This window comes from Anomaloglossus baeobatrachus, chromosome 8, assembly GCF_048569485.1.
Source record: "Anomaloglossus baeobatrachus isolate aAnoBae1 chromosome 8, aAnoBae1.hap1, whole genome shotgun sequence".
Classification (NCBI taxonomy): domain Eukaryota; kingdom Metazoa; phylum Chordata; class Amphibia; order Anura; family Aromobatidae; genus Anomaloglossus; species Anomaloglossus baeobatrachus.
Window position 1 is genome coordinate 49,717,955 of NC_134360.1, and position 1,047,500 is coordinate 50,765,454.

The 1,047,500-nt window shown below is 46.0% G+C and overlaps 1 protein-coding gene across 1 annotated transcript; it reads right to left on the minus strand.

The window, feature by feature from the left end:
- Nucleotides 1-76,619: 76,619 nt before the first annotated feature.
- Nucleotides 76,620-596,588, minus strand: GRM7 (glutamate metabotropic receptor 7). Its single transcript, XM_075321597.1, has 10 exons — nt 595,964-596,588; nt 409,811-410,027; nt 339,174-339,312; nt 334,720-334,874; nt 296,005-296,145; nt 278,164-278,364; nt 269,714-269,853; nt 237,700-238,632; nt 117,462-117,708; nt 76,620-77,748 (listed from the first exon to the last, which is right to left on the minus strand). Exons 1-10 carry the CDS (start codon nt 596,453-596,455, stop codon nt 77,699-77,701), a joined length of 2,715 nt encoding a protein of 904 aa, XP_075177712.1. The 5' UTR covers nt 596,456-596,588; the 3' UTR covers nt 76,620-77,698.
- Between the last annotated feature and the right edge of the window lie 450,912 nt (nt 596,589-1,047,500).

Genomic DNA, 1,047,500 nt, shown 5'->3' on the forward strand with positions numbered 1-1,047,500 from the left:
ACCCGATCGCATACACTCACACACACCCGATCGCATACACTCACACACACCCGATCGCATACACTCACACACACCCGATCGCATACACTCACACACACCCGATCGCATACACTCACACACACCCGATCGCATACACGCACACACATTGACGATATTGCATATACGCGCTCACACTCACAACATCCGGAGATACCACATGCTTCTGGCCATGTGATCCTCCGGCAGGTCCTGGAAGGTCACTCCACAGTATCGCCGCCGAGAAGCAAGCGATATCCCAGGATGTTGTGAGTGTGTGGATGCGATGTGATGTGTGTGTGTGAGGTGTGTCGTGTGTGATCTGATGTGTGTGTGTCTGTTATGTGTGTGCGTGTGTGTATGTTCCGCCGCTGCAGGACCTTGATGCGCTGGTAACTATGCTACCATGGTTACCAGCGTATCCCGTCCCCCGCTCGCACGGGAGCCCACACCAGCATACGCCGGCAGCCCCAGCAATGCGAGGGTATGTGTCGGCTGGGTTGGCGGTGTATGCTGGTGTGGGCTCCCGGGGGTACAGTACTCACCTGGGAGTCGTGGCTTCATGTCGGTTCGGGGAATGCGTGCGGGGGGTGGGGCCAGAGCGAGCGTGCATTGTGTGAGGGGGGGCGGGGCGTGGCCGAGTTGCCAATGCCTGCAGGGTGCCAGGGCGAGAGGCCAATCCGTGGGGGGGCGGAGCCTGGGCGAGCGGCCGGCCAATCCGTGTGGGGGCGGAGCCTGGGCGAGCGGCCAATCTGTGCGGGGGGGCGGGGCCATGGCGAGCCGAGCGGCCAATCAGCTTTGTGTCACCGTAAGGACACAATTTTGGAGCAAGACAGACAGACAGACAGACAGAATAAAGCAATTATATATATAGATAATTATATATATATTTTTTTGTATTTATTTATTTACATATGTTTATTATTCTCAGGTGTCTGTAATTATACATATAGATTTGTATCCAATAAATTCCGTGAGAGTTGAATCTGAATTTTGGTGTATCCGCTCATCACAAGTCTTTACTCTCCAAGTACACGAATGCATCATGGAGGAGTTTGACAGGCGATATGGTGACATGTCTCTGAGGCTCCAGTCAAAGTCTACGGGGCTGGCGATGACAGCCAAGTACATTTTAGTGGCATATTGTCATGCGGTGTTCGGCTTTGCACTCACTGGGCGTCATGGCAGCTTTGGACTCTATTTACACCCCAGACTCCCCTGACTTGGGTATCGACTGTTTTATCACTGCTCTCCAGTCCAGTAGGAGTTAATTCCTGCTGCTTTGTGAACTGCTGTTAGGAGCTCAGGCTTTGACCACTCACAGCCGCCTTCACACTATATAAGGTGCTGGATCCGGTTGCTCTTTGCCGAATATAGCTTAGCGTTGCTCCTGTGATACCGGTCCCTATTATACTGATCCAGGGCCTGGTGATCTGGTGTCCTTTCTTGTGTGGTGTGGAAAGATCCCTGTTATTAATTTATTTCCTTCCTGTATTTTATTTCTTCATGGGTACGTATTGTCTCTCTCTTGTGTCTGATTGCAGTAGGAATGTGTTTTGGTTCTTCCCCTATCTGTGGTAGTTGTGGGGTTTGCTCCTCTGGTCCCGGTCCTCTCCTGGGGTGGTGGAGAAGGGGTGTTAGATCAGGGTTTGGACAAGAGTTAGGGTCACGCTGGCGGTCCAGACCTGGCCATCATCAAGCCTACCTCTGGGATAAGGGACAGCACAAAATGCCTAGTCTAGGGCCAGTTTAGGGATCCCTGCTCCAGTACCCCTACATTCCCATGACACATATATGACAGTGCATGAATTTGTGCGGCTATTTGGTTCAGCAGCCGACTTCAGAAAGTTTTCAACCTCCATCTGCTATTACTACTTCCACCACATTTTAAGGGAGAATGGAACAATAGTGGGTGCAGGGATCGCACTTGAGCCTAGGTGGCCCAAGGGTCTTCTTGGCCCTTATGAGCAGACCATTACTATTAATGACCTGTGATATTTGGGGGGCCCTGTTAGAGACTTTGCATTGGGTCTATGAGCTTCACATTGCACCGGCAGTCGGGGAATATGGCGCACACTACTCTGTGCACTTTGCATGGAGCGTTTCGCCAACTCTTCCTTGATCCCCCACGCAGCGTCTACACAATGGAACCTTCCGGGCTCTTAATAAGGATGAATTATTCAGATCGGTGCAGTGATACTCGCTGATGTGGACGGCAGATGATGAATGGCGGCTCCTCTTCATTCACCTGCGTCTCCCTCACTAAAACTTAATTAAAACTAAAAGCAGAAAAGGCCACGGACGCTCCGGAGTCTGCAGGAGCCTAATGAGCCTGTCGGCTTCCTGTAGTGATCTCACAGCGTGACAATCCCTCTGCTAATCTGACTAATTAATATTCACGCAAATTTTCCTGTTCCACCAAGAACACAGGAAGCGTGAACCCCCCCGAGACTCCGGGACGTATAATGCGGACCTGCCGCAGATCTACCTGAGACATGGGAATGGCCGACTACAGACCCAGGGCATGGGGAGCATGCAGATGTAGCAGAGCCGAGTGTGTAAAGCAATGCATTATCTGCAAGGGTGTAAGTCAAAGGTTGTGGGACACGATGCAAAATCTCCAGCAGCGCCCCCCGACTATCATGGGTCTTTAACAGTATTGGTAATCTGCTATAGGCCAAAAAAACTTTTTTGGGCCCCTGCTAGAATCCGGGACCTGGGTGCGATTTAACCCCTGCATCCACTATACTTACCCTGATTATCTGTAGGGCTGTGAGTTCATTAGATAAAACATCTTTGATACACTATAGACAAGAGAACTGAAACACAAAGTATAAGGCTATGTTCGCACACTGCATCTTTTACCACAGTTTTGAGGCCACAAAGATGCACCCAAATGCGTGCTTTTCTTTCCCCAGCAAAGTCTATGCACAGTGCATTTTTTTTTGGCTACGTTTTTGAAGACGCAGCCAAGATGCAGCATGTCAATTCTTTTTGCATTTTTTCCCTGCCTTTTGGAGGACTGGCAGATCAATCCCCCGCTGACTCGGGTTCGGCGGGGGATTTATCCTTGGTATCTTGCTAGATGCCAGTCCCCATATAAAGTCTATGGGGACCAGAATCCGGTGTAAAGGGGTCAGAGTAAGCGCTTCATACTCACCTATCACTTGGGCGGCTGTCACACTGCTCCCACGGCCACTCATTATTCTTCCCGGGCCGTTCATTAGGTTCATGCATATTCACTGCTTCCCCCGCCCACCAGCATCTGTGATTGGTTGCGGTCAGACGAGCCCCAACCCTGAGTCTGACTGCAGCCGATCACAGATGCAGGTGGGCGGGTCTATGTCATAGAGTAAAATAAATAAATAAAAAAAATTGGCGTAGGTTCCCTCCATATTATCATACCAGCACAGATAAAGCCCGACAACTGGAGGCTGGTATTCTCAGGCTGGGGATACCCATGGTAATTGGGCGCCCCCAGCCTAGAAATATCATCCAGCAGCCGCCTGGAATTGCCGCATCCATTAGATGCGACAGACCTGGCACTTTACCCGACTCTTCCGATTGCCCTGGTGCGGTGGCAATCGGGGTAATAAGGAGTTAATGGTAGCCGACAGCAGCCAATAAGTCCTAGATTAATGATGGCAGGTGTCTGAGACCCCCTATCACTAATCTGTAAGTGAAAGTAAATAAACACAAACACCCCAAAAATCCTTTATTTGAAATAATAGACAAAAATGCCACCCTCTTTCACCACTTTATTACCCACAAACACCCCTGTCTATTCTATATGTTCTATCCATCTATTTTATCTATCTATCTATCCTTCTATCTGTCTATCTATCCTTCTATTTTTCTATCTATTTTATCCATCTATTTTATCTATCCATCTATTTTATCCATCTATTTTATCTATCTATCTATCTATCTATCTACCTATCTATCCTTCTATCCATCTATCCATCTATCCATCTATCTATCTATCCTTCTATCTATCTATGCTTCTATCTATCCTTCTATTTTTCTATCTATTTTATCCATCTATTTTATCTATCTATCTATCCTTCTATCTATCTATCCTTCTATCTATCCCTCTATCTATCTATCTATCTATCTATCTATCTATCTATCTATCTATCTATCTATCAATCTATCTATCTATCCATCTATCTATCTATCCCTCTATCTATCTATCTATCTATCTATCTATCTATCTATCTATCTATCTATCTATCTCTATCCTTCTATCTATCTATCCTTCTATCTATTTATCCATCTATTTTATCTATCAATTATCCTATCTTATCATACATTGTTTCCTCTTTAGCAAACGCATTAACAAAAATGCAGCAAAATGTCATGCGTTTTTTGGGCCACAAGCTGCATTTTTGATGAGATGGACTCAAGATGCAGTCAGAAAACAATACAGTGTGTGAACATAGCCTAATACATAGTTGCTATTTGATTTATTATGTAAATAGTGGCAATGTAGCATTGAAAATATAGCTGGACTCAATTGGATTCATTGCACAACTTCTCCTGTGGATGTGCTGCTCTGGGGCACAAACTTCTGCCTTGGGCAGTGCTGGTTTATTGAGCTCTTACCTTCTTAATGCAATTGGTATTTCAGTATCAGTGACACCACATCACTTGATTAAACCAACCAGTACTCATATGTTCTAGTCGTAATTTCCACCTCCAGCGATGGCGGGCAGGAAAGGGTGTGGGATCCCGAGGTTTCGCCTCTTATCTGAAGCCTTTAATCTTTCCTTCCTTCTCTCACTGTTTCTGTAAATGGAGACTGACAGAATACCAGCCGTATAATTGAGTTCAGTCCCCTTTAGGCTGATGCATAATTCTCTCGTTGATCCAGAGGATGGAAAATAGAATGAGTTTGGAACAGAACAAACAGATCCAAATATTCCTCCCGCTGACGTCATCCAGGAACAGTGAGAAGATGACCACTGAGAGAGCGAACGGCCGGGGACCACAAATCAATGGGAACATAGAGAAATGTGACAAAAATACATGTTTAAAATATTTTCTGCACCTTGTCATTCAAGTATTCACAAGTATGTACACAGTGACTGCACCAGCAGAATAGTGAGTGCAGCTCTGGAGTATAATACAGGATGTAACTCAGGATCAGTACAGGATAAGTAATGTACTGTATGTACACAGGGACCGCAGCAGCAGCATAGTGAGTGCAGCTCTGGAGTATAACACAGGATGTAACTCAGGATCAGTACAGGATAAGTAATGTAATGTATGTACACAGTGACTGCACCAGCAGAATAGTGAGTGCAGCTCTGGAGTATAATACAGGAGGTAACTCAGGATCAGTACAGGATCAGGAATGTAATGTATGTACACAGTGACTGCACTAGCAGAATGGTGAGTGCAGCTCTGGAGTATAATACAGGGTCTAACTCAGAATCCGTACATGGTAAGTAATGTAACGTATATACTCACTAGTGCAGAATAGTGAGTGCAGCTCTGGAGAATAATACAGGAGGTAACTCAGGATCAGTGTAGGATAAGTAATGTAATGTATGTACACAGTGACTGCACCAGCAGAATAGTGAGCGCAGCTCTGGAGTATAATACAGGATATAACTCAGGATCAGTAATGTAATGTACGTGCACAGTGACTGCACCAGCATAATAGTGAGTGCAGCTCTGGAGTATAATACAGAATGTAATTCATGATCAGTACAGGATCAGTAATGTATGTACACAGTGACTGCACCAGCAGAATCGTGAGCGCAGCTCTGGAGTATAATACAGGAGGTAACTCAGGATCAGTAATGTATGTACACAATGACTGCACCAGCAGAATAGTGAGTGCAGCTCTTCCAGTCTGCGGGTCCCTATGTGGGGTATGGCGTGGTCATAGCCTGAGTGTTTCTCTCCCCTCACACATGGTGCATCTCTCATTAATCCTTCCTTCTGCGTCTTTTGCTTTGGATAATTCAGGGAAAACTTAATCTGTAAGAATTACTTTGTGCCGCTGACATTCTGAGTCTTAAAATGTCAGCCGTGATTAATTCGCTGTCACAGCGTCCCCCCCACCATGGGGCATAAGCATCTTGCTGAAACTGTTCAGACAGAAAGCTTTAAATGCCACATGACCCTTCAGAGCATGGCTGACTATAGATAGTGAGTTCTGCTGCCCAGCCTATAAGTTGTGAAGCCGCATATTTCAGATTTTAAAATCAAAGCCGACTTCATAGCAGATAATTAATCTGTTTGGCTGAGGGAACAAGACACCCCCTAATCTTCTGTTAATTGCCTTAATCACAGTAAATTCTGCAACTTTCTAATATACTTTTATGTTCAGTTCCTGAGCTTTTGACAATCCTCTGCTTGCTGTCACTGAATTAGAACATTCTTATTGAAATGCAAAAGTTAAAACAGTTCTGATCTATCACATCCCACAGCTCAGGATTTGGTGATTTGTGCATTAAATACAGGTATGAATTGGGAGCCACTGAAGAGGTCTACAGAGGGGAGATAGAGGAGTGGCGAGGATAGAGGTGGATTAGTCGGGCAGCAAAGTTAAGGGGGGGACTGGAGAGGTGCAAGAGTATGAACAGGGAGGCCACAGAGGAGGATGTTGCAGTAGTCAAGGCGGGAGATGCTGAGGGCATGCACTAGCATTTTTATAAATTGAGAGTTGAGGAAAGGACTGATTCTGGAAATATTCGAGGTGGCAAGAGATTGAATGTGTGGTTTGAAGAACAAGGCAGAGTCGAGGGTCGCTCCAAGGCAGTGGACTTTGGGTACTGGGGAGAGTGTGGTGTCATTTATTATAATAGTTAGATCAGGTAGGGAAGATAGGTGAGGTGGAGGAAAGATGATGGGTTCAGATTTGTCTACATTGAGCTTTAGGAAGCAAAAGGAGAAGAAGGAGGATATGGCCGATAGACACTCCGGGGTTATGGAGAACAGGTGGTGTCCAGGCAAGAGAGGTAGATCTGAGTGTCATCAGCGTATAGGTGGTACTGGAAGCCATGGGACTTTATGAGTTGTCCCAAGCCAAAAAGTATAGATGGAGAAGATTAAGGGTTCCAGGACTGAGCCTTGAGGGCCACCAACAGAGAGAGGGCGGGATGAAAAGGTTGTGTGGGAGTGGGAGACACTAAAAGTGTGGTTGGAAAGGTATGAAGAGATTCGAGAGAGGGCAAGGTCTCTGACACCAAGGGAAGGGAGGATCTGTAGTAGGAGGGAGAGGTCAACAGCGTCGAAAGCAGAGGACAAGTCTAGAAGGAGGAGTATGGAGAAGTGACTGTTAACTTTCACAGTAAGTTGTTAGTAATTCTGTTCAGCGCAGTTTTGGTGGAATGGTGGGACACAAGCTGTATTGTAGGGTGTTGAAAAGGGCATGAACCCGGGGTCAGTTGAGCGTATGACATCTGATGCAAGAGCGTCGGATGCAATCGGCTAATGACCCTCTGCCAGGAGCGTGATCTGAGTGTCATGCAACTGATGCAACTGCGATCCGATCCTGTGATCGAATCACAGGTGTGAAGAAGAAGGTGAGATTAATTTCTCCAACTTCTTCGCTGTCTAGCCATCTTGGATGTCATCTGAGTGCAGTCTGAGGATTCACTCGCACCCATAGACTTGTATGAGTGCGAGTGATCCGAGACTCACAGACAATCACAGCACACTGCGATTTCTTCTTTGAGGAAAACAAAATCGCAGATCGGAACTGCCCCATAGAATAACATTGGTCCGAGTGGAATGCGATTTTTTTTTATCGCATTCCACTAATCCGATTATATGCTCGTGTGCAAATTCCCTTAAATGAGGAGGTGGGAGGACAGTTCAGCATGGACATGGTGTTCAAAGAGTTTGGAGGTGAACGGCAGCAGTGATATGGGGTGATAGCTGGTAGTAGAGGTCGGGTCTAGGGATGGATTCTTTAGGATAGGTGTGATTGCGGCGTGTTGGAAAGCAAAAGGGAAGGTACCAGAGGTTAATAATAGGTTGAATAGATGAGTTAAGGCTGGAATAAGCATGGTGGTTAAGATGGGGATGAGGTGGGATGGGTTCGGGTCAAGAGAACAAGTGGTGAGGTGCGATTTGGAGAGAAGATGTGCAAGCTCTCCTTCAGTGACGGTGGGGAGGAAGGTTATGGGGGAAGGGCAGTGGTCTGTTTTATGGAGCGGTTGTGGTGATGAAGCAGAAAAACTAACCTTGTTTGGTCAATCTTATCTTTGAAATGTGCGTCAATGTGTTCTGTAGAGATGAGGGAGGTCGGAGGGGGCAGTGGTGTGCGCAGAAATAATGCAGAAATCACTGTCTGTGATCACAGGTCGACTTACAATTTACTTGTGCAAGTGAAAGCTCCATCACGTAAAAAAAGCCATAAATAGCCAAAAATAGAATCCAGAAATGCTGCCATCTTCTCTGCACCAAAGTTCATTCAGAGGCAAAATGGAAAACTGTTCTGTGGTCAGATGAATCAAAATTTGAAATTCCTTATGGAAACCTTGCACGGCATGTCCTGCAGACTCAGGAGGAGAAGCACCAGCCAGCTTGCTATCGAGGAGAGGGACCATCCAGCTTGCTATCGAGCAGAGGGTCCATCCAGCTTGCTATCGAGGAGAGGGTCCATCCAGCTTGCTATCGAGCAGAGGGTCCATCCAGCTTGCTATCGAGGAGAGGGTCCATCCAGCTTGTTATCAAGGAGAGGGACCATCCAGCTTGCTATCGAGGAGAGGGTCCATCCAGCTTGCTATCGAGCAGAGGGTCCATCCAGCTTGCTATCGAGGAGAGGGACCATCCAGCTTGCTATCGAGCAGAGGGTCCATCCAGCTTGCTATCGAGGAGAGGGTCCATCCAGCTTGTTATCAAGGAGAGGGACCATCCAGCTTGCTATCGAGGAGAGGGTCCATCCAGCTTGCTATCGAGCAGAGGGTCCATCCAGCTTGCTATCGAGCAGAGGGTCCATCCAGCTTGTTATAAAGGAGAGGGACCCTCCAGCTTGTTATCGAGGAGATGGGCTATCCAGCTTGTTATAAAGGAGAGGGACCATCCAGCTTGTTATAAAGGAGAGGGACCCTCCAGCTTGTTATCGGTGAGAAGGACCATCCAGCCCATCCTGCCTGTTGGCACCTGCTTGCAGTCCCATCCTGCCTGTACCTGTTTACCAGTCCGTCCTGCCCTGTTGGTACTAGTGACTATACCCATCCTGCCCATGCCATCCGCCTTTCTAGTGACTCTGCCTGTCTGTCCTACCTGTGCCGTCTGCCTCACACTACCCTGGTGGTCCCTGTCTGCACTTGAGACTTTGTTCTGTCTGCTCCTGTGCCTGCCCCTGCCCTAGGGGTCAGCTGCCACAGTCCTGGATTTTACCCCACATCAGGTTAGGTCTGGTATCTCCCTGTGGTCCAGTGGGTCCACTTCAGCTCACCGTAGCACCATTTCCGGCCCAAGCATTACATTGCAGGCTACACTGTGCAGCTCAGGGTATTCTTGGGGCATCGTCGCAGCAAAGGCAAGATACGAATAAATGAAAATTCACCTTTTGGCATCCCTTTTGCCCCAACCCACCCGTGGGTGACCCCATCTTTACCCTCCCAATAGTTACAGTCATTGCTACATGCCTTGTGTGCCGTCTGACAAGATCTGTTATTTTGTGACCCTCAGATTCTCAGCGGGAGCTCTGCTAACGTTTATGTGACCAGTATGGGATTCTGAATTGCCTCGCTCTATTATCAGACTGTATCGGGAAATTACTTTTTTATATGACTCTCTAAAATACCAGCGATGGCTCAGACACCCTGGGGTGAACTTCCAAGTTAACCATTTCCATGTGAAATGATAAGACTTTAAGGTATTATAAACCATAGTAATTATATAAGGAAAAGTTCTGAAACTTTCTAATTTACTTTGCAAGTAAACTAAGAACCCTTTTTCAAGATCTTGGCTTGTTGTCAGTGACAGGAAACATTTTTGTTAACACCCAGGTGAGGTTTGTTACCGTTGTAGCCTGTGTATATAATCCGCTATGAGACAACTCTCCATTCTGCCCTAATAGTTTGTTGAAATGTATCAGTGCAGTTCCAATGTATCAATGTGGAGTTCACACTGATCTGCTCACAGATTGTCCAGACTGAATACAAATATAACAATTACTTTGGAGTACTTTTATTACCCCCCTATTTCCCATTAAATTGTTCCACTGTTCCAATAACAGACCATGATTTCTAGATTATTTCTGAGCCCAAGCAGTAATTCATGCCTGTATTTAATGCACCGCCGTCTGAGAGCCTGGAGATCACAAGTGTCCAATATTATCGGCCTTATCCCCACCATACCATCAGAGATGCAACTTGATGCTCCCTTTCCTTGATAACAAGCTGGATGGTCCCTCTCCTTGATAACAAGCTGGATGGTCCCTCTCATCAATAACAAGCTGAATGGTGCCTCTCTTTGATAACAAGCTGGATCATCCATCCAGGTAGTCATTCTCCTTGCTGACAAGCTGGATGATCCCTCTGCCAATAAAAAGCTGGATGATCCCTCTCCTCGATAACAAGCTAGATGGTCCCTGTCTTCAGTAACAAGCTAGATGGTCCCTCTCCTCGATAGCAAGCTGGATGGTCCTTCTCCTTGATAACAAGCTGGATGGTCCCTCTAATCAATAACAAGCTGAATGGTGCCTCTCTTTGATAACAAGCTGGATGGTCCTTCTCATCAATAACAAGCTCAATGGTTCCTCTCCTCGATAACAAGCTGGATCATTCATCCAGGTAGTCATTCTCCTCGCTGACAAGCTGGATGATCCCTCTCCTCAATAACAAGCTGGTTGGTACCTCTCTTCAATAACAAGCTGGTTGGTCCCTCTCCTCAATAACAAGCTAGATGGTCCCTGTCTTCAATAACAAGCTAGATGGTCCCTCTCCTCGATAGCAAGCTGGATGGTCCTTCTCCTCGATAACAAGCTGGATGGTCTCTCTCTTCGACAAGCTGGATGATCCATCCAGGTACAGGCAAGACAAGTCTGCAACCAGGTGCCAACAGGTAGGACAAGCTGGGACCAGCTACAAACAGGGAAAGGACTGGAATCAGGTGCCAACAGGCAGGACGGGTTGGGAGCAGGTACAGGCAGGGACAGGACTTGAACAAGGTGCCGACAGGCTGGTACCAGGTACAGGCAGGGACAGGACGGAAACCAGGTGCACTGCCAACAGACAGGATGGGCTTAAGCCAGGTACAGACAGGAACAGGACTGGAAGGGACGGGACCAAATGGGACGGGACAGACAGGGTGACCTGACAACTAACTAGACAGAACTAAACTGGCTAAACTTAGGGTGTTGAACAGGCACCTCCCCTAGTGGGAGCATGCCTTAAGCACCCAGTGCCTCTCAGCGGTAGGCTAAGAGGCTCTTCCTAGGAGTGGAGCACTTGTGTGCACACTCCCTAGGTGCGCTCCTGGAGGTCCTGTGATGCGCGCATAGACTCCGGGAGGGCGAAGGAGGAGGCACCCATGTGGATGAGTGCAGGGATGCCGGACAGGATAGAGGGAGACAGCTTTGGCGGTGAGTGACAGCGCACTCCCTGGAAGAGGGGACAACAAGGAGTGCAGAGACTCAGTGCTCCATAAAAGAAGGAGGAACCAAGAAGAAACATCAGTGACTTTTCTGGAGTTGCTTTGGGGTAGGACAAATCAACTTGAGATGATTGGGAGATTAGATTGTGAGCTCCTGGAGAGCGATTGGTTCTATAAAATAAATAGAAATGAAGAACTAACCATCATTAATTGGATTTACTATGATACTTTACCAGCCAATAACCATAACGGCGCCGTCCTTAAACGCTCGTCTCCACTCTGCTTTTATATATAGGGCTGTGCTCAGAGTCGGATCACATTTGGCTGCTTTCCTCTTGCAGGTGCAGATCCTATAATTACCAACACAAATTTTTGAGTCTTCATGTCAGAACCGAGAAGTAAGAAGTGAATATTCAGAGATAAGCAGAAGAGATATCATTAATGCGGCTCTACAGTCACCGAGAAATTGATGGATAATACCTGCTTATATATGGTAGCTCTAGGAGTGCAGACGCCACTGGCTGAGCCCTGGAGCCTGAGGGCGTCCAGATAACGCCCTGCCGAGGGAACCTCCACCTGTGGCCACAGCTAACCAGAGTGATGTCACACTGATCGCGGGGCTCACTCACTCTCTGCCTGAACCTCACAGCCGGTGGTCATGTTCTATGGCAGCTCGATGTAAATTCAGATGTAGCAGAGCTGGAATCATCGTGGAACCTCATGTGGATTACGTTGGACATGTAGGGGTGTTTTGGGGTTAATAAAGTGGTGAAAGAGGGTGGCTTTTTTGTGTTTTATTTCAAATAAAGGATTTTTTTGGTGTTTGTGTTTATTTTCTCTCACTTACAGATTAATGATAGGGGGGGTCCCATAGATGCTTCCCATTACTAATCTAGGACTTAGTTGCAGCTGTGAGCTGCCAGTATTATTATTATTATTATTATTATTATTAATAATCCCTTATTACCCCGATTGCCACAGCACAAGGGCAATCAGGAAGAGCCGGGTAAAGTGCTGAGATTGTCACATCTAATTGATATGACAATTTCTGGTGGCTGGAGGCTGCTATTTTTTAGGCTGGAGGGGCCCAATAAGCATGGGTTTTGCCAGCCTGAGAATACCAGCCCCCAACTGTCTGGCTTTATCTTGGCTGGGTATCAAAACAACATGCGGACAGCAAAAATGAAATCTCATAGACTTTACTGGGGAATGAAATGCATGTAGTTTGGTGACCCAAACTGCACCCTAAAAATGCTGAAAAAACGTGGCAAAAAAACGCAGTGTGCTCATGAGGCCTTAGGCTCCATTCTCACAATGAGCTTTTAGTGAGTTTTTGATGTTACACAATTTCTCCACCATTTCCACATCTGATATGTAAATTAGGCACTTATTTATAGTATATGAGAAAGTTGCAAATCTCATCATTATTCCATGACTTAATTTTTACAGATCTCTGGCAGAAGGGTCGTAGATTAAAGGGGACATTTCTCTTTATAAAATCTGGAACACAAGTCCTCACACTGACTGCTCAGATCACCAAGAACTTGTCACACACTAAGGGGTACTTTGCACACTGCGACATCGCTAGCCGATTGTACGATAGTCCCCGACCCCGTCGCACATGCGATATCTTGTGATAGCTGCCGTAGCGAACATTATCGCTACGGCAACTTCACACGCACTTACCTGCCCTGCGATGTCGCTCTGGCCGGTGATCCACTTCCTTCCTAAGGGGGCGGGTCGTGCAGTGTCACAGCAACGTCACACGGCAGGCGGCCAATAGAAGCGGAGGGGCGGAGATGAGCGGGACGTAAACATCCCGCCCACATTCTTCCTTCCGCATTGCCGGTGGACGCAGGTAAGGAGATGTTCCTCGCTCCTGCGGCTTCATACACAGCGATGTGCGCTGCCGCAGGAACGACAAACAACATCGTACCTGTCGCTGCAGTGATATTATGGAAATGACCGACACTACACAGATCACCGATTTTCGACGCTTTTGCGATCGTTTATTGGTGCTTCTAGGCTTTACACGTTGCGACGTCGTTACCGGCGCCGGATGTGCGTCACTTTCGATTTGACCCCGACGAGATTGCAGTAGCGATATCGCACCGTGCAAAGAAACCCTAAGTGTCGCAGCACCAGGCTGACCTCATGTTCTCCCACCCTTCTTGTGTGTTCCGTGGTGGTCTCATCTTCTGGGTGAAGCTCAATGATAAAAAATTCACGCTATGCCCTTTATCTCATCAAATGTTTTATAAAGTACAGATATTCTTTTATAGTTTATTGGTTATTGCTATTGATCAAAATGACATAATAGTAGAGATAGATCAAGACTTTTCTCTATTAGCACACATGGCCTAATTTATTTATTTCACTCACTTAAGGTATATAGAACCATTAATTCCGCAGCGCTTTACAGATGTGATCATCACTGTCCCCATTGGGGCTCACAATCTAAATTCCCTATCTGTATGTCTTTGGAGTGTGGGGGGGAAATCGGAGAACTCGGAGGAACAGACATGGGGAGAACATACAAACTCCCTGCAGATATTATCCATGGTGGCAATTCAACTGAGGACCCCAGCACTGCAAGACTACAGTGCTAAGCTTTGACCCACCATGATACCCTATATATAGTACAGTGCTAACCACTGATCCACCATGCTGCCCTTGATTTAGTACAGTGCTAACCACTGATCCACCATGCTGCCCTTTATTTAGTAAAGTGCTAACCACTGAGCCACTGTACTTCACTATATATAGTACAGTGCTAACCATTGAGCCACCATTCTGCCTGGTGCTGTCCTATGTGATGTCCTGCATATAGTAATGAGCTAACCACTGAACCACCGTGCTGCCCTATATATAGTACAATGTAAACCACTGAGCCACCGAGCTCCCCTATATATAGTACAGTGCTGACCACTGAGCCACTGTGCTTCCCTATATATAGTACAGAGCTAACTACTGAACCCCCGTGCTGCCCTATATACAGTGCTTTGCCGAAGTATTCGGCCCCCTTGAATTTTTCAACCTTTTCCCACATTTCAGGCTTCAAACATAAAGATAAGAATTTTAATGTTATGATGAAGAATCAACAACAAGTGGGACACAATTGTGAAGTTGAACGAAATTTATTGCTTATTTTAAATTTTTGTAAAAAATAAAAAACTGAAAATTATGCGTGCAATATTATTCATCCCCTTAAGTTAATACTTTGTAGCGCCATCTTTTGCTGCGATTACAGCTGCAGTCTCTTGGGGTATGTGTCTATCAGTTTTGCACATCGAGAGACTGAAATTCTTGCCCATTTTTCCTTTGTAAACAGCTGGAGCTGAGTGAGGTTGGATGGAGGCGTTTGTGAACAGCAGTTTTCAGCTCTTTCCACACATTCTCGATTGGGTTCAGGTCTGGACTGTAACTTGGCCATTCTAACACCTGGATACGTTTATTTGTGAACCATTCCATTGTAGATTTTGCTTTATGTTTGGGATTATTGTCTTGTTGGAAGACAAATCTCCGTCCCAGTCTCAGGTCTTTTGTAGACTCCAACAGGTTTTCTTGAAGAATGGTCCTGTATTTGGCTCCTTCCATCTTCCCATCAATTTTAACCATCTTTCTTGTCCCTGCTGAAGCAAAGCAGGCCCAAACCATGATGCTCTCACCACCATGTTTGACAGTGGGGATGGTGTGTTCAGGGTGATGAGCTGTGTTGCTTTTATGCCAAACATATCGTTGGGCATTGTGCCCAAAAAGTTTGATTTTGGTTTCATCTGAGCAGAGCATCTTCTTCCACATGTTTGGTGTCTCCCAGGTGGCTTGTGGCAAACTTTAAATTACACTTTTTATGGATATCTTTGAGAAATGGCTTTCTTCTTGCCACTCTTCCATAAAGGCCAGATTTGTGCAGTGTACGACTGATTGTTGTCCTATGGACAGACTCTCCCACCTCAGCTGTAGATCTCTGCAGCTCATCCAGAGTGATCATGGGCCTCTTGGCTGCATCTCTGATCAGTCTCCTCCTTGTTTGAGATGAACGTTTGGATGGACGGCCGGGTCTTGGTAGATTTGCAGTGGTAGGATACTCCTTCCATTTCAATATGATCGCTTGCTCAGTGCTTCTTGAGATGTTTAAAGTTTTGGAAATCTTTTTGTAACCAAATCCGGCTTTAAACTTCTCCACAACAGTATCACAGACCTGCCTGTTGTGTTCCTTGGTCTTCATGATGCTCTCTGTACTTTAAACAGAACACTGATACTATCACAGAGCAGGTGCATTTATACGGAGACTGGATTACACACAGGTATATTATACTTATCATCATCAGTGATTTAGGACAACATTGGATCATTCAGAGATTCTCAATCAACTTCTGGAGGGAGTTTGCTGCACTGAAAGTAAAGGGGATGAATAATATTGCACGCCCCAATTTTCAGATTTTTATTTTTTACAAAAATGTAAAATAAGCAATAAATATCGTTCAACTTCACAATTGTGTCCCACTTGTTGATTCTTCACCATAACATTAACATTTTTATTTTTATGTTTGAAGCGTGAAATGTGGGAAAAGGTTGAAAAATTCAAGGGGCCGAATACTTTCACAAGGCACTGTATACTGTGTGCAGAATTATTAGGCAAATGAGTATTTTGATTACATGATAATTTGTATACATGTTGTCCTACTCCAGGCTGTATAGGGTTGAGAGCCAACTACCAATTCAGTAAATCCGGTGATGTGCATCTCTGTAATGAGGAGGGGTGCGGTGTAATGACATCAACACCCTATATAAGGGGTGCTTAATTATTAGTCAACTTCCTTTCTTTTGGCAAAATGGGTCAGAAGAGAGATTTGACGGGCTCTGAAAAGTCCAATATTGTGAGATGTCTTGCAGAGGGATGCAGCAGTCTTGAAATTGCCAAACTTTTGAAGCGTGATCACCGAACAATCAAGCGTTTCATGGCAAATAGCCAACAGGGTCGCAAGAAGCGTGATGGGCAAAAAAGGTGCAAAATAACTGCCCATGAATTGAGGAAAATCAAGCGTGAAGCTGCCAAGATGCCATTTGCCACCAGTTTGGCCATATTTCAGAGCTGCAACGTTACTGGAGTATCAAAAAGCACAAGGAGTGCCATACTCAGGGACATGGCCAAGATAAGGAAAGCTGAAAAACCACCACCTCTGACCAAGAAACATAAGATAAAACGTCAAGACTGGGCCAAGAAATATCTTAAGACTGATTATTCAATGGTTTTATGGACTGATGAAATGAGAGTGACTCTTGATGGGCCAGATGGATGGGCCAGAGGCTGGATCAGTAAAGGGCAGAGAGCTCCACTCCGACTCAGACGCCAGCAAGGTGGAGGTGGGGACTGGTATGGGCTGGTATCATCAAAGATGAACTTGTGGAACCTTTTCGGGTTGAGGATGGAGTGAAGCTCAACTCCCAGACCTACTGCCAGTTTCTGGAAGACAACTTCTTCAAGCAGTGGGACAGGAAGAAGTCGGTATCGTTGAAGAAAAACATGATTTTCATGCAGGACAATGCTCCATCACATGCATCCAACTACTCCACAGCGTGGCTGGCCAGTAAAGGTCTAAAAGATGAAAAAATAATGACATGGCCCCCTTGTTCACCTGATCTGAACCCCATAGAGAACCTGTGGTCCCTCATAAAATGTGAGATCTACAGGGAGGGAAAACAGTCCACCTCTGGGAGCAGGGTCTGGAGGCTGTGGTGGCTGCTGCATGCAATGTTGATCGTAAACAGATCAAGCAACTGACAGAATCTATGGATGGTCGGCTGCTGAGTGTCATCAGAAAGAAAGGGGGCTATACTGGTCACTCATTTTTTGGGGTTTTGTTTTTGCATGTCAGAAATGTTTGTTTCTAAATTTTGTGCAGTTATATTGGTTTACCTGGTGACAATAAACAAGTGAGATGGGAATATATTTGGTTTTTATTAAGTTGCCTAATAATTCTGCACAGTAATAGTTACCTGCACAAACAGATGTCCTCCTAAGATAGCCAAATCTAAAAAAAACCCACTCCAACTGCCAAAAATATTAAGCTTTGATATTTGAGTCTTTTGGGTTGATTGAGAACAGAGTTGTTGATCAATAATAAAAAAATCCTCTAAAATACAACTTGCCTAATAATTCTATAAAAGTAAATAAAATAAAAGTTTAATATGTAACATTGTGACCGCAGTAGTAGAAGGAAGGGTCTGAGGATACCTGCACTAATATCTGTACACCGCAGCTGTGCCCAGGCTGATGCCTTCCTCTGCCAGGTCCTAATCCCTATAATCCCTACCAGCCCAGCTCGTCATATGCCAGCCGGACTCCCACCCTGTCTGTGGCTGCCGACCCCGCAGGTTACACACAGGACGTTCCCTTCTTAACAAAACCTCATCCCCCAACACCTGCCGCCAGGATAATCCCAGATTTAACTTGTCGCACAAAGTCTTCTGACACTGAATCAATTTCTTGACGCTGTTACCCAGCATGCCCTGCAGCCGGACAATTATCCATTCCAGATCCCAGATATTGAAAAAGGGAAAGGAAGTAATCCAGAAAGGGAAATCGGCGCTGACAAACAGCACCAGAGCTCAGCAGCCAGCAACGTTATCCTATGGTTAGGGGCCAGACGACTGCATGTGATGCCATATTGCCAAATGACTGTGTTTAACAATTGTGCTGTCATTTACCCCGTGTGAGTGGGGGCAACTTTGGCCTCGTCAACACACCCCGCCGCACATCGCCAAGGCGTTCCCCCAAAAGGTCTCTCAACTTATTGCAAATTCATCTTAATTATTGTCTCTGGCTCTGTATCAGTCTCTGTGTCTCTGTATGTGTCTCTCTGTGTCTCTGTATCAGTCTCTGTGTCAGTCTGTGTCTCTGTATGTGTCTCTTTGTGCCTCTGTATCAGTCTATGTGTTTTTGTGTGTGTGTCTCTGTGTGTGTGTGTGTGTGTGTGTCTGTGTGTGTCTCTATATCTCTGTGTGTGTGTCTGTCTCTGTATCAATCTCTGTGTGCATCTCTGTTTCTGTGCGTCTGTGTGTATCTCTGTCTATGCATCTGTGTGTGTGTCTATCTGTGTGTGTCTTTATGTGTGTGTCCCTCTGTGTCTCTTTGTCTCTGTGTGTCTCTGTCTCTATGTGTCTCTGTATTAGTCTCTGTGTCTGTATGTGTCTCTGTGTATGTGTCTGGCTGTGTGTCTCTGTGTATGTCTCACTCTGTCTGTGTCTCTGTGTGTATCTCTCTGTGTCTCTCTGTCTCTGTATCAGTCTATGTCTTTCTGTGTGTGTCTCTGTATCAGTCTCTGTGTGTCTCTGTCTCTGTTTCTCTTTGTGTGTCTCTCTGTGTGTGTATTTATGTCTGTGTGTATGTCTCTGTGTGTGTCTGTGTGGGTGTCTGTCTCTGTATCAATCTCTATGTGTCTCTGTCTTTGTGTGTCTGTCTCTGTGTGTCTCTGTGTATGTGTCTGTATGTCTGTGTGTGTGTGTGTATCTGTGTGTGTGTCTCTGTATGTGTGTCTCTCCTGTCTCTGTGTGTCTCTGTATCAATCTCTATGTGTCTGTGTTCGTGTGTCTGTCTCTGTGTGTCTCTGTGTATGTGTCTGTATGTCTGTGTGTGTGTGTATCTATGTGTGTGTCTCTGTATGTGTGTCTCTCCTGTCTCTGTGTGTCTCTGTATCAATCTCTATGTGTCTGTGTTCGTGTGTCTGTCTCTGTGTGTCTCTGTGTATGTGTCTGTATGTCTGTGTGTGTGTGTATCTATGTGTGTGTCTCTGTATGTGTGTCTCTCCTGTCTCTGTGTGTCTCTGTATCAATCTCTATGTGTCTGTGTTCGTGTGTCTGTCTCTGTGTGTCTCTGTGTATGTGTCTTTATGTCTGTGTGTGTGTCTGTGTGTGTGTCTCTCCTGTCTCTGTGTCTCTGTATCAGTCTCTGTGTCTGTGTATGTCTCTGTGTGTCTCTTTGTGTCTGTGCGTGTCTCTATGTGTGTCTCACTCTGTGTGTGTCTCTCTGTGGTTCTCTGTCTCAGTCTCTGTGTCTTTGTCTCTGTGTTTCTCTGTCTCTGTGTGTCTCTGTCTCTGTGTGTCTTTGTGTGTTTCTGTGTATCTCTGTCTATCTCGGTCTCTGACTGTGCGTCTCTCTCTGTATCAGACATCTTAATTATTGTATAGTGATAAATTATATTAGAAAGTTACAAAACTTTTGCTTCCATCCTTTTGTTAGAAAATAGATTAAAAAAAGCCTTCTCACAGCTGAGGATTTGCTACAGTTGTATCAATGTATCAATGTAAATTAGAAAAGGCTGATAACAGCGAGCACACAAAGTAGAGGGTCTATGCCCGTGTCTGAAGCCTCTGCTTCTGTCTTTCCAGTTTCACTAATTGGTTTCAGTGATTTCTGTACTGGGGGTATTGGGGGGGGGGGTCTGTCTGCCGCAGTCTGCGGTCGTTTTCCACCTTCCCCACAACCTTTGATTTGTTCCAAGAAGAAGAAAAACATCTCTAATTAAAGACATTTATAATGAATTTCGGGGTAATGGCCGCGTCTTTATTACATTACTGTTGGGCAATTAATACGTGACAGAGATTAAGGACGTTGTGTGCGCCGGTATCAGGACTCGTAACTCCTGTCATCCCTGACTCCATACACACTGCAAATTACTGTCACCAGATGCCCATATCGTATCTCCCTGCCCGAAAAACGCCTCCGAACCGACCCACTCCTATGTGCCCACAGAAATGTATACAGTGAACACAGGTGAGCAGAATGTGTCTGCAGTGTATACAGGTGAGCAGAATGTGTCTGCAGGGTATACAGGTGTGCAGAATGTGTCTGCAGTGTAAATAGGTGTGCAGAATGTGTCTGCAGTGTGTACAGGTGTGCAGAATGTGTCTGCAGGGTATACAGGTGTGCAGAATGTGTCTGTAGGGTATACAGGTGTGCAGAATGTGTCTGCAATGTGTACAGATGTGCAGAATGTGTCTGCAGTGTGTACAGGTGTGCAGAATGTGTCTGCAGTATATACAGGTGTGCAGAATGTGTCTGCAGTGTGTACAGGTGAGCAGAATGTGTCTGCAGTATATACAGGTGAGCAGAATGTGTCTGCAGTGTGTACAGGTGAGCAGAATGTGTCTGCAGTGTGTACAGGTGAGCAGAATGTGTCTGCAGTATATACAGGTGTGCAGAATGTGTCTGCAGTGTGTACAGGTGAGCAGAATGTGTCTGCAGTGTGTACATGTGAGCAGAATGTGTCTGCAGGGTATACAGGTGTGCATAATGTGTCTGCAGGGTATACAGGTGTGCAGAATGTGTCTGCAGTGTGTACAGGTGTGCAGAATGTGTCTGCAGTGTGTACAGGTGTGCAGAATGTGTCTGCAGTGTAAACAGGTGTGCAGAATGTGTCTGCAGTGTGTACAGGTGTGCAGAATGTCTGCAGTGTGTACAGGTGTGCAGAATGTGTCTGCAGTGTGTACAGGTGAGCAGAATGTGTCTGCAGTGTGTACAGGTGAGCAGAATGTGTCTGCAGTGTGTACAGGTGAGCAGAATGTGTCTGCAGTGTGTACAGGTGTGCAGAATGTGTCTGCAGTGTGTACAGGTGTGCAGAATGTGTCTGCAGTGTGTACAGGTGTGCAGAACGTGTCTGCAGTGTGTACAGGTGAGCAGAATGTGTCTGCAGTGTGTACAGGTGAGCAGAATGTGTCTGCAGTGTGTACAGGTGAGCAGAATGTGTCTGCAGTGTAAACAGGTGTGCAGAATGTGTCTGCAGTGTGTACAGGTGTGCAGAATGTCTGCAGTGTGTACAGGTGTGCAGAATGTGTCTGCAGTGTGTACAGGTGAGCAGAATGTGTCTGCAGTGTGTACAGGTGAGCAGAATGTGTCTGCAGTGTGTACAGGTGAGCAGAATGTGTCTGCAGTGTGTACAGGTGTGCAGAATGTGTCTTCAGTGTGTACAGGTGTGCAGAATGTGTCTGCAGTGTGTACAGGTGTGCAGAATGTGTCTGCAGTGTAAACAGGTGTGCCGAATGTGTCTGCAGTGTATACAGGTGAGCAGAATGTGTCTGTAGTGTATACAGGTGTGCAGAATGTGTCTGCAGTGTATACAGGTGTGCAGAATGTGTCTGCAGTGTATACAGGTGTGAAGAATGTGTCTGAAGTGTAAACAGGTGAGCAGAATGTGCCTGCAGTGTATACAGGTGAGCAGAATGTGCCTGCAGTGTAAACAGGTGAGCAGAATGTGTCTACAGTGTATACAGGTGAGCAGAATGTGCCTGCAGTGTATACAGATGAGCAGAATGTGCCTGCAGTGTATAATAGTGAGTAGTATATACAGTATCTGCAGTGTGTACAGGTGAGCAGAATGTGTCTGCAGTGTGTACAGGTGTGCAGAATGTGTCTTCAGTGTGTACAGGTGTGCAGAATGTGTCTGCAGTGTGTACAGGTGTGCAGAATGTGTCTGCAGTGTAAACAGGTGTGCAGAATGTGTCTGCAGTGTATACAGGTGAGCAGAATGTGTCTGTAGTGTATACAGGTGTGCAGAATGTGTCTGCAGTGTATACAGGTGTGCAGAATGTGTCTGCAGTGTATACAGGTGTGAAGAATGTGTCTGAAGTGTAAACAGGTGAGCAGAATGTGCCTGCAGTGTATACAGGTGAGCAGAATGTGCCTGCAGTGTAAACAGGTGAGCAGAATGTGTCTACAGTGTATACAGGTGAGCAGAATGTGCCTGCAGTGTATACAGATGAGCAGAATGTGCCTGCAGTGTATAATAGTGAGTAGTATATACAGTATCTGCAGTGTGTACAGGTGTTAAGCCTCAGGTTCAGGACTCGATCCAGTGACTGTCAGTCCCTGTCCAAATGCTGATTGTCTTTTACCTTTTGTTTCTCGCTTTTTGGTTTGTGGTTATCAGGTGTTCCCACTTGCTCATTTTCTCTGTCTTATCACATCCCGGGTGGGGCTCTTCATACTCTCCTAATCCTAGCCCTTTCTGCTGGCTATACTCCTCTGTGCAATCTGCCAAGGAGTTCCAGCGCCACCGCTAGGGATTTATTGCCTGTAAGACATAGACCTTGAAGGTATTTTCTCTGTGCTTTCTTATTGATCTAACCTGCACTCCAGATATCAGTTAGGTTGTAGGAGACTATCGATGTTTGCATGCTGTAGCATTTCAGAGTGCTGCTGTATTCTTTACCTGCTAAAGTAGTGTTGGGTATGCCCTGGTTAGTTAAGCACAATCCTACTACCAATTAGGAGACCCATTATATTAGGGTGACTGGGGTAATTGTTTATCGGGATCTTTGGCTTCTGTGAGGTCTCAACCTCCAGAATTCATTCAGGACTTTGATAATGTGATTTTTCCAAGACTGAGTGTGATATTTTTCTGCCGCATAGGACATGATTCAGGAATGACTTCATACCTGGTGCTAAAATGCCTAAGTCTCGTTTGTTTAACCTCATACTTCCCGAGAGGTAGGCTTTGGAAGAGGATATTTACAAGAGTCTGGCCAAGGGTCATATACGGCCTTCCACCTCTCCAGTCACTCTTCGGTTCTTTTTTGTCAAAAAGAAGGATGGAGGGTTGCGTCCATGCTTGGATTTCAGAGAGATAAATAAGGTCACGATCCATAATCCTTCTCTTTTACCCCTTATACCTGACCTGTTTAATCAACTAGCTGGAGATAAATGCTTTTCTAAACTGGATTTGAAAGGGGGTATATAACCTCATATGTGGTTTGCAAAGTGATGAGTGGAAAACCACTTTCAATATGCCTACAGGTTGTTTTGAAAATTTGGTGATGCTGTTTGGGTTAAGCAACATTCCACTAGTAATGGCTTCTTCCTGGCTTTCAGCTCCTGTTGACACAGTATTCATTTCACTGTGGATAATGACACAATCTTACCAGCTTCCGCCAGCATCTTCACAAGGTCTTTTGCTTTTGTTCTTGGGTTGATATGCACATGTCTGACCAAAGCACGTTCATCTCTGGTACACAGAACCCGACTCCTTCCTGAACGGTATGATGGCTGGACATTCCCATATTGTTTGTGCTTGCATATAATTGTTTGTACAGATGAATGAGGCACCTTCAAGATCAGATCTTGGCTGATTTATTTTGACTTTCCCATGATGCTACACAAAGAAGCAGTGTGTTTCAGGTGTGCGTTCAAATATATCCACAGGTGTGTCTCTAATTAACTCAGATGTTGCCAATAAACCTATCAGAAGCTTCCAAAGACATGACATCATCATATGGGCTGTCCCATTGTTTAAAGGCATAGTACTCTCAGTGTATGGAAACCTTTAACTTTGCAGAAAATAATAAAAATGCCTTAAAACATTTTCTCTCTCTCATTCTGGCATTTGGAGAATATAAATCATTTTGGTTCCTAATTGACCTAAAACAGGAAAGGTTTATTCTGATTTCATGTAAAATAGTGAGAAAGACCTGCAGATGTGTCTTTATAGAGAAAGGCAGGAAAAACCTGCAGATGTGTCTTTATAGAGAGTGTAGGATAAAACCTGCAGATGTGTCTTTATAGAGAGGCGGGAAAAACCTGCAGATGTGTCTTTTTAGAGAGCTGAGGGAAAAACCTGCAGATGTGTCTTTTTAGAGAGCTGAGGGAAAAACCTGCAGATGTGTCTTTTTAGAGCACATAGGGAAAAACCTGCAGATGTGTCTTTTTAGATAGTGGATGGAAACTTCTGGTTTCAACTGTATATATAAAATAGATACACTGGAGAAAAAGAAAAGGGTGCAAAAGTATACAATCATTTTAAAGCTATCACTTGCAAATATAAAATGTAAGTAAAAATCTGATTCTTTATTGAAATTTATTAAAATACAAAAGATGCCCAATGTCAAAACTATCAATAGGGGGATACACAGACACTATTACAAGAAGCTACAAACACCATAGCACTGTTTACCATTCAGCAAAGTATTCTTATCAAGAGCAGGAGAGTGAGACACAGCCGTCCTCACCTGATATTTTCCATACTATTGATTCCTCACTGACCTGCTTTAGGTTCATTGTATTTATTGAAATTATGGCATGGACCATGTGGTTTCATAGATGCTATAATTTCAATAAATACAATGAAGATAAAGCAGGTCAGTGAGGAATCAACAGAATAGAAAGTATCAGAGGAGGTATAACTCTCCTACTCTTGATAAGAATATTATTCTGAATGGTGAACATTGCTCTGTAGATCTATTTATGACTCCTGTAAACTCACCAGAAGCAAAAGGTGCAAGGATGAAGAACCGCCATCAGTCTATAGCGTCATTTGACCTCCGCCCTTGTATAGTTACCGCAGTCATGCGTCTTCTGCACCTTCCAGTAACTCATTCCTGGGTCACACTTTGGGGCTTGTTACCTCTTCTCGGGCGCCTGTATGATTTCTGCTCCGGATGGTGAATTTTACGCTGCAATCTCAGATTAGTGACGATTCCCAATAAGATGAAGCCCCTTGTTATATTTATGGAGGTTCATGTCCTCACCCTCCGTATAGATACCGCGGTCATGAATCTTCTGCACCTTCCAATTACTCATTCTTGCTTTGGGGCCTTTTACATTTTCTCGGGCGCCTGTATGATTTCTGCTCCGGATGGTGAATTTTACGCTGCAATCTCAGATTAGTGACGATTCCCAATTAGATGAAGCCCCTCGTTATATTTATGGAGGTTCATGTCCTCCCCCTCTGTATAGATCATGAATCTTCTGCACCTTCCAATTACTCATTCCTGCTTTGGGGCCTGTTACTTTTTCTCGGGCGCCTGTATGATTTCTGCTCCGGATGGAGAATTTTACGCTGCATTCTCAGATTAGTGACAATTCCCAATTAGATGAAGCCCCTCGTTATATTTATGGAGGTTCATGTCCTCCCCATGTGTAACCTAAATCTTCGCACGAGTACAAAGAACAATGCAGATCTGAGGCGCTCGTCGTATTCAGGACTTCTGCATGCAGCTCATTAAAATGAATGGTGAGAACTCATTAGGGTTTATCCTTTGTTAAATGAAAGTCTAATTCCTGCCCAATTAAAGCATTATCCCCGGCAGCCGCGCTGTGCACGCATTGTGCTTCCTGAAAGACATCCACCGCTGAGAATGTAAGACCTGCACCACCTCCGACCTCACCTCCTCCACACTCCGGAGGCCTCCCCAGCCGGCGGATAGCACAGGTTGTGGATATGTCACCCACCTGGGCAGTAGGGGTGGCTGAATGGGGTATTTAAAGGGCATCTAGACCCGGCCTCGGCGCTGGTGTCATCTGCAGCCTCGGAGGGAAGGATGTGTAGTAGGAAGCATAATAGTGATGGAGGCATAAAAGTGAATTATTTGCATTAATTTGCAGGAAAGACTGCAGCACACAGGGGCACATGCACCAGCGCGAGCACTTGCCAGGTTGCTAGGATATGAGATAAGATACATTTCCTTAATTGTACACATTCTGGGGGAAACGTGCTGGGTGAGATGAGCGGGTCACATATACACAGCCTCAAACGCATCTACAACGGCCGCCATCACTGCTCACAACATGCAAAATATATACACAACATCATCATTCCCAAAATGTACAGCACCCAGCGTCTGCTACATGGTGTCTGCACTGATAGATTGTATCAATCTGAAATGCTAAATCACAATCAGCAGAATACTGAGTGCAGCTCTGGAGTATAATACAGCATGTAACTCAGGATCAGTACAGGATAAGTAATGTAATGTATGTACACAGTGACTGCACCAGCAGAATAGTGAGTGCAGCTCTGGAGTATAATACAGGATGTAACTCAGGATCAGTACAGGATAAGTAATGTAATATATGTACACAGTGACTGCACCAGCAGAATAGTGAGTGCAGCTCTGGAGTATAATACCGGATGTAACTTAGAATCAGTACAGGATAAGTAATGTAATGTATGTACACAGTGACTGCACCAGCAGAATAGTGAGTGCAGCTCTGGAGTATAATACAGGATGTAACTCAGGATCAGTACAGGATGAGTAATGTAATATATGTACACAGTGACTGTACCAGCAAAATAGTGAGTGCAGCTCTGGAGTATAATACTGGATGTAACTCAGGATCAGTACAGGATAAGTAATGTAATATATGTACACAGTGACTGCACCAGCAGAATAGTGAGTGCAGCTCTGGAGTATACTACAGGATGTAACTCAGCATTAGTATAGGATAAGTAATGTAATGTATGTATACAGTGACTGCACCAGCAGAATAGTGAGTGCAGCTCTGGAGTATAATACAGGATATAACTCAGCATTAGTATAGGATAAGTAATGTAATGTATGTACACAGTGACTGCACCAGCAGAATAGTGAGTGCAGCTCTAGAGTATAATATAGGGTGTAACTCAAGATCAATACAGGATCAGTAATGTATGTACACAGTGCCTGCACCAGCAGAATAGTGAGTGCAGCTCTGGAGTATAATACAGGGTGTAACTCAGTTATCAATACACAATAAGTAATGTATGTGCACAGTGACTGTACCAGCAAAATAGTGAGTGCAGCTCTGGAGTATAATATAATACATGATGTAACTCAGGATCAGTACAGGATAAGTAATGTAATGTATGTACACAGTGACTGTACCAGCAGAATAGTGAGTGCAGCTCTGGAGTATAATACAGGGTGTAACTCAAGATCAATACAGGATCCGTAATGTATGTACACAGTGACTGCACCAGCAGAATAGTGAGTGCAGCTCTGGAGTATAATACAGGGTGTAACTCAAGATCAATACAGGATCCGTAATGTATGTACACAGTGACTGCACCAGCAGAATAGTGAGTGCAGCTCTGGAGTATAATATAATACATGATGTAACTCAGGATCAGTAATGTAATGTATGTACACAGTGACTGCACCAGCAGAATAGTGAGTGCAGCTCTGGAGCACAGAATGTAATAGAGGATGTACCCTGTTTCCCCAAAAATAAGCCCTTTTTGGGTTTTGGATAATACTTGAAATATAAGACCTAGTTACAGTCAGGGTAACTTTTCCAAGTGGGATATAATGGTTACATACGACCAGCCTCCTCACAATCTGTGTCAGGATGTTATATTTTGGGGTTGCTTTGAATTTTGCGGTCAGGTTCCTCTTCTATACATTACACTCCATCTTGATACATTCACATTTTAGTTTTCTTCTTCAGATATATTGTTACTTTTTAACCCTGCAGTTTCCAGTTTGAGTTCCCGGTGGCCTCATCCATCCAACTATGTAAAATGCCGATGAATCTCGGGCCTCGTCTGTAAACGAGGTGCGAGCGATGTTAGACAGGTGATCACTGCTCGTTGTGGGGAGCGCGGCTCGCCCATCCATCATTTATTACAGGGCAGATGCTATTTTCATTTTCTTCCTCCTCTCTCCATATCCATCACTGTCATACGGCATCCTGGGAATGGTTAACGCGAGGCTCAGGCGTGTAGATGAGCGCAGCCCCGCACCCCGCTCACAGATCTGCGCCGCTCTCTTTGCATGCAGCGAGCGCTCTCTTCTCACCGCTGCCTAATTGCTCGGTGTAACATTAAGTTTCCCCAGATGCCCGACTTAAATCACTCTTGGAAGTTTGCACTGGTAATTAGTGCGGCGTGGCACGATCAGCGGGCACCTGCCACTGTGTGTTTCTTAAATGGCCTCATTCCTGCAGAAGGGGCCGCAGGGCAGGTGTCGACCATTGGCAGCAGAAATCATTCCTTAATAATCTGGCAAACAAACAAACGTCTGATGAAATGAAAATCCTAAAACTCTGTTATTTGAGCCAGGAAACACACGAAGAAACCTGGAAGTCTGTGCTTCTAGGTGCCCCCCCTCCTGTAATACTCTGTGCTGCTGGGCACACTGCATCTTCCACTATATAACTTCTAGTCTGGGACTTATATCAGCACTTTCCCCCCTCCTGTAATACTCTGTGCTGCTGGGCACACGGCTTCTTCCACTATTTAACTTCTAGTCTGGGACTTATATCAGCACTTTCCCCCCTCCTGTAATACTCTGTGCTGCTGGGCACACTGCATCTTCCCCTATATAACTTCTAGTCTGGGACTTATATCAGCACCTTCCCCCCTCCTGTAATACTCTGTGCTGCTGGGCACACTGCATCTTCCCCTATATAACTTCTAGTCTGGGACTTATATCAGCACCTTCCCCCCTCCTGTAATACTCTGTGCTGCTGGGCACACTGCATCTTCCACTATATAACTTCTAGTCTGGGACTTATATCATCACCTTCCCCCCTCCTGTAATACTCTGTGCTGCTGGGCACACTGCATCTTCCACTATATAACTTCTAGTCCAGGACTTATATCAGCACTTTCCCCCCTCCTGTAATACTCTGTGCTGCTGGGCACACTGCATCTTCCCCTATATAACTTCTAGTCTGGGACTTATATCAGCACCTTCCCCCCTCCTGTAATACTCTGTGCTGCTGGGCACACTGCATCTTCCACTATATAACTTCTAGTCCAGGACTTATATCAGCACCTTCCCCCCTCCTGTAATACTCTGTGCTGCTAGAGGATACCTGCTCCTTCTACCAAGTAACTCTAATTCATGACTTCTTGCACCAATAGATCATCATACTCACCCCTCAAATACTCTGTGCTCCTGGGTAACTTTCTTGTTTTACTATCTATCTCCCAGTCCTATAAAACAAGCACACACTGTTTCTTCCAATATGTCAAAAGAGATCAACATACTTCTCTCCTGAAATACTCTGTGCTCCTGGGAAACCCTGCTCCATACACTAACATGATAAGAGACCATTAATCTCCTGGAATACTCTGTGCCCCTGAGAGACCCTGCTCCATACACTAATATATCAGATTATTTATCTCCAGAAATACTCTGTGCTCCTGAGAGACCCTGCTCCATACACTAACATGATATCAGATTATTTCTCTCCTGAGATAATCTGTGCTCCTGAGAGACCCTGCTCGATACAGTAACATAATAACAGATTATGTATCTCCTGAAATACTCTGTGCTTTTGGGGGACCGTGCTCCATATACTAACATAATAACAGTTTATTTATTTGCTGAAATACTCTGTGCTCCTGGGAGACCCTGCTCCATACAGTAACATAACAGATTATTTTTCCTCTGAAATACTCTGTACTCCTGGGGGACCCTGCTCCATACACTAATATAACAGATTATTTCTCTCCTGAAATACTCTGTGCTCCCATGGGAACCTTCATTTTTCATTACCTAACATAAAATCATAATACTTATATCCTGAAATTCTCTAGGTATTCTGCTCCTTCCACGTACCAGCAAAAGACCAACAAATGTCTTTCCTGAAACATAACATAATAACAGATTATTTCTCCCCTGAAATACTCTGTGCTCCTGGGGGAGCCTTCTCCATGTACTAACATAATGCAGATTATTTCTCCCCTGAAATACTCTGTGCTCCTGGGGGGACCTTGCTCCATACAGTAACATAATAACAGATTATGTATCTCCTGAAATACTCTGTTCTCCTACGGACACTCCTCTATATACTAACATAATAACAGATTATTTCTCCCCTGAAATACTCTGTGCTCCTGGGGGACCCTGCTCCAAACACTAATATAACAGATTATTTATCTCCTGAAATACTCTGTGCTCCCGGGGAAATTTCATTTTTCACTACCTTATATAAAATCATAATACTAATGTCCTTAAATACTCTGGGGATTCTGCTTCTTTCACTTACCAGCATAAAACCAACAAACTTCTTCCCTGAAATACTCTGTACTGCTGGGGCCCCTACTCCTTCTACTATGTAACTTTCACTCTGTGACTGCCACAAGATCAGCATAATACTTACCTGCAACTATACGCTGGCACTCCTAGCCAGTCCCTAGACAGGTTCCTCATTTGTCGCCGAGCAAAAACCTGAAGGCCTGACACCACTCACTAGCCCTACAATAGTCCTGGCTAGTGAGTGGAGAGGTAAGGGACACTAGCCCCACCGCTGCACTAAAACAATACACAAGGGAAAGAAAGACAAACAGGGGAAATACGCCAACAGACTGATGCAGTCAGCACCAAGACTGCGCAGCTTGCAGAGAGGCTTACACCAGCTCCTTACACCTCCAGGGCAAGCATCCAAATGAGAGTGAATAACCGGCACCCTCTACTGGGAGCAGAGGGTATATAGGGACTGGGAGTGGTCCAAACCAGAAACACCTTGCTGGCAAAGGAATAGAGACATTAACCCACTCCTCCTCAAAGGAAAATAAACTACATTTAACTACTGGGGTTGAGCATAGCAATGGCTTTCTAGCCCTGAACCTGTTACAAGTCTCAAATGTAAAGAGACATCCATAACACCCTGACCCTCCCACTGTTATATATGAGAGCAGCATACTTCTCTGAAATACTCTGTGCTGCTGAGGGTCTTTGCTTCTTCTCCCATTATATATTATACAGACATTGACCCCATTTTCCCTATATTTATATACTATATACTCGTGGGGGACCCTGACCCTCCCACTGTTATACATGAGAGCAGCATACTTCTCTTCTCTGAAATACTCTGTGCAGCTGAGGGTCTTTGCTTCTTCTCCCATTATATATTATACAGACATTGACCCCATTTTCCCTATATTTATATACTATATACTCGTGGGGGACCCTGACCCTCCCACTGCTATACATGGGAGCAGCATACTTCTCTGAAATACTCTGTGCTGCTGAGGGTCTTTGCTTCTTCTTCCATTATATATTATTCAGACATTGACCCCCTTTCCCTATATTTATATACTATATACTCGTGGGGGACCCTGACCCTCCCACTGCTATACATGGGTGCAGCATACTTCTCTGAAATTCTCTGTGCTGCTGAGGGTCTTTGCTTCTTCTCCCATTATATATTATACAGACATTGACCCCATTTTCCCTATATTTATATACTATATACTCGTGGGGGACCCTGACCCTCCCACTGCTATACATGAGAGCAGCGTACTTCTCTGAAATACTCTGTGCTGCTGAGGGTCTTTGCTTCTCCTTCCATTATATATTATTCAGACATTTACCCCCTTTCCCTATATTTATATACTATATACTCGTGGGGGACGCTGACCCTCCCACTGCAATACATGAGTGCAGCATACGTCTCTGAAATACTCTGTGCTGCTGAGGGTCTTTGCTTCTTCTTCCATTACATATTATACAGACATTGACCCCTTTTCCCTATATTTATATACTATATACTCGTGGGGGACTCTGACCCTCCCACTGTTATATATGAGAGCAGCATACTTATCTGAAATACTCTGTGCTGCTGAGGGTCTTTGCTTCTTCTTCCATTACATATTATACAGACATTGAACCATTTTCCCTATATTTATATGCTATATACTCGGGGGGGACTCTGACCCTCCCACTGTTATATATGAGAGCAGCATACTTCTCTGAAATACTCTGTGCTGCTGAGGGTCTTTGCTTCTTCTCCCATGATATATTATTCAGACATTGACCCCCTTTCCCTATATTTATATACTATATACTCGTGGGGGACGCTGACCCTTTCACTGTCATACATAAGAGCAGCGTACTTCTCTGAAATACTCTGTGCTGCTGTCAGACCCTGTGACGTTTGCCTTTTCTTGATATAAAACACTCTGTGCTGCTGTGATCTGATTTCTGCCAGTAATGGTCACAAACGCGGTAATTCTAGTCCCAAAACTCCTTGCAATAAAAATGTCTCTGCTCCCAAATGTGATTGTCAGCGCCAATCCTGTCCCCCCTTTCCACAGCGGCTGTGTCACCTCCCTGCACCGCGCCGGAGTCCTCGGAGGGGTCGCACGCCGCCATCTCTTCCTGCGAGTAAAGATAATATTCTTTATTGTCTGCACGCTGCAATCTCTCTAATTACAGCATTAAAAAAATATTAGAAAGAGGCGAAAAAGACAATTCCTATTTCCATGTGACGAGAGGAACAAAGCGCTGAGCGGAATTACTGTGCAGCATATGCCGAGGTCCCGGAGCCGCCGCCGCTGCCGCTGTTTTGCTTTATGACATAATCCCCTCAAGAAATAAGATTTAAAAATCAATAAAGTGCAATTGGATTTATGGATTCATCTGACTTCCCCCGAGATGTGTAAGTCTGTGTAATGTGACTTCCATGTTAAAAAGACAGTTTGGCGCACAAAGCTCTGACTGCAGATGATGTGTTTATCATCATAAGGGGCTGAGATTTATTGCGCTCGGCCGCAAACACAACTGTCTGCTCGTACGTTACCGCGGGGCCCCGTTCTGGATGATCGGATGATGAGCGTTTGCAGTGTTCTGTTGCAAAACTACAACACCCATCATGGTCTGACAATCCCAAAACTGCCCTAAAGGGGTTGTAAAGACAAACAACGTTGCAATTTCCCTCTTAATTCTATTGTTTACTGCTGGTTGTCTAGGTTATCAGCCCCTGCTGCAGTCTTATCAGAGGTGGCCAGTTTCCTAGGCAATGAGCGCAGCGCTTGCAAGCTCTTTGATATGGATCTTGTAAGTGAGACTATTGGAACTAGCCAGCTTACATTTGCATTGCAGCATCATTTCATTCCTCTGGTGCCCTAGAGGAAAAGCAAAAATTGCTGGTCTCCAATGAATTACAACAGGTGACTGGACTGTTTTTTGTATTTGCCCTAGAGGAAAAGCTGCCTCTGCTTGCAGCATAGGAGAACTCAGGCGAACAGTGGAACATTGCTGCCGGCCTGAACTGTCAATCATCCAGGAACAGGAAGCTGGATGTCACAGGTGACAGACAGTCCTGTGGTGTCCGGCAATAGAAGGTCACAGCACACACTCCCTGATTTTCAATTTAGTGTACTGGTAGCTCCTCTGCTGGGTTTTCATCTTTCTTCCCTTTAAGACCCTGTGGAGCTCTTCTTCCCTTCAGCTGCGTATCTACTGTACTTCCTCTTGGGTTTAAATACTCCCATCTTCCCTGAACTGTTGCTGGTGATAAATATTCAGTTCATTCAAGCTCTGGATGCAAGCAGGTGGCTTGTACTCATCTGTGGTATCATTGCTGAAACTCTGCTGAACTTCTACCTGAGTCATCTGTGGATAAGTAGTTCATGCTTTTCCCTGTGTGTCCTCCTTGTGTCTTCTCTAGTGTTTAGTGGGGTTGATGAAGAGTTCATCCAACCCATTCCCTATTTAGGGCCCAGCACTAGGGATACCAAGGGTCTGGAATCTAGCTCGGCACATAGGTGCGGAACCTATCTATGATGGTGAGGGACCCCAGGGACCAGCAGTAGGTTTGGTCAGGGGTCACCATCTCCCCCTTCTCTAAACACAGGGTTTCTCTTCCTTTTCGTTGTTTGGTTGATACTTCCCCGTACCTGGCGTGACACTGGGAGGCTGGGGAGCAGTGCGCTCCTGAAGAAAGAACACAAGACTTACCCTCTAAGCACTAGCTTAGAACAAGGCACCTGATGGTTTGGAAAATTTGCTAATTCAATATATAATAGAAAAAGTTTTTAGAAGATGAGCAGAAAATGTAATAATCCATCACTGCACAAGTAACTGGAGGTGCCCTTGGGTGGCTCTGCAGGGGCTCATGTGGGCACCATTATGCACAATGCAAATATTTGTGTGTCATATCCTAGCAATATGTGTTTATATATGCTGGCACCAATGGGACCATGTCACGCTAGGTACAGAGAAGTACCAAGCGCACGGTGAAAGGGAAGGAAAACCCTGAGTCTAGAGAAAGGGAAGATGGTGACCACTGACCGAACCTACCGCTGGTCCCTCACCACCCTAGATAGGTTCCACATCTATGTGCCGAGCCGGATACCTGACTCTAGGTATTCCTAGTGCTGGGCCCTAAATAGGGAACGGATGGGATGAGCTCTTCATCAACCCCACTAAACAACTATCGAAGAGGCATACACAGGGTGAAAAGCGTCAATTAATTATTATTAGATGACTCAGGTAGAAGTTCAACAGAGGTTTCAGAAACAATACCACAGAGGAGTACAAGCCACCTGCTTGCAACCTCAGCTTGAAGAAACTGAAAATATCACCAGCACAATCCAAAGGAAGGAAGGGGTATATAAACACCAAGGGAATACTGATAATCAACAGCTGGGTGGAAGGCGAGCTCCTGCTGGGTCCAAAAGGGAGAGAGATGAATCCAGCAGGAAAGCTACCTATACCAATACTGACAGCAGGAACAATGGAAAGGCAGGGAGCATTGTGCACAGCCAAACACTGTGACCTTCTATGGCCAGAAACCACAAGACCTAAGAGGAGAAGCATTCTGGATTATCAGATAGTCAGTGCGAAGTATATAAGCTTCCAATTTGAAGTTGAACACCAGATCCAGAATTGGAAATCATAGTTTTTTTCTCCAATATGGAGTTTGTGCCTCTTATTATCGGATCATCAGACTTTCTGATGACAGATGTATCAATCTTTTCCAACTTCCAGCATAAAATATCAGTCATCCTTTAACATATGAGATTATTCTTGAGAACTCATTTCACACGAGGCGCCTGGTATATGGCGGTGTGCAGGATTGCCGCAGAGTGATCAGGCTGCAGTTGGGCGCACATCACCGTGGATTTACCATATTGCAAATCTATGGAGTCACATCCACTAAATACATTGTGTGGAACATCGGCTGCAGCGGTGCTAAGTAATGAGTCACGACATCGCACATTCATCTCTGTCTCGTTGTAACCTTCACATGCTGTAGAACCGCGGCTTTGTATTGTCAGGGGTTTATTCTCTATACATTATTTATATAGGACAAACATGTTCTGCTGAGCGCTGGAGAGAATGGAGTCACATCATTGTTTGCCACCATGAAGCAGCCTGAAACCCTGGCAAAGTAGATCAGTGGCTGGCGCTGCCATCAAACAGCCCTGGAGGGCTAGGGGGATAATACCCTGCTGGGCAGCATCTGTACACAGTGAAACTTGACTTTGTGGAAGTTTTCTCCCATTCTCCAAACAGAAGGAAAACTTACAAGTGATATCGGGAGCTCCACTGGGGACGGTTACACTAGAGACACCACTAGAATTTAGGGGGCACTATTGCATTGCAGCGAAAGCACCATCACAACCCAATATTTGGACCCAATACTTCTCATCCGCACCTTTATTGGAGCAGGAGGAATGTATTACCTTGTCTTCAATGGAAATATGACCCTATAGCAAAGACCCCATTGACCCCATTACAGCGCCTCCCGGAAGAGAGGCGCCTGATGATGGTTTCCCCTTTACTTTTTGGATGCTAATTCTGCATTTTTTCTTACAAAATAGCAAAATAAATGGGACCACCCAGAGCCCCTTCCTCTTTAAGGACCCCTCTGCCATCACATAGGGTGCCCCTATAATTTTATTTCCTTGTATTGTAGGGTCTGAAAAGAAATGGAGATTTATGCATGTGAGTTGCCGTTTTGGGTAGTGGGGAGAGTCTAATATAAGCTTCCAGCAGAGAGGAAGAAGGGTGATGCCCTATACAATATGGCATAGAAATAGACTACAGAGGAAAATAGCATAGAAGGGAAGGAGAGCAAGTCCCATCACTTAGATAATGACAACCCCCGGCAATGCTCTTCCTTTATCTGACCGGGAGTGATGTCCTCTGCAGGTCAACTCTGAAACTACAGATATCTGGTCACTATCCCTTTATGATAAATTTTCCAATGTGGTGCCACAGCTACCATTTTTCCCCCAAAATAAGCCCTAGAAGGCATTTTTGGAGTAAAGCTTAAATATAAGCCCTACCTCAAAAATAAGCCCTAGTTGCAGTTCAGTATGGAAGTGTCCATGCAGCTAAAAAAGATAAAGATACTACAGGACACTTCATTATAGAAAGCAGATACCCCCAAAAGAGAGAACAGGAGAGGAGACCCCGCAATCATACTCTCCAGACCCTGAATGGGAGGACCTGTGGTGGAACGAACATACACACAGATACCAAACTACTCCGGGGACCAGGGACGCAGTAGAATACGAGGGCCTTCTATGGAACGCATGGAGGACCTGCGGTGGAACGAACACACACACAGATACCAAACTGCTTTGGGGACTTGAGATGTAGCTGAATGCGAGGACCTGCGGTGCAGCGCTGCCACTAGGAATTTCAGGGCCCCATACTGGCAAAAGTTCAGGGCCCCCTTGAGGCTCCACCCCAGCTCCGCCTCCACCCCAGCTGCGCCTCCACCCCAGCTGCGCCTCCACCCCAGCTCCGCCTCCACCCCAGCTCCGCCTCTACCCCAGCTGCGCCTCCACCCCAGCTCCGACTCCACCCCACGAATCTTCCACAGTCCACACCGCCACTCTTGTTAAACGTCACTTCTGCACTACAGCCTCACCAATCACACATTAACCCTTCACACTGAACACAGTGTCACACACGCAGCCATCAGATTTTGTTTTGGCCAAAAGATTTTTGTAAGCCTGCCTCCACGACAAGGTAAACTCTTTCGGCCGGGCCCTACTTTACTCTAACTTTTTTTTTTTCTTTTTAAATCTAACTTCTTTGGTATATATTTATTTATTTTTGGTATATCTATTTTTTTTCTTTAAGGGAATGTGTCACATATAGTTTTTAAACTAATTGAAACCAAATTGTGATAATGCAGACTTGTGGATTTACACCTAACAACCCCTTTAAAGGGAATCTGTCACCAGGTTTTTAACACCTAATCTGAGCGCAGCATAATGTATGGGAAGAGATCCTGATTCCAGCGATTGTCACTTATTGGGCTGCTTAGTATAGTTTTGATAACATCACTGGTTAATCAGCAGAAGATTATCATTACAGGGCTACTTGTCATGCTGCAGGTAGTCCAGCATATTCATGAGCTCTGTATAACTGCTAAATCCTCAGCAGAGAAAACATGGATTTTATCACAATGAAAGCAAACAGCCCAGTAAGTGACACACCGCTGGAATCAGGGTATCTGTCTCTCCATTATGCTGCTCTCAGATGGGGGAGCAAAAACCTGCTGACAGATTCCCTTTAAGGCCCTTTCAGCAGATAGAGAGATAGAATCATAGATAAATGGCTAGATAGATATATAGATAGATGGATATGTGGCACCCCTGTGGCTTCAGTCACCACATGGTACTGCACCTCACTTAAGGTGCAGTACTCATCCTGGATCCAGAGGAGGTCGGTACCAGTTCCACAACACAAACTCATATACACAACCAGGTTGCCCTCCCCATTGGGGACCAGGCTAGGGTCGGGTCTTAAGCTAGTCACCAAACATGGGGGGCGGCCACCCACTAGTGACAGGGAACCGGGGGAGGAGCAGCCACCAGGGGGAGTTAGGAGCTTACACAACAGTTTGAGTGTTCTCCAGCAGGAGAGAACAGGAGCGGGACCGATGCGGTTCAGGGTGCAGAGCCTTAGGGTGGAACAGACTTCACGTTGTATCACCAGAATCTGCAGGACGGGGGGATTGCAAGTCCCTTTGACCACCACGAGATCCCGGAGCACAGTGCCACATAGGGTCCGGAGTCGTGATTACAGTCAAGTCCCACAGCGGCCCCGCGTCACCTACACACGGGACAGGAGCTAACACTACACAAACCGGGGTCCCCAAGCAGCATCAGGCCACGGGGATCCATCTGTAAAGGCGCAAGAAGGAAGGGCCCATCGACCACCGTACCGGTTCTAACCTCCAACAGATCCGGGATCAGCTGGGGCCCATCACGGCTGGAACCACAGCAGCTGATTCAGCCTTTTGATTGCCGTCGCCTCGCGCTTCAGCACCAACGGCCACTACTCTCCTCATCATCCTCCCCGGGGCCCCACTCCACCTGTGGGGAGCAGAACCATCCTTTCTGCAACACCATCCGCCCCGGAGGACAGCGACAGCAGCGGCGGCTAATCCCTGGCCACGTACCACAGGTGGCGTCACAAGACTATCATCCTCATCATTCCCCACCATCATCCAAATCCCCTTTTATTGTACACCTCGAGGCCACGAAGCCGGGCAGTGCCACCTGTGACATTCCCCTGACCCAACATCACAGGCCCGGCGACGATAAACATTTAACCCCTGTCCCGTGGGTGCTACAGATAGATGAGAGACGGATGGACAGAGGCACGGATGGACGGTGGTGGGGGGCGTCTCACAGCATCTGGGGGGGTCTCACAGCAGGTGGGGGGGTCTCACAGCAAGTGGGGGGGGTCTCACAGCAGGTGGGGGAGGTCACAGCAGGTGAGGGAGGTCACAGCAGGTGGGGGGGGTCACAGCAGGTGTGGGGGGGTCACAGCAGGTGGAGGAAGGTGAGAGGTGGGAGAGGGGCAGCAGATGAGGGAGGGGGGCAGCGGCTGATGGGGGAGGGGGGTGGCAGATGGAGGGGGACGCAGCAGATGGGTTCAGTGCTGCTGGATCAGGGGCAGTGACTGCTGCAGCCAGCAGCTAAAGGGTGGGGGCTGGGGCAATGGCGGCGGCTGAAAGGAGACAGTGTCTTTAAATTTACCGATCGCTCCCCTCACCTTCCACGGACGCTGGAGTGAAGCTGAGGGGAGTGGTCACCGGCCCCAGATCCACAGTGATTGGAGAGATCGGTCACAAGGCCAATCTGTCCAATCAGAGCTGGGGGGCGGGTGCAGCTGAGGTCACCCAGCTCCAGCCAATGATCGGTGCTACAGCTGCACTGATCATGGCTGGATTTTAATGTTACAGCCATTTTCAATGGTTGGAACATTACAGTGGCTGTGATTGGCTGAGTGGCGTTCGTCAGCCAATCACAGCCTCCTTAGGTCCAGGGAGGAGACACCACCCCTCCTGAGGTCAGGCAGAGGGCCCCTCCTCCCCGAATCTAAGATATCTGCAGCGATCGCAGCCACCGGGGCCACGATCTCACCGTGACGTACTGGGTGCGTCATGCGTCCTTAAGTACCAGGGAGCTATGACGTACCCAGTACATTTTCAGGCTCTGGGGACCCGCTCCTGCTTGGGGCCCCTGTGCGACTGCAGGTGCTGTCAGTGCAACGTCCCCACCCCCTGCCCATGGGGCCCGGGGAGCGGAGAAATGAAAGGGGAGGGGCACGGGCTGTCAGCGTGTCCAGGCCCCGCCTCCTGCTCATTGCACGGCCAGCCCGCCCTGCGAAGTGTACTGTGAACGCCCCCTGAGCTGGGGCCCGGGGAGAAGAGGAATGAAAGGGGAGGGTCCTGTCAGCGTGTCCGGGACCCGCCTCCTGCTCACTGCACGACCAGCCCGCCCTGCGAAATGTAGTCAACGCCCCCTGCCCTGGGGCCCCCTCCTGCCTCCTGCTCACCGGGCCCGCTACAGGAGTTCCACTAGTAATGCCCTGATGGCGGCCCTGGGTGGAACGCATGGAGGAGCTGCGGTGGAACACATAGAGAATCTGCGGTGGAACGCATGGAGGACGTGCAGTGGAACACATGGAGGACCTGAGGTGGAACACATGGAGAACCTGCGGTGGACACATGGTGGAATGAACACACAGATACCATACTGCTCCGGGAACTTGGGAAACAATGGAACGCAAGGACCTGTGGTGGAAGGAACACATGGACGACCTGCGGTGGAACGCATTGGAGGACCTGTGGTGCACATACGGTGGAATGCACACACAGATACCATACTGCTCCGGGGACCTGGGACGCAGTGGAACCAGAGGACCTGCGGTGGAACACATGGAGGACCTGTGGTGGAACGCATGGAGGACCTGTGGTGGAACGCATGGAGGACCTGCGGTGGACATACGTTGGAATGCACACACACACAGATACCATGCTGCTTCAAGGACCTGGATGCAGTAGAACGCGAGGACCTGCGGTGGAATACATGGAGGACCTTCGGTGGAACGCATTGATGTTATCCACTGCAGGTCCTTGTGCTTCACTGCGTCCCAAGTCCCCCTGCTGGCTGAAAGCAATATGGATGTGGTGTGTGCAATCTGATATGCGTGTGTCAGTGCCGGTTGGAAGCAGGGGAGGACTGCTGTGGAGCATACCTGCTGGGAGTGCCCGCCGAGGATCGCAGGAGGACCTGGGAGTGGCGCTGATGTACGGGGTCTGGTAAGTAAGATTCTCCTGGGGAGGGTGTTTGCCTTTTTTGGGGGTTAAAGTTTCCCCCAACCCATGCTTCACTGAAAATAAGCCCAAATCCCGAAAATAAGCCTTAGGGCATTTTTTGGGGCAAAAAATAATATAAGACAGTGTATTATTTTTGGGGGAAACAGTAACTTGTGCAGGTGTACACAGGTCACTGTATCCAGTCAGGTATTTTGGGGCGGGGGGGGTGAATATTTGGCATGGGCACTTCCACACATTTCTTTTTGCACCATTTCAGATATGGTGCAACGTAAACTAAAGAAAATACAATATCCCTGATACCTCCCTGTAGAACAACTCAACTCATAAATGATGCAGCTCCACTTACAAGACACATTTAGCTCTTCTCTGTCTATATGTCCTGCAATCTGTTATCGCACACATTACTGCTACATCAGTAGGCACCGTAGGCTCCTGCCCATAGGCAGCAGAGGTCGAGGGGCGGCGTATTCCATGCCCAGCATGCATGCCAAATGTGCTTTCTTTTTCTGGCAAAGAAAAATGAAGAGAGACTATTAGGTTTAACTGAAGTGTGGGAGTGAGGGAGTCTGCTCCTGTCCTGCTACTGATTGTGCATTTAGATTAATCTGCTGTCTGTGCTGAGTATGAGGAGGATGGAGGAGCTGTCCATGGTGCTGAATGTGAATTGGCTAACCCTCCTGTCCATGGTGCTGAATACGAAGTGGGAAGATCCTGCTTTGCCTGGTGCTGAGCGAGCATGGAGCCCACTGTGTGTAATGGGGCATATGGAGCTGTACTCCGCTCCGTCCGTGGTGTCGAATATGGAGTGGACAGTCCTGGACAAAAGTTTTGAGACTGACACATATTTTCTTAATCACATTCTGCAGCTTCAGTGTTTTTCCTCTTTCGTTTCTATGGTTACTGAAGTTCAAATATAAACATTCCATGAGCTGTTACATTCTATTGACAAATAATAATAATAATTAATAATAATAATAATACATGAAGATTCTGTAAACATTGAATATTCCCAGCGCTGACCCTGATTTCTCCAGACTTCTGCCCTTCGCCTCGGCGGCTGGATATCAACTTCTGGGCCAGATCCTGACTGATGATCCAGTTTTTGGAGTTTACCTATAATATATTGTTTTTTTATTGTCTTCCCACTTTCTGAAGAATGTCCACAGTTTATCAATCAGATTGCAAATTTTACAGGAAGAAGAGGGATTGATGCAGAGGATCGGGTGGAGGGGGGAAGATTTATCCTCTCTGATGAAGCCTCTTCTGGCTTTTTGGGACTTCTAGAAGTCTGCACTGCCCTGAGTCCTGTGTCTGCCTGCAGTAAAGCCTCCTGGGACCACTCTTGTGGGGGCTTGTCATCCAATGGAGGGGCTCACTCACAATTCTAAAATAATTCACAGATAAGGACAAAAATTCAAAAAACAATTAAAAAAGCATCACAGAAAAAGACAACCTTCCTTATCAACACCATATCACAATGCCAAAGCACTACAGGGTGCAGCAGACCCACTAAATAAAGCCGGTGGCAGCAGAGGTGCAAAATACTGATGAAGCAACCACTCAAAAACCTTCCATTCATGGAGGCGATGGTTGTTTCATTAGTATTTTGCACCTGTGCTGCCCCCACCTTCAACACGGGGGTCTGCTTCATCCTGTAGTGCTTTGCTTTTGTGATCTGATGTTGGTAAGGAAGGCTGCCTTTTTTCTGAGATGTTTTTTCTCACTCACAATTCTGCCTGAAAACACTGCCAGGAATACCGAATGGGATCTAAACCTGTGTGGAGTCTGCCGTGTGTGGTGCTGAATGTGGAGTGTGTGGAGTCTGCCGTCCGTGGTGCTGAATGTGGAGTGTGTGGAGTCTGCCGTCTCTGGTGCTGAATGTGGAGTCTGCCGTCTCTGGTGCTGAATGTGGAGTATGTGGAGTCTGTCGTCTCTGGGGCTGAATGTGGAGTATGTGGAGTCTGTCGTCTCTGGGGCTGAATGTGGAGTGTGTGGAGTCTACCGTCTCTGGTGCTGAATTTTGGAGTGTGTGGAGTCTGCCGTCCGTGGTGTTGAATGTGGAGTGCATAGAGTCTGCTGTCCATGGTGCTGAATGTGGAGTGTGTGCAGTCCACCGTTTGTAGTGCTGAATTTGGCGTGTGTGGAGTCTGCCGTCCGTGGTGCTGAATGTGGAGTCTGCTGTCCGTGGTGCTGAATGTGGAGTGTGTGGAGTCTGCTATCCATGGTGCTGAATGTGGAGTGTGTGGAGTCTGCTATCCATGGTGCTGAATGTGGAGTGTGTGGAGTATGCCGTCCGTGGTGCTGAATGTGGAGTGTGTGGAGTCTGCCGTCCGTGGTGCTGAATGTGGAGTGTGTGGAGTCTGCTGTCCATGGTGCTGAATGTGGAGTGTGTGGAGTCTGCTGTCTGCCGTCTCTGGTGCTGAATGTGGAGTGTGTGGAGTCTGCCGTCCATGGTGCTGAATGTGGAGTGTGTAGAGTCTGCTATCTGTGGTGCTGAATGTGGAGTCTGCTGTCTCTGGTGCTGAATGTGGAGTGTGTGGAGTCTGCCGTCTCTGGTGCTGAATGTGGAGTGTGTGGAGTATGCCGTCCGTGGTGCTGAATGTGGAGTGTGTGGAGTCTGCCGTCCGTGGTGCTGAATGTGGAGTGTGTGGAGTCTGCTGTCCATGGTGCTGAATGTGGAGTGTGTGGAGTCTGCTGTCTGCCGTCTCTGGTGCTGAATGTGGAGTGTGTGGAGTCTGCCGTCCATGGTGCTGAATGTGGAGTGTGTAGAGTCTGTAGAGTCTGCTATCTGTGGTGCTGAATGTGGAGTCTGCTGTCTCTGGTGCTGAATGTGGAGTGTGTGGAGTCTGCCGTCTCTGGTGCTGAATGTGGAGTGTGTGGAGTCTGCCGTCCATGGTGCTGAATGTGGAGTGTGTAGAGTCTGCTATCTGTGGTGCTGAATGTGGAGTCTGCTGTCTCTGGTGCTGAATGTGGAGTGTGTGGAGTCTGCTGTCCGTGGTGCTGAATGTGGAGTGTGTGGAGTCTGCCGTCCATGGTGCTGATTGAGGAGTGTGGAGTCTGCTGTCCGTGGTGCTGAATGTGGAGTGTGTGGAGTCTGCTGTCCGTGGTGCTGAATGTGGAGTGTGTGGAGTCTGCTGTCCATGGTGCTGAATGTGGAGTGTGTGGAGTCTGCTGTCCGTAGTGTTAAATGTGGAGCGTGTGGAGTCTGCTGTCCATGGTGCTGAATGTGGAGTCTGCCGTCCGTGGTGCTGAATGTGGAGTGTGTGGAGTCTGCCGTCCATGGTGCTGATTGAGGAGTGTGGAGTCTGCTGTCCGTGGTGCTGAATGTGGAGTGTGTGGAGTCTGCTGTCCGTGGTGCTGAATGTGGAGTGTGTGGAGTCTGCTGTCCATGGTGCTGAATGTGGAGTGTGTGGAGTCTGCTGTCCGTAGTGTTAAATGTGGAGCGTGTGGAGTCTGCTGTCCATGGTGCTGAATGTGGAGTCTGCTGTCTCTGGTGCTGAATGTGGAGTGTGTGGAGTCTGCTGTCCATGGTGCTGAATGTGGAGTGTGTGGAGTCTGCTGTCTGCCGTCTCTGGTGCTGAATGTGGAGTGTGTAGAGTCTGCTATCTGTGGTGCTGAATGTGGAGTCTGCTGTCTCTGGTGCTGAATGTGGAGTGTGTGGAGTCTGCCGTCTCTGGTGCTGAATGTGGAGTCTGCCGTCCATGGTGCTGAATGTGGAGTGTGTAGAGTCTGCTATCTGTGGTGCTGAATGTGGAGTCTGCTGTCTCTGGTGCTGAATGTGGAGTGTGTGGAGTCTGCTGTCCGTGGTGCTGAATGTGGAGTGTGTGGAGTCTGCCGTCCATGGTGCTGATTGAGGAGTGTGGAGTCTGCTGTCCGTGGTGCTGAATGTGGAGTGTGTGGAGTCTGCTGTCCGTGGTGCTGAATGTGGAGTGTGTGGAGTCTGCTGTCCATGGTGCTGAATGTGGAGTGTGTGGAGTCTGCTGTCCGTAGTGTTAAATGTGGAGCGTGTGGAGTCTGCTGTCCATGGTGCTGAATGTGGAGTCTGCCGTCCGTGGTGCTGAATGTGGAGTGTGTGGAGTCTGCCGTCCATGGTGCTGATTGAGGAGTGTGGAGTCTGCTGTCCGTGGTGCTGAATGTGGAGTGTGTGGAGTCTGCTGTCCGTGGTGCTGAATGTGGAGTGTGTGGAGTCTGCTGTCCATGGTGCTGAATGTGGAGTGTGTGGAGTCTGCTGTCCGTAGTGTTAAATGTGGAGCGTGTGGAGTCTGCTGTCCATGGTGCTGAATGTGGAGTCTGCCGTCCGTGGTGCTGAATGTGGAGTGTGTGGAGTCTGCTGTCCATGGTGCTGAATGTGGAGTGTGTGGAGTCTGCTGTCTGCCGTCTCTGGTGCTGAATGTGGAGTGTGTGGAGTCTGCCGTCCATGGTGCTGAATGTGGAGTGTGTAGAGTCTGCTATCTGTGGTGCTGAATGTGGAGTCTGCTGTCTCTGGTGCTGAATGTGGAGTGTGTGGAGTCTGCCGTCTCTGGTGCTGAATGTGGAGTGTGTGGAGTATGCCGTCCGTGGTGCTGAATGTGGAGTGTGTGGAGTCTGCCGTCCGTGGTGCTGAATGTGGAGTGTGTGGAGTCTGCTGTCCATGGTGCTGAATGTGGAGTGTGTGGAGTCTGCTGTCTGCCGTCTCTGGTGCTGAATGTGGAGTGTGTGGAGTCTGCTATCTGTGGTGCTGAATGTGGAGTCTGCTGTCTCTGGTGCTGAATGTGGAGTGTGTGGAGTCTGCCGTCTCTGGTGCTGAATGTGGAGTGTGTGGAGTCTGCCGTCCATGCTGCTGAATGTGGAGTGTGTAGAGTCTGCTATCTGTGGTGCTGAATGTGGAGTCTGCTGTCTCTGGTGCTGAATGTGGAGTGTGTGGAGTCTGCTGTCCGTGGTGCTGAATGTGGAGTGTGTGGAGTCTGCCGTCCATGGTGCTGATTGAGGAGTGTGGAGTCTGCTGTCCGTGGTGCTGAATGTGGAGTGTGTGGAGTCTGCTGTCCGTGGTGCTGAATGTGGAGTGTGTGGAGTCTGCTGTCCATGGTGCTGAATGTGGAGTGTGTGGAGTCTGCTGTCCGTAGTGTTAAATGTGGAGCGTGTGGAGTCTGCTGTCCATGGTGCTGAATGTGGAGTCTGCCGTCCGTGGTGCTGAATGTGGAGTGTGTGGAGTCTGCCGTCCATGGTGCTGATTGAGGAGTGTGGAGTCTGCTGTCCGTGGTGCTGAATGTGGAGTGTGTGGAGTCTGCTGTCCGTGGTGCTGAATGTGGAGTGTGTGGAGTCTGCTGTCCATGGTGCTGAATGTGGAGTGTGTGGAGTCTGCTGTCCGTAGTGTTAAATGTGGAGCGTGTGGAGTCTGCTGTCCATGGTGCTGAATGTGGAGTCTGCTGTCTCTGGTGCTGAATGTGGAGTGTGTGGAGTCTGCTGTCCGTGGTGCTGAATGTGGAGTGTGTGGAGTCTGCTGTCCATGGTGCTGAATGTGGAGTGTGTGGAGTCTGCTGTCTGCCGTCTCTGGTGCTGAATGTGCAGTGTGTGGAGTCTGCCGTCCATGGTGCTGAATGTGGAGTGTGTAGAGTCTGCTATCTGTGGTGCTGAATGTGGAGTGTGTGGAGTCTGCTGTCCATGGTGCTGAATGTGGAGTGTGTGGAGTCTGCTGTCCATGGTGCTGAATGTGGAGTGTGTAGAGTCTGCTATCTGTGGTGCTGAATGTGGAGTGTGTGGAGTCTGCCGTCTGTGGCGCTGAATGTGGAGTGTGTGGAGTCTGCCGTCCGTGGTGCTGATTGTAGAGTGTGTGGAGTCTGCTGTCCATGGTGCTGAATGTGGACTGTGTGGAGTCTGCCGTCCGTGGTGCTGAATGTGGAGTGTATAGAGTCTGCCGTCCGTGGTGCTGAATGTGGAGTGTGTGGAGTCTGCCGTCCGTGGTGCTGAATGTGGAGTGTGTGGAGTCTGCCGTCTGTGGTGCTGAATGTGGAGTGTGTGGAGTCTGCTGTCCGTGGTGCTGATTGTAGAGTGTGTGGAGTCTGCTGTCCATGGTGCTGAATGTGGACTGTGTGGAGTCTGCCGTCCGTGGTGCTGAATGTGGAGTGTATAGAGTCTGCCGTCCGTGGTGCTGAATGTGGAGTGTGTGGAGTCTGCCGTCTGTGGTGCTGAATGTGGAGTGTGTGGAGTCTGCCGTCCGTGGTGCTGATTGTAGAGTGTGTGGAGTCTGCTGTCCATGGCGCTGAATGTGGAGTGTGTGGAGTCTGCTGTCCATGGCGCTGAATGTGGAGTGTATAGAGTCTGCCGTCCGTGGTGCTGAATGTGGAGTGTATAGAGTCTGCCGTCCGTGGTGCTGAATGTGGAGTGTGTGGAGTCTGCTGTCCGTGGTGCTGATTGTAGAGTGTGTGGAGTCTGCTGTCCATGGCGCTGAATGTGGAGTGTGTGGAGTCTGCTGTCCATGGCGCTGAATGTGGAGTGTGTATGATCTGCAGTTCATGGTTTGGAATGTGAAGTGGAATCAATCTGTTGTCCATGGCGCTGAAGTTGAATTATTCAGAGCACAGCGCTGGCGGAGTGTAATGCACAGCCGTCCCGTCCTCCTCCCCTCTCTATGGGAGAACATTTTGCTTTCTCTGATAGCGCTCTGTGAAATGGAGACTCTGTGAGAAGGGAGTAAAGGAAGCATGCAATCAATTAGAAAAGCGCCACATAGCCATGACCTGCAAATCACACAACGGGCAAGAGATAAAACTCTCCAAACATCATGCTGCTATGTGACCAGAACACTAAGCCCGCAGCCACTGGAGCCGAGCACATCATGGAGCCGAGTGGATGACGGGTGTATTACTGTGACAAGAAACACCCGGCCAGAGAGCGGAGCGGCTGCACGAGGATGGAGGAGAAGGCGCATCGGAGGGAGAAGGCACAGCGGAGGGAAAGAAACGGCTGCTTCATATACCTGTGACAAGGCTGAAGGGTTCATTAATCCCGATCAGATTTCATACCAAGGAGATGACAGCCCAAGAAGCCCAACAAGACTGCTGCCATCCAACCGGCACGAGGTGCAAACAAGGAGATTCACCGCCTCCCCTATCACTCGCCACATTCATTTACTTCTCGCCTCCATTCCCTGATAACACGACCAATCTCAGCTCCAGACCCCTCTCTGCGCTTCATACCCCATTCAGTGTCAGTACACAGCAAACGTGGTGGAAGGGGTTAATCTGCAAACACATAAAATAAATTGGATTTTTCATCATAAATGTGGAGTGTGTGGAGTCTGCTGTCCCTGGTGCTGAATGTGGGGTGTGTGGAGTCTGCTGTCCCTGGTGCTGAATGTGGAGTGTGTGGAGTCTGCCGTTCGTGGCATTGGATGTGGAGTGTATGGAGTCTGCCGTCCGTGGTGCTGAATGTGGAATGTGTGGAGTCTGCAGTCTGTGGTGCTGAATGTGGAGTGTGTGGAGTCTGCCGTCTGTGGTGCTGAATGTGGAGTCTGCCGTCCGTGGTGCTGAATGTGGAGTGTGTGGAGTCTGCCGTCTGTGGTGCTGAATGTGGAGTGTGTGGCATCTGCCATCTGTGGCATTGGATGTGGAGTGTATGGAGTCTGCCGTCCGTGGTGATGAATGTGGAGTGTGTGGAGTCTCCTATCCGTGGCATTGGATGTGGAGTGTGTAGAATCTGCCGTCTTTGGTGCTGAATGTGGAGTGTGTGGAGTCAGCTGTCCATGATACTGAATGTGGAGTGTGTGGAGTCTGCCGTCCTTGGTGCTGAATGTGGAGTGTGTGGAGTCTGCTGTCTGTGATGCTGAATGTGGAGTGTGTGGAGTCTGCTGTCCGTGGTGCTGAATGTGGAGTGTGTGGAGTCTGCTATCTGTGATGCTGAATGTGGAGTGTATGGAGTCTGCTGTCCGTGGTGCTGAATGTGGAGTGTGTGGAGTCAGCTGTCCATGATACTGAATGTGGAGTGTGTGGAGTCTGCCGTCCTTGGTGCTGAATGTGGAGTGTGTGGAGTCTGCTGTCTGTGATGCTGAATGTGGAGTGTGTGGAGTCTGCTGTCCGTGGTGCTGAATGTGGAGTGTGTGGAGTCTGCCGTCTGTGATGCTGAATGGGGAGTGTGTGGAGTCTGCCGTCTGTGATGCTGAATGCGGAGTGCATGGAGATCTTGGCACAACCATACCCTCTCTTCCAGCTCTTCTGCTTTGGACATATTGGTGCAGACATTGATGATTTCGGTCACTCACACTCTTTAGAAGAGGGCAGCACTCATCGTTCCTCCACATTTTTTGTATCGTCCTTACACCAGCATGCTCCTTCTTAAATCTTCACCAAATGGTGGCTGATAACAGAAAGAAGAAGCTGCCGGTCATTTCACACTCGAGCGCTTTGCACAATCTCTCTTTTGCTCCTCTCTCCCGGATGGAGCTGGAGATGCGGCTGATTTCTCCTGCTGTTCCACAATTTAGATTTTCTTTGCGGAATGGTGCCGAATGTGTAGTGTATGGAGTCTGCTGTCCTTGGTGCGGAATGTGGAGTGTGTGGAGTCTGCCGTCCGTGGCATTGGATGTGGAGTGTGTGGAGTCTGCTGTCCCTGGTGCTGAATGTGGAGTGTGTGGAGTCTGCTGTCCGTGGCATTGGATGTGGAGTGTATGGAGTCTGCCGTCCGTGGTGCTGAATGTGGAGTGTGTGGAGTCTGACGTCCGTGGTGCTGAATGTGGAATGTGTGGAGTCTGCAGTCTGTGGTGCTGAATGTGGAGTGTGTGGAGTCTGCCCGCCGTGGTGCTGAATGTGGAGTGTGTGGAGTCTCCTATCCGTGGCATTGGATGTGGAGTGTGTAGAATCTGCCGTCTTTGGTGCTGAATGTGGAGTGTGTGGAGTCTGCCGTTCGTGGTGCTGAATGTGGAGTGTATGGAGATCTTGGCACAACCATACCCTCTCTTCTAGCTCTTCTGCTTTGGACATATTGGTTCAGACAGTGATGATTTCGGTAACTCACACTCTTTAGAAGAGGGCAGCACTCATCGTTCCTCCACACTTTTTGTATCGTCCTTACACCAGCATGCTCCTTCTTAATGGTGGCTGATAACAGAAAGAAGAAGCTGCCGGTCATTTCACGCTCGAACGCTTTGCACAATCTCTCTTTTGCTCCTCTCTCCCGGATGGAGCTGGAGATGCGGCTGATTTCTCCTGCTGTTCCACAATTTAGATTTTCTTTGCGGAATGATTTTCCATTCATATGTTCGCACGTCTCTGACCATATGGCCCTGTCTGTTACGATGCGTCTCAGGGTTGTGAGATAGAAAAACCTTGTGCATCCGAGTGTTTCCAGCCACATCTGTGTGTATCCTCCGTCCCTCCACAGGGGCCACAACAATCAACTCCAAATTAGTTTTACTGCCCAGACTCTTTCCAGACATAAAGCCTCAGATTGTAAAGCTGCATGTCCTCTCCGTCCCTCATGTATGGTTTCTGCCATCAGCAATGGAGAAAGTTCACATTCTTTCTATTTTTTTTTCTTTATGAACCATTTGGATCCTCAGAGACCTTTGTCCTTCTTTGCATATGATCGATACTTGTAATCAAGAACATTTATAAGCTGTAACTATGAAGAACGGATCAATTCAAGAGCAAAGAGGATCAATTGTAATGTTAGCATCAATAATGGAAATGTAGATGTTGTCACGGGTGGGTGTAGGAGGGGGCGGCAGGGCAATAGGGCACCGGCTTCAGGTTTAGCCTTTTGAATACTGAAGCATTGCATACACGATATTCGGAGAAGATATAGCAGAGCTGAGCGGATAATTAACTCTTCCAATCTGCATGATAAGTGTCAGCTGCAGGAGGTGGTCGAGCCCTGGAATATTAAGTGTATGGTTACGTAGAGTGCAATGTGTTATGCCTATTGCTAAATGTGTATGTTGATATGTTTTGCTGCTAACTGGGTGCAGTCACACAAAAATCTGTTATGTTTATACAGATATTAAGGAAGCTCAAAGAAGTCAGAAATAATAAAAATACTTTTTATTTATTATTTTAATGTCATTTCTATTAAAAAATTCATATATGAAAAAACTCCACTATATAGTACCCAAGGACTGGGTTAAACAGGTCAGAAGGTTTAATTAATAGTCCCACATTAACATATGGATTCAAGGATTCATGGTACCCTATAGTAGATTAAACATATATAAGGTTACAATGAAAATTCAAACCTCCTTTTTTCCAAATGCGGAAACTATTGCATAAAACATAGTCATAGTAGCATATTATGTGGTAACCGATAAATAGGTGCAAAGTACCATATATCAATTTTCTAAATCACTCAGGGATTCCCAGTTAACACTAGTACGTATCCTGCTATGTGGGCATGTAACCGGAGCACCATTCCATTAGGGTTACCCCATAATACACCACATAGCTAATCAGTAGTAATAGTAACCCCTAATCCCCCAGGGAGACCACTTGTATGCATTACCTATTAGAAGACCTGATATCCACGTCCTGCGACCCCAACACGTGTTTCGCCTTTTCTTCTTCAGGGGGCGTGTGTTGGGGTAGGAGTGTGTATAATGAATTGTCAAATCGATAAGTGGATATGTGGTGATATTTTTATTAATTATTTATAAATACGCACTTTTGTATATTGTAATATCTATTTATTATTATATGTACACAACTATTTTATGTATGCACTTATTTATATATACATATTGATGTTTTTCTGACACTATTTTCCTGACATTCTGTGATGCACTTTACTCCTTAAGAGTCTATACGCCTGTTAAATGGATATTTATGTACGTATTGTATATGAAGAGGGTTGTCCCCTCGTGTTAAAATCTTTGCTGTCTTGTAGCTTCATGTGCACTGCCCTCACAGTGTGATGCGCGGGTCAGGAGAGGCTCGGGCTGCGACTTCGGCCCGGCGGCTAGAATTGGCCATGCGCTGCTTCCGTTGTCAGGTGACAGATGGAACGCAGTATGCGGGTCAGAGCCGCCGGGCGGAAGTTCTTTGTACTTCCGGCAGTCCCGGCCTCCCGACGCCGCGCCGGACAGCACGGGTGAGTGGAGTTCACATGATTAGACAGCTTACTATATAAAGACCAAGTCCCCCTACCCCAACACACGCCCCCTGAAGAAGAAAAGGCGAAACACGTGTTGGGGTCGCAGGACGTGGATATCAGGTCTTCTAATAGGTAATGCATACAAGTGGTCTCCCTGGGGGATTAGGGGTTACTATTACTACTGATTAGCTATGTGGTGTATTATGGGGTAACCCTAATGGAATGGTGCTCCGGTTACATGCCCACATAGCAGGATACGTACTAGTGTTAACTGGGAATCCCTGAGTGATTTAGAAAATTGATATATGGTACTTTGCACCTATTTATCGGTTACCACATAATATGATACTATGACTATGTTTTATGCAATAGTTTCCGCATTTGGAAAAAAGGAGGTTTGAATTTTCATTGTAACCTTATATATGTTTAATCTACTATAGGGTACCATGAATCCTTGAATCCATATGTTAATGTGGGACTATTAATTAAACCTTCTGACCTGTTTAACCCAGTCCTTGGGTACTATATAGTGGAGTTTTTTCATATATGAATTTTTTAATAGAGATGACATTAAAATAATAAATAAAAAGTATTTTTATTATTTCTGACTTCTTTGAGCTTCCTTAATATCTGTATACCCATAACAGATTTTTGTGTGACTGAATTGAAATAGAAGCTTTACCACTGAGGTGGTGGAAGTATGTTATAGTAGGCAAAACTTGTGAAGTATTAACTGGGTGCAGGTTCCAGATATAGTAGACCGGGACTGTTACCAAAGGCGCCAACTAGTGGTTGGGCTGAGATACGGCAGAATGGAAAAGATAGGGTTAAAGAAGTAGTGAAAGATGCGGAAAGAGGTTGGTTGGAAGGTCTCGTGAGGAGCCAGTCTAAACTAGGGTTTAAGTGTCAGAAGACGTGGTCTCAGTGCTAGAGCCAGTCAGGGAACCCTGCGGTAACCCAAGAGGTGGAGCCTATGGCTCACCCCGGTGGGCTTAGAGAGCCATCCTGCTAGAAAGCTATCGGGATTCAGAATTGGATGAAGGTGAACAAAGTCAGAGGGAAGGAGACACAAACCCCGGAGCTTGAGAACAAGATCCAAGATAGCAGAGGAGGACAGGTCGAGAGGTAGCATGTGTTACACCTGTCTTTGACGAAGACTACCGGCCTGAAGAAATCAGTGTATTGTGCACCCCACTTGGCAGGATGTAAGAGATAGCATTAAGAGGTAGTGACAGATGTGGAAAGAGGTTGGTTGGGAAGTCTTGAGAGGAGCCAATCTAGAATTGGGTTCAAGTGTGAGAAGACATGGCCTCAGTGTTAGTGCCAGGCAGCAGGGAACCCTGAGGTAACCTCGAGAGGTCCGGAGCCTACGGCTCACCCCAGCGGGCTTGGCGAGCCATCCTGCTAGAAAGCAGCCAGGATCCAGAATCGGACGAAGGTGAACGGAGTCAACGGGATGAAGACACAAACCCCGGAGCTTGAGAACGAGATCCAAGATGGTGCAGGAGGACAGGTTGAGACATAGTACACCTCACTAACAGGAAGAAAGCAAAGGAAGGCCATGTCTGTCATAATGGTGTGAAGAATAAAGTGAACTTTCTGGTTGGCTAACAGAGCTCTTGCGTCATGTGTGTTACTACTGTATACGACGAGGACCGCCAGATGGGTGACGACACCAGACTAAAGAAACCAGTAAGTATTGGGCACCCCACCCGAAAGGATAGAAAAGAAAGGGTTAAGAGGTAGTGACAGATGCGTCAAAAGGTTGGTTGGGAGGTCTTACGAGGATCCAGTCTAGAATAGGGTTCAAGTGTGAGAAGATGTGACCTCGATGTTAGGTCCAGTCAGGTAACCCTGAGGTATCCTCGTAAGGTCCAGAGCCTATGGCTCACCCCGGCGGGCTTAGAGAGCCATTTGGCTAGAGAGCCTCTGGGGCCCAGAATCGGATGGAGGTGAACAGAATCAGGGGTAAGAAGACACAGACCCCAGAGCTTAAGGATGAGATCCAAGATAATGGAGAAGGACTGGTCAAGAGATAGTACCACACACTGAGAGGAAAGAAGTAAAGGAAGGCCATGTCTTTTGTAACGATGTGAAGAATAAAGTGAACTTTCTGGTTGGCTAAGTGAGCTCTCGTGTCGCGTGTGTTACTACTGTCTACGACGAGGACGAACAGAGGGGTGACAGACACCGGCCTGAAGAACTCAGTAAGTGTTGTGCACCCCACCCGGCAGGAGGGAAGAAATCGGGTGAAGAGGTAGCGACAGATGTGGAAAGAGGTTGGTTGGGAGGTCTTGAGAGGATCCAGTCTAGATTAGGGTTCAAGTGTGAGAAGATGTGGTCTCGGTGCTGAGGCCAGTCAGCAGCGAACCCTGAGGCACCTCGAGAGGTCCGAAGCCAATGGCTCACCCCGGCGGGCTTGGATAGCCATCTGGCTAGAAAGCCACCGGGTCCAGAATCGGACGAATGTGAACGGAGTCAGAGGGAAGGAGACACAGACTTCGAAGCGTGAGGATGAGATTTAAGATAACGGAGGAGGACAGGTCAAGAGGTAGTACCCCATACTTAGAGGAAGGAAGAAAAAGAAGGCCATAACTGTCATAACGGCATGAAATTTCTGGTTGGCCAAGTGAGCTCTGTCTACAACGAGGACTGCCAAAGGGGTGACGGACACCGGCTTGAGGAAACCAGTAAATGTCCTGCACCCACCTGAAGTCCCTTGAGCACTCATAGTCACCTTTAGCAAAAGAGCGCTGCACCCGAGCGGCCCAGGGCCGGCACCTTCCTTCACTATGGACAATATGGACCGTCTCGCGGTTTCTCCATGCCTGTTTCGACCTTGTGATACAGTCATGATTTTCTGAGGACGTAGTTGCTTTCTAGCATTTTGCAGCAGACACATTTCATTCATCCCCACTCCTGCCTGTCACTTCACTCATCTTTGAGGTTGTAATTCCTAGAGGAGGCTTGTGAGCGACTAAGCCCGGACCCAGTTGTCTTGGAAGCATGTCTCTCTTGTGGTTCCCACATTGAGCCGCGAACACCTCCTTCCCATCAGTCACTCAGACTTTGCAGATATCAGTACATGCAGAACAGACTTCAGGGTAAATTAGTGCGGGTTATACGCTTTCAGTAATTATGTTTCTGCTGTATATACTCTGTGGATATGAATATTTATAAAACCACATCAAAGCTAAGATAAAGGCCAAGTCTGAATATGCAGCGCTAACAATGGAGCCTCCGCTGATCCCTCCCCTGGCTTTTCTGGATGAGTCTTTTGTCTTTGAGTAAAGCCCTCTGAGACCCTGAGCTGGAGATGGGAAGACTTGCTGCAGGATCAGTAAGCCTGGATGTTAATGCACACACCGTCTCCAGCGCTGTCTATGGCTTCATCCAGCAGGGGCTCCGGATACGGCTCCAAGCCCAAAGGGAAGAGCCGACCCTGGAGGATCCCCCGAGGCCCATGGGATCACATGTAGCTATGGGAGACACAACAGCAAGGAAAGACGTATTACACAGAACACGTTCCAGATAATTCCATTACAGACATAGAAGAACATTCTGCAGATGCCGGATAACATAAGCGCTATTGTGCTGGATCCTGTACCTGCAGCCATGATGCAGCTGCCCAGGTTGCACATATGATACATTCATCCATGGCTGGGAGCAGCTATTAAGGTTGTAAGGCTTTGTAGTGGCACAGATGACATCGTGAGATAGTATAAAGCTGTTGCATAAATACAGTTAGGTCCAGAAATATTTGGACAGTGACACAATTTTCGCGAGTTGGGCTCTGCATGCCACCACATTGGATTTGAAATGAAACCTCTACAACAGAATTCAAGTGCAGATTGTAACGTTTAATTTGAAGGTTTGAACAAAAATATCTGATAGAAATTGTAGGAATTGTACACATTTCTTTACAAACACTCCACATTTTAGGAGGTCAAAAGTAATTGGACAAATAAACCAAACCCAAACAAAATATTTTTATTTTCAATATTTAGTTGCGAATCCTTTGGAGGCAATCACTGCCTTAAGTCTGGAACCCATGGACATCACCAAACGCTGGGTTTCCTCCTTCTTAATGCTTTGCCAGGCCTTTACAGCCGCAGCCTTCAGGTCTTGCTTGTTTGTGGGTCTTTCCGTCTTAAGTCTGGATTTGAGCAAGTGAAATGCATGCTCAATTGGGTTAAGATCTGGTGATTGACTTGGCCATTGCAGAATGTTCCACTTTTTTGCACTCATGAACTCCTGGGTAGCTTTGGCTGTATGCTTGGGGTCAATGTCCATCTGTACTATGAAGCGCCGTCCGATCAACTTTGCAGCATTTGGCTGAATCTGGGCTGAAAGTATATCCCGGTACACTTCAGAATTCATCCGGCTACTCTTGTCTGCTGTTATGTCATCAATAAACACAAGTGACCCAGTGCCATTGAAAGCCATGCATGCCCATGCCATCACGTTGCCTCCACCATGTTTTACAGAGGATGTGGTGTGCCTTGGATCATGTGCTGTTCCCTTTCTTCTCCAAACTTTTTTCTTCCCATCATTCTGGTCCAGGTTGATCTTTGTCTCATCTGTCCATAGAATACTTTTCCAGAACTGAGCTGGCTTCATGAGGTGTTTTTCAGCAAATTTAACTCTGGCCTGTCTATTTTTGGAATTGATGAATGGTTTGCATCTAGATATGAACCCTTTGTATTTACTTTCATGGAGTCTTCTCTTTACTGTTGACTTAGAGACAGATACACCTACTTCACTGAGAGTGTTCTGGACTTCAGTTGATGTTGTGAACGGGTTCTTCTTCACCAAAGAAAGTATGGGGTGATCATCCACCACTGTTGTCATCCGTGGACGCCCAGGCCTTTTTGAGTTCCCAAGCTCACCAGTCAATTCCTTTTTTCTCAGAATGTACCCGACTGTTGATTTTGCTACTCCAAGCATGTCTGCTATCTCTCTGATGGATTTTTTCTTTTTTTTCAGCCTCAGGATGTTCTGCTTCACCTCAATTGAGAGTTCCTTAGACCGCATGTTGTCTGGTCACAGCAACAGTTTCCAAATGCAAAACCACACACCTGTAATCAACCCCAGACCTTTTAACTACTTCATTGATTACAGGTTAACGAGGGGGACGCCTTCAGAGTTAATTGCAGCCCTTAGAGTCCCTTGTCCAATTACTTTTGGTCCCTTGAAAAAGAGGAGGCTATGCATTACAGAGCTATGATTCCTAAACCCTTTCTCCGATTTGGATGTGAAAACTCTCATCTTGCAGCTGGGAGTGTGCACTTTCAGCCCATATTATATATATAATTGTATTTCTGAACATGTTTTTGTAAACAGCTAAAATAACAAAACTTGTGTCACTGTCCAAATATTTCTGGACCTAACTGTATATATGTGCTGTAGACAAATCCCAGCTCCCAAATAGCAACGAGAAGAATGCACGAGAAAACATGATACAAATCAGTACATGGTAATTAATAACTGTTAGTTCATGTGTACAAGTCCGATAACTCTATTCCTTTTCCTTATATGACTTGTATCCTGCATTTTTCACCAGTATTCCCATCTGCAGACACCGAGTCTAAATTTTCAATCCACTCTGAGCTAGTGATTGGAGACTAGCTGCTGTTATATCCCCATAGACCAACATGAGGGATTGCGTCTCACCTGCCTCTATGTAGCACATGCTCATAGGAAGCAGCAGCAGCATGGAGGACATTATACAGCAATAATGAGTAGTGTAGCGCAGCATAAAGACATTACACAGCAGTACTGATCAGTGTAACTGTAAATCTAGCACTAAAGGTAAGATAAAACACAGCAATGAGGACATTATACATAGCACTGAGCAGGGTAGCTGTGAATGAAGCACGGGGGTCAGATAAAACAGTTATTAGAAAGCAGCAGCATGGAAGACATTATGCAGCAGAACTGAGCAGTGTAGCTGTGAGAAAAAAACCCCACTTATTAGAAATCAACTGCATGGAAGACATTGCACAGCAGTACTGAGCAGTGTAGCTGTGAATGAAGCACTGGGGATTAGAAAAACATTTATTAAAAAGCTGCAGCATAGAAGATATTACACAGCAGAACTGAGAAGGGTAGCTGTGAATCAGAATCCAGCAATGGATGTGAGAAAAAAAGCACTTACTAGAGAGCAACATCATGGAGGACATTACACAGCAGTACTGAGCAGTGTAGCTGTGAATCCAGCATTGTGGTAAGATAAAACACAGCATTGAGGACATTACACATATGGTACAGACATACATTACACATATGGGCAGAGTAGCTGTGAATCCAGTGCTGGGGGTCAGAAAAACACTTATTAGAATTCACAGCATAGAAGACATAACACACCAGATTTGAACAGTGAATACAGTTCGGGTGGGTGGGGGGAGATCAGTTATTAGGAGGAAAGATCATTGAGGACATTACACAGCAGAACTGGGCAGTGTAGCTACGAATCCAGAGTTGAGGGTCTGAAAAACACTTACTAGAAATATTACACAGCAGAACTGAGCAGTGTAGCTGTGAATCCAGCAGTGGGGTGAGATAAAACTGTAATTAGAAAGCAACAGCATGCAGGATATTACACAGAAGGATTTATAAGTATAGTTGTGAATCCAGCAGGGCGGTGAGATAAAGCTGTTAGAAAACAGCAGCATAGAGGACATTACACAGCAGAACTGTGCAGTGTAGCTGTGAATCCAGCCGTGGGGTGAGATAAAACTCTAATTAGAAAGCATCAACATGGAGGACATTACACAGAAGTGTACAGTGTAGCTGTGAATCCAGCAGTGGGGTGAGATAAAATTCAAATTAGAAAGCAGCAGCATGGAGGACATTACACAGCAAATTTGAGAAATGTAGCTGTGAATCCAACAGTGTGGTAAGATAAAATGCTTACTAAAAAGCAACAAGATGTAAGACATTACACAGCAGAACTGAGCAGTATAGGTGTGAATCCAGCAGTTGGGTGAGATAAAAGTCTAACTAGAAAGCAGCAGCTTTGAGGACATTACACAGCAGAACTGAGCAGTGTAGCTCTGAGTCCAGTAGGGCGGTGAGATAAAACGTTAATTAGAAAGCACAGCATGCAGGATATTACATAGCAGGATTGAGAAGTATAGCTGTGAATCCAGCAGTAGGGTGAGATAAAACTCTTACTAAAAAGCAACAAGATATAGGACATTACACAGCAGAACTGAGCAGTGTAGCTGTGCATCCAGAACTTAGATGAGAAAAAGAATCACTTACCAGAAGCAGCACACGATCATTGTCTCTGCCTCTCTCTTTGCTCCTGCCTCCTCCTTAGACTTCAGTAGGAGTGAATGATGAGTTCCAGAAGCGGGTATTTGGGGGAGGGGCAGATTTATCTCTCAATATGTATTATGTTTCTAATATTCACTTTTTCTATTGATTTATGCAAAGTCTATTGAAATGACGACAATTGAGGTTCAACTATTTGCAATGTTTTCTATAGAATATATAGAACTTTTTTTTACTTTTTTCTCAGATTTGAGGAAGCTTTGTCAATGAACACATCTGTTATCCTCATTGCTCAGAACCAAACTCACAAGCGTTCATCCACATTGCTGCATATAATCCCTCCTTACTTTTCCCTTGCAACTGCATAACATCTTCTGCTTACATTTAAGTAGATTAGACATTAAACAAGTCTGTGCAGGGTGGAGAGGCAGTCTCCTGTGCAGCAGGTATAACTTCCTGAGGAGGAGCAGCAGACGCCCGTGTGATACATATGTCACCGCTGCTGTGGAGTAACTCCTTTTTGCAGGTAGATGAAGGAGACCTGACCTCAGGATTATTCCAGGCTGCTCTGTGGAGCTTTTATTTGTCTCCCAACAGGAAACCTTTTAAAGAACATTACAGCCGGGGAGAGCAAAGGAAATTATGGCATAAACAGAAAAAAGCAGCAGCATGGAGCGCTGGCCTCTTAAATTGGCTTTACGGAAGGTATTACCATTCTTCTGTGACCACCGGAGTCTTATTACTAATAATCCCTTAATGAAAATGACTTTCTCCACCCCTCGCCCCGGTGTCCCCGGTAAGTTATGGGGATCCGCTCTACTCTGGAATTTCAGTGCTTTTTTCACTTTGCTGCTTTCAGTCACTGGACGAGAAGAGAGTAAAGAGGATAATGCCAAAGGAGAAAACATTCAGCGAGATCCACAAGACCGGGCCCATTCAAGGCCCCCCGTATCCAGATATTACACAGAATCAATGGAGTAGGGAAGTATACAGGGAGCAAAATATGATAAAGTTGAAGAGCTGCGCTGTGTGCAAAGAGGTTCTGCAGCAGCTTCATTAATATACAATCTGATGCTAGGGAATCACTTTAAGAAGAGGCAGCCTGTCATGATGTGACTGTAGGATTGTGAGGGACAGGGGACTCCTATACTGTCCCTCACACTATCCCTAACCTCCAGATTACCCCTGATGGTGGAGATGCCAGAGTCCCGTGCCTTATCTATTTCCCTGTCTTCCCCAGGGAAGGAAGAGGCAAGAGTGTGATGGTAACACAGATAAAGGCAGACAGGGGAAAACCAAAACTCAGACACACTGCAAACTCACAGGAACAAACAGTAAGAGACTAAGGAGAAAAGCAAGAGCAGGAAGGCAGCAACAAAATAGACAAGAAAGGTTAACCCCACAACTGCTTACAGCACAATATATTACAACCACCAGTAAGTCTCGATCACAACACCTCACCAGACCAGTATAGAGAAGCTTTAGCTGGCCTTAATGGAATTGTCCAGCCAGGGGGTAACCAAGCTCAGACACAGTAGAGACTAACAGAAACAAATAGTAAGAAACTAAAGAGAGAAGCAAGAAAAGTAAAGCAGCAACAAAAGGACAAGAAGATTTAACACCTCAGCTGCTCACAGCAGCAAAGCAATACAACCACCAGAAAGTCTGAATCACCACACCTCACCAGACCAGTATAGAGAAGCCATAGCTGGCATTAAAGGAAGGGTCCAGTTTTTTATTTTTTTTAAAAAGTTTAAAATAAGCAATAAATTTCGTTCAACTTCACAATTGTGTCCCACTTGTTGTTGATTCTTCACCAGAACATTAACATTTTTATCTTTATGTTTGAAGCCTGAAATGTGGGGAAAGGTTGAAAAATTCAAGGGGGGCTGAATACTTTCGCAAGGCACTGTAGCACTTGAAAAATGTTTCCAAATGTAGCCTCGCCCACTTTCGTAGGACATGCCTACTCTACGGCCATTACCATCCAATTTTCCACTCCGCTTCGTAACGATCTCCCTCCATGAGACATTGAGACAAAAGAAACCTAATGGAATTGGATCTCAGGGGGCGCCAAGATTTTCAGACTGTTCCAGGAGGTTGGGAGGTCTTCCCTTTCTCTGAGATCCAAGAGTCTGATTCATTATTGACTTTGCACCTTGCAAATGATGAATCAGGGTCTTCATGACATCACTGTGTAATATCAGAAGGGGACATGATGTCATCACTCGTCTTGGTGTGGCTCCTGCAACATCCGGCGATCAGAGCTCAGACGGAGGAGGAGGATTTGGATGTTCTCCATCTCATCTTCACCACATTTAACACTCTTTCGCGCCTCGTTATTGCACTGTTCTTACACTTTGGATCAGACTTTGACTCCGAAAATGTAAAGTTGTGTGTCACAGATCAATATCACATTTTGATTAATTGTTCCTTGTCTCAGGCGTTCCTTGAATTAACTGGAACGATGGAACAGAAAAGTTGAAACATGAGAGCGGAAAACAGGAGCTGCATGTAATGCTGCAGACTCCACTCACTGTCACAAGGAGGTTTTTACAAACATCGCCACCTGTCATGGCAGCATCAGGATCTGTGGAGACTACAGATTCTGGCACTCTGCCTGCCAACTTCTCGAATGTCTGTGACCAGCACAGGGAGACTCGGGCGTTGACCCACAGACTTGTAGTTCATAGGCAGGCTAGCAAGAGATAGTCTCTGCTATGCTGCTTGTTAGTCTCCTTTGATCACATGTGGGGGAGCCAGTCAAAGTCGCTCCCCTCCTATATATGCTGGCTGGACACTTCCTTTACTGCCAGCTATGGCTTCTCTATACTAGTCTGGTGATGTGTTGTGATCCAGACATTCTGGTTGTTGTATTACTTTGTTGCTGTGAGCAGTTGTGGTATTAAATCTTCTTTTCCTTTTGTTGCTGCCTTACTGCTCTTGCTTTTCTCCTTAGTTTCTTATTATTTGTTCCTGTGAGTTTTCACGGTGTCTGAGTTTTGGTTTCTCACTGTCTGTCTTTTTCTGTGTTACCATCACACTCCTTCCATGTCCTTCCCTGGAGGGGGGAACAGTTTAGTTCTAGTCAGGAGAATAGTAAGGCATGGGACTCCGGTATCTCCAACATTAGGAGTAATATGGAGGTTAGGATAGCCTAGGAACCCCTAGCATGAGGGATAGTATTGGAGCTCCCTGTCCTTCTCTATCCTACAGTCACACCATGGCATCACCTTCTCAAAAGCCTCTGCATAGGCCGTGCTTACTAATAGATAGGGCCCCTGTACAGAAATACTATGTAGGCCTCTTGCTGTTCCCTACTAGCCAGTCGGGCAGACTCCATAAATAATTCTCAGCCAAGGGAACCTTTTTAGTGGTGGTGTTGACTCCTTGCCCTGTGCACCTTTGGTATGTCTGCCGCATGGGCCATATGATACACACTTGCTCTCCTATGATCCAAATAGCTTGCCAGTCTTGCCGTGGGAGACAAGGTCTATAAGACGGTCGTCCTATAAAGTGCGTGGAGCCGTTTTCTCAGTTTGTCCCCTGCCTTCTTTAAAGCACAGACTGACAACTTGTGTCCTGTGCCATCTCATGCTCGTTAGGATCAACCCATGGAGAATAAAGAGCCACCAAGGTGACCACAATCATGGCCCTTCGATCAAGGAGACGCAGTAGAAAATGCACATTTTTGGAGACGTACCCTAGCCTAACAAGAATAGAATCAGCCCTAACCCCAGCCTCCCCCAGGCACGCCCTGCACCCAGAACAGAAGTCATAGGGCTCCTCACCCATTTCCTATACCCAGACCAGACCTGCTGGCAGACAAAGGGTTACACGAGAAGAAGCAGTCGACCTCCGCAGCGTAGGAAATGTACCGTTTTCTTCTTACTTTAAAAGGATGTAAATTGTTTCTATAGAAATTGCCTTGAACAATTCACCGGTTGTGGTTGGAATGATTTGCAAATTACGCTGCACAAAAAAGGGCGCCATGACTTTCGCTTAGAAGAATGACCAAATGGTTTCTAATTTGTCGTTCAATGAAAGTTTTGACATTTACTAAGGTGCTGAGCGCGGCGGGAAGAGTTCAAGGGAGAAAAGAAAGTTGTCTCATTCTTTACAGGTTTAAGGAGGCCAGAACCGATGTAGGCACGGAGGTTTTTAGGAGATGTTTGGATCCAGGAGTCCAGCACCCGTGTGTCCATCACACGACCAGGACTGATCTATGCAAAAAGCAAAGTTCCTAATGATTGACAGCAAGCAGAGATCTTGTAAACCACAAGGAACTGGGACAGAAAGTGTACACTACTCACAAAAGGTCAGGGATATTTGGCTTTCGGGTGAAATTTCCGGATGACCCTAAAATGCCCTCTGACCTTTTCAGGTGACCTTAATGTGACCTTCTCTAGTCTTTTAGATGTTCATGTCCAACTGTTCAATGTTTCAGGACTTTTTACACAATTTACTGTTCTCTAACAAGGAGCTTAATGGTAAAATCACAACAGGTGTTTGATCCATGAATTGCCCAATATATTTCAGGGTTTAATTAGAATTGGTATTAATCAGTCCTCCTCATCACACTGTTCAAATTTTGGCATCATGAAACCAAAACGACCGCTAACAATTGATCAGCAGTACTGTGCCATTACGAGGCTGTTCTCAGATGGAAGTGGCCACTGAGCTTAGAGTGTCACCAACAGGTTGTTCAGAGATACAGAGAGACTGGAAGAATCAAAGAAAGCAGAGAAGTGGTCACTAAGCTTAGAGTGTCACCAACAGGTTGTTCAGAGATACAGAGAGACTGGAAGAATCAAAGAAAGCAGAGAAGTAGTCACTAAGCTTAGAGGGTCACAGAGTGTCAGCAACAGGTTGTATAGAGATACAGAGAGACTGGAAGAATTAAAGAAAGCAGAGAAGTGGCCACTAAGCTTAGAGTGTCACAGAGTGTCACCAACAGGTTGTATAGAGATACAGAGAGGCTGGAAGAATTAAAGAAAGCAGAGAAGTGGCCACTAAGCTTAGAGTGTCACCAACAGGTTGTATAGAGATACAGAGAGACTAGAAGAATCAAAGAAAGCAGAGACGTGGACACTAAGTTTAGAGTGTCACAGAGTGTCACCAGCAGGTTTTAATAGAGATACAAAGAGACTGGAAGAGTCACAGAAAGGCAGAGAAGTGGACGTCCTTTGGCCACATCCCACATTGATGACCGCTTCATTGTGAACAATGCCCTTTGGAACTAGATGATGAATGTCACACAACTCCAAGCATGTTTAAAAGAGGTGAGAGGCTCCTAAGTGTCAAGTCAGACCATTCAAAATCATATACATCAGTGTGATCTGCGTGCTGGATGACCTGCAAGGTACCTTTCCGCACCATCAGGCTCAGGCATCATCTATGCTGGATGAGGGACCAGTGGCCTCAGTGCTGTTCAGTGAAGAAAGGCTATTCACATGGAGCAGAAATGATGGCAGCCAATGATGTTGGAGACGTCAAGGAGAACATTAGACATCAGCCACTATTGTCACCAGATGAGCCTTTGGTGGTGGTGTTACAGTGTGGGTCGGTGTTTCTAGTGAGTACAGAACGACCCTACACTGTGTGACTGGTACAGTGACAACCCCCATTACTGGAATAACATCATTAATCCAGTCATTGTGCCTCTGCATGAACAACACCGGCCTAATTTCATCTTCATGGATGACAATGCTTCAGCTCATCGAGGTCCCATCATTAAACAACGGCTGCTGGAGACTGGGGGACCTCAAATGGAGCGGCTGCACTTCCTCCAGACCTGAATCCCATAGAAAACGCTGAGTCGCCGTGTAGAGTACCCCAGAACCTCAATGACCTGAGGGCCACTCTTCCAGAAGAGTGGGATGCCATGCCTTTGCAGACAATACCTCCACTTGTGACCAGCAGGAGGCGTCATTATCAGCTGTAATTGATGCTCAAGGCCTCAAGTTATTGAGACCGGGACATTTTGGGGGGTGTACCCACCACTGCTGTTGCGTTTTGTGTCAATAAATTGTTTGAGGTGAGGAAATCCCCATTGCTGATTCTGCTTTCTTGATAAAATATAACTGTGGCATGAACTTTTATATTTTATATACATTTAACCCTAAATCCACTTTTTGTGAGTAGTGTATTGTGGAACTGTTCAATGTTTCAGGACTTTTTGCACAACTTCCTGTTCTCTAACAAGGAGCTTAATGGTAAAATTTACACCAGGTGTTTGAGCCATGAATCACCCAATAAATTTCTGGTTTCAATTACAATTGGTATTAAACAGTATCCTCCTCATCACGCTGTTCACATTTTGACATCATAAGACCAAGACGACCCCTAACAATTGATCAGCAGCACTGTGCCATTACGAGGCTGTTCTTAGACAGAAGTGGCCACTAAGCTTAGAGTGTCACCAACAGGTTGTATAGAGATACAGAGAGACTGGAAAAATCAACGAAAGCCGAGAAGTGGCCCCTGAGCTTAGATTGTCACACAGTGTCACCAGCAGGTTGTCTAGAGACACAGAGAGACTGGAAAAATCAACGAAAGCAGAGAAGTGGCCCCTGAGCTTAGATTGTCACACAGTGTCACCAGCAGGTTGTCTAGAGACACAGAGAGACTGGAAAAATCAACAAAAGCAGAGAAGTGGCCCCTGAGCTTATATTGTCACACAGTGTCACCAGCAGGTTGTCTAGAGACACAGAGAGACTGGAAAAATCAACGAAAGCAGAGAAGTGGCCCCTGAGCTTAGATTGTCACACAGTGTCACCAGCAGGTTGTCTAGAGACACAGAGAGACTGAAAAAAAAAAAATCAAAGATAGCAGAGAAGTGGCCACTAAGCTAAGAGTGTCACCAACAGGTTGTATAGAGATACAGAGACACTGGAAGAATCAAAGAAAGTAGATAAGTAGCCACGGAGCTTAGCATGTCACAGAGTGTCACCAGCAGGTTGTATAGACATACAGAGAGACTGGAAGAATAAAAAATAGCAGAGAAGTGGCCACTGAGCTTAGAGTGTCACAGAGTGTCACCAACCAAATTGTTTGAGGTGAGGAAATCCCCATTGCTGCTTCTACTTTCTTGATAAAATATCACTGTAACCCGAACTTTTATATTTTATATAAATTTCACCCTAAATCCACTTTTTGTGAGTAGTGTATTATGGAACTTTTCGAAAACTTTCTCTTTACCATGAAATTGGATGCTTTTTACTATTTTGAAACTTTACTAATTTTCTTTCTTCTTCGTGAAGTTTCCTCTCCGTTTTTTTTCTTTATAAAGGGCCGACCGTGAAACTTTGTATCCGTTGACTTATCTGTCGTTAGATAACTTCCTAATCGCTGTCACTCTGCCGATCCCCCCCTGATCTCGAGTGTCAGATCTTCTGTTCTGGAGACTGATCCCATTTCTGATAATTCGGTGTCATCTTTGGGGATGTCAGCGGAGAATGAAATGTTGGGTGATCTATAAGCGGCTGCCAGGCAGTAGAGTTGGGGGGGGGGGGGATTAGCGCTGATCTGACGGCATCATCACCGCAGACTCTTTATCTGCCTCTCGTTTCATGTTGGAGATAAGTTGAGCCGCTCGCTAAGTCTCCAGGTGGCGGTGGCTCTTATCAGCGCTCCCCAGATGCGCTCCGCTCCTCCTCGGCACAGGTGTGGGGTCCTTGTCCCTTCCTCACAATCCCTGTTCTTTTCTCCTGTGCATCTTTTCTTCTTCGCGTCTTCCCTTTGATCACCTTGTTAGGACAAATCTGAAGCAGCGGTTCCCTCCCCTAAATCCGTCTTCAGCCTGAAAACCGAGGCCAGAGGAAGAAAGTATTTACAATCCACAACACGCGTTCCTTTAATCTTCTGGGCTTTAGATGAGAGCAAAATCAGCAAATACTTCCAGCTTTGGGATTTCGGGGAAGTTTATCCTCCTGCTTTGTGCGGACGACGTCGAATGCCTATAGATTTCATTCACTGCTTAATTACGCGCGGCAAAAAATAAAATGGCGCCGAGGAGAAAGAGTTAACCTCCACTATTCTGGAGCAAGGAATACATAAGATGTCACAGTAACGTCAGGATTGGACACCTTTTTGCAATTGGGATTCCATATTCAAATTTTGCAGTGTTTGCCTTCTCTGGCCTCAATGCTGCACTGTGTATTGTTGGCTGCAGGAAGAGTTAACTTAGAATCCATCAGTGAGCACGGTGTGACAGGAGAGTTTATAAGTCGTATATTTCTTCTAATAATACAATAATCTAAAAATAAAAATAAGAGTTAGAAACTTTTCCCGTCACACCGCGCTCACTGATGGACTCTAAGTTAATACCTCCTGCAGCCAACAATACACAGAGCAGCATAGAAGCTACAGAAGGCAATGCTTGTTTGCTTTATACTGAAATACCTGTATTTTAACTTGAAAATAATTTTTGCAATTGGGTTTATTAAAAAAATAGGAGCTCAGGAGAACAAACATAAGAGTTAGAAACTTTTCCATCACACAAAGCTCACTGATGGACACTCAGTTGACTCATTCTGTTGTAATAGTGAAACAAAGAAGCTACACAAGGAAAAATGATACAACATTTTTAATGACTCCCAATTGCAAAAAATAATTTTTAGGTCAAAATACACATATTTCAGTATAAAACAAACAAGAATTGCCTTCTCTAGCCTCTATGCTGTACTGTGTATTGTTGGCTGCAGGAGGAGTTAACTTAGAATCCATCAGTGAGTGCGGTGTGACGGGAGAGTTTAGAACTCGTATATTCCTGATCCTGAGATCCTATTTGCTCTTTACTTTTCCTCTAACCATTTAGCTATCCTACTCTCACCTCTAATTTCTCCCCTCCTCTCTTCTACTCTCCTCGTCTTTGTTTTTTCCTCTTTTCTTCTTTCCTCCTCTCTCCCCTCCTTTCTTCTCTTTTCTTCTTTCCTCCTCTCTCCCCTACTCTTCTCCTCTTTTATTCTTTCCTCTCCTACTCTCCCCTCCTCGTCTCTTTTCTTTTTTCCTCCTCTCTCCCCTCCTCTTCTATTTTCTTTTTTCCTCCTCTCTCCCCTCTTCTCTTTTCTTCTTTCCTTCTCTCTCCCCTCCTCTTCTCTTTTATTCTTTCCTCCTGTCTCCTCTCCGTTCTTCTCCGCTTTTCTTCTTTCCTCTACTCTCCCCTCCTCTTTCCTCTACTCTGTCATCCTCTTCTTTTCTCCTCTATCCCCTCTTGTCTTTTCCTCTTTTCTTCTTTCCTCTACGCTTTCCTTTCCTTTCTTCCCCTCTTTTCTTCTTTCCTCTTCTCTTCCCTCTTTTCTTCATCCCTTCCCGCCTCTCCTCTTCTCCACTTTTCTCTCTCCCCTCCTCTCCTACTCTTTTCTTCTTTTTCTACCCTCCTCTCTTCTACTTTCCCCTCCTCTTCTCCTCTTTTCTTCTTTGCTCCTCTCACCCCTCCTCTTTTCTTCTTTCCTCCTCTCTCCCTTCCTTTCTCCTCCTCTTTTTGTCTTTCCTCCTTTCCTTCCTTCTCCTCTTTTCTTTTATCCTCCTCTCTCCCAACTTTTCTTCTCTTCTTTCCTCCTCTCTCCCCTCCGCTTCTCTTCTTCTATTTCTATCTCCCCTTCTTTCTTTTTCTCTCCCCTCCTCTTTTCCTCTTTTCTTCTTTCCTCTTCTCTCCCCTCCCCTTCTTTCCTTCTCTCTCCCCTCCTTTCCTCTTCTCTCCCCTCCTCTTCATTCTTCTCTTCTTTCCTCTTCTCTCCCCTCCTCTTTTCTTCTTTCCTCTACTCTCCCCTTCTCTCCTTTCCTCTTCTCTCCCCTCCTCTTTTCTTCTTTCCTCTTCTCTCCCCTCCTTTCTTCTCTTCTTTCCTCTTCTCTCCCTTCCTCTTCTTTCTTCTCTTCTTTCCTCTTCTCTCCCCTCCTTTCTTCTCTTCTCTCCTCTTCTCTCCCCTCCTCTTCTCTACCCTCCTCTTTTCTTCTTTCCTCTTCTCTCCCCTTCTTTCTTCTCTTCTTTCCTCTTCTCTTCTCTCCCCTCCTCTTCTCCCTTTTATCTCCTGATCTCACCTCTCCTCTCTTCACCTTTTGCTTTCTTCCTGTCCTGAATCTTTTTTCCCCCTAATGTGATATTAAGCAGGGTCACGGCTGGTGTTCTGCTTGCCGGGCACTAATTATACTGTAGTAATGTGAACAGTTATGTGTGGATATTTAATGGTGCACATGGGCCTCCGAGGCACCGAGCTGGGAGCACAATATGACGGCATTCAGCGATGTCCGACCGCAGGAAATGCTCAAAGGTGGTGACAGAGTGCGGCCATCAAGAGAAGGGACAACTTGTGCTGCAGTGGAGCTTAATCCAGCAGAATATTGGTTGCTTTGTGGCTGCCCAGAAGAACAACAGAGGAACTACATTTTTGTAATGCTTCTTTTTAAAAGCACAAGTTTGAGCTATGTACAAACATGGAACCAGCCGGGGGCATTATTCAGGCCGCGCACCATTACTTACTCCAGAGCACTATTCACTTTTGATGAATGGAGGCCTCTGTGTCTATATTACAATCACATTTACTGCTGTACTTACATTTCTGCTGATGCAACCTGCCTTTAGTTAAATCCAGAGCTGAATTCAAAATTCTGCTGTCACGCTATGTCTTTATACTGCAGTCCAATCAAATGCTGCATTCACAATCCTTCGGTTATATGAGGCTTTTCTGTTTTAGTCACCTCCATTAATATTCATGCTGTAAAATCCTTTCCAAATATCAAACTCAGAGCTGCATTTACAATTCTGCTGATATACAAAGTATTTATAGGTCCGACACATGCTGTATTCACAAATACTGTTGCATATTGCCTTTTTAATCCAGTCATATTCAAAGTTGTATTCACAATTCTTCTTTTTCATCCTGCTTTTTTACTACAGTCACATTATTCAGAGCTGCATTCACAATTCTTCTACTTCAACCTGCCTTTTTTTTAGTCACATCATTCAGAGCTGCATTCACAATTCTTCTGTTTCATCCTGCTTTTTTTTTTTTTTACTACAGTCACATAATTCAGAGCTGCATTCACAATTCTGCTTTACCCTACTTGTTTGCTACAGTCACATTCAGAGCTGCATTCATAAGTATTTTGATTTCATACATAACATTCAGAGCTGCATTCACATTTCTTCTGCTTCATCACACTTTCATTTCAGTCACATCATTCAGAGCTGCATTCACAATTCTTTTGCTACAACTTGCCATTTTATTTCAGTCACATCATTCAGAGCTGCATTCACAATTCTTTTGCTACAACTTGCCATTTTATTTCAGTCACAGCATTCAGAGCTGCATTCACAATTCTGCTTAATCCTGCTTTTTTACTACAGTCACATTCAGAGCTGCATTCATAAATATTTTTATTTCAGTCACATCATTCAGAGCTGCATTCACAATTCTTCTGCTTCATCCTGCTTTTTTACTAGTTACATTCAGAGCTGCATTCACAAATGTTTTTATTTCAGTCACATCATTCAGAGCTGCATTCACAATTCTTCTGTTTCATCCGGCTTTTTTACTACAGTCACATTCAGAGCTGCATTCATAAATATTTTTATTTCAGTTACATCATTCAGAGCTGCATTCACAATCAATTCTTCTGCTTCATCCTGCTTTTTTACTAGTTACATTCAGAGCTGCATTCATAAATATTTTTATTTCAGTCACATCATTCAGAGCTGCTTTCATAGTTCTTCTATTTCATACTACTTTTTTACTACAGTCATATCAGTCAGAGCTGGATTCACAATTCTTTTGCTACATCTTGCCATTTTATTTCAGTCACAGCATTCAGAGCTGCATTCACAATTCTTTTGTTTCATCCTGCTTTTTTACTACAGTCACATTCAGAGCTGCATTAATAATATTTTTATTTCAGTCACAACATTTTTGAGCTGCATTCACAATTCTTCTGTTTCATCCTGCTTTTTTTACAACAGTTACATTCAGAGCTGCATTCATATTTTTTTTTATTTCAATCACATCATTCAGAGCTGCATTCACAATTCTTCTGTTTCATCCTGCTTTTTTTTTACTACAGTCACATCATTCAGAGCTGCATTCACAATTATTTTGCTACATCTTGCCATTTTATTTCAGTCACATCATTCAGAGCTGCATTCATAGTTCTTCTACGTCATACTACTTTTTTTTACTACAGTCACATCATTCAGAGCTGCATTCACAATTATTCTGCGTCATCCTACTTTTTTACTACAGTCACATTCAGAACTGCATTCATAAGTATTTTGATTTCAGTCACATCATTCAGAGCTGCATTCATAGTTCTTCTACTTCATACTACTTTTTTAGTAGTCACATCATTCAGAGCTGCATTCACAATTCTTTTGCTACATCCTTCCATTTCATTTCAGTCACATCATTCAGAGCTGCATTCACAGTTCTACTTCATACTACTTTTTTACTACAGTCACTTTCAGAGCTGCATTCATAAGTATTTTTATTTCAGTCACATCATTCAGAGCTGCATTCATAATTCTTCTGCTTCATCCTGCTTTTTTACTACAGTCACATACAGAGCTGCATTCACAATTCTGCTGCGCTCCTCTTGTCTCTCAGGCTGCAGACATCATATCTCTGTGTGGGCCCCTGCTGGTTCAGTCTTTTCATGTTTGTTTTAGTAGTTTTGTATCATTTTTGCAATTTCATCTTTTTCCTAGCTTGAACCCAGCAGTTTTTCCTTGAGCTGCGATGTCACCTTGAAGACGCCTTATCTGTGATGTTTCGGATCCCTCCTCCTCGGGAGTCGCCTAGGACTATGCTCTCCCCTCTGCACCGCACTGACGCAGAAGTTTCCATCCTGTGACTTTCTATGGGCTACACTTCTTCTCGGCTCTTCGCACAATGTTCTTCGCACCTTTTATGTTTGTGGATCTTTCTGAGCGACGGCTTTGAATTATCGCAAATATTTCAAGTTCCCAATGAAGTCTCGGGAGATTATTAATCCTCAAACTGAGGAAGCGGCGTCCTGATTTGAGCTGGATGTGATTCTTTGGTGGAGTTTGGTGGAGGCAGGTAGGGTACAGCGAAGGACAAAGAACAAAGCGCTTTATGTCTGTAAACAGTCGTCGGGCTGCACAGAGTCGTCTTTGTTCTGCGGCGCTCCGGTAATGAAAGAACTCGGCTAGATTCTCATCTATTAATGTCAGAACGCGTCAGTCACATTCTGCAGAAACCAGCAAGTAGCAAATATGAAAGGAAGAAATGGAAAAAAAAACCAGTAAAAATGGCGCGAGGTGCTAAAATCTGCACCACATTTAGTCTGTGCATGCGCCAATTATTGGTGTCCATGTTCTCCAGCCTTGAGGAAGAAAGGTGTCATGTTATGGAGTTTGCACCATTTAAAAAAACTGATCACAATTTGCTCCATTTCTGGTTGATCAGAGTTTGCGACCGTTCACACAGAGCTGATTGTCCTGGAAATGATATTAAAAATTAGCTCTCGAGAAGAATGTAGAGATCGGGCTCACTGGAGAGTTCGGAGGGGCGAGCTGACGCTCATACTTTTCCCATTAAGATTTTTTTCTCTAAGACTCAATATACAAAAGATGAATCCAACTTGAAGCTCATGGTCCCCAATGCAAAAGGTCTAACGGGGCCCTTAAAGGGGTTGTCCACTACTTTACCATTGATGGGACAACACAAAGAAAGAAGTAGTTCAGCTCACCGCTCCAAAGCAAGTCTCTCCAACTTCTGGTCCGATGCACGGAACAAGTGGTTTGGCTTCCACAGCTGTATCATCAGTCACATCGAAGGGAGAAGGAGATAATCCAGCACCGACGTAAAAAAATATGTCCTTTATTCAAAAAATCATTAAAAGTTGATTCCAACCATAGTGCAGATTAAATAATACGCTTTCCGCGTTTCGGAGAAGATGGACTCCTTATTCATAAGCAACATAACACTTGCTATGTTGCTTATGAATAAGGAGTCCATCTTCTCCGAAACGCGTAAAGTGTATTATTTACTCTGCACTATGGTTGGAATCAACTTTTAATGATTTTTTGAATAAAGGACATATTTTATTACGTCGGTGCTGGATTATCTCCTTCTCCCCCCTCCTCCCTTCGATGTGTTTAACATTGATGGCCTATCCTTAGAATAGGTCATCAATATCTGATCGGCTGGGGTCCGACACCACGCACCCCCGCCAATCAGCTGCTCTTAGTGCTGGTGGCGGCAGCCCGAAATGCTCAGTTCCGGTGCTGCTCTGTCTTCTGATAGTGGCCGCAGCCGGGTACTGCACATTCACCTCCCATTCTAATCAATAGGAAGATGTGCAATATTCGGCTGCGGCCGGTATCAAAAGGCGGAGCACTTCCGGCTGCCTGCTGTCGCCGCCGGGACCGAGAATAGCTAATCAGCAAGGGTGCGGGGTGTCAGACCCCAACTGATCAGACATTGATGATCTAAGCTAAGGATAGGCCGATAGGCCATCAGTGTAAAAGTAGTGGACAACCCCTTTAATTATTGCAAGTCTTTAATACCATTGGTCTTTCCATATAGGTCAAAGGGGCATTTGGGCTCCCAACGGCTCCAGGGCACAGGTGCAATTGGAACCCCTGCACCTATTGTGCTTGCCCCTGGCTGAATCCCTCCAATCTACAACCCAGTCATTGTAAAGTGAAAAGTGCTGCACCTTAGTAATCACTTGCCATTTGCAACATCTCTCCTTCCTATTTGTAAACAGAAACAATCTTGTTTACATTCCGAGTTTTCAAATCTTCCCTCGCTTTGTTACAATGTATCCCTGTAGGTTGTAATCTATGACTTTAGCACAGATCTCTCTGCTGTTAATGATCCATGAAATATCATAGACTGATACATTGTAACAAATTAACACACCCACTAGAGATAAGCAAATAAATAGGAGTGAAATTGAATTATTAAATTTTTCAAGAATCCGCAAGGGCTAAAATGCAGATATTTTGTACCTCACTTTTGCGTGGCGGGTGCTGGGAAAATCCGTGCGATCAGATTGGAATTTTGCCTCATCTCTAATACCAACAGAATAAGCAGAAGACTACAGATCATTATGGAATTTCAGTCTCTGAATTTCAATCATTTCTATATACAGCAAGCAGTGATCCTACACATGGCAAGAAATTAAAAAAAAAATAACATTAAAATATTCCATGATTATTCACTTTCAATGATTAAAAATAGGTTATTAGGGCAAAAAAACCCTTTTTTTAAGGGTGTGAACACTTTTGCTACCAATGCAATATATCTAAAAAAAATAAAAGTATCACTGAGAGAATGGAGGGTGCACAGTATGGCTGAGTTCACACATCCATTACTCATCCATTAGAATGGACCATGCAGAGATCCGTTGGCAAAATTATTTCTGACGGATGTTTTTTTAACATTGGAATCTATGTAAAATGGATCCGTTAACGGATTGCTATTAATCTTCGATTTGAAATGGATCCTGTAAGAAAAAAAACAAACAAAAAACGGATGACTAAATAGCAATCAGTTCACGGATCCGTTCTCCATAGACTCCAATGTTAAAAAAATGTATCAGATTCTGTAAAATTGGGCAACACAAAATACTTATACCCATTCTTTGTTATATACATTTTTGAAACAATAAAGAAATATTAAACGAAAAAAATGTATCCGGCAGAAATCAGTTATTTAACAACAGACAAAAAAATTATGTTTCCAGAACTTTTTTGCCAACAGATCTCCGAAGGATCTGTTCTAGTTGATGATTACATCTATGATTGTTTGTAGTCTGTAGTCATTGAAACCCATTGATCTGCATGGGGCCTGTAAACATCAAAGGAGAGGAGATTTTTTTCAATCAAGATTACAGTTATTTTTTTATGCATTGCAGAAATTAATAATTTGTAGCAGAATATAAAATCTAACAACCTCTAAGAAGCCGTAGTCATGAACAAATTTGGAAATCTACCTCTGTCAATACCGCTCTTTCAAACCTCCTTAATCTTCATATAAGTTAAACACAATCTCAACAGAAAAATCTGAAAGTCTTTCTCATTAAAAGAAGTGAAAATTCTACTTTCTAATATTGATTTTTTTTTTCTTGCTTCTGGTAAAGCATTACATAGAAGAAGGCATCCCAAGACTTGTATGAGGTCAGGAGGAGGCTGTAAAGCTACAAGGTCAATGAAATCCTCTCATCAATAACTGCTGATTGGAACAGGAAAATCTTTAGTGTAACCCATCAATCTCTGGAAGGAACTTAAGTAATGTCAATCAAATAAGATAAAAGATATAAAGCTGGTTGGAGGTTTTGGGGTTTGTTTTGGCCATACGTTCCCCCATTACCGTGCCCATTTCTCATTCATTTAAATCCTTCACTTTTTTTATTTTTTGGACAAAAAGATATGAAGTTGGTTGGAGGTTTGGGGGTTTGTTTTGGCCATACCTTCCCCCATTACCATGGCCATTTCTCATTCAATTAAATCCTCCACTATACACTTTTTTGGGCCACAAGATATGAAGTTGGTTGGAGGTTTTGGGGTTTGTTTTGGCCATACTTTCCCCCATTACCGTGCTCATTTCTCATTCATTTAAATCCTCCACTTTTCCATTTTATGAGCCAAAAGATATAAGGTTGGTTGGAGGTTTTGGGGTTTGTCTTGTCCACACCTTCCCCCATTACCATGTCCATTTCTTGCTCATTTAAATCCTCCACTTTTCCATTTTTGGGGGTAAAAGATATGAAGCTGGTTGGACGCTTTGAGGTTTGTCTTGGCCATACCGTCCCCCATTATCGTGTCTATTTTTCAGTTTCATTTAAATCCTTGACTTTCCATCATTGTATGGGCCTAAAGATTTGAAGCTGATTGGAGGCTTTGGGGTTTGTCTTGGCCATACCTTTCCCCCATTACTGTGCCCTCTCATTCATTTAAATCCTCCACTTTTCCATTTTATGGGCCAAAAAAATATGGGGATGGTTGAAGGCTTTGAGGTTTGTTTCGGCCATACCTTCCCACTTACCATGCCCATTTCTCATTCATTTAAATCCTCCAATTTTCCATTTTATCGGCGAAAAGATATGTGGCTGGTTGAAGGCTTTGGGGTTTGTCTTGGCCATACGTTCCCCCATTACCATGCCCATTTCTCATTCATTTAAATCTTTCACTTTTCCATTTTATGGCCTAAAAGATATGAAGCTGGTTAGAGACTTTGGGGTTTGTCTTGGCCATACCTTCCCCCATTACTGTACTCATTTCTCATTCATTTAAATCCTCCACTTTCCATTGTATGGGCTAAAAGATATAAAGCTGGTTGAAGGTTTTGGGGTTTGTCTTGGCCATATCTTTCCCCATTACTGTACCCAATTTCAGTTTCATTTAACCCCTCCACTTTTCTATTGCACCTCATAAGTCTTTTCTTTTATATTCCTCTACGAAATGGGGTTCACCACGGAACATATCATTAAAACACTTTCCTAATCCAGAAGAGCCAAAAAAGTTAAGGAAAAAGAGTATGCCCCCCCAACCCCAAATGGGAGACCACCCTCCGCAACCTCTCACTAGGGAAAGGTTGGCTCATAACCTCCCTCCTCAACAAGATTCTATTGTTTGTAAATAAATCCAAAACTTTTCGCAACATAATATAGAAAAGATAATCAAAATCTTTAATACATTCTCTGACAATATCACAGGGCAGTTTGGGGAGGGTGTCTCACGAGGTTGGCACGTAAGCAGAAAATACTCATTACAAACAGTAAAAAACATACATGCTTTTTGTCACATCTGAGTCCACGGAGTGGCCCTCACCGATCCGGCTCGGACAGATCCTCAGAGGCGAGTTAAAATGTTGCCCATCTCAACCCATTTCCTGTCGACGGAACCTCTGTCCGCGGGCAAATGAAAAAGAAAAATCAAACACAAACAGCAGAATTCCCCGACAGAAAAATAAAAATAAAAAATGCAGAGAGAGAGAGAGAGAGATAACATGCATTCGGAGACAGAAGACCCTCGGGTTTCAGCCAATCACATTACCAGATCCTGCCAGCCAATCACGCTCAGGAACGGTCTGCGTATCACACACAGTTTTTGGTCTTTAAAACCTTGTTTTTCGGAAATGAAGAAATTTAAAGAAATGGCAAAAAAACACAACTTGGGCGAGAAAACAGATGTAAAAAAAAATGTGAAAAACCCAAAAAAAGAAAGAAAAAGAGGTTTTGAAAGCTTCAATAAAATGAGTGACCCATAAGAAATGAGTGACAATATGGAAGCCAGGTTACCGAAGTGCTTGCTGCTGGGGAAAAGAAGGGAGGGGGTTTCGAGAAAATTGGACTCCCCAAATGTTGAAAGCAAAGTTGGATATGAAAAGGTAGGAATTTGTATGCAAAAAGTTCTGTACAGAAAGATCTGAGTCTGATGGTCCCCGAAATAGGCGGAAGAGCCCTGGTAAGGCCCGCTTACAAACTTGCTTCACGCGGGGCTGGGCGCTCATCGCTTGGTCCTGGCCCCTGAGATATAAGCCAGGAGTAGTTCAGATGGCTTGGATAAAGCAGCTTCCCCCAGTCCTCAAAGGCTGCGCTCCATCATTTTCCAGCAGCTCCTCTCCTCCCATGATTGGCCGCTGTGAGTGAGGCACGAGGTGGAGAGGAAGCGAGCCGCACCACACAACGCAGGAATGAAAATGTAGCTGCTGCCTCTTCCATCTTAGATGAGTAGGCCGCCTATATAACCAGGTTGTTATAACTGACATATTTTTTCTTTGTGGCTGGGCCTGAGAAAAAGATAACAAAACAAACAATGAAAATAGAATAAAGCAATAAAATGACAAATTTTGCGAATTGACAATTATTTTTTATTGTTCTTTCTTCCTAAGCAACTTTGAAAATAATGTTTATTTAAAAAAAAAAAAAATACATTTATGTGCAAGAATAGACTGGGGAGGCCCATGGTTATTGGGCCCTCCCCAGCCTAACAATAGCAGCCAGCAGCCGCCCCAGAATTAGCACATCCATTAGATATGCCAAACCTGGGGAAAAAAATGTAGCTGCTGCCTATTCTATCTTAGATGAGTAGGCCGCCTATATGACCAGGTTGTTATAACTGACATAATTTTCTTTGTGGCTGGGCCTGAGAAAAAGAAAAAAAAACAATGAAAATATAATAAAGCAATACAATGAAAAATTTAGGAATTTACATGGTTTTTTATATTGTTTGTGCTTCATAAGGAACTTTGAAAATAATGTTTATTAAAAAAAAAAGTTTCAATTTATTTATTGAATTTATGTACAAGAATAGGCTGGGGAGGCCCATAATTATTGGGCCCTCCCCAGCCTAACAATAGCAGCCCGCAGCTACCCCAGAATGAGCACATGAATTTGATGTGCTAATCCTGGAATGAAAATGTAGCTGCTGCCTCTTCCATCTTAGATGAGTAGGCCGCCTATATAACCAGGTTGCTAGTAAAGACATTTTTTCTTTGTGGCTGGGCCTGATAAAAAGAAAAAAAAAATGAAAATATAATAAAGCAATAAAATGAAAAAATGTCATCAATTTACAGTTATGTTTATTGTTCTGTCTTTCTAAGCAACTTTGTAAATAGTGTTTATTAAAAAAAATGTTTCCATTTACTGGAGAATTATGTCTGAGTCCAAAATGTAGTCACATGCTTTTCCAAAAACAATAAAAATGCAACAAAGGTCTTTCTGCTCTTTCCTCCCTTCGCTCAGTGTTAGACACAGCAGCATGGAGAAGAGGGGATATATACAAATATCCACATTAAATGGGCTGGGTGGTAACACATCCAATCAATTCAACCTGTTCTTGTTGTGCACAGACTTTAAATACTGTCTTAGAGATTTCCTCTGCGCATTCCATGATTAAGACCTATTCAGGTTGAAACGCGTAGGAAACAGCTCCTCTGTCTTGCCTCTCTATTTTTTGTCTTGCTTGGATGGAATATTAATATTTTTATGATCAATAAAGAATCTGTTTTTTAAGAAAATTCTACTTTCTCCTGAAGTTGCTGGAATTTCTCCTTTTCTTCATATATACAAATATCTCCATCCTGGAGAGGAAGGAAAGCATCTACAGTCTCAGAAAGTGCAGAAAAAAAACAAGCTGCAAACAAAGAGGAAAACACATAAAGAGGAAATAAATGCAGGGTAAAAACTTTGCTTATTCATGTGCATTATGAATGAAAACCTCAAAACCCTCATTACACACAGACCTCACAATCAGCCTTTCATAGCTGTGACTCCAAAAAAAGGAAAGTCTAAAAATTGGATCAGGATGTAAATTGCACATAAGGGATTTAAAAATAAATGAAGAGGAGGAGATTGCAGACTGAAATTTTGTGTAATTTTATTAACTACATGTAACTACTAACATACGAACAAATAATTTACAAGAATATAACTAGTATAGTACTGCCCCCTATGTACAAGAATATAACTACTATAATACTGCCCCCTATGTACAAGAATATAACTACTATAATACTGCCTCTATGTACAAGAATATAACTACTATAATACTTCCCCCTATGTACAAGATTATAACTACTATAATACTGCCCCTATGTACAAGATTATAACTACTATAATACTGCCCCCTATGTACAAGAATATAACTACTATAATACTTCCCCCTATGTACAAGAATATAACTACTATAATGCTGCCCCTATGTACAAGATTATAACTACTATAATACTGCCCCCTATGTACAAGAATATAACTACTATAATACTGGCCCTATGTACAAGAATATAACTACTATAATACTGCCCCCTATGTACAAGAATATAACTACTACAATACTGCTCCCATGTACAAGAATATAACTTCTATAATACTGCCCCTATGTGCAAGAATATAACTACTATAATACTGCCCCTATGTACAAGAATATAACTACTATAATACTGCCCCTGTGTACAAGAATATAACTACTATAATACTGCCCCGATGTACAAGAATATAACTACTATAATACTGCCTCTATGTACAAGACTATAAATAGTATAATACTGCCCCATGTACAAGACTATAACTACTATAATACTGCTCCTATGTACAAGAATATAATTACTATAATACTGCCCCCTATGTACAAGAATATAACTACTATAATACTGCCCCATGTACAAGAATATAACTACTATAATACTGCCCCTATGGAGAAAAATATAACTACTATAATACTGCCCCTATGTACAAGAATATAAGTACTATAATACTGCCCCTATGTACAAGAATATAACTACTATAACACTGCCCGTATGTATAAGAATATAACTACTATAATACTGCCCCTATGTGCAAGAATATAACTACTATAATACTGCCCCTATGTACAAGAATATAACTACTATAATACTGCCCCTGTGTACAAGAATATAACTACTATAATACTGCTCCTATGTACAAGAATATTATTACTATAATACTGCCCCCTATGTACAAGAATATAACTACTATAATACTGCCCCATGTACAAGACTATAACTACTATAATACTGCTCCTATGTACAAGAATATAACTACTATAATACTGCCCCATGTACAAGAATATAACTACTATAATACTGCCCCTATGGAGAAGAATATAACTACTATAATACTGCCCCTATGTACAAGAATATAAGTACTATAATACTGCCCCCTATGTACAAGAATATAACTACTATAACACTGCCCCTATGTACAAGAATATAACTACTATAATACTGCCTCTATGCACAAGAATATAACTACTATAACACTGCCCCCTATGCACAAGAATATAACTACTATAATACTGCTCCTATGTACAGGAATATAACTACTATAATATTGCTCCTATGCACAAGATGTCGGTTTTCATTGTCTGCCCTGACAGCGGTTTGTTTTCTGGCACCAGGTTACCCATGTATTGTACAGGCCATGTAATGATGTAATGAGGTTTGTGAAAATGAATCCGCTTCTTAGGATGGCAGTGCTTTTTCCGGCTGAGTGGATGATGTCATTTATCCACGCTCTTATTAAGTTACATCACCACAAATTGGGAATCTGCGTTATTATTATAGTGAGGCATCGGGGCAGCGATTCGCCATCTGAGTGCCAGGAAGTAAATAGAAACCGCGGCAGTTAAGAAGCAAATAAAACATTATCAGACATCAATAAACATTAGAGGACGTCCGATCCTGAGTGAAATAATGAACTTTTAAAAGCTAAAGCGTTCACTTCGATAAATTAAATGTATCCAGGGCGGAATTCTACGATAAGTGCAAAGTAATGACCTTGACAGCCAATCAGAGAAGGGCTCAGGTTTAAAAGGTTCCATTCCGTTACTATCCTTGTCCTGGAAACAGCTGCTTTGGTTACAATGTATCAATACAGACAAATCTTCCGTCCAGATCCTGTTAGGCTGGTTTCACATCAGCGTTTGTTTGCCGCTCAGTAAAAAAACGCAAAACGCATCTTGCCGGATCCGTTGTATTCATAGTGCACCGCAAGTCACCGGGCCATTATTTTACCGGATCCGTCTACCGGATTCGGCAGAAAAATGGCCCGTTCACTTGCGGTTGCATGCGTTTGACTGCTGTTTTTTGGCCAAATTTTGACGGATCCGTTTTTTTTCTTTAAATATATGTGTGTGTGTACATATTGTATGTATATGTCTAAACATATAGACATTTCATTACTATATATATATATATATATATATATATATATATGTATATATATTTATATATATATATATATATATATATATATATATATACGGTATAGTTATTAAAAAAATATATTTATATTCATTTAATTTATTTATTTTTTTATAGTTCTTTCAATTCTGAGACAATGTGGATGATCCTGGGTATATATATATATACATATATATATATATATATATATATATATACACTTCAAGATAAGGTTGTTTTCCTACTTTCTGGGCATGCTCAATACTGGAAACCAGATCTTGACAATCAGATGCGCTGACTTGCGGTAAAAAACGGATCTGGCGCTCATGGAAAAGCATTGCAGATCGCGCTGCAATGTACCGGATCTGGTGAGATGCGGTATTTTAACTTGATACAAAAACGCAACATGCTGCGTTTTTGTATCAAGGTAAAATACTGCAAATTACTAGATCCGGACAGTACCGCATGCAACCGCACGCGACTGCATGTTACCGCAAGTCCATTGAAAATGCATTGAGCACACAACGGATCCGGTAGGATGCGTTTTGCGTTTTTTGTCGAGCAGCAATAAAACGCTGATGTGAAACCAGCCTTATGTATCTAGATAGGTAAAAAGCAGTGAAAGTAGGAGAGATGTGTGGACACTTTCTGTGTTTATTCTGCCTACAATGATACAGTGTGACAAACTGCAGCTGTGTCAGCAGGACTGGGCGAGGATGGTCTCAGGATGACTGCAGCCAAGTTTCTATTAACTGATAAGTAAAATGTTAAGAAATGAAACCATGAAGAACGTTAAGAAGGTAGAGAGAGAAATTCATTGGAACCACATCCAATGCCAGGATCATTTTTAAGAATATTTGTGTTTTTAATTGTTGCCTTTTCTTTAGTGGAGCAAAGTATACCGTCCAGTTTACACTATATCTGCTTGTTATCTCTTTAAACATTAAAACAGGTCAGAGTTGCCCCTTAAACCCCAATAAAATATTTATCACCATGGACATTAGTAAAAAAGTGATCCTGAGAATTAATGCGCTGAGAAGAGACCAGTCTGCACTAAATATTAATGGAATCTGGAAGTGTTTGTAATGGTGAGAAAGGTCAATGCACTGCGGATCACTACTGGTTTCTTGCATGAGGTGAGGAGCAGAGAACCACTAATCATCCTGACAACCCTCCCAGGTCCTATGTACTAAATGACAAACAGACACAATAAATATACAAGCCATGCATCAACCCACAACCAAAGAATGTAAATCGTCACCGAGAGATGAGAGAATCTATACATAACATACATACCACCACTACAAGTCATCAGGAAAAGGAGAAGTAAAATTATTACTGCTATCATCATATTATTGTAATACAGCTCAGAGTACACAATAATATAACTACTATAATACTGCCCCCTATGTACAAGAATATAACTACTATAATACTGTCCCTATATACAAGAATATAACTACTATAATACTGCCCCTATGTACAAGAATATAACTACTATAATACTGCCCCCTATGTACAAGAATATAACTACTATAATACTGCCCCTATGTACAAGAATATAACTACTATAATACTGCCCCCTATGTACAAGAATATAACTACTATAATACTGTCCCTATATACAAGAATATAACCAGGGCTGTGGAGTCGGAGTCGGAGTCGTGGAGTCGGAGTCGGAGCTCATTTTGGTGGAGTCGGAGTCGGAGTCGGTATAAAATGCACCGACTCCGACTCCTAAAATATATAATAAATTGGGGACAGGAGTGCAATGCAGAATGTGCTGAATATTTTACTAAATAATAACATTTAGTATAATGCTTATATTTAAGTGAAAAATTTATTGTAGTACAATGTGAACATCAGACATTTAATTGTTTTTATGATACAATAATCAAGATATTTGGATAGAACATAAAATATTTATTGGAATACAACTTTAGAACACAAAAAACTAATAAATTGTAAATATGTAATATATATATATATATATATATACACACAGTGTATATACACACACAAGATATATATGTAATCTACTGTATATTACATAGTGTATTACATATTTACAATTTATTACAGTTTTTTGTGTTCTAAAGTTGTATTCCAATAAATATATTTTATGTTCTATCCAAATATCTTGATTATCGTATCATAAAAATTATTAAATGTCTGATGTTCACATACACATATTCATGTACTACAATAAATTTTTCACCTAACTAAGCAATATATGTAGGAGTCGGAGTCGGAGCCGGAGTCGGAGTCGGAGCCGGAGTCGGAGTCGGTGCAAGAGAATTTGAGGAGTCGGGAGTCGGAGTCGGAGTCGAAGGTTTGGCTTACCGACTCCACAGCCCTGAATATAACTTCTATAATACTGCTCCCTATGGACAAGAATATAACTACTATAATACTGCCCCCTATGTACAAGAATATAACTACTATAATACTGCCTCTATGTACAAGAATATAACTACTATAATACTGCCTCTATGTACAAGAATATAGCTACTATGATACTGCCCCCTATGTACAAGAATATAACTATTATAATACTACCCCCTATGTACAGGAATATAACTACTATAATACTGCCCCTATGTACAAGAAAATAACTACTATAATACTGCCCCTATGTACAGGAATATAACTACTATAATACTGCCCCTATGTACAAGAAAATAACTACTATAATACTGCCCCTATGTACAAGAATATAACTACTATAATACTGCTCCTATGTGCACGAATATAACTACTATAATACTGCCCCCATTATACAGGAATATAACTACTATAATATTGTCCCCAATGTACAAGAATATAACTACTATAATACAGCACCTATGTACAAGAATATAACTACTATAATACTGCCCCTATGTACAAGAATATAACTACTATAATACTGCCCACTATGTACAAGAATATAACTACTATAATACTGCCCCTATGTACAAGAATATAACTACTATAATACTGCCCCCTATGTACAAGAATATAACTACTATAATGCTGCCCTCTATGTACAAGAATATAACTACTATAATACTGCTTCTATGTACAAGAATATAACTACTATAATACTGCCCTCTATGTACAGGAATATAGCTACTATAATACTGCACCTATGTACAAGAATATAACTACTATAATACTGCCCCTATGTACAAGAATATAACTATTATAATACTGCCCCCAATGTACAAGACTACAGCTACTATAATACTGCCCCTATGTACAAGATGTATACTGATGGGCGAACCCGAATTCTAAAGTTCGGGGTCCGTGCAAGGACTTTTCAGGGAAGTCCATGTTACTGTTCAGGTTCAGCCGCCTTAATAAAAATAAAATTTAAAAAAAGGAAAAAGAAAGCAAAATGGGGAATAAAGCAGGACAATTATATTTACCGAATTTCCGCATGGCTGTCGCAGTTTCCAGCTCTGCTCATTAAAGCTTATGAATATTCAATGCTTCCCTCGCCCACCCTCTGTGCTGGCGTGTGTCTTTAGTTGCCCTGACACTAGCTGTCTGAGTCCCTAAATCCCATACAAGTCTATGGAGACCCACCTTAAGAGCTATAAAATGGTGGTAGTAAGAGCTAGGAGCTAAAAAAGGAAATAAAACAGGGATTAACACAAGACAATTATACTTAACGAATTTCTGTGTTGTTGTCACACTGTTTCCAGATCCGCTCATTAAAGCTTATGAATATTCAATGCTTCCCCCTTCTATCCTCTGTGGCAGCATTTGTGATTGGTTGCTGTCAGACTGTGCCCCATCCTCTGTGACGGCGTCTGTCATTGGTTGCCCTCACACTAGCTGTCTGGGTCCTCAAAGTGGAGTGTAAAAATAAATAATTGGAAAAAATTACGTGTGGTCCTCCATATTTTTATAGCCAGCGCAGATATAGCAGACAGCTGGAGTCTGCAGCCCCCAGCTGTGTGCTTCATCTTGACTCTGTATTTTTAACATTATTTAAATAAATAATTTTAAAAATAGGTGAGGTGTTCCCCCCAATTTTGATTCCTAGTCCAGATAAAGCAGACAGCTGGGGGCTGGTATTTCCAGGCTGGGGAGGCCCATGGTAATTGGGACCTCCCAAGCCTAAAAATAGCAGCCCGCAGCCTCCCCAGAGTTGGTGCGTCCATTAGATGTGCCAATCCTGGCGCTTAGGCTGCTTTCACACCTCCGGTTTCTGCAATGCGGCACAATCCGGCACTTTGCAGGAAAATCGCAACCGTTTTTTTTTGCTGCCGGTTGCGTTTTTTCTGCATAGACTTTAATTAGTGCCGCATTGTGCCGCATGGCCTTGCGTTCCATCTGGTTTTTGCCGCATGCGGCAGATTTAGCCGATGCGGCGGCTGGATGGTACGTTGCCTGGCACGTTTTTCGTGCGGCAAAAAAAAACGCATCGCGCCGCATTCAGCAGATGCGGCGCATTTTTCAATGCATGCCTATGGCGGCCGGATGCCGCGCGATGCGGCAAAAACCGCATCCGGCCGTCGCATGCGGTTTTTGCCACTGCGCATGCTCAGTAGCATGCCGCAAGCGGCAAAAACCGGACGGGCCGCATGGGAAAACCTTATGCAAAGGATGCGGTGTTTTCACCGCATCCGTTGCATAGCTTGCACAGCCGGATTGAGCCGCACAGCTCAAGCCGGATGTGTGAAAGCAGCCTTAGCTGGCTCATCTCGATTGGCAATCATGGTAATATAAGTGGTTAATGTGAGCTGTGATTTGTCAAAAAATCACAGCTTCCACAAAGTCCTTGATTAGTAATTGGTAGGGGTCTATGATACTTCCCCCATTACTAATCGTGTAAGTAAAAAGACATAAAACACAAAAAAATCCTTTGTTAAAAAAAAAACAAAAAAAGCAAAAACAAGCCGAAGCAAAACTCTGTATTACAATGGGGCAATTCTGTGTCTCTATTTTGATAAACCAAGAAATTCTTCTGTTGGCTTCCCTGGCATCTCTGGCACAGCGGAGGATAAAGCGGCAGCAGGGGGTGCGGAGTAAGTAACGAGCAGACAGTAATAACTGCACATGCAGCAGAGGACATAAATCCAGCCTGTAACTTTCCAGGCAGTGACAAATTTGCAGACAGACTTCTTGATTAGTGATAAAAAAATCTCGCTGAAGAATTAAAACAGAGCGGAAAGGGCCGCGGTGGCAATAACCTGGACATCAGTCACCTGCGGTGGAGCGGCTCCCACCGACACATCAATCAGATCCCACACCAAAGGGATACATGTGCGGAGGGTCATTCACCAGCCATGGCACCGCTGTTTGGCCGCCGCTCCCTCCAGCTGGAGATGCCCATTACTTAGTGGGCACAGGATATGAAGGATGGGCAAGGAGATGTCAGCGGCTATACGAGCGCCGCGGTGTCCTGTGTACCCCCTCAGCAGAGTGTACTCCGAGCGAACAGATGGGAGGATGTTACGGAGCTTTTCCCTCCTAGACATGATGGGTTTATTGCCTTATTGAGCCAGAACTGAAATGTATTCATGGAGATTGCAGCTCCGGAGCTTTCATTCTGGCCAACAGCTGGAAGAAGACAGGAATTGATAGGACAATTGTGCGGAGTGTGAGCGCTGAGCTGTGGATCCGCAACGGCTGCACGACTCGCACTTTAAGCTTTAGAAACCTTGTCTGACAAATATATCGAAAAGCAACAGGGGACGCAGTAATGACAGTGCCGCCATGTCAATCACGGCCTGCAAGGCATGCTGGGAAGCTGCGTATTTAACTATTTGAGCCTGGAGTGTTTATTCCTTATGCAATTAAAGGGGAAGTCCAAGATCTCTGCTTGCAGTAACTCAATGAAACCTTCAGAACTATCTATCCTGGTCGTGTGTTGGATGCGCAGGTGCGCTGCTCGTTTCAGTTGCAAAAAATTGCAGAGCTGTGTTTTTGTAAACAGCCATGCAGACACTGAATTAGTAGGGGGTGCACAAAGAAGTCCGGCAACATGAGAGGGAACACGAATGAATCTTTGGATGTAACGTAAATTGTATACTTCAAAGGATAAAAATCTGTCGTGGTTGTGTGTCAGACACACAGGTGCAGGGCTTGTTTCAGTTACAGAAAATTGCAGAGCTGTGTTTTCGTAAACTGCCATGCAGACACTGAATTAATAGGGGGTGCACAAAGAAGTCCAGCAGCATGAGAGGAAACAGGAATGAAGCTTTGGATGAAACGTGAATTGTATACTACAAACAATAAAAATCTTCCCTGGTCGCTTCCTGGACACACAGGTGCACGGCTCGTTTCAGTTACAGGAGGTAGCAGAGCTGTGTTTTTGTAAACAGCCATGCAGCTGTGCAGACACTGAATTAGTAGGGGGTGCATAAAGAAGTCCAGCAGCATGACAAAGAACAGGAATGAATGTTTTGATATAATGTCAATTGTATACTACAAAGGATAAAAATCTGTAGTTGCTGTGTCGTTGACACAGTTGCAGGGCTCGTTTCAGTTACAGAAAATTGCAGAGCTGTGTTTTTGTAAACAGCCATGCAACTGTGCAGACACTGATTTAGTAGGGGGTGCACAAAGAAGTCCGGAAGCATGATAAAAAAGAACAAAAATGAAAATTTGGATGTAACGTAAATTGTATACTACAAAGGATAAAGATAAAAATGTTTCCTGGTCACATCCTGGACGCACAGGTGCACGACTCGTTTCGGTTACAGGAACTTGCAGAGCTGTGTTTTTGTAAACAGCCATGCAGACACTGAATTAGTAGGGGGTGCACAAAGAAGTCCAGCAGCATGAGAAAGAACAGGAATGTAGCTTTGGATGTAACGTACATTATATACTACAAAAGATAAAGACCTGTCCTGGACGCACTGGTGCACGTCTTGTTTCGGTTACACAAGGTAGCAGAGCTGTGCTTTTGTAAGCAGCCATGCAGCTGTGCAGACACTGAATTAGTAGGGGGTGCACAAAGACGTCCGGCAGCATGAGAGGGAACAGGAATGAATGTTTGGATAGAATGTAAATTGTATACTACAAAGGATAAAAATCTGTCCTGGACGCACAGGTGCACGGCTCGTTTCAGTTACAGGAGGTTGCAGAGCTGTGTTTTTATAAACAGCCATGCAGCTGTGCAGAAAGGGGTGCACAAAAAAGTAAAGTCCTACAGAATGAGAAGTGTCAGGAATACAGCTCTGGATGCGACTAGAGCAGCAAAGATCCCCACTTGATAGGGGCGATGCTCCTAATGACTGACAGTTTGGACCAGCAGCAAAGTTGAGACATTGGCCTGAACTCTGCACTTACAGCTTGGTCTCTGCAGCTTCAGCGGAGCACAGAGGGACAGAAAGTGCCGGATCCAGCCAGCTTCAGAGCTGTTTTTGCAGGATATATAGCAAACAGCATGGAAAAGCTGCCCTCCTTGCCAAGGACATGATCCACCACTGAGAAACTGCAGAGGCGGTCGGTAACCTTGGCAACATAACCTATATAATTAAAAATCCTTCCATTGTTGACAACAAAGAGGAGTTTTAATACAAATTATATTGAATGTTGCAATTTCAATCTTGTTAAAAATATCCCTTTAAGGCTTTGTTCACACGTTGCGTTTTTTGCATGATTTTTTCATTGGTGTTATGCAAATAAAAAGCCGCTTTTTACAGTACAAGCAAAACCTATGAGATTACAGCAATCTCATGCACACACAGACGCACACTTGCTTTTTTTTTTCTTGAGTGCTGCGTTTTGCTATTTTCGAAGAAGCAGCATGTCAATTATTTCAGCGTTTTTGCTGCTTTTTCACTATTGAAAGCAAAGATAGAGTAAAAAAACCCAAAACCACTCTTGTGTTATTTGCTGATTTTTGTGGTGAATGAAACTAACTATTTAAACATGTACTGTAGATAAGTGACACAACTAAGGCAGCAAAAAAAACATAAAAAAGTAGTAAAAAAGAAGCAAAAAAAAACAAAAAAGCAGCAACAATGAATAAAAAAACAAGTAAAAATGCAACAATGCAGTAAAAAGTAAAAATGAAGCAAAAAAATGTAAAAACGCAATAAAAAAGCAGCAAAAAAACCCAGCAACAATGTAGCAAAAAACAAGTAAAAATGCAGCAAAAAAACACGTAAAAAAGCAACAAAAAAAGCAGCATAAAAAATAAAAAAGCAGTAAAAATGCAGCAAAAAGACTTAAAAAGCAGTAAAAACGGCGTAAAAAACACAAACCAGTAAAAAAAACAGCAACAATGCGGCAAAAAAACATAAAAAAGCAGTAAAAATGCAGCAAAAAGCAAAAAAAGTACAAAAAATACAGCAAAAAAAACAGTAAGGCTATGTGCCCACGTTGCGTCGAGGTAGTTGCAGTTCTAAACGCATCCTCTGGCATAAATGGTATTTGCCAAAGTTGCTTTTGACCACAAAAAAGCTATAAATACGCTTTTTACTGTGTTTTAACCGCGATTTACATGCTTTTTCATTGCTTAAATTCAGATGCGTTTTGATGACAAATACACTGCTAAATAAAGTTTTAACATTCAAACACTATGAAAAAATGGAAAAAAAATGATAACAAATATCAAGATTAAAATCATAAACAAAAAAGCTGATTTTATTAAAATTATAACTGTGTGTTAATATTTATGTATAAAATAACATTAAATTAATGTTTTTCTTAATTTTAATTGTCGGACTATGTGTGTGTGTAAAGGGACATATCATTCCTTTAATATAATGTCAAAAACGCAAGTAATTAAATTATCAAAAAACGCATGTTTTCTGCATCCAAAAAGCATGTAAAACGCTGGAATTTTGATGTTTCTTGCGTTTTGCAACTTCTCGTTGACTCCAATGTTCGCAAAACGCAGCTCAAATGGCAAAAACAATTGACATGCTGTTTCTTTAAGCGCTTAGTTTTTGCCCAAAAATATGCAAATTAAAAGCAGTGTTTAGAACAGCAAAGTGCGCACAAGAAATCCCTATTTCCCATAGGCTTTGCTTGGAAATCAAAACGCATGCATTTTGGCATTAAAACGCTGCAGTTAGGCCCAGTGCCCACGCTGTGTAGTTTTGACGCGTATTTTCAGAAATCTGCCGCAAAATCTGCATGTCCATTGTGAAGCCAGCAAAGTCTATGAGAATTCAGAAGTGATGTACCCACCTTGCTTATTTTTTCCTTGCGTATTTGGTGCAGATTTGGTGCAGAAAAAAAGAAATCTGCACCAAATACGCAAGGGAAAAATACTCAACGTGGGCACAGCACTTCTGAATTCTCATAGACTTTGTTGGCTTCACAATGGACATGCAGATTTTGCTGCAGATTTCTGAAAATCTGCATCAAAATCAGCGTCAAAATATGCAGCGTGGGCACAGGCCCTTACAAACGCTGCGGAAAAGCATGTAAAAACGCAACGTGGGCACATAGCCTAAGGCTGTGTATGCACGTATGCATTTTGCATGCTTTTACGCTGCGTATTGCACTGAAGCGTAAGCGTTCTAACACAGCGATTTGCATGCTGAAATTTGTGGCCGAATCGCTGCGTTCTAAAAAGCAACATGTCACTTGTTTTGTGCGTTTTGGATGCTTTTCCCACTCTGTCTATGGGAGAGGCTGCATCCAGAACGCATCCATTCTGCATGAATTCTGCATTCACAATGCATCCAAAACGCAGCTTTTTGGCTGCATTTTGAAACGCACATGCAGTGACAAAACGCTGCAGAATATTTGTCACGGCAGAACGCAGACGTCCGCACATAGCCTAAAAACACAGCAAAAAAGTACTAACAATGCAGCAAAAAGCAGTAAAATTGCAGCGAAAAAACACATAAAGCAGTAAAAACTCAGCAACAATGCAGAAAAAACACAAAGCAGTAAAAACAAAGCAAAAAAACAAACAAAAAAAGCAGCAATGCAGCAAAAACACGTAACAATGCCACAAAAAGTAAAAATGCAGCAAGAAACACGTAAAAACGCAGAAAAAAATCAGTAAAAACGCAACAACAAAAAAGCAGCAAAAAGGCAAAAAAGCAGTAAAAACACAGCAAAGAAACCCCCAAATCATTAAAAACACAGCAACAATGTGACAAAAAAACATAAAAAAGCAGAAAAAATGCAGCAAAAAAACATAAAAAGTAGTAATGACACAGCAAAAAAGCATTAAAATGCAGCAAAAAAAGCAGAAAAATGCAGCAAAAAACACATAAAAAGTAGTAATGACAGCAAAAAAAGCAGTAAAAATGCAGCAAAAAAGCAGCAAAAAACACAAAGCAATAAAAATGCAACAAAAAAAGCAGTAAAAAAAGCAGTAAATATGCAGCAAAAAACACAAAAAGCAGTAAAAAGGTAGAAACAATGCAGCAAAAAACACATACATAGATAGCAGTAAAAATGCAGCAAAAAATGCAGCTTTTTACTGCCACAAGATCAGGTTTTGCTGCAGAAAAAAATTCAGCAAAAACACAACATGTGAACATAGCCTTGTGGTGGTAGCACGTTTTTCCAGGGTCAGGATGTATAACGCTCGGATGCTCGGATTTGTCCTCCTCTCTGTAGCTTTCCTTTCTTATACAGACACCTCCCGCCTGCAGCTCTTCGCACATGATTTTCTCTTCCCACACTTCACAATTATTTTAATACTATCTTTTTACAGTTTAATTTTAGCAATTTTGTTTCAAGGTGATAACTATGAGATAAAAGTAGGCGGCGGCGGGGTGAGACTGCGCACCGGAGCGCTATGCTTTGTGTTTACCAGGTACATGGCGAGCTTGGCTTGCTTTGCTGCAGTAAAGCCAAATCATGAGCTTGGGTTTAGGAACTGGAGGGGGCCTGAGCTGCAGATGGGGGCTCACGCCAGAGATGCGCCATATACAGGAATAATTTATTGCACTGGTTTCTTGGTGGTGCATTTTTCAGTTATACAGTGTGTCCACCCATATCCTGTCCATTGCCATTAACTTGAGAACAGTGGCAGCTATAGGCATAGAAGTGGTGTCTAGGTATAGTAAAGTAGCCATGCGTTACGTAATGAAACCACCTATAGCGCCACCTGGTGGAAAACAACGGAGTTAGCATTTTTATCTTGAAAACGGAACGAGATAGAGAAAAAAAGTGAATTATAAAATTGTAGGGCATCATCAATTCAATACGAATCAACATCTTGCATATACAAATCTTATGATATGAAACCCATGACCCCCCCCAAAACATTGAATACTGGTCACGCATATGGCACTCATGTAACTTTGATGCTCAAAGTGTCCCCCGTCAGCTGCAATGCACATCTGGCCTCTGCACAGCATACTGTATCTTGCTGCACGCTGTGCAATATGGTAGGTGACACGTTTGCACAAGCATCTGTGATATGTTGTCGTAGGTCCTGCAATGTTGGTGGAGGGGTCGCATACACCTGCTGTTTGATGTGACCTCACAGAAAGAAGTCCAACGGGGTCAGGTCAGGTGAGCGTGGAGGCCACTCCACACAGCCACCGTACCCAATGACTTGTAGGAAGGTCTCCATGAGGTATCGCTTCACGTCCACAGCCTTGTGAGTTATACACATTCTAATCATAGCATTTCTGTATACAAGGTATCGATTCGTATTGAATTGATGATGCCCTACAACTTTGTAATTCACTTTTTTTCTCTCTCGTTCCGTTTCGAGATAAAAATGCTAACTCCATTGTTTTCCACCAGGTGGCGCTATAGGTGGTTTCATTGCGTAGCACATGGCTACTTTACTATACCTAGACACCACTTCTATGCCTATAGCTACCGCCGTTCTCAAGTTAACGACGCTGGACAGGATATGGGTGGACACACTGTATAAGGTATGTTATACTCCAATTCCCTCCAGAGCAGCAATCACAATTCTGCTAATTCTTGTGGAAGAATCACTGTAAAATGTTATCGATGCAGTGCACTTCAGCTGGATGTAAATCTGCAGCCGAGCTGCCGTAAACCCCGAGGGTGAGGAGGATATAGACGTATTACGTGTATTAATGTATTAGTGTACACAGATAGTTTGCAGAAATTTTCTCTTAGTTGCTTATATGGCCAATTTGAAAAGATTGAATGGGTTTCCAGCCTTTTACTATAGACAAGATACAGTCATATGAAAAAGTTTGGGCACCCCTATTAATGTTAACCTTTTTTCTTTATAACAATTTGGGTTTTTGCAACAGCTATTTCAGTTTCATATATCTAATAACTGATGGACTGAGTAATATTTCTGGATTGAAATGAGGTTTATTGTACTAACAGAAAATGTGCAATCCGCATTTAAACAAAATTTGACCGGTGCAAAAGTATGGGCACCCTTATCAATTTCTTGATTTGTACACTCCTAACTACTTTTTACTGACTTACTAAAGCACTAAATTGGTTTTGTAACCTCATTGAGCTTTGAACTTCATAGGCAGGTGTATCCAATCATGAGAAAAGGTATTTAAGGTGGCCACTTGCAAGCTGTTCTCCTATTTGAATCTCCTATGAAGAGTGGCATCATGGGCTCCTCAAAACAACTCTCAAATGATCTGAAAACAAAGATTATTCAACATAGTTGTTCAGGGGAAGGTACAAAAAGTTGTCTCAGAGATTTAAACTGTCAGTTTCCACTGTGAGGAACATAGTAAGGAAATGGAAGAACACAGGTACAGTTCTTGTTAAGCCCAGAAGTGGCAGGCCAAGAAAAATATCAGAAGGGCAGAGAAGAAGAATGGTGAGAACAGTCAAGGACAATCCACAGACCACCTCCAAAGACCTGCAGAATCATCTTGCTGCAGATGGTGTCAATGTGCATCAGTCAACAATACAGCGCATGTTGCACAAGGATAAACTGTATGGGAGAGTGATGCAAAAGAAGCCGTTTCTGCAAGCACGCCACAAACAGAGTCGCCTGAGGTATGCAAAAGCACATTTCGACAAGCCAGTTACATTTTGGAAGAAGGTCCTGTGGACTGAAGAAACAAAGATTGAGTTGTTTGGTCATACAAAAAGGCGTTATGCATTGAGGCAAAAAAACACGTCATTCCAAGAAAAGCACTTGCTACCCACAGTAAAATTTGGTGGAGGTTCCATCATGCTTTGGGGCTGTGTGGCCAATGCCGGCACCAGGAATCTTGTTAAAGTTGAGGATCGCATGGATTCAATTCAGTATCAGCAGATTCTTGACAATAATGTGCAAGAATCAGTGACGAAGTTGAAGTTACACAGGGGATGGATATTTCAGCAAGACAATGATCCAAAACACCGCTCCAAATCTACTCAGGCATTCATGCAGAGGAACAATTACAATGCTCTGGAATGGCCATCCCAGTCCCCAGACCTGAATATCATTGAACATCTGTGGGATGATTTGAAGCGGCTGTCCATGCTCGGCGACCATCAAACTTAACTGGACTGGAATTGTTTTGTAAACAGGAAGGGTCAAATCTACCTTCATCCAGGATCCAGGAACTCATTAAAAGCTACAGGAAGCGACTAGAGGCCGTGATTATTGCAAAAGGAGGATCTACAAAATATTAATGTCACTTTTATGTTGAGGTGCCCATACTTTTGCACCGGTCAAATTTTGTCTAAATGCGGATTGCATATTTTCTGTTAGTACAATAAACCTCATTTCAATCCAGAAATATTACTCAGTCCATCAGTTATTAGATATATGAAACTGAAATAGCTGCTGCAAAAACCCAAATTGTTATAAAGAAAAAAGGTTAACATTAATAGGGGTGCCCAAACTTTTTCATATGACTGTATTTCAATTCATTGAAAGCAAGCAGAGATATTACAATAGATAAATGCTTAAGTGTGTAAGAGACGGAATCCAGAGTACACTCCATGTGCCATTGATGTGGCGGAGGGTCTGCATTAGACACCGGGTGTGATGGATCCTCACCGTGCGCTGTCACTTGTATGCCCGCTGCATGTGTCTGGTGACCTGATCTATGGGAGCAGATATCACCCGAGGGGGTCATTGGGGCATCACTGTTATATATAACCTTGTACGCAGCTGGATACGGCCGATGCTCGCACTCTCTGATGATATACATCCCCATCAATACTCTCCGCTCCTCCCCATATATTCACCCCACACATCTCCGAAGAGCCAAAAACAAGAAACCCCAAGAGGGCGATAAATCCAAAATGCAGAGATTACGGCCAAGGGAAGCGGGCGTCATCTAATGTATGCAAGACAGCGAGGCCGAATATATCACCTCCGGGACAGGACACCCCCAGCGGTGCCGAACGCACAAGAGCCCCATTCACCGTCACCGACTGTAACATATTGGGCAGCAAGTGCTCCAGAATGCAGGGCGAGCACTTAATGAATGGCGCCATAACTCTAAGGTGTCCAAGTGCTAATTAATCTTCTATTCCAGCAGGATTATTGCAGAAATGTGGAAAAGGTGAAAGAAATAATTAAGGGACTCCACATATTAACGTACACATATGCCGATGTCCGTAAAGGCAAGGGGCTGCATGCAATGGGAAGAATGGGGACCCTTTTTCTGTCACTATAACTATGTGCAGGGGGTCTCAGGGATTCTTCACACCCCTAATTTCCATCTCTTGTAAGGAAATAAGTACTTGACCCTCAGGTTAATCTAATAACTAGTGATAAGTGAGCACTAAAATGCCCGGGTGCTCGGTACTCAAATCGAGCAGGTTGGCCTAAGGGGCGGACATCATTGGTGCGGCAGCATGGGCCAAAGAGGTTTGGGGGCCACTACCTCCAAAGCAGGTGGAATTATGCATTTTGAGGAGCTTTTGGGCTGCAAGGGCCCATATATTGTTCCTGCACAGGGGCCCTTTTCTGTCTGTGTCCGCCAATGCTCAGACTAGTTCGATTCAAGTATAATAGAAGTCAATGGGAAACTTGAGCATTTTTTCCTACAGACCCTCAAAGCAGGTCTGGGGGGGGGGCAGTAAAATCACTGAAATGCATGAAAACAGCACGGGGAAGACGCTTGTACACATCTCTGAATCCCAGAGCTGCTGGGAACACTGTTGTCAGACTATTACGACACTTTTACAGAATGACAATAAAACATGCAAAATCGAAGATAAAATGGACTGATCAATCAGTTTTATCAATCTGTTTTTAATTTCTATAAAACTCATGAAAAAATGCTGCAAAATAATAATTTTTACAAAAATATTCAGAAATTGTAGCTCTCATTCTGCTTCATTCTAAAGAGCTGGGGAAGGGTTAAAAAAAATAAATCTATCCTCCCATTGCTGTGGAAGAAGGAATATCCTCATTCACTGACATCAAGCAGAGATCTTCAAAATGGAGAGAAGCAGGACAGATATTAGAAAGTTAAAGAACTTTTCATTTTGTAGAAAAAAAATGTTTTCTTAAGAGAAACTCAGTTTAGGCCTTGTGTGCACGATGCAGTTTTTGATGCAGTTTTGGTGCAGTTTGTGGTGCAAATCTGCATGTCTATCCTTATGCCAGCAAAGTCAATAAGGCTGCTTTCACACTACCTTTTTTTAACATGTGTCATGAATGTTTTTTTTTGCTGTAAAAGTGGATCCTGCTTTTACAAAGAAAAACGCGTGCAAACGCATGTGTTATTTTGCAGGATCCTGCCACTTGAAGTTTATGGGAGGGCATTGAAGTCATGTGATCGGGAGTGAGGGGAACTGAACGTGATAGACTGGGAGTTGGCATCTGACAGCTGCAGACGCTGGTAACCAAGGTAAACATCGGGTAACTAAGCGAAGTGCTTTGCTTGGATACCCGATATTTACCTTGCTTACGAGCGTCTGCAGCTGCTAGGAGGCGGGCTGCCTGCTCCCTGCACACGTAACCAAGGTAAACATCGGGTAACTAAGCGAAGCGCTTTGCTTGGTTACCCGATATTTACCTTGGTTACAAGTGTCCGCCGCTCTCAGGCAGGGGAGAGAGGGAGGGGAAGAGAGGGAGGGGGAGAGAGAGACTGCTCACGCCAGGCTGGTTTCTGGGCATGCTCAATAGAGCAAGCAGGATCCTGTCTATCAGCATGCCAGCATTCACATGCATTTGCGCGCAGTATAGTCAGGATCCAGTGAAAAACAGTATTTGGACGCAGCTCAAAAACGCTACAAGTAGCGTTTTTGAAAAAAGTAAAAAAACCTGCAAGTCGCTGGATCCTCACTATAACGCACGCAAACGCATGTTGACCGAGTCCATTGCAAATGCATTGAAATGAAAACCCATTTGCACTGGATCCGTTTTTGCGTTAAAAAAACCTTCATGACGCATGTTAAAAAAACCTAGTGTGAAAGATGACTAAGAATTATAAATTGCTGTGCACACGCTGCTTCTTTTTTCCTCGCAGTTTTGGGTTGAGAATTTCTTGCGTTTTTTAGCTCTTCCAGCCATTGATTTCACAAGAAAAACTGTATGTCACAAAAATACACCAAAATGCACCAAAAAATGCATACTTTTTTGTGCATTTTTGGGTGCATTTCTGCACTTAATCTGTAGCGTGCGCACATAGCCTTAGAAGACCAGTCTCAAGTTCTCCATAGCAAATGACAGATGAAGGAACGTCTTCGATATTCCCAGAGCTCAGTGTGCGCTAAATATATAAAGTGTGGGCTCTGAGCTCTGGGAATATAAAGGACATTCCCGCATTTATCATTTTCTACAGCGATCTCAAGCCCGAGCCTCTAAACGGTTAATGAAAAAAAAGTTTTATGTAAGAGAACCTTAGTTATGAAATGAGAAGTTCTGCAACTTTCTAATATCTATCCTGCTCCAGCTCCTCAACATTTGAAGATCTCTGCTTGATGTCAATGAATGAGAACATTATTTCTCACATCCAGAAGCGCATACACAAATTATATATACAGTCATAGCCGAAAGTGTTGGCACCCTTGAAATTCTTCCAGAAAATGAAGTTTTTCTCCGAGACAATTATTGCTATTAGACATGTTTTGTCATACACTTGTTTATTGCCTTTGTGTGTATTGAAAGAACGCAAAAACAATATAAAAAAAAAAATGTTGTGCACTATAGACAAAGGAACATCAAGATCTCTGGAGTTGGACTTGTAACCTTGGGGAGCATCAACATTTTTGGAGATGGACTTGTAATCTTGACGAACATCAAGATCTCTGGAGTTGGACTTGTAACCCTGAGGGGCATCAAGATCTCTGGAGATGGACTTGTAACCCTGAGGAGCATCAAGATCTCTGGAGATGGACTTGTAACCCTGAGGAGCATCAAGATCTCTGGAGATGGACTTGTAACCCTGAGGAGCATCAAGATCTCTGGAGATGGACTTGTAACCCTGAGGAGCATCAAGATCTCTGGAGATGGACTTGTAACCCTGAGGAGCATCAAGATCTCTGGAGATGGACTTGTAACCTTGGGGAGCATCAACATTTTTGGAGATGGACTTGTAATCTTGACAAACATCAAGATCTCTGGAGATGGACTTGTAACCCTGAGGGGCATCAAGATCTCTGGAGATGGACTTGTAACCCTGAAGAGCATCAAGATCTCTGGAGATGGACTTGTAACCCTGAGGAGCATCAAGATCTCTGGAGATGGACTTGTAACCCTGAGGAGCATCAAGATCTCTGGAGATGGACTTGTAACCCTGAGGGGCATCAGGATCTCTGGAGATGGACTTGTAACCTTGAGGAGCAATAAGATCTTTGGAGATGGACTTGTAACCTTGAGAAACATCAAAATCTCTGGAGATGGACTTGTAACTTTGAGGAACATCAAGATCTCTGCAGATGGACTTGTAACCCTGAGGAGCATCAATATTTCTGGAGATGGACTTGTAACCTTAAGGGGTACTTTGCACACTACGACATCGCAGGTGCGATGTCGGTGGGGTCAAATCGAAAGTGACGCACATCCGGCGTCGCTGTCGACATCGGAGTATGTGAATCATTTTTACTACGATTAACGAGCGCAAAAGCGTTGAAATCGTATGATCAGTGTAGCGTCGGTCATTTCCATAATTTCTGAAGGACCGATGTTACGAGGTTGTTCCTCGTTCCTGCGGCAGCACACGCTGTGTGTGAAGCCGCAGGAGCGAGGAACATTACCTTACCTGCGTCCCAGCTGCAATGCGGAAGGAAGTAGGTGGGCGGGATGTTTACATCCCGCTCATCTCCGCCCCTCTGCTTCTATTGGCCGCCTGCCGTGTGACATTGCTGTGACGCCGCACGACCCGCCCCCTTAGCAAGGAGGCGGTTCGCCCGGCCAGAGCAACGTCGTAGGGCAGGTAAGTGCATGTGAAGCTGCCGTAGCGATAATGTTCGCTACGGCAGCAATCACAAAATATCGCTGCTGCAACGGGGGCGAGGACTATCGCGCTCGGCATCGCTACCATCGGCTTGCGATGTCATAGTGTGCAAAGTACCCCTAAGGAGCATCAAGATTTCTGGAGACGGACTTGTAACCTTAAGATTGTTGATATTTTTCAACAATTTTGATTCTCAAGTCCTTAGACAGTTCTCTTCTCTTCTTTCTGTTCTCCACGCCGGGCACCACAGGCAGGTAGGTAAATTCCCGGGTATATCCTGTAAGTAGTTTTCTTAATATTGGGCTCATGAGGCAAACTAATCACAGGTGATTCACATTGATTTCAGTGATCCAAAGAGCCCTGAGACACAAGTCCATGAGTTCATTAGAAAAAATAAATAAATTACAACTTTATGACCTTTAAATCCAATTTGCATAATAATTTGGAAAGTGGTATACACACACACGTTTTGATTTTACAATGGAGGCAGCAACATTTTTGAGCCTAATTTATTATTCCATTTGCCCCTTTTTTCTAGTTTTTGGTGTGTGGTTTGGTGTGGTCTCCCAAGGTTTGCGTGACATTGTTGTGCCGCGGGAGCTCAGCAGCTCAAAAGCGGCCTTAGGGGTACTTTGCACACTATGACATCGCAAGCCGATGCTGCGATGTCGAGCGCGATAGTCCCCGCCCCAGTCGCAGCAGCGATATCTTGTGATTGCTGCCGTAGTGAACATTATCGCTACGGCAGCTTCACATGCACTTACCTGCCCTGCGACGTTGCTTCCTAGGGGGGGGTCGTGCGGCGTCACAGCGACATCACACGGCAGGCGGCCAATAGAAGCGGAGATGAACGGGACGTAAACATCCCGCCCACCTCCTTCCTTCCATATTGCCGGTGGAGGCAGGTAAGGAGATGTTCCTCGCTCCTGCGGCTTCATACACAGCGATGTGTGCTGCTGCTGGAGCGAGGAACAACATCGTACCTGTCGCTGCTGCAAAATTATGGAAATGACCGACGCTACACCGATCATACGATAACAACGCTTTTGCGCTCGTTAATCGTATGTAAAAGGATTCACATACTGCGATGTCGACAGCGACGCCGGATGTGCGTCACTTTCGATTTGCACCTGCGATGTCGTAGTGTGCAAAGTACCCCTTAGACTTGTTCGCAGGGCTCCCATGGCACAACAATGTCACACAAGCCTTGGGAGACCCGTGCCAACATTGCTGTACTGTGAGAGGTGGGTGTTATTTTTATTTTACATTAGTATTCAAGAGGGGATTGTCGTAGTGTTGGGAAACCGCTTTACAACAAGAATTTGATGCAAACCAAAACACGCTACATGCCAAAAACAAGAAAAAAAGGGCAAATGCAATAATGAATTAGGCCCAAATATTGTTGCTTACTGTATAAAATAAAAATGTGTGTATACACCGTAGACCAAATTATTATGCACATTGGATATAAGGGTCATAAAATTGTCATTTTTTTCCCCCCAGTGCTGTTTAGATCACTGTGATCATTCTCAATTCTCAAACACATGTCATTCATTTGCCTTATGAGTCCAATATTAAAAAAAAACTACTTAAAGGGAATCTACCTACCTGCCTGTTGAGCCCAGCACCGTTCTTTGCCAGCACAGAGCAGTCACAGACCGATCCCTGCCGGCAATTCAGCCGATTCCGCTGATGTCAACAGAGCGATGGCTTCCCTGTGGCATATAACAGGTGTGGGCAATAATAAAATCACACTAGAAACTAGATGAAAAGGGGAGAGGTTGACTCAATCTTTGTATTGTGTGTCTGCCGCACTAAGCATGGAGAATGGAAAGAGAAGACGAGAACTGTCTGAAGATTTGAGAACGAAAATTGTTGAAAGATATCAACAATCTGAAGGTTACAAGTCCATCTCCAGCGATCTTGATGTTCCTTTGTCCATAGTGCACTTTTTTTTTCTCGTTTTTTTGTATTCTTTCAATATACACAAAGGAAATAAACATGTGCGGGAGCCCTGCAGCCAGTCTGAGGCTGCTATTGAGCTGCCGAGCTCTCACCTCCTCCGGATGAACCTAACAGCGTAGCAGCCTATTAGCATCCACTGATTGGAAATTCCATTGAATCAATTGCCAAAGTAGCAATTTAATAATGGGATTTCTGGAGATTAGGGCAATGGCTGTCGTGTGTTAGTAGCGAGTCGTGGTAACATTGCAGCAGCCTCACTGAGAAAAAAGTTGCAATTCACATTGTTGCAAACACTATAAAACATTTACTACGACTCCCAGCCGATATCACGACGCCATGAAGCCTGATGTCAGGAAAGAAGTAATGAAGCGCCTGGAACGTTTCCCTCTCATCGGTGCCAAACTACATGCAATTAAAGAAAAAAAATAAAAATGTAAGGAAGTCAAATGTAAAGTTAAGTGGAATATAAAGAGCGAATATTCATAAAATATTAACGCTCCGCCACTTTAAGAGGCTGCAAGGTATTTCTTAATGACACGTCGTGAATTTTCGGTGTTTAAATCGATTCTACAAGAGGTTTGATTACGATCTCGGAGAAAACTCCATAAAGCTTCATACTGGAGGGCATCTAATAAAAACCCGATGGAAGAGACCGTAAACCTATGTAATGCCATAGTAAAGTATAAAAAAAATACAACTTCTCAGTTTTGTCTGATCATGGAAAAGCTGGGTGACGGCCAACACAGCCCAACATGCAGAGGGGTCAGCACCGGCTAAGAGGTAGGACTGGTGGCTAAATCACCCGGCTTTTGGGTCCTAGATTCATTCCCTGGACTTAAAATCCGGGTGGAATTTTCTCCTGCTCCGAAATAATGAGCATGCATAATATTTCCACGGATTCTGTTCAGAATAGTCGATATTTGGCTCCATTCAGTGACATCTTTGTGGTCACCTGCAGACCGACCATGGCAGAAATCTGACAGCCACGGAATGACCAGACGTGTTGGGTTCAATGCCGATGATAGAGCCGCATTCACACATCCGTTTTACACGGGTAGAACACGCACCAGCTATGATCTAGGGAGCTGCTCACATTTCTGTTTTTGGGACTAAGTGGTCTGCAAAAAAATAAAATGAGAAATGTGCGTTTTTGGTCTGAGTGACAGATAAAAATCACCCATACAAAACTGTGGGATGGCAAATTTTGTAAGTTTAAAGGGAATCTGTCAACAGAATTTCAACCCTCCACACACACCATTTATATAGGTATGCAGCTCTGTCAAGGACAAGTTCTGGGATACCTCCTCTACTCCTGAGAAATCAGCGTTTGAATTGACAGGCTGAAGGACTACGGTAGATCTGAAGCCTCCATGTCATGCAAGGTAAGGAGAAGTACCAAGCGAAGGGCGAAAGGGAAGGGAAGAAAGACCCTGTGTTGAGGGAACGGGAAGATGGTGACCCCTGATCGAATCTACCGCTGGTCACTGGGGTCCCTCACCACCCAAGATAGGTTCCGCACCTATGCGCCAAGCCGGATACCTGACCCTAGGTATCTCTAGTGCTGAGCCCTAAATAGGGAACGAATAGGATGAGCTCTTCATCAACCTCACTAAACACTATGGAAGACAAAAGGAGGACACACAGGGGGAATATGCATGAACTACTTATCCAGAGATGACTCAGATAGACGTTCAGCAAAGTTCTCATCAATGATACCACAGATGAGTACAAGCCACCTGCTCGCAACCAGAGCTTGAATGAATTGAAAATATCACCAGCACAAGTCCAGGGAAGATGGGAGTATAAATGCAAAGCCAGCAGGAAAGCTACCTAATACAGCAGGAACAATAGAAAGTCAGGGAGCATTTTGCAAAGCCAAACACTGTGACCTTCTATTTCCAGAAACCACATAACTGTCTATCACCTATGACACTCCGTCACTCCAGCTCTATTCCCTTCCAGAGCTGCCTTCTCCCGGAGAGAAGCCGACAGTCAAGCAGGGGGAGTCGGCGGATTTACTCTGTGAATTCAACAATCTAAAGCAGTCTATGTGAATGAGATTATGAGCACGTGGCAGCTTTTTCACATCAATGCCGTTCTCATAACGTTGTGAAAAAGTTGCAGATTTTTAACACAGGTTACACTAAAACCTGTATGTACGGCTGAGTTCACACGTCCGGTAATCCTCTGTTAGAACGGATCCTTTGTCAAAAAAAAATTGTGCAAACAGAACTTTTTGTCCCTTTTGAATTTTTTTTTTTTTTTTTTTAAGCATAGGAGTCTATGGAAACTAGAACCTATGAGCACTACGTGTGATCGGCCATGCTGTTACACTTCAGAGGTGGCCGGTAACCTAGACAACGAGCATTAACCAATAAGATTTAAGCCCTTCCGTTCTTTTTATAAGATTCAACTTGCCAAGTTGTTTATTTTTACAAGCACATTGCAATATATCCATTATTGATGTGGCGACGACCCCTTTAAGAGTTCCCCTTTAATAATCCAATTTGAAAAAAGTAAGGTAGGAAATGTCGCCGCAGATGCAGCTTGGCGGAGCTCGGAGCCAGCAGCGAGCGGTGTCTGTTATGTCACTTTCCTCGGGTTTCCATCAGTGTCCTCGAACAATATAAACACTAATGGGCCCATTATATAACAATCCGGCAGCTTCTGTGTGTCCCGGGGGAGCGCCGAGCTGCCAAACGCGGCCACTCCCCGGCCATGAGTAACAATTACTACAGCCCATTAGCGGGGATTTATACTGATGGACTGGTAACAAACTCCCACAAGGAGACGGAGCCGGTGCTGCGAAATCTGGGATATATGGAGAAATTATAGGGTCGGCCTGAGTTAAAGGGGTATTAACATCTTATTCACTGACAGCATGCAGAGGTCTTGTAGTAAAGTGTTACCAGCACAGACGTTTGTTACAGTTGCAGCCAGTGTTGTATTATGGCCGGGGCCACACGGGGACTACTGCGGTCCCCTCGCATGACACTCGGCTCACGCTGGCAGCACAGCAGGAACTGAGTGTCATGCGAGTGTCCCTGCGAGGCTTTGTGCGCACGCTGCGGATTTACCGATGATTTGCTGCGGATTTGCTGCAGAAAATGTCTAACAATTCTGCAGTCATTCCCCAGCAAAACCTATGGGTTTTAAAAAATGCTGGGCGCACACTGCGTCTTTTTATACCCGTGGATTTTCTGCTGCAGAATTAATGAGCATGTCGCTTCTTTTCCGCAGGTACCTGCGTTTTTTGCCCTAGATAATGGTAAAAATCTGCAGGGACCAACCTGCGGAAAATTTGCGGTAAATCCGCGGCAAATCCACACCAAAAACACACCAGACTGTGGTAAAACCGCATGCAGATTTCGTTGCATGCATTCGTTGGTGCATTTTTTTACCGCGGGGCGGTCCGGCACTGAGGAGGGGCGGTCCGGCACTGAGGAGGGGCGGTCCGGCACTGAGGAGGGGAGGGCCGGCACTGAGGAGGAGAGGGCTGGCACTGAGGAGGGGCAGGCCGGCACTGAGGAGGGGAGGGCCGGCACTGAGGAGGGGAGGGCTGGCACTGAGGAGGGGCGGTCCGGCACTGAGGAGGGGCGGTTCGGTACTGAGGAGGGGCGGTCCGGCACTGAGGAGGGGCGGTCCGGCACTGAGGAGGGGAGGGCCGGCACTGAGGAGGGGAGGGCCGGCACTGAGGAGGGGAGGGCCGGCACTGAGGAGGGGAGGGCCGGCACTGAGGAGGGGAGGGCCGACACTGAGGAGGGGAGGGCCGACACTGAGGAGGGGAGGGCCGACACTGAGGAGGGGAGGGCCGGCACTGAGGAGGGGAGGGCCGGCACTGAGGAGGGGCAGGCCGGCACTGAGGAGGGGAGGGCCGGCACTGAGGAGGGGCAGGCCGGCACTGAGGAGGGGCAGCGGCACTGAGGAGGGGAGGGCCGGCACTGAGGAGGTGCAGCCGCACTGAGGAGGGGAGGGCCGACACTGAGGAGGGGCAGCGGCACTGAGGAGGGGCGGGTCGGCACTGAGGAGGGGAGGGCCCGCACTGAGGAGGGGCGGTCCGGCACTGAGGAGGGGCAGGCCAGCACTGAGGAGGGCAGGCCGGCACTGAGGAGGGGCAGTGGCACTGAGGAGGGGCAGGCCGGCACTGAGGAGGGGCAGGCCGGCACTGAGGAGGGGCAGGCCGGCACTGAGGAGGGGAGGGCCGGCACTGAGGAGGGGAGGGCCGGCACTGAGGAGGGGAGGGCCAGCACTGAGGAGGGGCAGGCCGGCACTGAGGAGGGGCAGGCCGGCACTGAGGAGGGGCAGGCCGGCACTGAGGAGGGGCAGGCCGGCACTGAGGAGGGGCAGGCCGGCACTGAGGAGGGGCAGGCCGGCACTGAGGAGGGGCAGTGGCACTGAGGAGGGGCAGCGGCACTGAGGAGGGGCAGGCCAGCACTCAGGAGGGAAGGGCTGGCGCTGCGGAGGGGAGGGAGGGATTTATCACCCTCTCTCCTTTGTTGCCGGCTATTGCCATTCTCGCCCTGCACTCGCGGTACCGGTGTACGGCGAGCGCAGTGCGATTTTTCTCTCGCCCCATAGACTTGAATGGATGCGAGAGAAACCAGGATCGCATTACAGTTGCAGTATGCTGCGATTGCTTTCTCGGTTCGATTGGGGCTTAGAAAATAATCGCTCATGTGTGCAGACACAGGCTAGAATTGGTCCGCGTGGAATGTGATGTTTTATCGTACTCCACTCGCACCGATTTTCATGCCGTGGGGCTTAGGCCTAATGGTTTGAATTTCAAATTGATACATTTCTCCTGCACTGATACTTTGTATCAAACCATCAGGCACAGAGGTAGAAGTGTGCGGAGGGATCAGGCCTGAATGATGGAGTCAAATTAAAGGCAGGTGGTGCAAATCAGATCACGCGCACCCATTCATGTCTATGGGAGTGTGGGAAACATCGGACTGAACTCAGATGACATCCCAATGCAGTGCAGAGATAGGCAATAGAGAACATGGAGAGATCAATCTCTCTGTCTCCGCACCTGTGATCCGATACTCACATGTGAGAGAATAGGACCACAGTGAGTGACACTCGGAGCACACTCGCAGCAGAGTCTGAGCCGATGCTCTTCGCTACCAAGACCCCGGCCTTATTCCTCATCTCGCGCTGTGATAAATGAAGCGTTCACAGTTTTCGGATCACGCGTCTTTACGCACCTCGTGGTGTCGATCCACTTGTGAACATCTGTTTACAGGCTAAATTTACTTTTTTTGACTCTTAAATAAACTTTGCAATTCTGTTGCTTTTAGTACTCTGATCTCATTGCTCCAGTCACATCCAAAGCAGCATTCAAAAACTCACCTGCTATCAGTGCACCACTGCACTGCACTCCGGTAAACTGCAATGAATGAGATGTGGTGCACTAACAGAGGCGTAATCATCCCAGTTGCAACGATTGCAACTGCCAACAGGGCTGGCGGTACAGGGGCCCGCCGGCCCCACGCCTGTCTCAGCTGAATGAGCATCCAACAATGTGAATCCAGCTGAAATACATCGCAGCACAGAGACCCTGCACTGCGATGTACTGGCCACCAATTAAGGCTATGAATATTCCTGCTCCCCACACCCATAATCCAGGACATGCGGAGCAGGAATATGCCGGCACCCGGGAGCTGACTGTGCTGTAAGTGGGCATGCTGTGCATGACAGTGACATTGTGGTGTGCCATCACCGGAGGAGGACACCGGGGGAGTAGGGAGAAGGTAAGTATAATCGTTTATTTTCTTTACTATGTGCGGAGCCTGGGGGTATAATATGTTCCAGTATACGGACATAAAACCGGTTGGGGCCATTATGGGGAAATGTATACCAGGATGGGGCCATTATGGGGACATCTATACCAGGATGGGGCCATGATGGGGACATATATACTAGGATGAGGACATATATACCAGGATAGGGCCATTATGGGGACATCTTTACTGGAATGGTGGGGACATATATACCAGGATGGGGCCAGGATCTGGACATATACTAGGATGGGCCATGATGAGGACATATATACTAGGATGAGGACATATATACCAGGATAGGGCCATTATGGGGACATCTTTACTGGAATGGTGGGGACATATATACCAGGATGGGGCCAGGATCTGGACATATTACGGTACTAGGATGGGCCATGATGAGGACATATATACCAGGATATAGCCATGATGGGGTCATGCACTAGGATGTGGTCATAATAGGGACATATACCAGGGTGGGGCCATAATGGAGACAAATATGCAAGGATGAGGCCATATATAAAAGCATGTACCATAATGAGGACATATATACCAGGATGGGGCCATGATGATGACACATATACAAGGATGGGGCCATGTATACCAGGATTGTGCCATGGTGGGGACATATATAGCAGGATGTGGCCATATATTTAAGGATATAGCCATGATGAGGTCATACACTAGGATGAGGGGCATTTTCACCAGGAAGTGGCCCAGGATGGGGGGGGACATTGGTACAGGATGGGGATCGGTACTGCAAAACGAAGGGGGAGGAGGGGGGGGCAATTTGTATGTTTTTATAGGATTTAGAATGCTACAACAGCCCATACATCTGACCAAAATGTGTGTGTGTGTGTGTGTGTGTGTGTGTGTGTAGGTGTGTCTCCAACTCTGCCGGATCAGAGCCGTGTCAACCTCCTCACATCTGCCAGTAGAGGTGTAACTTGAAGCTCATGGGCCCCAATGCAAAAGTTCCAACATGGCCGCCAATCATTTGCTGGTCTTTAATAACACTAATCTTTTGATATAGTACTTTGGGGCACCCTAAGCTCCAGAAGCTGGGTGCGATTGTCCCCCCTGCACGTATTGTAGTTACACCATTGCTTGCATCTCCAGTGCCTTTTCTGATTAGTGGACTTGGCATGACATCATCACTGTGGAAGAACCAGATCTGCAGTGGCCCCAGTTACAAATCTGCAGTGGCCCCAGTTACAGATCTGCAGTGGCCCCAGTTACAGATCTGCGGAGGCCCCAGTTACAGATCTGCAGCGGCCCCAGTTACAGATCTGCGGAGGCCCCAGTTACAGATCTGCGGTGGACCCTGTTACAGATCTGCGGAGGCCCCAGTTACAGATCTGCGGCGGCCCCAGTTACAGATCTGCGGCGGCCCCAGTTACAGATCTGCGGTGGCCCCTGTTACGGATCTGCGGCGGCCCCAGTTACGGATCTGCAGCGGCCCCAGTTACGGATCTGCGGTGGCCCCAGTTACAGATCTGCGGTGGACCCTGTTACAGATCTCCAGTGGCCCCAGTTACAGATCTGCGGCGGCCCCAGTTACAGATCTGCGGAGGCCCCAGTTACAGATCTGCGGCGGCCCCAGTTACAGATCTGCGGAGGCCCCAGTTACAGATCTGCGGCGGCCCCAGTTACAGATCTGCGGCGGCCCCAGTTACAGATCTGCGGCGACCCCAGTTACAGATCTGCGGCGGCCCCAGTTACAGATCTGCGGCGGCCCCAGTTACAGATCTGCGGCGGCCCCAGTTACAGATCTGCGGCGGCCCCAGTTACAGATCTGCGGCGGCCCCAGTTACAGATCTGCGGAGGCCCCAGTTACAGATCTGCGGCGGCCCCAGTTACAGATCTGCGGCGGCCCCAGTTACAGATCTGCGGCGGCCCCAGTTACAGATCTGCGGCGGACCCAGTAACAGATCGGCGGCGGCCCCAGTTACAGATCTGCGGCGGCCCCAGTTACAGATCTGCGGCGGCCCCAGTTACAGATCTGCGGCGGCCCCAGTTACAGATCTGCGGCGGCCCCAGTTACGGATCTGCGGCGGCCCCAGTTACAGATCTGCGGCGGGCCCAGTTACAGATCTGCGGCGACCCCAGTTACAGATCTGCGGCGGCCCCAGTTACAGATCTGCGGCGGCCCCAGTTACAGATCTGCGGCGGCCCCAGTTACAGATCTGTGGGGGCTCCAGTTACAGATCTGCGGAGGCCCTAGTTACTGATCTGCGGCGGCCCCAGTTACAGATCTGCGGCGGCCCCAGTTACAGATCTGCGGCGGCCCCAGTTACAGATCTGCGGCGGCCCCAGTTACAGATCTGCGGCGGCCCCAGTTACAGATCTGCGGCGACCCCAGTTACAGATCTGCGGCGACCCCAGTTACAGATCTGCGGCGGGCTCAGTTACAGATCTGCGGCGGGCCCAGTTACAGATCTGTGGGGGCTCCAGTTACAGATCTGCGGCGACCCCAGTTACAGATCTGCGGCGGGCTCAGTTACAGATCTGCGGCGGGCCTAGTTACAGATCTGTGGGGGCTCCAGTTACAGATCTGCGGCGGCCCCAGTTACAGATCTGCGGCGGGCCCAGTTATAGATCTGCGGCGGACCCAGTTACAGATCTGTGGGGGCTCCAGTTACAGATCTGCGGCGGCCCCAGTTACGGATCTGCGGCGGGCCCAGTTACAGATCTGTGGGGGCTCCAGTTACAGATCTGCGGCGACCCCAGTTACAGATCTGCGGCGACCCCAGTTACAGATCTGCGGCGACCCCAGTTACAGATCTGTGGCGACCCCAGTTACAGATCTGTGGCGGCCCCAGTTACAGATCTGCGGCGACCCCAGTTACAGATCTGTGGCGGGCCCAGTTACAGATCTGCGGCGGCCCCAGTTACAGATCTGCGGCGGCCCCAGTTACAGATCTGCGGCGGCCCCAGTTACAGATCTGCGGCGGCCCCAGTTACAGATCTGCGGCGGCCCCAGTTACAGATCTGCGGCGGCCCCAGTTACAGATCTGCGGCGGCCCCAGTTACAGATCTGCGGCGGCCCCAGTTACAGATTTGTACTTCTTCATTTTTCTTTGGCTGGAGGCAACTGGAGATGAGCAGCTTTAAAAAAAGAGTTTGCTTTATTTTTGATCGGGCGCCGCTTATCTCAATCCAAGAGGAAAGGACGCATCTGTGTAATGCCCTGTGCCTTCAATGCAGGTTTCCTTTTGCAAATGTGGGTCACAGTTGAAGCCGTGTAGGCGGCCATATTGGACACCCCCTTGTATCGGTCAGCGGGTCACCACGGGGTCGGCGGTAATCTCCTGCACTCCCCCGTTCCCAGGCTGTGCATCCTATATTGGCTGTAGTCATGGCAATCCCTCATCTATTATTTAGGTCTGGGAGGCGCAGTGGTGGTCACAGAGAATCCACATCACTTATTTATAGCCCGAGTCGCTCAAGTTTTACTTATTTAGGTCGTCTTTGCGTTTGATCCGGAGCCACGCCATGATCAGTCTGTACGAGGCAACGCGCGGTCCAAAGACGCAGGCGGAGCGCGGAGGAACACGACCACTGCTTGCTGTCAGCAAATGGAAACATTCAGAAGCTTGAAAACGTGTTTAGATTTGAGCACGCCGCTGAGGGTTTGTTACAGTGTATCAGTGCAGGCAATTGTCAGCATTTAAAAGGGGGTCTAGCAATTATAAAAAGCAAATAAAACATATATAAATGGTCCCTAAAATCCCCCCCCACCACCCCAAGATCCAAAATGTGCACAATTTTGCTGCAAACAGTGTATTGCAAAAATTGACACAAATATTCTTGTAAATTCCCCCTTAAATAGTCTATCAGCACTGATACATTGTAACAAACCCTCAGCTGTGTGAACAGGGCAGACTTCCGGTATAATCATTTAATGTTTCAGTTCATTGACAGGAAGCAGAGCTCTTATAAATGATGAGATATTGAAGCATAAAGTATATTAGAGAACTAAAGAACTTTATACATAGGCCCAGTCTGGTGCCCGTGGGTCCTGCAAAGCTTTAAAGGGTGGCCCTTTATTAAAGAGGTGAAATGGGAATAAAAGGGCAGGACACTGTGGAGATTAAAGGTGCTTCATAGGTTAAAAATGGCCGCTATCTTCTAAAAACAGCGCCACCCCTGTCTACAGGTTGTTTTTGGTACTGCAGCTGAGCCCCATTCACTTGTATAAAGCTTAGCTGCAGTACCAGACTCAGCCTGTGGACAGGGGTGGCGCCAAATTTGATAAAAGGCAGATGTTTGTTTGTTTTCATCCCCTACAACCCTTGTTAATCAGAGACAAAGGGTGATCAGCGGCGTTGGATGCAGATCTTCCATATTGCGCTGGCAGAATATTCGCCTTGTGGCGTCTGTGTCTCATCCTGTCGGCCCCTTCATCAATCCAGGCTGGAAATGGCGCTTTATAAACTGATCCATAATCCAACCAACGCCAAGCGGAAAACCCAAATCAGCAGTTCGCCTCTAACGAGTCTCCTCTGTGCCAACCGCGCCACGGGGGGAAGCTGCTGACCTCACAAGATGCCGCTTCACTCGCTGCCATCCTGTGGGGACGGCCGGCTCACACTGTCATATGTCACAGGACATTGGGGAGTGTGACAGGTTCACAGAGAAGGCTTGTGCCCCTGCGGGCGGACGGGTCACATTGTATCACATCTTCATTAGAAGAACGAGCGGAGTCTGTGACTACAGCTGGGATCATCAAATATGGCCTTAACCCTGACTGCGTGCGGACATAGGAATGGGGTCTGGAGGGGGCTGTGGGCCTGGAGTGCATTGGGCCACCAGATCAGTGGTGTAGGGGAGGCTGTGGGCCTGTTGCACTGGGCCACCTGAACAGGAGTCTGGATGGGGGCTTTGGGTCTAGAACATTGGGCCACCAGATCGGTCATCTAGTGAAGGCCGTGGACCTGGAGCACTGGGGCACCTGAATATTGGTCTGGAGGATGCTGTGGGCCTGGAGTACTGTGCCAACTGAAGGGCGGGTCTGGACGGGGTTGTGGGGCTGGCGCACTGTGCCACCTGAAAAGGGTTTTGGAGGGGGCTGTGGGCCTGGACCACCTGAATGGGGATCTGGGGGGGCTTCAGGCCTGTTGCACTGGGCCACCAGAAGGGGGGTCTGTAGGTGGCTGTGGGTTTGGAGCACTGGACCGCCTGAAGAGGGGGCTTTGGGCTTGGAGCACTGGGCCACCTGAAGGGGGGTCTGTAGGTGGCTGCGGGTTTGGAGCACTGGACCGCCTGAAGAGGGCGCTTTGGGCTTGGAGCACTGGGCCACCTTAAAATCTGCAACATTTGGAGCAGAATTCACAGATGCACATTTCTTGCTGCAGAAAACGTATGCAGCCAAGTCCTTTCTGCAGATTTCTTAAATCTTCCAGTTTCCTTCTCAGCGGTGTCTTCGCTTTCTCGTTGTCTGGGCAGGTTGTGTGACTTCCACCTGTTCTCAGGACCCAGAATTGATATTTCTGCTGCAGCAAAAACTTATATATATATAAAGTTGCAGAACTGTTCAAGACCCCAAACTTTGCCCCCCTTCTGATGCTGGATTTTGCTTCCCGAGGGTCTTTGGTTTTTCTTCCACTCCATATACTTGGAGCAATTCCCCAGTCTCTTGGAGGGTCTTGACCAAGCTTTTCTTACCTAACAGCAGAAGTGATGAGGCGGCTTCTCTCCTAGGCCCCTGTTGCATTAGTATTCACACCCCTGCATTACTCATAGAGCCTGCAGTAGTCCCTCTTGCCCATTGTCTCCCATCACTCTGCCCCGATGGCTGTACCCGTCCATGACTTTAGATGTCACTGTGCCCCACGAGCTGCAGGACCCGCAGACATGAAGGAAGCAGCGTGCAGGTTTTATCCCCGGTAAGGAGGAGCCCCGACCCCCGAGAGAGCGGTATTACCACCACCAGCTGCCGGGTTTGATGAGAATTTTACTCCCAAAGGAAGGAAGAAGCTTCAGCGAAAAGAGCAGAAAATGGGAACAAAACGGCCTATTTTTAGAAACTAGGACAGAAAGCGAAGGAACCGGGACTGACGCGACCTCGCACCTTCTATTTATAGCGCCAGCATTAACGCTTTCCTGCCTGGAACATCGCTTGTGTTTAGCGCGCGGCTATCGATTGGCCTGGATACGGTGCTGCTCCTGCGAGTCCCTCTTGTGCGGCTTTCAGATCTAATTATGTAATGTGCTCATGTTGTCTCAGCCGCTCATATCATATCACAGGTCTGCGGAGCGCTGAGCGCGCACTGAGAAAGGTGCTGCTACCACCGGAATTACCCGCTACAGCGACACTGCCGATACCAGCTACAGAAACACCGCCGATACCGGCTACAGTGACACCGCCGATACCAGCTACAGCGACTCTGCCGATACCAGCTACAGAGACACCGCCAATACCAGCTACAGCAACTCCACCGATACCGGCTACAGCGACTCCGCCGATACCGGCTACAGAGACACCACCGATACCAGCTACAGAAACACCGCCGATACCAGCTACAGCAACTCTGCCGATTCCAGCTACAGTGACACCGCCGATACGGCTACAGAAACACCGCCGATACCGGCTACAGTGACACCGCCAATACCAGCTACAGAAACACCACCGATACCGGCTACAGTGACACCGCCAATACCAGCTACAGAGACACCACGGATACTAGCTACAGAGACACGCCGATTCCTTATACAGCAACTCCGCCGATACCAGCTACAGAGACACTGCCAATACCAGCTACAGCAACTCCGCCGATACCAGCTACAGCAACTCCGCCGATACCAGCTACAGCAACTCCACCGATACCGGCTACAGAGACACCACCGATACCGGCTACAGAGACACCACCGATACGGCTACAGAGACACCACCGATACGGCTACAGAGACACCGCCGATACTGGCTTCAGTGACACAGCCAATACCTGCTACACAGACACCACCGATACTGGCTATAGAGACACCGCCGATACCTGATACAGCGACTCCGCCGATACCAGCTACAGCAACTCCGCCGATACCGGCCACAGAGACACCACCGATACCGGCTACAGTGACACCGCTGATACCGGCTACAGAGACACCGCCAATACCAGCTACAGTGACACCGCTGATACCGGCTACAGCGACACTGCCGATATCGGCTACAGAAACACCGCCTATACTGGCTACAGAAACACCGCCGATACTGGCTATAGAGATACCGCCAATACCGGCTACAGAAACCCCCCCAATACCGGCCACAGAGACACCCCCAATTCCTGCTACAGAGACACCGCCACCACTATCTATTGCGCCATCACCGCCTACATTGTCACTATTAGCACCACCATTCCTTACATCTCCAGCACTACTACCACCACCATTCATTGCACCGCGCGGTTTCTCTCCTGTACACTCGGCAGGCTTTGGCCGCTGGTCACGCTTCAGTTCGCTGCCCTGCTGTGTTATTCATGTCCACTGAATGCACTGTGTGTATGGCGAGTGCGTTCTGCTGTGTGCGTCCACATCTGAGCAGACGTCTGATCAATGGGACCCTGGGCCAACACTGAAACCTGACACAGATCAGCGCTCGCTTATACTGGGGTAAAAATAGCTCAATGTAACCGGCAACTGTGGGAAAAACAGCGCTAAATCCAGGGTGAACGGGAGCGATGACTGAGCTGCAAGACAATGCTAGGGACGACGGCTCACTCCGGACCGGGTCCTAGTGTTTGGTAAATGACAGATACAGCGGGTGAAAGCAGGGGCAGTGACATGAATCTTTGTCCTAGGTCAAAGGAATTCGCAATTCAAATGGAAAATTCTACGGTGAAATAGATATTGAACACATCACCAATTTCCTAAGTACATATATTTTTAAAGCTGCTATTGACATGAGTTTCTCCCCAGATGTCAGTAACAACCAATCCAATCCACAAAGGCAAAGAAATCAACCCATAGATATCCATAAATTTAGTGAGATGTAATAATGAAGAATGACACAGGGAAAAAGTATTGAACACGTGAAGAAGGAAGGTGTAATAAGCCATTAAAAGTCAAGACACTAGCTGAAGTCTATCAGTAATTAATAGTAAATCCTGCCACTGAATTGGTGGAGGAAGGTTGAACTAGATGGACTTAGATCTTTTTTCAACCTATGTAACTATGTAGTGAAAAATAATATTAGTAGGTTAAACTGATGGCCTATAAAAATGTATCTCATTACCATTATCACACAAGAAACATCTAATGATGAGTAAAACCAGTGAGCTGTCTCTAGACCTTCACATCTTTATTGTTGCAAAACATAGTGATGGCATTGGTTACAGAGTAATTTTTAAACTACTGAAAGTTTCAGTGAGCACTTTGGGGGCTGTAATCTGGAAATGGGAAGAACATGGAGCTCCCCGCAAGATTGCAGACAGAGGAGTGAAACAAATCAGAAGAGTTGTCCAAGAGCCAAGAATCACCTTGTGAAGATGTACACAAAGACCTGGAATCAGCAGGTCGACTGTTTCAAAGAAAACAATAACGAATGCACTCCCCCTCTATGGCCTGTATGCACGCTCCTGTATGCACGCTCACTACGTAAGACTCCATTGCTGAACAAAAAGCATCTTCAAGAGCGTTTAAAGTTTGCTCAACAAGATTTAGACAAGACTGAATTACTGGGAGAATATAGTCTGGTCAGATGAGATCAAAATTTAATTTTTGGATGCCATAATACACACCATGTTTGGAGGCCAAAAGGTAAATCACCGTTAATAGTGAAGTGTGGAGGTGGGAACATCATGGTGTGGGGCTGTTTTTCAGAATACTGTACTTGCCAACTTCATATGATTAAAGGAAGGATGAAAGGAGAAATGTACAGAGACATTCTAGGTGATGAAGATGAAACGTGGTGGAAATTTCAGCAAGACAATGATCCCAAACACACGGCCAAGGAAACTCTCAACTAGTTTCAGAGAAAGAAAATAAAGCTGCAGAATGGCCGAACCGATCACCGGAGCTGAATCCAATAGAAAATGTATGGAAGGAACTAAAGGGAGCTTTACACGCTGCGGCGATGTCGTTGGGATCACGGATTTGTGACGCACATCCGGTCGCTTTATCGATGCCGTTGCGTGTGACAACTTTGAGCGATTTTGCATCGTTGCAAAAACGTGCAAAATCGCTCAACGGTGACCTGAGGGTCCATTCTCGAATATCGTTGCTGCAGCAGTAACGATGTTGTTCCTCGTTCTTGTGGCAGCACACATCAGTACGTGTGACACCGCAGGAACGAGGAAGCTCTCCTTACCTGCCGCCGCCCGCAATGCGGAAGGAAGGAGGTGGGCGGGATGTTCGTCCCGCTCATCTCCGCCCCTCCGCTTCTATTGGGCGGCGGTTCAGTGACGCTGCTGTGACGTCGCTGTGACGCTGAACGAACCGCCCCCTTAGAAAGGAGGCGGTTCGCCGGTCACAGCGACGTCGCAGGGCAGGTAAGTAGTGTGACGGGTCTGGGCAATGTTGTGCGCCACGGGCAGCGATTTGCCCATGTCGCACAACCGATGGGGGCGGGTACCCACGCTAGCGATATCGCTGGTGAGAAATTTATGTCAATAGCAGCTTTAGAAACATATTTACTTAGAAAATTGGTGATGTGTTCAATATTTAATTCAATGTTTCCATGTAAAGCAAAAATTTCCTTTACTTACTACAAAGATTCAGCTCACTGCCCCGTATCCAACCCCTTATATTATGGCTGCCAAACACCCACAGCTCTGGGGGACGGGCACATTAATAGGGTGAGGGAATTGCTACGTAAGCCGTTTCTCATACTCACTGTTTGGATTGACATTCTCGCAGAGCTCTGTCTTGGCTTCCCCGTTGGGCCGGTCACTTGGCTTGTGAGAAAGACGTGACGACATTGTGGCCGCTGTCACCACCGCCTTGAAGCTGCGTTTGCGTTTCTGCACATTCAGTTCCGGATGGAAGATGATTATATAAACCTTCGGCATGTAAAGCATCCCCAGAGCCACCGAGGCACTGAGATTCATGGAGATGGTGAGGGTGGTGGTCTGGATGTAGAGCTGCAAGACACCAGCAGAACGGACAGGGTTAAACATTGGATCCAACCAAGGCGGTGGTAGACATAAAAGCGACACGTGTCCTATACAGAAGCACATTATACCGTACGGCGGCTGATTACAGATTATTACATGCATACATTACATTATGCGTATCCAACTTTATTAGGAATTTCCCCCATATTTCAGATATCCGGTAAATGCAAATTGTGGGTAGTCAGTTATTCCGGAAATGGAGCAAGGCCGATCATGGGTCTTATGTCTTCCAACGCAAAGGTCAATGATTGGCCTAATGTATGGGTTTGGGCGATGGATATCACCCCAACGTGACTGCAAGAAGACAATCACTGACCTCAGCACTGGAGGAACTGGAGACTTATGCAGAGGATGGGGGGCTGGGGCAGAGGACCAGAGAGTAGCACGGAGAACTGGAGGCTGGTGCAGAGAATGGGATACTGGTACAGAGGACCGGAGACTGTTGTGGAGAACTGGAGACTGATGCAGAAGATGGGACACTGGTATAGAGGACCTGAGACTGGTGCAGAAAAGTGGAGAATGGCGTAGAGGATGGGTGGCTGTCGCGAAGAACTGCAGACTGGTGCAGAGGATGGGTGGCTGAGGCAGAGGACCAGAGACTGTCGCGAAGAACTGCAGACTGGTGCAGAGGATGGGTGGCTGGGGCAGAGGACCAGAGACTGTCGCGAAGAACTGCAGACTGGTGCAGAGGATGGGTGGCTGGGGCAGAGGACCAGAGACTGTCGCGGAGAACTGCAGACTGGTGCAGAGGATGGGTGGCTGGGGCAGAGGACCAGAGACTGTCGCGGAGAACTGCAGACTGGTGCAGAGGATGGGTGGCTGGGGCAGAGGACCAGAGACTGTCGTGAAGAACTGCAGACTGGTGCAGAGGATGGGTGGCTGGGGTAGAGGGGCAGAGGACCAGAGACTGTACAGAAGAGTGGAGAATGGCGCAGAGGATGGGTGGCTGGGGCAGGGGACCAGAGACTGTTGAGGAGAATTGGAGAAACTGAGAGTGAAGCAGAGGACTGGGGACTAGCGCAGAGAACTAGAGACTGGGGCAGAAAATCAAAGTATGGCACAGAGGATTGAAGGATGACAAAGAGGATTAGAGGCTGGCACAGACCACCAGAGCCTGGTGCAGAAAACCAGAGAGTTGCTAAGAGTTCTGGAGATTGGGGTCAAGTATTAGTGGCTAATGCAGGTGACGTAGACGTTTGCAGAGGACTGGAGACTGGAGCAAAGAACTAGAGACTGGGGCAGAGGATTGAAGAATGGCGCAGAGGACTGAAGGCTGGCACAGAAGACCAGAGACTGGTGTGGAGAACTGTAGACTGGTTTTGAGTATTGGTAGCTAATGCAGGCTATGTAGACTGGCGCAGAGGACTGGGGAGTCGTGGCAGTGGTGAAGTAAGAACTGTTGAAGGCCTAGGACTGATGAGTATATTGTATTTTTGTTTAACCCCTTCCCAACCTTTGTTCTTTATACTGGAAAGACCTGAGAGCATACTACAACTGTTCATGGTAACTGGGACAGTTTTGAGCCTGGGAATTTGCTGATCTCCAGTTACAATGCATAGACACATACATTGCATAACATATAGACATATATTGGATACATGTAACATACCCTCATTATATTATGTGAGGCTATAGCGGTCACATGGGACATACCGTCATCACAGGGGCAATGGACGCATTGAGTCCAGCATGGAAACCCTGCAAGACCGGAGGGATCACCCACAGAAGTGTCTTGTTCTCAGGACCACTACACCTGATGAACTCACCTCTTATATTGGACACTTCAGCACGGCTGCATCAGTCATGTTTAACCCTTACACTTCATCTTTGCATTTAGATATGCAATAACTGACAACCCCTCACCCATGCTACATTACAGATTCTCAGATTTATCTCTGCTACATCAGACACACACAGCTCTGCCGCACTTACATCTCCATCCGGCCGCATTCATCAGAGAATCTGGGTTTTATGTTCATTGGGCGCTGATGCTGATAATGATGTGTTTCAAATTTTCCCACAATTTATTTAATGAGACACCAAATCACACAAAGTGAAAAACATCAAACAATGAGTGACACCTGAATCCGCTGTAAAGTGAAGAGAATGGCATTTATGGCTTGTTACATTCTGCGGCAAAAACTGATACATAACGGGACGGGTCTACTGATCAATCATAATACATGGAGTCACTGAGAGTAACATGAGACTGAGAACAATAGCGAGACTGAGACTAAAGGCCGCTTTACACGCAGCGACATTGCTATCGATATCACTAGCGAGTGTACCCGCCCCCGTCGGTTGTGCGTCATGGGCAAATCGCTGCCCGTGGCGCACAACATCGCCAACACCCGTCACACGGACTTACCTTCCTTGCGAAGTCGCTGTGACTGGCGATCTGCCTCCTTTCTAAGGGGGAGGGACGTTCGGCGTCACAGCAACATCACATGGCAGCTGTCCAATAGAAGCGGAGGGGCGGAGATGAGCGGGACGTAACATCCCGCCCACCTCCTTCCTTCCGCATTGCTGGCGGGACGCAGGTAAAAGATTTTCGGAGGTCTTGCGGTGTCACACGTAGCGATGTGTGCTGCCGCAGGAATGACGAACAACCAGCGGCATGCACCACCAACAATATTATGAAAAGGAGCGACGTGTCAACGATCAACGATTTTTGACGGTTTTGCGATCGGTGATCGTCGCTCCTAGGTGTCACACGCTGCGATGTCGCTAACGACGCCGGATGTGCGTCACTAATGACGTGACCACGACGATATATCGTTAGCGACGTTGCAGCGTGTAAAGCACTCTTAAGTCTAAAGGGTACTTTACACGCTGCGATATCGCTAGCGATTGCTAGCGATATCGAGTGTGATAGCACCCGCCCCCGTCGTTCGTGCGACATTTGGTGATCGCGGCCGTAGCGAACATTATCGCTACGGCAGCGTCACATACACATACCTTGTCAGCAACATCGCTGTGACCAGCGAACAATCCCTCCCTCAAAGGGGAGGTGCGTTCGGCGTCATAGCGACGTCACTGCGGCATCACTAAGCGGCCGTCCAATAGAGGAGGGGCGGAGATGAGCGGGACATAACATCCCGCCCACCACCGTCCTTCTTCATTGCCGGTGGAGGCAGGTAAGGAGATGTTCGTCGTTCCTGCGGTGTCACACACAGTGATGTGTGCTGCTGCAGGAACGACAAACAACATCGTACTCACCTGTCAACAATTTTTGGTGTAGGAGCGACCTCTCCAATACCAACGATTTTTACCTCTTTTGCGATCGTTTTAGGTCGCTCTGAGGTGTCACACGCTGCGATGTCGCTACTGGTGCCGGATGTGCGTCACTAACGACGTGACCCCGACGATATATCGGTAGCGATGTCGCAGCGTGGAAAGCACCCTATAGACCACACAGTCTGGAAACCCCTACACTGTATAACCAGTGCATTACATCCACAGCCATCCCTCAGCTTACTGTATCCTCTTTGATCTGTTAGTTCTGGTTGCTTAGCAATCTTTCTTAAAGTATCAGCATTAGTGATGAGCGAGTATGCTTGTTACTACTCGGTACTCGCACGAGTATCACTGTACTCGGGCTACTCGGCGGGTACCGAGTAATTTTGCAATACTCGTGCTTTACTCGTGGTCTTCATTTCTGCATGTTGGCGCTCTTTTGAGAGCCAGCCCTCATGCAGGGATTGGCTGGCAGACCACTGCAATGCCACAGCCCTGTTAGTTGTGGAATTGCAGTGATTGGCCGGCCTGCACAGCGTCACCGAGCCTTTATACCGGCCGGCGCGCTGTGCTCTGTACACAGCCATCTCATATTCCCTGCTTTCCACGCCCACAGGCGCCTATGATTGGTTGCAGTGAGACACGCCCCCACGCTGAGTGACAGGTGTCACACTGCACCCAATCACAGCAGCCGGTGGGCGGGTCTATACTGTGCAGTAAAATAAATAAATAAATAATTAAAAAAAACGGCGTGCGGTTCCCCCAATTTTAATACCAGCCAGATAAAGCCATACAGCTGAAGGCTGGTATTCTCAGGATGGGGAGCTCCACGTTATGGGGAGCCCCCCACCCTAACAATATCAGTCAGCAGCTGCCCAGAATTGCCGCATACATTATATGCGACAGTTCTGGGGCTGTACCCGGCTCTTCCCGATTTACCCTAGTGCGTTGGCAAATCGGGGTAATAAGGAGTTAATGGCAGCCCATAGCTGCCACTAAATCCTAGATTAATCATGTCAGGCGTCTCCCCGAGATTCCTTCCATGATTAATCTGTAAATTACAGTTAAAAAACACACACCCGAAAAATCCTTTATTAGAAATAAAAAACACTAACAAAGTCCCTCATTACCAATTTATTAACCCCGACAAACCCTCCATGTCCGGCGTACTCCACGGACTCCGGCGTCGCGTCCAGCTCTGCTGCATGGAAGTGACAGGAGCTGCAGAAGACACCGCCGCTCCGGTCACCTCCACGCAGCTAATGAAGACAGCCGTGCGATCAGCTGAGCTGTCACTGAGGTTACCCGCTGTCACTGGATCCAGTGACGGCGGGTAACCTCAGTGACAGCTCAGCTGATCGCGCTACTCACCTCATTTGCTGCGTGGAAGTGACCGGAGCGGCGGTGTCTTCTGCAGCTCCGGTCACCTCCATGCAGCAGCGCTGGAAGCGACGCTGGAGCATCCTGGATTCCGGCGGACATGGAGGGCTTTTTGGGGCTGATTAAAGTGGTGAACCAGGGTATATGTGTGTGTTTTTTATTTCTAATAAAGGATTTTTCGGGTGTGTGTGTTTATTTACTGTAATTTACAGATTAATCATGGAGGGTGTCTCATAGACGCCTGACATGATTAATCTAGGATTTAGTGGCAGCTATGGGCTGCCATTAACTCCTTATTACCCCAATTTGCCAAAGCACCAGGGCAAATCGGGAAGAGCCGGGTACAGCCCCAGAACTGTCGCATATAATGTATGCGGCAATTCTGGGCGGCTGCTGACTGATATTGTTAGGCTGGGGGGCTCCCCATAACGTGGAGCTCCCCATCCTGAGAATACCAGCCTTCAGCCGTATGGCTTTATCTGGCTGGCATTAAAATGGGGGGGGACCGCACGCCGTTTTTTTTTAATTATTTATTAATTTATTTTACTGCACAGTATACACACACACACCGGCTGCTGTGATTGGGTGCAGTGTGACACCTGTCACTCAGCGTGGGGGCGTGTCTCACTGCAACCAATCATAGGCACCGGTGGGCGGGGAAAGCAGGGAATAGGAGATTGTTTAATGAGCGGCCGGCTTTTTCAAAATAGTAAAAGCCGCCGGTCACCTCCACGCAGCTAATGAAGGGAATAGCGCGATCAGCTGCTGTCAGTCAGGTAACTCCCGGCCACCGCTGGATCCAGCGGTGGCCGCGATTAACCTCAGTGACAGCAGCTGATCGCTATACTCACCTCAGTTGGTGCATGGAGCTGACTGGAGCGGCGGTGAGTAGCGCGATCAGCTGAGCTGTCACTGAGGTTACCCGCGGCCACCGCTGCATCCACCGCTGGATCCAGGTAACCTCAGTGACAGCTCAGCTGATCGCTATACTCATCTCATTAGCTGCGTGGAGGTGACCGGAGCGGCGGTGTATTCTGCAGCTCCTGTCACTTCCATGCAGCAGAGCTGGACGCGACGCTGGAGGACTGTGGAGTACGCCGGACATGGAGGGTTTGTCGGGGTTAATAAATTGGTAATGAGGGACTTTGTTAGTGTTTTTTATTTCTAACAAAGGATTTTTCGGGTGTGTGTGTTTTTTAACTGTAATTTACAGATTAATCATGGAAGGTATCTCGGGGAGACACCTGACATGATTAATCTAGGATTTAGTGGCAGCTATGGGCTGCCATTAACTCCTTATTACCCCGATTTGCCAACGCACCAGGGTAAATCGGGAAGAGCCGGGTACAGCCCCAGAACTGTCGCATCTAATGTATGCGGCAATTCTGGGCGGCTGCTGACTGATATTGTTAGGGTGGGGGGCTCCCCATAACGTGGAGCTCCCCATCCTGAGAATACCAGCCTTCAGCCGTATGGCTTTATCTGGCTGGTATTAAAATTGGGGGAACCGCACGCCGTTTTTTTTAATTATTTAATTATTTATTTCACTGCACAGTATACACACACCGGCTGCTGTGATTGGGTGCAGTGAGACAGCTGTCACTCAGTGTGGGAGCGTGTCTCACTGCAACCAATCATAGGCGCCGAAAAGCAGGAAAGCAGGGAATAGGAGATTGTTTAATGAGCGGCCGGCTTTTTCAAAAGAGGAAAAGCCACCGGAGTTTGAACAGCCGTGCAGCGCCGCGCCGGAGATCGGGGAACGGTAAGTAAGAGAGAGGGGGGGGAACTGACCGACAGACTGTGAGAGGGGGACAGACAAGACAGAGAGAGACAGACCGACGGGAGATAGAATGAAAAAAAAAATGACCGACATCGTTAGTAAAAAGCACAAAACGTGCGTTTTGGACATCGGAGTGCCACACAAGGTTTTCACGTAAAATCTTTCATGTATTAATCTCAAAAAGTAACATACACCAGCTCTATCTCACTATTGGGTATGTGCCCTTAACATTTCCGCCATGAAAATTCATTTTGGTGTCATTTTGGAAGGTTTTCTGGTGAGTCCGTAAAAATGGCGTAAAACTTGGACAAAATTGTTCACAGCTGTGACTTTTGAGTGATAAATGCTTCAAGGGGTCTTCCCCATGCTGTTGCCATGTCATTTGAGCACTCTTCTGAGACTTTTGTGACATTTTTAGGGTTTCTACATGCTGCCGGGGGGTCATTTCACAAAAATACTCGGGTCTCCCATAGGATAACATTGGGCTCGGTGCTCGGGCCGAGTACACGAGTATCTTGGGAGGCTCGGCCCGAGCTTCGAGCACCCGAGCTTTTTAGTACTCGCTCATCACTAATCAGCATGAATTACAGAATGTTCTGATATATTTGTCATCGTTCAATGGTTAAAATATATAAAATGGATAAACTTGTCACATGGAAACAAATTCCAAAAGCGTCTGATGCTTTTGCTGACGGATTTGTCCTGTAGCGCACTGAGGACCGGTCGCACATGCTCAGTAGCTCCCGGCCTTCCTTCTACAGTAGATGTCATCTCACTTTGAGGATGGTACAATCACACATGCGCTGTCTCTGCAAAGTACAGGGTGGGCATCGGCACTGTGCGCTTGTCACACTAGGTACGGGGAAGTACTAAGCGGAGGGCGAAAGGAAAGGGAAACCCTGTGTCTAGGGAGAGGGAAGATGGTGACCCCTGACCAATCCTACTGCTGGTCCCTGGGGTCCCTCACCACCCTAGATTGGTTCCACACCTATGCACCGAGCAGGATACCTGACCCTAGGTATCCCTAGTGCTGGAGTCTAAATAGTGAATGGATGAGATGACTTCTTCATCATCGCCACCCTAGATAGGTTTTGCACCTATGCGCCGAGTCGGATACCTGACCCTAGGTGTCCCTAATGCTGGGCCCTAAATAGTGAACGGATGAGATGAGCTCTTCATCAACCCCACTAAACAATATAGAAGACACAAGGAGGACACACGGGGAAAAAGCATGAACTACTTATCATTAGATGAATCAGGTAGAAGTTCAGCAGAGTTTTCAGCAACAATACCACAGAGGAGTACAAGCCACCTGCTTGCAACCAAGACTTGAAGGAATTAAAAATATCACCAGCACCAGTCTAAACGAAGGAAGGGGTATTTAAACACCAAGGGAATACTAATGCTCAGCAGCTGGGTGGAAGGCGAGCTCCTGCTGGGTCTAAAAGGAAGAGAGATGAATCCAGCAGGAAAGCCACAGCAGGAACAATGGAAAGTCAGGGCGCAATCTGCACAGCCAGACACTGTGACCTTCTAAGGCCTGAAACCACATAACTGTCTGTCACCTGTGACACACCCGTGACATTATTTCCCATATCACCAGCACCAGTCCAAAGGAAGGAAGGGGTATTTAAACACCAAGGGAATGCTGATGATTAACAATAGAAAGTCAGGGAGCATTCTGCGCAGCCAGATGCAGTGACATTCGATGGCCAGAAACCACATGACAGTAAATAAAAAACATAAAATGTAACTACAAATTTATAAAGTTTTAACTATTTTATTACCCTTGCTGGCCCAAAAACGTGCAGATGATTCAGCCTCTGTGATCTGGACGGTTGCGCTCTACATAGCCAAAATGATAACGAGCCGGTGCTTCCTCATGTAGGTCCCGGACCCTCACCCTGCACAAAGCCGAACAGGTTGGAGGCAAAGGATATTTTTGCACCCCTCAATGCAAATTGGCACCGAGGGTCCTGTCCACACTACACTGCTACTGGGACCCGAAGTGGGATCATCCCTTTTTACCATTGCGTCCAGTGTGGTGCTGTCAGCAGAATGGCCCCAACCCCAAATAACAAGCTCAAGAGTCCGTACGTGATGTGATTCTGGGATTTTGGCCACAATCCTAAGTGTTCTTTCTCCATGTTGTTTCCACCTCTCTGATCTATACAAGGTGCAGCTTACCGAGATTTAATTTCACCCTCGTGCAACTCTCTGGTCGCGTATTAGGACTCGCACCGTCGTCTCGCACCATACCGCAGTTCAATTAAATGGAATCTTTAAGCTCCTCTCAGTCTCTCGCTCCACAAAGAAGAACTGATGATTGATTTTATTTTCTGCAGTTCTGACCGAGCCCGCGCCTTTACAATTGACCAGATATTATGATAAAAGGAGATAAAGTAAGAAACCACATTGGCTTTTCTTTCCTTGTTAGACTTTTCCAAACTCTGCGGTGAAGAAGAAGAAGAATGCAAAAACAATCTGCTAACCCTAAATAGCAAACAACTAACCCCATCTCCAGTAAAGATATAAGAGAAAGAAGAAGGAGGAGGAGGAGGAGGGTCTCTGAGGGATGATATCAGTAAAAGTGAATAGAACCGCTATAAGGCAGGTGGTATCTAGAGAGCCCGACCTACCAAATACAACTGTATCCCTGTACTTGGAGAAGAAAGTCTCCTGAGCTCTGAGGTGAGCAAAGGGTCTAATAGAGGTATACTACTACCCCTATGTACAAGAATATAACCACTAAAATACTACCCCAATATACAAGAATATAACTACTATAATACTGCCCCTATGTACAAGAATATAACTACTATGATACTGCCCCTATGTACAAGAATATAACTACTATAATACTGCCCCCTATGTACGAGAATATAACTACTATAATACTGCTCCTATGTACAAGAATATAACTACTATAATACTGCCCCTATGTACAAGAATATAACTACTATAATACTGCTCCTATGTACAAGAGTATAACTACTATAATACTGCCCTCTATGTACAAGAATATAACTACTATAATACTGCCCCATGTACAAGAATATAACTACTATAATACTGCCCCTATGTACAAGAATATAACTACTATAATACTGCCCCCTATGTACAAGAATATAACTACTATAATACTGCCCCTATTTACAAGAATATAACTACTATAATACTGCTCCCTATGTACAAGAATATAACTACTATAATACTGCCCCTATGTACAAGAATATAACCACTAAAATACTACCCCAATGTACAAGAATATAACTACTATAATACTGCCTCCTATGTACAAGAATATAACTACTATAATACTGCCCCTATGTACAAGAATATAACTACTATAATACTGCCCCAATGTACAAGAATATAACTACTATAATACTGCCTCCTATGTACAAGAATATAGCTACTATAATACTGCCCCCTATGTACAAGAATATAACTACTATAATACTGCCCCAATGTACAAGAATATAACTACTATAATACTGCTCCCCATGTACAAGAATATAACTACTATAATACTGCCCCTATGTACAAGAATGTAACTACTATAATACTGCTCCTATGTACAAGAATATAACTACTATAATACTGCCCCTATGTACAAGAATATAACTACTATAATACTGCCCCTATGTACAAGAATATAACTACTATAATACTGCCCCTATGTACAAGAATATAACTACTAAAATACTGCCCCCTATGTACAAGAATATAACCACTAAAATACTGCCCCTATGTACAAGAATATAACTACTATAATACTGCCCCTATGTACAAGAATATAGCTACTATAATACTGTCCCTATGTACAAGAACATACCTACTATAATACTGCCCCTATGTACAAGAATATAGCTACTATAATACTGTCCCTATGTACAAGAACATACCTACTATAATACTGCACCTATGTACAAGAATATAACTACTATAATACTGCCCCTATGTACAAGAATATAACTACTAAAATACTGCCCCTATGTACAAGAATAAAACTACTATAATACTGCTCCTATGTACAAGGATATAACGACTATAATACTGCCCCCTATGTACAAGAATATAACCACTATAATACTGTTCCTATGTACAAGAATATAACTACTATAATACTGCTCCTATGTACAAGGATATAACGACTATAATACTGCCCCCTATGTACAAGAATATAACCACTATAATACTGCCCCCTATGTACAAGAATATAACTACTATAATACTGCCCCCTATGTACAAGAATATAACTACTATAATACTGTTCCTATGTACAAGAATATAACTACTATAATACTGCTCCTATATACAAGAATATAACTACTATAATACTGCCCCCTATGTACAAGAATATTACTACTATAATACTGCCCCCTATGTACAAGAATATAACTACTATAATACTGCCCCCTATGTATAAGAATATAACTACTATAATACTGCCCCCTATGTACAAGAATATAACTGCTATAATACTGCCTCCTATGTACAAGAATATAACTAGTATAGCACTGCCCCTATGAAACACTGAATGGGGGACACTGGAGGTTATGTACTCGGGGTGCATAGATTTGTGGATTCTTGTGGGTTGCACTGACTTTTCTCTTCCTTTGCTAGGCGTCATATATAATGCAATCGGGGAAGGTTTCATATTGTGGAGAGGCGTTTATTGCACACAGTAGCACCGAGGAGCGCGGAGAGCTGATTTATTGGGACAGGAGGGGGGGGGGGCTCAGGTGACCCTTCGATATTACAGTAAGTTGGATTCTGTGTCCCCAATGACTTCTGTATCGTAATAAAAAAAAAACCTAAAAATACCAAGCAGAAAATAGAAGACAACTCCCAGCGGAGAAACTATCCGCCCATATATCTCACAGTACTGACTGCAGATGCGGAAATACAGATCTCACACACCGCGGTCAGATAGCATGAGCCGCAGATACAGAAATCCATCGCTGGGTGACTGACAACTAATATGGCCACCATTATAACTGCTAAAGAGGTTGTCACCCAGCTGCGCAGAATGCAAACAGTGTAACTCCCATGAATGGGCATCTCTAGAGGTCACTATTTCCCCCATTATACTCGAGATAGCCTATTTCACCTGTTACATAATAAAACTGTATTCAAGGCACGTTTTACTTTTATGTTACTAAAGTTCTGATTCATCAAGGCACTGTCACTTTTCTTTTCTACCTTCTATGTAGGAGGCTGCATGGGGACTCATACTGTATATAGGAGGCTGCATGGGGACTCATACTGTATATAGAGGCTGCATGGGGACTCATACTGTATATAGGAGGCTGCATGGGGACTCATACTGTATATAGAGGCTGCATGGGGACTCATACTGTATATAGAGGCTGCATGGGGACTCATACTGTATATAGGAGGCTGCATGGGGACTCATACTGTATATGGGAGGCTGCATGGGGACTCATACTGTATATAGGAGGCTGCATGGGGACTCATACTGTATATAGGAGGCTGCATGGGGACTCATACTGTATATAGAAGGCTGCATGGGGACTCATACTGTATATAGGAGGCTGCATGGGGACTCATACTGTATATAGGAGGCTGCATGGGGACTCATACTGTATATAGAGGCTGCATGGGGACTCATACTGTATATAGAGGCTGCATGGGGACTCATACTGTATATAGGAGGCTGCATGGGGACTCATACTGTATATAGGAGGCTGCATGGGGACTCATACTGTATATAGGAGGCTGCATGGGGACTCATACTGTATATAGAGGCTGCATGGGGACTCATACTGTATATAGAGGCTGCATGGGGACTCATACTGTATATAGAGGCTGCATGGGGACTCATACTGTATATAGGAGGCTGCATGGGGACTCATACTGTATATAGGAGGCTGCATGGGGACTCATACTGTATATAGGAGGCTGCATGGGGACTCATAATGTATATAGGAGGCTGCATGGGGACTCATACTGTTTATAGGAGGCTGCATGGGGACTCATACTGTTTATAGGAGGCTGCATGGGGACTCATACTGTATATAGGAGGCTGCATGGGGACTCATACTGTATATAGGAGGCTGCATGGGGACTCATACTGTATACAGTCATATGAGTCAAAAACCCAAAGTGTTATAAAGAAAAAAAGGTTAACATTAATAGGGGTGCCCAAACGTTTTCATATGACTGTAAGAGGCTATATGGGATCATACTGTTTATAGGGGCTATGTGGGGCTCACACTGTACATAGGGGCTATGTGGGTGTTCATACCATATATAGGGGACTATGCGGGGCTGATAATGTATATAGGGGGCTATGTGTGGCTCATGCTGTATATAGAAGGCTATGTGGGATCATAATGTATATAGGGGCTATGTGGGGATCAAACTGTGTATAGGGGCTATGTGGGGTTCATACTGTATACAGGGGGCTCTGTGGGTGTTCATACCATATATAGGGGACTATATGGGTCTGATACTGTATATAGGAGGCTATGTGGGGACTCATACTGTATTTAGGGGGCTATAAGAGGCACATACTGTATATAGGAGGCTATGTGGGCTCATAATGTATATAGGGGCTATGTGGGGATCATACTGTCAAGGTACATACTGTATATAGGGGGCTATGTGGGGCTGAAAGTATATAGCAGGCTTTGTGGGGGTTCATACTGTATATAAAGATCCTATGTGGGGTTCATACTGTATATAGAGTGGCTATGTGGCGTTTATACTGTCTATAGAGAGGCTATGTGGCGTTTATACTGTCTATAGAGAGGCTATGTGCGGGTCATATTGTATTGGGGGGCTATGTGCAGCTCATAATGTATATAAGGGCCTATGTGCAGCTCACTCTGTATATAGGAGTCAATGTGGGGAGCTTATATTGTATATATAGGAGGCTATTTAGGGGTTCATACTGTATATAGGAGACTGTGGGGGATTCTACTGTATATAGGGGGCTGTATGTGGGCTTATACTGTACATAGGAGCACTGGTGGCCACAGACAGAAAAGGCCCCTGTTCAAGAACAAAATATCGTCCCTTTGCGGACCAAAAGCTCTTTGGAGGTGTTAATGGGCCCCCTTACCTCTGGGGCCCCTGTACAGCTGCACAGGCTGCAGCAATGATATATCCACCCCTGCTTAATATTAATATTGAGTGGAATTTCAGCCTATTGGTTTGGCCTCCACACCAGTCACGGTCTCTTACGTGGCCCCTCGGGAAACTTAATTGCCCACCTCTGGCTGAGGGACAAGGTTCCTATTTTAAAAATAGAGATTTTGGAAACAAAACAGAGACAAATTAAAATATAAAGTATATTTGAAAATTTGCTGGGCTTTTTGAATACAATAATGAGCCAGTTTTAGGCTTTACCATAGAGCGGGGTCTAGCGCTGTCAAGCAAAAACCCAGCTGTTATTATGACCGGAGCTGCAATGGATGGCGGTCACCTTACCTCAACTTTGCATTAATTGAAAAACTCCTATAAACACTATAAACACCCCCCGTTCTTTGTAATCTTGGCTGTCTCCTTCATCAGCATCCAAGTAGTACTTAAGAAGACAGATGGAGCCGCGTGCGCTACAGGTGACCGCCACCTCTGCGCGTCTCCATGAACGAGAACGTAGCGGCGAAGACACAGACGGGAGATGACACATTGTTCTACACTCACCAGATGACAAAGGTGCGAGCAGACGAGAAGTCTGCGACACAGAAGATGCCAGAAGCAGCTCATTAAAGCCTCTTAGGCTACGTCTACACTGAGAGTTTTCAGGTTTTTTGGAGCAAAATTGCTCCAAAAATCACTTGAAAATGCTTGAAAGACTCTTCCTATTTAGTGTTTTCAGCATTTTTTTTCTCCACTTCAGGTCTTGAAAAATGTCTGATGGAAAACAAAGCGTTTGTTACTTCTCTGAAGGGGCTCCTGATGGAATCTGCTCCAATCAAGGCACTGTCCAATCAGAAGATGAGAACAAAACAAAAACTTCAGGGAAAAAAAAACTTTCAAAGTTTCCAAAAACTCTCCAAAAAGGAAAGTTTCCTGCAATGGCTTCCACTAGAAAACTAAAAAAATCAATAAGTTTCAGAGTTGAAAAAACTTTTGATCATGTGACAACTTCCTATATATAAGGCCTCTTTCACATGTCCGTGTCTCCGGTACGTGTTTGGTCCGTTTCCTCACATACCAGAGACACTGGCACATGTAGACCCATTAAAATCAATGGGTCTGCGCTCACGTGCGTATTCTGCCAAGGACCGTGTGCCCGTGTGCTCCACATGTAGACATGTCCGTATTTCTCCGGCATCACGGGTGTCACACGGAACGCAAACAGACCACACGGAGGTGTTCCGTGTGACACGCGCCGGAGAAAACACACGTGTTTGAGAAAAAAAAAAACAAACCTTTACTCACCTTCTCCTGCCCTGCTGTCTCTGCCGCTGCTGTCACTTGCTTCCGACCGCCGCTCATTATGCTCATTGAATATCCACTTCACTGCGGCCGGAAGCAGCAGGAGCGGGGAGTCGGCAGGACCGGAGACTGAAAATCAGCACCACGGACAGCGACGCCAGGGACAGGTGAGCAGAAAGTTCCCGCTCTCCGTGTGTTATCACGGATAACACACGGAGAACATACGTGTGCCATAAACACGGCACACGGAGGGCAAAACGCACCTCTGACACGTCCATGAAAAACGTGCGTGGTTTTTCACGGACGTGTGAAAGAGGCCTTATATAGAGTCATTACACACAGAGGGATCTATTCCTATATATTAAATAGAGTCATTACACACAGAGGGATCTATTCCTATATATTATAGAGAGTCATTACACACAGAGGGATCTGTTCCTATATATTATTTAGAGTCAGTACACACAGAGGGATCTATTTCTATATATATTATATAGTCATTACACACAAAGGGATCTATTCCTATATATTATATAGTCATTACACACAGAGGGATCTATTCCTATATATCATATAGAGTCATTACACACAAAGGGATCTATTCCTATATATTATATAGAGTCATTACACACAGAGTGATCTATTCCTACATATTATATAGAGTCATTACACACAGAGGGATCTATTTCCAGTGTTTCTTTCTGTTAATGTTGATGATTACGGCTTACAGCCAATGAAAACCCAAAAGTCATTATCTCAGAAAATTAGAATATTATATTAGACCAATTGAAAAAATTATTTTACACTCAGAAATGTTGGCGCCTACTGAAAAGTCTGTACAGTAAATGCCTCAATACTTGGTCGTGGCTCCTTTTGCATGAATTACTGCATCAATGCGGCAATGTGGCATGGAGGCGATCAGCCTGTGGCACTGCTGAGGTGTTATGGAAGCCCAGGTTGCTTTGATAGCCGGCTTCAGCTCATCTGCATTGTTGGCTCTGGTGTCTCTCATAGATTCTCTATGGGGTTTAGGTCAGGGGAGTTTGCTGGCCAATCAAGCACAGTGATACTATGGTTAGTAAACCAGGTATTGGTACTTTTGGCAGTGTGGACAGGGGCCAAGTCCTGCTGGAAAATGACATTTCCATCTCCAAAAAGCTTGTCTGTAGAGGGAAGCATGAAGTGCTCTAAAATCTCCTGGTAGACGGCTGCGCTGACTTTGGTGTTGATAAAACCCAGTGGAGCTACACCAGCAGATGACATGGCTCCCCAAACCATCACTGATTGTGGAGGCTTCACACTAGACCTCAGCAGCTTGGATTGTGTCCTCCACTCTTCCTCCAGACTCTGGGACCGCGATTTCCAAATTAAATGCAAAATTTACTTTCATCTGAAAACAACACCTTGGACACTGAGAACAGTCCAGTTCTCTTTCTCCTTGGCCCAGGTAAGACACTTCTGGTGTTGTCTATTGGTCATGAGTGGCCTGACACAAGGGATGTGACACTTGTAGCCCATGTCCTGGATATGTCTGTGTTGGGGACTCTTGAAGCACTGACTCCAGCAGCGTCCATTCCTTGTGAATCTGTCCCAGATTATTGAATGGCCTTTTCTTAACAATCCTATCAAGGCTGTGTTTATCCCGGTGACTTGTGCACCTTTTTCTACCACACTTTATCTTTCCACTCAGCTTTCCATTAATATGCTTGGATACAGCACTCTGTGAACAGCCAGCTTCTTTAGCAATGACCTTTAGTGGCTTACTCTCCTTGTGGAGTGTGTCAATGACTGCCTTCTGGACATCTGTCATGTCAGCAGTATTCCCTATGATTGTGTGTAGCCTACAGAACCAGACTAAGGGACCATTTTAAATGCTTAGGAAGCCTTTGTAGGTGTTTTGTGGTAATTATTCTAATTTTCTGAGATAATGACTTTTGGGTTTTTATTGGAATAAACACTTGAAATAGATCCCTCTGTGTGTAATGACTATATAATATATAGGAAAAGATCCCTCTGTGTGTAATGACTCTATATAATATATAGGAATAGATCCTTCTGTGTGTAATAACTCTATATAATATATAGGAATAGATCCTTCTGTGTGTAATGACGCTATATAATATATAGGAATACATCCCTCTGTGTGTAATGACTCTATATAATATATAGGAAGCGATCACTCTGTGTGTAATGCCTCTATATAATATATAGGAAGCGATCACTCTGTGTGTAATGACTCTATATAATATATAGGAATAGACCCCTCTGTGTGTAATAACTCTATATAATATATAGGACTAGATCCCTGTGTTTAATGACTCCATATAATATATAGGAATAGATCCCTCTGTGTGTAATGACTCTATATAATATATAGGAATAGACCCCTCTGTGTGTAATAACTCTATATAATATATAGGACTAGATCCCTGTGTTTAATGACTCCATATAATATATAGGAATAGATCCCTCTGTGTGGAATGACTCTATATAATATATAGGAATAGATCCCTCTGTGTGTAATGACTCTATATAATATATAGGAATAGATCCCTCTATGTGTAATGACTCTATATAATATATAGGAATAGATCACTGTGTGTGTAATGACTCTATATAATATAAGTGTTTCCCTTTTTGTTCTGAATTACTGAAATAAATTAACTTTTTGAGGATATTCTAATTTATTGAGATGCACTTGTAGAAGGCCGGTAAGCCTGCACCTTCCAGGCAACAACAAACAGAATCTTGTCTGCAGCTTTGGATGTGACTAGAGTATAAAACATGATAAACAGCAGCTGAAAAGAATAGTTTGCAAATTTACCAAAATTTTTATGTAGATTTCTGCCTGAGCTCAACAATCCTCCCTCTTTCTCTGTTCTTTTCCGCACCTTTAAAAAATTTATCTTTAACCAAAACCATTTGCAAAAACAACATTTGGAGTTTTATTTCCCCTGAAGGCGACATAATAAAATTCAGCGTTTACGGAGGAAAAAATAAAAATGTATAAAGTCCCAAACTGCATTGTAGGTAAATCAGTAAATACAAAGGCTAGAGATGTGAATATGTGGAGAACACAATGGTGCAGCTCCCTGTATCCCCTCATTAGGACGCGTCGTGCAGTGTAAATAATAGGGGTCTCTGGTAGCAGCGTGGGTTAATTAACTAACGTATGGAGAGGTGAGCAGAACCATTCTGCATGTTCAGAAGTCATCAGATTCGTCTCGACATGGGGTCCGGAATCAACAGGAAGAAAATGCAGAAAGTTCCTGGAATTAGTGAATGAGAAAATGCGCAAAAAAAGTCACAAACAAGAACATAAAGCAAGAAAAACCCAACCGGAAGGAACTGTCAGAAACTTTGTAAATACTTTATATTTATCTGCAACTAGTCTGTCTCTTTCCCTGTCTGTCTCTCTCCCTGTCTGTCTCTGTCTCTCTCCCTGTCTGTCTCTCTCCCTGTCTGTCTCTCTCCCTGTCTGTCTCTCTCCCTGTCTGTCTCTCTCCCTGTCTGTCTCTGTCTCTTTCCCTGTCTGTCTCTGTCTCTTTCCCTGTCTGTCTCTTTCCCTGTCTGTCTCTCTCCCTGTCTGTCTCTCTCCCTGTCTGTCTCTCTCCCTGTCTGTCTCTCTCCCTGTCTGTCTCTCTCCCTGTCTGTCTCTGTCTCTTTCCCTGTCTGTCTCTGTCTCTTTCCCTGTCTGTCTCTTTCCCTGTCTGTCTCTCTCCCTGTCTGTCTCTCTCCCTGTCTGTCTCTCTCCCTGTCTGTCTCTCTCCCTGTCTGTCTCTCTCCCTGTCTGTCTCTCTCCCTGTCTGTCTCTCTCCCTGTCTGTCTCTCTCCCTGTCTGTCTCTCTCCCTGTCTGTCTCTGTCTCTTTCCCTGTCTGTCTCTTTCCCTGTCTGTCTCTCTCCCTGTCTGTCTCTTTCCCTGTCTGTCTCTTTCCCTGTCTGTCTCTCTCCCTGTCTGTCTCTCTCCCTGTCTGTCTCTCTCCCTGTCTGTCTCTCTCCCTGTCTGTCTCTGTCTCTTTCCCTGTCTGTCTCTTTCCCTGTCTGTCTCTCTCCCTGTCTGTCTCTCTCCCTGTCTGTCTCTCTCCCTGTCTGTCTCTCTCCCTGTCTGTCTCTCTCCCTGTCTGTCTCTCTCCCTGTCTGTCTCTCTCCCTGTCTGTCTCTCTCCCTGTCTGTCTCTCTCCCTGTCTGTCTCTGTCTCTTTCCCTGTCTGTCTCTTTCCCTGTCTGTCTCTCTCCCTGTCTGTCTCTTTCCCTGTCTGTCTCTTTCCCTGTCTGTCTCTTTCCCTGTCTGTCTCTTTCCCTGTCTGTCTCTTTCCCTGTCTGTCTCTCTCCCTGTCTGTCTCTCTCCCTGTCTGTCTCTCTCCCTGTCTGTCTCTCTCCCTGTCTGTCTCTGTCTCTCTCCCTGTCTGTCTCTCTCCCTGTCTGTCTCTCTCCCTGTCTGTCTCTCTCCCTGTCTGTCTCTCTCCCTGTCTGTCTCTGTCTCTTTCCCTGTCTGTCTCTTTCCCTGTCTGTCTCTTTCCCTGTCTGTCTCTCTCCCTGTCTGTCTCTCTCCCTGTCTGTCTCTCTCCCTGTCTGTCTCTGTCTCTCTCCCTGTCTGTCTCTCTCCCTGTCTGTCTCTCTCCCTGTCTGTCTCTATCCCTGTCTGTCTCTATCCCTGTCTGTCTCTATCCCTGTCTGTCTCTATCCCTGTCTGTCTCTATCCCTGTCTGTCTCTATCCCTGTCTGTCTCTTTCCTTGTCTCTGTCTCTCTCTGTCTGTCTCTTTCCCTGTCTGTCTCTCTCTGTCTGTCTTTCTCTGTCTGTCTCTTTCCCTGTCTGTCTTTCTTTGTCTGTCTCTTTCCCTGTCTGTCTCTCTCTATCCGTCTCTCCACCGACATCTTATTAGCTCACACATAAGCTTCTTATACTAACAATGTCTTTTGTTCCTACAGCAACCAATTACAGTTCTTATTAATAACCTAACAGCTTGCAGCTCCATTGACTTTAATGGAGGCAGACTTTTTGGAGAGTAACTGTAAAGCGCGGGATTAAATTTTCCCATCAAAACATAGTCTATGACATTCCCTGAGTCACATGGGGTGTCTGTGTAAAATTTTGTTATTGTAAATGCGACGGTGCGGATTCCTTTAGCGGACACACACACACACACACACACACACACACACACACTCTCTGCTTTATATATTAGATTACATGCTCCCCTAGTTACACCCAGAGCTGCATTTTCGGTGTTTTTCTGATGTCACATTGAGGCAGTTACATAGAGCGAGGTCCTGAGGTCACGAGTCTGACAGCAGGGGGCACTTCCCAAGGGTAGAGGTGAGATTCAGAATGCAGCTCTGGCTGGGAGACAAAATTGTACTGATATTTGTAAATACAAATATTTGAACTTGATAAACAAGATACACTGTGAAATAAGAAGCAAAATGAAAAATAGTCAGAAAATCCATCAGATTTCTTAGAATCGTTTCTACAAGAATAGAACTGGTTTAGATCAATCGCTATTTTCAAAGTCTATGGAAATGGAAACATTTTTCTTAAAAAAAAGAAGCATTAAATATATTATGATCTGATATTTCAGACAAAGCTGAGGGTTTGCTACAATTGTACCCAGAAAATCCTCAGTGAAAATAAATACATCAGCACAAACCTGTCTCCTGGCTAAAAGTTTGTTACAATGTATCAGTGCAGGTAAATGTTTCATAATGTTTATGTGAGACAGGATTGTTTAGATCGGATACAATTGTCACAAATGCCTCAGCTGTGAGGAGGAGTAGACAGACAGCAAGCAGAGAAAAGATAAAGGGATCACACAATTATAAAGGCTGTCAGTAAATATTACAGTAAATAACTGGTACAGATGTCAGTAAATGCCCTGTGCAGAGGTCATTAAAGGGGTTGTCTGAAACTCATCAGTGAAGCTAATATTAATGAATATTTAATAAAAGAAAACCAAACCGATGTACTTAATTTACTATATCAACTGGTGCAGATGTCAGTAAACTCCCAGTGCAGAGGTAGGTAAATAACTGGTGCAGATGTCAGTAAACACCTAGTGCAGAGGTAGGTAAATAACTGGTGCAGATGTCAGTAAACACCTAGTGCAGAGGTAGGTAAATAACTGGTGCAGATGTCAGTAAACACCTAGTGCAGAGGTAGGTAAATAACTGGTGCAGATGTCAGTAAACACCTACTGCAGAGGTAGGTAACTGGTGCAGATGTCAGTAAACTCCCAGTGCAGAAGTGAGAAAATAACTGGTGTAAATGTCAATAAACACCCAGTGCATAAGTATGTAAATAACCTGTACAGATGTCAGTAAACACTCAGAGCAGATGTAAGTAAATAACTGGTGCAGGTGTCAGTAAACTCCTAGTGCAGAGGTAGGTAAATAACTGGTGCAGATGTCAGTAAATTCCCAATGCAAAGATAGGTAAATAACTGGTGCAGATGTCAGGAAACTCCCAGTGCAGAGGTAAGTAAATAACTGGTGCGGATGTCAGTAAACTCCCAGTGCAGAGGTAAGTAAATAACTGGTGCAGATGTCAGTAAACTCCCAGTGCAGAGGTAAGTAAATAACTGGTGCAGATGTCAGGAAACTCCCAGTGCAGAGGTAAGTAAATAACTGGTGCAGATGTCAGTAAACACCTAGTGAAGGCGTAAATAAATAATTGATACAGATGTCAGTAAACTCCCAGTGCATAGCTAAGTAAATATCTGTTTCCAATTTCAGTAAACAACCAATGCAGAGGTCATTAAAGGGGTTGTCTGAAACCAATCAGTGAATTTAATATTAATGAATTTTTAATTAAAAAAAATAACTAATGTACTGATATTACTATTTCCATACGGACCCGCTGACAGACACCAGACAGACAGTAAGCAGAGGAGAGATAAAGGAATTATAGCACGAAGTACAAGGACTGTCAGTGAATACTACGGGCCGAGGACATCAAATAATTAGTGCAGATGTCAGTAAACACTCAGAGCAGAGGCATATAACTGGTGCAGATGTCAGTAAACACTCAGAGCAGAGGCATATAACTGGTGCAGATGTCAGTAAACACCGAGAGCAGAGGTAAATAACTGGTGCAAGTGTCAGTAAACACCCAGAGCAGAGGTAAATAACTGGTGCAGATGTCAGTAAACACCGAGAGCAGAGGTAAATAACTGGTACAGAAGTCAGTAAACACCCAGAGCAGAGGTAAGTAAATAACTGGTACAGATGTCAGTAAACACCCAGAGCAGAGGTAAGTAAATAACTGGTACAGATGTCAGTAAACACCCAGAGCAGAGGTAAATAACTGGTACAGATGTCAGTAAATACCAAGAGCAGAGGTAAGTAAATAACTGGTACAGATGTCAGTAAACACCGAGAGCAGAGGTAAATAACTGGTACAGATGTCAGTAAATACCAAGAGCAGAGGTAAGTAAATAACTGGTGCAGATGTCAGTAAACACCAAGAGCAGAGGTAAGTAAATAACTGGTGCAGATGTCAGTAAACACCCAGAGCAGAGCTAAATAACTTGTACAGATGTTAGTAAATACCCAGAGCAGAGGTAAACTGGTACAGATGTCAGTAAACACGGAGAGCAGAGGTAAATAACTGGTGCAGATGTCAGTAAATACCCAGGGCAGAGGTAAATATAAAAATGGTATAGATGTCAGTAAATACCCAGGGCAGAGGTAAATATAAAAATGGTATAGATGTAAATACCCAATGTAGATGTAAGTAAATACTGTGCAGATGTCAGTAAGCACCCAGTGCAAAGGTCTTTAAAGGGGTTGTCTGAAAACCAACAATGAATTTAATATTAATTAATATTTAATAAAAACATATATTCTAATTTACAATTTCCCCTTTGTTCCTCTGTTTTTTTTTTCTGACTTCCAATGCTGTTTCCTTTACGTCTCCCAGCATGCAATGGGGACTCTTAAACAGGACGTCATCAAGGGGCTGGTGCTGCGGTCACCCCCTGAAGGGGCTGTCATCAGGGACGTCCTCCTTGGGGCTCGGTTCGTCTCTGTTACACTGAGCATGTGCGGTTATCACTTCCTGCACATGCTCAGTGTACACTCCCTGCTTAACGGCTTATTACTTTAAATGCGCACTGACAATGCGCTCCTCTGCGTAAGGACACATCTGATACATTATTATGAGGAGTCAGAGTTGATTGATGAGAAGTTTTAATGTCGATCTGTAAACAGATGTAGCAGAGCTGATTCTGTCGTCTGCAGTCCTGCATGATGCCACCATGCCTTACATCTGCTTTTACATGGGGCTGGCAGTGAATCCACCACATTATTCTCACAGCACATAAAAGAGTTAACTGACACGGTCAGCTCTGCTACATCTGTATGTATTCTCAGTCTCGCCGCCACTAACAGTTGGTAGAGATCTGCTGCGTCCATCCCATCTGTTGGATGGAGCAATGTTGTCACATAAAGCAAAACATAAACGGAAAAAAATCATAACAGCCATCATCTCGTAACATCCAATCATGTCTCATCAATCACAGGCGGGCGAGGGTCTCAGGAGAGGGGGCAGCCTAAATTACTGCAGAACTGACCAATGGGAGGCCTCCAAATATTTGTCAATGACCATCCTCAGCTGTATGAGCAGGAATAAGTGATGTCACAGTACAGGGATAATACACACAGTGATGTCACAGTACAGGGGTAATACACACAGTGATGTCACAGTACAGGGATAATACACACAGTGATGTCACAGTACAGGGATAATGCACACAGTGATGTCACAGTACAGGGATAATGCACACAGTGATGTCACAGTACAGGGGTAATGCACACAGTGATGTCACAGTACAGGGATAATGCACACAGTGATGTCACAGTACAGTGATAATGCACACAGTGATGTCACAGTACAGGGATAATGCACACAGTGATGTCACAGTACAGGGATAATGCACACAGTGATGTCACAGTACAGGGATAATACACACAGTGATGTCACAGTACAGGGATAATACACACAGTGATGTCACAGTACAGGGGTAATACACACAGTGATGTCACAGTACAGGGGTAATACACACAGTGATGTCACAGTACAGGGATAATACACACAGTGATGTCACAGTACAGGGATAATGCACACAGTGATGTCACAGTACAGTGATAATGCACACAGTGATGTCACAGTACAGGGATAATGCACACAGTGATGTCACAGTACAGGGATAATACACACAGTGATGTCACAGTACAGGGATAATACACACAGTGATGTCACAGTACAGGGATAATACACACAGTGATGTCACAGTACAGGGGTAATACACACAGTGATGTCACAGTACAGGGATAATGCACACAGTGATGTCACAGTACAGGGATAATACACACAGTGATGTCACAGTACAGGGATAATGCACACAGTGATGTCACAGTACAGGGATAATACACACAGTGGTGTCACAGTACAGGGATAATGCACACAGTGATGTCACAGTACAGGGATAATACACACAGTGATGTCACAGTACAGGGGTAATACACACAGTGATGTCACAGTACAGGGATAATGCACACAGTGATGTCACAGTACAGGGGTAATGCACACAGTGATGTCACAGTACAGGGATAATGCACACAGTGATGTCACAGTACAGGGATAATGCACACAGTGATGTCACAGTACAGGGATAATACACACAGTGATGTCACAGTACAGGGGTAATGCACACAGTGATGTCACAGTACAGGGATAATGCACACAATGATGTCACAGTACAGGGATAATGCACACAGTGATGTCACAGTACAGGGATAATACACACAGTGGTGTCACAGTACAGGGATAATGCACACAGTGATGTCACAGTACAGGGATAATACACACAGTGATGTCACAGTACAGGGATAATACACACAGTGATGTCACAGTACAGGGATAATACACACAGTGATGTCACAGTACAGGGATAATACACACAGTGATGTCACAGTAAAGGGATAATATACACAGTGATGTCACAGTACAGGGGTAATACACACAGTGATGTCACAGTACAGGGATAATACACACAGTGATGTCACAGTACAGGGGTAATACACACAGTGATGTCACAGTACAGGGATAATACACACAGTGATGTCACAGTACAGGGATAATGCACACAGTGATGTCACAGTACAGGGATAATACACACAGTGATGTCACAGTACAGGGATAATACACACAGTGATGTCACAGTACAGGGATAATACACACAGTGATGTCACAGTACAGGGATAATACACACAGTGATGTCACAGTACAGGGATAATACACACAGTGATGTCACAGTAAAGGGATAATATACACAGTGATGTCACAGTACAGGGATAATACACACAATGATGTCACAGTACAGGGATAATACATACAGTGATGTCACAGTACAGGAATAATACACACAGTGATGTCACAGTACAGGGATAATACACATAGTGATGTCACAGTACAGGGATAATACACACAGGGATGTCACAGTACAGGGATAATACACACAGGGATGTCACAGTACAGGGATAATAAACACAGTGATGTCACAGTACAGGGATAATGCACACAGGGATGTCACAGTACAGGGATAATAAACACAGCGATGTCACAGTACAGGGGTAATAAACACAGTGATGTCACAGTACAGGGATAATACACATAGTGATGTCACAGTACAGGGATAATACACACAGCGATGTCACAGTACAGGAATAATACACACAGCGATGTCACAGTACAGGAATAATACACATAGTGATGTCACAGTACAGGGATAATACACATAGTGATGTCACAGTACAGGGATAATACACACAGTGATGTCACAGTACAGGGATAATAAACACAGTGATGTCACAGTACAGGGATAATAAACACAGTGATGTCACAGTACAGGGATAATGCACACAGGGATGTCACAGTACAGGGATAATAAACACAGTGATGTCACAGTACAGGGGTAATACACACAGCGATGTCACAGTACAGGGGTAATACACACAGTGATGTCACAGTACAGGGATAACACACACAGTGATGTCACAGTACAGGAATAATACACACAGCGATGTCACAGTACAGGGATAATACACACAGCGATGTCACAGTACAGGTATAATACACAAAGTGATGTCACAGTACAGGGATAATACACACAGTGATGTCACAGTACAGGGATAATACACAGTGATGTCACAGTACAGAGATAATACACACAGTGATGTCACAGTACAGGGATAATACACACAGTGATGTCACAGTACAGGGATAATACACAGTGATGTCACAGTACAGGGATAATACACACAGTGATGTCACAGTACAGGGATAATAAACAGTGATCTCACAGTACAGGGATAATACACACAGTGATGTCACAGTACAGGGGTAATACACACAGTGATGTCACAGTACAGGGATAACACACACAGTGATGTCACAGTACAGGGATAATAAACACAGTGATGTCACAGTACAGGGATAATAAACACAGTGATGTCACAGTACAGGGATAATGCACACAGGGATGTCACAGTACAGGGATAATACACACAGTGATGTCACAGTACAGGGGTAATACACACAGCGATGTCACAGTACAGGGATAATACACACAGTGATGTCACAGTACAGGGATAATACACACAGTGATGTCACAGTACAGGGATAATACACACAGTGATGTCACAGTACAGGGATAACACACACAGTGATGTCACAGTACAGGGATAATAAACACAGTGATGTCACAGTACAGGGATAATACACATAGTGATGTCACAGTACAGGGATAATACACACAGTGATGTCACAGTACAGGTATAATACACAAAGTGATGTCACAGTACAGGGATAATAAACACAGTGATGTCACAGTACAGGGATAATACACAGTGATGTCACAGTACAGGGATAATACACACAGTGATGTCACAGTACAGGGATAATGCACACAGTGATGTCACAGTACAGGGATAATACACAGTGATGTCACAGTACAGAGATAATACACACAGTGATGTCACAGTACAGGGATAATACACACAGTGATGTCACAGTACAGGGATAATACACAGTGATGTCACAGTACAGGGATAATACACACAGTGATGTCACAGTACAGGGATAATAAACAGTGATCTCACAGTACAGGGATAATACACACAGTGATGTCACAGTACAGGGGTAATACACACAGTGATGTCACAGTACAGGGATAACACACACAGTGATGTCACAGTACAGGGATAATAAACACAGTGATGTCACAGTACAGGGATAATAAACACAGTGATGTCACAGTACAGGGATAATGCACACAGGGATGTCACAGTACAGGGATAATACACACAGTGATGTCACAGTACAGGGGTAATACACACAGCGATGTCACAGTACAGGGGTAATACACACAGTGATGTCACAGTACAGGGATAACACACACAGTGATGTCACAGTACAGGAATAATACACACAGCGATGTCACAGTACAGGGATAATACACACAGCGATGTCACAGTACAGGTATAATACACAAAGTGATGTCACAGTACAGGGATAATACACACAGTGATGTCACAGTACAGGGATAATACACAGTGATGTCACAGTACAGGGATAATACACACAGTGATGTCACAGTACAGGGATAACACACACAGTGATGTCACAGTACAGGGATAATAAACACAGTGATGTCACAGTACAGGGATAATAAACACAGTGATGTCACAGTACAGGGATAATGCACACAGGGATGTCACAGTACAGGGATAATACACACAGTGATGTCACAGTACAGGGGTAATACACACAGCGATGTCACAGTACAGGGATAATACACACAGTGATGTCACAGTACAGGGATAATACACACAGTGATGTCACAGTACAGGGATAATACACACAGTGATGTCACAGTACAGGGATAACACACACAGTGATGTCACAGTACAGGGATAATAAACACAGTGATGTCACAGTACAGGGATAACACACACAGTGATGGCACAGTACAGGGATAACACACAGTGATGTCACAGTACAGGGATAACTCACACAGTGATGTCACAGTACAGGGATAATGCACACAGTGATGTCACAGTACAGGGATAACACACACAGTGATGTCACAGTACAGGGATAATACACACAGTGATGTCACAGTACAGGGATAACACACACAGGGATGTCACAGTACAGGGATAATACACACAGTGGTGTCACAGTACAGGGATAATGCACACAGTGATGTCACAGTACAGGGATAATACACACAGTGATGTCACAGTACAGGGATAATACACACAGTGATGTCACAGTACAGGGATAATACACACAGTGATGTCACAGTACAGGGATAATACACACAGTGATGTCACAGTAAAGGGATAATATACACAGTGATGTCACAGTACAGGGGTAATACACACAGTGATGTCACAGTACAGGGATAATACACACAGTGATGTCACAGTACAGGGGTAATACACACAGTGATGTCACAGTACAGGGATAATACACACAGTGATGTCACAGTACAGGGATAATGCACACAGTGATGTCACAGTACAGGGATAATACACACAGTGATGTCACAGTACAGGGATAATACACACAGTGATGTCACAGTACAGGGATAATACACACAGTGATGTCACAGTACAGGGATAATACACACAGTGATGTCACAGTACAGGGATAATACACACAGTGATGTCACAGTAAAGGGATAATATACACAGTGATGTCACAGTACAGGGATAATACACACAATGATGTCACAGTACAGGGATAATACATACAGTGATGTCACAGTACAGGAATAATACACACAGTGATGTCACAGTACAGGGATAATACACATAGTGATGTCACAGTACAGGGATAATACACACAGGGATGTCACAGTACAGGGATAATACACACAGGGATGTCACAGTACAGGGATAATAAACACAGTGATGTCACAGTACAGGGATAATGCACACAGGGATGTCACAGTACAGGGATAATAAACACAGCGATGTCACAGTACAGGGGTAATAAACACAGTGATGTCACAGTACAGGGATAATACACATAGTGATGTCACAGTACAGGGATAATACACACAGCGATGTCACAGTACAGGAATAATACACACAGCGATGTCACAGTACAGGAATAATACACATAGTGATGTCACAGTACAGGGATAATACACATAGTGATGTCACAGTACAGGGATAATACACACAGTGATGTCACAGTACAGGGATAATAAACACAGTGATGTCACAGTACAGGGATAATAAACACAGTGATGTCACAGTACAGGGATAATGCACACAGGGATGTCACAGTACAGGGATAATAAACACAGTGATGTCACAGTACAGGGGTAATACACACAGCGATGTCACAGTACAGGGGTAATACACACAGTGATGTCACAGTACAGGGATAACACACACAGTGATGTCACAGTACAGGAATAATACACACAGCGATGTCACAGTACAGGGATAATACACACAGCGATGTCACAGTACAGGTATAATACACAAAGTGATGTCACAGTACAGGGATAATACACACAGTGATGTCACAGTACAGGGATAATACACAGTGATGTCACAGTACAGAGATAATACACACAGTGATGTCACAGTACAGGGATAATACACACAGTGATGTCACAGTACAGGGATAATACACAGTGATGTCACAGTACAGGGATAATACACACAGTGATGTCACAGTACAGGGATAATAAACAGTGATCTCACAGTACAGGGATAATACACACAGTGATGTCACAGTACAGGGGTAATACACACAGTGATGTCACAGTACAGGGATAACACACACAGTGATGTCACAGTACAGGGATAATAAACACAGTGATGTCACAGTACAGGGATAATAAACACAGTGATGTCACAGTACAGGGATAATGCACACAGGGATGTCACAGTACAGGGATAATACACACAGTGATGTCACAGTACAGGGGTAATACACACAGCGATGTCACAGTACAGGGATAATACACACAGTGATGTCACAGTACAGGGATAATACACACAGTGATGTCACAGTACAGGGATAATACACACAGTGATGTCACAGTACAGGGATAACACACACAGTGATGTCACAGTACAGGGATAATAAACACAGTGATGTCACAGTACAGGGATAATACACATAGTGATGTCACAGTACAGGGATAATACACACAGTGATGTCACAGTACAGGTATAATACACAAAGTGATGTCACAGTACAGGGATAATAAACACAGTGATGTCACAGTACAGGGATAATACACAGTGATGTCACAGTACAGGGATAATACACACAGTGATGTCACAGTACAGGGATAATGCACACAGTGATGTCACAGTACAGGGATAATACACAGTGATGTCACAGTACAGAGATAATACACACAGTGATGTCACAGTACAGGGATAATACACACAGTGATGTCACAGTACAGGGATAATACACAGTGATGTCACAGTACAGGGATAATACACACAGTGATGTCACAGTACAGGGATAATAAACAGTGATCTCACAGTACAGGGATAATACACACAGTGATGTCACAGTACAGGGGTAATACACACAGTGATGTCACAGTACAGGGATAACACACACAGTGATGTCACAGTACAGGGATAATAAACACAGTGATGTCACAGTACAGGGATAATAAACACAGTGATGTCACAGTACAGGGATAATGCACACAGGGATGTCACAGTACAGGGATAATACACACAGTGATGTCACAGTACAGGGGTAATACACACAGCGATGTCACAGTACAGGGGTAATACACACAGTGATGTCACAGTACAGGGATAACACACACAGTGATGTCACAGTACAGGAATAATACACACAGCGATGTCACAGTACAGGGATAATACACACAGCGATGTCACAGTACAGGTATAATACACAAAGTGATGTCACAGTACAGGGATAATACACACAGTGATGTCACAGTACAGGGATAATACACAGTGATGTCACAGTACAGAGATAATACACACAGTGATGTCACAGTACAGGGATAATACACACAGTGATGTCACAGTACAGGGATAATACACAGTGATGTCACAGTACAGGGATAATACACACAGTGATGTCACAGTACAGGGATAATAAACAGTGATCTCACAGTACAGGGATAATACACACAGTGATGTCACAGTACAGGGGTAATACACACAGTGATGTCACAGTACAGGGATAACACACACAGTGATGTCACAGTACAGGGATAATAAACACAGTGATGTCACAGTACAGGGATAATAAACACAGTGATGTCACAGTACAGGGATAATGCACACAGGGATGTCACAGTACAGGGATAATACACACAGTGATGTCACAGTACAGGGGTAATACACACAGCGATGTCACAGTACAGGGATAATACACACAGTGATGTCACAGTACAGGGATAATACACACAGTGATGTCACAGTACAGGGATAATACACACAGTGATGTCACAGTACAGGGATAACACACACAGTGATGTCACAGTACAGGGATAATAAACACAGTGATGTCACAGTACAGGGATAATACACATAGTGATGTCACAGTACAGGGATAATACACACAGTGATGTCACAGTACAGGTATAATACACAAAGTGATGTCACAGTACAGGGATAATAAACACAGTGATGTCACAGTACAGGGATAATACACAGTGATGTCACAGTACAGGGATAATACACACAGTGATGTCACAGTACAGGGATAATGCACACAGTGATGTCACAGTACAGGGATAATACACAGTGATGTCACAGTACAGAGATAATACACACAGTGATGTCACAGTACAGGGATAATACACACAGTGATGTCACAGTACAGGGATAATACACAGTGATGTCACAGTACAGGGATAATACACACAGTGATGTCACAGTACAGGGATAATAAACAGTGATCTCACAGTACAGGGATAATACACACAGTGATGTCACAGTACAGGGGTAATACACACAGTGATGTCACAGTACAGGGATAACACACACAGTGATGTCACAGTACAGGGATAATAAACACAGTGATGTCACAGTACAGGGATAATAAACACAGTGATGTCACAGTACAGGGATAATGCACACAGGGATGTCACAGTACAGGGATAATACACACAGTGATGTCACAGTACAGGGGTAATACACACAGCGATGTCACAGTACAGGGATAATACACACAGTGATGTCACAGTACAGGGATAATACACACAGTGATGTCACAGTACAGGGATAATACACACAGTGATGTCACAGTACAGGGATAACACACACAGTGATGTCACAGTACAGGGATAATACACACAGTGATGTCACAGTACAGGGATAACACACACAGGGATGTTACAGTACAGGGATAATACACACAGTGATGTCACAGTACAGGATAATGCACACAGTGATGTCACAGTGCAGGGATAATACACACAGTGATGTCACAGTACAGGGATAATGCACACAGTGATGTCACAGTACAGGGATAATACACACAGTGATGTCACAGTACAGGGGTAATACACACAGTGATGTCACAGTACAGGATAATGCACACAGTGATGTCACAGTACAGGGATAACACACAGTGATGTCACAGTACAGGGATAACACACAGTTATGTCACAGTACAGGGATAATACACACAGTGATGTCACAGTACAGGGATAACACACAGTGATGTCACAGTACAGGGGTAATACACACAGTGATGTCACATGCAAAATCTTTTACAATGTTGTAAATATTTTATTACATGATGATGAAGCAGGGTTGATCTTTTCTTAACCCCCCCCTATAGTATAAACATACTTGGGTGTGTGGATACAATAAATGGGGTTTACGCCTTTATAAGTCAGTAAGGAGCAGCAGATCTTGCTGTGGTGGGCACATTCCAACTGTTTCAGTATAGACATTTACCTAAAGGGTTATTCCCATCTTCATAGATGAGATAAATCACATAAGAAAGGGTGAAATGCTGTGCTGCCAAAGGAAGAAACAATCCAAAGCAGTGCAGCGCGGCATTGGACCCTTTTTTATGTGATTCATCTGGTTCCACAAGGGGCTGCAGCAACTGATTTGACATGTGCATTTACTGGTTATGACTCTCACAACCCCCCAATGTGAGCCCCCACAGTGCTGCTCTTCCATGCCACCCCTCACATAAGACCCTATTTGCCTTCCTTTTGTCTTCCAGTTTATTTCTACATCTATAGATGGACACCGTCAGATAATGGTTGTAAAAACAAGAACTTTTGCATTTTTTTTTGGCTTATTAAAATATGCAGCCATTCTTAAGATGTTAATACTTTTCTTTGTTTACACCTCGTTGCCTAGGAAACTGACCACCACTACTGTTTAAATTTGCAAATTCCAAAGTTTACCAGTTAATTAAAAAGAGCTTGTAAGTGGACGGAGCTTGTACACTCTTCTCATGTTCAGTGGATGGAGCTTGTAAGTGCTCTTCATATTCAGTGGATGGAACTTGTAAGCACTGTTCATGTTCAGTGGACGTAGCTTGTATGCGCTGATCATGTTCAGTAGACGGAGCTTGTAAGCGGTGCTCATGTTCAGTGGACGGAGCTTGTAAGTGCTGCTTGTGTTCAGTGGACGGAGCTTATAAGCACTGCTTGTGTTCAGTGGACGGAGCTTGTAAGCACTGCTTGTGTTCAGTGGACGGAGCTTGTAAGCACTGCTCGTGTTCAGTGGACGGAGCTTGTAAGCACTGCTTGTGTTCAGTGGACGGAGCTTGTAAGCACTGCTCGTGTTCAGTGGACGGAGCTTGTAAGTGCTTCTCATGTTCAGTGGAAATTTGAAAACTCCAAGCAGTGTTTACAAGTTAATAAAAAAGAGCTCGTAAGTGCTGCTTCAGTAGAGTAAGCTGGTAAGCGCTTCTTATAATCAGTGGACGCAGCTTGTAATTGCGTCTCATGTTCAGTGGATGGAGCTTGTAAGCACTTCTTTTCAGGGCATGTAGCTTGTAAGCGCTTCTCATGTTCAGTGGAAATTTGCAAACTCCAAGCAGTGTTTACAAGTTAATAAGAAAGAGCTGCTTCAGTGGACGGAGCTTGTAAGCGTTGCTCATGTTCAGCTGGCGGAGCTGGTAAGTGCCGCTCGTGTTCAGTGGATGGAGCTTGTAAGCGCCGCTCATGTTCAGTGGACGGTCTCCAAAACAATGAGCTGTAAATGAAAAAGGTAAATGCAAATGTCTGAAGAAGCTGGAATCAGGGGCGTGGGGGGGGGACATCGTTGACCCTGCAGTGATCATATTAGAAGGGAGTGTTTTGCAATAACCCTTGAGGAGCCCTTTAAATATTGTGACTTTTTAGAAGCTGCAGCCTTGTGTTATTATGTGGCTAATTACAAACATCTCATTTTGCCTGGAGGAGCGAAGCTCGTCCACTAATGAGGCTGGCGACAGCATCTTCACCCGCCGCCCCCATACCAATATGTTACGGGGCTCGAGGCCTGATGACTCCAGTAATGGCCTTAATGAAAGCAGATAAAGGATATAGGTTTGCATAAAACATCGTCGGCAGCATCAGTTTTATGTGCGCAATCAAAGCGATCGATAATTATGACGGATGGATGGATGGAAGCTTTCAGCTAATCGAACGCGACACTTCCATTGATTAATGAGCCAATTATTAGATCGTTTAACCAATAAAGAGATCAATGCTCCCCGGTTAATGCAAAATGGAGTGGACCCAGGACTTGGCCCTAATTCATAACATGTGTTATCATGTATCATTCATTAGGTCTTACGTGACTTGCAATTAGGAAGCAGTTACAAGTCAGCGCAAGTTTTATCATTGCTCTGGGGTCTGTGCAAAGCAGGGGTCCCCAATGAGGTGAGCTCCAGGCCTTTCTGAAAATTCGGTCTGTCCACACTTCTACAATAATGGGGCGGCACGGTGGCTCAGTGGTTAGCACTGCAGTCTTGCAGCGCTGGGGTCCTGGGTTCGAATCCCACCAAGGACACCATCTGCAAGGAGCCTATATGTTCTCCCCATGTTTGCGTGGGTTTCCTCTGGGTTCTCCGGTTTCCTCCCAGACTCCAAAGACATACAGATAGGGACTCTAGATTGTGAGCCCCAATGGGGACAGTGTTCCTGATGTATGTAAAGAATATGTTTTGAATATGTTAGCGCTATATAAAAATAAAGATTTAATAGTAGCAAAACAATGGCGGACACCAGGTTTGATGGAAGGAGTCATGGAACTATTGAAATCTACAAGGAATGGGAAGAACTGACAAGTTGTGGCGTGGGGGTAGCGGTATTTTTAAAGCTGTAGAGTCTCCTATATTCTATGTCTGCAACCACAATTCACTTTACAGTATCAGAATTATTTTGTAACACTTTTCTTATATTGTGGATCAAATTCCATTTTTAGGAAAATTTGGCCACAAGGGGGCGACATTAGCATAGAACCAATGACAGCGTCATCGTGGATGCAGCATATTCCACGCTCTGCACTTCTTATTCAGGAGGTACCGTATACACCGTGTTTTCCTATTTTCTCCAGTGGGGGAGGGGATGGCCGCGGGAAAGACTTAAAGCTCTTTTTATGTAATTGCCATATTTAGCAAGATGTCATGATGGATGAATGATCAGCAATCAGGAGGGGGGATCTATTTAATGAAGCTTGGATGATGGTCGTACATCACTGTACAATGGAAGGACCGCAGGCGGCGAGAGACGCTGAACGGTGAATTCAACCAAAAGGAATTAGCAGCTTCGGGAACTCGCGGAGTCGTCCGCTGTCCCCATTACATGCTGCGTGCCACACGTCTCAGGGGTTAACGGCAGCTCAGCAATTCTACACAAATGACCTGAAATAGAGGGCGATGACTTCATTGACAACCCACCACCCGCTACCCAAGCCCTAAATGAGGGAGGCTTTCTCCAAAAACGGTTGGAAAAACTGTACCAAAACTGCACTGACAAAAAATGTAACAAAGTGCATTAAAACATTAGATTTCTTAGGTTTCCTATAAACTGGGTTTTTTTGGCTGAAAAAAATATATGCCATAAATAAAGAATGGTGACCCAAAATAGGCGCCAAAAGACCACAATAACACCAAAAACAGCAGTGTATGAACAGCAGTGTTTTCAGTATTGACAAATAAGTGACGTTTGAAAGTGACCGATCCCTAAACATGTCTTTTTGTGGCACTTTAATGACTCATTTGTGTCCTCCTCGCTCATTGTTGCAGTTATCATAACAATATATTGTTGAAATTCCAAATAATCCCCTGACTCATTTTTAACCCTAAGGGGCACTTTGCACACTGCGACATCGCAGGTGCGATGTCGGTGGGGTCAAATTGAAAGTGACGCACATCCGGCATCGCATGCGACATCGCAGTGTGTAAAGCCTGGATGATACGATTAACGAGCGCAAAAGCGTCGTAATCGTATCATCGGTGCAGCGTCGGCGTAATCCATAATTACGCTGACGCGACGGTCCGATGTTGTTCCTCGTTCCTGCAGCAGCACACATCGCTGTGTGTGAAGCCGCAGGAGCGAGGAACATCTCCTACCGGCCTCACTGCGGCTTCCGTAGGATATGCGGAAGGAAGGAGGTGGGATGTTTACATCCTGCTCATCTCCGCCCCTCCGCTCTGATTGGCCGCCTACCGTGTGACGTCGCAGTGACGCCGCACGACCCACCCCCTTAACAAGGAGGCGGGTCGCCGGCCACAGGGACGTCGCACGGCAGGTGAGTGTGTGTGTGAAGCTGGCGTAGCGATAACTTTCGCTACGCCAGCTATCACCACATATCGCTGCTGCGACGGGGGCGGGGACTATCGCACTCGACATCGCAGCATCGGCCTGCGATGTCGTAGTGTGCAAAGCCCGCCTAACCCATCTTCTCAAGGCTAAGATCAACTCCAAAATCCCCAGCACAGCCATTGAGTTACATAACATTTCGTTTGCACATAGCCACCAATAAAGGAAGCTCCATAAAAACAGATTTATGATTGAGTTAAATAAAACCTAAATTTTTATAAAGCAATCGTCCACTAGTGGGGACTGTATGAATTTACATGCTGCGTGTTCGCCCTAGTGGTGGCTTTATAAGTCTATAAACAGTGAGCTCCTCCTAGTGGTGATTGTATAAATCTGTATGTAGAGAGCTCCCTCTAGTGGTGGCTGTATAAATCTGTATGTAGAGAGCTCCCTCTAGTGGTGGCTGTATAAATCTGTATGCAGTGAGCTCCCTCTAGTGGTGATTGTATAAATCTGTATGTAGTGATCTCCCTCTAGTGGTGGCTGTATAAATCTGTATACAGTGAGCTCCCTCTAGTGGTGGCTGTATAAATCTGTATACAGTGAGCTCCCTCTAGTGGGGGCTGTATAAATCTGTATATAGTGAGCTCCTACTACAGACGTAGTGGCTGTATTAATGTATATGCAGTGAGCTCCCTTTAGTGATGGCTGTATAAATCTGTATGTAGTTAGCTCCCCTTAGTTGTGTATGTAGTGAGCGCCCTCTCGGCTGTATAAATCTGCATGCAATGAGCTCCTTCTAGTGATAGCTGTATAAATGTGTATGTTGTAAGCACTTAGAGATGGCTGTTTAACTCTGTATGCAGTGAGCTCTCTCTACTAACGGCTGTATAAATCTGTATGTAGTGAGCTCCCTCTAGTGGTGGCTGTATAAATCTGTTTGTAGTGAGCTCCCTATAGTGGTGGCTGTATAAATCTGTATGTAGTGAGCTCCCTCTAGTGGTGGCTGTATAAATCTGTATATTGTGAGTTCCCTCTAGTGGTGGCTGTATAAATCTGTATATTGTGAGCTCCCTCTAGTGGTGGCTGTATAAATCTGTATATTGTGAGCTCTCTCTAGTGGTGGCTGTATAAATCTGTATATTTTGAGCTCCCTCTAGTGGTGGCTATATAAATCTGTATGTAGTGAGCTCCCTCTAGTGATGGCTGTATAAATCTGTATTTAGTGAGCTCCCTCTAGTGGTGGCTGTATAAATCTGCATTTAGTGAGCTCCTTCTAGTAGTGGTTGTGTAAATCAGTAGCTAGTGAGCTCCCTCTTGTGGTGACTGTATAAATCTGTATGTAGTGAGCTCCTTCTAGTGGAGACTATATAAATCTGTATGTAGTGAGCTCCCTCTAGTGGTGACTATATAAATCTGTATGTAGTGAGCTCCTTCTAGTGATAGCTGTATAAATCTGCATTTAGTGAGCTCTCTCTAGTGGTGGCTGTATAAATCTGTATGCAGTGAGCTCCCTCTAGTGGTGGCTGTATAAATCTGTATGTAGTGCACTCCCTCTAGTGGTGGCTATATAAATCTGTTTGTAGTGAGCTCCCTCTAGTGGTGGCTGTATAAATCTGTTTGTAGTGAGCTGCCTCTAGTGGTGGACATAAACACAATGTATATGTATTGTGTCAGTATTTCTTGAGGTTTGGAGCTTTGTACCAGAAAAAATAAACTCCTATAAGGATGAAATTAAACAGCACAGCATTGGCAATGAAATTCATGTCTTCACTTGATATAGTTCTAACATTCCTTTCAGTGAAATCTCCTATATTATGACTTGGTCTAATCTTGTATTTCTGTGACCCGTGACTAAACGATGGCCAGTTAGCTGACACCTTACGCTCCTTTCTGAAATCCCCTTATAATGCTCAGTAGCTGTTGTGCGCGGCAGTAGGACACTGTGAGAGCGGGACTGTGTGCACCGTCAGTGCCGGCCGCGCGGGCTAATTCCAGATACAATCCGCAGGCTCTCATCATTTCTGCTTAGGCTCAGCCGAACCGACAGACATTTTAGTCCTTTGTTTTGGAAGGAAGAAAAACTCACAATGAGCTGAAAAAACTCTGGCTTTTGTCTTCTCTAATCAAGCCAAAAAAAAGTATGTCTGTGCGACGTTCCCCGCCGCGACCTCGCTGTGGCGAAACTATTGGATTTGGGATTTTCAGAAGGATTTACGTCGTCATCTTTGGCTCTGTCGTGTAATCATTGCAGGGCCTTGTCTTTACACAAGGGGCGACCCCTCGACCCCGGCGGCACCTTGGACGCAGTCCACACTTGTTCTGAATTAAGTAAATTACTAAAGGCTCCTATTCTTCTGTTTCTTTATGTTTTACAATTAGAACCCGACAGTAACCATGGAAACTGCTCGATTCCTCCACAAGGGAGAAGCCGCGCCGTTGTTAGACGTAGAATCAAGTACAAGCGGAGATAGTACTTTATATGCTCAGTATCCCGCACTACAGGGGCACCCTGCAATGGGCGCTGCCCAGACCCTCTCCAATAGGACTGGGGGGCTCCAGCGCTCCCCAAGACTCCGGTTACTCATCGTTCGGTAACATCTTCTTGGGATATTTCCTAAAGGTGGGGCAATTACTGAAGAAGGACATTGGAATATGGCACCAGATAAGGAACATTCCTCCCAACCACCCCACGACAGTCCAACAAAAAGGACCTCAAAAGATGGAGGGGTTATGCATGTTCTTCAGGGTCCGTGGTTTGGGATATTTTTTGCAAGTTTCCAGGTCGATTGTGGGCAGATCAGTCAAAGGTAGACCCTCCCCATGGGATAATTGGGCTCGCAGTGGCCATCACTATGTCTAGGAGCACTTTGGTTGTCACAATACCAGTTGATATGTTGCTGCTTCTCTACTTGGGGTCACTGTGGTTTTCAGTTTATCAAGTATATTGTTGCTGCTGCTGCTATAAATGGGGCACTGTGACTGTCACTATACCAGGGGGCACTGTGGCTGTCACTATACCAGGGGGCACTGTGACTGTCACTATACCAGGGGGCACTGTGGCTGTCACTATACCAGGGGGCACTGTGGCTGTCACTATACCAGTAGGTCACTGTGGCTGTCACTATACCAGGGGGCACTGTGGCTGTCACTATACCAGTGGGTCACTGTGGCTGTCACTATACCAGGAAGCACTGTGACTGTCACTATACCAGGGGGCACTGTGGCTGTCATTATACCAGTGGGGCACTGTGGCTGTCACTATAACAGGGGGCACTGTGGCTGTCACTATACAAGGGGGCACTGTGACTGTCACTATACCAGGGGGGTACTGTGGCTGTCACTATACCAGGGGGGCACTGTGGCTGTCACTATACCAGGGGGGCACTGTGGCTGTCACTATACCAGGGGGCACTGTGGCTGTCACTAGAACAGGGGGCACTGTGGCTGTCACTATACCAAGGGGCACTGTGCCTGTCACTAGAACAGGGGGCACTGTGGCTGTCACTATACCAGTGGGGCACTGTGGCTGTCACTATACCAGGGGGCACTATGACTGTCACTATACCAAGGGGCACGGTGGCTGTCACTATACGATTGAGGCACTGTGGCTGTCACTATAACAGGGGGCACTGTGGCTGTCACTATACGATTGAGGCACTGTGGCTGTCACTATAGCAGGGGGGCACTGTGGCTGTCACTATACCAGGGGGGCACTGTGGCTGTCACTATACCAGGGGGGCACTGTGGCTGTCACTATACCAGGGGGGCAACTGTGGCTGTCACTATACCAGGGGGCACTGTGGCTGTCACTATACCAGGCGGGCACTGTGCCTGTCACTATACCAGGGGGGCACTGTGGCTGTCACTATACCAGGGGGCACTGTGGCTGTCACTATACCAGGGGGCACTGTGGCTGTCACTATACCAGGGGGCACTGTGGCTGTCACTATACCAAGGGGCACGGTGGCTGTCACTATAGCAGGGGGGCACTGTGGCTGTCACTATACGATTGAGGCACTGTGGCTGTCACTATAACAGGGGGCACTGTGGCTGTCACTATACCAAGGGGCACTGTGGCTGTCACTATAACAGGGGACACAGTGGCTGTCACTATACCAAGGGGCACGGTGGCTGTCTCTATAGCAGGGGGGCGCTGTGGCTGTAATTATACGATTGAGGCACTGTGACTGTCACTATAGCAGGGGGGCACTGTGGTTGTCACTATACCAGGGGGGCACTGTGGCTGTCACTATACCAGGGGGCACTGTGGCTGTCACTATACCAGGGGGCACTGTGGCTGTCATTATACCAGGGGGCACTATGACTGTCACTATACCAGGGGGCACTGTGGCTGTCACTATAGCAGGGGGGCACTGTGGCTGTCACTATACCAGGGGGCACTGTGGCTGTCACTATACCAGGGGGCACTGTGGCTGCCACTATACGATTGAGGCACTGTGGCTGTCACTATAGCAGGGGGCACTGTGGCTGTCACTATACGATTGAGGCACTGTGGCTGTCACTATAGCAGGGGGCACTGTGGCTGTCACTATACCAGGGGGGCACTGTGGCTGTCACTATACCAGGGGGCACTGTGGCTGTCACTATACCAGGGGGCACTGTGGCTGTCACTATAACAGGGGGCACTGTGGCTATCACTATACCAAGGGGCACTGTGACTGTCACTATACCAGGGGGGCACTGTGGCTGTCACTATACCAGTGGGGCACTGTGACTGTCACTATACCAGGGGGGCACTGTGGCTGTCACTATACCAGGGGGGCACTGTGGCTGTCACTATACCAGGGGGCACTGTGGCTGTCACTAGAACAGAAGGCACTGTGGCTGTCACTACCAGGGGGGCACTGTGACTGTCACTATACAAGGGGGCACTGTGGCTGTCACTATACCAGGGGGCACTGTGGCTGTCACTATACCAGGGGGCACTGTGACTGTAACTATAGCAGGGGGCACTGTGGCTGTCACTATAACAGGGGGCACTGTGGCTGTCACTATACCAAGAGGCACTGTGGCGGTCACTATACCAAGGGGCGCGCTGTGGCTGTCACTATACCAGGGAGTATTGTGGCTGTCACTATACCAGGGGGCACTGTGGCTGTCACTATACCAGAAGGGACTGTGGCTGTCACTATACCAGGGGGCACTGTGGCTGTCACTATACCAGGGAGTATTGTGGCTGTCACTATACCAGGGGGCACTGTGGCTGTCACTATACCAGAAGGGACTGTGGCTGTCACTATACCAGGGGGCACTGTGGCTGTCGCTATACTAGGTGGGCACTGTGGCGGTCACTATACCAGGGGGGCACTGTGGCTGTCACTATACCAGGGGGCACTGTGGCTGTCACTATACCAAGGGGCACTGTGGCTGTCACTATACCAGGGGGCACTGTGGCTGTCACTATACCAAGGGGCACTGTGGCTGTCACTATACCAGGGGGCACTGTGGCTGTCACTATACCAGGGGCACTGTGGCTGTCACTATACCAGGGGGCACTGTGGCTGTCACTATACCAAGGGGCACTGTGGCTGTCACTATACCAGGGGGCACTGTGGCTGTCACTATACCAAGGGGCACTGTGGCTGTCACTATACCAGGGGGCACTGTGGCTGTCACTATACCAAGGGGCACTGTGGCTGTCACTATACCAGGGGGCACTGTGGCTGTCACTATACCAAGGGGCACTGTGGCTGTCACTATACCAGGGGGCACTGTGGCTGTCACTATACCAGGGGTGCGCTGTGGCTGTCACTATACCAGGGGGCACTGTGGCTGTCACTATACCAGGGGGCACTGTGGCTGTCACTATACCAGTGGGTCACTGTGGCTGTCACTATACCAGGGGGCACTGTGGCTGTCACTATACCAGTGGGTCACTGTGGCTGTCACTATACCAGTGGGTCACTGTGGCTGTCATTATACTAGGGGGTACTGTGGCTGTCACTATACCAGGGGGCACTGTGGCTGTCACTATACCAGGGGGCACTGTGGCTGTCACTATACCAGGGGGCACTGTGGCTGTCACTATACCAGGAGGCACTGTGGCAGTCACTATACCAGGGGGGCACTGTGGCTGTCACTATACCAGGGGGGCACTGTGGCTGTCACTATACCAGGGGGCACTGTGGCTGTCACTATACCAAGGGGCACTGTGGCTGTCACTATAACAGGGGACACAGTGGCTGTCACTATACCAAGGGGCACGGTGGCTGTCTCTATAGCAGGGGGGCGCTGTGGCTGTAATTATACGATTGAGGCACTGTGACTGTCACTATAGCAGGGGGGCACTGTGGTTGTCACTATACCAGGGGGGCACTGTGGCTGTCACTATACCAGGGGGCACTGTGGCTGTCACTATACCAGGGGGCACTGTGGCTGTCATTATACCAGGGGGCACTATGACTGTCACTATACCAGGGGGCACTGTGGCTGTCACTATAGCAGGGGGGCACTGTGGCTGTCACTATACCAGGGGGCACTGTGGCTGTCACTATACCAGGGGGCACTGTGGCTGCCACTATACGATTGAGGCACTGTGGCTGTCACTATAGCAGGGGGCACTGTGGCTGTCACTATACGATTGAGGCACTGTGGCTGTCACTATAGCAGGGGGCACTGTGGCTGTCACTATACCAGGGGGGCACTGTGGCTGTCACTATACCAGGGGGCACTGTGGCTGTCACTATACCAGGGGGCACTGTGGCTGTCACTATAACAGGGGGCACTGTGGCTATCACTATACCAAGGGGCACTGTGACTGTCACTATACCAGGGGGGCACTGTGGCTGTCACTATACCAGTGGGGCACTGTGACTGTCACTATACCAGGGGGGCACTGTGGCTGTCACTATACCAGGGGGGCACTGTGGCTGTCACTATACCAGGGGGCACTGTGGCTGTCACTAGAACAGAAGGCACTGTGGCTGTCACTACCAGGGGGGCACTGTGACTGTCACTATACAAGGGGGCACTGTGGCTGTCACTATACCAGGGGGCACTGTGGCTGTCACTATACCAGGGGGCACTGTGACTGTAACTATAGCAGGGGGCACTGTGGCTGTCACTATAACAGGGGGCACTGTGGCTGTCACTATACCAAGAGGCACTGTGGCGGTCACTATACCAAGGGGCGCGCTGTGGCTGTCACTATACCAGGGAGTATTGTGGCTGTCACTATACCAGGGGGCACTGTGGCTGTCACTATACCAGAAGGGACTGTGGCTGTCACTATACCAGGGGGCACTGTGGCTGTCACTATACCAGGGAGTATTGTGGCTGTCACTATACCAGGGGGCACTGTGGCTGTCACTATACCAGAAGGGACTGTGGCTGTCACTATACCAGGGGGCACTGTGGCTGTCGCTATACTAGGTGGGCACTGTGGCGGTCACTATACCAGGGGGGCACTGTGGCTGTCACTATACCAGGGGGCACTGTGGCTGTCACTATACCAGGGGGCACTGTGGCTGTCACTATACCAAGGGGCACTGTGGCTGTCACTATACCAGGGGGCACTGTGGCTGTCACTATACCAAGGGGCACTGTGGCTGTCACTATACCAGGGGGCACTGTGGCTGTCACTATACCAGGGGCACTGTGGCTGTCACTATACCAGGGGGCACTGTGGCTGTCACTATACCAAGGGGCACTGTGGCTGTCACTATACCAGGGGGCACTGTGGCTGTCACTATACCAAGGGGCACTGTGGCTGTCACTATACCAGGGGGCACTGTGGCTGTCACTATACCAAGGGGCACTGTGGCTGTCACTATACCAGGGGGCACTGTGGCTGTCACTATACCAAGGGGCACTGTGGCTGTCACTATACCAGGGGGCACTGTGGCTGTCACTATACCAGGGGTGCGCTGTGGCTGTCACTATACCAGGGGGCACTGTGGCTGTCACTATACCAGGGGGCACTGTGGCTGTCACTATACCAGTGGGTCACTGTGGCTGTCACTATACCAGGGGGCACTGTGGCTGTCACTATACCAGTGGGTCACTGTGGCTGTCACTATACCAGTGGGTCACTGTGGCTGTCATTATACTAGGGGGTACTGTGGCTGTCACTATACCAGGGGGCACTGTGGCTGTCACTATACCAGGGGGCACTGTGGCTGTCACTATACCAGGGGGCACTGTGGCTGTCACTATACCAGGAGGCACTGTGGCAGTCACTATACCAGGGGGGCACTGTGGCTGTCACTATACCAGGGGGGCACTGTGGCTGTCACTATACCAGGGGGCACTGTGGCTGTCACTATACCAGGGGGCACTGTGGCTGTCACTATACCAGGGGGCACTGTGGCTGTCACTATCCCAGGGGGCACTGTGGCTGTCGCTATACTAGGTGGGCACTGTGGCTGTCACTATACCAGGGGGGCACTGTGGCTGTCACTATACCAGGGGGCACTGTGGCTGTCACTATACCAGTGGGTCACTGTGGCTGTCACTATACCAGTGGGTCACTGTGGCTGTCACTATACCCAGGGGGCACTGTGGCTGTCACTATACCAGTGGGTCACTGTGGCTGTCACTATACCAGTGGGTCACTGTGGCTGTCACTATACCAGGGGGCACTGTGGCTGTCACTATACCAGTGGGTCACTGTGGCTGTCATTATTCTAGGGGGCACTGTGGCTGTCACTATACCAGGGGGCACTGTGACTGTCACTATACCAGGGGGCACTGTGGCTGTCACTATACCAGGGGGCACTGTGGCTGTCACTATACCAGGGGGCACTGTGGCTGTCACTATACCAGGAGGCACTGAGGCTGTCACTATACCAGGAGACACTGTGGCTGTCACTATACCAGGGGGCACTGTGCCTGTCACTATACCAGGGGGCACTGTGCCTGTCACTATACCAGGGGGCACTGTGCCTGTCACTATACCAGGGGGCACTGTGGCTGTCACTATACCAGGGGGCACTGTGGCTGTCACTATACCAGGGGGCACTGTGGCTGTCACTATACCAAGGGGCACTGTGGCTGTCACTATACCAGGGAGTATTGTGGCTGTCACTATACCAGGGGGCACTGTAGCTGTCACTATACCAGGGGGGCACTGTGGCTGTCACTATACCAGGGGGGCACTGTGGCTGTCACTATACCAGGGGGCACTGTGGCTGTCACTATACCAGGGGGCACTGTGGCTGTCACTATACCAAGGGGCACTGTGGCTGTCACTATACCAGGGAGTATTGTGGCTGTCACTATACCAGGGGGCACTGTGGCTGTCACTATACCAGGGGGGCACTGTGGCTGTCACTATACCAGGGGGGCACTGTGGCTGTCACTATACCAGGGGGCACTGTGGCTGTCACTATACCAGGGGGCACTGTGGCTGTCACTATACCAGGGGGCACTGTGGCTGTCACTATACCAGGAGGCACTGAGGCTGTCACTATACCAGGAGACACTGTGGCTGTCACTATACCAGGGGGCACTGTGCCTGTCACTATACCAGGGGGGCACTGTGGCTGTCACTATACCAGGGGGCACTGTGGCTGTCACTATACCAGGGGGCACTGTGGCTGTCACTATACCAAGGGGCACTGTGGCTGTCACTATACCAGGGAGTATTGTGGCTGTCACTATACCAGGGGGCACTGTGGCTGTCACTATACCAGGGGGGCACTGTGGCTGTCACTATACCAGGGGGGCACTGTGGCTGTCGCTATACCAGGGGGGCACTGTGGCTGTCGCTATACCAGGGGGCACTGTGGCTGTCGCTATACCAGGGGGCACTGTGGCTGTCACTATACCAGGGAGTATTGTGGCTGTCACTATACCAGGGGGCACTGTGGCTGTCACTATACCAGGGGGCACTGTGCCTGTCACTATACCAGGGGGCACTGTGCCTGTCACTATACCAGGGGGCACTGTGCCTGTCACTATACCAAGGGGCACTGTGCCTGTCACTATACCAGGGGGCACTGTGGCTGTCACTATACCAGGGAGTATTGTGGCTGTCACTATACCAGGGGGCACTGTGGCTGTCACTATACCAGGGGGGCACTGTGGCTGTCACTATACCAGGGGGGCACTGTGGCTGTCACTATACCAGGGGGGCACTGTGGCTGTCACTATACCAGGGGGCACTGTGGCTGTCACTATACCAGGGGGCACTGTGCCTGTCACTATACCAGGGGGCACTGTGGCTGTCACTATACCAGGGGGCACTGTGCCTGTCACTATACCAGGGGGCACTGTGCCTGTCACTATACCAGGGGGCACTGTGCCTGTCACTATACCAAGGGGCACTGTGCCTGTCCCTATACCAGGGGGCACTGTGGCTGTCACTATACCAGGGGCACTGTGGCTGTCACTATACCAGGGGGCACTGTGGCTGTCACTATACCAGGGGGCACTGTGGCTGTCACTATACCAAGGGGCACTGTGGCTGTCACTATACCAGGGAGTATTGTGGCTGTCACTATACCAGGGGGCACTGTGGCTGTCACTATACCAGGGGGGCACTGTGGCTGTCACTATACCAGGGGGGCACTGTGGCTGTCACTATACCAGGGGGGCACTGTGGCTGTCACTATACCAGGGGGGCACTGTGGCTGTCACTATACCAGGGGGCACTGTGGCTGTCACTATACCAGGGGGCACTGTGGCTGTCACTATACCAGGGGGCACTGTGGCTGTCACTATACCAGGAGGCACTGAGGCTGTCACTATACCAGGAGACACTGTGGCTGTCACTATACCAGGGGGCACTGTGCCTGTCACTATACCAGGGGGGCACTGTGGCTGTCACTATACCAGGGGGCACTGTGGCTGTCACTATACCAGGGGGCACTGTGGCTGTCACTATACCAAGGGGCACTGTGGCTGTCACTATACCAGGGAGTATTGTGGCTGTCACTATACCAGGGGGCACTGTGGCTGTCACTATACCAGGGGGGCACTGTGGCTGTCACTATACCAGGGGGGCACTGTGGCTGTCGCTATACTAGGGGGGCACTGTGGCTGTCGCTATACCAGGGGGCACTGTGGCTGTCGCTATACCAGGGGGCACTGTGGCTGTCACTATACCAGGGAGTATTGTGGCTGTCACTATACCAGGGGGCACTGTGGCTGTCACTATACCAGGGGGCACTGTGCCTGTCACTATACCAGGGGGCACTGTGCCTGTCACTATACCAGGGGGCACTGTGCCTGTCACTATACCAAGGGGCACTGTGCCTGTCACTATACCAGGGGGCACTGTGGCTGTCACTATACCAGGGGCACTGTGGCTGTCACTATACCAGGGGGCACTGTGGCTGTCACTATACCAGGGGGCACTGTGGCTGTCACTATACCAAGGGGCACTGTGGCTGTCACTATACCAGGGAGTATTGTGGCTGTCACTATACCAGGGGGCACTGTGGCTGTCACTATACCAGGGGGGCACTGTGGCTGTCACTATACCAGGGGGGCACTGTGGCTGTCACTATACCAGGGGGGCACTGTGGCTGTCACTATACCAGGGGGGCACTGTGGCTGTCACTATACCAGGGGGGCACTGTGGCTGTCACTATACCAGGGGGCACTGTGGCTGTCGCTATACCAGGGGGCACTGTGGCTGTCACTATACCAGGGAGTATTGTGGCTGTCACTATACCAGGGGGCACTGTGGCTGTCACTATACCAGGGGGCACTGTGGCTGTCACTATACCAGGGGGCACTGTGGCTGTCACTATACCAGGGGGCACTGTGGCTGTCACTATACCAGGGGGCACTGTGGCTGTCACTATACCAGGGGGCACTGTGGCTGTCACTATACCAAGGGGCACTGTGGCTGTCACTATACCAGGGAGTATTGTGGCTGTCACTACCAGGGGGGACTGTAGCTGTCACTATACCAGGGGGGCACTGTGGCTGTCACTATACCAGGGGGCACTGTGGCTGTCACTATACCAGGGGGCACTGTGCCTGTCACTATACCAGGGGGCACTGTGCCTGTCACTATACCAAGGGGCACTGTGGCTGTCACTATACCAGGGGGCACTGTGGCTGTCACTATACCAGGGGGCACTGTGCCTGTCACTATACCAAGGGGCACTGTGCCTGTCACTATACCAGGGGCACTGTGGCTGTCACTATACCAGGGGGCACTGTGGCTGTCACTATACCGGGGGCACTGTGGCTGTCACTATACCAGGGGGCACTGTGGCTGTCACTATACCAGGGGGCACTGTGGCTGTCACTATACCAGGGGCACTGTGGCTGTCACTATACCAGGGGGCACTGTGGCTGTCACTATACCAGGGGGGCACTGTGGCTGTCACTATACCAGGGGGCACTGTGGCTGTCACTATACCAAGGGGCACTGTGGCTGTCACTATACCAGGGAGTATTGTGGCTGTCACTACCAGGGGGGACTGTGGCTGTCACTATACCAGGGGGGCACTGTGGCTGTCACTATACCAGGGGGCACTGTGCCTGTCACTATACCAGGGGGCACTGTGCCTGTCACTATACCAGGGGCACTGTGGCTGTCACTATACCAGGGGGCACTGTGGCTGTCACTATACCAGGGGGCACTGTGGCTGTCACTATACCAGGGGGCACTGTGGCTGTCACTATACCAGGGGGCACTGTGGCTGTCACTATACCAAGGGGCACTGTGGCTGTCACTATACCAGGGAGTATTGTGGCTGTCACTACCAGGGGGGACTGTAGCTGTCACTATACCAGGGGGGCACTGTGGCTGTCACTATACCAGGGGGCACTGTGGCTGTCACTATACCAGGGGGCACTGTGGCTGTCACTACCAGTGGGGTAATGTGGCTGTTATTATACCAGGGGGCACTGTGGCTGTCACTATACCAGTGGGTCACTGTGGCTGTCACTATACCAGGGGGCACTGTGGCTGTCACTATACCAGTGGGGCACTGTGGCTGTCATTATACCAGGGGGTACTGTGACTGTCACTATACCAGGGGGCACTGTGACTGTCACTATACCAGGAGGCACTGTGGCTGTCACTATACCAGGAGGCACTGTGGCTGTCACTATACCAGGGGGCACTGTGCCTGTCACTATACCAGGGGGCACTGTGACTGTCACTATACCAGGGGGCACTGTGGCTGTCACTATACCAGTGGGTCACTGTGGCTGTCACTATACCAGGGGGCACTGTGGCTGTCACTATACCAGTGGGGCACTGTGGCTGTCATTATACCAGGGGGTACTGTGACTGTCACTATACCAGGGGGCACTATGCCTGTCACTATACCAGGGGGCACTGTGACTGTCACTATACCAGGAGGCACTGTGGCTGTCACTATACCAGGAGGCACTGTGGCTGTCACTATACCAGGGGGCACTGTGCCTGTCACTATACCAGGGGGCACTGTGACTGTCACTATACCAGGGGGCACTGTGCCTGTCACTATACCAGGCGGGCACTGTGACTGTCACTATACCAGGGGGCACTGTGCCTGTCACTATACCAGGAGGCACTGTGGCTGTCACTATACCAGGAGGCACTGTGGCTGTCACTATACCAGGAGGCACTGTGGCTGTCACTATACCAGGGGGCACTGTGCCTGTCACTATACCAGGGGGCACTGTGCCTGTCACTATACCAGGAGGCACTGTGGCTGTCACTATTCCAGGGGGCACTGTGCCTGTCACTATACCAGGGGGCACTGTGCCTGTCACTATACCAGGAGGCACTGTGACTGTCACTATACCAGGGGGCACTGTGCCTGTCACTATACCAGGCGGGCACTGTGGCTGTCACTATACCAGGAGGCACTGTGCCTGTCACTATACCAGGCGGGCACTGTGGCTGTCACTATACCAGGGGGCACTGTGGCTGTCACTATACCAGGGGGCACTGTGGCTGTCACTAGCAGTGGGGTAATGTGGCTGTTATTATACCAGGGGGCACTGTGGCTATCACTATACCAGGGGGACACTGTAGCTGTCACTATACCAGTGGGTCACTGTGGCTGTCACTATACCAGGGGGCACTGTGGCTGTCACTATACCAGTGGGTCACTGTGGCTGTCACTATACCAGGGGGCACTGTGGCTGTCATTATACCAGGGGGTACTGTGACTGTCACTATACCAGGGGGCACTGTGGCTGTCACTATACCAGTGGGTCACTGTGGCTGTCACTATACCAGGGGGCACTGTGGCTGTCACTATACCAGTGGGGCACTGTGGCTGTCATTATACCAGGGGGTACTGTGACTGTCACTATACCAGGGGGCACTGTGGCTGTCACTATACCAGTGGGTCACTGTGGCTGTCACTATACCAGGGGGCACTGTGGCTGTCACTATACCAGTGGGTCACTGTGGCTGTCACTATACCAGGGGGCACTGTGGCTGTCACTATACCAGGGGGGCACTGTGACTGTCACTATACCAGGGGGCACTGTGGCTGTCACTATACCAGGGGGGCACTGTGACTGTCACTATACCAGGGGGGCACTGTGACTGTCACTATACCAGGAGGCACTGTGGCTGTCACTATACCAGGGGGCACTGTGCCTGTCACTATACCAGGGGGCACTATGCCTGTCACTATACCAGGGGGCACTGTGCCTGTCACTATACCAGGGGGCACTGTGCCTGTCACTATACCAGGCGGGCACTGTGACTGTCACTATACGATTGAGGCACTGTGGCTGTCACTATACGATTGAGGCACTGTGGCTGTCACTATACCAGGGGGCACTGTGCCTGTCACTATACCAGGGGGCACTGTGCCTGTCACTATACCAGGGGGCACTGTGCCTGTCACTATACCAGGCGGGCACTGTGCCTGTCACTATACTAGGTGGGCACTGTGGCTGTCACTATACTAGGTGGGCACTGTGGCTGTCACTATACCAGGGGGCACTGTGCCTGTCACTATACCAGGCGGGCACTGTGCCTGTCACTATACTAGGTGGGCACTGTGGCTGTCACTATACCAGGGGGGCACTGTGGCTGTCACTATACCAGGGGGCACTGTGCCTGTCACTATACCAGGCGGGCACTGTGCCTGTTACTATACTAGGTGGGCACTGTGGCTGTCACTATACCAGGCGGGCACTGTGCCTGTCACTATACCAGGGGGCACTGTGCCTGTCACTATACCAGAGACCAGAAAGCGGCTTCCAGTCTCAGTGCCATGTTGCCACCTTCCTCTTTTGTGCTTGCTCTGAAGGGGCTTATGTCATTTTGTGATTTCCCTGCCAGCCTCATGAAATGCTGCAGCTACGTCCCGCTGAAGCAAACAGTGAGCTGGAAGTAATCAGTTTCTCGGTGATACAGACACATATCTCATCTTCTGATCACGTCCGGCCTGTCTGTCCGCTTCCAGTGCATGGGGCGCGCTGGCATTTGTCAAGGAAGAAGAGAAAATTCAGAGTGAGAAAATCTATGCTCGATATGTCAAGATCTCGTCTTCCTATTTTGTCTGATGAAAATTTTGCATGTCACAGCAAGCGCTAATGTTTAATGAAGGCAATTAAATCCCAGAGGCAGGGAGGCGGCTTCCTCCATCAGCAGCGCCGAGGATCTGTTACACAATCCAAGACGTAGCAGCCTGAGCCGAGGAGAAGATGCAGGAGGAAGGTGGACACCATATCCTAATGTCAGCACAGGATGGCACCAGGACCAAAGGGCTGACTACAGGGGACGTCTGCATCAGGGTCATAGACACATGAATATAGGGTGGGGAGGGGACACATGAGACTAATGGTAGGGTGAAGCTAAGCTTTCTCGGAAAGCTAGGGTTACCAATGGGTAGAGGATCTATCACCCAATGATGTAATAGTGGCTGCAAAGTAGAATAAAATTACTTGTTTTTTTTTATTTTGCTCCTCCTTTGCAGAAATATTAGCAATTAATGAATTTGGCACTTAACGAGTTAAGTCTAAGTGAGTTTTATTGACTAGTTTTCACTGAGGGCGTGTTCTTCTTCTCCCTGTATGATGCTGACCAATCACGAGCAGGCAGAAACACATCAGAGAAAGAACACGCCCCCACCGTAGCTTACTGCAGGTTTCTCAGTGAGTGAGATGTAAGGATACAGCTCTGATCTCCTGGTTTAACCCCCTGCATGATTAGAAAGTGCTGGGAGATTAGAGCACAGGTGACTTGAGCCCAAAAAACTTGTGTGACTCATCAGTGGACAGACAACATACAGCACTGCTGACAGTGCTAGGGAAGGAGGAGAGCTGATAGAAGGGTTTTTAAGGTGTACTTTACACGTTGCGACATCGGTAACGAAATATTGTCGGGGTCACGTCGTTGGTGACGCACATCCGGCACAGTTACCAACATCGCAGCGTGTAAAACCTAGGAGCAACGATCACAGATTGCAAAAACGTGAAAGATCGTTGATCGGTGACACGTCGCTCCATTCCATAATGTCGTTACACCTGCAGATACGATGTTGTTTGTCGTTCCCGCAGCACCACATATCGCTGTGTGTGAAGCCGCAGGAAAGACAAACATCTCCTACCTGCGTCCACCAGCAATGCGAAGGAAGGAGGTGGGCGGGATGTTACGTCCCGCTCATCTCCGCCCCTCCGCTTCTATTGGCCAGCCGCTTAGTGACGTCGAACGCACCTTCCCCTTGAGGGAGGGATTGTTCGGCAGTCACCGCGACGTCGCCGACCAGGTATGTGCGTGTGAAGCTGCGGTAGTGATAATATTCGCTACGGCAGCCAGCACCGCATATCACCTGTGCGACAGGGCGGGTACTATCGCGCTTGACATCGCTAGCAATCGCTAGCGATGTCGCAGCGTGTAAAGTACCCATAAGTTGACACAGTTAAACTCCGCTGTGCTGCCCCTCACCCCACAAGAACAACATCTGAAATGTGTGAGTCATCTGTGCTCCAATCTCCCAGCCCTTTCTAATCATGTAGGAGGTTAGACCAGGAGATCCTAGTTGTATTATTACATCTAAGCTATGGTGGGTGCTTGTTCTTCTCTGCTGTGTTGCTGTCTGCGTATGATTGGCAGTGAAAAGTCTCTGATTACACCCATTTGGACTTAACAAAAGTTAACTCATTAGGTGCCAAATACTTTGATTGCTAATATCTCTGCAACGGAGAGGTAAAATTAAAGAAAATAGCATTTTATTTCACTCTTCAGTTAGTATTACATTGTGCGTCCAGTTCAACATGAATAATTTGGTGAAAGGTCCTGATTGTACGGGCGGCCTAATAAAAAGGGATCCTCTTAAATTTATAATTAGGGTTAAAATAATGTGTAATGTTAGAGTAAAGGGGGCTTTACACACAACAACATCACTAACGAGATGTCGTTGGGGTCACGGAATTCGTGACGCACATCCGGCCTCGTTAGCGACGTCGTTGCGTGTGACAGCTACGAATGACCGTTAACGATCACAAATACTCACCTTATCGTTGATCGTTGACGCGTCGTTCTAATCCCAAATATCGTTGATGTTGCTGGATGCAGATTGTTTGTCATTCCTGAGGCAGCACACATCGCTACGTGTGACACCGCAGGAACGACGAACAACACCTTACCTGCGTCCTCCGGCAACGAGGTAGGCGTCACTTTCTTTTGGCTGCTCACCGCTTCTATTGGACGGCTGCCGTGTGACGTTGCAGTGATGCCGCACAAACCACCCCCTTAAAAAGGAGGCGGTTCGCTTCGCCGGCCACGGCGACGTCGCTAAGCAGGTAAGTCCATGTGACGGGGACTAACGATATTCAGCGCCACAGGCAGCGATTTGCCCGTGACGCACAAACGACAAGGAAGGGTACACTCGCTAGCGATATCGTTGCGTGTAGAGCCCCCTTTAGGCTTAAAACAATATTTACACCTAGGATTAGGAGTATAACATGGTAAACAATAGGCTGAATTAAAGCTTTCAATCTGGCAACTCGCAGTTTTGTGCTTAGAAAGAGGTAATCATAGATTAAGGAAGTGTGCACACAGAGGTAGGCCCCTTTCACACGTCAGTGAAAAACACAGACGTTCTTCACTGACGTGTAAAACCCGCACATATCTCTCCGTGATCCGTGATTGCAAATGGACATTACTCACCTGCCTTCACTACTGCTGTCCCTGGTGCTGAACTCTTCGGCTCTACAGCGTCCGCCCACCGCTCTCAGCTGCTACTTCCGGGTCAGCTATTCCTGCTTTCATGAATATTCATGAGCCGGGCAGGAGCTGCAGAGAGCGGAGGCTGCATAGCGAATCGCTGGAAAAGGGAGTTGAAAATGATTAAAATTTAATATGTCAGTGTTCTTTTGGTACGTGTTTCACGGATCACACACGGATCACACCATAGTGTGGTCCGTGGGTCATCAGTGATGCCAGAAAAAAAACGAACTGGTCTCCGTGCAGAATCACGGACAGGCGTGTACGCTGCACGGAGACACATTCAGTGAAAAATCACTGATGTGTGAGCAGACCCTTGAGTATAATGGGTCTGCGTATGGCAGTGATTCTAGTACGTACAAAAAAAAGCACATACGTACCAGAAACACTGACGTGTGAAGGGGGCCTAAAGTAGTGAAAAAAGACGGATCATGTGCACAGTGAGCCATTTTGACATTGCAGTGCATCGGTTCAGAATTTTGATAATCAGTCTCGGGACGAAATCCCATCAGATTAAGAACTGGATTTAAATATCAGATTACATTTAAAGCTAGGGTTTTAGTTTGTGTGTGAAACTTAGATTCAAGCATTAAAACAATAGTTAATCTTAGAACTAGAGTTAAACCTAATTGTAACCTTAGATTTAGGAAGGTGGTGAACCTAGAGGAGCCTATAGTGGCCCTAAAGCTGGGGGCAATGTGCTCACCCTAACCCTGGAGGTACCCTCGATGGTAGGGAGGTCCAGGTCACCACCCTAGGCTCTCTCCTGTCCTCGTCCCTGATATTATGACCCCCCTCCACAACCCACTACCAAGGGAATGGGCAATAACAGCAGACTACACCCCACCAATGAATATGGATAGACAATAAAACCTACTTGTACACGCGGCTACCACACACAAAGGAGCCACAAGAGGTGCACGAGGGGAAACAACATAAACAGACTGCTGGGGAACTTCCAAACTTGAACTAACACACCTGAGAATGCTGCAGCAAACTCCAATGCTGCAGCCAACAGAACAACTGAGAAAGTCAATAACAGCTCCTTCCACCTCCTGACCAAACTACCAAATAATGAAAATAACCGGCACCCTCTGGTGGACGTAGAGGGTTTTTATAGAACCTGGGCATGGTCCCCACCGGAAACACTTGACCAGGAGTCAGGAGCTACTGGCATTAATCCTCTCCTCCCCAAAGGAAAGGGAATTAATTTAATATGTAGAGTCCCACAAGACAAAGTGCGACTCTCACCCAGAACCTGTCACCAAACTTCGCAACAGGGGAAAGTCTGTGACAAAAGGTGATTCTTCACTAAATTCAAACTAAAGTTAGGCTTGAACAAATTAGATTGCAATTAAAAAAGGGTTTAGACAAAAAGCAAGGTTTAAAGGTAGGGTGATTCTAAAATCCGGGGTTAAGTTTGAACTTAGGTTTAAATCTAGAATTAAGCTTTATGTGAGAGATTCACTTATAATTAGGTCTTACCTAGAGTTAAGGCCGCTTTACACGCAACGACATCGCTAACGAGATTTCGTTGGGGGTGTCACAGAATTCGTGATGCACATCCGGCCTCGTTAGCAACGTCATTGCGTCTGAAACGCACGAACGACCCCTAATGATCAAAATTACTCACCTAATCGTTGATCATTGACGCGTCGTTCTAATCCCGATTATCGTTGCTGTTGCAGGACGCAGGTTGTTCGTCGTTCCTGAGGCAGCCCACATCACTACGCGTGACACCGCAGGAACGAGGAACAACATCATACCTGCGGCTGCCGGCAATGAGGAAGGACGGAGGTGGGCGGGATGTTCTGGCCGCTCATCTCCGCCCCTCCGCTTCTATTGGGCGGCCGCTTAGTGACGCCGAACAAACCTCCCCCTTAAAGGAGAGATTGCTCGGCGGCCACAGCGACGTCGGTGAAGAAGTAATTGCGTGTGACGCTGCCATAGCAAGATTGTTCGCTACAGCAGCAATCACCCCGTGACGCGCCGCCGACGTGGGCGGGTGCTATCGCTCGCGACATCGCAGCATGTAAAGCCCGGTTTACGGTTAGTAATACATAGAGTTGAGCAGATCGGTCATAATCCAGATCGGGTTGTCGCCGAAGTCCGGATCCGATCTGGAATCCGCGGCCAACTCAATGGGGAAAGAAAGAGAGAGAAAGAGAAAGAGAAAGGGAAAGGGAAAGGGAAAGGGAAAGGGAAAGGGAAAGGGAAAGGGAAAGGGAAAGGGAAAGGGAAAGGGAAAGGGAAAGGGAAAGGGAAAGGGAAAGGGAAAAGGAAAGGGAAAGGGAAAGGGAAAGGGAAAGGGAAAGGGAAAGAGAAAGGGAAAGAGAAAGAGAAAGAGAGAAAGAGAGAAAAAAAAAACGGATCCGGATCGTGCACCCCGAATCCTGGGTACTGGTCGGACTCGGATCGGGCTCTCAAACCGTGCGGATCCGGATTTTGCGGATCCGGGTCCGCTCAACACTAGTAATATATACAATTTATTCTGCAGATCTCATGGGTAAAGTCCAGCTGCACAAATACATCAGGAATCTCATAGTTAGGAATTGGAATTTTTGGGTGCAGAAGCCAGTTACGCCCCAAAATACATATACAATGTGAAATGTTTTCTGTACAAAGTCTGGACGGTAAATGGAGACTTGTTTCCTCCATCCTGGCGGTGGTTCGGAGCCGCGCTGGTGGAGGTGGAGGTGCAACTTCAGCTTAGATTTGAAGATGGATGAGAACAGAATGTGACGTGGGTCAAAAGGGATGGAGCTGCAGATATAACGAGCTGTCAGAACGAGAGGTCGGAGGTGTGAGAGCAGCGAGACAGGGAAGATGAAGACTAGAAAGCTGCATTGTATCCAGTGTGGGGTGTGCGAGTTAAAGGAATTATTTCTATGTAATTAGTCACTATAAGAATCATTGTTGAAGGGGTTATCACTGCCTGTCACTTCCACATCGGGAGGAAAGAGAAGATCCTGACGTGGCATCTGTCGGTCACTTGCCAGCACTGCTATTGTGCATAACCAGGTATTTTTGGCATAACCCTAAGGTCATTCACACGATCATAGGTTATTCTCATTATCACCTAAGAATGTTTCCATTTACTCACAGCAAGCAGCGACCTTGGAACTTAAGAGGAATTCAAACACAAAGAATATTACAAAGTTGTAGAAATTTACTTGTGTAGTCAATAAGTAATATTGGACTGGTCCTTTCAAGAGAATCTACCATGTTTTCCCAAAAATAAGCCCTAGCAGGAATTTTTGGCCTTTTTGGATTAAGGCATAAATATAAGCCCTACCCCGAAAATAAGCCCTAGTTGCAGTTCAGTAATGAAGTGGCCATGCAGCTAAATAAAGTTAAAGAATACAGCAGGACACTTCATTAAAGAAAGCAGACACCCCCAAAATAGAGAAGAAAGGAGAGAGAAGACCCCGCGATCAGACTCACCAGATGCCGAATGGGACGCTGTGGAACGCGAGGACCTGCGATGGAACGCATTGAAGACCTGCAGTGGAATGCACAGACACCTAATGATACTGTAGTGCTAAGGGGACCTAGGACGAGGTGAAACGCAAGGACCTGGGGTGAAACGTATCTATGCGTTCAAGGTGTTCCACCGCAAGTCCTTGCATTCCACAGCGCTGCCAGCCAGAAATAGTACGGTATCACCGGATGTTTCTGTGTGTAAGTGTGTGATGTTCCTGCGATCTGGTGAGTGTGAGTGAGTGCCGGCTGGAAGAAGGGAAGGACCGCGGTGGAGGACACAAGGATCTACTGGGAGCCCCCGCTGTGGATCGCAGGAGGACCTGGGAACAATGCAGATGTCTGAGGTCTGGTAAAGTATGAGTCTCCGGGGCGGTGTCTGCCTTTTTTGGGGGGTAAACTTTTCCCCACACCCATGTTTCCCTAGAAATAAGCCCTACCCTGAAAATAAGCCCTAGCGCATTTATTGGGGTAAAAAATAATACGAGTCTCTTATTTTCAGGAAACACGGTATCAGCAGGATTTCACCTTACAAACTATACTCACATGTAGCGCTTTCAAAGATAAGTCCAGCATATCTTTACATGGCCAGTCTGTTGACCTGTTACTGAGAAATCAGCTTTCAAATTGATATTTTAATAAGGCTGAAGGACTATGGTAGATCTGAAGCCCCTGCCACTCCAGCTCTATACCCTACCTCCTCCAGCTTGAGTGACAGCCTCTGTGCTGTGTGACTTCAGGCAAAAGGAACTGTCAGTCAAGCAGAAAAAGGCAGCTATATATTGTGGACGAATCTCAACAAATAAAAGGCAAAAACACTGGTTCAGAATCTGCAGGTCGGTTTTTTGAGGATAAATATGAACTTGTTCAGAAGCACAAAATCCAACGCTTTAAAGGTCGCAATAAGCAAATCTTTGTCTAACAGAGGTTCGTTTTTGCAACTGTAATGATCAACCACTAGGTATCACTAGATACAATAGTGGAGGGGTAGTCAAACAAGCCAGAGGTCAGAGCCAGGAAGTCACGCATGGTTCACAGGGAAAAAGTGGAGCCAAGGTCAGGGTGCGAGCCAGGGGTCAGAAGCCAGGAAGTAACATAAGATATACAAGGAGAAAGCAGAGCCGAAGTCAGGGTACGGGCCAGATGTCAGAGGCCAAGAAGTCACGTAAGGTACACAGGGAAAAAGTGAAGCCAAGGTCAGGGTGTGAGCCAGGGGTCAGAAGCCAGGAAGTAACGTAAGATATACAGGGAGAAAGCAGAGCCAAAGTCAGGGTACGAGCCAGATGTCAGAGGCCAAGAAGTCATGTAAGATATACAGGGAGAAAGCAGAGCCGAGGTTAGGGTACAAGCCGGGGGTCAGAAGCCAGGGGAAAATGTCGGAGTCAAGGGCATGGGCGGGGAAGGGTCAGAAAGTTACGGGTTAGCAGGACAGGATCAGAACAAAGCACTTACGAGAGCCAGAGCACTCACTGCAGAGCAGGAACTATGACTGGCGGTGTTCCGGGTGAGATTGCTTCCTAATGAAGCAGAGCAATCATGCGGGAAGAGGTGCCTGGAGAGAGCACCAGCAGGACCCGAGGCCAGGAACAAACAGTCCACAGGAGCACAATACAAAACAGAGCATGAGCTCTGCAGGAGAGCAGAGCACTCCGGATCAGAACCATGACAGCAACAAAGTTCAACTTCCCAGCTCTTATAGAGATCTGTAGAAAGAGTGAAGACTAGTCTTGTGCCACCCATGGCCAACTCTTCTTACCGCCGCCTGAGGTGCTTGACCACTATTGCCTTATGTACACTAGAGGAAGATACCTGTCAATCATCTGCAGTGGTACTGGGAAGCATCATCCAGGGGCAGTGTCAGACTAGTTTCTTCAAAGTGCTTCATGCAGCCAGGATGCCATTCATGCTATGTATGGTTCTGTCAGGTTCCTTTCCACTGCTGGGGTTGGGTGGGTCGTGACCCACTGCTGCTGATACATGGTAGCTATTTTCAGTAGTAAAGTAAAATAACAGCTAAGAAAAAGAAAAGAAAAGGAAATCCTCCTATTATTGAGCGGGTGAATGGAGGTCCCCTTCAAGCACGAGGAAGCGGAGCAGTGGGAGGGGAAGGAGGGGGTAAAGTTTCTGATGCCTCAGTGATATTCATAGTTGAATGGTTACATTGGACCCAAACCAAGTAAATGACAGCAGTAATGTTCAGGTTGGGCGAGTTTCTGCTTCTAAATATAAACTGGAGATTTTTTTTATCTTCTTATGCAAACAAAAAAAAATGCAAACATTGGTATTAATTGATGGAGCGAGCCGAAGCCTAAAAATGGAATCCATTAAAAGGAACGCTGCTCTCAGATCTGTACATGGTGTACAGGCGCTGCTCCATACTATCTGACTATAAGGGACATACAGTGGGTGGAATAAGTATTGAACATGTCACCAATTTTCTAATAAATATATTTTTAAAGGAGCTATTGACAAGAATTTGTCACCAGATGTCAGTGACAATCCATCCAATCCACACAGGCAAAGAAATCAAACCATAGATGTCCATAAATTAAGTTATGTGTAATAATGAGAAATGACACAGGGTATTGAATACATAAAAAATGGTGCAAAAAGCCATGACACTAGCTGAAATCTATCACTAATTAGAAAGCGATCCTGACACTTTGTGAAAAATATGGTTCATCCGATGACGCATAAAAAGGTGTAATTTCCAAGGTGCCACACAAGAAACCTCTTATGATGAGTAAAACTAGTGAGCTGCCTCAAGACCTTGACCACTTTACTGTTGCAAAATATAGTGAGGACATTGGTTATAGAAGAATTTCTAAATTACTGAAGGCTCCAGTGAGACTTCATGACACTTAGTGAAAAATAATTTCAACTGGTTCAACTGATGGCCTATAAAAAGGTGTCTCATTATCAAGGTGCCACACAAGAAACATCTCATGATGGGTAAAACCAGTGAGCTGTTTCAAGTCTTTCTCATCATTATTATTGGTAACAGAACAATTCTTAAACTAATGAAGGTTCCAGTGAACACTGCTGTGGCCATAAGTTGAAAGTGGAAAGAAGATCATTTCACCATAAGCTGGCCAAGACCAGGTGCTCCCTGCAAGATTTCAGACAAAAAAAATGAATTTTCAGAAGAGTTGTCCAAGAGCCAAGAACCACCTGTGGAGAGCTATAGAAAGACCTGGAACCAGCAGGTACAATTGTTTCAAAGAAAACAATAAGTAATGCACTCCTTCAGTTAAAAATATGGTTTATCTGATGGTAGATAAAAAGGTGTCTCATTACCAAGGTGCCACACAGGAAACATCTCATGATGAGTAAAACCAGTGAGCTGTCTCAAGACCTTCAGAACCTTATTGTTGGTTACAGAAGAATTTTTAAACTACTGAAGGTTCAAGTGAACACGGTTGTGGCCATAATTCGGAAGTGGAAAGAGCATCATTTCGCCAAAAGCTGGCCAAGGCCAGGTGCTCCCTGCAAGATTTCAGGCAAAAGGAGTGAATTTTCAGAAGGGTTGTGCAAGAGCCAAGAACCTCCTGTGGAGAGCTACAGAAAGACCTGGAATCAGCAGGTACAATTGTTTAAAAGAAAACAAAGTAATGCAATCCTGCCACTTAGTGAAAAATATGGTTTATCTGATGGCGTATAAAAAGGTATCTCATTACCATGGTGCCACACAAGAAACATCTCATGATGGGTAAAACCAGTGAGCTGTAAAGACTTTTGCCACCTTATTGTTGCAAAATATAGTGAGGACATTGGTTACAGACGAATTTCTAAAAGTACTGAAGGCTCCAGTGAGCGCTGTTGGGGACATAATCCAGAAGTGGATAGACTATAATTTACTTACAAAATTGGTGACGTGTTCAATGCTTATTTCACCCACTAATGATATTGCGGCACCACCTCTTAGAGCCGTTGGTTAATGGAAGGATTGCACAATTCATCTCAATGCCTACAGGAGCTAGTAATTGGAGACATCTGTAACCAGTGTGGATGAGAGTGATGCAAGCAAAGGGGTGTATATATAGTTACCCCATTGAGGGGAATGTGACACTTAAAAGCTCTCGGCACCTTCAGTAGAGTATGTTCTCATTTGACCCTCTAGAAGGAGGCCGGTTGGCATCTGATGAGCTCATTAAGGGCTCGTATGGAGTGCAATGCTCCTCTGCACAATGTTCGTGCGAGCAAAGGCTTTGGGCAGCTCTCCAATACGCTCTGCCAGGAAAACAGGTGCCAGTCTCAGCCCCCTGGCTGCCTGTGTCTTTGATTTTTTTACCAGAGTATTGAGGCGCTGCCAGCGATGTCAGATAAGGCTGAAATTAAACCGTATTCGGAAAAGTGGGCTCGGAGTGGAGCCGCTTACAGTAATGCAATGCTGCGTCACTCCAGATGACAGCTCGTTACACCATACAGATCACTGGGTTTACAGAAACATTATTTCAGAGTGAAAAGTTTTGCTTCTTTCTAACTATTGTGTTCTGTCAGTGAATAGAAACATTCTTATTTATATTTAGGAGCCCAATATTTTTCACATATGAGTGTTTTGCTATAATTGTGCCCGGTCTGGACAGTCCTCTGTGAGCTACACCATCCGGACTGTGGATTGATACATTCTCCTTTGCAGTGATACAATGTGATTATGATCAGGAGGAAGATCTGTGTTGTAATTGTATCTATCTCATGAGATTGCGTACAATTGTAGCAAACCCTCAGCTGTGATCAGCGCTGCCACTTGGAATTTCAGGGCCCCTTACTGGCAAAAGTTCGGGGCCCCCTTGATGCTCCACCCCAGCTCCGCCTCCACCCCAGCTCCGCCCCCGCCCCACGAATCTTCCACAGTCTCACCACCACTCTTGGAAAACTTCACTTCTACACTACAGCCTCACCAATCACACATTAACCCTTCACACTGAACACCGTATCCAGGGCCGGCTCCAGGTTTTTGTGGGCCCCATAAACACGCAGACACACACATACACACATATACATATTTAAAGACAAACTCACAAAAATACATATAAACAGACAAATCTATACAGTCATATACACTGACATACATAGATACACATCATACATGCATACAAACATACACACTGCTCTGCTGCATATATACAGTTAGGTCCAGAAATATTTGGACAGTGACACAAGTTTTGTTATTTTAGCTGTTTACAAAAACATGTTCAGAAATACAATTATATATAATATGGGCTGACAGTGCACACTCCCAGCTGCAATATGAGAGTTTTCACATCCAAATCAAAGAAAGGGTTTAGGAATCATAGCTCTGTAATGCATAGCCTCCTCTTTTTCAAGGGACCAAAAGTAATTGGACAAGGGACTCTACAGGTTAACGAGGGAGACGCTTTCAGAGTTAATTGCAGCCCTTAATCAATGAAGTAGTTAAAAGGTCTGGGGTTGATTACAGGTGTGTGGTTTTGCATTTGGAAGCTGTTGCTGTGACCAGACAACATGCGGTCTAAGGAACTCTCAAGTGAGGTGAAGCAGAACATCCTGAGGCTGAAAAAAAGAAAAAATCCATCAGAGAGATAGCAGACATGCTTGGAGTAGCAAAATCAACAGTCGGGTACATTCTGAGAAAAAAGGAATTGACTGGTGAGCTTGGGAACTCAAAAAGGCCTGGGCGTTCACGGATGACAACAGTGGTGGATGATCGCCGCATACTTTCTTTGGTGAAGAAGAACCGTTCACAACATCAACTGAAGTCCAGAACACTCTCAGTGAAGTAGGTGTATCTGTCTCTAAGTCAACAGTAAAGAGAAGACTCCATGAAAGTAAATACAAAGGGTTCACATCTAGATGCAAACCATTCATCAATTCCAAAAATAGACAGGCCAGAGTTAAATTTGCTGAAAAACACCTCATGAAGCCAGCTCAGTTCTGGAAAAGTATTCTATGGACAGATGAGACAAAGATCAACCTGTACCAGAATGATGGGAAGAAAAAAGTTTGGAGAAGAAAGGGAACGGCACATGATCCAAGGCACACCACATCCTCTGTAAAACATGGTGGAGGCAACGTGATGGCATGGGCATGCATGGCTTTCAATGGCACTGGGTCACTTGTGTTTATTGATGACATAACAGCAGACAAGAGTAGCCGGATGAATTCTGAAGTGTACCGGGATATACTTTCTGCCCAGATTCAGCCAAATGCCGCAAAGTTGATTGGACGGCGCTTCATAGTACAGATGGACAATGACCCCAAGCATACAGCCAAAGCTACCCAGGAGTTCATGAGTGCAAAAAAGTGGAACATTCTGCAATGGCCAAGTCAATCACCAGATCTTAACCCAATTGAGCATGCATTTCACTTGCTCAAATCCAGACTTAAGACGGAAAGACCCACAAACAAGCAAGACCTGAAGGCTGCGGCTGTAAAGGCCTGGCAAAGCATTAAGAAGGAGGAAACCCAGCGTTTGGTGATGTCCATGGGTTCCAGACTTAAGGCAGTGATTGCCTCCAAAGGATTCGCAACAAAATATTGAAAATAAAAATATTTTGTTTGGGTTTGGTTTATTTGTCCAATTACTTTTGACCTCCTAAAATGTGGAGTGTTTGTAAAGAAATGTGTACAATTCCTACAATTTCTATCAGATATTTTTGTTCAAACCTTCAAATTAAACGTTACAATCTGCACTTGAATTCTGTTGTAGAGGTTTCATTTCAAATCCAATGTGGTGGCATGCAGAGCCCAACTCGCGAAAATTGTGTCACTGTCCAAATATTTCTGGACCTAACTGTACATACATACAGACACGCATACTGCTCTGCTGCATATATACATACATACATACACGCATACTGCTCTGCTGCATATATACATACATACAGACACGCATACTGCTCTGCTGCATATATACATACATACAGACACGCATACTGCTCTGCTGCATATATACATACATACAGACACGCATACTTCTCTGCTGCATATATACATACATACAGACACGCATATTGCTCTGCTACATATATACATACATACAGACACGCATACTGCTCTGCTGCATATATACATACATACATATAGACACGCATACTGCTCTGCTGCATATATACATACATACATACAGACACGCATACTGCTCTGCTGCATATATACATACATACATACAGACACGCATACTGCTCTGCTGCATATATACATACATACAGACATGCATACTGCTCTGCTGCATATATACATACATACATACAGACACGCATACTGCTCTGCTGCATATATACATACATACAGACACGCATACTGCTCTGCTGCATATATACATACATATAGACATGCATACTGCTCTGCTGCATATATACATACATACATACAGACATGCATACTGCTCTGCTGCATATATACATACATACATACAGACACACATACTGCTCTGCTGCATATATACATACATACATACAGACACGCATACTTCTCTGCTGCATAGATACATACATACAGACACGCATATTGCTCTGCTGCATATATACATACATACAGACACGCATACTGCTCTGCTGCATATATACATACATACATATAGACACGCATACTGCTCTGCTGCATATATACATACATACAGACACGCATACTGCTCTGCTGCATATATACATACATACAGACATGCATATTGCTCTGCTGCATATATACATACATACATACAGACACGCATACTGCTCTGCTGCATACATACAAACACACACCTTGCTTTGCGGGGCCCACACACACGCGGCTCTGCGGGGCCCATACACACGCGGCTCTGCGGGGCCCACACACACGCGGCTCTGCGGGGCCCACACGCACGGGGGGACAGGGAGGGGCGGGGAGGGAGTGATGTCCCACATACTGATCAGGCCACGGTGCAGATGGGGCCCACACAGCGCTGAAGGGAAGCGATGTGCTGGGGGTCGCTGGCTGGCACTGTGACTCCTTCATCTGTGCGGCCGAGCAGGACGCCGGGCGGTAGCTCCGCCCACAGATGATGTTCAATGCAAGAGAACACAGTGAACGCTGTGGTCTGCGGGCCTTAAAGGGCCGGCAGCCACAGTTTCCAGTGCCAAGGACTGCGGTCCCCGGAACTCGGCCCGGGGGCAGGAGAACTGACGAGGCTGAGTGGGCCCCCCCAGCTCTCCAGGGCCCCGGCATTTGCCCGGGTATGCCGCGTGCTGACGCCGGCCCTGACCGTATCACACACGCAGCCATCAGATTTTGTTTTGGCCAAAAGATTTTTTTAAGCCTCCACCACGACAAGGTGGACTCTTTTGGCCGGGCCCTACTTTATTCTAACTTTTTTTTTTTTTCTTTTTAAATCTAACTTCTTTGGTATATATTTATTTTTGGTCTATTTTTTTTTCTTTAAGGGAATGTGTCACTTACAGTTTTTAAAGTAATTGAAACCAAATTGTGATAATGCAGACTTGTGGATTTAGACCTGACAACCCCTTCAAAGGGAATCTGTCACCAGGTTTTTAACACCTAATCTGAGCGCAGCATAGCATAGGGGAAGAGATCCTGATTCCAGCGATTGTCACTTATAGGGCTGCTGTAGCGCCTGGTCCCGCCAGATCCCGAGGAGGGCGCTCTCCCTCACATCTGCCCAGCCACAGCATGGCCCCCACGTGCACTCCCGGTCCCAGCCCCCGGCAGCGACGTGCTTCCTCTTACCAATCCCATGGCTCTGCTCACTCCCGGGTCAGGCGTCCTCTTCCTGGAGCTGCTGCAGTCTCTTCCTTTCTCCCGTCCACACACAATTCTGCAGTGAGCAACTCTAGGCTGCACGTGAGGCCACACCCCCTTTCTTAAAGCAGCAGTGCCTCATTTTCTGGAAGTGACCTCAGAGGCCACCTGTTACCTAAAGACTATTTAGGTTCACCTCCCCAGGCAGCAGGCGCCCGTGCAACGCTTCTACTAGAGCCCTGCTAGTGTTCAGGCCCCTTTGTACTACTGTTATCCGTGTGTTCCTGCAAGTTATTAATACTCTATCTCACCGTAGTGCCATCTGTACCTTCCGGCTGTGGACGTCACCGGCCATACCCGCAGTGGATGTCACCGGCCATACCCGCAGTGGATGTGTTACGGTTGCTGCGAGCACTGGAGACTATGTCCAGATTTCTTGCTACTGCACATGTGCGAGCGCTGGAGACTAAGTCCAGATTTCTTGCTACTGCACATGTGCGAGCGCTGGAGACTAAGTCCAGATTTCTTGCTACTGCACATGTGCGAGCGCTGGAGACTAAGTCCAGATTTCTTGCTACTGCACATGTGCGAGCGCTGGAGACTAAGTCCAGATTTCTTGCTACTGCACATGTGCGAGCGCCGGAGACTAAGTCCAACCTTGGAGCCATTGCACATGTGCGGGTGACATCATCGCTGACACGAGGTCACATGTCTCTGACACCTTCTATGCCGATTGGTCGCTGGTCATGTGCTTGTGACGTCTTGCTCGGTGATAGGCCAGCATGACGTCACTCCTGTCATTCTGGCAGCGGATTGGCTCTGGTGTCCTCCATCTTGGATGAGGCACAGAGTCTATATAAGACCCTGATACACGCCGCATGGTGCTCAGTCCTCTTGGTTCATGCATATGAGTAGACGCTCTGTGCGCGTTCCTCTAGGCATTCCTCTGTCTATGCTAGGTGAGCGCTACCGGCAGGGTAGCGTTCTTATACCTTACAGCTTCGGCTGCTGTCCGTATCCTTACCTCTTAGGGGAGCGGACATAGGCAGGTGCCTGAGGCACATGGTCTGGCTGGGCCTTGTGATTCTACTCGTAGGTGGACGTTGCCGCTAGGGTAACGTTCCTTATACTGCGTCTGGCAGTTGTTCGTATCCTCGCACACTAGGGGAGCGAACAGAGGTAGGAGCTTTGTGCGGCTTACGCTGCTGTTCGTCTCTTTTGCACCACTAGAAGAGCGGACCTAGGCAGGTGCCATATCTAGTAGTTCGTGTCCTCGCACACTAGTGGAGCGAACGCAGGTAGGAGCTTTGTGCGGCTTACGCTGCTGTTCGTCTCTTTTGCACCACTAGAAGAGCGGACCTAGGTAGGTGCCATTTCGCACACATTGCCTTTGTCTCTGTGATTATTAACACAGATCATTCCACACACCCTCCAAGTAAGGGAGGAATTGCTTTACTTACTTATTAGATTCTTCTGTGAGTTAACAGAGGTATTGCACTCTGCCATAGTCTGCAGCAAAGTCTTTGCACGGTGGACCCTGACTGTCTGATACTCCTTTCAGTTATTATCAGACAGCCCCCCGTAACAGGATGTCACCGGCCATACCCGCAGTGGACGTCACCGGTCAAACCCGTAGTGGACGTCACCGGCCTTACCCGCAGTGAACGTCTCCGTGCCACCTGCTGTAATCATCTCCGGTTCCGGTGCCACACCCGCGTTCTGCCTGCTGTGGACGTCGTACCCGAGCTACGCCTGGCCGTACAGAGACTCCTACCACCGGTTCCTGGCTGCCGTGCTTCTAGGCCTTCTGGGGAGGCACCGCACAGTCCCTGTATAGGGGTTCGCTGCTGGTCGCCTTCTCAGGGGAGTCCGGGGCACGGTCCAGTGAGTCCACCTCCGGACGTTCGCCGCTCCTCGGTGAGCGTAACAGCTGCTTAGTGTAGTTTTGATATCACTGGTTAATCAGCAGGAGATTATCATTACAGGGCTACTTGTCATGCTGCAGGTAGTCCAGCAGATTCATGAGCTCTGTATAACAACTAGATCTGCAGTAGAGAAAACATTGATTTTATCACAATGAAAGCAAACAGCCCAGTAAGGGTGGAAACACATCTATGCGAGTAAAATCGGTCCGACTGGGCTGAAAAAAACTCGGCTGATTTTAGTTCATGTTAGGTCCGAGTGCAACACAAGTGCGATGCTTTTTCTGAATAAATTAATGATTTTACTAGCGTGTGTAATGCGTGTGTAATGCGTATTTTTTTACTATGTCATCTGCCATTCAGCGCTGCTACATGGCCGCTGACAGCAGACACAGACAGCCATGTAGCAGAGCTGAATGGCAGATGACAGCAGACAGACAGAGCCGCACTGTCAGAATGAACTCGGGTGAACTTCACCCGACTTCATTGTCATGCTGCGGCTCTGTCTGTGCCGCGTCCTGATTAGCGGTCACCTGTGAAGGGCTCACCGGTGACCGCTAAACTCCTGAATGACTGAAGTGAGCAGCCCTCTCTCATATACTCACCGATCCCCGATCCCCGGCGCGGCGCTGCACGGCGTTCACACTGCTGCGGCGGCTTTTACTATTTTGAAAAAGCCGGCCGCTCATTAAACAATCTCGTATTCCCTGCTTTCCCCGCCCACCGGCGCCTATGATTGGTTGCAGTGAGACACGGCCCCACGCTGAGTGACAGGTGTCACACTGCAACTAATCACAGCAGCCGGTGGGCGGGTCTATACTGTGCAGTGAAATAAATAAATAAATAATTTTAAAAAATGGCGTGCGGTCCCCCCCAATTTTAATACCAGCCAGATAAAGCCATACGGCTGAAGGCTGGTATTCTCAGGATGGGGAGCTCCATGTTATGGGGAGTCCCCCAGCCTAACAATATCAGTCAGCAGCCGCCCAGAATTGCCGCATACATTAAATGCGACAGTTCTGGGACTGTACCCGGCTCTTCCCGATTTACCCTGGTGCGTTGGCAAATCGGGGTAATAAGGAGTTAATGGCAGCCCATAGCTGCCACTAAATCCTAGATTAATCATGTCAGGTGTCTATGAGACACCTTCCATGATTAATCTGTAAGTTACAGTAAATAAACACACACACACACACATGAAAAAATCATTTATTAGAAATAAAAAACACAAACAAATTCCCTCATTACCAATTTAATAAGCCTCAAAAAGCCCTCCATGTCCGGTGTAATCCACGGACCTCCAGCGTCGTTTCCAGCTTTGCTGCATGGAGGTGACCGGAGCTGAAGCAGACAACGCCGCTCCTGTCACCTCCACGCAGCAACTGAGGTGAGTAGCGCGATCAGCTGAGCTGCCACTGAGGTTACCCGGTGGCCGCCACTGGATCCAGCGGTGGCCGCGATTAACCTCAGTGACACCTCAGCAGATCGTGCTACTCACCTCAGTTGCTATGTGGAGGTGACAGGAGCGGCGGTGTCTGCTGCAGCTCCGGTCACCTCCATGCAGCAAAGCTGGAAACGACGCTGGAGGTCCGTGGATTACACCGGACATGGAGGGCTTTTTGGGGCTTATTAAATTGGTAATGAGGAAATTTGTTTGTGTTTTTTATTTCTAATAAATGATTTTTTCATGTGTGTGTTTATTTACTGTAACTTACAGATTAATCATGGAGGGTGTCTCATAGACGCCTGACATGATTAATCTAGGATTTAGTGGCAGCTATGGGCTGCCATTAACTCCTTATTACCCCGATTTGCCAACGCACCAGGGTAAATCGGGAAGAGCCGGGTACTGTCCCAGAACAGCCGCATCTAATGTATGCGGCAATTCTGGGCGGCTGCTGACTGATATTGTTAGGCTGGGGGGGCTCCCCATAACGTGGAGCTCCCCATCCTGAGAATACCAGCCTTCAGCCGTATGGCTTTATCTGGCTGGTATTAAAATTTTTTTAAAATTATTTATTTCACTGCACAGTATAGACACGCCCACCGGCCGGCTGCTGTGATTGGGTGCAGTGAGACACGTGTCACTCAGCGTGGGGGCGTGTCTAACTGCAACCAATCATAGGCACCTGTGCGCGGGGAAAGCAGGGAATACGAGATTGTTTAATGAGCAGCCGGCTTTTTCACAATAGTGAAAGCCGCCGCAGCAGTGAGAAAGCCGTGCAGCGCCGCGACGGGGATCGGGGAACGGTGAGTATGAGAGAGGGGGGGAAACTGACCGACAGACTGTAAGAGAGGGACAGAGATAGTGACGGACCGACAGAGAGAGAATAGAGACCGAGAGGGAGAGACCGACTGACAGAGAATAGTGATTGACAGACATTGGGAGACATCGCTCGTTTCCAGTGTTTTAGGAAACATGCGAGAAATGTATTTAGAAAATCGGATGTCACTAGGATGGTGTGAGTGCCGTCCTGTGACATCCGATTACTTACACGCTCCCATAGACTTGCATTGGAGAGACTCGCAGTAGAAACTCGCAAAAAAGCAGCATGCTGCGATTTTTTTCTCAGTCCGATCTGGACTGAGAAAAAAATCGCAGATGAGAGCTGAATCATTCACTAACATGTGTCCGATTCCAATGCGAGAATTTCTCGCATTGCTCTACTGCGAGAAACTCGCAAATGAGAAGCAGCCCTAAGTGACACATCGCTGGAATCAGGATATCTGTTTCTACTTTATGCTATTCTATGATGGGGGAGCAAAAACCTGCTGACAGATTCACTTTAAGGCTCTTTCAGCAGATAGATAGAATCATAGATAGATAGATGGATATGTGCCACCCCTGAGGCTTCAGTCACCACAGGGTACTGCACCTCACTTAAGGTGCAGTACTCATCCTGGATCTAGAGGAGGTCGGTACCAGTTCCACAACACAAACTCATATACGCAATCAGGTTGCCCTCCCCATTGGGGACCAGGCTAGGGTCGGGTCTTAAGGTAGTCACCAAACATAGGGGGTAGTCACCAAACATGAGGGGCAGCCACCCACTAGTGACAGGGAACCGGGGGAGGAGCAGCCACCAGGGGGAGTTAGGAGATTACACAACAGTTAGTGTGTTCTGCAGCAGGAGAGAACAGGAGCGGGACCGATGCGGTTCAGGGTGCAGAGCCTTAGGGTGGAACAGACTTCACGTTGTATCACCAGAATCTGCAGGACAGGGGGATTGTGTCTGGTCCATGTCTGGCCACTACGAGATCCCGGAGCACAGTGCCACATAGGGTCCGGAGTCGTGATTACAGTCAAGCCCCACAGCACCCCCGCGTCACCTACACACGGGACAGAAGCTAACACTACATGAACCGGGGTCCCCAAGCAGCATCAGGACACAGGGATCCATCTTTAAAGGCGCAAGAAGGAAGGGCCCAACGACCACCGTACCGGTTCTTACCTCCAACGGATCCGGGATCAGATGGGGCCCATCACGGCTGGAACCACAGCAGCTGATTCAGCCTTTTGATTGCCGTCGCCCCGCGCTTCGGCACCAACGGCCACTACTCTCCTCATCATCCTCCCCGGGGCCCCGCTCCACCTGTGGGGAGCAGAACCATCCTTGCTGCAACATCATCCGCCCCGGAGTACAGCGACAGCAGCGCGGCTAATCCCTGGCCATGTACCACAGGTGGCGTCACAAGACTATCATCCTCATCATTCCCCACCATCATCCAAATCCCCTTTTATTGTACACCTCGGGGCCACGAAGCCGGGCAGGGCCACCTGTGACATCCCCCTGACCCGACATCACCGGCCCGGCAACGAGTAACATTTAACCCCTGCTCCGTGGGTGCTACAGATAGATGAGAGACGGACAGCCAGAGAGACAGAGGGACACATGGACAAATAGATAAATAGAGGGATAGATAGATAGATAGATAGAGGGATAGAGAGATAGTGGGGTATCACAGCAGGTGGGGGGGATCACAGCAGGTGGGGGGGGGTCACAGCAGGTGGGGGATTACAGCAGGTGTGGGGATTACAGCAAGTGGGGGGATTACAGCAGGTGGTGGGGGGAATCACAGCAGGTGGGGGGTCACAGCAGGTGGGGGTGTCACAGCAGGTGGGGGGGTCACAGCAGGTGGTGGGAACACAGCAGATGGAGGGATCACAGCAGGTGGAGGAAGGTGAGAGGGGGCAGCAGATGAGGGAGGGGGGCAGCGGCTGATGGGGGAGAGCGGTGGCAGATGGAGGAAGGTGAGAGGGGGCAGCATATGAGGGAGGGGGGTGGCAGATGGAGGGGAGGCAGCAGATGGGTTCAGTGACAGTGGATCGGGGGCAGTGACTGCTGCAGCCGGCGGCTGAAGGGTGGGGGCTGAAAGGAGACAGTGTCTATAACTTACCGATTGCTCTCCTCAGCTTCCACAGACACCGGAGTGAAGCGGAGGGGGGCAGTCTCCGGCCCCAGATTCACAGTGATTGGAGAGATCGGTCACAAGGCCAGTCTCTCCAATCAGAGCTGGGGGCTGGTGAAACTGAGGTCAGCCAGCTACAGCCAATGATCGGTGCTACAGCTGCACTGATCATGGCTGGATTTCAATGTTTCAGCTATTTTCAATGGCTGAAACATTACAGTGGCTGTGATTGGCTGAGCGGCGTTCGTCAGCCAATCAAAGCCTCTGTAGGTCCGGGGGAGAGACACCACCCCTCCTGAGGTCAGGCAGAGGGCACCTCCTCCCCGAATCTAGGGTATTTGCAGCGATCGCAGTCTCCGGGGCCACGATCTCGCCATGACGTAGTGGATACGTCATGGATCCTTAAGTACCAGGGAGCTCAGTACGTCATAGGTCGCTAAGAAGTTAACACGTTTTCAGGCTCTAGGGGCCCGCTCTCGCTTGGAGCCCCTGTGCGACTGCAGGTGCTGCACCGCGACATGTCTGCCAGTGCAACGTCCCCGCCCCCTGCCCATGGGGCCCGGTGAGCAGAGGAATGAAAGGGGAGGGGCCCGGGCTGTCAGCCGGGCCCCCCCTCCTGGTCACCGGGTCTGATACAGGAGTCCCAGTAGTAATGCCCTGATGGCGGCCCTGGCTGTGATACGGGTAAATAGAGAAATCCTCACTTTTTACTACACTTTTTTCATGATCCAGCTGAGATACTAGGTATTTTACATTTGTCAGTCACTAGCAGTAACTAAAAAAATTGTTATTCACTTAGGATAGGTCATCAATGTCTGGCCAGGGTCAAAAACCCGACACCGACGCCGATCAGCTGTTCTCATCCCCGGCGGCAGCAGGCAGCTGGAAATACTCTTTTCTGCTGTAAGTATATTACATTTTTGAGGGAGTTTTATCTCCTCTTTTTGTTGCTATTTTTTACCTGGAAATGCTCACTTCTGGAGCTGTCCAGTCTTCTGCTAGCAGACACAACTGGGTACTGCACATCCGCCTCCTACTCATTTGAATGGCAGGCGGATGTGCAGTACACGGCCGCGGCCACTATCAGAAGACAGGGCAGCTCCGGAACTGAGCATTTTTCCAGCTGCCAGCTGCCGCCGGCCCTGAGACCAGCTGATCAGCGAGGGTGCCGAATGTCGGACCCCGGCCGATCAGACATTGATGATCCATTGTCACGCTAGGTACAGGAAATTACAAAGTGAACGGCGAAAGGGAAGGGAAACCCTGTATCTAGGGAAAGGGAAGATGGGGACCACTGACTAAACCTACCGCTGGTCCCTGGGGTCCCTCACCACCCTAGATAGGTTCCGCACCTATGCGCAGAGTCGGATACCTGACCCTAGGTATCCCTAGTGCTGGACCCTAAATAGGAAACGGATGGAATGAGCTCTTTGCCAACTCCACTAACCACTATAGAAGACACAAGGAGGACACACAAGGGAAAAAGTATGAATTACTTATCTACAGATGACACAGAAAGAGGTTCAGCAATGATACCACAGCCACCTGCTTGCAACCAAGGCTTGAATGAACTGAAAATATCACCAGCACCAGTCCAAGGAAGGAGGGGGTATTTAAACACCAAGGGAATACTGATGATGAGCAGCTGGGTGGAAGACGAGCTCCTGCTGGGTCCAAAAAAAGAGAAAGATGAATCCAGCAGGAAAGCTATCAATACCAATGAATACTGACAGCAGGAACAATGGAAAGTCAGGGAGCATTCTGCGCAGCCAGACACTGTGACCTACTATTGCCCGCAACCCATAACACCCATCGTAAGGATAGGCCATCAATGTAAAAGTAGTGGCTGACCTCTTCAACTCTACAAAATAGCTGTATATTTATTTCAATGGGCAAACATGAAATTATAAAAGTGGTCTCAGGGGGTTCTTGTCTTCCTATCAAAAGACCTGGTCACTCTATGGACGACCCCTTTAAGTAACATTGCCAAAGCAGGTGATATGAGATCACTATTAACAGCTCTGGGACAGAGACCTCCCAAAACACACCGTAGGAGAATGATCAGTCTACATGAGAGTTAATGAGCCGGGGCAAACCAAGTGATTGACTCGATCACCTCCTCCAGGAATTCTGCGGAAGGAATCCCGTTCTACCAGTCACTTTTATTAATTTTGTATCAGAAAAGGAGATGAATCAAAAATTAGGTCCCAAAACGGAAACGTCTTCCTCCTTCCTGATCCTCTCCGCGCAGATTAGAAATTACTCAGTGTAGTGTTCAACAAATAAAAACAATCATTTGCATATTAAATAGGGCCCCGCTATATGATGTATCGTATACTTAGTCCTTTCATCGAATCTCCAGAGTCGACTTAATCTGATGGGAACGAAACTCCTACTGTGCCTCTCTGCAATTAAGAGTCTAGATGACAGCAAGGCACTTTATAAATCATATGGCTAATTATAGATCGGGCGCTCGTTCACACACATCTGGCTCCGCAGGAGGGAATATGCAAATCCCCTCTGCAGGCGGATGCCAAATTCAGCTGCGGCGTCTACTACCGGGCAGCACGATCGCCTCGGAAAACCCACATTCATGAGTGTGAGGTCATTAGAAAGATTGGTATTTATTTATGTTACATTGTATCATTTATTATAAACACAACTGTTACATTATTATTACTAAGCTGCAGTTCCACACTTCCATTTGGCGCCTTCTCTAGACTGTAAGAAGGCCGCAGCATGGGGCGCTAGTCTTTCCATTGGAATTATAGAAAACTTGACGGAACTGCAATAAATGCCTAATTGAAAGGGATCCATGAGACATTGTTCTGATCCATTGTAATTGGAAGCTACAGCACATGCGAACAAAACTTAAAGGGGTCGTCCAGTTTTATAGTGCCACCGCCCAACATGAAATAAAAAGTCATACCACCTGGACTGGCAGAATTCCTCCTATGTTGGTGCCATGTATCGAGAAAAAGGAGAGGAAGAGAAAGAAAGAGGGACACGAGAGAGCAGGGAGAGGAGAGGGAGAGGAGAGAGCGGGGAGAGGAGAGGAGAGAGAAGAGAGGGAGAGGAGAGAAGAGAGGAGAAAGAGGAGAAAGAGAGAGGACAGAGAGGAGAAAGCGAGAGAGGAGAGACAGTGGAGAGGGAGAGAGAGAATGAGAGAGCGGGGAGAGAAGAGGGAGAGGAGAGAGCGTGGAGAGGAGAGGAGAGAGAAGAGGGAGAGGAGAGAAGAGAGGGAGAGGAGAGAGGAGAAAGAGAGGACCGAGAGGAGAAAGAGAGAGAGGAGAGAGTGGAGAGGGAGAGGAGAAAGGTGAAAGAGGAGAGAGAGGAGAAAAAGAGAGGAGGGAGAGGAGAGAGAGAGAGAGAGAGAGAGAGAGAGAGAGGAGAGAGTGGAGAGGGAGAGGAGAAAGGTGAAAGAGGAGAGAGAGGAGAAAAAGAGAGGAGGGAGAGGAGAGAGAGAGAGAGGAGAGAGTGGAGAGGGAGAGGAGAAAGGTGAAAGAGGAGAGAGAGGAGAAAAAAAGAGAGGAGAGAGAGAGGGAGGAGAAAAAGAGGAGAGAGAGAAGAGAGAGAGAGGAGAAAAAGAGGAGAGAGAGAAGAGAGAGAGAGGAGAAAAAGAGGAGAGAGAGAGAGGAGTTAGAGATAAGAGAAAGGAGAGGAGAGAAAGGAAGAGAGAAAGTGATTGGAGAGAGAGAGAGAGAGAGAGACCTTGCTATATGCTTGATTGAAAATCTACCGTTTTGTGTATACAGCTCTTATGCAGACTCATGTGTCTTCAAAGTTACAGACTACAAAGAAGCTCAGTGTTTTGCGGTCAAAAGTTATTCTAGGCATACACATTGGACAACCAGGGTATTGTCACAGGTGTGTCTCACTTGACAGACAGTCCTGTGGTGTCCGGCTCTAGAAGGTCACAGCATTTGGCTACAAAAACTACTCCCTGACATTCCCTTCTTCTCTGCTTGGGGTTTTATCCCATTCCCTTTAGGACCATGTGAATTTCCTCACCTATCAGCTGTTAGTTATCAGCATTTCCCTTTGTGTAGTTAAATACTCTCATTCCCCCTTGGTTTTTGCTCGTTAATAACCTCTATAGGCCTTGGATACAATATTATGAGAAAAATTCCCAATATTTGAGCCATAAGGGTGGACACGGTATCAGTATGGTTCAACTGAATCCATGTCTGCACTACTCAAGGATAACCATAAGGAGAAAAACGAGTAAATGTGCAAAATACAATAGCTTTTTATTTAATGAAGATCACACACAACAAAACACAATATCACAGAATAAAATCTACCAAAAGATAAGGGGGGGACAAGATGTATGGTACAAGATGTATGGTACAAGATGTATGGTACAAGATGTATGGTAGGCAGATCAATAAGAGCTGGTATCAAGTTTCCATTCACCTCTAAATCAATACAAAACCACTAATAAATGGACCATGAAGTGAACCTCAAAGTTGAGGTTTGGAAGGGAGGATATGCAGGGAAGAGGAAAACAGACAATGATTACAAAGATCTGCCAGGATGTCTGGTAAAGTGCATGTGCACATGGCTGGACAGGGTCCCCAGATTAGCCATACTTAGACAGAAAAATCAGGATAATTACCTAAAGTGCAAGTGCAGTCGTAGGGGAACCCAGGCTCAGTCACAACATCAGTACAAAGTACCCATAAAGAGGTGCAGGATCACCACCAACGCGCGTTTCGCGGAGGTACTGTTGCTTTCTCAAGGAGGAAGACCCTAATGGCAAAATAGACTCAGTAGGTATAAATAGCCACTCCATTAGTAAAAATTACCATCAGGTGTGAAATCCACCACCAGGACAGACATCTGTGTCCTTAAATACTCTCATTCCCTATTGGTTTTTGCTCGTTAAAAACCTCTACAGGCCTTGGATACAAGCAGTCGGCTTGTATCCATCTGATGAAACATTGTTGTTTGTTGTTGCACTTAACCCTGAGTCATCCTGGAGATAAGTTGTTCATGTGCTTTCCCCTGTGTCTTATCCCTGTGTCTTCCTTAAAGCTTAGTGGAGTTGACTAAACACTAATCCCATACATTCCTTAACTAGGGCCCAGTTCTAGGGTCAGTCAGGGTCAGGTATCTGGCTCGGCGCATAGATGCGGAACCTATCTAGGGAGGTGACGGACCTCAGGGACCAGCAGTAAGTTCGGTCAGGGGTCACCATCTCCCCCTTCTGTAGACACAGGGTTTCCCTTCACGGTCACTGTACATGTGGTACTTCCTAGCATGACACTATTACCAGTCGTACAAAAAAACGGACACGCGTTTGTTTTTTTCTTAAAAAAAAAGGGGGATTTTTTTTCCTCATAGATCCTGTTACTGCATTGGCTCTGCTGCTGCAGTGTCTGTCCCTGGAGGTGGCAAACCTTAGTTCAGTTGTGCAGTAGCACCAGCAGTTGCAGACTACTAATGTCGGGGAGTCTGCAGGTGGGCAGGTGCAGCCAGAGCTGAAAATTGCTCTCCCAGACAGGTTTGCACGGGGTAGAGACATACTTTTTGTTTTTTAAGGAGGCTTGTAAACTGTACTTTAGGCTTCAGTGTTACTCCTCTGGAGGTGGGGATTGTGATCTTACTGTTGCGAGGGGATCTGCAATCCTGGGCTCTTTGTGACATTACTCCGGTTGTCTCTGGTCAGTGGATGAAATTTTTTGAGCTTTGAGCCCTTGGGTCTCATCTATGATAATCCCGGCCAAGTCTCCTTGGTTGAGTCCAGGCTGCGTCGTCTCCAGCAGGGGGATCAGTCAGCGAAGACATAAGCGGGCTTTACACGCTACGATATCGTTAATGAATTATCGCCGGGGTCACGTTGTTTGTGACGCACATCCCGGATCGCCGGCCAGGGCGATGTCACAGGGCAGGTAAGTCCGTGTGACGGGGGTAAGCGAGGTTGTGCGGCATGGGCAGCGATTTGCCCGTGTCGCACAACCAACGGGGGCGGGTACGATTGCTTGCGATCTCGCTAGCAAGATCGCAGCGCGTAAAGTCCGCTTTATTCAAAATATCGCAGATGGGCAACCAATACTTTATTGAATGACCCGGCTCTCAGAAGCCAATTCTGTCAAGGCCTTTGAGAAAAATTGATGAAAAATTAATGATTTACAAAACTCCTGAGTCCTTGGAGGCTGCCATGTCCTTGGCTATACGTGTGGACAGATGCCACCGAGATAGACTGGTTAGACCATTCTCCTTGGGTGAGCGATTTGGGGGTGAACCATCACTCAAGGGCTTTGAGGAGCCCATGCAGCTAGGGGGAGCGACTACTTCGCATATTCCCACTAAAATCCGCAAAAAGAAGGGGGTTGTTTTTTTGTGGTAAAAAGGGTCATTTTTATTGGAGCCTGTCCTTCAATTCCTAAGCAAAAAGGATTATCTGGAACTCGGCTTAACCTTGGTGGTGAGGGGATAGACAATCAGGGTGTGTGTTTGTCTTCCACATGTAATTCTCACTTTGTCCTGACAACAGAGGCGGTGCTAGAGAGCATGACTGATAAAATGTCTGTCACGCTGTACTCTAAGATGTACAATAGCAGTACAGCGCAGTAATGTGGGACTGAGAGGATTCCTGAAACTATCTGAGAAGGTAGTTAGCTGGTAAACCACTAGGGGGCGTAAAAGTGGAGGAAACGTATGAGCAGGGAATTCCCTAGCAGAGGTAATACTAGTCAAGCCCACCAGATGGCAGTAGAATCGTCAAAAAACCGTGTCACAACATGAGGTCTTGTAAGTACACAAGGGCAAAGTCTAAACATAGTCAGAGGGAAGCAATTAGTCAGTAGCCGGGAAATCAGAGCCTAGAAGCGAAGGGGAGTGGGAAGACAAGACAGAATAAAGGTAAACAGATAAAGAACAAGCAGGGAGACAGCGGGAGAGACACTGATGGAAACAGACAACAGAGGAGGTTAACAGGTCAGGTGAACACGGAGGTCAGGAGGGGGCAGGGCAGACAACAGGTCACTCAAGAGCAGAACACAGCAGAGCCAGAAGTAACACTGGCGAAGTCCAAGAGAAACAGTGCCCTAAGGCTGCTTTCACACATCCGGCTTGAGCTCTGCAGCTCAATCCGGCTGTGCAAGCTATGCAACGGATGCGGTGAACACACCGCATCCTTTGCATAAGTTTTTTCTTTGCTGCCAGTCCGGTTTTTGCCGCTGCGGCATGCTACTGAGCATGCGCAGTGGCAAAAACCGCATGCGGCGGCCGGATGCGGTTATTGCCGCATCGCGCCGCATCCGGCTGACATAGGCATGCATTGAAAAATGCGCCGCAAAGGCCGAATGCGGCGCGATGCGGTTTTTTTTGCCGCACGAAAAAACGTGCCAGGCAACGTTCCATCCGGCCGCCGCATCGGCTAAATCTGCCGCATGCGGCAAAAACCGGACGGAATGCAAGGCCATGCGGCACAATGCGGCACTAATTAAAGTCTATGCAGAAAAAACGCAACCGGCAGCAAAAAAAAAACGGTTGCGATTTTCCTGCAAAGTGCCGGAGTGTCCCGCATTGCAGAAACCGGAGGTGTGAAAGCAGCCTAATAAAGCAGCCTGACCTCCAGAACGAGGCAGAAAGGATTAACCCCTAACGTGACTTGCATCAGAAGTGAAACTAAAAAAAAGGCTCAGCTCCAGCTGAGCCAGGAGTCAATCATGACAATGTCTGTGTTTATGGACAGTGGAGGAGGAGTCAGCATGGCGGATGCTCGATTTGTAAGAACTCATGGGCTTACCTGCAGTACATTGGCTAACCTCATCTCCATCTATGCCATTGACTCGGCACCACTTGCTCAGGGATGCCCTGACACAGGTGATACATAGTATAAAACTCAGGGTAGGATCCCTGCATTATGAAGTAATTTCTTGCTATGTCCTGGAGGGCCTTCCCACTCCCATTGTACTGGGTCTACCCTGGCTGGTGAAGCATAATCCTATAGTGGATTGGCAATCTAGGGGAATTGTGGAGTGGGGAAACTACTGTATGGATGATTGTTTGAACACTTCTCTGTCTCTGTGGTCTCTACGGAGTCCTTATCTGCATTTTTGACTGGGTTTGAGGATATATTTTCGGAAAAGGGGTGTCAGGATTTGCCACCCCATCATGTATATATGACTGTCCCATTAATCTGCTTCCTGGAGCAAAACTTCCCAAGTCCAGACTGTAAAATCTTTCTGGCCCAGAGAAACTGGCCATGAAAGATTACATTGATGAGAGTCTGGAGAAGGGACATATCAGACCCTCCTCTTCACCTGTGGCGAAAGGGTTCTTCTTCGTTACGAAGAAAGACGGAGTCTCTGCCCTTGTTTTGAATTTCGGAAATTGAATCAGATTTCAGTCCGAGACCCTTATCCTCTCCCTCCGATTCCGGATTTATCCAACCAGTTTGTAGGAGCTAATTGGCTCCTCAAGTTGGACTTAAGAGGTGCTTACAATCTGGTTATAATCAGAGAAGGGGATGAATGGAAAATGGCTTTCAATACACCTGAGGGACACTTTGAAAGTCTGGTCATGCCGTTTGGTCTCAATAAAGCCCCGGTCGTTTTCCAACATTTTGTGAATGATATTTTTCACCATTTTGGATGATATCTTGATCTACTCACCCGATATGGAGACACATCAGATACATGTTTAACAGATATTACAGATTTTAAGAGTTAACCTGTCTGCCAAACTAAACAAGTGCGTTTTCGGTGTCCAAGATGTACAATTTTGGGATACTTGTCTGCTTCAGGTTTTCGGATTGATCCAGAGAGGGTCCGTGCTGTACTTGACTGGCATCATCCGGAAAACGGGAAAGTGTTACATTGCTTTCTAGGATTTACCAATTTTTATCGGAAATGTATTCAGAACTATTCAGTAATTGTGAAGCCTCATCCTGTCATGACAAAAAGGGGACAGATTTCTCTTAATGGTCAGACTCCACCCTGCAGCTTTTTTCCTCTTTAAAAAGATGTATTTCCTCAGCACCTATACTCGGTCAGCCTGATGTTTCACAGCCTTTTATTGTGGAGGTTGATGCATCTGAGGTGGGGGTCGGGGCTGTGTTACCACAAGGTCCGTCCCCTGGTAAATGGCATCCTTGTGCTTTCTTTTCCAAGAAATTGTCCTTGGCAAAGAGAAACTATTATGTTGGCAATAGAGAACTCTTGGCAATTAAGTTGGCTTTCGAGGAATGGTGCCATTGGCTGGAGGGGGCAGTGCATCTCATTACGGTAATCACAGACCATAACAACCTGTGATATCCTGAGTCTGCTAAATGTCTGAATCCCAGGCAGGCTACATGGTCTTTGTTTTTACCAGAATTAATTTTACTGTCACTTACCGTCCAGGGATTAAAAGCATCAAAGCAGATCCATTATCCCTGAGATTCCCTGGTGGTAGTGATCATGTGAACCTGGTACCCATTTTACAGGAGGAGGTGGTCGTCTCGGCCTTGTGCCTAGACCTGGAGGGAGAGGTGTTGGAGGTTTAGGGGGACACCCCGGCCTCTTGCCCTTCAAAGAGGTTGTTCGTGAAACCCAATTTACACTGTAAACTAATTGGTGAACATCACAATTCTGTACTTCCAGGTCATCCAAGTAGTAAAGCAACCTTGTTGTACCTTTCTCGTTGTTTTTGGTGGCCGAGGTTGCATCAGGATGTGGTTAACCATGTGTCTGCTTGCAGTATCTGTGCACTCTCCAAGGTAATGCATACTCATCCATCAGGATCTCTCCTGCCATTGGCTAGCCTGAATAGACCATGGATGCATTTATCCATAGATTTCATTACTGACCTGACTTTGTCTTCAGGAAAGATTGTGATTTTGGTGGTTGTGGATAGGTTCAGTAAGATGACGCATTTCATTGCGTTGCCGGCACATTCGAATGCCAAGACTCTGGCTCAGGTGTTCATCAATGAGATCATGAAGCTTAACGGGGTTCCTTCCGATGTGGTCTCAGGCTGCTTTGTTTCCAAATTTTGGAGAGCCTTCTGTGCTCGACTGGGGGTGCAAATGTCCTTCTCTTCTTCCTACCATCCTCAGTCGAATGGGCAGACAGAGTGCATAAATCCAAATTTGGAAACTTACCTTAGGTGCTTTGTCGAGAACCAGGAGGATTGGACATGTTATTCACCATTGGCTGAATTAGGTTTAAATAATCATCACCAGGAGTCTATGCGGAATTTGGTACCTTTAGTGGTAGGGGTGCTTCAGGAGTTCACAAGGAGGAGCGTTTTGCCTCACGCTCTCTTCTGTATGGCAAGGGGTTCAGAATAATTTGGAGCTCATGGGAGACAGATGCAAACATATGACTGACAAAAAAAAACGTTTGCCTGGTCCGGACCTAAGTGTGAATGACTATGTGTGGTTGTCTACCAGGAACATAAAGTTGAAGATTCCTTACTGGAAGCTGGGACTTAAAAGGGCTTTACATGCTTCGATATCAGTGCCGATATCGCTAGCGTGCGTACCCGCCCCCATCGTTTGTGCGACACGGGCATATCGCTGCTCGTCGCGCACAAAATCGTGCACCCCAGTCACACTGACTTACCTGCCCTGCGACATCGCTCTGGCCGGCGATCAGCCTCCTTCCTAAGGGGGCGGGTCGTGCTGCGTCACAGCGACATCACACGACAGGCGTCCAATAGAAGCGGAGGGGCGGAAATCAGCGGGACGTAACATCCCGCCCACTTACTTCCTTCCGCATAGCCGGTGGACGCAGGTAAGGAGATGTCCCTCGCTCCTGCGGTGTCACACACAGCGATGTGTGCTGCCGCAGGAACGAGGAACAACATCGCTAATGAGCGTTAAACGTTTTTTGGTTTTTGGACGACCTCTCCGCGGCAAACGATTTTGGCCGCTTTTGCGATCGTTTTAGGTTGCACAAAGGTGTCACACGCTGCGATATCGTTAATGACGCCGGATGTGCGTCACAAACGGCGTGACCCCGACGATAAAACATTAACGATATCGTAGCTTGTAAAGCCCCCTTTAGGTTTATTGGTCCCCATAAAATAACCACCATCATTAACCCAGTAGAATGTTGTCTGGTGTTACCTCAGGCTTTTAGGATCCACAATGTGATCCAAAGGGCACTACTCAAAAGGTATGTGGAGCCTTTGGAGCCATCCTCCTTGCCACCGCACCCAGTCATGGTTGATAATAATTTGAAGTTTCAAATAGCAAAATGGTTGAATCTCCTTTTCTACATTGTTCCCTTCAATACTTGGTGCATTCGAGGAATTACGGACCAGGGGAGAGGATGTAGGGCCCAGCATCAGATGCGAATGCCACAAGATTGGTTCATTAATTTCATGCTGACCATCCAGATAGGCCTGGTCCTTAGTGTCTGGAGACCACTCGTAAAAGGGAGGGTACTGTCACGGGTGTGTCACGGATGACAGACAGTCATGTGGTTTCTGGTAATAGAAGGTCACAGTGTATATTTACACAGATACTGAGAATTACACCAGATATACAGGACTAGAGAAGTATACACAGCATACACTGCTTCACAAGTTGTGTATATACTATAGAATGCTGAGATATGCCCGTGTATATAGTGTGAATTCCACACTATATACACAGCACTATACTATACACTACCCCTACAGTATATTGTGCTATATATACATACTGTAGGAGACACTGCAACTGCTCGACTGTTATATATACATTAAATAGAAGACACTATGACTACTCTATATGCATCCCATAGGAGACCCTGTGATTGATGTACATACATCACATATGGGACACACAGCCTGCTGTATATACATTATATATGGTACATTGAGGGTGCTTTATATACATCACATAGGGGACACTGAGACCTATATATATACTTCACATATGAGACACTGAGGCTGCTGTATATACATTACATAGGAGAATGCAAATGCTATATATACTCGTACATATCCCATATGAGACACTGGGACTGCTGTATATGCATTATGTAGGAGACTGTCTGATATATATATATATATATACACACACACACACACACACACAGTATATACACACATCACATAGGAGACATTGCAAGTGCTGTATGTACTATGAGACATACTGTAGACTGTTGTATATCCATCTTATAGGAAGCACTAGGACTGACTGCTGCACATACATTACATAGGACACTGGGACTGCTCTATATACATCACGTTGGAGACACTGGGGCTGCTGTATATACATTACATAGATGACACTGGGGCTGCTGTATGTATATATATAATATAGCTGATACTGGGGCTGCTATATACAGTATATATACTTTATATAGGTGACACCAGATCTGCTGTATATACTTTATATAGGTGACACTGGAGCTGCTGCATATATATTATATAGGCGATACTGGTGCTGTACAGTAGCCTCCTATATAATATACATACAGTCATGGCCAAACGTTTTGAGAATGCTACAAATATTAATTTTTACAAAGTCTACTGCTTAAGTTTTTCTAATGGCAATTTGCATATACTCCAGAATGTCATAGAGAGTGATCAGCTTAACAGCAATTACTTGAAAAGTCAATATTGGCTAAGAAAATGAACTTTAACCCCCAAAACACATTTCAGCATCATTGCATTCCTGCCTTAAAAGGAGCAGCTAACATTGTTTTAGTGATTGTTCCATTAACACAGGTGTGGGTGTTGATGAGGACAGGGCTGGCGATCAATCAGTCATGATTAAGTAAGAATGACACCACTGGACACTTTAAAAGGAGGCTGGTGCTTGGTATCATTGTTTCTCTTCAGTTAACCATGGTTATCTCTGAAGAAACACGTGCAGCCATCATTGCTCTGCACAAAAATGGCCTAACAGGGAAGAGTATCGCAGCTACAAAGATTGCACCTCAGTCAACAATCTATCGCATCATCAAGAACTTCAAGGAGAGAGCTTCCATTGTTGCCAAAAAGGCTCCAGGGCGCCCAAGAAGGACCAGCAAACGCCAGGACCGTATCTTAAAACTGTTTCAGCTGCGGGATGGGACTACCAGCAGTGGCGAGCTAGCTCAGCAATGGCAGCAGGCTGGTGTGAGTGCTTCTGCACGCACTGTGAGGCGGAGACTCTTTGAGCAAGGCCTGGTTTCAAGGAGGGCAGCAAAGAAGCCACTTCTCTCCAGAAAAAACATCAGGGACCGACTGATATTCTGCAAAAGGTACAGGGAGTGGACTGCTGAGGACTGGGGTAAAGTCATTTTCTCAGATGAATCCCCTTTTCGATTGTTTGGGACATCTGGAAAACAGCTTATTAGGAGAAGAAGAGGTGAGCGCTACCACCAGTCTTGTCTCATGCCAACTGTTAAGCATCCTGAAACCATTCATGTGTGGGGTTGCTTCTCAGCCAAGGGAATCGGCTCACTCACAGTCTTGCCTAAAAACACAGCCATGAATAAAGAATGGTACCAGAATGTCCTCCAAGAGCAACTTCTCCCAACTGTCCAAGAGCAGTTTGGCGCCCAACAATGCCTTTTCCAGCATGATGGAGCACCTTGCCACAAAGCAAAGGTGATCACTAAATGGCTCATGGAACAAAACAGAGATTTTGGGTCCATGGCCAGGAAACTCCCCAGATCTTAATCCCATTGAGAACTTGTGGGCAATCATCAAGAGACGGGTGGACAAACAAAAACCAACAAATTCTGGCAAAATGCAAGCATTGCTTATGCAAGAATGGACAGCTATCAGTCAGGATTTGCTCCAGAAGTTGATTGAGAGCGTGCCAGGGAGAATTGCAGAGGTCCTGAAGAAGAAGGGTCAACACTGCAAATATTGACTTGCTGCATTAACTCATTCTAACTGTCAATAGAACCTTTTGGTCCTCATAATATGATTGCCATTATATTTCTGTATGTGATGTAAACATCAGACACAAATAAAAACCAGAGGGCAACAGATCATGTGAAAATATAATTTTGGTGTCATTCTCAAAACTTTTGGCCATGACTGTACAGTGTTACCTATATAATGTATATACAGCAGGTACAGTATTACCTAAATAAAGTATATACATAAGGGCAGGAAGCAAGTGCACAAGCGAGCACAGCACCAATATGAATAAATTTAAAGCATCGACGCCATAAAAACGGAGCCTACGTCACACTTTATGGCTTACTGCCGCAGCCCACCGAGCATTTGTCAGATGGAACTTTATAGACTTATGTCTTTTTCAATTAACTATTTGATATTTTTTTACATAAAATCCAAAAAAATTTGATTCGTGTCTCTTTGTGTTCACACTGCGCAGTGAGCGGTTACAAAGACCTCGGCCGCTGCTGTCACTACTATTTACAGACGGAAAAACCTTTGTGAATGTCAGGTGTATGCCGAGGATTGCAGAAAACGCTGCCTACTGGGACGAGAGGTTAAATCCCTGCGCCCCGTAGAGGTATTGATATATTCCTCCAGTAATCTCTGCATCTATCAGACCGCGATCATTCCAGAACAAATCAGTGTCATTTAAGTTTAAACTAATCGTTACATAATCCGGCCCTTTAAATCTCGACAGCGAGGTCTCTGCACGAACAAAGGGGGCGGAAATGTGTCTTCATCCACAAACCAAATGTCACTCCAAAAGGGAGCAGCTCGGAGTCATTTTTTTGTCAATTCTTCTTAATGCCAGGGGTGGCTGGAACACAAAGAGCGGCTGGAGGTGGCACAGACTTATTATCAGTCACGGTACAGGAATGGCGCGTGGCACGTACGCCAACTCTATTATATAGAAATAAATTGATTCTACAGCAATAGCTGCAACAATTTAGCAACTGGGAACATTCGTGTTTACAGCTACAAGCTGAAAACCCGTACAGACCCAATACATCGCACAGCTGAGGGTTTGTGACAATAATATCCAGTCTAGACAACTGTCTGTGATGAGCGCAAATACCATGTTTCCCTTAAAATAAGACACTGTCATGTTTTGGTTACTTTGCCCCAAAAAATGCGCTAGGGCTTATTTTGGGGGAAACACGGGTTGGGATAAGATTACCCCCCAAAAATGGCAGACTTCCCCTAAGAGATCCATACGTACCAGAACCCGAAATCTACGTTGCTCCCAGGTCCTCAACACGCTCTCCCTGCAAGTTGTCTTCTCCACAGAGGCCCTCCCCTGCTTCCGGCTGGCCAGCACTCACACACATACACATCCGGTGATACTGCATTGCTTCTGGCAGACAGGGGGACCTGGGATGCTGTGAATGTAAGGAACTGCGGTAAGTGCATCGAGGACCACTAGTGGAACACATTCATGCATTTCACCACAGGTCCTCAATGCGTTCCACCGCATATCCTCAATGCGTTCCACCACTGGTCTTCAATGCATTCCACCGCAGGTTCTCGATGCGTTCCACCGCAGGTCCTCAATGCATTCCACTGCAGGTCCTCAATGCGTTCCACCGCAGGTCCTCAATGCGTTCCACTGCAGGTCCTCAATGCGTTTCACCGCAGGTCCTCAATGCATTCTACCGCAGGTCCTCAATGCATTCCACCGCAGGTCCTCAATGCATTCCACCGCAGGTCCTCGATGCATTCCACCGCAGGTCCTCGATGCATTCCACCGCAGGTCCTCGATGCATTCCACCGCAGGTCCTCGATGCATTCCACCGCAGGTCCTCGATGCGTTCCACCGCAGGTCCTCAATGCATTCCACTGCAGGTCCTCAATGCATTCCACTGCAGGTCCTCAATGCATTCCACTGCAGGTCCTCAATGCATTCCACCGCAGGTCCTCAATGCATTCCACTGCAGGTCCTCAATGCGTTCCACCGCAGGTCCTCAATGCGTTTCACCGCAGGTTCTCAATGCGTTTCACCGCAGGTTTTCAATGCATTCCACCGCAGGTCCTCAATGCGTTCCACCGCAGGTCCTCAATGCGTTCCACCGCAGGTCCTCAATGCGTTCCACCGCAGGTCCTCAATGCATTCCACCGCAGGTCCTCAATGCATTCCACCGCAGGTCCTCAATGCGTTCCACCGCAGGTCCTCAATGCATTCCACCGCAGGTCCTCAATGTGTTCCACCGCAGGTCCTCAATGCGTTCCACCGCAGGTCCTCAATGCGTTCCACCGCATGCCCTCAATGCGTTCCACCACAGGTTCTCAATGTGTTGCACCGCAGGTGCTCACTGCGTTCTACCGCAGGTCCTTGATGCATTCCACCACTGGTCTTCAATGCATTCCACCGCAGGTCCTCAATGCATTCCACCGCAGTTCTTAATGCATTCCACCTCAGGTTCTCAACGCATTCCATTCCACCGCAGGTCCTTGATGCGTTCTACCGCATATCCTCGATGCGTTCCACCGCAGGTTCTCAATGCATTCCACCGCAGGTCCTCAATACGTTCCACCGCAGGTTCTCAATCCATTCTACTGCAGGTCCTCAATGCGTTCCACCGCAGGTCCTCAATGCGTTCCACCGCAGGTCCTCAATGCGTTCCACCGCAGGCCCTTGATGCGTTCCACCGCAGGTTCTCAATGCGTTGCACCGCAGGTGCTCACTGTGTTCTACCGCAGGTCCTCAATGCGTTCTACCGCATATCCTTGATGCATTCCACTGCAGGTCCTTGCATTCCACAGCGTCCCGGTCCGGGGAGTATGATTGTGGAGTCTGTTCTTTCTTCTGGGGGTGGCTGCTTTCTGTAATGAAGTGTCCTGCAGAATTCTTTAACTTTTTTAGCTGTATGGACACTTCATTATTGAACCGCAACTAGAGCTTATTTTCGGGGTAGGGCTTAGAATTGAGCCCTACTCCGAAAAGGCTGACAATTCCTGTTAGGGCTTATTTTCGGGGAAACATGTTATCTTCTAATCGGTTGTTACAATGTTTTCAGCCTGAGCTGCAGTCTGTTTAACTCAAGGATGACTGTCTAGACTTGATACGAGACTGGATACTGAAAACGGTAAGGAGTTCATACACAAAATATATTACAAGGTCAGGGGAGAAGTAACCCGCAGGTACATTTTCAGTATCTTTCAATTCCGTTAGTCCTTATAGACGTGATTAGTGATGAGCGAATACTACCATGCTAGGGTACTCTGTATTCATAACGAACAGTTGGATCCTCGGATAGGCGTGACTCAAGCGCCCTGGTATAATGGAAGTCAATAGGAAACAAACATTTTTCCAGAAGAGTTTCCAGAAAAATGCTTGAGCTTCCCATTGACTTCTGTTATACTCGGGTACTCGAATCGTGCCTGTCACGCCGGGGTGAGGGAACACCTCTATTGTGCGGCACAACACAGAGGGAAAACCAGGGAAGATGTAGAGGAAGGCCCTGGCGATAGGGAGAAGGGAATAGGCGTCACCACCTCGCACTCAACGGGATCTTCCCCCATGTGCCATCACATGCCTAGGCCCTCGCTGAACCTGAACTTACCCTCATTAGTGAGGTCAGCGAGATAATAAAACAAACACAAAAGGTAAGACAAATGAGTGGGGAAAGACAAAACAAAAAAAACTCCTTTGGTTCTTTAGCAGGACACTTCACAACAGCAACTGACACGACACCTCAGCTTCTCCAAAAACAGGCTCCTTCAAAGTGGTCAGTATAGACGATCCATCACCGGCATGGAGTAAAGCCAGGAGTGGGTATATATAGCTGAAGGGCATGATGATAAGATGCTGCAGCTGTGATTAAGGCTATGAAAGGAAAGCGTCTTTAACCATTTCAGCATCAAATGAAAGTAAATCCATTCCAACCTGTGGACGCAACACACTTATGACAGTACCCATCCGAGTATCCAACTGCTCATTACAAGTACCAAGCACCTGAGCATGGTACTGCTCACTCATCACTAGACCTGATCTTTTCTAAAACTCATGGATTGTTGCAATTGTATCTAGTCTATACAATCATCTGTGAGCTAAAAGCCTGAGGTCCAGGATGATACATCTCATTGCACTGCAGGGGCAATTAGTATCACAAGGCAACCATTAGATTCCACCTAAAGAGAGGTCCCAAGGAGGGTTCCCTTCTATGACAGCCATATAAATAGTAGTCTCCTTTATTGTGAATATTACATTGTACGATCTTGGCCTCCAGTAGTGCAGTATTAACACTGTCTCCACTGATATTGGTGTAGGCTAATATTAGCCATAGTAACATGTAATATTAAACGTCACTCTATAGGGAGTGCCAGTTACCTAAAAGATATGGTTTATGACTTTGGATCTCGGTACCTTGGAAAAGTTGAGGACTACAGACCTGACTGGGTTTATAGTAGTACACAGCGGTTGTATCTAGGCTGGACATCCTCCGCAATCACGGCTGCCAAGTGCTTAATATTCATAGCGCAGCCTGTGGCCATCGCTACATGTTTGCACATTTGCTGTAATAATCGTTTAATGTGAATATGTAGTTTGGTTAATTAACAGCTTTGAGAAAGAAGCGCCCAGAGCAGGCTCCTGTCCCTTGTCCTCTAATTACCTGGTGTGAAGGTGGCATCTCCCTCCAGCTCCTTGTTCAGGGGAGGAAGGTTCTGTCAGTGTTCACATTTTCTGGATCCCATCTTCCTGTCAATTCATTGTGTACAGGGTGATTGGTCTTAAAGGGGCACTACAGCTTTTTCTTTTATATGTAGTACATTCTTCATCTAATGTGCCGATTGTGAAGCTGCAAGTCTAAAGGTCTGTGGGTGTTTCCTGCTTTTGTAGATGTGGATTAAGAGCTCAGTGGGTGTTTCCTGCTTCTGTAGCTGCAAGTTTAGAGCTAAGTGGGTGTTTTCTGCTTGTGCAGCTGTGGGTTTAGAGCTCAGTGGGTGTTTTCTGCTTGTGCAGCTGTGGGTTTAGAGCTCAGTGGGTGTTTTCTGCTTTTGTATCTGCAGATTAATAGCTCAGTGGGTGTTTCCTGCTTTTGCCACTGTGGGTTTAGCGCTCAGTGGGTGTTTCCTGCTTTTGTATCTGCAGATTAATAGCTCAGTGGGTGTTTCCTGCTTTTGCCACTGTGGGTTTAGAGCTCAGTGGGTGTTTCCTGCTTTTGTATCTGCAGATTAATAACTCAGTGGGTGTTTCCTGCTTTTGTATCTGCAGATTAATAGCTCAGTGGGTGTTTCCTGCTTTTGCCCCTGTGGGTTTAGAGCTCAGTGGGTGTTTCCTGCTTTTGCAGCTGCAGGTTTAGAGCTCAGTGGGTGTTTCCTGCTTTTGCAGCTGCAGGTTTAGAGCTCAGTGGGTGTTTCCTGCTTTTGTATCTGCAGATTAATAGCTCAGTGGGTGTTTCCTGCTTTTGCCCTGTGGGTTTAGAGGTCAGTGGGTGTTTCCTGCTTTTGCGGCTGTGGGCTAAGAGCTCAGTGAATGTTTCCTGCTTGTGCAGCTGCAGGTTCAGAGCTCAGTGGGTGTTTCCTGCTTTTGCAGCTGCAGGTTCAGAGCTCAGTGGGTGTTTCCTGCTTTTGCAGCTGCAGGTTTAGAGCTCAGTGGGTGTTTCCTGCTTTTGCCGCTGTGGGTTTAGAGGTCAGTGGGTGTTTCCTGCTTTTGCAGCTGTGGGTTTAGAGCTCAGTGGGTGTTTCCTGGTTTTGCAACTGCGGATTAAGAGCTCAGTGGGTGTTTCCTGCTTTTGCAGCTGCAGGTTCAGAGCTCGGTGGGCAGTTCCTTCCTACTACTTGTTTAGTGGAGGAATGTTCTGACACTGCTCTAATTTTATGGATCCCAACATTACATAAATTATCTATAGAACACTCAGTTTTAAAAGGACATCACTTCCAAAGTTACCGCGGAAGTATTCTTTGGTGTCTATTAGTGAATTCTAGCTACTGGACTGGGACAACTATGCTAAAGGCTGGTTTCTTTTTCGCCTGTTTTATATACAAGACAGGTTTTCTTTCACATGCAGCTTTGGGAACTGCCTTGTCAAAGCTGAATGAGTGGCTCCTTGTCCAGAAGTGTAATATTTTGAATTTTTGGATCAAATCACGCTATACATTTATTAACTACAGGATGTAACATGTTTTATATGGGGCTGCAGGTTCAGAGTTAAGTGGGTGTTACCTGCTTGTGTTGTTATAGGTTCATTGCTTATTGGGAGTTTCCTGTTTGTAAGGCTGCAGGTTTAGAGCTCAGTGGCTGTTTCTTGCTTGTGCAGTTGCAGGTTTAGAACTCAGTGGGTGCTTCCTTCTTGTGGAGCTGCAGGTTTAGAGCTCAGTGGGTGTTTCTTGCTAGTGGAGCTGCAGGTTTGGAGATCAGTGGCTGTTTCCTGCTAGTGGAGCTGTAGGTTTAGAGCTCAGTGGGTGTTTCCTGCTAGTGGAGCTGCAGGTTTAGAGCTCAGTGGGTGTTTCTTGCTAGTGGAGCTGCAGGTTTAGAGCTCAGTCGGCGTTTCCTGCTACTGGAGCTGCAGGTTTAGAGCTCAGTCAGTGTTTCCTGCTACTGGAGCTGCAGGTTTAGAGCTCAGTGGGTGTTTTCTGCTTCTGCAGCTTTAGAGCTCAGTGGGTGTTTCCTGCTTTTGTATCTGCAGATTAATAGCTCAGTGGGTGTTTCCTGCTTTTGCCCCTGTGGGTTTAGAGCTCAGTGGGTGTTTCCTGCTTTTGTATCTACAGATTAATAAGTCAGTGGGTGTTTCCTGCTTTTGTATCTGCAGATTAATAGCTCAGTGGGTGTTTCCTGCTTTTGCCACTGTGGGTTTAGAGGTCAGTGGGTGTTTCCTGGTTTTGCAACTGCGGGTTTAGAGCTCAGTGGGTGTTTCCTGCTTGTGCAGCTGCGGATTAAGAGCTCAGTGGGTTTATTAACTACAGGATGTAACATGCTTTATATGGGGCTGCAGGTTCAGAGTTAAGTGGGTGTTACCTGCTTGTGTTGTTATAGGTTCATTGCTTATTGGGAGTTTCCTGTTTGTGAGGCTGCAGGTTTAGAGCTCAGTGGCTGTTTCTTGCTTGTGCAGTTGCAGGTTTAGAACTCAGTGGGTGCTTCCTTCTTGTGGAGCTGCAGGTTTAGAGCTCAGTGGGTGTTTCTTGCTAGTGGAGCTGCAGGTTTGGAGATCAGTGGCTGTTTCCTGCTAGTGGAGCTGTAGGTTTAGAGCTCAGTGGGTGTTTCCTGCTAGTGGAGCTGCAGGTTTAGAGCTCAGTGGGTGTTTCTTGCTAGTGGAGCTGCAGGTTTGGAGATCAGTGGGTATTTCCTGCTAGTGGAGCTGCAGGTTTGGAGATCAGTGGGTGTTTCCTGCTAGTGGAGCTGCAGGTTTAGAGCTCAGTGGGTCTCCCTTGTTAGTGGAGCTGCAGGTTTGGAGATCAGTGGGTATTTCCTGCTAGTGGAGCTGCAGGTTTGGAGATCAGTGGGTGTTTCTTGCTAGTGGAGCTGCAGGTTTAGAGCTCAGTCGGCGTTTCCTGCTACTGGAGCTGCAGGTTTAGAGCTCAGTCGGTGTTTCCTGCTACTGGAGCTGCAGGTTTAGAGCTCAGTGGGTGTTTCCTGCTACTGGAGCTGCAGGTTTAGAGCTCAGTGGGTGTTTCCTGCTACTGGAGCTGCAGGTGTTGAGCTCAGTGAACCTTCTCTGTGATGTTCTTCACTATTCTCGTTTGACTACAAGAAATTTTACTTTGTAAATAGGAACAACAGGATAAAAGTCTGCAGAGGAGCTGTATACAGAAAATGGTACAAAACTTTTAATGAACGCTAATTGCAAAGTTGCTTCATTTTACTGTTGACCAAATAAAGGAAAATTTGGATACACTCCATGACTATAGAAACAGTCTGACACTCAGTTGCATGTCGTCTAATGGGGATGCTCCTACAAAAGACAGATGGATGGCAGGGAACGTAACGGACGGGATGTTACCGTGTTGTTAGCAAATGCTGTAAAACAAGGAGAAAGCAAACTGCAGCAATTTGTCACCTGCGGTTCTATATCCCGGGAAGAACATAACGACTGCACTGATGCAATGCTCCATTTTAGTAGATGTTATCATAGAGCACGAGAACATAGTATAAAATCCTGAATGGCCTGGTCGCAGCTCAGGAAGGCAGAGCCAGAAGATTGGGTCAGTGTTACATTCCCCATCATTCACTGCACTGAGATTTATGGAAGGATTTATTTCCACCCTAGATTTTCTGCTGCAGTAAAAAACGCAGAAGCAGATGTTACATGTGGAACTGGATGATAAAGCATCTCATGCATGTTATGGAAACCGCGTGGCTGCCGGGGCTGAGCCTGTGCTCTGGGGTATTCCATTCATGTTATGTCAGTATAACTAAGCTAGGAGGAGCGGATGGAGGACGTGTGCCGGAGGTGCAGTGCCACAGGATACCATCGACATGGCACTAGATTGCACAGACCTTCTTGATGGTTCTGCTCATTTGACCAGCAACATGATACATATATTTGGTGCAATGGCGGCTATGATTATCCCTACATTGATAGATGGCAATTTTAGGAAGCACTAGCTGTAGCTGGAAATATTATGGGGGCACTGACTGCATCAAGCCTTGTATTAGGGTACTTTCACACTTGCGTTGTGTTTTTTTTTGGCGCAATACGCTGTCTTGGGAAACGGATTCCGCTGTTTCCCATAGACTTGCATTGATGACGGATTGTGCCAAAAGTGTCTGGGTTGCTTCTGTTGGCCGACGCTCCGTTGCTTCCGCCGAGCGGAAGCAACGCAGCATGTAACGTTAAATGCTTGCGTCAAAATGACGCCGATCAGCGGATTCCGTTGCTTCCGTTAAAATTTTCAATGTTTTCCTATGGTAGCGGATTCCGTTGCTAAGTGCTTAACAACGGAATCCGCTGCTGGATTCCGCTAATTTCTACGGAGCATGCCCAGAATGAAAAAAAATGAAAAAAGAAAAAACAGAGCTGACGGATTACGTTAGACGGACGCCTAACGGATGCAACGGGTCTGTTATTTCACAGTAATCAGCTAACGGATTCCTATGAAATAACGGATCCGTTGCATCCGTTGACACCACAAAAATAACGGATGCGTCAAACGACGCAGCAACGGACCCAGCGGATTTCGCCCAACGCAAGTGTGAAACTAGCCTTAGAGAAACTGATTGCGGCTAGTCTTATTATCGAAGTACTGACTGTGACCAGCCTTTTTCTGGAGGCACTGATTATGCCTATACGTGCTATGAAGCCACTGCCAGTGTCTAGCTTTATGAGGCATTGACAATGGCTAGCCTTATTATGGAGGCATTGACTGTGGTCGTCCTTGTTAAGGAGGCACTGACTATAGCTGGATTTGTAAGGTGGCACAGTCTGTGGCTATCCTTGTTATAGAGATATTGTCTGTGGCCATCCTTGTTATGGAGGCACTGACTCTGGCCATCCTTGTTATGGAGATACTGGATGTAGCTATCCTTGTTATGGAGGTACTGTCTGTGGCCATCCTTGTTATACAGGTACTGACTGTGGCCATCCTTGTTATGGAGGCACTGACTCTGGCCATCCTTGTTATGGAGGCACTGACTCTGGCCATCCTTGTTATGGAGGCACTGTCTGTGGCCATCCTTGTTATGGAGGCACTGACTCTGGTCATCCTTGTTATGGAGGCACTGACTCTGGCCATCCTTGTTAAGGAGGCACTGTCTGTGGCCATCCTTGTTAAGGAGGCACTGACTCTGGCCATCCTTGTTAAGGAGGCACTGACTCTGGCCATCCTTGTTAAGGAGGCACTGACTCTGGCCATCCTTGTTAAGGAGGCACTGACTCTGGCCATCCTTGTTAAGGAGGCACTGACTCTGGCCATCCTTGTTAAGGAGGCACTGACTCTGGCCATCCTTGTTAAGGAGGCACTGACTCTGGCCATCCTTGTTAAGGAGGCACTGACTCTGGCCATCCTTGTTATGGTGTTCTGGTGGCACAGTCTGGGGCTATCCTTGTTATAGACATAAGGACTGTGGTTATCCTTGCTATGGAGATACTGGATGTGGCTATCCTTGTTATGGAGGTACTGGCTGTTGCTATCCTTGCTTTAGAGGTACTGACTGTGGCCATCCTTGTTATGGTGTTATGGTAGCACAATCTGTGGCTATCCTTGTTATAGAGATACTCGCTGTTGCTATCCTTGTTATGGAGATACTGGCTGTTGCTATCCTTGTTATGGAGGTACTGACAGTGGCCATCCTTGTTATGGAGGCACTGACTCTAGCCTTCCTTGTTATAGAGATAGTGACTGTGGCTATCCTTGTTATAGAGGTACTGACTGTGGCCATCCTTGTTATAGAGGTACTGACTGTGGCCATCCTTGTTATAGAGACACGGGCTGTGGCCATCCTTGTTATAGAGACACGGGCTGTGGCCATCCTTATTAAGGAGGTACTGACTTTAGGAGCCTCCATAACAAGGATGGTCAGTTTCTTCTCTGACACTTTTCTTTCTTGCTCCTTGGCCACCAGCTAACAATGTAGCATGGTGGAAGGTGCTACAGAGCACAGGGCAGGAGTAACACGTTGAGAGCCTAGAACCCAGGACATCTGCTGGTTCCAGCTCTCCAGCTCTTTCTAGAAGTCTGAAATCTCAGGGCCTAATGATTAAATACAGCGAACAGATCAGAAGCCAGTGACCCATTTAATCATGTCATTACAGCAAGAGTCTCTCCAGAAAGTCACTAAGACCAGACAATTAGAATAAGAGCACTAAAAAGGAAGCATAAGACGGCAGCGGCCGCCGGTCTCCGGAGCCCAGGACTCCGCTTTGTGCTTTACAGAACTTGTCCTGGAGTTTATCCCAGCGGCGGGGATTGTAAGAACGGTGCACGGCTCATAAAACCGGTGAGAAGGTGAGAAAACGCCAACCTCAGCAGCCGCTACACGGAGGTAGATCGTGTAGGGACACAATGTAGCGGAGGCAATCAATACCCAATGCCGGCTGCATGGAAGATTACAAGGGGCGCTCATTGCTGTGATGTCATCAGACGAATATTGGATGCTCGCTGTCGATTCAACAAACTTTGCCAAAATCAATAGTACAAGCAAAAATAAGAAACCTTGTAATATAGACGCTTGTTTCTCCACCTATGAATCACTTCTTCTCCCCCACCTCCTCAACTCATTGTTCACTTTGAAAATCTGGAGGAGCGAGAGGAGGAAAAATTGCAGAGTGAGAGCGATAATAAGGAGATAATACCACTGCTTCCTAGTAAGTGTTTTATCTCACCATAAAGCTGGATTCACAGCTGCACTGTTCAGTTTTTAGATGGCATTGTGTGATTTGGTACTGATGGACAAACCCCAGACCTCAGTAGAAACATATTCCCACAGTGAACTGCAAGCAACCTAGTCTAAGGGGACCCCCCCAACTGCATTGGTTTGTCAAACTGCACTTGTCAGAGCTCCTCCATAGAGGGCAAGGTCTTAATAGGGGTCTACAATACAGTACAATGGTGAGCCCTGATGCTAGGGAGAGGGGAGTGGTGTAACCTCCTGCACTCACCTGATGCTGTAACCTGCACTGTCTAAGGTCCCTATACGGGTTCTTTCACCCAGTCGCCGATCATGTGCCTAGATCCTTGCTCGCCCTGAACTCACCCTGGCTAATGAGAAGGCAAGCGAGAGCGCTAGTCTCACCACTGCAGTAATAAAACACAAGGGTAGGTAGACAAACAAGGGAAAATAAACAAAATGTATAACCAAACTAAAAGACTGCAGCTAGACACCAAGACTGCAGGCCACACAGATCAAAAAATAGCAAAGTTCCAGAATCTCCTAAAGGGTTCCTCCCTCCAAACGTGGTCAGAACAGAATAAATTTTCTATTTCCGGCAACAGGTGATGGTTCATATGACTATTTAAAGGAGAATGGGAGTGGTCACAAACCGGCTGCATGTGAGGTGAATTAAACAGGAGCTATTAGCAGCAAAAATGACATTAACCCTTGTTGCACCAAAAGAAAGCAAATACACTTAATATACAGAGCCTCACAAGTTAATGTGGAACTCAGATCTCAAAATCGCCACAAATATCATGGAAATATCACAAGGACGGAAGACACTAGCTCAGTGATAATTGAAAATTAGAGGATGAAGATGGGAAGTCTGGGGAGAATATTGGAACATCATATAATAGCCAAAAATAGTGTTACTCCTCATATATACACACACAACAGAATACAATAGCTATATTCTTCTCCATAGGGGGCAGTATTAAAGTAGTTATATTCTTGTACATAGGGGCAGTATTATAGTAGTTATATTCTTCTCCACAGGGGGCAGTATTATAGTAGTTATATTCTTGTACATAGGGGCAGTATTATAGTAGTTATATTCTTCTCCATAGGGGGCAGTATTATAGTGGTTATATTTTTGTACATAGGGGCAGTATTATAGTAGATATATTCTTGTACATAGGGGCAGTATTATAGTAGTTATATTCTTGCACATAGCGGGCAGTATTATAGTAGTTATATTCTTGTACATAGGGGGCAGTATTAAAGTAGTTATATTCTTGTACATAGGGACAGTATTATAGTAGTTATATTCTTGTACATAGGAGCAGTATTATAGTAGTTATATTCTTGTATATAGGGGCAGTATTATAGTAGTTATATTCTTGTACATACGGGGAAGTATTATAATAGTTATATTCTTGTACATAGGAACAGTATTATAGTAGTTATATTCTTGTATATAGGGGCAGTATTATAGTAGTTATATTCTTGTACATAGGAGCAGTATTATAGTAGTTATATTCTTGTACATAGGGGCAGTATTATAGTAGTTATATTCTTGTACATAGGAGCAGTATTATAGTAGTTATATTCTTGTACATAGGGGCAGTATTATAGTAGTTATATTCTTGTACATAGGAGCAGTATTATAGTAGTTATATTCTTGTACATAGGGGCAGTATTATAGTAGTTATATTCTTGTACATACGGGGAAGTATTATAATAGTTATATTCTTGTACATAGGAGCAGTATTATAGTAGTTATATTCTTGTACATAGGGGCAGTATTATAGTAGTTATATTCTTGTACATACGGGGAAGTATTATAATAGTTATATTCTTGTACATAGGAACAGTATTATAGTAGTTATATTCTTGTATATAGGGGGCAGTATTATAGTAGTTATATTCTTGTACATAGGAGCAGTATTATAGTAGTTATATTCTTGTACATAGGGGCAGTATTATAGTAGTTATATTCTTGTACATAGGAGCAGTATTATAGTAGTTATATTCTTGTACATAGGGGCAGTATTATAGTAGTTATATTCTTGTACATAGGAGCAGTATTATAGTAGTTATATTCTTGTACATAGGGGCAGTATTATAGTAGTTATATTCTTGTACATAGGAGCAGTATTATAGTAGTTATATTCTTGTACATTGGAGCAGTATTATAGTAGTTCTATTCTTGTACATAGGAGCAGAATTATAGTAGTTATATTCTTGTATATAGGGGCAGTATTATAGTAGTTATATTCTTGTACATATGAGAAAAAGGAGGACCAGAGCAAAATGCTGAATCAATATCAAAAGAGTTTTTATTTTTACATTCAAAGTGCACAGTGCAGTACAATAAAACATTAATATTGATACATGTAAGAGAGAGGGGGGGGGGGGGAACAGATGGTATAGTCAAAATAAACCTTAGCCGGGTATGGACTAGCAGGCAAAAATGTTCTGTATTATTGAACCCCTAATCACCTGACACAAATAGAAGAAAACCTGTGTGCTAAAAAGCAATGGGGTCAGTTACATGAGTAATCCCTGGTTGGTTAGAACATAGGGGGTGAAGCCCTATCAAAAAAATGATAAGTTGAGGAAGAGAAAAGGAAAAGTCCTTATGGAAGGTCAAAATCACTGGCCAGAAATATGGTTGACAATCAGAGAGCGTCCAGGGGTAAAGAGTAAGTACAGAAAAATTCTCAAGTGAGGATAAAAAAAGAGACCCCTCTATACGCTTCATCAAGGGGGAGAGTGATGATGAAGCAGCAAGCGATGCGCTAACAGCCGCGAAACGTGCGTCGGGCCCCCTGCCATTGAACTTAGGTAACATGTTCTTTTAAAACGGGCAACTTGCCATACCCCTACCAGATTGCAGTCTTGGGATAAATTGTATTTTAACCCTACACCTTTTTCCAACGTACTTCCTGTGTTTTGCTAAACGGAATACCCATTTACTATCACATATTGCTTACTGGGTGTCCCAGCCCTGATTGTGGTTCCCCTGTGGGCTATTATATCATTACCCTTTACTTTCACACATTGACTGTAGTTTTAGCTTCACTATTAACTACTGAATTATTCCCTCTGATTTGGGTCAAAAGTACAATCTATCTGGGTGGTCTGTTATACCAATACCCTATTACACCACATATTATATTTGGGACAATCCCTGTTTTTCTATTGTGGTTTATTATATCAGCATTTTTGTATTAATATATACTGCCCTATTTGACTCTCACCACGACTTTGCCCTGCAAAACCGGGGTTTGCTATACTATTACTCATTTACATCACATATTGTATTTGGGGCAATCCCGGTTTTATGCTCTTTTGCGTGGTTTACCATGTCATCACTACTTTACTACTACATACTACCAATTGGAGGTGGCATGTCCTGGTCCAGTTTTTGATTATTCAATCAGGAATATCCTTGTATAGAGGGGTCTCTTTTTTATCCTCACTTGAGAATTTTTCTGTACTTACTCTTTACCCCTGGACGCTCTCTGATTGTCAACCATATTTCTGGCCAGTGATTTTGACCTTCCATAAGGACTTTTCCTTTTCTCTTCCTCAACTTATCATTTTTTTGATAGGGCTTCACCCCCTATGTTCTAACCAACCAGGGATTACTCATGTAACTGACCCCATTGCTTTTTAGCACACAGGTTTTCTTCTATTTGTGTCAAGTGATTAGGGGTTCAATAATACAGAACATTTTTGCCTGCTAGTCCATACCCGGCTAAGGTTTATTTTGACTATACCATCTGTTCCCCACCCTCTCTTTTACATGTATCAATATTAATGTTTTATTCTACTGCACTGTGCACTTTGAATGTAAAAATAAAAACTCTTTTGATATTGATTCAGCATTTTGCTCTGGTCCTCCTTTTTCTCATGTATTTTGAGCTGCTGTAAACCTGACGTGGCTTGTCCACCAGGTTCATCTTGTTTTTTTATTTCCAATGGAATGTAAATTTCTCTTGTACATAGGAGCAGTATTATAGTAGTTATATTCTTGTACATAGGAGCAGTATTATAGTAATTATATTCTTGTACATAGGAGCAGTATTATAGTAATTATATTCTTGTACATAGAAGCACTATTATAGTAATTATATTCTTGTACATAGGAGCAGTATTATAGTAGTTATATTCTTGTACATAGGCGGCAGTATTATAGTAGTTATATTCTTGTACATAGGAGCAGTATTATAGTAATTATATTCTTGTACATATGAGCAGTATTATAGTAATTATATTCTTGTACATAGGAGCAGTATTATAGTAGTTATATTCTTGTACATAGGAGCAGTATTATAGTAATTATATTCTTGTACATAGGAGCAGTATTATAGTAATTATATTCTTGTACATAGGAGCAGTATTATAGTAGTTATATTCTTGTATATAGGGAGCAGTATTATAGTAGTTATATACTTGTATATAGGGAGCAGTATTATAGTTATATTCTTGTACATAGGGGCAGTATTATAGTAGCTATATTCTTGTACATATGAGCAGTATTATAGTAATTATATTCTTGTACATAGGAGCAGTATTATAGTAGTTATATTCTTGTACATAGGAGCAGTATTATAGTAATTATATTCTTGTACATAGGAGCAGTATTATAGTAATTATATTCTTGTACATAGGAGCAGTATTATAGTAGTTATATTCTTGTATATAGGGAGCAGTATTATAGTAGTTATATACTTGTATATAGGGAGCAGTATTATAGTTATATTCTTGTACATAGGGGCAGTATTATAGTAGCTATATTCTTGTACATAGGGGCAGTATTATAGTAATTATATTCTTGTACATATGAGCAGTATTATAGTAATTATATTCTTGTACATAGGAGCAGTATTATAGTAGTTATATTCTTGTATATAGGGAGCAGTATTATAGTTATATTCTTGTACATAGGAGCAGTATTATAGTAGTTATATTCTTGTACATAGGGGCAGTATTATCGTAGTTATATTCTTGTATATAGGGAGCAGTATTATAGTTATATTCTTGTATATAGAGGCAGTATTATAGTAATTATATTCTTGTACATATGAGCAGTATTATAGTAATTATATTCTTGTACATAGGAGCAGTATTATAGTAGTTATATTCTTGTACATAGGGGCAGTATTATCGTAGTTATATTCTTGTATATAGGGGGCAGTATTATAGTAGTTATATTCTTGTACATAGGGGGCAGTATTATAGTTATATTCTTGTACATAGGGGGCAGTATTATAGTAGTTATATTCTTGTACATAGGGAGCAGTATTATAGTTATATTCTTGTACATAAGGGGCAGTATTATAGTAATTATATTCTTGTACATAGGGGGCAGTATTATAGTAATTATATTCTTGTATATAGGGAGTAGTATTATAGTTATATTCTTGTACATAGGGGGCAGTATTATAGTAATTATATTCTTGTACATAGGGGCAGTATTATAGTAGTTATATTCTTGTACATTGGGGGCAGTATTATAGTAATTATATTTTTGTACATATGAGCAGTATTATAGTAATTATATTCTTGTATATAGGGAGCAGTATTATAGTTATATTCTTGTACATAGGGGGCAGTATTATAGTAATTATATTCTTGTACATAGAGGGCAGTATTATAGTAATTATATTCTTGTATATAGGGAGCAGTATTATAGCAATATTCTTGTACATAGGGGGCAGTATTATAGTAGTTATATTCTTGTACATAGGAGCAGTATTATAGTAATTATATTCTTGTACATAGGAGCAGTATTATAGTAATTATATTCTTGTACATAGGAGCAGTATTATAGTAGTTATATTCTTGTATATAGGGAGCAGTATTATAGTAGTTATATTCTTGTATATAGGGAGCAGTATTATAGTAGTTATATTCTTGTATATAGGGAGCAGTATTATAGTTATATTCTTGTACATAGGGGGCAGTATTATAGTAATTATATTCTTGTACATAGAGGCAGTATTATAGTAGTACATTTTGTCATGCAATATAATAATACTCATCCCCTAGTCGCTGACTTGTTACTTTTTGGCACACAGTCACCATCTTTTGTGATCACTTACAAGGATATATATCCTCTGGGCCCCGAGGACAGGTCATTAGCCGCACAATGACTGCGTTCGCACACCTCCTTCTTCAGCCCTGAAAACATATTACTTGGGTTTGTAGAATTGCAAGAGACAAAATGCAACAGAAAATTGCTGTGATAAATGATGGATATTTAGTCGCTTTGCTTTAATAGCCGTCATTTCAATGCGGCCGCTGAACACACACTTCACGACCGCGGCCTTTTAAAGTGAGCGGTCAAGAGTTGAATGACGAAAGGTAAAAGAATCATTTATTTTTCTGATTACGGTTTTGTGCGCTCGGCCTGGAGGACCCGGCTATAATGTTACAGATAAGAGGAAATGTCAAGCTATATGGATATATGAATATACATGTCACGTCAAGTAGAAAGCCTGTGAGTGACACTGGAAGGAAACCGCTAATTACAGCGGGAAATTGCAGCGACATCTGATACTGAAAAGATGTGACCTGAAGCAGAAATGTTATTAACTCTTGGAATTCGGCTCTTGGGCTCAGATACACAGTCGACTATCAATTTAAAGAGACAGTACATAATAAAGGGGAATGACTTCGCCCCACGTTGGGCGCCAACTGATTTAGCCATGCACATTAATCATGCACATACCATCCTAATTGCCCATATTCCAACTTATGAGTCTGATATATGCATGCATACAAAGTATCCGCAAAGCTAAAGAGGAACAAAACTAAGTTTATTGAGGAACTTGAAATACTTATAGCGGGTTTCTTGGATGCAATCCAAGGCTGCTTTCACTAATGGTTAAACTGCAGAGAACAAACCTATACATATATATTCACTAATTAGCTGAATCATCTTTAAATCACTAGAAAGTCCCAGAATGTCTTATAATGTCTGAGTGCAGATATGGGTGCTATACACAGTGCAAGCGTCATTTTGAGTAACGTTATTTTGGGTATCTTCACATAATCATGTCCATAACAAATGCAACACTTCTCTCCAGGACAACTGGAGGCTTTGGAGAACTTTTCATTTGCCATGAATCAATTTTCTAGGGACAAATTGACAGATTTTAGGAATTTCTAAAGGATGCCCTCATATCCACTCTCTATCTCAGGACGTCTGAATGCAGACTGTGAGCACAGGGCTCTATGGAAGCAAGCCGCTGGGTTACAGACATCTCTTCAATTAATATTTTACAGTATATGCATTTACATTAAAGGGATTGTCTGGATTGGTGGTAACTTGATGATCATTGCGGTCCGACAACCATGACCCCCAGTAATGAACCGAACAGGATGCTTTTCATGCCCCCCCCCCCCCCCCCACACTGCTCCAATCTGTGCCATTCATTCCCTATGGGGCTGCTGAGCGCGGTGCTTGGCTTTTTTCATCAGCCCCATAGTAAATGAACAGAGTGACAGTCGGTTATCCAACCTGTTGTGTCAGGTTGTTATGGGATAAAAGTTTCCCAATCTCTCAATTGGTTCAGCTTCCACTGGTCAGCAAAACTACCCCAATCCTGTGGAGACGTGACTTCTGGTCTTCATTGGACAACCCCTTTCAATCCCCCTTTTTAAAAATTGTATAACTAATAACACCTCTCTATAGACGAGATAACACAGGCTCCACCATTCAAACAGGTGATGTCACAGCTCACCCCCTCCTCCTGTAGAATGACTGATAACACCTCTATATACAGTAAATAACACAGGATCCACCATTCAGAGTAGGTGATGTCACAACTCACCTCCTTCCCCTCCAGTTCAATGACGGATAATACCTCTATATACAGTAAATAACACAGGTTCCACCATTCATAACAGGTGATGTCTCAGCTCACCTCCTCCCCCTGTACACTGACTGATAACACCTCTATATACAATATATATCACAGGATCTAACATTCACAATACGTGATGTCACAGCTCACCTCCTCCTCCTGCACAACTGTACAGTGACTGATAAAAACCTTTATGTCACGGGGTCCTTCTCCCATATCACACAATCAACAGAGCGAGAGATGGCGGTACAATCCAAAGAGCATTTATTCCAAACAAAGAAAATTGTCCATAACATAATCCACAAAACAGAGGGTAAAATTAGTCCAGTAACACAAATATAGTCTGGTAACAGATAAATGTCCAGGTCTGAGAAGTCTCAGCTTCACCCAGAGGATCAATCCTTCTCCCTTCAAGTTCCCAATAGACTGAAAAATCTCCCAGGTAAGCAAAGGGTTTACAGTTAGCTGGACTCTAGGCCCACTTCCCCCCTACACTCAGGGACGGAAGCGCCTCAAGAGGCTATAACCTTGCACTTAAGGGGGTGATTACTTAAACAATACAATGTACACAGAAGCAGTACAAATAATGGACAATGAACCAAGCTTAAAATAGGAATCTGTACAGCAAGATATACCTCCCCCATATCGCACCATCACAACCTCTCCCTCCTTCTGAATAAGTGAGAATGCCATGAGGTCTACACAGACCTCTGGTCATCTCACTCAAGTCCATTTTGCTCAGCTGTTGATAGTCTATGGTTCTTCTTTCCGGGACAATCCATCAGCATTCTGGTGTTGGCTTCCACGCTTGTATCGGATGGAGAAGCTGAAGGTAGTCCCTTGTACAGCGGTAGGGTTGGAAGAACAAGCTTCCCTTTGTGTCCTCGTGCACTCGAACTGTGTTTTCTGCACCCACAAATCGGCATTGTAGATCTCCCGCATCATTTCCTAGAAGAATATCTGCGGGCAGACCGCTCATCACACCAACCACACATTGCTTGACTCCAAAGCCAAAGTCCAGATCTACAGTCGCCTTTGGGATATTCTTCCTTTGTCCTCCAGCCAGTTCAATAACAATCCCTGGTCCATGATGTATTGCCTCTGCCCAAACCACTCGGTGATCAGCTATTGTGAGAACTGCCCCAGAATCACAAAATCCAATGACTCTCTCTCCATCCAGCATAATCTCCTGTAAGTGCTTACTTTGATGGTGAGAGGAACTCAATCGACTAGCAGGGCAAGTGTTTTGCAAATGCCCAGGCTGCCCACATCGATAACATCTCCTCTGCGTCATACTCCTTCTAATGTGCATTCTGGAGAAGGCAGTAGGAGAACCTGGTGCCAAAGGCCGGAGTCCATACACTCCAACAGGGGCATCTATGGTGCAGGGGTCAGCGGTACACTCCGGTGGAGGTGGTGGTAACTCTTCCTCAGGAGGGATGGAATGCACAAAATGTACTGGACGAGATGGAGGTGCGTGGGGCTCCCCCCGAGTTCTTGTGGGACAACTGGATTGCAGGTACCCAGGTTGTCCGCACCCATAGCATCTCCTCTCTGTGATCCCCCCAGGGCGTGGTCGGAACTGTTGGGGCCCAGAATTGGGAGCCGTGGTTGTCATCGGCCTGCAGCTGGGTTGAGGGGCAAATATAACCGAAGAGGGCCGGGGAGCAGGAGCATCAGAATGTGGCTTACTGTCCATAAGCCTCTTCCATTGTGGTTGGATAGTAAGGGCCTCATCAGCCAGGGCTGCAGCTCCATCCAAGGTGCACGGCGTGCGCTCTCTGACCCACTTCAGTATTTCTGAGGGACACTTGTAAAGAAATTGTTCTATGAGAAATACCTGCATAATGTCTTCCACAGTGAAGGTGTCTTCTGCTTCCAGCCATCTCCGACATGCCTGGTACATCTTATGGGCATACATCCTAAATGGTCCCCCTGTGGTGCATCTCAGGATTGTGCCATATGTGAGTCTGGGGTGATGGCATGGTAATCCAGGATAGTCCGCTTTGCAATGTTGTAATCTCGGTTCTGCTGTGAGTCCATGGTGCGATAAGCCTCTGCCAGGCTTCCGTTCAGGAGTCCCACTAACAAACGCATCCAGCCAGAGTGGGGAACCTCCATCATGACACACTGCTGCTCAAAGTCCTTGAAGAACCCTTCCACATCTCCGGAATCCTCATCAAATGGCTTGAAGTCCACCCGGGTGATCCGTACAGGCTCTTGGATCGCTGGGTTTACACTCCAACTCACATTACTCCCTCTGTCGGACTCCATTGCTCCTTGTCTCCGCTGTGCTCGGCGAGCAGCCTGCTCCTTATACTGCTGAGATACACCGGGGCCAAGAGCTGCCATCTCTTCTTCCAACCACACCACCCACTGGCTTTTTGGGACAGGGATCCCCGTCCACAGTGCTTGTCCGTCAGACATCTGGGAGGTGGACTGGCTCTCACCCACAAGTAGATCAATCAAGGCTTCTTTACTCAGTCCCTGGTAGCTCAGGCCCAGATCTCTGGCTCTCTCCTTTAGACTGGATGCAGTCCAGTTTCTGTACTCACTCTGTGGGTGGATCTCCATTAAGCTGTGCTCTATTGATCCCACTGCTGCCACCAGTTGTCACGGGGTCCTTCTCCCATATCACACGATCAACAGAGTGAGCAATGGCTGTTCAATCCAATAAGCATTTATTCCAAGCAAAGCAAATGGTCCATAACACAATCCACAAAACAGAGGGTAAAATTAGTCCAGTAACACAAATATAGTCCGGTAACCGATAAATGTCCAGGTCTGAGAAGTCTCAGCTTCTCCCAGAGGATCAATCCTTCTCCCTTCAAGTTCCCAACAGACTGAAAAATCTCCCAGGTAAGCAAAGGGTTTACAGTTGGCTGGACTCTAGGCCCACCTCCCCCTACACTCAGGGACGGAAGCGCCTCAAGAGGCTATAACCTTGCACTATAGGGGGTGATTACTTAAACAATACAATGTACACAGAAGCAGTACAAATAATGGACAATGAACAAGGCTTAAAATAGGAATCTGTTCAGTAGATACACCTCCCCCATATCCCACCATCACACTCTATATACAGGAGATAACGCAGAATCCACTATTTCCAATAGGTGATGTCACAGCTCACCTACTCCTCCTCCTTGCACACACTCATTAGATAGTTATGTTTTGTACTTAAGGACATATACACTATATCTAGAATTGCCCCAGTGACTGGTGTGAAAACTTCAAGATTTTTCATTTTTTTTTAATACACATCGTAATTAGGGATGTGAAACCTGCAGATGTTCAAGTTTGGAGGGTCCAGCCGAATATAAAAAAAAAAAAGTACGGTTCGGCCAGGACTTGAACCCGAACTTGACTCCAGACACGGAACCCCATATAAGTCTAAGAGACCAGAACTTAAATGCTATAAAAGTGTAAGTCAGGGCTAGGGAGCTGCAAAAGTAAGCAAAATGGGGATTAAAGCAGGATAATTATACTTACCAAGTCTCCGCGAGGCTGTCACACTGCTTTCAGGTCCGCTCATTAAATCGCATGAATATTCACTACTTCCCCCGCCTAGCCTCTGTGATAGTGTCTGTGATTGGTTACTGTCAGATTGCCAACGCCTGTGATTGGATGCCCGTATACTAGCTGTCCAGGTCCCCAGAGTGGAGTGTAAAAATCAAAAAATAATTGGAAAAATTGTCCCCCGTATTTTGATACCCAGTGCAGATGAAGCAGACAGCTGGAGGCTGCAGCGTGCCATATCTTGGTTGTCTACAAAAATACACCCCATGCAGCTTTTTTAAATTGCTGTGGTACCCTGGGAACAGCCATCTGTGACCTCAGGTGAACTCACTGACGTCAGCGCTCTCACTGCTGCAGCTCTGTCAGTGTGTCCCACAGGCCAAAGTGCTTGATCACGTTTTCTAATGTGATCGGGCATCGCAACCTCAGGATGTAGCAGATACGGGATCATCATGGAACATCGTGTCAGAGGATTACGTCGGACATGTAGGGTTGTTTTTGGGGTTAATACATTGGAAAAAGGGTTAGGGTCTCATAAACCCCTTCCCATTACTAACCTTGGGCTTAATTACCGCTGTGATTTTTTGACAAATCACAGTTGTCATTAATCCCTTATTTTACCCCAATTGCCACCACTCCAGGGCAATCGGGATGAGCTGGGTAAGCACCAAAATTGGCGTATTTAATTGATGTGCCAATTCTGGGGCGGCTGCGGCTACTATTTTTAGGCTGGGGAGGTAACAATAACCATGGGCCTCCCCAGCCTGAGAATATCAGTCTCCAGCTGTCTGCTTTATCTTGGCTGGATTTCAAAATTGGGGGGATCACATGCTGTTTTTCAAAATTTTTTTATTTAAATAATTTAAAAAAGCCACATGGGGTCCCTTGTATTTGAAAAACAGCCAAGATAAAGCACACGACATGGCGGCTGTGGGCTGATATTTGTAGGCTGGGGTGGGCCCAATAACCATGTGCCTCTCCACCCTGAGAATACCAGCCTCCAGCTGTCTGCTTTATCTATGCTGGGTATCAAAATACGGGGGACCCCACGCCATTTTTTCCAATTATTTACTTATTTTATCCAATTATTTATTTATACGATCCAGCCTCTGAGGGAAGCCTTGGGTAACCTTTTCTTTGCTGTATACACCCCTATATACCGCCCTGCAGATAAGCTGGACTGCAAAAAACAGCCACAGTCAGGAGGTTTGTATCCAATTTAGCAGGTACAAATCATTCAGGACCTGAGTGCTGAACTAAATAACTAACCATGAAGTTGTATGTGTGTTTGTAGAGTGGAGAAAGAAAAAAAAATCAATAGCCATACTATAAGAAAAATTGTTCAGTTTCTACCCGCAGAGCTTAGATGGCAACATCCGATTCCTCGCCACAACATGGCGACTGCGGGCTACAATGTTTAGGCTGGGGAGGGTCCAATAAACATGGGCCTCCCCAGCCTGAGAATACCAGCTGCCAGCTGTCTTTATCTTGGCTGGGTTTCAAAATTGGGGGGGACTGCATGCCATTGTTTCCAATTATTTATTTATTTATATGATCCAGCCCCTGAGGGGAGCCCTGGTTAACCTTTTCTTTGTTGTATATACCCCCATATACTGCCCTACAGATAAGTCACTTTCCCCTTTGGCTGGACTGCAAATAACCAGCCACAGTCAGGAGGTTTGTATCCCATTTAGCAGGTACAAATCATTCAGGACCCGAGTGCTGAACTAAATAACTAACCGTGAAGTTGTGCGTGTGTTTGTAGAGTCGAGAAAGAAAAAAAAAAAAATCAATAGCCGTAATATAAGAAAGATTGTTCAGTTTCTACCCGCAGAGCTTAGATGGCAACATCCGACTCCTCGCCACGACATGGCAAAGATCAATTTACCAGCCCGCTCCACCGTCTGCAGAAATGCTAATTGCCTGCATCCCCTCCGTCTCCGGCGCCCCGGCCGAGCGCAGCACCTCTTCTTCTGATAATCCCTGCAATGTTCATTTCGCCCTGAACAGATGCCAGGCTGCTTTCTCTTAATGAAAATGATTTTGCAGCAAAAGAAAAAAAAACAAAAAAAAACCATTCCCTTCCACTGACAATGTGGCCCCATTTATCACACTGACAAGCTAGAATTGAAACAGATGCAACAATGGGTCTAATGGTCGAGCTGATTGTTATTGATCCGGTGCCACTATGGCTAATTAATAGTCTGCGTACAGTGGGCGCGGGGCGCTCTATAGGCAGATACATGCGGGGAGATGTTTCCTTTATCTATCAAAGCTTCGGTGGCATGTTCATAAGACAGCGGCGGTGCATAATTTATAGCTACAAAGGAGCCTGATTAATTAATGGAGGAGTAGGTGGGTGATAGTGAGCGACGCCGCGCCGAGGAAACCTGCGAGACAAACCGCGGCGCCTGCTCCGTTCAATAGGGGGGATTTATGTCATGCTTACGTCATTATACCGGCACAATTTGCAACATGGTCTAACCGATAGCTCATGGGCTCCAATGCAAATCTCCAACACGGTCCCCATTACAGGCCTTTTGGTATCAGTAGTGTCAATTGGGCAAAACAGACCTTTTAAGAGTCCACTAGACTCCAGGACCCAGGTGACATCTATTACTGAAGCCGTGGCCAATGATGGAAAACACTGGGAGAGGAGTTTGGTACCTCGCTACTTTGTGGCCCCCGAAGACTCCGTTCTGGGGCCCCTGTCCCTAAGATTTAGCATATGACAGATTGTTATCCACGTATGATGTCATCATATTTATCAATATGTAAGAATGATGTCATCATAAGGATCGATATCCAAGAATGTCATAATCATATAGAGTGTTATCCAGGAATGATGTCATCCTATAGAGTGTTATGCAAGAATGATGTTATCATATACATTGTTATCCAATAATACTGCCATAATATAGATGTTTATCTAAGAATGATGTCATCATAGAGTGTTATCCAAGAATTATGTCATCCTATAGATTGTTATCCAGGAATGGTGTCATCATAGAGTGTTATCCAAGAATGATGTCACCATATAAATTGTTACCCAGGTATGATGTCATCATATAGAGTGTTATGCAAGAGTGATGTCATCATATAGATTGTTATCCAATAATTATGTTATCATATAAATTGTTATCCAGGAATTATGTCATTATATAGATTGTTATCCAGGAATGATGTCATCATATAGATTGTTATCCAGGAATGATGTCTTCATATAAATTATTCATATAAATTATTATCTAAGAATGATGCCAACATATGTATAAATATCCAAAATGATGTCATAATATAAATTGTTTTCCAGAAATGATTTCATCAAGTAAATATGAGATCATTATATGCAGCAATGTACATGTATGATGTCATGTACATAAATAATGACTCACTTCCAACCTCCCAGAGGGAATTTATTTTGCAATCTATTGAGTTTATTTTAAATCATAATGTTTTCACCTTTGAGGATAAGATCTACCGTCAATTGAGGGGCTGTGCAATGGGGACGAGATTTGCCCCCAGTTTTGCAAATCTATATATGGAGTGCTTCGAGTCCCTTTATATTGCACAGTCCCCCCTAGCCCTGGAGAACATGATATTTTATCGTAGATTCATAGATGACCTGTTTTTTATCTGGTCAGGTTCCGAGGAAAGTGCTCAAAACTTCATAAAATCACTTAATCTGAATGAATGGGGACTAAGCTTTACGGCTACAATATCCCGGAAATCCATGCAATTCCTGGACCTTAATATTAAATTTAATGAAGAGGCTACTATTGAAACATCCACTTTTTTTAAAAAGGTGGATGTCAATAGTTATCTTGAATTTTCCAGCAGCCATCTTCCTACATGGATAAGAAATATACCGTATGGGCAATATTGGCGCATCAGGAAGAATTGCACCAACAATGCTTCTTTTAGAGCTGAAGCTAGAATATTGCAAAGTAGGTTCAGTAGCAAAGGCTATCCGAAAAAAATAATAACTGATGCTTATAAAAAAAAGCCTCTTACTGGATCAAGACAGGTGTTTGGATATAATTGAAGAGAAAAAGACGGACATAGGAGTGGAGGGAAAGAAGACCACCTTTGAGAGTTGTCTAGTGACTACCTATAGTGATTCATATGGGAAAGTAAAGGAGCTAGTGGGTAGACACTGGCACATTCTAAAAGGTGACAGAATCCTCTCAGGTATTCTACCCGATAAACCTCAGATCATCTTTAGGAGGAGTAGAAATCTCAAAAATATGATTGCACCTAGTAAAACAACACTGGTAAAAAAACCCAGTTGACCCAAAATGGATTGGATACCAGTAAACCAGTCGGGAATTTCCATTGTGGACAAACCCGATGTTTATGTTGTAGAACATTAGAACATGGTGTACAATCTTTCAAATCAAATATAACAGGGGAAGAATTTTTAATAAAGCAACATCTTTGCTGCACTAGTTCCTATGTTATTTATCTACTGGAATGTCCTTGCGGCCTACAATATGTAGGCCGCACGACGCAAATGGTGCATAATAGATTAAACGGCCATAGATATAATATCCGCCATGGTATAGTAACGTATAGTCTCTCCAGGCATTTTTTATTGGAACATGACAAAGACAGGGACAATGTTAAAATGGTGATTATTGAGCAAATTATGGCTGATGTTACAGATAGGTATTGTAGGTTGGTGGAACGTGAATCCTTCTGGATATTTAAATTAGCCACCCTGAATCCAGAAGGCCTCAATATAATGACTGAGCAGATCAAATAGAGCAATAATTTTCACTATTACCACTAAATAAATTTGAGGTCAAAATATGGTATAATTATTATATAGACAGTTATTATCTATTAAATGTATTATTTCTCATAAGTTATACACTATAAATTATGGATTATATGACCTGTTGAAGTTACCGTTTTTTCATATGAATTTTTAGAGTTATCACTTTTACAATTTTTTATAAAAATAATAATACTTGAGTCCCTCGGTATGTTTATATTAATTCTAACCTACTTTCCCTCCCCTGGTTTTAAAATATAAAAAAAAATTTGAAAACATTTTTTATAAAAAGGGAAAAAAAAAAAAAAATTTAAACAATTTTTTTTAAAAATTTTTTTTTTTTATAATTCACCCTTTTTTTCCTAAACAATTTCTTTTAAGATATTTTCAGTTGTAAAATAATTTTAAAATAACTTCAAAAGATTTGTTTTATCCAATTTTATAGTGATGAGTGTGTCACAACCAACTTCAGATAAAAACATACATGTGTTTCATTGAACTTTGTTGTCAAATATGAATATGTATAATTGATTTCTGTGAGGCGAGGTCCCTGGAGAAAAAAAAAAAAAAAAAACCCTGTTGATTGATCGTCATGATCCATATGCTAATTTGGTTAAGGGGTGTGGGGACCTCTAAATTTATGTATATAAGGTATATCACTTCATATGATTGCTGCTACCTGAGGAAGGGGGAGCTTTTATCCCCGAAACGCGTTGTGGCTTTTATTTTTGCAAATAAAAATTTCTGGAATAATATTATCATCTCTACGAACTTTCCTAGCAGCGCAGCCGATACCGTGATTTTTCTTCATTATCCCTAAAACATAAATAATGACATCACATGCAGCATATATATGTATAACGTCAAGTGTATAAACACCATTATAAGTAAAGTTTCCATGGCTGACTCAAATTGATGGAAATCTTGATGTCATTGCGTAGGTCATAGAGCATTATTGTGTTGCGTCAGCCCACAATAATGGCCTGACTGTTATGGGGGGAAGATTTGGGCTTGGAGGCGCCCCCTCCCTGACTTCGGTGGGGAAAGATTCGGGCTTGGAAGCACCCCCTCCCCGGCACTGGTGAGGGAAGATTCAGGCTTGTATGTACCCCCTCCCTTGCTCCAGTGGGGGCAGATTCGGGTTTGGATGCACCCCCTCCCTGGCTCTGGTGGGGGAAGATATCGGGTTTGGAGATGCCCCCTCCCCGGATTCGGTGGGGGAAGATTCGAGCTTTGAGGCACCCCCTCCCCAGCTCCGGTGGGGGAAGATTCGAGCTTGGAGGCGCTTCCTCCCCGGCTCTGATGGGGGAAGATTCGGGCTTGGAGACACCCCCTTACCAGTTCCGGTGGGAGAAGATTCGCGCTTGGAGGCGCCCCGTCCCCAGCTCTGATGGGGGAAGATTATGGCTTGGAGACACCCCCTTCCAAGATTCGGTGGGGGAAGATTCGAGCTTGGATGCGCCCCTCCCCCGACACCAGTGGGGGAAGATTCGAGCTTGGATGCGCCTCCTCCCCAATACCGGTGGGGGAATATTCGAGCTTGGATGCACCCCCTCCCCGGCTTCAGTGGGGGAAGATTCAGGCTTGGAGGCACCCCCTCCCCAGCTCCGGTGGGGGAAGATTTGTGCTTGGATGCACCTCCTTCCCGCCTCCGGTTGAGGAAGATTTGGGCTTTGAGGCGCCCCCTCCCTGGCTCCGGTAGGGGAAGATTTGGGCTTTGAGGCGTCCCCTCCCCGGCGCTCAGTGCAGACGGTTCTTGCTATCTTTTCCTAGTATATTTAGCGGCATGGAAGCACCTATGAGACTAATGCTCAGGCTCCCGATCACTGACATTGACTGTGACTCCTTCCCTGCTGCCAATATGTCTCCCCTGCGTGCAACAAGGCAGAAGACGCGGCTCCTCGTGCTGCATAGAAGGTGCTAATGGACGGCAACTTAAATGGTCGCAGCAATAATATAAATCCCATTGGTAAACTGTTTGACGTTTGCTGCTGAGATCCTTTTATCACTTAATAAAAGGGTTCTCCCAGCGTTTTAGTAAATTATACACTGATGTTCTCGCACTTCGCAATGCTCCGGCTATTTTACCAGAAAAGATCATTACATAATAATTTATTACAAGGCGAAAAAACACATTCGCTCTCGTCATTTCAAGGGAACGGCGCTGAAAGCTACTGAGGCAAATCTGCGAAAATATTTCCAAAACATTTTAACAAAAGTGTGAGTCATGTAAGGGAGAAAAATAGTCCAAAAAATAAAACGCCAGCATCCTTAAAGGATCCAGCGACCTGCATTATTACCGGCGCGTTTCGCTCATGGGGTCTATGAGTCCAGATACGTGGTGCACACCAATATGAAGGGCCACGTAAAACCACCTACTTGCAATTTTGAAGTTTTCTAAAATTCATACTTCCTATCCTTTTACAAAGAGTGTTCAGCAATTTCCTTATCATCGCAGACAGGTTAACAACTAATCACAGCTGGTACTAAAAGGTCCACCAGTCGCAATGTCACAGCTCACCTTCTCCTTTAACTATAACATTTGCACACGATCATTAGATGCATCAATTACACGCTCATCAGATGCGCCAATCACTCGCTCAACAGATGCGTCAATCACACGCTCAATAGATGCGTCAATCACATGCTCAACAGATGCGTCAATCACACGCTCAATAGATGCGTCAATCACACGCTCATTAGATGCGTCAATCACACGCTCATTAGATGCGTCATTCACACGCTCATTAGATGCGTCATTCACACGCTCATTAGATGCGTCAATCACACGCTCATTAGATGCGTCAATCACACGCTCATTAGATGCGTCAATCACACGCTCATTAGATGCGTCAATCACACGCTCATTAGATGCGTCATTCACACGCTCATTAGATGCGTCAATCACACGCTCATTAGATGCGTCAATCACACGCTCATTAGATGTGCCAATACAAAAGATAAGGTTGGGAAATATAAAGGTTAGCTAAACACTCAAATTATAAAGAGCTACAAAACGCCAGGTCAGATTGTCAGGATATTGCATCTGGACAGTGAAAGCCTAGAGTGCGAAAATAAAGTGCTAGTAAAGTGCCAGGAAAGGATGGCAGGCCAGAGTGCTCAAAATAAAGCATTCAGCAGAGTGTCAGGATGGAGTGTCAGGGTACAGTGCAGGAATAGACTCCTACTTTAGAGCGCCTCCAAAGAGTGGCGGGACAAATTGCCAGAATTGATTGCCATTGACTAAAAGGTAGCTGAACTTTCAAAATAGAGCATACAATAGAGCACTTTATACAGTGCCAAGGCAGGGTGTGAGAAGAACTGCAAGCAATAATATAGTGTTAGAATAGAGTGCAAGATAGTGTAGAAGTAGAGAGAGTAAAGGACAGAGGACAGAGCAGAGGACAGAGTACTGGGATATAGTGTCAGCAGGAGAGCGTGCCAGAATACAATGCTATGCCAGGGCAGAGTATACACTGTCAGGACAGAGTGCCATGGTAGAGTGCCAGCTAGAGTATACACTTTCAGGACAGAGTGGCATGAAGAGTATAGACTGTTAGGACAGAGAGCCAGGAAGAGTAAAGACTGTCAGGACAGAGTGCCACAGGAGAGTGCCAGTAATAGAAGAAGTTGTGGAAAAATAAAGCGCAATAGGGTCTTACCCTTGTATGTAGGGGTATAGGATGGGAATACTACTCACCAAATGTGGTTGTGAGAGTCACAACCACTGTAATCGCACGTAAAATTTGACCACGGCAGCAGCAACCCAAAGCGGCAGATAACAGAGAGAGGTAGAAACCGGGTTCTTCAAAGCCGCGCCAATGATCACCAGCCAAAGGATCAGATCAATGAAGCTTTATTGTTGCCCGATGCAACAATAAAGCTTCATTGATCTGATCCTTTGGCTGGTGATCATTGGCGCGGCTTTGAAGAACCCGGTTTCTACCTCTCTCTGTTAACAGGAGAGTGCCAGGAAGACTAAACACTGTCAGGACAGAGTGCCATGGTAGAGTGCCGGGAACAGTATACACTGTCAGGACAGAGTGCCATGGTAGAGTGCCAGGAAGACTAAACACTGTCAGGACAGAGTGCCATGGGAGAGTGCCGGGAACAGTATACACTGTCAGGACAGAGTGCCATGGGAGAGTGCCGGGAACAGTATACACTGTCAGGACAGAGTGCCATGGGAGAGTGCTAGGACAGAGGCGTATACACTGTCTCAACAGAGTATCATGGGAAAGTGCCAGGAAGAGAATAGTCTTTCAGGACATAGTGACATGATATAGTGCCAGGGCCGAGTATAAACTGTCAGGACAGAGTACCGTGGTAGAGTGCCAGGAAGAGTATAGATTATCAGGATATAGTGAAATGGTAGAGTGTCAGGAGAGAGTATACACTGTCAGGACAGAGTGCCATGGGAGAGTGTCAGGAGAGAGTATACACTGTCAGGACAGAGTGCCATGGGAGAGTGTCAGGAGAGAGTATACACTGTCAGGACAGAGTGCCATGGGAGAGTGTCAGGAGAGAGTATACACTGTCAGGACAGAGTGCCATGGGAGAGTGTCAGGAGAGAGTATACACTGTCAGGACAGAGTGCCATGGGAGAGTGTCAGGAGAGAGTATACACTGTCAGGACAGAGTGCCATGGGAGAGTGTCAGGAGAGAGTATACACTGTCAGGACAGAGTGCCATGGGAGAGTGCCGGGAAGATAAAACAATGTCAGGACAGAGTGCCATGGGAGAGTGCCGGGAAGAGTATAGACTGTCAGGACAGAGTGCCATGGTAGAGAGACAGGAAGATAAAACAATGTCAGGACAGAGTGCCTGGAAGAGTATAGACAGTCAGGACAGAGACTGATAGAATAGAGTGCCAGGTTAGAGTACCATTGATTTCAATTTTAAATGCTACAATGTAGACCCCCAGTCATTAAAGTCTCTGATTCATACCCAAGAGTGCTGTGGTCTCTTTATTTTGGTAATTGATGGGATCTTGTTGCTCGATTGCACTGCTCTCCTGAGTCTATGACTGTTCCGCCCACTGCTTTGTATTTGAATCTCCCATATTTACAAAAAATAGAGCAACAATTATAAATACGTAAAAAATTATATCTGTCAAAATTGTTACGGGGTTTGAATACTTTTGCAGCAGTATTTATTATCCAAGAACATCGGACATGAAAAAGAAGGCAATTTTTCAAATACTAAAAATATCCCCTTATATATTTAGATATATATGGTAACAGACTACAAACTGTAGTCTGATCCTGCAGTCACATGTCGCTCGCTCCATGCCTGTAGAAAGGGAAAGGCGGTGGGACTCGTAGGTTGGTATAGGAAATGTATACTCAAAACAGTATGAGATTTTTTTTTTAGTAAGAAGCTATTATAAAAGTTGACTTTTGAAATACACTAGAACAATAAAAAAAGGGTTGCAACTACTAAAAATGTAGTAAAAGTAAGGAGAAAGTGCACTTACTTTTTCTGCTGATTGTGACGTTCCAAAAAATATTGGAATGAAAGCCAACCATACTATGCAGGTTGTGTACATTGTAAAACCTATGGGCTTTGCCTCGTTGAAATTCTCCGGCACGCCCCTGGTTTTGATGGCGTAGACGGTACAAGTCACCATGAGAAGAATGCTGTATCCCAAGGAACAAATGATTTGTAGATCCGTAATGTCACATTTCAGAACGCCGCGTCTCTGCTCCGGGTCCACCATCTCCGGACCATAGTCAATGATAATGTTCGGAGGGTTGACGCCAAACCAGATAAAAACTCCTAGAAGTTGGACGGATATCAAACTGGAGGTGATGGCCAACTGCGAGGTGGGGCTGATGAGCCGAGGAGCCGTCACCGACTTCTTACCTTGCTCAAAGATGCGGTAAATCCGGTTGGTTTTCGTTAACAGCGCGGCGTAACTGATGCACATGCCCAATCCTAAGAAAATGCGCCGGAAGGAGCAGACGGCCAGGTCGGGTTTGGCGATCATAAGAAAGGTGATGATGTAACAGAGGAAGATCCCCGTCAATAGGACGTAGCTGAGTTCCCTCCCGGAAGCTCGGACGATGGGGGTGTCATTATATCGTATGAAGGTCGCCATGACAAAGATGGTGGCGATGATACCAAGCATTGCGAGAAAGACGGGGATCACGGCCCAAGGAGAGTGCCACTCCAGCTTTATGATGGGGATGGGGTCACAGCCGGTGCGGTTACGATTAGGGCGCATGTTAAAATCGCAGCGGTAGCAGGTGTTCTCATCCAACAGGTACTTGTAGCCATCACAGAGGTCACATTGCCAGCAGCATGGCATGCCTTTGGCGGTCTTCTTCCTCTCCCCCATTTTGCATGGCAGACTGCAGACAGAAGGTGGGATTTCGTGCATTGCTTTGGACCATTGCATGTCCTCAATCTGCAAAAAAAGGGAGAGAGACAATTAAAGGATGAAACAGCGTATCATTCAGGTTAAAGGGCATAGTCTTTTACATATTACTGACCCCTGGCTGCAATTAGCCTCCATTTATAGGTACAGAAATGGGGCTATTATTTAAGAAAATTACCTTTTGGTGCCATTTTCATGGCATCTATCATCATCATCGTGTTTTTCAGCCCGTGCCAAATTCTACCTTCTCCTAATGGGCAAAGCGTGCCCCTAAAGGCTTGGTGCAGTGCTCCCCAATGGTTTTCCATGTCCCTCCACCCTCAGTGGTGAGTGACAGTCTTTCCCTGAAGTGAGCACTGTCAATCAACAATGAGGTAGGCCAGGATATGGAAACCCAGTGGACAGAATAATGCACGGAGCCTCTTAGCTACACCGAGAGTGTGGAGGCGACGGAGACGGGGGGGGGGGAGAAGTAAGCGCTCCATGAAGGAAAAAGATTTATTGTGGTATCATTTTGGATGGGGGGGAGGGGGTTAAGATTACTGTGAGGGCACATAAGACGGACAATTGTGAAATGGGATAAAGTATAGTGAGGGGGGGACACTATGCAGAGGGGCAGTGTGTGGGAGAAGGAGATATTATGGAGAGGGAGAGTGTGGGGGGAAATTTTGGAGAAGGGCAGTGTGCAGGGCCATTTTAGAGAGAGGCAGTGTGCAGGGACATTTTAGAGAGAGGCAGTGTGCAGGGACATTTTAGAGAGAGGCAGTGTGCGGGGACAGTTTTGAGAGAGGCAATTTGTGGGGGAGATATTTTGTGCAGGAAGCACATAAATTATTTATTCAGGGCTTTATGGTTTAGCATGGGAGATAATATCATTAAACTACCCCATAAAGAAAAAAAATTATGTTTAAGGGCATCATGTCAGAAAGTGCTGCTGAAAACTGAGAAGAGGTAAATCTGCAGACAGAAGCTCTGGATGTTCAATCTCATGAGTTACGAGTGACGAATGTACTACATGGAGACAAAAGGGATGGGAACGACTTCAATCAGAGAAGATGTCATCTATAAAAGGTACCTGGACGTAAATGTTTATTTGTGATGCTGCCTGTGTCTTATTAGTATTGTGGTTCCTGTATGGTCCGCAGTCTGATGATGACTGGTAGTAACAACTCCCAGTTTCTCCTTACCATTGTTAAAGACATACAGGGATTTGTAGGTTAATACAATAGAATTGTATATGGGTCTGACCTGACATTATATTTGATGGCTGTACTAAACTTGGTGCTGCATTCATCTACTGAGGGTGGTTCTGGCGTTGTCTTAATGTACTGAGGGTGGTTCTGGCGCTGTATTTATGAATGTCTGCTGATTATGGCACTCTATTCATGTAGTGTCACTGTTTCTGATACTGTATATGTGTGCTGACGGTGGTTCTGGCACTGCATTCATGCATTGATGGTGATTCTGATGTTGTAGTCATGTATTGACGGTGGTTCCAGTGCTGCATTCATGTACTGACGGTGGTTCTCTCACTGCATTCATGTACTGACGGTTGTACTAGTGCTGAATTCATCTATTGAAAGTGGTTTTGGAGCTGCATTCATGTACTGAAGTTGATTCTGCCACGACATTAATGTGCTGATGGTGGTACTGGCGCTGCATTCATGTATGGTCGATTATTCTGGCACTACATTCATGTGCTGAAGGTGGTTCTGAAAATGTATTCATGTACTGATGGTGGTATTAGCACTGCATTCATGGATGGTGGTTCTAGCATTTCTTTCATGTACTGACAGTGGTTCTGGCACTGCTATCATGAACTGAAGGTGGTTCTGACACTGTATTCATGTACCGGCGGTGGTTCTGATGCTGTATTCCATTCATATACTGACAGTGATTTTGGCACTGCATTTATGTGCTGATGGCAGTTCTCATCTTGTACACATGTAGCAATCTAAAATGTGCTTCATGTTTATGTTAAAACTTAAATTTCTCAAAATATTTGAGATTATGAGTGATTGTTGCGTTTCTTGTTCAGTTTGGGTTTCAAAAACTCAGTGTAATTTAGTTTGTGTTCACATTTAAAGCACACTACAGTGTTTTGCTTGGTTTTGTTTTTTTATTCCACTGCTGTAGCGTTTCATGGAGCGTCCTGGAGATCACTCTTCGATGCTCCTCTATGGGACCTTGTTCTGGGTAATAAAGATGCACTGAGCGCCTGTGACATAGCTTCCGACTTCTGGGCAGTCAGAAGTTACAGGCACAAGATGGTGCCGTGGGACCTAAGCAGCAGCAGTGAAGTATGAAAATGCTAGAAGGCGGGTGTAAGCCACTACAGTGGTGAACCCCCCCTCCCCCACCCCTCCCCACACACACTTTTTTTGAAGCAGAAACTAAGCAGAATCTCTCAAAATCGTCCTCAAATACTAAAAACTTTCTTCTGGTGATTTGTTAATGTACTGATGGTGGTTCTGGTGATGTATATATGTAAGTACCCCTTTAAAAATGTTTATGGCCTTTGGGATTTGTTTAGTATGCCACTGAGACTCTTGGACCAAAAATGTTGTGCACCCCTGGATTAGAGCCATAATGGTGCAATTTTTATACAAGTTCTGTGCTTAGTTTATACAGTCGCTTTGGGCTGAAAGACACCCTTTACATTTTTTAACATAAGTCAGAATTGTGAGGATAAAACACTAGGTGTCACTAGATGCAACTAGTGGAGGAGTAGTCAAACAAGCCGAAGGTCACAGCCAGGAAGTCATGTAAGGTACACAGGGAGGAAGCGGAGCCGAGGTCAGGGTACGAGCCGGAGGTCAGAGGCCAGGAAGTCACGTAAGGTACACAGAGAGGAAGCGGAGCTGAGGTCAGGGTACAAGCCGGAGGTTAGAGGCCAGGAAGTCACGTAAGGTACACAGGGATGAAGCGGAGCAGAGGTCAGGGTACGAGCCGGGGGTCAGAAGCCAGGAAATCACGTAAGGTGCACAGGAAGAAAGCGGAGCCAAGGTCAGGGTACGAGCCGGGGGTCAGAAGCCAGGAAAAAACGTACGAGTCAGGGGCACGGGGGCAGAAGGGTTACAAGGGTTCGGGATAGCAAGGCAAGATCAGAACGAAGCACTTACGGGAACCAGAGCACTCACTGCAGAGCAGAAACTAAAAACAGGTTCCTCCCAACAGCAGTGCAGGACTGAGGCTAGGAACAACCCGTCCACTGGAGCACAATACAAAACAGAGCATTGGCTCTGCAGGAGAGCAGAGCACCGTGAATCAGAACCGTGACAAGAATGTTCCCTTTCATTGTCAGCAAGAAGAGGTTTAAAAAAGGATAAACAATGAAGGTACAATTGCATAAACGCAAGTATATTTTATCATACAACTGATTGCCTTCTTTTCCAACTTTGTCAAACTTGCCCAAACTTTCCCCCCCAGCATTTTCCTGCTTTTGTACACCAGGTGAGTCGCACTTTTTTTCTGTTTTGCTCTCTCACTTTCTACATCATTCCTCCTATCTGTGCCCCCTGATGCCATCCTTCCTCTTAATCTGCGGTCCCCTGCCCGTCCCCTCCACCATTCTGTGTGGCTTAGCCCATCTGTATCGTTGGATTTCAGAGCTTGACTAGTCGTGTGAACTTCAAGAGAAGTGACAGCCTACCGATAACTCATTTACCCGAACATTCTGCGTTCAGAGATAGCGGCTACACAGGGCTGTAATTATAGAGACTTCTTTCACTCGCCTCGTTACAATATACCCAGATAGCTTTATTCCGGCAGCGGCACAAAGATTTGCAACTCTTCTTTCACCTCTGGCTGCAAAATAGCTAATGAAATGCAAGCCGCCCGATAAGCCGCGTGGAAAGAAGAGATTAGGAAACGGATTCACACTCGGAAGCATCATACAAAAATCCGTGTTGTCAGGGATATAATTGGCGCCCAACTCCAACCTTCTGCCAGGAATGAAATACTTCCGATAAAGAAGTTTTATGTGCACCGGATGGACCTGGAGACCCTTAAATCTGCCCGTGCCATAATTTGAAAGGGTGTCAGGCGGAGCGGAGGATGCACAATGGAGCCCATGGAAATGGCGCTGAGTGACATGGCGACACTGCAGAAGGGAACGATTGCCGTTTTGGAAATGGGATAGAAACAGGTGCATATTGTTTAGTCCATAAAAACCTCAGCTTTTTAATTTATTTCGCCTGCCAAAAAATACAGCTACGGCCAAGAAAGGTGCAGTGAATGAAGAGGAGGGAACAAAGAGATAGAGAGGCCTGGGATGAAGAAGAACTAGACATGAAAAAAGTGAGACGAAGCGGTGGGATTCACATGGAGAGCTGGTAGTATCAATTATCCCTTACTGATATGGTGCCAAGACCGGAGACTTAAAGCGCACCAATCTGCAGGATTTTCGTATATAACCTATAGCCAGTGCTATACTGGCTGATTCTATACATACCTTTAGCTCAGATGTATAGGTTTTGAAATACAAGCAAGTAAAGATTATAAAAATGAGCAGCTTTTTGATTGGCAGCAGCTGTGGAGCAGCTAATAGCTAGAGTGGGTATTCATAGTGATTCCCGCCCCCCTGCCTGTCCATCCTCCCCCTGATATTTATGCTAATTCTATTATATAATCATTTCACTAAGTGACTAGAAGGACCTGTGCTAATGTCATACCCATGTGACCAGAAGGGGCGGGGCCTCAGCCAACAGAAAAATAATGTTACTTCCTGGTATCAGCTATGTTGGCCCCTTCTTGTAACATGGGTATGACATCAGCACAGGTCCTTCTAGTCACTTAGTCAAATGCTTCTATAATAGAATTAGCATAAATAAAAGATAGGGGAGGACAGACAGGCAGGGGGGCGGGAATCACTAGCAAAAGCCACCCCAGCTATTAGCTGCTCTCAATCAAAAAGCTGCTCATTTTACAAACTTTGCATGCTTGAATTTCAAAACCTATACATTTTAGCTGACAACTAAAAGTATGTATAGAATCAGCCTGATAGCACCAGTATAGCACTGGCTTTAAGTTATATAGGAAAATCCTGGTAATTGGTGGGCTTTAATATTAGTGCCAACCTGATGGACTTCATGGCTGTAACATTTTACAGACCCAACACCCTCTAATGAACCATCCCTTTGGGGTTCTGTATTTTGAAAACAGACCATATATCAGACAGAAACACTTCTCGTTCCAAAGTTATGTTTTGTCCTGCTTCATGCTCCAATCACATCCAAAGCTGCAGTCAGAATTCTACTAGTCGCTGATGGATTATGCTGCTACCAGTCTAGACCCCTCCCTGCTCACGATCTTAGAAAAGGGGGAGAGCAGAGAAGTTTCCAAAAAAGATACAGTGTTTATGCAAATGATGTGACTTTTTCGCAGCAGAGCGATGGCACACAGGCTCCAATTCATCACTTGCAATTTTTAGTCACTTATTAGTCATTTTTGCCATTTTTCTGTGCCAAATTCTTCAAAACGGTGGATTGAATTTTGTGCAAAGACAAAAAAGTTATTTTTTTCTTTAGCTGCTTTTGACACTTTGTAACACAAAAAGTAGCACATTTACAAAAACAAATGTTGTAAAAATTGAGCCAAAAAACTGTCACACTCAAATACGCTTTATGGAAGGGAGGAGGAGGAGACCGGGGAACATTAATGCCACATATTGTCACTTTTTTTGAAAGTTGCAATTTGATGAATCAAGTGACAACATCTGGAAAACCCAAACTCCTCCCAGAGTGGCCAACAGAGGAAAAAACAGGCGGACGTACGAGTAATAGACTCTAAAAAAGGTGCAAACTACAAATGAAAAACAAGTGATAAATGGCAAAAAAGGCACAAATGGAATAATGATCTGAGGCCATAGATTTTTCAAAAGGTCTCCGTCTGTACCATTATAGTCAATGGCTCAATCGGTGCATGCATCGGTGGTTTGTGGGGGGTTTGGACAGAAGTCCTGATGGGACCACTGAATGGGGAGAGGAACGCAGTGTGAAAGCGGCCTTAAACAAAAAATAAAATAATAATATTTTTTATATATAATATAAACTACAGTTCAAAAGTTTAGGGTCACTTACCGTAGATATTTCCTTATTTTTGTAAGAAAAGCACATTTTTTTTTCAATGAAGCTAACATTAAATTACACAGAAATCCCCTCTATACATTGTTAATGTGGTAAAGGACTATTCTAGCTGCAAACGTCTGGTTTTGAATGCAATATCTACATACAGTTAGGTCCAGAAATATTTGGACAGTGACACAATTTTCGCGAGTTGGGCTCTGCATGCCACCACATTGGATTTGAAATGAAACCTCTACAAGAGAATTCAAGTGCAGATTGTAACGTTTAATTTGAAGGTTTGAACAAAAATGTCTGATAGAAATTGTAGGAATTGTCACATTTCTTTACAAACACTCCACATTTTAGGAGGTCAAAAGTAATTGGACAAATAAACCAAACCCAAACAAAATATTTTTATTTTCAATATTTTGTTGCGAATCCTTTGGAGGCAATCACTGCCTTAAGTCTGGAACCCATGGACATCACCAAACGCTGGGTTTCCTCCTTCTTAATGCTTTGCCAGGCCTTTACAGCCGCAGCCTTCAGGTCTTGCTTGTTTGTGGGTCTTTCCGTCTTAAGTCTGGATTTGAGCAAGTGAAATGCATGCTCAATTGGGTTAAGATCTGGTGATTGACTTGGCCATTGCAGAATGTTCCACTTTTTTGCACTCATGAACTCCTGGGTAGCTTTGGCTGTATGCTTGGGGTCATTGTCTATCTGTACTATGAAGCGCCGTCCGATCAACTTTGCGGCATTTGGCTGAATCTGGGCTGAAAGTATATCCCGGTACACTTCAGAATTCATCCGGCTACTCTTGTCTGCTGTTATGTCATCAATAAACACAAGTGACCCAGTGCCATTGAAAGCCATGCATGCCCATGCCATCACGTTGCCTCCACCATGTTTTACAGAGGATGTGGTGTGCCTTGGATCATGTGCCGTTCCCTTTCTTCTCCAAACTTTTTTCTTCCCATCATTCTGGTACAGGTTGATCTTTGTCTCATCTGTCCATAGAATACTTTTCCAGAACTGAGCTGGCTTCATGAGGTGTTTTTCAGCAAATATAACTCTGGCCTGTCTATTTTTGGAATTGATGAATGGTTTGCATCTAGATGTGAACCCTTTGTATTTACTTTCATGGAGTCTTCTCTTTACTGTTGACTTAGAGACAGATACACCTACTTCACTGAGAGTGTTCTGGACTTCAGTTGATGTTGTGAACGGGTTCTTCTTCACCAAAGAAAGTATGCGGCGATCATCCACCACTGTTGTCATCCGTGGACGCCCAGGCCTTTTTGAGTTCCCAAGCTCACCAGTCAATTCCTTTTTTCTCAGAATGTACCTGACTGTTGATTTTGCTACTCCAAGCATGTCTGCTATCTCTCTGATGGATTTTTTCTTTTTTTTCAGCCTCAGGATGTTCTGCTTCACCTCAATTGAGAGTTCCTTAGACCGCATGTTGTCTGGTCACAGCAACAGCTTCCAAATGCAAAACCACACACCTGTAATCAACCCCAGACCTTTTAACTACTTCATTGATTACAGGTTAACGAGGGAGACACCTTCAGAGTTAATTGCAGCCCTTAGAGTCCCTTGTCCAATTACTTTTGGTCCCTTGAAAAAGAGGAGGCTATGCATTACAGAGCTATGATTCCTAAACCCTTTCTCCGATTTGGATGTGAAAACTCTCATATTGCAGCTGGGAGTGTGCACTTTCAGCCCATATTATATATATAATTGTATTTCTGAACATGTTTTTGTAAACAGCTAAAATAACAAAACTTGTGTCACTGTCCAAATATTTCTGGCCCTGACTGTAGGTGTATAGAGGATCATTTACAACAACCACCACTCCAGTGTTCTAATGGTACATTGTGTTTGTTAACTGTGTTAGAAAGAGGGGAGCCAGCACGATCTGAAAATGGCATACATCATATAAAAAGTGCAAATTCACAGATTTGTTCCAACTGTACTGTAATATAAATGGCTCCTTTTTCTCTGTTATGACTGTAGTTATGCTACATTTTTCTGGTGGCTGACCACCACCATGCTATGCACGCCTGATTTTGGTTTGCAATGTATTCCTCCTGTTGGTAGCTGTTCACACTCAGTTGCCTCACCCCTTTCCACAGGCATTGCTAAATAAGCACCATTCTTGGATCTGGTCCGCCTTTATCAATGGTTGCTGTCTGGCACTGGGAGGGTCAGTTCTGATATAGTCCTGGTATGTGTAGAGCTTGCTCCACATGCTGGGACCTGGGCTGGCCTCTATCCACAATTGCCTCTTTTGCAACATGGAAGCGGCTATATACAGGTTACAGGTATGTGTGCTCCATTATGGGTCTGCTTTTAACTTTATCTAGGAGGCTGCATGGCACATGAAATACATAATATAGTATAGGCCCCCCCTATTGAGATTTACCGTGACGTTGGCAGGGGTGGCTAAAAGAATTGATCAATTATTTGCTAAAAATCTCATTTTTTATTGTAGTACAGTTGGAATAAATCTGTGAATTTGCACTTTTTATATGATGCATGCCAATTTCAGATCGTGCTGGCTCCTTTTTAACTGTGTTAGAAGGCTAATGGATGTTTAGAAACCCCTTGAAAACCCTTGTGAAAGTATGTTAGCACAGCTGAAAACAGTTTTGCTGATTAGAGAAGCTATAAAACTGACCTTCCTTTTGAGCTGGTTGAGAATCTGGAGCATTACATTTGTTGGTTCCGTGAAACTTTCAAAATGGCCAGAAAAAGAGAGAACTTTCATGTGAAATGCGACAGTCTATTCTAATTTGTGTTTGGATCACACAGAAGAACATTTGCGAGGCTTAGAACTACTGACAAGATGCTGGAAGAGTGCGTGATGCCATCTGTCAAGCATGGTGGAGGTAATGTGATAGTCTGGGGTTGCTTTGGTGCTGGTAAAGTGGGAGAGTTGTACAAGGTAAAAGGGATTTTGAACAAGGAAGGCTATCACTCCATTTTGCAACGCCATGCCATATCCTGTGGACAGCGCTTGAGTGGAGCCAATTTCATCCTACAACAGGACAATGACCCAAAGCACACCTCCAAATTATGCATGAACTATTTAGGGAAGAAGCTGGTATTCTATCTGTAATGGAGGGGCCAGCCCAGTCACCAGACCTCAACCCTATAGAGCTGTTGTGGCAGCAGCTTGACCGTATGGTACGCAAAAAGTGCCCATCAAGCCAATCCAACTTGTATGGGGGGGGGGGAAGCATGGGGGGAAATATCTCCAGATTACCTCCGCAAATTAACATCTAGAATGCCAAAGGTCTGCAAAGCTGGAATTACTGCAAAGGAGCATTCTGTGCCGAAAGCAAAGTGTGAAGAGAAAATTATTATTTGAAGTAAAAATCATTATTTCTAACCTCGTCACTGTCTGGATGATATTCTCTATTCATTATGCAGCTCATTTGATAAATAAAAGTATGATTTTTCATGGAAAAGACAAAATTGTCTGGGTGACTCGAAACTTTTGATCTGAAGTGTACATTTTTTTTTTATTTTTTAAATATTAGATACATAATTTTTTTCTGTTTCAAGATCTCTGCTTGCTGCTAGTAAATTGCATCTGGCTTCTACCACCATTTTTAATTTCCAGATTCTGGTCCCCATAGACTTATATGGGGACCAGATTCCGGACTAGAACTGGATCTTAAAAAAAATATTGAACAGAGTCCTGCCGGTCCCTATTATCTGCGAGTCCGCTCGGCTCTAGTCTGCAGACAATCTTCTTGCATTTGTGAGCTGCAGTAAACTCAGTCCCGGATAATAGAGTCAATATTTGTTGCAACATATTTTGTAAATATTTGTCGATTATATAAACATCCTGAACCCCAGATTGATACATTGTAGCAAACAATCTGCACAGGAGACAGATTTGTGCTGCTTCTTCTGTGTTTACCGTAAGGCCAGGGCATTTTTGCAGCGTTTTTATCCTGACCAAAACCTAATCTTCTGGCAGGAAATCTCCTTGGAGTTATCTGCGGCTTTAATGCGTTTTTGTCGCAGTTTTTAATGGCGCTTTTGCGGCGAATTTGCAGCGTTTGTTTCTACAAAGCGGGTTGGTTCAATGCAAAACCGCTGCAAAAACACTGAAAAGAATTGACATGCTCATTCTTTTAAAACCGCTGCAAAAACGCCATGTGTGAACACAGGGTATGTTATCACGATGCAGATTTCGGTGCAGATTCTCTGCACCTAAAACTGCATCTCTTGGCAGGAAAAACGCTGCAGTAAAAATGCACATTTTTAATGTGTTTTTGTTTTATGCATTGAGATAGAGAAAACACTGAGAAAAAAAAATTCAGAAACAATTACTATGCCAATTTTTTGGTGCAGTTTTTTTCTGCACCAAAATCTGAAATGTGGGCACCGCACTTCAGGAGTCTCATAGACTTTCCTGGGATGCGTTTTCTCTTGCAGATTGATTAAAATCTGCAAGAAAAAAATGCATCAAAAAGCGAGAAAAAAATGCAGCGTGGGCACATAGCCTTATGCGGGCGTCACACGAGACGATCTATCGTGCGATGCATCGTCGGGGTCACGGTTTTCGTGACGCACATCCGGCATCGTTCACGACGTCGTCTCGTGTGACACCTCCGAGCGACGCTGAATCAGTGACAAATCGTGAGTCGTGTACTCGTCGCTTATTTTTAAAAAATTGTTTATTTTTCATGGCGCCGGTTGTTCATCGTACCCGGGGTAGCACACATCGCTCTGTGTGACACCCCGGGAACGATGAACACATCTTACCTGCGTCCCGCGGCACCCGCCGGCTATGCGGAAGGAAGGAGGTGGGCGGGATGTTTACGTCCCGCTCATCTCCACCCCTCCGCTTCTATTGGCCAGCCACTGTGTGTCATCGCTGTGACGCCGAACGTCCCTCCCCCTTCAGGAAGTGGATGTTCACCGCCCACAGAGAGGTCGCTCAGCAGGTAAGTACATGTGGTGGCGGTTTAACGACTTTGTGCGCCACGGGCAGCGATTTGCCCATGACGCACAAACGACGGGGGCGGGTGCGATCGCTCGTGCGATCGCACGATCGATCGTACCGTGTGACGCCCGCATTAGACTCCACACAATTTAAAGGATTCATTTTGATGTGTCAACCTTGGCCTTTAAAGGACCCATGAGCGTCTATATACAAGCAAATCGGTGGTCGTTTACCAAACTGTTCACACCAGAATTCTATCCGCACGATCGTTCTGTTATATGATCGTCCTGTGCACATCATGTTTTCAGCAGCATGTCACCTGTTTACACAGGACAATGTGCTGCTGAGAATGATGACGGCACAAATGATTCAATCATCTGACGTACACTCGTTAAAGGGAACCAATCACCAGGATTTTCCTATATAACCTAAAGCCAGTGCTATACTGGCACTATCAGGTTGATTCTATACATACATTTAGTTGTCAGCTCGGATGTATAGGTTTTGAAACACAAGCAAGCAAAGTTTGTAAAATGAGCAGCTTTTTCAATGACAGCAGCTGAGGATCAGCTGATAGCTGGGGTGGGTATTCATAGCTATCCCCTCCCCCTGTTATTTATGATAATTCTATTATAGAATTGATTTACTTTGTGACTAAAAGGACCTGTGCTGATGTCATACCCATGTGACCAGAATGGGCGGGGCCTCAGCCAACATAGCTGATAGCAGGAAGCAACATTTTTTCTGTTGGCTGAGGCCCCGCCACTTCTGGTCACATGGGTATGACACCAGCACAGGTCCTTTTAGTCACAAAGTAAATCAATTCTATAATAGAATTATCATAAATAACAGGGGGAGGGGATAACTCTGCATACCCCCCTAATATTATCTGATCGGCAGCTGCTGTCATTGAAAAAGCTGCTCATTTTACAAACTTTGCTTTCTTGGATTTCAAAACCTATACATCCGCGCTGATCACTACAGGTATGTATAGACTCAGCCTGATAGTGGCAGTATAGCACTGGCTTTAGGTTATATAGGAAAATCCTGGTGATTGGTGAGCTTTAATAGTTTGTATTGAAGGGGCCTTAAACTCTCTTGGCTGTTAGGGGTACTTTGCACGCTGCGACATCGCTAGCCGATGCTAGCGATGCAGAGCGCGATAGTCCCCGCCCCCGTCGCACATGCGATATCTTGTGATAGCTGCCGTAGCGAACATTATCGCTACGGCAGCTTCACACGCACTCACCTGCCCTGCGACATCGCTCTGGCCGGTGACCCACCTCCTTCCTAAGGGGGCGTGTCGTGTGGCGTTACAGCAACGTCACACGGCAGGCGGCCAATAGAAGCGGAGGGGCGGTGATGAGCGGGACGTAAACATCCCACCCACCTCCTTCCTTCCGCATAGCCGGTGGAGGCAGGTAAGGAGATGTTCCTCGCTCCTGCGGCTTCACATACAGCGATGTGTGCTGCCGCAGGAACGAGGAACAACATCGTATCTCCTATTGGTGCGACATTATGAAAATAACCGACGCTACACCGATCACCGATTTACGACGCTTTTGCGATCGTTTATCGGTGCATCTAGGCTTTACACGTTGCGATGTCGTTACTGGCGCCGGATGTGCGCCACTTTCGATTTGACCCCGACGATATCGCAGTAGCAATGTCGCAGCGTGCAAAGTACCCCTTTGATTCTGATTCCAGATACTATTCACATCTGAGATTTTCCCTGTTCACTTGATGCAAGCAGAGATCTGGAGACCCAAACAAGTATCAGAAAGTTGGATACTAGAGGTTAATCTTTCCTGTATTACACGGCTCCTCCAGTTTTGTGATTTTGTCTCCCCGGAGGACGCAGATAAAATGCTCACGTTCTAATCAGAAATGTACGATTCATAGTGTAATTACGAGTCGATCCTTTGATCGCGGCGCTGCACTTTCAGTACAATTAACGAGGATATAGCCATGAGCCATAACAGCCTTATCACTGGCATCCACATGGCTGGCTATGGTCCGAGCTGACGGGCTTCTTCTCTGCACTGCTGACTGTCGCCCCTCCGGACAGGCACAGGACGAGCCGCTGCGCCATTTCCATCTGACCTTCCTGCAATAATGACAGGAGCCTTTCTGGTAATCACATTCCCATATGTCATGTTCAGGATTTAGTCCTTGGACTCTCCTGATGAATAAGGATGGGATAAACTCTCCCACTACTCCATTATCCCCTCCATAACCTTTAATGAGCTGCAGTAACGACTTTCACGCTGCAGATCAATAGGAGTCTAGATTAGGGTCTGTAAGATGCTGACCGTGCTCATTGACCTGAGACCATTGATGTGAAAGGGGCGCGTACCCAATGGCGAATACATACAGAAAAGGGGTCCTGTGCAAGAAGAGTATATGGGCCCTTTTCAATCCAATAACTCAGAAAAATGCACAATTTCAACTGCTCTGGAGGGTAGAAATGGGTGCGGAGAAGTACCAAGCAAACAGCGAAAGGGAAGGGGTAACCTGTGTCTAGGGAAAAGGAAGATGGTGACCCCTGACCAAACATCCAGCTGGTTCCTGGGGTCCCTCCCCACCCTATGCGCCGAGCCGGATACCTGACCCTAGTTATCCCTAGTGCTGGACCCTAAATAGGGAACGGATGGGATGAGCTCTTGATCAACCTCACTAAACACTAGAGAAGACACAAGGAGGACATACGGGGAAAATGCATGAACTACTTATCCACAGATGACTCAGGTAGGAGTTCAGCAAAGTTTCAGCACCGATATCCCAGAGGAGTACAAGCCACCTGCTTGCAACCAGAGCTTGAAGTAACTGAATAATATCAGTAGCACCAGTCTAAGTAAGGAAGGGGTAGTTAATAACCAAGATAATGCTGATGATCAACAGCTGGGTGGAAGGTGATCTCCGCTGGGTCCTAAAGGGGGAGAGATGAATCCAGCAGGAAAGCTACTTATACCAATGAATACTGACAGCAGGAACAATGGAAAGTCAGGGAACAATCTGCGCAGCCAAATTCTTTGACCTTCTATGGCCAGAAACCACATAACTGCAGCCCCCTCATCTCTAGTGCAGCTGCACTAATGAGATGTCAACCCATAAAGTCCATCAAGCAGCGTCCAATGTGTACTGTGCCCATCACTGCAATGTTGGGGTGCAGCTACAGCTTCATGGTGCTTTGGGGAATGGCATGGATTCCCCTTTGCTCTAGGTACACCTCTGCTGGAGAACGGAAAACCATAAGGCGGATATTTAGTAAATCAGTGGCAAAATCTGCATATTTTATATTCAGGTTTGAATGCAGATTTGCCGCTGATTTCACTCGATGCAAAATGTAAAATCAGAGTTGAAAATCCGCAGCAGAAATGAAGAGGCAAAACCTGAAAGCCAATGTTCCCTGGGATTTTTGGGAAAATCTAATTTGTTTTGTTGCTACTGAAATCTGCTGCAGATGTGTGAGCATTGTCTCTGAAAAAGCATCACATTCACATCATTGCAGATTTTGCAGGTGGATTTGTGCACAGAAAATCCTCAGTGGATTATAGCATGGGGCAGAGCATTAATAAACCTCGTCTGCGGCTGCAGAATTCCTCCAAACAGAGCTTGATCCGCGGAACTGATTTTAGAATCTACAACGTGTCAATATTTACAGATGTGGCTGCCGGGTGTCGCAGTGGACGTCATCGCTTCTGGGCACAGGAGTCAAATCCTCGGTGGATTCTCCCACAAATGTTACAAATGAGGATTTTGCATCAGTTTTTTTTTTTAGTTTTTTTTTATTTTTGACTTGGCAGGAGACTCCATTGTGTTTCCAAGTCGATAATGTCGCGCCCGGGGCAGCCGGGCTGCTCGGGTCCGGACGGTCCGTGGCTCGAGGGGTTCCGGATCCGGGGGCACCATCGACCAGTTTTAAATAAAAGGAAAAATAAAAAAATAAAAATAGTCTGATTACACCACTCACTGTGTGTGGCCAGGGATGGTAGGGCTGCGGCTGCCGGTCCTCTCTGGGGATGGGGGCAGCGTGGATGGTGAGGCCCTCCACGAGTAGGGCTATTCCCCAGGGGTAGGGAGGGGTTAACGTGGAGGTGCAGGGAAATATCTCAGTCCTAAAGGGGGAGAGATGAATCCAGCAGGAAAGCTACCTATACCAATGAATACTGACAGCAGGAACAATGGAAAGTCAGGGAACAATCTGCGCAGCCAAATTCTTTGACCTTCTATGGCCAGAAACCACATAACTGCAGCCCCCTCATCTCTAGTGCAGCTGCACTAATGAGATGTCAACCCATAAAGTCCATCAAGCAGCGTCCAATGTGTACTGTGCCCATCACTGCAATGTTGGGGTGCAGCTACAGCTTCATGGTGCTTTGAGGAATGGCATGGATTCCCCATTGCTCTAGGTAGACCTCTGCTGGAGAATGGAAAACAATAAGGTGGATATGTAGTAAATCAGCGGCAAAATCTGCATATTTTATATTCAGGTTTGAATGCAGATTTGCCGCTGATTTCACACGATGCAAAATGTAAAATCAGAATTGAAAATCCGCAGCAGAAATTTACATGAAGAGGCAAAACCAGAGGGCAGTTTGGTTGCTTTACTTACAGCTGGGTTCACACCATGGAGACGTGCTGGATCCAAGGTGCGCCTGAGTTCTGGGTCCCTGTGTCAGCCAACCTGGTGCCACTCTCCCACCGATGCACTCGTGTGTGTATGTGGGTCCTCCCTGGCGTGGAGCACTTGGAGGTCCTCCTGGTGTCTGGGTCCTGCGTAGACAGCTTGGACTGTTTAAGGGAATGTGTCCCGGTCCTCCCTTTGCTGGACATTAGAAGTGGCAGATGAGTCCTCCCGCCTGGCAGAGTTAACAGATGGCTTGAAGTCCCGGTCTGTTCTGGGATCTGCACCCCGTGCATGCAAAGTACTGTGAGCCCTGGATGTCCACTCCACAGGATTCCACTGTCCCTGGAGCTTGCTCTCTCACTCTCCAGCTACTTTCCTCCTCTGAGTGGCTGATCTTTCTCCTCAGGTCCTGGCGGTGTCTTTACTACTCCTCCGCCGGCTTTCTTACTCCTCACTTGTCTTTACAGTTTCCTTCCTCTTTCTCTGTGTCTCAAGATTCCTTTGTCTGTCTTGACACCTTTGCTGTCAACTCTCTCCTTCTTACTACTGCTCACTTCAACAACCACCACACTACTCATGCCTTCACCAACTTCCCTCCAGGCTACTCGTTCCTCCCCCAGGTCTGGTTCCTTTTTCCCCAGTTGGCTGCCTGTTAGCTCACAGTGCCCAGCCCTGTCACCTGGTTCTAAGGGGGGTCTCCCGCGGGGGGTCTCCCACCCTTGTTTTGAAGTGTAAGTGTCCTGGTGTGCCGGTGTATGTACTGACTGGCACAGTTATGTAGGACCCGAGCATTTACAGTGATGTTACCTTGTTTTGTGACACCTGGTTACCGCAGGGGCGTCACAATAAATTTGGGGGTTCATGGTTTTTGGGTCAGTCAAGGTTAGTAGATGGTACCCTAAAGGGTCTAAACCCTTCCTTTATATATCGGGGATGCTGCACCACCGTGGCCGCCATTGCTATTTCTGCTTGGGTTGTCATCCACATGATACATCTTTTTACAGGTCTTCTGACAACTCTTTTGAAAACACTGATGGACATAAAGGTTGTCAGCCAGCTTCACCCCCAGAATCCGATTTCTCCCTTTATTATTAGATCTATAAAGTTGGTCCGGAGAGCGCGGAGATGGCGGCTCTCGCCATAATACCAGCTCAGCACTTTCCGCGGCTTCTCTTATGGAAGGCCTCTGATTAGACCTGACAAACAGTCCCCAGTGCTGTGATAATGAAGTTTCCGCCACTTTCCTGACTGTGCAGCTTCTCACAAACAAAGCCGGAGACGTCCCCTCCAGATCCACGGGGAGAGCGTGCCCTGCGCGGCGGGGGAGGCAGACGATCCGCTCCCGGAGTCTGATGAGCCTTGTAATGGCCGCAGAGACTTGTACGATTTGCTTTCATTATTCTACGCCCCACAACATCCATTACTCGGCGGGTGTCTGCCGCAGCCTAGGAGAACGCGAAGGTGGAGGAAAAACCGCCACGGAAACAGATCAGAAGGAAAAACATGATATATGAAGTGGGGACTGCTGACGCCTTGGGCTGTGTGCACACGCTGCGTTTTTTTAGTGTAGAATTGCCAAACCTAAAGGATTTCCTGACGCAGCAAAGTGAAATGAGAATCCTGAAGTCTCCTGCACGCGCTGCGTATTCTCTCTGCACGCGCTGAGTATTCTCTCTGCATGCGCTGAGTATTCTCTCTGCATGCAGTGAGTATTTTCTCTGCACGCGCTGAGTATTCTCTCTGCACGCGCTGCGTATTCTCTCTGCACGCGCTGCGTATTCTCTCTGCACGCGCTGCGTATTCTCTCTGCATGCGCTGAGTATTCTCTCTGCATGCAGTGAGTATTTTCTCTGCACGCAGTGAGCATGTTCTCTGCACACGCCGAGTGTTTTCTCTGCACGCGCTGAGTGTTTTCTCTGCACTCGCTGAGTAATTTCTCTCTGCACGTAGAGTGTTTTCTCTGGAAACGCTATGCATTTTCTCTGGTTTTTCTCTGCACACGCTGAATATTTTCTCTGCACGCGCTGAGTATTCTCTCTGCACGCGCTGAGTATTCTCTCTGCACGCGCTGAGTATTCTCTCTGCACGCGCTGAGTATTCTCTCTGCACGCGCTGAGTATTCTCTCTGCACGCGCTGAGTATTCTCTCTGCACGCGCTGAGTATTCTCTTTGCACGCGCTGAGTATTCTCTCTGCACGCGCTGAGTATTCTCTCTGCACGCGCTGAGTATTCTCTCTGCACGCGCTGAGTATTCTCTCTGCACGCGCTGAGTATTCTCTCTGCACGCGCTGAGTATTCTCTCTGCACGCGCTGAGTATTCTCTCTGCACGCGCTGAGTATTCTCTCTGCACGCGCTGAGTATTCTCTCTGCACGCGCTGAGTATTCTCTCTGCACGCGCTGAGTATTCTCTCTGCACGCACTGAGTATTCTCTCTGCACGCACTGAGTATTCTCTTTGCACGCACTGAGTATTCTCTCTGCACGCACTGAGTATTCTCTCTGCACGCACTGAGTATTCTCTTTGCACGCACTAAGTATTCTCTCTGCACGCACTGAGTATTCTCTCTGCACGCACTGAGTATTCTCTCTGCACGCGCTGAGTATTCTCTTTGCACGCACTAAGTATTCTCTCTGCACGCACTAAGTATTCTCTCTGCACGCACTGAGTATTCTCTCTGCACGCACTAAGTATTCTCTCTGCACGCACTGAGTATTCTCTCTGCACGCACTAAGTATTCTCTCTGCACGCACTGAGTATTCTCTCTGCACGCACTGAGTATTCTCTCTGCACGCACTAAGTATTCTCTCTGCACGCACTGAGTATTCTCTCTGCACGCACTGAGTATTCTCTCTGCACGCACTGAGTATTCTCTCTGCACGCACTAAGTATTCTCTCTGCACGCACGGAGTATTCTCTTTGTACATGCTGAGTATTTTCTCTACACACACTGTTCATTTTTTCTGTTTTTCTCTGCACACGCTGATAGTCTCTCTGCACGCGCTGAGTGTTTTCTCTGCAAACGCTATGCATTTTCTCTGTTTTTCTCTGCACATGCCGAGTATTCTCTCTGCACCCGCTGCATATTCTCTCTGCACACGCTGAGTGTTTTCTCCTGCACAGGGTACGGTTCCACTTGCAATTTTCACGGATAAATGCTATCCGATAAAACATAGTATTGCACTCGCACCAGTGTTAATCAATCAGGCAGTGTCCATCTGCTATTTTTTCCTCATCTCAAATCGTGCTGAGGATCAAATAGCAGCATGCTGCGTATGGCTGCGTGAAGTGCACCAGACTCGCTAATGCAAGTCTATGGGTGTGAGAAAAATATCGCGCGGCATTACATATTCTTGTCATACAGATGCTAGGTGAGGAAAAAAAGGCACACTCGCATGACATATGCACGACTATATGCATGACATTCGTCCCACTTTTTGGGATGAGCATCGGAGTGAATATTTGTATGCAAGTGGAACCGTACCCACATGCTAAGTATTTTCTCTGCACGCGCTTCGTCGATTCGTATTGAATTGATGATGCTCTGCAACTTTGTAATTCACTTTTTTTCTCTATCTCGTTCCGTTTTTGAGATAAAAATGCTAACTCCGTTGTTTTCCACCAGGTGGCGCTATAGGTGGTTTCATTGCATAGCGCATGGCTACTTTACTATACCTAGACACCACTTCTATGCCTATAGCTGCTGCCGTTCTCACGGTAGTGGCGGTGACAGGATATGGGTGGACACACTGCATAGCAAACACAGCTCTGTTATATATAAAACATCTCTGGTATATATGGTAAACCCATCTCTGATACAGATGGCAAACTCAGCCCTGCTACATATAGCAAACACCTCTACTATATATAGGAAACTCGCCTCTGTTATATACGACAAACCCAGCTCTGCTAAATATGGCAAACTCACCTCCGCTATATGAGGCAAACCCAGCCCTGCTGTATATGGCGAACTTAAGTTTGTTACATATGGCAAACTTCACCCTCTTACATATGGCAAACCCATCTCCGCTATATGTGGCAAACCCATCTCTACTATATATGGCAAACTCACCTCTGCTACATATAGAAAACTTGCCTCTGTTACATATGGCAAACCCAGTCTGCTAAGCATGGCAAACTCACCTCTGCTATATATGGCAAACCCACCTCTGCTATTTATAGCAAACCCAACACTGCTATATATGGCAAACCCACCTCTGCTTTATATAGCAAACCCACCTCTGCTCTATATAATGCAAACCCAGCTCTGCTACATATAGAAAAATCAAAGATGCTATATATGGCAAACACAACTCTGACACAGATGGCAAACCCAGCCCTTCTATATATAGCAAACACCTCTACTACATATGGCAACCACACCTCTGCTACATATAGCAAAATTGCCTCTGTTACATATGGCAAACCCAGCTCTAATAAATATAGCAAGTCTATCTCTTCTATATATATTGCAAACCCAGCTCTGTTACATATATCCAATCCATTCTGCTGTACATGACAAAACCTGCTTTGCTACATATAGCAAACTCACCACTGCTATATAGAGCAAACCCAGCTCTGCTACTGCAACTGCAGAGGGGCCCATTTCCACCTTATAAGCAGGTGTAATTGTGTATATCCATGAGCTATTGTTCTCAGGGGTCCTCTTCTTTCTGTATCCACCAGTTCTCTGCTATGTATAGCAAACTCAGCTCTGCTACACATGGCAAACACAGCTCTGCTGCATCAGACAAGTTCTGCTCCATCGTGCCCATCATTGCAGCCGTCTCCCCTCTGCTATGTCGGATCCTCTCCTCTCTCCGCAGCGCTGGCTCTGCTCACTCTCTCATGTAACGATTTCCCATTAATTGCCCGGGTCATAAATTTGCCCCTGTCCCTGCGCCTCTTGATAAGGAATTTAATATTGAATGAGGTTTTCTCAGCCACAAGTGCGATGTTTCATCTTCTCCTCCGCAAATCAGAGCGGCCGGAGATTTATCGCCCAGCAGGAGTTTTCAGGAAATCGATGGAGGGCGTCTCCGGCGATAAATCTGGTGCAGTTTTTTGTGTACGGTGAATGTAGGCGGTGAATGCGGAACACATGCGGGCGCGGTGCAGAGGCGCCTAAGGTTACCAGTGTGTGGTGCATTCATGCATATTTAGGTTCGGACTATATGGCGACATTTCCTACGGGAGTCACAAATGTCTCTGAATGAGTTGGGTTCTCTCCCGCACCCAGCACAAGGCTTCAAACGGGATTATACTACCATAAATGACTTATATCACAACTTCACAGGAGAGGTGCGGAGTGTATGATCCCTGCAGAGACCCCAGAGAATGTGGAGCAGCCGTGAGCATGTGCAAACCTCTGAACCCGAGTGTTTGCACATGCTCACTACTGCTCCATCCCCACAGTGGATATCGGGGTCTTGTTTAAGCACTTTTTTTTTCCGGCTCTTCACTACTTTACTGTTTTGATGCTGTTTTAATTCACCTTGTTACATTTTAAACCACCCCCCATTCACAAAAGTCAAATAAATTGCCAAAAGTATTCACAGAAATGTGGAATTAATAGCGATATATAAATGAATAAAATGTGGTTCAAGGCGGGTATGCTGCCTGCAAACTGCGCCAGAGTTCTCCAAAACCGATGATAAAATGTATGATCACCGGGGGTCCTGATCCTGAGACCCCACAAATCATAAGAATGAGGCATTCAAATCCACAGTATCAATAGAACAGTAGTGAGCATGTGCAACCACTGCAATATTCAATGTGAGGGCTGCACATGCTCACTACAGCTCCATTCACACAGGGGATTTAAGATCCCAGTTCTTATCATTTGGGAGGATGGATCTCATTGAAAGCATGGGGGCTGCGCATGCTCACTTCAGCTCCATTCACAAAGGGGATTTAGGAGCTCAGTCCTTATGATTTGGGAGGAGGGGTCTCATTAAAGGCATAAGGTCTGCACATGCTCACTTCAGCTCCATTGGCACATGGGATTTAGGAGCACAGTCCTTATGATTTGGGAGGAGGGGTCTCATTAAAGGCATAAGGTCTGTACATGCTCATTTAAGCTCCATTCACACAGGCGATTTAGGAGCCCTTAAGATTTGGGGGGAAAGAGTCTCATTAAAGTCATAGCGGCTGCACATGCTCACTTCAGCTCCATTCAAATAGGGGATTTATGAGCTCAGTCCTGATTTGGGGGAGGGGGTCTCATTAAAGGCATAGGGCCTGCACATGCACAATTTAGCTCTATTCACAGGGGATTTGGGAGCCCTTATGATTTGGGGAGAGGGGGTCTCATTAAAGGCCTGGGGGCTGCACATGCTCACTTCAGCTCCATTCACATAGAGGATTTAGGAGCTCAGTCCTTATGATTTGGTAGGAAGAGGGTCTCATGAAAAGTATAGCGGCTACACATGCTCACTTCAACTCCATTCACACGGGGGATTTAGGAGCCCAGTTCTTCTGATTTGGGAGGAGGGATCTCATTAAAGACATGGGGGCTGCACATGCTCACTTCAACTCCATTTACACAGGGGATTTAGGAGCCCAGTTCTTCTGATTTGGGAGGAGGGGTCTCAATAAAGGCATGGGGGCTGCACATGCTCACTTCAACTCCATTTACACCAGGGATTTAGGAACCAAGTCCTTATGATTTGGGAGGAGGGGCCTCATTGAAGGCATGGGGCCTGCACATGCTCAATTCAGCTCCATTCACAGGGGATTTGTGGAGAGGGGGTCTCATTAAAGACATGGGGGCTGCACATTCTCACTTCAGCTCCATTCACACATGGGATTTAGGAGCCCAGTCCTTATGATTTGCGGGGACGGGGTCTTATGGGGGCTGCACATGCTCACTTCTGGTCCACTCACACAGAGGATTTAGGAGTCCTTATGATTTGGGAGCAGGGGGTCTCATTATCTAGATTCTCAGTGATCATACATTTATCATTTATACTGTGAAATTCTGGTGGGATCGGAAGTGTCCATGTAGTGCCTTGTCAGGACCTTCTTCCCTAATCACAATATTGTCGTATTATTGTGCTTGTGTCTTCATATGGCTAAATAGTGACAGAATGCAGAGCCAACTTACCCCTAGAGTTGGCTCAAACAATGACAAATGGCCACTATACTGAAGAGCTAACACTCTAGCGGAAAAGTGAATGAGGCCTCGCTGAATGACTGTACAGCAGCAGGCAATAAAAGCGCCATAATCGCATCACACCCGTCTGTGTACAGGGCTGCGGTGCCTGCGCTCGGTGATTTCTATGCCTGAGGAAGCACAAGGAAAGCTGTGCCCGGCCCCTGGCACCGAGTGTGATGGCAGAGAACATTTGCCTTGTTTATGTGGGGATTACACAGCAGGATTTATGGGGTGTTACACTGGCTTAATGCACATGTTTGTAAAGCCATATTGATAATTATACATGCCATAAATCTTGCGGGCAGCTCTGCAGAAGGCGCAGGGTGATATATGGCTGTCTGCGAGAACAGAGGCAGAGGCTGCAGACAGATTAACCCTCTCCCTGATCACTGCCGTGTGACTGACAGCCCCAGACCAGCAGCTCCCAGCCAATTACCGGCTGAATGTATGGACACCTGCAGTCCTATGTAACACCACAGATTACAGTGATACCTCTCTGAGTGCTGATAATGTAGTAGATGTCACCTGCAGTCCTATGTAACACCACAGATAACAGTGATACTTCTCTGAGTGCTGATAATGTAGTAGATGTCACCTGCAGTCCTATGTAACACCACAGATAACAGTGATACCTCTCTGAGTGCTGATAATGTAGTAGATGTCACCTGCAGTCCTACGTAACACCACAGATAACAGTGATACCTCTCTGAGTATAGATAATGTAGTAAATGTCACCTGCAGTCCTATGTAATGCCACAATAACACAGTGATAACGCTAACTACAGAGTAGATGTCACCTGCAGTCCTATGTAACACCATATATAGCACAGTGATAACTCTCTGAATACAGATAATGTAGTAGATATCACCTGCAGCCCTATGTAACACCACATATAACACAAGGATAACGCTGTAATTACAGATAATGCTGTAAATGTCACCTGTAGTCCTATGTAAAACCACAGGAAACAGTGATAATGCTCTGAGCAAAGATAATGTAGTAAATGTCACCTGCAGTCCTATGTAACCACAGATAACACGGTGATATCTCTCTGAGTACAGATAATGTAGTAAATGTCACCTGCAGTCCTATGTAACACCACAAATAACACAGTGATAACTCCCTGAGTATAAATAATGTAGTAGATGTTACCTGCAGTCCTATGTAAAACACAGTGATTCCTCTCTGAGTATAGATAATGTAGTAGAGGTCACCTGCAGTCCTATGTAACACCACAGATAATACAGTGATACCTCTCTGAGTACAGATAATGTAGTAGATGTCACCTGCAGTCCTATGTAAAACACAGTGATTCCTCTCTGAGTATAGATAATGTAGTAGAGGTCACCTGCAGTCCTATGTAACACCACAGATAATACAGTGATACCTCTCTGAGTACAGATAATGTAGTAGATGTCACCTGCAGTCCTATGTAACACTACAGATAACACAGTGATAACTCTCTGAATACAGATAATGTAGTAGATATCACCTGCAGTCCTATGCAATGCCCCAATAACACAGTGATAATGCTAACTACAGAGTAGATGTCACCTGCAGTCCTATGTAACACCAGATTTAACACAGTGATAACTCTCTGAATACAGATAATGTAGTAGATATCACCTGCAGTCCTATGTAACACCACATATAACAGTGATAACGCTAACTACAGAGTAGATGTCACCTGCAGTCCTATATAACACCACAGACAACACATGGATAATGCTGTGATTACAGATAATGCTGTAAATGTCACCTGCAGTCCTATGTAAAAACACAGGAAACAGTGATAATGCTCTGAGTAAAGATAATGTAGTAAATGTCACATGCAGTCCTATGTAACACCAGAGATAACACAGTGATAACCCTCTTGAGTACAGATAATGTAGTAGATGTCAGCTGCAGTCCTATGTAACACCACAGATAACACAGTGATACCTCTCTGAGTACAGATAATGTAGCAGATGTTACCTGCAGTCCTATGTAACACCACAGACAACACATGGATACCTCTCTGAGTACAGATAATGTAGCAGATGTTACCTGCAGTCCTATGTAACACCACAGACAACACATGGATAACTCACTGAGTATAGATAATGTAGTAGATGTCAGCTGCAGTCCTATGTAACACCACAAATAACATAGTGATAACTCCCTGAGTATAAATAATGTAGCAGATGTCACCTGCAGTCCTATGTAACACCACAGATAACATAGTGATAACTCCCTGAGTATAAATAATGTAGCAGATGTCACCTGCAGTCCTATGTAACACCACAGATAACACATGGATAACTCTCTGAGTACAGATAATATAGTAGATGTCACCTGCAGTCCTATGTAAGTCGCATACATGATGCTGATTGGCTGCTGTCACTGGATGAGGGAGGAGTCTGGGGATGAAGGCGACATTTTGGGCAGTAGTATAATGCTGGCAGTCTATAAGGACAGGACTATGGAGATACTAGTGATATAGGATTATATTCAGGGCACTTCTTCCGTCCTCACCAGCAGAACAGCTCTAATCTCCTGTGTAAATTAACAAGAAGTTACTTGATAAATGAAGAAAGCGGGTGTCAGCTGGATGCCCCCCTCCTCCGCCTCTGGCTTTGAGGAATAAATCTGGTATTTCATGCCTTCATCTATCTATCACGTAACAGGAAACTTGCGAGAAACAAATAATGTACAAGGTTCTTTGCTTTGATCAGCAGAAGCCGAAAGATACAATATCTCTCTGACAGATGCAGAAAAAGTGTCTTCTGACACCAGAGAGAAATCTCATTATCGCCATGTGCCCTGCATGAGAACGAGGCCAAGCCGCGCCATCATAATTATGGTAAAACCTTGAATTAATACAGAGCAAACTGCAGACAGCTGACGGGCCGGCGGCTCCTGAGCGAGGGCGCGCACCTGCCCCATCCCCCCATGGAGCGCTAAATGGTTTGGGCCAACTTGATACAATGTGGACACATTTAAAGGCAAATTGTATCTGAATATATATTACAGGGGCCATATGTCACCCCCAAATTCTCCCCCCTCTGCTCTAATACTAATTCTCTAATAGCTCCAGGGTTCATCTGCACCAGCAACATCCAAATAAGTGACAATAAGTGTTGGCGACTGCAATATCGATGATTTAGTAGATGTTCCTGTTTTTGTTGGTAGTCTACATAGCCTCAGTGGTGGTAATAATTGTCTGATGATACTGGTAGTCGTTTATGCTATTGATCATTGAGGTGTTGGGTGTATTATTGGTAGTAGTGGTGCTGTTTATGATCATATTGGGGGCATTTTTAGCAGTGAGGTGTTGGGTATGATTTTGGTAGTAGTGGTGCAGTTTATGATCATATTGGGGGGATGTTTAGTACTGAGGTGTTGGGTGTGATATTGGTGGTAGTGGTGATGTTTATGATCATATTGGGGGATTTTTTGTACTGAGGTGTTGGGTGTGATATTGGTGGTAGTGGTGCTGTTTATGATCATATTGGGGGATTTTATGTACTGAGGTGTTGGGTGTGATATTGGTAGAAGTGGTGCCGTTCATGATCATATCAGGGGCATTTTTAGTACTGAGGTGTTGGGTGTGATATTGGTAGTAGTTATGCTGTTTATGATCATAGGGGGAGGATATTTAGTACTAAGTTGTTGAGTGTGATATTGGTAGTAGTGGTACTGTTTATGATTATATTGGGGGGATTTTTCATACTGAGGTATTGGGTGTGATATTGGTAGTAGTGGTGCTGTTCATAATCATATTAGGGGATTTTTAGTACTTAAGTGTTGGGTGTGATATTGGTAGTAGTGGTGCTATTTATGATAATATTGGGGGACTTTTAGTACTGAAGTGTTGGGTGTGATATTGGTAGTAGTAGTGCTGTTTATGATCATAGGGGGCGGATTTTTAGTCCTGAGGTGTTGGGTGTGATATTGGTAGTAGTAGTGCTGTTTATGATCATAGGGGGCGGATTTTTAGTCCTGAGGTGTTGGGTGTGATATTGGTAGTAGTAGTGCTGTTTATGATCATAGGGGGAGGATTTTTAGTACTGAGGGGTGTTGGGTGTGATATTGGTAGTAGTGGTGCTATTTATGATCATATTGGGGGATTTTTAGTACTGAGGTCTTTGTATTGATGGTTGAAATGTTGGAAATGTTGGTATTGATTATGGTGTTGGTGGTCTGGATCATGTCGATTTGGGTAATTTTAGTGGTGGAATTAAGGTGGTAGTATTGATGTTGGTTCTGTCATTTATGGTTTGATCATGGTTATTGATGACAGTATTGATCATGGTTATGCGGATGTTGGTATTAATTGTGGTTATGTTAGGGATGATTTTGGTATTGTCTGTGGTTATGTTGGCAGTGGTGTTGATAGTTGTGTTTTTGTTGGTATCGATCAAGGTTATGTTGGTGGTGCTGTTAATAGTGCAGTTATTGATGTTGGAACTTAGAATGTGTTTAGTGTGGTTAATAATGATGATTTTTGTCTCAGATTTATTGTTGTAGTGATGTTGATGACGCTAGTTGTTAGAATGAATTCTGATGGACTTGGTTGCTTTCATCATGATGTCGCTGGTGTTGATTGGATGTATGTCGGTAGTCTGGAGCATGATGTTGTTGGTATTCATTAGGCGTATGTTGGTGGCATTGATCATGATTTCAATGGTACTAATTGGAAGTTTGTTTGTGGTCTTGATCATAATATTGATTGTATTGATTGGTCTATTTTGGTGGTCTTGAGCATCATGTTGGTGTTGATTGGACGTATGTTGATGATTGTGATCATGATGTTGATGGTATTAATTGGACTTATGTTGGTGGTCTTGATCATGATGTTACTTGTAATGATTGGATTTACGTTGGTAGTTTTGATCAGGATGTTGATGGTATTAATTTGACGTACAGTGCTGGCCAAAAGTATTGGCACCCCTGCAATTCTGTCAGATAATACTCAGTTTCTTCTTGAAAATGATTGCAATCACAAATTCTTTGGTATTATCTTCATTTATTTTGCTTGCAATGAAAAAACACAAAAGAGAAATAAAAATCAAATCATTGATCATTTCACACAAAACTCCAAAAATGGGCCAGACAAAAGTATTGGCACCCTTAGCCTAATACTTAGTTGCACAACCTTTAGCCAAAATAACTGCGAACAACCGCTTCCGGTAACCATCAATGAGTTTCTTACAATGCTCTGCTGGAATTTTAGACCATTCTTCTTTGGCAAACTGCTCCAGGTCCCTGAGATTTGAAGGGGCCTTCTCCAAACTGCCATTGTGAGATCTCTCCACAGGTGTTCTATGGGGTTCAGGTCTGGACTCATTGCTGGCCACTTTAGTAGTCTCCAGTGCTTTCTATCAAACCATTTTCTAGTGCTTTTTGAAGTGTGTTTTGGGTCATTGTCCTGCTGGATGACCCATGACCTCTGAGGGAGACCCAGCTTTCTCACACTGGGCCCTACATTATGCTGCAAAATTTGTTGGTAGTCTTCAGACTTCATAATGCCATGCACACGGTCAAGCAGTCCAGTGCAAGAGGCAGCAAAGCAACCCCAAAACATCAGGGAACCTCCGCCATGTTTGACTGTAGGGACCGTGTTCTTTTCTTTGAATGCCTCTTTTTTTTTCCTGTAAACTCTATGTTGATGGCTTTTCCCAAAAAGCTCTACTTTTCTCTCATCTGACCAGAGAACATTCTTCCAAAACGTTTTAAGCTTTCTCAGGTAAGTTTTGGCAAACTCCAGCCTGGCTTTTTTATGTCTCGGGGTAAGAAGTGGGGTCTTCCTGGGTATCCTACCATACAGTCCCTTTTCATTCAGACGCTGATGGATAGTACGGGATGACACTGCTGTACCCTCGGACTGCAGGGCAGCTTGAACTTGTTTGGATGTTAGTCGAGGTTCTTTATCCACCATCCGCACAATCTTCCGTTGAAATCTCTCGTCAATTTTTCTTTTCCTTCCACATCTAGGGAGGTTAGCCACAGTGCCATGGGCTTTACACTTCTTGATGACACTGCGCACCGTAGACACAGGAACTTTCAGGTCTTTGGAGATGGACTTGTAGCCTTGAGATTGCTCATGCTTCCTCACAATTTGGATTCTCAAGTCCTCAGACAGTTCTTTGTTCTTCTTTCTTTTCTCCATGCTCAATGTGGTACACACAAGGACACAGGACAGAGGTTGAGTCAACTTTAATCCATGTCATCTGGCTGCAAGTGTGATTTAGTTATTGCCAACACCTGTTAGGTGCCACAGGTAAGTTACAGGTGCTGCTAATTACACAAATTAGAGAAGCATCACATGATTTTTCAAACAGTGCCAATACTTTTGTCCACCCCCGTTTTTATGTTTGGTGTGGAATTATATCCAATTTGGCTTTATGACAAATTTTGTTGTTTTTTTTTCATTGAAGACAAATTAAATAAAAATAATAATACCCAAGAATTTGTGATTACAATCATTTTTAGGAAGAAATTGAGTATTTTCTGACAGAATTGCAGGGGTGCCAATACTTTTGGCCAGCACTGTATGTTGGAAGTCTTGATCATAATGTTGTTGGTGTTGATTGGACTTATGTTGATCATCTGAATCATGATGTTGGTGGTGTTAATTGAACATATATTGGTGACCTTGATCATAAATTCAATAATATCAATTCAACGTATGATGGTGGTCTTGATCATGATGTTGATGGTATCGATTGGATGTATGTTAGTGGTCTTGATCATGATGATGTTGGGGTTGATTGGACATATGTTGGTAGTCTTGATCATAATTATGATGCTAATGTTTGGATATATTTTGATGGTCTTAATCATGATGTTGATGGTATTAATTGGACTGCTTTTTATCATTTTAATCATAATGTTTGTGATATAGATTGGACATATGTTGGTGGCCTTGATCATGATGATGTTGGTATTGATTGGATGTATGTTGGTCATCTTGCTCATAATGTTGATTGGACATACTGTATGTTGGTAGTCTTGATCACGATGTTGGTGCTGATTGGACATATGTTGGTGGCCTTGATCATGATGATGTTGGTATTGATTGGATGTATGTTGGTCATCTTGCTCATAATGTTGATTGGACATACTGTATGTTGGTAGTCTTGATCATGATGTTGGTGCTGATTGGACATATGTTGGTGGTCTTGATCATGATGTTGTTGGTATTGATTGGATGTATGTTGGTCATCTTGATCATGATATTGATTGGGCATATGATGATGGTGGTGTTGACCATGATATTGTTGGCATTGATTGTATGCATGTGGTTGGTCTTGATCATGGTGTTGGTGTGGTTGGTGGGGAGGGCTGTTCAGCTGATACGTTGTTGAACTGAGAGGTGCTAAGTTTTTTTCTCTTTTTTTCCTGGGGACTCGCTAGACCCATACAGATAGGATACAAATGTTCTCTTCAGTGACCCCCTTTATCAAAACCTGAGGCAGTTGTACAAGTTGCTTCAGCAGTCCCATCTGTTATGGGGTATAACCACCAATTTCCTATTATTACAAATGACACAAATGTTTCAATAAACTTCACAACATCCTGAGTTGATTATAATGGGCGATGGTAGCCAGGGGGCGATATTTATGTCAGAGCCGCATTGTGTCCCGTAAATTACAAGGTATTATCTGGCTGAGGTTCTAGGCTGTGACTGCGGGTCATGGATAATACGTTTCTGGTGAATGTCGCTGTCAGTCTTGCGCGATCAAGGGAAATATAAACCGCAAACTCGCAGCTTTAAGAGCTGGAAAATTCAATTTTGCTCCCCCAGCACTGAGGTGGCTGCTCAGACTTGTGAAATTGTGTTTAATAAAAGCTTTGATGACTAAGGGAACAGCGTCAGCTCCCACATAGCACCTAGGGGCTCTTCACCATGTTCTGCCTGACTCATAACCATGCAGATACACGTGTTACAAGAATACAATCCCTGACCTTCTCTTCTCTATACAGGCATGCACAATTATTAAACACCGTAAGAAATTACTGACTGATAACTAAAGGCGATGCCGGATACCAATCATGGCCGATACAGTTGTCACCCAGCTTGCCACATATTCGAAATAGCATAGAAACCTCAAATTCTGGCCCAGCTTGTTACCGTATGTCAGTCACATTGTAGGTCTGGGATTGTATTCATGAACAAGAAGGATCAGAATGAACCGAAATGCTAAAAACAATAGATGTGCAAATAAAATCCTATGGATGTGGCCTATAAAATTAATAAGCCGCATCTGAACATAGCCCAATAAGAGGGTACGTTGCAGTACATAATGGGCAACTCACATTCAGCTGCAACTCGTCCGTCCACTGACCGATCAGCCGATATCCGGGTGCGGTGTGATTTCCCATCTGGAACTGGAAGATGTCATATCGGCCCAAAGCATCACCATTCTTGTTGAACATAACTGGGGTCCCAGCACTTCCTGCAAGGGAAGGAGGTAAAGGTCAAACACAGAAAATTATACCCTGGGGAGAAATTGTTTATGGATTTCGGAGCAGATTTTATTCCAAACTCTACAAGAGAAACTGCTCCAAATTTAACCACTGATTAAATTAAAATAACCACTCCTATCAAAGTTTTTATCTTCTTAATATATTGCAATTATCATATTATATAGCACTGTGTACTTACACTTGATCATTTTGGATTTCTACCCAGTTAATTCTTCTCTTGTCTCTGCTCTATGTAGAAACACTAAGGCCGGCTTTGCCCACTACAACATCGCAGGTGCGATGTCGGTGGGGTCAAATCGAAAGTGACCCACATCCGGCGTCACTTGTGATGTCGTAGTGTGTAAAACCTTTTTGATATGATTAACGAGCGCAAAAGCATCGTTATCGTATCATCGGTGTAGTCTCCGACATTTCCATAATGCCGGTGCCGCGACAGGTGCGATGTTGTTCCTCGCTCCTGCGGCAGCACACATCGCTGTGTGTAAAGCCGCAGGAGCGAGGAACATCACCTTACCTGCGTCCCGGCTGCTATGAGAAGGAAGGAGGTGGGCGGGATGTTTACATCCTGCTCATCTCCGCCCCTCCGTTGCTATTGGCCGCCTGCCGTGTTACGTCGCTGTGACGCCGCACGACCCGCTCCCTTAGGAAGGAGGCGGTTCGCCGGCCAGAGCGACGTCGCAGGACAGGTGAGAGCATGTGAAGCTGCCATAGCGATAATGTTCGCTACGGCAGCTATCACAAGATATCGCACGGGGGCGGGGACTATCTCACTCGACATCGCAGCATCGGCTTGTGATGTCGCAGCGTGCAAAGTACCCCTAAGTCTCTTTTCCCTTTATGATTCATCCCACTCTTCAACTCCTGACTCAGCTGCTCCCTCATCTCCCCCCGTCATTTAGTTTTGCAGTGAAGATTTATTCAGGGAAGAGACTTCTTCTTTCTATATAGAGCTTCAAAGTATTCAGCTAGTCAGTAGAGATAAGCGGACCTGTGGAAGTTCGGGTTCTGCTGGTCCAGCTGAACTTTTTTTAAAGTCCGGTATGGACCCAGACTTGACCTGAACATCATTTCAAGTCATTAATTGAAGTGTGGGCTGGGTTTTTTTTCCAGTTTTTGGGGGTGCATACTACATCTGAACATGCTGTTACCCCCACTGCGAGCCGTTCAAACACTGCAAGTGTCTCGCACTGGGCAGAGCATTGTGCATACTTCTGCACAGTGAAGCTCGTGCAAGTGGTTTGCATTTGTAAAGCATCCAAACTCAGAACCCGAACTTTGTTTTTTTGGAAAAGTTTGAGTTTGAAATGAACACCGAACTTTAGGCTCGCGCATCTCTACTAGTCTGTTTTTAATTACGTGATGTCATGGACTTAATGGAAAAGAGAAGAATTAACTGGGTAGAAAAGCAAAATGAGCAACTGTAAGTGCTATATAAGATGACTGCTTTATATTAAGAGGATACAAATTTTGAACGTCACATTTACAGAGGCCATGTAAAAGAACTTAACCCCCCATTTTATTTTTTTAAGCACTTGTTGCTTTTTTAACCTTCAGAAATTTCCATGTCAACCCTTAAATGTTTAGCAAAATGTACCAAATCTATGACACAAAGTGCGAGCCACTGTCACAAACTTGGGGTGGCTTGTGACTGCCTGGCAATGCCTCGCACTTCAGCATCAGGAGGTAAGAGGCGCTTTGACGACTGCCTTCCAGATATTGGCAGATCTCCTACATGTCTGGCAGGTCTTGTATGAGAATATCCTGCCCATTGACGCTGTACCACATTGTAGTCTGTCTTTAAAGAACCCTTTAAGATATTAGACAGTAACAGTTTAGCTTACATCAGCTTGTTTTTCTGTAATTTTCCCAAACACCTGGAGTCCTAGCTCTTTTATCAATGTTTAGTGAGAAAGTACATGTTTATAGTATTACCCAGTAGCACATAGCTCTTTTATCAATGTTTAGTGAGAAAGTGTATGTTTATTGTATGGTAAAACATCTAGTACCAGGAGCCTTTGGCATGTCTCATTCGGTGACGTATTTGTCCGATATAGATTGACATCTAAACAGTTGGCCACTCAGAAGAGGGATACTATATTGGACAAATAGAACCTGACAGAGTTTGTGTAACACTTGGTTACACAAGCATTTGTTTTCAAAAGAGATATAAACTGGTAAAGATGTCAGCAAAGTCAAAAGCCTGTTAACCTGTGGACTAAAAGGGAAGTGAAGCCAGTGTGGATCCCAGGAATTTCTATGTCTTCACTGTTTTGCCTCTCACAGCTAATGTTTCCGAGTAATAGTGCTAGAAAACATAAGCGCTGATAGGGTTTTACCAGATAAGTAACAGGTTAGTATATAGATTAATACACTCACCAAATGTGGTTGTGAAGGGTCACAACCACCATAGATAGCATAGGATAATGGCGGCTGCCGCGGCCCCACGTGCAGAAGTCTTCAGTGTAGGAGGAGAAAAAGGGGTTAAACCCGCGCAATCCGCCAAAAAAGATGTAGAGATGTTGATAGATTAATCACTCTTTTATTCCATAGGTCTACGCGTTTCGAGGTGTAGAGACCTCTTCCTCAGGACCAGAAAATCAACATCCTGAATGTTGTTTTTCTGGTCCTGAGGAAGAGGTCTCTACACCTCGAAACGCTTAGAACTATGGAATAAAAGAGTGATTAATCTATCAACATCTCTACATCTTATTTGGCGGATTGCGAGGGTTTAACCCCTTTTTCTCCTCCTACACTGAAGACCGCTGGTGTTTCCGGACAGATGATGTGTGGCTCCTGGTGAAGTATTTGCTATGTAGTGTGCAATATAAGTACTTTACCTTTGTGATTTATATTATGCAAAAGTATACGCAATATCACGCTATTTCCTAATATCTGTAATCATTGAATCATTATAATAAAATTAATAGCCTTCTTTAAAGCCATATCCGACCCCTTTAAATACTTAGCAAAACATACCTTTTCGATCCCAACGAGCAGGTGAAAAGCACAGGAAATGTGCCTTTAAGATTATAACTGACCCATGGGGTGACTAGATGCCAAAAATTTGCACATGGGTCCCAAAAATAAAATTGAGGCCCCTTCTGGTGGAAGACTTTCTGTTTAGCTACACTTATGTCATTCCATGGTCTGCGGCTAATTCGCAGGAGAGGGTTTCGCTGCATGTCGGATGCACCCATAGAAATACATTGATTTGTACAATTTGTATCAATGTTACTAGGGTCTTGTGAGACTATCCATAATGCACAATATCCCTTAGTAAAATGGTGAGAAAAGTGGCACTAGCAGTGGCCACATCATCATGCAGCAGGAAACACTGTGATTGTTACAATGTATCATTGTTTATAAACAATGGGCAGCGAGCTCTAATGGAAATTCTATTTGGGCTCCAAAAAAACCTAACATTATCTCTGTAGGGATACAAAAGACCTCAAATCAGGTCACCATTTCCGTGTATGGGTCCTATGAGCCGCACATTAATGCCCCATATATTAGAGCCCCCCCATTGATGCCACTTGGCTCCTGCTCGATTAGTCCCCAGTATGAGCCGGGCACCCTGCAGTGCCGGAGTCTCTGAAGCTCACGAGTCTTATTATTTCTTTTTCTTTTTTTTTTTCAGCCACCCAATGATTTCTTTAATAATTTTCTCCATTTCCTGAAAACTCTAATTGAGCTCATTTTGGTAATTTGGCTGTTATTGTGCGCTGGAGGCAGACAGGCCTATTCTGGCTAAAACACGGACAAGGTTTCATGTTCCGCTGCTAATGCCCTGTGTCATAGAAAAATGCCGCGCTAATTATTCAGCAATTTACTTGCAGATTTAGACATTTTTCTTACTCTTCATCGCTCATATGAAAAGATCCAGCAGAGGAGTAAAATTAATTTATGCTTAGGAGAAGAAAAAAAAAAAAAATCAGAAGCGGGATTTAGTTTTGTCTCTTGCATAGAAGAGAAGAATCTGTTTCATGTTCGCTTTGATAACATGTTGTAGGCTGTAATCATTAGGCACAGTAGAAAATCTCACATTAGTCATAATGGTGGAGGAAGGAACAGGGAGCGAGCGCTGGAACGTCACAGCTACAATGTATTCCTCGCCCGAAAGTAACTTCACGTATGTGCGATACCGAGCACACATATCAGGCTACTTTCACACTTGCGTTGAACGGCATCCGTTGCATTGCGTTGTGTGACGGATGCAACGGATGCATTGCATATAGTGGCACAACGGATGCTACGGATCGTACAAACTAACGCAATCCGTTATAGTTTTTTTTTTCTTCACTTTACACATCTGGGCATGCGCAGTTGTGTAAAGACTGTTGCGTTAACGGAATCGGTCAACTGACAAATTCTTACGGAATCTGCCACAATAGGCGTCCATTATAAAAACAACGGACGCCAAACGGATTCCTGCAGGTTGCGTTTTTTTGACACTCCGCCAAGTGCAGAAAAACGCTACATGCAGCGTTCCATCCGCCCGGCGGATGCAACGCAGCGTCGCTTGATGGATGCAACGCAAGGCCATCCGTTGCTAATAGAAGTCTATGAGGAATAAAACGGTTTCCTGCAACGGTTACCGTAATTCCTCAAGGCGGCGGATAGCAACGGAAGCCGTCCAACGCAAGTGTGAAAGTAGCCTCACATGGAAGAGGGTCCATTTAAAAAAAAAAAAAAAAAAAAAGTATATGAGCCCCTCATTCTCCAGGAGCTGCACATTAGCACCCTATATTATATCACTATCCTGCAGAAAGTCACCTACGGTAATCTTTTATACATTAGCCCTAGCAGGAATTTTCGGCCTTTTCGGAGTAAAGGGGGCTTTACACGCTACGACATCGCTAATGTGAAGTCGTTGGGGTCACGGAATTGGTGACGCACATCCAGCCGCTGTAGCGATGTTGTTGCGTGTGACACCTATGAGCGATTTTGCATCGTCGCAAAAACGTGCAAAATCGCTCATCGGTGACATGGGGGTCCCTTCTCAAATATCGTTGCTGTAGCAGTAACGATGTAGTTTGTCGTTCCTGCGGCAGCAGCACACATCGCTCCGTGTGACACCGCAGGAACGAGGAAGCTCCCCTTACCTGCCTCCCGGTCGCTATGCGGAAGAAAGGAGGTGGGCGGGATGTTACGTCCCGCTCAACTCCGCCCCTCCGCTTCTATTGGGCGGCGGTTCAGTGACGCAGCTGTGACGTCACTGTGACGCTGAACGAACCGCCCCCTTAGAAAGGAGGCGGATCGCCGGTCACAGCGACGTCGCCGGGCGGCTAAGTAGTGTGACGGGTCTGGGCGATGTTGTGCGGCTCGGGCAGCGATTTGCCTGTGTCGCACAACAGATGGGGGCGGGTACCCACGCTAGCGATATCGGTACCGATATCGCAGCGTGTGAAGCGGCCTTTAGGCTTAAATATAAGACCTCCCCCGAAAATAAGCCCTAGTCGTGGTTCAATAATGAAGTGTCCATACAGCTAAAAAAAAGTTAAAGAATTCTGTAGGACACTTCATTATAGAAAGCAGACACCCCCAAAATAGAGAAGAGGAGAGAAGACCCCGCAATCATACTTATCAGATCCCGAACGGGAGGACCTGCACTGGAAGGATCGAGGACCTGTGGTGGAACGTACACACACACACACACACACACAGATACCGTACTGCTCCGGAGACCTGGGATGTGGTGGAACGTGAGGATCTGTGGTGGAATGCATTGATGTATTGCAGGTCCTCACACTGCACTGTGTCCTAGATCCCACTGCCTTCCGGAAGCAATACGGTATTACCAGATGTGTGTGTGTGTGTATGAGCTATCTGATGTGGGTGAGTGCTGGCCGGAAGCAGGGGAGGACCGCAGTGGAGCACACCTGCTGGGAGCACTCGCCGAGGATCGCAGGAGGACCTGGGAGCGACGCTGATGTCTGGGGTCTGGTAAGTATGACTCTCCTGGGTGAAGGGGGGAGTTCTGCCTTTTTGGGGGGGAAAACTTAGTTCCCCCGAAAATAAGCCCTAGCGCATTTTTCAAAGCAAAAAATAATATAACAGATTGTCTTTTTTTAGGGAAACAGTAAAAGTAATTCATTTTTTTTTATTATTCTTTTTTTTTTCTTATCACATGGAGTATTAAAAAGACTGAGAAATGTTGCAATTTTGTCACTGACCACTGGGGCTGTCCTAGATTTTAGCTTCCTGTCTTTTCAGGAAATCCACACATATATTGGGTAAACTCAAACCTTATCCTTTGCACTGAAGCATCTAGCGAGCGAGTGCAAAGATCATTGTGAAGGGAGGGGGAGGAGGTGAGCTGTGACATCACCTCTTATGATCGAAGGATCCTTTGTAGTGATGAGCGAACTGCTCGGGCGCTCAGTAAGTGTAAAGAGGATTTTGATGCTTGGTACTCGTTTACAGAGTATAATGAAAATCAATGGGGAACTTGAGCATTTTTCTGGAAAAATGCTCAAGTTCCCCATTGACTTCCATTATATTTTGTAAATAAATATCGAGCATCCGGGTATCAACATCATCGTTACAATTTCTGAGCACCGAGAAGTTTGCTCATCACTAATCCTGTGTTATCAGCTTTATAAAGAGATGTTACATGTTGTTATCCTGCCTCTGATAATAATGAGACTCCTGAAAGGTCAGGATGTGTAAATCTGAAACAGCCCCTGAGAAAAATTGCAAAAATTCTTTTTTTTTGTCATATAGAATGTGATACAAAAAAAGATACAAAAATAAAAACTTGGAAACATTTTAAAAAATACATATAACATAAAACCTGATAAAACTTTAGCTCAGTGTCTTAAACAGGTTTTCCCCTCTAAGTAGCACAAGACATCATATTATGATTGGTGGGAGACTAATTTTTGGGTTACCCCTAGATTCTATTCTAAGACATTCACTGCATAACCAGGGGCAGGGTAAAAAGCAGTCCAGGGGGTGCAACACTATACTGCACCCCCCTCATTCTCAGGATCAGTGGAGGTCCCACAGGTCATATCCCACTGATCATAACGTGATAGCTATAGGGGACCATGACGGATCTCCATGTTATTGGTAGACCAGTGTTCCCAGATCCCTTGCACCAGAAGGGCTGTTTGGTCCTATAACTTAGAGTGCCAGCACTTTCCCATAACAGGTGACAGACAGTCCTGCGATGTGCGGCAATAGAAGGTCATAGTATTTGGCTGCGCAAAATGATCCCTGACTTTCTATTGTTCCTGTTCAGTGTACTGGTAGCTCATCTGCTGGGTTTTCATCCTTTTCCCTTTAAGACCATGGGGAGCTCATCTTACCTTCAGCTGCTAATCATCTGTATTTCCGTTTGAGTTTAAATACTCCCATCTTCCCTGGACTGGTGCTGGTGATATTATTCAGTTCCTTCACAAGCTCTGGTTGCAAGCAGGTGGCTTGTACTCCTCTGTAGTGATGTTGCTGATACTTTGGTGAACTTCTACCTGAGTCATCTTATGAGAAGTAGTTCAAGCTTTCCCCCTGTGTGTCCTCCTTGTGTCTTCTCTAGTGGTTAGTGGGGTTGATGAAGAGCTCATCCCACCTGTTCCCTATTTAGGGTTCAGCACTAGGGATACCTAGAAACATGGATGTTTGTTACTGTACCTCTCCCAGAGTCATCCTGGAGATAAGTTGTTCATGTGCTTTCCCCTGTGTGTGTTCCCTGTGTCTTCTTCAGAACTTAGGGGGGGTTGACTAAGTGCTCATCCCATCCGTTCCCTACCTAGGGCCCAATTCTAGGGTCAGCCAGGGCCAGGTATCCTGCTCGGTACATAGGTGAGGAACCTATCTAGGGTGGTGAGAGACCCCAAGGACCAACAGTAGGTTCAGTCAGGGGTCACCATGTTCCCCTTCTCTAGACACAAGGTTTCCCTTCCCTTTCGGGTCGTACTTCCCCGTACCTAGCGGACACTTCCCCCAATGTTCTAACAGAATGATCTACTTTGTACTCCTCTTGTACTGATCTTGAGTTCAGTTGTGTCTTCTCTGTTCACATCCAAAGCTGAAAGCATCATAGAGAGTGCGAGCAGGGCTGAACCATCCTGAGCCTGAGTGACTGTGACCAAATGACAGCTCTATAGCTAATAAATATGGCTGCTGTCACTAAGGAAAAAGGAGAACCTGGACTGGTCGGAGTAGTGGACAGTGATGGACCAAGAAGGTCTCAATCATGGATTTTGGAGGGGATATAGACAATTTCCATTTTTTTTATCATCACAAAGATACTAGAAATGGAAATGAAAAGCGCTCACCATTAAAGCTGACATTGCGGATGTATTTCAGAAGTTTCTTCCCCACCGGAGGGTCCACCGCCGGACAAAGACCAGAGGAACCAGGACACAGATCTTTAATCATGTTGTGCAGGGCGTGAGCCATGGCGTACACCGCATCCACCACGAATTGGACTCTACCATCCTGCTCGTAGACGGTGTCCTGCCCGATCCGTTCCTGACCTGTGGGAAATGTGCACAATCGTGATGACCCAAAGTGGACAAATCATGGAAAGCAAAACCTTCAATTCTAAGACAAAGAAGAGTCATACACTGGAGATACAGAAATTCCTGGGGTAGAGAAAGGACAAATCAGTATGAGGGGCCCTCAGTGTCATCTATATGGGGTCCGTCGTCTGGAAACCTGCAAATGTTACAAGGACTGACAGCACAAAATGACTGTTTAAGCCTCGCACTGGCTCAGAGGGTGGGAAGGTGCACTGGTGTTCAGAGGGTGGGAGTGTGCACTGTGCTCCGAGGGTGGGTAGATTTACTGTGCTCAGAGAGTGGGACGGTGCACTGGCGTTCAGAGGGTGGGACGGTGCACTGTGCTCAGAGGGTGGGACAGTGCACTGGCGTTCAGAGGGTGGGAGTGTACACTGTGCTCAGACGGTGGGAGAGTGCACTGGTGTTCAGAGGGTGGGAGTGTGCACTGTGCTCCGAGGGTGGGAAGATTTACTGTGCTCAGAGAGTGGGACGGTGCACTGGCGTTCAGAGGGTGGGACGGTGCACTGTGCTCAGAGGGTGGGAAAGTGCACTGGCGTTCAGAGGGTGGGAGTGTGCACTGTGCTCAGACGGTGGGAGTGTGCACTGTGCTCAGACGGTGGGAGTGTGCACTGTGCTCAGACGGTGGGAGTGTGCACTGTGCTCAGAGGGTGGGGAGGTGCACTGGCGCTCCGAGGGTGGGGAGGTGCACTGGCGCTGAGAGGGTGAGGAGGTGCACTGGCGCTCCGAGGGTGGGGAGGTGCACTGGCGCTCCGAGGGTGGGGAGGTGCACTGGCGCTCCGAGGGTGGGGAGGTGCACTGGCGCTCATAGGGTGGGAAGGTGCACTGGCGCTCAGCGGGTGGGAAGGTGCACTGGCGCTCAGCGGGTGGGAAGGTGCACTGCGCTCAGAACCCCTTTGGTGCAGCCGATCAATTAAGTGCACCTTCCCACTCTCTCAGCGCCAGTGCACCTTCCAACCCTCTGGTTTCCCATCTTTCTCCACCCTCTTTCAATTGATTGACAGCTATTGCTTTACAGGAGCCAGATGAGGGCAGAGAATGATGGAAAGCAAGTAGCTGGGAAGGGGCAGTAAACTGATCGTCCGCCCCAAGGGTGCACTGAGCCTCAGTGCTTTGTTGAACAGAATATTTTGTGCTGACACTTAATTTCATGTTACTTGATCACTGTGTGCCAGCCACAAGCCCTCTAAATTGCCGACCAGAGGTAATTCAGTCCCACATATGCCTCCTAGAGTGCCAGTCAGAAATAAGATCCAGAGGGCCAGGAACAGGGATCTTTAATAGATTCCCACCAAGTGCCAGTCACATAAACCCTCCTGTAGTGCAAAGCTGGAACCAAGCTGCCCCATAATGTAAAAGTGTCACAAGGAGTTTTGCATAAACTTCGCCGACTGTCATGGCGTGATAGGGCTCTGTGCAGATTGCAGATTCTGACACTCCGCCCGATGGTTTCTCTGGTGTCTGGGATCAACACAGGCAGACTCGGGCATCGACAAGTGTTAATCTGTGCTAGTCTGCTTGCTCCTTTTATCACATCTTCTCCCCTCCTATTTATACTGGTGGAAACCTTCCATCTATGCCAGCTATAGTTTATTCTGTGTTGTTCTGTGAGGTTTAGTGTCCCAGACTTACTGGTGAAAGTTGTGCTCATTGCTTGGAGAGGTTTTAACCCCTGTTTTATAGTTTCCTTCCTGCTTTTGTTTTCCTCCTGAATCTCTTATTGTCTTTACCTTTGTGTGTGCTTTGATAAGAGTTTTGCTTTTCCCTCCTCTGTCTTTGTGGGTTTCATCGCACTCCTATCCTGTTCTTCCCTGAGGAGAGGGGGAATCAGATTAGAACTCGTCAGGAAGAGGGGCAAGAAGGAGACGCAGGCCTCTCCACCATCAGAAGTATCCCAGAGATTAGTTATAGCATAGGGCCCCCTAGCTTGAGGGACAGCTTAGGAGACCCGGTATCCCGCTATCCCCTAGTGATCGTGACAGAAAGTCGCACGTATGCTTCAGTATGCCAAGTATAGGAACTCTTTTATATCGAGGTACCCGACTGCCATTCATATAAATGCTCCAGTAGTGCCAGCGCTCTCAGTCCATCTCTGCTTTTTCTATTTCCTGTCTCATTTTTGGAGTCTCATCTGGCGCTGATCCAAGGAGAAACCTGCAACAATGTCCTTCACGGAGCGTCGGACCATGAAAATCCCAATAAATGCTCCATGATTCTCACAAATGTTATTTTTTTTTACTCCATAGAGAAAGTTCAGATAAATGATTGTAAGTTTGTTTATGTGAAATGTAGAAACATTTATCCAGGACGGAGAGACAGAGGATAGAGGTGATCGTAGATAGATAGATAGATAGATAGATAGAGGGATAGATAGATAGATAGATAGATAGATAGATAGAGGGATAGATAGATAGATAGATAGATAGATAGATAGATAGATAGATAGATAGATAGATAGATAGATAGAGGGATAGATAGATAGATAGATAGATAGATAGATAGATAGATAGATAGATAGATAGAGGGATAGATAGATAGATAGATAGATAGATAGATAGAGGGATAGATAGATAGATAGATAGAGGGATAGATAGATAGATAGAGGGATAGATAGATAGCAGGATAGATAGATATAGGGATAGATAGATAGATAGATAGATAGATAGATAGATAGATAGATAGATAGATAGATAGATAGATAGATAGATAGATGGAGGGATAGATAGATAGATAGATAGATAGATAGATAGATAGATAGAGGGATAGATAGATAGCAGGATAGATAGATAGATAGATAGATAGATAGATATAGGGATAGATAGATAGATAGATAGATAGCAGGATAGATAGATAGATAGATAGATAGATAGATAGAGGGATAGATAGATAGCAGGATAGATAGATAGATAGATATAGGGATAGATAGATAGATAGATAGAGGGATAGATAGATAGAGGGATAGATAGATAGATAGCAGGATAGATAGATAGATAGATAGATAGATAGATAGATAGATAGATAGATAGAGGGATAGATAGATAGATAGATAGAGGGATAGATAGATAGCAGGATAGATAGATAAATAGAGGGATAGATAGATAGATAGATAGATAGATAGAGGGATAGATAGATAGAGGGATAGATAGATAGATAGATAGATAGAGGGTTAGATAGATAGATAGATAGCAGGATAGATAGATAGATAGATAGATATAGGGATAGATAGATAGATAGATAGATAGATAGATAGATAGATAGATAGATAGAGGTATAGATAGATAGATAGATAGCAGGATAGATAGAGGGATAGATAGATAGCAGGATAGATAGATAGATAGATAGATAGATAGATAGATAGATATAGGGATAGATAGATAGATAGAGGGATAGATAGATAGAGGGATAGATAGATAGATAGATAGATAGATAGAGGGATAGATAGATAGATAGATAGAGGGTTAGATAGATAGATAGATAGCAGGATAGATAGATAGATAGAGGGATAGATAGATAGCAGGATAGATAGATAGATAGATATAGGGATAGATAGATAGATAGATAGAGGGATAGATAGATAGATAGCAGGATAGATAGATAGATAGAGGGATAGATAGATAGCAGGATAGATAGATAGATAGATAGATATAGGGATAGATAGATAGATAGAGGGATAGATAGATAGAGGGATAGATAGATAGATAGCAGGATAGATAGATAGATAGATAGAGGGATAGATAGATAGATAGATAGATAGATAGATAGATAGATAGATAGATAGATAGATAGATAGATAGATAGAGGGATAGATAGATAGAGGGATAGATAGATAGAGGGATAGATAGATAGATAGATAGATAGAGGGATAGATAGAGGGATAGATAGATAGCAGGATAGATAGATAAATAGAGGGATAGATAGATAGATAGATATAGGGATAGATAGATAGATAGAGGGATAGATAGATAGCAGGATAGATAGATAGATAGATAGATATAGGGATAGATAGATAGATAGATAGATAGATAGATAGATAGATAGATAGATAGCAGGATAGATAGATAGATAGATAGATAGAGGGATAGATAGATAGCAGGATAGATAGATAGATAGATATAGGGATAGATAGATAGATAGAGGGATAGATAGATAGAGGGATAGATAGATAGATAGCAGGATAGATAGATAGATAGATAGATAGATAGAGGGATAGATAGATAGATAGATAGATAGATAGATAGAGGGATAGATAGATAGCAGGATAGATAGATAAATAGAGGGATAGATAGATAGATAGATAGATAGAGGGATAGATAGATAGAGGGATAGATAGATAGATAGATAGATAGATAGATAGATAGATGGTTAGATAGATAGATAGCAGGATAGATAGATAGATAGAGGGATAGATAGATAGCAGGATAGATAGATAGATAGATATAGGGATAGATAGATAGATAGAGGGATAGATAGATAGCAGGATAGATAGATAAATAGAGGGATAGATAGATAGATAGAGGGATAGATAGATAGAGGGATAGATAGATAGATAGATAGATAGATAGATAGATAGATAGATGGTTAGATAGATAGATAGCAGGATAGATAGATAGATAGAGGGATAGATAGATAGCAGGATAGATAGATAGATAGATAGATAGATAGATAGATAGATATAGGGATAGATAGATAGATAGATAGAGGGATAGATAGATAGATAGATAGATAGATAGCAGGATAGATAGAGGGATAGATAGATAGCAGGATAGATAGATAGATAGATAGATATAGGGATAGATAGATAGATAGAGGGATAGATAGATAGAGGGATAGATAGATAGATAGCAGGATAGATAGATAGATAGATAGATAGAGGGATAGATAGATAGATAGATAGATAGATAGATAGAGGGATAGATAGATAGAGGGATAGATAGATAGATAGAGGGATAGATAGAGGGATAGATAGATAGCAGGATAGATAGATAAATAGAGGGATAGATAGATAGATAGATAGATAGATAGATAGAGGGATAGATAGATAGCAGGATAGATAGATAGATAGATAGATAGAGGGATAGATAGAAAGCAGGATAGATAGATAAATAGATAGATAGAGGGATAGATAGATAGAGGGATAGATAGATAGCAGGATAGATAGATAGATAGATAGATAGATAGATAGATAGAGGGATAGATAGAGGGATAGATAGATAGCAGGATAGATAGATAGATAGAGGGATAGATAGATAGCAGGATAGATAGATAAATAGATAGATAGAGGGATAGATAGATAGATAGCAGGATAGATAGATAGATAGATAGAGGGATAGATAGATAGATAGATAGATAGATAGATAGATAGCAGGATAGATAGATAGATAGATAGAGGGATAGATAGATAGAGGGATAGATAGATAGATAGCAGGATAGATAGATAGATAGATAGAGGGATAGATAGATAGCAGGATAGATAGATAGATAGATAGATAGAGGGATAGATAGAGGGATAGATAGATAGCAGGATAGATAGATAAATAGATAGATAGAGGGATAGATAGATAAATAGATAGATAGATAGATAGATAGATAGATAGCAGGATAGATAGATAGATAGCAGGATAGATAGATAGATAGATAGATAGATAGATAGATAGAGGGATAGATAGATAGCAGGATAGATAGATAGAGGGATAGATAGATAGAGGGATAGATAGATAGATAGATAGATAGAGGGATAGATAGATAGATAGATAGAGGGATAGATAGATAGCAGGATAGATAGATAGAGGGATAGATAGAGGTATAGATAGATAGATAGAGGGATAGATAGATAGATAGATAGATAGATAGATAGATAGATAGATAGATAGATAGATAGATAGATAGATAGAGGGATAGATAGATAGATAGATAGAGGGATAGATAGATAGATAGATACATAGTTAGATAGATAGATAGAGGGATAGATAGATAGATAGATAGATAGATAGAGGGATAGATAGATAGATAGATAGATAGATAGAGGGATAGATAGAGGGATAGATAGATAGATAGATAGATAGATAGAGGGATAGATAGATAGATAGAGGGATAGATAGATAGCAGGATAGATAGATAGATAGATAGATAGCAGGATAGATAGATAGATAGATAGAGGGATAGAGGGATAGATAGATAGATAGATAGCAGGATAGATAGATAGATAGATAGCAGGATAGATAGATAGCAGGATAGATAGATAGCAGGATAGATAGCAGGATAGATAGATAGATAAATAGATAGATAGCAGGATAGATAGATAGATAGATAGATAGATAGAGGGATAGATATATAGATAGATAGAGGGATAGATAGATAGATAGATAGAGGGATAGATAGATAGATAGATAGATAGATATATAGATAGATAGATAGAGGGATAGATAGATAGATAGATAGAGGGATAGATAGATAGATAGAGGGATAGATATATAGATAGATAGAGGGATAGATAGATAGATAGATAGATAGATAGATAGATAGATAGATAGATAGATAGACAGATAGATAGATCCCGCCCACCATTCCTAGGAGTAAGCAGCATCGAAGATGAGCTCCTGAGTTTTTCATCATTTATACCTTGTAATGAGCAAACAGTAAGACAAAACCTGGAAAAATTGGACTCCGTGGAAGAGGAAAGTGAGCTGGACTGAGCTGGACTAAAGATTTTTATGAAAAAAGAGGAAATAGAGGATTTAAAGGACATAAGAAAAAACCTGTTGAAGGACAGATCACATACAACAGGAGGACTCCAGACTGACATCTGACACCCAGAGATCTGCACATCCAAAAGGTAGGACCATCCTCCATCCATACCACAACCTACAGACAGTGCTGTAATTACATCTCTGATAAATAAGGATTACTATAAAAATGGAAAATATAAATGTAATACAAGTAACTGGGCAGAGAGCAGAGCTGGAGACACGGGACACCAGGGGGTCACAAACTCTGGAAATCACATACTCTGAAGGGCAGAAAAGCATTCATGCGCAAAAAGCCATAAAACATGCAAAGATTAGAGAAGATCCAGAGACCCTCTTTACTGATTTTACCTCTAAAGAGAAAGATAAAAGAAAAACCAATTTATTATTTTTCACAGACCAGCCCTTAGCCTGGCACACCGCTCTGTGTAAACAATATAAGCATACATACAAGAACGGCATTAATAAGGGCCGGCAGATCAGAATTAGAAACCAAAAAGAAGACGAGACCAACTCACTGACCATAAACGTGTACAATAATGGCACAATCATGGTACAAGGGGCTGAGGAAAACTTACAGAAATTTAAAGACCGCTTTTCTCAAATTAAACTCCAGGCACAAAATTGCAAAGAACAACAAACCCCAGCAGCCACCATCACCTCTACAGAGACCTCCAGAGACAGAACTGCAGCCCCCAACACTTCACACCCCTCACCCGAGACCCTCAGAGACTGTTTATCTCAACTAGAAAGAGACTTTATACAATTTAAAGAAGAACTTCAAAGAAACCTTGGTGACAGAAATGCAAATGACCAAGTAATGAAAGAGATAAACAAACTGAGATGTGAATACACGTTGGCTCTGCAGGAAATAAGAAGCAAAATGTGTGAACTGCAGCAAGAAAATGCCCGACTGAGACTGGAGATAACAGAGCTGAAGACTCCTGGACGCCTGAAACAGGAGGACGCCATAGAAACACAGAGGAGTGAAGACAACATGGCCTCCACTGGCCAGGAGGGAGCTATGGTAACTAACACCAGTACAGACACCATGGCCTCCACTGACCAGGACACTGAGATACCAAATAGCTCCAACAGTATGAATGCTCCTGAAAATAACATAAGTGAACCACAAACCAGAAAAACAGAAAAGAGAAGAGAACCAGCCACCAGCAAAATCTCCAGCACAGACCCCCAGCTTCACCCACGTACCCCACCCGTGACCTCACAAAGTTTTGATACCATCCTAATAATGGACTCAAATGGGAAATACCTGAATACACTGCGACTATTCCCAGGCAAAAGGGTCAAACAAATCCGCTGTGCAACTATTGAGCAGGTGACAGCCGTCATCAATAACCCACGGTTCACAAGCCCAAATCATATTTTTATACACACAGGAACAAACAATCTGCCAGACCAACACCAGCAGATCGCAGGACAACTGACCCAACTAGCAAAGACGGCAAAACTAAAATTCCCGGACAGCAAAATAATTCTATCATCTCTGCTCCCAAGAAATGATGTATCAAGCCAAACTATCCAGAACATCAACACGGACCTGACCACCAGAATCAAGGCTGTGCCCGACGTGATCCTGGCACAACACCCCTCTATAAATCACCAACACCTCTATGACTACAAGCACCTAAACAAACAAGGGGTCAGCCTACTGGCCAAAGAGCTGAAGGACATTATACTAAACAGAGACCCCATGCCTGGACTCAACCACAACCAAAATCCCATGGAAAGACCCCCAACAATAAAAAGACAGGAAACCCCAATTTCATCACAGGAGGCCAGAAACAAAGCCCTTCACCCAACATCGGGCCATCAGAGGAGGAGACCACCATGGAGGGGACCATCAGCCCCACACAGAGACATGCAGGGCAGAGATATGGAAGAGATTAGAACCCTGCTCAGCACATTGTGCAGGAAACTAATGTGACTGGATCTAACACACCTATAAACCAGTCGTAAATCCAGAGTGTCTTACACAGCCGCACTCATTACAAGGTATATACACATGAGGTATATATAGAAAAAAAAAAAAAATGACCTCATTCACAATCAGCAGCTGGAACATCCAAGGCCTGAGCACCTCGGCCTTTGGATGTAAAACAAATGACCCCGACTTTATTCAAAGACTGAAAAATATAGACATTCAGATCCTCCTGGAAACATGGACCAGAGCTGAAAACGAATCTCCGGTGCCAATCGGATACAGGGAAATCTCTGTCCCTGCCCTTAAAAATAAAAACATCAAACAGGGCCGCTGCTCAGGAGGAATACTGATCTGGTATAAAGAAGAGCTCCACCAGTACATCAAACCAGTGAAGAGAGGAGGCAGCCACATATGGATCAGAATCAGCAGCTCCATCCTCACCTCTCAGTCCGATGTCTACCTCTGCACCACCTATATACCACCGCCAGAGTCCCCCTACTTCAATCCAGACAGCTTTGAGATCTTACAAGAAGAAGCCACCCATTATCAGGTCCTGGGCAAAGTTCTCATCTTTGGAGACCTCAATGCAAGAACAGGGAGAGAAAAAGACTTTCTGACCACAGATGGAAACATCTACATATTTGGGGCAGAGAATGACAGTCACGACTCAGAACACTCAGAGAGAAACAGCTATGACAGTACAGTCAACAAAAGTGGCAAAAAGCTCCTGAACTTATGTAAAAGTTTAGGTCTTCATATTCTTAATGGACGTACAAAGGGAGACTCACTGGGAAGATATACACTAAACTCCCATGTAGGAAGGAGTGTAGTAGACTACGCCATTACAGATATGGACCCGGCAAATATTAGCGCCTTCATAGTCACCCCACAAACGCACCTGTCAGACCACAGCCAACTTCTCCTGTACATGAAATCTACAGAGAAACCATCCACACAAAAGCCACAGCAGAGCAGCCTCTACAAGCGACCTCCATCCTATAAATGGTCCAAGACGTCAGAAATAAAATATAAAGAGGCTCCCAACAGACCGGAATTACAGGAGATGCTCCACAACTTCTACAGCTACAAGTATAAGTCAAACCCAGAAGGAGTGAATCAAGCTGCAAAAGACCTCAACAAAATATTCCACACCATGGCCAAATTGTCCGACCTCAAACAAGTCAACTACAAGAGGCCAAAAGAAAAGCAGATCAATGGTTGGTTTGACAAAGAGTGTAAAGCCGTTCGAAAGACCCTGAGAACAGCCTCAAACAATAAACACAGAGACCCCAACAACCCAGACCTGAGGGAAGCCTATGACACCATACAAAAGCAGTACAAAACCATCCTCAGGAGGAAGAAGCAGAGCTACATCTCTACCAAACTTAGCCAACTCCAAGACGCCCTCCAAGACAACTCCTTCTGGGAAATATGGAACCACATGGACACAAAGAGCAAGAAAAAGAATGACACCCATATCCAAAATGGCAACATCTGGCTCCAGTACTTCAGAGACCTCTACAAAGACATCCCAAAAGAAGGACTTAGCCAAGAGCAGGAAAACATAACATCAAAACTAAAGGCAATGGAAGAGAAAATCAAAAACTTCCAAAACCCACTGGACACACCAATTACATTACAGGAAGTTGCAGAGAAAATCACTTCCATAAAGTGTAAAAAATCTAGTGGTCTGGATGGAATCCCCCCAGAGATGTTGAAGTACAGCCCACCAGAAATTCAAGCTGCAATGGTTAAACTGTTCAACATTGTGCTGAGTGCTGGTTACTTCCCTCGTACCTGGAACCAAGGACTCATTACACCGATCCACAAGAGTGGGGACAGGTATGACCCTGCCAACTACAGAGGCATATGTGTCAGCAGTAACTTGGGAAAACTGTTCAACAGCATCCTAAACAAAAGGATCATCAGTTTCCTTACCGAGCACAATGTCTTGAGCAAAAGCCAAGCAGGGTTCGTGCCAAACCACCGCACCACGGACCACATCTACACCCTGCACAGTCTCATTCAGAGCCACGTCCACAATACAAAGCATGGGAAGATATACGCCTGCTTTGTAGACTTTAAAAAGGCCTTTGACTCAGTGTGGCACCCGGGCTTGTTCTTAAAAATGCTGGAAAGCGGAATAGGAGGAAAGACCTATGATGTCATCAAAAGCTCCTACACCGAGAACCTCTGCAGCGTGAGTGTGAACGGTAGAAGAACGGCTTATTTCCAGCAGAGCCGAGGAGTCAGACAGGGCTGCAGCCTAAGTCCAACGCTCTTCAATATTTACATCAATGAGCTGGCTGCTGCTCTGGAATCTTCACCTGCTCCAGGTCTCACACTCCATGACGCCCAGGTGAAATTCTTGCTCTATGCAGATGACCTACTGCTGGTGTCACCAACCGAGAAAGGTCTCCAAGACAACCTACAAATTTTGGAGAAATTCAGCTCCACATGGGCACTACCGATCAATCTAAAGAAAACCAAAATCATGGTGTTCCAGAAGAGAAAAAGAAGATTTGACCAGCATCCTTCATTTGTCCTAAACGGCTGCACTCTAACAGGAACAGACAAATACACCTACTTGGGCCTGGAAATTCACCAGTCAGGGAGCTTCAAACAAGCCATAGAGACCCTGAAAAACAAGGCCTGCAAAACCTTTTATGCCATCCGAAGGAAATTGTATCATCTGAAGCCACCAGTGAGGGTCTGGCTAAAAATCTTCGATTCCATCATTGCCCCAATCCTCCTGTACGGCAGCGAAGTCTGGGGCCCTCACACTTACCCAGATTGGTCAAGGTGGGATTCCAGCCCAACAGAAATATTCCACCTGGAATTCTGTAAGCACCTTCTCCAGGTCCATCGAAGCACCTCCAACAGCGCCTGTCGAGCTGAGCTGGGCAGATTCCCTCTACACCTAGCAGCTCTGAAGAGGTCACTATCATTTCAGGCTCACCTACAGAGTAGCAATCCAAGCTCCCATCACCACAAAGCTCTGATATATATACGTGGGCCAGATGAACCAGGACCCCTGGCACAGCTCTTCCAAACCCAACTGGACAAAATAACCAATCACAGCAGCCTGACAAGAACCAGAATCAGGAAGATGGTAGACGAGGGCCAGGAGAGGTATGTCAGTGACTGGAGGACCGACATCAACACCTCACAGAAACTAACCACGTACCAGAGTCTACAGAGAGACTACAGACTGGCCCCATATCTGGAGAAACTCCCGGACCCCAGAGACCGCAGGACCCTGAGCCGATATAGACTCAGTGCCCACAGTCTAGCCATCGAATCCGGCCGACACAAGCAGAGCTACAAGCCCAGGGAGGACAGACTGTGCCAACACTGTGACCTGGAGGCCCTGGAGGATGAAACCCACTTCCTGCTACACTGCACCAAGTACTCAGCAGTGAGGGACACTCACTTCAGGAGACTCTCCCATCTCTTCCCGGATTTCAGCTCCATGAAGGAGGAAGAGAAAATATATATCCTGCTGGGGGAAGAAGAGAGCGCAGTGGAGATAGCAGCGCGGTATGTGAGCGAATGTCATAGACTTCGAGAAAGAGAACTATGATAAGCCATGGACTTCCATAGCCCCCCATCCCAGATGTGGCCCCCCAATCCCCACCCTGGATATGTCCCATCCACCGTTACCACAGTCCCCACCGTGGATATGCCCCATCATAAGCCATGGACTTCCATAGCCCCCATCCTAGAAGTGCCCCCACAGTCCCCACCCTGGATGTGCCCCATCCATCCTTCCTACAGTCCCCACCCACCATCCCCACAGCCCCAGTCCCTAATGTACACTTGCTTTGGCAAAACTAATTTGTATTTGGTCCTGCCAATAAAGCTTATTTGATTTGATTTGATTTGATTTGATAGATAGATAGATAGATAGCAGGATAGATAGATAGAGGGATAGATAGATAGATAGCAGGATAGATAGCAGGATAGATAGATAGATAGATAGATAGATAGAGGGATAGATAGATAGAGGGATAGATAGATAGAGGGATAGATAGATAGATAGTTAGATAGATAGAGGGATAGATAGATAGATAGATAGAGGGATAGATAGATAGCAGGATAGATAGCTAGATAGCAGGATAGATAGCTAGATAGATAGATAGAGGGATAGATAGATAGATAGATAGATAGAGGGATAGATAGATAGATGATAGATAGATAGATAGAGGGATAGATAGATAGATAGATAGATAGCAGGATAGATAGCTAGAAAGATAGATAGATAGAGGGATAGATAGATAGAGGGATAGATAGATAGATAGATAGATAGAGGGATAGATAGATAGAGGGATAGATAGGTAGAGGGATAGATAGATAGATAGATAGATAGATAGATAGATAGATAGATAGATAGATAGCAGGATAGATAGATAGAGGGATGGATAGATAGATAGATAGAGGGATAGATAGATAGATAGATAGATAGAGGGATAGATAGATAGATAGATAGATAGATAGATAGATAGATAGATAGAGGGATAGATAGATAGATAGATAGAGGGATAGATAGATAGATAGATAGATAGATAGATAGATAGATAGAGGGATAGATAGATAGATAGATAGATAGAGGGATAGATAGATAGATAGATAGATAGAGGGATAGATAGATAGATAGATAGATAGATAGATAGATAGATAGAGGGATAGATAGATAGATAGATAGAGGGATAGATAGATAGATAGATAGATAGAGGGATAGATAGATAGAGGGATAGATAGATAGATAGATAGATAGAGGGATAGATAGATAGATAGATAGATAGATAGATAGATAGATAGATAGATAGATAGATAGAGGGATAGATAGATAGATAGATAGATAGATAGATAGATAGATAGATAGATAGATAGAGGGATAGATAGAATGAACAAAAATATAATCCCTACTTTTGTTTTTGCTCCCATTTCATCAACAGAACTTAAAGATGTAATACTTTTTCTATTTACACAAAAGGCCTTTTTCTCTCAAATACTGTTCACAGATTTGTCTAAATCTGTGTAAGGCTACTTTCACACCTCCGGTTTCTGCAATGCGGCACAATACGGCACTCTGCAGAAAAACCGCAACCGTTTTTTTTGCCGCCAGTTGCGGTTTTTTTTGCATAGACTTACATTAGTGCCGTATTGTGCCGCATGGGCCTGCGTTCGGTCCGGTTTTTGCCGCATGCGGCAGATTTAGCCGATGCCGCGGCCGGATGGAACGTTGCCTGCAACGTTTTTTGCTCCAGCAAAAAAACCACATGGCGCCGCATCCGGCCGCTGCGGCGCATTTTTCAATGCATGCCTATGGACGCCGGATGCGGCACGATGCGGAAAAAACGCATCCGGCCGCCGCATGTGGTTTCTTCCACTGCGCATGCTCAGTAGCGTGCCACAACCGGAAAAAAACGGACCGGCCGCATGTAAAAACTTATGCAAAGGATGCGGTGTTTTCACCGCATCCGTTGCATAGGTTTCACAGCCGGATTGAGCCGCACGGCTCAAACCGGATGTGTGAAAGTAGCCTTAGTGATCACTTCTTCTGTGGCAGTGGGAGCCATGCTGGCTGTGTGAAGCAGGGTGGTGTGGCGGTTGTCCTAGATGCTCTGTCGGTGGTTTGGGCTTCAAAGAAATGTCACCCGGAGTCGGCGCGTGCTCAGATTGAGCTCTCAGATCAATGACAAGCCGAGATCTCATCTGCTCACGCGTCACCTTCGGGTGACATTTTCCTTAAGTCTGCTACAGGGAGTTTAATGGGACAGAGGCGGCGCATGCGCAGATGAGATCTTGAGCCAAGAGCTCAATCTGCACACGTGCCAACTGTGGTCGCCATAATTTGAAGCCCGCACCGCCGACAGAGCATCTGGGATGTCCCACCGCACTATCCTGCTTCACACAGCCCCCATGCAGCCAGCACAGCCCCCACCGCAGCCAGCACAGCCCCCACCGCAGCCAGCACAGCCCCCACCGCAGCCAGCACAGCACCCACCACAGCCAGCACAGCACCCACCGCAGCCAGCACAGCCCCCACCGCAGCCAGCACAGCCCCCACCACAGCCAGCACAGCCCCCACCGCAGCCAGCACAGCCCCCACCTCAGCCAGCCCAGCCCCCCACCGCAGCCAGCACAGCCCCCACCGCAGCCAGCACAGCCCCCACCACAGCCAGCACAGCACCCACCGCAGCCAGCACAGCACCCACCGCAGCCAGCACAGCCCCCACCAGAGCCAGCACAGCCCCCACCAGAGCCAGCACAGGCCCCACTACAGCAAGCACAGCCCCCACCACAGCCAGCACAGCCCCCACCACAGCCAGCACAGCCCCCACCACAGCCAGCACAGCCCCCACCACAGCCAGAACAGCCCCCACCACAGCCAGCACAGCCCCCACCAGAGCCAGCACAGTCCCCACCACAGCCAGCACAGTCCCCACTACAGCAAGCATAGTGCCACCACAGCCAGCACAGCCCCCACCACAGCCAGCACAGCCCCCACCACGGCCAGCACAGCCCCCACCACAGCCAGCACAGCCCCCACCACAGCCAGCACAGTCCCCACCACAGCCAGCACAGCACCCACCGCAGCCAGCACAGCACCCACCGCAGCCAGCACAGCCCCCACCGCAGCCAGCACAGCCCCCACCACAGCCAGCACAGCCCCCACCGCAGCCAGCACAGCCCCCACCTCAGCCAGCCCAGCCCCCCACCGCAGCCAGCACAGCCCCCACCGCAGCCAGCACAGCCCCCACCACAGCCAGCACAGCACCCACCGCAGCCAGCACAGCACCCACTGCAGCCAGCACAGCCCCCACCAGAGCCAGCACAGCCCCCACCAGAGCCAGCACAGCCCCCACCAGAGCCAGCACAGGCCCCACTACAGCAAGCACAGCCCCCACCACAGCCAGCACAGCCCCCACCACAGCCAGCACAGCCCCCACCACAGCCAGCACAACCCCCACCACAGCCAGAACAGCCCCCACCACAGCCAGCACAGCCCCCACCAGAGCCAGCACAGTCCCCACCACAGCCGGCACAGTCCCCACTACAGCAAGCATAGTGCCACCACAGCCAGCACAGCCCCCACCACAGCCAGCACAGCCCCCACCACGGCCAGCACAGCCCCCACCACAGCCAGCACAGCCCCCACCACAGCCAGCACAGTCCCCACCACAGCCAGCACAGCACCCACCACAGCCAGCACAGCACCCACCGCAGCCAGCACAGCCCCCACCGCAGCCAGCACAGCCCCCACCACAGCCAGCACAGCCCCCACCGCAGCCAGCACAGCCCCCACCGCAGCCAGCACAGCCCCCACCGCAGCCAGCCCAGCCCCCCACCGCAGCCAGCACAGCCCCCACCGCAGCCAGCACAGCCCCCACCGCAGCCAGCACAGCACCCACCGCAGCCAGCACAGCACCCACCGCAGCCAGCACAGCCCCCACCAGAGCCAGCACAGCCCCCACCAGAGCCAGCACAGCCCCCACCAGAGCCAGCACAGCCCCCACCAGAGCCAGCACAGTCCCCACAACAGCCAGCACAGGCCCCACTACAGCAAGCACAGCCCCCACCACAGCCAGCACAGCCCCCACCACAGCCAGCACAGCCCCCACCACAGCCAGCACAGTCCCCACTACAGCAAGCATAGTGCCACCACAGCCAGCACAGCCCCCACCACAGCCAGCACAGCCCCACCACGGCCAGCACAGCCCCCACCACAGCCAGCACAGCCCCCACCACAGCCAGCACAGTCCCCACCACAGCCAGCACAGTCCCCACCACAGCCAGCACAGTCCCCACTACAGCAAGCACAGTGCCACCACAGCCAGCACAGCCCCCACCACAGCCAGCACAGCCCCCCACCACAGCCAGCACAGCCCCCACCACAGCCAGCACAGTGCCCACCACAGCCACCACAGTGCCCATTGTCCATATATCAGTAAGCTGCATTTGCATTATAAGACGCCCCACTCATTTTCCTTCCAAAATTTTTGGGAGGAAAATTGCGCGTTATAATCTGAAAAACACAGTACCCCAAAAACACCAACAGCAGTGAAGTGTGGAGGTGGGAACATCATGGTGTGGGGCTGTTTTTCAGTAGACGGCACTGGCAAACTCAATATATTTGAATGAAGGAAGAATGGACAAATGTACAGAGACATTCTTGATAAAAATCTGCTGCTATCCATGATAAAGATGAAAGGAGGGTGGACATTTCAGCAAGAATATGATCCCAAACACCAAGCGAAGGAAGCTCTCAACTGGTTTTAGAGAAAGAAAATAAAGCTGCTGGAATGGCCGAGCCAATCACCAGAGCTGAATCCAATAGAAAATGTATGGAAGAAAATAAAGTTCAGAGCTCATAGGAGGAGAACACGGGACCTGCAGGATGTGAAGAGTGTTTGTGTGGCAGAATGGGCCACAGTGACACTTGAGCAATGCAGGACACTACTTTCTCTATACAGGAGGCGTCTTGAAGCTTCATCACCAACAAAGGCTTGTGTATGAAGTATTAAATACATTTGAATAAACATATTCAATACTTTTTCCCTGTGTCATTTCTCATTATTACGTATAACTTAATTTATGGACATCTATGGTTTGATTTCTTTGCCTGTGTGGATTGGATGGGTTGTTACCGTCATCTGGTGAGAAATTCATGCCAATAGCAGCTTTAGAAATATATTTACTAGAAAATTGGTGACGTGTTCAATAATTATTTAACCCTTTATATGTAGAATGCAAAATGGCAAAATGGTTCTCATATCTCAGCTTCTCTGTTACGTGCACAATGTCTATTTCTGCATTACAGGATTATACATCACTAATGGAACCAGAGATGCGCTCCAGGGTCCGCTCCTCCCTCCATACCCCCTTCGTCCCTCCTCTGTTTACCTGTGCACTTGCGGTCGGTGTCCTCCTTCTTGGAGCCCGTGATGGTCAGTTTACAGTTGAAGTTCTCCTCCCAGTATTCTGCAAACCAGACGTTCCTCCTGTTATTCTCCAGCGTCCGAGAGGTAAAATAGGCGTCAAAACCTGGTAAAAGTAAGCACATCAGCAGTTAGTGCAAGCAGCCGTGTTCATCCTGAGCTCTCTGGTTCATGAACATAATGCATGAAAGGCAGTGGAAAGTGACACATGCAGCACCATAGAGCTTTATCATCCTGATGGAGCATGAGACAGTTCCTACATTTGTTCCTTGCTCGCTCTGTGAGGTTGGCGCTGCCTCCCCCCCAATATTATAAGTTGTTGATGAGTTGTGACTATCTGCTCCGTTCAGCTGCGAGGAAGCAAGACGTAAAGAGCGGCCATGTCATTCTCAACCTTCATTCTACTCAGATGAATGCTTAATTACACCAGTGCATCATTAACAGTTGCCAATCAGGATTAATTAGTAGATTTTCACTTTCCTCCGACTATTTTAAATATTTGCATATTGTCGCGTGCCGCCATCATGTGAGGATTATTTTATCGTCATTCTGCTCTGGAATTATTCATGGCGACTCCTTGATTAAACTTTACATCAGGTATAAGTGGCCTAAGCAAACTGAGGACTACAACTTCCATCATCCTCAGGCTGCCGCAGGTGACCGTCATTGGCCTCTTACTGGGAGGGACCATGATAAGTCCCTGCTAGATCCTAGGGTTGACCAGTAAATAACAGTCCTGGAGTTGTCACATTGTTACCAATGATCTCCAGCCAGTTGTATTTGTTCCTAGGAAAGTAATCCAACAACCAATATGACCGCTATACAGTGGTAATCTGCACTGGAGATCAAAATCAGAGAACAACACACAATCTCCTAAATGTTGCGGTCATTGTGTTGTCCTATGTGATTATATCCTAACATGAGTAAACTCGCAGGATTTTAATCCTATTTCATAAACTGAATTTACAGTATTGTAAAGCACATAATAAAAATGTAAATGAGATAAATGTAAATCAAAATTAGAGAACACTATCAGATCTCTGCAAGTTATTGGTGTTAATCTGGCACCTGGTGCTAATTTCCTTATCTGACAAACCCTATGTAACTGGCAGCCTAAATTTCCAGTTTTCACTGACTTTGAAAAAATGGTGTGCTGTTCCAAAGTGACTGAAACCCTCCAGCAGCCGGTTGTCCAGATGAAGGCCAAAGGGATGACCCTATCAGCCATAGCAAGAGAAGTTGGCTGTTCCAAGTCTGTGATTTTGAGAATATTGCATCTTTACAATATCACAAACTCTTTCAAGTCCCCCAAGAAGGCTGGTCACCCTCAAAAGACAAATGCAATAAAGGAAAGGATAATGCGGAGAATCTCCATGGATAATCATTTCATCACTGAAGCTAGAATTGCTCGCCAGTCCAGCACTGAACAGGGTAAGGATCTGTCTTGTCATGCAGTGTCACGACGTTTAAGAGCATTTGGACTGAAAGCCCACTCTGCAATGACTAAACCTCTCATTAGCAGAAAGAATCACAAGGCTAGGCTCACCTTTGGTGAGGATCATGTTGTGTGGACAGAGGAGAAGTGTCTACAGTTCATTTTAGTGAGGAAAGCAAGTTTAATTTATTTGGGTCTGATGGGAAACATTATGATCATCAACAAACTGGGGAAAGACTGAACCCAAAGTGTGTTAAGAAGTCAGTGAAAGGTGGTGGAGGAAGGGTCATCGTTTGGGGAATGTTTTGTGCAGCAGGAGAAGGACCTCTCATACAGCTACATGGCAGAGTGAATACAAGTGTGGATCAGAACCTTCTTCACAACACGTGGCTCCTTACTTGTGTTAATCACTCAATCAGCAGCAATTTTCATGCAGGACAATGCACCCTGTCTCACAGCAAAACGTGGAAAGCAGATCCTGGAAACAATGAACTTGCCAGCTCAGAGTCCTGATCTAAACCCAATGGAAAACCTCTGGAAAATCCTTGGTGACAAAGTTATGGCCAAGAAACCCACAACTGTCAAAACTGTGGAAGAGACTGGAAGAAGAGTGGACCAAAATCCCACCAGAGCAGTGTGAGAGACTAGTGCTGTCCTGTGGCTGTAGATGTGCTGAAGTCATTCACAGCGACGGCCGGTGCACGTCCTACTGATTGTGACTGTTGTTACCTGCAGAACATTTACTGATCATCTCTCTCTATGGCCCGTTTCACACGTCAGTGAAAAACACTGACGTTTTTCACTGGCGTGTAAAACACGCACATGTCCCTGCGTGTGCCGTGAATCACGGCACACGTGGGTTGTCTAAGTGCAATCAGGGCTCCGTTCTCCGTGGCCCGTGATTGCACTTAGAAATCAACTCACCTGTGCCCACTCCCGCTCTCCGTGGTGCTGAATCCTCCCGCGATGCAGCATCCGGCCGGCGGTGACCCCCGCAGCAGCTGCTTCCGGGTCGGCTGTGTCGTGCATCATTAAGATGCGCGACAGTAATCAGCCGGCTTAGAAGCAGCAGGGAGGACGGGCTGCAGAGAGCGCGGCTGAAGCCGGGTGAGTTAAAATGTTTATTATTTTAAATGCACGTTTTTTTCTGGCACGTGTTTCACGGACCACACCGTGGAACATCAGTGATGCCGGAAAAAAATGGACATGTCTCCGTGCAGCAATCACGCACACGCGGGTACGCCGCACGGAGACACGTGCAGTGAAAAATCACTGATTTGTGAGCAGACCCATTCATTATAATGGGTCTGCGTATGTCAGTGATTCTGGTACGTTTAAATAAAAGCACAAACGTACCAGAATCACTGACGTGTGAAAGGGGCCTATATGCTACACTCATTGCTGTTCTCTAATTATCATCATCACGTTTTGGGCAAAATAAAGCTTTCATGTTGATAAACTCTGGATCTTTTGTAAAACCCTGTTCTAGGGGCATGGTGCACCCCTTACCCTGTTCTAGGGGCATGGTGCACCCCTTACCCTGTTCTAGGGGCATGGTGCACCCCTTACCCTGTTCTAGGGGCATGGTGCACCCCTTACCCTGTTCTAGGGGCATGGTGCACCCCTTACCCTGTTCTAGGGGCATGGTGCACCCCTTACACAAAACCTTCAAATGTTCATCAATGTTCATTACTGTATTTCTGGAAAAAGCAAATGATCATACATTGTGCTCTAATTTTGAATGAAAAATGACTTGTGGACTTTGGAATGTTTTAACCACTTCAAGTTTCCAAAAAATTGGTTAAAAGAAGCGAGCGACCATTCTTCAGGTGTTTCCCGCCATGAAGACGCTTTGTACTTTACAATATAAGTCAAAGAAAATTATCAGGAGATGTTTAAGCATTTTGTCTATGTTTTTGGTAGAAAAATTACAAGCGGCGTCATCTTCATTGTTGAATGGAGTTTAAAAAAAAAAAAAAAAAAGTCCAGGAAATGCAAGTAAATAAAAGAAAAAAATAATTTCCTAAAAACGCTGGGAAAACTCTAAAATATAATGCCACCATCTACGAACATTAAACAAACATCCGGGCTACAATCTAAAGAATGTAAAAAAAAAAACACGAAAAAAAAAAAACTGTTCGGTAGAAAAGATACCGATGGTTACTGCTTGAAAACCTCTGCGGATTCACCTGCATGGAGAATACATTGTGTGCAAACCACAAGTTGCAATGTAGATAATCCCCTACAGGCTGCATAGATCTCTCCCTGTCCTAATTGTTTGTTACATTGTATCAGGCTTGTTCCGGATGTTTACGGATTGTCTAGACTGGATACAATTGTAACAATTTCTCAGCCTTTGGCAGAATTAGGTCTGTAAAGTTTTTAGCCTCAGAATGTGACCAAGGATGTTATCAATCACTATCAAGCTGCCGAAATATGGAAAATTTTGATCTGTAAGGTATATTAGAAAGTTCCTAAACTGTTCATCACCCACTTAGGCTACTTTCACACTACGTTTTTTTTAACATGCGCCCTGAACGTTTTTGCAGCGAAAGCGGATCCACTGCAAATAAGTTTTAATTTCAATGCATTTGCAATGGACGCGCGGCAACATGCGTTCACATGTGTTTGCATGCGGTATAGTGAGGATCCAGCGAGTTTCAGTATTTTAACATTTTTCAAAAACGCTACTGGTAGCGTTTTTGAGCTGCGTCCAAATACTGTTTGTTACTGGATCCCGACTATACTGCATGCAAACGCATGTGAACGCTGGCATGCTGATAGACAGGATCCTGTTAGGCACAAACCAGCCTGGCGTGATCAGAGTTTCTCTCTCTCTCTCTACCTCTCACCCCTTCTCTCATACTCACCGATCACGGGCTGTCACACTGCTCTGGCGGCTTCTCCTCTTTTGAAAATGCCGACCGCTCATTATTCCATCTCGTATTCCCTGCTTCCCCCGCCCACCGGTGCCTATGATTGGTTGCAGTGAGACAGCTGTTACTCAGCGTGGGGGCGTGTCTGACTGGCGTGTCTGACTGCAACCAATCACAGCCGCCGGTGGGGGGTCTATATCGTGCAGTACAATAAATAAATAAATAAATAATTAAAAATATTAAAAAAAAAAAAAACAGCGTGCGGTCCCCCCCAATTTTGATACTAGCCAAAGTAAAGCCACACAGCTGTAGGCTGGTATTGTCAGGATGGGGAGCCTAACGTTATGGGGAGCCCCCCAGCCTAAAAATATCAGCCAGCAGCCGCCTAAAATTTCCGCATATATTAGCTGCGACAGTCCTGGGACTCTACCCGTCTCATCCCGATTGCCGTGAAGCGGTGGCAATCGGGGTAATAAGGAGTTAATAGCAGCCCATAGCTGCCACTAAGTCCTAGATTAATAATGGCAGGCGTCTATAAGACACCCCCCATGATTAATCTGCAAGTGAAAGTAATTAAACATATACTCGAAAAAATCCTTTATTTGAAATAAGAGAAAAAAAACACCCTCTTTCACCACTTTATTAAAATCCCCAAATACCCCTCCAGGTGCAGTGTAATCCACACGAGGTCCCACGACGCATCCAGCACTGCTACATGAAGCTGACAGGAGCGGCCACAGACCATGACCGCTCTCTGTCAGCTCCACGCAGCAAATGAAGTGAGTCGTGCTGTCAGTGGAGACATCACTCAGGTAGTGCCTGCGAGTATGCGGTGATGATGGATGTGGTAGTGCCGATGTGTGTGTGGTGATGATGGGTGCGGTAGTGCCGATGTGTGTGCGGTGATGATGGGTGCGGTAGTGCCGATGTGTGTGCGGTGATGATGGGTGCGGTAGTCTCTCTCTGTCTGTCTGTCTCTGTCTGGTTCACTTCCCTTCACTCCTGATCACATGACTCCAATACCCGCCCGCAATTTCAAGTGACAGGATCCTGTAATAACACATGCTTTTCTCTTTGGAAAAACAGGATCCGCTTTTGCAGCAAAAAAACTTTCAGGACGCATGTTAAAAAAACGTAGTGTAAAAGTAGCCTAATCCGATAATTAAAATTTATTTTCAGCAAACTGGGAAAACCTTTTTGGGCCTGTGCCCACGATCAGGGTTTGCGGCGCTTTGGACGCAGTGTGCTCTTTTGGCTTCCAAAACGCACAGTGGATGGGATTTATAGAAATCCCGTGCCCACTGTGCGTCTTTTAGATGCAACATACAAGGACTTGCGGAGCAGCTTTCCGAACCATATATTCTTGCGGAGACACAAGTGTTCTGCGCATGAGAACACAGCAAAAATCCGCTGTGCCCAGAATCCTGATCGTGGGCACGTACGCTGCGTTCTCAGGCACAGATCACTATTGTGTCCTGAAGAGGAATGATACTGCCTCTAGAACGCAGTGTCTTCCAGATCATGGGCAAGTACCCTTAAAGGGGTTGTCCACTATTTGGACAACCCCTTCTCATTCACCTTGTTCACCCCCATAAGAATATATAAGCCTATACTCACCTCCGATGCAGCCGCGGCTCCAGCGATGTTTAAAGCCTCGATCCCAGGGCCCATGTGACATTATTATGACATGCGAGCCCAATGATATTTAAGTGCACGGCATTTGTCTCTCCGCATTCGAACATTTCAGCAGGATGTGAGACTTCCTTCTGAAACGGGCAAAGGCGGGCAGAAGGAATCCGATACTGATTGGTCAAAAGGCTCGTGTGTCATAACAATGACATTGCTGGAACCGCGGCAGCACCGGAGGTGAGTATAGGCTTCTATATTTTTACATGGGCAATCAAGGGGAATGAGAAGGGGTTGTCCAAGTAGTGAACAACCCCTTTAAGGTTGATGATTATAATCTTCTAAGAATACATTCATGCGACCATATTTTCAGTCCTAGTGCTGCATGCGGTGGAAAAAATCTTACAACATACGGACAGCACTCAAACTGCCCCATTGCACATTATCCACTCTAAAGGCCGCGTTACACGCTACGATTTATCTGACGATATGTCGTTGGGGGTCACGGTTTTCGTGACGCACTTCCGTCATCGTTAGCGACGTCATTACGTGTAACACCTACGTGCGACTCCGAACAATCGCAAATAGGGTGAAAATCGTTGACACGTCGTTCAGTTTCAAAATATTGTTCGTCGTTTGGAACGCAGCAGACATATTGCTACGTTTGATACCCTGCAAACGACGAACAACATCCACACGACCGCCTTGGTCAAACAATATATCGCTGAACGATGTAGCGTTGTTTGTGAGATGTGTAGGTGTGACCGCTACAAAACGACGATCTCGGCAAAACGTAACAACGATCTGGGCGTGTCACATCGCTAACGAGATCGTTGTGTGTAAATCAGCCTTTAAGCTCTGTGCACACAGTGTATTTATCGCTTTTTATGTCTTTTTGAGTTCAGATTTGTCACAAAACTGAAAGCAAATCCTTATGCCAGCAAAGTCAATGAGAATTCTGAAATTTTGTGCATGTTGCTTTTTCTTCCCCGCAGATCTGGTGCAGAAAATAATCTGCATCACATCAATTCTTTCAGCAATTTCACCACTCATTGAAAGCAATGAAAAACATTGCGTTTTTGTTCTGCATTTTTCCTGCCAAGAGTTGCAGAAATGTTTGCAACCAAACACTCAGCATGTCCATAGACCCTAATTGGCTCACAGAGGATTGTCTAGGCTTGTAAGGCCGGCTTCTCACTTGCGAGTTTCTCGCAGTAGTGCAATGCGAGAAATTCTCGCATTGCACTCAGACACATGTTATTCAATGATTCAGCTCTCATCTGTGTTTTTTTTCTCAGTCCAAATCGGACTGAGAAAAAAATCGCAGCAGGCTGCTTTTTGGAGAGTTTCTCGCACGAGTCTCTCCAATGAACTCTATGGGAGCGTGAAAAAAATGCATGTCACACGGGTCTCTCCCTCTCGGTCTCTATTCTCTCTCTGTCGGTCGGTCTCTCTCTCTCTATGTCTCTCTCTCTCTCGGTCCATGTCGGTCTATCCCTCTCCCTCCCACTCTCATACTCACTGATCCTCGGTCACCGGCGCGGCTCTGCACGGCGGTCACACTGCTCCAGCGGCTTCTCCTCTTTTGAAAAAGCCGGCCGCTCATTATTCAATCTTGTATTCCCTGCTTTCCCCACCCACCGGCGCCTATGATTGGTTGCAGTGAGACAGCTGTCACTCATTGTGGGGGCGTGTATGACTGCAACCAATCAGAGCTGCCGGTGGGCGGGTCTATATCATGCAGTTAAATAAATTAAAAAAAAAAACGGCGTGTGGTCCCCCCCCATTTTAATACCAGCCAGGGTAAAGCCACACGGCTGCAGGCTGGTATTCTCAGGATGGGGAGCCCCACGTTATGGGGAGCCCCCCACCCTAACAATATCAGCAAGCAGCCGCCCGGAATAGCCACATCCATGAGATGCGACAGTCCGGGGACTGTACCCGGCCATCCCGAATTGCCCTGGGGCGTTGGCAATCGAGGTAATAAGGAGTTAATGGCAGCAGCCCATAGCTGCCACTAAGTCCTAGATTAATCATGGCAGGCGTCTCCCCGAGATACCTTCCATGATTAACCTGTAAGATTAAGTAAATGAAGACATACACAAAAAATCCTTTATTAGAAATAAATAACAAAAAAACAACCTCTTTCACCACTTTATTCAAGTCCCCAAATACCCTTCCATGTCCGACGTAATCCACAGAGGTCCCTCGACACTGTCAGCTCTGCTACATCGGAAGCTGGCAGAGAGCGGTCACAGACCACGACCGTTCTCTGTGAGCTCCCCGCAGTGACTGAAGTGAGTTGCGCTATCAGCGATGACGTCACTCAGGTTACCCGCGGCCACAGATCTCAGCGGGAGGACTTCTGCTGTGGCCGCGGGTAACCTCAGTGACGGCACCGCTGATAGCGCCGATCACTGTGGTCAATCAGGGGATTTGCGGTCACCGGTGAGACCTTCACCCGGGACCGAAAATCAGGCCATGCCACACAGGCAGAGCCGCGGGATGACAATGAAGTCGGGTGAAGTTCATCCGACTTCATTCTGATTGCGCTGCTCTGTCTGTGTCTGCTGTCAGCGGCCATGTAGCAGAGCTCAATGGCAGATGATATAGCTGCTGAGAAAACACACGCTTTACACACGCATTACACACGCTATGCAAGTCATTAAATAATTAAAACAAAGCATCGCACTTGCGTTGCACACTGACCTAACGTGAACTAAAATCGGCCGAGTTTTTTTTCAGGCTACTCGGACCGATTTTACATGCATAGGTGTGTTTCCAGCCTTAGAAACCCTGAGCTGGGAGAAGCTGGAATCAGCAGAAAACCCATCCTGACCTCTTTTCATTGACATCAGACAGAGATGATAGACAGTGACAGTGATGGAACTATATGTTGGTAGACTCAATGCAAAATCTATAACAGGGCCCCCCAATATCACAGTCTTTAATAACCCCTGGACTTCTCATATGAAGCAAAGGACCTTGAAGCCCCCTTTTACACCAGGGCCCAGTTGCGTCTGCAGCCCCTGCACCTAGTGTCGTTACACCCTGTACAGTGACACTTGCCTTGTCCTTCTGTTTTGTCAATGCTGTTTTTTTTCCATCCATATATCTGATAACAGAATACATTATAGCCATAATTGAGGAATATCAGAGGGGATTTTTATAGCAGCTCAAGCCTTCGACTAAACTAGCATCTTGGAATCTGGATTAATGCACATGAGCCGTTCATCACACCCCTCTAAAAAAATTTGATTCCGATCTCAAACTATCACAATTATCTGGCAAATCCTAGAATCCTGCTCTTACTCCAGCATGATCCATATGGAAACAGTGCCCCCCTACTGTCAGGCAGAACCCTTGTGTGATACCTATACAATCACCAGCAGGACTGGGATAAAACAGCATATGGACCGGTGTAGCTAAAGCTATAGTCGGCACAGGAAGACAGGCTCCTCCATCTTAAAAAGGCGGATAGGTCTCCCACAACATCTGATCCAAGAGGTAACTAGCAGGATAGCATAAATTAACTCCTGAAAGCCCGATCACTAACAATAACAAAGCTGGTTGATGCCCGAGCCTGTCTGTGTAGCTCAGAAGCAACAAAGGAGGCATAGTGTGGAGTCAGATTCTGCAGTGTGGACAACGTCAGATGCCACCATAACACTCAGCAGGTTTAGAGCTAAACACTGCGTGACAGGCCCACTGAAGGATTCTCCTGTTCACCTGTGGGACAGTTCAAGCCTTGCTGGGGGCTATTTTCTCATAAGAATGGCTCGCAGATATATAGGCAGTGTCACAAGTGTATCATGGCTTGATGCAATCCCAGGGGAATCTCGGATTATAAGTTCACAGCATGCAGTTGATTGCAGTTCCTTTAGTGCCTGCTCGTTGTTTCCCCTGAGTTTGTGCTTACGGTATTTAATTCCATCCGGTGTTGAAGGGGTTAGGGTTTCTTTTTAGCCTGCTGTGATTTAACAGGTAGTTGTAACCTATGCTTCAGCCACTCCCTTGTGCTATAAAAATCTGCTCCTCACTACTATAGTTCCTACTATACTGTCCACGCTGAAGGAGCCTATCTCTGGAAGAGCTTAGGTGTTCGTATCTGTTGTAGCTGAGAAGTTTCCGTCTGGAGAAGCTGTGGAATTCTTCTTGTGTCTTTCCCCACCCATTTGTCTTACTTTCCTCATGCTGTCTTATTGCAGTGGCGAGACAAGCGTCTTGCTGGCATTCATTAGGCAGGGTGAGTTCAGGGCCAGCGAGGGCCTAGGCACGTGACGGCGCACAGGGAAAGGACCTGTCTATGGTCATTAGGGAGTGCCGGCAACAGCCTCCCTAGAGCCAGGGTCTTCCATTGTATTACTTCCCTTGTTTTCCCTATGTGTTGCGCTGCTCGCCGACAGTCCTCTTGGGCCTGGCGTGACATCTGCAGTCACATCGTGACAGGCAAACCTCACTTTTCTAGGGACCTTAAAGAGGGAGCTTATTATGCATTTAAATATATAGAGACCTCAACTTATAGAGCTGTGTCTTGTGGAATAAAATGAAAAAGGTTGCCCAGAACTAGAAAAACATGGCCTTTTCTCCCCCAAAACAGCACCATTCCAGTCTACAGGTTGTGTGCAATATTGCGGGTCTACCAAATTCACTTCAATGGAATTGAGCTGTAATACCCAACACAACCTGTAGACACGGGTGGCGCTGCAGCATGTTTCTCTTTTACTGGGCTTTCCCTTAAATAGAAGTGTATCAGTGATATAGCATATGACTGGGCACGGGTGCCAGCTCTGCTACATCTTGGGTCAGGGTGATTGTTGTGCTGCGCTTTGCATGAGAGCTGCAGTGATTTGTAGGGATCACAGTGATGTGTTTGGATAGCGGCGCTCTCTCCATGGGAGACGTTCTCTCCTGTCCCCGGGAAAGATGATTCTGGGCTGATAAATATTTCAGACAGGTAAATTTATCTGCAGTGTGAAGTTCAGCAGGAGGGAGCCAAGCACCCAGAACGTCTCCGCAACAATGCCAAGTGCCGTGTATAGAGCGAGCCATCTGTGCAAGTCTCATCATACAGATACAGAATGTGTCACTCCACAGCCGCATGATCAAAGCGTGAAAGTCAGGGAGCAAAAAAAAACAGGGGGGGGGGGGTACAACATACAGGGGGTCAAGGGGCATTGCCGGAAACTCAAGGGTTAATTTTAAACTAAGGGTCACTGTACAACATTGGACAGATCAGGACTTATTCAAAAGTCAGGTTTCACAGATAGTACTTGTACCTATTATTCTTCAGGGCTGTTGATGGTTCACATGACCATGGATTTCTCCAAGGCTGTTGATGGTTCACATAACCATGGATGTCTTCAGGGCTGTTGATGGTTCACATGACCATGAATTTCTTCAGAGCTGTTGATGGTTCACATGACCATGGATGTCTTCAGGACTGTTGATGGTTCACATGACCATGAATTTCTTTAGGGCTGTTGATGGTTCACATGACCATGGATTTCTTCAGGGCTGTTGATGTTTCACATAACAATGGATTTCTTCAGGGCTGTTGATGGTTCACATGACCATGGATTTCTTCAGGGCTATTGATGGATCACACAACAATGGATTTCTTCAGGGCTGTTGATGGTTCACATAACCATGGATTTCTTCAGGGCTATTAATGGTTCACATGACCATAGATTTCTTCGGAGCTGTTGATGATCCACATGACCATGAATTTCTTCAGAGCTATTGATGGTTCACATGACCATGGATTTCTTCTAGGCTGTTGATGGTTCACATGACCATGGATTTCTTCAGGGCTGTAGATGGTTCACATGACCATGGATTTCTTCAGAACTGTTGATGGTTCACATGACCATGGATTTCTTCAAGGCTGTTGATGGTTCACATGACCATGGATTTCTTCAGGGCTGTTGATGGTTCACATAACCATGGATTTCTTCAGGGCTGTTGATGGTTCACATTACTATGGATTTCTTCAGAGCTGTTGATGGTTCACATGACCATGGATTTCTTCCAGGGCTGTCGATGGTCCACATGACCATGGATTTCTTCAGGGCTGTCGATGGTCCACATGACCATGAATTTCTTCAGGGCTGTTGATGGTCCACATGACCATGAATTTCTTCAGGACTATTACTGGTTCACGTGACCGTGAATTTCTTCAGGGCTGTTGATGGTTCACATGACCATGGATTTTTCCAGGGTTGTTGATGGTTCACATGACCATGGATTTTTCCAGGGCTGTTGATGGTTCACATGACCATGGATTTCTTCAGAGCTGTTGATGGTTCACATGACCATGAATTTCTTCAGGTCTATTAATGGTTCACATGACCATGGATTTCTTCAGGGCTGTTGATGGTTCACATGACCATGGATTTCTTCAGGGCTGTTGATGGTTCACATAACCATGGATTTCTTCAGGGCTGTTGATGGTTCACATTACTATGGATTTCTTCAGAGCTGTTGATGGTCCACATGACCATGAATTTCTTCAGGGCTGTTGATGGTCCACATGACCATGAATTTCTTCAGGGCTGTTGATGGACCACATGACCATGAATTTCTTCAGGGCTGTTGATGGTCCACATGACCATGAATTTCTTCAGGGCTGTTGATGGTTCACATGACCATGGATTTCTTCAGGGCTGTAGATGGTTCACATGACCATGGATTTCTTCAGAGATATTGATGGTTCACATGACCATGGATTTCTTCAAGGCTGTTGATGGTTCACATGACCATGGATTTCTTCAAGGCTGTTGATGGTTCACATGACCATGGATTTCTTCAGGGCTGTAGATGGTTCACATGACCATGGATGTCTTCAGAGCTGTTGATGGTTCACATGACCATGGATTTCTTCAGAGCTGTTGATGGTTCACATGACCATGGATTTCTTCAAGGCTGTTGATGGTTCACATGACCATGGATTTCTTCAGGGCTGTAGAGCTGGTTCACATGACCATGGATTTCTTCAGAGCTGTTGATGGTTCACATGACCATGGATTTCTTCAGAGCTGTTGATGGTTCACACAACAATGGATTTCTTCAGGGCTGTTGATGGTTCACACAACAATGGATTTCTTCAGGGCTGTTGATGGTTCACACAACAATGGATTTCTTCAGGGCTGTTGATGGTTCACATAACCATGGATTTCTTCAGAGATATTGATGGTTCACATGACCATGGATTTCTTCAAGGCTGTTGATGGTTCACATGACCATGGATTTCTTCAAGGCTGTTGATGGTTCACATGACCATGGATTTCTTCAGGGCTGTTGATGGTTCACATGACCATGGATTTCTTCAGAGCTGCTGATAGTTCCCATGACCATGGATTTCTTCAGAGCTGTTGATGGTTCACATGACCATGGATTTCTTCAAGGCTGTTGATGGTTCACATGACCATGGATTTCTTCAGGGCTGTAGATGGTTCACATGACCATGGATTTCTTCAGAGCTGTTGATGGTTCACATGACCATGGATTTCTTTAGAGCTGTTGATGGTTCACATGACCATGGATTTCTTCAAGGCTGTTGATGGTTCACATGACCATGGATTTCTTCAGGGCTGTAGAGCTGGTTCACATGACCATGGATTTCTTCAGAGCTGTTGATGGTTCACATGACCATGGATTTCTTCAGGGCTGTAGAGATGGTTCACATGACCATGGATTTCTTCAGAGCTGTTGATGGTTCACATGACCATGGATTTCTTCAGAGCTGTTGATGGTTCACACAACAATGGATTTCTTCAGGGCTGTTGATGGTTCACACAAAAATGGATTTCTTCAGGGCTGTTGATGGTTCACATAACCATGGATTTCTTCAGGGCTGTTGATGGTTCACATGACCATGGATTTCTTCAGAGCTGTTGATGGTTCACATGACCATGGATTTCTCCAGGGCTGTTGATGGTTCACATGACCATGAATTTCTTCAGGACTATTAATGGTTCACATGACCATGGATTTCTTCAGAGCTGTTGATGGTTCACACAACAATGGATTTCTTCAGGGCTGTTGATGGTTCACACAACAATGGATTTCTTCAGGGCTGTTGATGGTTCACACAACAATGGATTTCTTCAGGGCTGTTGATGGTTCACATAACCATGGATTTCTTCAGGGCTGTTGATGGTTCACATGACCATGGATTTCTTCAGAGCTATTGATGGTTCACATGACCATGGATTTCTTCAAGGCTGTTGATGGTTCAAATGACCATGGATTTCTTCAGGGCTGTAGATGGTTCACATGACCATGGATTTCTTCAGGGCTGTAGATGGTTCACATGACCATGAATTTCTTCAGAGCTGTTGATGGTTCACATGACCATGGTTTTCTTCAAGGCTGTTGATGGTTCACATGACCATGGATTTCTTCAGGGCTGTTGATGGTTCACATGACCATGGATTTCTTCAGGGCTGTTGATGGTTCACATGACCATGGATTTCTTCAGAGCTGTTGATGGTTCACATGACCATGGATTTCTTCAAGGCTGTTGATGGTTCACATGACCATGGATTTCTTCAGGGCTGTAGAGATGGTTCACATGACCATGGATTTCTTCAGAGCTGTTGATGGTTCACATGACCATGGTTTTCTTCAAGGCTGTTGATGGTTCACACAACAATGGATTTCTTCAGGGCTGTTGATGGTTCACACAACAATGGATTTCTTCAGGGCTGTTGATGGTTCACATGACCATGGATTTCTTCAGGGCTGTTGATGGTTCACATAACCATGGATTTCTTCAGAGCTGTTGATGGTTCACATGACCATGAATTTCTTCAGGACTATTACTGGTTCACGTGACCGTGGATTTCTTCAGGGCTGTTGATGGTTCACATGACCATGGATTTTTCCAGGGTTGTTGATGGTTCACATGACCATGGATTTTTCCAGGGCTGTTGATGGTTCACATGACCATGGATTTCTTCAGAGCTGTTGATGGTTCACATGACCATGAATTTCTTCAGGTCTATTAATGGTTCACATGACCATGGATTTCTTCAGGGCTGTTGATGGTTCACATGACCATGGATTTCTTCAGGGCTGTTGATGGTTCACATAACCATGGATTTCTTTAGAGCTGTTGATGGTTCACATGACCATGAATTTCTTCAGGACTATTACTGGTTCACGTGACCGTGGATTTCTTCAGGGCTGTTGATGGTTCACATGATGATGGATTTCTCCAGGGCTGTTGATGGTTCACATGACCATGGATTTCTTCGGAGCTGTTGATGGTTCACATGACCATGAATTTCTTCAGGACTATTAATGGTTCACATGACCATGGATTTCTTCAGGGCTGTTGATGGTTCACATGACCATGGATTTCTCCAGGGCTGTTGATGGTTCACATGATGATGGATTTCTCCAGGGCTGTTGATGGTTCACATGATGATGGATTTCTCCAGGGCTGTTGATGGTTCACTTGACCATGAATTTTATGGAATGAGTGGTCGGCACCAAAACACGGAGACTTGAGTCAAACAAAGCAACTCAATGGGTCCATGAAAAAATTGGACAGAACACAAGTGCCATCCCTCTGCTGTCTACATTTCAAACTATTTGATTGGGATTTTTTTTTTAAGCTGCTCCTATAATTTTTTTTATTTTGCATATAAGAAAAACTGAAGAAACTGATGGGAAAAACTGACAATTACAAATTTATATCAGTCTTTGGTCCGTTTTTGGCACAAGGGAAAACTCACTGATGCTTGAATGATCCCTTAATGTCTGTATTACACACCTGACCTCCAGTCATAATATTTCAGCTTCAGAGCTTAAATCTTCTACCCTAAAGCTTGTTTATTATCTTCAGAAACCTTGCTGTAATTATCTGCATTATTTATAGTGCAGCTCTGGAGTATAATATAGGATGTAACTCAGGATCAGTACAGGATAAGTAATGTAATGTATGTACACAGTGACTGCACCAGCAGAATAGTGAGTACAGCTCTGGAGTATAATATAGGATGTAACTCAGGATCAGTATAGGATAAGTAATGTAATGTATGTACACAGTGACTGCACCAGCAGAATAGTGAGTGCAGCTCTGGAGGATAATACAGGATGTAACTCAGGATCAGTACAGAATAAGTAATGTAATGTATGTACACAGTGACTGCACCAGCAGAATAGTGAGTGCAGCTCTGGAGTATAATATAGGATGTAACTTAGGATCAGTACAGGATAAGTAACGTAATGTATGTACACAGTGACTGCACCAGCAGAATAGTGAATGCAGCTCTGGTGTATAATACAGGAGGTAACTCAGGATAAGTTATGTAATGTATGTACACAGTGACTGCACCAGCAGAATAGGGAGTGCAGCCCTGGAGAATAATATAGGATGTAACTCAGGATCAGTATAGGATAAGTAATGTAATGTATGTACACAGTGACTGCACCAGCAGAATAGGGAGTGCAGCTCTGGAGTATAATACAGGATGTAACTCAGAATCAGTACATGATAAGTAATGTAATGTCTGTACACAGTGACTGCACTAGCAGAATAGTGAGTGCAGCTCTGGAGTATAATACAGGATGTAACTCAGGATCAATGCAGTAACATCAGAGATCATTGCTCACCTCTCTGGTTATCTTTACAGTAGTGTTTGGCACTTGTACATTTTAGGTCAATTATTAGGTGCTTATTGTTTTTACTACTAGGGTGGAAGATGTGGCAGCACTGAGTATTAGCACATATGAACAAAGCTGAGAATATTAATCATTTATGATATGTAGATTGTACCTGTGGCCCCATTAGTCACCATGCTGGGCACTGGATGATGGCCGGGGCCCTTGCGGTCTTTATATTTTCTATTTATTTGGAGCCTCATGGAGTATATACAGTGTATATGACGCCAGCAGCGGGATCACAGCAGTCACACTCGGGCGGCTCCTGTAGACATCATAGATGTGGCGCTCGGAGGAAGCTTCACTTGGCTTCTTCTTAAACACATGTGCACACTTGTGTCCCCCCGGGGGGATCGCAGCTCCTCTCTGCTTTGGCAGTCAGTATTTAATTGTGGGCTCGTATGCATGGAGTAACTGAGAAATGGCAAAATATGAAAGCTTCGGAGGGAAACATTGTTTTTCTTATTATCTTTGTCGTTCTCCGGGGAGTTGGGGGAATTCTATTGTAATGTGAGCGCCGCATTCATCTGTGACAGACGCCGGGCTTGTCCTGCGCCACCGCAGATAAGATGCTAACTGGATCCAAGCGATAAACAGCCGAGATCTCCCGGGGCCCCAGAGATGGCCATGGGCTAATGCGAAGGTTCATGGAGAAACGGGCTGCTCTGCAACGACATGCTGGAATAGGAGGCAGCGAAAAGGAAGAGATGACGGAGGCGAAAGGGATGAGGGGCGGAGGCCAAAGATACACCCAGGTTCTAAATTCCGAGCAATGCAAAGCTGTGCATAGGCGTCCCTTCACCTTGGCCAAATGATCAGTGCACTGCCTGAGCCCTGTAACTAAATATGCCTGGTCAAGATGGAGCGACTTGATAGTGCCCCCTTTGTACAAAAGACCCAGGGAACATACTGCAGCCCACCAGGGCTGGCACCCAGCACGTTCACACTTCCACTATACATGATGAGACGTCTGCATGCTAAATATGAATAAATAATGAATAGTGATGAGGGGGCACTACCATGCTCAGGTTCTCGGTCACAACTAGTGAGGAGCGGGCACTACCATGCTCGGGGGCTCGGTCATAACTAGTGATGAGCGGGCACTACCATGCTCGGGGGCTTGAGTTGAGCCCATCCGAGCATCCAACTGCTCGTTACGAGTACCGAGCCCCCGAGCATGGTAGTGCCCACTCATTACTAGTTACGAGTACAGAACACCCGAGCATGGTAGTGCCCGCTCATCACTAGTTACGAGTACCGAGCCCCCGAGCATGATAGTGCCCGCTCATTACTAGTTACGAGTACAGAACACCCGAGCATGGTAGTGCCCACTCATCACTAGTTACGAGCACTGGGAACCCGAACATGGTAGTGCCCGCTCATCACTAGTTACAAGTACATAGCACCCGAGCATGATAGTGCCCGCTCATCTCTAGTTACAAGTACTGAGCACCCGAGCATGATAATGCCCACTCATCACTAGTTACGAGTACAGAACACCCGAGCATGGTAGTGCCCGCTCATCACTAGTTACGAGCACTGGGAACCCGAACATGGTAGTGCCCGCTCATCACTAGTTACGAGTACAGAACACCCGAGCATGGTAGTGCCCGCTCATCACTAGTTGCGAGTACTGAGCACCCGAGCATGGTAGTGCCCGCTCATCACTAGTTACGAGTACAGAACACCCGAGCATGGTAGTGCCCGCTCATCACTAGTTACGAGTACAGAGCAAATGAGCATGGTAGTGCCCGCTCATCACTAGTTACGAGTACTGAGCATCTGAGCATGGTAGTGCCCACTCATCACTAGTTACGAGTACTGAGCACCCGAGCATGGCAGTGCCCACTCATCACTAGTTACGAGTACCGAGCACCCGAGCATTGTAGTGCACACTCATCACTAGTTACGAGTACCGAGCACCCGAGCATGGTAGTGCCCGTTCATCACTAGTTATGAGTACTGATCACCTGAACATGGTAGTGCCCGCTCATCACTAGTTACGAGTACCGAGCACCCGAGCATTGTAGTGCCCACTCATCACTAGTTACGAGTACAGAGCACCCGAGGATGGTAGTGCCCGCTCATCACTAGTTACGAGTACCGAGCACCCGAGCATGGTAGTGCCCACTCATCACTAGTTACGAGTACCGAGCACCCGAGCATGGTAGTGCCCACTCATCACTAGTTACGAGTACCGAGCACCCGAGCATGGTAGTGCCCGCTCATCACTAGTTACGAGTACCGAGCACCCGAGCATGGTAGTGCCCACTCATCACTAGTTACGAGTACCGAGCACCCGAGCATGGTAGTGCCCGCTCATCACTAGTTACGAGTACTGAGCACCCGAGCATGGTAGTGCCCGCTCATCACTAGTTACGAGTACCGAGCACCCGAGCATGGTAGTGCCCACTCATCACTAGTTACGAGTACCGAGCACCCGAGCATGGTAGTGCCCACTCATCACTAGTTACGAGTACCGAGCACCCGAGCATGGTAGTGCCCACTCATCACTAGTTACGAGTACCGAGCACCCGAGCATGGTAGTGCCCACTCATCACTAGTGATACACCTTAGATATGTATGGGGGCTGCTTTCCTTAGTGCCCACAGTTTCACAGAAGAACAAAGTGTGCCTCACTTAATTTCTGTTGTAATTAACAAGCCTAAAATAAGCTGAGCCTTTCTGGAGGAGTCTGGCTAAGTCTCAATTAATTGTGATAAAAGTCTGGCCCGCTGCGGAGCATGTCGTCAGCTACGCCGACTGTCACACAATGCAGCCGACCGATGCTTTGTATTAAAGGGCAGAGCCATTAAAATCTTGTTTGCATTTCAACACAGACTATTAAGTCTCGAATAAATGTAAAATTCACAAGAGAAGCGTCTCCGGAGCCCAGAATGGGATTCATTCATGAATCAGGGTCTCGTGTTATCACAGACAATGTTAATATTTGTACCTTCCTGAAAATACATAAACATCTAAAACACATCAATGTATCTGGGTCATCCTGAAACAAGCAGCGACGTGAGAAGCCCCTCACAAATCAGAGAAATGGCAGTACATATAATCTGTTATAGAGCAAGTCCACTGCAGAACATTGTTTTTATTTAGTTAAAAAAAGAAAACACAATCTACCATTACTGCTTTTATGGCTCTCTTTTTTTTCCTCATAAAGCAGTAATTCTACTGTATACTACAGATACAAAATAAACGTCTACCACCACTAGGGGGAGCTCCCTGTATACAGGGGTACATGATAAGATTCTGTCTGCAGCCACCACTAGGGGGAGCTCCCTGTATACAGAGGTACATGATAAGATTCTGTCTGCAGCCACCACTAGAGGGAGCTCCCTGTACACAGAGATACATGATAAGATTCTGTCTGCAGCCACCACTAGAGGGAGCTCCCTGTACACAGAGATACATGATAAGATTCTGTCTGCAGCCACCACTAGGGGGAGCTCCCTGTATACAGAGATACATGATAAGATTCTGTCTGCAGCCACCACTAGGGGGAGCTCCCTGTATACAGAGATACATGATAAGATTCTGTCTGCAGCCACCACTAGGGGGAGCTCCCTGTATACAGAGATACATGATAAGATTCTGTCTGCAGCCACCACTAGGGGGAGCTCCCTGTATACAGAGATACATGATAAGGTTCTGTCTGCAGCCACCACTAGGGGGAGCTCCCTGTATACAGAGATACATGATAAGATTCTGTCTGCAGTCACCACTAGAGGGAGCTCCCTGTATACAGAGATACATGATAAGATTCTGTCTGCAGCCACCACTAGGGGGAGCTCCCTGTATACAGAGATACATGATAAGATTCTGTCTGCAGCCACCACTAGGGGGAGCTCCCTGTATACAGAGATAAATTATAAGATTCTGTCTGCAGCCACCACTAGAGGGAGCTCCCTGTACACAGAGATACATGATAAGATTCTGTCTGCAGCCACCACTAGGGGGAGCTCCCTGTATACAGAGATACATGATAAGATTCTGTCTGCAGCCACCACTAGGGGGAGCTCCCTGTATACAGAGATACATGATAAGATTCTGTCTGCAGCCACCACTAGGGGGAGCTCCCTGTATACAGAGATACATGATAAGATTCTGTCTGCAGCCACCACTAGGGGGAGCTCCCTGTATACAGAGATACATGATAAGGTTCTGTCTGCAGCCACCACTAGGGGGAGCTCCCTGTATACAGAGATACATGATAAGATTCTGTCTGCAGTCACCACTAGAGGGAGCTCCCTGTATACAGAGATACATGATAAGATTCTGTCTGCAGCCACCACTAGGGGGAGCTCCCTGTACACAGAGATACATGATAAGATTCTGTCTGCAGCCACCACTAGGGGGAGCTCCCTGTATACAGAGATACATGATAAGATTCTGTCTGCAGCCACCACTAGGGGGAGCTCCCTGTATACAGAGATACATGATAAGGTTCTGTCTGCAGCCACCACTAGGGGGAGCTCCCTGTATACAGAGATACATAAGATTCTGTCTGCAGCCACCACTAGGGGGAGCTCCCTGTATACAGAGATACATAAGATTCTGTCTGCAGCCACCACTAGGAGGAGCTCCCTGTATACAGAGATATATGATGAGATTCTGTCTGCAGCCACCACTAGGGGGAGCTTCCTGTATACAGAGATACATGATGAGATTCTGTCTGCAGCCACCACTAGGGGGAGCTCCCTGTATACAGAGATACATGATGAGATTCTGTCTGCAGCCACCACTAGGGGGAGCTCCCTGTATACAGGGGTACATGATAAGATTCTGTCTGCAGCCTCCATTAGGGGGAGCTCCCTGTATACAGAAATACATGATAATATTCTGCCTGCAGCCACCACTAGGGGGCGCTCAATGTATACAGAGATACATGGTAAGATTCTGTCTGCAGCCACCACTAAGGGGAGCTCCCTGTATACAGAGATACATGATGAGATTCTGTCTGCAGTCACCACTAGGGGGTGCTCCCTGTATACAGAGATACATGATAATATTCTGCCTGCAGCCACCACTAGGGGGCGCTCCCTGTATACAGAGATACATGGTAAGATTCTGTCTGCAGCCACCACTAGGGGGAGCTCCCTGTATACAGAGATACATGATGAGATTCTGTCTGCAGTCACCACTAGGGGGAGCTCCTGTATACAGAGATACAGAAGATTCTGTCTGCAGCCACCACTAGGGGGAGCTCCCTGTATACAGAGATACACAAGATTCTGTCTGCAGCCACCACTAGGGGGTGCTCCCTGTATACAGAGATACTTGATAAGCTTTTGTCTGCAGCGACCAGAAGGGGGAACTCCCTGTATACAGAGATACATGATAAGATTGTGTCTGCAGTCATCACTTGTGGGAACTCCCTGTATACAGAGATGCATATAAAATTCTGTCTGCAGTCACCACTAGGGGCAGCTCCCTGCATACAGAGATACATGATAAGATTCTGTCTGCAGATACCACTAGGGGGAGCTCCCTGTATACAGAAATACATGATAAGATTCTGTCTGCAGCCACCACTAGGGGGAGCTCCCTGTATACAGAGATACATGATAAGATTCTGTCTGCAGCCACCACTAGGAGGAACTCCCTATATATAGAGATACATGATAAGATTCTTCCTGCAGCCACCACTAGAGGGAGCTCCCTGTATACAGAGATACATGATAAGATTCTGTCTGCAGCCACCACTAGGGGGAGCTCCCTGTATACAGAGATATATGATAAGATTCTGTCTGCAGCCACCACTAGGAGGAGCTCCCTGTATACAGAGATACATGATAAGATTCTGTCTGCAGTCACCACTAGGGGGAGCTCCCTGTATACAGAGATACGTGATAAGATTCTGTCTGCAGTCACCACTAGGGGGAGCTCCCTGTATACAGAGATACATGATAAGGTTCTGTCTGCAGTCACCACTAGGGGGAGCTCCCTGTATACAGAGATACATAAGATTCTGTCTACAGCCACCACTAGGGGGAGCTCCCTGTATACAGAGATACAAGATAATATTCTGTTGCAGCCACCACTAGGGGGAGCTCCCTGTATACAGAGATACATGATAAGATTCTGTCTGCAGTCACCACTAGGGGGAGCTCCCTGTATACAGAGATACATGATAAGAATCTGTCTTCAGTCACCACTAGGAGGCGCTCCCTGTATACAGAGATACATGATAAGATTCTGTCTGCAGCCACCACAAGGGGAAGCTCATTGCATACAGACATACATGATAATATTCAGTCTGCAGACACCACTAGAGGGAGCTCCCTATATACAGAGATACTAAGATTCTGTCTGCAGCCACCACTAGGGGGAGCTCCCTGTATACAGAGATACAAAGATTCTGTCTCCAGTCACCACTAGAGGGAGCTCCCTGTATACAGAGATACTAAGATTCTGTCTGCAGCCACCACTAGGGGGAACTCCCTGTATACAGAGATACTAAGATTCTGTCTCCAGTCACCACTAGGGGGAGCTCCCTGTATACAGAGATACTAAGATTCTGTCTGCAGCCACCACTAGGGGGAGCTCCCTGTATACAGGGATACATGATAAGATTCTGTCTGCGACCACCACTAGGGGGAGCTCCCTGTATACAGAGATACATAAGATTCTGTCTGCAGCCACCACTAGGGGGAGCTCCCTGTATACAGAGATACATGATAAGATTCTGTCTGCAGCCACCACTAGGGGGAGCTCCCTGTATACAGAGATACATGATAAGATTCTGTCTGCAGCCACCACTAGGGGGAGCTCCCTGTATATAGAGATACATGATAAGATGCTATCTGCAGCCACCACTAGGGGGAGCTCCCTGTATACAGAGATACATGTTAAGATTCTGCCTGGAGGTGGCAGGAGCTTTAGCAATTATCCTTAGGATGCACGGCTAGATATGGAATGATTGTTTTTGTTTCTGTGTGCTATCTGGTATTCCTCTATTTTACAGACGTATTGTACTGGTACACAGAGATACCTCTATATCTGCCAATGGATTTATGTATATCTATACATCAGAGGTAAAGTAAAACTCAAAATATTTTTTTCTTAAAACTTAAAAAAAAGTGAAAAACAGGTCTTCACTCACACACTATCTGTACAGTATATTCAGAGGTTTGGGTTTTTTCCCCCCTTCCTTAATGTTTTCCTTATTGTTGTTGCGCTGCATTCCCTGCCTCAGCTTTTTTACAGTCTATGTGATGTGATAGCTGTAAGGTATTGTTGTCGGGAAGCCTGAGGTCATGTGAACCTTCCCTGATTGATGCAATCTTCTGTATTGTGCCAAAAAAGAGGAACGTATAGTATTTCTGTCAGTTTGCACAAATCAAATCATCAATAATATAGTTATTATAAAATTATAATAATAATAAAATAGTTCGAATTAACCCAATTTCCTAACATTTGACTAGCAATAAAGAGATGACCGCATCCCTAGCTTGTATTATGTTGCACCTTGTGCACATTTTATTATACTGTCCCCAATGTATATGTGGAGCCTAATGGGACCCAGACACCATGCAGTAGTGCCCCTTCCCTGTCAGTGTCCTCCCCTGCTCTGTATATAGGGACGGCTTCAGCTGACGTCTCTGCTTCTTATTTCTTGAATTCATTCTGTAATGATCAGTGCCGGCCCCGCTGCTGCTCTGACATAGTACCTCCATGTTTGTATCAATGTCCTGTTCCTGTGTCCCCTCCATGGGGCGACTCCGGGTTCAGGGGCGCTCCCGCAGGGACGGAGGATGCAGAAGACTTTGCTTCCCTCAGTTAGCTACTTAAGCAGAACACTTTACAAATCAAGTGATTAACATGCAATTACTGCGTTACTGCTCCTCGCCTTGGTCCTTTCTTGCATTATGGAAATGAGTTGTGACCTTATCCATTTAGCATAATTAATCAACATAAATGATCCCATCAAAGAGGCCTCATTATAAAACTCGCCTGGCGTCACTCACTGTCCTCTGTGCTAATGATGTGGATATTATGTAAACACTTTCTGTATGTATCCACTTACCAGTATACAATGTAACAATACTGAACAATGCAGATCATACAAGCTACAATCCCCCGAATAGCCAGTGTACTGCCCTCCCGTCCAGTGTACTGCCCTCCCGTCCAGTGTACTGCCCTCCCGTCCAGTGTACGGCCCTCCCGTCCAGTGTACGGCCCTCCCGTCCAGTGTACGGCCCTCCCGTCCAGTGTACGGCCCTCCCGTCCAGTGTACGGCCCTCCCGTCCAGTGTACTGCCCTCCCGTCCAGTGTACTGCCCTCCCGTCCAGTGTACGGCCCTCCCGTCCAGTGTACGGCCCTCCCGTCCAGTGTACGGCCCTCCCGTCCAGGGTACGGCCCTCCCGTCCAGCGTACGGCCCTCCCGTCCAGCGTACGGCCCTCCCGTCCAGCGTACCGCCCTCCCGTCCAGCGTACGGCCCTCCCGTCCAGCGTGCGGCCCTCCCGTCCAGTGTGCGGCCCTCTCATCCAGTGTACGGCCCTGCCGTCCAGTCTACTGCCCTCCCATCCAGTGTACTACATTCCAATCCAGCGTACGGCCCTCTCATCCAGCGTACGGCCCTCTCATCCAGCGTACGGCCCTCTCATCCAGCGTACGGCCCTCCCGTCCAGCGTACGGCCCTCCCGTCCAGCGTACGGCCCTCCCGTCCAGCGTACGGCCCTCCCGTCCAGCGTACGGCCCTCCCGTCCAGCGTACTGCCCTCCCGTCCAGCGTACGGCCCTCCCGTCCAGCGTACTGCCCTCCCGTCCAGCGTACTGCCCTCCCGTCCAGCGTACGGCCCTCCCGTCCAGCGTACGGCCCTCCCGTCCAGCGTACGGCCCTCCCGTCCAGCGTACGGCCCTCCCGTCCAGCGTACGGCCCTCCCGTCCAGCGTACGGCCCTCCCGTCCAGCGTACGGCCCTCCCGTCCAGCGTACGGCCCTCCCGTCCAGCGTACGGCCCTCCCGTCCAGTGTACGGCCCTCCCGTCCAGTGTACTGCCCTCCCGTCCAGTGTACTGCCCTCCCGTCCAGTCTACTGCCCTCCCGTCCAGTCTACTGCCCTCCCATCCAATGTACTGCATTCCAATCCAGCGTACGGCCCTCTCATCCAGTGTACTGCCCTCCCATCCAGTGTACTGCCCTCCCGTCCAGTGTACGGCCCTCCCGTCCAGTGTACGGCCCTCCCGTCCAGTGTACGGCCCTCCCGTCCAGTGTACGGCCCTCCCGTCCAGTGTACTGCCCTGCCGTCCAGTGTACTGCCCTGCCGTCCAGTGTACTGCATTCCAATCCAGCGTACGGCCCTCTCATCCAGTGTACGGCCCTCTCATCCAGCGTACGGCCCTCCCATACAGCGTACGGCCCTCCCATCCAGCGTACGGCCCTCCCATCCAGCGTACGGCCCTCCCATCCAGCGTACGGCCCTCCCATCCAGCGTACGGCCCTCCCATCCAGCGTACGGCCCTCCCATCCAGCGTACAGCCCTCCCATCCAGCGTACAGCCCTCCCATCCAGCGTACTGCCCTCCCATCCAGCGTACTGCCCTCCCATCCAGCGTACTGCCATCCCATCCAGTGGACAGACCCTCCATCCAGTGTACTGCCCTCCCATCCAGTGTACTGCCCTCCCATCCAGTGCACAGCCCTCCCATCCAGTGGACAGAACCTCCATCCAGTGTACTGCCCTCCCGTCCAGTGTACTGCCCTCCCATCCAGTGTACTGCCCTCCCATCCAGTGTACTGCCCTCCCATCCAGTGTACTGCCCTCCCATCCAGTGTACTGCCCTCCCATCCAGTGTACTGCACTCCCATCCAGTGTACTGAACTCCCATCCAGTGTACTATACCATTTTTCAGTGTACAGAACGTCCTTCCAGTGTACCACACCTCCACAGAGCAATTTATATATAGAAAATAGGTGATGTCACAGCTCACCTCCTCTTCCTTCTGTATAATGACTGATATATACAGTAGATACCACAGGATCCACCATTCTAAATAGGTGATTTCTCAGCTCACCTCCTCCTCCTCCTCTTCCTGTACACTGACTGATTAAACTTCTATATATAGAGTAGATAACACAGGATCTATCATTCACAATAGGTGATGTCTCTGTTCACCTCCTCCCCCCCGAACATTGAGTGATTAAACCTCTATAAACAGAAGATACCACAGGATCCACCATTCTTGATAGGTGATATCTCAGCTCACCTCCTCCTCATTCTGTATATTGACTGATTGCATCTCTATATACAGTAGATACCACAGGATCCATCATTCACAATAGGTGATGTCACAGCTCACCTCCTCCCCCTCCTGAACAATGACTGCTAACACCACTATACACAGTAGATAACACAGGATTCACCATTCACAATAGCTGATGTCACAACTCACCTCCTTCTCCTCCTGAACGATGACTGATAACACCACTATATACAGCAGATGACACACATGATTCATCATTCACAACAAGTGATATCACAGCTCACCTCTTTCCCTCCCTGTACAATGACTTATAATTCCTTAATATACAGTAGATAACACAGAATGCACCATTCATAATGAGTGATGTTGCAGCTCACCCCCTTCATCTTCTGCCTCTCATATTGCTAAAAACCTCCCTAAGGCCTCTTTCACACGTCTGTGAAAAACTATGTACGTTTTGCACGGACATGTAACAGGTGCGTACGGCCCTCCGTGTGCCGTGATTTTGGAACATGAATGTTCTCCGTGTGCTATCCGTGATAATACGCGGAGAACAGGAACTTTATGCTCACCTGTCCTGGTCGCTGCAGTCCATGGTGCTGATGTCTCATGCGCTGCTGCTGCTGCTTCCGGTCCTCGGTGCAGTGAATATGCAATGAGCATAATGAGCGGGGGTCGGAAGCAAGTGACAGCAGCGGCAGAGACAGGAGGGCAGGAGAAGTTGAGCGTAGAAATTAATTTTATTTCACAGAAACGTGTTTTTCTCTGGTGCGTGTCACACTGATGTCACATGGAGCACACCCGTGCTGCCGGAGAAAAACTGACATGTCTAAGTGTGGCGCACCCAGACACCCGTATGCTCCACACAAACACACAGTCCATTTGAAAGCATGCACGTGTGCGCAAACCCATTGATTTTAATGGGTCTACGTATGTCAGGGTCTACGTATGTCAGGGTCTACGTATGTCAGGGTCTACGCATGTCAGAGTCTCCAGTGCGTGTGAAAACAGACCTCACACGTAACGGACACATGGATGTGTGAAAGAGGCCTAAGGCTGTGTGCACACAGTGCGTTTTTGATGCAGACTTGGTGCAGATTTTGGCACAAATCTGTATGTCTATCCTTATCCCAGCAAAGTGAATGAGAATTCTGAATTGCTGTGCACATGTTGCTTATTTTTTCCTTGCGGATTTAATGTAGAAAATAATCTGCGGCGTGTCAGTTATTGGTGCCTTTTTTCCTGTGTTTTTTAGCCTTTCCACCCATTGGCTTCATTAAGTATAACGCATGGCACAATAAATGCATGCTTTTTTTGTGCGTTTTTTTCTGCCAAAAGGGGCAGATTTGATGCATCAAATTTCTGCACCAAATCTGTAACGTGTGCACACATAGCCTAAGAGGGTTTGGATAGTTCTGCTGAATATGAATCTGCATTATGGCAGGTGAATGTGAGATGCCGCTGTTTTCTTTTTATGCCTTTGCACCGTTTTTTCTTCTAAGGCCTTGTGCACATGTTGTGGGGATTTTTTATGCATCTTTTGGTGCACCCAAATCTTTATCTCTATTCTTGGCACGGTGGCTCAGTGGTTAGCACGGCAGTCTTGTGGTGGCTCAGTGGTTAGCACTGCGGTCTAGTGGTGGCTCAGTGGTTAGCACTGCAGTCTTGTGGTGGCTCAGTGGTTAGCACTGAAGTCTTGCAGCGCTGGGGTCCTGGGTTCAAATCCTACTAAGGACACCATCTGCAAGGAGTTTGTATGTTCTCCCTGTGTTTGCGTGGGTTTCCTCCGGGTTCCTCCCACACTTTAAAACATACAGTTAGGGATTCTAGATTGTGAGCCCCAATGGGGACAGTGTTGCCAATGTATGTAAAGCGCTGCAGAATTAATAGCGCTATATAAATGAATAAATATATAATTATTCTTATGCCTGCAAAGTCAATGAGAATGCTGAATTTCTGTGCTAAAGTTGCTTCTTTTTTCCTTGCAGTTTTGAGTGCAGAAAATAATCTGCAGCATGTCTATTCTTGGTGTATTTTTTCCTGAATTTTTTTGCACTTCCAGCCATTAAATTTCCCACATCTAATATATAAAGCTGAACGTGTGTGTGTGTGTGCGTGCGTGCGTGCGTGCGTGTGTGTGTGTGTGTCCGGGATTGGCATCTGCACCGTCGCAGCTACAGCCACAAAATTTTGCACACTCACACGTCTGGACCCGTTTTGCCCCTATCTACATAATGGGGAAAAAGTGAAACGAAAAGTGTGTCCACACCGTCGCATTTACAATCACAAAATTTTGCACAGACACCTCATGTGACCCAGGGAATGTCGTAGACTATGTTTTGACAGGAAAATTTAACCCCGCGCTTTACAGTTACTCTCCAAAAAACATGCCTTCAGTAAAGTAAATGGAGCCTGATACTACAGGTTATTAGTAGGAGCTGTGATTGGTTGCTATAAGAACAAAAGACATTCATAGTATAAGAAGCTTATGTGTGAGGTAATAAGATGTTGGTGGGGAGACGGATAGAGAGAGACAGAGAGATAGAGACAGACAGAAAAAGAGACAGACAGAGACAGACGGTGAAAAAGACAGACAGAGACAGACGGGGAAAGAGACAGACAGAGACAGACCTGGAAAGAGACAGACCTGGAAAGAGACAGATGGGGAAAGAGACAGACAGACATGCAGACAGGGAATGAGGAGACAGCCAGAGAGACAGACAAAGATAGATGGGGAAAGACACAGACCTTGATAGAGACAGACGGGGAAAGAGACAGAGAAATAGAGACAGACAAAGACACACAGACAGAGAAAGAGACAGACAGGAAAAGACACAGACAAAGAGACGGGGAGACAGACAGGGAAAGAGACAGACCTGGGAAAGAGACAGACCTGGGAAAGAGACAGACCTGGAAAGAGACAGATGGGGAAAGAAATAGAGAGATAGAGACAGACAAAGAAAGAGACAGAGACAGGCAAACCTGGAAGAGACAGACCTGGAAAGAGACAGACCTGGAAAGAGACAGACCTGGAAAGAGACAGACCTGGAAAGAGACAGACCTGGAAAGAGACAGACCTGGAAGGAGACAGACCTGGAAGGAGACAGACGGGGAAGGAGACAGACGGGGAAAGAGACAGACGGGGAAAGAGACAGACGGGGAAAGAGACAGACGGGGAAAGAGACAGACGGGGAAAGAGACAAACCTGGAAAGAGACAGATGGGGCACATTACTTGGCCAATTTAGTTAAATCTCTGTGGAATATCTGTGGTGTTGAAATATATGTTGGGAAATGCTTCTATTAGCTTAGTTTTTGCCTTTTAATAATTACATTTCTATCTATTTGTTTTGTGGTGTTTGTGTGCAGAATACATTTTTGTTAATACATTCTATTTTGTTAACAGCAGTTATTAACCCGGGCGAAGCTGGGTAGTACAGCTAGTATGACAAAAAAACGCACCAAAAATGAATGGTGTTTTTGGTGCGCTTTTCTGCCACAAGGTGAAGTTTTTGGTGCAGAAAATTTCTGCAACAAAAAACTCAGCATGTGCACTGTGTTTTTCCATGCACTTTTTTTTCTTGCAGATTTTAATCAATATTGCATGGAAAAACACATCCTAGCAAAGCCTGAGAATCCTAAAGTGCTGTGCCCATGTTGCAGATTTTTTTCTTGTAGATTTTGGTGCAGAAAAAACTGCACAAAACAATTGACGTGTCAATTCTTTCTCCATTTTTTCCAGCATTTTCCCAATCTCAATGCATAACAAAAACGCCAGAAAAATGCACAAAAACACTTTTTTTAAGCAGCGGTTTTCCTGCCAAGAGATGCTGTTTAAGGAGCAAAAAAAAAATTTGCAACATGGGAACATACCCTAATATGGGTATATGCACACGCTGCGATTTTCACTGAATTTTTTGGTGCAGTTTTGTTGTCTGCAAGTTCTCGCTTTTGACTTCCCAGCAAAGTCTATGAGAAGTCAGATTTGCTGTGCACACATTTATTTGTCAAAACCTTGTGACAAAAAAGAAGCAGCATGTTCATTCTTTGTGCGTTTTTGTCACGTTTTGCACCCATTGAAATTAATGAGGGTATGAAAAATACATGGTACCAAAATGGTGCGTTGTACTGGCGTTTTTGTCACTAAAAACGCAGGTCTGTCTCTCCTGCAGGGGTGTTTTTGAGGTTAATAAAGTGGTGAAAGAGGGTGGCTTTTTTGTATTTTATTTCAAATAAAGGATTTTTGGGTGTTTGTGGTTATTTTCACTTACAGATTAGCGATGTGGGGTGTCTCGTAGACGCCTGCCATCACTAATCTAGGACTTAGTGACTGCTGTGGGCTGTTATTAACTCCTTATTACCCCGATTGCCACCGCACCAGGGCAACGGAAATAGCTGGGTCCTTCTATCTATGCATCCATCTATCTATGTATCCTTCTGTATATGTATCCGTCTATCTATCTATGTATCCTTCTGTCTATCTATGCATCCTTCTATCTATCTATGCATCCTTCTAGCTATCTCTGTATCCTTCTGTCTATCTATGCATCCTTCTATCTCTCTATGCATCCTTCTGTCTATCTATGCATCATTCTATCTATGCATCCTTCAATCTATGCATCCCTCTATCTATCTATGTATCCTTCTATCTATGTATCCGTCTATCTATCTATGTATCCGTCTATCTATGATCCGTCTATCTATCTATGCATCCTTCTATCTATCTCTGTATCCTTCTGTCTATCTAGGTATCCTTCTGTCTATCTATGTATCCTTCTGTCTATCTATGCATCCTTCTATCTCTCTATGCATCCTTCTATCTATCTATGCATCATTATATCTATGCATCCTTCAATCTATGCATCCTTCTATCTATCTATGTATCCTTCTATCTATGTATCCGTCTATCTATGCATCCTTCTATCTATCTATGCATCCTTCTATCTATCTATGCATCCTTCTATCTATCTATGTATCCTTCTATCTATCTATGCATCCTTCTATCTATCTATGCATCCTTCTATCTATCTATGTATCCTTCTATCTATGTATCCGTCTATCTATCTATGTATCCGTCTATCTATCTATGTATCCCTCTATCTATGCATCCTTCTATCTATCTATGCATCCTTCTATCTATCTATGCATCCTTCTATCTATCTATGTATCCTTCTATCTATGTATCCGTCTATCTATCTATGTATCCGTCTATCTATCTATGTATCCTTCTATCTATCTATGTATCCTACTATCTATCTATGTATCCTTCTATCTATCTATGTATCCTTCTATCTATGTATCCTTCTGTCTATCTATCTATGTATCCTTCTATCTATCTATCTATGTATCCTATCTATGTATCCTTCTATCTATCTATGTATCCTTCTATCTATCTATCTATCTATCTATGTATCCTACTATCTATCTATGCATCCTTCTATCTATCTATGTATCCTTCTGTCTATCTATGTATCCTTCTGTCTATCTATCTATGTATCCTTCTATCTATCTATCTATGTATCCTTCTATCTATCTATCTATCTATCTATGTATCCTTCTATCTATCTATGTATCCTTCTATCTATCTATGTATCCTTCTATCTATCTATGTATCCTTCTATCTATCTATGTATCCTTCTATCTATGTATCCTATCTATCTATGTATCCTTCTATCTATGTAACCTTCTATCTATCTATGTATCCTTCTATCTATGTATCCTATCTATCTATGTATCCTTCTATCTATGTAACCTTCTATCTATCTATGTATCCATCTATCTATCTATGTATCCTTCTGTCTATCTATGTATCCTTCTGTCTATCTATCTATGTATCCTTCTATCTATCTATCTATCTATCTATGTATCCTTCTATCTATCTATGTATCCTTCTATCTATCTATGTATCCTTCTATCTATCTATGTATCCTTCTATCTATCTATGTATCCTTCTATCTATGTATCCTATCTATCTATGTATCCTTCTATCTATGTAACCTTCTATCTATCTATGTATCCTTCTATCTATGTATCCTTCTATCTATGTAACCTTCTATCTATCTATGTATCCATCTATCTATCTATGTATCCTTCTATCTATCTATGTATCCTTCTGTCTATCTATCCATCCATCTATCTATCTATGTATCCTTCTGTCTATCTATCCATCCATCTATCTATCAATTATCCTATCATTGCCTTTAGGGGCACTTTGCACACTACGACATCACAGCTGCGATGTCGGTGGGGTCAAATCGAAAGTGACGCACATCCGGCGTCACAGTCGACATCGTAGTGTGTAAATCCTTTTTGATACGATTAAGGAGCGCAAAAATGTCCAAATCGTATGATCGGTGTAGCGTCGATCATTTCCATAATTTCGGAAGGACCGATGTTATGATGTTGTTCCTCGTTTCTGCGGCAGCGCACATCGCTGTGTGAGAAGCTGCAGGAGCGAGGAACATCTCCTTACCTGCGTCCTGCGGCTCACGCCGGCTATGCGGAAGGACGGAGGTGGGCGGGATGTTTACGTCCCGCTCATCTCCGCCCCTCCGCTCCTATTGGCCGCCTGCTGTGTGACGTCACTGTGACGCCACACGACCCGCCCCCTTAATAAGGAGGCGGGTCGCCGGCCAGAGCGACGTCGCAGGACAGGTGAGTGCATGTGAAGCTGCCGTAGCGATAATGTTCGCTACGGCAGCTATCACAAGATATCGCTGCTGCAACGGGGGCGGGGATTATCGCGCTCGGCATCGCAGCATCGGCTTGCGATGTCGTAGTGTGCAAAGTGCGCCTTAGACTGGTCACATCTGTTACAATTGTATCCAGTTTACACGACCCATCAGCCAAACACAACACCCCTCCTTCCTACTCTGATCGTTTACTACAATGCATCAAATCGTTGGCTAAATCCTGTGTGTCGGGGAATAGATGACATTTTAACAAACTTTTAGAACACTTTATTTTCAGTATTCAGTTTGTATAGGATTCTTGCCTCCAGATGTAAAGAAAGAGGTTCCTGTTCACTGACAGCAAGCAGAGACCTTGAAAATGGTGAGGACTTTTCTTAGTGGGATATTTACTTATTATGCCTGATGTTCCCTTAGGAATCTTTACTCAAAGAAATAAGTCAGTTCGGAGTTCCCCTTTAGTTGTGGCTTCGGGTCAGGAAACATCAAGGCTGCAATGTTTTCCGCTGCTAATTTACAAAGCCGGTGGCCACTTGTCATTCACCCGCTCTCATTACGGCAGCGTCAGAACCGGGCGACCCAGTGTTTTCCAGTGACATTTTAAGCCCTTGAGATAAATTGGATTCATTAATATTCCTATTAGCCCCGTGGCCTGCGCAGAGCAGCGCTCCTCAAAACGCTTCCTCTTTCAAGTCACCGGAGCCAAGGTTTCCCCGTGAACGCCGCTCCCCCTCCCCCCACCTTCTTAGGCTTTGTAAATGACAGGCGTATTTTCAAGCCTTAAAACAAATCGTCTGTTGCGTTCTCCGGAGCAGATGCTTCATATTAGATGATGAAACGGTGACATTAAACGCGTCTCTTCTAATTTCGCTCTGATTCATTAGCATGTAACAACAACAGAGACGACACTGCGGGATAATTAACGGGGGCGAGACGCCTCCCCCATCAGACAGGTAACAGCTTTACCTGTCCGGACCACCGCAGGGCAACCACATGGTGGGTCATGGCCACCATCCACCGGTAACACCAGGTGCCATATTGTCAGGTGGCCACATAAACATCTCCTATGTTGGCTTTCAACCAAGTGGAAAAGATTTTTTAAAAAAAAGTGCAATTGCATGATGGTTTTTGGGATATTTTATTCACCTTGTTCACTATATGGTAAAACTGATGTGTGGGTTTGATGTCTCAGGTCGGTGCGAGTTCGTAGACACCAAATATGTATAGTTTTACTTTTATCCAAGGGGTTAAAAAAAAATTCAGAAGGTTCTCCAAAAAAGTGGCGTACTTTTTTGCGCTATTTTCCGCAACCAATAGCGTTCTCATTTTACGGGATCTCTGGCTCAGTGATGGTTTATTTTTTGTGTCTCAAGCTGATGTTTCTAATGGTACCACTTTTGTGCCGATGCTACGTTTTGATCGCCTGTTATTGCATTTTGCACAAAATGTGCGGTGACCAAAAAAATCTAATTTTAGCTTCTGGAATTTTTTTGCCGCTACGTCGTTTACAGATCAGATTGATTGATTTTATATTTTGATAGATCGGGCATTTCTGAATGCGGAGATACCAAATGTGTGTAAATCTGTTATCTTTTTAACTCTTTAATTTTCAATAAGGGTAATTTGAACTTTTAGGTTTTTTTTTAATTTTTTTAAAACTTTTTTTTATTTTACTAGTTCCCTTAGAGGACTATAAGGATCAGCAGTCTGATCACTCATTCATTTCTGTAGATCAGAGCTGCACAGCTGTGATCACCAGAAATACTCACCTCTTGTTACAAGCAGCACTTGGCCGGGTGAAACAGGAAGTGAGTTATGTGAGCTACAGGAGTCATCACATGACCCTGTGCTACCATGACAACCATAGGCTCACAGTGATCACGTCACAGCGCCACTGATAGAGCTGGGTGAGTGAATATTTACCACGGTGGGGATTTAAATCACGCTGTCACATTTTGACAGCGCGATTTAAGGGGTTAACAGGCACGGGTGGATGGCAGATTCACCTGTGCCTGCGAGGCACACGTCAGCTGTTTAAATCAGCTGACATGTGCGCGGATTGCCGCCGGCTGCCGGCAGCAGCCACCGGTGATTACATCTATATGGCTTAGGAGTAGGACATAATGTTACGGCCAGCGGTCGTTAAGGGGTTAAAGAGAATCTGTCACCAGGTTTTTGCTACCTAATCTGAGAGCAGCATAACGTAGAGACAGAGATCCTATTTCCAGCAATCACTTACTGAGCTGCTTAGTGTAGTTTTGATAACATCACTGTTTAATTAGCAGTAGATTATCATTACAGGACTACTTGGTGTGCTGCAGGTAGTCCAGCATATTCATGATCTCTGTATAACTGCTAGATCTGCATCAGAGAAAACATTGATTTTATCAAAATGGCAGCAAACAGCTCAGTAAGTGACACATCGCTGGAATCAGGGTCTCTGTCTCTATATTATGCCGCTCTCAGATGAGGGAGCAAAAATCTGGTGACAGATTCCTTTTAAATTAGTAGCATTGCACTTAGATACAATTTGGGGTGCTCTTACGTAATGTGGTTTGCTTAGGTAATAATGGGGTGCTCCTAGGTAAAAACGGGGTGCTCTTAAGTAAGAAAGGGGTGATCCTAGGTAAGAAAGGGGTCTTAGATAAGATCTTAGATAAGAATGGGGTGCTCCCAGGTAATAATATGGTGCTCCTACGTAAGAATGTGGTGATGCTAGATAACAATTGGGTGCTCTTAACCAAGAATGGGGCGCACCTAGATAATAATGTAGTGCTCCTAAGTAATAATGGGGTGCTCCTAGGTAATAATGGGGTGCTCCTAGGTAATAATGGGGTGCTCCTAGGTAAGAATGGGATGCTCTTGGGTAAGAATGGGGTGATCCTAGGTAAGAATACAGTGCTCTTAGGTAAGAATGGGGTGCTCTAACGAAAGAATGGGGTGATCCAAAGAATTAGGTGCTCCTAGGTAAAAAGGGGGTGCTCTTAGGTAAGAATGAGGTACTCTTACATAAGAATGGGGTGCTCCTAAGTAAGAATGGGGTGCTCCTAAGTAAGAATGGGGTGCTCCTAAGTAAGAATGGGGTGCTGTTAGGTAAGAATGAGGTGCTGTTAGGTAAGAATGAGGTGCTGTTAGGTAAGAATGAGGTGCTATTTAGTAATAATGGGGTGCTCTTGGGTAATAATTGGGTGCTCCTATGTAAAAACGGAGTGCTCCTATGTAAGAATGGAGTGCTACTAGGTAAGAATGGGGGGATCCTTGGTAAGAATGGGGTGATGGGCAGCACGGTGGCTCAGTGGTTAGCAACATCTGCAATGAGTATGTAAATAAATATTATTATTATTATTATCATCATCTTAGGTAAAAATTGGGTGCTTTTAGGTAAGAATGAGGTGCTCCTAGGTAATAATGGAGTGCTCTTAGGTAAGAACAGGGTGCTCTGAGTAAGAATAGGGTGCTCATAGATAAGAATAGGGTGATCCTAAGTTAGAATGGAATGGGTGCTCTTAGTTAAGAATGGGGTGCTCTTAGGTAATAATGGGGTGCTACTAGGTAAAACTGGAGTGGTTCTAGGTAAGAATGGGGTGTTACTAGGTAAGAATGGGGCGCTCCTAGGTATGAATAGGGCGCTACCAGGTAATAATGGGGCACTACTAGGTAATAATGGGGCGCTGCTAGGTAAGAAGAGCATGATGCTAGGTAAGAATTGGTGCCTCATGAGGTGCCAATACAGCTTTCATAATGTAACACTGACGGCCCATGTAGGGGTAGCGAGCGTGGTTAGTAAACACACTGGACCACAGGGGGGACCAGGGCTTACCCTTTAGTGGGAGGGGCTTAACTAAGTGCCTACCACAAGGTGGATGTCAGGTACCACTCCCATGGCAGTGATTGGGACTTTGGCAGTTGACCCCCAGGACAGGTGATGGACTCAGGTGCAGGCAGGATGACTGAGGCAAACAGGCAGGTGGGTACAGACAGATATGGTGGGCATGGGAGGGAGTTAGGTATTGGAAGGCAGGTACAAGTGACAGACATGGGGATAATGGGACAGGAGCTTAGGACCTGACGACTAACTAGGTAGCAGGATGGATACTGACTGACAAACTAAAGGCATTGCGAGGGCACCTCCTCTAATGGGAGGGTGCCTTAAATACACAGTGGCTCTCAGCCACCATCTTTAAGAGGAGGGCCAGTGCATGCATGCGCATACTAGGCTGGTTCACAGGGAGCCTGTGCCATGTAAACAGGTCTCGAGTGGAGAGGGAGGCAGACCAGCACATGGGCTTGCCGTGGAGCTGCGGGAGAGGATGCAACCCGGCGGCGGCGGTAGTAAGTCGGCATCCCTGCAGGGACACTGACGCTACACATATAATACCATATGGACCCTATGTATATGGATCCTGCCAGAGTGGTTCACCAAATGTGTCTAATTAATAATCCTCTCGATTTCTCTAGTTCGCCCTACTGAAGGTCACCATCAGTTTATGGTATTTTCCTCTATCACCCCAGTGCACTTAGCACATTTTCATGGAAATCTGATATTTGAGATTCGAGACTGAATGAAGCCGAGATGTTCAACAAAAACTGCCTGATGAAGCTTTTTCCCCCCTCTGAGAACTGTGAATATATTACAGAACGTCCTTGAGAGACGGCGCTCGCCATCGTCTTCGCCCGGTGACACAATGTTGCCGTGACCTCACTCTCTTCCCTCTTGGACTTTTGATATTTCCATCAGACAGTTGGCACCGAGGAACACCCACCAATTAGACAGCGAGAATTAATTATTAAAATGAGAGGCGCAAGGGTCATGGCCCCCAATTCGAGCTATGGAAAATTCATCCGGGCCGCCGTCCTCGTTGCACTTGGTCGTTACTCATGGTCCGCTCTCATATTTGTGTTTTACGGCACCCGAAGCTTTCAGATACGTTGCCCTCTCCATGCTGCACGACTAATGAAATGAACTTTGAATTTTGTACCAAAGTAGAACAAGTCTCCATAGAAACCGCTACGCAGAAGCTCATTGTAGTTTTTTCCATTTGTCGATGCAGCGCGATGTGCTCGCCCCCCCATCATAGCTCAGCGGCCTTCATTATGTGCGAAACTGCCTGTCCCCGGCAAACCTCGTTCTGCAGACATGAAGGGACAGACAAAACGTCCTGACTTACCTTCGATGGTGGCACGCTTGGGCAGGATGGTGATGGCACCTTCTGCCACGTCTTCAAGGTGACTGATTGGACCAAATTTGGAGCCCCAGCTGTCCGACCCTACCCAGATGAAGTGTCCCACTTTATCGGCTCTCTCTACTGCAGCCAAAACCTGTCTGGGAAAGATGAACAAGCCATGTAACAGCCGTAATAACCCCGCACAGAGCAAATGTCAAGCATGCATACATCAGTAGGATAAGCCATAAGTAAGTGGTCAGTGTCCGACTTGACTACCAAGAGCTCTACAACACCAAACCAAAGGCGACACTATTGGCTTCACTTAAGAAACACCAGGTCAGCCCCTTGACTAATAGGCTGTCACGATTCCTCTATGCAGAGCATCTTGCACACAGGTGATGCTCTGCCGCGCCTTCCTGAACTACAGAGCCGGCAGTGACATGTTTCCTTTGTGCATCTTGCATTAGGAGATGCTCTGCTGTGTTTCTTTGAGCACTAGCTGACAGATTGTTTTGCAGCACAGGTTTCCATGCAGGTTCTGGGAGGTGCTGATTACTCAGGTGTTTCATCTTTCTGGTAATTGCTCTGCTTCATTCAGCATACTCTCCCAGAACCTTGCCAGTAGTACTCTCTGGTTCTGGAGTTGTGCTGTTGGCTTGTGTTTGTGCTTGTGTTCTGATCTAAGTTTTCTTACCCCAGACTGTTTATTGACTCCTCTCTGCCAGCTCCCTGTTCTTGTCGTTACCTCCTGGCTTCTGACCATTTACCTGACCACGTCTCTGTCTGCTCCCTGAATCTAATTCGTACTCTCCTGGAATTCTGACCCTCGGCCTGTGACTTAACTGCGTTTCTGCTTGCTCTCTGTGTCCTGACGTGTGCTCCAGTTTCCTGAGACCAGCATGGCTGACTACCCATCCATCTATAGTATTTGTAAGTAGCGACTAGCATCACATAGGCCAACTTGATTTCTCCCAACGAAAGCTAAAGCAAGATGATAGCACCAAAGGGGTATATTGCTCTAGATGGGGCACTGCAACCCGCTCACTTATATTACCAACAATAATATGCTTCAATGTTATGTTCTCCTCACAAACCTTCTGTCACGCATGTGTCACGGTTGACAGACAGTCCTGTGGTGTCCGGCTGTAGAAGGTCGTAGCATTTGGTAACACAAACTGCTCCCTGACATTCTAGTCTTTCTGCTGTGGTGTAAATAGTATCCTATATATCTTCTCTGCTCGGGGTTAATCCCTTTACTTTTAGGACCCTGCGGATTTCCTCACCTTTCAGCTGTTTATCATCATCACTTCCCCTTGTGTCCTTAATCCCCCCAGTTCCCCCTGGTGTTTGCTGGTGATTGAGTTAAATTACTATACAGTTTGAGTGCAAGCAGTCACCTTGTATTCATCTGGAGAAACATTGTTTTTTGCTGTTCCACTTCCTGAGTCTTCTTGGAGATATGTTGCTTGTTCACTTCCCCTTTTTTGGGCTTCCTGTGTTTTCTTTAGAGCTTAGATGGGTTGACTAAGCGCTCATCCCATCTGTTGCTTACCTACGGTCCAGTTCAGGGTCAGCCAGGATCAGGTATCTTGCTTGGCGAATAGGTGCAGAACCTATCTAGGGTGGTCAAGGTCAGCCAGGGCCAGGTATCCTGCTCAGCGCATAGGTGGGGAACCTATCTAGGGTGATAAGGGTTAGCCAGGGCCAGGTATACTGCTCAGCGTATAGGTGCGGAACCTAACTAAAGGGGGCTTTACACGCTGCGACATCGCTAATGCGGAGTCGTTGGGGTCACGGAAATTGTGACGCACATCCGGCCGCATTAGCGATGTTGCTGCGTATGACACCGATGAGCGATTTTGCATCGTTGCAAAAACGTGCAAAATCGCTCATCGGTGACATGGGGGTCCATTCTCGATTATCGTTACTGCAGCAGTAACGATGTAGTTCGTCGCTCCTGCGGCAGCACACATCGCTCCGTGTGACACCGCAGGAACGAGGAACCTCTCCTTACCTGCGTCCCGGCCGCTATGAGGAAGGAAGGAGGTGGGTGGGATGTTCCGGCCACTCATCTCCGCCCCTCCGCTTCTATTGGGCGGCCGCTCAGTGACGTCGCTGTGACGCCACACGGACCGCCCCCTTAGAAAGGAGGCGGTTCGCCGGTCACAGCGACGTCGCCGGGCAGGTAAGTATGTGTGACGGGTATGCGCGATGTTGTGCGGCACGGGCAGCGATTTGCCCATGTCGCACAACAGATGGGGGCGGGTACCCACGCTAGCGATATCGGGACCGATATCGCAGCGTGTAAAGTAGCCTTAAGGCGATCATGGTCAACCACGGCCAGGTATCTTGCACAGCACATAGGTGCGGAACCTATCTAGGGTTGTAAGAGGAGCCAGCGGAAGGTTGGATCATGGGTCACCATCTCCCCCTTCCCTAGACACAGGGTTTCCCTCTTGCCTTCCCTCCCTTTTTGCCATTTACTTGGTATTTCCCCATATGTAGAGTGATGGCTTCATCTTTGGTGATATTTCATCATCAGTGATGTTCTTTCACAGTTGACTGAGACATTACAACCCATAAGATAAGAATTAGTAACCTAGTGTTAGGTATCATAGGTATGTCCTTAGGGGGTGAGACAGGACACCATTGCTTGACTGGTTACTTTACATCTTTGGGTATTAATTGTATACATAGATTTTTGGTGGAAAGAGTCATTGAAGACCATGTAGTGAGTGTGGGTGGTCATAGCTTTAGCCCACCCCACCGATGAGATCACTAGTCCAAGCTTCCGCATATATCCAGTCTAAAGCATGGCTTGGCAAAACTTGGATTGGTCCTCCAACATGGTCATCCCTTATTTAGGTCTGCACTCGATACTCTATTGCGGGTGTCACATGGGACGCTCTATCGTACGATTGCACGAGCGATCGTACCCGCCCCCGTCGTTTGTGCGTCACGAGCAATTTGTTGCCCATGGCGCACAAAGTCATTAAGCCCGTCACACGTACTTACCTCCCAGACGACCTCGCTGTGGGCTGCGAACATCCTCTTCCTGAAGGGGGAGGGACGTTTGGCGTCACAGTGACGTCACACAGCCGCCGTCCAATACAAGCGGAGGGGTGGAGATGAGCGAGACGTAAACATCCCGCCCACCGGCGGGACGCAGGTAAGCTGCAGTTCATCGTTCTCGGGGTGTCACACGGAGCAATATGTGCTGCCTCGGGAACGATGAACAACCGGAGCACAGAAGGAGGAACGACTTTTTGATAATGAGCGACGTGTCAACGAGCAACGATAAGGTGAGTATTTTTGCTCGTTCACCGTCGCTCGTAGCTGTCACACGCTACGATATGTCTAACGATGTCGGATGTGCGTCACTAACGACGTGACCCCGCCGACATATCGCCCGATATATCGTAGCGTGTGAGGCCCGCATAAGTCTTCTTCTCCTTTCCTTGGTCTTCTACATTCAGGTATCCACTAAATCTTCTAGCCTCCCCTTCAATCAGCAGAGTATGCTTTAAGGGTGTCACAATGAAGAGTGGAGATGGATGCCCTTAGCTGTTGATCGATGACAGCTGCAACGTCGGCCACCAAGGAAGCCACCCTCATTTCTTCCTCAGTCTCCAAGCAGCACGGTGACATCATCCACCATCTTTGATCCTGCAAGGAAACGGACCGGTTGCGAATGATCTACATCTTGGCAGGGTAGAAGGCAAGAAAGTTGGGTGGATAATGCTATTATTGACTTCCAAACCTCCATCGACAAGTGCTGCATAGACCGGTGCACAGTGCTGCATAGACCGGTGCACAGTGCTGCATAGACCGGTGCACAGTGCTGCATAGACCGGTGCACAGTGCTGCATAGACCGGTGCACAGTGCTGCATAGACCGGTGCACAGTGCTGCATAGACCGGTGCACAGTGCTGCATAGACCGGTGCACAGTGCTGCATAGACCGGTGCACAGTGCTGCATAGACCGCTGCACAGTGCTGCATAGACCGCTGCACAGTGCTGCATAGACCGGTGCACAGTGCTGCATAGACCGCTGCACAGTGCTGCATAGACCGGTGCACAGTGCTGCATAGACCGGTGCACAGTGCTGCATAGACCGGTGCACAATGATCTTGCCGCTTATCAACCATTTTGCAAGCCGGTTGTGACACGTAGAAGATATAAAGCGAATGTGCAATGTGAGAGCTCAGAAGATGAAAGATACAATGCAGCAAGGAGACGGGGAATAGACTGCAAGCAAAATAGCTGCTAATTGCACCTGTCTGTAGATTACTAATGATCCTCGTATTTTCAGCAGATGGAATTGATTTAATGATTCAGAAGGTTTCACGAGCCTTCACTTTGTCTGAAATGTCAGATATTAATTTTCCTTAGAACATGACAAGATCCTGCGAAACATACACCGTATCCGCATCAATTCCACCCAATCTGTCCATTACCTGATATCATTGTCGTCAACGGCGAAGACAACCACGGCCCGCGCCTGAGGCGTCTCCAGCAGCTGCTTCACCAGCTTGTCGTAATCACTGGATTTCCGATCGTTCGGTATTTTCAAAGACTGAGCGATACAAAGTCCTCCTGAAAAAGAGAAAAGACGCAAAACAGTTAGAAAGGCCAAATAATTAAGAGAATGAACTATATTATAGAAGATAGTTACATTCCATTCTTGTATATAGGGGGCAGTATTATAGCAGTTATATTCTTGTACATAGGAGCAGTATTATAGTAATTCCATTCTTGTACATAGGGGGCAGTATTATAGTAGTTATATTCTTGTACATAGGAGCAGTATTATAGTAGTAATATTCTTGTACATATGGGGCAGTATTATAGCAGTTATATTCTTGTACATAGGAGCAGTATTATAGTAATTACATTCTTGTACATAGGGGGCAGTATTTTAGTAGTTATATTCTTGTACATAGGGGCAGTATTATAGTAGTTATATTCTTATACATAGGGGCAGTATTATAGTAGTTATACTCTTGTACATAAGGGGCAGTATTATAGCAGTTATATTCTTGTACATAGGAGCAGTATTATAGTAATTACATTCTTGTACATAGGGGGCAGTATTATAGCAGTTACATTCTTGTACATAGGGGCAGTATTATAGTAGTTATATTCTCGTGCATAGAGGGCAGTATTATAGTAGTTATATTCTTGTACATAGGGGGCAGTATTATAGTAGTTATACTCTTGTACATAGGGAGCAGTATTATAGTAGTTATATTTTTATACATAGGGGCAGTATTATAGTAGTTATATTCTTGTACATAGGGGCAGTATTATAGTAGTTATATTCTTGTACATAGGGGGCAGTATTATAGTAGTAGTCAACTCCCAAACCTCCTGCCTTGGTACTGAAGAGAAGTTTGGCTATTACCATATTGATCACTGAAGGTTTGTATGGAAATGTCAGAAATGTATTTTGTACATTGAGCTGTTTGGTTTTGATTCTCACTGTAACAAATTAAAAGATTGAGATGGAAAATTTCCATTTTTCACTTAGGAGCCAAAAACTCTACACACATTTATACTGTATTCTCCTACAGAAGACAAACGTGCACTGTTACTTCCTTAACTATTCAGGTCTCAGGGTTATTAACCTTTTGGAGTGATGACAGCCCTGGAGAGGTTCAATAATAAAATTATCATCGCAAACACAGACTGCATAATACGGTAGATCTGCACTCACTGTATGTATAGTGGGTAAAATAAGAATTTGATCCTCTGCCGCTTTTGCAACTTTTCCCCGCTACATAGAATAGAGAGGTCTGTAATTTTTATCGTAGGTAACTTTAACTGTGACAGAGAATAAAAAAAATCCAGAAAATCCCATTGTATGATTTTTGAATAATTACCGCAATTTGCATTTTATTGCATGAAATAAGTATTTGATACACTAGAAAAACAGAACTTAATATTTGGTAGAAACCTTTGTTTGCAGTTACACAGGTTGGACGTTTCCGGTCGTTGTTGACCAGGTTTGCACACACTGCAGCAGGGATTGTGCCGACTCCTCCATACAGATCTCCTCCAGATCTTTCAGGTTTCGGGGTTGTCACTGGGCAACATTGAATTTTAGCTCCTACAAAGATTTTCTATTGGGTTCAGGTCTGGAGACTGGCTAGGCCACTCCAGGACCTTGAAATGCTTCTTACGGAGCCGCTCCTTAGTTGCCCTGGTTGTTTGTTTCGGATCCTTGTCATGCTGGAAGACCCAGCCATGACCCATCTTCAATGGTCTTACTGAGGGAAGGAGGTTGTTGGCCAAAATCTAGCCATACATGACTCCATCCATCTTCCCTTCAGTACGGTGCAGTCGTTCTGTCCCTTTTGCAGAAAAGTACCCCCAAAGTATGATGTTTCCACCGCCATGCTTCACGGTTGGGAGGGTGTTCTTGGATCTGTACCCAGCCTTCTTCCGCCAAAGACAGTAAGTGGAGTTGATACCAAAAAGTTCTATTTTGGTCTCATCTGACCCCATACCATCTCTGGATCATCCAGCTGGTCACTGGCGAACTTCAAATGGGCCTGGACATGTGTTCTGGCGTGAGCAGGGGGACCTTTCGTGTCCTGCAGGATATTAATCCATGACGGCATAGTGTAAATAATGGTAATCTTTGAGACTGTGGTCCCAGCTCTCTTCAGGTCATTGACTAGGTCCTCCTGTGTAGTTCTGAGCTGATTCCTGACCTTTCTCAGAATCATCCATACAATATGAGGTGAGATTTTGCATGGAGACCCTGATGGAGCAAGATTGCCAGTCATCTTGTGTTTTTTTCAATTTTATAATAATTGTGCCAACAGTTGTTGCCTTCTCACCAAGCTGCTTGCCCATTGTCCTGTAGCTCATCCCAGCCTTGTGCAGGTCTACAATTTTGTCCATGGTGTCGTTAGACAGCTATTTGGTCTTGGCCATGGTGGAGAGGGTGGAGTATGATTTATTGTGTGGACAGGTGTCTTTTATAAAGGTAATGAGTCCAAACAGGTGCAATTAATACAGGTGAGTGCAGAGTAGGAGCTTCTTAATGTTTTGAACAAAGTATCTTCTCCTCTTCTCTACTTTTATTATGACCATCAAAAAGAGTAAATAAACGTATTCCTCTATATTCATGCCCTGACATCCGGTATTTTCATAACTCAGACTTTTGATTTTATATACGACCTGTAAACTTTTGCCCTCTGTCCTCATCACTGTCAGGCGCCACCTCTTTTCTAAAGCACAAATATAATACATTCGCATCCATAGTGGAAGTAAAATACGTTTTCATGGTGCTCTGCATTCACTTCACATATAAACTTTTATTAACTCATCATAAAATCTCTCTGGGTCCGATGGTGAGTTTAATGCAACTTAATTAAAGTTTATGTTTTCGCGGTTATGACTTGTAGTTTGCTGTCTTGCTTTGGTTTAGGAACCCTCATCTTTAAAGGACTTTTTACCGTCGTTTTCCTGAATGTTTGATGGGAACTTATAAATAGATGTCTGTAAATAGCTGCAGACAAAAAACAACCCCAACAATATAAGGACTATGGCGCATTGGGTCCAGGATCTTCAGCTTTAACCTCTGGTTGTCCTTAATGGAGATGTCCCCATCTTTCTCCTTCCCATGGACTCAGATGATGGCAGCAGTCTCACACGTCCCTGCTGTCGAATACCCCGTGTATAGTGAGGTCAATGCATGTTCATCGCCTCTATTAATTCGTAGTGAAGACCCCATTGGATGCAGTTTCACCCAATCTAATGGGGGACTGACCCAATACCCATGATGTATCTGTGGAGCCTTGTGGACTAACCCTCTAATATTAAACGTGGCACAACCTCTCAAAGTCCAGCAATGATCATCCGAGTTTGGAAAGGGTCACTTACTTTTTATTTGCCCTGTGAGGTCACATATCACTGATAGAAGGGGCCACTGGTGGACACAGGAAGAAAAGGGCCCTGGAAGGGGCCCTTTTGTGGACTTCTGCTATTAACGAAAGAAAAGGACCTCCTCAAGCACTGCACCCTGGAGGACCACTGGTGATTTCAGTGGGTGCCATGGCATGCCTCATAGGCAACAATCATTACCCGTAAGATGGAGACTTTTACCAGGAAACAAGTTACAAGCCAAAAATTGCAGGACAATGGGTGCTATACAATGAAGGCACAAAGACTCTGACTTTTTGCAGCTTGCTGGTCACGGTGACCTGTTACGCAATTGTCACACGGTGCGTTGCTCTGGACTCACTGAGCTCTCTCACCCGTCTGGCCGTCCTGCGGTGAACACCCCGTCCCTGGTCCATGCTGCTGTCTCCAGGAGGCTGTACACATCTAACAGGCATCCTTTTTCTGCCCAAAGGCTGCAAGAGCTGCCATACCCCTTTTCTTAAAGGGCCAACGTACCCTAACCCGGAGGTTCCTCTTGGGTCAGCTGAGAGGCCGCAGGTACTTAAGGCACCTTTCCCTTATTGGAGGTGCCTGGGCAACGAGTTGGTTGTGTTGGAAGTTCTCAGGTCCCTTGTGCTGAGTGCTGCTGTTGACATTATCTATATTTCAGTGCTGTGCCAGTTTGCTGCCGCTTCCATCTACGCTGATACCCGCCACTGCAAGTATCCACGCCGGTCACTGCTGCCGTATCCATCTATCCATCCGGGATGGATCCACTTCTCTGGCAGCCATTTCCACCAGAGACTGTACTGTGTCCGTGGCGCAGCTGCCGGGGTACTGCAGATCCCATGCGGCTGCCTTCTGCCAGCTGCTTACCAGCGCATGTACCTGCTGCCACCTTCAGTGTCAGTAGTGAAGACTTGGCAGCTGGTCCAGTTCGCTCCCCCAGGCAAGTGAACAGTACCTTTGGTCGAATAGACCCACTAATACAGCACTCACACGGTGAACACAACAGTGTCATGGTGACCTTGGATGCTGTTTAGACCACAGATTATGACACTCCTCACTATACTTTCTTCGGTGCTTCTGAGTTGCACAGGCAGGCTTGGGCGTCGACCAGCTGTGTGCTCATTGGTCATCAGATTAGCAGGAGTTAATTTCTGCTAGCCTTCCGGTTACCTTTTAGATCACATGTTGTGGAAGACCTATCACAGTTACTCCCTGCCTTTTTATGATGGAGGAATTTGTCTTCCTATGCCGACTATAGCTTTCTGCTACACCGGTCCGTGTGCTGTTGCTTTCCAGTCTGGTGATTTATTGCATGTTGCTTGGTGTGCAGTGGAATTCCTCCTGTGATCTGGTTATTTCTTCCCTGCTTTAGTTTTCATGTTTATCATTTGTTGTCTGATTTTTCTGTGCCACAATACTGTTTGATAGAGTTTTGGTTTTCCCGTTTGTCTATCACTGTTGGTGTTTACACGCTCCTGTCCCGAATCCCCCCTGGTTTAGGTAGGGGCTACTAGATGAGGGCTGGTCACGAGCAGGGGTAGGAAGGTGGCCCAGACGTCCTCACCATCAAGAGTATCTCTGGGATCAGGGACAGCTAGGCCCCCCCTAGCCTGCAGGCCAGTGTAAGAGCTCCAGTACCCTGTTATTCTCTGCCACCCTATGACAGCAGCATACAGTGATATTTGGCTGCACACCCCATGTGTAGCTCCACCCTACGGCAAAATCAACACAACCCTCAGCTCCCCACTGGTCAGTAATAATCTGCATTGCTTCAAGGTGATGTTTAAACTGGACTATCCCTTTAAATGTTGGAGCGACGTTTGCGGATACTTCCTATACCCCGCCATTGTCGTGTTCCATCGCAGTCTCGATGTCGTTCATTACTTTCCCGTCTCATCATTCACAGCTACATTAATTCATCAGCTGGATTTGCTTAGTTGCGTCTCTCGTCCGACCTAATTGGATTATTAATTAAGTGAAATAGAGACGAATTATTTTTTTTTGCCACTTATTTGGCTGAATGGATCCTCTTGACGGAGCTTTTTTGTAGTTGAGTTGGATTGCATCAAGGGGAAGTTATGAAAGCCTATCTACGTTTAATTAGAAGAGCTCGAGTCTACAGAATTGATGAGGGAAATGGGCGCCGTTCACATCACATCAGTTTTATTATCAATTCTCCATAAAGAACGAGAGCGGCAACGTGACACCTCTGCGGCCGGAACTGCGCGGCGTTCAATGGAGATTTCATTAGAAATGAACTTTAGAAATAGATCAGTTCCAATCCCAATTGTAAGATTTACCAATAAATGAAGATTATTACAACGGATGTGTTTGTAAAGAGCAATGCACCCAGAGGGGCAACGTTCAATTCATTGTCCCTACTAGACCCCTGTCTAACATGGACCATCTGTAACCTTGGAAGCAGAGGGGTCTTTTAGGCATCGGTAACCTCTCACTGAAACACAGCTCGCTTCTGGGAACAATGTTGTCAGAGTATTACACCACTCTCACGTATGGGCCCCGCCTATTTGTGATAACTATGAAAAATAAAGCAGACAGCTGGAGACGGATAGTCTCAGGCTAGGAAGGTCCAGGGTTATTGGGCCCCCACAGCCTAGAAATAGTAGCCTGCAGCCATCCCACAATTGGCACATCCATACATGTTCTAAATCTCCTCTCCATAATTTTTCTATATTCCCAATCGGACTCTGACACACATGACGGATAGTCTCAGGCTAGGAAGGTCCAGAGTTATTGGGCCGCCACAGCCTAAAAATAGCAGCCTGCAGCCGTACCACAATTGGCACATCCATACATTCTCTAAATCTCCTCTCCATAATTTCTCTATATTCCGAGTCCAACCCTGACACACTGACAAATAATGAATCCACCTGCATCCTCTTATGTCCACCATACCACACCCCGAGGTGGGGATATGTGAGTAGCCAGCCCCACTCATCTCTCTGACTTCTCTAAACCTGGCCCTCGCCAACTCTAGTAACAATCTTAGTGCTATATGTGCTGGAGCTTAATTCCAGTCTTAACTCACAGAGGATAAACACATCTGTGATACATATCTCCCCTCCATGATGTGCTTAGCCACCTTCTTACAATACATTCTCTTTAAATCCTGTCTGCACATTCTCTATATCTCCTTCCCATACTTTCTCTATATCTCCTCTCTATACATTCTCTAAATCTCCTCTCCATACATTCTTTATATATGTCCTCTCCATACATGCTCTATATATCTCCTCTCCGTACATTCTCTATACATCTCCTCTCCATACATTCTATATATCTCCTCTCTATACATTCTTTCTATATCTTCTCCCAGTACATTCTTTATATCTCTTCCCAGTACATTCTATATATCGCCTCTCCATTTATTCTGTATATCTCCTCTCCGTACATTCTCTATATCTCCTGTCCGTACATTCTTTATATCTCCTGTCCGTACATTCTCTATATCTCCTCTCCGTACATTCTTTATATCTCCTCTCCGTACATTCTCTATATCTCCTCTCCGTACATTCTCTATATCTCCTCTCCGTACATTCTCTATATCTCCTCTCCATCCATTCTGTATATCTCCTCTCCGTACATTCTCTATATCCCCTCTCCATACATTCTCTATATCTCCTCTCCATCCATTCTGTATATCTCCTCTCCGTACATTCTCTATATCTCCTGTCCGTACATTCTCTATATCTCCTCTCCGTACATTCTCTATATCTCTTCTCCATCCATTCTGTATATCTCCTCTCCGTACATTCTTTATATCTCCTCTCCGTACATTCTCTATATCTCCTCTCTGTACATTCTTTATATCTCCTCTCCATCCATTCTGTATATCTCCTCTCCGTACATTCTATATACAGTGCCTACAAGTAGTATTCAACCCCCTGCAGATTTAGCAGGTTTACACATTCAGAATTAACTTGGCATTGTGACATTTGGACTGTAGATCAGCCTGGAAGTGTGAAATGCACTGCAGCAAAAAAGAATGTTATTTCTTTTTTTATTTTTTTTTTTTTTTAAATTGTGAAAAGTTTATTCAGAGGGTCATTTATAATTCAACCCCTCAAACCACCAGAATTCTGTTTGGTTCCTCTAAAGTATTAAGAAGTATTTCAGGCACAAAGAACAATGAGCTTCACATGTTTGGATTAATTATCTCTTTTTCCAGCCTTTTCTGACTAATTAAGACCCTCCCCAAACTTGTGAACAGCACTCATACATGGTCAACATGGGAAAGACAAAGGAGCATTCCAAGGCCATCAGAGACAAGATCGTGGAGGGTCACAAGGCTGGCAAGGGGTACAAAACCCTTTCCAAGGAGTTGGGCCTACCTGTCTCCACTGTTGGGAGCATCATCCGGAAGTGGCAGGCTTATGGAACTACTGTTAGCCTTCCACGGCCTGGACAGCCTTTGAAAGTTTCCACCCGTGCCGAGGCCAGGCTTGTCCGAAGAGTCAAGGCTAACCCAAGGACAACAAGGAAGGAGCTCCGGGAAGATCTCATGGCAGTGGGGACATTGGTTTCAGTCAATACCATAAGTAACGTACTCCACCGCAATGGTCTCCGTTCCAGACGAGCCCGTAAGGTACCTTTACTTTCAAAGCGTCATGTCAAGGCTCGTCTACAGTTTGCTCATGATCACTTGGAGGACTCTGAGACAGACTGGTTCAAGGTTCTCTGGTCTGATTAGACCAAGATCGAGATCTTTGGTGCCAACCACACACGTGACGTTTGGAGACTGGATGGCACTGCATACGACCCGAAGAATACCATCCCTACAGTCAAGCATGGTGGTGGCAGCATCATGCTGTGGGGCTGTTTCTCAGCCAAGGGGCCTGGCCATCTGGTCCGCATCCATGGGAAGATGGATAGCACGGCCTACCTGGAGATTTTGGCCAAGAACCTCCGCTCCTCCATCAAGGATCTTAAGATGGGTCGTCATTTCATCTTCCAACAAGACAACGACCCAAAGCACACAGCCAAGAAAACCAAGGCCTGGTTCAAGAGGGAAAAAATCAAGGTGTTGCAGTGGCCTAGTCAGTCTCCTGACCTTAACCCAATTGAAAACTTGTGGAAGGAGCTCAAGATTAAAGTCCACATGAGACACCCAAAGAACCTAGATAACTTGGAGAAGATCTGCATGGAGGAGTGGGCCAAGATAACTGCAGAGACCTGTGCTGGCCTGATCAGGTCTTATAAAAGACGATTATTAGCTGTAATTGCAAACAAGGGTTATTCCACAAAATATTAAACCTAGGGGTTGAATAATTGACCCACACTTTTATGTTGAAAATTTATTAAAATTTAACTGAGCAACATAACTTGTTGGTTTGTAAGATTTATGCATCTGTTAATAAATCCTGCTCTTGTTTGAAGTTTGCAGGCTCTAACTTATTTGCATCTTATCAAACCTGCTAAATCTGCAGGGGGTTGAATACTACTTGTAGGCACTGTATCTCCTCTCCATCCATTCTGTATATCCCCTCTCCATCCATTCTGTATATCCCCTCTCCATACAATCTCCTCTCCATACATTCTGTATATCGCCTCTCCATACATTCTCTATATCCCCTCTCCATCCATTCTGTATATCTCCTCTCCATCCATTCTGTATATCCCCTCTCCATACAGTCTCTATATCTCCTCTCCATCCATTCTGTATATCCCCTCTCCATACATTCTCTATATCTCCTGTCCGTACATTCTTTATATCTCCTCTGCATTCATTCTGTATTTCTCCTCTCCGTATATTCTCTATATTTCCTCTCCATCCATTCTGTATATCTCCTCTCCATCCATTCTTTATATCCCCTCTCCATACATTCTCTATATCTCCTCTCCATCCATTCTGTATATCTCCTCTCCATCCATTCTGTATATCTCCTCTCTGTACATTCTCTATATCTCCTCTCCATCCATTCTGTATTTCTCCTCTCCGTACATTCTCTATATGTCCTCTCCGTACATTCTCTATATCTCTCCTCTCCGTACATTCTCTATATCTCCTCTCCATCCATTCTGTATTTCTCCTCGCCGTACATTCTCTATATCTCTCCTCTCCATACATTCTCTATATTTATTTTCCATACATTCTCTCTATATCTCCTCTGTATACCTACTCTCCATATATTCTCTATATATCTCTTCTCCATACATTCTCTATATCTCCTCTCCGTACATTCTCTAAATCTCCTCTCCATCCATTCTGTATTTCTCCTCTCCATACATTCTCTATATCTCCTCTCCGTACATTCTCTATATATGTCCTCTCCGTACATTCTCTATATCTCTCCTCTCCGTACATTCTCTATATCTCCTCTCCATCCATTCTGTATTTCTCCTCTCCGTACATTCTCTATATCTCTCCTCTCCGTACATTCTCTATATTTATTTTCCATACATTCTCTCTATATCTCCTCTCCATCTATTCTCTGTATACCTACTCTCCATACATTCTCTATATATCTCCTCTCCATACATTCTCTATATCTCCTCTCCATCCATTCTGTATATATCTCCTCTCCATCCATTCTGTATATATCTCCTCTTTATACATTCTCTCTATATCTCTTCTCCATACTTTCTCTATATACCTACTCTCCATACATTCTCTATATCTCGTCTGCATACAATCCTCTCCATACATTCCCTTTACGTCCTCTCCGTACATCGTCCTTGTCCTCTGCAGCGTGCACGGTTCCCAGCTATAGTCCTGTATAGCTTTCCCATAGCGTCTCCGGCTTCTACACTTCCACCATCTATTTTTAGTCTGCGGTTCTGACGTAGATGGATCCATGAGCCCCATCACACTGCGGTAGGGGATATATTTGATGGCAGTGGGGGAGACCCCCATGGCTCCGCACTGTCTGAGCATCTTTTGATCTGGGTAAAGCTTTGATCATACTTCGTGCTGTGTAACCAACTGGGGTCCCAACTACCAAATATTTCACTTCCTCTCTTCTCCCCTCCTCCATATCCTAAAAATACGAAGTAATACGTGAATGTCCTAAAAATCAAATATTGTGCAATTCATGATCTTTCCTTTAAAGCGATGGTACAGTAAATAGAGAGCTTGTCTCATGGAGATATGTCCTTAATAATCAGAACCTGGTCGACCCTGATGATCAAGTGTCGTCACAGGGGTCAGACGTGGGGTGACCACTGCAGTAGAAACGTGGTATTACACAAATAGAGGACTGATCAGCTGGATGAGTGACATAGCTAACAACACGTATCTCACAAGGAGAGCCATAAATATAAGCACTAAGCCTACCAAGGTGAGGTAGGGAGAGTGCCAGCACTACTCATATTAAGAATAAAATGCAGGAGAACGAGAGTAAAGTGCAAATATAATTACTTTTTATTGAATACACAACAAGGAATAGGACTTAAAAAGTATACACTACAAGGGTATTTTACTCAGGGATAGGTTGTATACTCTACCCAGAAAATTCATAATAGCCGTCCAATTAACCATAAGTTAGACATATAAACATCTATATAAAGTATGGGCTACGAATTTAGAGGGTAAGAGGATTAGATGTTCCAAAGCAGGAGGGGCTGCCTTAAATTGAAGGTACAAGTTTACATCAAACCGTGGTTCCCCACCATATAATGGTAGGAAGTCATGGTGATCAAGCATGGAGCACCGCAAAGGGTTAAATAATGTTGAAAGCCCACTACAAAAGCACTAATAAAACAAACAACCGCAATGTGCAGGGCAAGGAAGTTCTCTTACCTAAAGTGCTGAGTGCAATGTAGTGCAACAAGAAGTTGCGGTGCGACCGGCATGAAAGGAGGCAGTCCCAGTGGTGGTAAAGAAGTATCCCTAAGAGTAGCCAAAGGTCTCCATCCGACGCGCGTTTCGCGGCAATTTGGTAGCTTTATCAAGGTGGAAAACCAGAGTCAAAAAAAAACCACTCTGGTTTTCCACCTTGATAAAGCTACCAAATTGCCGCGAAACGCGCGTCGGATGGAGACCTTTGGCTACTCTTAGGGATACTTCTTTACCACCACTGGGACTGCCTCCTTTCATGCCGGTCGCACCGCAACTTCTTGTTGCACTACATTGCACTCAGCACTTTAGGTAAGAGAACTTCCTTGCCCTGCACATTGCGGTTGTTTGTTTTATTAGTGCTTTTGTAGTGGGCTTTCAACATTATTTAACCCTTTGCGGTGCTCCATGCTTGATCACCATGACTTCCTACCATTATATGGTGGGGAACCACGGTTTGATGTAAACTTGTACCTTCAATTTAAGGCAGCCCCTCCTGCTTTGGAACATCTAATCCTCTTACCCTCTAAATTCGTAGCCCATACTTTATATAGATGTTTATATGTCTAACTTATGGTTAATTGGACGGCTATTATGAATTTTCTGGGTAGAGTATACAACCTATCCCTGAGTAAAATACCCTTGTAGTGTATACTTTTTAAGTCCTATTCCTTGTTGTGTATTCAATAAAAAGTAATTATATTTGCACTTTACTCTCGTTCTCCTGCATTTTATTATTTATGAGTGACATAGCATAGCAATTACCCAGCTTATAAACTGGAGTTCAGAGTTGCCAACCATGTACAAACTCCTGGACTGTCCGTAAAAAATGTGATGCATCTGTGATTTATTTATTTTTTTAAGCCTGAGAAACTGATACAGTGTCTCAATGTGACTGTAGGATAGTGAGGGACAGGGGTAGGGGCACGCTAGGGGTCCCTAGGCCATCTCTAACTTCAGGGTTACTCCTGATGGTGGAGATGCCTGAGTCCCATTCCTTTCTATGCTCTTGAGCAGAACTAATCTGATCCCACCCTCTCACCGAGGTAGGAAGAGGCAAGAGAGATGGAAACTTAGATAAAGGCAGATAAGAGAAAACCAAGACTCTGACACTCTGTAAACTCACAGGAACAAACAATCAGAGACACAGGAGAAAAGCAAGAGCAGGAAGGTAGCAAAAGGAAGGCAACAAGGGTTAACTCCCCCGCTGCACTCAGCAACAAGTACTACAACAACCTGTTAGTCTGGATCACAACACCTCACCAGACCATCTTAGATAAATTGTAGCGGTCATAGAAGGAAGGATCTAGCCAGCATACATAGGAGGGGGAACAGATGTGATTGGCTTCCCCACAACATATGATAAAAGGAGACTAACAAGCAGACCAGCAGACATTGACTCTTGCTAGCCTGTCTATCAATCACCACTCAGCAGGTCGACAGCTGGGTCTTGCTGTGCTGATCACAGACATCACTGAAGGTATCAAGCGGAGTGTCAGAATCTGTAGCCTGAAATGATCCCGATGCCGCCATGACCATCTGCGATGTTTGTAAAAACCCCATTGTGACATACAGATTATTCTGACTGTAATTCTCACAAATTTGGGCTCTTGTGCAATAATAGTATATAGGCCCTTTCCAGTCCAATAGCTCACCATAATGCATATTTCCACCTGTATTGGAGGTGATATTGGTCCCCTGTGCACCAATGGTATGTCTGCCCTGGGTTAGAAGTCACCCAATTTTAGAAGCTACAGATGATTGAATTTGTAATACCTTTACAGAAGTACTACAACCTACAGTTAGTCTGGATTACAACACCTCATCAGACCAGCTTAGATAAATTATAGCTGGCATAGGAGAAAGGATTTAGCCAGGATATATAGGAGGAGAACAGATGTGATTGGCTTCCCCACAACATGTGATCCAAGCAGACTAACAAGCTGACCAGCAGACATTAACTCTTGCTTGCCTTCCTATGAATTACCAATCGGCAGTTCGACGCCCGAGCCTGCCTTCTTATGATCACAGGCACCAGAGGAGTTATCAGGCGGACTGTTAGAATCTGTAGTGTAAACGGATCACGATGCCGCCATGACCGTTGGTGATGTTTGTAAAAACCCCAGTGTGACATACAGATTATTCTGACTAATTCTCACCAATTTAGGCCACTGTGCAATAATAGTATATAGGCCCTTTCTTGCCAATAGCTCCCCATAATGCATATTTCCACCTGTATTGGAGATGATATTGGGCCCCTCACCTCTTGGGCCCCTGTGCACCATTGGTATGACTGCCCCTGGGTTGGAAGTCACTCAGCTTTCCCAGCTACAGATGATCGGATTTGTAATACCTTTACAGAAGTGGATGACTCATGGATTTATATTTATTAGCATTTTTTTTCTTAAAGCGGCGCTAATCAGTAATTTACACCTTCCCCTCCCCCCTCCGTCCTGCCTTCCAGGAACAGTGAGAAAAAGCGTCTGACCCTGTGAAATAATTGTATTGCAGGCTGTAACGTGGGCTGTTAGCGCAGCTGCTTAATATGAAGACGGCGGTGGCGAGAAGCGGTGTCTGTGCGCAGTTGTCAGCACGGTGACAGATCAGGAGCAGGTAAAAATAGGCTGGCGTGATTTCCCACCTTCACATCTCCAGGAGGAGGGGGGGGGGCGAAGAGACAAATTTCATTTTGGCTTTTATTCCAGCTAAGGAGGTTTAAATTAGATCAGGTGTAATAATCTCATCCCACGTTCAGCAGATGCTTCCTGATGCCGGATCCACTCTTTGCCGCACTCTTCTGCCGTGTACTCTGGTCTAATATCCCCAGGGAGAGGTAACCTAAGTGGCGTATGAATCTCAGGAGAAATGCTGGGTCACCTAAGGGGCGTACGGATCTCAGGAGAAATGCTGGGTCACCTAAGGGGTATACGGATCTCAGGAGAAATGCTGGCTCACCCAAGGGGCATACGGATCTCAGGAGAAATGCGGGTCACCTAAGGGGGAGTACGGATCTCAGGAGAAATCCGGGGTCACCTAAGGGGTGTACAGATCTCAGGAGAAATGCTGGGTCACTAAGGGGCGTACGGATCTCAGGAGATATGCTGGGTTAACTAAGGGGGAGTATGGATCTCAGGAGAAATGCTGGGTCACTAAGGGGCGTACGGATCTCAGGAGATATGCTGGGTTAACTAAGGGGGAGTATGGATCTCAGGAGAAATGCTGGGTCACCTAAGGGGCGTACGGATCTCAGAAGAAATGCTGGGTCACCTAAGGGGCATACGGATCTCAGGAGAAATATTGGGTTACCTACGTGTACGGATCTCAGGAGAAATGCGGGGTCACCTAAGGGGCGTACAGCTCTCAGGAGAAATGCTGAGTTACCTAAGGGGTGTACAGATCTCAGGAGAAATGCTGGGTCACCTAAGGGGTGTACGGATCTCAGGAGAAATGTGGGGTCACCTAAGGGGGAGTACGGATCTCAGGAGAAATGTGGGGTCACTTAAGGGGCATACAGATCTCAGGAGAAATGCTGGGTCACTGAAGGGGCGTACAGATCTCAGGAGAAATGCTGGGTCACTTAAGGGGTGTACAGATCTCGGGAGAAATGCTGGGTCATCTAATGGGCATACAGCTCTCAGGAGAAATGCTGGGTTATTTTAGGGGTGTACGGATCTCAGGTAAAATTCTGGGTCACCTAAGGGACATACGGATCTCAGGAGAAATGTTGGGTTATTTTAGGGGTGTACGGATCTCAGGTGAAATTCTGGGTCACCTAAGGGACATACGGATCTCAGGAGAAATGTTGGGTTACCTAAGGGATGTACGGATCTCAGGAGAAATGCGGGGTCACCTAAGGGGTAGTATGAATCTCAGGAGAAATGCGGGGTCACCTAAGGGGCGTACAGCTCTCAGGAGAAATGCTGAGTTACCTAAGGGGTGTACAGATCTCAGGAGAAATGCTGGGTCACCTAAGGGGTGTACGGATCTCAGGAGAAATGTGGGGTCACCTAAGGGGGAGTACGGATCTCAGGAGAAATGTGGGGTCACTTAAGGGGCATACAGATCTCAGGAGAAATGCTGGGTCACTGAAGGGGCGTACAGATCTCAGGAGAAATGCTGGGTCACTTAAGGGGTGTACAGATCTCGGGAGAAATGCTGGGTCATCTAATGGGCATACAGCTCTCAGGAGAAATGCTGGGTTATTTTAGGGGTGTACGGATCTCAGGTAAAATTCTGGGTCACCTAAGGGACATACGGATCTCAGGAGAAATGTTGGATTATTTTAGGGGTGTACGGATCTCAGGTGAAATTCTGGGTCACCTAAGGGACATACGGATCTCAGGAGAAATGTTGGGTTACCTAAGGGATGTACGGATCTCAGGAGAATTGCGGGGTCACCTAAGGGGTAGTATGAATCTCAGGAGAAATGCTGGGTCACCTAAGGAACGTACAGATCTGAGGAAAAATACTGGGTCACCTAAGGGGCGTATGGATCTCAGGAGAAATGCTGGGTCATCTAAGGGGCGTACGGATCTCAGGATAAATGCTGGGTCACCTAAGGGGCGTACGGATCTCAGGATAAATGCTGGGTCACCTAAGGGGTGTACGAATCTCAGGAGAAATGCTGGGTCACCTAAGGGGCGTATGGATCTCAGGGGAAATGCTGGGTCACCTAAGGGGCGTACACTGGAATTTTAGGTCTCACTCAGACTTAATAATGTTTCTCGTATGTAAAAACATGGAACAACGCTCATCAGTGTTTTTAGTCTGATTTTCATCAGTGTTTGGTTGGTGATTTTCGCGGAATATTCGTCATGGAAACCTCACTGATGCCAGATCTGTCCATGACTTTCATGAACCTATATAGACTTGTATGTGTAATTCTGATCCATCATTCAGATGCAAAACTGACATGTTGTTGTGATTTTTTGCAGACCACTCAGTCCACAAAATAAAAACCCCGGACACGTGAACAGCCCCATAGACCATAATGGGTACGTGTGTTTGTTACCTATGAAAAATGGAGATCTGAGTAAATATTAATGGAGAGAGCTTTCAAAACGCCTGCTCTCTGTCAGTGAATAGAGGCGTTCACATCCAGAGACGGAAAAAGCAATCTGAGCTAACAGTTCTCACAAGTGAAGGATCGCAACAATAATATCCAAAGGTGTAAGAAAGAGCGCGTTTATACATGGTATCCAAGGAGCAATCATAGAGGGAAAAGTGTATTAAGATCCATGGATAACGTTCCCTAGAAACACATTCTCTAAATGTCTGTTTATAAATGTATCTCATATCCATTTACAAGTATTTATTTATCTTGTTATCTATTAAACTATCTCTCCATCCCTCCACTATCCATTCATTCAATTATCCATCCATCCATCCATCCATCCATCCATCCATCCAAACAGATAAACAGTCCGACAGACACAGACAGATAGATGGAAAAAAATAAAATAAAGGAAGTTGGAACTCCAAAATTTTCAAAAGAAGAAGTGGACTCTGAAAAAGCAATCTGAGCTAACAGTTCTCACAGGTGAGTCATTGCTAATATCCAAAGGTGAAAGAGAAAGAGCGAGCTTATACATGGTATCCAAGGACTAGGAGTAGTTATAGAAACTGTACTAGGATCCATGGATTACATTCCATAGAAACACTTTGGATAACTATCTGTTTAGAAATCTATCTTATATCCATCTACATGTATTTATTTCTATTGTTATCTATTTATCTATCTCTCAACCACCCATCTATCATCTATCTATCCATCCATCCATGCATCAATCCATCTATCCATCCATCTATTCATCCAATTATCCATCCATTTATCCATCCATCTATCCATCCATCCATGCATCAATCTATCTATCTTTCCATCCATCCATCCATCCATGCATCAATCCATCTATCCAAGCCATTCATCTATTAATCCAATTATCCATCCATCTATCCACCCGGCTATCCATGTATTCATTCATCTATCCATTTATCTATCCATCCATCCATCTATCCATCCATCCATGCATACATCCATCCATCCATCCATTTATCCATTGAATTATCCATCCAATAATCTATCCATCTATCCATCTATGTGTTCATCCATCTATCCATCCATCCATTCATGCATCAATCAATCCATCCATCCATTTATCCATCCATCCATCCATGCATCCATCTATTCTTCCATCTATCCATCCATTCATGCATCTATGCATCCGTCTATCCATGTATTCATTCATCTATCCAGCCATGTATACAACCATCCATCTATCCATCCATTTATCCATCCGTCTATCCACGTATTCATTCATCTATCCATCCATCCATCTATCCATTCATATATCCATCTATCCATTAATCCATCCATCTAGCTATCCATCCATCTATGTATTCATTCATCTATCCATCCATTTATCCATCCATCCATGCATCCATCTATTCTTCCATCTATCCATCCATCCATTCATGCATCTATACATCCGTCTATCCATGTATTCATTCATCTATCCAGCCATGTATACAACCATCCATCTATCCATCCATTTATCCATCCGTCTATCCACGTATTCATTCATCTATCCATCCATTCATATATCCATCTATCCATTAATCCATCCATCTAGCTATCCATCCATCTATGTATTCATTCATCTATCCATCCATTTATCCATCCATCCATGCATCCATCTATCCATCCATTTATCCATCCATCTATCCACCCATCCATCCATTTATCCATCTATCCCTCTATTTATCCATGCATCTATCCATCCATTTATCCATCTACTCTTCCATGTATCTATCCATCTATCCATCCATCCATTCATGCATCAAATCATCCTTCCATTTATCCATCCATGTATCTATCCATCTATCTGTCCATCAATCCATCCAGACAAACAGTCAGACAGACATTAGCAAAAGAAAACGTGGCCTCTGATTAGAGCATGTAGTGTGGGGACATTTACACACATCGCTTGATAAAGGTTCTGTCTGTGTAACTGAAACGTGGCCACCCTACATGGTCTAATCAGAGTCCACGTTTTCTTTTGATAATTTTCGCATTTCCCCTTCCTTTCTTTTTATTTTCCCATCCCTCTACCTGTCTGTCTGTGTGTCTGTCTGACTGTCTGTCTGTCTATTTATCTATCTCTTACATTTTATTAGTAAACATTGTCACATATTTATTATTTAATAACAGACTTATTGTAACATTTTGTAGCACTCCTCTCCTTTGATGACTGAGCCCTTCACAGTGAGGCGTGAGGTTTTGATGGTCCCCTGGCACCGTCTTTGTACCCCCGTCCCCAGGATTTATATATACGATAAAGCCCGGCGCGGCTGATCTTCCATGTTAATTCCCGCCGCTGTCAATACGAGTTACAATGAGAAAACAGACAAATTGCTTTGACTTCTGGGGCAGAATTGGGCCCAGTATGAGGTATTTGCCTATTAAGTGTAAATGACTGGATCATAATTGGTTGCGCTCTCATCTGGCGGCGGTAACACTATACACTAATGTCACTTGGACAGGTTTTATTAAGTCATTTTGTTTTGGAGTATATAGAAAGAGCTGTAAATGTGTTCGGCGTGGAGTGATGAGAGCGGCGGGGATTAGCCGCGGCCCGCCGAGAGGCCCCGTATTTTACCTTTATTTGGTAAAAGTGTGTTGTGCGTTTTATTGCTTGTATGTATCACTCTTGGTACTCGCGTCACTTTTACTGTCGCTGCCTTAAAAATGACACATGTCTCATAAAACATTACTGATGTCAGCCATGTGTCGTTATCAGAAACTGCCCTCAGGGAGACGTCCCGGGTGAGTGTCCCGGCAAATCTCTCCGAAACGCGGAAGTGGTGATGACCCAGATTTCTCAGATGTGATTCTACAGCAGGTGCATCTGCACTTGGGCCTTGAAGACCCAGGAGGGACCAAATGGCAAATCATATCCATCCTTTGTGTCATAAGTGTGACCCGCTCTGAGGAGACCTCTGGCAAGTCTGGGACCAGAAAGTCAAAACGTCTTATTGTTCACAGGTCTATAACTTGTACTTGACTTAATCTGCTTTCCTTTGGTAATTTTGGGGTTAAGGACTCTTTCCTATCTGGCTGTCCTTTGTAGCCTTCATCTCAGGTGCAGCTCTTTTGTGACCACTCACCTTCGCTATAAAAAGTCACGTGTCTTACCATCTGATGCCAGTTATAGATTCTTATTCTATTGCTGATCACTTTGGAAGGAGCCTGTCCCTGGAAGAAGCTGAGGAGTCATGACTATTGCAGCTGTGGTGTTTAGTGGCATTGGATGAGCTTGGAGTGCTTTTCCTTGTTGTGTCTATTTCCCCTCTGTCCGTTTCTCTTAACTTGTGATGTTCGGTGGTGAGACTAGTATTCTCACTGACCATCTCACTAGCCAGGATGAGTTCCGGGTGAGCAAAGGCCTAGGCATGTGGCCACTTCTCTTTGTCACCAGGGCCTTCCTTCTATACCATTCCCATAGTTATTCCTGTGTTACACTGCACGCTGAGCATCTGTTCACTCTAACGTGACACTGTGACATCATTATTTGTATGCCTGACATCACTTCCCAATATTCAACTGTAATGACATCACTTTACTATTACGACATCACAGTGCAAATTTTCTAATAATGTGACATTGCTGTGCACAGTCTTTACTGTGACCACACTGTGCACTATTGTGATATCACTGTGCACATTATCCTTCTATTATGACATCACTGTGCACATTATCCTTCTATTATGACATCACTGAGGACATTATCCCTCTATTATGACATCACTGTGCACATTATCTTTCTATTATGACATCACTGTGCACATTATTTCTCTATTATGACATCACTGTGCACATTATCTCTCTATTATGATATCACTGTGCACATTATCCCTCTCTTATGACATCACTGTGCACATTATCTTTCTATTATGACATCACTGTGCACATTATCCCTCTATTATGACATCACTGTGCACATTATCCCTCTATTATGACATCACTGTGCACATTATCCCTCTATTATGACATCACTGTGCACATTATCTCTCTATTATGATATCACTGTGCACATTATCCCTCTCTTATGACATCACTGTGCACATTATCTTTCTATTATGACATCACTGTGCACATTATCTCTCTATTATGACACCACTGTGCACATTATCTCTCTATTATGACATCACTGTGCACATTATCTCTCTATTATGACATCACTGTGCACATTATCTTTCTATTATGACATCACTGTGCACATTATCCCTCTATTATGACATCACTGGGCACATTATCTCTCTATTATGACATCACTGTGCACATTATCTTTCTATTATGACATCACTGTGCACATTATCTTTCTATTATGACATCACTGTGCACATTATCTCTCTATTATGACATCACTGTGCACATTATCTTTCTATTATGACATCACTGTGCACATTATCTTTCTATTATGACATCACTGTGCACATTATCTCTCTATTATGACATCACTGTGCACATTATCTCTCTATTATGACATCACTGTGCACATTATCCCTCTATTATGACATCACTGTGCACATTATCTCGCTATTATGACATCACTGTGCACATTATCTCTCTATTATGACATCACTGTGCACATTATCTCTCTATTATGACATCACTGTGCACATTATCTCTCTATTATGACATCACTGGGCACATTATCCCTCTATTATGACATCACTGGGCACATTATCTTTCTATTATGACATCACTGTGCACATTATCTCTCTATTATGACATCACTGTGCACATTATCTCTCTATTATGACATCACTGTGCACATTATCCCTCTATTATGACATCACTGTGCACATTATCTCTCTATTATGACATCACTGTGCACATTATCTCTCTATTATGACATCACTGCGCACATTATCCCTCTCTTATGACATCACTGTGCACATTATCTTTCTATTATGGCATCACTGTGCACATTATCTCTCTATTATGATATCACTGTGCACATTATATCTCTATTATGACATCACTGTGCACATTATCTCTCTATTATGACATCACTGTGCACATTATCTCTCTATTATGACATCACTGTGCACATTATCCCTCTCTTATGACATCACTGTGCACATTATCTTTCTATTATGGCATCACTGTGCACATTATCTCTCTATTATGATATCACTGTGCACATTATCTCTCTATTATGACATCACTGAGCACATTATCTCTCTATTATGACATCACTGTGCACATTATCCTTCTATTATGACATCACTGGGCACAGCATCCCTCTATTATGACATCACTGTGCACATTATCTCTCTATTATGACATCACTGTGCACATTATCTCTCTATTATGACATCACTGTGCACATTATCTCTCTATTATGACATCACTGTGCACATTATCCCTCTCTTATGACATCACTGTGCACATTATCCCTCTCTTATGACATCACTGTGCACATTATCCCTCTCTTATGACATCACTGTGCACATTATCCCTCTCTTATGACATCACTGTGCACATTATCCCTCTATTATGACATCACTGTGCACAGCATCCCTCTATTATGACATCACTGTGCACATTATCTCTCTATTATGACATCACTGAGCACATTATCTCTCTATTATGACATCACTGTGCACATTATCCTTCTATTATGACATCACTGGGCACAGCATCCCTCTATTATGACATCACTGTGCACATTATCTCTCTATTATGACATCACTGTGCACATTATCTCTCTATTATGACATCACTGTGCACATTATCCCTCTATTATGACATCACTGTGCACATTATCCCTCTATTATGACACCACTGTGCACATTATCTCTCTATTACGACATCACTGTGCACATTATCTCTCTATTATGACACCACTGTGCACATTATCTCTCTATTATGACACCACTGTGCACATTATCTCTCTATTATGACATCACTGTGCACATCCCTCTATTATGACACCACTGTGCACATTATCCCTCTATTATGACACCACTGTGCACATTATCTCTCTATTATGACATCACTGTGCACATTATCTCTCTATTATGACATCACTGTGCACATTATCCCTCTATTATGACATCACTGTGCACATTATCCCTCTATTATGACACCACTGTGCACATTATCCCTCTATTATGACACCACTGTGCACATTATCCCTCTATTATGACATCACTGTGCACATTATCCCTCTATTATGACATCACTGTGCACATCCCTCTATTATGACATCACTGTGCACATTATCTCTCTATTATGACATCACTGTGCACATTATCCCTCTATTATGACATCACTGTGCACATTATCCCTCTATTATGACATCACTGTGCACATTATCCCTCTATTATGACATCACTGTGCACATTATCCCTCTATTATGACATCACTGTGCACATTATCTCTCTATTATGACATCACTGTGCACATTATCTCTCTATTATGACACCACTGTGCACATTATCCCTCTATTATGACATCACTGTGCACATTATCCCTCTATTATGACATCACTGTGCACATTATCCCTCTATTATGACATCACTGTGCACATTATCCTTCTATTATGACATCACTGTGCACATTATCCTTCTATTATGACATCACTGTGCACATTATCCTTCTATTATGACATCACTGTGCACATTATCTCTCTATTATGACATCACTGTGCACATTATCCCTCTATTATGACATCACTGTGCACATTATCCCTCTCTTATGACATCACTGTGCACATTATCTCTCTATTATGACATCACTGTGCACATTATCTCTCTATTATGACATCACTGTGCACATTATCCCTCTATTATGACATCACTGTGCACATTATCTCTCTATTATGACATCACTGTGCACATTATCTCTCTATTATGACACCACTGTGCACATTATCCCTCTATTATGACATCACTGTGCACATTATCCCTCTATTATGACATCACTGTGCACATTATCCCTCTATTATGACATCACTGTGCACATTATCCCTCTATTATGACATCACTGTGCACATTATCTCTCTATTATGACATCACTGTGCACATTATCTCTCTATTATGACATCACTGTGCACATTATCCCTCTCTTATGACATCACTGTGCACATTATCTCTCTATTATGACATCACTGTGCACATTATCCCTCTATTATGACATCACTGTGCACATTATCCCTCTATTATGACATCACTGTGCACATTATCTCTCTATTATGACATCACTGTGCACATTATCTCTCTATTATGACATCACTGTGCACATTATCCCTCTATTATGACATCACTGTGCACATTATCTCTCTATTATGACATCACTGTGCACATTATCCCTCTATTATGACATCACTGGGCACATTATCTCTCTATTATGACATCACTGTGCACATTATCCCTCTATTATGACATCACTGTGCACATTATCCCTCTATTATGACATCACTGTGCACATTATCTCTGTATTATGACATTATTGTGCACATTATCTCTCTATTATGACATCACTGTGCACATTATCTCTCTATTATGACATCACTGTGCACGTTATCTCTCTATTATGACATCACTGGGCACATTGTCCCTCTATTATGACATCACTGTGCACATTATCCCTCTATTATGACATCACTGTGCACATTATCTCTCTATTATGACATCACTGGGCACATTATCTCTCTATTATGACATAACTGTGCACATTATCCCTCTATTATGACATCACTGTGCACATTATCCCTCTATTATGACATCACTGTGCACATTATCTCTCTATTATGACATTACTGTGCACATTATCTCTCTATTATGACATCACTGTGCACATTATCTCTCTATTATGACATCACTGTGCACGTTATCTCTCTATTATGACATCACTGGGCACATTATCCCTCTATTATGACATCACTGTGCACATTATCTCTCTATTATGACATCACTGTGCACATTATCTCTCTATTATGACATCACTGTGCACATTATCTCTCTATTATGACATCACTGTGCACATTATCTCTCTATTATGACATCACTGGGCACATTATCTCTCTATTATGACATCACTGTGCACATTATCTCTCTATTATGACATCACTGGGCACATTATCTCTCTATTATGACATCACTGTGCACATTATCCCTCTCTTATGACATCACTGTGCACATTATCTCTCTATTATGACATCACTGTGCACATTATCTCTCTATTATGACATCACTGTGCACATTATCCCTCTATTATGACATCACTGTGCACATTATCTCTCTATTATGACATCACTGTGCACATTATCTCTCTATTATGACATCACTGGGCACATTATCTCTCTATTATGACATCACTGTGCACATTATCTCTCTATTATGACATCACTGGGCACATTATCTCTCTATTATGACATCACTGTGCACATTATCCCTCTCTTATGACATCACTGTGCACATTATCTCTCTATTATGACATCACTGTGCACATTATCTCTCTATTATGATATCACTGTGCACATTATCCCTCTCTTATGACATCACTGTGCACATTATCTCTCTATTATGACATCACTGGGCACATTATCTCTCTATTATGACATCACTGTGCACATTATCCCACAAGGACAGATGTACAGCGGTATAGATGGTATAGTAGCAGAGGTGAAGGAGCCATAGAGTCTCCTTATAAGACTGATCTATAAGGCATGGTACTAGGGGGAGAATCCATATGGGCACTATAATGAGCCGTGGAGATACTAAATCAGCAACAAAAGGGTTAACAGAATCTGCGTAATACAGATATAAAGCGGCAGCGGCGTCCGATATCTGTGTCACTCCACAATTAACCTATTAAGATGTAAGATATCTCTAAAGGATTCTAATTAGTAAATACGAGACCTAATGGGCAGCGGGCGCCGAAATCCCATTAACGTCCCTGTGAATGAGCGTCAGATCCCGGGATCCCGCTGGAATTGGACCTGATGCCTTGTCACATTGCATTGTGGGTGCGCGTGCCGTGTGCACGCTCATTATATATATTTTATAGGAATTCACAAAAATCAAAAGGGAACGCCGCTGCTCACACCGCTTATCTGCTGCGCTGGGGCGGGGGAGGGGAGATATATGGAGGATGGCGCACAATATTCTCCAGGGATTGAGAAAGAGGGCAGAGAACAAGGAAAAAGGCTTGTTCTCAGGTGGCCTGACTAATGCTCAATATGTGAACATAATCCCCGAAATGTGACTACAACCGGCCGCTTAAAGGGACATACCAGCAACAGAGACAACAGCCCTGGATGTGACCTCCGCCCGTCACTCTGTAGCTCTAAACTACATCAGTGAGTGCAGCTCTGGAGTATAATACAGGATGTAACTCAGGATCAGTACAGGATAAGTAATGTAATGTATATACACAGTGACTGCACCAGCAGAATAGTGAGTGCAGCTCTGGAGTATAATATAGGATAAGTAATGTAATGTATGTACACAGTGATTGCACCAGCAGAATAGTGAGTGCAGCTCTGCAGTATAATATAGGATAAGTAATGTAATGTATGTACACAGTGATTGCACCAGCAGAATAGTGAGTGCAGCTCTGCAGTATAATATAGGATAAGTAATGTAATGTATGTACACAGTGATTGCACCAGCAGAATAGTGAGTGCAGCTCTGGAGTATAATACAGGATAAGTAATGTAATGTATGTACACAGTGACTGCACCAGCAGAATAGTGAGTGCAGCTCTGGCATATAATACAGGATAAGTAATGTAATGTATGTACACAGTGACTGCACCAGCAGAATAGTGAGTGCAGCTCTGGCGTATAATACAGGATAAGTAATGTAATGTATGTACACAGTGATTGCACCAGCAGAATAGTGAGTGCAGCTCTGGAGTATAATACAGGATAAGTAATGTAATGTGTGTACACAGTGACTGCTCATTTCGTAGATTACGATGGTAAATTGTAAAATGATGATTAGTTGGAAATCCTGTTTTTTGAGTTATTAATAATTTGGGACTTGACTTTTCTTACAATTAATTATTCTGTTATTACGAGTAGATGCTAGACACAGGCCAGACACCAGACCCGCTGTCATCCTCGTGCCCGCCGGCAGCCGTCCAGGGTTATTTCATTATATCTGAGCTTCCTCTGACAGAACATATTCCCTACAGAACAGTGAATCCTTAACCTTTTCCTGCCTGGAGCATCTACCTCCTCCGAGACGAGTGATGGTTGGGGGCCTGTTCCTTCTCGATTCATTGTATAAACTGTCTTAGATATAAATATAAAGCTGCAGAACCCGAGAGAAGGGTGAGCCTGTTAACCCTTTCATCTGCCCCGCAGCACACAAGAGGATGCAGCAGCAAAGTGAAAGGTCTGTTTGATTATCCGCGCCTTAGTCTTTTCCTAAATGTCAGCGCTCACAAAGCCTGGTTATGATGTGCCCTGTCTGGTGTGAATTATATCTCTCATTCCCTGTCTTTTCTCAGCATTACTGGACTGTAACAGATTCTACCACCAAATCCCTTCTATCCAACAATAGTATCTGTCCTAAATGTCACTGTGCATGTTCCCCTCTGAGCACCAATTTGCTTTTTTATTTGAACATGCTAAAAAATTTCACTAATACAATTTATAATATATCTTTATACTATTTGCACATCTGCTTTCTCCAAAGACCTCTAAATCTGCTGCATAAGAAGTGATGATTTACATGACACAGTGAGCTCCCCCTAGTGGTGGCTGCAGACAGAATCTTATCATATATCTCTGTATACAGGGAGCTCCCCCTAGTGGTGGCTGCAGACAGAATCTTATCATATATCTCTGTATACAGGGAGCTCCCTCTAGTGGTGGCAGCAGACAGAATCTTATCATGTATCTCTGTACACAGGGAGCTCCTCCTAGTGGTGGCAGCAGACAGAATCTTTTTATACATCTCTGTATACAGGGAGCTCCCCCTAGTGGTGGCTGCAGACAGAATCTTATCATGTATCTCTGTATACAGGGAGCTCCCTCTAGTGGTGACTGCAGACAGAATCTTATCATGTATCTCTGTATACAGGGCGCTCCCCCTAGTGGTGGCTGCAGACAGAATCTTATCATGTATCTCTGTATACAGGACACTCCCCCTAGTGGTGGCTGCAGACAGAATCTTATCATGTATCTCTGTATACAGGGAGCTCCCCCTAGTGGTGGCTGCAGACAGAATCTTATCATGTATCTCTGTATACAGGGAGCTCCCTCTAGTGGTGGCTGCAGACAGAACCTTATCATCTATCTCTGTATACAGGGAGCTCCCCCTAGTGGTGGCTGCAGACAGAATCTTATCATATATCTCTGTATACAGGGAGCTCCCTCTAGTGGTGGCTGCAGACAGAATCTTATGTATCTCTGTATACAGGGAGCTCCCTCTAGTGGTGGCTGCAGGCAGAATCTTATCATGTATCTCTGTATACAGGGAGCTCCCCCGAGTGGTGGCTGCAGGCAGAATCTTATCATGTATCTCTGTATACATGGAACCCCCTCTAGTGGTGGCTGCAGACAGAATCTTATCATATATCTCTGTATACAGGGAGCTCCCTCTAGTGGTGACTGCAGACAGAATCTTATCATGTATCTCTGTATACAGGGAGCTCCCTCTAGTGGTGGCTGCAGACAGAATCTTATCATATATCTCTGTATACAGGAAGCTCCCCCTAGTGGTGGCTGCAGACAGAATCTTATCATGTATCTCTGTATACAGGGAGCTCCCTCTAGTGGTGACTGCAGACAGAATCTTATCATATATCTCTGTATACAGGGAGCTCCCTCTAGTGGTGACTGCAGACAGAATCTTATCATGTATCTGTGTATACAGGGAGCTCCCCCTAGTGGTGATTGCAGACAGAATCTTATCATGCATCTCTGTATACAGGGAGCTTCCCCTAGTGGTGGCTGCAGACAGAATCTTATTATACATCTCTGTATACAGGGCGCTCCCCCTAGTGGTGGCTGCAGACATAATCTTATCATATATCTCTGTATACAGGGAGCTCGCCCTAGTGGTGGCTGCAGACAGTATCTTATCATATATCTCTGTATACATGGAGCTCCCCCTAGTGGTGGCTGCAGACAGCATTTTATGCATCTCTGTATACAGGGAGCTCCCGCTAATAGCGGCTACAGACAGAACCTGATCATGTATCTCTGTATACAGGGAGCGCCCCCTAGTGGTGGCTGCAGACAGAATCTTATCACGTATCTCTGTATACAGGCAGCTCCCCCCAGTGGTGGCTGCAGACAGAATATTATCATGTATCTCTGTATACAGGGAGCTCCCCCTAGTGGTGGCTGCAGACAGCATTTTATGCATCTCTGTATACAGGGAGCTCCCGCTAATAGCGGCTACAGACAGAACCTGATCATGTATCTCTGTATACAGGGAGCGCCCCCTAGTGGTGGCTGCAGACAGAATCTTATCACGTATCTCTGTATACAGGCAGCTCCCCCCAGTGGTGGCTGCAGACAGAATATTATCATGTATCTCTGTATACAGGGAGCTCCCCCTAGTGGTGGCTGCAGACAGCATTTTATGCATCTCTGTATACAGGGAGCTCCCGCTAATAGCGGCTACAGACAGAACCTGATCATGTATCTCTGTATACAGGGAGCGCCCCCTAGTGGTGGCTGCAGACAGAATCTTGTCACGTATCTCTGTATACAGGGAGCTCCCCCCAGTGGTGGCTGCAGACAGAATCTTATCATGTATCTCTGTATACAGGGAGCTCCCCCTAGTGGTGGCTGCAGACAGAATCTTATCATGTATCTCTGTATACAGGGAGCTCCCCCTAGTGGTGGCTGCAGACAGAATCTTATCATGTATCTCTGTATACAGGGATCCCCCCTAGTGGTGGCTGCAGACAGAATCTTATCATGAATCTCTGTATACAGGGAGCTTCCCCTAGTGGTGGCTACAGACAGAATCTTATCATGTATCTCTGTATACAGGGAGCTTCCTCTAGTGGTGGCTGCAGACAGAATCTCATCATGTATCTCTGTATACAGGGAGCTCCCCCTAGTGGTGGCTACACAGAGAATATTATTTTGTTCATTATATTTTTATCACTTTGATGGTCAGGACATTAGAAATGTTGTGTGATAACCACAGAAGATTGGAGATCTAGTTTCTCATCTATAGTTCAAGGGCCTGAGCCTTAAAAAGTTTAGATTAGAGTAGAACAGATTGTCAGAGTCTGTGATAAGCGCTGACGTATTATTACGATGAAGGGGATGTGAGGCGACTCGAGAGTCTGCACAATAACGCATCTTGGATATAATTCATCGTTGCATTCACCGGCTTATGCCGAGCTCTATACTTATGTAGAATCCCATGAAGATATAAGTCTATAAAGACTATGTCGGCCGTGAGCGGAGATGCGCGGGATTAATTCTGAATGCTGAGTGTGTGGAGGAGAAAGATTGGATTAGTATATTATATGCTATGCTAGAAGCAAATCCGTGATAATGATACTGGCAGGTGGCGGCTGTGGAAACCTCACATGGTAACTACATCTTAAAGTGCGGCGTCTTTCGGACAAGATGCCATTAGATAAGGGAATCTGGACAGTGCCGTTAAAAGATGAACATGGGGGAATTATTATTATAGCGCCATTTATTCCATGGCGCTTTACATGTGAAAAGTGGAATACATAATAAAACAAGTGCATTTATCATAAACAATACAGGGCACAGACTAGTACAGGAGGCAATAGGACCCTGGCCACGAGGGCTCAGTCTACAGGAGGAGAGAGGACCCTGCCCGCGAGGGCTCAGTCTACAGGAGGAGAGAGGACCCTGCCCGCGAGGGCTCAGTCTACAGGAGGAGAGAGGACCCTGCCCGCGAGGGCTCAGTCTACAGGAGGAGAGAGGACCCTGCCCGTGAGGGCTTACTGTCCACAGAAGGAGAGAGGACCCTGCCCGCGAGGGCTCAGTCTACAGGAGGAGAGAGGTCCCTGCCCACGAGGGATCACAGTTTACAGGAGAAGAGAGGACCTTGCCCGCGAGGGCTCACAGTCTACAGGAGGAGAGAAAGGAGAAGACAGGACCCTGTCCGTGAGGGCTCAATCTACAGGAGGAGAAAGAACCCTGCCCGGGAGGGCTCACAGTCTAAAGGAGGAGAGAGAACCATGCCCACGAGGGCTCACAGTCTACAGGAGGAGAGAGGACCTTGCCCACGAGGGATCACAGTCCACAGGAGGAAAGAGGAACCTGCCCGCAAGGGCTCACAGTCTACAGGAGATGAGTGAGGATACAGTGGGTGAGGGTAGAGGTGGTCGTGCGCTGTTAGTCAGTGTACAGGAGGAGAGAGAAACCTGCCCGCGAGGGCTCACAGTCTACAGGAGGAGAGATGATCCTGCCCACGAGGGCTCACAATCTACAGGAGAGAGGACCCTGCCCACAAGGAATCACAGTCTACAGGAGAAGAGAAGACGCTGTCCGTGAGAGGGCTCTGTCTACAGGAGGAGAAAGAACCCTGCCCGCGAGTACTCACAGTCTACAGGAGGAAAGGGGACCCTGCCTGCGAGGGCTCACAGTCTACAGGAGGAGAGAGGACCTGGCCCACGAGGGATCACAGTCCACAGAAAGAGAGAGTAACCTGCCCGCAAGGGCTCACAGTCTACAGGGGATGGGTGAGGATACAGTGGGTGAGGGTAGAGGTGGTCATGTGCTGTTATAGTAGACTGAGGGTTACTACAGGTTGTAGGCTTGTTGGAAGATGTGGGTCTTCAGGTTCCTTTTGAAGGTTTCCACAGTAGGCAAGAGTCTAATGTGTTGGGGTAGAGCGTGTCATAGTATGGGGGAGGCACGGGAGAAATCTTGGATGCAATTGTGAGAAGAGGAGAGGAGAGAAGGAGATCTTGTGAGGATCAAAGGTTACGTGTAGGTAAGTATTGGGAGACTAGGTCACAGATGTATGGAGGAGACAGGTTGTGGATTGTTTTGTAGGTCATAGTTAGTGTTTTGAACTGGAGTCGTTGGGAAATGGGAAGCCAGTGAAGGGATTGACAGAGAGGAGAGGCTGGGGAGGTGGATTAGTTGGGCAGCAGAGTTTAGGATAGATTGTAGGGGTGCGAGACTGTTTGAAGGGGGGCCACATAGCAGGAGGTTGCAGTAGTCCAGGCGGGAGATAATAAGGGTATGCACTAGGGTTTTTGCAGCTTCATGGGAAAGGAATGTACGAATTTGGGAAATATTTTTGAGTTGGAGGCGGCACTAAGTGAAGAGGGTTTGGATGTGTGGCTTGAAGGAGACAGCAGGGAATCATGTTTTTGTTTTACATGGCTCCCTACCCCGGCACGAATTTGGGGACCATAGCGTAAGCTCTGTCTGCAAAGAAACTGGTTTTGAAGTTTGGCATGTAAGTATCATGGGACCTCAGAGCACATAATATAATATACAGAACGCAGCTCTTGGTGAGGACTCGGAGACCTGTGCTCCTCACTCTGGTCACATCCAAAGCTGCATTTATAATTCTAGCAACTGATTGCAACTTGTCTGCAGACGATGTCACCCAAGCCTTGTGTCATCCGTGCTCCAACAAGACCTACAGAATTGTAGATGCAGCTCTGGATGTGGCTGGAGTCAGTATATCAGCCAAGGTCGGTGCCGAGCTCTCCATAGTGCACTCTCCCATTATGACTGGTTGCATGCCCATTTATCCAGCCCACCCACTATTACGTCCCACCTCGCTGTGCCGACCTGCCGGATAACCCCCATCATTTAACTCTAGGCTTAGCCAGGGACAACCGTGTCTTACGCATTACTCAGATTCTCATGCTTTCTAGCAATGTTCCTGGCTCCCAAGGTACCTGACCCCATTCTGGAGCCGCCATAAAGCAATCATTTCCAGCTGATCCCTTCAGTAAAGTGAATCTTTTATAGAGCCTCCATAATATGCAATGCATGTAGGATCTCCTTCACCATGACCTTGTCGTTCTGCTCATCGGAGACGAGAACTGCGGCGGCCAACGAGACCTGGAGGCATTATAAAGAAAGGATAACGTCCTACAAGAAATCCCCCCCCAAATACTGTGCGGTGCCACGGGCGCGGAGGCAAAGCTTGGGCACCATTACTAAGTGTCATGTGGCTCAATAACATCTTGGGCCAAAGTATTTAGACATTGGGCTAGGACAGCCAATAAAGGGCTACTTGGCCACATGGCATAACGATTGCAATGCAGTCAATATCGGCACTTTTTGGCGATGCTCCATTAATCAACAATCACTTTGCACGCAACGTTTTCTCATCATAAACCACAATGTACAGACGTGGCAGCCGCCGGCACAATGGCTGACGTCCTCTACATTAATAGCACATGATGCCTTAGGCTATGTTCACACATGGTAGGTTTTCTGCATTTTTTTTCTTTCCATAAAAGCAATGAGATTTCAGAAAGCTCCTGCACACGCTTTTTTTTTTCCCCCGTCTGAATTTGAGACTTGCAGTATTATTGAAAATCTGCAGCGTGTGAATCCCGTCAGTTTTTGTGCAACGTTTTTTACTCAAATAATGCCACAAAAAAATGTAAAAAATCCAGCATAAGGCTCTGTGCCCACGTTGCGTTTTTATGTGCAGAAAATCCGCCCATAAAAACGCATGTTTTTGGCAGGAAAAAAGCAGATGGAAAAAATGCGCATTTTTTATTGCATTTGTGCGTTTTTTCACATGCTTTTTTCCATGCTTCTTTTTGTGAGTTTTGTAGTCATGGAAAACATTGGGGTTCAGGCGCTGTAGCCCCACGATCGCCGCCGAGTCACTGGCTAATCTTACAGCTGGGACCCGGTTCTCACTGCCCGGAGCAGTGCCCAGGCAGTTTAACCCCCTAAATGCTGCAATCAATGCAATCACAGCATTCAGGAGGCAGGAAGAGCAATTGCTTACCTTTCCCTGGTGATCGTGCCCCTGTAATACGATCACAGGGACCCAATCGCTGCCATGGTACCCTGGGTCGTCACAATGACAACCCCGGGTTACTGAGATACGGATCGCCTCACAGACCAGGGCCCCTACATCACTGGAGTTCCCTGCAGCCATTTCCTCATCTCGCGGGACCTTGCTGCAGGGAACCCAAGTAACATCACAAGGTGAGCTGAGTTTATGCTGGCAGATCTGCAGGGAACACCGGTGACATCACAAGGTGAGCCGAGTTCATGCTGGCAGATCTGCAGGAAACCCCGGTGACATCACAAGGTGAGCCGAGTTCATGCTGGCAGATCTGCAGGAAACCCGGGTGACATCACAAGGTGAGCCGAGTTCATGCTGGCAGATCTGCAGGAAACCCCGGTGACATCACAAGGTGAGCCGAGTTCATGCTGGCAGATCTGCAGGGAACACCGGTGACATCATAAGGTGAGCCAAGTTCATGCTGGCAGATCTGCAGGAAACCCCAGTGACATCACAACGTGAGCCGAGTTCATGCTGGCAGATCTGCAGGAAACCCCGGTGACATCACAAGGTGAGCCGAGTTCATGCTGGCAGATCTGCAGGGAACCTTGGTGAACCGCCAGCATGAACTCTATTCACCTTATAAAGTAACCGGAATTCCCTGTAGACCGCAATATAAGGAAATGGCTGTAGGAAACTCCAGTGATGTCAAAAAAGCAAATAAAAATGCACAAAATAAAGCAACGTGTGCATTACACAAGCATTTTTCCTGCATTTTTCACTGACTCCATTGAAGTCAATTGGTGAAAAACGCAGAAACAAGTGACATGCTGCTGCTTTTTTCAGTAACAAAAACAATAAGGAAAAAAGATGCAGCATGTGCACAGCAAGTCAGGATTCTCATAGACTTTGCTGGGATGCTCTTAGATCCTTGCTTTTATTGATTAAAAAAAGGAAGGAAAAACGCTAGAGAAATGTAAAAAAAAACCGCACTGTGGGCACAAGGCGTAACACTTGTGCCGCCTTTATAAGGCTGATAACATGTCCAATAATCATCCATTACCATGGAGCCATTTGCAAAAATAGTTCTGCAAACACAACTTTTTTGTCTGCTGTTAAATGACAGATGTCGTTTGGATCTGTTTTTAACATTGGAGCTTATGGAGAACGGATCCTTTAACGGATTGCTATTCATCTTCCATTTGTAACAGATCTTTTAAGAAAAATACGGATCTGTTACAAATGCAAGAAAAACGGATGACTAAATAGCAATCAGATCCGTCCTCCATAGACTCCAATGTTAAAAAAAAAAAACGGATCCGGCAGAAACGGATGACTACATGACATGTGAACTCAGCTTAAAGGGAACCTGTGACCAGATTTGGTGACTATAAGCTGCGGCCACCACCAGTGGGCTCTTATATACAGCATTCTAATATGCCATATATAAGAGCCCAGGCCGCTGTGCAGAACATAAAAATCACTTTACAATACTCACTTAAACGGTGCAGACTGGTCGGATTGGTGTCTCCGTTCTCCAGGTCCGGCGCCTCCTCTTTCGGCCATCTTTGTCCTTTTTCTTCTGAAGCCGGGGTGCATGACACGTCCTAGGTCATCCACACTAGCCGGCATTGAGGTCCTGCGCAGGCGCACTGCTATACCCTGAGCAGGGCAGATCAAAGTATTGTATTGCGCCTGCGCAGGACCTCAATGCCGGCTAGTGTGGATGACGTAGGACACGTCATGCACCCAGGCTTCAGAAGAAGGAGGACAAAGATGGCCGAAAGAGGAGGCGCCGGTACTAGAGAACGGAGACACACACCTGACTAGTCTGCAAGATGGCCGAAAGAGGAGGCGCCGCTTCCGGAGAACGCAAACGCCCATCCGACCAGTCTGTACCGCACCGTAAGTGAGTATTATAAAGTGGCCTGGGCTCTTATATACAGCATGTTAGAATGCTGTATATAAGAGCCCAGTGGTGGTGGCCGCAGCTTATAGGGGACAAATCTGGTGACAGGTTCCCTTTAAACATGTACTGTAGGGCCACCGCCGGACAGCACTGAGCTCCGCGAGGCATAATATAGTAAAAAAAAGGACGTTTTATGCAAATCCGAATGGTTTATATGCTTCATATTTCGGGCTCCAGCTTACAAGACCGATTCTGGCTCCGGGAAAGAGACAATCTGCTTTTATGGCGGAGATGAACTATAAAGCAGGTCGCTGTTACAAGCTCCAGAGAAGAAATAATAGTGCAAATTCTGGCTTCCATCCTCCCCTGCAAATTGGTCCCAATTTGAAAGACCTATTCAGCAAGAAAAGACATGTAATCTATGCAAATGAGGTGGAGGAATAAAATGGATGTCAGCAGCGAACCCATTATAATCTGACCAGTTAAACGAGAAAGGGTCTCTCGAATGGAGCGCGCTTTTTTCCTCGGTGATAGGCAATTACCGGAACATAAAGGGGTTAAATTGCACAGTAGGTTCCATTGGGTCGAACGTGTGCCAAAGAACTTTTGCCAATCAGTTTGATGGCTGTAAATCAGTCACAAAGTGTTCTTTAGCATATCCCAGTGTGACGCTTCCATTGTAGCGGTAGCGGCCTCTTTCCGCTGGCGGGTGGGTGGGGGGTTGGGGGTTAAGGAGCTGATAGCGGTGTCGTTTGCATGTTATTCCTGTATCAATTCGGCACCTGTGAAATCCCTCTTTCTCCCGTGTTCCGCCTCACGCGCTCCTTTTTTTAGTGATTCAGAAAAAAAAAATGGCAAAAATCTAATCAAGCAGGTGAAAGGAGAGCTGTCAGGGGGGCAGCGAGGCGTGAAACAGAGTCACAGACCTCAGGGGATTCACTCACAGCAATTAAATGGAGAGAATTCTCTGCCTGAATCTTCTTCTTGCCGTCGTCTCCCTTCTATTGAGATCCAGACATTTAGCAAAGGAGGGAAGAAGCAGAGAAACAAGGTGCAATTAATATTCACATCTTCTCCTGTAAAAACATGAGGCCAATACAAGGCAGACGCTCCTAATAAGCAGTTGTATCTGTCCTTAGGATCCGAGCCGACTGACAGCTCCTCCTGACAAGGAGATAAAAGTTTAATGCCTCTTCTTCCAGGTCAGGGTATAATATCAGGAAAGCAGAGATAATTGCTTCTAGTGCTGGCTATTGGCTATTCGGCTGCCTTGTACGCCATGCCGAGGATGCCAAGTCACCAACAAGTCCCAACTGATGTGGAAACAACCTCAGATCTCTAGCGTCCTCATCGTCTCCTCCTATCCAATTCAATGTAGTCCTGGGATGGCCACAGAAGCCATGAGAATTGCTTCTACTTAGGTGTAATCAACAGATCTTCTCTCCAAGGACAGCATGTTCATCCTGCCCTGGATGCCAAGTCACCAACAAGTCCCTACTAATGTGGAAACAACCTCAGATCTCTAGCGTCCTCATCGTCTCCTCCCATCCAGTTCAATGTAATCCTGGGATGGCCACAGAAGCCATGAGAATTGCTTCTACTTAGGTGTAATCAACAGATCTTCTCTCCAAGGACAGCATGTTCATCCTGCCCTGGATGCCAAGTCACCAACAAGTCCCTACTAATGTGGGAACAACCTCAGATCTCTAGCGTCCTCATCGTCTCCTCCCATCCAATTCAATGTAGTCCTGGGATGTCCACAGATGCTATTTAGGTGTAATCAACAGAGCCTCTGACCCAGGAGAACATGTTCATCCTGCCCTGGATGCCAAGTCACCAACAAGTCCCTACTGAAGTTGAAACAACCTCAGATCTCTAGCCTTCTCATCGTCACCTCCCATCCAATTCAATGTAGTACTGGGATGGCCACACAAGTCATGAGAATTGCTTCCAATAGTTTCTATTTAGGTAAAATCAACAGATCTTCTGTCCGAGGAGAACATGTTTATTCTGCCCTGGATGCCAAGACACCAACAAGTCCTAACTGATGTGGAAACAACCTCACAGACGTCTAGCCTTCTCATCCTCACTGTCCATTAAAGTTAATGTTGTCCTGGGAAGATCACAGATGCTATTTAGGTGTAATCAACAGATCCTCTGACCCAGGAGAACATGTTCATCCTGCCCTGGATGCCAAGTCACCAAGTCCCAACTGATGTGGAAACAACCTCACAGATCTGTAGCCTCCTCATCATCACCTCCCATCCAATTCAATGTAGTACCGGGATGTCCACAGAAGCCATGAGAATTTAGATGTAATCAACAGATCTTGTCTCCGAGGAGAACATGTTCATCAAGCCCTGTAAGCTAAGTCACCAACAAGTCCCAACTGATGTGGAAACGACCCCACAGATCTCTAGCTTTCTCATTGTCACCTTCCATCCAATTCAGGGTAGTCCTGGGATGGCCACAGAATCCATGAGAATTGCTTTCAATAGCTTTTAATTTGGTGTAATCAACAGATCCTCTGACCGAGGAGAACATGTTCATCATCCCCTGGATGCCAAGCCACCAACAAGTCCCAACTGATATAGAAACAACTTCACAAATCTCTAGCTTCTAGTGCTGGCTGTTGGCTATTCAGTTGCCTTGTATGCCATGCGAAGGATGCCAAGTCACCAAGTCCCAACTGATGTGGAAATAACCTCACAGATCTCTAACCTTCTCAATGCCACCTCCCTTCCAATTTAATGTAGCCCTGGGATGACCACAGAAGCCATGAGAATTGCTTCTAATAGTTCTATTTAGTTGAAATCAACAGATCCTCTGACCAAGGAGAACATGTTCATCCTTCCCTGGATGCTAAGTCACCAACAAGTCCAACTAATGTGGAAATCACCTCACAGATCACTAGCCTTCTTATCGTCGCCTCCCATCCAATTCAATGTAGTCCTGAGATGGCCACAGAAGCCATGAGAATTGCTTCCAATAGCTTCTATTTAGGTGTAATCAACAGATCTCTGTGAGGAGAATATGTTCATCCTGAACTGGATACCAAGTCATTAACAAGTCCCAACTGACATGGAAATAACCTCACAGATCTCTAGTCTTCTCAATGCCACCTCTCTTCCAATTCAATGTAGTCCTGGAATGTCCACAGAAGCCATGAGAATTTAGGTGTAATCAACAGATCTAGTCTCCGAGGAGAACATGTTCATCAAGTCCTGTATGCCAAGTCACCAAGTCCCAACTGATGTGGAAAAAAACTCACAGATCAGCCTTCTCATCATCACCTCCCATCCAATTCAATGTAGTCCTAAGACGGCCACAGAAGCCATTAGGATTGCGTCCAATAGCTTCTATTTAGGTGTAATCAACAGATCATCTGACAGAGAACATCTTCATCCTACCCTGGATTCAAAGTCACCAAAAAGTCCCAACTGATGTGGAAATGACCTAACAGATCGGTAGTCTCCTCATCGTCACCTCTCATCCAATTCCATGTAGTCCTGAGAAGGCCACAGAAGCTATTAGGATTGCTTCCAATAGCTTCTATTTAGGTCTCATCAACAGATTCTCTTTCCAAGAAGAACATGTTCATGGCCTGGATGCCAAGTCACCAACAACTCCAAACTGATGTGGAAACAACCTCACAGATCTCTAGCTTCTACTGCTAGCTGTTTCAGCTGCCTCGTACACCATGCGAAGTATGCCAAGTCACCAACAAGTCCCATCTAATGTGGAACCAACCTCACAAATCTCTGGCGTTCTCATCATCACCTCTCATCCAATTCAATATAGGCCTGGATGACACGGAAGCCATGAGAATTGCTTCCAATAGCTTATATTTAGGTCTAATCAATGGATCCTCTTTCCAAGGAGAACATGTTCACCTTGCCCTGGATGCCAAGCCACCAACAAGTCCCAACTGATGTGGAACTGCTTCCAATAGCTTTTATTTAGGTGTAATTAACAGATCTTCTGACCGAGGAAAACATGTTCATCGTGCCCTGAATGCCAAGCCACCAACAAGTCCCAACTGATATAGAAACAACCTCACAGATCTCTAGCTTCTAGTGCTGGCTGTTGGCTATTCAGTTGCCTTGTATGCCAATGGAGGAATGGAGGATGCCAAGTCACCAAGTCCCAACTGACGTGGAAACAACCTCACAGATCTCTAACCTTCTCAATGCCACCTCCCTTCCAATTCAATGTAGTCCCAGTATGACCACAGAAGGTATGAGAATTGCTTCCAATAGTTACATTTAGGTGAAATCAACAGATCCTCTGACCAAGGAGAACATGTTCATCCTGTCCTGGATGCTAAGTCACCAACAAGTCCAACTAATGTGGAAATCACCTCACAGATCACTAGCCTTCTTATCGTCACCTCCTATCCAATTCAATGTAGTCCTGGGATGGCCACAAAACGCATGAGAATTGCTTCCAATAGCTTCTATTTAGGTGTAATCAAAGAGATCCTCTCTCAGAGGAGAACATGTTGTTCATCATGCCCTAGATGCCAAGTCACCAACAAGTCCCAATTCAACATGGAAATACGGTAACCAAAAAGGTCCACCATCTGCTCTACTGGATTGGGCATTTCTCATCCAGATGACCATGAACAGATGTGGCCACCAACAAACGATCCTTCCATGACCATCCATTCATCATTCACTCCAATGTATACTCTTAAATTAATTATATTTTTCACAAAAGGGCAAAGAAAATGGGCAATCTCATATTTGTTTCTAGAAAACCATCTCTAACTTATGGTCAAAGGTTCAAGAAGCAAATGTTCTGCTTGGGTTCCTATTGAGGTTATTGGTCATGTACTGAAACCACTGACTTCCAATTGCTTCAATGGCCAGACTACTACTGGGAAGGTTTTCCACAAGGATGCCAAGTGACATTCATTTCACTGGTTCACTGGATGCAATTGGCTGTAAGATGCAATACAAGACGTCATACTTGGACTTTGTGTATAAAAGGACAATGGCCACCACCATTGATCCTGCAATAAGTCTTTAAGCCTGGAGGAAGGGTTTCATTTTCTATGATTTGGAATATGAAAAAATAAGGCATATTGTCTGACACTACTAACACTCTCCAGAGATGCATTCAAGCAGACATACGGTACAGACCTAAAGTTTGGACACAACTTCTCATTCAATGAGTTTTCTTTATTTTCATGACTGAAAATTGTAGATTCACATTGAAGGCATCAAAACTATGAATTAATACATGTGGAATGAAATACTTAAAGTGTGAAACAAACTGAAAATTTGTCTTATATTCTAGGTTCTACAAAGTAGCCACCTTTTGCTTTGATTACTGCTTTGCACACTCTTGGCATTCTCTTGATGAGCTTCAAGAGGTAGTCACCGGAAATGGTTTTCCAACAGTCTTGAAGGAGTTCCCAGAGATGCTTAGCACTTGTTGGCCCTTTTGCCTTCACTCTGCGGTCCAGCTCACCCCAAAGCATCTCGATTGGGTTCAGGTCTGGTGACTGTGGAGGCCAGGTCATCTGGCGTAGCACCCCATCACTCTCTTTCTTAGTCAAATTGCCCTTACACAGCCTGGAGGTGTGTTTGTGGTCATTGTCCTGTTGAAAAATAAATTATGGTCCAACTAAACGCAAACCAGATTGAATAGCACGCCGCTGCAAGATGCTGTGGTAGCCATGCTGGTTCAGTATGCCTTCAATTTTGAATAAATCCCCAACAGTGTCACCAGCAAAGCACCCCCACACCATCACACCTCCTCCTCCATGCTTCACGGTGGGAACCAGCCATGTAGAGTCCATCCGTTCACCTTTTCTACAAAGACACGGTGGTTGGATCCAAAGATCTCAAATTTGGACTCATCAGACCAAAGCACAGATTTCCACTGGTCTAATGTCCATTCCTTGTGTTCTTTAGCCCAAACAAGTCTTTTCTGCTTGTTGCCTGTCCTTAGCAGAGGTTTCCTAGCAGATATTTTACCATGAAGGCCTGCTGCACAAAGTCTCCTCTTAACAGTTGTTCTAGAGATGAGAAGGTGTGTCCAAATTTTTGGTCTGTACTGTACCTAGCGGATTAGCAAATATAGTGGCGCTCAGCCTAATATAAAGCAATGCAATTTTTGAGTGAAAAAAACTGATGAAAGTGACACTCACCACTGGTACGTGAAAAAGACAAGAAGAAGTAAGCGACAGCTGTTTCTCGTACACTACGTTACTTCTGGGTAAAGGGAATTAGCGTAGTATATATTTTTGTCTCCTCTCCTCATGATACAACCACAATGAAGGCTGTCTTCTTCACGTACCGGTGGTCAGTTTCGCCTCCATCAGATTATTTCATGCTGTTTTTGCTCAATTGATTTGGAATATGTATAGGCTCCACCCCTGAGCATCAAGATTGGAAACGCCCCTGCAGAACTTCTTGCTTAAAAAACCCTTCTGTTTGCATTAGAACTAGATAGGGACATCCCAGGAATTGGGACTTTGGTAGGAAATGCAAAACTAAAAGTTTTTTTCTTTTTAGTAAACAGAAATCAAGGCATATGGTAAGCCTACCATCTTATGAGGAATAAACAAGATACGGAACAATAAAAAATTCCTCTAAATCCTATATGTAATGTATTGGCAAAGGTATAGACAAGGCATAGGTAGCGGTCACACCTTTTTCCTTAAGACTGAGGGGGTCCAAAATGTAATTCTACCACTTGTCATAGGTGACAAACAGTCAGTTGGTTTCTAGCAATAGAAGGTCACAGTATTTAGCTGCACAAAATACTCCCTGAATTTCTATTGTTTTTGCTGTTAGTTTTCATTGTAATAGGTAGCTTTTCTATTGGATTCATATCTCCCTCTTTTGGACCCAGCAGAGGCTCACCTTCCACCCAGCTGCTGATCATTAGTATTTTCTTGGTGCTTAAGTACTCCCTTCTTTCCTGGACTGGTGCTGGTGATATTATTCAGTTCATTCTACCTCTGGCTGCAAGCAGGTGGCTTGCTCTCATCTGTGATAACATTGCTGAAGATTGATGAACTCCTGCCTGAGTCATCTGTGGATAAGTTGTTCATGCTTTTTCCACCGTGTGTCCTCCTTGTGTCTTCCATTAGTGCTTAGTGGGGTTGATGAAGATCTCATCCCACCCATTCCCTATTTAGGGCCTAGCACTAGGGATATCTAGGGTTACGTATCCGCCTCAGTGCATTGGTGCGGAACCTATCTAGGGTGGTGAGGAATCCCAGGGACCAGCAACAGGTTTGGTCAGGGGTCATTGTTAGCCCGTAGGGATATTGCCACTCGTCACTCACTACTGGCTATAGCTGTAGCACTGGATTGGACCTGAGGGCATTGGTCTTTGCAAGGGATAAAAACAAAAAGGACCCCCCCAATAATCGTCCCCCTGTAGGTTCTTTTCCCTTCTCCGTACCCCATAACTTTTGGGCCAGTTTCCTACCTGGGTGCTTGCTATTAATGTGATTCCTCCTGAGATGAGTCCATCAAAGGTTCTCACCATCCAAAAGGTATTAAGACCATCTAGGTCTGGACCCCTCTCTACAAGGTGCTCATAGACGCCTCCTTTCTTGTATCTGTGAAACATACACCATTCAACGTTGTAAAAATTTGTCAACTGATACCTTTAGCCCAAGGTCCCCCAGAATCTTGCTTCTTCTTGCATTTTTCATAAGGGTTCTGTGAAAGCCAAGAAATAAGAAGAATAGAAAACTGTTCTCACCAGAGGTCAGACGAGCGCTGAACAGACCATGGCCAGAACATACCTGACCCTCTGCGTTCCCTGAGGGCGTCTTATGCTAGCCATCACTTCTGGTCTTGCAAAACACAACATGATTTCCTTATCATTACGAAGACATCATTTTTTGCTTTTCGGAGGTATCACGCTTCTCCTTCCCCCACACAGATCCAGGAGTGGAGTGTTCTTGTTAGACTCCCCATTGAGTCCATTACAAGGAGATGATCTGCCGGCTGCACCGTTCTATTACCTTCCACATCTCAGCATCACTGTCCTAAAATCACTCCATATATTCAACAGCCTACAAAGTGTGGGTAATATATTCCTGATAGGAGAAGAGAGTATGCAGGAGAGAAGAGCGCAGGAGAGGTGAGCGCAGGAGAGGAGAGCGCAGGAGAGGAGAGCGCAGGAGAGGAGAGCGCAGGAGAGGAGAGCGCAGGAGAGGAGAGCGCAGGAGAGGAGAGCGCAGGAGAGGTGAGCGCAGGAGAGGAGAGCGCAGGAGAGGAGAGCGCAGGAGAGGAGAGCGCAGGAGAGGAGAGCGCAGGAGAGGAGAGCGCAGGAGAGGAGAGCGCAGGAGAGGAGAGCGCAGGAGAGGAGAGCGCAGGGGATGAGAGCACAGGGGATGAGAGCGCAGGGGATGAGAGCGCAGGGGATGAGAGCGCAGGGGATGAGAGCGCAGGAGAGGGGAGCGCAGGAGAGGACAGAGCAAGAGAGGATAGCGCAGGAGAAGAGAGTGCAGGAGAAGAGAGTGCAGGAGAGGAGAGCGCAGGAAAAGAGAGCGCAGGAGAGGAGAGCGCAGGAGAGGAGAGTGCAGGAGAGAAGAGCGCAAGAGAGGAGAGCGCAAGAGAGGAGAGCGCAAGAGAGGAGAGCGCAAGAGAGGAGAGCACAGGAGAGGAGAGCGCAGGAGAGGAGAGCGCAGGAGAGGAGAGCGCAGGAGAAGAGAGCGCAAGAGAGGAGAGCGCAAGAGAGGAGAGCGCAAGAGAGGAGAGCGCAAGAGAGGAGAGCACAGGAGAGGAGAGCGCAAGAGAGGAGAGCGCAGGAGAGGAGAGCGCAGGAGAGGAGAGCGCAGGAGATGAGAGCGCAAGAGAAGAGAGCGCAAGAGAAGAGAGCGCAGGAGAAGAGAGCGCAGGAGAAGAGAGCGCAAGAGAGGAGAGTGCAAGAGAGTAGAGCGCAGGAGATGAGAGCGCAGGAGACATGTAAAGCGCAGAAGAGCAGAGTACATGAAACAAGAGCGAGGGAGATGAGAGCGCAGGAGACGAGAGCGCAGGAGATAAGAACGCAGACAACGCATCGACTTAGTAGCGATGTTGTTCATCGTTCCTGCGGCAGCACACATCACTGTGTGACACCGCAGGAGCGACGAACATCTCCTTACCTCCATCCACTGGCAGTGTGGAAGGAAGGAGGTGGGTGGCATTTTCCAGCCGCTCATCTCCACCTCTCCTCTGCTATTGGACGGCTGCCGTGTGACATCGCTATGACGCCGCACGAAACGCCCTCTTAGAAAGGAGGCGGATCACCGGCCAGAGCGACGTCGCTGACCAGGTAAGTGTGTGTGACGCTGCCGTAGCGATAATGTTCGCTACAGCAGCGATCACACAATATTGCACACACGACGGGGGCGGGTGCTATCGCGAGCAACATCGCTAGCAATTGCTAGCGATGTCGCAGCGTGTAAAGCCCCCTTATGTCTGCAAATAAAGATTCTGGTTTGGTTTTATCCTTAGGCGGGCTTTGCACACTATGACATCGCAGGTGCGATGTCGGTGGGGTCAAATTGAAAGTGACGCACTTCCGGCATCGCATGCGTCATCGCAGTGTGTAAAGCCTAGATGATACGATTAACGAGCGCAAAAGCGTCGTAATCGTATCATCGGTACAGCGTCGGCGTAATTCATAATTACGCTGACGCTATGGTCCGATGTTGTTCCTCGCTCCTGCGGCAGCACACATCGCTGTGTGTGAAGCCGCAGGAGCGAGGAACATCTCCTACCGGCGTCACTGCGGCTTCCGTAGGATATGCGGAAGGAAGGAGGTGAGCAGGATCTTTACATCCTGCTCATCTCCGCCTCTCCGCTCCGATTGGTCGCCTGCCGTGTGACGTCGCAGTGATGCCGCACGACCCGCCCCCTTAACAAGGAGGCGGGTCGCCGGCCACAGGGACGTCGCACGGCAGGTGAGTGTGTGTGTGAAGCTGCCGTAGCGATAATTTTCGCTACGCCAGCTATCACCACATATCGCTGCTGCGACGGGGGCGGGCACTATCGCACTCGGCATCGCAGCATCGGCCTGCGATGTCGCAGTGTGCAAAGTGCCCCTAAGTCTTAGGGCAAGGCTCGTTAGAGTCGATATTGACTTTTAGTTTTGTTACTTCCAATAGGTGGCGCTAGAGTTCATGTCCTTTTTCTTTGAAGAGGCAATTTGCATATATAATTTTCCAGAAGAGCATTGTGTGGCCTATAAGTCTCCTTACACTGTCATGCTGAGCTGCAGCAACAAAACCAAACCTAAAGCTCCTAGGCCTCAACCTCCAGTAAATCTCCCACGTGCACTTTATGTTAGGGTCTTGGCAGACTCTTCTTTGGGTCCTTTGGCCCCGGGGGCCCAGCTGTGACTGCTCCCTCCGCACCCCTGTTCTCCCTCTTGCTGTGATGTTGCTTGTAGGATCCATGAATTCTAATTGTAATTTTTCTAACACCGTTTCATAAAAGCAGCTCATGTGTGATCAACGCCGGACAGGTAAACCGCAGGAGCAGCGTCTGCAGGACCAGGAGGGGGGCTGCATCAGGGTCTCCTATTCACTGTACAGCATTCAGACAACCAAAGGCAATGCAGCAGGAGGAGCCGCTGTCCCCTCTGCGGTGCTGAACCTGCCCATCCACCCCGAGCACCTCTACATACAGCAACATCTGCACATGCACCACAGCCAATACCTGCCCCAGATGTAGCAGAGCTGAGCAAGTCACAGGTAACACAGTGATATCTCCGGTTATAACGTACTAGACATCACCTGCAGTCCTATGTAACACCACAGATAACACAGTGATAACTTTCTAAGTACAGCTAATGTAATAGATGTCACCTGCAGTCCTATGTAACACCAAAGATAACACAGTGATAACTTTCTAAGTACAGCTAATATAGCAGATGTCACCTGCAGTCCTATGTAACACCACAGACAACACAGTGATAACTGAGTACAGATAATGTAGCAGATATCATCTGCAGTGCCATGTAACATGGACAATAACACAGTGTTAACTTTATGATAATGTCTTGGATATCACCTGCAGTCCTATGTAACACCACAGATAGCACAGTGATGACTCTGTGTATAGATAATATAGTAGATGTCACCTGCAGTCCTATGTAAAGATAATGTCATGCAAGTAACCTGCAGTCCCATTAAACACCACAGATAACAGTGATAACTCTGAGTACAGATAATGTAGTTTATGTCACCTGCAGTCCTATGTAACACCACATATAACACAGTGATAACTCTTTGAGTACAGATAATATAGCAGATGTCACCTGCAGTCCCACGTAACACCACAGATAACACAGTGATAACTCTCTGAGTACAGATAATGTAGTAGATGTCACCTGCAGTCCTATGTAACACCACAGATAACAGTGATAACTCTGAGTACAGATAATGTAGTAGATGTCACCTGCAGTCCTATGTAACACCACAGATAACAGTGATAACGCTGAGTACAGATAATGTAGTAGATGTCACCTGCAGTCCTATGTAACACCACAGATCACGTAGTGATAACTCTCTGAGTACAGATAATGTAGTGGATGTCACCTGCAGTCCCATGTAACACCACAGATATGTGGTACTGCATCTCGTGCTCATCTCTGCCCTGACTTTTATGATTGGGGATGTGACCGCCGCTCTATGAAGAACTGATAATTTTGCTCCTGTAGAATGGAAAGTAATTGGAATATGCTAATGTCTGTGTTTCGTGCTCGTCCCCTCAGGTGCGTGAGAGGTTAATAGCTACTTAACCAAAGGCCAAGATGATGATTCTAATAATTTTCTTGCACTCGTCTTCATATTAATAATGTCGGTGGCTCTTCAGGTGTCTCACCTTGGCTACTGCACAATCTGCAGAGACGGGACGTAGGGATCACTGCCAAGAACCCGGCAAGGGAAGGGAAGGAACACAACCCAAATCTGTGCGTCTGTCAGGGGAAGCGGACGTCTCCAGAGGAGATAAGCGCAATCGTAATTACCATGATGGCCATCAGTCTAGACCGGAATCCAGAAGCCACCACTGCAGACAGCAGCGTCCAGAAGCTCAGAGATAAGACGGGGGACTCCAAGCAGCCAAGACACCGGTGACCTGAATGTGGGGGGGGTCACAGGACAACAACCATACCACTGAAACAAATAATCTATGAACCCGTCCCAGTCCTCTGAACCCTCTCCACAAAGCTGCTGGTAGGACAACAGAAGGCGCCCATATTCAATGCTCCAAGGTATTTGTAGATGAACATCACCATTTGCTGGTGAACCTCCAGGAACTGAGCTGTAAGGAGTGTGTTTCCTTGAGGGAAGAGTTAAGGCTGCTTTACACCAGACAATCTATCGTGCGATAGATCGTCGGGGTCACGGTTTTTGTGACGCACATCAGGCATCGCTGGCGATGCCGGCCTGTGTGACACCTCCTAGCGACGCAGTATCGCTCACAAATCGTGAGTCGGGTACTGCTCGTTAGGTTCCATAATATCGTTTAATTTAGTTGTTCATCGTTTCCGGAGTAGCACACGCCGCTCCGTGTGACACCCCGGGAACGATGAACAGCAGCTCACCTGCGTCACACGGCCGCCGCCGGCTATGTGAAGGAAGGAGGTGGGCGGGATGTTTACGTCCCGCTCATCTCCGCCCCTCCGCTTCCATTGGCCGGCGCTGGTGTGACGTCGCTGTGACGCCGAACGTCCCTCCCACTCCAGGAAGTGGACGTTCGCCGCCCACAGCGAGGTCGCACGAGAGGTAAGTATGTGTGACGGGGGTTACTGACTTTGTGCGACACGGGCAGCGATTTGCCCGTGACGCAAAAAGCACGGGGGCGGGTACGATCGATTGTGAAATCGCACAATCAGTCGTACCGTGTAAAGCAGCCTTTAGAAGGAGACTCCGGTTCCGGTGACAACTGTGGCTCAGTTACAAACTATAAAAGGCTGGACTGGCAGCAAAAAGGAGCAGACATAGAGCAGGCGTGTGTCATCTGTAGTGGAAGCATCTAGAAGTGTACTGAGTCCAAATAAAACCTGAGCCCTGTCGTCTTCAGAGGAACCCGAACACCGAATATCATCTTCAGAGGAACCAAAAACTAAATACCAAATACCATCGCCAGAGGAACCTGAAGACTAAATACTATTACTAGAGGAACATGAAGACCGAATACCATTACCAGAGGAACCCAAAGACCAACTACCATCACTAGAGGAACCCAAAGACCAAATACCATCGCCAGAGGAACCCAAAGACCACATACCATCGCCAGAGGAACCCAAAGACCAAATACCATCGCCAGAGGAACCCAAAGACCAAAGACCATCGCCAGAGGAACCCAAAGACCACATACCATCGCCAGAGGAACCCAAAGACCAAATACCATCATAAGAGGAGCCTGAAGACCAAATCCCATCACCACCAAAAGAACCCGAAGACCAAATACCATCGCCAGAGGAACCCAAAGACTAAATACCATCACCAGAGGAAACCAAAGACAAAATACCATCAGCAGAGGAGCCCAAAGACCAAATACCATCACCAGAGGAAACCAAAGACAAAATACCATCAGCAGAGGAGCCCAAAGACCAAATACCATCGCCAGAGGAACCCAAAGACCAAAGACCATCGCCAGAGGAACCCAAAGACCACATACCATCGCCAGAGGAACCCAAAGACCAAATACCATCATAAGAGGAGCCTGAAGACCAAATCCCATCACCACCAAAAGAACCCGAAGACCAAATACCATCGCCAGAGGAACCCAAAGACTAAATACCATCACCAGAGGAAACCAAAGACAAAATACCATCAGCAGAGGAGCCCAAAGACCAAATACCATCACCAGAGGAACCTGAACACCAAATACCATCGCCAAAGGAACCTGAAGACCAATTACAGTCACCACATGAACCCAAAGACAAAGACCAAATGCTGTTGTCAGAGGAACCAGAAAACCGAATGTTAAATACCATTGCCAGAGGAACCTGGAGACCGAAAACGGTCACCAGAGGAACCCGAAGATTGATGTCACATGGAGATTTTCACAAACTTCGCTGACTGTCATGACAGCGTCGGTTCTGTTCAGACTACAGATTCTGACACTCTGCCTGATAACTCCTCTGGTGTCTGTGATTTACGCAGGCAGACACGGGCGTCGACTTGCTGAGTGCTAATTGTCAGGAAGGCTAGCAGGAGTTAATCACTGCTTGTTAGTCTCCTTTGATCACCTGCTGTGGAGGAGCCAATCACATCTGCTCCCATCCTATATACACTGGCTGGATCCTTCCATCTATGCCAGCCATAGTTTATCTTAGTTAGCCTGGGAACGTGTGGTGATCCAGACTATTTGGTGTGATACCTGTTACTGTATGTGGTTGTGGAGTTAACCCTTGTTGCCTTTTTGTTGCTACCCTCCTGCTCTTGTTTTTCTCCTGAGTCTCTCTTTGTCTAGTCCTGTTTATATGCAGTGTGTCAGAGTTTTGGTTTTCTTTTGTCTGTCTTTATCTATTTACCATCTCACTCCTGCCTCTTCTCTGCCTAAGAAAGGGGGGTATTAAAGTAGTATTTCTCAGGAGTATAGTAAGGCACAGGACTCCTGCGTCACCACCATTAGGAGTAATTCAGAGGTGAGGGACATATAGTGTCAGCATAGGGTCAGCATAGGAGCCCTCTGTCCCTTGCTATCCCAAAGTAACATCGTGACAATTGAACACCAAATACCATCACCAAAGGAGGACTAAACTATGCAGTGAATCACCGAAGCCAGAACACCGGGCACCATTTCCAGAGAAGGACCAGACTATGAAGTCAAGTACCAAAGATCGAACAGTGAGATCCGGAGACCGGGAAACGAACATTTGCTCCGGAGCGACGTCCAAGTGATCCGGGCCGTTACTTCCCTCCGTGATGTATAGTAACATAGTTACATACGTTGAAAAAAGCCCCTGGTCCATCTCATTCAACGTTTCTCCACCAATTCTACATTTTGTCACTAAATCATTTATAACCGACAATGATGTGTACTGAGGAAATCATCCAGCCCTGATATAAAAGCTGTTATAGTGTCTGCCATTACTACCTCTTGTGGTCGGCATTCCACAGTCTGACTGCTCTAACTGTAAAGAACCCTTTCCTATTTAGCTGCCGGAATATCTTTTCTTCCACTCGCAGTGAGTGCCCCCTGGTCCTTAGTATTGTCTTTGGAAGGATATTGAGATAGAAAAGCTAACAGAGTTAAACTGTTGACGTAGTGAATTGCAATGCGCCTGCACCAGGTTTAGTGTATCAATAACATAGATAGACTTACAGTATATACAGTTTAAGTTTTCTTGCATAATTGTATAGTGTGATTGCAAGTAGGGTGAAATGGATGCTCCCCTTGACGGAAGGAGTGGGATTGGGTTATTACTGAGGGACTCTGTTTACCATAATCTCCTCTGATTGTATGTAACTGATATGTCGATTATATCTTACAATATTGCAAACTGTGATTTGATTTGTTTGCTCTGAATTCCTCACACATTCCTTTCTCATCTCCCTGTTTTCTTACAATAAAAACCTGTTGGAGTCACCACTGAGTCGCCTTTATTGCATATTGCATTCCTGGCACCTGCTTATAGTAGAGCTGCGCAGCACAGGTCCTACCCAGCAACCACCAAGCCGCACTGTGTGCATGGTGCTCCTGGCTCAAGGATCTTACTTTGTGCCAAGGATGAATAGTGCATCTCACATTTCAGGAACTGTACTCACCAAGTCTCTGTTGTCTGCAATGTTCATAGTGCATCTGACAAAGGTTAATAAAACTCCTGGCTTAGCTAGAACTCTACCCATGAGGTTCAAATTCTATATGTGGTGCAGATGGCAAGAGTCCTGCAAACAAAATTATGGTATAGCTGGCACCGGAAAGGACCCATTGTCATAAAGCTCTTAGCCCAGGTGGAACATGTGCAAAGCTAAAGCCCGTAAATAGAGTTGAGCGGATTGCCAATAATCCGGGTCCAGCGGATCAGTGGCGGGTTGACAAGGAAGTCCGAGATCCGATCCGGAATCCGGGCCAATATATGTCAATGAGGAGCGGAAAAAAAAATAATTGCCGTATCCGGATCGTGTCCCCGGAATCCCGCGTCCGGGTCGGACCCGGATCTACCACTGAAACCGTGCGGATACGGATTTTTCAAGTCCGGGTCCGCTCAACACTACCCGTAAGCAAGGCTGATGATATTACCAAGCAGACAACATGTAATGGTGCAGTTGGTACAATACGGGGATCTGATACCTCATCTTACAAAGCAACGATGCTACTTATGAGATCTGTATTTTTTTTCTCAGTGCAGCTCGCCAGGATCCACTAGCCAAAGCCAAATGTACAATGAGTGAGTACCCATAAGACATGGAAATAGGCAAGAACCTGCCAAAAATGCCTGCGAGGTCCATGGTTTGGCCAGAAGGGTCCTAAACCTCCTCAAGGATCGTAGAAACTGGCACAGCAAGACTCATGCCAGGCAACCTCCTATCTCCTGCAGGGTTTATGGTGCACGTGGCATCGCAAGGGCTCTACCCACTCCCAAGGCTTAATTCTAATGGACCTTGCAAAGCCAAAGTCCGCCAAAGTCCTACTGGTGACACAAGTGACCATGTAATAACCAAGCAACCCGCTCATCCATGGAAGACTCATGGTGCAGGGAGCAAAGAAGGGTTCGCTTTTTTGAGAGCAGAAAAAAATGACCTCACTCTTCCAGAGACAGCGCCATTCTTGTCCATGGGCCGTTTCAGGTATTGCCGCTGTCACAAACTATTTTATATTTTTTAATATTGACGTTCTCCAATATCGTGAACATCAAATAATATAAGCTGAGAAATATCTAAAGTATAAAAGGTTAACCACATCCGCTGTCCTCAGTGGCTATTTGCAGTAAATACTGTGTGGTCAGATTGAAAGCTGTCAATCATCCATAATATGAGCATATGATTGACAGCTCTTTGCTCTTGTAATGGATCTTAGAGAAGGTCCTGTGCACCGCGGGTGCGGATCACGTTGATCATATACAGAAGTAGCATGAGGCTACACTAGCGCACATTTAGTGTCTCCAGAATTTAAAGGGAATGACTCATCAGAAAATGACCAAGTGTTCACATCAGCTTTTTGTGTTATTTGTATTTTTTCAATTTTTGCAATGTTTTTTTCATATCATAAAATGTATTAAACTTAAAAAAATAAAAACCTTGCAGCAGTTCTCAGATTGGGGCTTTTAGACTCTTTTGTTTCAGGAAATTCACATGTACATTAGCAGCAATGAACAGACTCTGACCTTATACCTTGAAGCAGCTAATGAACGTGTGCAAAAGCCATTGTTAAAGGATTATTCCTATGATCACATAGAGTAAATGCATAATTACTGTTAATATGCAGACTAAGCCCAAAATAAAGTTTCTGTCTTGTACCTTTTGTGTCTTTTTTCATTTCTTTTTGTTCCCTTGTGCATCCACCTTCACATAGTCCTCCTCTTATCTGCTAAAACTACATTTCCCAGAAGCACATGCTTCTCTCCAGTGCTCCATACCCTCCCCTCTCTCCTATGTGCTCCTCCTGACCAGCTCCAGCTTTGTGAGTTATCATCAAGGTAATAATCTAATTTACATAGTCCTCTTCTAATCTAATAAAACTACATTTCCCAGCAGCACCTGCTTCTCTCCAGTGCTGCATACCCCTTACCTTTCTCCTATGTGCTCCTCCTGACCAGCTCCAGCTTTGTGAGTTATCATCAAGGTAATAATCTTATTCCCATAGTCCGCTTCTAATCTGATGAAACTAAATTTCCCAGAAGCACTTGCTTCTCTCCAGTGCTGCATACCCCTTCCCTATCTCCTATGTACTCCTCCTGACCAGATCAGCTTTGTGAGTTATCATAAAGGTAATAATCTAATTCACATAGTTCTCTTTTTATCTGCTAACACCACATTTCCCAGCAGCACCTGCTTCTCTCCAGTGCTGCATACCCCTTACCTCTCTCCTATGTGCCCCTCCTGACCAGCTCCAGCTTTGTGAGTTATCATCAAGGTAATAATCTAATTCACATAGTTGTCTTTTTATCTGCTAACACCACATTTTCCAGCAGCACCTGCTTCTCTCCAGTGCTGCATACCCCTTCGCTCTCTCCTATGTGCACCTCCTGACCAGCTCCAGCTTTGTGAGTTATCATCAAAGTAATAATTTAATTCACATATCACCTTATCTACTAAAACTACATTTCCAAGCAGCACTTGCTTCTCCCCAGTGCTGCAGACCCCTCCCCTCTCCTCTGTGCTCCTGACCAGCTGCAACTATGTGAGTTATCATCAAGGTAATAATCTAACTGTACAATTTCCCTTCTGCTTTTGAGCACTCTCTGCTCCTGTACAGTTCCCTGCCTGGTCAATGTCATCTTCTGCCTTCTACATCAGTATAGCTCCCTGTGTGGTTTTTTTTTATCATTATTAGCTGGTTCTAGCAAAGCTCAACTCTCCTGCAATCTTGTATTAACTAGGTAGTGCAAAGCTGTCACGCACGGAGTACCAGATGTCTGTATGTAACGCGTGACACACGCGTTCAGACTGATGGGTGTCTAAGGCACTACAAAAACACCACCAACAAAAAGGGGGGAACACCGGGGTCACGATACAACGGAGGTCCCTGCTACTAGGGAGAGGGGTGAGGAAGCACCTCCTGAACTCACCTGAAGATGACTCCTGAGCTCCATAGCGTCCCTATACAGGTTCTTTCAACCTGTTGTCAAGCAGGATACCTTGGACTCTCAGCTGGCCCTAAACTCACTGTCTAGTGAGTAGGTCAACAAGTTCGCTAGACTCGCCACTACTCTAATAAAAACACGGTTCGGAAAGGAAAGACAGACGTGGGAATAAATAGAAGGATAGAAACACCAAACGTTAAAGCAGCAGACGGACTCTAAAGTAGCAGGTGGATGGGCACAGGACAATTCCTCAGCAGTTCCTTCCACCAGGTTGGCCAGAGTAGAAATTAATTCTAACAGCAGCAAAGACTGCTGGGAAAGCTTGAGTATTTAACTTAAATGGGCGTGGGCTCAAAGCAGCTACTACTGGCAACAAAAACTGAAATGAACTCATAAGACACCAAAGGAAAGGAAACTTTGTTTAAATGACGAGTCACAATGGAGATGGGAGGCGCTAGTCCTAAGGCTGTCACTAGTCTCAAAACAGCAGGGAGACAACGGTAAAAATCAGCTGAGCTGTGTTTGTTGAATGCTGCTGACAGATCCGTGATGTACTATTGATGCATATGGCAAAGGATTATCTTCTGCTATATGGAAGAGGCAAGGAAGTCAGCTATGATATCACCTATTCTGATAGGCAGTTCCTGCGTTATCCATCTTGAATTGAGCAAGTAATCTTGCCTGTGATGATAAGGAACCTGCTGAAAACTCTTCCTCAAAGGATAGGAAATACTGTGTGTCCACCCATATCCTGTCCACCGCCATTAACTTGAGAACGTCAGCAGCTATAGGCATATAAGTGGTGTCTAGGTATAGTAAAGTATCCATGCTCTACGCAATGAAACCACCTATAGTGCCACCTGGTGGAAAACAACGGAGTTAGCATTTTTATCTCGAAAACGGAACGAGATAGAGAAAAAAAGTGAATTAAAAAATTGTAGGGCATCATCAATTCAATACGAATCGACACCTTGCATACAGAAATGCTATAATTAGAACGTGTAAAACTCACAAGGCTGTGGACGTGAAGCGATACCTTATGGAGACCTTCCTACAAGTCATTGGGTATGGTGGCTGTGTGGAGTGGCCTCCGCTCACCTCACCTGACCCCATTGGACTTCTTCCTGTGAGGTCACATCAAACAGCAGGTTTATGCGACCCCTCCACCAGCATTGCAGGACCTACGACGACGGATCACAGATGCTTGTGCAAACGTGTCACCTACCATATTGCATAACGTGCAGCAAGATACAGTATGCTGTGCAGAGCCCAGATGTGCATTGCAGCGGACGGTGGCCACTTTGAGCATCAAAGTTAAATGAGTGCCATATGCGTGACCAGCATTCAATGTTTTGGGGGGGGGGTCATGGGTTTCATATCAGAGCATTTCTGTATGCAAGGTGTCGATTCGTATTGAATTGATGATGCCCTGCAACTTTGTAATTCACTTTTTTTCCTCTATCTCGTTCCGTTTTCAAGATAAAAATGCTAACTCCGTTGTTTTCCACCAGGTGGCGCTATAGGAGGTTTCATTGCGTAGCGCATGGCTATTTTACTATACCTAGACACACCTTCTATGCCTATAGCTGCCGCCGTTCTCAAGTTAATGGCGGTGGACAGGATATGGGTGGACACACTGTATAAGTCTAAAAAAGCCACAGTGACCAATATAAAAATTGCAAGATCACGAATTTTGTTTTTAAATAAAAAGAAAAATATTATCATAAGAAAAAAATATTCCAAAAATTAGAAAAAAAAATATGAAACAAAAAATGATTTTAATCAACACATTCCCTTTAAGGGGTCCTCAGTCCTCCATTCTGTTATGTTCATCTATCAAAGCTGCAAATCCATATGAATTACTGCTTGGCTTGATATTTTGGCAGCGGGGTCAATAGACACCATATGGCTCCTGATCTCTGAGCTGTAAGTACTAATACACCAGAGCATGAGAGCAGCGTGGCACCAGAGTGACGGGTGACACCACGTGGCTCCTCGCTGGTGGCCGCTGCACAAACAAGCAGGGGCGAAACTACCATAGGTGCAGGGGTTGCAATTGCACCCGGGCCCTGGAGAAAAAAGGAGTCAGGACATGCAGAGCATCGCAGCTATGATAGAAAGGAGTCAGGACACGCAGAGCAACACAGCTATGATAGAAAGGAGTCAGGACACGCAGAGCATCGCAACTATGATAGAAAGGAGTCAGGACACGCAGAGCAACACAGCTATGATAGAAAGGAGTCAGGACACGCAGAGCATCACAGCTATGATAGAAAGGAGTCAGGACATGCAGAGCATCGCAGCTATGATAGAAAGGAGTCAGGACACGCAGAGCAACACAGCTATGATAGAAAGGAGTCAGGACACGCAGAGCATCGCAGCTATGATAGAAAGGAGTCAGGACATGCAGAGCATCACAGCTATGATAGAAAGGAGTCAGGACACGCAGAGCATCACAGCTATGATAGAAAGGAGTCAGGACATGCAGAGCATCGCAGCTATGATAGAAAGGAGTCAGGACATGCAGAGCAACACAGCTATGATAGAAAGGAGTCAGGACACGCAGAGAATCACAGCTATGATAGAAAGGAGTCAGGACACGCAGAGCATCGCAGCTATGATAGAAAGGAGTCAGGACACGCAGAGCATCACAGCTATGATAGAAAGGAGTCAGGACACGCAGAGCATCGCAGCTATGATAGAAAGGAGTCAGGACATGCAGAGCATCGCAGCTATGATAGAAAGGAGTCAGGACACGCAGAGAATCACAGCTATGATAGAAAGGAGTCAGGACACGCAGAGCATCACAGCTATGATAGAAAGGAGTCAGGACACGCAGAGCATCGCAGCTATGATAGAAAGGAGTCAGGACACGCAGAGCATCACAGCTATGATAGAAAGAAGTCAGGACACGCAGAGCATCGCAGCTATGATAGAAAGAAGTCAGGACATGCAGAGCATCGCAGCTATGATAGAAAGGAGTCAGGACACGCAGAGCATCGCAGCTATGATAGAAAGGAGTCAGGACACGCAGAGCATCGCAGCTATGATAGAAAGGAGTCAGGACACGCAGAGCATCACAGCTATGATAGAAAGAAGTCAGGACACGCAGAGCATCGCAGCTATGATAGAAAGGAGTCAGGACATGCAGAGCATCACAGCTATGATAGAAAGAAGTCAGGACACGCAGAGCATCGCAGCTATGATAGAAAGGGGTCAGGACATGCAGAGAATCACAGCTATGATAGAAAGGAGTCAGGACACGCAGAGCATCGCAGCTATGATAGAAAGGAGTCAGGACACGCAGAGAATCACAGCTATGATAGAAAGGAGTCAGGACACGCAGAGCATCGCAGCTATGATAGAAAGGAGTCAGGACACGCAGAGCATCGCAGCTATGATAGAAAGGAGTCAGGACACGCAGAGCATCACAGCTATGATAGAAAGGAGTCAGGACATGCAGAGCATCACAGCTATGATAGAAAGGAGTCAGGACATGCAGAGAATCACAGCTATGATAGAAAGGAGTCAGGACATGCAGAGAATCACAGCTATGATAGAAAGGAGTCAGGACACGCAGAGCATCGCAGCTATGATAGAAAGGAGTCAGGACACGCAGAGCATCGCAGCTATGATAGAAAGGAGTCAGGACACGCAGAGCATCACAGCTATGATAGAAAGGAGTCAGGACACGCAGAGCATCGCAGCTATGATAGAAAGGAGTCAGGACACGCAGAGCATCACAGCTATGATAGAAAGGAGTCAGGACACGCAGAGCATCGCAGCTATGATAGAAAGGAGTCAGGACACGCAGAGCATCGCAGCTATGATAGAAAGGAGTCAGGACACGCAGAGAATCGCAGCTATGATAGAAAGGAGTCAGGACACGCAGAGCATCGCAGCTATGATAGAAAGGAGTCAGGACACGCAGAGCATCACAGCTATGATAGAAAGGAGTCAGGACACGCAGAGCATCGCAGCTATGATAGAAAGGAGTCAGGACACGCAGAGCATCGCAGCTATGATAGAAAGGAGTCAGGACACGCAGAGCATCGCAGCTATGATAGAAAGGAGTCAGGACACGCAGAGCATCGCAGCTATGATAGAAAGGAGTAAGGACACGCAGAGCATCACAGCTATGATAGAAAGGAGTCAGGACACGCAGAGCATCGCAGCTATGATAGAAAGGAGTCAGGACACGCAGCGCATCACAGCTATGATAGAAAGGAGTCAGGACACGCAGAGCATCGCAGCTATGATAGAAAGGTGTCAGGACATGCAGAGCATCGCAGCTATGATAGAAAGGAGTAAGGACACGCAGAGCATCACAGCTATGATAGAAAGGAGTCAGGACACGCAGAGCATCGCAGCTATGATAGAAAGGAGTCAGGACACGCAGAGCATCGCAGCTATGATAGAAAGGAGTCAGGACACGCAGAGCATCGCAGCTATGATAGAAAGGAGTAAGGACACGCAGAGCATCACAGCTATGATAGAAAGGAGTCAGGACACGCAGAGCATCGCAGCTATGATAGAAAGGTGTCAGGACATGCAGAGCATCACAGCTATGATAGAAAGGAGTAAGGACACGCAGAGCATCACAGCTATGATAGAAAGGAGTCAGGACACGCAGAGCATCGCAGCTATGATAGAAAGGAGTCAGGACACGCAGAGCATCGCAGCTATGATAGAAAGGAGTCAGGACACGCAGAGCATCGCAGCTATGATAGAAAGGAGTAAGGACACGCAGAGCATCACAGCTATGATAGAAAGGAGTCAGGACACGCAGAGCATCGCAGCTATGATAGAAAGGAGTCAGGACACGCAGCGCATCACAGCTATGATAGAAAGGAGTCAGGACACGCAGAGCATCGCAGCTATGATAGAAAGGAGTCAGGACACGCAGAGCATCGCAGCTATGATAGAAAGGAGTCAGGACACGCAGAGCATCGCAGCTATGATAGAAAGGAGTCAGGACACGCAGAGCATCGCAGCTATGATAGAAAGGAGTCAGGACACGCAGAGCATCGCAGCTATGATAGAAAGGAGTCAGGACATGCAGAGCATCACAGCTATGATAGAAAGGAGTCAGGACACGCAGAGCATCGCAGCTATGATAGAAAGGAGTCAGGACACGCAGAGCATCGCAGCTATGTGCCAGAAGAGGATGTAGCCATGTAGGCACTATCAGGCGGGTGGTTTATGGAGGGTGTTGAGGGCTTGGATAATGGGGTCTTCTGCATTACTGATTTCTCATTTCTCTGAGTGGTTGTGCGTGGCTTTGTGGTCCGCACAGTGGACGGTGATGGAGGCCTCGGCTGCAGCCGCTGACACTGGAAGAACAGCAAAACCATCAAACTGTCCAGTGTCATTTCCCGAATTTTACCACTCACAAGGTCAGCGGCCTCCGCTCTGAACGGCCATAAACTAATTCTCCCATCGCCTGCGCGCAATTGATGAATAATAACCGCTAACAAGCTCCTATATGACAGGCTGGGAATGGGACTTTCTATTACTGCTCCTCTGGGACCTGCCAGGACGGACAGAATCCAAGTGACAAATGACACAGCCGGAGGGGGGCGGACGGCCATTACTCTCCAGCCGCCGCTCAGTATATGCCAGTATATAGGATCCAGAAGCAAAACATCCGCAGGCATCATTCTATGGGAAATTGCTTCTCTGTGCTGCTGTTATTATAGATATGGACTCGGTGGAGGGTCCGGCCGGGCTGCAGCCATTTAAAGGAGAACTGCAAATGCCGGGATCTCACCGGGAACCACAGAGTATAACACCATATATGATATCACACTGATGACTGGAGTATAATGCCCCGTCCTCTGTATCCAGTCATATAATGCCCCGTCCTCTGTATCCAGTCATATAATGCCCCGTCCTCTGTATCCAGTCATATAATGCCCCGTCCTCTGTATCCAGTCATATAATGCCCCGTCCTCTGTATCCAGTCATATAATGCCCCGTCCTCTGTATCCAGTCATATAATGCCCCGTCCTCTGTATCCAGTCATATAATGCCCCGTCCTCTGTATCCAGTCATATAATGCCCCCATCCTCTGTATCCAGTCATATAATGCCCCCATCCTCTGTATCCAGTCATATAATGCCCCCGTCCTCTGTATCCAGTCATATAATGCCCCCGTCCTCTGTATCCAGTCATATAATGCCCCGTCCTCTGTATCCAGTCATATAATGCCCCCGTCCTCTGTATCCAGTCATATAATGCCCCGTCCTCTGTATCCAGTCATATAATGCCCCGTCCTCTGTATCCAGTCATATAATGCCCCGTCCTCTGTATCCAGTCATATAATGCCCCCATCCTCTGTATCCAGTCATATAATGCCCCCGTCCTCTGTATCCAGTCATATAATGCCCCCGTCCTCTGTATCCAGTCATATAATGCCCCCGTCCTCTGTATCCAGTCATATAATGCCCCGTCCTCTGTATCCAGTCATATAATGCCCCCGTCCTCTGTATACAGTCATATAATGCCCCGTCCTCTGTATCCAGTCATATAATGCCCCCGTCCTCTGTATACAGTCATATAATGCCCCGTCCTCTGTATACAGTCATATAATGCCCCCGTCCTCTGTATCCAGTCATATAATGCCCCCGTCCTCTGTATCCAGTCATATAATGCCCCGTCCTCTGTATCCAGTCATATAATGCCCCCGTCCTCTATATCCAGTCATATAATGCCCCCGTCCTCTATATCCAGTCATATAATGCCCCCGTCCTCTGTATCCAGTCATATAATGCCCCCGTCCTCTGTATACAGTCATATAATGCCCCGTCCTCTGTATACAGTCATATAATGCCCCCGTCCTCTGTATCCAGTCATATAATGCCCCGTCCTCTGTATCCAGTCATATAATGCCCTGTCCTCTGTATCCAGTCATATAATGCCCCATCCTCTGTATCCAGTCATATAATGCCCCGTCCTCTATATCCAGTCATATAATGCCCCGTCCTCTGTATCCAGTCATATAATGCCCCGTCCTCTGTATCCAGTCATATAATGCCCCGTCCTCTGTATCCAGTCATATAATGCCCTGTCCTCTGTATCCAGTGATATAATGCCCCCGTCCTCTGTATCCAGTGATATAATGCCCCCGTCCTCTGTATCCAGTGATATAATGCCCCCGTCCTCTGTATCCAGTGATATAATGCCCCCGTCCTCTGTATCCAGTCATATAATGCCCCGTCCTCTGTATCCAGTGATATAATGCCCCCGTCCTCTGTATCCAGTCATATAATGCCCCGTCCTCTGTATCCAGTCATATAATGCCCCCATCCTCTGTATCCAGTCATATAATGCCCCCGTCCTCTGTATCCAGTCATATAATGCCCCCGTCCTCTGTATCCAGTCATATAATGCCCCCGTCCTCTGTATCCAGCCATATAATGCCCCCGTCCTCTGTATCCAGTCATATAATGCCCCGTCCTCTGTATCCAGTCATATAATGCCCCCGTCCTCTGTATCCAGTCATATAATGCCCCTGTCCTCTGTATCCAGCCATATAATGCCCCCGTCCTCTGTATCCAGCCATATAATGCCCCCGTCCTCTGTATCCAGTCATATAATGCCCCGTCCTCTGTATCCAGTCATATAATGCCCCCATCCTCTGTATCCAGTCATATAATGCCCCCGTCCTCTGTATCCAGTCATATAATGCCCCGTCCTCTGTATCCAGTCATATAATGCCCCCGTCCTCTGTATCCAGTCATATAATGCCCCGTCCTCTGTATCCAGTCATATAATGCCCCCGTCCTCTGTATCCAGTCATATAATGCCCCCGTCCTCTGTATCCAGCCATATAATGCCCCCGTCCTCTGTATCCAGTCATATAATGCCCCCGTCCTCTGTATCCAGTCATATAATGCCCCGTCCTCTGTATCCAGTCATATAATACCCCCATCCTCTGTATCCAGTCATATAATACCCCCATCCTCTGTATCCAGTCAAATAATGCCCCCTTCCTCTTTATCCAGTCATATAATGCCCCCATCCTCTGTATCCAGTCATATAATGCCCCTGTCCTCTGTATCCAGTCATATAACGCCCCTGTCCTCTGTATCCAGTCATATAACGCCCCTGTCCTCTGTATCCAGTGATATAATGCCCCGTCCTCTATATCCAGTGATATAATGCCCCCGTCCTCTATATCCAGTGATATAATGCCCCCGTCCTCTATATCCAGTGATATAATGCCCCCGTCCTCTATATCCAGTGATATAATGCCCCCGTCCTCTATATCCAGTGATATAATGCCCCCGTCCTCTATATCCAGTGATATAATGCCCCTGTCCTCTATATCCAGTGATATAATGCCCCTGTCCTCTGTATCCAGTGATATAATGCCCCCGTCCTCTATATCCAGTGATATAATGCCCTCGTCCTCTGTATCCAGTGATATAATGCCCCCGTCCTCTATATCCAGTGATATAATGCCCCTGTCCTCTATATCCAGTGATATAATGCCCCTGTCCTCTGTATCCAGTGATATAATGCCCCCGTCCTCTATATCCAGTGATATAATGCCCTCGTCCTCTGTATCCAGTGAAATAATGCCCTCGTCCTCTGTATCCAGTGATATAATGCCCCCGTCCTCTGTATCCAGTGATATAATGCCCCCGTCCTCTATATCCAGTCATATAACGCCCCGTCTTCTGTATCCAATAATGCCCCCATCCTTAGTGTCCAGTTATATGGCCAAATATATAAGGGGATAGTACAGAGACCTTTCTAATGATCTTTTTACACCTGATGGTGAGAAGGGGGCATCCACTACGTCTAGAGGAAATAAGGCTTAAGCTTCATCACAGTCAAAAATTCTTTACTGTGCGAGCAGTGAAACTGGATTCTTCATTGTACGAGCAGTGAAACTATGAATTAATTACTGTACAAGCAATGAAAGTATGGTTTATTTATTGTGTGAGCAGTGTGACTATGGATTATTTACTGTGCAAGCAATGAGACTTGTGGATTCTTAACTGTGAGAGCAGCAAAACTATGGACTCTTTATTGTGCAAGCAATGAGACTGTGGATTCTTTACAGTTCAAGCAATGAGACTATGGATTCTTTACTCTGAGAGCAGAAAAACTATGGATTCTTTACTGTGAGACAACAAGATTATGGATTCTTTACTGTGCAAGCAGCAAAACTATTGATTCTTTATAGTGAGATCTGAGAGGTAACGTTTCTCCTTGTGCAGAGTGACATGCCTGTGTAAGGAGGCTTATACGCCATGCAATGCTCTTTTGGGAAATTAAATATGGAAATTCCTTACTCAGAAAAAAGAGAACTTGAACTCTACTGCCACCTACTGGAAGTAGCAATCCACTAGACTAGGCCATTTGACAAGGCTCCTTACAGGGTCGATATTGACTCTTATGATTGCTACTTCCAATAGGTGGCGCTAGAGATCAAGTCCTTCGTCTCTGAGGAGGCAATTTCATATAAAATAATTCTTGGCGCCTTTCTTGATATTATAATATTACAGGTTATGATCAGTAAATTCTGTGATGGGACGGGGATCCAGGGATCTCGGCTGATTGCTATATGTGGAGTCAGGAAATAATTTTTCCCCTAATATGGGGCAATTATCATCTGCCCCATGTGGTTTTGCCTTTCTTTGGTTCCATATGTAAAGTGATAAGCTGAACTCGATGGACCTTTGTCTTCTTTCACGACTAGGAAATTATGTCCTAGTCCTCATAGCCAATGTTCTAATTCCTGGTCCTTGGGACCCAGTAATATTTGAGTGTTATTAACTGGTTATTTATTGGGGGGGGAGTTCACCCTGAACTGTTCACATGGCAAAAGGGAAGGGAAACCCTGCGTCTAGGGAAGGGGGAGATTATGACCCCTGACCAAACCAACTGCTGGTCCCTGAGCTCCCTCACCACCCTAGATAGGTTCCACACCTATGCCCCGAGCTGGATACCTGACCCTTGGTATCCCTAGTGCTGAGCCCTAAATAGGGAACGTATGGGATGAGCTCTTCATCAACTCCACTAAACACTACAGAAGACACAAGGGGGACACACAGGGGGAAAAGCATGAACTACTTATCATTAGATGACTCATGTAGAAATTCAGCAAAGATCAACAACAATCCTACTGGTGAGTGCAAGCCGCCTGCTTGCATCCAGAGCTTGTGAAGGAACTGAATATCACCAACACAAGACCAGGGAAAATGAGAGTATTTAAACCCAAGCTTATCCATATAGTCGCATCCGTGGACGTGGGTATTTAAACTCAAGGGGAAATACAGATGATTAGGAGCTGAAGGGCAGAGCAGCTCTGCAGGGTCCTAAAGGGAAAAGGATGAAAACCCAGCAGAGAAGATACCCATTATATTGAATACTGACAGCAGGAATAATAGAAAGTCAGGGAGCATTTTGTGAAGCCAAACGCTGTGACCTTCTATTGGCAGACACCACAGGACTGTCTGTCACCCAGGCCGTGACAACTACGAGCACTGTCTAATAGAGGATATTGCCCCTATCAGTATTGCTCTAGTCGCTGCCTCTGTCCTGTTCAAAATAAAGTTTAATCAAATATGCTAATTAGATGCTCGCTGCAGCGTGGGAGTGGCCAAGAGGCTGATTGCATGATTCTGCTCACTGGTTTTCCATGTGGCCACCTCCTTCGCTGGTAACTGACAGCACTGACTGCCCTGGAGCCAGCACTGTCAGCAGTGATTACAGCACTAATAGTGCGATGTCCTCCACCGGGCTGTGCGTTCAGAGTATATGGTCAGTTTGAGCTGATGTAGGAGGTGGTGGAGCCTGCAATGTAACGTGTATGGTTATGTAGAGTGCAATGTGCCATGCCTATTGCTATATGTGCATGTTGATATGTCATGCTGCTTGCTAGGTGAAGGTTCCAGATACAGTATACCGGGACTGTTACCTAATGCGCCAACCAGTGGTTCGGCTGAGACCTAAGGGCCGCTTTACACGCTATGACATCGCTAGCAATTGCTAGCGATGCCGAGCGTGATAGCACCCGCCCCCGTCGCACATGCGATATGTGGTGATTGCAGCCGTAGTGAACATTATTGCTACGGCAGCGTCACACGCACATACCTGGTCGGCGACGTCGCTGTGACCGCCGAACAATCCCTCCTTCAAGGGGGAGGTGCTTTCGGCGTCACAGCGACGTCACTAATCGGCCGGCCAATAGAAGCGGAGGGGCGGAGATGAGCGGGACATAACATCCCGCCTACCTTCTCCCTTCCGCATTGCCGTCGGTATGCAGGTAAGGAGATGTTTGGCCCTCCTGCGGGTTTACACACAGCGATGTGTGGAGCTGCAGGAGCGACAAGCAACATCCAACCTGCGGTCGACCCGACATTATGAAAATGACCGACGCTACACAGATCACCGATTTTCGACGCTTTTGCGATCGTTTATTGGTGCATCTAGGATTTACACGTTGCAATGACGTTACCGGCGCCGGATGTGCGTCACTAACAACGTGACCCCGACGATATTCCGGATGCAATGTCGCAGTGTGTAAAGTACCCTTAAGTGTCGCGCACCCCACTTGACGTCCATACATAGAGTCTCCTTGGTGAAGGAGTGCGGCGCCCATCCGGCCGGCGTCCATACCTCCCTTCACTGGCAGTGCCTTTAACAGTACTCCCTATGTCTTCTTCCGCTGGGGGTAACATCTCACCAGCCCCCCACCTTGGTCACTTGTCTCACTTTTTGGTGGACTGACTTCATGCTTTCGGGTGGTTTTAGGTCCTTATTTTGCATTTCCACCTCACTTTCTAAGTGGTGATATCCGTGGCACAGCGGCGCCCCTCCAGCGCAGCACAGTGGATTTTCAGGCCCAGAATTCAGCCATGCTTGACACTGCCGGTTATCCGCCCTCCCCCCATCGGTCCTCCCCGGAGCTGTGGTCCAGCTCTCTCGCCATGGCAGCCATGATTTCCCTGTCTGGGTTGCAGGCACAGGGCTTGCTTTTGAAGTCAGTGCGACCAGAGGCTCACTCACAGACTGGCTCCAGGCAGAGAGCGCAGGCTTCGTACATTATTTACTAGGTGGAGGAGAGCGATGGCTGCTGCAGACACAATCATTCCGCATGCTGTGTTTTCTCCAGCAGAGCAATGGATCCAAAGGATGAAAAGCAACGTGCACCATGTCTGCGGGTCCTGTGCCAGCGCAGGGAGGGGATTAGGGGGCTTCATTCTGTTTGCTGAACATGCCGCTCAGCATCTAGTCCGAGTCTCTCTTTACTATGGGGAGGGAGGTTGCCGGAGACCTGGCCCTGGTCTGCACAGCTGTGTGCGCTGCCTGCACACCGGGACCCCCGGGCTAGCTCCCCCTTCACATCAACTGCGCTTCCTTCACTGAAAATATCTTCCACAAATAGGATTGCCTGCTTTATGGCCCCGGAGTAAAGGACGTAGAAGCAATGGAGCCTGGATTGTGCTAACGGCAACTCAATATGGGCCTGCAGAGGCTCTACACGGGGACAGATTTAGGGGGTGGTGAACGTCCAGGACCCTTATATCCAAAGGCCATACCACCAGGGAATGTAACATAAACCCCGAAACCCCCCTAGGCCACCAGGAAGTATACAATTAACCCTTTAACTATCAGAATTCACCATAAAAATGATGAGCGAGCACTGCCAAGCTCGGGTGCTCAGTACTCGTAACTAGTGATGAGCGGGCACTACCATGCTCGAGTGCTCAGTACTCGTAACTAGTGATGAGCGGGCACTACCATGCTCAGGTGCTCTGTACTCATAACTAGTGATGAGCGGGCACTACCATGCTCGAGTGCTCAGTACTCGTATCTAGTGATGAGTGGGCACTACCATGCTCAGGTGCTCTGTACTCATAACTAGTGATGAGTGGGCACTACCATGCTCGAGTGCTCAGTACTCGTATCTAGTGATGAGCGGGCACTACCATGCTCGAGTGCTCAGTACTCGTAACTAGTGATGAGCGGGCACTACCATGCTCGGGTTCTCAGTACTCGTAACTAGTGATGAGTGGGCACTACCATGCTCGGGTTCTCAGTACTGGTAACTAGTGATGAGCGGGCACTACCATGCTCGGGTGCTCTGTACTCATAACTAGTAATGAGCGGGCACTATCATGCTCGGGTGCTCCGTACTCGTAACTAGTGATGAGCGGGCACTACCATGCTCGAGTGCTCAGTACTCGTAACTAGTGATGAGTGGGCACTACCATGCTCGGGTTCTCAGTACTGGTAACTAGTGATGAGCGGGCACTACCATGCTCGGGTTCTCAGTACTGGTAACTAGTGATGAGCGAGCACTACCATGCTCAGGTGCTCTGTACTCATAACTAGTGATGAGCGGGCACTACCATGCTCGAGTACTCAGTACTCGTAACTAGTGATGAGCGGGCACTACCATGCTCGGGTGCTCAGTACTCGTAACTAGTGATGAGCGGGCACTACCATGCTCGGGTGCTCAGTACTAGTAACTAGTGATGAGCGGGCACTACCATACTCAGGTGCTCTGTACTCGTAACTAGTGATGAGCGGGCACTACCATGCTCGGGTGCTCAGTACTCGCAACTAGTGATGAGCGGGCACTACCATGCTCGGGTGCTCTGTACTCGTAACTAGTAATGAGTGGGCACTACCATGCTCGGGTGCACAGTACTCGTAACTAGTGATGAGCGGGCACTACCATGCTCGGGTGCTCTGTACTCATAACTAGTGATGAGCGAGCACTACCATGCTCAGGTGCTCTGTACTCATAACTAGTGATGAGCGGGCACTACCATGCTCGAGTACTCAGTACTCGTAACTAGTGATGAGCGGGCACTACCATGCTCGGGTGCTCAGTACTCGTAACTAGTGATGAGCGGGCACTACCATGCTCGGGTGCTCAGTACTAGTAACTAGTGATGAGCGGGCACTACCATACTCAGGTGCTCTGTACTCGTAACTAGTGATGAGCGGGCACTACCATGCTCGGGTGCTCAGTACTCGCAACTAGTGATGAGCGGGCACTACCATGCTCGGGTGCTCTGTACTCGTAACTAGTAATGAGCGGGCACTACCATGCTCGAGTGCTCAGTACTCGTAACTAGTGATGAGTGGGCACTACCATGCTCGGGTTCTCAGTACTGGTAACTAGTGATGAGCGGGCACTACCATGCTCGGGTTCTCAGTACTGGTAACTAGTGATGAGCGGGCACTACCATGCTCGGGTGCTCTGTACTCATAACTAGTGATGAGCGAGCACTACCATGCTCAGGTGCTCTGTACTCATAACTAGTGATGAGCGGGCACTACCATGCTCGAGTACTCAGTACTCGTAACTAGTGATGAGCGGGCACTACCATGCTCGGGTGCTCAGTACTCGTAACTAGTGATGAGCGGGCACTACCATGCTCAGGTGCTCAGTACTAGTAACTAGTGATGAGCGGGCACTACCATGCTCGGGTGCTCAGTACTAGTAACTAGTGATGAGCGGGCACTACCATGCTCGGGTGCTCAGTACTAGTAACTAGTGATGAGCGGGCACTACCATACTCAGGTGCTCTGTACTCGTAACTAGTGATGAGCGGGCACTACCATGCTCGGGTGCTCAGTACTCGCAACTAGTGATGAGCGGGCACTACCATGCTCGGGTGCTCTGTACTCGTAACTAGTAATGAGTGGGCACTACCATGCTCGGGTGCACAGTACTCGTAACTAGTGATGAGCGGGCACTACCGATCTCTCCAGTGGATTGCAGGGAAATACATAACTAATCTATTTTCAATGTCAGACCGTCAGGAAATGCACAATAAAGCCTTTACTTACCCTAGACCAGCAGGGATTGTATAATTATCCTGTTTTGCATACTTAAACCACCAAGGAACGTAGATTTAACCCTAAAGCTAGCCTAAACAACCAGGTCCTATAGAACATAACCCTTTCACTGCCTTAGACCGCCAGAGAATGTAAAATTCACCCCTTTTCTATCACAAATTACAGGGGTTTTAATAATTAACCTATTTCAAGAACTTTATAATTAACCCTTCAGTTACCCTAGACCACCCAGGAATGTAATATTTACCATTTCTCCCCTTTAGGGGTACTTCACACATAGCGAGATCGCTACCGAAATCGCTGCTACGGCACGGTTTTGGTGACGCAGCAGTGACCTCATTAGCGATCTCGCTGTGTGTGACAATGAGCAGCGATCTGGCCCCTGCTGCGAGATCGCTGCTCGTTACACACTGCTCTGGTTCGTTTTCTTCAAAGGCGCTCTCCCACTGTGACACACAGATCGCTGTGTGTGACAGCAAGAGAGCGACGAAATGAAGCGAGCAGGGAGCAGGAGCCGGCATCTGGCAGCTGCGGTAAGCTGTAACCAGGGTAAACATCGGGTAACCAAGGTGGTTACCCGATATTTACCTTAGTTACCAGCCTCCGCAGCTCTCACGCTGCCTGTGCTGCCGGCTCCGGCTCTCTGCACATGTAGCTGCTGTACACATCGGGTTAATTAACCCGATGTGTACTGTAGCTAGGAGAGCAAGGAGCCAGCGCTAAGCAGTGTGCGCGGCTCCCTGCTCTCTGCACATGTAGCTGCAGTACACATCGGGTTAATTAACCCGATGTGTACTGTAGCTAGGAGAGCAGGGAGCCAGCGCTAAGCAGTGTGCGCGGCTCCCTGCTCTCTGCACATGTAGCAATGTTATGATCGCTGCTGCGTCGCTGTGTTTGACAGCTAAGCAGCGATCATAACAGCGACTTACCAGGTCACTGTCACGTCACAGAAAATGGTGACGTAACAGCGACGACGTTGTCGCTGTCGCTATGTGTGAAGCACCCCTTAGACCAGCAGGAAATATATAATTAGCCTTTTTTATTACCCTAGACCACCAGGGATACTATAACTAACCGCTTCTACTGCAGTGAACCACCCAGGATTGTAGAGTTACTGCTACACAGCCCTAGACCTGTGCAAATATGTTTTAACCCTTTTATCTAATAGAGACCACCATTTACAGGCTTAGATTAGTAACAAATGTACATTTAACTCTATACTTACCCTAGACCACCAAGGAAAGTACTTCACTACTCGAGACCACTAAGGGTCCCTTAGACCATTAGATATAACTCTAATCCTACCCTAGACCATGAAGGAATGCATAATTAACCTTTTCACTACTCTAGACCACCAGATAAATCCTACCCTAGACCATCTACAAATGTATAATTAACCACTTCACTACCTGAGTCTACCTTAGACCACCAGATATAACCCTATTCCTACCCTAGACCACGAAGGAATGCTTAATTAACCTTTTCACTACTCTAGACCACCAGGGATCCCTAAACCACCAGATAAATCCTATCCTAGACCATCTACGAATGTATAATTAGCCACTTCATTACTCAAGACCACCAGATATAACCCTATTCCTACCCTAGATCACCAAGGAATATATAATTAACCACTTCACTACTCAAGACCACCAGATATAACCCTATTCCTACCCTAGATCACCAAGGAATATATAATTAACCACTTCACTACTCAAGACCACCAGATATAGCCCTATTCCTACCCTAGACCCCAAAGGAATGTATAATTAACCACTTCACTACCTAATACCACCTTAGACCACCAGATATAACCCTATTTCTACCCTAAACAACCAAAGAATGAATAATTAACCTTTTCACTACTCTAGGACACCAGAAATGTTTCAATGACAAGAGAAAGCGGCTAAATATTGGGAATCATACTCCGTGGCCCCGACCCCCAATATTGTTATATGTTAATTGTGTCTTACCTTCCTCTCTGGAAATTTGCATAAATGACTCCACCCCTTTCTCGCCATAACTTCCTTCAGACGCCAGCGTAGACACGTAATTCCACCCCATTGCCTTGACAATGTCCACCATGGCCTGAGCCTGGAAAGAATCTGGAGGGACCACTCGAGAGAAGAAGTCGTAGCGGCGGTCATCGCTCAGCTCGGGTGCGGTGGAGCCGTAACTGATCTGCGGGATCTGGTGGGAGAAAAGGGAGAATAGGTCAACATCAACAGCAAAATGTCCCAGCAGTCCTGGGGAAAAGCAGAGCGACCGCGGCCGTAATAGTGGGCAACTAGGACCAAGAAATCGCGGAACAGGATGAATGTTTGCCCTTATTTATAACCCCCTTTAATTTTCCAGGATCTGTGAGTGACTACGGTTTCCCCCCATAGAGGATATAAGGGGAGCCCATAGGGATGAGACTCCACCGCAGGCAGGCAGACCCGGCCTTATTTCAGACCTCCAGCTCCCTGTGATTGATCTGCAGTCGGCCGGCGCTGCTATCTACTCCACATCTCCAAAGCGTTTTATGTTTCCCTATTTCATGATAATTTACCATTCATGAGAGACGCCATAAGGGAGAATTGGAATTTTATTTTGTAATTTTGTATAGATGCCAAGTGAAATGTATCAACAATGCTCACAAACAGAACGCGGCGCACAAAGGAGGCTCAGCGGCAGCCGCGCTATATTAGACTCATCATTCTAAGTCACAGGCTTAAAGACACAGCTACACAGCAACTGTATATACCAGAGTTACATCCTGTATTATACTCCAGAGCTGCACTCACTATTCTGCTGACACTTGCCCTGCACGGATCTTTATATATACACTAGCTGTAGTACCCGGGTGTTGCTCAGGATAGTAACTGTCTCTCTGTCTCTCTCCCAGTCTCTGTCTGTATGTGTCTGTCTGTCTCTCTGTCTGTCTCTTTCCGTGTCTGTCTGTTTCTATCTCTCTGTCTGTCTTTGTATTAGTCTATCTGTCTCTATCTCTCTCTGTGTCTGTCTGTGTCTCCCTATCTCTGTGTCTGTCTGTCTGTCTCTTTCCCCCATCTGTCTCTTTCCCCGTCTGTCTCTTTTAAGGTCTGTCTCTTTCCCCGTTTGCCTGTTTCTGTCTGTCTGTTTCTTTCTTTGTCTGTCTCTATCTCTATTTTTCTTTTCCCATCTGTCTCTGTCCAGGTTTGTCTCCCCGTCTCTTCCTGTCTCTTTCACTGTCTGTCTTTGTCCATCTCTTTGTCTGTGTCTTTTTCCTGTCTGTCTCTTTCCCTGTCTGCCTGTCTCTATTTCTCTGTCTCTTCCCCCATCTGTCTCTATCAAGGTCTGTCTCTTTCCACATCTGTCTTTGTCTCTCTGTCTGTCTCTTTCCCTGTCTGCCTCTTCCCCATCTGTCTCTTTCCCCATCTGTCTCGCTCTGTCACTCTGTCTGTTTCTAGCTCTCTGTCACTTTCCCTGTCTGTCTCAGTCTGTCTCTTTCCCCATCTGTCTCTGTCTGTCTCTCTATCTCTGTCACTTTCCCTGTCTGTCTCTGTCTCTTTCTCTGTCTGTCTCTTTCTGTCTCTCTCTATCCGTCTCACCACCGACATTATATTACCTCACACATAAGCTTCTTATACTAACAATGTCCTTTGTTCCTGTAGAAACCAATCATAGCTCCTATTAATGACCTGTAGTTCAAGGCTCCATTCATTTTAATGGAGGCAGCTTTTTGGAGAGTAACTGTAAAGCACGGGGTTAAATTTTCCTGTCAAAACATAGTCTATGACGTTTCCTGAGTCACATGGGGTGTCTGTGCAAAATTTTGTAATTGTAAATGCGACGGTGCGAATTTCTTTAGCGGACTTACACACACACATATACACATACACTGAGCTTTATATATTAGATTTGCTGTACACACACAGTATATATGATGGGGATCAGTTTCAGTATATGGGTCGTTATTACTGACATTTCAGATCTTTCAATCCTGTAGTCAAATGTAATAACGCTGTTGTATTGCGTCTATAAATGTGTCAGTAAATATCAGCTCTTTACGACCCTCCCGCACCGCACAGGTCCCAGCCGTCATTACATGTCATTAAAATGTCACAATCCTGCGCTCTTTATGAAGGTGTCTGTCTGTGATCCTGCTGTCTGCCGGTGATTGATCCGCGCTGTCAGTCTGGTGCCGGTACCGGCAGCACAGGGCAGCTCATAATAGACTATGGCTTCATTTAAAGTGATATACCCTGACACAAGTTATCAGCTTCTTCCTTTACAGGATTACAGGAGATGGTCACGTAACCGCTATCCACTGCCCAATAATATCACTTATGATCAGCACTCCAGCTTGTCTAAGTCTGCGGTTGGCTGGATCCAAACTCCTGTCTTATCTAAGATCTCTACTCTTTTCATTCCTCATGCTTTATACTGCAGCACTGCTCTATTATTGTATTATTTTGTTTACTAACAACTCCAATTTAGCTGCAATGTCTATTGGAGCCTAATGCTCAGTCGCTCTAACTTTGCTATATTGTGCATTCAAGTCCAATAATAATAATCTGATTTTTTTTTAGGGGTGTGAGGGGCTCTTTCTGGGGTCCACCTATATACAGTGACCTCAACGCCCCCAAAAGATAAAGATGGTTTGGCTTCAATTACATTATGCATGCAAAATCTCCGGAGAAATTCTTCTATGTAAAGGAATCCCCTGCACCAATATTTACAGTCAGGTGGAATAACAATGAGCGCAGAATCGGTCCCTTGTGTTCGGCATTTATGGCCGGTGAATAAGAAGGTATCATTCTCATGGGGAATCTGCGATTGTATTCTATAATCTTCAGTGAAGCACAAGAACCGCACTTGTATCCAGTCTGTAATCACCAGTTATATTTTACCTGACCCACGATACAATTCAGAACATTTACCCCAACAGTGCTGTAGAATTTACTAATAAGCTCAGTTTTCCTAACACAAAACAGATCAGGTGCATAGACATAAAATGACATGATAAAAATTCCTGTATACAGAGATACAAGATAAGATCCTGACTGCAGCCACCACTAGGGGGAGCTCCCTGTATACAGAGATACATGATAAGATCCTGTCTGCAGCCACCACTAGGGGGAGCTCCCTGTATACAGAGATACATGATAAGGTTCTGTCTGCAGCCACCACTAGGGGGAGCTGCCTGTATACAGAGATACATGATAAGATTATGTCTGCAGCCACCACTAGGAGAAGCTTCCTGTATACAGAGATACATGATAAGATTCTGTCTGCAGCCACCACTAGGGGGAGCTGCCTGTATACAGAGATACATAATAAGATTCTGTCTGCAACCACTGTGACGACATGGGACTCTCATGGGTTAAAGTTTCTTAAAATCCAGCCAGACAGCATGATAGATTGTCTATAGATGGGGGAGAAGTCCCTCATTGTTTTTACAAGACTCTTGTTGACTCAATGTAATTGTGCTGGCCACTGAAAGCCAGATGTATTGTCTCCAGACTTTTCCAGTAACTATTGTATTGTAGTTGTGTATTGATAATGTAATTACCTTAGTAGCCATTGTCTAGTCGGTGACTCCCAGTTTACATGTACACCCTCAGTCTTTCTATGCCCATCATTTAAATGAACATTGTCCATGCAGCTTGAAATTCCTCCAATGGGAGAAGCAATCTTGTCCAACCAATCGATTAGGACGCAGTGTATCCAAGTGGAAGGTTGTGGCTATAAAAAGGACTTCTTTAAGCCACCAGGGGTTGTTGATGGATGCTGATGGATCCAGTCTAAGCTCTTTGGAGCTGACTAGAGGATCAGGATATCTTATGGCTTCAATCTAGGGACTCCGGACCCGGTTGGAGACCATATCCACAGCCTAGGGATTTCGACTCGGGCTGCCAGGATTTTAACATCAAACCAGGTCTACCTAAGGAGGACACTCAGGTTGGGACAGTTCAGTCACCTGTTACAGACTTTGCAGACCTCAGACAGCTTGGAACCTGTGAGGCATGGACATTCTAAATCCCTGGTGAGCCAGCGGAAGGGTGAGACTCTGTTGCCTGTTACATTTGTGTGTTTTGCTGTTTATGTGTTATGTGCTGTTAATTGTTTGGGGATCCAATAAAGTCTAATTATTGTGGTTCCCTCACCCTGTGTTGTCTGAGTAGTGTTACGCCCACGGTTAAGGAGGCCGGCGTTCAGTTGGGATGAGCCCTGAGCCACGCTGTCTTTCTAAAGGCGGTGGGTTTTAGTGGACGAGAGCACCCACTGAGCCCCGTGTCTCCACAACCACCACTAGGGGGAGCTCCCTGTATACAGAGAAACATGATAAGGTTCTGTCTGCAGCCACCACTAGGGGAAGCTCCCTGTATACAGAGATACATGATAAGAGTCTGTCTGCAACCACCACTAGGGGGAGCTGCCTGTATACAGAGATACATGATAAGATTCTGTCTGCAGTCACCACTAGGGGAGCTCCCTGTATACCGAGATACATAATAAGATTCTGTCTGCAGCCACCACTAGGGGGAGCTCTCTGTATACAGAGATACATAATAAGATTCTGTCTGCAGCCACCACTAGGGGAAGTTTCCTGTATATAAAGATACATAATAAGATTGTGTCTGATGTCACCACTAGGGGGAGCTCCCTGTGGACAGGGATACATGTCTATGATTTTCAGCATCTTATAGAGGATTATGTGTGGTTGGACATTATGGAGGTTGGTTTTCCCCCAGGACCTCAGTGCTTCTCCCAGGGCTCTTGTGACATGGCTTATATACCCCAGTGACGGAGCAGTGCCGGATGATGTCTCTGTTCTCACATGCAGCACAATGTCAGGCGGCTGCTTTCACTGGCGCTGGAGAATATTCCCTCTCTTTGGTCGTCTGCTGCTATTTCTGCCCAGTGTCACCGGTGGATTTGTGAGATTTCCTCCAGCTCCTGCTTCACATTTACAGAAAGTGTTATCATTATAGCTGGATGTCTCGGATTTATCCGGCCTCTGACACCCGGTGTACTTAGCTGCTGCTAATTTATGCTAATGCCAGGATGCAGTGCACTTCATAAATGCGCACATTTCTCCTCCCGCTCCTGATTAACCCTTTCACAATAGATATTTTGCTCCCTGCAGACTCTGGTCCTTCTTCCCCCCATTAGTTTCCACTCCCTCCTGACATCACGGTTCCTGCCGCATGCAGTCCTGTCCTCACTAATGTCCTCAAAAGAGGTCACTGCCCCCTCAAGGTCATTACAAGCCTCTCCTGAAATACTCTGTGCTCCTCATTACCTTTCTACATCCGCTGTAAAAATATTACTTTGGCACCACAAACTAGATTGACCTAAATCTTCTCTGAAATACTCTGTGCTGCTGGAGACCCTTGTATAGGATAATCTATGTGCAGGTGTTAACACTGAGAGGAATGGGCCCCTGTGCAAGAATTGTGTATGCCCTCACCCCCACCCCTCCCCCCCCCCCCACACACACACACACACACTCTCGAGCCTAAACGTGACCTCTGGGACACGCAGGGCAGTGTTTCCAGGAGAGTTTGCAGTGCAGCGACATTACTGCAGAAAGGAGAACAGCGCTGGACACTGGAGAGAGCAGCAGTGGATGAGTATATTATCACACCCATGCTACATCACATGCACATACACATAATTAATGAATACAAAATTCAATGGGAGGCTTCTTTAACAATGGTAAGGCTGTTACCAGAAAACATCAGATTTACCTCTCCATACTGTCCCCCATGGTCTCACTTCAACATACGGTTCCCCTACTTCTCCACACTATCCCCCCATGCTCACACTTCTCCATACAATCCCCCCTATGCTCCACATTATCCATACTGCCCCCCTATGCTCCAACTTCTCCATACAATCCCCCATATGCTCCCACTTATCCATCCTGTCCCCCATGGTCCCACTTATTCATAATGTCCCCCTATGCTCCCACTTAACCATACTGCTCCCTATGCTCCCACTTATCCATACTGTCCCCCCTATGCTTTCACTTATCCCTACTGTCCCCCCTATGCTTTCACTTACCCATAATGTCCCCCTTTGCTCCCACTTATCCATATTGTCCCCCATGGTCCCACTTATTCATACTCTCCCCCTATGCTCCCATTTATCCATTCTTTCCCTCCTATGCTCCCACTTATCCATACTACCCCCTATGTTCCCACTTATCCATACTGCCCCCCATACTCCAACTTATCCATACTGCCCCCCATACTCCAACTTATCCATACTGCCCCCCAACGTTACTACTTATCCATACTGTACACCTATGCTCCCACTTATCCATACTGTCCTCCATGGTCCCACTTATCTATACTGTCTCTCCTATGCTCCCACTTCTCCATACTGTCCCTCCTATGCTCCCTCCTATCCATACTGTCCCTCCTATCCATACTGTCCCTCCTATGCTCCCACTTATCCATACTGTCCCCATGGTCCCACTTTATCCATACTATCCTCTTGGTCCCACTTTATCCATACTGTCCTCATGGTCCCACTTATCCATACTGTCCTCATGGTCCCACTTATCCATACTGTCCTCATGGTCCCACTTATCCATACTGTCCTCATGGTCCCACTTATCCATACTGTCCTCATGGTCCCACTTATCCATACTGTCCTCATGGTCCCACTTATCCATACTGTCCTCATGGTCCCACTTATCCATACTGTCCTCATGGTCCCACTTATCCATACTGTCCTCATGGTCCCACTTATCCATACTGTCCTCATGGTTCCACTTATCCATACTGCACCCCCCATGCTCCCACTTATCCATAATATTCCCTCTATTCTCCCACTTATCCAGACTGTCCCTCCAAGTTCTAACCGCTCCATACTATTCCCCCTTCTTTATACTGTGGCCCACAGTAGAAGGGGGGAATAGTGGCCCCTTTTTCCATATGGTCCCCTCACCCCGCGCTGCTCTCTGTCACACTCCATGCTGTGCACTCAGTCGCTGCCTCCAGTCTGTCATTGCCACCTCCGCGGCACGGCGTGATATGGTAAGTGAAGTGTCACTGCTCTGCACCGCGCGCTGACAGCAGCTCCAGGAACATAGCAGTGACGTTCAACTGTCGCCGACCTATCAGAGGCCGCTCTCTGACGCGCGCGACCTTTGATAGGCCAGTGATCGGCTCTGATATGCGCTGCATGGTGACGTCACCGCGTGGCGCAGAACAGTGACGTTTGAGGACGCATAGGCCGGTTCTAATGACAGTGCACAGAACATCTCTTTGGTGCGTGCGGCCATAACCTCTGGGCCCTTGTACAACATACGCAGTCTTTAATCTCCTGAAATACTCTGTGCTGCTACTACTTTAAGTATGTAAATGCTTAGTCTGCTCTGCGAGACTGATGCACATTGGTGAAATGCTCTGTGCTGCTTGAGGCTCTTATTGTTCTGTGCTGATCTCCATTGTATCTCTGTTCTTATTATCACTCACAGTACACACTCTTGAAATACTCTGTGCTGCTGGGGGCCCTCATTCTTCCGCACTGACCTCCAATATGCCTCCTTCTTCTACTGTTCTCCCCCCTCAATTCTGACCCCTGCTCTAACAATCAGTGACATTCTCCTGAAATACTCTGCTGCTCGGGGCCTTCCACAGTGTCCTCCAATGTGCCTCCTCCTAAAATCATGAGCTCTGCTCTATCAGTCACACTCTCCTGAAATACTCTGTGCTGCCAGGGGCCCCCATTCTTATATGGTGATCCCCATTGTGCCCCCCCCCCCCCCCATCATGACCTCTGTTCTTATCAGTCACACTCTCCTGTAATACTCTGTACTCCTGGGGGTCCCCATACTTCCACAGTGACCTCCATTGTGTCTCCCCCTCCCCCATATTGACCTCTGTCCCACTCTCCTGTAATACTCTGTGCTGCTGGGGACCCCACTCTTCCTCAGTGGCCTTCATTGTGCCTCCCCCTATCATGACCTCCATTTTTATTAATATTCACACTCTCCTGACATACTCTGTGCTGCAGGTGCCCCCATTCTTCCACAGTGACCTCCATTGTGCCTACCCCCATCATGACCTCTGCTCTTACTATCACTCCCAATCTGCTGTAATACTCTGTGCTGCTGGAGGCCCCCATTCTTCCACAGTGACCTCCATTGGGGTCCCCCTCCCCATATTGATCTCTGTTCTGGCAATCACTCCCACTCTCCTGTAATACTCTGTGCAGCTGGAGGCCCCCATTCTTCCTCGGTGGCCTCCATTGTGCCTTTCCTCATCATGACCTCCATTCTTATTATTATTCGCACTTTCCTGTAATACTCTTTGTTGCTGGAGGTCCCCATTCTTCCACAGTGACCTCCATTGTGCCCCACCCCCATATTGACCTCTGTTTGCGCTATCACTCCCACTCTCCTGTAATTCTCTGTGCTGCTGGGGGCCCCCATTCTTCCACAGTGACCTCCATTGTGGACCCCTTATATTGACCTCAGTTGTCGCTATCACTCCCACTCTCCTGTAATTCTCTGTGCTGCTGGGGGCCCCCATTCTTCCACAGTGACCTCCATTGTGGACCCCTTATATTGACCTCAGTTGTCGCTATCACTCCCACTCTCCTGTAATTTTCTGTGCTGCTGGGCGCCTCCATTCTTCCCCAGTGACCTCTAACGTTCCTCCATCTTCTGCCCCCTCCCTCTCGGTTCTCTTTAGCAATCATGCACCAATATTAGATCTTCGCATTTTCTCATTTTCTATTTGTTGCTTTTAATTTGCATTGTTCTATTTTGAAATTAAAAGGAGCCGGATAATTACCGATAATGAGACTGAGCACAATGTAGAATGGAGGGAGAGAAGGGAGGAGATGATTGATCCTAATGATGGACACGGCCTGAAGAATGGGGAAGATTTTAGATTCAGCCACAACTCCGGCACGTGTGACCTGCTATACTCAGGGGCCAACACAATAATTTAACGGGGTCCTTGTTATAGTCTCCATTTAAAGGGATTGGGGATTCTTACCCAAATGAAGGTCCCAGATTGTAGATTGCATTTCCCAGAGCTGCAGAACTCCCCCATTGCTTATGATTAAAAGTGGTCTTAGCCAAAGTGGAGTGTCCCTTTAAGGACAATATGGATGGCTCACAAGGCAACAATGGGAGAAAGCATCTCATATTCATGCTGCCCATCCACAGCAATGTGTTACCCAGTGTTCATTCTTCATGGCATGTAGTACTGAATCCTACTGTCATAGCCGGAGAGCATTATTCATGAAATCCGCATAGAAGTGGCTGATATCGACTTTGCTCAAACAAAAAGCCAGGTGTATGGAAAACATGAAAGTCACTCCGGAGCCCCCCTCACACACAGCTGTGCCCGGGCCCCGAGTGCCCCAGATATATAGGACGCACATCTGTTCTGCTCATTGTGTCCCTGTGGGAATCCGACTTTAACAGGCTTGTTGTCTTCCTCTGATGAATGAAATCAGAGGATCTCTGAGTCTGAGGAGGATTCTGTGGATGGTAATGCTGGTCTGAGATTTGTGACACTAATCCGCGTCTCATGAGATGCACAAAGGTCTGAGTGATTCTCCCAGAATTCAGCGGTGCGGACCCCCAATATCCTACAGGACACAAAGATTTGGAGCCAGAAAGAATAAAATATCTATTGATGTTATTCGTGTATTATTATTATTATTATTGTTGTTGTTAGTAGTAGTAGGATTAATATATTGTTATTAGTAATATTATTGATACATTGTTATTATTAGTCATAGTATTATTGATACATTGTTCTTATTAGTCGTAGTATTATTATTGATACATTGTTATTAGTCATTGTACTATTGATACATTGTTTTATTAGTTGTGATATTATTGACAAATTGTTGGTAGTTGTAGTAGTACATTGTTGTTATTAGTCATAGTATTAATACATTGTTGTTATTAGTCGAAGTATTATTGATACGTTTCTATTTTTCATAGTATTATTGATACATTGTTATTATTAGTCATAGTACTATTGATACATTGTTATTATTAGTAATAGTATTATCGATTAATTATTATTAGCCATAGTGTTATTTATACATTGTTGTTATTAGTCATAGTATTATTAATACATTGTTATTATTAGTCATAGTTTCATTGATACATGGTTGTTATTAGTTGTAGTATTATTGATAGATTATTGTTATTATTAGTCATAGTATTATTCTCATGAGTGACTATGAGACACAGAGGGACCTATGCTGGCCCTAATGCCGGCGTCACACGGCACGATCTATCGTGCGATCGCACGAGCAATCGTACCCGCCCCTGTCGTTTGTGCTTCACAGGCAATTAGTTGCCCGTGGCGCACAAAGTCGTTTACCCCCGTCACAAGCACTTACCTGCTGAGCGACGTCGCTGTGGGCCGCAAACATCCACTTCCTGAAGGGGGAGGGACATTCGGCGTCACAGCGACATCACACAGCGGCCGGCCAATAGAAGCGGAGGGGCGGAGACGAGCGGGACGTAAATATCCCACCCACCTTCTTTTTACCGCATTGCCGACGGGACGCAGGTAAGCTGTGTTCAGCGTTCCCAGGGTGTCACATGGAGCAACATGTGCTGCCCCGGGAACGATGAACAACCGGCGCACAGAAGAAGAAACGACTTTTTGAAACTGAACGACGTGTCAACCAGCAACGATAAGGTGAATATTTTTGCTCATTCACCATCGCTCGTAGCTGTCACACGCTACAATATATCAAACGATGCCGGATGTGCGTCACTTACGACGTGACCCCGCCGACATATCGCCCGATATATCATACCGTGTGACGCCAACATAAGACTGGGACCCCTGCGCTCACCCTCACCTCGGAGGTACCCTTAGTGGTAGGGAGGTCTAAGTCCCCAACCTGGCCCTGTCTCCTGTTGGGCCCTGACATAATACCTCCGCACCCCCAACCCAGGGTTGGGCAGGACACAAAGTAATACACCTCCCACAAGACAAAAACAAGGGGGTAAAACAGAAACTCACACTGTAAAAATCCACAGAGGGAGAGACAAAAAAGACACAGGAGGGGATAAACCAAAGGAGAAAGTCACACCAGGGAGCTATCAGCCAACAAATCACTGGTCACCAAATAGACGATCACTACAGACCTCGGGATATCGCAACTGCAAGCAGAAACTATCTTCAGCGGTCACCTACTACACTCCCCAGCCTTAAATAGGAGGAGACCAGCTGTGGAAGGAGATCAGCAACCTGGGTCTCAGCACGGTGCTCCAACAAGGATTAACCCCTGCATGGCTGGGAGCAGTGAAACAACTCAGCCGACGCCCAGCCGAGCTGAGCACTTAAGAGAGACTGGGTTGCCTGTTGGAATCTGCTATGTGAACAGAGTCCGATGCCGAAGAAGTAATCTGCGTGTGCGGATACAGACAGCACATGACAATTATTGATACATTGTTATTATTAGTCATAGTATTATTGATACGTTGTTATGATTAGTTGTAGTATTATTGATACATTATTGTTGTTAGTCGCAGTATTATTGATATATTGTTGTTATTATGAGTCGTACTATTATTTATACACTGCATTTATTACATTGTCACTATATTTCTTTTATCATTGCCATATATTTGCTTTCCGTTGTACGAAAACTCTAGAAGCCATTTGCTCCATCACATTGAATTTCTGACGCCCCAGGGATTGTTTAATATGGCAACAGGTAATGTCAGTTTTTATATATATCGTGACGCCACTCACGGCTTGCGGTCAGGGATGTGGATGACCGCTGCTGCAGGTTTTACGAGCGTCTGGGGCTGATGGGGTCTGCAGCCAGGTGATGTAGCCTCCCGTGAGTGAAGCAGGCCCCAGGGGCTCGGGTGGGCAGGGTAGCGGGTCCCAGAATAACACAGGCTGAGTCCAAAAGTCTTTCAACTGTTTTTTACTCACTTTAGGATGTTGCAGTGATCTGACCCGGGCAATGTTGCGATGAACCAGGTAGGACCAGGTCTCCTTGGGCCAGTCTAAGGGTAACCTGTTAGCTTGCCTTCCTAGCACTCTGTGTTCGGATAACCCCCTGACGTGGAATACCATGGGGGTCTATCCAGGGAGTCGCTTCTGCCTTTTCTCCCCTGTGTTTGGCCCGTTTGCCGGCAGCGTGGACCAAGTAAGATGGCTCCAGGCTCTGTCCCCTTATGGGTCCCCGCGTTGCTGCTGAGGCTCGGACTCTGTAAGGTTGGTGAGGCACTTGTAGTTCCCCTCACCGGCAGGTTTAGCAGGTCGTTAAACTGAAGTCTGCTCTAGGGACCTGTACCCCGTACGTGCCTAGTAACCAGGTACACCTCATCTGTTTCACCAAGTGACCATTCTCCCCCGCTAACCGTTACTACCTTGTGCAGGGTCTGACTCATGGTAGCGTTCGTATCCGCCTCGCGACCGCCGCTCCCACCACCAGACTGGCTCTCCCCCTTCCTGACAACCAGTGCACTCTAGCTCCTAGGCCCCCAGCTCCATCCCTAGACAAGATTTGAAAGCTAGCCCCCTCTGGAGACTACCCAAGGGTCCCATCTACTGATGTGGGAGACCTGGTTGCTATGTGTCTGTGCGTACACACCTCGTTCTGGCCCTCAGGATTACCTGGAAGCACTGTCCCAGCATGGGTGCAGTACTCAGTGGTGCCTGACTGGGTCAGGGGCGCCACAAATTGTGGTTATTTCTTTACTTTTTTACATAACGGATCACTATTCGGTAAATGCTCTGAGTGAATATTTGTCCGGTGAGTAAAGTCACTTTTGGTGAATGTTGTCTGTGAAAGAATTTGTCCATTGTAATCCATGAGATAATGAATGTGCGAAATGATGGACACAAGCTGAAGTATTTTCTCATTTCTGGATAACAGTACAGAAGGTTAGGTCTAGGTGGGAAAGTTTAGAAGGGCTGGAGAACGCATGGGTACGTTTTCATAAAAAGGTCAACAAAGTCAGGAATTTTTGTGGGAGTTTTTGCAGCAGTTGAGCTTTTTGGCATAAGGAAATGAGGTTGTAGCAAAGATTTGGTAGAGCAGTGACCCCCCCAAATAATGCATAAGTGAATTGTCATGGGGGGACCTCTGGCGAGTCTGAAGGTCACAACAGAGTTATTGTGTGCAGGTCTGCAGCTTGTGTTTAAATGTAATTGCTTTTCTTGGGCGTGTATGAGTTAAGGACTCTTTCCTATCTGGCTGTCCTTTGGAGCCTTAATCTCAGGTGCAGCTCTTTGTGATCACTCCCCTTCACTATAAATAATCATGTGTCTTCCATCTGATGTCGGTTATAGATTCTAAGATCTAAGCTGTCCACTGTTTAAGGAGCCTGTCTCTGTAAGAAGCTGAAGTTTCGTGACAATTGCAGCTGTTGTGTTAGCTGCATGTAGGAGCTTGGAGTGTTTTCCTTTTGTGTCTATTTCTCCCTATTTTTCTTTCCTTGTGTGGCAATATTGCTGTGGTGAGACTAGTGTTCTCGCCGGCCTGCTCACTAGCTAAGGTGAGTTCAGGGCAAGTGAGGGCCTAGAGACGTGATCAGCGACAAGGGAAATGACCCGTATAGGGACTTCGGGAGTACAAGGTCCAGCCTCAGGTGAGTGAAGGAGGTGACCCTGCTCCCTTCTCCCTAGCACCAGGGGCCACCTTTGTATTGTGTTCCCGGTGTACCCTGCATGTTGCGTCGATCGCTGGGTAGTTCCCTTATTGGTTCTGGAACCCCGGTAGCCACTGTGTAACATGAATATCACCAAGAAGCCATAGTCATAGCCTTATAGGTGTACGACACATTCCCACAGGAGTCAGGACTGTGACAACTTGCAAAACTGTCTATGAAAAGTACAGATCTCACATCTGATAGATATCAGGGGTTGACTACTTTAGGGTCTCATGGCTCTTTTGCCAGATCTGACGTATCTTCTCCATACCATTGTGAGAGAATACAAGCCATTATGTATTGTATAGAAACCATCTTGTCTTATAACTGAATGATGCTATAGGGCTCAGCTAATACTAATGGGCGGGGAAGTTTCACATTTCTATACACACCCCTGCGGCTCTTATTGGTGCATAGTTACTTCTTTGTTTGGGATACTATATAGGCTGGTCACATGATGTAATAAAACAGAAACTCTCAGTACACCACAAGTGTGTGTGCTATATTGATTTCTCCAAGCGCTTGTAAAAAAAACCTCTTATTAATTTGGAGTTCCAAGGGCATAGACAGTGGATTTCGCTGACACCATGGTTGGACTAATCAGTAGTCCCCAAATGATCCTCCATAAAGATGATAAGAGGTTCCATGTACAAGGGGCTGCTGATAAGTCTTTGGCTTTGTGATCTCTTTTTTTGCTTCTATGGTAACAAATGTTACATCACATGAAAGCCTTATGTGTCTAATATATGTTTTCAAAATTTTGTGTTTGTTGCTTATGGCAACAGTAGTCTACGTGCGCGGGAAAACAAAATGGTGGAGTCTAATGTGATATTCACCGCAACTGAGGGCAGAGGAGTGATAAAATTCTTGTTTCTGCAAGGAAAGTCCAGAAACGATATTCATGGTGATATGTCGCAGACATTGGGGGATCAATGCCCTTCATATTCCACAGTTAAGAACTGGGTTGCCAAATTTAAAACGGGCCACTTCAGCCCCAATGATGAGGAACGTCCCGGACGACCGAGAGTGGTTGTTGTTCCGGAGATCATCGATGCTGCGCACAACCTCATACTGGAGAATCCACAAATTTCAGCTAAACCAATAGCAGACATCATGGGGATTTCCCGGGAACGTGTTTGTGTCATTTATCCATGAACATTTGGACATGAGGAAGCTTCTGCAAAGTGGGTCCCCAAATGTTTGACAACAGATCAGAGAAGCATGGAGGGTAAAACTTCCTGGTTCATTTGTCAGCGTTTCCGGACCGATAAGAATTTCCTGAATCGATTGGTCACTATGGATGAGACCTGGATTTATTTGTATGACCCTGAAAACAAGGAGCAGTCAAAAGAATAGAGGCACAGTGGTTTTTCTCATGCAAAGAAGTTCAGGAGCAAAAATCTGCCACTAAGGTGATGGCGTCTGTGTTCTGGGATAAGGAGGGCGTGCTGCTAGTGGACTACCTTCAAAAGGGTTCCACCATCAATGCAAGGTATTACATTGAACGTTTGGACAAATTGAAGGCAGCTCTGAATACCAAAAGGCGCGGCAAGCTGTCCAAAGGAATCTTATTCCTGCAAGACAACGCCTCCTCTCACACTGCACAAGCGACCACGGCAAAACTGGCAGAGCTGGGTTTCCAGCTGATTGACCAGCCACCTTATTCACCAGGTCTAGCTCCCTCCAACTATCATCTGTTTCCGAACCTGAAGAAACACCTCAAGGGTACCAAATTTCACACCATTTCTGTTGCCATGGCTGCTACGGATGTTTGGTTTGAGGCACAACCAAAATCCTTCTTTTTCCTAGGCTTACAGAACTTGGAATACTGATGTAAGAAGTGTGGTGTCAGTGGAGAGTGGAATAAATGTAGAGAATCATCATCCTATCTCGTTTCTTTCTGGGTAAAGCCAAAGACTTATCAGCAGCCCCTCGTATAATCGTCCCATTAGAGCCATCTATTGTTTCCAGTGATGCCGATCTGTTGATGCTGAGGTCGTACCCTTTTTGGGGTTAGTCATTTTGGATGACACAACCTGATCAATGCTGACAGTAGGGACCATGATGTAAGGACTCCCAGCTCATGCCTTTCAGTGGTGGGACCCGAGGCTCTCAGTCACTCCCTTTAAGAAACCAGCTCACAATGTAACTATTGCAATACATTTCAGCAGGAATTACTTTGTATCTATATATATATTTATTTTTTTTGCATCCTACAATGTGTGAGGTTCATACATAAAAATAAACCCCTATGAAGAAGGCTGGCGCCATGACGGGATGCATCACATCTGCTCTGCGATACAGCGGAGCGCCGGGCACCTGGTGACCCATCCATTCCCGCTATCCGCTCCGGAGTTCTGTTTCTTTGACTACCCACTCTAAAGAAATATGGCTCCCCAGATAGAGCCATGGAAAGGACAACGTCCCCCAAGGATCACTTCAAAATCCGTCCAAAAGGCAAAAAGGCAATTTGTGCGAGGGCGCAGGAATCATTAGCAGTTACTGAGAAGCCAGAGGACACCTGTTGAGTAATAATCAGCTCTTGCTAGGATTTTATTGGCCTTGAACTTCCAATATGACTTTTTCTCCTTCATCATCATCGCTTTTAACCTCCACAATGCCAGAATGGTTTTATTCAGATTAGATAGAAATAAAATCTACTACTCAAATATTAAATGTATAGGTGCCATAAGGAATATCCAGTCTCTGGTGTTGCAGCATCCGAGCTCTCTCCGATTTTTTTTTCACGGACCCTTACACTTGCACTGGCGAGTTTGATCCACGACTTAGATCATAATTGCGACACCTGCCTGTCAATCCCATAGTAAAAGAACTAAATAGTTATGGATAGCCCCTTTAAATTGAAACATTTGGAATCCAGACTTTGTGCACTGATACATTGTAGCAATCTATTAGGGCAGCCCAGAGATTAGTGCTGTTGGTGTATTAGGCTCACAGAGGACTGAGATGGCTCCAAGCTCCTGATGCCCAATGCAATCTCTGTATGTGCCACTAAGGTCTTAGGTTACTTTCACACATCATTTTTTTTTCCATCAGGCACAATCCGGAAAAAAATGGATCCGGCGCCAGATCCCTTTTATCCCCATTGATTTGTATTAGCGCCGGATTGTGCCTGATGGCCTTGCGTTGCATGCTTTTGCCGGATTCGTCGTAATTGGCTAATGCGGCGGCCGGATGGAACGTCTCTTGTAACGTTTTTTGTCTCTGACAAAAAAAAACGCATTGCGCCGGATCTGGCGCGATACGGCGTGATTTACAATGGAAGCCTATGGACGCCGGATTCGGCGTAATGCGGCAAAAAACGGATGTGGCCGCCAGATCCGTTTTTGTAAACTGAGCATGCTCCAATGTATTGAAAAAAACGGATCCAGCAAAAAAAACGGACGAAACGGATGCAAAAAAATGGATGCGCCAGATCCATTTTTTGATGGATCAGGTATACCGGATCCATAAAAAAAAAAAAGGATCAGACGCATCCGTTTTTGCATATTCTGTGCCGGATCCGTTGCATCAGGCACACGCCGGATTGTGCCTTATGTGGCAGAGAAGATGGCCATACACATTATATGTCTATTATATGTCTGTCGGTCAGATGATGTTTCGGTTGGCAGCCATCTTCCTCGGCTCTTCCATGCACAGAAGCGCTCGTTTGGCTGAGATCTCCTGTTTTCTCTACCAGAGAACCGTCACTAAACATGTCCAGCAACACTTATCTCCGGAAGAACAAAGCAATCAAGTTGTCCAGGACCCCCATACATATTAGACTATTGACTGAACCCGAAGATATCCGTGGACATTAGTTTAATGTGTATTGGGGCCTTATCTGTGCACACCTGATATATCTGGCCTTAAAGGGAACCAGTTACCAGGTTTTTTTCCCGTATGAGCTGCGGCCACCACCAGTGAGCTCTTATATGCAATATTCTAGAATACTGTATATACTGTATGTCACGCTGTACAAAGGGCAAGTAAGACGTAGTACAGCGTACTCCCCACTAGGTGGCAGCAGAGCAGTGAAGGAGTGTCAGAGTAACACTGTAACAGAAAGGAGGTGGAAGTACAGCAGAGCAGAGTAACTTCAGCAGGCAGTTCACAGGTGAACCAACCAGGGGGCAATAGAATAGTCAAGTTGGCAGGGTCTAGCCAGGAAAGTCAAGTCACTGCAAAGGGAGGATCAAAATCAAGTCAGAAAACAGAACCACGCCGGGAGATCAAGTATGCAGAGGGAAACACAAACAACAGACAGGAGCGGGAAGTCAGGTACTGGGACAGACAGATGAACGGGGGAGGGTACAGATCAGGGCACGGTAACAAGGATTCAGATCAAATAGGAATTCTCACCAGAGCCAGTCACAGGCTGCAGAGCAAAACTATAACCAGCACAGGAATACAGGTTCAGAAACCAGATATAGTGTCTCCTGAAACCAGACCGAGGCTGATGGGAGTTAACCCCTGACATGACCAGGTCGGGTCTGGGAAACTCTGGAGCGGGGAGTACCGGTCCTGGATCATTACAATATAAGAGCCCAGGCCTCTCTGTATAATGTAAAAAAAAGACCTTTATAATATTCACCTATGAGGCAGTCCGGTCCGATGGGTGTTTCTGCTCTTGGTCCAGCGCCTCCTCCATCTTGTACAATTTCTTTCCTCCTGCCCAGCCCTATGTGGATGACTCGTCCTACATCATTCACAGAGAAGCTTCCATTGTGCTCCTGGGCATGCGCACTTTGATCTGATAAAAGTATTGTAGTGCGCATGCGCTGGCGGTCTATGACCTTTTTTAGCGCCTGCGCATTACAGTATTTTACTGTGCCCTTGGCAAGAGAGATCAGAGTGCACATGATGTAGGACAGGTCATCCACACGGGGCTGGGCAGGAGGACGGCAATTACAAGAAGAGAGGAGGCGCCGGACTGAGAGCAGCAACACCCATCAGACCGGACCGCCCCCTAAGGGAGTATAATAACGTTGTATTTTCTGTTATATGGATCGGCCTGGGCTCTTATACACAGTATTCTGGAATGTTGTAAATAAGGGCTCACTGGTGGTCGCTACAGCTTGTCAGGGAGAATCCTGGTGACCGGTTCCCCACAGGATTGGGTAGACCAGGCTTTCACAACCTATGGCTCTTCTGCTGGTGTAAAACCCAGGAGCGGACATATCATTGATGCAACCAGGGCCTAATAGGTTGGGGGGCCACTACCACCTCCAAAACAGGGGAAATTGTGCTTTTTGATGCGCTCTTAGGCCGCAAAGGGCCCATATATTGTTCCTGCACAGGGGCCTTTTTCTGTCCGTTTCCACCAGTGGTAAAACTACAACCTCCAACTTATTTATAAACTGCTAGAAAGCTACAGATTAAGGAATAATGATAATCTAATAATTCACTGATACACTGTATCGAATTTTCAGCTTTGAGAAGTTTTAGATTAGGACAAGTTTCCAGCTTCGGTAGATGAAGATGGAAGTCTCCATCCTTTCTCAGCGAATGAAAGGCAAAAGTATTTCAGAAAGTTGCAGAACTTTTAGTGACACGGTGATTAATCTTTATTTATATAATATTTCCCTATATTGAACCTACTTCTGATAAATCCCGCAGGTAACAGAACACATGGATCCATTATCAGTCATTACTCTTACAGTTTGTTTGCTCTGTGTGAGTTATAATGAGTTAAGAAATGTCAATCAAATCCTCCTACAGAACCGCTCCGATAAGAAATCCGAGGAAGCGGCTGCAGGAGATGGCGGGTGTGAAGGAGACTCATGGGAATGTTTAGTCTAAATAAGGATCATAAGCGGCAAACAATTCCAGCGACGGCCACCCCCATCCTCCACCTGGTGCCAGCAGGAGGCCATTCTGCTGAGCTGCCACCTGATGCCAGCCTCTGAAGCCGCTCCTGACAACTCCTCGCTTCATTAGAGAACTTAAGGCGGATTCTCTTGTGGTTCTGGTTTTGGGTCCGATTGGCACTGGGTCACTTCTCCTCCGCCTCCGCCAATGTCTGCCGCATGCACAAACCTGTGATTCCCTCCTGTACTAAGTCTCTGAAGTCTTTCATTTCTGTATTGGAAACATGTGCACGGAATTGGCAATGAAATAACTAATTTGTATGAAATTTCCCAATTAGAGAGCGTTTGCGGGATGCCTCAATGGATTCCTGCTGAGATTCTTCTCCGCTTGCTGGGGAATATCACATTATACCGCAGTAATGTAGTGCATTGCAGAACTCTTTTATTTGGTTGGTGCCTATAGCTCTAATAGAGCTGCCGTAAGAATAAAATGCTAAAGTTACAGTAAAAACTGACACAAGCAGAACCATGGGTAAGAGGACATGGAGATTAGACATGTGTCTAAACCAGGGGTGGGGAAGCTTTATCCTGCTGAGGGTCATTTGGAAATTTCTACCATCATTCGGGGGCCACATAAAATTATCAACTTGAAAATTACCCTAATATATTTAGTCAATCAATTAAGTCACTGTGGCGGCTGGAGCTTCTCGTTTTTGGTGCAGCCGTGATATTAGGTGATATTGATCTTGTTATTTCTCACAACTGCTTTTCCAGGTTTGTTTCTGCTGGGACTGCTGTATATACATCAAAAAGGAGACAATGAGTGCAAATACATCACAGGAGATGCTGGGGCATATACATCACAAGATACACTTGGGGCATATACATCACAGGAGATACTGGAGGCATATACATCACAGGAGGGACTGGGAGCATACACATCACTGGAGGGGCTGAAGCATATACATCACAGGAGATGCTGGGGGCATATACATGACAGGAGACGCTGGGGGCATATATGTCACTGCAGAGGCTTGGGGCGCATATATCACAGGGGGGCTTGGGGCATATACCTCACAGGAGGGTATGGTGGCATATACATCACAGGAGGGTATGGGGGCATATACATCACAAGAGGGTATGGTGCATATACATTAGGAGAGGCTGGGGAATAAACAGAAGCAGATGGGACATATACATCACAGGAGAGGCTGGGGGCATATATATCACAGGAGGGGCTGAGGCATAAACATTATAGGAGAGGAGGGGGCATATACATCACAGGAGATGCTGGGGGTAAATATATCACGGGAAGGGCTGAGGGCATATACATCACAGGAAGGGCTTGGGGCATCTACATCCCAAGAGACCCTGGGGGTATATACATTACAGGAGACGCTGGGGGCATATACACCACAGGAGAGGGCTAGTAGGAATATACATTATTGAGGAGCATTGACATGACTGGAGAGCATAGACATTACTGGGGAGGCTGGGGCCCTAAATGGTCATCCTTGTTCTCTGGGGATACAAAAAAGGACAATCTTTCCATGAAAGCCCAAGTGTTTTGTTGTTTTTTTTTTACAGCCCTGGGGTGGAATATAATTCAGGAATGCATATTTATATTCCAGGATCTGTGAAAAGCTGAGTGATATCTATATAGGCAGCCATTAGTGAATGTCACTCAGTATCTGTTACATAATGTCCAAATGTCAGGCAGATTGTGTCAGGACGGTTACTTGGTGACACTCTGTGGATCCACTGGGTGACAACTGCAAACCTCCTTAGTCCTATGCATCCCCTTCAGGCTGCTTTCTGTAGGCTCCTGCCAATGAATTCTCTCTGCTTCTCGGTAGTGCATGTGACATGCGGCGCAGGGCACAGACCGCACCTCTCTTGTGCCTTGGACCTGAATTTCTGGTTGTCCTTCATCCTGCTCACAATATCTAAAGCTTCCACACATCCACATGTGATGCCAGGACATAGGATATGGCGAGCAGAGGAGAGAAAACTGTTATATTGTGCTTGAAAATACCTGTAATAAATGCTGAAATATAATATAACTGTCATGGTTGTGTCCCGCTCTGGGGAGAAATCTGGCCAGTCTGGGACCAGAAGGTCACAATGCCTTATTATACACAGGTCTGTAGGTTGTGTTTGAGTGAATCTACTTTCTTTTGGTGCTGTAGGGGTTAAGGACTTTTTCCTATCTGGTTATCCTTTGTAGCCTTAATCTCAGGTGCAGGTCTTTGTGACCACTCACCTTCTCAATAAAATTTCCAGTGTCTTACCATCTGATGCTGGTTATAGAATCTCATTCTTTTGCTGACCACTGTGGAAGGAGCCTGTCTCTGGAAGTAGCTGGGGTGTCGTGACTAGAGATGAGCAGACCCTTGGGAGTTTCATTCGCTGGGTTCAGTCGGACTTTAGATAAAGTTTGGTTTGGGACCCGGACTTGACCTGAACCCCAATGGAAGTCATTAATTAGGCAATTCGGGTCTCTGCCCATATCCAGCCATATCCAGGTATAAACAGATCATGCTGTTGTTACCTCCAGTGCGAGCCGTTCAAACACTGCAAGAGGCTCACACTGGGCTGAGCACCAAGTTTACCTAAGCACAGCGATGCTCGCACAAGGGGTTTGCATACGTACAACCGCAGAACTCCAAACCCAAACTTTTTTTTTTTCCCTCTGTCTGTCTCCTTTGCCTTGTATTCTTGTAGTGGTGAGACTAGTGCTCTTGCTGGCCTTCTCACTAGCCAGGATGAGTTCAGGGCAAGTGAAGGCCTAGGCACGCGACGGGGGGGGGGGGGGAAGGACCGTTAGAGAGCTTATGGTACAAACAGGTTAGTTGAAGGAGGTGTCCGCTATCACTAGCTTTTATACCATCCCCATTGTCACCTCTGTATTGTGCTGCACACTGAGCCTCTGTACGCTCTGGCGTGACAATAATGGGTGGAATCTGTGCACAGATACTTTTTTTTTTTTTTGAGTTTGGATAAATTAGGTGGCGTGTTCAATTCCACATCTCTACTGGAGTTTCCTTTTAGGATTAATTCCATCTCTGCAGATTTTTTTTTTTTTTTGCAAAGTTTCTATGTTGTAAAATTGTTTTCTGTTCATCTGATTGGAGTAGTCTCAGATGAATGGGACAGATATAAACGCAATATGTGAACATACCCGGATTAGCTGCCGGCACCCACCAAAAGATCCTCCGCACAGAATGAAGCATATTAGCAGCGTCCTCTTAGCAGAAATGTTGTTCTGTTGCTGCATAATTAAGAATTAATTGGGCTGTTTGGACTCCAAGCAATTAAAGTCCAGTTTACCGTCAAGACACTGAAAGTCATCCTCGGTTGATGGAAGGAAGTCATTAGACTGGGAAGGAGGTCAGGTGCTCCCCTCGAGTTCTGGGTAATGCTCCCCCAGACGACAATGTCCTCTTGTCTGGGTCAGTAAACCTGCTCCAGATTGCTCCATGTCCTATTTCTTCTCTTGGTTGTGGTCCTGGCGAGGTGTGAGGCTTTCTTCTTCGTGTGCTCGGCCTCGCTGGGTTCCCACGATGCTTCGCCATCATTACAAATGCTCTGTGGACTTTTATTTGATTAGCTCATGTTAAGTTTAAAGGGATTCGTATCCTTGCAAATAAAGCCTGATTGCAGCCTCTTATTCAGCCAAGGCTCCTGCCCAGATGCGGCCATTAAACTAAATCAAACATGTCAAGCGGTTATATTGAACATAGCTAAATGGATCAGGGGGAGGGTGAAGGGGAGACCGTGTATACGGTGCAAAATAAACCTACGGTACAGATTGTCAAATATGGCTTTCCTAATCTGTAACCGTCACTTAATACCTGCAGGCGCCTGGAGCCCGATCCTCCCATCGCTGGGGTAATAAATGGCCGAGATGCCGTAGCTGTGGGCACCGAGCACTTAGATAACTTCCGCATGTGGGAGAAAATGGCCACTTCTTGTATTATTTCCATCCTTATATTCAGGTTCAGCCTATTATCCAAGTACTTTGCAGCCATTATGGTTTTATTAAAGGTCTCGTAACCAGAAATCCATTTCTTTGCATTAATGAGTAACACACAGGATGGGGGATGGGGTGGGAGGTTTGATTCACATGGTTGTATAGTATTAACATCATTCTTTCATTCTCTGGGTGTTTTTTCTGCTACTTCCTTGCATGGTTCAATTTTCAAACTTAGTATGTAAAGTATAGGAAGCCACACCTCTTTGTGTCATGCTCCTCCCCCGAGGGACACCTATGCTCTTCTCAGTAAATAATGTCCCTTCCCCGAGGAGACAGGTATGCTCTACTCAATAAATAATGTCCCTCCCCCAAGGAGACACCTGTGATTTTCTCAGTAAATAATGTCCCTCCCCCAAGGAGACACCTGTTATTTTCTCAGTAAATAATGTCCCTCCCCCAAGGAGACACCTGTGATCTCTGTAAATAATGTCCCTCCCCGAGGATACACCTGTGATCTCTGTAAATAATGTCCCTCCCCCAAGGAGACACCTGTGATCTCTGTAAATAATGTCCCTTCCCCGAGGAGACAGCTATGCTCTGCTCAATAAATAATGTCCCTCCCCCAAGAAGACACCTGTTATTTTCTCAGTAAATAATGTCCCTCCCCCGAGGAGACACCTATGCTCTGCTCAGTAAATAATGTTCCTCCCCTGAGGAGACACCTATGCTTTATTCAGTAAATAAAGTCCTTCATCTGAGGAGACACCTATACGCTTCTCAGTAAATAATAGCCTCCAGTACTCATGCCAACAGTCTGGCAATGTCATGGGTGTGTCCTAAGTGACAGACATTGCTGTAGTGTCCAGAAATAGAAGGTCACAGCGTTTGGCTGCAGCAACTGCTTCCTGACCTTCTGTCATTTTGCTTGGTGTATTCGGTATCCCATGTATGTCTTCTGTTTTATTTTCATCCCTTTCCCTTTAGGACCCTGCGGAGTTCTTCACCCTTTCAGCTACTTTTCATCAGCATATCCTTGATGTCTATATATACCCTTATTTCCTCATACTAAGTGCTGGTAGTAAGTCCTTTACCCTTTACAAGTCTTCAGTGCAAGCAGTTGACTTGCTTTCTTCTGGTGTAACCTAGTTGTTATTTGCAGTTCCTCTTCCTGAGGTATCTAGAGAGAAGCTGTTGTTTCCTTCCCTTGTTTGTTATCCCTGTGTATCCTTTAGTGCTCAGTGGGGTTGATGAAGAGTTCATCCTATCCTCTCCTTATCTAGGGTCTAGATACAGGGTCAGCCTAGCGTCAAGTATCCAGCTCGGCGCATAGGTGCGGAACCTATCTAGGGCGGTGAGGGAAGCCAGAGCCCAGCGGTAGGTTTGGTCAGGGGTTACCATCTCCACCTTCCCGAGACACAGGGTTTCCCTTCCCTTTCGTCGTATGACTGCCGATTCCATTTTCTAGATATAATCCTATTTGGAGAAAAGGAACCATGCACCTTTCCCCTGAGGAGACCACTTCTGCTCTTCTCAGAAGATAATCGCCTCTAGAACACGTGGATTGATCTGGCAATAGAACATGATCCACTAAATATCAGTCTTGCAGGGTGATTTGATCATTTCATTTTCTAGATGCCATAGGAAGGATAGAAAGTTACATCCTTCGATTTCATTAAGTTCCTCCTCCAAGGAGACAAGTTACTCTAGGGAACTACAAGTGAATTGATGGTTGATCTCTGCCAATAGATCATGATTCTCCAATTATCAGTCATGGCGCTGATTGAATATTCTATTTTCTACATCCAATCCTGGAGGGAACAGAGGAATCACCACCTCCTTTATTTAGTTGGATCCATCCCCTGAGGAGTCATCCTGCATTTCCAACTAGATGATAACCTCCATGTTTATTGATGGTTGTCATCTGGTAATAGGTAACAACCCTTTAAATATCAGTCTTGCATGTTGACCGACCATTTCATTTCCTAGATGCTATAGGAACGACAAAGTTACATCCTTTGATTTCATTAAGTTCCTCCTCCAAGGAGACAACGTAACCTCTATCTGGTAGTGAACGAAAAGTGAATTAATAGTTGAGCTCTGCCAATAGATCATGACTCTCTAAATATCAGTCTTGATACTGATGGATTATTCTATTTTCTAGATCCAATCCTGGAGGGAACAGAGGAATCACCACCTCCTTTATCCAGTCAGATCCCTCCCCTGAGGAGTCATCCTGCATTTCCCACATGTTTATTGATTGTTGTGGTCTGTTAATTGGTAACGACACTTTAAATATCAGTATCAAATGATGACTGACCATTCTATCCCTTTTTTTTGCTAGGATCATTGGGGGCCAAACTCCTGGGACTCTAATCAGTCCTAAGAATGAAGGAGCCTCGTTTGTGGTTCCTGGAGGAAAGGTGGCTTCAAATGTTTGGTCACTAGATGATAGCGAGACTTAGAAAACCCAGAAACTCCTATTTAACAGAGGAGCCCGGGTGCTACATCTCCATCCTTTATATCTTTTACTCCTATGTTTTTTTTTCTTTCTTTAAGGTGATAATATTTTTTGATTTCTCTTTTGGGTTTCGCGAAGAATAAATGCCAGATGACAGCTGCGAGGTAGCGAAGAAGAAAAATCGACTCCATCACCCATAAATAAATGTTCGGATAAATGCACTTAAGCTGAGGGAGTAGCAGTATTGATTAAGGAGGAATATTTGCCGGTGACAATTTACCGCTCTGGATCTGAGTGACAAGACTGAACGGCTCGGGCATTGAGATGGTTAACGGCGTAGCCGGGGTCTCCCGGGGGTCTCGGCGCACTCATAATTCACACTCAGGTGGATTCTCCTTATTGTGTCTGACTGTTAGCGGCTTTGACATGACAGAGGATTATCTGCCGGAGACTGCAGAGACGGAGTGTGGGCTTCTCCGCTCAGGACAGATGTAATTGATGACGATATGTAAAATACTGCGTCTAAATAGCTGATGATCGAGGAAAGAAATGGACACAATGTTCCATAGCCGACAGCGAGGAGCAGAAAGGGGGGCGATAAGGAGCGTGCAGTGATCCTCGCCCCTGTCTTATGAGCGCACACATCCATATCTGATGGCTGCACTGTAATACAACAATGGACAGATGTATTTAAAGGGACATGACATGAAAGGTCCAGACGCAGAGGCAGCAGATACAGTACATGCAGAAAGAGGCAACCAAAGAGTATAGAGACATACCGGAAAGTAAGGGACGTCAGCACCATGGAGAGCGGTCTGGTGATAATGTCACCTAGGACATAGGATAGAGACCTTCACCTGCAGCCGGAGAGGTCACAAGTGATAACTCTGAGTACAGATAATGTAATATACTGTATGTCACCTGCAGTCCTATGTAACACCACAGATAACACAGTGATAACTCTCTGAGTACAAATAATGTAGTAGATGTCACCTGCAGTCCTATGTAACACCACAGATAACAGTGATATCCCTGAGTACAGATAATGTAGGAAATGTCACATGAAGTCCCATGTAACACCACAGATAACACAGTGAGAACTCTCTGAAGGTAGATAATGTAGGAGGTGTCACCTGCAGTCCTATGTAACACCACATATAACACAGTGATATCTCCGATTATAGATAATGTAGTAGATGTCACCTGCAGTCCTATGTAACACCACAGATAACACAGTAATACCTCTCTAAGTACAGATAATGTAGTAGATGTCACCTGCAGTCCTATGTAACACCACAGATAAAACAGTGATAATTCTCTGAAGATAGATAATGTAGTAGATGTCACCTGCAGTCCTATGTAACACCACAGATAACACAATGATAACTCTCTGAGTACAGATAAGGTAGTAAATGTCACCTGAAGTCCTATGTAACACCACAGATACAGTGATAACTAAAGTAGAGATAATGTAGGAAATCTCATCTGCAGTCCTATGTAACACCACAGAAAACAGTAATAGCCCTGAGTACAGATAATGTAATAGATGTAATCTGCAGTCCTATGTAACACCACAGATAACACAATGATAACTCTCTGAGTACAGATAATGTAGTAGATGTCACCTGAAGTCCTATGTAATACCACAGATACAGTGATAACTAAAGTAGAGATAATGTAGGAAATGTCATCTGCAGTCCTATGTAACACCACAGAAAACAGTGATAACCCCGAGTACAGGTAATGTAGTAGATGTCACCTGCAGTCCTATGTAACACCACAGATAACACAGTGATAACCCTGAGTACAGATAATGTAAGAGATGTCACCTGAAGTCCTATGTAACACCACAGATACAGTGATAACTAAGTAGAGATAATGTACGAAATGTCACCTGCAGTCCTATGTAACACCACAGAAAACAGTGATAATCCCAAGTACAGATAATGTATTAGATGTCACCTGCAGTCCTATGTAACACCACAGATAACAGTGATAACTGAGTACAGATAATGTATTAGCTGTCACCTGCAGTCCTATGTAATACCTATACACTGATATCTGTGTGCAGGTATATATACCATTCAGTATACTGGGAAAGCTGGGTACCACTCCCTGTAATCGCTGCCATTAGTGGTCTCGCCGCACGTTGCCTATTTTCTCAGTGGCTCATTTTCTGTAAATCCTTCAGGTGCCACTGGTCCAATTACTGGCCGCTCTGGAATAGTGGAGTGATTTCTGGGTTCTGCCCTTCCGTTCTCCGCAGGCCCCTATACTCGGCTCACTTTATCTATACATTGGCTGCTGTCGGCCTCGATGAGCTCTGCTATGTCACCGATCCCAGCGGCAGTGACGGCTGCTAACAAACTAGCCAATTTCTGGACCCAGGATGCCGCTCTCATGACAAACTGTATCTTTACAGCCTCCTATAAGGATGACAGGCGCTTCCAGGGAATGGATAACCCGTTAGTGTTAGTGCCCGTTGTCATTACACAGAGCCCGGCTCTCCCTGTGCCGCACAACAACCGGCGCAGCGCGAGACGAGTAATCCACAGCCCATAATACGTGATGTATATTTCATTTACCGCCAATAAAGACTTGTGACAATCATCCTCTCCCCATAAACTGGATTTTATTGCGGAAAGATTCAAAGGCAGCAGCAGAGGAATTATGGATTTCCTTATCTAACCAAAGCAGGAAACAAATTTAATAAACAAAAAGCAGCTTTGAAGACGGGTCCGGGAGGCCAAATCCATCTGCGAGATTTCATCTCGGGTCTACATTTCCTTTTTGTTAGTGGCTGCTTAGCTGAGTGAGTGTCTCGGGGAGACGCTGTGTGGTCGCAAGAGTAGGGGGGGTGCGACGCCGTCTCCAAATACTTCAAAGACGAACGTTTAATACCTGAGCAAACAAATATATTATCAAATCTGCATTGTCAGGTGCAAACTGTGAACACAAAACCCTGGAGGGAAACTGAGGATAGAAATGCACCCCCCGAAGGTGTGAGGAATGGAGAATTCAGATCCCTGGAATTCTGCTACAAATGTATCCAGTTTTAAAGGGAACCTGTCACCACTTTTTCGGCCTATAAGCTGCGGCCACCACCACCGGGCTCTTAAGGCCCCGTCACACACAGAGATAAATCTTTGGCAGATCTGTGGTTGCAGTGAAATCATGGACATATTGTTCCATTTGTACACAGCCACAAACCTGGCACTGATTGTCCACAATTTCACTGCTGCCACAGATCTGCCACAGATCTGCCACAGATCTGCCACAGATCTGCCACAGATCTGCCACAGATCTGCCACAGATCTGCCACAGATCTGCCACAGATCTGCCACAGATTTATCTCTGTGTGTGACAGGGCCTTTATATACAGCATTCTAACATGCTGTATATAAGAGCCCAGGCCGGGGGTATAACATAAAAAACACTTTATAATACCTAACGGTCGTATGGTTGGCCATATGGGCGTCTCTGTTCCCCGGTGCTGGCGCCTCCTCTTTCGGCCATCCTCGTCCTCTTTCTGAAGCCTGGGTGCATGACGCGTCTACGTCATACACACTCGCCGATCCTGCGCAGGCGCAGTACAATACTTTGATCTGCCCCGCTCAGGACCTGAATGCCGGCGAGTGTGGATGACGTCGGACCCGTCATGCTCCGCGGCAAGAGATAAAGGAGCACAAAGATGGCCAAAAGAGGCGGCGCCGGCACCGGAGAACGGAGACACCCATAAAGCCCACCGCACGACCGTTAGGTAAGTATTATAAAGTGTTTTTTATGTTATACCCTCGGCCTGGGCTCTTATATACAGCATGTTAGACTGCTGTATATAAGAGCCCGGTGGTGGTGGTGGCCGCAGCTTATAGCCAAAAAAAAGTGGTGACTGGTTCCCTTTAATAAAAATCCTCTGTGAGCTGAATACAATGTATCAATGTGAGAGGTTAGACTGTTGTATAGAGTGAGACTGACAGATGTAGAGGGGCACAATCATACACCCCAAATAACTACCAACCGAGGAGGTAAATCGTGCACCCTCACTGCAGCTCAACCTTGTAAATATCAGACTTTCTTCAAGGTTTCTTCTGTGGAAGAGATAAGGAGAAGTGCAAGATGGCTCAGTGGTTAGCACTACAGCCTTGCAGCGCTGGAGTCCTGGGTTCAAATCCCACCAAGGACACCATCTGCACAGAGTTTGTATGTTCTCCCCGTGTTTGCGTGGGTTTCCTCCCACACTCCAAAGACATACAGCGAGGGAATTTAAGTTGTGAGTCCCAATGGGGGCAGAGCTGCCAATGTATGTAAAGTGCTGTGGAAGTCGCTCTGAGTCTTTGGAGAGGGGTGGCATACAAGTTTGACAAATAAATAAGATGTGTGCGTGGGGCATGGCTACTGTATAATTTAGGCAGTGTCTCTTTAGCAGGGTGAGTTACCAGGTATCATAGAATTTAAATATTTATTTAGCATTGCTTATATAGCACCATTATATTACACCGCGCTTTACAGAGATTATCATTATTGTCCCCATCGGGCTCACAATCTAAATTCTGTATCAGTATGTATTTGGATTGTGAGAGGAAAACACAGCGAGAGCAGCAAAACTCCTTACAGATGTTGTCTTTGGTGGGATTTGCAGCAGGGCCCCAGGGCTGCAATGCAATAGTGCTAACCACTGAGCCACCATTAAACCCTATATGTAGTACCATGCTAACCACTGAGCTACCATGCTGTCCTATATATAGTACAGCGCTAACCACTGAGCCACCCTGCTTCCCTATTTATAGTACAGCTAACCATACAGTAGAGTCATTATGCTGTTCTACATACAGTACATTGCTGACCGCTGTTCTGCCCTGTATACAGTACAGTGCTAACCACTGAGCTATGTTGCACTATATATAGTACAGAGCTAAACAATGAGTTACTATGCTGCACTATATATAACACAGAATTAACCACTGAGCCACCGTGTTGCCCTTTATATAATACAGTGCTAACCACTAAGCCACCCTCCTCTATATATAGCACAATGCTAACCTTGAGCTACTTTACTGCCCTATATATAGTACAGTATTAACCACTCAGCCACCGTGCTGCCCTATATATAGTACAGTGCTGACCACTGAGCCCCTGTACTGCGCTATATATAGTACAGTGCTAACCACTAAGTAACCATGCTGCCCTATATACAGTGTGTCCACCCATATCCTGTTCACCGCCATTAACTTGAGAACGGCGGCAGCTATAGGCATAGAAGTGGTGTCTAGGTATAGTAAAGTAGCCATGTGCTATGCAATGAAACCACCTATAACGCCACCTGGTGGAAAACAACGGAGTTAGCATTTTTATCTCGAAAACGGAACGAGATAGAGAAAAAAAGTGAATTACAAAGTTGTCGGGATCATCAATTCAATACGAATCGCCACCTTACATACAGAAATGCTATGATATGAAACCCATGACCCCCCCAAACATTGAATGCTGGTCACGCATATGGCGCTCATTTAACTTTGATGCTGAAAGTGGCCACCATCAGCTGCAATGCACATCTGGGCTCTGCACAGCATACTGTATCTTGCTGCACGTTGTGCAATATGGTAGGGGACATGTTTGCACAAGCATCTGTGATACGTCGTCGTAGGTCCTGCAATGTTGGTGGAGGGGTCGCATACACCTGCTGTTTGATGTGACCTCACAGAAAGAAGTCCAATGGGGTCAGGTCAGGTGAGCGGAGGCCACTCCATGCAGCCACCATACCCAATGACTTGTAGGACGGTCTCCATGAGGTATCGCTTCACGTCCGCAGCCAGTCCACCAACATTGCAGGACCTACGACGCCGTATCACAGATGCTTGTGCAAACGTGTCCCCTACCATATTGCACTACGTGCAGCAAGATACAGTATGCTGTGCAGAGCCCAGATGTGCATTGCAGCTGACGGGGGACACTTTGAGCATCAAAGGTAAATGAGTGCCATATGCGTGACCAGCATTCAATGTTTTGGGGGGGGGTCATGGGTTTCATATCATAGCATTTCTGTATGCAAGGTGTTGATTCGTATTGAATTGATGATGCCCTACAACTTTGTAATTCACTTTTTTTTCTCTATCTCGTTCCGTTTTCAAGATAAAAATGCTAACTCCGTTGTTTTCCACCAGGTGGCGCTATAGGTGGTTTCATTGCGTAGCGCAGGGCTACTTTACTATACCTAGACACTACTTCTATGCCTATAGCTGCCGCCGTTCTCAAGTTAATGGCGGTGGACAGGATAAGGGTGGACACACTGTATATCACAGTGCTAACCACTAAGCCACCATATTGCCCTATATATAGTACAGTGCTAACCACTGAGCCACCATGCTGCCATATATATAGTGCAGTGCTAACCACTGAGCCACCCTTCTGCCCATGATAAATACACTCAACTGCGGCAGATGTTTTTGTTGCTGTCCCAGGTTATTATTAAATGCCCTGATTAAGGCAAAGTGCTAGATGACTGACCCCCCCCCCCTTATGGCACCAGGCACCCGGGACATATTCCTAGTCACACCCCTCCTCCCAGCGCATCTTCAGGAGAGGGTTGATAGACGTCAGCCATACTTTCCCTCGTGTAAAGCCGGCCTCTGGTCTTCTGACATAATTCGCTCCGGAATAGACATTTAATTGCAAATTATCAGTAATGATGATCTGAAGAGTCCGGGGGACATGAGGACTGGTGGAGAATATACTGTGTAGCAGGGGCTTTCCCAGCTCTGGTCTTGGTGTCTGGACTGTTTAGTTCACAGAGGATCGTTTAGATTGGAAACATTGTAACAAACCCTGAACTGTGAGAAGTATAAGGCCATGTGTCCACGCTGCGGAAAATGCGCGGATTTTGCCGCGGATTTCTCGCGGAAAAGCCGCGGATTTTCCGAAAATCTGCAGCAGCGGCACTTCCCAGCCATTTCGATGGCATTTTGGAAATGCTGTGTCCATGCTGCGGATTTTTCCGCGGCGGATTTGCCGCGGATTTTGATCCGGAAAAATCTGCAGCATGTCAATTATTGTTGCGGATTTTGATCCGGATTTTGGCTATAGAGTGGGGAAAAAAAAAAATCTGCATCAAAATCCGCGGCAATTCTGCGGTAAATCCGCGGCAAATCCGCGGCAAAAAAAAGGTGCGGATTTGCCGCGAAAGTCGCGGATTTTCATGCAGAAAAATCCGCAGCAACATTCTACCGTGGACACATAGCCTAAGATATAAACCAGTATTACTCCATTGATGGCCAGAAAGCAGAGACAATGAAACCAGTAAACAGGAGTCGCTGGTGGCTGGTGAGATCTACCTGATTGACAGCTCACCTGCGACCATGTAGCGACGCACCAGCGATCCCTGCCAGCTCAGATCGTGGTCGTAATCGCTGGTACGTCGTTTAGTGAGACGGTACCCTAAAGGGCCATTTACACGCTGCGACATCGCAAACGATATATCGTCGGGGTCACGGTGTTTGCCCTTAAAGGGCACTTTACACGCTGCGATATCGCTAGCGAGCGTACCCGCCCCCGTCAGTTGTGCGTCACGAGCAAATCGCTGCCCGTGGAGCACAACATCGCTAACACCCATCACACGGACTTACCTGCCTAACGACGTCGCTGTGGCCAGTGAACCGCCTCTTTTCTAAGGGGGAGGTGCGTTCGGCGTCACAGCGGCATCACTCAGCAGCTGCCCAATAGCAGAGGAGGTGCGTAGATGAGCGGCCGGAACATGCCGCCCACATCCTTCCTTCCTCATTGCCGGCGGCCGCAGGTACAATGTAGTTCCTCGTTCCTGCGGTGTAGGCACAGCGATGTGTGCTGCCTCGGGAACGACGAACAACATCGTACCTGCAACAGCAACGATATTTTGGAAAGGAACGACGTGTCAACGATCAACGATTTGGTGAGTATTTTTGATCGTTAACGGCCGGTCGTGCGTTTCACACGCAACGATGTCGCTAACGAGGCCGGATGTGCGTCACGATTTCCGTGACAACGACGACATCTTGTTAGCGATATCGTTGCGTGTAAAGCGGCCTTTAGGAGCTGAAACATGAAATATATTAGAAGGTTGAAGGACTTTTTATGAAATGACTGATTAATCTGTATTTACATAACTCTGGGAGAAGACTCTTATTATTCCCCCTGTCTGCCGCCATTGTGCCGACACCACGGATCGGAACCCCGGGGTCAGAATCCGCCATTCTTCCATCTAATTATTTACCAAACAGAATGTTGCAGTATTGTGGGAGCTCTTAACCCCTTACTGGCCTGTGACGGGCGATCATTATCGTCCTCCGCCTATGCGACGTGTCACGTATCTTTTTTGAAAAGGCAATATTGACAAAATTAACAATATTGCTAATGAGAGTAACAAAGCCGATCGCAATCTGCGCGATAATCATCTGCAGGGAGCCGCGGAGACTGCAACAATGGGGTCAGCGCAGAGGGAAGCGGCCGCACTGGAAACGACGCATTGTTTTATCATCTTATTTTAATAACATCCTCGCTGCTACAAAGTAACCAGGGTGGGGGATATTTTGGATGGTACGTGGCCAGCAACGAGAAAAAATCAAATGAAAATATATAATTGGGAACATGACAACTCTGACGGTTTTTAAAGGGATTGATTCAGTCATTAATGAGTCCCCACTTTCTGCAGTACCTCTTGCTCTTGGGAACATTTGCATATAAACACTTCAGCATATGGGATGGATTGTAGACATGAAGATTCAGGCATTGATTCAGTCATTCAATGAAAATATATGATTGAGAACATGACAACTCTGACGGTTTTTAAAGGGATTGATTCAGTCACTCAATGAAAGTATATGATTGAGAACATGACAATTCTGACGGTCTTTAAAGGGATTGATTGAGTCACTCAATGAAAATATATGATTGAGAACATGACAACTCTGACGGTTTTTAAAGGGATTGATTCAGTCACTCAATGAAAATATATGATTGAGAACATGACAACTCTGATGGTTTTTAAAGGGATTGATTCAGTCACTCAATGAAAGTATATGATTGAGAACATGACAACTCTGACGGTTTTTAAAGGCATTGATTCAGTCACTCAATGAAAATATATGACTGAGAACCTGACAACTCTGATGGTTTTTAAGGGGATTGATTCAGTCATTAATGAGTCCCCACTTTCTGCAGTACCTCATCCTCTTGGGAACCTTTGCATATAAACACTGCAGCATATGGGATGGATTGTAGACATGAAGATTAAGACATTGATTCAGTCATTCAATGAAAATATATAATTGGGAACATGACAACTCTGACAGTTTTTAATGGCATTGATTCAGTCATTCATTCAATGAAAGTATATGATTGGGAACATGACAACTCTGATGGTTGTTAAAGGAAATGTCAATGAAAATATATGATTGGGAACATGACAATGTTGACGGTTTTTAAAGGGATTGATTCAGTCATTCAATGAAAATATTTGATTGGGAACATGACAACTCTGACGGTTTTTAAAGGCATTGCTTCAGTCATTCATTGAAAATACATGATTAGGAACATGACAACTCTGACAGTTTTTAAAGGCATTGATTGTCATTCAATGAAAATATTGATTCAGTCATTATTGAGTGCCCACTTTCTGCAGTACCTCTTCCTCTTGGGAACCTTTGCGTCTAATAACTTCAGCATATGAGAGGGAGTGGAGACATGAAGATTCTGTCATTCAATGAAAATATATGATTGGGAACATGACAACTCTGACACTTTTTAATGGCATTGATTCAGTCATTCAATAATAGTATATGATTTGGAACATGACAGCTCTGACGGTTTTTAAAGGCATTGCTTCAGTCATTCAATGAAAATATATGATTGGGAACATGACAACTCTGACGGTTTTTAAAGGCGTTGATTGTCTTTTAATGAAAATATATAATTGGGAACATGACAACTCTGACAGTTTTTAAAGGGATTGATTTGGTCATTAATCAGTCACCACTTTCTGCAGTACCTCTTTCTCTTGAGAACCTTTGCATCTAAACACTTGGGCATATGGAGACATGAAGACATCCCTTTACATGGCATATAAAATGGAGAGGGGTAATGTGCTAATAATGAAATAAATCTAAAAATAAGGGTTGTAGATTTTTGGCTGATTCCTGATTTTGGGGAAGCCATTTTTGTCCAGGCACAGCATGAGCACAGGGGTCCGAAATACCCAATCTGACAGCATGGAATAGTCCCATTAAATCTGGGTGATGCTCTTCTGAAACAGAACTATCATGCCCAAAATACTGTGTGTCCCCTCAATTTTTCTGAAGTTGGCTCCACCCCCATGACTACTAAAAAGTCAGGACTTCCTGGAAATATAAGTAATGGGACCATTCATGGCCCTGCTGGAAGGACTGAAAGAGGGAACGTGTAACTATTAACGGGGTATTATTTGGGCATCTGGAAATTTGAATTTCTAATTTATGATGAACAGGTAGAGGGGGGAGGGGAATATTAATGGGGAACATCCTTCAAAATGAAAACATATTGATGTAATTTCCGATTAGTATTTACCTTGCGCTCCGCAGGTAGAAATCCCATCATCTGTCTCATTACCCTTAATTGTCAGAGAATTGACGGAAATGCTTTGATAAACTCTGCTCCATTTATACAAATTGTTCTAATAGACTCATTATTTGCTGATGGGGGCGCCGTGCTTTATATGCAGCATTTATTGGAGGCGCCGATCTGCATAAAGCATCGGCAGCCAATCAAATGGCAGCATTTCTGCACTAGACGGGTAAATGCTAATTAGTGTTTATTTCCTACAGTTTTATGCAAATTGTCCTGTAAATGCAAAAGTGGTAATTGATGTTCTTTCTGGAAATCCTACTACGAGGCGGCCATTAATACATCATCATTTATACAACAGCACTGGGGAGAGCGGCGCGGCCTCACATGGGAGGATGATACTGCAGCTCAGCAAGTGGTATCACACATAAGATTAGATACACAGCTCGTGTCACACAGGATAGGATTAGATACACAGCTCTGCAGATGGTATCACACATTAGATTAGATACAGCAATTCAGCAGATGGTATCACACATAGGATTAGATACAGCAACTCAGCAGATGGTATCACACATAAGATTAGATACAGAAATTCAGCAGATGGTATCACACATAAGATTAGATACAGAAATTCAGCAGATGGTATCACACATAGGATTAGATACAGCAACTCAGCAGATGGTATCACACATAAGATTAGATACAGAAATTCAGCAGATGGTATCACACATAAGATTAGATACAGAAATTCAGCAGATGGTATCACACATAGGATTAGATACAGAAATTCAACAGATGGTATCACACATAAGATTAGATACACAGCTCGTGTCACACATGATACGATTAGATACACAGCTCAGCAGATGGTATCACACATAAGATTAGATACAGCAACTGAGCATATGGTATCACACATAAGATTAGATACAGCAACTGAGCATATGGTATCACATATAAGATTAGATACAGAAATTCAGCAGATGGTATCATACAAAAGATTAGATACAAAGCTCGTGTCACACATGACAGATAGGATTAGATACACAGCTCAGCAGATGGTATCACAGATAAGATTAGATACAGTAACTGAGCAGATTGTATCACACATAAGATTAGATACAGTAACTGAGCAGATTGTATCACACATAAGATTAGATTCACAGATCAGCAGATGGTATCACACATAAGATTAGCTATAGCAACTCAGCTGACATACAGTGCCGGCCAAAAGTATCAGCACCCCTGCAATTCTGTCAGATAATACTCAGTTTCTTCTTGAAAATGATTGCAATCACAAATTCTTTATTATCTTCATTTATTTTGCTTGCAATGAAAAAACACAAAAGAGAATGAAACAAAAATCAAATCATTGATCATTTCACACAAAACTCCAAAAATGGGCCAGACAAAAGTATTGGCACCCTTAGCCTAATACTTGGTTGCACAACTTTTAGCCAATATAACTGCGAACAACCGCTTCCGGTAACCATCAATGACTTTCTTACAATGCTCTGCTGGAATTTTAGACCATTCTTCTTTGGCAAACTGCTCCAGGTCCCTGAGATGTGAAGGGTGCCTTCTCCAAACTGCCATTTTGAGATCTCTCCACAGGTGTTCTATGGGGTTCAGGTCTGGACTCATTGCTGGCCACTTTAGTAGTCTCCAGTGCTTTCTATCAAACCATTTTCTAGTGCTTTTTGAAGTGTGTTTTGGGTCATTGTCCTGCTGGAAGACCCATGACCTCTGAGGAAGACCCAGCTTTCTCACACTGGGCCCTACATTATGCTGCAAAATTTGTTGGTAGTCTTCAGACTTCATAATGCCATGCACACAGTCAAGCAGTCCTGTGCCAGAGGCAGCAAAGCAACCCCAAAACATCAGGGAACCTCCGCCATGTTTGACTGTAGGGACCGTGTTCTTTTCTTTGAATGCCTTTTTTTTTCCTGTAAACTCTATGTTGATGGCTTTTCCCAAAAAGCTCTACTTTTGTCTCATCTGACCAGAGAACATTCTTAAAAAACATTTTAGGCTTTCTCAGGTAAGTTTTGGCAAACTCCAGCCTGGCTTTTTTATGTCTCGGGGTAAGAAGTGGGGTCTTCCTGGGTATCCTACCATACAGTTCGTTTTCATTCAGACGCCGACGGATAGTACGGGTTGACACTGTTGTACCCTCGGACTGCAGGGCAGCTTGAACTTGTTTGGATGTTAGTCGAGGTTCTTTATCCACCATCCGCACAATCTTGCGTTGAAATCTCTCGTCAATTTTTCTTTTCCTTCCACATCTAGGGAGGTTAGCCACAGTGCCATGGGCTTTACACTTCTTGATGACACTGCGCACCGTAGCCACAGGAACTTTCAGGTCTTTGGAGATGGACTTGTAGCTTTGAGATTGCTCATGCTTCCTCACAATTTGGATTTTCCAGTCCTCAGACAGTTCTTTGGTCTTCTTTCTTTTCTCCATGCTCAATGTGGTGCACACAAGGACACAGGACAGAGGATGAGTCAACTTTAATCCATGTCACCTGGCTGCAAGTGTGATTTATTATTGCCAACACCTGTTAGGTGCCACAGGTAAGTTACAGGGGCTGGTAATTACACAAATTAGAGAAGCATCACATGATTTTTCAAACAGTGTCAATACTTTTGTCCACCCCCTTTTTATGTTTGGTGTGGAATTATATCCAATTTGGCTTTATGACAATTTTTTTTTTTTCATTGAAGACAAATTAAATGAAAATAATAATACCAAAGAATTTGTGATTGCAATCATTTTCAGGAAGAAACTGAGTATTCTCTGACAGAATTGCAGGGGTGCCAATACTTTTGGCCAGCACTGTATCACACAATATAATTAGATACACAGCTCAGCAGGCAGAATCACATTGGATGGATTAGATACACAACTCAGTAGACAGTATCACACATGACAGGATTAGATACACAGTTCAGTGGTCAGTATCACACAGGATAGGATTAGATACACAGCTCAGCAGACAGTATCACAAATGACAGGATTAGATACACAGCTCAGCAGACAGGTAATTCAAGAGATAATTACTGCAGCTCAGCAGCTCATATTACGAATGAGTATAACCTGCAGACAGAATGACAAAACCTAAGCTTAGATACAGCAGCTAAAAAGACAGTATCACACATCAGAGACTTAGACACAGGCTGAGAGGACCACTGAAATCAATAGTGTCCATGAGTTACACTAGTCCGCCTCTGCCATGTCTGGTATAGGCACCATCAGCTCTTTGTGCCTAGACTCCGGACTCCTGTTAGTAATTTTGACTCCTGTTAGCAATTTTGACTCCTGTTAGGACTCCTGTTGGGTCTCTGTCCTCATGGCCTTTGAGCAAGTATTTGTCCCCTCAGGGTGCGGGTAAAGGAAGGTGAAGAACAAGGATTCGGTTGAGTCAATAAAAGTGAGAGAATTATTGGCGGAGTAACAAGGACTTGACCTCCCCTGGCACACTGGCCTGGCAGCGCGGCCGAGTGGCATCTGCTGACTACGCAATCCTGTATGACTCAGTAGATCTAAAATTGCAGCGTCTCCCCCCTACTGCAAGGTCTGACACCTACATAAGACTCCCGGTCCTAGAAGAGGTAGGAGAGGCACCAAGGCTGGGCGGAGGAGGCTGCTTACATTACATAGTCAGGGTGATAAGTGTTGGCCCCCTTGAAATTGTTCCAGAAAATGATTGCAGTTACATGGTTTGTTATACACATGTTTATTTAGTTCCTTTGTATTGGAACAACACAAAAAAAACAGAGAAATAAAATAAAAATTGGACATAATTTCAAAAAGCCCCTAAATGGGTCATACAAAATTGTTGTACCCCTCAACGTAATATTTGGTTGGACAGCCTTTACCCTTTGGAATAAATACCTCCAATCAATCGCTTCCTAAAACCACCACAAGCTTCTTACTCCTCTCACCTGGAATTTTGGGTTCTTCTCTATAAACTGCTTCAGGTCTCTCATATTTGGAGGCGTCTTCTCTTCTCCCAACATCAATTTTAAGTTCTCTCCACAGGTATCAATGGGATATAGATCCATACTCATTACTGCCACTTCAGAACCCTCCAGCACTTTTTTCCCATCCATTTCTGGGGGATTATTGAAGTGTTTGGGGTCATTGTCCTGCTGGAAGACCAATGACCTAGGACGCAAACCCAGATTTCTGACACTGAGCTCAACATTGCCAACCAAATCTTTTGGTTATCTTCAGATTTTATGATGCCTTGCACACAGTGCAGTAAAAGAACCCCAAAACATCTCTGACCTCCACCATGTGTGACTGTAGGTGCTGTGTTCTTTTCTTTGTAGGACTCCTTCTGTTTTCGGTAAACAGTAGAATGATGTGCTTTACCAAAAAGCTCTATGTTGGTCTCATCTGTCCACAAGACGCTTTCCCAGAAGGATTTTAGTTACTCACGTACATTTTGGGAACCTGCAGTCTAGCTTTTTATGTCTCTGTGTCAGCATTGGGGTCCTACTAGGTCTCCTCCATAGTGTTTCATTTCATTTAAATGTAGTTGGATAGTTCTCGCTGACACTGATACCCCCTGAGCCTGCAGTATAGCTTGAATGTCTCTGGCACTTGATTGGGGCTTATCCACCATGCGGACTATCCTGTGTTGCGACCTTTCAACAATCTTTTTCTGTTCTCCACTTCCAGGGACATTAGCTACAGTGCCATGGGATGTAAACATCTTGATTATGTTGCTCACTGAGGACAAAGAAACATCAAGATCTAGGGAGATGAACTTGTAACCTTGAGATTGTTGTTGTTTTTCAACAATATTGATTCTCAGGTCCTCAGACAGTTCTCTTCTCCTCTTTCTGTTCTGCATGGTTAGTGTGGCACACATAGACACACAATGCAAAGATCGAGTAACTTCTCCCCTTTTTGTTTGGTTTCAGGTATTATTTTTATTTTGCCCACACCTATTAATTACCACAGGTGAATTTCAAGCATCACATGCTTGAAATAAAGGGGTTTATCCACAAATTTGGAAAGGGGGTAACAATTTTGTCCGCCCCTTGTTTGGGGTTTTGTGTGAAATTATGTCCAATTTGCCCTTTTTTCTCTGATTTCTTGTATTGTTTCAATACACAGGAAAAATAAACATGTGTATAACAAAGCACATGTATGGTAATTTCAAGGGTGCCAAAACTTTCGGCCATAATTGTATATCACGAAGAATAGTGAGTGCAGCTCTGGAGTATAATACGGGATCTAACTCAGGATCAGTACAGGATCAGTAATGTAATGTATACACACAGTGACTGCACCAGCAGAATAGTGAGTGCAGCTCTGGAGTAAATAATAGGATATAATTCAGAATCAGTACAGGATAAGTAATGTAATGTATATACACAGTGACTGCACCAGTAGAATAATGAGTGCAGCTCTGGAGTATAATACAGAATGTAACTCAGGATCAGTACAGGATCAGTAATGCAATGTATGTACACAGTGACTGCACCAGCAGAATAGTGAGTGCAGCTCTGGAGTATAATACAGAATGTTACTCAGGATCAGTGTAGGATAAGTAATGTAATACATATACACATTGACTGCACCAGCAGAATAGTGAGTGCAGCTCTGGAGTATAATACAGGATGTAACTAAGGGTCAGTAGAGGATCAGTAATGTAATGTATGTACACAGTGACTGCACCAGCAGAATAGTGAGTGCAGCTCTGGAGTATAATACAGGATGTAACTCAGGATCAGTACAGGATAAGTAATGTAATGTATGTACACAGTGACTGCAGCAGCAGAATAGTGAGTGCAGCTCTGGAGTATAATACAGGATGTAACTCAGGATCAGTACAGGATCAGTAATGTAATGTATGTACACAGTGACTGCACCAGCAGAATAGTGAGTGCAGCTCTGGAGTATAATACAGGTGGTAACTCAGGATCAATAAAGGATAAGTAATGTACTGTGTGTACACAGTGACTGCACCAGCAGAATAGTGAGTGCAGCTCTGGAGTATAATACAGGATGTAATTCAGGATCAGTACAGGATCAGTAATGCAATGTATGTACACAGTGACTGCACCAGCAGAATAGTGAGTGCAGCTCTGGAGTATAATACAGAATGTTACTCAGGATCAGTGTAGGATAAGTAATGTAATACATATACACATTGACTGCACCAGCAGAATAGTGAGTGCAGCTCTGGAGTATAATACAGGATGTAACTAAGGGTCAGTAGAGGATCAGTAATGTAATGTATGTACACAGTGACTGCACCAGCAGAATAGTGAGTGCAGCTCTGGAGTATAATACAGGATGTAACTCAGGATCAGTACAGGATAAGTAATGTAATGTATGTACACAGTGACTGCAGCAGCAGAATAGTGAGTGCAGCTCTGGAGTATAATACAGGATGTAACTCAGGATCAGTACAGGATCAGTAATGTAATGTATGTACACAGTGACTGCACCAGCAGAATAGTGAGTGCAGCTCTGGAGTATAATACAGGTGGTAACTCAGGATCAATAAAGGATAAGTAATGTACTGTGTGTACACAGTGACTGCACCAGCAGAATAGTGAGTGCAGCTCTGGAGTATAATACAGGATGTAATTCAGGATCAGTACAGGATAAGTAATGTAATGTATGTACACAGTGACTGCACCAGCAGAATAGTGAGTGCAGCTCTGGAGTATAATACAGGATGTAACTCAGGATCAGTACAGGATCAGTAATGTAATGTATGTACACAGTGACTGCACCAGCAGAATAGTGAGTGCAGCTCTTCTATTGATCATAGTGTAATGTATCCGGACAACCTTCTTTCCAGGTACAGTGTGAAAATTTCTAATAAAAAAAGGAAAATATTTTAAAATGAGAATCATCTCTATAAGAGCTTTAATAACTGATTACAAATATGTATAAATGTAAAACATTGGGGGGAAAAATAAATAGAATTCATCGGTGTGATGTGGAAACTCCCAGAGACGCCCGACATTGTTCTTATCGGGCCCTTTAAATTCTGATCTTAGTTTGTCCTCAATAAATTCCTAAATCCAGCGCCATCTGGTCGGGAAATTCTGTGTATTTTTATCGTGCACTCCTGCTTCACAATATGTCAAATTATAGGAGAACAACAATCGCCACCCCGGCGTCTATTCTTATTCTAATGTATGAATCACTTCCACAACTCAAGTAAACATTGTTAATGGCAGAACACGGCCAACTCTCCCGATATTGTCACTAAATACTAAATATTTACATCTCTACTTCCTCATTTTTATTTTCTAATTTCACTGCAGTCATATTAATAAAACAGATGATGAAAATGATAAAATGTGCAATAAACAGGTGACTGTTTACAGGGCAATGTACACAGGATAGTAATGTGTGTAACAAAGGGCTGTACAGACACTGAACAAGATGACTGCACAGAGATTTCAGCTCAGAAGCTGCAAATTTGTTACTGCTGCTCTATGGGATAATACAAGATGTAACTCAGGATCAGTACAGGATAAGTAATGTAATGTATGTACACAGTGACTGCACCAGCAGAATAATGAGTGCAGCTCTGGAGTATAATACAGAATGTAACTCAGGATCAGTACAGGATAAGTAATGTAATGTATGTACACAGTGACTGCACCAGCAGAATAATGAGTGCAGCTCTGGAGTATAATACAGAATGTAACTCAGGATCAGTACAGGATAAGTAATGTAATGTATGTACACAGTGACTGCACCAGCAGAATAATGAGTGCAGCTCTGGAGTATAATACAGAATGTAACTCAGGATCAGTACAGAATAAGTAATATAATGTATGTACACAGTGACTGCACCAGCAGAATAGTGAGTGCAGCTCTGGAGTATAAGGCTATGTGCGCACTTACCGGATTTTGCCGCGGATTTTTTGCGGATTTGCTGCATGTTTCGCTGCAGAAAATGTTCATAACATCTCTGCAGTGAATCACCAGCAAAACCTATGGGCAAAAAAAATCCTGTGCGCACTGGGCGGAATTTGACAGCTGCATGTTTTGAAAACAATTGCATGTCAATTATTTTCCGCACGTCGCTGCGGGATTTCACTCCATTGACTCCAATGTTAATCGTGAAATCCCGCAGGGAATAAAGGAAGCAAATTCTGTGCGGTTCACTGCGTTTTCCTGCGTTATTCCCTGCGGTATTTCGCGGTTTACCTCCGGTAATGTACATCACTTGTCTGCGGTTTTGCAGGGAAGTGATGTCATTACAGGAAGAGGAAGCGGAGCAGAGGAAACACACACACACATCACACTCACACAGACATAGACATATAGAATACACATAGAAAGAAAACGGAAATATAGAAAACAAAGAACGTGGGCTCCGCTGTATATTTACCTTCCAGCCGAGGTAAGCACACAGCGGCGACCCGGTATTCTCAGGCTGGGGAGGGCGAGGGGCAGGGTTAAAGTCCCCCGCCTCACTCCCCCTCCCGCAGCCGAGAATATCAGCCGCAGCTGCCCCGGCACTGTCGCATCCATTATGCGGCAGCACCGGCGTGTCCCCGGCTCTTCCTGCCGCCGTGTAGCAGTGGCAGGCAGGGTAATACAAGGGGTTAATGGTGGTGGATCACCGCCATTAACCCCAGGCTTGATCATGGCAGCGTCTATGTGACAGCTGACAAGATCAACCTGTAAGTAAAGTGAATACAACACAGACACCAAAAATCCTTTATTTTAAATAAAACAAACAAGCCTCGTTCACCATTTTATTAACCCCTCCCGCACCAAAGCTCCGGCGTAATCCACAGCTCCGACGTAATCCACAGGTCCTGCGCTGCTTACATCCAGCCGCGACTGTCACAGACACAGCGCTGAATGAATGCAGCAGACAGCAGAGGTAATTACCGGTCATTTCCCACGGCCGGTAATGTGGACTCACTGCCGACCGTGGGAAATGTAGCGATCTGTCATCTATCTATCTATCCCTCTGTCTGTCTATCTATCTATCCCTCTATCTATTCTTCTGTCTATCTACTATCTCAGAATTAAATGACTTTTTTTTTTTTTTTCAATGTGCTTTATTGCATTGAATGCAATAAAGCACATCCCAACCCGCACGCGGCAAAACCGCGAATAATACCGCGGTAAAACCGCAGCAAACCGCGGCAAACCGCATGCGGTTTTCGGGTGCGGTTTGCCGCGTTTTTTTACCGCGGGTGCGGTAATCTTTGAGAGCATGCGGAATTTTCTCAAGAAAATTCCATTACCCAGTGCGCACATAGCCTAATACAGGATGTAACTCAGGATCAGAACAAGATAAGTAATGTAATGTATGTACACAGTGACTACACCAGCAGAATAGTGAGTGCAGCTCTGGAGTATAATACAGGATGTAACTCAGGATCAGTACAGGATAAGTAATGTAATGTATGTACACAGTGACTGCACCAGCAGAATAGTGAGTGCAGCTCTGGAGTATAATACAGGTGGTAACTCAGGATCAGTACAGGATAAGTAATGCAATGTATGTACACAGTGACTGCGCCAGCAGAATAGTGAGTGCAGCTCTGGAGTATAATACAGGATGTAACTCAGGATCAGTACAGGATAAGTAATGTAATGTATGTACACAGTGACTGCACCAGCAGAATAGTGAGTGCAGCTCTGGAGTATAATACAGGTGGTAACTCAGGATCAGTACAGGATAAGTAATCCAATGTATGTACACAGTGACTGCGCCAGCAGAATAGTGAGTGCAGCTCTGGAGTATAATACAGGATGTAACTCAGGATCAGTACAGGATAAGTAATGTAATGTATGTGCACAGTGACTGCACCAGCAGAATAGTGAGTGCAGCTCTTCAGTATAATACAGAATATAACTTAGGATCACTATGGGATAAGTAATGTAATGTAATGTATGTACACAGTAACTGCACCAGTAGAAAAGTGAGTGCAGCTCTGGAGTATAATACAGGATGTAACTCAGGATCAGTACAGGATAAGTAATGCAATGTATGTACACAGTGACTGCACCAGCAGAATAGTGAGTGCAGCTCTGGAGTATAATACAGGTGGTAACTCAGGATCAGTACAGGATAAGTAATGCAATGTATGTACACAGTGACTGCACCAGCAGAATAGTGAGTGCAGCTCTTCAGTATAATACAGAATATAACTTAGGATCACTATGGGATAAGTAATGTAATGTAATGTATGTACACAGTAACTGCACCAGTAGAAAAGTGAGTGCAGCTCTGGAGTATAATACAGGATGTAACACAGGATCAGTACAGGATAAGTAATGTATTTACACAGTGACTACACCAGCAGAATAGCGAGTGCTGCTCTGTGGTATAATACAGGAGGTAACTCAGGATCATCAGGATTGGGTGGAGTGTCAGAATCTGTAGTCTGAACAGAACCCGATGCCGCCATGACAGTCGGCGAAGTTTGTGAAATCTCTGTGTGACACTATGACTGCCAATCTGTTGAACTGGGGTACATAGGGAGGAAAACGATGGATGAGCAGGAAAATTATCATTAGCACAATATTCACTCTACCCTAAAATAATTGATAACTGATATAAGTGGGTGACAGTGAAGCTCTACCTCTTGTTACCAGATATTATAGTACAGAGATCTTCGCCATTGCTGCCCCCATTGCTGCCCCCATTGCTGCCCCCGTTCTGCCCCCGTGCTGCCCGGGGATCAGTTGGCAATTACAGTTCTTTATGTTTTCTCTCCATGTGTCAATATACAATAACATGATGCGATGGTTCCAGATCTGGGACATTCACCCTCAGATCCGGGATGAACATTTAGTTTTGTTCTTTGTGTTCTGAATCGATGAGCAATGAACACAAATTCAGACTTTCCCAGGACCTGGTTAAATACTGCACAAAACTAATTGAAAAGTGAACGCACGAGGGTTTATTTTTTATTTTTTCAAAATACAGAGAAGTATTGATCATCGCGGAGGCGTAAAAGATGGGGAACTGAGGCTGCCACAGACACGGGAAATGCCACAAGAAGTCAATATGTTAATTGTGACAAAATGACAAGAGCGGCTCCCCTGGACGAAAGCCAAAGCCGCCAATTGCTAATCACAAACATCCTAATTATAATCATTGGAGGGTAACAGAGAATGCCTCCCCCATTCACCACCAGACCTCCCATTAGCCTCCCGGCTCCTGGAAAATCAATGGCTCGATTTTAATCAAGAGGCTGTATCTTGGTTTTTGGCAAGTGATACATTGTAACAATTATGATTATTATTCTCAAAGTTCATTTTGTTACTAGACAGAGAATCCAAAGATGTGAACTTTTTTCACTTTTAGGAACTTTTCACCAAGCCTGTCACAGCTCCGCTGTGCGGAGCATTTTGCATTTGAAAATGCTCTGCTATGTGTCTTGTGCACTTGCTGACAGATTGCCTTTCAGCACTAGGGTCCACGCTGGTTTTGGGAGGTGCCTTCACAGATGCGCCTTGTTCCTGGTGATTGCTCTGTTTCTTTACTGGGCTTGCTCTGCCTGTACTTCTCCAGTCATACTTCCTGTTTGCTCAGTGTACTCTTGGCTCTTGTTTGATGTAAGTGTTCTGATCTTGGCTTCTAAACTTGGACCTCTTCCTGATCACATCTCTGTCTGCTCCCTGAACCTTATACGTTACCTCCCGGCTTCTAACCGTGGACCTCTTCTTGACCCCATTTCTGTCTGCCCTCTGAACCTTATACGTTACCTCCCGGCTTCTGACCTTGGACCACATCCTAACCATGTCTCTGTCTGCCCTCTGAACCTTATACATTACCTCCCAGCTTCTGACCTTGGACCACGTCCTAACCACGTCTCTGTCTGCTCCCTGAACCTTATACGTTACCTCCGGGCTTCTGACCTCGGATTGCTTTCTGACCACGTCTCTGTCTGCTCCCTGAATCTTATATGTTACCTCATGATTTCTGACCTTGGATCTCTTCCTGACTACGTCTCTGTCTGATCTCTGAACCGTATACGTTACCTCCTGGCTTCTGACCTTAGACCGCTTCCTGACCACGTCTCTGTCGCTCCCTGAACCTTATACGTTACCTCCCGGCTTCTAACCTTGGACCTCTTCTTGACCCCATTTCTGTCTGCCCTCTGAACCTTATACGTTACCTCCCGGCTTCTGACCTTGGACCACATCCTAACCACGTCTCTGTCTGCCCTCTGAACTTTATACATTACCTCCCAGCTTCTGACCTTGGACCACGTCCTAACCACGTCTCTGTCTGCTCCCTGAACCTTATACGTTACCTCCGGGCTTCTGACTTCGGATTGCTTTCTGACCACGTCTCTGTCTGCTCCCTGAATCTTATATGTTACCTCATGATTTCTGACCTTGGATCTCTTCCTGACTACGTCTCTGTCTGATCTCTGAACCGTATACGTTACCTCCTGGCTTCTGACCTTAGACCGCTTCCTGACCACGTCTCTGTCGCTCCCTGAACCTTATACATTACCTCCCAGCTTCTGACCTCAGATCTCTTCTTGACAACGTCTGTCTGCTCCCTGAATCTTATACGTTACCTCTTGGCTTCTGACTTCAGATCTCTTCCTGACTAAATCTCTGTCTGTTCTCTAAACCTTATACGTTACCTCCTGGCTTCTGACATCGGATCGCTTCCTGACCACATCTCTGTCTGTTCATTGAACCTTATACGTTACCTCCAGACTTCTGACCTCGGACTGCTTCCTGATCAAATCTCTGTCTGCTCCCTGAATCTTATTTGTTACCTCATGACTTCTGACCTTCGATCTCTTCCTGACTACGTCTCTGTCTGCTCCCCTAATCTTATACGTTACCTCCCAGCTTCTGACCTCGACCCACTTCCTGACCACATCTCTGTCTGCTCTCTGAACCTTATACGTTACCTCCTGGCTTCTGATCTCGGACTGCTTCCTGACCACGTCTCTGTCTGCTCCCTGAATCTTATACATTACCTCCTGGCTTGTGATCCCGGCGTGCTGAGAGTTGTAGTTAATAATTAGTAGTGAGCCACAGGAAGGAGGAAATTGTATTGAAAGATAAGTATTTATGGTACAAAATAATGGTTATTACATCACTGTGACCTCGTTACTGACAGTACATTTTCGGAAAATGATTATATGATATTAATAAGTGCCTGTGTTCTTTTTTTTCCCAATTTATGCCTACTGCAGTAAAAAAACAATGAAAGTGACACTTATCTTGTCTCGTTCATTTTTTTCAAGGAGTGAGTAAGATTTTTTTTTAAAGTTAATTAAAAGAATCAGGAGATTGCAGTTGGTAATCAAATCATTAACGTGTTTGGGGAGAACATGGAAAGTGAATGAGAGCGTGCTGATTACGGTGGAGAGCTCTGCTTTTAAGTGTTTACATAAATTCATCATTCTAAATGTTCATTTATCTCTGCGGGAGCAATGCCAGGGCCGAAAAGTCACCTCGCTGCATGCATGGGGTTAAAGGGAATCTGTCAGCAGGTTTTTGCTCTGTAATCTGAAGACAGTATAGTGCAGGGGTTAACATACAGAATTCAGGGATGGCTGTGTTGTTAAGGTCCGATGTGTTGTTTATTTGCAATGTTTGTTTAAAGGGAACCTGTCATCAGAAATTTTGCTTTAAACCTAAGAGTTTCCCCCTCTGCAGCTGGTGGGCTGCATTCTAGCAGGTTCCTGTACTTTTTGTGGCCCCTTTTAAACCAAGTTAAATACTTTATAAACTTGTACCTTTTGCTATGTAAATTTTGTAAATCATCCATGGGGGCGGACTCTCTGCTGACCGTTGCTGTTCCTCCAGCAGATTTACGCCGTCCCCCAACGCTGAATTTCTTATCTCAGGACGCCGCCCCTGGGCGCCCGTGGTCCCGCGCATGCGCTGTGCGACTGTACTGGTACTGTGCACGTGTGACTGCTGGTGATGTTTTGCGCAGGCACGAGGTTATGGGCGGCGCTGTGAGTGTCATCAGCAAGTGCCGCCCATAACCTCCTGACCGCACTTTCCTCTCTTCCTCCAGCGTTCTGCGCAAGCGCTTGCTGGACAGATGACCCAACGTCACCTCTTTCCCATCTTGCCCTGCTGCAGGGTAAGATGGGAAGGAGGTGATGTCGGGTCAATTGGCCGGCGAGCGCTTGCGCAGAACGCTGGAGGCAGTGGGGGAAAGCGCGTCCACAAGATTATGGGCGGGCACTTGCGATGCAATCACAGCGCCGCCCATACTCTCGTGCTTGTGACACACATCACCAGCGACCCTGGAGTGGGCGGCACCTCGGGCGCAGTAGGCGGCGTCCTGATCGATGAAATGGCGCGTGGGGGGACGGCGTAAATGTGCTCGAGGAACAGGAACGGTCAGCAGAGAGCCCACCCCCATGGACGATTTACAAAATTTACATAGCAAAAGGTACAAGTTTATAAAGTATTTAATTTGGTTTAAAAGGGGCCACAAAAAGTACAGGAACCTGCTAGAATGCAGCCCAGGAGCTGCAGAGGGGGAAACATTTAGGTTTCAAGCTAAATTTCTGATGACAGGTTCCCTTTAAGCAGCAGGTCTTCATTGCTTGGACTACAATGTAACAGAGAATGGCAGTCAGGCCTGACCCCTCCTCTGATTGACATCTCACTCTCTATAGAGAGCCTGGTGTGGGCGGGGGCAGCCCTCTCAGCTCTGCTACATGGCTAAATCTAAACATTCTGATTGTGTCACAACGGCTGCACCCAGGAGACTAAGTGATACATCATTGGATTCAGGGTCTCTTTGCCTACATCATGTTGCTCTCAGATTAGGTAACATAAATCTGCTGACAGATTCCGTTTAATAAGATTGCTGCACTAAAAGTCTTTACTCTGTGCCCTCTATTCTATAGATGGATATATTATAGATAATGTTCTATAGACATTTTCACTGCTCCCCCACCCTTGAATATTTCACTTTTCCCCACCCCTGAGTATTTCACTGCTCCCCCACCCCTGAGTGTTTCTCTGCTTCCACACCCCTGAGTATTTCACTTCTTCCCTACCCCTGAGTATTTCACTTCTTCCCTACCCCTGAGTATTTCACTGCTCCCCCACCCCTGAGTACTCCACTGCTCCCCCACCCCTGAGTATTTCACTGCTCCCCCACCCCTGAGTATTTCGCTGCTCCCCCACCCCTGAGTATTTCACTTCTTCCCTACTCCTGAGTATTTCACTGCTCCCCCACTCCTGAGTATTTCACTGCTCCCCTACCCCTGAGTGTTTCTCTGCTTCCACACCCCTGAGTGTTTCTCTGCTTCCACACCCCTGAGTGTTTCTCTGCTTCCACACCCCTGAGTGTTTCTCTGCTTCCACACCCCTGAGTGTTTCTCTGCTTCCACACCCCTGAGTGTTTCTCTGCTTCCACACCCCTGAGTGTTTCTCTGCTTCCACATCCCTGAGTGTTTCTCTGCTTCCACACCCCTGAGTATTTCACAGCTCCCCACCCCTGAGTATTTCACTTATTCCTTACCCCTGAGTATTTCTCTGCTCCCCCACCCCTGAGTATTTCTCTGCTCCCCCCCCCTGAGTATTTCACTGCTCCCCCACCCCTGAGTATTTCACTGCTCCCCCACCCCTGAGTATTCCACTGCTCCCCCACCCCTGAGTATTTCACTGCTCCCCCACCCCTGAGTATTTCACTGCTCCCCCACCCCTGAGTATTTCACTGCTCCCCCACCCCTGAGTATTTCACTGCTCCCCCACGACCGAGTATTTCACTGCTCCCCCACCCCTGAGTATTTCACTGCTCCCCCACCCCTGAGTGTTTCTCTGCTCCCCCACCCCTGAGTATTTCTCTGCTCCCCCACCCCTGAGTATTTCACTGCTCCCCCACCCCTGAGTATTTCACTGCTCCCCCACCCCTGAGTGTTTCACTGCTCCCCCACCCCTGAGTGTCTCACTGCTCCCCCACCCCTGAGTGTTTCACTGCTCCCCCACCCCTGAGTGTTTCACTGCTCCCCCACCCCTGAGTGTTTCACTGCTCCCCCACCCCTGAGTGTTTCACTGCTCCCCCACCCCTGAGTGTTTCACTGCTCCCCCACCCCTGAGTGTTTCTCTGCTCCCCCACCCCTGAGTGTTTCTCTGCTCCCCCACCCCTGAGTGTTTCTCTGCTCCCCCACCCCTGAGTGTTTCTCTGCTCCCCCACCCCTGAGTGTTTCTCTGCTTCCACACCCCTGAGTGTTTCTCTGCTTCCACATCCCTGAGTGTTTCTCTGCTTCCACACCCCTGAGTATTTCACAGCTCCCCACCCCTGAGTATTTCACTTATTCCTTACCCCTGAGTATTTCTCTGCTCCCCCACCCCTGAGTATTTCTCTGCTCCCCCCCCCCTGAGTATTTCACTGCTCCCCCACCCCTGAGTATTTCACTGCTCCCCCACCCCTGAGTATTCCACTGCTCCCCCACCCCTGAGTATTTCACTGCTCCCCCACCCCTGAGTATTTCACTGCTCCCCCACCCCTGAGTATTTCACTGCTCCCCCACCCCTGAGTATTTCACTGCTCCCCCACGACCGAGTATTTCACTGCTCCCCCACCCCTGAGTATTTCACTGCTCCCCCACCCCTGAGTGTTTCTCTGCTCCCCCACCCCTGAGTATTTCTCTGCTCCCCCACCCCTGAGTATTTCACTGCTCCCCCACCCCTGAGTATTTCACTGCTCCCCCACCCCTGAGTGTTTCACTGCTCCCCCACCCCTGAGTGTCTCACTGCTCCCCCACCCCTGAGTGTTTCACTGCTCCCCCACCCCTGAGTGTTTCACTGCTCCCCCACCCCTGAGTGTTTCACTGCTCCCCCACCCCTGAGTGTTTCACTGCTCCCCCACCCCTGAGTGTTTCACTGCTCCCCCACCCCTGAGTGTTTCACTGCTCCCCCACCCCTGAGTGTTTCTCTGCTCCCCCACCCCTGAGTGTTTCTCTGCTCCCCCACCCCTGAGTGTTTCTCTGCTCCCCCACCCCTGAGTGTTTCTCTGCTCCCCCACCCCTGAGTGTTTCTCTGCTCCCCCACCCCTGAGTGTTCCTCTGCTCCCCCACCCCTGAGTATTTCACTGCTCCCCCACCCCTGAGTATTTAGCTGCTCCCCTGCACATTTTATAATAGGTAGCTCTGAAGCAGAAATCACTGGTCTGGAAGTTCTGCCCTCGTTCAGGATGCAGCGATGAAGAAAATTAGCATTGTAAACCGGTAACCTCATTCCGGTGCGTTGTGTTAGAAGCGTCTCCCTTGTACACAGAGTCATTAGACAGTCTCGGCCCAGCAGACGCCGACGAGCTTATATTACCAATAATACCATATGGGAATATTAACGGGATCAACTCTCATTTTCCCACAGGTGGGAAATAGGCAGAAGGATTAGCCGACAGAGGAAAGCGCTTAATCCCCGGGGAGCAGGCACAGAATGCACCATGTATGAATGTACGGTGTCAGGAAATCAGGTGGATGGAGGTTATTGTGGTGATTTATAGACATTCAACATTTTATATCACCCATTTACATCCTGACCCATTGAAAGGCACACAGATGCCAAATGACTGCGATGAGTGACAAGAAGTGGAGAAATCTCGCTGCCCTTTATATCAGTGTCATAGCTTTCATTTGTAATAATCAGTACATAGCGGAAGCAGACGACGAAAAAGTTTCAAAAGTTCAGGAAAATATATCAGATACTGAAAACACATGACAATTATTTGGTGAAACCTGTAGAATGAGGACATCGGCCGGCAGCAGAGATGTCACCGGTGACCCCAATGCGAGCAGCTAATAATGAGGCTCCATGTAAAATAAAGAGGTCATGGATGAATGGTACAGACACCCTGGGACTGTTTGCACCCATATGTACAGGGGTTCAGGAGGCCGGGGTAGTCCATGAAGCCTAAAAGACTATGCCACCCCACATTACTATCCTCCATAATGTCTGTCCCCCATTACTGCACACACAATGTCAGTACCCCATTACTGTCCCCCATAATGTGAGTCTCTCATTACTGCACCCATAATGTCAGTCCCCCATTATTGAACCCATAATGTCAGTCCCCCATTATTGAACCCATAATGTCAGTTCCCCATAATGTCAATCCTCCATTACTGCACCCATAATGTAAATCCTCCATTACTGCACCCATAATGTCAATCCTCCATTACTGCACCCATAATATCAATCCTCCATTACTGCACCCATAATGTCAATCCTCCATTACTGCACCCATAATGTCAGTCCTCCATTACTGCACCCATAATGTCAATCCTCCATTACTGCACCCATAATGTCAATCCTCCATTACTGCACCCATAATGTCAATCCTCCATTACTGCACCCATAATGTCAGTGCCCCATTACTGCACCCATAATGTCAATCCTCCATTACTGCACCCATAATGTCAGTCCCCCATTACTGCACCCATAATGTCAGTCCCCCATTACTGCATCCATAATATCAATCCTCCATTACTGCACCCATAATGTCAATCCTCCATTACTGCACCCATAATATCAATCCTCCATTACTGCACCCATAATGTCAGTGCCCCATTACTGCACCCATAATGTCAGTGCCCCATTACTGCACCCATAATGTCAGTCCCCCATTACTGCATCCATAATATCAATCCTCCATTACTGCACCCATAATGTCAATCCTCCATTACTGCACCCATAATGTCAGTGCCCCATTACTGCACCCATAATGTCAATCCTCCATTACTGCACCCATAATGTCAGTCCCCCATTACTGCACCCATAATGTCAGTCCCCCATTACTGCACCCATAATGTCAATCCTCCATTACTGCACCCATAATGTCAGTCCCCCATAATGTCAGTCCCCCATTACTGCATCCATAATGTCAGTCCCCCATTACTGCACCCATAATGTCAGTCCCTCATTACTGCACCCATAATGTCAGTCCCTCATTACTGCACCCATAATGTCAGTTTCTCATTACTGCACCCATAATGTCAGTTCCTCATTACTGCACCCATAATGTCAATCCTCCATTACTGCACCCATAATGTCAGTCCACCATAATGTCAGTCCCCCATTACTGTCCCCCATAATGTCAGTCCCCCATTACTAGATATAGCTCCGGCACTCCTTAGAAGAAATTGCAAAAAGTCTCGGGTGGTGCTGAATGCGTTTTTATTAAACCAAGAGTGAAGTCTGTCCCATAGACGTTTCGGTCAACATCAGACCTTTATCAAGGGATCCATCAGACTAGAGTATTGTAGACATAAATATGCACCAACGGACAAGTGTAATCATCAATCGCGTCTAACAGTAGGGTTGGGTACTGGCATCCGGTCTACACACACCCACCCTGACACAGGCACAGTCCAGTGCCGGCTATATGTCCCCTATCTTACTCCTGACGATTCTCCACGGTTTTTACCCTGTTAAGCCTGCAGCTGCTCTCTTTGCCTAGCACCCAGATCGTGAGATCCTTTACCTGATCCTATTGAAGACTTGCCATTGTGGTTTTCCACAGCATGCATGTTTATGCACTCAATATGGCAGCCATATGAGATTCCTTAATGCTTGACTGGATATACATGGTCCTTACCTCCGACCGAGAACAACTGTGTTTGTGACTTCTACCCTGATCATTCAGGCTACCTCCTTGGGCATAATACCCTACATATTGAATTGGGTTTCCCCCTTCTCTTCTTTTTTTGCCCGTCAGCACATGCACAGAAATACAAACAGTATCTCGCTCCCCACAGTGTTGCAAACGAGACTTCCCCCTACTTCTCGTACGTTTAGCGCGACACACTACCTGGGTTACACGTTCACAGTACCCAACCCTACTGTTAGACGCGATTGATGATTACACTTGTCCGTTGGTGCATATTTATGTCTACAATACTCTAGTCTGATGGATCCCTTGATAAAGGTCTGATGTTGACCGAAACGTCTATGGGACAGACTTCACTCTTGGTTTAATAAAAACGCATTCAGCACCACCCGAGACTTTTTGCAATTTCTTCTAAGGAGTGCCGGAGCTATATGTATTTTTCTGAGGTTGTTTTTTCTCCAGAGCACCCAACTAGATAGTGAGCCAGGCTTATCTTTTCTATTTAGTCCCCCATTACTGTCCCCCATAATGTCAGTCGCCCATTACTGTTCCCCATAATGTCAGTCCTCCATTACTGTACCCATAATGTCAGTCCCCCATTACCGCACCCATAATGTCTGTCCCCCATTAGTGTCCCCCATAATGTCACTCCCTCATTACTGTCATCCATAATGTCATTCCCCCATAATGTCAGTCCCTCATTACTGTTCCCCATAATTTCAGTCCCCATTTACTGTCCCCATAATGTCAGTACCCCATTACTGCACCCATAATGTCAGTCCCCCATTACTGTCCCCCATAATGTCAGTCCTCCATTACTGTACCTATAATGTCAGTCCCCCATTACTGTCCCCCATAATGTGAGTCCTCCATTACTGCACCCATAATGTCAGTCGCCCATTACTGTTCCCCATAATGTCAGTCCTCCATTACTGTACCCATAATGTCAGTCCCCCATTACCGCACCCATAATGTCTGTCCCCCATTAGCGTCCCCCATAATGTCAGTCCCTCATTACTGCACCCATAATGTCACTCCCTCATTACTGTCATCCATAATGTCATTCCCCCATAATGTCAGTCCCTCATTACTGTTCCCCACAATTTCAGTCCCCATTTACTGTCCTCCATAATGTCAGTCTCCCATTACTGTCCCCATAATGTCAGTCCCCCATTACTGCACCCATAATGTCAGTCCCCCATTACTGTCCCCCATAATGTCAGTCCTCCATTACTGCACCCATAATGTCAGTCCTCCATTACTGTACCCATAATGTCAGTCCTCCATTACTGCACCCATAATGTCAGTCCTCCATTACTGCACCCATAATGTCAGTCCTCCATTACTGCACCCATAATGTCAGTCCTCCATTACTGCACCCATAATGTCAGTCACCCATTACTGTCCCCCATAATGTCAGTCCTCCATTACTGCACCCATAATGTCAGTCCTCCATTACTGCACCCATAATGTCAGTCACCCATTACTGTCCCCCATAATGTCAGTCCTCCATTACTGCACCCATAATGTCAGTCCCCCATTACTGCACCCATAATGTCAGTCCTCCATTACTGTACCCATAATGTCAGTCTCCCATTAGTGTCCCTCATAATGTTAGTTCCCCTCTATTGTGCATGAGTTTGGGATCTTCTATGGGTGCAATTTGGGTGGCTGCTCAGGGGACGGCAGGAGACGAGCACAGAGGGCACTTTGTGGGCAGAGCATGAGTAGCATTGTGTCCTCTCAGGCTCTGTACTTGGCAGGATACAATGTATCATATTTGCTGAGTGTTTAGAATCAATGCCTCATATGATAACCACACTGCGTGGGTGCTATACATAGTGTGTGGATGTCACGTATGTAGTGTATGAGTACTGTATATATATAATAATATGTTTTATTTCTATAGCGCCAACATATTCCGCAGCGCTTTACAATTCAGTAGTTGCTATATATACTATATGGATGCCATGTATATAGTGTGTTTGTGCTATATATGTACCATAGGTGTTATATATATATATATATATATATATATATGAACAACGACAAGGCAGAGTCCAGCAATAACGTGAGCAATCCAGGATGCTGTTAAAAAAAAAATTTCCTTCTTTTTATTCATAAATTCATTAAAATATAATGGTCCAAGCAATTCAGAACAGCATTATCGCAGGAAAATAGCGCAGATAGGACTACGCCTTTCAGCGGTAAAATCCGCCTTCTTCACGGTCCAGAATCTGATCTGCTTTCCAAACATAGAACCTTATATACATCTCACTCCCATCAGGGTAATTACAAACATGTGTGAGAGATTTAAAAACATGAGCTAGAAAAGCAAATCAAACATGTAAGCTATCCGCATATTGATCAACATACAGCATGCATAAGAGTTATAAGGAAAGGATTCAGCATTTTGGAGAAAAATACAATCAGAAAATCCAATAACCTGACCATAAAATTATTTTTTAAGTGATACAAAAGCATAACACAGTAGTAATAGCCAGCAACATATAATGCAACAATGTATCAATAGTGCATAATGATATCCATACGATTGTTAAAGCCCTGTGGCATGCGGGTCCCCAGCTCAAATATCCACCTACTCTCTCTTGCAAGCACTTTTTTATGAAAATCTCCCCCTCTCAATGGTTTTTTTTTACATGCTCTATGCCCATAAAAGATTGTCCCAATATACCACTCACTCCCCAAAGTTCATAAAGAGGTATTTCCTCCCCCTCTCACACCTATTGTATCTGGGATTGGGTCATTTAGTGAAAAACTAGGGGAGTGGGTGGATTTTTATCTTCAACCCCTAGTGCCATTAACACCAAGTCACCTTAAAGATTCCAAAAGTATGATACAGATTATGGAAAAATTTCACTGGCAATCTGACTATATGTGGCTATCTTGCGATGTGGTGGGGTTATATCCCTCTATCCCCCATCACGTCGCGATACGATGTATCACATATTATTTGTCCAGATACAGCAATTACGAGGATTCCATCCAGAAGTTTATTGTCTCTTCAATTCAGTTTCTTTTAAGTCACAATTATTTTTCGTTTGATGAGAGATACTTCCTCCAGACACAAGGCGTGAGCATGGGCGCTAAGTTTTCACCTTCCCTAGCTAACCTGGTTATGTCCGTGTGGGAGGAAAATTATATTTTTAACATTGATAACCCATACAAGGATAATATTGTTTGGCTGGGTAGATTTATTGATGATCTGATATTTGTCTGGAGGGGTAGTCTCTCGTCTGCGAAAGGTATTTTTTCTTATTTGGATTTGAGTGATTTCAATCTAGAATTTACGAGTAGTAGTCATGAGGTATCAACAAACTTCTTGGACTTAAGGCTACTTTACACACTGCGATATCGGTCCCGATATCGCTAGTGTGGGTACCCGCCCCCATCTGTTGCGCGACACGGTCAAATCACTGCCCGTGCCGCACAACATCGCCCAGACCCGTCACACATACATACCTGTCCAGCGACGTCGCTGTGACGGGCGAACCGCCTCCTTTCTAAGGGGGCGGTCCGTGCGGCGTCACAGCGACGTCACTGAACCGCCGCCCAATAGCAGCGGAGGGGCAGAGCTGAGTGGGACGTAACATCCCGCCCACCTCCTTCCTTCCTCATAGCGGCCGGGAGGCAGGTAAGGGGAGCTTCCTCGTTCCTGCGGCGTCACACGCAGCGATGTGTGCTGCCGCAGGAACGAGGAACAACCTCGTTACTGCTGCAGTAACGAGATTTGAGAATGGACCCCCATGTCGCCGATTAGCGATTTTGCACGTTTTTGCAACGATGCAAAATCGCTTATCGGTGTCACACGCAACGGCATCGCTAATGCGGCCGGATGTGCGTCACCAATTCCGTGACCCCAACGACTCCGCATTAGCGATGTCGCAGCGTGTAAAGCCCGCTTTAAAATTGACCGCAGATTTGGATAGCAATAAGGTCTTGATATCTCCCTATAAAAAAATCTACTGCATGCAATAGTATTTTAATGGCTTCCTCTAATCATCCCAAACATGTCATTCAGAATATTCATGTGGGGGAGCTTATTAGACTAAAAAGGAATACCACATATAGTGATAGATTGGAGGAAGAAATTGAAATAACTTGTAACAATTTAAAAAAAAAAAGGGGGTATCCCAATTGGTCTTTGGAGAGAGCCAAGAAAAAAATAGCAGGCATTGATAGGGTTAAGCTGTTGGATTCTACTAAGAAAAAAAGACAGTTTGACTCCAAAAAATCTGGGGTAGTTTTCAGCACCAACTATAGTCCTCAGTTTAATTCTATTGTCAAAATTATCAGAAAATATCTTCCGTTATTATCTCAGAATGATATTTTTGAAAAACATTGTGGAAAATAATGATATTGCCTTTGTGGCAAAAAGAGCCCCAACCTTAGCTACATTATTATCACCTAGCATGTTCAAAGATCCAGACAAAATCTCCCCTAGCAACTGGTTGAAAACAATAGGATTTTTTAAATGCGGTGCTAATATTTGTAAGTGCTGCGGTTTTGCTAATAAGTCTAAAATATTTACATCTATTTCCAATGAAAAACAGTTTAATGTTCGTTCTTTTATAAACTGTAATACGGAGAATGTAGTTTATTTAATTAATTACAATATATGCCGCATGCAATATGTAGGCTGCACGATGAACCCCCTTAAAACCAGAATCCGCAAACATCTTTCAGATGCTAGCAATTTGCCAATGGTTGGTGCATCAGTAGTATCCCGACATTTTTCAAAAAAACACAATGGGGATTTACGCGGTTTTTCTTTTATGGGCATAGAGCATGTAAAAAAACCATTGAGAGGGGGAGATTTTCATAAAAAAGTGCTTGCAAGAGAGAGTAGGTGGATATTTGAGCTGGGGACCCGCATGCCACAGGGCTTTAACAATCGTATGGATATCATCATGCACTATTGATACATTGTTGCATTATATGTTGCTGGCTATTACTACTGTGTTATGCTTTTGTATCACTTAAAAAATAATTTTATGGTCAGGTTATTGGATTTTCTGATTGTATTTTTCTCCAAAATGCTGAATCCTTTCCTTATAACTCTTATGCATGCTGTATATTGATCAATATGCGGATAGCTTACATGTTTGATTTGCTTTTCTAGCTCATGTTTTTAAATCTCTCACACATGTTTGTAATTACCCTGATGGGAGTGAGATGTATATAAGGTTCTATGTTTGGAAAGCAGATCAGATTCTGGACCGTGAAGAAGGCGGATTTTACCGCTGAAACGCGTAGTCCTATCTGCGCTATTTTCCTGCGATAATGCTGTTCTGAATTGCTTGGACCATTATATTTTAATGAATTTATGAATAAAAAGAAGGAAAAAATTTTTTAACAGCATCCTGGATTGCTCACGTTATTGCTGGACTCTGCCTTGTCGTTGTTCACATTTGTATGGATGGACTCCTACGTCCTGATCCGGGCACAACGGAGTTAACCAGGTCAGCTGAGGTTCCAGGTGATTCACAGGAGTGAGCTGGTCTACATTGTTGGACTCATATATATATATATATATATATATATATATATATATATATATATATATATATATATTGTGAGGTATCAACCGGCTGTATTACAAAAGGCCGGTATGTTTTGCAGAAGCGTGGGTGCTCTGCAATGTGAAACTGGCTGGGACCTGTGGTTCCACAGGATTGCATTCATGCAGAGCCATGGAAGGGTGTGTGATGCTGATTACACACTCCTTACCACCTGTGGGTGTGGCTCCAGGGGTTAAAGCAATCCTGTCTCTGAACCTGGGTGGAGAGTGTCGAGGGCAGTCTAGGGAGAGACTGGCTCTAGACTTCCAGTGTGTGTGCTGGAGATAGAGAGAGCAGAAGCAGGGTGTTTTGCACTCCTCCGGAGACCTTCTTTTGAAGGAAGGGGCTTTTAGGTCCATGTGTAAAGCCATGTGGCTGGAGCCAGGGGGAACCTGGAAAGGACACTAGCCACCTTAAGAGGAAGGTAACTGGGATTGGACCTGGGGTCTGGATACTGACAAGGGTCAGTGACACATGGGTGGCAGTCCAAAAGTGTGTGGACTTTATATTATGTGTTGGTCTTTGAGGAGAAAGCCAACGAACGGCATCTTTATGTTATGTGACCTGATATGGTTTATGGACCTGTTAATAAACCAGATGGTCTGTTAAAGAGACCAATTACTCTGGCGTGCTTTAATCCCGCTACCTGATGTGTGGCCCACATACACTTGGGGCCCACATTGTCACATTATGGTGGAGAATGCGGGCATATGGCCTGGTTGCTAGGGGCAACGCAGCCTGGTTGCTAAGGGCAATGCAGCCTGGTTGCTAAGGGCAACGGCCTAGGACATATTCCTGTGGATACGAACTGCTTGCGGTGGATCGGCGGGTCCACGAAAATTTTTTTGAAGCGGTTTGCGGTGGATCGGCGGATCCACGAAAATTGTCTGCGCACTCAAGCAGCTGGCGGTGGATCGGCGGGTCCACGAACAGGGACAGCGCTCTCAAGCACCTGGCGGTGAATCAGCAGGTCGTTGGGGACCTGTGCTGCAGTGGCGAGAGTCAAGCGACTGGAGGTTCCAGGCCAGCCGGAATTGCGAGGCCCTGCTTGGTGAGCAGTGATACACCACAGGCTGGAGATCCTGGTTGTACGGGCGGTACAACCCGGAAAGGTTAGTGGTTCTCTAACCCCCCCCCCTGTCTTTGACCACCGGGTATTACCCATTGGAGCGCCCCTCCTGTGCCTCTTTTTCGTTACAGCATGGAGGAGCTCCTGAACCAGCTGCTGCAGAGTCAGCAGCACCAACAGCATGTGCCTGGAGGTCCAGTGACAGCAGTGGGGGCTAAAAGCCAAAAAGAGGGAATGGTCCCTGCGGACATTGTGGAGGAGCTGTACCAGTTCCTGGTCCGGGGACAGCAGGAGCTGTCGGTGTGTAGCGATGTCACAGCCATGGACCAGTTTGAGCGTTCCCTTCAGGGGCCAGTATGGACACTGGGTGCCCAGGGAGACAAGGGCAAACGGTGTGAACTGGGGGCTAAGGACATTGCATGGAAACCGCAAAAGGGGGCGGAGTCCCAGAAGGGAATAGTTGCCCATAAGGGGGTGGAGTCCCATAAAGGGGTGGTTGCCCATAAGGGGGTGGAGTCCCATAAAGGGGTGGTTGCCCATAAGGGGGTGGAGTCCCATAAAGGGGTGGTTGCCCATAAGGGGGTGGAGTCCCAGAAAGCGGTGGTCCCCCAAAAGAGAGCGGAGCATCCCAAATCCAAGGGTGAAGTGGTGCAGATGGACTGTAGCCAGGGACAACAGTGTTCATGCCTTAAGTGTCCTGTTTGCAATATAGACCACCCATCCGACGAGAAGCCACGTCTGTGTTCCGTGGAAGTGGATGGGGAATCTGTAACAGGAGTCGTAGACTCAAGGAGCTTGGTGACCCTGGTGAGGGCCACCTCTGATGTCCACTTGATTCCTGGAAGGAAGATCCACGTCGGCTGCACCCACAGTAATGAGACAGAATACCCGGTCTCCAGCGTGGTCATTAAGACAGCCTGGGACAGTGGTTCTCATGATGTTGGTGTAGTCTCAGATTTACTGCACCCAATTATTATAGGTTGGGACTCTAAATTATTTGTGCACTTGTGGAAGCAGGGGGACGTATACGGTTGCTTGTGTAAGAGCCGGAACAGCCCAAAGGAAACCCCACCACATTGGGAGGTGAAAAGGGGTCCTTGTTGTGCAGTTATGTGTGGTAAGGAGGAGATAGCACCTCCTAAAATTGACTGTCCTAAGTAAGGGGTGACCAAAGAAAATGATGGACGGACCCAACTTAGTGACATAAGGACTAAGGGAATAACCGATACTGTGACCGTTAAAAACGGGGTAGCTCCAGAAAGGGAGGCAGATATCTGGTTAAGTGGGGACATGATAGTCCAGGATACCAGGGGGAGCGATGATGACTCCAGTAAAGACACTGACTCTAGTAAGGTGACAAACGAGTACAGTGTGGTACAGATGGGCGAGAAGGGCAAAACTTCCTCCCGACGCCGAAGACGTAATAAGCGCCGAGAGGGGGCACAGTGTAGGCCGTCTGAGGGTGCAGAGAAAGTGACATGCCTGATTAATAAAGACATGGTGCTAATAACACCTGCTACGGTGGAGTCAGACGGTGATATCCTACAAAAGACTGAGGAATCAGAGATTGAACTGACACATTGTGACGACAGAAATCAGCGCGCTGCAAGTGCAGAGAAGGAGCCAACCAAGGACGTAATGGTGGTGGTCCCTATGATTTCAAAGTGTGAAGTTGATAGTCTGTCAGGCGAGAATGGTATAGGAAATGGAATCCTAGAGAGTGTGGGGGAAGGAATAATCCCCAACAGTCGTGGTGAGCAGACTGGTGAACTACCAAGTGCTGGGGTGGATGACAGCGAATTTAGCCCCAAATCTCTAAAAGGAACAGAGTGCCATGTTGAAGGGTGTGACACCCAGGCTGAGGGTGACACTGCAGAGACCCCAGAGGAAGTGGAAGATAATGCAGTGAAGAACCAAGAAACAGCTGGCGCTGAAGTGAAGAGAGCCTCTGAGGAGGTGAAGCCTGGACCAGAGGTCTCATCCAGGACTGGGAGCCTGCCTGACCTGCTTGGTAAAACCATGATGGAGGATATAGAGAAGGTCGTGGGTAAGAAGAGTAAGAAACCCAAATGTTCTGAAGCTGAGATGGAAGAAGCCTCAGAAATAGTGTGTCGTAGACCAGAGAGGTCCGCAAGTGAAGACTCATTCAAGAGGATGAGCAAAGACCATCTGCAACAAGAGATACTTCTTAGGCAGGCTACTGAGAGTCGAGTAAGGGAGCTGGAGAAAGAAGTGGCTGAGCTCCGAAGTCGCTTGGCAGAGTACCAGTCCAAGTCCCAGGGAGACTTGGAGCAGATGGAGCAGCGAGTGTCACTCCTGACCAAACTTGTTGAAGCAGGGGAGGCCCAAAGAGAGCTAACTCTGGAAGCTAAACTTGACAAGCATGTGGCAGGGATGAATGAGACTTCTGTAGTCAAGTGCATGGTGGATATACCTGAGGACTTAAGAGAAGCGTGTGCCACCGGGTGCATGCATGACGAATTTAAGAGAGCTGTGGAAGCGTGTGAGGTCTACTGTACCCCAGGGGCTGAACAGTTAGTGATATTGTCTACCAGTAAAATTACTGGGCAGCGGGTGGCTATTCTAAAGGACATGCACTTCAGATGTGTTCGTATGAAGTGGCAGGCCCAACTGCAAAAGGAAGAAGCCACTAGACAGCTAGAGTATAAAAGGAAAGCGCAGAGTCTGGCGGAAGATATTGTCCAAGTACCCCGGGCTCTGGTGGGGAGAGTCATTGGAAAAACCGGACGAGTCATGCAAGACATGGTGAATAAGTCGGGATTGGTGAGATTAAGAATCCCTGCTGCTAATGAGAGCAAGATACCCAGGGAAGCTGGTATGGTTCCGTTTGTCTGTGTCGGGACTGTAGAGAGTCTTGGAACCATTCGAAGCCTTATTGAATATCGGGTACACCATGTACGTGACATGGAGCGGTTGTGGCAAGAAAACCTGAAAATTAAGGAGCAGCTTCGCCAACTGTGTGGGGGACAGCAGCCGTCTTCCACCCGTTGTTCAGGGGAAAGAAGTGGAAGATGGCGTGTCGGTCCAGTAGTTCAGACGCGCGATAAAAGGAATCGCCGACAGAGTGGTAACCTACGATGTACGGTAGATAGTGGCCGCTATGAGCTTAGAGTTCCCGACAGTAGCCTTGGGGGTACTCGAGAAAGCCTAGGTTCGGACAAGACTGTAGGTTTGACTGGGGACATGTCTCTCTACTACGGTGACCCTGGGAGGGGGTCGGGGAGAGAACGGTCTGGAAATGGGACGTCCTTTAACCCTAGGTTGACCAGACAGGGTTTGGTGACAGTGTCGGGCGATGCCTCAGGGACTACTGCTCTTGGACGGCCCTCTCGACTGGTGGGGCATGGCAGCGGGGATGCCCTGTCTCGCGGCCCCAGGTCATTGGCAAGTGTTCTCCCCTACGGGTTTGAACAGAGGGGGAGGGTATGTGAGGTATCAACCGGCTGTATTACAAAAGGCCGGTATGTTTTGCAGAAGCGTGGGTGCTCTGCAATGTGAAACTGGCTGGGACCTGTGGTTCCACAGGATTGCATTCATGCAGAGCCATGGAAGGGTGTGTGATGCTGATTACACACTCCTTACCACCTGTGGGTGTGGCTCCAGGGGTTAAAGCAATCCTGTCTCTGAACCTGGGTGGAGAGTGTCGAGGGCAGTCTAGGGAGAGACTGGCTCTAGACTTCCAGTGTGTGTGCTGGAGATGGAGAGAGCAGAAGCAGGGTGTTTTGCACTCCTCCGGAGACCTTCTTTTGAAGGAAGGGGCTTTTAGGTCCATGTGTAAAGCCATGTGGCTGGAGCCAGGGGGAACCTGGAAAGGACACTAGCCACCTTAAGAGGAAGGTAACTGGGATTGGACCTGGGGTCTGGATACTGACAAGGGTCAGTGACACATGGGTGGCAGTCCAAAAGTGTGTGGACTTTATATTATGTGTTGGTCTTTGAGGAGAAAGCCAACGAACGGCATCTTTATGTTATGTGACCTGATATGGTTTATGGACCTGTTAATAAACCAGATGGTCTGTTAAAGAGACCAATTACTCTGGCGTGCTTTAATCCCGCTACCTGATGTGTGGCCCACATACACTTGGGGCCCACATTGTCACAATATATATATATATATATATATATATATATATATATATATATATATATATATATATATATATATATATATATATATATATATATATATATATATATACACTATACAGCTGCTGTATATGTATTGGGTAGATGTTATATACTTGTATTGTATAGATATTATATGTAGGTAATATATTGTTGCTATATATATAATGTATTGGTGACATTAGGGCAGGACTTTTTTAGCATTGCTCATCCTGAGCCTCTTGGTCCATGTTCTACTTGCCAACATAAAAGCATGATTCTGGGGTCCTGATGTGTCTCTGAATCACCCTACACATGGACATGTCATATGGGAGGGCGTCCCCCATTGGTTGCAATGAGATGGGGGGACGGACACCCCCAGAGCCTAACCCGCGGCTGATTTCTGGGGTTTTGTGGCTTGGCCTCTGTACTTGCAATTGTAGAAATGAAACATTTCAATTAAGGAGCAGCGCCCCCCCATATAACGCGTGTAAAGTGGCAATGAATATAGAATAAAGATGGAATTATAAAATGAGCTGTTCCCAGAGCCGGGAACACGAGCTGACATTTGTAAAAGTGAAGGCAAGCAGAAGAAGATTACAAAGTGATTAACACAAGATGATGAGAGAGCACCGGCACCACCGGATCACCTGCACCGACAGGCGCGTGGGAAGGTGCATTACAGGCCAGGTCTATGGGGCTTGGTATATGCCGGATTATGAGATTCTGGAGGAATGGAAGCTGATGAGATGAGTTTCCTCATTGCTTCTCTCTTCTCAATCTTCATGTCTCGGCAAACTGTATATGAGACAAGTGCCAGATTATCAGATGTGCTGGATAATCAGATGTCAGATCATTGTAATTCACTGGTATAGGGGCACTATCAAGTTCTGGTCCAAATGGAAATATATAATCTAATGATTTTAGTCCAGACTGCTGTTGTATGTTCCATATTCATCCCATGACCATTGGACACCACTAGGGATGATCGAATATTTTGATTATTCGGCTTTGCGAATATTTTCCGAATACCTCGCTGCTATTCGACTATTCGCGAATATTCGATGTGCAATGTAAGTCTATGGGAAACCCGAATAACAACTATTCGGTACTATTCGGGCTTCCCATAGACTTACATTGCGCATCGAATTGTCGAATAGCAGCGAGGTATTCGGAAAATATCCGCGAAAATGAATATTTGAGGTATTGGATCATCCCTAGTCACTACTCCTTGCCTTGGGTAGAGCGCTCGGCCTCTTTAAAGTACAGATGTAGAAGTAAAGGACTGAGAAAAAAGTTAAATTATTCAACAGACAAGTTTCTTGTTAGGAAAACTAATGGTGAGATATGGTGAGTAGGAGGAACGGCGGCGGAGCTGCAAGAAATGCTGCTATCCCTCCTCCAGGACACCCCAGGGCGTCTGCGCATCATCAGGGAGGGAACGTAGTGATGGTCAGGGGGATCTTCTCCTCCAGAAGGTAAATCCAGGAAGACAATAAAGGGATTTGTATCTATCCAAGCGGTGACTGCTCTGGAACATACAGATGTACATAAGTAGGAACACATGTTACTTCTGCCGCCTTCCCCGCATCATAATGAAATATTAATTCACGGTGCCTGTTGGCTTCTGTGTGCGGCAGCGCAGGACGCGAACGCTCAGTGACTGCTCAGCTCTTCATCTTAGGAGAATTATCACAATGTAGATGTGACTGGGGAGCAGCAGAAGGGACAAGAGGCTCTACCCCGGCTCCAAACCCTCCGCCAGGCTGAGGTGGGGATGCTACAGCCACCCGAGCATGTGAAAGTGGGAAAAACAGAGTGCGGGGATGATGATGAGGAGGAGGAGCAGGAATACGATGATGACAATGCTGGTCGTGATTTGGGAGATGTAAATAATGATCATAAAAACCATTGTCATGATGATGATGACCATGGTGGTGATGAAAGATGATCTTGATGGCGATCATGGTGATGATCATGGTGATCATGGTGATGATGAAGATGACCATAGTGATGATGAAAGATGATCATGATTGTGATCTTGGTGATGATGAAAGAAGATCATGATGATGACCACGGTTAAAATAAAGATGACCATGGTAATGATGGTGGTGATGATGATGATGATGATGGTGGTGGTGGTGATGATGATGAAAGATGATGATGATGATGATGATGAAAGATGATCATGATGGTGATCATGGTGATGATGATGAAGATGACCATGGTGATGATGGTGATGGTGAAAGATGATCATGATGATGATGATGATGATGAAAGATGATCATGATGACAACCATGGTGATGATGAAGATGACCATGGTGATGATGAAGATGACCATGGTGATGGTGATGATGAAAGATGATTATGATGGTGCTCATGGTGATGAAGAAAGATGATCATGATTATGACCATGTTGATGATGAAGTGACCATGGTGGTGATGACAGATTATCAATTTTGGTGATCATGGTGATAATGAAGATTCTGAAGATTGTGATGATAAAAAAAATGATCATGGTGATGGTGATCATAGTGATGGTGACCATGGTGATGATGATAATGATTATGAAGATGACTATGTTAATGATGGTGATGATAGTTATGATGATGATGATAGCCACAAGCATGATGATAATGGTGATAATAACTATGATATGGATGTCAGTGATGATCATGAGGATTATTATGATGATGATGATAATGATGAGGATGATGATGTTAACGATGAACATGATGATAATGAAGGTGATCCTGATGATGGTGGTGAAGATGATAATGATGGTGATGATCGAGGTGGTGATGCTGATGGTGATAATTTTCATGATATTGATGACAGTGATGATCAAGAAGACCATTATTGTAATGACATTGAACATGATGATGATTATAATGATGAAAGTGATGATGATGAAGATGACCATGATGGTAATAGTGGCAATGATGTTGATCGTGATGATGGTGATGATGGTTATAAGGACCACAATGTTGATGTCAGTGATGATCATGAAGACCATTAAGATGATGGCAATGACGAGAATGATGATGACAGTGAACATAACGGTCATGTTACTGATGACCATGAAGATTTACATGATAGTGAGCAAGAGACCATGATGATGATGATGTTGGTAAAGCTCATGAAAGCTTTATTGACCTGAATGAATGAAGTTGAAAAAGACTCAAATGATCCAACTACTGAGGCTTCTATGGGGCTCAGAGATGGGTGGAAGAATTGGGAGATTAGTAATTTGGCCCTTCAGAACAAACCTGAGCTCAAATAAGGGTGGAGGAACCTGGAGAATAGTAATTTTGCCATTCAGAGCAAACCTGAGCTCAGAGACGGGTGGAGGAACCTGGAGATTAGTAATTTCACTCTTTAGAGCAAACCTGAGCTCAAAGATGGGTGGAGGAACCTGGAGATTAGTCATTTTGCTCTTTAGAGCAAACCTGAGCTCAAAGATGGGTGGAGGAAGCTGAAGATTAGTAATTTTGCCCTTTAGAGCAAACCTGAGCTCAAAGATGGGTGGAGGAACCTGGAGATTAGTAATTTTGCCCTTTAGAGCAAATCTGAGCTCAAAGATGGGTGGAGGAACCTGGAGATTAGTAATTTGGCCCTTCAGAGTAAACCTGAGCTCAAAGATGGGTGGAGGAACCTGGTGATTAGTAATTTGGCCCTTCAGAGTAAACCTGAGCTCAAAGATGGGTGGAGGAACTTGGAGATTAGTAATTTGGCCCTTCAGAGTAAACCTGAGCTCAAAGATGGGTGGAGGAACCTGGTGATTAGTAATTTTGGCCTTCAGAGCAAACTTGTGCTTGTTATCTTCTCTCCATATCCTTATTACGGTAGGAACATGCAAAGTCCTCAAACAGAGTACGGAGCCCATCTATGCAGCATTATGAGAACTCTCCTACAAAACATGGCCAGGCATGAACACATCATGCCTTCCAGTCCTGGGATCAGAGGTATTGTATCAGTCGGCACAGGAGGACACCCTGTTATCATTTTACTTCTATGAGAACCTCTGACCCTAATTTAAAACCTGTCATCAGTGAGAATGGATGACATTACACAGAGTACAGTGGCTTCTCTACCCAATACCTTATGGGTTAATATTACTGCTTGTTCTTGGCTCCCCCTAAAACACGTCCTTCTATCTCATTATTCAGATTTCTGGAACACATGGTAACCAATTAACTTAATTTTAATTAACAGTGAGGAGAGTTGATTGCTACAGTTTTATTACCCAGAAAACCTGGTCTTTTGCCTACCCTTGAGGCCAACATTAAGACGACCGCGCTTCATGTCACTGATGTAAATAAGGAGATACAACGCGAACATTAAACCTACGAAGTGCAATTAGAAAAGCACAAGAGCAAAAAATAGACTACAGAACAGGAAAATAATTATTGTTTTCTTATCCTCCCCGGGATTGTCCAAAGGGCTGGATAAATTACTTCAGTTTTTTTTTTGTTTCTAAGCCTTGAGCGTTCATTGAATATTTCCTAAATGTCTCCTCTCTGCTCCTTAGTCCGTAACAGAAGCTTCCATCTGAAGATAAGGGATCGATCCTTGGCAGGAAGCTTAAGAAGAGACTTTTGCCATAAAGGAAAAGTTACAAACAAATGTAACAAGTCAGGAAACTATGAGTATTCCAAAAAGGCAAATTGTAGCTGTATCACCTGGAAGCACCATGTGAAGGCATCTCCAGTGGTGTGAGAATTGGAAAACTGCTTGGATGACCAAGTGCTGTTTGTCCTTCTACAATCAAAGGCCTCCGTGCCACTAATGGACTTTTCAGAAGGTTCGGACAGTCCATCAGTTCTGTCTACATCACAGATGTACAAGGAGGTGGATCAGGGGTGGACATATCATTGGTGCAACCTATGAGACCTCACAAGGGCCCAAGAGGTAAAGGAGCCCATGTCCATAGCCAAAGCAAGTGGAATTATGCATTATGGTGAGATATTGGGCTGCAAAGGGCCCATTTATTGTTCTTGCACAGGGGCCATTTTTCTGTCTGGGTCCACAAGTCAGGTGTTATAAGAGATCAGTGGAGAGTTCTGGATGACCCTAAAAGCTCCCAATGCATATTACACTACAGCTGGATAAACCCACTGATATCAGTGGGACCAACCCACACAGTATTGTGCATGGGGGCCCCAAACTCTCCCCTGACAAATTATATTGTGGGAGGGAAGGTGTCAGCCTGTTGGATTTGCAACGGCTGATCCATTTGTTCCTCTAGAAATTGATATTGTGGGATATAGTGTGGAGAGCAGAGAGGAATCTATAGAGGACCAAGGAGATTAGAAAGGATACAGGAATCTGAAGGGTATAGAGGAGTCTGGAGAGCACATAGGAGGCTAGAGGACAGAGAGGAGTGTGGTGAACACAGATGAGTCTGGAGGACAGAGAGGAGTCTGGAGGACAGAGAGGAATTTGAAGGACAGAGAGGAGTCTGAAGTACAGAGAAGAGACCGGAGAGCACACATGAGTCTGGAGGACAGACAGAAGTCTGGAGGACAGAGAGGAATCTGAGGGACAGATGAGACTGGAGAACACATGAGTCTGGAGGACACAGGAGTCTGGAGGGCACAGACGAATATGGAGGGCCAAGAGGAGTCTGAAGGACAGAGGAGACAGGAGAACATATAATAATCTAGAGGACACAGAAGAGTCTGGTGGAAACAGAGGAGTTTGCAGGACATAGAGAAGTCTGGTGGAGGACAAAGAGTTTTTCAGGACACAGTGGAGTCTGGAGGGCACAGAGGAGACTGAATGGTATATAGGACTCTGGAGACCACAGAAGAGCCTGAAGGATAGAGAGGAGTCTGGAGGACAAAGAGGATTGTGGAGGACAGAGAGGAGCGTGGAGGATACAAAGGAGTCTGGAGTACAGAGAGGAGTCTGAAGGACAGAGGGGAATCTGGAGGGCACAGAGTAGTCTGAATGGTATAGAGGACTCTGGAGAACACAGAAGAGCCTGAAGGACAGAAGAATCTGGAGGACAGAGAAGAGTGTGGAGGATACAAAGGAGTCTGGAATACAGAGAGGAGTCTGGAGGACAGAGAGGAGTCTGGATGATATAGAGGACTCTGGAAAGTGCAGAGGAACACAAAGAGGAGTCTGGAGGACACAGAGGAGTCTGGAAAGCACAATAGAGTCTGGAGGATGGAGAGGAGTTTGGATGGTATAGAGTAGTGATGGGGGGACATGCTCGCCAGTGCTTGGCCACTCTTGATACTTGATTAAGTATCCCTGGTGCTCGAGCGCCATGCTTGAGTATCTGTCCCGCATGTTTTGCAGCTGTTTTTCATCCAATAAACATGCGGGGATCGAATGCCAAACACAGTAATGCTCAAGCCATGTTGGCTACTGACATTACTGTGATTCGCCTGCCGCAATGCGTCATTGGGTCCATATAAGATTCGGCTCCCTCTACCCCGGGAACAGTGTAGGGATAGCTGCTGCAGGAGTGATAGGTTAGGATTATGGGCATATAGGCAGGGATTATAGCCTTACAGACCTTGCTGCTGCAACCTTAAACCAAAAGTCCCTTATCAGGACTACATCTATTCTATTCCTTCTTAATACTGCTGTTTGCTACATTCTGAGTAGGGAGAATTGCTGGAGGAGGGATAAATTATAATTACAGGCATAGAGGCAGGGGCTATAGCCTAACTGTCCTTGCTGCTGCACCCTAAAAACACAATCCCTTTTCAGGGCTACATCTATTCTATTCCCAATTCCTATTATTACAGTAAAGTTTGCAGGCATATATCATCTGCCTAATTTAAAATGCGCAAAGGCATACGGTAAGGGACGAGATGTAGACATGCTGCTAATGGTGCACGCAGAGGCTGAGGCTGTTGGCCTGGTGAAACTGCATTTTCTGCAGGAGCACATGAAACATGCTCATCCATGAGACTGCCCCACTGTCTCACTTTACAGGGACACAACTCTTGAAGCCAGAACTGTGCAAACAGGTGGTGGGCTGGATGGCAGATAATGCTTCCAGTCTGTTTTCTAGCACCACCCTGTCTTCCACACAGTCCAGTCTCAGTATCCAAGAGTCTGGACCACACAATCCTCACCCTGATTCTCCTTCCTCCCACCATGACGAGTCCCAGGAGACAAGTGATCGGACACTCAGAGGAGCTCTTTACATTTCCATTTATTGATTCTGGCCTCTCGCCCTGCACGTTTCAAGAGGGACATGAGGAGATTGTGTGCAGTGATGCCCAAATATTTGAGCAGCCACAGTCACAAGAAGACGACGGTGGGGAATGGCAATTAATGTCTAAAGAGGTAGATGATGAGGAGACACAGTTGCCAAAAAAGCGATGTTGTTAAGTCAACAAGTCAGAAAGACCAGAGTGCAGAAGTGGAAGACGAGGTGGTGGACGATGAAGTCACTGACCCAACCTGAGAAGGTGCGATGAAGAGCATGGACAGCAGCGCAGAGGGGAGAGATTTGCTGCATCACAACAGGCAGGAGAAGAGGCAGGGGGATGGCCAGAGGGATGGCCAGAGGGAGATGGCGAGCAACTTTTTACCATAGCACCTACATGCGGCAAGTTCCTAGGCCAAGGGTTAGATGTTCCCCAGTCTGGTACTTTTTTCAAAAAAGTGCGGACAATAAAAATCGGCTATTTGCAACCTCTGTCATACCAAGATCATGAGGGGCATGACCACTACCTGCTTGACCACCAGCATGCTCAGGTACATATCTTCAAAACACCTGACTAAGTGGACTGAACAACTGGGTCAACATTCAGTATCTGTGGGTGGTGACAATACCTGAATCTTCCCCTGTGCTATGTCCTTGCTAACCCCATCCAGAACGCAGGTTCAGATGCTCTGCACTTGTCATTGAACATTCGTAAACACTATCAGCATCCACTTCCACTTCTTTTTCCCAGAGCAGCAATCAGCTGTCCCTATCCCAGGATTTAGAATGAAAAAGGAAATACACAGCCACCCACCCACAGACTCAAACACTAAACCGGCACTTTTCCAGACAGGAGTCTGGTGGAGGACACAGAGGAGTTTGAATACACAAAGGAGTCTGGAGGACACAGTGGAGTCTGGAGGACACAGTGGAGTCTGGAGGACACAGTGGAGTCTGGAGGACACAGTGGAGTGTGGAGGACACAGATGAGTGTGGAGGACACTGTGGAGTGTGGAGGACACAGTGGAGTCTGGAGGACACAGTGGAGCCTGGAGGACACAGTGGAGTGTGGAGGACACAGATGAGTGTGGAGGACACTGTGGAGTGTGGAGGACACTGTGGAGTTTGGAGGACACTGTGGAGTTTGGATGACACAGATGAGTGTGGATGACACAGATGAGTGTGGAAGACACTGTGGAGTTTGGAGGACACAGAAGAGTTTGGAGGACAAAGAGGAGTCTGGTGGATACAAAGGAGTCTGGTGGATACAAAGGAGTCTGGAGGACACTGTGGAGTCTGGAGGACACTGTGGAGTCTGGAGGACACTGTGGAGTCTGGAGGACACTGTGGAGTCTGGAGGACACTGTGGAGTCTGGAGGACACTGTGGAGTCTGGAGGACACAGTGGAGTGTGGTGGACACAGTGGAGTCTGGTGGACACAGTGGAGTCTGGTGGACACAGTGGAGTCTGGAGGCAACAGAGGAGTCTGGTGGACACAGTGGAGTCTGGTGGACACAGTGGAGTCTGGAGGCAACAGAGGAGTGTGGAGGACACAGTGGAGTCTTGTAGACACAGGTAGAGTCTGGAGGGCACTGTGGAGTCTGGAGGGCACTGTGGAGTCTGGAGGACACAAAGTAGTTTGGAGGACAAAGAGGAGTCTGGTGGACACAGAGGAGTCTGATGGAGGGCATAGATATCTTGAAGCTGCTCTCATAGAGAACACAGGAATGATCAGCTGAGCCGAGGATTCCTGTCTATTGGGGAGTTGGGAGAGATAACTGTCTACCAAATTATCATTTGTTTGCCTGCAGACAGTATATTTTTTGGCCTCAAGGTTTTTGATTATAGGGCTACTATAAAGTTCTGTGGGTCATTATCCTCATTCACTTTCCCTGAGGGTTTTGAAATGTTCCACCTGATAATGAAAAAGCAGATTATTCCTCCAGAGCATGAGGGACACAGGGTAAGGTCAGAAGGTCCCTCCATCCCCATTACTAGTACAATAATAGATGGGGAGCACCATAAAATCAGTTATGTCAAAGTTTTACTAAGTTAAGAGACCCATGATGACCTTTATGGGTCAAGTACTGATTACTTGTAAGTATGATCGAACATGCAGCCAACAAGAGACCCTCGTAGCGCAGACTTTTACGCTGCTCCTTATTTTTCACACGTTGTCCCAGCAGATATAATGATTCTGTCCAAAATATTATTAAACCGTTCCTCCCGAGAGATGGCAGAGGAAATTCTGCCAAGTAATTGTCTTTACAAAGCGCTATGATTACATTTTAATGCGCATTACCCCGATCTTTCCAGGACAGTTAATGCGCAGCTGTTATTAAAATGATCATATTTTGTCAGCCTGACAGAGACACCAGTAATAAAAGCATTGTGATATGAATCCAGGGAGGAATGACGACCTCCATATAACACCGAGCAGCGAGTGACCGGCTGTGATGGACGGAGGGTGAGGAGGTGCTTAGGACCTCCAGCCCGGGTCATTGACTGCAGCTTTGCTGAGGGTCTGTTTTTTCCTTTTTCTGGATCCATATCTGTGTTTTACAACCTCCTTCTGCCTCTAGACTAATGCACATGTTCAAGGTGACGGTCTATAGTAACAAAACCTCTTTATTGCCTCTCAGTTATTACTTGGATGATGAAATTAATTAAACTTTTATGTATACTTTTTGGTCATAATTTTGCTCAGCATGAAAAGTTATGAGACTTTGCAAATCACTTTATTAGGGGATTTGTCTTTATTCCTTTTAAAAAAAAATTGCATGCAAGTGGCTTGCAAACCCCAGCTTTATACCAGTCTATGTGCTGCCTTTATCTGCATTGATAGCAGAATGTACTCACTTGGAGTACAGATGATGGCAGTGATAAGTCAGCTCCTAACTCTGCGATAATCTGCTGTAAGAGATTGTTCTGATAAGCTAAACACTCCAACCCACCACTGCCATCAGCTGTACTCCCAATGAGTACATTCTGGTATCAGTGCAGCTGAATGCAAGCAAATAGCGTGTCAGTGTCTGGCCACTTGTGTGGGGGGTGAACTGTTCTTAATTAGGCCAGACATATGGGTTCTTTGTTTTCTTAAATCAAGAGACGTTAGTCATTTTCTCTTGTCAGACTGATCGGAGCCCAAATATGTATTCCCTCACACCCTTTTGACTACATAATTCAGAAGAAAATTATACAGCCATATTGAACTTGTGACCAATGAGGGAGCAACAATCTCCACCAATCCTGTATAAAACTGAGTGGTATAAAAGGGCCTTGGTTTTGTCACCAGCGATAGATTCTACATGACCCTAGTGATGGAGCTATGGTTCCAGCTGGGGGAATCAAAGAACTGATTCACTTTGGATATTCTTAATAACCTCAGCCGAGGAACTACGGTTCCAGGTGTGGAGACGACTCAGCGTCTGGCCACTTGTGTGCGGATGAACTCTTCTTAATTAGGCCAAACATATGGGTCCTTTGCTTTTAAGAGAAGTTAGTCATTGTCTCTTGCCAGACTGATCGGAGCCCTATTATCTGTAAATGTATATTTCCTCACCCCTTCTAACTACATAATTCAGATAAAAATCATGCAGTCAGATTGAGCTTTTAACTAACAAGAGAGCAGCCACCTCCACCAACCCTGTAAGAGAACTGAGTGGTATAAAAGGACCTTGCTTCTGTCACCAGGGATAGAATGTACATGACCCCAGTAGAGGAGCTCTGGCTCCAGCTGGGGGAATCACAGAAATCCTTCACTTGGGAGGCTCTACACAACCTCAGCCGAGGAGCTATGGTTCCAGCTGGGGGAATCACAGAAATCCTTCACTTGGGATACTCTACACAACCTCAGCCGAGGAGCTATGGTTCCAGCTGGGGGAATCACAGAAATCCTTCACTTGGGATACTCTATACAACCTCAGCCGAGGAGCTATGGTTCCAGCTGGGGAAATCACAGAACTGCTTCACTTGGGATATTCTACATAACCTCAGCAGAGGAGCTACGGTTCCAGCTGTGGAGGATCACAGAACTGCTTCAAGATTCATTCTACAGGATTTCAGCCTAGGATGCAAGGTTCCAGCTGAAGGTTCACAGAACTGCTTCACTGTTAAACACTGAGCCCACAAATTTGCTTGGAGAACTCAAGTTGGGATTGCTTGCATGGCTAAAAATCTTGCTGTGCTTGGTCAGCTTCCTAAACTTGCTGCTGTCTCTTCTCAGTGAGTGCCCACCAAAAGCGGGGTTCTGCTTGACTGGTATAGTTGGAATTCCTAAAGTCCCAAAGATTCTAATCCCTGGCGGGCCAGCGGAAGGGTGAGACTCTATCACTTGTACCAACTTGTGTTTTTTTGCTGAGAATGTATGGTATGTTTTTGCCTGTTGGTGAACCAATAAAGTCTTAGCAATGTGAATTTCTCTCACCCTGTGTTGTCTAAGTAGTGTTTTGCCCATGAGGAAGGAGTGCGAACGTTCAGTGGGATGAGCCCTGGTCCATGGGGTCTTTCTGAAGACAGCCAGGCCAGCGGATAACAACACCCACTGACCCTCGTGTCTCCACATCCTCCACAAATGGCGTTTACCCTCTTTTTTATAGACTCTTCTATCTTCATGTCTGCTGAAGAGGTGGTTGGGTTCCCTCCATGTTGTAACGCGTGTCACTACCTTACGTGGTCGCATGAATGATAGGGTAGTCAGGAGAGCCGGGGTCTGGAAATAGGAGGTCACGTATAATCATAAGGGGTAAACAGAGACGTAGTCAGGGCACAATCCGAGGGATACAATACCAGAAGAGCACGAAGTAGTAAAAGGGAGCAAGCAACGACATAGTCAGATAATGGTACGAGGTCCAAGACAGGAAAAGGGAGCGGGCAGAGGGAAGTCCAACAGCAGTCCGGGGTCAGAATACCAAGACACTCAAACTATGGCAGCACAGCAGAGCCAGAGAATACAACTGGCAGAGATCTGGGGGAGCATGCTCAGTAATGAAGCCTGAGCAATTACCCGGAAGATGGAACAGCGGAGTAACCAGCACCTCCCAGAACCAGCCTGCACTCCACTATGGTGAGTGGTGACCAAGCTGCTAGGCCATTAACAAGAACAGTGTTGCAGAGCATCTCCTAGGGCAAGATGCTCTGCACAAAAGAATAGACACACTGCCAGATCTGTAAAAGCCACAGAGCATCTGCAAACATAAGATGCTCAGCACAAGGAATGAACACACTGTCAGATCTGTAAGCACCGCAGAGCATCTCTAGGTCTGTGAGATGCTCTGCACAGAGAATCGTGACACATGTGCTGTGCACCCTCAGTCATTTCTCCCACTGCGGCGCCTTCCCCCCTCTCACAGCCTGAAGTCTCAGACACAGAGAAAGAATCTGCAGCTGCATCTCCCTCCTCCTCACCCTTTTCTCCTTTACACTTGATGATTTTTTTTTAGTGACGGCGGAGGGTTCAAACTATTACACACAGTGTACAGTCAAGGTAAAGGGATCCAGATTCTGAGGAAAGATTAGTAGAATGTCATGGTCCTGTAATAAGATATATTATAGGGTCTTGTGTATTGAAGATTTATGCAAAAAATGGTTATAATACGTGATGTAGATTGTGAGCTCCAATGGGGACAGGGATATGTTTGTAAAGCGCTGATTAGAATAAATAATTACACAGGTATATAGGATTAGTGTACGTTATATCTGCAGTATGTCCCGGTATGGGGGCGGCGCAGAGAATGTACCGGACTATCTCCTTCCATGCTGCAGATTTCGGATCAGAGATTTGCCTTGAGTATGGGATAAAATGGTCGAACTTCAAGTCCTTAAGGAGAAACCTCTTTCTATTAAGGATTAATGTTTAATTGAGATATGGAAATGATTAGCGGCCACAATTGGTATTGACATTTTTAATGAAAGTCGGTATCAGTGGTGGAAGATAAGACCATGGCGAGAGACTAAATAGCAATGTAAATGAGATATTAGCGCGCAGAGAGGGGCAGGAGGAATCAGGCCGGGGTTCGGAAATGTAATTTCAGCAAATTGTGAGATAATGAAAATGAACGAGGTTAGCAGCAATGATTAGGAGCCGGTGCGTCAGGCATTAGTGGCTGCGGGTATGGGATCGATATGGGAAGAGCTAACCCTTCCCGTGCACCTGAGCTGATATGTCCGGCTCATCAGCTGCTGTATATACCGAATATACCTGGAAGAGTGCATAGCTTTATATTAATGAAGCAATGGCATCAGCACCACAGACCCTTGTACTGGGATCGATGACATCATCATGTCGGCATCATGATGTCATACAATGCGAGATGCTCGTTGGTGCCAAAGTAATCCACGTGCCAGAAGATGTAACGTGCCCCATTTCAGCTCCTGGTAGCGTAACTGCTTTAAATCCCCAAATAATGAAGTATATATGTGACGCCCTGGACTAGCCAGGTGGTCACAGACAGGCCCTTGCAAAAACACCCATCCCCTAACAAGGTAACAGCAGCCAACCAAAAAAACCCTGAGTCACCCCTCTCAGGTCTTGACGTTCACACCCGGGGGCGGAGCCAGGCGGTTGGCCACGACCAACGAGGAGTTCGGATAGCCTGAGGTGGGAAAACACAACAGATGAAGTTAGGGAGGAGAGGAGAGTAGTGGAAAAGAGAAAACGTCTGTCGGGGATCTGGGTCGTAGCCTGGATACCCTGTGGCCAGGAGGCTGACGGTGGTTGCTGCCTGCAGGAGTCGGGAAGACGGTTGGTGGAACTGTAAGGGATCGGGACAGGGTAGTGGCCCGCCGGTACCGAACCAGAGAACCAACTGGAAACCGGAGCACCAGGAGGGGTACTCAGACCCAGAACGAGGTCCAGAAACCACTGGACCGAGTCGAATTCACTGATTGGGGTCTGGACCTTAGGTTCTTTCCCACCCAAGTCCCGACTGAAGGCAACAGCCCAACGAGATGGATAGAAAGCCACCGCTCAGGCAGAGAGATCCCACGGGCCAGCGTCTGCGGGCACACGGGCTCTCCCAGCACACACAAAGCCGGGGAGCGGACTACCGTCGCTGAAGCATAGGCAGTCAAAATCTACAAAACGAGGTGCAGGAGAAAGGCGGGAACCACCGAACCGGGTGGGGAATCAGACGCAGCCGGCTGTGGGCACCGACCACCATCTTTTTGGTTTGCCAGAGACTCCAGTGTATCTGTCATAGTGAGTACAACAGTGCCCTCGGGCCGCGCACTGCACCGCAATAACACGCCCGAACCTCGCAACCACCGGGCCCCGGGACCATCACCACCTGCCCACGGAGGGGTCAACACCAGGCTGCACAACACTGTCCCCTGGAGCCTAGTTAACGGCAGCGGTGGTGTCCACACTCACCACAACCCGTGGGTGGCGTCACGAACTTACATCCCTAAACACCACGGCCCCCCGTTAACCTCCCCACCGAAGACCACCCCCCTCACGTAGCGCCAGCTTCCCATCAGAGCGACGTGACCCCCGAGTCCAGAGGCGCTCGAGCCACCCAGCGACGAGCCCGGATCCGAGCGGCTCGGCTGCCAGGTGAACCCCGGGGCGGTACATATATCCCTCTGGTCTATGGACATTTTTATTGTAATGGATCCCAACTTTGCATATAGTCTCAATTAAAAATGATCTATGCAGCCCAATGTGTGCTCCCTGTGTTCAGATCCTGAAATTCCCTCCCATCTCCCTCCTCTGAATAAGAGCCCTCAGGACTGCAGCCTCATACTACACAGCATGGGTAACCAGGGCCGGATTAAGGTTGGTGGGGGCCCCTGGGCAGAAAATCTGGTGGGGGCCCCATAAACGTTAACATTTTTAGCCATAACAGTAGAGCACGAACTGTAGCATTTAGATATAAATCCAATAAACATGTATCTTAAGGCCCCGTCACACTAAGCAACATCGCTGCTAACGAACAACTTTTGTGACGTTACTAGCGATGTTGCTGTGTGTGACATCCAGCAACAACCTGGCCCCTGCTGTGAGGTCGCTGGTTGTTGCTGAATGTCCTGGGCCATTTTTTAGTTGTTGCTGTCCTGCTGTGAAGCACAGATCGCTGTGTGTGACAGCGAGACAGCAACAACTAAATGTGCAGGCAGCAGGAGCCGGCTTCTGCGGAGGCTGGTAACCAATGTAAACATCGGGTAACCAAGAAGCCCTGTCCTTGGTTACCCGATATTTACCTTCGATACCAGCCTCCGCAGCTCTCACTATCAGTGCCGGCTCCTGCTCTGTGCACATGTAGCTGCAGCACACATCGGGTTAATTAACCCCATGTGTGCTGTAACTAGGAGAGCAAGGAGCCAGCGCTAAGCATTGTGCGCTGCTCCCTGCTCTCTGCACATGTAGCTACAGCACACATCGGGAAATTAACCCGATGTGTGCTGTAACTAGGAGAGCAGGGAGCCAGCGCTCAGTGTGCGCTGCTCCCTGCTCTCTGCACGTGTAGCTGCGTGCGCTGGTAACCAAGGTAAATATCGGGTTGGTTACCCGATATTTACCTTAGTTACCAAGCGCAGCATCTTCCACGCGGCGCTGGGGGCTGGTCACTGGTTGCTGGTGAGCTCACCAGCAACTTGTGTAGCGACGCTCCAGCGATCCCTGCCAGGTCAGGTTGCTGGTGGGATCACTGGAGCGTCGCAGTGTGACATCTCACCAGCAACCTCCTAGCAACTTACCAGCGATCCCTATCGTTGTTGGGATCGCTGGTAAGTTGCTTAGTGTGACTGGACCTTTACCCTGATCTGCCACATTCAGATTTACAGGACTACAATACAGATACAGTCCAGGATAACTCACAGCCGTCACTTATGCAAAGAAAGTAGAGTAAAGGGGGCTTTACACGCTGCGACATCGCTAATGCGGAGTCGTTGGGGTCACGGAATTCGTGACGCACATTCGGCCGCATTAGCGATGCCGTTTCGTGTGACACCGATAAGCGATTTTGCATCGTTGCAAAAACGTGCAAAATCGCTAATCGGCGACATGGGGGTCCATTCTCTAATATCGTTGCTGCAGTAGTAACGAAGTTGTTCCTCGTTCCTGTGGCAGCACACATCGCTCCATGTGACACCGCAGGAACGAGGAAGCTCCCCTTACCTGCCTCCCGGCCGCTATGCAGAAGGAAGGAGGTGGGCGGGATGTTACATCCCACTCATCTCCACCCCTCCGCTGCTATTGGGCGGCGGTTAAGTGACGCTTCAGTGACGTCGCTGTGACGCCGCATGGACCGCCCCCTTAGAAAGGAGGCGGTTCGCCGGTCACAGCGACGTCGCCGGACAGGTAAGTATGTGTGACGGCTCTGGGCGATGTTGTGCGGCACGGGCAGCGATTTGCCCGTGTCGCGCAACAGATGGGGGCGGGTACGCACGCTAGCGATATCGGGACCGATATCGCAGCGTGTAAAGCGGCCTTTACTCACATATTTTTAATTGATCCCAATGTTAAGGCAGCCAGGGACGGCTCCAGGTTTTTGTGGTCCCCGGTTGAGTCTCAGTGGGCCCCATCCACACACAGACACACACATACAGGCATATACGTACATATACATATTTGAAGACAAATTCACAAATATACATTTAAACAGACAAATATATGCACAGTCATATACACTGACATACATGCAGACACAGACGCATTACAGGTGTTAATATGGAGAAGTCACAAGCAGCCTCACTCACCTCTCCCGCTTGTTTTCAGCTCCTCCAGGACATATGGCTGTGTTGCATGATGGCCATCAATAACAGACATGACTGCACACCATGCACACTGACACAGCACTGATGTATATACATCACAGGAGGGGCTGGGGCCTACAATAAATACATTACAGGAGGGGCAGGGGGCATAGACATTACTGGGGGGGGCATAGACGTTACTGGAGTGGCAAACCGCTCTGGTGGCGTACACATTACTGGGATGGGTGGCTTAGCGCTCTGGGGGACCCATATAGTTCTGGGGTGCCGCATAGACTGCTCTGATTCATATATACACACACACAGCTCTGCTTCACACACACAGCTCTGCTTCACACACACAGCTCTGCTTCACACCACACATCTTTCTTCAGCTCTGCTTCACACACACACACAGCTCTGCTTCACACACACACACACAGCTCTGCTTCACACCACAAATCTTTCTTCAGCTCTGCTTCACACACAGCTCTGCTTCACACCACACATCTTTCTTCAGCTCTGCTTCACACACAGCTCTGCTTCACACCACACATCTTTCTTCAGCTCTGCTTCACACACACACACAGCTCTGCTTCACACCACACATCTTTCTTCAGCTCTGCTTCTCTCACACACACACAGCTCTGCTTCACACCCCACATCTTTCTTCAGCTCTGCTTCACACACACACACACAGCTCTGCTTCACACCACACATCTTTCTTCAGCTCTGCTTCTCTCACACACACACAGCTCTGCTTCACATCCCACATCTTTCTTCAGCTCTGCTTCACACACACACACAGCTCTGCTTCACACCACACATCTTTCTTCAGCTCTGCTTCACACACACAGCTCTGCTTCACACCACACATCTTTCTTCAGCTCTGCTTCTCTCTCTCACACACACACACAGCTCTGCTTCACACCCCACATCTTTCTTCAGCTCTGCTTCTCTCACACACACACACACACAGCTCTGCTTCACACACAGACACACACACAGCTCTGCTTCACACACAGACACACACACACAGCTCTGCTTCACACCACACATTTCTTCAGCTCTGCTTCACACACACACACAGCTCTGCTTCACACACACACAGCTCTCTTTCACACACACACACAGCTCTGCTTCACACACAGACACACACACACACAGCTCTGCTTCACACCACACATATTTCTTCAGCTCTGCTTCACACACAGCTCTGCTTCACACACACAGCTCTCTTTCACACACACACACAGCTCTGCTTCACACACAGACACACACACAGCTCTGCTTCACACCACACATATTTCTTCAGCTCTGCTTCACACACACACATAGCTCTGCTTCACACACACACAGCTCTCTTTCACACACACTCTCACACAGCTCTGCTTCACACACAGACACACACACAGCTCTGCTTCACACCACACATTTCTTCAGCTCTGCTTCACACACAGCTCTGCTTCACACACACACACAGCTCTGCTTCACACACAGACACACACACACACAGCTCTGCTTCACACCACACATATTTCTTCAGCTCTGCTTCACACACAGCTCTGCTTCACACACACACACAGCTCTCTTTCACACACACACTCACACACACAGCTCTGCTTCACACACACAGCTCTGCATCACACACACAGCTCTGCATCACACCACACAGCTCTGCATCACACCACACAGCTCTGCATCACACCACACAGCTCTGCATCACACCACACAGCTCTGCATCACACCACACATCTTTCTTCAGCTCTGTCCCTACCTGCTCTGATGCCATCCTCCTGCTGCTCCGGTATAGGCCGCCATCCTCCTGCTGCTGTTCCGGTGCCGCGGCCATTCTCCTGCTCCGGTTAGTCTCCTCTCCTGGCCGCGGCGTGGGTCTTCTCCGCGGCCGGCCGCGCGCGTGGGTCCTCTCCTCCGCGGCCGGCCGGCCGCGCGCGTGGGTCCTCTCCTACGCAGCCGGCCGCGCGCGTGGGTCCTCTCCTCCGCGGCCGGCCAGCCGGCCGCGCGCGTGGGTCTTGTCCGCGGCGGCGTCCTGCTGTGACGTCCGCGGCGTCCTGCTGTGACGTCCGCAGCATTGGACGCCGCAGCAGAGCAGGGAGCAGGCACACCTCTGACCCCGGAAGTACAGGCGATGGTACTTCCGAGGTCAATCAGCGTCCTGTGCCCGCAGCTTGTTTTTGCGTCTTAGAGACGCAGATACAAATAAATGTAGGTGCCCCCCCCGAAAACACAGCTGATTTAGACTGTCTTAACGGAGGGGGAGCGGGTGTGAAGAAAAGGAAAAAAAAATTGCTGACGGGTGGCAAGTATGGCCCTGGTGGTGGGGGCCCCCTTGGAAGCTCTTTTGGTGGGGGCCCCGGGGCTGAAGCCCCGCCTGCCCCGCCTATAATCCGGCCCTGTGGGTAACCATGGAGACACACAGGTCTGCACAGCAGCTGCATACACAACATTTATAGCCAGGAATATTGGAAAAGCTGTCTTCTAGAAGCAACTGGGGTGATACATGCAAACCTTATTTACTTATTATGTATTGCTTATATAGCACCATCATATTATGCAGCGCTTTACAGAAGTTATCATCACTGTCCCTATTGGGGCTCCCAATCTACATTACGTATCTGTAGGTGTTTGGAAGGAAACCAGAGAACAAGGAGGAAATCCACACAAAGATGGGAAGTACGTACAAACTCCTTGCAGATCTTGGCCTTGGTTGCATTCAAACCCAGGACCCCAGCGCTGCAAAATTGTATATAGTGTAGTACATTGCTAACCACTGAGCCATCTAGCTTCCCCTTATATAACACATTGCTAACCACTGAGCCATCATGCTGCCCTATATAATACAGTGCTAACCACTGAGCTGCATGCTGCCATATATAGTACAATGCTAACCACTGAGCCACCGTGCTGCCCTATATATAGTGCAGTGCTAACCACTGAGTCAATGTGGTGCCCTATATATAGTACAGTGCTAACCACTGAGTCACCATGTTATCCTATGTATAGTACAGTGCTAACCACTGAGCCACGAGCTGCCCCATATATAGAACAGTGCTAACCACTGAGCTACAATGCTGTCCTATATATATAGTACAGAGCTAACCATTAAGCCATGTGCTGTCCTATATATAGTACAGAGCTAACCACTAAGCAATCATGCTGCCCTATATATAGTACAGTGCCAACCACTAGAGCCACGTGCTACCTTATATATAGTACAGAGCTAACCACTGAGCTACTGTGTTGCCCTATAAATAACACAGAGCTAACCACTAAGCCACCATGCCGTCCTATATATAGTACAGAGCTAACTACTAAGCCTCCATGCTGCCCTATATATAGTACAGTGCCAACCACTGAGCCATGTGCTACCTTATATATAGTACAGAGCTAACCACTGAGCTACTGTGTTGCCCTATAAATAGTACTGAGCTAACCACTGAGCCACCATGCCGTCCTATATATAGTAAAGAGCTCCCCAATGAGTCACCATGCTGCACTATATATAGTAGGGTGCCAACCACTGAGCCACTGTGCTGTCCTATACATAGTACAGTGCTAATCACTGAGCTACTGTGTTGCCCTATAAATAGTACAGAGCTAACCATTAAGCCACCATGCCATCCTATATATAGTACAGAGCTCTTTACTGAGCCACCATGCTGCCCTATGTATAGTACAGTTCCAACCACTGAGCAACTGTGCTGCCATATATACACTGTGTGCAGAATTATTAGGCAAATGAGTATTTTGATCACATGATACTTGTTATACATGTTGTCCTACTCCAAGCTGTATAGGCTGAGAGCCAACTACCAATTAAGTAAATCCGGTGATATGCGTCTCTGTAATGAGGAGGGGTGCGGTGTAATGACATCACAACCTATATAAGGGGTGCTTAATTATTAGGCAACTGCCTTTCCTTTGGCAAAATGGGTCAGAAAAGAGATGTGACGGGCTCTGAAAAGTCCATATTGTGAGATGTCTTGCAGAGGGATGCAGCAGTCTTGAAATTGCCAAACTTTTGAAGCGTGATCACTGAACAATCAAGCGTTTCATGGCAAATAGTCAACAGGGTCGCAAGAAGCATGTTGGGCAAAAAAGGAGCAAAATAACTGCCCATGAATTGAGGAAAATCAAGCGTGAAGCTGCCAAGATGCCATTTGCCACCAGTTTGGCCATATTTCAGAGCTGCAACGTTACTGGAGTATCAAAAAGCACAAGGTGTGCCATACTCAGGGACATGGCCAAGGTAAGGAAGGCTGAAAAACCACCACCTCTGACCAAGAAACATAAGATAAAACGTCAAGACTGGGCCAAGAAATATCTTAAGACTGATTTTTCACAGGTTTTATGGACTGATGAAATGAGAGTGACTCTGGATGGGACAGAGGCTGGATCAGTAAAGGACAGAGAGCTCCACTCCGACTCAGACGCCAGCAAGGTGGAGGAGGGGACTGGTATGGGCTGGGATCATCAAAGGGTTGGGGATGGAGTGAAGCTCAACTTCCAGACCTACTGCCAGTGTCTGGAGGACAACTTCTTCAAGCAGTGGTACAGGAAGAAGTCGGTATCGTTTAAGAAAAACATGATTTTCATGCAGGACAATGCTCCATCACATGCATCCAACTACTCCACAGCGTGGCTGGCCAGTAAAGGTCTAAAAGATGAAAAAAATAATGACATGGCCCCCTTGTTCACATGATCTGAACCCCATAGAAAACCTGTGGTCCCTCATAAAATGTGAGATCTACAGGGAGGGAAAACAGTCCACCTCTCGGAGTAGTGTCTGGAGGCTGTGGTGGCTGCTGCACGCAATGTTGATCGTAAACAGATCAAGCAATGACAGGATCTATGGATGGTCGGCTGCTGAGTGTCATCAGAAAGAAAGGTGGCTATATTGGTCACTAATTTATTTGGGTTTTGTTTTTGCATGTCAGAAATGTTTATTTCTAAATTTTGTGCAGTTATATTGGTTTACCTGGTGACAATAAACAAGTGCGATGGGAATAGATTTGTTTTTTACTAAGTTGCCTAATAATTCTGCACAGTAATAGTTACCTGCACAAACAGATCCTCCTAAGATAGCCAAATCTAAAGAAAACCCACTCCAACTTCCAAAAATATTAAGCTTTGATATTTATGAGTCTTTTGTGTTGAACATAGTTGTTGATCAATAATAAAAAACAAATCCCCTAAAATACAAATTGCCTAATAATTCTGCACACGGTGTAGTATATTGCTCAGCACTGAGCCACGTGCTGCCGTATATATAGTACAATGCTAACCACTGAGCCACGTGCTGCTTTATATATATAGTACAGAGCTAACCACTGAGCCTGCTTGCTGCCTTATATATAGTACCGAGCTAACCACTCAGGCACTGAGCTATCGTGCTGTCCTATAGTACAATGCTAACCACTGAGCCACTTGGATGTACATAGCTGGAGAAACAAAAACATGGACCACACATCCAAAACTCATCAGTTAATCTAATGCCGCTATGCAAAAATATATATACCGGAACATGAGGTTCTTGGTTTATCATTCTGATCAGACTGTATGAAGCCACTGCCACGTCACGGCAAACCTCTGAGTGGGTGCCTAACTTATCTGAAGCTTTAAAGGTGCGGCGTTGCGTGCCAACCACCGCCAGGGAGACTGCACCAGCAAAAGGGTTCTGCCTTTTTTTTTGCTCTCAGTTCACATACTGGGAGCTGGTGGGAGGTGAGTCTGTTAGCTCCTTTCACATGGGGGGTGCTGCTGTGTGGTGGTTTTGTGTCGTGGGGTGGGGTGGCCTGGAGTGGTGGCGGTTCAGCCTTGCAGCATGGGTGATATGAGGCCCCCAGGTCACCTGCCCTGCTGGTGCATTGTTGCTGCAGCTGTCGTTGGTGCACTGCGCCTTTAAGGGTTCAGATAAGTTAGGGACCCCCTCAGAGGTTCGCTTTGACGTGGCAGTGGCTGCATACAGTCTGATCAGAATGTTAAACCAAGAACCTCATGTTCAGGTGCATACATTTTTGCCTAGTGGCATGATTTTCGGAAGTGCGGCTCATGTCTAATTCTCCAGCTATGTTACCATATACAGATTTCTGTCCCCGCAGTCCTTGACCTTGCACACTTTACAAATCTCATAGTTAAATAAGCATTGGTTGCGAAAGTTTTCATACCCTTGCAAAGTCCTACAGCTGATTAATTGTCCTCTGCAGGTAAGGGTCACCGCACTCGATATCACTAAGCGAAGACGTATCTGTGTTTTTGCCTTGGAGTGTTACATCCCTGCTCCATTTATGATAATACCAATGGTAATAAATGCAAAGTGTTAGTGACTAGCGGAGCGCTCCTGCAATTAGTCATGTATGGGAATGATCACTGCAAGCCGCTGCCTCTGTAACAAAGGGATTGTAAGGTAAGGGGGTAATTAATGATAAATCAGCCGTACAGTCCCCGGGATTATTAGCGCTACGAGGAAGCAGATAAATCCGCAGCGCAGCACGGAGAGGTGGAGTGCGGCGGGAATCAGGAGCCTTCCGCAAGCACAATATTAATTCCTGGGGCTAAGGTGCTGGGAGTAACCCCTGCTGCGCCGGAGGAGTCTGTGGGCATCGCTTTATCTGAGGATGAAGGGCCCGATTCATCATATGTTCTTTTTTGTCTTCTGGTATTTGCAGCTTTTTTTGTGCCACATTCTTGAAAATGGCTTTATGAATTTTTGTGCTCTTGATTTTCATCTTTTTGTGCTTTTTTGAAAGCGATCTGTCAGCAGGATTTCACACCCCAAACTATTTATATGATAATGTAGCTCTTTCAAAGACACGTCCAGCAATACTTGTACATGTCTGTTCCTCCAGTACTGAAGAATCTGTGTTTTATTGATATGCAAATGTGGCTAAAGAGCTTTGGTAGATCACACCAGCTCTATTCCAACCTAATGCTGCCTCTAGTGATGGGAGATCTGATGCCTCCGTCACTCCAGCTCTATTCCAACATAATGATGCCTCTAGTGATGGGAGATCTGATGCCTCTGTCACTCCAGCTCTATTCCAACCTAATGTTGCCTCTAGTGATGGGAGATCTGATGCCTCTGTCACTCCAGCTCTATTCCAACCTAATGATGCCTCTAGTGATGGGAGATCTGATGCCTCCGTCACTCCAGCTCTAGTCCAACCCAATGATGCCTCTAGTGATGGGAGATCTGATGCCTCCATCACTCCAGCTCTAGTCCAACCCAATGATGCATCTAGTGATGGGAGATCTGATGCCTGCGTCACTCCAGCTCTATTCCCTGCCTAGTGCCGCTTTCTCCTGCTTGACAGTCTCTATGCTGTGTGACTTCAGACAAAGGAACGACATGACAGTCAGTGAGGAAGAGGCAGTGAATAGAGATGGAGTGACAGAGGCTTCAGATCTACCATAGCTCTTTAGCCTCCTTTACATATCAAATAGAGAAAACACAGGCCCTAATGCTTCTTTAATGTCAAATGGTTATTTCCAAACATTAGTGCCGCTTTCTCCTGCTTGACAGCCTCTATGCTATGTGACTTCAGACAAAGGAGCAACAGTTAGGCAAGAAGAGATGGGGAATGGAGCGGAAGTGATGGAGGCTTCAGATCTACCAAAGCTCTTTAGCGTCTGTTACATATGAAATGGAGAAAATACAGTCCCTAATGCTTCCTTAATGTGGTGTAAGACACCAAATGGTTATTTCCAAACATCACTACCACTTTCTCCTGCTTGACAGCCTCTATGCTGTGTGACTTCAGACAAAGGAGCAACAGTCAGACAAGGAAGAGACGGAGAATAGAGCTGGAGTGACGGAGGCTTTACATCTACCATAGCTCTTTATTCTCGTTTACATGTCAAATGGAGAAAACACAGTCCCTATGTGACTAACTACCACTAAGCGTCACCACATGCAACTAGTTATGGGGAAGTCAAATAAACCGGAGGTCAGGAGCCAGGAGGTTACGTATGGAACACAGGGATGAAACAAAGCCAAGGTCAGAGCTCAAGCTGGAGGTCAGAAGCCTAGAAGTCAGGTAAGGTACACTGGGGGGGAAGCAAAGCAGAGCCGAGGTCAAGTTACAAGCCGGAGGTCAGGAGCCAGGAAGTCACATAAGGTACACTGGGGAAAAGCAGAGCCGAGGTCAGGGTACAAGCTGTAGGTCAGAAGCCGAAGACCAACGTCTGAGTCAGGGACATGAGAAGAGAGAGGTAATAACAGGTCCGGGGCAGGAGGACAACATCCAAGCACAATCAGGAGCCAGAGCACTTACTGCAGACAGGAACTACGACTGGCGGCGCTCTGGGTGAGGTTGCTCCCTAATGAAGCAGAGCAATCACCCAGAACAAGGCGCCCAGAGAGAGGCCCCTCCCAACACCAGTGCAGTAACAAAGGATAGAAAACCACCTGTACACCGGCGCAAAATACAAAACAGAACACCGGCTCTGCTGGAGGGCGGAGCACCACGGATCAGAACCATGACAACCTAATGCATCTGTTAGACACCAAATGGTTATTTCCAAATGGCAGTGCCACTTTTTCCTGCTTGACAGCCTCTATGTTGTGTGACTTCAAACAAAGAAGAGACAGTCAGACAGGAAAAGGCGGGGACTAGAGCTGGAGTGACAGAGTCTTCAGGTCTAACATAGCTCTTTAACCTTATTTACATTTTAAATGGAGAAAACACAGTTCCTTATGCTTCTTTAATGTGGTGTAAGACACCAATGGTTATTTCGAAACATTAACTGGAGTGACGGGGGCTTCAGATCTACCATAGCTCTTTAGCCTCATTTACATATTAAATGGAGAAAGCACAGTCCCTAATGCTTCTTTAATGTGGTTTAAGAGACCAAATGGTTATTTCCAAATATCAGTGCTGCTTTCTCCTGCTTGACAGCCTCGATGCTGTGTGTCTTCAGACAGAGGAGCGACAGTCAGACAGGAAGAGGTGGGGAATAGAGCTGGAGTGACAGAGGCTTCAGATCTACTATAGCTCTTTAGCCTCATTTACATATCAAGTAGAGACAACACAGTCCCTAATGCTTCTTTAATGTGGTGTAAGAAACCAATGGTTATTTCGAAACATCAACTGGAGTGACGGGGGCTTCAGATCTACCATAGCTCTTTAGCCACATTTACATATTAAACGGAGAAAGCACAGTCCCTAATGCTTCTTTAATGTGGTGTAAGAGACCAAATGGTTATTTCCAAATATCAGTGCTTCTTTCTCCTGCTTGACAGCCGCGATGCTGTGTGACTTCAGACAGAGGAGCGACAGTCAGACAGGAAGAGGCGGGGAATAGAACTGGAGTGACACAGATTTCAGATCTACCATAGCTCTTTAGCCTCATTTACATATCAGTTCCAATGCTGATCTTTCAGTAAAGGAGGAACGGATTGGCCATGTAAAGGTATCGCTGGTCTTGCCTTTGAATGAGCTACATAAGCATATAAATAATTTGGGAGATCAAATCCTGCTGACAGATTCCCTTTAAGAGCAAAAAGTCACAGGATGTGTTAAAATGTCGCACGCATCTCTCCAGGGTTGGGGGAATCGGAGTACAATTGGACAAAACATAAGCAACTTTTTAAAAAGTCACAACTCATAAAGGCAAAAGAAGAGAAAAAACAGGCGAAAAAGTAGAAAATAGGCCAAACTTAAAAAAAGAGTTTGTTTCAAAAGAAAAAAAAACAGCCAGAAAATAGGCTGAAATGCAATAATGAATGTGGACGTATTTGCAGCGACTGGATATTATAAGGCAATGCCACAATCAGGTTAATTGTGCAGAACCGGCAGGTCAAGCGAGAGAATGATGTTTGGAAATAACCATTTGGTGTCTTACACCCCATTAAAGAAGCATTAGGGACTGTGTTTTCTCCATTTGTTCTGAAGTTCAGGTATAACTGCGCTCAGCCGGCGGCTACTGTCTACCGGCCGCCGAGGGTCATCCGTCTATGGGGCTAATGAGTCCAGTGATGGCCGGCGGGTGCTAATAGGGAGGGAAATCGATTGATTCTTTGTATATTATCTGCTGGGGTGAATGGCTATAATTAAAAGGTGCATTTACTTTAAGTTAAGTCTATGGAGCAAAGTTCAAAAACAAAACTTATGGACCTGAATGAGGGGTAATAGGACTGTGTGTGTTGTTTTTTGAATTCCTGAATCATGCGCTGACCCCTCCATATACCATCATTCAGTTTTTGTTTTTTTTAGTATCCCTTTAAGAATTCTAAAATGTGAGCAATTCAATGCATCACATATAGGGGGATCTCTACTAACACTGTCTATTTAAATATCAATGGTCTCGCTAATTATCCTGTCGATTTCCAATACACTTGAGCAAAACCATTTGCAAGACTTGGTCCTACACCCTACGTCGGTAGTAGGGGTTCCGATTCTGGTCGGACCGCCAATATGTCCTGCAAATCATCCATGCATATAAATATAATTAGCATAACATCATATTTTTTAAAGAAAGTACAAATAATCTCCATTAAGGCAACATTTTGAGGCTGATAATGAGCTTGTGACGGACATATCGCTTGCTTATTATCCTTAGAACATAATCTCCTATATCAGACTAGATATCCAACTATATGAAACTATATTACACATGTGATATTCTTATATTTATTAGTTTTACGTTGTTTTTTTATTAACATAAACATCTGCAATACATATAGCAGTAGAGTCACTTGCTAATTATCTTTGAAAAATAGTATGGTCATATAGCATCACAAGCTAAACAACATGGAACCATAAATTCTATTTGGTTTTATTTGGAAAATAAAGAAGTTGTTACATCATTACAAAATATTTTGTAACTCCAATTATCTTACAAGACAGTTGCAGTATTGGTAATGGTGGTGTCTCTTGATAAATATCTTTTGATCACAAACAGGTAATGTAGCATTTTATATTTCTGTTGTGTTAAATTCTCTTGCCATGCAGTACTTATTGATTCCACTCATCACTATAAGAACTTTTTAATTGCAACTGTTAGAAACATTAGTGTCACTTGCTAATTATCCTTGGAACATATATTGGTAATGAAATATGTCAAGCTAAATCAATCTTCCCCTAGCACTAGATGAAAAATAAAAAAACAGTGAAACCATCACATTGGACTTCTAGTTTTAATCTATCTTAAAACTTTACAGGCTGCATTTTCAGTTATATCACTGTCACTTGCTAATTATCTTTCGAACATTTACTGTTAGATAGGACAACTATAGTGAATCATTATAGCACTATATGAAAGATGAAAGATGAAGAGTTGCGATACTGTGATACCATGATATTGTCACGCAGTGACTACCGTGGCTTCCACCAGGTATACGGGGACCCCCAGCGAGCATCGCAACACACAGGATACACGTTACTACAGTGGGCCCTTGCGCTAGGGAAAGGGGAGCAGGGCCACCTCCTAAATTCACTGAGGCTAATCCCTGCACTCCCTAACATCCCTATACGGGTTATTTCACCCCGTCGCTGGTCACGTGCCTATCTATGTCTTTCCCTGGACCCAGCCCTGTATAGTGAGCAGGGTAGCAGGAATGCTAGTCCTGCTTTAGGTTAAAGACACCGAGGGGATTAGACAGACAGGGCTAAAATAAACAGTAATCACACAAAGGACTCCAAACAACAAGAGGTTATAATGAGGAACGGACCAGAGGGGAAAAACCAAAGCAGACTAAGGAAGGGCAAACAACACAATTTTCACACAGCTTCCTGGTCCACAGCTAACAGGTTCCCTTTAGAGGCAAGTAAAGCAGAAACTATCACCAGCAATTACCTGGACTAGGAGAGAAGTCTTTACAGCAGAGCTGATTTGCAATAGAGAACAGCTGACTATTGCTTTCATTCAGAGTTCAGGAGACCAGAGGATCTACTTAACCGTAGCAGCGCTGGAAAAAGGAGAATCTGCACAGCCAGCAGTATTAGGCTGGTTTCAGACGTCCGTGTTTCAGGTACATGTGACATCCGTTTTTAACACAATTGCCACACGCACCCATGTTATTATTTAGTGTTACTCACATGTCCGTGTTTTCACATGGACCGTGTGACCTCTCATGACACTGCACACACACACGCAGGCATGTCCGCACACATCGCACACTGATGTGATCCATGGGACATTAGTGTGACATGTACCTGAGAAAACACGGGTCTTTTCGATAAAAAGATTCTCTATGTTTACCTGTATCCAGCGGTGCTGTCTCTGGCTCTGCTGCCTCCTGCTCCTGATCCCCGCTAATTATACTCACTGAATATTCAGTTCCCTGTGGAGCTGGAAGCAGGAGCAGTGCTGGGGACTTCAGTGCCAGGGACCGTATCGCTGGGTGAGTATACAGCAGAGTGTGTGTGTTCAGTGTATACATGCATGTACGCTATGTGTGTGTATTTGCTCGGTGTATCCATGTTTGTCTGCTATGTGTGTATACCTTTGTGTGTATATGTGCTCAGTGTATACGTGTGTGTGTGTGTGTGTGTAGTGAGGATCTGGAAGCTGGAGTATCGCGGGGACAGCATCCCAATGAACTTTGATGAACCCATGAAGCTGTAGCGTGGGTATCGTGGGTGTCATCAGGATGTCATCAGAGTTCATCGGGAACTCCAATGACCTCCTGGATGTCACTGTGCTGGAAGAATGCTCACCTGTCCCAGCGCTGCTCCAGCTTCCAGGTCCTGAGTGTGGTGAATAATCGATGTCTATAATGAGTGGGGGTCAGGAGCGGGAGGCAGCAGAGCCAGAAACAGCAGGTAAATATGGAAAATCTTTTTATGTCACAGACCCGTGTTTTCTCCGGTACCTGTCACACGTATGCAAACACGGATGTCACACGTGTGACCATAACCATGCATGTGATTGGTACCTGATTAAACATGGACGTCTGAAACCGACCTTAACCTGAGAAACTGTGTATGAAGCCCTGAGCTGTGATCTCCTGACACCAGAAATAGGAGGGATCACTCTCCGTCATGGTACCCTCATGACAGATTTCTATTTTTACTGTAGCTTTTACCTTTAACTGTATTATTATATTAGTAATACTAGTGTCTAGAGCAGTATACTATAATATAATATATAAAGCAACATGAAACAATGATTTAGTTTCCTTTTTTACTAGCTGTGATATAATTACAGTAGACTTCTAGTATCTATTTACCTTTACTAGCCCTTGTCAGCTGCATTATTGATAACGCTAACACCAGAGTCACTTGCTTATTCTCTTTGGTGCTTATAGCAGTAATGTAATTTAAAGGGGTCTGAATACTTTCCGTACCCACTGTATATGAAATTCTCATACTTAATATCTCAAATGGCATTATTTGATTCTTAAGTATTTTTTCAAGCCCTTACTAGCCAGCATTATGTAATCGCAGAGTCACTTGCTATTTATCTTTGAAATGTAGACAGGTCAGAAGATATATCAAGCTAAGCAACAACAGAGACGTCTCCTTGGCATAATTTGGAGGGTATAGAGATGCGATATGATCATAAAATATGTCTAGAGTCCAGCTACGATTACAAGACCTTGCTAGCTGCATTGGTTAGAGCAGAGTCACTTGATAATTATCTTTGGAGCATATAGTGTTACTGTAATATGTTATGATTTATATATATATACATGAATATAAAATGTGTGTTTTTTCCACTAAAATGTTAAAAGAACAAGTCCATTCTCCTCTACATTCTGCCTCTGACACATTAAACAGTATTATTGCAGGAACACCTATTGGGCCATCCTCCCCTCTCATTGACGGATGGAGTGAAAAGCAGCCTGGAGGGAGAGATCTATTATTTATTGGGAGGATTATAGTATAGAAAGTACAATATTAGCCAATAACTGTGTTTAGTATGCCGCTGTACATCTTGTGCCCGCTGCCGCTTGTGTTTTAGCTCAGCATGCCAATATTGAAACAGAACCAACACAAAGACTGCTACCGGAGGCTGTCAGGTCAGCTGCTTTATCCTTACAGCTCATTATAGGGTTAACAGGTGAGCGCTGCATGGAACACTAAGATCCAGAATATCACATTGTATATTTTGAAATAATTCATTTGCGTTTTAATGCATGAAATAAGTATTTGATCACCTATCAACCAGCAAGAATTCTGCCTCTCACAGACCTGTTATTTCTTCTTTACCTGTCCACAATCAATCAATCAATCACACTCCAACCTCTCCATCATGGCCAAGATCAAAGAGCTGTCCAAGGACAACAGCAACGAAATTATAGACCTGCACAAGGCTGGGATGGGCTACAGAACAATAGGCAAGCAGCTTGGTGAGAAGGCAACAACTGTTGGAGCAATTATTAGAAAATGGAAGATACATAAGATGACTGTCAGTCTTACTCAATCTGGGGCTCCATACAAACTCTCATTTCATGGGGTATGAATGATTCTGAGGAAGATCAGGAATCAGCCCAGAACTATACAGGAGGACCTTGTCTATGACCAGAAGAGAGCTGGGACCACAGTCTCAAAGATGAGCGTTAGTAAGACAGTAAGCTGTCATGGAACAAAATCCTGCAGGACACGTAAGGTTCCCTTGCTCACACCAACACATATCCAGACTCATTTGAAGTTTGCCAGTGACCATCTGGATGATCCAGAGGAGGCATGGGAGAAGGTCATGTGGTCAGATGAGACCAAAATACAGTAGAACTATTTGGTATCAACTCCACTCAAGAAGGAGGATGAGTACAACCTCAAGAACACTGTCCCAACCGTGAAGCATGGGGGTGGAAACATCATACTTTGGGGGGGGGGGGCTTTTCTGCAAAGGGGACAGGATGACTGCACCATATTGAAGGGAGGATGGATGGGGTCATGTATTACGAGATTTTGTACCAAATATTAAGTTCTGTTTTTCTATTGTATCAAATACATATTTCATGCAATACGATGCAAATTAATTATTTAAAAATCATACAATGTGATTTTCTGGATTTTTTGCGGGGATTCCGTCTGTCACAGTTGAAGTTACCTATGATAAAAATTACAGACCTCTCCATTCTTTGTAGGTGGGAAAACTCGTAAAATCCTCAGTGTATGAAATACTTATATTCACCACTATATATACAGTAATAGAGGAGTTACTGCTACTTCAGATATATTCAGCTCAGATTTTCTGGATGGTTGGTATATAGACTATAGATGTCAGTGTATACAGCAATTTATGTGATGTGATGTCATGATACATTTTATAATTTATCTTCATAGGGGTCATATAATACAATTTTTTCCAATAAAAAGCTTCAAATCCCCAGCATAGAAATTGAGTTTAGATCAGCCACCACTAGGGGTAGCTTAGGAGCTCAGTGCATACTTCTGTATAGAGTAAGCTCACCCTAGTGGTCACTTGGGTATCTCCAGAATCCTGAGCATAGTGTTATATTTTTTTCTTTTAACTCTTCCATGGTCCACAGGAAATTACCATATCAAAATGTCAAAAGAAAGTCAGGTTTGGGTAAATCCTAATTTGGGGTAAAATTATAGGCAAGTTTGGTATGTTTTGAATGATTTTGCTCATCTCTAAAAGTGAACATCCCCTATGGCCAGTGATGGACAAGGTTACATGGACATGCATTGGACCTACATTGGATCTGCAATGGACCTGCAATGGACATGCACTGGGCCTGCAGTGGACCTGCACTAGACATTCAATGGACCTGCACTGGACCTGAACTAGACCTGCACTGGACCTGTACTTGATCTGCATTGGACCTGTACTGGACCTGCATTGGACCTGCATTGGACCTGCACTGGACCTGCACTGGACCTGTACTTGATCTGCATTGGACCTGTACTGGACCTGCATTGGACCTGCATTGGACCTGCACTGGACCTGCACTGGACCTGTACTTGATCTGCATTGGACCTGCACTGGACCTGTACTTGATCTGCATTGGACCTGCACTGGAACTGCACTGGACCTGCATTGGACCTGCACCAGTCACTCCTGGACTGGCAGAGATCAGCTGGTCATATGAAGGACTCTCATCACTACGTTACATTGTGACATATTTGTGACACGGTTACATATTGAAACCTCCCCAATAGACTTATAGGCAATAATAATAGGCAGCTTGCTACAATGTATCAGAGATACGGGAGAATCACAATGTAATCGTTTCACTTCCCATTATTCCTATCATTCCCGCTTTTGCTCGGTAACATACATATTTTAGGGGCGCGGATTCTGCTTAGTGGGGTATTTCAGACCATGAGCCTCTCCATGACGTGCTCATGTCTTTGGTGATTTATTACCGCCACCGTCTCCCGGAATCCTCATCTATTAACTCTGTATTTATAAACCACATCCCCTCAGCTAGAACCGCTTCCCAACAGCTGCTGCAAAACCTCTTGGGGTTCACCTGTCAATCATTTTCTTGGACTCCAGCCATGTTTTCTGCACTCTAGATTTTGCACATCTCTTGCTTTTTTTTGTACTATTTTCATCCCTTATGATGCAAATTTATGGTCCCAGTGGTTTTCGCTGACTGTCATGTTTCTTAAAGCGGTAGCCCACTGGGATCATGATGACATTATAACAGGAATGTGTAGGGACTGGTCCTTTATAGTGTTCACTGGTCACATGTGATCCGTAGGGACCTCTCTTATGCACCCTTACAGTACTTAGCACCCACTTTTTCCATAACCTAGTGGTAAGGGAACGCTAAAAATCCTGAAGACCTCCAAAGAAGATGTTGTATCCTCTTAACCACTCCTGAAGATGATAGCGAGGACGGGGCAACACATCCAAGAGACATAGTGGAAATACCGGTCAGCAGCACAGAGTATTAAAGGAAAGAGCGCATTGATCTTATGAAGGGCAACTGACTCCCAACCCATTAGTGAGGACATGGCTGCAAATTAGGAGACTAAAATTGGACTCATTCTTGTGGAAGGAGCAGCACAGAGTATTTAAGGACAGCAGGGTGTTGATCTCATAAAGGGAAGCAGCCCCTCAACTCTTGATGTTAGTGAAGAAGGGGCTTCGGATTTAGGAGAACAAGACAAGTAAGGGGATACAAGAAGGAGCCAGGCATTCTGCAAGCAGCACAGAGTATTTTAGGAGAAGTGGGATAGTATTATGCAGGACAGGAGGTACCTGTCTGCCTCTGCAATGGAATCAGCAAGGATAAGGCTGCATGGTAATGTGACGAGGAAAATTAAGGCAAGAAACAAGTCATAAGCAGCACAAAGTATTTCAGGAGAGGGCTGTGCTGATGTTTTTCGGGAGGGAAAATAGCTGTTTAGTTATATAATGATGGTATCAATGGGGCAGCACCATTGTAGGGAATAGAATGCAGACAAGTAAGGAGAGCAGAGTTTCACAGCAGCACTGAGTATTTCAGCAGTAGATGGAAGTGGATAGGGTTAGTTTAGTTATTGTGTTTCTTTCCCAGCTGTCAGTACAAGGATAATTCCAAATGATACAAAGATGGAGACACTCACCATAAAATAACCACTATGGCGCAAGTTGGGCACAGGGGCCCAAGTGGCTAGGGGGCGGCATACACCTCCAAAGTAGGAGAATGTGCATGGTGATGAGTGATTGGACTGTAAAGGGCCCATATAATATTCGTGCACATGGACCCGGGTGGTAAGGGGGTCACAGCCACCTCCGAAGTAGGAAAAAGTATGCATGTATGCATGATGAGTGATTGGACTGTAAAGGGCCCATATACTGTTTGTGCACATGGGCCACTCCTGACCACGTCAGCCCCGGAGATGACCATGTATGAGCTCCTGTATCCGGTAATGGGCCACTTCCAGTTCCAAGGATAAAGTGTGCCTTATGATGAGCGATTGGACTGTAAAGGGCCCATATACTGTCCTTGCACAGGGGCCCCTCCTGACCACGTTCGCCCTTTGAGATGACCGTGTATAAACTTCTATTTCCGGTAAGGGCCACCTCGAAAGTTGGATGAAGTGGGTATTCTGATAAACGATTGGACTGTAAAGGGCCCATATACTGCTCATGCTCAGGGGCCCCTTCTGACCGCGTCCGCCCCCGAAGATGACCGTGCTCCTGTATCCGGCGTGGATGATTCTGGTGGCAGGATGCCATCACCTCCCGCAGACTACGTGCTCTTGCCGCTCACCTCTCCGTCGCAGCTTGCGTTCCGTCCATGTTTATGGCAGTTTATGGCTGCTGTATATACTCAGCGATATGGCGGATCTATAATTCAGATGAGCCTTGTCTCCAGCCCTTTATATAATGATGTTATAGAGAGAGACGCTGCTGCTCCGAACAAACCCATAAATCCCCATCCACAGGACGACTGCAGCGTCTCTCCTAATATCCACAATTCACCATCAGCCACGCAGCTTAGCGGTGGCGCATCAATCGTGCCGCAGGCGGGCGGCGCAGACACCGGGGGCTACCGGCCACAATTCACATAGAAGTGGAGATAAGATGCAGATCTCATGTTCTTTGTGCGTCACAATAATGGGAGATACATATGTTTAATTGTCAAACAGAAGGACTTTCTGGCGGATCCATCAAGAGTTATGACGTCTCCATTAGTGTTGAGCGGACCCGGATCTGCAAAATACGGATCCGCATGGTTTGAGAGCCCAATCCGAGTCCGACCAGTAGCCGGGATTCGGGGTACACGATCCGGATCCGTTTTTTTTTTTGTTTGTTTGGTTTTTTTTCTCTCTTTCTCTCTCTCTCGCTCCCTCTCTCTCTCTCTCCCCATTGATTTGTATGGCCGCGGATTTCGGATCGGATCCGCCGGACCCAGATTATGACCGCTCCGCTCAACTCTAGTCTCCATCAGATCTACTTCCATCTAGGACAGCGGCGTATATATCATTGGTGCAACCTGTGCAGCCGCCCGGGGGTCCGAGAGCTCAGGGGGTCACTACCTCCAAACCAGGTGTAATTGTGCACTGTGAGAAGATATTGGACTGCAAAGGACCCATATATTGTTCTTGCACAGGGGTCTTTTCTGTGATCTGGAACATGACGCCGAATTTCTGCAACTTTCCAAAAGTCTGATTTTCAATCCTAACATCTCTGCTGGCTGTCAGTGAATTGGGATATTCATGGTTACATTCAAAGACTGCAAACCTGTAGGGATCTATTACTGCTCACAGCTGATGATTTGTCACAATGGACAATACTCTATGATATAAATGTGCCGCTCCTGCAGTGGTCGAACCGCTCGGATCCGGGGTCTGCTGTGGCTCGAGGGTCTCCGGACCCGGGGGCTCGCAGCCACTTCAAATGAAAAGGGGGTATTTACAGGGGATAAGAGTTCGTGACACTACCCGTGGTTCGCGGTAAGGGGAGTACAGCCGCTGCTGATGGGAGTACCCGGGGAGATGGAGTGGGGCAGCCAGATGACGTTTCCTCCACGGGTAGGGGAGGCCCCCATCTTTCTAGCTTTTGCCCTAGATTTTGCTCATTCACATGGAGCTCTGTTAGTGACGTGATTGGGACATTCCTCCATCTGCTGTATATAGATATCTATATATATATATATATATATATACATATATATACACACACCTGCGGGATGTCACATGCGTCCTCTCTCACAGTTACGGGGTTATTTTTACTCCACATTTCACGCTTTCGCACCACATTTTCGGATTCTGATCCGCAATCCTCAGGGGCGATGTTTCCTTTCAATGCAGATTTATTTTTTTTTTATCGTTTTTCTTCACAATTTGCAATAATTAAAAAAGCATCAGAAATAAATGTGATCGGTTCAGCAAATATCCAACAAAACTAATTGTATCGAATTATTCTGCCGTCTGCCGAGGCGCGAGCTTTTAATGGAGAAGGCAAAATGACATCTGGGAGAAGAAAGTCCAGAAACCTTTTCATGTTCGGGAAATTTAGAGAAAATAACGGAGAGCAGAATGGAGCTAATTACTGGTTTGTTTTTTTCATGGCGTCCAATGCGAGCGATCACATCAGCCATTGCCAGTAGGAATGGAATTTCGGGCTGCAGGGGGCGCTCTACCTGCAAAGTTGGCGCAGTCATGTGACATGTCAGACTGGGTTTTACCATTGATTATTGTGATGGTGATTCAACTATTCGGATCTCCATGAAAGTGACCTCAGACCATTAATATCAAAGTCCTGGACTATCCCTTTAACTCTTGCTCTTTTGCTGTAGTTGATACATTGTATAAAAAACCCTTGTACTTTGTAACATTGCAGCAAACCTCAAAGGGCATCTGCTCTACAGAGTGAACTTGTGGCACCGAGTGAGACCAAAGGCATGAAATTACCATTCCCCGGGCCTTGATTCCCATTCCATAGGAGGTCATAGTCAATAAAGTAATGTCAGTGTTCATCTGGAGTGATTGGGACTGAGAGCCGCTGCCTGACACCGGAGCAGAGGCGCTCTCTGTCCTCTCCTCTTATCTGACTTCTCACGAAGCGTTCCGCTGTCCAGAACAAATCTCACAGACAAAAGAAATCAGGAGGTGTTAATAATATCGCCAAAGAGAGAACGTGTCATCATTATCCGCAGTCCGAGCTCCATAGCGGCCCCTCCGCCACACACCTGACAATGTACTACTATTAACTCTTAGCACATCCATAAAAAAATGGAAGCAACATGCAACGAACATCATCATCATCCATCCATCCATCAGTCAATGATGATCAATCTTCATCCATCCAATCATCATCCGTCCATAATCAATCAATCATGATCAATCATCATCCATCCACCATTCATCAATCATCAATAATCAATCATCATCATCTATCTACCCAGCCATCAATTATGACTCAATCATCATCATCCACCCAACAATCCATCCATCCAAGAATCATCCATCAATCATTATTATCATGCATCCAACAATCAATCATTATCCATCCACCCAGCAACTATCAATCCATACATACGCATATCAATCATCAATAAATCATCATCAATAATCAATCTTCATTCATCATCTATCTACGCATCCATCAATTATCAATCATCATCATCCATCTATAAGTCATCTATCCATCAATTCATTATCAATCATCATCATACATCCACCCATCCACCAATCATCGTAATCTACCCATCAGTTATCAATCAATCATCATAATCATCATGCATCCATCCATGATTCATCTATCCATTAATTATCATCATCATTCATCCATCCATCAATCATCCATCCATCTTTCAATCATCAATCCATACATACATCCATCAATCATCCATACACCAATTATTCATCAATAATCAATTATCATCATCCATCTCCAATCCATCAATAATCATCATCATGCATCAATTCATCATCAATCATCATCATACATCCATCCACCCAAGAATCATTCATCAATCATTATTATCATCCATCCAACAATCAATCACCACCCATCCACCCAGCAACCATCAATCCATACATCCATACATCAATCATCAATAAATCATCATCGATAATCAATCTTCATTCATCATCCATCTACCTATCCATCAATTATCAATCATCATCATCCATCTATAAGTCATCTATCCATCGATTCATTATCAATCATCATCATACATCCACCCATCCACTAATCATCGTAATCTACCCATCAGTTATAAATCATCATAATCATCATGCATCCATCCATGAATCATCCATCAATTATCATCATCATTCAGCTATCCATCAATCATCCATCCATCTTTCAATCATCAATCCATATATACATACATCAATCATCCATACATAAATTAATCATCATCAATAATCAATTATCATCATCCATCTACCAATCCATCAATAATCCATCATCATCCATCATCATCCATCATCATCCATCCAAGAATCATCCATCAATCATTATTATCATCCATTCAACAATCAATCACCATCCATCCACCCAGCAACCATCAATCCATACATTTATACATCAATCATCAATAAATCATCATCGATAATCAATCTTCATTTATCATCCATCTACCTATCCATCAATTATCAATCATCATCATCCATCCATAAGTCATCCATCCATTGATTCATCATCATACATCCACCCATCCATCAATCATCATAATCTACCCATCAGTTATCAATCAATCTGTATGTAACCCTTTCTCATATACAGCACCATGGAATTAATGGTGCTTTATAAATAAATATTATTATTAATAATAATAATAATAATAATAATAATCATCATTATAATCATCATGCATCCATCCATGACTCATCCATCAATTATCATCATCAATCATCCATCCATCTTTCAATCATCAATCCACACATATATCCATCAATCATCCATACATCAATTAATCATCATCAATAATCAATTATCATCATCCATCCATCCATGAAACATCCATGAATCATCATTAATCATCATCAATCACCAATCAATTATTATCACAATTATCATCATCAATCATCATCTATTTATATGGAGCCGGGAGCTCGGGCAGTCCAGACTCTGACCTGTGCTAACATGGGCCTCTGGGTGGGGGCAGGGAACCTGACTTGACCCTTCAGTGGGACAGACTATTCTTTACTATGTTAATTTAAAGGGAAATCGGAGCATGAACTATTGTTTAAATTAGGCTTTTGTGTTAAATGTTCTTTTTTTGGTTTCATTTTTTAAAACAAAAATAAATTCATATCACAATTAGTGATAAGATTAAAAATTCAAATTTCGCAATTTTCACAATGACCGGTAGGAATTTTTTAGATTCTTAACTTCCTGTGGTTACAAGAAATCTACAGACTGTGATCTCATGTATTGAAGCATCTAATGAGCGTGTGTAAAGCTCATTGTGAAGAAAGGGGAGAAGGTGAGCTGTGACGTCAACTATTGTGCTTGGTGAATTCTGTTATCTCCTGTACAGAGCAGCTTTGTATCATTAAAGCATAAAGTGTTCATTGTCATTTTAAGTAACTGATGCTCATTTCATAGCCAATGTCTTGAATAACACAATGATAATACATTGATCAAAAATGACATTTTCAGCGTGAAAAAAGACTCTGAATTGCTGCCCACTAAGTGTCTCCCTTTTACCTACCTTGGTATTAGCTGAGCACCGGATTACAGGAACTGGGGTTCCAGAATTATAAAGTAGTGCAGTGCATGCTGGGAAGTGATGACAAGAAAGCTCCAGAACCTATAGTGCTGGCAGAATTCTCAGCCAGATGTATAAAGTGTACAGGACCGTGGCTGAAAAAACCCCAGATGAACCAAAAGTTCTTATGCTGTAATTACCTATTGTTTGAAATGACAGGAAAATGTAACTCCCCTGGACTATCAGGTCGTCACAGGGTACTGCGCGCTCTTTCCCCTTAGTGCAGTGCTCAAATCCCTCATGGTTCTGGGTCCCCATCTTACAGTGCTGCCTCCAACAGCAAATCAAATCCTAGGGGTTAGGAAGGGGAGGTGAGGAGTGTCAGAACAGTGAACGGAGGGAGAGAGTAGAGAGTGGAGTGAAGTGGAGGAAACAGGGAGCAGTGGCTCCCAAGAGTAGCTGTCTAGGTTGCATACGGGAGTCTGGACCTAGAGGAGTCGGATCCCCGGTCGCAGGGGATTGAAGCTAGGTGCCTGGACATGTTAAAGAGAACGGTCAGCAGCCTGGTCCTATCACCGGTCTGGGGCCGAAGGTACGGCGGGGTACACGGACCCTAGGTCAGGGAGAAGCTTCAGCCAACCCGGCAATTAACCTGTGGAGAATGGAGCCTTTATGGACTGTTCCCACTAAATCCAGAATCGGGGCACTAGGGCAACGAGGGGGATAGGGCCTTCCATTTAAGCAGCCCACTAAAATCCCAAGCGTGAGCCCTGAGAGCTGGCTCCCACACTTAGCCACAGTGGGGAGCAGGGCCCGGCAAGTTCCAGACTACCGGGCCACCACGGTGAATCTAAACTTTGTGCCAGGAGGCAGGTCACGGATCATCAGGCAACACCATAGGGGACGGGACCCGGAAGAGCTCCCCTTGAGAGGCAGCGGCACCCAGAGACTTGGTTTACCCGGTTGTCAGTGTCTGCTTACTGGCTGAGTGAGTACATAAGTGATTTCCCCTTCACTGCACCAAATAGCACCATCCAGAGTCCCGGGGCTTACTCCTACCCGTGGAGGGTAACGACCCCTTGCTGCCCCATTTCATCACCCCGGGTACTCCCAACGGCAGCAGCGGTACTCCCAGTTACCGCACACCACGGGTGGCATCACAAACTATAATTTCCCTGTAAATATCCCCTTTTACTTTAGAGTGTGGCTCCTAAGCCCCGGGGTTCGGAGACCCTCGAGCCACGAACGGACATTGCCCACGGATCCAAGCGGTTCGATCCACTGCTGGGGCGGCACAAAGACTTGAATCTTTAGTTACTGCAGATTTGCTACAATGTATCGGTGAAGGTAAGAACTATCAGCCTGAAGCCTTGTACAGGACAGAAATGTGTGTTTAGATGACAGCGAATTGTCTATATCAGGGGTCGTCAACCTGTACCTCTTTACCTTTTGACAAACTACAACCCCCATCATGATATTCAAAGTAGAAATTTATTTATACAAAGTGCCAGTGCAAACAATAAAATTTCATTATACATAGGATAACATATTTTGGGGATATTGGGAGGAATGTAAAGCCTCCTGATGAAATCGTCAGTGCGATGAAACGCGCGTCATGGTGGGGATGGCACATTCTGCAGTGCTGCACAGGAATTATCCGATTTACTAATGGCCACAGGTATTTAGATGGTTACATTTATGGAATACTAACACCTATGGGGCAGATGTAACATATGGGGGTAGTGGACTTTATATATAAACTACCCTGCAAGTGTTTTATGTACCTTTCTCATGCAATTATATGTAAAGGTCAGATATCAACTACTTAATCATCTGTTAAAAGATATCTGACATATTTATTTTGCTATATGTGATCATCACGGGCCAGCTCTACTACATACTGTATTTAATCTGTTATAGCATCTGCAAGTAGTGTGCCACCCTTTGTGGTGCGGCTTTACATTCCTCCCAATATCTTAATATATGTTATCCTATGTATAATGAAATGTTATTATTTGCACTGGCACTTTGTATAAATAAATTTCTACTTTGAATATCATAATCTGTGATTCCTGAATTTTTATAGGTTGTAACTGTTTATGATTGGAATCTATTCATGAATTTGAGAGGCCACCTATAGGTAATACAACCCCCATCATTCTCAATGGGACAGTTGGGAGTAGTAGTTTTCCAAGAGCCGGAGCGTCAGAAAGTGCAATAAAGTGTCTTTGGGAGCAGGACTGGTCTCCGTCTGATTTATTCACTGACAGCAAGCAGAGATCTCAGAACACAAAGTGTATCGGAATGTTGTAGATTTATTTACAAATAACTGACAAGGATGATACATTTAAATAATCCTTTATTCCCGGGCATTGGATCCATTCCCATCTGTTGTTTCCATTGACCTGTCTGTAAGTATGTGCCCCCCCTCCAAATTTATCAAGTGCTATTTATACCGTCGCTGTGTAACTTAGCATTGTACTGACCTTTACAGATGATTTGCTGCATTTATTTCCTACCTTCAGGGCATAAGAAATAATAATTCCCACTTTCTCTCCTCTGCCTTGACAGTTTGCAGAGCGATATTAACCCTTTTCACTCCTCACGTTCAGCATCTTCGCACCTGACATCATCATCCTCACCGAGGCAAATCTTACGAGTCCGCCCCCGCTAATGTATCAGCCGTATGGAGTTTCTTTGGGATCAATACATGTTTAGTGTAAAACGTCCATGAACAGATGTTCACATGTTCTCACATCTCACCGTCATCTTCAATATTCTTCTTCATCTACGTCTTCAAGGAAAATCCAATTTTGCTCATGTATTGATGATGTAAAACAAGGTCACCCACCCTGCCCTGAACAATGGAAGATATCACCAGCACCCCCCAGATTTAATCCCCCCCTCTTAGTCCATAGGGTGATATAAGAGACTATGTTTCATGCCGGTCCGCGGCTCCTACTTTGCATTCTGTCTAAGGATCTGGATAACTCCTCGAGCCCCCCATCAGAATGCTAAAGATCCATCTGGCCATGAGCTGCCAAAGTAATTGGCAGAAATGAATAATGCATCGTACATCTCAGAACATCCAACCTCTACACACAATCCCACACGTGTCCTCATGGAAGAGCAGCCTGGGAAATTAGCATGATCCAGGTGCGCCCCATGCAACAAGCTGAGAAGGAGCGGATCCTGCTGAGAGGCTTATAAGCTGCCATCTCTGTGTTTGGATGACATAACAGCCTACTGTAGATTGTTTACAGGTATCTCCACCTGAGCCTCCAGGATAGCTCACTAACAGTGTCGGAATATTCTGTGTCTATTCATTTAATAATAAGCTAATACAGTACAAAAAAACCTCTATTTTCCTTTACATAACTACAGATATAACAGGTAAATTTGGATTCACGCAGTCACCACTAGGGGGAGCTCCCTGTATACAGATATACATAAGATTCTGTCTCCAGCCATCACTAGGGGGAGCTCCCTGTATACAGAGATACATGATAAGATTCTGTCTGCAGCCACCACTAGGGGGAGCTCCCTGTATACAGATATACATGATAAGATTCTGTCTGCAGCCACCACTAGGGGGAGCTCCCTGTATACAGATATACATGATAAGATTCTGTCTGCAGCCACCACTAGAGGGAGCTATTTAATACAGAGATACATGATAAGATTCTGTCTGCAGTCACCACTAGGGGGAGCTCCCTGTATACAGAGATACATGATAAGATTCTGTCTGTAACCACCGCTAGGGGGAGCTCCCTGTATACAGAGATAAATTCTAAGATTCTGTCTGCAGCCACCACTAGGGGGAGCTCCCTGTATACAGAGATACATGATAAGATTCTGTCTGTAACCACCACTAGGGGGAGCTCCCTGTATACAGAGATAAATTATAAGATTCTGTCTGCAGCCACCACTAGGGGGAGCTCCCTGTATACAGAGATACACGATAAGATTCTGTCTGCAGCCACCACTAGGGGGAGAGCCCTGTATACAGAGATACATGATAAGATTCTGTCTGTGGTCACCACTAGGGGGAGCTCATAATATAAAGATAATAGAAAGTTAAGACTACAGATCTATTAAATCCACAGAAAGAAATTGCCGCACAAAACCACCCACTCACATCAGTAATGACAATAATCCATGGTGTGGACAGGGATCCTCCATGTTGCTGACAACGGGGTGCACGTCCAGTGCAACTTAGAGTTCAATGATCGTGTCCAATTCAGAAAGGGAACGGCACTCACCAGGATCCAGCAAATTTCTTTATTATAAATGGGTGCAGTAAAAGCAGCAGGAGCAGAGCAGACAGTGAGCCCCCCTCGCGGACGACGGCCGTTTCGCGTATGAATACGCTTCCTCGGGTCCGAGGAAGCGTATCCATACGCGAAACGGCCGTCGTTCGTGAGGGGGTTCGCTGTCTGCTCTGCTCCTGCTGCTTTTACTGCACCAGTTTATAATAAAAAAATTTGCTACAGATCTATTACTTAGCTAATCTGTTTTCAGTGAGCTCCCTCTAGTGGTGAAGGCAGACTGGAGTGACTTTGTAATTAGTTCTGTAGCTTTGTGAAGGTAAGTAGGGAGTTGGAGTTCTGTGTGAGAAAAACACGACTCTGTCTGTTCTAAAAATATATTATGACATTAGTTTAGCGCAGTATTAACTCTATTGTTAGGCTCCTTTATTAATGTATAACAAGTAGTCACAGCTCGGCCCCTGATACTGAGAGCGCTGAGGACTGATAAAATCTTATTCTCACATTTCAGAATCGTAGACTAAATTTACATGTAAGATAAAGTCATTTCCATATTATTTCTTACTATTTTATTGACTGTGATTTGTTTATTATCTAGTCACATCCAGAGCTGCATTCAGAATTCTTCTTAGCAGATTGCAGCAGAAGTTAGATTTAAGGCTATGTGCCCACGCTGCGGAAAATGCGCAGATTTTCCAGAAATCTGCAGCACAGCTACTGCCCAGCCATTTCTATGGCATTTGGGAAATGCTGTGCCCACGCTGTGGATTTTTCCGCAGCGGAAATCGTGCGGAAAAATCTGCAGCATGTCAATTAGGCTATGTGCCCACGCTGCAGAAAATGCGCGGATTTTGCCGCGGATTTCTCGCGGAAATGCCGCGGATTTTTCAGAATCTGCAGCACAGCTACTCCCCAGCCATTTCTATGGCATTTGGGAAATGCTGTGCCCACGCTGCGGATTTTTCCGCAGCGGAAATTATGCGGATTTCCGTGCGGAAAATTCTGCAGCATGTCAATTATTGTTGTGGATTTACCTGCGGATTTGCCTATTCAATTGAATGTAAAAAAAAATCGCAATATCCGCAACGAAATCCGCGTCAAATCTGCAACAAATCCGCACAAAATCAGCACCTATGAAAAGGTGCGGATTCCGAGGGAAAGCTGCGGATTTAGCAGCAGAAAAATCCACAGATACAGAGTCCCGTGGGCACATAGCCTTATTGTTGCGGATTTTCGTGCGGATTTTGCCTATTCAATTGAATAAAAAAAAAACGCAAAATCCGCAACAAAATCCGCGTCAAATCCGCGTCAAATCCGCATCAAATCCGCACCTATGAAAAGGTGCGGATTCCGGGGTAAAGAGCTGCGGATTTTGATGCAGAAAAATCCACAGATATTTGTAGCTATTTTCCAAACGATAGTTTGATTCTCACTGGAATGCACATTTGACTCCGGCGCCGCTTATCTCCAAATTGTGGGTTAGGGTGACGATGATCTCCAACCTGTCATATTCTTATCTATGCAGACAGACTATGACCAATATAAGTATCTGTATGACTGGTGTGTGTAGATAAACTGAAGACACATCCCCAGCTGCAAACGGCTTTATTGTGAATGCAGCTTTGGATGTAAATGGAGACAAAAATAAAAAGTCAAACTGCTTGAACTGTCATACATTTTTTTGCAACTTTTGGTGTTTTTACACCAGTCTGCTCAACTAGTGTTAATGAATGGGGCTCATGCTTTAAAGCGGTTGTCCACTACTTTTACATTGATGGCCTTTCCTTAGGGGTACTTTGCACACTACGACATCGCAAGCCGATGATGCGATGCCGAGCGCGATAGTCCCCGCCCCCGTCGCAGCTGCAATATCCTTGTGATAGCTGCCGTAGCGAATATTATCGCTACGCCAGCTTCACATGCACTTACGTGCCCTGCGACGTCGCTCTGGCCGGCGAACCGCCTCCTTATTAAGGGGGCGGGTCGTGCGGCGTCACTGCAACGTCACACGGCAGGCGGCCAATAGGAGCGGAGGGGCGGAGATGAGCGGGATTTAAACATCCCGCCCACCTCCTTCCTTCCGCATAGCCGAGGGGGAGCCGCGGTGACGCAAGTAGGAGATGTTCCTCGCTCCTGCGACTTCACACACAGCGATGTGTGCTGCCACAGGAGCGAGGAACAACATCGTACCGTCGTGTCAGCGTAATTATGGAATTCGCCTACGCTCCACCGATGATACGATTACGACGATTTTGCGCTCGTTAATCGTATCATCTAGGATTTACACACTACGATGTCGAGAGCGACGCAGGAAGTGCGTCACTTTCGACATGACCCCACCGACATCGCACCTGCGATGTCATAGTGTGCAAAGTGCCCCTTAGGATAGGTCATCAATGTCTGATTGACCAGGGTCGAACACTCCGCACCCCTGCTGATCAGCTGCATTCGGTGTCGCCGCCGGCAGCAGGTAGCCAGAAATACTCGGTTCCGGAGCTACTTCGTCTTCTGATGGTGGCCGTAGTAGCCTACTGCATATGTGTCATCCATTCAAATCAATAGGAGGAAGATGTGCAGTACCCGACTGCAACCGCTATCGGAAAACAGGGCAGCTTCAGAGCTGAGCATTTCTGGCAGTCTGCTGCCACCACGAGAACCGAGAATAGCTGATCAGCGGGGTGTCGACATTGATGACCTGTCCTAAGTATAGGCCATCAATGTTAAAGTATTGGACAACTCCTTTAAACCTTGTAGACCTCAGTTCATTACAACTATTTGTTTGTAGGCCAGGCTTAGTAAGAGGCGCCAAATTCTATGAAAGGTGTGTGTCCTTTTTAACACTAGAAGTCCCGGAAATTTCGAGCTCCCCCTAAAGTCCCGAAAGAGGGTCAAATGACCCTTAGTCCAAACTGAATAGAACGAACTAGAAACTAAATGGCTAAACTCAATGGAAAACAACAACCTCCTGTGGTGCGACAGTAATGGCCTTAATTACAGAACAAAAGACGGTGATTATAGGATGTTAGCTAAAATCCTTCAGGTCATTCGTCTCTGGGTTCCAAAGGTAGAAATGTTAAATGACCCCTCTCTGGGACTTCTAGTGTTAAAGTATTTGGCTCATCTTTTAGCTGCCAGGTGCCATCGCAAGAAAAGTTATCCAGTCTGAGACCAACATACTCTTTTGACGTGATTTCCACCACTTTATGATGGATTTCTTGGACGCACTTCAACACTTTCCCTCCATATGAGCTCTGCCTATTCTTCCAAAAATCAGGGGTATAATTGTCATGGGGTATGTAATGACAGGACAGGGGCCCATAGGCTGCCCTCAGACTAGAGACCCTGCTCTGTTCCTTATCTCGGAGGTAGGCTTGATGGTAGCCAGGTCCGAGCCACCAGCATGACCCTAATTCCTTTCCAAGCTGTGATCTTACTCCACTTCTCCCCCAACCTCAAGGCAGGCCTGGAAACACAATGACAAAACCCCACAAAACGATATGGACAAGGGAGAACGGAAACCCATACACACAGTAATCAAAATACACAGGAGAGACAATATGTGTACAGGGGAGCAACGAAAAAGAGGAGGAAGTAACAAACAACAGGGGAATGTCCACACCACTCAGAAGCACAACACGGATTACCATTGTAACGCCTGCCTGAATCCACAGACTCAGACAGGCTGTAATGGACAGGCTAGAGGGAAGCCACTCACCAAGCAGGACCCCTAGAACCCTAAAAACCCTTTAACCCCTATACAGGGATTTGGAATTACACAGGGCCCAAGGTGATCACCTGTTGAAGGCTGCAGTCTGATGAGAGTAGTAGTCAGGCAGGATCGAACCAGGAAATGCAAAACATGGACAGAATCGTCAGGCAAGGACGTAATTAGAACAAAAATCATAGGTCAAATCCGGATCGGGCAGCGAGGTACATAAACACCAGGCAGGAGGGTAGTCAGGAAACAAGCAGAGGTCAGAACACCAGAATCACAAAACAGAACAGGGCGGGACAGGAACCAGGAATACAGAACTATCTCTGGCAGTGGTCAGCAGACAGGAGGGGAAATGAGAAGGGTGTGGTGTCTTCCCATTGGTTGTAGCTGAATTATGGTAACTTCAGCTGGAAGACACATGCCACCTACAGTCAGCCAGTGGTACTGCAGATCCCAAGCAAACCCAGCCCAGTGGATGAGCGGAACCTGCGCCCACCAGCGCCGCTGGCATCGACTCCTCTCCCATCACCAGCACTGTCCACGGCAGAAACACAGCGTCGCCTGGTGATCGAAATAGAAGTCGCTGGATCGGACTCCGGTGGGAACGTAACAACAATATACAGGAAAGGCACCAAAACCGGGATCGCTGGAGTAAAAACTGAAGCTATCAGCAGCACCTCCTGGATGGAGGCAGTGTCTTAAATAGGGAAGTGACAGCGCCACATGGAAATTAGCAACGTGAGCACTTAGGTCCTGCTCACCATTCTGCAGGAATTAACTCCTGCAGAGCTGTAGACCAGTGAACCTGAACCAGCCGACGCTCGGCTCTGGCTAAACAACTCTGAAGCCTCAGGTTGCTTGTCAGACTCTGAAGTGTGAACAGTGTCTGATGACGCCATGTCAGCAGGTGTGGGCAGAGCTGAACATCGCATGACAATAATATCACCAAAAATATCATTTTGGGGGTGTGTGTGCAAGCCGAAGTTTCCAGAACTTTCTAACATTCAAACAATTTTATGTCGAAAAGCTGATAACAATTGCTGGGTAGATCGGGGCTTCTATCGGTTGATCTGGACTCTACGGGCATCATAAAGCCTCTAGCTTTTATCAGACATATTCCTGGTGTTGCCTTGTACTTTCCTCCGAGCCTCATGTTATTTTCACCCAATTTTTTGATCCGAGGCCATTTTTCAGCGTTCAGGATATGATAGGTATCTCTGGCGAAAGGGAAGAGTCAACCCTTCCACCGCAGCCGCTCGGGCGCTAATGGCCTCCATCGATCATGTGACCCAGGAAGGTTGATTTGCTGCAATCTCAGCCATCTATATTAAATCCATCTTTATACAACATCTGCTCAGCGCTGTGCATTGCAGCAGAAAATGATCTATAAATCACACTGTCCCTCAGTAATGGAAATAGATCATCTCCCGGCGAAGCTTCTCTTATTATTAGTGGTATTGGTTTGGCATCAGCCCATTAAAAATGTAACTTCAATCAGGCAACTTGGAGAGGCGCGGAGCCGAGATCCGGCCGCTGTGTCTTTACACCTGTGTATGAGATTGTAATAAGTGTCAGGCAAGTGATTTCATCCCGGGCACATTATCGATCACAGGCGTCGCACGTTCCGTTTTTAATTTTCGCCGAATTCTGCAGCTTAGCGCCGAGCGACACGTTTGGAATCAACCGGACAAGTCTAATGAGTGCTGCCCACGAGTTCTCCCTCCTCGTGAAATCCACTTATATATCCAGTGTCCTTTCTGCGTTTCGTCTTCTTTTTTTGCCCATCGTCTATCTTTAGGTCTATTTTACTTGTCCTCATTTACTGTTCCCATGTAGATCAGTAACTATTACTTTTCTTTCTACCTATAGACTGTAAACAAGTCTGTGCAGTAGGTGGAGGCAGTCTGTAGTAAAGCAGGTAGAGCGTTATGTGACCACCACACATCATGTAGACAGTTCTTGGTTACCCTTACTTTGGCCGCCATAATAGTTTTTATTGAATAGGTGATAATTTGCTAATTGTTGGGGGTCTCCCATTATTCCTGAGAATATTGCTCTGAAGTTCCTTGTTTAGCCTCATAGAATATAAATGGAGCAGTGGAGGAGATGTAGTATTATCCCTCCATTACAGAGAGGGTGGCTCTTGAGCCCCAGTATTGGGATTGGTGGGGCTCCAGGTGACAGATTGTGTTTTTATATTTTTGATACATTAAAGAAAGCTTTTGCTTTCCTTTCATCACTGTCATGGAGGTGTCGGGGTAACTGGAGTAGGGACCCTTAGACTTGCCCTCAGCCTAGGGACCTTGCACTGTCCCTTATCCCAGAAGTAGGTTTGATGGTAGCCAGGTCTGGATCGCCAGCGTGACCCTAAAGCTGGGTTCACACATAGCGACAGCGACAACGACGTCGCTGTTACATCACCATTTTCTGTGACGCAACACCGACCTTGTAAGTCGCTGTTATGATCGCTGCTTAGCTGTCAAACACAGCAGAAGCAGCGATCATAACGACATGCGTCGCTGTGCTACATGTGCAGAGAGCAGGGAGCCGCGCACACTGCTTAGCGCTGGCTCCCTGCACTCCTAGCTACAGTGTACATCGGGTTAATTACCCGATGTGTACTGCAGCTACAGGTACAGAGAGCAGGGAGCCACGCACACTGCTTAGCGCTGGCTCCCTGCACTCCTAGCTACAGTACACATCGGGTTAATTACCCGATGTGTACTGCAGCTACATGTGCAGTGAGCAGGAGCCGGCACTGGCAGCGAGAGCAGCGGATGCTGGTAACGAAGGTAAATATCGGGTAACCAGGGAAAGGTCTTCCCTTGGCTACCTGATGTGGTGACAGCTTACCGCAGCTGCCAGACGCCGGCTCCTGCTCCCTGCTCGCTTCATTTCGTCGCTCTCTCGCTGTCACATGTCGCGGGCGGAGGAGGGGACGCTGCACTCTCCCACTGCTCGGGTCCAGCTGCCGCTGCTGCTGCGGCCGCTGCTGCTCGGTGGCTCGAGCGATGGGCCGGATCCCGGGGACTCGAGCGGCGCTCCTCACCCGTGAGTGAAAAGGGGAAGGGTTTTGGTTTTGGGGATATTGTCCGTGACGCCACCCACGGTTGTGGTGATTGTGTGGACACCACCGCTGCTCTGGACGGGGATCCCGGGAGCATTGACAGGGAGCAGCTTTGTTGTTATTTCTCCCCTCCGTAGGTAGGGGGTTGGTTGTCCCGGGGCCCGGTGATGGGGTAGGGGTGGATGGCAGGCCGGGTGCGGGGCCTGGTGAGGTGCAGGGTCGCGGGGGCAGCGCTGTGCCGCACGGCACGGTGGTACTCACTCAGCCTGAGACGATGACACAGTTCTCGGTAAAACACACGGCTGGAAAGACGGTTCCCACGGACGGCTGCTGTTGCTTTTCCCCGGTAGTTAACGGTGACTGTCTCTTTCCCTGCACCTAGTACTTCTGTTGGTTCCAATGGGTTCCCACCGGTAATCCGCTCCCCGACTTGGATATGGGCCGGAGGAGCCCCTCTTTGCCCGCAGGCGCTGGTCCTGAGAAACTGGTGCCTTGGCGGTGGCGGTGTCTCTCTCATACGGTTGGACTGTTGCCTTCTATCGGGACTTAGTTGTTTGGAAACCCGGAGGTCCCCTTCACTGACGGATTTGGCAAATTCACGGCGACTCCTAGCCTTGCCGGGATCCGAAAGGCCCCTGCCAATGGTGCTGGCTTCTCCTTGTGTACCGGTCCGGTACCGCCGGGCCACCACCCGTCCACAGTCCTTACGGGAACTCCGATAGGCCACTCCTGCAGACGGTCACCGCCGTCTGCTAACCTATCCAACACTAAACTGGTCTCTTTTCCCGCCTCCAGGACTGTGATCTCCTCGGTGGGCGGGGCCAACCCCCTGGCCCACCCCCTGGTGTGAACATCAGCCCCTGGAGGAAGGCAACAAGGGTTTTTGGGTCTAGCTTTGATGTGCCTAATCGGGGTGTAGGGTGTGGTGATGTCATTACCTGTGACCCCTGGCTTGTCCAGGGCGTCACACACACATAGCGATGTGTGCGTCACAGCGGGAGAGCGACGACCAAAAAATGAAGCTGGACATTCAGCAATGACTGGCGACCTCACAGCAGGGGCCAGGTCGTTGCTGGATGTCACACACAGCGACAGCGACGGGACGTCGCTGCAACGTCACAGAAAATGGTGACGTAGCAGCGACGTCCTTGTCGTCGTCGCTGTGTGTGACACCACCCTTAGTCCTGTCTGAACCCTTATCTAACACCACCTCTCCCCCACCCCAGAAGAGTGTCGGAAGAGGAGAAACAAACCTCATAAATACCACAGATAGGGGAAGAACCAAACCACATGCACATTACAATCACAAGGGATAGACAATACGTGTCCAGGAGGAAATAAAACAGGGAAAAAATAAACAACCAACTATCTCATTTAAGTTATATCAGTTTATGATGCTGCTTAAAGGGGTTGTCTCGTGTGCTCTTCAGGTGTGCACCGCTCCTCCCTTGCCTCCTGACTGTCTGCTCGCCGGGGAGGAGGCTCGTGCGCTCCTGAAGATTGATGGTTGAGAGAAGTTTTAATAAGTGTTTTTATAAAATTGTTTTAACAAGCACATTGCAGCCTTATCCATTTATGAACATGCGACAACCCGCTTAAAAAAAAAAAAAAAAAAAGTCCCAGTGTGTGGGCTGAAACCTGGCAATTACATTTAGGGGTGAATAAAGCTTCTAAAAACTGCTCTGTATAGAAATAGCACAAAGTTTGTGTATACAGAGTAATATAATTTATATCTCATCATTATTATTATACAGTGCATGATTTATGTTATTATATGGTGTATACTTTATCCTACATATTATTACACAGTGTGATACATATATAATTCAGTCTGTTCCATATATTGTTATACTAAAGCTGTGTGACTATATTGTATTGCATTTTTATGTATATTATTATTATTATACAATATGTTATTTATTAATAGACAATGCGATATATAAATAAGACATACCATGGAAATAAGCCCTAGCATGATTTTTCATGATTTTTGAGGATGCGTTAAATATAAGCCCCACTCCAAAAATAAGATCTAGTTATACCGTAGTTCATTAAAAAAAGGTCAGTTTAAATAGTGTCCAGACATGTAAAAAAGTAAAATCAATGGACAATAAAATACAGCAGGACAGATAGATGCTTAACCAAGGAAAGCAGACACCTCAAAAAGAATCCTACTCAAAAGCAGAAGGCGGAATGATAGTGGTCGCAGGGATCGCAACCGCGACCGGTCCCGGGGGTGCAGGGGGCCGACCGGCCCCAGCCCTGCTTCAGCTGAATGTGCGTCCGAGGCATCACATCCAGCTGAAATGCATCGCGGTGCAAAAACCTGTCGGGTCCCTGTACTGAAATACACGCTGCCAGACAAACAGAAGCCGGCAGCTTCATCTGCGTCCCAGTGACTGAGGGCGGCACATGGCAATGACGTCATGCATTGCAATAGTACAGACACGGATGAAAGCTTATGGCCACTGTGTGCTGGCTATACAGGAGGACGCCGCACAATGTGGGAGCCAGGGAGGGTGAGTACAATGTTGTTGTATTTTGCATTAGACAGAAAAGAGACATATTTACCAGGATGGGACAATAGATACCAGAAGGGGGACAGTATGTACCAGGAGGGGGGTCAGTATATGCCAGAATGGGGACATATATACCAGGATGGGGTACATATATACCAGGATGGGGTCCATATTTACCAGAATGGGGACATATATGAGGAGAGGGACAGTAGATACCAAGAAGGGAACAGTATGTACCAGGAGGGGGACAGTATATACTAGGATTGGGAAATATATACCAGGATAGGGGACATATATACCAGGATGGAAACATATATATCTGGATGGGGGACATATTTACCAGGATGGGAACATATATACCAGGAGAGGGACAGTAGATACCAGGAAGGGAACAGTATGTACCAGGAGGGGACAGTATATACCAGGATGGAGACATATATACCAGGATGGAGACATATATACCAGGATAGGCGATATATATACCAGGATGGGGGACATTTACCAGGAGAGGGACAGTAGATACCATGAGGGGGACCGTATATACCAGGATGAGGACATATATACCAGGATGGGGACATATATGCCAGGAGAGGGACAGTAGATACCAGGAAGGGAACAGTATGTACCAGGAGGGGACAGTATATACCAGGATAGGGACATATACACCAGGATGGAGACATATATACCAGGATGGAGACATATATACCAGGATAGGCGATATATATACCAGGATGGGGGACATTTACTAGGAGAGGGACAGTAGATACCATGAGGGGGACAGTATATACCAGGATGAGGACATATATACCAGGATGGGAACATATATACCAGGATGGGGGACATATATATCAGGATGGAGACATATATACCAGGATCGAGACATATATACCAGGATAGGGGATATATATACCAGGATGGGGGACATTTACCAGGAGAGGGACAGTAGATACCATGAGGGGGACAGTATATACCAGGATGGGGACATATATACCAGGATGGGGACATATATACCTGGATGGGGGACATATATATCAGGATGGGCGGACATATATCCCAAGATAGGGCACATACTTACCAGGATGGGGAACATATTTACCAGGAAGGAGCTCAGGATGGGGGACATTAGAACTGGATGGGAGGCATTACTTCATAATGGGGAGAACTCATATGTCTTTATAGGATTTAGAACGCTAAATGTATATAAACATATACATACATCTGACAAACATAAGGGGGGGTCCAGGTCCGTCATCAAACTCTAGTTATGCCACTGCTCAAAAAACCACATGAGACCCAAAAGGTTGGCAAGTGCCAGGCTCTCATACATTGAATGGGTAGTCCTGCTGGCCACCCAACTGCACTAGATAGAAAAATAAGACATCCCTGAAAATAAGCCCTAACACATCTTTTGGAACAAAATTTGATACAAGACTCTTATTTTTGAAGAAACATAGTATCTCTATATTATTATAATTCGGTCTGTTCTATATATGAACATATATTCTGTCTTATTACAGTGAGTATATGCTATTAATATACAATGTGTTATATATTACACAGTGCGATGTGTATGTGTGATTACCCTCTCTGTCCTGTATATTACTATACAGTATATTATGTATATTATTGGCCTCGCTGAGTCTTTCTGCGTCTAATGATCCGATGCTCTCCTCCCCATAGACAATAGTAATAAATCAATCACACATACATATTCCATGGAATCTTAAAGAACCAAGTAAATATGGATGATATTCTGCCCGTAGAAATCAATCTTTTCTTTTATCTTTTTTTTTTATTATAAGGCAGAATATATTCTCAGGTCGCAGGCCGCCGGCAGTAAGGTCAGCGATTCATCTCGTGTAGATCTCCGTGTTGTGACATCAGCACGATGGCGATACATTCAGCAGACGCCCGGCATTAGCGGAGACGGCAACGTGGACAATGAGCGAATTAAAGGGAGGGTTCAAAAACAGTATAAGGCACAGGAATTGGTGAGGTCCATGTGTCATAATTAGGCCGCTTTAACACTGCATTGTGAACCCCATTCGGTGGTACTGTCGGAGCTTCCGTTCGAACCCCCTGCAAAACCATTTTCGGACGTATGCGCCTATGGGCCATTGACTATAATGGTGCAGACGGAGCCACTGTCAGGGGATGCGATGGATGTCACCGGTGTCATTGGCGTGCTTCACAAGAGGCTGAGCCAGCGACCGGATGATCCAGACCGAAGATCGATCTGAAGCGAGCGGAGGAGCCGGCGGGGAGGTGAGCAGCGGGGCTAGGAAAGGTGAGTATAATCATTAGTCATTTTTCACCCCTTCCCAGTCCTCTGTGTTTTCATGCTTTAGGGTCTGGCGCACAATAAACATCGTTTCGGGGCAGGTTTGACTTGGATGATATTTATTTGCACATAATATGAGGGCTGCAAATCCACATGAAACAAGAAGGATTCTACATCAGATGTAGAATTTGTGACCGTCTCTGCTCTGCTACATCTGACCGTCTCTGCTCTGCTACATCTGACAGTCTATGCTCTGCTACATCTGACAGTCTCTGTTTAGCTACATCTGACCATCTCTGCTCTGCTACATCTGACCGTCTCAGCTCTGTTACATCTGACTATCTCAGCTCTGCTACATCTGACCATCTCTGCTCTGCTACATCTGACCATCTCTGCTCTGCTACATCTGACCATCTCTGCTCTGCTACATCTGACAGTCTCTGCTTTGCTACATCTGACAGTCTCTGCTCTGCTACATGACCATCTCAGCTCTGCTACATCTGAGTGAGACAGTCAGATTTTGCATAGCAAAGACTGATGGAGCATCTCTGACCATCTCTGCTCTGTTACATCTTACTATACCCTCTCACTCACATGTAAAGTAACTGAATGGTCAGATGTAGCAGAGCAGAGATGCTACATCAGATGTAGCGTCTCTGACCATCTCAGTTCTGCTACATCTGACCATCTCATTCAGATGTAGCAGAGCTACAATGGTCAGAGATGCTGCATCTGTCTTTGCTCTGCTACATCTGATTTTCAATCAGATTTAGCAGAGCTGAGACGGTCAGATATAGCAGACAAGAGATGGTCAGATGTAGCAGAGCAGAGACCACATATCTGTCTATGCTTAGCTACATCTGATTTGTCTTAATAAGATATACAGTAGCAGAAAATAGATGGTTAGATGTAGCAGAGCAGAGATGCTACATCAGATGTAGCGTCTCTGACCATCTCAGCTCTGCTACATCTAACCATCTCTTTTCTGCTACTGTATATCTGATTAAGACAATCAGATGAAACTGAGCAGAGGCAGATGTGTGGTCTCTGACAGTCTTTGCTCTGCTACATCTGACCATCTCTGGTCTGCTACATCTGATCTTTTAGAGCTGACCATCTCACTCAGATGTAGCAGAGCCGAGACAGTAAGATGTAGTAGAGCAGATAGGATCAGCGAAGCTTCATCAGTTGTAGCATTTCTGCCAACTCTGATCTGCTACATCTGACTCTCTGCTACCTATAACTGTCTCAGCTCTGCTACATCTGAGTGAGAGTCATATGTAGAAGAGCAGAGACTGATGTACCGTCTTTGACCACCTCTGCTCTACTACATCTGACCATCTCAGATCTGCTACATCTGAGTGAGACTGTCAGATGTAGCTGAGCAGAGGCAGATCTGACTCTCTGACTGTCTCTGTTCTGCTACATTTGACTGTCTCAACTCTACTACATCTGAGTGAAAAAGTCAGATGCTGCAGAGCAAAGGCTCATGCAGCATCTGTGACTGTTTCTGCTCTGCTAAATCTTACCATCTCACTCAGATGTTGCAGAGCAGAGATGGTCAGAGACATTACGTCTTTCTCTGCTTTGCTACATCTGACCTCCTCACTCAGATGTAGCAGAGCTGAGACATTCATACGTAGTAGAGCAGAGACGTGAGAGACGCTACATCAGATGTAGCATCTCTGACTGTCTCAACTCTCCTACAGTAGAGCAGAGACATGTGTACAGTTTGACAGTCTTTGCTCTGCTACATCTGACCGTCTTTGCTCTGCTACATCTGAGTGAGATGGTCAGATCAGAGACAGATGTAGCGTCTCTGACCGTTTCTGCTCTGCTACATCTTACCATCTCTGCCCTGCTACATCTGAGAGAGATGTTCAGATGAAGCACAGCAGAGACAGATGTAAGTAATGGTAATGGTAATATAATATTGGGTCTATACCATGTAATGTAATGTGGTTATTATATGGCAGTATTATGCTGTGTCTACAACACAATCTCGTTACTATATGGCAGTATTATTCTAGGTCTATACAATGCAATTTTATTAATATATGGCAATATTATACTGGCTTTATACAATGCAATCTTATTACTTTATGGCAGTATTATGCTGGATTTATACAATGCAATCTCATTACTATATGGCGGTGTTATGATGAATCTATACAATGGAGAGATTAAAGTTGGATCTCCCAGCAGCACTATGCATTTCAGGAGAAGAGTGTACTGACCTTACGGTAGGTCACAGACTGAGAGTTTCATAGTGGAAGAAGAAGGGCCTCCAAGCAGCGCAGAGTAATTTAGCAGAGGAATGTTCTTATAGGAGGTCAGAAGCACAGAGTTTTTCAGGAAAACAAGAAGCTGATGTTGTGGTAGATCAGATGGAGCATTACACTGTAAATGATGCAGGGCTCCCTAGGAGCACAGAGGATTTTAGGATAGGAATGTTGTGATCTTATAGTAGGTCACAAGCTGGAAAGTGCAGGTTCCACCCGCAGCACAGAGTATTTCAGGGGTATGATAAGCTTGTGGCTGGTCACAGACTGAGAGGTACACAGTGGAAGGAAAATTTTCATCCAGTAGCATAGGGTATTATAGGTAATGAATGTTGAGATATTGTACTAGGTCACAAGCTGGAAATTGCTGTTTCTACCCACAGCACAGAGTATTTCAGGGGTATGCTAATCTTGTGGTTCTCACACACTTAAGGGGGCTTTACATGGTAGCGATATCGCTAGCAATTTGTAGCGATAGCGAGCATGTAAGTACCCGCCCCCGTCGTGCATGCGATTGTTTGTGATCGCTGCCGTAGCGAACATTATCGCTACGGCAGCGTCACACGCACTTACCTGGTCGGCGGCGTCGCTGTGACTGCTGAACAATCCCTCCTTCAAGGGGGAGGGACGTTTGGCATCACAGCGACGTCACCGCAACGTCACTAAGCGGCCGGCCAATCAAAGCGGAGGGGCGGAGATGAGCAGGACGTAACATCCCGCCCACCTTCTCCCTTCCGCATTGGGGCCGGCGGCAGGTAAGGAGACGTTCCTCGCTCCTGCGGTGTCACACATAGCGATGTATGCTGCCGCATGAGCGATGAACCACCTGGATAAACAATCCTTACCGATTTTTGAGTTTGGGACGATCTCTCCATGGTGAACGATTTTCACCATTTTTGAGGTCGCTTAAGGTCGCTGGTCAGTGTCACACGCTGCGATATCGTTAATGACGCCGGATGTGCGTCACTAACAACTTGACCCCGACGACAAAACATTAACGATATCGTAGCGTGTAAAGCCCCCTTAAGAATTACACAGTGGAAGGAGAATTGCCTTCCAGCAGCACAGAGTATTTCAGGAAATTAAATCGCTGGTTCTTTTTCTCACTCTCTCCTCCTGGTGGACTATAACTGTTCTGATGGAAAAATGCTTGCGTTTCCCTTTGACTGATATGAAGCCCCCATCACCTGCAGGTCGCCTCAGGGTCTCCACATGCTGGAAATCTTCTGGCACAGGTACGTCAGGTTAACTTCAATAGGAATCGTGACGCCACTCTCGGTAATTGTGGTCAGGGGGTGACTTCCACTGCAGTTTAGAGAGCGTCTGGGGCTGATGGTAAATGCAGTCTGGTGTTATGGCCTCCCGAGAGTGAGGCTGGCCCCAGGGGCTCAGGTGTAAGTGTGTAGTACCAAAAGTCGCAGAAGAACTCACACACAGGCAACAATGTCTTTCAGGGTTTTTACTCACTTTTTGCTGGTAGAGTGAGACAACCCGTGCGATGCTATGATGAACCAGGTGGAACCAGGTATCCCTCAGGCTGATATAGGGGTGACTGCTGACTCGCCTTCCTGCACCTTTGTTTCGGACCACCCCTGACTTGAAGTATATCGTGGGATGCATCCAGGGAAGTCGCTTCTGCCTTTGTCCCCTTTCTGACCCGTTTGCTGACAGCATGGACCAAGGATAAGATGGCTCCAGGCTCGATCCTCCTTATGGGCCCCCTGGTTGCTGTTGATGCTGCGGGTTCTGTGTTGGTTGGCGTGGAACCTCTAGTTCCACCGCCTACAGGATTTAGCAGCCCATTAAATGGATGTCTGGCTCTAGGGACCTGTACCCCGTGTGTGCATTCATTACCAGGAGTCCTCGTGCTCGAATCCTTACTGCTCTCCTTCTTCGGGTGTCTTTCAGTCTGACTTGGTGGTAATGTTCTCCCCCGCCAGCAGCCACTACAGGTGCAGGGTCTGACAGTGTTCCGCTCTTCAGCCCTACACTTCAGACTCGGCTGCTCCACTCCTTCTCCTCTGACTGCCACTGCACAACTCTCCTCCAGCTTCACTACAGCACCACACTAACTGAAATGTGGAGGCTCCACCCCCTCCTGGGTCTGCCCAGGGGTCCCCTCTAATGTGTGTGTCCTGGTCAAAGGGTGCCTGTGTGTCCACACCCTACTCAGCCTTTGGGATTACCTGTTTGCACTCACCAAGAATGGGTGCAGTACTCAGTGGTGCCTGACCAGGTCAGGGGCGCCACACTTCCATTACTCGAGATGAGCACTACAAATTGCTGGGCTCGAGTAACGAGCACCTGAACATTTTAGTTCTTGCCCATCATCAGTTGTCTGTTGTAACTAAAGCAGATTTGCAGGTACTTTATTTTTGAGGGGATAGGTGCATCATGACTTATACTCCAAGCACATCCAGAGCTGCATTAAAAAAATCCTCTGGCTGCTCATGGACAGCAGTGCAGGCCAAACACAGTCATATAGTCTGTGCATAATGTCACTTGAGCTGCTGCAATCCGGTGCCAGGAAAGCAGCTGCCGTCCTGCAGGCTTGATGTTTCCCATGGGGCCGACAGTTGTGCCGCAATCACTCTTGCACTTCTTGAGCATTTCACTGCATGGGTCTGATTTACCCCTTTTAAAGCGACAGTGACCCCCAATATTGCCTGTGTAGGATAAATGAAGGCCATCGAGCCCCGTCCTTCACCGGCTGCGTCTTTATATTGGAGGCCGTCTGTCTCCGCAGCTCCCGGATCTTGCACATTCGTGTACAGTATTTCCCCATTAACAGTAACCTTTACCAGGCATCTGGTATTTACCAGTTTAATGCATGAAGTGGTCTGATTTAGTAAGGCATTCATCTGTGCGCTGGATCGCAGGGCTCGCTTACAGTTGAGGGAGCAGGTATAAATCCCGGCACCTCGCAAGCACTGTCTCTCTAAGCAGCAAATTACACAATGATTTGAAACCTGTGCCACTTTGGAGCACAATACCTGCACTTACCATCCATGGGCTGTTGGTACAGATTGATTATGCCGGAAGGCTGGAGCACAAAGCCGGAGCATATATCTATCGCTTCACTTAATATACACACGTCTGCCACCGGGTGTTTATGTACACAAACACGCATAAACTTTTACTGCGGCGCGTTCCAAGCCGGCACTTTACTGCCGAAGGAAAGGGACACGGAGGAACCTTCTGTGTAATGGACATTAGTGTCGTCCCGAAGAATTTCACAGTCAATAAAGCCGCTGGGATTATCCATCCGGATTTTACACGTTGGTGGCGGGAAGGTTCTGTGATGTCTGTCACTAGGTGGCGCTAGACATTACGTGCGTGAAGTGAATGGAGGAGTAGTCAGATAAGCTGAGGTCAGAAGCCAGGAGGTAATGACTGGACACTGGGAGCGGACAGAGACGAGGTCAAGATACAAGCCGAGGGTCAGGATTCCAGGAGGCTACGTACATGATCAGGAAGCAGGTGGGGACAAGGTCAGGAGGAGGTCTGAGAACAGAAGCCAGGAGGTAACGATAGGATACTGGGAGCAGACAGAGACGAGATCAAGATACAAGCCAAGGGTCAGGATTCCAGGAGGCTACATACAGGATACAGGGAACAGGTGGGGACGTGGTGAGGACGAGGTCCAAGAACAGAAGCCAGGAAATAATGAAAGGACACTGGGAGCAGACAGAGATGAGGTCAAGATACAAGCCGAGGGTCAAGATTAAGGAGAGTATGTATAGGATACAGGGAGCAGGCAGGGACGTGGTCAGGACAAGGTCTGAGGTCAGAAGCAAGGAGGTAACGACAGGATACTGGGAGTAGACAGAGACGAGGTCAAGATACAAGCCGAGGGTCAGGATTCCAGGAGGCTACATACAGGATACAGGGAACAAGTGGGGACGTGGTGAGGACGAGGTCCAAGAACAGAAGTCAGGAGGTAACGACAGGACACTGGGAGCAGACAGAGAGGAGTTCAAGATACAAGCCGAGGGTTAGGATTCCAGGAGGCTACGTACAGGATACAGGGAGCAGGTGGGGACGTGATCAGGAAAAAGTCCGAGAACAGAAGTCGGGAGGTAACGACAGGACACTGGGAGCAGACAGAGATGAGGTCAAGATACAAGATGAGGGTTAAGATTAAGGAGAGTATGTATAGGATACAGGGAGCAGGTGGGATCGTGGTCAGGAGGAGGTCCAAGGTCAGAAGCCAGGAGGTAACGACAAAAACTGGGAGACAGGCAGGGAAGAGTCAACAACAGTCCAGAGTCGAGAGCCAAGATCAGATCACTAAATATAACGGGAAGGGAGACCACTACTGTATAACCAGGAAGTACGACTGGCGATGTTCCGGGCGAGCATGCTTCCTAATGAAGCAGAGCAATCACCAGGAACGAGGAGTATCTGTGTAGGCACCTCCCAGGACCAGCGTTGGACTCAGAGCTGAGAGACAACCCATCCATAGGTGTCAAGACAAACAGCAGAGCATCAAACCTGCAAAAAACTCTGCGTGGTGGAACAGCAAGTACCGGCTCTGCAGGAGAGCATGGCAGAACATAACAACACAAGATGCTTATGCAAAGATCCATTGGCAAAATGGTTTCTTACGGATCCAGTTGTTTTAACATTGGAATCGATTGAGAACGAATCCGTTATCGGATTGCTATTTATCTTCCTTTTGAAGCGGACCACGAAGAAAAAAAACAGATCTTTTACAAATGAAAGAAAATTTGATGACTAAATAGGAATCCAATAACGGATCCGTTCTCCATAGACTCCAATGTTAAAAAAAACGGATCTGGCAGAAATCACTTATTTAACAATGGACAAAAAGTTGTGTTTGCAGAACTTTTTTCTCAACGGATCTCTACAGTGTCCGTTCTAAAGGGTGCTTTACAGGCTGCGACATCGCTAACGATATATCGTCGGGGTCACGTCGTTAGTGACGCACATCCAGCATCGTTAGCCACATTTTAGCGTGTGACACCAAGGAGCGACGATCAACGATCGCAAAAACGTCAAAAATCGTTGATCGTTGACACGTCGCTCCTTTTCATAATATCGTTGGTGGTGCATGCCGCTGGTTGTTCGTCGTTCCTACTCACAGCAAGTTGGGCTGCAGTGTGTACATCGCCCAGGCCAAAAGCTGATGCTCTACCAGGATACAGCTAAACCCCCACTAATGTGGAAGCGTCACAGGTGCAGGAGAAGCAGATCACACACACACCTCCATGGAATGGAGGGGAGGTGACTGCTAGATGATAAAACTGCACACAAGTGGCTTGCATAGAGCGCTGTTCACATGCAGATGGCACAGTCACAAACCCGCAGCCTATTAGGTGACGCCCTTCTATTAGATCAGGCGGGCTGCCAAGCCGTACCCCACTGTGCATCATGCATGGACAGACACTCTACAGTGCAAGGCCCAACAGAAAGGGGCCTGGCCGTATCCTGTACAAACAAAAAAATATGAGGTTTTTGTTGGTATTTATGGCCATAAAACGTAAGCCTACACCCTCGTCACGGGACCTCATGTCTGTTTGTTGCTATTTTTATATTTAGTGTAGGGACCTACAGACATGAGGTCCCGTGACGAGGGTGTAGGCTTACGTTTTATGGCCATAAATACCAACAAAAACCTCATATTTTTTTGTTTGTACAGGATACGGCCAGGCCCCTTTCTGTTGGGCCTTGCACTGTAGAGTGTCTGTCCATGCATGATGCACAGTGGGGTACGGCTTGGCAGCCCGCCTGATCTAATAGAAGGGCGTCACCTAATAGGCTGCGGGTTTGTGACTGTGCCATCTGCATGTGAACAGCGCTCTATGCAAGCCACTTGTGTGCAGTTTTATCATCTAGCATTCACCTCCCCTCCATTCCATGGAGGTGTGTGTGTGTGTGATCTGCTTCTCCTGCACCTGTGACGCTTCCACATTAGTGGGGGTTTAGCTGTATCCTGGTAGAGCATTAGCTTTTGGCCTGGGCGATGTACACACTGCAGCCCAACTTGCTGTGAGTAATACTTAATTTTTGGAGGACATTGTCCTCTTTTTGTTGCTATTTTTATATTGTTCGTCGTTCCTGCGGCATCACACATCGCTGTGTGTGACACCGCAGGAACGACGAACAACCCCGAACCTGCGTCCTCCGGCAACGAGTTAAGCGTGACTTTCATGCGGCTGGTCTCCGCCCCTCCGCTTCTATTGGACGCCTGCCATGTGACATCGCTGTGACATCGCACGAACCTCCCCCTTAAAAAAGAGGCTGTTCGCCGGCCACAGCGATGGCGCTAGGCAGGTAAGTATGTGTGACGGGGACTAGCGATATTGTGCGCCACAGGCAGCGATTTGCCCTTGACGCACAAACGACGGGGGCGGGTGCTTTCACGAGCGACATCGCTAGCGATGTTGCAGCGTCTAAAGCAGCCTTTACACACACGTTTTCTGGTAAAGGGGAGGATTTGCAGGACTTGAGATTTGCAGCAAATTAAATTCTTTTTTAGAATGAATTGACGAAACTGACAAATTAAATTTTCAAACGTTTCACTCATCTCTAGTACCTGATGATAATATTTTGGAGTTTTTATATAAAGCTGTCTAATATATCTTATTAGTAAATATAGGCTTTTTCTTTGGTTCCATGATCCCTAAAATGTTTTGAAACCTTCTCAGGCACCCAAAAAATCCATTAATTGTGAAAAAAAATAAATAGAATCAATGGAAATCTTCTAGAGGAAATATGGAAAAACAAATAGCTGGGATGATTTAGGAAAACCTGCACTCGCAGGGGGTTGGACCTGATGGCCCTTGAGGTTCCTTCCAACTCTACCATTCTTTGAGGAGGAGGGGAGAGGAGGGGGATTCAGCTGCAGATTCTATCTGGGGCTGATATGAAGCTGGCTGGTTTGGGCAGGCGTCAGTGCCCCATGCTCCTCAGATGACGGGAGAGCTCACAGTTCAGATCAGCGGTGCCGCCATGCCAATAGTCCGAACTGTCAATCAAGCCAGGAGGCAGAGTAGCAGAGCTCCTGAAGAAAGACGATGCGGCCCTCGCTGACTGTCCTTTCTGTATACACTTTGCATTGTGCTGACATGAGAGCTACAAATGGCGGCTGATTTGCTCCTTATCATTTCCCCGCAGCACCTTCCACACGCGGGACGGGCAGGTTGCACGCAGAATAGTTGGACGTTTTTGTTTTAATGTCAGCATTATCTTATTAAAGTCTCGGTGAGCAGCGGGCGATGGCGGCTCCTCATGGGCGCCTTGTGATAAGCGGCGCAGGAAGCCATTGAGAATCAGCATTAAAAAATAAAGTGAGGATGAAATGAGACGAACGCCTGGAAATGCTGAGGTCTCAGTTTTCAGATTTTTCTTCGCCATCGGCCTCCTTGTTAAATTGCCACAATAATATCTCGTCTGGAAGGATAAAAATTACCTGTCGGAGAAGCACATTGACCCCGGCACAACGAGGCGGCGAATATAATGTCGTGTCTGTGACTTGTAATGTAAAAAGTGTTTCTGAATGTTACCTTGTACTATCACACCATACACAAAGAACAACAACCCCCATCATGACCCGCAACTGAAAATGACCATAATGCTCTTGTATTATCCTCTATAAATGTAACATTACTACTCCGAATATGACTTGTCTGCTACATATGACCATCATTTATTGTACATTACACAGAAAACACTACAACTCCTAACATGACTCAACCACTGACCAGGACTATAACTCTATACATCTCAATACATAGAACACTACTACTCCCAATATAACTAGGACATTAGATATGATACAATACTAATACACTTCATATATAGAGCACTACAAGGCTCAACATGTCCTGACCATTACACAGGAGATAATACATTTCTATTATACATTATATAGGAAACACTACAACCCCCGACATGACTCACTTCTATGATACATTATATAGGAAACATTACAACCCCCAACATGATTCACTTCTATGATACCTTATATAGGAAACACTACAACCCCCAACATGACTCACTTATAATATACATCATATAGGAAACACTACAACCCCCAACATGACTCACTTATAATATACATCATATAGGAAACACTACAACACCCAACATGACTCACTTATATTACATTATATAGGAAACACTACAACCCCCAACATGACACTTCTATTACACATTATATAGGAAACCCCACAACCATCAACATGACTCACTTCTATACATTATATAGGAAACACTACAACCCCCAACATGACACTTCTATTATACATTATATAGGAAACCCCACAACCCCCAAAATGACTCACTTCTGTTATACCTTATATAGGAAACACTACAACCCCTAACATGACTCACTTCTGTTATACCTTATATAGGAAACACTACAACCCCCAACTTGACTCACTTCTATGATACATTATATGGGAAACACTACAACCCCCAACATGACTCACTTCTAATATACATCATATAGTAAACACTACAACCCCAACATGACTCACTTCTATTAGATTAAATAGGAAACTGTTATGATCCGGAACCATGGAAGACCACCACAAATCATTGGTAAAAGGGGACAAGAGCATTGGCAACTAATCTGGCCGCCATCCCCTTACTAACCATCAACACTAGAAGTAGCCGAGGGGTGAACTAACATCCTGTGCACCGCGAACACAGCCGGAGAACTAGCTATCCTAAAGGAAGGAAAGATGAATAACTCTCTGCCTCAGAAAATAGACAAAGAATAGCAAGCCCCCCACATTCAAAGACTGTGGTGATATAGGAAAACACAATACACAGATAGATGATAGGATTAGCAAAAGATGAAGCCCCCACTGACTAAAATAGGAAAGGACAGGAAAGGGGCTGATGGTGGCCAGAGAAAAACCCTGCAAAATTCCAAATTCCTGATAGTACAAAAAGGCCCTCAGATCGCACGATCTGCACTCCTTCCTATACCAGGCACTCTTGTCATACCAATGAACAGAAAACAAGAATCATTACAAATTCAAAACATAACTGCAGGGAGTTTCCCAGCTAAGCAACTGAAAGGGAAGATCCCTGCATGCAAATAAACTGAAAACAACCACAGTAAATAACAAACTCAGATAAGAGTAAAAGAACCAAACAACAAAAAAGAGCAAGCACTTATCTGAGGTAGATGTGGTCTGGAGCAGAATGAAGCAGGCTGGTGAACAAAGAACAACTGACATCCGGCATAGCCTGCTATCAGATCAGGATTTAAATAAGCAGAGAGTTAGCAATGGAAACACCCATTGCTCAACACACCTGGTCAATGTCCAAACCATTCCTGGCCACAAGAGGGAGCCTCCCAGCAGCCAAAGCATAACTGACATTCACAACAGGAAACATTACAACCCCCAACATGACTCACTTCTATTATACATTATATAGGAAACCCCACAACCCTCAACATGACTCACTTCTATTATGCATTATATAGGAAACACTACAACCCCCAACATGACACTTCTATTATACATTATATAGGAAACCCCACAACCCTCAACATGACTCACTTCTATTATACATTATATAGGAAACACTACAACCCCCAACATGACTCACTTCTGTTATACCTTATATAGGAAACACCAAAACCCCCAACATGACTCACTTCTATTATACATTATATAGGAAACACTACAATTCCCAACATGACTCACTTCTATTATACATTATATAGGAAACACTGCAATTCCCAACATGACTCACTTCTATTATACATTATATAGGAAACACTACAATTCCCAACATGACTCACTTCTGTTATACATTATATAGGAAACACTACAACTCCCAACATGACTCACTTCTGTTATACATTATATAGGAAACACTACAACCCCCAACATGATTCACTTCTATTATCCATTACATAGGAAGCACTACAACTCTCAACATGACCTGATGACTAAAACCAACCATAATACACATGGCAGACTACAACTCCCAGCAGAGTCCAATCCCAGACCTGACCATCACACAATACACAGAATACTGCCCTCAACATTGACCGAGCACTGGACCTGATTGCTTTTCTCGGTCTTTTCTTGCAGCTATGTAGCTAATCCATGTTACAAGTTCTGTCGTTTTAAGAGTTAAAGTAAGATGTCTCCACATTGATCTGATGTTGGAGGATCTGTCATCACACAATATTCTGTTTCCTTCTGAAAGCTTTTTCAAATTAGTTATAATTGTTTCTAGCTGTCGGGTTCAGTGTAATTACCTTTAAATAATGTGTAGTTTATCCTAGCACCAGTCTCCGATGTGCATCTATATAATCAAAATCACAATTAAGGCAGCAGCAGGGGGTCCACTCTGCTCACGGGGCGCAACACGGTTCTTGTATCCAGTCATTAGCTTTCTTTTTTTCAAAAACTGTGGAACATTTATACCCAAACTGATATCATCTTACATCACAAGGAACATGTAGTATGTTATAGTGCAAGTCCAGCATTGTCCCCCATACAATATAAATCATACTACAAATGTGGTGGAGCTGCACTCACTATTCTGCTGGTACAGTCACTGTGTACATACATTACATTACTTATCCTGTACTGATCCTGAGTTACATCCTGTATTATACTCCAGAGCTGCACTCACTATTCTGCTGGTGCAGTCACTGTGTACACACATTACATTTCTTATCCTCTACTGATCCTGAGTTACATCCTGTATTATACTCCAGAGCTGCACTCACTATTCTGCTGGTGCAGTCACTGTGCACATACATTACATTACTTATCCTCTACTGATCAGAGTTACATCCTGTTTTATACTCCAGAGCTGCACTCACTATTCTGCTGGTGCAGTCACTGTGTACATACATTACATTACTTATCCTGTACTGATCCTGAGTTACATCCTGTATTATACTCCAGAGCTGCACTCACTATTCTGCTGGTGCAGTCACTGTGCACATACATTACATTACTACTCCTTTACTGATCCTGAGTTACATCCTGTATTATACTCCAGAGCTGCACTCACTATTTTACTGGTAGAGTCACTGTGTACATATATTGTACATATATTGTATTACTTATCCTCTACTAATCCTGAGTTATAGCCTGTATTATACTCCAGAGCTGCACTCGCTATTCTGCTGGTGCAGTCACTGTGTACACACATTACATTTCTTATCCTCTACTGATCCTGAGTTACATCCTGTATTATACTCCAGAGCTGCACTCACTGTTCTTCTAGTGCAGTCACAGTGTACATACATTACATTACTTATCCTGCACTGATCCTGAGTTACATCCTGTATTATACTCCAGAGCTGCAGTCACTATTCTGCTGGTACAGTTACTGTATACATACATTACATTACTTATCCTGTACTCATCCTGAGTTACATCCTGTATTCTACTCCAGAGCTGAACTCATTATTTTACTGGTAGAGTCACTGTGTACATACATTATATTACTTATCCTGTACTGATACTGAGTTACATCCTGTATTATATTCCAGAGCTGCACTCACTATTCTGCTGGTGCAGTCACTGTGCACATACATTACATTACTTATCCTCTACTGATCCTGAGTTACATCTTGTTTTATACTCCAGAGCTGCACTCACTATTCTGCTGGTGCAGTTACTGTGTACATACATTACATTACTTATCCTGTACTGATCCTGAGTTACATCCTGTATTATACTCCAGAGCTGCACTCACTATTTTACTGGTAGAGTCACTGTGTACATATATTGTACATATATTGAATTACTTATCCTCTACTAATTCTGAGTTATATCCTGTATTATACTCCAGAGCTGCACTCACTATTCTGCTGGTGCAGTCACTGTGTACATAAATTACATTACTTATCCTCTACAGATCCTGAGTTACATCCTGTATTATACTCCATAGCTGCACTCACTATTCTGCTGGTGCAGTCACTGTGTACATACATTACATTACTTATTCTGTACTGATACTGAGTTACATCCTGTATTATACTCCATAGCTGCACTCACTATTCTGCTGGTACAGTTACTGTATACATAAATTGCATTACTTATCCTGTACTGATCCTGAGTTACATCCTGTATTCTACTCCAGAGCTGAACTCATTATTTTACTGGTAGAGTCACTGTGTACATACATTATATTACTTATCATGTACTGATCCTGAGTTACATCCTGTATTATACTCCAGAGCTGCACTCACTATTCTGCTGGTGCAATCACTTTGTACATATATAACATTACATATCCTGTGCTGTTCCTGACTTATATCCTGTATTACACTCCAGAGCTGCACTCACTATTCTGCTGGTGCAGTCACTGTGTACATACATTACATTACTACTCCTTTACTGATCCTGAGTTACATCCTGTATTATACTCCAGAGCTGCACTCACTATTCTGCTGTTTCAGTCTTTCTTTTATCTCATTATTATTATTATTATTATTTATTATTATAGCGCCATTTATTCCATGGCGCTTTACAAGTGGAAGAGGGTATACGTACAACAATCATTAACAGTACAAGACAGACTGGTATAGGAGGAGAGAGGACCCTGCCTGCGAGGGCTCACAGTCTACAGGGAATGGGTGAGGATACAATAGGGGAGGACAGAGCTGGTTGCGCAGTGGTCTACTGGACTTGAGGGCTATTGTAGGTTGTAGGCTTGTTGGAAGAGGTGGGTCTTGAGGTTCCTCTTGAAGCTTTCCACGGTAGGGGAGAGTTTGATGTGCTGAGGTAGAGCGTTCCAGAGTATGGGGGATGCACGGGAGAAATCTTGTACACAATTGTGGGAAGAGGAGATAAGAGAGGAGCAGAGAAGGAGATCTTGTGAGGATATAAGGTTGCATGCAGGTAGGTACCGGGAGACTAGGTCACAGATGTAAGGAGGAGACAGGTTGTGCATGGCTTTGTATGTCATGGTTAATGTTTTGAACTGGAGTCGTTGGGCGATGGGAAGCCAGTGAAGGGATTGGCAGAGTGGCAAGGCTGGGGAGTAGCGAGGGGAGAGGTGGATTAAGCTGGCTGCAGAGTTTAGGATAGATTGGAGGGGTGCAAGAGTGTTGGAAGGGAGGCCAGAGAGCAGGAGGTTGCAGTAGTCGAGGCGGGAGATGATGAGGGCATGCACTAATGTTTTTGCAGATTCTTGGTTAAGGAAAGCACGGATCCGGGAGATATTTTTGAGTTGTAATCGGCATGAGTTGAAGAGGGCTTGGATGTGTGGCTTGAAGGATAGAGCAGAGTCGAGGGTCACCCCAAGGCAACGAGCTTGTGAGACTGGGGTGAGTGAGCAACCATCAAGTTTGATGGAAAGGCTTGTTGGAGGAGAAGAGTGAGGAGGAGGAAAGACAATGAATTCTGTTTTGTCCATGTTAAGTTTTAGGAATCGTGCAGAGAAGAAGGATGAAATAGCAGAGACATTGTGGGATTCTGGTTAGTAGAGACGTAATGTCAGGTCCAGAGAGGCAGATCTGTGTGTCATCGGCATAGAGATGATACTGGAAGCCGTGGGACTCTATGAGCTGTCCCAGGCCAAAGGTATACATGGAGAACAGCAGGGGTCCAAGAACTGAGCCTTGAGGGACACCGACAGATAGGGGGCGAGATGAGGAAGTGGTGTGAGAATGGGAGACGCTGAAAGTTCGGTCGGTTAGGTATGAGGAGATCCAAGATAGGGCCAAGTCTCTGATGCCCAGAGATGAGAGAATCTGTAGTAGGAGGGAATGATCTACTGTGTCGAAGGCAGAGGACAGGTCCAGGAGGAGGAGGATAGAGTAGTGTCGCTTGGCTTTGGTGGTTAGTAGATCATTGGTGACTTTGGTTAGGGCAGTTTCGGTAGAATGATGTCGTCGGAAGCCAGATTGAAGCCGGTCAAAGAGGGAGCAGGAGGAGAGGTATGAGGACAATTCAAGATGGACATGCTGTTCCAGTAGTTTTGAGGCGTAGGGGAGAAGGGATATGGGGCGATAGTTTGACACAGAGGATGGGTCAAGGGAGGGCTTTTTGAGGATGGGTGTAATAGAGGCATGTTTAAAGCATGAAGGGAATACACCACTTGCTAGTGATAGGTTGAAGAGATGGGTTAGGGCTGGGATGAGGACTGCGGTGATGTTGGGGATGAGGTGCGATGGGAGCGGGTCCAGTGCACAGGTGGTTAGATGTGATCTTGAGAGTAGAGTGGAGAGATTGTTTTCTGTCATGGTGGAGAAGCTGAATTTGGAGGAAGAGGGATGAGTAGCGATGATGAGGGGCTGTGGGGATTGTGGGCCAAAGCTTGCTCTGATGTTGTCAATCTTCCGCTTGAAGAAAGAGGCAAAGTCTTCAGCTGAGAGGAGAGGAGAGGGAGGTGGTGCCGGAGGACGGAGGAGAGAATTGAAAGTGTTGAATAGCTGTTTAGGGTTGTGAGAGAGAGAGGATATGAGGGATGAGAAGTAGGTTTGTTTTGCAGCAGTGAGTGTGGACTTGAAAGTGGTGAGGGACTCTTTATATGCAATGAAGTGCGCAGTGGAATGAGACCTCTTCCATCTGCGCTCAGCAATTCTGGAAGCCCGTCTTAGTTCTTTAGTCTGCCTTGTGTGCCAGGGTTGCCTGTTGATTGTGCGGGTTTTGGTGTGTGTGAGGGGGGCAGCTGATTCGAGAGCTGCAGAGATTCTAGTGTTGTATAAAGTTGCAGCGGCATCTGCATCATGTAGAAATGCAATGTCTGTGAGGGGGAGAAGGGACTGAGAAAGGGCGTGTAAATCAATGTGTTCGATATTTCTGCGAGGGTGTGAAAATTTGTGGAGGGGGGGTTGCATACTTGGAGAAGAGAGGGAAGAGAATGTGAGTAGGTTGTGGTCAGACAGGGGGAGAGGCAAGTTAGAGAGGTTAGATAGGGAACAGAGGCGAGTGAAGATGAGGTCCAGCGTGTGGCCATCTTTGTGAGTAGCTGCAGAAGACCATTGGGTGAGGCCGAAGGAGGAAGCGAGTGTTAGAAGTTTGGAGACAGATGAGTGGGAAGTGTCAATGGGGATATTGAAATCACCCATAATGATGGTGGGGATGTCGGTGGAAAGGAAGTGTAGTAGCCAGGTGGTGAAATGGTCAAAAAAGGCAGTGGCTGGCCCTGGAGGGCGGTAAATGACAGCCAGTTGAAGGTTGGAGATGCATACGGAGTGCACCTCAAAAGATGGGAGAGTAACAGAGGGTGGTAGTGGAATTGGTGTAAAGGAGGATTGGTCGGACAGGAGCAAACCAACTCCTCCACCATGCTTGTTGCTGGGGCGGGGGTGTGAGAGAGTTGGAGACCGCCATATGAAAGTGCAGCAGGAGAGGCTGTGTCAGAGGGAGTGAGACAGGTTTCTGTGATGGCGAGGAAAGAGAGTTTATTAGTGATGAAAAGATCATGAATGTAGGATAGTTTGTTGCAGACAGAGCGAGCGTTCCATAGAGCTCCTGTTAGTGGGACTGGGGGAGCAGGGCTGGGTGAATGGGTATGAGGTTTGCGAGGTTGCGGAAATTTGTGTTAGGTTGTGGATGAGGGTTTGAAGTGACAATAGGGATGTGGTGAGGAGGACCAGGATTAGGAGAGATATCCCCAGCAGTGAGGAGAAGCAATGAGAGTGTTAGTAAGTGGGAGCAGGAGAGGCCATGAGATGGACGTGTGTGTCTGGAGACACTGGGTGTAATATTGAGGAAAATATCTGAGGGGAAGGTGAGATGGGTGGGGAGGATGGAGGGAGAGATGAATAGTTCATTACTGGCTTTAGGGATCAGAGGGGGCAGTAAAAAGTGAAGTATTATAGGGGTGAAGGTGAATAGAAACACAAACATTGTTTACATTGCCTATGTATGCTGTTACCTTCCGGTCACTTCCGGCCCAATTCTGGCCTAATTCACATACCTCAGTATACTCTTATTAGTCACTATAGAAATCTTCACTGCTCCTAAAATATAATGTAGCGGTGGAGATTCCTATAGTTATGGCTGTGGCTTTGGCCTCAGTCACCCAGGCATGGCAGCTCAGACACTGCACAGAACGAGGGCGCAGGTGGTTACAAAAAAAGTCTTAAAGGAGTTTGAAATTCCTCTTCCATTTTCAGAGCTTTTTGTCACTTGCCAGTAGGGTTAGCAGCTGTCTAAGTGGATGACAGATGATTGGATGACCGCCCAATACCTGACTTTCTTGCTTTCATTTTCGCCAGCTGCCATCAAGCACCTCTAGCTGGAAACAAATAATAAAACACCGAGAATCCAACTTTATAAAGTGCGAACAGATGTAGGAGCCAAGCGGCAACACAAAGACCAACCTGATAATAATGAGAGAGGGCACCGGAGGCGGCGGCGAGGCAGACAACAAGGTCTGAAATAATAGGAGATGGCAAAAAGCTGACGGGACTAAGGTGGTAACAATAGAAAAGAGACAAGAAGACTGAAGGTCGATCAATGTCAAAGAGCAAAACTGGTGAATATTAACAAAGATACAAGGTAAGAAAAGGAATCGAGACAAAAAGCAGGAAAACCTGAAGTGTTACATAGTCACACTCATAGAAAACAAGTTGATGTTTCCCATTGAATAAAAAAGTTGTTATAAACTTTGTGCTGACTTTAAGCTGGTCTTATCCCTGGTCTTAACTGGCAGTAGATCCTGACAGTCAGCTTTCGTCAGGCATGGAGAGAGGTTACATAGTTACGTACATGGAAAACAAGATGATGTTTCCCATTGAATAAAAACGTTGTTACAAACTTTTTGCTGACTTTAAGTTTAATCTGGTCTTAGCTGTTATCTTAACCGGCAGTAGATCCTGACAGTCAGCTTTCATCAGGCATGGAGAGAGGTTACATAGTTACACTCATGGAAAATAAGATGAAGTTTCCCATTGAATAAAAAAGTTGTTATAAACTTTCTGCTGACTTTAAAGTTTAAGCTCGTCTTAGTCATAGTCTTAACCGGCAGTAGATCCTGACAGTCAGCTTTCGTCACCCATGGAGAGAGGTTACATAGTTACACTCATGGAAAACAAGATGATGTTTCCCATTGAATAAAAAAGTTGTTACAAACTTTGTGCTGACTTTAAGCTGGTCTTAGCTGTAGTCTTAACCAGCAGTAGATCCTGACAGTCAGCTTTCGTCATGCATGGAGAGAGGTTACATAGTAACACTCATGGAAAACAAGATAATGTTTCCCATTGAATAAAAAAGTTGTTACAAAATGTCTGCTGACTTTAAGCTGGTCTTAGCCCTGGTCTTAACCGGCAGTAGATCCTGATAGTCAGCTTTCGTCAGGCATGGAGAGAGGTTACATAGTTCCGCACATGGAAAACAAGATGATGTTTCCCATTGAATAAAAAAAGTTATCATAAACATTCTGCTGATTTTAAGTTTAAGCTGGTCTTAGCCTTAGTCTTAACTGGCAGTAGATCCTGACAGTCAGCTTTTGTCAGGCATGGAGAGAGGTTACATAGTTACACACATGGAAAACAACATGATGTTTCCCATTGAATAAAAAAGTTGTTACAAAATGTCTGCTGACTTTAAGCTGGTTTTAGCCCTGGTCTTAACTGGCAGTAGATCCTGACAGTCAGCTTTCGTCAGGCATAGAGAGAGATTACATAGTTACACACATGGAAAACAAGATGATGTTTTCCATTGAATAAAAAAGTTGTTATAAACTTTCTGCTGACTTTAAGTTTAATCTGGTCTTAGCCGTAGTCTTAACCGGCAGTAGATCCTGACAGTCAACTCTTGTCAGACATGGAGAGAGGTTACATAGTAACACACATGGATAACAAGATAATGTTTCCCATTGAATAAAAAAATTGTTACAAACTTTGTGCTGACTTTAAGTTTAAACAGGTCTTAGCCCTGGTCTTAAACGGCAGTAGATCCTGACAGTCAGCTCTCGTTAGGCTTGCTGCAGCCAAGGCAGTTCTCCGATGCCCATAAGATATAGTTCATGCTCCCAATTTAAAAGCATTGGACACACCCAGCGTCCGTAGCACAACTCCATACAACATGTAATGACCGTTCTCCGTTACCACACCTTCAATAATATACTGTTGTGATGAAATGTTTTGACACAGACACATTTTGCAGCTTTGGTATTTTCGCTCTTTTAGTCAAATGTTTCTATGGTTTCTGAAGTCCAATTATAAATATTTCAGCAGTTTTTACCCTGTTATTGACAAATACATGAAACTTCTGTGAAAACTGAATATTTCCAGCTCTTACCCAGATTTCTCCAGACCTCTGCCCTTCTCCCCGGCAGCTGGGTATTGGCTTCTGGGAAGATCCTGACTGATGACCCGTTCTTGTCTCATCGATGCTCGGAGTTTATCACAATTTCTGGGTTTTTGTTTGCCCACCCACTTTTTGAGGATTAGAATTTCTTGGTGATGGACCCAATATGTTGATCTTTTATTCAATGAACCACTTAAGCTTTGCCTTGTGTCCTGGTCTACATCATGGTGGAAAAGGCATCATCCAGCCATTGTCCTGCATGATGGGAGAAACTGCTCTTGGAGGAGGTTTAGATCTTAATTCATGGCCATGGTCTTAAGCAAAATTGTGGTGATCCCCATCCATGGAGAAAGTAACTGTAGGACATGCAGTGGCCATATTGCAGAGGACGTGGGGAATGGTCTCTGATGAAGTCCCTTCAGATTGTTTAGGGCATGTGGAAGAATGGTGTCCGTAGAAGAGAAGGTGAGCACTGCCCTAAGTCCTATGTCTGCCGGCAGCACGACCCCCCAAAACTACAGAGTGCAACTGTCTCTTTTTTGTTACTATGTTTCATGCTCAGTATGCACCTGTTCACATTAGAAAGTTGAGAAGTGCCTGCAGTCTTTTTCTTAGTTTTCCGGCAGTAAAGCCGCCTGGGATGTATTTAGAGATGGACATACAATTGGTGCAACTTGTGGAACTGCGCTGGGGCCCAAGGAGAAAGGGGGACATGACCACCTCCAAATCAGGTGGAAAAAGCTATTAGACTGCAAAGGCCCATATTCTGTACTTGCACAAGGACCACCAGTGGAAGAATTTGTAAATGAGTTTAAAAAAATGTTTATAAACATAGAAAAATCCAATAAAATACCTAAAAATGTCTACAATAGCAAAATGTGAAAACCAAAATTTGTGTCAGTCTCAAAACTTTTGGCCACAGCTGTAGACTTTGTTTATAATTGTCATTTTTGTTTATAAATATACACAACTTACAAAAAGGGGTGAAATTTCAGGATAATCCTGTTTCAGGTGAACTGACAGTGCCTTTCAAAAGTATTCACCCCCCTTGGCATTTTTCGTGTTTTGCTACTTTACAACTTGGAATTTCACTGATTTATTTGAGGGTTTGTATCAGTTCATGTGTCAAGAAGATTCCTACAACTGAGAATGTTGGTTTTCTTTTTATTGTGACGCAAACAACAAATAGGACAAATAAAGGAAAACTTCAGAGTGCATAATTATTCACCCCCCTAAAGTCAGTACTATGTAGAGCCTCCTTTTTACACAATTACAGCTGCAAGTCGCTTTGGATAAGTCTCTATGAGGTTTCCACTTCTCGCCACTGGGATTTCTACCCATTCCTCAAGGCAAAACTGCTCTAGCTCCTTCAGGTTAGATGTTTCCACTAGTGAACAGCAATTTACAAGTCTGACCACAGATTCTCCATTGGATTAAGGTCTGGGCTGTGACTATACCACGCCAATACATTACGGCTTATTGTGGTCAAATGGATAGATACTATATAGGCTCTGCTTGGGAAGTCTGCAGCTCCTTCAGGGTTACATATGGTGTTAGTGCTGCCTCTCCAATTAATGCCCTCCTTGCCCGGGCTGAGAGTTTTGCTAGGTGGCCTTCTCTTGGCAGGTTTGTTGTGGTACCATGTTCTTTCCATTTGATGAGAATGGATTTGATGGTTCTCTGGGGATCATCAGAGATTGGGATGTTTTTTACAACCCAGCCCTGACTTGTACTTCTCACCACAGAGGGTCCATCCTCCCTTAGGCTTCCTCCAGCCGTATAGGACACAGTTTGCCCCTGATTACATCTTCCACTGAGGGTCTCAGCAAGACTACAGAACAGACATGCCTCTCCTCGACCCACAGTATGTAAAACGTTTTCCTTTCCCAATATAAAGTATTTAAATGATAAAAGAAAAATAAAGCCATAGCTAGGGGGTACTTGGTGCCGGGGGGTTGGGATACTTAGATAAAGGGTAGCAAATTGAATTAAAGGAAAGACTTGATGTGGGTACTGGACCAAAGAGTTGCTGTAACACTTGCAGCCAGTATAGGGGCAACAAGTGGGATTAGTGAACCCACTGGACCACAGGGGGGACCCGGCTTACCCTATAGTGGGGGGGGGGCTTAACTACAGTAAGTGCCCACTGCAAGGTGGATGCCAGATACCACTCGCAGGGCAGTGACCAGAACTGTGGCAGTTGCCCCCCAGGGCAGGTGATGGAGTCAGGAATAGCTGGGTACTGGCGAGGTGACTGAGGCAGGCTGGACAGGTGGGTACGAACAGAAATGGTGGGCACGGCGAGGATAAACAGGTATGGAAAGGCAGGTACTGGAGACAGAGACAAGGATAATGGGACAGGAGCTCAGGACCTGACAACTAGCTAGGTAGCAGACTGGAAACTGACTGACTAACTAGAAGCATTGCACAGGCACCTCCCCTAATGGGAGAGTGCCTTTAATACACAGTGCCTCTCAGCTATAGGCTGAAAGGCATTTCTGGGAAATGGCGCACCTACCCTTTAAGAGGACAGCCGGTGTGCACATGTCTTAATAGTAATTCTGGGAACCCTGGATGGCATGTAAAGGGCTCGGGAGGGGAAGGAGACAGCAGCACACATGGATGACCGGGAAAGTAAGGGGTCGACCGGGGCGGTGAGTAAGTTGGCGTCTCTGCAGAGACGCTGGCGATACAGTTGCCTTCTGTTGGACCTATGGGTCATTGCTATGGCAGTTTCTGGCCATCTGAATATCCCTCTGGATATGTTTACCCGCAACGGCCCCAAATGTTTCCCACATAGCTGCACAATCACAATCAGTATGATAATGACTCAAGACTGATATTTACTGGAAAAAGTTGAGCGTCACTAGAAACCCAAATAATACTACTACTGCCAACCTGTGAATCACGATCACATCATGTTCCCTCGCTTTGCTTCAGTGTAATTCCCTGGTTCTGCCTTTCCGCACAGATTTCCCAGTTTCTCCCTAACCACCTCCTGGCACAGGATTTTTGGAACTAGCTAGACATGGGTAATGAATGCGCCTCTCTCTGTCACGCAGACGCCAGGAGCGCCGCTGCGAGTTATTAATCGCTGCCACAGAAGTACAGTAATTGTTTTTAGTTTGTGCAGGATGAATTAGTCCGCATCCCGGAATATAATTTGACTTTTATTTGGGAGTTGTGCCGCAGCTGATGCACGGCGTCAGACATGAGATGTGATATAGCAGCCGGCATTGATTGTTCATCATCCTCTCTGCTGCTCCATACTTTCCTCTCTGGCACAAATGAAAGTCATGCAGAAGAAAGCGGCCGCCGTGCATCATTCCTCTGCAACATAATTACATTCTTCCCGCAAAATTTGTATTGAAATATTATTTTCTTCCATCGCATGAATATGGAGCTTGTGTAGCAGAAGCAAAAGCAACGGGGTCCCGCATCTCCACCGCCCTGGGGTAGCGAACGCTTATGGTCATTTCATATCCAAATAGCTTAGTGCAGATGGAAGATTGATCACCAGGCTTGGCGTGGCCAGAATTCTAAATGTGTCTGGTGGGGGGTTCCTTACAATAATAAATATGTAATAAAATAGGATATAAAAGTGGGGGCCACAGTGGCTACCCGGGGCGGATATATCATTGGTGCAAGCTGTGCAGCCCAAGAGGCAAGGGGGCCAAGTCCACTTCCAAGGTAGGTGGCATTGTGCATTCTGATAAGTTATTGGACTGTTTTTTGCACAGGGGCCCTTTTTTTTTATCTATGTCCGTTAGTGGATCAACCCATCCTTATAACTCTATGGTTGGGGATATCTCCTCTCCCTATGGGAAATCCATCTATGAGACAAATCTTTCAGGGGTCATGCTACCCATGACTCCTATACATGGTAGAAAAGGAATGTGGGGCAAACAAGGTATGGATCCCAGACAGTCTTGTGGTTTCTGTCAATAGAAGGTCACAACGTTTGGCTGCGCAGAATGCTCCCTGACTTTCTATTGTTCCTGCTGTCAGTATTCATTGGTATAGGTTGCTTTCCTGCTGGATTCCTCTCTCCCCCTTTTGGACCCAGCAGGAGCTCACCTTCCACCCAGCTGCTGATAATCAGCATGCTCTTGGCACCTAATACCCCTTCCTTTGTTGGACTGGTGCTGGTGATATCTTCAGTATCACTGACCAGCAGTAGGTTTGGTCAGTGGCAACTATCTCCCCCTTCCCTGAACACAGGGTTTCCCTTCCCTTTTGCCATGCGCTTGGTACTTCCCCGTACATAGCGTGACACTGATTTACTGACATGTTAAAATTAAAACAATTGAAACAAATATATTCATTGGTATAGGTAGCTTTCCTGCTAGATTTTCATCTCTGCCCCCTTTGGACTCAGTGGAGCTCTCCTTCCATCCAGCTGCTGATAATCAGTACTCTCTTGGTGCTTAAAAACTCCCATCTTCCCTAGACTGGTGCTGTAATATTATTCAGTTCTTTCTAGCTCTGGTTTCAAGCAGCTGGCTTGTACTCCTCTGAGGAATTGTTGCTGAAGCTTTGCTAAACTGCCTGAGTCATCTGTGGATACATAGTTCATGCTTTTCCCCCTATATGTCCTCCTTGTGTCTTCCTTGTCTTCCTTTAGTGTTTAGAGGAGTTGATGAAGAGCTCATCCCACCCGTTCCCTATTTATTTTCCAGCACTAGGGGTATTTAGGGTGAGGTATCTGGCACGGCACATAGGTATGGAACATATCTAGGGTGGTGAGGGAACCCAGGGACCAGCGGTACGTTTGGTCAGGGGTCACCATCTCCCCCTTTCCTAGACACAGGGGTCCTCTTCCCATACTTTTTGCCGCTTACTTGGTACTTCCCTGTACCTAGCGTGACATCAATCCATCCTTACAACCCTATGGTTGGTGATATCTCCTCTCCCTATGGGAACTCCATCCATGAGACAAATCTTTCAGAGGGTCATGCTACCCATGTCTCCTATACATGGTAGAAAAGGAATATGGGGCAAACAAGATATGGGTTTTTTATGCCACATATGGGATGTTTCTAATAGTGTGAGTCAGCAGAAATATGTGGGACAAATGATGAGCCCCTCAATACTAACTCTGGATAGCAAAAATTGTGTTTTTTTCTGAAGTCAAGGGATACACAAAAAGGGTCTTGCCCCCTTAACAATACTGGATGTGTAAGTATTGGGTATTATGTTTCCACTGAGTGAATATAGTTCTGTGTATAGCATATTCACCTGCAGTGTTGTCTGCTGCCACTAGATGTCACTACAGCATTAAAGACTATAAAGAGGGCTGAAATCTGGAAGTAAAGCAGTGTGTGGCTGAAACCGCATGGAGTGACGGAGGAGGCTGTGTACCTGAGACCACCAACTCCAGGCTCTATGGAGCCAGTACTGGTGGATGACTGGTACAGAGGGACGCTGCAGTGATAAGCAGATAGAGTATGCAGCAGTGAAAGTCCAAGGAGTGTGTTCCTCAGGTTCCTCAATGAAGCCTTTCTGCTTATGAAGATCAGGATTTTCATCAATAGGTGGCGGAATGGAGGTGACATCGGTAGAAGATTCAAAAAATGGTAAACATGAAAAAAGACGTCTCAAAGACCCCCATACAGGTATCAGGGTAGCACCAATGTTCCTCCATTGCAGCCATAGGACTATATGAAGTCTTAATCTGGATATCAGTAGACGTGCCGGGCTACTCCGGATCATTAGCATCCGAGGTACCAGTCTGGGAGTTTATTTATCATATTTACAATGCAAATACACATTATATTTAGACTCATTATGTGCCAGCTGCAGCGGCAATGACGGCTCCTGTGCCGGCTATGCCGTCGCCTGAGGGTGAGTGATTGGCATACGTTACTTGATTTCAGAGAAGTGCCAGGCACTCAATGCAATGATGGTTTGCAGTGAGATGACATTTGGAAAAAGAAATCATCTCTCCAAGTCCGAAAGCCTTAATTCCTATATAAAACACATAAACTCTAACGATGATGAGCGTTACAGGCGTGACACTCTCCACGTTAGTCTTAGTTTTTACACCATGTGAATCACTCTATTTGGAGGTAGTTCCATTGTAAAGTGATTTTTACTCTACTTCTTGCACAGTACAGGGATATATGATTGTTTTCCTAATCTTCATATCTCTTTATAATCATTTTAAATGGAATCTGTTTCAATCAGGTTTTTGCTAAGCAATCTGAAGATAGTATACTGTAAGGGTTAACACACAGAATTCAACCATGTGTCTCTTATCAAGTTGTTTACCTGCAATATTTGTTTTAGCATCAGCAGCTTATAATTTCTGTGACTAGCTGGCGCAGGGACACTTGTCCAATTTCGCTCTCTTCTATGATTTGCAGCTCATTGTCTATAGACATTGTACACAAAGAGCCTGGTATTATGGCCAGTGGCAGCACTGCTGCATTGATAAATCTAAAAACTTTGATTGTGTCAGAACCGCTGCAGCCAGTAAACTAAGTGATATATCGTTAAATTAAGTGTCTCATATGCTACATTACACTGCTCTAAAATGAGGTAGAAAAAAACCTGCTTACAGATTCCCTTTAACTTCATTCTTTCTGACACTGAACTACAAATCCACTGCTCAGACATACAGATACATGATGCTATTCTGTGTGCAACCCACTAGGGGAAGCTCCCTGTATACAGAGATACATGATAAGATTCTGTCTGCAGCCACCACTAGGGGAAGCTCCCTGTATACAGAGATACATAAGATTCTGTCTGCAGTCACCACTAGGGGAAGCTCCCTGTATACAGAGATACATGATAAGATTCTGTCTGCAGCCAACACTAGAGGGAGCTCCCTACATACAGAGATACAGGATAAGATTCTGTCTGCAGCCACCACTAGGGGGAGCTCCCTGTATACAGAGATACATGATAAGATTCTGTTTGCAGCCTCCACTAGGGGGAGCTCCCTGTATACAGAGATACATGATAAGATTCTGTCTGCAGCCACCACTAGGGGGAGCTCCCTGTATACAGAGATACATGATAAGATTCTGTCTGCAGCCAACACTAGAGGGAGCTCCCTACATACAGAGATACAGGATAAGATTCTGTCTGCAGCCACCACTAGGGGGAGCTCCCTGTATACAGAGATACATGATAAGATTCTGTCTGCAGCCAACACTAGAGGGAGCTCCCTACATACAGAGATACAGGATAAGATTCTGTCTGCAGTCACCACTAGGGGGAGCTTCCAGTATACAGAGATACATGATAAGATTCTGTCTGCAGCCACCACTAGGGGGAGCTCCCTGTATACAGAGATACATTATAAGATTCTGTCTGCAGCCACCACTAGGGGAGCTCCCTGTATACAGAAATACATGATAAGGTTCTGTCTGCAGCCACCACTAGGGGGAGCTCCCTGTATACACAGATACATGATAAGATTCTGTCTGCAGCCACCGCTAGGGGAGCTCCCTGTATACAGAGATACATGATAAGGTTCTGTCTGCAGCCACCACTAGGGGAGCTCCATGTATACAGAGATACATGATAAGGTTCTGTCTGCAGCCACCACTAGGGGGAGCTCCCTGTATACAGAGACACATGATAAGATTCTGTCTGCAGCCACCACTAGGGGGAGCTCCCTGTATACACAGATACATGATAAGATTCTGTCTGCAGCCACCACTAGAGGGAGCTCCCTGTATACACAGATACATGATAAGATTCTGTCTGCAGCCACCACTAGAGGGAGCTCCCTGTATACACAGATACATGATAAGATTCTGTCTGCAGCCACCACTAGAGGGAGCTCCCTGTATACACAGATACATGATAAGATTCTGTCTGCAGCCACCACTAGAGGGAGCTCCCTGTATACACAGATACATGATAAGATTTTATACTTTGAGCTACCTCTAATGGTAGGGAAATTGTTTCAAACACCGTGGCGAATCAACCACAAGTCAACATCCACAGTTCTATGATTAGGATCAGTTCTCCAAGATGTTTGGAACAACCTCCTGCAAGTTACTCAAACACTGTGCACAGGTGACTGAGAAGAACTGATGAATGCAAAGGGCGGTCCCCAAATATTGATTGAATTTACATTTCTATTTTCTTCATTTGCTTTGTAATTTGTTAATTGATAAAAATAAACTACTAACACTTCTATTTTAGAAAGCCTCTTGCTGCGCAACATAATTTCTAAACTTGCTTAAAACACTTACATAGTACTGTAAAACTGTAAAAAGATAGAATTTTTCATTATTCCAAACAGAAAGCTGTTAGGAGACCATCTTTGACCCTTTGGTTGGCAGTGGACATTTGTCACACTCAGCAGAGACCTATGGTTCGGTGATTCAGGACTTCAGAAAAATGATCAGCAAGAAAATTATTTCCACTTTCTATGAATTCTGTTGGGCAATAAAAGAGGGCTGATAATCTTGGAGTACGATGGTATTTTGTAAACCGAGGATCTGCTCCATCTATCTATCTATCTATCCTTCTATCTATCTATCTATCCTTCTATCTATCTATCTATCTATCTATCTATCATCTATCTATCTATCTATCTATCATCTATCTATCTATCTATCCTTCTATCTATCTATCTATCTATCTATCTATCATCTATCTATCTATCTATCATCTATCTATCTATCCTTCTATCTATCTATCTATCCATCTATCATCTATCTATCTATCTATCATCTATCTATCTATCCTTCTATCTATCTATATACCATCTATCTATCTATCTATCTATCTATCTATCTATCCATCTATCATCTATCCTTCTATCTATCTATCTATCTATCATGTATCTATCTATCATGTATCTATCTATCTATCTATCATCTATCTATCTATCTATCTATCCCTCTATCTATCCCTCTATCTATCTATCTATCTATCTATCTATCCTTCTATCTATCTATCTATCATCTATCTATCTATCTATCTATCTATCTATCCATCTATCATCTATCTATCTATCTATCTATCATCTATCTATCTATCTATCTATCTATCTATCCATCTATCATCTATCCTTCTATCTATCTATCATGTATCTATCTATCTATCTGTCAAATCAAATCAAATCAAATAGGCTTTATTGGCAGGACCAAAAAACTATTAGCATTGCCAAAGCGAAAAAGAAGTGTGAAAGGGGAGTGGGTTAGGGCTGTGGGGATGGGGTGTTGGGGCCACAATTTAGGGAATCATGGTCCATTTGGAGGTCTTTAGTACCCCTCATCTTATGACAAGTGGAGACATATTGGGCAGCGATCTCCACCATTGGTTCCTCTTCCCCCAGTAGGATGCGGAGTTTTCTCTCCTCGTCCATGGTTGGAAAGTCCGGGGTATGAGCGGTAAGTTTCTGGAAGTGGGAGGCCCTCACTGCTGAGTATTATCATGTATCTATCTATCTATCTATCTATCTATCTATCTATCTATCTATCTATCTATCATGTATCTATCTATCTATCATCTATCTATCCCTCTATCTATCTATCCTTCTATCTATCTATCTATCTATCTATCCTTCTATCTATCTATCTATCTATCCCTCTATCTATCTATCCTTCTATCTATCTATCTATCTATCTATCTATCTATCCTTCTATCTATCTATCTATCTATCCTTCTATCTATCTATCTATCAAATCAAATCAAATCAAATCAAATAAGCTTTATTGGCAGGACCAAATACAAATTAGTTTTGCCAAAGCAAGTGTACATTAGGGGCTGGGGCTGTGGGGATGGTGGGTGGGGACTGTAGGAAGGATGGATGGGGCTCATCCAGGGTGGGGACTGTGGGGGCACTTCTAGGATGGGGGCTATGGAAGTCCATGGCTTATGATGGGGCATATCCACGGTGGGACTGTGGTAACGGTGGATGGGACATATCCAGGGTGGGGATTGGGGGGGCCACATCTGGGATGGGGGGCTATGGAAGTCCATGACTTATCATAGTTCTCTTTCTCGAAGTCTAAGGCATTCGCTCACATACTGCGCTGCTATCTCCACTGCGCTCTCTTCTTCCCCCAGCAGGATATATATTTTCTCTTCCTCCTTCATGGAGCTGAAATCCGGGAAGAGATGGGAGAGTCTCCTGAAGTGAGTGTCCCTCACTGCTGAGTACTTGGTGCAGTGTAGCAGGAGGTGGGTTTCATCCTCCAGGGCCTCCAGGTCACAGTGTTGGCACAGTCTGTCCTCCCTGGGCTTGTAGCTCTGCTTGTGACGTCCGGATTCGATGGCTAGACTGTGGGCACTGAGTCTATATCGGCTCAGGGTCCTGCGGTCTCTGGGGTCCGGGATTTTCTCCAGATACGGGGCCAGTCTGTAGTCTCTCTGTAGTCTCTGGTACGTGGTCAGTTTCTGTGAGGTGTTGATGTCGGTCCTCCAGTCACTGACATACCTCTCCTGGCCCTCGTCTACCATCTTCCTGATTCTGGTTCTTGTCAGGCTGCTGTGATTGGTTATTTTGTCCAGTTGGGTTTGGGAGGGCTGTGCCCGGGGTCCTGGTTCATCTGGCCCACGTATATATATCAGAGCTTTGTGGTGATGGGAGTTTGGATTGCTACTCTGTAGGTGAGCCTGAAATGATAGTGACCTCTTCAGAGCTGCTAGGTGTAGAGGGAATCTGCCCAGCTCAGCTCGACAGGCACTGTTGGAGGTGCTTCGATGGACCTGGAGAAGGTGCTTACAGAATTCCAGGTGGAATATTTCTGTTGGGCTGGAATCCCACCTTGACCAATCTGGGTAAGTGTGAGGGCCCCAGACTTCGCTGCCGTACAGGAGGATTGGGGCAATGATGGAATCGAAGATTTTTAGCCAGACCCTCACTGGTGGCTTCAGATGATACAATGTCCTTCGGATGGCATAAAAGGTTTTGCAGGCCTTGTTTTTCAGGGTCTCTATGGCTTGTTTGAAGCTCCCTGACTGGTGAATTTCCAGGCCCAAGTAGGTGTATTTGTCTGTTCCTGTTAGAGTGTAGCCGTTTAGGACAAATGAAGGATGCTGGTCAAATCTTCTTTTTCTCTTCTGGAACACCATGATGTTGGTTTTCTTTAGATTGATCGGTAGTGCCCATGTGGAGCTGAATTTCTCCAAGATTTGTAGGTTGTCTTGGAGACCTTTCTCGGTTGGTGACACCAGCAGTAGGTCATCTGCATAGAGCAAGAATTTCACCTGGGCATCATGGAGTGTGAGACCTGGAGCAGGTGAAGATTCTAGAGCAGTAGCCAGCTCATTGATGTAAATATTGAAGAGCGTTGGACTTAGGCTGCAGCCCTGTCTGACTCCTCGGCTCTGCTGGAAATAAGCCGTTCTTCTACCGTTCACACTCACGCTGCAGAGGTTCTCGGTGTAGGAGCTTTTGATGACATCATAGGTCTTTCCTCCTATTCCGCTTTCCAGCATTTTTAAGAACAAGCCCGGGTGCCACACTGAGTCAAAGGCCTTTTTAAAGTCTACAAAGCAGGCGTATATCTTCCCATGCTTTGTGTTGTGGACGTGGCTCTGAATGAGACTGTGCAGGGTGTAGATGTGGTCCGTGGTGCGGTGGTTTGGCACGAACCCTGCTTGGCTTTTGCTCAAGACATTGTGCTCGGTAAGGAAACTGATGATCCTTTTGTTTAGGATGCTGTTGAACAGTTTTCCCAAGTTACTGCTGACACATATGCCTCTGTAGTTGTCAGGGTCATACCTGTCCCCACTCTTGTGGATCGGTGTAATGAGTCCTTGGTTCCAGGTACGAGGGAAGTAACCAGCACTCAGCACAATGTTGAACAGTTTAACCATTGCAGCTTGAATTTCTGGTGGGCTGTACTTCAACATCTCTGGGGGGATTCCATCCAGACCACTAGATTTTTTACACTTTATGGAAGTGATTTTCTCTGCAACTTCCTGTAATGTAATTGGTGTGTCCAGTGGGTTTTGGAAGTTTTTGATTTTCTCTTCCATTGCCTTTAGTTTTGATGTTATGTTTTCCTGCTCTTGGCTTAGTCCTTCTTTTGGGATTTCTTTGTAGAGGTCTCTGAAGTACTGGAGCCAGATGTTGCCATTTTGGATATGGGTGTCATTCTTTTTCTTGCTCTTTGTGTCCATGTGGTTCCATATTTCCCAGAAGGAGTTGTCTTGGAGGGCGTCTTGGAGTTGGCTAAGTTTGGTAGAGATGTAGCTCTGCTTCTTCCTCCTGAGGATGGTTTTGTACTGCTTTTGTATGGTGTCATAGGCTTCCCTCAGGTCTGGGTTGTTGGGGTCTCTGTGTTTATTGTTTGAGGCTGTTCTCAGGGTCTTTCGGACGGCTTTACACTCTTTGTCAAACCAACCATTGATCTGCTTTTCTTTTGGCCTCTTGTAGTTGACTTGTTTGAGTCAAGTCTATCTATCTATCTATCTATCCTTCTATCTATCTATCATCTATCTATCATCTATCTATCTATCTATCCTTCTATCTATCTATCTATCTATCTATCTATCCTTTCTATCTATCTATCTATCTATCCTTCTATCTATCTATCATCTATCTATCATCTATCTATCCTTCTATCTATCTATCTATCTATCTATCTATCTATCTATCCTTCTATCTATCTCTCTATCAATCTATCCCTCTATCTATCTCCTATCATCTATTATCTATCTATCTATCTATCTATCTCTCTATCAATCTATCCCTCTATCTATCTCCTATCATCTATCTATCTATCTATCTATCTATCTATCTCTCTATCTATCTATCTATCTATCTATCTATCTATCTATCTATCTACCTATCCATCTATTTATCCCTCTATCCATCCATCCATACTCCTATGTATCTTTCTATCTGTATTTCCTGATTTTCATCCTTTTCCCATAGCGCTGTGATTCGATCTTTCTCGGTGTACTTTCCGTCAGACATTTTGGGCGCTCTCCCCCGTCCTGCGCCTCTGCCCGTCTCTCGATGTTATAATTGCTCGGTTTCTGCACTTTTTTGAACCATATATCATGAGCGGTTAATAGCGTCCTGTGCGGCGGCAAAGAACAAAACAGGAGACTTGGCAGAATTCTGGCACATTCTGGGGAGAGGGCAGATGAGGAGGGGGCGGGTGCCAGCTTGGTACTTTTATTATCAACCTCAAAAAAAACTGTACACTTAACTCTTTCGGCACTGGGTTATGCAACTTCCCATCATGGACGAGACCTCGTCAGATATTTACAGCTTCCCTTATGGTCATTTACATCATATTTATATACAATTCACGGAAAACCCTCCTAACTTTACTGAGCCCCCTGCGCCATCCCCAGCAGACACTGATGCAGCAGAGCTCAGTATGTCAGAACGTTTCCATAGTGGTCATGTACCACGATGAGTCACTGAGCTAAGATTATGTAATGCCCTTGCAGTCCTATGTAAAATCACAAGAAAAGCCTTAGATTGTGTTATATGATCCCCTTCAACTTGGCGAAACTCAGCTGAATGACAACACAAAGATGACGCCTGCATTAGAAAAACATCTAGTGTTCAGTGAAAATGTTCTAAAATACTTTGTTATCATTGTCTTTATTTTTAACATGTCAGTGAATCAGTGTCACTCTATGTACGGGGAAGTAACAAGCACACGGCGAAAGGGAAGGGAAACCCTGTGTCTAGAGAAGGGGGAGATGGTGACCACTGACCAAACCTACTGCTGGTCCCTGGGTTCCCTCACCATCCTATATGGGTTCTACACCTATGCGCCAAACCGGATACCTGACCCTAGGTATCCCTAGTGCTGGGCCCTAAATAGGGAACGGGTGGGATGAGATCTTCATGAAGCCCACTAAACACTATAGATGACACAAGGGGGACACACAGGGGGAAAAACATGAACTACTTATCATTAGATGACTCAGGTAGAAGTTCAGCAAAGCTTTCTGCAATAATACCACAGAGGGGTACAAGCCACCTGCTTGCACCCAGGGCTTGAATAAACTAAAGAATAACACCATCACCAGTCCAAGGGAGGCAGCGGTATTAAGCACCAAGAGAATACTGATGATCAGCAGCTGGGTGGAAGGTGAGCTCCTGCTGGGTCAAAAAGGGGGAAAGATGAATCCAGCAGGAAAGCTACCTGTCATGATTCTGATTAGTGGTACTCTGCTCTCCTGCAGAGCCTATGCTGAGCCTCATATTTTCCTCAGGTGAAGTTGTTGTTCCCTGTGTGGTGTGAGAGGGGCCTGTTAATTGGAGCCTCGTTCCGGGTGATAGTTCTGCATAATCTGGGAGCTATTTCACCTGCCAGTGATAGTTCCTGTTTGGCAGTGTACATCTCTGTTACTCATATGTGACTGACCTGATCTTGTCCCGCTACCTAGTTCCTCGTACCCCTTACCGCCTCCTCCCCTACTCTGACGACTCCCTGCCTCCCTGACCTTCAGCTAGTTTCCTGACACCAGCTCCGCTCTCTCCCTTGTACCCGACGTGTCCTCTTGGCTACTGACCTCGGCTCATACCCTGACTCCGACTCTGCTCTCTTCCTGGCACTTGAAGCGACTTACTGGTTTACAGACCAGTGGCTTGCACATTGACTTCAGCTTCTTTCTCTCCCTCTGTTACTGACGTGATCTCCCGGCTCCTGACCCGTATAGTTCGACTACTCTGCAGATCTCTTCCACTAGTGAATCTATTGACTCCTAGTGGTTTTGCATCTCTTTATACCTGGGTGTTTGGCATCCCACTACCTATTTTGATTCGCATACTTCCCAGGGAGCAATGCACCTAGGATTTCACTGTGTTGAGCGCCCTCATTGGCTGCCGGCAGGGTTTTCTCTGGCTGGTCTCCCCGAGATCAGTGATTGTTTTGTCTTGTTGGTCTACTAGGCATTGCTCCCACCTGGCCAGAATCCTACTCCACACTGATGAGGGGCAATACCCCAAAACAGCTGTCTGTGGATGGATACCTGGCCTTGTTATATCCTTTGTCATATCTTTAAACTCGTCAAGAGTCGGATATTGACTAAAAGTGCCACTTAATATGGTGGGTATGGTGGTCTCCTAAAAAGAGCCACTCCTTCGCTAGGTCCTCCCCGGAGGAATATCTGGTTATTTTCCGTGTCGAGACTCCTAACAGAGGCTCCACGGACCATTTTGATTTGCATACTTCCCAGGGGGCAGTGCCCCTAGGATTTCACTGTGTTGAGCGCCCTCATTGGCTGCCGGCAGGGTTTTGTCTGGCTGGTCTCCCCGAGATCAGTGATTGTTTTGTCTTGTTGGCCTACTAGGCATTGCTTCCACCTGGCCAGAATCCTACTCCACACTGATGAGGGGCAATTAATACTGACAGCAGAAACAATGGAAAGTCAAGGAGCATTCTGTGTATCCAAATGTTGTGACCTTCTATGGCCCAAAACCACATGACTGTCTGTCCCTTGTGACAATCAGAATGAGAAACCGACACGTGCTTTGACTAATCCATCTCACAGCTGAGGGTTTGCCACAATTGTATCCAGACTAGAGAATCCTGTATGCACTTAGCACATCAGCAGAACAAATCTATCGCCTATCTTGATACAGTGTTACATTTACTGGCAGTGATACATTGTATCAGTTTTGATTCCAAGCTGTTTAGCTCACAGATGATTGTCATTGGGTCCAGAGTAGCCTCTTTACATTGCACACACGACTATAAGTGGAGTGCTAGGTACCACCATACTTTGGGCTAGTACTGAAGCCTGTGGCCCAATAATTGGGTATTTGGTCACTCACCAAAGTGGGGTGATTCTATCTGACATGGGCTGAGCTACTTTCTGCTCTAATATCAGGGACATTGGGTGTCTGAATCCAAACTCTTCCCTAGGGGTATCCCCCATAGTGTTTGCAGTATTTTGCATTTCGGACGCCCCCGCATTCTCTACCAAATTAACTTGTTAAACCTTTGAAACTGTTCCATTCAGATTTACCCGAACACATTAACCATCCCTGAAGACCAGACCCAGATGTGTCAGATTTCTTTTTATCGCCAAGCAGTTTTGCTGGATCTCCTGGAGCGTCTTAGTTTTCTTCTGGGCCCTGGATACAGGGAAGGTTCTTGTTTTATTACAGGTGTTTTCTCAGTAAATCTGTCAGATGTTTTTTATCATTTGTATCTGAAGGAATTCTGCAGTGTACGGATTCATGTATCGGCTGCTTCACTCCCATCGCCAGCATTGATTATGGCATGAAGGGATCACTTCTCATCTGTCACAACAAACCTACTTGGTGGAACGGCCCAGTGACCCATGAAAGGACTTGCTGAAAGAAAAGGCAGGGAATGGGGCCACGTGCCAGGGATGGAGCCAGCACGGTGGTCACAGCTGGTGAACCACACTGGTATGTGATCTGAGAAAGTAAAGGATGACGCACACCAACATTTTATATGGAATCCACAAAATCCTTAAAATATTCCAATATTCATAAAAATGTATCAAAATTATAAATACTGAGCAACACGCATTCTGCAGAGACATTGAGTGTGTATGGGGTCCATAACATGGACAGTCACAACCAAGGCTGACCCATTTCCCATTAGCAGTGTGGACTGACAAAGGACGCCAATAAATGCACAGATTTCACTATTGTCATCAACCAGCATTGAACACATGAAATGTGAATAGCAGAAATGTAAAAAGGCACAAAAAGTCTATACAGGAGGTAAGGAGTCCTTACATGGATGGATGGATGGATAGATAGATAGATAGATAGAGGGTTAGATAGATAGAGGGATAGATAGATAGAGGGATAGATAGATAGATAGATAGATAGAGGGATAGATAGATAGATAGATAGAGGGTTAGATAGATAGAGGGATAGATAGATAGATAGATAGATAGATAGATAGATAGATAGATAGATAGATAGATAGATAGATAGATAGATAGATAGATAGATAGATAGATAGAGGGTTAGATAGATAGAGGGTTAGATAGATAGAGGGATAGATAGATAGATAGATAGATAGATAGATAGAGGGTTAGATAGATAGAGGGATAGATAGATAGAGGGATAGATAGATAGATAGATAGATAGATAGATAGATAGATAGATAGATAGATAGATAGATAGATAGATAGAGGGTTAGATAGATAGAGGGATAGATAGATAGATAGATAGATAGATAGATAGATAGATAGAGGGATAGATAGATAGATAGATAGATAGATAGATAGATAGATAGATAGATAGATAGATGGATAGAGGGATAGAATAGATAGATAGATAGATAGAGGGATAGATAGATAGATAGATAGATAGATAGAGGGTTAGATAGATAGAGGGATAGATAGATGGATAGAGGGATAGAATAGATAGATAGATAGATAGATAGATAGATAGATAGATAGATAGATAGATAGATAGATAGACAGATAGATAGAGGGATAGATAGATAGAGGGATAGATACAATTGAAACTTGCACATGAAAGTGGACGTCAATGTCATGAAAAAGATGAGTTGTCAGATGTGTGAGATGGGGGAATTGGGTTAATATGTATGGCAATTATTTGTCTATTATCTATCTATCTATCTATCTATCTATCTATCTATCTACTGTTGAAATAAGAAGTATCCCTCCACTCTCTATGTGAACACATCTGCAGGTTTTTTCTTCCACGCTCTATAAAGACACATCTGCAGAGGTGTCTTTATAGAGAGCGGAGGGAATCATCTGGTTTCAACTGTAGATAGATTGATAGGTGATAGATAGATCTAGATAGATAGATAGATAGATAGATAGATAGATAGATAGATAGATAGATAGATAGAGGGATAGATACACACATACTTACATGGATAGACAGATACACTGGGTGCAGAATTATTGAGCAAGTTGTATTTTAGCGAATATTTTTAATATTGATCAACAACTATGTTCTCAATCAACCCAAAAGACTCATATATACCAAAGCTTAATATTTTTGGCAGTTGGGTGGGGTTTTTAGATTTGGCTATCTTAGGAGGAGATCTGTTTGTGCAGGTAACTATTACTGTGCAGAATTATTAGGCAACTTAATAAAAACCAAATATATTCCCATCTCACTTGTTTATTTTCACCAGGTAAACCAATATAACTGCACAAAATTTAGAAATAAACATTTCTGACATGAAAACAAAACCCCAAAAATTAGTGACCAGTATAGCCCCCTTTCTTTCTGATGACAGTCAGCAGCCGACCATCCATAGATTCTGTCAGTTGCTTGATCTGTTTATGATCAACATTGCGTGCAGCAGCCACCACAGCCTCCAGACACTGCTCCGAGAGGTGGACTGTTTTCCCTCCCTGTAGATCTTACATTTTATGAGGGACCACAGGTTATCTATGGGGTTCAGATCAGGTGAACAAGGGGGCCATGTCATTATTTTCATCTTTTAGACCTTTACTGGCCAGCCACGCTGTGGAGTAGTTGGATACATGTGATGGAGCATTGTCCTGCATGAAAATCATGTTTTTCTTGAACGATACTGACTTCTTCCTGTACCACTGCTTGAAGAAGTTGTCTTCCAGAAACTGGCAGTAGGTCTGGGAGATGAGCTTCACTCCATCCTCAACCCGAAAAGGTCCCACAAGTTGATCTTTGATGATACCAGCCCATACCAGTACCCACCTCCACCTTGCTGGCGTCTGAGTTGGAGTGGAGCTCTCTGCCCTTTACTGATCCAGCCTCTGGCCCATCCATCTGACCCATCAAGAGTCACTCTAATTTCATCAGTCCATAAAACCTTTGAAAAATCAGTCTTAAGATATTTCTTGGCCCAGTCTTGACGTTTTATCTTATGTTTCTTGTTCAGAGGTGGTGGTTTTTCAGCCTTCCTTACCTTGGCCATGTCCCTGAGTATGGCACACCTTGTTCTTTTTGATACTCCAGTAACGTTGCAGCTCTGAAATATGGCCAAACTGGTGGCAAATGGCATCTTGGCAGCTTCACGCTTGATTTTCCTCAATTCATGGGCAGTTATTTTGCGCCTTTTTTGCCCAACAGCTTCTTGCGACCCTGTTGGCTATTTTCCATGAAACGCTTGATTGTTCGGTGATCACGCTTCAAAAGTTTGGCAATTTCAAGACTGCTGCTTCCCTCTGCAAGACATCTCACAATTTTGGACTCTTCAGAGCCTGTGAAATCTCTCTTCTGACCCATTTTGCCAAAGGAAAGAAAGTTGCCTAATAATTAAGCACACCTTATATAGGGTGTTGATGTCATTACACCGCACCCCTCCTCATTACAGAGATGCACATTGTGGGGACACGGGGCTCAGTGGGTGCTCTCGTCCACTAAAACCCGCCGCCTTTAGAAAGACAGCGTGGCTCAGGGCTCATCCCAACTGAACGCCGGCCTCCTTAACCGTGGGCGTAACACTACTCAGACAACACAGGGTGAGGGAACCACAATAATTAGACTTTATTGGATCCCCAAACAATTAACGGCACATAACACATAACCAGCAAAACACACAAATGTAACAGGCAACAGAGTCTCACCCTTCCGCTGGCTCACCAGGGATTTAGAATGTCCATGCCTCACAGGTTCCAAGCTGTCTGAGGTCTGCAAAGTCTGTAACAGGTGACTGAACTGTCCCAACCTGAGTGTCCTCCTTAGGTAGTCCTGGTTTGATGTTAAAATCCTGGCAGCCGGAGTCGAAATCCCTAGGCTGTGGATATGGTCTCCAACCGGGACCGGAGTCCCTAGATTGAAGCCATAAGATATCCTGATCCTCTAGTCAGCTCCAAAGAGCTTAGACTGGATCCATCAGCATCCATCAACCTTCATCAACCCTGGTGGCTTAAAGAAGTCCCTTTTATAGCCATAACCTTCCCTTAGGATACACTGCGTCCTCATCGATTGGTTGGACAAGATTGCTTCTCCCATTGGATGAATTTCAAGCTGCATGGATAATGTTAATTTAAATGATGTGCATAGAAAGACTCAGTATATCTACATGGAGTCGGCAAGTCACCGACTAGACAATGGCTACTAAGGTAATTACATTATCAATACACAACTACAATAGAATGGTTACTGGAAATGTCTGGAGAACAATACGTCTGGCTTTCAGTGGCCAACACAATTACATTGAGTCAACAAGAGTCTTGTAAAAACAATGAGGGACTTCTCCCCCGTCTATAGACAATCTATCCTGCTGTCTGGCTGGATTTTAAGAAACTTTAACCCATGAGAGTCCATGTCGTCACACACATCACCTGATTTACTTAATTGGTAGTTGGCTCTCAGCCTATACAGCCTGGAGTAGGACAACATGTATAAAAAGTATCATGTGATCAAAATACTCATTTGCCTAATGAGTCTGCACACAGTGTAGATAGACAGATAGATAGATAGATAGATAGATCGATAGATAGATAAAGATAGATGGATAGATAGATAATAGACAGATAGATGACTATACATATCAACCCAATTCCCAAGTCTCCTACATCTGACAATTCGTCTTTTCCATGACATTGACGTCCACTTTCATGTGCAAAATCCATGTGTAATTGTGCAAAATGGGAGAAAATTATATTTGTGCTGCATGGTAGATAGTTCTACACTTCTGCAGCTAACCATTAATATTGTGCTTTAAGGAGCCTTTCAATGGAACATTCCTTGGATTCCTATTAGAAATTGTCCATTATGTAAGATGTGAATGTGATGGTTCCCGGCTCACAGAGTGATAATTGAATGTGAGAGTGTAGGCAATTCCAGATATTTCTACTACAGAGAGAGGCCGAGTCTGTGTAAATACAATGAGAGATAAAAGAATCTCATAACCAAGGAAAATCACAAAATCAATGAAAGGAACTAAATTAGCCAGTTAACGCATGATTGCTCCTTTTGTCATGTATATGTCATTTTTAATCCACTTTCCTGGACTGGAGATTATAGATGAAATTCTCTGCTCTCATGTATAGTATACACACAATGTCTTCCCTGCAAACGACCAAAGCTGCATCCTTTCATCAGCGACCGGTCCTATATATATATATATATATATATATATATATTACAGCGTCATTCAGGAAGTGATTATCATTTCATGTTCGATGGATTATACCCATATGCTCCATATGACTATATATACACAGAGATGTATAACATATCTTATACCAGATGTACATATATAGTTTCAGCAAGTGAAATAAGTATTGAACACGTCACCAATTTTCTAAAAGTGCTATTGACATGAAATTCTCACCAGATGTCTGTAACAACCCATCCAATCTGGATAGGCAAAGAGATGAAACCATAGATGTCCATAAATTAAGTTATGGGCAAATAGTGAAATATTTGAGTTTGGATTATTTGTCTCGAATATATCATACTATTCGCGCATTTGTCATGAATCTAATGTAAGTCAATGGGAAACTGGAATAATTTTCCCAGGATGTCTGATGGGGCTGTAAAAGTGCTGAAATTGAATGGGAACAGTATGGGCAAGATGTTGGGATGCATTTCTGAAACACAGGTCACTTATGGGAACAATTTTGTCAGAGTATTACGCCACTTTGACGTGATATGTCCTAACCAGGGCAGGTAAAGTAGATAGCTGGAGGCTGCAGTCCCCAGCTGTGTGCTTTATCTTGGCTGGTTATCAGAAATAGAGGCTTCCTCACTTCATTTTTTTTAAAAAAAAATTTCAATAATAAAAAAACGATGTGGGCTCCTACCCATTTTTGATAACCAGTGCAGTTAAAGCAAACAGCTGGGGACTAGTATTCTCAGGCTGGGAAGGTCCATGGTTATTGGACCCTCTCCAGCCTAAAAATAGCGGGCCGCTGCCGCCTCACAATTGGTGCATCCATTGTGGTGATTTACCTGTCTCATACCGATTCCTCAGGTGTGGTGACAAACAGGGTATTATATGGGGTTGATGTCAGCTGTGATTTGGCAAAAATTTCAGTTGACATCAAGCACTGGGTTGGCATTACTGCAGCACCTGGGACACACTGAGGGCAGCGAGGGACCCAGCTGTGAGAAGTGGTGACGTCAGTTAGGTCATGGCCGCACAGCTAGCTGGCAGCAGGTTCAAATGAGTTCACTGATGGCAGCGTGAACTCCGGTGACCTGTCGGATTGCCAGACTGCTGTGCCTCTGTGTCCTGCAATCTGGCAGTCCAAAAATCTGGCAGCGGCTTCACCTGTGGTCACACTAGGTGCCATAGGAACCCAGCTATGAACTCACTGACGTCACCGTTTCTCACAGTTGGGTCCTCCGCTACCCTCACCATGTCTCACGAGCTGCAGTGATTGTTCGCATTTTCCATCATTGCAGCTTCTGGATGTAACAGAGCGAGGATCGTCGTGGGACATTGTGTTGATTACATCGGACCTGCGGAAGTGTTTTGGGGGTTAATAAATTGGTGAAAGAGGGTGTTATTTTTTTCTTTTTTAAAATAGAGGATTTTTTTGTGCTTGAGTTTTATTTTCTTTTTACTTACAGGATTGGTAATGGGGGGATCTCAAAGACACCTCTCCACTACTAAACCAGGATTTTGACAAATCATAGCTGACAACAACCCCATATATTTCCCCGATGGCCACTGCACCAGGGCAATCGGGATGAGCAGAGTAAAGTACCATCTAATGGATGCGCCAATTGTCGGGGTTGCGGGCTGCTCTTTTTAGGCTTGGGAAGGCCTAATAACTATGGACCTTCCCAGCCTGAGAATACCGGTTGTCTCCTTTACCCACGCTGGTTATCACAAATAGGTGGGGAACCACATGTAATTTTTTTTTCACTACGCCTGCCAATCACAGTAATATTGCTGTGATTGGCAGGCAATCCCTGCATGTTTAGTGGCTGAAAATCAGGTGACAAATATGTCGAGAGTGGACTTGAAACTCACAAGGCAAGGAGCAAAATACACAACTTGTAATGAATATCGTGAATACCTTAATATTCATGCAAGTAACAGATAGTCCTGAATATATTGGCTCATCACTAGAAATAGTGAAAAATGACATAGGGAAAAAAGGACATTGAACACATGAAGAAAGAAAGGAGAAAAGCCATGGAAAGTTATGACAGCAGCTGGAATCTATCAGTGATTAGCCGTGGTGGACACAGACAGAAAAGAGCCCCTATGGAAGAACAGTATATGGGCCCTTTGCAGTCCAATGCTTCTGTCAGAAGTTCTTTGCTGCTTTGGATGTGGAAAAGGCCCACCTTACCACTCGGGCCCCTGCGCGGCTGCAATAATGATATGTCCACTGCTGCTGGAAATTAGAAAGCAATTCTGCCACTTAGTGAAAAATAATATCAGCTGGTTCAACTGGTGGCCTATAAAACGGTTTCTCATTACCAAGGTGAATGTCACACAGTGACTACCGGGGTTCTCCAAGGAATAAGGAAACCCCCTGCGAAGGCCACAACAAACAGGGTACATCGGGAACACAATACAATGGTGGGCCCATGGTGCTAGGGAGAGAGGAGAGGGTTTACCTCCAGCAGTGACCTGAGACTTTTCCCTGCACTACCTAAGGTCCCTATATGGGTTCTTCTCTTGCTGATCACGTGCCTAGGCCCTTGCTTACCCTGCACTCACCCTGGCTAATTAGAAGGCTGGCGAGAGCACTAGTCTCACCACTGCAACAATCCAGCACAAGAGCAGGAAGACAGACAGGAGGAAATAGACAGTAGGGGAAAACACTCCAAGCAACTCTAATACCGTTAACACCACAGCTGCAATTGTCACAAAACTTCAGCTTCATCCAGAAACAGGCTCCTTCCAAAGTGGACAGCTTAGATATGAGAATCTATAACTGACATCAGATGGTAAGACACGTGACTATTTATAGCCAATGGGATTGGTCACAAAGAACTGCACCTGAGATTAAAGCTCCAAAGGATAGGTACATAGGAATATGTCCTTAACCTCTGCAGTATTTATTTATTTTTTCAAGTGAACAACACAAATCCCTATAAAATACGTTTTTATTAAATATTATTAAAATCGCCCAGGTGAAATAACCCGCAATCTCAATTGTCAATCAAAAATAAAAAAAATAGGGAGACAATGATACACAAGGGGTAGCCGAATATATGATAGCTATAGACAGAGGTCAAACAATATGGTCCCAGTTACCAAAAGCAAATTCCTGAACACTGGTGACCCTAATGAGTCACTATGACTGACCCCTGCCTGCCAACGGAGGGTATGACACCCTAACTTAACTGGGCGCCCCCGTTCCTTGTCGACTATCCCTCACTCTCCCTATAAATACCCTACCATGCATTAACAAATTGTGCACTTAGAAATATCACATTTAAATAGGGCTATTGATACAAGACTTGATAATAAAAATAAGTATCAGCTAACAAATCAATATCCAAAACAAATACATCCAGTGACATTAATACATCAAGCAACAGTACCTATTTCATTTCAATAAATATAAAGGCAAATTACTGATGTCCCCAAATGAGGGACTCTACAGTACCAAAGGAAAGCAAATACATTTAAACATAAGCTGCAGACCTGCACACAATAAGGCGCTCTGACTTTCTGGTCCAAGACTCATCAGAGATCCACCCAGAGCAGGGCACACCAATGACAGTCCAACACAAGAAACATCTCCTAATGGGTAAAACCAGTGAGCTGTCTTAAGACTTTGTCAAGTTTATTGTTGCAAGAGATATTGATGGCACTGGTTACAGAAAATAATTCTAAACTACTGAAGATTACAGTGAGCTCTGTTGGGGCCAAAATCCGAAAGTGGAAAGAAGATTGTTTCACCATAAACCGTCCAGGTACTCCGCACAAGATTTCAAACAGACGAGTGAAAAGAAATAACAGAACAGTTAATCTTGTAGCAAGGAATAGCACATCAATAATAGGCACAAAAAGGAATGTTTTCTTGAATGCTTTTTATTTTACTACTCTCATATCCAAAAAATGTTATTACACTGCAGAGTGAAGTATAGCAATGTTTTGGGTAATGTAATGTTCCCTTTGTCAGACTATAAATAGAGGATATGTGGAATATCTTTCTTGGATGAAAAAATAAAAAAATATATATCTGCTTGTTCCAGTATAAGGATACACATGCAGATTTAGGAAACAAACTGCACGATAAACTGCACCAAATCTGCAACAAAAAACTCAGCATGTGCACACAGCCTTATGGATGATGACCTGCACTCGGTGGTATCATGGCGCTGAGGCCTAAACATCTCAGGACATTGATCTTGACTATGAATTTGATGTGTAAGTGAGAGGTCAGAGAATTGCTGGGATGAGGTAATGCATTAGCCGTGAGTGCAGCTCTGGAGCTGTTGATTAATACTTAATACTTCTAATGGCAGGGTAGTGTAAAGAATGATGGGTAAAACAATGTAGGAGTCCATAAAGGAGTGAATATTCCATAGTGGGGTCCCGGCCATCAGACCAGCACCCACTTGTCCTGTTGGAATGCCCCTTTTCCTATTTTTACAGGATAAATAAGGAGACATCATTTACAGATACAAAGAGAAGGGAGGAAGAAACACTGGCACTATTCAGGGAGCTAACCGCTCAATCCTCTGATTCCAGGCTTATACACGCATTATAAGGCAAAAAAATTCTATTGCATACTGGCCACGGTGCTCATTCCAATAGGCCACAATCACAAAGTCCCAGAAGGAGAGACTGAAGGCACTCACCAGATATGCAGTAAAAAAAAAGCTGTTTATTCGACCATCAGGTCAGGGGGAAAGGCATGGGGAGGTGGGAACACACAATCTGTCGGATTGTGTGTTCCCACCTCCCAACGCCTTTCCCCCTGACCTGATGGTCGCATAAACAGCTTTTTTTTTTACCGCATATCTGGTGAGTGCCTTCCGTCTCTCCTTCTGGATCATTTACAGATACGTTTGATGAATGTTTCAGTTTGTCTCTTTTAAAGTTGACTAACAAAGGCTGATCATCAGGATAAGTGATAAGATTTGTCAGCGATTCATCATCGCAAATTAATACACGTGACCCCCTTAAGCCCCGCAATGAGATTGTGCAATCAACGTCGCGCAGTCGTAAAAACGATAACCGGGGCCAATGAGCCCGATGTTAATGGCAATTAGCAAGGAATGACTGAAAGTGTCTTATTATTTAATGACGATCCCTTTAATTATCTGTGACATTTTCCATTGACCGCTTAAGATTTAATGAATGGATGTCACTGGCTTTATAAATGTATTTAGAATGTTTCTTGGAATGACGGCGAATAATCAGACACGGGAGGATCTATCGGTCTCAGTGATGGAGGCAATAACCTTGTATATTGGATGTCAGCAAGAGCAGAGAGTAGATACAGAGTCCACAGCTCTGGATGACCCAACATGTACAGACGGCGGCAGATGATTCATTTCAACTGTGTAATGCTTCACTTCTCCTGTGGTGGCGCTGCAGAGAAATATTCAAAATGTGGTGTCAGGTTCTCTATTGCTGAAAATCCAAAAAAAGAACAATCCTGATCCTCTATCTTCTAAAATGTTGCTGCCTCCAGAAGCTTTCTGCACTTGTTGCCCTCTCTTTCTGATTTTCTCTAATACCTTCCTCCATCTTGCCATCTCTAGCCATCTCCATTTGCTTCACTCTCTTGCTGTCTTACCTGTGAGCCATCTTTGCTTGCTCTTGCTGTCTCCGCTATATACTTGCACTGTTTGCCTTTTTGTTGCACCCACCTCTTTCCTTCTTTGGTTGCCTCCACTAGCTCTCTGCACTTTTGTCTTGCTTTTGGTCTCTTTATTTGCTGCCTCCTCTTGCTGCCTTTAGTTGATATCTTCCCTTCCTGCCACCACTTGCTTTCTGAAATGTCACCTTACTTTTGTTTGCTAATTCACTTTTGGCCTCCTCTTGCTGCCTCCAATATCTGTGTGCTGCATGCACTTTTTGCCACCTCTTGCTGCCCCCACTATCCACTATCTGCTTGCACTTTTTACCTCCTCTTGCTGCCCCCACTATCTGATTGCACTTTTTGCCTCCTCATGCTGCCTCCACTATCTGCATGCACTCTCTGCCTCCTCTTGCTGCCCTCACTATCTGCTTGCACTTTTTGCCTCCTCTTGCTGCCTGTACTATCTGCATGCACTTTTGACCTCCTCTTGCTGTGTTCACTATCTGCATGCACCTTTTGCCTCCTCTTTCTGCCTCTATTATCTGCATGCACTTTTAGCGTCCTCATACGGCCTCCACTATCTACATGCCTCCTTTTGCTGCCTCCACTATATGCATACACTTTTTGCCTCCTCTTGCTGCCTCAACTATCTGCATGCACTTTTAGCTTCGTCTTGCTGCCTCCACTATCTGCATGCACTTTTGGCCTCCTCTTGCTGCCTCCACTATCTGCATGCACTTGTGGCCTTATCTTGCTGCCTCCTTCCACTTTTTACCTCCTTTTGCTCCTATTGCTGCACCCATTATCTGCATGCACGTTTTGCCTCCTCTTACTGCCTCCACTATCTGCATGCACTTTTTGTCTCCTCTTGCTGCCTCTTCTATCCTGTATGCACTTTTGACCTCCTCTTGCTGTCTCCACTATCTGCATGTTCTTTTGGCCTCCTTTTGCTTCCTCCACTATCTGGATGCACCTTTTGTTTCCTCTTGCTGCCTCCGCTATCTGCATGTTCTTTTGACCTCCTCTTGATGCCTCCACTATCTGCATGTTCTTTTGGCCTCCTCTTGCTGTCTCCACTATCTGCATGTTCTTTTGGCCTCCTTTTGCTTCCTCCACTATCTGCATGTTCTTTTGTCTCCTCTTCCTGTCTCCACTATCTGGATGCACCTTTTGTTTCCTCTTGCTGCCTCCACTATCTGCATGTTCTTTTGGCCTCCTCTTGCTGCCTCCACTATCATCATGCACTTTTTGCCTTATCATGCTTGTTTAGTTGCCACTCTTTGGTCTCTTGCATTGAAACTACATATGTATCAAGCAAATAGCCTGGGACATTGAGAGCTCTCATTCCCTTCTGTCCCCGTCACCTTTGTACATTCAGAAATGAAACTTGTAGCTGTGTCTCCAGCTCTTTATTCTGGAATTGCGCACAATTAAATCAATTTCAGAAAGTCTCTGACTGAGGGTGAAATGTCAGAAGAATCTTTCAGCTGTTATTGGCCCCTGATATTACTTCAGTGACATACAGACATGTTCTACCGCCATCCCCTAATAAACAATGCCATCTGCTTAAGGGCTCCGCCACACATCCGTGAAAACCACGTCCGTGTAAAACGGGCCGTTTTTCGGGTCCGTTTTCCGTTTTTTATGTCCGTTTTTATGGTATGTGTGGCCTGCGTGTGTATCCCGTATGCTAGCCGTATGTGCGTGTGGAATGTCCGTGTGTGCGTGAGTGAAATAACTGACATGTGTATGTGTTGTCCGTGTGAAATGTACGTGTGTGATGCAAAATGTCGTTACTACATGTCGGAAGACAGAGTAGCGGGATGAGAATGAACTCGGGTGAACTTCACCCGACTTCATTGTCATGCTGCGGCTCTGTCTTTGTGCCGTGTACTGATTAGCGGTCACCTGTGAAGGATTCACCGGTGACCACTAATCCCCCGAGTGACTGAAGTGTCCCCCCCTCTCTCATACTCACCGTTCCCCGATCCCCGGCGCTGCACGGCGTTCACACTGCTCCGGCGGCTTTTTCTAATTTGAAAAAGCCGGCCGCCCATTAATCAATCTCGTATTCCCTGCTTTACCCGCCCACCGGTGGCTGTGATTGGTTGCAGTGAGACACGCCCACCTCGCTGAGTGACAGGTGTCACACTGCACCCAATCACAGCAGCCGGTGGGCGTGTCTATACTGTGCAGTAAAATAAATAAATAAATAATTAAAAAATGCAGGTGACAGGAGCAGCAGAATACACCGCCGCTCCGGTCACCTCCACGCAGCTAATGAGGTGAGTAGCGCGATCAGCTGCTGTCAGTCTGGTAACTCGCGGCCACCGCTGGATCCAGCGGTGGCCGCGGGTAACCTCAGTGACAGCAGCTGATCGCGCTACTCATCTCATTAGCTGCGTGGAGGTGACCGGAGCGGCGGTGTCTTCTGCTGCTCCTGTCACCTCCATGCAGCAGAGCTGGACGCGACGCTGGAGGACCGTGGAGTACGCCGGACATGGAGGGTTTGTCGGGGTTAATAAATTGGTAATGAGGGAATTTGTTTGTGTTTTTTATTTCTAATAAAGGATTTTTTCGGGTGTGTGTGTTTTTTTACTGTAATTTACAGATTAATCATGGAAGGTGTCTCATAGACGCCTGACATGATTAATCTAGGATTTAGTGGCAGCTATGGGCTGCCAATAACTCCTTATTACCCCGATTTGCCAACTCACCAGGGTAAATCGGGAAGAGCCGGGTACAGTCCCAGAACTGTCGCATATAATGTATGCGGCAATTCTGGGCAGCTGCTGACTGATATTGTTAGGGTGGGGGGCTCCCCATAACGTGGAGCTCCCCATCCTGAGAATACCAGCCTTCAGCCGTATGGCTTTATCTGGCTGGTATTAAAATGGGGGGGGACCGCACGCCGGTTTTTTTAATTATTTATTTATTTATTTTACTGCACAGTATAGACACGCCCACCGGCTGCTGTGATTGGGTGCAGTGACACAGCTGTCACTCAGCGTGGTGGGCGTGTCTCACTGCAACCAATCACAGCCGCCGGTGGGCGGGTAAAGCAGGGAATACGAGATTGATTAATGGGCGGCCGGCTTTTTCAAAATAGTAAAAGCCGCCGGAGCTTTTATAACAGCCGTGCAGCGCCGCGCTGGAGATCGGGGAATGGTAAGTATGAGAGAGGGGGGAACTGACCGACAGACAGCTAGAGGGACAGACAGACATAGAGACCGACCGACGGACTGAGGGAGAGAACGAAACATAAAAAGAAAAAAGACTGACATGACATGAAAAAAGCACAAAACATACAGGGAACAAACAGAGATGCGTCCGTGTCACTCGGACGTGCGCACAGACCCATTGACTTTCATTGGGTCCGTGTTGCGTGTTGCGTGAATAAAACGGACATGCTGGCGTGAGACACGGCCCACAAAACGCATCACGGAGACGGACTAACGGACATAACCAAAAACGCAAGTGTAACCGCTGAGATATAGTAACATTGGTGCACGTTTGGCCGTGTCTCCAGTATACACGGAAACGGACCAAACACGCACGTGTTTCACGGATGTGTGTTTCAAGCCTAAGGGGAACAGGGTACTTTTTTTGGGGGGTGGGTGGGGGTGTTATACATGTTTGTAGGCTATGGATTCACTGACTCCAGTGACTTTGTATTGTATTATTGTATTGTACCTCAGGGCAATGAAGCTACACATTCATGACAGATTATATAATTGCATGACTGCAAAGCATAAGAAACGATAGATCGCATCCATCCATCTATCCATCAATCAGTCAGTCAGCATCTCCCCATCTGATAAGAGAACATACTGTTTTCACCCTTCCCACAGTCTACCTCTTCCTGTCCTGCAATAGCTGATAACAGAGAACAATAGATTTCACACTCTAGTCAGCCTTTTTTTTGTATGAAATGGTTGATAACAGATAGCAATATTTTGTATTCTCTCTTTCTACAGTCACCCTTTTTCTTCCCTGAAATGACTGATAACAGGGAGCAATAGTGTGGGTAAATGTAGATAAATCATTAAATATTTGCTAATGTTATGTGAGCCCTTTGTATGTCCCCTCTGCTGTCACTCAATAATCTGACTCCTGGTAGGCATCAATTTGCAGTTCATTATTACTTTCTGGTTCCCCTGAACTTCTAGTTGTGAATTCATTTTATTCCATCAGGGTCTAGAAACGATGGTGTCATCTCCTGCACTGACAGTCGCTGCTCCCAGGGGGATTTCACGACTTCCGCAGCAGTTGAATGGTGCAAATTGCCAACCGCCAGGTTTACAGTAATTAGTGGCGTGGTCTAGAGTCCTGGGCATGGAGCGAGCATCATCCTGGAAATGCAATTTATTGATCAAGAATACAGACTGTGCTGGAAAGAGGACAGCGACATAACAACTGAGGGCCAGAAACTACGACCCACCCCATCACCCCCAGCTTTGCTCACCTTGCCCCCCTCTTCTTGTAAAATTAGATTCAAGAGTGTTGGGGCAGAGGAGCCGCAGGACAGTTGTGGGACTATTTACAAATAGAACCTCATTGTATCTTTATTGTGTCTACTAGCTGTAGTACCCGGCGTTGCCCGGGAAAGTAACTGTCTCTCTGTCTCTCCCAGTCTCTGTCTGTTTGTCTCTGTCTGTTTGTCTCTGTCTCTGCCTGTCTCTGTGTGTCTGTCTCTGTGTGTCTGTCTCTCTGTCTGTCTCTTTCCGTGTCTGTCTCTATCCATGTCTTTCTGTCTGTGTCTATCTCTGTGTTTGTCTCAGTCTGTCAGTCTGTCTCTATCTCTGTGTCTGTCTCTCTCTATCTCTGTGTCTGTTTGTCTGTCAGTCTCTTTCCCCGTCTGTCTCTTTCCCCGTCTGTCTCTTTCCCCGTCTTTCGTTTCAGGTCTGTCTTGCTCCAGGTCTGTCTCGTTCCTGGTCTGTCTCGATCCCCGTCTGTCTCGACCCCCGTCTGTCTCGATCCCCGTCTGTCTCGATCCCCGTCTGTCTCGATCCCCGTCTGTCTCGATCCCCGTCTGTCTCGATCCCCGTCTGTCTCGATCCCCGTCTGTCTCGATTACCATCTGTCTCTTTCCCCATCTGTCTCTTTCCCCGTCTGTCTCTATCTGTCTTTGCCTATGTCTGTCTCTCACTCTGTCTCTCTCTATCCATCTCTCCACCGACATCTTATTACCTCACACATAAGCTTTTTATCCTAACAATTTATTTTGTTCCTATAGCAACCACTCACAGCTCCTATTAACCTGTAGCTCCTATCTCCATTGACTTTAATAGAGGCAGGTTTTTTGGAGAGTAACTGTAAAGCACGGGGTTACATTTTCCCATCAAAATATAGTCTATGAAGGTCCCTGAGTCACATGGGATGTATGTGCAACATTTTGTGATTGTAAATGTGATGGTGTGGATTCCTTTAGCGGACATACACACACACACACACACACACACTCAGCTTTATATATTAGATTATTGTTCTCCTATCCGCTCTACATTGTAGCAGCTCACAGATGCCTGTTATCTTCATGACACATCTTCTTACTAGTAATTAAGTGTAAAACCGCTAAAGGGAAAGTACAGAATTAGAAAAACATTAATGAAGCCTTCTAAAAATAGGGTTAAATCTATCCACACGTTGTGTGTGGTACTGCAGCCCAGACACATTCATATCAATGGAGCTGCAATACACGGCACAGCCCATGGACACAAGTGGTGCTGTTTTCTTCTTTTTCTTCTCCTCCTGTAAGAGTCCTTTATACTTTGTTACTTTTACAGGAGGTTTTGCTTTTCTGAATCTCCTATGTAGCATTGTAGGTTTAATGTGATGGACATTTCAGTGTCTTTTTTAACCTTCAGTAGATAGATGCCCAAATGTTGTGATAACGTCATCCCACACAAGGGTGAAAGACTTTAAACGTATAACTTGAACTGATGGATTATGGGAAATCAGCGAAATTAAAATGTCTCGTCTCCCTGTCTATTCTAGCTTCCCCTATCCTAATGCCTTCCCTTTTTTTTCTGTACCCTATGAAAGTTTGAAAAAAAATCAATAAAAATAATATTGAAATGGAGTTTAGGCAGGATTATCTGCCTAAAGGCTACTTTACACACTGCGATATCGGTCCCGATATCGCTAGTGTGGGTACCCGCCCCCATCTGTTGCGCGACACGGGCAAATCGCTGCCCGTGTCGCACAACAGCCGTCACACATACATACCTGTCCGGCGATGTCGCTGTGACGGGCGAACCGCCTCCTTTCTAAGGGGGCGGTCCGTGCGGCGTCACAGCGACGTCACTGAACCGCCGCCCAATAGCAGCGGAGGGGCGGAGCTGAGCGGGACGTAACATCCCGCCCACCTCCTTCCTTCCTCATAGCGGCTGGGAGGCAGGTAAGGGGAGCTTCCTCGTTACTGCGGCGTCACACGCAGCGATGTGTGCTGCCGCAGGAACGAGGAACAACCTCGTTACTGCTGCAGTAACGAGATTTGAGAATGGACCCCCATGTCGCCGATTAGCGATTTTGCACGTTTTTGCAACGATGCAAAATCGCTTATCGGTGTCACACGCAACGGCATCGCTAATACGGCCGGATGTGCGTCACGAATTCCGTGACCCCAACGACTCCGCATTAGCGATGTCGCAGCGTGTAAAGCCCGCTTTACTCCGGAGATAGGTCTTTTGGGCACCAATCCATAATCTTGAATCTTTTGAACACCAATCCATAATCTGTAAGAACCTGCAATCTGGCACTTACACCTTGGGAATATTATTATGGAGACTTTGGGCCCCTGCATGCAACTGAAGATCATGGGGTGAAAAAACGACATTATGTACATGTGAATAATACAATATCCAGTCCCAAACTCAGTTAAGAGGCATAAAAGTGTTACATTTACATAGTATGTATCTAAGCAATAGATACTGTCTGTGCAGAACAGTTACATTTTCTCTGTAGAAAAGTTGCACTGTCTCCATAGAAGAGTTACATTATCTCTGTAGAAGTTATATTGTCTCTGTAGAAAAACTATATTGTCTCTGCCACTGTAAAAAAGTTACATTGTCTCTGTCTGTGCAGAAAAGTTACATTATCTCTCCTTCTGTAGAAAAGTTACATTGTCTCTGTCACAAAGTTACATAGTCCTCCCTCTGTAGAAAAGTGATATTGTCTCTGCTCTGTAGAAAAATGATATTGTCTCTGCTCTGTAGAAAAGTGATATTGTCTCTGCTCTGTAGAAAAGTGATATTGTCTCTGCTCTGTAGAAAAGTGATATTGTCTCTGCTCTGTAGAAAAGTGATATTGTCTCTGTTCTGTAGAAAAGTGATATTGTCTCTGTCTCTATAGAAAAGTGACATTCTGTCTGTCAAAAGTTGCATTTTCTCTGTCTCTGTAGAAGAGCTACATTGTCTCTGGAGAACACTTATACTGTCTCTGTAGAAAAACAGCATTGTCTCTGCCATTCTAAAAAAGTTACACTGTCTCTGTACAAGAAGTACATTGTCTCTGTAAAAATGTTGCACTGTCTATGTAGGCAAATTAAATTGTCTGCGTAGAAAAGTGACATGGTTTCTCTCTCTGTAAAACAGTTACATGGTCTCTGTATAAAAATTACATAGTTTCTGTCTTTGACATGGTCTCTGTAGAACAGTTACATTGTCTCTGACATGGTCTCTGTAGAACAGTTACATTGTCTCTGACCTGGTCTCTGCTGAACAGTTACATTGTCTCTGACATGGTCTCTAGAACAGTTACATTGTCTCTGACGTGGTCTCTGCTGAACAGTTACATTGTCTCTGACATGGTATCTAGAATAGTTACATTGTCTCTGACGTGGTCTCTGTAGAACAGTTACATTGTCTCTGACATGGTCTGTAGAACAGTTACATTGTCTCTGTAAAAATGTTGCACTGTCTATGTAGGCAAATTAAATTGTCTGCGTAGAAAAGTGACATGGTTTCTCTCTCTGTAAAACAGTTACATGGTCTCTGTATAAAAATTACATAGTTTCTGTCTTTGACATGGTCTCTGTAGAACAGTTACATTGTTTCTGACATGGTCTCTAGAACAGTTACATTGTCTCTGACATGGTCTCTGAAGAACAGTTACATTGTCTCTGACGTGGTCTCTGCTGAACAGTTACATTGTCTCTGACATGGTCTCTAGAACAGTTACATTGTCTCTGACGTGGTCTCTGCTGAACAGTTACATTGTCTCTGACATGGTATCTAGAATAGTTACATTGTCTCTGACGTGGTCTCTGTAGAACAGTTACATTGTCTCTGACATGGTCTCTGTAGCAAATTAAAAAGGTCCGTGGAGCCTCTGTTAGGAGTCTCGACACGGAAAATAGCCAGATATCCCTCCGGGAAGGACCTAGCCAAGGAGTGGCTCTTTTTAGGAGACCACCATAACCACCATATTAAGTGGCCCTGTTAGTCAATATCCAACTCTTGACGAGTTTAAAGATATGGCAAGGGGAATACCAAGGTCAGGTATCCATCCACAGACAGCTATTTCAGGGTATTGCCCCTCATCAGTGTGAAGTAGGATTCTGGCCAGGTGGGAGCAATGCCTAGTAGACCATCAAGACAAAACAATCACTGATCTCGGGAAGACCAGCCAGGGAAAAACACTGCCAGGAGCCAGCAAAGGCGCTCAACACAGTGAAATCCTAGTTGCATTGCCCCCTGGGAAGTATGCAAATTAAAAAGGTCCGTGGAGCCGCTGTTCAGAGTCTCGACACGGAAAGTAGCCAGATATCCCTCCGGGAAGAACCTAGCCAAGGTAGCCGGAGGCATATCTGGCTATTTTCCGTGTCGAGACTCCTAACAGAGGCTCCACAGACCGTTTTAATTTGCATACTTCCCAGGGGACAATGCACCTAGGATTTCACTGTGTTGAGCGCCTTTGCTGGCTGCCGGCAGTGTTTTCTCTGGCTGGTCTCCCCGAGATCAGTGATTGTTTTGTCTTGATAGTCTCTGTAAAACAGCTACATTGTCTCTGAGACTCTGAAGAATAGTTAAGGCCTTCAAAAATTTAGACTGTCGCCCAAAGCTGCTGATATTGATGGGTTCAGTTGACAATCTAACGTATAGGGGGCCCAAACGGATGATGTGAAGTTTAGGATTCAGTGTCTCTGATTTCAGTCAGCTAATAATCTAGAGATAAGCCACCATCAGAGATGCCTGGAAGCGGCTTTATGGCGAAGACTGGAGCTCTCGGCCGAGCAAGCGATCTGTGTATGGGCGAGTCGAGCAACAAAGCTGCTGGCTGAATTATCCTAGTCGTCTGACAGCCATCTAATGTGTATGGGAGCAGTTACATTGTCTCTGCCTCTAGAGAACAGTTACATGTCTCTCTGTAAGGCAGTACATTGTCTTTGTCTCTGTAGTACGCTTACATTGTCTGTCTCTTTCTCTGTTGAAGCTGTGGATTCTGGAAAGAGTTAAACTCACAAAGGCTGGAAGTGAATATGAGGGAAGGCAGTGATTTATCAATAAGTGAGAGGCTGTAATGGATCAGCAGCTGGTAGGCGGGGAAAAATTAACAGTATTTTCTCTGGTCTTCAGACCACAGGGAGACCTCTTATTGTTTGAAACTCAGTGTGAAGTGATTAATGGAGTAAGGTTTACCGGCTGCAAGATAGTACAGAAGACGGGAACATGGGGTAGAGGAGAACGAGGGATGGAGGGGGAGGAGAGGAAATGAATGAATCAGGGACGGCTTCTGACCACTGATGGCTTCTAAAGGTAGAAGAAAAGGGATGGGAAGGGAGAAAATATGTGAGAGGAAAGGATGGATAAGGAAGATGAGAAAGAGTAGGATAAGGGAAGAGAGAGGGAGGCAAGAAGGGAGGAAAAAGGAATGATAGAGCGAAAGGAAGAGGAAGTGAGGAAGTGAGGAAGGAAGGAAGGAAGGAAGGAAAGAAGGAAGGAAGGAAGGAAGAAAAGAAGGGAAGGGAGAAAATCCGTGAGAGGAAAGGATGGATAAGGAAGATGAGAAAGAGTAGGTTAAGGGGAGGGAGAGGAAGAGAGAGGGAGGGAAGAAGGGAGGAAAATGAAATGGTAGAGCGAAAAGAAGAGGAAGTGAGGAAGGAAAAAAGGAAGAAAAGAAGGGAAAGGAGAAAATATGTGAGAGGAAAGGATGGATAAGGAAGATGAGAAAGAGTAGGATAAGGGGAGGGAGAGGAAGAGAGAGGAAGGGAAGAAGAGAGGAAGAAGGAATTATACAGTGAAAGGAAGAGGATGTGAGGAAGGAAAAACGAAGAAAGAAAGGAAAGAAGGAGTTAAGGAAGGAAGAAAGGAAAGAAGGGAAGGGAGAAAATTCATTAGAGGAAAGGATGAATAAGGAAGTAAGGAAGATGAGAGAGAGTAGGATAAGGGGAGGGAGACGTAGAGAGAGTAAGGGAAGAAGGGAGGAAGAAGGAATGGTACAGAGAAAGGAAGAGGAAGAGAGGAAGAGGAAGAAAGGAAGGAGGAGAGGAAAGAAGGAAGGGAGGGAGGAAGAAAGGAAGGGAGGGAAGGGAAGCGAGAAAATATGTGAGAGGAAAAGGACAGGAGAGGAAGGGAGACGAAAAGGGAGGAATAAGGAATGATAGAGAAAAAGGAAGAGGAATTAAGGAAGGAAGGGAGGGAGAAAGGAAGGAAGGAAGGGAGGGAGGGAGAAGGAAGGAAGGAAGGAAGGAAGGAAAAGGAAAGGAAAGGAAAGGAGAAAGGAAGGAAGGATGAATGAATGGATGGATGGATGGATGAATGGATGGATGGATGGATGAAGGACGTGGTTATTGAAAAAAAAGTGAGACCATAAGAAATGAAGAAAGGAAAGAATAAAAGAAAGGAGAAAATAAGGGCATGAAAAAAGAAGGAATACATTAAAGAAGGAAGGAAGAATGGAAAGAATGAAAGAAAGAAGGGTAAGGGTAAGAAAGGAGGGAAAGAGGGAGAAAAAAACAACATATGGATAATGAAAGAGAATAAGAAAAACTTAAGAAAAGAAAATGTAGACGTAGGAAAGATTAGGGATATGTAGAGAGAAAGATAAAAGTAGCTAATGGAAGAAAAATACAACAGATGAGATAAGAGCATCAAAATAGGAAAGGGAGACAGAAAAAGTAGGCAGGAGCGCAGGATGACAAGGAAGGCAGAGAATGAGACAAGAGATGGAGGGCGGAAGAGACAGCAGAGACAGTCCTTATGTTGGAGCAAGAAATAAATGATGGAGAAAGTGACAGATGGGGAAGTCACAGAAAAAATACACCTAGAAAAATGTTTCTACAATTCTAAGCAGCTAACTGTAAAGACTACAACTCTCAACATGGCGTGCTGGTGCTATAGCTCAGTAATGGTGAAGCTACAGGTTTCCCACCTACTCTATATGGGAACAGACCTCATGGCTCAGGAGCTGTGCCCACCTCTTTGGACTCTCAAACTGAGCCTTTAGGCAGGATAATGCTGCTTATGGAGCAGATAGTCCCACTATGAATGTATATACAGTATATATATTCACATTAGGCCTTTTATTCAGCTAGAATCCAGAATCAATGGCCAGGGAAGGGACAGATCATTCTGTATTGATCATTGCTGATTCTTTTTGGTCACACCTGAACAATCTCAGGCGTCCTAAATAACGACCATTCACACTGTCAGGACCACAGGGACCAGCCGGGTACATTGTCCAGGATGGGGGACTAGAGGATACGTGTGAGAGCCGCCATCTACCTGCCCCCAGGGCTGTAACACATCCTAGTTTACTGCAGCAATAGTGCAATGTTGTCTTAATCAGAATGTAACGTCCTCCTATAAAACCCTGCTCCGCACTCGGAGAAATCTAAAGCATAGTCATGTAGATCTGTAATTAATGATGGTGTCTGAGAACTCCAGCTCTCGCTGCAGAAATCGCTCACTGCAGAAATAACCTGTTTTATGTCTCTAATAAACACTTCGATCAGGGGGAGTGGGGATGTCTGAAGCTATATTCAATATACAGGGAGAATTCATTACAGCAAAATGCAAAAGACAGGTGGCTGAGACATACCAAGGCAGACTCCACTCACTACTGCACTGACAGAGGATGAGCCATCTGCATGTGTGATTAATGCATCCAGAGTGGGTGAGCGATGTCGGAATCAGGTCTGTGTGGGAATGGAGAGCAGTATACGGTATATATACACAGTGTGCAGAGTAGCAGTATATGTGATGGGAGCAGTATACAGTATGTACACAGTGTGCAGAGTAGCAGTATGTGTGATGGGAGCAGTATACAGTATATACATAGTGTGCAGAGATATCAGTATGTGTGATGGGAGCAGTATACGGTATATACGCAGTGTGCAGAGATATCAGTATGTGTGATGGGAGCAGTATATACACAGTGTGCAGAGTAGCAGTATGTGTGATGGGAGCAGTATACAGTATATACATAGTGTGCAGAGTGGTCAGTATGTGTGATGGGAGCAGTATATGGTATATACATAGTGTGCCGAGGGGTCAGTGTGTGTGAAGGGAGCAGTATACGGTATATACACAGTGTGCAGTGTAGTATGTGTGAAGGGAGCAGTATATGGTATATACATAGTGTGGTGTGCAGAGTTGTCAGTATGTGTGAAGGGAGCAGTATACGGTATATACACAGTGTGCAGAGTGGCAGTATGTGTGATGGGAGCAGTATACGGTATATACACAGTGTGCAGAGTAGTATGTGTGAAGGGAGCAGTATATGGTGTATATACTGTACATAGTGTGCAGAGCAGTCAGTATGAGTTATGGGAGCAGTATACGGTATATACACAGTGTGCAGTGTAGTATGTGTGAAGGGAGCAGTATATGGTATATACATAGTGTGGTGTGCAGAGTTGTCAGTATGTGTGAAGGGAGCAGTATACGGTATATACACAGTGTGCAGAGTGGCAGTATGTGTGATGGGAGCAGTATACGGTATATACACAGTGTGCAGTGTAGTATGTGTGAAGGGAGCAGTATATGGTGTATATACTGTACATAGTGTGCAGAGCAGTCAGTATGAGTTATGGGAGCAGTATACGGTATATACACAGTGTGCAGTGTAGTATGTGTGAAGGGAGCAGTATATGGTATATACTGTACATAGTGTGCAGAGTAGTCAGTATGTGTGATGGGAGCAGTATACGGTATATACACAGTGTGCAGTGTAGTATGTGTGAAGGGAGCAGTATATGGTATATACTGTACATAGTGTGCAGAGTAGTCAGTATGTGTGATGGGAGCAGTATACGGTATATATACAGTGTGCAGTGTAATCAGTATGTGTGATGGGAGCAGTATACGGTATATATACAGTGTGCAGTGTAATCAGTATGTGTGATGGGAGCAGTATACGGTATATATACAGTGTGCAGTGTAATCAGTATGTGTGACGGGAGCAGTATACGGTATATACACAGTGTGCAGTGTAATCAGTATGTGTGATGGGAGCAGTATACGGTATATACTGTACATAGTGTGCAGTGTAATCAGTATGTGTGACGGGAGCAGTATACGGTATATACACAGTGTGCAGTGTAATCAGTATGTGTGATGGGAGCAGTATGCGGTATATATACAGTGTGCAGTGTAATCAGTATGTGTGATGTGAGCAGTATACGGTATATACACAGTGTGCAGTGTAATCAGTATGTGTGATGGGAGCAGTATACGGTATATACACAGTGTGCAGTGTAATCAGTATGTGTGATGGGAGCAGTATACGGTATATACTGTACATAGTGTGCAGAGTAGTCAGTATGTGTGAAGGGAGCAGTATACGGTATATACACAGTGTGCAGTGTAATCAGTATGTGTGATGGGAGCAGTATACGGTATATACACAGTGTGCAGTGTAATCAGTATGTGTGATGGGAGCAGTATACGGTATATACTGTACATAGTGTGCAGAGTAGTCAGTATGTGTGACGGGAGCAGTATACGGTATATACACAGTGTGCAGTGTAATCAGTATGTGTGATGGGAGCAGTATACGGTATATACACAGTGTGCAGTGTAATCAGTATGTGTGATGGGAGCAGTATACGGTATATACTGTACATAGTGTGCAGAGTAGTCAATAAGTGTGAAGGGAGCAGTGGATACAGTGGAGCTGCTAATTAACCACATGCAAATAGGTGAGATCCAGCAGTGTGTGTATTCCTCTATATCTGAGGCTCTAGCTCCACACTGTGTATTCAGCTGCAGCACATGCAGTGCATTATCTGGAATGTGGGAGTGAAGCTTTTGCACAGAGAGGAGGTCAAGTAAATAGGATTTTAGTTATTATTATTAAATCACTTGATAAATGAACCGTCACCAGTGGCCATTGCACATTTACAAAGTGGCATCCAAGCCCCCCATCATCAATGCCCCCCCACCCAGGAGATCATCTGTCTGTGCAGGGTGATGCATATTGTAGCAAATGGCTGTAGGTTATTATAAGCCCTGGTGCGCACAGAGGATTCAGCACCATGGACAGAGCCCCCCATCACTGCCCCCTAGGACAGGCTGCTGGAATGACTCCTAAAGTTTGGGTAGTCTGGGATTGAGGGCTGACATTGTCGGGGGCTCAGGATCTGCCTCCACCATCAGTCCAGCAGCTTCATGGTGCTACAAGTGTTATCCAGAACGCAGCACGAGAAAAACAAAGGACATTGTCCTGTGCACAAAATATTTACAATAATTAATTGTAGCCATTATAATTTCTAGATCTTTTCATTGCAAAAATCTCATAACTTAAAGGAGAACAAGAAGGAGACTGGGTCCATCTAATAGGTCCATGCCCAGAAGGAAGGAGTGAGCCAATATCATGTCATGGACACCTAAACATTCCTCTATACAAATACCCTCACACCCCCAAACCACCCACCCCACACCCCCCACACCCAGTCATCAGAGCAGCGACAGCTCCCACACAGCAGCGACAAGACCCTGGGCTAATGATGAGCAATGGCCAGTGATTAGCAATAAAAGAGAAGAATCTCATAATCTGCTATGAGCCCTGACATGGGGGGCTGCTGCACTGAAGAAGGGTCTCACCAATTATTCATGTTCTGCCCCGACATTTGCAAAACACATCCAAAACCATAAGAGCCAGTGCAAAAACACCGTGCAAAAGCCAACCATCAGGAGGCATCGCCTGGGTCCACTCATAAAGGGAATTCACCAAAGGAGAAACATCAATGAGGCAGGGGGGCAGGCAAGATACCAGGGCAATGGGGCAGAGAAAAGCAGAGATAATGGGTGCAGAGACAGGGGCAGAGATAATGAGGAAAGACAGAGCGAGGAACCGCAGCTAAACTGATGGACGATCCTGGGCTGGAAGAGGAAGGATCAGAGCAAAAGCAACATGTGAAGCAGAACTGATCGCACTGCTCCTCATCAGCCTGACAAGGGGACAAGACAGGCCAGGGGACAGGCCAGGGGACAGGTGAGAGGACAGGCCAGGGGACAGGTGAGAGGACAGGCCAGGGGACAGGCCAGGGGACAGGTGAGAGGACAGGCCAGGGGACAGGCCAGGGGACAGGCCAGGGGACAGGTGAGAGGACAGGCCAGGGGACAGGTGAGAGGACAGGGGACAGGTCCGGCCAGGGGACAGGTGAGAGGACAGGGGACAGGTACGGCCAGGGGACAGGACCGAGGACAGGCCAGGGGACAGGACCGAGGATAGTACCGGCCAGGTGAAAGGTCCGGCCAGGGGACAGATCAGGGGACAGGTGAGAGGACAAGCCAGGGGACAGGCCAGGGGACAGGTCCGGCCAGGGGACAGATCAGGGGACAGGTGAGAGGACAAGCCAGGGGACAGGCCAGGTGACAGGTCCGGCCAGGGGACAGGTACGGCCTGGTGACAGATCAGGGGACAGGCCAGGTGAGAGGACAAGCCAGGGGACAGGCCAGGTGAGAGTACCGGCCAAGTGACAGGACCGGGGACAGCTCCGGCCAGGTGACAGCTCCAGCCAAGTGACAGGACAGGCCAGGTGACAGGACTGGCCAGGTGACAGCTCCAACCAGGTGACAGGTCCGGCCAGGTAACAGCTGCGGACAGGTGAGAGGACCGGCGAGGTGACAGCTCCAACCAGGTGACAGGACAGGTCAAGTGACATGACAGGCCAGGTGACAGTTTCAGCCAGATGACAGGACTGGCCAGGTGACAGCTCCAACTAGGTGACAGCTCCTGCCGGGTAACAGCTCCGGACAAGTGAGAGGACCGGCCAGATGAGGACCGGCCAGGTGACAGCTTGAGCCAGGTGACAGATCCGGCCAGGTGACAGGACCGGCCAGGTGACAGGACCGGCCAGGTGACAGCTCAGAACAGGTGACAGATCCGGCCAGGTGACAGTACCGGCCAGGTGACAGCTCAGAACAGGTGACAGATCCGGCCAGATGACATATCCGGGCAGGTGACAGCTCCAGCCAGGTAATAGGACCGGCCAAGTGACAGCTCCGGCCAGGTGACAGCTCCGGCCAAGTGACAGTGACTCCTACCTGGAACAGGCGCAGGATGTTGGCCACCATGATGGACACGGAACTTTCGGACGCCCCAATGACGCCCACCACTTTCTCCGGGCGCACGTAGACCGGCGGCTCCCCGTTGGTGCAGCGGGCGTCGGACGCGTCCTTCTGGATCAGCGCCTGCACGAAGGTGAGAGACTGCTCCAGAGCATAGGTGTCCCGGGAGCAGGTGTCCAGGATCCGCGCCCCCAGGGTGATGTTCGGCAGCAGCTCCGGGTCGCTGTTGATTTGGTCGATGGCATAGAGCATGGCTTCCAGCCTGTGGATCCCGTTCTCCTTCCGTATATCCCCGCATGGCATTCCTGCAAAGCCCCTGGCGTGGACTGGAAAGAGCCCCCCCAAAGTGATGTCTCCTTCCAGCCTGATAGAATGGGGCGCATAGGGCTCCTGCCCAGACACCAAAAGTGCACACAGCCAGCAGCCCAGCCAGGAGAGCTGGAGCAGGGGTCCTGCGCCCCCCGGCATGGCTGCCCCTGGAGGGAATGCCCCGGTCAGGGAGGTGTCTCCGGCTGTGGGTCCCCTGACACCGGCAGATCCGCTCCGTGCTGCTGCCTCTGACAGCACAGTGGTCTCCTCTGCACATCCACAGCTTTAAAGCTGCCGACAGAGGCTGGTCCGCCCGCCCCCCATGTCATCACGTAGCCTGCGTGTTATGTCATTTTCTGGGGAATTTGGGGGTCTTGGCTGCGCTGCTCTAAGCTGCGGTACCTGTGTGATCCGGGGAAGAGGAGCTGTCCAGGTGCTGAACCTGGTGCAAGTGACGCACGATGTATCGCAGCAATGTATCGCAGCACACAGGCTGCGGGGAGGTATATTACATGTGGTTCTAATGCTTGAGATGCCGGAGAAGTCTAATCATAAAAACACGATGCATCGCAGCAATGTATCGCAGCACACAGCCTCCGGGGATGTGTACCGCACTCTGCTCTGCACGTGCACAACCTGCTGCATACGATAAAGCTCAAAATCCATAGGAAACGCGTGAGCAGCCTCCTGCTGGAGAAGCGCTCAGTGTGCACTGTGCCTATGGATCGTGTATATTGCCGGCAGCGGCTTCTGTAGCTGCTCCTGACCTGTGGAGTTGTCAGTGCAAATACCGCAGGGGAAACGCACACTCTGCACAGTGCCATGACCAGGGAGGCTCCAAGTCAGCTACATCTATTGCCAGCTGGAATTATATACAGTTACACACCCACATACACAAATATATATAGATAGATATCATGTGTCAGAAAGGATCTTCTTGGCTTCAAATGTATTCTGCAACCCAACGATCCCAAACATTAAGCATGAGGAGTCCTGGAGGTGATGACCCCACAGATCTCTGCTCTCACATTATCCTGTCTGTCTGGGATAAAGATGCAGACGGATCCTCACAAGTCTCATACACAGAAATCGGGGGTCAGATCGCCAAGATGTTTGGAACAACCTCCTGCCAAGCGCCTTCATAATCTGAATATAAGTGACGAGAAGAAGTGATGGAGGCGACAGGCGGTCATCAAATTATGAGGATGGTGGAGATGGGCAGTCACCGAATACTGAGGATGGAAGAGATGGTCACTGACTACTGAGGATAGAGGAGACAGGAGGTCACTGAATACTGAGGATGGAGGAGACAGGAGGTCACTGAATACTGAGGATGGAGGCGACAGGAGGTCACTGAATACTGAGGCTGGAGATGACAGGAGGTCACTGAATTCTGAAGATGGAGACGACAGGAGGTCACTGAATACTGAGGAAGGAGATGACAGGAGGTCACTGAATACTGAGGATGGAGATGACAGGAGGTCACTGAATACTGAGGATGGAGGTGACGGGCGGTCACCGAATACTGAGGATGGAGGTGACTGGAGGTCACTGAATACTGAAGATTGAGATGACAGGAGGTCACTGAATACTGAGGATGGAGGCGACAGGAGGTCACTGAATACTGAGGATGGAGATGACAGGAGGTCACTGAATACTGAGGATGGAGGCGACAGGAGGTCACTGAATACTGAGGATGGAGGCGACGGGCGGTCACCGAATACTGAGGATGGAGGCGACAGGAGGTCACCGAAGACTGAAGATGAAGGTGACAGGAGGTCACTGAATACTGAGAATGGAGATGACAGGAGGTCACTGAATACTGAGGATGGAGGCGACAGGAGGTCACTGAATACTGAGGATGGAGGCGACGGGCGGTCACCGAATACTGAGAATGGAGATGACAGGAGGTCACTGAATACTGAGGATGGAGGTGACAGGAGGTCACTGAATACTGAGGATGGAGGCGACGGGCGGTCACCGAATACTGAAGATGAAGGTGACAGGAGGTCACTGAATACTGAGGATGGAGGTGACAGGAGGTCACTGAATACTGAGGATGGAGGTGACAGGAGGTCACTGAATACTGAGGATGGAGGCGACGGGCGGTCACCGAATACTGAGGATGGAGGCGACGGGCGGGCACCGAATACTGAGGATGGAGGCGACGGGCGGTCACCGAATACTGAGGATGGAGGCGACGGGCGGGCACCGAATACTGAGGATGGAGGCGACGGGCGGGCACCGAATACTGAGGATGGAGGCGACGGGCGGGCACCGAATACTGAGGATGGAGGCGACGGGCGGGCACCGAATACTGAGGATGGAGGCGACGGGCGGGCACCGAATACTGAGGATGGAGGCGACGGGCGGGCACCGAATACTGAGGATGGAGGCGACGGGCGGGCACCGAATACTGAGGATGGAGGCGACGGGCGGGCACCGAATACTGATAGGATTTACATTTTTTTTTCTTCATTCACTTTACATTATAAACTATAAACACTTCTATTTTATAAAGCTTCTTACTTTTTAGCAACACAATTATCTGCTGTACACACACACATTTATGTATGCACAGTACATACATACACACATCAGTGAATTGGCCACGTGTCTGTGTGAGTGAGTGTGTGTATTGGCAGATAACATAGAGTAGCAGCGTGCACGCTTGTGGTCGGTGCAGTGACATCAGTGAATTAGCTGCATGTGTATGTTATGTATTGGCAGATAACATAGAGCAGCAGCGTGCACCCTTGTGGTCGGCACAGTAACGTCAGTGACCTCGGCCGGCCCCCGCCCTGCTGTACCGGCTTCAGCAGCTCCTCCACCTCCTGCTGCCCGGGCCCTGCTCTGATACACCACCGCCAGCCTCTTTACACACACAGCACCGTGCAGCCTCCATGGAGACCCCGCACTCTCAACCTCGGCCCACACAGCCCATGCCCTGCACCACAGCGCGCCGGTCAGCAGCCTCTGTACAGGCGCATCCATCTTCAGGTCACGTGATGTTTGCACGCTGCTGACCTCCCTCACCATGACACTAGTGTGGGCGGGTGGAGGTGACAGCCGGCACGTGCTGGGTACTATGTTGGCATGAGCTTAGCACTGCGCACACGCCGGCTCGGCGTTTGATAGAAGGACGCGTTCAGCGTTATATAGTGAATAGAAGATTATTGGTTACGCTTGGTAAAGGTCTAGTTGTCCATAGCAACCAATGAGAGCTCAGCTTTCACTTTACCTCAGCAGCTTCAATGCTGAAACCTGCACTTTGGTTACTATAGGCAACAGACCGATCTGACTGGGAGGCAATTCTCATAAACAAGGCCCCAGTGACTTCTACAGTGGCTATGGGCAACCAGACAGATCTGACAGGGAGGCGCGTCTCATAAAGGAGGCCCCAGTGACTTCTGCAGTGGCTATAGGCAACCAGACAGATCTGACTGGGAAACAATTCTCATAAACAAGGCCCCAGTGACTTCTACAGTGGCTATAGGCAACCAGACAGATCTGACAGGGAGGCGCGTCTCATAAAGGATGCCCCAGTGACTTCTACAGTGGCTATAGGCAACCAGACAGATCTGACAGGGAGGCGCGTCTCATAAAGGATGCCCCAGTGACTTCTACAGTGGCTATAGGCAACCAGACAGATCTGACTGGGAGGCGCGTCTCATAAAGGAGGCCCCAGTGACTTCTACAGTGGCTATAGCCAACCAGACAGATCTGACTGGGAGGCAATTCTCATAAAGGAGGCCCCAGTGACTTCTACAGTGGCTATAGGCAACCAGACAGATCTGACAGGGAGGCGCGTCTCATAAAAAAGGCCCCAGTGACTTCTGCAGTGGCTATAGCCAACCAGACAGATCTGACTGGGAGGCGCGTCTCATAAAGGAGGCCCCAGTGACTTCTACAGTGGCTATAGCCAACCAGACAGATCTGACTGGGAGGCGCGTCTCATAAAGGAGGCCCCAGTGACTTCTACAGTGGCTATAGCCAACCAGACAGATCTGACTGGGAGGCGCGTCTCATAAAAAAGGCCCCAGTGACTTCTGCAGTGGCTATAGGCAACCAGACAGATCTGACAGGGAGGCGCGTCTCATAAAGGAGGCCCCAGTTACTTCTGCAGGGGCTATAGCCAACCAGACAGATCTGACTGGGAGGCGCGTCTCATAAAGGAGGCCCCAGTTACTTCTGCAGGGGCTATAGCCAACCAGACAGATCTGACAGGGAGGCGCGTCTCAAAAAGGAGGCCCCAGTTACTTCTGCAGGGGCTATAGCCAACCAGACCGATCTGACTGGGAGGCGCGTCTCATAAAGGAGGCCCCAGTTACTTCTGCAGTTGCTATAGGCAACCAGAATGATCTTACTGGGAGGCAATACGCATTAATGTGGCCCCAGTGACTTCTCTACTGCCAGTGGCTGACCTTTATTTTTAAAAATAAAATAAAATTATCCCTTTGGCCAATCAACTGGTTCGATTCCGGTTTTCGGACAGAGGGACTGTATACAAACACATATATAAAGGCACAGATTTATACATATAGATATATACATTATATGGAGATAAGTATCGGACCGCACATTTTCATAATTTAATTCTTTTTTCTCATTCGCCCCCATTAAATCTTAATCTTCAGCACAGGACATTGTGGACAATTGTAGCTTCAGCTTTGTGGGAACAGTTTGGGGAAGACCCTTCTGTTCCCCATGATTGTGACCAGTGCAGAATATTCATACAGACATGGAAGGTGGGAACATGACCGCACAGAGCCCTAACCTCAGCCACATACAACACCACAGTGACTGTGAGGATGGCCTCCGCCCAATATCAGGGTCTGACCTCACAAATGCTCTTCTGGATGAAGGGAAAAATCCACACAGACCCCACAAGAATCTTGTCGAAAATCTTCCCAGAAGAGCAGGAGCCGATATATCTATGGATGTAGAATTTGAGAGCAGAATAGTCCTTGGAGGAGAATGCAGAGGGGTCACATACTTTTGTCTATATACATACAGTCTATATACATACAGTATACAGCATACAGTAGAGAAATATAGTATATCACAAAAGTGAGTACACCCTTCACATTTTTGAAAATATTTTATTATATCTTTTCATGGGACAACACAGAAGATCTGACTGTGTGATGCAATGTACAGTGTCAGTGTGCAGCTTGTATAACGGTAAATTTGGCACCCTCTAAATAACTCAACACGCTGCCATTAATGTGTAAACTGCTGCAAACAAAAGGGAGTACACCCCTAAGTAACAATGGACAAATTGTGCCCAGTTAGCCATTTTCCCTCCCCGAACCACAGAAGTTGAGTGCACGTGCTCAGCATCATATCCAGAGATCGTCTTTTCATGTGAGGAGTGTACTCTCTGTGATATGCCGTAGATCAGGGGTGGGGAACCTCCGGTCCCGCAGGCCATATGCGGCCCCCGATGACTTTTCATGTGGCCCCCGGGCACATTCCCAGGGACTGCATTATTCGGGCGGCAGCTGTGGCCTTGTCAGCTGCTGGCCCTTTAAATCACAATGTGTAGTGCACGTGACATACCTGGCCTGTGCCAGCCTGCTGAGGACGTACTTTTTGGTCAGGGTGTGTGAGATGCGCTGCATTCCCATCCCACAGAAGAAGAGGAAGTGTCGCGGGCGGAGGAGGGGACGCCGCGCTCTCCCTCTGCTGCTCGGGTCCGGCTGCCGCGGCTGCTGCGGCCTGCCGCTGCTTGGTGGCTCGAGCGATGGGCCGGATCCCGGGGACTCGAGCGGCGCTCCTCGCCCATGAGTGAAAAGGGGAATTGGTGTTTTGGGATAGTTTATTGTCCGTGACGCCACCCACGGTTGTGGTGATTGTGTGGACACCACCGCTGCTCTGTATGGGGATCCCGGGAGCGGTGACAGGGAGCAGCAAAGTTGTCAGTTCTCCTCTCCGTGGGTAGGGGGGTGGTTGTCCCGGGGCCCAGTGATGGGGTGGGTGATGCAGGGCTTGGTGGGGTGCAACGACGCGAGGGCAGCTCTATGCCTTGCGGCACTGTGGTACTCACTCAGCCTGAGACGATGACACAGATCTCGGTAAAACACACGGCTGGAAAGACGGTTCCCACGGACGGCTGCACTTGCTTTCCCCAGTAGTTGACGGTGACGGTCCCTTTTTCCTGCACCTAAGATGATGATGGTTGCGATGGGTTCCCACCGGTAACCCGCTCCCCGGCTTGGATATGGGCCGGAGGAGCCCTACTTTGCCCGCAGGCGCTGGCCCTGAGAAACTGGTGCCCTGGCGGTGGCGGTGTCTCTCTGTTACGGTTGGACTGTTGCCTTCAATCGGGACTTGGTTGTTGGGAGACAGTCGTCCCCTTCACTGACGGATTTGGCAAATTATGGCGACTCCTAGCCTTGCCGGGATCCGAAAGGCCCCTGCCCTGGTGCTGACTGCTCTTCGTATACCGCTCCAAACCGCCGGGCCACCACCCTTCCGCGGTCCTTCCAGCAACCTCCGAGCAGTCCCCCTGCAGACTATCACCGCCGTCTGCTGACCTTGCTGTCACTGTCCGGGGCACACACCCGGACCAACTTCAGGCTTTACAACTGTCACTTTCCACTGTCTCTACTCTCACTGTTTACTCCTTCCACTTCCTCCTCCTAAACTCATCTGCCTGGTTCTTCCCGCCTCCAGGGCTGTGTACTCCTCGGTGGGCGGAGCCAACCACCTGGCCCACCCCCTGGTGTGGACATCAGCCCCTGGAGGAAGGCAACAAGGATTTTTGGTTAGCCTAGGTGTTCCTAACTGGGGTGTAGGGTGTGGTGGTGTTATGACCTGTGACCCCTGGCTTGCCCAGGGCGTCACAGAAGCATCAGGTTTACCGGCCTCCCTTTTGTAGATGCCTCCCACTGCTGTGAGCCTCCTGCCTCCCGAACTGCAGTGAGTCTCCTGCCTCCCGCAGTTCTGTGAGCCTCATGCCTCTCGCAGTGCTGTGAGCCTTCTGCATCCCACGGTGATGTGAGCCTTCTGCCTTCCATGGTGCTATGTGACTCCTGCCTCCTGTGGTGCTGTGAGCCTCCTGCCGCCCATGGTGCTGTGAGCCTCCTGCCTCCCGCGGTGATGTGAGCCTCCTGTCTCCCACGGTGCTGTGTGACTCCTGTCTCCTGCGGTGCTGTGTGACTCTTGCCTCCCGCAGTGCTGTGAGCCTCCTGCCTCCCACGGTGCTGCGAGCCTTCTGCCTCCAGCGGTGCTGGAAGCTTCTTGCCTCTGCTGCTGTGAGCCTCCTGCTGCTGTGAGCCCTCCACCCAGTGCTGTGTACCCACCTAGTACTGTAAAACCCACCAGTGCTATGTGCCCCTCAGTACTATGAGCCCTCCACCCAGAGCTGTGTGCCACCCCCAGTGCTGTCCGTGCCTCCGCCAGTGCTGTCCGATCACAGCAGTACTGTCTGTGCCCCCCAGTGATGTTCAAGCCCCAACCCCTTCTGTGATGTGTATATTCCCCCAGCCACTCCTGTGATGTGTATATGCCCCCAGCCACTCCTGTAATCTGTATATGTCCCCAGCTCCTCCTGTGATGTGTATATGTCCCCAGCTCCTCCTGTGATGTGTATATGTCCCATCCTCTCCTGTGATGTGTATATGCCCCAGTCCCTCCTGTGATGTATATATGCCCCCATCCCTCCTGTGATGTGTATATGCCTCCAGTCCCTCCTGTGATGTATATATGCCCTCAGCCATTCCTGTGATATATATATATGCCCCCAACCCCTCCTGTGATGTATATATGCCCCCAAACTCTCCTGTGATGTATATATGCCCCCAGCCCCTCCTGTGATGTATATATGCCTCCAACCCCTCCTGTGATCTATATATGACCCAGCTCCTCCTGTGATGTATATATGCCCCCAACCCCTCCTGTGATGTATATATGCCCCAGCCCCTCCTTTGATGTATATATGCCCCAAACCCCTCCTGTGATGTATATATGCCCCCAACCCCTCCTGTGATGTATATATGCCCCAGTCCCTCCTGTGATGTATATATGCCCCCAACCCCTCCTGTGGTGTATATATGCCCCAGCCCCTCCTGTGATGTATATATGCCCCAACCCCTCCTGTGATGTATATATGCCCCCAGCCCCTCCTGTGATGTATATATGCCCCCAGCCCCTCCTGTGATGTACTGTATATATGCCCCAGACCCTCCTGTGATGTATATATGCCCCAAACCCCTCCTGTGATGTATATATGCCCCCAGCCCCTCCTGTGATGTATATATGCCCCCAGCCCCTCACGTGATGTACTGTATATATGCCCCAACCCCTCCTGTGATGTATATATGCCCCCAACCTCTCCTGTGATGTATATATGCCCCCAGCCCCTCCTGTGATGTATATATGCCTCCAACCCCTTCTGTGATCTATATATGACCCAGCTCCTCCTGTGATGTATATATGCCCCAACCCCTCCTGTGATGTATATATGCCCCCAGCCCCTCCTGTGATGTATATATGCCCCCAGCCCCTCATGTGATGTACTGTATATATGCCCCAACCCCTCCTGTGATGTATATATGCCCCCAACCTCTCCTGTGATGTATATATGCCCCCAGCCCCTCCTGTGATGTATATATGCCTCCAACCCCTCCTGTGATCTATATATGACCCAGCTCCTCCTGTGATGTATATATGCCCCAGCCCCTCCTTTGATGTATATATGCCCCAAACCCCTCCTGTGATGTATATATGCCCCCAACCCCTCCTGTGATGTATATATGCCCCAGTCCCTCCTGTGATGTATATATGCCCCCAACCCCTCCTGTGGTGTATATATGCCCCAGCCCCTCCTGTGATGTATATATGCCCCAACCCCTTTTGTGATGTATATATGCCCCCAGCCCCTCCTGTGATGTATATATGCTCCCAGCCCCTCCTGTGATGTACTGTATATATGCCCCAGACCCTCCTGTGATGTATATATGCCCCAAACCCCTCCTGTGATGTATATATGCCCCCAGCCCCTCATGTGATGTACTGTATATATGCCCCAACCCCTCCTGTGATGTATATATGCCCCCAACACCTCCTGTTATTTATATATGCCCCCAACCCCTCCTGTGATGTATATATGCCTCAGCCCCTCCTATAATGTATGTGCCTCCAGTGTCTCCTATGTGATGTATATGATTTACCAATCTATTGACTGCACTCCAGACCAAGACAAACCTGGAAAAGCAATTGTGAGAAGTAACATGAACAATATCACCGAGCATCACAGCCGCACCAAAGAGAAGTAGCTCCAGCCACCACAATAGGGGTGTAGGGGTGAGATAATTGTTTGACATGCGGCCCCCGAAGTTTGATAGAAATTTCCAAATGGCCCCCGGCAGAAAAAAAGTTCCCGACCCATGCCGTAGATAGATAGATAGATAGATGGATAGAACGACAGATAGATATGGGATACATAGATACATTTACCCGCAGAGCTGACCTTCCTGCAGTTAATAGACTACATTAAAAGACTACATTTTTGCCACTTTACCAACACTCCTTCTCTTCATTAATCTGAACTTTTCAGCCTTTGTTTCCTCATCGACGTTGATTAGATTTGTTTAATTTCTGTGTTTAATAAATAATGAGAAAGTCATTTTGTGTCCCTGTAACTGTTCTATGAATGATCATTCTGCCAAAAATCTGAATATTTCTGCATAAAATGAAACTTTGGACCCTAAAGTAATTGTTCAGGAAAGAGAAACAAAGGGGTCATTTTTTTTCTTGATTCTTGACACAGAGCCACCCTCATCTAGAGACTGTAGGGGGTATTGCAGCTCAGTTGAATAATGCAATACTCTGTGATGCTAGTCACTACTTACAGGTAGTACAAATGGTAGAGTAGTCAGGAAAGCCAGGGTCTGGTAACAGTAGGACACATATGGATTCAGAGAGTACACAGAGGCGTAGTCAGGTCACTATCCGAGGATCAGAATTCCGGGAAGGCACGTAATGGATTCAGGGAGTGAACTGAGATGTGGTCAGGTAACAGTCTGAGGTCAAAAGCTGGGAGCTCATGAAAGGAATAGGGAGTGGGCAGACAGGAGTCAAACAACAGTCCGGGGTCAAGAATCAAAGATCAGAGCACAGACAGGAACTCAGGCCAACAGCACAACAACAGAACCAGAATGTACAACTGGCAAGGTTCTGGCAGAGCATGCTCACTAAAGACGCAGAGCAATTACCAGGAAGATGGAACCCCTGAGCAATCAGCACCTCCCAGAACCAGCATGGAAGTCTGCGCTGTCAATCAACCTGCCAGCCAGTAGCCCAGGAAAACACAGCAGAGCATCTCCTAGTGTGCAAGATGCTCTACACAGAGGAATCGTGACATACCCGCCTAAGAACAAGAGAGAAGCTTAATCCAAAAAAGAGACTCTCTATTTTATTCTTCAGCAAACCCTATAACTTATAATTGGTAGATTAACCTGATGGACTGGTAATATAAAAACCTCTAACCAAGTCTATGACCAGCATTATGCATTGGTTCTGCCCATGATGGAACGTCCTGTATAAACAGATTGCTGCATTTCACCATTAGGCAAATTTTGGGATGTGGACATCATCAATGAGGGTCTTCGGCTTGGGACCCTTATTTTTCTTTCTAGTGGTCTTGAGCATGTATTATTGCAATACTTGCTGAGGTCGGCAGTGATCACTGGGGGTGGGCATTAGGATGAAGCAGTGACTGATGGGGTCTCTGGTGATATTTCAAGCCTTTCAGTACTTACTCATTCTTGAGCTTTCTTTTTATAGCTCTATTTTCTGAATATTTTCCCATTCCATACCATTTCTTGCACAGAACGCCCCCGTCCTCCTTTTCCAGCCCCCACTAATGAGTGCGTGACCGGTTAGAGACTCCAGAGCTTACATCTGGATATTTCCACAGAAGTGACATCCGCCGAGTGTGTTCAATCTTGTCTACTTTTTGTCATATTAATCTCAAGTGTTGGGTTGTCATCAGCGTGAGGAGGTAACAGTGTGGAGCTGCTAGGTGAGAGCGATGATATGAGCCTGCTGTGTCATGTCCTGCCGCCTCATCAGTAGCTTTAGGTGAGTTGTTTTGTATTTTCTTTCTTTAACAGTTTCATCTCCTTTGGTTTCTCAGAAGGTTTTCCTAAGAATCAGCTGGAGACATTGTATCTCGGCTTCATTTCCTCTAGATTGCTTCCCTAAGGGCCTGAGAAGATATGTAGGAGGGAAAAAAACAATGAGAACTAAGGCTGGCTGTATACTTTATATGGCATTTGTGGCCCGACAGCTATTCCTCTGATCCACTGTACACATGCACGCTTGGTTCCGCTGAGCATGCATGTGTTATAAACACAGTAAACTATTGCCGGACTCCCCTGCCAACTGCTAATTTCTGCTGAGAATCAAAGGATCATGCAGGTTGAAACTCAACATGCCTGATCCATTTTTCACAAAGTAGAAATGCCGATGTGTATACGTTTTGGATGTCTCCCATCTTGGTAACCATGAATAATCCACTCATGCACCCCCTGAATAAGTGCATCAACAACCCCAATATAAAGGGGCTGATTGATTAAAGAGGTTGTCCCCTATTAGACAAAACTTTATGAATAGCTCAACTTCCGGACCCCTCTGCGAACTGCTTATTTCTGCTGAGAATCAAAGGATCGTGCATGTTGAAACGCAACATGCCTGATCCATTTTTCACTAAAGTGAAAATGCCGATGTGTACGGCCACCGTAAGGGCGGCTTTGCACATTGCGACATTGCACGTGCGATGTCGATGGGGTCAAATCGAAAGTGACGCACATCCGGCGTCGCAGTCGATATCGCAACGTGCAAATCCTTTTTGATACGATGAACGAGCGCAAAAGCGTCGTTATCGTATCATCGCTGCAGCCTCCGACATTTCCATAATGCCGGTGGAGCGACAGGTGCGATGTTGTTCCTCATTCCTGCGGCAGCACACATATCTGTGTATGAAGCCGCAGGAGCGAGGAACTTCACCTTACCTGCCGCCGGCTGCAATGAGAAGGACGGAGGTGGGCGGGATGTTTACATCCTGCTCATCTCCGCCCCTCCACTTCAATTGGCCGCCTGCCGTGTGACGTCGCTGTGACGCCGCACGACCCGCCCCCTTAGGAAGGAGGCGGGTCGCCGGCCAGAGGGACGTCGCACGGCAGGTATGTGCGTGTGAAACTGCCGTAGCGATAATAGTCGCTATGGCAGCTTTCACTAGATATTGCACGTGCGACGGGGGCGGGACTATCGCTGCAGCATCGGTAACACATTGTTACCGATGTCGCAGCGTGCAAAGCCCGCCTAAGTCTTGGATGTCTCCCATCTTGATCGCCATAAATAAGCCATTTATGCATGCCCCGTATAAGTGCATCAATACCCCCAAAATAAAGGGGCTGATTGACTAAAGAGGTTGTCCCCTATTAGACAAAACTTTAAGATTAACTCCACTGCCGGATCCCTTAATGAACTGCTTATTTCTGCTAAGAATCAAAGGATTGTGCATGTTAAAACTCAATATGCCTGATCCATTTTTCACTAAAGTAGAAATGCTGATGTGTATGGCCAAGTCTTGGATGTCTCCCATCTTGATCGCCATAAATAAGCCATTCATGCACCCCCCGTATAAGTGCATCAATACCCCCAAAATAAAGGAGCTGATTGACTAAAGAGGTTGTCCCCTATTAGACAAAACTTTAAGATTAACTCCACTGCCGGACCCCTTTATGAGCTGCTTATTTCTGCTGAGAATCAAAGGATTGTGCATGTTGAAACTCAACATGCCTCATCCATTTTTCACAAAAGGAAAAATGCCGATATGTACGGCCACCGTAAGTCTTGGATGGCTACCATCTTGGTAACCATGAATAATCCACTCCTCATGAACCCCCCGAATAAGTGTATCAACACCCTCAATATAAAGGGGCTGATTGATTAAAGAGGTTGTACCCTATTAGACGACAGATTATGAATAGCTCCACTGCCACACCTCTCTGCAAACTGCTTATTTCTGCTAAGAATCAAAGGATTGTGCATGTTGAAACTAAACATGCCTGATCCATTTTTCACAAAAAGAGAAATGTTGATGTGTACGGACACCATAAGTCTTGGATGTCTCCCATCTTGGTAGCCATGTATTAGTCACTCATGCACCACCTGAATAAGTGCATGAGCACCCCCAATATAATGAGGTTGATTGATTAAAGAGGATGTCCCCTATAGACAACATTTTATGAATAGCTCCACACAGACAAAAAAAGATTCATAGCTTTTGGAAACATTTTGTGATGGACAACCCCTTTAAGGCAGTGCTTATTAATTTATTGTATTACAATAGATGGATATAATACAGGAGGGTCCTATTTTCAGGACCCCCTCTATTTGCCACTGATAAGCACAAGTCCTAAGAGTAGTGCTAATTGTAGAGCAATGGCCTCCATCCATTAGAAAGGTACAAAAACTCCCAGCATTCTCCGACAAGAGCAGGGCTATTCTGCTATACTCCTCTGTACCTAGTGGTCAACAATAACCTATTGCTACATGGAAACCATCAACAAGATGGTATTGATTGACGTATGACGTGTTCTTAATTAGCTTTGTCCCTGTTTATAAGTGATTTATAGGGGTTTTTCAAACTTTCTCAAAAATTTGCCCAGCGTGTGCTTGTGTTGTGGGTGGTGGGGGACAGATACATTACTTACCTGAGATGCCATATTAGTCTGTGCAGCTGTAATAACTTCCCTGCATGGCTATTTTCACCTTGTTTTGACACAAGTTGGAATGCACGTTGAAAATGAGAATAAAACCATGTCTTTTGCAGCTAGCCTGCTTGTTGGTGGTTTCCTGGAGATATGATGGGGCCATGTATACCAGAATGGGGCATATATACCATGATGGGGCCATATATACCAGGATGGGGACATATACCAGGATGGGGCAATGATGGGGACATATATGCCAAAATGGGGGCATGATGGGGCCATGTATACCAGGAAGGTGCCATGATGGGGACATATACCAGGATGGGCCATGATGGGGACATATATACCAGCATTTAGTCATGATGGGGTCATACACCAGGATGGGCGACATATTTACTAGTACGTGGCGCAGGATGGGGGATATATTTACTAGTACGTGGCCATGATGGGGACATATATACCAGCATTTAGTCATCATGGGGTCATACACCAGGATGGGGGACATATTTACTAGTACGTGGCCCAAGATGAGGGGTCCTGGAAAGGGTAAACACCAGTAATGTAATGGAGATCAGCGGCGGACATAATATTGGTGCAGCCTGTACAGTCTTGCAGGAGCCCAGTAGATTAGGGGCCCATTTCCACCCTAAAAGCAAGAGGAATTGTGCATTATGAGAAGTTATTGGACAAAGGGTCCATATATTGTTCTTGTACCGGGGCCCTGTTCTGTCTGTGTCCGGCAGTGATGGAGATGTATTACTAGCACGTTGCAGATGTGTTAAGGCCCCGTTACACGCTACGATTTATCTGACGATCTCGTTAGCGATGTGACACGCCCAGATCGTAGTTACGATTTGCCGAGATCGCACATAGGTCGTTTATTAGCGGTCACACGTAACGATCTCACAAGTGACGCAAAATCGTTCAACGATATATTCTTTGACCAAGGCGGTCGTGTGGATGTTGTTCGTCGTTTGCAGGGTGTCAAACGTACCAATATGTCTGCTGCGTTCCAAACGATGAACAATATTTTGAAACTGAACGACGTGTCAACGATCAACGATTGAGTCGGAGTCGCACGTAGTTGTCACACACAACGACGTCGCTAACGATGCCGGATGTGCGTCACGGAATCTGTGACCCCGACGACATATCGTCAGATAAATCGTAGCGTGTAACGCCGGCTTTAGAGCGCGTCTCTTTTGCAGTAACAACATTTGTAATTGTTTTTTTATTACATGGAGGAGTTAATATTATTTCTTTAAGATTACTGGAAACAAACCTTATTGATTTAAAGCCACCAAGACAAACCCTTCCTGTCCTTGCTTTCTGGTTGACTGGAGGAAGAAGGGAAGGAAGAGCAGGTTTAATATCATCAATGTTTATTGCCAGAGCCCAGAAAGTGCCAGCCTGGTCCCGTACATCACAGCCTGGGCAGATGGTGCTTCCCAGACAGCAGCAGGGTAACCAGTTAAGTGGAAGATCCTGGAAAGACAGGAAAAGCAAGAAGGAATGTCCAAGGCTAATTAGCTTAAATGGTGTCATCCCCGTCTCCTCGCTCCATGGTCCGGGAGGAAACAGCTGGAGAGATGATCCAGCCTGCAGAAGTAACTAAAAGTAACAGAAAGGGAAAGGCGAATGATGGAGATGCCAGTATTGATACAATATTGCATTTACTATTTGCATTCTTTTCTTTCAGTGAATGTTTCAGTTTGCACAACCTGTGGTTCACTTAAGCCCGCTTTACACGCTGCAATGTATCTTACAATGTGTCGGCGGGGTCACGAGGTAAGTGACGCACATCCGGCATCGTAAGTTACATTGCAGTGTGTGACAGGTACGTGCGACTGCGATTGCACGTTAAAACGTTCATCTCATACACATCGTACCTGTCTCTAGAATTGCACGTCAGATTGTTCATCGTACCCGGGGTAGCGCACATCGCAGTGTGTGACACCCCAGGAACGATGAACAGATCTTACCAGCGTACTGCAGCTCCTGGCCCACAATGAAGTAAGGAGGTGGGCGGGATGTTTACGTCTCGCTCAGCTCCGCCCCTCCGCTTCTATTGGCCGGCTGCCGTGTGACGTCGATGTGACGCCAAACGTTCCTCCCACTCCAGGAAGTGGACGTTCGCCGCCCACATCGAGGTCGTATGGAAGGGTAAGTACGTGTGACGGGGGTTACTCGTATGTGCGGCACGTTCAACAAATTGAACGTGCCACACATACGATGGGGGCGTTGCAAATCGCATACGATATCGTACGCGAAATTGCAACGTGTAAAGCAGGCTTTACACTAATCCCTTTTTTTCTGGCTTCTATTCTTCCTATCCCGCTAGGTTCTGCTGTTATTTGGAAATCAGAGTGGAGGATAGAAGTAATGGCCTCCAAGCTATGCTATACAACTACAACTCCAATCGTGCTCCAAAAGCCGCAATAGAATGGCAAGTCACCAATACTTTTCATTAGGGGTAGTTCACATTAGCATGCAGTGATTTTTTTCTATTTCCATACATGTCACATCACTGGCAGACACAGATGGAAGATAGCCCCTGTGAAAGAACAGTATATGTGCTCTTTTCAGCCCAGGAGCTCATCAAAATGCACATCTGCACCTGCTTTGGAGGTAGAAATGGCCCCCTTACCCCTTGGGCCGGTGTGCGGCTGCTGCACAGGCTGCACTAATATGTCCATCCCTGTTTCACATCATAAAATGAAGCATCAATGCCAATAATCTTAATTGGAATGTTATCCTTTTCTGTGTGGAATGTACGCATCTCCATGGCTAGAGACTACAAACAAATCTGTGTAGTCAGATATCAAGAAGAGTAAAAAACGTGGCTGAAGTGTGACGCCCCTGGACTATCAGGTCATCACAGGGTATTGTGCAATCTGCCCTCCCGTGCAATATCCACATCCTTCTTGGTTATGGGTTCCTAACTACATGGTGTTGCCTACATCAGCTAATTAAAATCCTAGGTACACTCTGCACCACACCCACCAGACACACCAGTGGCCGACTTGAGTGGACTAGGGTCGCCCACTAGGGGGGTTGGTTAGGGGAGGTCAGGAGTGTCTGGAGAAGGGAGAAGTGTGTTGGAAGTGAAGGAGAGAGGAGGTCAGGAGCAGGGCTCCTAGGAAGCCATCTAGGTAGCAGACGGTGGTCTGGGCCTAGAAGAGCTGGACCCCCGGTCGCAGGGGATCATGGCAAGGGGCACGGAACTGTGAAGGAGGACAGTCGGCAGCCTTGCACCATCACCGGGCTGGGACCAGGGCACGATGGGGTACGTGGACCCTAGGTAAGGGAGTAGCTTCAGGCAACCTGACAATTTACCCAACGAGAATGGAGCCTTCAAAATCCGCTCTTTGCCGGCTCCAGAATCGGGGTACTAGCGCAACGAGGGGGATAGGACTTTCCACAAAAACGGTCCAGGAAATCCCAAGCGTGAACCCTGAGAGCAAGCTCCCACACTTAGCCATAGTGGGAAGCGGGACCCGGCAAGTTCCATACTACCAGGACCAACAGAGAAGTAAACTTAGTGCCAGGAGGCAGGTCACGAATCACCAGGCAGCATCATTGGGGACGGGACCCGAACTAGCTCCCTTCAGCGGCAGCGGTATCCAGAACTTTGGTTTATCCGGTTGTCGGTGTCAGCTTAATGGACTGAGTGAGTACGCAAGTGACCCCTTTGCTCCCCACGGCACTTCCCCCCCTCACCATCACCGACTCCCGGGGCATTCCCCCTACCCGTGGAGGGTTCTAACATCTGGCTTCCCCATTCCATCACCCCCGGGTACTCTTAACTGCAGCGGTGGTACTCCAATTACCACATACCACGGGTGGCGTCACGAACTCTAACACAATCCCCTGTAAATACCCCATTCATTTGAGTGGCCGCAGGACCCCCAGGTCTGGAGACCCCTCGAGATACCGCGGATCCGGATCCGAGCAGCTCGGCTGCTGGCACGGGGGCGGCACACCTTTCTCAGACTACATAGGGTTTGTTTGCAGCCTATAACCATAGGGACACATCGGCCTGCATATGAGCTGCATACCTCCAGATGAGGCACCCCTGTAAGAAGTTTTCAAAAACTCAGATATTGTTCTACAAGGATCCATAAGTCAATGCACTTCAAGGCCACTGTAAATGCAGGTTCCCTGGTGCCTGGTGATGAGGGTTTGCATATTGCACCGACTTTCCCATAGAACATCTTCTCATAGCTAATTATCCAGCCTCACTGCTTCTATCAGATGAATGTTGACATCCATTGCTCCCGACCCACCACACCTGTGCTGGGGCTGCTGGAGAATGGGAAGTAAGTACAACCGTGTTGCCCTGAAAATAAGACAGGGTTTTATATTATTTTTTGCTCTGGGCTTATTTTCAGGCGATGTCTTATATTTTCCCATGAACAACAATCTACGTTTATTCTTGAACAAAAAAGTCAACATCTATTCAAATCTAATCATCATCACATTCTGGAACATCTTGTGTTACTCCTATTACTGGGTCAGATGCACATTTTCTTATCTGATCCGCTATTCTCATGGTGCAGAACCCGTCCTATAGTGGTGGGTACATACCAAAGGTTTAAATTACCTGCTTACATTTATTATCCTCTATGTACTGCTAAGGTTACCCCCAAAAGAATGCAGACACCCCCTAAAAGAATCAAACTTACTAGACCCCAAACAATTAGAGCTGGCAAGTGAATGGGCTCTCACATACAAATCTGCGTTGCTGTCAGGTCCCCCTGCGTTCTACAGCGGTTGGCTCCCACTGGTGACTGGAAGCAGTATAACTTGCGTGGATTGATATTGGTACCCGATCTGTTTGTGAGAGCTGCAGTATAATGCAGCTGGAACGGCGAGGGACCTTACAGCAGTGCAGATCTCTGTGTGAGAGCCCATCCACCATCGGCACTTGCCATCTATAATTGTTTGGGGTCTGGTGAGTGCAATTGTTTTTTGGGGGGTGTTTGCTCTCTTTTGGGCATGTCTGATTTCTTTGGGGAGTGTCTGCTTTATTTGCTGGAGAGTCCTGCTATATTTTTAACTTTTTTTAGCTGCTTGGACACTTCCTTATGGAACCACAACTAGGGTTTATGTTTGGAGTAGGGCCTATATTTTAAGCATACTCAAAAAAAGTCTCAAAAATGTTACTAGGGCTTATTTTCGGGGAAGAATTTATTTTTGGGGAAATAGGGTAGTAGTCCCCTCTGTCCTCTGTTGATATTTTAGGTTCTACTTCTCTCCCTTAAAAGAGCTATCTCAAGTTCTCAAACTTCATAATTGAAATTGCAAAATGCTTTTATAAAGAAGCAACTTTACGACTTACTGGTTATTAAAAATCCTCTCTATTCCCAAGTATGTAGAGGATGTTTGTTTTTAATTCTATAGTTTATGCATTGCTGGCAATCTATCCAAAGCTGCAGAGACGAAGCTGCCTGTGCTAAAATCATTGGTGAGCACACAGTTTGGGCCCGAAGTGTAACTATGTCACTGGTCCGAATTGTCATTCTTGAGGATCCCAAGACCCGTTCTGACAAATAAGGATGCTGGGGGGTGGGGAGTGACGTGTTCCTGAAGATTGATCTTGGGAATACCCTTTAGATTAGTGTGATGCGGTCACTACTTATGGACAGAATGGATGGAAGAGTAGTCAGGAAAGCCGGGGTCTGGTAACGGGAGGACACGTATGAGCACAAGGAGTACACGGAGGTGCAGTCAGGTCAATATTCGAGGGTCAGAAATGCAGGAGATCACATCATAGGTTCAGGGAGAAAACAGAGATGTGGTAAGGTAATGGTCCGAGGTTAATAGGCAAGAGGTCACGACTGGAACAGGGACCGGGCAGAGAAAGTCAAATAACAGTCTGGGGTCAGAACACAAAGATCAGAACACTAGCAGAGACACAAGCACAACTGCAGGACCAGAAAATACAACTGGCAAAGTTCTGGGCGAGCATGCTCAGTAAGATGCCTGAGCAATTACCAGTAAGGAGGAACACCTGAGTAATCAGCACCAACATGGAATCCTGCGCTGTCAAACAAGTTGCCACCTCAGTAATAACTCAGGAAGGCGCAGAGAGCATCTCCAAAGGCAAAATGCTCTGCATAGAGGAATGTAATTCAGGAAAACACAGCAGAGCATCTTCTAGTCTGCAAGATGCTCTGCACAGAGGAATCATGACATCAGGCATGTAAATGTCCACCTGCCCGATCCTTGGAGAATAGTTGGGATGTCCCTATACACATTAGATGGGTCATCATGTTTACCTAAAATGTATGTAATGTGTATTTCCACCTTAAATCAATGGCTGCAGCAAAGATGGTCTGGAAATGGTTTTGATCTTAGATGGTGTCAATGGTCAATGGCTCCGGGCAGTGACATCATTCACAACAAGGTATATCTGTGGAGAAAAAAGACACAAAGCAATCTGGATTAGTAATGTCATACACAACAGGGTTGACTATATGAGAGGTGACAAGATAAAATAGGTCAATCCCCTTAAGAAAGGTCAAAGGTTACAAGATATAAAAAAGCATAAATGTAAGAAAATGTAAAGGTAAGAAAGTCCAGAAGAAAAACTATCACTGAACTAATCTCAAATTATAATCCCATATCTGGAGTTATATAGGTTTTATCAGAATATCCTACAACCTGGTAGGATCTCAGCTCTTGGCGTCTACCATTCCCCTCCCTCTATTATAACCAGATCCATTAATAAAAAAGACAAATTAATCTGAAGTGAACCTATTTAAAAACAGTGGATTTCAGTAGGACTCATTGATTCCTGGCCGGCAATTATACTGTGTCACATATCCCTAAGAAATCGCCTTTGCCTTGAGTAATGATACATCTGTCCATTGATCGCCACTTTCCACCATCGTTGAGCCATTAATGCTCAATCTCCCCAATAAAGGACATGACTGTTCCTGTGGCAGGTTATCAGCACAATGAGCTCCAGATCCAAGATTAATCAAGTGCCCCGGACAAGGGATCAGGACAAGAACCTTATCTACAGGAAGAGAATTCAAAGGGATTGAATCAATCCAACATCCACCCCTCCCCCATAGAAAGGACTAAATGAAATTGTTTATTGTCCATCCATGACCATCAAGTTCAGCCGACATAGATAAATCCTCCGGTGCTAGTCCTCTAATCAAGGACGGTACAAAATATGTGACCCCGGGTGCAGGAATCTGTCTACTCTTACAAAATATAGAAATTACTTGGAGAAATCTCAATATCACAAACACTACAATGGATAGATAGATAGATAGATAGATAGATAGATAGATAGATAGATAGATAGATAGATAGATAGAGGGATAGATAGATAGATAGAGGGATAGATAGATAGATAGATAGATAGATAGATAAATAGATAGATAGATAGATAGATAGATAGATAGAGGGATAGATAGATAGATAGATAGATAGATAGATAGATAGATAGATAGATAGATAGATAGATAAAAAGAAAGATAATAGATAGCTAGGTTAGATAAATAGAAAAATAGATTCATGGAAAAAAAGATAGATAGCTTACACAGTGTGTCCACCCATATCCTGTCCACCGCCATTAACTTGAGAACGGCGATAGCTATAGTCATAGAAGTGGTGTCTAGGTATAGTAAAGTAGCCATGTGCTACGCAGTGAAACCACCTATAGCACCACCTGGTGGAAAACAATGGAGTTAGCATTTTTATCTCGAAAAGGAACGAGATAGAGAAAAAAGTGAATTACAAAGTTGTAGGGCATCATCAATTCAATACGAATCGACACCTTGCATACAGAAATGCTATGATTAGAACGTGTAAAACTCACAAGGCTGCGGACGTGAAGCGATACCTTATGGAGACCTTCCTACAAGTCATTGGGTATGGTGGCTGTGTGGAGTGGCCTCCACGCTCACCTGACCTGACCCCATTGGGTCTTCTTTCTGTGAGGTCACATCAAACAGCAGGTGTATGCGACCCCTCCACCAACATTGCAGGACCTACGACGACGTATCACAGATGCTTGTGCAAACGTGTCACCTACCATATTGCACAACGTGCAGCAAGATACAGTATGCTGTGCAGAGGCCAGATGTGCATTGCAGCTGACGGGGGCCACTTTGAGCATCAAAGGTAAATGAGCGCCATATGCGTGACCAGCATTCAGTGTTTTGGGGGGGTCATGGGTTTCATATCAGAGCATTTCTGTATGCAAGGCGTCGATTCGTATTGAATTGATGATGCCCTACAACTTTATAATTCACTTTTTTCTCTATCTCGTTCTGTTTTCGAGATAAAAATGCTAATTCCGTTGTTTTCCACCAGGTGGCGCTATAGGTGGTTTCATTGCATAGAGCATGGCTATTTTACTATACCTAGACACCACTTTTATGCCTATAGCTGCCGTCGTTCACAAGTTAATGGCGGTGGACAGGATATGGGTGGACACACTGTATAACAGTGTAAATTTGGTGCCATTAATGTCTAAACCGCTGGCAAAAAACGTGAGTACACTCCTAAGCGAAAATTGCCCAATTAACCATTTTCCCTCCCCACTCATTAGTGATACAAGGTCTCAGGTGTGACTGGGGAGCAGGGGTGTTACATTTGGTGTTATCACTCACACACTGTCATACTAGTCAGTGGTGTTCAACATGGCTCCTCATGGCAAAGAATTCTCTGAGGATCTGAAAAAAAATAATTATTTCTCTAATTATAGCTATAAGAAGATTGCCATCACCCTGAAACTGAGCTGCAGCACAGTGGCCAAGATCATACAGCGGTGTAACAAGACAGGATCCACACAGGACAGGCCCCGTCATGACCAATCAAAGAAGTTGAGTGGACGTGCTCAGCATCATATCCAGAGGTTATCTTTTCAAAACAGAAATATGAGTGCTGCCAATATTGCTGCAGAGGTTACAGGGGTGTGGTCCACCTGTCACACCATATGCCGCACACTGGATCAGATTGGTTTGCGTGGCTGTCGTCCCAGAAGGAAGCCTCTTCTAAACATGATGCACAAGACATCCGTAAACAGTTTGCTGAACACATCTTTCAACCCTTTCCTTTGCTTCCTCTGGTCCATGTTGAGTGTGGTACACACCATGTCACCAAACAGCACAGTGAGTATCTGTAGTCCTATATACAGGCCGACTGATTGATTACAAGATTGTAGACACCTGTGATGCTAATTAGTGGACACACCTTGATTTAACATGTCCCTTTTATCTCATCATTTTCAGGGGTGCCATCATTTCTGACCAGGCCTGTTTCATTAGTTTTATTTTTTTTTTTTTAATTCTCTGGAAGTATTTGTTCTTTTTCATATACAGTATTTATTATTTATTATTACTTTTGTCAGGTTCAAGTTATTTCTGTGAACATTGTGGGGTTTCCTTTCATTAAACGAGGGGTACCAACAATTTTGACCACATGTGTGTGATTATTATAGATAGATAGATGATAGATAGATAGTTAGATGGATGGATAGATGAATGGATGGATAGATAGATGATAGATAGAGGGATAGATAGATGATAGATAGATGATAGATAGATAGATGATAGATAGATAGTTAGATGGATGGATAGATGAATTAATGGATGGATAGATAGATGATAGATAGATAGATAGATGATAGATAGATGATAGATAGTTAGATGGATGGATAGATGAATGAATGGATGGATAGATAGATGGATAGATAGATAGATAGACAGACAGATAGATAGAGGGATAGATAGATAGATAGATAGATAGATAGATGATAGATGGATAGTTAGATGGATGGATGGATAGATGAATGGATGGATAGATAGGTGATGGATAGATAGATAGATACAGGGCCGCCATCAGGGCATTACTACTGTGACTCCTGTAGGGGGCAGAAGCCAGGAAGGGGGCCCGGCTCACCGGACCCCAAGGGCAGGGGCCACCATTAGGGCAATGAGGGGGACCTGGGCCGTTCATAGAGAGCTACCATCTCTCTTCCTGCTCTGCAGAGCAGGACAGGAAAGTACCGGACCACAACGGAGGCTGCAGGAGCTGAGAAGGTGAAGGACCTGTAAATTCAGGACCTTTTATGTCAGCTGACTAATCATGTGCCTGATCTCATCACGGGAAAAGTGATTGGAACTTCTGCAGCCTTCGTGCAGATCCCAGTGTCTCCTCTCCTGCTGTGCACCATCTGGAAATGCAAGATGAGGTAATGTGTGTGTGTGTGTGTGTGTGTGTGTGTATACAGGCTGTGTGTAACACATGGGGGTGCTGCAGCCTGTGTGTGTGTGTGTGTGTGTGTGTGTACAGGCTGTGTGTAACATGGGGGTGCTGCAGCGTGTGTGTGTGTGTGTGTGTGTGTGTGTATACAGGCTGTGTGTAACACATGGGGGTGCTGCAGCCTGTGTGTGTGTGTGTGTGTGTGTGTGTGTGTGTGTGTGTACAGGCTGTGTGTAACATGGGGGTGCTGCAGCCTGTGTGTGTGTGTGTGTGTGTGTGTATACAGGCTGTGTGTAACACATGGGGGTGCTGCAGCCTGTGTGTGTGTGTGTGTGTGTGTGTGTGTGTGTGTGTGTGTGTACAGGCTGTGTGTAACATGGGGGTGCTGCAGCCTGTGTGTGTGTGTGTGTGTGTGTGTGTGTATACAGGCTGTGTGTAACATGGGGGTGCTGCAGCGTGTGTGTGTGTGTGTGTGTGTGTGTGTTTATGTACAGGCTGTGTGTAACATGGGGGTGCTGCAGCGTCTGTGTGTGTGTGTGTGTGTGTGTGTGTGTACAGGCTGTGTGTAACATGGGGGTGCTGCAGCCTGTGTGTGTGTGTGTGTGTGTGTATATACAGGCTGTGTGTAACATGGGGGTGCTGCAGCCTGTGTGTGTGTGTGTGTGTGTACAGGCTGTGTGTAACATGGGGGTGCTGCAGCCTGTGTGTGTGTGTGTGTGTATACAGGATGTGTGTAACATGGGGGTGCTGCAGCCTGTGTGTGTGTGTGTGTGTACAGGCTGTGTGTAACATGGGGGTGCTGCAGCCTGTGTGTGTGTGTGTGTACAGGATGTGTGTAACATGGGGGTGCTGCAGCCTGTGTGTGTGTGTGTGTGTGTGTGTGTGTTTATGTACAGGCTGTGTGTAACATGGGGGTGCTGCAGCGTCTGTGTGTGTGTGTGTGTGTGTGTGTGTGTGTGTGTACAGGCTGTGTGTAACATGGGGGTGCTGCAGCCTGTGTGTGTGTGTGTGTGTGTGTGTGTGTATATACAGGCTGTGTGTAACATGGGGGTGCTGCAGCCTGTGTGTGTGTGTGTGTGTACAGGCTGTGTGTAACATGGGGGTGCTGCAGCCTGTGTGTGTGTGTGTGTGTATACAGGATGTGTGTAACATGGGGGTGCTGCAGCCTGTGTGTGTGTACAGGCTGTGTGTAACATGGGGGTGCTGCAGCCTGTGTGTGTGTGTGTGTATACAGGATGTGTGTAACATGGGGGTGCTGCAGCCTGTGTGTGTGTGTGTGTGTGTATATACAGGCTGTGTGTAACATGGGGGTGCTGCAGCCTGTGTGTGTGTGTGTGTGTGTATATACAGGCTGTGTGTAACATGGGGGTGCTGCAGCCTGTGTGTGTGTGTGTGTGTGTGTGTGTATGTACAGGCTGTGTGTAACATGGGGGTGCTGCAGCCTGTGTGTGTGTGTGTGTGTGTGTGTGTGTGTGTACAGGCTGTGTGTAACATGGGGGTGCTGCAGCCTGTGTGTGTGTGTGTATACAGGCTGTGTGTAACATGGGGGTGCTGCAGCCTGTGTGTGTATGTGTGTGTGTATACAGGCTGTGTGTAACATGGGGGTGCTGCAGCCTGTGTGTGTGTGTGTGTGTGTGTACAGGCTGTGTGTAACATGGGGGTGCTGCAGCCTGTGTGTGTGTGTACAGGCTGTGTGTAAGATGGGGGTTGCTGCAGGCTGTGTGTGATATGGGGGTGGCGCAGGCTGTGTGTGATATGGGGGAGGCACAGGCTATGTGTGATATGGGGGTGCCTCACGCTGTGTGTGATTTGGGGGTGCGTGTGTGTGTGTACAGGCTGTGTGAGATAGGAGGGGCAGGGCGTGTGTGATATGTATGTGCATAATATATAGATATAGATATTTCTTATAGTTTTTCAAAGAGTGGCGGCAGGACTGTGGAAGGTTAGAGGGGTGGAGGCGGGGCTGGGGTGGAGCCTTGACGGAGTCTCAAGGGGGCACGAAAATTTTGCCAGTAAGGGACCCTGAAATTCCTAGTGGCGGCCCTGGATAGATAGATGGATGGATGGATGGATGGATGATGGATACATCTTGTATAAGAGAAGACAGCTTAGTCTTCATCTCTCCTTTCACGTTTGTTCTATAGATTACAGACAGTGCGGAGAATCGGCAGAAGTTTCTTTTATGATGTATCCTCTGTGGAGGTTGCATTGGCCCCCGGACATGGAGGCCTTGTCCAGATCAGCGGAGGAGTGACGTGAGTGAGAGGTGAGCCATTTCATGTAACCTGTGTGGGCTGAAGGCTTTTAGCCATCCTTCATGTCTGCTGGAATCTTTTCAGAATGCAGCGGCTTCTGTAGAAAGTTCCAGCTGTCATCCTGTTTGTCAGACACAGGCCACTAATGTTCTCCTGTCATTACATTCTGCATAGAGCTGATTGCAAAGCAAATTACATGCAAATGATACAATACAGGAGTGGCTTATGCAGATTTAAGGTCCCCCCCAGTGCAGTAATTAACTCAAAGGCTTAGTAAATAAAGAGCAAGTTAATTAGTTTGTTACAAGTTGCCCTGATTTTGCTGTCACGTCAAAGCTGGAGGTTGGAGCTGTGGAGTCTGCGGAAAGCAGTCAGTTCTGATTATGACTAATGTGGGATAGCCAAAAATAGAGACCAAGGATGGGGGCAAGTCAAGGGGCTATGAACACAGACCTGTCAGAGAGAAGACAGGGAGCTGGGCCGATGATATTCTTGGTTTGTTCTAGAAGTGTTCCACTTTATTTCCTTGCTGCTAATATGAAGGCAAGTGGAATTTTTTTGCAACCAAGTTATATATTGCTTTAATGCATCTGAAAGAACCAACTATTCTTGTTACTACTTTGATATGCAGCTCCCCTGTAGATGTACACAATGCGTCTCCATGGTTACAGACTACAAACAAGCCCTTTGTAGTTTGGTCTTGCTCTTTGCCTCCTTGTTTGGTTCAGGGCAATCTGAAGCATTAGGCCCCTTTCATATTGTGTTCCTCTCTCCATTTAGTGGTCCCATCGAGGTTTCCATCCAAACCTCTGCAAAACGGGTTTCGGACGTATGCGTCAACAGAGCCATTGACTATAATGGTGCAGACGGAGTCACCGTGTGCTCTGTTGTGCACCATATTCGGGAGTATACGCTTTCTGCTGGCGGACACCTAGACACAGTATACTACGTCTGGATGTCCGCCTCCAGAAAGCGTATACTCCTGAAAATGGCACACAACAGAGCACACAGTGACTGCGTCTGCACCATTAAAGTCAATGGCCCTGTCGGAGCATATGTTCGAAACTCATTTTGCAGGGGGTTCAGATGGAAACCCTGACGGTACCACTGAACGGAGATTGGAGTGCAGTGTGAAAGAGGCCTACATGAACACAAGTTTGTACTGGCCCACGGGAGGGCAGAGAATCCTCCAGTGGGCCACTTTGTAGTAGAATGTCACTTACCCCCCAACATAACAAGTAGTTGGTGGTACGGTCACCGAGGAGCGATGAACGTCCAGGAGTGGATCCACTGGGCCGTACCGGATTCCCTGGAGGAGCTAACCTCTATATAGGGATTTTCAAGCGCAGTCCCCAGGGGGCCTAAATGCACGACTGCCAGGACCAGTGGTGTCGGCTCTTACAGACGGAAGATACTCTGAAGCCCAGTAAGGATGTGGGGGCACAGACATGGCAGCTGGAAGATGGTGGTAGCTCAGACGTGGCAGCATGGAGGTGGTGGTAGCTCAGACGTGGCAGCATGGAGTTGGTGGTAGCTCAGATGTGGCAGCATGGAGGTGGTGGTAGCTCAGACGTGGCAGCATGGAGTTGGTGGTAGCTCAGACGTGGCAGCATGGAGTTGGTGGTAGCTCAGATGTGGCAGCATGGAGGTGGTGGTAGCTCAGTTGTGGAAGCACGGAGAGAATGGTAGCTCAAACTGGGCAGCATGGAGACAGTGGTAGCAGGCTCTAGGAAAAGACACAGATAGTGGATACAGGTAACTGGTACTAGAACACAAGATGCAGGACTAGGCACAGTGACGGTTATGGGACCTGAGAACTAGCAACGCACTATGGATAGGTAATGTTGCTCAGGTGCCTCCCATAAGTGGAGGCAGTCTTAAATACCTTCAGGCTGATAGCTGACCTCAAGGATCACTTCTAGGTATTGGGACGCCGGCCCTTTAAGAAAGGGTGTGTGGCCATGCCGACACCCTATGGGCACTCCCAGAAGGCCTGCGTGTAGCCTGGAAGCAGGAGGACGTTGCGGCAGACCCTGGCACAGGAGCGGGGCGCATGGGAAAGGTGAGGAGTGCGGCACTCTCGCCGTAGCTTGGGAGCAGGAGTGTGCGGGGGTACTGTGCCGGGACCGGGATCGGGATCGGGCACTGCAGTTTGCAAAATACACTTGTTTCACTATCTACAGACAAAGGAAGCGTCTCATCATTCATTTTACAAACTACCCAGTATATTATTATATAGAAGCATAGGTAGATTTGTGCATGTAATATTTGGATGTAGTTGATTAGTGGACGCCCAGAGTCAGTGTTACTGGTGGGCCCTTGCTTCCCCAGTTCTACACCAGTAGTTTAGAACTAAAGAGACACATAGGTCTACATAGGACTGGTTTACTCAGAGTCTGGTTCACTATCTACAGATTTGCTTCATTTTTTATTTTAGATGCAATGAAATACAATAAAGTGTTTACAAATAGCAGCAACCCGTTTATTGCAATAATACTGCTCTGAGCAGTGGCCGGACCTTAGTATTAACATCTGTGGCTGCATTTACCTTATATACAATGTATCAATCCACCTGTGTCTTCATACTGGGCAAACATTTGAGAAAAAAAGTCAGTGGAACCATTCCCTCTCCTTAACCCCTTCAGCCCCGGGGCACTTTCCGTTTTTGCGTTTTTGTTTTTTGCTCCCCTTCTTCCAAGAGCCGTAACTTTTTTATTTTTCCATCAATCTTGCCATATGAGGGCTTGTTTTTTGCGGGACAAGTTGTACTTTTAAATGAAACCATACGTTTTACCATATGGTGTACTGGAAAACAGCAAAAAAATTCCAAGTGTGGAAAAATTGCAAAAAAAGTGTGATGGCACAATAGTTTTTGGGATGTTTTATTCACGGTGTTCACTATATGGTAAAACCGATGTGTGGGTATGATACCTGAGGTCGGTGCGAGTTTGTAGACACCAAACATGTATAGGTTTACTTGTAACTAAGGGGTTAAAAAAAATTCACAAGTTTGTCCAATAAAAGTGGCGCACGTTTTGCGCCATTTTCCGAAACACGTAGCGTTCTTATTTTTTGGGATCTATAGCTCAGTGACGGCTTATTTTTTGCGTCTCGAGCTGATGTTTCTAATGGTAGCATTTTTGCGCAGATGCTACGTTTTGATCGCCTGTTATTACATTTTGCGTAAAACTTGCGGCGACCAAAAAACGTAATTTTGGCGTTTGGAATTTTTTTGCCACTACGCCGTTTACCAATCAGATTAATTGATTTTATATTTTGATAGATCGGGCATTTCTGAACGCGGCGATACCAAATATGTGTATATTTATTTATTTTTTAACCCTTTAATTTTCAATGGGGGGAAAGGGGGGTGATTTGAACTTTTAGGTTTTTTGTTTTTTTTTTAATTTTTTAAAACTTTTTTTTTACTTTTTTTATTTTATTTTACTAGACCCCCTAGGGGGCTATAGCGATCAGCAATCCGATTGCTGATTGCTATCTGCTGATTACAGCTATACCGCTGTAAACAGCAGAAATAGTCACTTTCTTTTTTCCTCTGCTCCGTGCCGAGGAAGAATGAAAGTGAAACTTCGTAGCACCAGGCGTCATCACATGACCCTGTGCTACGATGGCAACCACCGAACGTCACGTGATCACTCACGTGACGTCCGGAGGGGGCGGCGGTAAGAAAAAAAGATGGCCGCGCGCATATAGATCTCGCTGCCAGACTTTGGCAGCGAGATCTAAGGGGTTAATGTTCCGGGTGGAATGCGATTCCACTCGGAACATGTAGGCACACATGTCAGCTGTTGAAAACAGCTGATATGTGTGCCGATCCACGCCGCCTGCCCGCGGCAGGGGGCGGGGCTTACCGGGACACGATCCATGACGGATATATCCGTCCATGGTCGTGAAGGGGTTAAAGGAGTTGTCGGACATAAACTCAAAAATGTTTGTTAAGCTAATCTGTGCTGTATTGTCATATAAAACACCCCTACATTGTTATTTTTTGTTTTCTAACTTTTATTCCTCTTGAATTATCCCTTTATTCTCTGCAGCTCTTTGTTTACATTCAGCTCCAGCAAACTGACCACTTCCTGTGCAAAACCTCAGTCAGAGCTGGCACCACCCGGCTTCAGTGTCCAGCCCCTCCACAGTGTCCAGCCCTGCCCACCCTCTGCCCGCCCCCTGCACACACATTCCCTGTCAGTATATTCTGCCCCAGCACCTGACCTGTTATCACTACAGCATTGCAAATAACAGCCCCACATCAGGCTCTGCACCCCACATCACATCGGGCTCTGCACCCCACATCACATCGGGCTCTGCACCCCACATCACATCGGGCTCTGCACCCCACACCACATCGGGCTCTGCACTCCACACCACATCGGGCTCTGCACCCCACACCACATCGGGCTCTGCACCGCACATGCACATATGGCTCTGCACCGCACACGCACATATGGCTCTGCACCGCACACGCACATATGGCTCTGCACCGCACACGCACATATGGCTCTGCACCGCACACGCACATAGGGCTCTGCACCGCACACGCACATATGGCTCTGCACCGCACACGCACATATGGCTCTGCACCGCACATGCACATCGGGCTCTACACCGCACACGCACATCGGGCTCTGCACCGCACACGCACATCGGGCTCTCCACCACACACGCACATCGGGCTCTGCACCGCACACGCACATAGGGCTCTGCACCGCACACGCACATAGGGCTCTGCACCGCACACGCACATAGGGCTCTGCACCGCACACGCACATATGGTTCTGCACCACACACGCACATATGGTTCTGCACCAAACACGCACATATGGTTCTGCACCACACACACGCACATCGGACTCTGCACCGCACACGCACATCGGACTCTGCACCGCACACGCACATCGGGCTCTGCATCGCACACGCACATCGGGCTCTGCATCGCACACGCACATCGGGCTCTGCACCGCACACGCACATCGGGCTCTGCACCGTACACACACATAGGGCTCTGAACCGCACACACACATAGCGCTCTGCACACCACACACACACAGAGCTCTGCACCGCACGCACACACATATGGCTCTGCACCACACACACATATGGCTCTGCACCGCACACACATATGGCTCTGCACCGCACACACACATATGGCTCTGCACCGCACACACACACATATGGCTCTGCACCGCACACACACACACATATGGCTCTGCACCACACGCACACACGGCACTCTGTACCGACCCCCCTACCCCCATAGGGAACACATGTAGGGAGTACATACTCACCCGTCCTCGGTCCCCGCCGCTCCTGCACGTTCGCACGCTGTCTGTGCTCTGGACATATCAGCACAGTAGTGAAGTCACCGCTGTGCTGAAGAGAGCACAGACAGCGGGACAGTGATGAGAAGCTGCGTTCCCTCTCATCAGCGCTTTCAATTGTACCGGCATCTGTGATCTGTGATGCCAGTATATTTGAATGTGCGATCCTGAGCAGGGGGCCCGGTGGTGCTGGCGCTGACAACACGGCAGCTGCCGCCAGGCCCCTCCCCCAGGTCACGGACCCCACAGCAGTGCAGGGGGAGGTCGCGGGGAGAGTAAGGGGTGCGGGGGAATGTGTGGGAGGGTGCAGGGAAGGGGGGCGGGGCTCATCTCACTGTACCCGCCCAGCAGGGAGGCGACATGCTGTTCCAGATTTGCATGTCAACATGGTCCTGCCCATGTTGACATGAAATGACCGGAAGCAGCAAAATCGCGGCAGGAGCGGTCACATGACCACTCTGAGCCGGGGGAGAGGGTCTGACAGCAGGGCAGGTAAGTGGTCTCTATCTACTTACCTGCCCCAATGTAGCCCAATAAGGAAATAAAAAAAAAAGTCAAAAGAAGCCGGATAACCTTTTTAAGTGCAAACTGAGCTGAGAAAAGAGCCACCAGCCAAGATCAAGAGCGTGGATTAGGGCTGAGTTCACATGTTCTGTATTCATCCGTTAGAACGGATCCGTTGGCAAAAAGGTTTTGCAAACACAACTTTTTTGTCTGTTTTTAAATAACTGATTTCTGCTGGATCCGCTTTTTAAACATTGGAGTCTGTGGAGAACGGATCCGCTAACAGATTACTCTTTAGCCATCCATTTTTCTTCCATTTGTAATGCATCCGTTTTTTTCTTACAGGATCTGTTACAAATAGACGATAAATAGCAATTCATTAACGGATCCGTTCTCCATAGACTAAAATGTTAAAAAAAAACAAAAAAAAACAGATCTGCCAGACATCATTTTGCCAAGGGATCTCTGCAGGATCCGTTCTAACAGATTATTACAGGACATGTGAATTGCCTAATTGTGCAGATGTTATGACTTGTACAAATTGTGAAAATTGAATTGTATACTGTGTGCAAATGCTGCAGATTGTGTAGATTGTGCAGATTTTACACATTGCACGGATTCGGTGGATTGTATACATCTTTTATTGCCACATCATTGACATTCTTGACTGTTTACTCTGGAAAATGCTTTTACTGATCAGGATGATGCAACTCTTTATACAAGACCTAAAAGTGCCTGATACAATAAAAACAATGGACCGGATCTGCTGGGTCGACAGGCGATGCCCTCAGCTCGGCTCTAATGTAAGGCCTTCGGATTGCAGAGCGATGGTTAATGTGTCTGCTTATAAAGGTGGAGGACAATAAGGGAGGATTAAACAATGAGGCTATCTGAGAATTGCATCATGGCAGCGGTGACTGTTCTCACCTCTGCATTCCCATCATCCATATTCATTTATTACTAAGGGTTATTGCAGACCTGACACATCTCATAGTACTAGAAGGGGACTGGGCCGATTCACCTTGTTCCCTACTGCTCTCAGTCCCATGGTATATAGAGATTTTGGAATCTATTGGAGGTGGCAAAGATGATTTGATAAAGGTGGGGGTGCACTGTATTAACAGGCTGAAGGTGTATTTACATGAATATCAGGATTATTGCAGGCAGCGCCGCCACTAGGAATTTCAGGGCCCCATACTGGAAAAGCTTTTTCAGGCCCCCTTGAGACTCCGCTCAGGCCAGAAAAAGAAGTAATTCCCTCAGAAAATTAATAATACATCACCTACACTGCCACTCTGCATAATAGACCCTCTATACCTCCCCTCTCCATAATACACCCTCTACACCACCTCTCTCCATAATACATCCTCTACACCGCCCTTCTCCATAATACACCCTCTGCATCACCCCTCTCCATATTACACCCTCTACAACTCCCCTCTCCATAATATACCCTCTACACCACCTCTCTCCATAATACATCCTCTACACCGCCCATCTCCATAATACACCTTCTTCTACACCTCCCCTCTCCATAATTCACCCTCTACATCGCCCCTCTCCATAATACATCCTCTACATCACCCCTCTCCATAATACACCCTCTACATGACCCCTCTCCATAATACACCTTCTACACCGTCCCTCTCCATAACACACCTTGTACACCTCCCCTCTTCATAATATCTCTCTCACACTGCCCCTATGTATAATTTTACTCACTCTCCTCGGTTCCCACGTCGCACAACGTCCTCTCTGAACCACGATGCATTTCAGCTGGATGTGCGCCCTTCGGCATCTATCCAGCTGAAGCAAAGCCGGGACTTGGGTTGACGGGCCCCCACCACCCCTAGTAATCATCCAGCTCACCAAGCACTTACTGTTCCCCTCTGTGGCTCTGCAACAGTGTGATGAGGTTGCAGAGTGATGACCTGATCACGCTGCTGCACGCTGGGCCACGGGATGACACACCGGCACCCTGTTCTGCTCCACTGACCCTGCCTCCAGTCCAGCACATAGCTAATTTGCATGCGCTGTCCCTGAAGCGCTAGTTTGCATGCAAGTTAGCCAGTGTAGTGACTGAAGAGATACAGCAGGCCCCTGTGCTGTGTCTGTAACTGGGGCCCAGCAAAGAGGGGGGTACAGAACTTAATAAAGCTAAGTAATTACCCCGGGCCCCCTTTTTCACCAGGCCCCATACACCAGTCATGGTTGGCATGCCCTGATGGCGGTCCTGATTCCAGGGAATGCTCATTTTTGGATAATTCATTCTTTTGGTTGCCTAAAAGATCATCATTTTCGGCAGCACATCCTCTTTAGTAAACAGGACCTGTGCTGTCGAGAGCAATGGCAGCCTATGTGCACTGAAAGATGTATTCATCTGAAGCTCCACTAGTGGACACAGATAGAAAAGGGGCCCTGTGCAAGAACAATATATGGGCCCTTTGCAGCCCAAAAGCTCATGAACATGGACAGTTCCTCCTGCTTTGGAGGTTGAGATGGCCCCCTGACCTCTTGGACTGCACCAATGATATGTATTGTCCACCCCTAAGAAGCACGGTCTGCACATAAAACAAGCTAGTAAATGTTTGACAACCGACAACCAGTAGCTCATCAGTGGACACTTATAAGGCACTGATGAGCTACTTCAGGGCATAAGACATTTCAGGTAACCCTCCTTTGCTCTGCAGTCTTGCAAACCTAAAGCAACTTTTTTTTTACTCATCTGCTGTGCATCTTTGTGGCTTTTTCTGCCGCCGTTTTTTTTCTCTGTTTTTCATCTTTTTTAGGACATTTTTTCTGGTGTTTGTTGGCCATTTTTCCAGTGTTTTCTGGACCTTTTTTGAACTCCAGTGAGCAACGTAGAAATGCTAGTATTTGTTTGTTTACAGAAAGTCTTAAAAAAAAAGAACAAAAAACTCCTGTTCGTCTTCTGCGCGTCTTTATTGCCTTCCAATTGACTCGTATTGTAAATATTGAGCATCTTCCAAGTTGAAAACGCCTGGAGAATATTCATGTTGCTTCTTTTAAATCCTTGCTGTATTCTGAAAGCTTCAAGCATTGAAACGAAGCACAAAAGCGTTAATATATGAACAGCAAGTTGTTTTTGCATAACAATAAATATGTTCGTTTTTTCTTTTTTTTATGGCATTTTACACAGAAAATAATGTCGGAATAAGATGCAAATTCGGATTTTGGGGAGAATGCACAAGTGTGAAGCGTTGGATCCTCCAGATCAATCGCGACCTTCTCTAATAAGAATTACAAATGCAGAAAATATTTTCCTCCACTTGCTACAATGTTCTTAATTAAGTTGTTTTCCGTTCTTGTCGGTCCTTCAAAGATCTCCGCTCTACTGTTATCATGAATGGTCAGGCTTAAGGCCACGTCACACTAAGCAACATCGCTAGCAACATCGCTGCTGAGGCACGACTTTTGTGACGTAGCAGCGATCTTGCTAGCGATGTTGCTGTGTGTGACATCCAGCAACAACCTGGCCCCTGCTGTGAGGTCGTTGGTTGTTGCTGAATGTCCTGGACCATTTTTTAGTCGTTGCTTTCCCGCTGTGAAGCACAGATCGCTGTGTGTGACAGCGACAGAGCAACAACTGAATGTGCAGGAACAGGGAGCCGGCTTCTGTGGTCGCTGGTAACCACGGTAAACATCGGGTAACCAAGAAGCCCTTTCCTTGGTTACCCGATATTTACCTTCGTAACCAGCGTCCGCCGCTCTCACGCTGTCAGTGCCGGCTCCCTGCTCCCTGCACACGTAGCCGGAGTGTAATTAACCCGATGTGTACTGTGGCTAGGAGTGCAGGAAGCCAGCGCTAAGCGGTGTGCTCTCACGCTGCCAGTGCCGGCTCCCTGTTCCCTGCACTCCTAGCCACAGTACACATCGAGTTAATTACACTCCGGCTACGTGTGCAGGGAGCCGGCACTGACAGCGTGAGAGCGGCGGACGCTGGTAACGAAGGTAAATATCGGGTAACCAAGGTAAGGGCTTCTTGGTTACCCGATATTTACCGTGGTTACCAGCGTCCGCAGAAGCCGGCTCCATGCTGCCTGCACACGTAGCAGAGTACACATCGGGTAATTAACCCGATGTTTACTGTGGCTAGGTGTGCAGGGAGCCAGCGCTAAGCGGTGAGTGCTGGTAACCAAGGTAAATATCGGCTTGGTTACCCGATATTTACCTTAGTTACCAAGCGCTGCATGCTTCCACGCGTCGCTGCTGGCTGGGGGCTGGTCACTGGTTGCTGGTGAGATCTGCCTGTGTGACAGCTCACCAGCAACCCGTGTAGCGACGCTCCAGCGATCCCTGCCAGGTCAGGTTGCTGGTGGGATCGCTGGAGCGTCGCTTAGTGTGACGGTACCTTTAGGGTCATACCAATCCTCTCCTACAAGGGATCAGATGATAGAGATGATACCACATATCTAGTCTTGGGATAAGAAACAGAAAAAGTAACCAATGGTATTTCTTTCCACGCGTTCCCCTCTCCTCTCCTGATGAATCTCCTTGCGTTTCCATTTCTAGGTCGTGACCCAGCGATGGACGAATGCTCATGAAATCCTTGTCCTGATGATGCATCATCCAGCACATGTCCAGATAAACCACATTGAGTTACAAGGTGGTGCAGATCCGGCTGCTTTTGTTTCTATCTCAGGTGCATTGTTGGTTTTAGCAGTAACAGCAGGATACTGGAAATTGGTTTTGTTCCAGAATGGAGTTCTATGTTTTCAATCTACCTTACTCCTTGCTTTGTTTTCTTTGTCAGAGAAGCTTATCTGAAATGCAGACGTTTGAGATAAAGTTGAGAACAAATAGGAATATTTATTACAAAAGTAACGTCTACAACTCTACTAAAGGACAAAGCCGGAAAACCTTGTGATATCTGACTTCGCCTCACAGCAAGGAGGGGATCGACGCCTAGGATACTCTGACATGGAGATGCCTTAGGAAATAACATCTTGATCACCAACTTACCTTTGACCATGCAGTGTAGATCGATGGTTTCCGATCTTGGGAGGTTCAGACTCATTCTTCTCGAATTCTTGCGATGTATTTCACATACGTTTTGGTCATCATCAACGGAGATGGGGCCACATCTCCCATAGGAGCATACTGGAGTCGGAAACCGCTTTCTCGTGGTCATAGATTTTCATAACTAGGATTCTCCCACAAGGATCATTCGTGAAGATATCATTGATTTTATTGTGGTCTATATGCGCCTCCATCTTCAGTATCTGGTGACCGCCTGTCGCTTTCATTCTCAGAATTCGGTGACCGCCCATCGCCTCCATCCCCCGTATCTAGTGACCACTCGTTGCCTCCATCCTCAGTGTTCGGTGACCGCCCATCGACTCCATCCTCAGTATTTGGTGACCGCCAATCATGTCCATCCTCAGTACTCGGTGACTACTCGTCACCTCCATTCTCAGTATTCAGTGACTGCCTGTCGCCTCCATCTTCAGTATTCTATTCGGTGACCCCCCCATCGCCTCTATCCTCAGTATTCTGTGACCCATCCTCAGTTTTCAGTGACTGCCCATTGCCTCCATCCTCAGTATTCGATGACCGCCCGTTGCCTCCATTGCTTCTTCTCAACACTTGGGCTCAGTTTATGAAGGAGCTCGGCAGGATGTTGATCCAAACATCTTGGAGAACTGACCCCCGATCTTCTGGTTATGAGGCTTGTGCAGATCTTTCAGTCTCTTCATGTGATCCCAGACAGACTGGATGATGTGAGATCCGGGCTCACAACTAGTGATGAGCAAGCACTACTATGCTCGGATGCTTGGTATTGGGAACAAACAGATTGGACGCTCAATTGTCGAGTATAATTGAAGTCAGGGGAGAACTCGGGCATTCTTCAGAAGAAGCTTTGGAAAAAGCTCGAATTTCCCATTGACTTCCATTATATTTGGTAATCGAGCCGAGTATCTGACCTGCTCGTTTCAAGTACTGAGCACCTGAGCATGGTAGTGCTCGCTCATCACTAGTACTGAGCACCTGAGCATGGTAGTGCCCGCTGATCACTTATGAGTACCAAGCACCCGAGCATGGTAGTGCCCACTCATCACTAGTTACGAGTACCAAGCACCCGAGCATGGTAGTGCTCGCTCATCACTAGTTACAAGTACCGGGCTCCCGAGCATGGTAGTGCTCACTCATCACTACTTACAACAGGTTTTCCTGGAGAGACAATTTGAATAATTCCCAGAGGGGCATTGCAGCTATAAATCCCCTTACCACTGACAGCCAGACTGGTTTGTCAGGTCTCCATAAGGAGAATAGTCTTCCCCCGTGGTCCCCACATAGCTTCTCATACAGCCAGATCAGATACCCACACTTTGCACTGACGAGGGGCAATCACCCCGAAACACCGTGTCTGCAAATTGGGATTCTGATCTGGCATATATTCTAGGTCATAGGAAAAGGCTTGTTAAAAGGCCAATTTTGACTTTTAGGATTGCTGCTTCCAATAGGTGGCGCTAGAGTTTGTCTCCTTTCCTGGAGAGACAATTTGAACAGGTTTATGGTGACAGGTAACATTTATAGCTAGGCAACACCTGCTCCGCCATCTCTCAGCTCCAGATTAGCGCCATATCTTGTTAGTCCTGGGAATTAGTGTGTCGCCTTACAACAGATCAGTTTAGAGTCACTCTAGTTTGGGGAGTTACATGGGGTCACATCAGAAGGTATAAATATACATAGACTTGCAGCTCCTGGTTGGCGCCGTGCTCCCATACTTGTGGAACCACTGGGCTTTGCTCTCTTTTAGGCTTCATGTTGATACGTTTCATTCCTTCCAGAAGTCATCTGGGAGGGGTCTTGTCAGTAGAATTCCCCTTTAGTTGTCAGATCAGTCTGTGCTTTCATCCCGATCACCATGTTGGTGTCGGCTTCTGCATATTATAGTCTGCGCCCGAATTACTGTACCCAGTGATAATGTACAAGTCTCCATTATATTGTCCCTTTTGCGATATACACGGCAGAAAACAAATATTTATTCCTCTTCCTAAACTCTGTGCAGCCATGTTTCTTTCTTTTATGTTTCTCCAGACGTTATTCCTGCAGAATATTTGAGTTGTTTGAACATCAACCAGATATAAAAAAGACAGAAACTGACACTCCGGAGACCAAGCAAGATTCATACATTTAAAGTCAGCAGCCGAAACCACATTATAAAGAGCCTGCGAAGGAGGAAGGTGTTTTTAAGAGGCTGAACTCCGACCTCCGCTGACTCACCGCTGTTATACGGGGAGCCTCCATATGTAGCGAAGCATCGCCCGACACAAACATCATTCACCCGAAATGACCATTCCGGGAATATCAGACGCTACAATTAGATTTATGGGAGAAATGTCATCTTTCCAAAAATCCACATTTATGGCGATAATTAGATTTTAGATCCTGGATTGGAGGGAGGCTGAATATCAAACCCGGGATTGTATAGAATGGCGAGGCTGAGCCGAGGTAAATGCTGACGGAGGCCTGGAGCCCAAGGACCCCAAAGCAAAATCACTACCATGACCTGTACCCCCATAACCCCTGACAACTGATATAAGAAGGGGCTTCTTAAAAAACAGGACTGGTGGTATCACCAAAATGGCACCAGGAGGCCTCGTACTTCCTTTACCATCCATCCCGAGTAAGAGAAAAATCAAGTTTTTGTGTCCTGATCCTTTTTTCTTACAGGCCCCCATACATGGCTAAATTTACTGGTCTTAATGGGACATATCCAAGAGAAAATAAATCACAATTCCCTTTGTTCGAAAAGAAAATATCCCTATATAGTATAGCAGCATTAGGAGGCAGTGTACAGAAGTGGGTTAGTATATGGAGTCTATGTTCCACCATACAGTCTCCATGCACATTTCTCCTTTTATATAAAGATATATATAGACCCTCTATATGATCTATCCTTGTTCCACCATACAGTCTCCACGCACATTTCTCCTTTTATATAAAGATATACATAGATCCCTCTATATGATCTGTCATTTTTCCACCATACAGTCTCCATACATACTGCTCCTTTTATAAAGATATACATAGAACCTTCTCTATGATCTGTCCTTGTTCCACCGTGCAGTTTCCATGCATAACACTCCTTTTATAAAGATATACATAGAACCCTCTATATGATATGTCCTTGTTTCACCATACAGTCTCCATACACACCACTCCTTATATAAAGATATACATAGATAGACCCCTCTATATGATCTGTCCATGTTCCACCATACAGTTTCCATGCATATTGCTCCTTATAAAAAGATATACATAGACCCCTCTATATGATCTGTCCTTGTTTCACCATACAGTCTCCATACACACCACTCCTTATATAAAGATATACATAGATAGACCCCTCTATATGATCTGTCCATGTTCCACCATACAGTCTCCATGCATATTGCTCCTTATAAAAAGATATACATAGACCCCTCTATATGATCTGTCCTTGTTCCACCATACAGTCTCCATACATACCACTCCTTATATGAAGATACATAGATAGACCCCTGTATATTATCTGTCCTTGTTCCACCATAGTCTCCATGCATTCTGCTCCCTATATAAATATATACATAGAACCCTCTGTATGATCTGTCCTTATCCTATCTTCTGATCCCTGAAGGAAACCATAGCAGAGAGATTTCCTCTAGAGCACACTTACACTCACACTCACATTATACTGGGGTTCTCGTGCCTTATAATGAAATGCTACTGGTGATAATAATAATGGCAGAGCTGATATATTCTGTCAATAAATGGGTTAACAGAGCAGGCGATGTGAAGATGCAGTAGGGACTTTGATGCTCTGATACACAGAGAAGAGCAGCTGAATAAACCATTAGAACTGATCCCCATGAGTGGGATGTGTGGAGCAGTCACAGCACAACGCTGCCCCCTTTTGAGCATAGAGTGGGATGACATCTGTGGGGACGAGTCCTGCGCTATGTACACAGTAATTCGTCATGTGGAAGATTTGGTTTCTGGCTGATTAGAGGATGGGCAATGATAGAATCGTGTTCCATATTCCTGCACACATTGTCATTAATGGGATGATGCACATACATTGTTGTGATGTATCTTCTATTATTTGCAGCTAGTTGTCCATTACTCCAAGGAAAATGCAAGCAACTTTGCAAAGTAGTCTATTAAAAACCTACTACCATTTTGTGCATACAGCTCCCATGCAGACGTATGTATCACCATAGGCAGTGTGTGATCTGCCTTCAGATGTTATGCACTCTACTTGTTCTGATTACTCTTTATGTCCCTTCCTGACCAGTGATGATCAGACTGAAAACCTAATATCTAAACATTTAAGCTTCTACTTATGTCCTTTAATTGTCCCATGCTGCAAAAAGGAAATAACACAAAGTGCAGTCTGACAACTCACATTTTGTAGCTTGTAAAGTGCTAAGGAATTAATGGCGCTATATAAGTGAATAAATATATCATTATAATACTGCCTCCCTGCCTTTCCTTTTTCATGATGTTGGTACAGACAGTACTGGATCCCTGTCGTTCCCTGTTAATGGTGTAGGTACAGATAGTGCTGCCTCCCTATCTTTCCCGTTTAATGATGTAGGTAAAAAAATAGTACTGCCTTAATGACTTTCTCTCTGTTAATGATGTAGGCACAGATAGTACAGTCTCTCTGTCTTTCCCTGTTGATGGTATCGGTACAGATAGAGGCAGTACTATCTCTCTCTGTTAATAATTTAGGTACAGATAGTACTGCCTCCCTGTTTTTCCCTCTTAATGATGTAGGTACAGATAGTACCACCTCCACATCTTTCCTTGTTAATGATGTAGGTACAGATTGTACTGTCTCTCAGTATTTCCCTGTTAATGGTGTAGGTACAGATAGTACTGTCTCTATCTCTCTCTATTAATAGTGTAGGTACAGATAGTACTGCCTCCCTGTTTTTCCCTCTTAATGATCTAGGTACAGATGGTATTGTCTCTCAGTATTTTTCCTGTTAATAGTGTAGGTACAGATAGTACTGCCTCCCTGTTTTTCCCTCTTAATGATGTAGGAACAGATAGTACTACCTCTCCATCTTTTCCTGTTAATGATATAAGTACAGATAGTACTGCCTCTTTGTCTTTCCCTATTAATGGTGAAGGTGCAGATAGTACTGCCTGTCTGTCTTTCCCTGTTAATGATGTAGGTACAGATTGTACTGTCTCTCAGTATTTCCCTGTTAATGGTGTAGGTACAGATAGTACTGTCTCTATCTCTCTCTATTAATAGTGTAGGTACAGATAGTACTGCCTCCCTGTTTTTCCCTTTTAATGATCTAGGTACAGATAGTATTGTCCCTCAGTATTTTTCCTGTTAATAGTGTAGGTACAGATAGTACTGCCTCCCTGTTTTTCCCTCTTAATGATGTAGGAACAGATAGTACTACCTCTCCATCTTTTCCTGTTAATGATGTAAGTACAGATAGTACTGCCTCTCTGTCTTTCCCTATTAATGGTGAAGGTGCAGATAGTACTGCCTGTCTGTCTTTCCCTGTTAATGGTGTAGGTACAGATAGTACTCCCTCCCTCTTTTTCCCTCTTAATGATGTAGGTACAGGTAGTATTCCCTCTCCATCTTTTCCTGTTAATGATGTACGTACAGATAGTACTGCCTCTCCGTCTTTCCCTTTTAATGGTGTAGGTACAGATAGTACTGCCTCTCTGTCTTTCCTGTTCATGGTGTAGTTACAGATAGTACTGTCTCTCTGTCTTTCCCTGTTAGTGGTGTAGGTACAGATAGTACTGCCTCTCCGTCTTTCCCTGTTAATGGTGTAGGTACAGATAGTACTGTCTCTCTGTCTTTCCCTTTTAGTGGTGTAGGTACAGATAGTACTGCCTCTCTGTCTTTCCCTGTTAATGGTGTAGGTACAGATAGTACTGCCTCTCTGTCTTTCCTGTTAATGGTGTAGTTACAGATAGTACTGTCTCTCTGTCTTTCCCTGTTAGTGGTGTAGGTACAGCTAGTACTGCCTCTCTGTCTTTCCCTGTTAATGGTGTAGGTACAGATGGTACTGTCTCTCTGTCTTTCCCTGTTAGTGGTGTAGGTACAGATAGTACTGTCTGTCTTTCCCTGTTAATGGTGTAGGTACAGATAGTACTGTCTCTCTGTCTTTCCCTTTTAATGGTGTAGGTACAGATAGTACTGTCTCTCTGTCTTTCCCTTTTAATGGTGTAGGTACAGATAGTACTGTCTCTCTGTCTTTCCCTGTTAATGGTGTAGGTACAGATAGTACTGCCTCTCTGTCTTTCCCTGTTAATGGTGTAGGTACAGATAGTACTGTCTCTCTGTCTTTCCCTTTTAATGGTGTAGGTACAGATAGTACTGTCTCTCTGTCTTTCCCTGTTAATGGTGTAGGTACAAATAGTACTGTCTCTCTGTCTTTCCCTTTTAATGGTGTAGGTACAGATAGTACTGTCTCTCTGTCTTTCCCTGTTAATGGTGTAGGTACAGATAGTACTGTCTCTCTGTCTTTCCCTGTTAATGGTGTAGGTACAAATAGTACTGTCTCTCTGTCTTTCCCTTTTAATGGTGTAGGTACAGATAGTACTGCCTCTCTGTCTTTCCCTTTTAATGGTGTAGGTACAGATAGTACTGTCTCTCTGTCTTTCCCTGTTAATGGTGTAGGTACAGAAGGTACTGTCTCTCTGTCTTTCCCTATTAATGGTGTAGGTACAAATAGTACTGTCTCTCTGTCTTTCCCTTTTAATGGTGTAGGTACAGATAGTACTGCCTCTCTGTCTTTCCCTGTTAATGGTGTAGGTACAGATAGTAGTGTCTCTCTGTCTTTCCCTGTTAATGGTGTAGGTACAGATAGTACTGTCTCTCTGTCTTTCCCTGTTAATGGTGTAGGTACAGACAGTACTGTCTCTCTGTCTTTCCCTGTTAATGGTGTAGGTACAGACAGTAGTGTCTCTCTGTCTTTCCCTGTTAATGGTGTAGGTACAGATAGTACTGTCTCTCTGTCTTTCCCTGTTAATGGTGTAGGTACAGATAGTACTGTCTCTCTGTCTTTCCCTGTTAATGGTGTAGGTACAGACAGTAGTGTCTCTCTGTCTTTCCCTGTTAATGGTGTAGATACAGATAGTACTGTCTCTCTGTCTTTCCCTGTTAATGGTGTAGGTACAGACAGTACTGTCTCTCTGTCTTTCCCTGTTAATGGTGTAGGTACAGACAGTACTGTCTCTCTGTCTTTCCCTGTTAATGGTGTAGGTACAGATAGTACTGTCTCTCTGTCTTTCCCTGTTAATGGTGTAGGTACAAATAGTACTGTCTCTCTGTCTTTCCCTGTTAATGGTGTAGGTACAGATAGTACTGTCTCTCTGTCTTTCCCTGTTAATGGTGTAGGTACAGACAGTAGTGTCTCTCTGTCTTTCCCTGTTAATGGTGTAGGTACAGATAGTACTGTCTCTCTGTCTTTCCCTGTTAATGGTGTAGGTACAGACAGTACTGTCTCTCTGTCTTTCCCTGTTAATGGTGTAGGTACAGACAGTACTGTCTCTCTGTCTTTCCCTGTTAATGGTGTAGGTACAGATAGTACTGTCTCTCTGTCTTTCCCTGTTAATGGTGTAGGTACAGATAGTACTGCCTCTCTGTCTTTCCCTGTTAATGGTGTAGGTACAGATAGTACTGTCTCTCTGTCTTTCCCTTTTAATGGTGTAGGTACAGATAGTACTGTCTCTCTGTCTTTCCCTGTTAATGGTGTAGGTACAAATAGTACTGTCTCTCTGTCTTTCCCTTTTAATGGTGTAGGTACAGATAGTACTGTCTCTCTGTCTTTCCCTGTTAATGGTGTAGGTACAGATAGTACTGTCTCTCTGTCTTTCCCTGTTAATGGTGTAGGTACAAATAGTACTGTCTCTCTGTCTTTCCCTTTTAATGGTGTAGGTACAGATAGTACTGCCTCTCTGTCTTTCCCTTTTAATGGTGTAGGTACAGATAGTACTGTCTCTCTGTCTTTCCCTGTTAATGGTGTAGGTACAGAAGGTACTGTCTCTCTGTCTTTCCCTATTAATGGTGTAGGTACAGATAGTACTGCCTCTCTGTCTTTCCCTGTTAATGGTGTAGGTACAGATAGTAGTGTCTCTCTGTCTTTCCCTGTTAATGGTGTAGGTACAGATAGTACTGTCTCTCTGTCTTTCCCTGTTAATGGTGTAGGTACAGACAGTACTGTCTCTCTGTCTTTCCCTGTTAATGGTGTATGTACAGACAGTAGTGTCTCTCTGTCTTTCCCTGTTAATGGTGTAGGTACAGATAGTACTGTCTCTCTGTCTTTCCCTGTTAATGGTGTAGGTACAGATAGTACTGTCTCTCTGTCTTTCCCTGTTAATGGTGTAGGTACAGATAGTACTGTCTCTCTGTCTTTCCCTGTTAATGGTGTAGGTACAGACAGTAGTGTCTCTCTGTCTTTCCCTGTTAATGGTGTAGATACAGATAGTACTGTCTCTCTGTCTTTCCCTGTTAATGGTGTAGGTACAGACAGTACTGTCTCTCTGTCTTTCCCTGTTAATGGTGTAGGTACAGACAGTACTGTCTCTCTGTCTTTCCCTGTTAATGGTGTAGGTACAGATAGTACTGTCTCTCTGTCTTTCCCTGTTAATGGTGTAGGTACAAATAGTACTGTCTCTCTGTCTTTCCCTGTTAATGGTGTAGGTACAGATAGTACTGTCTCTCTGTCTTTCCCTGTTAATGGTGTAGGTACAGACAGTAGTGTCTCTCTGTCTTTCCCTGTTAATGGTGTAGGTACAGATAGTACTGTCTCTCTGTCTTTCCCTGTTAATGGTGTAGGTACAGACAGTACTGTCTCTCTGTCTTTCCCTGTTAATGGTGTAGGTACAGATAGTACTGTCTCTCTGTCTTTCCCTGTTAATGGTGTAGGTACAGATAGTACTGTCTCTCTGTCTTTCCCTGTTAATGGTGTAGGTACAGATAGTAGTGTCTCTCTGTCTTTCCCTGTTAATGGTGTAGGTACAGATAGTACTGTCTCTCTGTCTTTCCCTGTTAATGGTGTAGGTACAGATAGTACTGTCTCTCTGTCTTTCCCTGTTAATGGTGTAGGTACAGACAGTACTGCCTCAATGTCTTTTTCTGTAAAAGAAAATCCTGCAAATTAAAAGTAAACAATAAATTGCTCCCATCTTTCCTCACTCTTCTTTGGGGATCAAAGAAAGGACATGTGCACTGAACAGGTAACGTGCTCTCTTCACTTACCTCCTCACCATAATTTTTGTACTAGACTTCAGAGCCCATCAAGACTGGAAAACCCTCTCAAGATTTAATAACATTTCAGATCTGTCTGGTTTAATTACTGGTTAATTCCTGGATCTGTGAAAAGCACAGATGGAAAGAAGATGTTGTGTGACAAGATGCATATATTATCAGCCTTACAAAATACAAGATTATGAAGATTACTAATACAACGTGCGGCACTACTGCGCACAGCCGGCGCCATTACTCAGTGCTAACGCCACGCACAAGTCACATTTCAGCTTTCAGTGATTATTGCCTAAGCTTAAAGTAAAAAAAAAAAGTCTGGAGATAACTTGTGTCTGTTGAGGCATCATTGGGGCATTGTTAGTCCCTGGCACTGCCCCTGAGATCCCAACTAGGACCCCCACAGCCCCTCCTCATAACTACTTAGCCTTCTTCCTCCAAATTCAGCTTCTCCACAATGACAGAAGACCATCTTTCTGCTCTACCCTTGCGATAACAACTTGACCGGCTCCCCTCGCACCTCATCCCCAATCTCACCGCAGTCGTCATTCCGACCCTAACCCATCTCTTCAACCTATCACTAACAACTGGTGTCTTCTCCTCATGCTTTAAACATGCCTCCATCACACCCATCCTCAAAAATCCCTCCCTTGGCCCATCCTCTGTGTCTAGCTGTCGCCCCATATCCCTTCTCCCCTACGCCTCAAAATTGCTGGAACAGCATGTCCATCTTGAACTGTCCTCATCTTATGAGGGGCTCTGCAAGTTGTTCTATTATGGAGACATTGTGACTTGCTTTATCATGGGGCACTGTGACTTGTTCTTTTATGGGAGCACTGTGACTTTATTATGGAGACACAGTGACGCTCTATTATGGGGGCACTATGACTTTCTCTATTATGGAGGAACTGTGACTTCCTTTATTATGAGGACACTGGGACTTGCTCTATTATGGAGACACTGAGATTTTTTGTATTATGTGAACAATATGACTTGCTCTATTATGGAGACTGTGACTTTCTCTATTATGGGAGCACTGTGACTTACTCTATTATGTAGACACTGTGATGCTCTATTATGGGGGCACTATGACTTTCTCTATTATGTAGGAACTGTGACTTTCTTTATTATGAAGGCACTGTGACTGGCTTTATTATGGGGGCACTGAGATTTGTTTTATTAAGGGGGATCTTTAACTTGCTTTATTATGAGGACACTGCAACTTGTTCTATTATGGAGACACTATGACATTTTCTATTATGTGAGCACTGTGACTTACTCTATTATGGAGACACTGTGACTTGCTCTATTATGGAGGCACTATGACTTGCTCTATTATGGAGGCACTATGACTAGCTCTATTATGGGGGCACTGTGATTTTCTCTATCATGCAGATACTGTGACTTGCTCTGTTATGGGGCACTGTCACTTTCTCTATTATGGGGGATCTGTGACTTGCTCTATTATGGGGCACTGTCACTTTCTCTATTATGGAGACACTGTGACATTTTCTATTATGTGAGCACTCTGACTTACTAAATTATGGAGGCACTATGACTTGCTCTATTATGGGGGCACTGTGACTAGCTCTATTATGGGGGCACTGTGATTTTCTCTATCATGCAGATACTGTGACTTGCTCTGTTATGGGGCACTGTCACTTTCTCTATTATGGGGGATCTGTGACTTGCTCTATTATGGGGGAGCTGTGACTTGCTCTATTATGGGGCACTGTCACTTTCTCTATTATGGAGGCACTGTGACTTGCTCTATTATGGGGGATCTGTGACTTGCTCTATTATGGGGCACTGTCACTTTCTCTATTATGGAGACACTGTGACTTGCTCTATTATGGAGGCACTATGACTTGCTCTATTATGGAGGCACTATGACTAGCTCTATTATGGGGGCACTGTGATTTTCTCTATCATGCAGATACTGTGACTTGCTCTGTTATGGGGCACTGTCACTTTCTCTATTATGGGGGATCTGTGACTTGCTCTATTATGGGGCACTGTCACTTTCTCTATTATGGAGGCACTGTGACTTGCTTTATTATGGGGGCACTGTGAATGTCACTAATATCCTATTCTGTGATTAGCTCTCATTGGCTGGCACTGTATGACATGCTTTATTATAGGTGTACAGTGACTATATTGTGAGGAACTGTGACAGTATTAGTGGCCCCGTGGCTTGCTCTAATATGGAGGCACTTTTGCTGTCTCTCCATTTGTCTCTGTGACATTGTGGCTCTGTTTTCAGGGCATTTACTTACTCTATTTCGGCATCCCCATGCCTGCCCCCATACGCTGTAGTGTGATCCGCTCTGTTATCTGGACATTTTCTTTGTTAGCACATTGAATTTTTCATGCTTTTTTTTCTGGAAGGAAAACACAGACCCTGAAAGAAAAACTGCACATGAAAATCCTCTTGGTTTTGTTGCCTTTTAATTCATTTTTTATGCATTTTTTACGGCTAAGTCTCCTTCTTTGATCGTAGAAATCCTTTTCATTTTCCTTCAGCTGTTAAATACAGCATTTAATTCTGCCAGAAATTAAAACACATAGAAAAAGTATCAATAACGTGTGAAAAGCCCTTTATCTTGCTTTATTATAGGCGCACGGACGGGCTCTGCTATGGGGACACTGCAGCTTTCCCTGTTTTGGGAAATTTTGTTTCTGTTGTGATCTTATTGTATGTTGAAGTTTTATAGGGGCATTGTGGATGCGATTATTCAGGGGTGTCTCTACGGTATGGGGTACAGTGAGTGGCTCCATTATGGGGTACAGTGAATGTTTCTGTCATTGGGTAAAAAAAAGTGTCTCCATAATGGAGTATAATGAGTGGATCCGTTATGGAGACAATGAATGGCTCTGTTGTGGGGTACAGTGAGTGGCTCCATTATGGGGTACAGCGAGTGCTTCTGTTACGGGGTACAATGAATAGCTCCATTATGGAGTACAGTGAGTGGCTCCGCTATGGGGTACAGTGAGTGACTCTGTTATTTGTAGAGTGTATGGCTCGGTTATGGGGTACAGTAAGTGGCTCTGTTATGGGGTACAATGAATAGCTCCATTATGGGGTTCAGTGAGTGGCTCCGCTATGGGGTACAGCGAGTGGCTCTGTTATGGGTAGAGTGAGTGGCTCGGTTATGGGGTACAGTGAGTGGCTCCCTTATGGGGTACAGTGAACAGCTCCATTATGGGGTACAGTGAGTGTATTTGTTATGGGGTATAGGCTGAGTGGCTCTGTTATTGGTATAATGAGTGGCTCCGTTATGGAGTAAAATAAGTGGCTCCGTTACAGAGTATAAAGAATGGATCTCTTATGGGGTACAGTGAGGGGCTCACTTATGGGGTACAGTGAGTGGTTTCGTTATGAGATATAATGAGTGGCTCGGTTATAGGGGTATATAGGTGAGTGGCACCGTTATGGGGTACAGTGAGTTGCTCCTTTATGGGGTACAATGAGTTGCTCCATTATGGGGTACAATGAGTTGCTCCATTATGGGGTACAGTGACTTACTCCATTATGGGGTACAGTAAGTGACTCTTTTATGGGGTACAGTGAGTTGCTCCATTATGGGGTACAATGAGTTGCTCCATTATGGGGTACAGTGAGTTGCTCCATTATGGGGTACAGTAAGTGACTCTTTTATGGGGTACAGTGAGTTGCTCCATTATGGGGTACAGTAAGTGACTCTTTTATGGGGTACAGTGAGTTGCTCCATTATGGGGTACAGTGAGTGACTCTGAGATCTGAATTCCACCATGTACAAATCTCTAAATTTCAGTGGTAAGAAAACTACAGCATAATAAATAAAGTGCCTCGGCCTTTATATTGGCGGATGCTCCAGCACTGCACAGTCAGGGGTCAGGCGTGGCAATGGCGGCCCCCCACTTCAGCTGCCCTTCCATTGCATCCCAGAAGAAGCCTCCATACCTGGCAGCTGGGCTGAAAACCGACACATGAGCATACCTGGAGTAAAAAGGTCTGCAGGGTACTTCATCCACGATCACTATCAGTGCCACTAATGACAAGACCACTGAGAGCACATTCTGCATTATTGGATGTTGTGCTCCATCCATCCCATAATATCCCTGTTTGTAAGGTTGTGGCCATGACTAATGTCTACAGATCTCTATCGCTATCAAGGAGGTGACTCACCTTCTGACTGATGTACATAACAATGCGCATTGGAAGCAATTTCTCCTCTGTAAACGGGATTCGTATTTTATGCATGAGAATCTGCGAGATATATAAGAAGGAAATGCTAAAAAGCTGAATTATGAATAGGGATGAATCAGTCCTGCAGTCCATCCGTCAGGCCTGGCCCCCGTCTGCCGACATGTGCTTGTACTGTACTACTGTGAGTCAATGGTTGGATGTGAAGCAGTCATTCATTCTCGCACCTTGACATATTTTCAGTTGGAAACTATAGCAACTGGAATGTAAGAAGCAATATTGTATAAAGATGAAATGACAATAAGTATCGCTGGTTGCTATGGGGAACATCTTCACTGTTTTACCTGGATTGTTTTTGTAGCACTTTGTAACAAATGTATGGAACATGACATGACTGCACTGTACCCGCTCATAGACCCTGACACAGGGGCTTACCCATCACAGTCCACACAGATCGTGGCCAGAAGCTTTCATTTAGTGTCACGCGCTGTCTGTATCCGCACACGTGGTTTACGTCTAAGGCGTCGGACTCTGTTCACAGTGCAGAGTCCGACAGTTAACCTGGTCTCTCTTAAGTGCTCAGCTCGGCTGGGCATCGGCTGAGTTGTTTCACTGCTCCCAGCCGGAGATTAATCCCTTTTGGAGCAGCTTGCTGTGAGCCAGGTTGCTGATCTCCTTCCAAAGCTGGTTTCCTCCTATTTAAGGCTGGGGAGTGTAGTAGGTGACCGCCGAAGATAGTTTCTGCTTGCAGTTGCGATATCCTAGCGTCCATGGTGATCCTTCATTTGGTAATCAGCGATTTGTTGTATGTGCTGTATGATGGCTCCCTGGTGTGACTTTCTCCTTCCCCTTTGGTTTATCCCCTCTGGTGTCTTTTTGGCTCCCCTCTGTTGATAATTACGATGTGAGTGAGTTTCAGTCTTACCCCCTTGTCTTTGTCTTGTAGGAGGTGTATTACTTTGTGTCCTTTCCAAACCTGGGTTTGGGGGTGCAGGAGTACTAAGTCATGGCCCGACAGGAGACAGGGCCAGGTCGGGGACCCGGACCTCCCTACCATTAAGGGAACCTCCGGGTTGAGGGTGAGCGCAGGGATCCCAGTCTTAGGGCCACCATAGGTCCCTCTGTGTCCCCTAGTCACCCATGACATTTAGGTAAAGACACAGCCACCACATTACTGTGACGTATATGTCCACTAGGCCACTACTTGGGTTGGCTTTTATGAGAGTTGTTGTCTTTTCTGAAAAACCATCCATCTGAGTCTATGATACTTTGTATAAAGCTCATACAGAGAAGGGTTCAGACAAGGTGGCCTCACCCCAGAACTGAGGGTTAAGCCATTTACCTGCAGTCTGGCACTTCAGGGGTCCAACATTTCCTATACCCCAGAAGACCAGCAATACTATAATTGACACATGTATAGGACAGGGGTCTGATGATTTTGAGTTGGGTCCAAGAGCTGTCACATTCTCCTCTACCATAGATCACGCAACCCTTCTCTTCTGTAAAGGACTGGACTGTGGTACAACCAGATCATATTATTTCTCTAAAATGTGTTATTTTATGGTGGGGACTGGAACACATTTAAGGCTCCCATATCTGCGGAATTGGCCAACAGCCTAATATGTATGGAGACCTTATGACTTTTCCCTGACAGATGATGTCAGGAAAAAGAATGATCTAGTCATTGAAATTCCAATGAAAGGTTAATTTGCTCTTCACAGAGATAAGCCACTGTGGAAGGAATCTGTAGGACATGGAAAAATCTAGAGTAGAAAGAACTCAAGAACAGAGGAGGACAGGTGAGTCTGTAGGATGGGAGGACAGAGGATTCTTCAGGATACAATGGAGTCTGGATGAGAATGACAGAGAACTCTGGAGAAGAGGAAGACAAAAGGAGTCTAGAGGAGGGAGGACAGAGGATTCTGGAGGACACTGGAGGAGAAGTGAGAATAGAGGAAGGAGGACAGAGGAGTCTGGAGGAGGAAGGACAGGGGAGCCTGGAAGATACAAAGGAGTTTGACGGAGAAGGAAAGAAAACTCAGGAGAAGAGGAAGACAGGGGAGTCTGTAGGAAGGGGAGGACAGGGGATTCTGCAGGATACAATGGAGTCTAGAGGAGAAGGACAGAGAACTCACGAGCAGAGGAAGACAGAGGAGTCTGGATGAGGGAGGAAAGAAGATTCTGGAGGACACAGAGGAGGACAAGTGAGAATAGTAGAGGGAGGACAAAGGAGTCTGGAGGAGGGAGAACAGAGGAGCCTGGAAGATAGAAAGGAGTTTGGAGGAGAAAGAAAGAGAACTCAGGAGCAGAGGAAGACAGGGGAGTGGAGAAGGAAGGACCGAGGATTCTGAAGGACACAGAGGACAGGTTAGTCTAGAGGAGGGATGACAGAGGAGTTTGGAGGAGGGATGACAGATGAGCCTGGAAGATACAAAGGAGTCTAGAGTAGAAGGACAGAGAACTCATGAGTAAAGAAAGACAGGGAAGTCTGGAGGAGGAAGGACTGAGGATTCGAGAGGACACAGAGTAGAAGAGGTGTCAATAGAAGTGGGAGAACAGAGGAGTCTGGAGGAGGAAGGACAGAGGAGCCTGGAGGTGGGAGGACAGAGGAGCCCGGAAGATACAATGGAGTTTGAGGGAGCAAGACAGAGAACTCAAGGACAGAGTAAAACAGGGGAGTCTGGAGGAGGGAGGACTGAGGATTCTGTAGGACACAGAGGAAGACAGAGGAATCTAGAGGAGGGATGACAGAGGAGTCCGGAGGAGGGAGGACAGATGTGCCTGGAAGATATAAAGGAGTCTAGAGGAGAAGGACAGAGAATTTAGGAGCAAAAGACAGGGAAGTTTGGAGGAGGGAGGAGAAATGAGTCTGGAAGTTGACTCAGAAGTCTTGAGGAGGAGGCCATAGTAGTTTGGAGCAGTGAAGGACATATGAGCCTGGAGGAATAGAAAAAGAGTCTGGAAGAGCAGGATGTAGGAATGTGGAGAAGGGGAGAACAGAGGAGTCTGGATGAGGACAGAGGAGTCTGAAGGATGAGGACATAGGATTCTAGAGAGGGCAGAGGAGTCTGGATGAGGATAGAGTACTGGAGGAGGAGGGCAGAGGATTCTGGAGGGGGCAGAGGAGTCTGGATGAGGACAGAGGAGTGTGGAGGAGGGCAGGGGATTCTGGAGGGGGCAGATGAATCTGGATGAGGACAGAGGATTCTGGAGGAGGAGGGCAGAGGATTCTGGAGGGGGCAGAGGAGTCTGGATGAGGACAGAGGAGTGTGGAGGAGGGCAGGGGATTCTGGAGGGGGCAGATGAATCTGGATGAGGACAGAGGATTCTGGAGGAGGAGGGCAGAGGATTCTGGAGGGGGCAGAGGAGTCTGGATGAGGACAGAGGAGTGTGGAGGAGGGCAGGGGATTCTGGAGGGGGCAGATGAATCTGGATGAGGACAGAGGATTCTGGAGGAGGAGGGCAGATGATTCTGGAAGGGGCAGAGGAGTCTGGATGAGGACAGAGGAGTGTGGATGAGGGCATGGGATTCTGGAGGGGGCACATGAATCTGGATGAGGACAGAGGATTCTGGAGGAGGAGGGCAGAGGATTCTGGAGGGGGCAGAGGAGTGTGACAGTGGTTCTCTTACAGAGAACATAGGAGTACTCATCCCACTGTTCTTGTGTATGGAGGACTTAGGGGAGATGTCAGACAAATGATAATTCAGTTGACTTTTATCTAATGTTTATAGGGGCCTTTAGCATTAATTTTGACTTTTGGGTCACACATTTTGTCTATTCCACACGGATGGATTATTAGGGGTATAAGCATCTCACTCTTTGTTTCCTTTGTAAGATATGACAGAAGAGGAACCCGCTTTTTCCTGGAGACCCTGACCCTGACCATTGCTGCCCCACTGGATTCCAATATTTCCAGATCATGAATCTCTTCCTGGATTTGTGCTGTATTATCTCAGGTACATAGGCATAGACGCGAGACGCCTGGTACAGTACCCCCTGCGGACACCTTTAACAAGTAAATTACCAGACATTCCCATTCTTGAAGACCTCCTCTGCATGATGTACACGTTAGTTATAGGTTTTCAGTTCCTTCTAATGGGAAAAATTGAAAGGTTGCGCCAACGTCACAAGTCACAGCTTCAAGCTGCCATCGAATTTCACACTTACAGTGTAATTATTTGTCAAAGTGTCTCCCCCTGCTATTACCTGATCATACAGTGATTGTTAAGATCGGAGGCACCGTCCCCCCGCCGCCTGTCACATTTCATTACATAGACCCCTGCCCTCCAAGCAGCAGCCGCTCACAATTGTCTTACTAAACCTTCAGGTCTTGTAAAACTTCACTGGGGCTGAGAATAAAAAGCAAAAAGCGGCCGGTGGTAAATACAGAGGAGTCTCCGCACCTGGAGCAGCATTTATTGCATGTGAGAATTATTCATGACTCCTTCTATTGCTGATGGGCGCACAACACATGGATTCTCCTGGAGGAAATGAAGATTTGTGTGATACCGGGGGCACAGAGGATTAATAGACTGTCCTGTGGGCTGTATCTTCATGAGGAATAGGCGATAGTGTTTACTTACCCGGGAGCAGCCCCCACCTCTGGATATATAGTGACATGTATAGACTGAGGGTCTTGCGTATATGGTACCAAAACGCTAAATCTATTGCAACACCAAGAAGAAGAAGTAGCGAATTCTGGAGACAATGAAATCTGCAAACAATGAAAAAATGGAGCCTACACTATCACAACCTCTGGCTTTCTTCAGACTGGAGTCTGAGCCGCGTGCAGTAATCTCGGCACTTCCAGCCTCGGCATCTATCACTGAGGTTTTTAATGGTCGCCCGAGGAAGATTTTGCCGCTGAATGCACCTAGGAAAATCATCTGGATCTGCTGCTGGCAGCTCCTGTGTGATCCCCGACAAATAATGTCCCCAATGTGCTCAATGGGAGACCAGTCCGGAGATACTGCAGTCATTCTGGGCTTGTTCCAGGTTTTCGTGAGCCCTGGGCGAAAGTGTCTCAGTGGACCCCGTGCACACACAAACACACACAGAAACTGTCACGGGGTATGTAAGCTGACCCTTAAGCCCCCGTCACACACAGAGATAAATCTTTGGCAGATCTGTGGTTGCAGTGAAATCATGGACATATTGTTCCATTTGTACACAGCCACAAACCTGTCACTGATTGTCCACAATTTCACTGCAACCACAGATCTGCCGCAGATTTATCTCTGTGTGTGACAGGGCTTTTAGACTCGAGACCCTGCGCTGTCCCTCATCTCAGAGGTAGGCTTGATGATAGCCAGGTCTGAGCCCCCAGCGTGACCCTGACCTCTGTCCAAGCCCTAATCTTAGGAGAGCTGTGGAAAAGAGAAGCGCAAAATAGGGTCTTATCTGGTAGAGAAGGGAATATGGGTAGAAAGACAGGTACTCACCTGTTTCAGTTGTGATAGGCACAACTCCTTAAAGGCATCAAACAAAGAGTGTATGTAGTGGTCAGCCGCAGCCCCGATGGAACAGATGCAGATCACAGGGTGGGTCAAGAAAAACGCGTTTAATGCTGCGCTAAAAAACACAATTCCAGGAGGAGAATTCTGAAATCTGTTGCTGATGCTGTTCTTTCTTATTCTGTTTTGTCCTGATGAAGAAGGCGGTTATGCCTTCGAAACGCGTTGACTCATGAAAATAGAGGAAAGTATTTCATTGCACCTCCTGGAATTGTGGTTTTTAGCGCAGCATTAAACCCGTTTTTCTTCACCCACCCTGTGATCTGCAAGCCCTAATCTTACTACCTCTCTCCCCCACCCTTGGGGCGGGCCAGAAAACACAATAACAAAACCCCACAAAAACGTCACTGACAAGGGAGAAGGAAAACTCATGCACACCGCACTGATACTACACAGGAGAGACAATATGTGTCCAGGGAAGCAACAAAATGGCGATAAAGTAACGTGTGATGCCCCAGGGGCTGTGGGGTACTCGGTCCTGACCATGTGGTGCACAGTGGTGAACAGTCGTGGTCGCGGCCCGGTACCGTGGCCCTTGGGGTGCCGTCCCTCAAAAAATAAAGGGTTTTTTTGGTAAAATAAAAGTAAAAGGGAAAATAAAAATAATAAGAGTTCTCGACTACGCTACTTGTGGTGTGCAGCCAGATTATTTGGGGCCGCCACTGCAGGGTCCTGCTGGGGCTGATGGAGTGCTGCAGCTTGGATGTTTGGAGCCCTCTGCAAGCAGGGACAGGCCCCAGCAGTGGATGATGGGGATAGTAGTGGGGAACCGTCTATGTGAGTGCACGGGCGTTAAGGAAACAGTCCACACCAGTATTGCAGTTTCAACTTGCCTTGTTTACTGTGTGTTGGTACTTGAACCCACTGGTGCCGGATCCAGGTGTTCCAGCTCTCCTTGTTCTCCATGCCAGCTGTGACCTGGGTTGGCTGTCCTCCGTGCACACTCGTTGTGGTTGGACTCCCGTGGCCTGGAGCTGCTTGGAAGTCACTTCTCTTTAGCCTTTGTCCTAATGCAGGCAGCTTGGACTATTTAAGGGGTTCAGTCCCTGGTCCCCTCTTTGCTGCTTATGCTTCAGACTTTTTGGGTTGGCGATGGACCCTGGAGATCTTCTCGCCCAGCAGTGTTAACAGCTGACCATAAATTGTCCCACTGTCCTAGGTTCTGCCCCCCGCCTTGCGCTGAGTCCTGTGAGCCTTGGTTCCAGACTTCTACAGGCGTTTCGTGGTCCCTGGAGTCTTACACTTCCACAGGTAACCCGCGGTGCCTGGAGTCCTGGTTCTGTACTCCACAGTCCCTCACTCCTTTTACAGAACTCTGGTGTCTCTTCAGGTCTTTTCTGAACTTTTTCACTTTCTACTCTTTCACTCCTCTCCTCACACTTTGCTCTCCGACATCTTCCTCCTCACACACTTGACTTCTCCTAACTCACTCCTCTTCCCTCCAACTTCCAACTGACCACTGGCCCCTCTCCCTCGCTGGGTCTCTCTCTACAGGTTGGGTGGCTACTATCCAATTAGTGCCCTTCCCTTTTACCTATTGCTAGGCAGTCTCCCAGTCTGGTGTTGGAGTTGTGTATGTGGCCTGAAGGTGCTGGTGTACTGGCCGGCACGGATATTCCGGGGTTTGGGTTTCCACGGGTTACATTTGTGGCACCTGGTACCGTAGGTGTGCTACAAACACACAACCGGGGAACATCCACATCACTCAAGATTGCAACAAAGATCACCATAAACAGGTTCAACAAAAAGACCGGGGTCGCTGGAGCTTATGCTGAAGCTATAGTCGGTGCATACTGCAGAAAGCCGTACCTTAAATAGGAAAGACACAGCTGTATGTGGCAATTAGCAACCTGTGCTCCTAGTTCCTGCTCACCAGTCTGCAGGAATTAACTCCTGCAGTGCTGAAGACCAGTGAACCTGAATCAGCCTAGCTCTGGCTGAACAATTCAGAAGCCTCAGGTTGCTTGCCAGACTCTGTGGTGTGAACAGAGTCTGATGTCGCCATGCCACTAAGTGCGTTCAGAGCCGAACATTGCATGACACATACGTACACATACAGGCATTCGTACATATACATATTTTAAGACAAATTGACAAAAATACAGATAAACACATAAATATATACACAGTCATATACACTGACATACATAGATATAAACATCATACACACACAGACACAGACATAATTAGAGATAATTTTAATATGGGGAAGTCAGCAGCAGCCACACTCACCTCCCCCGCTTACATGTTGCTATGGGACATATCCACATATGCATTACTTGGGGGGGGCATACATGTTACTGGGTGCATAGACATTACTGGCTGACATACACATTACTGGGGGACATATCCGTTACTGGGGGCATAGACATTACTGGCTGACATACACTTTACTGGGTGACATATCCGTTACTGGGGGCATAGACATTATTGGGGGACATACACGTTACTGGGGGCATACACATTACTGGGTGGCATAGACATTGTTGGGGGATATACACGTTACTGGGGGCATACACATTACTGGAGTATGTGGGCATACTGTCACATGTGTGTCACGTGTGACAGACAGTCATGTGTTTTCAGGCCATAGAAGGTCACAGCGTTTGGCTGCGTAGAATGCTCCTGACAATCCATTGTTCCTGCTGTCATTATTCATTGGTATAGGTAGCTTTCCTGCTGGATTCATGTCTCTCCCTTTTAGACCCAGCAGGAGCTCGTCTTCTACCCAGCTGCTGATGATCAGTATTCTCTTGTTGCTCCAGTACCCCTTCCTTCTTTGGACTGGTGCTGGTGATATTTTTCAGTTCATTCAAGCCTTGGTTGCAAGCAGGTGGCTTGTATTCCTTTGTGGTGTTGTTTCTGAAAACTCTGCTGAAATTCTACCTGAGTCATCTGTGGATAAGTATTTCATGCATTTTTCCCCATGTGTCCTCCTTGTGTCTTCTATAGTGGTTAGTGAGGTTGATGAAGAGCTCATCCTATCCATTCCCTATTTAGGGCCCAGCGCTAGGGATACCTAGGGTCAGATATCCGGCTCGGCGCATAGGTGCAGAACCTATCTAGGGTGGTGAGGGACACCAGAGACCAGCAGTAGGTTTGGTCAGGGGTCACCATCTTCCCCTTCCCTAGACACAGGGTTTCCTTTCCCTTACCTTTCGCCGTTCGCTTGGTTCTGCCCCGTACCTAGCGTGACAGGTATCTCTCCATGAATCGTGCAGAGTCCGCACATGATCCGGTATACACAAATCCTCCAAAATTTTGTCATACACATATGGAGATGTGGGCAGAAGCCTGGCCGGTGGTGCCAGATCAGGGACCCTATAACAGTCGTATGGCCTTCAGGATACCCTATCATATCATAATGTATTTTTCTCTGGTCCAATCTCCCCCCTGCCCCGCATGATGTCCGCCGTGTAATGCCGGGGGCTGGCGACGGCGTATATGGCAGCTTGAGCATTTCTCTTTAGTATTTTCATCCTTTCTAGTGAGGTTTCCTTGTGATTCCTCAGTTGATCTTGACATCTTTTCTTCTAGACTCACATCCGCAGACTCTTCAGCTCTCAAGACAAGAGAACAAAATCTTCCAGATAAAAAAAAAGAAATCCTCCAGGTTGGGAGCAGACGGACGAGTTCAGGGAGCGGCAGCCATTCTTCACATTTAGCGATAAGCTGCGCTCCCGAGAAACACAATCACCACAAATGGTGGCAATTTCTCGAGCCCTTCAATCATCGAGGACTTCCCGAGCGAGGTTCTGTATGCAGTGATGAGGCCATGCGAGGAGGGGCCCGCCATTATGGCATTAAGCCCTTTCTCATTCTTTCTTTCATATTTCCAAATCAATGCTGAGAGCCTCGGTTATATGTAGAGAGCAAGTGAACACAACACACGTAGTGAATATAGATGTGCCGAGAGCTGCCTGCGAATATGGAGGGAAGTGAGGATAGAGGAGGAGAGATACAGGCTGGTGCTGCTCAAGAGGGTGGGCAATGAGGGTCCTGAACAGCGCTAATCCACCAGATACCATGCAGCCATCAACGCCTCTTCTCTGCAGAGAACTTACATTATGCTCTGCTGACAATTAATGATGACTAGTGGATGGAGGGTGCTGATGGACGTAGTGTGCAGACCCAAGACAGTATGCACATAGTCACACTACAGACTGCTCATCCGGCAGCGAGGCTTAAATACAGGAAAGTAGAGAGTGCTTGTGGCATTATATGAGGGTACTTGGTAAAAGTATTGTAGGGGGCAAAGCATTACTGTCACGCTAGGTCCAGGGAAGTACCAAGTGAGCGGCAAAAGGTAAGAGGACCCCTGCGTCTAGAGAAGGAGGCGGTGACCCCTGACCAAATATACCGCTGGTCCCTGGGGTCCCTCACCACCCTAGATAGGTTCTGCACCTATGCGCCGAGCAGGATACCTGACCCTAGGTATCCCTAGTGCTAGACCCTAAATAGAGAACTTGTGGGCTGAGCTCTTCGTCAACCTCACTAATCACTAAAGGAAGGACACATAGGGGGAAAATGCATAAACTACTTATCTACAGATGACACAGGCTGGAGTTCAGGAACGATACTACAGAGGAGTACAAGCCACCTGCTTGCAATCAGAGCTAGAATGAACTGAATAATATCACCAGCACCAGTTCAGGGAAGATGGGAGTATTTAAGCACCAAGAGAGTACTGATGATCAGCAGCTGGGTGAAAGGCGACTTCCTGCTGGGTCCAAAAGGGGGAGAGATGAAAATCCAGCAGGAAAGCTACCTATACCAATGAATACTGACAGCAGGAACAATAGAAAGGAAAAATGGGAAAAAGCATGAACTACTTATCCACAGATTACTCCGGTACAAGTTCAGCAAAGTTTCAGCAACAATACTACAGATGAGTACAAGCCACCTGCTTGCAACCAGAGCTAGAATGAACTGAATAATATCACCAGCACCAGTGCAGGGAAGATGGGGTATTTAAGCACCAAGCGAATACTGATGATCAGCAGCTGGGTGGAAGGCGAGCTCCTGCTGGGTCCAAAGGGGAGAGATTAATCCAGCAGGAAAGCTACCTATACCAGTGAATACTGACAGCAGGAACAATAGAAAGTCGGGAGCATTCTGTACAGCCAAATGGTGTGACCTTCTATAACTAGAAAGCACATGACTGTCTATCACCCATGACACACCCGTGACAATTGCTTTATCTGCGCACTGGGTGACTCTATCTGGACATTTTCTGCCACTATTTATCTGGGTTGTGTGCAACATAATCTGAGTCCTGGGATATTACTAGTCTCTGTCACTATTTATTTTGGCATTGTATAATATTAGCTGGAGACTGTTTTCAGGCATTATTTGAGCCCTGGGCACTACTATGTGACTTTATGTATCTGGGCTCTATGCAAGATAATCTTAAGGGGGCTTTACACGCAGCGATATTGCTAGCGTGTGTACCCGCCCCCGTCGTTTGTGCGTCACGGGCAAATCGCTACACGTGGCGCACATTATCGTTAGGAGCCGTCACACGGACTTACCTGCTCGGTGTCGTCGCTGTGACCGGCGAACTGCCTCCTTTCTAAGGGGGTGGTTCGTGCGGCGTCACTAAGCAGCCCCGCAATAGAAGCGGAGGGGCGGAGATGAGCGGGACGTAACATCCCGCCCACCTCCTTCCTTCTGCATTGCTGGCGGCCGCAGGTAAGCTGAAGTTCATCGTTCCCGGACGTAGCGATGTGTGCTGCCTCAGGAACGACGAACTACCTGCGTCCTCAACAATCAACGATGTTTTGAAAACAAACGACGTGTCAACGATGGACGATTTGGTATTTTCCATCGTTAATGGTCGTTCCTTGCTGTCACACGCAACGACATCGCTAACGATGCCGAATGTGCGTCACGGGATCCGTGACCACTGCGATATATCGATAGATACGTCGTTGCGTGTAACGGGGCCTTTAGTCCTGGGATATTACAAGCCTCTGTCTGTCACTATTTCTACGGGCATTGTACAATGCTGTCTCGACACTATATAGCAGGGGTCTCAAACTCGGCTGGGTGTATGGGCCGCACAAAGGAAAAAAAATAATTTGGGGGGTTGCATTCTTTGCAGGACAAAGTGACATTTTTATTGGTACCATATATATTTATATATTTTTTTACACACCTTTGGATCACTGATTTTGAACATTTTTCACTTGTTTATGATAACAAATGTGCACAATTCTTTGTTTAAATATAAAAAAAAATTGATCGTAAAAAAATGTCATGCCTCATTTTGAGGTGTTTTTTTTATATTTTATCCCTTTCTTGTAACGAATAGTGTTACAATTAGCACTATATAGAAATTTTGGCCAACATCTTTTAGTAATGTTCCCCATCTTGTTGTAATGTGCCCATCCTTGTCCCCTTGTAGTATTGTGCCCCATCCTAGTCCCCATCCCACAGTAATGTGCTCATCCTTGTCCCCATCCTATAGTAATGTGCCCATCCTATAGTAATGTGCCCATCCTATAGTAATGTGCCCATCCTATAGTAATGTGCCCATCCTATAGTAATTTGCCCATCCTGTAGTAATGTGTCCATCCTTGTACCCTTGTAGCAATCTCACTATCATGTAGTACTGTCCCCATCCTATAGTTGTCCCATTCTATAGTAATGTGCCCATCCTACAGTAATGTCCCCATCCAATAGTAATGTGCCTATTGTTGTCCCCATCCTATAGTAATGTTTCCCATCCTTGTCCCCTTGTAGTAATGTCCCTATCCTGTAGTACTGTGCCCATCTTATAGTAATGTCCCCAGCCTTATCCCTATCCTATGAAGCTGAGGGGCACGGTCTCCGGCACCAGATCCACAGTGATTGGAGAGATCGGTCACAAGGCCGCTCTCTCCAATCAGAGCTGGGGGCAGGTGAAGCAGAGGTCACCCAACTCCAGCCAATGATCAGTGCTATAGCTGCACTGATCATGGCTGGATTTCAATGTTTCAACCATTTTCAATGGTTGAAACATTACAGTGGCTGTGATTTTCTGAGCAGCATTTGTCAGCCAATCACAGCCTCTGTAGGAGACACCACCACTCCAGAGGTCAGGCAGAGGTTCCCTCCTCCCCGAATCTAAAGTATTTGCAAAGCGATCGCAGCCACCGGGGCTCCGGGGCCGCGATTTCGCCATGACGTGCTGGGTACGTCATGGGTCCTTAAGTACCAGGGAGCCATGACATACCCAGTACGTCATAGGTCGCTAAGGGGTTAATTGCCTGCCTCCAAATACACGCACAAAAAAAACCCCACCATTCTTTTCACCTGTCCCGCTTTCCCTCGACTGCCTCATCTCTGCTTTTGCTGTCTGCAGGCCGTGCCCCCGGTGACTATCGCGGCAGGTGCAGGGGCAGTAACCACTGTCAGCAATTTATGTCAGATGATTCTTTTGCCGGCGCAGAGTCAAGCTCTCTGTGCTCAACATTTCCAATGCAGCCGTAGCCGTCCGCCAATCAGAGGTAAGCAGCTGAGGTCAGGCAGTTTCCATTGGAGCAATAATTGTGCACAGAGCGCTGGACTCTGAGAGTGCGGCGCCGGCAAAACATTCATCTGACATAAAGCGCAGACAGTGGCTGCGGCCCCTGCACCGGCCGCGATAGTCACCGGGGGCTTGGGCCTGGGGGAAGCACGAAGCAGCCTGAGGGGCCGCGTGTTTGAGACCTCTGCTATTAAGCATTGTCTAGGCACTGGGTACTATATGTCACTATTTAGCTGGGCACTGTTTTCTGCTTTCCAAGCACTGTTAAGCATTAAGATGTGACAATATTTATCTGGGCACTTATGGGACATTATCTGAGCACTATTTCAGCACTAGATGTATGAGCCATTATTAATCTGTTCACAGTTTTATGGTTTCTAGGCAATGTTTGGCATTACTATGTGACACTATTTATCTGGGCACTGTGGGACATTATTTGAGCACTAGATATATGAGCCACTGTGCACAGTTTTACAGCTTCTAGGCACTGTTTGACATTATGTGGCGCCCTGGACTAGCCAGGTCGTCACAGATAACACTCAAACACCCCCACCCCCATTAGACAGTGACACCAGCCAAACACAAAACCCTTGTTGCCTCCCTCCAGTGTCTGATGTCCACACCAGGTGGGACGGAGCCAAGCGGTTGGCCCCACCCACCTAGGAGTTCACAGGCCTGGAGGCGGGAAAAGTTGGAGTTTAGTCCAGGAGGTGGAAGTGAGAGGCGTAAACACTTGGGTGTCTGGGTTTGTGGCCCAGGCACTGACAGCAAGGTTGGCAGACAGTGGTGGTTGTCTGCAGGAGTGGTGAAGCAACGCAGAACCGTAGGACTGGGGTCGGGCATTGGCCCGCCGGTACTGACCGGGGAGCGAAGTGAAGCCAGCACACACAGGCAGGGCCATCGGACCCCGCCAGGCTTGGTGCCGCCGACAATAGTCAAATCCGAATGTGACCGGAACCCCAGGGATTTCCTAACAACCAAAGACCCGATAGAAGGCAACCGCCCACACCGTGAGGGTACACAGCTACCGCCTAAGGCTAGAGACCCAAGGGCCAGCGTCTGCGGGCAAACGGGCTCCTCCGGTACCCATACTCCAGGGAGCGGACTACCGTTGGGGATCCATAGTAGTCAATCAAGTACATCAAGGTGCAGGGAAAGACAGCCGCCATCATCTGTCCGGGGAGAGACACTGCAGCCGGCTGCGGGACCCGTCCATCCAGCCGTTTGGTTTACCGATGACTTTGTGCATCTCTTACTGAGTGAGTACACCCGTGCCATCCGGCACCGCGCCGCGCTGTCCCTGCAACCCTGCACCTCACCAACCCTGCCTCCCCCTCTCACCACCGGGCCCCGGGACCACCGACCCCTACCCACGGAGGGGGAAAACAACATCCCAGCTGCTCCCTACCATCGCTCTCGGGATCCCCGTCACCAGCAGCGGTGGGCCCATCTTCACCACGACCCGTGGGTGGCGTCACGGACTAAATCCCCCAAACCAACCACCCCTTTCACTCATGGGCGAGGAGCGCCGCTCGAGTCCCCGGATCCGGCCCGCCGCTCGAGCCACCAAGCAGCAGCAGCCGCAGCAGCGCCGGACCCGAGCGTTAGCGAGCGCGCAGCGGCGACGGCATCCTCCCCGCCCGCGACAATTACTGTGTGACACTCTTTATCTGGGCACTGTGGGGCACTAGTTGAGTTCTGGACAATATCTGCTACTGTTTATCTGGACACTGGGCACTTATCATGCTAAAACACTTAAGGAAGGGGTGAATGGAAAACATTAGGGTGGCTGTAGACCCTCAGGCCACTTTATAGAGAGTACTATTAATGGCCTTAGAGGGGGGTGGATGGGTGCAGATTAGCCTATACTGTAACAATCCTGGTAACACAGTGTCCAGATATCATTAGTATTGAGTTTTCTGGCCCGGCGCCACTTTCAGATGTTCTTTAATAATGTGACGCCCTTAATCTTTGTCCAGTTTCACTCGTCGGGATGTTTTTCCCTGATTATTGATCACCGCCCATAACATGGACTCTACATCTGACGGCGGCGAATATTTATTGCATTATATTTGCCTGCGTATATTTATATTGTATATGTACATGGACGCGAGCGCCTATAATTTATAGTGATGATCCCTCCGGGCAGAGAGATGATATGACATTTACTGTTTACGCTATTGAGCGATGTGTGAACTACGGACGCCGCTCGCTATGGGCACATACTAAGAAATCAATGGCGGCCGCGCTGCCGGGGTGTAATCAGATCCGCAGCCTTATAGTAGAGTGCACCATCACCATGGTGGGATATAAAGTACTGAAGCAGCTGAGTGATCCCTGCAGAGCCACGTCCCGTTCACATGTGGTTTTATTTTGACACATAGAATATGTAGCCGCATATTACAGTACCCAGTGCGTCTGACTAATGCCACTTAATAATGCACAGTCGGGGGCGAGTTTGGTTTTCCCCATTGAGATCCGATATGCTGGATGAGATTTTCATAAATTCCCACTCATTCAGCAAAAGTCGACCTCGGAGGTTTTCGATGAGCTTTGGCATCTGCTGTATAGTTTATATTTTTGATTTGCGCTCATATTTATCATCGTTAACAACTATACAGTAACTAAATGTTTGCATTCTTAAAAAATATGCTGTAATCAGTGGGATTCCCAGTTCTGAGACTCCCACTGATTGCACAACAAGGTGTGCATAAGGGCCCAGCAAAAAGGGTGCGCAGCGGGGAACAGCACCAAAGTCTAGAAAAGACATGCACACTCTTATATTTGTTGTTTTTTTTAAATTATATATATATTACAGTACAGACCAAAAGTTTGGACACCCCTTCTCATCTCTAGAATAACTGTTAAGAGGAGACTTTGTGCAGCAGCCTTCATGGTAAAATAGCTGCTAGGAAACCACTGCTAAGGACAGGCAACAAGCAGAAGAGACTTGTTTGGGCTAAAGAACACAAGGAATGGACATTAGACCAGTGGAAATCTGTGCTTTGGTCTGATGAGTCCAAATTTGAGATCTTTGGATCCAACCACCGTGTCTTTGTAGAAAAGGTGAACGGATGGACTCTACATGCCTGGTTCCCACCGTGAAGCATGGAGGAGGAGGTGTGATGGTGTGGGGGGGCTTTCCTGGTGACACTGTTGGGGATTTATTCAAAATTGAAGGCATACAGAACCAGCATGGCTACCACAGCATCTTGCAGCGGCGTGCTATTCCATTCGGTTTGCGTTTAGTTGGACCATCATTTATTTTTCAACAGGACAATGACCCCAAACACACCTCCAGGCTGTGTAAGGGCTATTTGACTAAGAAGGAGTGTGATGGGGTGCTACGCCAGATGACCTGGCCTCCACAGTCACCAGACCTGAACCCAATCGAGATGGTTTGGGGTGAGCTGGACCGCAGAGTGAAGGCAAAAGGGCCAACAAGTGCTAAGCATCTCTGGGAACTCCTTCAAGACTGTTGGAAGACCATTTCCGGTGACTACCTCTTGAAGCTCATCAAGAGAATGCCAAGAGTGTGCAAAGCAGTAATCAAAGCAAAAGGTGGCTACTTTGAAGAACCTAGAATATAAGACATATTTTCAGTTGTTTCACACTTTTTTAAGTATTTCATTCCACATGTTTTAATTCATAGTTTTGATGCCTTCAATGTGAATCTGCAAGTTTCAGAGTCCTGAAAATAAAGAAAGCTCTTTGAATGAGGTGTGTCCAAACCTTTGTTCTGCACTGTATATATATATATATATATATATATATATATATATATATATATATATATATATATATATACAGTGCCTACAAGTAGTATTCAACCCCCTGCAGATTTAGCAGGTTTGATAAGATGCAAATAAGTTAGAGCCTGCAAACTTCAAACAAGAGCAGGATTTATTAACAGATGCATAAATCTTACAAACCAACAAGTTATGTTGTTCAGTTGAATTTTAATACATTTTCAACATAAAAGTGTGGGTCAATTATTATTCAACCCCTAGGTTTAATATTTTGTGGAATAACCCTTGTTTGCAATTACAGCTAATAATCGTCTTTTATAAGACCTGATCAGGCCGGCACAGGTCTCTGGAGTTATCTTGGCCCACTCCTCCATGCAGATCTTCTCCAAGTTATCTAGGTTCTTTGGGTGTCTCAAGTGGACTTTAATCTTGAGCTCCTTCCACAAGTTTTCAATTGGGTTAAGGTCAGGAGACTGACTAGGCCACTGCAACACCTTGATTTTTTCCCTCTTGAACCAGGCCTTGGTTTTCTTGGCTGTGTGCTTTGGGTCGTTGTCTTGTTGGAAGATGAAATGACGACCCATCTTAAGATCCTTGATGGAGGAGCGGAGGTTTTTGGCCAAAATCTCCAGGTAGGCCGTGCTATCCATCTTCCCATGGATGCGGACCAGATGGCCAGGCCCCTTGGCTGAGAAACAGCCCCACAGCATGATGCTGCCACCACCATGCTTGACTGTAGGGATGGTATTCTTGGGGTCGTATGCAGTGCCATCCAGTCTCCAAACGTCACGTGTGTGGTTGGCACCAAAGATCTCGATCTTTGCCTCATCAGACCAGACAACCTTGAACCAGTCTGTCTCAGAGTCCTCCAAGTGATCATGAGCAAACTGTAGACGAGCCTTGACATGACGCTTTGAAAGTAAAGGTACCTTACGGGCTCGTCTGGAAAGGAGACCATTGCGGTGGAGTACGTTACTTATGGTATTGACTGAAACCAATGTCCCCACTGCCATGAGATCTTCCCGGAGCTCCTTCCTTTTTGTCCTTGGGTTAGCCTTGACTCTTCGGACAAGCCTGGCCTCGGCACGGGTGGAAACTTTCAAAGGCTGTCCAGGCCGTGGAAGGCGAACAGTAGTTCCATAAGCCTTCCACTTCCGGATGATGCTCACAACAGTGGAGACAGGTAGGCCCAACTCCTTGGAAAGGGTTTTGTACCCCTTGCCAGCCTTGTGACCCTCCACGATCTTGTCTCTGATGGCCTTGGAATGCTCCTTTGTCTTTCCCATGTTGACCATGTATGAGTGCTGTTCACAAGTTTGGGGAGGGTCTTAATTAGTCAGAAAAGGCTTGAAAAAGAGATAATTAATCCAAACATGTGAAGCTCATTGTTCTTTGTGCCTGAAATACTTCTTAATACTTTAGGGGAACCAAACAGAATTCTGGTGGTTTGAGGGGTTGAATAATAAATGACCCTCTGAATAAACTTTTCAGAATTTAAAAAAAAAGAAATAACATTCTTTTTTGCTGCAGTGCATTTCACACTTCCAGGCTGATCTACAGTCCAAATGTCACAATGCCAAGTTAATTCCGAATGTGTAAACCTGCTAAATCTGCAGGGGGTTGAATACTACTTGTAGGCACTGTATATATACAGTTAGGTCCAGAAATATTTGGACAGTGACACAAGTTTTGTTATTTTAGCTGTTTACAAAAACATGTTCAGAAATACAATTATATATATAATATGGGCTGAAAGTGCACACTCCCAGCTGCAATATGAGAGTTTTCACATCCAAATCGGAGAAAGGGTTTAGGAATCATAGCTCTGTAATGCATAGCCTCCTCTTTTTCAAGGGACCAAAAGTAATTGGACAAGGAACTCTAAGGGCTGCAATTAACTCTGAAGGCATCTCCCTCGTTAACCTATAATCAATGAAGTAGTTAAAAGGTCTGGGGTTGATTACAGGTGTGTGGTTTTGCATTTGGAAGCTGTTGCTGTGACCAGACAACATGCGGTCTAAGGAACTCTCAATTGAGGTGAAGCAGAACATCCTGAGGCTGAAAAAAAAGAAAAAATCCATCAGAGAGATAGCAGACATGCTTGGAGTAGCAAAATCAACAGTCGGGTACATTCTGAGAAAAAAGGAATTGACTGGTGAGCTTGGGAACTCAAAAAGGCCTGGGCGTCCACGGGTGACAACAGTGGTGGATGATCGCCGCATACTTTCTTTGGTGAAGAAGAACCCGTTCACAACATCAACTGAAGTCCAGAACACTCTCAGTGAAGTAGGTGTATCTGTCTCTAAGTAAACAGTAAAGAGAAGACTCCATGAAAGTAAATACAAAGGGTTCACATCTAGATGCAAACCATTCATCAATTCCAAAAATAGACAGGCCAGAGTTAAATTTGCTGAAAAACACCTCATGAAGCCAGCTCAGTTCTGGAAAAGTATTCTATGGACAGATGAGACAAAGATCAACCTGTACCAGAATGAAGGGAAGAAAAAAGTTTGGAGAAGAAAGGGAACGCCACATGATCCAAGACACACCACATCCTCTGTAAAACATGGTGGAGGCATCGTGATGGCATGGGCATGCACGCCTTTATCAATGGTTGCTGGTTGGCACTGGGAGGATCAGTTGTGATATAGTCCTGGTATGGTGCAGAGCTTGCTCCACATGCTGGGACCTGGGCTGGTCTCTATCCACAAGTGCCTTTTTTGCAACATAGAAGCGGTTATATACAGGTTACAGGTATGTGTGCTCTATTATGGTTCTGCTTTTAACTTTATCTAGGAGGCCGCATGGCACATGAAATACAGAATGTAGAGTAGGACCCCCCTATTGAGATTTGCCGTGACGTTGGCAGGGGTGGCTCAAAAAATTGATCAATTATTTGCTAAAAATCTCATTTTTTTTTATTGTAGTACAGTTGGAATAAATCTGTGAATTTTCACTTTTTATATGTTGCATGCCAATTTCAGATCGTGCTGGCTCCCCTCTCTTTATGGCTTTCAATGGCACTGGGTCACTTGTGTTTATTGATGACATAACAGCAGACAAGAGTAGCCGGATGAATTCTGAAGTGTACCGGGATATACTTTCAGCCCAGATTCAGCCAAATGCCGCAAAGTTGATCGGACGGCGCTTCATAGTACAGATGGACAATGACCCCAAGCATACAGCCAAAGCTACCCAGGAGTTCATGAGTGCAAAAAAGTGGAACATTCTGCAATGGCAAAGTCAATCACCAGATCTTAACCCAATTGAGCATGCATTTAACTTGCTCAAATCCAGACTTAAGACGGAAAGACCCACAAACAAGCAAGACCTGAAGGCTGCGGCTGTAAAGGCCTGGCAAAGCATTAAGAAGGAGGAAACCCAGCGTTTGGTGATGTCCATGGGTTCCAGACTTAAGGCAGTGATTGCCTCCAAAGGATTCGCAACAAAATATTGAAAATAAAAATATTTTGTTTGGGTTTGGTTTATTTGTCCAATTACTTTTGACCTCCTAAAATGTGGAGTGTTTGTAAAGAAATGTGTACAATTCCTACAATTTCTATCAGATATTTTTGTTCAAACCTTCAAATTAAACGTTACAATCTGCACTTGAATTCTGTTGTAGAGGTTTCATTTCAAATCCAATGTGGTGGCATGCAGAGCCCAACTCGCGAAAATTGTGTCACTGTCCAAATATTTCTGGACCTAACTGTATATATATATATATATATATATATATATATATACATTATTTTCAAATCTATAGGACTTTATTATCCTTTTTTTCCTTTTTTTATTCTTTTTTTTTTAAAAGATTATTATTTTTCCATTTTTACTTTCGCCGTAAGGCTATGTGCCCACAGGCGCTCGTACCTGCGGATGTATCCGCAGGTACGAGCGCATGTTTCCCGCAGCTGCTCGCCGGCATCCGCAGATATTTTTAGCTGCGAGATTCCAGCGGAATAGCTGCGGGAAACATGCGGACATTGAAGCGAATTACCTGCGGACGTCCCGGCCTCTTATCTCCATAGCGGAGGGCCGGGAAATCCGCAGGTAATTCCGCATGAATAATTGACATGCAATTAGACGTGCGGATGCGGACATCCGCACTTTCCGCAGTGTGGACACAGTACTCCCCATGTCGCATAGGATAACATGGGGAGTGACTGTACATGCTAAAACCTGCGGATTTATCTGGAAAATCCAGATAAATCCGCAGGTTTTCCACGGCAAAATCCGCAGATGCAAGCTCCCGTGGGCACATAGCCTAAGGGATTAATTTTCTAATATTTTATTAGTTCAGACAGTTGTATACACTGTGATGCCAAATATGTTACTTTTTCATATGTTAGATTCTTTTTACATTGTAGGAAAAGGGTATGATATAGGCATATAAGCATGGTGTTATGGACATGATTATATGAAGATACCCAAAATATAGGACAAGGTGGCGCTTGCACCCATATTTGCATACAGAGACACTTAAAAGACATTTGTTCCTGTATTTCAGTCTCTGGAATTTACCGAATGAAGAATTATTTAGATACTTCTTAGAAAAATACAGTATCAGAAAATGTTGGGACATATGTCTGTCTACTATATCTTAATATTACATTTATCTTCTATGTAAGAATTGCTTGGAAATGTATATGATATGGTTAATTATTGCGCCCGTGGAAGGATTTCAAGTGTTTCTCAAGAGACAATTTTCAAAAGCTTCAACTTTGGTCAAATAAACCGTGTCTTTTCCTGCTCTGATCACTTTATGGTTGTTGCATACATACATATATTGGATTCATAATTCGGACTGCAGACAATTAAGACGGTTTGTGTTTGATTTGATGTCCATGTCTAAATCAATGGTAGTCATGGGTCTACCTTCAGTAAGCCCACACCTCCAATGTCAATGCCAATGCAGAGGGCCATAGAAGGGACAATGTCACATAGTTTTAATCTCTTAATTTAGCATTCATCAACTCCCGTCCTCAAGCCCACCACCAGATCATTCTGATTTCCTTAGTTTTGCGCAATTAACACCTGTGCTATATAGAGGGGCTCCTGAAAACATGATCTGTTGAGGATTGGAGTTGAGGAACACTGTCTTAAAAGCCTCACTCATGATCGACAGTGACATCTAAAGGTGGGTGCACAGGATTAGGACATGCTGTGTCCTGGACGCGGCGTGTCTTCTCCTTCGGGGCCGCGAGTGCTGTCCGCAGAAGACCACAGCTGATCATGCACACGATCAGGGTTCTATTCATCCTGCGGAGAACATTCGCTTCTCCACAGCATCAATTGACATGTTGCGACTCGGAAAGCCGCACCGCATGTTAGTTTTCCTATAAATCCCATCCACTGTGCTTGTAGCATTTCGGATGCAGTCAAAACCCACTGTGTCCAAAACACTGCAAACCCTGATCGTATGCACCCACTCTAAAGCCTCCTTCACACATCCGTGTCTACGGTACGTATGATGTTCATTTTCACACATACTGGAGACACGGACACAAGTAGACCCATGAAAATCAATGGGTTTGCACACACGTCCATGATTTGACATTGACCGTGTGTCCCTGTGGAGCACACACATTTCCATGTGCTCCATACGGCGACAGATCCGTTTTCTGCCAGTAGCATGGACGTCACATGAACCACACACTGATGTGATCCATTTGACATCAGTGTGACACGTACCAGAGAAAACACAGGTCACTGAGAAATAAATGTATTTTTATACTGATCTGTCTCCAGCGTTGCTTTCTCTGGCGCTGCTGACACTTGCTTCCGGGGTGCTCATTATGCTCATAAATATTCACTGCACTGACTGTGGATCCGGAAGCAGCAGCAGCACCGGAAACAGGTAAGTATACTAGTTTGTGCTGTCCGTGTGCTATCCAGATGTTACGCGGATGGCACATGGAACACACAAACGGACACATGGACGGGCATACATACACAGGGGTAGACATATCATTGGTGCGGCCACACAGGGAGCCCATTTCCACCTCCAAAGCAGGTGAAATTGTGCTTTTTGTTGAGCTTTTATGCTGCAAAGAGCCCTTCTATTGTTCTTGCACAGGGGCCCTTTACTGTCTGTGTCTGCCAGTGTACATACGGATCATGCAAAACATTTGTTTTTTTGCACGGACGTGTGAGGGGACTTGGGTTATGTGCGTAAACAGTGGGGTTTTTTACGCATCGTTTTTGTGCGGTTTTAGCCGCAAAAAAATGCCCAAGAATGCAAAAAACGCACCCGCGGCAAAAACGCACCAGTAAAAAACGCATGCGTTTCAGTGCGTTTTTAGATGCGTTTTGCTGCGTTTTGTATCACTGCGTTTTGCTGCAGTTTTCCAATGCATTGTATGGGTGAAAAACGCAGTAAAATGCAAGAAAGAATTAACATGTCCATTTTTTTAGCTTAAAAACGCAGCTAAAAAAAAAAGTGCTTCCCCAGCAATAATGAAAAGCCATAGACTTTGCTGGGGAAGCAAAGTCATGCAGTTTTGAGTCCAAAAATGGCTGGTGCGCACATAGCCTTAAGAGGTTAGCTCCATTTGCTGCAGTTAGACATGGGTGCCTGTTGTATAACAGCTCCTGATCTCGCTCCATACATACACAATAAATACAAATGTGGCAAATTGAAATCAGGGCAGAGTGGATCCCTCAGGTGTCGTGGCAAAAACTTGTGTGGATATTGCACAGAATACAGTAACTGTGAAAATTCTTCCAGGTGATGCTTAGGGCTCGCTCACACTAGCGTCTGAACCTTCCCCCCCCCCCCCAAAATGGTCACATATTCATCCAGAAAAGTTGAACAAGTGAAATCCATCTGGCAATCCACATATAATGTGAGTGTGCAATTTTTTCCCCTCTAAGCATCCATATCACATGCATTTTTTTTTCTCAGCAGCTATTATACAATCATTTACAGGACTATTTACTGTGTTCTAGGTTACAGAATGGTAACGTATCCTTAAAGGGAGCCTGTCACCACTTTTTTGGGTTATAATCTGCGGCCGCCACCACCGGGCTCTTATGGCCTTATGGGCGTCTCCATTCTCCGATGCCGGCGCATCCTCTTTCGGCCATCTTCGTCCTCTTTCTGAAGCCTGGGTGCATGACACGGCTACGTCATACACACTCGCCGGTCCTGCGCAGGCGCACTACAATACTTTAATCTGACCTGCTCAGTACCTGAATGCCGGTGAGTGTGGATGACGTCGGACCCATCATGCACCGCGGCTAGAGAAGAAGGAGAACGAAGATGGCCGAAAGAGGCGGCACCGGCACCGGAGGACGGAGATGCCCATAGGCCCACTGCACGACTGTTAGGTAAGTATTATAAAGTGTTTTTAAAGTTATACCCCCGGCCTGGCTCTTATATACAGCATGTTAAGGGTGTATTACACGCTGCGACATCGCTAACGATATATCGTCAGGGTCACGTCGTTAGTGACGCACATCCTGCGTCGATAGCGATATCGCAGCGTGTGACACCAAGGAGCGGCGATCAACGATCGCAAAAACGTCAAAAATCGTTGATCGTTGACACGTCGCTCCTTTTCATAATATCGTTGGTGGTGCATGCCGCTGGTTGTTTGTCGTTCCTGCGGTAGCACACATCGCTATGTGTGACACCACAGGAACGACGAACATCTCCTTACCTGCGTCCACCAGAAAGGAGGAAACCAGGAGGTGGGCGGGATGTTCGGCGCGCTCATCTCTGACCCTCCTCTGCTATTCGACGGCTGACGTATGACGTCGCTGTGACGCCGCACGAACCGCCCCCTTAGAAAGGAGGCGGTTTGCCGGCCACAGCGACGTTGCAGGGAAGGTAAGTCCGTGTGATGGGTGTAAGCGATGTTGTGCGCCACGGGCAGCGATTTGCCTGTGACGCACAACCGACGGGGGCGGGTACGCTTGCTAGCGATCTCGCTAACGCGATCGCAGCATGTAAAGTGCCCTTTAGAATGCTGTATATAAGAGCCCGGTGGTGGTGGCCGCAGCTTATAGCCAAAAAAAGCGGTGACAGGTTCCCTTTAAAATACAGATCACTGGGGTGCCTCGTGTGGCATCTGATTTTTTTCTCACACCCATAGATTTGCATTGGCGAGTCTCCTCCGATTTATGCATCCACTTGCTGCTTGCTGCAATGTTTTCCTCACACCGAATAACACTGAGAAAAATTGCTAATCCGTTCTGCCTCATTGAATAACATTGGTGTGAGTACAATCCCTTTTTTCTCGTATTGCATTTATACGTCAGTGTGAGCGAGGCCTGAGTTGGATGTCAGTGCAGTATTCACTGAATAATGAAACATTCTGCAGTTTTCTTTTCGATTCCTGATTCAATTCCTAAACCTTCTCCTCATGTGTAATTGATGTTTGTAAACAATAATATTCTAGAGGGTTTGATACAATGTATCCAGTGTAGACACCCAGCACTGGTATGATAGATCTCCCACCCACTCTACTCTCTGCCCAGAAACCTGCACTGATACATTGTAACAAGCTCATCAGCAGTGAGGACAGGACTTGTTTATAGCCTCCAAATATATTGAATATTTCCCATCTTGTGAATGGTAGAAAACTGAGATACAAAGTGTATTACTAAGACTGCTTTCACACATCCGGCTTGAGCTGTGCGGCTCAATCCGGCTGTGCAAGCTATGCAACAGATGCGGTGAAAACACCGCATCCTTTGCATAAGTTTTTCCCATGCGGCTCGTCCGGTTTTTGCCGCTTGTGGCATGCTACTGAGCATGCGCAGTAGCAAAAACCGCATGCGGCGGCCGGATGCGGTTTTTGCCGCATCGCACCGCATCCGGCCGCCATAGGCATGCATTGAAAAATGCGCCGCATCGGCTGGATGCGGCGCGATGCGGGTTTTTTTGCCGCACGAAAAAACGTGCCAGGCAACGTTCCATCCGGTCGCCACATCGGCTAAATCTGCCTCATGCGGCAAAAAACGGATGAAACGCAAGGCCATGCGGCACAATGCGGCACTAATTAAAGTCTATGCAGGAAAAACGCAACCGGCAGCAAAAAAAAGCGGTTGCGATTTTCCTGCAAAGTGCCGGATTGTGCCGCATTGCAGAAACCGGAGGTGTGAAAGCAGCCTAAGCCACAGATCTACACTGGAGATCAAAACTAGAGCATGTCTGATCACTCGCTTTTTTCAGAAATAATGTAATCTACATTGATCAACAGTTGAAGGTTTTGTGTAAGGGGCGCACCATGCCACTCAAACAGGGTTTTACAAAATATCCAAAGTTTCTCAACATGAAACCTTTATTTTGCCCAAAATGTGATAATCATAATTAGAGAACAGCAATGACTGTAGCACAGAGATGATCAGTAAATTCTCTAAAGGTAACAACAGTCAGTGAATGACTTTAGCACATCTGCGGCCACAGGACATCACTAGTCTCTCACACTGCTCTGGTGGGATTTTGGTCCACTCTTCTTCCAGTCTCTCCCACATATCTTTGACTGTTCTGGGTTTATTGGCCATAAATTTGTCACCAAGGATTTTTCAGAGGTTTTCTATTGGGTTTAGATCTGGACTCTGGCCTGTGGCCATTTCATTGTTTCAATGTTTTCTGTTTTGCTGTGTGACAGGGGGCATTGTCTTGCATGAAAATTGCTGACTGATTGAGTGATGAACACAAGAAAGGAACCACGTGTTTTTGAAGAAGGTTCTGATCCACACTTGCAGTCACTCTGCCATGTAGCTGTATGAGAGGTCCAACTCCTGCTGAAGAAAACATTCTCCAAACCATGACATTTCCTCCACCGCCTTTCACTAACTTCTTAACACACTTTGAGTTCTGTCTTTCCCCAGTTTGTCAACAAACATAATGTATCCCATCAGACCCAAATAAATTAAACTTCCTTTCATCCCTAAAATGAACCGTGGACACTTCTCTGACCACACAACATGCTCCTCACCAAAGGTGAGTCCAGTCTTTTGATTCTATCTGCTAATGAGAAGTTTTCAGTCCAAATGCTTTTAAACGTCGTGACACTTTATGACAAGACAGAGCCTTACCCTGTTCAGTGCTGAACTGGCGAGCAATTCCAGCTGCAGTGCTGAAATGACTCATGGAGATTCTCTGCATTATCCTTTCCTCTCTTGCATTTGTCTTTTGAGGGTCACCAGGCTTCTTGGGGGACTTAAAAGAGTTTGTGATGTTGTAAAGATACAATATTCTCAAAATGACAGACATGGAACAGCCAACTTCTCTTGCTATGGCTGATAGGGTCACCCCTTTGGACTTCATCTGGACAACCTGCTGCCAGAGGGTTTCAGTCACTTTGGAACGGCACATCATTTTTGCAAAGTCAATGCAAGCTGGAAAGTTAGGCTGCCAGTTACATAGGGTTTGTCAGATAATTAAGGAAATTAGCACAGGTGCCAGATCAACACCAATAACTTGCAAGTATCCGAAAGTGTTCTCTAATTTTGATCCGTGTTCTTTTTTCATTTATCTCATTTACATTATTATTTGCTTTACAATAAATTCAATTTATGAAATCAGCTTAAAATACTGAGAGTTTCCTCATGTTAGGATATAATCACATAGGACGACACAATGACCGCAACGTTTAGGAAATTGTGTGTTCTCTAATTTTGATCTCCACTGTATATTACAGGACACCGCAGTAGCCATGTTTGTAGTTTGCAGTCACTTTTCCAGCGTGAACCAGACTTTAGAGTTTGCATTTGGGCTCTGATCTCTCGCTGACAACCCTTATCCCATTACCTGAGATTCCGCTCCAAAATCAATTCCTTCTTGGCAGTAGTGAAGCTGAAAGAATCCTGGAGACTGGAGCAAACAATCTGTGTGCAAGAAATGTGCAGAAAAATGTAAATAGGTTTTATGTAGCGTGACTGAAGCCATCCAGACACAGATCCATCTTATCCCAGGCAGACTCCTCTACCACCGCGGAGCCGTATTTCCCCAAACTATAGAATTCTGCTGCAGGCTTTTAGCAGCTGCACAGTGATTCAAGTGCAAGCCATTATCCTTAGGAAATACATTAATATAAAGCAGGGCTCCTCTCTCCTCCTGTAACAATTTCAGCATTTTCCTTAAACTTTGCATCAACTATTCTGAAAATTCATTCAATTATAAATGGCTTCACCAGCGGCTAAAAGACCAGTCTATGGGGGGAGGGGGGATAAGTAGACCCCTATTCTGGCTTCATCTGCATGAAATTGTAATGTCCAAATATCTGAGCAAATTTATAAAAAAATCAATGATTAAACAGAAATAGGTCTTCAGTCATTGAAGTCTTAGGTTAACCAGTTACATACTGTCAAATAAAGTTTTTTACAAACAATGCCGACTGTCATGGCATCGTCGGGATCTGTTTAGATTACCCGATAACTTCTCTGGTGACTGTGATCAACGCAGGCAGACTCTGCTGTTGACCTGAAGAATTATAATTCATAAGCAGACTAGGAAGAGTTAATTTCTGCTAGTCTACTTGCTAGTCTCCTTTGATCACATGTTGTGTGGGAACCAATTACATTTGATCCCCTCCTATATATGCTGGCTAGATCCTTCCTTCTATGCCATCTATAGTTTATCTTAGCTGGCCTGCTGTGGTGTTGTGATCCAGACTATCTGGTGATTGTATACAAGTAAATACAAGGCACTCTTCAAAGTACAGTTTGTGTGTAGTTTATTTTCAAGAAAAAAGTGACGTTTCGGCCATGTGATGGCCTTCATCAGACAACTCCTGCAAATGATCAATATGGGCACTGGGGAAATGTTATAAGTAGCAGTGTATACTGCTTGAACAGGTTAAAGCAGTACCTTATATAAATGACTAGTATCAGCATGGAAACAATGAGTAGCTGAGAATGCTAAACCAGGTGTAAATAGCACCTTTAATAAAGGACCAGTGTCAGCATGGCAGGAGCAAGGAAAAGCAGCGGTGTCCACCGTTATGCAGCGGGTATAATCTGGTGATTGTGGCACTTATTGCTGAGTGCAGATGTAGAGTTAACCCTTGTTGCTACCTTCCTGCTCTTGCTTTCCTCCGGAGTCTCTCATTGTTGGCTCCTGTGTGTTTGCAGTGTGTCAGAGTTTTGTTTCACACTTTGTTTTCACACTTCTGCCCCTTCTTTTCCTGGTGGATATCAGATTTGGTCTGGTCAGGAGAATATCCAGACATGAGACTCAGGCATCTGCACCATCAGGAGTAACCCTGATGTTAAGGATAGCCTAGAGACCCAAAGCATGAGAGACAGCATAGGAGACCCTGTCTCTCGCTATCCTACAGTCATATGTCTTCCATGGGACTGGTGTGATCCAGTTTAGGAAATGCTCTCCACAGACTCTTCCTGGGGTAATTTTGGGGTGCGCTGAGTACCCCAGGAAACAAGCATGAGACAATCTTCTTTATGGCTACAAACGTGACCACATAAGACAGTGTACTGACCAATGCAAGTCAATGTGTGCGGGTAGAGGATACTTATGGGCTGAGAAAGGGCTAGTTTCAATGGAACACGATACTGCACCAACCCAATCTCCAAGCTGTGAAAATGTTAGCTCAGGATGGTCAAATCCAAGGAGCAAAGATGAATCTATGGAGAGCAAGAAGTTATCTTGAAAATGCTGAGAAATTGAAAAGCACATTACGCTGTCAATGGCGCATGCGCAGTAAGCTCCTGGGGATGTTGGGAGTCTTGGACTATCAATCTTCAGTTGCGCAACGACTGTACCTGCGCAATATTATAGAGGTCACTGAGATAAGACTGACCTGTCAGGACCGGTGTCCGGCGTGAGAGCAAAAGAGAGACCACAAGAGCTGTAAGTGTAGTGCCCAACCTACTGTGCCTGCCGCTCATTAGTATAAACTTAATTGATTTCTCAAAGAACATAGAGCTTTTTTAGTTTTTTTTTGAGGATTTTTTGGAGCAGAAATTGACTCCTCCACATCCCAAAACTTATGCACATAGACCAAAACATTAATGCTAACTTTTACTAGCAAAGTAAGAATTTAATCAGCTTTAAGGAGACTTTGCAGTTAGTTAGAGTATAATATCCTTATGACAGGTTAAGCTTAAGATAGAAGAAATCATAAGACTCAAGGTGCCCAAAGACATCGCACAAGCTGGGATGTACAGAAGCGATGTCCACATGGCCACCAGGACCAATACTGCTGATCCCTCTAACTCCCTTATCCCACCCGAAGCTTTCCTGATCATGGTCTTATCCTACTGGATTCATATTTATTTCCCTATTAAATATTGCTGAGCTGCTTTAGTAATGGATGCTGATAACACCTCAGGCTCAGGGCTTGTTATCGGTCTCTCCATTTAGCCAATAGCTCAACTACGACCCCCAGTAATTGTCCCTGGGCTGACTCATGAATCCTCTCTACTATCAGTTAGTGCTATGATCTTCTCCGCAGCCATCAGTGCTCACATAATGAACTACTTCCTGACATCGGTCCATTCTGCCGTTACTTACACTGTTTAGTGCAGGGCTCCGCACAGTATATAACAATGAATATGAATTACCATTAGCCGCCTGACACCACAATAAATCTGCTACATGATGCTGTGTAAAGCTTTTCTCTACCACCGCCATTAACCACTGTATGGTCATCATCCATCCCCTGACTTACATACAATATACAGTATATTCTATATAGAACTGTCTTCATCTTATTACTTATACAGCTCTGGCAAGAATTAAGAGACCACTGCAAAATTTTCAGTTTTTCAGATTTTTCTCTTTATAGGTATATTTTTGAGTGAAATGTAAATTGTTCTTTTATTCTATAAACTACCGACAACATAACCTTGTATGCGGCTTGAGTCATACGACCTTCACAAAGATGTTTGTTGAATTTTCTTTACCTAATTTTTAGCTTTACCCAACACTTGGTCATCTAATGGTTAAATGGAGACCTGGAGAGGCGTACAAGCTACAGTGTCTTGCACGCACTGTGAAATTTGGTGGAGGATCTGTCATGATCTGGGGATGCTTCAGCAAGACTGGAATTGGGCGGGTTAATTTTTGAAAAGGACGTATGAATCAAGCCGCATACAAGGTTATCCTGAAAAAGCAGTTGCTTCCTTCAGCTCAGGTAATGTTCCCCAACTCTGAGGACTGTTTTTTTCCAGCAGGCAATGTGCCATGCCACACAGCTAGGTCAATCACTGTGTGGATGAAAGATCACCACATCAAAACCCTGTCATGGCCAGCCAAATCTCCAGATCTGAACCCCATTGAAAACCTCTGGAATGTAATCAAGAGGAAGATGGATAGTCACAAGCCATCAAACAAAGAAGAACTGCTTACATTTTTGCGCCAGGAGTGGCATAAGGTCACCGAAAAGTAGTGTGACAGACTGGTGGAAAGCAGCCAAGATGCATGACAGCTGGGATTACAAATCATGGTTATTCCATAAAATAGTGATTTCTGAATCTTCCTGAGGTAATACATTATTAGTATTTTTGTTTCTAAATGGTTATGAACTTGTTTTCTTTGCATTATTTGAGGTGTGAAAGCAATGCTTTTTTTTGTTAGTTTGACCATTTCTCATTTTCAGGAAATTAAATACAAAATTTATTGCTTGGAAATTCGGAGACGTTGTCAGTAGTTTATAGAATAAACAAACAATTTACATTTTACTTAATAATATACCTATAAAGAGAAAAATCAGATAAATTGAAAATTTGGAAGTGGTCTCTTAATTTTTGCCAGAGCTGTAGGTGATGATGTAATCAGTGACAGAAAAATGCAGGTATGTGTGCAACTTGCAGGCTTGACCTAGTGGTAGAGCCCCATGGTTACAAAGATATTTTTGCAGGCATCACCAACTGTCATGGCGGCGTCAGGATCTGTGGAAACTACAGATTCAGGCACTCTGCCTTCTAACTGGGGAGATGTGGGCATTGACCCAGAGGCTAGCAAGAGTTAATCTCTCCTGAGCTGCTTGTTAGTCTCTTTGATCACATGATGTGGGGGAGTCAGTCACGTTCACTCCCCTCCTATATATACTGGCTGGGCTGTTTCATTAATGCCACCTATAGTTTACCTATACTGGTCTGGTGAGGTGTTGTGATCCCCACTTACTGGTGGTTGTTGTGCATTATTGCTGTGAGCGGTTGTGGTGTTAACCCTTGTTGTCTTCTTGTTGCTGCCTTCCTGCTCTTGCCTTTCTCCTTAGTCTATTATTGTTTGTTCCTGTGTGTCTGAGTTTGGGTTTTCCCCTATCTGTCTTAATCTAGGTTACCATAACACTCCAGGAGGGTAAGAGATTAGATCTAGTCAGGAGACTAGCCAGGTGTGATACCAATGTGATATGACTAAAGAATGAGTGTGATTAGATAGGAATCCTAATCAAAACATAGTGATCACAGGTCTTATTGATCCACCCAAACTCAGTATCAGAGAGGTGTTCTCTGGTTGACCTGATTTCACCATGATGAAGAGTGCGTGTTAGTAGGTCTTGAACAAACCACTATTATGAGTAAGGAACGCTTACAGTTCAACATATGCAGGAAACCTGTGGTTAGCTAGCAACATGGGTAGGAAGCTACTGGTGCCCACAGCAGCGTGTGGTCAGGTTACATGACCATGACTCAGCAATCACATGCTGGTCACCAATTGCAATACTCAGTGCACACGACGACCACAATGTACAAAGTTTGGTATAAAAATACAGGGCTCGCTCAGTGAGATAGGGACATTTCCAGGACGCTCAAGTGGACGCACTGCACCTGTGATGCAGAGGCCGGTTTGTTTTCCTTTTCACTAATCGAGTCCCTCCGATGAGGAAGGAGTGCAACAACATACGGTAATTTTGATGCATATTTCTCTTATTGTATAAGATTCTATAAAGTAGTGCTAATGCCTATGTACCATTGATTATTCATGTGATATTAAAATAAATAATATCTTGCTATAAAGAATCTTAGTATTCGTGCCTGATTAGGATATCCGTGAGTGCTTCGTAAGTACGGGCTTTCAGCCTCTTTTTAGGAGAATTTAGCAAGACACCAGGCATGTGACTTAGGCATCTCCACCATTAGGAGTAGCCCTGAGGTTAGGGATAGCCTAGCGAGACAGACAGCATAGGAGCCCCCTGTCCCTTGCTATCTTACAGTCACATTCGTGACACCCATTCGAGATAAATAATTCATCTACATTAGTCTTTGAATGGATAGATTTTCCATAGAGCTGACCCTGTGGCTGCCATGAGATGCTCAGGGGACGTTTCCAGCAAAGTCATTGTAAAGAGAAAAGTTCTAGAACTTTGTAACAGATTTTTTGGGAATTTATCAAAGGTTCTGCACTAATTTTTAGGGGGGGGGGGGTTCAAAAGTTGCAAAAAGTTTAATTCTTTGTGCAAAGATTTTTTTTACTTTTTGGTATTTTACTCTCAGCTCTTCTAAGAAGCAGTGAGAAACTAATAATGGGTTAACTATGGACAAATAATTAAACCAAATGTGTGAGTTGCAAAAGAAAAAGACATAAAACTTTTTAATAAGTGGAAAAACATCTCTAGCCGGAAGTGATAAATGTAAACATGCGACAAATTTATGGAACTCTTTGATAATTTCGGTGCAAATAATTGCAACGCAGCTTAATGCAAAACTGACATTAAAAATTCTCTTCATAATAAATTCCCTCTCATCCTTGGTGTTAATTCTTTCCATTTACAAGATTTCTGCTTGCAGTGAATGAATGTAGACAACCATCCAGAGGATTAAATCACTTCCTGACCACGTACTAGTTACTTGGCCAGCCTAATTATCTTGTACATCCGCAGAACAAATCTCTCAGGTCCCGTTAGTCTGTTACAATGTGTCAGTGCCGGTAAAATGTATCCGTCTGGAACCAAAATGATTGTTTACACTGGATACAAATGTTACATTTCTCAGCTGTGAAAAGTGTTTCCATAAATTTACACATTGTTGCTGAAACCTCCGAAACCTTGCCATTCAGCTAAATGGATCTTGCACAAATCCATGTGCTGCTGCCAAAGAAACTCTATTAGGATGGATTGATCTCATGTGAATATTCCTAATTTTTTGGATATATTGAAGTACCTTGTTTCACCGAAAATAAGTCCTAGTAGGATTTTTGGTGATTTTTTGAGTATGTTTAAAATATAAGCCCTACTCCAAAAATAAGCCCTAGTTGCTTTTCCATAAGGAAGTGTCCAGGTAGCTAAAAAAGTTAAAGAATACAGCAGGACACTTCTACAAAAAAAGCAGACACCTCCAAAAGAAAGCAGACACCCCCAAAAGAAAGCAGACACCCCCAAAAGAAAGCAGACACAGGTCTATTTACTCTAGAAAAGAGAAGACTTAAGAGTACTTTACATGCTGCGACATCGCTACCGATATAAAGTCGGGGTCACGTCGTTAGTGACGCACATCCAGCGCTGGTAGCGACATCGCAGCGTGTAACACTAATGAGCGACGATCAACGATGGCAAAATCGTTCCAAAACGGTGATCGTTGACACGTCGTTCATTTCCTTAATATCGCTGCTGCCACCGGTACGATGTTGTTTCTCGTTCCTGCGGCAGCACACTTCGCTATGTCTGACACCGCGGTAGCGACGAACATCTCCTTACCTGCGTCCACCGGAAATGAGGAAGGAAGGAGGTGGGTGGGATGTTACATCTCGCTCATCTCCGCCCCTCCGCTTCTATTGGCCGGCCGCTTAGTGACGCCGAAGTGACGTCGCAGTGACGCCGAAAGCACCTCCCCTTTGAGGGAGGGATTGTTCGGCGGTCAAAGCAACATCGCTGACCAGTTATGTGCGTGTGACGCTGCCGTAGCGATAATGTTCGCTACGGCAGCGATCACCAAATGTCGCACGAGCGGCGGGGGCGGGAGCTATCGCGCTCGACATAGCTAACAATCGCTAGCGATGTCACAGCATGTAAAGTACCCCTTAGGGGAGACCTAATAAATATGTACAAGTATATCATAGGGCAATACAGAGATCTCTCCCATGACCTGGTTGTACCAAGGACTGTGACAAGAACAAGGGGGCATTCTCTTCCTTTGGAGAAAAGAAAATTTCTGCACCAGCATAGAAGAGGGTTCTTCACGGTAAGAGCAGTGAGGTTCTGGAACTCTCTTCCCAAGGAAGTGGTGATGGCCAACTCACTGAATGAATTTAAGAGAGGAATGGATGCTTTTCTTCATAGCAACAGAATAGAAGGTTATGAATAACATAATATTACAGGTAGATAGTTGCCCCAGCTTAGGAGTCAGGAAATAATTTTTTTTCCCTATGAAGAAAATTGGCTTCTACTCTGTGGGTTTTTGCCTTGCACAAGTTCAACACTACAGAACAGTGGCACTAAAATAGGCTGAACTAGATGGACATAAGGTCTTCCTTCAGCCTTAGAAACTATGTTACTATGTTACCCCCATAAGAAAGAAGATTCCCCGAAACAATTACAATTTGCAAGTGCTGATGGTGGATGGGCTCTCACATAGAGATCTGCGTTGCTGTCAGGTCCCTCGCTGTTCCAGCTGCATTGCACTGCAACTCTCACAGACAGATCGGGTACCAGTATCAATCCGCATGAGTGATACTGTTTCTAGTCACCAGGGGTAGTCACCGCTGTAGAACGCAGGCAGACCTTACAGTGATGCAGATTTGTATGTGAGAGCCCACTCACTTGCCTACTGTAATTGTTTGGGGTCTTTTAAGTGTGATTCTTTTAGGGAGCAATAAATAAGATAAAACCCTTTTTTTCGGGGAAACATTGCATGTTCATATTCACTGACAGCAAGTCTTGAAAATATTTATTAGGAAGCAGTTTATTATCCCCACAGATATCGATATCCCCTTTATTAAGTATATGGCAGGTTTTAGCCATTGAGGTCACTGATTGGAAGCTATTTAGTCCACATGGCTCCTCATCCATTTATATTCCCTCCATCTCTTCCTAATAGAGCAGTCATTTAATGGCATGTATGGCCTCCACCGTCAGCCTCACTCCGCAGGGAAGATTACATTGTGAGCCAGCAGGAATTCCCCGCACGCCCAGCATAGCGGAATATTGTACATTTCATTTCACTCTGTTTAAGCTCCGATGCATTCAACGTTCCCAGTCTGGGCACAAAATAATTTGCTGGAAATATTAAGTAACTCCGGAGCCTCGTTCAGGTGTTGGCGGATGAGTTACACCGCGACAAAGTGGCTAATTTAATGAAAGTGAAATTGGACGATCTTAGGAGCGGCCGAACCGTGGACGGAAAAGCATCAATATGATGAATAACCAGCGGAGTAATGTGGCGGCATGCATATTGCATGGGAGACGTCATATAGGCTTCTCATTTAGGCTTCTTTAGCCTTGAAATCTTGCTATGCCCAGAGGAAAAGTCAGGAGCTGGAGAAGTGTGTGATGATTGCCTGAAATCCATGTACTGTATGAGCTCATGGGTAAAATCCGCCTTTTCGGCTGAGAAGGGAAATGTAGTATCTGATAATTGACTTCTATGGACTTAAAGGGACAGAACACCAGGAGCGTAATGACCGTGGTAACAGAGAACGGCTCTGTGACCAAGCCCGCCACTGCGACCAAGCCCGCAGGGTTAGGGGCCCGGCGCCCACCCTGCAGAGAAGCAGCCATCTCATCTCTGTGAGAGAGGAGCTGCACTGTAACAGGAGACCACGTGGCCGCTATGGGGCTCATGAGTCAGGGTGGTGTGCCACCAGCGGCATCGGGGCAGGTCCTCCTCGCCTGTCATCGCACACAGCAATGATGAAGAATAGAGACGAGTGCTCCGCCCAATCCTTCATCGGTCTACCCTTGTGCCTGCACTCAATGTCTTAGTGCAGCAGAGCGCGGTGACGTCACTACTGAGCGCCGCTGAACTGAGACTACAGAGCGAGGGACACTGAACAGAGCCGCAGGGAAATTAGGAGAGGTGAAGAACTTGTTTATTTTTTTTTAATCAGCGAGTACATGGTGACCAGAGGCCAATGGGCGTGCATTAAACTATATAAGGGCTGCATAACACAATATGGACTATGGGGCTGCATAATGCAATATGGACTATGGGGCTGCATAACACAATATGGACTATGGGGCTGCATAATGCAATATGTACTATGGGGCTGCATAATACAATATGTACTATGGGGCTGCATAACACAATATGGACTATGGGGCTGCATAACACAATATGGACTATGGGGCTGCATAATGCAATATGGACTATGAGGCTGCATAATGCAATATGTACTATGGGGCTGCATAATGCATTATGGACTATGGGGCTGCATAATACAATATGAACTATGGGGCTGCATTATATTATATGGAAGACTAATCGAGTTACCTTGTATATAGACTATAGGGGTGTGTTATAATATATAGAGGACTATGGGGTGCAGTATAATATATGGAAAACTATGGGATGCAGTATAATATATTGAGAACTATGGGGTGAACTATAATATATAGAGGACTATGGAAGGTGCTCACTTTCCCCAGTGCCAGGCGCTCGCTGCCTGGGAGTAATCCTAGACTCTGATCTCTCTTATAAGCCACACATCCAAGCCCTCTTCACCTCCTGCCGCCTCCAACTCAAAAATATTTCCCGGATCAGTACATTCCTTTCCCAAGAAGCTGCAAAATCCCTAGTACATGCCCTTATTATCTCCCGCCTGGACTATTGCAACCTTCTGCTCTGTGGCCTCCCTTCTAACAGTCTCACACCCCTACAATCTATTCTAAACTATGCTGCCCGGCTAATCCACCTGTCCCCACCTGCAACTCCCCGACCTCTCCTCTCTTCCAATCCCTTCACTGGCTTCCCATTGCCCAACGACTAAAGTTCAAAACCCTAACCATGACCTACAAAGCCATCCACAACCTGTCTCCTCCCTACATCTGTGACCTAAACTCCCGGTACTTACCTCCACGTAACCTTCGATCCTCACAAGATCTCCTTCTCTACTCCCCTCTCATCTCCTCTTCCCACCATCGCGTCCAGGATTTCTCCCGTGCCTCTCCCATACTCTGGAATGCTCTGCCACAACACACCAGACTCTCGCCTACCTTGACAAGCTTCAAAAGGAACCTGAAGACCCACCTCTTCTGACAAGCCAACAACCTGCCGTAACCCTCATCTGATACAGCGCCGCACAATCAGCTCTACCCTCACCTACTGTATCCTCACCCATCCCTCGTAGACTGTGAGCCCTCGCGGGCAGGGACCTCTATCCTCCTGTACCGGTCTGTGCCTTGTATTGTTTATGATTATTGTCCATATTATGTACACCCCTTTCACATGTACAGCGCCATGGAATTGATGGCGCTATAATAAATAATAATAAAATAATAATAATTGGAGGGCTATGAGGGCTACCTTATACATGGAGGACTATGTGAAATGCATTATAATACATGAAGGACTATGGGGGTGCATTCTAATATATGAAGAGTTATGTGGGCCATTATAGTATTTGGAGAGCTATATACCGGGGGGGACAAAGATACAAGCATGGGGAAGTTTTGTGCTGAGAGGCTCTTTCCATCAGCACCCAGCTTTCCCATGCTCTGCTATCATGGGAAAGCTGGGTGCTGAGGGAAAGATGTACATCAGAGCATGGGAAAGCTGCATGCTGATGGAAATATGTGTAGCAGAGCATGGGGAAGGTGGGTGCTGATAGAATGAGGCATTTCAGATCATGGGAAACCTTGGTGCTGAGGGAAATAGCCAAGTGTCAGCGACATTATCCCATACCCCGAGTGTCGGTTTCATTATCCCGTACCCCGAGTGTTGGTGTATGTGGGCGGGGGCGCCAAGGTCCAAACTTTGGGGCCCAATCAAACTCTAGCTACACCACTGCAAAATACCCAATGCAATCAACAAATAGGAGTCCCAATTCTATTGCATCCATGTTTCTTGGATAGTAAGGTAACAAATAATCATACCACCATTGCAGCTTTCAGATTTCTCAGACTTCTAGGGTATGTTCCCACGATCTGGACCCGCTGCGTTCTGGATGGAGTATGTCTTCTCTTGCGGATATGCGAGTGAGAGCGCAGCATCTGTGCCAACGATCAGGGTTCTTTGTACAGCGTATTCTCCGTCCAAGAACACTCGCGTCTCCACAGGCATAAGTAGACATGTTTCGGCTCAGAAAGCTGCGCCGTGGGTCAGAATACGCTGTGTAAACCAGAAGCTCAGTGGGCATTAGAATCTATAATACCCATTCACTGTGCTTGTACTGTACAACGCAGCGTCTTTGATGCAGGGAAAACACGCTGCCTCCAAAACTCTACTAATCCTGATCATTGGAACGTGTCCTTATATACCGATTTCTAACTAAATTAGGGTTTTCTATAACATTAATACTGCAATATAGTACATGCTTAATAGTCCCATATAGTGTTTAAAATGATCTATGTACTAGCCTTATAAATATGATTTATGGTTCCTAAAGTGCCTATACAATATTGCAAGACCAGTACCATATATAATATTGCTCCAAAGTGCTTACTTATTAGTAAAGAAAAAAAGTGTCAAAATAATATAGCTATATAATGTGCTAGATATTTCTTGAAGCACTTACATAGTACAATGCTAAAGAACAGCACCATATATTATCTAAATATTACTGCCATGTTAGATTTACATTATTGCCCCATAGAGTGTCAAAATTACAAACTATGCAATCGCCAAATATATATATGCTACATACCGTAGTTCCTAAATAATACCACAATACAGTGCTATATAGCATGGCTACAGAGTGCCTCCATATTATCATCTGTTTTGGTCGCTAAGAAGCAGCGAGCGTTCGAGAGTGGACCCACTGGACCATACACCAGACACCCCTAGAGGAGCTAACCTGGAGCTAAACCCTATACAGGGATTGTCAGGCGCAGCCCCAGGGGGCCGAAATGCACGCCAGCCAGGACCAGTGGTATCAGCTCTACGGACAGGAGAGTCTCAGAAGTCCGATTTGCTCAGATGTGGCACGGAAGTGGTGACTCAGACGTGGTGGAACGGAGGTGGTGACTAAGATGTGGCGGCACAGAGGTGGTGGAAACTACAGGCTCTAGGAAGAGACACAGGTTAGCAGGTACAGGTAACTGGTACTCAGGGTGATTGCTGACATCAAGGGTCACTTTCGGGTAATAAGATGCCGGCCCTTTAAGAAAGGGACTGTGGCTGCGTGCACAATTCGGGCACTTCCAGAAGGCCCGCCTGTGGCCTGGAAGCAGCAGGAGGCTGCGGTAGGCCCCGGGGCAGAACAGGACGCATGGACTTCCTGGGCAGGTGAAGAGAAAGGCGCCCCCGCCAAAGCATTGGAGCGGGAGCCTGTGGGGGCGCCACACTGGGACCAGGCTCTACAGCATCATACAATACCTACATAATGGCTTTCAAAATATCAATGCTATAACATGTCCAAATAAGAATGACACATGGTTCCTAAACAATAGAACCATACAGTGCTAAATAATAATGCTGAAGAATACATGATAGTGCCGGATACTATGTAAGTAATTGACCCATATCATTTCACAAAAACAAAGCTAGGTTACGTAAAAAAATTTTTTACATGGTTTCTAAATAATAGCACCATATAGTGCTTAATAAAATGCTATAAAGTACCTACATAATAATACCGTACAATACCTTCCTAACTGTCGCGCTCCCCGTGTCCCAGCACCACTCCTTACCCACTGATCCAGTCCACGTGTCCACCGGTCATGGCTGCCGCTCTTGCTCCCCAGAGTCCTGTTCCTGGTCTCAGGAGTCTGATTCTGACTAATGTTCTGTATAGGACCGGGCCGCGCCCACTCACCTGGTCTAATAGCCCCAGCACTGCTGCAACAGGAAATGACCTGAGGCTGTGCTGAGTATATAAGACTGGCCTCTCCATGTGGGCGGGGCCTGATCATCGCTTGTGTTTCTATGCCTTGTCTTGTGAGCGAGGTGCTCAGGTCTTTGTTCCTGTTTCCTATTACTGCCTTAAAGTCCGCTGTGACCTGGTCCTGTCTTTGCTTCCTGATACCTGCACCCGTTCCTGCCACGTTAGTGCTCCAGCTACCGTGTACCCTGCCCTCCAGGTGGGGTGCTCGGTCCAGTGGATCCACCTCCTGGGCCTACCAGTCCTCCCCGGCCCTCACAGTATGATCAGGCCATGGATCCCGCTGGAGCGCAAACATTAGAGCTGTCTGAGCTGCGCCAGGAGCTGGCACAACAGCGTGAAACCCTGAACCGGATGCTGAAATTCCTGGCGTCCGTGGACCACCGGTTATATACGCTGAAGACCGCCGCCTCGTCTGAGTCCACGCAGCAACCAGTCTCCAGGTCTGAACAAGGTTCCTCCACAGCCTCGCAACTTCGCCTCGCTACGCAGGGGATCCCAAGTCCTGCCGAGGCTTCCTGAACCAGTGCTCCTTGCACTTCCAGTTGCTCCCGCACTTGTTCACCTCAGACCAGGCTAAAGTGGCGTTCCTTATGTCACACCTGGAAGGCGAAGCTCTGGCCTGGATTAACCCCCTGTGGGAAAAAGAGGACCCGATGATCACCGACATCCAGGAGTTCCTGCAAGCTTTCCGAAGTACCTTTGATGAGCCCGGACGAACTACCGCAGTGACCTCTTCGCTTCTCCGGCTACGCCAAGGGACCCTGACCGTCGGCCAATGCGCCATCCAGTTCCGCACGCTCGCCTCTGAGCTGGGCCGGAACAATGAGGCCTTGACGGCAGCCTTTTGGGAAGGTCTCTCTGGCCGCATCAAAGACGAACTAGCTGGCCGTGACGTTGCACGAACCTTGGACGCTTTGATTTCCCTGGCCACTTGGATTGACCTCCGTTTTCAGGAGCGTGCCCAGGAGGTAGTCCGGGAGAAGCGACCACCTCACCACATCTTTCCCCCACAGAGGTCTGCCGCTCCCTCGTCCCTGCCTTTCCGTGACTTATCGCCAGAACCCATGCAAGTGGACCGTCTGACCCAAGCCAAGCAACGCCGTGCAGAACGGCTCGCCCGGGGCCTGTGCTTCTATTGCGGAGACGGTTCACATATGCTCCGTTCTTGCCCGGTGAAACCAGGTAGACCCCAGGTCCAAGGGATGGTGGGAACCGCCACCCTTGCCACCGAAATCCCTTTGGTTCCAGTTAAACAGACTGTCCGGGTGACGACAGAGGGGACCCGGTTTTCAGCTGAGGTGCACATCGATTCTGGGGCAGCAGGCAACTTTATCCACCAGGCCACGGTAGACAAATACCAGGTCCCTGTCACCCCACTGAAGAAGCCTCTCTGGTTCGCCTCAGTGGACGGCAAACCGCTCTACGAACCTGTCCGGTTTACCACCGAGCCCGTGAACCTCCAGGTTGGCACTTCGCATACGGAGACCATCGCCTTCTATGTGATCCCGAGGATGGCTCCTGAGCTCCTGCTGGGTCTGCCCTGGCTGAAACTCCATGACCCTGTTATTAGTTGGCGCTCTGGCGCGATTACCCACTGGAGTCCCTTGTGCCACGAAACCTGCTTGCAGCCTGTTCCTCAGCCCCTGGCACTTGACTCAGTCAAGCTGCAGGATCCTGAAGAAGAGACTACGCTATCCAGTGACGTTCCACCGCCCCAGGCATCCGAGACCTTGATTCTACCATCTTCTGGAGTTGAGACTTTGATTTCACCGTCTTCTAGAGTTGAGACTTTGACTCCACCGGCTGCCCAGGATGAGACATTGTCTGATACCCGGTCCGAGACGCCCGATCCGGTCGTCCAAGATTCCAGTCCTGCTTCTGACTGTCCTTCCCTTTCCGTTGCCTCCCTTGCCGCTGACATGGGTTCCCCGATACGGGACATAGTGGCCATGAAAACGGTCCGGGGTAAGCAGTCCTTCCTGGTCGATTGGGTGGATTGCGGTCCTGAGGCCCGGTCCTGGTTGTCCCGGAAGTACGTTGCTGCCCCTCTTCGGTGTGCCTTCCTGTCTCGGCGGAGGAGAGGTGGGCTTCAAGGGGGGGGGTACTGTCACGCTCCCCGTGTCCCAGCACCACTCCTTACCCACTGATCCAGTCCACGTGTCCACCGGTCATGGCTGCCGCTCTTGCTCCCCAGAGTCCTGTTCCTGGTCTCAGGAGTCTGATTCTGACTAATGTTCTGTATAGGACCGGGCCGCGCCCACTCACCTGGTCTAATAGCCCCAGCACTGCTGCAACAGGAAATGACCTGAGGCTGTGCTGAGTATATAAGATTGGCCTCTCCATGTGGGCGGGGCCTGATCATCGCTTGTGTTTCTATGCCTTGTCTTGTGAGCTAGGTGCTCAGGTCTTTGTTCCTGTTTCCTATTACTGCCTTAAAGTCCGCTGTGACCTTAGTGACCTGGTCCTGTCTTTGCTTCCTGATACCTGCACCCGTTCCTGCCATGTTAGTGCTCCAGTTACCGTGTACCCTGCCCTCCAGGTGGGGTGCTCGGTCCAGTGGATCCACCTCCTGGGACTACCAGTCCTCCCCGGCCCTCACACTAACTGACCCATATAATGCCAAAATATCAAAGCTGCTGTATGTAATGCCTATATAAATATGCTACAAAGTTGCTAAAAAAATACCACAATACTAATAGTGTCACAAACTACCTATGTAACAATGCCATATGGTGCCTACATGATTAACAATGTTCTGTAAAATTAATGTTACAATTTTCCTAAAAAATACTGCCACATAGTGCTAATAGATTATAATAAAGTGTTAATATTATGGCGTCACATAGTGCTAAATAAATAATAATAAAGTGTTGCACATTATACCGCCACATAGTGCTAAATAAGTAATAATAAAATGTTACACATTATACCGCCATATAGTGCTAAATAAATAATAATAATAATAAAATGATACACATTATACCACCACATAGGGCTAAATAAATAATAATAAAAAGTTGCACATTATACCGCCACATAGTGCTAAATAAATAATAATAAAGTGTTGCACATTATACCACTACATAGTGCTAAATAAATAATAATAAAGTGTTACACATTATAACGTCACATAGTGCGAAATAAATAATAATAAAGTGTTCACATTATACCGCCATATAGTGCTAAATAAATAATAATATAGTGCTACACATTATACCGCCACATAGTGCTAAATAAATAATAATAAAGTGTTACACATTAAACTGCCACATAGTGCTAAATAAATAATAAAATGATACACATTATACCGCCACATAGTGCTAAATAAATAATAATAAAGTGTTACACATTATACCGCCACATAGTGCTAAATAAATAATAATAAAAAGTTGCACATTATACCGCCACATAGTGCTAAATAAATAATAATAAAGTGTTGCACATTATACCGCTACATAGTGCTAAATAAATAATAATAAAGTGTTACACATTATACCGCCACATAGAGCTAAATAAATAATAATAAAGTGTTACACATTAAACTGCCACATAGTGCTAAATAAATAATAATAATAAAATGATACACATTATACCACCACATAGGGCTAAATAAATAATAATAAAAAGTTGCACATTATACCGCCACATAGTGCTAAATAAATAATAAAAAAGTGTTGCACATTATACCAATACATAGTGCTAAATAAATAATAATAAAGTGTTACACATTATAACGCCACATAGTGCGAAATAAATAATAATAAAGTGTTCACATTATACCGCCATATAGTGCTAAATAAATAATAATAAAGTGTTACATATTATACCGCCACATAGTGCTAAATAAATAATAATATAGTGCTACACATTATACCGCCACATAGTGCTAAATAAATAATAATAAAGTGTTACACATTAAACTGCCACATAGTGCTAAATAAATAATAAAATGATACACATTATACCGCCACATAGTGCTAAATAAATAATAATAAAGTGTTACACATTATACCGCCACATAGTGCTAAATAAATAATAATAAAAAGTTGCACATTATACCGCCACATAGTGCTAAATAAATAATAATAAAGTGTTGCACATTATACCGCTACATAGTGCTAAATAAATAATAATAAAGTGTTACACATTATACCGCCACATAGTGCAAAATAAATAATAATAAAGTGTTACACATTATACCACCATATAGTGACCAATTTAGGCCCTGACAGTGAAAAATAACAGTTTTCTAATGCTCAAATGCTGCACAGGTTATGGATGGTGCAGGGCGATACTTTTACATGCTGGTGCCATGTTCTGTGCAGCTTTTGTCTATGCTGTAACAGGGTATAATGGTATTTTTCTATCTCTGGCCATAATACCGCTCTTTAGAGAGAGTCCAATTTGATACAATTTTGCTCCTATTTTGGCCTCATCCACAGCAGATTGCACTGACCGCAGAGCCTCTCCAGCCACAGATGTCGTCAATTAACAAACAATGGCGATAAGACGTGCGGGGTCCGCGGATTTGTCCGCTAATTGGATGCTGAGAGTCATACAGATGTAGTCATTTAAGGTATCAGTAGATTAATAGGGTCAGGTTGTGCGGAGAGAGGGTCATCCCTGGTGCCGTGGAGCAGCGCTAGATTAGAAATCTTCTATTAATCTTATATCACGGTGCAGGGTGAGCAGCGGTGACCCCCCGTCATGTGCCGCCACCGCCTGCAGTAATCACAGGAGGCAGCACCTCAGTATATAAAGGCGTGGGGCGGTAATTACATCTGAAGACGCCAAAATATCAGAGAGAGCCTCCTGTGCAATCTGTCCGGCACTGCTATGGGGGCACTCCAACTCCAAAGGACCCTATAATGGCACCCAAGACTTCACTAAAGGAAAAACTATAGAAAAGGGGTCTTCATGCTATGGATGTACTTCTGGAGCTCCTAGAGGTGCAACATCCACTTTTCGCTCGCACACTCATATAATTCCTTGCACTTTTACATATGAACAATATTCATCCAGAAAGTAACTTCTCTGCACCATGCGGGGACAGTGGCATGTAATATGGGCAATGTATGTGACCTGCAGGAACAGCATCATCCCCTATAGACACTGTATGTGACTTGTGGAGACAGTACCATCACCTATAGACAATGTATATGACATGCAGGTTAGGGGCGTAAATACCACGGTCGCATAGGTCGCCATTGCGACTTGGCCCGCAGGGTTAGGGGCCCGCTGTGCAGATCAGCAGCCAGCACCTCTTTGTGAGAGAGGAGCTGCGCTGCTCAATGGCAGACCACACGGCCGCTATGTGCCCATGAGTCAGGGGGGCCCAGTGTCAGCGGTGGCGGTGGCGCCGGGGCCCCCTCACCTGTGATCACACACAGCAATGATGAAGAACGGAGAGGTGCACTCCGCTTCACTCTTCTTCATTCTCCCCCTATGTCTGCACTCGCAGAGCGTGGTGATGTCATTACTGCGCGCTGCTGAGATGAAACAACAGAGCGCAGGACAGGAGGAAGCTGACCGCAGCAGCGAGGGAACGAGGAGAGGTGAGGACTCCAGTGGCTGACATAGCCTGTGCAATTGTTGTACGGGGGCACAGAGGGGACGGGGGCCCTCGTAACTAAAGGAGGGCCATGCACCGTAATACGTATTATATATTTCCGAGGTCCAACTCACTCGCCAGTGCACTGCTGAGTGGCAATGAGCCCCGGAACCAGTAAGAGACCCTTCCTATGTTCCCGTGCAGCTCTGCTCAGTGCTCTGCAGGATACTCTGCCCCTCCTCGCTAAGAGTGAGGGGAGAAGATGGAGGCCGCAGCCAAAGAGGAGCAGCAGATTCCTAATGTTCAATGTGTGGAGATGATTTCTGCAGGAGTGGAGGTCAGAGCTGAGGGGCAGCAGGAAGATGGAGGCTGCACAGCTCCACAGCCACAGCAGGAGAGGAGGTCAGAGCTGAGAGGCAGCAGGAAGATGGAGGCTGCACAGCTCCACATCCACAGCAGGAGAGGAGGTCAGAGCTGAGGGGCAGCAGTAAGATGGAGGCGGCACAGCTCCACATCCACAGCAGGAGAGGAGGTCAGAGCTGAGGGGTAGCAGGAAGATGGAGGCTGCACAGCTCCACATCCACAGCAGGAGAGGAGGTCAGAGCTGAGGGGTAGCAGGAAGATGGAGGCTGCACAGCTCCACATCCACAGCAGGAGAGGTGGTCAGAGCTGAGGGGTAGCAGGAAGATGGAGGCTGCACAGCTCCACATCCACAGCAGGAGAGGAGGTCAGAGATGAGGGGCAGCAGGAAGATGGAGGCGGCACAGCTCCACATCCACAGCAGGAGAGGAGGTCAGAGCTGAGGGGTAGCAGGAAGATGGAGGCTGCACAGCTCCACATCCACAGCAGGAGAGGAGGTCAGAGCTGAGGGGTAGCAGGAAGATGGAGGCTGCACAGCTCCACATCCACAGCAGGAGAGGAGGTCAGAGCTGAGGGGTAGCAGGAAGATGGAGGCGGCACAGCTCCACATCCACAGCAGGATAGGAGGTCAGAGCTGAGGGGTATCAGGAAGATGGAGGCGGCACAGCTCCACATCCACAGCAGGAGAGGAGGGCAGAGATGAGGGGCAGCAGGAAGATGGAGGCTGCACAGCTCCACATCCACAGCAGGAGAGGAGGTCAGAGATGAGGGGCAGCAGGAAGATGGAGGCTGCACAGCTCCACATCCACAGCAGGAGAGGAGGTCAGAGATAAGGGGCAGCAGGAAGATGGAGGCTGCACAGCTCCACATCCACAGCAAGAGAGGAGGTCAGAGCTGAGAGGCAGCAGGAAGATGGAGGCTGCACAGCTCCACATCCACAGCAGGAGAGGAGGTCAGAGCTGAGAGGCAGCAGGAAGATGGAGGCTGCACAGCTCCACATCCACAGCAGGAGAGGAGGTCAGAGCTGAGAGGCAGCAGGAAGATGGAGGCTGCACAGCTCCACATCCACAGCAGTAGAGGAGGTCAGAGCTGAGAGGCAGCAGGAAGATGGAGGCTGCACAGCTCCACATCCACAGCAGGAGAGGAGGTCAGAGCTGAGAGGCAGCAGGAAGATGGACGCTGCACAGCTCCACATCCACAGCAGGAGAGGAGGTCAGAGCTGAGAGGCAGCAGGAAGATGGAGGCTGCACAGCTCCACATCCACAGCAGGAGAGGAGGTCAGAGCTGAGAGGCAGCAGGAAGATGGACGCTGCACAGCTCCACATCCACAGCAGGAGAGGAGGTCAGAGCTGAGAGGCAGCAGGAAGATGGAGGCTGCACAGCTCCACATCCACAGCAGGAGAGGAGGTCAGAGCTGAGAGGCAGCAGGAAGATAGAGGCTGCACAGCTCCACATCCACAGCAGGAGAGGAGGTCAGAGATAAGGGGCAGCAGGAAGATGGAGGCTGCACAGCTCCACATCCACAGCAGGAGAGGAGGTCAGAGCTGAGAGGCAGCAGGAAGATGGAGGCTGCACAGCTCCACATCCACAGCAGGAGAGGAGGTCAGAGCTGAGAGGCAGCAGGAAGATGGAGGCTGCACAGCTCCACATCCACAGCAGGAGAGGAGGTCAGAGCTGAGAGGCAGCAGGAAGATAGAGGCTGCACAGCTCCACATCCACAGCAGGAGAGGAGGTCAGAGATAAGGGGCAGCAGGAAGATGGAGGCTGCACAGCTCCACATCCACAGCAGGAGAGGAGGTCAGAGCTGAGGGGTAGCAGGAAGATGGAGGCTGCACAGCTCCACATCCACAGCAGGAGAGGAGGTCAGAGATGAGGGGCAGCAGGAAGATGGAGGCTGCACAGCTCCACATCCACAGCAGGAGAGGAGGTCAGAGATGAGGGGCAGCAGGAAGATGGAGGCTGCACAGCTCCACATCCACAGCAGGAGAGGAGGTCAGAGATGAGGGGCAGCAGGAAGATGGAGGCTGCACAGCTCCACATCCACAGCAGGAGAGGAGGTCAGAGATAAGGGGCAGCAGGAAGATGGAGGCTGCACAGCTCCACATCCACAGCAGGAGAGGAGGTCAGAGCTGAGGGGTAGCAGGAAGATGGAGGCTGCACAGCTCCACATCCACAGCAGGAGAGGAGGTCAGAGCTGAGGGGTAGCAGGAAGATAGAGGCTGCACAGCTCCACATCCACAGCAGGAAAGGAGGTCAGAGCTGAAGGCTCACTTTGCTCTCAGTGTCCGCGTCCAGCCCTGAAGGATTTGTTGTTGTTTTTTTTGGGGGGGGGGTTTGTTTTTTTTGTTTTTTTAAATCAGTGAGTACACGGTGGCCAGAGGCCTATGGAGGTGCATTAAATGGTATGGGGGCTGCATAATACAATATAAAAGACACCTTATACATACTTTGGGGATGCATTATAATACAAGAGCTGTATGGGGTGCATTAAATGGTATGGGGGTCTGTATCATACAATATGAAGGATTATAGGGCTCCATTATAAAACATGGAGGACAATGGGGCTGCATTATAATACATGGAGGAATATGGAGTCCATTAAATGGTATGTGGGCTGCATAATACAATATGAAGGACTATGGGGTGTATTATGAAATATGGAGGACTATGGGGCTGTATTATAAAATATGGAGAACAGTGGGGTGAATTATAATACATGGAGGACTATGGGGTACAGTATAATACATGGAGGACTATGGGGTACAGTTTAATACATGGAGGAATATGGGTGCAGTATAATATGTTGAGGACTATGGGGTGAATTATAATACATAGAGAACTATAGGTACAATGTAATACATGGAGGACTATGGGATGCAGTGTAATACATGGAGGACTATGGTGGTGCATTATAAAATATGCAAGATTATGGGGGCTGCATCATAATATATGGAGGACTATGGAGGTGCATTCTAATATATGAAGGGTTATGTGGGACTCATTATACTATGTGGAATGGTATGTGGGGGCCATTATAGTATTTGGAGAGCTATATACGAGTGGGGTACGAAGCTACAAGCATGGGATGGGAAAGTTTTGAGGCTCTTTCCCTCAGCACCCAACTTTCCCATGCTCTGATAGCATGAAAAAGCTGGGTGCTGAGGGAAAGATGTGTAGCAGAGCATGGGTAAGGTGGGTGCTGAGGGAAAGATGTATAGCAGAGCATGGGGAAGGTGGGTGCTGAGGGAAAGATGTAAAGCAGAGCATGGGGAAGCTGGGTGCTGAGGGAAAGATGTGTAGCAGAGCATGGGTAAGGTGGGTGCTGAGGGAAAGATGTATAGCAGAGCATGGGGAAGGTGGGTGCTGAGGGAAAGATGTAAAGCCGAGCATGGGGAAGGTGGGTGCTGAGGGAAAGATGTAAAGCAGAGCATGGGGAAGGTGGGTGCTGAGGGAAAGATATATAGCAGAGCATGGGGAAGGTGGGTGCTGAGGGAAAGATTTAAAGCAGAGCATGGGGAAGGTGGGTGCTGAGGGAAAGATATATAGCAGAGCATGGGGAAGGTGGGTGCTGAGGGAAAGATGTAAAGCAGAGCATGGGAAAGCTGGGTGCTGAGGGAAAGATGTAAAGCAGAGCATGGGGAAGGTGGATGCTGAGGGAAAGATGTAAAGCAGAGCATGGGAAAGCTGGGTGCTGAGGGAAAGATGTAAAGCAGAGCATGGGGAAGCTGGGTGCTGAGGGAAAGATGTAAAGCAGAGCATGGGGAAGGTGGATGCTGAGGGAAAGATGTAAAGCAGAGCATGGGGAAGGTGGGTGATGAAGACAAGATATCAGAACATAGGAATGCTTTATGCTTATAGAAAAAGGGATTTCAGATCATGGGAAACCTGGGTGCTGAGGGAAAGAGCCCAGTGTCAGCCACACTATCCCGTACCCCGAGTGTCAGCGTCATTATCCCATACCACGAGTGTCGGTGTATGGTTGGGGGGGGGCAGGTCCAAACTTTGCACTGGGGCCCATCAAACTCTAGTTACGCGAGGTACAGTACTGTTCCCTATAGACACTGTATATGACCTGCAGGAGCAGTACTGTCCCCTATAGACACTGTATAATGCTTTGGTTACGCAGTTACCTGTAAATAACTCAGAAACTGCCAAGTAAGAAAATCTAAAGACTTCACGCAAGGAGAAAACTCCAGGTCTGATATTTCCAGGTCATGCTTGTTTATTTCTGGAGCTGATGAGAAGTGATGAAATGTATCTGATGTGTTCATCCAGCGCCCTCTTTGCACCATTCTTGTGCTGAGCTATAAATGCCGTCATCCACGCGACCACTTATGCCAGTCTATGAATTATTCAGCTGAAGCCTATGGGGTATGTGCCAATGGCAGAACCACTTTCCCTGCACTGGGCACACACTATCTGATCTTCTCCGCATCCATGTACTATAGACACGAAGGCTATATGGACTCGGTGGATGCGGAGCAGACCCTGCCCTCCCCGCTGTCCAGCCACTTCTCCAATTCTTGAGTCAAAGTTAAAAATGCAGAAAAGGAGATGAAGTTTCTGGTCAGATGAGCAGATTGGGAAGAAAGGATCTTGGCGGGATGCTGACAGTGAATTGTCAGGCCGGCGGCACTGATGTACGGAAAGTGAAAGCCTCTCACGGGGAGGCAGCGGATGGAGCTGGTAATGGTCATGGCACCAGCAAGGACATCACTTGCTCCATTACTTCTATCTGACTGCATTGACACATTGTGACGTGTGATGTATTCCTGCCTCCAGCAAAAAGAACCTGTCTCATTGGGTCTCTGATGAATGAGGATCTCAAAATTTGGAAAAGCAGAAGACTTTGGACGGGGAAAGGGTGAAGTCAATGACTGTAACTTTATTACCGGGACGGCAAATGTTCTTGAACGTTCTCAAATGATTTGAACAACTAATTCACCCTGTATGGATAATCTGCAATACAACAACAGCATTGATGTCCCTCATGAGGTCAGTATAACAATAGGTGACACATAATGGGACAGAAGCAAAAGGAGAGATACCCAAAGTGAGAACCAAAACAGGGGCTTCCTTCCTATGATCCACCAACCCAAATAAATAGGCTCTGACCACCTTTTCTTGGAGGAGAGCAGACCATTAGTAATCATCCGCTAATTTGGCAAACTTTTGCGAGATGTCTTCTCAACTGATGCTTCACTTTCATTGTATCTTCCTGGGCTGATAAATGGGGCATAAAAGCTTAAAGGAACCATGGATCACTATTTAAAATTGACCCTTCATCTTCCAGGGATCTCCATCTCTTCGCCCGTCGCCTCCGTCCTCAGTATTCAGTGATCACTCATCGCCTCCATCACTTCTTCTCTTCACTTATACTCAGATTATGAATGAGCTCGGCAGGAGATTTCTCCAAACATCTTGGAGACCTGACCCCCGATCTTCTGGGTATGAGGCTTGTGCGGACCCTTCTGTCTCTTGATCCCAGACAGACGGGATGATGTGAGATCCGGGCTCTGTGGGGTCATCACCTCCAGGACTCCTCATTCTTATTGACATCGGCTGGATGTTTGAAGTCGTTGTCCTGTTGCAGAAAAAAACTGGAATCCAATCAGGCGCCTCCTGATGATGTTACATGATGGGTAAGTATCTTAAGGACATTGAGAACACTATTAGTCCTAACCAAATCCAAAACTCAATTTTCAGAAATGCAAACACACAGAGCCCTGGTCTTACATCATCCCATTTGTCTGGGATCAAGAGGCAGAACGATTCGCACAAGCCTCATACACAGAAGATCTGGGGTCAGTTCTCCAAGATGTTTGGAACAACCTCCTGCCGAGCTCCTTCATAATCTGAGTACAATTGACAAGAAGAAGTGATGGAGGAGACAGGTGGTCACCAAACACTGAGGATGGAGGCCATAGGAGGTCACCGAACACTGAGGATGGAGGCCACGAGTGGCACGAACACTGAGGATGGAGGCCACGGGTGGTCACGAACACTGCGGATGGAGGCAACGAGTGGTCACGAACACTGAGGATGGAGGCCATGAGTGGTCACGAACACTGAGGATGGAGGCCACGGGTGGTCACCAAATACTAAGGATGGAGACAACGGGCAGTCACCGAATACTGAGGATGGAGGTGACAGGAGGTCAACGGATACCGAGGATGGAGGTGACAGGCAGTCACCGGATACCAAGGATGGAGGTGACGGGTGGTCACCGGATACCAAGGATGGAGGTGACGGGTGGTCACCGGATACCAAGGATGGAGGTGACGGGTGGTCACCGGATACCAAGGATGGAGGTGACGGGTGGTCACCGGATACTGGGGATGGAGGTGACGGGTGGTTACCGGATACTAAGGATGGAGGTGACAGGCAGTCTCCAGATACCAAGGATGGAGGTGACGGGTGATCACCGAATACTGAGATTGGGATTTATATTTCTTTTTTCTTCATTCACTATGCAGTTTGTTAATTAATAAAAATAAACTATTCACACTTCTATCTTAAAGCATTTTTGCTCCAGTTTTTTTTCACACCTGACTGTGCCTTTTCTGCTGTATTGTATATACAGCTCACATTCATTACTTTACTTCATGGATAACCTGTCCACTTGACCAGATATTACTGACATAGGTTGTGTTTAGTGTTTTTACTTATTATCTCCAATAATTCATTGGTTTTCTGCACTTCTCTAGGGCACTGTGCATCCTCATCAGTCCTATTTATGTTATTGAGTATCTTTGGGCACGTCTATGGGAACCATAAGTGGTCCTCACCATTGGACATCTCACATCTGCAAAACCAGGATACCTAACTGAATATAAGACTGATCAGAAGAAGGTGACTTTAAAGTCTAGATACTTTTTAATTTAATGTTCATGCATCATGGCGTGGTTCGGGCTAAGCCAAAGCATGAGCTTTAGAAGTCTGTGCTGCCTCGTATTGTTCACATCAGTAACGTTCTCCTAAACTAAAAGAAGCTGCATTTACGCTACAAGGACACCAATCTGGCACCGCGCGCAGCCAATGTGACTCACCTCTGGTGCAACAAAGGAAAGCGATCAGGCTTAACTCCTTCATTGTAGAACAAGAGTTATGCTCATTGCGCAAATCAATAGAAGAAGGAACTTATGTTCTTCCAATATATCAAGACTGAAAAGTAAAACCTCAAGAAGCCGAACATAGAAACTTATTTAACTGATATTCTCTCCTGTATATGGAGCTCCGTATAACAAGTACTTGTTCTAAGTTTTCAGGTTCTTCACCTAGAAGGCACTTTGCTGACCTCAATGTCTTCACTGCTAGATAATAATGAGGGAAATGGAAGAAGGGAAGTAATGAACGTTAGGGTTACAGTCCTTGCTTGACAAAAGTGGCGGTCACTTATCAAACTCATCTGATCCTTGTCTAAGTTAGCTGAAAGAGCCACGTAAGAAAAAAAACTTTTGGTTGCCCCCTAAAAGGAAGAATATAGCAAATATGATACAACACACTTAGTACAAGAATATAACTACTATAATACTGCCCCTATATACAAGAATATACCTACTATAATACTGTCCCTATGTACAAGAATATAACTACTATAATACTGCCCCTATATACAAGAATATAACTACTATTATACTGCCCATATATACAAGAATATAACTACTATAATACTGCTCCTATGTACAAGAATATAATTACTATAATACTGTCCTCTATGTACAAGAATATAACTACTATAATACTGCCCCCTATGTACAAGAATATAACTACTATAATACTGCTCCTATGTACAAGAGTGTGAGGCAAATCCCGGGATATGAAGATGAGTTATGACTTCCAGTCATAATCGCTCATCACTCCCTGGCAGTGCCCCCCCTCCCTTCTTGTTCTCAATGTCCAGCATCTGTGAAGGTGTTACACCTCCATGGCCATCTCCTGTGATATGGAGATGAGATGATGTGGGAACAATGGACACAGGAGGACTCCCTGCCGTGACCCTGTGGTAGGAGCTGCTATCTAATTAGCAAGCTTGGAAGTATCCAGACAGAACGACTCCAGTAAAAAATGGTTCATATCTCGCAAGCCATATTTCCGATAAATATGGCAACCATAAAAATGGTGTCTCCGCATGCGGACGATGCTGGCCCACCCTTTTTATGGGAGCGGGAGCTTGGGAAATACCCCAGGCGTGATATCAGCCAATGGGGAACTGGCAGACAGGTCATGAGTCCCCTCATTCTGTAGCTAAATTCATAACTGTCACAATGAGAGCGTTGGCGTCCGCCTACGACGCTCCCAGGCAAAGTTATGGCCATATTCCATGTTGTGGATTTTGTCCATAACTCCAGCCAGGGGTGGAGCAGTGCTCCCTCTGAGGTCACGAAGGTAGGAGGGGACCTGGATTTGCCCAGGTTGATAACCCTACTTCGGCCATTTTCCAGCGTTCTTTCGCTGGGGGTCACGTGCAGGAAACATCTGTGGGAGTTCCTAGAAACCTGGTCTACAGCGCCCCCCTGTGGCCAGACGCACAAGGTAACTGATTGAATTGCATACCTGTTTGTAAACCATGCTTTATCTGTAACTGTACTCTGACATATGTATATTCTGTAGATTCCCTATTGTATATATTGTAGTTTCTAGTGTGCTTTAGGCTGATTAAATTATATAATTAATCTTGGGCTGTTCTGTTATCTCGATCTTGAATCCCACGTCTGTGTGTTCGGCTAATAGTTACCGTGAAGCGGTTGGTGGCAGCGAGTTGTGCCAAGGATTATTGTGGGGAGGCCAGTGAGATTCGGGGAGGTTTTATATATTCCGCCCGCGGAGGTCGGGGGAATATATACCCTACTCTCACCGGGGACCCTTCAATAATCGGCATAAGTAGTATAGCGGCCTCCTTGCTTATTGTCGGGCAATTCCATAATTGGCCTGACTATAAGAGGGGCGCTAGAGAGCGCGTCACGTGCTCTGTCTGTCGGTCGGGAGGTATAAAGGAGGGGTGACACCCACTTGTTACCCCCCGATTGTGACGTACTGGTAGCCAGCGCGGGGGATTTCTGAGTGACCCCCCCGGTGGTTCGTGACATATTGGTGGCAGCGGTGGGATCGAGATAATAGTGTGTGTGAGTGTGAGACCCATACTCCCAGACACTAAAGACTGCCTGCAGCAGCTGTGGCTGCTGGGGTCTTCAGACTAGCTCAACACTAGAGTGTCAGAGTGCAGATACTGTAAGGTGTGTGGAGGCATCAGGTGTCAGTTCTGTGTCAGTGACCAAAAGTCTGCAAGAATGGCTGATGGCACCAGGAGCAGAGCTATGCAACTGGCCAATGCTAAAGCAGGAGCCGAAGAGAGGGAGGACGGTGCTGTGGACAGTAATGAGGAGGTTGCCCACGAGTCCTCCAGGAGCTCGACGCCAGAAAACAGCTCTGCAGAGGACATTGCACAACCTGGCACTGCTGGACAAGATGAGGAGCAGCTCACCCAAGGGTCCTCAACGAGCCAGATGCCAGCCCTCCGCTCTGCAATGGACAGTGAATCACCAGGCTCCGCAGCGGGCCGCAGATCACCACGTGCCATTCCACCGAGCCTGGGAGGCTCGGATAGCCTTCTTCAAATGGCTATGGCCCTTCTCCAGGCTGGAGACCGGGAGGGCTACAGGGAACTCATGGCAGAGCGCAGGGCAGCGTGTGAGGCTGCGGAGCGGCAGGCAGAGCGGCAGGCAGCGCGTGAAGAGCGCCAGGCAGAGCGTGAGGCTGCGGAGCGACGGCAACAGGCAGACCGGGACCACCAGCTGCAGCTAGCTCAGCTCCGGCCCTCATCAGCCACACGTGACCTTCAAGACACCAAACTTCCAAAGGTCCGTGTTGAGGACTTCCCAGTGCTGGAGAAGGATGGAGACTTGGACTCTTTCTTGACTGCTTTTGAACGGACTTGCTTGCAGCACCATCTGGACAAGGACCAGTGGGCCAAATACCTGACCCCCCGTTTAAGGGGTAAGGCCCTGGAAATCCTTGGGGACTTGCCTGCTGAGGCAGATCAGGGCTACGACACCATCAAGCGGGCCCTGATCCAACAGTACAACCTCACTCCAGAGTCCTACCGCAAGAAGTTCCGGAGCCTACAGAAGGGACCAAAGGACTCCTGGGCTGACCACAGGCGGGCACTTGCCCGAGCTGCCGACCACTGGACCCAAGGCCTGCAGCTTTCCACCGGACCAGAGATCCTGGACTTGTTCATCACGGAGCAACTCTTGTGGAACTGCCCTGAGGATCTCCGCCAGTTCATCCGAGACCAGAAGCCAAAGGGGTCCACGGCTACAGCTGCCCTGGCCGATGACTACACCAACAATCGGGCTCCTGAGGCCAGGAGAGCAGCCACCAGCAGCACCTGGAGAGGGGGTAAGATGAATTCTGCGACTGCCCCACCTGCCCCTAGACTGCAGGGGGTGTCCCCCTCAACTCCCCTCTCCAGGCCCGTGGCAGAGCCAAGACGGTGCCACCAGTGCAACCTACCTGGACACTTCAAGGCCATGTGCCCTCAGCGTCCCAAGGCCCCGGCTCCGTCCCCGTCCCAAGGGCCGCCCAAGGTGTATTGTGTGGGTGGGAGTGGTGGTAGGTCCCTGGACAGCTTCCAACCTGTCACCGTCGGCCGGTCTGTGACCATAGGACTGCGAGACAGCGCCTCGGAGGTGACTCTGGTGCGGCCTGAGATGGTGTCCCCCCAAGACTTGATCCCTGGAAAAACCCTCGCTGTCTCCGGGATTGGAGGCATTGACCCGGCGCTGCCTGTTGCTGACATTTATGTGGACTGGGGCGCAGGGCGAGGGGTGAGGGAGGTGGGGGTAACTGATCGGATCCCCGCAAACGTGCTACTTGGGACAGATTTGGGGCAGATAACCTCCCAGTTTGGGCCCCCCCCAAGGGCTGAACCTTCAGCCAGTACTGACATGACTCCTGACAATGTTAATGTGTTATCTATGAATGATGTAAGGGAGGAGGGAGTGAACTCTGATATTTCTGCTTGCACAGACACCATAGACACACACACAGCTGCAGCTGTGACAGGGGAGGGGGTCAGAGAAAGGTGTGACAATGCCTCTACAAGTAATCAGCCTGTGAGCTGGGATCTGCTGCCCTCTGCAGGGATAAGCAGAGAGCAGGGTGCTGCAGGGGGAGGACCAGTGTGTGGGGTGGGGGCTACCACAGCAAATGTGGGGTCCCCAGAGATTTCACAGCGGGGTTCTGTTGCTGCAGGAGGGGAACAGGCAGGTGAGATTGGGGCCGGTCCAGGAGCGGAAGTGCTCCCAGGTAAGATCTCGGTGCATGGTTCCCCCACAACCGGGGTGTCAGGAAGCCAGGTCGGTCTGCCTGAACCGGCGACTTGGTCAGGAACGGAGGAGGAGCAGGCACGACCCACGGTTGCAGCGGCTGTGGCCGCTGTCACCCGCAGTGGGAGTGCTGGAAGCCAAGGGGCCTCCCAGAGGTCCGATAGCTCTTCCCCTTCTGACCAAGTGGCAGCCGAGTCAGGTGGAGGCCAGGACACAGGTCCCGGGGTACTGACTGAAGATGTGACAGTCTCGTCGATTCTGGCCACATCTAGTCAGGGGTTTCAGGCAGCGTTAGAAGCTGACGACAGCCTGAAAGCTCTTAAGGAGCAGGCAGCACAGCCTCCCTCGGACTCGGACCCGGAGCGAGTGGTCTGGGACCAAGGACGGCTGTACCGGGCCACGGTCCAGCAGGGTTCACCGGAGGCGTGGCCCAGGGACCGACAGTTGGTGGTACCCTATCCGTTCCGGACGGAGTTGTTGCGGATCGCACATGAGATTCCGATGGCCGGACACCTAGGGATCGCTAAGACCAAGGCCAGGTTAAACCAGCATTTCTACTGGCCAAAAATGGGGGCCGATGTGGCTGCCTACTGCCGTTCGTGTGAAACCTGTCAGAGAGTGGGGAAGGCGGGGCCACGCCCCAAAGCCCCACTGGTATCTCTGCCCATCATCGATGAGCCTTTCAGGAGGGTGGCTGTGGATCTGGTCGGCCCGCTGGCCATCCCCAGCAGCTCCGGGAAACGCTTCATACTGACGGTAGTGGACTATGCCACCCGGTACCCAGAAGCAGTGGCCTTGTCGTCCATTCGGGCTGACAAGGTGGCCACCGCATTGCTGGAGATTTTCTCCCGAGTGGGTTTTCCCCAGGAAATGCTCACTGACCGGTGGACCCAATTCATGTCCCAGCTGATGGAGGCCCTCTGTAAGCAAGTCCAGGTGCGACATCTGGTGGCCAGCCCGTACCATCCACAGACTAATGGCCTGTGCGAGCGGTTCAATGGCACCTTAAAGCAGATGCTTAAGATGTTGGTCGACTCCCATGGGCGTGACTGGGAGCGGTATCTCCCACACCTGTTATTTGCTTACCGGGAGGTTCCACAGGCCTCAACAGGATTCTCACCGTTTGAGCTCCTGTACGGGCGACGTGTGCGGGGCCCCCTGGCTCTGGTGAAAGAGGCTTGGGAAGGGGATTTGGCCACCCCTGGAGTGTCGGTTATCGAGTATGTCATGCGCTTCCGGGACAGAATGCAGGCCTTGACGCAACTGGTACACGACAATATGGCTCAAGCCCAGGCCGATCAGAAGCGTTGGTACGACCAGAACGCTTGTGAGAGGACCTACCAAGTGGGTCAAAAGGTGTGGGTACTGGTCCCCGTACCACAGGACAAGCTTCAGGCAGCCTGGGAAGGCCCATACCTCGTGTACCAGCAGCTCAACCCTGTGACGTACCTGGTCACCCTGGACCCTGCCCGTGGAAGGCGGAAGCCCTTCCATGTGAACATGATGAAGGCACATCATGAGCGGGAGGCATGTGCGCTCCCCGTGTGCAACCTGCCCGAGGAGGGAGAAGCGGAAACCCTCTTGGATATGCTAGCCCAGGTTAGGGCAGGCGGATCCATTGAGGATGTGGAGGTTGGCCACCAGCTCTTGGAGGACCAACGGTCCCAGCTGTGGGCCACCCTACACCCCTTCCGGGGGTTGTTTACCAACCAGCCCGGAAGGACTGACTTGGCTGTCCATCACGTGGACACTGGGGATCATCCCCCGATCCGGCGTTCAGCATATCGGGTCTCCCTGGAGGTGCAGCAACACATGCGCCAGGAGATTGACGAGATGCTGAAGCTGGGGGTGATCCAGGCATCCAACAGCGCTTGGGCCTCGCCTGTAGTCCTCGTCCCTAAGAAGGACCGAACCACGCGGTTCTGCGTGGACTACAGGGGGCTCAATGCTGTCACGGTCGCCGATGCGTACCCAATGCCACGCATCGATGACCTGCTCGATCAGTTGGCCGGGGCTCAGTACCTGACCATCATGAATCTGAGCCGGGGATATTGGCAGATCCCCCTGACTCGCAAGGCCAGGGAACGCTCTGCCTTTATTACCCCATTTGGACTGTACGAGTCCACGGTGATGCCATTCGGGATGAGGAATGCCCCTGCCACTTTCCAGCGGATGGTCAACACCCTGCTCAAGGGACTTGAAGGGTACGCGGCCGCGTACCTGGATGACCTTGCCGTCTTCAGTCCCACCTGGGAAGATCACCTAGAGCATCTAGCACAGGTGCTCAGGCGGGTCCACCGGGCAGGTTTGACCATCAAGCCGGGAAAGTGTCAGCTGGCCATGAGCGAGGTCCAGTACCTCGGTCACCGGGTAGGCGGGAGAACACTGAAGCCCGAGCCTGAGAAAGTGGAGGCCATCGCATCCTGGCCCACCCCCAGGACCAAGAAGCAGGTGATGTCCTTCTTAGGGACCGCCGGGTACTATAGGAGGTTTGTTCCACGCTATAGTAGCCTGGCAAAGCCCTTGACGGACCTCACCAAGAAGAAGCTGCCCTCTGCAGTCGATTGGACAATGGACTGCGAGACAGCCTTCCAGGCCCTAAAGGACGCCCTGTCCAGCCCGCCCGTGCTACAGGCAGCCGACTTCACGCGGCCGTTTGTAGTACAGACCGACGCCAGTGACTTCGGCCTCGGTGCGGTGCTCAGCCAGGTGGACTCTGCGAGCCAAGAGCACCCAGTCTTGTACCTGAGCAGGAAGCTGTTACCAAGGGAAGTGGCCTATTCCACGATGGAGAAGAGTATAACTACTATAATACTGCACCTATATACAAGAATATAACTACTATAATACTGCCCCTAAGTACAAGAATATAACTACTATAATACTGCCCCTATGTACAAGAATATAACTACTATAATACTGCACCTATATACAAGAATATAACTACTATAATACTGCCCCTAAGTACAAGAATATAACTACTATAATACTGCCCCCTATGTACAAGAATATAACTACTATAATACTGCTCCTATGTACAAGAATATAACTACTATAATACTGCCCCTATGTACAAGAATATAACTACTATAATACTTCCCCCATGTACATGAATATAACTACTATAATACTGCCCCCTATATACAAGAATATAACTACTATAATACCGTCCCTATGTACAATAATACAACTACTATAATACTACCCCTATTTACAAGAATACAACTGCACAGAGAAAGATTATAAGTAAATGTTTTGCAGGTAACAACAGTCACAATCAGTAGGACGTGCACCGCCGGTCGCTGTGAATGACTTTAGCACATTTGCGGCCACAGGACATTACTAGTCTCTAAGGCTGGTTTTACACTACGTTTATTTAACATCCGTCCATAACGTTTTTTTAGCGGAAAAACTGATCCAGTGCAAATGCGTTTTCACTTCAATGCATTTGCAATGGACTCGCGTTAACATGCGTTCACCTGCGTTTGCGTGCGTTATAGTGAGGATCCAGCGACTTGCAGTTTTTTAACATCTTTCAAAAACGCTACTTGTAGCGTTTTTGAGCTGCGTCCAAATACTGCATGTCACCGGATCCTGACTAAACAGCACGCAAACGCAGGTGAACGCTGGCGTGCTGATAGGCAGGATCCTGCTTGCTCTACTGAGCATGCACAGAACCAGTCTCGCGTGATCTGTCTCTCTCTCCTCCTCCCTCCCTCACACTCTCTATCTCTGTCTTTCCCCCTTCCTCCCCTCCCTCTCTCTCCCACCTGAGAGCTGCGGACACTCGTAACCAAGGTAAATATCGGGTAACCACTTCTCTTAGTTACCCGATGTTTACGTTGGTAACGTGTGCAGGCAGCCCTGCTCCTAGCAGCTGCAGACACTCGTAACCAAGATAAATATCGGGTATCCAAGCCCGATGTTTACCTTGGTTACCAGCGTCTGCAGCTGTCAGAAGCCGGCTCCCAGTCTAGTTCCCCTCACTCCCGATCACATGACTCCAATGCCCGCCCCTAAACATCCAGTGACAGGATCCTGCAAAATAACAGATGCGTTAGCATGCGTTTTTTGCTGTAAAAGCAGGATCCGCTTTTGCAGCAAAAAAACGTTCCTGACGCATGTTAAATAAACGTAGTGTGAAACCAGCCTAACACTGCTCTGGTGGGATTTTGGTCCACTCTTCTTCCAGTCTCTCCGACAGTTCTTTGACTGTTGTGGGTTTCTGGCCATAACTTTTTCACCAAGGATTTTCCAGAAGTTTTTTATTGGGTTTAGATCAGGACTCTGGGCTGTGACCATTTCATTGTTTCAATGTTTTCTGTTTCTATGGGCTGCTTTACTTTGCTGTTTGACAGGGGACATTGTCCTGCATGAAAATTGCTGACTGATTGAGTGATGAACGCAAGTAAGGAACCACATGCTGTGAAGAAGGTTCTGATCCACACTTGTATTCTCTCTGCCATGTAGCTGTATGAGAGATCCAACTCCTGCTGCACAAAACATTCCCCAAACCATGACACTTCCTTCTCCACCTTTCACTGACTTCATAACATACTTTGGGTTCCGTCTTTCCCCAGTTTGTCGACGAACATAATGTTTCCCATCAGACCCAAATAAATTAAACTTTCTTTCATCACTAAAATGAACTGTGGACACCTCTCCTCTGTCCACACAACATGCTCCTCACCGAAGGGGAGCCTAGCCTTGTGATTCTTTCTGGTAATGAGAGGTTTGGTCACTGCAGAGTGGGCTTTCAATCTAAATGCTCTTAAAGATCGTGACACTGATGACGAGACAGATCCTTACCCTGTTCAGTGCTAACCTGGTGAGCAATTCCAGCTGCAGTGAAGAAACGATTACCCATGGAGATTCTCTGGATTATCCTGTCTTCTCTTGCATTTGTCTTGTGAGGGTGACCAGCCTTCTTGGGGAACTTGAAAGAGTTTGTGATGTTGTAAAGATGCAATATTCTCTAAATCACAGACTTGGAACAAACAACTTCTCTTGCTATGGCTGATAGGGTCACCTCTTTGCCTTTCATCTGGACAACCTCCTACTGGAGGGTTTCAGTCACTTTGGAACGGCACACCATTTTTGCAAAGTCAGTGAAAATTTTAAAGTTAGGCTGCCAGTTACATAGGCTTTGTCACATAATTAAGTAAATTTGCACCAGGTGCCAGATTAACACCAATAATTTGCAATGATCTGAAACTGTTCTCTAATTTTGATCCGTGTTCTTTTTTATTTATCTCATTTACATTTTTATTATGTGCTTTGAAATTAATTCAATTTATGAAATAAGCAGCAAATACTGTGAGTTTCCTCATGTTAGTATATAATCACATAGGACGACACAATGACCACAACATTTAGGAAATTGTGTGTTGCTCTCTAATTTTGATCTCCAGTGTATATGTGGGTGAGATTCCCATCCTGTGACAGACCTGATGAAGGGCACGGACCATCCGAGAAACGCATCATGAATGTGCTAATATTGATTCAATTGTTTATAGTCTTTCTATGTGGAGTCCACTATTTTGCAGCGCCCAGACGCCACTCATTTTTTTATCCACACAAATTGAATATAATATGGCGATAAGAAATTTCCAAATCATTGCATTCTTGTTTTCTTTACATGTGATACAGGGAAGGGTCGCCATCAGGGCCTTACAACCATGAAAAGGGGGGGGGCCCGGCCAGGCCCGGTACACTGTACCTTTAAATCTTCCTGTCCGGACGCTTCAAACATGGCTACTAGCAGCACACTGTGCGTGGTCAGGTCCTGGCAGATCATCTGCGTGAAGAGAATTCTCGGCATCATCTCTGCTCTCCAGACAGGACCTGCGGAGCTCAGTGCAGGCTCCGTCCCCTCCACCTCCTGTGCTGTGATTCATGGCTTCTCTCTTCGAGCTCCAGGCCAGTCAGAGGCTCGTAAGATGGTTGTGTGGTGACAGCTGGTGATAGGGGTCCAGGTCTGCTATACTGTGCACTGTGGTGGGCTTGATGGAGGACTAATAGAGGGTCTGTACCTCGGTGTGTTTTTAGTTGATGGGGGCCTGTGTATATTATAAGAAGCTGGGGGAGTTTGACCTGTGTATATTATATGGGCCTGGGGGTTTATTGCTATGTTAATTATGAGGGGCTGAGGTCTGCTACACTTTTCCCCGTGAGATGTGCTGCACTCTCCACTGTTAAGTGTTAGGGGCATATTACCCTGTTTACTGGGTGCTGCTTTGTATACTGGGGACATGGTGCCCTGTGCACTGTGTGTTGCGCTGTATACTGGGACATATTGCCCTGTGTACTGTGTGTTGCGCTGTATACTGGGAAAATATTGCCCTGTGTACTGTGTGCTGCGCTGTATACTGGGGACATATTACCCTGTGTACTGTGTGCTGCGCTGTATACTGGGGACATATTGCCTTGTATACTGTGTGCTGCGCTGTATACTGGGGACATATTACCCTGTGTACTGTGTGCTGCGCTGTATACTGGGGACATATTGCCTTGTATACTGTGTGCTGCGCTGTATACTGGGGACATATTACCCTGTGTACTGTGTGCTGCGCTGTATACTGGGGACATATTGCCTTGTATACTGTGTGCTGCGCTGTATACTGGGGACATATTGCCCTGTGTACTGTGTGCTGCACTATATACTGGGGACATATTGCCCTGTGTACTGTGTGCTGCACTGTATACTGGGGACATATTGCCCTGTGTACTGTGTGTTGCACTGTATACTGGGGACATATTGCCCTGTGTACTGTGTGCTGCACTGTATACTGGGGACATATTGCCCTGTGTACTGTGTGCTGCACTGTATACTGGGGACATATTACCCTGTGTACTGTGTGTTGCGCTGTATACTGGGGGCATATTACCCTGCGTACTGTGTGCTGCGCTGTATACTGGGGGCATATTGCCCTGTGTACTGTGTGCTGCACTGTATACTGGGACATATTACCCTGTGTACTGTATGCTGCGCTGTATACTGGGGACATATTACCCTGTGTATTGTGTGCTTCGCTGTATACTGGGGGCATATTGCCCTGTGCACTGTGTGTAGCACTCTATACATTGGGTGGGTGTTTGGCCCCTTTACACATCCATAAATAAACACATATGTGTAGTTCGCTCCGTTTTGACTGTGTATTTATTTTTATCTTACATACATGTGTATGTGCATTATTAAAACTGCATGCCATCAGTGGTTTTTTGGTATGAATATATTGAAAATGAAATTACAAAGTTTCTCCTATACTTTGCAATGTTAAACACGTACAGAACACGGACTCTACACTGCTGCCATACATTTGCTGTTTGTGTTTTTCACGGATCCATAAACTTATATCAGTCTTTGTCATTAGTTCTGCTGGAAAAACACGCACTTGTGGGCAGCACCATAGGTTAATATGAGTACATGCGGCATCTCTATAGTAAGCTCGGTTCTGCTCTCATATCTCTGTAGTAAGCTCGGTTCTGATCTTGTATCTCTCTAGTAATCTCAGTTCTGATCCTGTATCTCTGTAGTAATCTTGGTTCTGATCTCGTATCTCTGTTGTAAGCTCAGTACAGAGAAGCAATGTGTGGGGGGATATTATGCAGAGGAGCAGTGTGTATGAGGATATTATACACAGGAGCATTGTGTGGGGGGATATTATATATGGGGCAGTGTGGTAGAGATATTATGGAGAGGGGCAGTGTAGAGGGTGAATTATGGAGAGGGGCAGTGTAAGGGTGTATTATTAATTTTCTGAGGGGAAATACTTCATTTTCTGGAACAACTTCAAGGGTACTAACATTTTTGACTGTGTGTGTATATGTGTATATATACACACACACACACACACACATTTTTCCAAGAGTGGCAGTGAGGCTGGTAAAGGTTTGCGGGGTGGAGTCAAAGCTGGGGTGGAGCCTGAGCAGAGTCTCAAAGGGACCCCAAAATTTTTCCAGTATGGGGCCCTGAAATTCCTAATGGCGGCCCTGACACAGGTTCCAACTTTTTAGCTTTTTTGGAAACACACCACATCAAAAATTTCTACATCTAGTATTTTTTTTCCTCCAGAGAGGCAGCCGGCCTCCTGCACAGCCTCCGCACCAATTCTCCACCTACCGGTAAGCTATATTCGGATTTTAAGATGCACCCCTTATTTCCTTCCCAAATTTTTGTCCTGACTGTCCATGTGTGTGTCAGTGCCCGCATTCCTGTCTTGACTGTCCATGTGTGTGTCAGTGCCCCCATGCCTGTCCTGACTGTCCATGTCAGTGTCAGTGCCCGCATGCCTGTCCTGACTGTCCATAACAGTGTCAGTGCCCCCATGCCTGTCCTGACTGTCCATGTCAGTGTCAGTGCCCGCATGCCTGTCCTGACTGTCCATGTCAGTGTCAGTGCCCCCATGCCTGTCCTGACTGTCCATGTCAGTGTAAGTGCCCGCATGCCTGTCCTGACTGTCCATGTCAGTGTCAGTGCCCCCATGCCTGTCCTGACTGTCCATGTCAGTGTAAGTGCCCGCATGCCTGTCCTGACTGTCCATGTCAGTGTCAGTGCCCCCATGCCTGTGTGTAAATGCTAGATGATACGATTAACGAGCGCAAAAGCGTCGTTATCGTATCATCGTTGCAGGCTCCGACTTTTTCATAATTATGCTGCAGCGACAGGTACGATGTTGTTCCTCGTTCCTGCGGCAGCACACATCGCTGTGTATAACGCCGCAGGAGCGAGGAACTTCACCTTACCTGCCGCCGGCGGCTATGCGAAAGGAAGGAGGTGGGCGGGATGTTTAAATCCTGCTCATCTCCGCCCCTCCGCCGCTATTGGCCGCCTGCCGTGTGACGTCGCTATGACGCTGCACGACCCGCCCCCTTAGGAAGGAGGCGGGTCGCCGGCCAGAGCGACGGTCGCAGGGCAGGTGAGTGCATGTGAAGCTGGCGTAGCGATAATTTTCGCTACGCCAGCTATCACAAGATATCGTACCTGCGACGGGGGCGGGGACTATCTCGTACGACATCGCAGCATCGGCTTGCGATGTCGCAACGTGCAAAGCCCGCCTTACACCTAGTCTGAGCTCGATCTCGGTTGTTTGGTAGTCTTACCCTGGTAGATCGAAAGGGTAATAGAGAGACCCAGTGGTTGGTTTTGTCTTTAAAAGACTCACAGTCCATTATTTCGATGAATTCTCTGTCCTTTACTGACAAGGCTACTTTATCGTCGTCCTTGGTTGTGTGAAAGACTAATCTTCCCAAGTTGTCGATATGCAGAGAAGCGATGTCAGGTAGCTGCATTGTGTCTGGAGACTTCTCTTTCACTCCATAGTTGTCACGCTCCCCGGCTCCCCGGCCACGCTCTCCGGCTCCCCTGCCTCGCTTCCCGGCTCCCCTGCCACGCTCCCCTGCCTCGCTTCCCGGCTCCTCTGCCAGGCGTCCCCCGCTCCACAGCCTCCATGCCCCATCACCTGCGGTCCCCAGGCAGCCTGGTCCCTGCTCCCGGCGCCCGTCGGCAACCCTGCTCCAGCCCGGCTCTCCTGCCTCCTGTTCACCGCTCCCTGCTCTGGCTTCTGGCACCCGGGCCTCGCGCATGCGCATTAGGGCGCGCGCGCGGTCATTGACCCTCTCCTAAAGGGCCAGTGTCCTCCAACAGGATATTGAAGAATCAGGTACAGGGTATATAGGGAGATCCTTTCCAAGTGGGCGGGGCCTGTTCTTCGTGTTTTGCTAAGCTAGGAGTCAGGTCTCCTTGTGTTTTGTGGTATACTTACCTATCTCTCTCCTAGAGCCGCTCCTGCCTCGCCAACCGGTTCTGACGATACCCGAACCCTGAACGGTGACGGTCTGCCATCCCGTCAAGTTCATACCATCTCCGATCCCTGTGGTGACCCGTCTTCTCGCTCTGTCGGTTCCGGACTCTGCCTGACGTCATCTCGGCCTCCGAACTTGAGCTCCGTCACCCGGACTACCTTCAGTGACTCCGTGGTCCCAGGGACTTCTACACTCCTCTGAACGGACTGTCCTGCTACCTGTAGTGCTCCGGCTACCGGGCACCTTGCCCTCGGTGAGGTGTTCAGCCCAGTGGATCCACCTCCTGGGTCTGCCCGTCCACCTGGCCCTAACAGTAAGAACAGGCCATGGATCCCGCCGAAGCACTAGCGGCCCAGCTGGGCACCCTGCAGCAGGAACTCGTACGACAGCGCGAGACCCAGTCCCGCATGCTGGCCTTCATGTCCTCGGTGGATACCCGCCTGCACACGCTGCAAGCATCTGCCACGTCCCTGGCATCTCATGTTACTACTGCACAGTCCACGGCCACGGTTCCCGTGGCGGCTACCTCGGAAGCTTCTAAACTCCACCTGGCCTCTCCACCCCGATATGCCGGAGATCCCAAGACCTGCAGAGGATTCCTAAACCAGTGCTCCCTCCATTTCAAGCTGCTTCCGCACTTGTTTGCCTCCGACCAAGCCAAGGTGGCGTTTGTGATGTCCCATCTAGAGGGTGAGGCACTGGCCTGGATGAACCCCTTGTGGGAGAAGGAGGACCCTGTGACCACTAACATCCAGGACTTCCTGCAGGCATTTAGAAACACCTTTGACGAACCCGGACGTGCCGCCGCATCCGCCTCATCACTCCTCAGGCTACGTCAGGGGACCATGACGGTGGGGCAGTATGCCATCCGCTTCCGCACTTTGGCCTCAGAATTGGGGTGGAACAATGAAGCCCTCACCGCCGCCTTCTGGGAAGGACTCTCCAGCTGTATTAAGGACGAGCTGGCAGGCCGCGATGTTCCTTCCACCCTGGATGCCCTGATCGCACTAGCCACCCGCGTGGACCTCAGATTCCAGGAACGATCCAAAGAGGTGTCCCGTGAGAGATGTCCGATACGGCATTCCTCTCCTCCGCAGAAGCCCGCCGTACTTCAGTCAGCGTCGTCTGGCGTCTCTGTCCACGAGCCCATGCAGATTGACCATTTGCGGCAGTCCGAACAACGCCGAGCAGAACGGCTCGCCAAGGGCCTCTGCTTTTACTGCGGAGAGGGCACACACCTTCTACGCTCCTGTCCAGAGAGGCCGGGAAACTCCAAAGCCTAGGGTTGGTAGGAGAGGCCACCCTAGGTGCTGGGACTCTCTCAGACCCGCTAACGTGGACTGTTCAAGTGACAACGGGAGAGACGCGGTTCACGGCCGAGGCGTACCTCGATTCCGGGGCAGCAGGCAATTTCATCCAGCAGGCCACGGTGGACAAGTACCAGGTGCCTGTTACTCCACTCGACAAACCCCTCGTGATTGCCTCTGTAGATGGGAGACCCCTCTCTGACACCATCTCGTGGATCACCAAGCCGGTGGAACTGCGTATCGGTGCCCTGCACACCGAGAACATCGCTCTCTACGTCCTCCCACACATGTCTCATCAAATCCTGCTGGGACTCCCCTGGTTACGGACACACGAACCGTCAGTCAGCTGGGGTACTGGTGAAATCACCCGATGGGGCTCCTCTTGCCACGAGAACTGTCTGAAGACTATACAGCCCGTCCGACGATCTCCGGTTCCGGAGTCCCTACCGGGACTGCCCTCGGCCTATTGGTCCTTCGCGGACGTCTTTGATAAAAAGGAGTCAGAGGTACTTCCGCCACATCGTCCTTATGACTGTGCCATCGACCTACTCCCGGGAACTACACCACCTCGAGGACGGATATATCCGCTGTCTCCTGCTGAAACAAGGGCCATGTCTGCCTACATCATGGAGAACTTGGCAAGGGGATTCATTCGGAGATCCTCCTCTCCTGCGGGAGCAGGCTTCTTCTTTGTTAAGAAGAAAGAGGGCGACCTACGCCCATGCATTGACTACCGGGGATTGAACCAAATCACCGTGAAAAGTAAATACCCCCTGCCGCTCATCCCCGAATTGTTTGATCGGCTTAGAGGAGCTCGTGTGTTTACCAAGTTGGATCTTCGGGGTGCCTACAACCTGGTCCGCATCCGCTCTGGGGACGAATGGAAGACCACATTCAATACTCGCGATGGGCACTATGAATACTGTGTGATGCCCTTCGGCCTGTGTAACGCACCAGCAGTCTTTCAGGAATTGGTGAACGACGTGTTCCGGGACCTTCTCTACGTCTGTGTGGTGGTGTATCTTGATGATATCCTGGTCTTCTCTCCGGACCTCCAGACCCACAGAGAGAACATGCAGCTGGTACTACAAAGACTGAGAGAGAATCGTCTGTACGCCAAGTACGAGAAGTGTGTCTTCGAGCAGTCTTCTCTTCCCTTCCTGGGTTACGTAATTTCCGATACCGGTCTGCAGATGGACCCGGAGAAGGTCTCTTCCATTCTCAACTGGCCCCCTCCTTCCGGACTGAAGGCAATCCAACGCTTTCTGGGATTCGCAAACTATTACCATCAGTTCATCCCTCACTTCTCTGCTCTGACTGCACCTCTCTCCGCCTTGACCAAGAAGGGGGCTAATCCAAAGGACTGGTCACCTGCGGCCGACGCCGCGTTTGACTCCCTGAAACAGGCATTTGCTTCTTCCCCTGTGCTCCACCGTCCTGAGTTAAACTGACAGTTCACCTTGGAAGTGGATGCCTCCTCCTCGGGAGCCGGGGCAGTGCTCATGCAGACGTCCTCCTCCGGGAAGATGGTTACTTGCGGTTTCTACTCCAAGAGCTTCTCAGCGCCTGAATGCAACTACACCATCGGTGACCGAGAGCTATTGGCAGTCAAACTGGCTCTGGAGGAATGGCGCTACCTTCTGGAGGGAGCAGTGTACCCCGTGATCATTTACACGGACCACAAGAACCTGGAATACCTGCGGTCCGCTCAGCGACTGAACCCACGGCAAGCCAGGTGGTCCTTGTTCTTTGCCAGGTTCGATTTTCAGCTCCATTTTCGACCCGCGGACAAGAATGTACGAGCAGATGCCTTGTCCAGGTCATTCATGCCCATGGAGCAGGAGGAGGAGACATCCCAGCCCATCATCTGCCCTAGTAAAATCATTCCGGTGGCCCCTGTCACCCTGGCCCAGATACCGCCCGGGAAGACCTATGTCTCTGAGACTGACAGGCAAAAAGTGTTGCACTGGGGCCATGCCTCGAAAATAGCCAGCCATGCTGGTCAGAAGAAAACATGGAGTACAATTGTACGTCACTACTGGTGGCCATCCCTTCGCACGGACGTCGCTTCTTTTGTCTCAGCCTGCTCCTCTTGTGCCAGGAACAAGACGCCCAAACACCTGCCATATGGTCGTCTTCTGCCTCTGCCTATACCCTCCGTTCCGTGGCAACACATTGCAATGGACTTTATTACGGACTTGCCCCTGTCCTCCGGACACACAGTCATATGGGTCGTGGTGGATCGGCTCTCCAAAATGGCTCATTTCGTCCCTATGGCTGGACTGCCCTCTGCCCAGGAACTCGCTGACGCTTACATACAGCACATCTTCCGGTTGCATGGCTTTCCATCACACATTGTGTCCGACAGAGGAACTCAGTTTACCTCCCGCTTCTGGAGGGGCCTCTGCAAACATCTGGGAGTGACTCTGGACTTTTCTTCAGCCTACCATCCTCAGTCGAATGGCCAAGTGGAACGAGTCAATCAGATCTTGACCTCCTTCTTACGTCACTACGTTAACGCCCATCACGACGACTGGTCCACGCTTCTTCCTTGGGCTGAATTCTCCCATAACCACCACGTCAGTGAGTCCTCCTCCAGCTCTCCCTTACACGTCATTTACGGACTTCAGCCTTCCGTCCCTTTACCTGTATCCTCTTCCTCGGATGTCCCTGCTGCTGATGCTGTAGTCCGTGACTTTACGACAATTTGGGACTCTGTCAAGACGTCCCTTGGACGTGCTTCCCTGCGGATGAAGAGACACGCGGACAAGAGGAGTCTGGATCCTCCGTGTTTCTCTCCAGGAGATCTGGTCTGGCTTGCTTCCAAGTACGTCCGATTGAAGCTACCATCATACAAGCTGGGCCCTCGCTACATCGGGCCGTTTAAAGTCCTCAGCAAAATAAATGAGGTCTCCTACAAGCTGCAGCTCCCGGCCACGATGAGGATACCCAACTCCTTCCACGTCTCCCTGCTCAAGCCGGTTGTTCTTGGTCCCTTCTCCGCTGCTGCCAGTTCTGCTCCTCCTCCTATTGCTGATGATGACATCTATGCGGTAAGGGATATCGTGGCCATGAAAACCGTGCGGGGCCGACAGTTCTTCCTGGTGGACTGGGCAGGGTATGGTCCTGAGGATAGGTCCTGGGAACCCCGGGAGAATGTGGGTACTCCCCTGATATGTGCCTTCCTGTCCCGGTTGCGGGGAGGGGGGGCATGGGGGAGGGGGTACTGTCACGCTCCCCGGCCACGCTCTCCGGCTCCCCTGCCTCGCTTCCCGGCTCCCCTGCCACGCTCCCCGGCTCCCCTGCCTCGCTTCCCGGCTCCTCTGCCAGGCGTCCCCCGCTCCACAGCCTCCATGCCCCATCACCTGCGGTCCCCAGGCAGCCTGCTGGTCCCTGCTCCCGGCGCCCGTCGGCAACCCTGCTCCAGCCCGGCTCTCCTGCCTCCTGTTCACCGCTCCCTGCTCTGGCTTCTGGCACCCGGGCCTCGCGCATGCGCATTAGGGTGCGCGCGCGGTCATTGACCCTCTCTTAAAGGGCCAGTGTCCTCCAACAGGATATTGAAGAATCAGGTACAGGGTATATAGGGAGATCCTTTGCAAGTGGGCGGGGCCTGTTCTTTGTGTTTTGCTAAGCTAGGAGTCAGGTCTCCTTGTGTTTTGTGGTATACTTACCTATCTCTCTCCTAGAGCCGCTCCTGCCTCGCCAACCGGTTCTGACGATACCCGAACCCCGAACGGTGACGGTCTGCCATCCCGTCAAGTTCATACCATCTCCGATCCCTGTGGTGACCCGTCTTCTCGCTCCGTCGGTTCCGGACTCTGCCTGACGTCATCTCGGCCTCCGAACCTGAGCTCCGTCACCCGGACTACCTTCAGTGACTCCGTGGTCCCAGGGACTTCTACACTCCTCTGAACGGACTGTCCTGCTACCTGTAGTGCTCCGGCTACCGGGCACCTTGCCCTCGGTGAGGTGTTCAGCCCAGTGGATCCACCTCCTGGGTCTGCCCGTCCACCTGGCCCTAACAATAGTGATGAGGACATGGCTTTAGGCAGGTTGTGCGCCCATCTCCATGCACGTAAGTCTTGAAGGAATCAATTTCTGATCGGTCAACGCACACATTTCCTATGACTACCCATCCCAAGTCCAGTCTCTGGGCGTATGGTGCATAGTCAGGCCCATTACACTGCTGTCGCACCTTGTGTACCCTTAGATTGTCTCTGCCGATCAGGAGTAGAATCTCTGCGTTATTGTCCAGAGGTGGGATAACACTAGCGAGGTGTCTTAGGTGTGGTTGATGAAATGCAGCTTCTGGGGTAGGAATTTCATTCCTGTTGCTGGGTATTTGATCACATTCAACGAGCGTTGGTAGAGGTATTTCAGTCTTCCCATTGATAGGAGAAGCAATGAATCCCTGGGCTCTTCTGCCGCTAGTCTCTATGCGACCCGAGCAGGTGTTCAAGGTGTAGGGTTCTGATGGTCCATTAATTCCGGAGGCTTCAAAGAATTTGGTTCCTGCTAGGGACCGGTTGCTTTGGTCATCTATGATGGCATACACCTTCATTGCCATTTCTGGATGTCCCTAGGGATAAACCTTGATGAGGCATATTCGGGCACAACATTTCTCCATTTGGCCCTCTCCACATACCTCTGAGCATGAGCAGGAGACGGCTATGGTGGTGTCAGTCTGATTCTTGGGCTCCCCGCCATGACTTGGAGTGGGAGTGGTGGTGACTGCAGCCGGTGTGTCTCTAGCTAGCTGGGTTGGGTGCATGGCTGAAACGTGTTTTTCGCTATGACACTCCTCACACTTGACGATGGATTTACAGTCCTTGGCCATGTGCTCAAGTGATGCGCAGCATTTGAAACAGATCCCAAGCTCTGTGAGGACTTTCTTGCGCTCCTGTAGGGTTTTGGATCTAAACCCTCTGCACTTGTTCAGTGAGTGCGTTTTTTTTATGGATGGGACATTCTTGATTGAAAGACTTATCTCGTGATGAGATGGTGTTCTGTTTATCTGTGCGTGCTGCAGGTGATGGTAGCTCAGTCTTCCTGACACTCACAGTGTTCTTAATGTCTCTGCGTTTGTATATGGCACCTTCATACCTTGATGATGATGATGTTGCAGCTGCCGAAGTGTTGAACTCTAGGAAGTCGAGGCTGGGGTCGTTCCTCATCTGGGCCTGCTGATCGATGAACCTGCAGAACTGAATAAATGGGGGAAAGGTGACGTCATGCACTCTTTTGTACCTTGAGACCGACGTTGCCCATTTCTCCTGCAGACTGTATGGCAGCTTCACCACGATTGGGTTCACTCCATGGGCTGTATCCAGGTAGCACAGCCCAGACAGACGAGGATCTCTTTTGGCGATCTCCAGCTCCATGAGCAGATCACTTAGGTCTTGAAGCTTGTGGACTTCTTTAAGGTTGATCTTTGGGATGTCCTGCAGTCTCTTGAATAGGGCTTTCTCTATTGCTTCTGCGCTGCCAAAGGTGCGTTCCAGTCTCTGCCATGCAGCAGCGAGACCTGCTTCTGCTTGTCCCACATAGACGGTTCTGAGGCTCTTGATACGGTTTGTAGAGCCTGGGCCCAACCACTTGATCAGGAGGTCGAGCTCCTGTTCTGCAGTTAAGTTAAGATTGGCGATAGCTGCCTTGAAAGTTGCTTTCCAGGCCCTGTAGCTCTCTGCACGATTATCAAATTCCGTGAGACTAGTGTTGATTAGCTCTCTGCTCACCATGAACCTGGCAAACTCAGACATATCTGATTTCTCACCACTTGTTGCCACGACGACTCGTGATGCCCCTGGGGCATATGGGCTGCCTGGCGTGAATGGATGAGATGATCCCGGGTAAAATGACGTTGTTGCAGGGTTGAGCTGTGGTTTAGCCTCTGTAGATTCTGATGACCGCTGCTTGAGCTGTGGAAGTGGGTCAGGAAACACTTGGTTGCCTTCTTGCCGTGGTGACTGTGTTTGAAGGGCACCTCTTGGTGACTGTTATTAATTTGCTCGGGTGCTTTAGGTGGCACTGGCACTGGTAGAGGTAAGTTGGAGGTTTCAGTGTTGTCGGCTTGGACGGTACTGCAAACTGGGGTTGCTACAGGTAACTGATTCAGTACATAGTCTCTTATGCGATCAACTGGATTGTCTGCTTCCAGTGGTGGCGAGTGAGCTGGATCAGGACCTTGGATCAATGCTTGCTCAAGTAGTCTCACTTTAGCTAGCGCAACTTCCTCTTCCATCTGTGACCGGAGAATCTTTATCCGAGCCTCCACTTCTGCCCTTTTGGCTTCTGCTTTAGCGGCTTCTGCTTTTGCAAGGGCTTCTGCTTTAGCGGCTTCTGCTTTTGCAAGGGCTTCTGCTTTAGCGGCTTCTGTTTTTGCAAGGGCTTCTGCTTCTGCCCTTTTGGCTTCTGCTTCTGCCCTTTTGGCTTCTTCCTCTATTTCTCTTTCTGTGAAGGAACGTCTCACCTTGGTTCCTCTGCTCTTATGCGGGCCTCTAGTATTCTGTCGCTTAGGGCTGAGCTTCTTGAGGATGATGACCCGGATGACCGAGAGGAATGTCTAGATGAGGTTGATCGGTGTGATCTGGTTTCTTGCTGGTGAGAGATACGGTGTTCGGCCTTGTCTATGGCATCTTGCACCTTGGCATCTCTTTCCTTGTCCACCTCTTCTGCCTTGCTCAGGTCTGAAAGCGCTTCATCAATTTTAGAGTCTTTTAGAAAGGTAATGTACCTTGTTGACAGTCTCTTGTATCTTTCATGAGCTGTGTTCAGCCGTTCCATAGCGGCTTGTAAGCATGCGGCATCGCCTGATGAGGATTCAAGTCTTGACATGTAATAGGTGACTTGTTCCCACTGTTCCTCCAGGTGTTCACATAGCTCATCTTTCATAGTGTGATAGTTTTCAGTGGCCTTTTCGTGGGTTTGGAAGAGCGCTTCGGTCGGACAACTTGGTCTCCTAGTAGCGTGGGATCTGCCTCCTGGGCTTCATAATGGACAGTATCAGGTTGTATTTGCTCTGTTTTAGCAGTGGGGAACTGTCCGAGGTCTTTTTCGGCCATTTTGATTTAAGGCGTACTGTCTCTTTAAGAAACTTGACTTTTCAATAGGGGTCCAAAAATTGTCGTGCAGCTCCGCAAGGACTCCCTGATGAAATTCCCAAGGTGTCTTTAGCAAAACTTGGGGTTTCGCAGTCCAGCAATGTGCAGTAATGAGGTATATTGTACTGCAAGTCTATAGAAGGGGTATGGCTAGAGGGAAACAGCAGGTGCATAAACTGTCCCTTTACAATGCAAGCAGAGGTGATACAGGATGTGGCAGATGGGAGGGCTTCCCCTTAGGCTTGTCCAGGCATGCACTGTTGCAGGAGGGACTAGGGGTATATACATTACTGGGGGGCATACATGTTACTGAGTTGCATACATATTACTGGGGGGCATAGATGTTACTGGGGTAGCATAGAGCTCTGGGGGCATACACATTACTGGGATGGGTAGCATAGAGCTCTGTGGGGCAGCACATACGGCTCTGGAGTGGCAGTGCATATAGCTCTGGGGTGGCAGCACATATGGTTCTGGGGTGGCAGCGCATATGGCTTTGGAGGCCGCGCATATGGCTTTGGGGGGGCTGCACATACGACTCTGGTGTGGCAGCGCATACGACTTTGTGGGGCCACACGTAGGGCTCTGGGGTGGCAGCGCATAAGGCTTTGGGGTGACAGCACAGATGGCTCTGGGGTGGCAGTGCATACGACTCTGGTGTGGCAGCGCATACGACTTTGTGGGGCCACACGTAGGGCTCTGGGGTGGCAGCGCATAAGGCTTTGGGGTGACAGCACAGATGGCTCTGGGGTGGCAGTGCATACGACTCTGGTGTGGCAGCGCATACGACTTTGGATGGGCCACATTTACGGCTCTGGGGTGGCAGCGCATACAACTCTGGCTTGGCACCATATACGGCTCTGGGGTGGCAGCACAGATGGCTCTGGGGTGGCAGCACATACGACTCTGGGGTGGCAGCACATACAGCTCTGGGGTGGCAGCACATAAGGCTTTGGGGTGGCAGCACAGACAGCTCTTAGGCTCAAAAGTGGGGGCCCATACAGATCAGGAGGAGTGGAACTGTAACGCCTGCCTGAATCAACAGACTCAGATGGGATGTAATGGACAGAGGGAAGCCACTCACCAAGCAGGACCCCCAAAACCCTGAAACCATTTAACCCCTATACAGGGATTTGGAATTACACAGGGCCCCGGTGATCACTACCTGTGGAAGGCTGCAGTCCAATGAGAGTAGTCGTCAGGCATGGTCAAACCAGGAATAGCAGAACAGGGACAGAATCGGCAGGCAAGGACGTAATCAGAAAACAGAGCAGAGGTCAAATCCGGATCGGGCAGTGAGGTACAAAAACAGCAGGCAGAAGGGTAGTCAGAAAACACGCAGAAGTCAGTACACAGGAATCACAAAACAGAATAGGGCGGACCAGGAGCCAGGAAATCAGAACTATCTCTGGCAGAGGTCAGCAGACAGGAGGGGGACTAAGAAGGGTGTGGTGTCTTCCCATTGGCTGTAGCTAAACGCTGGCAACTTCAGCTGGAAGGCACATGCTACCTACAGTCAACTAGTGGTACTGCAGATCCAAGATAACCCAGCCCAGTGGATGAACGGAGCCTGCGCCCACCGGTGCCGCTGGCATCGACTCCTCTCCCATCACCAGCACCATCCACGGCAGGAACACGGCGTCACCTGGCGATCGGAGCAGAAGTCTCTGGAGCGGACTCCGGTGGTGACGTAACAGTAACATACAGATTGGGGGGTGGAAGTGGAGGGGGCCATACAGTGCGGGAGGACATACGCTGTGCTCAGTTTTCTGGGGACGCTGGCTGGAGCTGCGCTACAACTCCTCTTCATCTATGGGACTGGAGCACACTGCGCAGTAGCTCCACCCACAGATGAACTTCAATGCAGGAGGAGCACGGAACATTAAGCAGTGAGTACTGTGTGCCAGTGTGGATTAAAGGGCCGGCAACCACACTATCAAGGATCCAAGATAGTATGGCTGCCAGCCGAAGCATTGCGATCCCGGAACTCAGCCTGGGGCTCTCAGGACTGAAGCCGGTGAGTGGGCCTCCCTGGTTGTCCAGGGCCTGGGTGTGCCTGTTGCTGACACCAGCCCTAGCATTGAGAATTGAAATGACTCCTGATTATGGAGCAACAAGAATCCTACATCAAACAAGAACAGGGCGATGTTCATCATCTTTCCCCCATCTCACTCTACCACTCCACCTGACCGATCCTTCAAAGTCAAAGGCTGCTCACTTTCCCCAGTCCCGCATGCTAGCTCCCTCGGTGTAAACCTTGACAAGCCCTTTCCACCTCCTGTTGACTCCAACTCAAAAATATTTCCAAAATCCGTAAATTCCTTGACCAATAATCTGCAAAAACACTAATGCATGCCTCATCATCTCCCGCCTTCACTACTGCAACCTCCTGCCATCTGGCTTTCATTCTAACTCTCGCACCCCTACAATCTAAGAAACCAATCTAGTCCATCTAAAAATTAATACTTTATTAATATTAAATATTAAAAACAATCCAAAGAAGACTTAAGTGCTGTGTAAAGTGCACACACGAGATAAGTCAGATGGTTTAAAGTAGTGAGGGCCGAGGTGCAGTGATGAAAGGGAGATTAAGGGAGTCCAGAAATCCAGAACAGGTAACTGATGGAATCTGACTCCACACACAAACCAGCACATCCCACTAGATTGGTTTTACCTTAATTACATTTTATTATTACTACATTTTAATTAATAAATTTAAGAAATCAGAGCATTGCCTCATTGAATTATGATCTATTGGGAATTATCCCCCTACACAATGTAGATCAAAATTAGAGAACAATGTCTGATCACTTGCTTTTTTCAGAAATAATAATCTACATTGATAAACTTTTGAAGGTTTTGTGTAAGGAGTGCACCATGCCCCTAGAACAGTGTTTACAAAAGATCCAAAGTTTAACAGCATAAAACCTTTATTTTGCCCAAAATGATCATAATTAGAGAACAGCACTGACTGTAGCATATAGAGAGATGATCAGTAAATGTTCTGCAGGTAGCAACAGTCACAATCAGTAGGACGTGCATCGGCTGTGAATGACTTCAGCACATCTGCGGCCACAGGACATCACTAGTCTCTCACACTGCTCTGGTGGGATTTTGGCCCATTCTTCTTCCAGTCTCTTCCACAGTTCTTTCACTGTTGTGGGTTTCTTGGCCATAACTTTGTCACCTAGTGTTTTCTAGAGTTTTCCATTGGGTTTAGTTCAGGACTGTGGGCTGTGGCCATTTCATTGTTTCAGTTTTTCTGTTTCCTGGAACTACTTTCCCCGTTTTGCTGTGCGACGGGGGGCATTGTCCTGCATAAAAATTTCTAACGGATTGAGTGATGAACACAAGTAAGGAGCCACGTGTTATGAAGAAGGTTCTGATCCACACTTGTATTCACTCTGCCATGTAGCTGTATGAGAGGTCCAACTCCTGCTGCAGAAAACATTCCCAAAACCATGACACTTCCTCCACCGCCTTTCACTGACTTCTTAACACACTTTGGGTTCTGTCTTTCCCCAGTATGTCGACAGACATAATGTTTCCCATCAGACCCAAATAAATTAAACTTTCTTTCCTCACTAAAATGAACTGTGGACACTTCTCCTCTGTCCACACAACATGCTCCTCACCAAAGGTGAGTGTAGCCTTTTTATTCTTTCTGCTAATGAGAGCTTTCAGTCCAAATGCTCTTAAACATCGTGACACTGTACAGAGAGACAAATCCTTATCCTGTTCAGTGCTGACCTGGTATGCAATTCCAGCTGCAGTGTTGAAACAATTAACTATGGAGATTCTTCTCATTATCCTGTCCTCTCTTGCATTTGTCTTACAAGGACAACCAGCCTTCTTGAGGGACTTGAGTTTGTGATGTTGTAAAGATGCAATATTCTCAAAATCACAGACTTGGAATGACCACCTTCTCTTGCTATGGCTGATAGGGGTCACCCCTTTTGGCCTTCATCTGGACAACCTGCTGCCAGAGGGTTTCAGTCACTTTGGAATGGCACACAATTATTGCAAAATCAGTGCAAACTGGAAAGTTAGGCTACTAGTTACATAGGGTTTGTCAGATAATTAAGAAAATTAGCACCAGGTGCCAGATTAACACTAATAACTTGCAGGGATCTGAAAGTGTTCTCTAATTTTGATCTGTGTTCTTTTAAATGTATCTCATTTACTTTTTTCAATTTATGAAATAATCTTAAAATCCTGCGAGTTTCCTCATGTTAGGATATAATCACATAGGACGTCACAATGACCGCAACATTTAGGAAATTGTGTGTTGTTCTCTAATTTTGATTTCCATTGTATATATCTTACAACTCTAGGACATAGAACGGGTCGGAGCCTTTCACACTTGCTTAGTATTGATTTTTGTTGAATGATTAGTTGACCGTACATTTTTTGAGCAATATTCCGGGATCTATATGTAATTATGAATCCTGACCTCTCGCGTCCCTCGTGCAGTTGGGGGGTCACTGATTATGCAGGCGATGGGATTTTTGTTTTGCATGGAGAATCATGATCATGTTCTGATGTTATCAATATTTGATCAGAGGATTTACTTGATGCCAAAGGTGCATCTTGGATACAGCTGATCTGTAGGGAAGTCACGTTCCTTCTCCCCCCATCAGGTTATTCATATAATACCTTACATTGTGAGTCATCGGGTGCTGTGTACGCTTTCGGCCTCCTTCCGTCAGATCATCTTGCCAGCACACTTGGTGCCTTGTTGGTTAATTCATTAGCGCTGCCGTCAATCATTGGGTTAGTCACCTGAGTCTGAGTGTGTGCAGGTGTCTTCCACACAATTAGCCGCTTGTTGGGAGCGCATCTGAATGTATTCATACAGACAAACCAGTGGTTTCCTCTCCATATGTTCCTGTTGGTGAATGCAGCTGACTCCCGGGAATCTGCCCTGATAACCGCGCTTCTTTGACATGAACAAAGGCTCAGACTGATTAGTATTTCTCAAGTGTTTATTAAAATGGTTGACAAAAGTCAGAAAGCCAGGAGCAACATGTCAGCAAGGTGAGCGGCGCAGAGAGCCGAGCGATCACTTCCAGCAAACACAGCCCCCTCCCAAATCCTCATCTGCAGATATGCTAATTGATGTCTAATTGGTTCAGTCATTGGAGAGTGGAGACAAAGTGATGCTAATGACTTTGTATTAGGAGGAGGTGAGAGGAATCGCTGGAAATGAGACGGGTTTATAGGATAATCTGTATTCAGGGATTGGATACAATTTTTACATCTGGCTAATAATTAAACATTAAAGCCGTGACACAGATTCTGTTTTATCAATAGTTTAATGTCTACCCCAACATGGGTGTCCCCTCTCAAAATACATAGTTTCACTAAGATCAGTTAAAGCGCACCAATCACTAGGATTTTCCTATATAAGCTAAAGCCAGTGCTATACTGGCACTATCAGGCTGAGTCTATACATACATTTAGTTGTCAGCTCAGATGTATAGGTTTTGAAACACAAGTAAGTGAAGTTTGTAAAATGTCAGCAGCTGATAGCTGGAGGGGTATTTATAGTGATTCCCGCCCCCCTGACTGCCCAGCCTCCACCTATCTGTTATTTATGCTAATTCTATTATAGAATCGTTTTACTAAGTGAGTAGAAGGACATGTGCTGATGTCATATCCATGTGACCAGAAGGGGTGGGGCCTCAGCCAACAGAAAAATAATGTTGCGTCCTTGTATCAGCTATGTTGGCTGAGGCCCCGCCCCTTCTGGTCACATGGGTATGACATCATCACAGGTCCTTCTAGTCACTTAGTAAAACGATTCTATAATATAATTAGCATTAATAACTTATAGTGGGAGGGCGGACAGGCAGGGGGCGCGGGAATCACTATGAATACCCACCGCAGCTATTCTATAATTCTATATTATAATGCTAATTCTATTCTATAATAAAATTAGCATAAATAACAGGGGGAGGAGGTACAACAGTCAGGGGGGCGAGGATCGCTATCTAAACCCCACCAGAGCTATTAGCTGATCCTCAGCTGCTGTCACTCAAAAAGCTGTTCATTTTACAAGCTTTACTTGCTTGTGTTTCAAAATCTATACACCCTAGGTGACAACTAAAGGTATGTATAGAATCAGCCTGAGAGTGCCAGTATATCACTGGCTTTAGGTTATATAGGAAAATCCTGGTGATTGGTGCACATGTGAACATGTGCACAGAGCCTAAAACAACTTCAGAAAATGAAAAACTCCCCCGCAGGGGGAGAGTTTCCTGCTTGAAAAGCTTAGGGTTTTTTGACTCAAAAAGACTCAGTGTGAAAGTTTTTTTTGTAGCCTTTTGAACTCTTATCAACGGTGCACATTTTTAGAAATAACTCTTCACTAATGTGGTAGTAAATTGAGCTTCAAATGTAACAATTATGAAAGTATTCATAGTGTATGCATTGGTGAAAACATGAAACAAGCAATAGGTAGGTAGCACACTCCCGCTCAGCTTCTTCTCTAGTGCACTCCTAGTCAGTGCAGGCAGGGAAATAGTGTAAGGTAGCAAAAATGATCTTTTATAGTTTGTATGTTCTCCATGCGTTTTCGTGAGTTTCCTCCGGGTTTTTCGGTTTCCTCCCACACTCCAAAGACTTAAGCCCGCTTTACACGCTGCAATGTATCTTACAATGTGTCGGCGGGGTCACGTCGTAAGTGACGCACATCCGGCATTTTAAGTACATTGCAGTGTGTGACAGGTACGTGCGATTGCGATTGAACGGTAAAACGTTCATCGCATACACATCGTACCTTTCTCTAGAATCGCACGTTAGATTGTTCATCGTACCCGGGGTAGCGCACATCGCAGTGTGTGACACCCCGGGACCAATGAACAGATCTCACCTGCCTCCTGCGGCTCCCGGCCCACAATGCGGAAGGAAGGAGGTGGGCGGGATGTTTATGTCCTGCTCAGCTCCGCCCCTCCGCTTCTATTTTCCGGCTGCCGTATGACGTCGCTGTGACACCGAACGTCCCTCCCACTCCAGCAAGTGGACGTTCGCCGACCACAGCGAGGTCGTATGGACGGGTAAGTACGTGTGACGGGGGTTACTCTTATGTGCGGCATGTTCAACAAATTGAACGTGCCACACATACGATGGGGGCGTTGCAAATCGCATACGAAATTGTATGCAAAATTGCAATGTGTAAAGCAGGCTTTACTGATAAGGATTGTAGATTGTGAGTAGTGATGGGGGGACCCAGACTGTAAAAGTCCGGATCCGCGCGGTTTCAAAGGTGCCCGGGTATTGATCCGGATCCGGCACTCGAGAAATTTAAAAAAAATAAAGAAAATTAGAAGTAGGCGGCTGAACACTGATCCCACGGTGTTACGGGGGGCTGTCTGATAATAACCGAAAGGAGTATCAGACAGTCAGGGTCCACCGTGCAAAGACTTTGCTGCAGACTATGGCAGAGTGCAATACCTCTGTTAACTCACAGAAGGATATAATAAGTAAGTAAAGCAATTCCTCCCTTACTTGGAGGGTGTGTGGAATGATCTCTGTTAATAATCACAGAGACAAAGGCAATGTGTGCGAAATGGCACCTACCTAGGTCCGCTCTTCTAGTGGTGCAAAAGAGATGAACAGCAGCATAAGCCGCACAAAGCTCCTACCTCTGTTCGCTCCCCTAGTGTGCGAGGATACGAACCACTAGATATGGCACCTACCTAGGTCCGCTCTTCTAGTGGAGCAAAAGAGACGAACAGCAGCGTAAGCCGCACAAAGCTCCTACCTGCGTTCGCTCCACTAGTGTGCGAGGACACGAACCACTAGATATGGCACCTGCCTAGGTCCGCTCTTCTAGTGGTGCAAAAGAGACGAACAGCAGCGTAAGCCGCACAAAGCTCCTACCTCTGTTCGCTCCCCTAGTGTGCGAGGATACGAACAACTGCCAGACGCAGTATAAGGAACGTTACCCTAGCGGCAACGTCCACCTACGAGTAGAATCACAAGGCCCAGCCAGACCATGTGCCTCAGGCACCTGCCTATGTCCGCTCCCCTAAGAGGTAAGGATACGGACAGCAGCCGAAGCTGTAAGGTATAAGAACGCTACCCTGCCGGTAGCGCTCACCTAGCATAGACAGAGGAATGCCTAGAGGAACGCGCACAGAGCGTCTACTCATATGCATGAACCAAGAGGACTGAGCACCATGCGGCGTGTGTCAGGGTCTTATATAGACTCTGTGCCTCATCCAAGATGGAGGACACCAGAGCCAATCCGCTGCCAGAACGACAGGAGTGACGTCATGCTGGCCTATCACCGAGCAAGACGTCACAAGCACATGACCAGCGACCAATCGGCATAGAAGGTGTCAGAGACATGTGACCTCGTGTCAGCGATGATGTCACCCGCACATGTGCAATGGCTCCAAGATTGGACTTAGTCTCCGGCGCTCGCACATGTGCAGGAGCCAGAAATCTGGACTTAGTCTCCAGCGCTCGCACATGTGCAGTAGCAAGAAATCTGGACTTAGTCTCCAGCGCTCGCACATGTGCAGTAGCAAGAAATCTGGACATAGTCTCCAGCGCTCGCACATGTGCAGTAGCAAGAAATCTGGACTTAGTCTCCAGCGCTCGCACATGTGCAGTAGCAAGAAATCTGGACATAGTCTCCAGTGCTCGCAGCAACCGTAACACACGGCCTCTCCTTCACTTCCTGGGCCACTCATCATTGCTCATCCATATGCACTTCTTTCCCCGCACACCGGCCGGCCTGGCGTCTATGATTGGTTGCAGTCAGACGCATTCCCAGCCTGTCTGCAACGAATCACTGGCGATGTCTGCAGGTCAGTATCGTGGTATAAAAATAAATAAAACAACTAAAGTAAGGTCTCCCCATATTATGATACCCAGCACAGATAAAGTATACAGCTACAGGCTGCAGCCCCCAGCCCTGCGCTTATCTTGGTTGTGTATCAAAATAAGAGGAACCGCAACTTGTGAGCCCCAAATGATGATCACATCTGTAAAGCGCTGTAGAATTAATCTAATATATAAAGCTGAGTGTATGTATGTGTGTATGTATGTGTGTATGTATGTCCGCTAAAGGAATCCACACCATCGCATTTACAATCACAAAATTTTGCACAGACACCCCATGTGACTCAGGGAACGTCATAGACTATGTTTTTACAGGAAAATTTAACCCCGTGCTTTACAGTTAAAGCCCCGTCACACACAGAGATAAAGCTTTGGCAGATCTGTGGTTGCAGTGAAATCATGGACATATTGTTCCAATTGTACACGGCCACAAACCCGGCACTGATTGTCCACAATTTCACAGCAACCACAGATCTGCCGCAGATTTATCTCTGTGTGTGACAGGGCCTTTACTCTCCAAAAATCCTGTCTCAATTAAAGTCAATGGAGATAGGAGCTAATAGGAGCTGTGAGTGGTTGCTATAGGAACAAAATAAATTGTTAGTAAAAGAAGCTTATATGTGAGGTAATAACATGTCGGTGAAGAGATGGCTAGAGAGACAGAGAGACAGACAGGCATAAGCACAGACAGAGACAGATGAGAAAAGAGACAGAGAGAGAGACAGTCAAAGAGACAGACAGGGAAAGAGACAGATGGGGAAAAGAGACAGAGGGGGAAAGAGACAGAGGGGAAAAAGAGACAGAGGGGGAAAGAGACAGAGGGGGTAAGAGATAGACTGGGAAAAAGACAGAGGGGGAAAGAGACAGAGGGGGAAAGAGAAAGGCGGGGAAAAGAGACAGAGGGGGAAAGAAACAGAGGGGGAAAGAGACAGAGGAGGAAAGGACACAGAGGGGGAAAAGAGACAGAGGGGAGAAAAGAGACAGGGGGAAAAGAGACAGAGGGGGAAAGAGACAGACTGGGAAAGAGACATTGGGGGAAAGAGACAGATGGGGAAAAGAGACAGAGGGGGAAAGAGACAGGGGGAAAAGAGACAGAGGGGGAAAGAGACAGAGGGGGAAAGAGACAGACTGGGAAAGAGACAGAGGGGGAAAGAGACAGACGGGGAAAAGAGACAGAGGGGGAAAAAAGACAGAGAGGGAAAGAAACAGAGGGGGAAAAGAGAAGTAGGGGGAAAGAGACATAGGGGGAAAGAGACAGAGGAGGAAAGAGACAGAGGAGCAAAAGAGAAAGAGGGGGGAAGAGACAGAGGGGGAAACGAGACAGAGGGGGAAAAGAGACAGACAGACATAGAGATAGAGAGACAGACAGAGAGACTGATACAGAGACAGACAGATAGAGCTATACACAGACAGACAGACAGACAGACATGGATAGAGACTGACACACAGACAGACAGGGAAAGAGACAGACTGACAGAGCCACACACAAACAGACAGAGCCACACACACACAGACAGAAAGAGATAGACAAACAGACACAGACAGACAGACTGGGAGAGAGACAAAGAGACAGTTACTATCCCGGACTACGCCGGGTACTACAGCTAGTAGTGCTATATAACTGAGTAAAATAAATACATTTATAGACTTCTGGGAATATTTGTGCAGAGGAGAAAAGCTGTATATGTGCATCAGGAGTTCGCTTTGTCCTTTTAACCCTTCTACATAAAATAAGTTACAAAGTTTCTTCTATATACCGTAATAATATTAGCGCAGTCGTTATTTATGTTACAGTGCAAGTAAAAAGGACGCTCGTGACAATTTGTAAAACTAAAACTAAAAGTCCACCCAGCTCCCTGTTTATAGAGTTCACACGTTCAGTAATCATCTGTTAGAACAGATTAATTGGCAAAAGTTGTTCAAATTTAACTGTTTTGTCTGTTTTGAAAATATTGATATTTCCAGGTTCCGTTTTTTTAACATAGGAGTCTATGGAAAACGGATCCGGTAACGGATTGCTTTTAATCTTCTTTTTGAAATGGATCCTGTAAGAAAAAAAATGAAATAAAAGCACTTGACAAAATAGCAATCAGTTAACAGATCCGTTTTTCATAAACTCCCATGTTAAAAAAAATGGATCCTGCAAAAATCAATATTATCAAAATGGACAAAAAAGTTGTGTCTGCACAACTTTTTTTGCCAATGAATCCATTTCAACTGATGACTACTGCATATGTGAACTCAGACTTAGTTCACATGTCCAGTAATTATCCGTTAGAATGGATCCGTTGACAAAACAGTTGAGCAAACACAACTTTTTTGTCCATTTTCATAATATTGATTTTTGCAGGATCCGTTTTTTTAACATGGGAGTCTATGATAAACGGATCTGTTAACGGCTTGCTATTTATCTTCCATTTGAAACTGATAGGGTAAGCGAAAACGGATCCTTTACCAATGCAAGGATGGCGGACGGATAAATAGCAATTTGGTATCCATAGACTCCCACGTTAAAAATACAGATTCTGCAAAAATCAATTTCTTCAAAACAGACAAGAAAGTTGGGTTTGCATAACTTTTTTGCCAACGGATCCGTTCTAAGTCTCATAATATAAAGCTCAGTGACACAGGCTGCTGTGTGCCATGTCTGCAGGTATATTAGTATCCATTTTCAGGGCAGGTAAGTCACATCTAATTCATGTGCTGATCAATATATTTTCCAATGACTAATCCTTCAACTTAACTTTGCACTGACGAGGGGCAATCACCCCGAAACACCGTGTCTGCAAATTGGGATTCTGATCTGGCATTAAATCCTAAGTCTTATGAAAAGGCTTGTTTAAAAAGCCACTTTTGACTTTTAGGATTGCTACTTCCAATAGGTGGCGCTAGAGTTTGTCTCCTTCCTCACTGGAGGGACAATTTGAATAACCCTTCATTAAAAATTAAGGGTTCCCAGTGGTTAACACTTTTTAATGGCTAGCTGAAGCACTTTACAACCTGCTAACATGGTACAAAGATATATTTTTCCTCTAAACCTTTATGGCTTTTTCAATAGATTTATAGATGTTTTTGGCATTTTTGCTTTTCAGAAAGCTGAGTATCAAGGCTGCGGACCTGGCGCTGGCCACGGCTTGTGGTGCTGAAAATGCTGCTCCGTCATTTAGTTCTTGTCCTGGAGCCAATGCGGGTGACACATCGGAGATCCGGTCTTTTTTCTGCCACTAGGTCGTGACTTTGTATGTCTATGCGAAATGTCAGATTCACTGGTTTGACTTCTTTTGTTGTAAACGCATTATTTACACTCAAATTAACAAAAGTGCATCCCACATGCTGCTACACACCACGCTGATATTCCCACATTAGCCATTTCTGTTTGATAAATGGATGAGGAGACAGGAGAAGCCAACACTCAGCGGATGTCACATAAGGGCTGCATTTAAGTACAGTTGTCTAATGGGATATTTCCCATCCAAATTATAAGCACAAGTGCACATGGAGTAGAATGGAGCTCCGGGGAGCAGTAGGCAGCGGCACAGGGTCTCTCTACCTCCAAACAAGGCTCAATGTCCTGGAAGAGACGACGCACAGAATTACAACACGTTTTCTGTTCTGACTAGTTCATTATATCCTATGCTCCGGTATTCCTAATTTTCTCAATGTTTATATGGATAAACTGGATGAGAATGGAGGATTCAAACCTCCATACAAAGACTAAACTTTGCACAATGTAATTCTATTTATCCTTGAACAGTATCTTACATGAGTTATCCAAGATTATAAAAACACTAGTTGTAGTACCCGGCATTGCCCGGGATATTACTGTTTCTCTGTCTGTCTCTCTCTTAGTCTGTGTCTGTTTGTCTCCCTCTCTCTGTCTGTGTATCTCTTTCCCTGTCTGTCACTTTCCATATCTTTCCCTGTCTGTCTCTTTGTCTGTGTCTATCTGTGTTTGTCTGTTTCTTTGTTTGTCTTTTGCCTGTCTGTCTCTTTCCCTGTCTGTCTCTCTCTAACTCTTTGTCTGTCTGTCTCTCTATCTCTTTCCCTGTCTATCTCTCTATTTCTTTCCCTGTCTGTCTCTTTGTCTGTGTTTATCTGTGTTTCTGTTTCTTTGTCTGTTTGTCTCTTGTCTCTTTGTCTGTATCTTTCCCTGTCAGTATCTTTCCCTGTCTGTCTCTGTCTGACTGTCTCCTTCCTTCTCTTTCCCTGTCTGTCTCTTTCCCTGTGTCTGTCTCTTTGTCTGTGTCTGTCTCTTTGTCTGTGTCTATCTGTGTTTGTCTGTTTCTTTGTCACTTTGTCTGTCTCTTGTCTGTCTGTATCTTTCCCTGTCTGTCTTTCCCTGTCTGTCTGTCTCTTTCCCTGTATGTCTGTCTCTTTGTCTGTCTGTCTCTGTCTGTTTCTGTCTGTCTCTTTCCCTGGCTGCATTGTGACATGCCAGCATTCTATTTAAGGGTGTGGCTGCGCATTCTTCTAAAGTTCTGGCTACATTGTGGCTCTCAGCTCCATTGACTTTAAAGGAGGCAGGTTTTTTGGTGATTAATAGTTAAAACAAGCTGTCTGTAGACAATTGTTAGCGCTTGACCCAAAAAACCATTAAATCTGCAGCTAGGTTTATAGGCAAAGTATCCCCCTTAATTTGCCTGGAGTCAGATAAATATAAATTTAGATGAGATTTTTTGCCATAAAAAATCCCCGAACTCCAATTGTAAGCCCATGGTGGTGCAATGATACATTTAGGGGATCCATAGATATATATTTATACCTTAGTACATGTATTAAAATTGTTTAAAAGGATATGAAAATACATAAAAAACAGTTATATATAATCATAAGAACAAGTTATAAAAATTACTATAGAGGCAGAAGAATATCCTGATACAGTGGTAATTTCTAGAGAAATTCATTTATCGGCTAATTTTTCTCGTATATAGAGTTCAGTATTTTTATATATACTTTTTTATATTTTTATATATATATATATATATATATATATATATATATATATATCTTTCATTTTTTGCTTATGGACTGGCAAAAGACTCTCTAGGTTATCTGAAAAATTGTGTTGCAGTGACAGTATTAACTGGCATTGAATAATATATGTCCTGAAACATCATTTGATATACTATACTGGATTAAATAGTCGTTTCTGCCACCGGCCGGGGCATTGCGACCAGACATCTGGTATTTGATTGCAGCACTATCAAAAAATTTTTTAATTTTATGTGGTGTATTTTTCAGTATATATTTGTTTGTATAATTGTGTGTATCGTGCTGAACAAATCTGTTGTCTAAAACAAGGATAGAAATAAAATAAAAGTTAAATATAAATAAAAAACCTCTTATCAGCGCTGGTTTGTTGGGGATTTTTTATGGCAAAAAATCTCATCTAAATTTTGTTTTTTTGGTGATTAACTGTAAAGCGTGGGGTTAGAAACATAGTCTATGACGTTCCCTGAGTCAAATGGGGTGTGTGTGCAAATGTTTGTGATTATACATGCGACAGTGCGGATTCCTTTAGCAGACATACACACATACATACATACGCTCATCTTTATATATTAGATTCATGCCTTCATTGAAAAACAGTGCCTCACCTGGCTACAGGTTGTGGATAGTATCGCAACTCTGAGTCTTTCTCTTTAATGAAGCTGAACTGCATTGATAGGAATGACCTATAGAAAGGAGGAGGCTCTGTTTTTGAAAAAGTATCCATCCATGTATTTCTAATCCTGGACAAGACCTTCAAAAGCTAAATATCTAAACACTACTTATTTTGTTTAAGGATATTTATAAGAAAAGTTATAAGAAGGGGTTTAGCAAAGACTGGGGCATGTGTCCAGGTGGTGGGTGTGAGAGGGGCACTGCTGGCATCGAGATACATTTATTTTGGCAACAGATTTGCAACAGGGAAACTTAAGTAACACTTTGCTAATACTTTCCTACAATGTTTTAGTATTGATAAAGTAATAGAAGAGTCTTGTGCTGCTGTCACAATGTAATTGCAGGATAAAGAAGTACAGGGGTTCCTATACTGTTCCTCACACTAGGGGACCCTAGGCTATCTCTAACCTTCAGATTACCCTTGATAATGGAGATGCCAGAGTCCCATGCCTGGCTATTCTCCTGACCAGCTCTAAGGCTATGTGCGCAGGTGTGCGCTCTGCACTGCACCTAAAAGGTGCGCTTCAGAGCGCCGCTGAAAAGCTCCGTTCTGAAGCGCATGGTGCCGGCAGAGAACATGCGCTCTGCCTGCAGCTCCTGCCATAGACAGAGCAGGGGCTGCCGGCAAAGCGCACGGAAGAAGTGACATGTCACTTCTTAGAACGCGCGCTTCGGGCAGCAGCCGAAGTGCTGCGCTCTAAGACGCCACGTGCGCACGGCCCCTGCACAATCTCCATAGATTATGCAGGGGACGCAGGACGCATGCAGTTATGCTGCCCTACAAAGCGCAGCGTAACTGCATGTAATACGCACACGTGCGCACATAGCCTTAGTATTAGCAAAGTCATAGAAGAGTCTTGTGCTGCTGTCATGATGTGACTACAGGATAAAGCAGGACAGGGGCTCCTATACTGTCCCCCACACACTAGGGGACCTTAGACTATGCCTAATCTTTGGATTACCCCTGATAATGGAGGTGCCGGAGTTCTGTGCCTGGCTTTTTTTCCTGACCAGATCTAATCTGTTGCCTCCATTCCCCCCACAAGGGAATGAAGGTACAGGAGTGTGATGGTAACACAGATAAAGACAGACAAGGAAAAAACTAAACTCAGACACACTGCAAACTCACAGGAAGCAAAAGTAGAAAACTAAGGAGAAAAGCAAGAGAAGTAAGGCAGAAACAAAAGAACAACAATAGTAAACACCATGACCGCTCACAGCAATGAAGTACTACAACCACCAGTTAGTCTGGATCACAACACCTCACCAGACCAGTATAGAGAAGCTATAGCTGGCATTAAATAAAGTGTCCAGCTAGCGTATATAGGAGGGAGTGAATGTTACTGGCTCCCCCACAACATGTGATCAAAGGAGACTAACAAGCAGACTAGCAGAAATTAATGTTTGCTATCCTGCCTATGAACTACAAGTATATGGATCGACCCTTGAGTCTGCCTGCGCTGATCACAGGCATTAGAGAAGTTAGCAGGCAGAGTGCCAGATCCAACGCCGCCATAACAGTCGGCAATGTTTGTAAAACCCTCCTTATGTCAGTGATAACTGACAGCAAGCAGAGGTTTAAAAAGGAAAAAGAAATGTTACAGAAAGGAGTTAATTTATCATTCATTACAAGCACAAATTGTGACAAACTTATCAAAGGATGCACAATAAATGCTAAATTTATTCCTACTGTCATGGATTTGCTCCAACATTTAAAAACGTTGTAACTCACAAGTCAGAAATATGCGAAAACCTTCCGAAAACCTTCCCCAAAATGACACAATGGACTGGAAAATTAGCAAAATGCTCTAAAACAAGTTTAAAATACTCAATAAAGTGATAGAAACAAGCTCTGTAACAAAAACTATAATAATAAATGTTCCCCAAAGTATATTAGAATTTGAAGAACCTTCATTATGCAAAGTATTAAAGGGAATGTGTCATCAAGTTTGTGAGTTAATTGCATATTTGTTTATTTATTTTCACATTTTGGCAATGTGTTCTTTCCATATTACAATCTGTATTATAAAATAAATTAGACATCTTGCAATTTTCACACCGGCCGCTGAGGTTATTTTAGATTTTAATTTCCTGTTGTTTCAGGATATACTTAGCTTGTGGAAGGGATTTGTTTTTTTTTGTTTTTTTTTTTTAAATCTGATATGAAAAAAAACACTGTCAAAAAAATAAACATTGAACACAAAAGTTTAATTTAAAGGGAATCTGTCAGAAGGATCAACCCTCCTAAAACGTCTACACGGCCATGTAGGTCATATGAAACTGAATAAAATGATACCTTGATAACTGTGATCCGATATCTTATTCCAGAGAAATCCACACTTTTCTTAAAGCACCCCTCTAGCGTTGTTTCTTCCCCCCTGGAGTGGTGAGTTAAATCTAAGACCCCTGCACCCCAGTCATATACTCACCTTCCGGTGTCTTCACCTTTTACCAATGCCATTCCGTTCAGACTGTCCGTAAGTCAGACGTTATGTCCCAATGTCCCAATGCAAGTCTATGAGAGCCAGAATGAGGCTCTCATAGACTTGTATTGAGTTGTGATCTCCGGCCACTCCATGAAACACAGGTCACAAGTTGCTTAAGACCGACCTGAAGACAGATGAAAGCGGCGCAGGTGAGCCTAATTACAGGGGGCAGGGGACTTAGATTTAAAGCACCACTCCTGTGGGGTAATAAACAAATGCTGGACTGGTGATTTAATATGAGATCTATGGGCTAGACACAGATCTCCCCAAGAATCCACCTCCAGAGGTTATTTATTAGGGATGATCGAATACTTCGATTATTCGGCTTCACGAATATTTTTCTAATACCTCGCCGCTATTCAACTATTCACGAATATTCGATACGCAATGTAAGTCTATGGGAAACCCGAATAACAACTATTCAGAAGTATTCGGGCTTCCCATAGACTTACATTCCGCATCGAATATTCGAATAGTGGCAAGGAATTCGGAAAATATTCGCAAAGCCGAATAATCAAAGTATTTGATCATCCCTATTATTTATAAAAAAAAGTTAATGTTACTAATGTGAGACATGTAGCTCAGGAGGGCAGACTGTCAGTCAGTACATGTCTCACACTGGAAATGCCCCCCCTTTCATATATAATTATATCTGAAGGTGGAGTCTCAGGGAGATCTATGTCAGGCCCATAGATCTTAACAGCTCAAAATATCAAGGTATTATTTTATTCAACTTTTTATTACCTACATATATGCCCGTAAAGACAGCTTACAAGGGTTGATCCTACAAATATATCACTGTCCTTTTAAACAATAGGACATTTTTAATGACACATTCCCTTTAAGTTTTACATTTTTTCAGAAGGTAATTAAAGATAAAGGGGTTGTCTGGAACTTTAACCTATCCATAGGATAGGTCATCAATGTCTGACCGGTGAGGGTGCGACACCCGCATCCCCGCTGATTGGCTGTTCCCGGTGCCGCAACAGCCGGAACTGCTTGGTTGCAGAGCTGCAAAGCACAGATCCATCTACTGTATAGTGTCCGCTCCTGGATAGGTACTGCACATCCGTCCCCTATTTCAATCACTAGGGAGCGAATGTGAAGTAAGCGGCGGCGGGCACTATTCTGTTGCCGGAGTTGTAATGTGTAGTTTTGGCAGTGGCGGCACCGGGAACAGCCAATCGGCAGTGATGCCAGATGTCACACCCCCACCGATCAGACATTGAACACATAATAATGTTAAAGTCCTAGACAACCCCTTTAAAGAGAATCGGTATCTGAAGGGGAACGTTCCTTCAGTGAAGGCTTCCAGGGTGGTCTTACTAAGAGTGTTGGGATATAGGGATATGGATGAAAATTAAAGGGACTTTGTCTGCAGAATTCTGCATGCTGTGAGTGTTAAAACAGCGATTTCAACCTTGCCTCTGTTATTTCACAGTCTTTTTTTGTTTACCAGCAATGTTAGCTTAAGCCTCTTCTCTTTATCATTAGTGGGTCTCAGCGGAGCATGAATTATATTCTGACCCCGCCCCCTCTGTCATTAGCAGCTTCTGTCTATGGAATTATGTTGGGGCAGCTCCCAGAGCTCTGCTACATGTAAAATCTCAAATCTTTCACTGTGTCAGAACAGCTGCAGCCACTAAATAAGTGATACATCATTGGATTCAGGATCTCTTTGCCTAGATCATGCTGCCCTCAGATGAGGTAGTAAAAACCTGCTCACAGATTCCCTTTAAATCTTTGCTCAAAGTAAAGTTAAGGAACATCCAGTAAGTCTGTATAAGAGACTAAGGGGCACTTTGCACGCTGCGACATCGCAGGCCGATGCTGCGATGCCGAGCGCGATAGTGCCCGCCCCCGTCGCAACTGCGATATCCTTGTGATAGCTGCCATAGCGAACATTATTGCTACGGCAGCTTCACATGGACTCACCTGTCCTGCGACCGTCGATCTGGCCGGCGACCCGCCTCCTTATTAAGGGGGCGGATCGTGCGGCGTCACAGCGACGTCACACGGCAGGCGGTCAATAGGAGCAGAGGGGCGGAGAAGAGCAGGATGTAAACATCCCGCCCACCTCCTTCCTTCTCCATATCCTACGGAAGCCGCAGTGACGCCGGTAGGAGATGTTCCTCGCTCCTGCGCCTTCACACACAGCGATGTGTGCTGCCGCAGGAGCGAGGAACGACATCGGACTGTCGCGTCAGCGTAATCATGGATTACGCCGACGCTGCACCGATGATACGATTACGACGCTTTTGCGCTCGTTAATGGTATCATCGAGCCTTTACACACTACGATGTCGCATGCGATGCCGGAAGTGCGTCATTTTCAATTTGACCCCACCGACATCGCACCTGCGATGTCGTAGTGTGCAAAGCCCGCCTAACGCTCCATCACCTTGAATCACAACAGACATAAGTGGAGACAGGAGAAAGCGCTCCTAGAGATGTCCCTGTGTCCTAATTGCTCCTTGATCAGTTCTTACAGTAGCTCTGGATTCTTGTGTAAGGAGGAGCGGTGTAAGGGGCTCCCGGGTGCAGACTGCTCCACAGTCGAAGACTCAGACCTTTTGTTCTTTTTCTTTGGTACAATGAACAGGAGTAAAACCTTTTCATCTAATTTACTTAGAGGAGAACCGATCAATCCTTCCTAAATAAGCAGCGCAGCCTCGGGTCTGAATGATACCGTATTGATTGAGTCCTCATCTGCGCAGTTTACATAAAGTTCTTCTCATCCCCGGAGCCTCGGTTATTCATTACCTGGATATAATCACCGTTCTTTCTATAGATCCATTTTATGTATTGCGGTTTATGATAGTGGAAGAGGAATAGCTTTAGTGCCCGGTGATATGGTCTGCATCGTGCTATTTGTCAGAACAGAATGTTAGTTTGGGAGCTAAATTGGAAAAAGAAGCCAGGATGGCGCCTCGTCTGCTATTGTAAAGCTCGGGGTCGATGTAGTGGCAGTGAGCGGGATTAGTGGACCCACTGGACCACAGAGGAGACCCAGGCTTACCGTTTAGTGAGAGAGGCTTAACTAAGTGCCCACTGACGCGAGGCGGGCGTCAAGTACCACTCCCGGGGTAGTGACCGGGAGTGTGGCAGCTGACACCCAGGACAGGAGACGGACCCAGGTATAGACAGGTACAGGTGGGTTGGCTGAGGCAGCCTGGTACAGACAAGTATGGGAAGGCAGGCACAGGTGACGGACCCAGGTATAGACACAGGTACTGGCGGGATGACTGATGCAGGCTGGATAGGCGGATATGGAGAGGAATGGTGGGCACGGTATGGGGAGGCAGGTACTGGAGACAGACACAGGGATAACAGGACAGGAGTTCAGGACCTGACAACTAGGTAGCAGACTGAAAACTGACTACAAGCATTGTGCAGGCACCTTCCCTAATGGGAAGGTGCCTTAATTACACAGTTGCATAGACTGAGAGCCATATCCTGGAAATAGCACCTCCGGCCCTGGTACACTCTTGGGAACCCTGTACTGAGGGGGAGCAGGCAGCCGCACAATTGCTGGAGGACTGCAGGGGAGGACGTGAGCCGGCAGGGGCGGTAAGTCATAGGTGCTACAGTTATACTTAGTTATTTTTGTGTGATCCATTTTATACATTAAAACCATTGATAAGGATTTTTTGCACTACCACATTTGACCACACGGTGCGCTGTCACGAGGAAACTGGCTTGCTCCACCTAGTGGTAGAATTATGCATTGCACTAGGCTTTCCAATCTTTGTTACATTGAATATTAAAGGGGTATTTGCTGCCACATTGTGTGATTGCCATATCTAAAGTTAGAGTTTGATGGGTTGCTATGGCAAACACAGGCGCTTCTTCTTTTCTAGGTATAGTAATAATTGTCTGTAATTTTCCATTTTTTCCCCTGTAACTACAAACAGTAAATCAGTCAGGTAGAAATGTTTTGTGAATAGCGCACCGCTCCATAGAAGCCCGCGCGGCTTATAATAACAGGCTTTCCGATGCCTTCATGGTGGGTGCACTTTTTATATTGCAGGAATTGAATATATTTATCTTGGAAATACAGAAAGATTGTACAAGTTCTTAAGAAGCAATGAAATGAGCAAAATCAACCCAAAGGGAAGTCAGGAAGGAAGCGGCACCTGTGGCCCCGGGGGTTTGAGATTGTGCACCGGCTCGTTATCTTTTGTGTTGGGTTTCACTGCTGACCATTGTGCATGGAAATAGCTATGACGGGATGTATTAAATCTTTCACCAATTACTGCACAGAAGTATATTTCAGTTTTCATTTTTTTAAAATACCTCTTCCTTTACATTATTACAGAGGCGGCTTCTCAGCTGCCACAACAGCATTTCCAGATATGGACAAACAAAATGTCATGGGGTGGCAGGGGATAACAGGGGACCAGAGCTCCTAAACTGGCCCTCAGGCTAGCGGGACCTAGCTGTCCCTGATCCCAGAGATATGCCTGATGGTGAGGATGTCTGGGCCACCTTCTTAGGCTACTTTCACACATCAGTTTTCTGTATTCAGGTACAGTCCTTTTTTTTGCCGTATCTAACGTTTCCGGTTTTGTTGTGTAAACCGGATCAAACCGGACCCACCGGATCCGGTTTTAAGCGGATCCGTTGTGAACGGATCCGGAAAAAACCGGATCCGGTGTGTCCGGTTTACATCCGTTTTGCATCCGTTATGTCCGTTTTTTGACGGATCCGTTTTTTAAACACTAAACAAACAATTAACGAGTTCCGTATTCTGATTGGCTATTGGGAAAATATAGTATATATACAGTATTTTGAAGCATATTTTACAGAATGAAGACAGAGACAAGCAGAAACCATGGATGCTATTCTTGCAAATTACACAAAGATCACTGCAGATTTTATATTTGAGGCAAATCGCTTGGCTATCATCGTCAGAGAAAAGGAGCGACAGCGACTGAGGCGTCAGCGACATCGACGCTTTTGGATCCATCCCCTGACTGCCCAGAGACTGACACGTGGGGTGTTTTCAACCCTATACCTGGAGCTCCGTGGAAACCATGAAAAATTCACAAGCTATGTCCGGATGGCAGTGAATAATTTTGACGTCCTCCTTGGCCTTGTTGCGGACAACATCCGTAAAACGGACACCTACAGCCGGTTCTCTATAACACCCGAGGAGCGTTTGCTGGTTACGCTTAGGTAAGTTTTTTTTTTTTCGAACTGTATCCTCCTGTAAATTGACTTTTAACTGTAATGTGTTTGCTATTATTTTTTTATAATTATTGTCTTTCCTTTACAGATTCCTTGCAACTGGAGAGTCGCTTTCGTCCCTCCACTACCAGTTTCGACTAGGAATTTCCACCATCTCGGGAATCATTAGAGACACTTGCCAAGCCTTGTGGGATTGCCTCCATGAGGATTTCATCCCCCAGCCCACCAGGGACAGATGGCTTGCAATTGCTGAACAATACTATAACATTTGTCAGTTTCCAAATTGCCTTGGCTCAGTAGACGGCAAACATATAAGAATTGTGAAACCTGCTGCTTCGGGGTCAGAATACTACAATTATAAAAAGTATTTCTCAATTGTCCTAATGGCAATAACGGATGCGGACTACAAATTTATCTCAGTGGACATTGGCGCATATGGGAGATCCAATGACTCGCAGGTCTTTAAAATGTCCCCAATGGGGCGGCGAATCTATGGGAATACTTTTGATTTCCCTCCTGCAAGACCTCTTCCTGGCACATGTGAGCCCCCAATGCCCTTTGTTTTTGTGGCCGACGAAGCCTTTCAACTCTCCCAACATCTGTTGAAGCCATATGCAAGCCGTGGATTGACGCAAACACAAAAAATATATAATTACAGATTATCCAGAGCCAGAAGAATGGTGGAATGCTCCTTTGGGATACTAACCAGCAAATGGCGAGTGTTGTTAACAGCCATTAATTTAAACATTGAAACTGTTGATGAAATAGTGAAAGCATGTGTGGTACTGCACAATTTTGTTTTAACAAAGGAACCTTTGTCCTTGGATGACCAGAGTTTGGAATCCACCTCTTTGACTGACTACACCAGTCCTGGATTTAGGAGTAGTGTTGCCTGTTCAACAATCCGTGACAAATATGCTGACTATTTTGTGTCCCCAGAAGGTAGAGTAGATTGGCAAGATCAAATGGTATAAGATTTTTGTTTAGTTTTATAACAAATAAACATAGTTAAAAATAAATTAAAAAATATCTTGTTAACCTTGTTAATTTTAATCTTTCACTCGCTTTAAAAATTTGTAATTTTTACACCGTCAAATTACAACATGTTATGTTTTTTTATTACCTTTATTATTAACTTAACTTGCAAAATAATATTACCCCCCAAAAAAAACAAGAACAAATAAATACTTTTCAACAAAAAACTTTTATTTTTATTACATAAATAAATTATAAATTGGTATATCTTGGGCTTGGGGTGGAGATAGTACTGGAGGGGCTGACAGGTGGGAACACACGCACAGTTGGAGTATTTAGGGTGGAAAGTGGTGTTGGTGGTGGTGGTGGGGAAGTAACAGAAGGTGAAGGTGTGGTTGAGAAACCAAGAGGGAAACCAGGAGATGGGATGGGATTTGGTAAGGATTGAGGGGTGGAGTGGAGGGATTGGGAGACAGAAGAGGTGGCGGGTGAATTAGTGGCTTGAGTTGGGGTCATGATGGGTGTGGAAGGCGAGATGTGGTAGTGGGAAGGAAGTGTAGGGGCAGATGTGGTTGGGAGCTGGTACTGGGCCGCAGGCTGGTACTGGGCTGCAGGCTGGTACTGGTCAGCAGGCTGGTACTGGGCAGCAGGCTGGTACTGGGCAGCAGGCTGGTACTGGGCAGCAGGGGGAGTAGGGACAATGGCTGGAGGGGGGGCAGGTGCTGGAGGAGGGGTGGGTGGAGGTGGTTGGGAGGAAACCTGCGCCAGAGCCTGCCGTGTGGCTTGCATTACATGCATCTGCTGGTCAGGAGATAGCATTTCCATGCGCTCTAGTACAGCTTGAAAAAAACAATGATTGGGGGATTTACTTGCATCTAAATGCAACCTGTCCAGACGCGTGCACAATTCGTGTGTATTTTTTTCCATATTGGCATTTATGAAGCTAAAAGATGAACGATTTTGTTCGGCTAATAATTGAATGGCGTTCTGGAAGGCTGCATTTAGATGCAAGAACTCGGGCACATAGCTCTTTTCCTGACCCCTATGACGCTGACGCCCAGAACCCAAAGGTGTTCTACTGAGGGCAGCAGTGTCAGAGGGGTGGGGTAGGGGAAAAGCTATCTCATCACCAGCAGCTTCAGGTAATGAAGTCTCACGGGAAGCTCCAGCGCAGGTGGATGGGACAGATGTCGATGGAAGGGAAGGTTCAGATGGGTGGGGTCTGTGCGTGTGTTCACCAGTGGCGGACTGTTCAGGGATCGCTCCTGTCGGGTTCGATGCAGGCTCCTGAGTGCTGCAGACGGTGCTGGTAAAAAGAGGAAAAACAAAACAATAATTAATTTAATTGCTATACAGTGCCACTGAATAAAAAAAAAAAGGCAAAAAAAAACAGACATAAAATATTATACTTTGTACATATTGTGGGGAATATTTACCTTCTGCACACCATAGTTGTCCGGAGGAACGACAACGCTCTAAAGTAACGGTACTTCGATCTGCGTCCTCCGGATCCACTCGGGGCCTGCATCTCTTGATTCAACTCCTTTTTGAAGCGATCCCTGATAGACCGCCACCGCTTCTGAAGTTTGTCACCTGAAAGTGGAAAGCACAAAGTGGTTAGTATACAACACATTACATCCTGCAGCATAACCTACTGAACTGTGAATACTTACGCTGTTTCTTCTGGCCACGAGAATTGAGCTCCCCCCAACCTTCTACCGCTGCGTGGCATACCTCGTCCCAGAGTCGACGGGTTACGATCGAATCAGCGTGGCGGCGGTCAGCCATGTTCCACAGCGGCTCCCTCTCTCTAACTTCATCGATGAGGAGGTCGATGTTGATAAATCCGGCCTCTTCACCGTCAGAATCGGGAGCACGCTGTGATGCCTGTTCAAAGAGACAAAAAAGAAATTAAAAAAAAAAAAAAATTATACCTAAATTCACACAGATATGAAAAAAAAAAATAAAATAAAAAAAAAAACTTACACTAAGACCACCGCCACCTCGACGACGACCCTGGGACGGTCTTGGGGGAGCTCTATCGTGAGCCCTAGAAGTTGAAGCCTTTAGTGAAGGAAAAAAAAAACCATTATTTACTTATGTGTTTGGTGTGCTGTGGTAAACAATTCCTGTATGAAACTTACACTCTGACCGCCCGCTCCTTGTATTTCTCCACCCCTTCCGTCATCTTCTGGCAGCATCTCCTGTGATGTTTCGGCCACCTATGTAAATGTAGTTTATTTAAAAAATTTTTTTTTTTTTTTTTTTAAAAAAAACCCCAAAAAAAAATATATACCTCAGTTTGTGAACAGGAGGGCGGGCTACCAGAAGACGACATATCTTTTTCTATAACAGGCCTCGCACTGCAAATGGCTTGAACAAACTTTGCCCGCAACACTGCACCTGTAAAAAAAGCAAAAACAATGTCTAAGTACATGTACGCAGCTCACATCAGTGATCTGTGGACAGTACTGTGGACATTACCTCTTCCCTGGAGCACTGGACTGGAGGACAGCAGAAGTTGAAGTCAGGAACCAACGGCAGGAGGTGTGTAGAATGTGCTGGATCCTTTTATAAGTTTTGTCATGATGAAAAAAAAAAATTTGCGCATGCTCTGTTTACCAAACCGGATGCGGTCACCGCATCCGGTTTAAACCGCATTGCGCCGGATCCGGCATGCATAGACACCCATTGTATACAATGCCGCATTGCGCCGGATCCGGCAGAATGCGGTTTTTTTAAGGGCCAAAAAAACGTTACATGATACGTTGTATCCGGCCGCCGGATTTAATTATTTTGCCGCATCCGGAAAAAAACGGATGCACCGCAAAGCCATCAGGTACAATCCGGTTACAATGCAAGTCTATGGGGATAAACCGGATGCGATACCGGATCCGTTTTATCCTTTTTTTTCCGGATTGTACCTGATGGCAAAAAACTGATGTGTGAAAGTAGCCTTACCCCTTCTTTTGACCAGCCTTGATCTAGTACCCACACCCTACCAACCCCAGGGGAGGTGGGTGGGACAGGAGTGTGTAAACAGCAGTGATAGACAAAGGGGAAACCAAAACTTTATCACACAGCAGGCTCACACAGAGTGATCAGACAAGCAGTGATAAGGAGGAAAACTAAAGCAGGGAAAAAATAACCAGATGGCAGGAGAAATTCCACTGCACACCAAGCAACAGCACACAGACCGATTTAGCAGAAAGCTATAGTTGGCATAGGAAGACAAAATCCTCTATCTTAAAAAGGTGGGGAGTAGCTGTGATAGGTCTCCCTCAACATGTGATTATAAAGGTAACCAGTAGTCTAGCAGAAATTAACTCCTACTAGTCCAGCACACGGACTGGTATAGCAGAAAGCTATAGTCGGCATAGGAAGACAAAATCCTCCATCTTAAAAATGCAGGGGGTAGCTGTGATAAGTATCCCACAACATGTGAATCAAAAGGTAACAGTAGGCTAGCAGAAATGACCTCCTGCTAGTCTAGCACATGGTCTGGTTTAGCAGAAAACCATAATCGGCATAGGAAGACTAAATCCTCCATCTTAAAAATACGGGGAGTAGCTGTGATAGGACTTCTACAATATGTGATCCAAAAGGTAACAGTAGGCTAGCAGAAATTAACTCCTGCTAGTCCAGCACACAGATTGGTTTAACAGAAAGCTACAGACGGCATAGGAAGTCAAAATCCTCCATCTTAAAAAGGCGGGGAGTAGATGTGATAGGTCTCCTGCAACATGTGATTCAAAAGGCAACCAGTAGGCAAGTAGAAATTAACTCCTGCTAGTCCAGCACACGGACCGGTTTAGCAGAAAGCTATAGTTGGCATAGGAAGATCTAATCCTCCATCTTAAAAAGGTGGGGAATAGATGTAATAGGTCTCCTGTAACATGTGATCCAAAAGGTAACCAGGAGGCTCACAAAAATAACTCCTGCTAGTCCAATGACTAATGAGCACACAGCTGGACGACACCTGAGCCTGCCTGTGCAATTCAGAAGCACCAGAGAAAGTATAGTGATAATTGTCAGAGTCTGTGGTCTGAACAGTGTCTGATGCCGCCATTCCACTCGGCAAGTTTAGAGCTAAACACCATGTGACACAAAAACTAAGTCAGAAAATTACTGATTGTCTTCTATGTGATTGAGCCTGCTCATTGACATGTGCAGAGGTGACTGCGCTGAGAGGGAGAAGGAGCTGTTGTTCCTGCCTATAGTTAATGGTGGGGGTCTGTGTCATTGTCCTGCTTATATTAGGGGTGCTACCACTTATTGTAACACCACTCTCAGATAAGGAGTTAATAAAAATGACTATTGTCCTGCCATATTCTCCCCATAGAAGTTGATGGGGTCAGTGATATGTCCATATGTTTTTACACTAAATGTTATCACACTTTGACCGACCTACCCCTACAGGGTTAATGTGACTATTGCTCCCGAAATCCTCTCCTATCTGTAAAAACTCCAATCTTGTTTAATTATCATCATCATTCTCATTAGATCATTTTATTACAGTGGCAGCCAGTGATTGGGCCAATTATACAACCCGGCGACCGCTGAAGATTTCACTTATAGAGCAGAGCAGAATAATGAGCATGAAGAGGCTAGAAGAGCCAAAATTAGACGTCTGGTCTGGAGTAGCTGTCAGTGAGAAGAGGCGCCATGCTGCTTTAGGGACCTATGGGAAGGGGGGAACGGATCTAGTGGCTGCTGAGTTATTTGGAGTACAACCGAGACCAGTGGTGATGGGACATGGAGTCAATACAGACTGGTGGGCCAATACTAGCCACTGAGTGTTGAGGTCATCCCACCCGAGGGTGGTGGCAGGAGACATGACTGGAGCGGTGGATGGTACAGTTGCTCCTATATAATTGATAGTGGAGCTGCATTGGAGAGAATCTAAGTATCGAATTGTGGCCAATAAAATTGAACAAAATGGATCACAACAAAAGACCCTGATCCAGAAGTAGTCCATGGCCACCAGACAAGAGCTTCCTTCTGTCTGCTGACGTCACTAATAGTCCCAGTATGGCATTAGATGTGCAACAATGGCGTCCCACCTGACCTAGTAATCAGAAGAGAATCCAAAGACGCCGGAAAATAGAGACCGGATCATGACAGGGCTGGTGTCACGCACAAAGTTGGAGATGTCCGTATATAACGCATAACACACGCGATCAGACCAACTGGTGTCTGACGCACTGCTAAAAAAACACTACAAAAAGGGGAACACATCGGGGTCACGATACAACGGAGGTCCCTGCCACTCCTGAACTCACCTCAAGCTGACTCCTGAGCTCCCTAGCGTCCATATACAGGTTCTTTCAACCTAGGTCGCTCAGCTGGCCATAAAGTCACCCTGTCTGGTGAGTAGGCCGACGAGTACATTAGACTCGCAACTACACTAATAAATATGGAGGGAAAGGAAAGATGGGGGGAATAAATAGAAGGATATAAAACACCAAACTTCACCGTAGAAAACGGATTTTAAAGTAGCTAGTGGATGGGCACAGGACAAAACCTCAGCAGTTCCTTCCACCAGGTTGGCCAGAGTAGAAATGATTCTAACAGCAGCACGGACTGCTTGGAAGGCTCCAGTATTTAACCTAAATGGGCGTGGCCCCAAAGCAGCAATAGCTGACCTACCCTGCCCAGATATGCTGGCAACAAAAGTGAAATTAACTCATGAGATGCCAAAGGAAAGGAAACCTCATTTAAATTAGGAGTCAAGATGGAGATGGGAGGCTCCAGTCCTAAGGCTGTCACTAGTCTCAAAACAGCAGGGAGACAACCGTGACAGCTGGGTGCGGCCACAGGCTACCAACATGGCTAATTTAAAAAAGTCCTCCAAATGATAGTGTGATGGCACGTGTCAGCCCCTCCTGCCTCATTACCCTAGTTGCCACCATCCCACCATGTTTCTTGCATTTTTGACTCAGCAGATTTTCTGCACCCCCATTGCATTTTTGTGTGCACATCCGACGCTCCATTTTTTAGCGCGTTTTTGGCTTTGCATGTTTTCTACCTGTTTGATGCGTTATACTATAAATAAAGCTGCCTTTTTTATAAACCATCCTGCTATTGACATTCTTAGGTGCGGATTATATACATTTTTGATGCGTTTCCGCTGTGGATATGCACTAAATCGTATGCGCGTTTTTTTAACATCTATGGGGAAATTCTGCACAGAAAACTCTGCGTTCCCGTAAGAGAAATTGCGGATTGGAAAAATGCACTGCAGGTCAGTAAAAAAGAAGCAGTGTGGCCATGAGATTTCTATTAACCCCATCCACCCAGTGTCAAAACCGCAAATAACACTCATCGTGGGCACGTACGCTGACAGATCGGAGATGCGGCTACTTTCTCAGCACGTAGAGGAGGCAGACATCATGAAACTCCTGATAAGTCCTCGCTCACCTCCTCGGTCTGTCAGGGTGATTTATCGCAATGCAAGCCTGTTCTTTATTACTATAATAAACAATCCTTCAAGTATCCTCTGCTGCAGGGAGGAGGAACTGTGTGAACCCCGCCGCTGCATACATGGCTTTTATTACTGACATTGGCAGGAACGCAGCTTGTCTTGCTGTATGGATCATTACTGGAAATAGGAATGAAGCGTCAGTAAAATCTCTACTGGAGTTTGGGCCGGACTCCTACCTGCCAGGGTGACGGCCATTTGTATCTACCAGTTCTGTTTACCGCAGATACAATGTTGCAAGTTGAAGAGTAACAACCCGATAATTCAACATCTTTGTTCAGATCTTACAATTAAGGCCACTTTACACGCAGCGACATCACTATCGATGTCGCTGCCGATCGCACCCGTCCCCGTCGTTTGTGCGTCACGGGCAAATCGCTGCCCGTGGTGCACCATATCGTTCAGAGCCGTCACACGGGACTTACCTGCCTAGCGACTTCGCTGTGGCTGGCGAACCGCCTCCTTTCTAAGGGGGCAGTTCGTGCGGTGTCACAACGGCGTCACTAAGCGGCCGCCCAATAGAAGCAGAGGGGCGGAGATGAGCGGCCGTAACATCCCGCCCACCTCCTTCCTTCCTCATTGCCGGCGGCCGCAGGTGTCACACGTAGCTATGTGTGCTGCCTCGGGAATGACGAACAACCTGCATCCTCAACAATCAACGATTTTTTGAAAATGAACGACGTGTCAACGATGGACGATTTGGTATTTTCCATCGTTAACGGTCGCTCGTTGGTGTCACACGCAACAATGTCGCTAACGATGCCGGATATGCGTCACGGAATCCGTGACCCCGGCGATATATCGTTAATATGTCATTGCGTTTGACGGGGCCTTAACATTCCGATAATTCATCTTTGTTCTGATCTTATAATTAGGCTCAATTCATACAGTCTGGCTTCTCCGCAGCTCCTGAATCTTTGACCCACTAAGGGTTGGACCATCTGCTCACCTGGAAGGTGCAGGCGCTGGCTTATCAGGATTATAGACACGATAGAGGTAGAGCCATGGGATGAAAAAAGACCTTAATAATCCAAGTGCAATGTCGCTATGTGGTGGAGAATACAACATCAAAACTATTTAGTCAGTTGTGGTCTCATGTGAAGTTTTTTCATACAACCTAATTTTCTTTGCTTTTGCAGCCGCAGCCTGACACTGCACCGTACATCTGTATAATGTCTTCGATGATTATGCTTTCTAATAAGTATTTTATCTTATCACAGAGCTGAATTCACAGATACACTGCACAGTACTGCTGCATAATGTCTTTGATGATGGTGCTTTCCAATAAGTGTTTTATAACATGGCTGGATTCACTGCTACACTGCACAGTGCTGCAGTATAATGTCTTCGATGACGATGCTTTCTAACAAGTGTTTAATTACAGAGCTGGATTCACTGCTACACTGCACAGTACTGCTGTATAATGTTTTCGATGATGATGCCTTCTAATAAGTGTTTAGTCACAGAGCTGGATTCACAGCAACACTGTTCCGCACTAGAGATGAGCGAACCTGAACTGTAAAACATAGCTGTATTTTACAATAAAATCACTGATTTATGCTGCTGTAGTTTGGATCTAATGACAGGTTCCCTTTAAACTATATTTATATTAAACTAGCTGTACTACCCGGCTTCGCCCGGGTTAATAACTGCTGTTAACAAAATAGAATGTATTAACAAAAATGTATTCTGCACACAAAAACCACAAAACAAATAGATAGACATGTAATTATTAAATTGTTGCCTATATTAACCAATCAGAGCTCAGATTAACTGTAGCAAAATAGAATCTAAGCTGTGATTGGTTGCTATTGGTAGCCTGATAAATCTCCAGGCAACAGAAAGCCCTCCCCCCTGACAGTATATATTAGCTCACACATACACATATAGACAGGTCATGTGACTGACAGCTGCCGGATTTCCTATGTGGTACATTTGTTGTTCTTGTAGTTTGGCTGCTTATTAATCAGATTTTTATTTTTGAAGGATAATACCAGACTTGTGTGTGTTTAGGGTGATTATGTGGTGAGGTTGGTGTATGTGTGGTGAGATGTGTGCTGAGGGTGGTATATGTGTTCAAGCACGTGGTAGTGTGTGGCGCATTTTGTGCATGTGTTCATATCCCCGAGTGTGGTGAGTATCCCATGTCGGGGCACCACCTTAGCAACTGTACGGTATATACTCTTTAGCGCCATCGCTCTAATTCTTTAAGTGCCCCTTGTTCACATCTGGCAGCTGTCAATTTGCCCCCAACACTTTTCGTTTCACTTTTTCCCCCATTATGTAGACAGGGTCAAAATTGATTGGTAAAGTGGAACGCGCGGGGTTAAAATTTCGCCTCACAACATAGCACCCGGCGCTGCCCAGGATAGTAACTGTCTCTCTGTTTCTCTCCCATTCTCTGTCTGTCTCCCCCTCTGTATATATCTCTCTGTCTCTCTCTATCTCTTTGTCTGTCTGTCTCTTTCCCTGTCTGTCTCTTTCTCCATCTGTCTCAATCTCTTTCCCAGTCTGTCTATCTCTGTCACTTTCCCTGTCTATCTATCTCTATCACTTTCCCTGTCTATCTTACTCTGTCACTTTCCCTGTCTGTCACTTTCCCTGTCTTTCCCTGTCAGTCTCTTTCCCTGTCAGTCTGTATCTTTGTCTGTGTCTATCTCTTTGTGTCTGTCTCTTACCTTGTCTATGTCTGTTTCTTACCCTGTCTGTGACTGCCTCTTTCCCTGTCTGTGTCTGTCTCTTTCCCTGGCTGCATTGTGACACGCCAACATTCCATATAAGGGCGTGGCTGCGCATTCTTCTGAAGTTCTGGCTGCACTGTGGCTCCGAGCTCCATTCGCTTTAATGGAGGCGAATAACTGTAAAGCGCGGGGTTAAAATTTTCCCTCAAAACATAGCCTATGACGCTCTCGGGGTCCAGACGTGTGAGTGTGCAAAATGTTGTGGCTGTAGCTGCGACGGTGCGGATGCCAATCCCGGACATACACACACACACACATACACACACACACACACATACACACACACATACACACACACACACACACACATACACACACACACACACACACACACACACACATACACACACACATACACACACACACACATACACACACACACATTCAGCTTTATATATTAGATAGTGAGAAATAGATTTTTCCTTTGTAAAGATGATGTGATATTGTACAATAGAAGAAAAGTATTCCAGCAGTGATACTTTTATTTGCTAAACAGTAATATAAAATTTACAACCTTCGATGCCTTGAAAGCTTGTAGATAACATTATTTTGTAATATTTTTGTCTTTTTTGGACTTCTGTCTTTCTGCATTATTTTGCCGCACATCCGGTGTAAGATGGAAATTGCTAATAATTGACAGCAACCCGCGATTACTGACAGCTTCATCCGGTGGTGAATCACTGTGACACATACATTGTAAGAAACATCCGTGTTTACTTCGCCTATTTCACGTCGCCTGTAATAATGGACATAAGATGATGATGATACATGATCCCGCATGATGTGCACCTTGATGCTCATCTGAAGAAATGGAGGGACGTTGGATTTTGCAACTCGCGATATATTGAATTTTATAAGTGTTTTACTGGATGGATATACCTGAAATTGTATAATATTTATATGGGACTACAATGGTGCAGATGACTGAGATATAATAAGTATGTACCCCCTTCCCTTGAAGATCATCCCAGTAGATGTTTTTTTTTCCTAGAACTGTCGTCCTGATCAGTTTCTGTTAAAGGCATCCCCCAAAGTTTAGCTGATTACAGTCTTTTGGGACCACCAGGGATCGGCTGTGACCCATGGGGTAACCTGGATAAAGTTTCCAAATTCTTCATAGAAAAATTGGAAATACCTGCACCTCCAGAAGAAGAGATAACCACTCGGAGGGTCCTTGGAGAAAAAGAACCCTCTTGGATAACTTTAGGTGGCTGGTATGTAGGGGATGGCTTTTTGGCCCAGAATTTTTTGACCGTAACTATGCCACTTCTAGAGGCCACGCCGTCCATACCGATTGCCAACTGATTTTACGTTTCTTGGTTCACATATCAGAGGGTGCGAGTTATTCTCTTTGCCATTTGGATGCTGGGCCAGGAGATGGAAGGAGCTTCTGCAACCCTCTCCTGAAATAGCCTTGTTGTTGACTGCAGCTGTTTATCGATTTGTTTCCCCTTTCCTTCACTGGTGTGTTTTTTTTCAGTGCAGCGATGGGGCTAGCATCCCTTACCTGCCCACTCACTAGCCAGGGACTATTGTAGGGTCTCTCAGGGCTTCAGATTCCTGCTTGGTGACAGGTGAGGAACCTGTATGGGGACTGGCTAGGAGTGTAGGGTATAGCGGCAGTAAGTGGAGGAGGTGTCCATCTCCCCCCTCCCTAGTCCTAGGACCCTCCGTTGTTGAAGCGTCACCGGTGTACCCCTTGTTTGTCGTAGTATTACCCTTGTTGGTGTGAGTTTTGCCTCCCACAGGACTTTTCCCTAAGTCCATTTGTGATACCGGGGCACTAGAAACCTTTGGAAATCTCTGACTTTTGAAAATTTTAGGGGGTAGCACCTTGAGATTTGCTAACTTCTCCAAGAGTCCAGGAGGTCTCACAATTTTCTAGGATTGTCCTAGATGTTCTGAAAGTCTTATTTCTTTAAAAATTGTGTTTTTAAACCCAAACTTCCCCCTTTAAGAACAAACCAAACTGCAAAATTAGAAAAATAAAAGAATGTGACATTAATGATGGAGTCATCACAGCCAATGGCATTTGTTGCCATAGCTTCCAGCACACAGGGGGTTAATTCCACCTAAGATTGCTCACCTTATATTGAGACGGAACATCTCCCTTTGTTGTAATTAATCTGAAGCTTTTTTTTGCATCTACCAAAACATATAAAGCTTCTTCATCTGGGCTGACGGCCAGCCTGGCACAGCAGCCAATTATCCTCTAATAAACACCATCCAGGAACGAAACCGCAGACGCGAGTTATATAGGACGCTTAAATGCTAAATGGGATTAATTAAAATTTAAAGGCGGGTTCTGTCATCGGCTTCGATCTGACAGTAAATCATCAGCGCTCGTCTTCTGGGTGATAACGTTGCGCTTTGTCAGCACCATATCTGTAAGAGAGAAAAAACTTCATAAGTCAAAAACACTTTTCCACTGAGCGCCCGCCCCGCGCCTATCATTATACATCACTTACAGCTCATTAGCGATTTCCTCATCTGTCAATTAGGAAGTAGAAAATCGATTCGCCAATTTAGGAGTCAAAAAAATACAATAAAGCAACATCACAAGATTTCTGCTGGTTCAAAGTGTATCAATGTGTCCTAAGAGGATTAGAACCAACAACTCCTTAAGATTGAATATATATCATGTACACAATTTTATATTGTTTGTCTGATACAAAGCTTCAAACCCTCAGCATACACACAGCGTTATGTGATAAAATTGTGCCACCAGGAGCCACCACTAGGGGGGATCCCTGTATACAGAGATACATGATAAGATTCTGTGTGCAGCCACCACTAGAGGGAGCTCCCTGTATACAGAGATACATGATAAGGTTCTGTTTGCAGCCACCACTAGAGGGAGCTCCCTGTATACAGAGATACATGATAAGATTCTGTCTGCAGCCACCACTAGGGGGAGCTCCCTGTATACAGAGATACATGATAAGATTCTGTCTGCATCCACCACTAGGGGGAGCTCCCTGTATACAGAGATACATGATAAGATTCTGTCTGCAGTCACCACTAGGGGGAGCTCCCTGTATACAGAGATACATGATAAGATTCTGTCTGCAGCCACCAGTAGGGGGGATCCCTGTATACAGAGATACATGATAAGATTCTGTCTGCAGCCACCACTAGGGGGAGCTCCCTGTATACAGAGATGCATGATAAGATTATGTCTGCAGCCACCACTAGAGGGAGCTCCCTGTATACAGAGATACATGATAAGATTCTGTCTGCAGCCACCGCTAGGGGGAGCTCCCTGTATACAGAGATACATGATAAGATTCTGTCTGCAGCCACCACTAGGGGGAGCTCCCTGTATACAGAGATACATGATAAGATTCTGTCTGCAGCCAACACTAGAGGGAGATCCCTGTATACAAGGATACATGATAAGATTCTGTCTGAAGCCACCAATAAGGGGATCTCCTTGTATACCGAGATACATGATAAGATTCTGTCTGCAGCCACCACTAGGAGAAGCTGCATGTACACAGAGATATATAATATTCTGTCTGCAGCCACCACTAGGGGGAGCTCCCTGTATACAGAGATACATAATAAGATTCTGTCTGCAGCCACCACTAAGGGGAGCTCCCTGTATACAGTGATACATGATAAGATTCTGTCTGCAGCCACCACTAGGGGGAGCTCCCTGTATACAGAGATATATGATAAGATTCTGTCTGCAGCCACCACTAGGGGAATCTCCCTGTATACAGAGGTACAGGATAAGATTCTGTCTGCAGCCACCACTAGGGGGAGCTCCTTGTATGCAGACATATATAATACGATTCTGTCTGCAATTATCACTATTAGGGGCTCCCCTGTATATAGAGATACAGGAGCCTTTAAGGGAGAGTTCCCAGCTGCTGGGACATCTAGAAGCTTTGAACTCTTACCAGAGGTCAAATCGTCCAGGTGTCCCAACAACTGGGAACTCCAGTAACTTTAAAGTCTACCTTAAAGGCTCCTTTAAGGTTTCTGGGCTTCACAGCTACCAGATTTTAGGACTGCACAGTCGACGTGTTACACAGTCCGAGAGTATGGCACTGAGTTCACCTGAGGTCACTTATGGTGGTGCTCACGGTACCCTCTGTGTGAGCCGTCAGCTGTAACCTTAGGTGAACTCAGTGTCAGACTGCATTACCACCATGACACACAGTCAGACAGTCTTGCACTAAGTTCACCTGAGATCACTTCCAGCAGCTCCCATGCTGCTCTCAGTGTGTCCCAGAGGCTGCAGTGAGTGGTCACGTGTTCTAATGTCACCACTCACCGTGGCCTCTGTATGAAGCAGAGCCAGGATTGTCGTGGGATGTCATGTCATGTGGATTATGTTGGACCTGCTGGGGTGTTTTGGGGGTTAATAAATTGGTGAAAGAGGGTGTGTTGTTTTCTTTATTTACAACTAGCTGTACTACCCGGCTTCGCCCGGGTTAATAACTGCTGTTAACAAAATAGAATGTATTAACAAAAATATATTCTGCACACAAAAACCACAAAACAGATAGAAATGTAATTATTAAATTGTTGCCTATATTAACCAATCAGAGCTCAGATTAATTAACTGTAGCAAAATAGAAGCTAAGCTGTGATTGGTTGCTATTGGCAGCCTGATAAATCTCCAGGCAACAGAAAGCCCTCCCCCCTGACAGTATATATTAGCTCACACATACACATATAGACAGGTCATGTGACTGACAGCTGCCGTATTTCCTATGTGGTACATTTGTTGTTCTTGTAGTTTGGCTGCTTATTAATCAGATTTTTATTTTTGAAGGATAATACCAGACTTGTGTGTGTTTAGGGTGATTATGTGGTGAGGTTGGTGTATGTGTGGTGAGATGTGTGCTGAGGGTGGTATATGTGTTCAAGTACGTGATAGTGTGTGGCGCATTTTGTGTGTGTGTTCATATCCCCGAGTGTGGTGATTATCCCATGTCGGGGCACCACCTTAGCAACTGTACGGTATATACTCTTTGGCGCCATCGCTCTCATTCTTTAAGTCCCCCTTGTTCACATCTGGCAGCTGTCAATTTGCCCCCAACACTTTTCGTTTCACTTTTTCCCCATTATGTAGATAGGGGCAAAATTGAGTGGTAAATTGGAACGCGCGGGGTTAAAATTTCGCCTCACAACATAGCACCCGGCGCTGCCCGGGATAGTAACTGTCTCTCTGTTTCTCTCCCATTCTCTGTCTGTCTCCCCCTCTGTATATATCTCTCTGTCTCTCTCTCTCTTTGTCTGTCTCTTTCCCTGACTGTCTCTTTCTCCGTCTGTCTCAATCTCTTTCCCTGTCTGTCTATCTATCTCTTTCCCTGTCTGTTTATCTATCTCTGTCACTTTCCCTGTCTGTCTCTTTCCCTGTCTGTCTCTTTCCCTCTCTTTCCCTGTCTGTCTCTTTCCCTGTCAGTCTGTTTCTTTGTCTGTGTCTGTCTCTTTGTGTCTGTCTCTTACCCTGTCTATGTCTGTTTCTTACCCTGTCTGTCTCTGCCTCTTTCCCTGTCTGTGTCTGTCTCTTTCCCTGGCTGCATTGTGACACGCCAACATTCCATATAAGGGCGTGGCTCTGTGTCTGTCTCTTTCTCTGGCTGCATTGTGACACGCCAACATTCCATATAAGGGCGTGGCCGCGCATTCTTCTGAAGTTCTGGCTGCACTGTGGCTCCCAGCTCCATTCGCTTTAATGGAGGCAGGTTTTTTGTTGAATAACTGTAAAGAGCGGGGTTAAAATTTCCCCTCAAAGTGTAGCCTATGACGCTCTCGGGATCCAGAAGTGTGAGTGTGCAAAATTTTGTGGCTGTAGCTGCGACGGTGTGGATGCCAATCCCGGACATACATATACACACACACACACACACACACACACACACACGCACACACGCACACACACACACACACACACACACACATTCAGCTTTATATATTAGATAAGGAAAAGTTGCGTGTTTGTGAGTTTTTTTTGTTTTTACTTACAGGGTTGATTACCAACCAAGGGCTTGATGGCAGCTGTAATTTTGGACAAATCACAGTGGACATCAACCCCATATATTAACCCATTTGCCACCACACCAGGACGATCGCGATGAGTCGGGAAAAGTGCCACAATTGGTGCATCTAAAGGATGTGCCAATTGTGGGGCGGCTGCGGGCTGCTATTTTTAGGCTGGGGAATATGCAATAAGCATGGACCTTCCCAGTCTGGGAATACCAGCTCCCAGCTGTCTGGTTTATCTGCGCTAGTTATAAAAAAAATGGGCAGAAGTATACTTATTTTTTTTTCCATTTATTTAATTACTGTAATTTAAAAACACGCGTTGGGGAGGCTCTATTTTTGATAACCTGCCAAGATAAAGCACACAGCTGGGATCTGCTGCCCTCAGCTGTCTACTTTACCTGCTCTGGTTATCACAAATAGGCTTGGGATCGCACTTTAAAGCGGCGTAATTGTCTCGGGCGGAGGAGGGGGGCGCTGCGCTCACCCACTGCTCGGGTCCGGCTACTGCTGCTGCTGCTCGGTGGTGGCTTGAGCGGTGGGCCGGATCCCGGGGACTCGAGCGGCGTTCCTCGCCCGTGAGTGAAAGGGGGGTGGTGTGTAGTTTGGGGATATTGTCCGTGACGCCACCCACGGTTGGGGTGAAGTTGTGACACCACCGCTGCTCTGGACGGGGATCCCGGGAGCGATGACAGGGAGCAGCTTGGATGTTGGTTCTCCCCTCTGTGGGTAGGGGGGTTGGTTGTCCCGGGGCCCCGGTGAGGGTTAGGGATGGCAGGCTGGTTACGGGGCCTGGTGAGGTGCAGGGTCGCGGGGGCAGCGCTGTGCCGCACGGCACGGTGGTACTCACTCAGCCAGTAATTCACACGGAGTCTCTGGTCAAACAAACGGCTGGATGGACGGGTCCCACAGACGGCTGCGGTTGTTCTCCTCCCGGTAGGTTGATGGTGACTGCCTTTCCCTGCACCTGTGTTGTGTTTACGGTTCCAATGGCTTCCCACCGGTAACCCGCTCCCCAGCTTGGATGGATGCTGAAGGAGCCCCTTTTGCCCGCAGGCTCTGGCTCTGGGAACTGTAGCCTTGGCGGTGACTGTGTTTCCCTTTACGATGTGAGCTGTTGCCTTCAATCGGGTCTTGACTGCTGGGAAACCCCGGAGGTTCCCTTCGCTAACGGATTTGACCGGTTTTACGGCGACTCCTAGCCTGGTCGGGGTCCGTAGGCCCTGCCGAATGGTGCTGGCTTCTCTTCACTCCCCGATCCGGTACCAGCGGGCCACCGCCCGTCCCCGGTCCTTACGGTTCACTCCAATCAGCCTCTCCTGCAGACGGTCACCACCGTCTGCCAACCTTGCTGTATGTGCCCAGGCCACACACCCGGACACTGTCAGGCTGCTCCTCTACCACTCCACTTTCTCTAACTCAAAGCTAATCTGACTCCTTTTCCCGCCTCCAGGACTGTGAACTCCTCGGTGGGCGGGACCAACTGCCTGGCCCACCCCCTGGTGTGGACATCAGCCCCTGGAGGAAGGCAACAAGGATTTGTGTTTGGCTTCGGTGTGCCTAGCCGGGGTGTGGGGTGTGTTGGTGTAGTACCTGTGACGTCCTGGCTTTTCCAGGGCGCCACATAATACTCTGATAACATTATTCCCAGAAGCTACCTATGTTTCAGAGATGCATCCAGGCATCTTCTCCATGCTGTACCCATTAAATTTCAGCACTTTTCCATTCCTCTCAGCATTTTTACAGCCCCATCAGACATTCTGGGAGTTTCCCATTGACTTCCATTAGAGTCGTTACCCATGATGAATACACGAATAGTACGAAATATTCCAGACGAATAATCCGAACTCGAATATTTTAGCAGCCACCATCACTAATCGTGATGATACTTAAGAGTAGTCGAGATGTGACCAAAAGAAGATGCAACCCGGAGGATGACGATCGCGTGATACGAGATCACTTTATGGCAAAAAATAAATCGCACACTTGCATGACATATGGAACACCAAACGGATGTCACTTGTTTTACTTTGGCCGGAGTCAGACAAAGGTATAGAATCCGATGTGATAAGCTAATGACACTCAACACAAACTCTTTTATGAGTGTATGCTGAATGTCATTATTGTGCTCTGAGTCTATTACATTTGAGAATCAAATGACAGGTGCGGAGAAAATAGAAAAATTAATGTCTCCATCTTCTCCATTGTTGTCACGCTTGGTATAGCTGAATACCAGACCAATGGCGAAAGGGAGGGGGAGAGGGAAACCCTGTCTCTAGTTAAGGCGGAAGATGGTGACTCCTGTTAAAACCTACCCTTGGCCCCTGGCTTCCCTGATGTCCCTAGACAGGTTCTGCACCTATGCGCCGATCAGGATACCTAGGCCCTGGCTGACCCTGAAATAGGCCGTAGGTAGTAACTGGATGGGATGAGCGCTAGTCAATCCCACTAAGACCTAAAGAACAGACAGGGAAAACAAAAAGGGGAATGCAAATGGTCAACTTATACGCAAGATGATTTGGGGAGGATAACAGCATCATACGTGTTACGACACGAGACTTCAAGCTGACTGCTTGCAGTCTGGACAGCATAGGAGTAAACTCTATCACCGGCAACAAACCAAGGGGAAATGCAGATATGTAAACACAGGAAGTGGGGATAAGGATTTGCTTCTGAACTGCTAAGATATTTGCAAGGTCCAGAAGGTAAAGAGTTAACCCTAAGAGGGAAGATACATAGAACTCCATTCACACTAAGGAATAAATAATTGAATATCAAGGAGGAGTTTGTGCAGCCGAACACTGCGACCTTCTGCAGCCGGACACCACAGGGTTTGTCAACCATAACACACCCGTGACAATTACCTGTCTCTGCATGTCATCGGGAGCAGTCCGATGTTTCACACTCACCATAGACTTGTATGGGTGCACGTGATGTGAGACACCTTGCCAATCACAGCATGCTGCTATTTTTTGACCATGAGGGTCATCGATGACTCCACATAGTTGTGCCGATACTCCATCCCCACAATTATTCCTAGGGCCGCACTTGATACAATGTAACCATGTGGTCCATTCTTTTTCGATCTGTGGCGCTGTTGATGGTCCACTAGAAGCTGATGCACATAGAATCATAGAATGGTGGAGTTGGAAGGGACCTCAAGGGCCATCAGGTCCAACCCCCTGCAACTGCAGGTTTTCCTAAATTATCCCAGATATATGTTTATCCAGATTCCGCTTGAAGATTTCCATTAATGGAGAGCTCACCACCTCCCGTTGTATAGAACTATCTCCCAGCATGGCCTGAGATCTCCAAGTGGGGGGTCTCCGAGAGGCATCGGAGGGATCACAGTGCAGTAGGGATCCATTGGTTTCATTTATTTTAAAAAGTGTTCATAGATCTTTTTAGGTTCAGTTCTATTAGAGGGTAACTGTCAATTGCTGGTGACCAGTGGGGGTCTTGGTACTGACAACCCAACCAATTGCACAAAACACCATTGGGAAGCACTGGGCTCTTGTAGGAGCTCTGCCTTATAGTGAAATTGTCTCTCCAGGAAAGGACACAAACTCTAGCGCAGCGCCACCTATTGGAAGTAGCAATCCTAAAAGTCAAAGTGGATTTTTAACAATCCTTTGCATAAGACTTAGGGGTACTTTGCACACTACGACATCGCAAGCCGATGCTGCAATGCCGTGTGCTATAGTCCCTGCCCCCGTCGCAGCTGCGATATCATGGTGATAGCTGCCGTAGCGAACATTATCGCTACGCCAGCCTCACATGCACTCACCTTCCCTTCGACGTCGCTCTGGCCGGCAACCCGCCTCCTTATTAAGGGAGCGGGTCGTGCGGCGTCATAGCGACGTCACACGGCAGGCGGCCAATAGAAGCGGAGGGGCGGAGATGTGCGGGACGTAAACATCCCGCCCACCTCCTTCCTTCCGCATAGCCGGCTTCATACACAGCGATGTGTGCTGCCGCAGGAACGAAGAACAACATTGTAACATCGATATTTCCCAATTAATGGAAATGACCGACGCTACACCGATGATACAATAACGACGCTTTTGCGCTCATTAATCGTATCAAAAAGGATTTATACACTACGATATCGACTGCGACGCCGGATGCGCGTCACTTTCGATTTGACCCCATCGACATCGCAGCTGCGATGTCGTAGTGTGCAAAGTGCCCCTTAGGATTAATGCCAGATCAGAATCCCAATTTGCAGACACGGTGTTTCGGGGTGCTTGCCCCTCGTCAGTGCAAAGTATGGGGTGTCTGATCCGGCTCATGAGAAGTGGGGGAACCCTATCCTCCTTAAGGAGACTTTGCAAGCCAGTCGTGTCTGCAAATTGGGATTCTGATCTGGCATAAATCCTATGTCATATGTAAAGGATTGTTAAAAATCCACATTTAACTTTTAGGATCGCTTGTTCCAATAGGTGGCGCTGCGCTAGAGTTTGTCTCCTTTCCTGGAGAGACAATTTGAATATTTCCCAGAGGGGCATTGTAGCTATAAGTCCCCTTACTGGCAGCCAGACTGGCTTGCAAAGTCTCCTTAAGGAGAATAGTGTTCTGCCTTATAGTGGTGATTTTGACTGATGGTTGAAGACCTCAGGACCAAGATCACCATGATTAGCAGCACTAAACTATGTGGGGGAGGGGAACTGACAACCGCTTTGTGCCTATTTCTAGAAATGTGGTTGTCAGACCTGAGTTAGGCTAGTTTCACACTTGCGTTGGACGGCTTCCGTAGCATTGCGTTGTGTGACGGATGCAACGGATGCGTTGTATATAGTGGCACAACGCAATGCTACGGATCGTACAAAATAACGGAAAGCGTTATTTATTTATTTATTTTTTTTCTTCTTTACAGTACCGGCAGCCGACTATTGTGAACGATCAGCTGATCGCTCTTAATAGCCGGCGGCCGAGCGCTCTCACATGCCGGCGGCCGAGCGCTCAGCTGAGCGCTATAACATGCCGGCAGCCGAGTGCTCAGCTGAGTGCCCTGACATGCTGGCAGCCGGGCGATTAGCTGAGGGCCCTGACATGCCGGCGGCCGAGCGCTCAGCTGAGTGCCCTGACATGCCGGCGGCCGAGCGCTCAGCTGAGTGCCCTGACATGCCGGCGGCCGAGCGCTCAGCTGAGTGCCCTGACATGCCGGCGGGCCGAGCGCTCAGCTGAGTGCCCTGACATGCCGGCGGCCGAGCGCTCAGCTGAGTGCCCTAACATGCCGGCGGCCGGGCGATCAGCTGAGTGCCCTGACATGCCGGCGGCCGGGCGATCAGCTGAGTGCCCTGACATGCCGGCGGCCGGGCGATCAGCTGAGTGCCCTGACATGCCGGCGGCCGAGCGCTCAGCTGAGTGCCCTGACATGCCGGCAGCCGAGTGCTCAGCTGAGTGCCCTGACATGCCGGCAGCCGAGCGCTCAGCTGAGTGCCCTGACATGCCGGCGGCCGAGCGCTCAGCTGAGTGCCCTGACATGCCAGCGGCCGAGCGCTCAGCTGAACGTTCGGCCACCGAGAAATAAAATAAAGTTTGTGATTTAAAAAAAAAAAAAAGAGCATGCGCAGTGAAAAATATAGGTTTCCGCTGCTCAAAAAAACATTACATGCAGCGTTCCATCCGCCCGGCGCAGCGTCAAAATAACGGCGCTGCGTCGTCCAGCGGATGCAACGCTGACACTTGCGTTACAGTGCGTCATCCATACAAGTCTATGGAGAATAGCGCAGTGCGCTAACGGACTGCACTATTCTCCATAGTGACGGACTGCGCTGAACGCAAGTGTGAAAGTAGCGTGGCTCATCTGAATGGCCTTTGCATTGGTTGCTGTACAGGGGGGTGCATTTCATATTTAAGGTGGCGGAGTACTTTGAGGCTTTGCTCCGTATAACTGAAGCCTACGTGGGAGAGGGGAAGGGACAACACCAAACCTGTTTTTAAGAAAATGGTTGTCGGCTTGAGTTAGTGACCCAGCTATAAAGAGGGGAGTCACAGAGGGGCCCTCAGTATAACAATTTGGATTAATATTGAAGTTATTGCGGAGAGAGAGTTAAATCTCCAGTACCTGGCGCAGGCGGAGTGCCGAGTGGTGGTATCATATAAGCGATCCCGGAGTAATGGAGGGGGAGGGGATAATACAGAAATATCACTTGTGACAGCGGCAGGCTAGAGGTGACAGAGATAAGTGGTGCCGGAATAAAGTAGGATAAAAGCCGTCGTTTTCATTCTGTTTTGATTTAGAAATACAGGGAGTAAATGTATTCATCTCCGGGCCGGGAGCATTAAATCAGCCGAGGAGCGCGGGAGGGGGAGACGCAGCTACCCATAGAAGTCCTGCGACGGGAGCGGAATAGATGAGCGGAGCATTGGCCGAGCTGGGGCGTAATGTCCAAAGTCACCATCAATCCGCTAGTGTAACGGGCAGGAGAGGAGCTGCCATCATCCATCGTCCCGTCCGCTGCGCACAGGGGCCGTGTACGTCCCCTCCAACAATCCTCAGTAACCAAAGTCTTTCTGTCGGCCTCTCGTATCAATTTTATTCTGTTGATTCGGCTCCTGGTAATAAGGAGCAGCTGACATATTGTGTGCACAGGCTGAAGGAGAGGATTCTGAGCACAAGAGTCCGCTCCAGAGGAATGACAACCATTAGGCCAACACGACAGATCCAAGAGGGGTTGGCACTGGGCCTTTCGGAGCTCTTGAATGTTGCTACATATGAAGGCAATTTCTGGTACGCACTGCTTATAGGTGAAGTAGTGGGCCACATATTGGGGCATTGTCTGGTGGCGCTGGGTCACTCTCCATTAGGCACTATATAGAGAGCACACTCTGTTAGGCACTGCCTATGGATCAGCACTCTTGTCAGCACTGGATAAGGGGTACTCTGTGTTAGCCACTGTATACTGGGCACTCTCTGGTATACTGCATATAAGGCACCCTGTACTAGACACTACTATAGATGCACTAGCCAGTAAGTACTGCATATGGGACACTCTCTGGTAGGCACACCATATAGGGCACACTGGTAGGTGCAGCCTATATGTACACTTTTAGTTATATACTGGATAAGGGGCACTCACTAGTAGGCACCACATTTAGAAGCAAAGTACTGAGAACTGTCAGGACGGTGTCAGGAAAAACCTGGACAGCAGAATGGCTCAGTAGTTAGCACTGCTCTATTTATAGAGCAGCACGTGGCTCAGTGGTTAGCACTGTGCTAGATATAGGGCAGCACGGTGGCTCGTTGGTTTGCATTGTACTATAGATAGGACAGTACGGTGGCTCAGTGGTTAGTACATATAGGACAGCACGGTGGCTCAGTGGTTAGCACTGTACTAGATATAGGGCAGCACAGTGGCTCAGTGGTTAGCACTGTACTAGATATAGGGCAGCATGGTGGCTCAGTGGTTTGCATTGCATTATAGATAGGGCAGCACGGTGGCTCAGTGGTTAGCACTGTACTAAATATAGGGCAGCACGGTGGCTCAGTGGTTTGCATTGCACTATAGATAGGGCAGTACGGTGGTTCAGTGGTTGGCACTGTACTATAGATAGGGCAGCACGGTGGCTCAGTGGTTAGCACTGTACTATATATAGGGCAGTATGGTGGCTCAGTGGTTAGCACTGTACTATATATAGGGCAGCACAGTGGCTCAGTGCTTAGCACTGTACTACATATATAGGGCAGCACGGTTGCTCAGTGGTTAGCACTGCAGTCTTGCCGCGCTGGGTTCCTTAGTTTAAATCTCATCAAGGACAACATCTGCAAGGAGTTTGCATGTTCTCACCATATTGACATGAGTTTCCTCCAGGTTCTCCGGTTTCCTCCCACACTTCAAAAATACTGATAGCGAATTTAGAATGTGAGCCCTAATGGGGACAGTGATGATCACATCTGTAAAGTGCTGTGGAATTAATAGCGCTCTATAAGTGAGGGAAATAAATATAGCGGCAGCCTGGGTCCCGTACAGTTCTACTGGCCCGGTGTCTTCCAGTATAAGATGTTTGTCTGACTTTTACCTTTTGTACATTTGGTATCTTTACATTTTGATTTACACTCTGGAGAAATACGAGGATCCGAGTCCACACATAAGATATCCGAGAACTCCGGGATACACAATTTGTCTAGTTGTCAGCCTGCGAAGTAGATGACAGCTCCTGATGAGACCTACAGGCGGCCTCATCAACAAGAACATCCGACACCTGCAAGGAATGGTCCGCTTTCTGGAAGGACGAAAAGTCTCTATAATTCCATAGTATAAGTATAAATATACTGTATACTGCTACAATCTGGGTATAATATTATATAGATCTGTACAGCTAAAATATTATCCATATCGTTTCCTGTAGTGATATGGAGTATGCTGGTATAACCTAGGCATCTCCGGTATATAATTATATATGTACAACTGGTATAACATGGCCATCTCCTGTATATAATTATATATGCACAGCTGGTATAACCTGGACATCTCCTGCATATAATTATATATGTACAGCTGGTATAACCTGGGCATCTCCTGTATATAATTATATATGTACAACTGGTATAACCTGGATATCTCCTGTATATAATTATATATGTACAGCTGCTATAACCTGGACATCTCCTGTATATAATTATATATGTACAGCTGGTATAACCTGGACATCTCCTGTATATAATTATATATGTACAGCTGGTATAACCTGGGTATCTCCTGTATATAATTATATATGTACAGCTGGTATAACCTGGGCATCTCCTGTATATAATTATATATGTACAGCTGGTATAACCTGGACATCTCCTGTATATAATTATATATGTACAGCTGGTATAACCTGGGCATCTCCTGTATATAATTATATATGTACAGCTGGTATAACCTGGACATCTCCTGTATATAATTATATATGTACAGCTGGTATAACCTGGGCATCTCCTGTATATAATTATATATGTACAGCTGGTATAACCTGGGCATCTCCTGTATATAATTATATATGTACAGCTGGTATAACCTGGACATCTCCTGTATATAATTATATATGTACAGCTGGTATAACCTGGGCATCTCCTGTATATAATTATATATGTACAGCTGCTATAACCTGGACATCTCCTGTATATAATTATATATGTACGGCTGGTATAACCTGGGCATCTCCTGTATATAATTATATATGTACAGCTGGTATAACCTGGGCATCTCCTGTATATAATTATATATGTACAGCTGGTATAACCTGGACATCTCCTGTATATAATTATATATGTACAGCTGGTATAACCTGGGCATCTCCTGTATATAATTATATATGTACAGCTGGTATAACCTGGGCATCTCCTGTATATAATTATATATGTACAGCTGGTATAACCTGGACATCTCCTGTATATAATTATATATGTACAGCTGGTATAACCTGGGCATCTCCTGTATATAATTATATATGTACAGCTGCTATAACCTGGGCATCTCCTGTATATAATTATATATGTACAGCTGGTATAACCTAGGCATCTCCGGTATATAATTATATATGTACAGCTGCTATAACCTGGGCATCTCCTGTATATAATTATATATGTACAGCTGGTATAACCTAGGCATCTCCGGTATATAATTATATATGTACAGCTGCTATAACCTGGGCATCTCCGGTATATAATTATATATGTACAGCTGCTATAACCTGGGCATCTCCTGTATATAATTATATATGTACAGCTGGTATAACCTGGGCATCTCCTGCATATAATTATATATGCACAGCTGCTATAACCTGGGCATCTCCTGTATATAATTATATATGTACAGCTGCTATAACCTGGGCATCTCCTGTATATAATTATATATGTACATCTGGTATAACCTGGGCATCTCCGGAATATAATTATATATGTACAGCTGGTATAACCTGGGCATCTCCGGTATATAATTATATATGTACAGCTGCTATAACCTGGGCATCTCCTGTATATAATTATATATGTACAGCTGGTATACCCTGGGCATCTCTTGTATATAATTATTAGAGTTGAGCGCGGTTCGTGGTTCGTGGTTCTCCAGTTCGCGGCTCGAGTGATTTTGGGGCATGTTCTAGATCGAACTAGAACTCGAGCTTTTTGCAAAAGCTCGGTAGTTCTAGAAACGTTCGAGAACGGTTCTAGCAGCCAAAAAACAGCTAAATCATAGCTTGGTTTCTGCTGTAATAGTGTAAGTCACTCTGTGAATCAAACTATTATCACATTTCAGTGTATAGTGTGCGTGAACAGCGCCTTCAGATCACTGCTGTTTCTATAATGGCGATCGCCATTTTTTTTTTTTTTTTTTCTTGTCTTCCTTCCCTAAGTGCGCGCGTCTTGTGGGGCGGGCCAGCATGTCAGCCAATCCCAGACACACACACAGCTAAGTGGACTTTGAGCCAGAGAAGCAACGGCATGTGTGATAGGATCTGCATGTCACATGTCCCTGCATTATAAAACCGGACATTTTCTTCACGGACGCCATTATCTGCCTTCTGCGTCTTTGGTGTCAGACATCACTGTCGCAGCTCCGTCTTCCTGAGTCCTATAGCCGATACAGCTGTATGCGCTGCATACACAGCGTTAGACAGCTTAGGGAGAGCACTTTATAGCAGTCCTTTTAAGGGCTCCAACCGGCAGGGTCAGAGAGCCATAGGTGACAGGTCCTGCAAACAGCAACAGCGTCTGTGTAGCCCAGGTCAGGGATTTCCTACCTGCATTTCACCATTAGGAGGGAATAGAAAGGCAGTCTTCCATTCCTCTACCCAGAGCCCCACAATCCTGCCACTGTACCCTCTTGTCCTCTGCACACTCCAACTGATAACTAAGCCATTATACTAGCAAACACTCAGTGTACCTAGTGGCATCCTATACGTGGCTATTGGACTTTGCTATAGTCCCACTAGTGCAAAGACATTTGCAGAGCGCGTCTGCCTGCGTTGCACACTACAACTCATTCTAAACAAGCCATTATACTAGCAAACACTCAGTGTACCTAGTGGCATCCTATACGTGGCTATTGGACTTTGCTATAGTCCCACTAGTGCAAAGACATTTGCAGAGCGCGTCTGCCTGCGTTGCACACTACAACTCATTCTAACCAAGCCATTATACTAGCAAACACTCAGTGTACCTAGTGGCATCCTATACGTGGCTATTGGACTTTGCTATAGTCCCACTAGTGCAAAGACATTTGCAGAGCGCGTCTGCCTGCGTTGCACACTACAACTCATTCTAACCAAGCCATTATACTAGCAAACACTCAGTGTACCTAGTGGCATCCTATACGTGGCTATTGGACTTTGCTATAGTCCCACTAGTGCAAAGACATTTGCAGAGCGCGTCTGCCTGCGTTGCACACTACAACTCATTCTAACCAAGCCATTATACTAGCAAACACTCAGTGTACCTAGTGGCATCCTATACGTGGCTATTGGACTTTGCTATAGTCCCACTAGTGCAAAGACATTTGCAGAGCGCGTCTGCCTGCGTTGCACACTACAACTCATTCTAACCAAGCCATTATACTAGCAAACACTCAGTGTACCTAGTGGCATCCTATACGTGGCTATTGGACTTTGCTATAGTCCCACTAGTGCAAAGACATTTGCAGAGCGCGTCTGCCTGCGTTGCACACTACAACTCATTCTAACCAAGCCATTATACTAGCAAACACTCAGTGTACCTAGTGGCATCCTATACGTGGCTATTGGACTTTGCTATAGTCCCACTAGTGCAAAGACATTTGCAGAGCGCGTCTGCCTGCGTTGCACACTACAACTCATTCTAACCAAGCCATTATACTAGCAAACACTCAGTGTACCTAGTGGCATCCTATACGTGGCTATTGGACTTTGCTATAGTCCCACTAGTGCAAAGACATTTGCAGAGCGCGTCTGCCTGCGTTGCACACTACAACTCATTCTAACCAAGCCATTATACTAGCAAACACTCAGTGTACCTAGTGGCATCCTATACGTGGCTATTGGACTTTGCTATAGTCCCACTAGTGCAAAGACATTTGCAGAGCGCGTCTGCCTGCGTTGCACACTACAACTCATTCTAACCAAGCCATTATACTAGCAAACACTCAGTGTACCTAGTGGCATCCTATACGTGGCTATTGGACTTTGCTATAGTCCCACTAGTGCAAAGACATTTGCAGAGCGCGTCTGCCTGCGTTGCACACTACAACTCATTCTAACCAAGCCATTATACTAGCAAACACTCAGTGTACCTAGTGGCATCCTATACGTGGCTATTGGACTTTGCTATAGTCCCACTAGTGCAAAGACATTTGCAGAGCGCGTCTGCCTGCGTTGCACACTACAACTCATTCTAACCAAGCCATTATACTAGCAAACACTCAGTGTACCTAGTGGCATCCTATACGTGGCTATTGGACTTTGCTATAGTCCCACTAGTGCAAAGACATTTGCAGAGCGCGTCTGCCTGCGTTGCACACTACAACTCATTCTAACCAAGCCATTATACTAGCAAACACTCAGTGTACCTAGTGGCATCCTATACGTGGCTATTGGACTTTGCTATAGTCCCACTAGTGCAAAGACATTTGCAGCACGTCTGCCTGCGTTGCACACTCCAACTAATTATAACTAAGTTGCATTGTCAGGGATATTTATTCTTTATTATTCTGCTGTTAATAAAGCTAGACCACCACTGCAATCTTCACCACCTCTCAATTTTTACTACCACATTTTCAGTCCACAATCTTGTCGCAATCAACATGAGTGGCAAAATGACAGATGCTGGTGGAAAGGGGAAGAGGCGTGGTGTAAAAGGCAAAAAAGGTTTTGTCCGTGGGGAAGGTGGCAAAGCTCCATTATCATCTGCTGAAGATAGACCATCTACCAGCAAAAGTAAGATGTCTACTACTTACCGTGGACAATCCGATGTGCTCCCTTTGTTACGGACACGAACAACAGGAACAAAGGTAGATGATGGGCAAAAAAGGAAAATGCTTGAATGGATCTCAAGTGGTCCAACAAGTGCCCTCTCTGCCACTTCAAGTACCGCATCCAAAAAACACCAGTCCTCTGAGTTGTCATCCCAATCAAACTTGCTTTCTCCCAGCTCTGAAGTCTCCATCAGCCCTGCACAGTATGGTGGAACTGAGATGGCTGAGTCTGCAGAGCTGTTCAGTCACACTATAGCCTGGGAATCAGAGGTCTGCTCCCAAGCTACAGTGAGTACAGAACAGGAAATGGTCTGCAGTGATGCCCAGAACCTTTGTGACTCAGATTCAGGCCGTGAGGACCAAGTTTCTGAGCATAATGTTGACCCTTTGTCACAAACTGTAACACCTGTGGTTATAGACAATGAGGAACATACTGATGAAGATGAGACGCAGATACCCGATTGGGATGACAACTTAAATATTCGTTCAGGGCAAGAAGAGGCTCGGTCTGAGGGGGAGGGGAGTGCAAACACAACAATTGATGATGACGTTCTAGATCCCACCTACTGTCAACCCCCAGTCAGGCACTCGAGGAGGTCAACAGAGGCGGTGGAGGAGGATGCAACCGACGACGAAGTTACCTTGCGCCTTCCTGGACAGAGTCGGAGCACTGGTAGCACGTCTACAACTGCATCCTCAGCCACCACTCTGCCTATGAGCATTATTCGGGGTGGATCAACAGGTCGCATGGCCTCTAAGCCTTGCCTAGCCTGGTCCTTTTTTCACATCGAAAAAGATCGCCCAACTCATGTGATATGTAACATTTGTCATGATTCTGTTAGTAGAGGTCAAAACCTCAGCAGTTTGACAACTTCTTCCATGAATCGTCACATGACTAAATATCATAAGTCCCGGTGGGAAGCTCACCGTGCTGCAATGCGGCCTAGTGGAGCGAACCATCCACCGCCCGCCCCTTCCACTGCATCCGCGCGCTCTTCATCTTCTAGGACTGTGGGGACAGCTGCCACACCTGTTTTTCCACGCAAAACTTCCACCACTGTAACCGCAACAGGCAGTTTGCTTGTAAGGTCGTCAGTTGGTTTGGAAGGGGAAACAAGTGAGTGTGTACAGCTCTCTCAGACATCGATAGCACCAACGTTGGATGAAGGCAACATCATGTCTCCGCCTGCACTTTCCTCACAAACCTGCATTTTTCAAGGGACACCCTACTCAACACCGTCTACACACAGCAGCCAGATCTCTGTCCCTCAGATGTGGTCAAATAAAAGGCCACTTCCTCCGACCCATGACAAAGCTAAGAGGTTGACTCTATCCCTCTGTAAGCTGTTGGCTACCGAAATGCTGCCTTTCCGCCTAGTGGACACACAGGATTTTAGAGACCTTATGTCTGTCGCTGTGCCCCAGTACCAGATGCCTAGTCGCCACTACTTCTCTAAGAAAGGTGTGCCCGCGCTACACCAGCATGTCGCACACAACATCACCGCTTCCTTGAGAAACTCTGTGTGTGAACGGGTGCATTTCACCACCGATACTTGGACCAGTAAGCATGGACAGGGACGTTACATGTCGCTGACTGGGCACTGGGTAACTATGGTGATAGATGGTGAAGGGTCTGCTGCACAAGTCTTGCCGTCCCCACGACTTGTGTGTCAATCCTCTGTCTGTCCAAGTTCCGCCACTGCTTCTGCATCCTCCACCTCATCTGGGTCCTCCACCTCCGCCCCAAGCCTGCCTGGTCAGGCCACCAGCGTTCTCACTGCGCAGAAGGAATCACGCACCCCTCATTACTATGCTGGCAGCAGAGCGCAACGGCATCAGGCGGTCTTTAGCTTGACATGTCTTGGTAATAAGAGTCACACAGCTGAGGAGTTGTGGTCAGCTTTGCGGTCCGAGTTTAATAAATGGTTGTCTCCACTCAAACTGCAGCCTGGTAAGGCCGTGTGCGACAATGCTGCAAACCTGGGTGCGGCACTTCGCCTGGGCAAGGTGACACACGTACCTTGTATGGCTCACGTGTTGAACCTTGTCGTGCAGCAATTTTTAACACACTATCCCGGCCTAGATGGCCTTCTGAACAGGGCACGAAAACTGTCAGCTCACTTCCGCCGTTCAAGCGCCGCAGCAGAGCGACTTGCATCGCTCCAGAAGTCTTTCGGCCTGCCGGTTCATCGCCTGAAATGCGATGTGGCGACACGCTGGAATTCAACTCTCCACATGTTACAGCGACTGTGGCAGCACCGCAGAGCCCTGGTGCAATACGTCATGACGTATAGCCTGGGCCAACGAGATGCAGAGGTGGGGCAGATCACCCTGATGGAGTGGTCTCAGATCAAGGACCTATGCACCCTTCTGCACAGTTTCGACATGGCGACGAATATGTTTAGCTCTGACAATGCCATTATCAGCATGACGATTCCAGTCATTTACATGCTGGAGCACACGCTAAACACTATTCGGAGTCAGGGGGTGGGACAACATGAAGGGGAGGAACTACAGGAGGATTCATATGCGCAAGGGACAACAACATCACGAAGGTCCAGACGTTCATCATCACCAACGCAGCAGGCATGGGACCATGGGGGACAGGGATCGACAAGGGCGCATAGTAGCAGGCGAAATGTTGAGCAAGGTGCAGGAGAACATGAAGAAATGGAGGACGAACTGTCCATGGACATGGAAGACTCAGCGGATGAGGGAGACCTTGGTCAAATTTCAGTTGAAAGAGGTTGGGGTCAGATGTCAGAGGAAGAAAGAACGGGTAGCACCTCTATGCCACAAACACAGCATGGACTTGGTCCGCATGGCTGCGCAAGACACATGAGTGCCTTTTTGTTGCACTACCTCCAACATGACAGTCGTATTGTCAAAATTAGAAGTGATGATGACTACTGGATTGCCACACTATTAGATCCCCGGTACAAGTCCAAATTTTGTGACATAATTCCAGCCATAGAAAGGGACGCACGTATGCAGGAGTATCAGCAGAAGCTGTTACTAGATCTTAGCTCGGCTTTTCCACCAAACAACCGTGCAGGTGCAGGGAGTGAATCTCCCAGTTGTAACTTGACAAACATGGGACGGTCTCGTCATCTTCAACAGTCTACCCGTACCAGTAGGACCTTTTCTGGTGCCGGTAACAGCAATTCTATGGAATCTTTTCATAATTTTTTTAGACCCTCTTTTGCAAGGCCACCAGAGACAACAAGTCTGACACATACTCAACGGCTGGAGAGGATGATACAGGAGTATCTCCAAATGAACATCGATGCCATGACTGTGCAACTGGAGCCTTGCTCCTTTTGGGCTTCAAACATAGAAAAATGGCCAGAGCTCTCCAGTTACGCCTTGGAGATTTTGTCGTGTCCAGCTGCCAGCGTTGTCTCTGAACGTGTATTCAGTGCTGCTGGGTGTGTGCTGACAGATAAGCGCACGCGTCTGTCCAGTGACAATGTGGACAGACTGACGTTCATCAAAATGAACAAGTCATGGATCCAGAAGGAATTTACTACCCCTGTGTCATCCTGGGGAGAGTAAATGCTTGTGGATTTGGAATGTGCTTGATGCAAATCAAAACATCCTGTTTGCAACTAGGGCCCAAGTGCTGCCACTGATGGGGTGGGTGTCTGTGTGGCCCAATTTTTGGAAAAAAGGGAGACTCCGCTTGGAGTAACCCTTGCTTGCTGTGTTTTTAAAAGAAGCCAAGATGAACAGAGCTGGGATCAGGAAAGACTTTGCTACCTACCCCGGTGTCATCCTGGGGACGGCTAAGAATAGCGTATTTTTGAATGTGCTTGATGCAAATCAAAACATCCTGTTTGCAACTAGGGCCCAAGTGCTGCCACTGATGGGGTGGGTGTCTGTGTGGCCCAATTTTTGGAAAAAAGGGAGACTCCGCTTGGAGTAACCCTTGCTTGCTGTGTTTTTAAAAGAAGCCAAGATGAACAGAGCTGGGATCAGGAAAGACTTTGCTACCTACCCCGGTGTCATCCTGGGGACGGATAAGAATGGCGTATTTTTGAATGTGCTTGATGCAAATCTAGCTGTGAAGTGTACAACTGGGGCACAACTGCTGCCACTGAATGGGTGGGTGTGTGTGGGGCCCAATTTTTGGAAAAAAGGGGAGACTCCGCTTGGAGTAACCCTTGCTTACATTGTTTTTAAAAGAAGCCAAGATGAACAAGTCATGGGTCAGCAAAGACTTTGCTACCTACCCCAGTGTCATCCTGGGGACGGCTAAGAATAGCGTATTTTTGAATGTGCTTGATGCAAATCAAAACATCCTGTTTGCAACTAGGGCCCAAGTGCTGCCACTGATGGGGTGGGTGTCTGTGTGGCCCAATTTTTGGAAAAAAGGGAGACTCCGCTTGGAGTAACCCTTGCTTGCTGTGTTTTTAAAAGAAGCCAAGATGAACAGAGCTGGGATCAGGAAAGACTTTGCTACCTACCCCGGTGTCATCCTGGGGACGGATAAGAATGGCGTATTTTTGAATGTGCTTGATGCAAATCTAGCTGTGAAGTGTACAACTGGGGCACAACTGCTGCCACTGAATGGGTGGGTGTGTGTGGGGCCCAATTTTTGGAAAAAAGGGGAGACTCCGCTTGGAGTAACCCTTGCTTACATTGTTTTTAAAAGAAGCCAAGATGAACAAGTCATGGGTCAGCAAAGACTTTGCTACCTACCCCAGTGTCATCCTGGGGACGGCTAAGAATAGCGTATTTTTGAATGTGCTTGATGCAAATCAAAACATCCTGTTTGCAACTAGGGCCCAAGTGCTGCCACTGATGGGGTGGGTGTCTGTGTGGCCCAATTTTTGGAAAAAAGGGAGACTCCGCTTGGAGTAACCCTTGCTTGCTGTGTTTTTAAAAGAAGCCAAGATGAACAGAGCTGGGATCAGGAAAGACTTTGCTACCTACCCCGGTGTCATCCTGGGGACGGATAAGAATGGCGTATTTTTGAATGTGCTTGATGCAAATCTAGCTGTGAAGTGTACAACTGGGGCACAACTGCTGCCACTGAAGGGGTGGGTGTGTGGGGCCCAATTTTTGGAAAAAAGGGAGACTCCGCTTGGAGTCACCTTGCGGTGTTTTACATGACTTTAGAAGGGCGTGCCATGCCTATATCTGTGTGTCCTCCTCTTTTTCCTTGTCCAGCTGTTTTGTTTTCGCATGAGTACATGTCCTTGTCACTTTCCCATGTGTTTGTGTTGTGTTGTGAGTTGTTTGTCACCTTTTGGACACCTTTGAGGGTGTTTTCTAGGTGTTTTACTGTGTTTGTGATTGCCTGCCATTGTTTCCTATGGGCTCGAGTTCGGTTCGTCGAACGTTCGACGAGCCGAACTCGAGCCAGACCCCCCGTTCGGCGAACCGCCTCGAGCCGAACCGGGACCGGTTCGCTCATCTCTAATAATTATATATGTACAGCTGGTATAACCTGGGTATCTCCTGTATATAATTATATATGTACAGCTGGTATAACCTGGATATCTCCTGTATATAATTATATATGTACAGCTGCTATAACCTGGGCATCTCCTGTATATAATTATATATGTACAGCTGGTATAACCTGGGTATCTCCTGTATATAATTATATATGTACAGGTGGTATAACCTGGGCATCTCCTGTATATAATTATATCTGTACAGCTGGTATAACCTGGGTATCTCCTGTATATAATTATATATGTACAGCTGGTATAACCTGGGCATCTCCTGTATATAATTATATATGTACAGCTGGTATAACCTGGTCATCTCCTGTATATAATTATATATGTACAGCTGCTATAACCTGGGCATCTCCTGTATATAATTATATCTGTACAGCTGGTATAACCTGGGTATCTCCTGTATATAATTATATCTGTACAGCTGGTATAACCTGGGCATCTCCTCTATATAATTATATATGTACAGCTGGTATAACCTGGGCATCTCCTGTATATAATTATATGTGTACAACTGGTATAACCTGGGCATCTCTTGTATATAATTATATATGTACAGCTGGTATAACCTGGGTATCTCCTGTATATAATTATATCTGTACAGCTGGTATAACCTGGGTATCTCCTGCATATAATTATATCTGTACAGCTGGTATAACCTGGGCATCTCCTCTATATAATTATATATGTACAGCTGGTATAACCTGGGCATCTCCGGTATATAATTATGTATGTACAGCTGGTATAACCTGGGTATCTCCTGTATATAATTATATATGTACAGCTGGTATAACCTGGGCATCTCCTGTATATAATTATATATGTACAGCTGGTATAACCTGGGCATCTCCGGTATATAATTATGTATGTACAGCTGGTATAACCTGGGCATCTCCTGTATATAATTATATATGTACAGCTGGTATAACATGGGCATCTCCTGTATATAATTATATATGTACAGCTGGTATAACCTGGCCATCTCCTGTATATAATTATATATGTACAGCTGGTATAACCTAGGCATCTCCGGTATATAATTATGTATGTACAGCTGGTATAACCTGGGCATCTCCTGTATATAATTATATATCTACAGCTGGTATAACCTGGGCATCTCCTGTATATAATTATATATGTACAGCTGGTATAACCTGAGCATCTCCTGTATATAATTATATATGTACAGCTGGTATAACCTGGGTATCTCCTGTATATAATTATATATGTACAGCTGGTATAACCTGGACATCTCCTGTATATAATTATATATGCACAGCTGGTATAACCTGGGCATCTCCTGTATATAATTATATATGCACAGCAGGTATAACCTGGGCATCTCCGGTATATAATTATATATGTACAGCTGGTATAACCTGGGCATCTCCTGTATATAATTATATATGTACAGCTGGTATAACCTGGGCATCTCCTGTATATAATTATATATGTACAGCTGGTATAACCTGGGCATCTCCTGTATATAATTATATATGTACAGCTGGTATAACCTGGACATCTCCTGTATATAATTATATATGTACAGCTGGTATAACCTGGGCATCTCCTGTATATAATTATATATGTACAGCTGGTATAACCTGGGCATCTCCTGTATATATTATATATGTACAGCTGGTATAACCTGGGCATCTCCTGTATATAATTATATATGTACAGCTGGTATAACCTGGGCATCTCCTGTATATAATTATATATGTACAGCTGGTATAACCTGGGTATCTCCTGTATATAATTATATATGTACAGCTGGTATAACCTGGGCATCTCCTGTATACAATTATATATGTACAGCTGGTATAACCTGGGCATCTCCTGTATATAATTATATATGTACAGCTGGTATAACCTGGGCATCTCCTGCATATAATTATATATGTACAGCTGATATAGCCTGGCTATCTCCTGTATATAATTATATATGTACAGCTGGTATAACCTGGGCATCTCCTGTATATAATTATATATGTACAGCTGGTATAACCTGGGCATCTCCTGTATATAATTATATATGTACAGCTGGTATAACCTGGGCATCTCCTGCATATAATTATATATGTACAGCTGATATAGCCTGGCTATCTCCTGTATATAATTATATATGTACAGCTGGTATAACCTGGGCATCTCCTGTATATAATTATATATGTACAGCTGGTATAACCTGGGCATCTCCTATATATAATTATATATGTACAGCTGGTATAACCTGGGCATCTCCTGTATATAATTATATATGCACAGCTGGTATAACCTGGACATCTCCTGTATATAATTATATATGCACAGCTGGTATAACCTGGACATCTCCTGTATATAATTATATATGTACAGCTGGTATAACCTGGATATCTCCTGTATATAATTATATATGCACAGCTGGTATAACCTGGGCATCTCCTGTGTGTATTATATATGTACAGTTGGTATAAAATGACCATGATTTTGTATACAGTATATACAAGTGTTGTGGATCCAATGTAACATTTTACTCTAAGGTTCAATTACAAGAAACATTTGGGAAAATAGAGGAAATTCTTTCTTTGATTTCTTTTTTTACTACTTCAAAAAAGAAAAACAAAGACTTTTTGAAAGCCTTTGTGGAGAGTATGGAGGCGACCTGTAAACATGCACTTTCCCTTTGTTTTGCTAACAGTCAAGGTGTAGAGGACAACACATAAAGGCTTTGAAATAAGTTTTTTACAAGTTTTTGAATTATTAAACTATTCCCATTTCTCAAGTTCTAGAAGTGTGTCACAAAGTTTGCCATCATGGCAGCATGCATTTAGAACTAGACCTTGGCGTGGTCAGTGAGTTTAGTGAGAATACAGATGAAACAGATATAACTTATCATAGAGATAGATCTGGGGGGGGCACGTGGGGCATTTGCCCTGGGCATAGCCAGCAGGGGGCATTGTCGGGCCCCCTGATACAACAGCCAAAGGTGTATCCCTGGCGGCTGAATTTTGCTGCCCCAATAGTGGGAGTTGGAGGTTCTCTGAGTTAGCTGTCAAGCTGACATCCGGCTCAGTGAAGCTGAAGCGCGCTGGCTCCCAGCAAATAATTGTACAATTGAAGCCCTCACCGCTGACACTTCCAGGTTAGGGCAACATATATAGAATGATCAGGTCATCTAACCACACTGCTGATGTTACTCTCTGGTGCTGAAGAGGCGCAAAGATCGTTTATTGGTGTGATAAGCGCTTCAGTGAAGCTGAATACATCATGGGGAACGAGGTGGGGGGTGTATAAGAAAACAGTATTGTGAGTGTGGGGGAATGGGTGAGGACACAGTATGGGGTGTGAGGGAGGGAATGTGTGATGAAACACTATGGTGAGTGAGGGGGACAAATGGGTGCTGACATAGTATAAGGAGTGGGGAGGGATGTGTGAGGAAGCAGTATGGTGAGCGAGGGGGGAGGAATGGGTGGAGACATAGTATAAGAAGCGGGAGATGTGTGACGAAAGTATGGTGAGCGAGGGGGGGGTAATGGGTGTAGACATAGTATGAGGAGAAGGGGGTGATGTGTGAGGAAACAGTATGTGAGCAAGGGGGAGGAATGAGTGCAGACATAGTATAAGGAGCAGGGGGTGATGTGTGAGGAAACAGTATGGTGTGCGAGGGGGGAGGAATGGGTGCAGAGATAGTATAAGGAGCAGGGGGTGATGTGTGAGGAAACAGTATGGTGAGCGAGGAGGAGAAATGGGTGCAGATATAGTATAAGGAGCTGGGGGGATGTGTGAAGAGACAGTGTGATGAACGAGGTGGAGGAATACATGCCAACATAGTATAAGGAGCGGGGGGGGATGTGTGAGGAAACAGTATGGTGAGCAAGGGGGAGGAATGGGTGCAGACATAGTATACGGAGATAGGGATGTGTGAGGAGACAGTGTGGTGAGCGAGGGGGAGGAATGGGTGCAGACGTAGCATAAGGAGCAGGGGGATGTGTGAGGAAACAGTATGGTAAGTGAGGGGGTCGAATGGGTGCAAACATAGTATAAGAGCGGGGGATGTGTGAGGAAACAGTATTGTAAGGAAGGAGGGTGGAATGGGTGCAGACATAGAATAACGAATGGGGAGGAGATATGTGAGGGAACAGTGTGGTGAGCGAGGGGGGTGGAAATTGTGTAAGGATATAGTATCGTGAGCGAGGGGGGAGGAATGAGTGCAGACATAGAATAAGAAGCGGGGGGATGTGTGAGAAGACAGCATGGTGTGCTAGAGGGGAGGAATAGGTGCAGACATAGTATAATGAGTGGGGAGGATATATAAGGGAACAGTATTGGGAGCGAGGAGGGGATGTGGGTATGGACACAGTATGTGGTGCAAGGAGGGAATGGATGAGGAAACAATATGAGGAGGGAGCAATCTGTGAGGAGTCTAATGAGGGCAATAATTTGAGGAGACATTATGGGGGAAGAAAAGTGTGAAGGGTTACAGAATAGAGACTGAGTAGTGTGGGGGGTATAGAAAGGGGGTAGCACAAGGGGACAGTGTAAGGGCACAGTAAGGGACAGTATCCCGAGGAGAGGACTGTGATGAGGGGGCACAGTGGAGGTTGGTGGCTATAGAGGGGGCACAGTGTGAAGATGGGGCCCAGTATTGAAAGGAGAGGGCAGTGTATAGGGCATGTACAATAAGAGGGATAGTGTGTGGGTCATATTTTGTGCAGGGAACACAGTGAGGGGGCTATTTTTATTCAGGGCACAGCGTAAGCAGATATTTTTACTCAGGTGCATTATAATGGCACTGTTATTTTTAAGGACATCATGTCAAGATGTGCTGCAAAAGACCAGGGAAGAGGGAGATCTGCAGAGACGAGCTGTGGAAGTGAAAAGTCATAATGGAATCTGGACAAGAAAGAGAACATATCTGATCGGAGAAGATGTCAACTATAAAAAGTACCTGGTCGTAAATGTTTATTTGTGATTCTGCCTGTGTATAATCAGTACTGTGGCTCCTGTATGGTGCGCAGTCTGATGATGACTAATAACTCCCAGTATCTCCTTACCATTGTTAAGGACATGCTGGAAGGTGTAGGTTGATGCAATACAAATGTATATGGATCTTACGTGATATTGTAATTGATATACCATGGTAGTTCTGGTACTAAATTCATCTACGAATGGTGGTCCTAGTGATGTATTTATGTACTGCTGGTTATCCTGGTGGGGTAATTATGTAGTGGTTCTGGTGATTTATACTTGTAATAATGGTGAGTCTTGTGTTGTATATCTGTACTAATGGTGGTTTTGATGATGTCGTTTTATACTGATGGTGGTTCTGGTGATGTATTACTATACTGATGGTGGTTCTGGTGATGTATTCATAAATTGATGGCAGTTTTTCTGATTCATGTACTAATGGTGATTCTGGTAATGTATTTATGTACTGATAAAGGTTACAATGCTGTATTTCTGTACTGATGGGGGATCTAGTGATGTATGTCTGTACTGATGGTGATTTAGTGATGTATTATTGAGCTGTTATTGATTCCGATCCTGTACACATGTAACAATCCATAACTTGGAAGATTACGTGATACCTGGCTATATTAGTAAAGTATTGTGCTGTCTGAAAAGTATTTTTGTTAAGAGCATTAAAGGGGTAGTCCAAATTTGTAATGAAAGTCTGCACTATACTCAGATAGTCTCACTATATGGGGGATACTGAGCGGAGAATTAGAGAGTAAAATTAGTATATCCAGTGTATATAGTATATATGTTTATATTCTGTACGTATGGGACAATATGGGGGATAGAGAATGGATTGTTAGAGCTAGGATCAGTGTATCCAGTATCTATATATATAATTGCCTTATTCTGTCTGTCTGTCTGTCTGTCTGTCTATCTGTCTGTCTGTCTGTCATGCTCCAAAATTGTGTCCTTACGGTGACACAAAGCTGATTGGCCGCTGGGCTCGCCATGGCCCCGCCCCCCCACACGGATTGGCCGCTCGCCCAGGCTGCGCCCCCACACGGATTGGCCAGCCGCTCGCCCAGGCTCCGCCCCCCCACAGATTGGCCTCTCGCCCCGGCACCCTGCAGGCATTGGCAATTCGGCCACGCCACGCCCCGCCCCCCTCACGCAATGCACGTTAGCTCTGGCCCCACCCCCTCCCTCCTCCCGCGCATTTCTCGAACTGACACGGCTGTCACGGAGGTGAGTACGGTACTCCCTGCCCACCCCCCCCCCCCTCCCCCCCCCGCCCCCGCCCCCGCTCGCACAGGACTGGTGTGGATACGTTGCTAACCATGCTCGCATGGTTACAAGCGCTGTCACGGAGGTGAGTACTGTACTCCCTCCCCCCCCCCTCCCCCCCCCCCGGCCCCCGCTCGCACGGCAGTGGTGGGAGTGGTGTGGATACGTTGGTATCAAGCCCATCAAGGTCCTGCTGCGCCAGAAGATCCACACGCACACACACAAACATACACACACATCAGATCACACTCACACTCACTCTTACACACACCTCACACACACCTCACACACACCTCACATCGCATCCACATACTCACAACATCCTGGGATATCGCTTGCTTCTCGGCGGCGAAAATGTGCTGTTGTGATCTTCCAGGACCTGACGGAGGATCACATGGCCAGAAGCATGTGATATCCCCGGATGTTGTGAGTATGAGCGCGTAAGTGCGATATCGTCAGTGTCTGTGTGTGTGAGTGGATGCGATCGGGTGTGTGTGAGTGGATGCGATCGGGTGTGTGTGAGTGGATGCGATCGGGTGTGTGTGAGTGTATGCGATCGGGTGTGTGTGAGTGTATGCGATCGGGTGTGTGTGTGAGTGGATGCGATCGGGTGTGTGTGTGAGTTGATGCGATCGGGTGTGTGTGTGAGTGGATGCGATCGGGTGTGTGTGTGAGTGGATGCGATCGGGTGTGTGTGTGAGTGGATGCGATCGGGTGTGTGTGTGAGTGGATGCGATCGGGTGTGTGTGTGAGTGGATGCGATCGGGTGTGTGAGTGTCGGCAGAGGACCAGGCCGTGCTGGAGGAGGCTGGGAGCAGAGAGGCTGATCATGGGGAAGAGGGGAATGCTGATGCTGAAGGAGGCTGGGATGGGAAGGCTGGGAGGAAGGAGGCTGGGACGAGAGAGGCTGATCCTCAGGAAGGCTGAGGAGGGGAGGCTGATGCTGAGGGAGGCTGGAAGGAGAGAGGCTGAGCAAACGTGCTCCATCCGCCATACTGCGCACTCCCCATCGTGCTGCATCCCCCATGCTGCGCACTCCCAAACGTGGTCCATCCGCCATGCTGCGCACTCCCAAACGTGGTCCATCCGCCATGCTGCGCACTCCCAAACGTGCTCCATCCGCCATGCTGCGCACTCCCAAACGTGCTCCATCCGCCATACTGCGCACTGGAGCACGTTTGGGAGTGCGCAGCATGGCGGATGGAGCACGTTTGAGAATGCGCAGCATGGCGGATGGAGCACGTTTGGGAGTGCGCAGCATGGCGGATGGAGCACGTTTGGGAGTGCGCAGCATGCCGGATGGTGCACGATCGGGAGTGCGCAGTATGGCGGATGGAGCACGTTTGGGAGTGCGCAGCATGGCGGATGGAGCACGTTTAGAAGTGCGCAGCATGGCGGATGGACCACGTTTGGGAGTGCGCAGCATGGCGGATGGAGCACGTTTAGGAGTGCGCAGCATGGCGGATGGAGCACGTTTGCAAGTGCGCAGCATGGCGGGTGGAGCACGATGGGAGGTGCACACCTCCCCCCAACACACACACACACGCGCACTGCACAACACACACACACTAGGAATCACAAACAACGCCCTACACAGACACCCACACAGACAACGCTGCACACACAAATATACGCACATACTGCACAACACACACATTGCTCAAAACATACCTCCCCCCAAAACACACCACACCCACACAAACCGCACAACACACACACACACACACAACGCTACAGACACACAGCGCTCCACAAACAACGCAACACACGCAACACACATACAACACTGTCTCACCCCCCGCGACACTCAGAACATGTACAGCGCCCTACACAAACACTTGGTAACTACACACAACAACATCTATATATATATATAACAAAAATCATACATGAACTACACAATACGTAAATTCTAGAATACCCGATGCGTAGAATCGGGCCACCTTCTAGTATATAGTATATATGTTTATGTTCTGTAAGTACAGGTCAATATGGAGGACAATGAGTGCAGAATTAGACTAAGATTAGTGTATACAGTGTTTATATAGTATATATTGTATATACCTCTATATCCTGTAGGTATAGGGTGATATGGGGGATAATGAGTGTTAGGGCTCGGAGCAGTGTATCCAGTATATATAGTATACATGTTTATGTTCTGTACATATGGGACAATATGGCGGAAAGAGAATAGATGGTTAGAGCTAGGATCAGTGTATCCAGTATATATATATATTATACCTCTATATTCTGTATCTTCTCCTTCCTTCCTCCGTAGTTTGAAGCTTTACCCGCCTTGAAGACCTGGATGAAGCCTCCTCTTTATTTGGATTATTTATCCAACCTTACCTATAGTATATGTGGTCTTTATTAAATTATTGTAATTATGTGTTGAGATTTATGAGCGGTGTTTTGCCATCTGATTGATGGCTTTCATTGATCCAATTTTGTATGTTATATTTGCTCCCCCTGGTATCACTGGTTGTGATGTTTTTGGGTGGTCTGTGCCATCCCCTCTGATGCCTGATCTGACGCTACTGCAATGTTTATCCCTGGTGCCAGTAACTGTGTCGCGGTGTGTGCCCGCATCGTTGCCGGGGTAACGCGTCCCTTGGGGCGATGTGGATGCGCCCGCATCATAAGTCACGTGGGATGCGGTGTGCCTTTGCACGCCTCCTACCCAGCTTGACTGTGAGTGGCGGGGCGTGGTTACGGGGCTGACGCGTCCTCTGAACCACGTGGGGTCCTCCGGTCTCGCGGCACTGCGATTCACTTACGTCATTTCAATGCAGGCGGTTATTGGCGGTGGCGCGCATCACCCACTGTGTCTCACCATTGGGAATGGGAGGCGGATCTCCCCTGACTCATGATAACTTCCGGTGTCGCGGTCACCCGGGAGGTGTGCCCTTGGTCTTTACATTCACGTTGCTATTGATGCAAATCGTATATCCAGGATGGGTCACTTCCGGTTCCGCCCACCTGATATCTAGGAGCTTGTGACAGCCTCTGGTGTGATGCCTGTCAGGGAAATGCGTCCCTGACTACCACACCAACGCTGTTAGCAACGCCCACTCACTGCTCATCTGGTGTGTGTCACTTCCGGTTTCGGCGGCCCGGCCGCGCACCTGTGCTACATCGTCTTGGTTTAGGAGGGTTACTTAAGGAGACCACTAGTACTGTGGTTATCATTCTGGCTCCCCACCTTGAGAAAGCTTATACCCCGCGAAACGCGCGTCGGATGGAGACCCTGGGCGTTGTTTAGGGACCTTACTGCATCTTTAGGACTGTGCTTGGGCCAGCAGCACTTGGAGCACACCTTAGAATTCCTCATTGCACTAGCACTTTAGGTAAGAAACTGATGATAACCCTCTGTGTGCCCCTATACCGATGGTTCTTCCATTATTCTTTCCATACTTGTAACCTTTACCTTTGTAAATTCTGCCTTAGTATCATCATGGTCTCTCCCCAGCCTCTGCTGGAGATCCCATGATGGACCTTAGTCCTGCATTCCCATCCACAGTCACATTCGTATACATTACCTCTTGCCTTCTGTCCTGAGTTAACCCTTTGACAGCCACTATTCTCATAGTCATTTACCCTATAGATTGACATACTATAGTTGGCTGTCATCACTTCACTATACTAGGACTGTGGCGTTTTGTTCCCCTATGATATGGTAGTGTACCAATTTTATTTTTTAATCTTTCTGTGTTGTGTATGTCTCAATAAAGTAAATGAATTTTTGCACTTTACTCTTATCCTCCTGTGTATTATAGTCAAATAAAGTCTGCATACATAATGTTATCATGTATTTCACTATATAGGGAGCTCCCCCTAGTGGTGGCTGCAGACAGAATCTTATTCTTTATCTCTGTATACAGGGAGCCCCCCCTAGTGGTGGCTGCAGACAGAATCTTATCATGTATCTCTGTATACAGGGAGCTCCCCCTAGTGGTGGCTGCAGACAGAATCTTATTCTTTATCTCTGTATACAGGGAGCTCCCCCTAGTGGTGGCTGCAGACAGAATCTTATCATGTATCTCTGTATACACTGAGCTCCCCCTAGTGGTGGCTGCAGACAGACTCTTATCATGTATCTCTGTATACAGGGAGCTCCCCCTAGTGGTGGCTGCAGACAGAATGTTATCATGTATCTCTGTATACAGGGAGCTCCCCCTAGTGGTGGCTGCAGACAGAATCTTATCATGTATCTCTGTATACAGGGAGCTCCCCCTAGTGGTGGCTGCAGACAGAATCTTATCATGTATCTCTGTATACAGGGAGCTCTCCCTAGTGGTGGCTGCAGGCAGAATCTTATCTTGTATCTCTGTATACAGGGAGCTCCCCCTAGTGGTGGCTGCAGACAGAATCTTATCATGTATCTCTGTATACAGGGAGCTCCCTCTAGTGGTGGCTGCAGACAGAATCTTATCCTGTATCTCTGTATACAGGTAGCTCCCCCTAGTAGTGGCTGCAGACAGAATCTTATCATGTATCTCTTTATACAGGGAGCTTCCCCTAGTGGTGGCTGCAGACAGAATCTTATCCTGTATCTCTGTATACAAGGAGCTCCCCCTAGTGGTGGCTGCAGACAGAATCTTATCCTGTATCTCTGTATACAAGGAGCTCCCCCTAGTGGTGGCTGCAGACAGAATATTATCCTGTATCTCTGTATACAAGGAGCTCCCCCTAGTGGTGGCTGCAGACAGAATCTTATCATGTATCTCTGTATACAGGGAGCTCCCCCTAGTGGTGGCTGCAGACAGAATCTTATCCTGTATCTCTGTATACAAGGAGCTCCCCCTAGTGGTGGCTGTAGACAGAATCTTATTCTGTATCTCTGTATACAGGGAGCTCCCCCTAGTGGTGGCTGCAGACAGAATCTTATCCTGTATCTCTGTTTTTAGGGAGCTCCCTCTAGTGGTGGCTGCAGACAGAATCTTATCCTGTATCTCTGTATGTAGGGAGCTCCCCCTAGTGGTGGTTGCATACATATTGATGTCTTGTATCTCTGTATATAGGGAGCTTTTCCAAGTGGTATCAGTAGTAGGAACCCATATTTTTTTCTTAACCAATGCATCTGGTTTTGCTAGCTCAGTCTTGGCACTATGCTTTGTCCCAGTCCAATAATACTGTCCATATAATTTACATTTTCTTCTTCTCTATTTGTCGGTGGGGATGCAGATCATGTTCAGGTCCATTCTCTCCTGTCTAGTGGAGAAGATCCCGCATAGGCGCTGCTGCCAACTCACAGCTTGGGCTCAAACATCGTCGTTCTACACTGTGACAAGTGCAGAATTATCATTTATAGGGTAGGATCAAGAAATTATTCTGCACTTGTCAAAGTGGATGGCAATACTTGAGCCCCAGCACGGCTCCCTCCAATATGACTGCCTAATTAGGAATAAGATATATAGTTCCCATCCAAAATAGGGTCTTTTAACCTCAAACCCATATATACATATTACATATACAGCAACATATACTTGTAGAAAGAGAGAAATTCATAATGATACTATTCATGGCAATCATACATGACGCTGTTGGGGACAGGGGAAGGAATTTAAGGCTAAATTACATAGATACCGTGTGAATATTTATGAGCTCTAGCACACAGGGATATTTTTTATGCAACATGCTGGGAAAAAGACAAAGTGGAAGGGTCTGAGGCTCCTGTAGGAGCAGGGTTTTGTTACTATGCATCAGTCCAGGTGAAATGAATAGATCTGAGTATCATCTCCTTAGCTGAGGATTGTGCAGAATGGATACAAATATATCAATTTCCCAGATATGAGAAGTATAAGGTCAGGAAGGTCAGGAAGCACACCAATCACCAGGATTTTCGTATATAACCTAAAGCCAGTGCTATACTGGCACTATCAGGCTGATTCTATACATACCTGTAGTGGGCAGCTCGGATATTTATGTTTCGGAACCCAAGAAAGTAAAGTTTATAAAATCGGCAGCTTCTTGAGTGACAGCAGCTGAGGATCAGATAATATCTGGGGGGTATTCATAGTTATTCCATCCCTCTGTTAGACTTAGCATAAGTATTATACAATCGACCTAGCAGGACCTGTGTGAGGTCATACCCAGAAGGGGCGGGGCCTCAGCCAACAAATCTGATATGAGGAAGCAACATTTTTCTGTTTGCTGAGGCCCCGCCCCTTCTGGTCACATGGGTATGACCTCACACAGGTTCTGCAAGTGAAAAGATAGAATTAGCATAAGTATTATGCAATCAATTTAACAGGGGGAGGGGATAACTATGAATACCCCACAGTTATTATCTGATCCTCAGCTGCTGTCACTCAAGAAGCTGATGATTTTATAAACTTTACTTTCTTGGATTTCTAAACCTAAACATCCGAGCTGACCACTATAGTTATGTATAGTATCAGCCTAATAGTGCCAGTATAGCACTGGCTTTAGGTTATATACAAAAATCCTGGTGATTGGTGCGCTTTAAGTCTCTGGAGTTAAAGGGAATCTGTCATGTCATTTTTTAACATTAAACCGCCCCTAATATGTTTTAAATTATGCAATGTGCATCATGAAAATGGTTTAAAAAGGAAAAAAAATCCACGTATTTATCTTAAAAAAAGACTTTATATGTTCAGGTGAATACAGTACATACCTTAGGTTTCAGTCATGGGGCGGAGCTTTTGCTGTGTTCAGTCACAGTCACTCAAAATCAGGCACTTTTCTCGTTTGTCAACTTAGACACACCCCCCACATTGTAATTGATTACACCACAGGTCCTTCACTACCATTTGTCTGTTGAGCTCTGTTCATTGCGGTCACATGGTTGTGATATCACCACAGGTCCTTCACCACCACTTCTCTGCTCCGCTCCGCCCATATTAAAGCACCCCTAATGTGTTTTTAATGATGCAATGTGTATCATTGATATGGTTTAAAAAGAAAAAAAATCCATGTATTTATCTGAAAAAAAGACTTTATGTGCTTAGGTGAATACAGTACATACCTTAGGTTTCAGTCAAAGGGGTAGAGCTTTTTCTGAGTTCAGTCACTGTTACCCAAGTTCAGTCACTATTCTTTTTTAAGTTAGCCACACCCCTGCATTGTAATTGATTATACCACATGTCCTTCACCATCACTTCTCTGCTGAGCTCCACCCATTACAGTCACATGGTCGTGGTATCACCACAAGTCCTTCCCCACCACTTCTCTGCTCCACCCATTACAGTCACATGGTCGTGGTATCACCACAAGTCCTTCCCCACCACTTCTCTGCTGAGCTCCACCCATTACAGTCACATGGTCGTGGTATCACCACAAGTCCTTCCCCACCACTTCTCTGCTCCACCCATTACAGTCACATGGTCGTGGTATCACCACAAGTCCTTCCCCACCACTTCTCTGCTCCACCCATTACAGTCACATGGTCGTGGTATCACCACAAGTCCTTCCCCACCACTTCTCTGCTCCACCCATTACAGTCACATGGTCGTGGTATCACCACAAGTCCTTCCCCACCACTTCTCTGCTCTACCCATTACAGTCACAAGGTCGTGGTATCACCACAAGTCCTTCCCCACCACTTCTCTGCTCTACCCATTACAGTCACATGGTCGTGGTATCACCACAAGTCCTTCCCCACCATTTCTCTGCTCCACCCATTACAGTCACATGGTCGTGGTATCACCACAAGTCCTTCCCCACCACTTCTCTGCTCCACCCATTACAGTCACATGGTCGTGGTATCACCACAAGTCCTTCCCCACCACTTCTCTGCTCCACCCATTACAGTCACATGGTCGTGGTATCACCACAAGTCCTTCCCCACCACTTCTCTGCTCCACCCATTACAGTCACATGGTCGTGGTATCACCACAAGTCCTTTCCCACCACTTCTCTGCTCTATCCATTACAGTCACAAGGTCGTGGTATCACCACAAGTCCTTCCCCACCACTTCTCTGCTCTACCCATTACAGTCACATGGTCGTGATATCACCACAGGTCCCTCAGCATCACTTTTGCAATGCTGAGCTCTGGAGATAAGCAGAGAATTGGTGGAGAAGGACCTGTGGTGATCAGCAGAGAAGAAGTGGAGGTGAAGGATCTTTGGTGATGTTGTAAAGTGCCAGAGAGGGGCTGTCGTGGCGAGGGTCGTGGCGGATTTCAACCCACCCCGACACAGTACAGACATAGAGGGCAGCGTGGAGTGGGTGTTATGTGGTGGTGTGGAGGTGGTACCTGCTGGCTGCTGCACTTCAGTTTTAGCCGGCTTCTGCAGGTCCCATTCACTCCCATGGGCCTGGAGCCCAGCTCGGTCAGGAAGGAGACAGACACCTGGTAACATTTGCTTCACTTGTCATCATCCTTATCTTTCAGATACTTCAACTCCAACACTCGGCTCGGCTTTGCAGGGACGGCCGTAATGGGGCGACAACCTCCCGCTTCAGACCCACTCCCCTAGCATGGTGGTGGGACGCTCAGCTCGGCTAACAGACAGATGGAGCCACGTGCCCTCCCGCCGCAACTGCTTTCCCTCAGGTACCGGCAGATGTCGCCTCAGGTAGGAGCGTCCCACTTTCTCCTTCCATCTCCATGACACTCTGGACTTATGTCCTGCTGCAATAGAGCCCCTTCTGACAACTTTGCTTCTCTTTCTCTTTCTTTTGCTGTTCCTGTAGCAGGTGTAATGGGATCAACAATTCAGACTGGGGATTTTGTTGGAATAGAGCATACACACACACCCGCTGCCCTACCACCGGTCGCTTCATGTGGCGTAGTCGGCAGGATGTGTGACCAACAAAATCCCCATACTCAGATTTTACCGGTAGTAACATTTCTTTACTATGAAACATATTTATAACACAGTCAACCGAACTATCTGCGCACATGTGTATGGTGGAGTCCCCGGATCTTCACTCCTTCCGGGTACGCAGCAAGAAGAAAGAAAAAAAACAACAAAGAAATGGCGGCAACTTTCCCTACAATCACATACCAGTCTATCCCAGAAGAAGATGCCGCTCCCACGTCGCAGGCCTGGAGTCTCACGATGATGGGTCCTGGTGCAGCGCTGAAGGGATGCAGCTCCTCGGTCTTTTCCTTTGATCTTCTCCCACTGGTAACAGATTCTAGTCAGTCTTTTAGTCCCGGGGCACGCCGAACAGAAGAAGGGAGGTCACAGCCCCTGCACTTGCACTCAGGGTGCGATGCTCTGCAGTCCGGTTAGATCCTTGGTGAAAACAAAGTCCTGCAGACCGGGAATGGCAGAAACCACTTCCACAGGGTGATTCCTCCAAGACTCCGGTGGCAAAAGAGCCCTCTGTTCAGGAAGACCACACGCAGCTCTCCTCTGGCTGAGCTCCGGAGCTGAACAACCTTCCCGCACTTTTTCTTCCTGGTTCAAACACACAAGCTGCAGTAGGGGATTTCCCACCTCTGTGTTTGTGGTTGCACAGTCTGACACTGCCCCCTTGTGGGCAAGTGCTGAAGCAATATTCAAATCCACTTCTACATTAATGATGCAGGGGATGGCGAAGGTTTGGCCTTCCTTCACTCCTTAAATCCTGTCCCTGTCACCTCCACCCTTCTGTACTCCACTCTGATCTTCTGTCACTCCTGGACTTCTCTCTTCATCTGCTCTGTCTCACAGTCTTTCCCTATCTCCCTGTAACAGAAAGTTCCTTCTCCTATATATCTTCCTGTGCTGATGAGCTCTCTCGCTCCCCTGCTACCCTGTCATCTCCCAGTCCATCCCTTCTCTCTGAGGGACCTGGGACCCATGTTCTCTAGTGGCAGCCGGCCATACTACACAGGGAAAAGTACATTAATGTGGACAGTCTACAATAATCCAACACATTAGTACAAGACAGGTACAGAAATACACTGGAGTTCCATCAATCACCAACAGGGACGTGGGGGTGGCAGTGCACTGGTCACCCTAATACAATGTCACGACCATGTGACCGTATTGGACCGAGCTCAGCAGAGGTGGTGGTGAAGGACCTGTGTGTGATTAGCAAAGGAGAAGTGGAGGTGAAGGATCTGTGCTGATGTCTAGACCATGTGGTTGTAATGGTCGGACCTCTGTAGAAAAGTGGTGGTGAAGGACCTGTGGTGATTAGCAAAGGAGAAGTGGAGGATCTATGGTGATGTCACGACCATCTGACCATAATGCACAGAGCTCAGAAGAGGTGGTGGTGAAGGATCTGAGGTGATCACCAGAGAAGTGGAGGTGAAGGATCTGCAAACAGATGAGGAGGACAGGGCACTACTCCATCTGTAGAGATATACGGGGAAAAAATTACCCCTTAAAACATACACAGCTTGTTACGCTGCACGCAGCAATATTATAGATGGCAGGAACACTAATAATGGGAAAACATTGTCACAGCTGCGGGGTGCTACTTCAAACATACAGACAACATGATCCACTTTGTGAAGTAGTAAAGAAATTGAAGAAGAGCACTCACCGGTAGTTGCTGTGCAAATAGGTGTAAGTTTATTCACAAGTGCGGTAATACATGTGAAGGCAGGCGGGGAGGGAGCAGGACGGGACGGCACGTCAGACGACGGCCGTTTCGCACTCTATACTAGTGCTTCGACGGGTCTGACAGTTAATGACATCACATCCTAGTCTTTTAAATCAGCGGTTCATGCTGACAGACGTCCGTAATAAATTAAAAACAAATTTAAAAACAATTCAACAAATGATGTGTCGATTTGGATATATAACATCAGTGCATACAATAATCTACACAATAGCTCATCCTAAGAAAACAATCAAATCATTTTTATCATTAAAACCCAAAGGGCCCATAGCATGGTATTTAATGATATAATGTGCTTCCCTCTGGAGAAGTAATTTATGGGTGTCTCCACCCGTTGCTGGTGTTTCAACCAGCTCTAAACCAGCAAATCTAAGTAAGCTGCAATCCGCATTGTGAATTTCTTTCATATGGTGAAGGATCTGTGGTGATTTTATGACCATGTGGCCATAATGGTCGGAGCTCGGCAGAAAAGTGGTGGTGAAGGACCTGTGATGATTAGCAAAGGAGACATGGAGGTGGAGATCTTTGGTGATGTCCAGACCATGTGACCATAATGTACTGAGCTGAGCAGAGGTGGTGGTGAAGGACCTGTGGTTATCAGCAGAGGAGAGGTGGAGGTGAAGGATCTGTGGTGATGTCAAGACCATGTGACTGTAATGGACTGAGCTGAGCAGAGGTGATGGTGAAGGACCTGTGGTGATCAGCAAAGGAGAAGTGAATGTGAAGGATCTGTGGTGATGTCATGACCTTGTGGCTGTAATAGTCAGAGCTCAGTAGAGGAGAATTGGTGGTGGGGTGTGACCAAGTTAAAAAAAATCTTGCCTCAATTTGAGTGACAGTGACTGAACCCAGTAAAAGCGCCACCCCTATGACTGAAATCTAAGGCACGCACTGCATTCACCTAAGCATATAAAGTATTTTTTTCACATGGTAGTGATATCACCACAGGTCCTTCACCTGCGCTTCTCTGCTTAACTCCAGAGCTCAGTATTGGAAAAGTGGTGGTGAGGGACCTTTGGTGACATCACATCCATGTAACCATAATGGGCGGAGCTCAATAGAGAAGAGGTGGTGAAGGACCTGTAGTGATATCACGACTATTTGACCATATTGGGTGGAGCTCAGCAGAGAAGTGGTGGTGAGGAACCTGTGGTCATGTGACAACCATTTGACCATAATGGGTGGAGCTCAGCAGAGAAGTGGTGGTGAAGGACCTGTGGTGGTATCTCAACCATGTGACCATAAAGGGTGGAGCTCAGCAGAGAAGTGGTGGTGAAGGACCAGTGGTGATGTCACGACCATTTGACCATAATGGGTGGAGCTCAGCAGAGAAGTGGTGCTGAAGGACCAGTGGTGATGTCACGACCATTTGACCATAATGGGTGGAGCTCAGCAGAGAAGTGGTGCTGAAGGACCAGTGGTGATGTCACGACCATTTGACCATAATGGGTGGAGCTCAGCAGAGAAGTGGTGCTGAAGGACCAGTGGTGATGTCACGACCATTTGACCATAATGGGTGGAGCTCAGCAGAGAAGTGGTGCTGAAGGACCAGTGGTGATGTCACGACCATTTGACCATAATGGGTGGAGCTCAGCAGAGAAGTGGTGCTGAAGGACCAGTGGTGATGTCACGACCATTTGACCATAATGGGTGGAGCTCAGCAGAGAAGTGGTGGTGAAGGACCAGTGGTGATGTCACGACCATTTGACCATAATGGGTGGAGCTCAGCAGAGAAGTTGTGGTGAAGGACCAGTGGTGATGTCACGACCATTTGACCATAATGGGTGGAGCTCAGCAGAGAAGTGGTGGTGAAGGACCAGTGGTGATGTCACGACCATTTGACCATAATGGGTGGAGCTCAGCAGAGAAGTGGTGGTGAAGGACCTGTGGTGTAATCAATTACAATGGAGAGCGTGGCTCAGTTAAAAAAAAGAATCATGCCTGAACTTGAGTGACAGTGACTGAACCCAGCAAAAGCGCCGCCCATATGACTGAGACCTAAGGTGTGTACTGCATTCACCTAAACATATAAAGTCTTTTTTTTAAAAGATAAATACATGGATTTTGCATCAGTTAAAACACATTAGGGCAGTTTAATATATAAATAAAACGACATGACAGGTTCCCTTTAAACCTTTTGTCCATTCACAGCAAGCAAAGATCTAGAAAATGGAACTGAAGATTTAAGGTTGGTTGTGGATTGGATCATGATTCTTCTTTTTTTTTTTTACGAAGGGGACCCTATAGTTCTGGATGCAAGGAGTTTACATTTGTGCTGCAATTCTGGGGAAAGAATACGGAGTTTTACAATTGCGTATCTGCAAGTTTCCAGCAGCTGAATTTTCGACAGCACTAATAATTCTGCTGCCAGTGGGATCCTTAGAAAGTCTGGAAGTTAATTTACTTTCGGAAGAAAAAGCCTCTACGGGAATATTGGTAAAATTAAGCTAATGGTCGTCGTATCGGAAATAAAGGAAGAGGAATGGCGTGCCGGTGATGAGAGCGAGCAAATATCTGTAGATGATTGGAAATAAAGTAACTGCCACATTAGGAGGTAATGACGGCTCGTCCCAACCAAACGGTCCTGGAATAATACAAGAGCCCGATCGTTCTGCATTACATGAGCCGTCAATGGCGGCCGCCCCTCTGTACGCACATTAGCATATTTCTCTATAATAAGCTAAATGAGGGTTATGGCAATGGTGGTAATTTTTATGAGCTGCAAACAGCACGGCGAGGACAGCTTGCCTGTGTTAGGGTTGCACATTCTCCGTTAGTAGGACATGTCCATTAGGTTACATTAGAGCTTCTGGGTGTAAATAAGCCGCCCTCACACTGATAGAAAACATGGTACTCGCAAATTAACTTCCCCGCTGCTCTGTGATGCATATCTGAGAGCCGGAGAGCCAGATCCACATCTCTACGGGATTGCACAAAGTGTTTACAGACTGTGAATACAAGAGAACAGTCAGCAAGGCAGAATGAGGGGTCATTTCATAAATTGTCCCTATAGATCAATGATGATCAAGCAGACACTTTGTGGGACCAATTATGACATGCAGCCAAGGCTGGAGAAAAGTAGACATTGACACAAAATGATAGGGCTCATTGACCGTGGTGTAACACAAAGCATCTTTACCCTTCTACAAAATCTGTAAAAGGCCCCCCCACTCACCCACTACTAAAATGTGCCATAACTGCCATTATACTCTTCATATACAATTTGCTTTGGTATGGAGGTGACTGCTACCTCTACTTCTGCTCAGTGCCAAGCCAAAAAGATAGAAAAGATTTTACACAAAAACGCTATAGAATGGCTTTAAGGATGTGTATGTAGTGAGCGCCCCCTAGTGGTGGTAGAATGAATGTGTATATAGCAAGCTCGTGCTAGGGGTGACTGTATAAATAGTGAGCGCTCCCTAGTGGTGGCAGTATGAATGTGTGTGTATATAGCGAGCTCCTGCTAGTGGTGACTGTATAAATAGTGAACTCCCCCTAGTGGTGGCTGTATGATTGTGTATGTACTGAGCTCCCTCTAGTGATGGCTGCATAAATCTGTATGCAGTGAGCTCCCTCTAGTGGTGACTGTATAAATCTGTATGTAGTGAGCTCCCCCTAGTGGTGGCTGTATGATTGTGTATGTAGTGAGCTCCCTCTAGTGATAGCTGTATAAATCTGTATGTAGTGAGCTCCCTCTAGTGGTGACTGTATAAATCTGTATGTAGTGAGCGTCCCCTACTGGTGGCAGTATGAATGTGTGTGTATATAGCGAGCTCCTGCTAGTGGTGACTGTATAGAGAGCTCCCCCTAGTGGTGGCTGTATGATTGTGTATGTAGTGAGCTCCCTCTAGTGATTGCTGTATAAATCTGTATATAGTGAGCTCCTTCTAGTGGTGGCTGTATAAATCTGTATGTAGTGAGCTCCTTCTAGTGGTGGCTGTATAAATCTGTATGCAAGGAGCTCCTTCTAGTGGTGGCTGTATAAATCTGTATGTAGTGAGCCTCTTCTAGTGGTGGCTGTATAAATCTATATGCAGTGAACTCCCTCTAGTGGTGGCTGTATAAATCTGTATGTAGTGAGCCTCTTCTAGTGGTGGTTGTATAAATCTATATGCAGTGAGCTCCCTCTAGTGGTGGCTGTATAAATCTGTATGCAGGGAGCTCCTTCTAGTGGTGGCTGTATAAATCTGTATTCAGTGAGCCTCTTCTAGTGGTGGCTGTATAAATCTGTATGTAGTGAGCTCCTTCTAGTGGTGGCTGTATAAATCTGTATGTAGTGAGCTCCTTCTAGTGGTGGCTGTATAAATATGTATGCAGGGAGCTCCCTCTAGTGGTGGCTGTATAAATCTGTATGTAGTGAGCCTCTTCTAGTGGTGGCTGTATAAATCTATATGCAGTGAGCTCCCTCTAGTGGTGGCTGTATAAATCTGTATCTAGTGAGCTCCTTCTAGTGGTGGCTGTAGAAATCTGTATGTAGTGAGCTCCTTCTAGTGGTGGCTATATAAATCTGTATGTAGTAAGCTCCCTCTAGTGGTGGCTGTATAAATCTGTATGTAGTGAGCTCCCTCTAGTGGTGGCTGTATAAATCTATATGCAGTGAGCTCCCTCTAGTGGTGGCTGTATAAATCTGCATGTAGTGAGCTCCTTCTATTGGTGACTGTATTTATCTGAACATAAGCCCCAATAGTGGTGTCTGTATAAATCTGTATGCAGTGATTCTCTACCCCACCACCCAACACCCATGATGGCTGTATAAATCATTTGTATACAGTGAGCTGCTATTAGTAGTTTTTGTAGAAATCTAGACATAGTGAGCTCCTGCTAGTGCTAGTGGTTTCTGTATACAATTATACAATTATATGTAATTAATACTGGTGAATATTTATAGTATATTAATTTGTAGATAGTAACGTCTTCCTAGTAGTGACTGTATAAATGTGTATGCAGTGAGCTCCTCCTAGTGGCGGGATACCTCAAGAAATTGCAATTTTTTGCCAAAAATCTCAAATTCATAATATGTACAGTTGGAATTTTTAGTGCTGTAGTGCACATTTATTGCTGGCTTTTTTGTTTTTTCTTCATTAAATTGGTCGGTGGCTGACCTCCACCTTGCTATGCACCCCAATTTGGGATGTATTCCACCTGTCTAGATTTTGGCAGTTGGTGACTGTTCACATTCAGTCACCAGGCCCTGTCCACAGGCTATTTACTTCATGCAGCATTTGCTTGGACCTGTCCCGCCCACAGCCATGACTCAGTCATGGGTACGGGATTGAAAAGCACCAAGTAAGTGCTGCTAAGAGCAGTTCTACTATTTTATATGTGAGGCCGTCTGGCACATTTTATAAAAATATTTTAGCGTAGGACTGCCCCAAAGAGATTTGCCGTGACGTGGAGAGGCAGCTCAAGAAATTGCAAATTTTTTGCCAAAAATCTCAAATTTATAATATGTACAGTTGGAATTTATAGCGCTGTAGTGCACATTTAGTGCTGTTTTTTTTTTTTGTTTTTTATGAGTGGTTTTTGTAGAAATTTAGACATAGTGAGCTCCTGCTAGTGGTTTCTGTATACAATTATATGTAATTAATACTGGTGAATATTTATAGTATATTAATTTGTAGATAGTAACGTCTTCTAGTGGTGGCTGTATAAATCTGTATGCAGTGAGCTCCTCCTAGAGTTGGCTGTATAAATCTGTATCGAGTGATCTTCCTCTTTTGTTGGCTGTAAATATCTGTATGTAGTGAGCTTCCCCTAGTGGTGGCTGTATAAATCTGTATATTATGAAATCTTGCTGCAGGTGGCTGCACAAATCTGTATGTAGTGAGCTCCCTCTAGTGGTGGCAGTAAAAATCTCTGTAGTGTACTCTTTCAAGTGGTGGCTGTATAAATATGTATGTTGTGAGCTCCCTATAATGGTGGTTGTATAAATATGTATGCAGTGAGTTTACTCTAGTGGTGGCTGTATAAATAAGTATGTAGTGAGCTTCCCCTAGTGGTGGCTGTTTAAATATGTATATTGTGAGCTCCTGCTAGTGGTGGCTGTATAAATCTTTAAGTTTTTAAGTAATGAGGTCCCCCTAGTAGTGACTGTACAAATCGGTATGCAGTGAGCTCCTCTATTGGTTAATTTATGTGTATATATATGTACAGTACTGACCAAAAGTTTGGACACACCTTCTCATTCAAAAAGTTTTCTTTATTTTCGTGACTCTGAAAATTGTAGATTCACATTGAAGGCATTAAACCTATGAAATAACACATGTGGAATGAAATACTTAACAAAAAAGTGTGAAACAACTGAAAATATGTCTTATATTCTAGGTTCTTCAAAGTAGCCACCTTTTGCTTTGATTGCTGCTTTGCACACTCTTGGCATTCTCTTGATGAGCTTCAAGAGGTAGTCACCGGAAATGGTTTTCACTTCACAGGTGTGCCCTGTCAGGTTTAATAAGTGGGATTTCTTGCCTTATAAATGGGCTTGGGACCATCAGTTATGTTGTGCCGAAGTTTGGTGGATACACAGCTGATAGTCCTACTGAATAGACTGTTAGAATTTGTATTATGGCAAGAAAAAAGCAGCTAAGCAAAGAAAAATGAGTAGCCATCATTACTTTAAGAAATGAGGGTCAGTCAGTCCGAAAAATTGGGAAAACTTTGAAAGTGTCCCCAAGTGCAGTGGCAAAAACCATCAAATGCTACAAAGAAACTGGCTCACATGAGGACCGCCCAAGGACAGGAAGACCAAGAGTCACCTCTGCTGCAGAGGATAAGTTTATCCGAGTCACCAGCCTCAGAAATCGCAGGTTAACAGCAGCTCAGATTAGAGACCAGGTCAATGCCACACAGAGTTCTAGCAGCAGACACATCTCTAGAACAACTGTTAAGAGGAGACTTTGTGCAGTAGGCCTTCATGGTAAAATAGCTGCTAGGAAACCACTGCTAAGGACAAGCAAAAGCAGAAGAGACTTGTTTGGGCTAAAGAACACAAGGAATGGGCATTCGACCAGTGGGAATCTGTGCTTGGTCTGATGAGTTCAAATTTGATATCTTTGGGTCCAACCACTGTTTCTTTGTGCGACACAAAAAAGGTGAACGGATGGACTCTACATGCCTGGTTCCCACCGTGAAGCATGGAGGAGGAGGTGTGATGGTATGAAGGTGCTTTGCTGGTGACACTGTTGGGGATTTATTCAAAATTGAAGGCATACTGAACCAGCATGGCTACCACAGCATCTTGCAGTGGCGTGCTATTCCATCTGGTTTGCGTTTAATTGGACCATCATTTATTTTTCAACAGAACAATGACCCCAAACACACCTCCAGGCTGTGTAAGGGCAATTTGACTAAGAAGGAGAGTAATGGGGTGCTACGCCAGATAACCTGGCCTCCACAGTCACTAGACCTGAACCCAATCGAGATGGTTTGGGGTGAGCTGGACCGCAGAGTGAAGACAAAAGGGCCAACAAGTGCTAAGCATCTCTGGGAACGCCTTCAAGACTGTTGGAAGACCATTTCCATTTCAAAAGAATGCCAAGAGTGTGCAAAGCAGTAATCAAAGCAAAAGGTGGCAACTTTAAAGAACTTAGAATATAAGACATATTTTCAGTTGTTTCACACTTTTTTGTTAAGTATTTCATTCCACAAGTGTTAATTCATAGTTTTGATGCCTTCAATGTAAATCTACAATTTTCAGAGTCATGAAAATAAAGAAAACTCTTTGAATCAGGTGTGTCCAAACCTTTGGTCTATTATATATTTGTAGGATAGTAAGGTCCCTCTAGTGGTGGCTGTATAAGTCTGTATATTGTGAGCTCCTCCTAGTGGTGGCTGTATAATTCTGCATGAAATGTGTTCCTCTACTGGTATGTATATATATATATATATATATATATATATATTTGTAGATAGTAAGGCCCTCCCTCTGGTGCTCTTATAAATCTGTATGTAGTGAGTCTGCCTCTGACCCCATACTGACTGGGTATTTCTTTTGATGCTGCAATATACTGTACAGATCAGCCATTATTGAAATCAAGTGACAAGCTCTGTAACAATGTAGCAAAAGTCACTGAGGTTTTGTAAATCCTCCGGAGGGGGTCCTGTTACTCCAAATATGAAAAAGTGAGAGGCAAAAGCTGCTTTAAATGAGACAGCGTTCCCTTATGATGTATTCCGAGTGTAGATACATTGTGTTTTTTGAACAGAAATCCCATATTGTGCAAGTAATAATTAACTCTGGATGGGGACGGCGGCAGAATTACAATATTACCTGTAAGATAAATGCAGGATGCCATAATAACCAGGCGCCTCGTCCTCCCCGCGACACATCCCTGCTCACCTTTACCTCCCCTCCCCCACCCGGCTCATTATCTCTCCATATAGTTTATTACTCACAACACATCCTGATATTTCATTCATCAGTTTATCTATTATCGCAGAAGATGATATTATGGAGCGCCGATGCTCGAGAGGGAAGGTTACTGCTGGAAATGGGTAATTTAAAGCCATATGAAACTGCATAACGCAGATATAGCGGCACGGAGCCTCATTAAAGGGATGTTCTGCCATGGATATGAATGGAGTGACAGGTCCGTTATCATTAAAGAGCTATTTTAGGGTGCACCATAGACATAGACATTGCTACCGAGGGGAACTGAAGTCTTTGGGAAAGGCTTAATATGATTCTCATGAAAAAAAAAAAGTATCTACATGGTTAAATGGTGAGAATGATGGCAGAATGCGGCTGTCTGCTGTAGCAGAGACCACGGGAGGGGATCATGTCAGTGAGAAATTAACTCACATGAAAGAAAGTAATGGTTACATTGCTATGTACTGCGGGATGTATCAGACGGCAGGAGCCGCGTCCAATAGAGCTGTTTTCACAAAATACACAATGCAAGAAGTGGGCTGCATGACAAGGACATGACGGGAGGTGACAGCAGAGGGTTTCTGCTTCTAGCTTGTCAGTTACTGAGAAATCGGAGAATCGTGTAGAGACTGAGAGCAACGCGGTGCGAAAGTAACGACACTGGAAGAAGCAGCATTCTGTGCTACACAAGCTCCTCTGGGGGAATCGGACCAGATGGGAGACTTCACTCTCATGTGGATCAGTGAGGTTTGGAAGCCCTATGCCCTGTTCCCAGATCACCGGTTGTCCTTCATCCTTACTTGGATCACTTCTTTTGGCAGATACTAATGGCTTTATGCTAAAAACATCCACAAGACCCAACAAATACCAGGAACATCTCACAAGATCTGCGGTATACTGGCAACAATCCACAAGATCTGGCGTATTCTGACAGCACCCCACAAGATCCACCGTGTACTTGGAAAACCTAACACCTGCTGTATACTGAGAACTCTCCACAAGACCTGCTGTATACTGAGAATACCCCACAAGATCTGCTATATACCAGTAACACCCCACAAGACCTGCTGTATACTGGGAATACCCCACAAGACCTGCCATATACTGGGAACACCCCACAAGACCTGCCATATACTGGAAACATATCAAAAGACCTGCTGTTTACCAGGGGCACCACACAAGACTTGCCATATACCGGCAATACTCAACAAGACCTGCCGTATACCGAGAACACCCCACAAGACCCGTCATATACTAGGAATACCCTATGACTACTGGTGTATATTGAGAACACCCTATGAGACCTGTCATAAGCCAGGAACACCCCACAAGACTTGCTCTACATTGGGAACACCCCACAAGCTTTCAGTATATCTGGAACAGCCGAGAAGACCCACCGTATACCACGAGAATCCGACAAAATCTGCTGTATACCAGGAACACTCCACAAGCGTGCCGTATACCAGAAACTCTCCACAACACCTGCAGTATACCGGGAACACCACACAAGACCTGCAGTATACCAAGAACACCACACAAGACCAGACATATACTGGACACATCTCACAAGACTTGCTGTATACTGAGAAAAGCCTATAAGACCTGCTATATACCAGGACACCCCACAACTCCTACCTACAGAATACCAAGAACACCACACAAGACCTGCAGTATACTGGGAATACCACACAAGATCCTCCAGGAACATCCCACAAGATTTGCTGTATACTGGGAACACCCCAGAAGACGCGCCATATAGCAGAACCACCCCACAAGACCTGCAATATACTGGGAACACTCCACAAGTCCTGCCGTATACCAGTAACAGCCCACAAGACCTGCCGTATACTGGGATCACCCTACGAGACTTGCCATATACCAGGAGAATCCCACAAGAGCTGACGTATACCATGAATATCCCATAAGACCTGCCGTATACTGAGAACACCCTAAAAGGCCCTCCATATACCGGACAAATTTACATAGACACAGACCTACAAATTTATAATTGTTCTGACCCACCTTCCAGCTGTTAATATTGGGCTCTCATCTGTTACTCTCATCTTTGGACTTGTTCTTCATATTTATGATTTCTAATGTGTATACAATGATAGAAACAATAGTAATAGTAATTACAGGAGGCATATGATGTACAGATGGCGACTGTCACAATCAACTCCTCTGGTGGCTGCGGGATCTCTAGTGTGAAAATGTCCTGCTATGTTGAAGTTGTACTATCTGCAGAGATGCAGAGTCCTGATTAGGTCCACACCGCCCCTCGGAGTCTAGTTGGGGCCATCTTTATCTGGCTCTTTCTCTGTGGAATGTAAATGTAAGGAAGTGGATACAACAGCCTGCTCATTCAATCAGATCTAACAGGGCTGGTTGGAGAATACTGCCCTCTACTGGTCGATAAAACCACCCGGAACTAATAAGCAGCAAAACTGTTTCTTCAGGGAAAGAGATTCAGAGAGACACCGAGTGAGGTGATAGCAGTGGCACAGTATCAAACTATAAAAGCTCAGTACATCAATGAAGGAGTGGAATTGGCGACAAACAGAAGAACGGATCGGACGTGTGAGCAGGATTGTGGAACCCTCACCATCCTACTCAGGAAGCAACTGGGCCTACTGACACCCCACAGACATCGTCTGTTAAGACCCTTGAGTTCCAGACTACGTGGTCAAGTCTAGAAGACCACACATTGCTTGTCAAGACCTTCCAGTTCCAGACTGTGCAGTCAAGCTGAGATGAAGTGAGTTGATACACACGGCACTTCTGGGATGGTGCTTAAGTAGGGTCCAAAATCGTCTCAAGTAGATGTAGAAACTTGGCACTTAATATCAATGTGAATAGTGTTTTTTATTGTGAAGAACTTGTAGGACCAGCACAAGCACAGACATTGCGGTCAAAAGACCTTCATCAGTGTGCGTGCAGAGGGTCCTCAGAAAGTATAGTAGTGTGGTAAGTGGCGTAGCTGGGTATGATGCAGTGTCCACTGCTGTCTGTGTGGCACTCCTATAACCAGCTATGCAGCTTACCACGCTACTATACTTTCTGAGGACCCTCTGCACGCACACTGATGAACACTGATAAAGGTCTTTTGACCAAAACGTCTGTGCTTGTGCAGATCCAACAAGGTCTTCACAATAAAAACTACTATTCACATTGATCTTGAGTGCCGTGCCAAGTATCTACATCTAAGCTGAGAAGACCAGACGTCGCCTGTCGACCCCCCCCCCCCCCAGTTCCAGATTGCGCAGTCAAGCCTAGAAGACCAGATGTCGCCTGTCAAGCCCCCCAGTTCCGGACTGAGCAGTCAAGCCAAGAAGACCAGACATCGCTTGCCAACCCCCCCCTCAGTTACCAACTGTACGGTCAAGCCAAAAAGAGCAACCATTGACTGTCAAGACCTCACATTTACAGACTGTGTGGTCAAGCCAAGTAGAGCAACAGTCACCTGTCAAGACCCCCCAGTTACACGTCATCTGTCAAGACCCCTCCCAGTTACACGTCATCTGTCAAGACCCCCCCCAGTTACACGTCATCTGTCAAGACCCCCCAGTTACACGTCATCTGTCAAGACCCCCCAGTTACAGACTGTGGGGTCAAGCTGAGAAGACCAACTTCTGTGGGCAACCCAAGTTGGCCAGGCCATTGCTTCCTGCTTAGCTGTGCAGTACTTAGTAATGTGAAATAGTTCCTAAATTGGCTGTATTGCTAGTAGGCTAGTCTACATATCATTTGCTGTTATTTTTTAAGTATAAGTGTATCGCTCAATTAGATTCTCCGTAACTGACTTTGTTAGACAGTGACATTGACAGACATAGGACCCTGACAGTAGTTTAATCCGGGGTTATTGATTGTGCATTAGGAAAGTGTATACCGCTGCGTTAGCTATATTAGAAGTGTTTAAATGAGTGTTTATGTATATTTTACATGCAAGCTGATTCTTCTGTGACCCATCACATTACTTATTGATTCTTTTGTATTAAGCCGCATCCTATGTTGATTAATAATAAATATAAATTGTAAGTCACCACTGCATTGTCTTCATATGTGAGTTGCATTGCCGGACCTCTTTCTTCACATGGTATAGTCGGCAGGATGAAACTCTACAGCACAGAGATGGCAGATCAGTCCGTGACCGAGTCCACAAGGAGAAATATTTCCCTGGGGGCTATTCTCGACCTCCCAGATTTTACAGGGGACAACTGTGATGACTGTCACAAGGTGGCACTAGACACTACTAGTATGCAGTAAATGGAGAGGTAGTCTGACAGGCCGGGATCATAAACTTGGAGGGCACAACAGTACACGGGAGACAGACAGAGATGAGGTTGAGGTACAAGCCGAAGGTCTGGGTTCCAGGATAGTACATACAAGATACAAGGAGCAGGTGAGGACGCGATCAGGAGGAAGTCCGAGGTCACAAGCCGGGAAGTCACAAAAGAAACAGGAGAGGACAGGCAGAGTCGGGTAAACAGCAGTCCGGAGTCAAGAGATCAAGATCTGAACACTGAGCACCAAGGGAGACAACAGCACAACTGTAACCAGGAAGTACGACTGGTGGCGTCCTGAGCTAACATGCTCCCTAATGAAGCAGAGCAATCACCAGGAATGAGAGTACCTCCTAGGACCAGCATGAAACCCAGTGCTGTGAAACAACCAGCAGAGCATTAATCTTGGAAAAAACTCTGCACCATAGGCAAAATATACCGGCTCTGCAGGAGAGCATGGCAGAATACAGAATGTTCTGCACAACAGAATCATGACAACAACCTAATGCTGTGTGACTGGGTGGAGTGACTCAAAAGCCTATTGCCCATGCACCTGATGACACCAGCCTTACATGGTGGAGATTGCCATATTAACGCTAGACGGAGAACCGCAACAGACTTGTTTCATCCACCACGGGAACAAGACATGATAGGTAAGGTGATTAAAATTTTAGAGGACATGCATGGTGACACCACCGACATGACATTTATTACATCAGGTACTTGGAGGAGGGGAGACAGTAGCTCAGCAATGAACGCTTTGCAGAAGGTAACAGCCCACATCACCAAGAAGACAGATCAAGAATATCGGAGGTTAGGACCGCTGGATGAGGTGTTTTGGGATCAGCTGCTCACAGACTTGAGCGATCCATAGTTGAGGCAGGCGCTGCGGAATCATCTACGGTATAACCCATGTATGAGTTTTGTTGAAGTTGGTGCAGAAGCTAGAGTCTGGAGCGAGAGGTGCCCGCTGCAACTGACATGGATTGAAGCCAAGAACTGCCGTGTTATGAGATTCAGAGCCAAACTGGGTGTGATACTAGACACTATGAGCAGTATGAATAGAAGGGTAGTCAGACAAGCCAGGATCATGAGCCAAAAGGTAACGTATAAGATTCAGGGAGCAGACAGAGACGTGGTCAGGAAGAGGTTCAAGGTCAGAAGCCGGGAGGTAATGTATAAGGTTCAGGGAGCAGACAGAGACGTGGTCAAGAAGAGGTCTGAGGTCAGAAGCCAGGAAGTAACAAATAAGGTTCAGGGAGCAGAGACGTAGTCAGGAAGAGGTCCGTGGTCAGAAGTTGGGAGGTAACATGTAAGGTTCAAGGAGCAGACAGAGACGTGGTCAGGAAAAGGGTCAAGGTCAGAAGCTAAGAACAGAACACTTACACCAGACAGTAGCCAAGAGCACACTGAGCAAACAGGAAGTACGACTGGCCGAGTTGAGACAGAGCAAGCCCAGTAAAGAAACAGAGCAATCACCAGGAACGAGGCACATCTGTGAAGGCACCTCCCAAAACCAGTGTGGACCCTTGTGCTGAAAGACAACCTATAAGCAAGTGCACAAGACACATAGCAGAGCATTTTCAAATGCAAAATGCTCTGCATAGCGGAGCCGTGACAAAAACATTCCGAATGCAAAGTGCTGTGACACTGGGCTTGAGAACTACGAGAAGAATTACAAGAAATCAGAAGGGAGACACATGATATCAAAGGAACCCTTCTCACACTTATTGGCCAACATAGTGTACTCCAAGATGAAGAGAGGCGGAGATATATTCCAATTCCGGATCATTCGAATTGGCCACGTCACATGCTTGACCTGTGGTGGAAGAGGACATTTCCTGGAATTGCCTGAAGCAGAGAAACCAGCGATGAGAGCAGATGTTAAACTGACAGGCCCCATGGTTGAGGAGCACACAATGGGACCCAAATTCTTGGAAACAAAGAATATGGACTGCGTTGTCCTGATCTGTGCGTTGTATTGCCAGACCTTTTTCATATTACATCTGCACATAAAGTCTCAGATTTATTATAACGTCCTGTGATTCCAACTATGCTCCTTTTCTGTTGTGTATTCCCTGTATTGATGGTCTCTCAACAGTTAAAGCCAAGAAATTATCGATGGACAAGAGACAGATTGAACTTCAAGATGACCAACAGATTTCAATAAGATGAGTCCTTTGCATGGGTACTACAGTAGCGTCTGCCCGCTTTGCTCTGACCTCTGCAGTTTTGTTAATTAGAGACAGATGAATTAGAAGGTTCTGTGATCTGCAGGAGAGTTTGAGGATTTTACGGCTGTTCTCGGGTCTTTGGAATGGGGAATTGGCTGGAAGGAAACTGAAACCGAGCTTCCTGTTATGTGGTAGAAGGTGGACAAAAACCGAACAGATGGGAGGAAAACTCCGGCACGTCAAGAACTGGCTCCAAATATAAGAGGCAGAGAGTGAGCAGAGAGCCGGGAGACACTTTTCAGCCATCTGCTGCTAATAATAAATATAAGAGAAGATGCCAAGTCTGGCTGATCCCATCATTAGCTCCAACCTTGCACCACGGCTGCTTTATACATAAGCCGTAAAAGCCTGGGAACTTATAGCTGGTGGCACCACCATGAAGGATGCAACTAGGAACAGACACCAGCTCCCCCCATATACGCAATGTATTAGCACCATACAAATTATACATTTCCGTCACTTCGAAATATAAATATAAAGTCCTCACTCAGACTGTGGCAGTGGATGATACCACAAGGCTCACTACTTAATAAACACTATCATCATAGTTGACTTTACCATCCCCAATGACACTTCCTACTCAGCTGTCTCTAAATTTCCATTTCTCTCTTCCTCTTACGGTCTCACTCAATGGTCATTCGCAGCCACCTACAAAGATAGCCACACACTGAAACTCATCTTCACCGCCTCTGTTCCCTATCTAACCTCTTTAACTCACTTCTCCCCGTATCATACCACAAACTGCTCCCATTCTCTTCCTTGTCCTTTCCAAGTGCACAATCCCCACCCCACAAACTTACACACACTAGCAGAAATCTCAAACTCCTTGGTTTACACTGTTTGTGAATGACTTCAACCTGTTGCAGACATAGGTTCCTTACAAGATGCAGTTGTTTCTGTCACTTATATAATACCAAAATAGCTGCAACTCTCGAATTGGCATCCCCACACACATATCAAAACTCACACAATCAACAAGCAACCCTGGTACTCCAGCCTAACTAAATAACTGATACAGGCTTCCAGGGTTGCTGAGCAGATGGAAAAGATCCCATTGCAATGAGCACTTCATCACATACAAACAGTCCTTCACCATTTTCAAGTCTGCACTCAATGCTGCAAAACAAACCTACTTCTCATCTCTCATATTCTCCCTGTCCCTCAACCCTAAACAGCTATTCAATGCCTTCAATTCTCACCTCTGCCCCAGCAACTCCTCCCTCTCCTCTCATCTCAGCTGAAGACTTTGCCTCATTCTTCAAACAGAAGATTGACAACATCAACGAAAAATTTGGTCTACAGTCCCCACAGCCCCTCCTTTTAACCACTCAGCTCTCTTCCTCCAAAACCAGCTTCTCTGCTATTAGAGAAGATAAACTTTTATCTCTACTCTCCAGATCACATCTCACCACCTGTGCATTTGACCTGCTCCCATCCTACTTTATACCCAACCTCAACACAGTCTTCATCTTAACCCTAAACCATCTTTTCAACCTATTACTAACAACTGGAGTGTTCTCATGCTTTAAACATGCCTTGATCTCACCCATCCTCAAAAATCCCTCGCTTGACCCACTGCCCCTTATCTTTTCTCCCTTATGCCTCAAAACTGCTAGCAGCATATCCATCTTCAACTGTCCTCCCATCTCTCCTCCTGCTCCCTCTTTGACCGGTTACAATCTGACTTCCGACTGCATCAAGAAACACTACTTCTCCCTCTCCTGGACCTGTCCTCTGCCTTCGACACAGTGGACCATTCCATCCTATTACAGATTCTCTTATCTCTTAGTATTACAGACTTGAGGCTAAAGAGACCTATCCATCAAAGTAAATGGCTGCACACTCTCCCCAGTCCCGCAAGTTCACTGCCTCAGGTTAACCCTTGACTCTGCTCTCTCCTTCAAACCACATATCCAAGCCCTTTCCACCTCTTGCTGACTAGAATTCTAAAATATTTCCCAAATCTGTACATTCCATAACCAAGAATCTGCAAAAACACTAGTGCATGCCCTCATCATCTCCGACTTCGACTACTGCAACCTCCTGATCTCTGGCCTTACTTATATCCCTCTCTCACCCCTTCAATCTATCTTAAACTCTGCTGCCTGACTAATCAAACTATTCCCTGGCCACTCCTCTCTGTCAATCCCTTCATTGGCTTCCCATTGCCCAAAGATTCCAGTTCAAAACCCCAACCATGACCTACTGTCACAAGGAGGTTTTTATAAACATTGCAGACTGTAATGGTGGCATCAGGATCTGTGGAGACTACAGATTCTGACACTGTGCCTCCTACCTTCGCTGATGTTTGTGATTAGCACAGGCAGACCTGTGCATTGACCCACAGACGTGTAGTTCATAGATAGGCTAGCAAGAGTTAATCTCTCCTGGGCCGCTTGTTAGTCTCCTTTGATCACATGCTGTGGGGGAGTCAGTCACATTTATATTGGCGGGACACTTCCTTTAATGCCAGCTATAGCTTCTCTATACTGGTTTGGTGAGGTGCTATGATCCAGACTTACTGGTGGTTGTAGTACTTTATTGCTGTGAGCAGTTGGGGTGTTAACCCTTGTTGTCATTTTGTTGCTGCCTTACTTTTCTTGCTTTTCTCCTTAGTGTCTTACTGTTTTGTTCCTGTGAGTTTGCAGTGTGTCTGAGTTTTGTTTTTTCCCTGTCTGTCTAAATCTGTGTTGCCATCACACTCCTGCCCCTTCCTTCCCTGGGGGAAGGGGAACAATTTAGTTCTGGTCAGGAGAATAGTAAGGCACAGGACTCCAGCATCTCCACCATCAGGTGTCATCCAGAGGTTAGGAATAGCCTAGAGTCCCCTACAATATGGGACAGTATAGGAGCCCCCTGTCCCTCGGTATTCTACAGTCACATTGTGACACATACAAAGCCATACAAAACTTGTCTCCTTCACAAATCGGTGGCCTAGTCTCCCGGTACTATCCTGCACACAACCACTATATATAGTATGTGCCACTGCTAATGTTGGGGGCAATATGAGGACATTATTACTGATGGTGGGCAATAACTACTTGGTATTTCTGGGCGAACTGTGTGACTTTTGTTTGGGACATTGGGCGGTGTTACTTTTAGGGAACCATTGCTTTGAATTAGAGGGGAATTCGCACAATATTGTTGGAGAGCTCTATGTAGGCACTGATGCAGACTCGTGCAATATCTGCTTAGTACTATTATTTTTCTGTGCAATATGTATTCTGCATGGACATTGGGCAGCACCGCAAGCAGAAGAATGACACAGGGCACAAAGTTCGTGGAGAAGAGGCGGTGGAAACATAAAAGAAAGACCAGTCCATGCACCCTTAGCCTCCACTATAGTCATCATGTTATATCTCTTCTTTGGGGCAGTAACCTTTTGGTGAAAGCAGCAAAATCATTACTCATATGAAAATAATACAAAATAAAATGGATACAATGTAACAACCACAGATGAAATGTGCAAATCCAATGTACTGGTAGCCAAGGAAAGAGTCGCATTGCTCAAGGGTTGAAGGATGGAGATTTGTATTCATGGTTCCCCTCCACGACATACAACTTCTGTAGTATTATCCAGTCATAACGTATGAGCCGCGTCATGGTAATGGTCCTCTCCAGAGTAGTAATGAATCTTCATTAGTGATGGAATCCCCAGGACACACATAGAAATAATTATGTAAATCGGATGCATCGGAGAAAGGTTTGAAGTAAACTAGAAAGGGAACTTGCTGGTCCCCCTGTGAACCAGGACCATCAGACATGTTTCATGGAGTGAACCACGACCCCGAGTCTCAGGTCATGTCTGCGCTGTCTTCTCCTTTGCCTTTGAAGTCTTTTGTCTTCATCTCCAAGATCCAGTGAATGAGATGAAACATTTCATTGATGGTGACTGTTGGTTTTCTACTTTTTTTTTTTTCTGGAGACTTGCGATGAATCCGAAAAAGCCTTTTCAGCATCTGAGATTCACGGCCTTATTATGATGAATGTGGAATATCTTGGAACGGACAGGGACGTTCCGGGCGTCGATAAAACTGCTCCAAGCCAGAAAAGCAGAAAATAAACACATGTAAAATAAAACTAATGAGGTGGGACGGAAAGGCAGAAACATCCACACGGAAAGCAGAACATTATCTCCAAAATTGTCAACTTTTTTTTACTTTTGATTTATGGAAAGGAAATATTCTGCAAGGAGAAAAATGAAAAAAATGGCGAGAAAAGCTTGTGACACCTAAAACAATTACAAGGGAGACTTCCCAGAAATTCCTGGCACAGTGCTGAGGATAAGGAGCAGCCATCAAACATCACACATGACCCTAAACTAAAAAGGGTTGTCCAATAATGACAAGTCCTCCTCAGATTAAAGCCAGGTGAAACTACTCTCTCCAGCCCTACAGAATAATACAGGACCTAACTGAGGACGAGTACAGGATTAGTAATATCACAGAAACAGCCCGGGAGATCATGAAGATATTCCACCGCTGCCACCAATTTGTCATGGACAGCACTCCACTGCCTCTAATCATCAGGACAATATGCAGTTGACCTACAATTGATGGCCAAGGTGATGGCGGCTTTCACCACTTGGCCAATTATTGGGAAGCTCAAAGTTAGGATATAGTATACAGATTTCATGATGTCTTGCACACAGTCAAGGCACTCAGTGCCAGAGGTAGCAAAATAACTCCAAAAACATCTCTGATCTCCACCACATTTGACAGTAGGTATTGTGTTCTTTTCTTTGTAGGCCTCATTCTGTTTTTGTTAAACAGTAGAATGATGTGTTTTACCAAAAAGCTCTAGCTCAGTCTTATCTGTCCACAATAGGTTTTCCCAGCAGGATTGTGGCTTAAGGGGACTTTACACGCTGCGACATCGCTACAGCGATCTCGTTGGGGTCACGGATTTTGTGACGCACATCCGGCCGCTGTAGCGATGCCGTTGCGTGTGACATCTATGAGCAATTTTACATTTTCGCAAAAACGTGCAAAATCGCTCATCGATGACATGGGGGTCCATTCTCAAATATCGTTACTGCAGCAGTAACGGAGTTGTTCCTCGTTCCTGCGGCAGCACACATCGCTCCGTGGGACACCGCAGGAACGAGGAAGCTCTCCTTACCTGCCTCCCGGCCACAATGCGGAAGGAAGGAGGTGGGCGGGATGTTACGTCCCGCTCATCTCCGCCCCTCCGCTTCTATTGGGTGGCGGTTCAGTGACGCTGCTGTGACGTCGCTGTGACGCTGAACGAACCGCCCCCTTAGAAAGGAGGCGGTTCGCCAGTCACAGCGACGTCGCAGGGCAGGTAAGTAGTGTGACGGGTCCGTGCGATGTTGTGCGACACGGGCAGCGAATTGCCTGTGTCGCACAACCAATGGGGGCGGGTACGCACGCTGGCGATATCGGTACCGATATCGCAGTGTGTAAAGCGGCCTTTACTCATGTACATTTTGGCAAACTTCAGTCTTTTTTATGTCTGTGTCAGCAGTGGGGTCCTCCTGGGTCTCCTCCATAGCGTTTTATTTCATTCAAATGTGGACAAATAGTTCATCCTGACACTGATGTTCCCTGAGCCTGCAGGAAAGCTTGAATTTCTTTGGAACTTGATTTAGGCGACTTATCCACCATCTGGACTATCTTGTATTACAACCTTTCTTCAATTTTTCTCTGCCTTCCATGTCCAGGGAGATTAACTACAGTGCCATGGGTTGTAAACTTTTTGTTTATGTTATGCTGCATGGACAAAGGAACATCAAGATCTCTGGAGATGGACTTGTACCCTTGAGATTCTTGATATTTTTCAACACCTTTGGTTTTCAAGTCCTCAGGCAGTTCTCTTCTTTCTGTTCTTAATGTAAAGATTGAGTCAACTTCTCCCCTGGCAGCTTTCCCCACACTGGCTCCTGCCTGTTTATTCACCTCCAGCAGAAGTTCGTCCCTGCAGCCACAGCACTCTGCCGTCTGGCTGCAGCCTCTCCCCAGTCTCCGCCAGATTGGTTTCCAAAAGTCTTTCCAGTCTTTTCCCAGACTGAAACCTCCAGCACATTAACACCATGTGCAGCACAATGTCACACTCTGACAGTCTAGAGCACCTCACACAGGCTGCTCTAGACACACTCTGCAAACTCCTGTCTGTCTCCTGCCAGTTTCTCAACACAGCCTGACATCCCTGAGTTGTGGTTCCATCCTGAGGCTTCTACCTCTCAGAGATTAGCAACCTCTCTCAGTCTCAGAGGCTGCTTCTCCTACAGTGCTGCTCCTCACACTGCTCACAGACTCCACACCGTCTGCCAAGTGCCAAATAACAGACTCCATTAAAAAACCATGTGGCCTGTCAGATACATATCAAACATACCTATGGGCTGGGTATGTAGGTGGGCAGACCAAATGAACTATAATACAAACAAGGGGCACTACAAGTACCACAACGAACCTTCAGGCTTCCACCACTTCTGTGGTACATACCGGCCATTAGCAACGTAGCCAGTCGCAATCTCACGCTGTATATACAACCCATTCCAATGCATGGAATATTATAATTATATATATATATATATATATATATATATATATATATATATATATATATATACACACACACACAGGGAGACCAAAAGTTTGGACACACCTTTTCATTCAAAGAGTTTTCTTTCTTTTCATAACTCTGAAAATTGTAGATTCACATTGAAGACATCAAAACTATGACATGTGGAATGAAATAATTAACAAAAAAGTGTGAAACAACTGAAAATATGTCTTATATTCTAGGTTCTTCAAAGTAGCCACCTTTTGCATTGATTACTGCTTTGCACACTCTTGGCATTCTCTTGATGAGCTTCAAGAGGTAGTCACCGGAAATGGTTTTCCAACAGTCTTGAAGGAGTTCCCAGAGATGCTTAGCACTTGTTGGCCCTTTTGCCTTCACTCTGCGGTCCAGCTCACCCCAAACCATCTCAATTGGTTTCAGGTCTGGTGACTGTGGAGACCAGGTCATCTGGCGTAGCACCCCATCACACTCCTTCTTAGTCAAAAAACCCTTACACAGCCTGGAGGTGTGTTTGGGGTCAGTGTCCTGTTGAAAAATAAATGATGGTCCAACTAAACGCAAACCGGATGGAATAGCATGCCGCTGCAAGATGCTGTGGTAGCCATGCTGGTTCAGTATGCCTTCAATTTTGAATAAATCCCCAACAGTGTCACCAGCAAAGCCCCCCCACACCATCACACCTCCTCCTCCATGCTTCAAGGTGGGAACCAGCCATGTAGAGTCTATCCATTCACCTTTTCTGCGTTGCACAAAGACACGGTGGTTGGATCCAAAGATCTCAAATTTGAACTCATCAGACCAAAGCATAGATTTCCACTGGTCTAATGTCCATTCCTTGTGTTCTTTAGCCCAAACAAGTCTCTTCTGCTTGTTGCCTGTCCTTAGCAGTGGTTTCCTAGCAGCTATTTTACCATGAAGGCCTACTGCACAAAGTCTCCTCTTAACAGTTGTTCTAGAGATGTGTCTGCTGCTAGAACTCTGTGTGGCATTGACCTGGTCTCTAATCTGAGCTGCTGTTAACCTGCGATTTCTGAGGCTGGTGACTCGGATAAACTTATCCTCTGCAGCAGAGGTGACTCTTGGTCTTCCTTTCCTGGGGTGGTCCTCATGTGAGCCAGTTTCTTTGTAGCGTTTGATGGTTTTTGCCACTGCACTTGGGGACACTTTCAAAGTTTTCCCAATTTTTCGGACTGACTGACCTTCATTTCTGAAAGTAATGATGACCACTTGTTTTTCTTTACCTAGCTGCTTTTTTCTTTTTTTCTTGCCATAATACAAATTCTAACAGTCTATTCAGTAGGACTATCAGCTCTGTATCCACCAGACTTCTGCACAACACAACTGATGGTCCCAACCCCATTTATAAGGCAAGAAATCCCACTTATTTAACCTGACAGGGCACACCTGTGAAGTGAGAACCATTTCCGGTGACTACCTCTTGAAGCTCATCAAGAGAAGGCCAAGAGTGTGCAAAGCAGTAATCAAAGCAAAAGGTGGCTACTTTGAAGAAACTGGAATATAAGACATATTTTCAGTTGTTTCACACTTATTTGTTAAGTATTTCATTCCACATGTGTTAATTCATAGTTTTGATGCCTTCAATGTGAATCTACAATTTTCAGAGTTATGAAAATAAAGAAAACTCTTTGAATGAGGTGTGTCCAAACTTTTGGTCTGTATATATATATATATATATATATATATATATATAATATATATATATATATATCTATATATATAATTGCCTTATTCTGTCTGTCTGTCTGTCTGTCTGTCTATCTGTCTGTCTATCTGTCTGTCTATCTGTCTATCTGTCTGTCTGTCATGCTCCGAAATTGTGTCCTTATGGTGACACAAAGCTGATTGGCCGCTGGGCTCGCCATGGCCCCGCCCCCCCACACGGATTGGCCTCTCGCCCCGGCTCTCTGCAGGCCCCGCCCCCCTCACGCAATCCACGCTCGCTCTGGCCCAACTGACACGGAGCCCCGATTCCCAGGTGAGTACACACACACACATCAGATCACACTCACTCTCACACACACCTCACACATCACAACATGCTGGGATATCTCTTGCTTCTACACCGGCTCCGTCAGGATCCCAGCAGCGCCAGACATAACCTTGCGATGCTGGGATCTTCACGGAGGCCGTGAAAGCTGGTAACCATTATACACATCGGGTAACTAAGGTCCCTTAGTTACCCGATGTGTATCATAGTTAACAGTGTACAGCGGCTCACACTCACTCTCACACACACCTCACACACACATCACACACACATCACATCGCATCCACACATCAAGGTCCTGCAGCGCCGGAAAATACAGACACATAACAGCACACACACATAACAGCACACACATACACACACACAAATCAGATCACACTCACACACACATCACATCGCATCCACATACTCACAACATCCTGGGATATCGCTTGCTTCTCGGCCTCGATACTGTGCTGTTGTGATCTTCCAGGACCTGCCGGAGGATCACATGGCCAGAAGCATGTGATATCCCCGGATGTTGTGAGTATAAGCGCGTATGTGCGATATCGTCAGTGTCTGTGTGTGTGAGTGGATGCGATCGGGTGTGTGTGAGTGGATGCGATCGGGTGTGTGTGAGTGGATGCGATCGGGTGTGTGTGAGTGGATGCGATCGGGTGTGTGTGAGTGGATGCGATCGGGTGTGTGTGAGTGGATGCGATCGGGTGTGTGTGAGTGGATGCGATCGGGTGTGTGAGTGTCGGCAGAGGAGCACGGCGTGCTGGAGGAGGCTGGGAGCAGAGAGGCTGATCATGAGGAAGGCTGGGAGGAGAGAGGCTGATGGTGGGGGAGGCTGGGACGAGGGAGGCTGATGCTGGTGGAGGCTGATGCTTGGGGAGGCTGGGAGCGGAAGGCTGATGCTGAGGGAGGCTGGGAGAGGGAGGCTGGGAGGAAGGAGGCTGGGAGGAGAGAGGCTGATCCTGGGGAAGGCTGGGAAGGGGAGGCTGATGCTGGGGGAGGCTGGAAGGAGAGAGGCTGGAAGGAGAGAGGCTGATGCATGGGGAGGCTGATGCTGGGGGAGGCTGGAAGGAGAGAGGCTAATGCTGGTGGAGGCTGATGCTTGGGGAGGCTGATGCTGGGGGAGACTGGGAGGGGAAGGCTGATGCTGAGGGAGGCTGGGAGGAAGGAGGCTGGGAGGAGAGAGGCTGATCCTGGGGAAGACTGGGAACGGGAGGCTGATGCTGAGGGAGGCTGGAAGGAGAGAGGCTGATGCTGGGGGAGGCTGGAAGGAGAGAGGCTGATGCTGGTGGAGGCTGATGCTTGGGGAGGCTGATGCTGGGGGAGACTGGGAGCGGAAGGCTGATGCTGAGGGAGGCTGGGAGAGGGAGGCTGGGAGGAAGGAGGCTGGGAGGAGAGAGGCTGATCCTGGGGAAGGCTGGGAAGGGGAGGCTGATGCTGGGGGAGGCTGGAAGGAGAGAGGCTGATGCTGGTGGAGGCCGATGCATGGGGAGGCTGATGCTGGGGGAGACTGGGAGCAGAAGGCTGATGCTGAGGGAGGCTGGGAGGAAGGAGGCTGGGAGGAGAGAGGCTGATCCTGGGGAAGGCTGGGAAGGGGAGGCTGATGCTGAGGGAAGCTGGAAGGAGAGAGGCTGATGCTGGGGGAGGCTGGAAGGAGAGAGGCTGAGGCTGGGAGGAGAGAGGCTGATGCTGGGGAAGGCTGATGCTGAGGGAGGCTGGGAGGGGAAAGCTGATGCTGGGGAAGGCTGGGAGGACGGAGGCTGGGAGGAGAGAGGCTGATCCTGGGAAGGCTGGGAGAGGGAGGCTGATGCTGGAGGAAGCTGGAAGGAGAGAGGCTGATGCTGGCGGAGGCTGATGCTGGGGAGGCTGGGAGAGGGAGGCTGATGCTGAGGGAGGCTGGGAGGAGGGAGGCTGGGAGAGGTAGGCTGAGAGAAGAGAGGCTGATGCACACACACACACACACACACACACACACACGCGCGCGCGCACTGCACAACACACCACACACACACACACACACTGGGAACCACAAACAACTGCCCTACACAGACACCCACACATACAGACAACGCTGCACACACAGACAACGCTGCACACACAAACACCGCGGCACACACAAATATACGCACATACCGCACAACACACACATTGCTCAAAACATACCTCCCCCCAAAACACACCACACACACACAAACCGCGCAACACACACACAACGCTACAGACACACAGCGCTCCACAAACAACGCAACACACGCAACACACATACAACACCGCTCTCACCCCCCGTCACACCCAGACAACACCCAGAACATGTACAGCGCCTACACAAACACTTGGTAACTACAGACAACAACATCTCTCTATATATATATATATATAACAAAAATCATACATGAACTACACAATACGTAAATTCTAGAATACCCGATGCGTAAAATCGGGCCACCTTCTAGTATATATATATATATCTTGGTATAGTCATGGCCAAGCTTCACAGTAACACAAGAAAAACTAGTAGATGCCACCACCAATTATTTATACAGGCCGACTGGACACCAGGTTCAGGTAGCTTATGGCTTCAGGGATGCAACTTATAGAGCAAGAGGAACAAAGATCTTAAATTTTATATATTTAATATGAAAAGTAGGCAGTGTTTATAAAAATATACAAAAGATGTTACAGAAGGTGCAAAACAATACTGCATAAACAATTACATGAAATGAAAAGGAATAAGTAAAGATAATTACGAAAATGGCTGATTTATGGAAAGAAGAACTCCAAAAAAGCGTGGAACAATTCTACACACCAATGTATTATCCTGGCATTCAAGAAAGATCAAAATTTGGTATTTGTTTTAATTAACACAAGTTACACCCATATACCTCACCTCTGGTGACTCATAACAGGGCTTGTCTTGGGATGTGGCTCTGGTTTTCAGAAAATTAGGAGATCCCCACCTTTTAAGATATCTTCACCCTAGGAGGCCCCAGGGGGAAGATTTTACCGCCATATTTCCTATCATGATTTTACCTTTCCATACATAGGAAATATATATGTATTATCAGCCGTCTGCCCAATATTAATTTGAAGCTCATAGGCAGGCCTTACAATTATGAAAAAATATGCATGTTCTTCTCTTCAGAATCACAATGCCAAATATTTGTCTCTCATAAGTAAATATCGGATCAATACAAACCCCAACATTCCTCATTTACAAACGGTGCCCAAACGTTTCAGATAATCTTTTGAAATTCAGCAGAGATGACTTGAGATGTGACAAATTTCAGACTTTTCAATCCCTGGATATACAGTCACCAGGCCTTGTGTCTGTTTCCCAGCATGTACCCAATGCAATTACCTGTCCACACCATGGGGTTCTAGCTAAACAGGGACCAGATGTAGTGTTAGTTTTCTTTCTTCCTCAGTTGTAATTAGTCTCTCACTTCCCCAGTTATGCACTGATGAGCAAAATGGTAACAATGTTTTGAACTTTTTGACTTTCAGGCTCCATATCTCACCATCCACTACAGCTTTGCGCGTGAGACGACCTTCATTTCATAGACAATCAATTTGGCTATCTCATACATAAGTTCAGGATGTGTTGAAAGCCAAAAATGGATTTACAAAATACTACCAAAATAATAAAAATATAAACAGTAAAAATGCAGTGACATGACAAGAATCTGCATAACTAATCATATACTAAACAGTTGCAAGTCAAATTTATGTATGAGATAGCCAAGATCATTGTCTATAAAATAAAGGAAAGTCTCACGCACAAAGCTGCAGTGGATGGTGAGATATGGAGACTGAAAATCAAAAGTTCAAATCATTGTTACCCTTGTGCTCACAAATGAAATTAATCCCATGATTTCCAAGTGTGGCTGGATTTGTTCCCTCTCTAGAGACAAAAGAGATGTCTTTATTGATTTTATAATTTCTCCATGAAAAGTAATGTAATATATGTACCCAGTAACTCCCCAGAAGAATAGTGAGTGCAGCTCTGGAGTATAATACAGGATGTAACTCAGGATCAATACAGGAGAAAAGTCATGTATCTTATGTACACAGTGACTGCATAAGCAGAATAGTGATTCAAGCTCTGGAGTATAATACAGTATGGGATGTAACTCAGGATCAGTACAGGGTAAGTAATGTAATGTATACACAAGGTGACTGCTCCAGCAGAATAGTGAGTGCAGCTCTGAAGTATAATACAGGCTGTAACTCAGGATCAGTACAGGATCAGTAATGTAATGTATGTACACAGTGACTGCTCCAGCAGAATAGTGAGTGCAGCTCTGGAGTATAATACAGAATGTAACTCAGGATCAGTGCAGAATAAGTAATGTATTGTGTGTACACAGGCCACCAGCAGAATAGTGTAACTCAGGATCAGTGCAGGATCAGTAATGTAATATATGTACACAAGGACTCCACCAGCAGAATAGTGAGTGCAGCTCTGGAGTATAATACAGGAGGTAGCTCAGGATCAGTACAGGATCAGTAATGTAATGCATGTACACAGGGACTCCACCAGCAGAATAGTGAGTACAGCTCTGGAGGATAATGCAGGATGTAACTCAGGATCAGTACAGGATAAGTAATGTAATGCATGTACACAGTGACTGCACCAGCAGAATAGTGAGTGCAGCTCTGGAGTATAATACAGATGTAACTCAGGATCAGTGCAGGATCAGTAATGTAATATATGTACACAAGGACTCCACCAGCAGAATAGTGAGTGCAGCTCTGGAGTATAATACAGGAGGAAACTCAGGATCAGTACAGGATAAGTAATGTATGTACACGGTGACAACACCAGCAGAATAGTGAGCGCAGCTTTGGAGTATAATACAGGATGTAACGCAGGATCAGTACAGGATAAGTAATGTATGTACACAGTGACTGCACCAGCAGAATAGTGAGTGCAGCTCTGGAGTATAATACAGGATGTAACTCAGGATCAGTACAGGATAAGTAATGTAATGTATGTACACAGTGACTGCACCAGCAGAATAGTGAGCGCAGCTCTGGAGTATAATACAGATGTAAATCAGAATAACTTCATGCTCCTTTATATATGTATAACAGAGCTCTATAGTGGCTATGTCCTTTGTCATGTTCTCCCGGATGATGTGATACACTGGCTGCGTCTTTGCTTTTTTCAGTGTCTTTTTGGAGGTGCCAGACACACTTTCAGTTTTTGGCACCGTCTTGTGACCACAGATGGCAATTAATCACCACCAGATCTCTGTACCGGTTGATAATTGCCCAGCACATGTCAGGAATCCATTCCTTTCCAGATATATAGCTTTCCCTTCACATAAAGGATGGGGCTTTAATATGCAGAGAAAGTTGATAAAACTACAAAAAGAGGAGAAAGATGGGACAGTTTTATTTCTCCCTCTGAAAGGTGGAAGATGTGGAGCGTGACAGAGCACCAATTAATCTGTGAGAATATGTGCCAGCATCTCCTGACTTGGCTCTTCGTGTTCTGCAGGGACGACCCGGGCCTCGCCGCCTACAGTGCGCACAGATCCTCAAGACACATTAGGATAAAACCCACTTGAAAGGCAGACGTTTTTAGGGGGCTCTTGAAGCAAGGACACAAAATGACTGCGAATTCTCAACTTTTTGCTTCAAAAACATAAATTGCAAAACTTGCAGACAAGCAGTGGCTTATGTGTAGCTTCTAAAATTGCCTTTTACATTCCTTTATTTAAAGTGCCACCATTGCCTCCATATGTGACATCCGCAACGCAAAAGAAAAAACACCATTCCCACTCAGCAATGGAAATCAGCCACAAAAATCCCACCTAATGTTAGTCACCAACACACAGACAGGATGTTATATTTCCCATTATCCAGGTTATCTAATGGTGAAAATCCTGATTAAAGCGCACCAATCACCAGGATGTTGCTATATAACCTAAATCCAGTGCTATACTGGCACTATCAGGCTGATTGTATACCTACCTTTAGTGATCAGCTCGGATGTATAGGTTTTGAAACACAAGCAAGTAAAGTTTGTAAAATGAGCAGCTTTTTGAGTGGTAGCAGCTGCCGATCAGCTGATGGGGTGGGTATTCATAGTGATTCCCGCCCCCCCCGCCTGTCCATTCTACCCCTGTTATTTATGCTAATTCTATTATAGAATCGTTTTACTAACTGACTAGAAGGACCTGTGGTGATGTCATACCCATGTGACCAGAAAGGGCGGTGCCTTAGCCAACATAGCTGATACCAGGAAGCAACATTATTTTTCTGTTGGCTGAGGCCCCGCCCCTTCTGGTCACATGGGTATGACATCAGCACAGGTCCTTCTTGTCACTTACTAAAACGATTCTATAATAGAATTAGCATGAATAACAGATAGGGGGAGGACGGACAGGCAGGGGGCGAGAATCATTATGAATACCCACCGGTGATCGGCAGCTGCTGTCATTGAAAAAGCTGCGCATTTTACAAACTTTACTTGCTTGTGTTTCAAAACCTATACATTCTAGCTGACAACTACAGGTACAGTTAGGTCCAGAAATATTTGGACAGTGACACAATTTTCGCGAGTTGGGCTCTGCATGCCACCACATTGGATTTGAAATGAAACCTCTACAACAGAATTCAAGTGCAGATTGTAACGTTTAATTTGAAGGTTTGAATAAAAATATCTGATAGAAATTGTAGGAATTGTACACATTTCTTTACAAACACTCCACATTTTAGGAGGTCAAAAGTAGTTGGACAAATAAACCAAACCCAAAAAAAAATAAATATTTTCAATATTTTGTTGCGAATCCTTTGAAGGCAATCACTGCCTTAAGTCTGGAACCCATGGACATCACCAAACGCTGGGTTTCCTCCTTCTTAATGCTTTGCCAGGCCTTTACAGCCGCAGCCTTCAGGTCTTCCTTGTTTGTGGGTCTTTCCGTCTTAAGTCTGGATTTGAGCAAGTGAAATGCATGCTCAATTGGGTTAAGATCTGGTGATTGACTTGGCCATTGCAGAATGTTCCACTTTTTTGCACTCATGAACTCCTGGGTAGCTTTGGCTGTATGCTTGGGGTCATTGTCCATCTGTACTATGAAGCGCCGTCCGATCAACTTTGCGGCATTTTGCTGAATCTGGGCTGAAAGTATATCCCGGTACACTTCAGAATTCATCCGGCTACTCTTGTCTGCTGTTATGTCATCAATAAACACAAGTGACCCAGTGCCATTGAAAGCCATGCATGCCCATGCCATCACGTTGCCTCCACCATGTTTTACAGAGGATGTGGTGTGCCTTGGATCATGTGCCGTTCCCTTTCTTCTCCAAGCTTTTTTCTTCCCATCATTCTGGTACAGGTTGATCTTGGTCTCATCTGTCCATAGAATACTTTTCCAGAACTGAGCTGGCTTCATGAGGTGTTTTTCAGCAAATGTAACTCTGGCCTGTCTATTTTTGGAATTGATGAATGGTTTGCATCTAGATGTGAACCCTTTGTATTTACTTTCATGGAGTCTTCTCTTTACTGTTGACTTAGAGACAGATACACCTACTTCACTGAGAGTGTTCTGGACTTCAGTTGATGTTGTGAACGGGTTCTTCTTCACCAAAGAAAGTATGCGGCGATCATCCACCACTGTTGTCATCCGTGGACGCCCAGGCCTTTTTGAGTTCCCAAGTTCACCAGTCAATTCCTTTTTTCTCAGAATGTACCGGACTGTTGATTTTGCTACTCCAAGCATGTCTGCTATCTCTCTGATGGTTTTTTTCTTTTTTTTCAGCCTCAGGATGTTCTGCTTCACCTCAATTGAGAGTTCCTTAGACCGCATGTTGTCTGGTCACAGCAACAGCTTCCAAATGCAAAACCACACACCTGTAATCAACCCCAGACCTTTTAACTACTTCATTGATTACAGGTTAACGAGGGAGACGCCTTCAGAGTTAATTGCAGCCCTTAGAGTCCCTTGTCCAATTACTTTTGGTCCCTTGAAAAAGAGGAGGCTATGCATTACAGAGCTATGATTCCTAAACCCTTTCTCCGATTTGGATGTGAAAACTCTCATATTGCAGCTGGGAGTGTGCACTTTCAGCCCATATTATATATAGAATTGTATTTCTGAACATGTTTTTGTAAACAGCTAAAATAACAAAACTTGTGTCACTGTCCAAATATTTCTGGACCTAACTGTATATATAGACTCAGCCTGATAGTGCCATTATAGCACTGGCTTTAGGTTATATAGGAAACTCCTGGTGATTGGTGCGCTTTAACTAATAATAATGCACTGCCCAGTTTTTATGCTGACTTGCTTGAATGGAAGTAAAATATGTCTCCTGTAACTTGACTGTTCATATTCCCATACTACCACACACTGCTAATATAATGCTCATACACCCTGCCTATATAATACTGCTGTAAAGTGGCAGAATAAAAATCAGTCCACATGATGGCCACATAATACTGCCATATAGTACCAACATAATACTGTCATATAGTACAAACATAATAGTGCCATACAGACCACCATAATACTTCCATACAGTGCCAACATAATACTTCCATACAGACCAACATGATACTGCCATACAGTGCCAACATAATACTTCCATACAGACCAACATGATACTGCCATACAGGGCCAACATAATACTGCCATACAGACCAACATGATGCTGCCATACAGTACCAATATAATACTGCCATACACTGGCAACACAATACTGCCATACAGTACCAACATAATAATGCCATACAGTGCTAACATAATACTGTCATACAGTAATACTGCCATAAAGTACCAACATAATACTACCATACAGTACCAATATAATACTGCCATACAGCCCAACATAATACTGCCATACAGTGCCAACATAATACTGCCATACAGTATCAACATACGGTAATATTGCCATACAGTACCAACATAATATTGCCATACAGTACCAAAATAATACCCTAATACAGTGCTAGCATAATACTGCAATACAGTTATACAGATCGTAAGTAATACTCACATATGATGCTCATACAACACCTATATGTAGTCCTGGAATAACACCATTATCCCCACATAGTGCTCAGTCAATGCTAGCATAATACAGCCATACAGGAACATATAAAAGCTCCTATATGGAGTCTACAAAATACTCCCACACATTGTACATATAATCCCATTATGCATACAAGTCCTTAACAATTCTTCAATATGGTATCACCATCACACTTACCTGAAATAATCCTCTTATAATAATCCTATACAGTGCTTGCATAATATTACCATAGGCTGTCAAATAATACCGCCATGGAGTGTTTTTTCCTTGGCCAAAAAATGCTTCCATAGGGTGCCTGAATGATACCAGCGTACAAGGGTCAATGAGTATGTGTACAGCATGCTAAAATGCAGCTATAATATAACACTCACAAATAATACTCCCATATAGTACACATATAGTTCTATACAGTGTGGAATGATATAATCTGTGCCTTGAGCATGTATTATATTTTCCCTCATCATTCCAGCAGGTCGTGTGTGTAATGTTTGGCAGCCATAAGTGCTTGTCACCCTTCATCATGATGGAAATAACTTGTAATATTTGACCCCTGTCTCGTTTTTGTCCTCCTGCCCCTGTGCTGCCATATGGCGCTGAGTCTTCTTCCTATCCCTAATGATCCCGGTGGTCTCCTCTCCGCGGTGATGACAGTCGGGGGCTTTGACTTTGCTCTTGCACATCCTGATATTTTTTTCGTGTCACTTTTTAGCAGTCGATCATTTTGATTCCTTGTGATTCCCCATTGAGTCTTTAATTAGGGGCTCCCTGTCCCTCTGCACCATGTACAATTAGACAGGGACATCTCCGGGAGGTGACTAAGCCATCACCGCGGCAGGGCAGAGCTGTGCGCCAGCCGCACCAATTATTGGGATAAGTGTGACATTTCCAGCGCTCGTTCAGGGTAAAGTGATATATGGAGACAGGATGACAGATCGCAGCCCCTCATTACTGCAGGAGACGGAGCGCCCTGACCGCGAGCACACACCGGGCGCAAGCTGCACCCCGGACAAGACAGAGCTCCCCCCATGGGATGGATACATAGCCCACGAGGAGTGGACGCTTCTCCAGCGAGGTGCCTTCTCTCCCAAGTGATAGGTGTGACACTAATTAAAAAAAGTTACACTTTGGTGACACAGTATCCTACAACCACCAAATCCTTCTATCAGCACCATAACAAAAGGTGACTGAGCCCCCAGAAAAGTGTCCTTGTGACCAGGATGGTCCCCATGGAGCATTACACTCACTTGAACTAATAGCTGCCCATAACACATTGCAATGTTGATGTGTTACATACCAATGTTACTGTTACGCACAGGGTTGGGCTGTTGTGTCTGGGGCCCACCAGGGGAATTGCCTCCAGCGGCCCACCCTACAGTGATATGCAGATACCTGTTGGCCGTTATCCGCGTTATAGTGGAGCGCTGACTGTAAAGCACAGCCGGCTCCTGCACATCTCCTGTGCACACAATAACTGATGTACAATTACAGTAGTTTGCAGTAAGGGGGATCTCTGGGGAAGTGATCACGGATTCACAGGTTGGGTAGGTGATCACTTATTGAATGAATGGATCCTGGGACGAGTCGGACATCAGCTCCACTTTAATGGGGATAAAACTCGCAGGATCGGTGCAGGTCCCAGCAATCGGTCCCCACAGATGAATAAGTGATCACTTATCCTAAAGCCTGCTTTACACATTGCAATTTCGCATACGATATCGTATGCGATTTGCAACGCCCCCATCGTATGTGAGGCACGTTCAATTTGTTGAATGTGTCGCACAAACGAGTAACCCCCCGTCACACGTACTTACCCGTCCATACGACCTTGATGTGGGCGTCGAACGTCCACTTCCTGGAGTGGGAGGGATGTTCGGCGTCACATCGACGTCACGCGGCAGCCGGCCAATAAAAGCGGAGGGGCTGAGCTGAGCGGCACGTAAGCATCCCGCCCACCTCCTTCCTTCCGCATTGTGGGCTGGGAGCCGCAGGATGCAGGTGAGATCTGTTCATCGTTCCCGGGGTGTCACACACTGCGATGTGCGCTACCCCGGGTACGATGAACAATCTGACGTGCAATTCTAGAGACAGGTACGATGTGTATGCGATGAACGTTTTACCGTTCAATTGCAATCGCACATACCTGTTACACACTGCAATGTAACTTACAATGCCGGATGTGCGTCACTTACGACGTGACCCCGCCGACACATTGTAAGATACACTGCAGCGTGTAAAGCGGGCTTTAGGCCACGTTCACACATTCAGTATTTGGTCAGAATGTTACATCAGTATTTCTAAGCCAAAACTAGGAGTGGGTTAAAAATGCAGAGGTGTTTCTATTATACTTTTCCTCTGATTTTACCACTGTTGATTTAGGCTACAAATACTGATGTAACACCTTACCGAATATTCAACATGGGCACATGGCCTTAGAATAGGCGATTACTTAGCATATTTGCTACAGTGTAATAGTCACAGGACATTGAGGGGTTAAACGTTCACGTATTTAATCGCTACTAGAAATAATCTCTTTATTGATAAAGAGAAAAAGTGACCTCCAGACACAAGCCACTATACCAAGACCAATTATACCACATACAAGGGAGAAATACTGCCACACCGTGACCAATAACATATTACCATCACATAGCACCTGAATACAACCACATACAAGGGAGAAATACTGCAACACTATGACCAGACCACATAGATGATACCACATACAACAGAGAAATAACCCCATACTGTGACCAGACCACATATTACCACCACACAGTGTCCGAATAAAACTACAATAATTATTATGAATAAAAACCACAATATAATAATACTAATATTACCATCAGTGCCATTATAAATAGGAGCTCTGTATATAGTGTCAGTGTACAGGTAATACAGTGATCACTACATGTATTCCATCTGTTACCCAGAAATTTTTGATTATAATTGTTGTACTGTGTATCTCCACAGCTTGTTCTATGGGACAGATGGACACGGCACGTGAAATCACGTGGCAAAACAAATTGGAGCAGGTTTTTAATGATGACCCAGAAATTATTGTGACGCAAAATTCTAGAGAGACAGACACTTTGGTTGAGAGGCTGAAATTCTCGTTGAACCAAAAGACACGGGTGTGGTGGAACAAGGCGTTCATGGAGAGATACCTGACCAAGGGTCTTATACCCAGGGGACTACGGATTCAGGTGTTCCCGTCCTTCAACGTGGAGAATGAGGGGATTAGAAAGGAATGGGAGGAGCTTGCGACTAATTGTTCCAGGGGTTTCATGAACCTTCTGGTAAGAATGAATGAAGAAACACTCGCCCAACTTGATGGTGGGATTGAGGAATTGAAGAAAGATCTGTCCTCCAAATTATCGGATGATTCTCTAACCAAATTAAATGAGGAATTGGAGAAATCCTTTTCTAAATGGGAGAAAGAGATTATTGATGTGAAGACCAAAAAATATAAGAGAGATTCAGGAGACTTCAGGAGTAATACCGTTTATAGGTGGAAGCACCCCCAGAAAAATAATAAGAAAAAGAAGGGGGCGGTAAATCTGGATTATTCAAAATCCTTCTCGGCCTCCTCTTTATCCTCTTTGGGTGAGGATCTCTCATCCAAAAGGGGTTTTGTCACCCCCTTGACTGGCAGAAGGGGTATTAATAAAATCAAACAAGTGGGTCCTACCTCCTCTAAGAGGAAGATTACTCCTCCTGAACCAGTGGAGAAAAAAAGTAAAAATAAGAATAACAATCTTGAGGTGATTAACCTTTCTGATATTTCCCTATCTAAAACTCAGTTGGAGGTTTTAGAATTGGGACTGTCTTTTGTGCCTAATACAAAGTTTGATTACTTTACAGCACTAAAAGACTTGAATTTGTTCTCACGGAAATTGGTCCTTCAGAAGTTGCATGCCCAGAAGGAGACACGGGGTAATTGTGGGGAGACATCTACAATGGAAACTGTGGGAACATCGGAGGATTTGGATGACGATCTTCCCTCAACGTCTGGAGGTAAAATACCCTATTCCATCTGTCCACGATCGACCACGTTCCCCCCTTTTTCACTTTGTCCGGCGGTGGATATATTCCACAAATTAGTTTCTGATGACTTTATGGCACTGGAAGGTAAGAGATCGGGCAGGGACAATCTGACCCTAGATCAGAGGAATGCTCTGAGGGAATTGAGGTCCCTGCCTGATGTCATTATTAAACCTGCGGACAAGGGGGGGAACGTGGTCGTGTGGCCTATAAAAATGTATGAGCGGGAAGCCTTCAGGCATTTGAGGGATAGGTCATCCTACTCCATCCTGGCGTCTAACCCAACTGGTAGATTCACGGCCATTCTTTTTGAGATAGTGGACCGGGCCTTCCAGCAGGGTTTGATACCCAAAAAGGTTATGGAAGGGTTATTAACTAAAGACCCCAAAATTCCGACATTCTATTTACTCCCCAAAGGCCACAAAGATCCCCTGGTCCCCCCGGGGCGTCCGATAGTCTCCGGTATTGGGGGGCTGTCTGAGCCAGTGTGCAGGTTTATTGAGTTTTACCTGCATCCGCTGGTTCAGACTTTGCCCTCCTATGTCGGGGACTCTACTGACGTCCTGAGGCAGATCGATGGGATCTTTGTGGACTCTGATGTCATTTTGGCTACGGTTGACGTTGAGTCTTTATACTCATCGATCAAACATGAATTTGGACTTCAGGCGCGAGGTTTTTTCTGGAAATGAGCGGTCTGGATGCACAGATGATTAAATTAGTTTTGGAATTACTTTCTTTTATTTTAACGCATAATTATTTTCTTTTTAAGGATCGTTTCTTTTTGCAGGAGTGCGGCACTGCGATGGGCGCGGCGTGCGCGCCTTCGTACGCAAACCTCTTCCTAGGTTACTGGGAGAGGGAGGTTTTCAGCGTGCCCGCCACGTCCCAAGCACAGTGCTGGCTCCGTTTTATTGATGACATTTTGATTTTTTGGAAGGGCACTGATTTGGAGTTTTTTCAATTTATTTCTGATTTAAATTCTAATAGTTATAATATTAAATTAACATCCAAATGTCACGCTACTGTTATGGATTTTTTGGATATTCGTATATCTGTGCATCCTGACCGCTCAATCCAGACCACCATATATCGTAAGGAGACCGCAGTGAACAGTCTCCTTCATGCTTAGTCTGCGCACACTCCTTCCACAGTTTCCGCGATACCAATTGGCCAATATTTAAGAGCCAAACGGGTCTGTTCCACTAATGACCTGTTTGAAGAACAGGCTAAAGATCTCCAGGAGAGATTTCTATCCAGGGGTTATAGTGGGAGAAGTGTGCGCAGAGGATACCGACGGGCCCGTAGTACATCACGGAATGAATTACTTGCTTCTAAAATGAAGGTGGAGACAACTCCCGTTGCGCGGTTTATATCCACTTATAATGATAGATGGCAGGACATGCGAACTATTCTAAGACGCCACTGGGACATACTTAAAACCGAACCCTCTATTGGGGCAATCCTACCATCAAATCCACCTATGACGGCAAGGAGGGCTTCCAATCTACGTGATTCCTTGGTTAATAGCCACTATGTGGCTAAGGTGCCTCGCATTTTTGGTGTTGGTGAGCCACGACGCGTTTTTTTCCCCTGTGGTAATTGTATTGCCTGCCGTAATATGACAAGGGCAACTACTTTTTCTTCTGCCGACGGCAGTCGGGAATTTGAGATACGTCACCACATTACTTGTCGAACAAGTAATGTAATTTATTATGCTACCTGTGGTTGCAACCTTGTCTATATAGGACTTACCACATGTGAATTGCGTCTACGAACACGTGAACATGTTAGGGGTATTTCTGCGGCATCTGATCTGGATCTTGATGATCCATGTTTGACTACGCTCCCTCGTCATCACAAGCTGGTGCACGGATGTGACCCAACCCTTTTTAGGGTGAGGGGCATCGATGTGGTACACCTTGGGATGAGGGGTGGTGATTATGGTAAAATACTGGCACAAAAGGAATGTGCTTGGATTGTCCGTCTTGGTACCATGACACCCAAAGGTCTCAACGAGAAACTCAGCTTCTCTCCATTTTTATAATGTGTGTATTCTGTCTCTCTGGGGGCAACCTGTATGTGTTTTTCATACATGGTTGTTTTTAATTGATTTTAATTATTTCCCTTTTTTCTTTATCTTATTTTTCTGTAGAGTACATACTTCTTTCTGTGGCCTATTGAGGACTGCTATGATACAGGAATTTGTCCTCCATGAATATGATGCATATATGCGGATTTACATACTTTGTCCGAACTAATTTTCTCCAACATGGACAAAATGATCTATATCTAATGTTAATATTTCACTCTGATGATGATTGCATCTTATGTACACTTATCTATGTAAAATTGCTATGATGTAGTTCTGGAGTGTACCTTCCAAATTCCTGCCTTGATATATTCTACTCCCCTTACACTCCCGTTTAGTATGGTGGTGCTGTCGCTGATCCTATATATAGCTTTATACAATTGCGGTAATCTGATGACCCTTTTGTGATCCACATTATACTGGCATTTGCAGCTTTTCTATTGTTGCTGCTTTGCAATGTGGAATGGAATGGACCTGTGACCACACCATCAGGCTCTCATGTTTAGTGTGGTATGGTGAGTCTGGGGACGCCCTCTCACCTGCCCACAATTGAGATGGCCGCGGCGCATGTCTCTTGCCGTTCCCTGTTTCTACCCACGCTGAGGAGCTCTGATGCGGTGGGAGGGGACGCTGTTGTGGCGTCACTTCCGCCGATGAGACCCGGAAGCGGTGGGCGGACGGGGAGCGCAGATGCGACACATGCGGCGCAGGTGGCGGCGATCTCTGGTAATAAACGGGGGTATAAAGAGGCGCTCTTGGCCACACACTATGTACACATCGCCCCCCGAAGAAGCAACGCAGCGAAACGCGTTGGGGCTTCTCCCACTGTTGATTGGACCTCTGCCCCGATACTGACCTAGCACTTTGCACTTTACTATAATGGCTAAGCAGCTCTGTCTTATTTGTGTACATCCTATGAGGAAACTGTTCCTCTTACTTTAATGTTAGGGTGCTGCTTACCCATTTTGTTTATATTGCTATCTGGGCAGGTTTCCTCCCCTTTGGGAATGTTTTTCTGGGACCATTTTTCTTGCTATTATGTCCTTTTTCTATTATATGTAATTTTACCATTTGTCTGAATTTATGTGCAATAAATGTGTTCATTTTGATATCATAAGGCAATGGTCTTGATATTTATTGATATTATGGTTGGCCTCTTAATACTCCTTTTTCTCTTTTCATTTAGAAGATTTGTATATAGTGCACAGGTAATACAGTGATCACCAGTGACATTAATTAGTGACATTATACACAGGAGCTCTGTATATAGTGTACAGTGTGTACATGCAATACACTGACTTACCAGTCAAACTCTACACTATGTCAAACTTTTGTTCCCCCCATGGAATACAGTATTCTCAAAATTAATTTATATTACAGCAGTAATAATGTCCTCTAATTTGCCCCTACAGTAATTATGTCCACCATTTCCACCATCAACCAATAATGTATGATCCTCACTTTGGCCCCATATAGTAATAATATCTCCCATCCTGGCCCCCTTTATTTAATAAAGTCTCTCATCCTGGGCCCCTATGTTCCCCCAAATGATTGTTCATTCCTAAGGTGGGGAGACAGAAGCTGGAAGTGATTGGACGTGGGGATCCTGTGATGTCACAATGTAACGTGAGCCACAAATCGCAATTACGGACAGCGCTGGAATGATGCCAGCCCCAGAGGTTAACACAGGGTCTTTTTTTTTTAGCTAGGGGAAACAAGGGGAATCAGAAGGGTTGTTAATTGCTTCCTGCACAAAATAATCCCCCTCACACTGCTCCTCTCCAAAATAGCTCCACAAAGTGCCCCTTTCCATAATGTCCTCCCAAAACTTGCCCTTTCTATAATATTTCCCCCATACTACATCTCTGCATAAAGTCCCCCCTGCTCCTCATTATACTATATTATCCTTTCACAGTCTCCTTCCTAATTGCCTCATTATGTCCCTTATTGCCCCATAATGTCCACCAATGCCCTACAATGTTCTTATTTGTTTCATAATGTCCCACATTACCCCATAATGTCCCAAATTGCCCCATAATGTCCCACATTGCCCTATCATGTCCCCATTGCCTAAAAACGTACCATTGTCCCATAATGTCCCACATTGCCCCATCATGTCCCAAATTGCCCCATCGTGTCCCAAATTGTTCAATGATGTCCTCCCATTGCCCAATAATGTCCCCCGTTGCCCAATAATGTCCAAATCAATTTTCTCCATAACATCCTCCACTGCCCGATAATGTCCTTTTGTAAAGTACGGTAACACCGCTCCTTCCACACGACGGCCCACGCATCTAAAATGATTCTCCGTGTCATGTTCGGCTCCTCAGGAGCGCTTACCCAGTATCTGAGCGTCCTCTTCTTCTGAGCGGCCCCGGTGATGCGGCATTGTGGTGCGGGGCTCAGGAGCTCCTCCGCCTCAGTCCTGGAGCCGCACTGTTTAAATGTATGGATAAGTTCACACTGTGTTTCGTTAACAGTTCAAATACGAAAAGATTTTCCTGTGAAAACCGCTTCCGGAATTGCTTCTTCTATGTGACAATTCTTGGCATTTTTTGGTCCTTGCACTTTTTTTGTTTGCGTCTTCTTTACATTTAACGTAGCGTTTTGCTGACGGTTCCTCTAAATCGTTGTCTGTTAACATTTTTTCAACAATTTTTTAAGTGTTTCTTGTGGCCATTTTTTTCTTGTTTTCTTTTCAATCCGTTAAGTAAGGAATAATACTCTAAAATTAAGTAAAAACACTCAGGTGACTTTGGGCTTTTTTTTTTGCGTTCTTAGTAACTTCTATTGTAAAGTATACAGCGGCTTCACAGGAGAAAATGCCAGAAGAATGATCCGGTCACTTCTGTTAAACGCTTGTCATGTATGGAAACCTGAGGATAAAAAAAGATTCAAAAGCCTGAATGTAGGAACCGCAAAGTCGTTTATAAATACAAATGAAGAAGGGGATTTCAAGCATTTTTTTAGCAATTTTTCAGGCCTCTATTGGAGCAGAGCGGCTGGAGGATTCTAAAAGACTTTCCAAATGGACAACTGCAAACAAATTTGCATGAATTCCAATATTGGGAAACTTGTAATTGTTCATAAAATGTAAATGGGGGAAAAGAAGAGAGAGAGAGAGAACCTTGCTGATCAGAAGAGCTTACACTCTACAGGACAGAGAGGACCCCACTGATCAGAAGAGCTTGCACTCTACAGGACAGAGAGGACCCCGCCAGGGCCGGCTCCAGGGTTTTGTGGGCCCCGGGCAGTAGAGTCCCAGTGGGCCCCATAGACACGCAGACACACACACATACGTACACGTACATATACATATTTAAAGACAAACTCACAAAAATACATAAACAGACAAATCTATACAGTCATATACACTGACATACATAGATACACATCATACATGCATACAAACATACACACAGCTCTGCTGCATTCATACAGAGACACACACTGCTCTGCTGCATGCATATATATATAGACAGACACACACATACTGCTCTACTGCATGCATACATACACACAGACAGACACACACATACTGCTCTACTGCATGCATACATACATACAGACACACATATACTGTTCTGCATACATACATACAGACACACATATACTGTTCTGTATACATACATACAGACACACATATACTGTTCTGCATACATACATACAGACACACATATACTGTTCTGCATACATACATACAGATAGACAGACACACACCTTGCTTTGCAGGGCCCACACACGCGGCTCTGCGGGACCCACACACACAGCTCTGCGGGGCACACACACCTTTCTCTGCGGGGCCCACACACGCGGCTCTGCGGGGCCCACACACACAGCTCCGGGGGCCAGCACATACGGCTTCGGGGAGGGGGAGGCAGGGCATACATCGCGTGGGGGAGAAGCCCAGACAGTTCACCGGGGCCCATAAATCGGGGGGCAAGGAGGGCACATACAGATCGAGTGGGGGGAGGGGGGGAAGTGTCCCACATACCGCTCAGGTCACAGTGGAGATGGGGCCCACACAGCGCCGGGAGCAGCGCTGTGCTGGGGGGGTCGCTGGCTGGCACAGCGCCTCCTTCATCTGTGGGACTGAGCAGGACGCTGGGTGGTGCTCCGCCCACAAATGAAGCTCAATCCAGGTGGACGCAGAGAACGCTATGGTCTGCGCGCCTTAAAGGGACGGCAGCCACAGTTTCCTGCCGAGGACTGCGGTCCCCGTAACTCGGACTGGGAGCAGCAGAACTGACGAGGCCGAGTGGGCCCCCCTAGCTCTCCAGGGCCCCGGCATTTGCCCGGGTATGCCAGGTGCTGACGCAAGCCCTGGACCCCGCTGACCATAAGAGCTTACACACTACAGTATAGAGAGGACATTGCTGACCATAAGAGCTTACAATCTACAGTATTGAGAGGACACTGCTGACCATAAGAGCTTACACTCTACAGAAGAAGGAGAGTTACCCAGTGACTCTGTACATAGAAAATGACTCTGCTGTAAAAACTGTGCTCCACTGAGAACTTCTGATTAATGATTGCCCAGGTTCTGATCACTACTGTACAAGGTGTGATAATCCATAGACGTCATGGAGTGTTGGAGGAAATAGGAGAATCTGGAGGAAACCCATGCAAACATGGGAGAACATACAGACTCCTTGCAGATGTTGTCTTTGGAGGGATTTTAACCCAGGACTGAAAAGCAGCCGTGCTAACCACTGAGCCACTGTGCTGCCCATAACACAAAGTCAGGGATTATAGTCAGGTGTGTGAGAAAATAGACAAAAACTGGGTGAGGAAAAGTTAAACTCAACTACAGAGGTGAGGCTGATGAAGACAATTTCATGCCAAGACAGAGCACAGCAAAACGTGGCAACAATTTCACAGCAGACGGGGCTTCAAGATTTGTTCTTCAAGTAATTGTAAAGATGCACCAAGAAATGGGCGACGTTAAGCGCTGAACATGCAGAGAAGGAAACGGCAGCAGATGAAAAACTGAACATGAATCAGAAAATCTCCCTCAGCCCCATCAGCTCAGAACTTATTGCAACCAATGGACCCCAGTGATGATATTGGGGTCAGGCTGACACCTCGGCCGCAGTCAGGGTCATTAAGTTACATGTCAGTAATGTAGAAATAACCATCAGCCGTGTGAGAAAAAGGAAATTGTGTAAAATATCCTGTTCAGGAACTCCTTCATGCACCGATACTCTAATAATACGTAGAGTATAATGTTTTGACGATATTGATAGTGACATTTTAATTGCTGAGTATGAAAACATAAAGCTGCTCCCCCAGATTATCTCCCCAGCTTCATATATTAAGCAGAGTTATAACATGTATATATGAAATGCACTGTGGAGAAATAACAGCGTCCTGTCCCTTTAAATTCTGTGTTACATGACACTGGTCAGCAGCCAATAAGATTGCTGGATTTGAATCTGAAGAAATAAACACAAACAAACTGTCGCTCTCCTCAGTGTTTTACAGACAGTGACGAGTGGAGTTGTATATCGGTGAGTGCCGCCATCACATCCCCTGATGACCGGACCCTGATTTATCTCAGCTCCTCGATGCTTCTTTCCTGTTATCTGGAATCCGCTGATGATTTTATTATTTCACCTAAACTCAAAACAGGAGAGAACACCGGGCAGAGCCGAGAATTCTGCCACAACAGCCGCTGTCACCGGCCACTAGGGGGCGCTATCAGTGCAATCTGTATTTACTGGTGCACTGTGCTCCCCCTAGTGGCTGCAGGAAAGCAGAAGATTATGTTTAGGTTACACAGGACACTGCGGCCGGTATTATTTATTGGGGCATTATTTACCACTAATGTCAGTGGGATTAGTGTCCTGGCACTGTTATTGGGGGTCAGGCTCTATGTGCTGGTAATGAAGTCACTTTCGCTGTCATTTTTGGGGGGTTACTTGTTTTTATTTGCATGAAGAACATAGAAATCCATGTTTGCCATATATCTGTATTTACAGGCCCCAGCACAATCCTATGTACAATGTTTTCCATGTGGTATTACCTATACTGGAGACTCTACAAACACCCAGAATAGTCTGGATTTGCTCATGTTGCCTCCATGTATGGGTGTAATGGGGTCTGATACCTGGGGGGGGGCGCTCACTATGAATATGTGCGGGATCTACGGTGTTTGATCTCTATTAGATCTGTGACTAAATCTTTTTTGGATTCACAGATTTTCAAATGGAGTTGTCAATGTACGACATTTACAAGATGGCAGCGAGCAGCCGCTCTATGGAGGTCTGCAGCTTTATTATACATGGACCCTCGTCCTATTGTCCATCCCTGATGAGTGATAAGTGGACACTCACCAGATTCTGTTTTATTTAGGACGTCTCCCGCCGCCGGCACTGCATCTTCGGATCTGGATACGTATCATGTGAGATTATTATTTTATATAATAACAATTTCCAGTTAATCTGAGAATAAAGTGTCATTCCAATAATCCAGCATTTAATAATCCAGAACATGTATTAGTCCAGCACAGAATTACAGGACATTGTCAGTTAGAAAATAGTTTTCCATAGTAATTTGTGTGATTTTCTTTGCACAGAATCAGTCAGAATCCAGCAGGTCACGATGATTTGGGTTAAAGGAATTTTCCTGTCATTTTAAGGATTTCTGGACATTGTATGATTGATCCCATTATCTGCTTGTGTTTTCTCTCCAGATTGTCCCAGCACAAGGGAGGAGGCGGAAAACCAACTGCTCATCTACAGCACAAGATTCCTACCATCACCGATCTTCAATATGGAGGTGACTGATCACACCGCATATTATGTCCTTGTGTTCTGTCCATAGATGTAAAGGAACGTCTCAGCAGACAATTAACTTGCTCTTTTTTTCTCAGCGCCTGATGCCGACCAACCGCGAAGCACAGAAAAAATATCTTCCATATCCTTTATATGAAGAAAGACCTGAGCCGCCACCATGGACGCCAGAGCCGCCATCATGGACGCCAGAGCCGCCATCATGGACGCCAGAGCCGCCATCAGTGATGCCAAAGCCGTCATCAGTGACGCCAGAGCCGCCATCAGTGATGCCAAAGCCGCCATCAGTGACGCCAAAGCCGCCATCAGTGACGCCAGAGCCGCCATCAGTGACGCCAAAGCCGCCATCAGTGACGCCAAAGCCGCCATCAGTGACGCCAAAGCCGCCATCAGTGACGCCAAAGCCGCCATCAGTGACGCCAAGGCAGCTGAATGAAGAGGAGATAGCGGAGCCAATGGAGGTCACAGACCAGGAAGAAAGTCAGAAAGAAGACACCAAGAAGACACCACAGCAGCGGAATGAAGTGCTAATATCCGATCCAATGAAATATCGGGAGGTAAAAGACTTTGAAGAAGATGAGAAAGAAGACACTAAGAAGAAAGAAAAGAAAGGTTCAGGAGCTAAAAGAAGAATGGTGCAAAATACCACAACAAGCACTCTGAACCAGCCAGCAAAGAGACAGCGAGATCAGGACCAGTCAGCAAAGGGACAACGAGATCAGGACCAGCCGGAACAGAGTCAACGCGATCAGAACCAGCCAGCAAAGAGAAAACGCGATCAGGACCAGCCGGCACAGAGTCAACGACTTCAGATCCACCTGGCAAAGAGACAAAGACTTCAGAAAAAGCCAGCCAAGAGACAACAAGTTAAGAAGCAGCCGTCACAGAGACAGATGATCCGCCGGCAGTCTTCCATATTCAAAAAAATCACCACCAACTTCAGTAAAATAAAGGACACCATATGGACCAACCTCTTCAAAGTGATGAGACGCTGATGGACTGTGGCCCCAACATACAGCAGCATAAAATCTGGTAAGTATAATAATAATAAAAATTAATAATAACCATAAAATAGTAATTATTAGGTTTAGAAATAGGTTGAAAATGTAGTAAAAGCATTAAAAAGACATATAATAGGAGCAGTAATATAGTATCTAATATTATAATCATTAATTGTATAATAATAATAATTAGAGCCATAAAAATAATTTCAGCAGGTTTGATCCACGGTTTTCGGACTGATCGCCTTTTCCCGGGGTCGAGAAGGAATTTTTCCCCCTGAGACACAAATTGGCTGAAGGTGTCCGGGGGTTTTTGCCTTCTTTTGGATCAACAGCTTTAGGAATAGGGATCGAAGTTATAATTTTAGTAAAATATCAATACAAATGTTAGTAATAATAGTAATAATAAAATAGCAATAATCCAAACATATCTAAAAAAAATATTAAAAAGTAGGATACTAATAATAATAATAAATTAGTAATAAGATCAGTAAAATAGCAACAACGTAAACATAGCATAACTAATAATAATAATAATATTACAGTATTTATTATAATGACTAGAATAATTAGTAAATAGTTAATAGGTATTACATTATTATTCAGAATAATATAATAATAACAACTTAATACATTATTAGGTACTGTCAGGTTTGATCCAGGGTCCTCGGACTGATCGCCTTTTCCCGGGGTCGAGAAGGAATTTTTCCCCTGAGACACAAATTGGCTGAATGTGTTCAGGGGTTTTTGCCTTCTTCTGAATCAACAGCTTTAGGAATAGGGATCTAATTAATAGTAAATAGAGAAATAATAGAAATATTAGTACTAATATTCATAATATTAGAAAGAATAAAAATAGTATTTAAAAAAAAATAGTAATATAAATGATAATATTACATTATTAATAATAATAATAATAATAATAATAATAATAACAACAACATAACACATAAATAGTATTTAAAAAAATAATAGTAATACTAATATAGAAATACAAATTGTAATATTGCATTATTATTATTAGGAATAATATAATAAAAACATAATACATTACTAGGTAGTGTCAGGTTTGATCCAGGGTCCTCAGACTGATCGCCTTTTCCCGGGGTCGAGAAGGAATTTTTCCCCTGAGACACAAATTGGCTGAATGTGTTCAGGGGTTTTTGCCTTCTTCTGAATCAACAGCTTTAGGAATAGGGATCTAATTAATAGTAAATAGAGAAATAATAGAAATATTAGTACTAATATTCATAATATTAGAAAGAATAAAAATAGTATTTAAAAAAAATAGTAATATAAATGATAATATTACATTATTAATAATAATAATAATAATAATAACAACAACATAACACAAATAGTATTTAAAAAAATAATAGTAATACTAATATAGAAATACAAATTGTAATATTGCATTATTATTATTAGGAATAATATAATAAAAACATAATACATTACTAGGTAGTGTCAGGTTTGATCCAGGGTCCTCAGACTGATCGCCTTTTCCCGGGGTCGAGAAGGAATTTTTCCCCTTGACATAAATTGGCTGAATGTGTCCGGGGTTTTTTTCGCCTTCTTCTGGATCAACAGTTTTAATTCTAGTGATCTTATAGTACTAAAGTAATGATAGTAATAATAAGTATAATAATATTGTAATAGTAATGAATAGGTTACTAGGATAATAATAAGACTATTATAAATACAGTACATAGGTTAGTGTAGGGCCCCATCTGATGAGGTCGCCTTGTCGTTGGCAGATGGGCTTGCACAATTTGGTTAAACTGTGCACTAAGAACCTCACATTTATAAGTATAGTAAATATGCCAGTAATAAAAGGTAGAATATTATAAATATAACTTTGTGTCATCTCCTTTATTTTCCTGCAATAAAGAAAAACAGAAAATCAAACACATTTGGAAACATTTGGAAATATTTGTCTTTCAATGTAGCAATGAGATACATGATCTAGATGTCGCCCGTACATGCCGCTGTGTAGCCTTAATCTAAAGTGTATCACTAGTGGCCAATCAGCCAGTAATTGTGAGCTATGGGAATGATGAGTCCAGTTGTTCTCATCTGCATACAGTCTTATAGGCAGTGGGACGCACAGTGCACTTACAATGGCCGATCATGTCTGTTAAACGACTGCTGATCGTCCACATCCAGGTGATCATCCGTCATTTAATGGTCTTTCTTAGACCGGCCGATCATCGCACTTCCAGGCGCACAGAATACAGTTGGTACAATTCGATTTGTATGACCCAGTATATCGGCCATGTCAGTAATCTGTGGCCGCTGGCTGCCTTGAGAACCATCTCCTTCCTCCACGGATCTCAGGGCTCTCAGATTACTGATGATTCTCCGATTAATGACGACCTCAATAGACCGGATCCTGTGAATCGATTCTCTAACTCTAGCACAGGACAATCATCAGCACAATCATCTGTCGTCCGATGGACATTGTTTTGCTCCTTAGTCGGGTGACTGGCGGCCGATTTATTCAGCCGATAATCTAGAAATCATCTTTCGTTTAATTTGTAACATTGCCTGATAAAAAAGCCTCTGTGCACCAAAAGCAAATATTTTTTGGATTGGCCAGTAGAGAAAACTTTTGTCTGTTTTGGCATAAAAGTATTTACAGTAAGATAAGAAGCACAAACTTTACAGACAAATCAAAGCCCAATGGATCTGACGCGCTCACGGGGCCAGGGGTTGTACTTGTCACCGGGCCGGTGATGGTTGGGGATGTCACAGTGGCCTTGCCCGGCTTCGTGACCCCGAGGTGTCAATGAAAGATGGGGATGTTGGGAGTAGTTGTCTTCGTGACGCCACCTGTGGTACGTGGCTATGAGGGAGGAAGCCAAAACTGCGGAGTGTCTCTCACTGCTGGGGCTGATGGTGTGACGCAGCAAAGTTGGTATCACTCTCCACAGGTAGAGTGGGCCCCAGAGAGGATGATGGAGGTGGTAGTCTACGCCAAAGCACGGGGCACCGGCAAAGAAGTAGACAACACAGGGACTGCGGTTTAAGTTCTTTATTCACTGATTGTTCTTTGCCTGCGAGGTGCCGGTTTCCACAAAGATGGGCTCCAGCCGATCCCGGACTATTCAGACACTGGGATCGGTACAGTGACTGGTGGGCCCTTCCTCTGTGTGCTCTTTTCTGACAGGTCCCCATGGCCTGAAGCTACTTGGGGTCCCTTTTGTGTTTAGTCAAAGTCCTGGCCCGTTCGCAGGTGGTGCAAACCTTTTGGGGGAGCTAGATTCAAGTCTCCACTCCTGGTTCTCTCTGCTGCTGTGCCACGGACACAGTAGGTGGGTGCAGGAAACATGAAATCTCCTCTACCGGCAGAATTATCATGGGAGACTGAAGCTTCCCCTCACCTAAGGATCTGTACCCTGAACTGCACTGGTCCCGGGGGAACTGACACTGTATCTCCGCGGCGACCGTTTCTCCTGTGTCCCCCCAGTGTCAGTGGTATGGCTGCTCCCCTGTCTGGAACTGAACCATCCCGTCTGCTGGCTGCAGACGTCTCCATCCTACTAACTGTCTGGGTTGCCTCTCCTCACTCCCCAAAAAAAATAGTATAAAGAGTTGCACACCAGTCACAATGTATAGGGGAATAATGAAAAGCAGAACTGCTACGGGAATGCTAGACTGAAAAATACAATGAACTATCTGAAAAAAGTGAAAAACATGAAAATGAAATATGCATAACTGCTATGAATAATAGGAATATAAGAGATGTTTAGCCATTGTATTGCTCAATGCAAAGGAGCCCCAAAACCAAACGCCAAGGTAATCTCTATTTTTGGGTCCCTAACCTATGTGTAACCTCACATGCAGTTAAAAACTTGCTCTGTATGGTAAGCAAAGGACCAAGTTATATATGTGAAATAAGACACATGACTATGGGTGGGGCAGGGTTCTCAGACAGAAAATGCATACTAATTAAAAAATGGACGTCTGGATCACCTATGGTGTTCTTTTGGTGCAAGACTCAAAAATATACAACTAAACAATAGGATAAAGAGTTGCACACCAGTCACAATGTATAGTCCTCACTCCCCGGACATCACCACCCCCCCTCCTGGGTCCCTGGACTAGTGGGTGGGAAGGCCCTTACCATTAGGTGGCCAACCATAAGACCCGACCCTAGCCTGGTCCCCAGTCAGGAAAGGGGCAATGTTGTGTGTGTTTTGATTGTGGTGATGTGTGGAACCGGCACTGATGTCCTAGGAACCCGGAATGGGCAGAGCGCTGTGTGTGAGAGGAGAGCTGTTTTTCTACAGATCAGAGCAATGCTGCTCTGATCTACAGAAATGAATGAGTGATCAGACTGCTGATCCTTAAAGTCCTCTAAGTGGAGTAGTAAAATAAGAAAAAGTTAAAAAAAGTTTTAAAAAAAACTAAAAAAAGTTCAAATCACTCCCTGTTCACCCCATTGAGAGTTAAAAGGTTAAATAAAAAAATATACACATATTTAGTATCGTTGCGTTCAGAAATGCCCGATCAAAATATAAACTCAATTAATCTGATTGGTAAACGGCGTAGCATCAAAAAAATTCCAAACGCCAAGATTATGTTTCTTGGTTGCCGCAAATTTTGCACAAAATGCAAAATCAGGCGAACAAAATGTAGCATCTGGGCAAAAATTGAACCGTTAAAAATGTCAGCTCGAGATGCAAAAAATAAGCCGCCACTGAGCCATAGATCCCGAAAAATGAGAATGCTACGGTTTTCGGAAATTGGCGCAAAAAGTGCACCACTTTTTTTTGGACAAATATCTGAATTTGTTTAACCCCTTAGATAACAGTAAACCTATTTATGTTTGGTGTCTACGAACTTGTACTGACCTGAGGCATCACACCAACACATCAGTTTTACCATACAGTGAATAAGGTGAATAAAATATCCCCCAAACAATTGTGTAATTGCACTTTTGCAATTTTTCCGCACTTGGATTTTTGTTGCCATTTTCCAGAACAATATATGGTAAAACGTACGGCTTCATTTAAAATTACAACTCGTCCCACAAAAAATAAGCCCTCATATGTAGTGACGGGCGAACCCCCCGATGTTCGTGTTTGGGAGACTCGCCCGAATGTTTTGTAAGGTTCGAGTTCGGGTTCTGAGATAACGTGCACTTGCGTCAGAACACCAAACTTGAACTTTACAGTTATGGGATAGTGCGGGGGGGACGTAAAATAAAGAATATCGTTAATAATAAAATTGGTATTATACTTACAGGTCCCACGATGCGTCCTCCGGACTCTGTCTCCCGCCGCTTCTGCTTCCGATCATCGCTGTGTCCTCCCGGTAACCATCACTGACGATAGGATCTTCCGTGACGTCATACCCATATGACCAGTCACGTGTGAATGTTGTATTAACTCGTTGGTTACAGACCGGTCACATGACGTCATGCTAGGTCCTGTCAGTGCATCTCGCCGGTACGCGGTGCTTGCCCAAGCATCTCAGTACACTGTATACTCGGCGAGCGCCGTTTACCGGAGAGATACTCGGGCACATGCTCGGCTCCCCCTCCCTGCATGTTGGCGCTCTTTACAGAGTCAGCCCACATGCATGGATTGGCTGCCACAGTCGGTGATGAATAGCAACGCCGGGAATCAGGTGATCGTAAATCACTGATGCTATAGTAACCCGCTCGTTAGGTTTCTGTGGCAAGGGTGGCAGCGGTGATGTCTTTGCTTACCAACCCGCAGCCTCTGCTCACTCATTAAGTGATTAGACAGCATGGGGAGCAGCAGCGTCTTCCTCCCATGCAGTGCTGTCTGATGTAGCAGAGCTGCATGGGTTGAAGAAGAAAGAAGACCGAATACCAGGATCGTGGAGGAGTGAGAGGGAGTAATAAAGATGGAGTTCCTAAGTGTGTCTGTGTTTTTATTTCTAATAAAGTATTTTTTTCTCTGTGTGATGTCTTTTTTTAACCCTTTATTGGAAATTCTTAAGGGCCAGGTCAAACTTGGCATGACAATAATAATCTCTGGCTTAATACTAGCTGGTTAAACAAAGCTGGTATTAACCCCTTATTACCCAGCATGCCACCCGGCACCAGGGCCGCTGGTAGAGTTGGATACAGCGCAAGAAGTTGGCACTTCTATGAAAGCGCAGTTTTCTGGGGCGGCTGTGGACTGAAATTCGCAGCTGGAAAGGGGGGGGGCAGAAAGATTGGTCCGACCTGTGCTGTGAAATCCAATCCCCAGCTACCTAGTTGTACCTGCCTGGACAGAATAATTGGGCAAAGCCCACGTCTTTCTTTTTTTTAATTATATCATGAAATTCATGAAATAATTAAAAAAAGGGCTTCCCTATATTTTGGAAAAAACTTGGAAAAAAAAGGGCTTCCCTGGATTTTCCATTGCCAGTTAAGGTAACACCAAGCAGTGGGGGTTAGCAGCCAGTAGCTGCTTGGATTACCCTTGGCTAGCAATAGAAAATGCAGCTGGAGCCCACGTATTTTTTTTTTTAATTATTTTTTTTAAAATAACTAAAAAGAAAAAAAAATGGGCTTCCCTGTATTTTGATTAACAGCCAAGGTAAAACAGGCATATGGGATTGGCCTCCCGTAAGAAACCACTGCAAAATTTTCAGTTTTTCTGATTTTCTGATTGTATGATCTGCCTCCAGGTAAGTGGGTGTGACCAGCTGAACAAGACTACATGGCTGTCCCCTCCTGAAACAGACAATCATAGATGTCCATTCTCTGTGTCGGGTCTGTGATTGCCTGACATCACAGTACTGTAAAAATAAATCATTTAAAAAATGATGTAGCGCTCCATGGTATTTTTGATTCTCAGCGCAGATAAAGCGGACGGCTACGGGCTTCCAACCCTCCATCTGCCTGGCTTTACCTTGGCTGGTGATCAAAATACAGGGAAGCCCATTATTTTTTTTTATTTACAAAATATTTAAAAAAAAATGTGTGGGCTCACGCTGTATTTTGATCGCCAGTCAGGTAAAGTCAGGCAGCTGGGGGCTGGGATTGTCGACATTGTTTATTAGCGCCATTTCCAGGCGCGTTACCCGACTTGTCCAGCGACTCTGGTGCCGGGTGGCTCGCTGGGTAATAAAGGGGTTAATACCGGCTTTCTATTCTCAGATGGTACTAAGCCCAAAATTCATGGTGTCACGCCAAATTAGGCATGGCAACTATAAATTTCTAGGAAACAGTGATAAAAACCACAACACATAGAAAAACGTTTTTATTAGAAATAAAACAAAAAAAACATTTGGAGACTCCATCTTTATTATTAAAAGATCCTTAGTCCAACGTAATCCACAGGGACGGCAATGTCAATTCTGCTTCATCACTGTGCACAGACACAGTCTATACAAAGTGAGACGCAAAGAGGCCCAAGTCAGCTCTGCTACATCACTCTGCGCAGGGCGATGTAGCAGGCTGACAGTGAGGGGATGATTGCACTTACATCTCGCATTGTATCTCCCCACTCCCAGGACATGAGCGACTCAGCTGCATGGAAATAAACGCAGCTGACCCTCTGCTGTAGGGAGATTGTGCGCCGTGATGCGACGCAACTCTCGCAATACGGCACACAAGGACTTTTGATGACGTCATACTCACGTGACCAGTCTGTAGCCAATGAGGTAATACAACATTCACACGTGACTGGACACATGGGTATGACGTCACGGAAGGTCCTGTAACTCCGTGCTGGTTACCAGGCAGCACAGCAATGATCGGAAGCGCAGGCAGAAGCACCGGGAGACAGAGTCTGCAGGACGCATCGCGGGACCTGTAAGTATGGTCATAATGTTTTTTAATAACTTGATTTTTTTTTTACAGCCCCTGACCCCAACTGGACTCGAACTGTAACACGAACGTCCCAGGAAAGCTCGTGTTCAGGGTCGTGTGCACAAACACCCATGTGTTCAGTACGGACCCCTGAACTTTACAGTTTGGGTTCGCCAATCCCTACTCATATGGCAAGATTGACAGAAAAATAAAAAAGTTACGGCTCTCGGAAGAAGGGGAGCAAATAACAAAAATGGAAAAACGGAAAACTGCCCGGGATGAAGGGGTTAAGTCTTAACAGCTTAAGTCCCACTAAACAAATGTTTATGGCATAAGAATCTTTTTTTGAGCAGATAAGGCTTTACTGAGGCTCATTCATTTCTGTATATAAATGGCAGCTGCCTTAGGCTAGGTCCACATTTCCATTGTTTTGCATAAGTAAAAATCCGCCACTCTGGTAAACAACGAAATCCGTTTGGCGGATTCCATTGTTCCCATATACTTGTATGAGCGGCAGATTATGACTGATGCCCTTGCGTTGCATCCTCCGCTCCCGACTGATCTGCCGTGGAACGACTGACCGTCGGGCGGCAGGAACGCAGCATGTAACGTTTTATTAACAGCGGAATCCTTTTGATTCCACTGTGCATGCTCTCTCTCAGCGGCCGAACGATCAGCTGATCACCCGGCGGCCGCCTTCTGTGAGCGATCAACTGATCACCCGGCAGGCGGCTATTGTAAACGATCAGCTTATCGCTCTCTCTCTCATGTTTTACAACGGAATCCGACAATAAATTCTATTCTTGTCATCTGTTGTACAACGCATCAGTCACAAGCGTCAAGCAACACATGTGACTGATGCAAAACAACGGAAATTTGAACCTAGCCTTAAGCGGGCTTTACATGATGCGACATCGGTAACGATATATCGTTGCGGTCACGTCGTTAGTGACGCACATCTGGCGCTGTTACCGACATCGCAACGTGTAAACCCTAGGAGCGATGATCACCGATCACAAAAACGTCACAAATCGTTGATCAGTGACACGTCGCTCCTTTCCATAATGTCGTTGCTGCTGCAGGTACGATGTTGTTTGTCGTTCCTGCGGCAGCACACATCGCTGTGTGTGAAACCACAGGAATGACAAACATCTCCTTACCTGCGTCCACCGGCAATGCGGCAGGAAGGAGGTGGGCGGGATGTTATGTCCCGCTCATCTCCGCCCCTCCGCTTCTATTGGCCGGTCGCTAAGTGACGTCGCTGTGACGCCGAACACACCTCCCCCTTGAAGGAGGGATTGTTTGGCGGACACAGCGACGTCGCAGGGCAGGTATGTGCGTGTGAAGCTGCCGTAGCGATAATGTTCGCTACGGCAGGTATCACAAGATAACGCATGGACGACAGGGTGCTTGGCATCGCTAGCAATTGCTAGCGATGTTGCAGCGTGTAAAGCCAGCTTTAGACAGATCGGATGCTCGGTTGCAGAAATATCTTTAATCAAAGTTCCAGAAATGCCCTGTACTTTGATTGACAGGTGCAGCGGGGGCGGGGCCTTTGTGGGTCGGGTCCTCGGCATTTATTCCTCCTCTGGCATCCTCCTGGCTTTCCCCTTTTTCTGTATTTGAATATCGCACAGCACCACCATTGCTGCTATTGGCGGCGCATGCTCATTACCACAGTATTCTGTCTTCATTAAAATGGCGCCGGAGTCTGCGCATGCGTGTACCACGATCTCTGGCTCCATTTTATTGAAGACACTGTGGTGAACACTATGAGCAGCAGGGGCGCACACACAAATGTAAAAAAAAAAAATAAATCGCGCACACGCTGATGCCTCTCATAGTCTTCACTGCAGTGTCTTCAATAAAATGGCGCTGGAGATCATGGTACGTGCATGCGCAGACTCTGGCACCATTTTAATGAAGACAGAATAACTGTGGCAATGTGCAAGTGCTGCCAACAACAGCAATGGTGGCACGATATTCAAATAAAGAAAGGGGGGAAAAGCCAGGAGGACGCCGGAGGAGGAATAAACGTCAAGGACCCGAACCCACAAAGGCCCCGCCCCCGTTGCACACAATCAAAGTGCAGGGTATTTCTGCAACTTCGATATAAGATATTTCATCAGCCAAGCATCGGATCTTTGTACAACAGGTATGCCTGGATTCAGCATCTTACTGCCTGTATGCCACTGCCTTTACTTCATATAGCAAAATCCTGCTGGTTGGTTCTCTTTAAGATATTTACACCAGATTTCTGTAAAAACAAATCCTTACTAAATCTCCCCCTAAAGGCCGCTTTACACGCTGCGATATCGGTACCGATATCGCTAGCGTGCGTTCCCGCCCCCATCGGTTGTGCGACACGGGCAAATCGCTAATATTACCATCAGTGCCGTTATACATAGGAGCTCTGTATATAGTGTCATTGTACAGGTAATACAGTGATCACCAGTCACATTAATTAGTCACATTATACACAGGAGCTCTGTATATTGTGTATAATGTGTGTGTGTGTACATGTAATGCACTGACTTACCAGTGACCTCTCTAGCTGAAGTTATTCACCTTCATTTTCTTCTTCATCTGGTGCTGACCGCCATCACTTCTTCCTGCCATGACGCGACTCTACAGAAAATAACACACAGTCACCTATAGCCGATCACTCCCAGAGCACATTCCTCACTTTTTACCCAATTTCTACACTATGACAGACTTTTGTTTCCCCATGGAAGATAGTATCCGCAAAATTATATTACAGCAGTAATAATGTCTCTAATTTGCTCCTACAGTAATTATGTCCACTGTGACGACATGGACACTCAGTACCTAGCATAGGTTAACTTTCTTAAAATTCAGCCAGACATGAAGACATTTTGTTTATAGATGGGGGATAATCCCTCATTGTTCAACAAGACTCTTGGGAGTTTAGTATTGAAGTTTTTGTTGACTCATGTAATTGTTTTGGCCACTGAAGGCCAGACACCCATTGTAATACGATATGTTCACTGCATGCGATTTAACTTAGCTGTCTCTCCCTCGTCTCTGCCATTGACCATTATTACTGGGATATTTTGTATACGGCTTGAAATCTAGCTAATAAGAGCCCAGTCTTATCCACCTATCGTGAAGACCTCAATGGTCTGAATGGAGAGCTCAGAGGAGCTCAGAAGGAGGACTGTCCATTGCCCTGTGAGACTCTTTCTACATGCTACCAATCTAGGATCTGCGGATCCGATTGGCAAGCCATAGCTGAACCTGGATTATAACACTACATGGACTTCAGCATCGAATGCAAGGATTCGGCTGTGATACCAGAGACTACTTAAGGAAAAAACCTAGGTTGGGACAATCTGGTCACCTGGCTACAGGCTTTGCGGCCCTCAGACATCTTCCTAAATCTGGCGTTATTCCATTCTCGGTGGGTGCCCGCCGAAAGCGGGGTGCTGCTGGATTGGAGTAAGTAGCCCTGGAACCTCTGAGGCATGGACATTCTAATCCCTGGTGAGCCAGCGGAAGGGTGAGAAACTGTTGCCTGCTACATTTGTGTGTTTTGTTGGTTATGTGCTATGTACCGTTAATTGTTTGGGGATCCAATAAAGTCTTGATATTGTGATTCCCTCGCCCTGTGTTGTCTGAGTGGTGTTTCGCCCACGGTTAAGGAGGTCGGGTGTTCAGTTGGGATGAGCCCTGAGCCACGCTGTCTTTCTAATGGCAGCCAGGCCAGCGGACGAGTGCACCCACTGAGCCCCGTGTCTCTGCATCCACAATTTGCCACCATTAACCAATAATGTATGTTCCTCACTCTGGCCCCATATAGTAATAATATCTCCCACCCTGGGCCTCTATGTTCCCCAACATGATTGTTCATTCCTAAGGCGGGGAGACAGAAGCTGGCCGTGATTGGACGTAGGGCTCCTGTGATGTCACAATGTAACATAAGGCACAAAACGCGATTACTGACAGCGCTGGAATGATGCCAGCCCCAGAGGTGAATACAGGGTCTTTTATTTTAGCTGGGGGAAACAAGGGGAATCAGAAGGGGTTATTAATTGCTTCATGCACAAAATATCCCCACACAGACTGCTCCTCTCCAAAATAGCCCCACAAAGTGCCCCTTTCCATAATGTCCCCCCAAAACCTGCCCTTTCTATAATATCTCCCCCATACTACATCTCTGCATAAATTCCCCCCCATGCTTCTCATTATACTATGCCACCTTTCACAATCTCCTTCCTAATTGCCTCATTGCTCAATAATATCCCACATTGCCCTCTCATGTTCAATATTGGCTCATCATGTCCCCCATTGCCCTATCATGTCCTCCATTGCCCTATCATATCCCACATTGCCCTATCATGTCCCCCATCCCTATCATATCCCACATTGCCTTATCATGTCCCACATTGCCCAATAATTTCCCCCATTGCCCAACAATTTTCATCATAATGTCCCACACTGTCCGACAATGTTACTTGTACAATAAAGTAACACCGCTCCTCCCCACGGCGGCCCCTGCATCTAAAATGATTCTCCATGTCATGTTCGGCTCCTCAGGAGCGGTTACCTGGTGCCTGCTCGTCTTTTTCTTCCGTGTGGCCCTGGTGGTGAGGGTACGTCGGTGCGGGGCTGAGGAGCTCCTCCACCTCAGTCCTGGTGCTGCACTGTTCTGTTTGTGCGCCTCAAAGACGCGCGTACATTTGAGTATGAGAGGCGAAGTCTGCAGGTCCTGCACACCTCATACTGTACAGCAGGGCCGCCATTAGGAATTTCAGGGCCCCATACTGGCAACATTTTTGGGCCCCCTTGAGACTCCGCCCAGGTTCCACCCCTCAAACCTTCCACACTCTTAATGCCATGCTTGGAAAAACGTGTAATATATATATATATATATGTACATATACACACAGCGTTGGTCTGGCGTGCGGGAGGGGGGGGAGGGGTGCTCCTGACCTGGAGGCACCCGGAGCTTATGAGCTGCAGCGTGGCAGGGGCAGAGCAGAAGCGGCTTCAGAGAAAAGGATGCATTGCATTCAGTGGTGGAGCAGTGAGGACCTGCAGTGATGTCATTCCCATGTGACCGTGTGGGAGAAGCCGGGCAGGAAATACCGAGGAAAATGTGACCGAGGAAGATATGTCTGGTGAGAGATATGTGGGGGAGGGGGGGGGGTTGAGTGGCATATCAGGGGTCCAGGCTGTGACACAGGGGTGTTAAGGGATACTATTTGTATAGAACATGGGGTTTCAGTGTGTTTGAGAGAGGGGTAATTTGGGGTACAGCCAGTCTGTATGAGATATGCAGGACATTGGTGTGTGTGATTTTGGGGTGCTGGGTGTGCGTGATTTGGAGGTGCAGGGTGTGTGTAATTTTGGGGTGCAGGGTGTGTGTGATTTTGGGGTGCTGGGTGTGTGCACCAGTCCCTGCTGTGTGACATGAGTGAAGTCCACACTGTAATCATATATCAGTAGGGATTAGGGAAAGCGGGATAGCAGCAGTCACAGAATGGGATGGGATTGGGAAAGCTGGGTGCTGAGCTGAGAGAAAGAGGCTCTTTTCCTCATCACCCAGCCTTTCTATGTTCTGATATCCGTCTTGTCCTCAGCTCCCCAGCTCCCAGCTTTCCCATTCTGTGATATCATGGGAAAGCTGGGTGCTAAAGACAAAAGATGGCTATCAGAACATAGAAAAGCTGGGTGCTGAGGAAAAGAACCGAGTGTCCAGAGTAATTATCCTGTACCCCAAGTGTTTTATCCTGTACCGAGTATCAAGCGTCAGTATCCTGTAACCCCAGTGTCATTATTCTGTACCCCCAGTGTCAGCGTCATTATTCTGTACCACCAGTGTCAGTGTCATTATCCTGTACCCCCAGTGTCAGCGTCGTTATCCTGTACCCCCAGTGTCAGCGTCGTTATCCTGTACCCCCAGTGTCAGTGTCATTATTCTGTACCCCCAGTGTCAGCGTCATTATCCTGTACCCCCAGTGTCAGTGTCATTATCCTGTACCCCCAGTGTCAGTGTCATTATCCTGTACCCCCAGTGTCAGTGTCATTATCCTGTACCCCCAGTGTCAGTGTCATTATCCTGTACCCCCAGTGTCAGTGTCATTATCCTGTACCCCCAGTGTCAGTGTCATTATCCTGTACCCCCAGTGTCAGTGTCATTATCCTGTACCCTCAGTGTCATTATCTTAGGCTATATGTAAATACTCATCAGGGTCTCAAAACTGCATGAATTTCTTTCCCCAGCAAAGTCTATGAGATTTTATTTTGGCTGTCCGCACATTGCAGTTTTTTGGCTGCGTCTTTGTGGTGACCACTGCAGCATGTCAATTCTTTTTGCCTTTTTCTCTGCATTTTTCACCTATTGAATGCATCGGACAAAAATGCAGCAAAAAAACACATGCGGTTTGTTTGATGCGTTTTTTCTGGTGGATGCAATTTTGTGTGTTTTTTTGGGGCCTGAAACGCTGCATCTTTGTGGTCAGAAAGAAATGCAATGTGCGCACATAGCCTATATGTGGTGATAGTACAGGAGGGGCCTCAGTATAAATACTGTATATGTAAAAAAAAAAAGCCTGATCTGTCTATAGAGCAGTGTTGTCAGAATACACAGGACTAGAGAAGGGTTCATCCAACATGTAACACTATTTTGGAAACTATAGTGCGGCTTTTATAGGCCTCTGTCCCCACAGAATGACTGGTCACATCCAGTACAGACACCGGGGCCGATCATTACTGATAATTATGTAATGTGTGAAGGTGGAAACAGAAGACAAATATTCACCAGTCTCCAGATGGAAGAGTGTATGGAGGGTAATGCTGCGCACCAACACTACTGACTCTAAAGGGGCTTTACACGCTGCGACATCGCTAACGATATATTGTCGGGGTCACGGTGTTTGTGACGCGTCATTAGCGACATCGCAGCGTGTGACAGCTAGGAGCGACGATCAACGATTGCAAAAACGGCAAAAATCGTTGATCGTTGACACGTCGCTCCTTTTTATATCATTGGTGGTGCATGCCGCTTGTTGTTACTCGTTCCTGCGGCATCACACATCGCTGCGTGTGACACTGCAGGAACGACGAACATCTCCTTACCTGCCCTCCACCGGCAATGAGGAAGGAAGGAGGTGGGCAGGATGTTCCGGCCACTCATCTCCTCCCCTCCTCTTCTATTGGGCGGCCGTGTAGTGACGCTGAACGCACCTCCCCCTTGAAGGAGGGATTGTTCGGGGTCTCCAGCGACGTCGCTGAACAGCTATGTGCGTGTGATGCTGCCATAGCAATGTTTTTTGCTACGGCAGCGATCACCACATGTTGTAAGAACGACGTGGGCGGGTGCTATCGCGCGCAACATCGCTAGCAATGTCGCAGCATGTAAAGCACCCTTTAGGTCATGTGCGCACGCTGCGGATTTGCTGCGGAAAATGTTTCTAACATTTCTGCAGTCATTCCCCGGCAAAATCTATGGGTATAAAAAATTGCTGTGCGCACACTGCATTTTTTTTATACCTGCGGATTTAACCGCGGATTTTCCTCTGCGGAATAAATGTGCATGTCACTTCTTTTCTGCAGGTACCTGCGGTTTTTGCCATAAATAATGGTAAAAACCTGCAGGGACCAACCTGCAGAAAAACCGCGGCAAATCCACATGCGGATTTTGGTGCGTTTTTTTACCGCAGGTGCGGGATTCTTTCAGAGGGTCCGTTTTTTTCTTAAGAAAAAGTCAGTTTCTAGTGCGCACATGGCCTTAGGGTATGTTCACACAGAGCTTTTTTGGTGCATTTTTTTAGCTGTAGATTTACCTTTCATGCAAATCCATGCTAATAAAAAGCTGCTTTTTACAGTCCCAGCAAAGTCTATGAGATTTCTGAAATCTCATGCACACACAAACACATCAAGTTTTTTTCCTGACGGTTTTGTCAAATAGCTGTGTTTTTGGTCAGGTTTTTAAAGAATGTGTTTTTTTCATTGATACAACCCATTTTGTAGAAAAAAAAAAGCAGCAAATCTGCACCAAAAACGCAGATGACTCAGAGGAGATTTCCTGCCACAAGATCAGGTTTTGGTCAGGGAAAAAAAGCACCAAAAAAGCCCTGTGTGACCATAGCCTTATCGGGGATTTCCCTATATGGTGGATACATAGCGGCAATTGGTGGATTAACGTTAGTAATCTTTTCCATGTGAAGACGCTGGATAACATTCTGCTTCTTCTTGAATATTATTTGGCTGATGGACTCGGTGGTTTTCCTAGGACAAGGAACGTCCGTGTGTAAGAAAAACTGCGACTGACTGTAATCACAGATTCCAATATTATCTACAATAAATAAGATGCTATAAGAAATCCTGCGCTATCTGCAGGCACAGGACAGGGCTCTAATGCGCACTGTAGAGTTTGCAAATAGGCGCATGTTATACTGAGAGAAGCCGGAAATGATCAAGTAATAAAAACGTTTATGGTAGATATAGTGCGGGCCCCTAGAGGCAATTTCCCTGGTAGGCCCCTTACACCCCAGTCTGACTCATATATATATATATACACAGTGCCTACAAGTAGTATTCAACCCCCTGCAGATTTAGCAGGTTTACACATTCGGAATTAACTTGGCATTGTGACATTTGGACTGTAGATCGGCCTGGAAGTGTGAAATGCACTGCAGCAAAAAAGAATGTTATTTCTTCTTTTTTTTTTTTTTTTAAATTGTGAAAAGTTTATTCAGAGGGTCATTTATTATTCAACCCCTCAAACCACCAGAATTCTGTTTGGTTCCCCTAAAGTATTAAGAAGTATTTCAGGCACAAAGAACAATGAGCTTCACATGTTTGGATTAATTATCTCTTTTTCCAGCCTTTTCTGACTAATTAAGACCCTCCCCAAACTTGTGAACAGCACTCATACTTGGTCAACATGGGAAAGACAAAGGAGCATTCCAAGGCCATCAGAGACAAGATCGTGGAGGGTCACAAGGCTGGCAAGGGGTACAAAACCCTTTCCAAGGAGTTGGGCCTACCTGTCTCCACTGTTGGGAGCATCATCCGGAAGTGGAAGGCTTATGGAACTACTGTTAGCCTTCCATGGCCTGGACAGCCTTTGAAAGTTTCCACCCATGCCGAGGCCAGGCTTGTCCGAAGAGTCAAGGCTAACCCAAGGACAACAAGGAAGGAGCTCCGGGAAGATCTCATGGCAGTGGGGACATTGGTTTTAGTCAATACCATAAGTAACGTACTCCACCTCAATGGTCTCCGTTCCAGACGAGCCCGTAAGGTACCTTTACTTTCAAAGCGTCATGTCAAGGCTCGTCTACAGTTTGCTCATGACCACTTGGAGGACTCTGAGACAGACTGGTTCAAGGTTCTCTGGTCTGATGAGACCAAGATCGAGATCTTTGGTGCCAACCACACACGTGACGTTTGGAGACTGGATGGCACTGCATACGACCCCAAGAATACCATCCCTACAGTCAAGCATGGTGGTGGCAGCATCATGCTGTGGGGCTGTTTCTCAGCCAAGGGGCCTGGCCATCTGGTCCGCATCCATGGGAAGATGGATAGCACGGCCTACCTGGAGATTTTGGCCTAGAACCTCCGCTCCTCCATCAAGGATCTTAAGATGGGTCGTCATTTCATCTTCCAACAAGACAACGACCCAAAGCACACAGCCAAGAAAACCAAGGCCTGGTTCAAGAGGGAAAAAATCAAGGTGTTGCAGTGGCCTAGTCAGTCTCCTGACCTTAACCCAATTGAAAACTTGTGGAAGGAGCTCAAGATTAAAGTCCACATGAGACACCCAAAAAACCTAGATAACATGGAGAAGATCTGCATGGAGGAGTGGGCCAAGATAACTCCAGAGACCTGTGCCAGCCTGATCAGGTCTTATAAAAGACGATTATTAGCTGTAATTGCAAACAAGGGTTATTCCACAAAATATTAAACCTACGGGTTGAATAATAATTGACCCACACTTTTATGTGGAAAATGTATTAAAATTTAACTGAGCAACATAACTTGTTGGTTTGTAAGATTTATGCATCTGTTAATAAATCCTGCTCTTGTTTGAAGTTTGCAGGCTCTAACTTATTTGCATCTTATCAAACCTGCTAAATCTGCAGGGGGTTCAATACTACTTGTAGGCACTGTGTATATGTATATATATATATATATACATACACACATACACATACAAACACATATATATATATACACAGTACAGACCAAAAGAAAAGGTGGACGGATGGACTCTACATGGCTGGTTCCCACCGTGAAGCATGGAGGAGGAGGTGTGATGGTGTGGGTGTGCTTTGCTGTTGACACTGTTGGGGATTTATTAATTTATTAATAGCAGTGGCGTGCTATTCCATCCGTTTGCATTTAGTTGGACCATCATTTATTTTTCAACAGGACAATGACCCCAAACACACCTCCAGGCTGTGTAAGGGCTATTTGACGAAGAAGGAGAGTGATGGGGTGCTACGCCAGATGACCTGGTCTCCACAGTCACCAGACCTGAACCCAATCGAGATGGTTTGGGGTGAACTGGACCGCAGCGTGAAGGCAAAAGGGCCAACAAGTGCTAAGCATCTCTGGGAACTCCTTCAAGACTCTTGGAAGACCATTTCTGGTGACTACCTCTTGAAGCTCATCAAGAGAATGCCAAGAGTGTGCAAAGCAGTAATCAAAGCAAAAGGTGGCTACTTTAAAGAACCTAGAATATAAGACATATTTTCAGTTGTTTCACACTTTAATTATTTCATTCCACATGTTTTAATTCATAGTTTTGATGCCTTTAATTGGACTCTACAATTTTTAGAGTCATAAAAATAAAGAAAATCTTTGAATGAGAAGGTGTGTCCAGACTTTTGGTCTGTACTGATAGCCTTATATATATATATATATATATATATATATATATGAGTGTATTGTGGAGACACGGGGCTCAATGGGTGCTCTCGTCCACTAAAACCCGCCGCCTTTAGAAAGACAGCGTGGCTCAGAGCTCATCCCAACTGAACGCCGGCCTCCTTAACCGTGGGCGGAACACTACTCAGACAACACAGGGTGAGGGAACCACAATAATTAGACTTTATTGGATCCCCAAACAATTAATGACACATAACACATAACCAGCAAAACACACAAATGTAACAGGCAACAGAGTCTCACCCTTCCGCTGGCTCACCAGGGATTTAGAATGTCCATGCCTCACAGGTTCCAGGGCTATTTACTCAAATCCAGCAGCACCCCGCTTTTGGCGGGCACCCACCGAGAAAGGAATAATGCCAGATTTAGGAAGCTGTCTGAGGTCTGCAAAGTCTGTAACAGGTGACTAAACTGTCCCAACCTGAGTGTCCTCCTTAGGTAGTCCTGGTATGATGTTACAATCCTGGCAGCCGGGGTCGAAATCCCTAGGCTGTGGATATGGTCTCCAACCGGAACCGGAGTCCCTAGATTGAAGCCATAAGATATCCTGATCCTCTAGTCAGCTCCAAAGAGCTTAGACTGGATCCATCAGCATCCATCAACCTTCATCCACCCTGGTGGCTTAAACTAGTCCCTTTTATAGCCATAACCTTCCCTTAGGATACACTGCGTCCTCATCGATTGGTTGGACAAGATTGCTTCTCCCATTGGATGAATTTCAAGCTGCATGGATAATGTTCATTTAAATGATGTGCATAGAAAGACTCAGTATATCTACATGGAGTCGGCAAGTCACCGACTAGACAATGGCTACTAAGGTAATTACATTATCAATACACAACTACAATACAATGGCTACTGGAAAAGTCTGGAGATACAATAGCTAAGCAAACATGACTTAGCACACATAAGAACAATAGTCTGGCTGAATGTTAAGAAACTTTAACCCATGAGAGTCCATGTCGTCACGTGTGTATGTATGTATGTATGTATGTATGTATGTATGTATGTATGTATGTATGTATGTATGTATGTATGTATGTGTGTGTGTGTGTGTGTGTGTGTGTGTATGTCCGCTAAAGGAATCCGCACCGTCACATTTATAATGACAAAATTTTGCACAGACGCCCCATGTGACCCAGGGAACGTCAGACTATTGTTTTGAGTGGAAAATGTAACTCTGCAGTTTACAGTTACCCTCCAAAACACCTGCTTCCATTAAAGTCAATGGAGCTGGAAGCTACAGGTTATTAATAGGAGCTGTAATTGGTTGCTATAGGCAACAAAGGATATTTTTAGTATAATAAGCTTATGTGTGAGGTGATATGATAGCAGCGGAGAGACAGATAGAGAGAAACAGACAGGGAGACAGACAGGAAAATAGACAGACAGGAAAATAGACAGACAGGGAAAGAGAAGGACAGGGAAAGAGAAGGACAGGGAAAGAGAAGGACAGGGAAAGAGAAGGACAGGGAAAGAGAAGGACAGGGAAAGAGAAGGACAGGGAAAGAGAAGGACAGGGAAAGAGAAGGACAGGGAAAGAGAAGGACAGGGAAAGAGAAGGACAGGGAAAGAGAAGGACAGGGAAAGAGAAGGACAGGGAAAGAGAAGGACAGGGAAAGAGAAGGACAGGGAAAGAGAAGGACAGGGAAAGAAACAGACAGAGACAGAGACAGACAGCCAGAAAGACAGGAAGAGAGACAAACAGAAAGAGGCAGTCAGGGAAAGAGGCAGACAGGGACATTTATAATCACAAAATTTTGCAAAGACGCCTCATGAGACTCAGGGAACATTATAGACTATTAGTTTGAGTGGAAAATGTAACGCTGCAGTTTACAGTTACTCTCCAAAAAAACCTGCCTTTATTAAAGTCAATGGAGCTGGGAGCTACAGGTTAGTAATAGGAGCTGTGATTGGTTGCTATAGGCAACGAATGATATTCTTAGTATACTAAGCTTATGTGTGAGGTAATATGATATCGGTGGAGAGACAGATATCAAGAGAGACAGAGACAGACAGGGAAAGAGAAAGACAGAGAGAGAGACAGACAGAAAGAGGCAGAGAGGGAAAGAGGCAGTCAGGGAAAGAGGCAGAGACAAACACAGAGACGGACACACAGAGACAGACACACAAGGAAAAAGACAGACAGGGACAAACAGGAAAAGAGACAGACACACAGAGACACACACAAAGGGAAGAGATAGACAGGGAAAGAGACAGACAGAGGCTGGAAGAGAAGGACAGTGGGAAAGAGGCAGTTACTATCCCAGACAACACTGGGAACTACTGCTAGTGTGTATCTATATCTATATATATATATATATATATATATATATATATATATATATATACACACACACACATACATATACACACACTCATACAGTATATATACTCAAACACACACGGCCAAAAGTGTTAGCACCCTTAAAGTTGTTCCAGATGAAGTATTTCCCTCAAAAAATTACATTACAGACATCACTAGGGGGATGCACAGATGTCACTAGGGGGTCGCACATATATCACTAGGGGGCCACACATTAAAAAATAAGGTCTGGAACACCATTCTAAGTCTGAACTGGGTGCAAAAACCTAAAAAACCATCACTATATAGAGAGAAGGTATGCACAAAAGTGACTATGTAAGGGGGTTTTAGGTTTTTGCACCCAGTTCAGACTTAAGCGGGCTTTACACGGTACGATCTATCGTGCGATTTCACGAGCGATCGTACCCACCCCCGTCGTTTGTGCGTCATGGGCAAATCGCTGCCCGTGTCACACAAAGTCGTTAAACCCCCGTCACACGTACTTACCTGATGAGCGACCTCGCTGTGGGCGGCGAACATCCACTTCCTGAAGGGGGAGGGACGTTCGGCGTCACAGTGTCGTCACACAGCCGCCTGCCAATAGAAGCGGAGGGGCGGAGATGAGCGGGACGTAACAGCCCGCCCACCTTCTTCCTTCCGCATTGCCGGCAGGTGCCGCGAGTCGTAGGTAAGCTGTGTTCATCGTTTCGGGGTGTCACACGGAGCGAAGTGTGCTAGCCCGGGTACGATGAACAACCGGCGCAAAGGATTAAACGAATTTTTAAAAATGAGCGACCTGTACACGACTCGCGATTTGTAACCGATTTGCGATCATTTACAGACGCTCATAGGTGTCACACGGGCCGACGTCGCAAGCGATGCCGGATGTGCGTCACGAAAACCGTGACCCCAACGATCTGTCGCACGATAGATCGTCTCATGTAAAGCCCGCATTAGAATGGGGTTCCAGACGTTATTTCTTAATTTGTTTATAGTCCTTCATTTGTGAACCCAACCCCACCCCTACCTATTTCCGGTCCACATCATACATATATAGCCTGGGTCTCAGCTTCCCATACACGGTAAGGCTATGTGCACACGTTGCTTTTTTTTCAGCGCGGAAAAAAACGCACCCTCTGGCAGAGGGGAGAATTGTAAACAATGCTTTTTGAGAAAAACGCATCGAAAACGCATGCGTTTTTCATGCGTTTTTCATGCGGTTTTTTAGGTGCGTTTTTTTAAAGACTTGTCAGTGTTAATAAAGTTGGTTGAACACAGACCTTTGGAAAAAAAACCTGTGATGTCATTTCCTTCTCCACATTCTGTTTGGATAAATGGGAGGGCTTGGAATGGAAGGAGCACCATTTGAATTTTGGAAAAGTTGATAAAAACTTCGCGCACCATGTCACATTAGCAGGGCCCCTTGGGTACCTATACGTCAGAAAACCCTCACAAGTGACCCCATTTTGGAATCTGCACCCCTCAAGGATTTTATTCAGGAGTATATTAAGCATTTTGAATCCACAGCTACTTCACCCAAAATGTTGCTGTAGCAACAATATTCTCACTTTTAGGCCCGTTTCACACGTCAGTGAAAAACACTGACGTTTTTAACTGGCGTGTAAAACATGCACATGTCCCTCCGTGTGCCGTGATTCACATGGGTTGTCTAAGTGCAATCCGGGCTCCGTTCTCCGTGGCCCGTGATTGCACTCAGTAATCATCTCACCTGTGCGCGCTCCCGCTCTCCATGGTGCTGATCGCTCCCGCGGTGCAGCATCCGGCTGGTGCTGACCCCCGCAGCAGCTGCTTCCGGGTCGGCTGTGTCGCGCATCATGAATATGCGCGACAATAATGAGCCGGCTCAGAAGCAGCAAGCTGCACGGGCTGCAGAGGACATCGCTGGACGCCGGGTGAGTTAAAATGATTTTTATTTTAAAAGCACGTTTTTTTCTGGCACGTGTTTCACGGACCACACCACTGCGTGATCCGTGGAACATTAGTGATGCCAGAAAAAAAATGGACATGTCTCCATGCGGCAATCACGCACACGCGGGTACGCCGCACGAAAACACGTGCAGTGAAAAATCACTGATGTGTGAGCAGACCCATTCATTATAATGGGTCTGCGTATGTCAGTGATTCTGGTACGTTTAAAAAAAAGCACAAACGTACCAGAATCACTGACGTGTGAAAGAGGCCTAAGGCTATGTGGCCATGATCCAGCGACACGGCGTCTAGTACACAGTGTCAGCCTTCCTGCAGCTGCCCATGCCCACGATTTGGGTTCAGGCTGCTGTGGACTTTAGCTCTATTCTACCTGCAGAGAACACTCTCGTCTCCGCAGCATAAATTGACATGCTGAGGCTCGGGAAGCTGCGCCACCGGTCAGTTTATGCTGCGGAGAAAAGATGCACAGTGGGCATGGGATCTCCAAAAATCCTTCCACTGTGCTTCTACTGCACAACGCAGCGTTATGGATGCAGGGAAAACACTCAGCGCCCATAACGCTGCAAACCCTGATTGTGGGCATACAGCCTAAAAAGCATCAATGGATGAATGGATGTCAAATATATATAACGTCCCACCCCCGCCTGCATATTCTAAGCTGGCACCTTTAGTACCTTTCATGTGGCACTAAAGGGTGTCTAGCTTAGTATTTAGCCAAAAAAAAAAACAAACAAAAAAAATGGCGTGGAGTCCCCCCTATTTTTGATAGCCAGTCAGGGTAAAGCAGACAGCTGTAGCCTGCAAACCACAGCTGGCAGCTTCATCTTGTCTGGTGATCAATTTGGAGGGCTCCCCAGGCTTTTTTTTTTATTTATAAATAAAGAATTAAAAAAAAAAATAACGTGGGGTCCCCCCAAATTAGATCACCAGTCAAGGTGAAGCTGACAGCTGGGGTCTGGTATTCTCAGGGTGGGAAGAGCCATGGTTATTGGACTCTTCCCAGCCTAAAAATAGCAGGCCGCAGCCGCCCCAGAAGTGGCGCATCCATTAGATGCGCCAATCCTGGCGCTTCGCCCCAACTCATCCCGCGCCCTTGTGCGTTGGCAAACGGGGTAATAAATGGGGTTGATACCAGATGTGTAATGTCACCTGGCATCAAGCCCAGCAATTAGTGATGTCACGGCGTCTATCAGATACCAGACATAACTAATTGACAGTAAACAAAAGCAAAAAAAAAATGACAAACATTTTTTTTATTAGAAAAAACACTCCCCAAATCATTCCCTTGTTCTCCAATTTAATCAAAAAATTTGAAAAAAAATGGGTTCGCAGAAATCCATTTGGACGTCCCACGTCGCCTCTGGACCTTCTAGAATATGGGGGCACGTTCAGGGAACGTATCCCCCATTTTCTAGGAGGGCAGACCCTCCATTTGAGGAGAGTGGGTGCCAAAACTCTGCACCCACTCTCCACGGGTCACAGCTGCAGAGTGCGAGCAGCCAGCACAGCTCTCTGAACACATTGCTGGCTGTCAGCTGCTCTGCACATTTGACCGGCCAGCGTGCACTCTGAAGGAGGAGGAGGCCGCGGGGGATCAGCGCTGCGACCGGACAGGTAAGGGGGAATACCGGGCGGGAATAGGGGGTGACCTGGCAGGGCCTGGGGGGCATTTTTCTGTCGCATGTCTCAAGGCACATGCGACAGAAATCATAGGAGCAGGGCGGCCGGTGCGCTACGGTGCGCTCGGCCATGTTGGATTTTCAGGAGGGGGGTCGGGGCGGGCACTTTGGCGACACCGGGGGCTTTCCAGGACTTTGCCAGGAAGTGAGGTCAACAGGAAACCTCGACCTCACTTCCAGGTAAATGCCTGCGTTCTGTGTGCCGACAAAGCCCGTGGACCGCAACAAAAAAGCAGCTCACTGCGGTGTAGCTGCGTTTTGACCCACATCATTGATTCAATGGGGGAGAGAACGCAGCCACACCGCACAAAAGTAGTGACATGCTGCTTTTCTTTCCGCACCGATTTTTGGCATCCAAAACGCTGCGTTTAGAAACGCAGCGTGTGCACTGATTTTTCGGCTTTCTCATACACTTTGCTGGGAAAGCTGAACACATGCAATTTGCCACTGAAACGCTGCGGTTCTAAACGCAGCGTTTCCGCGGTAAAAAACGCAACGTGTGCACACAGCCTAAGTTGTTTAACTGCATGAGAGGACACACATTAGCTAGGGACCCCAATATAAGAGAATACCGTGACGAGGTTTTGGGGCTCTGTTGCATTGATCAATTCAATAGCTAAATTTCTCTTTATTCATATGTTCATGGTAGTTATGCAGATTCCATTGTCATATTTTAATTTTCACATATAGCTATTGTATTTTTCAGGGCAGTATTCACACAGCAGTTTCTGCTATTACATGTATCCCCCTTATATAGTCACTGGTGTGCATACCTTCTCACTATATAGGGGGGCGCCCAGACATCACTAGGGGGCGCACAGACATCACTAGGGGGACGCACAGACATCCCTAGGGGGCACAGACATCCCTAAGGGGGCACAGACATCACTAGGGTGGCACGGACAGCAATTGCGGAGCACAGCCATCACTAGGGGGGAAAACATCCCTGTGGGTGGTACACAGCATTAGAGGGAACACAACACTGGAGGATGCTGCACACAGCACTGTGCGGGGCTGGAGACAGCACTATGGGGGGCTGCACACAGCACTGTAGGGGGGCTGCACACTGCCTTGTGGGGGGCTGCACACAGCACTGTAGGGGGGCTGCACACAGCACTGTAGGGGGGCTGCACACAGCACTGTGGGGGGGCTGCACACAGCACTGTAGGGGGGCTGCACACAGCACTGTGGGGGGCTCAACACTGCACTGTGGGGGGCTCAACACTGCACTGTGGGGGGGATGCACACAGCACTGTTGGGGGGGCTGCACATAGCACTGTGGGGGGGCTTCAAACAGCACTGTGGCGGGGCTGCACACAGCACTGTGGGGGGGCTGCACACAGCACTGTGGGGAGGCTGCACACAGCACTGTGGGGAGGCTGCACACAGCACTGTGGGGGGGCTAGACAGCACTGGGGAGCGGGCACACAACATCGGAGGGCGGACTCCAGGCACACAGCAAGTCCTGATCACATTTATAAGTGTAAGCACCCGAGCACTGCTGCCCCGGGGAATCTGGGGACATCACAAAAACTCATCGCAGGCCCGAGGTTCCAACTCCTGTGCTAAAGCAAGGGAAGGGCGCCCCCCACCACCCACGGCGATGTTCAGCTCACCGAACTCCTACCTTTCCCCATAGGATGCCACATCCTCACCACCTCCGCATTGCCCGCAGCAGCACTGTGATGAGGCGCAGAGTGATGACCTCATCACAGTGCTGTGTGATGACGTGCCGCCTCCCTGCTCCACTGCCTCGCTTCCGGCCACATGGCTAATTTGCATGTGATGCCCTAGAAGGGCTTCGCTTGCAATTTAGCCATGTGTGCAGTGGCTGAAATGACACGGCCGGGCCCCTCTGCTGCGGCTGTGACTGGGGCTCGGTGAAGAGGGGAGGCCTGGCCTGCCCGGGGCTTAACAAAGCTAAGTAATTACCCCGGGCCTGTCCGGGCCCCCTCTCTTCACCGGGCCCGGTACACCAGGCACAGTAGTAATGCCCTGATGGCGGCCCTGTTGTGCAGGCCTGGACTCATCCAGTGCAAGGATCTTTGGTGAGTCACATGTGATGTCAACACAGGTCATTCTGCAACCGTGGAAACTGCACAGATCGTACAGAATTTATAAAATCACTGCAGCTTATGATGGAAAGGTTGGGGGCCCATCAGAGCATGGGGGCCCAGTCTGCTGGCAATGAGAAACACCTGTGCCCAGCCCACAGTAACAAGTCCGTGGTACCCCACAAATATAAACCATTGGGGCTTACTGGGAATCCAAGGCCCACCAGAGGATTCCCCGATGCACTGGTGGACCAGTCCTACCCTGTAGAGGGGGCAGTATTATAGTAATTATATTCTTGTACATAGTAGCAGTATTATAGTAATTATATTCTTGTACATAGGAGCAGTATTATACTATTATGTATTCTTGTATATAGGGGCAATATAGTAGTTATATTCTTATACATTGTGAGCAGTATTATAGTAGTTATATTCTTGTACATAGGGGCAGTATTATAGTAATTATATTCTTGTACATAGTAGCAGTATTATAGTAATTATATTCTTGTACATAGGGGCAATATTATAGTAGTTATATTCTTATACATTGTGAGCAGTATTATAGTAGTAATATTCTTGTACATAGGAGCAGCATTATTGTTGTTATATTATTGTACATAGAAACAGTATTATAGTAGTTATATTAATGTACATATGGTCAGTATTATAGTAGTTATATTCTTGTTCATAGGAGCAGTATTATAGTTGTTATATTATTGTACATAGAAACAGTATTATAGTAGTTATATTATTGTACATAGGAGCAGTATTATAGTAGTTATATTATTGTACATAGGAGCAGTATTATAGTAGTTATATTATTGTACATAGGAGCAGTATTATAGTAGTTATATTCTTGTACATAGGAGCAGTATTATAGTAGTTATATTCTTGTACATAGGGGGCAGTATTATAGTAGTTATATTATTGTACATAGGAGCAGTATTATAGTAGTTATATTATTGTACATAGGAGCAGTATTATAGTAGTTATATTCTTGTACATAGGAGCAGTATTATAGTAGTTATATTCTTGTACATAGGGGGCAGTATTATAGTAGCCATATTATTGTACATATGGGCAGTATTATAGTAGTCATATTTTTGTACATAGGAGCAGTATTATAGTAGTTATATTCTTGTACATAAGGAGCAGTATTTTAGTAGTTATATTCTTGTACATAGGAGCAGTATTATAGTAGTTATATTCTTGTACATAAGGAGCAGTATTATAGTAGTTATATTCTTGTATATATGGGCAGTATTAGAGAAGTTATATTCTTGTACATAGGAGCAGTATTATAGTAGTTATATTCTTTTTTTTAAATCAGATCTTTTTTATTAAACAACTAAGAATCAATACAGAGAAAATATATTGCATCTTATATAACTAGTAAAAGTGTACATTGAAAAAACATATGTTGTCTATAAATCAGGTTCTTCCTCTGAATATAAAAAAAAGGAAAAAAGGATTCTTAGATCAGTTATATAAATTGAGCCAACATAGAACATGGCTCCACAGATTAACTAAAGTTTAAATTATGCAATAATGCCTCAGTCTAATAGAAAAGTCTCCTCCATCAGCCGTGTCGCTCCGCATCATATTTCCATACCCGCTTGCCTCTCTCTCCCCGTTTAGTCATTAATCGCACCCTTCCGGCCCCCCCACAGCGCCGCTCAAAGTCCACTTTGCCACGTAAAACACTAGTTTTAACTTTTACTCCCCAAAAGTTCCATTCACTGCAAGCACAACAGTAACTGGTCCAGCATTGCACCCTGCACTAGTGCCCCAGAGGCGAGACCCGGACACTCCATCCATGGCTGACAGATTTTGTAAAACTTTCTCAGTGTTTTTCTCTTTAAATAAACTCCCCTTTCCAATCTAATGACATTATTTAATTTATTTTTAAGCTCCAGTAATGTTGGTGGTAGAGGATCTAACCAATGGTATGCCAGTATCTTCCTTGCTTGATACAGGATACGGGCTATTCCCAGGGCTGTTGGAGAGTCCGGGTCTACTCCTCCCTCCCACAGACTCAACAAACATAAACGAGGGGACGGCTGGATTGTGATATGATATATTTGGTCTATGAGTCCCAGGGTTTGTTTCCAGAAATCACCAATGTGTCCACCCTCCCACATAACATGCATCAAATGGGCATCATCCTGTCCACACCTAACACATTGTGCATTTGGTCTAAGTCCCATCCTGAATAATAGGCTGGGAGTTTTATATACCCTGTGGATGAGATATATTTGAGAAAGCCTTTGGCACTCAGAGACCGCCAGTTTAGGGACCTGTTCTAGAATGTCGGACCACTGGTCTTCCGTCAGGGGACCAACGTCCCGTTCCCATTTACTTTTAACAGTCAGTGGGTATGTCTCCAGATGGGCAGGTAATAATCTTTTGTATAGTTCAGAAATAAGACCTTTAGAGGACTCAGATGTAAGCAGCCTATGTAATGTTTGATTATGTGTCACTGTCACTGATTTGTCCTCCCCTGTCTTTCCAGTGCATGCCTCAGCTGTAAATACTGATAAAAGAAGACATGCGGGAGGTGAAACTCCGTTCTCAATTGCTCAAAACTCTTAAGAATATTATTTTGTAGTACTTGTGACACTAAATGGATCCCTTTATCTTCCCATCCTCTGAACCCCACTAATTTTTTAATTTCTGGCAAATCCGGGTTCCGCCACAGTGGCCAGAGCTCCGTAGGCCCATTTATCTTCAAAAGAAACTTACCTCTGTCCCATACCCGAAATATCATAGCCAACGTGGGATATCGTGCCCCATTTATCTGTCTTTGTCTCACATCCAACCGGCAACCCGGATATTTCCATACCGATCCCTCTCTCACTAGATCACCACTGGTATCATACGCTCCTTCTTTGCCCCAACCCCTAAGATGTTGCATCTGGGAGGCTATATAGTATATATATGGGTTTGGTACCGCCAGTCCTCCCTCCTCCTTTCCTCGCTGCAGCACTTCCAGTCGAAACCTAGCCTGTTTTTTCATCCAGATAAGTTCCCGGAATAATGTATTAATTTTTGTAAAAAAAATTCCCTACGTATCCACACTGGAGAGTTATGTATAAGATATAGTAATTGTGGCAGCATTACCATTTTGATTAAGTTGGATCTACCGATATTTGATAGCGGCAAGCGACAGCAGGTGTGTACGTTTGCTCTGAACTGCTGCAACAGGGGTTCCAGATTTAGGGCCTGGAAATCCTTCAGATTTGGGCTAACAGTTACTCCCAGATACTTAAACTCTCGGACCACAGGAACCGGTATCTGCAAGTCCGAGAGAGGGTCTATCGGCATTAAAGCCGATTTAGACCAATTAATCTGAAGGCCAGACCTCCGCCCCAAATTCTTGAATGATATCCATTGCCAGCAAAATCGAGGAATGTACCCTGTCTAAATATAAAAGTAGGTCATCCGCATATAATGATACTTTCTGCTCCACTGTTCCACACCTAAATCCCGTTATCTCCCTGGACTTCCGTATTGCAACTGCCAATGGCTCTACTGCAGTAGCAAATAGCAAGGGCGAGAGTGGGCACCCGTCTAGTACCTCTTCCGAGAGGAAAAGACTCAGAGACCCTGCCATTAGCCCGAACCTTCGCCACCGGTGAGTCATATAGCAGCTTCACCCAATTTATAAATCTGTGTCTAAAACCCATTTTGCGAAGTACCGCCCACAAATACCCCCATTCTAAGCTATTGAACGCCTTAGCGGCGTCTAAGGACAAAATTGCCCTTTCCCCTGGCTTCTCAGAACTATGCTGAATCCCTAAGTATAATTTTCTAAGATTCATAGATGTGGCTCTACATGGAATAAATCCTGTTTGATCATTCTGTATAATAGATGAGATTACTTGGGACATCCTATTGGCAAGCACCTTGGCCAGTAATTTAACATCTGTTGGTAGTAGAGAGATTGGGCGGTACGAATCCGGGATCTCCGGATCTTTTCCGGGTGTTAATATTAAGACTATTAAAGCTTCCCTCATAGAAGGCGGGAGAACCCTCTGCCTTTCAGCCTCTTCAAATACTTTAAGTAGTTTAGGTAGCAGTAAGGGTGCATACGTTTTATAAAACTCGCCAGGCAGGCCATCCGTTCCCGGAGCTTTTTCATTTTGCATCTGGCCAAGCGCTTCCTCTAATTCTTCCAACAGGATGTCTCGATCCAACAAATCCCTCTCTTCGTCGGCCAGTGTGGGGAGACAGAGCATCCAAATATTGCTCAATCTCAGTCTCCGTAAGGTCACAGTCTGATGTGTATAGCCGCATATAATACCTCTTTATCTCCCTCACTATATCCTCACTTTCCGTTACAAGATCACCCGACTCCGTCTTCATCCTATTTATATATGAAGATCCTTCCTGCGCCCTAATGACCGTGGCTAGTAGGTGCCCTACTCCTTCCCCCTCTATGAAATATTTCTGTTTGAGGAAGTAACGTTTATTTGCTGCCGCCGACATGAGATTTTCTTTGAGTGACATCTCTGCCTTCTCTAGAGTGTTTTTAGTTTCCTCTGTCGGGATGAGCACCACCGCAGCCTCCGCAACAGAAACTTCCTGAATTAGACTTTGGGTGTAGCGTCTGTTTTGGTTTTTACGTATGCATATTTCTCTGATATAGATGCCCCTGACCACGGCTTTCATAGAGTCCCAGACTATATGTGATGGTGCGGAGCACTCATTAAGTTGGAAATATTCTAAGATAGTATCATGCAAAGATCCCCCTATAAGCTGGATCCAGAAGGGATTAAGTTTCCAGAGTTATATTCTTGTACATAGGAGCAGTATTATAGTAGTTATATTCTTGTACATAGGGGCAGTATTATAGTAGTTATATTCTTGTACATAGGAGCAGTATTATAGTAGTTATATTCTTGTACATAGGGACAGTATTATAGTAGTTATATTCTTGTACATAGGAGCAGTATTATAGTAGTTATATTCTTGTACATAGGGACAGTATTATAGTAGCTATATTCTTGTACATAGGGACAGTATTATCTATATATAAAATTGCCTTATTCTGTCTGTCTGTCTGTCTATCTTGCTCCAAAATTGTGTCCTTACGGTGACAAGCATCTGATTGGCCGCTGCCTCGGCATGGCCCCCCACGGATTGGTAGCTCGCCTCGGCCTGGCCCCGCCGCCCCGCACGCATCGCCAGACATAACCTTGCGCTGCTGGGATCGTGACGGAGTCGGTGAACGCTGGTAACCATTATACACATCGGGTAACTAAGGTCCCTTAGTTACCCGATGTGTATCATAGTTACCAGTGTACACCGGCTCCCCAGCGGCCTTGATCCGCCCCCCCCCCCCCACTGATTGGTCGCTCGCCTCGGCCTGGCCCCGCCCTCTGCATGGATTGGCCGCTCGCCCCGGCCCTCCGCACGCATCGCCAGACATAACCTTGCGATGCTGGGATCGTGACGGAGCCGGTGAACGCTGGTAACCATTATACACATCGGCTAACTCAGGTCCCTTAGTTACCCGATGTGTATCATAGTTAACAGCGTACACCGGCTCCCGGTACACATGTGCAGGGAGCCAGCATTATACTCCTCTCCCCCCAGGACTACTCCTCCTATTATAGTCCTCCTATTATACTCCTCTCTGAGTATAATAGGAGAACTATTATAGCATGGGGGATGTAGCACGATGGGGGGTGCGCAGCATGGGGGATGGAACACGATGGGGGGTGCGCAGCATGGGGGATGAAGCACGATGGGGAGTGCACACCTCCCCCCAACTGCACAACATCACACACACGCTGGGAACCACAAACACCGCCCTACACAGACACCCAACACACAAACACCGCGGCACACACAAATATACGCACATGCCGCACAACACACACATTGCACAAAACATACCTCCCACCAAAACACACACACACACACACCCCACACCCACACAAACCGCGCAACACACACACACAGCGCTCCACAAACAATGCAACACACAACGCAACACACAAACAACACCACTCTCACCCCCCGCCACACCCAGAACATGTACAGCGCCCTACACAAACACTTGGTAACTACACACAACAACAACTAATATATAACAAAAATCATACATTAACTACACAATACGTAAATTCTAGAATACCCGAAGCGTAGAATCCGGCCACCTTCTAGTAGTAGTTATATTCTTGTACACAGGAGCAGTATTATAATAGTTATATTCTTGTACATAGGGACAGTATTATAGTAGTTATATTCTTGTACATAGGGACAGTATTATAGTAGTTATATTCTTGTACATAGGGACAGTATTATTGTAGTTATTTTCTTGTACAGAGGAGCAGTATTATAGTAGTTATATTCTTGTACAGAGGAGCAGTATTATAGTAGTTATATTCTTGTACATATGAGCAGTATTATAGTAGTTATATTCTTGTACATATGAGCAGTATTATAGTAGTTACAGTTAGGTCCAGAAATATTTGGACAGTGACACAAGTTTTGTTATTTTAGCTGTTTACAAAAACATGTTCAGAAATACAATTATATATATAATATGGGCTGAAAGTGCACACTCCCAGCTGCAATATGAGAGTTTTCACATCCAAATCGGAGAAAGGGTTTAGGAATCATAGCTCTGTAATGCATAGCCTCCTCTTTTTCAAGGGACCAAAAGTAATTGGACAAGGGACTCTAAGGGCTGCAATTAACTCTGAAGGCATCTCCCTCGTTAACCTGTAATCAATGAAGTAGTTAAAAGGTCTGGGGTTGATTACAGGTGTGTGGTTTTGCATTTGGAAGCTGTTGCTGTGACCAGACAACATGCGGTCTAAGGAACTCTCAATTGAGGTGAAGCAAAACATCCTGAGGCTGAAAAAAAAAGAAAAAATCCATCAGAGAGATAGCAGACATGCTTGGAGTAGCAAAATCAACAGTCGGGTACATTCTGAGAAAAAAGGAATTGACTGGTGAGCTTGGGAACTCAAAAAGGCCTGGGCGTCCACGGATGACAACAGTGGTGGATGATCGCCGCATACTTTCTTTGGTGAAGAAGAACCCGTTCACAACATCAACTGAAGTCCAGAACACTCTCAGTGAAGTAGGTGTATCTGTCTCTAAGTCAACAGTAAAGAGAAGACTCCATGAAAGTAAATACAAAGGGTTCATATCTAGATGCAAACCATTCATCAATTCCAAAAATAGACAGGCCAGAGTTAAATTTGCTGAAAAACACCTCATGAAGCCAGCTCAGTTCTGGAAAAGTATTCTATGGACAGATGAGACCAAGATCAACCTGGACCAGAATGATGGGAAGAAAAAAGTTTGGAAAAGAAAGGGAATAGCACATGATCCAAGGCACACCACATCCTCTGTAAAACATGGTGGAGGCAACGTGATGGCATGGGCATGCATGGCTTTCAATGGCACTGGGTCACTTGTGTTTATTGATGACATAACAGCAGACAAGAGTAGCCGGATGAATTCGGAAGTGTACCGGGATATACTTTCAGCCCAGATTCAGCCAAATGCCGCAAAGTTGATCGGACGGCGCTTCATAGTACAGATGGACAATGACCCCAAGCATACAGCCAAAGCTACCCAGGAGTTCATGAGTGCAAAAAAGTGGAACATTCTGCAATGGCCAAGTCAATCACCAGATCTTAACCCAATTGAGCATGCATTTCACTTGCTCAAATCCAGACTTAAGACGGAAAGACCCACAAACAAGCAAGACCTGAAGGCTGCGGCTGTAAAGGCCTGGCAAAGCATTAAGAAGGAGGAAACCCAGCGTTTGGTGATGTCCATGGGTTCCAGACTTAAGGCAGTGATTGCCTCCAAAGGATTCGCAACAAAATATTGAAAATAAAAATATTTTGTTTGGGTTTGGTTTATTTGTCCAATTACTTTTGACCTCCTAAAATGTGGAGTGTTTGTAAAGAAATGTGTACAATTCCTACAATTTCTATCAGATATTTTTGTTCAAACCTTCAAATTAAACGTTACAATCTGCACTTGAATTCTGTTGTAGAGGTTTCATTTCAAATCCAATGTGGTGGCATGCAGAGCCCAACTCGCGAAAATTGTGTCACTGTCCAAATATTTCTGGACCTAACTGTATATTCTTGTACATAGGGGGCAGTATTATAGCAGTTATATTCTTGTACATAGGGGGCAGTATTATAGTTATATTCTTGTACATAGGAGCAGTATTATAGTAGTTATATGCTTGTACATATGAGCAGTATTATTGTAGTTATATTCTTGTACATATGAGCAGTATTATAGTAGTTATATTCTTGTACATAGGGGGCAGTATTATAGTTATATTCTTGTACATAGGAGCAGTATTATAGTAGCTATATTCTTGTACATAGGAGCAGTATTATAGTAGTTATATTCTTGTACACAGGAGCAGTATTATAGTAGTTATATTTTTGTACATAGGAAGCAGTATTATATTAGTTATATTCTTGTACATAGGGGGCAGTATTATAGTAGTTATATTCTTGTACATAGGGACAGTATTATTGTAGTTATTTTCTTGTACATAGGAGCAGTATTATAGTAGTTATATTCTTGTACATATGAGCAGTATTATAGTAGTTATATTCTTGTACATATGAGCAGTATTATAGTAGTTACATTCTTGTACACAGGAGCAGTATTATAGTAGTTATATTCTTGTACATAGGAGCAGTATTATAGTAGTTATATTCTTGTACATAGGAGCAGTATTATAGTAGTTATATTCGTGTACATAGTAGTTATATTCTTGTACATAGGGGCAATTTTAATTGGAAAAAACAAACATAAATACAAGTATAATAAACAAAAACTTCCATAAATACAAAAACACAAATCACTGAGGTTACATAGACACCAGCACTAAATAATCAGATCATACACACAAATAAAGTAGAGTCCACACATGTGGTGGGAAATGAGTGTCAAAGAAACCCTGCAATCACCATACAATATATAGAAGGAGCAGAGTGACAGCCATCATCAGGAGTCAGGGACGTTCGGTCCACCACCGGTGTCCATGTCAGACTCTACCTGAGGGTCTACAGACAGGGGCTTCCGCTTTGGCGGGGGATGGTCCTCTACGTCCCTGTCACACTCGTCCTCAAGTTTCCCCAACTCTTCCTCATAATCATTATCATTTGACTCAGATAAAGCCCCATACTTGTTGGACACGACCATCACACCTGCAGAGCTCTGGACCTTCTTACTAGCTCTGTCATATTCTGCCTCAGGTTTACGGGAGGACGTGTTCTTTTTCTTCCGTTTATTCTGATTAATGCTCCAGTCATCAGATACAGACAGTGATGCTGAAGGGGGGGCTACCTGAGGCTGCTGCACCTGAGGGATGACCTCCATGTTCCCTTCTGCACCCTCCGTACCCTGCTGCTCTGGTGTTACATGAGTAGACTCCCGGGGGACATCTGAGCTGATCAGTACCTCTCCCGACATTGAATCCTCCTCCTGAGCCTCTGCCGCTACCTCCTGAGCCTCTGCCACTACCTCCTGAGCCTCTGCCACTACCTCCTGAGCCTCTGCCACTACCTCCTGAGCCTCTGCCACTACCTCCCGAGCCTCTGCCGCTACCATCACATCCTCATCAGGGAAGACTCTACAGATGTTGTGCCAGGGATCTGGACAGTCCCTGTGAGGGTGGCCCATCTTACCACAGAGGTTGCACCTGATGTCCCAGCAGTCTGCAGCGATATGGCTGATTTCCCCACACAGGCTGCACTTCCCCACAGTAGTCATTGGACAGATGACCTGTTTTACCACATCTGAAGCACTTTCGGGACTGCCCGGGATAGTAAATTCTGATTAGATAATAAGAAAGAATACATAGAAAAAAATAATAGAATAGCTTTATAGAGGGATAGCCAGCTTGGTTAGGTTTTTTTTTTCTTTTTTTGGGGTAAAAAAAATAACATGGGGGTCCCCCCCATTTTTCATATCCAGCACAGGAACAGCAGCAGCTGCAGGCTGCAACCCTCAGTTCTCTGCTGTGCCTTGGCTGGTTATGAAAAATAGAGGGGATTCCACCCCTTTTTTTTAATTATTTGATTTATTAAAAAAAAAAATGACGTGAGATCCCCTCATTTTTCTAATACCAGCCAAGGTGCAGCAGACAAGAGGGGGCTGAGATTATTAGGGTGGGAAGGACCATCGTTATTTGGCCCTTTCCAGCCTAACAATAGCAGCCCACAGCCGCCCCAGAAGTGGCGGATCCATAAGATGCACCAATTCTGGCGCTGGACCCGACTCTTCTCGTTGCCCTGGTGCGGAGGGAATCGGGGTAATAAGAAGTTTATGGCAGCAGCCCATAGCTGTCACTAAGCCCTAGGTTAGTGATGTCATGCGTCTATGAGACACCCCACATCACTAATCTGTAATTTCCATCTCTCGTTCAGGGTAACATGATATATGGAGACAGGATGACAGATCGCAGCCCCTCATTACTGCAAGAGACTGAGCGCCCTGACCGGGAGCACACACCGGGTGCAAACTGCACCCCATACAAGAAAGAGCTCACCCCATGGGATGGATATCTGAAGCCCCGCAGGTGTGGTTGTGTCGGTGCATTACCTTCAGGGACTCCACGTGGTGGGACGGTTCTGGTCACAGGTAAGGAACCTTCTTGGGATTGTCGTGACGCCACTCTCGGAATTGCAGTCAGTGGGGACCACCACTGCAGGTTAAAGGGTGCCTGGGGCTGATGGTGGGTGCAGTCAGATGTAGTGGCCTCCCGAGAGTGAGGCAAGCCCCAGGGCCCTGTGTAGGTGTGTGGAACCACAAGGCGCAGAATAACTCAACACAAGCAGAATGTCTTTCAGGGGTTTTACTCACTGTTGATGGCAGGGTGAGTAACCCGGGCATAGCTGGGATGAACCAGGCTGGAACCAGGCGTTCTTCAGGCTGACTTGTGAGGGTGGCTACTGACTCGCCTTCCTTAGCCCTTTTGTTGTTTGTGGTAAGCCCGACTTGCAGTCCCTATGGGGGTCACCCAGGGAAGTTGCTGCTCCCCTCGTTTCGGCCCGTTTGCTTGTAGCCTGGACCAGGTCACTCCGGCTGCTTGCCTCCTGTGAGCTATGGGCCCTCACTTTGCTACGTGGCTGTGGACCCTGTGGTGTCGTCTTGGGGGTTTGAAGTGCCCCTTCAGGCAGGTTTGGCAGAAGAAAGCTAGATCTATCTCTGCACTGGGACCTGTTACCCCTTCGGGCCTGGTACCTCCCTGGCAGTCCTCTTACTCTTCACTCCGTTGCTCTCTCTTTAGCCTTGGGTGGATTTCGGGTGGCACTACCAGGTGACCGGTCTCCCCCGTCAGTAGTCACTGCGCGGACGCTGTTAGACTGCAACAGCTCCAGGGCCCTCCGTCTTCTCTCCCTGAGCTGCACACTAAACCGGCTCACTTGTGGGTTCTGCACTGCTGCTCCTGTCTGAGCTCCACTTCCACACTCCTCTCTCCTCAACTCCCTGCTCCAGACTCCTCACTCCTTCTCTTCCTCTTTCTCCCCTTTGTGCCTGCCTGCGCCACCTAGCAACCAGGCTCTCTACCACACCCCTTGAGTGGACATGGAGGCCACGCCCCCTCATGGAAGCTCTCAGGAGTCCTCCCAAAGGTACATGTGTGAGACCTGATTACTATGCGCCTGTGTAGTCACACCTCGGTCAGCCTTCTGGATTACCTGTATTGTACTGCCCCCAGCATGGGTGCAGTACTCAGTGGTGCCTGACCAGGTCAGGGGCGCCACAGATACATAGCCCACGAGGAGTGGACACTTCTCCAGTGAGGTGCCTTCTCTCCCAAGTGATAGGTGTGACACTAATTAAAAAAAGTTACACTTTGGTGACACAGTATCCTACAACCACCAAATCCTTCTTTCAGCACCATAACAAAAGGTGACTGAGCGCCCAGAAAAGTGTCCTTGTGACCAGGATGGTCCCCATGGAGCATTGCACTCACTTGAACTAATAGCTGCCCATAACACATTGCAATGTTGATGTGTTACATACCAATGTTACTGTTACGCACAGGGTTGGGCTGTTGTGTCTGGGGCCCACCAGGGAAATTGACTCCAGCGGCCCACCCTACAGCGATATGCAGATACCTGTTAGCCGTTATCCCTATTATAGTGCAGCATTGACTGTAAAACACAGGCGGCTCCTGCACATCTCCTGTGCACACAATAACTGATGTACAGTTACAGTAGTTTGCAGTAAGGGGGATCTTTGGTGAAGTGATCACCGATCCACAGGTTGGGTAGGTGATCACTTATTGAATGAATGGATCCTGGGACGAGTCGGACATCAGCTCCACTTTAATGGGGATAAAAGTTGCAGGATCGGTGAAGGTCCCAGCAATCAGTCCCCACAGATGAATAAGTTATCACTTATTCTTAGGCCACGTTCACACGTTCAGTATTTGGTCACAATGTTACATCAGTATTTCTAAGCCAAAACTAGGAGTGGGTTAAAAATGCAGAGGTGTTTCTATTATACTTTTCCTCTGATTTTACTACTGTTGGTTTTGGCTACAAACACTGATGTAACACCTTACCAAATATTCAACATGGGCACATGGCCTTAGAATAGGCGATTACTTAGAATATTTGCTACAGTGTAATAGTCACAGGACAGGGAGGGGTTAAACGTTCACGTATTTAATCTCTACTGGAAATAATCTCCCCTTTATTGATAGAGAGAAAAAGTGACCTCCAGACACAATCCACTATCCCAAGACCAATTATACCACATACAAGGGAGAAATACTGCCACACCATGACCAATAACATATTACCACCACATAGTACCTGAATACAACAACATACAAGGGAGAAATACTGCTACACTATGAGAAAACTACATAGATGACCAAAAAATACCACATACAACAGACAAATAACCCCACACTGTGACCAGACCACATATTACCACCACACAGTGCCCGAACAAACTACAATAATGATTATGAATAAAAACCACCATACTAATAATACTAATATTACCATCAGTAGAACCCAGACAAGAGAGTCTTTAAATTTTGCCAAATGATAGAGACACGCAGACAAGCCATAATTATAAATGTACAAAACATTTTATTTAAATAATGCTGTAGGTGTATCAATAACATCTCACAAAGACATAGCAAAAGGACCAGAGAGAATAAGTGGGTCTTGTGGAGACTTGTTCTCCTTTATTTCCGGGACACGTGGTGTGTCTCCCCCTCAGCACTTATTCCCTCTGGTCCTTTTTCTATGTCTTTGTGAGATGTTATTGATACACCTACAGCATTATTTAAATAAAATGTTTTGTACATTTATAATTATGGCTTGTCTGAGTGTCTCTATCATTTGGCAAATTTAAAGACTCTCTTGTCTGGGTTCTACTGTTATTTTGAGTTGTTGCCAATAATTTTTTTCTAATGGGGCTCTTTTATGATTATATTTCAGTATTACTGTGGTTTATCACAGTCTATTCTCAGGGTCCTATGGATTTTAAAGCCCGCGAAAAAGCGTGGGAAACACAATTGGACCGGGTGTTTGAAGCTGGAGGGGAGGAGTTACCTTCTTTGAGTTCCAGAACTGCTCTGGATCACATGAACAGCCTTAAATCTATGTTAAATAGAAAAACACGTCTATGGTGGAATGTGGCATTTATGAAGAGGTATCTGGATAGAGGGTTCGTCCCCAGGGGGCTTAGAGTTACGGTTTTTCCCTCTTTCACCGTCTCGGACGAAACTATTAAAACCAAATGGGAGGAAGCCGCGGCTGGCTGCTGCAGGACTTTCATGCAGCTCCTGATAGAGCTGAATGAAAAGTCCATCAGTGAGCTTGAGAGGGAGATTGGGGAGGCCCAGACCCTTCTTTCCTCGGAGCTAACCCCAGATGAACTGTCCAAGTATAATGAGTCACTGGACAAAGAGTTCTCGAAATGGGAGAAAGAAATTCTGAATACCAAAACGAAAAAATACCAGCGGGACGTTATGGACTATAAGAACGGCCAAGTTTATCGGTGGCGGGGTGTGTCACATTCTAGGAAAAAACATCATGCTTCAATGGTGTCAATTTCGGCATCATCTATGTCCTCAGTGGATGAAGAGTCCACATCTGATAAAATCAGGAATATGAGACCTAATACCAGAGCCACAAATGCTCGGAACAAACAAGGTATAGGTCCTGGTGGTGGACGTGGGACTCTTCCTCCAGTTCAGAAGAAAGGGGGAGACTCGCACCTTGAGGTAATCAATCTATCCAAACATGTGCTCACCCCTCCTCAGATTGAGGTCCTTAAGCTGGGACTGTCGTTTGTGCCTCAGGCTAATTTTAATTTATTTTCAGTGATTAAAGATCTCCATTTATTTTTACGGAAGTTGATGTTACATAAACTACACCATAAAAAAACTTCAGGAAAGCCATCTTTGTCTACCCTTGAACAGGAAGCCATTGCTACCCTTGAAGAACTGGAGGCGGAGTCCACTTACCATCCATTAGGTAACTTCCCACAACATACCATGCCAAAATCCACCACATTCCCGCCTCTATCACTATGCCCCCCTATCCAGATTTTTGGGGAGTTGGTGACTAGAGATATTCGGCGACTCTCCTTGAAGAGTGGCGGTAATAATCTTACTAGACAGCAACAATCCGCACTCAGGGAGATACAGTCCCTTGATGGCGTGGTTGTTAAACCCGCCGATAAAGGCGGTAATGTGGTGATTTCACCTGTGGAACTGTACGAGAGGGAGGCATGGCGCCAACTCAGAGATCGGGATGCCTATGAACCTCTCCACCATAATCCCATGCGGGGTTATGCCAATGACCTAGAGATGATACTGTTACAGGTATTTCAGGAGGGAATCATTCCCAAGAAGATCTATGAGGGCCTTTTAGTGAAGTCACCAGTGGTTCCAACTTTCTATCTCCTCCCCAAGATTCACAAAAACCCAAAGGTGCCCCCGGGACGTCCCATTGTCTCTGGCATGGGTGGGTTGTGCGATGTCACTTGCAAATTTATTGAACACTACTTGCACCCACTTGTGGAGACATTGCCCTCCTATGTCAGAGACACTTCGGACGTCCTTAGGAGGCTGGAGGGCTTAGTCTTGGAGGAGGATGTACTACTGGTGACCATGGATGTCGAGGCCCTCTACTCTAGCATTGGTCACCGCGATGGACTTGCAGCCACTCAGTTCTATCTGGATGCAAGTAATCTGGATAGGTCCCTGTCCGGTCTGATCATGGAGTTGTTGGAGTTTGTGTTGATGCACAACTTCTTCGTTTTTCGGGACCGGTTCTTCCTCCAGCGGTGCGGCACTGCGATAGAGGCGGCTTGTGCGCCATCCTACGCAAACCTCTTTCTCGGTTTCTGAGAGAGGGAGGCTTTCGGGGGCGGCGTGCCGGCGAGCTCCCATGCGCAGTGCTGGCTTCGCTATATAGACAACTTTTTTGTCGTCTGGGGTGAAACCGGTTCTGAACTTGAGGATTTTGTGCGTCGACTCAACTCCAATGACCAGAACATCTTATTGACTTATCAGATCGTGCCAAGGGCCATTGATTTTCGTGACATCCGGATTTCTATCGAACTGAGTGGCGCCGTATCCACCACCATCTTTCGTAAGTCCACCGCGGTCAATTGCCTCCTCCACGCCACCTCGGGACACCCTAGGTCAACGGTAAACGCAATCCCGACGGGCCAGTTTCTACGCTTGCGCAGACTGTGCTCTTCGGATTGCTCCTTTGAGGTCGAATCAGGGGATATGAGGGAGAGATTCATAAATAGGGGCTACAGTAGTAGATCTATAAAACGAGGTTATCAGCGGGCCAAATTCTCGAGACGTGACCACCTATTATCTGGGAGAAATATGACAGCAAAATCAACTGGCCCAATAGCCAGATTTATCTCCACCTACTGTAGACAGTGGGAACAGATAAGGGGTGTGTTAAGTAAACACTGGGCAATCCTTCAAATGGAACCTGCCTTCGAGGGATATTTGCCCGATCGTCCTATGATGACAGCAAAGAGGGGTAGGAGTCTTAAAGACATGTTAGTGCATAGTCACCATGTTGTGAGGGCAGCCCCCCTCTTTGGCTGTGGTCCCCAGCGAGTCGGCTGCTATCCATGTGGTTGTTGCCGTGGATGTAAAAATATTATCAGGGCTACTACTTTCTGCTCCGCCAATGGCCTCAGAGAATTTTCAATCCGGGAATATATTTCCTGCAACACATCTGGCGTAATCTATTACGCCACGTGGTTGCGACAAAATATATATCGGATTGACCTCTCGGGAACTCCGTATCCGTACAAGGGAGCATGTACGCGATATACTGGCAGCCAAGGAGGTTATCAACCCAGAATCCCTCAAGACGATCCCCCGCCACTTCAGGGAGGTCCATAATCGTGACCCAATATCCCTGAAGGTCCGTGGGATTCACAGAGTACATCTTGGGATTCGTGGGGGAGACCTGAAAAAGCGTCTGGCACAAGTGGAGTGTCGGTGGATCTTTACCCTTGGAACCATGTCCCCGCATGGACTTAATGAACGGCTTACTTTTGCCCCGTTTTTGTAATGACTCAGGTTTTCCCCATATATGACATGTTTTTGTTCTATGGTTGGTCCTCCTTGTGCCGAGGAGAGTTACCCCCATTTTTATATGGTTGGTGCATGTGTACATATAGCAGTTGTTTACGGCGTGTGGGCAACTGCACTTATAGCATTTTTAGGTTTGTTTTTGTTATCTGTGCAGTGATTTCTGGTTCTCAATTTTAACAGTGGTCTTTTTTGGTTCCTTAGCTTATATTGATCCATCCCCTGTCATTTCCAGCCCCCATCTCTGTGGCCTTTATTCCCACCGGGACATACATCATGGAAGGAGGTGGAAGTTTTTCTAACAAGCAAACCATGAACATGGAGTCCACTACATCGGATCTATTAACAAACATGCATTGCAGCTCGCTTATAACTATATTTATAACTGTTACGTAATTTTGTATGTTTATATGTGTATTTTATATTATATATAACATTGCATTAAGAGCTCTCCGCATGTCTGTATTGTGGTCTCAGCAATGCTTGTTTTCTTCCTCCATTTTTCTCTCTCTTTATTTTTCATACGTCCCGGTTCCAATACCTTACATCTTGTATCTTCCCCAGCAAACTGTGGTAGGATTCTGCTAGTTTGCAGGACTATCGCCGCTCATTTGCTGAGTGGGCGTGAGTTTCTTCTCTTACCTTATTTGTTCTGGGTCGGCCGTGTGACGCGTCAGCTGGAGGTATCTGCCTCCTGGGCGCGACCGCGATGGCGTCCTTAGCAGCGGAGACCGGAAGTGTTTGTGACGTCACAGGAAGTTTTCTTCCATCCGACCTCCGCTGCTGACGCTTCAACGCGGCGCGACCCGGCGTGCTATTCACCTTGATGCACTGATGAGGGGGCGTTTTAATGGGGTTTGGTATCCTTTATAAGGCCCACATATTGCACTAGTTTTATCTGTCCCCCGACGAAGCACATCAAGCGAAACACGTGTTGGGACGTCGGTCCCCACGTGCTACCCCGGTCTTCTGGTGATCCATCTTCCTGGTAGGTGCATTGCCCTTCGGGCTATACTTGGAACTACTTAATTCATTAGGCTACCTTGTACACCCTTGGGCTATCATCTACCGGTTGGTTATTTTAACCCTGGGAAGGTTTCTTGGATCTTGTGTTTACTTGTTCTCCTTTATTTATTTCCGGGACACGTGGGGTGTCTCCCACTCAGCACTTATTCCCTCTGGTCCTTTTTCTATGTCTTTGTGATATGTTATTGATACACCTACAGCATTATTTAAATAAAATGTTTTGTACATTTATAATTATGGCTTGTCTGAGTGTCTCTATCATTTGGCAAATTTAAAAACTCTCTTGTCTGGGTTCTACTGTTATTTTGAGTTGTTGCCAATAATGTTTTTCTTATGTGGCTCTTTTATGTTTATATTTTAATATTACCATCAGTGCCATTATAAATAGTAGCTCTGTATATAGTGTCAGTGTACAGGTAATACAGTGATCACCGGTGACTTTATAGACAGAAGATTTGTATATAATGCACAGGTAATACAGTGATCACCAGTGACATTAATTAGTGACATACACAGGAGCTCTGTATATAGTGTACAGTGTGTACATGCAATACACTGACTTACCAGTGACCTCTCTAGCTGAAGTTATTCATCTTCATTTTTTCTTCATCTGGCGTTGACCGCCATCACTTCTTCCTGCCATGATGTGACTCTACAGAAAATAACACAGTCACCTATAGCTGATCACTCCCAGAGCACATTCCTCACTATTTCCCCAATTTCTACACTATGTCAAACTTTTGTTCCCCCCATGGAAGACAGTATCCTCAAAATTAAATAATATTACAGCAGTAATAATGTCCTCTAATTTGCCCCTACAGTAATTATGTCCACCATTTGCCACTATCAGCCAATAATGTATGTTCCTCACTATTTGGCCCCATATAGTAATAATATCTCCCATCCTGGCCCCCTTTATTTAATAAAGTCTCCCATACTGGGCCCCTATGTTCCCCCAAATGATTGTTCATTCCTAAGGTGGGGAGACAGAAGCTGGCCGTGATTGGACGTGGGGCTCCTGTGATGTCACATTGTAACGTAAGCCACAAATTGCAATTACGGACAGCGCTGGAATGATGCCAGCACCAGAGGTTAATAGAGGTTCTTTTTTTAGCTAGGGGAAACAAGGGTAATCAGAAGGGTTGTTAATTGCTTCCTGCACAAAATATCCCCCCACACACTGCTTCTCTCCAAAATAGCTCCACAAAGTGCCCCTTTCCATAATGTCCTCCCAAAACCTGCCCTTTCTATAATATTTCCCCCATACTACATCTCTGTATAAAGTCCCCCCAGCTCCTCATTATACTATAAATTGCCTTATTCTGTCTGTCTGTCTGTCTTGCTCCAAAATTGTGTCTTTACAGTGACAACCGTCGGATTGGCCACTGGGCTCGGCCTGGCCCCGCCCCCCACATGGATTAACCGTTTGGCCAGGCCCGCCACCCGCACGCGATGCCCGCTAGGCCACGCCCCCGCACGTGATGCCCGCTAGGCCACGCCCCCGCACACGATGCCCGCTAGGCCACGCCCCTGCACACAATGCCCGCTAGGCCACGCCCCCCTCACACGATGCCCGCTAGCCCATGCCTCCCTCATACGATGCCCACGCCCCCTCACACGATGCCCGCTACGCCACGCCCCTGCAGACGATGCCCGCTAGGCCACGGCTCCCGCACACGATGCCCAATAGGCCACGCCCCCGCACACTGTGCACGCTAGGCAACGCCCCCCGCACACGCTGGGCACCTGTACACCTCCCCCCAGGACTACTCCTCCCATTATACTCCTCTTTCCCCAGGACTACTCCTCCCATTATACTCCTCTTTCCCCAGGACTACTCCTCCCATTATACTCCTCTTTCCCCAGGACTACTCTTCCCATTATACTCCTCTTTCCCCAGGACTACTCCTCCCATTATACTCCTCCTATTTTAATCCTCCTATTATACTCCTCTCTGAGGGGTTCGCATCATGGGGGATGGAGCACGATGGGGAGTGCAGCATGGGGGGTGGAGCACGATGGGAAGTGCAGCATGGGGGATGGAGCACGATGGGGGGTGCAGCATGGGGGGTGGACCACGATGGGGGGTGCCCAGAATGGGGGGATGAACCACGATGTGGGTGTGCAGCATGGGGGATGGAGCACGATGGGGGGTGCAGCATGGGGGGTGGACCACGATGGGGGGTGCGTAGCATGGGGGATGGAGCACGATGGGGGGTGCAGCATGGGGGATGGAGCACGATGGGGGGTGCGCAGCATGGATGGAGCACGATGGGGGGTGCGCAGCATGGATGGAGCACGATGGGGGGTGCAGCATGGGGGATGGAGCACGATGGGGGGTGCGCAGCATGGATGGAGCACGATGGGGGGTGCGCAGCATGGATGGAGCACGATGGGGGGTGCGCAGCATGGATGGAGCACGATGGGGGGTGCGCAGCATGGATGGAGCACGATGGGGGGTGCGCAGCATGGATGGAGCACGATGGGGGGTGCGCAGCATGGATGGAGCACGATGGGGGGTGCGCAGCATGGATGGAGCACGATGGAGGTGCGCAGCATGGGGGATGGAGCACGATGGGGAGTGCAGCATGGGGGATGGAGCATGATGGGGGGCTGTAGCATGGGGGATGGAGCACAATGGGGAGTGCAGCATGGGGGATGGAGCACGATGGGGGGTGCAGCGTGGGGGATGGAGCACGATGGGGGGTGCCCAGAATGGGGGGATGAAACACGATGGGGGGTGCGCAGCATGGGGGTTGGAGCATGATGGGGGGTGCGCAGCATGGGGGATGAAGCATGATGGGGGGGTGCAGCATGGGGGATGGAGCACGATGGGGAGATGGAGCACGATGGGGAGTGCAGCATGGGGGATGGAGCACGATGGGGGGTGTGCAGCATGGGGGATGGAGCATGATGGGGGGGTACAGCATGGGGGATGGAGCACGATGGAGAGTGCAGCATGGGGGATGGAGCACGATGGGGGGTGCAGCGTGGAGGATGGAGCACGATGGGGGGTGCCCAGCATGGGGGATGGAGTACGATGGGGGGTGCGCAGTATGGGGGATGGAGCACGATGGGGTGGTACAGCATGGGGGATGGAGCACGATGGGGGGTGCGCAGCATGGGGGTTGGAGTACGATGGGGGGTGCGCAGCATGGGGGATGAAGCATGATGGGGGGGTGCAGCATGGGGGATGGAGCACGATGGGGAGTGCAGCATGGGGGATGGAGCACGATGGGGGGTGTGCAGCATGGGGGATGGAGCATGATGGGGGGGTACAGCATGGGGGATGGAGCACGATGGAGAGTGCAGCATGGGGGATGGAGCACGATGGGGGGTGCAGCGTGGAGGATGGAGCACGATGGGGGGTGCCCAGCATGGGGGATGGAGCACGATGGGGGGTGCGCAGTATGGGGGATGGAGCACGATGGGGGGTGTGCAGCATGGGGGATGGAGCATGATGGGGTGGTACAGCATGGGGGATGGAGCACGATGGGGGGTGCGCAGCATGGGGGATGGAGCACGATGGGGGTGCGAAGCATGGGAGATGGAGCAAGATGGGGGGTGCGCAGCATGGGGGATTGAGCATGATGGGGGGTGCAGCATGGGGGATGGAGCATGATGGGGGGGTGCCCAGAATGGGGGGATGAAACACAATGGGGGGTACGCAGTATGGGGGATGGAGCACGATGGGGGGTGTGCAGCATGGGGGATGGAGCATGATGGGGGGTACAGCATGGGGGATGGAGCACGATGGAGAGTGCAGCATGGGGGATGGAGCACGATGGGGGGTGCAGCGTGGAGGATGGAGCACGATGGGGGGTGCCCAGCATGGGGGATGGAGCACGATGGGGGGTGCGCAGCATGGGGGATGGAGCACGATGGGGGGTGCGCAGCATGGGGGATGTAGCACAATAAGGGGTACGCAGCATGGGAGATGGAGCAAGATGGGGGGTGCGCAGCATGGGGGATGGAGCACGATGGGGGGTGCACAGCATGGGGGATGGAGCACGATAAGGGGTGCGCAGCATGGGAGATGATGCACGATGGGGGGTGCGCAGCATGGGGTATTGAGCACGATGGGGGGTGCGCAGCATGGGGGATGGAGCACGATGGGGGTGCGAAGCATGGGGGATGGAGCACGATGTGGGGTGCAGCATGGGGGTGGGCCACGATGGGGGTGCACACCTCCCCCCAAAACACACACACACTGCCACACACGCACCGCACAACACACTACACACACACTGGGAACCACAAACACCGCCCTACACAGACAACGCCGCACACACACAACACCCAACACACAAACACCACGGCGCACACAAATATACACACATACCGCACAACACACACATTGCACAAAACATACCTCCCCCCAAAACACACAAACGCACCCCACAGCCACACCCACACAAACCGCGCAACACACACAGCACCACACACACACACAATGCTCCAGACACACAGCGCTCCACAAACAACGCAGCACACACAACGCAACACACAAACAACACCGCTCTCTCACACCCCCCCACACCCAGACAACACCCAGAATATTTACAGTGCCCTACACAAACACTGGCAACTACACACAACAACATCTATATATATAACAAAAATCATACATTAACTACACAATACATTCTAGAATACCCGATGCGTTAGAATCGGACCACCTTCTAGTTATACTATATTATCCATTCACTATCTCCTTCCTAATTGCCTCATTATGTCCCTTCTTGCCCCATAATGTCCACCAATGCCCTACAATGTTCTTATTTGTTTCATAATGTTCCACATTACCCCATAATGTCCCAAATTGCCCAATAATGTCCCACATTGCCCTATCATGTACCCCATTGCCCAAAAACGTTCCACATTGCCCCATAATGTCCCTCATTGCCCCATAATGTCCCACATTGCCACATCATGTCCCAAATTGCCCCATTATATTCCAAATTTCTCAATAATGTCCCCCCATTGCCCAATAATGTCCCCCCATTGCCCAATAATGTCCCAATCAATTTTCTCCATAATGTCCTCCACTGCCTGCTAATATTCTTTGTAAAGTAACACCGCTCCTTCCACACGACGGCCCCTGCATCTAGAATGATTCTCCATGTCATGTTCGGCTCCTCAGGAGCGCTTACCCAGTACCTGCGCGTCCTCTTCTTCCGAGCGGCCCCGGTGATGTCGGCATTGTGGTGCGGGGCTGACGAGCTCCTCCGCCTCAGTCCTGGAGCCGCACTGTTTAAATGTATGGATAAGTTCACACTGTGTTTCATTAACAGTTCAAATATGAAAAGTTTTTCCTGTGGAAACCGCTTCCGGAATTCTTCTATGTGACAATTCTTGGCGTTTTTTGGTCCTTGCACTTTTTTTGTTTGCGTCTTCTTTACATTTAACGCAGCGTTTTGCTGACGGTTCCTCTAAATCATTGTCTGTTAACATTGTTTCAACAATTTTTAAGTGTTTCTTGTGGCCATTTTTTTCTCGTTTTCTTTGCAATCCGATAAGTAAGGAATAATACTCTAAAATTAAGTAAAAACACTCAGGTGACTTTGGGATTTTTTTTTGCGTTCTTAGTAACTTCTATTGTAAAGTATACAGCGGCTTCACAGGAGAAAATGCCAGAAGAATGATCCGGTCACTTCTGTTAAACGCTTGTCATGTCTGGAAACCTGAAGATAAAAAAGATTCAAAAGCCTGAATGTAGGAACCGCAAAGTCGTTTTTAAATACAAATGAAGTGGACTTCAAGCACTTTTTTTTAGCAATTTTTCTGGCCTCTAATGGAGCAGAGCGGCTGGAGGATTCTAAAAGACTTTCCGAATGGACAACTGCAAACAAATTTGCATGAATCCCAATATTGGGAAACCTGTAATTGTTCAGATAATGTAAATGGGGGGAAAGAAGACAGAGAGAAAGAAGACCCCACTGGTCAGAAGAGCTTACACTCTACAGGACAGAGAGGACCCCACTGGTCAGAAGAGCTTACACTCTACAGGACAGAGAGGACCCTGCTGACCATAAGAGCTTACACTCTACAGTATAGAGAGGACACTGCTGACCATAAAAGCTTACACTCTACAGAAGAGAGAGGACACTGCTGACCATAAGAGTTTACACTCTACAGAAGAGAGGGGATACTGCTGACCATAAGAGCTTACACTCTACAGCAGGGTCGGTCTGGCTCACTGGGGTAGCGGGGAATCCCCCGGTAGGCCCCGGGGCCCTCAGTGGGCCTTATATAGTGCGGGACGGCTGTACAGGGCCGCGGGGCCGCCTGGTTCTCAGGGCCGGCGTTTATTGATGGGCAGACTGAGCAGCTCATCCAGGGCCCCCACGCTCTGAGGGGCCCCCAGCCTTTCAATCATAAACTTCAGTGATTGTACAAGTTCTGTACGATCACTGAAGTTTCCGCAGTTGCAGGACCTTTAGTGACATTACGTGTGTCATGTGACTCACCAAAGGTCCTAGCGGTGCACTGTGGGAGTCCCCAGGTCTGCACCGATGATGTGTGCAGGACCTGGAGACCGCGCCGGTATTCAAATGTATGCGCGTCTTTCAGGCGCGCATACGTTTGTACAGTGCGCCCAGCGACAAAAGGCAGAGCAGCGCTGCTCAGCACTGCACCACGACGGGACAGCATCACCGGGGCTGCAGAGGAAGAGGACGCGACAGGACTGAGGCAGAGGAGCGCGCCTCAGTCCTGCACCGATATGCATCATCACCAGAGCCGCAGCTGCAGAGATGAAGAGGAGGACGCGCAGACACAGGTAAGCGCTCCAGAGTAGCTGAAGAGGACGTACAATAATTTTACTTGATGGGCTGTGGTGGGGGAGGAGCAGTGTTATTTTACAAGGGGCATTAAGAAGCGGTGGGGGACTTTTTTGAGCATAATATGGGTCAGTGGGGGACATAGTAGGGCAGTGTGGACATTATAGGGCAGTGGGGACATTATAAGGCAGTGGGGGACATTATAAGGCAGTGGGGGACATTATAAGGCAGTGGGGGACATTATAAGGCAGTGGGGGACATTATAGGGCAGTGGAAGAGATTATAGGGCAGTGGGGGACATTATAAGGCAGTGGGGGACAATATAAGGCAGTGGGGGATAATATAGGGCAGTGGAAGACATTATAAGGCAGTAAGGGACATTATAGGGCAGTTGAAGACATTATAAGGCAGTGGGGGACATTATAGGGTAATAGGGGACATTATGAAGCACATTGGGGCATTATAGATCAGTGGGGGACGTTATGAAAGAAATTGGGACATTATAGGGCAATGGGGGACATTATGAGACATCAAGGATTGTGGAGGCAGCATAGTATAATGAGTAGTGGGGGGGGGATTTATACAGGAATTTAGTATGGGGGAGATATTATACAAAGGGCAAGTTTTTGGGGGACATTTTGTAAAGGGGCACTTTGTGGGGCTGTTTTGGAGAGGAGCAGTGTGTGGGGGGATATTTTGTGCAGGAAGCAATTAAAAACCCCTTCTGACTCCACTTGTTTCCCCAGACATTATTAAATAAAAATAGAAAAAGGGTTTTCAGCTCACCTGTCATCCGACGCCATGGGAATCCTCAGGGTGCACGGAGTCCTCCGGCCAGTCCACGCCGGTGAAGCAACAGGAGTGTGAAAGAGTATGGACCCGGCACAATATCCTTAAAAATCACTTGTATCCTTTATTGAAAAATGTCATTTAAAAATCAGCCAACAAACGCATTGCACCAAGCGTGATACAGAAAAACTTAACGCGTTTCGGACATAGTATTAAAAACAAGTAAGTCCTTAATCATAAGTTACCTGTATAGAGCTAATATCAGAGTATATATGTGTATCTGCCAGTGAAAAGGAAATTCTGAGAGGCAGCAAGCAAAACCGAGGGAGGGATCCCTTAATTATTCGTATCAGGTGAGTATAAACCTGGTCTTCAAGAAAAATAGGCTGAAAACAAATGTCTGATGTAGGACTCCAATGTGGGTATGTCAAATAAAAAAAAAAAAAACAAAAAAAAACTTTTGGAAAAACAAGGACTGGAGGTGAAATAAACAAACGTATGCAAAATAAGGAACTTTCACATGAAACATACGCATACATGCACACATGTAATCATGACTAGGAAGGAGGAGGAGAAAAGTTTGCTCATATACAAATGAGTTACTATTAATGATACCTCCATATGGTTGTAAAACGATGCATATAAAGATTAACATATAAGATGCTAAATGAATCCATGTATACATACTGTATATATGCATGCACGTATGAAAGAATAATAATAATATCCACAAAGATATTGTACAAAAATATGTGACAAAAATACATGATAAATTCGGGATTGTTAATATGAGAACTCATATGTCATCTTAATCTTAAGTGTGGCCATAGTTCCATATTTGGTAACATCGTTAGATAATATGCATGCCCTTTCCTTTACTTCCCTGTAGTTTAACAAACCTTAAAAAATTGATATATTTCTACTATCTGGATAATTAATGAATATCCCTGTTGTCCAATAATGTAAGATTGTAACAAAAAAAAAAAACTCCTAGGTTACAGATGTATTCTATAGAGTCTAAATTATAAACCGCAAATCCGATCGAAAATTTAAACCCACTGGTTGCCGTGTGTCCAATTTAAAGGGAACCTGTCAGCAGAAATTTCGCCCAAAACCTAAAAGCTTCCCCCTCTGCAGCTCCTGGGCTGCTTTCTAGAAAGGTCCCTGTTATTATTGTGCCCCATGTGAGACCAAAATAAAGACTTTATAAAGTGGTACCTTTTTGTATTCAGATAGTGTAAATGTGACACGGGGGCGGGCTCTCTGCCGTCCGTTATTCTGCAGCCTGGTCCTGTATGCCGCCCCCCATCGCTCCTTTCCATAGCTGATGCACCGCCCACTGCTCCAGCCATCCCCGCGCATGCCCAGTGCCAGTCTCACGGGACTGAGCAGTGTGACCGCTGGTGACGTGTGCGCAGGCAAGTGATTATGGGCGGGGCTGTGATTGTTATCAGCAAGTACCCGCCCATAATCTCGTGAGCGCGCAAACCTCACCAGCGGTCACGCTGTGCTCAGGGTAGTGCTAGACTGTATGGGCTGCTTCCAGGGATGACATCCCTTTTGTCACGTGACAGTATTTTGAACACGCCCCTATCACGTGACAAAAGGGACGTCATCCCTGGAAGCAGCCCATACAGTCTAGCACTACCCTGAGCACAGCGTGACCGCTGGTGAGGTTTGCGCGCTCACGAGATTATGGGCGGGTACTTGCTGATAACAATCACAGCCCCGCCCATAATCACTTGCCTGCGCACACGTCACCAGCGGTCACACTGCTCAGTCCCGTGAGACTGGCACTGGGCATGCGCGGGGATGGCTGGAGCAGTGGGCGGTGCATCAGCTATGGAAAGGAGCGATGGGGGGCGGCATACAGGACCAGGAGGCAGAATAACGGACGGCAGAGAGCCCGCCCCCGTGTCACATTTACACTATCTGAATACAAAAAGGTACCACTTTATAAAGTCTTTATTTTGGTCTCACATGGGGCACAATAATAACAGGGACCTTTCTAGAAAGCAGCCCAGGAGCTGCAGAGGGGGAAGCTTTTAGGTTTTGGGCGAAATTTCTGCTGACAGGTTCCCTTTAAGGATCCATTTTGCTTCTGCCTGTAATAGGAGCGCAAACCAGTCGCCCCCTCTCGGAGGTTTGGAAATATGTTCGATAGCCGTTACGTGCAGAGAGGAAAAATCTCCATCATGCAAGTCCTGAAAATGACGTGTCAAACCTGAGGAGGAACGTTTTTTTCTCTTTGGTTCACTGTCCAATACAGATGGAACGGACGGTGTGTCTTGTGTGTTCCGATATACGTGTTCTGAGGGCCCTAGAGGCAGGGCCGGCTCCAGGTTTTTGTTGGCCCTGGGCAAAAGAGTCTCAGCGGCCGGGCCCCATCCACACATAGACATGCACAGGTACATACACATACAGGCATACGTACGCATACTTATTTAAAGAGAAATTCACAAAAACACATAAATAGACATAAATCTAGACACAGTCATATACACTGACATACATAGATACACATCATACATGCGCACACACACACACACACACACACACATTATTTTTATATATTTATCCTGTATATATATTTCTAATATTGGGAAGCCGGCAACAGCCTCATTCACCTCCCGGCTTGTCTAACAAACATGGCCGCACATAGAGCACACTAACACTGCTGTATATACATCACAAGAGAGGCTGGGGACAAACACATTACTGGGGGAATATATATTACTGAGGAAAGGGGTGTACAGCAATGGGGGGCATACAGCTCTAGAGAAGGGCAGTGACTGAGGTGGGGGGACAAACAGCTGTGAGGTGGGGGGTGACATGCAGCTCTGAGGGTATACAGCTCTGAGGGGGTATACAGCACCAGGGTGGAGGGAACATACAGCTCTAAGGGGGTATACAGCACCTGGGTGGAGGGGATATACAACTCTGGGGGTATAGTAGTTTGCAGCCCCCATATTGTGTTATGAAGCCCCCATTGTCCTCCATATAGTATTATGTAGCCCCCATATGCACTATGCAGCCCCCATATAACATTAAGCAGCCCCCATATAGCACAATGCAGACCTAGATAGCATTAGGCACCTTCATGTAGTATACAGCCCACATATAGCACAATGCAGACACATATAGCATTAGGCACCTTCATGTAGTATATAGCCCACTTATAGCACAATGCAGACCCAGATAGCAATAGGCACCCTCATGTAGTATACAGCCCACATATAGCACAATGCAGACACATATAGCATTAGGCACCCTCATGTAGTATACAGCCCCTAAATACCACAGTGCAGAGCCAGATAGCATTAGGCACCCTCATATAGTATACAGCCCCTAAATACCACAGTGCAGAGCCAGATAGCATTAGGCACCCTCATGTAGTATATAGCCCCTATATACCACAGTGCAGAGCCAGATAGCATTAAGCACCCTCATGTAGTGCACAGCCCCTATATAGTACATTGCAGAGTCAGATAGCATTAGGCACCCTAATGTAGTATACAGCCCCTATATACCACAGTGCAGAGCCAGATAGCATTAGGTATCCTCATGTAGTACATAGACCTATATAGTACAGTGCAGACCCAGACAGCACAGTGCAGAGCCAGATAGCATTAGGCACCCTCATGTAGCATACAGCTTGTATATAGCACAGCCTGTATATAGCACAGTGCAGAGCCAGATAGCAATAGGCACCCTCATGTAGCATACAGCTTGTATATAGGCTATATACAAGCTGTATGCTACATGAAGGTGCCTATTGCTATCTGGCTCTGCACTGTGCTATTTACAGGCTGTGCTATATAACATAGCACAGCCTGTATACAGCACAGTGCAGAGCCAGATAGCAGTAGGCACCTTCATGTAGAATACAGTGATTAATACTCAGTGGCGTAACTAGAGTTTGATGGGCCCTGGTGCAAAATTTGGACCGGGGCCCCCCTCCACGTACACCGACACTTAGGGTACGGAATAATGACACTGACACTTGGGGTACAGGATAATGACGCTGACACTTGGCTCTTACCCTCAGCACCCAGGTTTCCCATGATCTGAAATCCCTCTATCAGTACCCTGCTTTCCCATGTTCTGATATCCATCTTGTCCTCAGCACCCAGCTTCCCCATGCTCTGCTATACATCATTCCCTCAGCACCCAGCTTTCCCATATCAGAGCATGGGAAAGCTGGGTGCTGAGAGATGTACAGCAGAGCATGGGAAAGCTGGGTGCTGAGGGAAAGAGCCTTTTTCCCTCAGGACAAAACATTTCCATCCCATACTTGTATCTTTGCCCCCCCTTGTATATAGATCTCCAAATACTATAATGGCCCCCACATAGCCTTCCGTATAATATAAAGGGTCCCACATAACCCTTGATATATTAGAATGCACCCCCAAAGTTCTCCATGTATTATAATTCACCCCATAGTTATCCATATATTATACTGCACCACATAGTCCTCCATATATTATACTGCACCACATAGGCCTCCAGTTTTATAACGCACACCCATAGTCCATGTATAAGGTAGCCTCCATATTCCTCCATATATTATAATGTAGCCCCCATAGTCCTATATGTATTATAATGTAGCGCCATAAATCATATTGTATTATGCAGCCCCATATTCCTCCATGTATAATGCACCCCTATATTCCATGTATAAGGTGTCCTTCATTTTGTATTATGTAGCCCCATACTCCTCCATGTACAATGCACCCCTATATTCCATGTATAAGGTGTCCTTCATTTTGTATTATGTAGCCCCATACTCCTCCATGTATAAATGCACCCCTAGTCCAGGTATAAGGTGTCCTTCATGTTTATTATGTAGTCCCATAGACCTCCATGTATCATGCAGCCAGCACCCCCAGGCCTCCATGTGTCATGCAGCCAGCAAAATAAAAAAACAAGTACCTCTCTTCTCTTTCCGACCCCTGCGACCGCGGTAGTTACTTCCCTGCCCCCATATCTCACACACCCTGCTCCCCATAAAGCCTGAAGCCCCCAGATCACACACTACACCCCCATATCTCACACACCCTGCTCCCCATAAAGCCTGCACCCCCCAGATTACACACACTACACCCCCATATCTCACACACCCTGCTCCCCATACAGCCTGTACCCCCAGATCACACACACTACACCCCCATATCTCACACACCCTGCTCCCCATACAGCCTGCACCCCCATATCATACACACTACACCCCCATATCTCACACACCCTGCTCCCCATACAGCCTGCACCCCCATATCATACACACTACACCCCCACATCTCACACAGCTTGCACGCCCCAGATCACACACACTACACCCCCATATCTCGCACACCCTGCCCACATATCTCACCCTGCCTGTACCCCAACTTACCCCTCTCAAACTCTCTGCACCCCTTCACATCCTTCTGTCAGTCTGCAGCCCTCACATGCCACTCACCCTGCAGCCCCCTTTCCCCTCATGTCCCCTCTTTTCTTATTACCAGTCATGTGTCCAAATCTCCGTCAGGATTCAGCATCTCTTGCTTTCTGCCCGGCATCATGTGTCTCCTCCCACACAGTCACATGGGCGTGACATCATCGCAGGTCCTGCAGGATGGCTTATTCCGTCTTCTGAGCAGGTCAGGAGCACTCCTGCAGCTCAGATACGGCTGGTGGGCCTCTCCAGGTCAGGGGCCCCTCTACTGACACTGGGCTCCCCTGACTCACAGGCCGGCCCCCTGACGGTCGCTTTGTCGGCCACTACACAGCGGCACTACACATAGGGGCCCGGCAGCCGGCTCTGCAGAGCGGCTACCGGGCCCCTATGTGTACTAGTGCCGCTGTGTAGTGGCCGGCCTGTGAGTCAGGGGAGTCCAGTGTCAGTAGAGGGGCGGCTCACTTCTCCTCGTTCCCCCGCTGATCCGGTCTCCTCGGCGCGTCGTCCATTGCTGTCGCTCGCTCTGACCTCTCAGCAGGCGCGCAGTGATGACGTCACCGCGGTCCTCTGCAGAGCTGTCAGAGCGCCAACAGTCACAGCGGGGAGAATTATAAGAGAGAGAGCGCGCCGCTCACTCTCTCATCATTGCTCTCAATTGTATCGGCACCTGCGATGCCGATGCAATTGAAAGCGTGATCCTCGGCGGCGGGCGGTGACAGCGCGGCCACCGGGCCCCCCTGAGTAGCGGTGCGCCACTCCTGCCACCGCGAGTGGGCCCCCCCGGCAGCTCAGGGCCCCGGCATTTGACCAGGTTTGCCGGGTGCTGGCGCCGGCCCTGCCTAGAGGTGCAACCTATATAATCCTTGTTGCAAATTTGGCAAGAAGCCTTATAAATGACATATATGGAAGAACAATTAAGAAAAGATGTAATTTTGAAGATATCACCATTCTTTCCCTGGAAAGTTTGAGTCGGTTTCATAAATCGACAAAGGTTACATCTCTGGGACCCACATCGGTGTGAACCAGTTGTGCTAAGCCACGTTTGTTTTTTATTTCCGGAAGTATAAAAACTAGGAGAAATTATATTACCGATGGTTCTAGCACATTTGGCAACCACATTAATGCTTCTGGACAAAACCAAATCCACTTCTTTGTCCTGCTGCAAAATGGGGATAAATTTCAAAAGGGTCTTTTTTATAGATGGAAAATCAATACTATGAGGGGTGGAAGTACAAGTTCTGTATGATCACTGAAGTTTCCGCAGTTGAAGGACCTTTAATGACATTACGTGTGTCATGTGACTCACCGAAGGTCCTAGCGGTGCACTGTGGGAGTCCCCAGGCCTGCACCGATGATGTGTGCAGGACCTGTAGACCGCGCCAGTATTCAAATGTATGTGCGTCTTTCAGGCACGCATACATTTGTACAGTGCGCCCAGCGACAAAAGGCAGAGCAGCGCTGCTCAGCACTGCACCACGACGGGACATCATCACCGGGGCTGCAGAGGAAGAGGACGTGACAGGACTGAGGCAGAGGAGCGCGTTTCAGTCCTGCACCAATATGCATCATCACCGGAGCCGCAGCTGCAGAGATAAAGAGGAGGACGCGCAGGCACAGGTAAGCGCTCCAGAGTAGCCGAAGAGGACGTACAATAATTTTACATGATGGGCTGTGGTGGGGGAGGAGCAGTGTTATTTTACAAGGGGCATTAAGAAGCGGTGGGGGACTTTTTGGAGCATAATATGCGTCAGTGGGGGACATAATAGGGCCGTGGGGGATATTATAAGGCAGTGGGGGACATTATAGGGCAGTGGAAGACATTATAAGGCAGTGGGGACATTATGAGGCAGTGGGGACATTATAAGGCAGTGGGGACATTATGAGGCAGTGGGGACATTATAAAGCAGTGGGGACATTATAGGGCAGTGGGGGACATTATAAGGCAGTGGGGAGATTATAGAGCAGTGGGGACATTATAGGGCAGTGGAAGAGATTATAGGGCAGTGGGGGACATTATAAGGCAGTGGGGACATTATAAGGCAGTGGGGACATTATAAAGCAGTGGGGACATTATAGGGCAGTGGGGACATTATAGGGCAGTGGGGGACATTATAAGGCAGTGGGGACATTATAGGGCAGTGGAAGAGATTATAGGGCAGTGGGGGACATTATAAAGCAGTGGGGACATTATAAAGCAGTGGGGACATTATAGGGCAGTGGAAGAGATTATAGGGCAGTGGAAGACATTATAAGGCAGTGGAAGACATTATAAGGCAGTGGGGACATAAGGCAGTGGGGGACATAATAGGACAGTGGGGAGCATAATAGGGCAGTAGGGGACATTATAAGGCAGTGGGGGACATTATAGGGCAGTGGAAGACATTATAAGGCAGTAAGGGACATTATAGGGCAGTTGAAGACATTATAAGGCAGTGGGGGACATTATAGGGTAATAGGGGACATTATGAAGCACATTGGGGCATTATAGGTCAGTGGGGGACGTTATGAAAGAAATTGGGACATTATAGGGCAATGGGGGACATTATGAGACATCAAGGATTGTGGAAGGCAGCAAAGTATATTGAAGAGTGGGGGGGGGGGATTTATACAGGGATTTAGTATGGGGGAGATATTATACAAAGGGCAAGTTTTTGGGGGACATTTTGTAAAGGGGCACTTTGTGGGGCTATTTTGGAGAGGAGCAGTGTGTGGGGGGATATTTTGTGCAGGAAGCAATTAAAAACCCCTTCTGATTCCACTTGTTTCCCCAGACATTATTAAATAAAAGGGGTCAGGATGAGGGCTATAATTACTATATGGGGCCAGAATGAGGGACATACATTATTGATTTATGGTGGGACGTGGGGCATAATTACTGTCGGGGCAAATTAGGGGACATTATTACTGATGAAATATGTTAATTTTGAGGACACTGTCTCCAATGGGGGAACAAGAGTCTGACATGGTGTAGAAATTGGGGAAATAGTGAGGAATGTGCCCTGGGAGTGATCGGCTATAGGTGACTGTTATTTTCTGCAGAGTCGCATCATGGCAGGAAGAAGTGATGACGGTCAGCGCCGGATGAAGAGAAAATGTGAAGATGAATAAAGTCAGCTAGAGACATCACTGGTAAGTCAGTGTGTTACATTAACACACACACTATACTGTACACTGTATACAGAGCTCCTGTGTATAATGTCACTGGTGATCACTGTATTACCTATACACTATATACAGAGCTCATGTGCATTATGGCACTAATGATAATATTAGTGTTATTAGCATTGTAGTTCTTATTCATGATCATTATTGTAGTATTATATGTCCTTGTGTGGTAGTAATATGTACCTCTAGTCATGCTGTACTGATATATGTCTCGTGTGTGCTATTATTTGGTCATTATGTAGTGTGGTTATAGTGTCACGGTATTTCTCCCTTGTATGTGGTTATATTCAGTCACTATGTGGTCTGTTTATGGTGTGGCGGTATTACTCTCTTGTATGTAGTTATATTCGGTCATTATGTGGTGTGGGTATAGTGTTGCGGTATTTCTCCCTTGTATGTGGTAATATTCGGTTACTATGTGGTCCAATTATGGTATGGTGGTATTACTCTCTTGTATGTGGTTGCTTTTGATCACTATGTTTTGGTAGTTTGTTATCTGGTCATAGTGTCGCAGTATTTCTCCCTTGTATGTGGTATTATTCAGTCAATTTGCAGTCTGGTCACGGTGTGGCGGTATTTCTCCCTTATATGTGGCTGTATTAGGTCACTGATTGGTGGTAATATGTGGTCTGGTCACGGTGTGGCAGGAATTCTCCCTTGTATGTGGTATTATTGGTTTTGGTATAGTGGATTGTGTTGTGTATGGAGGTCACTTTTTCCTTTCTATAAGGGGGAGATTATTTCCAATAGAAATTAAATACTTAAACATTTAACCCATCCCTGTCCTGTGACTATTACACTACAGGAAATATGCACTTAGAGGTTCTACAGTGAAAACAAGTAATCACCTTTACTAAGGCCACGTGCACGTGTTGAGTATTCAGTGAGTTTTTTACCTCAGTATTTAAAGCGAAAACCAGGAGCGGTAAAATCAGAGGAAACGTGTAATAGAAACTCGAGCACAACTTCTGTATTGTTCACCCACTCCTGGTTTTGGCTACAAATACTGATGTAAGATACTGACCAAATACTGAACGTGTGAACGTGGCCTAAGGATTAGTGATAATATATTCATCAGTGGGGTCCGATTGCTGGGACCTGCACGAATCGTGCAACTTTTATCCCCCATTACACTGGAGCTCGTGTCCGACTCGACCCCTGATCCATTCATTCCCTCAGTGGCTGCGAGCGCTGCGCTTGTTTTTATCTGGCTGCTCCACAGAGGATGAATGGAGCTGCGGTCACACACTCCACCTGCTGCCGCTGCAAAACGTTCCCCAATCTTCCTATCGGTGCGATTTCCACTGGTCTGGTTCCACCGATCAATAAGTAATCACTAACCAAACCTGTGGATCAGTGATAATTTGTTTTCACCAAAGACCCCATTACTGCAAACTACTATAATTGTACATCCCAGTTATGGCGCACATTATAGATGTGCAGGAGCTGCCTGTGTAATGTGTGTTTAAAGTTAGCTGTAGGGTGGGCCCCTGGAGTCAATTCCCCTGGTGGGCCCCAGACACCCCAGTCCGACCCTGCTCTACAGTATAGAGAGGACACTGCTGATCATAAGAGCTTACGCTCTACAGGACAGAAAGGACCCTGCTGACCAAAAGAGCTTACACTCCACAGGACAGAGAGGACCCTGCTGACCATAAGAGCTTACACTCCACAGGACAGAGAGGACCCTGCTGACCATAAGAGCTTACACTCCACAGTACAGAGAGGACCCTGCTGACCATAAGAGCTTACACTCTACAGTATAGAGAGAACCCCCAATGACCATAAAAGCTTACACTCTACAGTATAGAGAGGACACTGCTGACCATGAGAGCTTACACTCTACAGTATAGAGGGGATACTGCTGACCATAAGAGCTTACACTCTACAGGACAGAGAGAACCCCGATGACCATAAAAGCTTACACACTACAGGAAAAAGATGAACTTGCTGACCATAAGAGCTTACACTCTACAGTATACAGAGGACACTGCTGACCATAAGAGCTTACACTCTACAGTATAGAGCGAACACTGCTGACCATAAGAGCTTACACTCTACAGAAGAGAGAGAGAGAGAAGGAGAGATCCTACTAACCAAAAGAGGTTAGATTGTACAGAAGAGAGAGGATACTACTGACCATAAGAGGTTACACTCTATAGGAAAGAGAGAAGGGACCCCACTGACCATAAGAGCTTACACTCTACAGAAGGAGAGTTACCCAGTGACTCTGTACATAGAAAATTGCCCTGCTGTAAAAACTGTGCTCCACTGGGAACTTCTGATTGATGATTGCCCAGGTTCTGATCACCTGTGTACAAGGTGTGATAATCCATAGACGTCATAGAGTGTTGGAATAAAAAAGAGAATGTGGAGGAAACCCATGCAAACATGGGAGAACATACAGACTCCTTGCAGATGTTAAATAGTAGAGTAGACCTGGCTCAACTATATAGTCAGGTGCTCTGGAGAAAATAAGTCCAATAAATAACAAAAAAAAGTGGTGTGCCGGAGCTTTTTTGTTATTCCTTGCAGATGTTGTCTTTGGAGGGATTTGAACCCAGGACTGTAAAGCAGCCGTGCTAACCACTGAGCCACTGTGCTGCCCATAACACAAAGTCAGGGATTATGAGGGATTATAGTCAGGTGTGTGAGTAAATAGAGAAAAACTGAGTGAGGAAAAGTCAAACTCAACTGCAGAGGTGAGGCTGATGAAGACAATTTCATGCCAAGACAGAGCACAGGAAAACGTGGCAACAATTTCACAGCAGACGGGGCTTCAAGATTTGTCGATTACCAAGAAATGGGCGACGTTAAGCGCTGAACATGCAGAGAAGGAAACGGCAGCAGATGAAAAACTGAACATGAATCAGAAAATCTCCCTCAGCCTCATCAGCTCAGAACTTATTGCAACCAATGGACCCCAGTGATGATATTGGGGTCAGGCTGACACCTTGGCCGCAGTCAGGGTCATTAAGTTACATGTCAGTAATGTAGAAATAGCCATCAGCCGTGTGAGAAAAAGGAAATTGTGTAAAATATCCTGTTCAGAAAGAGATAATTGAAAATAATATAATTTATAATTAACTCCTTCATGCACCGATACTCTAATAATATGTAGAATATAATGTTCTGACGATATTAATAGTGAATAGTGACATTTTAATTGCTGAGTATGAAAACATAAAGCTGCTCCCCCAGATTATCTCCCCAGCTTCATATATTAAGCAGAGTTATAGCACGTCTATATGAAATGCACTGTGAAGAAATAACAGCGTCCTGTCCCTTTAAATTCTGCGTGTTGCATGACACTAGTCAGCAGCCAATAAGATTGCTGGATTTGAATCTGAAGAAATAAACACAAACAAACTGTCGCTCTCCTCAGTGTTTTACAGACAGTGACGAGTGGAGTTGTATATCGGTGAGTGCCGCCATCACATCCCCTGATGACCGGACACTGATTTATCTCCTCTCCTCGATGCTTCTTTCCTGTTATCTGGAATCCGCTGATGATTTTATCATTTCATCTAAACTCAAAACAGGAGAGAACACCGGGCAGAGCCGAGAATTCTGCCACAACCGCTGCTGTCACCGGCCACTAGGGGGCGCTATCAGTGCAATCTGTATTTACTGGTGCACTGGGCTCCCCCTAGTGGCTGCAGGAAAGCAGAAGATTATGTTTAGGTTACACAGGACACTGCGGCCGGTATTATTTATTGGGGCATTATTTACCACTAATGTCAGTGGGATTAGTGCCTGGCACTGTTATTGGGGGTCACGCTCTATGTGCTGGTAATGAAGTCACTTTCGCTGTCATTTTTGTGGGGTTACTTGTTTTTATTTGCATGAAGAACATAGAAATCCATGTTTGCCATATATCTGTATTTACAGGCCCCAGCACAATCCGATGTACAATGTTTTCCATGTGGTATTACCTATACTGGAGACTCTACAAACACCCAGAATAGACTGGATTTGCTCATGTTGCCTCCATTTATGGGTGTAATAGGGTCTGATACCGGGGGGGGGGGCGCTCACTATGAATATGTGTGGGAAGCTGCAATGTTTGATCTCTATCAGATCTGTGACTAAATCTTTTTTGGATTCACAGATTTTCAAATGGAGTTGTCAATGTACGACATTTACAAGATGGCAGCGAGCAACCGCTCTATGGAGGTCTGCAGCTTTATTATAAACGGACCCTCGTCCTATTGTCCATCCCTGATGAGTGATAAGTGGACACTCACCAGATTCTGTTTTATTTAGGATGTCTCCCGCCGCCGGCACTGCATCTTCGGATCTGGATACGTATCATGTGAGATTATTATTTTATATAATAACAATTTCCACTTAATCTGAGAATAAAGTGTCATTCCTATAATCCAGCATTTAATAATCCAGAACATGTATTAGTCCAGCACAGAATTACAGGACATTGTCAGTTAGAAAATAGTTTTCCATAATAATGTGTGTGATTTTCTTTGCACAGAATCAGTCAGAATCCAGCAGGTCACGATGATTTCGGTTAAAGGAATTTTCCTGTCATTTTAAGGATTTCTGGACATTGTATGATTGATCCCATTATCTGCTTGTGTTTTCTCTCCAGATTGTCCCAGCACAAGGGAGGAGGCGGAAAACCAACTGCTCATCTACAGCACCAGATTCCTGCCATCACCGATCTTCAACATGGAGGTGACTGATCACACCACATATTATGTCCTCGTGTTCTGTCCATAGATGTAAAGGAACGTCTCAGCAGACAATTAACTTGCTCTTTTTTTCTCAGCGCCTGATGCCGACCAACCGCGAAGCACAGAAAAAATATCTTCCGTTTCCGTTATACGAAAAAAGACCTGAGCCGCCATCAGTGACGCCAGAGCCGCCATCAGTGATGCCAAAGCCGCCATCAGTGACGCCAGAGCCGCCATCAGTGATGCCAAAGCCGCCATCAGTGATGCCAGAGCCGCCATCAGTGACGCCAAAGCCGCCATCAGTGACGCCAAAGCCGCCATCAGTGACGCCAAAGCCGCCATCAGTGACGCCAAAGCCGCCATCAGTGACGCCAAGGCAGCTGAATGAAGAGGAGATAGCGGAGCCAATGGAGGTCACAGACCAGGAAGAAAGTCAGAAAGAAGACACCAAGAAGACACCACAGCAGCGGAATGAAGTGCTAATATCCGATCCAATGAAATATCGGGAGGTAAAAGACTTTGAAGAAGATGAGAAAGAAGACACTAAGAAGAAAGAAAAGAAAGGTTCAGGAGCTAAAAGAAGAATGGTGCAAAATACCACAACAAGCACTCTGAACCAGCCAGCAAAGAGACAGCGAGATCAGGAGCAGCCGGCAAAGAGACAACAAGATCAGGACCAGTCAGCAAAGGGACAACGAGATCAGGACCAGCCGGAACAGAGTCAACGCGATCAGAACCAGCCAGCAAAGAGAAAACGCGATCAGGACCAGCCGGCACAGAGTCAACGACTTCAGATCCACCTGGCAAAGAGACAAAGACTTCAGAAAAAGCCAGCCAAGAGACAACAAGTTAAGAAGCAGCCGATACAGAGACAGATGATCCGCCGGCAGTCTTCCATATTCAAAAAATTCACCACCAACCTCAGTAAAATAAAAGACACCATATGGACCAACCTCTTCAAAGTGATGAGACGCTGATGGACTGTGGCCCCAACATACAGCAGCATAAAATCTGGTAAGTATAATAATAATAATAATTAATAATAACCATAAAATAGTAATTATTAGGTTTAGAAATAGGTTGAAAATGTAGTAAAAGCATTAAAAAGACATATAATAGGAGCAGTAATATAGTATCTAATATTATAATCATTAATTGTATAATAATAATAATTAGAGCCATAAAAATAATTTCAGCAGGTTTGATCCACGGTTTTCGGACTGATCGCCTTTTCCCGGGGTCGAGAAGGAATTTTTCCCCCTGAGACACAAATTGGCTGAAGGTGTCCGGGGGTTTTTGCCTTCTTTTGGATCAACAGCTTTAGGAATAGGGATCGAAGTTATAATTTTAGTAAAATATCAATACAAATGTTAGTAATAATAGTAATAATAAAATAGCAATAATCCAAACATATCTAAAAAAAATATTAATAAGTAGGATACTAATAATAATAATAAAAAATTAGTAATAAGATCAGTAAAATAGCAACAAAGTAAACATAGCATAACTAATAATAATAATATTACAGTATTTATAATGACTAGAATAATTAGTAAATAATTAATAGGTATTACATTATTATTCAGAATAATATAATAATAACAACTTAATACATTATTAGGTACTGTCAGGTTTGATCCAGGGTCCTCGGACTGATCGCCTTTTCCCGGGGTCGAGAAGGAATTTTTCCCCTGAGACACAAATTGGCTGAATGTGTTCAGGGGTTTTTGCCTTCTTCTGAATCAACAGCTTTAGGAATAGGGATCTAATTAATAGTAAATAGAGAAATAATAGAAATATTAGTACTAATATTCATAATATTAGAAAGAATAAAAATAGTATTTAAAAAAAATAGTAATATAAATGATAATATTACATTATTATTATTAATAATAATAATAATAATAATAACAACATAACACATAAATAGTATTTAAAAAAAAATAATAGTAATACTAATATAGAAATACAAATTGTAATATTGCATTATTATTATTAGGAATAATATAATAAAAACATAATACATTACTAGGTAGTGTCAGGTTTGATCCAGGGTCCTCAGACTGATCGCCTTTTCCCGGGGTCGAGAAGGAATTTTTCCCCTGAGACACAAATTGGCTGAATGTGTTCAGGGGTTTTTGCCTTCTTCTGAATCAACAGCTTTAGGAATAGGGATCTAATTAATAGTAAATAGAGAAATAATAGAAATATTAGTACTAATATTCATAATATTAGAAAGAATAAAAATAGTATTTAAAAAAAATAGTAATATAAATGATAATATTACATTATTAATAATAATAATAACAACAACAACATAACACATAAATAGTATTTAAAAAAATAATAGTAATACTAATATAGAAATACAAATTGTAATATTGCATTATTATTATTAGGAATAATATAATAAAAACATAATACATTACTAGGTAGTGTCAGGTTTGATCCAGGGTCCTCAGACTGATCGCCTTTTCCCGGGGTCGAGAAGGAATTTTTCCCCTTGACACAAATTGGCTGAATGTGTCCGGGGTTTTTTTCGCCTTCTTCTGGATCAACAGTTTTAATTCTAGTGATCTTATAGTACTAAAGTAATGATAGTAATAATAAGTATAATAATATTGTAATAGTAATGAATAGGTTACTAGGATAATAATAAGACTATTATAAATACAGTAAATAGGTTAGTGTAGGGCCCCATCTGATGAGGTCGCCTTGTCGTTGGCAGATGGGCTTGCACAATTTGGTTAAACTGTGCACTAAGAACCTCACATTTATAAGTATAGTAAATATGCCAGTAATAAAAGGTAGAATATTATAAATATAACTTTGTGTCATCTCCTTTATTTTCCTGCAATAAAGAAAAACAGAAAATCAAACACGTTTGGAAACATTTGGAAATATTTGTCTTTCAATGTAGCAATGAGATGCATGATCTAGATGTCGCCCGCACATGCCGCTGTGTAGCCTTAATCTAAAGTGTATCACTAGTGGCCAATCAGCCAGTAATTGTGAGCTATGGGAATGATGAGTCCAGTTGTTCTCATCTGCATACAGTCTTATAGGCAGTGGGACGCACAGTGCACTTACAATGGCCGATCATGTCTGTTAAACGACCGCTGATCGTCCACATCCAGGTGATCATCCATCATTTAATGGTCTTTCTTAGACCGGCCGATCATCGCACTTCCAGGCGCACAGAATACAGTTGGTACAAATCGATTTGTACGACCCAGTATATCGACCATGTCAGTAATCTGTGGCCGCTGGCTGCCCTGAGAACCATCTCCTTCCTCCACGAATATCAAGGCTCTCAGATTACTGATGATTCTCCGATTAATGACGACCTCAATAGACCAGATCCTGTGAATCGATTCTCAATAACTCTAGCACAGGACAATCATCAGCACAATCATCTGTCGTCCGATGGACATTGTTTTGCTCCTTAGTCGGGTGACTGGCGGCCGATTTATTCAGCCGATAATCTAGAAATCATCTTTCGTTTAATTTGTAACATTGCCTGATAAAAAAGCCTCTGTGCACCAAAAGCAAATATTTTTTGGATTGGCCAGTAGAGAAAACTTTTGTCTGTTTTGGCATAAAAGTATTTACAGTAAGATAAGAAGCACAAACTTTACAGACAAATCAAAGCCCAATGGATCTGACGCGCTCACAGTTGTACTTGTCACCGGGCCGGTGATGGTTGGGGATGTCACAGTGGCCTTGCCCGGCTTCGTGACCCCGAGGTGTCAATGAAAGATGGGGATATGGGAGTAGTTGTCTTCGTGGCACCACCTGTGGTACGTGGCTATGAGGGAGGAAGCCGAAACTGCGGAGTGTCTCTCACTGCTGGGGCTGATGGTGTGACGCAGCAAAGTTGGTATCACTCTCCACAGGTAGAGTGGGCCCCAGAGAGGATGATGGAGGTGGTAGTCTACGCCGAAGCACGGGGCACCGGCAAAGAAGTAGACAACACAGGGACTGCGGTTTAAGTTCTTTATTCACTGATTGTTCTTTGCCTGCGAGGTGCCGGTTTCCACAAAGATGGTCTCCAGCCGATCCCGGACTATTCAGACACTGGGATCGGTACAGTGACTGGTGGGCCCTTCCTCTGTGTGCTCTTTTCTGACAGGTCCCCATGGCCTGAAGCTACTTGGGGTCCCTTTTGTGTTTAGTCAAAGTCCTGGCCCGTTCGCAGGTGGCGCAAACCTTTTGGGGGGAGTTAGATTCAAGTCTCAGCTCCTGGTTCTCTCTGCTGCTGTGCCACGGGCACTGTAGATGGGTGCAGGAAACATGAAATCTCCTCTACCGGCAGAATTATCATGGGACACTAAAGCTTCCCCTAACCTAAGGATCTGTACCCTGAACTGCACTGGTCCCGGGGGAACTGACACTGTATCTCCGCGGCGACCGTTTCTCCTGTGTCCCCCCAGTGTCAGTGGTATGGCTGCTCCCCTGTCTGGAACTGAACCATCCCGTCTGCTGGCTGCAGACGTCTCCCTCCTACTAACGGTCTGGGTTGCCTCCAGGGCCGGCTCCAGGTTTTTGTGGGCCCCGGGCGGAAGAGTCCCAGTGGGCCCCATCCACACGCAGACACACATGTACACATACATATACATATTTAAAGACAAACTCACAAAAATACATATAGAACTGACACATCTATACAGTCATATACACTGACATACATAGATACACATCATACATGCATGCATACAGACACACACAGCTCTGCTACATACACACACACATAGCTCTGCTACATACACACATAGCTCTGCTACATACACACATAGCTCTGCTACTGTACATACACACATAGCTCTGCTACTGTACATACATAGCTCTGTTACTGTACATACACAGCTCTGCTACAGTACATACACAGCTCTGCTACTGTACATACACAGCTCTGCTACAGTACATACACAGCTCTGCTACAGTAAATACACAGCTCTGCTACAGTACATACACACATAGCTCTGCTACATACATACACACATAGCTCTGCTACTGTACATACACAGCTCTGCTACATACATACACACATAGCTCTGCTACTGTACATACACACATAGCTCTGCTACTGTACATACACACACAGCTCTGCTACATACACACACATAGCTCTGCTACATACATACACATAGCTCTGATACATACACACATAGCTCTGCCACATACATAGCTCTGCTACATACAGACACACATAGCTCTGGTACATACAGAGACACACATAGCTCTGGTACATACAGAGACACACATAGCTCTGGTACATACAGAGACACACATAGCTCTGGTACATACAGAGACACACATAGCTCTGGTACATACAGAGACATGTGACGCCCTGGGCAAGCCAGGGGTCACAGGTCACAACACCACATGCACCCCACATTCCCTGCAGGTACACCTAGCTAACCCAAAATCCTTGTTGCCTTCCTCCAGGGGCTGATGTCCACACCAGGGGGTGGGCCAGGCGGTTGGCTCCGCCCACCGAGGAGTTCACAGCCCTGGAGGCGGGAGGAACCAGGCAGATAGAGTTTGGAGGAAGAAGTGGAAAGATGAGTTTAGGAGTGTGAAGTAGAAGGAAGTGAAGTGGTAAAGGAGGACAGTAAGAGTGGTGACAGAAAAGGAACAGTTGAGCAAGCCTGAAGTTGGTCCGGGTGTGTGCCCCGGACTGTGACAGCAAGGTCAGCAGACGGCGGTGATAGTCTGCAGGGGGACTGCTCGGAGGTTGCTGGAAGGACCGCGGACGGGTAGTGACCCGGCGGTACCGGAGCAGTATACGAAGAACAGTCAGCACCAGGGCAGGTGCCTTTCGGAGCCCGGCAAGGCTAGGAGTCGCCATAATTTGCCAAATCCGTCAGTGAAGGGGACTTCTGTCTCCTAACAACCAAGTCCCGATTGAAGGCAACAGTCCGACCATTGAGGGGAGACACCGCCACCGCCAAGGCACCAGTTTCCCAGGGCCAGCGCCTGCGGGCAAGAGAGAGGCTCCTCCGGCACATATCCAAGCCGGGGAGCGGGTAACCGGTGGGGACCCATCGCTACCAAAGAGACTTTACATAGGTGCAGGGAAGAGACCGTCACCGCTAACTGCAGGGAACCGCAGCACCGTAACCGTCCGAGGGACCCGTCCAACCAGCCGTTTGTTTACCGAGAACTGTGTCGTGTTTACTGGCTGAGTGAGTACCTCCGTGCCGTGCGGCACAGCGCTGCCCCTGCACCTCCACAGGCCCCATACCCGCCTGTCCACCATCCTAATCCCATCACCGGGCCCCGGGAGCACCAAAACCCCTACCCACGGAGGGGCACATCAACAACTGGCTGCTCCATACCATCACTCCCGGGCTCCCCATACAGAGCAGCGGTGGTGTTAACAAATCACCACAACCGTAGGTGGCGTCACGGACAATAAACTATCCCAAAACCCAATCCGTTTTCACTCACGGGCGAGGAGCGCCGCTCGAGTCCCCGGGATCCGGCCCATCGCTCGAGCCACCGAGCAGCAGAGGCCGCAGCAGCAGCAGCGGCAGCCGGACCCGAGCAGTAGGGAGAGCGCGGCGTCCCCTCCTCCGCCCGCGACAGACACACATAGCTCTGCTACATACAGAGACACACATAGCTCTGGTACATACAGAGACACACATAGCTCTGGTACATACAGAGACACACATAGCTCTGGTACATACAGAGACACATAGCTCTGGTACATACAGAGACACACAGCTCTGGTACATACAGAGACACACAGCTCTGGTACATACAGAGACACACATAGCTCTGGTACATACAGAGACACACATAGCTCTGGTACATACAGAGACACACATAGCTCTGGTACATACAGAGACACACATACACACACACACACACGGCTCTGTGGGGCCCACACACGCGGCTCAGGGGGACATACACCTAGGGGGGGGGGAGAAGCCCATACAGCTCACTGGGGCCCATAAATCGGGGGGCGGGGTGGGCACATACCGCTCAGGTCACGGTGGAGAGGGGGCCCACACAGCGCCGGAGAGAAGCGCTTTGCTGGGGGTCACTGGTTGTCCTGCATCTCCTTCATCTGTGGGACTGAGCAGACGCCGGTGGGTAGCTCCGCCCACAGATGAAGTTCAAACCAGGAAGTCTGCGCGCCTTAAAGGGACAGTGCTGCAGATTCCTGCCGAGGACTGCGGTCCCCGGAACTCGGCCCGGGGGCAGCAGACTCAGGCGAGTGGGCCCCCTGGCTCTCCAGGGCCCCGGCATTTGCCCGGGTATGCCGGGTGTTGACGCCGGCCCTGGTTGCCTCTCCTCACTCCCCAAAACAATAGAATAAAGAGTTGCACACCAGTCACAATGTATAGGGGAATAATGAAAAGCAGAACTGCTACGGGAATGCTAGACTGAAAAATACAATGAACTATCTGAAAAAAGTGAAAAACATGAAAATGAAATATGCATAACTGCTATGAATAATAGGAATATAATAGATGTTTAGCCATTGTATTGATCAATGCAAAGGAGCCCCAAAACCAAACGCCAAGGTAATCTCGATTTTTGGGGTCCCTAACCTATGTGTAACCTCACATGCAGTTAAAAACTTGCTCTGTATGGTAAGCAAAGGACCAAGTTATATATGTGAAATAAGACACATGACTATGGTTGGGGCAGGGTTCTCAGACAGAAAATGCATACTAATTAAAAAATGGATGTCTGGAACACCAATGGTGTGAACAAGGTGCAAGACTCAAAAATATACAACTAAACAATAGGATAAAGAGTTGCACACCAGTCACAATGTATAGTCCTCACTCCCCGGACATCACCCCTCCCCCCTCCTGGGTTCCTGGACTAGTGGGTGGGAAGGCCCTTACCATTAGGTGGCCAACCATAAGACCCGACCCTAGCCTGGTCCCCAGTCAGGAAAGGGGCAATGTTGTGTGTGTTTTGATTGTGGTGATGTGTGGAACCGGCACTGATGTCCTAGGAACCCGAAATGGGCAGAGCGCTGTGTGTGAGAGGAGAGCTGCTTTTCTACAGATCAGAGCAATGCTGCTCTGATCTACAGAAATGAATGAGTGATCAGACTGCTGATCCTTAAAGTCCTCTAAGTGGAGTAGTAAAATAAGAAAAAGTTAAAAAAAAGTTTAAAAAAAAACTAAAAAAAAGTTCAAATCACTCCCTGTTCACCCCATTGAGAGTTAAAAGGTTAAAAAAAAAAAATACACATATTTAGTATCGTTGCGTTCAGAAATGCCCGATCAAAATATAAACTCAATTAATCTGATTGGAATTTTTTTGATGCTACACCGTTTACCAAACGCCAAGATTACGTTTCTTGGTTGCCGCAAATTTTGCACAAAATGCAATAACAGGCGATCAAAATGTAGCATCTGGGCAAAAATTGAACCGTTAAAAATGTCAGCTCGAGATGCAAAAAATAAGCCGCCACTGAGCCATAGATCCCGAAAAATGAGAATGCTACGGTTTTCGGAAATTGGCGCAAAAAGTGCACCACTTTTTTTTGGACAAATATCTGAATTTGTTTAACCCCCTTAGATAACAGTAAACCTATTTATGTTTGGTGTCTACGAACTTGTACTGACCTAAGGCATCACACCAACACATCAGTTTTACCATATAGTGAATAAGGTGAGTAAAATATCCCCCAAACAATTGTGTAATTGCACTTTTGCAATTTTTCCGCACTTGGATTTTTGTTGCCATTTTCCAGTACAATATATGGTAAAATGTACGGCTTCATTTAAAATTACAACTTGTCCCACAAAAAATAAGCCCTCATATGTAGTGACGGGCGAACCCCCCGATGTTCGTGTTTGGGAGACTCGCCCGAATGTTTTGTAAGGTTCGAGTTCGGGTTCTGAGATAATGTGCACTTGCGTCAGAACACCAAACTTGAACTTTACAGTTATGGGATAGTGCGGGGGGGCTGTAAATTAAAGAATATCGTTAATAATAAAATTGGTATTATACTTACAGGTCCCACGATGCGTCCTCCAGACTCTGTCTCCCGCCGCTTCTGCTTCCGATCATCGCTGTGCCCTCCCGGTAACCATCACTGACGATAGGATCTTCCGTGACGTCATACCCATGTGGCCAGTCACGTGTGAATGTTGTATTACCTTGTTGGTTACAGACTGGTCACATGACGTCATGCTAGGTCCTGTCAGTGCTTGCCCAAGCATCTCAGTACACTGTACACTCGGCGAGCGCCGTTTACCGGAGAGATGCTCGGGCACATGCTCGGCTCCCCCTGCCTGCATGTTGGCGCTCTTTACAGAGTCAGCCCACTTGCATGGATTGGCTGCCACAGCCGGTGATGAATAGCGACGCCGGGAATCAGGTGATCGTAAATCACCGATGCTATAGTAACCCGCTCGTTAGGTTTCTGTGGCAAGGGTGGCAGCGGTGATGTCTTTGCTTACCAACCCGCAGCCTCTGCTCACTCATTAAGTGATTAGACAGCATGGGGAGCAGCAGCGTCTTCCTCCCATGCAGTGCTGTCTGATGTAGCAGAGCTGCATGGGTTGAAGAAGAAAGAAGACCGAATACCAGGATCGTGGAGGAGTGAGAGGGAGTAATAAAGATGGAGTTCCTAAGTGTGTCTGTGTATTTATTTCTAATAAAGTATTTTTTTCTCTGTGTGATGTCTTTTTTTAACCCTTTATTGGAAATTCTTAAAGGCCGGGTCAAACTTGGCATGACAATAAGAATCTCTGGCTTAATACTAGCTGGTTAAACAAAGCTGGTATTAACCCCTTATTACCCAGCGTGCCACCCGGCACCAGGGCCGCTGGTAGAGTTGGATACAGCCAAGAAGTTGGCACTTCCATGAAAGCGCAGTTTTCTGGGGCAGCTGTGGACTGAAATTCGCAGCTGGAAAGGGGGGGGGGGGGCAGAAAGATTGGGCCGACCTGTGCTGTGAAATCCAATCCCCAGCTACCTAGTTGTACCTGCCTGGACACAAAAATTGGGCGAAGCCCACGTCTTTCTTTTTTTTAATTATTTCATGAAATTCATGAAATAATTAAAAAAAGGGCTTCCCTATATTTTGCAAAAAACTTGGAAAAAAAAGGGCTTCCCTGGATTTTCCATTTCCAGTTAAGGTAACACCAAGCAGTGGGGGTTAGCAGCCAGTAGCTGCTTGGATTACCCTTGGCTAGCAATAGAAAATGCAGCTGGAGCCCACGTATTTTTTTTTTAAATTATTTTTTTTAAAATAACTAAAAAGAAAAAAAAAATGGGCTTCCCTGTATTTTGATTGCCAGCCAAGGTAAATCAGGCAGATGGGATTGGCCTCCCGTAAGAACCCACTGCAATATTTTCAGTTTTTCTGATTTTCTGATTGTATGATCTGCCTCCAGGTAAGTGGGTGTGACCAGCTGAACAAGACTACATGGCTGCCCCCTCCTGAAACAGACAATCACAGATGTCCATTCTCTGTGTCGGGTCTGTGATTGCCTGACATCACAGTACTGTAAAAATAAATCATTTAAAAAATGATGTAGCGCTCCACGGTATTTTTGATTCTCAGCGCAGATAAAGCGGACGGCTATGGGCTTCCAACCCTCCATCTGCCTTGCTTTACCTTGGCTGGTGATCAAAATACAGGGAAGCCCATTATTTTTTTTTATTTAACAAAATATTTTAAAAAAAATGTGTGGGCTCACGCTGTATTTTGATCGCCAGTCAGGTAAAGTCAGGCAGCTGGGGGCTGGGATTGTTGACATTGTTTATTAGCGCCATTTCCAGGCACGTTACCCGACTTGTCCAGCGACTCTGGTGCCGGGTGGCTCGCTGGGTAATAAAGGGGTTAATACCGGATTTCTATTCTCAAATGGTACTAAGCCCAAAATTCATGGTGTCACGCCAAATTAGGCATGGCCACTATGAATTTCTAGGAAACAGTAAAAAAAAACCACAACACATAGAAAAACTTTTTTATTAGAAATAAAACAAAAAAACATTTAGAGACTCCATCTTTATTATTAAAAGATCCTTAGTCCAACGTAATCCACAGGGACGGCAATGTCAATTCTGCTTCATCACTGTGCACAGACACAGTCTATACAAAGTGAGAAGCAAAGAGGCCCAAGTCAGCTCTGCTACATCACTCTGCGCAGGGCGATGTAGCAGGCTGACAGTGAGGGGATGATTGCACTTACATCTCGCATTGCATCTCCCCACTCCCAGGACAGGAGCGACTCAGCTGCATGGAAATAAACGCAGCTGACCCTCTGCTGTAGGGAGATTGTGCGCCGTGATGCGACGCAACTCTCGCAATACGGCACACAAGGACCTTTGATGACGTCATACTCACGTGACCAGTCTGTAGCCAATGAGGTAATACAACATTCACACGTGACTGGTCACATGGGTATGACGTCACGGAAGGTCCTGTAACTCCGTGCTGGTTACTGGGCAGCACAGCAAAGATCGGAAGCGGAGGCAGAAGCAGCGGGAGACAGAGTCTGCAGGACGCGTCGCGGGACCTGTAAGTATGGTCATAATGTTTTTTAATAACGTGATTTTTTTTTTACAGCCCCTGACCCCAACTGGACTCGAACTGTAACACGAACGTCATAGGAAACGTGTTCAGGGTCGTGTGCACAAACACCCATGTGGTCAGTACGGACCCCTGAACTTTACAGTTTGGGTTCGCCAATCCCTACTCATATGGCAAGATTGACAGAAAAATAAAAAAGCTACGGCTCTCAGAAGAAGGGGAGCAAATACCAAAAATGGAAAAACTGAAAACTTCCCGGGATGAAGGGGTTAAGTCTTAACAGCTTAAGTCCCACTAAACAAATGTTTATGGCATAAGAATCTTTTTTTGAGCAGATAAGGCTTTACTGAGGCTCATTCATTTCTGTATATAAATGGCAGCTGCCTTAGGCTAGGTCCACATTTCCGTTGTTTTGCATAAGTAAAAATCCGCCACTCTGGTAAACAACGGAATCCGTTTGGCGGATTCCATTGTTCCCATATACTTGTATGAGCGGAAGATTATGACTGGTGCCCTTGCGTTGCATCCTCCGCCTGACTGATCTGCCGTGGAACGACTGACCGTTGGGTGGCAGGAACGCAGCATGTAACGTTTTATTAACAGCGGAATCCTTTTGATTCCACTGCGCATGCTCTCTTTCAGCGGCCGAATGATCAGCTGATCACCCGGCGGCCGCCTTCTGTGAGCGATCAACTGATCACCCGGCGGCCGGCTATTGTAAACGATCAGCTGATCGCTCTCTCTCTCATGTTTTACAACGGAATCCGACAATAAATTCTATTCTTGTCATCTGTTGTACAACGCATCAGTCACAAGCGTCAAGCAACACATGTGACTGATGCAAAACAAAGAAAATTTGAACCTAGCCTTAAGCGGGCTTTACATGTTGCGACATCGGTAACGATATATCGTTGGGGTCACGTCGTTAGTAACGCACATCTGGCGCCGTTACCGACATCGCAACGTGTAAACCCTAGGAGCGATGATCACCGATCACAAAAACCTCACAAATCGTTGATTGGTGACACGTCGCTCCTTTCCATAATGTCGTTGCTGCTGCAGGTACGATGTTGTTTGTCGTTCCTGCGGCAGCACACATCGCTGTGTGTGAAACCACAGGAATGACAAACATCTCCTTACCTGCGTCCACCGGCAATGCGGAAGGAAGGAGGTGGGCGGGATGTTATGTCCCGCTCATCTCCGCCCCTCCGCTTCTATTGGCCGGCCACTAAGTGACGTCGTTGTGACGCCGAACACACCTCCCCCTTGAAGGAGGGATTGTTTGGCGGACACAGCGACGTCGCAGGGCAGGTATGTGCGTGTGAAGCTGCCGTAGCGATAATGTTCGCTACGGCAGGTATCACAAGATAACGCATGGACGACAGGGGCGGGTGCTGTCGCACTTGTTGCAGCGTGTAAAGCCAGCTTTAGACAGATCGGATGCTCGGTTGCAGAAATATCTTTAATCAAAGTTCCAGAAATGCCCTGCACTTTGATTGACAGATGCAGCGGGGGAGGGGCCTTTGTGGGTCGGGTCCTCGGCATTTATTCCTCCTCTGGCGTCCTCCTGGCTTTCCCCTTTTTCTGTATTTGAATATCGCACAGCACCACCATTGCTGCTCTTGGCGGCGCGTGCTCATTACCACAGTATTCTGTCTTCATTAAAATGGCGCTGGAGTCTGCGCATGCGTGTACCGCGATCTCTGGCTCTATTTTATTGCAAACACTGTGGTGAAAACTATGAGCAGCAGGGGCGCACACACAAATGTAAAAAAAATAAATAAATTGCGCACACGCTGATGCCTCTTATAGTCTTCACTGCAGTGTCTTCAATAAAATGGCGCTGGAGATCATGGTACGTGCATGCGCAGACTCTGGCACCATTTTAATGAAGACAGAATATCTGTGGCAATGTGCACGTGCTGCCAACAACAGCAATGGTGGCACGATATTCAAATAAAGAAAGGGGGGAAAAGCCAGGAGGACGCCAGAGGAGGAATAAACGTCAAGGACCCGACCCACAAAGGCCCCGCCCCCGTTGCACACAATCAGAGTGCAGGGTATTTCTGCAACTTCGATATAAGATATTTCATCAGCCAAGCATCGGATCTTTGTACAACAGGTATGCCTGGATTCAGCATCTTACTTCCTGTACGCCACTGCCTTTACTTCATATAGCAAAATCCTGCTGATTGGTTCTCTTTAAGATATTTACACCAGATTTCTGTAAAAACAAATCCTTACTAAATCTCCCCCTAAAGGCCGCTTTACACGCTGCGATATCGGTACCGATATCGCTAGCGTGCGTTCCCGCCCCCATCGGTTGTGCGACATGGGCAAATCGCTGCCCGTGTCGCACAACATTGCCCAGACCTGTCACACATACTTACCTGCCTAGCGACGTCGCTGTGACTGGCGAGCCGCCTCTTTTCTAAGGGGGCGGTTCGTTCAGCGTCACAGCAACGTCACAGCAGCGTCACTGAACCACTGCCCAATAGAAGCGGGGGGGGCGGAGATGGGCGAGACGTAAGATCCCGCCCACCTCCTTCCTTCCTCATTGTGGCCGGGAGGCAGGTAAGGAGAGCTTCCTCGTTCCTGCGGCGTCACACGGAGCGATGTGTGCTGCCGCAGGAACAAGGAACAACTTCATTACTGCTGCAGTAACGATATTTGAGAATGGACCCCCATGTCAACGATGAGCGATTTTGCACGTTTTTGCGACGATGCAAAATCGCTTATCGGTGTCACACGCAGCAACATCGCTAATGCGGCCGGATGTGCGACACAAATTCCGTGACCCCAACGACTTCGCATTAGAGATGCCGCAGCGTGTAAAGCCCGCTTTAGTCCCTATTTCATTAAAACTGCCATATTGTATTCTAGCCTGATGAATAGGGCTGTGGACGCCTAATAACAGGCTACACAATGTCACCCACTGAATTTCTAGGCATCGTCCTCCCTATATTGACCATATGGATCAGTGCAGCTCAGAAGATGAAAGAGGATTGTGTGGCAGGAGGTGATCTGGGGACGGGGCTTCTGGCGCTGCCCGGTCTGAGCGTTCTCTTCCAGTCCCGTTTGCATAGTCATAGTCAGGGTCGGACTGGGGTCCACAGAGAAATTGACTCCAGCGGCCCACCCTACAGCGATATGCAAATACCTGTTAGCCATTATCCCCGTTATAGTGGAGCATTGACTGTATACACAGCCGGCTCCTGCACATCTCCTGCGCACACAATAACTGATGTACAATTACAGTAGTTTGCAGTAATGGGGATCTTTGGTGAAGTGATCACCGATCCACAGGTTGGGTAGGTGAAGGTTGGGTAGGTGATCACTTATTGAATGAATGGATCCGGGGACAAGTCGGACATCAGCTCCACTTTAATGAGGATAAAAGTTGCAGGATCGGTGCAGGTCCCAGCAATCGGTCCCCACAGATGAATAACTGATCACTGATCCTTAGGCCACGTTCACACGCTCAGTATTTTGTCACAATGTTACATCAGTATTTCTAAGCCAAAACCAGGAGTGGGTTAAAAATGCAGAGGTGTTTCTATTGGACTTTACCTCTGATTTTATCACTCATGGTTTTGGCTACAAATACTGATGTAACACCTTACCGAATATTCAACCTGGGCACATGGCCTTAGGATAGGCGATTACTTAGCATATTTGCTACAGTGTAATAGTAACAGGACAGGGAGGGGTTAAACGTTCACGTATTTAATCTCTACTGGAAATAATCTTCCCTTTATTGATAGAGAGAAAAAGTGACCTCCAGACACAATCCACTATCCCAAGACCAATAATACCACATACAAGGGAGAAATACTGCCACACCGTGACCAATAACATATTACCACCACATAGTACCCGACTACAACCACAGACAAGGGAGAAATACCTCAACACTATGACCAGACCAGATAAATGACCAAATAATACCACATACAACAGAGAAATACACACAATGACCAGACCACATATTACCACCACACAGTGCCCGAATAATACTACAATAATGATCATGAATAAAAACCCCAATACTAATAACACTAATATTACCATCAGTTATACATAGGAGCTCTGTATATAGTGTCATTGTACAGGTAATACAGTGATCACCGGTGACTTTATAGACAGAAGATCTATATATAGTGCACAGGTAATACAGTGATCACCAGTGACATTAATTAGTGACATTATACACAGGAGCTCTGTATATAGTGTATAGTGTGTGTACATGTAATGCACTGACTTACCAGTGACCTCTTATTCACTCTTACTTACCTCTTATTCAGTTATTCACCTTCATTTTCTTCTTCATCTGGTGCTGACCGCCATCACTTCTTCCTGCCATGACGCGACTCTACAGAAAATAACACACAGTCACCTATAGCCGATCACTCCCAGAGCACATTCCTCACTTTTTACCCAATTTCTACACTATGACAGACTTTTGTTTCCCCATGGAAGATAGTATCTGCAAAATTAAATTATATTACAGCAATAAGAATGTCCTCTAATTTGCTCCTACAGTAATTATGTCCACTGTGACGACATGGACACTCAGTACCTAGCATGGGTTAACTTTCTTAAAATTCAGCCAGACATGAAGACAGGTTGTTTATAGATGGGGGATAATCCCTCATTGTTCAACAAGACTCTTGGGAGTTTAGTATTGAAGTTTTTGTTGACTCATGTAATTGTTTTGGCCACTGAAGGCCAGACACCCATTGTAATACGATGTGTTCGCTGGATGCGATTTAACTTAGCTGTCTCTCCCTCATCTCTGCAATTGACCATTATTACTGGGATATTTTGTATACGGCTTGAAATCTAGCCAATAAGAGCCCAGTCTTATCCACCAATCGTGAAGACCCCAATGGTCTGAATGGAGAGCTCAGAGGTATAAGAAGGAGGACTGTCCATTGCCCAGTGAGACTCTTGCTACATGCTACCAATCTAAGATCTGCGGATCCGATTGGCAAGCCATAGCTGAACCTGGATTATAACACTACATGGACTTCAGCATCAAATGCAAGGATTCGGCTGTGATACCAGAGACTACTTAAGGAAAAAACCTAGGATGGGACAATTTGGTCACCTGGCTACAGGCTTTGCGACCCTCAGACATCTTCCTAAATCTGGCGTTATTCCATTCTCGGTGGGTGCCCGCCGAAAGCGGGGTGCTGCTGGATTGGAGTAAGTAGCCCTGGAACCTCTGAGGCATGGACATTCTAAATCCCTGGTGAGCCAGCGGAAGGGTGAGACTCTGTTTCCTGTTACATTTGTGTGTTTTGTTGGTTATGTGCTATGTACCGTTAATTGTTTGGGGATCCAATAAAGTCTTGATATTGTGATTCCCTCGCCCTGTGTTGTCTGAGTGGTGTTTCGCCCACGGTTAAGGAGGTCGGGTGTTCAGTTGGGATGAGCCCTGAGCCACGCTGTCTTTCTAATGGCAGCCAGGCCAGCGGACGAGTGCACCCACTGAGCCCCGTGTCTCTGCATCCACAATTTGCCACCATTAACCAATAATGTATGTTCCTCACTCTGGCCCCATATAGTAATAATATCTCCCACCCTGGGCCTCTATGTTCCCCAACATGATTGTTCATTCCTAAGGCGGGGAGACAGAAGCTGGCCGTGATTGGACGTAGGGCTCCTGTGATGTCACAATGTAACATAAGGCACAAAACGCGATTACTGACAGCGCTGGAATGATGCCAGCCCCAGAGGTGAATACAGGGTCTTTTATTTTAGCTGGGGGAAACAAGGGGAATCAGAAGGGGTTATTAATTGCTTCATGCACAAAATATCCCCACACAGACTGCTCCTCTCCAAAATAGCCCCACAAAGTGCCCCTTTCCATAATGTCCCCCCAAAACCTGCCCTTTCTATAATATCTCCCCCATACTACATCTCTGCATAAATTCCCCCCCATGCTTCTCATTATACTATGCCACCTTTCACAATCTCCTTCCTAATTGCCTCATTGCCCAATAATATCCCACATTGCCCTCTCATGTTCAATATTGGCTCATCATGTCCCCCATTGCCCTATCATGTCCTCCATTGCCCTATCATATCCCACATTGCCCTATCATGTCCCCCATCCCTATCATATCCCACATTGCCTTATCATGTCCCACATTGCCCAATAATTTCCCCCATTGCCCAACAATTTTCATCATAATGTCCCACACTGTCCGACAATGTTACTTGTACAATAAAGTAACACCGCTCCTCCCCACGGCGGCCCCTGCATCTAAAATGATTCTCCATGTCATGTTCGGCTCCTCAGGAGCGGTTACCCGGTGCCTGCTCGTCTTTTTCTTCCGTGTGGCCCTGGTGGTGAGGGTACGTCGGTGCGGGGCTGAGGAGCTCCTCCACCTCAGTCCTGGTGCTGCACTGTTCTGTTTGTGCGCCTCAAAGACGCGCGTACATTTGAGTATGAGAGGCGAAGTCTGCAGGTCCTGCACACCTCATACTGTACAGCAGGGCCGCCATTAGGAATTTCAGGGCCCCATACTGGCAACATTTTTGGGCCCCCTTGAGACTCCGCCCAGGTTCCACCCCTCAAACCTTCCACACTCTTAACGCCATGCTTGGAAAAACGTGTAATATACATATATATATATGTACATATACACACAGCGTTGGTCTGGCGTGCGGGAGGGGGGGGAGGGGCGCTCCTGACCTGGAGGCACCCGGAGCTTATGAGCTGCAGCGTGGCAGGGGCAGAGCAGAAGCGGCTTCAGAGAAAAGGATGCATTGCATTCAGTGGTGGAGCAGTGAGGACCTGCAGTGATGTCATTCCCATGTGACCGTGTGGGAGAAGCCGGGCAGGAAATACCGAGGAAGATGTGACCGAGGAAGATATGTCTGGTGAGAGATATGTGGGGGAGGGGGGGGGGGGTTGAGTGGCATATCAGGGGTCCAGGCTGTGACACAGGGGTGTTAAGGGATACTATTTGTATAGAACATGGGGTTTCAGTGTGTTTGAGAGAGGGGTAATTTGGGGTACAGCCAGTCTGTATGAGATATGCAGGACATTGGTGTGTGTGATTTTGGGGTGCTGGGTGTGCGTGATTTGGAGGTGCAGGGTGTGTGTAATTTTGGGGTGCAGGGTGTGTGTGATTTTTGGGTGCTGGGTGTGTGCACCAGTCCCTGCTGTGTGACATGAGTGAAGTCCACACTGTAATCATATATCAGTAGGGATTAGGGAAAGCGGGATAGCAGCAGTCACAGAATGGGATGGGATTGGGAAAGCTGGGTGCTGAGCTGAGAGAAAGAGGCTCTTTTCCTCATCACCCAGCCTTTCTATGTTCTGATATCCGTCTTGTCCTCAGCTCCCCAGCTCCCAGCTTTCCCATTCTGTGATATCATGGGAAAGCTGGGTGCTAAAGACAAAAGATGGCTATCAGAACATAGAAAAGCTGGGTGCTGAGGAAAAGAACCGAGTGTCCAGAGTAATTATCCTGTACCCCAAGTGTTTTATCCTGTACCGAGTATCAAGCGTCAGTATCCTGTAACCCCAGTGTCATTATTCTGTACCCCCAGTGTCAGCGTCATTATTCTGTACCACCAGTGTCAGTGTCATTATCCTGTACCCCCAGTGTCAGCGTCGTTATCCTGTACCCCCAGTGTCAGTGTCATTATCCTGTACCCCCAGTGTCAGCGTCGTTATCCTGTACCCCCAGTGTCAGCGTCGTTATCCTGTACCCCCAGTGTCAGTGTCATTATTCTGTACCCCCAGTGTCAGCGTCATTATCCTGTACCCCCAGTGTCAGTGTCATTATCCTGTACCCCCAGTGTCAGTGTCATTATCCTGTACCCCCAGTGTCAGTGTCATTATCCTGTACCCCCAGTGTCAGTGTCATTATCCTGTACCCCCAGTGTCAGTGTCATTATCCTGTACCCCGAGTGTCAGCGTCATTATCCTGTACCCCCAGTGTCAGTGTCATTATCCTGTACCCCCAGTGTCAGTGTCATTATCCTGTACCCCCAGTGTCAGTGTCATTATCCTGTACCCCCAGTGTCAGTGTCATTATCCTGTACCCCCAGTGTCAGTGTCATTATCCTGTACCCCCAGTGTCAGTGTCATTATCCTGTACCCCCAGTGTCAGTGTCATTATCCTGTACCCCCAGTGTCAGCGTCATTATCCTGTACCCCGAGTGTCAGCGTCATTATCCTGTACCCCCAGTGTCAGTGTCATTATCCTGTACCCCCAGTGTCAGTGTCATTATCCTGTACCCCCAGTGTCAGTGTCATTATCCTGTATCCCCAGTGTCAGTGTCATTATCCTGTATCCCCAGTGTCATTATCCTGTACCCTCAGTGTCATTATCTTAGGCTATATGTAATTACTCATCAGGGTCTCAAAACTGCATGAATTTCCTTCCCCAGCAAAGTCTATGAGATTTTATTTTGGCTGTCCGCACATTGCAGTTTTTTTGGCTGCGTCTTTGTGGTGACCACTGCAGCATGTCAATTCTTTTTGCCTTTTTCTCTGCATTTTTCACCTATTGAATGCATCGGACAAAAATGCAGCAAAAAAAACACATGCGGTTTGTTTGATGCGTTTTTTCTGGTGGATGCAATTTTGTGTGTTTTTTTGGGGCCTGAAACGCTGCATCTTTGTGGTCAGAAAGAAATGCAATGTGCGCACATAGCCTATATGAGGTGATAGTACAGGAGGGGCCTCAGTATAAATACTGTATATGTAAAAAAAAAAAGCCTGATCTGTCTATAGAGCAGTGTTGTCAGAATACACAGGACTAGTGAAGGGTTCATCCAACATGTAACACTATTTTGGAAACTATAGTGCGGCTTTTATAGGCCTCTGTCCCCACAGAATGACTGGTCACATCCAGTACAGACACCGGGGCCGATCATTACTGATAATTATGTAATGTGTGACGGTGGAAACAGAAGACAAATATTCACCAGTCTCCAGATGGAAGAGTGTATGGAGGGTAATGCTGCGCACCAACACTACTGACTCTAAAGGGGCTTTACACGCTGCGACATCGCTAACGATATATTGTCAGGGTCACGGTGTTTGTGACGCGTCATTAGCGACATCACAGCGTGTGACAGCTAGGAGCGACGATCAACGATCGCAAAAACGGCAAAAATCGTTGATCGTTGACACGTCGCTCCTTTTTATATCATTGATGGTGCATGCCGCTTGTTGTTCCTCGTTCCTGCGGCATCACACATCGCTGCGTGTGACACTGCAGGAACGACAAACATCTCCTTACCTGCCCTCCACCGGCAATGAGGAAGGAAGGAGGTGGGCAGGATGTTCCGGCCACTCATCTCCTCCCCTCCTCTTCTATTGGGCGGCCGTGTAGTGACGCTGAACGCACCTCCCCCTTGAAGGAGGGATTGTTCGGGGTCTCCAGCGACGTCGCTGAACAGCTATGTGCGTGTGACGCTGCCATAGCAATGTTTTTTGCTACGGCAGCGATCACCACATGTTGTAAGAACGACGGGGGCGGGTGCTATCGCGCGCAACATCGCTAGCAATGTCGCAGCATGTAAAGCACCCTTTAGGTCATGTGCGCACGCTGCGGATTTGCTGCGGAAAATGTTTCTAACATTTCTGCAGTCATTCCCCGGCAAAATCTATGGGTATAAAAAATTGCTGTGCGCACACTGCATTTTTTTTATACCTGCGGATTTAACCGCGGATTTTCCTCTGCGGAATTAATGTGCATGTCACTTCTTTTCCGCAGGTACCTGCGGTTTTTGCCATAAATAATGGTAAAAACCTGCAGGGACCAACCTGCAGAAAAACCGCGGCAAATCCACATGCGGATTTTGGTGCGGTTTTTTACCGCAGGTGCGGGATTCTTTCAGAGGGTCCGTTTTTTTCTTAAGAAAAAGTCAGTTTCTAGTGCGCACATGGCCTTAGGGTATGTTCACACAGAGCTTTTTTGGTGCATTTTTTTAGCTGTAGATTTACCTTTCATGCAAATCCATGCTAATAAAAAGCTGCTTTTTACAGTACCAGCAAAGTCTATGAGATTTCTGAAATCTCATGCGCACACACAAACACATCAGGTTTTTTTCCTGACGGTTTTGTCAAATAGCTGTGTTTTTGGTCAGGTTTTTAAAGAATGTGTTTTTTTCATTGATACAACCCATTTTGTAGAAAAAAAAAGCAGCAAATCTGCACCAAAAACGCAGATGACTCAGAGGAGATTTCCTGCCACAAGATCAGGTTTTGGTCAGGGAAAAAAAGCACCAAAAAAGCCCTGTGTGACCATAGCCTTATCGGGGATTTCCCTATATGGTGGATACATAGCGGCAATTGGTGGATTAACGTTAGTAATCTTTTCCATGTGAAGACGCTGGATAACATTCTGCTTCTTCTTGAATATTATTTGGCTGATGGACTCGGTGGTTTTCCTAGGACAAGGAACGTCCGTGTGTAAGAAAAACTGCGACTGACTGTAATCACAGATTCCATTATTATCTACAATAAATAAGATGCTACAAGAAATCCTGCGCTATCTGCAGGCCCAGGACAGGGCTCTAATGCGCACTGTAGAGTTTGCAAATAGGCGCATGTTATACTGAGAGAAGCCGGAAATGATCAAGTAATAAAAACGTTTATGGTAGATATAGTGCGGGCCCCTAGAGGCAATTTCCCTGGTAGGCCCCTTACACCCCAGTCTGACTCTATATATATATATATATATTATATATATATACACAGTGCCTACAAGTAGTATTAAACCCCCTGCAGATTTAGCAGGTTTACACATTTGGAATTAACTTGGCATTGTGACATTTGGACTGTAGATCGGCCTGGAAGTGTGAAATGCACTGCAGCAAAAAAGAATGTTATTTCTTCTTTTATTTTTTTTTTTAAATTGTGAAAAGTTTATTCAGAGGGTCATTTATTATTCAACCCCTCAAACCACCAGAATTCTGTTTGGTTCCCCTAAAGTATTAAGAAGTATTTCAGGCACAAAGAACAATGAGCTTCACATGTTTGGATTAATTATCTCTTTTTCCAGACTTTTCTGACTAATTAAGACCCTCCCCAAACTTGTGAACAGCACTCATACTTGGTCAACATGGGAAAGACAAAGGAGCATTCCAAGGCCATCAGAGACAAGATCGTGGAGGGTCACAAGGCTGGCAAGGGGTACAAAACCCTTTCCAAGGAGTTGGGCCTACCTGTCTCCACTGTTGGGAGCATCATCCGGAAGTGGAAGGCTTATGGAACTACTGTTAGCCTTCCATGGCCTGGACAGCCTTTGAAAGTTTCCACCCGTGCCGAGGCCAGGCTTGTCCGAAGAGTCAAGGCTAACCCAAGGACAACAAGGAAGGAGCTCCGGGAAGATCTCATGGCAGTGGGGACATTGGTTTTAGTCAATACCATAAGTAACGTACTCCACCTCAATGGTCTCCGTTCCAGACGAGCCCGTAAGGTACCTTTACTTTCAAAGCGTCATGTCAAGGCTCGTCTACAGTTTGCTCATGACCACTTGGAGGACTCTGAGACAGACTGGTTCAAGGTTCTCTGGTCTGATGAGACCAAGATCGAGATCTTTGGTGCCAACCACACACGTGACGTTTGGAGACTGGATGGCACTGCATACGACCCCAAGAATACCATCCCTACAGTCAAGCATGGTGGTGGCAGCATCATGCTGTGGGGCTGTTTCTCAGCCAAGGGGCCTGGCCATCTGGTCCGCATCCATGGGAAGATGGATAGCACGGCCTACCTGGAGATTTTGGCCTAGAACCTCCGCTCCTCCATCAAGGATCTTAAGATGGGTCGTCATTTCATCTTCCAACAAGACAACGACCCAAAGCACACAGCCAAGAAAACCAAGGCCTGGTTCAAGAGGGAAAAAATCAAGGTGTTGCAGTGGCCTAGTCAGTCTCCTGACCTTAACCCAATTGAAAACTTGTGGAAGGAGCTCAAGATTAAAGTCCACATGAGACACCCAAAAAACCTAGATAACTTGGAGAAGATCTGCATGGAGGAGTGGGCCAAGATAACTCCAGAGACCTGTGCCAGCCTGATCAGGTCTTATAAAAGACGATTATTAGCTGTAATTGCAAACAAGGGTTATTCCACAAAATATTAAACCTAGGGGTTGAATAATAATTGACCCACACTTTTATGTGGAAAATGTATTAAAATTTAACTGAGCAACATAACTTGTTGGTTTGTAAGATTTATGCATCTGTTAATAAATCCTGCTCTTGTTTGAAGTTTGCAGGCTCTAACTTATTTGCATCTTATCAAACCTGCTAAATCTGCAGGGGGTTCAATACTACTTGTAGGCACTGTGTATATGTATATATATATATATATATATATATATATATATATATATATATATACATACACACATACACATACACACACATATACATATATATATATATATATATATATATATATATACACAGTACAGACCAAAAGAAAAGGTGAACGGATGGACTCTACATGGCTGGTTCCCACCGTGAAGCATGGAGGAGGAGGTGTGATGGTGTGGGTGTGCTTTGCTGTTGACACTGTTGGGGATTTATTAATTTATTAATAGCAGTGGCGTGCTATTCCATCCGTTTGCATTTAGTTGGACCATCATTTATTTTTCAACAGGACAATGACCCCAAACACACCTCCAGGCTGTGTAAGGGCTATTTGACGAAGAAGGAGAGTGATGGGGTGCTACGCCAGATGACCTGGTCTCCACAGTCACCAGACCTGAACCCAATCGAGATGGTTTGGGGTGAACTGGACCGCAGCGTGAAGGCAAAAGGGCCAACAAGTGCTAAGCATCTCTGGGAACTCCTTCAAGACTCTTGGAAGACCATTTCTGGTGACTACCTCTTGAAGCTCATCAAGAGAATGCCAAGAGTGTGCAAAGCAGTAATCAAAGCAAAAGGTGGCTACTTTAAAGAACCTAGAATATAAGACATATTTTCAGTTGTTTCACACTTTAATTATTTCATTCCACATGTTTTAATTCATAGTTTTGATGCCTTTAATTTGACTCTACAATTTTTAGAGTCATAAAAATAAAGAAAATCTTTGAATGAGAAGGTGTGTCCAGACTTTTGGTCTGTACTGATATATATATATATATATATATATATATATATATATATATATATAAGGCTGAGTGTATTGTGGAGACACGGGGCTCAATGGGTGCTCTCGTCCACTAAAACCCGCCGCCTTTAGAAAGACAGCGTGGCTCAGAGCTCATCCCAACTGAACGCCGGCCTCATTAACCGTGGGCGGAACACTACTCAGACAACACAGGGTGAGGGAACCACAATAATTAGACTTTATTGGATCCCCAAACAATTAATGGCACATAACACATAACCAGCAAAACACACAAATGTAACAGGCAACAGAGTCTCACCCTTCCGCTGGCTCACCAGGGATTTAGAATGTCCATGCCTCACAGGTTCCAGGGCTATTTACTCAAATCCAGCAGCACCCCGCTTTTGGCGGGCACCCACCGAGAAAGGAATAATGCCAGATTTAGGAAGCTGTCTGAGGTCTGCAAAGTCTGTAACAGGTGACTAAACTGTCCCAACCTGAGTGTCCTCCTTAGGTAGTCCTGGTATGATGTTACAATCCTGGCAGCCGGGGTCGAAATCCCTAGGCTGTGGATATGGTCTCCAACCGAGACTGGAGTCCCTAGATTGAAGCCATAAGATATCCTGATCCTCTAGTCAGCTCCAAAGAGCTTAGACTGGATCCATCAGCATCCATCAACCTTCATCCACCCTGGTGGCTTAAACTAGTCCCTTTTATAGCCATAACCTTCCCTTAGGATACACTGCGTCCTCATCGATTGGTTGGACAAGATTGCTTCTCCCATTGGATGAATTTCAAGCTGCATGGATAATGTTCATTTAAATGATGTGCATAGAAAGACTCAGTATATCTACATGGAGTCGGCAAGTCACCGACTAGACAATGGCTACTAAGGTAATTACATTATCAATACACAACTACAATACAATGGCTACTGGAAAAGTCTGGAGATACAATAGCTAAGCAAACATGACTTAGCACACATAAGAACAATAGTCTGGCTGAATGTTAAGAAACTTTAACCCATGAGAGTCCATGTCGTCACATGTATGTGTGTATGTATGTATGTATGTATGTATGTATGTATGTATGTATGTATGTGTGTGTGTGTGTGTGTGAGTGTATGTTCGCTAAAGGAATCCGCACCGTCACATTTATAATGACAAAATTTTGCACAGACGCCCCATGTGACCCAGGGAACGTCAGACTATTGTTTTGAGTGGAAAATGTAACTCTGCAGTTTACAGTTACCCTCCAAAACACCTGCTTCCATTAAAGTCAATGGAGCTGGAAGCTACAGGTTATTAATAGGAGCTGTAATTGGTTGCTATAGGCAACAAAGGATATTTTTAGTATAATAAGCTTATGTGTGAGGTGATATGATAGCAGCGGAGAGACAGATAGAGAGAAACAGACAGGGAGACAGACAGGAAAATAGACAGACAGGAAAATAGACAGACAGGGAAAGAGAAGGACAGGGAAAGAGAAGGACAGGGAAAGAGAAGGACAGGGAAAGAGAAGGACAGGGAAAGAGAAGGACAGGGAAAGAGAAGGACAGGGAAAGAGAAGGACAGGGAAAGAGAAGGACAGGGAAAGAGAAGGACAGGGAAAGAGAAGGACAGGGAAAGAGAAGGACAGGGAAAGAGAAGGACAGGGAAAGAGAAGGACAGGGAAAGAAACAGACAGAGACAGACAGCCAGAAAGACAGGAAGAGAGACAAACAGAAAGAGGCAGTCAGGGAAAGAGGCAGACAGGGACATTTATAATCACAAAATTTTGCAAAGACGCCTCATGAGACTCAGGGAACATTATAGACTATTAGTTTGAGTGGAAAATGTAACGCTGCAGTTTACAGTTACTCTCCAAAAAAACCTGCCTTTATTAAAGTCAATGGAGCTGGGAGCTACAGGTTAGTAATAGGAGCTGTGATTGGTTGCTATAGGCAACGAATGATATTCTTAGTATACTAAGCTTATGTGTGAGGTAATATGATATCGGTGGAGAGACAGATATCAAGAGAGACAGAGACAGACAGGGAAAGAGACAAACAGAGAAAGACAGGGAAAGAGAAAGACAGAGAGAGAGACAGACAGAAAGAGGCAGAGAGGGAAAGAGGCAGTCAGGGAAAGAGGCAGAGACAAACACAGAGACGGACACACAGAGACAGACACACAAGGAAAAAGACAGACAGGGACAAACAGGAAAAGAGACAGACACACAGAGACACACACAAAGGGAAGAGATAGACAGGGAAAGAGACAGACAGAGGCTGGAAGAGAAGGACAGTGGGAAAGAGGCAGTTACTATCCCAGACAACACTGGGAACTACTGCTAGTGTGTATCTATATATATATACACACACACACACACATACATATACACACACTCATACAGTATATATACTCAAACACACACGGCCAAAAGTGTTAACACCCTTGAAGTTGTTCCAGATGAAGTATTTCCCTCAAAAAATTACATTACAGACATCACTAGGGGGATGCACAGATGTCACTAGGGGGTCGCACATATATCACTAGGGGGCCACACATTAAAAAATAAGGTCTGGAACACCATTCTAAGTCTGAACTGGGTGCAAAAACCTAAAAAACCATCACTATATAGAGAGAAGGTATGCACAAAAGTGACTATGTAAGGGGGTTTTAGGTTTTTGCACCCAGTTCAGACTTAAGCGGGCTTTACACGGTACGATCTATCGTGCGATTTCACGAGCGATCGTACCCACCCCCGTCGTTTGTGCGTCATGGGCAAATCGCTGCCCGTGTCACACAAAGTCGTTAAACCCCCGTCACACGTACTTACCTGATGAGCGACCTCGCTGTGGGCGGCGAACATCCACTTCCTGAAGGGGGAGGGACGTTCGGCGTCACAGTGTCGTCACACAGCCGCCTGCCAATAGAAGCGGAGGGGCGGAGATGAGCGGGACGTAACAGCCCGCCCACCTTCTTCCTTCCGCATTGCCGGCAGGTGCCGCGAGACGTAGGTAAGCTGTGTTCATCGTTTCGGGGTGTCACACGGAGCGAAGTGTGCTACCCCGGGTACGATGAACAACCGGCGCAAAGGATTAAACGATTTTTTAAAAATGAACGACCTGTACACGAGTCGCGATTTGCAACCGATTTGCGATCATTTACAGACGCTCATAGGTGTCACACGGGCCGACGTCGCAAGCGATGCCGGATGTGCGTCACGAAAACCGTGACCCCAACGATCTGTCGCACGATAGATCGTCTCATGTAAAGCCCGCATTAGAATGGTGTTCCAGACGTTATTTCTTAATTTGTTTGTAGTCTTTCATTTGTGAACCCAACCCCACCCATACCTATTTCCGGTCCACATCATACATATATAGCCTGGGTCTCAGCTTCCCATACACGGTAAGGCTATGTGCACACGTTGCTTTTTTTTTCAGCGCGGAAAAAAAACGCACCCTCTGGAAGAGGGGAGAATTGTAAACAATGCTTTTTGAGAAAAATGCATCGAAAACGCATGCGTTTTTCATGCGGTTTTCATGCGTTTTTTTAGGTGCGTTTTTTAAAGACTTGTCAGTGTTAATAAAGTTGGTTGAACACAGACCTTTGGAAAAAAAACCTGTGATGTCATTTCCTTCTCCACATTCTGTTTGGATAAATGGGAGGGCTTGGAATGGAAGGAGCACCATTTGAATTTTGGAAAAGTTGAAATAAACTTCGCGCACCATGTCACATTAGCAGGGCCCCTTGGGTACCTATACGTCAGAAAACCCTCACAAGTGACCCCATTTTGGAATCTGCACCCCTCAAGGATTTTATTCAGGAGTATATTAAGCATTTTGAATCCACAGCTACTTCACCCAAAATGTTGCTGTAGCAACAATATTCTCACTTTTAGGCCCGTTTCACACGTCAGTGAAAAACACTGACGTTTTTCACTGGCGTGTAAAACATGCACATGTCCCTCCGTGTGCCGTGATTCACATGGGTTGTCTAAGTGCAATCCGGGCTCCGTTCTCCGTGGCCCGTGATTACTGAGTGCAATCATCTCACCTGTGCGCGCTCCCGCTCTCCATGGTGCTGATCGCTCCTGCGGTGCAGCATCCGGCTGGTGCTGACCCCCGCAGCAGCTGCTTCCAGGTCGGCTGTGTCGCGCATCATGAATATGCGCGACAATAATGAGCCGGCTCAGAAGCAGCAAGCTGCACGGGCTGCAGAGGACATCGCTGGACGCCGGGTGAGTTAAAATGATTTTTATTTTAAAAGCACGTTTTTTTCTGGCACGTGTTTCACGGACCACACCACTGCGTGATCCGTGGAACATCAGTGATGCCAGAAAAAAAATGGACATGTCTCCGTGCGGCAATCACGCACACGCGGGTACGCCGCACGGAGACACGTGCAGTGAAAAATCACTGATGTGTGAGCAGACCCATTCATTATAATGGGTCTGCGTATCTCAGGGATTCTGGTACGTTTAAAAAAAAGCACAAACGTACCAGAATCACTGACGTGTGAAAGAGGCCTAAGGCTATGTGGCCATGATCCAGCGACACGGCGTCTAGTACACAGTGTCAGCCTTCCTGCAGCTGCCCATGCCCACGATTTGGGTTCAGGCTGCTGTGGAGCTCTATGCTACCTGCAGAGAACACTCTCGTCTCCGCAGCATAAATTGACATGCTGAGGCTCGGGAAGCCACGCCACCGGTCAGTTTATGCTGCGGAGAAAAGATGCACAGTGGGCATGGGATCTCCAAAAATCCTTCCACTGTGCTTCTACTGCACAACGCAGCGTTATGGACGCAGGGAAAACACTCAGTGCCCATAACGCTGCAAACCCTGATTGTGGGCACACAGCCTAAAAAGCGTCAATGGATGAATGGATGTCAAATATATATAACGTCCCACCCCCGCCTGCATATTCTAAGCTGGCACCTTTAGTACCTTTCATGTGGCACTAAAGGGTGCCTAGCTTAGTATTTATTCAAAAAAAAAAAAAAAAACAAACAATAAAAAAAATGGCGTGGAGTCCCCCCTATTTTTGATAGCCAGTCAGGGTAAAGCAGACAGCTGTAGCCTGCAAACCACAGCTGGCAGCTTCATCTTGGCTGGTGATCAATTTGGAGGGCTCCCCAGGCTTTTTTTTTTTATTTATAAATAAAGAATTAAAAAAAAATAATAACGTGGGGTCCCCCCAAATTAGATCACCAGCCAAGGTGAAGCTGACAGCTGGGGTCTGGTATTCTCAGGGTGGGAAGAGCCATGGTTATTGGACTCTTCCCAGCCTAAAAATAGCAGGCCGCAGCCGCCCCAGAAGTGGCGCATCCATTAGATGCGCCAATCCTGGCGCTTCGCCCCAACTCATCCCGCGCCCTTGTGCGTTGGCAAACGGGGTAATAAATGGGGTTGATACCAGATGTGTAATGTCACCTTGCATCAAGCCCAGCAATTAGTGATGTCACGGCGTCTATCAGATACCAGACATAACTAATTGACAGTAAACAAAAGCAAAAAAAAAATGACAAACATTTTTTTTATTAGAAAAAACACTCCCCAAATCATTCCCTCGTTCTCCAATTTAATCAAAAAATTTGAAAAAAAAATGGGTCCGCAGAAATCCATTTGGACGTTCCACGTCGCCTCTGGACCTTCTAGAATATGGGGGCACGTTCAGGGAACGTATCCCCCATTTTCTAGGAGGGCAGACCCTCCATTTGAGGAGAGTGGGTGCCAAAAATCTGCACCCACTCTCCCCGGGTCACAGCTGCAGAGTGCGAGCAGCCAGCACAGCTCTCTGAACACAGTGCTGGCTGTCAGCTGCTCTGCACATGTGACCGGCCAGCGTGCACTGTGAAGGAGGAGGGGCCGCGGGGGATCAGCGCTGCGACCGGACAGGTAAGGGGGAATACCGGGGGGGAATAGGGGGTGACCTGGCAGGGCCTGGGGGGCATTTTTCTGTCGCATGTCTCAAGGCACATGCGACAGAAATCATAGGAGCAGGGCGGCCGGTGCGCTACTGTGCGCACGGCCATGTTGGCTTTTCGGGAGGGGGGTCGGGGCGGGCACTTTGGCGACACCGGGGGCTTTCCAGGACTTTGCCAGGAAGTGAGGTCAACAGGAAACCTCTTGACCTCACTTCCAGGTAAATGCCTGCGTTCTGTGTGCCGACAAAGCCCGCGGACCTCAACAAAAAGGCAGCTCACTGCGGTGTAGCTGCGTTCTGACCCCACATCATTGATTCAATGGGGGAGAGAACGCAGCCACACCGCACAAAAGTAGTGACATGCTGCTTTTCTTTCCGGACCGATTTTTGGCATCCAAAACGCTGCGTTTAGAAACGCAGCATGTGCACTGATTTTTCGGCTTTCTCATACACTTTGCTGGGAAAGCTGAACGCATGCAATTTGCCACTGAAATGCTGCGGTTCTAAACGCAGCGTTTCCGCGGTAAAAAACGCAACGTGTGCACACAGCCTAAGTTGTTTAACTGCATGAGAGGACACACATTAGCTAGGGACCCCAATATAAGAGAATACCGTGACGAGGTTTTGGGGCTCTGTTGCATTGATCAATTCAATAGCTAAATTTCTCTTTATTCATATGTTCATGGTAGTTATGCAGATTCCATTGTCATATTTTAATTTTCACATATAGCTATTGTATTTTTCAGGGCAGTATTCACACAGCAGTTTCTGCTATTACATGTATCCCCCTTATATAGTCACTGGTGTGCATACCTTCTCTCTATATAGGGGGGGCGCACCGACATCACTAGGGGGCACAGACATCACTAGGGTGGCACGGACAGCAATTGCGGAGCACAGCCATCACTAGGGGGGGGGAAACATCACCGGGGGTGGTACACAGCATTAGAGGGAACACAACACTGTGGGGGGCTGCACACAGCACTGTGCGGGGCTGGAGACAGCACTATGGGGGGCTGAACACAGCACTGTAGGGGGGCTGCACACTGCCTTGTGGGGGGCTGCACACAGCACTGTGGGGGGGCTGCACACAGCACTGTGGGGGGGGCTGCACACAGCACTGTGGGGGGGGCTGCACACAGCACTGTGGGGGGGGCTGCACACAGCACTGTGGGGGGGCTCAACACTGCACTGTGGGGGGGCTCAACACTGCACTGTGGGGGGGCTCAACACTGCACTGTGGGGGGGCTCAACACTGCACTGTTGGGGGGGCTGCACACAGCACTGTTGGGGGGGCTGCACACAGCACTGTGGGGGGGCTGCACACAGCACTGTGGGGGGGCTGCACACAGCACTGTGGGGGTGCTAGACAGCACTGGTGAGCGGGCACACAACACCGGAGGGCGGACTCCAGGCACACAGCAAGTCCTGATCACATTTATAAGTGTAAGCACCCGAGCACTGCTGCCCCGGAGAATCTGGGGACATCACAAAAACTCATCGCAGGCCCGAGGTTCCAACTCCTGTGCTAAAGCAAGGGAAGGGCACCCCCCCACCACCCACGGCGATGTTCAGCTCACCGAACTCCTACCTTTCCCCGTAGGATGCCGCATCCTCACCACCTCCGCATTGCCTGCAGCAGCACTGTGATGAGGCGCAGAGTGATGACCTCATCACAGTGCTGTGTGATGACGTGCTGCCTCCCTGCTCCACTGCCTCGCTTCCGGCCACATGGCTAATTTGCATGTGATGCCCTAGAAGGGCTTCGCTTGCAATTTAGCCATGTGTGCAGTGGCTGAAATGACACGGCCGGGCCCCTCTGCTGCGGCTGTGACTGGGGCTCGGTGAAGAGGGGAGGCCTGGCCTGCCCGGGGCTTAACAAAGCTAAGTAATTACCCCGGGCCTGTCCAGGCCCCCTCTCTTCACCGGGCCCGGTACACCAGGCACAGTAGTAATGCCCTGATGGCGGCCCTGTTGTGCAGGCCTGGACTCATCCAGTGCAAGGATCTTTGGTGAGTCACATGTGATGTCAACACAGGTCATTCTGCAACCGTGGAAACTGCACAGATCGTACAGAATTTATAAAATCACTGCAGCTTATGATGGAAAGGTTGGGGGCCCATCAGAGCATGGGGGCCCAGTCTGCTGGCAATGAGAAACACCTGTGCCCAGCCCACAGTAACAAGTCCGTGGTACCCCACAAATATAAACCATTGGGGCCCACTGGGAATCCAAGGCCCACCAGAGGATTCCCCGGTGCACTGGTGGACCAGTCCTACCCTGTAGAGGGGGAAGTATTATAGTAATTATATTCTTGTACATAGTAGCAGTATTATAGTAATTATATTCTTGTACATAGGGGCAGTATTATACTATTATGTATTCTTGTATATAGGGGCAATATAGTAGTTATATTCTTATACATTGTGAGCAGTATTATAGTAGTAATATTCTTGTACATAGGAGCAGCATTATTGTTGTTATATTATTGTACATAGGAGCAGTATTATAGTAGTTATATTATTGTACATATAGTCAGTATTATAGTAGTTATATTCTTGTACATAGGAACAGTATTAAAGTAGTTATATTCTTGTACATAGGAGCAGTATTATAGTAGTTATATTCTTGTACATAGGAGCAGTATTATAGTAGTTATATTCTTGTACATAGGGGCAGTATTATAGTACTTACATTCTTGTATATAGGAGCAGTATTATAGTAGTTATATTCCTGTACATATGGGCAGTATTATAGTAGTCATAATTTTGTCGATAGGGAGCAGTATTATAGTAGTTATATTCTTATACATAGGAGCAGTATTATAGTAGTTATATTCTTGTACATAGAGGGCAGTATTATAATAGTTATATTCTTGTACATAGGAGCAGTATTATAGTAGTTATATTCCTGTACATATGGGCAGTATTATAGTAGTCATATTTTTGTACATAGCGAGCAGTATTATAGTAGTTATATTCTTGTACATAGGGGCAGTATTATAGTAGTTATATTCTTGTACATAGGAGCAGTATTATAGTAGTTATATTCTTGTATATATGGGCAGTATTAGAGAAGTTATATTCTTGTACATAGGAGCAGTATTACAGTAGTTATATTCTTTTTTTTAAATCAGATCTTTTTTATTAAACAACTAAGAATCAATACAGAGAAAATATATTGCATCTTATATAACTAGTAAAAGTGTACATTGAAAAAACATATGTTGTCTATAAATCAGGTTCTTCCTCTGAATATAAAAAGAAAGGAAAAAAAGGATTCTTAGATCAGTTATATAAATTGAGCCAACATAGAACATGGCTCCACAGATAAACTAAAGTTTAAATTATGCAATAATGCCTCAGTCTAATAGAAAAGTCTCCTCCATTAGCCGTGTCACTCTGCATCATATTTCCATACCCGCTTGCCTCTCTCTCCCTGTTTAGTCATTAATCGCACCCTTCCGGCCCCCCCACAGCGCCGCTCAAAGTCCACTTTGCCACGTAAAACACTAGTTTTAACTTTTACTCCCCAAACGTTCCATTCACTGCAAGCACAACAGTAACTGGTCCAGCATTGCACCCTGCACTAGTGCCCCAGAGGGGAGACCCGGACACTCCATCCATGGCTGACAGATTTTGTAAAACTTTCTCAGTGTTTTTCTCTTTAAATAAACTCCCCTTTCCAATCTAATGACATTATTTAATTTATTTTTAAGCTCCAGTAATGCTGGTGGTAGAGGATCTAACCAATGGTATGCCAGTATCTTCCTTGCTTGATACAGGATACGGGCTATTCCCAGGGCTGTTGGAGAGTCCGGGTCTACTCCTCCCTCCCACAGACTCAACAAACATAAACGAGGGGACGGCTGGATTGTGATATGATATATTTGGTCTATGAGTCCCAGGGTTTGTTTCCAGAAATCACCAATGTGTCCATACTCCCACATAACATGCATCAAATGGGCATCATCCTGTCCACACCTAACACATTGTGCATTTGGTCTAAGTCCCATCCTGAATAATAGGCTGGGAGTTTTATATACCCTGTGGATGAGATATATTTGAGAAAGCCTTTGGCACTCAGAGACCGCCAGTTTAGGGACCTGTTCTAGAATGTCGGACCCCTGGTCTTCCGTCAGGGGACCAACGTCCCGTTCCCATTTACTTTTAACAGTCAGTGGGTATGTCTCCAGATGGGCAGGTAATAATCTTTTGTATAGTTCAGAAATAAGACCTTTAGAGGACTCAGATGTAAGCAGCCTATGTAATGTTTGATTATGTGTCACTGTCACCGGGTTTGTCCTCCCCTGTCTTTCCAGTGCGTGCCTTAGCTGTAAATACTGATAAAAGAAGACATGCGGGAGGTGAAACTCCGTTCTCAATTGCTCAAAACTCTTAAGAATATTATTTTGTAGTACTTGTGACACTAAATGGATCCCTTTATCTTCCCATCCTCTGAACCCCACTAATTTTTTAATTTCTGGCAAATCCGGGTTCCGCCACAGTGGCCAGAGCTCTGTAGGCCCATTTATCTTCAAAAGAAACTTACCTCTGTCCCATACCCGAAATATCATAGCCAACGTGGGATATCGTTCCCCATTTATCTGTCTTTGTCTCACATCCAACCGGCAACCCGGATATTTCCATACCGATCCCTGTCTCACTAGATCACCACTGGTATCATACGCTCCTTCTTTGCCCCAACCCCTAAGATGTTGCATCTGGGAGGCTATATAACATATATATATGGGTTTGGTACCGCCAGTCCTCCCTCCTCCTTTCCCCGCTGTAGCACTTCCAGTCGAATCCTAGCCTGTTTTTTCATCCAGATAAGTTCCCGGAATAATGTATTAATTTTTGTAAAAAAATTCCCTACGTATCCACACTGGAGACTTATGTATAAGATATAGTAATTGTGGCATCATTACCATTTTGATTAAGTTGGATCTACCGATATTTGATAGCGGCAAGCGACACCAGGTGTGTACCTTTGCTCTGAACTGCTGCAACAGGGGTTCCAGATTTAGGGCCTGGAAATCCTTCAGATTTGGGCTAACAGTTACTCCCAGATACTTAAACTCTCGGACCACAGGAACCGGTATCTGCAAGTCCGAGAGAGGGTCTATCGGCATTAAAGCCGATTTAGACCAATTAATCTGAAGGCCAGACCTCCGCAGAAATTCTTGAATGATATCCATTGCCGGCAAAATCGAGGAATGTACCCTGTCTAAATATAAAAGTAGGTCATCCGCATATAATGATACTTTCTGCTCCACTGTTCCACACCTAAATCCCGTTATCTCCCTGGACTTCCGTATTGCAACTGCCAATGGCTCTACTGCAGTAGCAAATAGCAAGGGCGAGAGTGGGCTCCCCTGTCTAGTACCTCTTCCAAGAGGAAAAGACTCAGAGACCCTGCCATTAGCCCGAACCTTCGCCACCGGTGAGTCATATAGCAGCTTCACCCAATTTATAAATCTGTGTCTAAAACCCATTTTGCGAAGTACCACCCACAAATACCCCCATTCTAAGCTATCGAACGCCTTAGCGGCGTCTAAGGACAAAATTGCCCTTTCCCCTGGCTTCTCAGAACTATGCTGAATCCCTAAGTATAATTTTCTAAGATTCATAGATGTGGCTCTACATGGAATAAATCCTGTTTGATCATTCTGTATAATAGATGAGATTACTTGGGACATCCTATTGGCGAGCACCTTGGCCAGTAATTTAACATCTGTTGGTAGTAGAGAGATTGGGCGGTACGAATCCGGGATCTCCGGATCTTTTCCGGGTGTTAATATTAAGACTATTAAAGCTTCCCTCATAGAAGGCGGGAGAACCCTCTGCCTTTCAGCCTCTTCAAATACTTTAAGTAGTTTAGGTAGCAGTAAGGGTGCATACGTTTTATAAAACTCGCCAGGCAGGCCATGCATTCCTGGAGCTTTTTCATTTTGCATCTGGCCAAGCGCTTCCTCTAATTCTTCCAACAGGATGTCTCGATCCAACAAATCCCTTTCTTCGTCGGCCAGTGTGGGGAGACAGAGCATCCAAATATTGCTCAATCTCAGTCTCCGTAAGGTCACAGTCTGATGTGTATAGCCGCATATAATACCTCTTTATCTCCCTCACTATATCCTCACTTTCCGTTACAAGATCACCCGACTCCGTCTTCATCCTATTTATATATGAAGATCCTTCCTGCGCCCTAATGACCGTGGCTAGTAGGTGCCCTACTCCTTCCCCCTCTATGAAATATTTCTGTTTGAGGAAGTAACGTTTATTTGCTGCCGCCGACATGAGATTTTCTTTGAGTGACATTTGTGCCTTCTCTAGAGTGTTTTTAGTTTCCTCTGTCGGGTTGAGCACCACCGCAGCCTCCGCAACAGAAACTTCCTGAATTAGACTTTGGGTGTAGCGTCTGTTTTGGTTTTTACGTATGCATATTTCTCTGATATAGATGCCCCTGACCACGGCTTTCATAGAGTCACAGACTATATGTGATGGTGCAGAGCACTCATTAAGTTGGAAATATTCTAAGATAGTATCATGCAAAGATCCCCCTATAAGCTGGATCCAGAAGGGATTAAGTTTCCAGAGTTATATTCTTGTACATAGGAGCAGTATTATCTATATATAAAATTGCCTTATTCTGTCTGTCTGTCTTGCTCCAAAATTGTGTCCTTACGGTGACAAGCGTCTGATTGGCCGCTGCCTCGGCATGGCCCCCCCCCCCCACGGATTGGTAGCTCGCCTCGGCCTTGCCCCGCCCTCCGCATGGATTGGCCGCTCGCCCCGGCCCTCCGCACGCATCGCCAGACATAACCTTGCGATGCTGGGATCGTGACGGAGCCGGTGAACGCTGGTAACCATTATACACATCGGGTAACTAAGGTCCCTTAGTTACCCGATGTGTATCATAGTTAACAGCGTACACCGGCTCCCGGTACACATGTGCAGGGAGCCAGCATTATACTCCTCTCCCCCCAGGACTACTCCTCCTATTATAGTCCTCCTATTATACTCCTCTCTGAGTATAATAGGAGAACTATTATAGCATGGGGGATGTAGTACGATGGGGGGTGCGCAGCATGGGGGATGTAGCACGATGGGGGGTGCGCAGCATGGGGGATGGAGCACGATGGGGGGTGCGCAGCATGGGGGATGGAGCACGATGGGGGGTGCGCAGCATGGGGGATGGAGCACGATGGGGAGTGCACACCTCCCCCCAACTGCACAACACCACACACACACTGGGAACCACAAACACCGCCCTACACATACACCCAACACAAAAATACCGCGGCACACACAAATATACGCACATGCCGCACAACACACACATTGCACAAAACATACCTCCCACCAAAACACACACACACACACCCCACACCCACACAAACCGCGCAACACACACACACAGCGCTCCACAAACAACGCAACACACAACGCAACACACAAACAACACCGCTCTCACCCCCCGCCACACCCAGAACATGTACAGCGCCAGGGACAGTATTATTGTAGTTATTTTCTTGTACATAGGAGCAGTATTATAGTAGTTATATTCTTGTACATAGGAGCAGTATTATAGTAGTTATATTCGTGTACATATGAGCAGTATTATAGTAGATATATTCTTGTACATATGAGCAGTATTATAGTAGTTACATTCTTGTACATATGAGCAGTATTATAGTAGTTATATTCTTGTACACAGGAGCAGTATTATAGTAGTTATATTCTTGTACATAGGAGCAGTATTATAGTAGTTACAGTTAGGTCCAGAAATATTTGGACAGTGACACAAGTTTTGTTATTTTAGCTGTTTACAAAAACATGTTCAGAAATACAATTATATATATAATATGGGCTGAAAGTGCACACTCCCAGCTGCAATATGAGAGTTTTCACATCCAAATCGGAGAAAGGGTTTAGGAATCATAGCTCTGTAATGCATAGCCTCCTCTTTTTCAAGGGACCAAAAGTAATTGGACAAGGGACTCTAAGGGCTGCAATTAACTCTGAAGGCATCTCCCTCGTTAACCTGTAATCAATGAAGAAGTTAAAAGGTCTGGGGTTGATTACAGGTGTGTGGTTTTGCATTTGGAAGCTGTTGCTGTGACCAGACAACATGCGGTCTAAGGAACTCTCAATTGAGGTGAAGCAGAACATCCTGAGGCTGAAAAAAAAAAGAAAAAATCCATCAGAGAGATAGCAGACATGCTTGGAGTAGCAAAATCAACAGTCAGGTACATTCTGAGAAAAAAGGAATTGACTGGTGAGCTTGGGAACTCAAAAAGGCCTGGGCGTCCACGGATGACAACATACTTTCTTTGGTGAAGAAGAACCCGTTCACAACATCAACTGAAGTCCAGAACACTCTCAGTGAAGTAGGTGTATCTGTCTCTAAGTCAACAGTAAAGAGAAGACTCCATGAAAGTAAATACAAAGGGTTCACATCTAGATGCAAACCATTCATCAATTCCAAAAATAGACAGGCCAGAGTTAAATTTGCTGAAAAACACCTCATGAAGCCAGCTCAGTTCTGGAAAAGTATTCTATGGACAGATGAGACAAAGATCAACCTGTACCAGAATGATGGGAAGAAAAAAGTTTGGAGAAGAAAGGGAACGGCACATGATCCAAGGCACACCACATCCTCTGTAAAACATGGTGGAGGCAACGTGATGGCATGGGCATGCATGGCTTTCAATGGCACTGGGTCACTTGTGTTTATTGATGACATAACAGCAGACAAGAGTAGCCGGATGAATTCTGAAGTGTACCGGGATATACTTTCAGCCCAGATTCAGCCAAATGCCGCAAAGTTGATCGGACGGCGCTTCATAGTACAGATGGACAATGACCCCAAGCATACAGCCAAAGCTACCCAGGAGTTCATGAGTGCAAAAAAGTGGAACATTCTGCAATGGCTAAGTCAATCACCAGATCTTAACCCAATTGAGCATGCATTTCACTTGCTCAAATCCAGACTTAAGACGGAAAGACCCACAAACAAGCAAGACCTGAAGGCTGCGGCTGTAAAGGCCTGGCAAAGCATTAAGAAGGAGGAAACCCAGCGTTTGGTGATGTCCATGGGTTCTAGACTTAAGGCAGTGATTGCCTCCAAAGGATTCGCAACAAAATATTGAAAATAAAAAATTTTTTTTTGGGTTTGGTTTATTTGGCCAATTACTTTTGACCTCCTAAAATGTGGAGTGTTTGTAAAGAAATGTGTACAATTCCTGCAATTTCTATCAGATATTTTTGTTCAAACCTTCAAATTAAACGTTACAATCTGCACTTGAATTCTGTTGTAGAGGTTTCATTTCAAATCCAATATGGTGGCATGCAGAGCCCAACTCGCGAAAATTGTGTCACTGTCCAAATATTTCTGGACCTAACTGTATATTCTTGTACATAGGGGGCAGTATTATAGTAGTTATATTCTTGTACATAGGGGGCAGTATTATAGTTATATTCTTGTACATAGGAGCAGTATTATAGTAGTTATATTCTTGTACATAGGAGCAGTATTATAGTAGTTATATTCTTGTACATAGGGGCAGTATTATTGTAGTTATATTCTTGTACATATGAGCAGTATTATAGTAGTTATATTCTTGTATATAGGGGCAGTATTATAGTAGTTATATTCTTGTACATATGAGCAGTATTATAGTAGTTATATTCTTGTACATAGGGACAGTATTATAGTAGTTATATTCTTGTACACAGGAGCAGTATTATAGTAGTTATATTTTTGTACATAGGCAGCAGTATTATAGTAGTTATATTCTTGTACAGAGGAGCAGTATTATAGTAGTTATATTCTTGTACACAGGAGCAGTATTATAGTAGTTATATTTTTGTACATAGGCAGCAGTATTATAGTAGTTATATTCTTGTACATAGGGGGCAGTATTATAGTAGTTATATTCTTGTACATAGGGGGCAGTATTATAGTTATATTCTTGTACATAGGAGCAGTATTATAGTAGTTATATTCTTGTACATAGGAGCAGTATTATAGTAGTTATATTCTTGTACATAGGGGCAGTATTATTGTAGTTATATTCTTGTACATATGAGCAGTATTATAGTAGTTATATTCTTGTATATAGGGGCAGTATTATAGTAGTTATATTCTTGTACATATGAGCAGTATTATAGTAGTTATATTCTTGTACATAGGGACAATATTATAGTAGTTATATTCTTGTACACAGGAGCAGTATTATAGTAGTTATATTTTTGTACATAGGCAGCAGTATTATAGTAGTTATATTCTTGTACAGAGGAGCAGTATTATAGTAGTTATATTCTTGTACATAGGGGCAATTTTAATTGGAAAAAACAAACATAAATACAAGTATAATAAACAAAAACTTCCATAAATACAAAACACAAATCACTGAGGTTACATAGACACCAGCACTAAATAATCAGATCATACACACAAATAAAGTAGAGTCCACACCTGTGGTGGGAAATGAGTGTCAAAGAAACCCTGCAATCACCATACAATATATAGAAGGAGCAGAGTGACAGCCATCATCAGGAGTCAGGGACGTTCGGTCCACCACCGGTGTCCATGTCAGACTCTACCTGAGGGTCTACAGACAGGGGCTTCCGCTTTGGCGGGGGATGGTCCTCTATGTCCCTGTCACACTCGTCGTCAAGTTTCCCCAACTCTTCCTCATAATCATTATCATTTGACTCAGATAAAGCCCCATACTTGTTGGACACGACCATCACACCTGCAGAGCTCTGGCCCTTCTTACTAGCTCTGTCATATTCTGCCTCAGGTTTACGGGAGGACGTGTTCTTTTTCTTCCGTTTATTCTGATTAATGCTCCAGTCATCAGATACAGACAGTGATGCTGAAGGGGGGGCTACCTGAGGCTGCTGCACCTGAGGGACGACCTCCATGTTCCCTTCTGCACCCTCCGTACCCTGCTGCTCTGGTGTTACATGAGTAAACTCCCGGGGGACATCTGAGCTGATCAGTACCTTTCCCGACATTGAATCCTTCTCCTAAGCCTCTGCCGCTACCTCCTGAGCCTCTGCCGCTACCTCCTGAGCCTCTGCCGCTACCTCCTGAGCCTCTGCCGCTACCTCCTGAGCCTCTGCCGCTACCTCCTGAGCCTCTGCCGCTACCATCACATCCTCATCAGGGAAGACTCTACAGATGTTGTGCCAGGGATCTGGACAGTCCCTGTGAGGGTGGCCCATCTTACCACAGAGGTTGCACCTGACGTCCCAGCAGTCTGCAGCGATATGGCCGATTTCCCCACACAGGCTGCACTTCCCCACAGTACAGTCATTGGCCAGATGACCTGTTTTACCACATCTGAAGCACTTTCGGGACTGACCGGGATAGTAAATTCTGCCCTTCTCCCTCCCAATGAAGAAGGAGTTGGGTAAGGCTGCATGCACATGCTGCAGTTTTTTCTGCACACAAACTGCAACCAAAACTGCACCTTGTCGCAGAGAGTCGGGAAATGTCCCAAAAAATGCTTGTAATGTAGGTGCGTTTTGTGGTGCGTTTTTGGTGCACTTTTGTCATTGCGTTTTTTTAAAGGAAAAACAAAATATGATAGGAAAGGATAATGGATAGATAGGTAGAATAGATTATATATGAAAAAATAGAAAGAATAGCTAGATGGATAGATAGATAATAAGAACATATAGATTAGATAATAAGAAAGAATACATAGAAAAAAATAATAGAATAGCTTCATAGAGGGATAGCCAGCTTGTTTTTTTTTTTTTGTTTTTTTTTTGGGGTAAAAAAAATAACATGGGGTCCCCCCCATTTTTCATATCCTGCACAGGAACAGCAGCAGCTGCAGGCTGCAACCCTCAGCTCTCTGCTGTGCCTTGGCTGGTTATGAAAAATAGAGGGGATTCCACCCCTTTTTTTAATTATTTGATTTATTAAAAAAAATGACGTGGGATCCCCTCATTTTTCTAATACCAGCCAAGGTGCAGCAGACAACAGGGGGCTGATATTATTAGGGTGGGAAGGACCATCGTTATTTGGCCCTTTCCAGCCTAACAATAGCAGCCCACAGCCGCCCCAGAAGTGGCGGATCCATAAGATGCACCAATTCTGGCGCTGGACCCGACTCTTCTCGTTGCCCTGGTGCGGAGGGAATCGGGGTAATAAGAAGTTTATGGCAGCAGCCCATAGCTGCCACTAAGCCCTAGGTTAGTGATGTCATGCGTCTATGAGACACCCCACATCACTAATCTGTAATTTCCAGCTCTCGTTCAGGGTAACGTGATATATGGAGACGGAATGACAGATCGCAGCCCCTCATTACTGCAGGAGATGGAGCGCCCTGACCGGGAGCACACATCGAGCCGCCAGCTGCACCCCAGACAAGAAAGAGCTCACCCTATGGGATGGATACATAGCCCACGAGGAGTGGACGCTTCTCCAGCGAGGTGCCTTCTCTCCCAAGTGATAGGTGTGACACTAATTAAAAAAAGTTACACTTTGGTGACACAGTATCCTACAACCACCAAATCCTTCTATCAGCACCATAACAAAAGGTGACTGAGCCCCCAGGAAAGTGTCCTTGTGACCAGGATGGTCCCCATGGAGCATTACACTCACTTGAATTAATAACTGCCCATAACACATTGCAATGTGGATGTGTTACATACCAATGTTACTTTTACGCACAGCGTCGGACTGGGGTGTCTGGGGCCCACCAGGTAAATTGCCTCCAGTGGCCCACCCTACAGTGATATGCAGATACCTGTTGGCCGTTATCCCTGTTATAGTGCAGCATTGATGGTAAAGGACAGGCGGCTCCTGCAAATCTCCTGTGCATACAATAACTGATGTACAGTTACAGTAGTTTGCAGTAAGGGGGATCTCTGGTGAAGTGATCACCGATTCACAGGTTGGGTAGGTGATCACTTATTGAATGAATGGATCAGGGGTCGAGTCGGACATCAGCTCCACTTTAATGGGGATAAAAGTTGCAGGTTCGGTGCAGGTCCCAGCAATCGGTCCCCACAGATGAATAACTGATCACTGATCCTTAGGCCACGTTCACACGTTCAGTATTTGGTCAGTTTGTTACATCAGTATTTCTAAGCCAAAACTAGGAGTCGGTTAAAAATGCAGAGGTGTTTCTATTATACTTTTCCTCTGATTTTACCACTCCTGGTTTTGGCTACAAATACTGATGTAACACCTTACCGAATATTCAACATGGGCACATTGCCTTAGAATAGGCGATTACTTAGCGTATTTGCTACAGTGTAACAGTCACAGGACAGGGAGGGGTTAAACGTTCAGGTATTTAATCTCTACTGGAAATAATCTTCCCTTTATTGATAGAGAGAAAAAGTGACCTCCAAACACAATCCACTATACCAAGACCAATTATACCATATACAAGGGAGAAATACTGCAACACTATGATCAGACCACATAGATGACCAAATAATACCACATACAATAGAGAAATAACCCCACACTGTGACCAGACCACATATTACCACTACACAGTGCCCGAATAAACAACAATAATGATTATGGATAAAAACCACCATATTAATAATACTAATATTACCATCAGTGCCATTATAAATAGGAGCTCTGTATATCGTGTCAGTGTACAGGTAATACAGCGATCACTGGTGACTTTATAGACAGAAGATTTGTATATAGTGCACAAGTAATACAGTGATAACCAGTGACATTAATTAGTGACATTATACACAGCAGCTCTGTATATAGTGTACAGTGTGTACATGCAATACACTGACTTACCAGTGACCTCTCTAAATTGAAGTTATTCACCTTCATTTTTTTCTTCATCTGGCGTTGACCGCCACCATCACTTCTTCCTGCCATGATGCGACGTTACAGAAAATAAAACAGTCACCTATAGCCGATCACTCCCAGAGCACATTCCTCACTTTTTTCCCAATTTCTACGCTATATCAAACTTTTGTTCCCCCCCATGGAAGACAGTATTCTCAAAATTAAATTATATTACAGCAGTAATAATGTCCTCTAATTTGCCCTACAGTAATTATGTCCACCATTTCCCACCATCAACCAATAATGTATGTTGCTCACTTTGGCCCCATATGGTAATAATATCTCCCATCCTGGCCCCCTTTATTTAATAAAGTCTCCCATACTGGGCCCCTATGTTCCCCCAAATGATTGTTCATTCCTAAGGTGGGGAGACAGAAGCTGGCAGTGATTGGACGTGGGGCTCCTGTGATGTCACAATGTAACGTAAGCCACAAATCGCAATTACGGACAGCGCTGGAATGATGCCACCCACAGAGGTCTTTTGTTAGCTAGGGGAAACATGGGAAATCAGAAGGGTTGTTAATTGCTTCCTGCACAAAATAATCCCCCCAAACACTGCTCCTCTCCAAAATAGCTCCACAAAGTGCTCCTTTCCATAATGTCCTCCCAAAACTTGCCCTTTCTATAATATTTCCCCCATACTACATCTCTGCATAAAGTCCCCCCAGCTCCTCATTATACTATATTATCCATTCACTGTCTCCTTCCTAATTGCCTCATTATGTCCCTTATTGTCCTATAATGTCCACCAATGCCCTAAAATGTTCCTATTTGTTTCATAATGTTCATTACCCCATAATGTCCCAAATTGCCGAATCATGTACCCCATTGCCCCAAAACGTTCCACATTGCACCATAATGTCCCCCATTGCCCCATAATGTCCCACATTGCCACATCATGTCCCAATTTACCCCATTATGTTCCAAATTTCTCAATAATGTCCCCCCATTTCCCAATAAAGTCCCAATCAATTTTCTCCATAACATCCTCCACTGCCTGCTAATATTCTTTGTAAAGTAACACCGCTCCTTCCACACGACGGCCCACGCATCTAAAATGATTTTCCGTGTCACGTTTGGCTCCTCAGGAGCGCTTACCCAGTACCTGAGCGTCCTCTTCTTCCGAGCGGCCCCGGTGATGCGGCATTGTGGTGCGGGGCTCAGGAGCTCCTCCGCCTCAGTCCTGGAGCCGCACTGTTTAAATGTATGGATAAGTTCACACTGTGTTTCGTTAACAGTTCAAATACGAAAAGATTTTCCTGTGGAAACCGCTTCCGGAATTCTTCTATGTGACAATTCTTGGCATTTTTTGGTCCTTGCACTTTTTTTGTTAGCATCTTCTTTGCATTTAACGTAGCGTTTTGCTGACAGTTCCTCTAAAGCGTTGTCTGTTAACATTGTTTCAACAATTTTTTAAGTGTTTCTTGTGGCCATTTTTTTCTCGTTTTCTTTTCATTCCGTTAAGTAAGGAATAATACTCTAAAATTAAGTAAAAACACTCAGGTGACTTTGGGATTTTTTTTTGCATTCTTAGTAACTTCTATTGTAAAGTATACAGCGGCTTCACAGGAGAAAATGCCAGAAGAATGATCCGGTCACTTCTGTTAAACGCTTGTCATGTCTGGAAACCTGAGGATAAAAAAAGATTCAAAAGCCTGAATGTAGGAACCGCAAAGTCATTTTTAAATACAAATGAAGAAGTGGATTTCAAGCATTTTTTAACAATTTTTCAGGCCTCTATTGGAACAGAGCGGCTGGAGGATTCTAAAAGACTTTCCGAATGGACAACTGCAAACAAATCTGCATGAATCCCAATATTGGGAAACTTGTAATTGTTCAGAAAATGTAAATGGGGGGAAAGAAAAGAGAGAGAGAGAACCTTGCTGATCATAAGAGCTTACACTCTACAGTATAGAGAGGACCCCACTGACCATAAGAGCTTAGATTCTACAGGACAGAGAGGACATTGCTGACCATAAGAGCTTACACTCTACAGAAGAGAGGGGATACTGCTGACCATAAGAGCTTACACTCTACAGCAGGGTCGGTCTGGCCCACTGGGGTAGCGGGGAATCCCCCGGTAGGCCCCGGGGCCCTCAGTGGGCCTTATATAGTGCGGGGCGGCTGTACAGGGCCGCCTGGTTCTCAGGGCCGGCGTTTATTGGTGGGCAGACTGAGCAGCTCATCCAGGGCCCCCACACTCTGAGGGGCCCCAAGCCTTTCAATCATAAACTTCAGAGATTGTACAAGTTCTGTACGATCACTGAAGTTTCCGCAGTTGCAGGACCTTTAATGACATTACGTGTGTCATGTGACTCACCAAAGGTCCTAGCGGTGCACTGTGGGAGTCCCCAGGCCTGCACCGATGATGTGTGCAGGACCTGGAGACCGCGCCGGTATTCAAATGTATGTGCGTCTTTCAGGCGCACATACATTTGTACAGTGTGCCCAGCGCCAAAAGGCAGAGCAGCGCTGCTCAGCACTGCACCATGACGGGACATCATCACCGGGGCTGCAGAGGAAGAGGATGCGACAGGACTGAGGCAGAGGAGCGCGCCTCAGTCCTGCACCAATATGCATCATCACCGGAGCCGCAGCTGCAGAGATAAAGAGGAGGACGCACAGGCACAGGTAAGCGCTCCAGAGTAGCCGAAGAGGACGTACAATAATTTTACATGATGGGCTGTGGTGGGGGAGGAGCAGTGTTATTTTACAAGGGGCATTAAGAAGCGGTGGGGGACTTTTTTGAGCATAATATGGGTCAGTGGGGGACATAGTAGGGCAGTGTGGACATTATAGGGCAGTGGGGGACATTATAAGGCAGTGGGGGACATTATAAGGCAGTGGGGGACATTATAAGGCAGTGGGGGACATTATAAGGCAGTGGGGGACATTATAAGGCAGTGGGGACATTATAGGGCAGTGGAAGAGATTATAGGGCAGTGGGGGACATTATAAGGCAGTGGGGACATTATAAAGCAGTGGGGACATTATAAAGCAGTGGGGACATTATAAGGCAGTGGGAGGCATTATAAGGCAGTGGGAGACATTATAGGGCAGTGGGAGACATTATAGGGCAGTGGGAGACATTATAGGGCAGTGGGGGATAATATAAGGCAGTGGAAGACATTATAAGGCAGTGGAAGACATTATAAGGCAGTGGAAGACATTATAAGGCAGTGGGGACATAAGGCAGTGGGGGACATTATAGGACAGTGGGGAGCATAATAGGGCAGTGGGGGACATTATAGGGCAGTGGGGGACATTATAGGGCAGTAAGGGACATTATAGGGCAGTTGAAGACATTATAAGGCAGTGGGGGACATTATAGGGTAATAGGAGACATTATGAAGCACATTGGGGCATTATAGGTCAGTGGGGGACGTTATGAAAGAAATTGGGACATTATAGGGCAATGGGGGACATTATGAGACATCAAGGATTGTGGAGGCAGCATAGTATAATGAGTAGTGGGGGGGGGATTTATACAGGAATTTAGTATGGGGGAGATATTATACAAAGGGCAAGTTTTTGGGGGGCATTTTGTAAAGGGGCACTTTGTGGGGCTGTTTTGGAGAGGAGCAGTGTGTGGGGGGATATTTTGTGTAGGAAGCAATTAAAAACCCCTTCTGACTCCACTTGTTTCCCCAGACATTATTAAATAAAAATAGAAAAAGGGTTTTCAGCTCACCTGTCATCCGACGCCATGGGAATCCTCAGGGTGCACGGAGTCCTCCGGCCGGTCCACGCCGGTGAAGCAACAGGAGTGTGAAAGAGTATGGACCCGGCACAATATCCTTAAAAATCACTTGTATCCTTTATTGAAAAATGTCATTAAAAATCAGCCAACAAACGCATTGCACCAAACGTGATACAGAAAAACTTAACGCGTTTCGGACATAGTATTAAAAACAAGTAAGTCCTTAATCATAAGTTACCTGTATAGAGCTAATATCAGAGTATATATGTGTATCTGCCAGTGAAAAGGAAATTCTGAGAGGCAGCAAGCAAAACCGAGGGAGGGATCCCTTAATTATTCGTATCAGGTGAGTATAAACCTGGTCTTCAAGAAAAATAGGCTGAAAACAAATGTCTGATGTAGGACTCTAATGTGGGTATGTCAAATAAAAAAAAAATAAAAATTTTTTTGGAAAAACAAGGAGGTGAAATAAACAAACGTATGCAAAATAAGGAACTTTCACATGAAACATACGCATACATGCACACATGTAATCATGACTAGGAAGGAGGAGGAGAAAAATTTGCTCATATACAAATGAGTTACTATTAATGATACCTCCATATGGTTGTAAAACGATGCATATAAAGATTAACATATAAGATGCTAAATGAATCCATGTATACATACTGTATATATGCATGCACGTATGAAAGAATAATAATAATATCCACAAAGATATTGTACAAAAATATGTGACAAAAATACATGATAAATTCGGGATTGTTAATATGAGAACTCATATGTCATCTTAATCTTAAGTGTGGCCATAGTTCCATATTTGGTAACATCGTTAGATAATATGCATGCCCTTTCCTTTACTTCCCTGTAGTTTAACAAACCTTAAAAAATTTATATATTTCTACTATCTGGATAATTAATGAATATCCCTGTTGTCCAATAATGTAAGATTGTAACAAAAAAAAAACCTCCTAGGTTACAGATGTATTCTATAGAGTCTAAATTATAAACCGCAAATCCGATCGAAAATTTAAACCCACTGGTTGCCGTGTGTCCAATTTAAAGGGAACCTGTCAGCAGAAATTTCGCCCAAAACCTAAAAGCTTCCCCCTCTGCAGCTCCTGGGCTGCTTTCTAGAAAGGTCCCTGTTATTATTGTGCCCCATGTGAGACCAAAATAAAGACTTTATAAAGTGGTACCTTTTTGTATTCAGATAGTGTAAATGTGACACGGGGGCGGGCTCTCTGCCGTCCGTTATTCTGCCCCCTGGTCCTGTATGCCGCCCCCCATCGCTCCTTTCCATAGCTGATGCACCGCCCACTGCTCCAGCCATGCCCGCGTATGCCCAGTGCCAGTCTCACGGGACTGAGCAGTGTGACCGCTGGTGACGTGTGCGCAGGCAAGTGATTATGGGCGGGGCTGTGGTTGTTATCAGCAAGTACCCGCCCATAATCTCGTGAGCGCGCAAACCTCACCAGCGGTCACGCTGTGCTCAGGGTAGTGCTAGACTGTATGGGCTGCTTCCAGGGATGACATCCCTTTTGTCACGTGACAGTATTTTGAACACGCCCCTATCACGTGACAAAAGGGACGTCATCCCTGGAAGCAGCCCATACAGTCTAGCACTACCCTGAGCACAGCGTGACCGCTGGTGAGGTTTGCGCGCTCACGAGATTATGGGCGGGTACTTGCTGATAACAATCACAGCCCCGCCCATAATCACTTGCCTGCGCACACGTCACCAGCGGTCACACTGCTCAGTCCCGTGAGACTGGCACTGGGCATGCACGGGGATGGCTGGAGCAGTGGGCGGTGCATCAGATATGGAAAGGAGCGATGGGGGCGGCATACAGGACCAGGAGGCAGAATAACGGACGGCAGAGAGCCCGCCCCCGTGTCACATTTACACTATCTGAATACAAAAAGGTACCACTTTATAAAGTCTTTATTTTGGTCTCACATGGGGCACAATAATAACAGGGACCTTTCTAGAAAGCAGCCCAGGAGCTGCAGAGGGGGAAGCTTTTAGGTTTTGGGCGAAATTTCTGCTGACAGGTTCCCTTTAAGGATCCATTTTGCTTCTGCCTGTAATAGGAGCGCAAACCAGTCGCCCCCTCTCGGAGGTTTGGAAATATGTTCGATAGCCGTTACGTGCAGAGAGGAAAAATCTCCATCATGCAAGTCCTGAAAATGACGTGTCAAACCTGAGGAGGAACGTTTTTTTCTCTTTGGTTCACTGTCCAATACAGATGGAACGGACGGTGTGTCTTGTGTGTTCCGATATACGTGTTCTGAGGGCCCTAGAGGCAGGGCCGGCTCCAGGTTTTTGTGGGCCCTGGGCAAAAGAGTCTCAGCGGCCGGGCCCCATCCACACATAGACATGCACAGGTACATACACATACAGGCATACGTACGCATACTTATTTAAAGAGAAATTCACAAAAACACATAAATACACATAAATCTAGACACAGTCATATACACTGACATACATAGATACACATCATACATGCGCACACACACACACACACACACACATTATTTTTATATATTTATCCTGTATATATATTTCTAATATTGGGAAGCCGGCAACAGCCTCATTCACCTCCCGGCTTGTCTAACAGACATGGCCGCACATAGAGCACACTAACACTGCTGTATATACATCACAAGAGAGGCTGGGGACAAACACATTACTGGGGGAATATATATTACTGAGGAAAGGGGTATACAGCAATGGGGGGCATACAGCTCTAGAGAAGGGCAGTGACTGAGGTGGGGGGACAAACAGCTGTGAGGTGGGGGGTGACATGCAGCTCTGAGGGTATACAGCTCTGAGGGGGTATACAGCACCTGGGTGGAGGGAACATACAGCTCTAAGGGGGTATACAGCACCTGGGTGGAGGGGATATACAACTCTGGGGGTATAGTAGTTTGCAGCCCCCATATTGTGTTATGAAGCCCCCATTGTCCTCCATATAGTATTATGTAGCCCCCATATGCACTATGCAGCCCCCATATAACATTAAGCAGCCCCCATATAGCACAATGCAGACCTAGATAGCATTAGGCACCTTCATGTAGTATACAGCCCACATATAGCACAATGCAGACACATATAGCATTAGGCACCTTCATGTAGTATATAGCCCACTTATAGCACAATGCAGACCCAGATAGCAATAGGCACCCTCATGTAGTATACAGCCCACATATAGCACAATGCAGACACATATAGCATTAGGCACCCTCATGTAGTATACAGCCCCTAAATACCACAGTGCAGAGCCAGATAGCATTAGGCACCCTCATATAGTATACAGCCCCTAAATACCACAGTGCAGAGCCAGATAGCATTAGGCACCCTCATGTAGTATATAGCCCCTATATACCACAGTGCAGAGCCAGATAGCATTAAGCACCCTCATGTAGTGCACAGCCCCTATATAGTACATTGCAGAGTCAGATAGCATTAGGCACCCTAATGTAGTATACAGCCCCTATATACCACAGTGCAGAGCCAGATAGCATTAGGCACCCTCATATAGTACACAGCACCTATATAGCACAGTGCAGAGCCAGATAGCATTAGGTATCCTCATGTAGTACATAGACCTATATAGTACAGTGCAGACCCAAACAGCACAGTGCAGAGCCAGATAGCATTAGGCACCCTCATGTAGCATACACCTTGTATATAGCACAGCCTGTATATAGCACAGTGCAGAGCCAGATAGCAATAGGCACCCTCATGTAGCATACAGCTTGTATATAGGCTATATACAAGCTGTATGCTACATGAAGGTGCCTATTGCTATCTGGCTCTGCACTGTGCTATTTACAGGCTGTGCTATATAACATAGCACAGCCTGTATACAGCACAGTGCAGAGCCAGATAGCAGTAGGCACCTTCATGTAGAATACAGTGATTAATTCTCAGTGGCGTAACTAGAGTTTGATGGGCCCTGGTGCAAAATTTGGACCGGGGCCCCCCTCCACGTACACCGACACTTAGGGTACGGAATAATGACACTGACACTTGGGGTACAGGATAATGACGCTGACACTTGGCTCTTACCCTCAGCACCCAGGTTTCCCATGATCTGAAATCCCTCTATCAGTACCCTGCTTTCCCATGTTCTGATATCCATCTTGTCCTCAACACCCAGCTTCCCCATGCTCTGCTATACATCATTCCCTCAGCACCCAGCTTTCCCATATCAGAGCATGGGAAAGCTGGGTGCTGAGAGATGTACAGCAGAGCATGGGAAAGCTGGGTGCTGAGGGAAAGAGCCTTTTTCCCTCAGGACAAAACATTTCCATCCCATACTTGTATCTTTGCCCCCCCTTGTATATAGATCTCCAATTACTATAATGGCCCCCACATAGCCTTCCGTATAATATAAAGGGTCCCACATAACCCTTGATATATTAGAATGCACCCCCAAAGTTCTCCATGTATTATAATTCACCCCATAGTTATCCATATATTATACTGCACCACATAGTCCTCCATATATTATACTGCACCACATAGGCCTCCAGTTTTATAACGCACACCCATAGTCCATGTATAAGGTAGCCTCCATATTCCTCCATATATTATAATGTAGCCCCCATAGTCCTATATGTGTTATAATGTAGCGCCATAAATCATATTGTATTATGCAGCCCCATATTCCTCCATGTATAATGCACCCCTATATTCCATGTATAAGGTGTCCTTCATTTTGTATTATGTAGCCCCATACTCCTCCATGTATAATGCACCCCTATATTCCATGTATAAGGTGTCCTTCATTTTGTATTATGTAGCCCCATACTCCTCCATGTATAAATGCACCCCTAGTCCAGGTATAAGGTGTCCTTCATGTTTATTATGTAGTCCCATAGACCTCCATGTATCATGCAGCCAGCACCCCCAGGCCTCCATGTGTCATGCAGCCAGCAAAATAAAAAAACAAGTACCTCTCTTCTCTTTCCGACCCCTGCGACCGCGGTAGTTACTTCCCTGCCCCCATATCTCACACACCCTGCTCCCCATAAAGCCTGAAGCCCCCAGATCACACACTACACCCCCATATCTCACACACCCTGCTCCCCATAAAGCCTGCACCCCCCAGATTACACACACTACACCCCCATATCTCACACACCCTGCTCCCCATACAGCCTGTACCCCCAGATCACACACACTACACCCCCATATCTCACACACCCTGCTCCCCATACAGCCTGCACCCCCATATCATACACACTACACCCCCATATCTCACACACCCTGCTCCCCATACAGCCTGCACCCCCATATCATACACACTACACCCCCACATCTCACACAGCTTGCACGCCCCAGATCACACACACTACACCCCCATATCTCGCACACCCTGCCCACATATCTCACCCTGCCTGTACCCCAACTTACCCCTCTCAAACTCTCTGCACCCCTTCACATCCTTCTGTCAGTCTGCAGCCCTCACATGCCACTCACCCTGCAGCCCCCTTTCCCCTCATGTCCCCTCTTTTCTTATTACCAGTCATGTGTCCAAATCTCCGTCAGGATTCAGCATCTCTTGCTTTCTGCCCGGCATCATGTGTCTCCTCCCACACAGTCACATGGGCGTGACATCATCGCAGGTCCTGCAGGATGGCTTATTCCGTCTTCTGAGCAGGTCAGGAGCACTCCTGCAGCTCAGATACGGCTGGTGGGCCTCTCCAGGTCAGGGGCCCCTCTACTGACACTGGGCTCCCCTGACTCACAGGCCGGCCCCCTGACGGTCGCTTTGTCGGCCACTACACAGCGGCACTACACATAGGGGCCCGGCAGCCGGCTCTGCAGAGCGGCTACCGGGCCCCTATGTGTACTAGTGCCGCTGTGTAGTGGCCGGCCTGTGAGTCAGGGGAGTCCAGTGTCAGTAGAGGGGCGGCTCACTTCTCCTCGTTCCCCCGCTGATCCGGTCTCCTCGGCGCGTCGTCCATTGCTGTCGCTCGCTCTGACCTCTCAGCAGGCGCGCAGTGATGACGTCACCGCGGTCCTCTGCAGAGCTGTCAGAAGAATGCCGACAGTCACAGCGGGGAGAATGATAAGAGAGAGAGCGCGCTGCTCACTCTCTCATCATTGCTCTCAATTGTATCGGCACCTGCGATGCCGATGCAATTGAAAGCGTGATCCTCGGCGGCGGGCGGTGACAGCGCGGCCACCGGGCCCCCCTGAGTAGCGGTGCGCCACTCCTGCCACCGCGAGTGGGCCCCCCCGGCAGCTCAGGGCCCCGGCATTTGACCAGGTTTGCCGGGTGCTGGCGCCGGCCCTGCCTAGAGGTGCAACCTATATAATCCTTGTTGCAAATTTGGCAAGAAGCCTTATAAATGACATATATGGAAGAACAATTAAGAAAAGATGTAATTTTGAAGATATCACCATTCTTTCCCTGGAAAGTTTGAGTCGGTTTCATAAATCGACAAAGGTTACATCTCTGGGACCCACATCGGTGTGAACCAGTTGTGCTAAGCCACGTTTGTTTTTTATTTCCGGAAGTATAAAAACTAGGAGAAATTATATTACCGATGGTTCTAGCACGTTTGGCAACCACATTAATGCTTCTGGACAAAACCAAATCCACTTCTTTGTCCTGCTGCAAAATGGGGATAAATTTCAAAAGGGTCTTTTTTATAGATGGAAAATCAATACTATGAGGGGTGGAAGTACAAGTTCTGTACGATCACTGAAGTTTCCGCAGTTGAAGGACCTTTAATGACATTACGTGTGTCATGTGACTCACCGAAGGTCCTAGCGGTGCACTGTGGGAGTCCCCAGGCCTGCACCGATGATGTGTGCAGGACCTGTAGACCGCGCCAGTATTCAAATGTATGTGCGTCTTTCAGGCACGCATACATTTGTACAGTGCGCCCAGCGACAAAAGGCAGAGCAGCGCTGCTCAGCACTGCACCACGACGGGACATCATCACCGGGGCTGCAGAGGAAGAGGACGTGACAGGACTGAGGCAGAGGAGCGCGTTTCAGTCCTGCACCAATATGCATCATCACCGGAGCCGCAGCTGCAGAGATAAAGAGGAGGACGCGCAGGCACAGGTAAGCTCCAGAGTAGCTGAAGAGGACGTACAATAATTTTACATGATGGGCTGTGGTGGGGGAGGAGCAGTGTTATTTTACAAGGGGCATTAAGAAGCGGTGGGGGACTTTTTGGAGCATAATATGCGTCAGTGGGGGACATAATAGGGCCGTGGGGGATATTATAAGGCAGTGGGGGACATTATAGGGCAGTGGAAGACATTATAAGGCAGTGGGGACATTATGAGGCAGTGGGGACATTATAAGGCAGTGGGGACATTATGAGGCAGTGGGGACATTATAAAGCAGTGGGGACATTATAGGGCAGTGGGGGACATTATAAGGCAGTGGGGAGATTATAGAGCAGTGGGGACATTATAGGGCAGTGGAAGAGATTATAGGGCAGTGGGGGACATTATAAGGCAGTGGGGACATTATAAAGCAGTGGGGACATTATAAAGCAGTGGGGACATTATAGGGCAGTGGGGACATTATAGGGCAGTGGGGGACATTATAAGGCAGTGGGGACATTATAGGGCAGTGGAAGAGATTATAGGGCAGTGGGGGACATTATAAAGCAGTGGGGACATTATAAAGCAGTGGGGACATTATAGGGCAGTGGAAGAGATTATAGGGCAGTGGGGACATTATAAGGCAGTGGGGGACATTATAGGGCAGTGGAAGACATTATAAGGCAGTGGAAGACATTATAAGGCAGTGGGGACATAAGGCAGTGGGGGACATTATAGGACAGTGGGGAGCATAATAGGGCAGTAGGGGACATTATAAGGCAGTGGGGGACATTATAGGGCAGTGGGGGACATTATAGGGCAGTGGAAGACATTATAAGGCAGTAAGGGACATTATAGGGCAGTTGAAGACATTATAAGGCAGTGGGGGACATTATAGGGTAATAGGGGACATTATGAAGCACATTGGGGCATTATAGGTCAGTGGGGGACGTTATGAAAGAAATTGGGACATTATAGGGCAATGGGGGACATTATGAGACATCAAGGATTGTGGAAGGCAGCAAAGTATATTGAAGAGTGGGGGGGGGGATTTATACAGGGATTTAGTATGGGGGAGATATTATACAAAGGGCAAGTTTTTGGGGGACATTTTGTAAAGGGGCACTTTGTGGGGCTATTTTGGAGAGGAGCAGTGTGTGGGGGGATATTTTGTGCAGGAAGCAATTAAAAACCCCTTCTGATTCCACTTGTTTCCCCAGACATTATTAAATAAAAGGGGTCAGGATGAGGGCTATAATTACTATATGGGGCCAGAATGAGGGACATACATTATTGGTTTATGGTGGGACGTGGGGCATAATTACTGTCGGGGCAAATTAGGGGACATTATTACTGATGAAATATGTTAATTTTGAGGACACTGTCTCCAATGGGGGAACAAGAGTCTGACATGGTGTAGAAATTGGGGAAATAGTGAGGAATGTGCCCTGGGAGTGATCGGCTATAGGTGACTGTTATTTTCTGCAGAGTCGCATCATGGCAGGAAGAAGTGATGACGGTCAGCGCCGGATGAAGAGAAAATGTGAAGATGAATAAAGTCAGCTAGAGACATCACTGGTAAGTCAGTGTGTTACATTAACACACACACTATACTGTACACTGTATACAGAGCTCCTGTGTATAATGTCACTGGTGATCACTGTATTACCTATACACTATATACAGAGCTCATGTGCATTATGGCACTAATGATAATATTAGTGTTATTAGCATTGTAGTTCTTATTCATGATCATTATTGTAGTATTATATGTCCTTGTGTGGTAGTAATATGTACCTCTAGTCATGCTGTACTGATATATGTCTCGTGTGTGCTATTATTTGGTCATTATGTAGTGTGGTTATAGTGTCACGGTATTTCTCCCTTGTATGTGGTTATATTCAGTCACTATGTGGTCTGTTTATGGTGTGGCGGTATTACTCTCTTGTATGTAGTTATATTCGGTCATTATGTGGTGTGGGTATAGTGTTGCGGTATTTCTCCCTTGTATGTGGTAATATTCGGTTACTATGTGGTCCAATTATGGTATGGTGGTATTACTCTCTTGTATGTGGTTGCTTTTGATCACTATGTTTTGGTAGTTTGTTATCTGGTCATAGTGTCGCAGTATTTCTCCCTTGTATGTGGTATTATTGGTTTTGGTATAGTGGATTGTGTTGTGTATGGAGGTCACTTTTTCCTTTCTATAAGGGGGAGATTATTTCCAATAGAAATTAAATACTTAAACATTTAACCCATCCCTGTCCTGTGACTATTACACTACAGGAAATATGCACTTAGAGGTTCTACAGTGAAAACAAGTAATCACCTTTACTAAGGCCACGTGCACGTGTTGAGTATTCAGTGAGTTTTTTACCTCAGTATTTAAAGCGAAAACCAGGAGCGGTAAAATCAGAGGAAACGTGTAATAGAAACTCGAGCACAACTTCTGTATTGTTCACCCACTCCTGGTTTTGGCTACAAATACTGATGTAAGATACTAACCAAATACTGAACGTGTGAACGTGGCCTAAGGATTAGTGATAATATATTCATCAGTGGGGTCCGATTGCTGGGACCTGCACGAATCGTGCAACTTTTATCCCCCATTACACTGGAGCTCGTGTCCGACTCGACCCCTGATCCATTCATTCCCTCAGTGGCTGCGAGCGCTGCGCTTGTTTTTATCTGGCTGCTCCACAGAGGATGAATGGAGCTGCGGTCACACACTCCACCTGCTGCCGCTGCAAAACGTTCCCCAATCTTCCTATCGGTGCGATTTCCACTGGTCTGGTTCCACCGATCAATAAGTAATCACTAACCAAACCTGTGGATCAGTGATAATTTGTTTTCACCAAAGACCCCATTACTGCAAACTACTATAATTGTACATCCCAGTTATGGCGCACATTATAGATGTGCAGGAGCTGCCTGTGTAATGTGTGTTTAAATTTAGCTGTAGGGTGGGCCCCTGGAGTCAATTCCCCTGGTGGGCCCCAGACACCCCAGTCCGACCCTGCTCTACAGTATAGAGAGGACACTGCTGATCATAAGAGCTTACGCTCTACAGGACAGAAAGGACCCTGCTGACCAAAAGAGCTTACACTCCACAGGACAGAGAGGACCCTGCTGACCATAAGAGCTTACACTCCACAGGACAGAGAGGACCCTGCTGACCATAAGAGCTTACACTCCACAGTACAGAGAGGACCCTGCTGACCATAAGAGCTTACACTCTACAGTATAGAGAGAACCCCCAATGACCATAAAAGCTTACACTCTACAGTATAGAGAGGACACTGCTGACCATGAGAGCTTACACTCTACAGTATAGAGGGGATACTGCTGACCATAAGAGCTTACACTCTACAGGACAGAGAGAACCCCGATGACCATAAAAGCTTACACACTACAGGAAAAAGATGAACTTGCTGACCATAAGAGCTTACACTCTACAGTATACAGAGGACACTGCTGACCATAAGAGCTTACACTCTACAGTATAGAGCGAACACTGCTGACCATAAGAGCTTACACTCTACAGAAGAGAGAGAGAGAGAAGGAGAGATCCTACTAACCAAAAGAGGTTAGATTGTACAGAAGAGAGAGGATACTACTGACCATAAGAGGTTACACTCTATAGGAAAGAGAGAAGGGACCCCACTGACCATAAGAGCTTACACTCTACAGAAGGAGAGTTACCCAGTGACTCTGTACATAGAAAACTGCCCTGCTGTAAAAACTGTGCTCCACTGGGAACTTCTGATTGATGATTGCCCAGGTTCTGATCACCTGTGTACAAGGTGTGATAATCCATAGACGTCATAGAGTGTTGGAATAAAAAAGAGAATGTGGAGGAAACCCATGCAAACATGGGAGAACATACAGACTCCTTGCAGATGTTAAATAGTAGAGTAGACCTGGCTCAACTATATAGTCAGGTGCTCTGGAGAAAATAAGTCCAATAAATAACAAAAAAAAGTGGTGTGCCGGAGCTTTTTTGTTATTCCTTGCAGATGTTGTCTTTGGAGGGATTTGAACCCAGGACTGTAAAGCAGCCGTGCTAACCACTGAGCCACTGTGCTGCCCATAACACAAAGTCAGGGATTATGAGGGATTATAGTCAGGTGTGTGAGTAAATAGAGAAAAACTGAGTGAGGAAAAGTCAAACTCAACTGCAGAGGTGAGGCTGATGAAGACAATTTCATGCCAAGACAGAGCACAGGAAAACGTGGCAACAATTTCACAGCAGACGGGGCTTCAAGATTTGTCGATTACCAAGAAATGGGCGACGTTAAGCGCTGAACATGCAGAGAAGGAAACGGCAGCAGATGAAAAACTGAACATGAATCAGAAAATCTCCCTCAGCCCCATCAGCTCAGAACTTATTGCAACCAATGGACCCCAGTGATGATATTGGGGTCAGGCTGACACCTCGGCCGCAGTCAGGGTCATTAAGTTACATGTCAGTAATGTAGAAATAGCCATCAGCCGTGTGAGAAAAAGGAAATTGTGTAAAATATCCTGTTCAGAAAGAGATAATTGAAAATAATATAATTTATAATTAACTCCTTCATGCACCGATACTCTAATAATATGTAGAATATAATGTTCTGACGATATCAATAGTGACATTTTAATTGCTGAGTATGAAAACATAAAGCTGCTCCCCCAGATTATCTCCCCAGCTTCATATATTAAGCAGAGTTATAGCACGTCTATATGAAATGCACTGTGAAGAAATAACAGCGTCCTGTCCCTTTAAATTCTGCGTGTTGCATGACACTGGTCAGCAGCCAATAAGATTGCTGGATTTGAATCTGAAGAAATAAACACAAACAAACTGTCGCTCTCCTCAGTGTTTTACAGACAGTGACGAGTGGAGTTGTATATCGGTGAGTAGCCACCATCACATCCCCTGATGACCGGACACTGATTTATCTCCTCTCCTCGATGCTTCTTTCCTGTTATCTGGAATCCACTGATGATTTTATCATTTCATCTAAACTCAAAACAGGAGAGAACACCGGGCAGAGCCGAGAATTCTGCCACAACCGCTGCTGTCACCGGCCACTAGGGGGCGCTATCAGTGCAATCTGTATTTACTGGTGCACTGTGCTCCCCCTAGTGGCTGCAGGAAAGCAGAAGATTATGTTTAGGTTACACAGGACACTGCGGCCGGTATTATTTATTGGGGCATTATTTACCACTAATGTCAGTGGGATTAGTGCCTGGCACTGTTATTGGGGGTCAGGCTCTATGTGCTGGTAATGAAGTCACTTTCGCTGTCATTTTTGTGGGGTTACTTGTTTTTATTTGCATGAAGAACATAGAAATCCATGTTTGCCATATATCTGTATTTACAGGCCCCAGCACAATCCTATGTACAATGTTTTCCATGTGGTATTACCTATACTGGAGACTCTACAAACACCCAGAATAGACTGGATTTGCTTATGTTGCCTCCATTTATGGGTGTAATAGGGTCTGATACCGGGGGGGGGGGGCGCTCACTATGAATATGTGTGGGAAGCTGCGGTGTTTGATCTCTATCAGATCTGTGACTAAATCTTTTTTGGATTCACAGATTTTCAAATGGAGTTGTCAATGTACGACATTTACAAGATGGCAGCGAGCAACCGCTCTATGGAGGTCTGCAGCTTTATTATACACGGACCCTCATCCTATTGTCCATCCCTGATGAGTGATAAGTGGACACTCACCAGATTCTGTTTTATTTAGGACGTCTCCCGCCGCCGGCACTGCATCTTCGGATCTGGATACGTATCATGTGAGATTATTATTTTATATAATAACAATTTCCACTTAATCTGAGAATAAAGTGTCATTCCTATAATCCAGCATTTAATAATCCAGAACATGTATTAGTCCAGCACAGAATTACAGGACATTGTCAGTTAGAAAATAGTTTTCCATAATAATGTGTGTGATTTTCTTTGCACAGAATCATTCAGAATCCAGCAGGTCACGATGATTTCGGTTAAAGGAATTTTCCTGTCATTTTAAGGATTTCTGGACATTGTATGATTGATCCCATTATCTGCTTGTGTTTTCTCTCCAGATTGTCCCAGCACAAGGGAGGAGGCGGAAAACCAACTGCTCATCTACAGCACCAGATTCCTGCCATCACCGATCTTCAACATGGAGGTGACTGATCACACCACATATTATGTCCTCGTGTTCTGTCCATAGATGTAAAGGAACGTCTCAGCAGACAATTAACTTGCTCTTTTTTTCTCAGCGCCTGATGCCGACCAACCGCGAAGCACAGAAAAAATATCTTCCGTTTCCGTTATACGAAAAAAGACCTGAGCCGCCATCAGTGACGCCAGAGCCGCCATCAGTGATGCCAAAGCCGCCATCAGTGACGCCAGAGCCGCCATCAGTGATGCCAAAGCCGCCATCAGTGATGCCAAAGCCGCCATCAGTGAAGCCAGAGCCGCCATCAGTGAAGCCAGAGCCGCCATCAGTGACGCCAAAGCCGCCATCAGTGACGCCAAAGCCGCCATCAGTGACGCCAAGGCAGCTGAATGAAGAGGAGATAGCGGAGCCAATGGAGGTCACAGACCAGGAAGAAAGTCAGAAAGAAGACACCAAGAAGACACCACAGCAGCGGAATGAAGTGCTAATATCCGATCCAATGAAATATCGGGAGGTAAAAGACTTTGAAGAAGATGAGAAAGAAGACACTAAGAAGAAAGAAAAGAAAGGTTCAGGAGCTAAAAGAAGAATGGTGCAAAATACCACAACAAGCACTCTGAACCAGCCAGCAAAGAGACAGCGAGATCAGGAGCAGCCGGCAAAGAGACAACAAGATCAGGACCAGTCAGCAAAGGGACAACGAGATCAGGACCAGCCGGAACAGAGTCAACGCGATCAGAACCAGCCAGCAAAGAGAAAACGCGATCAGGACCAGCCGGCACAGAGTCAACGACTTCAGATCCACCTGGCAAAGAGACAAAGACTTCAGAAAAAGCCAGCCAAGAGACAACAAGTTAAGAAGCAGCCAATACAGAGACAGATGATCCGCCGGCAGTCTTCCATATTCAAAAAATTCACCACCAACCTCAGTAAAATAAAAGACACCATATGGACCAACCTCTTCAAAGTGATGAGACGCTGATGGACTGTGGCCCCAACATACAGCAGCATAAAATCTGGTAAGTATAATAATAATAATAATTAATAATAACCATAAAATAGTAATTATTAGGTTTAGAAATAGGTTGAAAATGTAGTAAAAGCATTAAAAAGACATATAATAGGAGCAGTAATATAGTATCTAATATTATAATCATTAATTGTATAATAATAATAATTAGAGCCATAAAAATAATTTCAGCAGGTTTGATCCACGGTTTTCGGACTGATCGCCTTTTCCCGGGGTCGAGAAGGAATTTTTCCCCCTGAGACACAAATTGGCTGAAGGTGTCCGGGGGTTTTTGCCTTCTTTTGGATCAACAGCTTTAGGAATAGGGATCGAAGTTATAATTTTAGTAAAATATCAATACAAATGTTAGTAATAATAGTAATAATAAAATAGCAATAATCCAAACATATCTAAAAAAAAATATTAATAAGTAGGATACTAATAATAATAATAAAAAATTAGTAATAAGATCAGTAAAATAGCAACAAAGTAAACATAGCATAACTAATAATAATAATATTACAGTATTTATAATGACTAGAATAATTGGTAAATAATTAATAGGTATTACATTATTATTCAGAATAATATAATAATAACAACTTAATACATTATTAGGTACTGTCAGGTTTGATCCAGGGTCCTCGGACTGATCGCCTTTTCCCGGGGTCGAGAAGGAATTTTTCCCCTGAGACACAAATTGGCTGAATGTGTTCAGGGGTTTTTGCCTTCTTCTGAATCAACAGCTTTAGGAATAGGGATCTAATTAATAGTAAATAGAGAAATAATAGAAATATTAGTACTAATATTCATAATATTAGAAAGAATAAAAATAGTATTTAAAAAAAATAGTAATATAAATGATAATATTACATTATTATTATTATTAATAATAATAATAATAACAACATAACACATAAATAGTATTTAAAAAAAATAATAGTAATACTAATATAGAAATACAAATTGTAATATTGCATTATTATTATTAGGAATAATATAATAAAAACATAATACATTACTAGGTAGTGTCAGGTTTGATCCAGGGTCCTCAGACTGATCGCCTTTTCCCGGGGTCGAGAAGGAATTTTTCCCCTGAGACACAAATTGGCTGAATGTGTTCAGGGGTTTTTGCCTTCTTCTGAATCAACAGCTTTAGGAATAGGGATCTAATTAATAGTAAATAGAGAAATAATAGAAATATTAGTACTAATATTCATAATATTAGAAAGAATAAAAATAGTATTTAAAAAAAATAGTAATATAAATGATAATATTACATTATTAATAATAATAATAACAACAACAACATAACACATAAATAGTATTTAAAAAAATAATAGTAATACTAATATAGAAATACAAATTGTAATATTGCATTATTATTATTAGGAATAATATAATAAAAACATAATACATTACTAGGTAGTGTCAGGTTTGATCCAGGGTCCTCAGACTGATCGCCTTTTCCCGGGGTCGAGAAGGAATTTTTCCCCTTGACACAAATTGGCTGAATATGTCCGGGGTTTTTTTCGCCTTCTTCTGGATCAACAGTTTTAATTCTAGTGATCTTATAGTACTAAAGTAATGATAGTAATAATAAGTATAATAATATTGTAATAGTAATGAATAGGTTACTAGGATAATAATAAGACTATTATAAATACAGTAAATAGGTTAGTGTAGGGCCCCATCTGATGAGGTCGCCTTGTCGTTGGCAGATGGGCTTGCACAATTTGGTTAAACTGTGCACTAAGAACCTCACATTTATAAGTATAGTAAATATGCCAGTAATAAAAGGTAGAATATTATAAATATAACTTTGTGTCATCTCCTTTATTTTCCTGCAATAAAGAAAAACAGAAAATCAAACACGTTTGGAAACATTTGGAAATATTTGTCTTTCAATGTAGCAATGAGATGCATGATCTAGATGTCGCCCGCACATGCCGCTGTGTAGCCTTAATCTAAAGTGTATCACTAGTGGCCAATCAGCCAGTAATTGTGAGCTATGGGAATGATGAGTCCAGTTGTTCTCATCTGCATACAGTCTTATAGGCAGTGGGACGCACAGTGCACTTACAATGGCCGATCATGTCTGTTAAACGACCGCTGATCGTCCACATCCAGGTGATCATCCATCATTTAATGGTCTTTCTTAGACCGGCCGATCATCGCACTTCCAGGCGCACAGAATACAGTTGGTACAAATCGATTTGTACGACCCAGTATATCGGCCATGTCAGTAATCTGTGGCCGCTGGCTGCCCTGAGAACCATCTCCTTCCTCCACGAATATCAGGGCTCTCAGATTACTGATGATTCTCCGATTAATGACGACCTCAATAGACCAGATCCTGTGAATCGATTCTCAATAACTCTAGCACAGGACAATCATCAGCACAATCATCTGTCGTCCGATGGACATTGTTTTGCTCCTTAGTCGGGTGACTGGCGGCCGATTTATTCAGCCGATAATCTAGAAATCATCTTTCGTTTAATTTGTAACATTGCCTGATAAAAAAGCCTCTGTGCACCAAAAGCAAATATTTTTTGGATTGGCCAGTAGAGAAAACTTTTGTCTGTTTTGGCATAAAAGTATTTACAGTAAGATAAGAAGCACAAACTTTACAGACAAATCAAAGCCCAATGGATCTGACGCGCTCACAGTTGTACTTGTCACCGGGCCGGTGATGGTTGGGGATGTCACAGTGGCCTTGCCCGGCTTCGTGACCCCGAGGTGTCAATGAAAGATGGGGATATGGGAGTAGTTGTCTTCGTGGCACCACCTGTGGTACGTGGCTATGAGGGAGGAAGCCGAAACTGCGGAGTGTCTCTCACTGCTGGGGCTGATGGTGTGACGCAGCAAAGTTGGTATCACTCTCCACAGGTAGAGTGGGCCCCAGAGAGGATGATGGAGGTGGTAGTCTACGCCGAAGCACGGGGCACCGGCAAAGAAGTAGACAACACAGGGACTGCGGTTTAAGTTCTTTATTCACTGATTGTTCTTTGCCTGCGAGGTGCCGGTTTCCACAAAGATGGGCTCCAGCCGATCCCGGACTATTCAGACACTGGGATCGGTACAGTGACTGGTGGGCCCTTCCTCTGTGTGCTCTTTTCTGACAGGTCCCCATGGCCTGAAGCTACTTGGGGTCCCTTTTGTGTTTAGTCAAAGTCCTGGCCCGTTCGCAGGTGGCGCAAACCTTTTGGGGGGAGTTAGATTCAAGTCTCAGCTCCTGGTTCTCTCTGCTGCTGTGCCACGGGCACTGTAGATGGGTGCAGGAAACATGAAATCTCCTCTACCGGCAGAATTATCATGGGACACTAAAGCTTCCCCTAACCTAAGGATCTGTACCCTGAACTGCACTGGTCCCGGGGGAACTGACACTGTATCTCCGCGGCGACCGTTTCTCCTGTGTCCCCCCAGTGTCAGTGGTATGGCTGCTCCCCTGTCTGGAACTGAACCATCCCGTCTGCTGGCTGCAGACGTCTCCCTCCTACTAACGGTCTGGGTTGCCTCCAGGGCCGGCTCCAGGTTTTTGTGGGCCCCGGGCGGAAGAGTCCCAGTGGGCCCCATCCACACGCAGACACACATGTACACATACATATACATATTTAAAGACAAACTCACAAAAATACATATAGAACTGACACATCTATACAGTCATATACACTGACATACATAGATACACATCATACATGCATGCATACAGACACACACAGCTCTGCTACATACACACACACATAGCTCTGCTACATACACACATAGCTCTGCTACATACACACATAGCTCTGCTACTGTACATACACACATAGCTCTGCTACTGTACATACATAGCTCTGTTACTGTACATACACAGCTCTGCTACAGTACATACACAGCTCTGCTACTGTACATACACAGCTCTGCTACAGTACATACACAGCTCTGCTACAGTACATACACAGCTCTGCTACAGTACATACACACATAGCTCTGCTACATACATACACACATAGCTCTGCTACTGTACATACACAGCTCTGCTACATACATACACACATAGCTCTGCTACTGTACATACACACATAGCTCTGCTACTGTACATACACACACAGCTCTGCTACATACACACACATAGCTCTGCTACATACATACACATAGCTCTGGTACATACACACATAGCTCTGCCACATACATAGCTCTGCTACATACAGACACACATAGCTCTGGTACATACAGAGACACACATAGCTCTGGTACATACAGAGACACACATAGCTCTGGTACATACAGAGACACACATAGCTCTGGTACATACAGAGACACACATAGCTCTGGTACATACAGAGACACACATAGCTCTGGTACATACAGAGACATGTGACGCCCTGGGCAAGCCAGGGGTCACAGGTCACAACACCACATGCACCCCACATTCCCTGCAGGTACACCTAGCTAACCCAAAATCCTTGTTGCCTTCCTCCAGGGGCTGATGTCCACACCAGGGGGTGGGCCAGGCGGTTGGCTCCGCCCACCGAGGAGTTCACAGCCCTGGAGGCGGGAGGAACCAGGCAGATAGAGTTTGGAGGAAGAAGTGGAAAGATGAGTTTAGGAGTGTGAAGTAGAAGGAAGTGAAGTGGTAAAGGAGGACAGTAAGAGTGGTGACAGAAAAGGAACAGTTGAGCAAGCCTGAAGTTGGTCCGGGTGTGTGCCCCGGACTGTGACAGCAAGGTCAGCAGACGGCGGTGATAGTCTGCAGGGGGACTGCTCGGAGGTTGCTGGAAGGACCGCGGACGGGTAGTGACCCGGCGGTACCGGAGCAGTATACGAAGAACAGTCAGCACCAGGGCAGGTGCCTTTCGGATCCCGGCAAGGCTAGGAGTCGCCATAATTTGCCAAATCCGTCAGTGAAGGGGACTTCTGTCTCCTAACAACCAAGTCCCGATTGAAGGCAACAGTCCGACCATTGAGGGGAGACACCGCCACCGCCAAGGCACCAGTTTCCCAGGGCCAGCGCCTGCGGGCAAGAGAGAGGCTCCTCCGGCACATATCCAAGCCGGGGAGCGGGTAACCGGTGGGGACCCATCGCTACCAAAGAGACTTTACATAGGTGCAGGGAAGAGACCGTCACCGCTAACTGCAGGGAACCGCAGCACCGTAACCGTCCGAGGGACCCGTCCAACCAGCCGTTTGTTTACCGAGAACTGTGTCGTGTTTACTGGCTGAGTGAGTACCTCCGTGCCGTGCGGCACAGCGCTGCCCCTGCACCTCCACAGGCCCCATACCCGCCTGTCCACCATCCTAATCCCATCACCGGGCCCCGGGAGCACCAAAACCCCTACCCACGGAGGGGCACATCAACAACTGGCTGCTCCATACCATCACTCCCGGGCTCCCCATACAGAGCAGCGGTGGTGTTAACAAATCACCACAACCGTAGGTGGCGTCACGGACAATAAACTATCCCAAAACCCAATCCGTTTTCACTCACGGGCGAGGAGCGCCGCTCGAGTCCCCGGGATCCGGCCCATCGCTCGAGCCACCGAGCAGCAGAGGCCGCAGCAGCAGCGGCAGCCGGACCCGAGCAGTAGGGAGAGCGCGGCGTCCCCTCCTCCGCCCGCGACAGACACACATAGCTCTGCTACATACAGAGACACACATAGCTCTGCTACATACAGAGACACACATAGCTCTGGTACATACAGAGACACACATAGCTCTGGTACATACAGAGACACACATAGCTCTGGTACATACAGAGACACACATAGCTCTGGTACATACAGAGACACATAGCTCTGGTACATACAGAGACACACAGCTCTGGTACATACAGAGACACACAGCTCTGGTACATACAGAGACACACATAGCTCTGGTACATACAGAGACACACATAGCTCTGGTACATACAGAGACACACATAGCTCTGGTACATACAGAGACACACATACACACACACACACGGCTCTGTGGGGCCCACACACGCGGCTCAGGGGGACATACACCTGGGGGGGGGGGAGAAGCCCATACAGCTCACTGGGGCCCATAAATCGGGGGGCGGGGTGGGCACATACCGCTCAGGTCACGGTGGAGAGGGGGCCCACACAGCGCCGGAGAGAAGCGCTTTGCTGGGGGTCACTGGTTGTCCTGCATCTCCTTCATCTGTGGGACTGAGCAGACGCCGGTGGGTAGCTCCGCCCACAGATGAAGTTCAAACCAGGAAGTCTGCGCGCCTTAAAGGGACAGTGCTGCAGATTCCTGCCGAGGACTGCGGTCCCCGGAACTCGGCCCGGGGGCAGCAGACTCAGGCGAGTGGGCCCCCCTGGCTCTCCAGGGCCCCGGCATTTGCCCGGGTATGCCGGGTGTTGACGCCGGCCCTGGTTGCCTCTCCTCACTCCCCAAAACAATAGAATAAAGAGTTGCACACCAGTCACAATGTATAGGGGAATAATGAAAAGCAGAACTGCTACGGGAATGCTAGACTGAAAAATACAATGAACTATCTGAAAAAAGTGAAAAACATGAAAATGAAATATGCATAACTGCTATGAATAATAGGAATATAATAGATGTTTAGCCATTGTATTGATCAATGCAAAGGAGCCCCAAAACCAAACGCCAAGGTAATCTCTATTTTTGGGGTCCCTAACCTATGTGTAACCTCACATGCAGTTAAAAACTTGCTCTGTATGGTAAGCAAAGGACCAAGTTATATATGTGAAATAAGACACATGACTATGGTTGGGGCAGGGTTCTCAGACAGAAAATGCATACTAATTAAAAAATGGATGTCTGGAACACCAATGGTGTGAACAAGGTGCAAGACTCAAAAATATACAACTAAACAATAGGATAAAGAGTTGCACACCAGTCACAATGTATAGTCCTCACTCCCCGGACATCACCCCTCCCCCCTCCTGGGTTCCTGGACTAGTGGGTGGGAAGGCCCTTACCATTAGGTGGCCAACCATAAGACCCGACCCTAGCCTGGTCCCCAGTCAGGAAAGGGGCAATGTTGTGTGTGTTTTGATTGTGGTGATGTGTGGAACCGGCACTGATGTCCTAGGAACCCGAAATGGGCAGAGCGCTGTGTGTGAGAGGAGAGCTGCTTTTCTACAGATCAGAGCAATGCTGCTCTGATCTACAGAAATGAATGAGTGATCAGACTGCTGATCCTTAAAGTCCTCTAAGTGGAGTAGTAAAATAAGAAAAAGTTAAAAAAAAGTTTAAAAAAAAACTAAAAAAAAGTTCAAATCACTCCCTGTTCACCCCATTGAGAGTTAAAAGGTTAAAAAAAAAAATATACACATATTTAGTATCGTTGCGTTCAGAAATGCCCGATCAAAATATAAACTCAATTAATCTGATTGGAATTTTTTTGATGCTACACCGTTTACCAAACGCCAAGATTACGTTTCTTGGTTGCCGCAAATTTTGCACAAAATGCAATAACAGGCGATCAAAATGTAGCATCTGGGCAAAAATTGAACCGTTAAAAATGTCAGCTCGAGATGCAAAAAATAAGCCGCCACTGAGCCATAGATCCCGAAAAATGAGAATGCTACGGTTTTCGGAAATTGGCGCAAAAAGTGCACCACTTTTTTTTGGACAAATATCTGAATTTGTTTAACCCCCTTAGATAACAGTAAACCTATTTATGTTTGGTGTCTACGAACTTGTACTGACCTGAGGCATCACACCGACACATCAGTTTTACCATACAGTGAATAAGGTGAGTAAAATATCCCCCAAACAATTGTGTAATTGCACTTTTGCAATTTTTCCGCACTTGGATTTTTGTTGCCATTCTCCAGTACAATATATGGTAAAATGTACGGCTTCATTTAAAATTACAACTTGTCCCACAAAAAATAAGCCCTCATATGTAGTGACGGGCGAACCCCCCGATGTTCGTGTTTGGGAGACTCGCCCGAATGTTTTGTAAGGTTCGAGTTCGGGTTCTGAGATAATGTGCACTTGCGTCAGAACACCAAACTTGAACTTTACAGTTATGGGATAGTGCGGGGGGGCTGTAAATTAAAGAATATCGTTAATAATAAAATTGGTATTATACTTACAGGTCCCACGATGCGTCCTCCAGACTCTGTCTCCCGCCGCTTCTGCTTCCGATCATCGCTGTGCCCTCCCGGTAACCATCACTGACGATAGGATCTTCCGTGACGTCATACCCATGTGGCCAGTCACGTGTGAATGTTGTATTACCTTGTTGGTTACAGACTGGTCACATGACGTCATGCTAGGTCCTGTCAGTGCTTGCCCAAGCATCTCAGTACACTGTACACTCGGCGAGTGCCGTTTACCGGAGAGATGCTCGGGCACATGCTCGGCTCCCCCTGCCTGCATGTTGGCGCTCTTTACAGAGTCAGCCCACATGCATGGATTGGCTGCCACAGCCGGTGATGAATAGCGACGCCGGGAATCAGGTGATCGTAAATCACCGATGCTATAGTAACCCGCTCGTTAGGTTTCTGTGGCAAGGGTGGCAGCGGTGATGTCTTTGCTTACCAACCCGCAGCCTCTGCTCACTCATTAAGTGATTAGACAGCATGGGGAGCAGCAGCGTCTTCCTCCCATGCAGTGCTGTCTGATGTAGCAGAGCTGCATGGGTTGAAGAAGAAAGAAGACCGAATACCAGGATCGTGGAGGAGTGAGAGGGAGTAATAAAGATGGAGTTCCTAAGTGTGTCTGTGTATTTATTTCTAATAAAGTATTTTTTTCTCTGTGTGATGTCTTTTTTTAACCCTTTATTGGAAATTCTTAAAGGCCGGGTCAAACTTGGCATGACAATAAGAATCTCTGGCTTAATACTAGCTGGTTAAACAAAGCTGGTATTAACCCCTTATTACCCAGCGTGCCACCCGGCACCAGGGCCGCTGGTAGAGTTGGATACAGCCAAGAAGTTGGCACTTCCATGAAAGCGCAGTTTTCTGGGGCAGCTGTGGACTGAAATTCGCAGCTGGAAAGGGGGGGGGGGCAGAAAGATTGGGCCGACCTGTGCTGTGAAATCCAATCCCCAGCTACCTAGTTGTACCTGCCTGGACACAAAAATTGGGCGAAGCCCACGTCTTTCTTTTTTTTAATTATTTCATGAAATTCATGAAATAATTAAAAAAAGGGCTTCCCTATATTTTGCAAAAAACTTGGAAAAAAAAAGGGCTTCCCTGGATTTTCCATTTCCAGTTAAGGTAACACCAAGCAGTGGGGGTTAGCAGCCAGTAGCTGCTTGGATTACCCTTGGCTAGCAATAGAAAATGCAGCTGGAGCCCACGTATTTTTTTTTTAAATTATTTTTTTTAAAATAACTAAAGAAAAAAAAAATGGGCTTCCCTGTATTTTGATTGCCAGCCAAGGTAAATCAGGCAGATGGGATTGGCCTCCCGTAAGAAACCACTGCAATATTTTCAGTTTTTCTGATTTTCTGATTGTATGATCTGCCTCCAGGTAAGTGGGTGTGACCAGCTGAACAAGACTACATGGCTGCCCCCTCCTGAAACAGACAATCACAGATGTCCATTCTCTGTGTCGGGTCTGTGATTGCCTGACATCACAGTACTGTAAAAATAAATCATTTAAAAAATGATGTAGCGCTCCACGGTATTTTTGATTCTCAGCGCAGATAAAGCGGACGGCTACGGGCTTCCAACCCTCCATCTGCCTTGCTTTACCTTGGCTGGTGATCAAAATACAGGGAAGCCCATTATTTTTTTTTATTTAACAAAATATTTAAAAAAAAATGTGTGGGCTCACGCTGTATTTTGATCGCCAGTCAGGTAAAGTCAGGCAGCTGGGGGCTGGGATTGTTGACATTGTTTATTAGCGCCATTTCCAGGCACGTTACCCGACTTGTCCAGCGACTCTGGTGCCGGGTGGCTCGCTGGGTAATAAAGGGGTTAATACCGGATTTCTATTCTCAAATGGTACTAAGCCCAAAATTCATGGTGTCACGCCAAATTAGGCATGGCCACTATGAATTTCTAGGAAACAGTAAAAAAAACCCACAACACATAGAAAAACTTTTTTATTAGAAATAAAACAAAAAAAACATTTAGAGACTCCATCTTTATTATTAAAAGATCCTTAGTCCAACGTAATCCACAGGGACGGCAATGTCAATTCTGCTTCATCACTGTGCACAGACACAGTCTATACAAAGTGAGAAGCAAAGAGGCCCAAGTCAGCTCTGCTACATCACTCTGCGCAGGGCGATGTAGCAGGCTGACAGTGAGGGGATGATTGCACTTACATCTCGCATTGCATCTCCCCACTCCCAGGACAGGAGCGACTCAGCTGCATGGAAATAAACGCAGCTGACCCTCTGCTGTAGGGAGATTGTGCGCCGTGATGCGACGCAACTCTCGCAATACGGCACACAAGGACCTTTGATGACGTCATACTCACGTGACCAGTCTGTAGCCAATGAGGTAATACAACATTCACACGTGACTGGTCACATGGGTATGACGTCACGGAAGGTCCTGTAACTCCGTGCTGGTTACTGGGCAGCACAGCAAAGATCGGAAGCGGAGGCAGAAGCAGCGGGAGACAGAGTCTGCAGGACGCGTCGCGGGACCTGTAAGTATGGTCATAATGTTTTTTAATAACGTGATTTTTTTTTTACAGCCCCTGACCCCAACTGGACTCGAACTGTAACACGAACGTCATAGGAAACGTGTTCAGGGTCGTGTGCACAAACACCCATGTGGTCAGTACGGACCCCTGAACTTTACAGTTTGGGTTCGCCAATCCCTACTCATATGGCAAGATTGACAGAAAAATAAAAAAGTTACGGCTCTCAGAAGAAGGGGAGCAAATACCAAAAATGGAAAAACGGAAAACTTCCCGGGATGAAGGGGTTAAGTCTTAACAGCTTAAGTCCCACTAAACAAATGTTTATGGCATAAGAATCTTTTTTTGAGCAGATAAGGCTTTACTGAGGCTCATTCATTTCTGTATATAAATGGCAGCTGCCTTAGGCTAGGTCCACATTTCCGTTGTTTTGCATAAGTAAAAATCCGCCACTCTGGTAAACAACGGAATCCGTTTGGCGGATTCCATTGTTCCCATATACTTGTATGAGCGGAAGATTATGACTGGTGCCCTTGCGTTGCATCCTCCGCCCGACTGATCTGCCGTGGAACGACTGACCGTTGGGTGGCAGGAACGCAGCATGTAACGTTTTATTAACAGCGGAATCCTTTTGATTCCACTGCGCATGCTCTCTTTCAGCGGCCGAATGATCAGCTGATCACCCGGCGGCCGCCTTCTGTGAGCGATCAACTGATCACCCGGCGGCCGGCTATTGTAAACGATCAGCTGATTGCTCTCTCTCTCATGTTTTACAACGGAATCCGACAATAAATTCTATTCTTGTCATCTGTTGTACAACGCATCAGTCACAAGCGTCAAGCAACACATGTGACTGATGCAAAACAAAGAAAATTTGAACCTAGCCTTAAGCGGGCTTTACATGTTGCGACATCGGTAACGATATATCGTTGGGGTCACGTCGTTAGTAACGCACATCTGGCGCCGTTACCGACATCGCAACGTGTAAACCCTAGGAGCGATGATCACCGATCACAAAAACCTCACAAATCGTTGATTGGTGACACGTCGCTCCTTTCCATAATGTCGTTGCTGCTGCAGGTACGATGTTGTTTGTCGTTCCTGCGGCAGCACACATCGCTGTGTGTGAAACCACAGGAATGACAAACATCTCCTTACCTGCGTCCACCGGCAATGCGGAAGGAAGGAGGTGGGCGGGATGTTATGTCCCGCTCATCTCCGCCCCTCCGCTTCTATTGGCCGGCCACTAAGTGACGTCGTTGTGACGCCGAACACACCTCCCCCTTGAAGGAGGGATTGTTTGGCGGACACAGCGACGTCGCAGGGCAGGTATGTGCGTGTGAAGCTGCCGTAGCGATAATGTTCGCTACGGCAGGTATCACCAGATAACGCATGGACGACAGGGGCGGGTGCTGTCGCACTTGTTGCAGCGTGTAAAGCCAGCTTTAGACAGATCGGATGCTCGGTTGCAGAAATATCTTTAATCAAAGTTCCAGAAATGCCCTGCACTTTGATTGACAGATGCAGCGGGGGAGGGGCCTTTGTGGGTCGGGTCCTCGGCATTTATTCCTCCTCTGGCGTCCTCCTGGCTTTCCCCTTTTTCTGTATTTGAATATCGCACAGCACCACCATTGCTGCTCTTGGCGGCGCGTGCTCATTACCACAGTATTCTGTCTTCATTAAAATGGCGCCGGAGTCTGCGCATGCGTGTACCGCGATCTCTGGCTCTATTTTATTGCAAACACTGTGGTGAAAACTATGAGCAGCAGGGGCGCACACACAAATGTAAAAAAAATAAATAAATTGCGCACACGCTGATGCCTCTTATAGTCTTCACTGCAGTGTCTTCAATAAAATGACGCTGGAGATCATGGTACGTGCATGCGCAGACTCTGGCACCATTTTAATGAAGACAGAATATCTGTGGCAATGTGCACGTGCTGCCAACAACAGCAATGGTGGCACGATATTCAAATAAAGAAAGGGGGGAAAAGCCAGGAGGACGCCAGAGGAGGAATAAACGTCAACGACCCGACCCACAAAGGCCCCGCCCCCGTTGCACACAATCAGAGTGCAGGGTATTTCTGCAACTTCGATATAAGATATTTCATCAGCCAAGCATCGGATCTTTGTACAACAGGTATGCCTGGATTCAGCATCTTACTTCCTGTACGCCACTGCCTTTACTTCATATAGCAAAATCCTGCTGGTTGGTTCTCTTTAAGATATTTACACCAGATTTCTGTAAAAACAAATCCTTACTAAATCTCCCCCTAAAGGCCGCTTTACACGCTGCGATATCGGTACCGATATCGCTAGCGTGCGTTCCCGCCCCCATCGGTTGTGCGACATGGGCAAATCGCTGCCCGTGTCGCACAACATTGCCCAGACCTGTCACACATACTTACCTGCCTAGCGACGTCGCTGTGACTGGCGAGCCGCCTCTTTTCTAAGGGGGCGGTTCGTTCAGCGTCACAGCAACGTCACAGCAGCGTCACTGAACCACTGCCCAATAGAAGCGGGGGGGGCGGAGATGGGCGAGACGTAAGATCCCGCCCACCTCCTTCCTTCCTCATTGTGGCCGGGAGGCAGGTAAGGAGAGCTTCCTCGTTCCTGCGGCGTCACACGGAGCGATGTGTGCTGCCGCAGGAACAAGGAACAACTTCGTTACTGCTGCAGTAACGATATTTGAGAATGGACCCCCATGTCAACGATGAGCGATTTTGCACGTTTTTGCGACGATGCAAAATCGCTTATCGGTGTCACACGCAGCAACATCGCTAATGCGGCCGGATGTGCGACACAAATTCCGTGACCCCAACGACTTCGCATTAGAGATGTCGCAGCGTGTAAAGCCCGCTTTAGTCCCTATTTCATTAAAACTGCCATATTGTATTCTAGCCTGATGAATAGGGCTGTGGACGCCTAATAACAGGCTACACAATGTCACCCACTGAATTTCTAGGCATCGTCCTCCCTATATTGACCATATGGATCAGTGCAGCTCAGAAGATGAAAGAGGATTGTGTGGCAGGAGGTGATCTGGGGACGGGGCTTCTGGCGCTGCCCGGTCTGAGCGTTCTCTTCCAGTCCCGTTTGCATAGTCATAGTCAGGGTCGGACTGGGGTCCACAGAGAAATTGACTCCAGCGGCCCACCCTACAGCGATATGCAAATACCTGTTAGCCATTATCCCCGTTATAGTGGAGCATTGACTGTATACACAGCCGGCTCCTGCACATCTCCTGCGCACACAATAACTGATGTACAATTACAGTAGTTTGCAGTAATGGGGATCTTTGGTGAAGTGATCACCGATCCACAGGTTGGGTAGGTGAAGGTTGGGTAGGTGATCACTTATTGAATGAATGGATCCGGGGACAAGTCGGACATCAGCTCCACTTTAATGAGGATAAAAGTTGCAGGATCGGTGCAGGTCCCAGCAATCGGTCCCCACAGATGAATAACTGATCACTGATCCTTAGGCCACGTTCACACGCTCAGTATTTTGTCACAATGTTACATCAGTATTTCTAAGCCAAAACCAGGAGTGGGTTAAAAATGCAGAGGTGTTTCTATTGGACTTTACCTCTGATTTTATCACTCATGGTTTTGGCTACAAATACTGATGTAACACCTTACCGAATATTCAACCTGGGCACATGGCCTTAGGATAGGCGATTACTTAGCATATTTGCTACAGTGTAATAGTAACAGGACAGGGAGGGGTTAAACGTTCACGTATTTAATCTCTACTGGAAATAATCTTCCCTTTATTGATAGAGAGAAAAAGTGACCTCCAGACACAATCCACTATCCCAAGACCAATAATACCACATACAAGGGAGAAATACTGCCACACCGTGACCAATAACATATTACCACCACATAGTACCCGACTACAACCACAGACAAGGGAGAAATACCTCAACACTATGACCAGACCAGATAAATGACCAAATAATACCACATACAACAGAGAAATACACACAATGACCAGACCACATATTACCACCACACAGTGCCCGAATAATACTACAATAATGATCATGAATAAAAACCCCAATACTAATAACACTAATATTACCATCAGTTATACATAGGAGCTCTGTATATAGTGTCATTGTACAGGTAATACAGTGATCACCGGTGACTTTATAGACAGAAGATCTATATATAGTGCACAGGTAATACAGTGATCACCAGTGACATTAATTAGTGACATTATACACAGGAGCTCTGTATATAGTGTATAGTGTGTGTACATGTAATGCACTGACTTACCAGTGACCTCTTATTCACTCTTACTTACCTCTTATTCAGTTATTCACCTTCATTTTCTTCTTCATCTGGTGCTGACCGCCATCACTTCTTCCTGCCATGACGCGACTCTACAGAAAATAACACACAGTCACCTATAGCCGATCACTCCCAGAGCACATTCCTCACTTTTTACCCAATTTCTACACTATGACAGACTTTTGTTTCCCCATGGAAGATAGTATCTGCAAAATTAAATTATATTACAGCAATAAGAATGTCCTCTAATTTGCTCCTACAGTAATTATGTCCACTGTGACGACATGGACACTCAGTACCTAGCATGGGTTAACTTTCTTAAAATTCAGCCAGACATGAAGACAGGTTGTTTATAGATGGGGGATAATCCCTCATTGTTCAACAAGACTCTTGGGAGTTTAGTATTGAAGTTTTTGTTGACTCATGTAATTGTTTTGGCCACTGAAGGCCAGACACCCATTGTAATACGATGTGTTCGCTGGATGCGATTTAACTTAGCTGTCTCTCCCTCATCTCTGCAATTGACCATTATTACTGGGATATTTTGTATACGGCTTGAAATCTAGCCAATAAGAGCCCAGTCTTATCCACCAATCGTGAAGACCCCAATGGTCTGAATGGAGAGCTCAGAGGTATAAGAAGGAGGACTGTCCATTGCCCAGTGAGACTCTTGCTACATGCTACCAATCTAAGATCTGCGGATCCGATTGGCAAGCCATAGCTGAACCTGGATTATAACACTACATGGACTTCAGCATCAAATGCAAGGATTCGGCTGTGATACCAGAGACTACTTAAGGAAAAAACCTAGGATGGGACAATTTGGTCACCTGGCTACAGGCTTTGCGACCCTCAGACATCTTCCTAAATCTGGCGTTATTCCATTCTCGGTGGGTGCCCGCCGAAAGCGGGGTGCTGCTGGATTGGAGTAAGTAGCCCTGGAACCTCTGAGGCATGGACATTCTAAATCCCTGGTGAGCCAGCGGAAGGGTGAGACTCTGTTTCCTGTTACATTTGTGTGTTTTGTTGGTTATGTGCTATGTACCGTTAATTGTTTGGGGATCCAATAAAGTCTTGATATTGTGATTCCCTCGCCCTGTGTTGTCTGAGTGGTGTTTCGCCCACGGTTAAGGAGGTCGGGTGTTCAGTTGGGATGAGCCCTGAGCCACGCTGTCTTTCTAATGGCAGCCAGGCCAGCGGACGAGTGCACCCACTGAGCCCCGTGTCTCTGCATCCACAATTTGCCACCATTAACCAATAATGTATGTTCCTCACTCTGGCCCCATATAGTAATAATATCTCCCACCCTGGGCCTCTATGTTCCCCAACATGATTGTTCATTCCTAAGGCGGGGAGACAGAAGCTGGCCGTGATTGGACGTAGGGCTCCTGTGATGTCACAAGGTAACATAAGGCACAAAACGCGATTACTGACAGCGCTGGAATGATGCCAGCCCCAGAGGTGAATACAGGGTCTTTTATTTTAGCTGGGGGAAACAAGGGGAATCAGAAGGGGTTATTAATTGCTTCATGCACAAAATATCCCCACACAGACTGCTCCTCTCCAAAATAGCCCCACAAAGTGCCCCTTTCCATAATGTCCCCCCAAAACCTGCCCTTTCTATAATATCTCCCCCATACTACATCTCTGCATAAATTCCCCCCCATGCTTCTCATTATACTATGCCACCTTTCACAATCTCCTTCCTAATTGCCTCATTGCCCAATAATATCCCACATTGCCCTCTCATGTTCAATATTGGCTCATCATGTCCCCCATTGCCCTATCATGTCCTCCATTGCCCTATCATATCCCACATTGCCCTATCATGTCCCCCATCCCTATCATATCCCACATTGCCTTATCATGTCCCACATTGCCCAATAATTTCCCCCATTGCCCAACAATTTTCATCATAATGTCCCACACTGTCCGACAATGTTACTTGTACAATAAAGTAACACCGCTCCTCCCCACGGCGGCCCCTGCATCTAAAATGATTCTCCATGTCATGTTCGGCTCCTCAGGAGCGGTTACCCGGTGCCTGCTCGTCTTTTTCTTCCGTGTGGCCCTGGTGGTGAGGGTACGTCGGTGCGGGGCTGAGGAGCTCCTCCACCTCAGTCCTGGTGCTGCACTGTTCTGTTTGTGCGCCTCAAAGACGCGCGTACATTTGAGTATGAGAGGCGAAGTCTGCAGGTCCTGCACACCTCATACTGTACAGCAGGGCCGCCATTAGGAATTTCAGGGCCCCATACTGGCAACATTTTTGGGCCCCCTTGAGACTCCGCCCAGGTTCCACCCCTCAAACCTTCCACACTCTTAACGCCATGCTTGGAAAAACGTGTAATATATATATATATATGTACATATACACACAGCGTTGGTCTGGCGTGCGGGAGGGGGGGGAGGGGCGCTCCTGACCTGGAGGCACCCGGAGCTTATGAGCTGCAGCGTGGCAGGGGCAGAGCAGAAGCGGCTTCAGAGAAAAGGATGCATTGCATTCAGTGGTGGAGCAGTGAGGACCTGCAGTGATGTCATTCCCATGTGACCGTGTGGGAGAAGCCGGGCAGGAAATACCGAGGAAGATGTGACCGAGGAAGATATGTCTGGTGAGAGATATGTGGGGGAGGGGGGGGGGGGGGTTGAGTGGCATATCAGGGGTCCAGGCTGTGACACAGGGGTGTTAAGGGATACTATTTGTATAGAACATGGGGTTTCAGTGTGTTTGAGAGAGGGGTAATTTGGGGTACAGCCAGTCTGTATGAGATATGCAGGACATTGGTGTGTGTGATTTTGGGGTGCTGGGTGTGCGTGATTTGGAGGTGCAGGGTGTGTGTAATTTTGGGGTGCAGGGTGTGTGTGATTTTGGGGTGCTGGGTGTGTGCACCAGTCCCTGCTGTGTGACATGAGTGAAGTCCACACTGTAATCATATATCAGTAGGGATTAGGGAAAGCGGGATAGCAGCAGTCACAGAATGGGATGGGATTGGGAAAGCTGGGTGCTGAGCTGAGAGAAAGAGGCTCTTTTCCTCATCACCCAGCCTTTCTATGTTCTGATATCCGTCTTGTCCTCAGCTCCCCAGCTCCCAGCTTTCCCATTCTGTGATATCATGGGAAAGCTGGGTGCTAAAGACAAAAGATGGCTATCAGAACATAGAAAAGCTGGGTGCTGAGGAAAAGAACCGAGTGTCCAGAGTAATTATCCTGTACCCCAAGTGTTTTATCCTGTACCGAGTATCAAGCGTCAGTATCCTGTAACCCCAGTGTCATTATTCTGTACCCCCAGTGTCAGCGTCATTATTCTGTACCACCAGTGTCAGTGTCATTATCCTGTACCCCCAGTGTCAGCGTCGTTATCCTGTACCCCCAGTGTCAGTGTCATTATCCTGTACCCCCAGTGTCAGCGTCGTTATCCTGTACCCCCAGTGTCAGCGTCGTTATCCTGTACCCCCAGTGTCAGTGTCATTATTCTGTACCCCCAGTGTCAGCGTCATTATCCTGTACCCCCAGTGTCAGTGTCATTATCCTGTACCCCCAGTGTCAGTGTCATTATCCTGTACCCCCAGTGTCAGTGTCATTATCCTGTACCCCCAGTGTCAGTGTCATTATCCTGTACCCCCAGTGTCAGTGTCATTATCCTGTACCCCGAGTGTCAGCGTCATTATCCTGTACCCCCAGTGTCAGTGTCATTATCCTGTACCCCCAGTGTCAGTGTCATTATCCTGTACCCCGAGTGTCAGCGTCATTATCCTGTACCCCCAGTGTCAGTGTCATTATCCTGTACCCCCAGTGTCAGTGTCATTATCCTGTACCCCCAGTGTCAGTGTCATTATCCTGTATCCCCAGTGTCATTATCCTGTACCCCCAGTGTCAGTGTCATTATCCTGTACCCTCAGTGTCATTATCTTAGGCTATATGTAATTACTCATCAGGGTCTCAAAACTGCATGAATTTCCTTCCCCAGCAAAGTCTATGAGATTTTATTTTGGCTGTCCGCACATTGCAGTTTTTTTGGCTGCGTCTTTGTGGTGACCACTGCAGCATGTCAATTCTTTTTGCCTTTTTCTCTGCATTTTTCACCTATTGAATGCATCGGACAAAAATGCAGCAAAAAAAACACATGCGGTTTGTTTGATGCGTTTTTTCTGGTGGATGCAATTTTGTGTGTTTTTTTGGGGCCTGAAACGCTGCATCTTTGTGGTCAGAAAGAAATGCAATGTGCGCACATAGCCTATATGTGGTGATAGTACAGGAGGGGCCTCAGTATAAATACTGTATATGTAAAAAAAAAAAGCCTGATCTGTCTATAGAGCAGTGTTGTCAGAATACACAGGACTAGTGAAGGGTTCATCCAACATGTAACACTATTTTGGAAACTATAGTGCGGCTTTTATAGGCCTCTGTCCCCACAGAATGACTGGTCACATCCAGTACAGACACTGGGGCCGATCATCTATATATATAATTGCCTTATTCTGTCTGTCTGTCTGTCTGTCTGTCATGCTCCGAAATTGTGTCCTTACGGGGACACAAAGCTGATTGGCCGCTGGGCTCGCCATGGCCCCGCCCCCCCCCACGGATTGGCCTCTCGCCCCGGCTCTCTGCAGGCCCCGCCCCCCTCACGCAATGCAACATCTATATATATATAACAAAAATCATACATGAACTACACAATACGTAAATTCTAGAATACCCGATGCGTAGAATCGGGCCACCTTCTAGTATATATATATATATATATATATATTATATACACACACACACACACAGTGCCTACAAGTAGTATTCAACCCCCTGCAGATTTAGCAGGTTTACACATTTGGAATTAACTTGGCATTGGGACATTTGGACTGTAGATCAGCTTGGAAGTGTGAAATGCACTGCAGCAAAAAAGAATGTTATTTCTTTTTTTTTTTTTAAATTGTGAAAAGTTTATTCAGAGGGTCATTTATTATTCAACCCCTCAAACCACCAGAATTCTGTTTGGTTCCCCTAAAGTATTAAGAAGTATTTCAGGCACAAAGAACAATGAGCTTCACATGTTTGGATTAATTATCTCTTTCCAGCCTTTTCTGACTAATTAAGACCCTCCCCAAACTTGTGAACAGCACTCATACTTGGTCAACATGGGAAAGACAAAGGAGCATTCCAAGGCCATCAGAGACAAGATCGTGGAGGGTCACAAGGCTGGCAAGGGGTACAAAACCCTTTCCAAGGAGTTGGGCTTACCTGTCTCCACTGTTGGGAGCATCATCCGGAAGTGAAAGGCTTATGGAACTACTGTTAGCCTTCCACGGCCTGGACAGCCTTTGAAAGTTTCCACCCGTGCCGAGACCAGGCTTGTCCGAAGAGTCAAGGCTAACCCAAGGACAACAAGGAAGGAGCTCCGGGAAGATCTCATGGCATTGGGGACATTGGTTTCAGTCAATACCATAAGTAACGTACTCCACCTCAATGGTCTCCATTCCAGACGAGCCCGTAAGGTACCTTTACTTTCAAAGCGTCATGTCAAGGCTCGGCTACAGTTTGCTCATGATCACTTGGAGGACTCTGAGACAGACTGGTTCAAGGTTCTCTGGTCTGATGAGACCAAGATCGAGATCTTTGGTGCCAACCACACACGTGACGTTTGGAGACTGGATGGCACTGCATACGACCCCAAGAATACCATCCCTACAGTCAAGCATGGTGGTGGCAGCATCATGCTGTGGGGCTGTTTCTCAGCCAAGGGGCCTGGCCATCTGGTCCGCATCCATGGGAAGATGGATAGCACGGCCTACCTGGAGATTTTGGCCTAGAACCTCCGCTCCTCCATCAAGGATCTTAAGATGGGTCGTCATTTCATCTTCCAACAAGACAACGACCCAAAGCACACAGCCAAGAAAACCCAGGCCTGGTTCAAGAGGGAAAAAATCAAGGTGTTGCAGTGGCCTAGTCAGTCTCCTGACCTTAACCCAATTGAAAACTTGTGGAAGGAGCTCAAGATTAAAGTCCACATGAGACACCCAAAAAACCTAGATAACTTGGAGAAGATCTGCATGGAGGAGTGGGCCAAGATAACTCCAGAGACCTGTGCCGGCTTGATCAGGTCTTATAAAAGACGATTATTAGCTGTAATTGCAAACAAGGGTTATTCCACAAAATATTAAACCTAGGGGTTGAATAATAATTGACCCACACTTTTATGTTGAAAATTAAAATTTAACTGAGCAACATAACTTGTTGGTTTGTAAGATTTATGCATCTGTTCATAAATCCTGCTCTTGTTTGAAGTTTGCAGGCTCTAACTTATTTGCATCTTATCAAACCTGCTAAATCTGCAGGGGGTTGAACACTACTTGTAGGCACTATATATATATATATATATATATATATATATATATATATATATAATACACACACACACACACATATATACATATATATATATATATACAGTACAGACCAAAAGAAAAGGTGAACGGATGGACTCTACATGGCTGGTTCCCACCGTGAAGCATGGAGGAGGAGGTGTGATGGTGTGGGTGTGCTTTGCTGTTGACACTGTTGGGGATTTATTAATTTATTAATAGCAGTGGTGTGCTATTCCATCCGTTTGCATTTAGTTGGACCATCATTTATTTTTCAACAGGACAATGACCCCAAACACACCTCCTGGCCAGATGACCTGGTCTCCACAGTCACCAGACCTGAACCCAATTGAGATGGTTTAGGGTGAACTGGACCGCAGCGTGAAGGCAAAAGGGCCAACAAGTGCTAAGCATCTCTGGGAACTCCTTCAAGACTCTTGGAAGACCATTTCTGGTGACTACCTCTTGAAGCTCATCAAGAGAATGCCAAGAGTGTGCAAAGCAGTAATCAAAGCAAAAGGTGGCTACTTTAAAGAACCTAGAATATAAGGCATATTTTCAGTTGTTTCACACTTTAAGTATTTCATTCCACATGTGTTAATTCATAGTTTTGATGCCTTTAATTTGACTCTACAATTTTTAGAGTCATAAAAATAAAGAAAATCTTTGAATGAGAAGGTGTGTCCAGACTTTTGGTCTGTACTGTGTATATATATATATATATATATATATATATATATATATATATAATATAAAGGCTGAGTGTATTGTGGAGACACGGGGCTCAATGGGTGCTCTTGTCCACTAAAACCCGCCGCCTTTAGAAAGACAGCGTGGCTCAGAGCTCATCCCAACTGAACGCCGGCCTCCTTAACCGTGGGCGGAACACTACTCAGACAACACAGGGTGAGGGAACCACAATAATTACACTTTATTGGATCCCCAAACAATTAACGGCACATAACACATAACCAGCAAAACACACAAATGTAACAGGCAACAGAGTCTCACCCTTCCGCTGGCTCACCAGGGATTTAGAATGTCCATGCCTCACAGGTTCCAGGGCTATTTACTCAAATCCAGCAGCACCCCGCTTTTGGCGGGCACCCACCGAGAAAGGAATAATGCCAGATTTAGGAAGCTGTCTGAGGTCTGCAAAGTCTGTAACAGGTGACTGAACTGTCCCAACCTGAGTGTCCTCCTTAGGTAGTCCTGGTATGATGTTACAATCCTGGCAGCCGAGGTCGAAATCCCTAGACTGTGGATATGGTCTCCAACCGGAACCGGAGTCCCTAGATTGAAGCCATAAGATATCCTGATCCTCTAGTCAGCTCCAAAGAGCTTAGACTGGATCCATCAGCATCCATCAACCTTCATCCACCCTGGTGGCTTAAACAAGTCCCTTTTATAGCCATAACCTTTCTTTAGGATACACTGCGTCCTCATCGATTGGTTGGACAAGATTGCTTCTCCCATTGGATGAATTTCAAGCTGCATGGATAATGTTCATTTAAATGATGTGCATAGAAAGACTCAGTATATCTACATGGAGTCGGCAAGTCACCGACTAGACAATGGCTACTAAGGTAATTACATTATCAATACACAACTACAATACAATGGCTACTGGAAAAGTCTGGAGATACAATAGCTAAGCAAACATGACTTAGCACACATAAGAACAATAGTCTGGCTGAATGTTAAGAAACTTTAACCCATGAGAGTCCATGTCGTCACATGTATGTGTGTATGTATGTATGTACGTACGTGTGTGTGTGTGTGTGTGTGTATGTCCGCTAAAGGAATCCGCACCGTCACATTTATAATGACAAAATTTTGCACAGACGCCCCATCTGACCCAGGGAACGTCAGACTATTGTTTTGAGTGGAAAATGTAACTCTGCAGTTTACAGTTACCCTCCAAAACACCTGCTTCCATTAAAGTCAATGGAGCTGGAAGCTACAGGTCATTAATAGGAGCTGTAATTGGTTGCTATAGGCAACAAAGGATATTTTTAGTATAATAAGCTTATGTGTGAGGTAATATGATAGCAGCGGAGAGACAGAGAGAAACAGACAGGGAGAGAGACAGAGGCAGACAGGGAAAGAGGCAGACAGGGAAAGAGGCAGACAGGGAAAGAGGCAGACAGGGAAAGAGAAGGACAGAGAGAGAGACAGAGACAGACAGGGAGAGAGACAGACAGGGAGAGAGACAGACAGGGAGAGAGACAGACAGGGAGAGAGACAGACAGGGAGAGAGAGACAGGGAGAGAGAGAGACAGACAGGGAAAGAAACAGACAGGGAAAGAAACAGACAGGGAAAGAGAAGGACAGGGAAAGAAACAGACAGAGACAGACAGCCAGAAAGACAGGAAGAGAGACAAACAGAAAGAGGCAGTCAGGGAAAGAGGCAGACAGGGACATTTATAATCACGAAATTTTGCAAAGACGCCTCATGAGACTCAGGGAACGTTATAGACTATTATTTTGAGTGGAAAATGTAACGCTGCAGTTTACAGTTACTCTCCAAAAAAACCTGCCTTTATTAAAGTCAATGGAGCTGGGAGCTACAAGTTAGTAATAGGAGCTGTGATTGGTTGCTATAGGCAACGAAGGATATTCTTAGTATACTAAGCTTATGTGTGAGGTAATATGATATCGGTGGAGAGACAGATATCAAGAGAGACAGAGAAAGACAGGGAAAGAGAAAGACAGAGAGAGAGACAGAGACAGACAGAAAGACGCAGAGAGGGAAAGAGGCAGTCAGGGAAAGAGGCAGGGACAAACACAGAGACGGACACACAGAGACAGACACACAAGGAAAAAAAAAAACAGGGACAAACAGGAAAAGAGACAGACAGGGAAGAAGACAGACACACAGAGACACACACAAAGGGAAGAGATAGACAGGGAAAGAGACAGACAGAGGCTGGAAGAGAAGGACAGTGGGAAAGAGGCAGTTACTATCGCAGGCAACACTGGGAACTACTGCTAGTGTGCATCTATATATATATATATATATATATATATATATATATATATATATATATATATATATATATATGTATATATATACACATACATACATACATACATACATACATATACACACACTCATACAGTATATATACTCAAACACACACGGCCAAAAGTGTTAGCACCCTTGAAGTTGTTCCAGATGAAGTATTTCCCTCAAAAAATTACATTACAGACATCACTAGGGGGATGCACAGATGTCACTAGGGGGTTGCACATATATCACTAGGGGGCCACACATTAAAAAATAAGGTCTGGAACACCATTCTAAGTCTGAACTGGGTGCAAAAACCTAAAAAACCTTCACTATATAGAGAGAAGGTATGCACAAAAGTGACTATGTAAGGGGGTTTTAGGTTTTTGCACCCAGTTCAGACTTAAGCGGGCTTTACACGGTACGATCTATCGTGCGATTTCACGAGCGATCGTACCCACCCCCGTCGTTTGTGCGTCATGGGCAAATCGCTGCCCGTGTCACACAAAGTCGTTAAACCCCCGTTACACGTACTTACCTGATGAGCGACCTCGCTGTGGGCAGCGAACATCCACTTCCAGAAGGGGGAGGGACGTTCGGCGTCACAGTGTCGTCACACAGCCGCCTGCCAATAGAAGCAGAGGGGCGGAGATGAGCGGGACGTAACATCCCGCCCACCTTCTTCCTTCCGCATTGCCGGCGGGTGCCGCGAGACGTAGGTAAGCTGTGTTCATCGTTCCCGGGGTGTCACACGGAGCGAAGTTTGCTACCCTGGGTATGATGAACAACCGGCGCAAAGGATTAAACGATTTTTTAAAAATGAACGACCTGTACACGAGTCGCGATTTGCAACCGATTTGCGATCATTTACAGACGCTCATAGGTGTCACACGGGCCGACGTCGCAAGCGATGCCGGATGTGCGTCACGAAAACCGTGACCCCAACGATCTATCGCACGATAGATCGTCTCATGTAAAGCCCGCATTAGAATGGTGTTCCAGACGTTATTTCTTAATTTGTTTGTAGTCTTTCATTTGTGAACCCAACCCCACCCATACCTATTTCCGGTCCACATCATACATATATAGCCTGGGTCTCAGCTTCCCATACACGGTAAGGCTATGTGCACACGTTGCTTTTTTTTTCAGCGCGGAAAAAAAACGCACCCTCTGGCAGAGGGGAGAATTGTAAACAATGCTTTTTGAGAAAAATGCATTGAAAACGCATGCGTTTTTCATGCGGTTTTCATGCGTTTTTTTAGGTGCGTTTTTTAAAGACTTGTCAGTGTTAATAAAGTTGGTTGAACACAGACCTTTGGAAAAAAAACCTGTGATGTCATTTCCTTCTCCACATTCTGTTTGGATAAATGGGAGGGCTTGGAATGGAAGGAGCACCATTTGAATTTTGGAAAAGTTGAAATAAACTTCGCGCACCATGTCACATTAGCAGGGCCCCTTGGGTACCTATACGTCAGAAAACCCTCACAAGTGACCCCATTTTGGAATCTGCACCCCTCAAGGATTTTATTCAAGAGTATATTAAGCATTTTGAATCCACAGCTACTTCACCCAAAATGTTGCTGTAGCAACAATATTCTCACTTTTAGGCCCGTTTCACACGTCAGTGAAAAACACTGACGTTTTTCACTGGCGTGTAAAACATGCACATGTCCCTCCGTGTGCCGTGATTCACATGGGTTGTCTAAGTGCAATCCGGGCTCCGTTCTCCGTGGCCCGTGATTACTGAGTGCAATCATCTCACCTGTGCGCGCTCCCGCTCTCCATGGTGCTGATCGCTCCTGCGGTGCAGCATCCGGCTGGTGCTGACCCCCGCAGCAGCTGCTTCCGGGTCGGCTGTGTCGCGCATCATGAATATGCGCGACAATAATGAGCCGGCTCAGAAGCAGCAAGCTGCACGGGCTGCAGAGGACATCGCTGGACGCCGGGTGAGTTAAAATGATTTTTATTTTAAAAGCACGTTTTTTTCTGGCACGTGTTTCACGGACCACACCACTGCGTGATCCATGGAACATCAGTGATGCCAGAAAAAAAATGGACATGTCTCCGTGCGGCAATCACGCACACGCGGGTACGCCGCACGGAGACACGTGCAGTGAAAAATCACTGATGTGTGAGCAGACCCATTCATTATAATGGGTCTGCGTATCTCAGGGATTCTGGTACGTTTAAAAAAAAGCACAAACGTACCAGAATCACTGACGTGTGAAAGAGGCCTAAGGCTATGTGGCCATGATCCAGCGACACGGCGTCTAGTACACAGTGTCAGCCTTCCTGCAGCTGCCCATGCCCACGATTTGGGTTCAGGCTGCTGTGGACTTTAGCTCTATTCTACCTGCAGAGAACACTCTCGTCTCCGCAGCATAAATTGACATGCTGAGGCTCGGGAAGCCACGCCACCGGTCAGTTTATGCTGCGGAGAAAAGATGCACAGTGGGCATGGGATCTCCAAAAATCCTTCCACTGTGCTTCTACTGCACAACGCAGCGTTATGGACGCAGGGAAAACACTCAGTGCCCATAACGCTGCAAACCCTGATTGTGGGCACACAGCCTAAAAAGCGTCAATGGATGAATGGATGTCAAATATATATAACGTCCCACCCCCGCCTGCATATTCTAAGCTGGCACCTTTAGTACCTTTCATGTGGCACTAAAGGGTGCCTAGCTTAGTATTTATCCAAAAAAAAACAAAAAACAAAAAACAAACAATAAAAAAAATGGCGTGGAGTCCCCCCTATTTTTGATAGCCAGTCAGGGTAAAGCAGACAGCTGTAGCCTGCAAACCACAGCTGGCAGCTTCATCTTGGCTGGTGATCAATTTGGAGGACTCCCCAGGCTTTTTTTTTTATTTATAAATAAAGAATTAAAAAAAAAAAATAACGTGGGGTCCCCCCAAATTAGATCACCAGCCAAGGTGAAGCTGACAGCTGGGGTCTGGTATTCTCAGGGTGGGAAGAGCCATGGTTATTGGACTCTTCCCAGCCTAAAAATAGCAGGCCGCAGCCGCCCCAGAAGTGGCGCATCCATTAGATGCGCCAAACCTGGCGCTTCGCCCCAACTCATCCCGCGCCCTTGTGCGTTGGCAAACGGGGTAATAAATGGGGTTGATACCAGATGTGTAATGTCACCTTGCATCAAGCCCAGCAATTAGTGATGTCACGGCGTCTATCAGATACCAGACATAACTAATTGACAGTAAACAAAAGCAAAAAAAAAAATGACAAACATTTTTTTATTAGAAAAAACACTCCCCAAATCATTCCCTTGTTCTCCAATTTAATAAAAAAATTTGAAAAAAAAATGGGTCCGCAGAAATCCATTTGGACGTTCCACGTCGGCTCTGGACCTTCTAGAATATGGGGGCACGTTCAGGGAACGTATCCCCCATTTTCTAGGAGGGCAGACCCTCCATTTGAGGAGAGTGGGTGCCAAAAATCTGCACCCACTCTCCCCGGGTCACAGCTGCAGAGTGCGAGCAGCCAGCACAGCTCTCTGAACACAGTGCTGGCTGTCAGCTGCTCTGCACATGTGACCGGCCAGCGTGCACTGTGAAGGAGGAGGGGCCGCGGGGGATCAGCGCTGCGACCGGACAGGTAAGGGGGAATACCGGGGGGGGAATAGGGGGTGACCTGGCAGGGCCTGGGGGGCATTTTTCTGTCGCATGTCTCAAGGCACATGCGACAGAAATCATAGGAGCAGGGCGGCCGGTGCGCTACTGTGCGTGCGGCCATGTTGGCTTTTCGGGAGGGGGGTCGGGGCGGGCACTTTGGCGACACCGGGGGCTTTCCAGGACTTTGCCAGGAAGTGAGGTCAACAGGAAACCTCTTGACCTCACTTCCAGGTAAATGCCTGCGTTCTGTGTGCCGACAAAGCCCGCGGACCGCAACAAAAAGGCAGCTCACTGCGGTGTAGCTGCGTTCTGACCCCACATCATTGATTCAATGGGGGAGAGAACGCAGCCACACCGCACAAAAGTAGTGACATGCTGCTTTTCTTTCCGGACCGATTTTTGGCATCCAAAACGCTGCGTTTAGAAACGCAGCGTGTGCACTGATTTTTCGGTTTTCTCATACACTTTGCTGGGAAAGCTGAACGCATGCAATTTGCCACTGAAATGCTGCGGTTCTAAACGCAGCGTTTCCGCGGTAAAAAACGCAACGTGTGCACACAGCCTAAGTTGTTTAACTGCATGAGAGGACACACATTAGCTAGGGACCCCAATATAAGAGAATACCGTGACGAGGTTTTGGGGCTCTGTTGCATTGATCAATTCAATAGCTAAATTTCTCTTTATTCATATGTTCATGGTAGTTATGCAGATTCCATTGTCATATTTTAATTTTCACATATAGCTATTGTATTTTTCAGGGCAGTATTCACACAGCAGTTTCTGCTATTACATGTATCCCCCTTATATAGTCACTGGTGTGCATACCTTCTCTCTATATAGGGGGGGCGCACCGACATCACTAGGGGGCACAGACATCACTAGGGTGGCACGGACAGCAATTGCGGAGCACAGCCATCACTGGGGGGGGGAAACATCACCGGGGGTGGTACACAGCATTAGAGGGAACACAACACTGTGGGGGGCTGCACACAGCACTATGCGGGGCTGGAGACAGCACTATGGGGGGCTGCACACAGCACTGTAGGGGGGCTGCACACTGCCTTGTGGGGGGCTGCACACAGCACTGTGGGGGGGCTGCACACAGCACTGTGGGGGGGGGCTGCACACAGCACTGTGGGGGGGGGCTCAAAACTGCACTGTGGGGGGGCTCAACACTGCACTGTGGGGGGGCTCAACACTGCACTGTGGGGGGGCTCAACACTGCACTGTTGGGGGGGCTGCACACAGCACTGTTGGGGGGGCTTCAAACAGCACTGTGGGGGGGCTGCACACAGCACTGTGGGGGTGCTAGACAGCACTGGTGAGCGGGCACACAACACCGGAGGGCGGACTCCAGGCACACAGCAAGTCCTGATCACATTTATAAGTGTAAGCACCCGAGCACTGCTGCCCCGGAGAATCTGGGGACATCACAAAAACTCATCGCAGGCCCGAGGTTCCAACTCCTGTGCTAAAGCAAGGGAAGGGCACCCCCCCACCACCCACGGCGATGTTCAGCTCACCGAACTCCTACCTTTCCCCGTAGGATGCCGCATCCTCACCACCTCCGCATTGCCTGCAGCAGCACTGTGATGAGGCGCAGAGTGATGACCTCATCACAGTGCTGTGTGATGACGTGCCGCCTCCCTGCTCCACTGCCTCGCTTCCGGCCACATGGCTAATTTGCATGTGATGCCCTAGAAGGGCTTCGCTTGCAATTTAGCCATGTGTGCAGTGGCTGAAATGACACGGCCGGGCCCCTCTGCTGCGGCTGTGACTGGGGCTCGGTGAAGAGGGGAGGCCTGGCCTGCCCGGGGCTTAACAAAGCTAAGTAATTACCCCGGGCCTGTCCGGGCCCCCTCTCTTCACCGGGCCCGGTACACCAGGCACAGTAGTAATGCCCTGATGGCGGCCCTGTTGTGCAGGCCTGGACTCATCCAGTGCAAGGATCTTTGGTGAGTCACATGTGATGTCAACACAGGTCATTCTGCAACCGTGGAAACTGCACAGATCGTACAGAATTTATAAAATCACTGCAGCTTATGATGGAAAGGTTGGGGGCCCATCAGAGCATGGGGGCCCAGTCTGCTGGCAATGAGAAACACCTGTGCCCAGCCCACAGTAACAAGCCCGTGGTACCCCACAAATATAAACCATTGGGGCCCACTGGGAATCCAAGGCCCACCAGAGGATTCCCCGGTGCACTGGTGGACCAGTCCTACCCTGTAGAGGGGGAAGTATTATAGTAATTATATTCTTGTACATAGTAGCAGTATTATAGTAATTATATTCTTGTACATAGGGGCAGTATTATACTATTATGTATTCTTGTATATAGGGGCAATATAGTAGTTATATTCTTATACATTGTGAGCAGTATTATAGTAGTAATATTCTTGTACATAGGAGCAGCATTATTGTTGTTATATTATTGTACATAGGAGCAGTATTATAGTAGTTATATTATTGTACATATAGTCAGTATTATAGTAGTTATATTCTTGTACATAGGAGCAGTATTAAAGTAGTTATATTCTTGTACATAGGAGCAGTATTATAGTAGTTATATTCTTGTACATAGGAGCAGTATTATAGTAGTTATATTCTTGTACATAGGGAGCAGTATTATAGTAGTTATATTCTTGTACATAGGGGCAGTATTATAGTACTTACATTCTTGTATATAGGAGCAGTATTATAGTAGTTATATTCCTGTACATATGGGCAGTATTATAGTAGTCATAATTTTGTCGATAGGGAGCAGTATTATAGTAGTTATATTCTTATACATAGGAGCAGTATTATAGTAGTTATATTCTTGTACATAGGGGGCAGTATTATAATAGTTATATTCTTGTACATAGGAGCAGTATTATAGTAGTTATATTCCTGTACATATGGGCAGTATTATAGTAGTCATATTTTTGTACATAGCGAGCAGTATTATAGTAGTTATATTCTTGTACATAGGGGCAGTATTATAGTAGTTATATTCTTGTACATAGGAGCAGTATTATAGTAGTTATATTCTTGTACATAAGGAGCAGTATTATAGTAGTTATATTCTTGTATATATGGGCAGTATTAGAGAAGTTATATTCTTGTACATAGGAGCAGTATTACAGTAGTTATATTCTTTTTTTTAAAATCAGATCTTTTTTATTAAACAACTAAGAATCAATACAGAGAAAATATATTGCATCTTATATAACTAGTAAAAGTGTACATTGAAAAAACATATGTTGTCTATAAATCAGGTTCTTCCTCTGAATATAAAAAGAAAGGAAAAAAAGGATTCTTAGATCAGTTATATAAATTGAGCCTACATAGAACATGGCTCCACAGATAAACTAAAGTTTAAATTATGCAATAATGCCTCAGTCTAATAGAAAAGTCTCCTCCATTAGCCGTGTCGCTCCGCATCATATTTCCATACCCGCTTGCCTCTCTCTCCCCGTTTAGTCATTAATCGCACCCTTCCGGCCCCCCCACAGCGCCGCTCAAAGTCCACTTTGCCACGTAAAACACTAGTTTTAACTTTTACTCCCCAAACGTTCCAATCACTGCAAGCACAACAGTAACTGGTCCAGCATTGCACCCTGCACTAGTGCCCCAGAGGGGAGACCCGGCCACTCCATCCATGGCTGACAGATTTTGTAAAACTTTCTCAGTGTTTTACTCTTTAAATAAACTCCCCTTTCCAATCTAATGACATTATTTAATTTATTTTTAAGCTCCAGTAATGTTGGTGGTAGAGGATCTAACCAATGGTATGCCAGTATCTTCCTTGCTTGATACAGGATACGGGCTACTCCCAGGGCTGTTGGAGAGTCCGGGTCTACTCCTCCCTCCCACAGACTCAACAAACATAAACGAGGGGACGGCTGGATTGTGATATGATATATTTGGTCTATGAGTCCCAGGGTTTGTTTCCAGAAATCACCAATGTGTCCACCCTCCCACATAACATGCATCAAATGGGCATCATCCTGTCCACACCTAACACATTGTGCATTTGGTCTAAGTCCCATCCTGAATAATAGGCTGGGAGTTTTATATACCCTGTGGATGAGATATATTTGAGAAAGCCTTTGGCACTCAGAGACCGCCAGTTTAGGGACCTGTTCTAGAATGTCGGACCCCTGGTCTTCCGTCAGGGGACCAACGTCCCGTTCCCATTTACTTTTAACAGTCAGTGGGTATGTCTCCAGATGGGCAGGTAATAATCTTTTGTATAGTTCAGAAATAAGACCCTTAGAGGAGTCAGATGTAAGTAGCATATGTAATGTTTGATTATGTGTCACTGTCACCGGGTTTGTCCTCCCCTGTCTTTCCAGTGCGTGCCTTAGCTGTAAATACTGATAAAAGAAGACATGCGGGAGGTGAAACTCCGTTCTCAATTGCTCAAAACTCTTAAGAATATTATTTTGTAGTACTTGTGACACTAAATGGATCCCTTTATCTTCCCATCCTCTGAACCCCACTAATTTTTTAATTTCTGGCAAATCCGGGTTCCGCCACAGTGGCCAGAGCTCTGTAGGCCCATTTATCTTCAAAAGAAACTTACCTCTGTCCCATACCCGAAATATCATAGCCAACGTGGGATATCGTTCCCCATTTATCTGTCTTTGTCTCACATCCAACCCGCAACCCGGATATTTCCATACCGATCCCTGTCTCACTAGATCACCACTGGTATCATACGCTCCTTCTTTGCCCCAACCCCTAAGATGTTGCATCTGGGAGGCTATATAACATATATATGGGTTTGGTACCGCCAGTCCTCCCTCCTCCTTTCCCCGCTGTAGCACTTCCAGTCGAATCCTAGCCTGTTTTTTCATCCAGATAAGTTCCCGGAATAATGTATTAATTTTTGTAAAAAAATTCCCTACGTATCCACACTGGAGACTTATGTATAAGATATAGTAATTGTGGCATCATTACCATTTTGATTAAGTTGGATCTACCGATATTTGATAGCGTCAAGCGACACCAGGTGTGTACCTTTGCTCTGAACTGCTGCAACAGGGGTTCCAGATTTAGGGCCTGGAAATCCTTCAGATTTGGGCTAACAGTTACTCCCAGATACTTAAACTCTCGGACCACAGGAACCGGTATCTGCAAGTCCGAGAGAGGGTCTATCGGCATTAAAGCCGATTTAGACCAATTAATCTGAAGGCCAGACCTCCGCAGAAATTCTTGAATGATATCCATTGCCGGCAAAATCGAGGAATGTACCCTGTCTAAATATAAAAGTAGGTCATCCGCATATAATGATACTTTCTGCTCCACTGTTCCACACCTAAATCCCGTTATCTCCCTGGACTTCCGTATTGCAACTGCCAATGGCTCCACTGCAATAGCAAATAGCAAGGGCGAGAGTGGGCACCCCTGTCTAGTACCTCTTCCAAGAGGAAAAGACTCAGAGACCCTGCCATTAGCCCGAACCTTCGCCACCGGTGAGTCATATAGCAGCTTCACCCAATTTATAAATCTGTGTCTAAAACCCATTTTGCGAAGTACCACCCACAAATACCCCCATTCTAAGCTATCGAACGCCTTAGCGGCGTCTAAGGACAAAATTGCCCTTTCCCCTGGCTTCTCAGAACTATGCTGAATCCCTAAGTATAATTTTCTAAGATTCATAGATGTGGCTCTACATGGAATAAATCCTGTTTGATCATTCTGTATAATAGATGAGATTACTTGGGACATCCTATTGGCGAGCACCTTGGCCAGTAATTTAACATCTGTTGGTAGTAGAGAGATTGGGCGGTACGAATCCGGGATCTCCGGATCTTTTCCGGGTGTTAATATTAAGACTATTAAAGCTTCCCTCATAGAAGGCGGGAGAACCCTCTGCCTTTCAGCCTCTTCAAATACTTTAAGTAGTTTAGGTAGCAGTAAGGGTGCATACGTTTTATAAAACTCGCCAGGCAGGCCATGCATTCCTGGAGCTTTTTCATTTTGCATCTGGCCAAGCGCTTCCTCTAATTCTTCCAACAGGATGTCTCGATCCAACAAATCCCTTTCTTCGTCGGCCAGTGTGGGGAGACAGAGCATCCAAATATTGCTCTATCTCAGTCTCCGTAAGGTCACAGTCTGATGTGTATAGCCGCATATAATACCTCTTTATCTCCCTCACTATATCCTCACTTTCCGTTACAAGATCACCCGACTCCGTCTTCATCCTATTTATATATGAAGATCCTTCCTGCGCCCTAATGACCGTGGCTAGTAGGTGCCCTACTCCTTCCCCCTCTATGAAATATTTCTGTTTGAGGAAGTAACGTTTATTTGCTGCCGCCGACATGAGATTTTCTTTGAGTGACATTTGTGCCTTCTCTAGAGTGTTTTTAGTTTCCTCTGTCGGGTTGAGCACCACCGCAGCCTCCGCAACAGAAACTTCCTGAATTAGACTTTGGGTGTAGCGTCTGTTTTGGTTTTTACGTATGCATATTTCTCTGATATAGATGCCCCTGACCACGGCTTTCATAGAGTCACAGACTATATGTGATGGTGCGGAGCACTCATTAAGTTGGAAATATTCTAAGATAGTATCATGCAAAGATCCCCCTATAAGCTGGATCCAGAAAGGATTAAGTTTCCAGAGTTATATTCTTGTACATAGGAGCAGTATTATCTATATATAAAATTGCCTTATTCTGTCTGTCTGTCTTGCTCCAAAATTGTGTCCTTACGGTGACAAGCGTCTGATTGGCCGCTGCCTCGGCATGCCCCCCCCCCCACGGATTGGTAGCTCGCCTCGGCCTTGCCCCGCCCTCCGCATGGATTGGCCGCTCGCCCCGGCCCTCCGCACGCATCGCCAGACATAACCTTGCGATGCTGGGATCGTGACGGAGCCGGTGAACGCTGGTAACCATTATACACATCGGGTAACTAAGGTCCCTTAGTTACCCGATGTGTATCATAGTTAACAGCGTACACCGGCTCCCGGTACACATGTGCAGGGAGCCAGCATTATACTCCTCTCCCCCCAGGACTACTCCTCCTATTATAGTCCTCCTATTATACTCCTCTCTGAGTATAATAGGAGAACTATTATAGCATGGGGGATGTAGTACGATGGGGGGTGCGCAGCATGGGGGATGTAGCACGATGGGGGGTGCGCAGCATGGGGGATGTAGCACGATGGGGAGTGCACACCTCCCCCCAACTGCACAACATCACACACACGCTGGGAACCACAAACACCGCCCTACACAGACACCCAACACACAAACACCGCGGCACACACAAATATACGCACATGCCGCACAACACACACATTGCACAAAACATACCTCCCACCAAAACACACACACACACACACCCCACACCCACACAAACCGCGCAACACACACACACAGCGCTCCACAAACAATGCAACACACAACGCAACACACAAACAACACCACTCTCACCCCCCGCCACACCCAGAACATGTACAGCGCCCTACACAAACACTTGGTAACTACACACAACAACAACTAATATATATATATATATATATATATAACAAAAATCATACATTAACTACACAATACGTAAATTCTAGAATACCCGAAGCGTAGAATCCGGCCACCTTCTAGTAGTAGTTATATTCTTGTACACAGGAGCAGTATTATAATAGTTATATTCTTGTACATAGGGACAGTATTATAGTAGTTATATTCTTGTACATAGGGACAGTATTATAGTAGTTATATTCTTGTACAGAGGAGCAGTATTATTGTAGTTATTTTCTTGTACAGAGGAGCAGTATTATAGTAGTTATATTCTTGTACATAGGGACAGTATTATTGTAGTTATTTTCTTGTACAGAGGAGCAGTATTATAGTAGCTATATTCTTGTACAGAGGAGCAGTATTATAGTAGTTATATTCTTGTACATATGAGCAGTATTATAGTAGTTATATTCTTGTACATATGAGCAGTATTATAGTAGTTACAGTTAGGTCCAGAAATATTTGGACAGTGACACAAGTTTTGTTATTTTAGCTGTTTACAAAAACATGTTCAGAAATACAATTCTATATATAATATGGGCTGAAAGTGCACACTCCCAGCTGCAATATGAGAGTTTTCACATCCAAATCGGAGAAAGGGTTTAGGAATCATAGCTCTGTAATGCATAGCCTCCTCTTTTTCAAGGGACCAAAAGTAATTGGACAAGGGACTCTAAGGGCTGCAATTAACTCTGAAGGCATCTCCCTCGTTAACCTGTAATCAATGAAGTAGTTAAAAGGTCTGGGGTTGATTACAGGTGTGTGGTTTTGCATTTGGAAGCTGTTGCTGTGACCAGACAACATGCGGTCTAAGGAACTCTCAATTGCGGTGAAGCAGAACATCCTGAGGCTGAAAAAAAAGAAAAAATCCATCAGAGAGATAGCAGACATGCTTGGAGTAGCAAAATCAACAGTCGGGTACATTCTGAGAAAAAAGGAATTGACTGGTGAGCTTGGGAACTCAAAAAGGCCTGGGCGTCCACGGATGACAACAGTGGTGGATGATCGCCGCATACTTTCTTTGGTGAAGAAGAACCCGTTCACAACATCAACTGAAGTCCAGAACACTCTCAGTGAAGTAGGTGTATCTGTCTCTAAGTCAACAGTAAAGAGAAGACTCCATGAAAGTAAATACAAAGGGTTCATATCTAGATGCAAACCATTCATCAATTCCAAAAATAGACAGGCCAGAGTTAAATTTGCTGAAAAACACCTCATGAAGCCAGCTCAGTTCTGGAAAAGTATTCTATGGACAGATGAGACCAAGATCAACCTGGACCAGAATGATGGGAAGAAAAAAGTTTGGAAAAGAAAGGGAACGGCACATGATCCAAGGCACACCACATCCTCTGTAAAACATGGTGGAGGCAACGTGATGGCATGGGCATGCATGGCTTTCAATGGCACTGGGTCACTTGTGTTTATTGATGACATAACAGCAGACAAGAGTAGCCGGATGAATTCTGAAGTGTACCGGGATATACTTTCAGCCCAGATTCAGCCAAATGCCGCAAAGTTGATCGGACGGCGCTTCATAGTACAGATGGACAATGACCCCAAGCATACAGCCAAAGCTACCCAGGAGTTCATGAGTGCAAAAAAGTGGAACATTCTGCAATGGCCAAGTCAATCACCAGATCTTAACCCAATTGAGCATGCATTTCACTTGCTCAAATCCAGACTTAAGACGGAAAGACCCACAAACAAGCAAGACCTGAAGGCTGCGGCTGTAAAGGCCTGGCAAAGCATTAAGAAGGAGGAAACCCAGCGTTTGGTGATGTCCATGGGTTCAAGACTTAAGGCAGTGATTGCCTCCAAAGGATTCGCAACAAAATATTGAAAATAAAAATATTTTGTTTGGGTTTGGTTTATTTGTCCAATTACTTTTGACCTCCTAAAATGTGGAGTGTTTGTAAAGAAATGTGTACAATTCCTACAATTTCTATCAGATATTTTTGTTCAAACCTTCAAATTAAACGTTACAATCTGCACTTGAATTCTGTTGTAGAGGTTTCATTTCAAATCCAATGTGGTGGCATGCAGAGCCCAACTCGCGAAAATTGTGTCACTGTCCAAATATTTCTGGACCTAACTGTATATTCTTGTACATAGGGGGCAGTATTATAGCAGTTATATTCTTGTACATAGGGGGCAGTATTATAGTTATATTCTTGTACATAGGAGCAGTATTATAGTAGTTATATGCTTGTACATATGAGCAGTATTATTGTAGTTATATTCTTGTACATATGAGCAGTATTATAGTAGTTATATTCTTGTACATAGGGGGCAGTATTATAGTTATATTCTTGTACATAGGAGCAGTATTATAGTAGCTATATTCTTGTACATAGGAGCAGTATTATAGTAGTTATATTCTTGTACACAGGAGCAGTATTATAGTAGTTATATTTTTGTACATAGGAAGCAGTATTATATTAGTTATATTCTTGTACATAGGGGGCAGTATTATAGTAGTTATATTCTTGTACATAGGGACAGTATTATTGTAGTTATTTTCTTGTACATAGGAGCAGTATTATAGTAGTTATATTCGTGTACTTATGAGCAGTATTATAGTAGTTATATTCTTGTACATAGGGGCAGTATTATAGTAGATATATTCTTGTACATATGAGCAGTATTATAGTAGTTATATTCTTGTACATAGGGGCAGTATTATAGTAGTTATATTCTTGTACATATGAGCAGTATTATAGTAGTTATATTCTTGTACATATGAGCAGTATTATAGTAGTTACATTCTTGTACACAGGAGCAGTATTATAGTAGTTATATTCTTGTACATAGGAGCAGTATTATAGTAGTTATATTCTTGTACATAGGAGCAGTATTATAGTAGTTATATTCGTGTACATAGTAGTTATATTCTTGTACATAGGGGCAATTTTAATTGGAAAAAACAAACATAAATACAAGTATAATAAACAAAAACTTCCATAAATACAAAAACACAAATCACTGAGGTTACATAGACACCAGCACTAAATAATCAGATCATACACACAAATAAAGTAGAGTCCACACCTGTGGTGGGAAATGAGTGTCAAAGAAACCCTGCAATCACCATACAATATACAGTTAGGTCCAGAAATATTTGGACAGTGACACAAGTTTTGTTATTTTAGCTGTTTACAAAAACATGTTCAGAAATACAATTATATATATAATATGGGCTGAAAGTGCACACTCCCAGCTGCAATATGAGAGTTTTCACATCCAAATCGGAGAAAGGGTTTAGGAATCATAGCTCTGTAATGCATAGCCTCCTCTTTTTCAAGGGACCAAAAGTAATTGGACAAGGGACTCTAAGGGCTGCAATTAACTCTGAAGGCATCTCCCTCGTTAACCTGTAATCAATGAAGAAGTTAAAAGGTCTGGGGTTGATTACAGGTGTGTGGTTTTGCATTTGGAAGCTGTTGCTGTGACCAGACAACATGCGGTCTAAGGAACTCTCAATTGAGGTAAAGCAGAACATCCGGAGGCTGAAAAAAAAGAAAAAATCCATCAGAGAGATAGCAGACATGCTTGGAGTAGCAAAATCAACAGTCGGGTACATTCTGAGAAAAAAGGAATTGACTGGTGAGCTTGGGAACTCAAAAAGGCCTGGGCGTCCACGGATGACAACAGTGGTGGATGATCGCCGCATACTTTCTTTGGTGAAGAAGAACCCGTTCACAACATCAACTGAAGTCCAGAACACTCTCAGTGAAGTAGGTGTATCTGTCTCTAAGTCAACAGTAAAGAGAAGACTCCATGAAAGTAAATACAAAGGGTTCACATCTAGATGCAAACCATTCATCAATTCCAAAAATAGACAGGCCAGAGTTAAATTTGCTGAAAAACACCTCATGAAGCCAGCTCAGTTCTGGAAAAGTATTCTATGGACAGATGAGACCAAGATCAACCTGTACCAGAATGATGGGAAGAAAAAAGTTTGGAGAAGAAAGGGAACGGCACATGATCCAAGGCACACCACATCCTCTGTAAAACATGGTGGAGGCAACGTGATGGCATGGGCATGCATGGCTTTCAATGGCACTGGGTCACTTGTGTTTATTGATGACATAACAGCAGACAAGAGTAGCCGGATGAATTCTGAAGTGTACCGGGATATACTTTCAGCCCAGATTCAGCCAAATGCCGCAAAGTTGATCGGACGGCGCTTCATAGTACAGATGGACAATGACCCCAAGCATACAGCCAAAGCTACCCAGGAGTTCATGAGTGCAAAAAAGTGGAACATTCTGCAATGGCCAAGTCAATCACAAGATCTTAACCCAATTGAGCATGCATTTCACTTGCTCAAATCCAGACTTAAGACGGAAAGACCCACAAACAAGCAAGACCTGAAGGCTGCGGCTGTAAAGGCCTGGCAAAGCATTAAGAAGGAGGAAACCCAGCGTTTGGTGATGTCCATGGGTTCCAGACTTAAGGCAGTGATTGCCTCCAAAGGATTCGCAACAAAATATTGAAAATAAAAAATTTTTTTTGGGGTTTGGTTTATTTGTCCAATTACTTTTGACCTCCTAAAATGTGGAGTGTTTGTAAAGAAATGTGTACAATTCCTACAATTTCTATCAGATATTTTTGTTCAAAGCTTCAAATTAAACGTTACAATCTGAACTTGAATTCTGTTGTAGAGGTTTCATTTCAAATCCAATGTTGTGGCATGCAGAGCCCAACTCGCCAAAATTGTGTCACTGTCCAAATATTTCTGGACCTAACTGTATAGAAGGAGCAGAGTGACAGCCATCATCAGGAGTCAGGGACGTTCGGTCCACCACCGGTGTCCATGTCAGACTCTACCTGAGGGTCTACAGACAGGGGCTTCCGCTTTGGCGGGGGATGGTCCTCTACGTCCCTGTCACACTCGTCCTCAAGTTTCCCCAACTCTTCCTCATAATCATTATCATTTGACTCAGATAAAGCCCCATACTTGTTGGACACGACCATCACACCTGCAGAGCTCTGGACCTTCTTACTAGCTCTGTCATATTCTGCCTCAGGTTTACGGGAGGACGTGTTCTTTTTCTTCCGTTTATTCTGATTAATGCTCCAGTCATCAGATACAGACAGTGATGGTGAAGGGGGGGCTACCTGAGGCCGCTGCACCTGAGGGATGACCTCCATGTTCCCTTCTGCACCCTCCGTACCCTGCTGCTCTGGTGTTACATGAGTAGACTCCCGGGGGACATCTGAGCTGATCAGTACCTCTCCCGACATTGAATCCTCCTCCTGAGCCTCTGCCGCTACCTCCTGAGCCTCTGCCACTACCTCCTGAGCCTCTGCCACTACCTCCTGAGCCTCTGCCGCTACCTCCTGAGCCTCTGCCACTACCTCCCGAGCCTCTGCCGCTACCATCACATCCTCATCAGGGAAGACTCTACAGATGTTGTGCCAGGGATCTGGACAGTCCCTGTGAGGGTGGCCCATCTTACCACAGAGGTTGCACCTGATGTCCCAGCAGTCTGCAGCGATATGGCCGATTTCCCCACACAGGCTGCACTTCCCCACAGTAGTCATTGGACAGATGACCTGTTTTACCACATCTGAAGCACTTTCGGGACTGCCCGGGATAGTAAATTCTGATTAGATAATAAGAAAGAATACATAGAAAAAAATAATAGAATAGCTTTATAGAGGGATAGCCAGCTTGGTTAGGTTTTTTTTTCTTTTTTTGGGGTAAAAAAAATAACATGGGGTCCCCCCCATTTTTCATATCCAGCACAGGAACAGCAGCAGCTGCAGGCTGCAACCCTCAGCTCTCTGCTGTGCCTTGGCTGGTTATGAAAAATAGAGGGGATTCCACCCCTTTTTTTTAATTATTTGATTTATTAAAAAAAAAAAATGACGTGAGATCCCCTCATTTTTCTAATACCAGCCAAGGTGCAGCAGACAAGAGGGGGCTGAGATTATTAGGGTGGGAAGGACCATCGTTATTTAGCCCTTTCCAGCCTAACAATAGCAGCCCACAGCCGCCCCAGAAGTGGCGGATCCATAAGATGCACCAATTCTGGCGCTGGACCCGACTCTTCTCGTTGCCCTGGTGCGGAGGGAATCGGGGTAATAAGAAGTTTATGGCAGCAGCCCATAGCTGCCACTAAGCCCTAGGTTAGTGATGTCATGCGTCTATGAGACACCCCACATCACTAATCTGTAATTTCCATCTCTCGTTCAGGGTAACATGATATATGGAGACAGGATGACAGATCGCAGCCCCTCATTACTGCAAGAGACTGAGCGCCCTGACCGGGAGCACACACCGGGTGCAAACTGCACCCCATACAAGAAAGAGCTCACCCCATGGGATGGATATGTGAAGCCCCGCAGGTGTGGTTGTGTCGGTGCATTACCTTCAGGGACTCCACGTGGTGGGACGGTTCTGGTCACAGGTAAGGAACCTTCTTGGGATTGTCGTGACGCCACTCTCGGAATTGCAGTCAGTGGGGACCACCACTGCAGGTTAAAGGGTGCCTGGGGCTGATGGTGGGTGCAGTCAGATGTAGTGGCCTCCCGAGAGTGAGGCAAGCCCCAGGGCCCTGTGTAGGTGTGTGGAACCACAAGGCGCAGAATAACTCAACACAAGCAGAATGTCTTTCAGGGGTTTTACTCACTGTTGATGGCAGGGTGAGTAACCCGGGCATAGCTGGGATGAACCAGGCTGGAACCAGGCGTTCTTCAGGCTGACTTGTGAGGGTGGCTACTGACTCGCCTTCCTTAGCCCTTTTGTTGTTTGTGGTAAGCCCGACTTGCAGTCCCTATGGGGGTCACCCAGGGAAGTTGCTGCTCCCCTCGTTTCGGCCCGTTTGCTTGTAGCCTGGACCAGGTCACTCCGGCTGCTTGCCTCCTGTGAGCTATGGGCCCTCACTTTGCTACGTGGCTGTGGACCCTGTGGTGTCGTCTTGGGGGTTTGAAGTGCCCCTTCAGGCAGGTTTGGCAGAAGAAAGCTAGATCTATCTCTGCACTGGGACCTGTTACCCCTTCGGGCCTGGTACCTCCCTGGCAGTCCTCTTACTCTTCACTCCGTTGCTCTCTCTTTAGCCTTGGGTGGATTTCGGGTGGCACTACCAGGTGACCGGTCTCCCCCGTCAGTAGTCACTGCGCGGACGCTGTTAGACTGCAACAGCTCCAGGGCCCTCCGTCTTCTCTCCCTGAGCTGCACACTAAACCGGCTCACTTGTGGGTTCTGCACTGCTGCTCCTGTCTGAGCTCCACTTCCACACTCCTCTCTCCTCAACTCCCTGCTCCAGACTCCTCACTCCTTCTCTTCCTCTTTCCCCTTTGTGCCTGCCTGCGCCACCTAGCAACCAGGCTCTCTACCACACCCCTTGAGTGGACATGGAGGCCACGCCCCCTCATGGAAGCTCTCAGGAGTCCTCCCAAAGGTACATGTGTGAGACCTGATTACTATGCGCCTGTGTAGTCACACCTCGGTCAGCCTTCTGGATTACCTGTATTGTACTGCCCCCAGCATGGGTGCAGTACTCAGTGGTGCCTGACCAGGTCAGGGGCGCCACAGATACATAGCCCACGAGGAGTGGACACTTCTCCAGCGAGGTGCCTTCTCTCCCAAGTGATAGGTGTGACACTAATTAAAAAAAGTTACACTTTGGTGACACAGTATCCTACAACCACCAAATCCTTCTTTCAGCACCATAACAAAAGGTGACTGAGCGCCCAGAAAAGTGTCCTTGTGACCAGGATGGTCCCCATGGAGCATTGCACTCACTTGAACTAATAGCTGCCCATAACACATTGCAATGTTGATGTGTTACATACCAATGTTACTGTTACGCACAGGGTTGGGCTGTTGTGTCTGGGGCCCACCAGGGAAATTGACTCCAGCAGCCCACCCTACAGCGATATGCAGATACCTGTTAGCCGTTATCCCTATTATAGTGCAGCATTGACTGTAAAACACAGGCGGCTCCTGCACATCTCCTGTGCACACAATAACTGATGTACAGTTACAGTAGTTTGCAGTAAGGGGGATCTTTGGTGAAGTGATCACCGATCCACAGGTTGGGTAGGTGATCACTTATTGAATGAATGGATCCTGGGACGAGTCGGACATCAGCTCCACTTTAATGGGGATAAAAGTTGCAGGATCGGTGAAGGTCCCAGCAATCAGTCCCCACAGATGAATAAGTTATCACTTATTCTTAGGCCACGTTCACACGTTCAGTATTTGGTCACAATGTTACATCAGTATTTCTAAGCCAAAACTAGGAGTGGGTTAAAAATGCAGAGGTGTTTCTATTATACTTTTCCTCTGATTTTACTACTGTTGGTTTTGGCTACAAACACTGATGTAACACCTTACCAAATATTCAACATGGGCACATGGCCTTAGAATAGGCGATTACTTAGAATATTTGCTACAGTGTAATAGTCACAGGACAGGGAGGGGTTAAACGTTCACGTATTTAATCTCTACTGGAAATAATCTCCCCTTTATTGATAGAGAGAAAAAGTGACCTCCAGACACAATCCACTATCCCAAGACCAATTATACCACATACAAGGGAGAAATACTGCCACACCATGACCAATAACATATTACCACCACATAGTACCTGAATACAACAACATACAAGGGAGAAATACTGCTACACTATGAGAAAACCACATAGATGACCAAAAAATACCACATACAACAGACAAATAACCCCACACTGTGACCAGACCACATATTACCACCACACAGTGCCCGAACAAACTACAATAATGATTATGAATAAAAACCACCATACTAATAATACTAATATTACCATCAGTAGAACCCAGACAAGAGAGTCTTTAAATTTTGCCAAATGATAGAGACACGCAGACAAGCCATAATTATAAATGTACAAAACATTTTATTTAAATAATGCTGTAGGTGTATCAATAACATCTCACAAAGACATAGAAAAAGGACCAGAGAGAATAAGTGGGTCTTGTGGAGACTTGTTCTCCTTTATTTCCGGGACACGTGGTGTGTCTCCCCCTCAGCACTTATTCCCTCTGGTCCTTTTTCTATGTCTTTGTGAGATGTTATTGATACACCTACAGCATTATTTAAATAAAATGTTTTGTACATTTATAATTATGGCTTGTCTGAGTGTCTCTATCATTTGGCAAATTTAAAGACTCTCTTGTCTGGGTTCTACTGTTATTTTGAGTTGTTGCCAATAATTTTTTTCTTATGGGGCTCTTTTATGTTTATATTTCAGTATTACTGTGGTTTATCACAGGCTATTCTCAGGGTCCTATGGATTTTAAAGCCCGCGAAAAAGCGTGGGAAACACAATTGGACCGGGTGTTTGAAGCTGGAGGGGAGGAGTTACCTTCTTTGAGTTCCAGAACTGCTCTGGATCACATGAACAGCCTTAAATCTATGTTAAATAGAAAAACACGTCTATGGTGGAATGTGGCATTTATGAAGAGGTATCTGGATAGAGGGTTGGTCCCCAGGGGGCTTAGAGTTACGGTTTTTCCCTCTTTCACCGTCTCGGACGAAACTATTAAAACCAAATGGGAGGAAGCCGCGGCTGGCTGCTGCAGGACTTTCATGCAGCTCCTGATAGAGCTGAATGAAAAGTCCATCAGTGAGCTTGAGAGGGAGATTGGGGAGGCCCAGACCCTTCTTTCCTCGGAGCTAAACCCAGATGAACTGTCCAAGTATAATGAGTCACTGGACAAAGAGTTCTCGAAATGGGAGAAAGAAATTCTGAATACCAAAACGAAAAAATACCAGCGGGACGTTATGGACTATAAGAACGGCCAAGTTTATCGGTGGCGGGGTGTGTCACATTCTAGGAAAAAACATCATGCTTCAATGGTGTCAATTTCGGCATCATCTATGTCCTCAGTGGATGAAGAGTCCACATCTGATAAAATCAGGAATATGAGACCTAATACCAGAGCCACAAATGCTCGGAACAAACAAGGTATAGGTCCTGGTGGTGGACGTGGGACTCTTCCTCCAGTTCAGAAGAAAGGGGGAGACTCGCACCTTGAGGTAATCAATCTATCCAAACATGTGCTCACCCCTCCTCAGATTGAGGTCCTTAAGCTGGGACTGTCGTTTGTGCCTCAGGCTAATTTTAATTTATTTTCAGTGATTAAAGATCTCCATTTATTTTTACGGAAGTTGATGTTACATAAACTACACCATAAAAAAACTTCAGGAAAGCCATCTTTGTCTACCCTTGAACAGGAAGCCATTGCTACCCTTGAAGAACTGGAGGCGGAGTCCACTTACCATCCATTAGGTAACTTCCCACAACATACCATGCCAAAATCCACCACATTCCCGCCTCTATCACTGTGCCCCCCTATCCAGATTTTTGGGGAGTTGGTGACTAGAGATATTCGGCGACTCTCCTTGAAGAGTGGCGGTAATAATCTTACTAGACAGCAACAATCCGCACTCAGGGAGATACAGTCCCTTGATGGCGTGGTTGTTAAACCCGCCGATAAAGGCGGTAATGTGGTGATTTCACCTGTGGAACTGTACGAGAGGGAGGCATGGCGCCAACTCAGAGATCGGGATGCCTATGAACCTCTCCACCATAATCCCATGCGGGGTTATGCCAATGACCTAGAGATGATACTGTTACAGGTATTTCAGGAGGGAATCATTCCCAAGAAGATCTATGAGGGCCTTTTAGTGAAGTCACCAGTGGTTCCAACTTTCTATCTCCTCCCCAAGATTCACAAAAACCCAAAGGTGCCCCCGGGACGTCCCATTGTCTCTGGCATGGGTGGGTTGTGCGATGTCACTTGCAAATTTATTGAACACTACTTGCACCCACTTGTGGAGACATTGCCCTCCTATGTCAGAGACACTTCGGACGTCCTTAGGAGGCTGGAGGGCTTAGTCTTGGAGGAGGATGTACTACTGGTGACCATGGATGTCGAGGCCCTCTACTCTAGCATTGGTCACCGCGATGGACTTGCAGCCACTCAGTTCTATCTGGATGCAAGTAATCTGGATAGGTCCCTGTCCGGTCTGATCGTGGAGTTGTTGGAGTTTGTGTTGATGCACAACTTCTTCGTTTTTCGGGACCGGTTCTTCCTCCAGCGGTGCGGCACTGCGATAGAGGCGGCTTGTGCGCCGTCCTACGCAAACCTCTTTCTCGGTTTCTGAGAGAGGGAGGCTTTCGGGGGCGGCGTGCCGGCGAGCTCCCATGCGCAGTGCAATCTTCGCTATATAGACAACTTTTTTGTCGTCTGGGGTGAAACCGGTTCTGAACTTGAGGATTTTGTGCGTCGACTCAACTCCAATGACCAGAACATCTTATTGACTTATCAGATCGTGCCAAGGGCCATTGATTTTCGTGACATCCGGATTTCTATCGAACTGAGTGGCGCCGTATCCACCACCATCTTTCGTAAGTCCACCGCGGTCAATTGCCTCCTCCACGCCACCTCGGGACACCCTAGGTCAACGGTAAACGCAATCCCGACGGGCCAGTTTCTACGCTTGCGCAGACTGTGCTCTTCGGATTGCTCCTTTGAGGTCGAATCAGGGGATATGAGGGAGAGATTCATAAATAGGGGCTACAGTAGTAGATCTATAAAACGAGGTTATCAGCGGGCCAAATTCTCGAGACGTGACCACCTATTATCTGGGAGAAATATGACAGCAAAATCAACTGGCCCAATAGCCAGATTTATCTCCACCTACTGTAGACAGTGGGAACAGATAAGGGGTGTGTTAAGTAAACACTGGGCAATCCTTCAAATGGAACCTGCCTTCGAGGGATATTTGCCCGATCGTCCTATGATGACAGCAAAGAGGGGTAGGAGTCTTAAAGACATGTTAGTGCATAGTCACCATGTTGTGAGGGCACCCCCCCTCTTTGGCTGTGGTCCCCAGCGAGTCGGCTGCTATCCATGTGGTTGTTGCCGTGGATGTAAAAATATTATCAGGGCTACTACTTTCTGCTCCGCCAATGGCCTCAGAGAATTTTCAATCCGGGAATATATTTCCTGCAACACATCTGGCGTAATCTATTACGCCACGTGGTTGCGACAAAATATATATCGGATTGACCTCTCGGGAACTCCGTATCCGTACAAGGGAGCATGTACGCGATATACTGGCAGCCAAGGAGGTTATCAACCCAGAATCCCTCAAGACGATCCCCCGCCACTTCAGGGAGGTCCATAATCGTGACCCAATATCCCTGAAGGTCCGTGGGATTCACAGAGTACATCTTGGGATTCGTGGGGGAGACCTGAAAAAGCGTCTGGCACAAGTGGAGTGTCGGTGGATCTTTACCCTTGGAACCATGTCCCCGCATGGACTTAATGAACGGCTTACTTTTGCCCCGTTTTTGTAATGACTCAGGTTTTCCCCATATATGACATGTTTTTGTTCTATGGTTGGTCCTCCTTGTGCCGAGGAGAGTTACCCCCATTTTTATATGGTTGGTGCATGTGTACATATAGCAGTTGTTTACGGCGTGTGGGCAACTGCACTTATAGCATTTTTAGGTTTGTTTTTGTTATCTGTGCAGTGATTTCTGGTTCTCAATTTTAACAGTGGTCTTTTTTGGTTCCTTAGCTTATATTGATCCATCCCCTGTCATTTCCAGCCCCCATCTCTGTGGCCTTTATTCCCACCGGGACATACATCATGGAAGGAGGTGGAAGTTTTTCTAACAAGCAAACCATGAACATGGAGTCCACTACATCGGATCTATTAACAAACATGCATTGCAGCATAACTATATTTATAACTGTTACGTAATTGTGTATGTTTATATGTGTATTTTATATTATATATAACATTGCATTAAGAGCTCACCGCATGTCTGTATTGTGGTCTCAGCTATGCTTGTTTTCTTCCTCCATTTTTCTCTCTCTTTATTTTTCATACGTCCCGGTTCCAATACCTTACATCTTGTATCTTCCCCAGCAAACTGTGGTAGGATTCTGCTAGTTTGCAGGACTATCGCCGCTCATTTGCTGAGTGGGCGTGAGTTTCTTCTCTTACCTTATTTGTTCTGGGTCGGCCGTGTGACGCGTCAGCTGGAGGTATCTGCCTCCTGGGCGCGACCGCGATGGCGTCCTTAGCAGCGGAGACCGGAAGTGTTTGTGACGTCACAGGAAGTTTTCTTCCATCCGACCTCCGCTGCTGACGCTTCACCGCGGCGCGACCCGGCGTGCTATTCACCTTGATGCACTGATGAGGGGGCGTTTTAATGGGGTTTGGTATCCTTTATAAGGCCCACATATTGCACTAGTTTTATCTGTCCCCCGACGAAGCACATCAAGCGAAACACGTGTTGGGACGTCGGTCCCCACGTGCTACCCCGGTCTTCTGGTGATCCATCTTCCTGGTAGGTGCATTGCCCTTTGGGCTATACTTGGAACTACTTAATTCATTAGGCTACCTTGTACACCCTTGGGCTATCATCTACCGGTTGGTTATTTTAACCCTGGGAAGGTTTCTTGGATCTTGTGTTTACTTGTTCTCCTTTATTTATTTCCGGGACACGTGGGGTGTCTCCCACTCAGCACTTATTCCCTCTGGTCCTTTTTCTATGTCTTTGTGATATGTTATTGATACACCTACAGCATTATTTAAATAAAATGTTTTGTACATTTATAATTATGGCTTGTCTGAGTGTCTCTATCATTTGGCAAATTTAAAAACTCTCTTGTCTGGGTTCTACTGTTATTTTGAGTTGTTGCCAATAATGTTTTTCTTATGTGGCTCTTTTATGTTTATATTTTAATATTACCATCAGTGCCATTATAAATAGTAGCTCTGTATATAGTGTCAGTGTACAGGTAATACAGTGATCACCGGTGACTTTATAGACAGAAGATTTGTATATAATGCACAGGTAATACAGTGATCACCAGTGACATTAATTAGTGACATACACAGGAGCTCTGTATATAGTGTACAGTGTGTACATGCAATACACTGACTTACCAGTGACCTCTCTAGCTGAAGTAATTCATCTTCATTTTTTCTTCATCTGGCGTTGACCGCCATCACTTCTTCCTGCCATGATGTGACTCTACAGAAAATAACACAGTCACCTATAGCCGATCACTCCCAGAGCACATTCCTCACTATTTCCCCAATTTCTACACTATGTCAAACTTTTGTTCCCCCCATGGAAGACAGTATCCTCAAAATTAAATAATATTACAGCAGTAATAATGTCCTCTAATTTGCCCCTACAGTAATTATGTCCACCATTTGCCACTATCAGCCAATAATGTATGTTCCTCACTATTTGGCCCCATATAGTAATAATATCTCCCATCCTGGCCCCCTTTATTTAATAAAGTCTCCCATACTGGGCCCCTATGTTCCCCCAAATGATTGTTCATTCCTAAGGTGGGGAGACAGAAGCTGGCCGTGATTGGACGTGGGGCTCCTGTGAGGTCACATTGTAACGTAAGCCACAAATTGCAATTACGGACAGCGCTGGAATGATGCCAGCACCAGAGGTTAATAGAGGTTCTTTTTTTAGCTAGGGGAAACAAGGGTAATCAGAAGGGTTGTTAATTGCTTCCTGCACAAAATATCCCCCCACACACTGCTTCTCTCCAAAATAGCTCCACAAAGTGCCCCTTTCCATAATGTCCTCCCAAAACCTGCCCTTTCTATAATATTTCCCCCATACTACATCTCTGTATAAAGTCCCCCCAGCTCCTCATTATACTATAAATTGCCTTATTCTGTCTGTCTGTCTGTCTTGCTCCAAAATTGTGTCTTTACAGTGACAACCGTCGGATTGGCCACTGGGCTCGGCCTGGCCCCGCCCCCCCACATGGATTAACCGTTTGGCCAGGCCCGCCACCCGCACGCGATGCCCGCTAGGCCACGCCCCCGCACGTGATGCCCGCTAGGCCACGCCCCCGCACACGATGCCCGCTAGGCCACGCCCCTGCACACAATGCCCGCTAGGCCACGCCCCCCTCACACGATGCCCGCTAGCCCATGCCTCCCTCATACGATGCCCACGCCCCCTCACACGATGCCCGCTACGCCACGCCCCTGCAGACGATGCCCGCTAGGCCACGGCTCCCGCACACGATGCCCAATAGGCCACGCCCCCGCACACTGTGCACGCTAGGCAACGCCCCCCGCACACGCTGGGCACCTGTACACCTCCCCCCAGGACTACTCCTCCCATTATACTCCTCTTTCCCCAGGACTACTCCTCCCATTATACTCCTCTTTCCCCAGGACTACTCCTCCCATTATACTCCTCTTTCCCCAGGACTACTCTTCCCATTATACTCCTCTTTCCCCAGGACTACTCCTCCCATTATACTCCTCCTATTTTAATCCTCCTATTATACTCCTCTCTGAGGGGTTCGCATCATGGGGGATGGAGCACGATGGGGAGTGCAGCATGGGGGGTGGAGCACGATGGGAAGTGCAGCATGGGGGATGGAGCACGATGGGGGGTGCAGCATGGGGGGTGGACCACGATGGGGGGTGCCCAGAATGGGGGGATGAACCACGATGTGGGTGTGCAGCATGGGGGATGGAGCACGATGGGGGGTGCAGCATGGGGGGTGGACCACGATGGGGGGTGCGTAGCATGGGGGATGGAGCACGATGGGGGGTGCAGCATGGGGGATGGAGCACGATGGGGGGTGCGCAGCATGGATGGAGCACGATGGGGGGTGCGCAGCATGGATGGAGCACGATGGGGGGTGCAGCATGGGGGATGGAGCACGATGGGGGGTGCGCAGCATGGATGGAGCACGATGGGGGGTGCGCAGCATGGATGGAGCACGATGGGGGGTGCGCAGCATGGATGGAGCACGATGGGGGGTGCGCAGCATGGATGGAGCACGATGGGGGGTGCGCAGCATGGATGGAGCACGATGGAGGTGCGCAGCATGGGGGATGGAGCACGATGGGGAGTGCAGCATGGGGGATGGAGCATGATGGGGGGCTGTAGCATGGGGGATGGAGCACAATGGGGAGTGCAGCATGGGGGATGGAGCACGATGGGGGGTGCAGCGTGGGGGATGGAGCACGATGGGGGGTGCCCAGAATGGGGGGATGAAACACGATGGGGGGTGCGCAGCATGGGGGTTGGAGCACGATGGGGGGTGCGCAGCATGGGGGATGAAGCATGATGGGGGGGTGCAGCATGGGGGATGGAGCACGATGGGGAGATGGAGCACGATGGGGAGTGCAGCATGGGGGATGGAGCACGATGGGGGGTGTGCAGCATGGGGGATGGAGCATGATGGGGGGGTACAGCATGGGGGATGGAGCACGATGGAGAGTGCAGCATGGGGGATGGAGCACGATGGGGGGTGCAGCGTGGAGGATGGAGCACGATGGGGGTGCGAAGCATGGGGGATGGAGCACGATGTGGGGTGCGAAGCATGGGGGATGGAGCACGATAAGGGGTGCGCAGCATGGGAGATGATGCACGATGGGGGGTGCGCAGCATGGGGTATTGAGCACGATAGGGGGTGCGCAGCATGGGGGATGGAGCACGATGGGGGTGCGAAGCATGGGGGATGGAGCACGATGTGGGGTGCAGCATGGGGGTGGGCCACGATGGGGGTGCACACCTCCCCCCAAAACACACACACACTGCCACACACGCACCGCACAACACACTACACACACACTGGGAACCACAAACACCGCCCTACACAGACAACGCCGCACACACACAACACCCAACACACAAACACCACGGCGCACACAAATATACACACATACCGCACAACACACATTGCACAAAACATGCCTCCCCCCAAAACACACACACGCACCCCACAGCCACACCCACACAAACCGCGCAACACACACAGCACCACACACACACACAACGCTCCAGACACACAGCGCTCCACAAACAACGCAGCACACACAACGCAACACACAAACAACACCGCTCTCTCACACCCCCCCACACCCAGACAACACCCAGAACATTTACAGTGCCCTACACAAACACTGGCAACTACACACAACAACATCTATATATATAACAAAAATCATACATTAACTACACAATACATTCTAGAATACCCGATGCGTTAGAATCGGACCACCTTCTAGTTATACTATATTATCCATTCACTATCTCCTTCCTAATTGCCTCATTATGTCCCTTCTTGCCCCATAATGTCCACCAATGCCCTACAATGTTCTTATTTGTTTCATAATGTTCCACATTACCCCATAATGTCCCAAATTGCCCAATAATGTCCCACATTGCCCTATCATGTACCCCATTGCCCAAAAACGTTCCACATTGCCCCATAATGTCCCTCATTGCCACATCATGTCCCAAATTGCCCCATTATATTCCAAATTTCTCAATAATGTCCCCCCATTGCCCAATAATGTCCCCCCATTGCCCAATAATGTCCCAATCAATTTTCTCCATAATGTCCTCCACTGCCTGCTAATATTCTTTGTAAAGTAACACCGCTCCTTCCACACGACGGCCCCTGCATCTAGAATGATTCTCCATGTCATGTTCGGCTCCTCAGGAGCGCTTACCCAGTACCTGCGCGTCCTCTTCTTCCGAGCGGCCCCGGTGATGCGGCATTGTGGTGCGGGGCTCAGGAGCTCCTCCGCCTCAGTCCTGGAGCCGCACTGTTTAAATGTATGGATAAGTTCACACTGTGTTTCATTAACAGTTCAAATATGAAAAGTTTTTCCTGTGGAAACCGCTTCCGGAATTCTTCTATGTGACAATTCTTGGCGTTTTTTGGTCCTTGCACTTTTTTTGTTTGCGTCTTCTTTACATTTAACGCAGCGTTTTGCTGACGGTTCCTCTAAATCATTGTCTGTTAACATTGTTTCAACAATTTTTAAGTGTTTCTTGTGGCCATTTTTTTCTCGTTTTCTTTGCAATCCGATAAGTAAGGAATAATACTCTAAAATTAAGTAAAAACACTCAGGTGACTTTGGGATTTTTTTTTGCGTTCTTAGTAACTTCTATTGTAAAGTATACAGCGGCTTCACAGGAGAAAATACCAGAAGAATGATCCGGTCACTTCTGTTAAACGCTTGTCATGTCTGGAAACCTGAAGATAAAAAAGATTCAAAAGCCTGAATGTAGGAACCGCAAAGTCGTTTTTAAATACAAATGAAGTGGACTTCAAGCACTTTTTTTTAGCAATTTTTCTGGCCTCTATTGGAGCAGAGCGGCTGGAGGATTCTAAAAGACTTTCCGAATGGACAACTGCAAACAAATTTGCATGAATCCCAATATTGGGAAACCTGTAATTGTTCAGATAATGTAAATGGGGGGAAAGAAGACAGAGAGAAAGAAGACCCCACTGGTCAGAAGAGCTTACACTCTACAGGACAGAGAGGACCCTGCTGACCATAAGAGCTTACACTCTACAGTATAGAGAGGACTACTGACCATAAGATCTTACACTCTACAGTATAGAGAGGACATTGCTGACCATAAGAGCTTACACTCTACAGTATAGAGAGGACACTGCTGACCATAAGAGCTTACACTCTACAGTATAGAGAGGACATTGCTGACCATAAGAGCTTACACTCTACAGTATAGAGAGGACTACTGACCATAAGATCTTACACTCTACAGTATAGAGAGGACATTGCTGACCATAAGAGCTTACACTCTACAGTATAGAGAGGACATTGCTGACCATAAGAGCTTACACTCTACAGAAGAGAGAGGACACTGCTGACCATAAGGGCTTACACTCTACAGCAGGGTCGGTCTGGCTCACTGGGGTAGCGGGGAATCCCCCGGTAGGCCCCGGGGCCCTCAGTGGGCCTTATATAGTGCGGGACGGCTGTACAGGGCCGCAGGGCCGCCTGGTTCTCAGGGCTGGCGTTTATTAGTGGGCAGACTGAGCAGCACAGTGATTGTACAAGTTCTGTACGATCACTGAAGTTTCCGCAGTTGCAGGACCTTTAGTGACATTACGTGTGTCATGTGACTCACCAAAGGTCCTAGCGGTGCACTGTGGGAGTCCCCAGGTCTGCACCGATGATGTGTGCAGGACCTGAAGACCGCGCCGGTATTCAAATGTATGCGCGTCTTTCAGGCGCGCATACGTTTGTACAGTGCGCCCAGCGACAAAAGGCAGAGCAGCGCTGCTCAGCACTGCACCATGACGGGACATCATCACCGGGGCCGGGGCTGCAGAGGAAGAGGACGGGACAGGACTGAGGCAGAGGAGCGCGCCTCAGTCCTGCACCGATATGCATCATCACCGGAGCCGCAGCTGAAGAGATGAAGAAGAGGATGCGCAGGCACAGGTAAGCGCTCCAGAGTAGCCGAAGAGGACGTACAATAATTTTACATGCTGGGCTGTGGTGGGGGAGTAGCAGTGTTATTTTACAAGGGGCATTAAGAAGCGGTGGGGGACTTTTTGGAGCATAATATGGGTCAGTGGGGGACATAATAGGGCAGTGGGGGATATTATAAGGCAGTGGGGGACATTATAGGGCAGTGGGGGACATTATAAGGCAGTGGGGGACATTATAGGGCAGTAGGGGACATTATAGGACAGTGGGGAGCATAATAAGGCAGTGGGTGACATTATAGGGCAGTGGGGGACATTATAGGGTAGTGGGGGACATTATAAGGCAGTGGGGAGATTATAGAGCAGTGGGAACGTTATGAGGCAGTGGGGACATTATAGGGCAGTGGAAGAGATTATAGGGCAGTGGGGGACATTATAAAGCAGTGGGGACATTATAAGGCAGTGGGGACATTATAAGGCAGTGGGGGACATTATAGGGCAGTGGGGACATTATAAAGCAGTGGGGACATTATAAGGCAGTGGGGGACATTATAGGGCAGTGGGGGACATTATAAGGCAGTGGGGGACATTATAGGACAGTGGGGAGCATAATAGGGCAGTGGGGGACATTATAAGGCAGTGGGGGACATTATAGGGCAGTGGGGGATATTGTAGGGCAGTGGGGGACATTATAGCGCAGTTGAAGACATTATAAGGCAGTGGGGGACATTATAGGGTAAAAGGGGACATTATGAAGCACATTGGGGCATTATAGGTCAGTGGGGGACGTTATGAAAGAAATTGGGACATTATAGGGCAATGGGGGACATTATGAGACATCAAGGATTGTGGAAGGCAGCATAGTATAATGAGCAGTGGGGGGGTGGATTTATACAGGGATTTAGTATGGGGGAGATATTATAGAAAGGGCAAATTTTTGGGGGACATTTTGTAAAGGGGCACTTTGTGGGGCTATTTTGGAGAGGAGCAGTATGTGGGGGGATATTTTGTGCAGGAAGCAATTAAAAACCCCTTCTGATTCCTCTTGTTTCTCTAGACATTATTAAATAAAAGGGGTCAGGATGAGGGCTATAAATACTATATGGGGCCAGAATGAGGGACATACATTATTGGTTTATGAAGGGATGTGGGGCATAATTACTGTCGGGGCAAATTATTGGACATTATTACTGATGAAATATGTTAATTTTGAGGACACTGTCTCCAATGGGGGAACAAGAGTCTGACATGGTGTAGAAATTGGGGAAATAGTGAGGAATGTGCCCTGGGAGTGATCGGCTATAGGTGACTGTTATTTTCTGCAGAGTCACGTCATGGCAGGAAGAAGTGATGACGGTCAGCGCCGGATGAAGAGAAAATGTGAAGATGAATAAAGTCAGCTAGAGACGTCACTGGTAAGTCAGTGTGTTACATTAACACACACACTATGGCTAAGTTCACATTTCCGTTGTTTTGCATCAGTCACATGCGTTGCTTGACAAATGTGACTGATGCGTTGTACAACGGATGACAACGGATGACAAAGAAAAGAATTTCCTTGTCGGACTCCGTTGTGTGCGTGGGGGCGGAGTTCGGGGAGCAGAGTTCGGGGGGCGGACCTGAGGACGTCAGTGCCGCGGTCTGCATGGCTGGGGACAGGTGAGTGTGTGAGTGTGTGTGTCTACATGCGTGTGTACATGCGGAGTGCGGGAGGGGGCGGAGCGTGAGGGGGCGGAGCCGAGCGGGGCCGTGGAGCTGAGGACTTCAGTGCCGCGGGAGCTGCAGGGCTGGGGAAAAGTGAGTGTGTGTGTGTGTGTGTGTGTACACATGCGGAGTGCGGGAGGGGGCGGAGCCGAGTGGGGAAGTGTCTGCCTCCTTGCACACTGTATCCAGGGTAAATATCGGGTAACTAAAAGCAAAGCACTTTTTGCTTGGTTACCGGATATTTATCTTGGTTACCAGTGTACACTGCTTAGTGCTGGCTCCCTGCACCCATAACCACTGTAAATATCGGGTAACTAACCAAAGCACATTGCTTGGTTACCCGATGTTTATCCTGGTTACGGGGGAAGGGAGCCAGAGAACGCATGCGCAGCAAAATCCTACGGATCGTGCTGCTCAAAAAATGTTACAGGCTGCGTTGCTCCCGCCCGGTGGTCAGTTAAAAAACGACTGACGATGACGCAGCGGATGCAACGCAGCATCATCAGTCGCAATCCGTCACTAATAGAAGTCGATGGGGAAAAACAGGATTCCTGCAAAATATTTTGCAGGATACCGTAATTCCTCAAGGCTACGGATTGTGACTTATGCAAAACAACGGAAGTGTGAACTTAGCCTATACTGTACACTGTATACAGAGCTCCTGTGTATAATGTCACTGGTGAGCACTGTATTACCTATACACTATATACAGAGCTCATGTGCATTATGGCACTGATGATAATATTAGCGTTATTAGCATTGAAGTTCTTATTCATGATCATTATTGTAGTATTATATGTCCTTGTGTGGTAGTAATATGTTCTCTTGTCATGCTGTACTGATATATGTCTCGTGTGTGGTATTATTTGGTCATTATGTAGTGTGGTTATAGTGTCACGGTATTTCTCCCTTGTATGAGGTTGTATTCAGTCACTATGTGGTCTGTTTATGGTGTGGCGGTATTACTCTTTTGTATGTAGTTATATTCGGTCATTATGTGGTGTGGGTATAGTGTTGCGGTATTTCTCCCTTGTATGTGGTAATATTCGGTTACTATGTGGTCCAATTATGGTATGGTGGTATTACTCTCTTGTATATGGTTGCTTTTGATCGCTATGTTTTGGTAGTTTGTTATCTGGTCATAGTGTCGCAGTATTTCTCCCTTGTATGTGGTATTATTCGGTCAATTTGCGGTCTGGTCACGGTGTGGCAGTATTTCTCCCTTATATGTGGCTGTATTTGGTCACTGATTGGTGGTAATATGTGGTCTGGTCACGGTGTGGCAGGAATTCTCCCTTGTATGTGGTATTATTGGTTTTGGTATAGTGGATTGTGTTGTGTGTGGAGGTCACTTTTTCCTTTCTATAAGGGGGAGATTATTTCCAATAGAAATTAAATACTTAAACATTTAACCCATCCCTGTCCTTTGACTATTACACTACAGGAAATATGCACTTAGAGGTTCTCCAGTGAAAACAAGTAATCACCTTTACTAAGGCCACGTGCACGTGTTGAGTATTCAGTGAGTTTTTTACCTCAGTATTTGAAGCCAAAACCAGGAGCGGTAAAATCAGAGGAAACGTGTAATAGAAACTCGAGCACAACTTCTGTATTTATCACCCACTCCTGCTTTTGGCTACAAATACTGATGTAAGATACTGACCAAATACTGAACGTGTGAACGTGGCCTAAGGATAAGTGATAACATATTCATCAGTGGGGTCCGATTGCTGGGACCTGCACCGATCGTGCAACTTTTATCCCCCATTACACTGGAGCTCGTGTCCGACTCGACCTCTGATCCATTCATTCCCTCAGTGGCTGCGAGCCCTGCGCTTGTTTTTATCTGGCTGCTCCACAGAGGATGAATGGAGCTGCGGTCACACACCCCACCCCACAGAGGATGAATGGAGCTGCGGTCACACACCCCACCCCACAGAGGATGAATGGAGCTGCGGTCACAGACCCCACCCCACCCCACAGAGGATGAATGGAGCTGCGGTCACATACCCCACCCCACAGAGGATGAATGGAGCTGCGGTCACACACCCCACCCCACAGAGGATGAATGGAGCTGCGGTCACACACCCCACCCCACAGAGGATGAATGGAGCTGCGGTCACACACTCCACCTGCTGCCGCTGCAAAACGTTCCCCAATCTTCCTATCGGTGCGGTTTCCACTGGTCTAGTTCCACCGATCAATAAGTAATCACTAACCAAACCTGTGGATCAGTGATAATTTGTTTTCACCAAAGACCCCATTACTGCAAACTACTATAATTGTACATCCCAGTTATGGTGCACAATATAGATGTGCAGGAGCCGCCTGTGTATACAGTCAAAGCAACACAATAATGGGAATAACGATAATGTGTGTTTAAATTTAGCTGTAGGGTGGGCCCCTGGAGTCAATTCCCGTGGTGGGCCCCAGACACCCCAGTCCGACCCTGCTCTACAGTATAGAGAGGACACTGCTGACCATAAGAGCTTACACTCTACAGGACAGAATAGACACTGCTGACCAAAAGAGCTTACACTCTACAGTATAGAGGGGACACTGCTGACCATAAGAGCTTACACTCTACAGGACAGAGAGAACCCCCAATGATCATAAAAGCTTACACTCTACAGTATAGAGAGGACACTGCTGACCATGAGAGCTTACACTCTACAGTATTGAGGGGATACTGCTGACCATAAGAGCTTACACTCTACAGGACAGAGAGAACCCCGATGACCATAAAAGCTTACACTCTACAGGAGAAAGATGAACTTGCTGACCATAAGAGCTTACACTCTACAGTATACAGAGGACACTGCTGACCATAAGAGCTTACACTCTACAGTACAGAGAGGACACTGCTGACCATAAGAGCTTACACTCTACAGAAGAGAGAGAGAGAAGGAGAGATCCTACTAACCAAAAGAGGTTACATTGTACAGAAGAGAGAGGATACTACTGACCATAAGAGGTTACACTCTATAGGAAAGAGAGAAGGGACCCCACTGACCATAAGAGCTTACACTCTACAGAAGAAGGAGAGTTACCCAGTGACTCTGCACATAGAAAATTGCCCTGCTGTAAAAACTGTGCTCCACTGGGAACTTCTGATTAATGATTGCCCAGGTTCTGATCACCTCTGTACAAGGTGTGATAATCCATAGATGTCATAGAGTGTTGGAATAAAAAGGAGAATCTGGAGGAAACCCATGCAAACATGGGAGAACATACAGACTCCTTGCAGATGTTAAATAGTAGAATAGAACCGGCTCAACTATATAGTCGGGTGCTCTGGAGAAAATAAGTCCAATAAATAACAAAAAAAAGTGGTGTGCCGGAGCTTTTTTGTTATTCCTTGCAGATGTTGACTTTGGAGGGATTTGAACCCAGGACTGTAAAGCAGCCGTGCTAACCACTGAGCCACTGTGCTGCCCATAACACAAAGTCAGGGATTATGAGGGATTATAGTCAGGTGTGTGAGTAAATAGAGAAAAACTGAGTGAGGAAAAGTCAAACTCAACTGCAGAGGTGAGGCTGATGAAGACAATTTCATGGCAAGACAGAGCACAGCAAAACGTGGCAACAATTTCACAGCAGACGGGGCTTCAAGATTTGTCGTTCACCAAGAAATGGGCGACGTTAAGCGCTGAACATGCAGAGAAGGAAACGGCAGCAGATGAAAAACTGAACATGAATCAGAAAATCTCCCTCAGCCCCATCAGCTCAGAACTTATTGCAACCAATGGACCCCAGTGATGATATTGGGGTCAGGCTGACACCTCGGCCGCAGTCAGGGTCATTAAGTTACATGTCAGTAATGTAGAAATAACCATCAGCCGTGTGAGAAAAAAGGAAATTGTGTAAAATATCCTGTTCAGGAAGAGATAATTGAAAATAATATAATTTATAATTAACTCCTTCATGCACCGATACTCTAATAATATGTAGAATATAATGTTCTGACGATATCGATAGTGACATTTTAATTGATGTGTATGAAAACATAAAGCTGCTCCCCCAGATTATCTCCACAGCTTCATATATTAAGCAGAGTTATAGCACGTCTATATGAAATGCACTGTGAAGAAATAACAGCGTCCTGTCCCTTTAAATTCTGCGTGTTGCATGACACTGGTCAGCAGCCAATAAGATTGCTGGATTTGAATCTGAAGAAATAAACACAAACAAACTGTCGCTCTCCTCAGTGTTTTACAGACAGTGACGAGTGGAGTTGTATATCGGTGAGTGCCGCCATCACATCCCCTGATGACCGGACACTGATTTATCTCCTCTCCTCGATGCTTCTTTCCTGTTATCTGGAATCCGCTGATGATTTTATTATTTCATCTAAACTCAAAACAGGCGAGAACACCGGGCAGAGCTGAGAATTCTGCCACAATCGCTGCTGTCACCGGCCACTAGAGGGCGCTATCAGTGCAATCTGTATTTACTGGTGCACTGTGCTCCCCCTAGTGGCTGCAGGAAAGCAGAAGATTATGTTTGGGTTACACAGGACACTGCGGCCGGTATTATTTATTGGGGCATTATTTACCACTAATGTCAGTGGGATTATTGTCCTGGCACTGTTATTGGGGGTCAGGCTCTATGTGCTGGTAATGAAGTCACTTTCGCTGTCATTTTTGGGGGGTTACTTGTTTTTATTTGCATGAAGAACATAGAAATCCATGTTTGCCATATATCTTTATTTACAGGCCCCAGCACAATCCTATGTACAATGTTTTCCATGTGGTATTACCTATACTGGAGACTCTACAAACACCCAGAATAGTCTGGATTTGCTCATGTTGCCTCCATGTATGGGTGTAATGGGGTCTGATACCGGGGGGGGGGGGCGCTCACTATGAATATGTGCGGGAAGCTGCGGTGTTTGATCTCTATTAGATCTGTGACTAAATCTTTTTTGGATTCACAGATTTTCAAATGGAGTTGTCAATGTACGACATTTACAAGATGGCAGCGAGCAGCCGCTCTATGGAGGTCCGCAGCTTTATTATACACGGACCCTCGTCCTATTGTCCATCACTGATGAGTGATAAGTGGACACTCACCAGATTCTGTTTTATTTAGGACGTCTCCCGCCGCCGGCACTGCATCTTCGGATCTGGATACGTATCATGTGAGATTATTATTTTATATAATAACAATTTCCAGTTAATCTGAGAATAAAGTGTCATTCCAATAATCCAGCATTTAATAATCCAGAACATGTATTAGTCCAGCACAGAATTACAGGACATTGTCAGTTAGAAAATAGTTTTCCATAGTAATTTATGTGATTTTCTTTGCACAGAATCAGTCAGAATCCAGCAGGTCACGATGATTTGGGTTAAAGGAATTTTCCTGTCATTTTAAGGATTTCTGGACATTGTATGATTGATCCCATTATCTGCTTGTGTTTTCTCTCCAGATTGTCCCAGCACAAGGGAGGAGGCGGAAAACCAACTGCTCATCTACAGCACCAGATTCCTGCCATCACCGATCTTCAACATGGAGGTGACTGATCACACCGCATATTATGTCCTTGTGTTATGTCCATAGATGTAAAGGAACGTCTCAGCAGACAATTAACTTGCTCTTTTTTTCTCAGCGCCTGATGCCGACCAACCGCGAAGCACAGAAAAAATATCTTCCATATCCTTTATATGAAGAAAGACCTGAGCCGCCATCATGGACGCCAGAGCCGCCATCATGGACGCCAGAGCCGCCATCATGGACACCAGAGCCGCCATCAGTGATGCCAAAGCCGTCATCAGTGACGCCAGAGCCGCCATCAGTGACGCCAAAGCCGCCATCAGTGACGCCAAAGCCGCCATCAGTGACGCCAGAGCCGCCATCAGTGACGCCAAAGCCGCCATCAGTGACGCCAAAGCCGCCATCAGTGACGCCAAAGCCGCCATCAGTGACGCCAAGGCAGCTGAATGAAGAGGAGATAGCGGAGCCAATGGAGGTCACAGACCAGGAAGAAAGTCAGAAAGAAGACACCAAGAAGACACCACAGCAGCGGAATGAAGTGCTAATATCCGATCCAATGAAATATCGGGAGGTAAAAGACTTTGAAGAAGATGAGAAAGAAGACACTAAAAAGAAAGAAAAGAAAGGTTCAGGAGCTAAAAGAAGAATGGTGCAAAATACCACAACAAGCACTCTGAACCAGCCAGCAAAGAGACAGCGAGATCAGGACCAGTCAGCAAAGGGACAACGAGATCAGGACCAGCCGGAACAGAGTCAACGTGATCAGAACCAGCCAGCAAAGAGAAAACGCGATCAGGACCAGCCGGCACAGAGTCAACGACTTCAGATCCACCTGGCAAAGAGACAAAGACTTCAGAAAAAGCCAGCCAAGAGACAACAAGTTAAGAAGCAGCCGTCACAGAGACAGATGATCGGCCGGCAGTCTTCCATATTCAAAAAAATCACCACCAACTTCAGTAAAATAAAGGACACCATATGGACCAACCTCTTCAAAGTGATGAGACGCTGATGGACTGTGGCCCCAACATACAGCAGCATAAAATCTGGTAAGTATAATAATAATAAAAATTAATAATAACCATAAAATAGTAATTATTAGGTTTAGAAATAGGTTGAAAATGTAGTAAAAGCATTAAAAAGACATATAATAGGAGCAGTAATATAGTATCTAATATTATAATCATTAATTGTATAATAATATTAATTAGAGCCATAAAAATAATTTCAGCAGGTTTGATCCACGGTTTTCGGACTGATCGCCTTTTCCCGGGGTCGAGAAGGAATTTTTCCCCCTGAGACACAAATTGGCTGAAGGTGTCCGGGGGTTTTTGCCTTCTTTTGGATCAACAGCTTTAGGAATAGGGATCGAAGTTATAATTTTAGTAAAATATCAATACAAATGTTAGTAATAATAGTAATAATAAAATAGCAATAATCCAAACATATCTAAAAAAAATATTAAAAAGTAGGATACTAATAATAATAATAAATTAGTAATAAGATCAGTAAAATAGCAACAACGTAAACATAGCATAACTAATAATAATAATAATAATAATATTACAGTATTTATTATAATGACTAGAATAATTAGTAAATAGTTAATAGGTATTACATTATTATTCAGAATAATATAATAATAACAACTTAATACATTATTAGGTACTGTCAGGTTTGATCCAGGGTCCTCGGACTGATCGCCTTTTCCCGGGGTCGAGAAGGAATTTTTCCCCTGAGACACAAATTGGCTGAATGTGTTCAGGGGTTTTTGCCTTCTTCTGAATCAACAGCTTTAGGAATAGGGATCTAATTAATAGTAAATAGAGAAATAATAGAAATATTAGTACTAATATTCATAATATTAGAAAGAATAAAAATAATATTTAAAAAAAAATAGTAATATAAATGATAATATTACAATATTATTAAGAATAATAATAATAATAATAATAATAATAATAATAACAACAACAACATAACACATAAATAGTATTTAAAAAAATAATAGTAATACTAATATAGAAATACAAATTGTAATATTGCATTATTATTATTAGGAATAATATAATAAAAACATAATACATTACTAGGTAGTGTCAGGTTTGATCCAGGGTCCTCAGACTGATCGCCTTTTCCCGGGGTCGAGAAGGAATTTTTCCCCTGAGACACAAATTGGCTGAATGTGTTCAGGGGTTTTTGCCTTCTTCTGAATCAACAGCTTTAGGAATAGGGATCTAATTAATAGTAAATAGAGAAATAATAGAAATATTAGTACTAATATTCATAATATTAGAAAGAATAAAAATAGTATTTAAAAAAAATAGTAATATAAATGATAATATTACATTATTAATAATAATAATAACAACAACAACATAACACATAAATAGTATTTAAAAAAATAATAGTAATACTAATATAGAAATACAAATTGTAATATTGCATTATTATTATTAGGAATAATATAATAAAAACATAATACATTACTAGGTAGTGTCAGGTTTGATCCAGGGTCCTCAGACTGATCGCCTTTTCCCGGGGTCGAGAAGGAATTTTTCCCCTTGACACAAATTGGCTGAATGTGTCCGGGGTTTTTTTCGCCTTCTTCTGGATCAACAGTTTTAATTCTAGTGATCTTATAGTACTAAAGTAATGATAGTAATAATAAGTATAATAATATTGTAATAGTAATGAATAGGCTACTAGGATAATAATAAGAATATTATAAATACAATAAATAGGTTAGTGTAGGGCCCCATCTGATGAGGTCGCCTTGTCGTTGGCAGATGGGCTTGCACAATTTGGTTAAACTGTGCACTAAGAACCTCACATTTATAAGTATAGTAAATATGCCAGTAATAAAAGGTAGAATATTATAAATATAACTTTGTGTCATCTCCTTTATTTTCCTGCAATAAAGAAAAACAGAAAATCAAACACATTTGGAAACATTTGGAAATATTTGTCTTTCAATGTAGCAATGAGATGCATGATCTAGATGTCGCCCGCACATGCCGCTGTGTAGCCTTAATCTAAAGTGTATCACTAGTGGCCAATCAGCCAGTAATTGTGAGCTATGGGAATGATGAGTCCAGTTGTTCTCATCTGCATACAGTCTTATAGGCAGTGGGACGCACAGTGCACTTACAATGGCCGATCATGTCTGTTAAACGACCGCTGATCGTCCACATCCAGGTGATCATCCGTCATTTAATGGTCTTTCTTAGACCGGCCGATCATCGCACTTCCAGGCGCACAGAATACAGTTGGTACAATTCGATTTGTACGACCCAGTATATCGGCCATGTCAGTAATCTGTGGCCGCTGGCTGCCCTGAGAACCATCTCCTTCCTCCACGGATCTCAGGGCTCTCAGATTACTGATGATTCTCTGATTAATGACGACCTCAATAGACCGGATCCTGTGAATCGATTCTCAATAACTCTAGCACCGGACAATCATCAGCACAATCATCTGTCACCCGATGGACATTGTTTTGCTCCTTAGTCGGGTGACTGGCGGCCGATTTATTCAGCCGATAATCTAGAAATCATCTTTCGTTTAATTTGTAACATTGCCTGATAAAAAAGCCTCTGTGCACCAAAAGCAAATATTTTTTGGATTGGCCAGTAGAGAAAACCTTTGTCTGTTTTGGCATAAAAGTATTTACAGTAAGATAAGAAGCACAAACTTTACAGACAAATCAAAGCCCAATGGATCTGACGCGCTCACGGGGCCAGGGGTTGTACTTGTCACCGGGCCGGTGATAGTTGGGGATGTCACAGTGGCCTTGCCCGGCTTCGTGACCCCGAGGTGTCAATGAAAGATGGGGATGTTGGGAGTAGTTGTCTTCGTGACGCCACCTGTGGTACGTGGCTATGAGGGAGGAAGCTGAAACTGCGGACTGTCTCTCACTTCTGGGGCTGATGGTGTGACGCAGCAAAGTTGGTATCACTCTCCACAGGTAGAGTGGGCCCCAGAGAGGATGATGGAGGTGGTAGTCTACGCCGAAGCACGGGGCACCGGCAAAGAAGTAGACAACACAGGGACTGCGGTTTAAGTTCTTTATTCACTGATTGTTCTTTGCCTGCGAGGTGCCGGTTTCCACAAAGATGGGCTCCAGCCGATCCCGGACTATTCAGACACTGGGATCGGTACAGTGACTGGTGGGCCCTTCCTCTGTGTGCTCTTTTCTGACAGGTCCCCATGGCCTGAAGCTACTTGGGGTCCCTTTTGTGTTTAGTCAAAGTCCTGGCCCGTTCGCAGGTGGTGCAAACCTTTTGGGGGAGCTAGATTCAAGTCTCCACTCCTGGTTCTCTCTGCTGCTGTACCACGGACACAGTAGGTGGGTGCAGGAAACATGAAATCTCCTCTACCGGCAGAATTATCATGGGAGACTGAAGCTTCCCCTAACCTAAGGATCTGTACCCTGAACTGCACTGGTCCCGGGGAAACTGACACTGTATCTCCGCGGCGACCGTTTCTCCTGTGTCCCCCCAGTGTCAGTGGTATGGCTGCTCCCCTGTCTGGAACTGAACCATCGCGTCTGCTGGCTGCAGACGTCTCCCTCCTTCTAACTGTCTGGGTTGCCTCTCCTCACTCCCCAAAAAAAATAGTATAAAGAGTTGCACACCAGTCACAATGTATAGGGGAATAATGAAAAGCAGAACTGCTACGGGAATGCTAGACTGAAAAACACAATGAACTATCTGAAAAAAGTGAAAAACATGAAAATGAAATATGCATAACTGCTATGAATAATAGGAATATAAGAGATGTTTAGCCATTGTATTGATCAATGCAAAGGAGCCCCAAAACCAAACGCCAAGGTAATCTCTATTTTTGGGGTCCCTAACCTATGTGTAACCTTACATGCAGTTAAAAACTTGCTCTGTATGGTAAGCAAAGGACCAAGTTATATATGTGAAATAAGACACATGACTATGGGTGGGGCAGGGTTCTCAGACAGAAAATGCATACTAATTAAAAAATGGACGTCTGGAACACCTATGGTGTGAACAAGGTGCAAGACTCAAAAATATACAACTAAACAATAGGATAAAGAGTTGCACACCAGTCACAATGTATAGTCCTCACTCCCCGGACATCACCCCCCCCCCCTCCTGGGTTCCTGGACTAGTGGGTGGGAAGGCCCTTACCATTAGGTGGCCAACCATAAGACCCGACCCTAGCCTGGTCCCCAGTCAGGAAAGGGGCAATGTTGTGTGTGTTTTGATTGTGGTGATGTGTGGAACCGGCACTGATGTCCTAGGAACCCTAAATGGGCAGAGCGCCGTGAGTGAGAGGAGAGCTGCTTTTCTACAGATCAGAGCAATGCTGCTCTGATCTACAGAAATGAATGAGCGATCAGACTGCTGATCCTTATAGTCCTCTAAGTGGAGTAGTAAAATAAAAAAAAGTTAAAAAAGAAAAAAAACTAAAAAAAAGTTCAAATCACTCCCTGTTCACCCCATTGAGAATTAAAAGGTTAAAATAAATAAATAAATAAATATACACATATTTAGTATCGTCGCGTTCAGAAATGCCCGATCTATCAAAATATAAACTCAATTAATCTTATTGGTAAATGGCGTAGCATCAAAAAAATTCCAAACGCCAAGATTATGTTTCTTGGTTGCTGGCTGCAAATTTTGCACAAAATGCAATAACAGGCGATCAAAATATAGCATCTGGGCAAAAATGGTACCGTTAAAAATGTCAGCTCGAGATGCAAAAAATAAGCCATCACTGAGTCATAGATCCCAAAAAATGAGAATGCTACAGTTTTCGGAAATTGGCACAAAAAGTGCACCACTTTTTTTTGGACAAATATCTCAATTTGTTTAACCCCTTAGATAACAGTAAACCTATTTATGTTTGGTGTCTACGAACTTGTACTGACCTGAGGTGTACTGACCTGAGGCATCACACCAACACATCAGTTTTACCATATAGTGAACAAGGTGAATAAAATATCCCCAAAACAATTGCACTTTTGCAGTTTTTCCGCACTTGGATTTTTTTTGCCATTTTCCAGTACAATATTTGGTAAAAGTACGGTTTGATTTAATATTACAACTCGTTCCACAAAAAATAAGCCCTCATATGTAGTGACGGGCGAGCCCCCCGATGTTCGTGTTTGGGAGCCTTGCCCAAATGTTTTGTAAGGTTCGAGTTCGGGTTCTGAGATAACACGAACTTGCGTCCAAACAACAAACTTGGACTTTACACTTATGGGATGGTGCGGGGGGGGGGGGGCTGTAAAATATAGAATATCGTTAATAATAAACATTGGTATTATACTTACAGATCTCACGACGCGTCCTGCGGACTCTGTCTCCCGCCGCTTCTGCTTCCGATCATCGCTGTGCCCTCCCGGTAACCATCACTGATGATAGGATCTTCCGTGATGTCATACCCATGTGACCAGTCACGTGTGAATGTTGTATTACCTCGTTGGTTACAGACCGGTCACATGACGTCATGCTAGGTCCTGTCAGTGCATCTCGCCGGTACGCGGTGCTCGCCCAAGCATCTCAGTGCACTGTATACTCGGCGAGTGCCGTTTACCAGCAAGATGCTCGGCACATGCTCGGCTCCCCCTCCCTGCATGTTGGCGCTCTTTACGGAGTCAGTCCACATGCAGGGATTGGCTGCCACAGCCGGTGATGAATAGCGACGCCAGGAATCAGGTGATCGGAGATCACCGTTGCTATAGTAACCCGCTCGTTAGGTTTCTGTGGCAAGGGTGGCAGCGGTGATGTCCTCGCTTACCAACCCGCAGCCTCTGCTCACTCATTGAGTGATTAGACAGCATGGGGAGCAGAAGCGTCTTCCTCCCCTGTGCATTCTGATATAGCAGAGCTGCATGTGTTGAAGAAAGAAGACAGAAGACCAGGATCTTGAAGGGGTGAGAGGGAGTAATAAACATGGAGTCTCTTAGTGTGTCTGTGTATTTATTTCTAATAAAGTATTTTTTCTCTGTGTGATGTCTTTTTTTAACCCTTTATTTAAGAGCCGGGTCAAACTTGGCCTGACAATAAGAATCTCTGGCTTAATACTTGCTGGTTAAACAAATCTGGTATTAACACCTTATTACCCAGCGTGCCACCAGGGCCGCTGGTAGAGTTGGATACAGCGCCAGAAGATTGCGCTTCTATGAAAGCGCCGTTTTCTGGGGCGGCTGCGGACTACAATTCGCAGCGGGGGGGTGGCAGAAAATTTGGGCCAACCTGCACTGTGGATTCCAATCTCCAGCTACCTAGGTGTACCTGGCTGGACACAAAAATTGGGCGAAGCCCACGTCTTTTTGAAATTCATGAAATATCGAAAAAAAAAAGGGCTTCCCTGGATTTTACATTGCCAGTTAAGGTAACACCAAGCAGTGGGGTTAGCAGCCAGTAGCTGCTTGGATTACCCTTAGCTAGCAATAGAAAATGCAGCTGGAACCCCCTTATTTTTTTTTTTTTTAATAACTAAAAAGAAAAAAAAATGGGCTTCCCTGTATTTTGATTGCCAGCTAAGGTAAATCAGGCAGATGGGATTGGCCTCCCATAGCCGTCTGCTTTATCAGCGCTGAGAATCAAAAATACAGCCGAACGCTACGTCATTTTTTTAAATTATTTATTTTGATACAACTACATAATGTGTACATTATATAGATACACTGCTCAAAAAAATAAAAAGAACACTAAAATACCACATCCTAGTTCTAAACATTCACTTTATTTTTTTGAGCAATATATATATATATATATATATATACAGTACAGACCAAAAGTTTGGATACACCTTCTCTTTCAAAGAGTTTTCTTTATTTTCATGACTCTGAAAATTGTAGATTCCCATGGAAGGCATCACAACTATGAATTAACACATGTGGAATGAAATACTTAAAAAAGTGTGAAACAATTGAAAATATGTCTTATATTCTAGGTTCTTCAAAGCAGCCACCTTTTGCTTTGATTACTGCTTTGCACACTCTTGGCATTCTCTTGATGAGCTTCAAGAGGAAGTCACCGGAAATGGTTTTCACTTCACAGGTGTGCCCTGTCAGGTTTAATAAGTGGGATTTTTTGCCTTATAAATGGGGTTGGGTCAATCAGTTGTGTTGTGCAAACGTCTGGTGGATACACAGCTGATAGTCCTACTGAATAGACTGTTAGAATTTGTATTATGGCAAGAAATAAGCAGCCAAGTAAAGAAAAATGAGTAGCCATCATTACTTTAAGAAATGAAGGTCAGTTAGTCCGAAAAATTGGGAAAACTTTGAAAGTGTCCCCAAGTGCAGTGGCCAAAACCATCAAACGCTACAAAGAAATTGGCTCACATGAGGACCGCCCCAGGAAAGGAAGACCAAGAGTCACCTCTGCTGCGGAGGATAAGTTTATCCGAGTCACAAGCCTTAGAAATCGCAGGTTAGCAGCAGCTCAGATTAGAGACCAGGTCAATGCCACGCAGAGTTCTAGCAGCAGACACATCTCTAGAACAACTGTTAAGAGGAGACTTTGTGCAGCAGGCCTTCATGGTAAAATAGCTGCTAGGAAACCACTGCTAAGGACAGGCAACAAGCAGAAGAGACTTGTTCGGGTCAAAGAACACAAGGAATGGACATTAGACCAGTGGAAATCTGTGCTTTGGTCTGATGAGTCCAAACTTGAGATCTTTGGATCCAACCACTGTGTCTTTGTGCGACGCAGAAAAGGTGATGTACTCCTACATGCCTGCTTCCCACCGTTAAGCATAGAGGAGGAGGTGTGATGTTGTGGGGGTGCTATGCTGGTGACACTGTTGGGGGTTTATTGGGGGTTTATTCAAAATTGAAGGCATACTGAACCAGCATAGCTACCACAGCATCTTGCAGCGACGTGATATTCCATTCGGTTTGCGTTTAGTTGGACCATCATTTCTTTTTCAACAGGACAATGACTCCAAACACACCTCAAGGCTGTGTAAGGGCTATTTGACTAAGAAGGAGAGCGATGGGGTGCTACGCCAGATGACCTGGCCTCCACAGTCACCAGACCTGAACCCAATCGAGATGGTTTGGGGTGAGCTGAACCGCAGAGTGAAGGCAAAAGGGCCAATAAGTGCTAAGCATCTATGAAACTCCTTCAAGACTGTTGTAAAACCATTTCCGGTGACTACCTCTTGAAGCTCATCAAGAGAATGGCAAGAGTGTGCAAAGCAGTAATCAAAGCAAAAGGTGGCTACTTTGAAGAACCTAGAATATAAGACATATTTTCAGTTGTTTCACACTTTTTAGTTAAGTATTTCATTCCACATGTGGTAATTCATAGTTTTGATGCCTTCAATGTGAATCTACAATTTTCAGTCATGAAAATAAAGAAAACTCTTTCAATGAGAACGTGTGTCCAAACATTTTGTCTGTACTGTGTGTGTGTGTGTGTGTATAATATATATATATATATATATATATATATATATATATATATATATATATATATACACACACACACTAGAAGGTGGCCCGATTCCACGCATCGGGTATTCTAGAATTTACGTATTGTGTAGTTAATGTATGATTTTTGTTATATATATATATATATAGATGTTGTTGTGTGTAGTTACCAGTGTTTGTGTAGGGCGCTGTACGTACATGTTCTGGGTGTTGTCTGGGCGGGGGGGGGGATGAGAGCGGTGTTGTTTGTGTGTTGCGTTGTTTGTGGAGCGCTGTGTGTCTGTAGCGTTGTGTGTGTGTGTTGCGCGGTTTGTGTGGGTGTGGGGTGTGTGTGTGTGTTTTGGTGGGAGGTATGTTTTGTGCAATGTGTGTGTTGTGCGGTATGTGTGTATATTTGTGTGTGCCGCGGTGTTTGTGTGTTGGGTGTTGAGTATGTGCGGCGTTGTCTGTGTGTGTGGGTGTCTGTGTAGGGCGGTGTTTGTGGTTCCCAGTGTGTGTGTGGTGTGTTGTGCAGTGCGTGTGTGGTGGTGGTGTGTGTGTGTGTGTGTGTGTGTGTGTGTGTGTGTGTGTGTGTGTGTGTGTGTTTTGGGGGAAGGTGTGCACCCCCAATCGTGCTCCATCCCCCATGCTGCGCACCCCCCATCAGGCTCCATCCCCCATGCTGCGCACCCCCCATCGTGCTCCATCCCCCATGCTGCGCACCCCCCATCGTGCTCCATCCCCCATGCTGTGCACTCCCCATCGTGCTCCATCCCCCATGCTGCGCACCCCCATCGTGCTCCATCCCCCATGCTGCGCACCCCCCATCGTGCTCCATCCCCCATGCTGCGCACCCCCCATCGTGCTCCATCCCCCATGCTGCGCACCCCCCATCGTGCTCCATCCGCCATGCTGCGCACCCCCCATCGTGCTCCATCCCCCATGCTGCGCACTCCCCATCGTGCTCCATCCCCCATGCTGCGCATTCCCCATCGTGCTCCATCCCCCATGCTGCGCACTCCCCATCGTGCTCCATCCCCCATGCTGCGCACTCCCCATCGTGCTCCATCCCCCATGCTGTGCACCCCCCATAGTGCTCCACAGTCACACATCAGACAGTATACACGGACTCATCTGATCGCATACACTCACACACACACCCCACTTCTCCCTGTGCCCACCGGTGGGCGGTCTCAGCAGCTGTGCTGTACGCCGTGCTCCTCTGCCGACACTCAAAGATCCGATCGCATACACTCACACACACTCACTCACACATCAGAACACACTCATACACATCCGATCGCATACACACACACACACACACACACTGACGATATCGCACATACGCGCTCACACAATCACAACATCCGGAGATACCACATGCTTCCGGCTATGTGATCCTCCGGCAGGTCCTGGAAGGTGACCGAGAAGCAAGCGATATCACGGGAAGTTGTGAGTGTGTGGATGCGATCTGATGTGTGTGTGAGAGTGAGTGTGATCTGATGTGTGTGTCTGTTGTTATGTGTGTGCGTGTGTGTGTGTTCCGCCGCTGCAGGACGTGGATGCGATCTGATGTGTGTGTGAGGTGTGTGTGAGAGGGAGTGTGATCTGATGTGTGTGTGTGTCTGTTATGTGTGTGCGTGTGTGTGTTCCGCCGCTGCAGGACCTTGATGCGCTCACCTGGCCAATCCGGTGTTTGGGGCGAGCGTCCAATGTGTGACGGGGGCGGGTCAATGCCGAGCGGCAAATCCGTGAGGGGGACGGGGCCATGCCGAGCCCAGCGGCCAATCCGCTGTTTGGGGCGAGCGTCCAATGCGTGAGGGGGCTGATCCAGGCAGAGCGGCGGGTCCAGGCCGAGCGGCTAATCCATGTGTAGGGGCGGGGCCATGCCGAGCCCAGCGGCCAATCCGCTGTTTAAGGCGAGCGTCCAATGCGTGAGGGCGCGGGTACAGGCCGAGCGGCCAATCCGTGCGGGGGGCGGGGCCATGGCGAGCCCAGCGACCAATCTGCTGTTTGTCACCGTAAGGACACAATTTTGGAGCAAGACAGACAGACAGACAGACAGACAGAATAAGGCAATTATATATATAGATACATACATACATACATACATATATACACAGCTCTGGCAAAAGTTAAGAAAACTGCAAAAATTTTCAGTTTTTCTGATTTTCTGATTGTGTGATCTGCCTCCAGGTATGTGGGTGTGACCAGCTGAACAAGGCTACATGGCTGTCCCCTCCTGAAACAGACAATCACAGACGCCCATTCTCTGTGTCGGGTCTGTGATTGCCTGATATCACAGTACTGTAAAAATAAATAATTTAAAAAAATGACGTAGCGCTGCACGGTATTTTTGATTCACAGCGCAGATAAAGCAGGCGGCTACGGGCTGCCAACCCTCCATCTGCCTGGCTTTACCTTGGCTGGCGATCAAAATACAGGGAAGCCCATTATTTTTTTTTTATTGAAAAAAATATTTAAAAAAAAATGTGTGGGCTCACGCCGTATTTTGATCGCCAGTCAGGTAAAGTCACGCAGCTGGGGGCTGGGATTGTCGACATTGTTTATTAGGGCCATTTCCAGGCTCGTTACCCGACTTGTCCAGCGACTCTGGTGCCGGGTGGCTCGCTGGGTAATAAAGGGGTTAATACCGGCTTTGTATACTCAGATGGTACTAAGCCTGAAATTCATGATGTCACGCCAAATTAGGCATGGCCACTATGAATTTCTAGGAAACAAAAAAAAACTTTATTAGAAATAAAACAAAAAAAAAACATTTAGAGAATTATTAAAAGATCCTTAGTCCAACGTAATCCACAGGGATGGCAATGTCAGCTCTGCTTGATCACTGTGCACAGACACAGTCTATACAGAGGAAGAAGCAAAGAGGCCCTAGTATGCACAGACACAGTATACAGAGGAAGAAGCAAAGAGGCCCAAGTCAGCTCTGCTACATCACTGTGCACAGAGCGATGTAGCAGGCTGACAGTGAGGGGATGATTGCACTTACATCTCGCATTGCATCTCCCCACTCTCAGGGCAGGAGCGACATGGGTATGACGTCATGGAAGGTCCTGTAACTCCGTGCTGGTTACTGGGCAGCACAGCAATGATCGGAAGCGGAGGCAGAAGCAGCGGGAGACAGAGTTTGCAGGAAGCGTCGCAGGACCTGTAAGTATGATCATAATGTTTTTTAATAACGTTCTTTTTTTTTTTTTTTACAGCCCCTGACTCCAACTGCACTCGAACTGTAACATGAACGTCCCAGGAAAGTCCCAGTGTTCGGGGTCATGTGCACAAACACCATGTGTTCGGTACAGATCCCGAAGTTTACAGTTTGGGTTCGCCCAGTGCTTTTTTTGCGGTGGTACGCGCCGCTACGGCGTACCGGAAAATCTGAAGAGCGCTGAGGATAAGCATCTCTGGCTTTGTCCACATGGCTATTTTGTAAATTTGCTATATCATCAGCAATTGGCTGGAGCAGGGTGACCTCTGTGTCTTCCCTCCCCTCCGATCTGATTGGAGCTAGCGTCCATGTGACGCTATCCCTCCAATCAGATGTGGAGGGGCGGTGGGTGCCCGCCCTCTTCAAGTTGTTCATGGACGCACAATATCGAGGTCACGGCCGGTCATCCCGATCTGCCGCCATCCGGTAAGGTATTTGCTCCCCTCTTCTGTCTTCCACTCCCCCCGACCTCCGTTGCTCCCCGTCGTCCGATTCAACCCCCCCACCGACCTCCGCTCCCTCCCACCTGCCCTGTAATCACTGTGCTGCTCCTGCCGCCGGTGATCGGGTCCCCCAGTGCTCGGCCCCCTGTGCTCGGCCCCCAGTGCTCGCCAACCCCCTGGCCCCCAGTGCTCGCCAACCTCCCGGCCCCCAGTCCTCGCCAACGACCCTCCCCCCTCCCTCCGCTTCCCCCTGCTACCTCCGGCGCCATGTCCACTCCCAGCTCTTAAGCGGGAACACTAGAAAAAAAAAATCTCACACTTACCGGTCTGCAGCTTCCCGGGACACGTGTGATCGGCTTTAGGACCTGTCAGTAATCAGCTGGTGCAGTCACGCTACAGCATCAGCTGACAGTCTGAGTCCAGCGGTGGGGCCGGCTTTTTACCGCCCAGCTAGTTTAAGCGATCAGGTGATGCTCTGAGGTGACTGCAGCAGCTGATTACCGGCGGCTCCTGGAGCGATCAGTTGTGTCCCGGGATTTTGCAGACAGGTGAGTAGTTTTTTTTTTTGCACTGATGCATCAGCTGATTGTATAAACGGCTTTTATACAATCAGCTGATGTGTGATGTGATTTACATCCTTGAACCTGACATCATCTGATTGCTTTGCCTTCCAGCAAACCGATCAGATGATATTGGATCCGGATTGGACGGCACGGGACCCTTGACCCAGGATTACTGCGGAGGGGTTTTTTTATTTCAATAAAGATGGAGTCACTAATTGTGTTGTGTTTTATTTCTAGTAAAAATATTTTCTCTGTCTTGTGTTTTTTTTTTTATCTTTGCAAGAAATTCATGGTGGCCATGTCTAATATTGGCATGACACCATGAATTTTGGGCTTAGGGCCAGTTGATAATACTCAGCTGGCCCTAACCCCTTATTACCCAGCGAGCCACCCAGCTCCAGGGCCGCTGTAAGAGTTGGATACAGCACCAGAATATGGCGCTTCTATGAAAGTGCCATTTTCTGGGGAGGCTGCGGACTGCAATTTGCAGCAGGGGTGCCCAGAAAGCTTGGGCACCCTGCGCTGAGGATTCCAATCCCCAGCTGCCTAGTTGTACCTGGCTGGACACAAAAAATTGTGCGAAGCCCACGTCATTTTTTTTTTCTTAAATTATTTCATGAAATTCATGAAATAATTAAAAAAGGGGCTTCCCTATATTTTTGGTTCTCAGCCAGGTACAAATAGGCAAGCTGGGGGTTGCTGTACCTGGCTAGCATAAAAAAATGTCAAAGCCCACGTCATTTTTTTTTTTTTTTTTACATTTTACGTTTTTGGGCAAAAAACTCCTGCATACAGTCTTGGGTGAAGGATGCTGAGCCTTGTAGTTCGGCAGCTGCTGTCTGCTCTCCTGCATACACTAGTGGATGGACACAAGAAAAGTATTTGTCCAGCTCACCTGCTTGAAATGGAGACCCGTATGCTATGGATCGTGCAAGGAAAGGAAGGTCGGCAAGTCCTTTGTAGAGAATATAGAGGAAAAAATTCCAGCAACTTGATCCAAGCAGGAAAATTTCTTCAAAATCCAAATTCTTTATTTAAATACATCTTTAAAAAGTCCATGATATGGTCAGTTGGAGCCCATGTTAACATGTCCATATCATGGACTTTTAAAGATGTATTTAAATAAAGAATTTGGATTTTAAAGAAATTATCCTGCTTGGATCAAGTTGCTGGAATTTTTTCCTCTATATTCTCTACTAGTGGATGGAGTATGCTGAGTAGAGATGAGCGAACCGGCCGCGGTTCTGCTCGAGTTCGGTTCGCCGAACGGAGGTCTCGTTCGAGTTCGGTTCGGCGAACCACTCGAACCGCATAGAAAACAATGGCAGGCATTCACAAACACATAAAAACACCTAGAAAACACCCTCAAAGGTGTCCAAAAGGTGACAAACAACTCACAACACAACACAAACACATGGGAAAGTGACAAGGACATATACTCATGCGAAAACAAAAGAGCTGGACAAGGAAAAAGAGGAGGAGACACATATATATGAGTATATGCAAGGAAACATCGATGCCATTACTGTGCAACTTGAGCCCTGCTCATTTTAGGCTTCCAATCTGGATAAATTGCCTGAGCTTGCCACGTACGCCTTGGGGATCTTGTCGTGTCCTGCAGCCAGCGTTCTCTCGGAACCTGTCTTCAGTGCTGCTGGGGGTCTGCTGACATAT

Excerpts from the sequence above, each read along its gene's own strand:
- GRM7 (XM_075321597.1), bottom strand. The coding sequence starts at position 596,455 with ATGCCGGGGGGCGCAGGACCCCTGCTCCAGCTCTCCTGGCTGGGCTGC. Across the intron at positions 278,365-296,004 it reads CACCGACCGCAAGTGCACAG|GTCAGGAACGGATCGGGCAG; the intron begins GTAAACAGAGGA and ends CATTTCCCACAG. Across the intron at positions 269,854-278,163 it reads CCGCAATGTCAGCTTTAATG|GAAGTGCTGGGACCCCAGTT; the intron begins GTGAGCGCTTTT and ends CTTCCCTTGCAG.